We start from the raw sequence: 1,153,433 nt of genomic DNA, 5'->3' as shown, positions 1-1,153,433 counted from the left end.
AGTTAAAGCCTGAGTAGACCTTAGTTCTTCTTGAGAATCCTTGCTTCTTACCTCACTGTTCGCCATGACCATCAAATGAGAAGTGCTCTGAGAAGTGCTATGTAAATGCTGGTATCAGAATGGCTATTTCCCATCATCAGAGCTCCCATGAGGCAAAATTAAGAAGTATGTGAAGTTGTTTGGGGTTCCTTTTTTCCACTGTCTTTTTCTACACTTCTTGTAGCCTTCTGAACCTACCTTTGACCCACTGTTCTCAGTAGTCCATTGTACTGCTCTGCTTTGACCCACGAGGAAACATCACTCCATCTCTCTTAGCAGAATTCAAACTGCTCAGCCAGCAGATGAAAAGGTGTGCCCAGTGGCCTACTGATCATGTGCCAACCCTGTACGAGCAACCAAAAGATACATGAGATGAAATCCTTGCTTCTGAAAAGCTTGAGCACTGGTTGAACTATTAATACTCGCGGGCAGATTTTCATTTTAAAGGAAGATATGTAAAAGGATAATATTTTGATGTCGAGGTACAAATATCTAAGTGAGCTATATGACAGATGAATGTCATGTGATAGAGCATGGTCTGAGGGTAGGGAGGGAAGCTCTAAGGTGAAAGCCCTCGGAAAGATGACCTTTTTCAAAGCAGATTCTCCTAGCTCTGCCACCCCACTTCCTCACCTTAAGTACAAATACTTATGCTATCTACCTTACAAAGTTGTTGCATTAAAAGAGTTGATGCTTAAAACTGGCTTGTGCAGTATGTAGTAAGTGATAAATATGATCATAAAATTATGAAGCTGTAGAGATAAAGCAGTTCTAGAGAGCAGATGACCCTGCTCTGTGGAGAAACAGATAATGAAAAGCTAGAGGCATTGGGAAAAGAGAAGGGAAAAAATCCAGTATTCTACTGTCCATAGATCTCAAGTTTAAAACCTTCCTATTTTGTAACTTAATGAAGCCTGTGAAATAACTTCACTCATGTAAGATATGTATTTGTAAATATATTTACTGAAGGACAGGAAAATGAAGTTTTGTCTAACATTGGGGAAAGAACATTGGTTTTGTAGACTTTAATTAAATGTGTATTAGAAATCACTTGGGCACAAATATTCACAGAATTGACAACCTAGGACTGAGAAAGGGGCAGGAGAATACAGGGTTGCAATGGACTGCAACCACTCTATGACACCAACTTGAATCAACCTATTCAGGACTCGTACTATGGACATTTGGCTGTACTACTCCTAGATATTTTCCTATCTAGTCATACTCATGTGTCTCCAAATGGGTGAGCATGAGAGGAACAACTGAAAAGATCTGATCACTAGTTGTCTTATTTGTGGTTTTCCTTACTGATGGGAAGAGGAAGCTGGGTCTGGAACGACAAGAGCATAAAAATGGCATGGCCGAGAGCACCACAATGTTTTCCTGTGCCACTCTTGCTCTAAGTATTTGCCAGGAAATTTCAGCATCTGAGTCATAGTTCACCAATCCTTTGCTTGCAGCCCCCATCTCCCACAAAAATCCAGCCTTCTTCCAGGCTCAGCTACCTAGAGGGCTCCTTCACCAATAACACTGAGCTCCAAAATACATTCTCTCCAGAGCTGTAGGCTGAGGATAGTAATCTCAGTATTTATATAGTTATTGAAAATTTTAAAAAAGAAAATTTAACTCTGCTGGCCTAAATAAAACAATGATGATATTTTAAATTATAACAGCTAAATCTATTGAGCAGATATTGTTTTCTAGATACTGTCTGTTATATTCAGGAACCATATAAGCTACATTATTCCTCATTTTATAGATAGGAACACTGAGCCTTGGAATAGTTAAGTTCCTTGCCCAAGTTCTATACATAGAAAAAGGTAGAAGTGGAATTTTCTTTCAGACAGTTAAACTTTAGAATTCTTCTTAACCATCATTTTACTGGGTTTATTTGAATAATGTGTTTTAGTAGAATATATAATAGTATTCAGAAGCCGTAACTTTAAGTACTTCTTGTGATTTAAAAAAATTTTGTTTAGAAAAAATTTAAATTTATTATTTTTCAGTTGCAAAAGAAGTACAGAGATTTCTCTTACCTCCTCATCCAGCCTTCCTTAATGCTATATATTTCACAATTATATTATGTTCATCAAAACTAAAAATTAACATAAGTACATCATTAACTAAACCACATACTTTATGCAGATTTCTGTTTTTTCAGTGATAACTTTTTCCCATTCCTAGACCCAATCTATTTAATTGTTAATCTCCTCCAATCTGCAGTAGTTTCTCAGACTTTCTTTTGTGTGATTTTTGACAGTTTGGAAAAGCATTACTCAGGTATTTTGCACAACTTCTGCTTTTCATATTATGTACATGGAAATACTATATAGAATCTGTAGCTTTCAGAGTCTGGCTTCCTTTTGTCCATTTGAATTTATTGAGCATTTCTCATGATTATACTGGAGTTAGGAATTTGGGGGTGAGAATAGGACAGGGGCAAAATGTCCTTTTCATCACTTCCTAGCTATCAATACATGATAGCAACATGATTTATGACTGGTGATGTTAACTTTGTCTATTTGCTTAAGGTGATGTCTACCAGTTTTCCCCACTGTAAAATTAATATTTTCACCTGCCCATACTCTGAGTCTAATCTACACCCCAGGGTTGGGAATGACCTCTGCCTACTAGTGGAAAGTGTATCAGTGAATTTGGAGACATATGTTAAATCTACCACATCAATTAGTATTTGGGGGTTACTTTAAACCTGTGTGAATATTCTTTTTTCCTTAAAGTTTTGGATACTAACTTCAATATTCATAATGAACCTTACTGACAGCAGTTACTACTCTGGTATTCTGATGATGATTTTGTGTTTTCCTCATTGTTTCTACTTAAAAATCTCCTGTAGGGAAGATTTATCCCTTCTCCTTCATTTATCTGTTATTCATTTATATCAAGCCATATAAATTCAGCATATATAAAATAAGCACATAAAAGCTAGATAATTATACTCAGACATTAATTTACTTAAAACTTTTTATCTGGAAATAATTTTAAATTTACATAAAAGTTGCAGAGTTCCCATACATCCCTTCCCTAGTTTCAGTTTCTCTTAATGCCATTGTCTTACATCACCATGGTATTTTGCTAAAATGAAACAATTAACTTTAGTATATCACGATCAACTAAATTCTAGACTATTTGGATTTCACCTGTATTCCAATGAATGTCCTCTGCTATTCCAGGGGCCAATCCAGGACACCATACTGCATTTTGTTATCACGTCTCCTCAGACTTTCTGGTCTGAGACATCAACTTTATTCTCCATCCCCTTGAAGAAGGCTATGCCATACATCTATAGCACGTGTGACTTGTGTGACACACTGTATTCCTCAATAGCGCTTCCATTTTTGGACTGATTTTCTTATTTGCATATGGTGATATTTATTCTCTGTCATGCATGGTTTCAGCAAAAGCATAGGGTGATGTAGCGATCATCACAGAACCACAGAAGCCTGTTTCATCACCCCCAAAATTCCCTTGGTCAGAGCAGTTGTGGTCGATTCTCCCACTTTCATAAACTCCAGCAGAAATCTACTTCCTTTGCCCTTTTCAGAAGGTCATATCAATTAAATTATATAAAATGAAGCTTTTGGGTCCTGATATCTTTCACTTAGAAATATTCATGTAAGATTTGTCTAGGTTGCTGGATAGTTCGTTTCTTATCCTTGAATAATATTTTATTCTATGAATGTACCACAGAGTACCCATTCATTTGATTAAAAGACATCTTAGTTACTTCTAATTTTATGACTATTAATAAAGCACAAGATACAAAATTTTTGTGTAAGCTTGTGTGAACCCATTTTCTTCAATTCGCTTGGACAAATAAGATTAGAATTGGCAGTGCAAAGGTTTAACATTATAAAAACCAGGTAAACTTTCCCAAATAGGCTGTATCATTTTGTGTTCCTACCAGCAGTGAATGGGAGTTCCTATTGCTCTGCATCTTTACCATCATTTGGTATTTTAAGTTTTTAAAATACAGTTAAATAGGTATGTAGTAACATATCTATAATAACATTGTTATTGTTTTAATTTGCAATTCTCCAATAACTAATGATACTAAGCATTTTTCTGATGTTCAGTGGCTCTATATATCTTCTTTGGTGAAGTGTAGGTTCCAATCTCTTTACCATTTTATTAGGTTGTTCTCATATTGTTGAATTTTAAGAGTTCTTCATGTAGACCTGGTACAAGTTATTTATCAAATATTTAATTTGAAAATATTTTCTCTTAATCTATGGGTTTCCTCACTTGCTTACCAGTATTTTTTCACAAAGCAAAATGTTTAGTTTTGTTAAAGTTTAACTTATTAACTTTTTCTTTTATGGGTTATGTTTTGGTGGCATATATAAAAGTTACTGCCAAATCCAAGGTAATGTAGTTTTTCTATATGTTTTATTTAGAGTTTTAGAATTTTAACTCTTTGATTTAGATCTATGATGCATTTTAAGTTCCTTTTTGTGTACAGTGTGAAGCAAATACTGCACTTAATTTTTGCACAAAAATAACCAGCTGCTCCAAGACTATGTTGAGAAAGATTAGCCTTTCCTAATTTAATTACTTTGGTATCTTTGGTTAAAAATCAATTCACTATCTATATAAGCTGTGATAAAAATATACAATGAATGTGCAAAGAAAAATTTATTGCAGAAAAGATGCATTGCTATTGATCCCCCTCAAAATACCGCCCTCCCTTTGAACACATTTATTCCATCATTCTTGCCACTTTCTGAAGCAGTTCTGGAAGTTCTCCTTTGATCAAATATGTGGTGAATGCTGCTGCTGCTAAATGCCATCCAACAGAAAGGTGGGTTAGTAAAAACATTATGGTGTGTTCTCTCCCACCTTGTTCTCCAGATCTAACACAGTGTGACTTCTGGCTCTTCCCCAAATCAAAATGACCATAAAAGGCAAGCATTTTGAATTGATTCAGGACATCAAGGCAGCTGCAACAGTTCAACTAAAGACACTCACGAAAGAGAACCTCCAGAACTGCTTCAAAAAGTGATAAAAAGCAATAGGATAAGTGTGTTTGAAGCAAGGAGGAGTATTTTGAGAGAGATTAATGGCAATGTAGTATAATTACTATAGTATAGTTTTTTCAATTTAAATATTTACTGTATTTTTTAATCATACCTCATAGGTATGTTTCTAAGCTTTTTGTTTGTTCCATTGATGTGTGCATCTCTCTTTAGATAGTACTCTTCTGTCTTCATTACTGTAGTATTATAACTAAATAACTCTTAAGATCAGGTAGTAGGAGTTATCTAATTTTTTCTTCTTTTTAAAAATTGTCTCGACTAGCCTGTCTTTTGTATTTTCATGTAAATTTTAGAATTAGCTTATCAATCTCTCCCAAAATATCTCACTAAGATTTTAATTAAGATAGCATTGAATTGATAGATCAATCTTTGGATAAGTGATATCTTAAATGTATTGAGTCCTCTGATACATGAACATAATATATCTGTCTACTTATTTAAGTTTCTTTAATTCCTCTAAAAATGAAGTGTTTCTTGAAAATGAATTTCCTCTTAGGTGCCTCAGAGACTGGTCAGCAAATGAGGGTCAAAGAATGCAAGCCTGACTTTGCATCCTGTGCTTTTTTCTCTATTGCCATCACAGAATTGCCATTTTCTTCTCTTACTAATGAAGCCTCACTACATGTTTTGAGCAGATTAGCAATATGGTCAAAGATGTACTTTATAAAGATAAATTTATTGGTACAAAAGAATAGACAGGAAAATGGAGACACCAGTTATACCTGGAACAATTATGGAATGAAGTGGTGGGGTAGAGACATATCCTACAAAAAAAACTATAATAAATGCCACAGAACTTTTTATGATTGTGATTGTTTTAGAGCAACTGTTTAAAGAACATCCATCTGCTATGTTGGCTGTATTTATTCCCAACCAAGTAGCTACATGACAAAGCCATTTTAAGGTCTACAATTGATCTTAGGTATTCTTGTATTTGGAGGTCCCACCTCATATTATGGCAAAAATATTAAATTGATTTCCAACATTACTAATGATACAAAGATTTAATTGAGTTGTAGTTGACTATTGAAAACTGTGAGATTTTGCTTATGTTGAGATCAAATAGTGTTATATTTTTGCTTTTTTACTGGGAAAAATGAAGTGAGAAACATGCATAGGCCAAAATCCTCATGGAGGAAAAGTCTTTTAATGAAATATTACTTTTTTGCTACCAAAGAGTACAAAACTGTTTAAAACATGGCTTCCAGGATCTCAGATTATGTTTCACAATAATAACAGATTATTTATCTATGTTAGATGATGGTTTATATTCTTCATAGGCTTAGCTTTTTATTTTCTTCTGCCCATTCATATTTAGCTTTCACGGGAGCACTGTACTCATCAATGGATTGATCCATTGATAAGTTCATAGCTGAATGTACTGTTAGGAGGTGGGGCCTGGTTAGACGAGATGAGTCACTGGACACATGACCTTAAGGGTACATTCTTTTCCTGGTCTCCTCCCTTATCTCTGTTTCCTACCTGCCATGGGTTGAACACTTTCCTCTTCCATGTCCCTTCACCATGTCATTTCTGCCCTTCCACCAGCCAACTTGGACTGTACCTTCCAAAACCATGACCCAAAATAAATCTGTTTTTTGTTTTTTGAGACAGGATGTTGAGTGCAGGGTGCACTTAAGCTTGCTGTGTAGCCTAAGTTGGTCTTGAACTCATGATCTTCCTGCCTCAGTCTCTCAAGTGCTGGGATTACATGTTTGCACCACCATGGCCCATTCTTATCTTCCTTTAAGTTTCAGGTAACAGGTATTTTGTCCCAGCCATGGGAAATTGACTGATACAAGAATAAATTATATTGAAAACAAAATAAATTTTTGATTTATGGTATTCTTCTTTGGTTTTTATTTGTCTTTTTTCCTTTTCCTTTCTTATATATGGGTTGCTTAAGAATATTTTACTTTTGCATTTTGATTATCTATTAATCTTATATCATTTATAGTTTTTTAGTGACTTCTGTAATATATGTATTATATTATATGTACATGATTTATCACAGACTAATGGTTAGCAATTTTACCAATTGGAAGGGAATATAGAAATTTTTTCTCCTTTTATGCTCCCCTGTCCTCCCTTGTTCATAATGTGGTCACCTTAAGTATTTCTTCTACATATATTTATAACCAACTAGAAAATACTAATTTTTGCTTCAATGAAAAAACATAATTTACAAAACACAAGAGAAGAGTTAAATTTGAATGTATTTTTGTTTACTATATTTTGTCTTCAGGAGAAGGGGAGGGGGGAGGAGGGAAAATATTAACCTAATAAATAATTCAAGAAAATGCATCAGGACATAATAATACATATTTTCAATTTGAAGTTGCAAAGTTTTAAGTAAACTTTGCAGAAAAATAATCTAAATTAAGAAGGAGCTTCATAAAATCTCAAACTGAGCACATAAAAAATGTTCTAGAAGATCCAAAAACATGAGAAATAGTTAACCAGTAATTATATATTGAAACAGCATTGCATTCCTTGGTAGCAAACCATTTATAAACAGTAATTATATATTACAATAGCATTGCATTTTTCAATAGCAAAACTAGAGCTAGAAGACAATAGAGCAATAGTTATCAATTTTTGAGAGAAAATTATTTGTAAGCTGGAATTTTATATCTACAGTAATATAAATAAAATTTGTAAGTGTAATACAATCTATTGTAACAAACCCCAAATTCCATGCACTTAAAACAATGAAATTTTATTTTCTGCTTATGTAACAGCACAATTTACGTGGCCTTCTACTTGTTGATTATGAGATCTGGCCTACTAAGATGGTATGGTTTTGTCATTCTTTAAGAATTTAGAGTTCTCTGCCCTTAGAATATGATGGGAAAAAGAAAGAGTGGAGGAAGCACACAGACTAAGTTCGCTGGCCTGAAAGTGACCCACGTTGCTCTCCTTCAGATGCCACTGGTGCTATATCCTAGATGCAAGGAATCAGGGAACTATGCTTCCCATGTGGCCATTGACTTCTTACTAACAAAAGGAAAAGCACAATAAATAAATCCATGTAAATATTTAAGCAGGCTTGAGCTGGATTTTCTGACCTCAAAAATAAAATAACAACTAGTATGGCTAACATGAATGAGGCAGGGCCAATGCGAGTAAGTCATTTCCATCTGCTTTGCTTTCTCTAGCTGGCTACAGACTCCTTAACCTGGTTTACTATCATTCATTAAGCAATCATACATTAACATTTGGGCTTTAGAAAGAGAAGCAATTTTATTTAATTGTAGAAATTTCTAATTCCCCTCTTTAAATTATATTTCTAAGTAGAAAGAAGCTGGGAGCTAAAAAGAATAAATACTTTAAGATTATTTACAAATTGTCAGATTCCTCTTCAGAAAGATAGAAATCACAGCCATTTTTAAGAGGGCCTGTTTTAACGCAGATGAGTTTGTTGTGCTTGTAATTTAGCTGTCGCTTAAATATTGGAGAGATCGGAACCTATCTGTAGGCTTTGAAGATTTAGCCAATAAAGGAAAGGTTGGAAATAAAAAACAGGAAAAAAATGATTCATGAAGAAAATATTCCAGTCCTGGCAAAGATAGAAAGGGAATTTCAAGCATAGGCTGCAAAACTACCCTTAGGAAAATTCTTAGATTTTCCTCCCCTCTACTAAAGAGTACCAAGGATGGACTTGAAAATTAATACAGATATGAAATTTCATGGTTAAGAAAATTAAATACCAAGTTATAAACTTTCTACAACCAAGGCTATCTAGCTATAAGAGTAAAAGTAAAGGTTAAGAGGTTTAAATGGAAAAGTTATAAAATAATTTCTTAGAGCAATAGAAGAATGAAATGATCAAGTTCAAAGAAAAGGATTACCAGGTAACTTACAGCTAAGTTTGAAGAATGTGATTCTTTAGCTAAATGTAACATCCCAGCAGGTAGAGCAAAAAAGACCAGAGCCTTATATAGTTCAACGTCAAGAAACTTTAAGAAAGATGGTTAAAGAACAGAGCAATCCAGATGACGAGGTTATTGGTCTGAATGCTGAGATCTCTTGAAGAGAAAGGGACCTGTGGAAAGTCTGAGGGACATGAAGAGAAACAGTGAAATGGTGAAGAACAAAATGGAAAGAAAATTCTGGGGTCCACTGAAATCAAGGATCAGCCAGAGGCAGATGGTGGAGCTTGATGAAAGAGCAAGAATTCAGCCGAACCAGGAGAGATGGGGTAGAGGTACAGGTGGAAGTTTAGCCTTCTAAAAGATACAACATTTCCTGATAGGAGAGAAAGAACCTATAGATAAGTTGAGGAGGAGGGTAAGTTGTAGGAGTCTTGACATTTTACTTCAAATGTCCCAGAATGCTAACTCACACTGGGTGCTAAACAAATACCACATTTTTTCTAATATATATTTTCATAATCTTTGGAAAGGGCATCACAGAAAATATTGGAGTAGCATGTGGAAAAAAACACTGAATTTCTGAGTTTAGAATTTCTAAATACAGGGCTGAGTATTTATAGTGGTAAATTGTGTGCTTTTCATATACAAGACTGTGGATCTAATCCACAGCACCACAACTACAGCAAAGAGTAAAAATATCTTGTTAAAATAGTAACACATTAAGTTTATTTATATTATTTGAGAACTGGCATTAATCTCAGAAATTTCATGTTGGAATAAAACAAATTTGTCTATTCTTTTTCAATCATTACATATTTTTGGTGTCCCCTCTTATGCTTTATAAATACTAACACATTACATTGACTACCAAAATATATAAACTAAAATTTTGCGGATATATCTAATTCAATCATGGACAGAAATTACTATTAGTTTTCCAGTAATTTAAAAAAATATATTGGAATTCATACATTTTGGGTTTCAATGGATTGACAAAATAACTTACCAATCATAAATGCAAAAAAAACCATGCTTCTTTTAACTTATCATTGATATCCTGAAAGGACATCAAAATTAAGACTTTATGATAATCATATTTTTCATTAAAATATCTTAAGACCAGAATTAATTTTTCATACTTGTATTTGAGTGAAAAAATCATAATGGATGAGACAGAAAACTTTATAGCAACATCTTTTGACCCTCTAAAATGAAGTCAGGGAGCTATGACTATAAATAGGCAGGTCTTAATAATTTAGTTAATGGGCTATGGGCAAGGTAGGTGTCATGACTACTCAACTCAGCTCTTGTGTACGGAAACAGCCATAAACAATATTAAACAAATAAGTGTGGCTGTGTTCCAGTAAACCATTTTTTTACAAAACAGGGAGCATATCAGACAAAAACTCTTGAAATAAGAGCATTTTCCACAATCACCTCACTTTTTTTTCAATGATGACACAACTGTAGATTCAAATCACATGAAATTAAGGTTAAACATACTGAAGAACTAATCCATGATTTTATTGTAATCTAATATGCAATAATAGATTTCTATAGCAAAAGCTCTATGATAACAAAATCATCCTTTACAAAAAGTTTATCTATTGTAGTATTAGGAACTATATCTCTAACAACAGACTTGTTTCCTTAATTTAATATTTACATGGTGCCAGATTTTGTACTTTAAATATACTTATTAACTATTACACTGGATTTCAAGTTTTAACTGCATTCACATTTTTAAAAGTATATTTTAATGGTTATAAGTGGGTATAAGTACATTTTTATACTAAAATGTGTAATTAGTAATTTCAAAATTAAAACTGTCAAGCACTGTACCACAGAAGTAGCATTATTACTAATTATGGCTATCTGTCAAACTGTTGTGATTGCTAGACTCTTTTTTTTTTAGCTTCATTTTGGGTACAATAACTGCAAAAAGCATTATATGGTTCACAACAATTGACCTATGTAGCAGCCGGGAAAAGTAGTGCTTTTGAAAGCTGTACATACTAGTCATATTCAGGCTAATTTCCTTAAGAGGACTGCAGAATTATTTAGACAACCCTAAAACCATGCTTTATTAATCTGCTAGGTGTTTCTTAATCCATCTGCCTTGACATATTACAATTAACAGTCACACATGACAGTACCTTCTCAGTTTCACTTGTACTGGCTTTTCCTTATTTCCTAAACTCTAAATGATAGTTGAACCCCAGAACTCAGTCCTCAACCCTCTAATTATGTTCATTTCCTAGGCCAGGAGTTTTAAAAATGTGGACTGCAAGCTATAAGTGGAATGTGAAGTTTATTTAGAAGGACATGACCAGAATTTATCTTATTGAAATAAAATAAAATTTAAAATGACAGAGTACAATATGCATAGTGTCAGCTTTGTTTCTTGAAGATATTGAATCAGACTCTGTGTGTGCTTGCTATATTGCAAAGTGATATGAATGTCTTACTGTGTCTTGTATTCCAAAAAGTTCGAATAGTACTGCCATAGATGATATCCTAACCACTTCTGTGCTAATGATTCATGAATACAAATTTATATCATCATTAGAACTTGACTGCCAAACTCCAGACTCATAGATCCAGCTGCTTAGTTAGTAATATCTGAGTCTGGCTATCAGGAAGACAGGGGGAGGTGTCCCATGACCAACCTGGACACACAGTTCCTCACATGCATGCCTCATCTGTTCCTATTTCAAAAGTGTGTCCCATCGCAGAATATGGAAACTTTATGGTTCTTCAGGACAAAAACATTACAAGTATCCTTAACCTTCTTCTCATGTCCCATATTCAATGATCCATCAAGTCATTCCAGCTCAAATTTTTGCATGCATCATAAATCTCACCACTTCTCACTCCACAACCCTATTTGAGTCCAGTTGTGTCTTCGTAGTTTACATGGATTATTTCAATAGCCTCCTTCTTTCACTGTCTTTCTTCAGTCTACTTTCAGAAAAGAAGTCAAAGTGATGCTATACAAATATAAATCATAACATATCTATCTCTTCTTTGACTTAGAACCCCTTCATGGCATCCCATCTCATGCAAGTAAAAGTCAAAGTCCTTACAATGATTATAATAGCCTACATAAACTTCTATAGCTCATTACTTCTCTCACTCTTTAATGCATGAGAAAACCAGATGTACAGGGATTAAGTAATACATAAAAGTCAGGAAGAGAACATGGCGTTTGGACCTATGTAGTCTGACTTTAGAGTCCATATTCAGATTTGAAGTGAAATTGGTTTGAAATAAAAAGAAAATTCCACTAAATGGCTTGAATATTTTCCCTAAGAAGTAAATACTTAAATAACAGAAGAGACAAAGCCTATAACTGGATGACAAAGAGAAAATAAGACAGTAAAGAAAAAAGGAAGAAAGACAAGGGAGATTTGGGTGACTGGGGTGGGAGAAAACAGGGTAAGAAAAACAAAGCAATGGAAGGAGGAAAGTCAAAATGGAGAAAATAAGAAATGAAGCCCTAGAGCAGAGAATATCTAAACTACTGAACTCAAGGAGCCTCTTCATAAGAGCAGGAAATGCAGAATAGTTTTGGAAACAACTTGAACACTCTCAAAAACAAACCCACAGGGCCTTTCTGCAACTTCAGCACCACCAGCTACTAAGCAAGTTACAGTAATATCCAGAAGTAGGGCAGCAGATCAACTCTGTGTGGGAGTTCCAGGCCACGTCAGCTCCAGGCCAGGGGGATTGCCCCAGGGACAGGCAAGCCCCTGTCCAGGGATTGAAACTTTTATCAGAGGCACAGAACACAGTCCCCAGTGGGGCAGAGGACTAGAACACACAGTCTTCAAGTTAGGAGTCTGGAGGGATTTGAAGGGATTTGAAGGACTGGGTAAGATGGAATAAATGAAGCCAAAACAATCATACAGGCACCAACTTCATGATTCAACATCTTCAAATATTACTTGAGCCTTGCAGGGTGGGAAGGATGTAGATGAGTAGAGAGGGGAGAGGGTATTTTACAAGGGGAGACATCCAGAGCAAAGACTCTCGTGTTTGAATTATTGTGCAATGAGTGTGTGAAGGATAGGAATGCTATGGCTTGTGTTTAGATGTCCCCTAAAGCCTCATGCCGTCATAGGTGGGGGTTTTTCAGAGGTGGCTGGATCTAGGGTATGTGATGGTAGAATTGATTCACGGTGCAATACTAGGCTCAAGGGCACTAGGTTTAAGGGTGTGTGTGGTACCTGCCCTAAGTAGTTTGCATAAAATAAAAGAGGCAGAAAGATGCTGTTAAGATCCCTTGTTTCTTTTCTACCTTCTGCCTCACCATAAAGTGTTTCTCCTTTGTGATGCTCCTCTGCCTTGGAGCCAGCTAATTATGGACTGAAACCTCTGCAAACTGTGAGCTAAATAAACCTATCCTCCTTTAATTTGGGGAGTCTTAGCAACAAGAAAGGTAATTAAGACAGGGAAAATAAGGGGTGTCCACATTTGAAATGGGAAATAAAAGGAGTCAGAATTTCTGTCCCAAACCTGTGGATCAGACATAGTTCCAGTCCTCAAAAAGTTTACAAAAATCATCACATGCAGAAACACAGGGACACACACAGTAAACTATGATGGAAGGCAGGGTGTGAGATAAAATGAGGTGGTAGGAAAAATAAAATAAAATTTTTCAGATGTCTCAGAGAGAAGGAAAATAACTTCTGCTTGGAAATTTTGAAATCAGTTTTAAGAAAAATTGTCCTTATCTTCTCGTTTTTCTTTGTCCTGCAAAATCAATTTGTCAGCAAGTCTTACGGGTATCATCTTCAAAATCTAACAACGGAGAACATTTGCTAAGTGCTTACTATGTGCCATGGGTATTTAAAGTGTTTTCCAAATATTAACTCATCTAGACTTCATAATATTCCTATAGATAGATATCAGCCAGTTTTGCGATAGAGAAACAGACACAGTGAATTTCAGTAAGATGATGAAGATCCCACAGTGAATGTTAGAACTCAGATGGCCCCAGAGAGACTGATTCCAGAGCCCACACCTCGATCTATGCCCTCTGCTCTCTTTAGTCTCTTCCCTCTGCTGCTCTTCAAATCCACTCATTCCATTCGGAGGAAGCCACAGTGACCTTCTGCTTGGGCTTCTGCAATGACATCCCATGGCTTCATTTCTTGCTTCCCCATTTTTGAAGGGGGTATTAGCAAAGGGAAAAAATGGGGAAGCAAGAAATGAAGCCATGGGATGTCATTGCAGAAGCCCAAGCAGAAGGTCACTGTGGCTTCCTCCGAATGGAGTGAGTGGATTTGAAGAGCAGCAGAGGGAAGATACTAAAGAGAGCGGAGGGCATAGGTTGAGGTGTGGGCTCTGGAATCAGTCTCTCCGGGGCCACCTGAGTTCTAACATTCACCATGGGATCTTCTGAAAGTGTAAATAAGGGTTCAAATGATTAAAATGAATAATTGATAATCTGAAATAGGAAAAAAGGCCCAAAGAGGTAGGGATGAAGGGAGGGGAAGGGGAAGGAAAGAAGGGAAAGGAAAAATTATGAGAAAAGAAAAAAATGGAAATGATGTCTATGCAAATAGGAAAGGGTGGAGGGGGTGAAGGGTGCACAGGTAATGGGGAAAAAATAAGAATCAAGATACATCATGTACAGGTACAAACAATGATAAATGTAAATGTATTGTATACCTAAAATGTACCAATAAAAGAACTTAAGAATAAAAAAAATAAAATAAAAGTTAAGGCAGCTCATGTCACTCCCCGCTTAAAGCCCTGTATCTCCCACTGCACATAAAGTAAAACCCAAATTCCTACCAAGACAGAGGGAGAAAGACCCTAAATCTCTTGCCTTTACCCAGATCTGCCACCTCATCTCACGGTGAGCTCTGGGCAGTTTGATTTTCTTTCCTTTCCAGATCTGCCCTTGTCAGGGACTTTACTTTTGCTGTTCTTTGCCTGCATGGCTAGGTCTTCTCATGGCGAGTCCCTTTGTATCTCCTAGGCCCAGCTTCACCATCATATCTCAAACAGACCTTCCCCGAGCTCTCCATCTAAAACGCACCCCTCTGTTTTTCACCTTCCCAACGTCGTATTTATCTTCCTTGTAGCATTCCTCTCTGAAGTATTTTTTAGTTGTTCAATTATTAATATATGGTCCCCCCTAAAAATCTAAGCTCCCTGAAGACAAGTTGGCCTTTACTCACCCCTGTTTTCCCAGCATCTAAGAGTTTCTGGCTTAAAGTTGGTGTTCAATAAATTTTGTTGAATGAATTAATGAATAAAGAGCTGAATAAGTGAAGATCTCATGGTCAAAGTGCTTGGCAGATGCCTCAGGCTTAACATGACTGAAAAGAAAGCAAAAAGTCAGCAAATACAGCCAGGAAATAAGGTCTTCTAGACTGTGTTGCATAACAACACAGGGTCACAGAAGAAAGAGGTAAAATGAATACAAGAGACCTAAAGTTTCAGGATTCACTCCCTCACTGACTTATTTTAGAAGTTACAGAGAAGAATAAAGAGGAAGAAGAGGAGAAGGAGAAAAAGGAAGGAGAGGGAGATGCTGGCACTTATTAATCAGATCCTATTCTAAATGCTTTTTTGGTTATAAACTCATTCATGTATTATAACAACTCTGCAGAGTTAGTTAACTATCTCCGAACAGTGGCTTAAAACAAAAAGCATTTTGTTGTGTGTCACAGCTATGTAAGTTAGCAGTCTGGTCAGAGCTGGGCTGGACTGTCTGCTCTGCGTGGCACACACATGGTTGTTCTCAGCTGGTGGTTCAGCTGGTTGGAAGCTCCAAGGTGTCCTTTCTTCCCTACCAGGTGCTTTTTCCATGACTGTCAGAAGGCTGAGCTCTGCTGAGTCTTTCTTCCTCTCCCCCTCCATGAAGTAGCTCCAGATTGTAGCTGCACTTCTTACATGATACTCAGGGCACCAAGAGACCCAGGATGAAGCTGCCAGTCACCATAAAGCTAGGATACACCACCATTTCCATCTTACCCTATGAGTCAAAGCAGTCTCCTCAATCTAGATTCAAGGACAGGAGAAACAAACACCAGCTCTTGATGAGACACAGAGCAAAGAATTTATGGTCACCTTTAACCTGCAGCAATAACCCTATGAGATAAGGTACTATTATCTCCAGTTTTGAACTAATGCTGAGGACAGAGAGTTCATTGTCAGAATAGCCCCTGCCTTAATTTCTACCCTGGCCAGTTGAGGAGAGTTAATTCTTTTCCTCTTTATATGGAGTAAAATAGTAAATAAGTATTAAGTAACAATCATGTACAACACACTGTATTCCACATTGTAAGAAGAAAAGCAAGGTATAAAAAAATAGGTTTTTTTCATAGAAGAATTATTTGAAAATTAAAAGAATATATATAAGGAAGCATTTTCTGATCTATTCTAAATAAGCTCCTGTAAACAATATAAAATTTAGCTGCTGAAGTATCTTTATTTATGGTTGTTTCACCATGGAGAAATGAACCACTCGAAAAGGGCTGTGGGGCCATCTGTCCTGCTGCTCCTGGAGCAGAAGAAGGGGCTTCTAAGCCACTGTCCCACCGCTCTCAGCCTAGAGGAAGGAGCTTTTGGGCCGGCATCCATCCCACCAATCCCAGCCCAGAGGTAGGGGCTTCTGAGCCACCATCCCACTGCTTCTGGCCCAGAGGAAGTGGCTTCTGGGCCACAATCCAGCCTGCTGCTCCCAGCCGAGAAGAAGGGGCTTTTGGGCCACCATCTGGCCCGCCACTCCCAGCCCAGAGGAAGGGGCTTGTGAGTTGCTGTCCCAACACTCCTGGCCCAGAGGAAGGGGTTTTCAGGCCACTGTCTGTCCTGCTGCTCCAGGCCCCTGTCCCACGTCTCCCAGTTCAGAGGAGGTCAGCCACGTGGGAGCCAACAGCTGCCCCATCCCACCCCCTGGTCGAAATGAGAAGACACGTAAATAAGTCTCAAAACCAGACTTCCAGATCACCTACAGCAACCCCAAAGGGAAATGAGATGGAACACTCTGATACTCAACCACCTGGACCCACTGAACTGGCAACAAAAGCGGATCTGGAAAAATGAAATCAGAAATAATTTCTCAGATAAGAAGAGAAATTGTGCTCCTAGTGCAAGACATGATTAATAAATCTAGAGAGGAGCTGAGGAACATGATGGAATCCCAACATAGGAAACAAATGGAATCCATAAAATAGATGCAAATAGATTTCCAGGAGATGAAAAACTGCATTGAAAGTCTACACTGCAGAATGAGCCAATGTGAGGACAGAATTTCAGATATAGAAGACAAGATTGCAATTAATGACCGGAAAAAGAAAAATTGCTTCAAAATCATTCCAGCTGCTAGACTGCTAGATGATGCAAAGAAGAATAACATAAGACATATTGGAGTCAAAGAAGACACAGGAGAGAGTGCAGATGACACAAAAAAACTATTCACAGAAGTAATGGCAGAAAACTTCCCAAGCAGAGGAAAAGAACTTGACATACAGATAAGTGAGGCATATAGGATTCCAAATAGCCTTGATCAAAAACAATCTACACATAGGCATATAATTGTTAAGATTCCAGAAACTCAACAGAAGAGCAAACTTCTACAAGCAGTTAGAGAAAAGAAACAAATCACATACAAAGGAAAGCCCATCAGAATCACAGTAGACTTCTCAACACAAACCATCAAAGCAAGAAGAGCTTGGAGTGACAAATTCCAAGCCCTGAAGGAAAACAGCCTCCAACTCAGATTGATGTACCCTGCAAAACTATCTTTCAAAATGGATGGAGAAATAAGATACTTTCATGACAAAGAGCACCTTAGGAACTTCGTGAATACCAAACCAGCACTCCAAAGAATTTTACACAATATCCTAGGAACAGACATTGAGGATCACAGCCCCAGGAAGCAAAGCAGAATGAACCCATCTGGCATGACAAGAAATTAAATGTAAAGAGGGAGAACACAACCAAAAGAAAAAGTCATGGCAATGATAAGTCAATATGTTTCAGTTATAACCATCAACATTAATGGTCTCAATTCACCAATCAAAAGAAATAGACTGGAAGAATGAGTCAAGAAGCAAAATCCAACAATATGCTGCATACAAGAAACACACTTCATTCAAAATGAAGCTCATAGACTGAAAGTTAAAGGGTGGAAAACAATACTCCATGCAACAGGAACCCAAAAAAAAGCAGGAGTAGCTATCCTCTTGGCAGATCAAGTACATTTCAAACCAATGCTGATTAAGAAAGACAGAGAAGGACACTACATCCTTGTAAAGGAAACAATCCAAGAGGAAGAGATGACAATCATAAATATCTATGCACCAAACACTAGTGTGCCCAACTATGTAAAACAAATACTAACAGACATGAAAAGTCATATATGCACTAATACAATTGTAGTGGGGGACCTCAACACCCCACTGTCACAAATAGATAGATCAACTAGACTAAAAATAAGTAATGAAATACTAGAATTCAATCGAACTCTTGAACAAATGAACTGAACAGATGTTTACAGAGTCTTCCACCCCACAAAATCAGAATACACATTCTTCTCAGCTGCACATGGGTCATTCTCCAAAATAGACCATATACTCACACATAGAACATGTTTAAGGAAGTGCAAAGGAATTGAAGTTATCCCCTGTATATTACCAGACCATAGTGCGATGAAATTGGAGATCCATAGTAAAAGAAACTCAAAAAATTTCATAAACATGTGGAAATTGAACAACACACTTCTGAATAACCAATGGGTCACAGAGGAAATTAAAGAAGAAATCAGACAGTTCCTTCAATTAAATGACAATGACAACACAACATATTGGAATCTATGGGACACAATGAAAGCAGTCTTACGAGGGAAATTCATAGCAGTGAATATGCATATTAGGAAAACAGAACGAGCCCAATTAAACAACCTGATGCTGAACCTCAAGCTTCTAGAAAAAGAAGAGCAGGACAACCCCAAAGCTCATATGAGGGAGGAAATTATAAAAATCAGAGGAGGAATCAATGCAATGGAGACTAAGAGAATGATACAGAAAATCAATGAAGCCAAGAGTTGGTTCTTCGAAAGAATCAACAAAGTTGACAAACCCTTAGCCAACCTTATCAGAAAAAGGAAAGAAAAGGCCCAAATCCATGCAATTAGGAATGAAAATGGTGAAATGACAACAGACTCAGCAGAAATCCAGAGAATCATCAATACCTATTTCCAGAACCTATACACCAATAAGATGAACAACACAGAAGAAATGGACAGATTCCTAGATACATATGAATTACCAAGGTTGAATGAAAATTCTAAAAAAAAAATTCTAGGGCTCAGGATTTAGCTCAGTAGTTTCACTTCCTGCTGCGCAAGCGCAAGGACCCGAGTTCCATCCCCAGTACAAAAAAAAAAAAAAATTATAAACAACTCAATATCAATCAATGCAATTGAAAACGTAATAAAACACTTATCAACTAAGAAAAGCCCAGGCCCTGATGGCTTCACTGCTGAATTCTACAAGACATTTAGAGAGGAACTGCTGCCACTACTGTTTGAAATCTTCAATGAAATTGAAAGGGAAGCAATACTCCCAAATTCATTCCTGCAAGAAAGCATCACCTTGATCCTCAAAGGAGAGAAAGACCCAACTGAAAAGGAGAACTATAGGCCAATCTCACTAATGAACATAGATGCAAAAATCCTTAATAAGATACTGGTAAATAGAATGCAGAAGATCATCAAGAATTTCAAACACTCTGATCAGTGGGATTCATCCCAGGGATGCAGGGATGGTTCAATATATGGAAATCAATCAATGTAATACACTATATCACTAGAGCCAAGGACAAAAACCATATGATTATCTCCATAGATGCAGAAAAAGCACTTGACAAAATCCAACATGCATTTATCATAAAAACCCTACAAAAAATTGGAATAGATGGTCTCTACCTCAAACTGATAGAAGCCTTCTATGAAAAACCAACATCCAATATCATACTAAATAGTCAAAAACTGAAATTCTTCACCCTAAAATCAGGAACAAGACAAGGATGACCACTATCACCACTCTTGTTCAATATAGTATTGGAAACATTAGCCACAGCTATTAGACAAGAAAAAGAAATAAAAGAAATAAAGATAGGAAATGAAGAAGTCAAATTGTCATTATTTACAGATGACATAATACTCTATATAGAAGACCCCAAGAACTCCACCAAAAGTTTTCTAGACTTAATAACTAAATTCAGTCAAGTAGCTGACAATAGCTTTCCTCTACACGAATGACAGATTCACTGAGAGAGAAGTAGGGCAAATAATTCCTTTCACAATAGCATCCAAAAAACTGAAATACCTAGGAATCAACCTAACAAAAGAAATCAAAGACTTCTTCTCTGAAACCTATACCACTCTGAAAAAAGATTGAAGATGATATCAGAAAATAGACAGACGTCCCCTGCTCCTGGGTAGGAAGGAGAAATATAGTGAAAGTGGCCATACTTCCAAAACTGCTATATAGATTCAATGCAATTCCAATTGAGATCCCAGCAAAATACTTCATGGACCTTGAGAAAACAATCCAAAAATTCATTTGGAACAAGAAGAGACCCAGAATAGCAAAAGCAATTCTAGGTAACAGAGACATGGCAGGGGGTATCACAATCCCCAACTTGCAACTATATTGCAAAGCTACTATGATAAAAACAGCATGGTACTGACAAAGAAAGAGACCTGAGGACCAGTGGAACAGATTAGAAGATGCAGAAACAATGCCAGACACACTCAGCCATCTCATCTTTGATAAAGGAGGCACTGGATGAAAGATAGCCTCTTTAATAAATGGTGCTGGCAAAATTGGGCTTCAACTTGCCAAAGATTAAAACTAGACCTATATCTCTCTCCATGCACTAAACTAAAATCAAAATGGATTCAAGATCTAAATATTAAAATAGAAACTCTGAACCAGTTGAAACAGAGGTTACATAGAACCCTTGAAGACATCGGTGTAGGAAAAGATTTTATGGACAAAACCTCAGTTGCCCATGAACTAGCACAAACAATCAACAAGTGGGATTTCTTCTTATTAAAAAGCTTCTGCACAGCAAGAGAGACCGACCACCAACAGTGTGAAGAGACAACCCACAATATGGGAAAAAATCTTCACCTGCTTTTCCACACACAAAGGTCTACTATCTCGAATCTATAAAGAACTTAAAAAGATTAGACCTCCCAAATTTAAAGACCCAATCTGAAAATGGGCATCTGAAATGAACAGACATTTCTCAGACAAAGAAGTAGAAATAGCAAATAAATACACGAAAAAATGTTCAACATCACTGGTCATTCGAGAGATGCAAATGAAAACAACACTGTGATTCCACCTCACTCCAGAAAGAATGGCTGCTATCATGAAATCAACCAATAACAAATGCTGGCGGGGCTGTGGGGAAAGAGGAACCCTGCTCCACTGCTGGTGGGAGTGTAGACTGGTGCAACCACTGTGGAAATCAGTATGGAGATACCTCAAAGAACTAGGACTGGAAGTCCCATTTGAGCCTGCTATTCCACTGCTGGGGATCTTCCATCTTCCCCAAAGAATTAAAAGAATCATACCACAGTGATATATGTGCACCCATGTTCATAGCAGCACAGTTTGTGATAGCTAAAACTTGGAAACAGCCCAAATGCCCATCAACTGGAGACTGGATAAAGAGAATGTGGGTTTTTTTAATAAAATGGAGCACTACTCAGTCATAAAAAAATGAGAGATTAGAGACATTTATAGCTAAATGGATGCACATTGAGGCGATACTCTTAAGTGAAGTAAATAGAACACACATGTATAAATACCAAATAGTTTCTCTGGTGTGAGAAACTGAAAGTGTAAATAAGGACTAAAACGTATAATAGGTAGTATGAAATAGGAAGAGAAGGGGCAAATGGGAAGGAAGTGGGAGGGGTAGGGAAAAGGATAGAAGGGAATGGAATTAATATGAGAAAATGAAAAAATAGGAACAAAATCTTTGTAAATAGGGAGGGATGGAGGGTTTGAAGGGAGGGCTGGGCAAAGGTGAAAAATAAGAACCAAGAGAGATTCTGTAAAGGTGCAAATTTCCAGTGATGAATGTCATTATATTGTATACCTAAAATGTACCAATGATTAGAATGAATAATCGATAATGCAAAATAGGAAGAAAAGTTCCAAAGGGGTAGGGGTAGTGCGAGGGGCAAGGGAAAGGGAAAATGATGAGAACTGGAAAAAATGGAAATAAAGTCTTTGTGAATAGGGAAGGGTGGAGAGGATGGAGGGAGGGCTAGGATTGGGGAAAAAATAAGAACCAAGATGCATCATGTAAAGGTACAATTTGAGAAATGTAAATGTGTTGTATACCTAAAATGTACCAATAGAAGAATTTAAGTAAAAAAAAAAAAAACGAGAGAGAGAGAAATGAACCACTCTATCTTCCTGGGATTCTTTACCTATAAAACAAGGATTATACTAAGTGGCTTGTAGGTTTCCTCCCAAATTTAGGTATTTATGATTCAAAATTTTAAAACTCCTTTTGTGTTATTATTCAATTTCCTGAGGCATGTGGCCCCAACTGTTATGATTTGAATGTAGATGTCCCCCAAGGGCCTCATATACATATATGCAGAGGCAGGGCTTTCAGGAGGTAACTGGATCATGGGGATACCACAGATGATTTGCTGTTAGGAGGTGACTCCTGGTTGGAGGAAGGTCACTAGAGGCTTGATCTGGAAGGGTATATCAGTATACATCGGTGCATCTCCCTTCCTGGCTCCGACCTTCTCTCTGCTTCCTTGCCACCATGATGTAAGCAGGTTTGCTCCACCAGACCCCCCACTATGCCTTCCTGCCTTGGAGTCAGTTGACTATGGACTAATGTGAACCAAATAAACTCCTCCTCCTTTCAGTTGTGGGTGTGGGTATTGTGTCCTAGTGACAAGAAAATGACTAAGACATTGAAATTGTTACCTTACTCTGCTCACAGCAGAACAGTCTTGTCAGCTATTCTAGGTTAGAATACAGCCACCCTTGCAGGAGGAAAAGTCCTCCAATTTCCTCTTCATAGGCACTGCACGCAAAGACACGTCACAGTGACTACATCTAGCAGCACTAGAAGTCAACGTTCACAAGGACACATGGACTGTGTGGAAGTCGCATTATCTCAGGGAACATGTAACATGCAAACTGCCCTTCATTTCTGGTTCTTCCTCCTATCTTAGGAGTATATAGTGACATTGGAGAATAAAAATAATTATTTCGGAAAAACATCAGACTTTCATTTTCCAAGCTTGTCACCACAACACACACACATTCTTGCCTTGGGCTTTGAAGAGCTCCCTTCATTTCTTCTGTTACTGGCTATCAGTGGGTTTGGGTATGACACACCCTCTCTCTCAGCTGTAAAAGTAAAGGGTACAGTGAGAGTAAGACTCAAGCCATGACTCATTTCTGGGTGTTGATCAAATGCCGTCAGATGGCAAGAGATAAAAGAGTCTTGGGCTGTATGGAAACCAGTAATGTTATGGGTGATTGTTCAAGTTTCATTATTAATTTTCTTCTTCCGAAAAAATGTAGCACAATAGGCCAAAAGATGCAATCCTAACACTTTCTGGAAGCAGGGAGAAATTATTTACATTTTGAGCAGCACTTTTCAGCTACACGGTATTTACCCACTCATATAAACATGAGAGATGAGGTAATAATCGTTCACTGAAAATCCTCAGGGTTTCAAAAGTCACCATGACAAATGTATATTATTTAGATAAGAAATATAAAATGCATTTCTCTTTCAAGATGCATTCGTTTCCTTAAAAGGAGCATAAAGAAGAAAACGCTTTCTCAAGTGACCCATATCAATATACGATGCAATATAACTAGGAGCAGAGTGGGAAGATACATGAGAGAAGCTAACTTCTTTTCACAGATAAACTTAGTTTCAAAAATAAATGACTGGTCCACAACAACAGACCCAATGAATGGTCACGCCCAAGCCAGTCAGGGTCTCCTGAGCCTCTTCAAGAGCCCTTTAAGCACCCACAATGCCTCTGAAAGTGATAGTACCAGAATTTCTTAATGTTTACACTCTCAGGCCACGATAGTTTGGGGCAAAATTAAAGATGAAAATGCAGTGTTCCTTTATAAACATAGTATCTGGAATATAGCATGCACTTTAAATATTTGTGCAATGAATCTATCAAAAAATACATCAATTTGACCAAAAAAGAAAATCTGAACTAATGAAAGCCCAAAAAGATTCTGTGAGTGCCAGGCAGAGGGTCAGGAATGTTGTTACAAAGGCCACAGTTTTGTTCTGAAATCAAGACTTATACTATAAGAAGTATTTTTGTTCTACTTCTTGGGGTGGAAAGCTTTCTGGCAGATGGAGCGAGAGTTGCTGTTGTTCTGACGGCTCTATTGAGATACAATCCATATACCATCAATCCAGTTATTCAAAGTGTACGATTAAGTTGCTCACCAAGTTGTGCAATCATCAAACCCAATAAAATTTAGAACATTTTCATCACCTCAAAAAAAAAAAAACCACATTCCTTCACCATTGTCTCTACTGCTACCTCAACCCCATGCTCACCCTCTGAGTACTTCATAGATTTGCCTGTTCTGGACTTTTCACATAAGTGGAATCACACAATCAATATTCAGTCCCTTGAGTCTGGTTTCATTGTGATAACATCATTTACCAGAATGTTTTCAAGGATCATTCATGTTGTTACCAGTACCAGTGCCTTATTTTGGATGGCCAAATAATATTCTATTGTATGGATAAGCATATTTTCTTTATGCATTCATCGGTTACTGAACATTTCAGTCATTTTTATTTTATGTCTCAATGAGTAATGCTAATATGAACATTCACAAACATGTTTTCAAAAGGACTTAACTTTTTGTTTCTTTTGATTATATATCTAGAAGTGAAATTGTCAGATCATTAGTAAGTGGAGTTTAATGGGGAAATGTTTGGGTTAGTAGAACATTTGTTATGAACTATGAGGGAAATGGGACACACTAATTGAAACAAGATCTGTCTCATACACATTGTTGCGATCCTAAGGAGGAATTTATTAATCTTTATTGAAGTGGCTTTTAGTTCAGAGCCAGTCCTTGCCATTTCTCTATGGCATACAACCCCTATTATAGGAAGATGTCCCTATTGGAAACAGGTGCATTTGTTCCTGTTGTAGACAGGTGGAGATTTTCCTCATATACCTCTCTTTCTATCCTCTACTCAATAAATCCTTGAAATGATTCTGAAGTCAGACAAGTTCTCAAAGAGACTTGAACCATCCGAATAATTTTCACAAACTTTGCATTCTAGATTTTCACTAATCACTATAACTAGCACATTGTGTTTTATGTCAGGTTGTAAAACCAGTAGAGATACAATTTATATCCTATCCCCTTCAGAGTCAGTGTAACCTCTATTTTTATAGAATTAGGGATTACTATTTTCAAATTGTATTAGAATTTTTAGTTTATATATCCTTTTTTTTCAAAAATCAACCCGCCATATGTTCGACTTAATTTTAATTCATAGTAGGACACTTTCACTCAATATGGAGCATTGCTTATTTGGTAAACATGGTCTCCCTCTTGATGGCCTGCCTGCTTCACGACATAATTTCCAGGAACTCACTGTGGTGATAACTAGGGACTTTCTACACCGCTGGGTTGGATGTACATTCTCTAACCTCACCATCAGCAATCTTGAAAAGAATTCTCCAGATGTGTTATCAAGATAGCACTAGCAAGAATGTGACATGGTGGACCAGACCAGACCCTCCTCAATTTGTGTCACCAAAAGTACCTGCTATTGATAAGATTGTCTTCTTTATACCTCTCTTTTAAGAAAAAATTCAAAAGCCTTTATTAACTGTCATTGACCAAGCTGTTTTAGTCTCCCTTCCTGTTGATCTTTAAAATACGATCATACAACTGCCAAGTCAGGCACTTTCTTTTGTACTCAAGGATCTGAATGACCGTCTACACCTAGCCTGTGTCCAGCTGGTTCCAAAGTTCTTAGCTATCATTGACCTTCACAGTAATGATAAACCAGAATTCCTTCTCAATTCTAAACCTGCACAATATGATCCATTAGCCTATTTTATCCATCATGGTCAGGATTATTAAATTTAGAGGTGCTGTGATACAGAGAAAGACAAAGGTCTTGGAATACCTATATTCAGGCTCTGGTTCTGCTATTTGCAAGATGAATGATTTGGATAAGTTAAAGTTGATTGGAACCAGTTTAGTCTTTTATTAACTGGAGAAAATTATAGTACAGCAGAGATGATATATGCATTCATCAAATCCTATGTTCCCTCCCTTTTCTTGCACAACAGAAAGACTCCATTTCTCAGCCTTCCTTGCTGCAGGGTTGGGCTAAACACACAGGGAGGTTTGACCTTACGAAATCCTATAGGGATCTCAGCTGTCTCTCCTGCTAGTTTGACCCAGAGGTCATGTGTTGAGATGTGTATTTGTCTGTGGGACATCATTTAATCACAGGGGCTAAACTAATAGCCAAAGTTGTTTACATGTCCCCTGTAATTCAGCTGTCACAAGTGCATGTAAACCACACTACAAAGCAATCAGTATACTCTGAGTCCATAGCCCCAGCCACTTGCTTTATCTAACTCTCAGGTAACAAGCCAATATTCCCCCACCCCCACCCTGCTCTAAATCACCCAAGGCCAGGTACCAAACAACTAGGGACCTCTCCTACAGTCCAGAGTTCCCATCATGATTCAAGTGAGTCAATGTTAAGCTGTGTCTTCTGCCCTACTACGTACGCCTCCTCCTCAGACAAAACCACGTTGGGCCTATATTTTCCCTGTGCTTCTAATTCTCTAGACTGGCTCTGGTTCTTTGTTTTGTTGCCTTCCTGGTGAGTCAGGCCTCTCATTGCTAGGAGATCTGTGAATAATAATAAACTTTTCTTCTAATGGCAATGGCCTCTATCATTTGTCACTTTTATAAATTAAGGTCTGGGTAGGCCAGGGATTTAGCTCAGTGGCACCATGGCTGCCTCGCAAGCACAAGGTCCTGAGTTTGATCCCTGGCACCCCCCAAAAATTTAATTAATGAATTAATTAATTAAGGCCTGGGCACAAATCGAGATGGTGGCATCATAAGCTGAAGAATCCTTGCTTCCAGCATTAGACTCTATTGGGCTGGGTGATAAACATTTGTTTTGCTTAACCAGTAAAAATTTAAGGGGTACTTTATTACTGTAGCTTAGTTGAAAATGTTCTGACCAAAACAAAACCTTGATTTTTCAGATTTGTTTTAATGATGTTAGGAGAACACAAATGTCTATAAAGTATGAAACAGTTGGTGGTAAAAGTAGTAACTAAAAAATTACTAGTAAGCTTGAATAATAATTTATAAAATAATATATGAAAGTATAGCAAATATTATTTATTTAGTATCCCAAAAGACAAAAGTAGCAAAACAGATTTTTCAACAAGTATGAAAGATATGCTTAAGACAGTCTATGCTCAAGACTAATGCTATGATGTCCAAAAATCACCCTTTGGCAAAGAGATAGGGAGGTGCCCTCTTGAGACAAAGAAAGAAGACTTCTTAATTGGGAGTGGCACTCTGTGGGAGGCATTGTAGACAGAAAAGAACAGTGATTTAAAAAGAGAGCCCACATCAGAAGACAAGCTCAGATACTTCAAATTGTAGTCTCTGCTTTGGTATTCTGTTTCTCCTCCCTTGGACAATGGAAGTAGCCAGGAACCAGCAGGGCTTATTCATGAAGAGGCAGTTAATGATGCATAGCGGTCACTTGCCACAGTGCACACAGCACTCAGACATCCTATTAAGAGCTACAGAAAGTGATCAGGAAATCCATTGCTGTTAGCGCGTGCGCACGCGCGCACACACACACACACACACACACGTTCCCTGCATGCAATAGCAAATTATTCTCCTTTCTCATTTTTCTTTTCATTTCCACTTCCCATAGTCTACTCCAGAATTTAAAGATATTTTTTTTCTCCCAGAGTAAAACCAGGAAAAAAAAAATGTAGGCAATGGATGGCATTAGGAGCCATACAAGTAATCTACACACTTGTCACTCACAGTGTAGCCAATGTATTTGCTACTCACAGCTCAGCCAGTGGTCCAGCGGCAGTGCCATCACCTGGAATTTAGAAATGTGGAATCTCAGGCCATGCCCCAGACCTCCTAAACCAGAGTTTGTATTTCAGGAAGATATCCAAGTGCTTCCTATGCACATTAACATTTGAGCATCAAAGCTTTAAGCTTTTCTGTAACTGCATGACTGAGATTTGGGAACTTCCAAAGTGAATCGGGCAAATGGCATGTAGACTTGGGGAAACATGAGGAGATGATTATAATTAATAAATCTGAAAACTGAATCCCTTTGGCCGATTCTCTCTGAAAATAAAACTATTATTACAAAAGGAAGCAGACTTATTAAGCTAGAAAAGAGAAGCCCCTAAAGCAATGTTTTCTTTATGTTCTCTTAACTGTTTAATAAAGATGGTCCTTTGACCTATCAGTCTGTATATTTCTTCTCAGAGATGATTACATTTGATAACCAAAACAGGATATATAATCTCCTAATGAAATTCTATGTTTTACATTTAATTTTCTGATAGTAATTTGATTTCCTATCTCAAGCAGTTTTCTACATGGGAAAAACCAACTAATCAAAACAAACCTTCTCCATCTTAGGCCACCATACCTTCCATTAGAACTTAATATGTTGATTATTTTCAAACTCAGTTGATTGTAAGTATAGATAGAACAAACGAGTCTACTTGCACAAACTATGAATACACTAGAAATGTTTTTTCTTTTGGACACTGGCAACCACTTCTGTGCAAGGTCATCATCATGCAAGGTTCTGGTGGAATTACCACAGGGCATCTCTGGACAACAATAAGCATCTAGTATATCCCAAAAGTAGTTTGTTGCTGTTAAGTAATTCTTATGAGCCATGTATTATTATGGTCATGTCACAAATGAGAAAACAGAGGTACAGAGTTATGAAGTAATTAGACTAATGCATGATTGACAAAGAAAAGTTTCACACAGGCTGTTTTGCACCAGGGCCTGCTCCATCAGACACTATGCGACACAACCTCCATCTTGGCTCTCAATGATTATAACATATTGCTCTCTTCCCCTCTATGTTTCCCACCCATCTTTTCTGGATTAAGTTCAAAGCCTAGCAAATCTAATGTGCCAGGAACTAGAGTATTTTATATAACCAAGAGATTAAAGTCCTAAACCTCTGTAGGTGACTTTCCCCACCCCCATATGTGGCTGTGGATGCTCCCCTGGAGTTTGCAGATTAAACCACAAATGTGCAACATCTTAAAAAGACACTCTCTAGCTTTTACCTTTTCAGACATGCTTCCTCCATCTTCAGAATGGAATGTTATAGAAGCCAAGGCTGGGTGGGTCTAGAAAAGAGACAGGGAACAGACTTTCCTGGTTGGAGCTTAGGCAAAGAGAACTTTATGAACTCCACAAGTACTTCTTAAGGGCTTTGGACAGAACACTTTGCACTGTCTGGACCTCCGTGAGTAAACTTCACTTGGAATCTTCCCATGAAGTGGCTCTGGCCACAGAAAACTCAAGGGTTTTCAACTCTGGATTTCTGGACGAAGTACTAGAATTATATCTACATCAGAAACAACAAGAATAACATGGCATTTCACAGATAAGAAAATTGATTACCTCCATTCCTGTGAGAGAGAGGATAACCCTGGGGCCATGTTCTTCCAGATGCTTCCTGTAACCTCCCAGTCCTGTGTTAGAGGTAGCCCTACTGTCCAGGAAATTGTCTTGTGATATTAACTCAATGATTTTCAATCTCTTTGCTACCTCAGCATCCTTGTGAAATACAGGATTTTTAAGTTATAATGCCTAAAACAAGTTCAAACAAGATTTGTCCCTTCAAGTTCCAAATAATGAAGCTATGTTATTTGGGACTTTTAGGACATCTTTAGCAATGTGCTAAATACATAGCATTGCCTTAGGGCAAGAAAACCAGTTCAGTAAAAATGAGCAGCGGTGTGAGGCTTCATATAAACTTAAACTGAACCTAAACACTTAACCAGTTCAAACATGTCTTATGACAGGTATTTGTGCTTCTCTTACTTCCCTCTTGGGCTTTGGCAGTGTCCAAGCAAGCATGATCAAACAGGCAATGAGTAATGACAGCAGCGATTTACTTAATTCTAGGATTGTTAGGGGAGTAAAATAAGTGATGTTATTATGTACTTGTAATTTATTTAACCAATCCCCCATTGTTTCCAAATACTTGCCGACTATCCACCCATCTATCTGTCCTCTTCTATCTACTGATCCTTATCTAGAATACTCCCAGACCTCTTCCCAATGGTCAGAAGGGAGTGGCTTGCTGGTGTTGTCTAATTTATTTATAATTGCTGACTAGTAGTTGACAGATTCACTTACTACTTATAGAAATTGTATAAGCCTCTAAGTATGTATTTACTTAATATTTTTAAAAACTAGATTTAGAATTCCCTTAACTTGTAAAGTTAAACAGATCACCCATTTTTAACTTAATATGGAGTGTATGTGTGCCTGCAAAAAGAAGTGAATTTCTGACAGTCTATGTACTTCAAGTATTCCACCCATTTGTGAACCACTATCCATTGTTTTCAAAGGTTTGAACAATTAAAGAATTATGAAAGATGAGGACAGAGAAGATAGCAAAATGAGACTCAACCACAATGAAACTAGCTGGGGATTTTTTAATTTCTTTCTCTTCTTTTTTTTTCTTTTTTGTTTTTTTTGAGATAGGGTTTTATTATGTAGCTCAGGCTGGCTTTGAACTACTGGAGGCTGGGAATTTTGAAGGAGGAGAAGTATAATTGTTAATGATGTGGCCTAAATGCCCTATATTAATCAACAGAAATATCAGATGAAAATATTAAATGTGACTAGGCACAGTGATGCACACCTGTAATCCCAGCACTCAGGAGGCTGAGGCAGGAGGATCGCTTTCATACATTTTGGCTCTTTATAGTCTACATATGTTAAAATATTTTTCATGGTTGGAAATTTGCTTTCTAAGTAGTTTGATGAGCTCTGAACTATTATAAAAGCAAGCAGCTGAGTTATGTCTACTTAGTCTGAGAACACCAAATGGGGACCTCGTTGACCCTAAGCACTGATTATGGTTCTTCTGCTTATCTCAACATGAGAAGCCCCAAAGGCTCACACCTTGGTCCTCTTCCTTTCCCTCCCTGCATCTCTTCCTTCACAAGTTCCTGTGCATGCAGTTTTCCCAACCCTGAGCTGATAATTCCTAAATCTTCATCACTGTCCCTTATTCTACCTTATAAGCAAGTACTATGGTTATGTTTGCCTAACAAACCTTTCGCTAAAATTTCATTCATTCATTCATCCACCAACTCAAATGCACATAGTGCCTCTTCAGCATTCCTGGGAAAATTGAAATATTGTGAAGTTTCTCATCTCGAATTCAGAGATTTCAACCAAAGTCACTTGCTTCCCCATGAGCCATTTCTTTCTTGATAACTATTAGAAATTATACACCCAATTTTCTGTTTTATCTCAAAATATTGTGACTTCTCTTTCTTATTGTCATATGTAACCAGTATGTTAATTTTTCCTCCAGGGCCTCAGATAGAAAATAAAAACTTTCCTTTTTCACTCAGCTTGCCTTCTGTTCTCAGGCCTGGTCATCTGGCACCTGTTTGACTGCTATCACTTCCTACCAGCCTCAGATTCCAGTGTTCAGCTTCCATCCATCCTTCACCCTTTTCCGGATTGCTCTTCCTGCAGAACGGCTCTGATTAGGCCTTCCTTCTTCTAGTAATCTCTAGCACTTCCTTCCATCTAGTCTGTAGAAACAAGCCCCAAATCCAACCAGCCCCTCATAAGAGGTTCCTAATACGCTGGATTCTCCCTCAACATGCTTGCTTAGCCTTGTTACCACGCCGTCTTCCACAGAACTCCTCTCACCTTTGCTCATCGAATTCTTCCGATGGTGCCTCTCACTTCTTTCTCTTAGTCCAAACCCTGCCAACAAGTCTATTCTCTTCCAGCAGGCTTACCTCACCTGAAACCATCATTCAGTTTTCTTTGCAGAACACCTTCGAGGACTCTGAGCTTCAAAAATGTTAAATCTTTTCCAACAAAAATTTATTGTACACTCATTACACACTAAGCTCTGTGCTAGGACCTGGGGTCATGCAAAGTGAATAGATACAATCCCTCCCTTCAAGGTACTCTTGACCATTGCAAGAGACAGGTGCATAAACATATCATTTAATTAAAACATGGGAAGTTCCAAGTTGGAGATAAGCAAGTGGTATGTGAATGAGAGCAGAGGGCATTAATTCCAATGAAGAGTTAAAGGAAAGCTCCTAAGGAGAGATAGCACATGATCAGTCATTAAAAGATGAATTAGAGCTACCAAGAAAAAATAAAAGCTGGGAAAGGAATATGAGACAAAGGCACCAAAATAAATAAAGCCAAAGACATGAAAAGTGGGAAGGGGGACAGGGTTAGCAGCAACTGAGTATCATTAGACCCTAATGTTGGGAAACAAGAACCTGTGAAAATTAAGAAGGGAAGGGGCCTGAATGAGAATCCAGGCAGATAGGGTTTTGTAAACTAGATTAAGAATTTTTCCCTCTACTCTACAAATGATGAGGAACCAGTAAAAGTGTTTCAGTGAGAAAGTTTGCTGACTGGGTTTTACTCTTAGAGAAAGCATTTTCTCTACATCCTAGAGACTATATTTAAGGGAATCAGGCCAGGAGAAAGGGGGCAACATACTGCAATGCTCCAGGCCAGAAAGGATGAGTTCTTACAAGAGGATGCTGGTATCCAGGGTGGGTCTCCCAACTCTGATTCAAAAATGTAGTTAGGAGATTAAACCATTAGATTTTGCTTAAACGTAGGTAGTTTGGGGAAATGGGTTTCCTTTGTTGCTGTTTTTGGGCAACCGTCTGGTGATAATCAAGGCGAAACTTTATCCTTAACCTTGCCTTCATTACGATCTTTAGTTTCGATTCCCCAAGTAAAGTGTGCAGAGAGACGAAGGCAAAGTAGAGCCCTGGGGTACACCAGCAAGGCAGTGGACATATAGGAAAGAATGATCCCATACATATCAGAAAGGAGGCACCAAAGAAGCAGGAGGAATGTGGTGCAAAGTAGAATCAACATAGGAAACCAGAGTTTTCAGAGAGGGCATGAGACAAGGCCTGAGCAAGCAGCCTTGGATTTGGTCCTATAAAGCTCACCAGTGACCTCTGGAAGTGAGTTCAGGCTTCACACTGTGATGAGCTGAAGAGTAAACGAATCCCAGTCATGAAGTTCAATTTCACTGAGAAGGAAAGGAGAATGAGGAGATAATGGGCCCAGAGGAAGCTAAGGCTAAAGGAATAAAGATGGCGGAGACGCAAAGTAAACTAACAGTCTTTATTTAATTCACTGCTTTAAAGAAAGTGAAAGAAAGTAGGCTACAAATACACAGGTCAATATTCAAACTTCTCTTTCAAACAAAAGACCAGAAGAGAAATAGCCTCATGCATTGCTTTTGATAAAATTCGAGCCACATATTTTGGTACAGAAAAATTGGAAAGTTTCTCTTCTCCCTGGAACCAGAAGCGCATGGAACTGGCTTCCCTCTTCCCTCAGGTGTCTCCTGTCGTCCTTGAGGGACTAAAGGGTGAGGCCTGATCCTTACTTTCAGAAGGCTGAGCACGTCTGTGAGGTGTCACTGCGCCACCGTGTGGCCAGTCTCCAGGAACAGCTTTTGTCAACTTGCCCCTAAGGCTGACGATAGGTTGAACAGAAAGGATTTCTGCAGCAGAGAGAATTTAGAGACTTTATTCGGCCAGGGATTTAGCTCAGTGGTTTCACCGCCTGCTGTGCAAGCTCAAGGACCCGAGTTCGATCCCCGGTACCAAAAAAGAAACTCTGTTCTTACGTACAGATGAGAACAGAAGTGACTTGCATCATTTTTGAAAATGACTTTTATTTTAACTTGCTCCTGGGTATCTTATGTGTATTTAAGTGATGACATATATAAAAAGTGTACGACACAAGACATAAAATCCTCTCAATTTTCACTCAAAAGTTACATCCATGTCAGGCTGTGTCTTAAGTCCAACACTGATGAAATGCATACATATGGAGAAATCATTGCCCCCAAACTAATATTTAGCAACAGCCATCCCGTCATGGGATCAACATGTTTTATTTTAATTTGTATCATTTCATAGAAATGTTTATACGTATGCAAGTTCAAATGAAATGGTGAAATGAGAAACACATCTACTAAGAGTCAAACCTAAGGTGATAATTAGAATGTGATTAATGTCTTAAGATATGAAAAACAGTTTTATAATGTTTTATTGTCATTTTGCTTCTCTTTCTTTATTCTATTTTTTCGATAGTAATACAAGTAACATGCCATTAGAGAAAATGTGTAGATTTAATGGGGCAGGGAGGCAGAAAAATCACTCAAATTCTCATAAGTCAACAGTAATCTTTCTTACAATTTTAACACTTTTAATCCCTTTAAACTGCTTTAAGTTAAAGATATCAAACTAATCATTACTATAGTAAGTCCCTGACTTACGATGAAGATTCAGGTTGTGAACTTTCACAGATATGAACAGACCTCGCATTACGAACATTCCTAGATGTGAACAAATCGCAGAAGTAGCTCATATGTCTGCCGCACAGTCACAGTTGTGCCGCTCTGTGCTCACTGTACAGTGCGATAGTGCACAGTATCTAAGCGCTCAGTCAGAGGCCAGGATGTGCGGAAGCAAGGGGAAAAGCAGTGGTGATGCGGGGGGAATGCTAGGAAGCGCAAAGTGATATACATCGTATGTTTGTGTGACAGGTGTATAAGACCCACTTTGTTAGACTTAGCGAATCCAACTTACTAACGTTCTCCTGGAACAGAACTCACTGGTAAGTCCAGGACTTACTGTACTACTGAATTAACTAAAGTTTAAAACAGGATATCTCATATTTTCAAAAGTTACTTCACTTTTTATTTCAAGCCCACTTAACGAAAAATACTAGAAACAAATGTCAAAGAGTTAAAACAGATGAAAATTGACAAGGTTTGGAAAATCTTTGTGCAAGGTGCTATCTTTAGCCAGGCTAGTCACCTGTTCATTAATGCTGTCTTTAGTTACTATTAAAATTCCTTAGTACGCTGGCTTCTCCCTACTTCTAAAATCTGCTAATCCAAAGATATTTCCACTGAATTCTCTATAATTTGAAATGGGGGCCCCCTAAATCAGCAAAACCAGAACATCCTAAGGTATTTAAATGTTTCAAATCAAAGTAATGGATTCCTGAAGGCCACATTAATATTATCAATATTAATAATATTAATCATAACAATTTATGAAGGACTTAGGTGTTTTACCATATTCTCAATCATTTTAACAATCCTATTTTATAATAGTTAAGTAATGATCTTACTTCATACAGCTAATATTCAGACAGTTAACTCGCACCCAAGAATTGTGTCAGTTTTAGTAACCAGGACTCCATAGTCCAAAACATTTTCCAGATGCTTAGTGCTCAGCTTGCCCCAGGGTTCCTGATTCTTTACAAACTGCTTCCAAATAATTATATCACAAGTGCAGTAGATAACATTTTGAAAAATTATACACTTTTCTGTCTTTTGCCTTCTTTAATAGGTTAGCCTATGGATTGATTCTATCTCAGGGAAAACTAGGATATTTCACAAAAAGAATTCAAAAGGGAAAAGTGAGTTAAATTCAGCTTCTGAAAGACAAAATAGAAATACTGAGGAGATAATACTCTACTACCCTGAAAGATGATCATTCCAAATTCTGTTATTCTCCACATGAAGGAGCCCAGAGTTAACCTGCAGGGTGGAGACAGAGAGCCCTGCGCCCATGACGGCAAAGCCCAGGGAGGCTTTCTGCTAAAAGATAGATCTGGGACTATGGAAGTAAAAGGAAGGGCTATCCCTTCCCCCTTCCCTCATTTTTTAATAAGAGAGAAAGCTGGGAGATAGACAAACAAGACTGTAGACCAGGTGTCTCCCAATTGTCTGCATTCCAGGCCTTGGTCCACACAGGAAAGAACATCCATGTAACACTGAGGCAGGAGATTGCTCATTGCCTGCTACCTATGGAGGCATGTGGGGAACAACACCACCAATGTGGCACACGATTGCATCAACCAGAAGGCCCAATGTGGAGGGATATCTTAACTTGAGCTTCAAAAGCAACCTTTGGTTGCTATGGGTATTGAGAATGAGTAGAGAATGAGGAGAGACCAGCCTGCTGATTCCACAGTGGCAGTAGCCTTGCAGTAGAGGCTGAGGTGGACCTGTGGATCAGTGGAGTAGCTGGAGGGTAAGATGGAGAACCCCAGGGTTGCAGATTTAACCTGAGCCAGCCAAAGGAGTACTAGCAAGTTCTGAGCAAACCAACATAAGACACCAGCAACCAACTTCACATAAAATGCTAGCAAGGAAAAGACAAACATCACCTGGATTCCGGAGAGCACTGGCCCTTAGTCCTCTGCTCAGATCTCCTTGTCCAGATGTCTAGGTATAATTTCTGTGAGGGGAAAATCAAGCAGAATCTAGTTTTCTCCTCTAGAGAGACTGAGCATTATTAAATGAACTCATTAAATTATTACTTGAACTAATGTAAACTAGGAGAAACACTGGGATTATTTCCCCCTCTGGTACCCATTAAATGGGTCCTCTTAAAGAAGACCAAGCTGGCTCCAGACAAAGAAAGATGGTAGTTTTTCAGAGGTTCCACATTAAAGTAGTAGATTTCATATGTGCATCTCTTCACTTCATTTTTTTTTTGTTAAATTCTTTTATTGGTACATTTTAGGTATACAACACAATTACATTTCTCACTGGGAATTGTACCTTTACATAATGCATCTTGGTTCTTATTTTTTCCCCCATTCCTAGCCTTCCCTTCACCCCCTCCACCCTTCTCTATTTATAAAGACTTTATTTCCATTTTTTCCATTTCTCATCATTTTTCCTTTCCCTTCTTTCCTTTCCCTTGCCCCTCCCATTACCCCTATGACTTTGGACCTTTTCTTCCTATTTTACGTTATCGATTATTCATTCTAACCATTGGTACATTTTAGGTATACAATATAATGACATTCATCATTGGAAATTTGCACCTTTAAATAGTCTCTCTTGGTTCTTATTTTTCACCCTTGCCCAGGCCTCCCTTCAACCCCTCCATTCCTCCCTATTAACAAAGATTTTGTTCCTATTTTTTCATTTTCTCATATTAATCCCATTCTCTTCTACCCTTTCCCCAACCCTCCCACTTCCTTCCCCTTTGCCCCTTTTCTTCCTATTTCACATTACCTACTATATGTTTTAGTCCTTATTTACATTTTCAGTTTCTCACACCAGAGAAACTATTCAGTATTTATTCATGTGTGTCCTATTCATTTCACTTAAGAGTATCGCCTCAATGTGCATCCACTTAGCTATAAATGTCTCTAATTTCTCATTTTTTATGGCTGAGTAGTACTCCATCTTATTAAAAAAACCACATTTTCTTTATCCAGTCTCCAATTGATGGGCATTTGGGCTGTTTCCAAGTTTTAGCTATCACAAACTGTGCTGCTATGAACATGGGTGCACATATATCACTGTGGTATGATTCTTTTAATTCTTTGGGGAAGATCCCCAGCAGTAGAATAGCTGGGTCAAATGGGACTTCCAGTCCTAGTTCTTTGAGGTATCTCCATACTGATTTCCACAGTGCTTGCACCAGTCTACACTCCCACCAGCAGTGGAGCAGGGTTCCTCTTTCCCCACAGCCCCGCCAGCATTTGTTATTGGTTGATTTCATGATAGCAGCCATTCTTTCTGGAGTGAAATGGAATCGCAGTGTTGTTTTCATTTGCATCTCTCGAATGACCAGTGATATTGAGCATTTTTTCATGTATTTATTTGCTATTTCTACTTCTTTGCTGAGAAATGTTTATTCATTTCAGGTGCTCATTTTCAGATTAGGTCTTTAAATTTGGGAGGTGTGATCTTTTTAAGTTCTTTATAGATTCAAGATAGTAGACCTTTGTCTGAGGAAAAGCAGGTGAAGATTTTTTCCCACATTGTGGGTTTTCTCTTCACACTGCTGGTGGTTTCTCTTGCTGTGCAGAAGCTTTTTAATAAGAAGAGATCCCACTTGTTGGTTGTTTGTGCTAGTTCACGGGCAACTGAGGTTTTGTTCATAAAATCTTTTCCTACACCGATATCTTCAAGAGATCTACCTAACCTCTGTTCCAACTGGTTCAGAGTTTCTATTTTAATATTTAGATCTTTAATCCATTTTGATTTAAGTTTAGTGCATGGTGAGAGATGTAGGTCTAGTTTTAATCTTTGGCAAGTTGAAACCCAATTTTTCCAGCACCATTTATTAAAGAGGCTATCTTTCCTCCAGTGAGGGTGTTTGGCTCCTTTATCGAAGACAAGATGGCTGAGTGTGTCTGGCGTTGTTTCTGCATCTTCTACTCTGTTCCACTGGTCCTCAGGTCTGTTTCTTTGTCAGTACCATGCTGGGTTTTTTATCACAGTAGCTTTGTAGTATAGTTTCAGGTTGGGGATTGTGATACCCCCTGCCATGTCTCTGTTACCTAGAATTGCTTTTGCTATTCTGGGTCTCTTCTTGTTCCAAATGAATTTTTGGATTATTTTCTCAAGGCCCATGAAGTATGCTACTGCGATCTCAATTGGGATTGCATTGAATCTATATAGCAGTTTTGGAAGTATGGCCATTTTCACTATATTGCTCCTTCCTACCCAGGAGCAGGGGATGTCTGTCCATTTTCTGATATCATCTTCAATCTCTCTTTTCAGAGTGCTATAGTTTTCAGAGAAGTCTTTGATTTCCTTCCTTAGGTTAATTCCTAGGTATTTCAGTTTTTTGGATGCTATTGTGAAAGGAATTGTTTGCCCTATTTCTCTCTCAGTGAGTCTGTCATTGGTGCAGAGGAAAGCTATTGATTTTTGTGTGTTGACCTTGTAACCAGCTACTTGACTGAATTTGGTTATTAAGTCTAGATGACTTTTGGTGGAGTTCTTGGGGGTCTTCTATATAGAGTATCATATCATCTGCAAATAATGACAATTTGACTTCTTCATTTCCTATCTTTATTCCTTTTATTTCTTTTTCTTGTCTAATAGCTGTGGCTAATGTTTCCAAAACTATATTGAACAAGAGTGGTAATAGTGGACATCCTTGTCTTGTTCCTGATTTTAGTGTGAAGGATTTCAGTTTGTGACCATTTAGTATGATATTGGATGTTGGTTTTTCATAGAAGGCTTCTATCAGTTTGAGGTAGAGACCATCTATTCCAATTTTTTGTAGGGTTTTTATCCTAAATGCATGTTGGATTTTGTCAAATGCTTTTTTTCTTCATCTATGGAGATAATCATATGGTTTTTGTCCTTGGCTCTAGTGATACAGTGTATTACATTGATTGATTTCCATATGTTGAACCATCCCTGCATCCCTGGCATGAATCCCACTTGATCAGGGTGTATGATCTTCTTGATGATCTTCTGCATTCTATTTGCCAGTATCTTATTAAGGATTTTTGCATCTAAGTTCATTAGTGAGATTGGCCTATAGCTCTCCTTTTCAGTTGGGTCTTTCTCTGCTTTGGGGATCAAGGTGATGCTTGCTTCCAGGAATGAATTTGGGAGTATTGCTTCCCTTTCAATTTCATTGAAGAGTTCAAACAGTAGTGGTAGCAGTTCCTCTCTAAATGTCTTGTAGAATTCAGCAGTGAAGCCATCAGGGCCTGGGTTTTTCTTAGTTGATAAGTTTTTTATTACATTTTCAAATTCATTGGTCGATATTGGGTTGTTGAGAATTTTTAAGTCTTCTTCGTTCAACTTTGGTAATTCATATGTATCTAGGAATCTATCCTGTTGGGAGCAATGCTACATAATTCTAGGGATAAATCATTTGGTTAGCCTAGTTCTCTTGCCTACAGCCCAGCTACAGAATAACTCCAGTTTGGCCTCCGGTCACAACTGAGACTTCAGTGATCCAGTGATGCTGTGATTCTCCAGGACAAGAAACATCCTGGGAGAACAAACACCTGCTCAGTTCCTCATTGTTCTTGGACTGATTAACATCTTGTTTGCCGGAGATGTACTGAACTCTCTGCAAGCCTTCCGTTACACCTTGTTTATCCCAATGTGAACTATTGAACTCTCTGCAAGTCATCTGTTACATTTGTTTCTCCCGATGTACTGAATAAAAGGTGTGGTAAGCTGGGGGCTTTTGTCTTTGCTGCCCAGAGCAGCACTGATCAGACCCAAAGCTCAGCTTCTTCTCGGCCTCATTTTCTACCTTTCCTGTAATTCGCCGTGTGCTGCCGTGGCTCGCAGGAGACCAGGACTAACTGCAGAGGTTCTGGTAACGTCCCCTTCCCCTGTCCCCTACACTATCCATTTCTTCTGTGTTTTCCATCTTACTGGCATATAGGTTCTGGAAGTAGGTATTGATGATCCTCTGGATTTCTGCTGGGTCTATTGTAATTTCACCCTTTTCATTCCTAATTGCATGGATTTGGGCCTTTTCTTTCCTTTTTCTGATAAGGTTGGCTAAGGGTTTGTCAACTTTGTTGATTCTTTCGAAGAACCAACTCTTGGCTTCATTGATTTTTTGTATCATTCTCTTAGTCTCCATTGCATTGATTCCTCCTCTGATTTTTATAATTTCCTCCCTCGTATGAGCTTTGGGGTTGTCCTGCTCTTCTTTTTCTAGAAGCTTGAGGTTCAGCATCAGGTTGTTTAATTGGGCTCGTTCTGTTTTCCTAATATGCGTATTCACTGCTATGAATTTCCCTCCTAAGACTGCTTTCATTGTGTCCCATAGATTCCAATATGTTGTGTTGTCATTGTCATTTAATTGAAGGAACTGTCTGATTTCTTCTTTAATTTCCTCTGTGACCCATTGGTTATTCAGAAGTGTGTTGTTCAATTTCCATGTGTTTATGAAATTTTTTGAGTTTCTTTTACTATGGATCTCCAATTTCATCGCACTATGGTCTGGTAATATACAGGGGATAACTTCAATTCCTTTGCACTTCCTTAAACATGTTCTATGTGTGAGTATATGGTCTATTTTGGAGAATGACCCATGTGCAGCTGAGAAGAATGTGTATTCTGATTTTGTGGGGTGGAAGACTCTGTAAACATCTGTTCAGTTCATTTGTTCAAGAGTTCGATTGAATTCTAGTATTTCATTACTTATTTTTAGTCTAGTTGATCTATCTATTTGTGACAGTGGGGTGTTGAGGTCCCCCACTACAATTGTATTAGTGCATATATGATTTTTCATGTCCGTATTTGTTTTACATAGTTGGGTGCACTAGTGTTTGGTGCATAGATATTTATGATTGTCATCTCTTCCTCTTGGATTGTTTCCTTTACAAGGATGTAGTGTCCTTCTTCATCTCTCTTAATCAGCATTGGTTTGGAATCTACTTGATCTGCAAAGAGGATAGCTACTCATGCTTTTTTTCAGGTTCCCCTTGCATGGAGTATTGTTTTCCACCCTTTAACTTTCAGTCTATGAGTTTCCTTTTGAATTAAGTGTGTTTCTGGTATGCAGCATATTGTTGGATTTTGCTTCTTGACCCATTCTGCCAGTCTATTTCTTTTGATTGGTGAATTGAGACCATTAATGTTGATGGTTATAACTGAAACATATTGACTTATCATTGCCATGACTTTTTCTTTTGGTTGTGTTCTCCCTCTTTACATTTAATTTCTTGTCATGCCAGATGGGTTCATTCTGCTTTGCTTCCTGGGGCTGTGATCCTCAATGTCTGTTCCTAGGATATTGTGTAAAATTCTTTGGAGTGCTGGTTTGGTATTCACGAAGTTCCTAAGGTGCTCTTTGTCATGAAAGTTTCTTATTTCTCCATCCATTTTGAAAGATAGTTTTGCAGGGTATATCAATCTGGGTTGGAGGCTGTTTTCTTTTAGGGCTTGGAATATGTCACTCCAAGCTCTTCTTGCCTTGATAGTTTGTGTTGAGAAGACAGCTGTGATTCTGATGGGCTTTCCTTTGTATGTGATTTGTTTCTTTTCTCTGACAGCTTGGAGAACTTTGTTCTTCTGTCGAGTTTCTGGAATCTTAACAATTATATGCCTATGTGTAGATTTGTTTTGATCAAGGCTATTTGGAGTCCTATATGCCTCACTTATCTGTATGTCAAGTTCTTTTTCCCTGCTTGGGAAGTTTTCTGCCATTACTTCTGTGAAGAGTTTTTTTTATGTCATCTGCACTCTCTCCTGTTTCTTCATTGACTCCTACCAGTCTTATGTTATTCTTCTTTGCATTGTCTAGAAGTTGCTGGATTGATTTCTCGTGTTCCCTTATAATTTTGAAGCAATTTTTCTTTTCCTGGTCATTAATTGCAATCTTATCTTCTATATCTGAAATTCTGTCCTCACATTGGCTCATTCTGCTGTGTAGACTTTCAATGGAGTTTTTCATGTCCTGGAAATCTATTTGCATCTGTTTTATGGATTCCATTTGTTTCCTATGTTGGGATTCCATCATGTTCCTCAGCTCCTCTCTAGATTTATTGATCATGTCTTGAACCGGCAGCACAATTTCTCTTGTTATCTGAGAAATATTTCTGATTTCATTTTTTCTAGATCCCCTTTTGTTGCCAGTTCAGTGGGTCCAGGTAGTTGAGTATCAGAGTGTTCCATCTCATTTCCTTTGGGGTTGCTGTAGGTGATCTGGAAGTCTGGTTTTGAGACTTATTTATGTGTTTTCTCATTTCGACTGGGGGGTGGGAGTGTTCTGTTGTGGCCCACGTGGATCACCTCGTCTGAGCTGGGAGAGGTGGGACAGGGGCTTGGAGCAGTGGTAGGGATGGTGGCTCGGAAGCCTCTTCTTCTGGGCCGAGAGTGGTGGTACAGAATGTGGCCCAAAAGCCCTTTCCTCTGGTCTTGGAGCAGCAGGAGGGATGGTGACCTGGAAGCCCCTTCCTCTGGACCACGAGCAGTGGGACGGTGGCTCAGAAGCCCCCACCTCTGGGCTGGGAGCACCGGGAGGGATTCACTTAGTTCTTAACATGACCATGGTGACCCGTGCTTCTGCCCGGCTGGCCCAGCCACCTGTGTGTGAGCCAGCTGGGACTGGACCACAGTCTCGGGGTGAACTTCATCTCTTTACTTCTTATAGTTCAAACTACAGTAGAAGAAACTTCCAAAGACACAAATCCACAAGAATGATAGAACAGAAGAGACTGCAGGAATATAATCCTAGCAGAAAGCTAGAAACAGATGGGCAAGTCATAACCAAGTTAGCAGGTCTAACTAAGAAAGCTGAATCTCATTTTGACAGTGGACAGACCTGAGAAAAACCAACCCAATTAGTACCACAGAGTCATCAGAGGGCTCAGGAACTGGAAGCCCCAAGGTCTCTGGAACTGGGGAGGAAAAGGCAATCTGAAATAAGGTGGACCAGGAGAACACTGTTGCATGAGTAATTAGGATCCCTAGATTCCCTCATTTTTGCCACATTTCCCTTCTGCCCTCAGCAAAAGTCTGAAGATTTGACCTCTGATAAAGGTAACACAGATGGCTCTTGCTCTTCCAGGGGAAGAGCAGGTACAGACCCAGCAGGGCAGGGAGAGGCCCAGCACAACAAATGCTTCCTTACTCTGCATCCAGAACACTGGGTTGGTCCACAGTGGAGCTCTGCCAGATGTCCCAACTGTGCTGACTCCTATGCTTCTTGCTCACAATCTTGTCACTGCTCTTCTTGGCTCTCAGGAAAACTAAGGCCATACTACCACCCAAAGATTATTCATCTTATCCCCTGGGAGCAACCATATAGTGGGACAATACTACGTTCTTTATACAACAGGATCTGTGCTGATCACCTAGATTTCCAAAAGTGATACTGTATATTGTTTAGGGATTCTTACACAAGAGCCAAATGATAAGGTTCCGTTGTTAAAGTAAAGATAAACAAAGGAAAGATGTTACCATCATACTTGGTCTACAGGTTATTGCTCTAAGTACCACTAACGACTTAGGTGACATTCTAAGAAACACAATGGCACAGGAAACACTTCTCTGGGGCCCTTTGAAAAGAGTACAACAGGAAGAAGAGGACGGAGGGCTTCACCTTCATGTTGCATGAACCACCCAGCTCTGCCAACCTAGGACCCACAGGACACCAGTCATGTTATGGACAAGAGTGGGATTTTTTTTTGGTGAATAACATAGGAAACATCCCTTGAATCCCCAATGGAGGATTAGGTAACAAAAGTGGTAAAGATAAATCATCAAGAATTATGTTCTACAATCGAATTAAGTCAAGCCCAGACTCTAAGACCTACTAGCTACTACCTTACACAATTTTATAACATATCAGATTCATTTTCCTTAGCTATGAAATAAGAATTTTTAGGGTCCCACATATTTTTGTTGAATAAATGACATTCAGCCATTTGTCAAACAGATAATTAATGAGCATCTAGTCTGTGCCAGGTGCTCTACTAACATTAAGAATATATCAGTTGAAAAATAAAACTGAGTGCTTGGTTTTGAGGAACCTATACTATAAAGGGGGGAGTATAAACAAAAAATAAAATCACATGAATATAGTAAGTAAATATGCAGTGTGTTACAAGGTAAGTCATGTGGGGGAAGAGTGGTTAAGGGGATTGAGTGTGTAATGTACAATTTTAAATAAGGCAATTAAAGTAGACTTTATCGAGGAGAAAACAGTTGAGTGGCAAATTAATGGCCAGAGGGATTATGTGACATGATGCAAACAAATGCTCTTATTAAACCCCACTTGTGATAGTGTATGGTCCCAGTAAGGTACCATATGTTGAGGAGGAAGGAAGAAGATTTATAGGAGATTGTGGTCCTTTGCGACCAGGTAAGTGGAATGATGAGCTGTAAAATGTGGGTTATTCTGATGAATGTGACACTTTCATAATAGTAACTACCATTTATGGGCATTGCCCATGTGCCAAGTACACTGCCAAGTTTAAAAATATTTTTCTCCCTTGTGATCCTTGCAAATACAGTGGTACCTCAGTTCACAAACTTAATTCTTCCCACGATTCTGGTCAAAAATTGAATTGCACAAGAACCCAATCAAATTTCCCCATAAGGTCAACACTGAACCTAGCCATTGAATTTGATTCGATTCTTGTCCAATTCAGTTTGTAACCAGAATTGTGGAAAGAATTAAAGTTTGTGAACCAAGGCACCACTGTAGTACCATGAAGCCAGAGTGAGGCTGAGAGACAAGCAGTACACATGACAGACACCATGACATAAATTAGAGATAGCAAGAACACGCTGAGCAGGTGAGGGCCTGGTCAGCACATGGTACTGCCTCTCAGATTTGTTCTCAGACATCAGTGAGACCAACCTGGGTCACAAGGAGGAAACAGGCATGGGATGGCAGGGTCAGGACTATGTATTCTGTCTGTCTGCACTTCACTGTGGGCCTTGCCAAGCAGGCCTATCCTGGAAGTTATGGAAATGCATCATCATGAACTCTAGACAGTATGTGTCTGTGAATGGACTATGGAAAGCCACTATAGACTTTCCAGGGTTTTTTTTTTTTTTAAATAATAGGTTAGATCTTCTTCAACCTGGGTTCCCTTTCCCAAAGCGAGTCCTCAGCAGCCCAGGCCTGGTGGATGTCACACAATGAAAAGAACCTTGGTGTTTGTAGATCCTGAGGACCCTTCGGCCTGCTGTCCCCACCCAGCGCCTGCATGTGGGGAGATCAATAATGCCCACAGGTGATGACTCCCCAGCACACTGTGCAGCTGTTTAATCCAGTGTTTAATCCACAGTCAAAGTTGGCCATAGAAGCCTTTTGTCACCTGACCTCACCTGCAGTATGAAAAATGGGTCTATGAGGCCACCATACATCACTGCTCAAGAGGACAAAATGAAGAGTTTCTCCAAGGTCCTCTCAATCCAACAAAAACATTAAAACTTCATCTCAAATCAAAGTTCAGATAGAAACTGCTCACATGCATTAAAAGGTCAGGGAAAGAAATGAAGGCCTTGGAACATGAGCAAACAAAACTGAAAAATCTAACCCTCTGTGTAGGGTAATGGAGAGAAACTGAAACCAACAGATATTTCTGTTGACAAGTTCACTTTCTGGGATGCTAAAACCCAGCAAGATTCTCAAGTATTTAAAATAAGCAAGAGGTTTCCCACTGCAAATTTGGTGGGCGTAGTAAGTCTGTCAGACTCAAGGACAGAGCAGCCTGAAGGAGTCACATCAGCCCAGAAACGCTGAACTGAAAGGAAGAGGAGATGAGACAGCTCCTCCCCCTCTCTGAGGTTGCGAAGTCTGCTACTTGCCACATGATGCTAACAAGGACTCAGGCAGCTCCAATACACCAAAAATGGAGGAAGTGACACTAGCTGACATTCTCCATGAGAGAGATGAGTAATTGTGTCAGAAAATGCATGGTCTACTGCCCCTACAGACTTTAGCATAATACCTCCTTTACTGAAATGGTGAGCCAGCAACAAGGGCAAATGTCACTGAAAACAAATCTCTTATAGTTGGGTCCCTCCACAGCTGAGGCTTGGGAGGGAGGAGGCCAGCTGAGAACACAGAAGTCATGAAAAGTCACACCGTATGTGACCTTTTAGTACTGTACTTTATACACAGGCACCAAATTAAGCATCCCTATGAGCCAAGTTCTAAGCTAAGTTTCTTCTCAAAATGATTTATATCATTTAAGTGGGCAACAGAAGTAGCCATGATCAGTTTAGTTAATAATGTAAGCACTGGAAACCAAAAAAGGATGCAAGGGGAGTTGTGCATGACAAACACAGGAACACACACGAACACACACACAAACAGATTCACACGCACACATGTGCGCGCTGTGTGCTCCATCACATATCTATCATTTAATAAGCATAGAGGAACTTTAGAGCAGGAAGTCCATTCAAGCAAGCTTGTGTCGCCTGACTGCAAGTGGAAGAGGGCTGTTTATGGGATCAAATAGATGAGCAATTAGGGTTAAGGTTATTTCCATGTCCCTATGGTCTGAACCACTTCCATATTTCCCTTTTTGCTACTGCTGCAAGTCACTTCACAGCTCTGGTCATGTGCATTCTTAGAATGGGCACCTCAATCAGACATGGCCCCACAGGGACAGCAAGGCTGTAGCTGCTATTTAGAATTCTGCCGATCAGAGGTCTTTTAACTCCAGCTTTATTATAATATGGGGTTAACAGGACTATGACTAGGATAATCCTTCTATCTTCACCGGCATCAGTACCACCACCCCCCCCTTCCTCTCCCCAGAATGTTTGAGTGCATAGGTAAAGAAACACAAGTTAGAGGAAAAAGGCGAATTCCAGTCCTACATTAAGCACCTACAGTACACACATGACACATAGTAAATTAAATGACATTGAAAAGTGTTTGTTGCTGAATGAAGACACAATGATCTTCCTCTAGTGAATAAGATGGGTGACAAATCACCTTGTAGGTTAATAGGTGAGACAAAGATATGGGACCCATGAGTAAACTTCAAGAGGGTTGCATACTTTGTTGTCTTGCTACTTGCATATGTGTGTTTTAATTCTCCTCAGCTATTAAACCAGAAACCTATATGTGTATATGTTATTCTTCCAGGGCATTCTCTCCCACAAGTATCCTGCTGCACACAAGTGTTAGAATACTGTTCTATCACAGAACAAGGCAGGAAGAAAGGAAGCTCCTTGGGTCAGATGGAAATCTTGGAAGAACTATAACAGGAATAAATTCCAGGAGGCTTCAGTCCCCTTCCCTGGACAACACTGTGCCTCACTTTGTAACCTAACAAATCCATGCTCATAGCTGCCCTTTGCATGCTCTAGGAGTCAAAGCACAGTCTCTCCTCTTTCTGGTCACCATGACTCCGTGGCCCCTTTTCTCCTGACTGCACCCACTGTCACCGTTTGACCCTACATTACTTCTGAGACCACCCCTTCAAAATATGCTCCTCAAGCTCTGGAGGCCTTGGCTCTTTTGCATTTCTCTGAGGTCTCCATCTTCTGCCCCTACTCTGAGAGTTTTCCATCTCCTATTTGTTCATTCTATCTTTATTTCATGCACTTACTCTTACACACTCAATTTTACCTTTGTATTTCCCTGGGATTACCCATATTTTCTTACTTTCTTCTTTTCATCTTCTTCCTATCCCCTGCCCTTTTTCTAAACATTTTTCTCTTTTAGAATTCCACTTCCTTGCTCTTTTCTTTAGATTACTCTTGCCCTTATTCCCCACTTAAATTATATAACCTGACTCCTAAATTCTTACTTACGAAGAAAATATGTTTCTTAAATGCCCAGTACTCTTAGCCTTAGATTTTACTACAGGTTCATTTTAGTTTCTTCCATGATTCTTGTAGACTGATATTAACATGTACCAAGATCTCCTTATTCTAAGCCTCTTTCTTTCACCTACAAACTGTATTCACTATGAAAAAGGGATATCCGTTTTTTTGGTTTTCTGAGACAGGGTCTCACTACATAGTTTGGGCTGGTCTTGACCTCACTATATGTAGCCCAGGCTGGCCTCATACTTGGGGCAATTCTCCTGCCTCAGCCTCCTGGGTGCTAGGATTCCAGGCATGTGCCACCACGCCCAGCTCACATATTCTCAATTTAGCAGAATAGGGGAACAAAGCTGACAAAACCATAGAATACTCAACTTGTTCTTCCTCTTCTTATTTCTCCCTTTCATTTAGTTTCTCTCTGGCAAGTTATGCTCATATCTATCATACCACTTCCTGTTTTTTTCAGTTTGTTTGTTTTTGAGACAGAGTCTCTCTATGTAGCCCAGGCTGGCCTCAAACTCACGGCGATCTTCTTGCCTCAGCCCCCCAAGTGCTAGGATTGTAAGTGTGCACCCCCACACCCAGCTTTCATATGAATTTTTGTTCTGCTAAGTTAGTGACTATTACAAATGGTGATACTCCTTAGTGATGAACTATATGCTGATTTCACATACAGGCCTATATTCATTGGTCCCAATGCATTGGAAAAATCAAGGGGAGGAATAAAGAGATAGATAAAAAGGGGGAAGGGCCAGTACACTTCTATCTAATACTCAGTAAACAGTATTGAAAGTTAATATTGATACTATGATGTTCACTCGGGAGGAGGCTACAGAGTTAAGTGAGACTAACAGTAAACCGTTTTCTTGGAAATCTAGGGGAGATAGAAACAGAGGGCAGGCTGCCGAAGCATCCATCGTGTGGCTCCAGTGTGGCTCCCAAGGTTCACCCGGTTTTGCTGTGTTGGGAGGTGGTGGAACCTTTGGGAGTGGAGCCCCCGGAAGGTGACCATTGGGCACTTTCCTTGGGAAGGATTGTGCATTTCTTCAGAGACTCCAGTTAATTCTCAAGAAAGCAAGCTGTTCTCCAGCAAGGTCATTCCAAGCACCGCCCTCTTCTCAAGCAGCTATTTGCCTTTCCACTCCTTTGTTATATGGTAACGCTGCCGTGGAGTTCTCATCAGAGACCAGACTAGTAGAGGCACATGATCATGAACTCTCAGCCTCCAATCATGAACTAAATAGACCATTTTCCTTTACAAGCATCCGGATGTAAGTATTTTGTTATAGCAATAAAATAGCAGACTAATACAGTTCTAACCAGATAATTTCCACTTTTATTCCATATGGAAGGGAGCTGGATATTTCCTTCTTAAGTGGCTCATTCAATCAATCTAGAGTGGCTCACAGAGCTCAGGAAAAGAATGTACCAACAGAGCCTTCACCTCTTAGATGTTCATATTAAAGTATTTACTGGTTATATGATTTGATGGTGAAATCCAACAGCTAATATTAAATCATCCAGTACAGAGAGGGTGGATTAGTGGGGTTAAAAGTGAGAGAGATTATATGCCGATGAATACTGATACCACTCAGAAGCTGCCAGGTGCAAGAGATGCAACTAAGCACACAGAAAAGCCGAAGGATTTTAGAAGCTTTGTGCTAGGAAACAAGGACAAAGTTCAAGCATACTATTTCACAATATCCCAATGCCCACATGAAATAAAATTAGAAATAAATGGCAAAAGTAAATTTGATAACATGACTAATGTGAAATTAAACAGTGCTTTCCTAAATAATAAGCAAAAAGATCTGAAAGATAATTAAGATTACACTGAAGTAGAATAAAAATTAATACAATGTACAAAAAATTGTGCAATGCAGCTAAAGCAAGGCTCAGAAAAATTTAAAGCTATTAATGCCTATACTATATTAAAAAGGCAGACAGAGGCCAGGTGTAGTGGTGCATGCCGGTAATCCCAGCACTTGGGAGGCTGAGGCAGGAGGATGCCCACAAGTGTGAGGCTAGTCTTGGCTACATAGGGAGCTTTGGCTCCTGAACCTGGCCATATATGCAAGGCTTTGCCAGAAGCGCTCTATGGAGAGCAGAGGCACACAGCATCAGAAGCCCAGGAGAACTGTTTAAGATCCACATCTGAGTCATAGCGCTATTCACTCTTTTGTCATTACATCCTGTGGGCAGTCTCTTTATATGTCTCTTACCATTTGGGGTTTACTGACTAAATCTGTGTAAGCAAATTGAAATACTCTTCCCTTTAGGTAGCATCATAGTGTTCATTTTTTTCCTCAGGATTATTTCTGTACAGTTTCGTCCCTGTCAGATTAGAGGGGGCCAGAACTTCCCCTTCCTGTGGCAGGGGGCATGCAGGTAGAGAAAGGTAGAGCTGCCTCCCACAGAGCGCTTCTTGACAGGCACAGCAACCGGAAGTGAGGAGTGGAGGTGGCCTGCCCCGCTGACACTGCTCTGGAAGCTGTTACTCCAGAGCCTCCTGCTGGGCTTCTTTCCCTCTACAGGTGATCCTCCTGGGGCTTCATTTGCGGATATCCTGCCCTTCTTTCCCTCCCTGAGGCGGCTTGGCAGCATAATGTGACAACATAATCCTTGCTGAACCAGGTCCTCTGGCACCCTTTCAGTCAGTCAGGTCAGAGAATTGAGACCCGTGAGTTGCTGGAACTCTTTGGGTACGAAGTATTTTAATCTATGATGGGCCTTTTGCAAGTAGTGGCTGCTCTTCTTAAATTAAGTTTAAGTGAGCTACAGATGCACTTTCTTATAATCTTGTGGACAGAATAGGAGCCCAAGGAAGACCCTCAGTAGGCTGGTTAGTTGCTGCTTTACCTTATCACACCCAAAGAGATTAACTTTGCCACGCCTCAGAAAAGTAGCCCTATTTCACCCAGAAGGGACTCGTCTTCCTCATATCACTTAACCGTGTGCCAGGAGGAGCCCTGTGTGCTCTGCATCTGACCCATTGCCAGGAGCCTGGAAGGGTAAGGGAGTAGATTCAGTGTATCCAGGCTTGCTTCCCACGCATCCGCTGAGGGAGGCCTTCCTCCTGCTCCTCGCCTCTGTTGTCTTGGAAAACGATGTAAAGTCATCTCCAGCTAGGATGGCATCTGTTTCCCTTGTAATAGGATCAAGCAGCCTTTCTGAAGTCATGGGTGGTCAGGAGCCCTCTGGTATGCAGAACATCCGGTAGATTTACCTGCCAAGCTGGGTGGTTCTACTGCTGTCTAACTTTCTAAGAACTTTTCTTTTTCTTTCCTAAAGACTTCTGCAATTATTTGACCATATGTATCATGTTTCCTTGTGGTGTATGCTCTGGTCTGGTTTGTTTTTAAATCAAGCGCCTGTTTGGGAAGAGATGAACGTATTTAGTCTATTAAATTTGCACTGCTGGATTTTTTTAAAGTGTAACCTTGACTAGCTGTCTTATTGTTTGTCCTGTAAGATGAGTCTATCAATTAAAGTTTGATAATATTTTTTTAAAGACCTTGTCTCAAAAAATAAAAAAGACCCCATCAGTAACCAAGCCTTATAGCTTAAGAAACTAAGAAAAGGAGAACAAGCTAAATGCAAAGCTCACAAAAGAGAGAGGATACTGAAGATTAGAGTGAAAATAAATTATAGGAGAGAAAAACATTAGAAAAGCTCAACAAAACCAAAACTTAGTTCTATAAAAAGATCCACAAAAATGATAACATCTACCTAGACTGATCAAGATGAAAAAAAGTTAAATTTCTAAAATAACAAATGCAAGACAGAACTTCATTAAAAACTTTATGGCCATGAAGGATAATAAGGAATATAATTGTTCTTCAGCATCAGTGGATTTGGTTCCAAGACCCCCCCACGTATATCAAAATCCAAGAATGCTCAAATCTCTCATATAAAATGACATGGTATTTGCACATAACCTATGCACACCCTCCTGCATACTTAAACTCATCTCTAGATTATCTATAACTCCTAATACAACGTAAGTGCTACATAAATAACTGCTATACTGTATTGTTTAAGAAATAATGACAAGAAAAGAAATGTTTTTTCCAAATATTTTTCTTCTTTCTACCTTCCTTTCTTCTTCTTTGAGTGACCTCTCCCCATGTTGTCCAGGCTGGTCTCAAAGTCACGGGCTCAAGTGATCCTCCTGCCTCAGTCTCCCAAAATATTACTATAAAGCCTCTCCAAATATCCAGAGTTAGATGAAGTTATGGATGTAGAATCCATGAATATAGAGGGCCAACTGCCCTTGGAAAAACTGCTCACAAACTAGGCAACTTAAATGAAAGATAAATTCTTAGAAAGACACAAACTACAGAGACTGACTCAAAATGAAATTGAAAATCTGAATGGACTATATAAAAGTAAAGGGGTTAATCAGTAATTTACTTCTCTCACAAAAATAAACATAAAAGTCCAGCCCTAAATGGCTTCACTGGTGAAATCTTGAGAAGTTTAAGAAAGCATTGATGCTGGCTTAGTATTCCTTACCTGAAATACTGGGAATCAAAAGCGTTTCTGATTTCAATTTTTTTTTTAGATTTTGGAATATTCTGGGTTTCATAATTTTGGATAAAGGATGCTCAACCTGTACAGATCTTTTATAAATTCTTCCAAAAGTTAGGAAAGGAGAAAATACTTTCCAACTCACTCATAAAGCCAGTGTTTCCTTGAAACTAAAAACCAAAGATATCACAAGAAAACTATAAATATTCTTCAGTAACAGAATCAAAGACACTCCACAAAATACTAGCAAACTAAATCTAGAAACATAAAAATGATGACAAAGTGGGATTTATTCCAGAAATAAGAGATTGACTCAACATACAAAAACCATTCAATGTGATATAGTAACAAAATGAAAGATAAAAACCAGAAGAGCCTCTCAACTCCCTAGAGGAAACATTTAAAATATTCAACAAACTGAATAGAAGGAAACATCTGTAATCTGATAAAATCAAAGAAAAACCCACAGCTAACATCATAATGGTGAAAGGTTGAATGCTTCACCTCAAAGATAAAGGAAAAAAGCAAACGTATCTATTCTCACTACTTCTGTCCTGTAGCATCCTAGATAGGAGGGAGTAAAGTTATCTCTATTTGCAGGTGACATAATCTTTAATATAGAAAATCCTAGGGAATCTCTGAAAAGACTTAGCAGGAATGGCAAGCTCAACATTTTTTCAGACTACAATATATAAAAATAAACTGCATTTTTATATTTATATATAAATATAAAATATTCATATAAGCAAACTGAAAAAAAAATTTTAAAAACAAATTCCATTTACAATAGTATCGAAAACAATAAAATGTTAGGGATATATTTAACAAAAGAAGTGCATGATTGTACATTGAAATCATGAAATGTTGTTGAAGGACATTAAGATATATAAATGAAAAGACATTTTAAGCTCATCAGTCAGAAGACTTGATATTGTCAAAATGGGATACTCTCCAAATTAATTTACAGATTCAATATATGGCTAAACAAGAACAGCTTCTTTTTGCTTTTTTTGCAGAAATTAACAAATTGATTTAAAAATTTATGTAGAGATAAAAGGGAAGCAGAAAAGCCAAAATAATAATCAACAAGAACAACAAAGTCAGAGTGCTCAAGAGAAATGAAAACATATGTCACCCAAAAACTTGTGTAAGAATGTTTATAGCATCATTAATCATTAAGGCCAAAAAAAGGGAAAAAATCCAATTGTCCTGATGAATGGAAAACATATTTTTGCATACCTGTAGGGTATGATAAACAAGCACAGTGAATGTTTATTACAGTAAATGACACATTGCCATTAATCTCCCCTCAAAATACTCTCACTTCTAGAAGTCTTCTTTTGTGTCTTTAGTTGTGCAGTCATGGCTGCCTCGATGTCCTGATTTGATTCAAAGCATTAACCTTTCATGGTCATTTTGAGATTAAGGGAGAGTCAGAGGTCATACTGTGCCAGGTTCGGGAAATAAGATGGGTGAGGGTGAAGCACAATGTTTTCACAAGCCTGCCTGTCTGTTGGATGGCTTGGCAGCAGTGTTCACTGTATTTTTATTTTTTAAGCAAAATATCTCGTGGTACTTTTTAGACACACATAATGATAACACTCATCATCGTGTTCACTGTATTTTTAATCACATCTCGCAAAGCCACTCAGAAAGAGGTTTTCCAGAACTGCATCAGAAAATGGCAAGAAAGGAAGGATGGGACAAATATGTTCAAAGGGAGGAAGAATAGTTTGAGCAGGATTAGTGGCAATGTGCCTTTTACTGTAATAATTTTTTAAAAATTTTAAACATCCATTATATATTTATATCACACCTCACACATGGAATGTTATTCAGCAGCTAAAAATGAGTGAAGTACTAACACATGCTACAACATGGACGAACCTTGAAAACATAATGCTAAGTAAAAGAAGCCAGTCACAGAAGGAAGTGTCAGAATAGGCAAATCTGTAAAGATAGAAAGCAAATGTATGGTTTTCAGAACTGGTGAGAGAGGGGAATGGGGAGCGACTGCTGGGACAGAAGGTTTCCTTTGGGGATGATACAAATGTGATTAGCAGTGATAGAGGCACAATTCTGTAAATACACTAAAACCCACTGAATTACCCACATTATGGATTTCACAGTATATAAATATCTCCTTAAAGCTATTACTAAATAACAGTGTAGGAAAAGTATAGCAGGAAAAATGATCGAACTTAACCTCCCCTACCCTGCATTTCCTGAGCTGCTTCTTTCTATCCTGTCAGGCCAGGCGCCAGGCTCTGTACTTTCCTCCCTCACCCTGCGACCTTTCTCCTCCATGCCCTTCCTTCAGACTCTCTGGGAGTTTGCAGGCTGGCGAAGATCGGGAGTGAGAAGTCCCCTGCAGTACGGCCTTATTTACCTGTGAGGACTTTTAATCCATAGAGAGTAGAGGTAGCATAGCCAAGGCCGCTGAGCTAAGGAGTGACAGAAGCAGGGATCTGCAGTGAGCTGTTTCGCTGTGTGGCGCCTCAAAGCTTCTTACTCACCTACAAAGGGAAAGGCCTCCTACAGGGTCTCAGAAACCCCTGGGTTTGCCCTCTGTTCCTGAAACTTCCTAACCCATAGGCTAACGTCAAGAGCCTTCTGCCTAGGCTTCCTTCTTCCCAGGTTCTCTCTTCTTCTCTCCCAGCCTCTGCCCCCTACACTCTTCTTCCTCAGCCTCTCTTCTATTCCTTACCCTCACCACCTTTCTCCTTCCTTTGACTCTTAACAGCTTCTCTCTGACCCTCTTCCCTCTCCCACTGAGCCCTCTCCAAGTGTCTCTGCTAGGGCGTGGCCAGGGTCCATCCTCCGAGATCTGGCCGTCGGGAAAGAATATATAGGCAGTTCTGACCATGCAATAGGATCAAAGCCAGCACCAATTTTCCTTGGAGGGTATATGATAGATAAAAGGGGCATGTAACCCCTTAATAAGCCTGTTGGCTTCTGAAGCTTCTTTACTCCCTAAACGTTTGGCATCTTCCACCCAACATCCACAAGTAACAAGTACCTGGCAATCTTTGCTAAGCATAAGAAATTCACTGACACTTTGACCATGCAAGCAAACATTTTGCATTATAACACACACACATGCACACACACACACACACACACACACAGAGTCTCACATACATACTGGTACTCCAATGACAATTACTATATTTTTTCCAGTGAATGATCTTTCCTCCCACAATTACAAAGATTTCCAAAGAACTGATCAAACTGACTGGCTCAGAATAATCCTAACTAGGTTCCTCTCCAATTTGAGTGGGTATGGAACTATCTCCAACATCTCCTCTTCCTAGTCTTCAGGCTCCCAAGGGCAGAGTGCTGCTTACAGACCAGCAGTAAATGCACACAGCTAAACTACTCTCTGAGATGAAAAGGGCGGGCAAGTTGGCTTCACACCAACAAGAGAAACAGCTCCGATTTGTCATCCTCTTCAGCTGACCAAGGGCTGATAGCCAGATGAGCTTTATGCAGTCACAGAGGCCATGGGCCTGGAGTGACAGCACGCTTAACGCACCCCTGTCACTGTTAGACTAGGTGTCCTGCATTTTCATTTTGCCCTGAGCCCAGCAAGTTCTGGCTGAGTTTCCTGTGCAAGGAGAGAGCATGTGCTGAGTCAGCTTAGGTCCTCTTCTCCCTGCCCTCCTGGGTTCTGCAACAGATTTCCCTGGTCTCTGCTCCTGATATGGAGGACAGAGAGAGTGAGAGGGAGATACATCTTCAGAAGGATGTGTCTTCCCAAGTACATAAATAACAGGTGCAGGGTCATTATCCTGCTCTTCCTGAGGAAAAATGAGGGTGTTTCAGCTCCTCTTCTTAACAAAGGGTCAATACACAAGGTGCAAGAATAAAATGTGCGTGTGTGTGAGTGTACTTGTGTGTGTGTGAGAAGTAGCACATACCCTGTGTCTGACAGTGCACCAAGAACTATGTATTACTTCTCATTTATTCTTTAGAACAAAATATGAGGAAACTGCTACTCTCATCCCAACTTATAGATGGAGAATACCATTCTTAGAGAAATTAAATAATTTACCCCACCTCACAGGGAAAGCAAGAGACACAAGCATTTTGTCAAGCATTTTGTCTTTTTTGTTGTTGGTACTGGGGATCGAACTTGGGTCCTTGTGCTTGCTCAGCAGGTGGCGAAACCACTGAGCTAAATCCCTGGCCCATTTTGTCTTTTAATTCAATACTTGAAATACTCTTTGAGGTATTTTTATTATCTGTATTATATAGACAAAGAGACTGAGGTACACTTCCCAAGGCCACATGACTAACAACTGGCAGAACAGATTTTTAAATCACACTTATGGTTCAAGTTTTCAAATTTAACCATTACCTTACACCACCTCCATTCAGGAGAAATTACCTCATAGACTATAACCTAAGATCTCTTCTGAGCATAAAGAGGTATGGAAATAATCACCAGCTTCTTTTTCTAAAAATTGGCCCTTTTAAATTACTAAGAAATGCAGTATTTCATATGAGGATGCCCCAGTGCCATTCCCTAGGACCTACTTCTCACGGACTGACAATCAGGAAGTCCCCGCAGACAGTTACTATGTCCTGACCTCCCATGTGCCTTTTTGAAAATCCCCTCCCATATTATGTCGATATCCCATGAAGATCTTTCCTCCTCTCTCAGCCCTCAAGGGCTCTCAGCAGCGATCTTTGACCCTAATGAACATGGCATACTAAGAGGAGGTCGTGGTCAGCCTGTGGGGGCTCATCTAGAACAGTAACAACACACTCAAAACTAAAGCCATGCTTTGGGAGGGGCAGTGGCCAATGGGAGAATTTCCAGATGAATAAGATGACCTTCAGGTTTTCCTGTGCTTTCTCAGCCCACCATCTCTACCCAGTCTTTTTTTCCAGTGGACACCTTTTGTTTCGTGAGAAGACAGTCCTGCTTTCCTTCCCCAGAACGGCCACAGTATAGGAAACCACACACTGACCTATATGTAGAACTGACCTGGACATCTGTGGTCTGAAAACAGAGGTTAAATTGCTAATCTTAGAAGTATCACTGGATTATTTCAAAGCTTTTTTGTGTGCAAATTCTAGAGACAGAAGGGGGTTTTCCTTGTAGGTGTGGAAGAACATGAAAAATGAAGAAGGGGGATTATTTGTGACATTCATCTTCCAACTTTACCAGATGACTAGTAAAACAATTTCAAAGGACTAGTTCTAGTCCCCCGAATTGACTGAAGTACTATAATATAGCATTCAAAGATGAGGTTCAAATACAGTACTTTTTCTGCAAAATACCTAGATTGTGCAAACAGAATGTTCTCAATAGGTGTCTACTTTAGTACAGACTTGTATTTATTTGTTTCTGTTAATCTCATACATGCTCTTTTACTCCCCAAACTAGATTATGAGCTCTTTGAGGGAAGGAACTCCTTCAAAATTTTGTTATATAGTTCAATATACATTTTGTAATTCTGAGTACAGAATTACATTTGTATGAATCTATAATGAAGGATTGCCTAGAATAATCCAGGAGAAATGGATTCCACCAAGGCTGCATCTTCCTTAGAACACATGGAATAACTCAGATTTTTGTCACATTTCTAGTAGTACAAGCTATTGGCTTGAGATAGAACAATGCTTGTGTTTGGGGCTTACTATAAAAGGGGTACTCTAACATCAGATTACCTAACAAGATCTTTACACAAAATTATAAGGGAATGGGTGAACTAAGGCATGTCTACCTTTGAAAAGGAAATCTCACCCAGATAACTTTGGATAAATAGTACCTTTGGTGTGTACTGTACGTCCTTGAGACCCAAATGAAGTTCAGAATAGTAAACATTAACTATCAGGTCCCACTTCTTTGAATAATAAACTCTTATATTTGTACAGAATTGTTTTTTAAAGTCTTTTCACACCCATTATCAAATCTGAGTTCATACCAATCTGATGAGGTAGGCCAGGAAAACACACCCAAATAAACCAATTTACTTGTAAAATGCCAAAAAATTCAGGGAAGTGAGGATAACAACAAAAAAAATCTAGAGGGGTTCTAATGCAGTATCATTCCTCTATGATCACCCACTTCATTGGCAATAATACACAGAGTGAATTTCAATTTATACTTTTCAAAGCAACATAACATTATGTCATTGTATATGCTAAACTTTAATTGTGTTTGCACATTCTGGTTGTAGTAAATCTCTCCAGATTTCGACACATCTGCTTCAGTCTTATTGCTGACTATGGTTCATAATTACTACTAATTTATCATTTCCATCTTATTTATAATATGGTGAAATTTTTCTTTTTTCTAACTATGTTTAAGTCATTTCTTTGCTTTTCCTCAAGTTATTTCTACTTGTTCAGGTCAATATGAGTTGTGCATGTGTGAGTGATTTGAGACCTACTGAGCATCAAATTTGTTTGCTTTTGGTTGATTTTTGGCTTATTTATATGGGTTGTTTTTTGTTTTCAAGTAATACTGACACAATGATTGTTTTAAGGGGTTTTCTCTTAGTTTGCATTACCTGAAAGCAGACACTGAAACAAGTAGTTGAGTACAGGTAGTTTGAGAGGTGTTTTCAAAAACACAAGTGAGGAAATGGGAAAAACAAATAAAGAGAAAAATCAGTAAAGGATTCATTGACAAGTGGGTTATCAGTGGGCAGGGGTCAAACTCTCTAGAGAATTTCTGAGAAACTGCATGGAATATATTTCAGGAATCATATTGCCTTCCCATCACACACACACACACACACACACACACACACATGCACACACACCTACTTCTAGGTAGCACCTGCTGCTTTGAGGGCTAATCTCTTTGATGAGCAAGATGAAGGTCAGGAATCTAAATAATGCCCATGTTTGTCACAGAAGAGCATCTCGCATGAGCTAACTGGCACAAAGGAAACTTTGCCAGAAATGGAACACACTCCCTTCTCCCTTCAAAGCCTAAATATCCTCCACGGTGATGGAAATAGTCAATGTGGTTTCATGATTTACAAACAGAGATCTGCTCATTCTTAGACTTTGTCTTTATGTGGCAAGAAAAGCCAAGGTTAAAAATCACAGAATTATTAAGAACCACTTAAAGCCAACTAAAGGGCAAGAGTATCTAAAAATAAACTCCCAGCAGGGTAAGTGTAGCGATTAATTTAGTAAAAATCATCTTTAAAATGTTTGGCTTTAAGGAAAATAGCTAGACCTGTCCCAACTTCAGTAGTGTTTTCTAGACACGTATCAGTTTCATGCTGGAGCTTCTGTCTCAAAACGTGAACATGATCTGGGCTTCTGACCTTGGCTTTTGGCCTGACATCTGACATCCTAAAGGTTGATATGGGCTGATAAATATAGTCATTCCTAGTACATTTTAGGGAATAATTTATAACCTTGGGAAATAGTACCTCATCAGGTTTTTCAGTAAAGTTTTAACATACATTGCTTAGACCCTTATCTGAAGTTCCTTCTGCTATTAGCCCATTCTAATAACATACTTGAGAATGAAGCTGAGAATCTTGAAGCAGCTCTTTTTTTCTGGAACCTATGTTAATCTCTGTTTGAAGACTGACATTTACTTAGCTCCTGTGTAGCTCTAATCTTACAACAATATCTCATTGTTGGGCCTACCCTACAAGATAATTATCAACTCTTAAGGAGAAAGATATCTGACAAGAAACATCAAAATAAAAGAAAAATGCTGCCAGGAAGACAGAAAAGTTTTCCCTCCCAGAACTAACCAGAAAATGGTAACAAAGAAAATAACCAGATGCTAAGAAGTGATTACACCCACGGGTAGTATTACATATAAAAGAACCTTGCCATTTGAATTAATCCAAAGCATTTCAGGAAACTACCTGAGTTCTACCTACAGGACCCTAAACAAGTGACCACATATCTGTTTCTGTTTCCGTAGCTGATTAATTAAGAACAGATGAAATGAAGCTCAGAAAAGTAAAATGATTCACCTAAAGTCATATAACCAGTGAGAGGCCAGACGGGAACTCAGCTGCCAGGAAAGAAGTGAGCCGCCAGGTGTCACAGTGGCCATCACACAAGGCAAACATGAAGGCATATAAACAAGGAGCTAAGAGTAGGAAAACACTGACCCCCTGTTCCATTTTACTCCACAAAAGGGCATCTGGTGGACGGTCAGATGGAGTATCACCAGGACGGGGTCATTTCACTGCTGTGACAGCCCCACACAGAAAGGGACCAGGACAGGGAAAGGAGAAAGGACTAGGGGTAGAAATCTACTGGGGACTGGGCTGGAGTGGGAAAATTCTCTTCAAGATTCCCTCTTATTGCCCATATGGAGCTTTTAGCAGAGGGGTGTAAAAAAGATCTCTGTCCCAGGCAGAGGGGCCTGAAGCAGCCTGGGCCAGGACTGTAAGCATGTGAAAGATTATAACTGGCCAAGAGAGCCTGAGTCCTTAGCTGCAGCTTCCGAGACTGCATTGTGCCAGCTGTGCCCCAAGTCCGGTGTGGGAAGGCAGGTTTCTCTGTGAGGCCTGCTAGCTCAAGTCACCGTAATTGCCTATGACGGGGCCTGAAATCACACATGGGTTTTAACCAGGAGCCGGACTCCTCAGGGACTTCCTCTGGAGACTTGAGGTCCAAATTTAATTTCATTCTGAATGGACTATGACTGGGAAGTTCATTCCTACACAGGTGGCCTGAGCCCTTTGTGTCAAGTAAAGACTTAAGTAATGAATTATTGCTCAAGTTGTCACTAAATATTTTTAAATATAAGGAAAAGGAAGAAAAGGAAAGAAGAAAGAACAAAAAATAGAAGTGATTTTTTAAGTTTGAGAACGATACTGGTTACTATGTTGAAATAAAGATAAAGAATTGTTTTAAAAACTTTCTCCATGATAGTTCCAAATACTTCAGTTTCATTATCTTATGTATTCAAATGTCACATGTTTAATTCCTAATCCAGTATAGTAGTCATGAATTAAGTGGTGCCAATTTTTAAATTAAAAAAGCCTTCATTCAACATAAAATTCAGATCATGTAGAACTGTACTGAATTTATCTGGAATTAATTAATTCCTTCCATTCTGATGGGGACATGTGGCCTTCTTTGAAAGTCAGCAAGTGGCCAACCCTAAGAATCATTTTTTGTGTGTAAGTCCCTAAGTTTTTCCATTTTTTAAATTATTTCCATATGAACAAAAGCTGTTTTTCTGCATATTTTTAACAATCAAGAACAGCACCAACCAAAAAAAATAACAGTACTGAAAGTTTATTAGATATAGTGATGAATGGTTAGAAAATAATAAAACTGAAGGGCCAGGGATTTAGCTCAGTGGTTCCAGCGCCTGCCCGCAAGTGCAAGGTCCGGAGTTTGATCCCCAGTACCAAAAAAAAAAAAAAGAAAATAATAAAACTGGAGTGAGACTAATAGATTATAAAAAAAAATCCAACTGGAATTAAATTCCAAAATCCCTAAAGTATATTCTTTTCATTGGATTGTTCCATCTTCTAAAGGCTGTTAGGCTAACTTCCCATCTTTTGTGGCTTTTCTACACCTGCTGATCACATTCACTTCAAGACACTTCCAAAATAAATTTCCTCTAAAAACCATAAAAGAATCACAGACCTAAGAATGTTGAAATCAGAAGGGACTTTGGAGAAGATCATATGGCCTCCCTGAAGCCCGTAAAAGTAATAGAGAATGGGACTTTTTGCCATAGATTGAAAGCTGGCATTTGCTGATGTCCTTTACAAATGCCAAATTAGGGTCAGTTTGCATCATTTGATTACCCAAATTTAGCTCATTAGAAAGAGGTGAAGGAAGAGAAGCAAGAAAATCCTTAATCTCTTTACACGTAGTGACATGTAGTGAGTTATCATAAATTACTGTGTGTATGTTGTGTGTGAGTGCACACTAAGAGAAATACCTACTATGAGATAGCCATTGAAGAACCTCATGGCATCAAGTAATGTTTAAGTTTACTTATGGCTTTGCTTCCCCTTACTACTGGATATTGTTTTGGAGCCAATCAATGAAATAGGCAGCTTGTGACGTAAGTTAACCGTGTGATAATAAAGAAATGAGGAAGAAAGTGGTTTGCATAGTTCGTCAACTCTCATATTTCAAAAAGGAAATAAAGAGTGAATCTTTCAATAACACACAAAAATTTTCTCATCTGAGTTTCTCAAATAAAAATACACAGCCATCATATGAGCAATGCCCTCCTTTGAAGGACTATTAGATCTTTGATTAGGTGGCTCCTGCCAAGACATGTTTATGGAATACATCTGCTGGGTATACAATGTGCAAGTCACATAAATGAGGGTGTACATGACACTCACCATTCTGAAGGAGTGGGATGCCATAGGACTTGATATTTCCAGAGCCAGTTGCCCCTGCATGTCATCAGCTGCATATCAGTTGCCATCTTCTGCCCTTCTCAAGCAGAAAAGTCTCTGTTCCCTCTCTCCACCACTGTGACCTTCTCTCTTTTCCCATCTCTCCACCACTGCCATCTTGTTTCTTTGTCTTTATTCTTTGCTTTCTTTACTTCCCAAAGCAGCTTTTATACTTGTTTCTCTGGCAATGCAATGAAAGCATAAACATCAAGTGACATGTAACATTCCAATTCACTGTCTGTAATCCAGTTGACTCAATATTGATTGCCTGGTAACAAACAAACAAAGAATATAAACAAATATTGTCATGTTCCATCCTAGAGTAGTTAGTTCATTCATTAGTAATTTCCAGGGACATATGAGCTTCTCCTCTCCCACATGTTTGTAGTTATTTCAACTCAAAATATTAGGTAAAAAACAAATATATAGGACTGACTTTACCCAAATGCAGTGACCTCTTTGGTAGGATTTGGGGACCTAAAGGAGATTCCAGGATTTAGGGAAGGATAGTTGGTCTGAATAAAGGAAGAATAAAGATACAGAATCACAGAGTTATCAGAAACTTCAACCATCCCCGACCTAATGCTTTATTTTTCAGATGAAGATGAAGAGATAGTGCCATAGACTTTAAGAGATTGTTCAAAATCACTTTAATGTTTAGAGGCTGCCAAGAGTTATTGTTCAATGTAGCCATGCTTTGGCTACTTGTTTTGTCTCTCTCTCTCTCTCTCTCCCTCTCTCTCTTCCTCTCTCTCTCCTTCTCCCTCCTATATTATATAGCTTCTAAAAATTAGGCATACTGTTAATATCAACTATATACCATGCAATCAGATTCCCCTTTACTTTGACCTTGATAGCTAGACCTCCTTTTTCACTCACTCCATATTTGATCATTTTCTCTTATATCTGCAATACATTTGACCTGCTACTTCTCTCATTTTACCTCCTTCACGTAGCAATTTGGGAAGTACTGTCTAGCCTCACAGTAGCCCCTTTCTGGCTCTGACCTTGTCCCTAGTATTCATCCACTCTCTGCTTCTTCCTTCAGCTCAACAAATGATACCCCAAATAGCCCCTATTCTCCATTTTCAACTCTTGTCTCCACTTACTTCACAGGGCACCCAGAAATGAGCTGGATGGAGTCCTACTCTCACCCCATCCCTGACCTGACCTGAGTTTACAGAAAACTCCAGGGGGTAACACACTTGTAGGGATTCAGGGTTAATAGCTAATACCGATTCCTAGAAATTACACTGTTCACAATTTTTGTGGGAATGTAAGCTAGTAAAATCACTATGGAAATCAGTACGGAGATTCCTCAAAATCTAAAATTAGAAATTCCATTTGACCCAGCTATTCCCCTTCTAGGTATCTTCCTAAAAGAATTAAAGGCATCATGTTACAGTGATGCATGCATACCTAAGTTTATAGCAGCATAATTCATAATAGCTAAATCTTGGAAGCAGCCTACATGTCCATGAACAGATGAATAGGTAAAGAAAATGTGGTATTCACACCCAATGGAGTACTACTCTGCCACCAAGAAGGATGAACTTGAGTCATTTGTAGGGATATGGATGCACCTTGAGACCATAAAATTAAGCAAAATAAATCAGATATACAAGATTAAATATCACATGTTTTCGCTTATATGAGAAACCCAAATTATAGATAAAAAGCCAAACAAAAGGGGCTGGGGATTTAGCTCAGTGGTTCCACCACCTGCCTTGCAAGTGCAAGGTCCCAAGTTCGATCCCCGATACCAAAGAAATAAATAAATAAAGATAGATAAGAAGAAGTAGGGAGATAGATCTTTCTCAAAGGGGAAGGGGATCAAGAGATGGTGGGAGGAAGGGAGAAAAGGGGATTGAAAAAGAATTAAGATATGTTATGTAGATGCACTGACTCCATACAAAAAATGCAAGCCTTCTGTACTAAAAACATGTAAAGTAAAAACAATAAAAATTTTAAAGCCATCCTAGATTCTAGATCCCTCATAACAAAGACCTCTGCCTATCTGCCCTAGAACAAGGTTGAACACCAGCAACTTCAATCCTAGAACCAGTAGAAAAGAAAACAACAGAGACCAAGCTGCTCAATACTCAACAATTAATAGTCTCTAAAAAATGCAGCGTGTGAGCTGGAGATACCACTCAGCGGTCAAGTCCTTGCCTCACATATACAAGGCCCTACACTCAATCCTCAGGATTGCAGGGGGAAAAGTAAATTAATAAAGTGAACTATGCAGACTATGACCAAGTCTAGAAGAACTCATGTGCCTGGTGCCCACAGCCCTCTCTCCAGGGGAAAGCTGAGGCCAGTTGTTTGCTCAATGCTGCAGCTCACCATGCTTCACATTTCCAGTGCCCTCACTCACTCACCCCGACACATAAGCCCCTCAGTGACTCCGACTCCTACGCACCTTCATCCCTATGGCTTCTCTCTGCTCCCTCTTCTTTGCCCTTCCCTAACAGTCCTTTTCACAGGACTTCTCTTTCCCTTCAGTCACCTCAGCAGGCACATCACTGTGCCACCCAGTACAGCTCCAGGTGTACAAGATTAAATCCAGTCATATCCCACTCGGAACACAAACCTTTACTCTTCCATCTCCCTCACTCAGCTACTTTCCTCAAGGCCACACTTCATCTTAATCAGCCTCTGCCGATCAGCAAATCCTCCTGCTTCCCCCAGCCAGCCACTCTTCAGTCATATTCTTCCTTACCTGGCCCTCTGCCCTAAGTATTAAAAAAGATAGCATGCCTCTCCCAGGCAATTTCCTCCATTCCCACTGAGTAAGATGATAGCAAATATTTTGTCTCTCACCCAGATTCCCCTTTAACTCTTGGTCTTTGTATTAAAGTACTAACTGGCAATTTTCCACTAAAGATGACGTAAATACCAGTAACTCAGTATCTCCAAAATGGACTAGTTACTTTCTCAATAGACTTGTTTTCCTGAAAGAGTGAAGTTCTGGAATCTAGCATGAGTGAGCTGCTTTCTTCTATCCAAGTTGATGTCTGTTGCTAAAAACTTGAACAGAAGACTCACATAATAAAGTATGCTCATGGCTGTCTTCCACTAGTGAGGATACCCAACAAAACATAGACTCAAATCCCTAGGGGTTTCTCAGTAAAGACTCTTAAGTAGTTCTGCTTTCACATAATAGAGTGAAATTAACTGAAATGGTTTCAAATCTAAAAACCACCCCTATCATTTGTTTATGCATTGTCTAGTTAAGCACCTTTTGGGTCTTTCTATCATGAATCCTGATAGACTTGCACTATTTATTATATGACCTGATGAACTTCTATACTTCCTTAGTCTCACATTCTGGATACAGCACACTTGTAGTCTTGGCTTCTGGAATATTTTCTGCCCGAGCCACACATTTGCTGGTAAATTAGTGTTTTATTTTCTGGTGGCTCACTTTCTCTGATTAAATGGTTAACTAATAGAAATACAAAGACAACACATTTTGAGATGACCGGGTAGAGAAATCAGATGAAATCAACTAAGTTTACATGGATAATACAAAATTTATGCAAATAAACCTGAATCAGGAGAAGTATTTTTACACTATGATGTCTTGCTATTTTTCCCAGGCTGGTCTCCAACTGAAGGGCTCAAGCAATCCTCTTGCCTCAGTCTCCTAAGTAGTTTGGACTAAAAATATGCACCATTACTCCCAGCTAGGAGAAATTTTGATAGAAAACTTACCACCGAACGTGTACTGAACTGATTTGTATAAGTATACCCTAATACTAGACTTCTTCAAGCTTCAAAAATTTAATTCATGGAATTTTCTTAATAGTGGGAAGATTGTAATGCTGCCTCTGACTTACTAATCATTCCACTGTGTTTATAGCACCCCACTCCGTGAAAGGTAATGGGACACAGGAATGCATAGAGTCTCTGCCCCAGAGGCAGAGGCCTAAAGGAAACTGTGTGGTTAAAGGTACAGGGCAATGGTGTCTATGTAGGAGCCCCCCAAAAAGGAGATGCCTTAACCATATCAGTAATAATGTAATATGTGAAAAGAAATTTTTACACGAACAAAATCATACATGAGCTACTTTTTGGACAGGAAAGGGGAATACAGAGGGCACCTTCTTTTCAACACAAAATCAAACTCTAGGCATGTGTTCTTCTCTAAGAAAATGAGGCAGTCATGAGCTTCCTGAATATTTTACCTCTTCTCCTACATCTACAACTTCACCTTCTCCTTTCCCTTCCTCCAGTCTCTAGAAAAGGGGAGAGCCCTCCCAATCATGGTTTCTCCCATTTCCCTGGAGAACTTACTTTACCACTGGCCTTTGACCACAGTCACCCCTTGAATTCCATGGAGATCTGGTTCCAGGCACCCTGCAGATTCCCCAGGCCCTTAAATAAAAGGCTCAGTATTTGCATATGACCTATGTGCATTCTCCCACATACTAGATATGATTTCTAGATTACATCTAATACTTAATACAATGTAGATGCTGTGGAAATAGTTATTATACTATCTTCTTTAGGGAAGAATGACAAAAGTACTCTCCCTGTTCAATAGAGAAACAAGTTTTTTGCTGAATATTTTTGATTCATGCTTATGTGTATCTACAGATACAAAGCCCTCAGAAACAAAGGCAACAATATTCAGCTTCTTTTGCTGTTATTCCTCAATTTATTGCCTATAAATTCAGCTTTGTCTTTCCAATATAAAAATATTATTTACTTCACATAACTATCCACTCAAGACACTACCCTACCTTTTCCCTCCTCTCTAAGGTCAAGGTTATAAAGGAGAAGATTATTCCCTTTGCTTTAATTCTGTTCCAACTATTTTAACTTTCAGACTCTGCAACAACGAAAACCACTCAGATAAGGTCAATAAACTCCCAATTATCAAATGGAAAGGAATCTTTTCAATATTTATTTGACTATGCTATAGCATTGTTTCCCAAAGAGTGTTCACTGGAACTTAAAAATAAGAACCAAGATACATCATGTACAGGTACAATCACCCAATGATAAACGTAAATGTATTGTATACCTAAAATGTACCAATAAAAGAATTTAAGGGAAAAAAAATAGAACACCAGGCAAGGGAAAAAGAAACCTCCTTGAATCCTGGTCATAGAAAAATAAAACGTACAAAGTAATAGCAGTTACACAGGAAGAGAACTGAATTACTCATGCCCAATTAAGCTTTGGAAACTAATTTGAAAATTAACAGGAATGTATTTCTTTATAGCAAGACTTCTCAGAGGCATTAGTATACTAATGATTTTATTTGTAATTCTGCAAGAAAAGTATATAGACTAAGCATTTTTCACACTTGGTTGATGACAGAATCTTTTCCCATAAAGTATTTCATGGGAGGTTTATTCTTTAAAACAATCATTGAGAAGAACTTTTCTGTATACTTTGATACATGTAACTATTCCTCTCAAAATTCCCCCTTTTGATACTGTGATACACCTCACTTCTTTCTCTCATCCTACCACTTACCACTTTCCAAACTTTACTTTCTTCACTCAATCATTTTTCTTGCTTCTGTTTTGGGCCTCTTGCTATGCATGTTCTTTTTGAATGATGTCATTTGTTATCCAGATTTACTACTTCCTATAAACAGATGATCCCTAAATGTACATGTTTGATACTGCATTAGAGGCCATATATCTAAAGGGAATCTTAAATTTTCTACTTCATATATTCCAAGTTTCTCTCACTCAATATATTCAAAGCTTTTGCCCCAAACCCTCATCCTTTTGTGTTTGTTATCATATTGAGAGTAATCATCACCATCCATTTATCATCTGAGAAAGTAGAAATCATCCAAAAATTTTCTCTGTCTTATCTTCATGTTTACCAGCCACCAAATCTTAAAGATGTTGTTACTATCCAAGTATATCCATTTATCAAACAAATATTTATTATTAGCTAAATACCTGGTATCAATCTAAATGCTTTGAACAAGGTATCAAACAATATAGATAACTTAGTTAATTTCTCATTACTGGGACAAATACCCATTCATAAGTTAAAGGAGGAAGGCTTCTTAGTTCAGTTTGTACAGGTTTCAGTCCACAGTCAGCTAGATCCAAGACAGGGCAGCATGGGCAGAGGAGAAACAGTTCATGGTGTGGCAGGCAGGACCAGCAAGCAGTGACCCTCCCTTTCCCTCTGTATTCCATTCAAATGATAAGTTTATTGGTTGGTGCCACTCGCACCAAGGATGTATCTTCTATCTTCAGTAAATCCATTCAGCCACACCCAGAACTATGCTAATCCAATCAGTGAACTGATCCAGTCATCATGCACCCATAATTCGTATTCACACTTCCACTTCCAAAAAGCCCCATCCATGACCACATGAGTCAATTAGAGTAGGCTCTAATCCAGCATTACTGATGTATTTATAAGAAGAAATTTAGAGTTGGGCACAGAGGGAGGACACTGTGAAGACAGAGGCAGAAGAAAACACCTATAAGTTAAAGAGAGAAGTCTCAAAGAAACCAATCTTGCCCACACACTAATAACAGAATTCTAGCTCCAGAAGCGTGAGACAATAGATTTCTGTTCTACTAAAAATTCGGTGGTACTTTGTTATGTTGTCCCTAGCAAACTAAAACAACAACTAATAAAAAGAGAAAATTATTTATGGTAAAAGTACTACACAGAAAATAAAAGAGGGACCTGTGATTGTAAGGACAAATGCCCACTGATGGGCACCAAACTAACGTGTTCTAAGGAAGAAAAGGGCCTTTTGGGGGAAATAAAAGGGATAGAAGGGAAGGGTGACAAAAGATGAGATGGAGAGGTGAGCAGGGCCAGATCCTAAAAGGATTTACAGCCTAAGTCAAGGAGCTTGAATTTTATACCAGAGTTTCTCAGTCTTGGGACTGTTAACATTTTAGATCAGATAATTCTTTGGTGTGAAAGACTTTCCTAGGCACTGTAGGATACTTGGTAGCATCTCTGGACTCTACCCACTAGATATCAGGAACACGGCCCACTCCTGCCTACCACCCCATTGTGACACTCAAATATGTTTCCAGACATTCCCAAATGCCACTTGGGGGTAGAACAGCCTTTAGTTGGGGATCACCACTTTAGATGAAGCAAAGAGCCACAGAAGCTTTAAGAGAGCATAAAATTGTTGAATTATGTTTTCTGAACATTACTATGACAGGAATGGATTGGAGGGAATAGGGAGAAAGGCAGAGAAATCTATTAAGTAGTTTGGATCAGGAACTGGGCTAGCTGCAGAAAACAAAAAGAAGACACATTCAAGAAAGATAAATGTGAGGACTAAAAGAACTTGCTGGTAGGTTATGTGTAAGGGCATGGAAAAGGCAGGAATCACAAATAGACTTGTTTGTGTTTTAACTGAATCATAGTGCCATTTCTCAAAATGAGAGGAGAAGCAGGCTTAGGCTATTGACAAAGTAATGGTTCTATTTTAGGCGTGGAAAGTTTTTAAAAGGCTGTTTGTCATTGCAGCAGAGCAACAGAAGGAGAGATATATATTTGAATGTGATGCTCTAAGGAAAAGTCAGAACTGGAGGTAAAAACTGGAGAGTCACGAGCCTTCAGAGAGTATGTAAAACCAAAAGATTAGTTAATATCATCTAGGGATAGCACATAGACAGTGAAAGAGGGTCATTTTTCTTGTTTAGTGAGTTACCACAACACGTCCTTTACCCATTTCTGTTTAAGTTTTTTAGCATTTTCATCATTTAGAGGATGGTTTTAATAGTAAGAACATTAAACCTAACTGATGTAGTAATCAAGCCCAGCCAGCTTTTCCTCTATTTATTCTAAGTTTAGTGTCATGCTTTAAACAATGCCCTCTTTGAGGGCTGGAGGTGCAGCTCAGGAGTAGAGCACTTGCCTAGCATGTGTGAGGCCGTGCATTGCATACCCCACACCATGCAAAATAAGGAAGCTTTCTGTTACCCTAAGCCTATAGGAATAGCCATAATGCTAGAGCCTAGGACAGGCTTAACCACTGCCCCACCTCTTCTCTGGGTCATAACCATGGAGGAAATGCACAATAAGCCAAATGGGGACAACTCTATATTCACAAAGGCTCAATAACACCTGTAGTACTAAGGTCACTACCAAAACACTCAGCTTGGACCTGAGGCTTAAACAGGCCTTCCTTGGCCCAGAGCTTTGGAGCATGAGGCCTACAAATATTCTTCCTCACCAAGCTTCTCCACAGGTCTGTCCAGAATAGGACAGTGAGGCCAAGAAGCCTAGCACAAGAGGCCTCTCCAGGCCTGCATCCACCGAGCAAGCTCCAGCCACCGCCCAGTGCAACTCTTATACAAAAGGAAGAGAAACCGTACTCTCCTTGCTTATCCATGTCATGGCCAGTGGAGGGAAAAGAAGTGTGAGGTTTGTCCTTGCTTTTATTTACTTATTTTGCTAGTTCTAGGAATCAAACACAGGGCTCCTTGTATGTTAGACAAGTGCTCTACTACTGAGCTTCACTCTTCCCCTTTTCTTGCTTTTAAAGCAAACCCTAACATCTAGGAGCTGGACTTCATGTAGAGAATAACAAACTCTTAGCCATCAGGTTAATTTTATTAACTGCGCCTCCTCTTTTTGAGAGAAGCATGTAAAATCTAGGAAGAAACATAAAAATGCCCCTCAGCGTAAAATGAGGGGAGAAGTGTTCCTTCTTTTTTCTGCTTTAAATGTTTGATATAATTCATCAGGTAAAATGTATATGAGTCTGTTGTTATCATATAGGTAGGTTTTCAAGCTAAGAATATACTTTCTTTAATAGGTGCTATTCAAATTTTATATTTCCTCCAGAGTCAGTTTTATTAATTTGTCTTCCAAGGTACTTCTTAGAAGTTGTCAAATTTATTTCAAAAAGGATTTTTGTAATATGCTTTCTATATCCTTTTAAATTTTGTAAAATCTGTGGTAATGTTCTCTAAATTTTGATATAGGAAGAAAAGGTCTAAAGGACTAGGGGAAGTGGGAGGGGTAGGGGAAAGGAAAGAAGGGAAAAGAAAAAATATAAGAAAAGAAAAAAACTGGAAACAAAGTCTTTGCAAATAGGGAAGGGAGGAGGGGATGAAGCGAGGGCAGGGGAAGGGGAAAAATAAGAACCAAGATACTCATGTAATGGTACAAGATCTCAATGACGAATGTAACTGTATTTTATATCTAAAACGTATCAATAAAACTTAACGGAAAAAGAAATGCCCCTCACGTACTTCCCAGAAAGGATAGAAGGACAGATAGGATGTCCTTTTCTTATGGGCCACGGAGGAATCTAAGTAAGGGAGAAAAGAATTTCTAGAATCCACATAAATTTTCTATTACTGATTTCAGAAATCATCATACTTTCAGATTTTCTACTAATAAGTAACATGCAAACATCTTCACCCCATTTTTCATCAAGACTGGTGAAGCACGACAAACTGAGGGTGATGGACAAGAAAGGCTCCGAGCCATCTTGAGGTGGACATTTCTATGAACTAAGTGAAATTGGCTATTGAATAGGACACTTCCATGCATGGCACAGGCCCTCAGAATTTACTTGAAGCTCAGGTCTGACTTGATCTATTTTGTTCATCAGAAGCCGTAGAACAATAACAATAACAGCATCAAACATCCCCAGATTAACTCCTGGGCACAGGGCACTCTGTGAAGTCCTGGCAGGGAAAGGATATAAAGTTCTGCTCCATCTCTGAGAACTAGTCATAAAAATCACTATGATGTCTTTCAAAACAGAAACTAAGATGGGTATCTTTTGAACGCTGTGACAAATGGCATTACTATTCTTTCAAATATTCCAATTCCCCTTTCTGTGATTATATATCATTCTCCATGACATCATCTTTAACCATGTGACTTGCTTTTAGTTCACCACATGCTAGCAGAATGGATATTTGGCACTTACAAAGAGAAGTTTAAGAAACAGCATATGGTCACTGGGCTCTAGTTCCCTCACCCATGAGACCACCAATGTCTCAGTTAGCGATGTGGCTACATCTTCATTCTTGGGGCCACAATAAAGACATGCAGCAGAGCCTCACCTGACCCATGATAGACACATAACTTGAGAAAGATATAAATCTTTATTGGTGTTTAATCCACTTAGACTTGGACATCATAAGTTACCAAAACATATCTCAGCGAAGCTGACTGATAAAGGTGTCGCCCTAGAAATTCCAGCCTCTTGAATGATTAAGAGCTGACGAGCAAGCCCACCTGGAGCAAATATTTTTTTGGTCGAGTATATGTCAAAAGAACTTGAGTGGCATCATCCAGGGAGGGTAAATTGCCTTGAGCAAGAAGCATGTTAGTTAAGGGTGGATAGGGTCTTCAATAATAATGCATCCACAAACCTCAGAAACTCACAAAATATTTATTTCTCATGCACACACATCAAGGGCAAGTTGACTATGCTCCTGGGTAGCTTTCCTCTGAGCTAAGGGATCAGGCTGTCCCTAAGTGGTAGCACGACCACTTTGGAATCTTTTACTTTTAGCCACATAAAGAAAAGAGCACATGAAAGAGCTCACAAGAAAGCTGTTATGGCAAGACCAGGGAATGGTAAGACATGTGCGCCTGTGTTCTCATCACATACTTGTTCTCATCACATAATCAAGGTACAACAAGGGCTGGAAAATTAACTCTTCCTATGATTTGACTATAAACTCTTCCTGTGACTTGGAGGAAAGGAAGACGGTTGCCTGAACAGTTATACTTTTTCCGCCACAGTAAGGAAGTATTTTCATGGAGCAGTATAAATACATGTTAAGTTAGGAGAGGCTTTAAAAAGGCTGAGTTGCCACATAAGTGGCAATAGTGAACAGGGAAAGTCAGCTCTAGCCTTTCAGGTAGGTGAGTTATTGGAACACAACCGGATCTCAGTGTTGGTCAGCTTTACCCCAGGACATGTCTGCATATGAGAACCCAAAGAGCTTTCTGCTAGAGCCACAGGGACCAAATGTAGGCAGAGAAGCAATGCAGAAAACAGAGGAGACACGACCACCAAGGGAAGTAGCAGTAGACGAGCTATGGAGATGTGTGGGACTGCTCTTCAGCAGGAAATCCAAATGGTGGTGGAACTAACGAAACCCCAGGGCTCTGCATATGTAGCACTGGAAAAGGGCTGCATCCTTCTGTGCACCAAATAAACCCTGAAATTCCTGAGGAGTTTAAATGGGAGTACTTCAAAAGAAAATGGACAGAAGCTCAAGCAAAAATAAAAAGATATCTCATATTGATATGAGATGTTCAGCAACTCATTTGGTTAACTGAAGGAAAGTATACTACGGGACCAATGGACAGAAGAGAAGAAGGAGAGCTTCAGAATGGAAGAAATCTCACATGGAACACTCAGAAATTCACTTTGAATTTTTATTTTTAGTCACTAACCCCCAGCCTGCTGCAATGTGAGCCAAGTAGGTCAGCTGGCCACAGTAGGACCCACTGAGAGATGGATACTTTTGTGTGAGGCGAGTCCACTTTAGAAAGTCAGGGTCTAGAGCACAGAGCAGCATTTCTGTTCTGAGTATTAAGATGCAGGTGGGGGTGAAAGGATACCCTTCCAGTATGTAATTAAAGTACTTGTGTGACTGTGGGCGTCTCATGAGACTTCCTCCATAAACAGGATCTACATGTGAGAACGCTTTCAAAGGTTGAATGTGGAACTTCGCTAGAGACAGAGCAGCAGGTGGGCAGCAAGCCAACCAGCCCCATGGGAGTGAAACTGAAGCTCTGAAGCCCACTGGGCTCCTCACAGCCTCCCTCATTCACTCATCCCACTCACACACAAACCCAAGCGAGGTGCTTCTCACCTGCGGGTTGCCCCTACGCAAACCCCAAGTGCACATCTGATCTACTAGGAAAAGGCCTTTTACCCAGAGACAAACTGGCTCAAACACACCTCCTTCATGGGAAAAGGGCATCTCTGCCCAAAAACCATGATTTTCCCATGGGAACTACCAAATTATTTTCTCTCACTAAAAGAGAGAACCCATGGGCTTGTTGAGAAAGCTGACTGCTCTTTCATCTGCTTATTATATCAACTGTTTGCCTCAAGGGATCTATAATTGCAATTATCTAGCTGTATCCCAGGGCTGCTGGCCCGTTTGGAGTAGCAACTACAGTGTCTTTGGTCTTCTCAGCCCCTCAACTTTGTTGATGTGGGCTCCAAGTCTCCTGGATCGCACTTTTTGCCTAGTATTTCTATGCCTCCTGCTTCACTGAATGGATGCTAGGCCCATCTCACTGTGAACTAGAGTTTTGCTTGGCTCAACACAACTGTGGCCACTTAGCTGCAAGTTCTTGCTTTTACCAGAGCTAAGAGACATCCCGTCATAATTGCAAGCCATATCGTTATGATGGCTAGTTTTCCACCTCTGTCTGCCATTATAGATTTTCCTCCCCAGCTTGGAGTTAATTCCCGAAGGCGGCTTGATACTTTAATTCACAGTGTTTTGGTCTTTTTTTTTTTTTCACTATTAGGAATCAGACACACAGTCCCAAAGACTGGGCTATAAAGCATTAGAGTGACACCATATCAACTCCCCACCCATCCCCCAGGACATCTCTCTTCCTATGTCCTGCAAGTTGTGATTCCTTTTGTTTTAACTCCCGTTCATTCCTGAATAATTCTCTCCAGTTAGCCAAGGAGATCCCAATACAAACAGCAACCCTGGCTTGACCTAGTACAGCAGATTTTCCTAAGGTAAACGTCAAAATAAACTCCTGGGCACTAGAGCTAAATAGTCTTTCTTCAGACTGAACTGGACCTGGGGATGAACAGATGAATAAGACACTACCTCCAACTTTAAGTAACTATATATGGTAGGCAGACAAGCTGATGAACAGGCGACTTCTTGAGCAAACATGGTGTTAGGATGCTGTCTAGATTACAGAACAAAATAAGGACAGTTCTTGGTAAACCGTAATTGTTGGAAAGAACCAAGAAGTCCCCAGCTGGGATGGGGGCAGCACCTTCTGAAGCCTTATTGCTGATTCAGTGGGATAGAAACAAACTGAGCTTGAAGGAAAGGGTGAAACAGATTTTTCATTTGGTTACTTTGTTTTCCCTTCTGACAAGTTGCCAGAATCATTACTTTCATAAATAATTTGCTGTCCTAACGCAATTGTGCCATTTAGGTCCCTAGAGAGTAACAAATCTAACTACAAAGCAAGAATTTCCGTGAAAACCAAACAATGAGCTAAATTCATTGCATTGTGTCAGCATGCAAGTAAAGCACTTAGGAAAATAAGCTTTAATGTTTGAAAGCAAAAATAATAGATTAAGTTAACATTACACAAAAGCTTCAAAGTAGTTTAAGGTTCAAAATGCAAGTGGGTATTTTATTACAAAAAACACCTAGGTTCTTCAGAAATTTCCCTAGGTCAACTACAGAACCGAGAGGCCTATTTTTATTATTTATGAGGAATGATAAAGTGTAAGCTTGACCTTAAAACCTTTCACATATCTTTGTTTATTCCTCCCAACTTCTTAAAATGTAGGAAATCTTATGGACATAGGCATGTTTGGGAGGATGTGGCTGTGAATGGACTTGAGGACCCTCTCTGATTTATCTGCAGGTGGCTAAAGATGCCAGTATTTTCCGGAACTGGTGGAATGGTACATAAGATGAGTTATGGATATAGTTATGGAGGAGAAAGGGTAGTATTCATTGAGGCAGGCAAAACAAATCAGATTACTCAAGCTTATGAAACATTCCTGTAATACTGATCTTTGGTCATTCTATTACCCCACAAAGAGCTTACACATTGATGCTAAGTGATTCTCCATAGCCAATGTGGGGTCTCTTTTAGACTAAACCTCAGCTTCCCAATTACAATTTCTCTAATTCTTCACCAGTTTCTTCCATTTAATACAGAACGCCCTACCTTCTACTACAAAATAAAGGTCAGAGTCAAAACCAAAGAGTTTCACAAAAACAATAACTGCCTTGTTCCCCACAACCTCTTCCTACCCCATAACCTTCTCAAGAGGAAAAAAAATGCAAGAAACGATCTTGGTTTGAATAGAAATTGATTAAACTTTTTTTTTCAGTTTCAACACTACTTCTAAACTCTTGGTTTCTAGTGACCTTTCAAATACAGAGTAATTAAATGGTGAAGTTATAATAATTGAAAAAATCTAAATTCAAAACCCATCTAAAAGTTCTGCCAATTCTCACTTACGCGGCATCTGAGACTGAAATTCTGGAGATTCCACGCGCCAAAACAGCACTGTTGTATTTTACCAGTGCTAAAACACTGATGTATTTTAAATGATAAAAGAACTATGACTCATAGCCAAAAAGTTTCTCATAAGAATTTTATTCTACACCTAAAAACCTAGTGAGGAATGGTCAGGAAATGTGTTCAGTTATAGAAATAATTACCTACAGTTGAGACATACCTGAGATACATGAGAAGGTTCAAATGATTAAAATATGCATAATACATGAACACACACACAATTAAATTCTGCTGTCTGGATAACCCTAATTGCTCCAGCCTCCTGGAGTAAAGTTTTTTTAACTACTCAAATAAAATGATACAAGTACCCAAACCACAATTTCCAAACCAAAGGAATTCCTTACCCACAGGAGAGAACTGAAATTATGCCTGTTTCCCCTACATTAGTCCATTGTGCAGCCTGATTTTCCAGGGCTACCTGATTCTCAGCCCCTGGCCTGCTCTCTCCTTCCAACACTTCCCTTCCCACACTGTATATTAACCCTCTTTTTATTCCCCAAAGCTAAAAAGGGGACATGTGTAGCAGAATTTCAATGAAAGTTTAGGAAGGAATATGGTAAATCTGAGAAACTTCTGGAAATATTAGTCATTGCTATTCTAAAGTTCCATGACCACCTTCACTATGAATAATGCCCCACATGCTGAAGATTTCCTCAGGCCCCCTGGTGGATGCCCTTTTTGCATTTTCTGACTCTCTCCCCAAAGCTGTCCATATCTACTCAGTGCTATCACTTTATCACCAGGGCCATTTCTCTCTCTCTCTCTCTCTCTCTCTCTCTCTCTCTCTCATTTTTCGCTTTCTTCCCAGGCCAGTCATGAAAACATCAGTTAAGGTGATTTTTCTAAGCAAAGCACTGTTTATTTAAAATAGATTTATGCTATACCCATGAAAGGTAGAAATAACTGTAGAATAACTGTAGTAAGTTTTTCCTTTAAATAATATTCTTTTTCTTCTTCTCACTACAGAGAGAGAGAGAGAGAGAGAGAGAGAGAGAGAGAGAGAGAGAAATGTTCTAGAAGAATAATAGAAACACAACTATTAAAGAGATTATCCATTTATTCCTGACAAATGAATTTAAGAAAAGTTGGGGGGGGTTGTATGTGTTTTTTGGGGGGTGGAGGGGTCATAAGATTATTTTCTTTTTTGACAGGGTCTTACTAAGTCATTAAGTTGCCCAGGTGGGGTTCAAACTTGTTCCTGTCTCAGCCTCCTAGAGTGCTGAGATTACAGACATGTGCCACCATACCTGGCATAAGATTGTTTTCAATGATAAAGCCCTATTTTGTACTTTTTGTTTTTATAGTTTTTATTTGTTTTTAAAAAACAAAATATTTTTAATAGAGACAGAAATTTGGGGATAGTCCTGGACACCTTTCTTTCTTCACATCCTCTCTGTGTGAAAGTTCTACTTCAGAATATGTTCCCACGTTTTCACTCTTACAATTTCTTCTCCACATCGCAGAGCAATTTTAAAATCATGCCACAATATTTCCTTGCTTAAAATTCTTTGGAGGTTTCAATAATGCACAAGTCCCTCCCCTGGGCCTTGCAGTACCTGGCCCCACTTTGCTCTCTAACCTCCCCTTGTCACTATCTCCTGCTTACAGCACTCTCTGTTTACAAGTCTGGTGCACATTAAGCTCACCCTACCTCAGAAGCTTACTAATATGTGTTGGGGCTACTTTCTTTTTATTTTACTTGTCTTGGCCTCAAGGGCACCTCTTTAGAGGATCCTCTCTGAGGACACCATGTGAAACAGGCCTCACAGTTATTCTCCACTGATGTGCATGTAACAACCTATAAATTACACATGAATCTGTGCCCTTGATGGAACATAAGATCCACAAAACAGAGACCATATCTTTTTATTCTCACTTGAATCCCCTACAAATCAATACAATATCAGGTTGGGCTAAAACAGCATACAGGTGAATAAATGAATGAATGAAGCACTTTCTCTTTAGAAAATATTGTGCTGGTATCTTTATATCTAGGTGTAGAAATATGGCTGGGCACTCCAGAATCTTACCTTCAAAAGGAGGGACTAAGACATGAATAAATGACAAAATGTTACAAGAATTCAAAAGATGAAGGTGTACTAGTTAAGAAATCCAAAGGCTTTGTATAGGAGTGTGTATTTGAGATGGATACAGATGGATGGGTAAGATCTCAAAGGATGTAAATTGCATTATTCTGGCTAGAATGAAAAAAGACACAAACATATAAAGTACAAAACATACTTGGCAGGTAATGTATTGAGCAATTTTGCTAGAGGAGTTTATATAGTTTAACTTAAAAGTAGGGAATAGCGTATTGGGTCAGATTTTTGGAGATTATAAAAACAAGAAAAACTGAAACCTTTTGTTTTTTAAAAGAATATTGACATAATCAAAGTAAATGTATGCAAGGGGAATCTCATAGTGGCATACAAGACCAATTAAAGGTATATTAGTTTTCTAGGACTGTCATATCAAAATGCCACAGACTGGGTGACTTAGACAACAGAAATTTATTTTCTCATAGTTTTGAAAGCTGGAAGTCCAAGACCAAGAAGTCATCAGGGTTTCCTTCTTCTGAGGCCTCTATTCTTGGCTTGCAGGTGGCCATCTTGTCGCTGTGTGTTGACATGGCTGTCTCTCTGTGCATACTTTTGTTCAGTGTCTCAATTTCTTCTTTTAGAACACTAGTTGTACTAATTTAGGCCTCACTTAATAGCCTTGGTTTAACTTCGCCACCTCTTTAACAAACTTTTCTCTAAATACAATCTTATTCTGTGGTACTGGGGTGTAAGCTTTCAACTGAAGAATCTTGAGAGGAAATAATTTAGCCCATAGCAGAGGGTGAGGGAAACCTTTCTGAGGTTAAGTATCAAGGTAGCTCACCTTCCCTTAGCATCACAAGATTCCTCTGCTTGGTCCTATTAGCCGTGGAGAAATCTTGGAAGAGCCTTGGGTATTATCAAGTACAAAACAAAAACTTTGTAACATTGATCTACGGAAATTGAATATTATGGTTTCTGATTGGCACATGTGCTCCTTTCTCACAATGAAGTTCTTACGGGAGTCAATGTTAGATTTTTTAATTCTGTGTCTTTGTTCTATGAAGATACCAAGAAGAAACCTTTCAGTATCAGGAATGGTTACTTTTCTCCTACATCACAGGTTATTACTCGATAAATTACAGAAATGTTGGAAATAGTTGTGTTACTTTTTTGTCAGTGCCTAAACAGATTCATCTCCAACAAATTTAGTAAACTCTCTAGCACACACTTTATTTCCTAACTGCCCTTGGATCCACCTCACGTGCCTGCTCTTTTCTCATTCTCTCATTTCCCCATTCTTTTTGTCTCTGTACGCTTTCTTACATCCTCTTTGAACAAGGTATTTTTGAATGCTGAATTACCTGTTATTTAGTTTAAAGTCTTGCAAATCACAGTTCTTACTAGGTATATGTCTATGGACATAAAACTGGCAGAAAAGCAACAAGAAGAATGCATCAGAAAGGGAAAATTCTCTTGGCCAAGGTACCTGTGTCCCATGGTCAAGTTCTCCAGGCCCCACAGAGCAGTTCCTTTCAATAATCCTCCAAAAGTCATATCCTCCTCAACCCAGCTCCAGTCATACACTGAATCATTCTGTCTCTTCCTTTTCTCTCGCCATCAGCGCCCCTGCTCATTTCCCTGAACTCCTGCAGCTAACACGTGTCCCTCCGGGTGAGAGCCAGAGCCTAGGGTGTGTGGACATCGGTGATATTCCAGTGAATCCCGTGTAACCAGCAGCTTATGTTCTGACTGTACCTACCCTTTAGACACAGCCAGCCTGGTGCTGAAATCTGTGTTAAGTATATATCTTGTCTGCCTAAGAATACCATCAATTTGAAAGGAAGATTCCTATCTTTTACTCCTTTTGAATGCCTCAGGCATGCTCCAATGTTAGGGACATAATAATTCACCACAAAATACTTATTAATGTTACAAATTACTGCTTTCACTGTCCCTTAAAATGATAGAAAAGTTAGAAATAGCAAAAGTAGCAAAGGCTAAAGGATTAGTCTGCAAGTCCAAGACATAACCTCAACTGTGTCTGTAGAAGCTTCATTATGAGACCAAAAAGACCACATGGGCCTGACCCCAGCACAGTTGTCAGCGAGAGGGAGCCAGTGGGAAGAGGGAAGGGGATGTTGCTCCCAGTAGTGCCAGGAGGAACCTTCAGCCACAAACAAAGAAAGCTGATAGTCAAGCAAAAAAAAAGTCTATAGTTTATAAAGGTGAGGAGAACACAGAGAAAAAGAAAAGGAAATGAGAAGAGACATTTACTGAGCACCAGTGCCAGCCAATGTATTGAATCTTTGCATATATTCATTAATCTTCTCAACAAACCTGTGAGCCTGGTGCACAAACAGGCTGAAAAAAGTTAACAACTTCTGTAAAGGCACAAAGCTCACCAATTATGGAGCTGAGAGCTGATGTCCAAAAAATCTGGCAAGGAAGCCCAAGCTCATGATCCACTATTGTGCATTAGGCATCAAATGAAGGTGGTTAGGACAGTGATGTAAACAGTAGAAGATCATGGGCCAGAGATGTAGCACAGCAGCTCCACACCTGCCTGGCAAGTGCAAGGTCCTGAGTTGGATCCCCGGTACCGGGGTGGCGGGGAGTAGATCAACACATCATGAGAGAAGGATATTAAAGGAGTGAGGTGTAAGGAAGAATTTCTGATCAGAAGATCATGAGCACCAGGCCTATGCAAGGGCACAAAGGATGGAACTACTTCTTTTCTTTTTTTTTTTTTGGTACTGGGGATCGAACTCGGGTCCTTGTGCTTGTGAGGCAGATGCCGGAACCACTGAGCTAAATCCCCAGCCCTTGGAACTACTTCTTAAAGACATCAAACACTTCCTTTGTGTCCATTTTGTTCCACAAAGTTTGAGGAGACAATCTTCCTCCTAGTTCCTCAAAGAATTCACTTTGAGCTCTCATAAATCAATAAATCTTAACTGCCAAGTTTCCTCGTATTCTTCTATAACATAACATAAGTGGATATGCCTGAGAAAAAGAAAATTGCTTATTTGTATAACACATCTCATTTTAAAAAGATGCTCCCTCAAGAGAATGAAAAGACAAGAAAATATCTGCAAAAAAAAATCTGATAAAGAAATTGTATCTATAATGTACAAAAATAAACCCTTAAAACTGAATATGAAAGCAAATAACTTAATTTAAAAATGGCCAAAAACTCTGAACAGATAGTTTACCAAAGAAGATACATAGATGACAAAAAAATACGTGAAAAAAATTTTAATATCATATTTCATTAGGTAACTGTAAGTTAAAACAAGATACCACTACACACTAATTAGATGACAAAAATCTGAAATGCAGACAACACTAACTGCTGGTGAGGATGTGGTACAACAGCTCCCTTCATTCATAGCTCATGACAATGAATGCCAGATGGTACAGCCACATTGGAAGACAGCTAGGAAATTCCCTACAAAGCAAAACATCATCTTATTATATAATATAGCAATTACACTTTTTGGCATTTACTCAAACGAGTTGAAAATGTAATGTCTATGAAAAAATTTATGCATGAATATTTCACATGCATAAATTATTATGGAAACAATATGTCCTGCAGTAGGTGAATGGATAAACAAAATACAATATGTTCACAAAGTAGAATATTACTTAGCAACAAAAAGAAATGAGCTACCAAGCTATGAAAAGATTTGGAGGAAACAATGTGTATTTTGTTTAGCGAAAGAAGCCAGTATATTGCCAAGTGACAGAAGCCTGTTTGAAAAGGCTGCATATTATGATTCCAGCAATATGGCAAGCTCAGAAAGGCAACAATATAGAAAAGTTTAGTAGAAGGACCAGTGGTGGACAGGAATTCAGGTGGAACAGAGGATTTTCAGGGCTGTGCATCTATTTTGCACGAAAACGTGATGGTAGATATAGGACATTATGTATTTTCCAAAAGCCACAGATCTCCACAACACAAAAGATAAACCCTACTGTAAACTATGGCCATTAGCTAGTAATATATAAATATTGGCTCAAAATTTAACAAATACATTGCACCAATGCAAGATGTTAATAACAAGAGGAATACTGTATATGTGAGCAGGATATAGACAGTAATATGTATGTAGTTCTGCTCAATTTTTCAGTAAATCTAAATCCTCTTTTTAAAATGTCTATTAACAAGAAAAGGAACATATACTATAATATGTCTACTAAGCTAAATAGCTAACCATGTGAGAAATAAGAGTATGAACATGCATACTTGATGGACATTTTGCTAAGCTTTAGTAAAGGTTAATTTTCCTTTGTTCTTTGAGGCCATAATTTACAGTTGAAATAAATCTTAAAGCTGTTTGTCATTTGAAAATGTTGTTTGTGATCAATATATCCTTTCTCATACATAGTGAATCTACACCAATAACTTTTTGTTAATTCCAAGTGGAAATTTGAATTCAGTGCTTCAAGCTTTTTAAGAACAAGATCATACTGCTTCACAATCATAGAATAAGAGGAATTTTTTTCTGAAGAAGGTAAAAGAGAGAAATTCCTCATTTAAAAATCCTCATTTCCTTTCATCCATATGTATAAAATCTCTTATTAGGGCTCAGGAACTGATTACCTTTGTAATATTACTACCCAAAGAAAAATGAGAAAGTAACTAAAAATCTGAATCAAATTCCTCATCACTCTACCCCAAGAAACACAGAAAGACAATATCAGTAATGTCCATGCTGGAGTATTATCATTGCTTGTTATGACTTTATGTAGTTTCATAAAAGGAGAGGATAGTCATTGTGTCAGTTTTTTTAAAAACCAGGAAGACAGAAGAGGAAGCAATAGAACTCCTGGAAAGCTACCCATCAATCTCAGAGTGAACCCAACAGGGTGTGGGACACTGGGGAGTTTCCTCCAAGGTAGGAAAGCAAAAAACTGAGATGACATCAGATTTCAAATCCATGGTTTCTGGTACATTCAAGTTAACAGTTTAGGTTACAAGTAGAAAAGAATGCTGGTTCCAGAATTAAATGTTTGGGTTCAAAGGTTGCCTTTTGCATTGACTCACTGGTTTGGACAGATTTTCATTAATGAGAAGCATTTACTTCTTGTATTTGGGTTCAGAAGTCCTCTTTTTGATTGATTCACTCTTTGGGGCAGTTTTTCACTAATGAGAACAATTTACTTCCTGATTCATGGTGGTGCCTTCAGTTGTTTGTATAAAGTGGTAGGAAGAGAGAGATCACATACAATTCAATATTCCAGGGAAACTAAAGCTTTCTGAGTCTGTTAGAATTGAGTCTGCCAACCTTTTCTGCAGTTCTAGTCCATTCCAGGAAGGACCAAGGAGATTGTTATGGTTTGGGTCTGGATATCCCCCCAAAGCCTCATGCAGTCATATGTGGGTGAATCAAGAGTGTGTGATGCTAGGATTAATGGTGTGTGATTACTAAACCACTGCACATGAGTGATTGGTTTGGCACCCCCTAATCCTGGTGGTCTGAATAGGATAACGGGAGCAGAAAGACAGTGTTAGAATCTCTTGTTGCTTTGCTCCTTGTGTGTGCCACGTTGTTTCACCTCTGGGATGACTGTCTGCCATCCACCCTGCCTTGGAGCCAGCCGGTTATGGACTACAACCTCCACAAACTGTGAGCCAAATAAAACGCTTCCCCTCTAAGACTGGGTGTCAGGTACTTTGTCTTAGCAACTATAGAAAAGTAGCTAACACAGAGACTAATTTTTTGAACCAAGGCCTTAGTAGGCAAAATATCAGGAGCCCCACCCAAAAATCATAATTCTCTACTTAGCTCCTGAGAACTGGGATTGCCAGAAAATAAGTGGCCATTCTTAGCCTTTCATTAACACTGAACAGAGTCCCTGCATCCCCACAAGAAAGTCAGCCTATTTTCTTCCTTCCTGGTTTCTGAGTACCCAAGATTTCTTCGCTTTCTCCTCCTATTTCAGGCCTCTGTTCCCCTAGGGAACTCTCCATTACTGTAGCCAACTGACCAGAATACACTGGATGTCTAGGTGTTGTTAGGCATCTCCTTTGAATCCTTTGTGTTCATTTTAGAATAGATGGGTGTGAAGCAACATGCAAGGGAATAAAAGTTGTTCAATGAATATTAAGCAGCAAATTGGGATAAAATAAAATGAAGAATGCAAGAACTGAAAAGAATAGGTAGTTCTCAAATAGAAAAACATCAAAATCCCTGAAAATTATTTGTAAAAAAAATGTGCCCAGATAGCACCCCAGGTGCACTAAATAAAATCAACAGGGGGTGGAAAAATGAGTGTAATTTTTTTAAAGGTCCACAAGTGACAGATTCTAATTCTGCCTAAACTTGCAGGTTAAATTTACATAAAATCTGCAACTGACCAGAGCTTTTTTTTTTTTTGGTACCAGAGATTGAACTCCAGAACTTGTGCTTTTGAGGCAGGTGCTGGAACCACTGAGCTAAATCCCTGGCCCTAGAGCTATATTTGTGACTATTTCCTTTGTGTTTATTTTGTACCACTGTGTATACAATATTCATATATAAGCAAATAAAAGTCATTCAAAGAATATTAAGCAATGAATTAAAATATGATTCCTATTCATATTCATTGAATAAGTTTTCTTTTGGACATCTAACTGTGCCTCTGAAGCTTTGTTTTTAGTTAAATAAATAAAATATTTGAAAATACATGAAGTTTCACAATAAGAAATCAATTAAGTGAAACACATAGAGAAAAGAATTTTCAAGACAATTGTATGGTTAACTTATGATTACTTACTTTTTGTTTTAATTTTTATTGTTTGAATAAAGATGGCATTCAGAAATACAAAACAATAATCATTTTTTTCAGGTTGTCAGTTTGATTTTTCTTCATCACATATATGGAACATAGAACTAGAAATAGAAGGTTGGGGAAACTGAATTGAATCCTCATAAATTCCCTGGAAATTTCGTCATTTGGCTCTTTTTTTCTAGAAGTGAAATGTGTCCAAAAATCAGTAAACCAATAAGTCTCTGAGTACTGATAAAATATGCATTTACTGTACTGCAAGTGAACTTTAGAAGAAAGCTGCCACACATATACGTATATACACGGCACGATATCTATGGGGGCCTCCCCCTTTGATGTTTTAACATTGTTAAACATTCTGAAAATCCCAGAGGGCTTTGAGGCCCCGGGACAGCCTGATCCTAAGTCAGAGGTGAGTTTACTGGCATCATCCGCCAAAAGGGCAGATTCTGTGTGGGAGTGGAGGTAATTAACAAGTGTGACTAGAGACTTGGGGGTCTGAGGAGTCAGAACTGCGGTTTAACTATAATTTCAGTTTTGAGTTGGAGGCCCCTTGAGAACTAGAAAAGTGATATTTGGCGGAGAGCAAGCCTCAGCTCTAAAGACCTCCCACCAGAACCCTCAGAACATCTAGGAGGAGGAAGTGCTCTGGGGGAAGCCTTGGCACCTCAGTCTCTGGCCAGTTTCTTAAAGGCCACATTTTAGAATTGGAGCAATGTTCCTCTAGCATGTTTTAGTTGTTGGCCCAAATATTCTTTTCCTCTAGTCTAATTAAGGTAATCAGAAAAATAGATTCATCTATGTGACATCTATAATTTGTTTATTGGGGAACACAGAATTTTAAATCTGTAAGTGTAAATAAAGAATCCACCTGTCAAAATCTTATGTATTCTCCAAAATTTTGTTCCAATTCCACTCACAGTGGGCAGCCTCTCATACTTTATGCTCCACTGAATTTTATTACTATCTCATCACAGGAAAATATACTACACTGTAATTTATATCAAATCTATCTTCTTCAGGAAAAAGCCACATTTTATTCATATAATATCTCTTTTTCTTGATTAAGAAAAAGATAAAATAATGGAATAAAATAGAAAAAGGAGAAAGGAAATTTTCTCTTTTTAAAATGTTTAATTTTAATTTTTATTAGTACATGGTTGCAGTATGTAAAGATTACATTCATCATAGGCAGTTGGTATGTGTATACAGCATATCTTAGTTCCTGTTGTGTCCCTTCTTTCCTTTTCCCTTCCCCTCTCTCCATCTCTTGGTCCATTTCTCATTTCCAAATGATCTATTTATTCTATAGTGGAGCAATTATTTCTAAAGGACAATATCAGGTTCATCTTGTGCTCATAGAATCATTGGAATGAATCAAAACACACTTTCACATGATATGGGGAAACAAGGAGACCAACATTTGTTCCAGTGAGTCTGTCTCAGAAGTAGTTTATGTAATAAAAGGGCCTCAGATCACGATGTCTGGGAATCCTGAGTAGTTCTCTCCTCAGAAAAATAGACCAGGTTGTCTAGCCGTAAAGCCCTTGGGAAAGGCCAAAAATGTATATCCCAGACCTCTGAATGAACTAAAATATAAAGCACTACAAACACCACCTTACCAATAAACACTTGTCAAAGCTACGTAGGAATGCTTTAAATACAGAGACAATTAGGCTGAGGTGAATTATATTTGCACTGGAAGGAAACAAAAGTCTATTTCAAGTACTCCAGATGACCAAAAAGACCAAGTGAATGCTCAGTTAGAACTGACAGCTAGTGTTTAGGGGGGAAAAAAAAGAATTCATAGTGAATGAATAATTTTAGAAATACTGAAAAAAATTATTTTGAAAAGTGAACTATAGAGGAGTGATCTGTAAAAGTTACTTAACTATGAAAATGAACTTGTGGCTGGCCTTTGAAAAGACAATTGAATGGAAACTTCAAAAACTCAGAATTCTAGTTCTGTTTTTGATAATCAACTGATGACTTCAACCAAGTCATTTCAGTTTTCTATACTTCAGTTTCCTTATCTCTTTAAGAGGGATAGTAATCCCTGATATGTCTCGGATTGTAATTCTAGATAGGTAGAATTCTCAATAGCTCACACTCCTCAGAGTTCTCTACCATCAGTTCTTGGTACCTAGACAATCAAAGAAAAAAGTGTTTATAGAATAAATGGAGTGGAGCAGGACAGAAATTTTTGGCTTAACTTTCTGGCAAGCAAATTAGCCATACTTTCAGAAAAATATTTTGATCAATGAGATCAGAATTATTAAGCAATAACTCTCCAACGATCAGGTCAATGTGAAAGCTTTTTGTTCTGGTTGCTATTGTTTTTAGGGTCATATACTTTAAGTTTTCCCCTATGATATTAGATACTGTATTTCTCTACCTTTCATATTTTATAATGAGATAAGGATGGCAAGAAGGAGGCAAAAAAAAATGCACCATCTGATAAGTCACTTCCAGTTCTTAATTTTCCCCAGATTATGAGAAAAAGCCAGTAAATTATGGAACAGGGTATTAGAGTAAAGGGATCACAGCTGTAGAGATAAAGATCTAACTAAGTGCCAGCTATTGGGTTACTAAATCATTAAAAAATCCTTCAGTATCATAACAAATTTTTGAACACTTTCTAAATACAATTTGCTCAGCACAAATTTAATAAGATTATGAAACAAGAAATAATAGGCACCTAGAAAGCTCAATAGCTGAAGATGAACAGATAGAATACAAAGAAACCCTCTGAGAAAGCAAGAAAAGTTAGAGAAATGAGAAAGTAATTGTATCTGCCTCAAAACGAGTCAATTTCCTTTCCTCAGAAAGGGTTAGGTGGAGAATCACTGCTGCAAAATTTGCACTTTTCTAGAAGTTATTATCAGGAAAATGACTGTCCCTGCAGTCCAGGAGAGCAACCAGGTCCCAGATAGAACCTTGGGGTAATTATTTCACCAAGCTTTGACTAACGTGACTGAGAAAAAGGAGTACAGTGCAATGACTGCAGAAGGAGGCAAGTGGGTTTTACCATAAAAGGTAACTTAGAAATCATCAGTATGGGATGCTATAGTAGTTGGAATCCATTGCCTTATTTTTCAGACATTTCCATAAGAACTCAGAAAAAGCAATATGTTAGGACTCCATACAGAACTGACATGAATGGAGATCACATGAACTCAAAACTAAATAAGGTACAAATCTCAACCTCAAGAAGTTCACAGTCCGAAGCAGGGGTTCTTTACCCTGTAGTCTACAAATAGAGTTCAAGAGGAATCTATAAAATGAATTGAAAAAATATGCACCATTATTTTCACTAATTGCTAATTAAAATTTAGTATTTCCTTCATTTATGAACAGAGGTAACAAACTTCATAGTATTAACTGTAAATGTGACCTTGTGATCAATTGAATTTACAGATATTTTCATATTTTGATAGTCATTACAGATACTGTCAGCTACTGAGCTAGTAGAAATCTAAGATGCACTACTGAAATTACATTAGTAATTAAACCCACCAGTTAATATTAATGTTTAAATAAAGTACATCTATCACTATAGCATATATTTGAAATATTTTGAAAACTCAATTTCATAATAATTGATCCCTTTGTAATCTTACATACTTTGTCCTCTGTTAAAATATTGTTCTGAGAAAAAGTTCATAGGCTTCATCTTGTGGTCTGAGGGGCTCATGTCAAGAAGATTAAGAACCCCATTCTGAAGAGCATGCAGACAAATATGCAGCACCCAGCAAACTCTCCATAAGTGTGGTGGCTGCCTTTTATTGGAGGTCTATTTTTTTAGCTTTGTGGCTGTTTCTCAAAGGTGTTCTAGATCCTTCCAGTAAATTCACTTTCTCCATATATAATCTAGAGTTCATGGCTATTTATTGCAACCAAGACTCAGTTGGAACAATATTTAATTTTTACTGATACAATTTTAATACTTTATAGAAAAAGCATAAGAGCCAAATCCATTCTGCCCTAACAGATGCTACCACTTACATTATAGCAACCACCAAATGACAGGCCTATTACCTAAACATAGTTGAAAGGGGACTTGACCTCCCTTGAGAATTTGGCCCCATGAAATGTCAGAAATCTTAATATACTTAGAAAACACAAAATTTCTTGAATGTCTCAGTAACTATGTAACTTATCTTTCTCCACTGGGCTCTGCTTATCATTGTCTTCCTATAATCTAGCAAAGCAAAAGGTCACAATTGATGGATTGAGGATACAGAATTTGAGAATAATTCTATTTGCTCTTTCTCAGACCCAGAAAGACTTAATTCTTGAGGAAAGATCAGGAAATCTCCTCAATATGGTCCTCCCACGATCTGGATATTCAAGAGCAAAGATAAACAGACTCTGGAATAGAGGTATCACTCACCTCACACACCTTATATCATCTGATGGTAGTGATTGCCTAGAGCAGAGTGATAATAAATATCTTGGGACTGCATCTCAGCTCAGTACGGAAAAATACTACAATTAATTAACAGTGTTGTCAAGGGCACAGTAACGGTGACACGAGTCCATCTCGTCTCATGTTTTCATGAAAAATTGATAAAATGGAACCACAAATGAGAGTTAAACTATAAGAAACTCATTCTCTTATCTATTGGCTGATTTCTTTACAGGCTTAATTTGATTCTCCATAAGCCTCCTGAGATTTCTTAGGGCCACAAGCTCTTTAGTAATGGTGAGAATAAAAGACATAATGAAAGTGAACAATCCTCTTGGCATTTCCCCACCATATCCCATCTGACCAAATGAAAATTTACTTGTGCCCAGTTGTAGACCCTGAGCTGTTTAGCCATCATCATTCCAAATGACAAGGGAGAATAAAGAAATACTTCAAACGTTGACATTCAGATTCAAAACCAAATGCTTCTTCCTAGTTTACACTGTTTAAATAAATAACACATACTACTCCCAGAAACGAGTGACTGCCTACTCTGGTAAACATTCTGGTACCGTTGGCCACTGGTGTTTCTTCTTTCTAGTCATAATGTCCTTTGAACAAGGGTCACTCTTACTCCTAAGAGGAAAGTCAGTATGACTCACTTTCAGAAACTGAAAGTACACCATGTCCACATGAGCAGTGCTGCTTACTGTAAAACCACAAAACCACATCAGAACAAGTCAGGAAGGAGAAAAGGCAGTGGGCTGAACAAACTCATCCCTGTTCCAGATCGCTAGCCTTTGGGAGAACCCACTGGCTTCCTGCTGAGCAGAGACCTGGAGCAAAGAACACATATTGCCAGCTCTGGTTACTGAGAACACTGACCTAGGGCCTTCCCAAGGGCCCTCTGGAAAGCAGTGAGATTCTGACTTCATTGTTCTGTCCCTTTTCTTGGCATTTCCCTCCCATAGTTTTGATCCTGTATCTAAATACCCATTGCTGTCTTGGTAAAGTCTGTCTGAGGCAATTTGGGGATGGGGCTAAAGAAGTAGGGCTTTGCTCTGGATTAGAAACTGTCAGGACCCTGTGTCTAGCATCCCAATAGTTCTCACCCAGAATAATGTGTGAAGAACAAAAGAAGGCTAGCACACTTATTAGTAAAGCAGAAGCAATTACTCATAGCAAGATTAGGGACGTGTTTGGTGTTTTTTGTTGTCACTTTTCAGACAACGCCTTTGGTTTTCCCTGTGCTCAGTCATGATTTTGGAATGGACTTTTTTGTTGTCTTGCCTTACATAGTCTCAGAGTGGCCCTAGCAGATGTCAGCCTTCTATGAAATATTTTCTTTTTGATAGGGGACATCAAGGCCTGGTCCTGAGTATAATGCTGTCCCTGGCAACAAGCCAGGCCAGCCCCTGCCTGTCAGGAGCTGTTCTACTTTAAATCCTAACCCCCCAGCATAGACTCCTACCTTCCCCTGACCTCTGGTTTAAAACATTTCTGTTCTCTATTCCCTCCCTGGGACAATTCTTCTTCCAAGTGGCAAAAACAAATCAAAAGAATTAATCTCAGCTAGCAAGAGGTAATATTCTGTCTCTCAACAGGAGGACTGCCATGTACCTAGATAACAACAGTGATCTTTTAGATCCCAGATATACCATCATGGCAAAACTGGGATAAATTGTGAAAGAGAATACATTCAGGATTTCTGCCAATACGTCATAAGGCAATGCATAGAGCTGACCCTGCGTTTCATAATCATAGGTGAACTTGTAGGCAATCAACTAAATGAAGCTCATTCATGTTCCCCCACTCCTGATTTCTCCAGGCTGAGGAAGTGATTTGCTACCATCAGTTCTGGCACCTTCAGCAGGATCTCCTCTCATCTGGCTGACTGGTCCTTTTTTGTTTTGCCAGTTTTTATATGGAGAAGCTACTATTGAACTGACACGGGAGCTTGACTTGCCAACCTTAATAAATTTCTTTCCTAACGTGCTGAATAGTCTACCCCTTCTTTCTATTACTCTGGGGGCTTGTGACTTCTCTTTATGATACTCTGCTGCCACCTGGTGATAATTCACAATCAAGCAGGGCACGAGCATTGCCACTGAATTTTAACTTCTGCAACCCTCACATCAACACGGGGGAATCTTGAGGAGTGGACACTCACAGATGTCAGTCCATAAAAACCCCATAGCACTCAGTACTCTCAGAAGAGGACCAGCCGCACGGGTTTACAGAAGGAGGCCTTACCCTCTTCCTTCTTCTCCTTCTCCTAAACCCTAGTATTTACAATGAGAGGAAAACAGCTCATGGCGAAGAGCATTTTTTTCCTCTGAGATCCCCCACTGAGACTGGGATGGAAATTAGGGTCAGCCCTGCAGAGTAAGTGAAACTGGAATTCCTGGGACAGCTTGCTGTCATCATTATTTTACCTATGTTGGTCTTAAGAAATGAATGCTTTGTCAATATTCATATCAAAGAAACAAGAAAAGATATCCATTTGCCTTCTGCTTATATTAGGCCATACATTTTATTGAATCTTCAAAATAACTCTATGTTATTAAATACATGTATGCATATATAAATATTATTGTGCATATAATATGTGTTGATTTACATATACATTGTAGAAAGGTTTGATCGAGCTAATTAATAATATATCCATCTTCTCACCAACTTGTCTTTTCTATGGTAAAAACATTCAAATCTATTCTTCTAGCAGTTTTGAAATACGAAACACATTGTTCTTAACTGTTGTCACAGTGCAATTGACCACTAAAACTTATTCCATCAGCCTAACTGAAACTTTGTAGCCTTTAATCAACATCTTTCTTTCCTCAATCCTCCCTGAGATAATAATATATATACACACACACATATAAACATCCCACTTCAGGGGTGAGGAAATTAGTGCACAGAGAGGGTAAATAATATGCTCAAAAGCACCCTACTGATTAGGGAAAGAGCTGAGGTGGACCTGAGAGAATAGTTCTCTTCACTGCTGTGTTTTTCTGACACTTGCTATGCTACCAGGAGCCCTGCTTGCTGGAGAAGAAAGAAAGGAAGAGAAGCTGCCTGTCCATCTGGACCCTGTAATCTGGGTCTCCTCATGCCATATTTTCCAGCACTCCCAGCTTCTATGGCCTAAGGGAACACAATCTACCAATCACCCCTTGTCTTGAATCTGCGTCACTGTAATAAACAATCAGTGAGAGAAATGCAACATCTAAATTCTCTTTCAGTTCTAACCATTTAAAAATAAGTAATTATTAAAATCTGTATGTAGATATGTCAATAGAGAAAAATGTACTTTAAACATAACCAAAAGCTTAAAGAAGCTTTTAAATAAACTTCAAGAGGTAATTAATTTGTAAGACCAAAGTAACTTCTAAAAGAAACTTTCTGTGCACTAGTGAACCTTCAGGGTCATGGAAGACACACTGATGCCTAACAGATGTCAGAACAATACCAGCAACTGTGTGCTTGCAGCCCGGGCACCTTCCCTGCCTTAGCCAGCTGGTGGCTCCTTGCTACAGGAGAGGGCAGAGGTGAGAACTTCCTGGGCCAGAAGGGCCGGGAGTCACTCCCAAAGACACCCTAGACCAGAATGATGAACCTTTTAGAGCTTTCAGTGATAAACCAGCCCACAGTGGCATGCGTGCCATAGGTTTGCCCCACTGCTCCAGGGGAACTGTGTGCATATGTAAAGGAGAAGTAGGATTGGGAAAGGAGGGGCTCCCTCAAAGAACACTCAGACCTGAATCTCAGCCACGGGCAAGACCAGGGAAGAATTCACCAATGACTCTCAGAATAAAGGCCATGAAGTGATGACCCAGGAGCCCACTTCAGGTCACAGACATGTTTTCATTGGTTCACTTGCTGCTTTCTAAGCTATAAATCAGCACCAGTATTTAAAACTCAGGAGATTTCACATTTGTATTTCTGACTTTTCTTAGAAATTGAGATGTGGTAATGCTGGGCCCGCATCTCCACATGGAGACCAGCTCAATAATACCTTCAGAGGAGCCATACAGTCCCTCCGCGGGGGGCATGTCTGTCATGATGCCTACCGAGCCTACCAGGGTCATTTAGTTTCCCTCTGGAACCTAAAAGCATTCGAGTCTTTGGCTCCTTATCCAGCAGAAGCTTCCCAAGGCCCTGAGACAGGCGGCCTTACCAGGAAAGGACAGTATACCCACAGCTAAATCTACCTAGCCCCATGGCACTCAGTCCTAGACAGACATGTAGCCACAGGACTATGGCCCTTCACAGCCCTTAAAAACCCCCATAATTCCCCATTCCTTCCTTTATGTATTCTACATTACAGTCAATCTGTGAGTACTCACTGTTCAAATATGTTCCTGAGAGCTGTACCCTCCACTTGGAATGCTTCCTCTGTCTATGTCCAACCTATACCCATCTTTCATGGCCTAGTTCAAACTTTGCTTCTTCTAAAAAACAAAAAAAAACCTTCTTTAATTCCCATAGTCGGTATTAATCCCTCCTTCCTGTCTTATTGTAGAATTAGTTTATATACCTATAGGATTGCTATGATGAGATTTATATTATGGTTAGTCTTTCTATCCTGGTCAATTTGTGAACTGCTGAAAGTCAGAAACCTCTTACTTAAGCTTAGCTTTGCTCTTCTTCCTATTTTCCCCTCGCTCAGTTCATAATAAAGTACCTTTCCCACAGTAGATGATGAATAGTGTTGGACTACTGAGTGGGCACTAGCTTCTACAGTCATCTACTGACCATATGTAGCCTTTTCCCTAAAATTGTCATTTGAGTCTGCAGGGACCACAAACATTTCAAATCCACCCTCCCATTCATTTTTAAAAATTTCTTCCTTCCTTTATTTTCTTCCTTTAATTTTTTTATATTCTTTTCCTTTTGTTTATTAATTTATCCTTTCACTCAATCAATAATTTTTTTTATCATTTTATAGGTGACAGACACTGAAAGTAGTTAAGAATTACTATAAATGTGAAAAAGATATATAGAGCTCCCATTGCTGGCCAAGGTAAAGTAAGCCCACTACAGCCACTATTTACAATTAAAGATTATGGAAAAAAATCACAAAAACAACTCCTTGATAACTCCAAACAGTTAAGAATGTAAACAGATTAGACAGGGAACTTAAAAAAATAGGTAAGTTTCTTTATTTTTTCCTCTTCTTGTTTTCCTAGTGTGACTCATGGGTGGATTCACTGAAAAATGTAGCAGCAGGTACAGGTAGCAAAAGCACTACAAGTAATATTATCAAAGGACTGGGGGAGGTCTCCACAATAAATGGACTAAGAAAAATGGGAGGATAGGGAATTTCCACTGATGGTTTTCTAGTTCTTCTTCCAGGTCTGCATTAAGGGCAATCTGTCATGAACCTGCAATTTGGATGCCACGAGGGCTCCAACACCTAAAACTTGAGAGAAAACTCAAATTTCTGTCCAGAAGAACCACATCCTCTGCTGAGGATTTGTTGAGGACTGCTGCGTCTATGTTCATTAAAGAGAATGGTCTATAGTTCTCATTTTTTATTGGATTCTGGTCTGGTTTTGGATCATAAGAATGCTAGCTTCCAGGAATGACTTTGAGACTACTCTTTTCCTTTCAATTTCATTAAACAGTTCAAGGAATATTGGCATTAGAGCTTCCAGAAAGTTCTTACAGAATCTGGCAGTGAATCCATCAGGACCTGGGCCTCTCTTTGTTGGTATGTTTTTATTACTGCTTCAATTGCATTGCCTATTATTGGATTATTTGGGGTTTTAAAATGTTCTTGGTTCAGCTTTGGTAATTTGTATATCCTGAGGAATCTACCCATTTCTTCAGAGTTTCTCCAATTTATTGGCATACAAATTTGTGAAATAGTTGCTAATAATCTTCTAAATTTCAGCCATGTCTGTTGTGATTTTACTTTTTTTCATTTCTAATTGCATTGACTTGGGTCTTTGCCTTCCTTTTAAATAAGACTGGCTAAGGGTTTGTCTATTTTGTTTATTCTTTCAAAGAACCAGCTCTTAGATTCACTGATTCTTTCCATTTTATTAATTTCTGCTCTAACATTTTTATAATTTCCTTCCTTGTACTAGCTTTAGATTTTGACTTGCATTCATTTTCTAGGACCTTGAGATACATCATTAGGTTATTTATTTGGTCTCACTCTGCTTTTCTGATGTGGCCATTCACAGCTACAAATTTCCTTCTAAGGACTAATGTCATTGTGTCCTGTAAGTTGTAGTGTGTTGTACTGGCATTATCATTGAATTCTAGGAAGTGTCTTATTTCTTCCTTGATTTCTTCTGTGACTCACTCATATTCAAGAGTGTATTGTTTAATTTCCATGTATTTGGATAATTTCTGTGATATCTTTTTGCTATTGAGTTCTTCTTTCAGTGTACTATGATTTACTAATATGCATGGGATAAGTTTGATTCTTTTGCATTTACTTAACCATGATTGATTGGGTAATAATGGTCTATTTTGGAGAAAATTTCATTTGCTGCTGAGAAGAATGTGTATTCTGCTGCTATTGGGTGGAACACTCTGCAGATGTCTATTAAGAAGTTTTGGTTCTGGGGCTGGGGATTTAGCTCAGTGGTTCTGCCGCCTGCTGCACAAGCACAAGGACCCAAGTTCGATCCCAGTACCAAAAAAATAAAAAATAAAAAGAAGGTTTGGTTCAACCCTGATATTACTTTGTTGACTTTTTATCTGGTTGATCTATTTATAATACTGGGATATTGACGTTCTCCTTCTATAATTATAGTAATGTTATCTGATCTCTTATGTCCAGTAGTGTTTGTTTTATAGAGTTGAGAGCACTGTTTTCAGTACATCTATGTTTATAATTTTTATCACTTGCTGAACTGTTCCATAACCAATATGTAGTGACCTTCTTTTCTGATTAATTTTGGCTTAAAGTCCACTTTATCTGAAAATAGAATAGAGCTACTCCTTTTTTTCAGGTTCTTTTTGCATGAAATATTGTTTTCTATGCTTTGAGTTTTAGTCCATGAGTTCTTTTAGAGTCAAATATGTTTTTTTGTATACAGCATACTACTGGATTTTGCTGCTGTATCCATTCTGCCAATCTGTACCTTTTGATTGATGAATTGAGACCATTCACATTGAGAGTTATTACTGATAGCTATTGACTTATTCCTGTCATTGCTTTCTTTTCCTGTTGATCCCCTTTCTTTCCTTTCTATTTAATTTCTTACCCTTCCTGATGCATTCATTATATTGGACTTTTGATATTGTTAACTTCATTGTCTCTTACTAAGATATCCTTGAGGATCTTTTAAAGTGCTGGTCTGATAATCATGAATTTTTTTTGGTTCTCTTTCTCATGGAAATATACTATCTTCCCATCAATTTTGAAAGATAGTTTTGTAGGATATATCATTGTGAGTTGGAAGTTATTTAGTTTTAGGGCTTGAAAGACTTCAATCCAAGCTCTCCAGTCCTTTAAGCTTTGTGCTGAGAAGTCTGCTGTAATTCTAATGGGTTTTCCTTTATAAGAAATTTGTTACATTTCTCTAAGAGCTTTTAAGATTCTGTTCTTGTGTTAAATGTCTGGTATTTTGACTATGGTATGTTGTGGAGTTGTTCTTTTCTGATAATGACTATTTGGGGTTCTATAGGCATCATTTATATAAATATTAAATCTTTTACCTTATTTGGAAAGTTTTCAGCTACTATTTCAGTAAACAGGTTTTTTATGTCATTTGTGCTGTCTTCTGATTTTTCACTAATTCCAATTAATCTTAGTCTTCTTTCCATCATCTAAGAGCTGTTGGATCCACTTCTTATGTATTCTTGTTTTTAAGAGGTCTGTCATTAACTGCTCATTGACAACAGCCCTGTCTTCTAGTTCTAAGACTCTTGTCCTCATATTGGTCACATCTGCTACCCATACTTTCAATCGAATTTTTAATCTCCTGAATTTTCCTCAAGGATCTTTTAATGGACTCTAATCTTTTCTATGCTGGACATTCATGTTGTGCATTGCTTTGTTTAGCTCATGTAGCATTTTCTTAGTGTTTTCTGAAGGCTCACTGATCATTTTAAAATTTTGATCATTATCTCTTTAGTTATATCTTTTTAAATACACCAAGCATGTTTTACTCTGCTTTGTTATATCTTCTGTTATTCTTTCAAAATATTTAGCTGTGTGGCTTTTGATTTCCACCCTTTGCTGCCCCCTGGATCATCTTTGATAGAATTGGAGTTTTAGAAGCATGTTGTTGTCTTGTTTTCTCATATTTCTCCTTTATGTTTGTTTTGTGGGTTGACTATAGTGGAAGACTTTGTTGCTAGTAGGTAGACTTCTTTAGAGAGTCTGCTTTTCAGTGATACCTTCTAGGTGTCGCTAACTATAGGCCTTTGCCTCTGTCCTAGGATCCTCCACCTTTGTTTATTTGGGAATGGGGGCAGTACCCAGTTCTCTGGGAATGGCTTGTTATATTATCAACACCAAGGAAATACAAATATTGACATAGAGATAAAAACAATTGACAGCAACAACTATGTCACCTTGGCTATGGTAATAAAATCAGCAATTACAAAAGTGTGAAAGAAAAACTAGATATTGACACCCCAAGAAACAAAAATTTACCCTTAAGCATAGAAAAGAAATCTACAATTATAGTATAAACACTAAGACAAACTAAATATTGATCTACAGTAAGTATCTACTAAATGGAATGACTTTACCTCCACTAAAACAGAATACTATTCAACAATAATATCATATAGTTAATTATCTATAGATTCATAAAGCTTAATCATTATACTAAGGATAGAGGATGTGAGTAAAAGGAGCATGAAAATAGTAAAATTTTAAAAATTAAGCAATGGATCATGAGGAGGTGATAATTGAGTAAAATTAAATTAACAATATTAAAGTAGCAGAAAAGAAAAAAATAAAGCAAAATAAAAGGAAAAAGAATAAGATAAACATTAAAAGAGAAAATAAGAAAAAGAATAAATACTAAAACAAAAAAGAAATGAAAAATAAAAACTCCAAACACTATACACACACACGCACGCGTGCGCGCGCGCACACACACACACACACCCAATAAAGAAGAAAGAAATGAGTAAAAATAAATTCCTCCATATTTCCAAATGAGTGGTTTCCTTTCAGGACCTTCAGTCTTGGAATCCAGCAAGTTAGTCCTTTCCACTCAGCTTTACAGCCTTGGGTTTATGAGGTGCTCTAGAGATCCCTCCGACTGTAATCCCCAGGCTGTCACCAATGTCCAAGCCAAGGCATGTTCTGGCTCACATTGGTAAATGAGGAAGTAATCAGATCACTGATTTACACTGTATGTGGACAGCAGATTGGGGGCTCTAATAGACCACTAGAGTCGATGCCATCACCTTCAGATCCAGCTACCTTTGAAAGCCATACCACACTGGGCCTGGCCTCCCACCTTGCAGTGCAGGCCTGGTGTCCTTGCTGACCTGAGCTTGAACTTCTCAGGGGATCTATGTCTAGCCCTCACCCTCTCTGCAGCTGTCTCCCATGGCTCTCACCCAGTCACTGTGGTAGGGTAACACCAGAAATCCTGTAGCGAAAGCATAGTATAGTTGTTCTGTGGCTTAGTCCCACACAATCAACTCCTTCCCAAAATGGCACCTGATTAACCTCTCTGGCAATATGGTGGGCACTGCATGAATTTCTCCTCCTATTCTATCCTGCCATGAAAAAGTCTTGGGGCTTTTGCAGTTTACAATAGCTGTGGACTTTTCTTGGGGCTAGCACAACTAGCTCATCCATTATTTGTCCCTTAAGCTACCAACTCTTTGGGGCTTACTTTCTCTCCTGGGGTACAGGCCTCATCCACAATCAAGCCAGATAGTTGGTCATCATTTCTGTGGCCCTATAATGAGGGGAGCCAAAATGCAGAGCTGGCTAACATTTGACAGTCTTTATGGCCAAGGAATAGAATCCACAGCAAGCTGTTGGTCAGAGCTTGGTATCAATCAGAGGCTGCTCTAGAGTATGGCTAGTCTTCCCATCATGGTGCTCAAAGACTTTAAAAAAACAATATTATGGAGAAGAAATACCAATACATCATAACATATAATCAGATATATATATATATATATATATATATATATGGCAAACAATAAAGCTTCAAAATACATGAAACAAAACTGATTCAAGTAAAAGGAAAAATAAACAAATTTACCGTAAGATATTTGTTATTAAACACTTCTTGGTAATCAATAGAAGTAGAAAATCAGCAAAAATTGAGAAGACCTGAACAATGCTATCTTTCAACTTCATCTAATTGGTATTTATAAAATATTCTGCCCAAAAGGAGAATACATGCCCTTTTCAAGTGCACATGAAATATTCACCAACATAGATCAGAGGTCAGCAAACTATGACCTGCAGGCCAAATTCAGCCCACCATCTATTTTTATAAAACATCTTACTCAAATATGGCCATACTCACGTGTTTGCATTCTATCTGTGGCTATTTTTGTGCCACAAGGACATAGATGAGTAATTGCAAGAGAGACCAAATGTCTCTAAAAGCCAAAAATATTTACTATCTGGTCCTTTATAGAAAAAGTTACCAACACTTATTCTGGATCATAAACCACAGCCAATTTATAAATTGTTTTGAAAATACACAAAGTTAGTCCTCTGACCAAGATGGAATTAAATTACAATAACAAGAATATGAAAAACTCACAAATTTTTGGATATTAAATAACACCCTTTTGAATAATCCACTGATCAAAAAGGAAATCTTGAGAAAACTTGGAAAATATTTTAAACTACTAAATGTAGAAATCAAAAAACACCTATCTAAATATGAACATATCAAAAATTTGAGGGTATAATTAAAGAAATGCTTATAGGAACAGTTGTAGCACTTTTTATCAAAGAAGAAAATTTTCAAGTTTATAACCTAACCAGCTACCTTAAAAAAGGAGAAAAAGAGGAACAAATGAAATACAAAGCAAGAAGAAGGAAAGAAACAATAAAATTAAGAGTGTAGATAAATAAAATTATAACACAAAATAGAGAAAATTTATAAAATCATTTTTATATAAAAATCAATTTTTAAAAGATAAAAATAATCCCAGAACTCTGGAAGGCTCAGGCAGAAGAATCACAAATTTAAGGCTAGCCTGGACAACTTGGCAACTGGGTGAGACTGTATCTCAAAACAAAAATTACAGAAGATCTGGGGATGAAGATCAGTGCGAAGACCCTGAGTTCAATCCCCAATATAGCCAAAAATTCAAAATAATTCATAAGTTTCTAGCTAAACTGATAGATAACATGAATTACTGATATCAAGAATGAAGGAAAGGTTATCATTAAAGATAATATAGACATTAAAAGGATATGAGGAAATACTGCAAGCAACTTTATTCACATACCTTAAACAATTTAAATACAATGTCATATTATAAAAACTTACTCAAGAAGGAATGGGAAAAATAAATTTCAGTATTCTGAATTTGTAGTTAAACCCCCATACCTTCCAACAAAAAAAGAGTATGAACCCATAGGACTTCACTGTTAAAACCAATCAAACAAAGAAAAAAATATCAATTCTACATAATTTCTCACTCATTTTATGAGGTCAGCATTACCCTAACAATGCAAGAGAACAAACAAAGCCAATATTCTTCAGAAAAATGGACAAAACTCTCAACAAAATATTAACAAATGCAGAAATATATAAAGAGAAAAATATACTATAAACAAGAAAGATTTATCCCAGGAATGCTAAAATGCTTCAACATTTTAAAATCAATCAGTGTAATTTACCATTGCAAACTAAAAGAGAGTACTATATAATCATCTGGATAAATGCAGAAAAAAGTGTTTGAAAAAATTTAACATCAATCATGATAAAAGCTTTCAGCAAACTAAAAATTGAAGAACCTTCCTTTATCTGATTGAAACAAAAATGAGGGCTGACCCTTCCCTTTCCCTTTGGTAGCTGGGGGAGGAGCGATCTCACTGACAGCTGGCATGCCCCTCCCCCTCACTGCCCACATGGTGACCCAGGGAAGACTGGCTGTAGCACCTTCATGCCACCTCTGCAGTCACAGAGGCTGCTGCACCCTGGCCCACCACTCACCAGTAGCTCTTGCAGTCCTCACAAAAGGCAGAGCTCACTCAGGTACTGTTAGGGTCGGTCGAATTAGCCACAGAGGATAGCACATGACAGAGTGAAGATCAGGGCGGGATGAAGGCTTCTGAGTCATCCTCAAAATCCCCAAACCACAAGGAGCCCTGATCAACACTTTCCATCTTTCTGGAGACTCCTTGAAAACAATGGCAGTCACAACTTTAGCCTTGCCATTTCTCTGGAAATAATGGGAGCTATCAATCAAGCAGCTGCTTCTCCAGAGTTCAGCCAAGTTGTCACCACGACAGCTAAGTCTGTTCTACCTGCTCCAAGAGTAGCAACCCTCAGATGTGGACCTATCCTAGATGATTCTACCATACAACCACTCTGATGGTTCTGCCCCCTTGCCACTACTTCAAATGTCCCAAAATAGGGGCATAAAATCTCGGAGCCTGCATGTGCATTGGCTGGCTACTTATCTATATAAGCAATATTCCCTCACACTCTTGGGTCAGCCCAGGAGGGCTCCCTCTGGTATACTAACCCCCACGCCACCCCATGCTGCAGCACAGTTCTCAATAAAAGCCTCATTTGGGTGGTTCTATTGCCTATTGATGATTCTTATCTTGGACACAGAGTGAGCAGCTTATAGTAAGAAAGAGCTAGTAAGACTAAGAGCTATTATTCCTGAAGAGCTCCAGGGAGCAGTAAAGCACTGAAGAGCTAAGAGTAGGAGAGAGCTGTGGAGACCTGCAGGAAAATCCAAGAGAGGCAGAGCAAGCTGCAGGAAAATCTCCAGAAAGCTACCAATGGAGCTATGAGCCTTGGCTGCTGAGGAGCTGATAGAGGTGGCTGGGAGCCACCGGGAGCTATAATACTAACTGCTGTAATGCTAAGAGCTGTAACATTAAGAGCTAAGCAGCACTGGTACTCAAAAGTCAGAGTTGTAACTCTCAGGGCCAAGAGTTACTGGCATTCAAAAGGCCCTGAGCCACTAACATCAAGAGAGCTGCATTTTGCCAGTTCATGATTGGAGGCAATTGGTGACAAAAGCCAGCTACACTAAGTCCCCAATTTATGAAAGAGTTCCATTCCAGAAGAATTGTTCATAAGTTGGATTCATTCACAAGCTGACAAAGTGAGTCTTATGCAATACTGTGAAAGTTTGCAACTCGAATGTTCATACATCTCATAAGTTGGAGACTTACTGTATAAAAAATTTATAGCTAACATTAACTTATGGAGAAATAATGAATGCTTGGGACCAAGACAAGGCTAACTGCTCTCACCACTCCTATTGATATTGTACTTGAAGTCCTAGCTAATGTGGTAAGACAAGACAAGAAAACATTAGAAAGAAGGAAATAAAATTATTTTTATTCGAGTAGGTTTGTGTATGTAGAAAATCCCAATGAATTTACAAAAAAAAGCTCTGAGAACTAATAAATGAGTTTAGCAAGTTTTCAAGCTATAAAGTCAACATACAAAAGTAATTCTATTTCTTAATAGCAGCAATGGGCAATTAGAACTCAAAAATTTAGGTGCTATTTACATATAGCAGATGTATATTCTGAAAATACAACACTAATTTAAAAACTCAAACAAATATATTTGGTGTTCATGGTTTGCAAGAGTCAGTGTTTATAAGCAGTCAGTTTTTTCCAAGTTGATGTACAGATTCAATGGAATCCCGATCAGAATTCTAGAAGGATGTCTTTTAGACTTCAATAAGCTGGTCCTAAAATGTATATGAGAAAGCAAACTGTCTAGAGTAGTCCAAACCATTTTTAAAAGAATGAAATCTGATTTTCAAGACTTTATAAATCAGTGGTCCGAAACCAGAGAGAATTTTGCCTATACCCAGTATCATAAGATAAATTTAGTAATATCAGGGGAAATTTTGGATTGTTAGGACTCAGGGGCTATTACTAGCTTCACTAATAGAGGCTAGACATACTGCTAAAATTTTTATGCTGCATACAACAAAGAATTGTCTCATTCAAAATATCAATAGTACTGTTATAGTTTATATCTAGATGTCTCTCAATAGCTTCATGCACTCCTAAGGGCTTTTCTAAGGTGGATTATGGGACTTATCACTGATTTACCATTAGGAGGTAAGGGTCTGGTCAGAAGAGGCAGGTCACTGGGGGCTTGGTCTGGAAGGGTATATCTCCTTGCCAACTCTTCCCTTCACTCTCTCTACTTCCTATCCGCCATGCCATGGTGAGCAGCTCTCTTCTGCTATGCACCTCTGCTATGCTGTCCTGCCTTGGAGCCAGCCCACTGTGGACTGAAATATTAGCAAGATAAACCTCTCCTCCTCGAAGTTGTGGGTGTCAGATACTGTGTCTCAGTGACAAGGAAAGCGACTAAGAAAAGTGCTAAGGTTGAGACATCCTGCCACAAACCTACAGTAATAAAGATATTGGCAATTGGCAAAAAGATAGAAAACTAGATTGATGGAAGAAAATAAAGGGCAAAAATTGATTTTGACAAAAAATTCGAAATCAATTCATAAGAGAAAAATACTTTTACAATCAAATAGTCCTAGAAAAATTGCGTATACATACCCAGAAAAATAAGGCATGTCCCATACCTCATTTTTTTTAAAATTTAAGCTTAACTCAAAACGAGTCACAAGGAAAACTTCTAGAAAGAAAGAAAGAAGAAAATCAGGAGAAAAATCATTGTATACTTGGGTTAGGTAAAGAATTCTTAAATATGGAACCAAAAGCATCACCAAAAAATAAAAATATTATATACTTAGTCATCAAAATTAAGAATTTTTGCTTTTCAAAAGATACAATTAAGCAAAGACAACTTATTGAATGAAATAAAATACTTGATAATCATATATCTGACAAGAAAGAACTCTCTAAATTCAATAATAGGAACACAAATATGTAACCCAATTTGAAAATGGGTAAAAGATTTGAACAGCCATTTCACAACAGAAAATCCATGAATAGCAAATAAGCACATGAAAAGATCCTCCATATCATAAGTATTAGGGAAATGAGTTATCACTGTCACCTATTATAATACTAAAATTTTAAAAACCTGAAAATATGAAGTGCTAAAACTCCCATATATTGTTGGTATGAAAGCAAAATGGTATAGCCACTTTAGAAAACAATTTGGTGATTTCTTAAATGTAAATGTATCATATGATTTAGCAATCTCACAACTAAAACAAAATTAAAAATTGAAAATTTGTTCATATTAAAACTTGTTTACAAATGCTTACAGTAGCTGTATTTACAATCACTAAAAACTAGGGAACAACCAAATGTTCTTCAATCGATGAATGGATAAAAAAGTGATACATCTATATACAAAGGCATACCAAACAACAAAAAGGAACCAATTATTGATACAAAAAATGGATAAATCTCCAATATGTTATGCTACATGGAATGAAAAATCATATAATGTCTGATTCTATTTCTATGGCTTTCTGAAAAAGGCAGAACTTTAGGAACAAAAAGCTTATCAGTGATACTCAGGGCAGATGATGAGAGGAAGAGTCGACTATAGAGGAGTAGTATAAGGAATTGGGGGAGGGGAATGATGGGCCAATTCTGTACCTTGATTATGGAATTATGGTAATTACATAACTACGCATTTGAAAAAACTCATGGAACTATACATACTAAATAGTGTGACTTTTAATGTTTGCAAATTAAAGATAAGAAAAATAAAGAAGAAATGAATGGATATAATTATATCTTTTGACTTTTAAAGTGTTAGCAACTATTTTAGGGATTTGGATATTTTTTAAGAAAATGAGTTGATTTGAATATATGGGCTCTAAAGTTCATTTCAGCTCTGAAATGCAATTATTTTGTGAGTTTATGATGTACAGAGACTCTCATGTAGGAGGACATATCAGGGAGGATCCACAATTTTATCTTTACTGATAATGATGATAAAGAAGTCATAGACCCTGTTTGACTAAAATAAATGCAGCAACACTTCTTAATAGATCTCAGAGCTTAGAACCTATATAATTATAGCCCAAATAGCAAAATACTTATCCACATATTTTGTTATTTGTGCAGAATTTTTTCAATAGTTATTTAAGGATTTCCTTCTTTTATCTGAATGACTAAAATTTGGAGAGTATATCAGTTTCTCTTTCAGAAGAAGCATTTATATGAATTCAAGACTACTGCATAATATTTTTGAAATATTGATATTATATCAACACACATAGCTTTTACACAATTCTTGATAAGTTGTAACTTCATTAAGGATCCAGTAAAAACCTATTAAGGGCCCAGTGTAAGATGCAAGTAAGCATCTAATCTACTTAGTTACATCACTTTATTATATACTTAAGCAGATTTGACATTAGTGTTCTGAAAACATGCAGGAATAATTTTCACTGACTGGATAACTGATCTTTGAACTTCAGATAACTCTCAAGAGAGCTGAAACACTATGTTGATCATTGGGGTCAAGTGATTCAGGGGATAAATCCAAAATGTGAAGGCCTGAAAAAGAAAGTAACTGGTTTGTCATGCTTACAGGACTTACAAATTGGAGAAGCCAGAACTTTGGAAGTTAAGGCAGACTAAGAAGCAGTTCCAAATGTTAATGGCTCATACTGAAATCTCAGAATAGCTTCAATTAAATTGATCAAGCCTTTAAAATAATTATTAGTCTTAATTTTTGGTTTTAAAGTCCAATCACAAACAGTACTTACCAACTGTTCCTATTCCTTATCATAAATATGAATCAGACAAAACAACCCAGAACTTTGCAGGAAGCTGCAATATTTATTTATGCACAAAGCAAGCTATGAGCAGTGCAAGCTGTAAAGAGTTAAATCCCTCAATTGGCTTACTTTAAGAAGCAAGTCTGAAGCTACCTGACTCACAGAAGCATCTCATGAACACTGCGGTAGTGCATAAGTCAACATGACCTCCCAGCTAACAGGCACGGCTGAGAGCAGAGTAATGGCCTATGAGGCTGTGGGGCTAATATGAGATAACGTGTAGCTGAGGTTGGAGTAAATCGCACCCAAATTCCATTCCTATAATTAGCCTTAATCGCTAGGACAATGCTCTGATTACAACCCCATATTTTGTCTATCTTGCTTTTAACTTGAAAATGCTTTGTCTCTTCTCTTTAAAGCCTTGCCTGCATTAATTTCCATAGTAACTGCACATACTACACATCTATACACATACTGCACCTTTGCCCCAGCTGATGAAATAAAATTCAGTGAAGGTGACTGACCGAGGTCTTTTGCTGGGGATCCAGCATTGGCCATCCCAGTCCTCTCTCTTTTTCTCTTAGTTCTGGTTTACTGTATTTTTTTCTTCAACCTTGCATTGCATACTGAGCAGGAATGGACTAGAGGTTTTCTACAGGAGTCTCTCGCAGGACTTATGTAAACACTAGTAATCAAAAGTAAGATACTTCTTACTGCACAGATGCCTACTACAGCACAGGGAAGAGGAACTGTGTGATATGTGTGTGATACTTGATTGGGGGACACACACACACATCCACTTGTATACTTAGCAGCAGACACCTACAGGTTTAAACTCAAAATAAGGCCGGTACTGATACAAGTTTCCTTAAAATTATAAGGATTTCACACACATGTTCAGGGATGGGAAAAAGAATATTTTTTTAGGAAAGGGGATATTTTTAACAATTCTTCTAGACAGTCAAATATATCTAGCATGAAGGGAGAAGGGAGGATGGGAAGGGAAAGTAAAAACAATTAAGATGCAATATGTACACATACCAATTCCCCAAGACTATCGTCATTATGTATCATAAACATATAGCAATGATATATAAACCAAAAATTAAATTTGAATGAAATTTTTATGAAGTCCAGGAAAAAGTTTTATTGAACTCATTTGCAATATGGTTCAAAAGTCAGTAATAGAGGGGAATTGGTTGTGAATGCAAATAGCTTGAATGCCAGGTCCCCAGGTTTCTTCTTATAGCACTCCAGTTCTCATGCAGGCCCTGAGAACTCAGGCTCCTCCTAGAAGCCATCACATTTCCTTCCCACAAGCAGTTTTGAGGTAGCTTTAAGAAAAGGTAGGTATATCTGTCAGTGCTTACCAGAGAAGGAGATTTAATGCAAGATATACAAATATATAAGAATTGACAGGATTGGCTTACAATGGCTGCCCAGAGTCAGGCGTGGAAAAGTACAAAAGGGCAGGAACCAGTGGAAGGGCTGGAGCTCACTGTAGGCTCCCCTGAAAATCCATATCAGGAGGCCAAAAGATCTGTACTGGAGGCTGAAGAGTCGCACTAGAAGCCAGGAGATGATGTCAAAGGTGAAGGTGAAGACTGGAGTGCCTCTAAAGAAACAGAAGCAAGCCCTCCTTCTTCATTTCCCTTTTATTCCATGGAGGCATCAAGCCTATTGATTGGTGTCACTACACCCAGGGTGGGTCTTCTGCCTTCAGTAAATCCCTTCAGCCATGCCCAGAATTGTGCTGATCCAGTTTAGTTGGGCATTTCTTACTCAAGTTGACACAATCAGTTAACATTCACAGTAGGTCCTCTGATTACCACCTGTGCCTGTTTTGCTACTAATGGACTAAAACACCCCACTAATCTTAGTGCACAGGACAATTGTATATTAGAAATAAGACAGAAGGAGATGAGGGGATAGATCTTCTACAGATGGAAAAGGGTCTGAGAGAACGTGGGTGAGAGGAGATGCGATGAAGAAATAGAATAAAAATATGCTATGTGCAGAAACCTAAGAATCTCAATGATTATAAACATTATACTATATGTCATAAACATGAGATATGATTAATAATATCAATAAGAATGAAAATGGGGAAAGGGGATTTAGAGGAGGTGGATGGAGGCAGGAGGGATGGAGATTAAAAAACCCCAAGTAAGCTGTATTATGTATATGTACCCACTCCCCAAGATGATTGTAAATTGCAAATACTGCAGATATGTACTAATAAAAGAAAGAAAATGCACACTAGAGTATAAGGAGAAAAGCCTGTAAGGATTGTAAATTATCCTTAACTGGTTCATAAAATCAATACCATAATAATGCAAATATAATGTACAGGAAAAGAGAGGAGAATGGGCTAAGTGTTCAGGGTTGATGCCTCTGCTTGGGGTTCTTTGTACTATTCTTACCCGTTTCCACATGTATGAAATTATTTCAAAATTAAAAAGTGAGAAATAAAAAACAAACAAAAAGACATGAGACAGATGATGCTAGAAAAAAACATGGACTTAGGACCAGGTGGACCCGGCTTTAGTCCACTTTGCTTTCTTCGATCAGGTGACTAAGGCAAGCTCTTCAACTTCTCTGAGATTCCTCATCTACATGATAGGAATACTAATTCCTGTATCCTGAGGCCACAGCTTAATCGCCTAAATTGTATTCATCCTGAAAGTCAGTTCTGCCTGAATACATCTAGAGAATCCACCAAGGAACCTCAAACACAAGGGAAGGAAGTTATTCAAGAGCAGGAAGAGTTCACATGTCCAACCCTGGCCTACAGGCAGGTTTGGATAGCCAAGACAAATCACATCTCTATTAAGTGACAAGTCCCAGGTATCCTATCAGAGTCTTTGAGAGGAGTACTCTCAAAGAAGAGAGGGTTAAAAAGGAATTATTGAATCTCTGCCATTACATCAAGAGTACAAAAGATCCTGATTTGAAATCCATAGAACAAAGCAGAGGCGAAAGGGAGTTTTATAGCCTTTCTTAATTGAAAAAATACACAAAAAAGTTCATAAATACACAAAAACTACTCATAAGTTCACCACACGAAAATTATATAAGTAACTAAAAGATGTTTCCCTCCTATTCCCAGCACCTATATCTACCTACATCTACCCTATTCATCCCAAGCACAAACCCCTAGGAAACTTAACATTTCGTTATAGAACTTTAGAGACTTCTTTTTGTGTTTATACATTCACACACATTTATGGTTTTTAAACAGCCTGTATATTTTACATTGAAAGTGACACAAATGTGTCACAGTCATGTTTTCATGTTTGTTGGTTTAGAGTACTGCACATAGAGCCTAGGGCCTTATACTGCTACGTAAGCATTCTACCCCTGCACTACAAACCTGGGCGGTATTTATTTTCAACAGCCTGTAGTATTTCATAATTTATTTGGCCATTTGTCTATGAATAGACACACAGATCATTTTCAGTTTCCTAACTAAAGGGCCCTAATATGGTTCTAGCTTATGTGGAAGAGAGAGAAGCTCCCTTCTAAAAGAACTTATTTAAAAGCACATGTGAAACTCATGTGGATAGAATTGAGCCATGTTCCCCATTGAAGATTGTTCAGAATAAACCCTACCTACAATGTGGCAAATTACAGTTAAACTGTAACTAGGAAAAGAAAAAAAACCAAGAACTGACACCGGGAATTTACCTGCTTGACTGCAGTTCAGCATTTCCCTCTTGGGGTGGTTTTGACAGCCCTCAGCCTATGACTGGCTGAAGGCTCAACTGCTCTGATTAGCTGAGACTCAGTTGCTTGGTTACAAGGGCACATTCTTAAAGTTTGACTACAGTTTGTTTAGGCATCAAATTAGGTAACAAGTTTCTGGGTACAGAGGCAATCCTAGACCAAACTTCATCACCCGAATAAGAGACAAATTTAGACCAAACTTGACTCAATTAACATGAGTGAGTTTAAGGAAATTAAGAAAGACTGAAACTCTAACAAAATGAGCTAAATCTACCTCTTAGTTGTGAGAAAAAAATAACGTATATAAAGTTTGCCAAATTAGGCATTCAGTAACTGTCAGTTTCCTCTTTTTAGTCTCCAGGTGTTACAGCTCAGTAAGTGGAAGAATTTAAATTCCTGAGTTTGCTGGCTAAAGGGAATTGAAATACCCCTTTTAACATATTGAAAGCCACTTCTTACCAATAGATAACAGGTTTTCCAAGATAAAAGTTAGCTTTTAACAGTCTCAGGTGATTTTTCTTATCATTATAGAATTCCTCATCATCTTCAACAGATGTAGACGAAGATGGCCTTTGGCCCAATTCTCTTGTGGAAGATTACAATCTTAGAGCCTTAGGAACCAAAGTCTGTAAGCCAAGGGGCCTTCAGTCTCCATTCTAGTAAGACTCCTGGGAAACTTCCGTATTATTCCAGAATTCTGAAAACTACTATCACTGAGTATGTAAGAATGCTTTCTCTAAAGCTTTTATTAACCCTCTTTAGGAAGAGAAAACTATTCAAATTTTTCCACAGTGTGTTTCTTATATCTTTATCCGTCATCGCATTCTATCTTTCCGAATAGTTGCCAGTTAACCTGTTTCCTCCACTAGACTATAAAGTTCTTACTGAAAACCTCCTTTCTTTCTCAAAATCCCTGGACTACCAAGGGGCCTGAAAAGGGCCAACCAGGCCACAAATGTGAAAGAATATGAGACAGGGAATTGTTTGATTTTTCAGCTTTACTCTGTTAATAACTTGAATCTGATCTTAAAGAAGTCATCCCATCTCTGGATCTCAGTTCCTCATCTTTAAAACATCCATACAGGGCCAGGGATTTAGTTCAGTGGTGCTGTGTCTGCCTGGCAAGCGCAGGGTCCTCAGTTTGATCCCCAGTACCAAAAACAAAACAAAACAAAACAAAAAAACCCCTAAAATATCCATACAGTAAAGGATAGGATGGACTAGATGTCTTACATGGCCCTATCAGGTTCTAACATATAATACACATGACTGCTGTTTGCAATGTGTAATAGTAATAGCTAATGAGATAAATGTTTTCTACCCAAATATTCATTTTGTTTGCCACTAAAATTCATATTTTAATCAGTAAAAAACAGTCATATTCAACTTTTCTTATTTGTACTTGAATATTTCTTAAACTCTCATCAACAAAATAGAACTTACTCCATCAACTTACATTTATAGATGGCTTAGCAAAGTGCAGTTATCAGTTGATTTTCATTATTTTCTTTTTCAGCTTTTCCAGGCCACTTTTCTTGGTCCTGCACTCCAATTCCAGGGATTTCTTTACACTGGCCAGTTATTCCCAAACGACTTCTAAGTATTACTCTTATTACTAAGACTATTACTAATAGTACTTTTAATAAAGATAAAAATAAAAATATGATGCTTGAATGTTAATCTTGATCCTCCACATTTATCTCAGTCAATTCTTAGTATAACTGTTAGATATAGTATATAATAATAATTTCTTAATTATACAGCCTAAAAAAACTCTAGAGATATTAGGTAACTAACTCAAGGTTGCAAAGCTAATTATTAGTAACACATACACCAAATCCCAGCCTTTTTGTATAACATAAAAATGTTACCCATCACTGGTAAACAGAGTTGGATTACCAAAGAGGAATCATAGGACCCAAAATGGCAATGCTACATAAAGAATACAATACTGCATTATCGGTAGGACATACATCATAGACAAAGGCTGTCTCACAGGAAGGTGTCTGAAGAGATGGGTCCAGGCTCCCATTGTCCTCCCTCTGTAAGGGCTTTGACTAGATGCCCTTTCTCCGATGACAAATGCATGGAACAACTTTCAACAAAAAAAAAGCCCAACATGAAATGTCAGTGGAAGTCTTTTATACCTTGCTGACCATGTAGGCATATTCCTGCCACATGTCAGCTCAACAGCCTTGCCCTCCAGAGATCTCGCTAACATCATGAGAGAATCAGCAATCTCATTATCAAATAACTTCTGGTATAGCAATACAAACAGTCCTGAAGCTTCTGGGAACAACACGAGCAACCACTAGGTTTTCTGTCACCACCAAGAGCCTGGCAGGAACATTAGCAAACCAGCTTGTGCTAATTGCACACCTACAGAGTTAACCCTCAGGACACACCTTCCCCCACTGTAATTACCACCTAGGGAGCAGAAAGAAGACTGAAGACTAGAACCATCCTGTGTCCTAACCTCTCTGTTATTGAAAAGGTTGGACTTCACAAAGGACTTGTCCCTGTTCTTGAAACTGTTAGGAATGCCAAGACTTTGGAGGTTTGATATAGTATCAAAGTTTTACATTAGCAAAGAGCCCTGAGGTGTTTCTTTGTGCACATGGCTGCGTCTGAGGATCTCACCAATAGTGAAGCCTACATTAGGAGCTGAAGAAGTGTCACACATGTCAATCTCATCAACTGGCTCAATGAAATTTGGTGTCTACCTTATGCTCCCCTCAGTGTTTCACACTCATCTTAATCACCTCATCTTAGCTTGAAAAGGCAATTACTAAATGATTACCAAAAATCCAGCCATCAAATCTAGTTTTGTTCAGACAAGGATATCCACTGTCACCACTTCTGTTCAATATAATCCTAGAAACATTAGCAACAGCAATTAGACAAGAAAAGGAAATAAAAGCAATAAAGATAGGAAAGGAAGAAGTTAAATCATCATTATTTGCAGATGACATAATATAGAGGACCCCAAAAAGCTCTCTCTAGAAGACCCCAAAAGCTCCACCAAAAGACTCTTAGACTTAATAACTAGATTCAGTAGAGTAGCTGGATACAAGGTCAACACTCAAAAAGCTATAGCTTTCCTGTACACGAACAACAGACTCACTGGGAGAGAAATTGGGGAAATAATTCCTTTCACAATAACACCCCAAAAATGAAATATCTATGAATCAATATAACAAAAGAAGTAAAAGATCTCTATTTTGAAAATTACAGCCCTCTGAAAAAAGAGATCAAAGAGAATATCAGAAGATGGAAAGACATCCCTTGTTCCTGGGTAGGAAGAATCAATATAGTGAAAATGGCCGTACATCCAAAACTGCTATATAGATTCAACGCAATCCTGATTGAAATCCCAAAAGCATATTTCACAGAACTAAAAAATCAATCCAAAACTTGACTTGGAACATGAAGAGACCCAGAATAGCAAAAGTAATTTTAGGCAACAAAGACAAGGCAGGGGATATCACAATCCTCAAATTGAAACTATACTACAAACTTAATATGATAAAAATAGCATGGTTCTGCCAAAAGAACATACCTAAGGACCAGTGGAACAGATTAGAAGATGCAGAAACAACTCCAGACACACTCAGCCACCTCATTTTTTACAAAGGAGCCAAATACCCTCACTGGAGGAGAGATAGCCTCTTTAATAAATGGTGCTGGAAAAACTGGGTGTCAACTTGCCAAAGATTAAAACTAGACCTATATCTCTCACCATGCACTAAGCTAAAATTGAAATGGACCAAAGATCTAAATATTAAAACAGAAACATTAAATCTGCTGGAAGATAGGTTAGGTAGAACTCTTTGAAGACATTGGTTTAGGACGACTTTTTGAACAAAACTTCAGTTGCACATGAACAACTGAAGCACAAAGAATCAACAACTGGGATCTCATCTTATTAAAAAACTTGTGCACAGGGCCAGGGATTTAGCTCAGTGGTTTTGCCGCCTGCTGTATAAGCGCAAGGACCCGAGTTTGATTCCCGGTACCAAAAAAAAAAAAAAACTTCTGCACAGAAAGAGAAACTACCAACACAAGTGAAGACACAACCCACAATGTGGAAAAAAATTTTCACCAGCAGTTCCTCATACAAAGGACTGCTATCTAGAATATAGAAAGAACTTAAAAAAATCAGACTTCCCAAATTTAAATACCCAATTCAACAATGGGCTTCTGAAATGGGTAGACATTTTTCAGATGAAGAAGTAGAAGCAGCAAATAAAGACATGAAAAAATGTTCACTATCACTGGTCATTCGAGAGATGCAGATGAAAACAACTCTGAGATTCCTTCTCACTCCAGAAAGATTGGTTGGTATCAAGAAATCAACCAACAACAAATGCTGGTGGGGTTGTGGGGAAAAAGGAACACTTCTCCACTGTTGGTGGGAGTGTAGACTGGTGTAACCACTATTGAAATCAGTGTGGATATTCCTTAAAGAACTAGGATTAGAGGTCTCAGTTGACCTAGCTATTCCACTGTTGGATATCTTCCCAAAAGACTTAAAAGCATCAGTGATATATGTGCATTCATGTTTATAGTAACACAGTTTGTAATAGCTAAATCTTGGAAACATCCAAAATGCCCATCAACTGGATAAAGAAAATGTGGCTTTTTAAAAATAAAATGGAGTACTACTCAGCCATAAAGAATGATAAATTAGAGGCATTTATAGCTAAATGGATGTATATTGAGGCCATACTCTTAAGTGAAATAAAGAGGACACACATGTGTAAATACCAAATAGTTTCTCTAGTGTGAGAAACTGATAGAGATAAGTTTTAAAGTAAGTTTAGTAGATTAGCTATTAAAGTACTTGTGGAAGCAAAATAGGTAGTGTATCCCTTTAAAGCCTGCCTTAGCCCATTGCTTTTGTTGTTTAAAGTGAAGGTTATATAGCTCCGTTGATCTGTAGTTCACTGTAGATAACATCTTAGCTCTGAAGAATAACGTGGCAATCCCTGAATAAACTTGTGATATATGTGCCACAACTGTCATGTGTTCAGGACTGTAATCAGTGACAGAAACCACCTGTGTTTAACCATTAAGCAGAAATTGGAACTTTATTTACTTAACAAAGACCACTAGGGATGAGATAATGACTAACAAAAGTACAAAAGGTGATGGACAAAGAATACAGCATGCGGACTCTGACCAGACCAGTTTCTGGTGGTCCCGCCTGCTTGCAAGTAAACTTTTATTATGTTACCCAAATTCTGTGTCTCCGTGTATTTCTTTCCGCGACTTTCCAGAACAAAACTACAAGAGTAAATGAGGACCAAAATGTATGAAAGATAATGTAAAATAGGAAGAAAATGTTCAAAAGGGAAGGAAAACTAGGGAGGGGGCTGGGGGAAGGGAAAGAGAGGAAGGAAAAAATAAGAGAAGAGAAGGAAAAAATGGAAACAAAGTTTTTGTAAATAGGGAAGGGTGGAGGGGTAGAAGGGAAGGAAAGGGAATGGGGAAAAAACAAGAACCTAGATATATCATGTACAGATACAAATTTCCAATGATGAATGTGATCATAATGTATACCTAAAATGTACCAATAAACTGAATGGAGTTTTTTAAAAATCTAGTTTTTTTCATTAAGCAGCCAAGTGGTGGGAAACTCGAAGCTTTCACCAATATAGAGCTTCAATAGAAGCTTCTTTGCACTATCCCAATATTGAGCCTCACTCTTGATGCTCTGAATTTGGGGTAAGGCAGAATTCAACTTCTAAGACTGTTCCAGCATCAGGAATCAAACTCTCCCTTTCAAGACTGATTCCAACACTCTGGAGCCTAAGTAATACCTACAACTGCCACTAGGCAGTATCAGTGAGCCAAGGGTATGTTGAGGGGTTGGAATGGGGTGAGCTGGGGTGGACTGGGCAGAGGTAGGTGGGAAGGAGGGGAATAGAGAAGAAAAGGAGCAACAGATGTGACTCATATTGGCTGCATGTTGACTTGTTCTTCATTACAGCCCTATATGTGGTGAGTACTGGCCTAGGAGGGGGAGGAGAACATGATCCCTGAGACTGCACATTATGATGTATCCACACAAATCCTCCCAATTTAACTTGCAAATGTCTCTGCACCCTTGAGGTGGAAAAACATGCAGTCATCAGACAAATGATAAGACATTTAAAATGAAAGCAGATGAAATCATCAACATACATTAATAACTACAAGACACCGTTTTATTTGTTCTGCCACTATATACCTCAACTTGTATTTCAGTCTATCTCTACCATGCTTATTCAAGTCTGCCTTGTACCATAAAGAAGGCTGGGGCTCAGAGAGCTCAAGTTCACACAATGATAGCCTTAGTAGACTTGGGATTCAAATCCAGATCTGCCTAATTTCAATGCCTTTTACCATTGAATAATAATTTTTAAAAAGGCAGGCAGGGTCCTCAAAGTCTGATTGACTTTATTTGAAGCTTCCTGGAGAGCCAAGCAAAGGAAAAGTTCGTACTATTCATGAAAATGTGCTTCAACCTAATTTCCCTGACAGACAGGAAGTGAATAACTTTACCAAGACCTCCCAGCTACTCAAACACAGGGCCAAGGCCAGTTCTCCACACTTGGGCAAGAGGAGAGGCAGGCATTACAGATGAAAGATGATGAAAAGGTGAGGAAGCATGTCCAGGAAGAAACAGTGACTTCAAGATGACATAAAATCATGTTAATATTAATCTAATTCTTCCAAGGGTCAGACACTCTGCTAGGCCCTCCACAATGACTGTCTAGCACTATTGTTGGTGCCCTGATAGTAGCTTTTTCTCCATTTCCCTGGGAGCACTTTTTCTTTCTTGGAAAAACAGGGGATTGAACCAACCCAGGACCTTAGCACTGAGCTACATCCCCAACCTATTATTTTATTTCATACAGGCTTTGTTAAGTCACTAAGTTACCCAGGCTGGGCTTGAACTTGTGATCCACCTGCCTCAACTTCCCAGAGTGCTGGGATTATAGGTGTGTGCCACAGTACCTGGCACAGGAGAATAGACTTATCTGCCTGTGAGGAATTGCCTCTCCTTTGCAAGGTGGTTGATGTAGACGACTCCACCCTCATATCTAGGAGTGAGCCTTAACTCTAACATCCATCTCTTTGGCCCAGTGATTGTTCAGAATTGTCTTTATGAGTGAATGCAGGAATCGAGATGTAAACAGGTATTTGCTGAGGGCATCTTAGAAGTTGCTTCTCTTCTGGAAACTACCAGAACAGAAATCCCCCTCTTTAAAATGATGTGATATGAGAATGTAAATCTCGAATCACAATTGTTGTCTGGAGGTAAACAGCCAAAACAAGAAGGAAGGCATAGCGAACAGAACTTCAGAGAAGTAAAACCAGTGGCTTTGGAATATTGCAAGCATCTGGATCAAACCAGACCTGAAGCTAGTGCTTCAGGACTTCACAGATACATTTCCTCTAAGCTACCTTGAGTTAAATTTTCTGCTACTCAGAACCAAAAGCATCTTAACTACAACATATAAGCACTATCATTTTCTCTGTTTTATAGATAAGAAAATTAAGACTTAGAAAATTACCCAAAGCCATACCACTTGAAATGGTGAGATTTAATCCCGAGCTGTCTGGTCCCAAACTCCTAACACCAATTATTGTCTTGTCTTCATATTCAAACACTCCAAAAAGAAGGAAATGGCTTTCCCTCTGACTTTAGCTGGGAGCTACTTCTTAGCCACCTCCTGATCTTCATGCTTTCTATGGAATCTCCCTTAAATAACCTCACCTAATCACTGAGCCACAGGACTAACGTGTTACTAGATTAATGATTTGAGCTCATGGACCACATTACTCTATTTAATTTCAGATGTGAGACATTAGAATGATTCCCAGCCCAGGAATTGATCAGGTGTCCGTAGTATTTGTTCCCCATGCCTAGAAGCTCCGTTCCTAGAGCTCTGGTGACACTACAGAATGTTTGTCTAGTCTTTGACATCCTCAAGCAAAACAGTCAACACAAACACTGCAACAATGTGACCTTGTACACTCACTGTTTATACCACACCCACCAAGAAGGCGAGAAATTGATGAGCCACCATATCATCCAAAGAGTGCAGGTGAAGCCATTAGGGAATCACTTGGTCTCCACTCATGGATTCTGTCATGAAAGTATCCCCATGGCACCTACTTCTCCCCATGCCCAGATTGTTCACTGCCTACTTTCACTTAGCCAAAGCTGGAAAATCACTCTTCTGTAAGGTAGAACTACAAGATTTGAGTCATGCTTTTAAAAACTCCAGAGGGAGAAAATTTTCATCAAAATGTCTTCTGGTGAAATCTAGAAGAAAGACTTACCAAAAATAACTTCTCACAAAGTAAGATGACAATAAAAAGTTGCTTATGCTTCTTTGAAACTAAACCCCATAGTCTCTGTGATAGAGATAATGAATATTGCCTGGCATGGTGGTGCAAGCCTGTAATCTCAGAACTCTGGGAGGCTGAGGCAGGAGGATTGCCGTGAGTTCAAGGCCAGCCTGAACTGCATACTGAGACCCTGTATCAAAAAACTAAAACAAAATGAAACAAAAAACAAATTAAAAGTTGAAAATTAAAAAATAGAAATATTGACTATTGTCTCACTCCCTCAAACTACTTTTTTTAATTATCACCCTGACCTTTTCTGTCTTTCTTCCACTCCCAGCCCCTCCCTGTACATGGCCTCCGCAGTTAATGGAATTTGTAAAGTTACCCTAACAGCTGGCCTTTGATGTGGGTTTTGCTACATGGCTTTCTTACTGACTTTTCAAAATAATTTCAACTATGTTTTTTAATCACTATATTTGGTTTTCTGTTTATACTTTAGAGCAGGTTTCCCCAGAGGGGCAGCAAAACAAGATGAGTCTCCTTTGCATTTTTCCATCATGTGACAGAGTCTCAGAGAGGGAGAGCAGGGTGGGGTGGGTGGCTGAGGGTGGGAAACCCTGCTGAGGACAGAGTGGAGGAGGATGAAAGGTGATGCTCTAAATGGCACCACCTCAGCTTAGGCCACAAGGGAGAGAAATAATGCCCTTTTTGCAGGGGTAGTTATGACTGTGGGAATGAAGTCCAAAGGTTTACTAATCAAGAATTTAATCGAAGGTAGACTGGGTAGTCTCTGCGAAGATTGGTTATCACAGTACATTAAGAAATTCAACTCTTGTGTTATAGGCAAGTCAGCTGACCTGAATAAGAGCTTTTGTGATAAACTGTGGAATGGGCTGTATCTGCCAGATCATTTTCCTGATGGTCCTGACCCTACCTCCTTCCACAGACCTCCTGTGCTGAAGTAGCAACTGGTTTATGTTTTAGACCAGAGACTCAGTTGTGTCCCTGGAAGAAGAGAGGAGTCCATCAGGAGAGGTCCGTGCTTCTGAGCTTCTAAGCAGCAACATGAGCTTTGATGACCAAACAGTGTTAGTGCCATGTACAGCCTTTGAAGTCACTTAATTCAACCCTAAAAGATCATGACTAAGAGGGTAAAGTGACTTGTCTTAGGCCATAGCCCTAGTACACTGAAGACCAAAGAACAGAAACTACACCAACCCTTTCCCCACCATGTCTTCTTTTCTGTTATCAATTTGAGCAAATTATCGTAAATCAGATTAAAAGACTGAATTTTCTCCAGCAGAATCTTGAGGTTGCAGGAGGAACGTAAAAGTCAGCTAACTGAATCTCTCTTGCTGGAATCCCACCTATAACCTAACTCTGTATTGTTGCCCTATTTGTGCTTGAATAGTCTCAATGATGGGAAATTTATCACCTCTTAAAGCAAAATATTCTGTACACAGAGAATTCTAGTTGGTTAGGAAAACACACTTCCTTGTATTTAAGATAAATCTGACTCTCTGCAGCTTCCATTCAGGGGACCTCGTCTTGCACCTGGGATTACACAAGGGCAAAACTAAACTTTCTTCTTGCATCACAGTTCTGTATCACTTGAAGATGTCCATAATATATCTTCATTACTCTAATCTTGTATAGGCTACACAACTCATTCTTTAACCACACCATCTACCTAAGAGTTGCAAATACCCTCATGTGTCGTGATCCATCTCTACAGAATATGTTTCTGAAATGTCTGGGACATTCCTATATAGGGCTTATTAATCTAGTCCAGGAACTCCTAGTCTAACCAGTATGGAGAAGGGAAGGTGCCCATCCTGTCTTGTTCTGCCAACAGACCTTTGTACCTAATTTCGGTCAGCAATATACAACTGCTCTTTCCACCTTCTCTCCCCTCAAAAGGTAAAAACTGTACAGTGTATATTGTACTATACTGTATAGTGCACCGGAAAAATATCCAGTTGTCCTTGGCAGTAATCCCATCCTAGATCAACAAAATCCAGATGACCAGAGCAGTACTACAGAGATCCAGAAAAGCAGAAGCTGCCATAGTCAGTAATCAGTTAATCCTCAGCAATCCTGCATGGTTAAATGTTGCTCCTTTTCAGGAATTGATAAATGAAGTAGTTTCTCAAAGAAATTTTGAAAATAAAAAGAAAAAATTATGATGTTAACAAATTCTGAGGAGTTATCAAAATATGAACAGATATTCATTTTTGCAGTAACATTGGGAGGTAGCTATAGGAAGATGGATGTTCATTGACTTTTCAGAGTATTCCAGCCTGTTTAGAACCACTAATTCTATAAGGCATGTGTCAAGGAACTCTGTACTTTGAAGTGATGCTGTATCACGAAGCCTACAAATAACAGGTTTAGCAGAGTACTATAGATAGATTAATTCTTACTGGACACAGTCTGTCCTGAAAAAGCATTAAAATGGATCATTCACGTGATACATAGAAAGAAATCATCTTTCATTATTCTGAAACAGATTATTTCTCCAGGAATCTGATCTCCTTCCTTTAAATCCCAGTGGTCCCTAGAAAACCAAGGAAGTAGTTAGTGCCTGAGTTCATTGCTCTAAAGCCAGTTTTGAACTTACAAAAGTGAACTTGCTTTTCATGTGATGGATCCACAACATCGAGTCTGACACTGTGATAAGTGGGATATGGGAGGAAAAACCCATCTCTTTGTAGGTGAATGAAAGTCCAATGAAAAAAATCTACAGCTATCAATTATTTTGGTAAACATTTCAGAGACTAGTGTTATCTTTTAAAATTTTATTTCATTGGATACTAGGAGATTAATATTGTACTCTCTCAGAATTTTGCATATCCAAATAGTATCATTCCCATCTAATTTTGTTGTGCTTCTACATTTACATTTAAGAAAGATATGTTTCTGATCTTGGGGTGTGGAAGGTGGCTGGAGAGACGCCTGGATGGGGAGAGAGCTTTTAGTGTTGTTTTGTATCTCCTGGGTGTTAACAGAAATATCATGGGCTAAAAATAACATGGAAAAGTACTCAATTTCTACAGTGTGTGAAGCTATTTCAGACTGCTTAACTGAAGCTTCATGGAGTGGCCTCCTGAGAAGGAAAAATGGATTTTAAAGGAGGTTTAAGAAGACAAATCTTCCTGACAAAAAGGCAATACAATAGAGACCATACTTCCCAAAACCAGTATTATTTGGGAGTTGATTTTATAGCTCATTTTCTCTAGCGAATAAGTATCTTTCAATATATAAATTTATGCTTCTATGACTGGCAGAGTCTCCTGGGTAAAAATCTTCCCCCACAAGCTCACATATTCGGGATCAGCAGAAGCATTTGCTTCCATCCCTTTTTTTTTCTTACAAGTAGAGGGAAGAACATAAAGTTCTGTGAGTTAACTCAAGTGTGCCACCTACCATTTTTCCTAGCTAATGATTGGCTTAAAAAGAGAAACACTTAACCTGATGTTTGGCCAGATATCAAAATCCCTGAATTCCAGGGCTATGTTGGGATCTGTGGTGAAAGAGCTTAGTTTCTTTCTTGCCCAATGCCACAGGAGTTAGCAAGAGACAAGCAGCATTTTCCCACACACCGTTATTAGTGGCTCGCCACGAACCCTGCACCCAGTTGGAAAGGTAGTGAAAATATGAAGTCTGGGGTCCCACATGGTTTTTGATTCAGGAGATTGGAGCAGAGGTCCAGGAACTACATTTGAAACAAGCACCCCAGGTGGTGCTTAGGCCACACTTTCAGGATTCCCTTTCTAGAAATGCTACCACTCCCTATGCATACACAAAACAGCTCCATGTGCCCTGTGTGAATGGTGGAATGATAGTGAGTTTCGAGCACAAATAAGGATCCCTTTCCTTTTTCTTCTCTTCCCACTCAGCTCACTATTGCTTTTCTCTCTCTGCCCTATTCTTTTCCATCTTTCCCTTTTCCATTGTTTCCTTACCCTCTGCCTGCAGTGAATCATGGAAAAGGAAAATGATAACCAGAGAAAAGGCCTCACTTGTCTTGATTTTTGTGAGCACCAGGTGGTCATTTGTTGGTGTTTTTCTTACATTCAAGAATTTTCCATGAATCTGGTACAGATGATACAAGAACCCTATCATACACATCTATGCCTTTTTTTTTCATTGTTAAAAGTGTTGGAATCTCCATAATGTGCAAGAATTCTCCTGCCTCAGCCTCCTGAGTGCTGGGACTACAGGTGCGTGCCACCACACCCAGCTAAATTCATCACTATTTTAGATGGACTGATAGATATTGTTTTTGAATGTGTTAATATATATTAATATATCACAATTTTTCAAATAGATTGATAAATATTCAATATAATTGTTTTCCATATTATCCTATATACTTTGTTTCATGTTGCAAAATATTATTTCAAAAAGAGTCCATTGCATAAGAAAATTAAGAACTCTAGCAATAACCTCAGAAAACTCTAACACTGTGTCAAATTACATAATCTTTAGAAAAACAACTCTAGTAACTTAGCTCCCATCTGGATTCCTTCAGTGAGAACTTAATATTATGCCTTTGGATTCTAAATCATTATAAATGTAAGAGATATCTACCCAAATGACACCTCCTGAGACATTGTCTGTTCTTTGATTTTTATCTTTTACAAGGAAAACTGCTAAGTTAATTTTTCCAAGAAAATATGCCCTTTATCAAACCAAAGAAACTATTTTTTGCTAAGACTACAAGTAAGATCAGAGCTGAATGTAGTACCTGACTATCCTGACAATATCATCCCACTTTGGGTATAAACCTGTCTCTTTCCCTAGGATTTTGGTTACATCGTTTAGCTGCTTTGTATTATACTTTCTTGAAAATCATAGCTTTAACATAAAATATATTTTGAAATAAAAAAAGAATTATGAAAATGTTATTTTTAATGGCTTCACACTATATTACAAGCCCTTCTACCTAGGAGTTGCCCAAGTTCTATCTCATTCTAGGAAAAGAAAATCAAAGGGTCTCTACTCCCCCATCTGTTGTCTAGAAGCTTTCTGAGTCATCAGCGTTCACGAGCACCACAACCCTAACCAACAGCTAGAAATGAAGGGGCTTCTGACCAGGATATTACACGTTGTTATGTTCAGAGGCCCAGGCCAGCCATACCCACCACAAGATTCCATCAAGCTTAATAGAAATATCAGCCCCCATGTCATTCTCATGATTCACTTCTCCCAAGTATTAATTAGCAGTTATGCAAATATTCATGAACCACCGAGGGACTTTGCCTTTTAAGGAATTACTCACGAAGCCAGCATCTGATTTCTTAAATCAATAAAATTGCCACCCACTAGCCACCCTCTTTCTCCTTCTGCCATTCTCATTCCCATTTCCCTACATTCCAGGTTCACTCACCTGATGGGATCCCCAGAGGCTTCCTTAGCGCCCTGAAGATTTCCCAGGAAAATGAAAGAAATAAAGATCACGCAGGGGAACTGTGGACCTGTGTGGATCACTTCAAATCAGGAATGAGACTTGAATCTGCACCCTCAATGAAGTGCCCATTGTCTCCACCCACAAAGCCTTGATCTGGGCCTGACTCACTGGTACTGAGAGGAAGTAAAGAGTTTTCATTGCTCCTAATAAAGAATAAGGACAGCTGAGTGGTGTCACTTCAGCTCTGCCCTTGGCCTTCTAGAAGACTCAGGCATAATTTTCCTGTTTCCCAATGGGCAATAAGTAAATAGTACTCCACACCAGTAGTCCGACCTCTTGGGAAGAAATACTGTAACCACATCCACACAAGGCTCAACTTACAGAACCAAAGGGTAGGAAAGCTTTCTCCTTACAGAGTAGTAGTTACTAAGAAAAGAAGGAATGAAGAAAGAAAGGGCAAAGTAAAACAACAAAATACTGAGAGTGAGGGCTAAATTTAAAATTGACCTTTTTATTGCTTAAGTCTTTTTGACCTTCATAATGATTGACACATACCACTCAGAAGTCAGAACACTAGAAAGGCCATTAAATCTTTCAACAAAGAGAGAATGAATAACTGGATCAGGCCTTGAAATAGAGATTGAGTACAAGTTAGCAAATTTTAAAAAGACAGTATTCTTGTCATTTTTTAAGGTTAAATATACATCTACCATGTGGCTCAGGAAATTTATTTCTAGATTTTTGACCAAGAGAAATGAACACATATGTTCATAACATTATTTGTACAAAATGTTCATAATAATAGCGTTAGCCATAATAATCAACCTGAATGTCATCAACAGGAATGGAGAAATGATCCTTGGTACATTCATGCATGGAAGAAAAAGAAATGAACTTCTGATACAACAAACAGTATAAATGGCTCTCATAGGTATTATGTCAAAAGAAAGAAGGCAAGAATAGGTAAAATTGATGACTAATATTATAAGTCAAAAAACAGTTACCACAGGTAAAGAATTAACTAGAGAGGAACAGGAGGAAACTTTCACAGATAATGGAAAAACTCCACAGCTTACTATGAATGGTGGTTACTAAACATTCAAATTGTCTTTATTGTATATAAATCACACCATAACTTTAAAAATAATCTGTAAAGAAGTATTTCTTCTGGAACATCAGCCCATCTTAAAAACAAAACAAAATGAAAGAGAGCAGAGAAGAAAAATAATAAGGATAGTTGTGATGGGCCAATATAGAGTAACTGACAATACACAAGTAAATAAGCAAATTGATAATCAAACACTATTGATAGAAACATACAATAATAGAATAGGCTACAGTAGATGGTTTGTCTTAGTGTGGTTGTGGAAGACCTGTCTGAGAAGATGGTCTGAGAGCCAGAGTTAAAAGAAACAACTATTCCAAGAAGAAACAGCATATGCAAAGGCCCTGAGGGTAGAGGTTCCAGGAACTGAGCTGTACTATGGCTGGAGTACAGTGGCTACCATCAAGAGTTTGGATTTTATCTATAGAGTAATAGAAAGTGATTAAGAGCCCAATGAAGGGAATGTAGGATCGAATTTATATCTTTAAAGATCAGCCTGGCTGCTGGGATAAACAAGGACTAACAGAGCCCATGTATTTTATCAACTAGTTTCTCTTTCAGATTTCAGATTGAATTGAATTTTTCATTTGTATTTTAGCAGTTTTACTCTATCATTTTGATTTAAATGTTGGGTGGAAAGAACAAAAGGACAGTTCTCGGTGACATGGGTTGGACTTCTCTGATCATTTTATTTCATTCTTCAACCTCTGGGGGAAATTACTCAAACAGTCTTGTCACAGAACGGAGCTTGCTTATTAATAAAATGCAGCCTCTGCTGCTGAGATAGAAGCTTCTGGAGAGACCTCTAAGACCAAAGACAGGAAAGAAGTTATTCTGTCCAGCCCATCCCACCCAGGGTCAGTGCAGAATCAGCGAGGATGGGGAGAGGGTTGGGTACAGACCCCAACGCTGATTGCCTTCCTAGGCATTCTCCACATGCCTTGAAAATAAAATGCTGAGGTTAGCAGAAAAGATAAAAAGCCATTTTCTCATCTCTTTTTCCCCACACATCATCTCTCCAAGCCCATAAGAAGGAGCCAGCTCAGCCTGCAAAGCTAAAGAGGAAAATATCCATTAGCTCTGCAGCCGAGGTGTCCCCAGAGACACCTGATTATTTCGTGCCTCGGAGACACTGCAAACATCTTCTCTTGTCTGATTATGCACTACTTGGAACAATGAATAAGATTCCACCCCCAAGGGGTTGCCTGATTAAACAAAAAGTAAAAGTTGGCAAGCAGAGGGAAACGGTGACACACTCAGACAAACAGTATCTGCAGTGGAAATCAATGCTCAGCAAACCTGAGGTAGAGAAATACCACACGATGGGAGAGATCAAAAGAAAAAGCTCAGCTGTTCAGTGTTTCCAGTCTGTGGACTGCAGGTGTCCTCTCAGAAACAGGTAGGACAGGGACTACCCTGGGCAACCTCCACCCACCTCCAGAGGTTTTCCCTGAGAAGAAACAGACCCATTCCCCCATCTTTAGAGCACTAAAGTGTTTTAAATAAATTCAGGTAATAAAATAAAATAAAGGTAAAGTAACAAAGAACAACAGTGTGGTCTAATCAAGTTATAAGCAAGAGAATACAAAATGCCCTTGTCAGAGAGAATGAACTCTAATTCCAGGCTCATTTGAACCTGTTTCCCACATCCTTGGCTGGAAAAAATGCCTATCTCAGAAGCCATCTTCCTGGCTGTCCCTTTACTTGAATCTATCATTGTCCAAAGTTTCTTCACTCAACATGAATAAAGCTCCTCCAAACTGGAGGCAGGAGGAGACTGTCACTCTCGACAAGCTGACAGCCATCAGTGAATGCTGGGGCAGAGGGGAGGCTCCAGGGGAGGCTGCCAGTGTAGCCACCATTGAGTAAGCTGCACAAAGAGTCTGGGGCCAAACCAAAGTCAGCGAGAAGCCATGGAAAGTTTTAAGCAAAGGGGTGAATGGCACAATCAGGCCTGTGATTGTAATACTCTATCCGCAGGGTAAAGAATTGTGTTCCTGGAGGTCAAGGGTGGGAGCAGAGAGCAATAACGCACATGGAAGAGGACCTAGATGGGAACACATCCACGGGGATGGAAAGTGTGGAAGTGGACGTGACAGTGTGTTGGACACAAGGAGAAGTGCTAATTAAAATGACCCCTAGCTCCCTAGCCTAGTGATGAACAGGGAAGAAGGTAGGGATGGGGAGGAGGACCAGAGAGTCAGTTTAAGGAATATTCATTTTGAGATGCACAGCAGACAGCAAAGTTCTCTTTCTCAGTCAGTCTCTCCCTTTCTCTCCCTCTCTCTCTCTCCCTCCCTCCCTCCCTCTCTCTTTCTCTCAAGTTTGGAAGCTGTATTTACAACGCTGACAAAACTGACTTTGGGTATTTGCAGTAGTTACAATGCACCCAAGCCTGGTAGTTTTCCAGCGGGCATAGCAGAGCCCCTGAACTCCATGTGCGGAGGGTGCCATGGTGTATTGCTTTTAATCCTTCTTTCCCAAAGATCATGAAAATGACCATAGTACTTTGCACTGCTATTCTGATAGACACCTGAGCTTGGCAGAAATATCATAGGGCAGTCGGACAGGGCTAGGCCCTCCAGTGAGACAAGAAAAAGGTAAAAACACATTACAACTGTGGCTGGAGGTGCATCTGTCAGAGGCCTCAAGATAGAGATGAAATGACCAGGACTACCATAAGTGGTAACGCTTGGTCTAATGAAGCCTGGATGGACACCAGTCACCTCTGTGGGTGACCAAAATCCTCGGACTCATCCCTTCCTGAAAAGTTCTTTGTTCCTTCTGTGCACACTTGCTACTTGACCTGCTTGCCCACTGGATCAATGTTACCTAAGCAACTATACTTATAATATTATTGGTTGTTCATAGCTGTAACCCACATTGCACCCATGTGGTTGCGCTCTATAAGACTTCCCCTGAGAGGTGGGGTCCTTTGCAACCCTTTTTCTGTGTTTTGGGGAACACAAACTCAGTGTGTTGGACATCTAGCAAGTTGGGAGTTATATTTCCCCTATATATTTGGAGGTCCTATGTTATATTTATATCACTATGACCAGAGATCTTCATGCAGTCCAAAACTGAAATGGAACCTAAAGAAGGGCTCCATCTTACCACCTGAGCTTTTCCATGCTCATTACAGGTTTTCTCCTCCATGAAGGTCTTTGTCTCTCTTAATTAGTCTTGGTTTGGAATCCATTTTATCTGTAAATAGGACAGTTACTCCTGCTTTTTTTCCTGTTCCTGTTGCATAGAATATTGTTTTCCACCCTTTAACTTTCAATCTATGAGTTTCTTTTTGAATTAAATGTATTTCTTTTATGCAGCATATTGTTGGATCTTGCTTCTTGACCCATTCCGCCAGTCTATTTCTTTTGATTGGTGAATTGAGACCACTGACATTGATGGTTATAACTGATATGTATTGACATCCTTGTCACAATCTTTTCCTGGTGTTGGATTCTGCCCCCCCCCCCGCCCTTGCATTTAATTTCTTGTCTTGCCTGATGGATTAATTCTATTGCACTTATTGGGGTTGTGGCCCTCATTGTCTTTTCCTAGGATATGGTTTTAAATTTTTTGGAGTCCTGGTTTGGTATTCATGAAGTTCCTCAGGTGTTCTTTGTCATGAAAGTATCTATTTCTCCATTGATTTTGAAAGATAGCTTTTCAGGTTACATCCATCTGGGTTTGAGGTTGTTTTCTTTTAGGGCTTCAAATACCTCACTCCAGGCTCTTCTTGACTTGAGAGTTTGTGCTGAGAAGTTTGTTGCAATTCTGGTGGGGTTTCCTTTGTATGTGATTTGTTTCTTTTCTCTAACTGCTTGTAGAATTTTGTTCTTCTGTTGGGTTTCTGGAATCTTGACTATTATATGCCTAGGTGTGGATTTTTTTTTTGATCACAGCTATTTGAGTCCCATATGCCTCACTTATCTGTATATCCAATTCTTTTCTCCTGCTTGGGAAGTTTCTGCCATTATTTCTGTGAAATTTTTTTTTAATGTCATTTGCACTATCTCCTGTTTCTTCATTGACTTCAGTCAGTTTTATGTTATTCTTTTTTGCATCATCTAGCAGCTGCTGGATTGATTTCTCATGGCCCCTTGCTATTTTTAAGAAATCTTTTTTTTCCCCCTGGTCACTAATTGCAATCCTGTCTTCTATATCTGATAGTCTGTCCTCACTTTGGCTCATTCTGCTGTGTAAACTTTCAATGGAGTTTTTAACCTGGATATCAGTTTGAATCTGTTTTATGGATTCCATTTGTTTCCTATGCTGGGATTCCATCATGTTCCTCAGCTTCTCTATTTTTTATCTTTGTCTGCTCTAGAGTTATTAATCATGTCTTTCACTATGGACACAATCTCGTTTGTAACTTGAGAAATTATTTCTGATTTTATTTTTTCCAGCTCCTCTTTCGTTGCCAGTTCAGGGAGTCCAGGTGATTGAGTTTCAGATCATTCCTTCTTGTTGCCCCTTGGAGTTGCCTTTTGTGATCTGGAAGTCTGGTTTTGAGTCTTGTTTAGGTGTCTTCTCATTTTAACCAATGCAGTCTGCTGCACCTTTATTGGGGTGACTGTTTGCTCTCCCAGTGGGCTTCAATTCGCAACAAGTCTCAGAGAGGCCTTCTCTCTACTGCTTACCACTGTGCCAATTCCTGGGCTCAGAATGATGACCTTCTGGATACCCTTGCTGTGCTGTTTTCCAAGCAGGCTATTGTCCATGTGAGCCTTTGGCTGGGGCCTGTGCACCTGAGTTGCTGGTGTTTTGGCAGGCTTGTGGCTGGGGTCTGCATGTCTAGGACTTTTTGTTTCTTCTGCTAGAAACATAAAGAAAAGCCAACCAATATTTTTTAGACCCTGGCTACCCAAAGTGTGAGCCCCAACTAGAAGAATCAACTTGGGTGATTACTGGAAAGAAGAATCTCAGGCTCCATCCTGGAGCCTTCTCCATCAGAAACTGATTTTTTATGAGATCCAGGTGATTCTTATGAACTTTCTGTAATACACTATCTTGAAACTCTCCACCAAATCATTGCACTGGAGTGACTTAGTCTGTGAAAAGGAAAATTTGATGAATAGAAAGGACAGATTTATCTTTATGATTTCCTTTCGCTAAAGAACAAAGCATACCATTTGATATCATGGGTAACTATAGACAATGTGGTAAAAGAGTCTAGATCAATGTTCCTGATCACTTAAAAATTCCTAGAACACAGGCTGATCTGAAATGCATGATGATCACTTGCAAGCACTTTGTGCAGTCATAACATTCAAAAGATAGCACTTAAAATTAACTAAATATGTGTAAGAGGATAGATTTCAAGGTCAGACTTGGTTGTTTCTAGGCTTTTCACTATGTTGCTAGCTGTGTTTCCTGTGCCTAATTGCTTGATCTCTCTTAAGTTTCAGTTTCTTCTGTGCAATACAAATAATAATGAAAGTTATGAGGGTTAAATGAGGAAATGAACATAGCACCAACTATACAATAAACACTCAATAAATCCATTTCAATCAACATTTAATTTATCCAATGAATGTTGTAATAATAGGATACAATAATAGAGACCATTGGGACAGAGTATGAAGTCACCCTACAGCAGCAGGTCATTCAAGACCTTTGTGAGGACAGGACATGTACACAGAACCATGGAGATCAGCACTCACATGCTGAGAAACGGGGTCAAGTGGAGGAAAGGAAGAGCACTCTGGGTGAGTAAAGATCACACAGGGCTTCAGAATCCAGAAGGGGGGGTGATATTTGTTCATATTCACAATCAATCAAAACTACTGAGTTCTTTGAGACAAGGGAGAAATTTAACAGAAATGTTTGTAGGGCTCCACTGGAGAAAAGTCTGGGAAAAGTCCTCACAATCTATGAACATGAATCTAAAATGCTGTCAGTTTCCAAGGAATCATCATTGTAACAGTGCAACTTGAGGTTTACTGTCAAGCTGGAAGAATCTTCCCCCCTGTGCTCCTCCTGCTGCTATACCTCCACAGCAAGCTCGTATGCCAGCCTCTTGTGTGGGCTTCTGTCCCCTGAATTCCAGGCTCCTTTGACCTCTCAAGAAGATGGCAAATAGTCCTGGAATAGAGAGAACCTCTCCCTCATGCAATTGTCATTAAATGTATTCCTTTCTTTGTAGTTTTCCTTATCTGAGGATAAATCTGCCTTTTTCTGCTTTGTAATCTTAGCACCTGTTATAAAGTTGCCATGTGGTAGGTACTCAGTCAGTGTTATTTTGAATGAAAAAGCTAATATTGTTTACTGTTTTTTTCCTTAATGCAAATGATGTGTACTCAATTCAACATCTGCATGTCAGCAGGCAAACTAGGGACCCTAAAGCCCAGAGTTTTCCTCAGGACATTGTTTTTTTACAGTGATAATCCCCTGAAAGAGAAAAATCTCCATTTGGAATGCATTTTACTACAGAATAGAGTTTGCTCACTGTACATCTTTTTTGTTTGTTTGTTTGCTTTACTTTAGCCCCAGGATTATTACCATAGAAACCACAAAAGAATTTATATACTCCCAGTGTGTTGGGCCTATTTTGGTTAGTTTTTGGTCCCCATAGGGCTTCGAGGTGCTTCTCATCTTACCAAGGGGAAACTAAAGTACAGGAAGAGCAGGCCACACAATGAGTCAATGATCAGACAAGCTTCCTGTGAGTGAGGCACTCTGAGGTATCTGAGGCAGCCACACCCATCATCACTGACATCACTGTCACCTTCCCACACTCTCCTCTGCATACCCTCCCAGGTACAGCTTCAACTCTTCCCTCATCCTGTCAGCTGAGCCTGTGCCCTTGGCCAGTTTCAAAAAACCCTGGCACTTCTCACCGCAGACCACTCACCTAGACAAATCCTCCCAAGCTACCCCCTTCCTTAACTTCCCAGAAGTGAATAGCTACTCACCTCCTTGCTATCACCCTCTCTATCACTCCTACCCCATCACTCACAGATGCCCTTGAAATCCTGCTCTTTGAAACAAATACAGAGCCTCAAGTTGACAAAGGACCCAATCACACAATCTCACCCACTAAGGGACTTTCCAAAGTAATAGTAGCTAATTTGATCCACAACTTGGCACTAATGGGAGGTCAAGGAAGAGGAAGAAAGGCCTGAGCTAGGAGGAATCAAAAGGAGTCACCCATTCAACATTCAAAGTGGTTTCATTGTTGCATTTGGTTGATCACCACCAACATGGCAGCATGTTCACTGGAAGAGTTAGAACTCATCTCTACCAAAATTGTTCTTGGCCCAGAGAAGACAGGAGAAAAGAAATTCTCTTACAGATAAACATGTTCTATTTACATAGATCCTTACTGGGGAATGTATTCAGTTTTGGGTCTAAGTAATCTTAATTTGGGGACATTCTTTAGAAAAGAATACAAGATTACAAATGTAAAGCTAAATTTAAAAAGTAGGCATTTATTTAAAATGAGAAGAGGAATTATAACAAACTGTACAGATATCATAAAAGGCAAGACCTCCAAGATCCAGAGCAGTGAGGACGCCTAACATGTCTTTCTTCAATGTAGATAATCAGGCCCTAGAGCTTTTTTCTTCATTTCCTCGCTAGTTTTTGAAACACTGTCTGTTCTCACCCGCCTTGTTTCCCCACTGCAGAATCACTTCCTAATTGCAAACATGCAGGTCCTCTCCACAGCAGTCCCCTGAAACTATCTTCTCAAATATCCCCAGTGGCCCTGGCCACCACAAAGGATGGCTTTTACTCATTGGTCATGTTCCTAATCTCTTCTTAGCCACAGAAACTCATAACCATACCTTCCTTCTCAGAATTCAATTGGCCTTGGCGTGCAAGAGGCTATGTTGTCACAATCCCTCTGCCACAAGGGCTAATCTTTCTCATTACATTTTACTTCCTCTTCCATCTGCCAAATTGGGTATAATCTGAGGCTCAATCCCCAGCCTCAGGTTTTGCCATTGCACATGCTTCCACATCATTTCCCAAAGCTTCAAACATACAGGTAACTCCTAAATCTGTAACTGGCCCTGCCGTCTCTCCTGTGTGTCAGTCTTCCCAGTGGGACACCTTCACGTGAACAGCCCCCTGGACCTCAGACTCACTGTGCTCAAAACCAAACCAATTACATTAATTCCCAAACTGGTTGACCTCATTAGTTACTGAAACTCAGTATTTCTAAAATTAAATATATATTCTTCCCTCATAATTAGCTATCTACCAGGACTTCCTCATTTTTGTTAAAGGTTTGACCGAAGTCGCTGAGTATTAAGTCATAATCTCAGCATAGGAAATGACATTGCTTTTCTTCTATCTCTTTGGTGTAAAGCAATTCATTTTGGTTTGTTCCCCCTGAGAACAAGAAGTTGCTCTGAAGGGCTGATTGGGAGGAAGAGGATCTGCAACCCACTGGGTGAAGTTTGGTTTAAATTCAGTTCTGCATCAGTGTCCATCTAGACTTGAAGCAGAGATTCCAAGGAAGGGAGAGAGAGGGTTGGAAGGAGGGAGAGAAAAAGCCTTCAGTTGTCAACCTGGGACCCAGGGGAGAAAAAATGAAAAAGAGGGAAGAAGAAGGACTAAAAGGGAGGGTAAGGAGGAAAGGAGAACATTACTACAACATAAAATAGGAACATCCAGTCTTTGCAGAATAAAATTAGATTGCAGGAGCCTAGCTGTTGGGGGATAATTTAAACAATGAGGAGACTATTATTAGACAGAAGAAAGGAGTCAGGGGGAGGGGAGAGGTGTAAGGAAAGATAATGGGAGGGTGGATATGACAAAAATATGCATATCCATTGAAATCCAATGTTTTCTAAAATTAATAGGCACAAATAAAATGTAATTTTTTAAACAAGTTAATAAAAATCAAAAGGTATATCAGAATAAGAAATAATAATTCCTTCACCAGGATCTTCATCACCTCTTTTCTTTTTCCCTTTACACCCCTATTTATGCAGATCTCCACCACTCTGCTCTTCATTGCAGGATGGCAACAAAAGCTACACATTAGTTTTCTAACTGAACCCTCAGCCTCTCCTGCTTTGTGTCTTTTGGCGAATGTCTCTACCACCCATCCAATTTTCCTATCCTGGAATTTGGGCCTCAGCCCAGGCTGCATCCTAAACCTGTCTCTCTAAACTTCTCCACTTCCTGACTTCTTCCTCAGTCAGTCCTGTACCATCCCTCCCCAGGGCTGACACTGGAGAGAAATGTGAGGATGAAATGAACACCAATGTAGAAAATCTGATATTCTGTTGACTGGGACTAATATTCATTTTATGTCCCTCTAGCTTTGTGAACTTCAGCAAATAAATTAACCTAAGGTAAGCATCAGTTTCTTTGTCTGTAAAATGTAATAAATAGATACCTCATAAGGTTGATTTGATGCCAGAAGGAAACAAATGTGTAAACTGCCTGACAGAAGAAAGTGTTCACAAATGACTCCAGTTGGCCCCATCAGTGGTAGTAATGGTATAAAAGCCTTCTTTATTGCTCTCCTACCCTTTAATTTAAATGTCTAGCTTGTCTTGCTTAAATAATTGTTTCAACTTATATTTCTGATTATGACTCTGTGTCCTCTCCTTTTAAAAACTTTTCATTGATTCCTATGGCTAAAATTAAATTCTTTTATATGATTAATAAGTTTCTTTGTGGCCTGCCCTATCTGGTCTCTATACTCTCTCCACTCTGTGTCATCACTATGACACTTTCCATTTAGACAATAAACATTTATTTGTACCTCCATGAATAGCCAGTGTTCTGTCGTACTTCACTGTCTTCCCATCTTTTCTTATCTCTTACGTCTTAACTAAAATTCTTTCCTCTGAGAAGCCAGCGCTGAATTCCTTTAGTAAATATTCCTCACTCTAGCAAGATCCCATCATATTTTGACTGTATTCATGCCATTCATCCCTACTTTATAGAGTAATCCTGGAAGTCAAGGAGTCTCTCTAATTCACATTTGTGCATTCCCAACCTCTACCAGGTACACACAGAAAGCTAAACAAAAGAATGGAGCAATGTTGTCCACTATCTTACATAAAAATAAATCCATATTTTAATAACATAGTGATACAAATCCCAACCCATAAATTCAAAAGTGTATAAAATATAACTTTTTATGTTGCTCTCACTCATCTTTTCATTTTGTATCTCCATTCCTTTGCTGAAGGAAGAAATTCAGTCCTAAACTAATTCAAGGTTTTCTCAGGTAATTCAGAGTTTCTTTCCCCAGCCTTCCACCCATTGCACCTAAGCATCTCAGGGCTGTGATGCTTTGAAGCACTGGGAAGGAAACACCTAGCCTTCAGTGCTCACTGGGACCTGCACCATCAACAGGGACACCATCAGCCCTATGTGGTTTATGATTCCTGAGCCACACAGGATGCTCTTAAAGGTCACTCAAATTTCACTCATACCCCTCTCTTCTACTACTTCTACCCTATGCAGAGTAGAGAGAAACTTTACAAAATTGTCACTACACTATTTCCACTCAGATCATAAAGCATGGTTAGCCTCTGTTCTCTGACCCCCAAATACATGTAGGGTTTGTATTATATGTCCCTCCCATCCCCAGACTGAGACTGAAGGAGAGCATGGAGAAGGTCCCTTCTCAGGGACATGTACCTTGGCACATCACTGGTTGTCACTCTTCTCTAGAAGAAAACTGAGGTAGAAGGGTTTTCTGGACTGGGTTAAGAATGATCCTCTACCTGAACTCCAACTAATGCTGTACCTTTTCAAGTCTATCATATTTGTCTTTAACTTGATTACCCAAGGACTTTGAGACTTACACTACTGAAATTTCAAAAGGTGGGTTCTTATAACTCTAAATAAAATTTTGACACTCGCAAGAATATGATATTTTTTTCTTCATGAATTGACCAAATACTCATTGTGTGTTATTAGGTCCAACTGTTTCACGTTCTGGGTACACTGGGAGAGAAGTTCTTTCATCCAAGAGCTTAGAGAGTCAGATGGAATCATACCTGAGGGTTTCTCTAGTAGCCCTTCCCTAAGACCATAAGCACAGCAAATCCTTGCTGACTGAGCCACAGCAGGATAGTTCGTGGGCTAATAGAAATGGGGAGAGGAGCATATTAATTCATTTATAACTAAATATCCCGCCATGGCTTGCAAGAACCTTTATGAGGTTCCCCTCCCCCACAAATGTTCTATCTCCAGCTGTGCAAATGACAGACAATAGCTACAGTGGTTCACGCTCTCCTTCCCCTTCAGGTCTTTCTCCTTTCTTCCCCAAGGAAGTTCAGTTGCTTCAGTTTGATCTCCCTATTGGGACTTACCTGCTCACCAAGAACGAGTTATGGGCCCATTGTTGCTGCTACCTATCACTCCTTCCACAGCATTTGCCCTCTGGGATTGGGCTGAGCCTGATGTCACCACCTCACTGATAACCTGTGAGCTCCTTGAACACAAGCTTGTTTCTTTTACCTCTGTATCTCTATCCTTGATCCCAAGCCTAGCACACAGCAGATGGTCAAATAATACTTGTTATTAGTTATATGTAACTTTTAAGATGTACATATTTTTCAGGATAACAGTTATTTAATATAGGATAAAATCTTTTTTAAAAATTGGAATAGTTTTAGGAAGAAGTCAAATAAAATCACATAATGGAAGGTGTCTTTTAATGAAAATAAAATATAAAAAAAAAAAGATGGTCTCCTTTATTTCTAGTCTTTAGGACCCAACTATATGCAGACATAAAATATTCTTTGATTGTGTTATTTGTTAGTACCTTGAATGATTATTTGCTCAATTCAGTCTTTTGAAAAAAAGTGTTTCCTTTTTTAAAGAGAAATCTGTCGATTATGCTAAATATCCGATTACAGTATATTTGGAATTAAGTTTGTTCACAATAATGGGCAGCTTTTGAGCTGTATATTTCTGTATATTTAACACAGACTAGAGGCATGGGCTCTAGATAATTTGTTATAGATTTAGAAAAGTACAGATGTGCAGATGTTTCTAAAGAAAAATATGAAAACTACCTGATAAATAAGGAAACTTCTTGGTAACATGATCCCTGTGATCGGCTTTTATAACTGAATCTGTAAGACTAAAATTAAAAAGTGAGAAAGAGATTTAAATGAAAACAAAAAGTCCTAAAATATTTACAAAGAAATAAAAATTTACCAACATAACTGATCTATTGTTCCAGTAGCTACCCTTTCCACAGTGTGTTATCTGGTTGCTTGGCCTCTTCCTGAGAGAAATGTCAATCCTATTGTCACTAACATCATTGCATCCTATATGCTATCTTGTGAAAATTCCATCCTCCAGATCTACCCTGGAGAAATACCTTACTCTGTATGAAATAAAGAGAACTCCAACTGTGCTTTATGCTTTCTCTTCCTACTGTCTCTGGTTTCCACTACCCCTCTCCCTAAGATTCTACTTGGTAGAAAGTTGTTTTGCTGCTGTAAGCTGCTTATGGGAGATTCTAGTCTGATACTATATGCCTTGGTGGTAACCTGATATGGCACTTACCTATCTTAGGACGGATGTGTGCTCACTGAAAGTCAAGTAGTATGGATATAGAGATCTCAGTTCGAAGGTATGGCCCCTATCTAGGATCCCAAGCTTCCTGTTTGACCCAGTTGTGTTTATTAAACAGTATAGGAAACTCAGTCTCTTGTACTGTGAGTATTCCAGTGAAGTGAAAAGAAAATGATAAGATTAAGGGCACTAGGGAAAATTCTGGAGAGACTAGCATGAGTACAGTGGAGTGAAAGGAAAAGAAAAAGAAAATAAGGAAGGGAGGAAGAGAGACTAAAGTCTCTATTAGAATATAATGAGGGAAAGAAATTTGGCTATTGTCTTCTTTATTGAATCTGAAGTAGTGTATCACTGATTTACAGAGTAGCACACTAAATATTCATTTAATGAATGACTGAATAAATGGCTGTATAAATAAATAAAATGTCAAGATGTAAGAATTTTCAACATCAAAAGATTTTTTTTAATGTAAGATGTTCTAATCGCAAATGAGTGGAGAATGTTTTAAGTCAATGCTGACCTTTAGTAAATGCTTTACCACTGAATATCATAAAGGTGAAGAGAAGGGCTTTTAATCAGAGAGATTACTGACATTGCAGTTTAAACCATCTAAAAGCACTGTACCAAAGACTGTAGATTCTTCTTCCAGACGTATAAGGGAAGCTTCTAGATTATAAACCCCAGTGGATCTGGAAACTTTCTGTGCCAGCTTTGAAAGCACAAATAACACTAGTTCACATTACAAGGAAATTTAACTTGAATCACAACCCACTAGAGAGAAAGAAGTAACTTTGAGTTTGCAATTACACCTGCAACCTCCCTGCCACAGTTAAAGCATTATTTATTCAACAAGGTTTTGCTCTGTGCCCATCTGAGTACCAAGTGCTAAGAATACCAGAGTGAACAAGATGAACTTGACTCCTTGATGAACTGTGAGCATACCTGGGCCCTCTTCCTCCACTTCCTGCACTCTCCATATTTAGACCTTATAAGGTCTGCACTGTCTCTCAGAAGGAGGAAGGAGAGGGTCGAGGGGTCACTGTAAAGCTGATTACCCAGAGCCCATGCTTTTGCTCTGTGTTAAGTATACAGAAGTACATAGTTCAAAACCTCCCCATTATTGTGAGCAAACTTAATTCCAAATGTATCGTAATTGAATATCTAGCATAATTGATGTTTCTCTTTACAAAGGAAATAAACTTTTTTCAAAAGATTGGGTTTAACATGATGTTTCTTAACAAATGACTGCTCGGGTACTAACACATAACACCGTCTCAGACAGGCATGGCTGTGTCACAGAAGAAAAGCCAGCTGCTCTCCATGCTCTCTTCAGAACCCCTTGGTTTTACATAATTGTCTGTGCATAAACAGGGATAAACTCCAACACTGGAGACCCACGGTGGTAAAGAAGCCACCACACAGGGCCTCAAGTCTAAATGTTTCACCTCCTGACTAGTAAAATAGAAGCCTGCTCAAGCAAAATGACCTGGCTGCTTAGCAGTACATTGGGAACTAGGACTTCTGACTCCACTCATCTCCTTGCCTCTCCACTAGAAGACTCGTAAGCCAAAGTCTAGCTAGGCTAATCCACAGGAAGTTCAACTGGGAATTCTGTTCCATTCAACAATGCGGTAGTGTGCAGTACAACTAATCTCAAACTCAGATACAAGCAACAGAAGTCCCTGCTCCTGAAGTCACTGGAACAGGTCCAGTGTATGGCAGAACTTTATAGGACACAAGAGCATTTCAACTCCATGGAAGGCAGTAAATTACCTGGGGAAAGTCATAAATTAGCCTAACACTTTTTCCAGAGTTAATTTCTCACTCATTTAATTGCCTCTTACCATAAAGGGAGATACTGTAACTCAAGAAGGATAACTTTGAATGGAAATCTTAAAGTCTGAAAGAAGTGGTACTTCCTGGGCTACTGTGAGAGCAACTGAATTTGGGGATGCTGAAAATGGAGGGAGGAAATCCCTGAAAGCAGAAAGAGATCAAAGACATAAATCTTGCCTATTTGATTGTGTCGAATAAGTCTAAATATCCACCACCCACTTTGTCCCACCTTTAGTTTGAGTTGATAAAGAGGGAAATTGGATTTTTAAAAAACTGAATGAAATATTAGTGAATAATTTTTCTTAAAAACATTAAACTACCTATTACTAAAGTCAAGAGGTCAGGGCAGAGCAGAGGAGAGAAAGAGATTTGATCTGAGGGCAAATGGAGGAAGAAGTGAACTGCCATTAACTGACTTCCCTGTTGTCAGCCAACACTGTGTCTAATAGATACTATTTTATTATGTAATCATAGATAACAACCTGAAAGCAGGACCCTTTGAAGAAGTAGCATGGGATGACTTGAGGTCAAGTAAATGGAAGGCACTGGGCACAAGAGAAGGAAAATTTAAGCATTTACATACTAGATATTTATAGTAAGAGGTTTCTATAAAGTGAGTATATATAATTGTGAACTACATAAGAAAAATATATTTTTTAAGAGTAAGAAAATTTATTGAGGAATAGAAATGGAGAATAGGAATGTGGAATAAGAATAGCTCCTGAGCGACAAGAGGGATCCCATATAGGTTGCCCTAGGAAAAATATTAAGAATACAAAAAACCTATGTGAAGAAAACATGAATTTTCCAAAGGAATAGAACACAAGCTAAATAAATGTTGAGTCATATCATGTTTCCTTTGAAAGATAGACTTTGTAAAGCAGTCATATGAAATTATAATAAATTACATGAAATTATAATAAATTCCATATAACTCTAATCAAAAGTCTGATAGGATTTGGCAGAGATGTGAGGGGAATAAAAGGGCACCTAAAAAATCTACAGAAAGACTAAATTCACACAAATTGCCAATGCTACTTCGGAGAAAAATTGTGTGGTGATACTGCTACTAAAATAGAATAATTAGTCTAGTAATAAGAGATCAAAAGAACGAAAAAAGCCAAAGCAAGCATAAAGGGAAAGCTTGGTCTAAGTGCTGTCATTTCAAATGAATGAAAAATTAAGATGGTGCTGCTATATTATCAGTTGTCTATGTTGAAAAAATTAAGTTTGCTATCACCTTACACTTTATAAAAATATTTTAACAGACATTATATACCTAAACTACAATGAAGACTTTATATTAGAAGAAAATATTTATAAAACCATAAGATTAAGTCAGTGTAAAAGTGATGAGAAGCTATAAAGGAAACAATAGATTTGCTTTTAAAAATTAAACATTTCTACATGGAAAAAGTTAACAGATAGATGACACACTAGTAGGAAACATTTTAATGTATACTAATTAGTTATATTAATGCCATGTACAATTCTGTCATGAACTACTAGAGACAACAGTTTAATTTTGAAAAGAGAAAATTATATTAGGCAATTCACTGAAGAATTACAGATGGTGATAAAAATAAAATGGAATTTTCAACTTTTCCTATTTCTTAAAAATGCAAATTTTGAGACCATTTTTTGCCTGCTGCCAAAACATTTATAAATAATAATGTTAAATAATGCTTATAGTATAGAGAAAATACATCTTTCCATGGAATAGGTGGGAGTGTAAAATTGTATATTTCAGAGAAACTTTTGACAATATACACCAAAGGTTACTATATATAGCTTATGCATAGCCTCCTCCAATTCTACTAGCAGAAACATATAGACATACATGCACACATAATCATTGCAGCATTTTTTAAAGAGCAAAGATTTGAGAACCACCTAAATGTATCTTAGTAGAGAAATGACAGCAGATGTGATGCTCTGTGCCCACTGCCACCAAACAGAGTGGGGAAGCTGCATATGTACTGAGGAAAAGAAGGCGTCCATATAGTCCTGTGAAACAATTCACTCAGCATGTTTAATTTGAGCATCAAAATATGAGTAGACGTTTGTCAGGAGCAATGCTACATAATTTTAGGGGAAAATCATTTGGTTAGCCTAGTTCTCCCGCCTACAGCCCCGCTATGGAATTCCATTTTGGCCTCCAGTCACAGCTGAAACCTCAATGATCCAGTGATGCTGTGATTCTCCAGGACAAGAAACATCCTGGGAGCTGAAAACCTCCTGGGAGGAGCAAACATCTACTCAGTTCCTCCTTGTTCTTGGATTGTTACATCTTGTTTACGGGGATATACTGAACTCTCTGCAAGTCACTTGTTACATTTTTTCTCCCAATGTACTGAATAAAAGGTGCGGTAAGCTGGGGGTTTTGTCTTTGCCGCCCAGAGCAGCACTGATCAGACCCAAAGCTCAGCTTCTTCTCAGTCTCATTTTTCTACCTTTCCTGTAATTTGCCTTGTGCTGCCATGGCTTGCAGGAGACTAGAATTTACTGCAGAGGTTCTAGTAATGTCCCCTTTCCCTGTTCCCTACAGACATTACACATGGATCTATTTGGAGAAATAGTAGGAAATAATTACAGTAGGTGCTGTGAAGGAAACAGAAAAAGATAGTAGGCGTCATCCTTGATTCATCTCTTTCCCATGCACCCAGCACCCAATCAGCAGGGCTGAAAAGCTTAGTACCAAAATATACACAAAATGTTTCCATTTCCCTTCGATTCCCCTTCTATGGTGCTTTTCAGTAGTTTCCCTCAGTGCTAACAATAAAATCTAAACTAAACTCCTCAACTCTGGCTTATGAAGCCCTATCTGGGTCAGGGCCCTGATTCTTGTCTAGCACCATCTCTTTGAGGTTCCCTCATTCCAGCTACACAGTTCTCCATTCCATTCTTAGCACATACCAAATTCCCTTCCATTTTAGAACAACTGGTTTTCAGTAAGAGTGGAAGAGGAAGCACCACCAGAGAGGAGTGTGGAAATGAATGAGAGATATGTTTGACTGTCACAGGGAGTAAGGGACCTGCTGTCATTTAGGTCTTAGGAATCCTGAGCGTATCACCATGTGCTTTGCAGTCCCCCAGAGTCGTGCACTGTTTTACCCAAAATATGAAAACCAAAAAAGCTGCTTTCTCCACTGGGAGAGCTCTTTTGTCTAATGATGGCACTATTTATTTATTTATTTATTTATTTATTTATATTTTTCAGAGCTGGAGATGGAACCCGGGTCCCGTGCATACTAGGCAAGAATTCTACATCTCTAACCCTATAACACTGTCACTATAGTAACACCGTCACTATAAATGATGCCTGCTTGGCAAAGCCTCTTTCTAATACAGGCATCTGTTCTCTCTTTTTATTTTATATTCTATTTTAATTGTCCACATAGCACTTTTTATTATCTAGTAATTTCCTAATCTATGTACCTATTTGCTAGTTTATTTTTCCCACTCATCCCAATGTGGATGCAAATTTAAAGAAAATAATAAACATTTCCTGTTTTGTTCATCATTTCACCTTCTAAACAAAACTTAGCTCCTAATACATATTTAATAAATATTTGTTGAATAAATGAAGAATAATGGCATTTGTACTAGGGCAGCACAATCAGGTAATATTTGAGTAATATTCATCAGACCAGATAAGCCTGGTCTTGAAACCTACTTCTGCTACTCTGTGACCTTGGGAAAGTCACTTAATCTCTCTGAACCTCCATGAGTTTTCTCATTTACAAAACAGAATCAGTAACAGTTGACCTGGGAGTTCCTATGAGGATTAGTAAGCATAGAGGTAGGGTGTTTTGCATTACCCTTATGAAAAGGGAGTCAATAAATTACACTTATTAATGCTGTTCATATACTTCATAATTTGACTTGGGGCAAGAATAAGTCTTGTAATAAACGTCCCATTATTTTAAAAGAAAAGGTTCACATTTTTACCCATCTAGGGGGTTATGAATGTAAACTTGTCAGAAAAAGTATGTCCTGCTCACCTTCCTTTCCAAAGTAAATCTAGCTGCTTGGTCACCATCCCCCACTGACCAAACTCCCTCCTAGAACAGCGGCAATCTTTCCATGTTCTCTCAGAAAGGCAGGAAGAGCTGGCTGGTAGGCCCAGTCATTTCAGGGACCCCAGGGACAGAGCTGGAGGAAGTAGGAGCTCTTTCTGTGCCCGGCATCATTTCTTCTCTTCACCCCTCCCAGACCCCTGCCAAGGCCTCTAGGACTTCTTAGAAGCCAGAACACAACCCCCTCAAATGATGCGAAGAGGATGCTGAGGTTCAGCTGCGTCTTCCCCTGCAGCTCACACTTCAGAGTTCTGTTTAACACCTTCTGTCTCTTTCTCACCATCTGGTCAAGGCTGTTGTCTTTTCTCAATGAGGCTCGAGTGAGGGGAGGAAACATTTCATTTACTGGGATTCCCAGTGTCTTTATTCTATAGACTTCTGGAATCTCCAGTGTCTTCATTCTATAGATTTTATACCTATGAAGCTCTAGAATCTTACTTTGTTTACTTAAGGCCAGAGACAAGTCTTTTTTATCTTCTTGAATCATCCATTGACCCTTCAGGAAACAGCTAGAAATCTCCTTTCCAGAAAATGTGTGCCAAGTTCCCTTCCACACACTAGAAGTGGTGCACGTGTGGTGTTAGGATGGAGAGTGATCTCTAAAACAGATGAACCTAAGATCTTTGCCCAGAGAAACATTCCAGATGCCAACAGATGCTGATCCAACTTTGTAGTCTCCTTTGCAATGGCTCTTGTCTTGTCCACAATATCTGACATGTGTGGACACCTTAAAATGTTGACACCATCAGGGGTGTCTTTTACTTAAATTCACATTGTCTTTGAAGTGGTTCACCCACAGAAAGCTGGGGCTGCAGCAAGAGAACCAAGAAGTTCCATAGCCTCTGTGGCAAGCTCTGCTGGAGGAGGGGGATTCCCTCAGCTGTTCTCCTCTCCAGAGGTGGTCCTGGGTTCTGCGGAGGATTTAAGTATAACTGAGGATAACACTGAGTTTAAATGTCATGCTGTCCCAGTCAAATGTTTAAATAGCACCTATTAATTGTATCTCAGGAATAAAAAATAGACGTCAAAATGGTAATCATGCTAGACTATGAATATAATGAGCACAGAATTATTCAATATATTGAACAAATATTTATAGGGACTCTGGCAAACTAGCTTACTTTTATGTATGTTATTTCTGACCCTAAGCTTCATTTCTTTTTTTATTACAACCAGGATGCTACTGTTGACAGAGGGGTAATGGAGGCTTTTGGAGGGAGGGAGGGAGGAAAAGAAAAATAAAGGGAGAGAGAGATAAGAAACTAAAGAAGAGAATCTAAGAGCAACTTTCAACTCTGAAACACTATGATCTCTATCTATAGGGACACTTTCCTCCCCATTTTCTACTAGTATAACACAGTACCACAAATTGGGTAATTTAGAAGAAAGTTTATTTAGCTCATAGTTCTAGAGGCTGAGAAGTCTAAGACCCGTAACTTTGCTATGTTTCTCTTCTTTTCATGTATAAAATGTGCACAGCAACCTACACTGTAGGGTTGTGGTGAAATGTGAACAAGATAGGATTCATAAGATACATGAGAGAGATTTATAAACTATAAAATATGTGATGATATCAACCAGTGCTTTTACCAGTACAATATAGAAGGTTCCCATTAAACCTATGAAAGAACTTTGTAAAATGTAACATAGTTCAGGGCAGAAACGGGCCTCCTTACAGCTCTGTGAGACTCCTCTCCAGGAAGTTTCAAATGGAGGCCATGTGGCCACCTGGGGGGAACCTGGCAAAGCCGACTTCTGCCTTAGAAGGAAGGGTGGCTGATACTATTTCTGAGATTACTGCTGAACCCAAGGTCTCCGGTGAGTGATTTGGCAACAGGGACAGCTTTGGGTTGATATCTTAACACACAATGTTCTTTTTCTTGAGGCTGTTATAAATAAGTTATGTCCATAAACAACCTCAAGCAAAAACTAGGGTTTTCAGGCCTCTGTGCCCCTGATTAGCTATAGATGAACTAGCTGTGTTGAGACAAACTTATGTGTGTAGGAGGAAACTGAGATTTTGCCCTCCACTCCCAATTGTGCCTCCTGCCCGACAGCAGTGAAACCCTAACACAATGAATGGAGCCAACCAATTGCTCAGATCAAAAATCAGAATCATGATTTTGCTCACCATCAACCAATTTGGTTAACTCTAAAGTCTCAAAGACTTCTCAACTGCTGTGTTACCAACAACCTGGTTCAAGCCACCACCATCTCTCATCCGAGTTGTCTAAGTAACCATCTTATTGGTCTCCCAACTCTTGAGTTTTGATCCACCACAGTCTGGTCTCCATAAACAGCCAGAATGCCCTTCACATTATAAATTATGTGATCTCATTCTCTGCTCTCAGCCTGCCTATGACTTCCCATCACACACACAATAAAATCCACACTCCTCTCCATAGCTTTTAAAGCCTTGTATCATCTGGAACCTTTCTACCTCTCCAATTTTATTTCCTACCAGTTGCTCTCTAGCTCACTGGATCTAGCCACACCGCCTCAGACAAGGCAAACAACTTTTGGATTTAAGGGTTTGCACTTGTAATTTCTCTGCTTGCTGTGTACTGCCCTCTATGTCCATGTATCAATTCCTTTTTTTCCACCACCCTACTGCCTTGTTTAATTTTTCTCCACAGTACTTCATACCACATGACATTAAATATATTTATTTGCTTTTCTGTTATCTATTTATCATCTATCAATTAAAATGTAACTCTACAAGGAACTTTATCATTGTATCCACAGTAACCAGGACAGCTTTTGGTACATGTAGGTATTCAAAAAATACTTGTTGGACTGCCCCCAGCACCAAGGAGCAGAGCTGCCCCCAATGGAGAGGAGGTGAAACTTCCAGGCTGCCATACCACCACCGCAAGTACTGAGGAGCAGAACTGTCCCTAGCGCAGAGGAGGTGAAACTTCTGGGCCACCATACCACCGCCCCCAGAACAGAGGAGCAGAGTTGCCCCCAGCACAGAGGAGGTGAACCTGCTGGGCCACTGTACGAACCCCCCAGGACCGAGGAGCAGAGCTGCCCCCAGCACTGAGGACGAGAGCTGCACAGGTGCCAGCAACACACATCCCTGCCCCCACGCCCATTGAAATGAGAGACACATAAACAAGTCTCAAAACCAGACTTCCAGATCACCTAAAGCAACCCCAAAGGGAAATGAGATGGAACAATCTCATACTCAACCCCACCTGGACTCCCTGAACTGACATAAAAAGAGGATCTGGAAAAAATGAAATCAGAAATAATTTCTCAGATAACAGCAGAGATTGTGCTCATAGTGCAAGACATAATTAATAAATCTAGAGAAGACACAGATAAAAAAAAATAGAGGAGGTGAGGAACATGATGGAATCCCAACATAGAAAACAAATGGAATCCGTAAAACAGAGGCAAACAGATTTCCAGGAGATTAAAAACTCCATTGGAACTTTAGACAGCAAAATGAGCCAATGTGAGGACAGAATTTCAGATATAGAAGATAAGATTGCAATTAGTGACCAGGGAAAGAAAAATTTATTTAAAAAAGTAAGGTAACACAAGGAATCAATCCAGCAGCTGCTAGATGATGCAAAGAAGAATAACATAAGACTGACCAGGGTCAATGAAGAAACAGGAGATAGTACAGATGACATAAAAAAAACTGTTCACAGAAGTGATGCCAGAAAACTTCCCAAGCAGGGGAAAAGAACTTGACATACAGATAAGTGAGGCATATAGGACTCCAAATAGCCTTGATCAAAAAAAAAGAAAATGTATACATAGGCATATAATTGTTAAGATTCCAGAAACTCAACAGAAGAACAAAGTTCTACAAGCAGTGAGAGAAAAGAAACAAATCACATACAAAGGAAAGTCCATCAGAATCACAGCAGACTTCTCAACACAAACCATCAAGGCAAGAAGAGCTTGGAGTGACAAATTCCAAGCCCTAAAAGAAAACAGCCTCCAAACCAGATTCATGTACCCTGCAAAACTATCTTTCAAAATTGATGGAGAAATAAGACTTTCATGACCAAGAGCATCTTACGAACTTCATGAATACCAGACCAGCACTCCAAATCATTAGACAATATCCTAGGAAAAGACAATGATGATCACAAACCCAGGAAGCAGAGCATAATAAATCCAACCGGCACAACAAGAAATTAAAGTAAAGGGGGAGAATTCAACAAAAAGAAAAAGTCATGACAATGAAAAGTTAGTATGTATCAGTTATAACCATCAATATTAATGGTCTCAATTCACCAATTAAAAGAAATAGACTGGCAGAATGGGTCAAGAAACAAGAGCCAACAGTATGCTGCATACAAGGAACACACTTAATTCAAAAAGAAACTCATAGACTGAAGGGTAAAGGGTGGAAAACAATACTCCATGCAACAGGAACCTGAAAAAAAGCAGGAGTAGCTATCCTCTTTGCAGATCAAGTGGATTTCAAACGAACATTGGTTAAGAGAGACAAAGAAGGACACTACATCCTTGTAAAGGGAACAATCCAGGAGGAAGCGATGGCAATTATAAACATGTGCACCAAACCCTAGTGCACCCAACTGTATAAAACAAATACTAACAGACATGAAAATCAAGCAAGCACTAATACAATAGTAGTGGCGGACCTCAATACCCCACTGTCACAAATAGATAAATCAACTAGACAAATAAGCAATGAAATACTAGAACTCAATCAAATTCTTGAACAAATGAATGTAACAGATGTTTACGAGTGTTCCACCCCACAAAATCAGAATACGCATTCTTTTCAGTTGCACATGGGTTGTTCTCCAAAATAGACCACATACTTGCTCATAGAACATGTTTAAATAAGTGCAAAGGAATTGAAGTTATCCCCTGTATATTATCAAACCATAGTGCGATGAAATTGGAGATCCATAGCAAAAGAAACCACAAGATTTTCATAAATACATGGAAATTGAACAACATACTTCTGAATAACCAATGGTCACAGAGGAAATTAAAGAAGAAATCAGACAGTTCCTTCAATTAAATGACAATGACAATACAACATATTGGAATCTATGGGACACAATGAAAGCAGTCTTATGAGGAAATTCATAGCAGTGAATACTCATATTAGGAAAACAGAGTGTGCCCAATTAAACAACCTGATGCTGAACCTCAAGCTTCTAGAAAAAGAAGAGCAGGACAAACCCAAAGCTCATACAAGGGAGGAAATTATAAAAACCAGAGCGGACATCAAGTCAATGGAGAAAAAGAGAATGACACAAAAAATCAATGAAGCCAAGAATTGGTTCTTCGAAAGAATCAACAAAATTGACAAACCCTTAGCCAACCTTATCAGAAAAAGGAAAGAAAAGGCCCAAATCCATGCAATTAGGAATGAAAAGGGTGAAATTACAAGAGAACCAGCAGAAATCCAGGGAATCATCAACAGCTTTTTCCCAAACCTATACGCTAACAAGATGGAAAACACAGAAGAAATGGACAGATTCCTAGATACGTATGAGTTACCAAAGTTGAACGAAGAAGACCTAAAAATTCTAAATGACCCAATATCAGTCAATGAAATTAAAAATGTAATTAAAACCTTACCAAGTAAGAGAAGCCTGAGTCTTGATGGCTTCACTGCTGAATTCTACAAGACATTTAGAGAGGAACTACTGCCACTACTCTTTAAACTCTTCAATGAAATTGAAAGGGAAGCAATACTCCCAAATTCATTCCTGCAAGCAAGCATCACCTTGATCTCCAAAGCAGAGAGAGACTCAGCTGAAAAAGAGAACCATTGGCCAATCTCACTAATGAACATAGATGCAAAAATCCTTATTAAGATACTGGCAAATAGAATGCAGAAGATCATCAAGAAGATCATACACCCTGATCAAGTGGGATTCATCCCAGGGATGCAGGGATGGTTCAACATATGCAACTCAATCAATGTAATACCCTATATCAATAAAGCCAAGGACAAAAACCATATGATTATCTCCATAGATGCAGAAAAAGCATTTAACAAAATCCAACATGCATTTATGATAAAAACCCTACAAAAAATTGGAATAGACAGTCTCTACTTCAATCTGATAAAGGCTATCTATGAAAAACCAACAGCAAATATCATATTAAATGGTCAAAAACCGAAATGCTTCATGATAAAATCAGGAACAAGGCAAAGATATCCACTATAACCATTCCTGTTCAATATAGTCTTAGAAACATTAGCCACAGCAATTAGACAAGAGAAAGAAATAAAAGGAATAAAGATAGGAAATGAAGAAGTCAAATTGTCATTATTTGCAGATGACATCCCAGAAAGAATGGCTGCTATCATGAAATCAACCAATAACAAATGCTGGCGGGGCTGTGGGCAAAGAGGAACTCTGCTCCACTGCTGGTGGGAGTGTAGACTGGTGCAACCACTGTGGAAATCAGTATGGAGATACCTCAAAGCACTAGGACTAGAAGTCCCATTTGACCCAGCTATTTCTCTCCTGGATATCTTACCCAGAGAATTAAAAGAATCATACCACAGTGATATATGTGCACCCATGTTCATAGCAGCACAGTTTGTGATAGCTAAAACCTAAAAGCAGACCAATTCCCCATCAACTGGAGACTGGATTAAAAAAAAGTGGGTTTTTTAATAAAATGGAGTACTACTCAGCCATAAAAAATGAGAAATTAGAGACATTTATAGCTAAATGGATGCACATTGAGGCAATACTCTGAAGTGAAATAAATAGGACACACATGTGTAACTAATGAATATTTTCTCTAGTAAGAGAAACTGAAAGTGTAAATAAGGACTAAAAGGTATAATAGATAATGTGAAATAGGAAGAAAAGCAGCAAAGGGGAAGGAAGTGGGAGGGGTAGGGGAAAGGAAAGAAGGGAATGGAATTAATATGAGAAAATGAAAAACTGAAAACAAAGTCTTTGTAAATAGGGAGGGATGGAGGGGTTGAAGGGAGGGAAGGGAAAGGGGGAAAAATTAAGAACCAAGAAAGTATGTAAAAGTGCTTATCTCCAATGATGAATGTCATTATATTGTATACCTAAATTTTACCAATAAAATTAATTTAAAAATGCTTGTTGAATGGATGAATTAATTAATTAATTAAAATATTCATGCTTACTTCAAATATTAGATCTTTGGGTGGCATATTTAAGTAGATACTTGTAAATTTAGGGAATGGTGGTGATTTCCATTGCTGAATTTTACATGTAGCTTATACTAGATGTATTTTAAGGTAATCTCTCTTCATTACTCTAAACCCTAAGTAAACTTTGTCTGCAACTTGTAAGAGTGATGCCTTGAAGTTAATAAAGATGCTCCACAGTGGGAGAGACAGGAGCCCTGAGAGAAGATCCATTACTAGATGCTAAACAAGTGCCAAGAAACTTACTATCATGTGGACTCATTAAAAGAAAAAATTAGGGTCTCCCTTTGAAATTCCCAGAAAACTTGAAGGGAAAGCTAGACTTTCTGCAGAATGTGATTGAGACGCATATCATTCTGTTGAGAAGTAGAAGGAAGGATGTCCCCATAAGGCTGAAGAAGGCTCCAAGTCGGGGAGGAAGGACGTTTGCATTGCCTTTCTTCTGAAGACCTACCATGCAGAATGGTGGAGGCCTATCTCTGGTTGCAGGACACACTTGGGCACAAGTGGGCAAGTCCTCACTGAGGTGACATTGGCCTACCTTCGAGGTGAGCATCCACTTAGCTGCCTGCAGTGCCAACATTGATTGGTTTCCATACAAATCTTACAGGCCAGGCACTACCAACGGCTACATTATTTCTGAATAGGGCTTAGAAAAGGAATTCTGAATCCCCTTTTCTAGAATTTCTTCAATCTGCCTCTGGGTGATCCAAAGCTTAGGAAAGAAAGAAAGTAAAAATTTGTCTCTACTAACACACATTTTACCCAGGTTCTTTTAAAAAAATACATAAATTAACATGCGGTCCTCATACTTTCATAGAGAAGGATTAGGGAAATGTCTAGAGATTGATCCAGTAAAAAGAGCTTGTACTCTGGCTTTGAGAGGCCAGGATTCTCCCTTCAAGTTCCCTTCTCTGAAGTGCTATTGTCTTACATTAGTCACTCTCATAATGATGCCCACAATAGAGTTCTCTTCCTGTTAAGCTGTGGTAAGTCAAAGCCTACTTCAGAGAATACAAAGCCACCACTCTGGGGGGCTAAGAAAAGACATGGGTTTTGTGTGTTTCTAGTTGTTTGAAAAGAAAAAAGGAAAGAAAACCACAAACTACCAAAGTAGAAGCAATCTCTTGTGTGTGTTCTACTTTGGGTTTAGCTTTTCATGAAGGAACAATGGCAGGTCTCGTTTTCAGTGAATACTTCAAAAGCTTTGGGATTGTGACATTCCTTATGTTCTAAATTAAAGAAAAATACCTCAAGGTCTCTAAAGGAATTGTTAGTACCTCTTCCCTGGAACCAGTACTTGAAGCACAGTAAGCTATAATCCTACCCTCTGAAAACTTCAGAGGCATCCCAGTACAGTTCAGAGAGAGGAGTGCCCTGGTAAGATCATGACTAGCTGATGGCAACAAGTCATCCCAGGATGCCCCAGCCCCATTCCCACTTCTTCTTTGCTCTAATACTATTATAAGGAAGGGACTATTGCCAGAGGAAAAAAAAATGGCCCAGATCCAGCATGACCCTTGGAACTAGTACACTTGATGGTTGAATCCAAAATGGAAAGAAGGTGAGAAGGATTTCATCATGATGACTGGAAATACAGCCCAGAAACCAAAAGAAGGATAATACCTCTCTGACTTTCTCTATGATCAGGAACTAATCATCCAGAGCAGATAGATGAGTTTTAGGAAGAACAGACGACACACATTCCAATCTGGAACTTTGGTTTTGTACATTAATTTATCCAACAGATATTACTGACTATATTCTAGATGATAGTTTTAGCTCTGGAATTTCCCTTGACCTTCTTCTAAGTTGAGGTAATGCCAGGGACCAATTATATCTTTCTTGTTTCCAAAGCTATGAATTAGGATGCATCATGTTTGTTTCACCTGTGGCTTCAAATTCCCAATGGATAATCTACTCAAAACTAGATTGCACACACACATTCATGAGGCTGTGTTAACATAGATTCACTAGTTCTATAAAATACCCACATACCCAGAGCTGAGAGGTCATTCAACCAACAAATATTTACTGAATGCCTCATATGTGCCATGCACTGTGTTAACTTAAGTGATAAGGACAGAGGGGTGAACAAGCTGCTTTTGTAGCTTTTATTCCAGTGAAAACAACAAATATTGATAAGTGGTCAAAAAGTACTATAAACACAAGTTATAAAATCTACTAAGGAAGAAAGAAGTAGAAATGAAATAATAAGGAAACAGGGGGCTCTACTTGGGATGATCTGAGGAGGTGACACTTGACCACCACATGAGGAACCTGGAGAAGAGCATCCTGGGAAAGAAAATGGAGGTCACATAGGTAGAAACACCTGCGAGTTAGTCTGTACATGAGAAGGGACAAATAAAGCTAGAACTGGAGGTAGATGAAGAGGAAAGAAAGGTTTCAGGTGTTTTGTTTCGGTTGTTGATTCATGAGAAGCAACTTGCCCATCTGTACATACTGTTGAGATGACTTCATTGACAGGGATAGTTTGAGGATTTAGAAAAGAGAATCGCATAAGTGGAAAAATAAGGAGGGAGAAATGTGATTCTAGTGGATGAATGGATCATTCTCTGCCTCCACTGTAACCAGATCAAAAGAGGCTATTGTGTAGATGCAGATGGAATTATGGAAGGAAACTTACATGGTGGAAGGAGGGGATGTGCCTGCTTTGCCATAGAAATAAATATGATATAAATGACACAAAGAGTGAAATAAGTAAGTGCTTACTAGGAAACAGAAGAAAAAGTGTTGGGCAACATTGCACAACAATTTGAGATCTGTGATCATTAAGAGAAAGCAGTGGGGTTTTGGTTGTTGTTGTTTGCTTTTTTCAGTACTGAGGATTGAACGTAGGGCCTTCACCTTGAGCTACACCCCCACCCCGTTATTTTTTATTTTGACACAGATTCTTAGTAAGTCGCTAATTTTTCCAGGGTAGGCTTGAACTCACAATCTTTCTGCCTCTAAAGTCCTCGAATTACAAGCTTGTGCCACTATGTCCAGGCAGCAGTGGTTTTTAACTAGGGGTAATTTGTTCTCCCCTTACTCCCAGGGACATTTGGCAATGAATGAGATTTTTTTTATTGTCACATGTGGGGGTAGTACTGGGTAGAAGATTCTACTGGCATCTCATGAGTAGAGGGGAGGGATGCTGCTAAATGTAATACAATGCACAGAACAGTCCTCCTTACAAACAGTTATGTAGGTCAGAATACCAACAGAGCCAAGACTGAGAAACCTTGATGGAAAGGGATGTCATATTTATGTACAGAGCATCTCTACATGAGAAGAGATCCTCTATGAAAGCAGAAATGGGGCCACGGGACAAGTTGAGAAGAGGACATACCTTCATTCTATATCATTGTATACCTTTTAAATTTGTACCATGTACATATATTACTTATTCATATCAACCGAACATAGAAATAAATCAGTAAGAGATTGATAATTTAATGACTGCAAAATAGATACAAAATAAAAACAAAACAAATCAGCTTGTTTGGATAATTTTTCTCCAGCAATATCTGGGTGCTGAGCTACCAACTGAAAAACATTTAAGACTTTCTTTTCACTGTGTAAAAGGGGCACATAGGGGAGGCAGAGAGTATTTTGAAGTTAAGGATCTTTCCAAGGTATTGGTTTTTAATGACAGATCATGGGAATTTAAGATGGAGAGAAAGAGGAACAAAGATGAGGAAAGAGTTAATGTTAATATAAGAAAGTGATAGAGTTTACGTTAATATAAGAAAGTGATAGAGTCTCAATATTTTACAGATATTTTAGGAAAGAAAATGTTGTAATTGAACTGAAATAATAGGAGATAAGGTTGTGAAAATAAGATCGCTAACATCAGACTCTAAAGGAGGTATTGTAATTTCTAGTGATAATTACTTCTAGAGAGAGCTCATGATTGTGAGTAGTTGAAGAAAATAGGAAAAAGGTTGTTTGAATGATAAGCATGGGAATCCAAGAAACCAAGTATCTAGTGGATTTTACAGATCAGAGGCTTCCGGTAGAATGAAGCACTTCTGAAAGAGTGGCTTATTATAGGAATGATAGGTTCCATTTATATATATCAGCTCTTTTTTGCCCAAGAAACATTCAAGTGATCTGCTCAGAGATTGTAGAGATAGTAAGTGGAAGAGCAAAGATTCAAATCCAGATTTTTTTAGTCCAAAGACTGTGCCTTCTCCACTAAGCAATGACTCTACACCCAGGAAGACAAGCTATCACCAAATACATGGAAAGCTGGTTGAGTTTAACCCTGGCAATACCCTGGTAATGGAAACTCTGAATAACAGAAGATATAGAGGAAAGAAAGTAGAGAAAGAGAGACAAGGCAAAGATGAAAGGATTTGCTACATAGTTCTTCTCATCTTAATAAATTCCTCCTAAAGTGGTAGGGAGTCATTAGGAATGAAGACATCATAGGCAAAAGAAATAACAAACAAAAAAGTCTTAGTGATTTCTAAAAATTATATTCACATATTTTTCTGTATTCTAGTATTTAAAATTTTTTCAAAATTTTGTATTCTAAAATATGGATTTTATTACATATCTTCTGTTCATTGAAAATGCACAAATTTATATAAATACTGATCATATTAAAGGAAAACAGCATTAGTAGCTGAATATCAGCATGTGACAGTCTAATATTTTTGAGGACTATTAGAGTTAGTTGCCAAGAAGCATTCAAAATCTACCACTAAATGCAACACATATTTTCCAAGCACATATGTACTTCATAATTCCCACATTCTCTCTGCTTATGACTCTTTAAAATCTCTTTCTCTTCTCTCTTACACACACACACACACACACACACACACACACACACACACACAGGCCCTTACAATTGTACTGGAAATATACATGCTGTATAGGATCTTCTTGTTTCTCTGTTAGCATCACCTGGTGGCCCAGGATGTGCATATAAAAGTGAAAATGGTACCAGTGGGGCACAGACTTCCTTCAGTCTCTTTAGCTTATGCAAGGCTAGTCCTCCTTTTCCATCCCTCACACATTCATGCCACAGCCACGTATCTGAAAGATGGCCTCCCTTGAGGTAGCAAATATACCCTCCCTTGGAGGTGAATTAAAAGGTGTCCTTTTTCCGTGTGCCACATGAGTCGAGAATACCTGACAGCTGCTTCTCTATGCCTTCACATCCTCATTAGGCAGCCCAAGCTTTATGTACTTCGGTCCTGTTCCTCTTCTTGTCTGTCTCATAGACCCTAGGTGAAGTGAGGAACTACAGACTTGCTGGACCTTGTTTACTCAAAGTCTCTGTGGTTCGTGTCTTCTCACTCTCCAGCAGGCTTACGACTCTCATTAAAGACAATATTCCCAGTGCTTCTCACAAGGAATCATAATGGCAAAAATCCTAAATTGCCTTTCCTAGAGTTTATATAAGCCAAAAAATGTCTTTGATTCCTCAAAATTGACCAGAGAGAGCTCTGAGACGTTGACATATAAATGGTCAGCACTGGTGAGATTGAACACTGCTCCCAAGTAACTGCTATGGGCCCACATCTGGCCAGTAGTACAGTAGCTCATCATCTTCCCCTCCATCAGCACCAGATCCTGGTGATACCTAGAGTTCCTTGTGTAGACCTTGTGGCTCAGGGGCTGATTGTCGCAAGACTGACCCCGGAAATATACTTTGGAATATACAAAGTATAGCCCAGTGTCATTGATCACAAGGCTACCCTCCTTATACTTCACTCCCGAGATCAGGGCAATTCCATAGGTGTCTTCCCATTCCAGAGGGATGGACCGTGAGTAGAGCTTGCCTGAAATAAATCAGAGAGGTGCTTTCAGCCAGGAATGCTTATGTATCCAATAAGCTAAGCTTTCAAGGCAAAACTATGGGCCCTTCATTTAACAAATGTTTTACCCAGCACGGTAGCCCACGAAGAACTGGCCTAATGGCCAGAACTTGATCCATCATTGAATTCTTCAATGCCTTTATCAAATTGCCTGCCTCAGTCTTATCATACACACAGTTGGTAGAATGACATACACTTCTAATTAACTGCAGTGGAAAATACTGAGATAATTTTAATTCTCTGGGATAAACCTTTTATGATTTTTCAGAACAAGCACCAAAACCTACAAAGCTTTGAGGTTCTCTCTATGAAGGGAAAAGCCAAATCTAAGGAATTCTAAAGTTTGAAAAGATCTTGGGGACCATCTTGTCTATCTTCTCACAGTATCGGTTCCTCAGCCCCTCAACCTGAGCTAAAATTCCCACAGTATTATATATGCTTTAATCAAGAAACTCTGTCCTGTACTGAAATTATTACTATGTGCCTGTCTTGTCCTGTTAGATTTCAACCTCCTTGGTGGCAAGAACCATCTGCTATCCATTGCCATGCTCCTCAAATCCTGACACACAGATGGTGCTCAATAAATGTTGGTGAATCCAATTGAATCCTTCCCAATCTCTACCTTAGTAATTCCAGGAGCAGTAGCACATCACTTTTGTGACATTTATCTGGTTTTCAGATAATTATGGTTTACAGCGGGAGTTCCCACACTGTACTACTGTCAGAGCATTTCACTTCACATTAGGATCACATGATGAAACCACACACCTGCAGGACTAAGAGTCTCCTCTACTCCTTACTCCTGCTCTCACTTTTCAACAAAGCAAAAGGAAGATCTCCCAGAAAATCAGGGGAGCGCTGATTAAAATAATTTATCCTACACCTTCTCAGGTCTGTCCTTGGACCAGTGTCACAAATCCCCAAAGGGCCTTTAGAATGACTGGAAAGAGGTTGCTCCTTGTGAGCCAGGATCACGTCACACACAGCTCTATAGCTTCGGTTTAGGAAGGAGTGGAGGCATGAGAGTGACCTGAACACAAAGAAGTGAACATCCTTGGTTCCAAATACTGTCACCAAAAAAAAAAAAAAAAAAATACCTCCCTCAAAGCTCAGGAACACAAGCCAAGCACCATTTTGCTTTTTCCAGAGGCTTCCCAAGTCCCCACCTGCACCTCCTAGACACAGACCTGTTAGATGGGCGACTCTCCTCAGCTCCTTTTTTTCAGAGGGCGAACCAGAGTGTCCTGTACAGTAAGCAGATAAAAAACATAGGTAAAAATGAGAGGTCAACTATTATTTTTGTTGGAATCTAAATTCTTCAATTTAAATAGAAGACTTTAAAAGCATAAATGGTAACATTCTAGTACACATTCATCATGCAAAACCAAATTGTTGGACATAGCAGTCTATATTTCAGAAACAGAGGGGTTAAAAAAATTAAGCCAAATTAAGGTAGACTTATGCATAAATTATAGTTACAGTAAAATATGATTAATACAAACACTGATGTATAAAGAGCCATCACATTCACTGCTCTCTTTGGAACTTGCCATGACCTTCTGACGTAGGGATGATCTTCCATCTTGATAGTTGGCAAAATAAGCTTAGAAGCTGGATGGCTAGTGTCAGTGTCAGAGAGGGAACAGACACTGCAAACTCCCGGATCAAATCTAGGGCTCTGTCTTTCACCTCTCTTGCCGGTTCTGACTCTCCTTTTCTGTAGTAACTGTAAAAATTGTCTTACTCTCTTTCCCCGGGTCAATGGCAATTTCCTCACTATATTTTGATCTCATGAAAGTGTGTAGCCCAGTGTTTAACACGGGGCATGCCATCAGGAAATGCTTGCCAAATGAAACTGAAGGAATGCAAATTGACAGTATTTCTCAAAACAGATACTATTTCTCTGACTTCAAATATTTCACCCAAGGTTAAAAAAATCTACTGCTTAGGTAATTAAATCAGCTAGAGAAGACATACAAAAAAGATTCACAGAAAGTCAGATGTTCATCTCAGGCTTGCAATTAGCCTGTAAGACCCATACTAGGTAGAATGGCCCAAGACCTTGGAATTTTACCTGAGCAAGCATGACCTTTATAGCCATTCAGGACAACCTACTTTGAAGGAGATGTGAATGAACAGGAAAAGCAAAACTGAGTCTCCTCTACATTCCTACAGCACAAACCATCTGAGCAGCTGATCTAGCATTTAGCCATGTACTAACAGGAAGTAGAATGCAGAACCCCTTGCTCTATACCTTTTTTGGGGGCAGGGGGGTCCTGGGAATTGAACTCAGGATCTTGACCTTGCCAGGTAGGCACAGTGCCACTGAGCTAAATCCCCAGCCCTGCTCTATATCTTTATATCCCTCACAAATCCTAATATAATGTTCTCATAAAAGATACTCACTATAAATATCTGCTGGGTAAATACTAAAAATATATCCTAAACATAGTGAGGACTGTTTCCTGCATCAAGGCCTTTGCACATGCCATTCCCAGTATGGCATGGTCTCTCCCCTACCTGCACTTCACAACACATACACACAACTCTTCATTTAGCAGGCTTCTGGCCCCTCCATTGGCGGCATAGACAACCTTAGAGGGAACTTTTCTCACCACGGCACCTTGGGTCACCTTTAGCACAATTTGAAATCATCTCACTTGTTTGTTTGCTTTTATCTTCTCCACTAAGCTAAACGTTCCAGGTCAGACCTCTTTGTTACTCTCACTCTTGGTTACCACCCAATACCAGTCTGACACACAGAAGGCACTCAAAGAACATTTGCAGATGAATCAAATATTTAGTTAGCAAGGTGTTAAAAATTAAAAGATGAAAAGAGGAGTAAATAATGAAGTATAAATAATCTGTAACAGTAACTTCCAGAGAAAATCACTGTTAACGTGTTGGTATGTACACTCTTGCAGTTCTTTCTGAGAGTACAAAAATATGCACATATAGTCACATAGTGAGTGTTACCCTAAACATATCCTTTTGTAACATGTCTTTTATATGATTCACAGTGCACCTCCTCACACCATTACATCTCCTCCTCCTTTGTGGATTTTAGTTGCTGCATACTATGCTGTCATCTGAATACCCCATAATGCATTTATCTATTCTATTTGTAGGCATTTAGGTTCTACTGAATTGTTGATTATAACTAGCCTGGTGAGGAAATGATGAACATCCATACACAAATCCTTGGGAACATCTCAAATTAATTTTCTTAACATAAACTTTTAGTGATGGGATTACAAGGTAAACGAACAGTTGAAGCCTTTGATACATACTTCCAAGCTCTTTAGAAAAGTTACAGCAATTTACATGCATACTGGCTAAAACTATTTAAGCAGGTTATTTTCTTTCACATCTGTGGCCCATCTTTTTTTAAAATCTTTGCTAATTTGATTGGTGAAATAGGTGTCCCCTTTTAAAAATTTGTATCTCTTATTAGAAAAGTTGCAAATTTGATTTGCATGTAATAAATCACCAATTTCTGATCCAACTATGTTGCTATAAAGAAGCTAATTGTTTCCTGGGGTAGGTAGACCTGACTCATCTGTTCATTTGACTTTCAATCACTGAAATGACTCCACAGAGTGGTTGAAATATGAGTAATTATGTACCTGTTTCACCAGCCGTAGTCCACTGCTTTCAAGGTGATCTTACTTTAGAAATCCTACAGAGGTTTCCTTTCTCTAACAACTATTTCCAGCCTGCTGTGTACATCTGGATTTCTAACCCTTAAGAATTTGGACACAGAACTGGGGACCAGAACATTCCAATGATGGTTCCCACAAGAGCTGACTTCACAGATGGCCAGTGCTGCCAGTTGCCTTCTGTTTCTTTCCCATTTCTAAGGATAAGATTTTCCCACTGTCTTTCCAAGGGAGTCCTACTTTGCATCTACTTCTCCTTCCATGGCCATTGTATAGAGAGGGGAGTTTCTCCACTTCCTGAGGCACCAATTTATAGACCAGAAGACTCTCTATTCCACACCAGTGGTCTTGGGCACATTGTCTAATTTCTCTAGTATTTTGTTTCTCTTCTGAAAACATAAGGAGATGGCTGGACCACATAAGTTCTAAGCTACCTTCCAACTCAAACCAAATCTAAAAATTTTGAGTTTAAGACAAACGAAGCATAACTCAAAATCCTTCTGTCCCCAGCTTCCACAACTATGCCCTATAATTTCATGAGGTCAATGTTCAACATCTTCCTATCCTGGATCTCATACAAAGGATTTTTCCTTTATCACCAAAGGTAGCTCCTGAGTCTTCCATGGGTAAAGCTGAACAAATCCTTCTAATAATAGCTAAAATCTTTCCCCAAGCTTCCCAGCAATTTCAAAAGAACCATACTAATGTGGGTGATCCATTGCCCACTTTTTAAAAGCTTAGCTAGATCCTATAAAATATTTTAAAACAAAGCTTAACTCCTAAGTAATCATTTTGAGAGAATTTAAAAGAGGAGAGGAGATTGCCTAGACACATCTGTGTCTTCCCCCGCCTCTTCTTCTCTCCTAGGAGTTACAGCTATGGCCATGTGTGCTGAAGCCAGGATGTCTGAGGAGGGAGCCAGGCCTGGGGCAGCTGCCCGGAGCCAGCGGCAAAGATCCAGGGTTCATGAGTGCCACTTTCCAATGTCAAGGGAAAACTAGTTTGAATTATGTGCAGTGCTCGGCCACACTGATTTTGAGCAATTAAATTCGCTTAGTATCTTTAAGTAGTTCAAGGAACCATATTGACCAGATATTCTGAATTAGCCAGAATTCCTCTCACAGTATTGATAAGCCCAACAATGGGGCAGAACTCAAGTTATTCCACCAACTTTGTTCAGTGCAGGGGATTATCTCTAGAGAACTCAATGTACACAAATGAAAGGACTTACCTATCTGCTTCTCCAGAGATGATTCTGTATGACTTTGGCTGGTGACCTGGCAAAAGACAAAGAGAAAAGTTGTATAATAAGTTCAGTGACTTAAGCAAAAGAGGCAGAATTGTCAAATAAAGCAAGCCCTGGAGAGAATTCAAACATCTCAAATCCTTGCCTAACTTTGACTTTGCCCAAGCAATTGTGCCTCAGTGTCCCTCAGTTTTGAGATTTGGGGTAGTGCCAGTATTTTCAAGTCTTTTCAAGGTTTACTTTGGCTACTTGGGCAAGTCTTGCCTTCCAAGCAAGACTCGAAATTCTTTCTATTCCTTGAATCACTAGGTGTGAGGCAGTATCTCAATAGAGTAACTTTACCACTGAGAAAGGAAGAATTGTTTGCCTCTGATTTTTTTACAAGTCAGAAAATATTCCCTTTACTTATATGACCTTCTGTTTTTAAAACAGGAGGAAAATGTCTTAAAAACTGCCTTGTAAGCAAAGCAGTGGTCCCTGTGCCCCACAATAGGCTTCTCACCCCCTCCTGCTGTAAACAGCCCAAAGGCCAGACTTACCTCCCGGAGCTCTGCTAGCTCCTTCTGTAGGTGGAAGAGTTGATACATTCCCAGCCCCAGTCCAACCAGGGCCACGAGCACCATGGAAAACATCACAAAGAGATACAAGTCTCTGTGGCGGTCCCGCCTCTCCTTTGAAGGTGGCAGTGGTGGCGGTGGCGGTGGTGGTGGTGGTGGTGGTGGTGGTGGTGGTGGTGGCGGTGGCGGTGGCCTCCTTTGACCAGGCCTAGAGGACAGACAGGGGAAAACTGACTCTGGAGGGGCCCAGGCAGAGCTGGTACTGTCATTTATCCAGTAGATCTGGGGATATGGGTAATTTGGGTGCTGCTGCATGGCTGCCAGTGTCTTGGGCCAGTACGGCAAAGGATTTCACTTCTCTCAGTCCTGTGGAGGCTGAAGCGTCAGAGACAAGACTCCTGTTGCTGACTGCTGAAGAGAAAAGTTGGTTTGGTCTTTATAGAGTTTCCATAGCCAAGGGAAACACCTCTCTCTCTTGTCCTCTCTTTCTGCGTCTGAGAGAGACACCCACTCACTTAGCATCTAAAGCAGAGAAACCTCAGCAGCGCAGAGCAAACCCCTGGAAGTTTCCACCCACAGATTTCTGATGAAAGCAGTCTTAGCCCCAGTGGCTGTCGCTGTGCTATCTAAAAAGTCTGGCAGTCTCCACTCACCTCCCTCGGGGCTGCAGAGCAGGTCCACACCAGGTAGATCTGTGTGGGCATTAACTACTGCACGTCTACAGGAAGGGTGAGACCAGGGACTGACCACAGAAGTCCTGACCACATCCTACCCTTTGCATGAGGAGGTTATCTCCCTGCAGCTGACCCTTCTCATACCTAGGGTCCTACTTACCCTGACACCGCAGATCACTGTAGTTTAATTCATAGGTCAGAGAAGCAACGGTTCATTGTGCCCAGGAGCTTATTTTGTTGTTCTAGTCTTTTGTCCCACCATGGTGGTCGCTGATGATCTCACCTCTGCCCTCCTCTTCTCTAATTCACTCTGTGGTAGAACAATCAGAAGCTCAAACCTACCTCAACTCACTGACTATCCTCCAACCACAGAGAATCTGAAGAGAAATACAATGAGAGCCACCTTTAAACACTGGTGTAGAGTTTGTTAATGGCACCAAACATCACATGTTGGCAAAGTCATGGAAGAATGTCACCACAGGGACCCATCACGTCGAGGGATACCAAACTTTATTAATTGGAAGAAATAACCATTCAAATTGGATCTTAGCTTAGGATTGGAGGTCCTATTTGATCCAGCTATTCCCCTTCTGGGTATCTTCCCAAAAGAATTAAAGGCATCATACCATAATGATATATGCACACCCATGTTTATAGTCACAGTTTGTAATAACTAAATCATGGGAACAACCCAATGAATAGATTAAAAAAAGATGTGGTCTTTGGTCTTTTTTATACAGTAGAGTACAACTCAGCCATAAAGACACATCAGAGACATTATAGCTAAATGAATGCACCTTGAGACTATACTCTTAAGTGAAATAAATCGGTCACACATATCGCATTGTTTCTCTGGTGTGAAAAACTGAAAGGGTAAATAAGGACCAAAATGTATAACAGATGATGTGAAATAGGAAGAAATTGTTCAAAATGACAGGAAAACAGGGAAGGGGGAGGGGGAAAAGAAGGAAAGGAAAACAAAAATGAGAAAAGGAAAAAATGGAAACAAAACTTTTGTAAATAAGGAGGGGAGGGGGTTGAAGGGAAGGAAGGTAGAAATTCCCTTTGATGAACGTGATCATTATATATATTTAAATTGTACCAATAAAATTAATTTTTAAAAATAAATTAGATGTTAGCTCTGTGCTTGCTGACGAAAAAAATATTTGCCTTCAAGATATGCACTTAATAAAAAAAAAATCAGAGCCAAGAGACTGTCAGGCCCCACATCCCATAAACTCAAGCTGAGTTCCTCTCTTACTCTCTCTGTACCCCTCTTATTTGCAGTGGCATCTCGGATTCTGGAGCCAGGATTCCCTGAGGAAGGGTGGGGAAAACTCAGAGCCGATTATGTCTTTCAGGAAAATGGGTGTAGAGATTGTCGGGTTTACAGGGATGTGGGTGATGCTCCAAAGCAAATTTAAACACAGGATCAGATCAGAGGACCCCCTGTGCAAATTGTAACAGCTTTGTATCTTCTCATCAGCTGAAATTCAAATTATCTTTCATTGTGGGCCCTCAGGCATTGTAATTTCCTTCAGAAATTGCCCTCACACTGTAGAAAAATAACATAAGCATGCTTCCACAGCTCTGCGCATTAGTCACAGGGGCAGATAAGACAGTGTGGTGAAAATAAAAAGCTCTATTTCTTTCTATCTGTCCAGTGCCCTGCCAGGGAACCTGACTTGGTAGACAGCAGGCCACAGCTCAAAAGTGAAGGTGACTCAACAGTTGTAGAGGATGGCACATAATGAAAGCAGCTGCTGTGAACCTTCATAAACTTAGTGGAGAATTTCAAGGGTAGCAACCAAGTAAATAGGAAGACCAGATCACCTGATTATCTCATAAGTGAGTAAAGTCTTCAGTTCACACTGTTTATTCATAAACATGAACCCACAAATTTAATTTCACTAAGTACTTCAAGGATGCTTGTTTGAGTGGCTGAATCCTTTGACATGATCAGAAATTAAAGGGGACTGTTTTATCCTGTGTCTTCATCTCTACTTTGTACTATTCATCTTTTGGATTTTTGCAAAGCATCATGGCTATAAAGGCATATCTCAGTGTCTACTAATTTTCTTCTCTCTGATTTCGCATGAGTTTGAACACTTGAGCATGTAACTGTTAGGCATTCATATTTCTCTTTTTTGTGTGTATTTCCTGTTCTTGTGCCATGCCTACTTTTAAATTGGGTCTCTTATCTTCTTCATGCTGATTTGCAGGATCTCTTTGTACTTTAAATTTTAAATATAAATCTGTATGGTAGTTGCTTTTGACATTGTAGTTATCGTCTCCCATATCATTGCAGATATTGTATTTGGCTTTAATCTCTCTGGGGTTCACTTTTGTTTGCAAGATGAGCCAGGAGTCCTCATTTATTTATTTTTTCCATGCATGAACCACTTTCCCCAACATAATTTATCTCTTCTTCCACTAAATTATAGTGGCAAGTTTGCTGTATATCAAGTTTCCGCTTAGAGTTCAGACACAATCTCTTACTTTGAGATCATTGATCAATTTACCTATTCTGGTACCAAGAGCACACAGTTCCCATAATTATGGTTTGAAAGTTGATTTTGGCAAAATCCTCCCATCTTTGTTCTTTTTTTTTTAGAACAGCTTGACTTACTTTTTTTTTTTTTTTTGGTACCAGGGATTGAACTCGGGTCCTTGTGCTTGCGAGACAGGTGGCGAAACCACTGAGCTAAATCCCCAGCCCTCTTTGTTGTTTTTAAATTGACTTTTATCCAGGAGTAATATGTTCTCTTCCTAGTAAGTTTAGGGACTTGGTTAGGGAACATTCCTTAGTCTGAAGAGCCTCTACCATAGCATGCAATCTAGATTCAATTTTTCTTTGACACCCCCCCCTTGCTATGTGAAACTTCCTGAGATTCTGCCTCATAGTACTTTTTTCCAAGATGTTTCTTTCTCCTTTGGAGTCACCTGCTTATGCCTGCTGTTAGTTATTCTCTGTTTCAGCCCAATGCCAGCATCATTTTAATATTGATTCCACAGACACCTGCTGAAAGCAGGAAGCTCTGCTGTTGACCTGTGACAAATAGGCAAAGTGGGAAAGAAGGACTTGCAGACCTACCCTATGGCACCTGACACTATCCAGCCATGACTCAAGGAATAGAATCAGGTATTTGACTATGTGAGTGTGCCACTTTGTCAGTATCACTACATTCTTTGTCTCTGTCACCTTTAGCATTGTTACGGGGAATGATTAAATGAGTCCACCCATATGAGGTAGTTAGAAGAATGTCTGGCACATGGTAAATGCTCTACAACTGTTAGTTGTAGTTATTGAAAACGATCATTATTAATAATATGAATAATGATTCTATGAAAATGAGCTCGTTATCTTCATAGATGAGTGATTAGACTCAGAGAAGATAAGTGTCCTGGGGATGAGTGGAGCTAGGCCTCACTCGCCCCACCCCCAAGTGTGTCATCTCCAAAGGGTGTGCTCTTTCTATTACTCTTTTAGATATGGCGCTTCTGTCTTTCTACCTCCCAAAATCTGATTGGCTCAGGAAAATCTGCAAGACATTGAAGGTTGTTTATTGCACTTTAATAGGTAGTTGTTTACAACATGTTTTTTCTTCTGGTTTGATAAATGTCTCCAACAGCAAAGCAAATTGTATGTCTTTTTCTAGTTGAAAGGACAAGGTAGAGGATATCTATCAGGTTTAACTTTTTCTCATCATACCAGGTTGAAATGGGGAAATCAAGAGGCTGTGGATTACAGCAGCAATAGGATCAAAATTATACTTCAACCTTGACACCCCATGCAATAGTATTATTGTGATCTCAGAACTACTTCCTTCATTTCTGTAACACATGTTACAGAAACCATGAAGTATGTAGATAAGGAAAGGTCTGATAAGGAAATGAACATCCAGGCAAGCAAAGACCATGAAGGCTACTTCTAGGAAACTGAAATGCAGTGCTCAGCTACAAGCAATATTAATTCCAGTTACTAGCAGTGCTGATGTTGGTGATTCTGAGGAAGACAAGCAAAGGCTGCAGGAAAACACTGCAATGCCTCTGCTGTCTTCTGCAGTCCTTTCAGAAACTGCTGTGAAGAACAGCTCCACTTCTTCTACCCTCTAAATCTCATACAGTTGCCTTTTGCTGGTGGAAGCCAATCAGAGGCTTACTTGTTACAACTATCATTGTAATTTCTAGGTTTCACATGAGAATGAGGGGATGAGGAAAGAGCAGAAGAACACAAGTGGTGCTACTATGGACTAATTGTACGAGGTACACTGTATTCATCAGCACCAGAGAGAAACTCACAAATGTATGTTGACTGATCGATGAATCCAGGGGGGTACCAGGTCAGGGACAGAATATCTTGGTAAGAATTAAGATTCTCCTGCAGACTCACTGAGTAGTGCTATGTGCCCCATCTTCTGACGGCCTTGACAGTTGCTATTGGCCTGTGGGTGGCTTTGTCGTGGAAGAAGGATGACAACATTGTGTTTTCCCCGCCCTCCACCAAGGTGAGCCATGATGGTTTTTCAGTTGCCTCTGATGAAAATATGAATCTGTTCATGTCAATATTCCATTTAAAATAATATGTCAGTGGCTTCCCACTGACTCTAGAATAAAATCTGAACTCTTTACCAGGACTTTTAAGGCCCTGCAGTATCTGGGTTCTTCCTAATTCTCTACTTTATTTCATTTTACCTTCTTCCTCTCTCCTCACATTATGTCCACAATAGCTTTCAGTTTATCCAATGTGGAAAGTTGTTTCCTACCTGAGGACCTTTGTTTGAGATGCTCCCTGGAATGCCTTTTGCCCCATCTCTGCCCCATTTTTTTTCTATTTTTTTCTTTTTTGGTACCAGGCATCCAACTCAGGACCTTGCACTCGTGAGGCAGGTAGTATCTGCCCCAGTTTTATATGACCAGCTTACTGAATTGTTCAGTCTTCAACTAAACACCATGTCTTCAAACAAGCCTTCACTGATCACTCCACCTAAATGTGATAATCCCTGCTAGTATTTTCATTTATAATATGCTGATTTAAAAAATTTTTCTCTTTCTCAGAGTTCCTTCTTCCAGTGATCCCTCAGGCTGAGGTCTGAAGCAGTGATGAAGATCTTAGGCATGTTAGGAGGGCTCTTCATGCTTTTCTAGCTGACTCATGTTCATGCCAATTTGCTGATAAGCTGTATCCCAATGTGGCTCCTGGTTAGACCAGATCAATGGTCTCTGGTGGATGACCTGCTAATCCAGCCCTATGAAGTTACTCTGTATGATGGCTGCCCCATCTCTGTCGTGCTGCCCGAGTTCTTTGACTTCATGTATTCTCTAACTTCATATGGCATCAGGGTTTATGAACAACAATCAGGTATTTTCATTGAATCTTCAATCACATATAATTGGGGGTATTTATATTTTCTTCCTATCTCCCCCATAACATCCTTTGTCCCAAGAAGGGTGCCAATGAGCTTTAGAGTAAGAAAAAAAGATCCTAGTCATAAACACCAAGAGGGAGTGGGACAGATGTAATTGCTTTCAGGTAAAATTGGATACCCAGGAAGACTTCTAGGCATCATCTCAGGGCAGTTGTCCCTTGTTGGGCCATAGAAACTTTACTATTTCCCATTACATGGAGGAATGTAAACTATAAATTCAGGACCATGAAGTGGTCTTACCAACCCTGGCTGCTTGAAGATTTCACTGGTTCTTAGATGTTGGACAAATGCCTATTAGGATATCTTTGATCATTTCAATATGACCTTTCAAAATGAAAAACTTGCTATTCTATCCATATTTATGAAGCCTTTGGTGGGGGAAGGCCTCTCCAGATTTTAAATTTGTGATAAAGGCAATTTTAAAGAAATAATCATTTGCAATTCTTAAAAACTAAATAAATAAATAATTTTTTTCTCTTTATCTATTAGTGCTTATCACAATTTCTCCTTTTATACACACACATTTTTATAATGTCTACCTTCTCCAAACTACCATAAACTCTGCAAGTACAGGGAACATATATCCCCACCTAGCACAGTGTCTGACAAGTAATTATGGACTCAATAAAAAACGATTGGATGAACTCTTACCACACTTTCTTTTTCTTTTTCTTTTAAATTCTTTTATTGGTACATTTTAGGTATACAACACAATTACATTTCTTATTGGGAACTTGTACCTTTACATAATGCATCTTGGTTCTTATATTTTCTGCATTCCTAGCCCTCCCTTCACCCCCTCCACCCTTCCTTATTTATAAAGACTTTATTTCCATTTTTTCTATTTCTCAGCATTTTTCCATTCCCTTCTTTCCTTTCCCCTGCCCCTCCCACTACCACTACCCCTTTGGACCTTTTCTTCCTATTTGGCGTTATCAATTATTCATCCTAATCATTAGTACATTTTAGGTATACAATATAATGACATTCATCATTGGAAATTTGCACCTTTACATAGTTTCTCTTGGTTCTTATTTTTCACCCTTGCCCAGCGCTCCCTTCAAACCCTCCATCCCTCCCTATTTACAAAGATTTTGTTCCTATTTTTCCATTTTCTCATATTAACTCTGTACCCTTCTTCCCTTTCCCCTACCCCTCCCACTTCCTTCCCTTTTGCCCCTTTTCTTCCTATTTCACATTACCTATTATACATTTAGTCCTTATTTACACTTTCAGTTTCTCACACCAGAGAAACTATTCGGTATTTATACATGTGTGTCCCATTTATTTCACTTAAAAGTGTCACCTCAATGTGCATCCACTTAGCTATAAATGTCTCTAATTTCTTATTTTTTATGGCTGAGTAGTACTCCATTTTATTAAAAAACCACATTTTCTTTCTCCAGTCTCCAGTTGATGGGCATTTGGGCTGTTTCCAAGTTTTAGTTATCACAAACTGTGCCGCTATGATGGGTGCACATATATCACTGTGGTACGATTCTTTTAATTCTTTGGGGAAGATCCCCAGCAGGGGAATAGCAGGCTCAAATGGGACTTCCAGTCCTAGTTCTTTGAGGTATCTCCATACAGATTTCCACAGTGGTTGCACCAGTCTACACTCCCACCAGCAGTGGAGCAGGGTTCCTCTTTCCCCACAGCCCCGCCAGCATTTGTTATTGGTTGATTTCATGATAGCAGCCATTCTTTCTGGAGTGAGCTGGAATCTCAGCATTGTTTTAATTTGCATCTCTCGAATGACCAGTGATGTTGAACATTTTTTCATGTATTTATTTGCTATTTCGACTTCTTTGTCTGAGAAATGTCTGTTCATTTCACACACCCATTTTCAGATTGGGTCTTTAAATTTGGGAGGTCTGATCTTTTTAAGTTCTTTATAGATTCGAGATAGTAGACCTTTGTCTGAGGAAAAGCAGGTGAAGATCTTTTCCCACATTGTGGGTTGTCTCTTCACACTGTTGGTGGTCTCTCTTGCTGTGCAGAAGCCTTTTAATAAGAAGAGATCCCACTTGTTGATTGTTTGTGCTAGTTCATGGGCAAATGAGGTTTTGTTCATAAAATCTTTTCCTACACCGATGTCTTCAAGAGTTCTACCTAACCTCTGTTCCAACTGGTTCAGAGTTTCTATTTTAATATTTAGATCTTTAATCCATTTAGATTTTAGTTTAGTGCATGGTGAGATATATAGGTCTAGTTTGAATCTTTGGCAAGTTGAAACCCAATTTTTCCAGCACCATTTATTAAAGAGGCTATCTTTCTTCCAGTGAGGGTGCTTGGCTCCTTAATTGAAGATGAGATGACTGAGTGTGTCTAGCGTTGTTACTGCATCTTCTAATCTGTTCCACTGGTCCTCAGGTCTCTTTCTTTTCCAGTGCCATGCTGTTTTTATCACAGTAGCTTTGTAGTATAGTTGCAGGTTAGGGATAGTGATACCCCCTGCCATGTCTCTGTTACCTAGAACTGCTTTTGCTATTCTGGGTCTCTTCTTGTTCCAAATGAATTTTTGGATTGTTTTCTCAAGATCCATGAAGTATGCTGCTGGGATCTCAATTGGAATTGCATTAAATCTATATAGCAGTTTTGGAAGTATGGCCATTTTCACTATATTACTCCTTCCTACCCAGGAGCAGGGGATGTCTGTCCATTTTCTGATATCATCTTCAATCTCTCTTTTCAGAGTGCCATAGTTTTCAGAGAAGAGGTCTTTGATTTCTTTCATTAGGTTGATTCCTAGGTATTTCAGCTTTTTGGATGCTATTGTGAAAGGAGTTATTTGCCCTATTTCTCTCTTGGTGAGACTGTCATTCGTGTAGAGGAAAGCTATTGTTTTTTGTGTGTTGACCTTGTAACCAGCTACTTGACTGAATTTGGTTATTAAGTCTAGAAGACTTTTGGTGGAGTTCTTGGGGCCTTCTATATAGAATATCGTGTCATCTGCAAATAATGACAATTTGACTTCTTCTTTACCTATCTTTATTCCTTTTATTTTTCTCTTGTCTAATTGCCATGGCTAATGTTTCCAAAACTATATTGAACCAGAGTGGTTATAGTGGACATCCTTGTCTTGTTCCTGATTTTAGTGTGAAGGATTTCAGTTTTTGACCATTTAGTATGATATTGGCTATTGGTTTTTCATAGACGGCTTCTATCAGTTTGAGGTAGAGACCATCTCTTCCAATTTTTTGTAGGGTTTTTATCCTAAATGCATGTTGGATTTTGTCAAATGCTTTTTCTGCATCTATGGAGATAATCATATGGTTTTTGTCCTTGGCTCTAGTGATATAGTGTATTACATTGATTGATTTGCATATGTTGAACCATCTCTGCATCCCTGGGATGAATCCCACTTGATCAGGGTGTATGATCTTCTTGATGATCTTCTGCACTCTATTTGCCAGTATCTTATTAAGAATTTTTGCATCTATGTTCATTAGTGAGATTGGCCTATAGTTCTCCTTTTCAGTTGGGGCTTTCTCTGCTTTGGGGATCAAGGTGATGCTTGCTTCCAGGAATGAATTTGGGAGTATTGCTTCCCTTTCAATTTCATTGAAGAGTTTAAACAGTAGTGGCAGCACTTCCTCTCTAAATGTCTTGTGGAATTCAGCACTGAAGCCATCAGGGCCTGGGCTTTTCTTAGTTGTTAAATTTTTAATTACGTTTTCAATTTCATTGGTTGATATTGGGTTGTTTAGAATTTTTAGGTCTTCTTCGTTCAACTTTGGTAATTCATGTATATCTAGGAATCTGTCCATCTCTTCTGTGTTTTCCATCTTATTGGCATATAAGTTCAGGAAAAAGCTGTTGATGATCCCCTGGATCTATTGTAATTTCACCCTTTTCATTCCTAATTGCATGGATTTGGGCCTTTTCTTTTCTTTTTCTGATAAGGTTGGCTAAGGGTTTGTCAATTTTGTTGATTCTTTCGAAGAACCAACTCTTGGCTTCATTGATTTTTTGTATCATTCTCTTAGTCTCCATTGCATTGATTTCTCCTCTGATCTTTATAATTTCCTCCCTTGTATGAGCTTTGAAGTTGTCCTGCTCTTCTTTTTCTAGAGGTTCCACATCAGGTTGTTTAATTGGGCTCGTTCTGCTTTCCTAATATGCATATTCACTGCTATGAATTTCCCTCGTTAAAACTGCTTTCATTGTGTCCCATAGATTCTAATATGTTGTACTGTCATTGTCATTTAATTTAAGGAACTGTCTGATTTCTTCTTTAATTTCCTCTGTGACTCATTGGTTATTCAGAAGTGTGTTGTTCAATTTCCATGTGTTTATGAAATTGTTTCTTTTGCTATGAATCTCAAATTTCATCGCACTATGGTCTGATAATTTACAGGGGATAACTTCAGTTCCTTTGCACTTACTCATACATAGTCTATGTGTGAGTATGTGGTCTATTTTTGAGAATAACCCATGTGCAGTTGAGAAGAATGTGTATTCTGATCTTGTGGGGTGGAAGACTCTGTAAACATCTGTTCAGTTCATTTGTTCAGGATTTGATTGAGTTCTAGTATTTCATTACTTATTTTTTGTCTAGTTGATCTATCTATTTGTGACAGTGGGGTGTTGAGGTCCCCCACTACAATTGTATTAGTGCATATGTGACTTTTCATGTCTGTTAGTATTTGTTTTATATAGTTGGGTGCACTAGTGTTTGGTGCATAGATATTTATGATTGTCATCTCTTCCTCTTGGATTCTTCCCTTTACAAGGATGTAGTGTCCTTCCTCATCTCTCTTAATCAGTGTTGGTTTGAAATCTGCTTGGTCTGCAAAGAGGATAGCTACTCCTGCTTTTTTTTGGTTCCAGTCGCATGGAGTATTGTTTTCCACCCTTTAACTTTCAGTCTATGAATTTCATTTTGAATGAAGTGTGTTTCTGGTATGCAGCATATTATTGGATTTTGCTTCTTGACACATTCTGCCAGTCTATTTCTTTTGATTGGTGAATTGAGACCATTAACATTGATGGTTATTACTGAAATGTATTGACTTATCATTGTCATGACCTTTTCTTTTTGTTGGGTTCTCCCCCTTTACATTTAATTTCTTGTCATGCCACATGGGTTCATTCTGCTTTGCTTCCTGGGGTTGTGATCCTCAATGTCTGTTCCTAGGATATTGTGTAAAATTCTTTGGAGTGCTGGTTTGGTATTCACAAAGTTCCTAAGGTGCTCTTTGTCATGGAAGTATCTTATTTCTCCATCCATTTTGAAAGATAGTTTTGCAGAGTACATGAATCTGGGTTGGAGGCTGTTTTCTTTTAGGGCTTGGAATATGTCACTCCAAGGTCTTCTTGCCTTGATGGTTTGTGTTGAGAAGTCTGCTGTGATTCTGATGGGCTTTCCTTTGTGTGTGATTTGTTTCTTTTCTCTAACTGCTTGTAGAACTTCATTCTTCTGTTGAGTTTCTGGAATCTTAACAATTATATGCCTATGTGTAGATTTTTTTTGATCAAGGCTATTTGGAGTTGTATATGCCTCACTTCTCTGTATGTCAAGCTCTTTTCTCCTCCTTGGGAAGTTTTCTGCCATTACTTCTGCGAAGAGTATTTTTATGTCATCTGCACTCTCTCCTGTTTCTTCATTGAGCCCAATCAGTCTTATGTTATTCTTCTTTGCATCATCTAGCAGCTGCTGGATTGATTTCTCATGTTCCCTTATAATTTTGAAATAATTTTTCTTTTCCTGGTCACTAATTGCAATCTTATCTTCTATATCTGAAATTCTGTCCTCACATTGGCTCATTCTGCTGTGTAGACATTCAATGGAGTTTTTCATCTCCTGGAAATCTATTTGCATCTGTTTTATGGATTCCATTTGTTTCTTATGTTGGGATTCCATCATGTTCCTGAGCTCCTCTCTGGATTTATTAATCATATCTTGCGCTAGCGGCACAATTTCTCCTGTTATCTGAGAAATTATTTCTGATTTCATTTTTTCCAGATCCCCTTTTGTTGCCAGTTCAGTGGGTCCAGGTGGTTGAGTATCAGAGTGTTCCATCTCATTTCCCTTTGGGGTTGCTGTAGGTGATCTGGAAGTCTGGTTTTGAGACTTATTTACGTGTTTTCTCATTTTGACTGGGGCGGGGGGCTGTTAGTGCCTGCACAGATTACCTCCTCTGAGCAGGGAGAGGTGGGACAGGGGCCAGGAGCAGCGGTAGGGATGGTGACCCAAAAGTCCTTTCCTGTGGGCTGGGAGCAGTGGGAGGGATGGTGGCTGGGGAGCCCCTTCCTCTGGACCAGGAGCAGTGGGACAGAAGGTGGCCCAAAAGTCCTTTCCTCTGGGCTGGGAGCAGCAGGAGAGATGGTGACTGGGAAGCCCCTTCCTCTGGACCAGGAGCAGTGGGCCGGTGGCTCAGAAGCCCCTCCCTCTGGACCAGGAGCAGTGGGATGGCAGCTCAGAAGCCCTACCTCTGGGCAGGAATTCTTTAAATGTTGAGAATTTTATTAGCTCCAGTACAGTGGTCTGGTAGTTTGGTGTCCTCTGCATCTTTGTAGTGTGGAACTAGGTGGCTGTACAGAGAAGAGGCCAAAGGAGCCGGTCGGGGGGGTCCAGTGGATTGCTGCCGTGGTGCAGGCTGATTCGGTGTTTTCCGCACGACTGGTGACCTTGGGACTGCATCCACATACCTGCCTGTCTGTAGTGGGCTGATTCAGTGTTTTCAGCGAGACTCTTACCACACTTTCTAAGTGGTGGTTTTGCAACACCTTCATGTTACAACTAATTCACTTTCTCAGTTTATCAAGTTTTGGCTCTTAACCCCTGAGACAAAAGAGAAGCTACACATGCTTACTCCAAAGATACTCATTCTGATTAATAAATCAGCTGGATCCCAGGACAATCTTTGGTGTCTCCTACCTCCAGATGACCTTGCCATCCAAAGCACATACCAAGAAGTGACAGCACAGCCCTGTTCTCCCTCTGGACTGAAAGGTTTTAACATCATTCAGTACATTCACTATTTCTCCTAGGAAGGTCATCAAGTTCTTTTGTACCAAGAACTTTGGTGGCCAACCCTGATATGATAAAGTCCAGGCAGTGGCTCTGTAGATTGGTCCTTTTACATGCTCAGTTTTTATATGAAAGCACCACACATGGTGCACAACTGGTGACAGTGTGGAAAGCCATTGGTTACTAATCCTATCCACAACTAAACTATCAGAATGTCTTAAAAAAATAATGGCAAAACATGATTTCTAAACGTAAAATTTTGCCTGCTGTTAGAGGTATCCAATGAGTAATTGTTGATTAGATGAATACAGATGAGAAAACAGACACTCAATCGAGTAAATCAATTGACTTGTCTGAGGTGAACAGTCTATTAGCATTTGAACAAAAATTCTAACCCAAAGAGGACATGATGTGAGAGTGATTACAAAACAAGAATGCTCATAGTTCAATCCCCAGAACCAAAAATAAAGAGTGCTCAAGGCCAGCCATAAGAAGTGCTCTCAGTGCATAGGGCTGAACAGTCCGCTGAGAACAGGGTGTGGGGAAGTAGAATGGTGGTGAGGTGTACCTCAAACAACATCTATTAAGACTAACCTGGGTCTTGTGGGCTTTTTTATGAGGCCCCTTTTGATGTTTGAAATGCTTCATTGCAAAAACACATGTCATGGTAGGTTTGTGGAAAAGAAGATACACCAAAGTCAGTACTTAAATGTCAAAGTTATTGTTTTTGTCACCGTCTTACCTTTGAGTACCTAGCAGATTTGGTCAGGGGCATGCAGCTGGATGCCTCAACAGCCTCCCATCCTTGGGGTCTCATGAGAAGTCACTTTTAAGTATACACTTTCTGAATTGGGTTGTGGTTTGGTGTCTGTCACAGACCTTGGGAACAACAAGAAAAGTACAGCTTTAGCCCAGTGAATGAAAAAATCACAGCTCTTGTACTAGTTTGTTGTTTTACAAATAAGATCTCTCCCCAGAGCCTTATTTGCAAATCAGTTGCAATGTTGCTGTCTCATTCTGCTCATACTGCCATAACATAGATTGGTGGCTTAAACAACAACAGAAATTTACTTTCCCACAGTTCTGGAGGCTGGAAGTCCAAGATCAGGGTGTCAGCATAGTCTGGTAGAACTCTCACTCTTGCTATTGCTCTTCTTATGAGGCCACCAGCATATCAGATTCAGACCCACACTTATGACCTCATTTAGCCTTTATCATCTCCTAAAAGCCCATTCTCCAAATATAGTCATGCAGACTGTCAGGGCTTCAACACATGAATTTGGGAGAAGGACAAAATTCAATCCATAACCACTGTTTTACCAACCCAAGGCCTTAAATAGCTTTAGCATCTTGGCACTAGAGTAACAGTTTGTGTGGAGTTCGCAACATGAAGGGCATCCTGTCCTGTCCTTTATTTCACAGATACAACCCTGAGCTTCAAGAGAGGTGAGAGGGTTCTTTTAAGATCACCGAGCCAGTGGGTGGAAGAGTTAGAAGAAAATCTGGCCTGTGACCTAGTGCTTCCCTACTATATCCTAAATGTCTCAAAGTGGAAACCCATAAGCATTTGTCTCTGTTCATGTCCATCCATACATGAATTTGGCACCTACTATGCACAAGGCACCAAGGAGGACATGGGGACAAAGCAGGAGCCATAGCACAGTCCCTTAAGGAGCTCACAGTGGGCTGTGTTCCTGATTTGGGCTCCACATTCCCTCCAATTCACTTGGACTTATCTCTCCTTCAAAAACAAGCACTAACTTGATATTCTTTTGGAAATATTGTAGAGGAGAAAAGGAGAAAGAAAAATGCATTTACTTAGTACTCTATGCTAGGCACTGAGCTACTGACCATCAAACAGTCTTCTAAGATTAGTGTTATTATTCCCATTTTACAAATTATCCAGAGAAATTAAGGAATCCATGCATTAGTTGGATTTGGATATGAATTCAAGTCTTTCTTTCCGACCACATTACTGCTCCTTAGCTTTTTGTTCTTCTCATAGCTGCTTCTCCCTGATGATTCAAACATGACCTTGGGATGCCTTTGAGAAATAAGATCCCCCTACATGAAACACATCAAAATTTTAAAGTTGAAGAGAACTCAAATTTCACATTAAAGTTTCTCACATTTGATCTCCTCTATACTCAAACACCCACCACTCTTCCATGTCTCCTGTTTTCATTTTTAAAAGAACTTCTAAGGACACTTTCTCAAGCACTAGCTACTCATCTCCCCTAAATTTGCTATAGTCTAGACACACTGAGCCTTCTCAGACTCAGCCCACCCCTCCCCAGCCTCCCTTTCTCAACACCAAGACAGGCAGCCCAAGTACATACAGTCAATTCTGATGTTCCCAGTAGAGGAAACTGACCCTGCAAGTCTGTATCCTGCAACAGGAATCCCAGGATAAAGCCACACTTCTACTCCTGGGTTCTTTCTCCCAGACCCCCACGTATTGATGTTTGGTTTCCATGTCACACTCGTTCCATTTTCTGGGGACCCTGCTATCATTCAAGCCCATTTCTGGCTTGTTCAATTTCATTCTATCTTCCTAGTTTGAGCCCATATCTCCAAGTTATGTCTGAAAATGTCCTGCGAGCAAAAATCCTTTCCTCTTCCTCGTGAGCTCTTACTTTCAAAAATACCTCCCCTGGTTACACGGAACACGCCGAATCAGCCTGCTGCAGACAGGCAGGTCTGTGGACGCCGCAGAGGACTCCGGACCACCAGACCACTGTACTGGGTAAGTTGGAGTCATCTTCACCTCCCATCAGGACTGGTTCTGTATCTTCAGGGGAAGAGCAGCTGGAACCTGCAATACAACTCTGCAGAGTTCAACCCTATGGGAAGACAGGGAGCTCAACTTGGGACTTGCAGCCAGAAATCTGCCTGAATCTCATGGGTCTGCAACTAGCTTGCTGAGACTCATTGACTTATATCTGCACACTGCTACCCACATTGTCTACTGTGATAGCAGAGACATACCCTGAAAGAAGCCCTACATCTTCATTGTTTTTTTTTATTCCCCAAATTAATATTATTAGTTTGGGTTTTTTTTCTCTTTTCTTTTCTTTTGCTCCTCTTATCTTTAATTTTTTTTCCTACTCTTTGCAAATATTTGTTTTTCTCGCTTTTTGCTTTTTCTTTTCTTCTTTCTTTTCTCTTTCCTTTCTCTCTCTTACACTCACTCTCTTGCTCTCCCACATTGTTCATCTTCTCTTTTTGTCCCTGTTTTGGTCCTCATTCAGAGTTCTTCTTTATTTTCCTATTATTCTCTTTTTCTTTCTCACCTGTGTCCTCTGACCACACTGCTAACCTTCCCCTATCCTTCTTCCCATCTGTCCCTCCCTCCCCAACCCCTTCTAACTCCCCATCCCAAAGGGTAAAGTTGTTATATTGAAGAGTTTATTCAGTATATGTTGGGTTGGTCCTCTATCTTGATTTAATTCACACAGCTAAAGGTGATAGATTAATAACTACCACAAAATGTCATTTTCGAAGATGTACTTGATGCAGTGGTGTTGATGATTTGTATCACTTGGGCTAAGGTGTTGTTATTGATCTAGTCAATGAACCTTCCTAGTGTAAGGAAAATGAGATAGCCTTAGAGTCATTAGAGACTCAAAACTTAAAGACCAGCTATATCTGGAAGACACCTCTGAGAAGCAATCATTCCATAAGGGTTCTAATTACAAGCAACAAAGACACCTACAATAAGCAATTTCAAACTGTCAACCCAGGAGTTAAACCAAGGACAGTACCAAAAACAAAAATGAGAAGACATTTAAGCAAGGCACAAACTCAGACTTCCACCCCACCAAGGGTAAATCCTGGGGGAAAGGAGATGGAAAAGTCCCATAACCAACCACCTGGATACCCTGAACTGATAGCACAGGAAGTAACAAAACAGATGAATGAGGCTCTAGAAAAAGTCAAAGCAGAAATAGTCTCCCAGATATCTACAGAGATGGTGAGCAGAGTGAAAGACATGATTAGAGGATCTAGAATAGAAACAGATAAAAAAATAGATGAGCTCAGAAACATGCTGGAAGCCATGAATACCCAGCATAAGAAAGAAATGGAGTTTTTTTTTTCTCCTTTTAAATCATCCTTTCAGTTGGAGAGGGCTCAGGGGAGAGCAAGCAGAATCTTGAAGAAGCAGAACCTTGCCAGACTAAATCATAAGTGCTATTGGTCGCGTGGAAGACACCGAATCACCCCGCTGCAGACAGGCAGGTCTGCCCACGCCCTACTGAGGTCCTGAGTGGCATGGAACATGCTGAATCACTCTGCTGCAGACAGGCAGCCACTTGGTTCCACACTACAAAGACTCAGAGGACACCAGACAACCAGACCAAGGTACTGAGTCCCGCTGCTCCCGGCCCAGAGGTAGGGGCTTCTGAGCCACCGGCCCACTGCTCCTGGTCCAGAGGAAGGGGCTTCCCAGTCACCATCTCTCCTGCTGCTCCCAGCCCAGAGGAAAGGACTTTTGGGCCACCTTCTGTCCCACTGCTCCTGGTCCAGAGGAAGGGGCTCCCCAGCCACCATCCCTCCCACTGCTCCCAGCCCACAGGAAAGGACTTTTGGGTCACCATCCCTACCGCTGCTCCTGGCCCCTGTCCCACCTCTCCCTGCTCAGAGGAGGTAATCCGTGCAGGCACTAACAGCCCCCTGCCCCAGTCAAAATGAGAAAACACATAAATAAGTCTCAAAACCAGACTTCCAGATCACCTACAGCAACCCCAAAGGGAAATGAGATGGAACACTCTGATACTCAACTACCTGGACCCACTGAACTGGCAACAAAAGGGGATCTGGAAAAAATGAAATCAGAAATAATTTCTCAGATAACAGGAGAAATTGTGCCGCTAGCGCAAGATATGATTAATAAATCCAGAGAGGAGCTCAGGAACATGATGGAATCCCAACATAAGAAACAAATGGAATCCATAAAACAGATGCAAATAGATTTCCAGGAGATGAAAAACTCCATTGAATGTCTACACAGCAGAATGAGCCAATGTGAGGACAGAATTTCAGATATAGAAGATAAGATTGCAATTAGTGACCAGGAAAAGAAAAATTATTTCAAAATTATAAGGGAACATGAGAAATCAATCCAGCAGCTGCTAGATGATGCAAAGAAGAATAACATAAGACTGATTGGGCTCAATGAAGAAACAGGAGAGAGTGCAGATGACATAAAAAATCTCTTCACATAAATAATGGCAGAAAACTTCCCAAGCAGGAGAAAAGAGCTTGACATACAGAGAAGTGAGGCATATAGAACTCCAAATAGCTTTGATCAAAAAAATCTACACATAGGCATATAATTGTTAAGATTCCAGAAACACAACAGAAGAACAAAGTTCTACAAGCAGACAGAGAAAAGAAACAAATCACATACAAAGGAAAGCCCATCAGAATCACAGCAGACTTCTCAACACAAACCATCAAGGCAAGAAGACCTTGGAGTGACATATTCCAAGCCCTAAAAGAAAACAGCCTCCAACCCAGATTCATGTACCTTGCAAAACTGTCTTTCAAAATTGATGGAGAAATAAGATACTGTCGTGACAAAGAGCACCTTAGGAACTTCGTGAATACCAAACCAGCACTCCAAAGAATTTTACACAATATCCTAGGAACAGACATTGAGGATCACAACCCCAGGAAGCAAAGCAGAATAAACCCATCTGGCATGACAAGAAATTAAATGTAAAGGGGAAGAACCCCACAAAAAGAAAAAGTCATGGCAATGACAACTCAATACGTTTCAGTTATAACCATCAATGTTAATGGTCTCAATTCACCAATCAAAAGAAATAGACTGGCAGAATGGGTCAAGAAGCAAAATCCAACAATATGCTGCATACCAGAAACACACTTCATTCAAAAGGAAACTCATAGACTGAAAGGTAAAGGGTGGAAAACAATACTCCATGCGACTGGAACCAAAAAAAAGCAGGAGTAGCTATCCTCTTTGCAGACCAAGCAGATTTCAAACCAACACTGATTAAGAGAGATGAGGAAGGACACTACATCCTTGTAAAGGGAAGAATCAAAGAGGAAGAGATGACAATCATAAATATCTATACACCAAACACTAGTGCACCCAACTATATAAAACAAATACTAACGGACATGAAAAGTCATATATGCACTAATACAATTGTAGTGGGGGACCTCAATACCCCACTGTCACAAATAGATAGATCAGCTAGACTAAAAATAAGTAATAAAATACTAGAAATCAATCGAAATCCTGAACAAATGAACTTAACAGATGTTTACAGAGTCTTCCACCCCACAAAATCAGAATACACATTCTTCTCAGCTGCACATGGGTCATTCTCAAAAATAGACCATATACTCACACATAGACTATGTATGAGTAAGTGCAAAGGAACTGAAGTTAGCCCCTGTATATTATCAGACCATAGTGGGATGAAATTGGAGATCCATAGCAAAAGAAACTAAAAAAATTTCATAAACACATGGAAATTGAACAACTCACTTCTGAATAACCAATGGGTCACAGAGGAAATTAAAGAAGAAAGCAGACAGTTCCTTCAATTAAATGACAATGACAATACAACATATCGGAATCTATGGGACACAATGAAAGCAGTTTTAGGAGGGAAATTCATAGCAGTGAATATGCATATTAGGAAAACAGAATGAGCCCAATTAAACAATCTGATGCTGAACCTCAAGCTTCTAGAAAAAGTAGAGCAGGAAATACCCGAAGCTCATACAAGGGAGGAAATTATAAAGATCAGAGGAGAAATCAATGCAATGGAGACTAAGAGACAAATACAAGAAGTCAATAAAGCCAAGAGTTTGTTCTTTGAAAGAATCAACAAAATTGACAAACCTTTAGCCAACCTTGTCAGAAAAAGAAAAGGCCCAAATCCATGCAATTAGGAATGAAAAGGGTGAAATTACAACAGACCCAGCAGAAATCCAGAGGATCATTAATACCTACTTCCAGAACTTATATGCCAATAAGATGGTCAACACAGAAGAAATGGACAGATTCCTAGATACATATGGATTACCAAAGTTGAACGAAGAAGACCTAAAAATTCTAAACAACCCAATATCAACCAATGAAATTGAAAATGTAATTAAAAACTTATCAACTAAGAAAAGCCCGGGCCTGATGGCTTCACTGCTGAATTCTACAAGACATTTAGAGAGGAACTGCTGCCACTACTGTTTGAACTCTTCAATGATATTGAAAGGGAAGCAATACTCCCAAATTCATTCCTCGAAGCAAGCATCACCTTGATCCCCAAAGCAGAGAAAGACCAAACTGAAAAGGAGAACTATAGGCCAATCTCACTAATGAACATAGATGCAAAACTCCTTAATAAGATAATGGCAAACAGAATGCAGAAGATCATCAAGAAGATCATACACCCTGATCAAGTGGGATTCATCCCAGGGATGCAGGGATGGTTCAATATAAGAAAATCAATTAATGTAATACACTATATCACTAGAGCCAAGGACAAAAACCATATGATTATCTCCATAGATGCAGAAAAAGCATTTGACAAAATCCAACATGCATTTAGGATAAAAACCCTACAAAAATTGGAATAGATGGTCTCTACCTCAAACTGATAGAAGCCATCTATGAAAAACCAACATCCAATATCATACTAAATGGTCAAAAACTGAAATCCTTCACACTAAAATCAGGAACAAGACAAGGATGTCCACTATCACCACTCTTGTTCAATATAGTTCTGGAAAAATTGGCCATGGCAATTAGATGAGAGAAAGAACTAAAAGGAATAAAGATAGGTAAAGAAGAAGTCAAATTGTCATTATTTGCAGATGGCATGATACTATATATAGAAGACCCCAAGAACTCTACCAAAAGTCTTCTAGACTTAATAACCAAATTCAGTCAAGTAGCTGGTTACAAGGTCAACACACAAAAATCAATAGCTTTCCCCTACACAAATGACAGACTCACTGAGAGAGAAATAGGGCAAATAATTCCTTTCACAATAGCATCCAAAAAACTGAAATACCTAGGCATCAACCTAATGAAAAAAATCAAAGACCTCTTCTCTGAAAACTATGGCACTCTGAAAAGAGAGATTGAAGATGATATCAGAAAATGGACAGACATCCCCTGCTCCTGGGTAGGAAGGATTAATATAATGAAAGTGGCCATACTTCCAAAACTGCTATATAGATTCAATGCAATCCCAATTGAGATCCCAGCAGCATACTTCATGGACCTTGAGAAAACAATCCAAAAATTCATTTGGAACAAGAAGAGCCCCAGAATAGCAAAAGCAATTCTAGGTAACAGAGACATGGCAGGGGGTATCACAATCCCCAACTTGCAACTATATTGCAAAGCTACTATGATAAAAACAGCATGGTACTGACAAAGAAAGAGACCTGAGGACCAGTGGAACAGATTAGAAGATGCAGAAACAATGCCAGACACACTCAGCCATCTCATCTTTGATAAAGGAGGCATTGGATGAAAGATAGCCTCTTTAATAAATGGTGCTGGAAAAATTGGGTTTCAACTTGCCAAAGATTCAAACTAGACCTATATCTCTCACCATGCACTAAACTGAAATCAAAATGGATTAAAGATCTAAGTATTAAAATAGAAACTCTGAACCAGTTGGAACAGTGGTTAGGTAGAAAGAACCCTTGAAGACATCGGTGTAGGAAAAGATTTTATGAACAAAACCTCAGTTGCCCATGAACTAGCATAAACAATCAACAAGTGGGAACTCTTCTTATTAAAAGGCTTCTGCACAGCAAGAGAAACCACCAGCAGTGGGAAGAGACAACCTCCAATGTGGGAAAAAATCTTCACCTGCTCTTCTTCAGACAAAGGTCTACTATCTCGAATCTATAAAGAACTTAAAAAGATCAGACCTCCCAAATTTAAAGACCCAACCCAAAAATGGGCGTGTGAAATGAACAGACATTTCTCAGACAAAGAAGTAGAAATAGCAAATAAATACATGAAAAAATATTCAACATCACTGGTCAATCGAGAGATGCAAATGAAAACAATGCCAAGATTCCACTTCACTCCAGAAAGAATGGCTGCTATCATGAAATCAATCAATAACAAATGCTGGTGGGGCTGTGGGGAAAGAGGAACCCTGCTCCACTGCTGGTGGGAGTGTAGGCTGGTGCAACCACTGTGGAAATCTGTATGGAGATACCTCAATGAACTAGGACTGGAAGTCCCATTTGAGCCCACTATTCCACTGCCGGGGATCTTCCCCAAAGAATTAAAACAATCATACCACAGTGATATATGTGCACCCATGTTCACAGCAGCACAGTTTGTGATAGCTAAAACTTGGAAACAGCCCAAATGCCCATCAATTGGAGACTGGATAAAGAAAATGTGGAGTTTTTTAATAAAATGGAGTACTACTCATCCATAAAAAATGAGAAATTAGAGACATTTATAGCTAAGTGGATGCACATTGAGGAGATACTCTTAAGTGAAATAAATAGGACACACATGAATAAATACCGAATAGTTTCTCTAGTGTGAGAAACAATGTGTAAATAAGGAGTAAATGTATAATAGGTAATGTGAAATAGGAAGAAAAGGGGCAAAGGGGAAGGAAGTGGGAAGGCTAGGGGAAAGGATAGAAGGGAGTGGGATTAATATGAGAAAATGGAAAAATAGGAACAAAATCTTTGTAAAGAGGGCGGAATGGAGGGGTTGAAGGGAGGGCTGGGCAAGGGTGAAAAACAAGAACCAAGAGAGACTATGTAAAGGTGCAAATTTCCAATGATGAATGTCATTATATTGTATACCTAAAATGTACCAATGATTACAATGAATCATCGATAATGTAAAATAGGAAGAAAAGGTCCAAAGGGGTAGGGGTAATGGGAGGGGCAGGGGAAAGGAAAAAAGGGAAAGGAAAAATGATGAGAAATGGAAAAAATGGAAATAAAGTCTTTGTAAATAGGGAAGGGTGGTGGGCGTGAAGGGAGGGCTAGGAATGGGGAAAAAATAAGAACCAAGATGCATTATGTAAAGGTACAATTCTCAATAAGAAATGTAATTGTGTTGTATATCTACAATGTACCAATAAAAGAATTTAATAAAAAAAAAAGAAAGAAATGGAAACTATGATTGGCCAACATAAGAAAGAAATGGAATCCATGAAACAGATTCAAACAGATATTCAGGAGATCAAAAACTCCATTGAAAGTATCCACAGCAGATTAAGGGAATCTGAAGATAGAATATCAGATATAGAAGGCAGAATCGTGGTTAAAGACCATGAAAATAGAGATTTCTTAAAAATAGTAAGGGCCCATGAGAAATTAATCCAACAACTGCTAGACGATGCAAAGAAGAATAACATAAGACTGATAGGAGTCCATGAAAAAATAGGAGAAAGCACAATTGACATAAAAAAACTGTTCACAGAAGTAATAGTGGAAAATTTCCCAGACAGAGGTAGAGAATTGGACATACAGATAAGTGAGGCATATAGAACTCCAACTAGCCATGATCAAAAAAAATCTACATCTAGACATATAATAGTCAACATCCCAGAAACCTAACAGAAAAACCAAATGCTACAAGCAGTTAGAGAAAAGAAACAAATCAGCTACAAAGGAAAGCCCATCAGAATCACAGGAGACTTCTCAACACAAATCTTCAAATCAAGGAGAGCCTGGAGTGAAGTATTTCAAACTCTAAAAGAAAATAACTTCTTGGGGGCCGGGGATTTAGCTCAGTGGTTCCACCACCTGCCTTGCAAGTGCAAAGACCAGAGTTCAATCCCCGGTACCAAAAAAAAAAAAAAAAAAGAAAATAACTTCCAACCTAGACTGTTGTATCCTGCAAAATTATCTTTCAAAATTGATGGGAAAATTAGGTGCTTCCACAACAAAGAACACCTGAGAAATTTCATGAACACCGAACCAGCACTACAAGCAATTCTAAACAGTATCCTAGAGAAAAGCAATGAAGGCCACAACTCCATGAGGCCCAACAGAGAGAAGTCGCCAGGCAAGGTAAGACACTAAAGGGAAAGGGGGAAAAATAAAAAATAAAAGAGCCAACAAAAGTAAAACATCACAACAAGGATAAATCAATATCTATCAATTATAACCCTCAATGTTAATGGCCTCAATTCAACAATCAAAAGAAATAGACTGGCAGAATGGATTAAAAAGGAAAATGCAACAATATGCTGTATACAAGAAACACACCTAACTCAAAAAGAAACTCATAGGCTGAAAGTAAAAGGATGGAAAACAGTTCTCCATGCCACTGGAACCCAGAAGAAAGCAGGGGTAGCAATCTTATTTGCAGACAAAGTAGATTTCAAACCAAAACTAATTAAGAGAGACAAAGATGGTCACTACATCCTTGTGAAGGGAACAATCCAAGAGGAAGAGATGACAGTCCTAAATATATATGCACCAAATACGAATGCCCCCAACTATACAAAACAAATATTAATAGACATGAAAAACCAAATAAACACTAACACAATTGTAGTGGGGGACCTCAATACCCCACTATCACAAGTAGACAGATAATCTAGACAAAAAGTTAACAAGGAAATTCTAGAACTGAAGCAAGCTATTGAAAAAATGGACTTTAATAGATGTTTATAGAGTGTTCCACCCCACAAAATTGGAATACACATTCTTTTTGGCTGCACATCGGTCATTCTCCAGAATAGACCACATGCTACCTCATAGGACATGTCTAAGTAAATGTAAAAGAATAGTAGTTATCCCCTGTATGTTATCAGACCATAGTGCAATAAAATTGGAGATTAATAACATAAGAAACTGCAAAACCCCAACAAACACATGGAAACTGAATAACACCCTCTTGAACAACCAATGGGTCACAGAAGTAATTAAAGAAGAAATTAAACAGTTTATACAAGTAAATGAAAATGCCAGTACAACATACAAGAATCTATGGGACACAATGAAAGCAGTTCTATGTGGGAAATTCATAGCAGTGAATGCCCATATTAGGAAAACAGAGAAAGCTCAGATAAATAGCCTAATATAGAACCTCAAGCTCCTAGAAAAAGAAGAGCATAATGAATCCAAAGCTCATACAAGAGAGGAAATTATAAAGATCAGGGCAGAAATCAATGCAATGGAGACTAAGAGAACAATACAAAAAATCAATGAATCAAAGAGTTGGTTTTTTGAAAGAATAAATAAAATCGATTAACCTTTAGCCAACCTTATCAAAAAAAAAGGAAAGAAAAGGCACAAATAAGTGCAATTAAGAAGGGAAAATGTGAAGTCACAACAGATCCAACAGAAATCCAGAGGATCATCAATACCTACTTCAAGAACCTCTACTCCAATAAAATGGAAAACACAGAAGAAATGGGCAGATTCCTAGATACATACAAATTGCCAAAGTTAAATGAAGAAGATATAGAAATTCTAAACACCCCAATTACAATGAGTAAAATTGAAAATAATAAAATATTTACTAACAAAGAAAAGCCCAGGTCCGGATGGATTCACTGCTGAATTTTACAAGACATTTAAAGAAGAACTAATGCCATTACTCTTTAAACTCATCAAGGAAATTGAAAGGGAAGCAATACTTCCAAATTCATTCCTGGAAGCAAGTGTTACTTTGATCCCCAAACCAGGGAAAGACCTAACCCAAAAAGAGAACTACAGGCCAATCTCCCTAATGAACATAGATGAAAAAATCCTCCACAAGATGCTGGCAAACAGAATACAGAGGGTCATCAAGAAGATCATACACCCTGACCAAGTCGGATTTATCCCAGGGATGCAAGGATGGTTCAACATTCGTAAATCAATAAATGTAATGCACCATATTAACAGAGTCAAGGACAAAAACCATATGATCATCTCAAGAGATGCAGAAAAAGCATTCGACAAAATCTAGCACCCACTCATGATAAAAACCCTACAGAAAATTAGAATAGAATGTCTTTATCTTAACCTAATTAAGGCTATCTATGAAAAACCAACAGCCAACATCATACTAAATGGTCAAAAACTGAAAACATTCATGCTAAAATCAGGAACAAGACAAGGATGCCCACTATCACCACTCCTGTTCAATATCGTTCTGGAAACATTAGCCACAGCAATTAGAAAAGAGAAAGAAATAAAAGGAATAAAGATAGGAAAAGAAGAAGTTAAACTGTCATTATTTGCTGACGATATGATACTTTACATAGAAGACCCAAACAACTCCACCAGAAGACTTCTAGACTTAATTGACAGGTTCAGTAGAGTAGCTGGATACAAGGTCAACACTCAAAAAACAATAGCCTTCTTGTACACAAATAAGAGACTCACTGAGAGAGAAATTAGGGAAACAATTCCTTTTACAATAGCATCCAAAAAAATGAAATATCTAGGAATCAGTCTAACAAAGGAAGCAAAAGACCTCTACACCGAAAACTACAGCACTCTGAAAAAAGAGATCGAAGAGGATATACGAAAATGGAAAGACATCCCTTGTTACTGGGTAGGAAGAACCAATATAGTGAAAATGGCCATACTTCCAAAACTACTATATAGATTCAGTGCAATGCCAATTGAAATTCCAACAATATACTTCACAGAACTAGAGAAAACAATCCAAAAATTCATTTGGAACCATAAGAGTCCTAGAATAGCTAAAGCAATCCTAAGCAACAGAGACATGGCTGGGGGTATCACAATCCCCAACTTGAAACTATACTACAAAGCTACTGTGATAAAATCAGCATGGTACTGGCAAAGGAACAGATCTGAGGATCAGTGCAATAGATTAGAAGATCCAGAAACAGCTCCAGACATGCTCAGCCACCTCATCTTTGACAAAGGAGCCAACCACCATCATTGGAGGAAAGATAGCCTATTTAATAAATGGTGTTGGAAAAACTGGATTTCAACCTGCCAAAGATTAAAACTAGACCCCTACCTATCACCACGCACTAAACTAAGATCGAAGTGGATTAAAGATATAAATATTAAGACAGAAACACTAAACTTGCTGGAAAATAAGTTAGGTAGAACTCTTGAAGACATTGGCATAGGAAAAGACTTCATGAACAAAACCTCAGCAGCATGGGAACTAGCAGAAAGAATCAGAAACTGGGATCTCATCTTATTAAAAAGCTTCTGCACTGCAAAATAAACCACCAACAGAGCTAACTGACAACCTGCAACATGGGAAAAAAATTTTAGCAGCTGTACCTCAGACAAAGGACTACTATCTAGAATACACAAAGAATTGAAAAAAATCAGACCCCCCAAATTCAAAGACCCAATTCAAAAATGTGCATATGAAATGAACAGACATTTCTCAGATGAAGAAGTAAAAGCAGCAAATAGATATATGAAAAAATGTTCAACATCACTCGTCATTCGAGAGATGCAGATGAAAACAACCCTGAGATTGCACCTTACCCCAGAAAGAATGGCTGCTATCAAGAAATCAACCAATAACAAATGCTGGCGGGGTTGTGGGGAGAAAGGAACCCTTCTCCATTGTTGGTGGGAGTGCAGACTGCTGCAACCACTGTGGAAGTCAGTATGGACATACCTCAAAGAACTAGGACTAGAGGTCCCATTTGACCCAGCTATTCCCCTGCTGGGTATCTTCCCAAAAGAATTAAAAGAATCATACCACAGTGATATATGTGCACCCATGTTCATAGCGGCACAGTTTGTAATAGCTAAAGCTTGGAAGCAGCCCAAGTGCCCATCAACTGGAAACTGGATAAAGAAAATGTGGGTTTTTTAATAAAATGGAGTACTACTCAGCCATAAAGAATGAAAAACTAGAGACATTTATAGCTAAATGGATGCATATCGAGGCCATACGCTTAAGTGAAATAAATAGGACACACGTGTAAATATCGAATCGTTTCACCAGTGTGAGAAACTGATAGTGTAAACAAGAGTTAAAAATGCTTAAAATGAATAATTGATAGTTTGAAATAGAAAAAAGTCCAAAGACGAAGGAGCGAAGGGAGGGGAAGGGGAAAGGAAAAGAGGGAAAGGAAAAACTATGAGAAGAGAAAAAAAATGGAAATGAAATCTATGTAAATAGGGAAAGGTGGAGGGGGTGAAGAATTCACAGGTAATGGGGAAAAAAATAAGAACCAAGATATATCACGTTCAGGTACAAACACCCAATGATAAATGTAAACGAATTGTATACCTAAAATGTAACAATAAAATTAAAAACAAAAAAACAAAAAACAAAACAAAACTAAAATACCTCCCCTGTGAAGCCTTCCCAGGCCCAGCCAATCTCTCCTGCCTCTAAGTAACTGTGGCCTGTTCATCATAACACTTAACACACCAAATCACTGAAAATCTCTATTTCCTAAAGTCAAGCATCTTAGTGATGACAACTTCTTGTTAATTTTTGGAGTCTGTAATATCTAGCCCAGAGGCTGGCACACAGGAAGTACTCAGTAAGAATTTACTGAGTATTCTTTACATATATAGACCTTATGGGTAGAACTAGAATCAAACAGTTCAGTTTTTCTGGATTCTGAGTTCCTTCATTATAGGACAAACAATATCTTCATCAGTGGGTCCCCACTGTATTAATCATCAAGATGCTGCAAATAAAGACTGAGTCACCCTGAGCAATGGCCAGGTCCCGTCTGGGGTCTAAGAGCAAGAGAAATGATGCTTTGGTAAGGTTTGGGACAGAGGTCTGCACTAGATGAGCAGGGAACTCCAAAGACCATGGTTCCAAGCCAAGGGAGAAGTTGGTTAAAGGACTGAAAGATAGAAAGGAAGAATGGAGGACAGAGAAAGGTGGAATTGAAAGTGGCCCAAGAGGGAAAAGGAGATCGGCAGGACAGGGAGGTTGAAAACTAGAGAAAAGAGGGATTCACATGAAGGAGAAGAAAGGGAGAGAGTGTGCTTCCTTACCTCATTATCCCTGGTAGCCACCTGCACACTGAGCATGGTCAGATTCACAAGATCCTCCTATTCTCTGATGAAACTGCAGAAATGGAGCTGGAATGTGGCAAGATGCTGCTGTTGGAAGCCAGTCAGAAACAGACTTACTGCCCATCCCACCCAAATAGGAAGCAAAATCCAAACCAAATCAACAGCAATGGAAAGAATCCAAGCCCCATGGGAATACCATGAAAGCCCTGACTCCCCGTCCCATCTGGGCCCTCTCCAATGTGCCGAAGCCTGATCAGCCCTAAGCCAACACACCCACACTGGAGGAATCAGTCCTCAAGCAACAAAATCTCGACTGGGACAAGACACCCACAGGCTGCCAACCCACCTTACAGGTACTTTTCCCAAGCGATAGGTAGTGCCTCTGTGGGCCTGGTGGACCCCATGCTCTGGGACCAGTCTAATCCCTAGGCAGGGGAAAAAATCACCTTTGCTGCAGATCCTGGTCTTACTTCATACCCAGGTTCTTATCAACAAGTAGCCATGTGATGTCTCCAGGAATGCTTATGAGTACCTGAGTACTTTTTTGGTGTTTGCAATATTCCTACTATGCCTAGATATGGAGTCATAACTTTTACACAGATTATCACATTAATTCTTCAGAATGACCCAGTGAGGCAGGCACTATAAATATCCCCATTGGCCCAAAAGGGAATAAGCTCAGAAAAGTGAAGTCAGTTGTCCAAAGTTACATAAACAACTATTAAGTGGCACAAACTGGATTCAAATCCAGACCATCCAGCTCCAGGGCCCTTAACATGCTGCCATCCAGGAGGGAACTATGGCTACCTATCAGGAGTCACAGCCACCTGTCGCTCATCTGAGACCAGAGCTCTGTCTCCACCTTCAGTCTTCTTGATCCCAACCCCTACCTTTCTGCCCCAGTCTGTCCTTTCTGTGCAACTTCCTTGCTGCCAGCTCCCTGGGTGCCCTGAAGAAGCCCCTGACAAAGACCCTGTCAGCCTCCCCAGGTGCCTCCCTGGCTGTCTCTGTCATCTTGCCTGGCCACTGTGAAGGCCAGACTTCCTCCTCTTATTGCCAGCATTAGAAACCCACCCCCACTGCCACCGCAGAAGTGAACATTTGCATCTCACAATCCAATCTGGTCCATTCTCTTGTCTCTCTCATCTCTCACGTGACTGTAAAAAGGAGGAGTTTAGAAGTGGGGTGAATTTCAGCAGAGGGAGAAAAAGTGCTGAGGTTTCCTGTATGTCTGAATTAATCCTCCCTTACAGCTCTGCACCTTCCTTTGTCCAGGAGAGCAAACACTTGCCTCATAGCCATGCCCTGGCACAAGAAGTGTGTGTGTGCTATTGCTGCAAAGACTTCTGCTCATTCTCCCTGTGCCTGGGTCAACCAGCATGATGTGCAGGGCAGAGAGGGGCTGGAGAAGATCAGGAGGCAGAGAACAAAGACACAGATAAGGATCCAGTTTCATTTTTCAGGCACTCTTTTGGTCTTTTTGTTTGTTTGTTTAAGCCTCAGCTCCCCAGACTGAAGCAGTAAAAAAGGGTGGTGGTGGTGGGGGGACACTGAGGAAGTGGTCAGAGGGGTGGCAAGAGGCACAACCTTTTGCAGAAGGCTTTAGGGGCAGAACCTCAGTGTAATGACCTCTTTGCTTCAAAAATATCTCTTCAGCACCACACTGTCTAGTTAACCCATTTTCTGTGTTCTTTATGTGTTTCTCACCTTCTTATACCTATATGCTGTTTTTCCTCCTGTGTTCAGTCATGGGAATCAGAACTGGAAGTAATCTTAGCCCTTGGTCATAGGTTCATTCACTCATTCATTCATTCATGTATTCATTGTGCTGGACATGGACCTTGCTCTTGGGACTCAACACAATGTGATCCTTTCTTATTGCCCAGGTGGAAATCTGAGATGGAAGGACCTTCCCAAACTATACCGAGAACCATGGCTGGCAGGCAGCCTATCATTTCCAATATTGGAATGTCTCAGAGCAAATAGGAAAAGATTAATTTGAATGTGTTAGATTTTGAGGTTGTTATGGACAGATGTCTCTCCTGCCTCAATTCATGTCCTCCATGCTTGAGGAATTCTGAGGGTATTGGATCATGGCTGGTGGGCAGCTGCATGTCACAAAATCATATGACACATGATAGCTAACAGTGTCCCCAAAACTGAGTGGTCTGCACTGGATCTGAAGATAACCACAAGGTCCCATTATGGATTTTGAGTGCTGACTAAAAATCAAACTGTTTAGAAAAGAAATAAACTACAATGGACAGAAAGTATCCAGTCCAAAACTTAGTACTAAAGATGAAGAAACTGAGACCAAGGGAAAAAGTGGATTACTCAGACTCATCACATTGTGAGAGGCAAAGCAGAGTCAAAACATCTAATCTCCCCACATCAATCAAGGTCAGGTGCTCTTCACAGTAGCCCTAAGCATCCTGAATCTCTTGGATACAGAGCTCAAGCAACATGACATTTTGCTTTCATCAGATAAATCTATGGTGCTATTGTGTCCCCAAGCAATTGGCTTTAGAAACTTTATATTTGTCCTTAGCTGAGGAGGAGAGATTGGGCTCCTTGATTGTGTGGACTGAGAATATTAAATGGAATTTGTCCTCTTGATGATTGCTCTTCACAATAAAGTATCCAACTTTTGTTTAAAAACTTGCTACTGGGCCAGGGCTTTAGCTCGGTGGTTCCACCTCCTGCCTCGAAAGCACAAGGTCCCGAGTTCAATCCCCGGTACAAAAATAAATAAATAAATAAAAACTTGCTACTATATGGTATGGGAAAGAAAAGACCCAATTTCATAGCCTAGCCTTAAAGCTTAGATGGAGTGAAATATGTGTTTCTATAGAAACACTCTTATACTCTTAGACAAAAGAATCCTTATACAGCTTTTGTTCATTGTAACGTAAATTTGCCCTGCAAACATCACCCTATTTTTGGTATGAAGAGTCCAGTTTTCCTTGAAGAACCACCTGTTCTTTCCCCAACCATGAGGTTTACTTTAACTACACTACATGGACCCATCCTACTCCAGACACAAGCACAGAACTCAGCGTGGTCCATTACCACCATGGATCTTATTAGCCTCAGCTATTGGACTATAGATGGCCAAGCTGAGCAGCTCTGAGGTTGCTGTAGGAGATACTGAAAAAGAAGTGCTGTTGTTGTGCTGGGCTTGTTCAGAGCATACAGGAGAGCCTAGAACTGCTTGTCTAGTCACCTGCAAGGGCGTGTCCAAAGGTAACAGAGCTAACAGATAGGCAAAAACAGACTTTCATGGATCTCATCTGAGTATCTGATTCCAATCTAGGAAATCTACTGAATTTTATAAATTGTGGAAGTCATAGTTTTCCCTTTTTTCAGCATAGGCCTATTTGGCTCGGTGCCTGTTGCTTGCAGGCCAAAACAGACCCAATGCATACCCACAACTTGGACACTGAGTGGATGTTTAAAGAGAATGAGAGGGCCAAGGATTTAGCTCAGTGGTTCCGGTGCCAGCTTTGCAAGCCCAAGGTCCCGAGTTAGATCCCTGGTACCAAGAAGAAGAAAAAAAAAGAAATGAGAATGAGAGTTTCAGTGGAAGGGTAGTGATAATATTTTGGGTAGCGGAGTCCTGCTGGCTCCTGAGAAAAAGAAAGGTCAACCCCACCCAGATGGGGTCCTGGCCCTCAGCAGTGCTTCCAGGAGAGAACTTATCCCTAGCTGACATCAGTCACCCACCCACTGAACATTCCACTGAGTTTTAATGTGAAAACATGAAACTGCTTTTGATGAAGTTTCACCTCTCTGCCTCCCACAATGCTTTCCAGGTCCCCAGAATACAATTTTTAACTTAGAGGCATCTCAAAATGCTTGCAATTGGAGTTCATCATTAGCTACATTTTTTCTACTGAATCATGACTTTTCTCCACTAATAATGGACATCTCAGTCTCAATCTCCTTTTCCTTGCCTCCCTCCCCATGTTCACCCAGCACATCATTAGACCTTCATGTGTTACTGTAAATCTTTTTGCCTTTCCTGTAGGATTTTCTGCTAATCATAAGTCCCTCCTCACCCACCAGAGTTGGGGATGGCTCAAGTCGTATACTGATAAGCTCCTGCAAAGCCAGGCAGACTAATCAATCATGTTACTAACCATTCTGAGCACTATGGCCAGGTTCTATGGTAGAAATATAATGGAATGTAAGATGTTCCCTGTCTTCAAGGAATTTACACAGCAAACCATCAAACGAAACTTCACCTAGACCTCTCAGATTATAAAATAGCTATAAGGAAATGGACAGTCAAGGCCAACACATTTCTGAAACTTGTGCTACACTGCAGGCTGTTGAAACCTGATCGGTTTGTAATAAGATTAAGAGATTTGCCTGGAAAGAACCTTTCCAGAATATGTCCAATGCCAGACATCAGTTGCCAGGGGCAGGCAAGGCGATGGTGGGAGTGTGAGAGTTCCAGCACTAATCTCTGAACTCCTCTGAGATAAGCTCTATACTCAACTATGTAAGATAAGCAAAGAGAAGCAAAGCCAGTCTGGTAGAGAAGGCTGAAAAATTGTATCAAGGCTGAGAAGTCCTCATATAACAATGAAAAACACTCCAAGGAGCCTCCAAATTGGTATTGGGTTAAAGAGATGAGAAAGCATATTTGGACTAAAGATGGAGGAATGGACTGAACTGAGAGGTGCGAAAATAATGATGGAGGTGACTGAATTTGAGATGGGTTTAAAGAATCATTATCTCCACTTACTTCAGCCTTTTTTTTGTACCAGAGATTGAACTCAGGACCTGGTGCTTGCCAGGCGGGTGTTGCACCGCTGAGGTACATCCCAGCCTGACTTACCTTAACTTTATGTCTAAACAAACCAATCAACCTAGGGCCCAGCCCATCAAAAAGATTATATGAAGCCAATAACCAACTCAAGAGAAACTGTAAACCTGACAAGTGACCTGAATCCTCATTACAGCCCTTGACATTCCTTCCAGCCTGGTTTGGGTCTCACTTGGCTGTCCTTTTCCACGCCCAGCCCCCATCTTGCCTGAGTGGGCACCTCTCCTCCCAGGATTCATCACTGGTCCTTTCTCTTGGGGAAGCTCTGACACAGCTTGAAAGTCAGGGTTTCCAGAGATGAGACAGATCAGAGGCTGATCTGCCCACAGCACTCTGCGGTTAGGCTCACAAGCTCAAGCGTTCCAGCATGCAGTGGAACATGTGTATGCTCCACAGAGCAACAGAAATTCAGTCTCATCTTGTTCCATGGGACAGCAATGTGCAGAGCCATGAACCCCAGCTTGGGTTCTTCTAGAAAACCCAGTGGGTCTCCAGGTATACTCAGTGGGGTTCTCACAATGTTAGATGAGGAGGCTTTAACCACTAGGAACTCAGGCAGCAGGAATCAGACAGAACCACAGGACTCCGAAAGCTAGATACTGAGTGGAGACAGAGCTGTGCCAGAGGCAGCTTTCATGTTTGATGTCTGTCAATTATAAATATGCATCCTGTTTACACAAGTTGCTGACTGTAAGTGCACAGTGAGGGCCCCACCTATAGATTGAGGGAACATATGTCTCACATTTTTATGTGCATGATGTGTGTATGAATATTCATCTAGAATGAGTATATCAGGGTCTCACACCAGGTGTAGGTAGCCTGGGCTTCTTTGACTCACTGAAAATAAAAGACACTATTTCACACTCATTAAGAGCTTGTCCTCAAACTGAAGGACGTACACAATGTCCCTTAAATTTGGCTCTTCAAAAAACAACATGCACAGTTCTGTGTTTTGCCAGCAGGGGAAAGAAAAAAATAGAGCACAGGATTTCCCTCCCAACAAATAACTCCCTCCCTGAAGATCTTCCCAAAAAGCATGTCCCTTTGATCAACAAAGATTTATACAAAATATAAGCCAATGCAGAAGCCCTAAAATTACTATCTAGTGAGGGATACCAAAGGTAAACATAAACTTAAAAAATAGTTACAATCACATGGGAAGAGTAGGCACAAGCACCTTTAGAGCAAGAAGCAGGCTCACCACACACACTGGCAGGTTGGGCAGGGGATAACAGAAAATATCTCACAGGTTGTGACACTCTAAGTCCTAAGACAGGTATAGGAGGCAGCTGAGCTTAAAGAGAAGGGTCATTTGAGGCCAACAGAAGAGTATGACAAGAGAGAGGATTGGTCTGCCACCTGCCATGCTGGGGCTCAGCTTACCGTATTTTCCGCTATGGTACTTAGTGCCCTCTGACATTTCAGACATGTATTTGTTTACTGACTGTCTCTTCCAACTGAACTATAAAGAGGTTAAAGACTTTGTTGGGTTCTCTGCTACATCTCCAGCGCCTACAGCATGCTGGCACATAGGAGGAATTGATAAATACTTGCCAAATGTATGCAAGGCGCAGAAGACTGAGAAATTAGGTTGGGTGGTCAGGCAACATGCCCCCCCCCCCACCGACTCCACGGGCCAGGTTATGAGGGCCTGAGTGCTGTGCTAATGAGCACACACATTACTTTGGAGATCTGGAACAATGTTCACAAACTGGCAGCCCAGGGACCAAGCACAGGAGTGTTTTGCTTCCCATAATACCATGTTTTTCAGATTAGGACATTTTATATAAAACCCAGATCACTGGATTTCCTTTGGAAATTCGGCCGATGCAGTAATATGGGTCCTGTGTCCTTAAAGGCAAAGTCAGCTCGTGCTGAAGGGAAAGGGCCCTTTAACAAGGTCTGTGCTCTCCAGAGTTCCAGTCTGTCCCAATCTCCATTGTCTTGAATCGGACCTTGCCTGGTCCATGTGGATAAATCAGTTTGCAAGCCAGTCTGGGTTTACAATGTGTGGTTTGAAAAATCTTTCCGTGATAATGAGTCACCAGAACAAACTCCAAATGAGCCACGCTTTCCAATATATATTTATGTCCTCCCATGTGAATCTGAGCTGTTCCTATGTAACAGACTGCAAGGGATGTGGCAAGGCTAGCTCATAAGAAGCCAGTCATCACTTAAGATGTCTGATTACTCCAAGGCCTACATACTAGAGGTAATTTAAAGTATACGGGAGGATATGCATAGGTCCTATGCAAACACTGCCATTTTATAGTAAGGGGCTTGAACATCTGTGGATTTTCCAGGTCCTGGAATAAATCCTCTGAAGATACTGTAGGAAGGATGACTGTGCTTTTATTTATCAATTTATGTGTTACACTATTATAAAGGACAAAGGTGAAGAGGCAGATGAAGTGGCTCATAAAATCTCCAGTGCAGATGCCTCTCTCCCCTTGGAGTTGGAGTGTGTCACCCTCTAGGCACATGGACATTTTCACCAACCCAGGAGATCTCTGAACCCAGTCACTTAATGACTTTTAAAATGCTTCATTGCTTAGACATGATTAACTGCATAACTGGCAATTGGTGCTTAACTCACTTGCAGCTCCATTCCCCCTCCCCAGAAGTCAGGGAGCAGTGCTAAAAGTTTCAAACCTCTAGTCTGCCTTAGTCTTTCAGGCACTCAGTCTCTACCCTGAAGATATCTAGGGACATCCCAGCCAGTAGTCATTTCACTGCCATACAAAAAACACTCTTACCACTTTGGATATTCCATGGGTTTTAGGAGCTATGGGAAAGGAATCAGGAAAAGGTCAGTTTGGTTTGTTTATTTTTTTTCCCCCATTAACTTTATTGGTACATTTAAGGTATAAAATACAGTTACATTCATCATTGGGATCTTGTACCATTACATGAGTCTCTTGTTTCTTATTCTTTTTCCCCTTCCCTTGCCCTCCCTTCACCCCCTCCACCCTTCCCTGTTTGCCAAGACCTTGTTTCTATTTTTTTCCTTTTCTCATATTTTTTCCTTTCCCTTTTTTCCCTTCCCCTACCCCTCCCAATTCTCCTGCTCTTTTAGACCTTTTCTTCCTGTTACACAATATCAGTTACACATTTTTAAAATTACAATATTAAGATCCAGGAGACATTACCACAGATTTTACAGAATTTAAAAGGATATAGAAAGCATATTACAAAAATCTTTTTTGAAATAAATTTGACAGCTTCTAAGAAGTAACTTAGAAGACAAATTAATGAAACTAACTCTGGAGGAAATATAAAATTTGAATAGCACCTATTAAAGAAAGTATATTCCTAGCTTGAAAACCTACCTATATGACAACAGCAGGCTCATAAATATTTTAACTGATAAATTATATCAAACATTTAAAGCAGAAAAAAGAAGGAACACTTCTCCCCTCATTTTAGGAAATCAACATTGTGCTAATCCTAAAACTGGATAAAGATAATAGAAGAAAAAAGTATGAACATAGATAGAAATTTGTTTAACAAAACAAACTTTAGAAGTCAGATCTGGCAGTATATAGAAAGTGGTTTTATTATAGGAATGGCAGTGTTGGTTCAGCATTGGAAGATCCACCCCCAAAAGTCATCATTTTAACAGAGGAAAGGAGAAAGCCATATGATCCTGTCAGTAGATGGAGAAAGAGTATTGGACTAAATTCTACAGCTGTTCATGGTAAAAGGTATCAGGAGACTAGAAGTAGAACAGAACCTTCTCAACAGATTAAAGACATGTACTCCATACTTCCAGCAAAAACCTCTTATATGAATGGAGAAGATACAATGCTTTCTCCCTAAAGTGGGGAACAAGGGCATATATGCCTACTCTTCATCTGTCCATTAGACTTTGAAACATAGGTCTAAACCAAAATAGTCTGGCAATAAAATGACACAACTAGGATAGGATTGGCATGGCAGAAGCAAAATCTTTATATGTAGATGAAATGATCATCTACAGAGAAAATACTAAGAAATCTCTAGGAGCCCCTAGAACTTGAACTTGAATTTAGCAGGATTAGAAAACACAAGGTATATATAAAAATTCAGGTCTGTGTATACTTGCTATAAATGAAGAACTGGATATTGAAATTTAAAAGTTATGTAGGAGTACAAAGGACCCAGAAAAGCCAAAAACAGTGTTGGAAGACGTTTAGCATCCTGTTTTAAGACTTCTTCTAAAGCTACAGTAATCAAGGCAGTGTTGGTGTAAGGAAAGACATATAGATCATTTGAATAAAATAGAGAATCTAGAAATAGAACCACACATATATGGCCCACTCAATTTTGAAAGATTATTTAACATTAGCATTTTATAGAATATAAACTCGATTCAAGAGCTGAGGAAGAGATAGTGTCTTCAGCAAATTGCACTAGAACACCTGGTATCCGTATATAAAAAATTAACCTCAATCCTTTTTTTCCATACATGAAAATAACTTGAAGGGATCTATGAACCTAAATAACAAAGCCTAAAAGTATAAAACTTTAAGAAGAAATTATAAGGGAAAATATTTATGAATTCAGGGTAGGCAAGAATTACCTAGGATACAAAAAACATGATGTATAAAAGAAAAAAACTGATAAATGAGATTCCATCAAAATTTAGAACTTTAAATGACATCATTAAAATGAAAAGTAGTCCTTAAACAGACCATATTTACAATGCATATAACCTATGACCAGAATATATAAAGAATTCATAGAGCTCATTAATAGACAACCCAATTAAAATGTAGACATAAGAAGATGATAAATAGCCAGTACAGCACAAGGAATGGTGTGCAATTCTAGAATCAGAAAAATACTAATCAGTACAATAATAAGATTGAATTATACACTCATTAGGGAGATGAAGTCAAAAGTTTTAAAAGCCTTGTCATGACTTTTTCTTTTTGTTGGATTCTCCCCCTTTGTGTTTAATTTGTCACGCCCAATGGATTCATTCTGCTGGGTTTCCTGGGGTTGTGATCCTCATTGTCTTTTCCTAGGGTATTGTCTAAAATTTTTTGGAGTGCTGGTTTGGTATTCATGAAGTTCCTGAGGTGCTCTTTATCATGAAAGTATCTTATTTCTCCATCAATTTTGAAAGATAGTTTTGCAGGGTACATCAATCTGGGTTGGAGGCTGTTTTCCTTTAGGGCTTGAAATACATCACTCCAAGCTCTTCTTGCCTTGAGGATTTGCGTTGAGAAGTCTGTTGTGATTCTGATGGGCTTTCCTTTGTATGTGATTTCTTTTCTCTCACTGCTTGTAGAATTTTATTCTTCTGTTGGATTTCTGGAATCCTAACTATTATATGCCTATGTGTAGATTTTTTTTGATCAAGGCTAGCTGGAGTCCTATATGCCTCACTTATCTGTATGCCAAATTCTTTTCCCCTCCTTGGGAAGTTTTCTGCCACCACTTCTGTGAAGTTTTTTTTATGTCATCTGTACTCTCTCTGGTTATTTCATTGACTCTCATCAGTCTTGTTATTCTTCTTTGCATCATCTAGCAGCTGCTGGATTGATTTCTTGTGTTTCCTTACAATTTTAAAGAAATTTTTCTCTTCTTTGTCACTAATTGCAATCTTATCTTCTATATCTGAAATTGTGTCCTCACATTGGCTCATTCTGCTGTGTAGACTTTCAGTGGAGCTTTTAATCCCCTGGAAATCTGTTTGCATCTGTTTTATGGATTCCATTTGTTTCCTATGTTGGGATTCCATTGTGTTCCTCAGCTCCTCTATTTTTTTATCTGTGTCCTTTCTAGATTTATTAATCATGTCTTGCACTATGGGCACAATCTCTGCTATTATGTGAGAAATTATTCCTGATTTCATTTTTTCCAGATCCTCTTTTGTTGCCAGTTCAGGGAGTCCAGGTAGTTGACCATCAAGAGTGTTCCATCTCGTTTCCCTTTGGGGTTGTTGTAGGTGATCTGGAAGTCTGGTTTTGAGACTTGTTTATGTGTGTTCTCATTATGATGGGGAGTGGGGGCTGCTGCTGGCACCTGCACGGCTCACCTCCTCTGTGCTGGGAGCAGTGCTGTATGATATTCGCACTCTTATAAAAATAAGAGCAATCAAGAAAAAACAAAACAGGACAAAAACAGGAACAAAAAAGGAGAGAAGAAGGAGAAGGTCAAGTCCCTTTCAAGGGATGTCTCTGCTGTTACCAGTATACAATGTGGGCAGCATACAGGTGTAAGTTGACTAATTTCAGTGAACCAGCCATAGTCCACTGAAATCCAAGACTGGTTTCTGGCTGAGAGGCTGGAATTGAGCTCCCTGACCTCCTGCAGGTTTAAACTCTGCAGGGTTCTACTGGCAAGTTTGAGCCGCCCTTCCTCCACACCTACTGCTGCAATCCCATGCATCTTTATTGCAGTGACTCTCTTCACTCTCCCAGTGGGCTTCAATTCTCAACAAGTCTCAGAGAGGTGTCCTCTCTGCTATTCACCATGCACTATCTTCCTGAGCTCAGAACAGTGGCCTTTCTGAGCTCTGCTATGCAGGGGTCTGGATCACTGCATGCTGCACTGCTCTCCTGGTGGGTGTCTCACTGAGCTTGGGCATCTTGCTGGGCTTGCACTGTGCTACTCTTGGTGGGCTACTTGAGGGGCTTGGGCATCTTGTGGGCTCTCTGGGAGGACATCTCACAGACTTGCCTCTTTTACTTTTATTTAAGGCTGATTTATTTGCTAGAATGTTTTGGAGAAAGTTTCATGTGATGCTGAAAAGAATGCATTCTGTTGTTGGGTGGAACACTATGTAGATATCTACTAAGTCTATTTGTTTTAAGTTTTTGTTCAACTCTGATAATTCTTTTTTTTTTAATCTTTTAAGTGTTTATTGCAGTGCAACAATCCAGGATTAATTTTAGGTCTTGTTAAAAGCAGCCACATCCATGTACTGCACATAATCCTCAAAAGCAGTGATGTGCTATTTGTTCCAACTTTATCATATTCAACTACACACTATATTTGAAGTTTTAAAATTTCATATCCCACTGGAACTACTTAGAGGAACCCTGGACCAGGCCATTTGCTTGAATGCTTCAGACACACTCCTCCAATTTTGCCATATCTGCTTCATCGTCCCAAGGTTTCACATCTAGTAAGATGTGCTAACAAGTGCAGGTTTTATGGATTTCTAGGGTTCATATTGTGTCATTCCTCTCTTAGCTTCTTTGCTTTTGTCCTCTTCTTCAATCCAAAGATATAATCATAATCTTTACTATCTGTAGCTCCACTTCCTGTGGTGTCCTCCACATTGGCAGGACCATCCTTGCCTAAAGCTTTCTTCACTCCTGGCAGACTGGCTTTTTCCTTTTCATAAGACATGATGTGATTATATCAACGTAGGACATGACACAAGTCAGCAGATGGTGGGTAGAAGACTGCTTCAAATACTGCTTGTGAATTCTTGTCAACAAGGTAATTGTTGAGCACACATAGGCAGGCCAGTGGGGCTTGCAGGTCTCTGGAACTCGTGGCCTTGGCTGTCTCTGGGAACTGGGTAGTGGCAGAGCAAAAGAGCACAAAAGGTTGGCGACCAGCATTCCATGGTTCATGAAAACTTCAGGCACCACTCTTTGAAGCATCAGAGATGAGTGAAGGCCAACTCTAGTATTTCTTTTTTTGTCTAGTTGATCTATTTGTGATAGTGGAGTATTGAGGTCCCCCACTATGAGCACACTGATGTTTATCTAATCTTTTATGTCCAGTAGTACATTGAGAGTTATTACCTATAGGTATTGAGCTACTCCTGTCATTGCCTTATTTTCCTGTTGTTGATTCCCTATTTTTCACGGCTACTTAACTGCTCACTCTACCTGGTTTGTTCTATTAGACTTTTTGTCATTGTTAGTTTCATTGTCTTTTTCTAAGGTATCTTTGAGAATTCTGTGGAGTGCTGGTTTGGTGATCATGAATTCCTTTAGGTACTTTTTATCATGGAAGTATCTTATTTCTCTATCAATTTTGAAAGGTAGTTTTACAGACAATGTCAGCCTGGGTTGGAAATTGTTTTAGGGCTTGAAACACTTCACACCAAGCTCTCTTGGCTTTAAGTATTATGTTGAGGAGTCTGCTGTAACTCTAATAGGTTTTCATTTATAAGTGATTCATTCCTTTTCTCTGCTTTTAAGATGCTATTCTTCTGTTGGACTTCTGGGATTTTGACTATGATGTGTCATGGAGAAGTTCTTTTTTCTTTCTGGTAGCAGGGATTAAACTCAGGAGGTTGTGCTTACCAGGCAGGTGCAGTGCTACTGAGCTAAATCCTTGGCCCTGGAACTTATTCGGGGATCTATATGTCTCACTTATATGTTAAATATTTTTACTTTATTTGAAAAGTTTTCAGCTATTATTTTGGTAAACAGGGTTTTTAGGCTGTTTGTGCCATCCTGTGATTTTTGACTAATTCCAATTAATCTTAGTCTTCTTTGTATCATCTAGGAGTTGTTGAGTCATGTTCTCTTACTTTAAGATGTCTCTCATTAATTGGCCCCTGAGAACAGCTCTGTCTTCTAGTTTTGAGACTGTCCACTTCTGATGCCCATACATTCAATAGAATTTTTAATCTCTCCAATTTCTATTTGAAGCCTGTTTATGGACTCTAATCTTTTTCAATATTGGTCATGTATGTTTTGCACCATTTTGTTTAGCTCTTCTATCAATGATTTTAATTGTCCCAATATGTTGTTACTTATATGTAGTGATCTTGTCAATTGCCTTGTTGAACTGTTTTGTTATCATCCCTGATACCATTTTGGATAATCTAGGTATGAGACTTTTGGTTTTCTCTCCTTCAATGCCCCATAGATCAGCTTTAGGGGATTTAGCAGGTTTTGGAGGGACTTTGTTAGCTTGTCTTCTTGTGTTTCTATTTTTGTTTGTTTCTTTTGTGATGAGTCTTGTGGGTTCATTGTAGTGGAAAGTTTTGTTTCAAGTATGGAGACCTCTTCAGTGTCTACTTTTCAGTATTACTCTCTGGGCATGGCTAACTATTGACCTTTGCCTCTGTCCCAGGATCCAACCACCTCTGTTTACTTGAGATGGGAGGTTTCTGTGTGTTTGTCACAATACCCAGTTTTCCTGGAATGGGCCACATTATTATTAATGAACTCTAAGCAATCTAGATATTGGCACCTCAAAAAAACCTTTTAAGGGCCGGGGATTTAGCTCAGTGGTTTTGCTGCCTGCTGTGCAAGTGCAAGGACCCGAGTTCAATCCCTGGTACCAAAAAAACCCCGAAAAAACAAAAAAATGTCCAATAAAAGAATTTAACAAAATGGAAAAAAAAAAAAGAAAACCTTTTAATAGCAACAGCTATGACAGCTTTGCTATAGTAATAAAATTAACATCAGTAATCAGCCCGCTGCAGACAGGCAGGTCTGTGCACGCCCTACTGAGCTCCTGAGTTGCCCGGAAGATGCCGAATCAGCCCACTGCAGACAGGCAGGTCTGTGCATGCCCTACCAAGGTCCCAAGTCATGCGGAAGATGCCGAACAGGCAGGCACCTGGTTCCGCACTACAAAGACGCAGAGGACACCAGACCACCAGACCAAGGTACTGAGTCCCGCTGCTCCCGGCCCAGAGGAAAGGGCTTTTGGGCCACCTTCTGTCCCGTTGCTCCTGGCCCAGAAGAAGGGGCTATGCGGCCACCACCCCTCCCACCGCTCCCAGCCCAGAGGTAGGGGCTTCTGAGCTGCCATCCCACTGCTCCTGGTCCAGAGGAAGGGGCTTCCCGGTCACCATACCTCCCGCTACTCCCAGCCCAGAGGAAAGGGCTTTTGGGCCACCTTCTGTCCCGCTGCTCCTGGCCCAGAAGAAGGGGCTATGGGGCCACCACCCCTCCCACCGCTCCCAGCCCAGAGGTAGGGGCTTCTGAGCTGCCATCCCACTGCTCCTGGTCCAGAGGAAGGGGCTTCCTGGTCAGCACCCCTCCCACTACTCCCAGCCCAGAGGAAAGGGCTTTTGGGCCACCTTCTGTCCCACTGCTCCTGGCCCAGAGGAAGGGGCTTCCAGGCCAGCATCCCTCGCACCACTCCCAGCCCAGAGGTAGGGGCTTCTGAGCCGCCATCCCACTGCTCCTGGTCCAGAGGAAGGGTCTTCCCAGCCACCATCCCTCCTGCTGCTCCCAGCCCACAGGAAAGGGCTTTTGGGTCACCATCCCTACCGCTGCTCCTGGCCCCTGTCCCACCTCTCCCCGCTCAGAGGAGGTAATCTGTGCAGGCGCTAACAGCCCCCCGCCCCAGTCAAAATGAGAAAACACGTAAATAAGTCTCAAAACCAGACTTCCAGATCACCTACAGCAACCCCAAAGGGAAATGAGATGGAACATTCTGATACTAAACCACCTGGACCCACTGAACTGGCAACAAAAGGGGATCTGGAAAAAATGAAATCAGAAATAATTTCTCAGATAACAGGAGAGATTGTGCCCCTAGTGCAAGACATGATTAATAAATCTAGAGAGGAGCTCAGGAACATGATGGAATCCCAACATAAGAAATAAATGGAATCCATAAAACAGATGCAAATAGATTTCCAGGACATGAAAAACTCCACTGAAAGTCTACACAGCAGAATGAGCTAATGTGAGGACAGAATTTCAGATACAGAAGATAAGATTGCAATTAATGACCAGGAAAAGAAAAATTGCTTCAAAATTATAAGGGAACATGAGAAATCAATCCAGCAGCTGCTAGATGATGAAAGAAGAATAACATAAGACTGATTGGGCTCAATGAAGAAACAGGAGAGAGTGCAGATGACATAAAAATATCTCTTCACAGAAATAATGGCAGAAAACTTCCCAAGCAGGAGAAAAGAGCTTGACATACAGATAAGTGAAGCATATAGAACTCCAAATAGCTTTGATCAAAAAAAATCTACACATAGGCATATAATTGTTAAGATTCCAGAAACTCAACAGAAGAACAAAGTTCTACAAGCAGTCAGAGAAAAGAAACAAATCACATACAAAGACAGCCCATCAGAATCACAGCAGACTTCTCAACACAAACCATCAAGGCAAGAAGAGCTTGGAGTGACTTATTCCAAGCCTTAAAAGGAAACAGCCTCCAACCCAGATTGATGGACCCTGCAAAACTATCTTTCAAAATTGATGGAGAAATAAGATACTTTCATGACAAAAAGCACCTTAGGAACTTTGTGAATACCAAACCAGCACTCCAAAGAATTTTACACAATATCCTAGGAACAGACATTGAGGATCACAACCCCAGGAAGCAAAGCAGAATGAACCCATCTGGCATGACAAGAAATTAAATGTAAAGGGGAAGAACCCAACAAGAAGAAAAAGTCATGGCAATGACAAGTCAATATGTTTCAGTTATAACCATCAATGTTAATGGTCTCAATTCACCAATCAAAAGAAATAGACTGCCAGAATGGGTCAAGAAGCAAAATCCAACAATATGCTGCATACCAGAAACACACTTCATTCAAAAGGAACCTCATAGACTGAAAGTTAAAGGGTGGAAAACAATACTCCATGTGACAGGAACCCCCAAAAAAGCAGGAGTAGCTATCCTCTTTGCAGATCAAGTAGATTTCAAATCAACACTGATTAAGAGAGATGAAGAAAGACACTACATCCTTGTAAAGAGAAGAATCCAAGAGGAAGAGATGACAATCATAAATATCTATGCACCAAACACTAGTGCAGCCAACTATATAAAACAAATACTAACAGACATGAAAAGTCATACATGCACTAATACAATTGTAGTGGGGGACCTCAAAACCCCACTGTCACAAATAGATAGATCAACTAGACTAAAAATAAGTAATGAAATACTAGAACTCAAACAAACTCTTGAACAAATGAACTGAACAGATGTTTACAGAGTCTTCCACCCCATAAAATCAGAATACACATTCTTCTCAGCTGCACATGGGTCATTCTCAAAAATAGACCACATACTCACACACAGAACATGTTTACGTAAATGCAAAGGAACTGAAGTTATCCCCTGTATATTATCAGACCATAGTGCGATGAAATTGGAGATCCATAGCAAAAAAAACTCAAAAAATTTCATAAACACGTGGAAATTGAACAACACACTTCTGAATAACCAATGGGTCACAGAGGAAATTAAAGAAGGAAGCACACAGTTCCTTCAAATAAATAACAATGACAATACAACATATCAGAATCTATGGAACACAATGAAAGCAGCCTTAGGAGGGAAATTCATAGCAGTGAATATGCATATTAGGAAAACAGAATGAGTCCAATTAACCAACCTGATGCTGAACCTCAAGCTTCTAGAAGAAGAGCAGGACAACCCCAAAGCTCATACAGGGGAGGAAATTATAAAGATCAGAGGAGAAATCAATGCAATGGAGACTAAGAGAATGATACAAAAAATCAATGAAGCCAAGAGTTGGTTCTTTGAAAGAATCAACAAAATTGACAAACCTTTAGCCAACCTTGGCAGAAAAAGGAAAGAAAAGGCCCAAATCCATGCAGTTAGGAATGAAAAGGGTGAAATTACAACAGACCCAGCAGAAATCCAGAGGATCATCAATACCTACATCCAGAACCTATATGCCAATAAGATGGAAAACACAGAAGAAATTGACAGATTCCTAGATACATATGAATTATCAAAGCTGAATGAAGAACACCTAAAAATTCTAAACAACCCAATATCAATCAATGAAATTGAAAATGTAATTAAAAACATACCAACTAACAAAAGCCCAGGTCCTCATGGCTTCACTGCTGAATTCTACAAGACCTTTAGAGAGGAACTCCTACCACTACTGTTTAAACTCTTCAATGAAATTGAAAGGGAAGCAATACTCCCAAATTCATTCCTGGAAGCAAGCATCACCTTGATTCCCACAGCAGAGAAAGACCCAACTGAAAAGGAGAACTATAGGCCAATCTCACTAATGATCATAGATGCAAAAATCCTTAATAAAATATTGGCAAATAGAATGCAGAAGATCATCAAGAAGATCATACACCCTGATCAAGTGGGATTCATCCCAGGGATGCAGGAATGGTTCAACATACGCAAATCAATCAATGTAATACACTATATCAACAGACCCAAGGACAAAAACCATATGATCATCTCAATAGATGCAGAAAAAGCATTTGACAAAATCCAACATGCATTTATGATAAAAACCCTACAAAAAATTGGAATAGACAGTCTCTACCTCAATCTGATAAAAGCCATTTATGAAAAACTAATAGCCAATATCATACTAAATGGTCAAAAACTGAAATCCTTCAACTAAAATCACGAACAAGACAAGAATGTCAACTATCACCACTCCTGTTCAATATAGTTTTGGAAACATTAGCCACAGCAAATAGACAAGAGAAAGGAATAAAGATAGGAAATGAAGAAGTCAAACTGTCATTATTTGCAGATGACATGATACTCTATATAGAAGACCCCAAGAACTCCACCAAAAGTCTTCTAGACTTAATAACCAAATTCAGTAAAGTAGCTGGATACAAGGTCAACACACAAAAATCAATAACTTTCCTCAACATGAACAACAGACTCACTGAGACAGAAATAGGGCAAACATTTCCTTTCACAATAGCATCCAAAACACTAAAATACCTAGGAACCAATCTAACTAAAGAAATCAGAGACCTCTTCTGTGAAAACTATAGCACTCTGAAAAGAGAGATTGAAGATGATATCAGAAAATGGAAAGACATCCCTTACTGCTGGGTAGGAAGGCTCAACATAGTGAAAATGGCCATACTTCCAAACTGCTATATAGATTCAATGCAATCCCAATTGAAATCCCAGCACCATACTTCATGGACCTTGAGAAAACAATCCAAAAATTCATTTGGAAGAAGAGACCCAGAATAGCAAAAGCAATTCTAGGTAACAGAGACATGGCAGGGGGTATCACAATCCCCAACTTGAAAGTATACTACAAACCTACTGTGATAAAAACAATAGGGTACTGGCAAAGAAACACACCTGAGGACGAATGGAACAGATTAGAAGATGCAGAAACAACTCCAGACACACTCAGCCACCTCATCTTTGACAAAGGAGCCAAACATCCTCACTGGAGGAAAGATAGCCTCTTTAATAAATGGTGCTAGAAAAACTGTGTTTCAACTTGTCAAAGACTGAAACTAGACCTATATCTCTCACCATGCACTAAACTAAAATCAAAATGGATTAAAGATCTAAATATTAAAACAGAAACACTAACCTGGCTGGAAGAGTTTAGGAAGAACTCTTGAAGACAATGGTAAAGGAAAAGATTTTATGAACAAAACCTCAGTTGCCCATGAACTAGCACGATCAACAAGTGGTATCGTTTCTTACAAAAAAGCTTCTGCACTGAAAGAGAAACCACCAACAGTGTGAAGAGACAACTCATAATGTGGGAAAAAATTTTCACCAGCTGTCCCTCAAAGGTCTACTATCTCGAATCTATAAAGAACTTGAAAAATCAGATCTCTCAAATTTAAAGACCCAATCCAAAAATGGACATCTGAAATGAACAGACATTTCTCAGACAAAGAAATAGAAATAGCAAATAAACACTTGAAAAAATGTTCAACATCACTCGTCATTCAAGAGATGCAGATGAAAACAATGCTGAGATTCCACCTCACCCCAGAAAGAATGGCTGCTGTCAAGAAATCAGCCAATAACAAATGTTGGTGGGGGTGTGGGGAAAGAGGAACCCTGCTCCACTGCTGGTGGGAGTGTAGACTGGTGCAACCACTGTGGAAATCAGTATGGAGATACCTCAAAGAACTAGGACCGGAAGTGCCATTTGACCCAGCTATTCCCCTGCTGGGGATCTTCCCCAAAGAATTAAAAGAATCATACCACAGTGATATATGTGCACCCATGTTCATAGCAGCACAATTTGTAATAGCTAAAGCTTGGAAGCAGCCCAATTCCCCATCAACTGGAGACTGGATAAAGAAAATGTGGGTTTGCATAAAGTGGAGTACTACTCAGCCATAAAAATGAGAAATTACAGATATGTATAGCTAAATGGATGCACATTGAGACAATACTCTTAAGTGAAATAAATAGGACACACGTGTAAATACCAAATAGTTTCTCTAGTGTGAGAAACTGAAAGTGTAAATAAGGACTAAAAGGTATAATAGATAATGTAAAGGAGGAAGAAAAGGGGCAAAGCAGAAGGGGAAATGGGAGGGGTAGAGTAAAAGGAAGGTAGGGAATGGAATTAATTATGAGAAAATGAAAACATGGAAACAAAGTCTTTGTAAATAGGGAGGAATGGAGGGGTTGAAGGGGGGCGGCAGGGGAAGGGAGAAAAACATAAGAACCAAGAGAGATTATGTAAAGGTGCAAATTTCCAGTGATGAATGTCATTATATTGTATACCTAAAATGTACCAATAAAATAAAATTTTTAAAAAAGCAAAGAGATCTATAATTATAAACACTGACAAACCAAATATTGACCTGTTATTGACCTATAGTAGATATCTACTAAATGGAACAACTTTACCTCTACTAACAACAGTACACCATAAAACAGCAATACCATAAAGTTAACTATCTATGGATTCATAAAGTTTAACAGCTATAGTAGTAAAGGTGGAGGGTTTGGCTAATTGGAGAATGAAACAAAAAAAAAATTTTAAACGTTAATCAATGGGATATGAGAAAGAAGAGAGAAAAATAAGATGGGGTCCTATTGAGTAAAAGGAAATTAATAGTGATAGGGAACAGTTGCTGGAAAGAATGAAAAAGAAGAAGAAAAGAAACAGCAAAAACAGGAGATTAGAAGAGAAAAAACAAAAGTGAAAACAACGAAAGTGAATAAAAGGAATTAAAGAGAAAAAATGAAGTGGGAGAAAAACCCCAAGCCTACAAAAAAAAAAAAAAAAAAAGAAGAAAAGATAAAAACAACACAAAATGGGCGGGGGGGGGGGGGGGAGATTAAGTCAATGAAAAAAATCCTGTTATTGAATGAGTGGTTTCTTTCCATGATCTGCGGTCTTGAGATCCAACCAGTAATGATTTTTTATGCCTACTTTTAAGGTCTATGGGTCTTTGAGGTGCCTTCCTTGCACTAGAGGCCCCTCTGTTCATTCCCCCCAGACTTGTGGTTATGGTTAAAGCCAAGCATGTCCTTGTTTCTACCAGGAATGGGGAATGAGATCAGCCCTCTGTTCTCTGCTGGATGTAGGCTGTAAGGCAGAGGTTCAAGTGGGCTGTTGGACTTAATGTCAACAGTCATGGGGTCTGGTTGCTCCCTTCTCTCCCCAGGTGTTGTCTTCATCCAGGAGTCCAGGATTGGGTCGGTTGGTTAGTCATTGCCTCCACTGCCCTGTGCTGTGCTCCCCTGGGTGCGAGGCAGCACTCCTCCATCACAGGTCTGCTCTCTCACATTGGGGAGAGGGGTGCCACTCTAGGTCTGCTTTCTCACATGGGGTGGAGCTGAAAACGTTTTAAATACATTTGGCTCTGCAGGCTTAAATCAGAAATTGTGGCCTAGATTAGTTTTCCTGCTTATAAAATTGTCCAGGTAACTTGCTGAGCCAGCTTGAGAGCCATTATTCTACCCCTTATTCTGCTTACCTTCCCAGGATGAGATGGGATAGTCATTCTTCTTGATCTCTGTCATCAGTGAATTGTCACTCTTCCCAAAGGTCCTTACCTCTCATTTGTTTAACTTCCTCCAGTGAAAAAGAGGCCCTTGTCATTAGACATCACATTTTGTGGCAAGCTTGCCTCATGGTTTTATTTCTTTTGTCCTTTCTCTTGACGGTCCCACTTGTCTGTGCCACTCTTGTATATCTGGTCATAAAACCTCCTGCCCCTATGCAGGTTCTATTTGTATCTGAGCTAGAGTAGAAATATGGGCCTCTTTTAATTAACCCAGAACAGCATCAATAAGGATCCAGGACCATAGGTAAAAGCTACTTCCTGAATATTAGATAGCTGTCATCTCAAACGTGGCCCTATTACAAAGGGTCTACGAGGCCGGGGATTTAGCTCAGTGGTTCTGTTGCTTACTTTGCAAGTGCAAGGCACCAAGTTCGATCCCCGGTACCAAAAAAAAAAAAAAAGGAAAAAGAAATACAAAGGGTCTAGACAATACCTTGGAGATCCCACACCTACCAATCTTTGTGAGCAGAACAACTCATGATGATGATTCCATAATCTTCTAACAATGAAGAAAGAAAAAAAATCTAACTTCCTCCAACCTGGAAAATAAATTTGAAATCCATGAGGTCAATGACCAGTTGTCACTCTGAAGTTCATTTCACTTTGCCCCTTTGGGCTTCTTTGGGCTCTTTTTGGATGAAATGCCTTCCTCATGCCCATTCCCAATTCATATCCATCCCTGATAATGTCCATCACTATTGTTTCCATTTCCCGGTAAATTTCTGAGTCTTTAAGATACAGATTGAAAGACAATTTCACTGAAGAAAGAACCCTGGATTTGTAAAACATATGGTGAAAGTCACTAAATTACAAATTCGGGAGTAAGTAACTCAACTTTATTACCAGTGGAGGTTTGTGCACCTGTAATTTCTCTTAAAGGAGGTATGAAATGGATAAACAATTTATTACTATCCCTCAGCAAAAATACTGGAGATAATAAATCATTCCTTAAATTTCATTCAACAGACTCTTAGTTACATTACTCCTCTTCCATAAATACTGCACAATGGAAATACAAACCCCCAACCACTTTTCAAACATGGAATAACTGATAATTTCTTTGTGAGAAATAATAGCCTATGAATCAGTTTGCAGAGTATCCATATGATCGATGAAAAGTAAGCTAGCACGAGGTTCTCTCCCAGTAACATACAAAAAGATAAAACTATCACAATGAAATAGACTGCAGCAAGCTCTAAAGTAATCAATGTCATTGTAAAGAAAATAAAGTATAAAATGCCCAGTTTTATTTATTTGATATAACCATCATTAGGCAGACAGCATTGTACTAGATCCAGCCTGATATAGGAAATACGGTTTGTGGTAAAAATTTCAGTTATTTTTGAGCCACTTGACAAGTGGCATTGCTCTCAGACACAGAGGTATGCAGAGCAGATATAGTGCAGCAGGGGTGGGGCTCATGCAAACAAATTTTTTGGAGGTTTAGGAGGAGACCAGAGACTCTTGGGGAAAAAAATAGACACAATTTCCGTTCTCTGTTGTGATATTGTTATTTTAAAGAAGAGCCTCTTTGATCTGTCTGATGTAATTAGCATTTCAGCCTCCCTCAAATCAATATTCTTTTTCATGTGGGGATTTTGAGTCATTTTTGTACTTAGTCTTTTAAAGTTCCACAAACCCCAATAAATAAGAATTCTGATTGTCTGCTCCTAGGGAAAGAAGCCTTGTTTTTACTGCTGATATTAATACTGTTCATTTCTCCTGATCACTACCTGGTTCTTAGAATTTGACACTGTAGACTTTCTGACCCCTTAAGGTAAAGAGATGTAGCAGACTTTGACTAATCAATTGTGTTTATAAAATTATTTGTTGCTTCACTGAACAAAACACCTCTTTGAAAGGACTCATTTTCTTATCTGATGACTACATACTATACATATTGTGAGCACCTTTTTCTAAATTGAATATTTTCTCTTAAAGGACTCTCTTCCAATTTCCAGTTCTCTGTACTAAGGCCCATTTACCCACCCACAGAAAAAAAACCTCAGTACTGAGTAATGAAGTCAAGGCCTTCACACTGAGCTAGATCTCTGGCCCCTCTCATTTTTTCTGAGACAGTGCTTGCTAAGACACAAAGTTGTTCAGGCTGGACTTGAACCTGAGATCCTTCTGCCTCAGCCTAGTTCCCAGAGTGCTGGAAGTTTTCCATTAAGAAATTTATTTCCTATAATCTGTTCCAAGAGCATTATCTTTCTTTCTCCTAAAGCCTATTAGGATTATATAATTTTGTAACTTTTTGATACTATTTTAAAAGATAATAGAGGACAGGTATTAAGTGCAACATTCTGTCCCAAGTAGGTAAAGAGAATATGAATTTAGTGTATATCCAAGTCCTAGGACTTACCAGGCTGTGACTACAAAATACAGACTTCATGGGACAAATTCCACTGGCCTAATCCCTGAAATCAATTCTTCTGCAAATGGCCCCCTAGCCCTGTAAAGAATTAAGAAATACTGAATCAAAAAAGTCTACTACCCAGAAAATGTAAACATTGAGACAGAGGCTTTCTGGCTACTTTGATAGTGTGAGCAAAAAATAAGAACCAAGAGAGATTATGTACAGGTGCAAATTTCCAATAATGAATGTCATTATACTGTATACCTAAAATGTACCAATAAAATTAATAAAGAAAAAAAAGTTTGATAACCTGTTTGGATTGGGCAGCATTCCAAGTTTTACTGGAGACAAAGTATGGACCCCATGTTATAGCCTTCTGGCAGGAGCTGGATTCAGTGCTCTCCAGGAAGGCTGCCTGAAAGGAGCAGCCAGGACTCAGCAGAGATTCTACAGCTGTTGATGGGTCCTAGGAGACAGAAAGGAATAAATGATGGGAGGAGGAGCTTGTGAGAAGGTCTTGGTAACTTTTATCTTTTCTCCATAAGAAAGAAAGGTCATAAGCTGATATAAGGACAGGGAAATGTCTTTTGGGGAGAAAGCCTGAAATAGTGCAGGACAACTGATAAATGGACTGAGAAAATGTAGTATGACTGTCAGCAGTTTTAAGGGCATATTTGAGATCAATAGTCATAAATTGACATGAGAACAGTCACCATGATTCTCCCTGGCCTGCCTTAGCTTTATGGACACAGGTGTGCAGCAGCAGAAAACTGGATTTCACCGGGGAATTGCTTTTCTGGGCAAGTGTGTGAAGGCTGGAGACAGACAAGGAAGTTAAATAAGAAAGGGAAGAATTTTAAAGACAGACTGTGGAATTCAATCTTGCTGAGAAGAGTGAGGACTTCAAGAGAATAAGGAGTAGTGCAGACCAGATTGTAGACCTGGGCAAGATAAAGGAATTAGTTAGGGTATGAGGTGAAGACACATGAGCTGGAAAACATGGGAGATGGTGGTCAGAGTTGGATGCTTGAAATTGGTATTAAGAAAGGATTATGCATACTGATAATAATTTATTCATTGGACTAGGTAGCTAATATAGTCTGGAAAACAAGACCATTGGAGAAAAAAGGTAAAAGATAGAGGAAAAAAACACATAAGATAGGGCCAGGGATTTGGCTCAGTGGTACTGTGCCTGCCTTGCAAGCACAAGGTCCTGAGTTCAATCCTTGGTACCAAAAGAAAAACAAACAAAAAATAAAAAAGCAAGATAGACATTGAAATCATCAATGCTGAAATAGTACTGAAATGAGTGACCTAAAGAATGTGTGTGAGAGGCTGAGAGCAGGGTGTGGTGGCACACGGCTGTAATCCCAGCACCCTGGGAGGCTGAGTCAGGAGGACTGAAAGTTTGAGCCTATCCTGGCCTAGACAATTTATTGAAATCTTGTCAAAAAAAAAAAAAAAAAAAGCCCTGGATTCAATTCCCAGTAGAGGAGGAAGTTCACAGAAAATTGGCTCAAAACTCCTGCTGACCTTTCACACGATGGTGTACATTGAGGCTGGAGATGATGCATCCTTACACCAAGCATGAAGATCTTCTTTCTTGACCCCTGCTCACAGATACATGGAAATCAGGGATGAGAACGCTGAGAAAATGAGACATTAGTAATTTACACTGCGTGTACTACATGCTAGGAATACAATCCCTCTTAGTATACTTTATACTTGGAACAATCCTTTGAGATGAGAAACCTGATGCTCAGTGAACTTGTGATTTGTCCATTGTCAAATTCATTTTAAAAGGCAAAGGGCAAATAGGAGAATCTGCTATTAAACTGGCCTACCACCTCCTGGGCATCTGGCTATTTTGAACCATTCCAGGGCTAAAACTTTTTATCTTGCTAACTTAAAAAAATAAAAAAGTTTGCTCATAAAGACTTTAAAAGTGTTAGAAGGCATTCGTTTGGGATTTAAGATTTGACCTACTTTTAAAAACTTAAAACAGCTTTGGTTCAGAGTATTTGACTTCACAACTCCAAGTGAAGCCTTTACAACAACTGCACATTGTTGTAAATAAATATTCTAAAGATTAATTTTAAAAATAATAAATTAAGGAGCCAGGGATTTAGCTCAGTGGTTCCGCCTCCTGTCCTGCAAGCCAAGGACCTGAGTTCGATCCCTGGTACCAAAAACAAACAAAAATAAAGGGGAGAATAATGCAGAAGCCATAAATATGTATCCTAGCAGGATAGTTTAAAATATCTTAATGTTATATAAATGAATACTTGCAGGTTGGGTAAAAACATCAATACCTCTCTCAAAAAAGCTCTTACCATTCACTTTGGTAGCTCATACAGAAAAAATAAATGATTCAGATAAAATACATATGGCCCTTGCACAGGGGAGATAGATGTGCAGTCATAAAGCAGTGCAGTTTTTTAAAGATACTAACTACACATTTCAATCAAATGACACTTGGCTGGACCTCAGGAAAAAAAAAAAAGAGAAATAAAAGGAAAAAAGAAAATGTATGGATGTAGGAGATAACTGAAGAAATCTGACCATATATTAAATGGTCAATTTGACCAGAAACTTGACCATATACTATATATCAGATATTATAAAATTATTAATTTTCTTAGGTGTGATATTGGTATCAGTTATGTAGCTCATACAAATGTCCTTAATTCTAGGAGAACACATGCTGAAGTATTCAAGCTGAAGGGCCGTATCTCAAATTGCTTTCAAGTAGTTCATTTCCCAAATGTATGTCATATATACATATGTCCATATACACACACACATAAAAACACATGCCAATATGAACAAAAAGTTAAAAGTGTTAACTGATGATTCTGGGACAATGCGTTCAACTCTTCTATGAATTTGAAATGTTTCAAATAATGAAGCTGGAGAAAAGTAGGTGAATGTTTATTCTATGAAGTATAGAGTTAAAAAGTAGTATTTCTAAGTTATATTACTTAACATACTATAATTTTTAATAGATTTATTCAACTAGGTTAACAAACACAAGTTTAACGTATTTCATGTCTGTTCCAATGAGTTCATATATTCAAAGTGGGCATGTATCTAAAACTGGAAAATCAATAAACATCATAGGATAAGCATAGTCAAGGGAGGCATAGAGTTGAAAATGGTTGCTAAGGAGCAAGAATTCCTTGGTGGGGAAAGGTAAGTGATGTTGGGTGATACGAGTAACAGTGTGGAACAAAGACCTGCTGTTTTATCAAACAAGCCTCCTAAAATCATTTATTCTTCAAATTTTGTACACCCTCTACACGTATTTGTTTAAAATCCAATTAAAATAACTTTAATTTTGCGTCCTTGCCCTTACTATTTCTTCAGTCTGGTAAATTTATTTCACACCATTTTAATGAATGAAGAAATTGACATTAGAAGAAGAAATAAAATGAGACTGGTCATCAAGAAACACCAAAACTTCATTTAGGTATACATACTAGTTGAGTATCCCTTATCAAATTGCTTGGGACCAGGTGTGTCTCAGATTCTGGAATATCTGCCTATCTGCTGGATAGGCATCCCATGTGAAAACCAAAATGCTCCAAATCCTCCAAAAGGATCCAAAAATTGAGCAATACTAAAAGTTTTTGGATTTTGGAGCATTCTGGGTATCCATTTAGGGATGTTTGACTTATGTGGTTTCCTTCTTAACCAGACATGGATCTATTGGCAAGAATTTTCCTTACATGTTATTTTTTCCCCTTTTATGTAGTTACAATCTGACAGAAGAAAAATAAAACTCAAATTGCAAAATGTTATTAAGCTACTTGATATGGAAAAGTTAAAAATTACTTATTTTAAAGATGGCACTTAATAGAAAAGCACATGCATGTCTTCTGCTAAATAAAGACTCAAAACTGTCATTTTGGTGCTTTAAAAATGATACTATGATAGTATAGAGAAAAACATGCTTATGTGAAGATACATTAGTTTGTAATTGACTGGAATGTGATTAATATTTAAAGAGATGCTGTTGTATTTAACTTTAGAAGTGGCAAAAAAAAGTCTATGCTTAGAAATTAGTAAAAATGTGTGCATTTTCTTTCAAAGGATGGAAGAGCCAGTAATTAATAAAGACAAGAGTTCAGATTTATTTGGAAATTCACAGTTTCTAATGGCACTACAGCTCTGTAGTTACATACTGAAAGTCTTCTCTTCACAACACATAGATGGTGCGACTCCCACTCTACTTTGTTCTCATCTGGACCTTTTTTCAAGGGGCTTCTGTACAATCAGGCCCTCTTGCTCTGAATGGCTAACTGTGCAGACCAGAAAAAAACTTTACTCTCCTAAAACATACTGTTAAGCTAAAGCAGCAACTTAAACAAACAAAAAGAGCTTTAAATAAGTCACATTACATATAAACACCCTAAGGAAGGTATTAGAAAAAAAGTTATTACTAAAAGTGCTCAATAAGTTATAACTTAAATCTCACCACACAGAACGGTCAATTCTCTCCCTTTTGAAAAGAAACATGTTGCACTTTCACTCATTACTGTACAATCACACACTAAGAAATCATTGTGTCCAGATACAGTCATTGCCAATATTTTTTAAAGGAAAAATAAGACAAAGACAAACACATTGACACCACACATACGTATCTCTGCACACTGTAGCCAATACAAAGCAAACACCAAGGAATGACAATCCCTTTAGACTTGACCGATCAGACAAGGCTTGACAAACTCACTAGCTGGCTCTGTGCAATTGTATATAGGCAGTGATTACACCATGAGACCTGGCTCAGTTGCCAAGCCTTCAAACTTTTATATTGGTACTAGAAAACAGTGATGTGAAAGTTTGGAGGATTAGTGTTTACTCTATAATGTTTACAACGTAACAAAGCTAAAGAAACCTTCACAACTGGTTGTGTTTAAAGGTGAATTTATAAAAAATTTGTTTACAAACACCAGTCATGTGCAAGAAAAAAATCTTAAGTTTTTTTCTAACGCAGTTAGTAACTAAAAAGTAATCCTGTCCAAATAAATTAAATGAAAATAACATTCAGAGCATCACCTTTTACCTAAAAGAACACGCTGAAATGGTCCAGCAAGTGCTTACTTCCAGTGAGTTTGCTAAACAGAGACCTGGTCTGCAAGTCTTTAGGGTCTTTACATTGTCTGACTCACACTGCTGAGCCTCTGGCAGAGACTGCCTTAAAACCTTGTAGTGTTTGCAGCTTCAAAAACCTAACAAAGTTATAAAAGAAATGAAATGACAGAAAAAGTTCTCCCTCCTCTTCCAGTGGCATTATAAATAGACAAAAGGCACATAAATATGGGGAAGGTGCAAGAAATAGGATCAAAGCTAAAGGAAGAGGGTTAGGCTTTCATTCCTATCCCACCCAAAGAACTGGGCTTCCAAATTACTTTTGTCCCAGTAATTAATCTGTGAAAAAAAATCTTTATAAAAGGTCTACCATCATAGGAAGTGATCAGCCTTGTAAAAGTGTAGCGCATTAACCAAGATTGACACAATCCCATCTACTTTTTAAAAAGGCATAAACCATTATTTCTGAGTACTTCTTCCTATATTTTTTCCCTCCCCCAATCCTTTCAAATACCACAGACTGTTCTTCAAAGAACACCAAAAAAAAGTCCCCAGTATGAAAAGTTCAATTAATATTAGATGTGTCCCGAGACTGCTGTAACACCAAATGTTCCCACGGTGATCTCTTTGTTTCCTTTGATTATGTCATGCAGACTCGGCAATGATCCCGACTTAGTTTGTATTAGAGTTTTTAACAATTTTCCTTGGTCTTGGACTTTAGACCGCCTTCGTTTTAAAGCCCTCTTCTCAGTCTTTGTCTTTTGGGACTGTCCATTGCACAGACTTGTGCAAGCTGAAATGCCACAAAAATAGGACTCTTCTGACTGTGATGAAGTTTCTGAGCTTCCCTCAGATGGAGGGCCCTTATAAGAAGAGTGATAAACTTCTCCCATGTTAGAAAAATCTCTCTGGTTTGTGAAAGGCTTTCTTCCTTTTATGTCTCCATTGGCTATAGGGTGCAATGGATCTGCAGGCTTTATGGTCTCAATTTTTTCAGTTTTGTATTTGCAGCGTTTCTTCTGTAACACAAATAAAAGGACAGGAATTAGACCTCCAGAAGCTACCTTATTAAATACCCAAGAGAACTGAGTGAATGCAGGAGGAAAGTGCCACCACCTGGTGAAAAGTAAAACATTATAAACACACACACACACACACACACACGTACTATAAATGGTATATCATCACCTCCCGTTGTGTAAATACTACTGAATCAAAAGTTTTAATTGCTTACCTGCCAACTGTGGATAACTCAAATCTTTATATCTACCTACTATGTGTCAGATATTATATTGGCTACTTTCATATACACCCTATTAACCCTGAAAGGTTGATCCTTGATTATCAAATGAGAAAACTAAGGTTCAGAAGACCAGTTCCTTGCCCAAGTTACAAAGTAGTAAATGGACAAGCTGGCACTGAATCTTAAGCTATTTGGCTCTAAAGCCCTAGTTTTTTTTTAAACCTAGACAACTGCCACTAATCCAAATGAGTATAATTTGAGAGGCAAAATGGAAAAGCAGATTTTGCAGCAAAAGATTCTAAGAGCATTCTGAATTTTGCCACCTATTTAGTGGGTCATTTCAAGCACTTTTCTAATTTAAAAGGTGGGTATATTACCATCTCGAGGCTGTGAGGATTACAGGATCAGTGCATGCACAGTCGATGACACACACCAGATTCTCAGTAAACAATGACTATTACTTAAAGATCTGTAAGCATTTTCTTTAAAGGGCTGGATAATAACATTTTATGCTTTGCAGGTCTCTTACTATCTTTCTTGCATATTCTTTGTTCTATTTTTTAATCCTTTGAAAATGAGGAAATGCTTCTTAGCTCCCTCCTCATACAAAATAGGCCACAGTGGTCTACAGGTCATACTCTGTTGACCCTTGTAAACATTTATTTACACTATCACTGTATCACTATCACCACTGAAAATAAATGGTAAGTAAAGGTCATATTATACCTTTCAATCTATGTCATCATATATTATCATTTAACATACCAACAAAGAAGATACTACCTTTTTTTCTGGAGAAAACTTGAGAGGTTCTACGATGTACAAATCATTTGGGTCTACTACAAGAAAAAAAAGAAGATGTGAAATGAAAATTGGATTACACTATAATTAAATACATATCATCTCTCAGTGATCATTTTATTAATAAAAGCAATAAAGTTATCTTTATACTAGGCTATGAATTTATGTATTTCATATTAGTAAACCAAAAGAGGCAAGGAAGGAGACAGTACCATTCTTAATTTGGAGCTAATCAGTCATGTGAAGGTTGGTCACCTTCAATTTATTATATTTCTTTGTTACATTTTAAATTAACAGTTGGTTACCAACTAGCACAAGAAGGATCCTTCTGAGACCACCCCCACCTACAGACCATTTGAGTATTTTCCTAAAAGACTACATTATCCATTGTGTCACAAAGGTAGATTAAAAATGCACAGCAAACAGTTGTGACCATGTAGAAAAGCCAGTTAGAGGAATAGGCACACACACAAAAAATATTCAAGAATTTCTAATTGCTTATTTTTAAGATTAAAACCTCCAAAATCTAAAAACAGTTTGAACATGCAGTATGTGACTGAGCAATAATGAATAAACACTCTGGCATGTTAAGTAAATTAGACCTGTAAGTTTTAGCTTAAAGTCCCTAAACACACACACACACACACACACACACACACACACACACACACACACACACATGTTCGTATGAGGCAATGAGACTTAAGTCTTCTTCAATAAAAGAAAACAATTTAAAGTTTGACAGATACAGAACTAAGTTTATAAATAATAAATTCACTAGAAACTTTCACAAATCAGAAATTTATTAATGACATGATTAAACCTATTATAATTCTCACATATGTCCAGAGATTCTGTTCAAAGCCATTGATGAAAACACTGAAGTATTCTTCTAAATAGTTATTTCTACTGATCACCAGCAGATCGCTAATCCCAAGCCTTTTTTAAAAAATCATGTCTACTTCTAGGCATGCTTACTGTTATTTAGATAAACCTCTTCACTGAAAGCAACTAAACATGTTGGAAAAAACTAGAAAACATTAAAACCATAATAAACCCAGACAGCTAGATGGAACACAAGTCATTTTTGTCCTGAGTACACTTGTCAATGCAAGAACATATGAACTTTGGCTTGGACGGTATCAGAGAAGCCTGAAATAGAAAGCAGATCCTTGGACCTGCTCAAAGTAGTAGTCCTAAAATGTATTCTCTCTCTGCACATAAACTAGGAATCCAAAGGACTATATCCTGAGGTAAAGAATGAATTTGCAGTTCCAATACCCAACAACTGGTGGTCCAACAAACTTCAAGGCATGACCACAGAGTGTTGTATGTATGCAAAGCAAACACAAATTCCCTTTGAAAGAGGGATCTACACTCTAGCCCTTAAATTTATCCCTCCAAGTACTTTTCAAAGCAGAACAGTACACAGGCATAAAAAAGGATGCAACACACCTTGAGTAAGAACTTACAAAGACGTGAACAGACTCATAAAGATTTAAGATGTCAGAATTATCTTAAATATTAAAAAATACAAACTGTTAAAACAATTATGCTTACTACATTTAAATAAAAAAGGTGCTTGAAAATATCGTCAGAAACCATAAAAGAAAAAAAGATCCATTTTTTTATTATGCAATACAAAAAGAACTCCTAGAAAGGGAATATGTAATAACTGAAATTAAAAAATCCAATGGATTAACTTAATAACAGACTATACAGAGCTGAAAACGGTGTGACCTGGAAGAGATCAGAAAATAAAATCATCCACATTATAGCATAAAAAGGCAAAAAGATGGAAAGCTTCCAAGGCCAGAGTATACAGAGTATACACATTTATAATTAAAGTTGAGAATCTAAAAACGGATTGGCTAGAGATAATATTTGAGGGAAAAAAATAATAGGTTAGAATTTTCAAGTACTGATTTAAAAAAATAAAATCCAGTGAATCACCCAGCCTAAATCTCAAATAGTATTAAAGAAAAGAAGGGAGACTATTCCAGACATTTAGCAAAAGTTATAACAAATGAAAGGTCTTAGAAAAAAGGATTTAACCATAAATAACTAGTAAAATGTGTACAAATTAAATGAACATTAAGTATAAAATGTAGCAATAATACTTGAGTTAAAATTAAGCAAAAGAAGAATTAAAATACAAAAAAGAATGACATAAATCAAGTTGAGGATAAACAGTTTAAAGACCTTTGTTGAGAAGCAGCTACAGGTATTGATAATTTGATAGGGTAACCAAAAAAGAAAACTGTACAACTTCCAACTTGATGGTAGTAAAGGGAAATATGTACACTTCCTCAATAGTCATTTTTAAATTTTTTTGTATTTTTATAAAAATAAACAACTTTTCATAACCAAATACTAAGAATAATAATAGTTATTACACTGTGTATCATTATGTTCAAAGTAGTTACTCAGTACAAGACATAAACCAATTCTTTTCATGGTTCTAGTCGCAAACCAAACTGGACAAGAACCAAATCAAATTCAATGGTTAGGTTCAATGTTGACCTCATGGGGAAATTTGATTTGGTTCTCGTCTAAGTCAGTTTGGGGCCAGAATTGTGGAAAGAGTTAAATTAGTGCACGGAGGTACCACACACACACACACACACACACACACACACACACACACATACACACACACAAATAAATAAAGAGCAAAACAGAAGAGAAGATAAACAGGAAGTAGGGAGTTCAAATAGTTCCCCATATTACATATTCCGTAGTTTAAAACAACATTTCAATATATACGCTAATTTGTTTCATTTATACTAACAGTGTATCTTAGTTTGTTGAAACAAAAAGTCTAATGAGCCAGGCATGGTGGTACACTTCTCCTGTAATCCTGGGGAGGTGGGGGAGGGGGCAGAGACAGGAGTATTGCCATGAGTTTGAGGCCAGCCTGGGCTACGTAGTCAGTTCAAGGCCACCTGAACTACATAGTGAGATCCTGTCTCAAAAATAAACCCCCCAAAACATCTAATGAAAGCAAGGAAGGAGAGCAAAAACAACAGTTAACAGGCAAAAGATAATATAGGAATATCTTTGTGTTAATACATTTTAACATTCAGAATAAATGTAGATTCCTGGAGTTTTTAATTCAAAGTGACCACAAAACTCTTTTCCTATAACCTGTACTCCAAACTGCTAGACATGTCTGGAATAATTTTACTGATTCAAAAGGTGATCTTAAACTCCTTTGGGGGGGGGGCAGCATAACCTATCTAACTTTTTAAGCCTTACATACCAAACCCTACCATGAGAAATAAAAAAATTACATTAATCATTTTATTACTCATGAATAAATGCAAAATTAACAATATATACAAAAAGTCAACAATACATATTATGACCAACTGATATTTAACAATGCAAGTCAAATACAGACTGAGATAAAGACCTCAAACTTTAGGAAATAATGTGATCAATGTAATGTCATTTTCAGATCGTAAAAAATGATCATTTTTTAAGGTTGCTAAAAAATGTTATTTGGCAAAATGAAATGATTCACGGGGAAGAGGAACTACTAGCCAACTGGGAAGAGAGAGGAATGTCCTCAGATAAAAGGTATCTACAAAACATCCATGACAAATATAACAGTAAGTAGTAAGTGCTTTCCTTTTTGGAAAAAGCAAAGGTATTTATTAATCATTTCCACTTAACACTGATGAAAATGATCCCATCATAGTTAAGAAAGCCAATACCCCCAGAAAATGAAAAACCTATGAGGATTTTTAGGAGAAAACAAAATTGTCTTTATTTTCAGAAGATAAGCCTATACCATTCACAGAAAATCTAAACTGACCTACAAATGAACTATTCCAATAAAACAATATTGCTATATATAAAAATCACATAAAAATTTAGGGTGTGCCTAGAATCCCAACATTCTGGGAGGATGAGGCAGGAGTTTGAACACTGACTGGGGAACTTAGAAAGATCCTGTCTCAAAGGGGCTCAATTCTCAGTAACAGGAAAAAAAAATTGGGACTTCTAGTTTCTAGTTTACCACTTAAGAAATCTGAATGTTGCCACTCTGTCCTAATAAATAAAAGGCTGAGCAATCTGAAAAGCTAATACCTCTTCTTAGATCTATCAGAGAGGAAGTCACAAGGCTGACAGTTAACCATTAACCAAAAACTGGAGACCCACAGGTAGGTATAAACATAATTAACCAGAGTGGAAACCTCTGAGAGAACCATTTTAGGTATACAGAGACCTAAACTATAATGGATGAATTGTTGAAGGTTCAGTGTGGACAAAAATATAAACAAACTATCAACTGCATGGTGAATCTCACAGAAGTTAAGTCAAAATAATGGTCTCCGCATCAGGACATGGTAGTGATTGAAAGAGCACAAAGAAGTTTTTGAGGCGCTGATAATATTCTGCTTCTTAATCTGAATAGACATGCTGTGTCTGAAAATTCATTAAGCTTTACATATGATCACTACACTTTCTTGTACTGTATATAATACTTCAACTAAAAATTTCACTTAAATACTACGTGAAGAGTCATGTCTGGAAAGCTTTATGATAACAAAACACTAGAGAAATGATTACTTGAATGATTTAATTAACTGAAACATGCTGCTCAGTTACTAAGATCCAAAAGAAAAGAACAGCCAATGATTATTAAAAGAGCATTCCGAATTGAAATGTATAATTAATTGGTTATTTTAATAGCAATATGAAAATAGACTTCTAAGTTTCTTAATAAGCACTATTTACAAAAATACTGAAATAGGAAAACTGCCACTCGACACACACCCATTCATTTAAATGTGAATACATTTCAATGTTAGACAACGGAACTCAATTATACACTGGGACTATAAAAAAGAGAAAGATCAGATTTTCATCTAGAAAGTACCTCATGGTCCTAAACTTGACACAAAAGGGATCCTACCTGTACAGGAAGAGGAGGCAGATAAGCACAGGATGCTATGGGAGCACATTCAGGTTTTCCATATCTGTTGAACTTTCTCAAACATCCCTTTCTAAAAAGAAATACTTCTAAACAGGAGCATGTGCAAATAAAACTACCATCTGCTAATTAAATAAACTAAGCCCCCCTCCCTACCCTTTGGGCTTTTAAAGGAACAAAGAGAAATAAATGTGAAAACAATGAAGAGGCTGTGACACAGCACAAACACATCAGTTCTTGTATTCATTTTTTTGTTGCAGATGATCATGAACACAACAGTGACATTACATTTATGCCAGAAGTAATGTTTATATATACATATTGCATAAGCACAAAAAGTTACCTTCTTTGTCAGTTAACTGTAGAGACTTAGATCTGATGAGTGGGAATGAAGTTCTTCTTTTCAAGTTCATATCATCGTAGGAAGAGAAACACCTAACACATTAAGAAAAATTAATACTGTGCACAGTGAGTACACAAGTACTCTGTAGCTAAGGTTTCACGGAGAATACTGAGAACTGTACGTAGCACAAGAGACTAAGTCCAAATTAACTATCCCTCCCCAGAATGTAAGGCCTGTGAGGCGAGGGGCTATTCACTGTTCTGTGCCTCAGCCTCGGACGGCACAGCTTACACCTTACAGACACTGGTTGCTCAATTAATACTTGTTAAATGAATGAAAATTTATTTTATTAAGCAATTTTATAACTATTACTGTTAATACATCCAAAAAATTCTCATCTAAAAGGTATTATATTAAAATACCTTTTCTCTTCCTCTGAATTCTACATTTGAGTGCCTTTCTCAACTAATTTCAAGGTTTTTAAGTACTTACTATCAGTGGTGTTCTCTATTGTAAGGCTATAGAGCCATCTAGGTATAGGAACATTTCACTTTCCTAATGATGTTTTTTACCAAAAAGTTTCAAGATAATCATGGGGGGCAAGGAATTACTTCACTGTCTTTTTATTTTTTATTTGCTCAACATTTCTCAAAAATATTAAAAAGCATGGTGAAAAAAAGAAACTGAAATAGAATGCTAGTACCTTTTAGGGCTTAGATATTGATTACTTTTGCGAAGTTTTGAAATATAATCTCCATCAAATTGAGAAGTGTTGCGACAACGTTGCATACAAAGCATCAGTCCCAAGACAACACAGAGAACTAAAGCTATGACAAGATAGCTTTGTCGATCTGAAACCTGAGATAAGAAGAGGGTTAGATAATTATTATAATAATAAATCATCTTAGGAAAAATACAGTGAATCTAAACTTCAAAGAACAAAATCATTTCAAACATTTTTAATGTGCTTGAAAACCACAAAATGCAGGGCATGTTCTTTGAAAATTAACCCTTAATACAATGTGGGGCTTTTTGTGCTTTCTCCTTACCCTCTTTAAAAAAAAAATTTCAAAACTGTGGAAGCGTTTTCAGAACAGTACAATGGACATATTTATGCTTTTCATCTATGTTCACCAATCTTTTGTTTTTGTCACAGTTGGTTTGTCTTTTCATTTGCACTTCTTTTCACTTCGGGAGAAAAAAGTGCTCTCATGTAGTCTTTCCTGTCACACAAAACTGAACCACTAATCATCTAGTTATTTGAGCCAAAGACCTGGAAACCATCCTTAATTCTTACCTACATATCTAATATTTCAGCACAGCTTGTTTTGCTACCTCTTTAACACACCCTAAACTCAAGAAACATGCACTAGTCTCTACTTCTAACGCTCTAGTCCTACCCAACATCACCCACCTCACCCAAGTTACTGCAATTACCTCCTAATTGCTTTCCTCCCTGCTTCTACTCTTGCTTGTCCCCAGCAGGCAATTCTCCACAGGGCAACAAGTGGGCTTTCCCAACAGGTTAAGCATTAGTGAGGTAATTCACATCATCTCCTTACTTAATACCTCCCAGCAACACATAATGATTAGAATAAAATTCAAACTAAACTGGCCACAAAACTGTACATGACCAGGCAGGCCCCTGCCAATATCCTGAAGGCATTTTTCAGCCTCACTTTTCTCACTCACTCTGCTCTAGCCACCCCAGCTTGCTTTCTGCCCTCAAAAGTATCACATTATTTCGACCTTGGGCCCCTTGCCCTATATCTGCTAGTAACAGGTTTGTTCCACTACCAAGCAATGTACAGCTCCTATATTTCTTGAATGCTACAGGGTATAAGACCCTCCCTAGATAAAGCAGTATCCCTCAGTACTAATTCTACACTACACATCAACAATGCTTTCCCTTCATACTAATCATGAGGAAACATTATCGTCTAAACACATATTTGCTATACGTATGCTACCCCTCACTAGAATGAAAATCCTGCAAAGTCAGTGTTGTGTGTTCCAACCTAAGACCATATAGTTCATGCCTTACACAGACTGGTTATTCAATAAATACTTGTTAAATCAATGAACGTTTTGCTTTATTGAAGAACTTTACAAGCTCTTTGGAACTGAAAATAAAGCCTGTTTGCTACTACTAATTTGTGTAAAAGGCCTACAGAACAGTCTTATGCCTGTACTATAAGTAAGATCTAAATTATAAAAGCCATGTTATACAAAAGGTTATAATATTATTTCCAAAACTTTAAAACACCAATTTTTTCCAAAAAAGTTCTCTAAAGATGAGTTTTGTTTGGTTAAAATTTTAGGTCATCATGTTCATGTCTATAAGCCTGCCTTTATGACAACACTCCCACATGCACTGTCTTACAAGAGCAGCAGTAATGATTACCTCCTGTTTTAATTCTGCTACTGTTGTTGATAAGTTTGAAACAAGCTGTGTCATGTTGGTCAGTTGTGCCTGTAGCAACTGGATGGCTTCAGTTTGCCTCTGGTCCTGTAATAAAATATTAGGTATTGCTTTTCTCTGTATTTCATCTGTACATTAACTACATTACAAATTCAAGTAGAATAAATAATCTGGAACAGTCACTAAATTATTTCAAAACAATGTATTCATAAGAAGATCTTTTTGAATAATATTGTAAGCTTTGGTTAGAAATTAAAAAAACACTAAAAACTTTAAGAATCTGGAACTGTATTCAACCTTTCCCCTCAAAACTTTTTGTTTCAGCACTCACTGCTACAATGCAGAACACTGTGTTTACATAGAGGTTAATATATACATTAGTTTTTAAACTAATAGGGGTTCCATATCTATATTTTTTATTTTTATTTTTTTGGGTTCCAGGGATTGAACTCGGGTCCTTGCGCTTGCAAGGCAGGCAGCAGAACCACCGAGCTAAATCCCCAGCCTTAGGGGTTCCATATCTATAATCCAGCAGATAACCAGCTGCATGTAAATGCTGTGTCACTCTGTTGAACACCTTCTTAAAGAAAAGAAACTGACAGAAAGACATGTTGAAACTTTGTTGAAAAATGTTTCTGGACAAAAAGTAGACTCAATACTCAGAAGGTTTAAAAATTTCTCTTTCATAGAAAATTACAACTTAGAATGTCACAGTCAAATGCCCATAGCAGGTCACTTAATAATGAAATGCCATCAATGAAAGGAATAAAAGCTGCCTATCATTCCATCTTTTAGGCACCTCTGAATTTTAGAAACTAAAAATCAACAAATATTTCTTTAAAATATCATTTGCCTGTCTATTTTAGAAAATTATACACCACATTTATAGTTATAAAACTAGTTTAGGTAGATTGTACTGAAAATGTGAACCTACTAATGAAGCTGGAGAGGAAGATAAGAGGGCAGGAAGACGGCAAAGCATCTAAAACTCTAATTTTATACCCGATATAAAACATCTACATACTCATTTATTGTTCTACAGTAAGTTTTACAAAGTCAGATTCAAAAAGGTGTCATAGCTGCGTGTGGTGGGGAGGGACACATAAAACTGTAACAAAAAGTTTCACTTTTTCTTTCCTGTGATCCCCGGTGGTACTTTCTATCCTATTTTGTCTTTTAAAATATTATAGTGATTCACCAAATTGTATCTTTTGAATTCTGACTCACATTTGAGTTCATAAATTCTAGACAGTTATAAACATTTATTTATTTTTTAGTTTTTTGGTACCAGGGATCGAACTCAGGTCCTTGCGCTTGCACAGCAGGTGGTAAAACCACTGAGCTAAATCCCAGGCAGTTATAAACATTTAAAGGACAAACTATTAAATTTAATAAGCTGGTTGGCATTTCTAATTAAATGTTTAAAATTCCAAGAGTGTTAACAGTACACAACATCACTGAAAAGTACCTACACAAATCTTTGAGACACAAGACAATACAAGTTACATTTTAAGCATAAAGAAAATATAGAGGAGAAATCACTGTATTAAAACTTACAAAGACTTAAGTATTGTGCTCATAGGTCAAAAAATTTACTGTTAAGATATCAATTTTCCAAACTGATTTATAAACTCAATACAATTCCAGTCAAAATTCAGACAGGGTTTTTTGTTTGTTTGTTTTGGTTTAATTTTTTTTACATACTGACAAGTTAATTGTAAAATACATATAGAAATGCAAAAATCCTAATATAGCCAAAACAATCTTGAAAGAGAACAGAGTTTCAGGACTTAACACTGAGTGATGTCAAGAGTTACTACAATGCTATAGCAATCACACTAAGCATAAGGACAGACAACAGACCAGTAGAACAGGCAGGAAACCTAGAGATGCACATATATACGGTAAATTGTTTTTTATCAAAAATGCAAAGAAAATTCAGTGAATTTTCAACAAATGATGCTTAAAAACACCAGATATTCGTGGGCCTTCCCCTTTACATTTCCCCTTCCTCAAAAGAACTTTGGTTCTTGTAGCACATAAAAATTAACCCAAACTGGAGCATAAAACTGATGTAAAACAAAATGTTATGTACATGTACTAACTCCACACAAGGAATTATGTCATGCAAATATTTTATTAAAAACTTCTCAAAGAAAAGAATCTCTGTGACTCTGCCTTAGGCAAATATTTCATACAGCAAAACAAAAACTGGTAAATTAGGCTTCATCAAATCAAAAACTTTCACTGTTAAAACTACACTATAAAGAGAATGAGAAAACCAGTAAGGGATTGGGATGAAATAGTTGCAAAGCACATCTCTGATAAAGAATGTGTATTCAAAAGATGTAAAGGACTCGCAAATCTCAGAATGGAAAAACAAACCAGTAAGGGAAGGCTCACAATTAATAAATACACCAGGCACAGACCCTAAGAGGCAACTAACTACTCAGCAGTCTAAGGGCTCCTCACCTTACCATCTCTTAATTCCAACTGACCTCTGAGAAAGGCACACCGTTTCTTTACTGTGGCAACACATATATTATACTTTAAGTTGTAACACTGAAATTGTTCCCTTAGAATCAACAAGATAGGGAAGGGGCCACTATCATTAGATATAGCTCTAACCAAGCCTTATGAAGACAAAAAGTGGTTCTTGTCTCTATAGTCAGTAAGATTATCTACAGAGAAAACCACAAAATGTTTTAAGAGTCTAAAAAGTTGCAGAAAAGTTCACTGCACATTCAAAATGTAAATATATGCAATACTCAAGAAAACTGTCTCTGGAATTAAGGCTAATAGCTAGACAACTTTCTAAACATGACATCATATTCAAGCTTAATCATCAGCTGTCAGGGCAAAGGTGAGCCATCATTACTTATCCCTTACACCAATTAGGTCCTAGAAAATACAATGGATGTGTACATTAAGTATAAACAGGATGAGGAAAAGACCTACCTGCTCCTCTGCTATTCTTGAAGTGTTCTGAAGTTTCACTATTGTTTTATTAAAAGCCTTTTGCATTTCTTCCATTTGTTTTCGGTACCTACAGAGTAACAGTTGAAATTAATTTTTTATTCATTTAGTACTAAAAACACACTTCTGATTTTGAGATATGAGAGGTTTATCTTCAAATAAATCTTATTCAGGCTTGTGCAATACAGGAAAGCTCACCAGGGCATAAGAGGTCTTTGAAGCATTAGCTACCTAAACTCAAGTCTATGTATCTCACTGCTATGTAAAATTTAATAATTTCTTTGTTTCCTTTGGGGTGTACGCCAGGTGGGGAAAGGCAAGAGTAGGTATGAGGTAGCTAAGAGGGCATGTACACATACACATAATTTGTCAATAAATTGTATGTATTAGGAAGAAATCTTCTTTAGTATTTCAGTAGTAGTATTTCAAAGTCAGATGAGTGAGAAAATGTGGTGTCTCAAGAATTCTAGACACTTGATGCTTAGGTGATTTCAAAGTTTGGGGAAGAGTCCCTAAGGACAGATATTGGATAGAGTACTTAAAGAATAAAGAGTGGATAAGTTTTAAAATTGGAAAACTGTGCCTAGAGTCTTATTCACTGCGTAAGTATACTGGCATTGCCTCTAGCACTTACAAGCATAAGGGCATAAATTATCACAATTACAACTGGGATTCTATGTTTCAAAACCTAAGCATCCAGTTCAGTCCACTTTCATCCTTACTTATCTAAGCTCTTAAATGACATCTGCTCAATTCCTCCTAACAGGTTAAGATATATAAATATATGTCCATACATCCTCTGAGAATCAAATAGTAAAAGTGACTAAAGTTAAACAACAAAAGGAGGCTGGGGTAAGTGGTCCATGTTTATAGTCCAGGCTATTTGGGAGGCTGAGGTGGGAGTTTCCCTTGAGCCCAGGAGTTTGAGAACTGTCTGGACAACCTAAGACCCCAACATAGGTACACATACACAAAGAAGAAAGAAAGGAAAGAAGGGGGAAGGAAAAAAGAAGGGAAGAAGGAAGGGGAATGTTAGTACAGATAATACAGACTTGCTACCAGCCTAATAATAAAGGTATTGTGTCCTTCAGTAGTACTTCTAACACTTAGCAAAACAAAGTTCTGTAAGTTATTCATCAGCATCCAAGTAGCTTTCTCTCTCCAGCTACAATTACACTATTAGGACACTGAGATAATTAGATCTTCTTCTATAGTTACAGATCATATCCTGCTACTAAACTTACCATATGAAATGAACTAATTTACAGTGAAGCTTACCTTTGGCTAAGCTCTTCCAGATAGCGACCACTGAGAGACATATTAACTTCTAAGGCTTTAATACGATTATTAAGTCTCATAAATACGGACTCCTTTTGGTTTGATCCATGTATAAGATTTCCATTAGCATATCCTAGATCTGTAGAATTTTGCAATTCAGCATAGAAATCTGTAGCTGTCCTCTGCAACCCTCTCAAAAGAGCATCTTCTGGAGACTGTTCGTCTTCTTTTACTTCAGGTAATGAAGAGTCCACAGCAGGAGTCACAATGTGCTTTGGTGTGTGAGCTATGTTCATTTTGGCTTCCCCACTGTCACTGTCTGACACAATGGCCGTGTTTATAGGTGGAACTACTGTTTCAGATAACTTTGTGATAATCTCTATGGAGGTCACATCTTCTTTTACGGTATTATCTGTTACCTCATTAACTTGGTTTGTTTCATAGATCATAGACAGCTTCTCTGTAGAACTAAAACTCTCAAATTTTTTTTCTGTTTCATTATCAAACTCAACAGAACTCTCTTGTGTAATTACTTGTGAAGGTGTATGTCCAGTCTCATGTTTAACAGACTCAGATCCTTCTATTTTAGATAATGAATTGATTTCTGGAGTAATATCTAAGAGAAGAGATTGAGAAAGAGTTTGAAAGAGACTTGGTTCAAGTTCAATTACCTCTACTGTATGATTTATCAAATCACCGTGGTGTGCATTACTTAAGTCATCAAGAATAACAGTTTCAGATTCCCTTTCCATATTTTTACTGTCCAATTCTCCACTTGGAGGCTGCAATACTGAGACATCAACTGATTGTGCAGGAAGAAGTATCGAAGGCTGAGCCGACACACGACAATCTTTTCCTTTACTCACAGCAGCTCTGCTACGCTGCCGGTAAAAAGCAATTCTAACTGAACACCACTGATATATGTATTCTGAAAAACTAGAAATACAACAGATTGTAGTCAGTTCACTGCAAAATATTTGTGTCTCTAACTCAAACCAAGGTGATGATTCATCCTCCTGTTCACCGCTGCCCAGAAGGGTCACTGTGGATGGACTTGCCTCTTCTTCCTCCTCTTGAACTAGCTGTACAATGGGACTATCTTTTGGAGTATCTGGTGTTGATGGCTCTGTGGCACGTACTTCAGTGGTTACATCCCTAGAAATATATATCATAGTTACAAATCATGTTAATTACAAATCTAAAGTTAACAGACATAAAAGCCTGATGAAAATAGAGAAGAAACTCAAATGTTGGATGAATTTTTCCCTTCAATACAGTTTCACTATAAAAATGTTACTTAGAAGTGGCAACAAAAAATCCATTTATCAAGTGACCAGTCAGGTGACTTAATCCATTATATATACCTTATCAAACTTTCCTTCTTCTGATCTCTGATCCAGAATGACTTTTATGTGAATAATTCAATTTTCTGAATGTATAATGCACCTTTCTGCCCATAAACATTCACCAAATTTGTACAAACTTCACCACTCTTGACAGATTAGAAATGAAGCTACCCAAGAACCAGAACTAGAATCCAGGATTCTTAATATTTATGAATATACTTTGTGCTTGCATATTCTATCTACAAAAGGTAGCCAGATTTTTCTGTAGATAATGTGAGGAATTCACACAATTCACACACACACACACACACACACACACACACTATATAATCTGGTTCAAGAATGCTATCTAGTCTAATTTTCTATTATTAAATAGCAAATACTTAACGACTTTAATAGAAATCCTGACCTATCTATCATAAACCAATAGTGCTTCTAACTCGATGGTAACAGTGGGCTCTGGAGAATGTCTTTGGGGTAGGGTGGAGGTGGTGGGAACAAGGTTATAAATTACAATGCCTGTTGTTCCTTCCAATATAAAGATAATTTCTGTATGTAGTCTTATAGCACAAATGGTACAATCTGAAAAAATAAAGTAATATTAATACTAAAACAATTATTTTCAACACAATTTTCCTATTTTTAAAAATTACTACTAGGAAATGTTTCCAAATAAAGACTAATGTAATAGTAGCAAAAGTAGAATAGACAATATCTAAAAGGTACATTTTTATTTCTCTAAGAGTGAAATAGTAAATGGGTCAAAATAGAACATAACTAGACTGTACTAGAAATTTATAGCCATAGACAGGTAGAGAGATAGAGGCACTAACACAATTCTTACATATGCATATGGTATATTTATTATACAAAATAAACTCACATTTAAAAGGAAGAATATCTGAAGAATAGGAAGAAGAAAACTAAACTGGTAAATATTAAGTTATAAACCACAATACATACTCTAATCAGAGCTATACGTTAAAAAAAAACAAACCAAGAAAATTAGTCAGATTTTCATGGTAACTTTAACAGTACATCCTATCATAAATTTTATTTTCACTTATTTTCTTCAAAGAATTGCAATATATTCATTAAAAGCAATGTACGATAAACACATGAAGAAATATTAAATTATGCACAGGAATCTGTTTTATCTATTAAAAAATATCTAATAAATTCTGGTTTCTCTTCAAATTGCATAAATCTTTTGCCTTTTACTAAAAAATATCGAACACAAAGAAGTAAAAGCTGCCACATTTGCCCAATATTAGATATATTATATACATATATTTTACCAAATATTCACATGTGTGTATATATAAAGTAAAATTAGTTTTGAAAAATAAGACATACCATGAGTTGTTAACTAAGGAAGCCTAGTTATAAAATCAAGAATAATAATCACAACTCTACATAATTAGACACACCAAGAAGGTCTCTGTTCCCAATAAATTTCTTAGGTCCTTCTAGAAATACAGAATATATATGGTATATTTTCTAATTACCCCAAAAGTATCTCCAGTCACTTTCAGGATTAACAAAGAAGAATGTAAATCTCTCTATGTTCTTTAAAGCACAAAAATCATTTTTGAATTATTAGGCACTTAGGAATTAATACTTCAAAGTATACCCCCTGCAGCTCTCATTACCTACTACCTTGAAGTATTTCAAATTTAAATATCTTATCCTCTTAGAGTTCCTCAGAGGAAAAGGACTTTTATAAGGAGTATATTTAAAGAAATATATATAAATTAAATCTACCATAGTAATTCCAGTAATCCAAAGCATTATGAGCTTATTTTCTATTATAGATAATTAAGTAGCAGCATCAAAAAGTGTAATAAAGTATCGATAAATGAAGATATTTTAACTGTGTTATCTATATATATCCCTGCCTCACACTGCAACCTGGAGAAAGAACTAACTATATGACTCAATCTGAGAAAGGGAATACTTAAATTTGCTATGGGACAAACACATAATTCAAGTACAGTACCACTGGTCTAGGTATCACAGCTTTCTAAGGACACCATATACACACACATTCTCAATGCTTTTAAACTTGAACTTAATAAAAACAAGTCTTTAAAAATTGTTCTTAATTAAAAATTTCCTTATTGCTAATAACTATATCTGCAAAACTATTTGCAATAAAGAATATTCAATAAGGAAAAAGACTTGGTAAATAATGAAAATAGTGTATAATATCAAAACAACAAATGTTTGGTGTGGAATGCAATGTACTACTAGTACACAAACACACTAATGAACAGTAACTCACGGGCTCTAGGCAGCCACAGAATGTCCTATGATTCAAAGCTCTCCACAGATATTTATTTTACATACAAATCACCACTTCTGTTCTAAGAACTCTATTTAATATTACTGTACAACTTACTCAGGTGATGGAACAGGAGTTGAAACAGGAGTTGATTCAGGCATTGTAGGTGCAGTTGTGGCAGTGGCATTTTCAGATAAACTTTTATTTCCTATTTTAAGATAGATTCCCATGTTGAGTTCAATTTGTAAAAGTCATACCATGAATATTATAAAAAAGAATTTTAGTTTTGCAGGGGAAAAGAAAAAATGTCAAGTATGTTTGCTACCATGGACTTTTTTAAAAAACAAAGTTCTTTTAGAAAGGATCATAAAAGACTACAACTATAAGTAATGCATATTATTTAACTTTTCAGATAAATCATGGATGACTATGAACATTGTATAATCTTACATGATTGATATACCTTCTAGATACCTAAAAAGCTATTAAAGAAAATAAGAGGAAATAAATGGGTCATTTTTAAAAGTTTGCATTTGATACTAAGGTTTTTTGGGGGGAGGGGGTACTGGATTTAATCTAGGGCCTTCACACTTAGCCATATCCATAAGCCCTTTTTTGTTTTTCATTTTGAGACAAAGATTCACTAAGTAACTAATTTGCCCAGGCTGAGCTCAAATTTGTGATCTTCCTGCCTAAACTTCCTAGAGTACTGGGATTACAGGTATGTGCCCAGCTTGGAACTGAGCAGTTTTTAAAAACAAAAAAGGCATGACTGTTTCTCCTTGCTAAATAATAGTATCTTCCATTCAGTTTTCCAGTAAGGAAAAACTGTCTATGTAGCAATTTGATACATAAAAGGAAAGCAAAATTGAAGTATAACTACAGCATAAAAATCTCAATAAATAGATAAGGAACAATGAATTATTATTATTGTGGGAAAGTCAGAGACCCACATAATTTCCGTGTTGAAAAAAACCTTTTGTAAAGAAAAGAACTTGTGGAATTTAATCAAGTAATGAGCAACAGAAGATTGTTAAGTTCCTTTGGATCATCTCTGTATTTCTAAATGGAAACTCAAAATTTTTTTTAGTTTATTTACTTGATTTTCCTAACTAGAAGGACCCAAGGAATTCTACCTATTTAAAAGACTCATAAAACAATTAGGTACCTTCTGTTAAGTCTTCAGTTTTTGCTCCCAGAATATTAGCAGCAATATTCACCATATTTAGAATGGCATCTAAAACAAAATTCAAAATACCAATATATCCAAATATTCTCACATACATTAATATTAGTCAAAAAAATATAGTGACTTTTTTTTTTGCCTTCTCCACCTATTACATTTTTATTTACCTTACTACAAAAGCTGAATATAGGACACAGAAGTATAAAGCATAAATCTGAATTCTTATGTTCAAGAGGAATTTTAGCTTTAAATATACTTTTTGTTATCAAGCTTCCCCAAACCTTTTTCCAAAACACTGACACATTACAAAATTCTAGTACAATTCAACATATAGCCTGTACTGTGACAGGAAAGAAATGTGACGATCAAAACTCGTATTTTAAAATTCAAAAGTTTTCTATAAAAATATTCTATACAGTTTTAAATAAAAATTAAAAAAGCTTAAAGAAATAAATATTTTTCCATAATGTGTGATTAACATGGGTAAATATAAAATGGGGAGATTATCATCCAAAGCAGAAAAACTTGTACTATTTTCACTTAGCAAGTAGTATCTATTGGTAACCTATCTAAATTTCAACTTGACAGTGTAACTTCTAAAACTTGACAAGTAACTTCTAAAAATTAACCAAAATAATATTTTATGGATTATAAAGCATACCAATTCTTTTGTTTTTAGTGGAGATGAGGATAGGGATGGGGCAGATTAATTAAAAGTCAAAGTCATAAAACTCTGAATGTTGTAGGTAAAGTAATTTGCATATTTGGTAATTCTGCCTCTTTCCAGGGAGAACAGTTAGATGACGAATAAAGGCAGCACAAACCTCCATATATATAAACAGGCATATTTATACATGAAGACCACAAATGGCAAAACTGCATAAAAGCTGGTGCTGGGAATAGGAAGAATTCCCTCCAGTAACATGATGTAATTTCAAGGGACATTAGTATCTACCCCAATAAAATCTTTCAAATTCTAAAATTTCTTCAGGATCAGGTACTCCCCTCCTATTAAATACTAACATGTGGCGGGGGCTACATTTTAAGCCTCATAAGTTATTTCCATCCTAGTCTCCTTTCCTAAAATATACATACGGTTTTTATCACACTTTAGATGAAATCCAAAGATGTGAAAAGTAGAAAAGGATCTAAGGAATCTAGCATATCTAAAAGTCTTGGATCCAGCTTTGCACTGTCACATGGACCTGATGTAAATATATGCTGTAGGGTGGGAGAAAAGCAGTAGGAGATCTTAGGGTGTAAAGGTGATAACTGACAGTTATAATTTTGACCTTCACATAATTGTGATTCTATGATCTGAAAAACAACAAAGTAGTGGTGGTACTATGTTTCTGATTGTTAGTATAACACAAAAGGTTGATATATCCCATTTAAAAATGTTTAGAGAAAATTTAAATGTCTTGCCCTTCAACCCGTCAAGTAGGTTAACAGAACAGTAACCCTGGTTCTTTCTTTGGCTAAAGAGATGCCTCAGCATGAGATAATGACAAGAATGGGAACTCCGTATCTGTTCACAAACCAAGATAAAGTCAGGAATGGAAACTTATTTTCTTATAAATCCACTTTTAATGCCAAACGATACCGAACTACTTAGATATGATCTTACTTACACTGCTGCCTAAAGTCAGTCAAATTTTGGAATCAACAGTCTATACTCCTGATGGTGAACCTTTTAGAGCTTTCAATGATAAACAGCTTGCCACAGGTTCACCACCACTTCTCTATAACCTCTTGGGCTTCAAAGTAATACCTTACCTCAGATTTCAAATTTTGGGGCATTTATTATTAAATATTTCAATAAAAGAACACATGTTAATATGCATAAAGAAAATAGCTTTTGAATATTATTTTTGAACTTAAATTTTAATGATAGCCCTATTGTAAGAAAGATTTATACTATCCACCCTTTAAAACTATTACTTATTGGCCAGGGATGTAGCTCAGTGGTTCCGCCACCTGCCTTGCAAGCACAAGGACCTGAATTCGATCCTCAGTACCGCCCCCCCCCCCCAAATACATATATTACTTATTATCATCACTTTAGGGCCCCACTTACTTTTTCCACCTATCTAATCTAAAGAAATAATTTCCCTATGTCCACAAAACATTGCCTAACATAGTTTATTTTTAGTTTTTTGAGAAAAAGCAGCACTGTGTATATGACATTCTGACCTTTCTCAACTTGAAGCCAAATACATGATAGCCTGTTACCATGAAAATCTGGTTACTAATAAGCTTTTATAATAGGATAAAGTAGAAACTTCAAATATAGTATCAGACTGGATAATTGCCCCTAACTTCTCTTGGAATAGAAAACTCCTTTGAGGTGGGCAACTTATTCATCCTGTGATACAGTCACAGAGTTCTATTTTGTACATAGCATGTGCATTTTAAAAACAAGAAAAAAATAAGGTTCAAAATTGACATTTCTCTCTTATCTTAAAATGGGCAAAAGTTGGACATCTAGTGCCAAAGACCAGCTAACTGCTTAAAGTTATACCATCTTGGAGGGTATAGGTAAGTCAGGCTCAAAAACAGCCCCAAATTCTTCTGAGGACAAGGACAATAGTAGAGGAGGTAACAGTATTAGATTAGCTTTGAAAGCTTCATGACAGCAAAGCCCTAACACTCTAGCTAACACTGCCTCTCGAGGCATTTCAAGAGGCACAGATCATTTTAAGCCCCATGCTTAGGCTCCTCTAACGTCTTGCCACCTATCTTGCCCCACTACAGTACACCAATTCTTCTGATACCTAAACACTGGGAGGTAAATGGACTACCCTTCCAGAGATCCACAAAAACAACACAAAACAAAACAAAAAAACTAAATGAGATGTTGCCAACAAACACACTTTTAACGAGTCAGATCCAAAAACTCAAGATCTAAATAAGATTCTAGGTCTAATTAAGATAATAAATATATTGGCTGGAGAAGTGATTACAAATAGGGAACTGTCCTTCAGAGTTACATTTTAATGACATCCCAGGAGTTGATCCCATATAAAGAAAGAAAAATAAAACTTGAGAGTATCAATGTATTCTTGGGATGGGACTAAGTCTAACCAAGAGAGGTAATTAATGCCTTATCACCATCCTCCCTAAGATGGCTTCCTAGAGATCTTTTAGTCTGGGGCTATTTTCTGACCCCCTTAAAAATGGTGATTCCTTACAGCTAGTTCAGCATTATTTAAGCTACACCAGAGACGAATAATGACTATTATAATTTTAAAGAATACAAAAACAGTATGAATATCCAGGCAGATAATATAGCATTTCTTTCACTCCTAAAAAACTATATCTCATAGTAGTGAAAGAGGTACTTAAAATCAAGAACAGCTAGGGGTTAGTAGTTACTACTAACTTAGTAGTTACTAAATTCTAAAAAGTCAGAAGGCTAGCAATAGAGTAAAACAAAGTATATTAAGCTGATATAAAACAAAGTTAAAGGTTGCATAAAAGTATTCTCTTCCTGCAAGTATTTTTAACACTATTCTGCCCGTCCCTAAAAACACTTACTGAAGTTCTAACATACGGAGACGAAGAGGGATAGATGGAAAGAAAAGGAAGGAGGTAAAGATGAAAAAAAAATGAAATGATTTTAATTCCATACACATGGCTATACAAAATATCTTTGCAAGTATATGCACTACTGGTTGAATATCTAAAAAACTACAAAATCATTGTTCATGCTGAGATTGGTATTCAAACTATTTAGTTCACTAACATAAAAGGAACAAGGACCGAGTCTACTTTACTAGGATTTATTTTTATTAAATTCTCTTATTAATCTCCAAATAGGAAGAAAACTGTCTACTTAGTTTTATATTCAAGAGCAACCCAAAATAACATGAAAAAATACCTAGGCACATTCTAACAGAAAAATAATGTGCCAATTAGGTCGAGGTCTTTCTAGTAATCTCCTTTGCTAGCCTACTACTAGGTTCATATACTACTTTGGTACGACAGCATACTAAACCACTAGTTATCTTAGACATTTCCTTTACAAAAGTTTACAAAGAATGTATTAATTTGCTATTAATATTATTGGTATTTATTGTGATTATAGATAAACAGAAAACTATCCATGTCCATAAATTAACAAATTCCTGTTCACTAGGATTTCACTGATATACTAATAATTTTTTCCCCAAATAAATTCATAGTCCTTTCTTCATCACAAAGAAACTGTACCAAAACTGGTTAGTTAGACTAGAAGAAACACTTTTATCATGTTTGCATTTTTATCTCTTTTTTCTTTTCATCCATTCTTCCTGCTTCATTTCCACAGAAATGTTTAGCCAGTATCTTTGAGTTTAACACAAAGTTAAACGTTGGCAGTAGAACCAACCCAAACTATACCTATGTCAAAATGAAAAAGAATGAGAAATACTTGAATAGTGTGCATAGGAAACTGCAAGAAACTCCCAAAATACTCACTTGTAGCAGAGCCAAGAAGATTTTTTGAAGATTTATCCTCTACGGTATTATAATCCAGTGGATAATCTAGAGTGAAAAAGAAAGTAATTATACTGAGAATTAGTTCAACAATAAATTTATAAGCTCATATTATGACCTCTCATAGTCAACTGTTTATAACATTTCATAATAAATATTAATTATGCATCTAAAACATGTTCACAAAAAGAAAATGAGATTCATAAGCCATTTAACAAACTAGGTAAACTGAGGAAAATGACTGCACTGGTTACCAAACTTTTAATCACATTTCTCAGACTTTTATTCAAGCTTTCCATTTCTTTAGTCAACGTCTTCATTTCTTTTATGTGAACACTTCAAAAAAAGTAAGATTATTCAAGCTACGATTTAAGGCATCTTAAAATAAGGATTTGATAAAGTAGAAATGAATAGGTCCAGAAAACATTCCTCTATCCCTTAAGCTCATAAACATTTCTCAAAGCCTCATACTTATATTGGTTGTTCTTAGGCTAAGGGCAAATCAAAGGAATTAATGTTCATTTCTACTGTTTCAGTTTGTTACAAGTTGGACAGGTTCTTGGACCTGGCATAGGGTTACAATCATGATTTACAGCACCGATGTTATCAAAGGGAGCTCCAGTTACAAGTAACTGATCAATAAGCTTCAAACACAATACAATGTATAAAGCAAACACATTAGGTGATACTTTCAAGAAAAAAATGGGGAACTGGCTCAGTGGTTTCGCCACCTGCTGCGCAAGCGCAAGGACCCGAGTTCGATCCCTGGTACAAAAAAAGAAAAAAATAGCTATCAGGGCTAAAACAAAAGAAACTAAAGTGACAACAATAACTGATTTAAATAATAATCACCCATTACAATTAAATTATTAAAAGCAAAAAAGTTTCTAATAGTCACCTCCTTAAAATCACTCACCATAGTCCTCATCAAATAGTTCTTGACGTTCTGACTGATACTGCGAATCAGCAATTTCTTCATATTCTTCCACCATGCTAGTGCCAAATACCCTAATAATATCAATTTAATTACTTTTATTAAAAGAAAACAAAGTTATTCAGACTCATCTCTTCAAAGTACATGACAAACATCAGTTCTGATTATGTTATGAAGAATACTAGGCTTTTATACTCCAAAATAATGACTGTATCTTACATAAGTTAACTGCTTCCATTAAAATGTAAAACTAATCTATTTTATTAGGTGTATAGAAATGATCAAGTTTTTTTTTAATCAGTCTAAAATGTTTCCATATATTATCATGGCAAAATAGTACACCAATCACAAAACTGGGGTTTTTTAATTTGTTTTTTTACAGTATACTGGCAATTGAACCCAGGGCCTTTGCACTGAGCTGTCTTCATGGCTCTTTTTTTGAGACAGTCTCATCTCACTAAGTTGCCAGGCTGGGCTCAAACTGCCAATCCTCCTACCTCAGCCTCACAGAATGCTTGGATTACAGATGTGTATCACCATGCCTGGCTTAGTTTATTTTTTTAACAAAGAATAGTTTGACATTTTTCTAAAACACATCCGAGAGAAAGAAACATTTAACAGTTTATATTTCTACCTTAACCTCATGTAAGAGAAAATTATTTCTTCACTTTAAATGTATTGTATTGTGTAACACTTAAGAAAAATTGAAGTAAATGTATTTTGTTCTGTTTTACCTTATAAGGCTTAATGGACAAAAGTGCTCTGATCCAAAATGTGATACCAACTCCACCTAAAAAATAAAAGCATATGAAACAGGAAGCCAACAGAGTGCCCACCAGGTTATCATTACTATCTTTTTAGAAGCAAAGTCTTCATTTCCCCCAAAATTAATATTTGTAAAGTTTTTCTTTTTTAAATATTGCATTAATATGCCATGCTCTGTTATTCAATATTGCAAAAGTAGAAGGTTGCTAACCTTTATGTACTTGATGAACATCTGAAGCAAGAGAAAGGAAAAGAAAAAGAAATCAGTTCCAAGGTCTGGATAACATGCCATAAGCAACTTCATGAATTTGTAAATCATACTGTGTAATAAAGTATAGAAAGCAGCATACTGTGATGGATAACATTGTAGTACTCTTAATTCTTTGAAGAAATCAAAGCAATAGTTTAAATTTTTACCATCACAACTAGAAAGTATAATTTAAACAATCGTAATAAAATAAACTTTAAGCCTTCAAAGAGTTAAATAACCTAAAATCCACTACTGCTCTTTTATCTTAGATACAAAAGCATTCCAAAATCAATTAATACTCTTAAAAAATCTGTGCCTTCTATGACTGTATATAGCTATATATCATGTATGTAAGGTGAATTTGTATAGTGATATATATGGGGCTGTACATATCTATATATTATATATACATATTGATAAAAAGATAACTAGTATACAATGAAGTGTTTGTTATGTACACTTGTATAAGAGTATATATGGAAAACATGAAATTCTGGTATTCCATTTTTCTTATTATTTCAAGGATAACTTAGAAAAGCTACATTAAAAAGTTCATGTGTATCAATTCATTTTGAAATATAAGCTATTAAAAAATAATTGGTAGCTATGGGCTTAATTCTTTTAGTATAAAGAAAACCCATAGCACTTGATACTTTAAAATGAAACTCAGAAGTAAATACTTTGTGCTTTTTAATTTATTTCTACCAAAGGGTTTTGTTAGAAATGGATCCTTGAAATGCTCTGTAGTCTCCTACCACAGAAAGAACATGGTATTTTTTATAACACCAATAAAATATTCTTCCATTATTAACAAAGTAGGTAGTATAAAAATGATCCTCAGAACTAGCTAATGACATTTTTACTTCCAAAATTAAATACATTACCTGGCATATGATTTTCAACATTTTTTCCTTCTTACAGTGCAGAATGATATATATGTATGTATATATATAATGTACATATATATTCATTCAATAATTATTTCAGTACTCATTTAGAAGAAATTAAGATTTCCTTAATTTTTTCTGAACTCTTAAAATCACTAACTGAAAAGTATCAACTGTACTTCCAAAAAATAATTTAGCATTTTTATACTAAAAGTAGGAATACTACAAGTTTACCCATTTATAGAAATCAATTCAATACATGCTTTAAAAAGAGATAGTAATGTCCCAGAAGGCAAAATTAAGTAGCTATTAAGTTCTTACATTTAAAAAAGGAAATTAGAATTGCTGCCATTCTAAGAGGTTATAGTATTAATATGATGGTACTTTAAGGTATAGTAATTATTTTAAAGTAAAAGGGACAGGAAGGAGAGAAGTAGAAACTTCTTCTATTTTGTCTAAATCCTATTCAAGACTGACAATTCTACTTGATTAGATGGTGGAAGAGGCACTAGGAATAGTGTGTTTAAAAGTTTTCTTTATTTAAAACTAGTAGTTGGACATATAATTGGACTTAAATATACAAAAGAAAAGGCAAGAGCCATAATAATGTCAAATAACTATATTAAAACTGAAATAACCTAAGAATCAGATTTAAATAAGTTAAGAAATTGCCTGCATTAAAGACTTCAGTAATAGTAATGAATTGAGTTTCAGAGTAGGGAGAACTAATAGTACTATGATGCTGACATATTATATAAAAACTAAAAAAATTTTGAGTCACAGTTGGGAATTTCATCAGAGCCACAAATAAAAAAGCAGGCCTAGGTTTTAAGTAAAGTAGAAGGAATGTGTTAACATTTTTTTTTCATAAACTATTCAAGTAAGAACTATCTTAATAAATGACAAATTACAGCAAATTTCCTCTTTTTTTAAAAAAATTCTTTTATTGGTACATTTTAGATATACATTTACATTTACCATTGGGTTCTTGTACCTGTACATGATGTATCTTATTTTTTCCCCATTCTCTGTGCTTCCTTCACCCCCTCCACCCTTCCCTATTTACAAGGACTTTGTTTCCATTTTTTCCTTTTCTCATAATTTTTCCTTTCCCTTCTTTTCTTTCCCCTTCCCCTCCCACTTCCCCTACCCCTTTGGACCTTTTCTTCCTATTTCAAATTATCAATTATTCATTTTAACCATTATTTACACTTTCAGTTTCTCACACTAGAGAAACTTTTCAGTATTTGCACATCTGTGTCCTATTTATCTTAGCCATAAAGAATGAGAAACTAGAGACATTTATAGCTAAAAGTAAATTTTCTCTTAATTTTTCTGATTTTAAATGGATTGAGTGAATACAGTGTAAATAAATATATTTTCATGTTAGAACACAGTCCTATATGTGCAAACATTACCTTCACATATTTTGCATACATTTGCTCATCTAAAGGGAAACTCTGGACATTCCGTTCATCTCTACCATGGAAAGTACCCAGTTTAATCCATTTATTTGTGGGATATCTAGAAAATATAAAAATAAATATACTCTGTAAATTTTTTCCTCTGTAGGTAAACACACTGACTTCACATATCTTAACAATCCCTTTGGTAAAATACATTTTATTTTCCAATTAAAATGACAATTTCCTCTATGCTGGGAAAAAAATAACTTGAAAAATCACACTGTTAAGAAATTAGAAGATAAGAAAAAGACAAAAGTGGGACAACGGCCCTGCTGGAGTCTGGGAAGCCTTCCTAGAAACCTTACAACAATGCAGCTAAGAGGTCATCTTGGAACAATGCCTCTTCACATACTAACAAGTACATGATGATGTGAAGTATAAATACAAGTACTGGTATGAAGTGAATTAAAAAAAATTCTACCATCATAGTTGAATTGGACAATATATATATTATATAGCAGCTTATATAGCAGCTGATGGATTTAAAAGTTAACCTAATGTAAAAGTCTATACTATTATTGTTTAAAGCATTTAAAGAATGCCTCAAAAGAGCTCTCTCACATTAAAAAAAATACTCTATCATTACTGGCTATGTCTTTATGACAGATGAGAAAATTCCAGCTTCAAGACAAGGAAGTTCAATGAGAAAGGTTAGCAGCAGAATAATAGATGGAATTCTCAAAAGGCTTTGAGAATTGATTTCAAAAACTGTACACACATACTGCTGAGTGTGAGGTGATGGGCGAAACATCATGGAAAAACCTTAATGGTTTAAAGATAGTAAAATAAATAATAATTTTCTGTATGGTATATTCTGGCATGAAAATGTATTCATGGAATGAATAAACAGCTCCATCAAGGGGAAAATGTTAAGTGCTCATTAAAAATAGTATGTTTGTAAAACAAAAGATATTCTCAGGATTTAAGAAGTAAAAAGTAAATATATTTTACTAGAGTAAATAAATAAATGCACAGGAAAGGCTGAAAGGAATATATTAAAATGCTAACAGTGATTATCTTTGACAGGAATCTAGTTCTTTTCCAAAGTCCTTACAATGTTTATTTCTTTTATAATTATAGAAGTACCCAAAAAAGTTTGAAAATGTTCTTTGCCAAAAATATATCGCATGATATAAAATGGAATACTTGTATGTTTTTAATAACTTTCAAATAAATGTTTGGAAGGAATAAAGAATAAGAATTAAAGAAAAGACTCTGAAGTGACAAAGTTCTAGATTTGAGTTTTGGTCCTTTAACAGAATATGTGACTTGGGTGAGCTACTTAATCCTACCTTGTCTGTTTCTTTACCTTATAAAGGAATAATATCAACATGTACTAGTAAAAAAAATGACAAAACTTCCAATATCTGAGACAACACAACATTTTTATAAGTCTCCATGTGAGCTGCCTACTGTATATTATACGTGCATTATTATATATATGCATTCATGATATTCGTTTGTGCATGGCATATTTTATATGGTTAGTCTTCATTTTGAAATGTCAAAAATAAACAAAAAGTATTAATCACTTTCAGGTGAAAATTATCTTATACTCTGCAAAACCAACCTCATTCAGTACAAGTAGATGCAAGCATCTGATTAGTCTATTAGGTTATCTAACATGGACCTCCTGTGCATCTACATTACTGTAATACATATTATTTTCTAAAAAATTACTTTCCTTTTTTCTTCTTTAAAAAATAAAGGAACAGTATAATGCGGTTATGTTTTAAGCTTTATGTAAGTAAATAAAAGGAAAGTGCCTATATCTGTTATTAGAAACTATTATTAAAAAATAAAATGTTGAAGTCAAAAGTGACCCATTTTAAGTTTTATTCTAAAGGTCCAACATAGGCCTACTGAAACCAGCTGTACAATTTACCTGTCACTGATAGAAACCAGAAAGTCTTTAGGAGTAGAAGAAAATAATTCATAATTTGCAATATCAAGCTGTTTTACTTGAATTGGTTCACAAAGTTCAATAACAAACCTTCAAAAAGAACACAAGACAATCATTTAGATAAACCATTCAAAGTAACAGTTCATATTAAACATGACATAACAATTCGCATAAACTAGACTTCTATTAAAAATTACTAAAATGTAATGAAGGAGGAGGACTTGTAACTTGAGTAATCCATAAGGGAATGCTTTTAAATATTTATCAAGCATGTCATTAGTGGGGAAGAAAAGTAAACAAGATACTGATTTTGCCCCATCATAGTTTTTCTTTTCATTTTTAATAACAAACCATATTCTTGGAGAAGAAATTACTAAGAACAACCAGTGATGATGGAAACTGCCTAGTCTAGAGGACAGTTTGGCACATACTTGCATATTATGTTAAAGGTATCAAAGCCTATGATTTAGCAATGAACTCTTAAGGACACATGGCTCCAGATGCCCACCTTTGTGTTTACAGTTTGCTACACTGAAGCATAGTTTATAAAAGCAGAAGAAAAGGGATTAAATATTTAGCAGAGAATTAATTAACCAATTACTACAGCCTAACTGGACACTGAAATAATCAGTACCCATTAAAACTGATACTAGAAAATATACACTTTATTTATATAAAGTATAAAATGTCAACTAATTTATAGTAATAGAAGCCTAATTTGTAATGGTGGGGAAAGCTGCTTTGAGAGGGAGAAATTATAAAGAGTGTGAAGAAACTTTCAGAAGTGACAGATACCCTCATTATCTTTACTGTGGCAATGTATAAATGTCAAAATTTATCAAATTATATACTTTCACATGTTGCAGTTTATTTTATGTCAACCATACCTCAATAAAGCTGTTTTTAAAAATGGTGGTGGAAGGCTAGGGTTATAGCTTAGCTGCAGAGCATACACTTATGGACCTGTGTTCAATCTCCAGCATCAAAATAAAAAATGATGTCAGAAACCTATATTTGATGTACAAAGATACCACAAAAACTGCTGTTCAAGAAACAAAAGCATTCCATGTTCATAAAATAAAAGTGCATGTATCAAGACATTTGGAGAAAATATTCTACCATCTAGTATTCCTTTAATAAAATATCAAATCAGATTTTATATATTGACAAATGCTGAGCAAATCAAAAGCATTAAAAATAACAGTGCTTAAGGGACCAGGGATTTAGCTCAGTGGTGCCGCCTGCCTCCCAAGCCCAAGATCCTGAGTTCAATCCCTGGTACCAGAAAAAAACAAAACAAAAAACAGTGTTTAATCTTGGGAGAGCAAGAGAACTTAGTTCCAGAAGGTGAAAAATAAAAAAGTTCAATAGATTAAACCTAATTTCATACAATGCTGTTTATCTTATTTAAACCAGTCTTTTGGTCTTTGTTAAAGTAGCAGAATCAAAAGCTCTAACTAATAGACATTTAGCCAATAAGTAATAAAGTGCAAGTCAGAATATATATCTGTCTCCCTCCAAAGCCTGAACATTTTCCATATTACAACATCCTAGTGTCAGGGTAAGACCTAAGAAGTCAGACTCAGACTTTAATTTGAAAAAGTTAAATCCAATTCCAATTTCAATATACTATGCAAATACTTTTAGATCAAGGGTTTTTTGTTGTTGTTTTTGAGACAGGGTCTCGCTTTGTACTTTAGGCAGGCCTTGAACCCTATGTAGCCCAGGCTGGCTTAAATCTCCTGGTGATCCTTCTGCCTCAGCCTCCTGAGTGCTGGAATTACAGGCATGTGGCACTACCTTTAGCTTGGTTTAAGAATTTTTAAATATCAATGGCCAGGTGTGGTGGCACACACCTGTAATCCCAGAACTATGGGAAGCTAAGCCAGGAGTATCAAAGCTCAAGCCCAACCTGAGCAACTTAGTCATTTAGAGATCCTATCTCAAAATAAGAAGGAAAAAGGTGGTGTATACAAGCTCAGTGTGAAGGCTTTGGGCTAAATCCCCAATACCTCAAAAAAATTCATCAATGAATCAATAAAGTAATACATCTGAATATAACAGGAGTTTGATAAAGCATGAATCAAAATATAAAAGATATAATTAAGAAGGAAATTTATAACCTTAAATGTGGGTAATAATTTTTTTTTAAAAAATTAAAGTTCAACAGACTATGCCTAAAGAATATAGAAAACTAAAATTTTAAGCAGAAATTCATGAAAAAGAAAACAAAGATATAGTAAGGAAACCAGTAAAGCCAAAACAGAAACTCCTCCATGGAGATTGGAGGAAGCATAAATAAAAATAATAAGAATTTTTTTAAAAAGATAATCTCCTAAGCTGAAAAGAATTTAAACAATGAGAACAATGTATAAACAACTTTTATTATTAGACTTTGAAAGACAATTCCTAGAATTTATCAAAACTAACTGAAGAAATAGAAAACCTAAATAGTATCACAACTATTTCTTCCTAATTATTTACCCAAGTACAAGATAGTGCAGGCACATGCTTCCTAGTGGAAATACTGCTTGCCATGACAAAAGGTTATAAATCCAAATATCCACCAAGTGCAGAGTAGTTAAATCTTACTATACCCATATGAAGGAATTTTATGTAATGATCAAAGACTGAGGAAGGTCTCTACAAATGGAATACTGAGATGGCCAAGATATTTCTAAGTTATAAATTCATTTAACATGAAGAGTATGCTGACATGCTAACTTCTGTGAAAAGTGGAATATAAATAAGAAAGTATATTTTTATGTGTATAAATATACTACGCATACTGTTTACTTTGAATTAATTTATAATTTAAGACTACAGTGTTTTGTCATTGTAGGAATAACAAACTGACTGATGAGACAAAAAAGAGAGTAGAGAAACAAACCAGTACTTATGTGTAAGGGAACTTTATCAGAAAGGTAGCATTATAAATCAGAGGGAAAAGTGTGAATTATTAAATAATTATCTAAAAGAAGAATCAGGAGAGGAATGAATACGTCCTGTTCACAATACGAAAAAAAAAAAAAAAATTCCAGAAGGATTAAAAACCTAAATGTGAAGTACAAAATGTTTAAGTTTTACAAAAAGTACAAGACACTATCTTTATCATTCAAAGGCATGGAGAGATCTGATTAAAAAAAAAAAAAATTCTAACATTATCATACAGATTCAACTATATTAAATTTTAAAAGCTTCTATTCATTCAAAGACACTATAAAGAAAATGAAAGGACAATTCATGAAACAGTGAATCTATGTACAATATATATACTTAAAACATTTTATCCAGAGTGCTACAATAGACTTCACTGCATCTATTTTATAACATAAACTGCTAAGTCATATCTAGACTTTTACTAGACAGTAAGAAAAAAAAGGAAAAACTAATGTTTTTCTAGTATTAGAAACATCACATAACAAGTATTCAATAAACATCAAATCAATAAATAAAAGGATAGTAAGATTCAACATCCTAAAATATGTCAACTATCTGAAAATTCATTTAGAGTTGATACAATTCCAATGAAAGTGTCAGCATGAGCTTTTATGGAACTTACGATTCTGAAATTTGAAAGAAAAGAAATGAAGGCAAATCAATAATGAAGACACTTCTGAAGAGGATGATATAAACTTACTCCGTCAGATACTAAGACTTAGAGAGTGTCCTTTTACTATAACTTGGGTGGTCAAACTACTTAAATCAGGCAAAATCAGTTAAAAATGTTCTGAGGCTCTTCAATAATGCAAAGATGCGCAACTAAATGCATAGAAAGTAAAATCTATAATAAACACACATTACACAAGTGCATGCTCTCTAGCAGAAACATTTCTATGAGTACTTATGATCTCTTATTCTGTAAACCCGTAATAATGCAAAATGACTGCTTCATATAACTTCATCCCAGCATGTTTTTGCTTGAAATACACAGAAACTCCCCAAAACAGTCTATGCTCTCAGATAAACATTTCCTCAAATTCCACTTACAGAACAAATGGTCTAAGGAAAAAGTAAGGTTTAAAGTGTAGTGTTACTGCAGACAATGATAAACTGATCAGTGATCATCCCTTAATATCCACAACGGTTTGGTTCATTTTCTAGCTGAACCTCAAGGTACACGTTTCCAAAAAGAAATGAATCCAAGGGCTGGGGATTTAGCTCAGTGGTTCTGCTGCCTGCCTCACAACCTCAAGGTCCCGAGTTCGATCCCAGGTACCAAAAAAAAAAAAAGAAATGAATCCAAGAGTGGCAGAAATGAATAAATGTTATCTTCAAGGTTTGAAGAGTGCCTTAAATGTTATGTATTTATTTATTCTAGTAAATTAGCATAATGGAGAGGATTTTTCCCAATTATTAATCAGGAGTATTTGCATGATGAAATAATGTAATAAAACTTGGTATATCACAAATTAATTTACCCCATAAATGTGTTCCTTTTCTTATATTCTTAGTGGAAAAATTACAGATACAAGCAATGAAGCCAAAATTCTAAGAGATTTCTCCTAAATGCTTCTGCCTTCTTCATATCCAATTACTAGGAATTATCAATTTTATCTGCTATTAATATCTTTCAGATATATTTTTCTCCTCTGTATACAAATTGTCAATGCCTTATTTAAAGCCTGGACTATGACAATAGGTTTCTAAAGTGGTTTCTCTGCTTCTAACTGCATTCTATTGTGAACTACCCTTTGAAGACAAACCCTTTAAATTGAGCCTGTGAGATACTGTCACTTCTTTAAAGAGATGCTATATTCCATGCTCTTTAAGATAAAGCTCAAAAATTGTTAAACTAGGTGTACACAGTGTTGAGTAGCCTGGTTACACCTAAATAACACTCTAGCCTCATCTTGTCTCAACTCTAAATGTACATTTCTTCTTGTCATGCTAATAGGACCTCTCTGGGTTGCTTCTATTTACAGTCACCCAGAAGAAATATGCTCCTTTTAAAGCATTATGCCTCCCTCCTCATCTGCCATTTCTTATGACTCCTACATGACTGAGCTCTGGAATTACCTCTTCCAAGAAGTCCTCGTAGAGTTACACATCTCTCTTTCTACAATACTCTTTTAGTAGTACCTTTTATAACACTTCATTACTGTTTAATCAGGTCTGTCACTGTTTGATTTCTTGTCATTTCCTGGGGGAAAGGTATTTTGTCCTCAATTTTGCATAGTACTAGCACTAATCAATTACAAACATTTATTAAATGATTATATGAATAAATCAATCCAACCCTAATAAAAAAGCTTAACATAGTATGTACATATATAGAATGCACTTTTTAAAATTTTGTATTACTTACCAAATTTTAGTGCTGCATGGATTCAACATATAAAGGTCCATATTTTCTATAAGAATAGCAGATGTGCTCTATTTCAAAGTGGGAAAATGAATATATCACTTACAGAAAAATAATAAGAAATTATTTCAACTAAATATCCTAGGATTTCTCTTTTAAATTTTAAAATATACCTAACCCTGAAACACTCATTTGGAGGAAAACGAGCATAAAAGTGACTAAAATTTATCACTTAAGATTAAAGCATTAAATTATTCTTATCACAACCCACTTAAAATTCAGTATCTGTTACTGTAAAGGAAAAATAATGTTCTATTAGCTACTTCCTTTTCAAACTTTCATATAGGTTTTTAACAGTTAAATAACAGGTATATGTTGTCAACTAATGTAACTAAAAATTAATACAATAAAATGTCTTGAAAGGCATGATTCTGCACTTATTAGTGACTTAGCCAAAGAGCCCACATTTAAATACAGCTCCCAGCACACCAAGTCACTAGTTTGTGAAATTTATATAAAAATAATTTATACTGAAGTACCTTGGCTTCTGGATTAGCTGCCAAAATTTTGGCACCACATTCTACTGAGGCATAATTATTTCGATTTTTCTGGACCTTTTTGGCAGCATGTGGACCTCCATTAGAAGATGGATGCAATGACTGACCTAAAGACAAACCTTATTATTATACACACATATGATGATTATGATTGAAAACATCCTCAGCAATAAAATGATCTTAAAAGAAACAAGCTATCTTCCAGAAAATTAAGAGAATGATTAACAGAATATATTAAAAAGCCATGACAAAGCTGGGCTTGGTGGCACATGCCTGTAATCCCAGCACTCAGGAGGGTGAGGCAGGAGGATCACCATGAGTTCATGGCCAGCCTGGGCTACATAGTGAGTCAAGACCAGCCTGAACTACAAAGCGAGACCCTGTCTCAAAAAAAAAATGAAAGCCATGAGAATTTAAAAATGCTTCATCCTAATAACTTAAAACATCCCGAAAACAAATTAACCACAGAAATCAGCACTGCCTGATTTATGTCTAAGTACTATAACAGAAAATGAACTTTGCCTACTGAAATAATTTTTGGCATATATAGTCTATCCTATTAAGGATGAATGCTGTCTTTCTGTGACCCCAATATTAAGAATTCTTAATTCTGACACTTATTCTACAAAAGGAAAAAACAAAACAAAAAAACATTTACTTTGCATATACAGTTTAAAGCTTTCTGACTCAGAATTTCCCATGCCTCAGCTTTCCTCTTATAAATTGAAATGAAAATCACTGCTGTTTTATCTTATTTTATCCTCAGTAATTTACATGGCTAGATTTTAATTAAGATTAAAACTGTACATAGTTATATACAGGTAAATGATATATGGGTAAACAGGAGCAACTTTGTAAATTTCTCCTTTAAAATATTTTAGAAAGCAAGTTTTTTTTTTTTTGTACTGAGGATTGAACTCGGGACCTTGCGATTGTGAGGCAGGCAGTAGATCCACTGAGCTAAATCCCCAGTCCTATAAAGCAAGTTTTTATCTTACCAATTAAAAAGAAAAAGCTCATTTGAATCTCCTTAGATTTAAAAAAAAGAAACAAATTTTTCTGAAGAATCTAGCACTTCCTTACTTTTTTCTTTTTCTACTTCCATAACTTTCTTTTTCCATTCATCAAATGTTGGTATATCCTCTGGATCTTTGGGATTTGCTGGAGGTGTAGGGTCAGTTTCTCCTGGTTTTATAAAATCAGAGCTCTGAAAGAAATGCCAAAAAATAAACAGCCCTCAATCTCCAAAGAATATAGACTAGTAAGTCTAAATTTTATAGTAAATGATATTTTGAAAAATTTTGATTTAAAAGTTAGATTTCTTTTGAAAGAACTGCAACTATTTCTAAGCATGTAGATGTATTTCTTTTTTTGTTTGTTTGTTCTGAGGTTCAAACTCGGGTCCTTGGGCTTGCAAGGCACGTGGCAGAACCACTAAGCTAAATCCCCAGCCCAGATGTATTTCTTTACGTTAGTGAGATAACCATTAAGTCATTCAAAAATGAAACAAAACTGCATTATATTCTAGCAACCAATTACTCATATACGAACTATACAAATTTATATAATACTTAGGTTTTTAAGTCTACCTTAAAATTTTTGTACACCGTGGTATTTCTTAAGGATTTTGTAGAAATAATACATATCTAAAAACAGATTCCTTTAATAAGTGCATTATTGGGCCAGGGATTTAGCTCAGTGGCATCACCGCCTGCCTCGCAAGTGCAAGGTCCTGAGTTCAATCCCTGGTACCACAAAAAATTAAAAATAAAAAAGTGCATTATTTTAACTTAGATTTTAAGGTAGATGCAGAACAAGAACTGTATACCATTTGTTACTAAGAAGGAAATCTTTACGACTCAGGTTAATAAAAGGATTTAACAGATGCAGAATTTGTAAAATCTGATAGATTTGGCAACATTAAAATGAAAAAAATTTTAAACCAAAAAACCAACATTAAAATAAAAAATTTTAAAAATCAAACTACCAGAAACTATATGAAATAAGCAACAAACTGGGAGAACTATCTGCAACACATTGCAACCCAAAGAAGAATGCCCACAAATCAGTAAGAAGGAAGAGAATAAAAATATATAATAAATCCAGCAAAAAAGAAAATACAATCTCAGTAATAATCATGGAATAAAAATGAAAACAAGATATAAGTTATGCCAATGTTGTGGAGGATAAAGTTTGACAGTCTGGCAAAGTGCAGTGTATCTGTTCAATCATAGAAAATATAATTAGTCTGCTAAAAGGGATTTCAAAATTTAGTAATAGTAAGTAAAGAAGCATACACCCACCAATTCTATACTATAAATATCAATGAAAATGCACGCATATGCCTAAGCAGGTAAGCATAAGAATGCTCACTGCAGCACTCTTTTTAATATCAAAAAACTAGAAACAACCTAAATACTGATTATTGAAGATTGGATAAATTATAGTAGAGTAGCTATAACAAAATAGTGAACAATGAATGGCAGAATCTCAAAAACAATGCTGAGTAAAATGCTACTTAAAACTAAAATGTCAGTTTATATTGTACTCTGCACATAAGTAACAAAAGGTAAAATGTCCCTTAAAAATAACTCTAGTTGAAGAGTAAGTTAACTTTGTTATTAAATTAACACATTGTTGAAAAGCCTTCAGAGTAATAGTTATAAGTTCTATATTGTTCTCTAAGACACAGTTTAAAAGAGAGTATGTATGTGGTGTCAAACAGTTGGTACTAGCTAAAAACCATTTAATTATCAATAACCAAAGAGCATTCATACAGGGAACAACTTTATGCATAAATACTGAAAAAAGTACCATGAACTACCTGTTCTTAACAATCACAGTCTTATCAGTTCCACACATTATTAACTATTCAAACTTCCTAATTTTATGGTTAACAAATTACAAAATTAGCTAATAACAAAAAAGCATTGTATAATAAAGTAGGAGATTGTGTAAATTATATACCAACCTCATTTTTTAAATTATCTGAAGCATTCAATGCAGATTTCGGACTGTCATCACCCTGTTCATTTGCTGAAACTTTTGATTCAAATTCTGATTTTGTTATCTTCCCTTTGCCATGTGAAGATGACACATTTTCTATATGCTGGCCAACAAGACTATTTGAAACCAAAGATAAACAAATTTTAGCAGGCTAACAAGTTTTATATAATCTAAATTTTTATAATTATCATGAACAAAGTAAATCAAAAACACAGAGACCAGATTTCTTTTTCTTTCTTTTTGGTACCAGGGATCGAACTCAGGACCTTGCGCTTGTGAGGCCGGTGGTGGCACCACTGAGCTAAATCCCCAGCCCAGAGATCAGCTTTCTTTCAATCACAGCATAGAATTAAGTACACCCCAAAGTCCATTCAAACACCGCACTGCTGTCATTACAAAGTCATATTAAGGACAAAGCCCTAATTGCTCATACCCACCTTTCAGGCGGACTGACAAAGGAAGGTTGTTGAACTGAAGCATCACCAACATCACAATCAGTTTCCGACTGTTCGGTTTCACTTGATTTGGCTATAGGGATAGTACTAGATTTTTCTATTTCACTAAAAGAAGAAACAAAATGAAATCTGGTAATTTAATGGACCTTATATAAATCAATTTAAAAATGTTGTGTGATTTCCAAAACATAATCTAAGCCAAAGAAAGAATTCTTTACAGTTCTACATAATGTTTTCAAGAATTCATTCATTTAAATCATATAATAATTACTGACTGACCTGTTACAGTCCTCAGCTTCTGAAACAGTAATTACCAAATTTTGAAACCATGACTTGTAAGTTAGCCTTATAAAAGTTAGCCATGACTTGTAAGTTAGTCTTATAAAAAGTAAGATTTAAAAAACTATTATAAATGCATATAAAGTTAAATTTGTTAGCATATTAATTCTACCAACATGAGAGCTGTTGCATCAAAAATTATCTATTATCTCAATACATTTCACTTCTAAGTTCTAAGGTACTTTTAGAATTTCACTTTAAAAAATATACTGCTATGTTTCCTTACCTCATCTCCCTTTTCCTAATCAGTGCTATTTAATATAACAAGAGAACGGGATACATTGTTCACATACTCAATAGGCTTAAACTGTTTCTGAAGTGTTATTTCTTAACAAATTCAAGAATTTAATAAATTTTAAAATTATTATTTCTCAACATGTATTTTATTCTCTCTTCCCCTTTGTGGCTAAAGTGTCTAAATGGAAATTCTAACATCCTTGAGTATAAGGCCTTTAGCTTAAACCAGTGATGGTGAACGTTTTAGAGCTTTCAATGATAACATTAACAGCTGGCTGTTGCACACATGCCATAGGTTCACCTAGCTAGACCCTCACATTCTTGAGGAAGACAGGCATTGAAAACAGCTTGTAAAAAAAAAGCCATATGATTATAATAATATAAATTGACACAATTAGTCTATGTATCAGATATTATTCTATGTATTTTATATCTACTCCTTTGATAGAGGAAAATCTTAATGTAGTAATAAGAGAAAGTAGTTTGTTTTGCTCTTTGAAGTACTGCTTGGAGAAGCTCAGAGGAGTAAACAACTGATTTTCTAAAGCAGAGATGACTTAAATATTGTAAATATTTATTATTAAGTTTGAAAAAAGCACCTATTCACACAAAGACATAATGATGCATGGAACTCCTGTGATCCTTAATGGAAATGAATCATCTGACATTTAAGTTCTGGATAAATATGAGAAAGTTGATTCACTCAAGTAGAATCTCACTTTGCCTACACTATGTAGAGATTTCCTGACTGGGATCTAATCAATTTCATTGAGTTAGGCAGTTAAAAGATAAAAATAAAAGACCTGACAAGTCCATTCAAAACACGGAACACACATAGTATAAATTAAGTCTGCTGTAGTCTAGATTTCAAAATTGAGTGTCAAGATGCTCTATCCTATAAAGGAATTTTTCATCATTAACTAGGAATTTTTTTTTCCTTTGTAATGACTTACTCAAGCTTTGCGACTGGAGTGATTTCTGAGGTAGATAAGCTGGAAGTATTTTCTACATTTTCATTGCTCATAACTACACTGGAAGAGTCTTCATGTAAATCAACTGTAGGGAGTGTCTCAATCACAGACTGTCTTAACTCTTCTGACTCTGCATTCTGTTAAAATAAAGTTACATTAAATACTGAGAATAACAAATCATCTCTTTTGCTGAACAAGAATTTATAGACAACTGAAAAATGACCATAAAAAAGAATGTTCACTAAAATATACTTTAATAAATATCTTTTCTTCCAACTACTACTAAGGGCATATATTTCACATTAAAAAACAGCATCTATAGATTTTTCATGATATTTAAACTAGCACAAACAGCTTGCCTTTCTTCTTTCTTCTTACTGTGCATCAGAACCTACAAATATTTCCCTCTAACCGTATGTGGAAGAGGCTTAATAGCAACTAATAAATCTTATATAAATATACAAGACAGTACAACACCTAGTCATTGTCCCTAAGCAGTTTAGGGAAACAGTGTATATCAAAAAACAACACTTAAAAAACAAAACAAAACAAAACACTATAAGATACATACAAGTAACATTACAAAGCAATGATTCTCGGTATTCCCTCAGTTTTTAATGCCTTGGGACATGCATCCTTCCAAACACAATTTGAAATCTCTTCATATTTAAAAACCTCTACAAGGCACCTCTTCCCTCACAGCCAATGCTAAATAGAATTTTTTAATGTTTTGGTTTTTCTGAAACAGGGTCTCACTATATATACATCAAGCTGGCCTTGAACTCACTGTGTAGCTCAGGGTGACCTTGAACTTACAGTGATCCTCCAGCTCCAGACTCTTAAGTGCTGGGATTATAGACTTGCGCCACCCAACTCAGCTTGCCAAACCTAAATAGAATTAGCTACGTCCTTTTCTCTGTCCCTCCATTATGGCTGGTACAAACTACCAAAGCATCTGTAACAATTCAATAGCCATTATTTATGTCACCCTGTCTTCTTTAACTATACTATAAATGCTTTGAATAAGGACAATTTTCTCTTAATTTTTACATTCCCAGTGTCAAGCACAGTACCTAGCACACAGTATGATTTAAATGCTCAATAAAGTAATGAAAATGAGAGGAAAACACGCTCAGTTCAAGGAAAAGAAAAAGCATGGAATTATATGGACTAGAAGTAGACCTTAAAGAAACAGAGGGCTAGGAAAGGACCAAAAAAACCCCACAGATCATAGAGAAGAATAAAAAACATGATCATGTGAATAATTACATCCACTGAAAATTTCATAAATATAAAGTTTGCATATTTATAGTGGAGGCTTTCAGAAAGGCCTATTATATCACCAGATATTATATTATCACTTCAACATTATGTTCAAAATAACTGTAATGAGATATTTTACATTCTTTTTTCTACCCGTCTTCAAAAATTATACTTAATAGTAACTGTCAATATGGACTACCCATATTTCAAGTGCTCAATAGCCACATGTAGCTAATAGTTACTGTAATAAATGACACAGTATATAAGTTACAGCAAATACTTCATTGAGCAAGCGTATATCATTATAGAATTCCAGAAAATGTATAGCGGAACTGTTCAGGATAGTCATACAATTGGAAGAATTACAGGTAATACTTTTCTCTTATTCCTAGGCACAAATCTTCAACAAATGTATTCCAAAATTCAATAAAATGAAACTCACTTTACATCCTTAGATAACCCAGTAAGTTATAAAAGAGCTCTAACTGTATTGACAAAAAAGAAACGTAATTTTCTCTCATTCTGAGTTTAACATTTTTTTGCTAAAATGAGAGTTTTTCCTTAGTGTTTCTGCCTCTGTATCAAATATCTGCAGTTCCTACAGCCATTACTAATACTAAATGGTGTCCAGATGTTTCAACATTCTGTAAGTTTATAGTGTATGTATTCTAGTTTTTAATATCTTTCATAAAGATTGGTTCAAAAAAGGGGAAAACATTCTACCTATTATCTATTAATTCGTATTTCACATACATGAAAACATTGGTATAAAAATACAGTTCTCTACAAAAACTATTTCCTTTTGTTGTAAAGGAAACAGGTTAGAAAAAATCTGCTATCTGCAAATACTAAGAGACAAGACACATTATGAGCCAAAATGAAACCAAGGAAAAACTGAGAAATTACAGAGAGAATAGTCATACTTATTGTAAATATATAACTCTAAAAAAGCAGTACTATAAGCAGGTAAATAATATTAAGTCCCACTGCACAGTAATTCAAAATGAAAAAATAACAACATACAATACGGTAGCCAAATAGGTATGTTCTCTTGTGAAAGAGTTTGAAAGAGTATATTATTAAAAATCAAAGCAAAAAACAAAAACAAAAAACAAAGCAACATAGCTTACTCGTACATCCACAATGTGGTCATCTTTTAATTTATTTTCTTCTGGAGGATTAGGTAAATCTGAACTTGGTTTTCCCGGTAATTCAGCATTTATAGGTCCCTTTCTTTCATCCTAGATGGCAATAAGGAAAAAAGATTAACTGATAAAGTTATTTCAAAAGAGTTCTAAAACAATAAAGATCATCTCTTTCCATACTTTAAAACCAAGAAAAGTCTTGCATACATTTAATTGTAACTACTTTGGCTTATATGCTTATTGTCTATCTTGCATCCTCCTCCAATACACTTTAAATGTATAATACGTGAGCTTGAAAAACTCACTAGACTGTTTAATAAACATTTAATCCTACCAATATTTATCATAGTAAATATTTTACGTCTAACACTTCAATATTTGACAAATGAATGTACCTACAGAATTGTTTCATCTCTCTTTTAATACTTACTCACATTCAAGTTAGGATTTCTAATGCCTTTATATCTTTCAATGTGTCTTCTTAGAATATAAATTTCATAAAAACAAAGTCCATGTTCACCTTTGTTTATCTGAGTCTATCTAGCACATCCCAGATATCTAAATGTTTGCTAAAAGAATGTTTCGCCCTAGTGCTTTACTTAAATGCCTTTTTTTTTAAACATTTTGTCTCCAAATATCTCATCAAAGAAGAGATTAGATTTAAACCTTATAGACTGTGCATGAAAACATAAAACTATAGTTTTCTGGAAGAAAAATATTTAGCAAATCTTGAAAATTTTAAATGTTCTATCCCAGAAATATACTCTACATTACTCAAAAACAGTTGAATCTCTTCCAAATGTCATGCTAAAAACAAAAAGACCCAAGCATGTAAATGTGTACACTGATACATGCATTGTGCCCATGTGTACACAAACATAGACAGAGCTGGGAAACAATGCACAAGTCCATCAAGAAGGAAATAATTAACAAATTATGATTTATCTATATGTGTGAAAATGTAGCTGTTCAGAAGAGCATTATCAACACGGAAAGATGATATATGAAACATGACTGGAGAAGGTGGAAGTAAATTTGTAGAACATTTACATGACATTTTAACAAATAATATTAGTTTGTATATCTATAGCCCTATAAAAAGGTTGGAACATTTTCACAAGAAATGGTAAACTGTAGTTTTTTTAGGGTGGGAAATGGTGTATCAATATGAATATTTTGCAGTTAGTACAAATTACTTCTATAATGTAAAATAAATACATTGAAATTGGAGGCAAAAGCCAAATTTCGTCAATATTCATTTTTAACATTTAAAATGATAAAATAATAAATGATTTAGAGACCATGAGGTTTTTTTGGATTCTCTCTATTCACTGTACTTAATTATATATAAAAATACAAACCTACCAACTATAAATTCTCCCTGTAATACTCAATTTCTAAGTTTCTTATTTATAAGATTGGGGTTTCTTTAGAAAGTCTTTAAGTATTTACAGCACTAAAGAGAGCACTACCTGGGAATGGTGGTGCACACCCATAATCCCAGCACTACTGGAGGCTGAGGGAGGAGGATCACAAGTTCAAGCCCAACCTGGGCAACTCAGTGAGATCCTTTCTCAAAATAAAAAATAAAAGGGAGGTAGGGGGTGTAATCAGTGTGAAAGCCCTGAGTTCAATCCCCAGTCCTGCAAAAAAAAAAAAAAGAAAGAAAGAAAGAAAAGAGAGAGAGAGAGCAAGAGAGAATGTGCTTCCAGTTCTCTGAACAAGCATTATTTTTTCTCCTTACTGTAGAACTGAGACTAAGGATGTTAATGAAATTCCAAATACAAGCAACAATAATAAACACACACATACAGTATCTCCTAGTTACCTTAATTTCAGAATTACTTGATTAACTCCTTACTCCTATACTTCTTGAGTATAGCAAAGAAAATATAAATCTCCACCAAAAATTGTGAGGTAATATTTTTAAAGAAAGCTGACACATAAAATAATGTCAATTTTATTTAAGGTACCTTTTTCTGGAGTTGCACACCTTCATTTTCTAGTGCACAATTGTCACCTTGAGAGTAATATGATGTTGCTGAAGCTGAAGAACTCTCTTTGCAACATACATGCCAACTGGGAAGCCTGTAAAATACCCATCACCAGAAACAACAAAAAAAAAAAAAGAAGAAAAAAATTGTTAAATCTCCATAGTTTCGATATGGGCTAGAATTTGAGGCAATAAAGTCAAGTTCCCGTCCTAACAGCCTTAGGAACTAAATAACTTAAAAGTGTTTAGCCCTAGGAAAACCACAGTATTATCTGCATTCCAAGTAAGACATTATGAATTCTATAAAGGTACAACAAAAACTTAACAGAAATCTGATAACTACATTCAAGAGAGGAACACAGAATGCTGTCAAGGAGCTAACCTACACAGAAATACCAGATGCCAATGATACTCTAAGTGCTACCAAATATTTAAGAACAGGTAACTCTAAAAGTTAACAAAACTACTTCAAAGTATAGAAGCTTCCAAATTATTTTTACCTAAAGAAGAGTGACATAAAAAATTAACAGAAATAGCACATACAAATGAATACTACAGGTCATTAGTACTTACAAAATAAGATGCAAAACTTTTTGAAAAACAATAAAAACCTCTAAGAATATACCAAAGGAAGAATATATCACTGTTACAATCAAGTGGTTTACTTCTGATATCCAAAACTGGTTTGATATAATACAATGTATTTATTTGCTTTGCCATTTACATCAAGTGAAAATATGATTATATCCTCTGAAAGACATCTTATAAACTTACACACCTACCAAAACTCTTAATAATAAAGTAAGTATATATTTAACATGGAAAACACATGGATAATAGATAATCCTAAAAGCTAGTATACTTAGTGAAGAAACCTAAAAATGCACCTATATAGGTCTGAAACAAAACAAGAATGCCCATCATTACTAGTATTACATAGTATAGGATAAAAAAGATTAAAACAAGAAAAAGTACTATAAAATTATAATTTACAAATGAATTTACCCATATTAGTGGCAAAGAGTAAGTTTATATAAGTAGAAAATTTAAAAGAATCAACATTTTAAAAGCGAGATGTAAAAATATTCCTACATATAAATTTATGAATCATAGTAAGAAATGTATTATAAAGAACTGCTCTAAATTATCCATTTTACTAATGAATGTCAATTTCACACAATTCAAAATAATAGTATATAGGAAAGATTTGAAACCCACATAATTAATATATAAAAAGGGAAACTTTTTATGTAAAAAGTAAGCCAGAAATAGTAAAGAAGATTCTGATATGAGGAGACTAGATCTATATGAAACTACAATAATCATAGCATTCTGGCACTGAGAAGGGAAAGCACAAAGGTGTCTAAAAGGGAAGCACAGGGTGTCTAAAAGAGAAATCCCAGGTTGACAGCTGTAAAACAAGGAACACAGGGGGACCAGTACAGATGGGAAAGCATCAGAACTCCAGAAGAGTCAAAGGATGAAACTGATAGCACAACTGATGGGTCTTTGAAAGTCTGGAGTACAATACAATGGACAGGATAGTTATAATTAAATAGAAAAGTAAGCAAACTTAATAAAACAAGTCAAATATCCCAGGAAAATGAAAAAAATAGTACAGCAAGGAAAAGTGATTAGATTCTACCTATATGGCTTACCTGTGACAGCATTTACAGAGTAACAACAATGTAACACTAGATACTGATCTGATCTCAACCAAATTACAAAGAACTACATTAGCAGCATGTAGCTAGAAGAATCTGATCATCCTTAGTAAATAATAGTAAAACAAATATTAAAGCAACTATTTTACAGACAAAAAGGTAAAACCAAATTAATCAGTTAAGAGATGAAAGAAGTTTCCTTCAAAAAAGAAAATGCGGAAAAGAAGGGAGAAATGGCTTCCTGGGGAGAGGAGGTACACCAGAACTTTTAGGCTATTCGACGTTTTAAACTATGAATAATTATAACTAAAACATAAAAATAAAAAAGGAAAAGAATAAGCTACATAATAATATAGTGTTGTGCTAATATGTACATCAATTTCTCTGAAATAATCTTTAAAAAAAAATCTCCTTGCTTGCTTCCAGGAGGAAAATTGGGTAGCTGTGTGATAAGACCAACAGAAAGATATTTTTCACTGAATTATCTATATCTTTTGAATTCTGAACCACAAGGTTATATTGGCTACTCAAAACTTTATAGGAAATCTAAAAAATAAAAATAAATGTTTAATTTTATTTGAAGTTTTTATGCTACAATACTAATAAGATTATATATATATATTTTTTTTCTTAGCATCCTTAGTTGTCCTCCCTTATCATGGTTTTATTTTCAGTAGTTTCTGCTATCTGCAGTTAATTGCAGTCCTAAAATATCAAATGGAAGATTCCTGAAATAATTTGTACATTTTAAGTTGCACATTTCCAGGAGGTTGACAAAAACTTGCATTGTCCTATCCAGGATGTGAATCATCCCTTTGTCTATGTATCCAGACTTTATACTCTATCCACCACTAGTCATTTATTAGCCCTGTAGGTTGTGACAAGATCTCAATGCCTGTGTTCACCTAACCCTTATTTTATTTAATAATGGCCCCAAAATGCAAGAATAATGATGCTAGAAATTTGGATGTGACAAAAAGGAGCTGTAAAGTGCTTCCTTTAAGTGAAAAGGTGAAAATACAATTATTCTGAGACCATATTATGTAATTTTTATTATTGCACAGTTTGAACTGTTCTATTTTACTAGTAGTTATTGTTAATCTCCTACTGTGCCTAATTTATAAATTAAAATGTATCACAGGTATGTATGTATACATGTATGTATGTGAAAATCATAGTATTCAAAGGATTCAAAACCATCTGTAGAAGTAGGCATCCACTGGAGTCTTGCAATGTATCTCCTGTAGGTAAATGGGGATTACTGTATATATACTTGAACAGCAAGAAGTTTGAATATGTAAAACTATAGGTATTATTTTTGTGATTATGCCAGCTCCTTCTCTTTATCTCTTTCTATACTTTGTAAATTTCTACTATGCATGTGTATTGGTTTTACAATCAACAACTCTGTATATATGTGTGTGCCCTATCAACAACTTAGTATGAAAATATAGCCAATGGACATTAAATCTCATGATTCTTGTTTTCAACTGTCATATAATGAAATTCTATAACCCTAAACTCTAAATTTTAGAAATTAATGTTTACTTATTTGCCATTACTCAAAGTATTCAAGAAGTCTTACCTACCTTAAAGGATTAATGAAATGTTTTTCCCCATGTCGGGATATAAATCAATCATCCCTGCCCAGTTCCCACTTAAGCATAAATGTTGATTCAAGTAGGCATCTGTGTGAGGGAGGCTGTTTTGGTTTTCATAGGCAGGGGATAGAGGGTGGGGGGCACACACAAGATTCAAAGCTATATGAGACTTTTTGTGCCCTCAAGGTCTTACTGAGTCCAACTGCTGAAGATTCATGGAGATCTGTTACCAGGAAATCAATCTGTGCTAAGCGTCAGGCTTTTGAAATATCACGGGACGGGTTTGCAAAAGAACCTTAACATTCCACATAAGAAAAAAAGCTAAAAAGCTAAAAAGAACTGCCACCAAAATTGTCAGTAAAGAAATTTTAAACCATCAAAGTAAACAGAAGTATGTCTCAACTCTCCTAAACAAGAAAGACTCTCTTAATGAGATCCTTACTTTCAACAAGTCACCCAGATATGTCCCTTCCCGTTAAGAACCAGTGGGTCACACTGCAATGACTGGATGGCACTTTGTTATGTGAATAAATGAGCCAGACTGTATGCTATTTGAGCAACTTCCTAAAATTGCTGATGAAAATCCCAAGCCTAATGGAATTAGTTTCTTTTTAAACCTGTAAAAATCTCAGCACCAGAAATTACATCAAGATAAATGCTACCTGTGAATCCCTTCACCCTTCCTCAGTTCAAAAAAGCCAACAATTCCTTTGTTACTTAGTATTGTCACTTACATGTATATATCCTCTTTTGTACTTAAAATTTTTGAGAATGAATTCCATATTCCTAATCTCTGTAATATGACCCTAAAAATCAAAATTTTCAAATACAAGGTGCTTGATAAATATTTGCTGAATGTAAGAGTTCTCTGTGAAGAACTATTATGCAGCACACAGCAGAAAGAAAATTCAGCCACATTTTGTCCTATCATCACCACCACCTTTAGTACTACCACTCTGCTTGTGCAACATACTGTACTCACAAATTCAAAAATGGAGGGAGGAAAAAGAGGGGGGAGAGAATATATGAATATGACTCTGGAAGTTATCAGAATATGTATCTTTTTTACTAAATGCTCCCCCACCAATGTGGCATGAATTCACCATTCATACGGAAAGATATTTAGGGAGTATCTAACTAAATGTCTTGTTTAAAATTACATTTGAGTGTCATTTAGGACACTGAACTTTTAGAGCTTTCGATGATAATAAGCAGCCCGCTGTGGCATGCATGCCACAGGTTCACTACTGATTTAGGATATCAAACTTTTACACAGTTTAATTGAAACAAGTGTCTTCCCATTCAATCAGGGTCACAATAACAGAGGTAAAGGATTTACAGAAGTGCATGATGTTACAAGAAAATACACTCAACCATGACAATTTACTAGTTGGCTTAGCTTGACAATTAAAAGGATAAGGACTAGAGTCATACAGTCTGCACAATCTTGGGCAAATTCATTAAACAAATATTTATTTCTATATGTCTATTTCTTCATAGGAAACAAGTATTACATACTTCATATTACTGATTTGATAAGAATTTGATGAGAATTCGATAAAATACATGTAGCTTAAAGTTGTTTAACGATTTGAAGCACATAAACAATAATAGACTTTAAATGCTCATAAAGAAAAAATTTCAGATTCTGAGAAAGAATAAAAAATAGGTGATACTGTTTTCCTGAGAACATAAGAGAATAATAAACTAATGTAGACGATTTTGAGTTAAAATAGACTATTTTCTGGAGCAGTTCTAGGTTCATAGCAAAACAGAACAGAAGGTAAAGATTTGCCACATGCCTCCTGCCTCTATATATGCACAGCCTTCCCCATTACCAGTATTTCCCACCAGAGTATCACAGTTGTTACAAGTGTTGAACCTACACTGATACATCATTATCACTCAGAATCCACAGTTTATACTAGGGTTTGCTTTTAAATTCTATGAGTTTTGGCAAGTGTATAATGGCATATGTCTTAGTTACCTTTCTCACTGTTGAAACAAATACTCGACAACCCAAAGTTAAAAGATGAAAGGTTTATTTGGCTCATAGTTTATAGAGGCTTCAGTCCACAGTGGGCTGGCTCAAAGGCAGGATGGTGTAGGATGTCATGGCAGAAGGGCACCATAGAGGATAAACTGTCCATGGCAAAGCAGGGCAGGCAGAAGGCAGCAAGCAGCAAGCAGGTGACAAGAGAGCAGCAGCAGCAATCTTTCAGTCCCTTATATCTTACCCAGGCTATCCACCCTTCGGGTGAGCAGCACTCACATTCATAATGGGGCAGCCTTAATCCTAGCATCAACCATGAATCAATTCTAGCATCACGTCCTTGATCCCAGCAGCAGACACCTTAGATCCAGCCACCTCCAAAAAGCCCCACCCATCACTGCATGAGGCATGGGAGGGGACATCTAGATACAAACCATTAACAGCATGTATACCACATCATAACATCATACATAGTGGTTCCACTGCCCTAAAAATCCTGTTCAACCTATACATCTGTTTCTCCCTCCTAATCACTGGCAACCACTGATCTTTTTACTGTTGCCATGGTTTTACCCCTTCCACAATGCCATAAGGTTGGAATCACACAGTACACGGCTTTCTGAGATGGGTTTCTTTAATTTTATATGCATTTAATTTCCTCCACATATTCACAACTTAATAGCTCAATCTATTTAGCACTGAAAAATATTTCATTATCTGGATGCGTTTCATGTTAAATTTTACTTCTGAACTATTCCTGAAGCGTTTATTCATCTTCTTACCTGCATAAAAATATGTGATGCTCAGGTTTTATCTCTCCAAAACTTTTACAATACTGAACAAATGGTTAGTTTAAAATCCCATTTTGGAAATTTCTATTTATCTGTACATGGTTTCTAGGTCAATTTTCCAGATCATGTTAAGTGTTGGGTTCTGCCCTTAACATGAACAGAGTTATACTGAGGAATTTAAATCAGTTGGGTAGTTAGAATGGATCCTTGTATACAAAACTGCCTTCATGCCTGCCAGAGGTTTCATTCCATATGAGGCCTCCTTTGTGAATGGCTGTTTGGCATAGAAAGTGCCATGTAGCTCTCTTGCAAAAAAAGGGCTTGAATAGTTCTGTTTCCCTAATTAAAACTTTATCTTAGAAACCTGGCTTTTCAGAATGGTTCGGCTATTTGAACTGGTTTGCACTCTAAGATCTTCCTTAGTATACAGTGTCCCACAGAAGTGAATGAAATTGGCACAAGTTTATAATTCCAGCACTCTAAGGAAGTTGAGGCAGAAGGACTGCCAGTTCAAGGCCAGCCTGGGCACCTTAGGGAGACTCTGCCTTAAAAAAAAAAAAAAAAAAAAGAGTTAGGGATGTAGTTTAGTGTGATGGCCCACAGTTCATTCCCTTGGGGTGGGGAGGCATACATTAGAGATCTGATTTTTTTCCAAAGATTTCGTTAAGAAGGCAGAGGCAAAAAGCATTGTTTAATGTGAAAATGATTGAGGAAACATCTTTTAAAAATGATATCCAATGGCTTAAAATGATACCTTTTTATGTGTGCCTAGCATTGAGAAACTTAACTAGCTATCTTTAATAAGTGATTTTTACAATCTTAACGAATAAACCTAGCATAAGGCAATAATGAATTTGAGAAAGACACATTAATATGTAATAAAAAATACAGTACTATACAAAGGAGTCAAATGTAATAATTGCAGAGCACAGGACAAAAAATTAGAGTATCAAATTTTCAAATGAGTTAATATTTTCCTCTGAGTTATAATGAAGAAACTTTATAAGCTCTAATGCTAAGCAGAGTACCAGATGCTATGTTAGATATACAGAGCCCTGTCGAGAAATGTTAATCATAATTTTTAGCTCATTAAAAATTTTAGTACATATTGAGAAAATGACAAAAGCAGAATACCAATTTTAATTAAGAGAAAAATCAAATTTGAGATGAAAAACACTGTTACTAAAATATTTATTATTAGCAAAAAAGACACGGTTACAAACAATTGCATCTTAGAGTACATATAGGATACATATTCCAAACACTAACAAAGCTACAGGTAGAAATGGAATAACCAGACACTATGTTTTCCTATTTTAAATTACTTCTCACAAAGTAACATTAAAGAGACAAAATATACTTGGAAACATGAGATTTATATTATAGAAAAGAATTAAGCTTGTTCAAGTAGAGAGAATTTTATATCAAATAGAAATTAAACATTGTTCTCAAGTACACATGGAAGGGCTCCCTAATACTGACCAGAAATGAAAGCCACAAATGAACCAGACTCAACTAGACTATATATTCTTCAACTACAATGCAACAAAATTTGAAATGACAAAAAAACAGCTAAGCACATCCTACACCTAGAAGAAAAAAATATGTAGTAAAATAATCCTGCTAAAGAGGAAACAATAAGCAACAGTATGAATGAAATACCATAGCAAAAGTCTACAGGTCAAAACTGGGATGCCAATGAGACAACAGTAGGGAAACTACACTTTGAAACATGTTAGGGACAAATACTAAAAACAAAAAAGGTGATCTTTCAACCCAAAAATGAAAAGCCACAGTGCAAACCCAAGGAAAGATATATATAAGATAGACATCAATAAAATAAAGGAAAAAAAAAAGGCAAAGAAAATGAAGAAGGGAAAAAATTGGTTCTTTGAAGAAAATATTAAAATGACAGCCAGCCAAGGTGGTGTAGGCTTGCAATCCCAGTACTCGGGAGGCTGAATCAGGAAGATTACAAGTTCCAGGCCAGCCTGGGCTACCTAGTGAGTTCAAAGCCAGCCTGTACTTCAAAGTGAGACCCTGTCTCAAAAAAAAAAAGAAATAAAATGACAAACATCTGGCAAAACTGCCAATTAACAAAATAATGGAATAAAAAGATGCAATAATCAAAGACAAAGTAGACTGATCAAATTATGAAATATTACAAACTATACATATAAATATATTTGAAAACATTATGAAAATGGATAAAGCAGAAAAATAGCAAAACTACAAGGGGTAGGAAATTTCAATAAACTAATAGCAAAGAAATTTGAAACACTGATCAACATTTCACACATACAAAGGGGAAACTCCAGCCTAGTTTTTTTATTTTTAATTTTTGAAATAATTTCCAACTTTTAAAAGAGTTAATGGGCTGGTAACAAAACTATCCACAAACTTTTTATACACCTACCAACCTGTTACCATTTTGCCCCATTTATTCCATCATCTGCCATTTGCTCATGGCATGCTCAAATCACCTTCCCCTCTCCTCAGTTCTCTCCCTGTAATTTACTTTTGTATTCATTTCCACAGGATCGGGGTATTTCCTTGTGTAGCCGTGGTACAGTTTACCACTTCAGTAAATGTTACATTGACATAATATTGCACTTTAATTTACCATCCATACTGGACTTCTGTCAAGGATAGTATCGTTTATAAAAATCCTTCTTCCCCCACTACAGAATTCAAATGTATGATCACTATCCTGCATTTGCTATGTCTATTCAATCTCTTTTAACTTAGAATAATTTTAGGCTTTTATTTCATGTGATCCTGACATTTTTTAAAGTTATGATATCTCTTTTCTTTTAAGTAGTATGGTCCTAGGGGCTAGGGATTTAGCTCAGTGGCACTGCGCCTGCCTCACAAGCGCAAGGTCCTGAGTTTGATCCCCGGTACCAAAAAAAAAAAAAGAGTAGTATGGTCCTAATATGAGGATTGTCTGATGCTTCAGCATAGCCAGATTTAAGTTAAGTATGCCTAGCCAGAATCCTTCATAACTGATGTTTTTCTCAGGATATTTGATCCACAGCATATGATTCTCATTTCAACAGTTATAGTTCTATTTTTAGGTAGTTTCCAAGAGCAATGAAAACTGCCCACATTATGTCCACAAAAAGCCTGTAGAAGAATATTCCCAGTGGATTTTATGCCTAATAGCCAAACTGAGAAGGAGCCCAGATGAACATCAACAAGAGAATGAACTGCAGTACAGTCACAGAATGTACCATTACTGGGCAACAGACCATGAAAAGGAGCTCAATGACAAAAGAACTGATGACCAGAGAACATAGGTAAACCTCAGAAACATTACACTGAGGGCAAAGTCAGATACTTAAATAAATACTATATACCATACTTTTATTAATGAGATGAAGTTACAGAACTAGCAAAACTAGTGCATGGTGATAGAAATCATATCACTGGCTGCCTTCAGGAGATTTGCTAGCAATGTGATATGAGAGAGTATTCTTGGGTAATGAAAATGTTCCATATCTGAATAGGATGTAGGTAACACACATGTACACACTTTCAAAATGGATTCAACTATACAGTAAAGACCTGTGCATTTCACTGTACATAAATTGCCTTAATTTAAAATATGGAAAACATTCTCTTCCCCAGCAACTTTCAAATAGAAAATAAGATGCTATTAGTAACAATAAAAACTATAAATTTAGAAGTTACTCTAAGAAAAATAATACATAACCACTTACAGAGAAAGGTTAACTGATAAAAATCATAAAAGGAGATAAAATATAGACTATATGCGCAGGTAGAATGATGGTGACAAAATTATAAAATTATCAATTCACCCCAAAGTACTGCAATTAATCACTTCAAATATAACTCCTGTCAAAATAACTGCAGGACTCTATTGATCTAAATATTGTATGGAAGAAAAGTGCACCAAGAATAACTAAGCTAATAACGACAAAAACAAAGGCCTGCATTCGCCACACTAGATAATTAAGATTACAAATCACTCTAGACTATCACACTAGGGCAGTGGTGGCGAACCTATGGCACTCGTGCTGCAAGAGGCTGTTTGTTATCATTGAAAGCTTTAAGAGATTTGCCATCAATGTACAAGAGTAACAAAAGGCAGACAACTGGAACAGTTGCACAATGGCACGAGACTCTCCACTGCAACCAGCATGAAGTGCTTTAAAGACAGCCTACATACAAAATGCTAGGTAATTCCCTCTGGAATGAATGAATAAGTGTCAAGCCCTTCTCAAGGCATCTGACACCTCATTAACTGCTTAGAACTCACTTTGATAAGTATATGACTATTTACCAACTAAAGTAAAATGATATTGATAGCTTGTACCAGTTCACCCTCATGCACAGTTTTGTTCAGCAACCAAGGTCAACCATGGATTGAAAATACTAAATGGACAATTCCAGAAATAAACAATTCATAAATTTTAAATTGCACATCATTCTCAGTAGTATGATGAAATAAAATGCTGTCTCTTCTCTGTCCTGGATAGACATGAACATTCCTTTGTGCAGCATATCCATGCTAGATATTCTACCTGTTAGTCCTCTGCGTTATCATATCCACAATAGCAGGATCTGAGTGTCAATATTCAAATAACCCTTACTTTACTTAATGATGGCCCCAAAGTGCAAGAGCAGTAGTAATGCTGACAATTCAGATATGCCAAAGAGAAGTTATTTTAAAGTGAAAAAAGCTGTCAATGAGAACAGAAAAAAAACTGTATGATGAGATTGCTAAGATCTATAATATTAGCAAATCTAACCATGAAATTGTGAAGAAAAAAGAAATTTCATGCTAGTTTTGCTGTTGCACTTCAAACTGTAAAACTACAGCCATAATACAAGGCATAATAGGATTCGGCACCATGTGAAGTTTCAGGTATCTTAGAACTTACCCTTAAAGATAAGGAAGGACTACTGTAAATGTCTGTAAAATTTAAAACATAAACAATACTATTTTGAAAGAAAATATGTATCTAAATAAATACATGAAAGGCTAACTGAAAAACATGCCCCAACTATACACTAAGCTGAATGCCTGAGTTGAAGAGTGAGATTGTGATAGGGAAAAGTTTTAGATAACTTAGTAGTTTGAATATTAAGGTAGTTGTAAAAACAAAATAAGTAATGTGCTCCTTTAAGATTTGCTTTTCCAGTAACTCTGGTTGTTTAACGTGACTTTAAGGTGACAGTTATCTGACTCTTTAACCAGTAACTTCACTAACCTAACAAAGTTGCAATGCCTGGGTGAATTTACAATGTGTATGTGCTTAACTTGTGTCTGTGACTTGGAAATAGGAACCAGAATTGTATTTACACATCAAAGACCACTAGGGATGAGATAATGGTTAAAAAGGATATAAAAAAGAAACGCTGAACAAAGGGGTGCTCGGATACTGACCAGACCGGTTTCTGGCGGTCCTGCCTACTTGCAAGTAGAACTTTTATTATTTTACCCAAATTCTGTGTCTCCGTGTATTTCTTTCTGAGATTTCTGGAACATTTGGTTCCCTGACCAGGAATCGGGAAACAGCCCTTTTGGGCATCGGCCTGAACCCCACTGGAGGGAGCGGCTCTCTGTCTCAAGAAGAAAGGCGCACCCCTGGGACTAACTTCCTAGGCTCCCCAACAGGACACAGAGACCCGCTAGCCAGGTGCAGATCACCTGAATCTGAGACAGAGGATGACAGAAGGAGGGCTGCAGCTGTTGGTGTCTTGTCTGTCTCTTTCCTTTGCTGGATGAGAAACCCCGGGAAACCCCCTAGTCATTAACTTTTGATTTCACTTTGTGAATTTGTACTTTGTGAACTTTGGGCAAAAATAGTGCAGGGGCCTCATCACCCCTTGTGCTCTGCCATTTAGGAATATAGCTCCTCCCATTTGTTTTGGTTCACTTTGTGAACTTTGGGCAAAAATAGTGCAGGGGCCCGATCACCCCTGTTGCTTTGCCATTTGGGGAGGTAGCTTCTTTCATTTGTTTTGGTTACAGTTAGGGGGTCACTGGGAGGGAATGTGATGATGTCTGAATAAATGTGTGAGTGAAAGAGTTCTGGATAGGAGTGTGTGTGTGGAACAAGCTGTGGAACAAGAAAGAGGGAGGAGGCACTTGCACTTAAAGAGTCCTCCCCAAGTTGCATAACTTGTGTCTGGTCTGTCCTTCGGTTCTGTGGTCGCATTTAACAAAGACACAACGGTGAGCTTACGCAACAGCTCATCTTAGCCAGAACAGACCTTAAAGTGGTTGAGAGGCCTGCAGCCAGGCAGGCGAGTGAGTGATCCTCCACCTTTGTTTGTCTTGCGTCTCTGTACAAGGGTACCCATACACACACCAACACTCTGATTGGCCGATTGTGGGGACAGAAACATCTCGTCCTACTGTTTTGGGACACATGCGTAAGAATTTTAAGAAAAGTTTTACTGGAAATTATGGTATTAAGATGAAACCCCAAAACATAGAGCCTCTGTGAGTTAGAATGGCCCAAGCTTTGCCTAGCTTGGCCAACTGAGATGCCTAGATGAGGGTCTCGTCTGGTCTGTCTTGCTAACAGTCACTGCTCCTGAACAGGAACATCCAGATCAATTTCCCTATATTGATTTATGGCTCAAATTGTGCCACAGAATGCCTCCTTGGCTTCATATGTGCGCCCTGAAAGCAAAAAGCAATATCCTGGTCCTCCATCAGAAAGGGGATGATGCTGAAAAGAAACCAGTCCTTTCAGATCCAGACTGAGAGAATTTAGACTTTCCCCCTCCTTTTGAATTGCTAAATTCACAGGTGCAGAGGATGTGGGGACAAAAGCATTAGAACTGCTTGGCTTTAGAGCACCAGAGGGTGCATGCTGTGGTCAGACTCAAGAGGATCGAATAGGGCTTACACTCAAATTGGAAAAAAATTGAAAAGAGAAAATAAGTTATGGATTGAAAACAGCTAAGAAAGCTCTGAAGGGCATACAACAAAGCCAAAGAAAGTAAATTTTACGGGAGAAATCAAGTTACAAATTTTAGCTAATTGATAAATGCATCTGTGTTTCAGTCTGAGTTGATGTTTAATTGGTGTGCTTAAAATGTTTCTTGTACATTGAAAATTCTTCAATTGTAATTATAGAGTTAACTTGCTCTTTTCTGTACTTTGATAAAAAAAAAATCCTCAAGATTACTACTGTTCTATTGGCAGCCAACCAAATTTAAAGTGTAACAATCTGAGAACAAAAAAGGGACACTTTAAAATTTTAACATCTAAAGACAAGTTTGTGATAAAAGGTCTATAGTGAGATAAAAAATGTTAAAAAGCTATAAGTAAAAGAGATACGATTTTGATATAAAAAATTTTGTATGTTTGCCTTGTTAGAAAGATAAAAAGATATATACAAGAACAGAAGGCCTAGGTATGTCAAAAGATGTGTGAAAGTGATTTATCAAGAAAATATGTTTGTTTGTTGGTTTCAAGTTTGTTACAAAAAGTTTAACTATGTTTACACTGGTTGTCATCAAAGGGTTAAATTCTAAATATGGTACTATAATATGTGTACACTGGTCATCTTCAAAGGGTTTAAGAGCCAACAGGTTACAATACAACCTGCTCCTTTACAGTGAGTTAGAAAAAGACTGTTGGGAAAAGGCACAAATATGTCAGACCAAGGTGCAGTATTTGAGATTTGACTTAAAGGAGGCTAGGTCCAGAAAAAAAGAAAGTCATTTATACTCTGCCAAGACCCCTCCAAAATGCTTCAATTATTTGATTCCATCTTTGCTATCCATTGTCCTAATTGGGATGACTGTAAAGAATTTTGTAGAACTTTGTTAACCTCTAAAGAAATGCAGAGTTTTAGGAGAAATTAAAAGGATTAATGCCCCTAGAATGCCGGGAGACATGCAAAATCCAGATGCTTGGCATGAACAGCAGTTTCCAGTAAATATGCAGCCCGATCGGAATCCCAATACCCGAGTAGGGCAGGAAAGGTTAAGAAATTATCAGACGGCCCTTCTGGCAGGGATACCAGCTGAGAGTAAAAGACCTACAAACATGATTAAAGTGTCAGAGAGACAACAGGAGCCCAATGAGAGCCCTGAGAAATTTTATGAACGGCTCTGTGAGGTCTAAAGAATGTACACACCACTTGACCCTGCTGTTCCTGATAACCATCAGTTAATCAATACGACCTTTATAACTCAGTCAGCTCCAGGCATTAGAAGAAAGATTCAGAAGCAAGAAACTTGGGAAGGCATGAATATAACACAACTGTTGCAATTAGCTAGGAAAGTGTATGTGAACAGTCAGTGAGAGAGAGAATGAGCAAGGAAGGAAGGTGAGTGAGATAAGAGAAAAGCCAGATACATAGCAGTGGCTATGGGAGCCAAGGAAGAGAGGGAGAAAGACAGGGAAGGAAGTCAGAGGGAAAGCAGAAGAAAGGTTTTAAACGTGAGGACTTAGATTGTGACCAGTGTGCATACTGCAGAGAGAAATGACATTATAAGATCAAGTGCCCACAGCTCAAAGAAAAAGAAAAAGCAGGAATTAAAGGGAGAAAAAGAAAATCATTTATTTTGGACTATAGAACAAAAAAAAAGCTTTTAAGAAACTAAAATTGACTTTGGCAGCTGCCCCCGCCCTAGGCATACCAGATGTGAAGCAGCCTTCTATTCTATATGTGACTGAGAAAAGACATGTGGCCCTTGGAGTGTTGACCCAAGAAGTAGGCCCGTGGAATCAACTAGTGGCATACCTGTCTAAGAATTTAGATCCAGTCGCAAAAGGGTGGCCTCCTTGCCTTCAGGCCTTGGAGGCCCCTCAGTTTTATTAATCCACGAAGCAGACAAGCTAACTCTAGGTCAGGAACTGACTGTGCAGGTTCCACACACGGTCTTAAAACTGTTGAACACAAGAAGGCATTGATGGCTTTCAAATAATCAGGTTACTGAGGACCAAGCCCTTCTCTGTGAGAACCCCCACTTATGGTTTATTCCTGTAAAAGCTTTAAATCCTGCTACCTTCTTGTCCACAGAGACAGGCCCTCCTGATCATGACTGCTTGAGTGTCACTGATGAGCTCTTTTCCAGCTTCCCTGACCTACAAATGACACCCTTGTCCAATGGTGACCTCATTCTGTTCATGGATGGAAGCAGCTTCGTGGAAGATGGGGTTCATCATGCTTGATATTCAGTACACAAAGGATGAGGTGATCCTAGCTGGGGCCCCTTCCTAGTGGCTAGTCGGCACAGTGTGCTAAGCTCTGGGCACTCATACAGGCACTCTGATGGGCAAAGGCTAAAAAGGTAAATATATATACAGACTTTCGCTATGCATTTGCTACATTACACATTCATGGCATGATTTACCAAGACAGAGGTCTTCTCACGGCAGAAGGGAAGCAAATTAAAAATAAACAGGAAATTATACAGTTGCTAGAGGCAGTGTGGGAACCTAGCAAAATCACAGTAATACATTGTTCAGGACATCAGAAAGGCAAAGACTTTGTTGCACAAGGTAACAATAAAGCTGATGCTGAAAGCTGAGAAAGACAACATACTCAAAGCCCTGCTCTTACCACTCTGGAGGCTGGTGAGTCTATGCACAGCTTTAGAATGGGAGCACTGACAAGGACGACATGGATTACTGTGTTGTGCCAGATCACCACTGCTTTAAGTTTCTTTATTTTCGAACTGCAGGTGTTTAGGCCTAGTAATGAAAAGTTTGATGAACAATATGTGACTTTTAAAATGGTAAAATGGGAACCGGAAGGCTATCTGTTTACAATGTTCTTTGATGCCTGCCCAAAAGAACATTATGGGGGACCTGGGGTAGCTTCTGACTGTGGGGGCTAATGAGAAATTACACTGCAAAGAGAAAGCAAAAGTTTGGGTCAATGGCTCCCTTGCTGGATGAGCCACTGGTAATTGTTACAATTGTAAACAAGGTCAATATAATCCTGTATCTATGTATATGCCAGCCCCATGGGATCCTATACGGCTACAAGGAGTAATATATTTCATCAGGACAAGAAATTAGAAAAGATCTTGAGGAAATTTGAGACGCACTTCAGGCTTTAAAAATCCAACTAGATTCACTGGCCAATGTTGAATTATAGAACAGGCATGCTCAGAATAGGTGTGCTCTCAATTTGCTAACAGCCCTGAAAGGAGGGACTTGCTTATTTCTTGGTGAAGAGTGTTGTTATTATGCTAACAAATCTGGTGTAGTACAAGAATCACTAGACAAACTGAAAGATCAGATCAAGGCTCTTGATGAAGAATTTGGCATAGGAGAGCCATCCTATGGGATTAATTTTACTTGGGCAGGATGAAAAACTTGGATAGGACCTCTACTGAGTCCCTTTCTTGTTATAATATTAATATTAATGTTTGGTCTTTGTGTCATTCAATGGATTTCAAAATTTATACAGCAGTGCACTGCTACAGCTCAACACTACCAAATGCTAGTGTTAAAGAAATGCAGATAAACTGGACAGAACTTAAAATGGATAGAATTATCCCAAAGTAAACAGAGGGAGAAATGATAGGGAAAAGTTTTAGATAACTTAGTAAATTGAATATTAAGGTGGTTATAGAAGCAAAATAAGTAATGTGCTCCTTTAAGATTTGCTTTTCTTGTAACCCTTATTGTTTAAGGTGACTTTAAGGTGACAGTTATCTGACTCTTTAACCAGTAACTTTCACTAACCTAACAAAGTTGCAATGCCTGGGTAAATTTACAATGATATGTGCTTATCTTCTGTCTGTGACTTCTAAATAGGAACTGGAATTGTATTTACACATCAAAGATCACGAGGGATGAGATAATGGCTACAAAGGATATAAAAAGGAAATGCTGAACAAAGGGGTGTTCGGATACTGACCAGACTGGTTTCTGGCAGTCCCGCCTGCTTGCAAGTAGAACTTTTATTATTTTACCAGAATTCTGTGTCTCTGTGTATTTCTTTCCAAGATTTCCGGAACAAATGAAGATAAAAAGCAAAAGAGTAATAATGCAAACAGACTAAAAATGGAAACCCCGGCAGAATGCAGGATAATTTACTTTTACAAACAACCTCGAAGTTAAAGAACTTGCCCAAAATCATTTAATTTGTGACTTAGATCTCCCTCTAAAGTCTATGTCTTTCTATATTGCTACATTTCATTTTTAATAATTTCTGGTCAAAGATGAATGAAAAGACAGCTGAGAAAACACTAAGCCACTCACAAATTGGTGATATTAGCTAGTCAAGGGCAGTTACACTATAAAACAAAAATATAAGAACTATCACAAAGTAGTACTTTATTATAATAGTGAAAGTGATAATAGGAAGGTAGTTCAGTGGGTCAGGGCATAGACTTCAAAGACTCAATTTTCATCTCAGGCCCCTCATTTATTAGGTATATGATCTTGAAATAGCAATATGATCTTGGACAAGTTATAAAACCAACACGCTTCAATATACAATATAAAATGGAGTTACTATGATGAAATAAAATAAATCCACATTATGCTCATGTAGAATCCTACCCTTTCTATGTACTTTCACTTACCAAATTTCACAGTTTATGTATATACTTGTAATTTTAACTTATATTTAGTGCTCAACCTACTGAAATCTAGTTGCTGTCCTCATTATAACACAAACTGGTCTGGTATGGCAAAACTTACCTTTTTGGGTTTTCCTACTACTTTGACTTGTCAAATTATACACTTCTGTTGCTTACCTCTCTGACTTCTCTTCTGAGTCTCTTTTGATATGCTTCTTATGGTCACTATTTAAATTCTGATGGCCCCAGGGTGCAGTTCTGAGTCTTGCCTTTATAATCTATAGTAGAAACCATCTACTCTCATGGTTTTTAGGTGATGATTATCAAACACTTTATCTTTTGCCCTTATTCTCTTCTCCTGACTGTTCTATTCCTTCAAAGCCTTCAATGAATTATGAATTAATATTGAGAATGCATAAAAAAATTTAAACATCTCAGCATGTGGTACTGCTAAACCCTCATTTCTTACCCACAGCAACAGATCCCCCTGGTTCCTACCTTGCTACATCTGCAAATCAATCCTTCACACCACTGACGAGAGCCTAACACTAAATTATCTCTTCTCTGCTTAATAACTTCTATAGGTTCCATCATCTACATGACTAAACTCAAGCTTTTCTCTACATATTTAAAAATCTCTAAAATTTTGCTATTGTTTAAGCCTTCAGGCTGATATTTCCTGCCACTTCCTACTTCTTACTTCAGGCTTCAGTGATGCAAAACTACCTGTAGTTGTTCCTGAACGCAGACCTTACTTTCTCACACTTCCATGACTGTCTTATCTGTTCCCTCTTCCAATAATGTTCTGCCTCTACTCTCACTTCCTACCATCTAAAAGCTGACCAAATCTTTACCATTTTTCTTTTCTCTGTGGGGAAAAACTGGCTAGGGACTAGGAGACTTTCTGACTTAAACATGCTGGTGATTTGGTGGCCTCTTCTAAATCCTCACAGTCTTCTAGCTATCTCTATCTTCACACTCACTACACATTCTAAACTGAAATTAACTGTTCTGTGTTTTTCACACAAGACTGAGCAACTCCAGCACAGAGATTAATTGCTTTGACTATGGATTGGAACGGCTTTTGATGAGCGCTTGGAACAGTGAGAGTCCAGTAATCAAAGACCTCATGGTAAAAGAACTGAATTGGGCTTCTCAAACAAAATTGCTTCTCAAATATAAGTTCAGAGTAAGTGCCCAGCATTCAAATAGGGAAGTGTGGTTAAAGTACTAGTGAAAATTAAAATTTTTGAACATTACTGGCTGCAAACTTGAAAACAAATTACAATTCTTCTATGAAGTATTGAGGGATGTTAAGAAACAAGTGAAAAGTATGAAAGCTCTTTTGGTCAAACACTGGTAATAAAACAAGTCCAAACGATGAGTAGGCCTCCAGTTGCTTTGCTTAATAAGCACCCTATTTTCTCGCAGTCATCTTATTAAAAGAAAATGTTCTTAATCTAGTATTTGTGTGGGGCTCTTTTAAAGTTGCTTATCTTCTGCTTGACCTGTCTGCTAGCAGGTAAGAGAACACACTGCACCTCTTTTTCCTTTCAGTTTTTATTATTAGGCAACCCCAACAGTCCAGAGTTATTCCACATGGAACTATTTTATTAGAAAACCAAACTATAAATTGGCCTAAATTTCAATGACTCAACATAGAGAAGCACTTATTGAACAATGTGGCATGCTCTTTTTTATATCTTAACCTACCATTAAAAATTTGGTCCATACAATTTTTCCTTAAAGCTGCAAGAAATAATCGCACATTAAACTTACTTGAAATGATATATTTTAAGAAATTTTGTAAAATTCAAGTCACCATAATTTTGCCTCATTAATTTTCAATTCAAAACTACAAAGATATTTTCCAAATAAATTAGTAACAAGCTAACAGATCAGCCATGCTAACTTGTATAAGGAAGAGTGTAAAATAAAGCTGCAAAAGTAGATTTGGGCTGAATTTCAGGCCTTCAATATCAGGTTTAAATTTTTTTTTTTTTGGTACCAGGGATCAAACTCGGGTCCTTGCGCTTGTGCAGCAGGCGGCGAAACCACTGAGCTAAATCCCCGGACCCAGGTTTAAATTTTTATCCCTCAGGCAAAAGGGAACCTTTGAAAAGGTTTATCAAGGGACTGACATAATCAAAGTTGAGTGTTAGTGAGACAAATCTTATGGTACTGTATAGAACAGGCTGAATTGTTTGTCATGGTTGTAATACCAGCTACTCAGGAGGCTGAGGCAAAAGAACTACCAGTATGAGGCCAACCTGGGCAACTCAGTGAGACACTGTCTCAAAATAAAAACCAAAGGGGTTGGGGTGCAGATCAGTGGTTTAGCGCATTATTGAGGAACAGAGTGGGAAATGGGTTCAAGCATACAAATATGAGACTACTCTAGCCACTGGCTCTTTTTAAATATTCTTTTCTCTCTCCTGACTGCCAAACAAATATGTGAGAATTCCACATACCGGCTCTCCAAATGTCTTCTATCACCCCTTTGAAAAGTTTATCAATTACTTCCCTCTTTTGAAAACAAGGTCCTTTTTCTCACTTTTCAAGGTCTTCCAGTCTTATCTAAGACATTTTATATTCCTGACCATTCAAATAAGCTCCTTAAAGCTCTTTCCATCTTTGTTTCCAGTTTTCTCTTTCCTTTTAAGGCTTTACTTTACTTGGCAACTTCCTTTATTCTAATTATCTGTAGACGCTCAATGCTCTGTTTCAAAAACCAAACATTCTTTTTCAAAAATGATGCTCTTTATGAAGACAATTGCAGGCCAAATTTTATCTGCACTGCAGTATGCATTTTAAAATACACACACACACACACACACACACACACACACACACACACAATGCCTCCTCTTAGTCTACTCACCTCCGACTAATAGCTCCTTCCCTTTTCACATTCTTGGCCTGCTCTTCTACTTCTTTTTGAACACTACCAAGTCTTACAGTTGTGCAAGCTAGAAACACACATGTACACATTTCTTCTCACTTTGAGTTTATTTCACAAATTCATAATTTTAGGATCTAGAATTCATCCTCTCAACTACAGTATGCTCCAAGAAAGCAGCTTTGTCTTTTGTCCACCAGAATCCTGCATGGGATTCAGTACATAGAAGCCTCAAAAAATACCTTCTGACAATGAGATGGATGACAGAAAGAAGGTACTGAACAAGAGCTGGTTATAGGCAAAGTAAAACTCAGTTCTTCTCAATTCTTGTTGCTGAGACCCAAACCCAATGTCCACAACTTAAAGGAGGAAAGGTTTATTTTGACTCATAGTTTGTAGAGGTTTTAGTCCTGTCAGCTAGCTCCAAAGTATGATGGCATTTCACAAGGGTATGGCTCATGGCATGGAGGTGGAGGAGCAGAGTGAAAGGAGAAATAGAGGAAATAAATCCTTCCAGACCACGCCTCCAAGTGATAGGGTTCCCCCAACCAGGCTCCACCTCCCAACATCACTTTTACCTATAAACTCATCAGTGGATTAATCTAAGGAATATCATGGCCCCAAGATCCAATTACGTATCAAGCCCCACCTATAAGCAACTGAGGTTTTGGAAGGACACCTAGGTATAAACCATTAACACTAGCCCAGTGCTGTATTTATTGCACTATATTGCCAACTTGTCAATCAATCACCAAACCAGACCATTTATTTCCTAAACATCTGCTCCATGAACCAACCCTCTTCTTCATTCCTACTGACAGGGCCTTGTTAAAACAAATCTCAACCCTTCCAACTGCTTTTTAGTATTCATCCCTGTAAAGTATATATAACATAATGATGTTAAAATAATATTCTCCAAACACTACTTCCTTTACAAAATCTTTATCACTTACCTCTTTGGCTTAGCTTGCAAAATCCATCACAGTCTCCAAAATATATCTCTTACTTTCTCCTCAGGCCAGTCTGCTTACCACCACTCCCATCCATATCAAGAGCACTCTCTAACTTCCAAGTTTCTTTCCCCTTGACTACTAAGAGGCATCTACTCACAACAGGCAGACATACAAGCATATACAGAGAGAAACAGCCATTATTCATACAAGCAGTAGCTGCCCATCTCATTTCAGCGCATAAACACCTGCTCCCACAGAAATGCAGTTTATGAACCATACCTATAATTTCCCATATACCCAAGTCAAACTTTCCTAAGAAAATACAGCCCTAATTTCTCCTTTCTTTAAGCATGTACTATGCAATTCAGCTTTTTGTATTGTTTACTAGCATCCTAATTAGATCTCTTAGAATGTTATATGAAAAAGTTTGAGTTCATCAAATCCAGTAATACTAACAACTGCACCAAAAAAAAAAAAAAAACCTTAGAAACCAAAAACCAAAAAGCAAAACTCATGAACTAAGACAGAATCTTCAGGGTAAAAATCCTAGGAAAATGCTTTTGGTTTGGTGTGGTCTGGTGTGTTTTGTTTTGTGGTACTGAGAATTGAACCTAGGGCCTTCATGCTAAGCTACATCCTCAGCCCTTTTGAGTTGTATTCCCAGCCCCTTTTTAATTTTGCCACAAGGTCTCTCTACATTGCCAAGCTGCCCAAACTGGGCTTGAATTTGGGATTCTTCTGTCTTAGGCTCCCAGAGTGGTGGGATTAACAGGCCTGGGTGACCACAACTAGCAGGATTATGTATTTCTTCTGATCTAATTAGAAAACCAGCATGAGAATTCCTAATTTATTAAGACTTTAACTCAAAATAAAAGGTACAAAAGGGCCAGGAGTTTATTACTCAGGACTAAGGCCCTGATTTAATCCCCAATACCACAGGAAAAAAAGAAAAGAAAAAACACTTCTATCAGGAAATATATATCTGCATTTATGAAGCAAGTATATCCTAGGAGTTTAAGATCCTTATACTGCAACTATGCAAAAGCAATTTCCTCTTCCCTTGTGATATGTGTAATTTTACTTCTTGAAATTACTTTAAAATATGATCTTGAAAAATGTAACAGTTAACATACAACTGGCACTAAAGAACAATATAAAACATAAATAATTAACTTTCCAGTAGTATTTTCTTTCTAGTTACATATGAACTACTGAAAAGCATACAACATATATAGAAATGATTCTACTTGAATTGTTTGAGAATAAAATACATTTCTATAAATTTCTCTTTTCATCATAAGCATAAGAATATTAGATACAAATACCAACTTTTTTCTCCAATCAGACTGAAAAAAGTGAAACAATGAGTCATGAACAATTGAAACATGAAATAAACAATATCAAAGGTAAGTTAAGTGCTAATATCTTTTCTTCTTTGTTGTCTGCCAACCCTATAACCTGCTCCCATTCCATCATACAGAATCTTCAAATGTTTAATAACCTAAAGGGGGCAATATAGAACACATCCAGCTCTTTTAAAAATAATTTGAAACCTCTAGTGTGATGTGTCTGACCTGGCAGGTGTCCCTCTCCTCCCCTGGAGGCACAGAGATATATTATATATAAAGTCTTGAAATCTGGTGTGTCCTGAGGGAGGGCACTACCACCTGGCCCTGAAGTCCTTTTTTATTTTCAGAAAATCACTCTCAGGACTGCTGCCCTCACTGCTGGGAGCATATGCTCCAGCCCCTGAACCACTCCTGCCTGCAGCTTCCTGGGCAGGGGGAGGGGAGCCACAATGCCTGTAATTATTAAACATGAATTCAATTTATAAAAAAGGATATTACAAAGAATTATTTACCACGTTTTCTAGACACAAGTGCTCAAGTTTTACATAAAAATGTCACATTTCTTTCACAGACCTTTTTCCACAACCTGACTTCATCTAACTTGTCTGAGGAGATCTGACACTATTTGTAACAATCCAACACCTCTTATAAATACAAGATGTTTTCCTTGGACTGTATACCTCTGAACAAAGATAAAAGTTTTTTCTAAGGTCTTTCACATTAAGTACCACCAAAGAAAAAGCCACTTTTAAAAATATCAAGAGATAAATTGGAAAGAGTAATTTCATTATTTTGAATATCATGTTATTCAGAAAATAGGTTCAATCTTTAAAAAATGAGACAGCAGAAAACCAGGAAAAAATTTTTCCAGGTGACAGACAAAACAGGAGTTTCACATTTTTTCTATTCATCACTTCAAAAAAAAAAAGATTACATTTACTTCTAGTTTTTAAGCTCACACACTTTTACAAAAGGACAAGAAACAATCAAATACAGAACAGCAAGCTAAAGGGTACAAAAATATAATCACAAACCAAGAAACAAACCTCTTCAGTTACTGAAATTTGGGATGTCATACTTTTAAGGTCAACACCTTTATTGAGACTTGTTAAATCTTTCCTAGCGTTACCACCACCCCGTCTCCAAAATGTGTCCCTTCGGATCTGTATCTTCCATAGTGATCTAATTAAAGAATTGATGTGACCTCACTCTCTTGCTCTCCTATTTGAACTACCTGTACTTCAGTTGTACATCCTCTGACAGATTAGAATCAGAGTTCATCTGCATAATCCAATCCCTTAAACCTAGCTGTAGCCTCCCTTTCCATCTCTCCACATCTAATGTACACTTTAGTAACCTGATAAGAGGAATGTTCCCTCTGTCCAAAACAAAATTTTCCCACTTTAAATTATCAATTTGGAAAACTACTTATGGATGAGAGACAAGGCTCACACAAATAATCGGTCCAAGGCCATACCAATTAGTGATAGAACCACAGCCAGAATACAAATTCCTGCTTTAGTGTTCCTAAAGTGCTCTGTCAACATCTATTAGACTTGTTCAACATGTGAGATTTGTTTAAATGTGAGGCTCTTCCCATTAGTCTAAATATGAGCTTCTCAAAGATGATCCTTTGGGCTACAAGAAGAAAAGATTTGTTTAACCTAAAAACAAACTAAGCATTATTGAGAGAGATATAAAGAACATATTTGGGATTTCCTAATTATGGGACACACTCAGAATATCAGCGGATTAAGGCATGGATCAAGTCTTTTTCCTATTTAGCGCCAAGATCAACCTTCTCAGTTTGCCCAGGACTGAATGACCACGTAGGCTGAACAACGGTCCCTCAAAAGACACTGCATTCCTGGTTCCACTTAACACGGCAAAAGAAACTCTGCCAATGTTATTAAATAAAGGATTTGGAGGAGGAAAATTATCCTGGATTGTCTAGGTGGACCCAATATAACCACAAGAATCCTTTCAAGAGGAAGGGAAAGGTAGAAAGATCAATCATTAGATGTAAAAACTGAACCAAGAGATTAAAGTAATATGCAAAAAGTGACACAGAAAGCAGGCAGCCTCCTGAAGCTGAAAAAGTCAAAGTAATGGATTCTCCCCTCAGAGCCTCCAGAATGAACTACGGTACCTTGTTGACACCTTAACTTTACCTTGGTGAGACTGATCCTGGAAATCTGACATCCAAAACTGTAAGATAAAAAAATGTGTTGTTTCAAGCCACTAAATTTGTGATATTTTGTTACAGTAGTAATACCTAACACAGAGGATTCCTGGGATATGGGACTTTCAGCATTAAAAGGTGAATTGTTCAACCTATCTAGGTTTTCAATGCTCGAACATCTGGTACACAGTGAGCATAAGAAAAATCTTTGAATGATTTTACAATTAAATATATAAATAAGATGTGCTTATTGTTTTACAAATACCTGTCATACATATTATCTCATTTTCTTCTCCTAACTACCCTTTAGTAGGAATGGATTAGTTTTACCATTCGGAGAATATAAGAACTAAAGTTCAAAGGAGTTACATAACATGTCCAAGCACACGTATCTAGTAAGTACCATATGTATAATATAGGCCTTCTGATCTCACAGCCAAAAGACCATGATAGACAGGAGCCTGTATTATGAGTCGGGCTGTTTAAGTTCAAATCCAAACTCTAAAGCTTAATAGATGCTTAACCTTAGCCAAATTACTGAACCTCTCTACTTACTCATTTGTGAAATGCAAAATGAAGTTAACAATACCCACCTTAAAGCATTAAGGTAAAAGATGCTACAATATGTAAAGTACACACCACGTGCCTGACATAAAGATGACAAATATTACTTTAAAAATACTCTATACTACTTAACTAAAAATCACAAAATATGCAAACAAAAAATAGTAACCAGAATTAATAATGAGATAGATAAGATGGTATTCTGTGAAGATAACCTAAGATTTGCCGGAAAGACAAAAGCAAAGGGAAGACATAAACAAGGTATGTAAAATTCCAACAGTATAATAAAGTGATAACAAAATTCAGTAATATTGGTAGGATAAGAGGGGAAACTTGAATATTTTAGCATGAATATGCAGCACTCAATCTACAAGAAAAAAATGGATCACAAAATATGGGACAATTTCTGAATGACAAAGACAAAAATGACTAGTAAGAGGAGCTCCTACCTCTTTTGTAAACCTTTTGTCTAAACCTAGACCAGACAAGACTATAGCAAGAGTTAGACCTCAGGTTATAGCAGTGCTATATTATAATTTCAACTTTCCAAGGAAGAGTCTGAAAAGATCAAAACAAATCTTTGCCAATCATCACCATGTGGTGGTTTCCTTTTCCCCAATTCCAATCATCACCCTTGCCTAAGTACCCTGTTATAACAAACACCTTTTTAACACCCTTAAGAATAAAATGCCTTTAAGTTTGGCATTGCAAACAAGTCTGAAAATATACCACCCAATTGTTTCTTCAGCTAAGGTTTTTTCACTCTTCTTAAATCCTCAATAAGTGTTTTTCACTTTGGGAGCCAAAAAACTTTAAAGAACTTTATGAATATTTTCAGTACTAGGATGATATTTTTCCCTAACAGGTAGGTCATTATCGCCTCATTACTGTTAATGAATAAAACTGAGAAAAGATACTGAAGTTAGTTTTAGACAGATTCTCCAAAAATAATAAATGCACGATCAATTTAAATTTACAAATAATTTCAAGAACCACATTTAATGCTTGATTTCATTTCCACTGTCTAATTTTTTAAAAATCAGATTCTGATGCATTTTTAGATTTGAATGAAAATTGTAACTTCTGCCTTATCAGCCATTCCAGAAAGTGCTAATAAGGAATAACACGGTCTAAAAGATGGGTGAGCCCAAAGAGAGATGATAAAGAAAATACATGAAGCACAACCAGAAAGGTGGAAATGAATACAAGGTTTCAGTATGTGACTTACAAATTTAAAGTTTGGGGCCGGGGATTTAGCTCAGTGGTTTTGTCGCCTGTTGCACAAGCGCAAGGACCCAAGTTCGATCCCCGGTACCAAAAAAAAAAAAAAAAAAAATTTAAAGTTAAAAGTGATGGGAGTGGACTTCTCTCTTACAGGCACTTTTTGGTATCCAACATAATACTGAGAAAAGAAAAACAGGACAATGACATTGGTTTCATTTAAGGGATTCAAAATGAAAGACAAGAGGCCCCTTTTTGTTCTCTCAAACTTTTATCATCTTTCCAATCAAAATTCCTCAGGCAGACAGAAGTGCTTTCCCCTTTTAATATATTACTGTATGTGAGCAACAACTTCACAACTTCGGTAACTCTGAACCCCATTAGGCACGCACCCATAAAAATGAAAATATTCTTGGTGCACTGCAGAAATAAGCTGAAGAGGAAGCTAGCCTGGATTTTAATATAAGAAACAGCAAATATCTTTTACTGAAAAAGGATCTTTCCGGACAGCAAATGGCACACATCTGAAGAAATTCCCCGGGAGAATTTATTTAGGAAAGAAAGCATGGCTTTTCCTAGTACACAGCAATTCTTTGACTTACGAGCTCTCTCTGCTCCTCAAAAAAAGTCCCAAATATGTTTCAGGTTAACAGAAACTTCAGATAGCTTCAGAAAGAAAGCACTCTTCCCGCTTGCAAAAGACGATTATTTACGTTCCTTTTATCCAGAGACACTGATAAAAACTACTGTGTCCACTACAAATAAGACACCCTCTCCGCCAAGCCAAGTGAAAAAGTGTCCCAAAAGTTTCCAACAACAACAGCCCCAAGTGTACTCGGGGCCAAAGATTGTGCAAGCAACGTCCAGGGAAAAAACCGCTTATACATTAATCTTACCCTCATGACGACTCACGTTTTCAAAATCGCAGGTCCGGGGCACAGGACACCTGACGGGCTTCACGCCCTCCCACGCTAAGAAAGCGAACCTCCGCACTCGGCTACCGTCACCTGAACACCCCGGGCTGCAGCAACCCCAAGGCTGGGGAAACTGCGTACAAAGGCACTCGGTGGTCCCCGCTACAGCCTTCTCCCGCTTAGACTCTGCCCATGCCGAAGGACAACCTGGGAACCTCCGTAGAGAGGGGAAGCCCGTCGGCCCCTCCCGGGGGCCGCGAAAACCCGCACCTGAGAACCCGGAGGACTCGGGGGTGTGACCCGAGCTGCTCCTTCCCCTCCACCCCCGGGAAACTCCCGGGCGGTCGCGGCCACTCACCACACCAGAGAGCACAGAGAGAGGCAGGAGACCAGGGCCAAGGCCCGCCGGTACTTCTTCATCTTCTCCTCCTTCCTCCCCCTGCCAGAAGGCGGCACATCCTCCCGGCAGCCGACCCGCCGAGGCCAAGATGGAGGAGCCGCAGCAGGAGCGCGAGGATGAGACCGAGCGTCCGAAGGGCTGCGGCGCTCGGGGAGCAGCTCCGGCGCGGCTCGATCGCGGCCGCGCTCTCCGAAGGGCCCGCGGGCGCTTCACACGGAGACTCCGGGGATCGCCGCGGCGACCGCCCGCTCGCCCGCTCCCGCCTCCTCCAGCTGCCGCCGCCGCCACTGCCGCCCCATATCCCCTCAGCTCTCCCCGGCCTTCGCTCAGAGCCGCCGGCGACCAACGGCAGCCGTGTACTCTCCTCGCAGCAGCCAATCGCTGGCGAGGCCGCGACACCTCACACTCCGCTGAGCTGGAAGGAGACGCGTCACCCAAGTCCCGCGGCGCGCGCGCACCCCCACCAGCCTCCGCGCGGACCACGCCCCCTCCGACGTCTCGGGGCCGTTCGCCGGAGCCAGGAGGGCACAAAGCTTTAGAGCCTGCAGGCCGGCTCCGCCCACCCAAGTCCCGCCCACTGGCGGGCGCCGGTTCAATACTTTCCGCCCTCCTAAGGCCCCTCCCCCCTCGCACTGCGCGCGCCTGGTCCGCGCAAGGACTCTTGGGAGTTGTAGTTTGCCTTCCAGAACCCTGTTTTCCCTGTCTCTCCTGGAATCCACGGTTTGATATAGAATTCTGTACTTTCGCTTCTCACTTTGAGACTGACCAGCTCTGGAACTGTTAACTCAGTTTTCTCTTTGAACACAGTTCGTGAAATTTGACTTCGAATGACGGCGGGTAGAGAGAAGAAGAGAAGAAAGCAGTCCTAATGAAATTTAAAAGCTATTTCCCGGAGTCAGTGGGTTGGGCCCTGAGAGCTGGATGCTGATTGGTAGGTTAAGAGGGGGGCGTGTCAGGATAGCCTCTCACATGATTGGTTGGGGCCGAGAGTTGGGATTTTTGTTGTTGTTGTTGGTTTTTTTTTTTTTTTTTTCGCTCTTTCTCTAGCTCTGGGAGAATTTCGCAGCCGCCAAATTCCCCAGATAAAGTCCACTTGGTTGGTTTTCGTTCTGTTGATTTCGAGCTTCGAGCTTTGGGTTCCCTGCAGTGGAGCCAGAGGGCAGCTGCGGTTCCTTCTGGAGGAGCGAAGGAACGACGCTCCAAGTTCTAAGGTCACCGAAAGCGGGACCGGTGATCGCGTACATCTACCTACTGCTGTGCTCTGGACAAAAAACGCGAGGGCTGCTCAATACCTAGTAACGTGCAGCGTGGCCACTTCTAAGTGGCCAAGTCCCCTAAAAAATCCTCAGAAGCTCGCAGAGGGACTTTCTGCCTGAAACTCCGAGCTGTTTGACCGCTTCTCTTCCCGAGAGCCTCTGATCTTGCTACTGTGGAAGAGGCGCTACCTTCTATTCAAGAGAGAAAACATTTGGCCCTTCATTCATCTCTTATAATATTTGTTACAGACACCGACGCTAAGGGAGAAGCTAGTAGTTTCAGAGGGATATTTTAGACAAGAAAAGTGTAACACAAGGACATCCCTCTTTGTTTTCCCTATCAAGAGACTAGTAACTACCTGACCCGTGATATTTCCAGAGAAATTAAGGGGAAGAGGATAAACTGGCTGGGAATGAGGAGCCGTTGGAAGGAAACGGCCAGAGACTGCAGTTATCGGGCCTTGGAATATAGCATAATGTTTAGTATGAAAAATGTTTAAAGGAGGTGGTACTTATTGTTCGTATGGGGATAGAAAGTGAGTAAAATGCCCAACTAATGGAGTTGTTTTTTTTGTTTGTTTGTTTTTACTAATGCCTAATTTTGAGCCATGGGATTTCCTTGTGAACTTCTAAATCGGATTAGTTGTTACTTATATTCTCAGGGAACTGAATGATTTGGCCCATTTTATAATTCGTGGAAATAAGTCAACTGGATGTTAGGGAAATTCTACAAAAGACTAATTTAGGTTTGAGAGGGAGTTCACTAGGGTTAGTGGCAGTTCCCATTTTCTGTTGCTACCTCTCTTAGCATAGGGCAGTAAAATCCTTTCATCTCTATTCCCCACTGCAAGAGGCAAATTTTTACCTTAGGAGTAGAAGGATGACGATTGACATTCTCTATAATATTGGGCACATGTCTCTTACTCCAAGAACCATACTATTAAGGATAGGGAATGGGTGTGCCTCACTCAGATAATCATCAGAAGATCACAGCCAAAGAAGATGTGTTAGAATTCACATGTATTTCAAGTCTGGAAAGTTAACAAGTGTCCTCTCCAGTCTCTCATCCCTCTCACTCCAAACCCGCATGCCTATCCACTTCGTTTTAATATATATATATTTTTTATTTTTTAATTGACACAGTAATTGTACATATATATAGGGTATGTGCATATTATAGGGTATGACAATTATATAATATGACATTTCAGTACACCTATACAATGTGTAAAGATCAGATTAGGTAATTGGCAGATCCATCACCTCAGACATATCCTATTTGTGTTAGGAACATTCAAAATCCTCTTTCCTAGCTGTTTGGAAATAATCCAATTGTTTTCAACCAGTTATCCTACTGTGCTATATAGAGCATTAGAAGTTTTTGCTGCTATCCACCTACATCCCTGTACCCATTAACCACATCCTCCCAGCATCCTTCCCTGGGAGTTGGTAACCATTATTCTAACCTCTACTTATTTGAGATCATCCTTTTAACTTTCACATACAAGTGAGAACAGGTAGTGTCTATTTTTCTGTGCCTGACTTATGTCACTTCCAATTCCATTCATGTTACTGAAAATGACAGAGTTTCATTCCTTTGTCCTTTGGCCAAATTACACTCTATTTTATTTATGTACATTTACTTTATTCATCATCCTTCAATGAGCATGTAGGTTGATTCCATATGGTGGCTATTGTGAATAGTGGTAGGATAAACATACAAATGCATGTGTCTCTTTGACATACTTATTTAAATTCCATTGGATATATACTCAGTAGTGAGTTTTCTGGATCATATCACAATTCTAGTTTTAGTCTTTTGAGGAAGTTCCACACTGTTTTTCATAGTAACTGCACTAATTTACATTTCCACCAATAGTGTATGAATTCCCCTTTCTCTGCATCCTCACCAGCCTTTGTTATTTTTTCTTTTTGACTCTCTAACTGAAGTGAATTATATATCATGTGGTTTTGACCTGTATTTCCTTAATGATTAGTAATATTGAGCAATTCTTTTTTTCTGAATTCTTTTATTGGTACATTTTAGGTATACAATACAATGACATTCATCATTGGGAATTTGTACCTTTACATGATATATCTCAGTTCTTATTTTTTTCCCCATTCCCCTGCCCTCCCTTCAACCCCTCCACCCTTCCCTTATTTATAAAGTCTTTGTTTCCCTTTTTTCCTTTTCTCATATTTATTCCTTCCCCTTCTTTCTTTTCCCCTATGCCTTCCACTTCCCCTTCCCCTTTGGACTTTTTCTTCCTGTTTCACATTATCTATTATATATTTTGGCCCTTATTTACACTTTCAGTTTCTCACTCTTGATTGTTTCCTTTATTATACAGAAGCTCTTTAGTTTGATGTGCTCCCATTGGTGTATTTTTGCTTTTGTTGCCTCTTTTTAGCATCAAAACTGTCTTAGACACTTTCTCATCATTGAGACATAATATCTGACACCAGCAACTTAAAGAAGGAGAAGTTTACTTTGGCTCACTAGTCTATAGTTGACTGGCTCCAAGCCATAACAGACAGTGGGACCCGGTGGAAGAACAGCTGCTCACATCGTGGCAGCCAGGAAGCACAGAGAGAATGAAGAGCCCGGAAGGGAGCTTCACCTTTGCAGGTCACGCTCCCAGTTACCCACATCTTCTGACCAGACCCCACCTCCTAACAGCACAGCAGCTACAATGCCCCCGTGATCCGTTTACTTTCCAAACATCTGAAGCGCTAGAGGCCATTTTGTATCCAAAGGATCTTTGCCCGGACCAATGTCCTGAAGTGGTTCTCCTACATTTTCTTCTAGTAATTTCAAATCTTTGATCCATTTTGAATGGCCCACACCCTTCTTTTCCACCAAGTGCCTGCAATGATCTCTTGGAATATACAACTAATAGAAAGGTTTTGTTTTTCTTCCTTTCATTTTTTTTTTTCTGTTTCAGTTTTATTAACATCCCTATGCTAGAGTTGCCGTTTACTTACATATTATTCAATTAAATACTTTCATTATTTCAGTCAATAAATATCCTTGTTTCTTTTTGCTAGCTTCATGTCCTAGGTTCCATGTTAACATACAATTCTTCAGTGTTTTGAGCTTTTTAAGAGGACTCCAGCACTTTATAATTTCAATTCTTTTCCAGAAGAGAATTGCACTCCCACCCCTCTTCAAGTTATTGATGAATATTCCACTTAGTTTGTCACTTTGAACTGTGCTTGCATAAGATAAAACTCATCTTCTTCATAAACTAACTCCTTCATCTTACTTTCTATTTATGTTCTTTTTTGTTCTAAGACTTAATATAGGGAAAATAATAAAAGTTCCGTTAGAGATGACTTTTGAAAAACTGATAATAATTGCCATCTACCACCTTTTAGCTATTAAACGGCTTACAACCTGGGACAATTTTTTCTTCTCTGCTCTAATTGGTAGTATCTGGATACATTTTAGGTTGTCACGCCGGGGAAGTGCCTCTGGCATCTAGTGGTCCAAGGCCAGTGATGCTGTTCTACATCCTATGGTGTATCAGCCAGTTGTCCCCAACAACAACAACAAAAATCATTTAACTCAAACAGCCAAAACTGCCAAGGTTAAGGGACTCTGACTTAACAGAATCCCCCAATTCAATAAAATCTATAACCACTGACTACACATATAACTTATGTTCCCTGCAGATCCTTAGATTATTCTGGAAGTCACAAAGGACTAAACTGCACAATAAACCTGAGTTCTCCCATTCCTAAAAGGTTAAATAAACAGAAACTTTGAACAACTCAAATCCTACCTATAAAGATCAGAAACTACTTTTGCTGATGGAGAAAAAAACAAGCAATCTCAACACCTTCTGGCCATCTCCTTTGTCCTTTTTTGCATATAAAAATCATACTTAAGCTCAAGAGAAGAATCATTTGTCTATTTAAGATGGTGGTATTTGATAAGCAAGGCTTGTTATATTTTGATTTTGTTGAAAAAAATATCTGCTTATCTCAGTATTACAAAGTGCTGAGATAGTAAATGTCAAGAAAGATCTTAGAGAAGAACCACTATTGCCAAATGACATTAAATGCTTCCAAAGTAACAGTCAATTAGGACAGAAATTCCCTGGAAATCTGTGAAAGAAATGCCAGGAAATTGAGAAGAGATTAATAGACCCCCCAAAAAGGTGAATGTGGCAATCAGTACTTAAAAATTTTAATATTAAAACAAAACTTTTCTTACTATTTGTCCCCACCTCATTTTCTTCTTTTTAACATATATATATATATGTAGATATGTGTATAGAATCTCATGTATCTCTTTTATTTAGACACATCTTTTCTGAAAAGTGTCTAAATTACATTACCAGCCTACCTTAAGAGCGCACTGAGAATTTGACCACCTTGAGAGGTAAGGTGGAAGGTAGAGAAAGCTAAGACAGTAAACTGCTTTTCTAAAGCAGCTTGAGGACACAGTCTCTAAGGGACGGAAGAATCACAAAGTCCTGGGCTGGCTTTGTATGGTTCTGTTTACATTGCAAATAACAAAATGTTAAGATCTGCACTAATTTTATTTTGTGATCCCAGGTTTCATCTTCCTTCATAGGGTTGGCACATGAGTATTTTGATGATATCTGAATTTAGTAAGCTTGCAGTGGAAGCCACCAGAGAGAAGGAATGATTACATGCAGATGATGAAGATGGAGAAATCAAAATAGTCCAGTTTCCAGGAGATACATATCATTACATGAAGAGGAAAGTCAGGAGTCTCAAATGTCTTAGTTCATTTTGTGTTGCTTCTAAAGAATATCTAAGACTGGACATTTTTATAAATTAAACAGATTTTAGTTCTACAGTTTTGAGAAGTCCAAGATCAAGGGGCTTCATGGAGCGAGGTCTCTTCTTGCTCTGTTAATCACAAGGTGGAAGGCCTAAGAGGGAAGGAGGCGAGAGAGGGAGAGAGAGAGAGGAGAGGGAGGGAGAGAGAAAGAGAGAGCAACAGAGACCGACCACTTTTCTAATAATGATGGTAATCTATTCATTCAGGAAGAGCCCCCAAAGTGCCAAAGTGATTTTGAAGATCCCGCACTTCAGTCTGTTACATTGTAGATTAAGTCTCTAACACATGAACTTTGGGTGGCATTTCAAACCATTAGTACCATGTTTTCAGCGAAGAAGATTAGTTTGGTTTTGAAATCACAGTAATGAGTTTAAGTTTCTGGTGAAAGTATCTAGCAAGAATTCACAAGTACAAGATTCCAATTAGGGAGAGGAAAAATAGCAATTAATGACAACATATTGGAAGTTCTAGCTATTTTGTCCCTCACTATCCCTCTATAATATTCTGTTTCCTAAAGTATTACTTTTATCATGTTCTTGCTTTGATGCAAAAATCTTCTATAGGTCTTAAATATTTGTCAGATAAAATCCTACTTCCCTGGTCTGGCACTTAAAGCCTCCCATTATCCAACCCAGTTGATGGTTAAGGTCTTATCCACCATGTTTTCCTTCCATGAATCAACCTTCTCAGCACAACACACTGTTTGCCATGTCCTGAAATACCTAGGTTCCTGTGATACAGTTTTTACTTAATATTCATTTGTTTATATTCTTTCTTCCCAAGTAGTATATGAATTCCTTATGTGTTTTATCTATATAACAATTTTTTTATCATTGCAGGGGTCCAAAATATGTGTTTTTACTTATTTATTTGATTTGTCTGATCATACTGACTTATAATCTACTCTATAATTTAAATTCCTAAAAATAGCAAGCCCTTGGAATTGGACAGTTTTACTCACTTGACGAGTCAGGAGCCTCTAGCCAGCAGCTTCCTCCTCTACACATTGCCAAATTAACTTTTAAGCATAACGTTGTTTGATTTGTGTCTGACTAGATGGTGGGGGGGTTCCAATTACCCTGGTATAACCTGGAGAAATAAAGTGTCCAACAAATATTTATTGAACCTTTTTTGTATGAAAGGTGCTGAGACAAATATGTCCATCTGTGAATATTGCGGCATCCTAGCCAGGAGTCTTAACCTTCTCCTGGACTGTACCCTGTTGTTAGTGTAGGGAAGCCCAAGGACTCCTTCTCAGAATGTTTACAAAGTTATAAAATAAAATAAGTAGGGGCCGGGGATTTAGCTCAGTGATGCCACCGCCTGCCTCGCAAGCACAAGGTCCCGAGTTCAATTCCCGTTACCAAAAAAATAAAAAAAAATAAGTAGATTACAAAGGAAGCCAAGTATATCAAAATACAATTATCAAAATAGTACAAGTTGCCAGGTGTGGTGACCTTCACCTGTAATCCTAACACTCAGGAGGCTGAGGCATGAAGGATCGCTGTGAGTTCAACCCCAGCCTAGGCTATATAATAATTCAAGGCCAGCCTGAACTATATAGTGCGACCCTGTCTCAAAAAAACAGTGAAACATATTACAAAGTACATCTGTAATATAGTCATTGTGCCTTTTAAAAAATAAATAACAGGATCTGGCAGCAAATCTGGTAACTTCAGTTATTGCAAAGTAGTGATGAGTATAAAATATATTTCAGAGTATCTACAATATGCTTAATAGGATGTTTCCATTGGTGACACAATCATAGATATGGTACAGCTAATACTAGCAATTTGTTGCCAACATTCATAATAAAATAAAATTCTAAGCATCAGTAAGACATTAGTGAAAATAATTATTTTACATTCAAGTCACAGGCCAGTAAATTATATACATAGATCCCAGATTAAGAAGTTCTGCACAAGAGCAGTATTTTTCAAACTGTGGATCACAATTTACTAAAGGGACAAGAGATTAGTTTTTAAATTTATTTATTAGTACATGTTTATAGTACATAATGTTTACATTCCTTGTGGGGAGTTGGTACATGGATACAGTACATCTTAATTCTTTTGTTCATCCCCTTTCCTTTCCCTCCCTAACCCCTCTACCCATCTCTTGATCTGAGGTAGAGCAGAAGCAATTTTTTAAAAGTAAAATATAATAAATCTATGAGTTACAGTAAAGAGATGTACTTTTCTGACACACTTATTTTAGCAATTTGTGTGTATGTGTGTTCTGTTATATATGTCCTTACAACTGGGTTGCAATGTAAAATACGTGTCTAAATGTAGGTTGCACTCAAAATAATTTGAAAGCCACACACTAGGAGAAATGAGATATTTATGACATGTGCAATAAATGAAAAATGATACAATTAGTGGATATCATAGAATTTTAGAGTTCCTCTAAAAATTTTCTAGAATAGAAATAGGAAAAAAATTTTAGGAAATAGGAAAACATTTTCTAGAATATTATCAAGGAAGATTTAAAAGTGAAGGTATATTTGAGGTGGGCCTTGAAAGAATAGGTTTTTCAATGAGATTTGAGACAAAGGTATCTCAGGCATATAGAATAGTTTACTCTACAATCTAATTCAAAACTACTTTTACAGTCTGTATCATATGCCTTCTGATTTTGGTCTGGCTGACAATTATTTGATATTCTATGTTTAAAATAAACAAAGATGGTGAGCTTTATTCAAAAAAACAGATATTTATTGAACATTTACATAAAAGACTTCACTTTAGGTCAAGGAAAGTCCTAGAGATGCCATCAGAAGTGAAGCAAGGCACTCAATATTAAAATAACAAAATGTCCAAGTACAAAGTGATCAGCGTGAAAGATAATTAAATTGAGATAAAGATGATATAGTCATTGAACACATGCCTCTCCATATAAATAAACAATAAAACAATGGGAAAGGGTTTTGTTTTTTGCTTCTTAATACAGAATAGTTCAAGGATGAAAGATCAGGTGAGGGGGCCATAAGAACAAAGCTGTCAAGCTGAAATCAGGTAAGAAATGACTTCCTAAAGTGACCATGTGTTAGTCTGGCAAGCCTGGCTTGCCCCTAGTAATAATCCTGTCATAATAATAGTGTTAACTTTTACTCTCAAATGTGTTCTGTTTGCACAGTAAGTGGTATAGTCATCAGTACAGCAGAAATGAGCAAACTGACCCTAATTTAGCAAGAGGAAAGGGCAAATATGACCCTATACGTGTCACAGAATCCCCCAAAAAGCTCATTCAGCAGCTAGCAGCAGCAAATACAGCCGGCAGTAAGTTTAAATGTACGTATGGTGCTAGTAGGAGAGGATTGCAGATTAAGGAATAGATATCCTCCCCCAGTCTACATGATTGAGTGATTGCCTTTCTCCACCCTAGCAAAAGTTTATGGATTTTTTTGTCAAGGAAGAATAAAGGTAAAGCTTGAACTAAGGGACACTAAGTATATAGTTTAAGGCAGGCGTACCATCCAAAATACAGCAACATTTTTATGACAATTGGGGAAATTTAAATAAGAATATTAAATGATAAAATTATTGTTATTTTTCTTAGATATGACATATGGTTATGTAGGAAATGTCCTTAATTTGATGAGATGTATGCTGAAATATGTGGTATCATCTTACTTTCAAAGTTTCAGAGGGAAAAAGGAAAAGGACAAATATGGCAAATTAAATTATTGTTAATCTAGATGAAGGGTATACAGGTAGCCACTGGACTATTCTTTCTGATTTTCTGTGTTTGACAATTTTAATAGCAAGTTAGAGGGAGGAAATAAATGAACACATATTTGATGCATACGGCCCTGCTATCTTCCTGAATTGGCATCCAGTCTCTTGTCTAGGTAGGAGAACAGAAGAGTCTTCTCTGGGAAATCTGGCCATTCTAAGAGAAAAGAAATAAAATATGTCTCTAACAGTTTACCATATGGCAAAGATTATAATCAAGTCTCACCCATGTACTCAGCATTTAGGTGCCCATTCTTAAAAAGGAGCAGGAACTAGTGATTATCATAAGAAAATATTCTAACATGAAAGAGACAAAATCAAGGAGGAAATAAGACAACAACAACAAAACCAACTGGGGGTGAAAGAAAAAGATTACACAATAAAAAGAAAACTTAACCCCCCCCCCAAAACTTAACATTGCCAGATCCCACCATAAATTTGAAGCAGGATACTATAAAAAAGGAACCTGTAAAAAAAACAACTACAATGACAAAGAATTTTAAAAGCTCTTTTTGTAATGCTATAAAAGCAGAAATAAGAAACTCAATGAAAGATTTAGAATATAAAGTAGAAGAAATTATTCACAAAGTAGACAAAAATACAAAAGAGGTCCAGTATATCTACACTACAAAGAAAAGAGAGAAAACAGAGTGAGAAGATAAATATGTTTCAAGACTTACCGGAGTTGAAGAACATGTATTTTCAAACTGAATGTGACCTAGTCTAAATGCCCATCACAATGAGTAAAAAATGGCTGACAATAATATAATTCATTATGAAACTTGTGAACACTGAAAGCAAAGAGAAGATCGCAGAAGTTTTAAAGTTAGGAGAAAAAAATTGACCATACCCAGAGGTCAGGAATCAGAATGGTTTCCAGCTTGTCAGTATTAACACAGGAAGTTGAAAATGGAGTAGTGTCTTCCAAACACTGAAGGATTGTTTCCAACCAAGAACTTGATTATTGACCAAACTACTAGCCAAGTATCAGGGTATAAAAACATTTTCATGAGAGACTTCAGAAAATTTAGCTACTGTATGCCAGTTCTCATGAAAGAAAGTTTTGTTCTTATGAAACAGGAAGGAAAATAAAAAGAGGAAGACACATGAGGCAGGAAAAATATAAAGTCCAACACAGAGAAAAGAGGTGAAAAGAATCCACAGGGCAATGGTGAAGGAAGAATCTAGCCTGGCAACCGAGTGCCAGTCATAGCAGGCAGCCACTGCAGATGGGAGGAGTCAGAAGGCACCAGGAGAGACTTCTTCAGGAAGATGGCATTTGTATTGGTCAGTTTTCCCGATGCTGGACCCAATACCTGGCACTTATAAGGAGAAAATGTTTAATTTGACTCACAGTTCAGCAAATTCAGTCCATGGTTGGCTAGCTCCAAGGCAGAAATGGCACTGTGGAAGGGCATGGTAGAAGAAAGTTTATCATCCCATGACAGACAAGAAGCAGAGAGAGAAGGGAGAAGAATACACCCTTCAGGTGGTGCCCCTCCGTGACCCACCTCCAACTAGGCTCCACCTCCAAACAGTGCCTTCAGCCACGAATATATCAATGGATGAATCCACTAATGAGTAGAGCGCCCCATGATCCAATCACCTTCCAGAAGCTCCACCTCTGAATACAGGAGATTTCTGGGGACATTTTAGATTAAACCATAACAGCAGTGATACTGCAACTGAATATTTTTTAGGAGTAATTTAGACAATTACGGAATTAGTGAAAAGTACTGTTTTAGTTTGGGCTTTTGTAACAAAATACCATAAACGATGTAGTTTATAAGCAGCAGAAATTTATTTCTCCAGTCCTAGAGTCTGGAAAATTCAAATCAAGGCACACAGGTAGATTCAGTGTCTGGCAAGTTCCCACTTCCTGGTTCATAGATATCATCTTTTTGCTATGTCTTACATGGTCTCTTTTGGGCCTCTTTATAAGGCCCTAATAAGAGTCCTAATCCCAGTTATGACCGTTCAGCCCCATGACCTACCTAATCACCTTCCAATGCCCCAACTCCAGGTACTGTCATCTTCACAAGTATGATTTCAATACATCAAATTGAGGGATGAGGGGGACACATTCAGACCCCAGCAGCAACCACTTGAAAGGCAAAGGAACTACAAAAACAATTTGGAAAATAGCTATACAGGAAATATTCACATACAAATAGCATTTGTATAATCTTAATAATATAAACCCTGAAAATTAGTCAAAATCATGATATAAGCAAATAGGAGAACAGGAAGGATTATAGGTCTCTCATGGGGGTAATTTGTCAGGGGAAAGGAAAAAGAACAAAAGGCTCAGCTTCTATTACGGGAAGGAATAATGTCTAAAATAAAAACAAGGAGCATTAAGGCATGGAGGTGAATATCAAAATAATTGGCTATAAGAGATGAAAGCAGTCCATTTTTTTTCACAGAGAGAACTAGAAAAAAGGTGGTAGGGAATATTGTTTTCCATAACCTTGTTAGAACTATTTAATTCTCATATGTTCACATAACTTTGAATTTTAAAAATTAGAATATTAATTATCAAGTTATTTGTGGTTTGTGGCAAAGAAAGTTCATATTTTTAATGTTTTTACCCCATTTCATTCTGTACATTTATACTGAATACATGAAGCAAAGGAAATTATCTGCTATGATGTATCGATTTTGCAAGTCTTCTATTCAATCACTAGACTTCAAAATCTGAAGAGAATGTAAAAAACATACTGCTTTTTGAAAAAGTAGAGATGTGAAGCAAATAAAGAACATTTTCCTAAGGATTATTTTCTATTTTAAAATACAAAAGATTCACTACAACTCTCCCTGAGATACCCACTTTCATAACCATCTATTTAATGTTTAAGATGTACTTTTCCACCTTGACTTAAATTTCTTCCTTCCCTCAGTCATTTACATCTATTTTAGAACCATCTAGTGGTTCTATAAAGGTAAGCATGTAGCTGAATGATTGAGAAAAACTTAACTTCGTCTCCATGGTTTAGTCATTATCCTGGCTTGAGGCCTGAGTTGTAAAGATGATTATATGGATCAAGTAATTTCTTCTCTTCTTATTGCTGACGGAGATAATGCCATATTAAAGTTTGTCAATCTATAAATCTTTAAAGATCTGCGTTTAAATCATATTCAGGGACCACTGGTATTGAGCACCTTTGTAGTTTCCTCCCACTAAGCAACTTTCACTTAGTTCCACTTAAATGACTCAGGCAATTTAATGGAACTCATTGGGAAATCCAAAGGAAAGCATTAAACACTAATCATCTCACATCACCAAATGATTAATGAAGAATAATAGCGATGCTCCTGAGGGGGTTGCAGCTATTGAGAATCAAGCATTCTTATACAAAGTTCTCATAGACCAGCTCAAAAGCCACTTTCTCCATAAAGTCTGCCTGGCAGAGCCCTACTTAACAATCCCTCCACGTTGTGAACTTCCATAATATGAGTTATTACGTTCTAACACTATTGTTACTGTGTCCTTCACCAGAAGAATGGGAAATGCATGTTATTTCATCTCCATATCCTCCACAATACTTAGCATTATCCTGTGCACAAAGGGAGCATTTCAATCAAGACGAAGAGAATGATGCTGCTAATGGTGACAATGATTTATGAAATAGCATATTGACATTTTGGGGGCATTTATATAGGGTCTAACTATCTAGCCCAGGCTGGCCCTCCAACTCATGGTAATCTTCCTGTCTCAGCCTCCTGAGTGCTGAGAGTACAGGTGTGCAGCACAATTCCCAGAACTGAGCACCTTTTATATACAAGGGTAGAACTTTTATATTCATTCCTTCATTTAAGACTAAAAAAAATCTTAAAAGTAAGCAACTTGGGGCTGGGGATTTAGCTCAGTGGTGCCGCCACCTGTTGCACAAGCACAAGGTCCTGAGTTCGATCCCCGGTACCAAAAAAAAAAAGTAAGCAACTGGGCTCTCATTATATTTGTGACATGAAACATTAAAATCTGGCTTTTAAGAAACATTTGGCCCTTACTGAAGAATAAAGATGGGAAAAAGGAAACTTTTCATTTTTACATTTTATTTTTTTATTTTATTTTGGTACCGAGTATTGAACTTGGGACCTAGCGCTTGCGGGGCAGGCAGCAGCACCACTGCGCCAATTCCCTGGCAAGAAGGAAACTTTTGATAACTCCAAGTAGAATTCAAATTTTGAATCCTAGATTACCATTAAAATAATTCTGGTTAATTTTAAGTACTAAATGTTTTTAATTTTCTCTTTTTACAGGGTCCACTTATAGGCTGAAAAATTTCGTATGGTGCATACATGTGCATAATTGTTATTAACTATATCTTCTTTTCAGTCAGAGTCTCACATTTGCTGAAAATATATTCATAATGAGCAAAACATTTTGAATTGTTTTTATTGTACTTATTTGCAATGTTACCAATGTAGATTCAATTTGTGCACCTGTGTTTTTTTCTTTTATTGCATAAATAGATCTTTGTACTTTCACTCCTTCTTGATCAACTACAATTTCTTCTGAATCGTGCTTTCCCAAATTTACTAACAATAGAACCCCCCATAAAAATGTAGTTTGCTAAGCCTGTCTCAGAATCAACATCTCCTGGAAAAGGCTCTGAATGCTGAACTTATTTGTGGCTTTTATTGCTAGATAAGCTTGGAAACTGTTCTGATATATTCTTTTCTAGGTCCTTGAGCCATTATTTTTACAAGAGAAAACAAAACATTTCCATTATGTGGCTGCAGAGAAACTTGGTAAACATTTTTTAAAATTCTAATTTCATTTAATGTTTAAGTTCTAACACCATTTTAATTGATGGTTCTCATACCCATTTTAGAGTGATAAAGTAAAATATATCATGTATATCATTTTGGGAATTAAAACATCTGATATATAACAATGATAAGATCTATTTATTTTATATATATCTCATGAATGGTATATCAGATGTTACCATTGTATTCACTGTAACAATGTTAATATCTAATTATTCTGCTATGACTCCCTCCCCACATCAAATAAACTCTCTGAGCCCCAAATCTCACCTTTTATTTCAGCTATGCTTCTCACAAACCTAAACCAGGTGCATAATATGTGTAATATCCACATTTATTGGGTTGAAATAAATCAAATGGTGAATTACTGATAAAGTAGAAAGCTAATGATAATTACATCAGCACAGTCTTTTCATTATGTTATTGCTTGGAGATCATCGTGTTTTTATCCTACCAAGATGCAATTACTTCTCTCAAGATTTATCACTTGGCAAAATAAATGAAAGATATTAGAAAAGCTCTTTCTACCAAAGCATCATATGAAGAGCTCTTTCTATCTCCTCTCTCTTATGTACTCTGCTTTAGTTTGAAGTTCTTCCTCTTGTCCTTCCATACTCAAATGAGGGCTTCATATCTGTATTTAAAAATATGTAACCTAGTCTACAGCCATACCACCCTGAACGCGCCTGATCCTGTCTAAAAATATGTAACCTAAAATGTAAACTTCGGTGAGCACGGGTTCTCTCAGTGGAGCTTTTCAGTCTTTGTCAGAATATTAATAAAATAAACATCCGATGCCAAACTACAAGCTAAACCATTTCAATAATTATGGAACATTTCTTTCTCTAGTGAGCAAGGAACTTGCAATAAATTATTGGTATCACTGAATCAAGAAACTATTTTTTTGCCATCTAAAATAGCTTGAGCCCCAAAAGGCTACAGGTCATCAGCCTCAATAGTATCCAATGCATATGTAGCAGATAGCAAATATTTGTTAAACGAAAGGAAACTTGGGAAGGAAAAAAGGAAGAGAGGGAGGAAAAGGAAGGTTTAACTTATAATAATTTAAATGTTTATTTCGAAGCTCTCTCATCTCAAAACTACAAGTTATCACTTATAAGCTTGATATATGTATTTCTATAAATATATATTAATAGCTTTAGAATTTTACTTGGAAAAGATTTTGCAAAGCCTACAATTTTTCTATGATGGCAAACATGCCTTTATTATTGAAGAAAATTGGGTACTCAATTTTCCAATTAAATGGGATTTTCTTACATTTTATTTAAATATTTTATTTAGTATATATTATTACTTTACTATAAGCACATTTATGTACATAATGAGAAAATTAAAGGATTAAAAATACACCAATGTACTTTCCTTTTGCCATACTGGAGATTGAACCCAGGGCCTTTACACTGAGCTACACATCCAACCCTTTTTATTTTTTATTTGGAGACAAGGCCTCACTAAATTGTTATTGCCTAGGCAACACCTGAACTTGCAATCCTCCTGCCTCGGTCACCTCCAGTGCTATGATTAAATGCATATACCAGAAGGGATGGATTGTACTTGGGATTTTGTTGGATATTTGAAGGCTTTAGTATAATGTAGACCATAGGATAAGATGGGGACTCAATCATTGAGATGAGGATTAGAAAATGTCCCGGAAAAGGCTGGAGAGGGAAAAGAGAAGAATATAAGCTATTCATTTTTCTGTTTTGGTCAGAGGATACAAATGGAGCTAAAATTAACAGCATTTTTGAAGTTAAATGCTAGTAGTCTATGGTTTAAATCTTTAGTGTCTCCTTAGTCCCAGGTCCTCTACTTAGTAATATTGGAAGGTGATGGAAAACTTAAGAGGCAAGGCTTAGAGCAAGGTCTTGGGTCATTAGGGGAATACCCTTGAAGGGGATATTAGGAACTTAGGCCCTCTGTTTCCTTCATCTTTACTTCTGAGCTGCCATGAGGTGAGCAGTAGACTCTATTGTGCACTACCCACCGTGGTGTTCTTTCTTGCCACAAACCCAAAGACAACAGAGCCCACAAACATGGACTGAATCCTCTGAAAACGTGAGCCAAAATAAACTTTCCTCTCTTTAAATGTATTGCCTCAAGTACTTTGTGACTCAATGGAAAGCTGACTATCAGTGGATACTTTGGCATTTAGGGGTGTGAACTCTATGTGTGTATAGGTGTGTGTATAGATGTGTGTGTCTAAATTGAAAAATATTTTTAAATACTGAATTGGAGTTTGAGAAATCCTGGTGAACGTCTAGCACCAAAAAAACTAACAACTGCAGGGTGAAAGCTGAATAGATTGAGGGTTAATCAGCATGTGAGAGAACCAATGAAAATAGGCTTTTCTAAAATAGATGATCAATATTGGATCTAAAAGAATTTAATTAAAAAAATTGGAAAGTTAAATTTTATTTTTATCAGCCTTCTCTAATTGTTCTCTCTGTATTTTTCATCTTTTCCCCAGATCCACTGAGCCATGCCTACCATCTACTTTCAGCTTCTTTACTAAGACACACATGCACATGATATTTTTTTTTCAAAGCCTACTAAGAGCATCATACTAGCATGTTTTTACTATGGAGATTAACTATTGCCTAACACAGGGTAAATGCTACAAGTGTTCAGAATACAAAGAGATCAATGAAGCAAAATGAACTGCTTAAGGAAGGTAAAGGAAGGGATGGGCCAAGGACTTGACTTTAATAGACAATTACACTTTCCCTGGCAGAAGAAGTTGTGTGTGTGTGTGTGTGTGTGCACGTGTGTGTGCGTGTGTGTGTCTGTGTTGGGTTTAAGGCAGTGGGAAAGACATACAAAGCAAGATAAGGACGCAAAGCCCCATTTGCTATGGGAAAAGGAAGAAAAACAATTTACCTTGAGAAAAGGTTGCACATATATGAAAGGTTTGTAGGAGACAAGTCTGAAAAAATAGTTTGGGCTAGGTTTACAGAAGGCTTTAAAAGCCCTGTGAAACTCTCTGCATACTCTCACCCACTGCTCTTCTCCTTACTCTGCAACAATACCCCTGTGCTCCAGCAAGTAGCCAATCTCATTTTAATCTTGAAAAAAATACCTCGTGAACCTCTCACCTCCTGAAGCCTGACAGATGATTACTGTGCTAGAGAAGAGCTAATTTGCTTGGCAGGTGAAAAATTTACTCTTGGAGAAGAGATTAGTCATCAGAGAACCAGAAAACCCAAAGGAACTGCCTTTCCTCTGAGATCATTGGAACACTTAGACATTATTGCTTTAATCTCAGTGTTTTCACAGCATTAGTAACCTACCCAGATAAAAGGATATAGGGAGAGAGAGAAGGAGGGTGAATATGAACAAAGGATGAAGAGAAACAAAAACTGGAGTCATGATGGGAGCTGGGGAAAGGAGAAGGAATGAATAAGGAATCTAGCAAGTCCTCTAGCTTTATGTTTATCATGGAGCTCTCATGAACCATTTCTGTCTTCTTGCATGCTCTAAGAAAAACAATCTTTGAACTGTTGACCTCTGGTTGATGCATATTGTATATATATTACATCTATTTTTATTACGTTTACAGACAGCAGTGGATGTACACCTTTTGGAGTGAACTTTTGTTCTTTTTTTAAAATAAAAGAGGGATTTATTTCAAATGCAAAAGCTAGAAGTTGAACTGTGACAGGAGGAATGCACTGATAAAAATAACTCATCATAGAAAATAAGGCTTAATCCCATTCCTTCCTGTTACAGTTGCTTAAGAAACTGAAAATTCACATTCAGGAAGATACTGTCAGTTATTCTTTTTGCACCAGAAATGACTGAGGAAAGCCAAGGCTAGACAGAAATGTTCTTCCTTAGCACACTTGCTTTGTTCTCAGTATGTCTGAACATGCAAACATCATCAGAGAAACCATAAAAGGACAAACACCATGCCATCATGTTGCTGAAGGCCACAGTCAAAATAAAGTGGAAGATCAGGCACTCCAACTTTTACAAACTTTATTTTATCAGAAGAGATGTAAATGATACACTCTAAAGACAGTGATGTCCCCAAAAAGGGTATACACAAAAGTGAAATTAGTTTTATTATTAGGTCAATATATTTCGGGATAATTTATTTTTGTTCTTTAATAATTCACTTGATATTTCTATTTTAACCTTAGGTTAAAAATACCAGCAGGTTTCCACCCTATGGTTCCCCAAAATAACCTCTGTATTTGTCAAAAGGGTATTTCATGTGAGGTTAGCAAATAGTGTATTGATTAGAATAGGCTGTGCAGAAGGAACACTTATCTTTAGCTCCCACAGGGTTATGTGACCCTCTGATATCACTGGTGTGACAGTGCTTCCTTCAAAACATAGCTGCCTTCAAACACATGCTACATAGAGATTTTGATGAGTAAATTAAATTCCAGGGCAGGAAGCAGACCATACTTATACACTCTGCAATTCCAACTTGCTATGTTCCACCTTTCATACTTTCTGCAACGCAACAAGCTTGTTTATACTACAAAAATCAAACACACATGTGCAAACAGATTGACATGGGAAAGAACAGACAGTTTTATATCATGCCTCACAAATTGTGGGTTGTTGTATTCTCTGTTACTCCTGTGCAAAGTTGTCAGGAGCAATGCTACATAATTTTGGGGAAAAATCATTGGATTAGGCCTAGTTCTCCTGCCTACAGGCCAGCTATGGCATTTTGAGACGTAACTTCATTTTGGCCTCTGGTCACAACTGAGACCTCAGTGATCGGGTGATGCTATGATGCTCCAGGACAAGGTTACAGCAGCTGAAGACATCCTGGGAGGAACACAATCTTCATCTACATAGTTCCTCATTGATCTAGGAATTCCGCTGCTCTCCAGTCATCTGTTATATTTGTTTCTCTTGATGTACTGAACTCTCCGTCCTGAGTCATTTGTTACATTTCTTTCTCCCGAGGTACTGAATAAAAGGTGAGGCAAGCTCTGGGTCTTTCGTCTTTGCTGCCATAGCAGCACTGATTGGGCCCAAAGCTCAGCTTCTTCTCCAAGTCTCATTTTTTCTACCTTTCCTGCACAATAAGTTATTTCACCTTGCGCTGCCGTGGCTGCCAGGAGACTAAAACTCACTTCAGAGGTTCTAGTAACGTCTCCTTTCCTTGTTCCCTACACGAAGTATTTAATATTTTGTTCACAAAATTAACATTGACAAAGAAAGAATATTTTTTCCTACCCCCAACTCTATTGCCATTTACTATCTAAATGTCCATGCTGCTCATTGACTCTGATGAAATGGAGACAGTAGAGTCACTGGAAGAAATATGGACTACGGTGTCAAAAAAACCTGGACTAGAACACCAGAACTCCAGCTCCCTACTCGCATGGCATGGAACCTTAGGTAAGGCTCTTGAGATGTCTAAGGCTGTAAAATGAGAATGGTGAGAAATGCTAGAGTTGAAGTGAGTTACTTGAGGGAATAGCAGCATCTAGCAGAGAGCCCAGCACAAAGCAGTGAATGAGTTGAATCTGAATCTGAAACAATGGGGAGGAAGAGAACACAAAATACTTGAAAAATATCCAATAGGAACCAGTTATGGAGGCACACACTTGTAATCCTAGAACTCTAAGAGGCTGTGCCAGGAGGATCCTAAATTGGAGTTCAACCTGGGCAACTTAACAGCTTAGCAAGACCCTGTCTCAAAATAAAAAATGGGCTGGGGATGTAGCTCATTGCAAAGGAACTCTGTTCTATTCCCAGTATTGTAAATAAATAAAAAAATACATTCATACATACCTAAGTAAATAAATCCATCTATCCATGCATGTGTCCATTCCTCCACTAGGACTATTTAAAAATGGTTCTGCTAGTTGAGGAATGTTTGGTGTGTTGCACCTATTTGTCTAGAGATTAATGATAAATTCCCTTTTATGAATCTTCCTCAACAACAAATCTTTTCTATATCTCAGGATAAGATCTGCATGTAATAAATTAGACATGAACATTATTCTTTAAATCCAGATTTCCTTCCTCCATGTATAAATATTTCCAAGATTCCTGTCTATAAGAACAATATTTATATCCTGCTTTCCTTCTATGCATTCAGTAATTACTTTTTCAGATTCCATTAATGTGGAGAAAATTGTGTTTAAGTTGTATGAACTATGCCAATACCTTTTAAAAAATCAATGATGAGAGATTAAGAGGAACATATGATGTCTATATTTCAAAATATCTAAAATATCTAAATATCTTTATTCTTCCTCAGAGTTAGAGAGAAAGCAAGTCCTCGGTTTGAATCAACCATGAAGCATGAAATGGTAGTGCTAAGAATTGTGTCAGCCAACCAGGTAGAACTGAAGTTTCCTGTCCCTTTACTCACTCATTATAACTCTGTAGGCGGGGTTCTCGCTGAGATCACCAGGAATAATCCAGATGAAGACAGGCCTGTAGCAAGCAGAGTCTTGCTGGCCCAAGATAAATTTGTTATGAGCATTTCCCTACTACATTATGTGCACAAGAAGGAAGCTGGATCTTGAAGCTATACCCAGAAATACCCTGAGTTCTCTTGAGGCTATGCTTAGAAACACAAACTCCTAATCATATTCTATTTGCTTACAAAGAATGAAACAACAATAATTATAACTAAAACCAAATTAAATTTTAATACAATAACTAGAACAACTTAGCATTGAAGTTGGTAAAAGTATCCATGTCTATTCAGTTCTGATTCACAGATGTGTGAGTCAATTTTCAAATGCCTCTATGCTTCTACTTTCTGAATCTGCAAAAGAAGTGACTTCACTACATAAAATAGATTTGTATTAATTTTCTTTCGGGCTATCATCAGTTTTCCCAAGACTGCTTTCTCCTTATTCTTCCTGGGGAATGGCTGAGAAAACAGTCTTCTTTTACCTAAGTTTGTTGAAATTGACTTTCTGACGCTGAAATCAGGAGTTGCAATTTACACGACCAAACTATTCCGAGATGACAAATTTCCTCATATGAAATGAGTAAATATTTTACATAATAGAAGATAATACATTGATTTTCATTATTTAATCTGTTTCTTTGAGGAAGAAATTAGGAATGACAAGCAATGGTGTCTAATTAACAAGGCGCAAAACTTATGAGAGTAGTAACTGAATATTTGTTAACAACTGACTTCCTCTATGAAATCTGTTTTAAAGATACATCAAGCAAAACTTATTTCTTTTGTTCTTTTTTTTGGTACCGGGATCAAACTCGGGTCCTTGCGCTTGCGCAGCAGGCCGCGAAACCACTGAGCTAAATCCCCGGCCTCAAAACTTATTTCTTAATCATCAAGTTCGGTGAACATTTTCTTCTTTCTCTTATATTTCAGGTTAACTTACCCCGCTGTGCTTGTAAACAGAACCTTTTCTGTTCCCTGGAAAATTTTATCCTACCAATCAGGAGTTCTCGTCAATTAGAACTCATTATTTTCAACCTCTGTCTCCGCTACTGTCTTCCCATGTGCTCACGTATATCCTTTTAACTTTAGGGAAAAAAAATAGAAAGGTCCCACTAATTTCATTATGCCCTTGAAATAAAGATAAAACTATTTCTTTCCTCTCATTCAAATAAACCTCTCAAAAGAGTGAAAAGCACAATAAACCAGAGGTCAAGAGTTGAACCGACTGAGTTTGAACCTGAGCTTTATCAGTTCCTGCAGTGTAATGTAGTAAATAAGCATGTCCATTACTGTCCAATATGTATTACAATTTGTTCACCTGTAAAATGATGATAATAATATACACAACTAACCTCCTCAGTAAACATTAGCTATCATCATTTTTATTGTAACCCCATCTTCATTTCTTGTCTGGCTGCTTTTTTTCCTTAACTTCCTGAACTCCATTTTTTCTCATCTTGTTCTCCCCAGTTTATCGATTCTAATCACTAAGTCCAACTCTTTTCAGTTATCTAAGACTTCTCTTCAGTGTTTGCCCTAATAGGTCATCATCTTCTGTTTGAATTTCACTCTTCCTTTGGCTCCCTAGCTGTCTACATTCTTCTCTGTCCCTTGACTAAGCTCTCTTTTCTTCTTTAGTGGGGTGGGTGAAGAGTTCAGTGCAGTTGATTCATTGGTTTTCTTCCTCAGTGGAGAGCAAGCCATAAAAATTGAATCCAGAACCCATGCATGGATGGTGTGAATTGGGCAGCGAGGAGTTCAGACCACAGAGATCTCACTAAGGGAATCAGCTTTTGTTTGCTGCTCAAGGATGCCAGAGAATAAAGGGATAAATGTTGTAAGAAAGAAAGACAAGGATAAATCTTCATCCATTTAATACTCAACATTGTCAGACTTCGTCTCAGGCCAAATTAGACACCATAAAAGAAGATTCAAATACTGCATTGGTCAAAATTTTAGATGCATCTAAATGTTAGCTTTTTACAATATTTTATTTAGGTTATTTGTACACTACAGTAATTAGTAACATAATTGCTGCAAAGTGAATACACAAATTATTTCCTGAGTCTATGCCATGCTCTGCTATTTCTCTTCCATTATATTTCTCTTCCCCTACATTTGCCCATCCATTTTTGCTTTTTTTCCAGAGTTCTCACTATAATTTTAATTTTTTTCTATATCCTATTGAAACCTTATCCACTCTCTAAAGTGCTTTGAAATCAGAACATGAAGGACCTTACATCTGCGAAAGTTTAGGGATGAATTCTAAAATGTCTCCAAAGGAGGCAAGGATCTTGATTATTCTGGGTGGTCTCTTGTTTTGCTCTGTAGGAAATGATCCTCGATGTGTCTTTTCGGTGATTAGAATAATTACCCAGCCTTTGTTTAAACATGTCTTCTAATGTTTTCGATTAATCTTGTCATACAGTGAACTAATATGATCCCCTCCCCCACAGTCTATCTTGTGAAACATCTAGTAAGGGGTCGGTCCTCTCCCTTCTGCGATCTTCTTTGAGAGCAGGAACCATGTCCTTTTCATCTTTGAAGCCCAGTGTCTTTCATGAGGTAGACACTTAGTCAATGTTTGATGTTCTAGACAGAACCAGGAAAACATGCTATAGAGATTTAGGGAAAAAAATTGTTTTAAAAACCTGCTTTTATTGTTACAAAGGCTAGTGATCCTTTGAGCTCAGGCTTACACGGATTGTGAGCCAATAAAACCTCGTAAGCTATTTTCTCTTCCTCTTTCTTCACAGCAGCTTACCAGAGCAAAGCAGCCCCCTTCCTTCCTGTCACTGCTTGCGCTCCCACTCTCCCCCCACCCCCGCCCCCACTGAGATTCAGGAAATAGACTTACAGTGTTGGAGTAAGAGAAAAAGACAGTGTCTCCATTTTCAATTCTGTTATCTCATTTGATCCTTTATACTCTCCAGTGAATCAGATTGAATATACCCCCATTTAGTAAACAAACACACCTAAAGCTTATAAAGGTCAAGAGAATCCCATAGCATTATTCTGACGGTGGATGAAAAATGATTGGCAATCAGATGTCTGGGGTTATATCTAATCATTTTAAATTACCACTGTCATTACTCTACATTAAGTCTATGGGTAACTATAACAGCAGTTACATTTTAATTTTACAAATGTAAAGGTAATTTTGTGTATGTTATCTCTTTAAATATAGGAATAATAACTAGGATTCTAAGCCACCAACTCTATTCCTTGGAAAGTAATTTTTCTAGTAAATAGAAGCGCTTACCTGATATATTCATTCTATATCTCAGTAATTAACCTTTAATTTTCCAAAAATTTTAGGTGAGTTTATTTAATTAAAATAAAAAGATTTGTATCCAAACCCCATAGCAGCAATTTGATCCTTCATGTAGGCAACCTTGGTGATTGGGTATTTTCCAACTTTGAGTTCCCACTTTACAACCATCCAGTAGACTACTCCAATAAACTATAACCCTGCAAACTTGGGGGTAGAGAAATGTCTCCTATATCTCTTTCCTTAGCTGCACAATGCTCTCCACAGCACATACTATCTGTTTAATAAATATTGAATGAATGAATATACAATTTTAGTCATCTACAGAGATCTACTCTCCACAGTTCCACTAGTCAAATACCTAAGCAACTTCAACCTTGGATTTTAACATTGCCTGTAATCCTGGAGCCCAAATGTAACATAATTATAATTTAATACAGAAAGACCAAAAGAGATTTAATAGAAATCTCGGGAGCATTAGATTAGAACACCAAAAGGTTCAATTTTTAATAAATATCATGGCACAAATATATTTAGGCCCGGCTCTGAGTACAAAACATGTAATTTATCTGAAGCCACAGACAGTCATGAGAAGTAGCCTATTGATAGGGAAGAATGAAAGTGAAGACAAGTACTTCAGCAATTGGTATACTCTAAGATTATGACACATTTTCTGCTCAAGAAGAACTAGAAGATTTAGGTAGTTTTAATTAATATATCACCCCCTACTTTGCAAGGGGAACTAATGATATTTTCATGAATTGTATTAGGGCTTATTGTGGCTTATAAAAGTCAGTAGTAAAAGGGATGTGGGATGATTTCTATCTAGATGTCCACCTAAAGCTTCGTAAGATCATAGGCAGAGCCTTGGGAAGGCAGCTGTATTAGAAGGGCACTAGAGCTGACTTGCTATTAGGAGAGGAGGTCTGGTTGAAAGAAGTAGGTCATTGTGGACCTGACCTAGAAGTTTATCTTTCTTCCTGGCTCCTCCCTCCTGGCTGCCACAGTGTAAGCAGCTTTTCCTCCATTATGCCTCTCTGTCATACCATCCTGTCTTGGACCCAGCCAGTTATGGACTAAAACACGAGCCAAAATATAAAAGATAGATAATGAAAACAGGCAGATAGATCTTGTGCAAGAAGGAAAAGAACCAAGAGATTAAGGGAGAGGAAGGGAAGGGGATGAAAAAAGAATTAACATATGTTATGTACATGTAACAAATCTCCATGATGAACGTAATCATTATATTCTGCAAACATGTACTCATAAAAATAAAAATTAAAAAATAAACCTTTCTTCTCTTAAGTTGCAGGTGTCAAGTATTTTTTCTCAGGGACAAGAAAGTGACTAAGACATGAGGCTTGGGCCTTAGCCAAGATGGGAAATTCAAATTCCATGAAAATCAACACAGGCATATTTCTTTTTAATAGGAAGAATTTCCCCAAGGAACAATAAGAAATAATGTCTCAACAGGAAGCTTAGAGAAGATTATGGTTCCTGGGAGTCTCTCCTCTACAGATGAGAGCCACTGCTTGAGGGACAAGGAGAATTAAGTTGGCAGAGTCTTGTCCACATTCTATGAGCTTATGGTGTTCCCCAGGTTTATCATTTCCATCAAAAGCCACCTTATCTTCCCTCTTACTTCAACAGAGAAACTGCTTCCCATTTGTCCTGTGTCCAGACCTGCTTTCCAAGCCATCTCTGCCAGGCAGGGAAGCTTAGTTCACAAGGACCACTTGTTTATTGTGCAAACAAGGCCAAGCTATTTGTCCAAACAAGCCTAGCTGGACTATTAAAGTCTGTTAAACCCTCCATGGGAGTTCCTGAAAGTTTATTCAATTTGTCTACATCCATTTTTTTCCTATGGATCCTTGAACATCTTTTTATAAGCAATCTTGCCCAGTAATGTAGCCCAGTCTGAGAATGCATAATACATCCACTGCCAAGTTATGGAATATCTTCTTGTAGTTGCCTTTGAATTGTCTGTTTACTTAGGCTTAATTAATCCTCCCAAATGTATATTCAGGGTGGGACAAGAAATACATATTGAGATTACCAGGACTGAGTTAAATCAACTCATTGTTATTCATTTATTGATTCATCAAACACATTGTTGAGTACTAACTAACAGCTACTATATTCTAGGCTCTGTGCTAGATACTGGGGACTGGAGATGGAAAGTGGAGTCCCTGCCATTGAACGATGTACAGCCTAGTGGGAAGCTCTATGATATAGTGGTGAGAATCAAAGACTTAGAGTTGGACCTGTGTTCTAATCTTGACCCTACCTCTTTTTAATTTTCTAAACAGGTACAATTCCCTTCTAAGCTTCATTTCCCACATCTATAAAACAATAATAATAATCCTACTTCACAAGGGTGGTATGAGAATTAATGTTCCAGGCATACTACCTAGAACATGGTAAGCACCATATTGATGACATCTGTTAACACTGTTATCATGCTCCTGAGGACACCTAAGTAAATTAACATTGCAGTATTACATGTAACATATGAGGGTGGGGGAAGAAATATAGTCTGGAATTCTATAGAGGAAGAAGACATAAGAGGAATGGAATTGATATCAAGCCATACCTGGAAAGATAAGTAGGAGGAAGTCAGGAAAGGAAAGGGCATTCTAGAAAGACAGAATCATTGCATGTACAAAAATCCAGGCATAGAAAACAGCAAGCATTTTCAGGAAATTACAAGTAGTTCAGTATGTCTGGATCTTGGAATATATATAGGGAAGTGGTGGAAAACTAGCAAGGAGGGAGGGGCAGTGGTATCATCCTTGAAGTGGATGTGATCTCAGGGCTATGTGCCTCCATGGAAATATTTCCTTTCAGCTTTCTCTCTATACCACTGCCCACCCTATTTAAGTAACGAGATGGTTCCATGGCCCTTAGGGATCATTTCTATCAGCCTTAGGTTTTAGATATATTGTGTTTTTCTTTTAGTTTTCCATTTCTTCTCATACCACCCATTGTAGGTGTCCTCAGAAAGGAGCAGGGCTCTGATATGTACTGTAATCTTCCGGAATTGCACTGAGAAACATGACCTGACCTCCACTCCAAGAGTACTCTGTCAGGTAGAAGGAGGTCCTTATGTCTTGGAAGAGCTAGAAGGAAAGGAAGAAGTCATTAGTGTTCAACTACTGCAGAATCTATTCTTATAATGAGTGTCTCTTTTTCTCAATAATGGCTTTGACCTAGTGACAGTGTGGAAGGAGAAGTTTTAAACTTGTGGCTGTGTCCTACAGGCAGCTTCAGTTAAACCAAGTTTGGTACATTCACTAATGGAACATGTACTTTCTATTGTCAGCTGGAAAACCCAAAATCTAGAGTACATGGTCTTTCTGATGCATCATGATGTCCTTTGGATGTTAAGCATGACCAGTTTGGCTCAGAGACAGATAGGAAGAAAAGGGCAAGCCATGGCCAATCATGACATCACACAGTTTATTGACTTACCATGAATGAGTAAGATCAGATAGAGGTCTTCATCAAATCAGTGGGAGGAATATTGATTTGGCCTTGCAGAGCATGGAGATTCTTGGTAAGCTCCATTGACTCTGATGGGGTCAAAGTTTGGGCTGCTGTTCAGCTCAGCTCTGGGTATACCAGCAGAAACCATGACCAGTGGTAGTGTAAGGACAGTGGTCTCTAAGCAGAGCTTGGGAAGGAGGATCAGTCTGCCTCAGTAGTCTATGAAGAACCAAAATCAAGAGATAAAGTCGAAGAAGGGCCATTTAATTTTGGCTTTACTAGATCTGGGTTTATGTCATATTAGTACTGAGGAGGGATGGAAAAAATATAGAAATTAGTGGTATTTAAAGTCATAGATTATTAGAATGAACTTATATTAAACTAAGTATCCACTTTAAGATCTATGTATTATTTAGCTCTGTTTACCTTTATATTTCATTTGAAATATTTCATTTGAAATATTAAAGATAGAAATCTGTCATATATATTATATTTGTAATATATATTATATATTTATTATATATTATATTTATTATATATTATATTTATAATATATATATTCCATCTTACCAAGGGATGAAATGGTGAAGTGGCCTTAAATCCAGTCACTGTTAGTTTCTTGGAAGAGCTAAACATCCTTGAAAATACAGAATGAGAGTTGAGATGCTCACTACACATTCACAAGGAGAATTTGCCCCAGCAGAGGAAGCCTACATAGAGCAATTGCGCTTCAGACCAAATGCCCCACTGGCTTGTTACGGGGATGTAGGATTAGACACATCTCCTGTGTAAAGGAGACAAAGCTGCTTCCCTGTGCCTGTCTGACAACATGTTTGAGATTAAAAATGTAGCATTTTAACATGGTTTGAGTTCTTTGAAAGATGCCCGTGTAAGTGCAGGGAACGATTTTATCGCTATCATTATTAACATCATTATTAAACATTATACTTGGAGATTAGTATTGTCATTTTGATATTAATTTCTGGCCTCTGGCCTCCCTGATTTCTTTCTGTGTAGATAGATGTTAAGCCAACTTAGCCATCTAGTCTCCCTAGTGCACCTTGAGTATCCTGGCCTTTAATTTTGCATGTGTAATTTTGGTCCCTGAATACTCTTCTTCCTTTTCCTCTCCATTTCTCTAAGTCCAGCCCTGGTCTCTTAAGGGGTAACCCCAGCGTCCCTTACTTTGTGAATGACTTGTCTTTTGCATAGTCAACACATACTGTCAACAAACATCTATTGAGACTCTCCATGTGGTTAGACACTGCTCTAGGCACTGGGGATACAGCCTTGGAAATGAACACTGTCACTGTTTGTAAGCATATGGTCTATCTACTTCAGTAGATTTCAAATTTTCTTGATGGTGATATAGTAAGAGGTATATTTGACACCCCAACTCATTACACACGTATATTTGCATGTGTTTAAAATAATGCATACATAGAAGTTTCATAATACTTATTAGAGGTACTGCCTCCTGGCATCTTCCATTCCATTTTTAAATGATGTTGGTGTGAACCACTACTATGACTTCACAACTGCCTAATGAGTATGGATTTATAGTTTAAAAACACTAATCTTGCTTAGACACAAAGAAACAGTCATGTAAATAAGTAATTACCCTATTGTGTTAGAAGCATATACTGTACATCTTTTTGTTGTCAGCCATTGTATCTGTGGGACTCATGTTACCTAGTCAATGAAAGGTGGCTCCCTGGTGGTAGGAACCATGACCCGTGTCTCTTTCCACTCTTTCTCTATGTCTCAGCCCTGACATATTACGCTCCACAGAGAATGTGATAAATACATTACTGCTGATGACAACATATTGTTGATGATTGCACTAGTTCAGGTCCTCTGATAAGCAGATCTGAGAGAGGATTAGATGTGTAAGAGAGATAGAGGGCAAAGCCTGTGAAGAATAAAACGAAGTGGAGAATGTTTTCAGGCCATGATGCAGACCTGACAACTATAAAGGAACAGAAAAAGGAAAGAGAGAGATGTTAGGAAGAGTCCTGCACTGCAACACAGTTCTAAGAAAATTTCAACCAAATGGATAGGACGTACTCAAGTCAGAGCCATCTATTGGAAGAGTCCAGTGTCTCACAGGAATGTGCCTGCCTTAATATTCTCTCTGTGCGGGCCAGGGATTTAGCTCAGTGGTGCTGCCACCTGCCTCTCAAGCACAAGGTCCCGAGTTCAATCCCCGGTAACCCCCCCCAAAAAAATTCTCTCTGTGGTTCATCAATGCTGGGAGCAGCCTGTAGGAAGTGTGACCTCAGCATGAACATGGTGTGGGACACAGCAGGGCAGCAACTGGCTGTCAGGCAAATATGTTCCCTTCAGAGATGAGAGTGGTGTCACGTTCAAGGCCACCACAAACAATATTATTGCTACTGTACACTAGGTTTTCCTTTACAACTAGATGCAAGTGGTAAATATAAACATATTCTAGACGTGACTATCATTTTCCTGGTTCATGCTACTGTAGGTTCTTCTCCAGTTAGCCTTTTCAGGTTTTCTCTGGAAGCTGTCACTCTGCCATGGGAGAAGCTTTAGGAGTTCTTTGGATACCATATCCCAGGTAGTATTCCTTAGGGATGAATCAGATAGGGAAGGTGAGAGTGCTCAAGAGAGTAGGTAAAGGGAAAGGGCAGCCCTTGAGAAAAGCTGTTGACACTGGTGAGTCCTACACAAAGAGGACTACAGTTTGGATCTTGAATGTCCCCTACAGGCTCATGTGTTAAAGGCAAGGTTCCCAGAGCAGAGGCAGTGGGAGGTGATATAAAGAGGTGGGGCCTAATGAGAGGCTTTTAGGTCATCAGGGGCTCAGGCCACCTCTCCCCTCCACCTTTCCTTCCTGGCAACAAAGCAAGCAGTTTTGCTTTGACACGCATTGCACCATGATGTGCTGCCTCCCAACAGGGCCAAAGGGGCCAACTCATCATGGACTGGAATCTCCGAACATGTGAGCCAAAATGACAGTTTTATTTTTACAAGTTCATTATCTCAGGTATTTATTCCAGTAATGGAAAGCTGACTAATGCAAGGAGGTTAGATCTCTACAGTCCCACACCCAGACACTTCCTCTCTTTCTTTTCTACCTTTGCAACCACTGAAACCCACAGGGAAGTTTTTGAGCTGAGGATAAACTGCTTCTCACTTTTTAATTCAAATTCTGCCAGTAGTGGAAAAAAACCTTTCTTTTATTTTGAGGAGACTGCAGAGTTACTGGAGGACCTGGAATAAGCCCTATTCCTTTTGTGCTTTTTGTCCAGTGTCTTAGGACAGAGCTGCCCAGTTGGGGCACTGCCTGAACACCATCTGATGACCACTCAGAGAGAGAAGGTATTTTCCCCATCAGCCCAGCTGTAACAAGAACTCTTTCTTGAACTTAAATGTGGTATAGCTTATTCTTAATTGTCAGAGCAGACTGGCAAGATCTACATCAGCAACCACTTTTTTCAGGCAAAAAAAGCACCTTTGCCTGTTGTGACTGAAGAGTGGCACACAGCTCTTCCTGCCTCAGGCCTAGCTCTCATGACATTATTGCTCACCAATAACTGTTCTGAGGGCTGACAGATTAAATAAACATTACACTCAGTGGTTGTTCAACATTCTACCTAGCAGGAATTCAAAGCCCGGTACAAGCGCAACATCACAAACTCTCACAACAATCCTTTAAAATATTTGGCAAATATGTCTGCTTTGCTAGTCTGGAGAAAGACAACTACTGCAAATTAATACTGACTCATCACTGAGTCAATCAGTGATAATACATCCCTAGTGACAGGTAGAACTTGGGAAACTGGAAAGGTAAGAATAATGTCTCTGAGTGCATCCAATTCAGACTCAATCAGGTTGGCAACTGCTAGACTTTGCCTCAGGTCATTTCAAAGATTCTCAAACTGAAATATAACCCAGACACTCTTCAGCTTGATTTTGACAGAGAATTACTTCCTTTGTCTTGCAGTCTTGACTTTTCAAGTGCCAGAATTGAAACTGCACATACCACGTGTGTCATTGTAATCATAATTGGATGGCTTTGGAGACATTGAACTTCAAAAGAATGGCTGATCTTTTGGATACCAGTAATAGCTGCTGCAGATTGGAGAGGTTGTCTAAAAATATCTTCATCTTCCTGGAGTTAGATAATACCCTGTTTCACAGTAATGCAAGAAATCTACAAGGACCTGTTTAATTCCAATCCAGCTAAATCTCAAGTAGGATTTATGGAAATAAAATGATTTAACATTAGTGGGATAAAACTCTACTCTATTTGTTCTCTTTCCACAGTGACTTTTCTAGTTACTAAGCTTTGACTTTCCCCAAAATAACCCCCAATTTCTATGAGACCTTTTCTGTACTAGCCAGGCTACAGCATGCAAGGTGCTTCCCAAGCAGCCTGCTCCTAGGACCTGAGCCTGTACTCTTGGCCATCATATCATCTTTTGGTGGATTTGTTTAGGTGCTGGTTCCATGATGTAGGGACACACTGGCCTTGTCCAAGTTGTCAGTACAGCTTCTGCAGTTCAGCATACTCCTGTATACCCCCTTGTTCCTTAGCCTCTGTTGCCTATGTGGCAGGTAGTATGGTTTGAGCTTTTGTAGGCAGGTTGTGTCAGACTTTTTCTTTTTTTTAATCCTCAGGAAAAAGGTGATCTTTTGGATTTGTGTCAAAAAGTTCTTCTGAAAGGTTCCTCACACCTCTCTATTACATTTGGAGAAAACGTCTAGCTTCTGCCTACAAGTACAAAGAAAGGTGATTCAAGTCCACTTTGTATTGAGGAAAAATACAAGTGGTCTTGGACGAGGGAGAAACAAGGTGTCAGCGGGGCCCTTTGGGGTCCTATTTTACTGATATTCACACCAGTGATTTAGGAAATAGTCCTTTGAAAAAAGCAGACATCTGGAGATGTGGACTAATTTTGGGCCTTATGGCCACATTACATAGAGGCTTCAGTTTTCTGAATCACTGTGTCACAGAGAACATAGATTGAGTACCTGGGTTTTGGGGCAGGGGGTGGATTTGCACACACACTCCCATCCATTGAAAGTACAGATTAAGGCCCAGAGAGGATAATAAGAAAGTGGCCAGATGGACGTCCTTTGGGAATTTGTCTGTGGGGTGGGGGATAGTTAAGGCTACTGTTAGTTTATAAACTGAGGTAAGATGGCTACAATGTCAGAAAACAATTCTGTAGTTTTATAACGACAATTTAAAAGTAATATGATTCCCTTAAGATGAGAGAAGGGGAAGGGCTGGCTCATGGGTGAGTGTGGGAACTGGCTAACTTTTCTGTAGCAACTTAATATTTCGTGATGCTTTTACCTGGCTTGGTCTACAGCAGCAACTTTCCAGAGGACTGTAAGGAACATTGCTGTTGTTACTAAATACTGCCATGTATCCAGCATTATTCATTTGCATGGTTAGTTCTTTCAATTCTCATAGATCTTGGGGCAAGTATTATTTTCCTCTTATTCCAGATGGATTTAAGGAAATTGAGGCATAGAGAAGTTAAGTAATTTGCCAAAGAATGAAAAGTCACCAAGTGTTAGTTGGTAATTGGAATCTGCTCATTGTTTTCACAGAGCAACCCATGCTATATAATTCTGTCTCTTCCATAGAATGTACATCCAGGAAAAAGAAAGAAAGAAGGCTCGAGAGAAAATGATCAGAAACCCAGGGCTTCAGTTGACCCAAGGGCCAGATACACACACACACACACACACACACACACACACACACACACTCAGGGTCACAACCAAACTGCCACACCAGTCTTCTGGATTGGAGTTTGGCACCTACTGCTTGCTCACCTATCAGGTGACAGTGACACAGCTAGTCCTTCACCAGGGAACATCCTGAGACAAGTATCAAAGTTCAGCCCTCCAGCACTGTGTTACACCATTGTCAGGGGAGACCAGAGCTCTAGAAGGCACTCAACGTTTGTAGAGCTGCCCTGGCCACGAGGAGTTAGGCTCAGGCTCTGGCTGATTCTCTTTCCAAGTTTCACTGGGTACCGAGCATGACATCTCGGCTTGAGGGAAGGACATTTTGTTTCCTGATTGCCATTTCAGCTGAGGAAGCTGGGATGGCAGGAGTAACCAGATTTTCCTCCAATTTGTCCCACCCTTTCCTAGCAAGCAGTCAGAGGGTTCCCACCAACTCATTCTTTCTGAGCATTTCACAAAGGGAAACCCTTCTGGTTTTCTCTGAGAGAAGAAAATTAAAAGCCAGCATCCTTCTTCCTGGGTGACTGCGAGCATGTTCCAAGGTTCCCAGGAAACTCCCAGGTCATCTCTCCTGACAAGTGGCCACAGACCTTCAAAGCAGGAGTGCCCCGATGAAGAGCAAATCTCTTCTTTTTAAAGAACACAGAGTGTCCATAGGTGAGATAAAATCTCTTTCTTTCTGTAGATGGGGAGCTATGAAGAACAAGTGAAAACCTTCACACTCATTTTACAAAAGAGGAAAATCGGATCACCTCTTCACAAAGGGGGTGACCCCTTTCTATGGCTCTGCTAATACCTGAGGGAACTGGTAACTTGTGGTGCACATAGGACACATAATTGCTATGGGTGCTTTCTGAGCAATGTGACATCAACCCTGAGTCAGCTCAATCGCTCAGCAATGTTCTCGGTCTTTCAACAGTGTGTGCTTTGTTTCCTAGTTATAAGCCAATTGTAAACCTAAATACCTGTGAATTAAGAATTATGTTTATCCCTGTTAAGCAGTCTTTAAAAAACTGGTAAGGACACTAGGGTCCCTTGACACCTGGACCAAGGTCTGAGGAAAGGCTCCATAACCAGGAGAGGACTCTCAAATAAATATCTCTTTACCAGGGCCAGTACAACCTTACTGAAGGATCAGGGAATGAACTAACAAAAACTGAGAGCTCTAGGAGCCAACAGGGCCTCCCAAAACAAGTCTGAGGACAGCTAACCCCTTTTTAAACCTTTGTCATCAAAGTGTGCAGGTGACATGTTGAAGAGCATCATAATGTAAAGGAAGCAACTTGGGAGCCCTGTGTAACTGTAGAGCCGACGTAAATTGTAGGTATGATGTAATGGAGAGTTGAAAGTCTACACCAGGATTTCTGGTGATTAATGTACTTCTGAATCACCTAGAGGGCTTATTAAAACTGTAGTGTGCTGGATCTCATTCCAGAGTTGGCAATTCAGTAAATTTGGGATAGCACCTGAGAATGTGCATTCCCTCCTAACCTTCTCTTACTTTTTCTTCTTCCTTTTCTTACTTTCTTTTTTATTTGTGGCATGTGGGAGTGAACTGAGGGCCTCCTGCATGCTAAGCAAGTTGTCCACCATTGAGCTATACCACCATTCATTCCTTTTTTATTTTATTTTATTTTGAGATAGTGTCTTGCTAAGTTACCCAGGCTGTCCTTGAACTTGTGATCCTCCTGACTTAGTTAGGACAGAGCCTGATGGGGAATGTGTGTTTCTAATAAGTTCCTAGAAAATGCTGAGGATGTTGCTAAGGAGCTCCTTTTGAGAACCACTGGTAGACATAAACCACAGGGATTCCTTAGCTTCTCTCTAACATCCCAGAGTCACAAGTTCTTTGTTCTTTTTTAATTCTTTTGAAGAGAAGATCAGCTGCTACTATTAGGAGGCCAGGCTTTGAATCAGGACTGTGTCAGACTGCATGGGATTGAATCTTGGCCTCATCTTACCAGCTATGATAATTTTGACAAATTATTTAACTTCTCTATTTCCCAGATTTTTCACTGTAACAAATACATATTTACTAGGCACAGTTTCAATGTGTTTACTATTATGGGAAACACTTCTTACAATTATTGTGTTGATTAAATGAGATAATCTATGCTAAATGTTAATTTTACTATAGAGACCTGAGTTAGGCAGAATACTATAGGCAGTCAGATAGGGCTAGGTCCTTGAGAGACTCAGGACAAAGGTGAAACACACCACAGCTGTGGCTGGAGACACATCTATTAGAGGCCAAGACTCAAGATAAAGACAAGATGACCAGATCTACATACTTCCTCAAAGAACAAACACTGGGCCTAACGGAGTCTGGATAGACATCAGCCACCCTGGTGGGTGACCAGAGATCCCTGGACCCACCACTTCATAGGAGAAGTCTTTCTTCTTTCCATCCACGCTTGTTACATGACTTGTTTCCCAACTGGACCATTATGACCTAAGTGACTATAGTTGTAATCTTATTGGATGATCATGGCTGTAACCCATGTTGCACCCACATGGGTTTTTCTCTATAAAACTCCTTTGTAAAGTGGGGTCCCCAGGTTACCCACTTGGGTCCCCTCTTGCCTCTCAGGAGCTATTCTATCAATAAATATCTTCCTACTCTTAGCCTCTGTTGTTCCTAGAATTCATTCTTTGAGCTTGCCATATCAGAGAGCTAACAAGTTGGGAGATATAATATTTCATGTTCCATTTCCAGTATTATTTCCTGTTCATTTTGCGCTATGTGATCTGAAGGTCTTTTCCTGCCTATTGAGACTTTTTTGTTTTATAATACTGGGAATTGAACCCAGGGCCTTTGCGCTGAGCTATATCTGCAGCCCATTTTTTATTTTAAGCCAGGGTCTTGCTAAGTTGCCTGTCCTGTCCTCCTCCCTCAGCCTCCCAGAGTGCTGGGATCACAGGCTTGCATTATGATGCCTGATTCAGGATTTGTCCAAGATAATAAACCATCCCCTTTCTTCTGAATCCTATAGAAAAGTCTTTCAATCATATCCTGGGTCCTGTCCCTCATTTAGGCCTCCTACCGGACATGGGCTCTGCAGAGTTTGCAACTCCAGAGAGCTGCTGCAGATCTGAGGACAGCAGGGAATGCATGGACATAGAGGTGAAAACAGGGGTGGTATGGGGAGGATGAGGGCAGGAATGCAGTGGTGTGCATGCACTTGTTTGAGCAAAGAGTTCCATATGAGACCTGATGGGCAGCTCAAGAGAATGCAGGCAATTTGCAAGCTCACCAGACCAAAAGAGGAAAGAGAGGAAGCTGAGAGGATGCCCCCAAGCCCCAGAGCTGTGCCAGCACATTCCAGAATGATTGACACTTGCTGCTGGCCTTCGTTTTTCTACCAGAGCTGGAAAGACAGGGATAGGGGCTAGGCTTCTGCTTTTTATGACCTTGACACTTTTAAACATTCTTTTCATAGATAAGGACAGAGGGCTGTGGGCAAACTTAGGCTGAATATCAGCAGTAATTGATAATGTTGGTGATTAAACCTTCAGCGCTTTGTAGCTATAAGTAAATATTTAGAGATACAGGAATCATCATTCACTTCTAACACTTGCATTTTTCTTCCCTCCCAGCACTTAATGCTGGCTGCTCAACCCCCTGCCCTGGCTTTGGATCAGCTAATAGTGCTCAACCCCTGGAATATTACTTCCCCCAGATGATTCCTCCATTCTCTCCGCAACCCCACCCCTCACCAAGGCTGGATTAGATCCTCTGAAAAGGGTCTCATAGCCCTGAAACTTATGCTGTTACAAGATGACTTGTTTAGCTATATGCCTCCTCCCCTCTAGAAGAAGTTATTAGCTTCCTGTTCATCTTTGATACCCCAGTGTCAAGCATACTGCCAGGCTGATAAAAGGCAAACCCTTTACTGATTGGTATTCTGTGCATGCCCACCCTGTGTTGAATGCCATGGGCCTCTACATGCGGAAGACTTGACTCCTACACCCAAAGAGAACCATGAAAGACAGGAAATGCTCACCTAGTCCTTCAGCTTAGTGGTGAGCACTGGGGTGAAAATATATTTGAGAGGCTTCTGTTTACAGTAAGTTGACTGAGTGAGCAAAGAGAGGTACCTGCCCAGTGAGTAAACGAGTCCAGAGTGGATGGGTAAAGGAGAGGTATGCCTGAGCAGAGACCAAAACATATGAGTGTACCTAGAAGGATTTGGTGCCCAATTTGACCCTTTTCTAGGGTTGCAGGGTACAATACCTTTCCTCACCCATCTCAAAGGTCACAGTCAACACTCCTTTAATGATGACGGGTTAACAAGAGAAAACCTTAACTTCTATGTTTAAGCAAAGTTTTACACAAAACAGGAGCCTGCAGACAGAAAGACCCAAGGACTCAGAGTGAACTGTCCATTTTATGCCTAGATTTAATAAAGAATGGACAGTTGTGTAGACATGTGTTTAGATAATGAGAGTATGACCTAATAGTAATAGATGACAGGGGAAACCAGCAAGGCCTGTCTATTCAGGTTCTTCTCAACCTGTTTGGGTAGCATTTCTTCCTCCCAGGCATATTCTACCCTTGTGGAATGAAGATCATACACTCTATTATCAAACAAGGTAAGTGAGAGAATTTTTTTGTTGTTGTTTTCTGCTCTTACATAGAAATGTAGGAGAAAGTGAGTAAATACTTCTAAGTGTTATGGATGGCTTTGGTGGAGGAGCTCTAGTTTCTATGACCTGCTTTGTGGAAAAGGAAATACTAGTTTCTAAGGCTTTGGGAAGTAAAGGGGAACAGGAGAAAGAAGGGCAGGAAAAGGTCAGAGGAAGAGACTTTTCTTCTGAGGCTTTTACAGAGCCTTCCAGGGCGCGGTTAGCATCAGTTTCTTACCTTGCCACATATTAAACCCTTTGTTTAGGGGCCTCAGCCATGGGGATCTCTGCAGGTAGAGCTGGACTGAGACTGTAATTGTGGGTATCACCCAAGGTACTTGATACAAGATGGGGCCATGGAAATTCTACTGACACCAGTAACAGTATCAAGGCCAAAAAATGAAGAGCTGGTATGAAAGTGCCTATCACAGAGACTTTTTCTAGGTAGTTGGCACACATACTCTTATTTTCATCTCAACACCTGGAAGATAAGGACTCATAGCAGCCTTCTTTGCAGATGCGGAAACTACAGCTTTTAAAGGCACAGCTACATTCTTAAAGTCATAGAACCCACAAGCAAAGGGGTCAAAACTCAAAATTGGCCAGGTTGGAATCATTAACACAAAGAAATTGGCAAATGCGTCTTTCTTTCTTTCTCTTTCTTTCTTTCTTTCTTTCTTTCTTTCTTTCTTTTCTTTCTTTCTTTCCTTTCTTTCTTTCTTTTTCTTTCTCTCTCTCTCCTTCCTTCCTCTTTCCTTCCTTCCTTCCTTCCTATTAGAACTAAAAATAAGAGACCATGATTCCTCCACTGATTATGCCATGCATTCACATTTTTAAATAAGAAACCTTGTTGAGTATCTACTAAGCAGACCATGCAGTAGGTATAAGAACTATAGAAGTAGGCAATATATGATTTGGGGGTGAGAAGAGACCCTACCAAGTTTGAGAAGCTCCCTGATCATTTTTCTGCCTAATACTGAGACAATGAATAACTTTGAGGTCATTTCACTTGAGAATGAAGTATTTTGAAGTCACTCCTAAGAAGTCACTAAATCTTTTCTAAGTGTTTCAGAAGCTTGTAGCTAGTTCATCTCAGAACAAAATCTTTACTAAATAGCAGGAAAAAATCAAGTCTCTAAAGCCTGAAAATATTTTTCTTTGTCCTTCTGTCACAAGCTTTATTATTCTTTCTCGGTGGCTTTTCGTTCCAAAGAAAGAAGCATAGGGTAATTCCCTTGGGTAGTTTGGGGCATTTACTTTTGCTTGTGCCTTACAAATTGTCCAGGAACAGGTTCAGGGAAATTTCATAAATGTTATTTGTCATTTGTTCATGTCCAAATATATGATTTTCTGTTTACCTTACCTCTTGATCTACTTTTTATTCTGTAGCTTTGTGTCCAGAATGAAAAATGCCAAAGGGAAAAAGAGACTGACATATGTTATACGACTCTAGTACCCTATTGGCTGGAGCTGGAGTCTGACCTTCTGGTACTGCCATGATCTGTGGAATGACCTTGAGCTATCATTTTCCTAATCAATGTGTAATAGGATGGTGTTTCCACCCACAAGGGCACTTAAAGGATTAACCTGAGCCTGCTAGGATACTTTAAAAAGGTAAAGAGAATTCGTTATTATTAATCCAGTGCTGAGCTAGTCCACCAGACAGGCTCTGCATTGTTTAGAGTATGGAAAGCCTTGGATCTCTTACCTCTGAGAATCATGATCAACTCAAAAAGATCTAAAACCATGACTGCTCAAATTTCTTGTTCAGGATCAGTCAGTGCTGCGGTTGCTCACAAGAAACAAAGCAGGATCAAGTTACATCCGCAAAGACCTGGGTCATGACAAATGTGACTCTGATGTTCTCAGTCAGGCAACTTAGAAATAGAAAACAATAAGAGAGTGAACCCAAGACCTCAGACATGACTGTGCAGGAGTCAGTAAAGAGACGAGGGAATTGCAGATGTTTCTGTATCTATTTCTTTTTAGGCTTTAGTTCTTTACCTTTGCTGATTCTTCTAGGTTGCTTCATTTTTAAGCTTCCTCATTCTTAAGCCTCCTCATTTTTAAGCCTTCAATTTTAAGTCACTTTAAAGATTCCAAGCATTTTTTTGGAACTCTTGCACTGTGATACATCCTGGGGATACACTGGAGACAAAAATGTAATTTCTTTTCCCAAAGGACCACATATTCCATGGGAGAGGAAGAGAAGGAGAGAAAGAATATCAGCAGAGTACAATAAGAAAGTTGATACAGCTGGACACAGGTAAGCAAGAGCCTGGGGGAGGGATCTCTAAGCCAAGCTGATTGGGTCAGGGGGAGCATCCTGGGAAAGGTAATATCTGAGCTAGTTTAAGGACAAACAGATATTAGTCAGATGCATGAGTGGGGAAGGGATATTTCCAGCAGAAGGAAGAGACCATGTACAGAGATGTAAGAGAAGAAGGTACTTTAGAGAGCTCCCAGTAAAAAGCTGGAGCTCAGGAATTGATCAGACAGGAGCCATGGGATGGGTAAACAGAGGCCAGCCCTCCGTGGGCCATGCTGGGGGAAGAAAGGAGTCCATTAAAAAGTTTAAGTAGGAGATGGTCTTATTAGAATTGTGATTTAGAAAATATTTTAAAATAATTACAATAGGAAAATTAGTTAATACCTATTGAACACTTATATGTCAGGCAGTAAGTATAGTACTTTTCTTGATATAATAGTTTAGTCTCACAATAGTCTCACCCAAAGACATAAGTTTAGTAGTAAGGTGTTGGGCCAGGGTACAAACCCCATCAACTACTATGCTATAAACGTATCTTGTGCTGTTATTTCTCAGTAATCACTACTAATCATCACTGCTAATTTTTTTCTTATTGTTTTTCAGTTTTGAGCCATATACTATTGCAATTTTCATGCACAAACAAGAGATCTGACTTTGTGGGGAGAAAAAAAAAAACGATTTGAATTATATAAGATCTAGGGTTTATAGACAGAATACTCCATATGGACTGGATTGCTGTTTTTGCCCTCTGGGACAGTTATTGTGTGGTCCCCTCAATGAAAATAACTGAGAGGTATTTTCCTTTGTTTCAATCCTAACTTCTGCTTGGAATGAATCTACAGTAGTACCTAGTGTAGGCTTAATTTCTGGATTCCAAAATAAGCTATCCTTCCCTTAGAAGGTTATGGGAGAGGAAACTAATTTTTAAATGTCACTTGGAGCCATTGTTTTGAATCAGATTCCTAGTTAACAGGGACCATAATTCAGAAAAATCAAATCAGAGTTAAGTGAGTAATTATTTTTTTAAAAAAGAAATATTTTTTCATTCCTAGAGGGCAGATCTTAGTCTTTTAGAAAATCCCCCAATTGTACAGAGTTCATGAGATATACCCACAAATATCAAATACTACTTTTATTCAGTCCACCAACTATTCCTGAACACCTTTATGTGCCAAGTGTCATGCTAGTTAGTGTCTGTTTCTCTCTCTAGGTCTAATGGAGGAGCTCAAGGTCACTGATACTCTTTCAAGGACTCTGATACTCTTTCAAAGTATTTAACATTTTCATCTCTCTGAACACTTCCATCCTCCTACTGTTCATCGACTTGAAGCTAATTCTAAAACACTTTTTTCCAGTTCTTTTTTAACCAGGAATTGAACTCAGGACCTTGCGTTTGCCAGGCAGGCATGGTGCCACTGAGCTAAATCCCAGACCTTTTTTTCCAGTTCTTGATCACCACTCTTATTTGGATAAAGAAGATAATGGCTCCTAACTTGGGCCACTTGACTGAGTCAATTTGTTACCTATCCATCCCTGCTCTTATTTTTTCCATTTGACTAACAAATGACTAGGCATTCTCTGGTCTGTGCTGTTATTATTGGCCTTTGGAAGAGTCATTGAACTTCAACCATTTTCTAAAGGGAAAACTGAAGATTTTTTATTTCCACCATTTGGAAAGAATCACTGTTATTTTAAGCATTGAAAACAGAAATATCCTAAAAGAAATGTCAATTTGTTTTTGAGAGAATCTCTGATAAGCCCATGTACTTGACCACAATCCAACCCATTCCTTCTCCAAATGTACTAACTTTTCCTTGGGAGGATGAAAGTTGTAAGAGCCCAAGTGCGATGCTTGAGGATGAGTTGTCATGGAAACACAGCAAGCATATGTGTGCTTCTCATACTCGCTTTTCAACAGAGGAAGAGGTGAGTAGGCACTGCCTCAGAATGAGAGGGACAAACTGATGAGACAGTCCCAAATCAGAGTTTTGTCCTTTTGGTGTTTTTCAGGACAGCTCATCTTTCTCATTTCTGAATGGAAGAAGACATAGAGAACTGAGAGGAAGGAAGGCTTGGAGTCAATTTTAGGTTAGCTATATTCTCCTCCTTTTTTCTCTTTTCTCTCATTTTTTCTATCTCCTCCTCTTGTTTCTTACCTCAACATGACCATACCTAGTAGTGATATACTGATCTCTTTTTCACATTCCTGAGAGTTGACAAGCTAGTTCCTCAACTGCCACCTTCACTCCCACGGTCATCACTAACCCCAAGAGACAGGTCAACCTCGTGAACTGGAAAGACAGGCTGTGCCTTTTACAAAGAAAAGGAGGGCAGGCTCTGAAAGAGAGATGCCAATTTCAGCAGCTCCTACTTGTAACATCTCAATCAACTTTTCTGAGGATATCATTTCTAGCATTCGTGTGTAGTGCAGCAGATGATGTCACCTTGATTTTACTGGAAAACCATTTCATCATCTTTGTCTCACCAAGGCCCAACAGAATGCCAGGCCACAATGAGTATTTATGGCATTGCCTGCTCAGCCCTGCCCAATTACTTTGGAAACTGTCTGTCCTGCCCAGCACTGTTTGATGATGATAAGACACATTTTAAGTTGTGCCATGTGTCTTCTCTTTCATTGTTTGGGTTTGGGATCACAAGCTGGCAAAAGCTAGAGGACATAAAGCTTAGAAGATGCCCATAGTCAGGTTTTCCACATGTGGAAATAAGAGAAAGAAGAATACAACATACAGAAGGAGATAGAATCTTCACCACATCAGGTCCCTGGATACAGTAGTTTCTGGGATGTGCTACATCTTTGCCCAGGATCCTTCAGGTTCATGTCCAAGTTTTTCATAAGGCATGAATTGTGTTTCTTCCATTTACAACCAGAAGGATTTTGACTATTCCCAGGCCCTTAGCCGGTATGTGGTAAACACTTGCTGAATGACAGTTGAGTGGTTTCCTAGTGTCCAAATGGGGAGTGTCATAAGACTAGAGGATGTTGGAATGGCTTCATCTGCCGCCGGCCTCCTTCCTCTGGGCTCGTCTCCTGCTCCTGTCTCCCTGAGGCTCGCTGTCCTCTAGAGACCAAGCACCATGCCTTCAATTAAGTGGCAGAGTTCTGACAGAGAGATATTTGAAATTGATGTTGAAATTGCCAAACAGTCTATGACAATCAAGACCATGTTGGAAGATTTGGGAATGGATGATGAAGGAGATGATGACCCAGTTCCTCTACCAAACGTTAATGCAGCAGTATTAAAAAAAAGGTCATTCAGTGGTGCACCCACCACAAGGATGACCTCCTCCTCCTGAGGATGATGAGAACAAAGAAAAGCGAACAGATGATATCTCTGTTTGGGACCAAGAGTTCTTGAAAGTTGACCAAAGAACCCTTTTTGAACTTATTCTGGCAGGAAACTACCTAGACATCAAAGGGTTGCTAGATGTTACATGCAAGACTTGCCAATATGATCAAGGGGAAAACTCCTGAGGAGATTTGCAAGCCCTTTAATACAAAAAATGACTTTACTAGGGCTGGGGATTTAGCTCAGTGGTTTCGCCACCTGCTGCGCAAGTGCAAGGACCTGAGTTCGATCCCTAGTACCAAAAAAAAAAAGACTTTACTGAAGTGGAGGAAGCCCAGGTACGCAAGGAGAACCAGTGGTGTGAAAAGAAGTGAAATGTGCCTGACACTGTAACACTATAAGGATTGTTCCAAACACTAGTTGCACTGCTGTTTATAATTATGGATATTAGACAAACAGTAGACAAATACAGTAGCAAATCAATTGTACTAGCATAATATTGTTCTCATTGCATGTGTAGTTTCAGTACAGATTCCAAACCAATGGCTGAATTTCTTTTAGTCTGAGAAAATATTCTGAATAAAATGGAACTGTTGGCTCTCTATAGAGAGTTGACATTTTGAGCTTTCCCTCTTTTTGTAAAGTGATTTCTGCCTGGTTTATTGTCTAGCTGACTTTAGTGAGCTTTTAAAAGTTGGCATTGTAAAAAAACAACTTGCAAAAAGTTTTATGAAATAGAATTAACAAAATATTATCTTTATTCAGAAGTTGGAATCTGGAAAAAGGCTACTTGAAATAACTGTTCCAAATTGAGTTATATAGGATATCTTCCAGCCTCCAGAGTCAAGCAGTATCACTGGTATTGATAGGCCTAAACGTAGCAGGGTTCCCTTAGTTGGACCTGAGGTCTTATTTTGTTTTAAAATTTTTAATCTTCTCAGCTTTGAGTATGTTGCCTAGAGACTCAGTAACTGCCAAGTTTGTGGTTTGGGGAGAAATGTAACTAGACAGTTTGTTAGCTTTTCAATTAAAGACGACACTTAATTCATGTGGTATGTCATCTTTCTCTAATCACTGTTTTCATGTGAGGAAAACTATTCACATTACTTGCATGTAAAAAGTAATTTAACCTTCAATATTAAAATATGTGTCAAAACCCAGAAAACATCCATCATGACTGTAAGATACTTTTAATAAAAGGTATGTTACATAGTAGGTAGTAAACAATTTGCTTTTGTGGATTTAAATATCTTTTAAATTAGTTAAATTTGATAACAATTATTTAGTTTAAAAAGATTCTTGGGCAGTTCATGTCCTAGCTCACCAGAGACAGCTGACATAATCAGAATGCAGTGATAGGCTCTCTCTCTCCTAATTGTCATTTATGTGGTTAATGGGCCATAGTGCTTCAGTTCTGAACACAAAATTGCACTGCCATTGTTTGTAACTTCCCCTCTACCATAGAATGAGTTTTGATGGCTTGAAATGGCTCTGATATTTTGACTTTTTTCTCCCCTACTTGAGCTCCTTGTTTTCTTCTTTCTTTCATAGTTATCATCATCTGTATTCACATGTAATTCTATTGTATTCTCTTTACATTTATAGTGAGCCATTCTGGCTAAGCTCATCACTTGATAGTAGAGTGCTTTTACTTCATTTCTCACTTGTCCCGAATTCTCCTTAACCTAGTAAAGTCCAGAGTCTCAACATAAATTCTCATTTGTTTTCTGTACCAGAGGTAGCAAACTGCAACAGTTGTGGGTCATATCTAGCTATTTTGGCAGTCTGAGCTAAAATGGTTTTTACATTGAGAAGCGCTGTTTAAAATAAATATCATATTAAATAAATTTTTTAAAAGGCTGGAGGATGTTGAAAAGGACACTTGACTTATCCCTCATTCCTGAGAGGCACCCCTGCCAGGGAGATAGTGCTCCTGTCTTTAAAGTCCTCTGAAAGATAATCTCCCTTGAGTGTTTAACAAAGGAATGGAGAAGAACATGGAAAACCATGACATCTCAACTCTCTCCTTCTTCCCTAAATGTCCTTTTAAGTTTTGTTCTTATTGATGATTTTCCAGCTTTTATTTTTAAAAATGTCATTTTAAATCTTTAGCTCTCATCCCTCTCTATATTTCACCTAATCTAAAATCTATTTTTATTCCCACTGTTCACCTTAAGATCACATCCGTCATTGTTCTCAGAGATATGCCATATTACCTCCCAGAGAGCCAGGGAAGCTCATCATAAAGGGTTATGCGAGGCACATTCTTCCAACCAGCAATAATTTACTGCAGGCCTTGTACATGGCAGGCACTACACTAAGAGCTAAAGCATTAAAGGCAGGCACTAAAGCATTACAGCTAACTACTCAGAGAAAATGTAATCTAAACACAGTATAATGACATTTTTCTCGTCTGAAATTGAAATAATTAAGGCTATTGTCCTTATTTTCTTCATTAATTCATGGTCTGTTGACTTATTCAACAAGTATTTTTGAGTTTCTGTCTTGGGTCAGGTATTGTTATGGATCTGGGTGTATAGAGCTAAACAAGTTCCTTGTTTTCTAATGGGAAAGACAGAAAGAAGCAAGTTAACAATTAACTAATAGTTTCAGGCAGTTTCAGACAGTGGTAACAGCTCTGACTAAAAGAAGCAGAATAAGGATTAAGCGTCTTGATCTGGGTAGGCTATTATAAATGACATAAGCAAGACTACTTCTTTGAGAAGACATTTAAGTAGATACCTGAGTTCCCCACAAGGATGAACCACACTGAGATCTAGTGGGATAGAAGTCCTGCCAGATTGCCTGAGAAATTTGACTAGTTGGTTTCTGAGGCTCTTTCTAGATAATTTCTCTATAATTTTAATGGTCCCACCTACTTCTTGTTTTATAATAGTTTTATGTTTCCTTTCAAAACTGTTACCAGCATTTACCAGTAATTTTAGTAGTGGAGACTGTGTCAATACTTGAAAGGCTGATGGCTGTAGCAGCTTATACCCCTATCTATGGATGCCTTCATGGTACTTAATGAAAGCTACCATCTAAGAAGAATAAACCTAAGATGCTAGACAGAGAATTTCTGATCTTTCAGGAAAAAAGAAATAGCTTTTGGGTGCACTAAATGAGCACACTTGTGTTGTCATTAATTTGTTATAGTAAAAGCCTCAATTTCTTCATCAAAAGCTTTGGAGTGGTCACAACTGACAAGGTATTATCCCTATAATTTAAACACATGGAAAAGTAATTCTAGTCCAAATTGCTCCACAACCAAGTCTACCATGTGGCTGGTGTCTTTTGGCTGTATTAGTTTTTCCTTCTGCAAGTCACCCTGAGACTACTTCTCATATTAAATTCTCAGATTGAAGATATCTGGGCTACACTAAAGCATGAACTTACACCATTCATATGAGTGCCAACTTGTTTGTTTTCTTTATTCAGTGATGGTGCATATTCTAGTGAAGTGCTCTACCACCAAGCTACATCCCCAGCTCGTAAATGTCAGCTTGTAGTTTAAATTCTAAGGCGAGATGCTCCTCCCATCTCTCTCCTTTAGGGTCAACACAGAGACATGCCAAGATGAATTTTTCCCATCCCTCTCTGCATAGTGAGTTTATTTCTTTGGTGCTTTAACTTTATATAAGGATGTCCTATTAAATTCCTCATCTTGGCATTGTTTTCTTTATCAGTACATGAAATAATGGTCCATATTTTAATTGATGGCATGTTACATTGGGCAATACATAGTAATTAATTGGAAAGCATAGCGCTTTGGAGATAGAATGCAAAGTGACTATGTGAAATGCGAGTGTTACAGCAGAAAAGAAAAGCTACTGAAAAAGGATATGGAAGAAAACAAAAAGGCTAATTCATAATCTATAGTCAACCAGAAAACAATAAGAATCTGATCTTGACTGATAGGCATGCCAACTATTGCTGGTTATAGGGAAATTTAGAATCTCAATGGAGAAGTTATATGACACTAGTGACATCATGTACTTTGTGGTAGCACATTAAAGACCAAGACACTGCTAGGAGACTGGCTGTAAGAGTTTGTGGAACACAACAAAGGTTCAGTGTGTGTGGTTCCTTGTTCTTTCCCTGGAAGGGAGAGCAATTTGTGTGGGGGAGTTTATCCACCATTTGTTTTTTGTTTGTCTCCCACACTACATATAAATCCCACTTAAGGCAGGGATTTTGGTCTCCTTCACAAAGTCTTCTAGTGCCTATAGGGAGACCTGACTCAGAAGGAGCTTGACATATGAGTATGGACTGAGGTGGCAGGTCTTGAGGGAAAAGCCCAGGCTATGAATGTGATTGGCTGGCGCTTGAGACCTGAGTTTGCAATGCTAAGGAGGTCCTGTTAGCAAGTCCAAACTGAACAGCGGGAAGTTCCAGAAATCTTCAAAGTGGGAGCCAAGTTGGAAGTGAAGCCAAATGGAGCAGGAAGTAGGGGAGCTGATGTGTGAGGAGGACTGGAATAGGCAGAGGGAAGGAACTTGGAGGAGCACCCTAAGCTAGAGATCAGGCCTCACTTCATTCCTCCCCAGTCCCTGCAGCCTCTGCTGTGGGTGTGCTGAAGTCTGGGAAAAGAGCCAGCATGTAGTGAGCAGAGAGGTTTCAGGGAACAGGAATAGATGCATTTCATAGACAGAAACAAAGTAACTCACAGAAACAAAGCTAGTCTCTATGGCTTTTGGCCTGAATATATCCTTTCAATCAATGTTTTGAGTCCTTACACAAACAATTTTCTCTTCCGGAATTCTTCCATTGCACTGATGCTAGCTTGGGAAAGTTTTGTTCAAGGCCTCACTAGAAGGTTACTTCCATCATGAAACCTTGCCAGTTGTGTGGTCCATTGTTAGTCATTACTTGGGAGTGTTCCCCAAAGCATTTTGCACATACCTCTGCTGTCACACTTATCATATGGTGTAATCCACTATCTGTCTCTCCCATTAGACTGTGCATTCCTACAGAAAAGTATTATGTATAAATCCTCCTTGTAAGCCTACTATAAAGCATAGTATCTGAATATCTGAGAAACCCAAACAATGAATAAATGAGCAAAGGAAGAGGACAAACATTCAGTCTGGCTGAAATATCTTGTTAACCATGACCTTCTTTTAAAAACCAATACTGCCACATTTTTAAATTCTTGTCAATTCTTTTTTTTGGTACCAGGGATTAAACTCGGGTCCTTGCGCTTGTGCAGCAGGTGGTGAAACCACTGAGCTAAATCCCTGGCCCTCTTGTCAATTCTTAATAAGTTACCCTGTTGATTCTTGTCTAATAATCTACAAATGATAAGATTAAAAATCTTACATCAGCATGGGACAGGGATTTCTAAGCATAGAAAGCAATCTAACAGCCTCCCCCATACAATTTCAGATGTCAGGTCGTACTGCATTTAAAATTAATTGATAATTTAAATTTATTGAGAGTTGTGTACTAAAGTGTTACTGTAAGTGGGATCTTAAGTGTCTTATAAAAGCCCATGTGTTAAAGGCTTTGGTTCCCAGCCCGTGGTGATACTGGGAGGTGGCAAAACCTTTAGGTAATGAGCCTACTTGGAGGAAGTTAGGTCATTGCGGCATACTCGGAGGGAATCCTTGGGCCCTGGCCCTGTCCTTTCCTTTCTCTTTGCATTCTGGCCACAAGGTGAGGAGCTTTCCTCCAACACAATGTTGTATGTCTCCACAAGCCCAAAGCAAGAGAGCCAACCAAAAATGGAGTGAATCCTCTGAAATCATGAGCCAAAACAAACCTCTCCTCTCCTTGATTATCGCAGGTATTTGCCACAGCAATGGAAAACTAACCACAGATTCTTTTCATAATTATATTATTTAATCCTCACAGCAACATATGAAGCAGGCACTATATTGCTGTCCTGATGTTATAGACAAAGGAACTAAGGTCTAGAGAGGCCCATTATTTGCCCATGTTTACATCATCTGAACTGGAAATCAGCCAGCATGACTGCAGAGCTTCGGCTTGTACCCAGTATGGCTTGTCAGCTAAATAGGCTGACCTTTTAAATCAGATTCAATGCAAGTATTCTTTATAATTCATTTCTGGCGTCCTAGGAAACCTTCTGTCTTCTCCTCCACCCTGGGCCTGAGCTAGTTAACTGTCTTAATGTTCTGTGCCCACATCTAACACAGCTCTTCTAACATTTTATGGAGATTATTTATTAACCTACGTCTAGTGTCCAATTACAGCACAGATTTCTCAAGGACAGAGAATGGTTACATTCCTTGTTGTATCCACAGCACCCAATACAATGTGTGTTGCTTAACAGATTTTCAGTGAATGTTTTTTGAATTAAACCACATGGAGAGAAACTCTAGGTTAACTCATTGTCCTTTGGGACAGCTATGTTTGCCCCAGGAATTCGTATTTCTCTTCTTATATCCAAGAGTTTCTCAATATTGAAACTGAATGCCCCACTTGTTTAACATAGAAATTTCATAATTCTCTTGAAAATCATTAATAGGCAAAAGGCAATCAATAGTTTTTAGTTAGAGTTCATTTTCTATACATTCCTCCCTAGCTGAAAAGACTATTCAGATTTCCTTCCAGCATTTTATATTACAAAGTACAATGTTTAAAATCTATGTGTATATACGTATGTATAGCTAAAAAGTTTGCTTAGATTTACTTTAATCATTTTATATTATGAGCACAACAAAAATATTTCAAAATATATGTATATGTAAACTATTTCAGTATTTAATGTCATTTCTAAGTGTACACTCCTTGCCCATAGATCATGATATGGCCCCCTGGTAATCTTAGGCTTCCCAGTTTTTCTGCTAGCAGATTCCCTTCTGCAGACAGAATTTTTTCTGGTGACTGGGCTCTGCCATAGGTAACTGGGTGTCTAATATGATGAATCCCTGCTCTTGATACTTCCAAGTGCTGTGCTGCCTGCCACACACACATTACTCCATGCTGTTGGGCTCTAGGTACTGACCAGAATTCCAGGACTGACTGCTACAGGACCTGCTCACTGATTTTGTTATGCTTTTGGGTCCAAACTGCCTTCCTACTCTCTACTCTGCATCTCCATGCCATATCTATCGTGATGACAAAAATAATGCCAGGACCTGGCTACCTCTGGCCTTTACTTGCCCTCCCATTCTAGAGACATGATCCATTGCAATAAACTGAATATCTAACAGGAAGGGAGATAGATAAGAGGCTTTTGCCTACAGCAAATATGGAATATTTTCCACCCTGGGAAAACCCAAAAGATAACACTTGGCTTTGTTTGGTCTGTAGCCAGTTCTACACCTCAGAAGGTAGAAAATTCCAAAGAGGGAATTGTTCTTTTGAATTTAACTCCTAACAAGGATGAAGTAATTAATTAAAATGATATCTTAAATACTGTACACAATGGGTATTCACCATCAGAAGCAGAGTAGGGAGTGGTTAGAGCTCCAGCTATGTATTAAAAAACACCTAAGTTTATGTCTTAAATTAGTGTGCACTTAGGCAAAGTATTTAACCTTTTGATATCCATCTTCCTCATTCATATTAAAGGAATAATGTCACCTACTTTACAAGTTTTGTAAGGATAAAATATGAATTCACTAGCAGTGTGGAACATATTATAAGAAATGCAGTAAATGTCCATCGAATCATCTTTTCTTACAGTACACAATATGGGTTTGATAAACATTAGCTTAAAAAGTCATATTTCAAAATGTTATCATTCCTTATACTGTTTTTTAAAGGTGGAAAGATTTTATTTTCTACAGTAGTTTCAATGAAAAAGAGAAACAATTTTATTTAGTCTGACTCTTTGAACAAATGAGAAAATTAAACCTATCAAGAAGTCCATTCTTAAACATTCTACTTACTCTTCCTAATCTAGGACCCTGTGCCCAAGCAGATATAGCCACTTAGAGTCCTGCCCCTTTGGCTTACCTGTGATTCATAAAATTCTTAAGGGACAGTTTCGGGCCATCTGGGATTGTCATAGTTCTTGGTTTTACCTAAGGAAGAAAGTCTCATTTAGAACATTGGCCATAACAATATTCTGATTTAAATAATAATATACCACCTTAGCAAACTTGAGTTGTGTTTGACAATAAAGTCATCTATACATCCTTATGTGATATTAAAAAAACCCAAAGGGTACCGCTCTGCCATCATGTCATAGCATCTTTTTTCTTCTCTGGTGATTATATTTTGATTATATATATATATATATTTTTATTATGTCTTGAGATTAGTAGGCCTTCAAAACCTGTTTAGATCATCCCCACATAATCTTTAGGTCTCGAGGTACCCATTACTTTCTCATGGCGATGACTGGGTCTTGGAATACTGTTTGGTATTCAGTGCTCTGCCTTCTGTCCTCAGGCCTCCTCTGTTGGAGACTCATAAACATTTTATTGTATTTACTTGCTTAATGTCTAGCCTTCCTGACGAACTTTCAGCTTCATAATGACAGAGGTTACATCTCTCTTTTTGTATTTGCAGCTCCCAAACTTCTTACTTAGGATATTTAAAAATAAATTTGTGAATAAATGAGCCACTTTAAAGCACACTTGAAAATTTCAAGGGTGCCCTTCATATAAGCTAGAATCAGTGTGAATCAGCATTTTTCAAATTTGTTTCTAGCACTAGATTGTTGATTTTTTTATTTTTGTCGTGGGCATTGTTAGTGTACAGAAATAATGTTTGTATATTGACCTTGAGTCCTGAAGTTCTACTATGTTCACTTATTAGCTCTGACTTTTGTTGGGCTTTTGTTATTGGTGTGTGTGTGTGTGTGTTTCTGTGTGTTTGTGTGTGTATTCCCCAGGATGTTCTATATATAAGATCATGTCACTGACAGAGAGAGAGAGAGAGACAGAGATATTTACTTCTCCTTTTTTAATATTTATGTATTTTATTTCTTTGCTTGTTTTAAAGTTTTAAATACCCCAGCTGGAATATACAGTGCGATGTTGAATAAAAATGGTGATTACAAACATCTTTGTCTTGTTCTTTATCTTAGAAGAAACTATCAAGTCTTTCACCATGAAGTATGATGTTAGCTATAGAATTTTCATAGATACCTTTAATTACATTGAAGAAGTTCCTTTATATTCTCAGGACTCTTTTAAATCCTCCCACTCAATTCACTGCTGAAAAATGAGAGGTGTCATAGTGACTGTAGCAGCTCCCCAGTAGGGCATCAAAGATGTCAAGTGCTTCTGTATATGGTGAGAGTATTTCCTGCTTGTTTTCTAACTGACTGTAGTTTCACACCAGCTTCTGACAGTAGTAGGGAAGATTCCTGGCTACTTTTGTGTTTGAAGACTTTCTTTTTAGAAGCGACAGAGAAGGTAAAGCCTCAGTGTATGGGTTCCCTCCTGTCAGGTCTGGTGCAAGGGCAAAGGTCAGAGAAGTAGTCCTGAAAAAAAAGGGACAGCTGCTCAAGTGCCAGGTGTGCCAACTGGACTAGCCATCTCAGCACTGGAGTCAGCACATTCTACAGAGATTCCAGGAATTAAACCAGAAGGAACCCCAGGCTAAACTCCAGTCAGTGCTAAGATCAAACCCTGTGGTCCTAATGAAGTGAACATAGATTACAACATTCAGGTGAATCTTTCCTTGTAGCTTCAGTTAAAATTCTAATTCCCACACAAGAATTTCACAAAACTGCTGCTCTCTTCCCTATGCTACTAGCCTAAAGCACTTTTCCCATGAACTCAGGAAAGGAATCTCTCCATACTTCTTGTTTATTTCTACCTCTTTCCCATTCTCTCATCACATATTTATCCCTGCTTCCTCCTCAGGTCAAAGGAGAATCACAATGTACCAGAGTTGAAGAAATCCTTCCCCATCCCCTACTCTAAACTTAACTGTGTACCTAAATCATTCTTAACCCCAGCTTTGTCTTTACCCTAACCTGAACAACTAGCCTAATACTAACTCTAATCCTTGCCTTAAATAAAGTGTTACTTTGACCTGGTACAACATCCCTCCTGAAGCAGGCCTCTTTCTTCAGGAACTCTGAGAGTGGCGGAGCCTTGTGTTTGTTCCCTGCGCACCCCCTGGATGTCTTTCTTTCTCTTCTTAATACCCCTTCCTCACCACCATCCCCAGATAGCCATGCCTGCCAAGACCCTCCCTAGATAGGAACTGCTATCAAATAAATCTCTTCCCACCTTTTCTTCTGAGGTGCTGACCGAATTAGTGAGGAAGCTAAAGATTAAGCAGAGCGCTCCCCCACTGTAATGGTAGAAGAGGACTCGTAACCTCTGGAACCTCTTTACAAGGGTGTAGTTACTTAGAAGCCCAAAACAAAGTGGTTGGTCTCATCTCTTTCCCTGTGACCTGTCACCTTGGCTCACCGGTGGCTTGTGAAAATGGGGCAGGTTTATCATATGGTGTCAGAGTTGATGATGCTCGCAGGACCTACCGTCCCTCATTGGCAGCTTGCCGCAGGGCCTTCCTTGCAGGGGACCCCATCACTGTTTCTCGCCACAGGACTCCACTGAGGAAGGGGAGTGCTGTGCCCTGGGGTATGCAGCCCATTTCTCTCACACTTCACCTACCATTTTTACTTCTCGACGTGTGGGGCACAGCCACTTGTTTCTGAGCAACTCAGGGTCCATCTGGTTCCTGCCAGGCTGAGAGGAAAGAGAAACAGAGACAGGTGAGGAAATGCTGAGGTGCCTGGGGCAGCAAAGGAGTGGATAAGGGGGGTACCCACAAGAGAGATAATGGTTTTCCTTCCAAGAAACAAAGATGGGCACTGTGTGGGTGGATGTTGAGTCTCAGGATTTGCTGCAGTTGGTAGATTCAAGGGCTTAGGGGAGGCAGTGACCGTAGATGAGCTGATGTTTCTAAGGCTGCTGTGGTAAAGGCATAAGAACAGCTGGCACAGGGGGACAGGGCTATGCAATGGGGTCTCTGCTTTCCAGCTCAGGTTGGGAAGCACCCATGGCTGAGGAACTACATTCTCCCATAGGTGGCACATCTTTCCCATTTTGCATAAAACCTCCGCTGAATAGGCTGGCTGAAGACCACCAATGGTCTAAAATGAATAAAAGCTCTTCTGCAAACTTCTTTTCCCCTTAACTTTGGCTCAACATCATCTCTCAAGCACCAATGGTCCAGCAACACTTGGCCCTTCTGCTCTTCCTGAGAGCCATGCATTAGGCCACAGCAGAACTGGAGCTGATGCATGTGTCTGCAGTCCACACACTCCCCACGGAAGAGAGGCTGTCCCAGGGTGGCTAGGGAATGACTAGTGGAAAGGCGTGGGGACATTCTGTCTCTTCACTGAAACCACTGGTTTCTTTTTCACTTTATCTCTGAAAAAGGGTGAGAAAGACTTCAGGGCATTTGTTCCTGCAACACAAAGCTCTTACTTGGCAAAAACTTTGATTATGGAGCAAATGGAAACTTCAGGTTAAAATTGTATTCGGAGATTCTCTCTTACCATTCTTCATGCCTGCTGACATGAGAGTCATGAAAAATGTTCACAGAAAGTATAGAAAATAGGGATGAGGAGGGGCACAGTGAGGAGCAAATGACAACTACTAAAGCAAGTCTTCTTCCAATTGCTTGTCGTGTCAGTCTGGCAGTAGATGTGTGCCCTGAACCTTTCCTGCTGCCCTGGAAGGTGTGGGAAACAGGAAGAAGAGGAATATATCTCTGCAGCATGAGTGCTTGGGGAATTTTCCAAAGGTGACATTTGCTGTATTGGTTTGCAAGTACTTTTGTCTTGTGAGAGACATATGGGACTTGGGATTTGGGGACTGAAAATTATTGACAAAGTTGGATTCTTTGGACAAATAATTAAAATATGCTTCATTGTTGCAGGGCATTTAAAAAGAATCAACCCAGAATTCAGTGTTGTGGGTTGGTATGTTAAAGTATGAGTATGAATGACTAGATTCATACATTTAACAACAAACATGTATTGTGAGGCCACCGTGTGGAGGGTGCAGTGATAGTGTCACGCAGAAGAATAAGACAAAGTTTCTGGGCCTAAGGAAGACAAGAGAAGAATTTGCCTTTTTTAGGTGTACTGAGATAAGTAAGACATAGCCACGGACTTCAAGCTGCTCACCATTCAGCAGTCTGTATACCAAGAAGTATGATGGTGTTAAAGGTACTGTGAAATAAATGTTTTCAGATCACAGGGAAACTGATGAGTGCTGTGGAGCTCACTCAGGGGTTCTGGCAGAAAGGAAAGCATCTGAGAAACACTAAAAGAACAGGCAACAGTTAGGTATGTGTGTGGGGAATGAACAAGGAGAGTGGAAGGCATTCTGGGCTCAGGTGACACTGTGCAACAGCATGAAATAACAGCCAAGCTAATCAGCTTCTGGTAACTAAGGCTCCGTTGGAAAGGCCAAGTTGTGTGGTAGGACGGGAAGTGGGGTGACAAGGGGACTAGAGAGGAAGCGTCGCTGCATGGACTTCTCTGCTCTGGGCCAATTCGACTTTCTTCTCTGCCTTTCCCAATAGCCTGAGGGTGGTGCCCAATGCACCCCGGGCTTTCCTGTCCATCCCTCACAGTTTTTTGAGGTCTGAGACTAAGATACCGCACTAAACTTGCCATCCAAAATTGTTTGCATTAGGTATCATAGAAACAGCAATATCTCTGGGCTCTTAGAAAGGAGAGAGAGTACTTTTGATTGGAAAAATCAGAAGAGTTGCTAAAAATGGCATTTTTCACTGGTCTGAAAGAATGAGGAAGACCTGGACAGGGAGAGGTTAGGTGTGAGAAAACCTTTGGGTAACTTTATTTTTGGCAGTGCTGTAAATATGTTACATATTATCTTCCCTGAAATTAAATCTTTCACCATATCCAGACTTCTATTTCCTGCCTAAGACTACTGCTAGACTCCAAGGACTGGAATTACAGAGTTCACTGCAAGCCAAACAACAAATATATTTGCAAGATCTCCAAGGTATACAGCAAGACCTTGCTAAGTAATGACAATTGTAGATGTGACTACAGAGTCCCACAACTGTGATGACTTCCATCCTTTGGAACATGAAGGATAAGATGTTTTCTATATTGCACTGTCTGTGCTTGTTAACCCCTTACCTTTTAAGCAATCGTGTAGTGTTACTTTCTGAAAAAAACTACCGTTTATTGGGTGCCTCCTCTGACTCCATCAGCTTTACATTTTCTTCTCTTTCTCTCTCTATTCTATTCTTCTATTCTATTCTTCTCTTTCTCTCTTTTCTCATTTTCTTCTCTTTCTCTATCTATCGAGATAGATAGATAGATAGATAGATAGATAGATAGATATAATTTCTTTCCTCTATCAAGCTGAGATGAATTTAGGAGCAAGAAGCATGTCTTGTATAGCAAAATATTTTCGTCTTTACACTACCTTATTAAACTGGAACAAGCACTGACCAACCAATGTTCAGATGTTTAAATTCATTCATTCAACAAATATTGGTTGGATAAATGAATCACTGTAGGTAATTTAAATTAATGGGTATAATCCAGAATATGTATATATATATTTATCTAAATATATATATGTACCTAAACCACAAAATGCCTATGTTTGCAAGGGTCTCTGTTACAACATTGCTTTCAGGTAAACATTCCAGGACATTAGTGTTGTGGTGCAACAAATCCTCATAAGGTGCTGGGGAAGAGCCCTGGCTGAGAACCAAAGGGCTCTGTTGCAGACCTGGCTCTACAAGCAACCTGAGTGACTTTGGTCAATAATATAAACTGCCTGGGCCTGCTCTTCCCTACTGATCATCTCTGTGGCCAAAGAGACAGAGGCAGACATTCTAATCCTGCCCACTCTTTAGATGTGGAGTAAAAGCCATTCCTCAGTGTGTGGCTATACTCCAGTTCTGACTATCAGCTAAGGTCTTGGGTCAAGGGGAGAGCTACTCCATTTCTCTTTATTTGGAGGAGAGCCGTGGAAGGCAGCTGTGACAGGCGAGTCCACAGTTGATGCAAATGATTTGAGATTCCATTTTCTGTAGGTCTCATTTCCTCCTTTCTGTCTAGCTTTCTTTCCTAACCCTGAAAGCAAGGTCTTTTCCTTTTGCACTATTCCCTTCTCCTTCTAAATTTCCATAATCCAGCTTAATAGCAGTAGCAGGAATGGACAGTGAATCAGCCAGTTTCACGGCCAAGGCCCTGCTGATCTTATCTCTGCAGTCAGAGGTGTTGAAATGTCAATGGGGCTCTCATTTCCTGAACAGCTGTCCTCAGCACAGCAGATAGCAGCTGGGACAGGAGAGGGACTGCAACCTGTTTATAGCACAGTCGAGGTGTGATGCAGATTCCAGCCTCTCCACAGAAGTCAAAGTCTGCTCTTCACAGTTCGTAACTGGAAACATCTTAGGACCGTATCTTCCGAGGTTCATAAGGGCTGGTTCATGGCCCAAGTCCTTGGTCTTCTTAAATCCTTGATGAAGAAATTTCTTCTTCTCCTCTTCCCTCCCTCCCCTCCCTTCTCCTCCCCTCCCCTCCCTTCTCCTCCCCTCCCCTTTCCTCCCCTCCCCCCCTTCACATAACAAAAACTGAAAATGTAAGCGCCAGATAGTGATTTTAAAAATAGACATCAGCAGCATGATTTTCAGAGCACTAATAAATTTCCCTCTTTCCTTCTTGCCCTTTAACATGCCTATTTTGCTCCCTCTACTCTAACTTAACTGAGAGGGATCTCATGTACTGCTTGGTTCAGCTCTTTCAATTAACCCAGTGAGGAAACTGTGGCCCAGAAAGGTTAAGAGGTCTTTCCAATAACACCTCATTTAATTTCAGTTGGCTGGAAACTGTTTTGGATAAAAGGCTCAAAGACAGACTTCAGGGAAAATGGGACTCTTAGAATCCATATGAAGTTATCCCTGCATGCCTTAGAGTGCAAGTAGTGTTCTGAGAACTATTTTCAATATTCAAAAAAAAAATACGATGATTACACCTTTTTCTTCTACCTGAAAATACCAGCTATTTCTATGAAAGAATGGAGCCAAATATAGTTTTTAACTGCTCTTACTATTCACTAGAAAAAAAGTTTTAAACATACTCAAAATAGGAGACATCCATATACTTCTTGACTTACTAAACTTAGTTTTTATTACCATCACTATTTCAGGCCAATGGTGTTCATTATTCTCTTTTAAAATTGTACTTGCTGTTATACGTGTTTGGGCAACATAAAAAGGAAAAGGATTTAGGAGTCTATCGAACTCGGGTCCTTGCGCTTGCAAGGCAGGCGGTGGAACCATTGAGCTAAATCCCCAGCCCAGATTTAGGAGTCTATGACGCAGTTTCCTTGGTAATCGTGAGCTTTCAAAATTTTGGGTCAATGAGAGAAAAATGAGAAAATAGGAAGTCACCGTCCCATACGTTTTCCCAGCTGCACCACTGCCACTGCGCGATTTTTCAGCAACACCTTTTATCCTAGGTCTGCTAAAAGCAAAATATTCTCATCTTTACTGGGCCTTATTAAATCGGAACAACAAACACTGGTGAAAGACAATAAAAAGAGAAAGGGGCAAGACTTGAGAGGGTGGAGTAGCATTTTGAGTCGGTCGCTTTGACTAGTTTACACCCGACCCCAGTATGGAGGCAGAGGGGATTGGGGTCTCCAGGGGCAGTTGCTCAGGTCAGCCACACATTTCCACCCTTGCCTCGCCGAGGATGGTTGTCACCTTTTGACACAATTCTGTGATGATTACGACACACTGCCCCACTTTACGGCATCTTGAGAAGTCACAGGTCAACACGTGGAAATGCCTTGTGGACGTGCTGAGTCCGGAAAAAGCCTCTGTGGGGCCGGGGATGTAGCTCTGTGGTTCCCCTGCCTGCCTCACAAGCGCAAGGTCCTGAGTTGGACCCCCGGTACTAAAACAAACAAAAAAAGCCTGTGTCCGGTAAATGAGGAAAATTTTAGGCTTTGTTGTGTTTTGTTTGTTTCATTCAAAACTTTTCTTCTTTGTTATCTGTGCTTAGTCTGTTTCTCTTTGGGGCCCACCCGCCATGTGTCCCACCCACTTGCCCTCTGTTTTCTGTCTGTCCTTCAGGGAGCACGGCCCCAGGCGCGTGTGCTCTTGTGCCAGGGAAGAAAGCCACCTGGACTGTGAGTGTTCCAAGTTCTGCCCTTTGCCCTGTGACAGGAAGGGGAAGGAGGCAGGTGGCAGGACCTTTGTGCCTGTACACGGGGCCCAAGGCCTCTCTGGGCGGCTGCAGGATGGCCAGCAGCCTCTTGGCAGGCCCCGGGTTAGAGCATGAAGGGAGAGAGACAGAGTGTCCACAGTGCGTTCAGCTCCCGTGAGGCACAGCAGTTTCTTTTTGGAAAGGAGCAGCTGCTGGCTGAGCCTGTGTTTTCTTCACAGCACATGCGTGTAGGGCTTTGTGCTCACAGCAGATTCTGGGGGCCAGATTCAGATTTGAGGGGGGTCTGTGTGACAGATCTGACCTGAAGTACTGCCTGCTCCCCCAACAGAACAAAGATCCTAGGTTTCTTACCTGCCTTTCCAATGTGCAAGGGCAACTCTTTCTCGTACACAAACCAGTGGAGGGTCAGTCTCCAGTAGGATGAGGGTGAGGACGAGGGTGGGGATACCCCGTTCTCTCCCAGCAGGAGCAATGCGGTTATAACAGGTAGTTTATTGGCCAAGCAGCTGTTGCTCTTGACTGCTACCCAGTGGCCATCCATGAATATTGCAGCCATAAAAATGCAAAGTTCGGCTAGCAGCGGTGGCGAACCTATGGTACCTATGTTATTTGTTTTTCTTTTAAGACAAAAGATGTTAATGTACGAGTTGTTTTTTCTAAACTAAACCCTCAGTATTCAGGTTTAATCGCAGTCTTGGCACTTTCCATGACATAAATGGGTCTCGGGTTGCAGTTTGGGCACTCATCTCTAAAAGGGTCTCACCATCACTGGCTAGAGGGAGGCCTCTCTTTTCCCCTGGTCATTATTAGTGGTTTCTTCCTCACTCTCTGCCCCAGCCATCTTGGTGTCTGGTGTCTCAGTGCCTTGGTTTCTGCATGCAGACTTGGAGCAAACATAGGACAAGCAGGTAGTTGGGAGCCTGTCTAAATAGGAAGTCTAGAGACCAACTGGGAAGCTTGCTGGTGGTTCTGCCGCTTCTTGTGTTTGGTTTCTGTGAGCTGGAGAGGAGAGAATTTCTAATGTATAATTCCAAGGTGTAGGGATATGTACGTGGGAGACATAAATAATTGATGGGAGGGAAGTGGTTAGAAACTTCAGAAACTAAAATAAATCTACTTGCAGACTGAGAAGCAGTCTCTAAGGGTCTTGGGTCCAATTCCTCCATATTTAATGCTTGGCTTTTATTTTTGATGATTCTAATCTTATTCCTTTATTCTTTATTCTTTGCTCTGTGGACTGAATCCCTAAGGCATTTGAGACAGTGAGGAGCTGATGCCGATTCATTTCATTCAACAAATACTTATTGAGCGCTGACCATATGCCAGGCCCAGGGCTGTGCTAAGAGAGAAAATGCTTTCATGTTCAATGTCATCTTAGAACTGCTGTTGGTTTCATGTCAATTAAAAAAGATTGAGTACCTTAGATGAGACATCTGGAACTTAAAACAAAATAGGTGAATTCATATACCTCTTCGATGAAGTGAGAAAAGCAGCAGAGGAATGAAATCTAAGTAATCAAAGAAAGAGAAAGTTAGAACCACAGCCCGCAGTTGCAGAGCCAGGCCCTGTCTTTCAGAGAGAACTTTGGGGACACCTCTGCAGCATCATCCCGCTCTGGTTCTGGAAAGCTCAAGCCTTTAATGGGTGCCTAAAAGACAGCTTTGCCCTCCTTTATCGCTTTTGCTCCTCACTTCCTTTAGTTTTGGGCAACCGATGACAAGTCTAGATTGTCAACAGAGCACAAATAAGGGAGGAAGATTATTCATAAATGCACAAGTTCATGGTGAAACGCACCCCAGGTGTCTTTGAAAGAACCTGCACTGACTGCCATTCTTGGTATTTAACTTGTGCCTGCCCTTTCATGCCTGGCACTCGTGTCCCTGCACACGGAAGCAATCTATCTGTTTCCTAGCCCTGGACTTCTTTCTAACCACTGTTGCTCTGGAGCATAGGTGACCCAGGGATTGTCCCAGATAGTCCTAACCCTCTTTGCAGGGTGGCCTGCCTGTGGCCTGCCACAGTTGTCATTGAGGTTCACTTTATTACAGGCTAAGCAAGGACCTGGTGATCACTCGCTGCCTATGTGTGCATCACTGTGCATGCCCCTAGCAACCAAGAAATGGAAACTTGGAATGCTGGTGGCTTTGGCAAGAACACCTTTCCTTCCTACTGAAAAGAGATTTCATTGTTCATTGTTCATGTGAAGTGAAGGCATGTGAAAGGAGCTTGCCATTCATAAGGCGTTGATTGCTTCATTTCTCCTCCACTTCCCTTGGCCCATGGGCTTCAAAAGGAGAGGTGAGTCTTCCTCCAGCTCCTTCAACAGACTTTGTCTTTGACATGGGAACGGGCTGCCTTGGATGTGGAACCCACATACTGACCAGGATACACCAATAAGCCAGTTACAACTGCTTCAGTGCGTGCTCATCTCACATAAACAGGACTCACATAAATAGGACCTACAGGGCTTTGGAAGCTGATGATGAGCATGGCCTCAATACAGTCAGGCCAACCTGGGAGAGTCCTGCTGGAAAGGAAATGCAAGTGTCTCCAAAGCTCCCATCTGGGGTTACTCTGAACATACATCACTTAATGTTCTTTTATCTTTTCCATGAAGTTCTGTTAAAGCCGGCCCAAGGCTATGTAGTACTTGGAGCACTCTGAGAACTATCCTCCAAGGTCTCAGAAAAGGGTTTTGCCAAAAAGAAACAGCTTGAGATGCACAGATTTGGGCAGAGCAGTAGTCTCAAAGCCTTAAGAACTGTTGATACTTCAACCATCCTGTCCTTTCCTTTCCAATGACCCTCCTGTCCTGTCCCCAGAGAGCTCAGGGCACCACACAGGTGCTGTCTGGCCATCTTGGAATTCCCATAAGTCAGCTCTATTTCTCTAAACTGGGGTTGATACTGAAGCATAGGAAGGAGCAGACCTTTACTGCCTACCGTAGGTAATTTCTCCTCACCCAACATTAGCTTAATTTTCCGACTAGAAGAAAACCTGTCCCTTCTTTTCCGAGCTGTTGGCCATAGACTGCCCTCTCTGACACTCCAGGTTCTGGGGATGCCCAGTTGTGTCCTGCACCTGCCTTTCTCAAACCCTGTCCTGTTCTTTGCTCTCCACCTTCTACCAGGGTAATTAGAGAGCATAAATAATTAGAGAATATATATAATTAGAGAACAAGAGGGCTAGAGGCAAAAGAACTGTGTACAAGAATGTTTTTCTCCTGGCTGCAGGCAAAGGTCTGATGAGGGTATTGTGGGATGGTGGGAAGTTAGCCTATTAGATGTCAAACACCAGGAGTTTCACATTTAATAATTCAAGATTTCTGGATGGCAACCCAGAAGATTTGGCCATTGGACTCACATACCCACAGGCAACACTGATTGGGGCGGAAGGTAGGCTATGAATCACCTTTGGTCAGGGGATGATCGCTCAGTCATTGGAGTCTTCCTTTGGCCAGCTGTCCTCATTATGCCACCCACTTCACTGTCATCAGCATGTGAGTTTGTGCCCTATGCCCAATTAAAAGATGCTAAACTGATACGCTGACTTCTGAAGTATTAACAACTCTTAATAAGAACTATATTAGTGTTTTCGTTTCCTAAGCAAGGCTCTGGGTTTATTAAACCTCTAATTGTCTGTTTTAGATATATTCAAAGATAAGTAAGAAAAAAAGCAATAAACAATATGAATTTGTACATTTACTCTGAAAATACACAAAACTGTTCACTGAGATTGTGGTATTTTAAAGTGCAGCAAACAAAACAAAGGTTTTGTGTCGCTGAAGTAGGAATGTCCTGGAGAGAGTGATGGGATGTCCTTTATGGGGTGCCATGTATCCATTGGCAGGAGGGCACATGGCATTTACCAACAGGAATGAAGACTCTTTTGGAGATCTTTCTAGCAACCTGCCCACATGCCAGGTAGCTGACCTTTCTAGCCTACCATGTGCCTATGAAATTGTCACTAGACCTGCCTTTCCCCGACCTTCTCCCGGTTTCTCTCTTTCCACCCTTTATTTTATTTTCCCAGAGCAGGGTGTATCACCATACCAAGGGACAATTTCATTAGAAGAAAATGGGGGAAAATGAGGAAGCCCAGTTATTTCAAGTGGAAGCTAAAATGTCCCAGGACCAGGGGTTTGGCTCAGTGGTTCCGCCGCCTGCCTTGCAAGCTCAGGGTCCTGAGTTTGATCCCCAGTACCTAAATAAATAAATAATAAAATAATAAAAATGTCCCTACACATAAATTTATCCAATTTGGAAAAGCAGAAATATGTGTTCTATATTGTCTTGATTAGAAGAGGCAAGATAGATGATATTGGAGGAGATTGTCTCAAAGTTAAACACAGGGAGCTTCATACCATGAAGATGGGAAGTTATAGGTCTAGACTTCTGATGGTTAAAATGTGAAAATTTCAAATAAAGCAGAGGAGAAAAAGATGGGGCGATGAAGAAGGTGGAAGGATGTTTTGAGAGGAAGAGTCTAGGGGCAAATTTCTCTTGTGTTGTTGAGTAGTGGTGGTACAGAGGAAGGTTATTTGGGGTCTCATCTCCAGCCAAGCCTATAGTCAAAGTTCACCTTTGTCTGAGAATCTGGGACATTTCTAGTTTTTGACTACTTGATTTGGCTTCTCACCTAATCAGATACACCCCTCTGAAAGTTGCTCCTCCTCCCTTAAGAAAATATCTGATGTGAAACCTTTCATGAAAACTTTGTCTACAGTGGTTGAGTCATTACCTTTTGGGGAGACTGAGCACTAATGGCTTGTTTGTGAGGCTGGCTTCACTAAGCCAAGGAACTTTGTTAAATTTTGGAACAGCAACCTAGGGAGAAATGGAAAGAGATCATATTTTAGATTTTATCAGACTTGACCACTGCTATTATCATGATGACCAAAATAAGCTAACAGCAGCCATTAACAGTCCACACTTTGCAAAACATTTTTATATTTCATTCTTCTACCCATCCCATAAAGTAGCCAAAAGCAAATGTGTTCCCTCCATTTTGAAGATGAAGAAATTAAAGCTCAATAATGTGGATTACCCTGAGTAAATAGGTTCGCATTTTCTGGCTCTTGTGTCCACTCTATCCTGTGTTCCACTATCTCCCTTTGCTTCTTTATTACTTCCATCTATTGCATCGTGTAGTGCTTCGATGAATTTAGCAAGCTGTGTTTTCAGAAACAGGGCCCTCCAACCTATTAAGGAGGGAAGTTTAGGAAAGAAGAAAGCTTTGAACCCTTAGACAACTGGGCACTATTGATCTCAGGTCATCCACTTCTCAGACAAATTACCACCTTCTGATAATGTCTTCACGGTAAAAGTCACTGCACAATAAAGCAAGCTCCATGAGAGCTGAGAGTTTTATCTGCGTTGTCCAGTGCTGTATCCTGAGCACAAAAGCAGGGCTTAACACTTGTAGGTTCTGGGTGAGAGTCTGTTCAGCGAAGTGTAGGGGAAGTCTGTAGCCGAGGGCCTGACATAATAGTGGGAGTTCAACCAAAATGGCTGTTACTATCTCTCTTCTGCCAGCCCAGCCTCGTGCCTGTCCTCTGGCGCTTTACCCAGCCCATTGGCTGCCCCATTGGTGCCCTTCTTTTCTGAGGGGAATTGCTTTTCCCAAGCCCGAAGTGGAGTGTGGGGAACCGAGCAGCCAGCAGGGGGCAACAGCGCGCTCGCCCGGTCCCGGTCGCTGAAGGGCGCTCTGGCCGCTAGTGAGCCGGACCCGGAAGTTCTCGGCCGCGGTCGCCATCTGGGTGCCCCGGGCAGGGAAGGAGGTGGGGCGGCCGCCCTGGCGCACGGGGGCACCCCCGGGGACTGGCGGGCAGGTGGGTTCCGAGTGGGCGTCAGGGATTCCGGTGCTCCCCTCCTCTGGCGTCTCCGGCCGACCTACCTTTGGGAGCCCGGAGAGTGAGCAGGGCGCCCCGGGGACGTCCAGCCCTGTCGGCCCGACCCCGAGGCCCAGCGCGGTGGCCTTTTCCGTCCCAGCGGCCGCCCGGAGACCCCGAGCCGGGTCCCCACCGCAGGACGGCACCCGGAGTGTCTGGCTTGCGAAGCAGAGCCTGTCACGGGCTGCACTTAATAAATAAGGCCGGGCAGAAGAACTTCTTTTGGTCAGATTTCCTGGGTGACACTGGTGTTTCTGACGGTAGTTTTCCCTTTGTCAAAAAGAGACGATTGTCTTCATCGAGCCTCATAATATTTCCGCTGTTTTAAGTAGGATGATCGCTCTTTAGAAGCACAGTTAATGGATGAAGAATAGTTTCTTCGAGTCTGACTTTGGCTAAACCCTAGAGCTCCTACCTTTACCCATTAATTCAGTTTCCTGTTGTCCTTAAACCAGAGATTTAAAAATCAGGCTGTCTTTGAGAACTTTATAAAAGCCACGGATTCTGTCCTTATAAGTTTGCATAAGTTGCAGTAGCTCAGACACCTGAATACCTGCACCCTGTCGGGAATAATGATGTGAGGTCCAGGCTTTGTGATTAGACTTTGGTTTGAATCCTGGCCCCACCATTTACTACTCTTGTTACCTAGGCCAAGAATACCTAAACAATTTGAATTAATTGTGTACTAGTTAAAACAGGTCTAATTAATACCAACTTGCAAAGCTGTGAAAATTAAACTTAAAAAATACATAAGGCACTTACTTGACCGTAGTAGGCACCCATAGTAGTGACAGCTAACAGATACCTTTTCTTCAAAGGATTATAATTTTAAAATTTTATGAAATACATAGGGGAACCGGGGTGGGGGGTGGGGAGAAAGGGGATTAAACAAAAAAAAGAAACAAGCATAATGTGTATATGTAATGACTCCCTAAGATGATTGTAAACTGCATGGTTGGAAACATGTACTAATAAAAAAATTTTTTAATTATTTTAAAAGTCATTAAGCTTATGGAAGTCTGAATTTGCAAACAAGAATATGAAATGCAATTTAGTGCTCCAGACTCTAAGAAGATCACTAAATGCGTTTTATTTAGACTTTTAGCAAACTGAGTTGGTTTGATTTTTAACCGAATCCTACTGTTGACCTTTTACAACTTGCAGGTACCATATTCACAAGTTTCTCTTTTTCTAGGGACTTGGCCATGTTGTCCAGCCGCAGAGAACAGACCCGTCTATTGTAAGCCTTCCCTAAGTTGCTGCCCTTGAAAAGGAAGAATCCCGGCATGGAATCTCCAGAGAAGTCTTATTTCAAAACTTCATAAAGAACAAGAGGCACATGGACGTTTTTGAGGGAGATTTCCTGGCCTGAGATTGAGGGATAGGATAAGATAATGTGTGACCAGCCTGAAACTCATACCACAGAGGTCAAATGGCAGAAGGTGCTGTATAAGCGTCAGCCCTTCCCTGATAACTATGTGGACCGTCGGTTCCTGGAAGAGCTCCGGAAAAACATTTATGCCCGGAAATACCAGTATTGGGCTGTAGTGTTTGAGTCCAGTGTGGTGATACAACAGCTGTGCAGTGTCTGTGTTTTTGTGGTTATCTGGTGGTACATGGACGAGGGTCTTTTGGCCCCTCATTGGCTGTTAGGGACTGGCCTGGCATCTTCATTGATTGGATATGTTCTGTTCGATCTCATTGATGGAGGTGAAGGGCGGCAGAAGAGTGGGCGGACCCGCTGGGCTGACCTGAAGAGTGCCCTTGTCTTCATTACTTTCACTTACGGGTTTTCACCAGTGCTGAAGACCCTGACCGAGTCTGTCAGCACAGACACCATCTATGCCATGTCAGTCTTCATGCTGTTAGGCCACCTCATCTTCTTTGACTATGGTGCCAATGCTGCCATTGTATCCAGCACGCTGTCCTTGAACATGGCCATTTTTGCTTCTGTCTGCCTGGCTTCACGTCTTCCCCGGTCCCTGCATGCCTTCATCATGGTGACGTTTGCCATCCAGATTTTTGCCTTGTGGCCCATGTTACAGAAGAAACTGAAGGCACGCACTCCCCGAAGCTATGTGGGGGTTACACTGCTTTTTGCGATTTCAGCCTTTGGAGGCCTGCTGTCCATCAGCGCTGTGGGAGCCATACTCTTTGCCCTTCTGCTGGTTTCCATCTCGTGTCTCTGCCCTTTCTACCTCATTCGCCTGCAGCTCTTTAAGGAAAACATTCATGGGCCTTGGGATGAAGCTGAAATCAAAGAAGACTTGTCCAGGTTCCTCAGCTAATTTAGGACTTCCATGATATTAAGCCAGGCTGATAGATTAACACCCTGCCAGTATAAAGTGTGAAGGTAGAGTTCCAGTCTGGAAGCAGCAGGTTGATGTGGGTGAGAGTGGAGATCAGAAGAGAAACAAATTAACCAAAGGCTTGTGTGGTGAAGGTGCTTGTCCTTTCTGCTGTTCTGTAGATGGAAAAGCTCTCTGGTTCCCTTTTAAATTATTGCCTCTCATTTATTATTTGCAGCAACAAATGAAGTGACATGGTTTCTACTTATTAAAAAAGTAACACCACATCCATCAAGTTGTCTGATGATTTTTCTGAAAGCAGAAGGCAGAAAACAAGAGCATGCAGAGTAAAGAGAGGATGAAGAGGGTGTGTGTGTGTGAGAGAGCGAGAGAGATCACTTCTCTTAGCTTTTGCAGTATACTAATTGGTTGCTCCATGACTAGATTATCAAGGAATTAGGAAAGGTCACAGAAGCTAGAATAACCCAAAAGATACAAATCAGAGAGAAGGGAGGTTGCCCTATGAAAATGGATCAGAGAACAGAATACAGCCTGGATGCCTCAAAGGAGAAGTAACATTGCCTGTGAAGAACTAAAGGTGTGCGTGGTGTCGCTCACCAGTACAGCACCTGCCCAGCATGTGTGAGGCATTGAATTTGATTCCCTGCACAGGAAAAATAAATTGTAAAGGGTGAAAGCAAATAGTGGTTGGTTCACCGAATAATGACATGTAGGAGAAGATACTAGAAATTTGAGCAGGGTAAGTGTAAGACAAAATATAACTTAATATATTTTCTGCATTGAAGTTGTACAGGCCAGGAATATAAATGGACTCTAAAAAGATTTAGGAAAAATGGCTAATAAACCATAAATGTTTTTTGGTACCGGGGATCGAACTCAGGACCTTATGCTTGCGAGGCAGGTGCCAGAAACATTGAGCTAAATCCCCAGCCAACCGTAAATGTTTTGTTAAGAGGCCCTGAGCCCTTAGGTTTTGCTGAGGGTGATGCAGCTCATCTGTGGTAGGTGTCACTGGGTCCCTGCTGGTGCAGGAATTCAGGCCTAGAAAATGTTTGGTATTCCCTAATGTGACAGTTGCCAGGGATTACTCATCACTTAAATTCAGTGAGCTAGTCAGTCTTAGTTTACATCACACTGAAAGGTGTAAGTAGAATATCAATTTAGATTTGTGAAGAATATGTTGTGGCGGGAAGGTAAGACGGAGAGGTTACAGTAGCATGGTAATTAAATCTCAGCCTGTTGAATGCTGCATATATGCAGTGTGACTGAAACGTGGTTAATGCTTAAAAATTAAATTTTACAATAGACACATTTCCATGAACCCCTCTCAAAATATTCCCCCTTGCTTTGAACACACCCCATTATTCTTGCCACTCTGAAGCAATTCTAGAAGTTCTCTTGTGAATGTCTCTTCATGGCCACTTTGATGTCCTGAATTGGTTCAAAGTGTTTATGTCCGTTTCTGTCAAATACAAACTACAGTGCCTCCGCATCCACCACAGTCACTGGACCTAGCACCGTGTGACTTCTGGCTCTTCTCCAAAGTGAAAACAACCACAGAGTGTAAATGTTTTGAATCCATTCAGGACATCTAGGCAGCTATTACAGCCCAACTAAAGACATTTGTAAGAGAAAACTTCCAGAACTGCTTCAGAAAGTGGCAAGAACCATGGGGTAAGTGTATTTGAAGCAAGGGGGAATGTTTTGAGGGGAATAAATGGCAATGTGTCCTTACTGGTGATACATTGTAAAAATGTATTCAGTGTATCTTTTGCTCGCACCTCATATAAGCTGCCTGCCCTTCTCCCTCTCCACCCCCATCCTCATCCCTGCCCTGCTTCTTGCAGTTAAGTGCTACGTTAGGCTCCAGGGTGCTGTTGCAAGGGAAAGCAGGAAGGGGGTGGGGAGGCAGCTGTGCCCATCCCTGCAAGACGTGGCGGTTACAGTTTGGATCTTGACTGCTTCCCACGGGCCCATGTGTTAAAGGCTTGGTCACCAGCCTGTGACGTTACCCGGAGGGCCAGGGACCTTCACGAGGTCCCCTTGCAGGGACACTGGGACCTTCCTGTCTCTGCCTCCCATCTGCCACAAGGTGAGAAACTGCTGTGCAAAGCACTCCCACCGTGATGTTCTGCCTCACCATGGGCCCAAAGCAAGGTGGCCTGGTGACCATGGACTGAAAGTAAATCTTTCCTTTTCTAAGTTGATTACCTCAGGTATTTTTGTCTGCAGTGGAAAGCTGACTGATACAGGTACCAGGGATTGAAGTTGGGCTACCTGGGGTCAGGGAGAGGTGAAGCTACAGGGCTCCAGATTGCTTTATTTTGTCCAGTAATGTGGCTGCTTTGTGATTCACATGTTGCTAGAAGCCCTGTGCATGTGAGTGTAGAAACCCGCATGGTTGTGGGGAGATCGTGTTGGTGTCATGTTATGTCTGTGCTGATGTCAATGTGTAAGTTTTTGAGAAAGGATTTAGGTAGCTGTGGGTTAAAGCTTCATGCTGAGCAAACACGAAGATGCACTTGGAACCATCGTTCACCTCTTCTAAGCAAAAGTACAAGGGCAAGGAAAAGGTAAGTCAGCAGAGGGCATCCGTTGCACAATTATACAGTATTTCAAAACCACTGAAGTAAAGGAAATCGGTCTGGGACACAGTGCCATCTAGTGGACATTACTGATATTTTCTTTTACGTGACATTCAAGGAGTTTCTTGAAATTCTTGCTGAATTGTGTTAAAGAGAATAACTACACCACCTTGAGTTCTCCATGAATTCGGGAAGCAAATAGAACATGGGTGTTTGAGAAATAATAGCACCTATATCTTAGAACACCCAATGTGTCCCAGGCACTGTGCTGTGCACTTGACATTTCCATGATCTTACTTCTCGTGTCAGTCCTGCAGGAGGTGTTATTTCTCTTTTTGTTTGTTTGAGACACAGTCTCACTATGCAGTTCAGACTGGCCTTGAACTCATGGTGATCCTCCTGCCTCAGCTTCCTGAATGCTGGGATTACAGGTGTGTGCCACCGCAACAGGCAACGGGTATTATTTCTGTTTCACAGTTAAACTGAGCCTCTGTGTGTCAGGAACTTGTTTAACTTGACAGGCTGGGCTGATGACCCCATTTTCTGGCAACTGAATTGCATCAAGAGCTAAAGGCCAACTTATAGACAATTGCCTTTAATGCTATGCCAAATCTCACATTATCCCCTTTATCCCATATTCTCTTCCCTGACATCCAACAAAATATTTAGTTCCTACCTAGACTTTTCTCTACTCATTTTCTGCAATTTGTGTTTTATGTTGTTTGGTGAATTTACTCAGTGAATAACTATTTGCTGAGTATTTTCTATATGACAAGTAGTGTTCCATATAGTTGTGACATATCTATGCATAAAGAAGTTAAAGGCCTTACATTCTAACAGGAGAAGACAGATAATAAACAAATGGAACTTAATGTTATGAAAGAAAGAAAAAGATGGTATAGTATTAAATAAGAGTGTCAAGGTAGGTGTCATGGGAAAGGCCATGTTTAACTAAAGACTTGAAGAAAGCAAGGGAGCAGTTCAGATTCACTGGGGGAAGAGCATTCCAGGCAGAAAAGGAGCTACTGCAAAGGCCCCAGAAAGAAGATTGCTTGACACGCCCAGTGAATAACAAGGAGGACAGCAGATGAGGCCAGCAAAGTCACATGGGAGGCTAAATTACATGTGACACTGTAAGCAATGGAAGGACTTTGGCTTTGACTGAGATGGGAGCCACTGGAGGGTTGTGAAGAAAAGGAAGAATGAGATCTGGCATACATTTTGAGGCTCATTCTGGTTGGTGAGGGGCAAGAGTAGATGCAGGGAGAACACTAGGAGGCTCTTGGAGTAATTCCAGCAGGAGATGATGGTAGCTCAGAAAAGTGATAGTAGAGGAAATGGTGAAAGGAGTCATATGGTGGATATAATTTGAACACAAGGCCAGTGGGGCTTCCTGATGAATTAGATGTAGGATGTGAAAGAGAAGAGTTGTAAATTAGGATTTTGAGCCCTAGTGAATTTAAAGATGAATATGCAGTCAATTGAAAGGGAGCAGAGAGAATTCAAGTGGAGATTTGGGGGAGGAAAATCAAGAGTTTAGTTTGGGGCCTATAGGGTATGAAATGTCTTACAGACAACCAGACTGGAATGTGAGTAGGGATTGGAGAGATGAGATTGGAATTTGAGGAGTATGAAATGGAGATATAAATTTCAGATTTGTTGGCAATATAAGTGATACTTAACTGCTATGAGACTGGATAAGGAAGTGCATATAGACAGAGATAAAGACAATCAAGTATGCCAAAGTACAAAGGTTGGAAGAATAACAAGAATAAAGATTCTGACAGCAAACTATGGAAGCAAAAGGACAATAAGGAGTTTTGTGTCCTGGAAATGAAGTGACTCAAGAGGGGCAGGGTGATCAGCTGTGATCAAATCAAAATGTAAGTCAAGCGAGACAAAGACTGAGAACTGACGATTGTATTTAATAAGGAGGCGTCATGAAAGAGCAGGTTTCCATGCAGTGGTAGGAAAAACAACCTGTTTGGAGTGGGTCTAAGAGAGAATAGAAGAGGAACTGGAGCAGTAAGTACAGACAGCTTTTTGGAACTTTTGCTTCATAGGGGAGTCAGGAAATAGGATAGAAAATAAAGGGAAAATGAAGGTAAAAATGATAGCATGTTTGCATGCTGATCAGAATGGAACTGTAGAGAAGCAGTTGATGATGTGTGAGAGAAGAGTTGCTAGGTAACATCCTTGATTAAGGGAGAGGAAAAGGGATCTAGTGCACAGTGGAAGCGCTGGCCTTAGCCAAATGTAGCGATAGTTGATTTATGGTAACAAGTGGGAAAGCAGAGTAGGATGGATCAGATGTTAAAAGTGGGTAGATGAGGTGCAGAGAGTCTTTGGAAGTCCTTTTCTGATTGCTTCAATTTTCTCAGCAAAGCTGGAGGCAAGGAATCAGGTGAGATCCCTCTGTAGGGGGAATGAGTAGGGGAGTGAGGAGATAGTGTGAAATAGCTCAAGATATTTTGAGAATGAATGGACTAGTGATGCTTGGTGTCATTAATTTCCTGGCAGTATTAAAGCTCACTTGAGTATGGTGGTGATGAATTTAAAGTGAAACCCATTCACTTGGCTTTGTGTGTGAACTTATGTGTGTGTGTTCAAGGCAATGTACAGTTACATGGTGCAAATCAGAGTAGGTAGAGAGTTGCATTTACTCAGAGTGGCAATTTTATCAAACTAAGGGAAGGTCCAAGGCCAAAGGTATATAGGTATGCTTACAATGACTGATCATAGAATTTAAGTTGGGTATGAAGGACAGGGGACTGAGGGACAGAAAAAAGGTCTGTTGATTGGATGTCCAAGAGGTTAGAACTATAGAAAAAGTGAGTGACAAAAATACGAAGTGGAGATCAGAGAGTGGATAAAGACAAAATTAAAATTTGGGGAATGAGTAGCTGAGATAGGGTGGAGGGCAAGATCATTGGAAGAATGAAGCCCAGGAAAATGAGAGGATGGGGTAGTTTACATCAGGGACACAAAAGATGAACCAAATATATGGTGAATGTCTAAATTTTAAAAAGCTATTGTAGTAAAAGATACATTGCTAGTAAACCCCTTCAACATACCCTCCCCCCAACCCACACACACTTTGAACACACTTCTCATCATTCATGCCACTTTCTGAGGCAGATTTGGAAGTTCTCTTTTGTGTCTTTACAAGGTGGGATGAAAAATAAAATGAATGTTGGTGCAGGGTCATAATAACATTATGGTGTGTCCACATCTGCTTGTTCACTGGATCTGGCATTGTGCAAATTCTAACTCTTCCCCAAAGTCAAAATGACCATGAATGGTAAACATTCTGATTCAGTTTAGAACATCGAGGCAGCCATGACAGCAAAACTAAAGTCGCTCAATAAAAAGGACTTGCAGAATTGCTTCAGAAAGTGGCAAAAGTGATGGGATAATTGTGTTTGAAGTAAGGGGGAGTGTTTTGGATGGCAATGAATCTTTTACTGTAACTAATTTGTAAAATGTAAACACTCAACATATTTTCAATTATACTACATATGAAAATCTCTAAGAAGTAGGACAGGAGTTAGCACTGGAAGGAGCAAGTAAAACAGAAACTAAATATCATCAAGAAATAAGGGAGAAGGGATTGGGGTTGGTGGCTGAAAGCAACGTCAGTTAGGGGCGCTAGGATCTGATGTGGAGATTTAAAGCTGGGGTCTTTAGGCATGAGGAAAGAATAGTCTGAATGTAAAAAAGTCAAATAAGGATACCATGTCCATTCCAGGCTGCCAGGCTGTGGGAGAATCTTTTGAGAAGATTGCAGAGAAATTAGTGCTTTCAGAGAAAAATCTGGTTAGAGCAAGGCTGTCAAGAGTGCGTCCCAGGGACTAGGTTGAAAATGCAGAGAAATTTGGAGTGGTGAGTTAGAGACGGTGCACTGGAAGGTGTCCAAAGTTTGGGAGAAGCAGGCGAGCAGAACAGGGATGTACAGAACTGTATGTGGATTAGCATAGGTGATGACCTACAAGTCTGGGGGTTCTGGGATGGCTCACGCAGACTGGCATAAAAGGCTACTGACACCAGCAAGTTGAGGTTAGAAAGTGTGGCTAGAGTATGTGTGGGGAGTGGTGGATTTCTGGGGGCTTCTCACCGTGAAGGAAGTGACTCACATTGTGAGTTTCCTCATAGCATCAGAAGCATGTCATTGTAACAAGATCAGTGTGCAAATTCTCTGGGTGGTGTGCATTTTGACCAGCACTCTTTGGGGATAATGACACACATTTCCTGAGAACTGTGCCAAACTTTAATAGCAGGCAGTGTTGTGATGCTCTAGAAAGTTTGATTCTGGGCAAAGTGATCAGAGATCATGGTGAGGGCCAGCCTTGCCCAAGACGCCGTGGAAGGTTGGGCTTGAGGAAGCAGGGCTTGATTCTTTGTTAGCAGCTGTGTTGAGAGGCAGAACTCACTTCACTAGAGTCTTGCTTAGTGTCTGGAGGATCCTTAATTTTCTTTTGGCCTTCTGGTGCTGGCTGAGACTGTCTTTACTCCGTGCCTGCTCTTGACTCACGATCATGAGTGTCACTGAAGATCTGAACTAGGACTGAAAATCAAACTTGATATAAAGCATCATGAAATTTGATGACAAACAGAGTAGGGAAGTAGCAATTTGTAACCTTGACTCATCCAGCAGCTTGCTACCAAATCTGATCTTAATATGCTGAAAATATTGTATAGGAACTTGCAGCATTAAAACCAGCAATTAAAAACAACAGATGTACACTATGATATTGAGGCAGCTGGTATGTCTTTAACTGGGGAACATAAAGTGATGTGATATTGATAAGCTCAATGTGATTTACTCAAAAACCCTAGAAATCATAGTTTTTTTTCATTTTTTGCAGTCTTTCTGTGAGCAACATTCATAAAAAATGGACTCATAGATGAACATTAGGAAGCTTTACTTCAGAATCACAGGAAACTGGAACTAAAGAATCTAATATCAATTTTATGAGAATTTTTTACCGCATACTTAATGTTAAGTTATGAATCAAACATTGGCAAGTACCTTTTTTAACCTACAGTACAGTGATGGCAAACCTTTTAGAACTTTCAATGATAACAAACAGCTGGCTGGGGCACGTGTGCCATAGGTTCGCCACCACTGTTATACGATAAAGAGCATTGAAGTCTATCATGTTCCAAGCCCATTGAAATATCCTTGCCTGTAAATAAGCATCAGTTATTTCCTACTTCCCTCAGGCTTGGCACTTCTAGGATGTCTACTGGTACACCTCTTGATGTATATGAGGCCTCTAAGGCTTACAGACATTTGTTCACAGTGAACCCCCACAAGGAAAGGATTGGACTTTTGTTTTTTCTTCTTACCTTTAGTTCTCTTTTTTCCATATCTTCTATGGTTTGGGGTTTTCCAGCTGTAGCCTGGGGAACTCCAGCTCCTCTCCCTGCTGCCCGGGGGAAGACTGTGGCAGAGTTACCTTCTAAATCCGCAGACTGTCAGTCAGGAGCCAAAGCAAGTCAGCAGGCCATGGTTTCAAAACTCAACCAACCAATACAGTGAATTAGAGTCTTGCATTCTATATGCTGTTAGGAATGAAATGTTTGGTTTTTTGATTGGTCAAAATGAATTCCATTATTCCTTTCTTTGTCAGAAGTCACAATCACCACGTTCTAGAACATTAGCCTGTACTGGGGCAAGTGAATAGCATGATGTACAACTGAAATCGCTGTCAGCACAGTTTTTCCCTGGAAAGATGACTGACCCAACCTTTCTGTCTCATAGCACTGTATCTGTTTATTTAGCTACTGTATAAGCAGGTTTCCTGTTACTTCTGCGGCCCTCCCAGTGACTAGGAGATTATTATGACTTCAAGAAATGTTTGATGCATAAAGCCATGGTGATATTTAAGGAATATGTCTACTAAAGGTGCTACAGTTTGACTTCTGACCTTCCTGAATTATGATCAACTCTGAATAATAAAAACCTTTCTAATTCTCTTATCAAATATGGAGGGCAGAGGTGGAGATGGAGACAGAGAGTTAATGGAGAGTTGGAGTGAGATGTAGAAATATTACTAATAGAAATACATATTAACAACACCTAACAGACTAAATCTATGCTGTTGTTTTCCTTCCCTGACTTTCCCTGTTTCTTTTCTTGCCTCTAGAACATGAGCAGGGGAACACGCGTCTGTGTTGAGGAGACTAATGTTATTATTTCATTCTGCCACGACTGGAGTATTCTTCTCTCCTTGTTCATTAGGTCAACCTAAAGTTTAAACATGTAAACTGTGTAACATTGTTTAGAAATAAGCTCTTCTTGAAATCTCAGACAAAATGAAAAAGCACAAACACTTACAACAAGTGAATTGGAGAAAACCTTCCCATTGATGAGCTCTGTTTCGGCTTGGGGAAATAATCTGGGAATATTGTGTCTATTGGAGGGAGTATGCTCTCTCATAAGAATGTCATGCAGTAACAATACTGATGAAAAAGCCAAATGCTGGGCTGGGGATTCAGCTCAGTGGTTCCACCGCCTGCCTCGCAAGCTCAAGGACCCGAGTTCGATCCCCAGTACCAAAAAACAAAAAGCCAAGTGCCCAGAGTGAGGTGAAGGGAAGAGCAGAACTATGTGCTTACACTCATTATTTTGTACCAATTCAATCACCTGCAGGTCTACATGGGCTTCCGGTAAACCCCTTGCTTTGGAGCCTTTGAACTTTGTGACCAGTGACTATGACTGGTCACCACCGACCTGGGATACACTGAAAATGGGTGAAACATGTGACATAAAACTTTCAACCCGACAAGTTGGTTTTGCATTGAGTGGAGACTTCAGATGATAAAAATATTTTTATTGTCCAAAGAAAAAGCATTATTAATGAGGGATCTCTCCTTTTAAATTGGGAGAGCCTGCCCACATCTTCCTCACTCCTTTCATTACGAGGGCTTACCTAGGTCACAGGTAAGTACAATGCCACTGAGATGAGTGGAATGCAAGTGCTGATGGATGATATTTTCACTCTCTTGCCTTACAGTATTCTTACTTTACATAGCTGATGTGGGTCACATTGAGAGATCTTGTCTGAGAAGGGCTACTTTGAAATTACAATAACACCCTGTAAATTGTCACAACATTTTGAATTAAATTAAAAACGTTTGGGGAGGCTGTCACCTCTGTGGCAGAGTGTACTGTATTACCTTAATAAACATTTTATTTGGGGAAGTCTGAGATATTTTAACACAATGAGCTAAAATTTCAATGTTGGAATTATCATTTGAGGATGAAGGTGTAAAAAAGTTATGTTTTTCCTTAAACTTATAAAGATTTGGTTTTTCTTGTACTATACTGACATTATGATGGAGCTTCTCAAGGTGGCCACGTTTCCTTGCCTAATTTTATTACATTTTGAATGGGCTCCTTCCTTCCTCCCGCCCCTTTCCTTTCCCTTTCTCTTTCCTATTCCCCTCTTCCCCCCCCCCCCCCCCCCGCCACATGAGGGTCCTGCTAAGTTGCTCAGGTTAGCCTTGAACTTAAGATCCTCCTACCTCAGTCTCTTGAATAACGGGAATTACAGGTATATGCCACTGGGCCCAGTTTATGATATTTTTTTAAACTCCTGGATCAGCCAAATAAAATATGTGAGGTTATGTGTTTCAGACCTACCTTTTTGCATGATCTTACATATTTTACCTCCTAAGAGTATTTAGAAAAATAATAAAATTAGGAAGACTATTTTGGTGCAATAATTATTAACAGGATTCCTGGAGGCAGATTGAAATTACATAGTTTTCTGTGTCTTTTCTAGACTCTCAGAATTTTTCTTCATCTTTTTACTTTTCTTTTGGGTAGAAATTTCAGTTGAAAATAGACTATTATTCTCTACCAAAGAGTATCTTAAATCACAATGCTTTAAGAACTTAGATCTTAGAGGCTGGGGGTTTAGCTCAATGGTTCCGACCCCTGCCTTGCAAGCACAAGGTCATGAGTTCGATCCCAGGTCCAAAAAAAAAAAAAAAAGAACTTAGATCTTTTTAATTAATTTTAAAATACCAAGTTATGTATTGTTCACCTTACCTGGTTTTAGTGAAACAAATTCTTATTTTAATTTGTGTCTTTAGGAAAAGAAACAAACACTTTTCAGTTTTTATATAGAATAAACTTTATTTTTATTATAGACAAAGATCAAAAATAAAAGTTTTTATGTACATATGACATGTAGTGCAAATGAAAGACTTTTAAATACCACAGACAGACATGTTGTTGGAAACAAAAAGAGATGAATGACGGGGGTTAAGATGGTCGTCCTGGAACTGCAGGAGGGGGTCGCCTAGTAAAAACAAAACAAAACAAAACAAAATAACAGGAAGAAAAACACAGATGCAGAGGAAGAAAACAATGTGTAAAATATAAAATAAATCCAAATAATAGCATGCAAAAATATTTCACAAAAGTCAAATTCAAATCAGACAGAAAACAGAACAAAACAAAAACCAGGCACACACGCAGGGGACATGGAAGGACCGTAAGGCAACGTTAGCAAATGCCAGGACATTTCCTGGCTACGAGCGGGGCGCTAGGTCTGAGCTTATTTAATAATCTTATTATTTTGCACCATGAAATTATAAGTTCATGCAATCATTTTTAGGAAAACTGAGATAGCACCCGAGCCAAATATCTTTATAACTTGCATATTTGATTCCCAGCCCTGACTCTGTGACACTAGATTATTTCCAAAGACTTGAATGAATATTCTGCAATCTCTGTAGAGGGAAAAGGCATTGATACAGAAGTATTTAAAGTGAAATTATCATTTTAAAGTGAGGGAAATGAGAAGGTGTCAAGAGATCAAGGGAGCATAGTAATCACAGTGCAGAAAATGGTCAGGGGTTAATCTCACGGGAAGCATTTCTAAATAAGAATTTGCTCCAGGTGAATAGTTTAGACTTGTGACAGCCTGGAATCGGGCCTAGGGACAGTAGGAGGTCAGGGCTGATTCACGGTGACCCCAAGATTTTGTAAGATTTCACTCTGTCCGGGAGGTAGGGACAGCTGATTTATTCTGAAGTGTGTTCAGAGTAAATGAAATTTAATCCACTGGACTTTTCTCCGTATCCCTAGCCCGGCTTGTCACACTCCAGAGCTGTGCTTCCTTCAACATCAGCCTCTCTGCTATTTGCCAGGAAGATGATTTGCAGACAGATGGAGAAGGCATGGCAACTATACATTGCCATGAACAGCTCTAGTAGACAAATAGCAGGACAAAGAGAGCTTTCCCACTGCTTTCCAGCAAAAGCGTACACCGCAATTTCCGCTTTCAAACTAAATCTGGAATGAACTCAACATTGCAGCAGGCCAGAGACTTGTGAGGTTATCTCATGCCCTACTCTCTTTGGGGCTTTGCTTTGGCTACTCAACCAGGTGTTCAGCAATGCACTTCCACACTTGTTAATCTTGTAACTCCTCAGTGAGTGGAGCTATGATGTCTATAAAAAGCAAAAACAGAAAAAACTTTTTAATTCTCTCTTTTGTGTGATGTTAACAGAGACCAACTGGTAGCTATTTCTGAGCTGTTCTTCCCCAAAGCCAAGACCAGTTTGTTTTCAGTCCAATTTAAGCTGGCTACCTTAAAGAGGCCATCCATCCATTTAAACGACGAAGAACTTGTTATTAGTACCTAACCTTTCAACTGCAGGGGATCTGCAAGCCTTTAGCTTGAGAGAACCAGGTAATGGGTATCCCTGGTGTTTTCATGAAGAAAGTATAATTGAATTTCTGTCAGGCTCAATGAGATTTATCACCTGGCCAGCAAACAGAAACTATTTTTGAATTCTGAAGGGGCTTTAGAACACTTTAATTACCTCAGCAGGGTGGGGAGGTGAGCCATTAAACTGAACAGCAAGTCCACAGTGCTGAAGGGGCTTTGTGTGGGCATGCGCCAAATCACTTTCCTATTGGAGCTCCTTGGCTGTCCTAATCCAGGAATAAGATCAGAAACTTTGTCTTGAAATATATTTCACCCACAGCTAGAATGTTTGCTTCAAACACCAGGGATATATCCCCTCAGACAGCTCTTTTCATCTTACTTATCTTTTTTTGTTGTTGTTGTTGTTACCAGGGATCAAACTCGGGACCTTGAGCCCTTGTGAGGCAGGAGGCGGAACCACTGAGCTAAATCCCAGGCCCATCTTACTTATCTTGCATCTAACTTTCCTCTCATCGCCAAAAAACCAAACCAAAACAAAGAAACCCACTGTTGCTGATGCCAACATTTAGTGAGTAGGCCAGAGTCAGTTCTGTCAGGAATCTTGGCAGTTTGGGTTTTTGCTAATTCATTTCCAGAATTCTCTGTATTACTTAGAGCACTTGAAACCAAGGACTGAACATACCGGGTTTTTTTTACCTGTAGAGCTACAAAGGTATCTCATGCTGTTGTTGCCCCATCATGAAAGCTGGAGTCCTAAATCTGGACAGTGAATTGTTAACAAATTTCAAAGCTCATTATACTGGTATTTACTACATAAGCAAATCAACCTGATAAAGATTTTAACTTGAAGTTTTATTTTCTTAAACATTCTAAAAAACAATAAAGTTGTTTGACCAAAACACTAACATAAAGAGATGGGAAAATCTGCATATGGGACATAGGAATAATTATATATGAAAGACTCCATTATTATTAAGATCCAAGATTCCTTTAGATCTATCTCAATGCTGCAGTTTACTGTGATGGTTCCTCTGGCAAGATCCCTAGAAAAGTTTTTTTTTTTATAATTTTTTTTCTTTTCTATGAAAATCTCACAAAACGTTCTCCACTTGCTTTGTCTGCCCATCGTTCAGGTAACTTACCATCTCAGCACAGTGGGTGAGCCTGATGGCTTGGGAAAGTGAAGAAAGGCAACAGAAATAGGTATTCTAAATTTTTCTGATGATCTTTAATTTTAAACTAACCTAGATCCCTTTCACAATAGTCTCACAAGGGTAAGGTAACTAATTTAACGTAACTCTTTTTGTGGAGAGTAGAACAAAGTAACATAGAAAATCACCCAGGCTCACGAAGCCTCACTGTATGTGTGTCTCTGACCTGCTTTAAGTCTCCCGATCCCTGGGACCCTCTTCCCGGGCCTCAGATGCTACTGCGATACAAAGCTCTCAGATACAATACTCTGGGAGCACTGTCCTAAATTGGAAGGTATCATTGCCCTTTTACATGGTTCTATCACCCACCATTTTGTTGGTGACAATCTGTACTAGCATAAGCACACTTAATTCACTTATCCCAGCCTAAAGCCACTGAAGTAAGTAATAGAGGCTAACTGTTGGGAGAGGAGCTCAATTTTTTTTTTTTTTCTGTACTGTGGATTGAACTCAGGACCTTGGGCTTGCAAGGTGCACTGCCACTGACCTAAATCCCCAGCACAGGAGTTCAATTATTTACTGAAAGATCTGCCTTCTGTTGACCTAACATTTGGGCAGAACATCATTCCTCTTTCTACTTCCCAGATTTTTTGACACATACTTAATTTTTCAATGGTAAACATCTCATACCCTCTAGCTATCTAAGGTTTGTATCCTTCAGTCTATTCCAACAATTATTTCAAATAGGGGAAAAATCATGCCCATTGTCCTGTCTTTGATTTATCCAATTTGCTGCCTTAAAAATCTTTTTTCTCCTTCCCCTAATTAATGACAGAAAAGCAAAATGTTACCATTTTCCATTTCGATAGGCCAAGTCAAACATAAGAGCTATAAATTTTTTATAGCCCCAGGTATTACTAAAATGCATAGACATAACTCATATACAAGAATGAGGAAAGGGAGGGTCCTTCAAATGTTATAATTTATTTCAGGTTCAGAAATACAGCTTCACATTTTCACAATAGGTACATGTGACCTTCAAGAATGATACAGGCTCTAGGAATTTGCTTCAAAAATTCCATTCACAGAATCCATAAATCAGCAGTCAGTAAGAAATCCTGAAAAGTGCCAAGAAGACAGTGGGAAGTATGCTGGCTCACATTAATTAAGGAATCAACAGAGAACACAAGGTTTCACTTTTGTGAACTACTTCATAGAAAAAGTGAAAGAAGAATTTGACTCGGAAAAGGCAGAAAACAGGAATACAGACAAGAAGCAAAACAAAGGCTGTCCATATGAAATAAAACAAATCAAATTAATAGTGGTAAGATCTCTGGTCAGGAGAAATCTGTAAAACAGATCGACAGAGGTCAATGCAAGAAGGCAGAGTCATTTTTGCCATAATTTAAAAATTACATCACAAGCAAAGTTTAAAGAATCGAAGGGTAGAGATTAAAAAGAAATTAATGCTGAGCCGCCTGTGAAACCCTCCACCAAAGAGGTGAAGAGCCTCACCAGTATACCAGCATGGACAGTCTTAAACAGGAGACTCTTCCTTGAGTTTCCTCTCTTTCTCTCTCTCATACACATTCTTACATATATGCATTTACACACATGCACACACATACACACACAAAGGGTAATGCATATACTACATGTATTTCAAAAATATTATTAAAGTTTCACATACAGAGCACCACACACTTTTAAACATACCAACTAGACAGAATTACTAAGAGTATCTAGAAGACACACTAGAGATCTTTAGAAAGGATTCAGTGATGTGGTGAGCTATCCACTATTTCTCCAAAATCATGTGCCTTCGTTCACATTGAGCTCTGAGCACACAGATCGTTGTCCTCTCGGTGAAATGGGACAAAACTCAGGGCCTGAGTCTCATCCGTGGTCATTTTTACACTGAGTTCAACTGTTCAGAGACCTACTGTTTCACCTTTATTCTTAATTCTAAGGGGATTGCTGTCAATTTCAAATAATTATACCATTTGCCAAATGAAAAGTGTTTACTTGAAAAAGTTGATAACCTACCTCCAAGGAATTAAGTAACTTCTCTACTGCATTTAAAAAGCAATTTTACTCAGAAAAATCCATTACTTTTTCTGTGGGTGAATACTTCTATTTTTTTTTTTTTTACATTTCATATAAAGAAAAAATGATTATATAGATCAGCTTAGCTTTTCAACATTCAGTTAGCATCTAAAAATAACTTGTAATTCTACCTGGAGATCTTAAAGGAAGGTTTCCAGATCTTATTAAACTATACTGTCAAAGGTAATTCCATCTTAGATAGAAGTGCTGTGGATTTAGATACTAATGTCTGTGGATGTTACCTTGTCATGGTTATTATAAGCTTTGTGCCTCTCAGAATGAATATGATCAGGTTTAGTAAATTTTGTATGTTTCATGTATGTTATGAGACATGAACCACTGTTATTATGTGTTATGACAGATCTTCCAAAGATATCTTTTGGATTAACAGTTTAAAAATTATTCATACTCACACATACTAAGCACGTGTTTACATAGATATTTACACCCGTACTTATACATACATATATATATATATATATATATACACACATACACACACAATGCACATACAATCAAACTCATGCTTGTGGCATTTTAACAAGTGCTTCTAAACTTACTTAAAGAGAAACAAAATACATGTACTTACAGGAACAAATTTACTATGTATATACTGTATACACAGAGACACATGCATAGAAAATGTGTTTGTACACAGAAAGCATCAACATTTATCACACACTGGTATTAAGTCCCATTTAATATTGGAGAATTATGGCTACAGTGTATATTAAAAAATCTCAAAATTAATCTATGTGGCTAACTTTTATCCTAAATTCAGAAGGTTTATAGTTATATAGCAGAAACCAGTTTCATTATGTTTTGGGACGAATTTGTGTCTGAACTATAGCAAATTTGCTAATAAACAGACCCTACTGCTCTTCTATGTTATAAAACACAGCTAAAAGCAATACTCAGAAGGATATTCTTGGTAGATGAATTCTGGAAATGCAATATGCCTGTTCTAAATCAACTATTTCAATAATCTGTCCACAGTTGAGTAAATGGTTATTCCAATTAGTCCATATGCATGCAAGATTTAGCATGTGACAATAAAGTTAGATTTACTTATAAAATAAACATATACATTTAGTTTTTCCAATCCTAAAAACATTTTTTTTCAGTATGCTAGACAAGATGGAGCTATAGCTATTGCGTTGACAACATCAGAACAATTAGAAATGGAATGGGAAACAGAAAGCTCTAAGCTACAGTCCCATCCTAAGACCTGATGTGCATGCTGAACCTCACACTGTACACATACATTCCAGCGCTTCAGACTTCATTCACATTGGCATCTCCCTTTAGCAGAATGCAAACCCCTAGAACACAGTACTAAAGCAAATTGAAAATATTCTCAAATATGACTGGTGAAATTTCAGGGAGAGTCAGTTCTATTAGACAAAACTTAAAAAAATGGAATAAAAATGTACCATCAAGGGGAGACAATTGGAACAGTGCATCTGTGGAACTATAATCTAAAATTAAAAGCCAACGATGACAAATGCCATTGTTTATGACTGCCTAAGAACGGTGGAAAGAAACTTGGAAAAAAAGTCTCCAACTTTTTTTTACATGCTTTATGCTGATCTGAGAACACACCAGTGGTTGTCCACAATATTTTCTTCCAACAGAAGGAAATTTTTGAAATACAGCAAAATGCAAAACCACATTTAGCACAAAGCCAAACCCTGGAATATAGAATGTTAGCTGCCTGTTTTAGAGAATTCAAAGGAAGAAGCAAAGGGAATCCTAAAAAGAGGGAGTTTTATGAAAAGACTCACTGCAGATTGTTTTACTGTTTGTAGACGTAGGACTTTCTGTTTATTTATTGTTGAAATGTACTTTATATTTTGTCCACGATTCCATTTGCAAAGAGTGTTTTTTCAAAGAGAAAAAATAAGATATAAGAGGACATCAGAGTAGAAATGTTCTTTCTATAATCACTTATAAATTGGAAACTTGGCATGTCCTTTTCGTAAATCTTGTATTCTCTATTTTCTTCCAATTATAAGTGGGGTAGCTGTAACCCTTTAGAACATGGCAAATTCTCCTTTTAATAATGGTTAAAAGTTTTTACTTCGTACTTTATGAGTATCTGTCTTGGGTATAAACTGCACAGGAAATTAAAGTTAAATTAACATACAAATCACGTTTGTTGCTTTCAAAGGGAGACATTGCAGTTAGTAAAACTTGATTTACTTCTGTAGAATATGAAGTAATGTCATGAGACACCATGATTCAGTGAATACTTGCTCTGCTGTCTGGGAACAGTTAGCAGACCGAATTCCAATTGGCTTCTGACTGTTTCCTACATGTTAATCATTTGGTCCTCGGTAGTTCAAAACCCAGGCTCAAGGCTGAACCATTAAGTTCCAAGCTAAGCTGCTTTTGTAAGTCTTACAAATTGCAAGTTTGCTTCAGATCTCAATGTTTCAGTACCATTTTCTGGAATGAGCTAGGTAGGGACTCTGCAGTAGTATATCTGTAAAAGTGAGAGGGCTGCCTTAGATCATGGTATCTCTGACTGACTTTTCTTTCTAGCCCAGGTATTGTTCTTTCTATGTGATTATATCGTAGTAAGCCTCAAGCTTTCTTAAGAAAGCTTAAATGTTGACTTGGGGGTATTGCTCCGTGGTAGATCACTTGTGTGGGATGTGCAAGGCCCTGGATTCATTCCCCAGTATTGAGGTTGGGCAGAACTTAGAATGGATACTCACACTACCTCTTTTTAAAGGGTTCTTATATAATTACTTACATGCAACTATATAAGGGAATTGCAAATTAGAATGGAAAGAATTATCTTTGCTCCAACCAAAATAATAATCAATAATAATAAATTGGAGTTAGTACTAAAGTATAGTTAGTCATACCAAAAATTAGATCAGCTGGAAAAATTAAACATTTTCCAGGTTGGTCTTCAATGTCACTTACAAGGAGGTGACTTTGCAAGTAAATAAAGACATTACATTTCTCCAGACATTTTTAGAGATGGAATGTTTTGCTTCTTCCTAGAAACCTGAAACTAATTCAATCTTGACATATCACCTCAAACAAGTTTTGATTTCATTGTAGCCTATGCTTGTAGCATGAAGCAAAACATACTGGCATGAGGAGCAGCTTGCTAGAGAAAACAGTGCAGATTTTTTCTTTGCAAACTACCTTGGACTTCTGGAAAAGCCTTATTCTCAAGGAATTCCAATTTTTAAAAATCATTTTCTAGCAGTCTTGTGAAATAAAGAAGAAGGAAAGAGTAGTTAAATATGTAATTATAGAATAGGTGATAGCAGTAATAATAGACAAGAGAATTTCTGCCATCCTAAACAGAATGGGAAAGGAAATATGTATGGCTTAGTTCTAAGCTCACTAGTACCTCATATCTGTTAAGAATTATATTTAATGAGCTCCCTGGTAGGCAACTTGGAAAAAGTTATCCAAAGCAATTTCAAATATATGCCAGGCTAGGCAAATGGTACCCAAAGGATAGGGCAGCTCTGCAAACCTACCTTGGTAAGAAGCTTTCAAGAGCCGAACTCCCAAAATAGACATACCATGAGCAACGAAGATGAGTGACGAATGCATTAGTAAAACTGGTTACTTGCCTACTGATGTCCACACATGCGACTACTCATGATTTACTGCAACAGTTATCAACTATGTTGCTTTCGCATAATTCGTTAGTGATTAATTGCCAGGCCAGACACTTCACTTAGTCTAACAGAGAGGATTCTAGTGGACGGATTATAGTGGGACGAGTTGGTGATGGGGGTGGTCTCCGGCTAGAAAGAGAGAAAGAGACAGGTAAAGAAACAGAATAGCAGAGAACTGTTCCCAAGGACACCAAGAAAGCCATCATGCACACGCACATGCAGGTCGGGCCAGCAGGAGTGGTTGCAGTCTGTATTGATGGAGTATCGTTGTCATCTTTGCTTCATCTGGCAGTTTTCAATGAAAAATTAGGTATTTTTCCTATGCATCTCTTTCTCAAAATGAGTCAGCCTTTTCAATATTAAAAATAAGAAATCATTTGAAAGCTATCTAAAAAACACAACACATATTTCAGCCAATAGAGTATAATGATTATGTACAATGGGCTGGGTTGTGTTTTAGCTACCTCAGGAACTAAAAAGGTATATTAAGTCTCAGATAATTGCAATTTTGGGATATTTATCTGTCTTTATATAATTTTCTTTCTCTTTTTCTATCAGGATGTTAGTTCCCACCTCTTAGTACTTTTACCCATAGCTTTCTCCAATTTGCTCTATGTTTTGCTTCTAATTTGCAGGCCACTAGAGATTCAAACAACGAAGTCTTTGAGAGTTCTCTGCAACAAGGAGAGTTCTCTCCCTCTGAGTAACTGAGGAAACAGCATGCGCTCTATTTCCAGTTTGAGGTCCTAAAGGTTTTCTTATTAGCAGTCATGCTGATCACTTTCTGGCTGACAGTGGTGGTTCTGATAGCTGAATGTGCTGAGCAAACATACTCCACATTATTAAATTTTATTGTTATTGAGAATTTCATTATTTTCAGGCAATATTATTTATTCCCTAAGCTCCCACATTTATCTTCTAAATGTATTAATGAATTTGTGTGTGTGTGTGTGTGTGTGTGTGTCTGTGTGTGTGTACTTCATATGATGTACCTTGGGGATAACTTTAATACTCCCCAAATTTCAACTAATTATACAAACTGAGATATTTCTCTTTGACAAAAACTCTCCACTGATTTTTTTTCCCCACAAGACTCCTTCTGCAATTATAATCACTTCCTGGGATTATCTTCTGTTTTGGAAACAATACATTGGTCAAACTGAACGTCTACTTTCAGGTATGAAGAAGTGAAGTTAGGATAGTTGAAGAGAACAATTCTGAAAGGCTTAAAAAGCACATCTCTGTTGCCTGGTTGTTAGGGCTGGCACCGTCACTGCCAGGGCCCTGGGCTTGCTTCCCCATCAAGTAACAGCAACACAAACGACAAAAAAGTTCATGGAAAATCAAAGCAAAAGCAAAAGAATATTATTGCTTAATTTTGAAAATATTGACCACTTACACATAAACTCATAAATATTGAGTTCCTTTTTACCCTATACTAAAAACATGTTTAAATGCCTTTAAAGTAAAGCCATTTTCCTGTGAAGGTGTATTCTAATATCTTATATTAGCTTTTTTTTTATTATTAAGCAGTCACTCAATTTTTAGAGGTATACACAGAGATACATTGTAGGCACAGTAAGAAAACTAAACTTACATTAGTGGTATAATTTAGCAAACAAGTAAGTCTTATTCTTGCAGAAAGGCCACAGTGACCACCTGAAATGCTCTGTCAATTCTCCACCAGGAAAAAGCCTCTCATAAGTTTCTTCTTACCTGTGACCTCTTCTCATGGTATATTGTTCATCTTTGTTTAAAATGGCCACATTTCTTATATCTTGAATCTTGAACCTGCATTGTTTTCCCCTTTGATGTGAAGTTTCTAGAAGCCAGAAGTCATGCCCACTTCACTAGTTTCACATGGTATTTAGCACTGCATGACACACAGTTACATTCTCATTGTCCTTTTGCTCATCTTTTAGCTTTCAATACCCGTCAAAGCCTTCTCTGTCCTGCTTTGCTCTGTTCAGATACAGTTGCTTTTGTGGCATCTCAACAAATCTCAGTTAGTAGTCATCACGATGAATGTTGAATTCCAATTAGGTTTATGTGTTTGTTTTCACTGATTAGATATGTCCTGGGCCTTAGTCTTCTTCATGTTTCTACAATGGCTAGCTTTTTGCTTATCGTTTAGTCAGTGAATGTTTGACAACTGAATAAAGGAAAGTTATTATTCTGGCAGTAAAACAACTTATGAATATTTGTGATATTCATTGGTTTTATCATGGCACAGGAGTATTTGTTAGTAAGTCATGACCATGGTGCAAAAAATAAAACAGTGACATGTAGGGCTGAGACTCCTGGAAATTCTACATAGAAAAATGCTGGACTACTCAATTCTTTAGCAGGTGCTTGGAATAAGTACTAAATAATAGGCTCCTTATCCTAGGTAGTTTGATAAATAATAATATAACCTATGGAGATGTATTCTTAACAATTAAGCAGTTATGGGGATGGGTGTAGGCAGCTGCTGAGAATTTGAACTTGGAGGGAAACTCTACCAATAATAATAGACTTACATAGGAGCTTTTATTTGAAAAAGTATATCTTAAGCTACACATTCAGTGAGAAGCAGGATATAGTGTAGATTAGAAATTGTTTTATCCAAATTGATAGCTTGGACCAAGGTTTGTAACCAAGAGAGAAAGGAATGCAAATGGATTCTCTTCAGATCCCTTTGTTCCTGGCTTAAATGCCATCCCTCAGTTCTTTTAGACCATCCCAGTTCCCCATCTCTGCCTCTCATCCTATCACTTAACTCTGTGATTATGTATTTATTTACTAAACTTGCCCGTGCTCCCTATAAACAAAAAGTTCCCTGAGAACAGAGACTGCATATGTTGCATTTTTATATATATTCAGCTTTCAGTACACCACAATTAAACAATAATAAATTGATATTTGTTGGGTAATGGAAAAATGAATGACTGGATTTCTGAAATGTATTTGCCTAAGCAAGACGTTGATTCAGGGCATAGTCAAAGCTGGGGCAAATTGAGCAAGTCCAGCGAAGCCAGGTATGCAATGTTTTGAGGCATTTGTCAGAGGCTTATATTTGAGGCAGTATGTTTACATAGAAAAGGTCCTGTACCAAAAGTCAAATGATATGGACTCTAGCTCCAGTTATTGAATTGTGCAATCATTAATACACCAACTCCTCTAGGCCTCAGTTTTCTCAACTGTGACACAGAATCAACTAGATGATATGTACCAGGGCTTCTAGTTATATAGTGCATGATTATTAATTGAGCATTGACTTTGTGGACTGCATCATGCTGGATGATTTTTAAGGAGCTCAGAATATTCAGAGTGGCAGACTAGTAGACTAAGACAAAATGTGCAAGTGGTTTGACTGCAGCACTACATTTTTACTGGAATAATGGGGCAAAATTCTGTAATTCTCACTGTAGGAGTATACTCTGAGAAGCTGGAGAATAAAACAATGTGGTTAAAGCAAGGGTAAACATGATTTTAAATGCTGCATGTATATCTTGGAAATTGTGAAGGAGTGTAGGTCTATTATGAGTGAAAGAAACTAGAAATTAGATGATGAGAATTGAGGAATTCATTGGTAAAGATGAAGAACAGAAAAATTCAAATTCTCTGATGGCACAGTAAATTCTCATTAATCTGCTAACTTTAATCCTCGGACCATGCTAAACGGGTCGCGAGAAGGACAAACTAGAGGGCAGCTGAGGAAGACGACAAGAGAGTACACCAGGAGAATATGTGTTTGCTATGCAACTGGTCTGACCTGTTGTGCATCTCACTTATTCCATATCCCAGAATTTAGCTTGGGCTTTGGATCCTAAGTATTTATTTTCCCAAATAAGTCAGGGGAATCTATTCACCCATGAGCTTGTTAAGGCCCTTGCATTGAAAAAACCTCCATGTAACTGTGTGGTGATTGAAACAATCAAAGACAAAATTTCTATAATGATTTCTCAGCATGACTAGGACATCTTTGGAATATGCCCACTTTCCAGTTAAATGAACCCCCATATATACTTAATAATTAAAAATCCTAAAGATTCTACCATTCTTCTGGAAGAAATAAGCATCATTTTATTTCTAAAACAATAAAAAAAAATCTGTGTGTAAAATTCTACTAGAAAGCAATTAAAGAGAAGCATTAAGTTGTTCAGGGTGAATTTTTATTAATAAGCAATGTTAAGATGGTTGCCAACTCAGACACCAGAAAAACATTTAAGTTTTACTGTTCAAGTTCATTTCATTGGTCTAGTTCCTAACCATTCAAAGAGTTTCCAAAGACATTCAGCTCATTTTGTGCAAAGCAAAGTTTTTTGTTTTGTACCATATTTTCCTCAGTTGCTTTGTTTCATGACAGGCTTCATTAAGTAACCCATTCTGATGAAATGGAGCAGCTTGCATCAGTTAATATTTATTGAAATACTTCATTGTGTGTGGGCAGTTTATGGTTATGACAGATGAGCCAAATCTGTTTCCAAATCAAAGGGAAAGATGTAATACTTGAAGTTGTATTTGTAGCTGCAGGGATGGACCATTTACAGCATTGTGGACAGTGACAAATTTTGTAAGAAAGCCAAATGCTTGTGCAGGGTGGGTGGCATTTGGGGGCAAAAACTGGCTTCACTGATAAGAGAGAAAAATGCATCAATTGCTTTTTCTCTTATTTTATGGTCTTTTAAGAATAAAGGAACTAACATTTCATTTGCTCTTCTTTAGTTTAACTGGCTTTGAGTGCTCATGATATGAGGCCAATCTCAACAGGGTTTGGGGGAAAGGTCAACAGGATTAACCACTTTGGTGCCTCAGCTCCCCAGTGGGTGTGGAAACTATTCCTCTACTGTCTTTTTTCTAGGGGGATAATGTAGATTTCTGAAGGGCTTGGTCTTTATGCAGCTGCAGATGGGAAGCTCAGACCATCTGACTGGTGGCTGTGAGGCAGCCTGTACCTGCATAACTCAGTCTCCTTCCTTTCCTACCAAGATCCCAGTCTACAATTTGTTCTATTGGGAAGTTCTGTTGGTATGGTCTAGTGCAGGCAAAGGATCTCAAATTATACCTTGCACCAGAATTCTCTGGATGACTTGCTAAAGCACAGGTTATGAGGAGCTACCCAGAGTTGCTTCTGGGATGGGACATTTCTAACAAGGTGATTCAGATGCTGCTGAACCTGGCACCATGCTTAGAGAATCACTGCTCTGAGGCATGATAAATGATTTTGACCTTAAGTGTCAGTGTATTTCTAGAAAACGTCAAAACAAAAAGAGAAAGTACTAGAAGAAACTTAAGAGATGGCCACAGAAACAGTTTGATAGTTAAGGGAATTAGACTTAATAAGCTAGGGCCAGAGATGTTTAAGCTTCATGTCATAAAGACCAAAATACAGTAGCTTTCTTGTTAGTTCTCACTAGCATGACTTGCTTAGGGAAGCTTATATTTGCTCATGAGAATGGTATTGAAAGTAAATATCTCCAAATGTGCATTTTGAGTTCTCATCTTTAGGAAAAAAATATTTGAAATCCAACCTGATTAGTTAGATGGTCCCAAATTAAAGCGAAATCTTCAGAAAAGATACACAAAAGTTGTTACTTCTAGAGGTATTTGCTTGAGTGTGTAGTTATTTGCATTAAAGAGGTAATGCAATACTACAAGTTCTACTTATTAAATATAAGTGAAGCTCAAAAATATAACTGTGTCAACAGTTTAATTTACTTTACATTACATCTAGGATCAAGGGAGAATTATACATTTCAGGTTTTTCAGAACACTTAAGTCTGATATCAAATTGCTCGACTTTTTAATGTAGTTGACAGTGAAGGATTTTGTCTCCTTAATGACTAGATGTAAGGTGCCTCCTTTCTTTTTGGCCACATCTGATAAATTTCTCAGAAAACAAACAAAAAATGTTTCCTGAATGAAATTCTGGATGGAATTTGGAAATTCCAAAATGGAAATGGAAATGAAATTCTCCATGATCCTTTTGAAATATTTAATCCTCACATCATTTTTCAAAGTTTGAGGTATGCATATCTTAGCTGAACAATATTCTAACCCTCTTGTATGCTCTGATTTCTCCCTATACTTTGTGCAGTCTTCCGTGAGTCTTGCGGAGTCACCGTGACCTAACTGGAAGATCAGTGACTGAACTAGTGAATGGGCTCAGGGTAACTTGGCCAAGAAGAGCACCCCTAGATGCAATGGAAAGGGAGAATGTGATCCAGGGCTTCTACTTCCTCTTGCAAATGTCTGCTCTATGAGAACAGCTATGGGACACAGTATGTTAGATTTTGAGATTGTGTTTGCTTATTTTGAGGATTTATTTGATAAATCGGTTTTACATATCTAGAAGGCATGAGGCTAAGTTCAGAAAAATGCTATAACAGTCATGATTTTGTCCACATGGAAGATAATACCTTGTAATTTATTATCAAAAATGCTATAGGATATTATCCAGCACACTTTTGTCCTTTTGGGGGGGCTTAAGTAATAAAGTCTCAGTCAATGCTGTCCAAGAATAATTTAAAGTAGATTCTAAAAAGAATACAAGACTTGGAGTCCATTTAAGCATTTTACAGAATGCTCTAATATGATTCATGCTACATGTCAGAGTAGACATTTCTTTATGAAAATGAACTCATGATTTTAAAATGTATGTCATTAGTAAAATATGAATCAATTCATAGAATTTGAAATTAGAACATAAGAAAATTGTCTACAATTTTTATTTGATGATACAGACATATCACATAGCCTGTATAAATTAGTCTCTGAGATAATGGTAATGTAATGTGCCTCGTCACTTTCTTTACATTGTCCTAAATGCCTGACTTGGATTTCCCCCCAAAGATATGATACCAACATACCCAGTTCCGTGGTTGTGGCAGAAAGGCAGCTTAAAGGATAATTTGTCCATATTAACTCTGCTCAGTTTATGATTCAGAAAAAGTTTTATAACAACATTCACTCAGGAAATGTTTAATAGAACAAGAAAGTATGCTTACACTGGTTCATAAAATATGCTGTTTGGGGTGAATTCCAAAATGAATTTTGATTGAGCATTGCAAGTTAGCTCATCGTGTATTCTCTCCTTCCCCCGATAAGCCCCAGGTGTACCCAAAGCGCTGTATTAGGGTCAGAGAAACAGAAATAAAGATAGTCACTTTCTGGAAGGAGGGTCTTGTTGAGATGGGGAAAGACAAGTTAACCTGACAAGGTTAGAGCAGGTGCTCAGACAGGAGTGTGCTTCAGCAGTGGCAGGGACACCTAGAGTCCTGTCCTGGAGTTGGAAGGGGACGTGGGGGTTAAAAAGGCTTCCAGAAAGTAGGGAAAGTTGAGAAGACTGGCATTCCAGGAATAGGAAAGGGTGTGAACCAAGGAAAGAAAGCTAGAAAAAGTATTGCTGGTTTGGAAAATGAAGTGTTGTCTTATTCTTTATTACAAGTACCAACTAACTAGTCTCACGTCCTAATAAAACCCTAAAACAGATGACTTAGAGGCTTTTTAGTCGTTTGAAAATGTGATATCTAAAGGCAGTATTTTGGAGATTAACTTTTTAATATTTTGGCCTCTGGACTATATCATTGACAACAGATAAGCTGAGGAAAAGACTGAAGAGATGCAAAGAAGCAGAAGGTAAGAGAAACACAGCATGATAACACTGTAGACAGGGATGATTTGGTTTGTTTTAAGAGATTCATATAAGCATGGCTAGTGAATTAAATTAGGTAGTCCTCTTCCAATGAATTTTCTTGCCTTCCCTTTCCTTCCCTCCTTCCTTCCTTTCTTCCTTCCTTCCTTCCTTCCTTCCTTCCTTCCTTCCTTCCCTCCTTCCTTCTTTCCTTCCTTCCCCAGAGGCCTCCACGGATTTATGTGCCAGGGAAGTCTACTCCCATTGATTATGGAAGAGGCAAAACTTCTGCCCCTTCTCATCTTCTGTCCTGTGCTCTCTCCTGCTTTAGGCACCAGGGAAGGGAAGCGGTTGCTGCCATAGGAGGGAAAGAAGAGAGGCTGGGAAGGAGATGCTGAGAACTAGCTGTTGGAAGAGGGAAGCTTCCACTTCTGGATGTCTATTCCTTTGTCATCTAAAGTTAGGGTGAAGAAAAAGCTAATATTAGGGAAGAAAAAGGCAGCACTCTGAGTACATACAACTGTAAAATTCCTTACTGCTTTAAGGAGACAGAACCAATGTTTTTTGCTTTTCTGAGAGAGCACAGGTTGCCTTATAGGCACAGGGATGTAAATTAGGGCCTTTCCTCAGAGAGGGGTATTGTGTAACTGGAAATATTGATGGAGAAATTAACTTTCACATTCTTTAAAATTTTTAAAAACATAACCAAAAAATGCGCAAAGAAGTTGAAGATTTAGAGAGTATGTTGCATCAACATTTCATTTCCACCTGATCTTGATATGTGATGAATTAAAAGACCAGTTTTAAATGCACCAAATGATATTTTTCTCTTTTTTAAATTTTTATTTATTTATTTATTTTTCCAAATGATATTTTTATCATTGATATCAATCCAAGTAGCAAAAATGAAGACAAAGAATTGTCCCTTACTGATCATAGTCCCAGTAATCAAAACAGAAAAAGAACAAATCCAGCAGGAGGAGCTCTAACATGTCTAAGAGCTCAAGTTAAAAAAAACAAAAAAAAGTTTTAAGGCAGAGAAAAACAGAGAAGCATTATGCCTTGCAAGTTGCCGTGTCAGTGAACAAATATGTGGCTAAGTCCAATTAGATACTTAGTGAGAAGGCAAGAGATGATACTGTGGGGACAGATCGGGCTGCATTTTCTCCCTTCTGCAAATCTCCTCTATCTGATGTTGTTAATCTCAGGCTGGGTCTACTGTATTAACTCACAAAAGAGGAAGCAAAAGGCTAATTTCTGGACATGCCTAGAAGTAAATCTCTTCCTCTGAATGGACTGTATTGTTTCTAACTGAATCTTTGACACTGGCTCAGAACCCACATTTTAAAATGGAATTTTCATTGTTAGTTGAAAGCACTACGAAACTCCTAGCAGTTAAGTTTCTTTTGCTCAGTGGCGTATTGGATTTTTTTTTTTAAATGAGAGAAATGCTGTGCTTGTAAAAGTTGGTGCTAAAAGGGCAAGAAATCATATGTCCCCTGGACCACGTAAAGAGTCTGCAGAAAGAATTAAAGCTTTCTAGCACACACACACACACACAGATTGGAAAACAAAGAATTTACTTAGGAAAAGAGCAAAGAGTGTATGTTATCTGATTTTTGGGGTAAGCCTCTCCCGTTTGGACAGGGCTATGGGAGTGGAATGGATGAGTGAGCATTCAGAGATGATCACGATTACTTAACCCGAAGGAAATTTTCAACCAATTCTTTTAATGTTTTGCCAATAAAAAGTCAAACTTTTTGTTTTACACCTTAATGGTATTGCCCACATTTAAAATTTTTATACAAGCTCCTGCAGAAACTTTTAACTAGATCGATTCAGACCAAAAGTCACTAAATAAAGCTAGTCTAGACAGAAAATTTATGGAAACCATATGTCATTTAGGCATCTGTCTTACAAAGGCTGCTGTCGTTCTGGAGAAATCGTTCACAAAATATGCTTTTAGGAAAACACTGCTGTAAGGACTATGGAGAAGTGCTTAAGAAGAAGGCTGGACTTAAAGGAAAGCTAAAATGTTTCCAAATGAAAGGTTCTCATTTCCACATACACCTCACAGTGTGCAAACAATTCTGAAAGGACAGGCCAAAGCAGATACCATTTATATTTCCAACATTCTAGAAGGGATCAAAAAGTTTACAGTTATATTCCTCTAGAGTCCTACAGAACATTAGAACAAGGGATCTCAAACCGACTCTGTTCTCACCCACGGAGAACTGTTTTGAAAAATGTTGTACGTCGATGGAGCCAAAGAACTAGGACATTTTCTGCTGATCATTACCTCATCTTGCTGGCCTGCCAAACACAGCTAGAAGGCAGGTGTCCGACACAAGTAACTAGAGGAAGACTGTTCTATATAATTGGATCAGGGCCCAGCTGAAAGACAAAGGAAATCAGAAGGACAGGGGTACAAAGAGGGGTGCAATGAGATTGCAGGAAAGAGGGATATTTTTAAACCTTACTTCTCCAATTCAGTATTGTTTTCTGAACTAGACACAACAGTCAGGGGTACCTTCCTTAACCAACTACATATTTTTACATCTTAAAATGTACCTTGATTTTAATAAGAATTATGAAATGCACAGGGAAAAAACTTTATACAAACTTTATACAAACTTAATACAAACTTTAATGACAAAAATAGCATTTTACCTGAAAGCTACAGATAGTCTATTAAAGTATTTATAAATTTCAAAGATTCTTTGTGATCTTTTGGAATATTATACTGAAATTCTTGCTCCTCAGGCAAGGGGGCTTTGGGACAGTAGAGTGGCAATGGTTATTGGCATAAGTGCCTCCCTGTGTTGCTCAATCACCTAGAAAACTATGAATGAACAATATATAGCAAATAACTTCATGTGGAGAAAAGGTCCTGGGCAGATATAAGAAAAAATGAAACCTATTAGATGTAATGAATAGATTATAATATACTTGACTTGTGAACTCAATTCGTTCCTGAGGGCTGGTTGTAACTCCAGTTGGTCAATTGCCTTCAAAGTCTCTGTCCTGTATAATCTTAGGCCATACTTTCTTCCAGGCAGATCTCAGTGTTCTTGGAGAGACACTGGCCCAGGATTTCTCAATTAACCCCACACAGGAAAGGATGTAGTAATGTTCCTTCCAGAACTCTTTACGGGTTAAATTTGTAACTGAGACCATCTGGAAGCACAAGTGGCTGGCATTCAGACTTTGGTCATAAATTAAAACTAAAATTCTGGTTGTAACCCAAGTTGTTCCTGGACAGTCATAACTCGAGGGTCCACTATACACCAAAATTTTAAGCAAAATGAGAAACACAGTATCAATGGATTTTTTTCAAAGATATTGTGCTTTATAAATGAGCTTTGAATATGCTTATTGGCTTTCAAGTATTAAATATTAAGATGGCAATGGAATGATTTAGAGTGTTAGAAATATTAAAACAACTCAAGCAATTATATCAACATCTCTCAATACAGATTCCTGAAGTGAATGATAGAGCATTTAAGTAACTTAATGAAAGTCTCCTGATGAGTCACAGGGATTTTTCTCACTGCTGTTATTGTTAGAGCTAAACTATAAGTTTGTTTTTATGCAAATAATTTGTGGAGCATGGATTTTATTTTGACTTCAGACCTAGATGTGTGGAGAGAAATTACTGTAATGGTTTCTCTAGTTAACACATTCACTAATGTTTCCTTCATATTTCCACTCTAAGAGGCAATAATTAAGATATTATAGAACTTGCCTCACATGAAATTTTATTATTTTATCTATTAAAATATTTTTCAACACTACTGAGAAGCAGAAAAATGTTTTTAAAATATCAGTATTGTATAGACATTTATTCCATTTTTACAGGTTTTTCTCAATGAATGGTGTTCTAATGCAAGGGCAGAGGGCAGATTTTCTGGTGTAGATCCTTGGACACAATGATTAAAGGGAGATTTACTTGAGGGGAAGATTCCATTCACTCTTAAAATTGGCTTTGAGAAAAATCTAATATAAACTTAAATACACATGGTCCAGAACTTAAATAAATAGGCATTCCCAAGTGAAATAATTGCATCATAGACCTGTGAACAGCAAAATGCCTTTAGAAGTCTTTGTCATATCCTACTCCATAAAGGGTCTCATTGTAGATGAGATACACAACAATCTTTGGATAAAGGAAATATTTCAAATGAATATTATATGTAAGGATGCAGATGAAATATAAATCTAGATGACAGTGCCTCAAAGTATGAAACCGAAGGGAGGTAATATTTACATGATGGAGGCAAATGACATATTTGATTATAAAATAAGACCATTTCTTAAATCATATTTGAAGACACTTGAGGCCTTCTCACACTCTTTCTTAGTTTTCAAAATTACCATCGCAGCTTGGAATGCTCCTGTTGGCAGTGTATCTAGTTTGCAGTTATCCAGTCTTTGCTTTATTCTCACCTTCAGTTGCTGTATTAGCCCCTCCACCAAAAACAAAATAAAAATCAAAACCCAGGGAGGGAATGGCACCTCCTTATAAATCTCATATTAACCTGCACATTTACTGGATTCCTATAAGAGCAGTAGGAAGAGTATTTACACCTGGTCCTATTTTCTGGTGTTTAATTCCCAATGGGAAAAGTTGGCTTTGTGAAGAGATGAGGTTTTTCTGTGTCTCTGAGCAGCTGAAGTCAGGAGGCCCTGCCCTGACATTGATCATGAGCAACTGAGAGTTTTGCTACTTGTTGTTTTGATTAAATGTTTGTTTTTTTTTCTGGTCTTTGAATGGAATGTGTTCCTCTACAATTTATGTGAACTGATAATTTTGACTGGAAAACAGGAGTGGACATTTCATAGTGCTTATGGGAATAGTTAAAAATAAGAAATTGGAGCCCTTGGTATTTGTGGTTTTGCCTATCATGTGGCTCTGATGCCTGAGCAGCAGCCAGAGGGAAAGAAAGTACCAGGTCACGATGAAGCTGCTGCAATATCTTGTGGTTGTAGACTTTGCCCTGTGTAGGAATTCTGTTTTTGGCCAGAGTTACCATGTGATCTAAACTTCATCTAAATACTTAAGTACTGTGGCATCAATAAACACTCAGATTCTCCCAAACACAGGGGGTCTCCAGCACTGTCCTCCCTTCCCCCACTTGAAAATCCTGGCTAGACGAGAAGTGTAATAGTCTATTGGCAACAGCATGTGGTAAGCCAGATGGATTTCATCTGGCAACTAAAGGGTGTAAATATGTGTTTAGATTCAGAGGTTCCCCCAGACAATGCTTACAATATGTTGGCATGAGTAAGCTAAAGGATTTTAATGTCGGGCATTTTAAAATTCTGTTTTTAAGCAGCAATAAAGTAATGACAAGCAGGGAAAAGCCATCAAACTCTCAGCTAAATCCTCAACTCCTTTCTCACATTGCTGGAGGTAGACATTTAAGGCACAGTCTTTGGGAAAGATGCAGCATTTACATTTTCATTTTAAATTTCCTGGCTTTTATAGGCTAAATGAAGTCTGGTAAGTGTCATTTAAATTTCGCTTTTAATGTTTCATAGTAGCTTATAAGTCAAAGGAAAGGGAAAAGCTTCTAAGAGCCCATTCTTAAAGTTTTCTGCTTGGATGAAATTCAGAGACGAAAGTGCCATGAATTGTGTGCCATAAACCTCTGAAGCCACTGGAAAACATACCATCTAATCAAAACTGTCTGACTGAGAAGGTTTCCCTGTAAAATCACTCCTTTCTCACAGCAAAGGAAATAAAGGAACTTAGTGACAAAACACAAGTACTAGACTCTGTGTGTCTACAAGTCTGTGTGTCTGCCTACACTGGGCAGAATTTTTCTTTTCTTTGAGCTGATATCAACTGGCACATAGGAACATTCAGCAGCTTCCAAATCATGACGGTTTGCTGCTGATTGGCCACAGGAAAAATAATAATCACTAACTGCACATTTCTCACTCGCGAGTGGCTCCTTTGCCAAATGTTTGTTTTCATCTATCCATCAGGTGAAGCCCAGGGCAGGGCTGGGCACCCTGAAACTCAGAAAGGCTTTCCTTGTAGTGGATGAAGCTTGGCAATTTAGAACCCCAGAGAGAACAATGACAGAGCTATTTGCTATTATTTGTCATGGGACAGGGAAGTTGTTGTGTTTGGTTAACTTAATGCCAGTTACCACCAGGCTAACATCAGCATATTGTTAGATTTACTGCCTTCTGGCTGCATTTATGTTACTCGTGCTTTGCCTTATATAGATCCTTTCTTATTTTCCTTTGTCTATTATCCTACTGCAACATCAAATACTTGGAAAAATATGATAAAGGGCACACTGAAAACAAAAGAGAAAGGCAAACTGAAGTCCACCTAGACACTTATGCAGAGCTCCCCAGTTCTGACCTTCACAACCTTCGCATTCTGCGTCCTAGCCTTGCCCAAACAGGCTACCGAGCAGCTCAGCTGCGGCAGGATGGAGCTGTTTGTGTAAAGTAGTCTCAAGTTTGCTAGACTCAAGAAGGAAACCACGGAACTAATTTTACTTTCACTTACAGCAGATTGAAACCAAGACCTGAAGAACAAAAGACTTTGACATTAACCAGTGATTCATTTCACTCAAATGCTGTATTACACCAGAATCATTAAGGAATTGGAATAAGGCTTTTGATGAGATTTTTAATTGAGGGGCTTAAACTAAATTGGCCATTTTTTTTCATGAACAGCATGTGGCCAAAATTCTATTTTCACCAAAGTATATTAAGCATCATGACAACTCATGGTAAGCCTGCAACAAATTATTAATTACATTTGGGGTTTTCAATAACAAGTTTTGTAACATGGTTGCCTCACAAGATGCCTTAAATATTAAAAGAAAACTTCAAGTTGTTTCTATTCTTGGCAATTACACTTTTGAAAAATTTTTTTTCCCTTGGCTTTCCAGTTGCTAAACTATGGTTCCCTAAAATATCAGAATATTGAATTACAACTTTTAAAAATATTCTTTTTAAAGGGGAGAGAAGGTTGAGGAAAAGGGAAAGCTTGTGGCTGATATCACAGATCACAAGGTGGGTCCACGTTTTGTCTGAATGGCACTCGGCTGCTTAGAGTCAAAGTTTTAGGGCACTGTTGAGCAGAGAGTAAGTCAGGACTTATCCGGGACACGCCTGCAGGGACTCAGGCCCCGGCCAGTCACAGAGGCGCCTTAATTTCCAGGCACACTTAGCCCCCAGCTTCAAGGCTCGGCAGCTTCCTCTTTCCCGGCACCAAACCTTGATGTGAGGGATGCAAAGACACATTCATGAGAATCATGGGTTTGTTCTCACTCAAAATCTGGGGAACTGGCTGAAAAAAATAGATCAAGATCTTATACCTAAGCAAAAGGGATTTGGTATTAACCATGAATTACATCAACATGTAAAATAAAGTGATGTAGCACTGCAGGGCATGCAATTTAAAATGAAAACTAAATTATAAGGGTAACCAAATAGTTTTTATATCGGTAAAGAAAAGAATATGAGTGCATTGATTGTCTATGTAGAGGCATTTATAAATCTGTCGGTACTGGTTAGACATAAACACTGAAAACATGGGATCGCATGAGTCTCCTTATGTGGACCATGCAGAGTCACGGAGGTTGTGCAGGTGAGGGCGTGGATCTAAGTGAGAACTGCTGGGGTGGTCTTGATGCTACACAGGGGGTGTGCTTATCAGCTTCGTCAGAGACTGTTCCCATCACACGGATGAGCTGCAGCAAACCCCAAATCCTTTGAATGGTTTAATTTTGTCGTTTTTTTAAAGACACCATCAGGCTTGGTGAACAAGAAGGGTTAGAAGAAAGCACTTCTATTTTTCAACTTTTTTGTTTTTGAGTGATGAGGTAAATGAAGTTAGTTCTTCCTTGGACAGAGACCCTTCCTTCCACCCTTTATCCTCTTTTGACCATTGCAAAATAACTCTGTCCAAGGAAAGGGGAGAAGACAAATGAGTGAAATAATGCCAGAGTCAGCCATTGCCAGAAAAACACACCCTGATAGAGTTACTTTCTTCTATGCTTTCCAATGAACTAATTTTAAGAAGCTGTAACTGAAAATAGCCTCATCAGCTTTAAAGTTAATGTCTGATGAATGTTAGGATCTTCAGCGAAGGGAATGGGGACCCTAAAGAGGTGGTGATGTCTGCTTAAGATCACCCTGTTAAACAAATACATGGCTGCTGTGCATTTTCAAACAGGGTCCAGCCCCTCTGAGAAGCTGAATGGGGGTATGAGAGGAGAGAACAATCCAGATATTCTGGAAGTAGAAAACATTTCACAAATCCCAGATTTGTGTCCACTCAATTTGCAGATGACAAAACATTCATACCATTAGGTCTTGGTGGGACAGAGATGCTCTCCTAGCTCCGGTGGAATTAATTAGAACAGCATGCAGTTTGCACTGTTGCCGGCTCCCTCACCAAAGGCTCCATGCACATTAACCAGAATGGTCCAAGCAGCTGAGAAGCTGAGACAAAAATGACTCCATCACCTCTCGGTTTTCTCACCCTTTATCTTGGGATGGAAAGATTACTAGGAATCTTTACTAGTAATAACAATACTCTAAAAAAAGGCCGGACACTCATGGTTTCCATCCTGCTGCAAGGGCTTCAATTACCTTTAAGTAGGGTAAAAGTATATCTGCTCTTAAAAGTCAAGATCCTAACTTGCTAACAAAGTTGTGATGTATCCAGAGGAAAACCATGTACAGATACAAATTGAATGGCAAAATCTCTTCCCTATAAAAGTTCAGGTACTGCCTTTGCAATATTAAAATCCAAAGGGAGGTGGTGTGACACTTCTGCTCTGTCTTGTCACATTATGAGTTTCTGATTTCAGATAAAAGAGGAGAAAGGTCCCTTAAGAAAGCAAAGAACTTGAAAAAAATCATCAAACTTCCTTCTGGAAAAGCTAAGGTTTTCCTGGAGATGATGGATAATGGCATTTTAGCTTTTTTAGTTTTTAATAGACAAAATGGAGGCAAATCACAGAAGAAAAGAGAATATATAAATAAGTAGAACAAGGTGACATTTCAATAAGAGCTTTCTTCATTTTTTTCCTCTCTCTTGCTCTCTCTTTTTGAAATCTTAAACCCTATTTCTGGCTTGCATTTGGTAGGATTCCTGCTCTGGCTTTTATTGAAAACAGACTTTATGTGGTCAGAATTCTCCATCTAAAGCTGAACTTTAATAAGCATAAGGATCCTGATGGAGTCTTTCTTGCTGTCTCTCAGGTGACACCCTTGCCAAAGGGATTTCCCTCCCCGTGTGCTGAATTGGCACCGAAACTTGAAGGCTCAGCATAAAGCAACCAGCTTTCCTTTTGCACTCTGTACTTTCATTTCTGTTTCAAATTTGGGACTCTTTGCAAGGCTGATTGAAGTAGGTCTTGTTCTAACTTGAGACTTTTCTAGAAATTCTGAACTGTACAACTGTCGACCTACAAATCCAAACATTTTCCTTCAACCTGCCATCCAGCATGGGCTGCTGCTTCCTGCCAGACTACCTACTGCTGCATGTGAGCTGGAAAACACTAAGGGCAACTCCACCCTGCTTAAATAATCAATTTAGTATTCAAAAGCTGATTTTTCTTGAAAAGTATTGACAAGCTAGTTTATCTGAAATCAAAAGGTAAAGCAGTCAAGCGAGCAGGCAGGACATGCATGTTCACCCCCAGACATTACCACCGGGTTTCTCTGGTTCCTTCTCATAGCTAAACAGACAAAACAACGGATTTCCAGGTTCCTTTTGAGACTTCTGCCTTCCCACTCTCAAAACCTCTTCTCCCAGTGGCCTCCATGCCTTCCTGGCACAACAGGCACAACAGCAGACACTTTGCTAGGGAATGTGAGGTTTTCTAAAACAACAAACTTGATCTTTCTGAAAGCTTTTTTTTTCTTTCTTTTTTGTTTTTAACCATGGAAGGGAAGTTCTTTTGAATAATGTAGCTTACTGGTTCTAAAGTGGAGAGAGATTTTACTCTCCTGAGGGACAGTGGCAAGTCTAAAGTGATTTTCAGTGGTCATAACTGGGAGAGTGTGACCGACATCTAATGGGCAGAGGCCAGGGATGCTGCTAAACATCTCACAATGCACAGCGCAGTCATCCACAGGAAAACTCAGCAGCAATGAGGCTGAGCACACGTCTCATGGGTGAGAGGCTGGGCTCTGTAGGCAGACTGTTTGGGATTAAAGCTCAGTTCCACTAGGGCCTGCTTGACTGGCCTTGGGAAAGTGGTTTGACCTCGGTGCCTGTCTGTTAAAAGTGAGTAATACCATATCTTATTGGGTTGTTTTGAAATTTTAAGCAAAATGTACATTCAAAGCTTTGAAGAGAATGCCTAACACATACTGAGAGCACAATGAATGTTTAACTATTCCTCCTATGGTTTTATTACTAGAAATTTAGCTCAGGCCCATATAAATTTTGCTCAGGTCCAAATAAATTATAAGCCAAGTTAATTGAATTTAGAGGCAGAAGAAAAAAAATATATAGATAGATAGATATTCTCAGTCCTCTTGGATCAGGACCAAAATGGTGGTAACAACCACGGTCCTTACAGTTTACCAAACTCTTTCAAATACTTCCTTCACAGGTTCTGAGCAAAACCCCTGTTGTTGTTGTTGCTGCTGTTGTTGTTGTTTCCTGTGTCACAGAGGAAGAATTCTGGTCTCAGAGTTAAATGAGTTGCTCAGGCTCGAGGGCAACCCAGATCTCTTTTTCGTTTGTTTTGTTTTGTTTTGTTCTGTTTTGTGGCACTGGGATGGGGATTGAACTCAGGACCTTGTGCTTTCCAGGCAGGCGTGGCACCACTGAGCTAAATCCCTGGCCCCTCAACCCAGATCTTTCTATGGCAAAGCCCCTGCTACTTCTCGAACACCTTCTGTCTTCTAGTCTATGATCTCCTTCCTTTCGTCATTACCCCCAGCATCCAAAAATGTAAGCGCCACAATCAGAAGGTGAGATGACTTCACCTTCACGGGTGGGGCCAAGCCACTTTTGTCTTTTTGCACACATGTCATCCAGTTTTCTTTCATGGAGCATGTGAATATTCTAATTCTCTGAATTAAAAAAACGTTAGGTAGGGGCTAATATTCTTTCCTTTTGAAATTTCTAATTTTGGGGAAGAAGAACCTGGAATACCTTACCCTTTAAAAATCTAAGATTATACTTATTATACCTATTTTGATTGCAAATTGTCTGGAGATGAGGACACAGCTCCAGCTTTTTTATGTTTGAAGTTCCTTTATTCATCAGCTGAACTGGTTAGTCCTGAAAATTTGCTTATTATTGTTAAAACATATGAAACAGAATGTAGAATATTCAGTTTTGTATACGGCTAGTGACTAAGCCATCATGTCTATGTTAAAATTACTACGTGTAGTTTAAAAAATTATAGATTACTCAGGTAGATTCTACTAAGTTTACATTCGAGTTAATGATATTTGTGTGTAAGACTCATAATGCAGAGGGCAGAGAGATGAAATTCCTCAGGTCAGGGGTTTTCTACAATGCCTTTGGCAATGGAGAGGACAGGGTCTCGGCCCATGAAGCGCTCAGGATCTATGGAGCACACAGCTTATCCCAGTCCAGCCGCAAAGCCCTCAGTCAGGTGCAACCAGTAGCTGCCAAAATGTCATTCACTGAGACCCAGTTTTCTTTGGTCCCATTTAGTTTGTGCCAGCTGATAAACAACAGGGTTTGATGACCAAAAAGTAGATCTTAAATGATACAATAAACTCAGCAATTTTTCTGTGCAACCCACCCAGCAGGGTGAAAACTGCTAATGTGCATGGTAAGATGTTTGTGATTTCCTTTTTCCAATACATTTTGTCTGTCCTACCATGAGAAGAAAGCCAAGGAGCCTCTTTACCCACGCTTGCTCACACCTTACCTTGGGACACTGGGTGGGGCCCGTGTGGGCCGAGATGGGACCTGCGGAGGGGCTCCGAAGGAGTCACTGCTGTTGGGAAAAGGAGGTAATGGTCCTGGACGAAATGGGACTGGGGGAGCCCCTGAGTGGGGGCCTGGAGATGGAATGGCGGGAGCTGGTCCTCGGCCCGACGTGGGTCTTGTGAGGGGAGCACTTAGTGTCGGCCTCCTCTGGGTTGTGGGGCTCGGAGGCGGTGACCTGAAGAAAAAGACAATTAGTCATTTACTCACCCTAGTTTCTCTCCAAATTAACCTTCTAAAAAAGTCTCATAATTTTCTGACTGTTTTTCAAAAATATTTTTGACTGTGTAATTCAGAGACATTTTATGAAAATCAGAAGTTATAAAAAAATAAACGGTAAAAAGTAAGTTTCCCTCCCCTTCTTCTTCTATTGTATGCAGACCACAAGCAGTAGTTTCTGGTGTGTTCTTTTTAATTACACTGTACATCTGGACAAGTGTATACCTTCAGTCTACATGTAAATTGCTGTTTTGCACATCATAGAATACAATACAATGTTCTACAACTTCCTTTTTATAAAACTTCATTATTAACTTGATGAACCTTTCATTTGGGGACTTAATAAACTGTCATGTCCTTTTTAATGGCCGTGTACAATTCTATTGGAAGTATGCACTGTGCTTGTTTTTTCTTTGTTTGGTTTTTTAAAAATTTTGGTACCGGGGATCGAACTTGGGACCTTGTGCTTACGGGGCAGGCGGTGGCACCACTGAGCTAAATCCCTGGCCCGACTGTGCTTAGTTTTGATGGGAGTTGGTATAATCCACCCCACTCGTCCCCCCAGCTCAACTTGAATAGATTTCTCCCTTTTTTTTCTTTAGGTTCATAATGGGTTTGGGAAAGTGTGCTCAGAAAAGGATACCAGCAAGCACAGGACACTCGGGATGCTGTGAGGCCATGTCACTACCTGCGAGAGTGCTGGATCCAGGAGTCATCCACTGGAGGTGGTGCTGGGGTGGACACAGTAGCTGTGTTGATGTCACCAATGATCACTAGGGCTTCTTTCAGGGCTTGGTACATTCGAAGCATCTCGTCTCGGCGCTGAGCCTGCTCAGCAGATTCCTCCATCAGAGTATTCTGGTCCTCTGAAGAATACAGCTGTGCTAGGAGCTCTGAATTTATGAAGTCTTTAACCTGTCACATCACCACAGAAAAATACAAAAGGGGATAGGTGAGTGGCTGAAGGGTGGGAACATGGCTGTGGCATCTAGAGTCTGTGAACAAAGTCTATGCTGTCCACTCCGGGGGAAAGGAATCGCCATGCAGCTGCTTACTCTTAGTTCAGTCATTATCCTCACTATCTTTAGTGCTGGTGCAAGTAGTGGTTTTCCCTCTGTTTTCTGTCTGTCAACACAGAAGGACAACAAAAATGAGTGAAAGCGAGGCGAGACCATGTACCACCAAAACAGGGCCTGTCGGCAGTGCAAATGTCCCCATAGTGTGGCCTGGGGCTGCCTGGAGTACGGGAAAGGGAAGGAACCATGAGGTGAGAGCGATATTTTCAGTTTCTTTATGGTGACATAAAGAAACTTGTGCAGTAACACATGTTTTGCATCCCTGGGGATTCTTGGTTCTTTAGATAGAGTTTACCAAAATCACTGGAAAACTGTAAGACTCCTAGTTTTAATGTTGTCTTAAAAGTAGAAGTAGCAGCCATAAATAGACATTTATTAAATATAGAATCTCTCTCTCTCTCTCTATATATATATGTGGACATTGATTTATAAAAAAGTTGATTTATCAAAAAAGTGAAAGATGTAACAGACTGTTACCTGAGAGAGCGAAACATTATCTAGAGTCAGTTAATATTTCCAAGAAAGGCCAAAACCCAGTGTTTTGTTTTAAATCCAGATAGACAACAGAAGATTTGTGTTGTAGTTAAATTTGTAACTCAGAGATGATAAGAGTCTAAAGCACATAGTTTTATTATTTTTTAAAAGTATCAAAACATGTAAATAATTCTAATTAAAATTTTGTCTAACTTCATAGCATCATGGTGGCAAAATAAAAAGTGTTCCTGCATGGTTTTTGTATTTGGTAAGCCAAGAGAGATTCAAATGTGGAAGCGATCTAATACACACTGTGTCTCCATGGAACTCTCTGGTGGGGTAGAAGGTTTCTGATAGTTATGATAGTTGTGGAAGGTCAATTTGGCAGAATGTAGAGGCCTTGAATGCTAAGGAAGTTTTGAACTTTATACACTTGACAATGGGGAGCAGTGAAAAAGTTTTTAAGCAAGTAAATGAAATAATTAAAGAGCATTTTTAGGAAAATTAGTCTGGATGACACTGAAAAAAATTAGCAAGGGTAGGAGAAAAGTTCATTAGGAGGCTATTACACGTAATTCATGAGATTTAGGAGTAATTCAGTGGAATAGAAAAGGTGTGTACATGTAAATGACATTATAAAGGAAGAATTAACTGGACTGGGTGCTATTTGTACATGAAGGGAAAAGAAGAAAGGAACAAAGTTAACACAAGTATTGACATTTGGCTGAATGGAAGAATAGAAATCAAATGTCACAAAAGAAAGACACATTTAAAGGAAAGGCAGAATAAAATAAAAATATTTTATTACCCTGATTGAAGATTTATTCACTTCTAAATACACTTGCTGGTGCCCAAGAGCCACGGACATTCACACTAACCTTACACCCTTGGGTGTGTGCATGCATTTGGAAACACAGTGCAACTTAAGACTCAAAACCAGGCAATTTTCCTGGCATTGATCAACAGTTGAGTTAGCTCTTTTGAAGCTTTACATCTTGCTGGAGTATAGCTTAGGATCTATTAAATACAATTTAAAAGAAGATTCTTCCAGGAATAGATTTAAAGCGATCTGAATTGAGAATCAATTGTCAAACCACGAAATAAAAAGGTAAAGGGCTATTTCAGCATTCTGATCAAAGACCTGCCTTGAATCTTCCACATCTAAATGTTATACATTAAAACTAGCCTACTGCCCCATATCTCTGGCAATGTTCTGAAATAATATGGTGGTAACAGCATGAAAGAAAATGCCAATACCTCACATGGGTAAAGAACATAGTTTTTGGAATGAGACAGACCTGAGTTTGCATCCTAGCTCTGATACTTATCTTTGAGGCTCAGGTTCTTTATCTGTAAAAGAGGGATAATGCTAGTAGCTTCCTTAAGCATTGTGAGGGTTAAGAATGAATATGAGGTGCCTAGCATACAGTTAGGGCTCAATAAACAAAAGCTGTTTTTTCTTTAATAGACTAAGTCAATATAGGTATATAGAAGCAGAACAACAGAGCTACTGCAATCATGCAGCTATCAAGTGATGTAGTTAAATATAGAGTTAAGATTTTATTTTGCATTCAAACAAAATTTTAGAAAGGCTCTCTCCTGCTAGCCTCTGATGATATGGCTGGAGCTGGAAATAAAGATAGGGTGGGGGCCCTTGGGGGGTTTCCAGACGCTTCAGTGACGATCTGAGCAGTTTGTGTGTCACTGTTACAAGTCCTTAAGTCAAGGATTCTGCAAGACAGAGGTCACCTTGTAGGTGATAGCATTTAGAAAATATCTCACAGAACATAATAAACTAATTGTACTTGGATGTGAGATTTGAAACAATATCTGTGCTTTTAATTATAACACTTTATAACTGCTACATCTTTGTATGGTTTGCAAAAATTCTCACATAGGAAACCTTGTTCCAGCTCAAACTCTCCAGGCAAGATAAACAGGCATTACTGCACCATGTCACACTGCTCAGTGTAAAGGAATGTGAGGTCATTAAAAACGCTCCACATGTTTTCCTTTTTCTTGCTTTAACCCTTCTCTAGCAACCTATAATATGTTTGGATCTTAAACCTTCTTTGTTATGACTGAGATCATTTTAATGGCTTTACCAACAGAAGAGACATTTTGAGGATTTTTGTGTAGTTCAGTTGCCAGGGAGACCATTTTCTTAAAAATCTCTTTGTTTCTAGATGAGAGTTGCTTATGGAACACAGTGATCTCTCTATTCACATGACACATAGACACATTCCGCTCAGAAGTTTAATGTTAGTTTTAGGGGTAGGGTCCTGGTGGGAATTTTAGATCTAACAATTTTCCTGTATCTCCTTAAGGCTTCTGTTTTTTCCTTCGGGATTTAGTTCTGCTAATGACTGAGGAAAGTTTTCCCTCTTCAAAAAGTAACCTCCATCTACTTACAAACATAATGTTGGGCAAAAAAAGTTAGACATGAAAAAAACATACTCTATGATTCCAAAGTTCACAAACAGGTAAAACCAACCCCTGGGCTAAGAAATCAATCAGAGTACTGTTGTGTTTGGGGGAGTTTTGCAGGACGGGGAGTGAGGACCTGGGGGTCTTGGTCGTAATCTTTTTCTTAAGCAGAGAGCTGAATTCTTGGGCTGTGGAAACAGATCAATAGTCCAAATACTAGAATAAAGTTCTGGTATTTAAGATGCATTTTCCACTCGAATAATGAGCATTTAAAAGAACACTTTACTTCATACACATTAAAGCTACAGTAAGTTTTGAAGCTAGGGCACCTGTTACCAATTTTCCACCCAAGTGCCGATGCCCCTGGAGAGAGAATGTGGACCTCCAGGGGTCGGGGGCACTGGGGCACGGGCTGCTGCTTGCCCGCATTCTGAGTGTGAAATGCCTCCAGGTTTCATATCTGCTCTTTAAAAAGAATCCATAAAAGCCTTTACATTTGATTCTGTATCCTCTGGGTTTGAATAGGAGACACAATGCTTTCAATTTAAAACACTGTTTCTCCTATTCAAACAAACCCTAATAAGATCTTCAAGTAGAATTAATCCTCTGGGAAGATAACACTGTAGCTATATCCTATGTGGGTGGGAGAACACCCTTATAGTCTGTAAGGCTGAACTTAGTGTCCCCAACCCTGCCATATGCATTAGCAAGTGCTGACAGGGAGAGGGCATCAGAATGAGAGTGAGCAGACCTGGACCTCAGTATGGACTCTGCCACACCCAGCTGTGTAGTCTTCGGCAAGTCACTTAACCTCTCAGAGCCCCAGAGTCTTCATTTATAAGCTGGGGAAAATAACAGGTATCCAATGGGGTAGGTGTCAGAGGGATTCAAACATAATGACTTGCCACTTTGCCACCTCCTCTGGTGGGGCAAGCTGCAGAGGCAGGGCCCTCAAAATAGGCTTGGGCAGGGTGCTTTGTGTGTGCTAGCCTGAAGGTCCTGACAAAACTCTGCTGCTTTAACTGTAGCTTGTCCATAACCATGGCCTCTCATAAACATGGGGTTTCTTTGTGCTGCTGTTACCTGGTATGTTTAAGTAATGAAACAGCTGGTGCATTTCAGTAGACAAAGGCTTACAGTATGTCTGAGGCGAGGCATTTATTGCTGGGCTTTCAACTTCCTAAACAATTCCATATGGGGACCTGAGTGGCAGAGCCCTTAATGTAAACTTTGAAAGGAAACTGCCCACCAAATTCTGAGCTTTATGAAAGTTGGCTGAAGCATATTCCTTTGCAGAAGGCAGGGCAGCCATTCCCATTTCAAAGAGGAAAGGCCACAGCCTGTTTCTGGTTGACCAGGAAGAAATAGAGAACCCCATTTTAGGTATTTATTGGTTTTGGAGGAATACCAAAAGCCATTTATAGAAGCAGGTAGGTTTGGTGAATGGAATTCAGAGTTAGGAGTCAAACTATCAGTTTTCTACTTGACAATATCTTTACCTTAAGTCAAATAAAAACACCAGCACATCTGCATGGCACAATGCTGGGTGTCTGGTATTTGCTTCCTTGTTTTCACATGTGGAATGAACAAAAAGTTGGCATTCTGTCCCACAAAATTTATGGGCTGTGAGAATATGAGAACATTTTTTAAAAGAGACATATTTTCACAGATATAGAAATTAAACATATAATTTTAAATATATAATGTATGCCATATACAAAAATTATACATGTATAGTCAAAAATAGATATAATACTCAAGAAAAGTAGTTATTCTAGATAAGTAAAACAAATGTCTGGTAGAAACAAAAATTTACATTTCAGAGGTAACTATAATTTCATAAGAATTCAACAGCACACGACACTATTGACACTGCTACCTCCTCCACATTCTTATCAATCTCTGCTTCAAAGTTTGACTTTGGAGGCCAGATCTTAATTTAAGTCTCCTTTCTCATGACTCTTCTGTGAGGTCTCTCTCAAGACGACTAGCAGAGCTTTACTGTCAAGGACAATATTCTGGAGGTGGGGTGTTAGCTATTTCGTTAAAGAAAACAACAACAGTGTGGAGGAAAATTACTCCTACATTTCTTCGTATGTGTGGGTATGTGGTGTGTGTTTTTCTTGAGAAGGCAAAAGTAGGATAGATTTGCAGTAGGATTTTTTTCCCTTTTAACTAATTTGTGTCAGGCTGCTCCAAACAGCTATAGACAGGAAGTGCTATTTCCTGTGCTGATGATTTAATATAGCGAAGGGCAAAGCAGTGTGTTTGAACTGATGGCAGTACTAATGACTCTTGGTAAAACAGTGAAAAGATAAATGAGCCTTAATCAGGCAAATGTTTAAATAAGCAAGTGCCTGCATATACCACAGCAAAACAACCTGAATTCATTTAAGCAAAGTTAAGAGGGTAATTTTAAAAATACACAGACTATTTGTTTAGTGCTTTAGATTTTTCTAAATGGCTTTCAGCCACATTTATTATATTATCTGACAGTTCCCTGAGGTACCTCGGTGTTCTGACTAAAATTGTAGAGGTGACTCACTTCAGCTCAGAGGGGTTAAAAGATTTGCTTCACACACAGCAGGCCACTGGTCAAGAATAACAATATAATTCCTAGTTCCCACATTTCCAATTTATTCCTTACCTGTACTCAGACTTCATAGAATCCTGTTAACCTTGCTCGAATACATGAAATGTATATGAAAATGATTTCTTACTGGCAATGCTCATAATATATCAGTGGCTTAAATAAAACAATGTCCTTAGACAATAACTGGGAAAATTTGGTGATATTTCACTTGTGAAGATTCAGAAAGCCTGTCATAAAACACCTCATTATAGCCTTCTTATCTAAAAGATAATTTCTCTAATAACTTGTAGTATTATTTGAACTTTGAAAAGCTAACTACCAAAACAACCAAACCAGACCACTTAATTTAAGTACCACATCCTGAGGGCTTCAGATAACCAAAAAAGGTGAAATTCTGGATAATATAAATCTATCCATTGCTAGTATAGCAGGATCCATTGCTTGTATAGCAGTACGAGTTAAGCTGATATGGAATTTGTCCCTCCCCAGGTAAAAACCGTTCTCCCTTTGTATTACTGTTCAGTTCTCAAAGAACCAGGATGTCTTGAGATTTGTGGTTATATCATCTTAAAAACAAGCCTGACTTTGTATTCAAGGGAAGAAGGTAAGATGCCCTTTTTCAAATTAAAATAGCATTTCAAAATTTATACATGATGAAAATCATATTAATAGATAGTGTATATATGTGTGTATGTGTAGGATAAAGTATATCTTTTGCCTTTAATGTCAAGGTCTAGGAGCCAGGACATCTGATTTAGTTAGTTTTGCAATTAACTTATACCATGGCCATGAATATAGTATTTTTGCTCTGCTTTATTGTCAGCAAATTCATACCCTTCTAGAAATTCAATGAGGAACACCTCAATACTTTAGAAAGTCTCGCTTTCTCTCCTAAATTCTTTTTCATTGATCAGTCACTTAACACTTGTAAAGGAAAAATTATAAACCCAAGTATTTCAGTTATTCAGTTATCACAATGACAGTCAAGCAAATGTGCTCAATTTCCATACTCAGATGGGTTAGAAGTTAAAGGAGAGAGTTTGTAATCACTTACATTATTGATCATAAGGTGCATTATTGTTTTTGGAATTAAATCTCGGATGCATTTGTTGATAATTGACATGTAGGAGTCCACGAGGTTGCGAATGGTCTCCACTTGCCTCTCCAATTGTGGGTCCATGGAAAAATTTTCTGTTTGGCCATTCTCATCATTTTCAGTCTAACAGGAAGGAAACAAAATAAAACATGGATTATCTCATATTTGCTCAGAAGAAAAAAATACCAGACATCAATCAACCTTTGCTTATCATACTTTGAGTTAATACCATTATATGGTAACATCTTCATCTTATCATTCATCAATTAATTCTGAAAAGAGATCAGGATACTGCAGTTACTGTTCTACTTTTAGCCTGCCATGTTCTAGAAAAGGGAAGTATTCTATGTTTGAATGAGTGTTGAAACGAGCAACCAAACAACAATGTACCTAACAATGTACCTCTAGAGAACAATCACCTTAAGCTATTTGCAAGCTGGCCAAAGAACTGAATCCAAACACATGAGGCAGATGTAAACCTCTGGGAGGAGTCTCCAGGGATTCCATAGATTAGAAATAACCTTGATGTTATTCTGGCACTTCTAGGACTGCTCTGGATTGGATCAGCCCAGATTCAAAACTAAATCTCTGAGGACTGGCCTGGAGCCAAAATAAGAGATACAGAAGATAATTCATTCTTCCATGCATTTGCTGGAATTTGTTATGTAAATTCATGCTTCTGTCATCACTACTAAAGGCTGGCTTCATTGTGAAAAACTTACCATTTCAGCTTCCAACTTGTTATTCTTTGAATAAAACAGAGCACATCTATACACAAAGAATTTACTTGTGCAATATCAGGGACGCATCTGTTTTCTATATCATAGGACTTGCATTAATTAATTTTGGCTTATACATAAGAGGCTGGGCTGGAATGGCATCTTCATCATTAAGGGCTGACCTATTGGCTTGGCACTGAAACCAATTTAGAACAAATGGTCTCCATTTAAAGTCAAGTTGAAGCATCTAAGCCCCAAAACATGATACAGATATTTAGTGGTTTGGCTACCTTCTAGTATTTGGAAAGGTTTAATTATGAATGTAAAAAGAAATAATTTATTGTTTCCAATGTGGACATGAAGTACCTTTCTTTGGAAACATACATACTTTGATCTGCCAGGTTTTCAATCATCCAATCAGTTCTAGGCAAAGCACTGTGCTAAACAGCTTTGCTGTCTATAAATGACAAGTCTTTCCTTTGAATTAATATGCATATGTGAAAGGCACATTTATAGGTCACAAAACCAAAACTAACACAAATAGAAATTCACAATATTTCCATAGGTTTCTTTCAGAAATATCTAATGCTCAACAATATATGTTCACTGTAAAAATTAACTGTCATATTCCAGTCCTGACAGCATGACACGAAGCTGCAAGGTTAATAGTATTAGGACATATCTGAGACATCTCACTGTTACAACAGCAAAGTAGAAAGAAAATTGGAAAATTTAAAATAGTAGTTGGTCTTTGATGGCTAAAGTAATTCTTATGTAACTTTTTAGATTTGTTATTAATTTGTGATATAGATGCAATAGGACCTGGTATAAATAAGCAAAAATTAAGACAAAAAATGGTAAAATAATAGTTTACCCATGAAAAAAATCCAACCATGTTCCCAAACTATTTTTTTTTTGGTACCAGGGATTGAACTCGGGTCCTTCTGCTTGCGAGGCAGGCCGCAGAACCACTGAATAGTTGGCCCCCAACTATTTTGATAATAAAGCAGACAGGGGGCCAGGGAGTTAGCTCAGTGGTTCTGCCGCCTGCCTCGCAAGCACAAGGACCCCAGTTCAATCCCCGGTACCAAAAAAAAAAAAAAGCAGACAGGAGAGGGTGTCACAGAATTCAGAATGCAAATTTGATTTCTGATTTTAGAAAGAAGCAATAATGTCAAATATGAATAAGATAAATGTGAAAATTTATATAGATGAAAATTTTCTTTTAACTGAGTAACAGGAGAGTCCAAAAGCTCACTTTTCTCTAAGCCCAGCTCTAACCAAATTCTCTGTCATGCTCTTTTCTGAATGTATGCTGTGCATAACTATATTTTTTCTTTGTTTAAATTATAGGATTGCAATAAGATTCTTTGCAAAGCACTGAAGTGACAGCTGTTTATCATTATCCTCATCAAGGGAATGTAAAATAAAAATAGTAATTTGTCTCTGATCTTTGAGGCAAAAAAAGAATGGCCTGCAAACATTTAACCTTTTATGTGCAGGTTCATTGAAGCTGTTTACAAAATGTGAATAATATTGTAAAACTGAGCTTTCTTCTGAAAAATACAATAGGCAGGCCTTGCTGAAAAGCTTCTCTAAGTAGCTTTTGAGAAATCTAATTCAATTTAAGCAATTACAAAACAATGGTGTAGATGTGGAACACTAAAATTTGTTTATAAGAATTATAACTCTTAAGTTATTTAAGAAATAGACCATTTTAGAAATTTTTAAGAGTTTTTCTCTTAAAGGTCTACAGTAATAGGTAAGGGAATGAAAAGTGTTGCATGAGAAATACTTTTCACTAAATCTTGAAGCATTCATCATAGAAGATCTGGGCCTGACCTGACTGAAATACCTCTTGTCTCTTCCCTTAATAAGAAATATTTCTTAATTATATAATAGGCTTATTTGAGGACCCCTGGAACCATTTAAATAAAGCTGCTGACTCCAACTCTTTAACTCTGGAATAATGGAAACAAAGCATCTTTCCAATATGAGCGTAACAATACTACAGAGCCAATGGGGGATTTTCTGGGTCTCCTCTCTCTAATGGAGAGCACTAGACAATCATTTACACAGCTACACGAGGATTTTTCTTGGTAATCAATTCCTATCCCCTTTTATATATTATTATTACATAATTGTCTGCCTTAAAGAATAAAAACATCATTTGATTTCTTCTTAGTGAATCTAGTCATCATTATGAAAACACTGTTACCATGGTAGTGCACTTTCAAATTTTCCAGGCCCGAATTACTGAGAATGTTTTCACTGAAAACCACTCCCCACTCCCAATCATTTGCTTATGGTTTGTTGAGGCTAGAAGGTAAGCAACTAAATGTGCAAACAATTACATGATAGGGATGCCTCAGAAAGCCTTTGAGGGTATTCTAGGTTGTCATCTGGCACTTTGTGACAGGTATTTTATTGATGGATTCAAATAGTGTCCAATGTAGACCGTGAAAGATGCAAAAGAACTCTAAAAAATAAAGGCCTTGCTTGTGAGCTCATTAAACAGGAAGGACACAAAGGGAGTGGAGTTAGTGAGTCCAAAGATGCACTAAACAAGCTCAGTGCCTTGTAGACCACCGGGAGACTTTATAGATGGAAGCACTTGAACAGCCTCATAGAAGCTGAGTGGATTTCAAAAATAAAGATGGATACTGAGGAAACATGCTCTTTATTTTTCTTTTTATTACTTACCATAGAAGCTTAAGAAGTATTGTGGGATAAATAAAACCTCAATACATGCCACTTCTGAAGGCCTGGGTTTTTGTTACTAAAGGGAGCAAAGAGATGGTGGTCCAGATGTGAGGTGATGTTACAGGGAAATGTGGCACTTGCTGGGGTTTCTAGAACTAAGTTCTCCATGTGGAGCCTCTTTTTTTGCCTGGGTAGGATAAGTACCTGCATTCAGTATTGCATTTGGATTGATAAAAAGATCTTGATGGGGCCAGGGATTTAGCTCAGTGGCACTGCGCCTGCCTCTCAAGTGCAAGGTCCTGAGTTCGATCCTCAGTACAAAAAAAAAAAAAAAGATCTTGATGACTATGAGGTGCGAAAGGTTTGTACTGTGATTACAGTCAAATGCTGGGCAGTAAATGGGAGATGTCTTTGCAAGAAACATCCATAAAATAGAAGAAATCACTGCACCTAATCTGAGCCAGGTTATCCCATGGATTAACAATGGATTAAATGAAAAGGCTGGGTGAAACTTCTTTGTTTCTGTTTTTGTTTTTGGTACTGGAGATTGAACTGCAGCACTTGTGAGGCAGGCTGCAGCACCACTGAGCTAAATTCCTGCACCCACCCCCCCGCCCTTTTTTTGTGGAGTTTGAATAAGTAAACTGCCCTCCAGAATGTGGATGGGCCTCACTCAATCAGTTGAAGGCAAGAACAGAACAAAAAGACCAGCTTTCCCTGAGCAAGATAATTCTCCAGTAGTGGATTGTCCTCTGTCTTCCTTTGAAGGACCAACTTTTCCTAGTCTACAACATCCTGCTTTTGGACTTTAACTGGAAAACGGGCTTTCCTGAGTCTCCAATCTGATGGCCCACCTTTCAGATTCTGGAGTTGCTAACCTCTGTAATTATAAGTCAATCCCTTATATTAAATCTTGTTTGACATATACACTCATGTGTTGGTCTGTTTCTCTGGAGAATACTCACTAATACACAGTTCCACTCTAGATAGTAAAACAGTAGGTAATTTAAGCTTCTTTTGCTTTCTTTATTCCTTTTCTGCCACTATAACAGAATACAACAGACTGGGAAATATATAAGGAAAAGATATTTATTTCTCCCAGTTCTGGATGTGGGGAAGTTCAAGATTACAGGGCTGCATGTATCTTGCGAGGGCCTTCTTGCTGCTTCACACCATGATAAGGAACTCCGCTCTCCTAGTCTGAATTTATTTTCTTCCAACTCCCCCATTTGTCTTTCATGGTTTACTATGAATGTAACACACATTTGAATGCTACACCTAAGATTCAGCAGCTTCAACATGCTCTTTAGATTTTGATTCTTTGTTTTGTATCACAGGTATGTAAATATTTACTTCCTCCCTGAAACTGAAAAGTTGTTTTGTTTTGGGCAAAGATCATAATGGTTGGTGGTAAAAAAAAAAAAAAAGTCGCTTAATCAATAAGTGGTTCTGTACCAGGTATTCTGGTTCTAGAATGTACACTTTTACCTCCCCTCCATTCTTCATTAGATCACAATAAGAAATGACCTACAAAAGCTGTGAAATGAAGCAAGTGTTTCCAAATGCTATCAAGTGGTTTCATTTGTATGGAGATAAACTTGGAGACCAGAGAGAAAAGTGACCAAGCTCACATGTGTAATCCATGCTTTAGGAATTCTACTCTCCTTATCTAAAAATGCATAGCTGTAGGGAAGTTTTGCATTATTATACCAGTTATGCTATTTTGCAGATATCCCCCTTTTTCCCCCAGTACTAGGAATTGAAACCAGGGTCTTTCCACTGAGCTACAACCCCAGTCCTTTCTTAATTATCATTTTTTGATGCAGAGTCTCCCTGAGTTGGCTAGGCTGGGGTCAAATTTGCAATCCTTCTGCCTTAGCATCGCAGAGTGCAGACATTAGAGGCATGGGCTACCATGCCTAGCTTTCCAGACATTCTTAAAGCTCATTCATTTTAGAATCAGGGATTATAAGGTCTATGGAACAACAAAGTAGTCTTGTCACAAAGATTGTATGACATGTAAAGGTATAGAAGAAAAAATACAGATGTTATGAAACAAAACTCTGACAATATGTGAGTATGGGTGTATTATAGTAAAGTTAATTCTTAGATCAAGGACAATAAAATTAAAACATTATGAAAGCAGTATGAGAGATCATAATAGATAATAATCTGTTTATAATAAAATCACACCACAGGTGTCCAGCTGGCCTTATGTATTTTCCTATATTATGAGACAAATAATCCTTCAAACTTCAATGTAAATACAGTTACATTCCTCTATCTGAAGAAACTTCTTAGTAGAAGCAAAAAGAATACAATACACTGAAAACATAACAATAAAACTTTGGATAGAATACAAGATGGCTTTTAAAAAGCAGCTATAATCAAGGTTTTAAATTTCCCTGACGTCCACTGAACACCATAGTTGATAAAGCTGTCACCTGCATTCAAATGGAGAATTCCCCAAAGGCCTCAAGGTAACTTTTTCAGCCATCCTTACACATGAATTAGTGAGAGCTCAGACATTCCAGGGCCTAATGGCTTTACCAGATGATTTAGATTTTTTTAAAGAACCTAAAAGCCATCTTAGAAAATTTAGGTTAATATCTATTAATGTCTATTAAAGAACCTAAAAGCCATTTTAGAAAATTTAGGTTAATCTCTATTAATAGGAGGCATGAAAGTCCACTCAAGAAATTTGTCAAGTTGGATGTTTCAAATTTCATTTCCAATATTCAAAGATAGAACATGTATGGAGACAGCACTCAACCCCATCTGAGTTTGTCATCCAACAGACTTAGAGAGCTACTACCGAAGAGGCCAAAGGCAGAAATTGTTTTGTCTCTGGAAGTACTCAGCCCCAGTTAAGAAATCAACTAAAATTAAAAGATGCTTGTCCCAATTGGGCAAACTTTGAGTTTAAACACACACACACAAAATTGTGAAGATGATAAAATACACTGAGGATGCTGAAATTACTGAGATTGAAAATAAGATTGATTGGAAAAAGATCTATTAGTCTAAGAGTAATAACAATTGTGTCTAGAGTTTATTTTCATCATCTTAATTCTATGGTTGGCATGTGTCTCCCAAAGTTTGTGTGTTGGAAACTTCATTCTCAATGCAACAATGGTGGGAAGTAAGGGCTAAATAGGAGGTGAAAAGGTTTTACAGATTAATGTACTTTTTGTTTTATAGTAGTGAGGATTGAACCCAGGACCTTCACACTGAGCTACATCCATAGCCCTTTCTAAGTTTTAAAAAATTTTGAGAAAGAGTTTCACTAAATCACATTGTGCAGACTGAGATGGCACGTGTGATTCTCAGCCTCCCAGAATGCAGGGATTACAGCCATGTGCCACCATTTCCACCTAGATTAATGTCTTTATTACAAGAGTGGCTTGGTTATTGAGAGAGCAGGTTGTTATAGAAGCAAGTTTGGCCCCTCCTGCTCTCTAATCTTTCCACCTTTCAAAATGACATGATCTATCATGAGCCCTCACCAGATGCCACTGCCATGCTTTTGGATTTCTGAGTCTCCAGAATCATGAGCCAAATAAATTTATGTTCATCAAAATTACCCAGTCTTAGGTAGTTTGCTGTAGCAGTAGAAAACAGATTAAGACCCTCTGTCCCTCTTCAGAAATTCTGCGTGTGTGTGTGTGTGTGTGTGTGTTACGTACTTTAAAATATGGGAAATGTAAAGTACTGTACAGAAAACAAAATTGTCTACTTTAATGGTGATGCTTGTTTTGGCTTTCAGATTTTTTCTACTTCTGTTAAAGTGGCAAAAACTAAGGAGCAAGATTGCTTAAACATTACGAACTTATAGCAACATTAATAATAAAAATTAAAATTATTTTACGGTAAATTTTATATAAAAGCAATTGTTTAAAAAAATTCTGTAGTACTTAAAAATTGTTATGGCTCTCCCCAACCCCTCCAAAGCCTCATATGTTCATAGGTGGGGCTTTGGGGAGTGACTGGGTCATGGATGTGTGGCACTGGATTAATCCACTTATGGGTTTAAAATAGTTCCGGGTATGAACCCGCCCTGGATTTGGGTGGCACCAACCAACAAGCTTGTAGTTTTGATGGAATGAAAAAAGGAAAGAAGAAATGAAAAGGCTGCCTCCTGCTTGCCATATCATGAACTATTTCTCCTCTGCCATGCCCCTCTGCCATGCCACCATGCTTTGGAACCAGCCAACTATGGAATAAAATCTCTGCAAACTGTGAGATAACATAAACCTTTCCTCCTTTAACTTATGAGAGTCAAGTATTTGTCCCAGCAATGAGAAAGCAACTCAGACAAAAATGTATAGTTCACAAGATTGTTCTGAGGGTTATATTATTAGATTTACAAGTATGACTTATGACATAAGAGATAAAGTTGATGTGGGTTCTCAAAAGCTTTCTTCCCCTAAATGGTTTTTAAAGTAGTTTAGGAGCAGAAATCAAATTATAACTAGTAAGAAACATTTATGAATTTATAACTCAAAGTAGGCATTTTTTTTGTGACTAGCAAAGCAACTTTTTTTGGTGAACTTTTGCAAAGTAACAAGGTAAGTTTAAAGATGCAAGTGATGTTAAGAAAACATATTACTGTATGTATTTACAATTTCTTCCAAGTTTATTTTTCATAGCCATCACTTCAAAATGCCTAGATATGTTATTAGTGAGTACTATGATTTTCCCTTCTGCTATTTTTTGTGTCTAATGGATGCACATATTTCCAGATAAAATCATTTCTGAATTGAAGAGATTTTGGTTAAGGTGAAACATTTGAAGGAATCACTTTTCTTAGAAATTCTCATCACAAAACCTGAGCAGCCAAATGAATGACAAAGAGATATGAGAACATAATCCATTTAGTCAATACAATTTGTAGCATTATTCTTCAGTCATATACATCAGGGAATAGTCATAAAATGGAAAACATCTAAATCAAATGCACTTTTGCAGAATTCCTCAAATAAATGTTTTTAAAACCCTCCTATCTTAGGGGGAGTACCTGAAATGCCCAACTCGCTCCAACTTGAGTGACTTTCAGAACAGAGGTTAAAAACATGAAATGGAATCAGGTGACCTATATTTGTACCTTGGGTCTGTCATTAATTAGCTTTATCTACAGTCACCTATGTCAAAACCCTCAGCATCACCTGTGTTCATCCCATAGGACCTAGGGAAGGTACTATGGAACCTTGACTTCTACTACCAAAGGGCTCAGGCATCTACTGCATTCATCCTGAAGGTGCTGGGGAAGGTCTTCTTCACATCCTATGGCTTGGAGACTGTGGCTCCTGGTGTAACAATCATTGCTTTCCCTTGTCTTTGCTTTGGGTACCTGGGGACAGCCCTCTCCACATTACACACCATTATTGTGGCAGCTGCTATCATAAGCCTCAGTGCCATAAGTGCTGTGAGGCCTGTGGACACACACCTTGTAAAGTCCAGGTTTCCTGCAAAGTCATGCAACTACTTTCATGAACAACTACAGTATACACTACTGAGGCACTGATAGACACTGCTGGCATCAGTAAACACTAAATCAATTACCAAACACTACACCTTTGAATTTAACTATAACTAAAAACAAAGTACCTATCAAACTGACTCCTTATATCCCATCTACATGAAAACATATTTTCCTACAAAAGTTACTCCATATAATTAGAAGTGACTATCATAGCAGGCACACATACCTCAATGTAGTGACACAAGAAAGATAAACAAAAGCATGATTATTCCAAAGGAAAAAATAATTCTCCAGAAATAAATCCCAATTTGGATGAAAACTATGAAATTGATGAAAAGAATGAAATCAATGATCCTATGGAAACTCAGTGAGATGCAAGAGAATACAAAAAACACAAAGAGTTGAGAAAAGCAATTCAGAATATGCGTTAGGATATGAATGAGAAATTCACAAAAGAGAGAAATCATGAAAGAGAACCAACTTGAAATCTTGGAGTAAAAACTTCAATCAATGAAATAAAAAATACAATAGCTTCCACAACAGATTAGAACAAGCAGAAGGAAAAATTTATGAACTAGAGGACAGGTCTTTTGAATTAAACCAGTAAGAAAAAAATGGATAAACAAACTAAAAAGAACAAAAAAGAATGAAGATAGCCCAAGAGTCCTATGGGACATTGTTAAGAGAATATCCAGGTCATGGGAATTCCAGAGTGTAAAGAAAGGAAAAAGACATTGATATAATAGTTCAGTGCTTCTCAAATCTTTAGAGTTGTGGCCATTCAGATGCAAGAAGTTCAAAGGATCCTGAGTATATTTAATTTAAAAATGTCGTTACCAAGGCATATTATACTCAAAATGTGAAAACTACAAAACAAGGAAGAAATTCTAAAAACAGAAAAAGTATCAAGTGACATATTCAGGAAAGTTCATTAGACTTGCCCCAATTTCTCAGGAAATATCTTACAGTCCAGAAGAGAACAGAATAGTATATTCAAAGTTCTGGAAGAAAAAAGAAAAAAACAACAGCAACAGCAGCAACAGCAACAATAAAAGTCAATCAAAAATACACCCAGCAAAACTACCCCTGAGAAATAAAGTCTTTCCCAATAAACAGCAACTAAGGAAATTCATTATCACCATAGCAGCTCTAGAGAAAAATTTAAGGGAGTACTACGCTAAGAAAAAGAAAAACAGGATGAAATTCACCATCATGAAACACATGAATGTACAAAACTCACTAGAAGAACAGATACATGAAAAGGATAGAGAAAATAATTAAACCTCAGCATGACGTAAGACTACCAAATCATAAAAATAAGAAAGGAACAAAATATATAAAAAACTAGAAAAAAATTAACAAAAGTAAGCAGGAATAGCTATACTCAGATAATGCAGACTTTAAATCAAAAACTATAAAAAGAGACAAGGTCATTACATAATGTTATGGCTTGTATCTAGATGTCCTTCCAAAGCCTCATGTGGTCATAGGTGGGGAGTTTTGAAGGTGGCTGGATTAGAGTGTGTGAATGTGGATTAAGGGTGTGATACTGGGACTAAGGGAGTGAATAATGGAGTAATGGGTGGCACCAATCAATAGACTTGTCACCTGGATGGAATAAAAAGGGAAAGAAAGAAGGCAGGCTTGTGGCTGCTGCTTGCTAGTTCCTGCCTCCCACTCCACGGACTATTTCTTCTCTGCAATGCCCCTCTGCCATGCCACCCTTCCTCGGAGCCAGCTGACTATGGACTGAAACCTCTACAAACTATGGGGCAAAATAAACGATCCCTCCTTTAACTTGTGGTTGTTGGGTATTTTGTCTCAGCAGTGAGAAAAGTAGCTAAGACAATACTGATAAAAGAATTGGCCCAGCAAGAAGATAATAATTGTATGTATAATATACACCCAGCACAGGACAACTCAAATATATTAAGCAGATATTGTTAGATTTATACAGAGATAGGCTCCAATAAAATAACCGAAACTGCAACTCAACAGCCACTTTACTCAACAGCCATTGAAACAGAAAAATCAGCAAACAACTGAGTTGAGCAAATGGACCTAAGAAACATTTACAAGATACTGCATCCAACAGCAGCGTAATATACATTATTCTTGTTAGCACACGGAACATTCTCCAGGATAGATCATATGTTAGACAACAAATGAAGTCTCCATAAAATTTAAAAACTGAAATAATACCATACATTTTGTTAGACCACAACAGAATAAAACTCTGTGTCAACATTAAGAAGAAATACATCAAAATTGAGTCCATTGGGCAGGGAATTTAGCTCAGCGGTTCCGGTGCCTGCCTTCCATGTGAAAGGTCTTGAGTTCGATCCCTGGTACCAAAAAAAAAAAAAAAAAACCCCAGCAAAAATTGAGTCCATTCTCCTAAATCACCACTGGGTAATTGAAGTAATTAAAATGAAAAATTTTAAAAATATGTAGAAACAAATGAAAAGAATAACAAAGCATATTTAAATTTGTGGAGTAAGGCAAAAGCAGTACCAAGAGGGAAATTTACAGCAGTAAATGCATACATCAGAAAAAGAAAGATCTCAAATAAACAAACAAAAAAATGCTCCTCAAACACCTAGAAAAGTGAGAATAAACAATCCAAATTAGGAGGAAAGAAATAATGAAGATAAAGGCATAAATAAATAAATAAAATTAAAGTAAAAAATTTAAAGAGCATTGAAATAGAGTTGGTTTTGTGAAAGAATGAAGAAAATTATTTTAAAAATACCTTTTAGCTAGATTACCCAAGAAAAAAGACCCAAATAAATAAAATCAGAGATTTAAAAAGGGGGACATTACAATGGACTCTACAGAAATAGATGATCATAAGAAACTATTATGGACAATTAATTGTATGCAAAAAACTTCAAAAACCTAGAAGAAATAGATAAATTCCTGATCAAGTAAAAACTTATCAAACTTGAATAAAGAAGAAATAGGAAATCAAAATAGACTAGTAATGAGTAAAGAAATTGCAATACTATGTCTTCCATTTAAGAAAAGTCCAGGAACTGATGGCTTTACTACTGAAATCTATAAGACATTTTAAGAACTAATTCTAATTCTTCTCAAACTATTTCAAAACATCTGAAATGGCTGTCAGTCTTTTCTTTTTGGTGCTGAGGATCGAACACGGGACCTTAGGCTTGCAAGGCAGGCATGGTGCCATTGAGATAAATCCCTGGCTCTGAAATGGAGGAATGAGGCCAGCATTACCCTGATAACAAAGCTAGACAAAGATACAAAAACAAAACGACGGGGGACTCATATCCTCCATGAATATACATGCAAAAATTGTCAATGAAATAGTAGCAAGCCATATTTAACAGTACATCCAAAAGATCATATACTATGACTGAGATTCATCCAAGGATGCAAGAAGTGTTTAACATTTGTGAATCAATAAACATGGTACAGCACAAAAACAAAATGGACAAAAGGACAGAAACCATATGATAATGCCAATAAATGGGGAAAGAGCATTTGATAAGAGTCACCATCACTTCATGATAAAAATTCTCAACAAATTAGGTCTGGAGGAAACATACCTCAAAATACTAAAGACTACACATGAAGAATCCAGAGCCAGTATACACATGAGGTGTGATCAAAAGATACAGAGAAAATGTATTGTAGCAAAAGGTATATTGACATTAATCCCCATCGAGCACTCCTCCTCTCTTCAAACATACTTATCTCATCATTCTTGCCACTTTCTGAAGCAATTCTGGAAGTTGCTTTTGCATCTTTTAGTGGCTACCTGATGTCCTTAATCAATTCAAAACATTTATGGCAATTTCTATCAAATGAAACCTTTACAGTGTGTCCTCTTTCAACCTCATACACCATGTCCAGTACCATGAAACTTCTGGTTCTTCCCCAAAGTCAAAATGACCACGAAAGGTAAACAATTTGAATTGCTTTAGGACATCAAGGCAGCCAAGACAGAACAATTAAAGATACTAACAACAGACTTCCAGAACTGCTTCAAAAAGTGACAAAAATAATAGAATAAATGTGCTTGAAGCAAGGGAAAGTATTTTGAGGGTGATTAATGGCAATGTGTCATATATTATAACTTTTAATGTAACCATTCTCTATACTATTTGATCATATCTTGTACCAAATGAGGAAAAGCTGAAAACATTTCTTCTAGGATTGGGAACATCAGTTTAATACCATACTGGAAGTCTTAGCAAGAACTATTAAGAAAGAAAGAGAAGTAAAGGGTATTCAAATTGGAAGGGAAGTAGATAAATTACCCATGTGTGCAGGTGATATAGTTTTATATAGGAAACAAACATTCCATCACAAAACTATTAGAACTGATAAACAAATGCAGTAGAGTTGAAGGATACAAAATCACCATGCAAAAAATAGTAGCATTTTATATATACATCAATAATGAGCTTGTTGAAAGAGAAATTTTAAAAGATAAAAACAATAAAGATATTCTATTATTATCTTCCATTATTAATTATATTTTATTCTATATTAATAAATATTAATATATTAACTAATATATTAATTATATTCTATTATTAAATGTTTTCTACTATTAAGATACCTTTATTAACAATAAAGATGTCTACTCACAATAGATACAGAAGTAAAGTACTTAGGAATACATTTAACCAAGGATGTAAAATATTTCTACAATGACAAATATAAAACACCAGTGACATAAAAAAAGAATTATATCCTGTTTTTATGGATCAGAAGAATTCATATTGTTAGAATGATCATATTAGGTAAGGTGATCAATAGGTTCAGTGCATTTTTATCAAAATATCAATAACATCTCCATAGAAATAGAAAACTCCTAAAATCCATTTGGAACTACACAAGACTCAGAATACCCAAAGTGATCCTGATCAAAAAAAAAAAAAATCAAGCTGGAAGAATCATAATGCGTACTACACAGCTTTACATGAAGCGATGTGTCATAAATAAAAGAACACTTTATAAAAATAGACATAAAATAGACACATAGACCAATGGAACTGAACAGAGAACCCAGAAATTAATTCATGCCAATTAATACAGCCAATTTATTTCTAATACAAATGCCAATACCATACAGTGGAGAAGAGACAATCTGTTCAATAAGTGGTACTGGCAAAACTGGACATACATTTGTGGAAGAATAAAATTAGATCTCTTCCTCTCACCTTATATAAAAGCAAATCAAAATGGATCAAAGACTTAAATGTAAAATGTGTTTCTATGATAAAACATAGGGAAACACTTCAAATTGTTGTAAAGAATGATATTTTAGATAAACTGGAGGCAAAGGCAACAAAAGTAAAATAGACAAGTGGAATTATATCAAACCAAGGAGCTTTTATACAGCAAAGAAAATAATCAACAGAGTTAGGAGACAGCCCACTGCATGAGGAAAATATTTGCAACTATTCATTCAACAAGATATTAATATCCAGAACATATAAGGAACTCAAAAAGTTGAACACCAAAAAAGCTGAACACCATTATGAAAAACAATCTGGAAAGGTCTTTAAAGACTACAACTCAAACTAACATATGATCCAGCAATCCCACTACTGGGTACAGATATATAAGGAAGATAAATTGTTATACCAAAAGATACTTGCACTCCTATAATTTTTTCAGAAATACTCATAATAGGTAAATACAAAAACAGCCGAGATGTCTATCATTGGATGAATGGATAGAAAAAATGTTTTATAAATGTTGAATGCTGTAATGAAATGTTGTCATTCATAGCATTATGGGTGGAACTGGAGGTCATTATGTTAAATGAAATAAACCAGATACAGAAAGACAAATACCACATGTTCCCATTTATCTGTGGAAACTTAAAAGTCAATCTCATAGAAGAGAATGGAGTAGTAGTTGTCACTAAAGTCTGTGAAGGGCAGGTGGGTGGAGGATGGAAAGAAGTTCAATAAGGGGCACCAAAACACAGACAGAAGGAATTAGTTCTGGTTTTTCTATAACACAGTCAGGTAACTACAGGTCAAAACAGTCTATGATAAATCTCAAAATAACTAGAAGAGGAGTATGAAATTCCAACACAAAAAAAATGATTAATGTTTGAGAAGAGATGGAAATACTTATTATCCTGATTTGATTATTGCACATTGTATACATGTACCAAATAACCAAAATATACTCATAAATGTACAAATATTATATCGCAATAAAAAGAAGTAAAACAAAAAAGGTCCCTTACAGCAAGCCCCTCTTTGAGTGTTTTCCAAATCAGACAAAGAGCAGGACTACAATCTTACTGATAAACATTTGTGGGCTTTTAAACTCTATGATACTTTACTACCTGAGTATGACAATACCAACTTAATCTTTGGAGGTCTTTTCAGCTTTGATAATCTGTGACTGTAATTAAAAAATCATGTATTTAAGCTTACTATAAGTAGCCAGAAGTATTCAGAATGGCATGTGTTGAAGGAGCACTCATTCACTACAAGAATTCAAGCAAAGTCTTCTCTTAAGTCAGAAAATTACTAACATAAGAATAAAAGCATGCGATAGAGTTGATGGCCTCTGTCATTTGTGATCTCAAGCAGCTGGTCCTCTTCTAGCGTGGACAAAGTCCATTTACCAGACTTATTCATAAATGGGTTATGGATCCATTCCTTCCCAATTATGGGGTCTTTTGTGCTCAATTGTTTTTTCCAAGATGAGATCAGTGATCATGCATCATCTGGGAGAAAGAAGGCCATTGCTCACACTCTTTCAAAATCTCTGTCAATATTTGAATCTTGCCAAAAGTCCCAATGTTTGTTTGTTGCTCACATAACTTCAAATCAGCTTTGAATGCATCCACTTTATCTGCTGACTTGACCACAGTTATTGTTCTCCCCTGAACTGACAGGCTCAATATGTCACATGAGTAAGTTTTGTGATCTTTGCTTTGTCACTGAAATGTGCTGCCAGTGATGATAGTTTTTCTATGAGAAATCTCTTGAGCAGATCTCATAACTCAAAAATTCTGGCTAGTGATCTACTCTTATAAAGTCATCTCACTTCTGTATGTAAGAGAAGATGTGTGTGTCTGCATCTGTCTTTTCACAAGGTTGTGTGAATACACATGAATTAAGGTCATTTACTTCATGTGGTTGATAATTTTAATTACATCCTGCAAAACACTGTTAAGTTTGGATGACATCTCTTGGCTAGCCAGCATTTCTCTATAGATGACACAGTGCATAGACTCATATTCAGAAGTGGCCTCTTTTTTTCATTTTTAAATTACTGTATATTTGTGATATAATGAGCATATTCATCATGGGCTATTGGTACATATACATATCGCAGAAGCAATCTCTTTAAGCCAAGATGAAACCAGAAAGCTGTCCAGTCATGGAAGTCTGCACATACTGACACAAAATGACCAATTCAGTTTTCCTGATATGTAATCAATCATTCAAAGACATGAATAGTTCTGCAGCTGTGGTGGTGGTTGTAACAAAAGCACACAACATATCCTCCTGAAAAGTATATTGCACAGAAACAAGCATTGTTGCCTTATTGTCAACATCAATAGATTCATTAACCTTAATTGTGCACCATGGTGACTCGAACAATTATATTTCAATATCCTCTGCTATTTCATTAGTTCATCAAGTTATGGTGCTAGCCAAAAGAGGAACATGTGCCACATTTTGAACTGCAGCCTCTACTAAAAGTTTACAACAAATGTCCTTAGCAGCAGGCAGGATTAACTTTTTACCAGTAGTGAAGGATTTCTTAGTGTTAGCAATGTGCCTAGCCACTAAGAATTATGCTCCCAGTGCAAACAAATTTGATGAGGTCCTGGCTTTGAATAGTTAAGTCTATTCTATGAATTCACATTTTTTTCTTTTGAAAAACTCCAAAGTCTTATATTTTAATGCAGGGTGCTTGGTTTCCACGTAGTGAAGCAGTTTTGAATGCTTCATGGCTTTGTTGCATAGCTGGTTGCCACATATTATACAAGTGGGCTTAAAGAATGTGAATCACCTGTTGGAATGAAACTGTAATTTAAATAGGATTCTTGGCATTTTCTTTTAAATGCAGCTTTCTTTTTGTTGGCATCTTAGAATCCTCTGCCATTTCATCATTGGGTCTTTCCCCCATCAATGAAGCTCTCTAGCGATGTTTATTTTCTACTCATTTTGACTAGGATTAGCCTGTGGGCCTATAAAACTGTGACAGAGTCAAATGTATAGTGTGGGAAAAAGGTACTGAGAGAAGTGGCAAATAAAATAATGGGCTGGTCACATGCTGATGAAAGTAAGTGTTGGATTCTAACTTAAAGCATGGCACCAAATGTAACTGTGCAATTTAAGTACATCAACTCACTTGGCACTATAAAGCCTACCAGCAGATACAGCTTAATTGACACTTGCCATTCAGTTATAGGATTTTGATTTTGCAAGCAATTGATTTATTATGGTCTCTGTGCAGTCAAAGTTCTCTGCTAACATTAATTTGTATTTTCAGCTGCTTCCCAGTGCTAACATCACTGCCTCAGCTTCACTTGAGATCATCAGGCATTGGATTCTCTAAGGAGCAAGCAACATTGATCCCTCACATGCACAATTCAAGGCAGGGTTTGTGCTCCTACCTGACAGGTGGTGGAGCTCAGGCCATGATTGGAGTGATGGGGAACAGCTGCAAACACAGATGAAGCTTTGTTGGCTCACTCACTGCTCACGTCAGTGCCACCTGGTTCTTAACAGGCTTTGGACTGATTCTGGTCCATGGCACAGGGTTTCAAGACCTCTGGTTGCAGCATGTGGACATTTGGACCAGATGCATTTCTAATGCAAAGTATGCATTTGCAGCTAGGAGCTACGACACTGGACAATGTAGGTACACACCACAGTATGATTTTTAACTTCTAAAGAAATAATACATGTTCATTTAAAAATTATAACATATAGATAAGAAAAAAGTCATTCTGGAACAGAATGAATTTTAAGTGATTACTTATTAATAATTTAAAATTCTAATTCTACTACTAATATTTTTAAATAATTCTGATAAAAATACTTACATTTGGTAAATATTCTTAAAATGGCTACTAGATAAATCTTCTGTGTTTTAGTTAAGTGGGCAAAATTTTGTTTTCTTTTTGGTTGCAATGTCAACAGAGACTTTGAGAAAGTTGGGCCGGGGATTTAGCTCAGTGGTTTTGCTGCCTGCTGTGCAAGTGCAAGGACCCGAGTTCAATCCCCGGTACCAAAAAAAAAAAAAAATGAGAAAGTATAAAATGTTACCATAAAGTTAATCAGTTGTGAAGTTAATATTAATGTCTATTGAAATACTGTCAGTAAAATGATGAAGTCCAATGAGTATTTATGGCTTTTAGAGGACAGAACTATACGCTTTACAGAAACCCACTTCAAACGAAGAAGGTGTTGGTATCACACTCAAAATCTCAGTCATCCACAAATAAGTTTTTAACTTGTGAATTTTCTACACTTTTACTTGGGTTCTCATATCAGCTCACTTGCCATTGTGTTGCTCATCAATATCTTAAACACAGAGACAAGGCCCACCTCTACCAAATGAGATAAATTTTGCAGATAATGAATATTTCATTGAAAAGTTTTGTCAGAGTGCTGAGACTAAACTAATTAAACTGATATCAGAGAAAATATGTCAGGTTTTCTTTGTGTTCATTTCTTTGACTTTAGTTTTATTTTAAATGTAGGCCTATTTTAGGGTGCAGTAATGTGTATCTCCTGAAGGCTAATGTTAACTGCAGTGTAAGTAAAATGATTTTTGAAGGCACTATTCTTGTAATAAGCCTTGTATCTTTAGGGAGTATGACTACACACAGCTAATGATGTTCATTTTCACTCTTCTCTGTGTATCTGACTATAGAATGCACAACTCAGTTGTACATGTATGGATGACCTTTATATAAAAACAGCTAAAACACAGGGTAGGCTTTACATAACCTTATAAAGTATTGATTTTCAACTTGGGGGTTGTAGATATATAAGGAAAATTTTGAATGATGATATTGTCACATGTAAAAATATTAATGGTGGGCTGGGGATTTAGTTCAGTGGTTTCACCGCCTGCTGCGCAAGCGCAAGGACCCGAGTTCGATCCCCGGTACCAAAAAAAAAATTATTAATGTTAATTTTAACAATGTCATACATTGAGTGTTCACATTACATTTCTCCAATTATCTTTGATAAAATGTTTTTAAGTTTATTTGTTTGAATTTAATCTAAGTAAGTCCACAGATTGATTAGTAGACATGTCTCAAGTTCATTTTAACCTACAAACTTCTCCATTTCGTTTTTTCTCTTGTGATTTGTATTAAAAAGGGGAATTTGTCCTGTAGATTGCATTCTATATTCCCATCTACCTCCCCATCTGGAAGTCATTTAATGTGTTCTTCCATCCCCTGTATTTCCTATAATTGGATGCTTAGGTCTTGAAGCTCAATGATTACTCTTCAAATTCTTCTTTTTGAATTAGGAAAAGGCATCTACATCAAAATTGACATGCAGACTAGATATAAATGTTGTAGGTTAGAAAATAATTCCTTTATAGAGAGTATAAACATAATTTTCTGTTGTACTTATACAGTTTACCTTGGTCTACACAGGTACATTGAACAATAGATAATGATTACAGTTAATTCATGCTATATATTAAACATTTAATAGTTGATGAGAAATGTCTTAGGTCCCCTGGGAGATTAAAGGGAAGAACACAGTACAATTTCTGCTCCAAGAACTTTACCATCTATTTTGGAAGGAGCTGATTAATAGGCAGGAACCAATGTGTTGAAGTGATAGCATGTAATGAGTGCTAAGTGGTATAGGAAGGCCTTTAAGTGTAATTGTCCTGGTGAGAGAGGAGAGATTTCTAGAGGTTTCAGGAGCCAGACAAGGCTACATGGAGAAGGTGAGTACGACCTGACCTGATTGTACTGGGGCATGCAGTTATCAAGAACACATCTAGGCAAAGGGAACAAATGGTGGTAGAAATTAGCTTGACACATGTGGGGAAATAGTGGAAAGGCATGATGACAAGCATGTGAAATAGGAGACAGGGCTAAGTTGTGAAGTGAGTGGTTAGATTGTGGGGAACATGGGCTAGGCTAAAGAGGCAAGGTGGGATATGGTGGGACTGCAAGGTCACCAAAAAGAATGTGCTCAAGTGACCTTTTAGGGAAATTTGTACGGTAGCTGATTCTAGGCTGAATTTATTTAAGGTGGATCAGACTAGAATCATGGATACAAATTATTGTCTATGGCATTAAGCTACACGTGAGGTTATAAAAGTGTGGACCAAGTGGGTAGCTATAAAACTGGAGAGGTCAGTGTGGACCTTAAATAAATTCTAAGAATGAATAAGAAGAAAATATAGACCAGATAGTACACAAAATTGACTTTGAGATAAGAGTAAAATAACATGCTTGGATATACAGGCTAGAAGATTGATATGGTGACTTGATTAATTCAGATAAATAAATTAAGGCAAGGAAATTAGCTTTCATGGAAAAAGTTTACTTTTTAACAAATTGTGCTGGAGAACATGCAAAGCACATAGCTGGGGGTAACTAGAACCACAGAGAACACAATTGAAAATGTAGATTTAGAAATCGTTTAAATAGAGGTGGAAGTTCAAGCTTTAAGAGTAGAAAGTGTACCTAAAATCAGTAAGTATATAGAAGACCAAATTGGTCTTTGTGTTCAGCACAGTGCCTTGCTTTGTGCATGAGCTCAATAAATGTTTTCAGGGTGAAAGAATGAATAATTAAATGAAATAAGTAAGGCTGGGAGGAAAGTGTTTTAGGATTATCCACAGGTAAGGAGTAGAAGAAATGAGAAGACTAGACCAGGAAGTGGAAAAGAGGTGGGAGGAGTTCAACAATTATGCAACATCCCCAGACTACCATAGAAAAAAACTTCCAAGGTTTTCAAACTTTTCTGTTTGCCAAGAGGCCAAACAGAATGAGAATTGGCCACTGCTCTATTCCGAATGATTTTGAAATTCTTAATAGAGCCTTTCTGTGGGGATAGTGATGGGGGATTTTGTGGGGGGAGTTCAGAAGCTGCATTAGGAGGGTCAGCTGGAGACTGTCGAAAGGGGTGTAAAAGAAAGTATAAGCCATACTCTGAGACTTTGGCAGAGAAATAAGAGAAATGGCATGGTATTTATCAAGATATGAGGGTCAAAAATGTTTCTTTTAAGGCAGGAAGGACATGCATATGCGAAGTTAAAAAAGGAGCCAGAAGACAAAAACTTGAAGATGCCAGAGATGTTGTGAAAATCAGTATACTGATGGGTGTAGAAAGATCCACCTTCTGTGCTGTATTCCAGCTACACTAGGCCATTCACCACTCCTGGATCAAACCATGTGCATCAGAGTCTGTGGCCTTTAGCCATGCTGCTCCTTTGAATTTGAACGCACTTTAGCCTAATAACTGCTAAAAGTATTTCCATTATTCAAGGCTTGGCCCAAATGTCACCAATTTGTGACAATCTTAGGTAGTCAAATAAATCTGAATTGATCTCTCCTTCCTATATACACATGCCACATTAAATGTTTTTATCATTAGGAATTTATCTTCTCTCCATGTTAACTGCTTTTCAATAAATCTTTTCCACAGTATTTCAATGCATTGCAAACAGATGGTACTTGACGTAGTCATTTTCTATTGTTATAACTCAACACCACATACTGAGTAATTTGTAAAGAGGAGAAGTTTAATTAATTCAAGGATCTGGAGGCTGGGAAGTTTAAGGGCCCGGTGTTGGCATCTGTCGGGGCCTTTCTTGCTGTTTCATAGCATGGCAGAGGTCGTTACATGGTGGGGCAGAGTAAGTATGCTATCCCCGGTCTTTCTTCCTCTTCATATAAAACCACTATGCCATCGTGAGAGCTCCATGCTCACGGCCTCATTGAATCTTCATTATCTCCCCACTGCCCCGCCCCCAAATACTATTAACATATCAATTTGAGGGATTAAGTTTCCAACATATGAACTTTTTAGGGACATGTGCAAACTACACCAGTACTCAACAGTGTTTAATAATTGAATTTCTTCATAAAGATCCAAAGGAAGGATAAAAAGAGAATGGCTAAGAATGCTCAGTGGAAATGAAGATATGATGTGGGCAGTTTTTTCTGGCTGGCTTCAATATTCTTCCCAAACAGATGACATGGCTGTCTAGTGGGAAATTAAGGGACTGGTGTGATGGAAGGTCCCATCTGGCACAGGTGCTGGGCTAGCCTAAAAGCTGACAGTACAAACTTGTGCGGGTCTTATAAGTATTGGGTATCATGAATTTGCAATGGGCCAGTTTTCCCAGTAAGTTTTTTTTTTTAAACTAGGTGTTCATAATTGGAGAGACAGAGAAAGCAGGCAGCATGAAGACCCAGCATAGACGACCTAGGCAGAGAGATTCTCCACAATCACTAACAGACATACAGTTTGGGGTGGAGGAATGTGGGCACTGCAGAATGACTCATGGGCCACAATGAGATGCCAACAGCAGACTCAGGTTAAGCAAAGAGCCTGCATAGTCAGGCCAGGATCTCAACTTCACTGCTGGGAGAATCACTTGGGATGATTTTAAAGAGTAAGACACCAGGATATCAGGGCCCCACCCACAAAAGTTGTGATTTACTTGATCTGGGGTGAAGTCTGGAACATCAGCATTCTTTTTTTTTTTTTTTTTTTGAGACAAGGTCTCAATACATAGCCCAGGCTGGATTAGAACTTGTGCTTCTCCTGCCTTAGCTTCCCATGTTCTGGGATTATAGGTGTACACTACCACCCCTGGCACATCTGGATTTTTAAGTGCTCCAGTTGAGAACCCCTGCCTTAAGGACATAGTCTTGGGAAAGAAAAGGGGTTAAATAATTGAAGGTTCTACTAAGGATAGAATAGAGGATGAAATAAAAATGCTATTTATAGTCTCAGGTCTGAAAATTCCCAGAAAGAATAAGGGTCTGACTTAACTTAAAAGAGAGTATCTATGTTTTAAGATCCAAATGTGATCTCAACTAATTTCCACTGGACAGACGTCATCCTTCCCTGACAGTCATAATTGGCACTGCGGTAGGCAAGTGGTCAAATGGGAAAGGAAAAATTGGAAAGCTTTTTTCTAGTCTTTATTTTTAAAAAGAATGTTACCTATCCTAGAAGAGGTTGGAGGGTCTTCCTGAGACCCAGTGAGACCAAGAACAAACAGAAGTGACACAGGATGCTCAGGAAATTTCACTGGGGCCAGACCCAAGGCCAGCCACCTCCACAGATCTCAGAGATGACCTGTGTGAAGGCTTAGAGCAGTTCTCTAACTGTAGCTGTAAAAGTTAGATATATCTCTGGTTTTCTTAGTAGCCATTTATGGCTCTCATTCATAAATTAGGCTAAAAGGTTTTGAACTCATTTACATTTCCTGCCAGTACCACCTTTGGGACTAATGAGTTCCACAAGTTTATAACCTGGTATGTAAAGCAGATTTCCTTTCATTTGTCCTAAACTTACTTCATACTAGTTTGAAGAGTGCTTTCCTTGTCCTAAGTAGAAAAAAATCAACAGGATTATGAGATGAGGACAGATCGTCTGGAATTAGCAGGGCAGAAAAGAGCTAGGTGTCCTGAGGAACCCCAGACTAGCCTTAAATTCATAGTGCAGATTTAAAAGGCAAACATGCTGGAATGCATGACCAAGAGGGGGCTGCCTGTTCCACATAACAATAACTTCCTTGTTCTCCTGTTCTCTGTACCCTTCCAGGGGCTCTATCCTGTTTAGGGCTCCACAGTTCAAATGAAAGGGAGGGCTACAATGTTTAGCAGATACTCAGAAAATTGATGAAACCCTAAAAGTGGAAGGAACCTAGAAAAACCTGGATTTTTTTCTCTGATTAGAGGAAAGAAATTTATTCCACAAAAACTCTCTAGGAATAGATTGTATGAAATAGTTTGTATAAAATGGAAAACAGTTGTTTTACATTTGAATTAAAACACAAAGAGGACTCAAAATGGATCAGATGGTGATTTAGCTTTCACATAAGACATAACTTTCTGACATTGACAAATATGAGATTGAGTGGAGGCAGACAACTATATGTTTTATTTATTTCGAAAGTTTGTATTTATAAAATGACTTGGGATTCATCTTGTCTTTGTATGTGCCTCAGTAGACTATAAATACAACTCAATGTGTTCTTTACTCAGAGGGATATGGCAATTTTGGATTAAGTGACAGTATGGAACTGATGATCTATGCATCCTACAAAAGGAAAGGATTTGTGACCAGAAAGCTAATATGCATGATTTAAAAACTATAAGGAAATAACAAATATTTGTAAAACATATCACTTATAGCGGGCTGAGTAGTGGACCAAAGTATCTGCTGTATTTTTTCCTCCACAGTCATAGTATAAAGTTGATTATAGGAAAGTCTTGTGTTTTAATGGGAAATAGGGCAAAGGTTATGTGCAACAGGAATCCAGTCATGTGGAGCTTGCAGAACGCAGGTTAGGCTCATAAAACTGCTCATTAAAATGCTCTGTTCTGAAGCAAAAGCAAATAAATGAGCTCAGGGAAAAGAGCCACAGAAATTGTCTAGAAATATTTCCATGAAAGACTGTGAAAATAGTCCTCCCAGTCATAAGAAATGTGCAGTTATTGCTTAAACAAATAGCCCACACTTAAAAGACTTTTAAATACCTTCCTGCAATCCTGGTTTTGACCCTCTGCCAAGAGCTACTTAATGTTTCTTATTCTCCCTGAATTGACTGTATGATGAACAAAAAACAAAAAGGCACATAGAGCAGAAACTTCTTAAACAGCGTGCGAAGAACAGTTTGGTTATTAACCCCCACCTTAAATTCTGATTTGAACTTAACAAATTTACAAATCCTACACTGATTTCAAATGCCAATCATGTTATAGAAAGGAAGAACACCCCTAAAAAATCTCAGAGATTTATAGGGCACCAATTCTCTACACTTCAGTATCTTATTATACAGAAAACATAGATTAAGGCATTTAAAACTAATCATAGTAATGGCTTGCTGGTAACATAATGAGCAGCAAGAGGACTTCTAAGAAGGCAGTTAGCCCCAGAGCAATTCAGACAGACTGCTTACACAACGACTGGCTGGTCTGTAAGGCCTGTGGCCAAAAACAACATCAGCAGCTAGCAGCGCTGGGCACTTATAGGGGGAGCTGCACAACTGGACGCTGATGGAGTACGTGTGTGTGAGGGGTGTGCAGACACCTTCCACATTTTTAATGGAAATCCAAGGATGCCCTAGGCCCTGTCTGAGCCACCAGAGGGGTGACCTGGAGGAATCTCCCTGTGCCAAGTGATTAACCAGAGAGAGGCCGGTGGTGCATCATAGCAAACAGCTGAGGACAGCAGAAGCCCAGCAGTGAATCTTGTGGTCTGAATTCACACCCGCCTGCTCTATCTGTGGCTTTTCCTTTCACCATTTCCACAGTGCATTGGAACGGAGTCGAGGAGGTACCCAGAAAGCAAAAGAGCATGGAAATTTTTATTTTTGTTTTTGTAAGTAGGAGGAGTCACAGATGCAATATTCCCTTTTGGTTTCTACAACTTCTTTAATTGTAAGGAAAGCCGTCTGGAGCTTGCTTGTGAGAAGCAGTGAATCAAAGCTAGAGAGAGACTCTTGGTAAAAGCAAGCCCGGACCGAGACGGGCTTCCTGCCAACATTTACTCTGCTGTCTCAGGCAGGTTTTCGGTCCTGGTTGTTGCCATTTATTTCATTCTGGTGGGGGTGAGAACTGAGAGTCTTGCAGAGATCTGGCTAAAATAAAACTAGAGAGCTATTTCACAAAGCTAAATCAAATTTCACATCCTGTTTGATAAACACATTTTGGCAACAATGGCTCATCTTTTTAGAGTTAGCTATAGAAAGGGTATTTCCTAATTCACTTAACTCTAAACAAAACAAATCAAAATGAAAAGCCCTGCTCTTCTTTTTCCCACTGGCCTCTAACATACTTTATTTAGGAATAATGATTTCTTTTTCTTTAGCAGATTTTAAAAACTAGCATTGTTCTTTCTACAGCGGCAGTTTACATTTTTATCCCCACCACCGTGCAGCCGTGCATGTGCGTGCACACACACACACACATTCTTGCACAAATTAGTAAGATTTAAAGCCTCTCATTTTTTATTCTTGAAGCCCCAAAAGGGAAACTGTTATTCATGTGCCAAGGAACACAGCCATTCATTATTATTTTTTCTTTCTTTCTCCATGTGTACCCTCCCAATAGGATTAAAAGCAGTCTGGGATGTGGGGTAGGAAGGCAGAGGGAGGAGAAGACTGGGAGGGAGGAAAAGATGGCCTTTTAATAGCCTCTACCGGACTGATTCGACACAGTAGGAACCTTGTGTTTCAGACTCAAACTGTTTCCTTCCTCGTAAGCCTTGACTTGGCCCAACTTCTACCAAAGCCATGCTCTCAGGTCTCTGGATAGAACGGGGAGAGGAGGGAACTAGTTAGTAACTGGCCTTTCTGAGAGGTGGGGCAGACACAGTGGCCTAAAGAAACTCCCATAACCCTATTTTGTTGTCAAAAGAAATTCATCTTGAAATAACTTCAGTCCTAGAAAAAGTTTGCAAAGTTAATACAAAGAATTCCTCTATAGCCTTCATCCAGATCACTCAAATGTTAAAATCTTAACAAAACTATACAATCAAGATGAAGACCAGGAAATAGAGTCTATTAACTACAGACCTCTAGGATCCAGTCCCGATTCATACGGGGCATTTAGCTGCCACATCTCTTTAGGCCCTTTTCATCTGCAACAATACCTCAGTGTTTCTCCACCGTTCATCACTCTGACACTTCTGGCGTTTTGACTAGGTATTTTGTACAATGTCCTTCAATTTGAGGTTAGTTGATTTAGTTGTTTTCTTATTACTAATTTCAAGTTGTGCAATTCTGTTTTTTTTTTTAATACAAGAAAACCATATAAATAATGTATCCTTTTCAACGCACTTTACCTGGAGGGCTGCTAACTTTGGCCATTTGGTTAAGATGGTGTCTTCCAGGTTTCTCTACTAAAAGTTTCTATTTTTCCCCTTTTTGGAATTACTAAGAATCTTGTGGGTAATAATTTGAGGGAGTGAGAATACCCTGTTTCTCACCATACTTTCACCTACTCATTTTTAACATCCACTGATGATTCTTAAGAGAAACCATTATTACTGCGATGTCTTGCAAATGGTGATTTCTTCTACATGTATTAATTGAAATTATGTTGTGAGGAAGAGTGTTCCCCCTCTTTCACTTAATTATTCACTTATTTACTTATGTAAGTATGGATTCTTATTTTATTCTATGGGTTATCACGATTATTATTTTGTTGCTGAAATTGTCCCAGATTTAGTTGTTGGGAGCCTCTTAGACACTTTTCACATGCTCCCCATCATTTTTTGTATACTCCCTTACTGCCTGGAACCATCAGACAACCCAGGCTCATCTTAGAGATCATCCAGTTTCAGGAGAAGTGATACAGTCCCTACATCTTTTTTTTTTTTTTGGTACTGGGGATCGAACTTGGGTCCTTGCACTTGTGCAGCAGGCAGTGAAACCACTGAGCTAAATCCCTGGCCCCTCATATGGCTTTTAATCACCAGACATTATCACTGTTTGTTTTTTTTTAAGTTGGCTTTGATTCACTTACATGTTTATCCATTTCTTTATCCATATTTCTTCTGGATCATTTTCCCTATTCCTGAAGTACATCATTCCATTTCTTTTCTTTAACCTTTGGTAATAAGATCTGTTTTTCTTGTCTAAAAATGTCTTCACTTTAAAATTACACATTAATTAGATATATAGGTAAAGTTAGAAATTATCTCTCTCCACCTTTAAGATCATTCCATTACTTCTGGCTCCCACTGTTGCTCATAAGAAAGTTTAACTTTTGTTCCTTAGCAGTTGGTATCTTTTCCTCTGGATGCTTTCAAGGTAGTCTCTTTGGTTGTGGTGTTCTACAATTTCATTATAATACAAATCTGCATGCTTGATGTGGTGGTCCTAAACCTTAGAATTTATGACTTTCATCAATTCTGGGAAAAGTTTTGTCCTTCTTCTGTTCTCTTTTAGGATGATGATCAAATATACAGTAGAGCTTCACATCCTAGCCTTCTTGTCTCATATGTATTTCCTATCTCTCTGTCTCTCTGTGTTGCATTTCAGGTAGTTTATGCAGTTAGATACCCAATCATGTGCAGGACTTGGCTTATACCACCTCATAAGAGTCAGTACAAAACACGGCTCTTTTCGTTCCCCCTAGAAAACTAGTTTTTAAGCATCTATCTGTATACATCCCATTTTACTTAGTCTCTCTTCAACTCTTTATTTTATTCATAAAGTTTTAATTTGAGTAATTACAGTTTTCATTTCTAAAACTTTTGATTTATTTATAAAATACACTATATTCCTTTCTCACATTTGTGATTTGTTCTTCTCTTTCTCTAAACATTTTAACATGCCCAAAATCTTTCCTACTGTTTGTTATTCTCTTAACTTATGATGGTTTCTTTGAGTCCTTGTAAATGTTGCATTGTATATTTATGTTCACAACTTGTGTGAATCCTATTAGGTCTGATTTGAGGATGTATTCCTCCAGGGAGTATTTATGTTTACAGGCTTCTAGGCTGTGTCCAACCTGTGTCCATTTTAAATTATTTTTTCATCTTTTATTCTGCTTGACCATGCATGTGGTACAAATCTGAAACCCAAAGTATATGATTAGGAGACCTATAAAATGGATTCTCAATGACTTTTTTCTTTCTTCTCAGAACCCAGACTGAAACAAAAAACTTTCCTATTTTCTTCCTTTACTAGCAAGGAGATTTTCTTGATTTTCTATTTTCAATGAATATGTAGTGCTGTGAGGGTCCTGTTTTACTCCAAGGGTCTTGTTTTCAATTTCCCAACTTGTTCTGGCTGATACATTTTCTCTTATCCCCCTCTGATCACACAAACCCAAAGCTCTAGGGTAGAGTGATAGTGAATGCCCCAAGATGACCTGTGGTTTCTCCATAGGCTTGACCCTCTGCTGTCTAGCTCCTCTTCAATTTCCTCATCAACTTGAGCATTCAGTCAGTTTAAAAGAGTATTTGCCACATTGTTCTCAATATTTCTAGATATTTTAAAGTCAAGAGAGCTATTTTAAAGAAAAAAAATAGCCAGAAATCAAAGTTAATAGTGTCTTTGGGAACTTACTACAACTTATAGTAATAATGACTTGAGAGCTCTGATGGGTGCTTAGCCTTTTCTTTTTCTTCAGATAAAGCAAATATTTCTTATAACACACACGCATATGTACTGAGTACTACTATATGTTAGCACTATTATAAGCTAATTCAGAATAGTTATTGACCTTTAGAAAACACATTGTAAACCACGAAAAAGTGGAATTGGAGGCTGGAAGTGAAAGCAATTTATATGCTAACCAGCATTTTGGGAGCTAAATTTTATTTGGGTTCCATTTACCATATACTTCTAATTTTCTCCCTTGCCAATAATAATACTGTGCACTGCTCATATAAATATAAATATATACTTTGTTAAGTGTGTAAGGATACAGCTTTCATATTATTTTACTAATATAATTTGCTTTGAAATTTATACTAACTTGGTGATTTAGGTAGACTTTTACTTTCTTTTTTAAAAACTAAGAGTCAAAAAAGTTGCATAACTTTTTAAGGCCATACATTATGAGTTGAGCCAGAACTGAAATTCATGTTTTCAAACGCTAAGATCAATGATCAAGAACACGATCCTGTCTCTACAGGTGTAGAAATCTTGTTATGTTAGAAGAATCTGTGATTACACTGGGGAAATATATAGATAGACGTCAGCTAGGCACTCTTCTGTATATATTTTGACTTACTCAACATTAGACACAAAAATTATTAAGCTCTGAGGAAAAATCCTTGGCTTCCTAAATGGTTATAATACTTATCCTATCATTTTTCAGTATATAATCCTTCATTTCATTATTAGTGAGCGTGGGATAACCTCTCTTGTATAAACCTCAGGACTGTTGTGAAAAATGAAGACCAATTTTTATCATAAACTGCTAATAGTCAAATCTATACATTCCAAAGAATACACAATGGAAATATATATATATGTGCCACTGATCTGAGTTTTGATGAAGGTGCAAGAAGGTGTTCATCGGGTTCAGAATGAATGGGAGGGTCTTCTGGACAGCAGGGACTGCACGTGCAAAGGTCCAGAAACGGCGCAGAGCATGGGGCCCCTGTGACATGGGAGACTGCTGCTTGGTGAAAAGGTCATCAGGGATGTGTGCAGACGGAGGACGGGCAAGAAGACATGAATTGCGATGGGGGTTCAAAAGAAGACTCATCACAGAGGCCTCCATCGCTATTCTGAGTGGTAACACACAGAATAGTTTTAGGAATATGGGACCACTGGATCCCTGTTGAGTTTGCTTATAACTGTTGGAGAAGGTTTTCAAGACTATTTGATCTGTACTTGATTTTTTCTTATTTAAGTCCAACAAAGGGCATGAGACACTCAAGATTCAGAGGGCAGATGGTGCACATAAGCTTTTGAGAATGCTGCAGGACCAGCTATGCTAGAAGCCAGAGGCTCCGGCTATTGCTTGTCTCTGGCTGTATCTCTCAAGGCTACACCAGAATCACTTAAAGCAAGGAGGCAATAATTTTTTCCTACCACTGTGGTTACTGAAGTCGAGTCACTCGGATTTCTTGGCATTTCTACCCCAGGCAGCCTCAAAAGACGCACACTGAAGTATTATTTTAGCTCAAGGTAAGAAAGTATGCTAAGTCCAATAGCAGCTCAATTTTAGTACAGCTTTAATTGTGTGTATGTTTTTAAATGTCTTCTTTTCAGGATTATGCTGTAGTGATTTGGGAAATCTTTAGTTCAGAGACATTCTAAGTAGACAACTGCTACAGAGGGCTGGATGTTGAATCCTGAACATCCCTTGCATATCTGCATTTCTATTTCCAATTAACATTGATATAAAAAGAAAAAAGTTCACATTACGAATACAGCTGCTTTCAGCTTGGAGTGGGGTTGTATCCCAATAAATCCATGGTAAGTTCAAATTAAGTAAAAAAAGCATTTAATATGCCTAACCTAATGGACATCAGGGCTTAGCAACACAGGGCGTTGTTGAGTATTGGTTGATTCCTCTTGTGATGTGTGGCTTACTGGGAGCTCTGGCTTGCTGCTACTGCCCAGCATCAGAGAGTATCACACTGGATATTTATACCCTGAGGAAGATCAAAATTCAAAGCCCCATTTCGACTGAATGCATTATCACTTTTTTTTTTTTTTTGGGTACTGGGGATCGAACTCAGGTCCTTGTGCTTGTGAGGCACGTGGCAGAACCACTGAGCTAAATCCCCGGCCCTGAATGCATTATCACTTTTGCACCATGGTAAAGGTGAAAACTTGTAAGTCAGACCATGGTAAGTTGGGGAGCCACTGTAGTCAACTAAAAAATATCAGGACTTCCTTCACTGAAATTATTTTTCCATTTAGAATGTACTGGCCATTTTAAGATAATCTCTCTATAGGCAAATCCTTGCAAACCAATAAATTAGAGATCTTCATGAATTCTTACATTCACAGTGAGATTTGTAGTGACAGCTTTAGGTTCAAAAGTGCATCCCTGTTTTAAGCAGACTACATGGAATCACCCAGTGGAATGAGGTCCAGCATCACACACAGCTGCACTGTGAGAAGTAATTTTAGACATCAGGATAATGTATGTTGAAGCTGTGCAAAACCACAATCCACCAGTGGATTGTGATGCCTTTTGGCACACTGGTGTCTATTGTATTAGTCTCCCCTGGCTGTGCGATGATCTGGGAAGCTGAAGGATTGGAATTTGTCACTTAAACCCTCGGTCCTCAGCTGCCAAGAGGTGGACACATTCTGACCTCTGGCATTAAAGTTAGGCAGAGTTCCATATAGCATCCTACTAAGAATGTGGTCATATAACCCCAACAGAGACATCCCGTCTCAGCAGTACATTATAAAGGAAACTTCACAACCACCAAATTGTTTCATATTTCCTGTTCATTTTAGTTGAGTGAGAGTCTGTTTTCCTTTTACCTATGTTTAAAGTAAAAGGTTGTCTTGAAATGGTATGTTATATTTTTCCCCCTGTGGCACTGACTTGAAAACATCTAAACCTATTTTCCTGAAAACACACAAAAACTCCTAAGCTGAGACCTGACATATCAAGTTTCAGCCTGAAGAATTTTTTGAGCTGATGGTTTGTGCTGAAAACGCTGACAGATGTTGGACAGCCTTAGCAAAAGCAATCTGCAAAGGAGTCCTGGACAACAGATCATGGGGCTGCTTTGAAAGTGCTAAGGTCTTATTGCCAAAGAGTCTTACTTAAAAAAATCCTAGCATTCATTATATTAAGATTTTAACAGATATTTAGAGAAAGCCATCAATTACTCTGTAGCTGAAGTTTTGGAACTCAGTAATTTCCACTTTACATTTTCTCTGGGAGAGAAGAAATTCTATTAGATTTATCATTTTTAAAGGTCAGATAACAGTCAGGCTTCTGGAATTATGACCGTTAAAGCATAAGGTAGATATCTAAATTTTAAAAATTGCTATAGGAAGTTCGTGAAATCAAGTGAATCTAGATGGGAAATATTTGATATATTTTTGGCAGATATTTTCTCTGCTGAGATACTAAAATATGAGTCAGGGGAACCACAAACAGCATAGGTCTGATCAGAAACAACTGAATGTTTGTACGTGTTCTACAGGGGTTGAAGACTTTCCCAGGAGGGTAATAATTTAAAGGATGTCAGTGGATGCAAATGAATTTCAGCCATAAGAAAGAAGAAGAAAGAAGAGGTGAATAGTACTTTTGTCTCTGGGAGACTTGGAATTTCAGACAGGCTCCATTTTGGATAATTCTATTTAGGCTGCCTATGTTTTCTAATGTTGTTTCAGTTGGGAATGATAGAATGATATTCCTTATCCCTGAATCCCAGGCTGTTCAGCAGTGTTATGGTATTCTGTTAACAGCTGTCAGTCTCCACATATATGCAGATAGACGGTTCTCCTGCCAATATAAAAAGATTTTATGAATTGTGTCTTGTCTGAAAGAGAGCAAAATTTTTTTACCAAGTAGGTATAACATGAGTAAGAACTAAAGACTTTTTCTTCTCTTCTTGGCCCTCTAGCATACTGTGGTCTCTGATATTCTGAAAGATTGTCTAGGTATTTTACTACATTGCTGGGCCTTGGAGAACTGTTTTATGTTATTTTTTTTTCTCCAAAGCTAACTACTTCCTCTCCTCCTCTCTAGTGATAACATAATAGTTAAGCAATCTTCTAAAAGCCTGGATGTTACATAAATAATCATATGGCACAGATCGTTAGTTTGCAAAGAAAATATAATACAGCTTTCTGGGTTCTTCAGTGTATTAAATCATTAGCAGGAAGAGTATTCTACCTACGAAAAATACATACACACATGAGATAAAATGGAAGAATATAAAAAATGTGAGCAACTTCACAATGTTATAACTGTGCAGGACCTGACATTTAGCACAGTGGTTCTGCCACTTGCCTTGCAAGCACAAGGACCCGAGTTCGATCCCCGGTACCAAAAAAAATAAATAAAATAAAACTGTGCCAAAAAGTCCTGGAGGACTGAGATTCCAAATCAATTGCCATTAAGCACCCAGAAGAAGTAGGACTTCCTATATAACTTGCATTTATTATCTCCCTTGTTTAAAAAAATGATAGAGTGATTAATTGAGAGGTAAAATACAGTTTGTTATAAAAATTCCTGCCCACTAGGTTTATCAAGTACATGTAGTTTAAAATTTCATTTTCAGAAATCTGTACCAACTTAGGCTTTCATATGTATTACATGGGCACACATCACACAATGTTCATGTGTACTGACTGGGGATTATGTTTCTTCTGCTTCTCCTCCCTTTTCTTTTGTCCTTAGGATGAGCTGTCCATATACATGAAGATTTGGTTCTTTTGTGTTTCTAACCCCAGCATTACAGTAATCCTCTTCACATAGCATTGTATCATTAAAATGATTTTTTACATAACCACTAATTCAAAATAATACATCCTTAAGGCAAAAATATTCTTTGGTCAAAATGATTCAATTAGCATTGGATTCTTCAGAAGCTTAGTAAACACTGTCTTTATTCCATTCTAGCAAATTCAACGTGGGGGATGAAAGTATGAGAATTTTTTTTTTTAAATCTCACTTTATAAAACAGGTATTTAGTAATAAACTGTTACATCGTATTATCTGGATATGAAAGAACAGAATATTTTATAATTATTTTCCTATTAAAAGAGCTAAAGTTAAGGATAACTAGTTCAAAAATATAAGGGACCACTGCCAGCAGACTAAATAAAGATGAGCAACTTGTTCTTAGGCAAACTAGGAGGAGCAAATGATTTGCTCTGATTGTGAAAGCCGTATCTGCAAATGGTCCAGTAATAATAGTAGCAAAGGGAAAGGGGAAGTGGGAGTGGAGGGGAAAGGAAAGAAGGGAATGGAATTAATATGAGAAGATGAAAAAATGGAAACAAAGTCTTTGTAAATAGGGAGGGATGGAGGGGTTGAAGGGAGGGCAGGGGAAGGGGAAAAAATAAAAACCAAGAGAGATTATGTAAAGGTGCAAATTTCCAATCTTGAATGTCATTATATTGTATACCTAAAATGTACCAATAAAATTAAATTTAAAAAATAGCAGTAGCAATCACTAAGTTGTTAGCAAGAACTGAACTAAAAACTTTACTGATTGTACTTTCTCACATACTCATTTCAAGGATCATTGAAGGATGTATATATCCCAGTTTGTATGTGAGGAAATTGAGATTTGAATGGATTTAATAATCTGTCAGTTAAGTATATGAGCCAGGATTTGAAACCCTTGTGCTATTAGAAAGTAGTACAGCTTAAACAGATAATCAAATTATAGTATAGCAATGGGAGAATAGATTATCCAAGTGGGAAAGAAGTCTATAGCAGTACGAAAGGAGAACTAATAATCCCAAGTATGCCACTGGAAACCCATATTCACTGGGAGTAGTGATACTGGGAGGCTATCCAGAAAGTGTTCTGTTTGTAGACAATTTACATTTACATTTTTAGATAAATTATATTATCCATTTATTAACTATGCTATTGAGAAGATGGTGGATCAGGTAGGACTGGCATAGTTTCCAGAATTTAAATTTATCATTTACCACTTCTATAAAACTGGGTAATATTATTTAATGTATACAAGAACTCCAATCTATACATGTTCGTTGTGAGAACTGAGTGCAATTTTTTAAAGTACCAGTGCTGTGCCTCGTACACGCTTAGGCATTAACCAAATGTCAGTCCCCTTGTTTCCTCTGTAGAAAGATAAATTTTACTGAATTTTTCTATGTTAAACACATTAATGCTAACTTTTCTTCTAGCTCTTCAAATTATTAGGCTTCTTGATTGTGTTATTTTTCTGCTTTGTATTCATGTCAGTGCACAAAATAATCTGTACACGGATGTGTGATACACTTTGGTAGAATATTTAGAAGGAACATGGACGTAGGACTCAGAAGACATGGACCTCAGTCTTGGCTCTACCACTTATCCATTAAATGATCACATAGGATTTAACTGGTTAATGGCTTAATTCCACTCCTCTGTAGATGGTATATATTTTTGTCTTCATTTAAGATCTCTTTTTCTTTGGTGTTCTGTGGTTTCACTATGATGTGCCTATGTATATTTTTACTATTATTATCATCATTTATTATTTTAATCATATTTAGGCTTTGTTGCTTCTTAATTCTGAGAAGTGGTTAAGTTCAACAATTTCAGAAAGTTTATTCTGTCTCTCTCTCTCTCTCTCTCTCTCTCTCTCCCCCCTTCTCTCTATCTCTCTTCCTCTCTACCTCTTCAACATATTTCCAGTATACAGAGTTATAGTAGTAATCATAAGCTTGGGCCGGGGATTTAGTTCAGTGGTTCCACTGCCTGCCTCTCAAGTGCAAGGCCCTGAGTTCTATCCCCAGTACCAAAAAAAAAAAGTAATCATAAGCTAAGGTACACTTTCATCATTGGTCAATGTGTAAACCAATTTTATTTATATTTAATTAGTTATTTTATAATGTAATAAGCACCTGTGGATTCATTACCAAAAAGAGAAGCTAAGATTTTTAACACATTCCCCTACCTCTCCCACCCAAGTAACCACGAGTGAGAAGGATTATGATACTTCTTTTCCCATTACTGCTTTTATGCATTTATACATGGTGTTTTCTTCATCTATATTGCTACTTCATGCATCTTGTTGGATGTACCTGAGTTCCCTTATTTGGGATGCTGAATAAAATGCCAATGTGCAAATATACTATAATTTATTTGTCCTTCCATTGATGACAATTTAGGTTGTTGCCATTTTCACTATTATGAATGGTACTTTGTTGAATATCCTCTTGGTTCTTTTTTGAATACTGTCTTTTTTTTTTTTTTTTTTTTTGGTACCAGGGATAGAAATCAGGACCTTGTGCTTGCGAGGCAGGCAGTGGAGCCACTGAGCTAAATCCCTGGTCCTTATCTTTTCATACTCTTTCCCTTATCTTGTCCTAGAATTCTGATTAAAAATATGGTATCCCTGGCCGGGGATTTAGCTCAGTGGTTTCCCCACCTGCTGCGCAAGTACAAGGACCAGAGTTCGATCCCCGGTACCAAAAAAAAAAATAGACCGAGGTCCCGAGTCGCATGGAAGACACCGAATCAGCCTGTGCCCCGGCAACAATCCACTGGACCCCCCACCCCCCACTCCTCTGTATAGCCACCTGGTTCCACACTACAAAGACGCAGAGGACACCAGACCACCAGACCACGGTACTGAGTCCCGCTGCTCCCGGCCCAGAGGTAGGGGCTTCTGAGCCACCGGCCCACTGCTCCTGGTCCAGAGGAAGGGGCTTTCCCGTCACCATCCCTCCCGCTGCTCCCAGCCCAGAGGATAGGGCTTTTGGTCCACCTCCTGTCCCACCGCTCCTGGCCCAGAGGAAGGGCCTTCTGAGCCACCATCCCTCCTGCTGCTCCCAGCCCACAGCAAAGGGCTTTTGGGTCACCATCCCTACCTCTACTCCCGGCCCCTGTCCCACCTCTCCCAGCTCAGAGGACGTAATCCGTGCAGGTGCCAACAGCCCCCCGCCCCAGTCGAAATGAGAAAACACGTAAATAAGTCTCAAAACCAGACTCCCAGATCACCTACAGCAACCCCAAAGGGAAATGAGATGGAACACTCTGATACTCAACCACCTGGACCCACTGAACTGGCAACAACAACAACAACAACAAAAAATGCTATCCCTCATCTTAGTCTATAATCTCAATGTATTTCTGGGCTTTATTCTACAACAGGCTTTCTTCTGCTCAGTGTATTTTTATAACTACAGGTTTTCTAGTACACTAATTCTTTATTTAACTATGTCTAATCTGCTTTATTAAATGCTTTGATGGGATTTTTTATTTCAATGATAACATTTCATTTCTAGAAGTTCCCACCCCCTTGAGTCTATCTGACCTTTCCTGCTCATTCTTATAAACTACCTTTTTTCTACACATATTAAACATTTTAGTTTTATTTCTGTACCTAGTATACCCAATATCTTATCTTTGGAGTTCTTATTTCTCTTCTTTTCTATTGTCTCTTCTATTCTCAGTAGTACTGTAGCTTGTTTCCAGATCTCCCTTCTCACTCTGCCCGCTGTCTCCCTCCTTCCTCCCTCCCTCCCTTCTTTCCATCTTTCCTTCCTGCATAAAACTCCAATGTGCAAATATACTATAATTTATTCATTTATCCTTCTATTGATGACAATTTAGGTCATTGCCATTTTCACTATAATGAATATTACTTTGTTGAACATTCTCTTAGTTCTAGATTTCTTGGAGAGTTAAAGCCTGGGTCCAACTTGCATTTTTCCACAGGGGATTTATGTTTGTTTCTGCCTGTTCTTCTGTGAGTAGTACTAACCCAGGAGAATTAAATTCTGCACCTGAAGTTCTTAATAACACACATGCAGCATTAATTCAGGCCTTATACAAAAATGAGGGCAGACATGTGGCTATATAGTTTAAAGTTAAAATGCAGATCACCACATCACTTCTTTACCATGTTGTGCGAGATCAATACAAGACGATTTTTTTCTTTTTGCTGCATCCTTGTGGACATTGTGTTCATTTTTTACATATGCTTAGATTCAGTTATATATTTTCTAGAATGAACCTTGTATCAAAACCGCCTGCTAGTCTCCTTAGAACTGAGTCTATTCTGAGCTTTACACTTGTTTCCTGGGCTTCTTCAGCCACCATGATGGAGGCTTAATTCTAGAGTTTGGGAGGAATTTTCAGGAGAAAAACCAACCCTGGAAATCGCTTACATACCAGGTTTCTTGCTTTCACCTAATTTTCTATTCTCTGTGGATTCTTTCCACCAAATCACTTTGGTAACACATTAAAAACAAAAACTGCTACATTTTATTCAGCATTTTAACTATAATTGTGTGTGAATAGCCATTAGGATATTTGGTCTATCATTGTGTTGAAAATAGGAATCTATCTGTCCTCATTTTGAAATCATTCCTTATTCTAACAACTATTTAGTCTTTATTCTTCCATCGTAATATATTTGCTCATTCCTAAATAACATTCTTTCTAAAAAGTAAAGATAATTCCATGTTTAAATTTCTTCAACCACTCCAAAGTTCACTTAGGCAAAAGTCCCTTTACCCATAGTATCCAAGTCCCAGCAAGATTTGTTCTTTATCTGCCTTCCCTAACCCTCTGCACAGCTTCATAATACCTCATTGCAGCCACAGCCTTGTCCTCAGTTTCCTGAACACACTCTGACTTCTCTGAATTTTCATTTAAACCATTACTCTGCCTAGGATCCATTCCCTTTCCCTAGGCTTCTTCCACCTTCTTGCTTATACTCCTCAAACATAACCTCAAAAATTACTTTCTCTCCAAAGCACTTTTCTGATCCACATCTTTGCTTGTAAGGCAAACACACTTGGATAGCTCTTATCTCTATTTCCTGACATAACTATTATTCCAATTATCATACAAGGTGATACTAAACGATTTTCTTTTCAGTTTTCCCTAGCAGCCTGTAGTCTTTAGAGAACAGGGACTAGCTCATGTTTTATTCCCAGAATCAAACACAGCACTGGGTACACAGAAAGTGTTAACTAAATAAATGTCTACACAATTAATAAGTGAATGAATCAAGTAGCACAACTACCCATAAAAGTTTGGTAAATATGATGAAGAAGATTTATTCTAATGGTTATCTCAGTATGTTGTGCATATCTCTTTTAGATTATCTATTCCTTAAAATTGTGTACAATTTTCTGACTTCCCAACAACAGCGACAGCCCAGAGATAACTTTCTATTTGCACTGTTCTATAGACTTGGACTTATTACCTATCATACCACCTCCGATAGCTTTGGAGCCAAATTAATCAGGAGAAAAGAGATTTGTCCAGTTAAGAAGCCCTGAACACATACTTCTCTAAGAATTACTTACCTTCTAACATTATTTTCTCTAGTATAATAAATTTCCCTTTCTGAAGGACTCTCAAATAAGAAAGCAAGATACAGCTGGGAAATTGTTTTGAGAAATAAATATTTTTATTGTTATGAAATGAAAGCTTTCTGTTTAATGCTTTTCTACAAAACAGAGGGATAGCTAATTGTCAGGGTCTCAGGCTAATGTCTCTGAATCTTCTAGAAATGCAATTCATACTTCTTCTATAAATATAGTTATGTTTTCTTTTTCAAGTTAAATTTTAATTAAATGTCAGTTTAGCAAAAATTCTGGGCACATCTGATTTGGACATGAGACCCTACATATTACTTATCAATAGACGACAGAAGAAAATATTTATAAAGCTGTAAAGTGTCAATATTTTGAAAGCTTTTGGTATGGGTATACTTGGCAGATATAATTAAAACAATGCTAGCATCTTTATAAAAGTACTGTGTGTGTGTGTAGTACTGAGGATTGAACATAGGACCTTTGCACTGAGCTACATTCCCTGCCCCCTTTGAAAAAAATTTTATTTTGAAATAAGTTCTTGCTAAGTTATTAAAAGTTCCAAGATGGGCTTGAGCTTACAATCCTCCTGCCTTGGCCTCCAAGAGTGCTGGAATTACAGGTAGGTGCCATCACACTCAGTTTAGAAAAACATATTTTGTAATATGTTCATGCGCACACTTTTGTGAGTTCAAGTACATATATACACATCTGTGGGCATCAAGTACAGAATTGTGATGGCTACTTTCTCAATATTTAAATCTTCAGCCATTAATGATTTGAAATGATCCCTAGTCTATTTCAAGTTTGAGCTGAGTCTCATCATGAAAACACAGAGAGGAAAGAAACAAACTGCATAGATTCCATTTGGCAAATCAGGGGCCTGAAGATCTGACTGTGGTTCAGCCTCTGGCGCCATCAGTTGGGCTCCAAATCAAAAGCCGTGGAAGGAGGTAATTAGCAGGGACTCTAGACTACTCAGTTGGCAACAGCAGGTTTCTTATAGCCACTGGGAAAGTGGGTAGGAAGGGATTCAGAAAAGTTCTCTAAAACAACATTTCTACTTCAGGAAGGAGGATTGCAATTACAGGGCCATTTTTATGGGGTGGGGGGGAGGCGACCTCTATCATACATATTGACACATTTGTTAAGGGGTCAGTGTCTACCTAGAAAGTTCAGTCACTCCCAGTGACAGTCACAAGAACTTCTGGTTCAGTAAGAAGATGAGAACAGAAGGCAACACCTTCTAACTCACCCACAATGGTTAGAGCATAGCTTGACCTGAGCATTGAGACCACCAACAATTCTTGGCAAAAAAGGGTGCAATTTCCCATCCCGTTAATTCTAGTAGAAATTATACCAAGGAGATACGTTTTGCCAAAGTAATAAAAATATAATTATGTAGCTTACATTCAGAGGGTAGTCTCCTGAATCTTGTCTAGCCAGGCTGTTGATTTCTTAAACATAAACATTAAATAGAAAGAAATCGGTTACATTCAAGCTGCTCAGTTTAGCTATTGACGTGATCATTTACAGATGAAGGTAAAAACAGCTTTGAAACAAACAGAAGATGAGAAGATTTTGTTCCAAACTGACCAGCTGAAAGAAAGTTTATATTTAAAAAAAAAATCACTTGGTCAGTGACTCATTGGGAAAAAATTCTTAAGCTTTCTTCAGGGAAACCCCAGTAAATAACATGTATAATAAAATGGAGATGGTGTTGTCTGTTTTGTTGGGCTGTTCAGTCCACATAATAAACCTTTTGGCAAAAAAGGAGCATTCTGAATAGGATTATTCTCTCTGGGAAATCCCCAAACAGCAAGAACTACTGTGGCTTCCTTACACTTTTACAGAATATTTTCAATCTCAGACTTGCATGTGAAATTAAAAACTTGGAAGAAATATGGAAGAAAGTCTGCTTTTTGTTATAGGGTTGAGGATTTTCAGTCAGTTACTTCCATGATTCACACTGCACTTGATTCCCTTGAAACTCAAAGCCACATATCATAAAAAGCAGCACTGGCTGGAGTTAATTCTTCCTGCTTGGTCCCTGGGAGAACCAACAGCATTCAGTGTGCCCCACATAACACACAGGAGAAATGAATGAAAAGTGTTTGGCCTGCATCAATTTACTGGAATATGGTGTAAATCACACACTTTAAAAGAGATCTGGAGTTCTGCATTTTTAAAAAAAAAATGTGGGCCTGAACTGACATAATCTATAACAGTTTCAGTTCCTCTCTTTTTAACTAGCAAAAGCTTTTGGAATTTTATTGTTTTTGGTCTTTAAGAACATTATGGAAGGAAAAAGAAGCAGGTTGAGCATAATGAAATGTATTCTAAATGATTAAAGAAAGTCCTGTTTGTTGGGGAGTGGAACAGAAAAAGATTCCCTATTCCCCAGCCCCCTACCCCGAATGCTTTGTTCAAGGTACATGGTCTAATCAGCATGTCTTTGGATTATTTTATGTTAATTAAAATTATAGTTAGTCTCAGAGGTTAATACACATATGCGCATGTGGCTTCAAAGGCTTCCCAAATTACTAGCTGAGCTCCTGCCCAAGACCTAATCTGTGATAATACTGGCCACATTAAACCAAGTTTATTGGTATGGAGTTTTTTTAAAAAACACGTTGGGGAAAATATACTTGCAGGATTCTTTAAAAAAAATTCCCATTTCTCAGGATCCTCCCAAAAATGGAGAGGGAAAAAAAAAGAAATTTTTAAAAAAAGGAACAAAAACATAGCTTTACAGATTACTAAGAGGCAATGGATAAGGTGCATAACACTGTGATACATCACAACTTCTATAACAGGCCTTTTTTTCTAAACTATAGAAATGTCTCAATGCGTGGATTTAGTGAGAGAAAAATCTTACCTCCCCAAAATCAATGAAAAATGCCTAATACAATCTATTCTAATTTACTTCGTGTTATCAGATTGTAAAGCTATTAGTGAATATTTGCTACGGTTTGGGGCCCACAGGTCTATATAAAAGGTCCAGAGTGGTAGTACCGGGAGGTGCCTTTAAGGGGTGAGGCACAGTGGGGGACCTTAGGTCACTGGGCTGTGCCCTCAAAGGAGACTGGGACGCTGGCCCGTTCTCTCTCTCTGCTTCCTAATGCAGATGTGAACACTTGCTCTGACACATGCTCCTGCCATTTCTATCTGCTGCCCAAACCAAATAGACCACCTGATCTCGAATTTGAACCTCCAAATTGTGAGCTAACCAAACATTTTCTCTTTATAGGTTAATTGCCTCAGATATTTCATTGTAGTAACATGAAGCTAATACAATTCTCCATGTTTTTCAGGGGCAGTAATGAGCAAGCTTCTAAGAGTGGTCAGCATGAACCTCCCTGGCCAGCAGAACCTGGACAGGGTCTGGCAGTTAGGAGCACACAGCAGTGGGGATGGAGTGGTTCTCCTCCTGTGGAGGAAAGGCTCTCAACCACAATTTATAATACAGTAGCCCCCCATGTCTATGTTCCAAGACTTTCTATGGATGCCCAAGACCATGGATAATACCATATGCTAGCTATAATATGTTCTTTTGATATGTACATGCCTATAATATTATTTAATTTATGAATTAGGCATAGTAAGATATTAATGAAAATTTGTAATAAAATCAAACAATTATAACAATATACTCTAAAGGAAGTTATTTTTCAACTTATGAATTATTTATCTCTTGAATATTCCATTTGACGCGTTCAACCACAGTTCAGTTGACTGTTCATAGCTAAAATCACAGATAAGAGAGAAATATTGTACAAATACGCCAGTCTACATCAGGTTCGTATCATGCACAAAATTCTCAGAAAGAATCTAACCCTACCAAATTGCAGGAGCACATTTCTCCTTGGTCCAGCTCTTACCCCTCTCTACTACAAGAGTCTCCTATTAAATTCATTCTTCCCATAGCTGATAGATCTGACAATCTAAATACCACTCAGACACCTCAGAGCTTCTCAGTGGGGTGGCACACAATAAAATACAGCATCTTCAATGACTTGACTTCCTGCCTATGGTCCAGGAAAATGTCCCACCACACCTGTGTCCAGCAGGTTGGGTGCCATCCACTAGAATGGCTTTCCCCCATCCCCAAAGCTGCCTAGTACTCCTCCATTGTGAGCTATTGGACCATGAACATATTTTTACCAACTTTTGTTGCAAGTTTCTGTTTGACAGTAAGTTCCAAAAACAAGAAAAATAGTAATAAGTTCCTTAACAAGAATCATGACTTAGTAATCTTTGTATTCTTAGCACACAGTAGGTGCTCAATAAAAACTTGCTTAATTGCTGTGAGACAAGTGATAAATGACATCAGACTCAACAGGCAGGCAGGCAGAAATGATGATAGCAGGCTAACTTCTGGGATGCTTTCACCCATCCAGAGACTACAAGGTTACCTAGGAAAACCTAGCAAGTGCATTGGCTCCTCAAATTGGGGGGAAGATTCAGAAATCTGTGTACCTAAAATATGGCTGAACACCAAGTGTTTGTTGCACTTCTTGGTACTTTGTTCCATAAGCACAACAAAATTTAAATCAAGCTTGACTATTTGACGGAGTAGTGGCCATTGTACCATTAGTCCTTGAGCAGGTCACTGTTTAATGCTGATAATAAGGTGAGGGTGATTGACCAAAATGAGATTGTCTAGTTCATATGAGCTAATATAAATGTCCTAGAAACAAACTGGTCGAAACAGACAGAAATAGATAATGAAGTTTGTGAAAATGTATTTAAGAACAGCATTCTCAGCTTGCCCCCTTCCCCCAAGGGGACCAAACCCAAATTTTTAACAGTGTCAGAAGTCAGGGAAGAAATTTAGTTAGATGTAGGCTCTAAAATAATCCCAATGATTTTAGAAAAGTCTTTTACATGTTGAAAAGGAATGACTTGACATACCAAAATATGACTAAATATTTTACAACCAGAGCTTTTCCTCAACTCCCCTTCAAGAGGAATTCAACAGTATTTTCTATTTAGAAAAACAAATGTCAGTGAGTAACATGGTCAAACTTGGCCGGGTAAAAAGTGTGGAAATCACCAATGTGAGAAAATGTGACTGCCTCTTTTTAAAGAGCTAATATTATCTAGCAGAATAATTCTAAAAGGAAAGAAAGTTGAAAGAAAATTATATATTTACACAGATTAATTTTCTACTTATTCAAAAATATCAAGTTCAGATACATTTTCTTTCTTGATTTGAAGCCATAATGGTTTTACCCTTAGGTTCTGAAAGTTTGAGAGCCTTAGCACAAAAGTACAAAGGGATATGGTAATGACTCCCCCAAAAGGAACAAATAGGAAGAGAGGAGTGAGTCGGTATGAGCCCTCCAGGCACACCCGAGGGCCTGTGGCTGGTCTGATCCTGCGCCATGGGAAAATCTGTTAGGACTCTAGACTGTCCAGCCTGTGGACCACTGACAGTCACGGAATGAGTCCCCACCATCAGTATCAGAGCTGGGAACAGACCCACTCACAGGCTCCGAAGTCACCGGCAAAATGATTTGCTATTCCTCAGACCAACAGGAACTTGGGAGGAATGCAATTCAAGAGCAGAATGTCTGATAAACCCTGACTTACAGCATGATTCTTACCCTTATATCAATCTACCCCTCAGTAAATTCACTTTAAATAAATCAGTGTAAAGAAACTCTTCCTCCATGGTGGTAGAAGAAGAATCTTAATACATTTTGTACCTTACACCTTGGCTGCTATTGGTGCCTGGAGTAGCAATTTCAAACTTCAGAGGTTATCAAAATTACTCCTAGCAGATTGTTTAAAAAGAATTTTCTCAGGCACTATGCCCAGATATTCAAATTCAGAAGACTTGGGAGTGCCCAAGAGTCTGCATTTTTAAGCAGCAACTTGGGAATGTCTAATGCAGGGCAGATGGACAATCAGAATCCTTCATCTAGGTTACACAAGGTCTATTCTGCAAGAGTGCTCCTCACTGAACACTGACGCTACAGGACAGAGGTGGTGTTGTTTAAAAACAAAGGTGTGTAAGGGTGTCATTTGATAAAAAAGTTCAGGAACTACAGTGTTAAATTTTTCTTTATCCCATCATTTCTCACCATCTTTAAACTGCTAATATACTGTGTTTTACCAGAAGGCAGATGCAGAACATAATGTAACACAGAAAGTTTTTGATCATCAAATCTTATTCTGTAAATAGGCTGAGCATATTTTGAAAAATGCTGCTATATAGAATACTTATCTAAGAAAATATAAAAGTAGAAAACTTCGGAAGAAGGTAACCTGTAGTAGCTAGATAGAGAGATATCTGAGATATCTAGATAGAGGGTATCGGACGGAGAACACAGTGCTTTAGGGAAGACTGGAGCCATGAGATGTAAAAGTAAGTAGTAATTTAGCAGCAGGGAGCCCAGCTGATGCCTGACAGGGCCACACCAAATAGTGAAGTTCTAGGTAAACACTAAATTTGAAAAACACGTGATATTTGGAGAATGAGGATGATCCCGGGAGTTAGAATCATGCACAGCACTTTATGGGGCTTAAAAGACCATGCTAGTACTAAAAAAAAAAAATGATATTGAAGACAGCCAATACTTTTTGAGAATTTACTTTGTTTCTGGCACTGTTTTACATGTTTCACAAATATTAACTCACTACTCTTTATCAGGTAGGCAATGTCATCAAGATTCATTTAATCACTGAGAGAAGAGATGCTCAGAGCAATTTGCCCATGGTTGCCCAGCTATATGGTAGCAGATCTGGGATTTGGGCTCAGAATGACTGTTTAAAGCTCTGCATTATATTCTCCTAGGGTAAATTTTATCAGCATGATCAGTAAATTCACAGTTAAAGGAAACTTCCTATAGCATGGATTTTTTTTTTTAAATAAGAAAGTGAAAGAAAACCATAGACATTGTAGGTTACAGTTAGGTATAGTAAGACATTAAGACGATAAATAGGCTCAAGCTTTAAGGAAAGTAATTTGATGACATGAATAAAAACACTTATAATTGATATTATTGATAATTATAAAAGTTATAATTATAATTATATGTATATGATTTATAACAACCCTATAATTATTCATTACCTTTTATTCTTTCTGCTTCTATAAATATATCTTAAGGAAATAATCAGATATGTAGACAAGGAATTATGCACAAAGATGTTCATTCTAAATTTATATATAACAAAAAATTAGACTGAAATTGAATATATGTGTATACACGTATGTGCAGAAAGTCCATGAACTCAAACCTGGGTTTAAATGAAATACTGACTCATGAAATATGTCACTTGTTTAATATGTGACCTCTGGCCAGATTGCTAACTTTACTAACTCTTGTGTTCTTCATTTACATTAACTTCCTGTGCTCAATTTACAGCAGAGATTCTCACCAGCAGTACAACTGACACTTTATACAGGATAATTCTTTGTTGTGTGAGGCTGTCCTGTGCTTTCAAGGATGTGTAGCAGCATCCTTGGCCTCCACGCATTAGCACTCTCAAACCACTTGTGATAATCTACTGTCTCTAAAATCTAAAGCCTAAAGGAGAACTGCTGCTTTACTGCATTGCATTATTATTATTATTATTAGTGGTAGTAGTAGTAGTAGTAGTAATAGTAGCAGTAGTAGTAGTACTGGGCATTGAATCCAGAGCAAGTGTTCTACCACTGAACTAAATCCTCAGCCCTAAATGAGCTAATTTAAAAAATTTGGTGGTGAAGAAAAAGAAAAATTTTTGAATGGGAAAGCTAGGTAGAGAAAAGGAAAGGGTGTTCGTGTGTGTGTGTGTGTGTGTGTGTGTGCGTGTGTTTCTCCTCTGTCAATGAATATATCTACATAGAAAAAGCCCATAGAGGGAGGGACAATGAAAAAAAAAAAAGGGGACAATGAAATAATCATATGAAAAGGAAAACCTCCAGAATCATTTTGTTTCTTCACCCTTTCCCTCTGTACTCCCAGGTCAAGTACAGTCCTCTCCTTTGCTAGGCCACCTCTTCAATATCTTAGGGTTTTGCTTTATCAGTTATTTCTTTTCCGTTTTTTTGTTTTTTTTGGAAACTTGTGTTTTATTTTCCATTAACCTCATTTCCATAATTGTCCCCATTTTTTAAAACAAAATTAAGGTATAAGGAGGTTTTGATTTTCAATGATATAAAATGTATTGATTGAGATGGAAATGAAGCTCAATTAGATTTAAATTACACATCCTGAAAAAACCTAGTAATTTACATTTTATTGTGCCTAGCCATGAAGAATGAAGTATGCTAATAGTCTGGCAATATAAAGACTTAAATGTTCAGCAGAGAATTGGCGGAAGTAATTCAATCATGCCGACAAGGTTAATGGCTAAAACATGCGGAAGCTACTTCTCCTGTCTCAATGTCACTACTCTTTCCCTTCTCCTTTCTGACCCTTCTGTCAATTTCTCTCCTTTGCACCGCCACCCACTTCTGCCCTCAAAACTATGCCTGCACTCACAGTCCCAACTCATTTCTTCCATTATTTACATTCACCTATTGAACTATTCCACAAATTTCCCTACCGTATCCCAAGTCAACAACAAAATCTTGTCTTCATAGAATGTGAAGAACAATTAAGAAGACACATAATAAGTGAATAGTAAATCAATAAATATAACACAGAGTAGAATATTACACAAATTGCCAACATAAAATATCTAAAATATCTTGTTTTCTGTGAAATCTAATAATTAATATTACTTGTCTGGTACTAAAAATGTAAATACTACTTTTTGTTTCACAATTTGGGAGATCTTCCTATTTGTTAAGCAGTTATAATATTCTGCCTTTGTTAAAAAGCTATGCTTGGACTACAATTATCATGTCATTTTATAGAACCCATGCTGAAATTTAGTCTATAAGCTTACAATGCCATATATTTTGTACTTTTTTACTTTTGTAACTCATCTTAATTACAACCCTTTCAGCACTTCAGATGAATTGGAAATATAAAATTAATAGCCATCATAAGACTTGGCTTCGATAACTGACTTCTGTAATTTTGTCATAGTTGAAGGAAAATCAAAATATCAAAGTGTATGCTTCTATGCTTAAAAAGTCTACTTCTAAGTAGGTTAAGTAAATTGATACAGGTGGCTCTATCTTTGAATCTAGTTTCAACTATCCTGGCTTTACTAAAGTGACTTTTTATCAAGTAATGGAGGGAGGGAGAGAAGGGGGCATAAAAAGAATTAAGATGTGTTATGTACATGTACCAACTCCCCATAATGAATGTCATCATTATGTACTGCAAACAGGTACTAATAAAAATAAAAATAAAGTAACTTTAAAAATTTTTGATTGGCAGACAATACATTTCATACTTAAGCTGTTGGGCCACATGGAAAGTGGAGAATGATGATAAGGTTGGAAAATTAGAAAAATTTTTCTACATAAAGACTCAAATTTTAATCTATCCCCATTCAATCTATTTTTGTTTCTTGTCTCAAAAAAAGAAACATTTCAAAGTTTTTTGTTTTCATGGAATATCAATTTTGAAACAGGCTTTTAGTAGCTATACATAAAAGTTACCCACGCTTAAAAATCAGATTTTTCTCATTTAATGATGATGTTAAGATTGAAAAATTAGAAAGACTTTTCTAGGTAAAGACTCAGATTTTGTTCTATTTCTATTGAGTCTATTTGTATATCTTGTTCCAATAGTCAAATAAAAAATATTTTAACGTTTTTCGTTTTAATGGAATACCAATTTTGAAACAGGCTTTTAGTGGAAGCAGATAAAAGTTATCCATTTTTTTTTTAAATTAGGCTTTTCTCATTTAACGAAAGACATATGTTCATAAAAAGTGTTGGTAAAGACAATTCCTTGCTACATTCACAGTCCTTGACCTCGAGTCCCTTTTCTGAGTATGTTAGCACAAGGCTAAAAATCTTTATGGTTATTATCATACTTCCTAAGACAAACCAGCAAATCAAAGGGCAGGGAGTGTCTTTCCTGTGAGGTAGATACTGCTGAAGCATGATGGGAAATACGGGCTTTATACTGTCAGAGTTTGTGGTCTAAATAGACTTCAGTTCTTTAGCCAATCTTAAGTGAATTGGGCTTGGTTAATGAAAGTCACAGGTCAAATGTTCATAGCCTAAGTTTTGGTATAGGGGGATCTTGCATATTTATTTCAGGACAAGCCAAGGTTTATGAGTCTCAATACAACTGACACATTTGACCAGATAATTCTTTGTTGTGAAAGTTATCTTCTAAATCATAGGATGTTAATCAGCCTCTCTGATTTCCACCCGCTAGATGCCAGTAGTAACTCCCCACTGTGAGTCTGGCAGTTGAAATGTCTCCAGACATTACCAAATGTCCTTTGGGACCAAATCTGCCCCTTGTTGAGAATCACTGATTCTCACTGAGACTCACTAACTGTTGGGGGTGGGGAAGATATGTATGTGTGTGTTTATGAGAATATACATAAATAATCACACATGTACTCTCTCTATAAATATATATTATATTCATTTTCTTACTTGAGGAATTAATGGCACTGATAGAATGATTTTTAACAAGCTGATCCTTTCTTTAAAGGTATATTTTACCTTCCACACCAAATTTATCTTTATATAAAACTTTTTATAAAGTGTCACTAATTCTTCTTTTTGAGGCCACTGTGATGTAAAATGAGAAAATTTGTGACACTAAGGGCTAGTTACTTCAAAAAGAAAAATAAAACTGTCTCAATCGGAACTTTTCTTCAATTAATCCTTGGTCAATAATATTTTATGCTGAAGAATATTTATTATCATTATGTAAATTGGTCTTTAATATTCTATTTTGTTTTATAATTATATATTCCCAAATGCATTAGCCTGTTCTATTTTAGTGCTGATTCAATTAACTGGCATGTAACTGAATATATTTGCTAAAACTTTATTTCAATAGTATTCTGGGGTTTTTATCTACAAATTTATTTGCTAGACTCTACTTATCCCAATAATTAAGAGAAATCTCCTAACTCTGGACTAAGATTATATTCATCAAGTTGAGACAAACAAAAATGAAAATGCTATAGAAAAAAGAATACACTCTTAAGTTAAAGTGTGCTAATCTTCTTTGTGTATAGTTTCTTTAAAAAAACAGAGTCCCAAATAATTGACTTATTTTAAAATTCATTCTGGGATACTTGTCTGCCTGCTGTATTCATTCAGATTGCTAACTTTTGATATGCAGGTTTATGGCTTCTCTGTGTAATTATTATTAACCAACAACTGAGTTGAGGTACATGCTAACAAGGTCTTCCTGATATTTACTAATTCCATCCACTGCAATGTTACTACTCTCCCAGTATTACTGGATTTCTGAATTTCTAGAAATAATACATGAGTTGAGTATAAAATAACATATGGGTGTCTAAAGACATTGAAAATAGACCTAATTCATCTCCATACCCATTTCTATACCCTTTTATATGGTCACATAAAATTTGTGCATGTGTACACACACACAATTCTTTCATTCAGTCTCTTTTGCTGGTTTCTCCTCTTCTACTGTATTGTTATCAGCTTTTTTCTTTGGGTTTCTACACCTTCTTCCTAGGTGTCAAGATTTTAAATATCCAACAATTTCCAATTCTTTTTCAGCAGACCTGTCCCCTAACTTACATATTTAATTGCCTAGAAGTATCTCCATTTGAATGCTAACATCATTCAAGTATTTGCTTCTCCTCCAAAGCAAAATATCTCCTGTCCAGTTGAACTTACCTGTAGCCCTATATAACTTGCCTTTTACAGTGTGGAAATGACATGTCACATTCAGACAGAAGTATTAATAGTCAGTGTGTGATTCTCCATTCACTGCCATAAGTGATTAGCAATAATTGTGTGGAGCTGGGCCCCGAGATGAGAATAACAAGAACTCTAGCCAACCTGGGATGGGTCAAAACTCAAGCAAGAAATAAACGTTGGAGTTTGGGGCTGCTAAGATTTTGAGAGTCTGTTTGTATAACTTAATGTATCTTAACTAAAACCTAATGCAAACCAGGTCCCCCCAAATTTAGCATGGTTAAAACTAAATTCTCCATTCCATTTTCTCTCTTTCTCATCTTATTTATCTTATTAAATGGCACTAACAAGCATCCATCATCCAAGATCCAAGAATTGTTTCTGATTTCACTCTCTCCCCTTTAATACACAACCCATCAGTAAATCAAAGGAGTGGCTCTACTGCCAAAATATATCCTAGATCCAACTGTTTCTATTTCTACTTCTGGTGCCTCTAAATCCAAGCCACCACCATCTTTTCCTGAACTGACACAGCAGCCCTCTGACTTTTCATTTAAATGTCACTCTCCCTTTTTGATCTTTTCTTATTGATTTGTAAGAATTCTCTAAACTTTGGCAAAAATAAGATATTAACTCTGCCTGTCATATGCATAGAGTGTCGTGTCCTATTTTAACTTGGTTTTTTCCCCCTAAACATTATTCATTACGTACAGTAAGATTAAGCCACTGGCTCTTACTGTCATTAGCCCTAATCTGTTTGTGTTTAAATACAGCACAAAGGGACCAGATATTTTGTACCTGAAGCCTTTCTGCTCTGGTTCCAACTGGAGGTGTCTGGTGGTGTGCCTACCAAACATGGTAAGTGTTGTTTGTGGCTAACTTTTCGAAATCAAAAAGATTTTTTTTTTTCTCTGAAGAGAGCTTTTTTTCAATGGGAGCTCTAATTCTGATTCTGGAACTTTATTGTCATTCTGCATTTCAACTTTCAGATTTTGTTTTATGTAAATGAATGGGTTTAAGAAAAATGAATCAGCTTTAGAATTTAACTTTTATGGAATTCTTTTTTTAATCTAATATCATATATTATCATCTTTAGATCTCCAATGAGATTTTTTAAATAGTAGAATATCAAGGGCCAAAAATTAGGTCATGAAACGGCTTCCTGATAATCCTCAAATAATATGAACTATTTGCATGTTACACACCACATAGTCATAGTGGGCCACAGTGCTGACAGATACAAAGCTGGAATTTAAAAAAGAGTGACTGGTCTAGAGAGGATGGGGAAGCTGCTAGCCATGGGAACAAAGACAGAGGGATGGAGGGAACGTGAACATTCAGACCCATAACATGGTCCTTCATCAATGTGTAATTCAGAGAGGAAAATAACATATTTGAATGGACATTACAAAATAATCATGATAAACAGGATTATATAATAAAGTTTGCAGAGTCTCAGAAGCATAATTTCTACTTTTATCTTAGTTTCTAGTTCATTTCCACAATTACCTTTGTCTTTCTAAAAGTCAGTCTATTTGGTTGTAACTGTTACTCTATTTCTTTTATGTTACATATTTTTCCTCATGAATATTGTTTTCATCTTTCTATATCTCTGTTTCTCATATCCTCCATTTAAATATCTTCTTCTTTTACATTTTTTGGTACCTTTTTAAATCTTTACTTTTTTAAAGTTGTACAAAAGGAAAAATGTACAAAAATTAATATTGCCCATGCTATTAACATCTTAGTGTGTATGATCCTAAAATTTCTATATGAAAAAATATATATATCACACATAAATTTTTTAAGCAAAATGAGATAAATGAGATAATGCTATCCTAGTGGGTAGGATTTTATTTTGTTTTGTTGTAAGGATTAAACCCAGGCCCTTTACACGGAACTACATTTTGAACCCATATTTATTTATTTACATATTTATTTGGTACCAGGGGTTGAACTTGGGACCTTGTGCTTGCGAGGCAGGCAGCGGAACCACTGAGCTAAATCTCCGGCCCCCGTTTTTATTTTTTATTTGATACAAGGTCTCATTAAGTTGATACGGAAAAGTTTTAGATAACTTAATAGATTGAATATTAAGGTAGTTGTAGAAGCAAAATAAGTAATGTGTTCTTTTAAGATTTGCTTTTCCCGTAACTCCTTGTTTAAGGTGAGGATTATCTGACTCTAACCCGTAACTTCATTAACCTAACAAAGTTACCATGCCAGGGTGAATTTACAATGTATATGGCCTATCTTGTGTCTGTGACTTGTAAATAGGAACTGGAATTGTATTTACATATCAAAGACCACTAGGGATGAGATAATGGCTAAAAAAGATATAAAAAGAGAAATGCTGAACAAAAGGGGGCGGATACTGACCAGATTGGTTTCTGGCATTCCTGCTTGCTTGCAAGAAGAAATTTTATTATTTTATCCAAATTCTGTGTCTCTGTGTATTTCTTTCCGAGATTTCTGCAACAAAGTCACTAAGCCACCCAGAGTGCTGAGATTATAGGTCTGCACCACCACACCCAGCTTCCTGAAGTATTCATTGCTCTTTTTCCAAATTTCTAAATTTTTTTAATCCTTAAGAAATAATAATTACATTTAAAATTATAGGTTTTCTCTTAATATTGTAGTGGTTATATATTGTGACGTTTCCTATATAGTATTTTCATTGCTATTATATTCTAAAATAGTCTAATATTAAGTACTAATTTCTTGTTAGACCCATTTCGGAGTGGCTTTCTCTATAAGTAGATAGGGTTTTGCATAAAATTTGCTAAACAGTCATTCATCATTTTATTGTGCTTTATTGCACTTTGTAGATACAGTTTTATTTTAATTGAAGGTTTAAATCTTATTGTACTTTTACTTTTCCACTTAAAGAATGAGCTTTATGAGTTTTCTTCAGTATATCTCAATTGCCAACATTACTATTCTTGTACTTAGGGGCCATTATTAAGGAAAATAATGGTTACTTGAACATGAGCACTGTGATACCATGATAGTTGATCTGATCACTGAGATGGCTATGGAGTACCTAACAGGAAAGTTCTGTATACAGTGTGGATACTTAGTAGAAAGGGACCATTCATGTACTGGGTAAGACAGAGAATGATAGTAGCTCATATCATCATGCTACACAGAAAGGCATGCAATTCAAAACTTATAAATTGTTTATTTCTAGAATTTTCCATTTAATACTTTTGGATGGCAGTTGCTTACAGGTAACTATTCCTAGGACTAAAGGATGAGGCTATTTCATGTATCTTTTGAATCAACCTTATTACTTATACCAATCTCATCTTTTTCTGTTTTTCTTTTTCTTGTTTTAGCACTGAGGATTGAATTCAAGGTCTTTGCACTGGGCTACATAACCAGCTCTTTTTATCTTGAGTTAGTCTTGATGAGTCACTAAATTGCATGAACTAGGCTCAAAATTGTGATGATCCTGCCTCAGCTCCCAGAGTGATGGGATTATAGATGTATAACACCACATCTGGCTACTCATATCCTTTCATCTTGCTTTTTTCCCAATTCATGGGTAAAGATAGTAAGGTTTTTAAACTCTCATTCTATACCCATACTGTATGATTTCCACTGTACAGCATTATAACCACATGCAGACAAATTAACTAAAGAAATAAATTCCTACTTTTGATAAAAATGCTTTGTAAGGGCCTAAATTTCAAAAGAAGCTCCTCTCAATGTTAACTTCTAAAATTATACCTGATGATAATAACATGTTTTCAAAATAGGTATAAAGATTGCTTTTATTCTGGGGGCAGTGTTAAACTAATTCCATTAAAAAATTTAATGAAGCACACACACATACACACACAAAAGGAAATGTCTACAATACTGTGAGGGAAGATATGCCAAAATAGCTGTGATGTCTAAAGTATTAGTTCCCACTAACTAGAGAGAAGTCGCTTCATTTTAGATACAACAGAAAAAAATAAAATATAAACAATCCACAGCTACCCTTATCACCCACTATGAGCTTTGGAGAAGCCATCCCAATCTTGGTTCTCTAGAGAGCTTATCTGGGAAGGTCAATATATTTGAGAACACAATAAGGATTCCAACTCTCTTCTCAAAGTTTTCTACTCCCAGGTGAACTGTCCTTTTCTCCAACTGTGTATGATTAAAGTTGTGCGTTCAAAATTTAGCCAATAACAATGCTTTTTTTTGGTACTGGGGATCGAACTCGGGACCTTGAGTTTGCAAAGCAGGCGGCGGAACCACTGAGCTAAATCCCTGGCCCGACGATGCCTTTTTAATGTTGGTTTGCCAAAACAGAACCAAAGCTTTTCTGGTGTTGTAATGATTGAAAGACAATTCATTTTTATATGTACAGGGAACTAAAATAACACACCGAGGCCAGTGAGTTTTCATCCTTTTTTTTAACTTTAATGATGTCTTTCTTGGCTTATGCATAAAGTTAGTCAATCAGAGGGGGACTCTCCTTAAATTCAGGGAAAATACACTTACAAAGCTTTTCTAAGAAAATCAGAAAAGAGTATATACCTTACTCAACAAAGGAAAAGAAACCCTAATGGAGCTGACTGTACCTAAACTGCTAGAAATGTTCTTTCAGTCATGCATTTAAATATTAGATGAAATACACATTATGACACTGGTCTATGCCTTTCTGTGACCAAGATCATAGCACACACCTTTGGTAAGACATTGCCAAGTTGTGGAGATGGGTTTGCCAGGGCTGTCTAGATTCCCTCACATATGAACAAAGACAATAATGATGGAGGAGGTGAAGGTCTGACATATAAAGACATAACAAATCAACATGGCTTTAAGATCTATGCTCTTCAATATACACTTTTGATTTGTGCCATTTGATTTGGCAAACTATCTTTGCAGATGGCTGCTAGACTCTAGCACGTGAGCAAAATAACCATGCTAGATAATAATTACTTTTCCCACTAATGGAGGGTGCACATGTCCACTGGTCTTGCTGAATGTGCTGAGAAATCACGAAAGTATTTATAAATGGTAGAAAAACAAGTGTTTAAATCTGACCTTTTCCTTCCTTAAATATTAAGGCCCTGTAATATATGTAAAATTATGCCATGTAACCTGACTTGGGATGGGTAAAATCATCAAAAATTTTATAATTCTATTTTGGCACTTTTTTGTTCTAGTTGTTCTTTTCAAATGATCCTTTTCTCCAAGAAATATAGTCAACTTTACACTTCTGCTGAAGGAAATATAAGAATTATTAAATTCAAAAAGATTGAAATTAAGTGAGTACAAATCTTTCTTTCAAAATAATAAAAGATTCATAAAGGAAGAGATTATAGGTAGCTTTTTTCTGTAATTTAAAACTTGTAAGGTGTTTGTTTGTGTTTTTGTTGTTTTGTTGTTGTTGTTGTTGTTGTTGTTGAGACAGGCTATGCAGTTCAGGCTGGACTTGAACTCACTATGTAGCTGGGGCTGGTCTCCAACTCACAGCAATTCTCCTGCTTCAGCCTCCTGAGTTCTGGGTTTAAAGGCATGTGCTGCCACACCTGGCTTTTAAATGTTAATTTTTGAATCCAGGAGATTCATTTTCAGTTTTCATTTGTGTTTCTGTATGAACATCATTTAGAATTTGAAATATTTTGTTAGAGTATTTTATTCTTTATATTTTTTAAAGATTTTTCTCTATCGTGAGTTTGTCTAATTTAACATCAAAGATATTTAACCAAAACTCTTTAATAAAGAAATAGCTAAAAATCTAGATATGCCTCCTAAGAAAAGCCATTATATTAATGAAGAAAATAATGGCAACTCTCTAGGACAAAACATGGAGTTTGAGTTTTAGCTGAAGCCATTGGGTCTGAAAATGACATTCTGATTTAGTTTTATACTCAATAAAAAAATCACAAAAACCAAACAACCTCTCTGTTACTGAATATGTTTTTTCATATCCTGAAAACTGACTCAGGATGGCCCGGATTCTGGTCTTTCTAACGAAGACATTGACTTCTGCGGTACAGGGAAACTCATCTAAGGAGGAGATAGACTCTCCCCTAAGAAATTCAGAGTATCACTATGCCAACAGAAAAACATTTTCAAAAGGAAAAATAAGTAATAGGCCTGGAAGGAAAATTTTCCCTGAGCAACTGTGATCTCCTCACAAGAAAATTTGCTTTTTTAAGGAGAAATAACAAAATACATATAATTATTCCAGGAGGACTGTGAACCTTGGTGCTTTGTTTCATTGTAAGATCACAATAAAAATCTAAATATGTATTACCATAGAGATTCATTTTCTTGGAGTGTAGAGGATTAGCTCCCAAAGTCTAGGCATAATTTAAAGACAGATGAAGTAGATCAATTTAGTTATCACTGAGAAAACCAATCACAGGGTTGTTCCATTCACTTTATCTGGGTGCCTGTGTGTGTGTGTGTATCACACTTAATGTATCTGGGAAGATGAATCCACCCTGCTCATCTAAAGAAACAAGAATTGAAGAGGCTTCATTGTCTTTCATCTGGTTAAAATCATAAATAATAAAATGCCATGCACTAAAGAAGCAATTAGCATTTGTGAGTCTGAAATGTGTCACACTGTACAGCTGGCTCACGTATATGGCAGGCAACAAGTCAGGTACGTTGCCTTGGGAACAACTCAGAACAAGCATTCCCGCATGAGAAGGGAAAAAAGAATCTCATAAGCTACTTTTGAAGAATCCAGATCTGTACTCTGGAGACAGCACAGCTTGTATTCCAGCATTTTTCATTTATACTGAAATTCTAAGCTACAGGAAAATGGCATGCAGATGTGCTGTTTGTGGTTTGAGGAGACTTTTTCATGCCAGAGTCTATAGCTAGCATTAACAGTCATATTTTTAAAGTATTAGCATTCTATTTTCCACAAACTGTCACTCATGTATAACATAAACAATTAAAAATAAGGCACTAGATACCAACACCTCCAAAGTATCCACTCTGCAATTAACCCTTTAAACAGTAAGCACCTGCATCTTTGATGCCACTCAGCCAACACTGTATCTCTATCTTGCACCCCAAGGTCCCCCACAGTGTACATATCTGGCCTTCTTGATGCAGACGGTGGCTGCGGGGCCACTGAGACTCTTCAGGGCATCCCACATCATCCTGGAAGTGGCTCAATAGGCACCAGTTCAGAACTTTTGAGTTTTATTGTTCATTGTATTTAGTCAGTAAGCTGTATTTTATTGTTTTGGTTTTTTTTTTTTCTTTGGTACCGGGGATCGAACTCGGGTCCTTGCGCTTGTGCAGCAGGCAGCGAAACCACTGAGCTAAATCCCCAGCCCTAGTAAGCTGTATTTTATTACCCAGAAGAACTTGATGAAGAAAGACACCACAAATGGATGACTTCTGCCATAGAAATGTGTTTTTTAAAGAAATTTTATAAATGCTTTTAAGCCATCAGTGAATCACTAAAGAGAGACAAAAATCATAATGGCTTTTTGAGTACTGTAAGAATTAGCATCTCCCCCAAATGTTAGTAGCTAGTTTCCCGATCTTCAGCACTACTCCAGGCTTCCTACTAGTGCAGTCACAGTTTGTATACTTTTTTTAGTGTTTGTGTTTGTTTGCAAACACAACAAGAAGCACATGAAATTCTAGACACTCAGGGTGATACAAATGAGCAGGATTAGATGTACTTACTATTTAAAAGCTAAAATACACTCTATGGTGTAAGAATTAAAATACGAGTTTTAAAAAAATATTTTGTCCAAATGCTTTATTCCAAGAGTGGTGGTATTAGTTAAGAAATATCATCTTTTACTTTGCAGAAATCTTCAATTTCATAAGTTACCTGCTTTAAAAAAAATTACTATAAATGATTTGAGCTCACCTTTTCTCTCCAAATGCCTATTTGGCACTTTTCTGGTAATATTTTTAACTTTCTTAAATACCATTACTTGGGTCATAGCAGTTATATCAAGGTACAAATTTATAAAGTAACATATTTTTCAATATCAACCACTGATGTCAATTTATTCCATAATAGCACATTCCATAAAATTAAACTGCAAAAGATTTCCCACATTTGTTTTACATTCTCTATGTATGGCTTTTGAATAGCAATCTTGATGAATTCCAGCTGGTTTAAATATGCAGACCAACTCTTATATAACAGATTCCTTTCTATTCTTATTGTATTCACTGAAGCCCAGTTTAAGTGGGCCACCTGGTAGGACAAAGCTCCACAAGAAAAAAAAAGAAAACTAATCACTCTGCCAAACTTAAGACCATCTTCCCTACTATATTACTATTATACTTCTAATACGAGTGAAAAATAACTCTAGTTTTGGGAAAAGTTGAATTAAAATTTAAACATCCTTAGCAACCCTCTGGACTATTAAATGGCTCGTTTATCTATTGTAACAACATTAAAATAATTTCCACCGTTCATGTGCATTGCCCGTTTCCATAAATCGATCACACACATTTTGCTCCCCACTCCACTCCCCACACCCCCTGCCCTCCACCCAGCTGGAATACATCAAGAGCACAGAAGCCAAGGCAAATGCTGACCCCACCCTCCTCCTTCCATTTTAAGGCACCTTCAAAGCCAGAGCACTGATCTAGCTCAGTTTCGCCAAGGAAACCAGCCATACTGCTATTTAAGACTCCGGTTTGGGTTTTTTATAACTGCACATTAACATGAGAGCTTGATTTTGGATCAAAAACTTCAGCTGCACTGAATTTCATCAAATTGGGGATTCTTCTGCAGAATAATCCTCATTATTAAACTTTCATAATCTTTGCTCTCAGCGTTCGTCTCATTCCAATAACAACTTCTCTGAACTGTCCAATCAGCCCTGAAGAATGTAAATCTTCCTTCCAAAAGATCAAAACAGAAAAGCCCATTATGGTCACCCAAACACGGATTTTCCCATCCACTTGTACACCTCATATTATCCTGCACAGTAGCAGCCTGCGGTCATTCCAACATGCACACAAACACTCTGGGAGAGACACATGTGGGAGCAGTTGGTGTGGGGAGACAGGAGAGCCACAACAGGACAAAGAACTTACTTTGTTAGTCCCCTGTGCATGTAGCGGTAAGGAAAAAAGAAAATATATGTTAAACATAAATTTATTTTAAAATTATGAGGTTTTTCTTGCTAGAACAGAATCTAAACAAATCATTTGAATATTCACTGACATCGCATAATGTACATCTAGCATCCAGAGCTCATGAACAAGTCCCAGGATCCACGGAGGTTAAGTGAAATCATAACGTTTATAACATCAGAAATTATGACAGAGATTTCCCTCCCTTCCTTCTACTCGGAATACTTGGGGTATGGGAACCTGGCCAGAGAGAATTGGTTTGAATTGATAGTAAGCGAGCTGCTAGCACGAAAAGCAGAGCAGTTAGCATGTTGGCCTGCCCTGTCCTGACAGCCCCTCCTCCAACATGCCAAGCAGTGGAAAATTCCATCAGCCAGTGCATTTTTAAACAAACACTGCATCCTTGGTTTCAAAGAAAGTGGAATTTTAAAAAGAGAGAGAGAGAGAAGAGAAAAAGACAGCAGAGGAAAGGAGTGGGTGGTTCTGAGGAGACAGCATAAGCGGATCAAGTTACGACCTCCATCTGTACCATTCCTTTATTTTGTAAATTATGAATTTTGTCTTGGCTTGGCATGGGAATTGAAGACTGTATAGTGGGGCTGCCGCCAAAATAAACACTGGTTCACATTCAAGAAAATGGACTGGAAAGGTTAATTACAAAAATGTAGTCATCTCTAAAAGTGACACTCTGGATAGAGACAGAGCAGCCAGCGGCCGGCGGCGGGCAAATGGCTCTCCTATTTCAAACTGGAGCTGCGAGAGCATGATTTATATCAAACAATTTAACTCACATATGGCCTAAAAAAATAAAATGGTGATTCATTACTCCCAGAGCAGCCCGAGTCCTTGCAAGGTCAGATCCTGTGGGGGAGACGGGATGGGATGTGGCCCAGGAATAGTTCTGAAGACTCCTTGCAGGGGCCCAGGAGGCATTTCTAGCTGAGATGTGGAGTAGAAGAGAGAAGTGAAGAAAGTGCATGCATCGGTGGAAGAGCCTGGGAGAGCGTGGAGTAACAGGTCAGCCTGGAGATGTGGCGTTTAGCTTTCAGCTGAAGACATGAAGGAGTAAATCTATACAGAAATGTTTCCGGAGAATGCTAAGGCAGCAGTCCCAGGACAGGGTGTTTTCTGGAAGACAATGACAACTGTGATCGGGGAAATGCCTCATCCAGGGGCACCAGGGGCCACGAGGGCATCATATTTCATAAAGAAAACCCTGACAGAAAAGTGTGGAGAAGCTTCTTGGCACTGAGTTGCCATAAGATGATCGTTAACACACCAGCTTATCTGAGACATTAATAATGCTGTAAAAATGGATAAAGGGGGAAAAGAAATCCTTTCTAAAGATGATGCCAACTGTTCAATAAGGCAATAAAGAGACCAATGGGAGTTTTATCACATGTAAAATACTATTTTAGAGAATAATGGGACCCTGGTTCTTCCAAGAATTGCAATATTGCTGAAAATACCTCAAACAGATGGAGTTTATTGCATTCCACACCCTGCAGCTTTTGATCTACCAAATAAGTTTCAGGAGTTCAACCCAGTATTTTTGCACAATAGGGGATGACTGGCTTCCCTACTCTGTGGCAGATGGTTCTGTTTGTAGTGGCAACAATGATGTCACAGAGTAGGAGGCCTTAATCCTTAAACACAAGAAACACACAAGCAGAGGACGCGGTGTGGCTTGGCCTTTTCTCGGTTCATGAAATCACTTCTCAATCTCCTATTCTGAAAGGGGAGAGCAGTCATGAATGGTGAATTGTAAATGCTTTATAAGTTGCCCCAAGACTCTGGGTCACAACAATTTTAGTTTAGGACCCTGAAAGTAGTCGCACTGAAGAATTTAGCTGCTCTGTGTGTAGCCCTGCAGAAAAAGCTAAAAATAAAGTCAAGGATAGTGGGGCTAAGTGTTGGTCATTTTAAATCTTGTGTTAATACATTGCTAAATGCATGTACATGAGTGGTCATCACTACATTAATAAATATTTGTGCAGGCCCACAGCCCTTCCTCTTCTCCCCCTGAAATAATACAGAGATTCTTTTCCCTATTTGACACAAAGGAAAATTCAGCTAAGAGTCTATCCAAAAGGAATTTCTGAAGTACCAACAGGACTACATTGCAAGCTGGTTTTAACCCACAAAGCAGTCCTAAAAGTATCAATTATGGCTGAGAGAGTCCGGAGTTCAGAGGCAAAGGGAAGTTCCAAAGTGTTTCACTTTCTCCTGTGATTTTTTTTTTCAGTGCTGGGGAATGAGACCCAGGCCTCACACATGCTAGGCTAGCACTCCACCACTATGCTACACCCCCAGCTCTACTGTCACATTTCTTAAGAAATAACACTCAACAGGGGAGGACCATTCCGATATATATAGCTCATATAAACCTCTTTAAAAGGACTGGAGTGTTTGACATAACAAATATGCATAACTGAATTTGCACCCAATTGTTTCCAGGGCATATGTGGACCTCAGGTTGCTTCTTTCAGATGGCCAGCAGGCCAGCCTGTGAGCACAGTCTGGGGAATTCTCGCTTCCCTTGACAGCCTCTGGGCTCAATCTGGCCTGACCCATGTAGCCTCCTGGGCTGGCCTGTCCCCTCAGGCAGCATCACTCCCTTTAAACAACTCAGCCTCCTCAGCCAACAGATGAGGAAATTTTCCTCCTTGCATACCCAAATCCCATCAGCAGTTTCCAAAGAAATGAGTACTAAATTGGGAATTATTGCTCCATGTACACAAGGATGATAGTGAAAAATAACAGAGAAGGCCATGAGGCATTGAATACTTTCACTCAATTGAGGACACTGAGCTCATTGTGATGCACAAAACCTGTACTTAACCCTATAAAATCACTCTGAGGAAGGAGTGGTTATTTTTGCTTCAGAAAAGAATAACTATCTCATGGGTTAAGTAAGGTGCCTGGGCTGCATGACTAATAATGGCAGGGTCAGTATTCAAATGTCAGTGGATCTGACTTAAATCTGTTGCATCCACTGCACACAGTATGTTTCAAAGAATTTGAACTTGGAATTCCTTAATGCTTACATACTAGTCATATTATAAGCCAACAAAACTGTGCCAGAAAAGTCAGTTTTTTGTCTTATCATGGTCTTTAGATACTCAACCAAATTCACATTTATTTGTAATCACATTTATAGAAAAAATATAGGTTATGTGTCAGTAAAATAATCAGTTAAGAGGTCATTCAGAGTAGCCTCTACTGGTACCATGCATACACACACACACACACACACACACTGATTGTATCTTGTATCAGGCTCATCAGTGAAAATAACTATAAAAAAATCTTTACTCTGAAACATTGTAAAGTCCTATATACCTATTTAACAATATGAAAATTGTAGTTATATTTTCAATTTAATAGCCATGGGAATAACAGTAAAAGACAATTGCACTAAATGCAAATTCAGATATAAATATATTGTTAAAATGTTGAGGCTGTTTAGAAGTGTCAGGTGGTTGATAAAATGCTCGGTTTGTGGCTTAGAGAGGTTATCTGTAAGTCACAGAATAAGTAGGAAAGTGAGTCTTGTACTCCTCATTTCCATTTTAGGGCCACATACTCTACTTTGCTCAGATAAGAATTCTACATTTTGCTTTGAATCCAGAAGGATTGAGAGTGAAAGTAATTAGAAAATGCACATGAAAAAACAGAAGGTGATTGGAATATGCACATGAGAAAAGAGTTGGGCTGCTGCATTTGCACAGATATTCACTGCAGTTTGTATCATACAAAAACTATTTGCTTGTGTCACTTTTTCCACTTGTGGAATTTGTATAAAATAGGTATTGCATCGTTTCCATCTCTGAATCTCTGGAGCCCACTACAATAGTAATCCCTGAAGGGAAGGGAAGGAAAGGGGTAGACTGGAAAGAGAAACAAATTTTTTAGAAAACATCAAGACAAATGACTTAAAAGACAAAGAAAACAGTGGAGCAGAACATTTTGATAGGCATGACTTAAGATTTTGTCACATGGAGATGATAGAAAAACATATATCGATGATGTTGTTAAAATGCATACATAAGACCATAGAAAAAATAACCTGCCCCAAACATCAATTTATTCAAATTTGGGTGATTGCTACTTATCTAATTGATGTCAGACCTATACAATTTTTAAAAATGATGCATGTAGACATTTCTTTCCAGTAAAAACAGAAATATCTGTGCAGAAAGCAGAATTTTGTGAATTTAAACTCATGTCGATACATGATACATAAATGTTTCATTATTAGGGTAGTGATTGTCAGATTTAATGACTGAATGGTTTATCAAGAAAGAAGCAAAATGATACAATTCTAAAGCCCTAAAAACCTAGAGGTGTCAATTATGAGGTTGATTTGATTTTGTCAAATGTTTCTAAATGAGGAATATTTACCTCAAACTGATTCTTCCCACAAATCTAAGAGTGTTAACAAAATGAACTTTGTAGAAAAGCATTCTATTTGATTGATTTCAACAGTTAGCTTTCATTAAACACGTGAAAGTCAAGCCATTGTTTAACACGATCTGCAGGACTACGTTGTGTGTAAAAAATGTGAATTCAGTTTATGATGAAAACTGAGAAAAGCACGACTCATGGCACACTGCCCAGTGTGATTTCCTGTCTTGTCTCTGGTGTGTAGTAAGAACTTCTTTGTCTTGATATTCCAAGCAATTGTACCAAATATGTGTTTATAAACAAATGAAAATATTGTGCAAAGAAAACAGATTGTGTGGGACATATCTAGATTTGCTTATCATTGAGTATTCTGATAAAAATCAGAAAATAATATTTAGGTTGTCTTCTTGGTTAGAGCTATGGATACAGGAAAATCTAGGTTTATAAAAAGAGTCCATTGGGGGATGAATAATTTTGCTTTTCCATGACAGTTTTTCACTTACAGAAAATATATTAAATAATCTTCTTAAATAGTCCAATTAAAATAGCTTTAATTTACAAAATCATGACTTAAACTATTTTCACAAACCCTATAGTTGTATGTAAGGAAGACACATGCATAAACATACATACATAGTCATCACCAAGCATATATGGAAAAGAAAATAGCAGAAAGTATTTATAATCTCCTTGGGCTATATTACAGTAGCCACAGAGTTTTAACCTTCCCTTAACTGTTAAAGAAAGTCATTTGCAATGAAAATGATACTTCTACTACCAGGAGTAATTATTAGTAGTATATTTATACATGAAAGCAGAGTGCTTGCTTGTGCCTATCCAATTCAATGCTTCCCATGCTTTATCTCATTGGATCCTATCAACCACCCTATGAGAGACTGTTATCCTCATTTCCAAAATGAGAATCTTGAAATGTGAAATGACTATGTGAGCTGCCTAAGATGTCACAGCTTGTAAGTGAACATCTGGAATTTGAAGAAAGGTGGTTAGACACCCATGCTCTGCTACTTCTCATAATATGCAGTCATCACAGGCTTTAAAAAATGTATATCCTTTCATGGTACTCACTGGTTAGACATCCTCTAATGGCATCTCATTTCATTCACAGTAGAATCTAAAATGCCATTCATTTCCTTCACTCGGCCCCTGACCACCCTCTTGAAGACCAGCTGTCACATCTGTCTCCCTCATTGTGCTCTGGACACACAGACTTTCTTGTTGTTTCTCTAAGACACACATGACTTTGGCTATACACTTGCTCTACCCTTGCCAAGAATCTCCTTCATCTTTTCACAGCACTGACCCCCTACTTTCCTTGAAAAACCTACTCTAATGCTGACTCTTCAAAGGGGCCTTCCCTGGTTATCTTTCCTAAAATATAGCTCACCTGGTCCTTACTCTCACTGTCTGTCCCTTAAATTTATTTAAGTTTTTAAAAATAGAAATGACTATGTCCTTAAATAAGGCTATATAATTAGAGTTACTCATTCATGTGTGCAGTGTCTGTTCCATTGGAAAAAGACATTCATTTTTACCTGTCTCACTGGTGCCCATGATGATAAAAAAGGATATGTTCAATAGGATTTTGTGGAATGAATGAATAAAAAAAATCAAATACATAGGCATTTTTAATATATGATATTTGTGAAATTAAACACTAACCACCAATGGATATGGAAGGGTAATAATAATTAGAATTGAAAACAAAAGTAAAAGTGGTAGTTCAAAATGATTTCTCCTATGTAGTCTGTACAATAGTATATTTCTATGCAAATCTATACACCCACAATAGAAGGAAAACTGGACAACAATTATGAAAATAGTGTACAGATACCTCTGTAACTCAGTATCACTATGAAAGAATCATATTTAACTTTCATTTAGAGAGTACATGGCATATTGTAGAAGGGTATTGTCTTGGATGCTAACCAGACAGATATAGGATGGAATGAGGCTAGGCTGTGTGTGCAAACTAAAATAACAGCAAAGAGAACATTTTGGTAGAAATCCTTAATCCTTTATGCACCCGAAACTCTAAAGTTCCAATGTAACCCTAGGGATGTGGTCAGGCCTGAAGTCCTTCCCCAGAAATCTTCCATTGTCCCACATTGAACCCAGGTCTCAGATTTTGTCTTAAAAATGTTTTATCTCTTTATCCCTATTTTGAGCCTAGAGAGAACCAACTTTGTGCACAAGCAGTCTATAAATTTACTAAGCACCACAAAGGTCAGGGGGACTAAGTCCTCAGGACTCAATCTTGGTACTTTAGTTCTAGGAAGAAACCTGGACCGTATGAAGACTCAGAGGAGCAGTGAGTAGAGATCTGCTCATCTGCAGAGTGTATTTAATGGTGCCTTGTGCGCATGACGGGTGGAACTCCTAAAGTACATGCTCAGACCAGTCTGTGTAATATTACCTCTTCCACAGAACACAGAGACGAGTTCTGTTTATTCACATGAATGAGAGAAGTGCCTCCAAGACACTTGAAGTATATTAATAAAGATAAGTGGGAAGAGCAATTTTTTTGTTCTTTCCCACTCAAGATGACACTAGCCAGAGTAATGCATATATAATGAAAGCAGGAGTTTCATAAAACTAAATACATTATAAAAATATGAAATATTGGCATTATGATCAATGATATACTCCTTGTATTAATATGAAAACAGCTGTGAAATAACAAAAGGAAAGGTAATTTTAAAATAAAACAAAATTTTCTCTTGGTCTGAGATTGCATGGATTATGTTTCAGGGCAGAGTAGGGCATTTTCTTTAAAAATATACTGGTTAACTTTTAAAAACAGAAATACAATACAGAAAAAGCATTGTGAAAAGTGATGTAAAAAGAATAAACCAAGTATCCATTAAAAGTTTGCTAAATTAAATCAAAAGAAAACAATTTTCCCTAGCATATAGTATGTAGTAAGATAGACACAACTTACTAAAGATTTATCAGGGTAGACCCCAGCTCTTAGAAGAGATGCTTTCCAGCTGTCCACATCCTCCTGGGAATCACATGCCAGCTCCAGGAAACGATAGTCTTTGTATACATTCCTGGAGTTTAAAATAAATCACACTTTTAGTTTTAAACCAAATTAAGAATGATTTTTATATCACTACAGACAATATAAATGACAGTCCAAAAGACAGTTCTCTAATAATCACTAAAGGAAAACTACCACCACAACAAAAATATCTTGTATTTTAAAATAATTAGTGAGTTTCTATATGTATTTATTACATATTTTTTTTAAAACTCACAACAAAGAGCTCACAGTTATTTGTACTATGGGGCAATTAAATTAACAAAGGAAAGGCAAACATACTCAACATTGTCCACTGTGGGCCATCTGACTGGAAACTGTGCTGTGGGGAAGGAATAGTTATTGCCTAGTAATTAGATCAATTTTCTGAGGCTATTTCACAAGTCTAATTGAATAAATAGCTCATAAAACCTTTAAATGCATCGCAATAATCTTATAGCTTAGAAGTCTATGCTAGATTCAAAATAGAAATGCTCATCAAATTGTGAAAAGGGAAGGCTGATATCTAGTGTTTAATGGGATGAGATGCCTCTACATATCATTTATAACTACATTTTTTTCCTAATAAAATAATACATAAGACACAATACATGCATATGTTGACAATTTGCAAGCTGGATAAAAGAATAAAAATGGTAACAATCAAAACAGATACTTTATTTTTTTTGTTCTACATATTTTCATGCAGTCTTTCCTCTCTTTCTGTTTTTCCCTCCCTCCTTCCCTCTCTAGCTCTGTATTAATTTTATGTGCTGATTTTTTTGTTTACTCCTATATCATACCCATTTATTTATACCATTTAAATCTTTATAAACGTCAAATTATACAGTACCACATTCATTCATATAAATATATGACATCTGCTTAACCTGTTCCTAATAGATAATTAAATCATTTCCTTTTTGTTTTTCCTATCATAAATAGTGCTTAGATGAATAGTATTCATGAGCATTTGACGCATTTATTACTATTATTTTCTGAGGAAAGAGTTCTACAAATAGGGTTATAAGGTCAAAACAAGATCATTTTAAAGACACTTTCCCATCACTTTTGAAGAAAAATAGTCCAGTTTAGATAGGAACTATCCGTATATAAGATTATCGGTCTTTCTTCTCTCCTTACTCTTTCCCAGTATCTCATCCCTGCTAGCAGCCTCCATTTCCCCTCAGTATCGGAGGGCTAGCACATTTGTATCTCCTGTCTAAACCTGTCCCAGAGCCCCAGGGTCATCTTGTCTGTTGACTTCTCCACTTGAGCATCTCAAAGGAACCTTGACATAGACAACTCAATTGGTGATTTTTAATTTGGTCTTCTTCCAGTATTCCCATTTCATGCAGCAGTTGTGCAATCCTGATCCATTTTTCTTTTTATACCTTCCACACTTCTCTTCCACTTTATCACCTAAAGAAGTATCCTTTTTAAAAAGTTGGTGGCCACCTTCTTCCTCATCATCTTTCTCTTGGACTAACGATAGCCTCGTTTGTCTCTTAGCTTCCCATTCTTCTTACATTTGTTCTTGGCATTGAAACCTCCTGACCCTCTAAACATGCTAATCAGCTATTTTATCCCTGGAGTATGACTCCAATGTCCACTTGCTTTTAAGAAGGAGACCGCAATCCCATGATGGCCTACAAAGTCCCTGCAGTCCAGCCACCATTACTTTCCTCTCCAGCATCTTTTCACAATTTGCTCTTTCTGCTCCAGCCACATTGGCTGTCTTTTAGGTCCTTAAATGTGCCATGCTTACTCCTAATACCTTTGAATATGCTACTTTCTTTGCATCTGTCTTCACAGCTAACTCCTACTCTTTCTTGGAATCTCAACTCAGTCATACCTTCCTCAGAAATCTCTTCTCCAATAGACAGCCCTACCAGGTCAGCTCTTCTCTTTCATATGTTTTTCACATTTCTATTTACCTTTTGTTCATAGCTCTTATCACGAATGGGATTACAGAATTAAGTGTGACTTCAGAATCACTGTTGTGATTATTTCAGAATTATACTTTTTCTCCCTCTGTTTTTTTCTTTCCTTTCTCCTTCCTTTCCTTTTCTTCTTCTCATTGTTTTTCCTTCTTCTCTCCCTGCTCATTCCCTCCTCTCTCTCTCTCTCTCCTCCCCCCCTCCTTCCCTCCCCTCTCATACAGTGGAGGAGAGTGAGCATATCATTTTTATCTTACCCGTTTTATCCCCAGGGGACAGGCAAGTTGCCTATCACATATCCATGATGACTGCAATACCAGTGCCTTTTCACAAATGTAAGACAAGTCCACTTAAAGGGCTTAGCAATTACACCTATGCTATAATGAATAAATGAAAATAAAAGGAAAGAGATCTAACAGCGAGAGAGAGAGAGAGAGAGAGAGAGAGAGAGAGAGAGAGAATAAAGAAAGCAGTCAGGGGAACTTTGGGGAAAAGTAAAAGACAGAAAAATAACAAATGCTTGAAAAGCTATACAGTATGCACAGACTTCCTGAAACTAAGATGCCAGCCTGTTGATTAAAACATTGAATAGATAAACTGTAGGAAAGAATAATCACTGTTGAGATTAGAATTAGCAGCAATCAAAATCCAAGAGAAAAAGTGGAAAAATACAAAGAGGGAGAGATGATAAACATGTAGAGGAAATACCAAGAGTACCTAAACCTGTAAATATCAAGAGTCCTAGAAAAAGAAAAGAAAGGTAGAGGAGAAAAGTAATTATAAAAGAAAAACTATTTTTAAAAAAACCTTCCCGGGGCTAGGGATTTAGCTCAGTGGTGCTGCCGCCTGCCTCGCAAGTGCAAGGTCCTGAGTTTGATCCCCAGTACCCCCCCCCTCCAAAAAAGACACACACACACAGACACAAAACTTTCTCTGAGTTTTATAGAAAGACTGGATGTGTACACCAAAAGTGCAACTTCAAGAAAAATACCAACTAAGATACCACTTAGGTATAGATTAATACAATTCCTGAATTCTGAGATAAAGAAAACAATTTAAAGAATTGGAATCCTGCACTCATCAAGATATCCACATACTCCATCTGAGAAAAATCCTAAAGCAGGTTTAGGGCTAATACAATATCAAATGAACACACAGAGTGCTCAAGGTGAGGGAAGATTAAGAGGGGAGGAAACAACGGTAAGAAATAAAACTTGTAAATAAAAAGAAATAATAAAAAAAAATTAGAAATGCACAATATAAAGGCTAAATTAAACTATTGAAGTACAAGAGACATATTTCAACAGAAACTTGAATAGTCTAACAGTTGGGAGTGGGTAAGAAGCATAAAAATGTACCCAAGGTCCCCTCTGGCACATGCAGAAGTGGAGAGTAGAGAAGCAAAAGGATCTCATTGTTAGGAGGAGGTTGGCAGAGAAGGAGAAGAAATATCTCTCTCATGGGAGAAATAATTGATACTGTGGTTCAGGTAATAACAGAGGGACTATGTATTGATGATCAATTTAATATTAGTAAAATAAAAAGTACAGAACTCTCAAATTAAAAAAGAAAAACAATTATTTTTCACTAAATTAACAACAAAAGAAAAAGAAAAGAACAGAAAAAGAATCAACATGACAAAATAAAATAACATGGCAGAACTAAAATAAAATATATAAATTATTAAATTAATATAAATGAAGTGAGCTCTCTATATTCAGCCACATATTTTAGTTTAAGAAAGAAACCAAGGATGTGGTTCAGTGGTGCCATGCCTGCCTGGCAAGTGCAAGGTCCTGAGTTTGATCTGCAGCATTGCAAAAAAAAAAAAAATTGTAAATTAAAAGTTGTAGACAAAGTGGAATTTAAAAGTATGGAACAGAATAAACAATATGAAAATACTGAATACAAATACAATATAAAATATAATTTATAAAGATTAGAAAAAGCTCATAAAGCTATTTGTACTAAATAATATAGTATATAAGTACATCAAGCAAGTGCTACTAGGAATACACATGAATTCAGTATAATATATGTATATAATTAATTGAAGTATAAATATAGACAATTTGAGTATAACTTTTGAATTAGATGGTTACAATGGGCAAAATTCAGTATATACAAGAAGTAAGTAGTACAATTAAAAAAGTCCCCTTAAATATATTTTTGTTAGTATATACTAATTTTATAAAATATTGGGTTTAAATGTGGTATTTTCATACACATATATAACACATTTTGAAAATCCCTCATTATTCTCCATTCTACCCATTTCCCCCAATTCCTTTCCTCTTGTTTAATAACAATTTCCCACAAAGAAATCCTTTTAATAGAATCCTTTATCCCTTGACTAGAAGACACAGATTTTTCATCATGCACAAAATATTTATAAGAATCAGTCATATACAACACATATACACAATACCTTCCTTAACAAACTTTAAAAAGGAGACACTCTCCAAATCATATTCTGTGATCAGGCCCCCTAAATTTTTAGGTAAAAAAGATAAGAAAGAAAAACCTAGGAACATATGCCTAGACAACCATTGTAAGACACACAAACACATATATGTGTGGCCACACACCCGCATATATACACACATCCAAAAATGAGTATACAATTTCTATGAAGGTAATAAAAATATAAAGATTTTATAGCCAAACAATGGAGCCTAAAAACAAGGATTCAGGAAAATGTGAATACATTCACTATTTAGGGGGAGTAGAGAGAGAGAGAGAGACAAAGTTCACCTAGAGAAATTATAAAGTGATTTAAAAACAGAGGTTAATTAATGAGATTAAAACTATAATTAATGAAACAGGAAGTGTGAAAACATAAAAGATAACCACATCCACAAGTGTTTCCCCCTTATCAATAGATAAAACATTTACAATCCTAATTAAAAAAGAAAATGGAAGAAAAGAGTATAAAGATCTCAAATGAGAAAGGATAGGTTACATAACCACAAATACAGAAGAGACTGAAAAAATTAAAATCAAATATGATACACAACCTTATGGTAAGACTAAAACTGTAGAAGAAATGAATACTCAAAAATTATATAAATTAGCAAAATTAACTCAGAAGGAACTGGAAAATCTAAGTTCTTGACAAAACACCAAAAGAATAAGTTATTTGATTTAAAAGGCTAACATTCTTTTCCGCTAAAATCAAAAACAAGACAAGGTTGTACACTATCACCACTCCTATTCAATACACTACTCAAAACTTTAGCCAAAGAAATCAGGCAATAGAAAGAAATAAAAGGGATACATTTAGGAAAGGAAGAAGTCAACTTATCCTAATTTGCAGAGGATACAGTCCTTTATATAAAAGACCCCAAACACTGTACCAAATGACTCTTAGAAGTAATAAACAATTTCAGTAAAGTAGCAAGGTACAAAATCAACACACAAAAATCATCAGTATTCCAGTGGACCCATAATGAACTCCCCATGAAAGAAATTAAGAAAATAATACTATGCACAATAACTTCAAGAAAAATTAAGTACTTATGAATTAACCTAACAAAGGAAGTGAAAGACCTCAACAATGAAAACTACAGCCCTCTGAAAAAGCGATCAAAGAGGACATCAGGAAATGGAAAGATATCCCCTGTTCTTGGACAGGCAGAACCAATATAGTCAAAATGGCCATACTTCCAAAATCAACATACAGATTTAATACAATCTCAATCAAAATACCAAGACCATTCCTTACAGAACTAGAGAAAACAATCCTAAAACCAATCCTGGGCAACAACAGTAAAGCAGGAAGCATCACAATCCCAGATTTCAAGTATATTACAAAGCTAAAATGATAAAAACAGCATGGAACTGACACAAAAAACAGATATGTGGGTCAGTGAAAAAGAACAGAGCACGCAGAAACAATTCCAAGTACATTTAGTAATCTGATCTTTGACAATGAGGCCAAAAACACAAGCTAGAGAAAAGATAGCTTCTTTAATAAATGGTGTTAGGAAAATTGGCTATCCATATGTAGAAGATTGAAGCTAGATCTATACCTCTCACCATGTAATGAAAAAAGTTGGATCAAAGATTTAAATATTAAAATAGGAACACAATCTGCTGGAAGATAAAATATATAAACTTCTTGAAGACATAAGCATAGGAAAGGAAATTCCGAACGGGACCCAAGGGCACAAAAAATAATGTGAAGAATCAACAAATGTGATTGTATTACCTCAAGGTAATAGATCTTAATAGATCTTCAATAAATATTTATTGAATAATGAGTCTTATACCCATAACTGTTGAACACCATCTTTAAAGTGTCTTTGCTAATTTTATAACTTAAGAAAATGGTTCACCAATGTTTTAATATTTTTGCTCATTGAAGAGGTTGTCCATTTTTATATTTATAGAAATTATGTTCTTTGTCATGATTTCATTAAATAATATATGAAATACAAATCAATATTTTTGTGTAGTATTTCAAAGCCTCTGCACTTTTTATTTGGATTTCCTTGACATATCTTTTCTCTTACCTTCTCCTGTTTGTTTTATGCTTTAAAACAAATCTGTTTCTTTTTTTTTTTGGTACCGGGGATCGAACGTGGGACCTTGCACTTGCAAGGCATGCGCCAAAACCACTGACCTAAATCCCCGGTCCTAAAATGACCTATTTTTAAATAAATGTTAACTTTTTATTCCAATCTGAAAAACTATCACCTATGATTAGGAAAGTTTTAAGAATGTTTACTTCTTGCCTTACCTATATATTTGGTCTTAGTTTTGTTGTTTTGAGATATGCTTTGCTTTTTTTTTTCTTTTAAATGCTTTTTATTGCTTCCTTTGTTTATGTTGATAAATGAACTATCTTTTTGGCTGCTACATTTTCACCAGTTCTAAAATAAATTATCTTCAAGTTTTTTCAAAGCCTTATTGAATTCATTTTTGTACATATAAAAGTCAGAAATAAAATGATAGCTCCTCACTTCAAGAATGTAGATCAGTTTACTTTCTGTCCCTTTATTGCTTGACATTTGCTAATCTATCTAGAAATACTGTGCTAGATTATTTCTGAATTATTGATCACATATCTTTTAAAAATTTTCCTCTTTTTAAAAAAACTTTTGTATACAATTTTGTAACATATGAGCAATTATATGGAAGAGCTCTTTATATTTATTTTGAGTAAGTACTGATCATAAAGTGTTTCCTACCTGCCTTTCCCCATTTGTAAATTCTTATTTGGATTCATTTTTTGAGTTGCCCTTATGATAGAAAATTGGCTATCTGGATTTCTGGTCGGCACAGTAACTAGTTTTCTTAAGGCAATGTAGTAGAGAAATAGAGAAGCTTCTTTTGGTTGTCTTCCTTTTTTTCTTTAAATCATGGTAAAGTATGCACTGGTCACCAATCAGTTTTCAACCCAGTTCACTCTATGAGTCTTAAAAATAGGTAACAGATAGCTTTACTTTCCAGCATTTTTGAGATCTTCCATCTCTGTTGTGTATGAATTTTGAGATACAGCAATTATGGAGATGATTGAAAGAGAAAATTCTAATTTTTCACTTTTTTAAAAAAATCAATCACATTTAATCTTCATGGCAACTCTACAAAATTGATAGTAGGTTGTTTCACAGATGAGGAAACCGAGATTCAGGAGTTTAGGGGACTTTCCCAGGATCATACAATCAACAAATAGCACCATCTGGGCCTACCCTAGTCCTTGGCATATGGCCTCCATAAACCAAATATTTGCTCAGTGAATGGAAGAACAAATGTGTGAACAAAAGCACAATGGAATGAACTTGAACAGTGATTATTTTTAAAGCCATTTTTTTCATTTTTGACCAGATCCTTAACTTTCAGCAGAAAATCTAAGATACAGGAGCATAAGGGACACACTATACCAAGAAGAATGCGTAATTTTAGACAAATTAAAACATATTTAAAGGAAGCATATTTTCTAAGTATGAAAGTTTATTGTTCAAAATTTGGAAATGTTATACCTTTGCTGCAGAGCAGAAAGACTAATGGATTATCTTGAGAGAATAAAAATTCATTCATTTTTTAATCATCTAATTACTTTTCTACCATAGCTTTTAGCTACCAGTTAGGTTTCAATCAGAGGTCTTTCCACTGCATGCTACCAGCTCCTTTAAAGTGGAAAGGTATGGGGAAGACAAAGCTGGACCAATGTCCAGGAGCTCCGGGCCAACTGGAAAGCCTGAGCAGTAGAGTAGGTGCAGACTTTCCACATTCTCTGAGCAGATCTGAAGAATTCAGCTTTGGCCCATTCTCTCTGACCTTTCTCCAGAGTATTTTCTTTCAGGGGCTCTTCATATGGAAAAATCTTAATTTTTTCCCCTTAAAGGATAGCCAAATTCTTGAGAGGGAAAATAATTATCTGGTTGAAACATTAGAAGAGGGTCAAAGGCTTCTGGTGGCTTTGGCTGCTTCAGTTTTACCCATTTTTGAAGCCTCATCTTAGGCTATGTCTAGACATCCAAGGAGAGTTGGATATAGGTCTAAAACACTGAACTGAGCTGATTTACTGGAAGTCTCATAAATTCTGTCGATGAAGCTTCCAGGTTCTCACCACATGCTGTAGCTGTATAGATAACCCACAGCAATTTGTACTGACTGCATTTTTTTGTTTAGTCTATTTTAGCAGCAATCATGCAGATATGAGCTTCTGAATGGTTCCACTATGAAATCAAGCTATGTGTTTTACAGTTTGAAGAAATGAAAGTCACTGCAATACTAAGAAGTATGAGAAATTTTTATTCCTAAAAGAAATTTTTTATCTTGAAGTGCTACACTGAAGAAAATAAGACCAATGATGAGCCAATGTTTTGATAACATGTGTAAATTTTGCACGTGTCAAAAAATTTCTTTGGTTGCTAAAAATATGAAGTGTAATTCCTTTACCTATGATAGCTCTTCAAACATCTGAAAGCAGGTATTAAACAATTATGAACAATGTTTCAAAATGATCTTTAAACAAATTCCTTTACATAATTATCAAATAATTTAATAAACATAGATTTGAGAAGTGGAATTGTTGGGCCTGGAGATCTACAGGTCACAGAGCATTTGACACATGGACCACCCTGGCCCCAGGGAAGCTACACATGCCTCTTGCACACCAGGGTAGCTTCCTCTTCAGCACCATCCCTTCTCACTTCTCTTAGTCTAAAAGTTCCACAATAATGATTGTCTGGCAGCCAAAATAGACAATTCTTGGTTTCTACTGATACTGAACTATTTGTGATATTTATGAATCCTTTTGCTCCTAAGTGAATGTTCATAAGGCATGTATTACCCAATTTCTTTAAATTACAAATTTGTCTAATGAATTTAAAGTAGGTTTAGTTTATAATAAGAAATCATGACTTGATAAACATTTTCACAAATGTTATAGTTGCATGCAAAGGAAGGTGTGTGTGTGTGCATGTGTGCATGTGTGTATGTGTGTGTGTAAGTTCAAAGCCCTCTAGTCTCCAAGTCAACCCTTCAAGCTAATATATTCAAGTATTTCCTATATGAAGAAGTTTCTAGACAGTGCAGCATCCTTCTTGGCCTTGATCCTTCTTGGTACTTGTTCTATCCAAAAAGGATTTCCTGGAGATAAAATGCCAGTAATTGATCACAATATCCAGATGCAGTGTTATCCAGGTGCAAGAAAAGAGTATGGTAAAATGTTTGGCTTCTTTCTGAACAGTAAACTTTTCCTAATGTAAGGTAAGGAAAATGTTGTAGTATATAGTAGATCATATTGATCTACTGTGAGCATGATCATCTGTTGAAAAATCCACTCTCCACCTTTATCTTACAGTATGAGTAATGTAACAGCTCTAAGTCTCACTTTATACATCTGTAATATGGAGATAGTAGCAACATCTACCTCAGGCTAACTGTAATGAAAAATAAGATTATATGTGTGAAGAGCTTGCTCAACACAATATCCAACATAAAGTAAATATATAAGCAAAATACAATTTGAAAAATTTAATTTTGCATTATTACCATGGCCTTTAGGTTATTTACACACAACCTCCTACAAGACCAGCTCTCTTCTGTACCAGATGCATTCGGTATTTTTTAAACATAAAATTCACACTTTGTGTTTCCATCTCGGGTCAATTTGGACCTTCAATTCGCATTTGCTCAGATGTCAGAATCCTGATTCTGGCAAATAATATATTCACAATTCATAAAGTCATCAATAAAAATTTCCAGTTTTTCCTTCCTTCTGAAACTCAGGACAACTCATGGCAGAGTTTTACTGTTCACTATCTTACCAGATTTCCCATCATGCCTTTCCCCTTACCTCATCATTCCTGAGCATATCCACCCTATTAGTATAACTACAACCTGTAGACTACATATCCCTTTTCCATCTTTCCCTTCACCATTTCATTTGCCTCAACTGAATACTCCAACTGAATAATTTTCTTACTCAGCTGCGGCATCCAAGTCACCAAATCATGCAAGAGAAAAAAAATCCATACAATTGTGCTGATCATACTCACTCCAAATTTATAAATATCAGTTAAGCATCCAACTTTTCCAGACATTCCTACTCTAATTCTATATGCTTTTTCACTGTGACAGAGGATTATGAATTCACACTTCTTTTCCCCCTCAAATCTGCAACATACTCTTCACCACTTAAACTTAGTGGATATCTTGCTGCCCGCTTCATAAGGAAAATACATGCAATCAGATGAGGATGATCTGTCTTCTCCAACAAATCCCCCTGGCCACCTGCATTTACAACCACAGACTGCCTTTCCCTTGGATGATGAAATGTCAAACCTTCCACTTATACACAGGGTCCTGTCTCTTACAAAATTTTCACAAACTTCCTTCCTATAAGTATCCCTACCTCTCTTACTTAAAAATTTCTTCCCTTCTTTTCCTTGGATTGTTCATATGACACTAAGCTGCCTTAAAAGCAACCATCTTAACACACACGTCTTGTCTTCTCCAAGAGCTGCTCTATTTCCTTTTGCTTTTTACAGCAAATCTCCTTAAGTAATCTTGAATTGTTTTCTCCACTCTCTCTCTCTCATCTTTCCCCAGTGCACCCTGCCCCCCCAAGGATTGTGACCCTGGTATGGCACAACAAAGCTCTTATCAAGTCATGTGATCTACATTTTGCCAAAATAGTTTGTCAGTTCCCTGTTTTTGTGTCATGTGGCTTTACTGCCATTGTTTGTTTTGCAGCATTTGCAGTTGTTGACCACTCCCTCTGTCTTCAAGTGATTTCTCCTTAGGCCCTCAGTGATTCATACTCTCCTGACTCCCATTCTTTTCCCTCACTTACTACAGCTTTTAAATCTCTTTTGTTTTGTCTTCCTTTGTTAGATCTTTAATTTCTGGGGTACCCAGGGCTGGGTCAAGGCCCTGCTTCCTCTACATCCCCTTTTCCAAGCCGATCCTCCCTATAAGGTGGCCATAAATATCCTTCAGATGTGGATAACTCCACATCTTTCCCCCTGAACTATAGATTCCCATATCCAGCTACTATCTTCTCTCCTCCAGACATTTATTACAACTTCCTAACCTCTCCTGGATACTTTTCTTGCTCCACTCTCCACACAGCTCTCCACGCAGAAGCTGCAGTGATCATCTGTGATTTTGGTCCCTTGTTCAGGGCCCTCCGGTGACTTCCCACTGATATAGGAGAAACAGATGTAAATCCCAAACCTACTAGATATCCAAAATGGGAGTCTGTGTTCTCTAAAATTGAAGAATGAATTCTAGGAACAACGGAGGTTAAGAGTATGAAAAATTTATTGGGAGAAAGAAAGCTTCTGCCTAACAGAGACAGAAGGGGGACAGGAAAGTGGGTTGCCCGCCCACTCCACTTTTCAAAGATGTTTTATACAGCAAAGCCATGTGGTGAGGTGGGTACCAAGTGGGACAAAACTATAAGACCCTGGAAATTTACAAGGTGGGCATGAGGTGGGACAAAACCACGGCCAACCAATAAGATTACAAGTACAGTCACCCAGGTAATATTGATTAAATGGGGATCCAATGGAGAAATAAGTCACTTAGCAAGCATAGAAGGAACTGAGCAAGGGGTGGGGCAGGGATCTTTTTTGGAAAATCTCTGTCCCCCACCCAGGTGATTGATACCTATTTAGAATATCAATCACTGCTCTTCATCTCTCCTTTTACAATGCTGGCCTTCAGTGACTGTGTCTTCACAGTCCTCCATGTTGGCTCCTCGTGGGCTGGCCCTGTCTAACTGCCTACAAAATATCTACTTAACTTACCTATCTGCAATACCACTGCAAAGAGACAAAAACCCAGACTTCTTGCTATAAATGATCTGCCTTTCTAACCTCATTTATTCCATTCCTCCATGATGATTCTGCCTCAGCCACTCTAGCTTGTTTTTTTTCTTTTTTCTTTTCATAATTCAGTCTCTTGAAAGCACTACACTTGTTTTTCTTTAGGATTTAGCAGGTTCTGATTCTCTTGCTGGAAACTATATTCTGCCTCATTGTTCACATTTATCATTACAACCAACTCTCAGAGAAGCCTCCCCTGACTCCTACACCAAAAATCCTGCCTGCCGTCCCCTACCTATTCTCATTCCTTTCATTTTCCTACTTTCTTTATAGCACTTAGCTGTAGCTAAAATTATGCATGTTAACTACAGTATTTGTTATCTCCTGAACTGCAGTGTAAATTCACTGATAGAACTTTGAGTGTTCATCCATATATTCCCTGCACTACAATTTATGGTAGATACTTGTTAGTATTTGTTGGCTGACTGACTGCTGCTATTCATCTTTTCTTGGCATCCAAACTTTTTAAAAGACTATTGACAGTTAACGATACAAAGAACTTACATTGCTATCAAATAATAATTAAATCTCTGATTTCAGTAATACAGATTTAATAAGCTAGGACCAAGTATTATTTTTGTCTTATAGAGAATATTCATGATCCCATATATCTTTGGTAAGAAAACAGCAGTGTAATACAACTTGAAATTATGGTTACAAAGTGAAACAGGAGAGAACAACCAAACCACTTCAAAGTGAAACTCCAAGAAAACCTGTATCAAATAACAACTCAAAATTGTACTCACACACTATTTACTAAACAAATAAAACAACATCACACACAGGATAGAAGCTCCAGCCACACAGCCAAAACTCTATTCAGAGAAAAAAAATCAGTCATGTGTGCCTTATTATTAACAAGAAGAAATATATTGTCAGTATTGAAAAGTTACAAAACTAAAGTTACAAAACTAACCAAATAATAATTTCTAAAGTCAGAAATTTCTAAATTTCTAAAGTCAGAAATTATGGAAAACTAAATATGTCACAGTTAAATTTAAGAACCTGTTTTTTGATGAGTCAGACAATGAAACAACACTCTGCAATACAGAAGATGAGAAAACAAAATTAGAAATGAGACATATGATTTGACAGACAAAATAAAATTATCTTAAGAGATGCTAAGTATGCTTTTACGATGGTAAATTTATAAGTATCAGTTTCATGTACAATTTCCAGGAAATGTGTATAAAATCAAAATCATGAAATCTCAACAGACCAAAATGTACAAGATAAATTGTGAAAAAGTTTACATTTTCATGCTCTGGTCTCAGAGATTTTTATAGTTCTTTTTTCTCACATTTTAGGGGAATGCTTTTTTCCTCCAGGACCTCTCAGAGATACTAATAATACATATTGCAAATCTCCAAGCAATGAACATGCCATGTGAAACTTCTCAAGGTTATTCCATCCTAGAATCTTTTATTTTTGCCACTGAACTTCTGATAGGGCTCATATTAAAGACAGATTTTTTTGGAGATAGAGAAGGGCATCAGGGGAGGAGGGAAGTTGGAGAGTAAATGGACTAAAAATGATCAAGATATGTTGTATGCATGTACTAATTCCCCAGAATGAATACAACTATTATGAATTGCAAACGCACACCAATAAAATAGAAAAGGACCGAATTTCTTGATATGTCACTATAAGTCACTCTTATGAAAGAAGACAAACTCTTTAGCATATATTAGAAAACTGAATTCAATAAAAATTTAAAAGATCCAGCCATTGCTAGCAAATAGGGTTTTCCTAGAAGAGTTTCCTTTGGGAGTACTCTCAAAAGACTACTTGCATGCAGTACCAGGTAAAGACGACCATTCACAAATGCCAGTCTTCTGTAAGCTGCAACTTGCCTCTTTGATAGCTCTACTTTCAGAATCTGGATTTGCTCTCAAATCTCCTCTTCCCCCAAAGTTTTCCTCATGTTAGTAAAAGGCCCCTTCTTATACCTAGAAGGCTGTGCCAGATGCGTAGGTATCATTCTTGACATCTTTTTCTCCCCTACCTCATCTCCAATCATTCTGGCAATGCATTTCCCTAGCAGCTCCTCTGTCTACCTTTCTAGTCCAAGATGTCATCACTTCACCACCTGAATCACAACAAAAACCTCCACCTCTACTCTTCATTTTACAGCCAAATGTAACCACAATGTTCCTTTTCAACGGCTCTCCACTGCAGTAGAACAAAGACCAACAAAATAACCTTAATATAGCTTGTGGGGTCCTAAGTGACCTGGCTCCTGACTCTTGCCCAAGAAGCTCCAGCTGTCAGTTACATGAGGAAAACAAGTTTCTTCCCACCTCTGAGACTTTGCATATGCTGTGGCTAGAACAATCTTCCCTTACCCCATTCCCCTAGTCTATTTGGACAGATCCCAGTATTAATTTTAACTACCCCAAGTCACTGTATCCTACATTCTCATAAAAATTATACTTTGATGACTACTGTTTGCTGTCAGCCTCCATTACTCTACCATACATTCCATGAGAGTAGGAAGCAGTTTCTCTTGTTCAAAGAACCAAATCACTACACTGGTGCCCAGTAAATAATTTTCAATGAATAAACGAAAGACCGAAGCTCAGTCTTTCATTTCTTAAAACATTTCTCCTTGTCTTCCATCATTATCCTCAAATATCAATGCAACCATTTCATATCAGAGGCTGTCTGTTGCCTTTGACTCAAAGTATCATGACTTATTGCCAAAGGGACAAATTTCTTTCACCTGAGCCAATCTGATTTTTGACCTATGTTATTTCCTTTTCTTGACAGGGTGAAGAATAAAAAGAAAAAAGAATAAATAAATACACAATAATTGGAAATAAAATAAAAATTAAGTCTGTAGAAGAAATATTTTTAAACAGGAGAGCCTTGCAAAACACATTTACTGTAAGTGCAGCTGCAGGCAGCTGAGTCACCACTCGCCATGACCTTCTCTGCCTGCCAAGACCATGGTGCCAGGTCTGTGTCAGCATTAATCAGTCACCACAAAAGGGCTGGAAGTCTAACTTATAACTGTGGAGGATCGTGATTAGGATGAAAAAGGTCAAAAAGAAGGTAGATCACAATTTAACTAGTGGAGAGTCTTGCAGTATAGAATGTTTAAGATCTAAACAATCGTCCTTGCCAAACGCTAAAATAATGTGATGACACATAAGTAAGAAGGTACGGGAATCCAGGTGGAAAAGCTGGGAGCAGTTAGCAGTGGGAAATGGATCGCCTGGTCTCTTGAAGAGACTTAGCCTTCTGGCCCCTTATTCTCAGGCTTCTTTGTTTTTTCCCCTAAGGAGGAAGGAGACTGGCTGCTTGGATTGGGAAGCCGTAAAGGAGACATTGAGCAAGCAGTGCCTGCAGGACACAGACAGGCTCTCCCATTTCCAGATGTCCTGAGGAGCTCCGCCCTCTAGGAGGGCCTGTGCTTGCTCAGCTGTGGTTGTGATTCCTGAGATCTGAAGTATGAACATTTGGCCTTGGGTCTCCATCCCTTTGTCTCATGCCTTACCTGTTTGCCTCCTGTGTACTGCTTCTAAAAATGGCAACAGCAACAATTTTCACTAGAAAGGGGAAAAAGGATGTAATGAAGTGCCCTTCTTAAATTCCACCAGGGGGATGGCTTTGAAGAAAGGGCAATGGTCTTGGTTTCTGAAGGGGTTAAAGAAGAAGCCACAGAAGGTCTCCTGAGTGAAAATGCCCAGTAGGCAGTTGGTGATGTGGGGCTGCTGTCTCTGGATAATAAATAGTAACTATACTGTATGTGGCTGTGATGCTGGGTGCCATGTGAATTTGTTTATTTTATTTTAATACAGTTTGTTAGCTTTGTTAAGTTGTTTTCCCATAGGAGGACAAGCCAAACAGCCACAGGTCATGCACCTACTTGGGCATAACCAATAGCAGGCAAATTAGCCAATATTATAATATCATTAGAAAAAAGTTGCTGTTGCAATCCAAATTTCATTTAGCCCAAAACAATAAGCGACTTTAGAAGGGAATAAGAGGCAACTGGTGAAGAAAGCAGAGAGAGAACCACAATTATTCTCAGTCTGTCTTGTTTATTAGATCATAAGAGGTTGTGGTACGGGCTGCTTACTTCAGCATTTCTAGCATCTGAGGAATAAGTACACAGTGGCCATGGGCTCATGCTTGCCATTCTTCATTACACGGGAGGGAAAAGTGTGACAGAGTTCATACTTACCTGACCTCTCCTCTTCTCCGAACATTCACATTTGAAAATCACTCTACTCTACTCTACTTTAGGATCTTTCATTTTAATGAATGACTTAATAACAAAATAATAACTGTTATGATTATATAAATATGAGAAAATGACTAATTTTTAAAATTCCAAAGACAAAGATTTATAAAGAGCTATCAACACAGGGGAAGTGGCAACTATCCTAGAAGGCAAAGTGTTGATCAAGAAGCCAAGAAAACAAAAAGCAGAAGCAACCATGAAGTAACATGAGCAGTTTGGGGTTTTATATTAACCCCCAAGCACCTGGACAGAGTTAGATGAGGATTCTTAGAGCCTGGGACTGGGGAGAGGATATGTAAAGTTTATCGAGATTAAGAGAACACAGCAGAGGAATGAAAGGGATTGTCCGGGTCATGGTATTTGTAGTTTTGTACAATGGCTCCCCTCAAAACTAGTCTTTCAAATTATTACCGCTTGACATTATTGTTATTTAAAATCATGTCCAGTGCTGTGAAAGTCAGGTGCTGAATTCATTTTGGAAAGTTTCTGTAAGAGTCTTGATTACATGGAAAGTAGGCCTTCGTGCTGGTCTTTTCTGAGGCTACAAAAAGATGTTTAGGGAACATCAGAGAAGTTTGAGCCTTTGTGACAGATCCAGCATGCGGTATCCCTGGGTTCACCTGCCAATCGCCTCCATTTTGGGTCCTCAGGACCTCAGTGCTAACCTTCAGGGAAGCTGGGGTGTGGTGAACTGTGGACGTCAGATGCACAAAACTGTTTATGATCCAAAGTCTGTTCACACACATCAGTATCCTTGCTGCCAGAAGTTGGTAAAAATCAGTTTTGTAGAAGCCTGGCTATTTAGTGGTTCCTTTGGAGAAGTCATTTAAAGTGCACATCCAGTTTTCAACACAATGGATACAATTGATTCTTCAAAGAAAATTAATCATATTCTCAATTTTAGAGTCAATATTTCAATGAGTTTTGCGTGAAAGAATGATATTTAAGCAGATAGATGATGACGATGGTAGCTATGGTCCTGTGGCCAGGAATACCATGGCAAGCCTTTAATCCTTTTGGGCCTTTGTATGCCCTGTTCTCTCTGTCCTCCTGCCTCTACCACCTGCAAGACTTTGGCTCTTCCTCATAGACTCCACTTAAATCTTTCTTCCCTCGAGACTTTCCAAGTTAGCAGCAACTGAATGAATTCTTCTCTGTGGTCTCTTAATGCCTTACTTATCTACCCACTGAGCTGAACTATAACTATCTTCTATTTATAGAAATTATTACAACAAAGTTGGTAAAAATATAAACACTGTTAGAGTTTTATTTACAAAAAGTTATGGATGAATGACTCACAGTGGACTAATAAAAACAGTAGTGAGTTTGAGGTATATCTTAACTGTCAAAGTTTCTATTAAGAGAAACTTCCATGTTAAGTGTCTCTGTAAAAGATGACAGAAGAATAGATGTATTATAAATCTAATTACATGACATGTCATCCTGTATAATGGTTCTTATGGTAATCATCTCTTGATATATTTGTTTAGTAAACATTTGTGGAGAAGCTACATACAAGGTATTATACTAGGACATGAGGATATCTGGTGATTAAGAAAGAGAAAATCCGTATTCTCATGAAGTTTATATTATGGTATTATGTAGAAAAATGATGATGAACAGAATGCTAAGACACTAGTCATTTATTTAGACCTCACTAGTCATTTATTTATTTAGTCAAGGTACCAAGTAAATCTCAATATTCCAATTATATTTCCCTTGTCCTCCTAAAAACAAAACAAAAACAGACATCTGTTTATTCCAGTAAGTTTCATCATTTTAACAATTACTCAAATGACGACTGAAAATAATTCAGAACACAGATAAAGGAAATCTTTACAAAGCTCTTAGTGGTTTTTAAAAATTGTTGCCTAAAAATGTACACTACAAAGGAGTTTTTGACTAGACAGCTGTTTCAAAAAACAATGATTTCATGTTTTAAAACTAACTTTAAAATTAAGATGTCTTTGGCTTCCAGGAAAATTTAGCAGCTGTGAGATTATTTCATTTCTCTTTTTTTCACATTATACTGGATTTCATTTTAAGTAAAAAAATATATATATAAAAGAAAATTGTATACAACACAGAACAAAACCTATTGCAAAACAAGCAATTGCATATTTTTAACCACGAAGAAAACACAAAGACAATCTCTTATAAAAACTTACCTAAGGAAGGAGACAACATAGCACTTTCCTAGCAGTGAAATTCACCTCTCCCTTTCCAAATTTAGAGAAAGTGGCTTCTAAATCTCAACAAAGTCAACATTGACTCGGTTTTGTACAAGAATGAACACGCTTTACAAATCTTGTGTTAACTGAAAATTTTTAAAGTAAATTTTTTAGATTGGTAATATTTAAGCCAGCAAATACTTAAAGCTGTATTAAACTTTTTAATCAGAGAAGTAAAGCTTTTATTTGCCATTTGGATGCCTTCCTTCACAGTGATGAAAAGAGTGTTTTGCTGATAGTGCTGTAGCAGCAGTTGTAAAGTAGCCAAAAGCCATGTTTTTTACTTACTGGTCTGTGGCCTTTTACTGTGCTTTGTATCAGAGTTCTTAACAAGATTAACAAACCACCTCAGTCCTAATTAAAAGAAAAAAAGAACGAACACGCTTGAGGAGTGGATGAAAAGGCTTCAAGGAGCAGCAATGGAGAATCAGTCACCAATAAAGAAGATAAGGTCATTGCTACTCTGTACTCTGCATTGATCAAGTCCTGCCAACCACCATGCCCAGTTCTGAGATCCAAATAAAGACATGGGGCCCATGTATGAAGGAGCTGGGAGCATGCCTCCAGGGTGGAAAGGGAGAAACAGATGATTTTAAAAAGCCAATTCAAAAATTGGCATCTGAAATGAACAGATATTTCTCAGACAAAGAAGTAAAAGCAACAAACAAATATATGAAAAAATGTTCAACATCACTGGTCATTCGAGAGATGCAGATGAAAACAACACTGAGATTCCACTTCATCCCAGAAGGAATGGCTGCTATGAAGAAATCAACCAACAACAAATGCTGGCAGGGGTGTGGGGAGAAAGGAACCCTTCTCCACTGCTGGTGGGAGTGTAGACTGGTGCAACCACTGTGGAAATCAGTATGGAGATACCTCAAAGAACTAGGACTAGAGGTCCCATTTGACCCAGCTGTTCCCCTGTGGGTATCTTCCCAAAAGAAGTTAAAAGAATCATACCACAGTGATATATGTGCACCCATGTTCATAGCAGCACAGTTTGTAATAGCTAAAGCTTGGAAATAGCCCAAGTGCCCATCAACTGGAAACTGGATAAAGAAGATGTGGTATTTTAATACAATGGAGTACTATTCAGCCATAAAGAATGAAAAACTAGAGTCATTTATAGCTAAATGGATGCATATCGAAGCCACACTCTTAAGTGAAATAAATAGGACACACATGTGTAAATACCAAATAGTTTCCTAGTGTGAGAAACTGATAGGGTAAACAAGGGTTAAAATGATTAAAATGAATAACTGATAATCTGAAATATGAAAAAAGGCCCAAAGACGAAGGGGCGAAGGGAGGGGAAGGGGAAAAGAAAGAAGGGAAAGGAAAAACTATGAGAAAAGAAAAAAGAATGGAAATTATGTCTATGTAAATGGGAAGGGTGGAGGGGGTAATGAGTGCACAAGTAATGGGGGAAAAAATAAGAACCAAGACACATCATGTACAGGTACAAGCACCCAATGATAAATGTAAACAAAATGTATACCTAAAATGTACCAATAAAAGAATTTTAAAAAAAAAGCCAAGGGCAAGGTTCTGGATGTTGAAAGCAGCAGGCGAAGTAAGCATATAGCAAAATAAAATTCTTCACATTTTAGCCATTGCCACTAAGGAGGAAAATAGGAGGGACTGTCAGTGTGACACAGAGATATAAAAATAATATTCTGGTAACACGAGTGAGCTTCTGATGAAACTGTGTTAATCAGTGGTTAGCAGGGATCCATGGTGGCTGGAAAGTGGAAAGGAAGAGATTCTAAAGTAAAGCAGGCACAGGCTGATGCTATGCTGCTTGCTAACGCTGCATGACCATAAAAACACATCACCCTGAAGGTGAGCCTGAAGCACAACACAGTCCCACAGACTGTTCGGGGCCAGAGTTGGAAGATTCTTCTTCTTCCCCCCCCTTATCCAGGACATGTGTGAGTTTCCACTGGGATTAGTAACCAGATAACAGTGCTGAACTGAACTGACAAACAAGGAATCTGATACTATCTAGGAGAATTAAACCCCCATCGCTGTGATCTAACCAAGCTTGATTACTGACAGAGATAAAATCAAGTTTTCAGTATGTGAGGTAGGTGGACAGTTATAGCTCACTGGGAATATCCTTACCCATTGTCAAAGTTTTCACCAACTCTTTAAATACTTAACTGGTTATTTCTGCTGGTTTCATTCTTTTAAGTCTTTAGAGCTTTAGGTTTTAACAAGAATCAGCGTGGTGTGATGGAAGGAACATGGACTTTGGAATCAGACAGAGAAATTCAAAACCTGGTACTTGTTTCTTTCTTTCTTTTTTTTTTTTTGGTACCAGGGATCGAACTCGGGACCTTGCACTTGCAAGGCAGGAGCTGGAACCACTGAGCTAAATCCCCAGCCCTGGTACTTGTTAATTATGTCTTAGTAAATCTGACTTTGGACCAAGTTACTCAAATTCTCAGAAACTATTTGTTGTTAAACAGAGAGAGTGCTACCTACGATAATATTTTAAGGATTTGAAATAATATATGCAAAGCACTTGGTGTAGTGTCTGGTGGTGATTATTAATAATGCAAATATTCCAATAGAAAATGATTGCCTCACAAGGCTTGATTTCCAAATGATTTAACTAACTGAGAAAGAAAGACTAAAGAAGGTGGGCAGAATGAACATTGAGGAGGAACAATAAGACACAGTCTGACTTATAGGTAGAACATATCTCAGTTCCTTTCAATTTCCACATTACATAATTCTGAAATTTCAGAGCAAAGAAATGAGATTACCAAAAAGTATATGTTACCTGTTTCAAAGATCCAGCATAAAAGAAACATATATAATACTGTCCAACAAAGCAGCTGTCACTGAAAAGCAGAACTGTAAGTAATGGAGTTGGTCTGCAAATCAGGGTAAGTCTTAAAGAAAATCCTAAAATGAAGTTTGCTGTCATAGTTTGAAAAACTAAAAAATACCTATATTAAGTATGATAGCTACTTACAGCTAATTTATGGTGTTAAAGATCTGTACAAAACTTGGGGCTCTCAAATGTTTTGTAGGGGCAAAGAACTGCCCGAAGGAGTGTGCAGCCTTGTAGCTCCACATGCTTCAAGCGTGTTTGCAGTTTACCTCATCTCCTCTGGGGCAGGGATTTCCTGGTGACTCCTCTGTGTATTGCCATTGTGATGATTAATGTGCGGGCCATGGAGAAAAGAAACTTTTCAAGTAAATGGCTCATCTGGAACCCTCTCATTTTTCCATCTCTTGGAGACCTTCAACAGCCTCCTGGGCTTCTCTCTGTGTGCTCCACTTCACCTTCTTTCAATTCTCACTGTATTCCATTAAAGATATGTTTCTCTCCATACACCTCAGCTCCCTTCTAAAAATCTAGATGAGTTCTCTTCCCTAATGGAAGTTCCCTCAATTTAATGTTGTGACCTCACCCTCCTCTTTGTCTGTCTGTCTCTCTCACAGATAATATTATTACATTCAGTTTTCACAGTTTTCAGTCATAAATAGTTTCCTTCCATCAAAACAAAACTTGTCCCCTGAACTCAATTCTCTGTCTTTGATGGCGACTTTCCACACCCTAGTCTCTGGAAGTGGAATGTCACTTCAGTCGTCTTGTCACCTGCTTCACAACATTTCAAGATAACTTCATTAAAGATGTTTGGTTTGAACTCCTCCTGTTCTCGTCCTCATTCTCTCTCTCTCTCTCTGTCTCTCTCTCTCTCTCTCTTTTTCTCTCTCTGTAAAACTTGGCTACTACTGATTTTCATAATTGTGAACTGCAGTGACTCTCCTTGTAAGATTTTCATGAATATTTTTCTTCTTCCTCCCTAATGTAAACCAGAGAACTCTTTGGATGGCTTTTAAATATTTAACAAAAATAAAATAGCATATGTAAACCCAAAATGTAAAGAACAAAGTAGTAGGTGATTACTTCATCATTTTTTACATCCTCACAGAACATGCACTTACCATTAAACAAATGTTGGCTGAAGCTTAAGACTGAGAGAAAAAATTCAGGAATAAACAAGTTCTAGGATATTTACAAGCAAAAACAAAATGTATTTTCTCACTTACTTACTCATTTATTCCTGAATAACTACTATATGTCAGGCAGTACACCAGGCACTGAAGACATAATAGTGGAGAATAAATTCTTGATTTTGACAAACTTATACTCAAGTGGGAAAAACAGAAAATGAACAAACAAATGAATAAAAATATCAATGTTTTATAAACAAAATAGAGCAGGAAAAAAGGACAGGATGATGGAGGTATCTCTTTAGACAAGTTGATCAGAAATGGGGTGGCATTTGAAAAGAGAAATGAATTGACGGGGAAGGAGTACGACTCACGAGCATTTCTGGAGAAGAACATCTTGACAAATGCAAAGGCCTCAGACAGGAGCAGGCTCAGTAAATTCAAGAAGCACTGTTCAGCACTGGGCACAGTGGCACACAATGTAGTCTCAGCACTCTATGAAGCTAAGACAGGAAGACCCTAAGTTTGAGCCCAGCCTAGGAAATTTAACAAGGCCCTGTCTCAAAATTATGAAGCATGCTGGGGATGTAGCTCAGTGTAAGGCTCCTGGGATCAATCCCCAGTACTGCAAAAAAAAAAAAAAAAAGAAAAAGAAAAAGAAAAAAAGAAAAACAGAAACAATGAGCAGCAGAGTACCCCTGGGAAAGGGTGAATGAACAATAGAGAGCAGTCAGAAATAAACTGAGACAAGCAGCCAGAAGCCAGATAAGGAAGGACCCTGTCAGCTATGACAATAAATTTGGCCTTTTCCTTGAATTGGTGGAAAGACATAAAAAGAATCTAAGCAGAGTTGTGTGATATATTCTGATGCACTTTGGAAATATCTCTCTGGTTGCTGCATAAAGAACATAGTAACTGCAGAGTCACAAGAGCAGAAAGGAGACCAAAGAGGAGTCGAGAGACGTGTAGGCGCCAGGGAACAGAGGTGATCAGAAAGAAGAGATCAAATTCTAAATGTGTACTCTGTATGTCTGAGAAACCTGTTGTGGAAAGTTAAGATACGGATGGAATCAAGAAACCTAAGGTTCTGACATAAGCAACTAGGAGACTGGAGAAAGGGCATGTCTCAGTGGGGAAATCAAGTTCAGGTTTAAACTGAGCTTTGTAGGAAGGAGACTGGATTCAGATTTGAAGCTCGGGAAAATGATGAGTTGGTTGTGTACATTTCAGATCATCAGCACACAGGTGGAGCATAGGCAATCTCTCAGTGTTTTCACAATAATTCTGGTGACCAAAGGATTCAGGATATCACCAAAAATCAAGATTGGCACTAGCAATGTAAATGGCCCAAGCACACATGCTAGATAATTAATTCATACAAATACCCATACACCAGCACACTCTGCCTATGCACACACACAGAAGAGCCTGCTTAGGTAGACTAGACACCTATCCAAATCTACTCAATTAAGTCTTTTTAAATTCATGAATTTCAAGTGAATAAGCTTTACTATACACATCTATGTATTAAAATAATTTTCAAAAAATATTCTCAATCATTTTTCAACCCAATATGAAATTATTCTTCTCAAGCTTTCTCAAGAATGAATTATGCTCTGCAAAGGTGATGAAGCATCAATTCTTTTCCCAACATGCACACTCACTCTTTCATTTCATACACTGCAAGGAGGAAAATGACATAGAGTCTGGCTGGGTTATGTTTATAAAACTGGATTGCTACTGAAAATAAGCAAAGCAGATTTCAGCACCAGAAAATAGTTGACCTAACTCCCTGGGTTAAACATAGGGAGACTGATCTCCTATCACAGGTCAAATCAAAGTGATAATACAAACTACCAAGGAACGAATATTTTAACTTCCAATTAAGCCAGTCACTGTAGTCTGCTTGATTCTTTGCTAGTCAGCATGTGTTGGGTGTATTGTGGAAACATCACACAACTCTAAAGTATTTGAAGTCAGTGGTGCAATGGGACACAAGCTGAGTTTCTACACTTATGCAACAAGTCACATGTTCACGTGCTGATGCTCCTGACTTTTAACCCAAGGCATGTTCATGAGGAAAAGAACGAAGCTCTTACCTGACTCATCAAAGAATGAGTTGTAAACATTTCCCTAAAGGCAACTCTAAATATTTCCTCCTGTGAAATATAAGAGTTGTATTGCAGGGGCTGTGAGCCCTGAGTTTTGGTCCATATTTGGCATTAGTAAATTAAAAAAAAAAAACACTAGGAATACTGACTTTAGGCAAAGAGCTATTTACATATCTAAGAAAATAGATATTAATTCTCTAATAATTTGAACAGACTACAAAAAAGTATAATTCTGGGTCCAGTCTAGAGATCACCTCAACTGTGCTCCATATGTGTGGGAGATTATAGAGACCATCAGGAAAGGCAAGGAGATTTTCCTTGCAATCAGTCTCTGAACTCAGAGATGCCTTCTTAGGAATAGTAATAGTTTCATGTATTATGCGGTCATAATTTTACATAAATTGCTTGGGAAGTATCTGTACCACTTCTCAGAGCTAATGTAATCTAAGTCTATAATTATAAGAATTGCAGTGCAATCTACATTTTTATCCAAGGCTTTTTCTGGTAACTGACAATTTTACATGGGAAAACCATAGTCACAGAATCTAATAACATTAAAATATTGAAAACATCTCTCATCTTTTCAGAATGGGACACCCCAAACTTTTTGCTGTGGTCACAAAAGGTAATTCTCTTACCTCATCAATTATTCTGATGTTCATGTATATTACCTTTTTGGGGCTATGTTATAACTTTTCTTGTAATTGATTGAGAAGTTTTAAATATACAATGTTCTAGGATATAAAGCACGATAATTTTCCATTCTTGACAATGTTTAGTTGACTACATCAATACATTGTATAGATTTGGGATTAGCCATATAGAAGAAAAGTGTCCCTTTGAGAAAAGTTGACAGACGACAGCTGGGCTACCTGGTTTTGGGGACAGGAAAGCTGAAATACCAGCAACTACATGATTTCCAAGTTGCTTTTTTCTCATTAATAATTCAGGTATAGAAAGAAGTCATTATTAAAGGGTAGATATGTATCATGACAAGAAAATTCAAATATTATCCAGATGGAAGAAGAAAATTAGATTAAGCTAAAAATAGCTAATAATAAAATAATTTTAGTAACAAATTATAAGTCTGCATATTCTTGTTAAACACTGTTTCTGTAAATATAGAGAGATAGTTAAGTGTGATTTGATCTACTGAATAACAATATCATTTCCTATTTTATATGAAAAGCCAAGGAATCTGGACTGTACACATTAACCCAGGCAATGTAAATGATGTATACTTTGGATAATTCTACCTATTGAGCCCACACAACTGTAACTAGTCCATTTGTCCACCTAGCAACAACTGCACATACAGCAGATGATAGTTGTGTAGGAACAATTAACATTGACTGGGCAGTCCATCTAGCAAAGTCAACCTTACATTTGTGGTTGTCAATATAAGAGAAATATTAGGTAGAATTACGGGTTCCAGAATTGCTTATTTACGGGCTGGGGATTTAGCTCAGTGGTTCCGTCGCCCACCCCACAAGCGCAAGGACCTGAGTTTGATCCCTGATACCAAAAACAAACAAACAAACAAACAAAATTGCTTATTTACCAGTCTGCAAAGACATAGGTAAAGAAACTGAGAATAAATAGCTAGAAGCTCATATTGCAATCTGACACTGCTATCACCATCCAAGCCATAATCAATGGATGGTCTTGTTAAGCAGAGTTTAGACAGCTGAGTGTTGTTGAATTCACAAGGTGAATCATATGTATGCAACTTGTATACTGCTCATGTGTGCAATAGGACTATGTATTGGACTGCAAATGGTTGGAAATTAAAAACAAAACTTCACCACAGAAAGTTTGAAAAGCTGTGCTTTAAGAAAATTCTCCATTTTAAATTTCTGGTGGTTTTGTTTCACAATGAAGGATATAATCAGAAAATCCTTTGCATATACAGCATTTAATATAAACCCTTCTAACAGAAGTTCAATATTTCCTGTCCTTCATTGCTTCTCAGACCCATCCTGGTGAAAAGAAAGGGAAGAAAAGAAGGCAGGGAGGCAGGAAGGGAGGAAGGCAGGAAGGCAGGAAGGCAGAAAGGAAGGAAGGAAGGAAGGAAGGAAGGAAGGAAGGAAGGAAGGAAGGAAAGATATATGACATGTTTACTCTAGACTACCAGAGTGGTTCTCTCACTTGAGATTGAGACCCTATTTCTTTCCCCTTTGGACAGAATTAGAGAACACGGAACATGTCTGTATTCTTTATTTTTTTTGGTACCGGGGATCAAACTTAGGACCTTTCGCTTTTGAGGCAGGCGGCAGAACCACTGAGCTAAATCCCCAGCCCCCCATGTCTGTATTCTTGATGATAAAGTGTTATACTTTGGATTCCCAAAAAGAATCCCCATAAAAGACACATGTGTTCAGAAATTTGAAGTCACTTTTTGGAAGGTTATGGATCATGGGGATGACATACTCATCAGTGAGTTAATCCACTGATAAGTCTATAGCTGAATGTGCTTTTAGGAGGTGGGCCTGATTGGAACAGGCAAGTCATTGGGGGCATGACCTGGAAGGGTATATCTCTCTTCCTGGCTCCTCCCTTCATGCTGTTTTCTGGCTCCCATGATGTAAGCAGCTTTCTTCCAGCAGACTCTTTCACTGTGCCATTTCTGCCTCTGGAGCCAGCTGACTGTGGATTGAAAATGAGCCAAAATAAAGCTTTCCTCCTTTAAGTCACTGGTGTCAGATATTATGTACCAGGGATGAGAAGGTGATTAAGACAGATTTTGGTATCAGAAAAACGGGGTCATTGTTATGACTCTACTTGATTATGTAGTTCAGAAGCCTTTGGAACTGGCTCATGGAAGGGGTTTAGAAAGGTTTGAAGATGCTGGCTAGAGAAGCTGTAGAATGCCATAAGTAGAGTAACCAAAGACTGATGCAAGATTCTAGAGCTCAGAAGACTACAGTGCTGACAGAAATGTGCACAGTAAAGACAAGCTCTGGAGCTTGCAGTTGTTAACAATGACTCTATTAGCAAATGAATCAGAGTCCATGAGTGTTATGCTCCAGAAGAAAGTTTTTTTACATTTTGAGGGAGTTTGAGATCAAGGACAGCGAACTAATTAATCTAGCAGAGGAAATTTCAGGGCCACCCAAGGTTCAGGCTGTAGCAGGAGTACTGCCAGTAGCTGCGAACCAGATCTATACTGACAAACAGGAGCAAAAAGTCCACTTAGAAAGTTTTCATTTTTTTCCAGAAAGGAAGTGCCTGCAAGTTGGGGCAAAGAAGAGCATGGCTGTTGAAAATATTAGCATTAGGACAATAAAAAAGATGCCTTGAGGGCATCTCAGGAAAAAGTGAGACCTGCACCTTTTTCAGGCTCAAAGGTGCAAAACTACAAAGCTTTCATTTAAGAAGAAAGCCCCATGGCTTCCTGTTCCAAAAAGAGCCAATTGGGCCAGGGATTTAGCTCAGTGGTTCTGCTGCCTGTCTTGCAAGTGCAAGGACCTGAGTTCAATCCCAGTACCAAAAAAGAAGTAAGCCAAAAAGAGCCAATTAGAGAATGTGATCCCTAGAATATGGTTCATAGTACTTAGCCATCCAGACACACAGAGGGCTCTGAAGCCATGATCCAAGGGGACCTGAGTACCGTTCAAGATGGTGGCAGACCTTAGTATAATCCATATGGTGCTGTTTGTTCAAGCATACAGAATGCAAGAATTATGGGGTCATGGAGGCTTCCACTCAGATTTCACTAAAAAAAAAACAACAGGGAGGCCAGGCAGTGTGCCCCTGAAAGGACGGTATATGAAGCTGTTGGTAGAGCTGAAAGTGCAGTGAAGACCCCAGGAAGTTGGAGAAGCCAGAAACATGGAACATCTGCTGAGGAAACCACAGGCAGTGAGCAAAGCTAAGAAGAGAGGTCATACAGGATAAACCCAGCAGTGCTGTAGGAATGGAGTGGCTCAAGCTGTTCAGAACTCACATCTTGCCACAACTTGCTCTGGAAGCTAGACAGAGAGCCACAGGATGTAACATTTGCTTTGTGAAATTTTGGTACTGCTTTGGTCCCATTCCTTTCTATTCTATTTTCCCTTTTAGAATAGCAATTTTTACTTTGTACCATTTTAAATTAAAAGTGTTTAACTTTCTTTTTTATTTTTACAGGCACTCACAGATAAGAGTTTGCCTTGAGTCTCACAGGAGACACTGGACTTGGTCTTTTCAGCAATATTGAAACTGTTAAGACTTTTGTGACTAAAAGCATTTTGCATACAGCGATGGGCCAAATGCAATTTGCATGCAGAGATGTGCAAAAGTCTTTTGGAGGTCAGTGGTAGAATGTTATGATTTGGTTCTGGAATGTCATCTAAAAGACTCATGTGTCCAGAAGTTGAGCTTTTGGAAGGTGACTGGATCATAGGGATGTTATACTGACAACTAGATTAATCCACTGATGAATCCATAGCTGAATGTGCTATTAGAAGATAAGCCTAGTCAGAAGAGGAAGGTCAGTGTGTGTGTGTGTGTGTGTGTGTGTGTGTGTGTGCACATGCGTGCTCAGTGGGGGGTGTGATCTGAAGGAATATATCTCCCTCCACAGCTCCTTCCTTCACTCCTGCTTTCTGGCTGCCATGATGTGAGCAGCTTTCCCTTGCCGGATCCTTCTTCCATCCTCTTCTTGCCTTGTAGCCATGTGACCCTGGGCTGAAAATGTGAGCCAAAATAAACTTCTCTCCTCCTTTAAGTTGTGGGTGTGAGTGTCAGGTATTGTGTTCCAGTGACAAGAAAGTGACTAAGACATAGGGCAACCTTCTTTAGTCATATCTTCATGTCCACATGTACTCTTCTTCACCTCCTGTGAAACACAAAGCTATTTGATGATTTCTCTCCCTGGAACTTATCTTCATCCAAACCAGCACTCAAAGAAATTTAAAGGAGTAAACAAATGCTCTGTAAATCCCATCACTGTTTTTGGTTTTTACTTGGGAGGATGAGTGAGAGAAGACTAACATAGTTTTTGGTTGCCAAGAAAAATCCTTCTATCAAGTTAGCCTAAAATGAGTTTGATTTTCTAGATTTGCTTTGACTTCATCATCAGCTTTAAGATGATGTATAAGGGACATGTAAACATCCAATTTGGTAATCAATGGATTCTTAATTCTTCAAAATTAAGGGAATGGATAACAGACCAATTTATGCTATAAGTATCTCCATAATAAAATAAGACACCATTAAATGATTCTTTTGTGTATTCTTTAACTGCCATTTCATAACAATGTAGAACAGTCCTCAGAGTGCTGCCTTAGGACCTCTGTGGTTCTCAGGACTCTTTCAGGAGTCTCCAAAACCCTTTCATGGGTTCTCATGATCAAAACTACTTTCATTACACTGGTTTGCCTTCTCCACTTTCATTCTGTTATGAATGTACAGGAGTATTTTCCAAAAGCCACATGATATGTGAAGACATCATTTCATGAGGGAATTAATGGAAGGTAAACTTATGTATGCTGTTTTCTAGAATTTTCAAAGATAGGTATGTGCATTTTCAGAGATTAACTCATTTTCTCTTCCCAATTCTGTGCTCTTCATAGGTATTTTCATTTATGCTATGCTTTGTAACCTCATTATTATCCAATAAATCATTATTTGACATCCTAAAGTTACCTTTGTGCCTATGTGGGAACTCAACAAGAAGTAAGTGTATGTCTTTGTATTAGAAAAAATAAGTTTTTCTGAATTTAAGAATTTTATCTGAAATGTATTTTTTAAGAATTTAATAATTCTAAAATAAAGCAGAGCTTATTTACAATATATATCTCTTATGTCTCGGGATGGCTTATTGGCTTAAAAAGGGAAGATTTGAAGATTAACTTTCTCTATCTGGGGCTACCACAGCTACATCAAAAGATGCTGAAGAAGAGATGCCATGTCTAGGAGCGCTCTGACTCCTCAAGGAAGGGGTCAAATGCAAAGAAACAGGACTAAACTCTAAATAAGAAACACAAATAGGACGCCCACCAGCAGGCAGCTAGGCACATGGGCTGGGAGGCCCCTGGCCATATGGAGCCCCACTCTGTCTGGCTTGCCACACCCACCTGCAACCAGTGAGACGGTAAGGACCCCTTGGAATGCCCACTGGCAGGCAGCTTACCCGTGCAGGCACCTGCAACACCCACCCCCCTGCTGCCTCTGCCCTGGCTGTGCCGCTCCCTGGTTCCACACTACAGAGGCAGAGGGGGCTACTGTCCTGAGCTGCAGAAGTGAACAACAGAGACAGGGCCTCTCTCAGGCTACTTGAGGAAAACTGAAGCCCACTGGAAAAGTGAGGAGAATCTCTGCAATAAAGGCACACCAGACCACAGTACTTGATAAGTTGGAGGGATCATCACCTCCCATTGGAACCTGGACTGTCTTCAGGGGAAGAGCAGCTGGAACCTGCAGTAGAGCCTTGGAGAGTTCAACCCTGCAGGAAGACAGGGAGTTCAACTTGGGACTTACAGACAGAAATCTGCCTGAATTTCACTGGTCTGCAACTGGCTTGCTAAGACTCATTGACTTATATTTGCACACTGCTGCCCAAGTTATCTATTGTGACAGCAGAGACATACCCTGAAGGAGGCCCTTCATTTTTATCTTTTATTTGTTATTTTCAAAATTACTATAAGTATTTTTTTGCTCTTAATTTTAATTTTAATTTTTTTCTACTTTTTTCAAATTTTTATTTTTCTCTTTTTTTCTTTCTTTTCTCTTTTCTTTATCTCTCACTCACTCCCTTACTGTCTGTCCCACACTGTTCTTCATCTCCCTTTGTGTTCCTGTTCTGGCCCTAATTCACATTTCTTTATTTTTCTTTCTCTCACCTGTGTCCTCTGGCCTCACTACTAACCTTCCCCTATCCTTCTACCTATGTATCTCCCCTACCCAACTCCTTATAACTCCCCATCCTGAAGGGTAAAGTTGCTATATTGAAGAGTTTATTGACTATAAACATATGTTGGGTTGGTCTTCGATTCTGATTTAATTCACACTTAAAGGTGATAGATTAATAATTATCACAAACTGTCATTTTCTAAGACATACTTGATGTTATGGTGTTGCTGACTGTATCATTTGGGCTAAAGTGTTGTGATTGATCTAATCAGTTGTCCTTCCTGGTATAATGAAAATGAGATAGCCTCAGAGCCATTAGAGACTCAAAACCTAAAGACTAGCTATAGCTGGAAGACACCTCTGAGAAGCAATCATTCCTTAAGTGTTCTAAAAACAAGCAACAAAGATACTTACAACAAGCAACTTCAAAGTATCAACCCAGGAATTAAACCAAGGACAGGACCAAAAATGAAAATGAGAAGATGATTAAACAACTCACAAACTCAGACTTCCACCCCACAAAAGGGAAATTCTTGGGGGGAAATGAGGTGGAAAAGTCTGATAATCAACCACCTGAACACTCTGAACTGATAGCACAGGAAGTAACAAAACAGATGAATGAGGCTCTAGAAAAATTCAAAGCAGAAATAATCTCCCAGATAACTCCAGAGATGGTGAGCAGAGTGAAAGACATGATTAGAGGCTCTAGAAAAGAAACAGATAAAAAAAATAGATGAGCTCAGAAATATGCTGGAAGCCATGAATGCCCAGCATAAGAAAGAAATGGAATCCATGAAACATTCAAACAGATATCCAGGAGATTAAAAACTCCATTGAAAGTATGCACAGCAGACTAAGGGAATGTGAAGATAGAATATCAGATATAGAAGACAGGATTGCGGTTAATGACCATGAAAACATTGATTTCTTAAAAATAGTAAGGGTCCCCGAGAAATCAATCCAGCAGCTGCTGGATGATGCAAAGAAGAATAGCGTAAGACTGATAGGAGTCCACGAAAAAACAGGAGAAAGTACAATTGACATAAAAAAAAACTGTTCACAGAAATGATAGTAGAAAATTTCCCAGACAGAGGTAGAGAATTGGACACACAGATAAGTGAGGCATATAGAACTCCAACTAGCCAAAATTAAAAAAAAAAATCTACACCTAGACATATAATACTCAAGATCCCAGAAACCCAACAGAAGAACAAAATCCTACAAGCAGTTAGAGAAAAGAAACAAACCACCTACAAAGGAAAGTCCATTAGAATCACAGCAGACTTCTCAACACAAACCCTCAAGTCAAGGACAGCCTGGAATGAAGTATTTCAAGCCCTAAAAGAAAATAACATCCAACCTAGACTGTTGTATCCTGCAAAGTTATCTTTCAAAATCAATGGGAAAATTAGATACTTCCACAACAAAGAACACCTGAGAAATTTCATGAACACCAAACCAGCACTCGAAACAATTCTAAACAATATTCTAGAAAAAGACAATGAAGGTCACAACTCCATGAGGCCCAACAGAGAGAAGCCACCAGGCAAGGTAAGAAAATAAAGAGAAAGGGGGAAAAATAAGAAATAAAAGAGCCAACAACAGTAAAACATCATGACAAGGATGTGTCAATATCTATGAATTATAACTATCAATGTTAATGGCCTCAATTCACCAATCAAAAGAAATAGACTAGCAGATTGGATTAAGAAGCAAAATCCAACAATATGAGGTATACAAGAAACACACCTAACTCAAAATGAAATTCAAAGACTGAAAGTAAAAGGATGGAAAACAGTTCTCCAAGCGGCAGGAACCCAGAAAAAAGCAGAGGTAGCAATCTTGTTTGCAAATAAAGTACATTTCAAACTAATTAAGAGAGACAAAGATGGGCACTACATCCTTGTGAAGGGAACAATCCAAGAGAATGACATGACAATCACAAATATATATGCACCAAATACAAATGCCCCCAACTATACAAAAAAAATTAATGGACATGAAAAATAAGTACTAATAAAATTGTAGTGGAGGACCTCAGTACCCCACTATCACAAATACACAGATCATCTAGACAAAAAATTAACAACAAAATTCTAGAACTGAGCCAAGCTATTGAACAAATGGACTTAATACATGTTTACAGAGTGTTCCAACTCACAAAATCAGAATACACATTCTTTTTGGCTGCACATGGGTCATTCTCCAAAATAGACTACATGCTAGCTCATAGTACATGTTTAAGTAAATGTAAAAGAATTGGAGTTACTCCCTGTATATTATCAGACCATAGTGCAATAAAATTGGAGATCAAGAACATAAGAAACTGCAAAACCCCCACAAACACATGGAAACTGAATAATACCCTCCTGAACAACCAATGGGTCACAGAGGAAATTAAAGAAGAAATTAGACAGTTTCTACAAGTAATGGATAATGCCAGTACAACATACAGGAATCTATGGGACACAATGAAAGCAGCTCTACACAGGAAATTCATAGCAGTGAATGCCCATATTAGGAAATCAGAGAGAACTCAAATAAACAACCTAATGCGGAATCTCAAGTTCCTAGAAAAAGAAGAGCACAACAAACCCAAAGCTCATACAAGAGAGGAAATTATAAAGATCAGAGCAGAAATCAATGCAATGGAGACTAAGAGAATGATACAAAACAAAATCAATGAATCAAAGAGTTGGTTTTTCAAAAGAATAAATAAAATCAATAAACCTTTAGCCAACTTATCAAAAAAAGGAAGGAAAAGGCTCAAATCCATGCAATTAAGAATGAAAAAGGGGAAGTCACAACAGAACCAGCAGAAATCCAGAGGATCATCAATACCTACTTCGAGAACCCGTACTCTAATAAAATGGAAAATACAGAAGAAATGAACAGATTCTTAGATACATATGAATTGCCAGAGTTAAATGAAGAAGATATAGAAATTCTAAACATGCCAATTACAATGAGTGAAATTGACAATATAATAAAAAATTTACCAACAAAGAAAAGCCCAGGTCCCTGTGGCTTCACTGCTGAATTCTACAAGACATTTAAAGAAAAATTACCACCATTACTCTTCAAACTCATCAAGGAAATTAAAAGGGAAGTGATACTTCCAAATTCATTCCTGGAAGCAACTGTTACTTTGATTCCCAAACCAGGGAAAGACCCAACCGAAAAAGAGAACTACAGGTCAATCTCCCTAATGAACATAGATGCAAAAATCCTCAACAAGATACTGGCAAGCAGAATACAGAGGGTCATCAAGGAGATCATACACCCTCACCAAGTCAGATTTATCCCGGGGATGCAAGAATGGTTCAACATGCATAAATCAATAAATGTGATACACTATATTAACAGAGCCAAGGACAAAAACCATATGATCATCTCAATAGAGGCAGAAAAAGCATTCAGCAAAATCCAACACCCATTCATGAATAAAACCCTACAGAAAATTGGAATAGAAGGTGTTTATCTCAACCTGATTAAGGCTATCTATGAAAAACCCACAGCCAACATCATACTAAATGGTCAAAAACTGAAAACTTTCACACTAAAATCAGGAACAAGACAAGGATGCCCACTATCACCACTCCTGTTCAATATAGTTCTGGAAACATTAGTCACAGCAATTAGAAAAGAGAAAGAAATAAAAGGAATAAAGATAGGAAAGGAAGAAGTTGAACTGTCATTATTTGCTGATGATATGATACTTTACATAGAAGACCCAAAAAGCTCTGTCAAAAGAATTCTAGTCTTAATAGATATATTCAGTAGAGTAGCTGGATACAAGGTCAACACTCAAAAACCAATAGCCTTCTTATACATAAATAACAGACTCACTGAGAGAGAAATTAGGGAAACAATTCCTTTTACAATAGCATAAAAAAAAATGAAATATCTAGGAATCAGTCTGACAAAGGAAGCAAAAGACCTCTACACTGAAAACGACAGCACTCTGTGAAAAGAGATCGAAGAGGATATAAGAAAATGGAAAGACATCCCTTGTTACTGGGTAGGAAGAACCAATATAGTGAAAATGGCCATATTTTCAAAACTACTATATAGATTTAATGCAATGCCAATTAAAATTCCAACAATATCCTTCACAGAACTAGAGAAAATAATCCAAAAATTCATTTGGAACCAGAAGAGACCTAGAATAGCAAAAGCAATTCTGAGCAACAGAGACATGGCAGGGGGCATCACAATCCCCAACTTGAAACTAGTACAAAGCTACTGTGATAAAAACAGCATGGTACTGTCAAAGGTGCACACCCAAGGATCACTGGAATAGATTAGAAGATGCAGAAGAACTCCAGACACACTCAGTCACCTCATCTTTGACAAAGGAGACAACCACTCTCACAGGAGGAAAGATAGCCTATTTAATAAATGGTGTTGGAAAAACTGGATTTCAACCTGCCAAAGATTAAAACCTGACCCATGTCTATCACCATGCACTAAACTAAGATCGAAGTGGATTTAAGATCTAAATATTAAAACAGAAACACTAAACTTGCTGGAAGATAAGTTAGGTAGAACTCTCAAAGTCATTGGCATAGGAAAAGACTTTATGAACTAAACCTCAGTAGCACGGGAACTAGCAGAAAGAATCAACAACTGGGATCTCATCTCATTAAAAAGCTTCTGCACTGCAAAATAAACCACCAACAGAGCTAACTGACAACCTACAATGTGGGAAAAAAATTTTAGCAGCTGTACCTCAGACAAGGGACTACTATCTAGAATATATAAAGAACTGAAAAAAATCAGACCCTCCAAATTCAAAGACCCAATTCAAAAAATGGGCATCTGAAATGAACAGACATTTCTCAGACAAAGAAGTAAAAGCAACAAATGAACATATGAAAAAATGTTCGACATCACTGGTCATTCAAGAGATGCAGATGAAAACAACACTGAGATTCCACCTCACCCCAGAAAGAATGGCTGCTATCAAGAAATCAACCAATGACAAATGCTGGTGGGGGTGTGGGGAGAAAGGAACCCTTCTCCATTGTTGGTGGGAGTGCAGACTGGTGCAACCACTGTGGAAATCAGTATGGAGATACCTCAAAGAACTAGGGCTAGGGGTCCCATTTGACCCAGCTATTTCCCTGTTGGTTATCTTCTCCAAAGAATTAAAAGAATCATACCACAGTGATATATGTGCACCCATGTTCATAGTGGCACAGTTTGTAATAGCTAAAGCTTGGAAACAGCCTAAGTGCCCATCAACTGGAAACAGGATAAAGAAGATGTGGATTTTTTTTTTGTAAAATGGAGTACTACTCAGCCATAAAGAATGAGAAACTAGAGACATTTATAGCTAAATGGATGCATATTGAGGCCATACTCTTTAGATAAATAAATAGGAGACACATTTGTAAATACCAAATAGTTTCTCTAGTGTGAGAAAGTGAAAGTGTAAAAAAGGATTAAAATGATTAAAGTGAACAATTGATAATTTGAAATAGGAAGAAAAGGTCCAAAAGGAGTAAGGGAAGTGGGAGGGGAAGGAGAAAGGAAAGAAGGGAAAGGAAAAATTATGAGAAAAGAAAAAAATGGAAACAAAGTCTATGTAAATAGGGAAGGGTGGAGGGGGTGAAGGGTGCACAGGTAATGTGGAAAAAATAAGAACCAAGATACATCATGTACAGGTACAAGCACCCAATGATAAATGTAAACGTATTGTATACCTAAAATGTACCAATAAAAGAATTTAAGCAAAAAAAAAAGAAAGAAAAATAGGATGCAAGTTGGTATAATTTCCTTGAATTTATAGATGCTTTTAAATTTACCTTCTTGTCTTATACAACTAAGCACTTTTGCGTAGCATTATAGTGCCAGTGAACTTACAGTTTCATATTTTGAGGCCAATTACTGGAATTTCTTTTAAAAAGCAATAAAAATCAAACATGGATATGTTTTTGAAAGCTAAATGTTGCTTGTTAGAGTTTTGAAAATAGAAATGAAAAAGTCCTGGAAGCAGCTTACAGAGTAAGTCTCTGAGGTGCCTTGGCTGAGGAAACACAAACCACAGCTGAAAGGCCAATAAAGCTTTGTTTAGCTCACATTGCTGAGAGCCTGCTAAATAAAAAAGTCAGTAAAAAAGAAACTGCTATCACTTTCCAATAACAGAGTAACTTGTCTACTCTGTAATTAAGGATTTACAGAGATCTATTCTACTCTTGTAATTAACGATTTAGTTGCTACCATAAAACCTGAGTTAAAAACCTCACCCGCAGAATTGTAGTTTCATCTTAAAATGAACAAATCTAAAGAATGACTAGACTTAATTATATTTGTCTGGTGTTGGTACAAATTCTTGAAGATCTTTATTTTTATGATTGCTTATCAACAATCGCAAGTGTTACTAATGTATCCAGGGTGTAGAATATGGAATGGAATGGTTTTTTTGGAATGTCATGGTTTATTGTGCAACGAAAGTGTTAACATTTGCACTGATGGTACAAAAGCAATAGCGAGTATCCTAGCATAAATCAAGGCAATGTCACAGAGCTGCATTGATGGTCATTGCCACTCACAGCTCGAAAAGAGGAAAGCCAACTCTACTCGAGTATATCGTGATGAAATTTAGATAAAACTGAATTTATTGATTAAATTTTAACAAAGATTAACATAGTCTGGATAATCCAACACTAACTATAATATGAATTAATACATTCTTGATTGATATATTAGTATGTTGTCTGGGTTAATTTAATATTGTATGTCACATAAAATGGGAAATACACATAAGTCCTTCTGCTGTATCCAAGACGGGGTGTCTGTAGCAAGGTACAGGTGCTATTGAAGTGTAAGCAGCATTGGCTGCTTGTTTCCAGGGATTCCATTTTTGCTTGCAAGACTGACTTGGAGTCAATCTATAGTTACCAAAACTTGAGTTTCGAGTAGATCTTTTCTGATAAATAAACAAAATGAGCCTATCATTTTAAGTAAAACAGCAGGCATTATTTGTGACCAATAATAAAGTTTAGTAGTAGAATTTTGGAAAACAAATCTACCACCATGGGTTTCAGAGTCCACTTTTCTGATGAGATTGGTAGTGATATTACGGAAGCCAATTTTTTTTTTTTTTTTTGGTACCAGGGATCGAACTCAGGTCCTTGCGCTTGCACAGCAGGCAGCAAAACCACTGAGCTAAATCCCCGGCCCAGTGAAGCCAATTTTAACTACAGTATGAAGGAATGTATGAAAGATATGTACAAATCAGTGAACCAGTATTTCCCATGTGACAAATGTACAATGTTACAAGATCATTCAAAGTAAAACATCCATTTAGAGGGTACAACAGACTAATGGATTAATGTAACATAATATGAAAAGTGCATTGGCATGACTTCAGATTCTACATGGTACCTGATCTTTAAGAAACTATCACTTGCCAAGTTTTGGTGAAGTATCAAGGAGAGAAACCTACCTTTTCAGATTATTAAAATACTCTTTCGTTTTCCAACTACATTATCTGCTGAGGCCAGATTTTATTCATACATTTCAACCAAAACAACATATTGCAACAGATTGAATGCAGAAGCAGATATGAAAATCCAGCTGTCTTCTATTAAACCACACATTAAAGAGATTCACAAAATTGTAAAAGCAATGCCACTCTTCCCACTGATTTTTACAGCATTTTCCATTAAAAACAAATTGAAAATGAAAAAATTTAAAACTATTCTTTCATTAATTCATTTAAAACACAATAATAACCCCATTTCATATTAACATAAATGGATAGGATTGGTGGTTGGTAACAATTGCTTAACAACTATATTTCTGGGAGAGAAAAAGCTATGATTTAGAGCATTTGCCAATTTTTGTAGTATAACATTCTCACTCTGGTTGATTTTAAGCAACAATGTGAGGTCAACGGGCTCACAAATTTCCTGATATAATCCACACAATCCTCATATACAAAAGCTCTTTAAAGTTTTCAATATTTTTTGAGAGTGGAATGGGGGTCTTCAAAACAAAAACAAAAACAAACAAATACTGAGTCTTTGGTATAAATCTCATGTAGCCAATTTATTTTTATCTGCACAAGGTGATGACCAAAATGCAGAAATTTTTAGCTATCTTAGTGCACTGACAACATAACCAATTTGTAAGCTTTTATCTATTTTCTAAAGCAAAATCATGTTATACTGTTAGCAGAAGTTCAGGATATTATCTAATAATATGACATATCACTCATTCTTTTGCCTATGAAAGATTTGAGTGAAATGTGGATTTAACACAAATAGTTTGAATAGGCAAAACTTTCTACAATTGCATTTTTAGGAAACTGTTCCTTTATATTCACAGTACTTTTCCCAGATTCTAAGAAATAAATATAAGCAGTTTCAAAATTAGAAAAAGAAAAGGAAGGAGGGAAATTCAGCTCAATACAGTTAGAATTTGCAAATATTTTCTTTATGAAACCATGCATCTGCTCAGAGTTAGTTGCAGAGTGTGACTAACATTTTCTACCAAGGTTGTGCTATATCATTTCCCTTTGCTAAGGCTGTGTGTGTTAATTAAAATTAATTACACATGCTAGTAAACAGATTTCTTCTGAATGCAGGAAACTGAAGTAGAATAATATAATTTATATACAAGATACATAGTTCAAATTTTCATAATATTTTCTTTCAACAGGAATAGTCACTAACGATATTCTTTATGGACAAGTTGGTTCTACTCTAAGTCAACTAAAGAAAAATAAAAAATATATTACACACAAAATGTTGTCATAAAAAATCCTGATTGGTAATTGATATCTTTAAAAGTTAGGTTTCAAATTAATGTTCTTGAGAATAGGATTTGGGTTAGCTCAATGATCTTCATATAGCATTATAAATCTCAGTGTTACTTAAAGGCTTTTTTCCTTTTTCAAACTCAAGAAATTCTAGGCAGTATTACTGCTTTAATAATGTCAGAACAGTGTAAGGTAACACTGGGAATAATGGAAAACATTGTCTGCCAGAGTGCCACGGGTAGCAACTGGATTTAAATAGCAACAGATTTGAAGAATAACCCTCTTTGAACTTTTTCTATTTATTTTACCATTTGATGTCATTCTTTTTTTCAACCTGCAGACTGTTTTACACTATCCTATAGTCATCTCTAAAAACCTGATTATTCTAGTAGTCAATAAAATATGTATTTAGTTTTCTTTATTTTTGTTCTTGGGAGGCCTCTTAGACTGCCAAAGAAATTTGGGTGTCTAGAAATTTTTTTTAGGCTAGACACCGCTAGGGAAATTTTTCACAACCTTGGTTATTAATTTCTTAAGAGCTCTTCTCCCCAGCTTGGTGACTGAAATACCTGAGCCCTTGGCTGTTTCTCTGCTGGCTTGGGCCTGAGCGGGGTGGGTGTGGAGGGCTATCAAAAAACCAGCACCACGCTGCCTAAAAGGAAGGAGTAGCAGAGACTCACTTTCATTCTATCCTTATCATAAATAACCTGAAATAAATTCATTCTTTAAACTAAAAGCCTGAGACAACTAGTTAATATCTTGGATCAGTTTTTTAGTATAACAAATTAGTGTTCAAAGAGAAAAGCCAAATTTTTAACAAAAACTAGCAATATACTTTTATTTATAAACAACCATGTTTAAAAATACTGGATCAAAACACTTTTAAAGTTGAACAATGACTTTCAGACTTTTGCAACTTAACCACTACAGTGTCTCATTTAAAGACTGTATTTTAGAACTGCCCATATATTTTTCTGTAGTTTGTTTGCAACTGGTGATTGCTCCCCTATCATTAATGAACAGCAGCTGGGCCGTTTTATGGTTCCCAAATGGAAGCACACTTCAGTCCCAAGCCACAGTGTTTATCTGAAGAGGGTAGTGGGGTAGGGGATTGCCCATCAGCACATAGTTGTTCCGGGAAATAGGTGGGGAGAGGGCAATGTGTTCTGAAATCCTAGAAGAAAAGTAAACTTACTGTGAAGGACATAATTTCTTTTTGTTCTTGAACTTTACACAGCCGGGTTGGACTCATTCATCAACACGGTCTTTGGACGAAAACCTCCTGAACATTAATGCCTCAAACACTTTGACCAAAATCCCTGCTGGCATTACTAATGGCTTCAGATACAACTCCAGTTTAAATCCTTAGGAAGAAAGAAACTGAATCTAAGTTGCTGATTCTATTCTACAAATCCCTTTATTTGAAATACAGAAAGGCTTGCGAAGAGAACAATGCTTAATTCCCCTAGAAAAATGGATATGGACTATGCACAGGTGTTTTAAGCATGAAGAATTGTTCCAAAGACTTTTATGTCATTTGAAAAAGTTGAAAAGCACAAACTTGGTATTTTTTCCCCTCGGAAAAGGCAGAAACAGTCATCCAAGTAGAACATCATACTCTTATTTCATTTCAGAGTTTAATTTGAAAACCAATAAGAGAAGAATTTAAATTGATTGCTTCAAGCCACAGGCATTTCATACTCAAGCAATTATGTTGCCTTTCATGAGAATTTATCTTAGCTATGAAATCAATTGTCACAGACTCAGTTCACGAAAATTTTACCAAATCATATTTGATTTCTGTCTTGGTATAGTTGGTGAGTGGAATAAATCACATGGGCAGATCATTTTGGTTCTCCAGTCCAACTCCAGGCTCCCCATTGAAAACATTGTACCCCTTCTCTCTGGTGTACCTAGAATTTCCTAATGATGCTATTTCACAACCAGAGAGATATCCATAAAGGGGAAAGATGCAGTAGCAAAAAATGGGAAGCTATTGTACTACACAGGATCAGAACCATGACAACAAATATGTTTGCAGCAAGAGACTGGAACAAAGGAAGAGAGCAGACACAAAAACAGAAAAAGTCTAATTCAAAGATTTGGGTTTAACAGCTTTTAAGATACCAAATGTTCTTTCATTGAGATGCTAAATAAATACTCTTATCCAACTCCTCAGTAAGGAGAAACACAGGATTTCTCTTTCAAGATTTATAGACAGAAATAAACATCTCTGTCCTATTGTAAACTCACAATCAATAACTGCAAAAATCCTTAAATCTCTGTCTGACCCATGAAAACTTAATAGTTCTAACAGAAAATAGAAGAATGAAAACTTAGGAACAGAGAAATAAAAATTCTATCTTTTGGCTCTCCGTTTCCTTAACTTTTAAAAATTCTACGAACAATAGAAAACCTGAAATTGGTCAATATTTTACTAGAGCCAAACAAATGAAGATTTAGAATGGTTTGTAGAGATATGTACACAGCATTTTTGAATAATAAAAAAATATGAGAACAAGTTGAGATAATTTATAATAAAATTATACTTTTTTTCTTTAATAGACAATGTCTTAGAATTCTGTTCCATTTTTCTTTAATAGACAATGTCTTGGAATTCTGTTCCACTTAATTCAAACAATATCCATTTATGTAGTTTGTATGTAATTGGAAATTCTCAACTTTATTTTAAATGAAAGTTTTCCTTTTGTCTTCAAACTATTTTCTCCAAGTTTTAATCTCTATTTCCACTTCCAGCCTACTTGGATCTAAGGCACTAGGCTTCTAGAAATTATCTGAAAAATAATTTTTTATTCACAATTGGCATTATTTTTATCTTCCCCCAAAACAGGGGAAAATAGCCTCCATCCATTCATTCTCTCATAACATTGAGTTTTCCAATCACCAAGAACTAGGTTAGGCCCTCAGGATAAAGTAATGAACAAGACAAGCAGCCTGTCCTTCCTGGAAAGTAGCCTAGCAGTAGAGACAAATACCAAATTCAAAATTACATCTTAATTAATTTAACCTACTGTTTTAAAACCAGAAGGAAGTACACAGTGTTAAAATGTCTACTGAGCCGGGGATTTAGCTCAGTGGTTTTGCCGCCTGCTGCGCAAGCACAAGGACCCGAGTTCGATCCCCAGTACAAAAAAAAAAAAAAAGTCTACCTACACAACCCACCCTGTTTCTTAAAATTGTTTAAGTGTTTCTCACAGGGACATTATTGACACCTGGTTACTATCAGTTACTTGTGTTCTCCTTTGAACATCAGATATCAGATAGCCTCATACACAGTAGATTGAGAGAGAGAGAGAGAAAAATGGAAGAAAGCCTGGAGAAAACCAAAACTTTATGTCATACACTAAGGTATATGAAGCGTACAAAGTACTAAGTACTGTACAGGTCAAATGGGAGGGACAAAGAGTTTCTACTCTCAAACTGATTTACTTTTTTCCTCCACTAGGAAGTTGAGGACACCATCCCTTCCTGGATAATTGACTTACCTATGTGCCATGGGAAAAAGTAGAGTAATATACATAATTTCATTGCTCAGTGCAGGCTGGGAAACTGTTTACTGCCTAAAACTTCATATGACACAGTAAAGTCTTGAATCAGAGTTTTCAGAAGATAAACAATTCCAATGTTCTGTGAAGCTAGAAGTAATGTCTTAAACATCGTTTTAACAACATGGGATAAAAATAAAATATTTTTTCCAGGTTTCTTGCTTACGTTCTATAGAAAGGCTTAATTGCACTGAGTTTCTTACACAATATTTGACCTCCTAGTCCGGAATACAGCATGCTTTTACTACTGAAATTCCTATAAATAGGAGCTTCTACCTTCCCTATTTATGGAAAAGTAATTGCTTCCTTTTTAATACAGATTTGACACTCAGCCACATTAACGTGAGACATGACCTTTTACACAGGCATTGTATATCACCTTTTGCCCAGCATATTTGTTTAATTGAACACTTCCAAATAACTTAAACTCTGAGAATGTCTTAATATAGAAACAAAGCCATAGAGGAATATATAAGGAAAACCTGACTCCAATTCGTCTCTAGCTAACAAGTGGAAAAAGTATGCCGCTCAACGATGAGAATAAAGAGCCATTCTTTCCAGAACACCTAGAGAGCATGTACTAATTATCTCATGACATTATTTGACATTTACTGAGTGTCAGCAATGTGCTGGGGACTAAGTGGAGTAGTGAAACATCCTAAAATCATTTTCTATAGGAAAAAGGGGGAGGAGGTGAACTGGAACTCTTGGTCATGTTGATAAACCATATCCTGAATTGAAGCTACACAGCAGCGTCAAAGAATGACTTATTTTAAAAGAAAACAAAGCTTGACAACCCCAAGGAGTGCTTAGAAAATATCATGTGGCTGCCCTAGAAACCCCCTGGATAGAAACAGATCTCCTCTGGCTGCCAGGGCTGACATACCTGGGACCAAATGGGCCTTAGCCTGACCTTAAAACTGAAGGCCTGCCTGGGGAGAGCAAAGACCAGCACAGTGAAGCCATTATCTAGACATTCTACCAGGGCAAACATGGCATTTCTAACAAAATCAAATGGAACAAAAACCTGGGGGAACATTCCAATCCTTGGTTTAGACCATGCCACAAAGAAATTTAGGAATCTTTTAACTTAGATTTAACCTCTGTAACTTACAGTGATACAATGACTATGAGAACAAAGTACTGTAATAGATGGGGTCAGTCTCCCTAGGCATCTGAGATGCCATGTCTGAAAGGTCCAGAGAGGGACTCCGGAATGTATATTCTTACCTGGGGTTTATGTAGGCTAAATCAGGCAGGGTGTGAAATTCACTCTCCTCAAGCACTGAAGTCACTGCAGCTAGTAACAAATCCTTCCATTTATAAAAATCTTACCATTGAAACACTTTTAGGATGGCTCAAAAAATCTGGTCACCAGACTCATAAAGATCATGTTAATTCACCAGGACACTGAAGGCTTTTTAAGAAAGGATGTTAAACGTATAAATTCCCACACACCTGATAATGGAGAGCCACGAGTAACTGTTTTAAACTTTATAGTGGAAAGCTGAAATATGAACTGGATGAGCTCTCAAGAACAATGCTGTGATACAAGCAGCAATGCCTCAAGCAGTTTTTGAGGAACTGCAACAGGAGTACTGATCAGTTCCATGCAGGGCTTTAAAAACGAACCTAAAAGCATTCCACAGAAATTTGTAAGACCCGACAGCAAATTTAAATGCCTGCTCAAGAAGTTTAAAACCTCTTCACTGCTGCTCTCTTAGGAGCAATTCCAATTAAAGCCGTAAGTGGAATTCCTGTCCATTTCCCATAGTTAATATTTAAATGTTGGTATCAGAAGCAGCCCTGGATCTGAAGACATTAGACTTGGGTTTCAGTTCTGACTTTGATATGGGGAAGGCATTTAACTTTACAAATGTTAGTTCCTTAATGTGTTGGGAAAGGAGGACAAACAAGATGATCTCTATGGTTTCAGAAAACCCACAAAAGCCATATTTTACACCTACTTTGGTGCCAACTCTGATGTTTACACCAGACCTCTTAACCCAAGTTACTTCATTGCACATGGGTCTGTTGAGTGAATAAATTGAACCAAAGCATTGTCATGGAAGACAGGGATGAAAACTACAAAGCAATACAGACATTTAGAAAATCTTCTGAACTAATCAAGGATAAGCACATCTAAAGGCAAGGAAGGAAAATACTTTCTTGCTCATAAGATCTTGTCTCAGAAGAAAGAACAATTAAGAAAATAACCTCAAAACCAATTTAGTGAAAAGAATATGATTTAAGAACAGGTCATAGAATTATGCTAAGCATAAGAGCTTTAGATACATGCATGGTTTACCCTCTTGCAGATTATTAAAATAAGTAAACTTACATGGATAAGTTCAGTTCAATAAATTCCATGGAAATAAAATTTAAAGAAAACAATGTTTTCATTCTAGGGCTCATTGTGCCATTGAAATTAGCTTCTTATTCAGAAGAAGCTAGCAATAGATTAAGAAACATTTCCCACTATTTGCTTTGATCAAAACTACTCCCTCTTGGGGATCTTCCTTTCTGTTTCCTCTGCATCAGCCCATTCCATGACTCAGTGAGAGTCACCTGCTGTGATGCTAATTTTATGCCTGTGGCTGAATCTTAGGCTCCCTGCCATTGCAGCACCTAAGTACTAGAATGGACCACACTGTCAAGCAATGTGGTTAAATGCTACCTTACCTAGTGTAACCCAATTATTGCATGTATCATAATCCCCTAAACCGATTCTCTTCTTCTTTCATCTCTTCACTAATTTCTTGTATTTTCTGTTACGACCAGTGGAAAATGGACTTATAAAATGCTCCCTGGTGATTGAAAATGTCATCAAATTAAGATCAAATCTTTTCTTTAATTTACCAATACTGACCTGCAAGACTGATGATGAAGAACTGCTTAGAGATACTTTGCAATTGATAACAGAATAATTATTTGTTGAGAGAATAAACGGGAGAATGGGAGGAAGATCATTCTTTATAAATGGGTTGTAAAACTTCCATGTCTGTACACTTCCTGAACCCTAGGTTGGTCTTTCAGCTCATATTATCACAGTCCTTACCCCCAGCAGAAATCAGAAGCCTAGTTTTATATTTCTATGATCTAGTGATAATGAAAGGTCACCTCCTTTCAATTAAGAGTGCAAAGTGAAAAATTGAAAAATTCCTTCCTAGAAGATATCTAGAGTTTTTTAAAAACATTATTTTAAACATCTAATCTTTTTCCAGAGTGAACAAAATACTTAATACCTCCCTCCCCCCACCCCCAAAACATTAAGAGAAAAGACATCTTTTGTCATTTTTGCTATGCTATGGCATCAGTCACAGTAACGAAAAGGCTTGGATTTTAACATCCATAAAAGATCAAGAAACAAAACCTTGGAATTTACATGGAAGCCAGGCCCCTCCAAAAGTCATATCTTTAGGGCCAAAAAAAGGACTGAAAAAGAATACATCCACTAGCAAAGAAAAATGATTGCCAAGTTCATCCTGCCCAGGTCAAAGTACAAAGAATGTATTACGGAACTGGAAAATGGTACAAAAAATATAATAAAACCACAGTGAAGCACAAAGGGATACTATATATACTATAAAGGGAATATATATATCACATGGAGGATGGGATAAAATGTCTAGTATATGTCTATTAGGAATTTTAGAAGAGAAACAAGAAAGAATAGAAAGGAAACAAAAGTCAAAATTTTTTATAATTTATGAAAATCATGAATCCTCACGATTAAGAAACACAATGAATCCCAAGCAGGACACATAAAGCAACACACACACACACACACACACACACACACACACACAAACAGCTATACTGAAACGTCAGAATACCAAAGAAAAAGAATACCTTAAAATAAATCTGAGAAAATATAGATCATCTATAAAAGTAACAACAATTAGGCCAATGGCTGACTTCTAAAGAGCCAGAATGTAGAGAAATAATGCTATCAACATGATGAGATAAAATAATGATCAGGCTATACTTTAATATCCAGTTAAAGAACTACTCAAAAATGAGAGGCAACATAAAAACATTTTCAGAAAAACAAACACCAATTAGAATTATAACCACATAGTAACCATGGAGGACATTTCTAAAGATATACTTTAGTACAAAGAAAATGAACTGAAATGAAATATGAGAGTGCATAAAGAAAGATTCAGTAATCATGCCAGTAAATCTATATAACTGTTGCTCATATAAACTAATTATAATATTTACTAAAATGGTGAAAAATTAGTATGGAATTCAAACATTGACAATAATATGAAAATCAGGAGGTGTTTATCAAAGTGTCTTGGGTCATTCTGGAAAGAGCAGAAAGACTAACATCCGACTTTAAGTCAAATATGAATATCAAAATACTAAAAAGTTAACTGAAAGAATAAAAACAAAGTTTATAAGTGCAAAACCACCAAAAAATAAACCAAATTAAAGGAAAAGAAGGTGGGACAGAAACAATAATAGAAAAGACCAGGTAAAGAATAAAGTATGATGCTCAAAGTAAATTCAAATAAACAAGCAATAATAAAACATTTAAATGGACTAAGCTCACTAATTAAAAGAATAAGATCTTACATCAGTTGAAAAATAAACACATCCAGGAGAGAAAGCAGACCTGAACTGGAGGACCGATCCACCTGTGTGTGAGAGAACAGATCCATGCCAGAGGAGCGGTGCCCCAGCCCCACCCCGAGCTCTACGGCAGAGAGCTGACCCCAGCACCTCCCTGCCCCGTGTGAGGGAGCCGACCTGAGAGAGAGAAGTGGAGCAGGGCAGCAGAGGCAAAGACTAATCAATTCATACCTAGAATACATAAAGAACTCAAAAAAATTAGATCTCCTCCAAAAATGAAAGGCCCAATCAAAAAATGGGGCAGAGATATGGATAGATACTTCACAGAAGTACAAATGGTCAATCATACACGAAAAACGCTCAACATCACTGGCCATTAGAGAAGTGCAAATTAACACTTAGATTCCATCTTACCCCCAAGAGAATGGCCATCAAGAAATCCGATAATAACAAGTGCTGGAGAGACTGTAGGGAAACAGGAACACTTCTACACTTTTGGTGGGAATGTAAACTACTACGCCCATTATGGAAATCAATATGCAAATTCGTAAAACCACTGCAACAACAAATTCCATTTGACCCAGTTTTGCCCCTTCTAGGTATCTTCCTAAAAGAATCACAGATTTTATATTACAGTGATAAATGCATACCCATGTTTATAGCAGTACAATTCATAATAGGCAAATATTGCAAGGGGCCAATAGTCCATCAACAGATAAATGGATAAAGAAAATGTGGTATTTACACACAATGGAGTATTACTCTGCCATAAAGAAAGACAAACTTGAATCATTTGTAGAAAAATAAATGCCCTTTGACACCATAATGTTAAGTGAAATAAATCAGACTCACAAGCTTAAATATCTTTAATATGAAAAACCCAGAGTAAAAATAAAGAGCAAAATAAAAGATAGATAATAGGATGCAGGGAGGCAGATCTTTTTTAAAGGGGAAGGGAATTGAGAGACAGAGGGAAAAAAGAGATAAGGGATGGAAAAAAAGGAATTGGTATGTATTATGCACATGGACACAAGGAATGTAAATATTATCCACTGCAAACAGGTACAAAAAAAGGGAAGAGGATCAAGAGGTGGGTGGGGAGTGAGGAAGGACAGGGAACGGGGATGAATAAAAGGAACCAATGTGTTACGTACCCATCCCAACTTCCTAGAAGGAATATAAACATTATGAACTATACACACGTATTAATAAAATAAATAATATTTTAAAATCTAAAAACTAAATCCAACCATATGCTACTATCAGAGAAACAATTAGAAAGGTTGATGACAAAAGGCATAGAATAGATATACTGAGAAAATATTAAGCAGAAGGCAGGTAGAATAGTTGTATTAACATCAAATGAAATGAATTCAGTAAGAATAGAGTTGTCAAAAAATTATTTTTATAAAGTCACCAAAAATTCTAAATTTGTATGAATATAAAATCATAGATGTGCCTCAAAATACATAGGGCAAAAATGGATAGAATTAGAATATTCAAGCTCACAATCATGAAAAAGTGAACTTTGCAACACTCCTCTAATAAAGATTCTTTATGATTTTTTTGTTTCCCTGCCCATGCGCCTCCCTAGAATGCAACAATACTTACTCATTTGTCTATATTATTCACAGATAAACAGTTTATCTGAGTGTCACTCAACCAGTGTGTTTGTTTATGTACTGAACTGACTATCCCAAGAGTTTCTTGGGCAGGTGTCATTTCAATCAGTCAATTTTTGTTTGCACGAGATAACACTAGTACCTCTATTTGTTGTATATATTGACTATTATTATATTGACTATATTTATTACTTTTTATTTAGACCATTGCATTAGCCTTTGATGATTGTTTCTAGTGAAATCTAATAATAAGTTCTGGTTCTTTTACTAATTTGTGTTTATTTTATTTGTGAAAAATAACCTATAATTTTGCACTACAATCTATAAAAATGCTTATCATGAGTGCATTGGATACAATTTTTATACTTCTCCAGAACTCAATGATATTCTTTTATAATACAAAATGGATATCTTTGGGACACTGAGACTGAACAGGAAGGAAGTGCTGAAAGATCTGTAAAAGAAAAAGTTGAAAAAGGGAGAAATGTTAGCATATCAGAGAGAAAAAGTCTGTGTTATGAAATGGGAAGACAAAAAAAGACATCTCCTTATTGTCAACTATTCATAATACAGACATGATAGAACTTGAAAGAAGAAATAGAACTAAAAAAAATTCTAATAATGGTCAATGATTATAATAATTCTATGGGCAGTGTTGACAGAGTTGATTAACATCTAACAAGCTATCCTGTAATCAAAAAATGAGGAAAAAATATGATTACAAAACATTTACACACCTTCTGGGCCAAACAAAATGGAACTTGTTTGTTATTTATTCAAAAGAAGGGGGTTCAAAAAGCCACTTACAATTTAGATTAGGTCTAATAGACCAAATAATTGAAAAATACGGGATAACAAAACACCAACAGGATGTCCATCATGGATGGACGTCTTCACCATTAGGCTTAGTGGGCAGACATTTTATTGAAATTTCACCACTCACCGAAAAAAAGGAAAGGCCAACACAACAGTGTAAAGTGTATTGTTTAAAGAAAGACAATAATGCAAAAAGAATTAGGAAAGAGACTAGATATTACTGTCCAGATTGTAATGTTGCATTGTGTGTTGAATATTTTAACATATACCATACCCAGAAACATTATTGAATAAATTTGATGAAATTGTCATTTTTATATTTCCTGTTATCTTATACAAATTAATGAAAAAATATGCAATTTTTTGTCATCTTGTATTTAAATATTTGGTCTGGGACATAGTTAAGTGCTTATTTGTTAAATGTTTGAAATAATCAAGATAAAAAAGTAACAACAGAGATTGGATAATACAATTAAAAAGTACAATGTAACCAAATGAACTCTCATGAAACATGAACTCTCAAATTAGTAAATGTACATTCTTCTCAAATGTACTTGGGATATTTATGAAAACTCAGCATGTACTCGATCATAATCTCTGAGCACAATACAATTAAGTTAGAAATAAACAACAACAAGATAATAATATTTTATGCACTATTAAATGTGAAACATACTTCTAAGTAACTTAAAGAAAAAATGAAGATTAGGAGACAGAATGGAATGGCAATGAAAATATTAATATTTCAAAAATTCTGGTAAGCAGTTAAAGACTCCCTAAAAGCAAAACTATAGGTTTACATGCATATATAAGCAAACGAATAAAAATTGATGGCCTAAATTAAAGAATTAGAAATAAAAGACCAAAAAATAAATGCAAAGAAAGAAATAATGAAGAGAACAGGTATTATTATTATTATTATTTTTTTTTTTTTTTTGGTACCGGGGATTGAACTCGGGTCCTTGCGCTTGCGCAGCAGGTGGCGAAACCACTGAGCTAAATCCCCAGCTCTAGAACAGGCATTATTAAAATAGAAACCAGGATCAAAATGTCAAAGTCATTTCTGGCAATAGTGATTACAGAAATAAAAGATAAGGGTTAAATTAGAAATAAAAAATGATGCAGCAGAAAATTTTAAAAACAAAAGAAATACTTGATACTAGTATATTTTAAAACAAATAAAATGAACAATATTTTAGTAAAAACAGAACTTATTCAAATTGACTCATGGAAAAAATAGAAAATCTGAACAAATCTTTAATCTCCAAACATTAAATCACTTTTAAAGACTAGTTTTCAAAAAACCTTCCAGCCCAGATTATCTTGCTGGTGATTTCCACCAAACATTCAATTGACAGTTAATCCTTATTTTATACCCAATATTCAGTCAAAAACGATTTATTATCACCTCAATTTATGAAGCTAACAGATGCTGGTATTATAACCAGACAGAGAAACTACCCCCAAAAAGAAGCATTTATGGGCCAATTTCTATTATGAACATTGACAAAAAAAACCCCTACGCTTAAGCCAGGAATGCATAATAAGTAACATTACATTATGACCTAACTAGCTTAAATCCCAGTGTATCAAGGATGGCTTAATGTTAGAAAGTCTATCAATGTACTCACCACATAAGCAGATTAAAGAATAAAGACAGTCTCTGAGGTGGAGGTATTGATCAAACTCAACACCCATCCATGATTTGAAAATGAAAACAGAAACCTTAGTAACCAGGATCCCAAAGAATCTTCTTCACCTGGTATCCGTTATTTATTTAAAAGTATTCAACCATAAAATTTAAAAAATAATTCTCCTTAAAGTTAGAAACAAACAATGATACCCATGGGTATTCAATATTGCACTGGGGGGCCTAGACAACACAAAAATAATGTAAACGAATCAAGATTTCAAAGGAAAAGACAATCTCAAATGTGCTGTAAGGACATCTCCATGAGCTCACCGAGAAGTGGCTGAAGAGTGGAGTGCCTTTTTAGAACCCTAAGATTCCAGAATATCTAGTGTTCTTATTTTACTCTTTTTTCAATCTACAGTTGTATTTCATTCCCTCAAAATGCTCCACCACTACTTTGCCTTTACATTATACCACAGCGTTGTAGAACCTGAACCTCAAGTTGATTGAGGTTTCAATCTGGTTTGAGTTCCTGTTTGGCAGTCTCCTGTTCTAGAAGGCTGATTACACCGCTGTTGAGAACTTCAGAATCTCTTGATTCCCCCCTACTCTGATGAAACCATGTAAACAGTACCAAGTTTGGCTGTAGATGGCAGAATCATTACTACTCGAAGAAGCTTTTCTTATTCTTTACCATTTTCAGTGCGTTTTTGTTTTTTTTCTTACAAGCTACTTTCAAACAATACTGAGTTTTCTAAAAATCCTACTTCAGCATTTGGTAGGAGAGAAGTATTTCATTTCCTTTCTCCTTGATTCTTTAAGTGGCTTGCTTTTATGGTTTTTATAAGTATTTTTGTATTATGAGTCATTCTGAGCAACTGACTGGGAATGTAGAAAGAAGTCATCTTCCTTTGCTGTTTTGATTAACCGTGTGATTGACCTTGGGGCCATCATTGAACCTAATCAAGTAATTTCATTCACTGCTAAATAAAGATAAAACACAGCCTGGAAACATGGGTTAAAATTAGACCCTGCCACCTAATGACTCACTCTCTTAATAACTTAACAAAAATAGATTTTTCCCGTAACACATTCACTTGGGAAAAAGAATTGCCTTTATTACTTTTGTAGTCCTAGTTGTAGTCCACTGACATCTCTATCCTATATCTTATCACTTCTCCACCTGCTTATTTAACTTTGTTGATAGTTTTAATGGGCTACCATGATATTCCATGATGATCAGCCAAAGATAAACTTTTGATATTGTACAGGACCAAAAGAAAAGAGGATCTATCTCAAGAAATCTGAGTAGAAGAAGTCCTGACTTGAGTTCCAGCTCCCTCATGTACTAGTACAGTGATCTTAAGAAAGTCAGTGAACTTCTCTGAGGCTACACTTTCTAATGTACTAAATGGCCACCACACCACTATGCCTTTTTATTTATTTTAATTTGCGTATGTCTGTAGTACACAATGTTTACATTCCTTGTGTGGAGCTGGCACATGCACACAACACATCTTCAGTTCTCTCTTCCTTTCATCTCTTGATTTCCTCTCCCTTTGAGAAAGATCTTTCTCCCTACTTCCTATTAGCTGTCTTTTATTTTGCTCTGTGTTTTTACTCTGAGTTTCTCATAAGAGAAAGTATGTGATAGTTAAACCTGTGTGTCTGGTTTATTTCACTTACCTTTATGGTGTCAAGAGGCAACCATTTTCTTACAAATAATTCAAGTTTATCTTTCTTTATGGCAGAGTAGTACTCCATTGTGCACAAATACACATTTTCTTTATCCATTCCTATGATGGACATATTGGCCCCTTCCAAGATTGAGCTATTATCATTCTGCCTTTTTAACCTCATGGGAAGTTGTTATGAAAATAAAAAAAACAATGAATGTGGATGATACTTTGAGAAACTGTAAAGTTTTGGGTATTTTTATTCACCTTAACTGAATAATTCTATTCATTGAATTTAGTCATAACCTAAAAAGACATCCATCCATGTTAGACAGATGCTGTTATAATTATAAAAATCATTGTGTAATTTATAAATGTGTACACATGGATGGGGACACCTTTAAGGCAATAAAATGTAGCTTTAAGAATAGGTGCGGCATGATTTCGGTGCCTGCAGGGCAACCAGGAAATTAATTAGATCTTTCCTATTCTGCTTTAATCTTTTGAAGCCATAACCCATGGTGGAGGTTAAAAATACAAAATAAATGAAAGTAAAACCAAAGAGCTGGCAAAATTCAAGGTGCAAACAAGGAACTATTTGCAAATCTTATCTCTAGGTCATGTAGAAATTCAAGGAAAAAATATGCATACAGAGTTGCTTCAATTTCTTACCTTTGCTCTGTGTTAAAGAGTGCAAATATGTGCTTGCTAGACATAAAGCTCTTTTCCACATCCCGAACTTTGAGGTTGTCCAAGGGAAGCATGTATTTCTTTTCTTTTTCCTATTATAAAACAGAGAGAGAGGACTTTAAGATCTTGAAACATGCCAACGGCAGGCAACACATCACCAGAGTTGGCTAACACTTGATTATACTATCTTGATACCAACAAACACTATTTTGATACCAGCTACCAAGGAATAAAAGTTACCTAATATAGGAAACTCCAGTGATTCTCAACACATGAGTTGGAAAAATGGGGGTGGGAGAGGGAACTATAAAAGAAGGGCTCAGAGATGGAAAAAACACATGGTCCTCTATCCTTTCTCCCCTCGTGTAGGTCCCCTTAGATATTTTTAAATGTTAGTTTGATATTAAGAATTTAGCCATCTGTTAATATTTAACAAAAATGTCCTGGTTCTAATTCAGTGAGAAATGCCAGATGGATTGCATTTCGTGTTTTATTTGCAGCCTAAGCAGTTTTGATAGCCAGTGTTGGCAGAGGAGTGGAGGCACAAGGACCCCAAAATAAAACACCCCCATAGACTGTGATAAAGTCAGACAACACTCCCTTGTTGGGGTTGAGAGTGTAAGTCTAGAAAAATTGTCATTCCATAAATTTCATAGCATTATTCAGCTCCTTAGGGGAAAAAGAGCCCACCAGAAGTACACCAGTATTAACTAGTAGAAGCTCTCTTTCAAAATTAGCAATTCTTCAGGATGAACATGGATACGGGGAAGGTAACGTCTGCAACTGGGACCAAAATGGCATTAGTAAAACATGTTGAATGCTACAGAATCACTGGAAACTTTTCCTTTTAGGAAAAGGCCCAGGAGCAATATCATCATATGTACAAATGCCTAACAACCAGTACAATAGGAGCAAGCCAAATACTCTGCTTAACAAACCTGGTAAATAACTACTAACAGGCGCATGTTAGCAAGGCACTTATGAAATAGTAGTCCTCTGTATGAGAAAGCAGGATCAGAGGAGATCATGAAGATAGCTGTAACATTTATTACACAACTATTAATGCCTACGGGAAGCATGTGCACCATGCAAATATGTCTAGCATGGGCTTTGTTGATCCTACAGCATATAGAACACCTCCTTGAGAATTTGTGGCTGAGGCTCAATAGCATGGAACAGAACTCTCCCATGCTCCCAAGCCAGCCATGTGGGTACTATGTTGTACTGCAGGGGATATCACTGGCCTTGTGATTTCTTATTCCTAAATTAGTCAGGGAAAAGTCAGGCAGAGCACATTAGCTTAGCAAAAAGGTGTCACTCTATGAAAATAAGGCAGAGTAAAACAGATGGTTTCCTTCCAGTTGGAGAAAGCTGGTGGGAGAACAAAATGGCTGTGCTGGCAGACAGTCTTAAGGAAGGAAATAGAAGAAGCATAGGGAAAAGACGAGAAAGCAAAACACAGTAAGAAGATTCCAATGTTTCCTGTCCAATGTTAATAATTTATTCATAAATGCATCCTAACTAGCAAAATATGCAATGTAAGTAAATGAAGTATCGGAGTTGAGTCCAACTTACTTAAAAACACTTACTTAATCTATGTTAGGATAGAATTCTAAGAGGCAAGATTCTAGATTGAATGAAAACCTATCCAATACATAATCAAATGAAATTGCTTGAGACCCAGGGAACATTTTTTATTGGAAGCTTTTCAATGCCCTAACTTTAAGCAGCTGGGTTTTTTTAATGCACCATCCTATTCAACCTTTTGAAATGATGGATTTGCCTTTTAATGGGAAATCTGCATTTCATTGTAAAGATGGAACACAATGTTCTCGGCTTATTTTCTGTAGAAGTAGCCTTCCTTTTGTACTACATTCTTCAGCATATACTGAAGACTGAAAATCCAGCATGTTTACGTCAGATATTAAACATTGGAGGAAACCATACATGTGCAGACAGGGGAACATGAAAAATGCAGTGTTCATTTCCCCAGTACTCAATGCCATTTTTCCAAGGTCGTTGAGGACACATTGCTAAATTACTTCATAATCCCAAGATTTTATGACTGACCAAGAAAGAAGAAAAAATATAATTACAGAAGTCAGAGAATTAAAATGAAGCAGCAGCAACTCCAAGCAATGAAACAATATATCATGGGTATTTTTAAAAATCGTGGTGGTTTTGAACAAGAATAATATGCTAAAAAAACCAACACGAATCTGAAATAGCTAAAATTTAAAAAGGATCAGAGAGGAGGAAGTACATAAAGAATTATAATTTCCAGAATCCAATGAGTCTTAGAATTTGCTTGATTAAAACATTTACTAAATAATCTTTATCAGTCTATTAAATAGTGTAAGAATGTGCTGTCCAGTATGGTAGCTACCAGCCACACACAGCTACTGGGCACCTAAAACGTAGCTACAAAGGGATCATTGTAAATATAAAATATGTACCAGATTTCAAAGATATAGTATGAAAAATGGAATGTAAGCCATCTCTGGAATACCTTTTATATTGATTATATATTGAAATTATAGTATTTTGAATGTATTAGGGTAAAGTATTGTTAAACGTAATTTTTAAATTTATTTATATTCTTTTGAAGGTGGCTGCTATTCAATGTCAAATGATGTGTGTGGTTTATATTAAATTTCTCTTGACAGCACTGAACCACATGCACTTACAATCATTTCTCTTCCCATCTATCCAAACAATTTTCCCTTCTGCTTTTCCTGTTTCTGTTGTTGGAGTATCCTTTATTCTTCCAGTCACTCAGCTGGAAACCTCACCATTTCTGATGTATTGTCTTTCTTCACCTTCTTTATTATGTCAGGATTATGTTGTGCTGTGTTTGACGCTTTTTCGTAGCTCTCCTTGTTTAACACACTCCCATCACATTATTCCTGGTCCTTGGCACCTCACAAGCATTTCACCATAAGTGGACTGCTATTTAGTCTCTTTCCTTCTGATTTCTCTAAGTTCACCAGAGAAGGCAGTTTTAAAACACAATTCTGTCAAATCCATTATAGTCCTTCAAAACTTTCAGTAGCTTCCCATTTTTCATGGAAGAAAATTTACTAAAATAGTTAATGTGACATTTAAAAACACAAATTAGTCCAATCGTCATTTGCCAATATCTTCCTTTCTCTTTCATAAGAAGTCTCTATTTCTAACAAATTTATCTTTGCCAACATTCTTTGCCCAACTTGAGTTACCCTCTTGACTCCCCCATCACAACAATGTTTTCTGGAGTCCAGATAAAGTTCTACTTCCTGTGCAAAAAGTTTTCCCATGCTTATAACTGTCTGTCTGTCTCTCTGTCACCACCACATCTCTCTTTCAATTTACACAAAAGGCATTAGTTATTTTATCCATTTTGAACTAGTTTAATCTTATTTGATATTGCCTCATTTTATAAATGCATTTGCACTCAAAACTTTGCATGAAAGTTATTCCTTTAGTACTCAGAATACTCAGTCAATTCTATTGTTCAAGACAGTTATCTACACAAAGAAAAAAACATGGACAACATTTTTCAATAAACAATACAAAAATGATATATTTAAACATCTTGACTAGACATTTTGGAGGAAGCATATGTAAAATTTTATAGAAATACTTTTAAAGTGGAGATTAAAAAAGAGCTTCTTCATATTTTCAGAGCCTTGGAGACTAATGTCATTGATTTGATGCCACCCTTTCCTTCATAATTAAATAGCACCTTTCCTGTTCTCAATTCAGGGGGATTGCCAGATTATTTGTAGGGGAGACATTGAGGACCACAGAGATTTTGGTCAAAGAGAAAGGGAACATAAGAGACCTAGTATTTTTTCTCTGCAGTAATTTGGCAAGAAGAAGAAATAGTAGAAATAAAGTAGGCAAAAAATTCTCTATGTGTGAGAGTGGCCTGAGGTCGGTGAGATCAAAATTGTGGTGATAGTTTACATTTTAAAAAATATTCATTACAGTAGAAGAAGCTTTGCAATTAATGTCCCTGAAAAATACTCCCCCTTGTTTTGAAGCCACTTACGCTATCATTCTTGTCACGATCAGGAAGTCCTCTTTTGTGAATGTCTTTAGTTACACTGTCATGGATATCTCCATGCCCCGAATCCATTGAAAACATTTACTTTTCAAGGTGGTTTTGAATTTGGGAAAGAGCCAGAAGTTTCATGGTGCCAGATTCGCTAAATAAAGTGGATGAGGACTACTGTAATATTTTTACAAGCCTGCCTTTCCATTAGCATCCAGCAGCAGCATTCACTGTAGTTTTTTAATCGCACCTCATAAAGACACTCACAAGAAGACTTCCAGAACTGCTTCAGAAAGTGACCAGAACAATGGGATAAGTATGTTTGAAGTGAGGGGGAAGTATCTTGAGGAATTCATGGCAATTGTCTTCTAGCTTAAAATACTTTCTAAAAAAAATGTAAGCACATAATGTTTTTATCAGTCTTCATGAGTGAATGATGAATAGGATCAGAACAAGAATCAAGGTGAGGGGAGGTGGGGATCATGAGGTGGCCACAGTATGTGCTTGCTGACATTGAAAGGAAGCAAGAGTCAATGAGAGATAGCTGCAAGGTTGGCAATGCCCAGTGATGGCTTCTCCTGGCAGAGCACCATCAGTCTAATCGGGTAGTAGGAAGGAGCTACAGGGGGTCTGAGCATAGGATGGGGTGTGTGGAGGAATAACTCCTCTATAGGGAAAGAATTGGGGAAATAGTTCAGTGACCTTGCTTTGATGATATATTTAATAATTTTATTTGTTCATACCATTCTGACTAAAAAGACAACAAAAATTTCAAGGATAAGACCAGTTCTTCATTCTATATATTATAGTGCTAGCGTAGTGTTCAGCATAAAAATTTATACAGCATATTTTACAAATAATGTCAAATGGATTTGAGAATGTCGGCTAATCAAAGCCAGACACTGATTATAATATTTGATAGTCATATATATTTCAGAATCAAATATTTAAAAAATTTGTGTAACATGCTTAACTAATTGGTATTGCTTTTGATCACCAAATCTTTACAAAGTTTAGATTGATAGGCTATGTTTATTTCTGTCTTTGTGTTGCTTTTATTTTCTAGGAATGTCTTTTTCCCTGCAAGAAGGTAAGTGCCCGTGGCCTTGAAATTTAAGTCCAGTGCCTCCTCCTTTCTGATGATTATGCTGATTAAAGAATGTCATGGACCTCTTCCTTTTTTAGCTTTCAAATTTTCCACAATTTTTATCATAGGAATTCTACGATATTGATTTTTATGTATGTTCAGCTTCCCCCTTCAAGTAGATGGAAAGTTTTTTGAGGTCAAGGATCATGTCATGATTCTTTTATGTTTACATCTACCAATCATCACACTTTTGTACACTCCATTGTTGATGACACATCATAAACAAAATTCCAACATGGTGGGTCTACCTGTATCATCATGTTAAAAATTACCTAGCCAGATGTGATGTAAACTTATTTTTAATGGTTTAAGGACTAATTTTTAAAATGAATTTATAGTATTTTTCTTAGTAGCATATAATTTGTTAGATGAAGTTTTATTAGTCTACATTTAATTTATAGCAATCTCACAACTTAAACATGTAAATTGTATATATACAATTGAAGATAATTCAAAACAATGAAAAAAACTACAGAGATTCTGTTCTTATGGGGTATAAACTGATGAAAAGCTTTGAAAAATGGTAGAGTATAATGGATATTAGGTTCAAATAATAATAAAGCAAGTATATGAAAAAGCCAGAAGGGGGACCTCATTGCTCTGAGCAGCCACACTCCCTCTTGAGTGTGTCCTATGTCTTCCTCTAATAAATCTTTCTCATATCTCTTTTGCAGACAGACACATCCTGAAATTTCTTTCTCTGTGACAATCAGAGAATCTGCAAACTTATTTTTTAAGGGTGGATTAAGTTCCTATTTCAGCCTCAGGGACCCTTCAAATCCAGCCCAGTGACATTTATCTTTGCAACCACAAAAGTAACTAAAAAGAGGCATGGAAATTGTGGAGATCTTACTTTGGTTCGAATATAGAAAGATGATGGTTCTTCAAAAGATGCAACCCAATATTCAGTGCCCCTTCTCAGCCTGAAGCAGTTACTAAAGAGGAACCATAGGCCTTCTGCAGCCCCTTAAGAATAAGGGCCTTGGGCCAGGGATTTAGCTCAGTGGTTCCGGCGTCCTGCCTCGCAAGCGCAAGGTCCCAAGTTCAATTCCCGGTACCAAAAAAACCCCACCCAAGAATAAGGGCCTGAAGTTTCAGAGGGAAGAAATGAGATAGAATAGAAAAAGTGAAAACTAGGTAGAAAGAAGACAAAAAAATCAAGATTTTAAAAATTGTACTTTGAAGAAAAACTGCAGCTTCAGAACATTAGCCTAGTTTATTTACTTTTTTTCTTCTCTCCTTCCAAACCAGAGTAAACTCCCTTTCACCTACAAATGGGTTTGACCATTCCCTTTTTACTTCCAAGTGGTTCTCTTTCAGCCATGAATGGGCCACCTTTTCGGGGATTTCCCATATGAATAAGCCATTATTTCACTACATCATTTTGCACCCAATAGACAAGACTAAGACTATAAATTATTGAATTCCACAGATTCTCACCACCCAAAACACAGAAAAGATTCCCAGTTCCCAACTGTATCATGTCTCATTTCCTTGAATGCCCACACTCCATTTTTTTTTTTTTTTTTTTTTTTTTTGGTACCGGGGATCAAACTCGGGTCCTTGAGCTTGGAAGGCAGGTGGCGGAACCACTGAGCTAAATCCCCAGCCCCACACTCCATTTTTGAGTGCATCCTATATCCACCTCTAAAAAAATCCTCCTGTTTCTTTAAAACAACAAAAAAAAGCCAGTAGTATATTTTTAAATATTCACTAAGATACCAAATTTATTTTTAAATATGTGATTTTTTAAAGTTTCTTCACTGGCTTGCTCAAACATTGTAAAGCATTATGACAGTATTCCTCAGGGTAATAAATAATAAGATTAGAAACAGATTCCAAGACAGAAGAATGGGGAGTACTCCATGCTGCTGAGAGTAGCTGTGGTTTGTTAAAACAAAGATTCCAACTTCTGACCATTCCTCTTCTCAGACTCATAATAATATTCTATGTATACGTATCTCCATTACTGCCTTTGCCATGTTGCATAGTCTTGATTTATTAAATGTCTTTCCCCTATTGAGAAATGTGTATGTATTTGTCCACTCCCAGGACTACATCACTCTTCTGGCAATGAGCAATACATTCTAATAACAAGGCCATACTAACAATGTGTGATAGCATCGTGCCAGCCAAAAGAGGATGGACTGGATGATTGTCCTACCAAGCACTTGGTTCAAAGACAGAGCAGTAGCCCATAGATTTGTCCAAGTTGAAAAGACTCCTCACCCAGGGACTGTAAATGTTTTTGCAGGATTCTGAAAACTCATGAGATACCATGGAACATTCAATTATTATAATTTGCTTGTTGCTCAAGAGATGATAAAGTTGATCAATATTTTTCTAACAAAGTTTTCTTTTTCTCCTTGTGGCCAGACTTTCTGGAGAGAAACTAGAGATACTGTCATGGGTTTCTGGGTAGGGACCGGGCCAAGAAAAAAGTGATGAGATGGTGCCATGGATGAATCTAAATCTTCCATGCTTTGAATAACTGGCTCACAAGTTACAGTGAGTTTACATATTCATCATGCTTCCCAGCCCGTCATTTCTAAGAGATATGGTATTGCCTGTCAGAATCAATTTACACTCTTCAACATGCCCACTGCATCAGCCATGGAACAGTGCTTCCCAGGAAGTCACCCAAAACATACTCAATTGTGTCTTCTTGTCTCTGCCTACACTATTTCCTTCACCAGAAGTATCTTTCCCTATTTGCCATTTAGTTGCTCTCTGCCTTAAAATTCCCACAAAAGATTATCCTAGTCACTTTATTTACATTCTTTCTAAAAACACTGTAGGTCTCATTTTTCCGTTATCTTTTCTTCCCCCACACTGCATATTGACTTCTTTTTCTCTACTGAGGATTGATTATACAACACATGCTGGCCATTGAATTGCATTTTTAAAGAAAAAGATTCTGAGATAATACTCCAATATATGCAACTGATTTAAAAGTGGAGCCCTCTGATGAAAGCAGGGATGGGGCTTTGAGAAAACCTTAATTAAGATTCATTCTCTCATTCTGCTATCACCTCTAAGAAATTCTCAAGAAATGTAGAGGGAACAAATAGGTATGGCCAATATTCAGGCCTAGATTTTCAATGGCTCTTATTCTCCAGTTCCCCAGGTCTTCCTGCAGGTCCAGCACTGCCAGGAATGAGCTTGCCTCTTCCTATTAGGTCTCCCACACTAGGTAGCTCCATCTAGTACCCTATGACCTCTAACTGAGAAAACACAGTCCCCAGAACCATACGCACAATTCATTCAACTTTCAGTTCAAACTTGGCCTGCAGTGTCCTGCTTACCTGAGTGGATGCTGATGCTTTCACCAGAAGTTCACAAAAGCATGCAGCGCTCTTGAGACATCAGAAGCCCCACTGCTGCCAAGCAGTGGACTCAGGCCCTTCTCTACTGTTTCTGAGGTTCCCTGCACTCCACTCTGATCCCTCGATAGCGCTAGTGTACCTGATTTGTGCTATATTATTCTGTACTTTGTCCTATCTTATAAGCATCCAAACTTTTTCCCTGTATGGATGCTCTGTTTTTACAACTCTTAAACAAAAGGAATAACTCCATGACTAACATTATTTTTATTATTGTTAATAATTTTTTTTTTGGTACCGGGGATCGAACTTGGGACCTTGCGCTTGCGAGGCAGGCAGCGGAACCACTGAGCTAAATCCCCGGCCCTTATTGTTAATAATTCTCTGCACCTTGCTCTCCTGTTACTCTGACTTTGCTACCAAACCCTAAGCTCTTTGAGGGTGGAAACCATTTACTTATTAGTGTTGGCTGCATGGTAGGAATTCAGCAAACATTTGATGAATGAACATGGATAGTCCCTTCATGGGCTGGCACAGCACTCTGCCTAGACTAAAGCCTTCAGAGATGGTAACTGACATAAATAATCAAAGTATCAAAGAAAAAAAAGAGGCTAGAAAAATATGGGAAATACCAGAACATGGGTTCCACATACTGTTGAAAACTAGAATCTGGTGTTTATTCCTATTGAGAAGTTACAACTACATAGATGTACAAGTATGAAACTCGTAATACACACTACCCATCTTTTTTATTTGGATTTTAATTCCCTGCTTTAATCAGAACTACATTTTGCATGGTAAACAGCATCTGTGAACCAGTGAGTTGTTAGTAAACAGTAGTTTAGATTCTCAGACACTGAAGAAGCTGTCTGACAGTTTCTTCTGTGGACCCAAGAAAACTCAATGGTGTCTAGGCCACTGGCTCCATAGCCACCACCTCTATACTTACTCAAGTCCTGGAGTGGAGCTACTCAGGCCATAGCTCCACTGGGTAGAGAATAGAGAATTAGTCACACTTGCCATTATTCCAACTGGAAATTATACTCTCTCCTGGCTTCTGCATTCTCTTCATCCTCCAAGAAGTCTTTCTGGCCATAAGAGGGAGTCCTCCTTCATTTTCATGGCCTTCTTGACAATACCACATCTTTTTAAAACTTAGTGTATGTTGTATTTACAAGTCATCTAATATCATCAAAATGTAACCTGCCCTCTGCTCCTACTGAAAAAAAATTCTTTGTAATTTGAAAATGACAGCATAAAGAATTTTGTCCTCGAATCTTCATAATCTCTGTATTAATCCTTATATTTAAGGAAATATTCACACAGGAGCATTTGTATGTACAAGATCGATAATATACAAGACTGGTAATAATAAGTATATCAAAGATGGCAGGTTGGTCACATGCCCTAAACCCACTGTGACAACAGTAAAAGAATTTTAAAAGATATTAGCCCGCAGAAATGAAGGAGTCAGGGGAGGGGAAGCAGTGGACAAGTGATGTTCAAAATGCTTTAGAAAGGAGGAGGCAAGCAGAAGAGCATAAAGGGGCTATCCTCAAATACCTGCAGGGGAAGAAATGAGAAGCAGCTAGCCCCTTCTGTCCTTGAAAGCACCTAATACCCACACACTTGTGAGTACAGTTTGGTGCTGAAGCAGCAGGATCAGGTAGAAGTCTGTATAAAGAAATATCTGGAATAATGGGGGACACATAGTCACCTCTTCTACCCATAGCATTCCATTCCTGTGCTCAGTAGGAGATGGGAAGATCTCCCTGGAGAAATTATACCACAGAAGTTTCGGACTCAGAGATACCTGGGACAGGGGGCAACATAGGTGGGGTAAAAACAAGAGAGTCGAGTGAAAGTCTGCACTCTCAGATGTTGTCCTCAAACCCCCTTCCTGTTCTACCCCAGAATGATAGCAGCCAGATGATTTCCCTGCCCCTACCAGGCAGGATAGTGGATTGTTTTTCTCTAGGGAATTCATAGGTGCAGAGAAAATTCCCATATACTAATATTTCAGTGAAAAAGTCAGTTTGATGCCTGATCACATTATTGTCAGGCCCTGTATGCCTCAAGCTCCTCCAACATGGAGAATTTCCAAGTAGCTAATAACACAGAATCTTAATAGGTTGGACATGTCAAGACTATTAACTGGAGCGGATTTCAAGAATGGGCTATCTCAACACTTACTCTTACTTCCTTGTAATGAATGAATTCATTTCAAAGCTCTCTTTCCCTTTCCCAATCTTGCTCTTGTAGCTAGGGCTCCTGATTAGATATAATTTTAGCCAATCAGATGTATTCATGACAGACTCTAAGTCAAAAACAAGTCACACAGGAGACAGGCAGAATGTGTGGAACTGGTTTTGTTGGCCCGGATCATGGCAGAGATGATGTAGCTCCAAATCCTGGTGCTATAAAAGGATGGTGGCTCCCTGATGTACAGCCTTAAGATGGGGGGCAGAAGCAGCTCCCTGCAGCCTAATTCTGGAATTCAATTTTGGGAATCATTCCTAGAAACTCGACCTCCTTCTGCAGTTTTGCCTTTTCAGTGGTTCTTGGAACAGTTTATCCTCCTTGATAAATTCTTTTCTACTTAAAGTAGCTACAGAAGATTCTGTTGTTGGAATTTAAGAACTGAAAATATAGTAAAAACATTTAGTCAGTTTATATTCTTATACTTTAGCAAAAAGAAATAGTAAAGCAGGACAATACCATTAACCAAGCAGCTTACATGAGGGAATTATTAGCATGTATGTGTTACACATTCATGCGGCTTTGAATTTCCTGAACCAAAGAAAAAGGAAAGTGGAAAAAATTATGTGCAAAATAAATATCATGTATTTGAAATTTTAAATTGGAATTCTGAGGTGTGAGTAAGAAGGATAGCATTTGAGTAGTTTTGCAAGAAACAAAAGAAGTGAACATATGAAAATAAGACAAACATTTCTGGTGGCATGCCTGTAATTACAAACTACTTCTATAATAGCAACTATTTTATGGGTTACATTTTCTTTGCTATTAAGTACTAAAATTTAGTTTTTATTTTCTACTTGTTTAAGTTGCCAGAAAGGAAAAATTTACTCAGCATGGCTTAACATGCTGCAGGAACTTTAAATTACCATATTTCTAATGCTTAATGGTCACATGTTTTCATTTCATTCTATGTTCCAAGGCAATGCAATTTATGTTTTTTAAAAGAAGAAACTTTCAAATTAGGAATAGCGGTTGTTTTACTTGAAAAGGTGCATGATATAATATGAATTTCTGTTATTAAAATGCAAAGACAAATATCCTTCATCTTGACTCATGAGGCTGCACATTAAGGTACAAAGTAATTTTAAAAGACCCTACAAACTCTAAAATTATGCTTACTTTGTAACAGCCTTAAAGTGCATATTAATCATACCACATTCTACATGCATAGACCCTTTGGAGTACTTATATTAAATAAAAGTGTTATTTTCACTAAGTATACCATACATTTGTAAAAGTTCCATAAAAGCACCATGTTTACAAATCCAGCATAATTTTTACTTCTCTGAGAAAATAGGGGTCAGGAAGGCATTGTGCAAATAAAATCCTCTGACAATTCCCAGAACTTAGTAGAGGGATGGTTTAAAATTTTTCCCCATCATTTGTCACCAAGCTGCAAACAAAAATCAAAGCTGACCCCCCTTTATCATTTCAACATGGAAACATTAAAAAGAGAGAGAGAGAGAGAGAGAGGCAGCACTAAGCAAAAAAGCAATGTGCCCGAGTACTCAAGCAAATTGGTGAGGTTTTCTATTTTTTGCTGATATGAACCTAAGTTTATGAGGTGCCTTCCAGGAGGGAAAAGCAGAGCTGAGCACCATGTTCTGGTTACATTGGTTAAGAGCCTTTCTCCCTGGATTCCAGGCAGTCCAGGGTGGGAGAGAAGAAGAGGGCCCCTCCATGCACCTTCTGAGACTCGGTCCTGGACTTAGGAGGACATCTGGCTCCACTGCTCCAAGCACAGCAGCTGGTCTGTGCACCATTACTGGCTCCAAATGTCCTCCCAAAGAAATTGCTAAGGACAGAATAGTTCTCCTCCATCAGTCTTGGTCATGACTCCTGGTCAGCCCCCTACTTTCTGGGAGAAAAGGTGAAACATAGAACGAGGCTAAGACAGGATGGAGAAAGGGAGGAGGTGTAAGGGGGAGAGGGAGCAGGCAGTTATGGGAGAAGATCCACCATTGGGTGAAAGGAGCCCAGAGCCAGAGGTACTTTCTGCTTTCTGGGCATGCACAGGTGGCCCCCTGTGTCCTCAGCTTCAGAGAGAAAAAGTCAGTGGAAGGGGACTGTCGCGAGGGGCAGTATGAAGAGGAAAGGACACGTGGTTTGGAGTTAACACACAAGAGATTCAGGCAGGGGCTCTGACACTAGCTGCGTGACCCCCCGCAAGTTCCTTACTTCTGCTGTCTCAGTATGCAGTTGATAATTCACGTCTCACGGAGGCTCTGAGGAGTGAACGAGATGGTGCTGGAAGGGCTCCTGATAAATATTAATTTCCTCGTCCTTGGGGAAAACCTTTTTACCCGTCATCTCTTCACCCATAAACACAGCAGATCGAACTCTATCATATTTACAACAGTAAACTATTGAGCATGAGGGGAAAAGAAGTTCACTACATGCCCAGCAGATAAACACACATTGAACACGAACAATATGGAGGGAGGGGGTGAAAAGCAGCCAATAATTGCAACAACTTATTTAAACTCTACTTTCTTATTCAAGGGAGGCATATAAAAAAATCCAGGACCGTGCGACTGTGTCCCTAGCCACACAAAAAGAGTAGGAAATAGAAAAGCTTGGGAAAGACATATAAAATAAAAATTCCAAAATTAAAGAATCACTTATCTTTTATGATGGAGGTGCTGTTACACTTTAAAAAAAAAAAAAAAGCAAAGCAAAAGTCTCAAGACTGATTAGGAAACTATAAAGAGGGAAAGATTTGCTTTTCTTATCCAAACCTCTTCTGTTCAGGCAACTTTGTTTTCTGCTGGCCCCAAAGTACCTAGTTTTTCTGCTGGGTTGGCTATTACTGCAGATGCCTTTTCTATGTTTCTGCCTCTGCTACATCCACCATTACCCCAGAGGTTCCCACCCCGTTGTATCTGTGTAGAACTAGATTTTAAGTACCATGCAGAGGGCTTCATGTTTGCCTCTGTGGATCCCTGACACTACTTAATACATGCTTTTTAGGATATCAGTACTCACCTAGGCAGTGTTTCATCTCTCCTGGCTTTGTGTGATGCATAATTAAAATGATAATAAATTAACATCTGCTCGAGAATAGTTAATGCTTCCTCTTCCCAGACAATATATGTGCATTTAATTTGAATCCTTCATTCCTTTCATCTAAGGGATTGAGTCGGTCAAGGGTTTTAACAACGTGGGAGGGGTGAGTTCCTTGGCTTGGGGCCCTTAATCACTCCATAAGTAGCTGCCTAGTTCAAGGTTGGATTTGAAGACTCCGGCTGCTTCTCCAAAACAAGACATTTAGGGTAAGATTTCTCCAACTGGAGTCCCCTGATTCCCAGAGTCTATGAGTTCTTTTGAGAAGTAAAAAAAAATTTTGTATTGGCATTTAATAAATTTAATGTAAGGGATTTTCTGCATTGTCTGGAATACCACTTAATAATTGGGGACTGACATTCAATCCAAGTGCCTGTGTTGGTGCCAAGTAGAAGTGATTTATTTATGTATACTAATGAAAAAAGAGAAAAGACAGACACCAGTACATCGTTATGTATTTTCCTCTGGTGGCATTACCGCACCCTGATGATGGTTTCCTTCCAAAAGGATAGAAATGATGAGAGAATGGTGGTCATCCAGTCCAGAGTGCCCCAAGCACACCAAGCTAGAAAGAACCTATGCCTAGTAGCCAGAACACATTCCTGTTGATGAGCTAATTATGTTCCCTAAAAGAACATCATCGCCACATTTATGTTGTGGACCAGCTAAAGTTTTTAGAAATACAGTTTTACATGAATTCGATCTGTAATTTTAGTTTGGTTTTTGATGCAAAATAACAACCATAAAGTATTTATATGATTGTAGATATGTGAAATGAATCAATTTTCTCTTTGTATGTTCCTAAGTAGCATTATGAATAAAAATACTTTATCCCTGCTCAAAATCTATAAGGATCCTTCATTTAAAGCATGTGTGTACATTACTCGAGTTTGAGAAATACTGGTTTAGGAAAAGTGTATTTGAAATTCTAACAGACTTGATGAATTCAAAATAGTTACAGACAAATGGCCCTAACTTAGAAGTAATTCAAAGCAGACCATAGCAATTGCCTCAGTCTCTAACTGACCTCAGCAAGACCAGGAGAAAGGTGAAAATCTGGCCCACTGAACCTGGGAGGCCAGATACTGGGTGTCCTGGGGTGGGGGAGATTGTTTTCCTGAATTGTGCTTTGGTTTCATCATAAGGAAAGAGGATAATAATACCTAACTTCAATCTTTAAATGAAAAAAAGAAAACAAATAAACTTTTCTGTGTGGGAACAAAGAAGCAATAGAGGTGAAAGCATTTTCATGTTTTCAGGGGATAAGGTATTATTTGAAAGAGGAACTCTTGAAACTGTCTCAACAATACGTGGCTAATTCACACTGACATGTGTAATTGAACCTGTTTCATTTTTTGCTGTAAATTATTTGCTTCCTTTAAGAAGTTGGGTTAGAAAAACACAAAATTGTGTGCCTCAAAAATAGAGTTGTGGAAGAATGAGGGATCCTGGGGTTTAAGACATAAGAAGTTTGGGTCTTTAAAAAAAGAAAAGGCAATGAGTGAAACAGAGAAAGAGGAAGAGGGAATTCTGCAGGAAAAGGTGGTGTCAAGTATAGGAAAGGATGTGTCACACCCAGAAATCTTCCAGAAGCCAGTGTGACGGGAACACTGGGAAGGTGGAGGGTAATGGCCATCTTCCTTCTTTCTGTCTTTCTCTCTCTCTTTCTTTCTTTCTCTCTTTCTTTCTTTCTTTTTTTCGTGGAACCAGGGATCAAACTCAGAACCTTGCGCTTGCCAGGTAGCCGCACTCCACTGGGCTATATCCCCAGCCCAGGGCCATTTTCATACTGGACTTCACAGCACAGAACAACTGAGCAGACAGGACCAGACCAATAAGGATCCAGGGCAAGCCAAAGAAAGATAAACAATGTAAATATAAATACTGAGTTTTATCTCCTTTTAGATAACAGAATGTATGCTGTCCTCTTCACCTTCTCTATCCTCTCCCCTCACTTCTTTTACCTAACTCTTCTTCCTCCTCCTCCTCCTCCTCTTCGTTTTCTCATTTATGCTAAGCTTAAGTATTTACTGGGTTATATAAAACTACATTTAATCACTTTCATTTATTATTCAGAATAATTATATCTCAAAATGAAAGTCCTAATGAAGCTGGACGCGGTGGTGCACACCGATAATCCCAGTTACTGGGGAGGAGAACAGGAAGCTCACAAACACTCTAGGTAACTTAGTGAGACTGTGTCGCAAAACCATATAGAAATATCTGCATACTCATGTTTATGGCAACACAATTCACAGTAACCAAGACATGGAATCGGCCTACTTGCCCATTAACAGAAGAATAGATAAAGAAAATGTGGTATAAAATTACTCTGCCATAAAGAAGAATGAAATCATGTCTTTGGAGGAAAAGGGATGAAAGTGGAGATCATGTTAAGTAAAACAAGCCAGAGTCAGAAACGAGGATGGCACATGTTTTCCCTAATATGTGGAATCTAGGAGAAAAAAAGAGGATGTGAAAGTAGAAGGGAGACTATTAGAAAGAAAGAAAGGGATGGGAGAGAGGGGAGTAAGGGAGGATAATGGGGGGATATGATCAAAGTATGTCATATACATATGTGAACCAGTATTTTATAAAATTAATTTATATTATTTAAAGATATATATATATATGTATAAGATTATTTGCATTAAACAGACACCTGATTGAAGATTTTTTAAATATGTAAAAATTTAAATAAAAAATAAAAAGGAAGCCAGGTGTGGTGATGCATGCCTGTAATCCCAGCACTCAGGAGCAAGAAGACAGAGTTCAAGGCTGCCCTGGACTATACAGCAAGACCACAGCTCAGTAGTAGAGTATTTGCCTAGCATAAGTGAGCTCCTACACTCAATTCCTAGTGTTGGAAAACAAAAACAAAATATAAAGTAAAATCTTTAGTAACTATACGAAATGACAGACCTCATATTCTCAAGGTGAACTGCCCATGTTAATAAGTATTAAACTGGCATGGTCAAAATTATCCTGCTTTTCTTGAAAGTACTACCCCTTTCTTGCCTCTCCCCTTCAAAACAACTTCTCAGTTCTTTAAGTAGAACAGAAATATTGCAAATTGTATTAGTTCACCTCGGAAGGCTTCCTTGACATGAAACATGACCTGTCTCATTTAAAAGATTGCTCGGCTATTTTGCGGAGCCATGCACTGGAGGTAAGAGACAGAGCAGGAGCAGGAGGTCAAATAGGAGATTAATACAGTAATGCAGGAAAGAGATAGTAGTCCTTCCAGCTAGGATGGTAGTTTAGGTGGGCAGTGACTATGTTATGGGGAAGAGTTTTAGAGTGGAGCACTGGTTGGAAAACGATGGTCCAGAGGGGTATGCTTGGCCCCAGTAGTTAAGAAATGCTTTAGCTTTCTAGAGGATGACAAAATAAGGTAGAAGAAAATCAGAAGAAAGAGGAATAGAAGAAAGAGGAGCAAGAGGAAGAATAGGAAGAGGAGGAAGAGGTTTAGATGGAGGAGGAAAAAGAGAAGGAAGAAAAGGAGACAAAAATGGTTAGGGCTGAAAAATCTAAAATATTTACTGTTGGTCTCTTACAAAAAGTCTGAGAATCCTTGGTGCAGAATTTTCTGGAAATGGAACTGGATAGGGGAAGGAGTAAGAGAAATAGAGGAATGAAAGAAAATTTCCATGCTTGCTTGAATAATCTGGGTCTTCCTCCTGTTCCCGTCAATCCTACCTTCTCGGCCACTTCTTCTTCACCTTTGCCATTGTATTTAATTCGCTGTCATATTTATTGACTTATCTTTTCATCTTTTCTCCTTGACAGTAAGTTGGCTTTTTTTTTGATAATCATATAAGACATACGCTCGATGTCTTTGTATAAGACATATGCTCAGTGACTACTGAATATGAAACAAGTTACTAATGAATAAAATTTACCCTGTTTTTAGTGTTGAGTTTATAAATCATTTTTCCAGCCATCTGTTCCTCCCTACAATTCTATATGTTTGTATTAGAGAAGGTTTCAAATATAAATTCTCATTAGAGTGAGCATGGTGGCTCATGCCTATGATTCCAGCATTCGGGGAGGTTGAGCCCCGAGGATTGCATGGTGGAGCTCAGCCTGGGTAACTTAGTGAGACCTTGCATTGAAATAAAAATAGATACTCAAAAGGGGCTTGGAATATAGCTCAGTGCAAAGGCTTAGAGTTTAATCCCCAGCATTACAAAAAGAACCCCCTCAATATAAGAAATTATATTTTGTGCTGATATTCTCATATGTAGAACTCTAAGTGTCTTTATTTTATTGTATTTTAAGTGAACTGAAAGCCATCTTTTAGGCAGGATGGTTAAAAAAAGAGACTTGGCAGCAGAATGTTATGAAGAGTAAAGATAATGAGAAAAAGAAAACTTGGGTCTTAGGATGGTACTTGGGGCTGTTGAATTAGTGGTGTGAGAGAAATAAAGGAATTCAAAGTGGATTTCTCTTTTTTCAGCTTAAGGCTAGAGTCTGTTACTAAGATGAAGAGGGCTGTGAGACACGTAGGCTGAGTTCTATTTTGGAAAGTTAAGTTTAAACTGTCCAGTAGAAATATATCAATTAGTTGGATATCTAAATTTGGAATTCAGAGTTGAAGATGTAGCATAGTATAAATATGGCTTGTAGGTGTTATTTAACACCAAAAGAGTAAATAATCTCAGGGAGCAAATGGTGAGACAGAGAAGTGAAATAGGCTGCTCCAACAAAGAGGTTTAAGAAAATAGGAAGAAACTAAACAAAAGAGACGAAGGAAGTAGACCAAGAAAGACCAGGAAAATGTAATATGGAAGCCAAGGAGAGAATGAGTTCTAAGATAGAGGTTGAAGTCATTCATATTTATTACATTTAGGAAATACAATACTATTATAGTGTGAAATATAGTACAATATAAAAGTAACCATTATTGCACCAAGGTAGAGAAAATTGATCACCATTAGAAAAGCACTGTTTTGGTGGGACTGTGAGAGCAGAGACTTGTCAGAAATGAGTTGAAATGGGTTAAAGAGAGGAGAGAGCACAGGAAGTACTATGGATGCCATAAATAAAGACAGATACACTCCAATGAGATGATTAACCCTGAAGTTGCAATAAAAAAGAAACAGCATGTGAGAAAATAACATCCACTTAAAGGAGCCGTCTAATTTTATTAAATGACTGCTAATGCATTTATGTTTCCTACTTTTTAATTAGCACACATCCTCTATGGTAAAGAGCCAGCAGAATGGTTAAACAAAAGGCTTTTCTCTCAAGTCTGCAGAGAACCAGGAGTTCCATTCAAGGCTAACGGTACCCTGAAACACTATGCATGCACAGAGTGCTCAGAATACAGACCACACACACACAGACACACACACACACACACACACACACACCCCCCACAACATGCAGAGTCATCACTAGCATGACTGGTTAAGCAGGAAGTCACAGTTTTAACTCTCCTTGTGAAAGAAATAAAAAAGCAAAACATAGCTCTGCAGTAACACTAGGGAGGGAGTTTTGAACAAGTACAAAGGCAAAGCATAAGAATGCTTTGTACAGAGACAGTTCGCTAACTTAAATTTAAAAAAGGACTATTACAGCAAATACCAGCAAAGGAGGGGAATGGTGTGGCACATGCAGAGAAGATTAGTACAACCTGGACAATGACAGAAAAAGCATATTCTTATCAGTTACTTCATGTGGAGAAGCTGCAAGTTCTAGAACCCCAAAATGCATGTGTGTATGCACATTTTATTATGGTGTATTTTATTGCAAAATACGTATGTAACTAATAAAAAGGGTATAGTTTTTATTTCCTATCATGGACTCAATCATTCTCCCCAAATATTTTCATTAATCACTTGAGCTTTTTAAATCCAGTTTTTAAATGCCATAGAATCCATCAATAGGGTGGATTTAACCTGATTTTTACAGACATTTTCTCAGGTAGAGCTGGAAAAATCATTTACAATCACACTCTATGAAACTTGCTTTAGCTGGGATTGTTTTTGTCTGAGTGTATATGTTTCCTATAAAACAATGGCATGGAATTAGTACAAATAATTGCTCTTGAAACAGAATACACACACACACACACACACATACACTCATCAGATATTAAATTGCCATTTGGTTGTGGGTTCTTGCTGACTTTGCCAGATTTAATTGTTTCATAATGTTTCAGTTATTTGTTTCATATCTGTCTCTCCTACTAGACAATGAGTTACTTGAGAGTAGGGATACATTTCTAGTTTTAGAATTCTGAACATAATAAGTGGCAATAATTGTTTGCTACTTGAATGAGAATTAAGCATAATAGTTGTTTGACTAAATTTAGAGTTTTTATTAACCCCAGTAAGCTTGAATACCCGCTGATTTCCCAGTTGGGTTTCTTCATTACATAAGACTGGGAAAATAATGAAACCCCAACTCATTGAATGATTTATGGAAAAATCTTGGCCAAAGTAGCTCTTCATGGAAAATGCACATAGGTGAGCGATTACTCAGGAATGAGCTATTATCATAGGATTCTGAGGTACAACTTGAGCTACGTTGCTTGGAAAAAGTGTGTTCCGTAGTGGAAAGTGGCAGGAGAAGGCATCTCTGGGGACAACTGTTGACAGAAAAAATTTTAAAAATTATATTCACAGTGTAGACTCAACTTGTGGGACTGTACTCCAAATCAACCATTAAATGAATGTAGGTTACTCACTAAAAATACCTGAGAATGAACCTAACAGGAAATGCATAGTGGCTATATGAGTAAGTTCATAAAAGTTATGCTGAGAGCTGTTGCAAAACTGAAACTGAGAAACAGATACTGAATAGAAATCCTAATATTTAAAGTTTAAAATTATGATCCAAATGTAGTAGAATCTCAGAAAAAAAGTTAATATAGTTTTTGTGAGAGGTAATTTGAAAAGAAATGATTCTGAACTTCATTTGGAAGAACAGGTGAGAGCGGGATTATGCCCTTCAAATACTTAAGCTTAGATTTAATATAAAAATTACACAAAGTTAGACCCTACAACTCAGTTATAAAACTGCACTGGAAGATTAGCTAAACTCAAAAAAATCGGGAAGTATTATGAGTCAGACTTTTTTTTTTTGGTACCAGAGATCAAACTCGGGACCTTGAGCTTGCGAGGCAGGCGGCAGAAACACTGAGCTAAATCCCCAGCCCACAAGTCAGTCTTTTGAAAAACTGATTTTAGGAGTGAACATCTTATCTTCCTCCCCATCACCCAAAAGAAAGTTCAGATAGATAAAAACTCAGTCCTTCAAAATATAATATGAGTGACAATTTTGGTAATAATTTTCATATATGAAACAAAATCTGAAAGATTCAGGGATGGAAAAATAATGGGCAAAATGGAAACCTAGATGACAATTTTAAGAAAAGTATGGCAACATATATGGCTAAATCTTAATAACCATAATATTGAGAAGATCTTTAAATTCTGCTTTAAAAGAGCAAATGAACACTTGTGGTAGAAAAATGGCCAAGGATAGTTTTGGCAGTTCATAGAAGGTGAAAGACAATAAGTTACTGAAAGTTACTCATGATCAAAGAAAAGCTTACAAAAACTAAAGAGTGTGTGTTTACACATGAGACTGATAATATCTAATATTAACCAAATTTACCAAATATTAACCATGTAGCTATTTTTACTCACTTCTTGTTGGACTATTACTTGACACAGCCTCTCAGAGGAGGGTGGCATATAAAATACCAAAATTTGAAATATGTCTATTCTTTGACTCAGTAGTTCCATTTTCTATTTTTAAAAACAGAGCCTAAAATAATACTTTCACATATTTCTATATTCAAAGTGTTATATACTTTATTTATTATTGAAAACTGATAACAAATGTCCACCAACTGAAGACTAGCTGAAAAATTATGATACATATCAATAGTAGCTAACATTTATTGAGTGCTTATTATTCTAAGCATTTTCCCATATTTTTTGTCATCTAGTCTTTCTAACAACAGTATAAAGTAGGTAGTGTTATCATCATGGTTTTAAAATGACCGAGCTATTCCCTTTCTGGGTTTCTTCCTAAAAGAATTAAAAGCATCCTACCACAGTGATATGTGTGCACTCATGTTTATAGCGGCACAGTTTGTAATAGCTAAAGCTTGGAAACAGCCCAAATGCTCATAAAATGACAAATGGATTAAAAAGATGTGGTTTTTAATATAATGGAGTACTATTCAGCCATAAAGAAGGATAAACTTGAGACATTCCTAGGTACATGGATGCATCTTGAGGCCATACTCTCAAGTGAAATAAATTGAACACAAATGTGTAAATATCACATTATCTCTGGTGTGAAAAACTGAAAGTGAAAATAAGAACCAAAAAGAATAATAAATATTGTGAAATAGCAAGAAATTGTTCAAAATTATACAGATTGTGAGATACTCTGTCAATACTTAAAATGTTTTATGCAAAAAAAAAGGTATAGTATTATTAGGAAGTGAGCTGAGAGATAGATTAGCAAGTGAAAATACATTCTTTAAAGATTATTATACATATGGGCCGGGGATTTAGCTCAGTGGTTTCACCACCTGCTGCGCAAGGGCAATGGACCAGAGTTCGATCCCCAGCACTTAAAAAAGAAAAAAAGATTAATATACATAGTGTATTTACCATGGTTATTCTCTAACAATTTTTGTTATGAAAACGAATTTTTCATAAAACAGTTTTTATATTTTCTTTATTAATACCTACTTGTAATATGTTAAAATAATAAAATAAAATGAAAAGTAAGGCCAGCAAGACCAATTGACAGGCAAGGTCAGACACCAGCTTCAGGACCTATGCTCACAGCCGGAGTAGCTTCCTCCCTTCCCCGCTGCATGAGACTCTGCAGTCAGGAAAAAGGCATGAGCCACAGCAATATGTCTAACATGGAGATTTGTTCAGAATTCACTATTTCATTAAAAAAAACTTATATTGAAGGATGTATTCTCATAGTGTAAAAAAAACAAATTAGAAACAATCTAAGTAATCCTCTCTACAGAGTAGTTAAATAAATCATGATAAATTTATATGAAAGAACACTGTGATGTGGAGTAGAGTGACATGCCTGTATTTAATGAGAAGACCACAAAGATTTTTCTCAACAGAAGAACCAAGTTGTAGAGTGATATGAATGGTGTAGTTCTACTTATATTACATGATATAAACACACGCACTTATATTCAAAGAGAAATGTGTAGAGGAGGGGTTAATAGCAATTTTTTTCTGAATGGTGAGATGTTAGAATATTTTAAAGTATTTTTCCATTAAATCTGTTACTAAAATAAAATGTCTATCATTTGGGGAAATGTGGAATTGATGTTTTCTATGTTATAACAAATGAACAATTTGGTTCCCATATTTAAAAAGTGGCAAGAGAAGACATCTCTGGGGACAACAGTTGATGGAAAAAATTTTTTAAATTGCTTACTTCTCATTTTAATTCTGTCCATCTGGCCTCAAAATAGCATGCTTAGTCTTTACCTCCTATTTACCTTTATTATCCTATGTTCCTCTCAAGGCTAGGATGAAACAAAGTTCTTAGAATTGCCTGTTAACATGCCTCCAGTCCATCAGTGCATTTCCATATGAAAATATGGTCGTGTTTTAGGAGATGAGTAGGGAGTTATGGCAGAAAATAAGGTCAGAGAACTCCGGCCCAGATGGCAGGAGCACTGGGCCTTGGTCCTGGCTCTGCCACCTGCACATGCTGTGATTCTGAGTAGGACACACACCTTCTCTGAACCTGCTGTTTCTTCCTGCACAAGACAAGAGGAAATCCAGATCCTTGATTTTCAATCCCAGGTCACCTCATCCTAGAGTTTCTCCAGATGTGCCTCGGGGGCCACCAGAGAAGCTGCAGACCTGGAGGCACAAGGGCTGGACCTGGGTCCCTACCCTGCTTTAACCAAAACAACCCTGGTTTTATTTATTTCACATAACAGGATTTCATGAGAGATTCTGATTGAAGAAAGGTTTCTAATGCTATGAACAAAAAAAGAGGAGAGGAAAGTTTGCAAACCGCGAACTAAGCTGATGTCTGAGTTTCCTTATAGCTTTAAGTTCTTTTTTTGAAATTAATCTATGCCTCAAAATGTATGTGAGTAAGCAGTGAAAATGCAGTTTGCCCTGAAGAGAATTTCCGAGTCACTGAACATCAATCATGAAAGAGTCTCTGTTGCTAACATGTGGCACGTTGATTTTTTTTTTTTTGCTTCCCTCTGGTTAATTTACCATCTGCCTCATCTTCATCAAAACATTAATTTTAGCTTAATCCCCTTTCTTCCTCCCTGGTGGTAAAAGGACCTGGCTCTTTTTGAAATAAAACAAATACAGTACAGTTATGCAGCGTGGTTTCCATTTGATTATGGAATCTAAAATGCTAAAATGAACTCAGTGATTTAGTCTTTTTCTGAGACTCAAAGTCTAAAATGCCATTCAAGTGAAATGTACTACAATTCATTAAATGTATCAAGGATTTACTGTATGTAAGAGATAGTACAGGGTATGTCTGGTGAGTGAAATACGGGAAGACTTTGCTCAGAAGGATGTCTGTATTCTCGATTATGAGGGGAAGCTAAATCTATAAGTTTGAAGGCTAGAAAGGCATTACAGGGATAAGGGGAGGTCAGGAAAAGTTTTGAGAATCTTGCAGGCTAGGTTTGGTGGACATAGATGTGGGGACAGGATATTTCTGGGGAAGAGAGTAGTAAACTAAGACGTTGGGATTTAATTCCATAAGCAGCAAAGCAGTTAAGGACCATATATGCTTTCTGAATAGTAAACTTCGATTAGAATAATATATAAATAGAAGATGACACAGACTAAAAGGTAAAAAAGCAGCTAGAGCATTCACTGCTCCAAAGACACAGATAAAAAGTGATGAAATCAGCTGATGGCAATGGGGACATCCAAGAAGTGACTGGTTGGAGCCACACCTGCAGCACACTTCCAAGAACTTAGAGCATGGCCAGAAATAGATGGAAGAGCAGCTAGAAATTATTACAATAGTCCATGAAGAAGATAGTAGTAGCTTGGACTAAGTTCGCTGGAAGTACAAGGGGAAAGTCTGAGCATTTGAAAACTATGTATGTAGAAGATTAAACTAACAGGAATTGAGTGGCAGAAAAAAAAAAATCTTGGAAGTGACCTTCACTGAGCTAGGGAACATGAGAGGAGGACAATTCATGCATTTAGTGGGAGCCATTTTGAGGCTGACACATTCAAGAAGAGAGGGTAATGGGGGAAACAGCACTACTTGAAATAGTTTTGAGGCTATGATACTATCAGAGGAAAGTTGGATTTCAGTAAATGAAATGAACTAGAAGGACCAATGGGTAAAAAGCTGTAGGCTATATGGGAATTTTTCACAACAGAATGGGTATACAATGGCTCCTGCACTTATGGCTGGAGAAGTAGTACAATTTAAATGAGACAATTTGATTAGGTTTTCCTGATAGTTAAACAGAAAAAGAAATTAATGCTTGATTTAAAAGAACCAGGAATATAAACACATCTCTTCCTAGATTGTTTGCATTTGAATTTTCAATGAATGAGTTATGTCTCTTCTAAAATTTTTGACCAGTGGAATTTTTTCTCCATCACATGTTTGAATGTTTAGAACTCTGTTAATGTTCTATTTAGTTCAAGTGGTTGTATGTTGGTTCTTTGGCGCCATTGTCAATAATAAAATTCAACCAAACAAACCCCTAAATATGGTTTTGTTTTTCTCTTTTTAAACATATCTGATTCTCAGCCCAAACCAAGATCCAATTGTTTCTTCTTATGTGGGAGATAAGTGTAAGTGATTGACCACCATTAAAATTACTTCACTCAGCAGACCCTCTGTCCTTTTGCTAACCTGTCTATTCAGCCTCCCAAATCCTTGTTCCTCTCTATTATTATAGGCACCTTCCTTGATACACATCTCTAGCCCTTGACCAACTTCTTGCTATAGTCTTCTTCCTTTCTAGGGGCAGATCCAAGAAATCTGTACTTTTAACTGCTGTCCCATGTGATTTTTTGAGATTAGGCAAATTTGAGAAAATTTGGGCAGGGCCTCTTCTGGAATCCCCTGTGCAAGCACAAGGAAAGCAAGATGGGCCATGTCCCTTTCACCCACTTCCCTCAAACTAGGTCTGCACTTGTTTCTTCTCATATGTGGCTTTTACGTATGTTTTCATTGAAACAAAGATCCCTTACACTCAAGATGTTTGAAACATCGCTGTTGTGAATCCATGACTAATCCTGACTATCTCGGTTTCTCTATTCATTCACACTTTGATAACATAGTGACAATCAGACTACCCTTCCTTAGTTGCTTGATGAACAAGAATTGAACATTACTTAGGGCTTACTACGTGAGAAAGTCTGTTCCACACATTGAACAAAATCCTTGCATTCAACTTACTTTGTAATGGGGAATGGTATAAATAAGAAGTAAGTGAAATTTTTAGAATATCCAAAATGATGATTTTTATTGACAAAACTAAAGAATGAAATGGGGTACTGAGAGTTCCAGAGAAGCTGTATGTTTGGGTACACATATGTATTTGAGTAGGTATGTTGGGGGGAGGTTGTAAAAAAAACAATTTTAAATAAGAAAGAAGGAAGTTCTCATGAGATGACTGATGATTGAGTGAAGACCTAAAAGAGGCAAGGGGATAAGCTAGGTGGCTATCTGAAAGAGAATCCTGTCCAGACATAGGAAATCATAAAAGATGTTCCACTAGTGTTAGTAGGATGAATGGGTAAAAATGTAGGAATTCCTTTACCAAGGTAATTTTCTGCTCTTAGAATTATCATTTCCCTTCTCATTGTTTCTGTGATTTCCATGTGCAATCACTAGAATCACTACTTGACTGAGGTATTCAAATCATTAAGATTGTTCATCATTCATATGATTAAAGGTTCTCTTTACAGCTGAAGAAACTGAGAGCCAAAGAGGGCATATGATTTCCCTGAAGTTATGATGCTAACTTCAGGTAAGCTATCACTAGAGCTCAGGTCATCTAAATCTCAGCCTCAAGTCCTCTGTTTAAGAACATCATTAATACATCGTTAATACATAGACATCTAACTGAATAATTTTCTTATATAAATGCTTCCTTAGGGAATACACATTTATATAAAAATGTCAAAAATTCCCATATTTAAAAGTTCTGTTTTAAAATACTACCAGTGGGTTCCTAACTCCATCTGTCCCTCTGAGGAGGAAAGATGAAGAGATAAGGGGAGAGGAAGTGATTAAGGAGAAAAAGGAATGAAAAGTCACATGATGCAACCCAATCAACTCTTATATAATCCAAAATCTCCCTACACCTTAGCCCTTTCCAAAATACTGCAATATTTTCAAGCTCCCATCAATTTTTTTAAAATTTTATTTTATTGGTACAATTTATATTAAAACAGAAACAATATAATGATGTTCATCATTGGAAATTTGCACCTTTACATAGTTTCTCTTGGTCCTTATTTTTCCCCCTTCCCCTCCCCTCCCTTCAACCCCTCCATCCCTCCCTATTTACAGACTTTGTTTCTATTTTTCCATTTTCTCATATTAATCCCTTTCCCTTCTATCCTTTCCCCTAGCCCTCCCTCTTCCTTCCCCTTTGCCCCTTTTCTTCCTATTTCACATTACCTATTATACATCTTAGTCCTTATTTACACTTTCAGTTTCTCACACCAGAGAAACTATTCGGTATTTATATATGTGTGTCCCAGATATTTCTTTCACTTAAGAGTATCGCCTCAGTGTGCATCCACTTAGTCATAAATGTCTCTAATTTCTCATTTTTTATGGCTGAGTAGTACTCCATTTTATTAAAAAAACCCCATATTTTCTTTATCCAGTCTCCAGTTGATGGGCATTTGGGCTGCATCCAAGTTTTAGTTATTAAAAATTGTGCTGCTATGAACATGGGTGCACATATATCACTGTGGTATGATTCTTTTAATTCTTTGGGGAAGATACCCAGCAGGGGAATAGCGGGGTCAAATGGGACCTCTAGTCCTAGTTCTTTGAGGTATCTCCATACAGATTTCCACAGTGGTTGCATCAGTCTACACTCCCACCAGCAGTGGAGCAGGGTTCCTCTTTCCCCACAGCCCCACCAGCATTTGTTATTGGTTGATTTCATGATAGCAGCCATTCTTTCTGTAGTGAAGTGGAATCTCAGCATTGTTTTCATTTGCATCTCTCAAATGACCAGTGATGGTGAACACTTTTTCATATATTTATTTGCTATTTCTACTTCTTTGTCTGAGAAATGTCTGTTCATTTCAGATGCTCATTTTCAGATTAGGTCTTTAAATTTGGGAGGTCTGATCTTTTTAAGTTCTTTATAGATTTGAAATAGTAGACTTTTGTCTGAGGAATAGCAGATGAGGATTATTTCCCACATTGTGGGTTGTCTCTTCACACTGCTGGTGGTTTCACTTGCTGTGCAGAAGCTTTTTAATAAGAAGAGATCCCACTTGTTGATTGTTTGTGCTAGTTCACGGGCAACTGAGGTTTTGTTCATAAAATCTTTTCCTACATCAATGTCTTCAAGAGTTCTACCTAACCTCTGTTCTAGCTGGTTCAGAGTTTCTGTTTTAATATTTAGATCTTGAATCCATTTTGATTTTAGTTTAGTGCATGATGAGAGTTATAGGTCTAGTTTTAATCTTGGGCAAGTTGAAAGCCAATTTTTCCAGCACCATTTGTTAAAGAGGCTATCTTTCCTCCAGTGAGGGTGTTTGGGTCCTTTATCGAAGAAGAGATGACTGAGTGTATCTGGAGTTGTTCAGACATCTTCTAATGTGTTCCACTGGTCGTCAGGTCTGTTTCTTTGTCAATGCCATGCTGTTTTTATCACAGTAGCTTTGCAGTATAGTTTCAAGTTGGGGATTGTGATGCCCCTTGCCATGTCTCTGTTACTTAGAATTTCTTTTGCTATTCTGGGTCTCTTTTTGTTCCAAATGAACTTTTGGATTTTTTTCTCAAGGTTGGTGAAGTATGCTCCTAGGATGTCAACTGGGATTGCATTGAATCTATATAGCAGTTTTGGAAGTATGACCATTTTCACTATATTGATCCTTCCTACCCAGGAGCAGGGGATGTCTGTCCATTTTCTGAAATCATCTTCAATCTCTCTTTTCAGAGTGCTATAATTTTCAGAGAAGAGGTCTTTGATTTCTTTCATTAGGTTGCTTTATTAGGTATTTCAGTTTTTTGGATGCTATTGTGAAAGGAATTATTTGCCCTATTTCTCTCTCAGTGACTCTATTGTTTGTGTAGAGGAAAGCTATTGATTTTAGTGTGTTGACCTTGTATCCAGCTACTCTACTGAATTTGGTTATTAAGACTAGAAGACTTTTGGTGGAGTTCTTGGAGTCTTCTATATAAAGTATCATGTCATCAGCAAATAATGATAATTTGACTTCTTCATTTGCTATCTTTATTCCTTTTATTTCTTTCTCTTGTCTAATTTCAGTGGCTAATGTTTCCAAAACTATATTGAACAAGAGTGGTGATAGTGGACATCCTTTTCTTGTTCCTGATTATAGTTGAAGGATTTCAGTTTTGACCATTTAGTATGATATTGGCTGTTGGTTTTTCATAGACGGCTTTTATCAGTTTGAGGTAGTGACCATCTATTCCAATTTTTTGTAGGGTTTTTATCATAAATGCATGTTGGATTTTGTCAAATGCTTTTTCTGCATCTATGGAGATAATCATATGGTTTTTGTCCTTGGCTCTATTGATATAATGTATTACACTGATTGATTTGAGTATGTTAAAATATCCCTGCATCCCTGGGATGAATTCCACTTGATCAGGGTGTATGATCTTCTTGATGATCTTCTGCATTCTGTTTGCCAGTATCTCAGTAAGGATTTTTGCATCTATGTTCATTAGTGACATTGGCCTATAGTTCTCTTTTTCAGTTGGGTCTTTCTCTGCTTTGGCAATTAAGGTGATGCTTGGTTCCTGGAATGAATTTGGGAGTATTGCTTCCCTTTCAATTTCACTGAAGAGTTTAATCAGTAGTGGTAGTAGTTCCTCTCTAAAAGTCTTGTAGAATTCAGCAGTGACGCCATCAGGACCTGGGCTTTGCTTAGTTGGTAAGTTTTTAATTAGATTTTCAATTTCATTGGTTGACATTGGGTTGTTTAGAATTTTTAGGTCTTCTTTGTTCAATTTTGGTAATTCATATGTATCTAGCAATCTGTCCATTTCTTCTGTGGTTTCCATCTTATTGGCGTATAGTTTCTGGAAGCAGTGTTGATGATACTGTGGATTTCTGCTGGGTCTGTTGTAATTTCACCCTTTTCATTCCTAATTGCATAGATTTGGGTCTTTCTTTTTTCTGATAAGGTTGGCTAAGGGTTTGTCAATTTTATTTATTCTTTTGAAGAAGCAAATCTTGGCATCATTAATTTTTTGTATCGTTCTCTTAGTCTGCATTGAATTGATTTCTCCTCTGATCTTTATAATTTCATCTCTTGTATGAGCTTTGGGTTTGTCCTCCTCTTCTTTTTCTAGAAGCTTGAGGTTCAGCATCAGGTTGTTCAATTGGGCTCACTCTGTTTTCCTAATATGTGCATTCACTGCTATGAGTTTCCTTTGTAAGATTGCTTTCATTGTGTCCCATAGATTCCGGTATGTTGTATTGTTATTGTCATTTAATTGTAGGAACTGTCTGATTTCTTCTTTAATTTCCTCTGTGACCCATTGGTTATTCAGAAGTGTGTTGTTCAGTTTCCATGTATTTACATAATTTCTGCAGTTTCTTTTGCTATTGATCTCCAATTTCATCGCACTACAGTCTGATAATACACAAGGCATAACTTCAATTCCTTTGCATTTACTTAAACACTTTCTATGAGTGAGTATGTGATCTACTTTGGAGAAGGGCCCACATGCAGCTGAAAACAATGTGTATTCTGATTTGGTGGGGTGGAACACTCTGTAAACATCTGTTAAGTTTGTTTGTTCAAGAATTCAATTGAGTTTTAGTATTTCATTACTTATTTTTTGTCTAGTTGATCTATCTATTTGTGACAGCAGGGCATTGAGGTCCCCCACTACTATTGTATTAGTGCATATATGACTTTTCATGTCCGTTAGTATTTGTTTTATATAGTTGGGTGCACTAATGTTTGGTGCATAGATATTTACGACTGTCATCGATTCCTCTTGGATTGTTCCCTTTACAAGGATGTAATGTCCTTCTTTGTCTCTCTTAATCAGTGTGGGTTTGAAATCCATTTGATCTGCAACAAGGATAGCTAGTCCTGCTTTTTCTCGGGTTCCTGTCACATGCAGTATTGTTTTCTATCCTTTAACTTTCAGTCTATGAGTTTCCTTTTGAATTAAGTGTGTTTCTTGTATGCAGCATATTGCTGGATTTTGCTTCTTGACCCATTCTGCCAGTCTATTTCTTTTGATTGGTGAATTGAGACCATTAATGTTGATGGTTATAATTGAAATGTATTGACTTGTCATTGCCATGACTTTTTCTTTTTGTTGGGTTCTCCCCCTTTACATTTAATTTCTTGTCATGCCAGATGGGTTCATTCTGCTTTGCTTCCTGGGGTTGTGAACCTCAATATCTGTTCCTAGGATATTGTGTAAAATTTTTTGGAGTGCTGGTTTGGTATTCATGAAGTTCCTAAGGTGCTCTTTGTCATGAAAGTATCTTATTTCTCCATCCATTTTGAAAGATACTTTTGCAGGGTCCATCAATCTGGGTTGGAGGCTGTTTTCTTTTAGGGCTTGGAATATGTCACTCCAAGCTCTTCTTGCTTTGATGGTTTGTGTTGAGAAGTCTGCTGTGATTCTGATGGGCTTTCCTTTGTATGTGATTTGTTTCTTTTCTCTGACTGCTTGTAGAATTTTGTTCTTCTGTTGAGTTTCTGGAATCTTAACAATTATATGCCTATGTGTAGACTCTTTTTGATCAAGGCTATTTGGAATCCTGAATGCCTCACTTATCTGTATGTCAAGTTCTTTTCTCCTGCTTAGGATGTTTTCTGCCATTACTTCTGTGAACAATTTTTTTATGTCATCTGCACTCTCTCCTGTTTCTTCATTGACTCCAATTAGTCTTCTGCTATTCTTCTTTGCATCATCTAGCAGCTGCTGGGTTGACTTCTCATGGTCCCTTACAATTTTGAGGCAATTTTTCTTTTCCTGGTCACTAATTGCAATCTTATCTTCTATATCTGAAATTCTGTCCTCACATTGATTCATTCTGCTGTGTACACTTTCAGTGGAGTTTTTAATGCCCTGGAAATCTATTTGTATCTGTTTTATGGATTCCATTTGTTTCCTATGTTGGGATTCCATTATGATTCTCAGCTCCTCTATTTTTTTTATGTATGTCCTCTCTAGATTTATTAATCATGTCTTGCACTATGGGCACAATCTCTGCTGTTATCTGAGAAATTATTTCTGATTTCATTTTTTCCAGATCGGCTTTTGTTGCCAGTTCAAGGAGTCCAGGTGGTTGAGTATCAGAGTGTTCCATCTTGTTTCCCTTTTGGGTTGCTGTAGGTGATCTGGAAGTCTAGGTTTGAGACTTGTTTACATGTCTTCTCATTTCAATGGGGGGGGGCATGCTGTTGGCACCTGCATGGCTCACCTCTTCTGGGCTGGGACTGGTGGAATGGTGGCCCAGAAGCCCCTACCTCTAACCTCCCATCAATTTTGAAATGGAAAAATACATATATCTAAAAATGAAAAGTTTAATTTTCTTATCCTCAATGGCACTAAATTATTAACAAATAAAAGAGGCACTCATCATTTTCATCAGCTAATGGACTGCTAAACTGCCACGTTGTGATAGCCTAATATTTATTGCTTTTGTACAGTATCTCCTCAAGCTTGAGATCTAAACCCCACCTGGGCATTCTGTCCAGTCACACTTAGACATACTGCTTTCCTTTCCCTTCTTATTTAGTAATGTGATCCTCACTTCCTCTACCATTTAATCTTCCCTGAGAAGCACTGTTATTTCTGACATCTGTTCCTTTCTCATCTGCCTCTGAGACCTGAGATAAAGCCAAAGTTTTCAAGAAACACAAAGCTCATCTGTCAACTCACTTCCCCTGCCACCTGTCAGAAGCCTCTCCCATGTGCACTCTTAACTCTACACCAGCTTGAAGCACTGATTGTTGCACTCTCTTTGGAGAGTTTTCCCTGCTCTCCATGTTTTTTTTTCTATTAACTCTTCATATATTATACTTACAATATACATGATCACTCTCCACTGTAATCATTTTGCATACAGCTCCTCTGCTACCATACCTGCTGTATCCAAAGCCTGATTTTTCAAGAAATGTCTATCTAGTTCTAAAATTGAAAGGGCTCAACTTTAGGGCTTAACCTATGATCTGGGTGTTTGAAGTGATGTTATAGCTGCTTCAGCTGGTGATATGGATATGGAATCAAACAATGACCTCATCATATTTGTTCATGCCCTTAAAATATTTAGCCTGGATTAGAGCAATGAATTTGGGGTTTAGGGCTCTCCTTGAAGACCACCTGTGAGATTTAGTTGGCTTGCCTACTTTCAGATTCCGGTCAGATGAGTCATGTTTGGCTTATTCCATATATTTTTCTGCAATCTAGAAAAAGTTAACTTTATACTGAATTTCTTCAAAATATTGCCTGCTTGTGTATATTTTCATTTTTTTATATAGGTGGGTGTTTGTATAATACTTTTAATCATTTTTAATCCATTTATCTCTCCCTCTCCCTTTTCCCTTCTCCTTGTTTTCTACCATCTCTCCTTTATTTTAGTCATTTATAGTTTGGGTTTCTCATGTAAGAGAAACCACACATTTAACTTTCTGTGACTGACTTATTTCATGGAGCATTATGTTCTCATGATCCATCCATTTTCCTGAAAATGACATGATTTACTTGCATGTATATTTTCTAGTGGTCTTCCATGTTGAGAGTAAAATTAAGACATAAGTTCCCTATGTAAAATATATTCTTTTTTCTTCCCTCCACCCTCACCCCATGGGGGAGAAAACCAATTATCTGAACAGCTCTTGTTTGCCAGGAGCTAAGGCTGATTTTCCCTAGCTTCAGGGAGGCATGGGAAAGTGCTAACATTCTCTATCTTTGCTTCCATTTTCCTCTTCCTCTTCCCTTTCTTGGAATGAGGCCTTTGGGTTCTAACAAGGTCCGGCCCCTCTGTGAAGACTCCCCTGCATGGGCTCCTCCCATCTACGTCAGTGCCATTGTGTTCACACACATAGATGTATTTTTTTTCTCTTAGCTGGAAAATATTTTTAACTCTCTTCTCTGCTCATAATCATAGGTCAACACTCATTGTTTTGTGTATATTTTGTATTATTGTCCGTAAGACTATTTTCCATATTAGAGTTCTTGAAGGTTTTAATTTTTACATTTCTACAAGTCTAGTGTATGACACATTACATAAACTCAAGGCAATTTTGTTAAAAAGTACATTTCTAAAAATGGTACACATGTTCATGCTTATGATCACTGTCCAAAGAATTTTGAAGTGGCTCTTTTGGCAGTGGCTCTTCCAATTAACAGGTAGTCTTAGCTCACTCACAATTTCTATTGCAGATTTCTTTCCTGTTCATGCAATCTGGCATTCTTTATCTGAAGTGATGAGAATTACATATGCTACCAAATTTAGAGCTTTTCAGAATTTGCAAAGGTCATATAATGTATCATATGCTGCAAAAATCTCACATAGGGCTATCTCCAATAAAATATGTGAAAAGTCACATTAGTCAGATATATAAAGATTATAAATAACTGCACATTAGTAAAAATCAGATTTTATCAACCAAAAACCTTGTCAAAAGTTGTTTTCCTCAGTTTATTGCAAGGAACTCACAAGTGACATCAATTGTTTAATCTTCTTTTCCTTACTCTGATTAATTTTAATGTTACCATCATAGTAACACACACAATTCCTTCATTTTTAAAAAAATCCTTCATCTATGTAATCCAAACCCAAAGCATCCAATTCTTTAGTTTCTACTAGTCTCACTATTTAATGTGAATGTACTACACAGCTATTTTCTATTAATTGCTTTTCTAAAGTAAGAGTCTGGCTCAATACGCTGTTATCTCTTTCTTTTCCTCTTATTTGCCCACTCGTGATGGGCCCTCCCTGCAATAGTTTCCCACTGCAATTATGCCTATAAAACAGAAAGAAATTTTATAACTTAAAGGACATTTCTGAAGCCCTTAAACATGCAGGGAACATTTGAATTGAACATTTGAATCTGACAACCAGATATTAGAGTCCATAATCTATTTAAGCAGGCATAAAATACTCTAGAAAGTTTTGCTGTCATTATCTAAAATACACTGAACAAATATAAAAAACTGGTGTGTAATAATTCAGGAAAGGCATAGTATTGATCATTCTAGTTTAAAATATGATAAAAATATAAAGACAGGTAGCTGTTGTATTTTTACCAATACATTCTTCGTAATCCAATTTCTCCATCACCATTTCACACATCTATTTAAAAGGTTTTGCTATCTGTCTCAGTCATTTTTCCAAGGGAAGTCAATTGTAGAATAAAGTTTGGTTTGGAGGCTCCAGGTAAAAAGGCAAGGAGAAAGTAGACCACTACCTGTCATATACTTTATTATAAAATAAGAGCAGAACTTTTAGGAATAAAATTAGGAGAGAAAGAAAAAATGAGAATGAGAAAAACAAGTGATATAATAAGCCACGGTGAGGAGCAGAATGGTAAAGCGTGAACCCAGAAATCTCGCTGATGCACCTCTAATGGAAGAGAGTCCTTCTAGCTAAAGGAGTCACCAGGAACTTGTTCCGGAGGCCATGGTGATGTCAGAGTGAGGTGTGAGGTGACTGGAGACGACCAGAGCCCCTGGTGCCTGTCTTATCATATGGATAAGACAGCTTGTAGGACTGTAATTCTAATTAGAACACTATTTTTTCTAAGAAATATTGTACTCCCACTGTCATAAACCAGAGATGTGTCATCTCAGCTACTAGAGGAAGGTGCTTGTGGAGCTTGAAAATGACCTCGTAAAGAAAATCAGAAAGTATGGTTTACTAAAAGAGAAACAAAGGTTTCAAGTCATCTCCAAAAGATGGAGGGAGGACCATTAAAAGAATTAAGATATGTTATGTATCTGTACCAACTCCCTGTGATGAATGCAATCATTATGTCATTAAAGTCATCTCCAGAAATCATTGCCGTAGTATCTAATTATGTATCCAATTATAGAGGAAAAATACCTACGTGGAAAATTTAGCTAATTTTGGCCTTGAAATTGGAGCATAAACAAAGGTCATAGGTATATTCAACAAGTTTTTGTGTAGATGGAGTATGGGAGTAAAAAGAAGATATGTGTACATATATGTGAATATATGAAAATGCACATGAAATACAGGTGTAGTCTAATCTTGTTCTCTATTTCTTTTCCACACTAAAGAAGCTTTGATAATCATAGTGGTAAAAAGCGTGTTATATTTGCTCAATTATTTAAATTTCATTTATAAGAAAAAATATTTATTCAAAGGAATTAATCATTTTTCTCTAATTTTGTCTTGAGTGTTTCTGGGTAACTTTAACCTTTAGAATATAGAAACCAACAAGTAGTTTTTTATTTCAGGTGTAGTCCTGATTAACTGAAGTCTTTTGCCCAGATGTGACTTTAGCATTCACAACAAATGAAGAACCCAGATTTCTGGGTTTGCTTCCTTTAAATGGGGAGGAGAATTTTTCAAGCATAAGTGGATCAGAGCCCACACTGGCTAATAAACCATGCAATCACTACTGTGGCAGATTATGTCTGAGATAAAGTCACCAATAAAGAAGTCAAAGTACTTCAAATTTTACAGTTTTCTCTACATACTTTTAGAGATAAACTATATCAGACATAAATAAATCTTCCAAGGGAATTATACCTTCCAATGAAGAAAGCATTCTGGACTATAATTTCCCAATAGATTAGGAGTCTATATTTGGCTAAGGTCATGAATTCTGCCTATAATTTTATAACTGGATGGCTAAATTTCTTGATTTTATTCACAGTCTTGTATACAAGAATTTGACTTCTGGATTTCATTGACAGAGGATTAGAAAGGTGTATGTACACAGGTTTCTGCTCCACCGACCTTGTCCCTTTTTAAAAAAAAAAATTAAGTATAAATTATTAATTGAATTATAATGTTTTAGAGAAAACAGCTGAAGATTTTATCGCAAAAATAAATTCTGTTAAAAATTAAACTAAGCATGTAGGGCAAAAAAAAAAAATGCATGTAGTGGCTCTCCAATGGGGCTTCTCATGAAGCAGTGTCCAAGAAATGGTAGTGACGAACTCCTACTCCCAGTAAAAGATGACGAATCCAACTGGTACACATGTACAACTTGAAGGGTGAAATATACAGCTTTACCCTTGTTTAACTGTTACTTTTTTTTTTTTACAATTACTCCATTCCATTTGGTTTTATTTAATTCATTCTTTAATCTTCCAAATTTTGCTGTGGTAAAATTAAGTGTCCCTGAGGTTCAACTTCTGGATTGCTTCTTAAACTAAAACATACATACTTAATAAAGACTGGTGCTTGACAACTTCCCTGAGTTTATGTCGTCCTCCATGGGCTCATGTGCACTCAGAAATCATTCTATTTCCCGGCCTTACCTGTTAGGTGCCTTATCTGATGCTCATAGAGATCTGCACATGTAGAAAATGCACATACTACTTGTAATGCTCCAAAGAGAACTTACTACATGGAGCATTTCCAGAGAGCATTGTTATTTTATATGTTCTAAAAGCCAACAGGATTCAAGCCATCATTCAACACTGCAATAGACATAATCCCTGCCCAATCTGCTTGGAAACAATTACTACCAAGAGAGTCTATGAATATCAGCCAGGATTTTGCAGCCGGAACAAAGATTGAAATATATCAACATTCACCTTCAGCTTTAAAGTATTAATATTTGTTAAGTACCTACATTTACAATTTCCATGTACTTGTATACTGTTATGAAAATGGTATCTGTTTCCTAACAGTGTTAACTTATCTCAGCATAAGTGAGTTTCTATTTTTCAAGGATCAATCATTCTGGCATGTTATGCTGTAGATCTCATTTCTTCATTTTTGTCTAATTGGTCCTTTCTCTAGTCAAAATACCCTTCACTGGCACCTGGGGAAAGAAAGCAAGAAAAGACTAATTTCAACTGCACTGATTTCAGGAATTCTCTCATTGTTACTACTGAAAAGAATAGCTGATTTTAATAATTAATAAATACTAATTTATTCAGCAATCTATACCTATGCAGTTATGCTTTTACTTTTGAATTTATATCCCAGCTTGAACCCAACCATTTTCTTTATATTTGCAGGATATTAACTACAGTATATGATCTTTAAAAACTGTTAAGATCATGAAATGCTCCAGACTTATCACAACCATATTTAATTATGTCTAGTATAGCTTTGGTGGTATATATATTTACTCTCCTATGTGGGTACAAAGAAGTATGAATGTATGTGTATATATTACATATGTATATAAACTTTCTTTGTTGATAGCAGTAGTTAATTAGCTAGAACAATGTATTTCCCAAAAGACCAAATTGTAAGCTTTATATTTTCTCTACAGGCACACCTTGGTACTCGATGGCTTTGAAACTCCTTGATTTGGTATTTGATGCATTTTAATGAGAAAATTTTGTACCAGTATTTATTGTCTGGTAATTCACTTGGAATCTAGAACTTGTGAGCCAAGTGTCTCATGACTTGCTACCCTTTCCAGCCAAAACAATTTGTTTTAAATTCATTGCTTTTGGTACTACTTGTGCCTCCCAGAACCGATTAACTAGAAGTATCTGCAGTATATGAATTATAACAGATTACCATGAAATTTGGGAATAGATTTCTTAAGTATTTAGATATAAGTTCAAATGAAGATCAGAAAAAAATTCTTTGAGTTAGTGTAAATTTAGAATAATTCCTACTGTGTGAAGATATAAAAAGCATCTAATAGCTTTTGCTTTCAAATGATTTCTTCAGCAATTATATAGAAGAAAGGAAGGATCTAGCATCCAAAAAACTTCCTACCTGAAGGAGTAGATCAAATTTGCTTTGCAACAAAAACTCTGTTCATGCCAAACAAGGATGGCTGTTTTTACTTAAAATTTTCTGTTTTAAATTTTAAAAATATGATTGCAAAATAACTTCTAGAGGGATTTAGTTTCTTTGATGCCAACATGCTTTACTTAACAATGACAATGACTTTTTTTTCCAGCACTGGGCATTGAACCCAGTGCCTTTGCAGTGAGCTACATCCAAGTCTTTTTAGATTTTTGTTTGTTTGTCATTTTAATTTTTCAGATGGGCTCTCACTAAGCTACTTAATTGTCTAGTGTGGGCTTGAACTTGAGATGCTCCTGTCTCAGCCTCCCAGAGTGCTAGGATTTGTTCTATAATTTTTTTTAGATTTTATTGAAATATCTAGAAACAGCTCACAGAATTTCCATAAACTGAATGTTCCCATGTTATCAGCTCCCAGATCAAGAAACCGAGCAAGACTTGCACCCCAAATGCCAAACCCTTTGCACTTCTTCCCTACTGTGCCTTTTAGCAAACTGTGTCAGCGTGGTCTCTACAGAAAGGCTGTTTCTGAGGCCAGTACAGAGTGAAGACGGGCCTGACCAGTTCTGCAGCATCTCTGGTGGTGTGCTGGGCCCTTTCTAAAGTAGAATGTGTCCCTTCCCTGGGCATGGGAGGGGTGCTGCTTTCTTGTCACTGGGAGGAGGGTGCATTAACGGGAAGGGACAGTGTGTGGGATGACAAGAAAGAACCCTGGACTTTATTGGCTGAAACTCATTTTTTTGAGATTCAGATTTTCCTCATCTGGGCAGCTTTGACCTTTGACAATTTAGTTAACCTTTCTACTCCAGTTCCTTTTCTTACAAAAAAAAAAGATTGACTATATGATCTGAGGTTTGTTCCAATGCTAAATGTATGATTTCATAAGAAAAGATGTGTGGGTGCAGAGGTGAGGGGAGGGCATGTCACAAGGTCAGGACCCCCACCCCCATACAAATGCAGAGCTTCCACCCTTTGCTGCTCCTGGTTCTGTTTCAGAATCATGTGTTTGGCATTAAAAATAATTATCTGATCATCCTGGCTAAGAGACTAAAATCAGTTTGTGGTGTTTAATAAAGAATCTCCGAGGTCATAAATTAAAGGCTCTTTTTGTGGGGGAGAGTGTAGTACTAGGGATTGAACCTAAGGCCTTCACACTGAGCTACATTTCTAGCCCTTGCACACTGTCTTTTTCCTTTTGAGACAGGGTCTCACTAAGTCACTAAATTGTCCAGGCCTACCTCAAACTTGCAGTCTTCCGGCCTTAGCCTCCCAGAGTGCTGGGATTATAGGTGTGGGCTTTTTAGTCCCTTGTTACAATGTAAAGTAAAAGGCTCAGGCTCCTAGACTGGGTCCCACTCCTCCTCCTCCTGTGGCACCCCTTGTACCAGTGAGAATTTCATCACCCACACACACGAAGCATGAAATGCTCAGGGAATGTTATGCTCACAAATGAGAAGAGAAAGATAAGGAATAGGTTAATATTGCCACAAAACTATTTTCTGTGATATGAAATAATGTTCTGGGACAGTACAATAGCTGAAGCCATACATCAGCTTCTATTTCTGACTTCAGAACTTCTGACAGTTGGCTCATCTGACTCCATGTCAGAAATCTTCCAGCAGCAATGACTGGCCACAACTCACTGTCTATGATGTGTGATTAACACCAGACACTGAGCAACTTTCCACTCCTAGCAAGTATATGGAAACTGTTATGGAAGTAGAATGAGAAATATCCCAGTTGATGTCCCTTCTGTACTTTTCTTCACTCTGATTGTAATATCTTCCCTCTACTTTCCCTTCTCTGCTTTAAGAGACTTTTTCTATGTGACATTAGATGAAGTCTGGGAATAGTTCTACTGCGATTATTTGCATTTGGTGAATAAAACCAAATTATGGCCGGTCAGCTACAAGTCCAGTCCTTTGCGACAGCTCAGTGAGTAGGAAGCATTAAAGAACTTGAACAATTTTATCTGGAATACAAAAAAAATAAGAAGTCCTCTGACCCCTCTTCTATCCTCACAATTACACCTTTCTAAGGCAGACAGATTAAGGGTGCTCCTGCTTCTCTTTTCTTTTTAACTTTCACCTGTCCACGAAAAAACATTTCGTCACACGTATTCTCTGCACTTTCACCAGTTTCTATAGCAAGAAAACTGAAACTCAAGTTTTAGTAATTAACATACAATACCACATGCGTAATCTTCATAGATACAGAGCTTTTCCTCTCCACTCACCCAACCCATCAATTTTTTAAAAAGCGTTTGCATCCAGGGCAGGGATTTGGCTCAGTGGTTCCGCCACCTGCCTCACAAGAGCAAGGTCTCTAGTGCAATCCTCAGTGCCAAAAAAAAAAAAAAAAATTGTTTGCATCCAGACATTGTGCATCAAACTCAAAGTGGTTACCTTCCCCAGTCACGTTCAGTTCACAGGAGATAGCAAAGGATGTAATAAAACATAAGAAAGGCATTTTCTAGCTGCTTGCTGTTTTGAAAAGGAAAATATCCTTTCAGACAGTAATCAGTTTCATTGTGGTGGAGATTTCTGAAAAATACATTAAGAAGTTCACACCAGTGGCAATGGTCACTGCACATATTTTGGAATACCTCCTAGACTAGAAGACTTTTTCCAGACATCCAGGAGGGACCTCAGTGTGACAGGATCCTGCTCTGGGCCTTAAAAAATGTGTAGAAGGAAAACTTTTTAAGGTTCACTTTCAGCTGGATTTTGTTTCTTAGCTGAGTTACCTAGGGTACAGGAAATGCTAGTAATTATGGAGTGACAATAATAAGAAAAGTTTCCCCTTCGTCTTTTTTTTTTCTTGGAGATTTAATTAATTCATGGAAGTATTGGTTAAGCAATAACGTTCTTTTGCTTCCTAAGTATCTTTATGTGTGGGTAATTCTATCCTACCTCTAATACTGAAATCACTGAAAGGAATTAAGATCATATATTTTAATTTTTGGAAACAAAACATGTCTCTGTTTACTCAATTCCGTTTTGTTGCAAAAGCAATTTTGAATTTGTTCACAAATTACGCCTTGGGGGAAGTGGGTAGCTGAAATCACTGGATTTTAAAAGTGCTCTTTGACCATGTCTTTCTCTATCCTTTTTAGCTCTGAATTTATGTGTGGCTTTTGCTGTGGTTAGGAATGAAATCTGAATGCAGAAACTGACATAGTTTATATCTTAGAGGACATGCTGATGTATGTTGGGGCCTTGGAGTATTCACAGACATATGTTATCTGCTTTCTTCTCTCTCAAAGGCATAACTTTCTTTTTGGACATATTTTGCCTTCTATAAATCTAAGTTATCCTACAAATGAAAAAATAAGTGAAAATGAGGCGTTTCCTAGGCCTTTTGTTTCACATTACAGCTTGCATATTAGTTCAGATGTAACTTCATACGTTATTATTCTTTTATTGGCTCAATGTTCCAGTTTTGCTTTTCAGGCATTTTAAGCAGCAGTTCAGCTTCCTCCTGTCCCCCACTCCACACAGCTCCTGGAGTGAGGAACGTTGTCCTCCTTGGACTCCCTTCTTGACTCCCAGTCCTTCTGCAAGGGCTGAAAGTTATGCTCCTTTAGGGAGGGAAGTATTATTTTCTGTCATTTTTCTGTTTGGAACCTAAAGAGGGAAAGGTATGCTCTCTCATTCCTAATTTCATATATATAAAGATATATGTAAAAATATGTACATATAGATATTTGATGTCATTTACAAGAGAAGTAGTTTGGAAAAAACACTAGTTTAAAAATGTAAAGAACTGGATTATGTTTCAACATTTGCCATTTACCAAGAGGGTAACTAAGAAAAATATTGGGCTTTTCTAAGCCTCAGTTTTCTCCTCTGGAAAATGGGAATAATTCCTGCCTTACCCAACTCACATTTTTGTACCAAGAATCTAATAAGGTAGTTCTGTATCAAAATAATTCTAAGTTAACATCAATAGAGGCTACAATGAATGGTGCTCGGCACAGTGAACACTCCAGTAGTCCTGCCTCAACCACAGTTTTACTCTCCATGCTCATATTTACCTGTAGTCGACAACAGCCCAAAAATATTCAATGGAAAATTCCAGAAATAAGTAATTCATAAATCTTCGATTTCATGCCATTTTAAATAACATGATGAGATCCTGCAGTGTATCACTCCACCCTGCTTGCCTGAGACATGAATCTTCCTTCTGTCCAGCGTATCCATGCTGTATACTCTATCTGCCCATTACTTACTTTTGGTCTTTGCTATCAGATCGACTGTCACACTATTGTCACACCTGTGCTCAAGAAACCCTTATGTAGTCACCTAACATTACATCGTCACCATGCCTGTCATTCATGTCATTTCACATCTCATTGCATAAGCATTATATCATCTCACATCGTCACAAGAAGAAGAAAGGTAAGCACACTACTACACTAAGACATTTTGAAACAGAAGAAAACCACATCCACACAACTTTTATTACAACATATTGCTATAATTGTTTTATTCATTATCATTGATGAATCTCTCACTGTGCCTAATTTATAAATTAGATTTCATCTCAGGTACATACATAAAGGAGGAAAATATAGTATTAAAAGTGTGATCAAAATATACAGTGCATGTTTAAATTTTTAAAATTATTACAGTAAAAGACACATTGCCAATAAACCCCCTCACTTCTATTGCACTTATTCCATTGTTCTTGCCACTTTCTGAAGCAGTTTTGAAAGTCCTCTTTAGGGAGTGTCTTTATGAAGTGTGATAAAATATATGGTGAATGTTGTTGTGGACTCTCATCCCATGGAAAGCAAGGCTCATAAAAATGCTACAGTATGTCCTCAGCCACTTTGTTCACCAAATTTGGCACGGTGAGACCTCTGGATCTTTCCCAAAGTTAAAATAACCATGAAAGGTAAACATTTTGAATCAGTTCAGGAAGTGAAGGCAGCCAGGACAGCACAACTAAAGGCACTCATAAAGGAGGATTTCCAGAATTGCTTCAGAAAGTGACAAGAACCAGAAAATGACAAGAACAATGGGATAAGTGTGTTTGAAGTGGTTTTCCTTTGGAAGAGGACTAATGGCAATATGTCTTTTACCATAATAATTTTTAAAAATTTAAACATTCATCACAGTTTTCTATCACACTTTGTATATAGGATATTTGCAGTTTCAGGTGTATATTGGGTGTCTTGCAACATATCCCCTACAGATAAGGAGGAATACTGTGTATAGATGTTAATTAAAATATTATCATTAGAATGACAAACACCAAACAAATAAGGAATCATGGGCTGGTGCATTTTGTATGATTATGTCATGCCACCTCATACTTCAAAACATTTAAAAATTAATTTTACAAATGTATTTACCCATTTCAATCCAGATATCTCGCAAGCACAAGGTCCCAAGTTCGATCCCCGGTACAAAAAAAAAATGATCCCATAAACGCAGATATCAGTAACTGAATTCTTTAAGTGATAATAACAAAAAGCAGCCTGGATATATTTGGCTGGAAAATACCTGACCTGTTTGAAATGTCCTATAATGTCTGGCTTGCTGGTTGTATGAACTGTGCTATACCTTGAACATGGTTCCTCTCCTCTGAAATGTTGAAATTTGATTGCCAATGCAATGTGTTTATGAGATGACTTGGGATTAATGCATTTCTTTCAGGGCCAAATTAGCCACTTTGAGAGATGGCTGTTATAAAATATGCCCCGTGTATTTGCTCTTTCTTGCAGGGACCTGCTTTCTTTTCTGCTTTTTGCCACAAGTTGAAGCAGCATAAGGACTTTACCAGAAGCTGAACAGTTGCTGGCTCCATGCTCTTGGATTTCCCAACCCCAAGAACCAAGAGCCCAAACAATCTCTATTCTTTACAAATACCAGTATCAGCTGTTCTGTTATAGCAATGGAAAGCAGACTAAGACAAGATGACAAGAGTTTTCTGGAGCTGCTACTATGGATCACCACACACTGAGGCAGAAATACCCACAGAAATACCCAAGGAAGTACACTGCTGGAGGGCTCCTGGTGAGGCAGGAAATTCCCCTTCCTGTGTTAGCAAAAAAGCAATCATTGCCCTGGCCTCCTTTAAGCCAGTCAGAGGACAGCCAGTCTCTGCTATCCCAAGCAGTTCTTCAGGTCCATTGACTTGGCCTGTGGGTGAGCAGAAACATCCAATACACCCAAATTGTGACCAGCCCTAAGAAAAGTTGAGAAATAACCAATGTTTGCTGTTGAGAACTATTTTATTCTATGTGGCTGTCATAACAAAGCACTTCAACAACAGAAATGTATTTTCTCACAACTTTGGAGAATAAAAGACTAAAAGCAAAGGGTTGCCAGGTTTGATTTCTTTTGAGTCCTCTTTACTTGGTTATAGAAGCTGCCTTCTTGATGTGTTCCCACATGATCTTTCCCTGGTAAATGAAGCCCCTGTGTCTCTTTGTATGTCCAAATTTCCCCTTCTTATAAGGACACCGGTCAACCTGGATTAGGCCCACCCTAGTGGCCTTATTTTCACTTAATTGACTCTTTATAACCTCTGTCTAAATGTAGTTACATTCTGCCATAATGAGAGTTAGGACTTCACATAAATATCTAAGGGGAGACCTTGATTTAGCTGCTCCCAGAATCTTCTTCCCTTATTCTATTTTGTTACTTCTTTTACTAGTCACTTCTTTTCTGTCTGGGTCCATGTAGTTCACCACATTTGCTTCTCTTCCTGAATGCATAGTTCATATAACTTATGAATACTTCTACAGAAATGGCTGATTAAGCACAAATGTGCAAGTGTTTTGAAATCTGTGCTGTGACCTTAAAATGTTACATTACTACAACTTCATGAGCCTAGGACCAATGTCAAGGAGTAGAGGAGATGCATCTTGTCCCTTAGGACCATAAACATGTGCAAGCCAGTTGTATTGGTCAGAATTCTCCAAAGACAACACCAATAGGATCTGCACACAAGGAGAATTGTATTTTAAGGAATTGCCTTATGTGAGTACAGAGACTTGCAAGTCCAAAATCTGAATGATAGGCCAGAAACCTAGAGACCCCAGAAGAACTAATGCTGCAGCTTCTGTTTGGAAGCAGTCTAGAAACAGAGCTCTTTCTTCTCAGGGAAACTCAACCTGACCCTCCAACTGACCAGACAAGTTCTACCCTCACTGTGGAAAATAATTTGCTTTAAGGCTACTGATTGAAATGTTGATTTCACCTAAAATATCTTTCCAGTGACATTTAAACTGATATTTGACCAAATATCTGAGTACAGTGGCTTGACCAAACTTGACAGATAAAATTAACCATCCCATGAGCAACATAAGATGTAGATAACAACACAGGAAACTGACTTTGGAAAGAGCAAGGCTACCTTGTAGCCTTCAATATATTTGGCCTCCTCCCCTCTCAGCCTTGGAAAAGAACTGCAAGTGCATATAGCTGAGCCACTTTCAAATAAAATTCTCAATTGGGATTTTCTGAACACTTCTGCACTTGGTCTACCTCTTCAGTAAATGAATGGTAAGCTCTCTGGACAGTGTGGATTGTTTTTTCAATTTCTGCATAAAACTATACTTAGAAATGTTACTATATAACTTGAAATGGAAATACACATAGAGTCCATATTGTTTTAAAGATATATTATACTTTAAAAAGTACATGCTTTGTGTTATGGTTTGTATCTAGATGTCCCTCCAAAGCCTCATGTGGTCATAGGTGGGGCTTTTTGGAGATGGCTGGATCTAGGGTGGGTAAATGCAGGCTAAAGGTCTGATACTGGGATTAAGGGTGTGTGATACTATATTAGTCCACTAATTGGTTTATCAGAGTTCTGAGTGTGGGTAATGGGAAGCCCCACCATGGGTGTGGGTGGTACCACCCAAAAGGGTTGTAGTTTGGATGGGATGAAAAGGAAAAGGAGGCTTGCTTCTGCTGCTGCTTGCATTTCACTTTTTCCTGCCTGCCCTGCCATGGACATTTTCTCCTCTGTGATTCCCCTCTACAATGCCACCCTGTCTTGGAGCCAACAGACTGTGGACTGAAACCTCTACAAACAGTAAGCTGAAATAAACCTTTCTTTTTTTAACTTGTGCTTGTTGGGTATTTTGTCTCAACAACAAGGAGGGTAACTAAGACATTTTGCATCCTCTAAAAAGCCTGAATCCATAGGACCGGGGATTTAGCTCAGTGGTTCTGCCACCTGCCTCACAAGCACAAGGTCCCAAGTTCAATCCCTGGTACCAAAAAAGAAAAAAGCCTGAATCCAAAAAAAAAAAAAAAAAATTAAGTAAAACGCTAAACTTCTTTTGTATCCTGAGAACCTGGTGCACATTAAGTGCTAAATAAATATATCCCCAAACACTGAAGAAATAAAAGCATAAAAATATCCAAATAAGGTCCTATCAAAATTATTTAATATGAAACTTGTCAGTCCAATGGGATCTTCAGTTTGGGTATATATCTCTAAAATGGTCCCTTAACCCATATCAAGATTTGGACCAAAAAATGACAAAGGAATTATCCACTTGGTATTTTCTGCATCAGTGTAATAAAACCAATATCAAAACAAAGTACAAGAACCCTAAACCATCATATCAGTATTCCTGATGCTTGCATAATTAGCTTTAAAAAAATGTTAGCAAAATGTCATTGCTTACTCTGAAAAGTAGAGGCAGTAATTGTTCTCCTTGACCTCATTGCACACTTGTGGGGGAAAAAAAGAAAACCAAGGATATGGAACTAAAATGAACAGGGTTCTGCTTCTTAACAAACCCTGATGCATTTGGGGGAAGTAGAGAAATAAGATTCAGCCTCTACTAGGAGCATCCAACAGACAAGGAGAAACATGAGGAGGGCTATAATAAACAGGAACTCGGGGAGGAGTGACAAATTAACCTGAGGAGGCACCACAGAATACACTACATAGCATTTGAGCCTAATCGTAAGGTCTGAATACAAGTTTCTCTAAGCAGAATATGTGTTTAGGGAAAGTAGTTCAGGTCAGCAGTTCTCAAAGTGTGGGCCACATTCCCCTAGATCTGTTCAGGGCACCTACATGTGAGGGCCATACAGACCATCTCATAATAATACTAGCGCATTATTTGCCTCTTTACTGAGTAAACACTTATACCAATGGGGCAGAAGTTATGGTGGACAAAACTGCTGGCCCAATAGCATGAAACAAGATGGGAATGGTGTCGAGTGCTGCTTGCAGTTATTGCCTTCAACACCAGGTGCTTGCAGTAAACGAGAAAAAGGGAATTTGACTTAAGCACTAAGTCTCTGATAAAGCAGTAGAACTTCATTAATTTTTAATAGTCTTGACCTTTCAGTATGTGACTTTTTAATACTTGGTGCAATGAAAAATGGAAGGACACATAGAAAACTTCTGCTCCATTCTGAAGTTCAGTGGATGCTTCATGGAAAAGTGCTTAAGTGCTTGAGTTGTGCTCTTTTCCAGGAGTGTCATTTTTATCACTGACAAACTACTCATTTCAATGTGTCACATGCCATTCTGTGAACCCTCAGTTCAGTTCTATGACACATCAAGGCAAAAAGCAATGGTACTAGTTACCAACACAAAATTATAGCTTTTAAGCGAAAATTAGAATTTCCCAAAGTTTGCCACTCATCTTTAAGAAACTCCCACTTGTTGAGTTTTGGTATAATATTAAAAAAAGAATACCTACACAATTATCTGAAAAGGCTATCAAAATTTTCAATTGCTTTCCAATTACATATTTGGTAAATGTTTAATTTTCTTCATATCTTTCAGCTAAAACAAACCATTGCTATGGACTGAATGTAAAGGCAGAAATGAAAATCTGTCTTGTAGGGCTGGGGATTTACCTCAGTGGCACCGAGCCTGCCTTACAAGAACAAGGTCCTGAGTTTGATACCCAGTAACAAAAAAAAAAAACAAAGAAAAGAAAATCTGTCTTCTATTTTAAAAATTGGCAAAAATACAAAGAAATTTCACTCTTCTAATTTTTTTTAAAAATAGTTATTTTTCAGAAAAATTTTACTTAAAAAATATAATGGGCTTTTAAAAGTAAGAAATTAAATATTTTGTTTTGTTACTTAAGATTGAGCCCAGGGCCACAGGCTTGCAAGGCAAGTGGACCACCACCAAGCTACATCTCTGGCCCAATAAATTAAGTATTTTTAAAAAATTTCCCCTGCTGCACACAGGCAGGTCTGTGCACACCCTACCGAGGTCCTGAGTCGCACAGAACATGCCAAATCAGCCTGCTGCAGACAGGCAGGTCTGCCCATGCCCTACCAAGGTCCCGAGTCACGGGGAATGCGCCGAGCTGGCCCCCTGCCCACAGGAAGGTCTGTGCACACCCTACCGAGGTCCTGAGTCGCACGGAAGACACCAAGTCACCCTGTGGCAGACAGGCAACCACCTGGTTCCACACTACAAAGACACAGAGGACACCAGACCACCAGACCAAGGTACTGAGTCCCACTGTTCCTGGCCCAGAGGTAAGGGCTTCTGAGCCATCCTCCCACTGTTCCTGGTCCAGAGGAAGGGACTTCCTGGTCACCATCCCTCCCGCTGCTCCCAGCCCAGAGGAAAGGGCTTTTGGGCCACCTTCTGTCACGCTGCTCCTGGCCCAGAGGAAGGGGCTTCCAGGCCACCATCCCTCCCACCACTCCCGGCCCAGAGGGAGGGGCTTCTGAGCCGACAACCCACTGCTCCTGGTCCAGAGGAAGGGGCTTCCCGGCCACCATCCCTCCCCCTGCTCTCAGGCCACAGGAAAGGGCTTTTGGGTCACCATCCCTACTGCTGCTCCCAGCCCCTGTCCCACCTCACCCAGCTCAGAGGAGGTAATCCATGCAGGTGTTAACAGGCCCCTGCACCAGTCGAAATGAGAAAACACGTAAATAAGTCTCAAAACCAGACTTCCAGATCACCTACAGCAACCCCAAAGGGAAATGAGATGGAACACTCTGATACTCAACCACCTGGACTCAATGAACTGGCAACAAAAGGGGATCTGGAAAAAATGAAATCAGAAATAATTTCTCAGATAACAGGAGAAATTGTGCCCCTAGTGCAAGACATGATTAATAAATCTAGAGAGAAGCTCAGGAACATGATGGAATCCCAACATAAGAAACAAATGGAATCCATAAAATAGATCCAAATAGATTTCCAGAACATGAAAAACTCCACTGAAAGTCTACACAGCAGAATGAGCCAATGTGAGGACAGAATTTCACATATAGAAGATAAGATTGCAATTAGTGACCAGGAAAAGAAAAAATGCTTCAAAATTATAAGGGACCATGAGAAATCAATCCAGCAGCTGCTAGATGATGCAAAGAAGAATAACACAAGACTGATTGGGCTCAATGAAGAAACAGGAGAGAGTGCAGATGACATAAAAAAATCTCTTCACAGAAATAATGGCAGAAGACTTCCCAAGCAGGGGAAAAGAGCTTGACATACAGATAAGGGAGGCATATAGGACTCTAAATAGCCTTGATCAAAAAGAGTCTACACATAGGCATATAATTGTTAAGATTCCAGAAACTCAACAGAAGAACAAAGTTCTACAAGCAGTCAGAGAAAAGAAACAAATCACATACAAAGGAAAGCCCATCAGAATCACAGCAGACTTCTCAACACAAACCATCAAAGCAAGAAGAGCTTGGAGTGACATATTCCAAGCCCTAAAAGAAAACAGCCTCCAACCCAGATTGATGGACCCTGCAAAACTATCTTTTAAAATTGATGGTGAAATAAGATATTTTCCTGAGAAAGAGCACCTGAGGAACTTCATGAATACCAAACCAGCACTCCAAAAATTTTTACACAATATCCTAGGAACAGATACTGAGGATCACAACCCCAGGAAGCAGGGCAGAATGAACCCATCTGGCATGACAAGAAATTAAATGAAAAGGGGAAGAACCCAACAAAAAGAAAAAGTCATGACAATGACAAGTCAATACGTTTCAGTTATAACCATCAGTTAATGGTCTCAATTCACCAATCAAAAGAAATAGACTGCCAGAATGGGTCAAGAAGCAAAATCCAACAATATGCTGCATACAAGAAACACACTTAATTCAAAAGGAAACTCACAGACTGAAAGTTAAAGGGTGGAAAACAATACTCCATGTGACAGGAACCTGAAAAAAAGCAGGAGTAGCTATCCTCTTTGCAGATCAAGTAGATTTCAAACCAACACTGATTAAGAGAGAAGAAGAAGGACACTACATTCTTGTAAAGGGAACAATCCAAGAGGAAGAGATGACAATGATAAATATCTATGCACCAAACACTAGTGCACCCAACTATATAAAACAAATACTAACGGACATGAAAAGTCATATATGCAATAATACAATTGTAGTGGGGGACCTCAACACCCCACTGTCACAAATAGATAGATCAACTAGACTAAAAATAAGTAATGAAATACTAGAACTCAATCGAACTCTTGAACAAATGAACTTAACAGATGTTTACAGAGAGTTCCACCCCACAAAATCAGAATACACAGTCTTCTCAGCTGCACATGGGTCATTCTCCAAAATAGACCACATACTCACACATAGAACATGTTTAAGTAAGTGCAAAGGAATTGAAGTTATACCATGTATATTATCAGACCATAGTGCAATGAAATTGGAGAGCCATAGCAAAAGAAACTCAAAAAATTTCATAAACACGTGGAAATTGAACAACACACTTCTGAATAACCAATGGGTCACAGAGGAAATTAAAGAAGAAATCAGACAGTTCCTTCAATTAAATGACAATGACAATACAACATATCGGAATCTATGGAACACAATGAAAGCAGTCTCAAGAGGGAAATTCATAGCAGTAAATATGCATATTAGGAAAACAGAATGAGTCCAATTAACCAACCTGATGCTGAACCTCAAGCTTCTAGAAAAAGAAGAGCAGGACAACCCCAAAGCACATACAAGGGAGGAAATTATAAAGATCAGAGGAGAAATCAATGCAATGGAGACAAAGAGAATGATACAAAAAATCAATGAAGCCACGAATTGGTTCTTCGAAAGAATCAACAAAATTGACAAACCTTTAGCCAACCTTGTCAGAAAAAGGAAAGAAAAGGCCCAAATCCATGCAATTAGGAATCAAAAGGGTGAAATTACAACAGACCCAGCAGAAATCCAGAGGATCATCAATACCTACTTCCAGAACCTATACGCCAATAAGATGGACAACACAGAAGAAATGGAAAGATTCCTAGATACATATGAATTACCAAAGTTGAACGAAGAAGACCTAAAAATTCTGAACAACCCAATATCAACCAATGAAATTGAAAATGTAATTAAAAACTTATCAACTAAGAAAAGCCCGGGCCCTGATGGCTTCACTGCTGAATTCTACAAGACATTTAGAGAGGAACTGTTGCCACTACTGTTTAAACTCCTCAATGAAATTGAAAGGGAAGCAATACTCCCAAATTCATTCCTGGAAGCAAGCATCACCTTGATCCCCAAAGCAGAGAAACACCCAACCGAAAAAGAGAACTATAGGCCAATCTCACTAATGAACATAGATGCAAAAATCCTTAATAAGATACTGGCAAACAGAATGCAGAAGATCATCAAGAAGATCATACACCCTGATCAAGTGGGATTCATCCCAGGGATACAGGGATGGTTCAATATATGAAAATCAATCAATGTAATACATTATATCAATAGAACCAAGGACAAAAACCATATGATTATCTCCATAGACACAGAAAAAGCATTTGACAAAATCCAGCATGCATTTATGATAAAAACCCTACCAAAAACTGGAATAGATGGTCTCTACCTCAAACTGATAGAAGCCATCTATAAAAAACCAACAGCCAATATCATACTAAATGGTCAAAAACTGAAATCCTTCACACTAAAATCAGGAACAAGACAAGGATGTCCACTATCACCACTTTTGTTCAATATAGTTCTGGAAACATTAGCCACAGCAATTAGACAAGAGAAAGAACTAAAAGGAATAAAGATAGGTAATGAAGAAGTCAAATTGTCATTATTTGCAGATGACATGATACTCTATATAGAAGACCCCAAGAACTCCACCAAAAGTCTTCTAGACTTAATAACCAAATTCAGTCAAGTAGCTGGTTACAAGGTCAACACACAAAAATCAATAGCTTTCCTCTACACCAATGACAGACTCACTGAGAGAGAAATAAGGCTAATAATTCCTTTCACAATAGCATCCAAAAAACTGAAATACCTAGGAATCATCCTAATGAAACAAATCAAAGACCTTTTCTCTGAAAAAGATGGCACTCTGAAAAGAGAGATTGAAGATGATATCAGAAAATGAACAGACATCCCCTGCTCCTGGGTAGGAAGGATTAATATAGTGAAAATGGCCATACTTCCAAAACTGCTATATAGATTTAATGCAATTCCAATTGAGATCCCAGCAGCATACTTCAAGGCCCTTGAGAAAACAATCCAAAAATTCATTTGGAACAAGAAGAGACCCAGAATAGCAAAACCAATTCTAGGTAACAGAGACATGGCAGAGGGTATCACAATCCCCAACTTGAAACTCTACTACAAAGCTACTGTGATAAAAACAGCATGGTACTGGCAAAGAAACAGACCTGAGGATCAATGGAACAGATTAGAAGATGCAGAAACAACTCCAGACACACTCAGCCATCTCATCTTCGATAAAGGAGACAAACACCCTCACTGGAGGAAAGATAGCCTCTTTAATAAATGGTGCTGGAAAAATTGGGCTTCAACTTGACAAAGATTAAAACTAGACCTGTATCTCTCACCATGCACTAAACTAAAATCAAAATGGATTAAAGATCTAAATATTAAAAGAGAAACTCTGAACCAGTTGGAACAGAGGTTAGGTAGAACCCTTGAAGACATTGGTGTAGGAAAAGATTTTATGAACAAAACCTCAGTTGCCTGTGAACTAGCACAAACAATCAACAAATGGGATCTCTTCTTATTAAAAGGCTTCTGCACAGCAAGAGCATCCACCAGCAGTGGGAAGAGACAATCCACAATGTGGGAAAAAATCTTCACCTGCTCTTCCTCAGACAAAGGTCTACTATCTTGAATCTACAAAGAACTTAAAAAGATCAGACCTCCCAAATTTAAAGGCCCAATCCAAAAATGGGCAGCTGAAATGAACAGACATTTCTCAGATAAAGAAGTAGAAATAGCAAATAAATACATGAAAAAATGTTCAACATCACTGGTCATTCCAGAGATGCAAATGAAAACAATGCTGAGATTCCACTTCACTACAGAAAGAATGGCTGCTATTATGAAATCAACCAATAACAAATGCTCATGGGGCTGTGGGGAAAGAGGAACCCTGCTTCACTGCTGGGGGGGGGGTGCAACCACTGTGGAAATCAGTATGGAGATACCTCAAAGAACTAAGACTGGAAGTCCCATTTGACCCCGCTATTCCACTGCTGGGGATCTTCCCCAAAGAATTAAAAGAATCATACCATAGTGATATATGTGCGCCCATGTTCATAGCAGCACAGTTTGTAATAGCTAAAACTTGGAAACAGTCCAAATGCCCATCAACTGGAGACTGGATAAAGAAAATGTGTTTTTGTAATAAAATGGAGTACTACTCAGCCATAAAAAATGAGAAATTAGAGACATTTATAGCTAAGTGGATGCACATTGAGGCAATACTCTTAAGTGAAATAAATAGGACACACATGGGTAAATACCGAATAGTTTCTCTGGTGTGAGAAACTGAAAGTGTAAATAAGGACTAAGTGTTTAATCTGTAATGTGAAATAGGAAGAAAAGGGGCAAAGGGGAAGGAAGTGGGAGGGCTAGGGGAAAAGATAGAAGGGAATGGGATTAATATGAGAAAATGGAAAAATAGGAACAAAATCTTTGTAAATAGGGAGGACTGGAGGGGTTGAAGGGAGGGCTGGGCAAGGGTGAAAAATAAGAACCAAGAGAGACTATGTAAAGGTGCAAATTTCCAATGATGAATGTCATTATATTGTATACCTAAAATGTACCAATGATTAGAATGAATCATCGATAATGTAAAATAGGAAGAAAAGGTCCAAAGGGGTAGGGGAAGTGGGAGGGGCAGGGGAAAGGAAAGAAGGGAAAGGAAAAATGCTGAGAAATGGAAAAACTGGAAATAAAGTCTTTGTAAATAGGGAAGGGTGGAGGGGGTGAAGGGAGGGCTAGGAATGGGGAAAAAATAAGAACTACGATGCATTATGTAAAGGTACAATTCCCAATGAGAAATGTAATTGTGTTGTATACCTACAATGTACCAATAAAAGAATTTAATAAAAAAAATTTCCCTTTTAACATCTAGCATGTTACATATGGATGAACATTGTCTACAGTCACATAAGCAAAGGCTCTTTAGAATCATTCAATACCTTTTAAGAATTTAAAGAGATTCTGAAGCCAAAAAGTTTGAGAACTACTCATTTCATTGAGAAACTAGCATGTATGAAGGAGAAGTTCACACAAGGGAAATGCAGTGAGTTCTTCAAGTGGAAACAGAGAAAGGCTTCTCCAAGAAAGTAGCTAGAGATGCTGGTGGAAAAGTAAACTGGGCAGATGATAACAGAGACTACATATCCTGATAGATAGTTTCAATTTTATCTTCTTTCCTGATGACTGTCAAGCTTTTATGACTATAACCCATGGTCACAAATACACTTTATGTCATGAAACAACACAGAAATACATAGACATTTGTACAGACAAATGGAAGTAGGACAGTTTCACAGGGTAATACTTTTATAAAATGTGCTATTTTCTTCCTGCTATCTTTAAAAAGTTGAACGCAATTCACAAATTTGAACTCACTACTCATGAAAAGTTTACAACCTGCAATTTGTAAACAAATCTGCTCTATGTAATGCAGAATGTTTGACTCACAGAGGACACATGATCACGTTTGTGTGTTTAGAATCAGGATGTGGGGTGAAGGGCGGAAAGTTTAGGAGATTTTTGTAATTCTGCAGAGAAATTATTGTAAGAATGTGACTGGAGACAGAGAAGTGAGAGGAGTGGCTGTATATGAGAAAGTAAGAACCATCAAGATTTGAAGATGAGTTGAATAAAGGGCGGTTAGAAGGAAAATGATACATTGGCAGCAACTCTGAGGCGGTGTAATGTAGGTGAATTGTGTCATTAATGACGTAAGACATGCAGGAGAGCAACAGGATTACTGGGCATAGAGGAGAGGTGAAAATAAACCCACTGATTTGCAGTGAGTTTGAGAAGATCTGAATTTCAGAGGCCTGCAAGTTACTCCAGTTAGTCAGAGGGGAAGAAGAAATTTGACTCTACCGTACTGCACAGAATTTAAGTCTGAAAATGCAGGAAATAGTTAACCTGAGGTCATTGCCATTTTAGGAATGCGTCCTTTCAGTCTTGTATTAACACTGCTAGGTGTATTCTTGTTAAGCACAAGTAATATACTGTTTATATCAGTTGTGTATATTTTATGCAACATAGCTAAGTTTCTAGAAGAAACAGCATCACTAAAAACAATAAAATAATAACAACAATAAACACAAATTTCTATTTTAAATTTCAAAATAGATTCATTAGGGCTATTATATTATCTTTTCTCAACATGACTCAACCATATGAAATAAAGGCAGCACACATGGTCCTTGTCAAAATGTACCATAGAACTGGGAGATGTTGCGCACTGCTAAGAAAATCCTTTTCATGACAATAAAATCTCAGCATGCAGAAGGATAAAAATACTTTATGAGCCAATTATATGAGAGGGTTACAGTCTGTTTTTGAGATATACAGAGGAAGAACACAATTGTACTTATGATAGAAGGGAGAAAAGTTTAAGTCATAAGCATTTAAAATTTGGGGTATAAAATATAATTCAATTAGTTTCTTTCAAGTTGCCTCATGTCAAAGATACTTATTATTACTAAATTATGTGTTTAGTGGTAATGAAACCTTAGGCACAAGGCATCCTACTTGAAAGATATCATAGATCTTTATGTGCACTAAAAATGTGGCATATAGTTTTATCCAAATTATACTGATGAAATTCAAGAGTCAAATCAGTTATACAGCCTTGCAAATATTACACACAACATAAATAACCAATTTAGCAATCAGGTGTACACCAGAGGTTGTTCATTATGCCATACAGATTTGCAAACAAGGAATTATATGTATTTTATTCTGGTACCAACCCATACAACACAATACTATTTAATTAAATGTTGAGACTAAACATTTTAAGATGCATGGTAATTTCCTTGAATTATATATTTTTAAAACACCCTGTTAATAAAAGCAAACTTACAGGCTATAGAGGAGAAGTTCAGATAAATAATGTTACAAATTCTATGAGAAATAACATTAAGAGTGAACATCACAAAGAAATTTGATTATTTACTGTAATCATCACAAATCTCAAAAATAGATTCCTATAGTGCTAAACACATGCAAAATGTCTGGGATCAGATATCATATAAACAACTTGCTGCTGCTGCAAAATGTTATTCCCTAATAACCTGCTTGGTCAGTTCACTGACCAAAAACTGCTCCACAACTCAGACTTGTCAGCACAATGTTTATGCTTCAGCTTCCACGTCCAAAGGAATCTGAACACATCAATGAAATGCAACACCGAGTCTCAGCGGATGTAGCACTTGAGGGCTCACAAGTATTCTAAACACAGGGTATGGAGAAAGCAACTTGTGGCTCATCCTTTGGGGAACACAAGGTACCTCAATTACACAATAGCAGTTAGCAGATCAGAGCAGAGATTAAAGAGACCTTCCAGTGCATTCTTTGACCTGAATATAATATTTAATCATAGCCAAGAGTGAAGTAGAAATTTAAATTATAAGTCTAACTTCCTGTTTTGTAATTTTTAAAGATCAGTTCACCCTGGTGGAGCTCAGGTTATACAGTTATTGGGTGTATTCAGGTGTGTTCTGTTTTATCCAACAGATAATTTTTAGAAATTGAGAAAGGGATGAATCACATTTTTTTTTTTTTTTGTACCAGGGATCGAACTCGGGCCCTTGTGCTTGTGCAGCAGGAGGCGAAACTACTGAGCTAAATTCCCGGCCCATGAATCACATTTTCATAATGCTATCAATACTTACTCTAATGATAGGCATCATCATTTTGGATTACACTCCTCTGTAACTTCAGATTTCCCTTACTTACCATCACTAGCCTTCTCTCATCAAAATCTGTCGGTAGTTCAAAATTAAAATGGGCCATAGAACCAAACCACTTGGAAGGATTTAGTAGATTAGTCCCTTAAAAAAGTGAAAAAGTTTATATTATTCTCTTATTCTTCTTACAGTTGTGATGCTGTCAGATGTACATCTTATATTCAGCTCATTTCATTCAACATTCAAATCACTTTGCTAAGTCTTAGGAATATAAAGTTGAAAATGCTGCAGTTTACAAAAAAGTGTACATACTATGCGATAAAGTGTGAAATACACCATATAAAAAAGTAGGGTCGGGGATTTAGTGCAGTGGTGCTGCTGCCTGCCTCTCAAGCACAAGGACCCGAGTTCAAGCCCCGGTACCAAAATAAAAAGAAAGTTATTCAGCCCGGGATTTAACTCAGCAGTGCCGCTGCCTGCTTCGGAAGAGCAAGGTACCAAGTTCGATTCTCGGTACCACAAAAAAAAAAAGTAAATAACTGGTTTAGATGTACAATGGAACCTATTCCTTGAAAGATACAAGTTATCAAAATTTGCACAAAGGGAAATAAATAGAATAGAGCTATATATATTAAATAAATTGAATCAATAATTAATAACCTTCAAAAACAAAGCACAAGGCCTATATGGTTTTATTGATGGGTTCTAATAGATATTAAAGGAAGCAATTATACCAGCTCACTACAACCTCTTCCAGAAGACAGAAGCAAAAGGAATACCTCTTAACTGGTTCTGCGAGGTCAGCATTACTTTAAAATCAAAACCAAACGAAAGGCATTGTAAAAATAAGACATAAAGACTATCACTCATGAACACAGATGCAAAAAATCCTCAACAAAATATTAGCAAAGCATCATCCAATAACATATAAAAAGAATTATACACCTGACCAAGCAGGATTTATTCCAGGTATGCAAGGCTGCCTCAGCATTTGAAAACCACTTAATGTCATCCTTCACCTCAAAAAGTTAAACAGGAGACATCATATGACCCATCCATAGATGCAGAAAAAGCACCTAACAAAATCAAATATCTATTCACGATAAAAACTCAAAAACTAGGAATAGAGAAACTTCTTCAACTCAATAATGAATATCTACCAAAAAAATCTACGCCTAACATTGGACTTAATGGTGAAAAGCTAAATGTTTTCCCCTTAGGTGATAAATAAGGCCAGAATATTGCCTTTTATGACTATTCAATAATATCATACTGGAAATCCTAGCTAACGCAAGACAGAAAAGGAAATAAAAGGTATATGTACTGAAAAGAAATAAATAAAACTGTCTTTGCAGAAGACATTATTGTCTATTTAGAAAATCTTTAAAAGTTGACCAAAATATAAATCTCCAGAAATTAAGAGATCATTAAAGCAAGGATATAAGATAGAAGGTTAATACATAAAAGTTAATTGCCTTCTTGTGTACTAATAATGAATACACTGAATTCAAAATTTAAATTATGACATCATTTATATTAGCACCAAAAAAGAAAAAATAAATATTTAGGTATACATCTAACAAATTATGTGCACATCTATATGAGACAAATCAAACTGATGAAATAAATCAAAGACCTAAATAGATGGAGGGTCTATGTTCATAGTTAGGAAGATTTGAGTATATTAAGATGTCAGTTCTCCCCAGCTGGATTTATAGATTCTGTGTGCCAAATCAAAATCACAGCAAGTTATTTTGTGGATATTGACATGCTGCTTCTAAAATATGGAAAAGTAAAAGATTCAGAATAGCCACCACAGTACCGAAGAATTGTCAAAGGATCGACACTCTTCAACTTGAAGTCTTACTATGAAGCTATAGTAAATATGAAAGTGCAGATCTGATTAAAGAATAGACAAAAACAGATGAATGGAACAAAATACAAAGCCCAGAAATGGACCACACAAATATAGTTACAGATCTTTGACAAAGAAGCAAAGGAAATTCAGTGGAGAAAGGATAGTCTTTTCAACAAATGTGCTGAAAGAAACATATATCCATAAGACAAAAAAGAGAGAGAGAGAGAGAGAGAAAAAGAGAAAACTGGATTTATACATTGACCTTTACACTTTTCACAAAAATTAACAAATGTGCTGAAAGGGATACACACTCATATGCCAAAAAAGTAAGTTGCATTTGTACACTGACCTTACACTTTTCTCAGAAATTAACTCAAAGTGGATCATAGACTTAGACATAATACACAAAACTATAAGTAAATTTTTTTAAAATAACCAAGGAGAAAATTGAAACTTAGGATTAATGATCAGTTTTCAGATACAACACACAAAAAAAATCACAATCCATGAAAGAATTAAATGACCCAAATATAAAATGGGGTAAAGATCTGAAAATATACCTCACAAAGAAGACAACAGAAGTGGCAAATAAGTATGTGAATAGAAATCAATATTATATGCTATTAGAGAATTACAAATTAAAACAAAACTGGGATACCACTACATGCCTGTTTGAATGGTTAAAATCTAAAGAATCTGTCACCATCAAAGACAAGGATATGGAGCAAGAGGAGATCAATTTCATTGCTGGTGGGATTGAAAAATGGTATAGTCATCTCTGAAGACAGTCAGGCAGTTTCTCACAAAACTAAACATAGTCTTACCACACGATCTAGCAACTGCACTCCTTTCATGCAAAAAAACCCCTGAGACTTAACCTTAAAAAAAACAGTGACATCCACTTGTGAGGTCTCTCTCCGTTCCTCCCCACCTCTGCCTGACAGGTGAGAGAAGAGGCAGAGATGGGGAGGAATAAGAGAGAATAAATTATCCTGCACAGGTATTTCCTCTTCATCACAGAGATGGGGGGCAGGGGCGCACCTTCTCGCTTAAAAGACAGAACCTGGATGGCAAAGTTTCAGGCCTTTAGGACATAAACCTTATGGAGCCAAGGTTTATAATCATGATCCCCGAACCATCCTCGGGCCCAGAGAGCCTTCAGAAAGCATTTGGTGAGTGTGCATGATTCCCGGAAGAAAAGCCCATAACTTTGTGAGGCTCTTTAAGGGGTTATATGACTCTAAAAAGCTTAAAGACAACAGGTTAAATGGAGCATAGTTTAGGGTAGGCAAAGGATGCCCTCAAAACTCAACAGCTGATTCCAATTCCTTCAGCTGGACTGGCCATCACTGTAGGGCAAGAAGTCCCTTGGAAAAGCCAGAGATCACAACCTGCAGATCAAAAGAGGCAAATGCCTGCCTCCCAGACCTCTTGGCAATGACTAACTCCCACATATCATCTTCAAAAAGGGAGAGGAAGCATTGTCATATATTATTTTCCAGGAAAAAAATGGAAGAAAATATATTCCATTTGCAGTTAGTATTAACTTTCAGGTGCTCAAGCAAATAAAAACTGTATTTCATCACAACAAAGTTGAATGAATGAACAAATGAATGAATGAACGGACCCCAAGTCAACAACAGAGTCCACATTCCCAAATCCTTGCTCAGCCCTCTGGGTCATGTTATCTTTCTGGTTTCCATCGCCACATTTCTTGGAATCTGTAACCGACATTTAAATTAACTCTTAAGCACTCTGCACTTTGAGGTAACGTTGGTTGTGAACAAAAACATCTTCAAAAGTTCACAATCCTCACTCCCTTTTGGACCCTAAGCACCCAAAAGACATTCTGTCATCCCCTAAACTCTGGAAGTTCTTCCCAGAAAGTAAATTGAAATGACAGTTCTGCTTACTTCTATTTTTATTGTAATTCCTGATCACCAGCCTTTAGTTTCTTGTTCCTCCTGTGTGTGTGAGTGTGTGTGTGTTTTGCCTTTTTGCTTTGCATAAGAAATTTTTTCAACAGCAAAGCCAACTACACAGCAATATAAAATTTAACAACTGTTTATAATAAGACCGTTTGGAATTAAAGAACAATTTTTGTTTAAGGATAGGCCAAATTCCTTACACACACAAAACATCAAATATGGTTCCTAAAACATTTCTACAAGCTTATCATCAGAGTGGAACTAATCAATAAACCCTTCCACATTATTTTATTTCCAGTTTCAAAACCAGTCTTAAAATCAACCTAGTTAACTTGATTACATTATTTAGTAGTCTTTCTTACCTATGAAACAACATTTGCCACACTTTTACAATAGAACTTCACTAAATGACTAAACAATTACAGAATTGTAGAAGAATGATTCTTAAGTGCATAAGCACATTAAAAACTCTTTGTTTAGGCCAGGTTGCTATATAATTCTGAATTCAATGTGACCTTGCTTCCCTTAGAGACCCTTTGGAATTTGGCTCTTATTTCAGCCTTTCCTCTGCCAAGCATATAGAATGAATTAGGTGAAGCTCTGTTACAAACACGCCCCACCCACAATGCTTTCCAAACTGTGCTTTAAGCTCACAGTTCAACTTAAATGTAAAAATGGATCTGCTTAAAAACTGAGTCTCACGTTCCTTTGTCTTGTGCTCACCTCTTTTTTTTCCTCTTTTTTTCAATTTTATTTCCCAATGAGAAAATAAAATGGGAAGAAATACAAACGGGAACGTTAAAGTGCACCGTCTAAATGTATTTGTAGTCACCAGTGTCAGGTATTCACGCAGTAAGGAGGCCCCTTTCTGTCCCATCACTGCTGCAGATCAAGAAGGAGGGGAAAAAAAAAAAGAAAGAGGCACTGGGAGATTTCTGTAATTCCATTCTGCTACTCAGAGTCCATCAAAGGCCCTACAGGTAGGAAGTAAAACCTGCTGTTCTACAGAGCCCAGGCCACTGCAGAGTCACTGCCTTCTTGTGTGGATTGACAAAGTTTCTCCCCTCTCAGTTCCCTCCCTTGTCTCTCTTTCATCATCTCTATTTCTACTCCAGATGCTTAGGGTTCTTCTGCTGTTCTGATGCTTGCCTGTTAAGAGGAACTCATCCCATGAATTTTCTGTAAGCTCTGGCATACAGAAGGGAAAGAATGTGGATTTTGCAGGCAAACCCCCTGAGGAATCACATCTCAGCTCTACAGTTCATTCACTTAAAAGGGAGATTCCAGAAAGATACTGAGCTCATCTGAGATTTGGATTCTGCTTTTGTAAAATAGGGAGAAGGAGTCAGCAAGGAGGATGCACATAGGATTAAGTCCACAGCCTGTATCCAGGACATATTCAGCAACTTCTAGGATGATTTCTTCTCCATTTTCACTTCTGAACAACATACAACTTCCAGAATTTCTTTTTTAAAGAAAAAAAATGCTGTTGGTTACTGGCTTGAGGGCAGCTGTAGGATTTCGAAGGGAGAATGAAAATTTCTCTTCTTTTAAATGAAATTCATTCTAACTTCCTATTTTTCAACCACCAGCTTCCCAACTACAGAAAAACTCCTGTACCTCTGCCACATGGGTTTTATGTTACGAAATGAGTGTCTTGTCTTGGGAAAGCTATACAATGCAAATGGCTGGAAATGTAATCATATTTACCACATTTGTTTTGTGTCAAGTTTCTTGTTTAATAATTCAGAATTATGATGCTAAATTTGGACTACATATCTATATCCTACATTAGTATGCTTGTGATTGCTTGAATTCTTAGTGGTTCTTAACATCTTGGAAGGTGAGAATTTAAAATTATTTCATTGAGTTACACATGCTGCCTGCTCACTATTCACCTTCTTTATACTGATCCATAGCTCACCTTCCTTATACTGATCCATAGCTCTGTCTGTATCCACATCAGATGATGTGATCTCTCCTTGTGCTCAGCAAAGGAGTTTCAACCTCTGCAAGGGCATTCTGGGCTGAGAACATGTTTTCTCTCACACAAAACCATCTAGGTCAAAATTTTATATACACATGGATACACAAAAATAAATGCACACATACACTAAAAAAGAAAGAGACAAAGAAAGAAAAGAAAAAAAGAAAGAAAGTAGCAATAAAGCCCTAATACAAAAAAGCAGGTTTTCCAATTTAATGGTTGTTTCCACTCTAAATACATAATGAAGCTCCTGACTACTCCAGTAGTAATAATGTCCTGAAGTGTTAATGTCTCTTCCAGCTGGGAAATTCTTAAGTCACAATATTGCTTTCCTATAACTTCTTGAAGCATACATTATTTTTCTTGATCTTATGAGTCATTTCTTAAAATCCTTCTGAGCTACAGAATTACTCCAGGTAATGCTTGTTCATGTTTCTCTCTCATTCAGTGACTGTACACTCACTGAGACCAAGGGCTGAGGTGAAATTAGCTTTGCATTTTCAGCACTTGGCACAGTGCCATTCAAGAACCTTTTCTGTGTGCCAGGCAATATGTTGGTCTCTGTGGAGTCAGCAGTGAACAACAGGAATAAAGCTCCTGGGCTCCTGGGTCTTACACTCGGCACGAGATATCCAAATAAATAGGTCATCATATCCTGGGATAAGTGCCCTAAGGGAAAATAAGAAGATGCCATGACAGAGTGCAACAGGAGAAGTCTGATTTCTGACTAGAAGAAGTCAGGAAAACTTCTTCGACTTGCATTTATGTTGAATCCGACAGCAGAAAGGATATAGGCCTTGACGTGAGAAGGAGCTTTCCTCAAAGGAATAATGGGGAAGGAGCCCAGTGTCAGGGGTCAAATTAAAGACTTTCTATTATATCATAAATGCATCCATGGTTTCCAGCAGATTTGAAGCAAGAGAGTAACAAGATGGAATTATTCTTTCAGAACACCCCTGGGAGCTGCCCATGAGACAGCCCAAAGGAAGGAGCTGAATTCAGAGGGTGGACAGGGAAAGGGCACTGCTCCCACGAAGACAGCTCACACCAGGCTCATGGCTGTGGGACAAAGAGAAGGCGGTAGGGTTCAGGTATAGTTTAGGATGGAATCAGTAGGCCCTGGGCTGGCTTGCAAAGTATGAAATGGGAAAAGGATCAAGGATGGCACCCAGGTTTCTAGCTTCTATAAAAGCATAGAGAAAGGTCAGTTTTTTCAGATGCAGAAGATGAGAGCAGGAGAAGAGTGGTGGGGATGTGTATGGTACATTGTGAATAAAGGATATAGGGGTGTAAAATAAACATAGTGTCCTTCACAACCTGCCAAGTGAAGCAGGGTGAGGTGAAGCAACTAATGTAAAAGTCAGAGTATTAGTAAATGGTACAAGTGACACATGATCCCAGATTGTGCTACTATTCATATGGTGTTTATTGTGTTGAGTACTAGTGACTCTTGCTACATTGCTGATTTTTACCAAGTAACTGGCAAAAATTTTAAGCAACTGATGTGTTTATCAACTGCCATACCAAGCATATCCTTCCTTTAAAAGTCCATAATGTTTCACTGTATTTCAAGTTTGAAACTCAGAATCACTATACTGTCCTTAAACTGCCACACAAATAGTTCTTAGTATTTCTTTGCCAAGACTTCACTTATGATGTCAAAATTTTAACTTATGTGAACTGTATTTAAAAAAAGAATCTTGGATAATGGAGAATATTTTCAATATCAGGAAATTGTATATTCATGAGATGTATAAAACAAATATACTTAACTTTTTCAGAAATTATCAGTATTTGAAACCCAAACTAACTAACTGAAATATATCACTGTCAGATATGGAGATGATATAGAAGGGAATATAGGAATAGTACAGGGATGGTGCTCTGTGTGTGTGTGTGCGCGCGCGCGCGCACGCGCACGCACACACTATTTAAAGAAATGATCTCCTCATCCCCTTTACTTTCTGGGTCCATCCCTCCCCAGATCCTTGGCACTAGCATAGGGCAATATTTTCCCCCATCCAATTCCCTTTTGGTAAAAAAAAAAAAAAAAAAAATTCTTTTTATCAGTCCTTGATACAGGAACTGAGAAAGTGGGCTAATTCCTATTATTGATGGAAATTACACTGTTATTATAATAACATTAAGCTTTAAATTAAATAAGAACCTACACTATTTGAATGACACTAAATAACCAATGCTTATCCTCAAAATACAGTGCTGACAGTGTTCCAACAACAAAGTTCTTTGATAGAAATCTGCCTCCAATTGCAGAAATATCAAAGACTGGGGCCCTTAAACCTTCCTTAAATACGATAAAAGATCGATGCTCAATTTTTCTACTTTTCTGTCCTCTCTCTGAACAAAAACAAAAATCCCGTTTGAGGACTCTGCTAATGAATCTCAGAACCCTAACTCCCAAGGGAAGTCTGTGCAGGCGGAGTGGAGGGAGGAGCACACAGAGAAGGAGGCCTTCATATGCTCCTCTTATTGTAGGGAAATTTAAGCAGGATCATTGCAATTTAATTTCACCTTCGTTTCATTCTTATATAAAGAGAAAAGCAAATCTATGGGGAAAACACTTGATTCAAATTAGCTGGATTTATTGTTGGATTTGGTTGTCTTGTTTTTGAGGAAACATTTCTTGACATGTAAGGGAGAAAATGTGTCTTTTCTTCCCTTCTGGCACCATTTAAGGTACATGTGAGGGTTGAACACCGGCCTACAAAAGTTTTTGTTCAGAGTATTCCATCTTCCAGTTTCTCACAGCTATTGATGTCAGATCTGAAATTAATTTCATATATGCAAGGTCAACATTATTACCTCCATTTTTGTGCTTTATCTAATGAAGGAAGCTTAAGATCTCTCTCTCTCTCTTTCTCTCTCTCTCTCTCTCTGTCTCCTCCTTGACTGGTCTGTGACTACTTTTTAAAAAATCCATAAAATGTTCTCACATTCCTTTTTTCCCCTCCACTAGACTTCACTCCTCATCTTAACAACTTTCTCCACGCTGACAAGTTAATGTTGCCCATTTCTAGTAGTCAAAAGTTATAGTTCATGACAACCAAAACTCAAGGAAATCAACACTCTTCAAACTCATACATACTGTCTTTAAATGGAGTGCCCAATGCTGTGGCAAAGCCACTGCGAGCAGCCAGAAGGCAGAGTGATTCATCAGTACCCAATGAGTTAATAAAGAAACAAAGACACCAAAAGCATACAAAATTATAATCAGCCTGGATTTGCTTGTTTGGTGTTAGTCAGAGACCACAACTTCTTTCAAATAACCCCAGTTTATTTTTGAAAAAAAAATTCTGTTTTCAGACAGGATATGGGGGAGGAGTTAAGTAGTGATGCTTTACACATGCACATCTGGATACAGTCCAATTGTTTCCCTTAAACATTCCCCCAGTTGTTTTCATTTTGCTCCATGCTTTGGCATTCAGAAATTTGTGAGATTCATTGTGTGTCAGCAGTCTGCAGGTCTGGAGCTGGGCACCACTTTAACAGCAAGACAGCTACAAAACAACTCTTCAGAGAAATACATTCACATTTTTTAAAAAGGAAAGTACAGTTGCACAGTTCATTTCTGTTTAATATTGTGGCACTGACACTGTACATAAAGAAAGTAGTATAATCTTTACAAACGCTCTACTGGCAAAACGTGTGTGTCTTTTGTCTGAGTGTGTTTTAATGCAAAGAAAAGGATTTACCAACAGATAGAAGGGGGAATCCAGGGCTGGACATTTATATTCCTTGTTTTCGTCAGATCATTTTGAGACATGTCAACAGTTTGCATTCTTTCTCCTAGAAACATGCCAACATTTAAAATCATCTTTGCCAAGAAACAATCTTAGAAGTGGTGGAAAAGTAGCGTTGTTTTAAACTATATTTTGAGACATCTACTATGCTTTTGAAACTACATTGACAATGAAACTCGATGCTACTTGCCCTGATGTGTAGACCTTGCAGTCTAGTTTATCCACCCAGTGAGGGAAGAGCCATGTTCCCCAGAATCCAGCAAAGTGGATGCACTTGGTAAGAGCTCAGTGAATGCTGCCTGATAATGGAAGAAACATTTTTTTTCAGTGTTAGTAACCAGACAGCTTATTCTTATTTGATGTTATTTTGCATTATCTCGTGACTGAGACACAAACCTGTAAGATGCTGAGACATTTTCACAAGCAAATACCACATACCAAAGTAAGGTAGCCGGGAAGGGGAAATTTCTGTGCATAGCTGAGTAGATTGTTCTTTAGTTCTGTGACTGGTAACATCACTATGAGATGCAAACTGCAGCGTCTACTGTAACCCTTTACATTGACAAAAGAAAAAAAAAAAACAACAAAAACACCACACACAGCTATTGGAAACATGTTGACCACCCCACTGGGAAGTAATTAGAGTTTGAATAACAGTATGCTCACCCTGCACAACAAAGAAGTAGAAGAAGTCTTATAATCTCCTGTTTTTTTTCAAATATGTTCTATGATGGGAATTTTACTTAAATCAAACTACAGTGTATCAGCAAGCTCCTAGTCATACAAGAAGTGAGATAATATAGTGATGGCACTGGATCCACTTGTCCTTAGATTATCTATTAGAATCTTTTCCGTGCAGATACATTTGAAGGCTGATGAGAAAATCATACACTGTCCTTTAGTTTCAGTTTCTTCTTCTGTAAAATGAGGTAAATATTAGCCATATGTACTCCACAGGGTGATTGTGGGGACCAAATGATTAAGATAAAGAACATCAAAACAAATAGTAAGCCGTAAAACCCAAGCAAATGCTGGATTTGAAATATTAGTAACCATCTTTTAATCTGCCCATGGTTCTATATTGAAAAGCCAAAATTTAAAAAGAATAGTTTATTCTTTACATAAAGTAATTTACTGATTTTGAGACTATTTGGAGTTGTGGAAAGAAATCCACACAGACTAGACTGATTTCTACCTGGCAAATTTTAATGTGTTCATACTAAAGTCAAACACAAGGGGTTCAGTAGCAAAAGGCAATTCTGATTCAAAAACAACACCAGTTTGACTCTTAGGAAAAATATTTGAAACATATTTACAGATACAATTATGTTTTATCTAAGCAAATCAATTTTCATTGACTAAGCTCATTACCAGCTAATGGGTGGGGCTCTACTCATACATTCAAATCCCTGCTACATATCCCTTGGATAAAAAGGTAACTAACCTCTCAGCCTTAGTTTCCTTGTTTAAAAACGTGGTAAGACCTACTTTGACAAAATTATTTTGATGATTAAGAGATAAGACATAAATAAGTGCTTCTTTCATTGTGGTCACTCAACACTTACTGGCTATACCCAAAAAATTATTAAATCCATAGTCCCAAAACTAAGCTGGGAAAACAGATCTAGAATTAAATAAGGCTAGAAATAACCCATACAAAATGATCAAACAGCCCAATTGCAATATGTACATCTCTATAACTCTTCCTGTACACATATTTTTCTTAAAAACTTTAAGTTACATAGAAGTGGGAATCAGGGGCTGGGAAATTTAGCTCAATGGCACTATGCCTGCCTTGCAAGCACAAGGTCCTGAGTTTGACCCCTGGTACAAAAAAAAAGAAGTAGAAATTCACCGTGGTAAAAGGATTTTATGCTTCCTTACTGACATTTTGAATTCAGCACCTATAATATTATTTTAATATGGTAATAATGCTATTTAGATGATCCTTCAACTTTCATGTTCATCTCAATTATTTTCTTTTGATTTTGAAATGGCATTGTGAAAGGGCCAATATCCAATTAATTCAATTCATCTTGAATTCAATGTCTGATTAAAATTACTGAAAGTAAAAAGTTGTGTCAAAACTGAGATGCAGCAAGTGTAGTCAAAAACTCTGTAGCATGACCAATGACCAAACTCCTCTTGATCACACATGAGCTAAAGGTCACAGGTGACAATCACACACCAGACATTGGGATGCTTTCTATTAATGCAAGACTAGGAGTGACCAGGTGAAAGTGGATTTCAGCAATCTCTCCTCGGATCCACATTGACAGCTGCCATTTCTGTCCTGACTTTACCTATTACCTTTCTCAGGGGCTCAGACCATTGCCTATATTTTAGGCTAAAAGCAGATCACTATTTTTGCTCTTTTATGGGCTGAGGTATAAAATGTTGTAGCCATTCCCCTGGAGCTGGACTAAGGATCTAGATTCTACTGATTCCATCTCATCTTCATAAGGTTATTCCTTAACTCTCTGTACTCTAGCATGTGACCTTTCTGACAAAAAGACAATGAAATCTTGAAATGAATGAGGATGAACTAATAATCAAACCCAATGACTTAGTCATATCTCTTCCCATTGATATCTCTGTAATGATTTCAAGCTCTAATAAGCAGGACTTGTTCTCATTCTGTCCCCATCTCTTCCCACTTTCTCTTTCTTTTCCCTCCCTCTTCACTGTCATGGAATATACTGTTTTGCTGTGACGTTTTCCTAACTGCTTCATCTCTGTTCATTTCCATCCTTTCCTCACTTTTGAGTTCTACTTGACTTACTGATCGAACTCCTAGTCTTCTCTCTTCTGTCTTCTTCACTTGAGTGGGATGTTTGCATAAATATACATGTACATATATTTACTGTTTACGACCTCAAAATTTCACACAGACCTTAATATATAGAAAAATAGTAAATATTTTAAATAAATGCATAATTTTAAAAATAAATGCATAAATGAATGAATGGAAATATCAATCTTTCAACACTTTTTCAAGATTTAGGTTAATTTTTTAACAAATATTTTGGATCTGGTATTGGATTGCTTTTATTTCCATCTATTATATCCACTGAGTGCATTGAGAAACATGAGAGAAAAGCCTCTCTGAAACTAATTAGGGTGTTTACCAAAGGGCAATCCTGAGAATGTGTTTATCCTTAGGAAGATCCAGCAGAGACATTTCCCTCAGGCTGTTTTTGTCTAATGGGTGCCCAAACCATGTACGCATCTGTCAGCTTTTCTTCCAGGTTGGATATAAGCGCTCACAGAGCCAAAGCATGCAGGACTTTATAACATGCAATTACGAATCTTTCACATTATATTCCCTACTCATATTGTCTCACCCCTCAATTCTGTCGCTTACTTAGGCCCCCGCAGGACAGGCAATGAAGCCTTTTATGCTAAACTTCTTTCTGAGCTTTTTCACTTACCAACTCAGTTTCAGAAGGTATAACTTTAAAAACTGGTTCTTATTGTAAATGTCCCATTTTCAAAATTATGAACTCAGAACTCACTATCTTCAACTTCTCAGCTTCCTTTGTTGAGCTGAGACCACTCAGTCACTGTGTCCTCTTGAGTTGCATTTGGAATTTTACTGATGTCCTTTCCATCTTCTTCCTACATTAACAGCCCTACAGTGGGGCTTTCATAGATATAGCTAATATTACTACCCTTTATATTACTGTATTTTTCTTCCCTCCAACCACTCCTTTCTCTACTATATCCAATCAGGTGGATTTTTATTATTATTATTTTGAGTTGGTTTCTTACCCAGCCAAAAACTCTCAGGCGGGCCGGGGATTTAGCTCAGTGGTTTCACCACCTGCTGTGCAAGCGCAAGGACCAGAGTTCAATCCCCGGTACCAAAAAAAAAACAACTCTCAGGTATTCTTCACTGAGAAATTGATTGATCAATCTAACATTCAAAACCTTCCAGTCTTTCTTCAACCTATTTTTTGTCTGTAGTCATTATCCTTTGCTGTGTAACAAATTGGCTCCAAAGTAAGAAGCTCAAAACCCTAAGTATCTATCATCTCACAAGTTTGTGTGGGTCAAGGATCCATGACTGGCATGGCTCAGGAGCTCCCACGGATGGCAGCCGAGTGGCCAGCTGGAGCTGCAGTCATCCGAAGGCTCAATCACAGGAGAGTCTGCCTCCCAGGTTATTAACCTGTACACTGACAAGCTCCAGTCCCTGCCACATTCCACTGGTTACTATTAGTTTCCTCTTGCTGCTGTGGCTCAAAACAAAGCAAATTTATTACCCTCTGAATTCTAGAGATCACACAGCTAAAATGGGGCAGCAGAGCTGCATTCCTTTTGGAGGTTCTAAGGGAGAATGTATTTCCTGCCTTTTCCAGCTTGTAGGTGCCACACACCTTCACTGGTTCATGGTCTCTTTTTGTATCTTCAAAACTAGCTAAGAAGCATCTCCTCTCTGACTTTTGTCTCCACCATTATAACTTCGCTAAGCCTACTGCCTCCTGTAAAGACTTTGTAGTTACATTGGGCCCACCTAGATAATTCAACATAATTTCCCCATTTCAAAATCTTTAGTCACACATGCAAAGTCACTTCTTCCTTATGAAATTTTATATATTCCACGGATTAGAGTATCGACATCTTTGGGAGCATAACAGTATATTTCTCAGCCAACCACATATAGACCAGCCCTGGTAAAATGTGGAAGGAGATTATAGAAGGATGTGAAGCTGCCTACTGTAAAACTTATCTTTTACTTTTTCCCTGCTTTGGGCATGCTTTGATTCTATTAGCTGGACATGTCCCAGACTTGCTTATTATTAAAATCTATTTGCCTGGGTATCTTCCCCAAAGAATTAAAAGAATCATACCACAGCGATATTTGTGCACCCATGTTCATAGCAGCACAATTTGTAATAGCTAAAGCTTGGAAACAGCCCAAGTGCCCATCAACTGGAGACTGGATAAAGAAGATGTGGGGTTTTTTTTGTAAAATGGAGTACTACTCAGCCATAAAGAATAAGAAACTAGAGTCATTTATAGCTAAATGAATGCATATTGAGGCCATACTCTCAAGTGAAATAAATAGGACACACGTGTAAATATCGAATAGTTTCTCTAGTGTGAGAAACTGAAAGTGTAAATAAGGATTAAAATGATTAAAATTAATAATTGATAATTTGAAATAGGAAGAAAAGGTCCAAAGGGGTAGGGGAAGTGGGAGGGGATGGGGAAAGGAAAGAAGGGAAAGGAAAAATTATGAGAAAAGAAAACAAATGGAAATGAAATCTATGTAAATAGGGAAGGGTGGAGGGGGTGAAGGGTGCACAGGTAAAGAGGAAAAAATAAGAACCAAGATATATCATGTACAGGTACAAGCACCCAATGATAAACGTAAATGTATTGTATACCTAAAATGTACCTCTAAAAGAATTTAAGAGAAAAAAACTATTTGCATGTGATAAAGCAAGTATAGGAAAATGTTGATAAGTGTGGTAGGGAGTATATAGCATATTGGTATGTACTGCAAAATTATTTCAACATTTGAATGTTTAAAAATCTTCATAAAATGTTAGGAGAAAACTGTACCTCACTTGCTATCTCCTTCAGAAAATCTCCCTGTTATCAGTTCCCAGAGAATCCCCTTCTTTTACTCTTTTATTTGTACATGTTATCTATACCACTCACTTTATTTCAAATAATTCATATTTTCTAATGTCTCCAAAGTTAATTGTATTATGGGATACCTCCATATGACTCTGTCAGGAATTTAGGAATTTAGGAAATGAAAACTATACCTTAAATTTTTTCTTTTCCAGTGGCACAACTTATCATTTTAGTAAGTGCTCAATTGATGATTTATTATTGATATGTTTTGAGGCACTGAAATATGTTTTCTCTGCTGTATTATTTTATTTGTAATCAACTTTAAAACTTAAAAGGAAAAGTCATGGTATACATATGAGTAAGAGAGGACTGTTGGTTTCAAAGTCATCAGTAACTGACAGTCAATACATATATACCTTTTGTTATTTTTCTAAAACTGGGAATACATTTCTGCTAACCCAGTCACACTCTTCTTCTTGTCCCTTGCATGGACAAAGATTGGAATTTGGAGGACACCTGACCAAAGTCAGGAGGTGGTGTGTCAATGAAACAGACTATTTTTGTTATAAATAAATTCTCTGGATCTTGTCTTATTAGAATGCTATATCCTTTCATGAACTAAATTTATTCCATATGGAATAAGATAAAAAATGTTGGTGACCAAGACAGGCTTGCGACCAAGACAGGGTGAGGAGGACTCCCCCCGGGCACGCCCACCAGCCCCCAGCTTAGCTGCACCGGTGCCTCCAACAACAGCCCCCCCCCACTCCCCACCCCCCCGGCCTTTTGGCTGTGCAGCTACTTGGTTCCACACTACAGAGGCACAAGGAGACATAAAAGCCATTGTCCTGAGCTGCAGAAGTGAACAACAGAGACAGGGCCTCTCTCAGGCTCCCTGATAAAACTGAAGCCCACTGGAAAAGTGAAGAGAATCTCTGCAATAAAGGCACACCAGACCACCGTGCTTGGTAAGTTGGAGGGATCATCATCTCCAATCGGAACCTGGACTTCCTTCAGGGGAAAGGCAGCTGAAACCTGCAATAGAAACTTGCAGAGGGCAACCCTGCAGGAGGACAGGGAGCTCAACTTGGGACTTGCAGCCAGAAATCTGCCTGAATCTCATGGGTCTGGGACTAGCTTACTGAGACCCATTCACTTATATCTGCACACTGCTGCCCAGTTGTCTATTGTGACAGCAGAGACATACCCTGAAGGAGGCCCTTCATTTGTATATTTTATTTGTTATTTTCAAAATTACCACATTTTTTTGCTCTTATTTTTAATATACTTTTTTCTTCTTTTCTACTCTTTTAAAATTTTTATTTTTCTCTTTTTTCTTTCTCTTGTGTTTTCTTTCTCTCTCTCTCTGCCTTGCTCCCTTGGTTTCCCACATTGTTCTTCATCTTCCCTTTGTGTTCCTGTTCTGGCCCTAATTTGTATTTCTTCTTTATTTGTCTTTTCTTCTCTTTCCTTCTCTTGCCTGTGCTCTCTAGCCTCACTGCTAACCTTCCCCTATCCTTCTACCTACCTATTCCTCCCTCCCCAACTCCTTCTAACTCCCCATCCCAAAGGATAAAGTTCCTATATTGAAGAGTTTATCCAATATAAGCATATGTTGGGTTGGTCCTTGATTTTGATTTAATTCACACTTAAAGGTGATAGATTAATAACTACCACAAATTATCATTTTCTAAGATGTACTTGATGCTATTGTGTTGCTGATTATATCACTTGGGCTAAGGTGCTGTGATTGATCGAATCAGTTGTCCTTCCTGGTATAATGAAAATGAGATAGCCTCAGAGCAATTAGAGACTCAAAACCTAGAGACCAGCTAGATCTGGAAGACAGCTCTGAGAAGCAATCATTCCATAAGGGTTCTAAATACATTAACAAAGATACTTACAATAAGCAATTTCAAAATATCAACCCAGGAACTAAACCAAGGACAGTATCAAAAGCAAAAATGAGAAGGCATTTAAGCAAGTCACAAACTCGGACATCCACCCCACAAAAGGCAAATTCTGGGGGAAATGAGGTGCAGAAGTCTGATAATCAACCACCCGGACACCCTGAACTAATAGCACAGGAAGTAACAAAACAGATGAATGAGGCCCTAGAAAAATTCAAAACAGAAATAATCTCCCAGATAACTCCAGAGATGGTGAGCAGAGTGAAAGACATGATTAGAGTCTCTAGAACAGAAACAGATAAAAAGATAGATGAGTTCAGAAACATGCTGGAAGCCATGAATGTCCAGCATAAGAAAGAAATGGAAACCATGATTGCCCAACATAAGAAAGAAATGGGGGCCGGGAAGGATTTAGCTCAGTGGTTTCGCCACCTGGTGCGCAAGCACAAGGACCCGAGTTTGATCCCCGGTACCAAAAAAAAGAAAGAAAGAAAGAAAGAAAAGGAATCCATGAAACAGATTCAAACAGATATTCAGGAGATTAAAAACTCCATTGAAAGCATGCAGAGCAGATTAAGAGAATCTGAAGATAGAATACCAGATACAGAAGACAGGATTGCGGTGAAGGACCATGAAAACAGAGATTTCTTAAAAATAGTAAAGGACACGAGAAATCAATCCAGCAGCTGCTAGATGATGCAAAGTAGAATAACATAAGACAGATAGAAGTCCACGAAAAAACAGGAGAAAGTACAATTGACATTAAAAAAAACTGTTCACAGAAGTAATAGTAGAAAACTTCCCAGACAGAGGTGGAGAATTGGACATACAGATAAGTGAGGCATATAGAACTCCACCTGGCCATGATCAAAAAAAATCTACACTTAGACATATATAATAGTCAAGATCCCAGAAACCCAAAAGAAGAACAAACTCCTACAGGCAGTTAGAGAAAAGAAACAAATCACCTATACAGGAAGGCCCATCAGAATCACGGCAGGCTTCTCAGCACAAACCCTCAAGTCAAGGAGAGCCTGGAGTGAAGTATTTCAAGCCCTAAAAAAAAAATAACTTCCAACCTAGACTGTTGTATCCTACAAAATTATCTTTCAAAACTGATGGGGAAATTAGATACTTCCATGACAAAGAACACCTGAAAAATTTCATGAACACCAAACCACCACTCCAAACAATTCTAAGCAATATCCTAGAAAAAGATAACGAAGGTCACAACTCCATGAGGACCAACAGAGGGAAGCCACCAGGCAAGGTAAGAAACTAAAGGGAGGGCTGGGGATTTAGCTCAGTGGTTCCAGTGCCTGCCTTGCAAGCACAAGGTCCTGAGTTCGATCCCCAGTACCAAAAAAAAAAGAAACTACAGGGAAAGGGGGAAAAAGAAATAAGAAATAAAAGAGCCAACAACAGTAAAACATCATGACAAGGATGAGTCAATATGTATCAATCATAACTATCAAGTTAATGGCCTCAATTCATCAATCAAAAGAAATAGACTGACAGAATGGATTAAGAAGCAAAATCCAGCAATATTCTGTATAAAAGAAACACACCTAACTCAAAAAGAAACTCATAAACTGAAAGTAAAAGGATGGAAAACAGTTCTCCATGTGACAAGAACCCAGAAAAAAGCAGGGATGCCAATCTTATTTGTAGACAAAGTAGATTTCAAACCAAAACTAATTAAGAGAGACAAATGTGGACACTACATCCTTGTGAAGGGAACAATCCAAGAGGAAGAGATGACAATCCTAAATATATATGCACCAAATACAAACAGTCCCAACTATACAAAACAAATATTAATGGACATGAAAAACCAAATAAGCACTAATACAATTGTAGTGGGGGAACTCAATACCCCACTATCACAAATACACAGATGATCTAGACAAAAAATTAACAGCAAAATTCTAGAACTTAACCAAGCTATTGAACAAATGGACTTAATAGATATTTACAGAGTGTTCCAACCCACAAAATCAGAATACACATTCTTTGCAGCTGCACACAGGTCATTCTCCAAAATAGACCACATGCTAGCTCATATGACATGTCTAAGTAAATGTAAAAGAACTGAAGTTACCCCCTGTATTTTATCAGACCATAGTGCAATAAAATTGGAGATCAAGAACATGAGAAACTGCAAAACTCCCACAAACACATGGAAACTAAAAAACACCCTCCTGAACAACCAATGGGTCTCAGAGGAAATTAAAGAAGAAAGTAGACAGTTCCTACAAGTAAATGATAATGTCAGTACATCATACAGGAATCTATGGGACACAATGAAAGCAGTTCTACACAGGAAATTCATAGCAGTGAATGCCTATATTAGGAAAACAGAGAAAACTCAGATAAATAACCTAACGCAGAACTCAAGTTCCTAGAAAAACAAGAGAATAACAAACCCAAAGCTTGTACAAGAGAAGAAATTATAAAGATCAGAGCAGAAATCAATGCAGTGGAGACTAAGAGAATGATACAAAAAATTAATGAATCAAAGAGTTGGTTTTTCAAAAGAATAAATAAGACTGATAAACCTTTAGCCAACCTTATCAAAAAAAGGAAAGAAAAGGTCCAAATCCATGCAATTAAGAATGAAAAAGGGGAAGTCACAACAGACCCAGCAGAAATTCATAGGATCATCAATACCTACTTTGAGAACCTGTACTCTAATAAAATGGAAAACACAGAAGAAATGGACAGATCCCTAGATACGTATGAATTGCCAAATTTAAATGAAGAAGATATAGAAATGCTAAACACCCCAATTACAGTGAGTGAAATTGAAAATGTAATAAAAAATTTACCAACAAAGAAAAGCCCAGGTCCCAGTGGTTTCACTGCTGAATTCTGCAAGACATTTAAAGAAGAACTATCACCATTACTCTTTAAACTCATCAAGGAAATTGAAAGGGAAGCAAGCCTTCCAAATTCATTCCTGGAAGCAAGTGTTATTTTGATTCCAAAACCAGAGAAAGACCCAAACCAAAAAGAGAACTACAGGCCAATCTCCCTAATGAACATAGATGCAAAAATCCTCAACAAGATACCAGCAAACAGAATACAGAGAGTCATCAAGAAGATTGTACACCCTGACCAAGTTGGATTTATCCCAGTGATGCAAGGATGGTTCATTATTCATAAATCAATAAATGTAAAACACTGTATTAACAGAGTCAAGGACAAAAACCATATGATCATCTCAATAGATGCAGAAAAGGCATTTTACAAAATCCAACACCCATTCATGATAAAAACCCTACAGAAAATTAGAATAGAAGTTCTTTATCTCAACCTGATTAAGGCTATTTATGAAAAACCAACAGCCAACATCATACTAAATGTTCAAAAACTAAAAACTTTCACACTAAAATCAGGAACAAGACAAGGATGCCCACTATCACCACTCCTGTTCAATATAGTTCTGGAAACATTAGCCAAAGCAATTAGAAAAGAGAAAGAAATAAAAGGAATAAAGATAGGAGAGGAGGAAGCTAAACTGTTATTATTTGCTGATGATATGATATTTTACATAGAAGACCCAAAAAACTCATCCAAAAGATTTCTAAACTTAATTGACAGATTCAGTAGAGTAGCTGGATATAAGGTCAGCACTAAAAAAACAATAGCCTTCTTATACACAAATAGCAGACTCACTGAGAGAGAAATTCGGGAAACAATTCCTTTTACAATAGCATCCAAAAAATGAAATATCTAGGAATCACTCTAACAAAGGAAGCAAAATACCTCTACACTGAAAAGTGCAGCACTTTGAAAAAGGAGATCAAGGAGGATATAAGAAAATGGAAAGTCATCCCTTGTTCCTGGGTAGGAAGAACCAATATAGTGAAAATGGCCATACTTCCAGAACTTCTATATAGATTTAATGCAATGCCGATTGAAATCCCAACAATATACTTCACAGAAGTAGAAGAAAACAATGCAAAAATTCATTTGGAACCAGAAGAGACCTAGAAAAGCAAAAGCAATTCTAGGCAACAGAGACATGGCTGGGTGTCTCACAATCCCCAACTTGAAGCTATACTACAAAGCTACTGTGATAAAAACAGCATGGTACTGGCAAAGAAACAGACCCGAGGATCAGTGGAATAGATTAGAAGATGCAGAAACAACTTCAGACATACTCAGCCACCTCATCTTTGACAAAGGAGCCAACCATCTTCACTGGAGGAAGATAGCTATTTAATAAATGATGTTGGAAAAACTGGATTTCAACCCACCAGAGATTAAAACTAGACCCATACCTATCACCATGCACTGAACTAAGATTGAAGTGGATTAAAGATCAAAATATTAGGACAGAAATACTAATCTTGCTGGAAGATAAATTAGGTAGAACTCTTGAATATATTGGCATAGGAAAAAACTTTGAACAAAACCTCAATAGCATGGGAACTAGCAGAAAGAATCAACAACTGGGATCTCATCTTTTTAAAAAAGCTTCTGCACTGCAAGAAAAACCACCAACAGAGCTAGCAGACAACCTACAATGTGGGAAAAAAATTTTAGCAGCTATACCTCATACAAAGGACTACTATCTAGAATATAAAAAACTGAAAAAAATCCCACCCCACAAATTCAAAGACCCAATTCAAAAAATGGGCATCTGAAATGAACAGACATTTCTCAGACAAAGAAGTAAAAGCAGCAAATAAATATATGAAAAAATGTTAAACATCACTGGTCATTCGAGAGATGCAGACGAAAACAACACTAAGATTCCACCTCACCCCAGAAAGAGTGGCTGCTATCAAGAAAACAACCAATAGCAAATGCTAGTAGGGGTATGGGGAGAAAGGAACCCTTCTCCATTGTTCATGGGAATGCAGACTGGTGCAACCACTATGGAAATCAGTGTGGAGATACCTCAAAGAACTAGGACTACAGGTCCCATTTGACCCAGCTATCCCTCTGCTGGGTATCTTCCCCAAAGAATTAAAAGAATCATACCACAGTGATATATGTGCATCCATGTTTATAAAAGCACAGTTTGTAATAGCTAAAGCTTGGAAACAGCCCAAGTGCCCATCACTTGGAAACTGGATAAAGAAGATGTGGTTTTTTAATAAAATGTAGTACTACTCAGCCATAAAGAAAGAGAAACTAGTCATTTTTAGCTAAATGGATGCATGTTGAGGCCATACTCTTAAGTGGAATAAATAGGAAACACGTGTGTAAATACCGAATAGTTTCTCTAGTGTGAGAAACTGAAAGTGTAATAAGGTTTAAAATGATTAAAATGAATAATTACTTTGAAATAGGAAAAGGTCCAAAGGGGTAGGGGTGGTGGGAGGGGATGGGGAAAGGAAAGAAGGTAAAGGAAAAATATGAGAAAAGAAAAAAAATGGAAACGAAGTCTATGTAAATAGGGAAGGGTGGAGGGGGTGAGGGACGCACAGGTAATGGGGGAAAAAATAAGAACCAAGAATCATCATGTACAGGTACAAACACCCAATGATAAATGTAAACATATTATATTATATACCTAAAATGTACCAATAAAAGAATTTAAGATAAAAAATGTTTAAAAATCAGTGTATCTACAACTTAATGGTAATTCCACTATTCAGATGTTTGTTCTTGAAAGATATAAAGCCACTGAGATAAATTATGGAAACTTTCTGAACCACTCTGCAATCTTTCATACCAAACATGTTTGCTAATACTCACAATGAATTCTTATTATGTTATTTTAACATTAAAGAATAAAGTAGAAACAAAGTAATACCTTTTATTTGTTTATGAAAACACAAAATAAAAACAAAAATCAATTCATTTATGGCTTGTGTATAATGTATAGATACTCATAGTTCTTCCTTGCTAGACATCACTCTTCCTGAATACTTCAGCACTTTTTCTCTAATATGAGATATATTCATAAACAATATTAACTGGTAAGAAAAAGAAACATTATATATAACACCAACTCTAGATAGAACAAAAAGGTGTTTGGCTCACATATGTCAGCCAAGGAAGATTAATCACCAAGGTGTACCCTGTCAGTCTTTTCTAAGCCAAACAGCAAAAATCAAAAGCTGGTATCCAAGTCTCAGATGCTGACAAGGAAAAAAGTGGTTTTTGGTCTGAAATCTTCTGCAATCACTTATGGATACATTTATTTCAAAACAGACTATATTCACAATGGATACATAGTTAAGCAGGAAAGGAGCCAAAATCTTACATTTAAAACTTAAAAATACACTCCTTTAATTTATATTTCCTTCTGGAAGCGATGAACTCAAGCTTAGGAAACAAAGAGGAAAAAAAGATCATTCTTACACTTAAACATCAAATTACAGTTCAACTACAATACTTTTAAGAAATATTTGAAATAAGAAATATTTCCTAATATTCAAAAGCATAATAGTCTCTATTTTCCAGAGAGCTTATTTTATAAACAGTTGCATCATTGAAAATATTTCTAGTCAATGAGATCTACAGAGCCACTTTTTCTCAGAACACACTGTTACGGTATCAAGATTGCCTTATTACGATGATTTCAAGTTCAGCGTTTAAGACCTTGATTTTCTCTTAGGTGTGTGGCCTCTGAATACTGTTGTATTAGATTGGTCTTGACCATATGATCCAGGAAACTTGAAAATTAGGTATCTCCAGTTAAGAATATAAAACAAGCTTTATATTCATCTCCTAAACAAAAAACTGTAGACCTAGCAAAATTAATATTATATCTTTGAAAGACAATCATGAATACTAAGAAAAATCTAAACTGTTAATGCTAAAAACTTTTAATTAATTAAATCACATGTAAATTTAACTATGGTTTTACTCTGTTTTTAATTCACCTTAAGACCATTCCTTGTGATCAGAATTCTCTCTGGTTGGCTTCAGAATTTAAAGCTCTTCTGGGGACTAAATCCTATGTTTTCAATTGGACATATTTGTCTGAATGGCTCACGTATGTGAAACTCAAGATACCACAAACTAAAATAATTGTAACCTCTTACACCCTCACCTCCTGTGTCTTCTAGTGTATTCCTGATTTGGTCATTGACACTGCCCACTTCCTTAAACAAAAACTATGCAGTCATCCTTCACTCTTCTCTCTCCCAGCTCCCTCAGCAACTGCTTGTGAAAAATTTGTTGATTCTATCACTTCAATAGCTCCCTTTCATCCTGTCCATCTTTACCATCAGTGCTTTAGTTCCAGCATCCACCATCTTCCACATAAATAATAGTTGTGACTATGATGATATCAGGCTCACCATCCTTTTATTTATATATACATAGCATAAGTGATAAATAGAATTACTAGAAGAAATTAAAATCAGTCAATATGCTAAATTTGGAAAAGCTTAAAAAAGTCTCTATACCATTCCATCCTAGTTCTTCAGGGTCATAACATTCCCTATTTGGACAGGAATGTTTGCTCACCTAAATACACTGTCTTGCCTACTCAGAAGAGCAATCCTCAATGGGTTCTGAATTCTATAGACCTTTGATGGGTGGCATGGTGTAACATCACATCTTTCATCTTGTTTCTAATTTGTAGAGACCAGCACCTTTCTCTATGAGTCACATAATCCAGCAACTCAGCCTAAGGCTGACAGACATCAGTACAATAGAGTATGTGTAGCTGTAACAAAAATTAAAAAGTGAAGGCTTAGAGGTATAGCCATGCTAGGGCTTGGGCTTTCTCACCAGGTAGCAGCACCCATTATAAATCACTTAGCAGAAAATTCAGTTTCAGCTCTTTACCAGGCCCTCCAGTGTGCCCCTCTTTGCACTTGACACATTTCCTGCCATTCTTCTCATGGTACCCTTTTTATTCCTTCAATAAATATTCATCCAATATACTGATAGTGTCTTTTACTCAGTAGGGACTAGGTACACGTACCAACCTCTGAGTACAGCACATCTTTCTCACTCCCAGGCCTCGATAATGCAGATTTCTGTGTCTAGAATAGAATTTCTCATCCCATCTTCTCAGCCTCCCTCTAAAATGAAGAGAATACAGACCCAAGAATTGCTAAAAGGGCAGAGAATGTAGCTCAGTGGTAGAGTACTTGTCCAGAATGCACAAGGTCCTGTGTTCCATCCTCAGCAGCACAAAAAGAAAACTACTCCAACAAAAAGCTTTACAAGTTTTTGTTCATTCTCCTATTTATTTACACCTATTAACTGAGCACAAAAAAACAGAACTACTCAAAATGACTACACAAACACTGTAAAATATTGTCATCAGCCCAAGTCTTCTGGTTAAGGTTGAAATCAGCACATGTTTCAAAACACATTTACATCTGCCCACTCTCCACCAAGGATAAATTGGCCCCCACAACTTAGTGAGCTACTCAACTAAACATTTTAAATGGAGAATGACAAGTAAGCAAGAATTTTAGGTAAAGCATACATCCAATCTGCTTCTCTAAGTGAGCAAATACAGTCATAACTCCCAAAAGACAGATTTTTACTCTGGTAACTACATTCTTATAGTCTACTCATGTACCTCAATCATATGACATTCAATTCTACTTTTTAACAAAATGTTTAAATCATTCAATAACATGATCATAATGGCCAAAAGGAAACCATTCTCTTGTTACATGTCCCCACAAAGTCAAAATAGCTAACTTGAATAAAGAAAAATGTAGACTTATATAAACATAGGAAGGGCTTCCATATAGTTAACTCATACAAGCTATAAACCCTCTTCTGTTTGAAATTATATGCTGTGCCTCACAGCTTCCTTCGGATACATTAGAGTTATGTCTTCTGAACCACAGAACTAATCAATCTCTATTTTTCAGAAGTAATGTTGAAAAGGAACAAAAAATATCAAACCAGAGCACAGAAAAAGATGATGAATTCAAGAATGAGCAGAAGTTTAAAACCCCAGGCTCCAACAGTGTAGAAATGTCACCAGCTAGATGTCTTTTCTAGTTTTAGATTAGTATAAAATGAAGACAGCCTTGGCCTGATCTTACACTCAGAAACCCAGAAATGCAACCTTTCTCCTTTATTATTTGGTCCCATACAGGTACAGTGCCCTAGCCACAGTGGATGGGAAAGCCAGAGGTCAAATATAAAGAATGTTCACTCAAACGTCCCCTAGCTCTTTCAGCCAGAGAAAATGAACAAACGACAACACTGTAATATACATTCACAAATTCTAAACAAATAGTCCCCAAATGACTGCCTTTAGGAAACAATTACAATGTTGATGGCACAATTTAGTAGTGAAGTCTTTACTGTATTCCAAATGTCATGCAGTGAGCTTTACATACGTGAACTCACAGAATCCTATTTCATTCACAGTTTCATAGCTATGAAAGTGAGGAGGCGCAGAGATTAAACCCTGGGCATCACAGCTATTAAGCAATGACCTGGCTCCAGAGTCAGAGCCATTCACTCTTACCCTCCTGCTTAGCTGGTCAAAGCCTAAGTCTTCACATATCCAGGTCCAAATAACAACTTTGCTCATCTTTACCTATGAGAGATGAGCATCTTACAGCTCACACCTGTTTCCTTATCCATCGAATGTGAATATTAATGGTACCTCCACTTGTTACTGAGAGGACTTAAAATAATACACTTAGTGTATATTAAATGCTCAATGTATATGAATTTAAATGTAAATAAAACAAAAAAATCCTAGTTTTTCTCCATGTACTGTTCTTTTATTTAATCCTTCTCTGAAAACATTTATATAGATCTTAGTATGCTTTGTCATGCTTAGGTTTTGAATTCCTCTCAAATCTGCTTCCTAAACTTACTTAGAAAAAAAATGCAGCAAGGTTTTTCGGCAGGGCTGCAAAGGATTTTTTCATGCTGCAAAATCCAATGCTTTGCTTTCAGCTTTGCCTTCAGTTCTTTGATGATGTTAAAACTGAAAGTCAAAATTATTCAAGAGGAAAAGAAACTAAATTATGTATAAATCATTGAAGTTCTATAGCAAACCATCTCACAGTTATAGACACTTAAATTCATTTTAAGTAACAATTCATCTAATATTACTCAGCCAGTAACAGAAATAATATCAGCCTATCTCCATAGCTGCAGATACAGTCTTCCTATTAAGTCAATTTTATTTGTGAAGTTTTCTCTAAAATTGCCCTAGATCTTCCTAAGGTTTCTTCCTACTCCCCATCCCCAAGTTCAAGAACTCAATTAATGAGAATGCTTTTAAGGAGAATTTGACCCAGGCTCAGTGGCATTAGCAGTCACATTTAGAGACATCAGAAGCTAAAAAAATCAGGAAATAACCACTTAAAAAGTAAAGACCTATAGGTGATATACTTATAGTAAATTTACCTAAAAGTAAATACTTATAGGTGAAAGGTTATCTTCCCTGAGGCCTAGAGCCCAGATGAGAAGAAGAAAAGATCCTGATTTCATGAAAGTAATACAATGAATATTTTTCTTCTGAGAAACAGCAGTCACAGAGATGTAGCTGGAAAGATAGGACATAAAGCAATCAGGAGCCCAAGCGGCAGATAAAGAAGTGTTTGACCCATCCAAGGTCTGGGTGTGTCTGAGCTCATTTACAGTGATGGAGAATTGTAAGACTCCTCTTTTTTAAAGTACCTGGAGGTTGAGAGTGTCACCAAATGGTACAGAGTATGCTAAGCATAGGCAATACCCTAGGTTCAACTCCCATGCCACAAAAATTAAATAAATAAGTATCTAGAGTGAAAGAAATACCACTCAATGTAAAATTTTGTCCTAGATAAATTGTAGAAACAAGGAAGGATGCTGTCTTATAACAGCAGTTGTGTTGTTGAGGACAACTAAACAAGACATCGTATGGTGAAACTTTGTCATTTAGAACAGAACTGCATAAATATAGTTTAAAAGAAAAAAGCTAATGTATATATCCAAAGCCTACTACTACTATTTCCACCATCCTCAACTTTTCAAGAGTCACTTATAAATACATGTACCTTTGAGAATGCAAAAGTTAAAGACTATTTTCATCCCAAGATGTATGCAGAGTTTCACCGCTTGGAACAATAGCATAAATTCCTTCTTTGAGGATTCATCACCTCTGGATTTTGCAGTTTGGCACGTAGAACCTGGAAATTCATACCTAATTTTTTAATGTCTATAAGTATCCATCAGTGCAGGTTTCTATAAGCAATAACACTGTATGAGGGGTCTCTCTCATATGGAGTTGGCCAGGAAGACCTCACAAACACAAGGTCTGACTTGAGGCTTTCTGTATAGAGACTTGCTGTATATTTAATACCTTCACCCTGAGGCAAAGAAGGCAAGAACAGGAAGAAAATACTTTCAACTAAGTCGTGTCTCTCAGGGATCCTATATGCTTCAATTGCTTGATGGACACAAGCCAGGGCATTTGGTTGCTCATGAACAATTCTAATCACTCCAGCACCCTGTGGTAATCCAGACACATACTTGGAGGTTTTCCAAAGAGCTGTTCTCAATCAAGCAATTGTCTTGATAATAGAACAATTGCATACTCAGCCCTATTTTAAGCGTCCACCCTGCCATGACCACTAAACCTTTTGTTACAATATACAATGCTCCCTTTTATCTTTCATGTTAACATATACAGGAAGAAATGATGGACCATAATGAAGAAAGGGAAAGTGTGCTTCCCTATTTTTTCTTAGCAGTGTATTTAATATTTAAGAAAAGACTGAAAAAACAACAGGGAGACTGTATTGAATAAGCAATAATCAAAAGACATTCATTCATTAAAAAAGTATTTAACATCATTGCAAAGCAACTACAGGGAGGATTATAACACAGGTACTTAAAGCCATCAGGGAATGTGTGTTTTATTCTGAAATGGAGCAAAACTTTGCTGATGTTCAGGGAAACACCATACGGGTAACCCATGAAATGTAGAGTATAATTACTGCCGGAGATGGTATGCCCATGTTTTCCCTTGTAGCCTTTTATCTGAAGAACTCAAACCCTCAAAGCATCAGGAATTAATCTCCACTTTTCAGGAAACTGCACTTAAAAAAAATTTTGCTGTGGTACTATGAGTTATCAAGGCAGTTTTAAAACTTAGAGTCTCTTTGTTTTCAGTTCCTAATGTGATACTTTGGAACAATGCGAGCTAAATAATTGTACTTGGGTTTAAATTTTCAGTGCACTGGGTTTGATAAATTAATTGAGTCAAATTATATGTACCTCTTTGCTCCAAATAAGTAAGGATCTCAACAATGGGAAAAAACACGAGTTTATTAGGTAGAATGAGAAATTTTTAGTTTAAGATTCAGTAGAATCACAAACCTTTGCCATTTATATATTCCTGAAAATTAATTGTTGTATGACCCAAAGCTTTGCTGCTCCTTCACAGTAGTATCACTTTCATCATTTCAGGATTTTAGAGCACAGAAGCGAGGAGAGTTGAAAGAAATTCAAATCAGAAAGTTCTAACTTATTAGTAGTTCTGTCAAGGCCATAAGAGACTCATAATATCAATTCCATAAACATTGGTCAAATGCATACTATGTTCTAGGTGCCTTTCTTGCTTGAACTAGAAAGTTGGAATTCAGAAACGTATTAAAACTCATATTGGATAACTTGCCTACAATAGATTCATTTCTAATGCTAACTTGATACGTGTTTCTAAAGGAAACAGAGTTGGTAGCACACATTTTTTCCTGGAATTAAAAAATACATAGATGGTTCCACCACTTCCAGCCCAAAGGAAGGGGCTTCAGGGCTGCCATCCCATCACTACCAGCACAGAGGTAGGGGCTTCCAGGCCATGGTTCCACTGCTCTCAGCCCAGAGGATGTGAGCTACACTGGCGCCAATGGCACCCTACCCCATCGAAATGAGAAGACACGTAGGCAAGTCTCAAAATGAGACTTCCAGATCACCTACAGCAACCCCAAAGAGAAATGAGATGGAACAATCTCATACTCAACCACCTGGACTCCCTGAACTGGCAACAAAAGAGGATCTGGAAAAAATGAAATCAGAAATACTTTCTCAGATAACAGCAGAGATTGTACCCATAGTGCAAGACATGATTAATAAATCTAGAGAGGACATACATAAAAAAAATAGAGGAGCTGAGGAACATGATGGAATCCCAACATAGGGAACAAATGGAATCAATAAAACAGATACAAACAGATTTCCTGAACATTAAAAACTCCGTTGAAAGTCTACACAGCAGAATGAGCCAATGTGAGGACAGAATTTCAGATATAGAAGATAGGATTGCAACTAGTGACCAGGAAAAGAAAAATTGCTTCAAAATTGTAAGGGACCATGAGAAATCAATCCAGCAGCTGCTACATGATGCAAAGAAGAATAACAGAAGACTGATTGGAGTCAATGAAGAAACAGGAGAGAGTGCAGATGACATAAAAAAACTGTTCAGAGAAATAATGGCAGAAAACTTCCCAAGCAGGGGAAAAGAACTTGACATACAGATAAATGAGGCATACAGGACTCCAAATAGCCTTGATCAAAAACAATATACACACAGGTATATAATTGTTAAGATTCCAGAAACTCAATAGAAGAACAAAGTTCTCCAAGCAGTCAGAGAAAAGAAACAAATCACATACAAAGGAAAGCCCATCAGAATCACAGCAGATTTCTCAACACAAAACCTCAAGGCAAGAAGAGCTTGGAGTGATGTATTCCAAGCCCTAAAGGAAAACGGCGTCCAACCTAAATTGATGTACCCTGCAAAACTATCTTTCAAAATTGATGGAGAAATAAGATACTTTCATGACAAAAAGGACCTTAGGAACTTCATGAATACCAAACCAACACTCTAAAACATTTTAGATAATATCCTAGGATCAGACAATGAGGATCACAACCCCAGGAAGCAAAGCAGAATGAATCCATCAGGCGAGACAAGAAATTAAATGTAAAGAGGCAAAGTCCAACAAAAAGAAAAAGTCATGACAATGGTAAGTCAATACATATCAGTTATAACCATCAATGTTAATGGTCGCAACTCACCAATCAAAAGAAATAGACTGGCAGAATGGGTCAAGAAACAAGATACAACAATATGCTGCTTACAAGAAACACACTTAATTCAAAAAGAAACTTATAGATTGAAAGTTAAAGGGTGGAAAACAATACTCGATGCAACAGGAACCTGAAAAAAAGCAGGAGTAGCTATCCTCTTTGCAGATCAAGTGGATTTCAAACCGATACTGATTAAGAGAGACAAAGAAGGACATTACATCTGTGTAAAGGGAACAATCCAACAAAAAAAGATGACAATCATAAATATCTATGCACCAGACACTAGTGCACCCAACTATATAAAACAAATACTAACAGACATGAAAAATCATATATGCACTAATACAATAGTAGTGGGGGACAGTGGTGGACCCCACTGTCACAAATAGGCAGATCAACTAGACAAAAAATAAGCAATGAAATACTAGAACTCAATCGAACTCTTGAACAAATGAACTGAACAGATGTTTACAGAGTCTTCCACCCCACAAAATCAGAATACACATTCTTCTCAGCTGCACATGGGTCATTCTCCAAAATAGACCACATACTCACACATAGAACATGTTTAAGTAAGTGCAAAGTAAGTGCAAAGGAATTGAAGTTATCCCCTGTATATTATCAGACCATAGTGCGATGAAATTGGAGATCAATAGCAAAAGGAACCTCAAAAATTACATAAACACATGGAAAATGAACAACAAACTTCTGAATAACCAGTGGGTCACACAGGAAATTAAAGAAGAAATCAGACAGTTCCTTCAATTAAATAACAATGACAATATAACATATCAGAATCTATGGGACACAATGAAAGCAGTCTTACGAGGGAAACTCATAGCGGTGAATACGCATATTAGGAAAACAGAGTGAGCCCAATTAAACAACCTGATCCAGAACCTCAAGCTTCTATAAAAAGAAGAGCAGGACAAATCCAAAGCTCATACAAGGGAGGAAATTATAAAGATCAGAGCAGAAATCAATGCAATGGAGACTAAGAGAACAATACAAAAAATCAATGAAGCCAAGAGTCGGTTCTTCGAAAGAATCAACAAAATTGGCAAACCCTTAGCCAAGCTTATCAGAAAAAGGAAAGAAGGGCTGGGGATTTAGCTCAGTGGTTTTGCCGCCTGCTATGCAGGCACAAAGACCTGAGTTCGATCCCCGGTACCAAAAACAAAAGAAAAGGCCTAAATCCATGCAATTAGGAATGAAAAGGGTGAAATTACAACAGACTCAGCAGAAATCCAGAGGATCATCAATACCTACTTTCAGAACCTATACATCAATAAGATGGAAAACACAGAAGAAATAGACAGATTCCTAGATACGTATGAATTACCAAAGTTGAACAAAGAAGACCTAAAAATTCTAAACAACCCAATATCAACCAATGAAATTGAAAATGTAATTAAAACCTTAACAACTAAGAAAAGCCCAGGTCCTGATGGCTTCACTGCTGAATTCTACAAGACATTTAGAGAGGAACTACTGCCACTGCTGTTTAAACTCTTCAACGAAATTGAAAGGGAAGCAATACTCCCAAATTCATTTCTGGAAGCAAGCATCACCTTGATCCCCAAAGCAGAGAAAGACCCAACTGAAAAAGAGCACTATAGGCCAATCTCACTAATGAACATAGATGCAAAAATCCTTACTAAGATACTGGCAAATAGAATGCAGAAGATCATCAAGAAGACCATACACCCTGAGCAAGTGGGATTCATTCCAGAGATGCAGGAATGGTTTAACATACGCAATCAATTAATGAAATACACTATAACAATAAAGCCAAGGACAAAAACCATATGATTATCTCCATAGATGAAGAAAAAGCATTTGACAAAATCCAACATGGACTTATGATAAAAACCCTACAAAAAATTGGAATAAAGGGTCTCTACCTCAATCTGATAAAAGCCATCTATGAAAAACCAATAGCCAATATCATACCAAATGGTCAAAAACTGAAATCCTTCACACTAAAATCAGGAACAAGACAAGGATGTCCACTATCAACATTCTTGTTCAATATAGTTTTGGAAACATTAGCCACGGCAGTTAGACAGAGAAAGAAATAAAAGGAATAAAGATAGGAAATAAAGAAGTCAAATTGTCATTATTTGCAGATGACATGATACTCTATAGAGAAGACCCCAAGAACTCCACCAAAAGTCTTCTAGACTTAATAACCAAATTCAGTCAAGTAGCTGGTTACAAGGTCAACACACAAAAATCAATAGCTTTCCTCTACACGAACAACACACTCACTGAGAGAGAAATAGAGCAAACAATTCCTTTCACAATAGCATCCAAAAAACTGAAATACCTAGGAATCAATCTAAAGAAAGAAATCAAAGACCTCTTCTCTGAAAACTATAGCACTCTGAAAAGAGAGATTGAAGATGATATCAGAAAATTGACAGACATCCCCTGCTCCTGGGTAGGAAGGATCAATGTAGTGAAAAATGGCCAAACTTCCAAAACTATTATATAGATTCAATGCAATCCCAATTCAAATCCCAGCAGTGTACTTCACTGACCTTGAGAAAATAATCCAAAATTTCATTTGGAACAAGAAGAGACCCAGAATAGGTAAAGCAATTCTAGGTAACAGATACATGGCAGGGGGTATCACAATCCCTAACTTGAAACTATACTACATAGCTACTATGATAAAAACAGCATGGTGCTGGCAAAGAAACAGACCTGAGGACCAGTGAAACAAATTAGAAGATGCCGAAATGACTCCAGACACACTCAGTCATCTCATCTTCAATAAAGGAGCCAAACACCCTCACTGGAGGAAAGATAGCCTCTTTAATAAATGGTGCTGGAAAAATTGGGTTTCAACTTGCCCGAGATTATCTCTCACCATGCACTAAACTAAAATCAAAATGGATTAAGGATCTGAATATTAAAATAGAAACACTGAATCGCCTGTAACAGAGGTTAGGTAGAACTCTTGAAGACATTGGTGTAGCAAAAGATTTTATGAACAAAACCTCAGTTGCCCGTGAACTAGCACAAACAATCAACAAGTGGGATCTCTTCTTATTAAAAACCTTCTGCACAGCAAGAGAAACCACCAACAGTGTGAAGAGACAACCCACAATGTGGGAAAAAATCTTCACCTGCTCTTCCTCAGACAAAGGTCTACTATCTCAAATCTATAAAGAACTTTAAAAAAAAGACCTCCCAAATTTAAAGACCCAATCCAAAAATGGGCATCTGAAATGAATAGATATTTCTCAGACAAAGAAGTAGAAATAGCAAATAAACATATGAAAAAGTGTTCAATATCACTGGTCATTTGAGAGATGCAGATGAAAACAACACTGAGATTCCACCTCATCCCAGAAAGAATGGCTGCTATCAAGAAATCAACCAATAACAAATGTTGGCAGGGTTGTGGGGAAAAAGGAACCCTTCTCCATTGTTGGTGGGAGTGCAGACTGGTGCAACCACTGTGGAAATCAGTATGGTGATACCTCAAAGAACTAAGGCTGGAGGTCCCATTTGACCCAGCTATTCCCCTGCTGGGTATCTTCCCCAAAGAATTAAGAGAATCATACCATAGCGATATATGTGTACCCATGTTTATAGCGGCAGAATTTGTAATAGCTAAGGCTTGGAAACAGCCCAAGTGTCCATCAACTGGAAATTAGATAAAGAAGATGTGGCTTTTTTTATAAATGGAGTACTACTCAGCCATAAAGAATGAGAAACTAGAGACATTTATAGCTAAATGGATGCACATTGAAGCGATACTCTTAAGTGAAATAAACAGGACACACGTATAAATACTGAATAGTTTATCTAGTGTGCAAAACTGAAAGTGTAAATAAGGACTAAAAGGTATAATAGATAATGTGAAATAGGAAGAAAAGGGGAAAAGGGGAAGGGGAATTTGGAGGGGTAGGGAAAATTAAAGAAGGGAATGGAATTAACATGAGAAAATGAAAAAATGGAAACAAAGTCTTTGTAAATAGGGAGGGATGGAAGGGTTGAAGGGAGGGCAGGGGAATGGGAAAAAATAAGAACCAAGAGAGATGATATAAAGGTGCAAATTTCCAATGATGAATGTCATTATATTACATACATAAAATGTGCCAATAAAATAAAATTTTAAAAAATACATAGATATATAGCATAGGGCAGTATTTATATGGAGAGTGACCACTCTTTGGCAGATGGATTCATATTATAGCATATGTAACAATGTGGTATTACTCTAAAAACTACAGTGGTAAGGCAAGGTTGCAATGGGAGCCCAGAGGAGCCCCTCTAAGCTGGCCAGGGGGAAATGAGAGAAGTTCCCTTAAGCAAACCTTGCATTGTGCTTCATATTCTAAGAACCCAGCACAGTGCTTGGTGCATAAAAGTTTTTGTAATTAATATTTTAAGCAAAATGAAAAATCCAAATAGTGTATGAGGTCTTACTTGGAGTAGTTTAAACTTTCCTAGTGGACAGAAGAGACATAAACACATAAAGTGAATAGTAAACTAAAGAGTTAAAAAAAAATCAGGCCGGGGATTTAGCTCAGTGGTGCCACAGCCTGCCTCACAAGCGCAAGGTCCCAAGTTTGATCCCTGGTACCACAAAGAAAAAAAGAAAAAGAAACACTGAAAGTTTGTATGCAATATTTGCTTTAAGAGAGCAGAAGAATAAGGTATTGCGTTGGGCTTGAGGTGGTTAGGGAGGCTTCATGAAGCAAGACTTCAATGCTCCTTGTGGCATCACTGTAGGTTCCCTGTAGTAGAAGGATGGGGCCTTCCTACAGGGAAATCTCTGCTGGAGGGAGTGAGGGGACTATTTTGGCTAAACAGCTGGAGTAGGACAATGGTAACCCATAGCACTGGAAAGGTAGACGAGGGCTCTATTTGAGATTTTAAATCCCAACGTTAATAAACTTGAGCTAAAGTTTTCGGGCAGTATGATAGTATAAATACATACATTGGTGTGCTCATGCATCAAACACTTAGAAACATTCTTCTCAAAGATATCCTTTTGCACTTTTTTCACTAAGAGATTATCACCTTGGTCTTTTATTTTCCACTGTTTAAAAAGCTTTATATTTGGTTATAATTTTAAGACTTACCAAAGAGTTAGAAAAGCATGATGGAGAGTTTCTGTTCATGTTTCACCCAACCAAGCTGCATTTTTGAAGTATTAATCAGAACAAAGATACATTAAATCTTCACCGTATCCGTGCATATAAACTTGATACACTTGTGTTGTTTCTTTAGCTAGACTGAAAGTGGACAATTTCCAAAACTGGATCTCCAGAAAACCTTGTGATCATGGCCAAAATGTCAAGGCTGCATTTCTTCCAAGCACTCTGCCTCAGGACAAGGAGCTGCCTGTGGCGTCAGCTTAACGATGAGGAACATGGGCTTTGAAAGCCGGCCTCACCAAAGGGCAATGGAGCTCCTCCACCCGCTGCCACCCTCTAGCCCGTCACCCACAGGGAAAGTGCCTTTCATCGCACGACCCGTCCGCCCGCCCGCCGCCTTCCTTCCTTCCTTCCTTCCTTCCTTCCTTCCTTCCTTCCTTCCTTCCTTCCTTCCTTCCTTCCTTCCTCACAGGCTGCTTTACCCCTGGAGGATGAGCTGCTATGGTTTGCTAGTTCGGCCCCCTAGCGAAGAGGATTGAGAAGAAGAGAACAGCACTGGGCTGGGTGGCTTACATCCTGCACGCGGCATCTTGAGGGCCAAGGCCTATGTCCCCGAGGCCCAAACACGTCACTCTCGAGTCCTTCTTATGTGTGGCTGGAGTGTGGCACGATGCAAAGCTCAGGAATGAAGGTGGACAAAGCCTCCTTCGGTGTGAAGCTCTGTGGCCCCACCACTCAGCAGAGGCAGCTGTTCCAGACAGGTGGTCGGGCCCAGCCTGCCAGGGTTCTCTGCACTGGGGTTTGGGGCCAAATCACCAGAAAATAATGAGGTGTTATTTTGCTTTTCTCTGCCATTATTCCTTCCTCCGAAATCACAAGGGGAGCAGTTGCTGTGGTCTTGAAGGGACTTAGGTATTTCTGGTCCTCTAGCTACAAAACCAAGCAACAGCATGTGATTTGAATACAGCTTCAAGCTGCATCCTGTTATCTTGGTTCACAGTCAAGTCTAAAAACAACACCAGCGCCCTTCTCTTTCCTTTTATTACTATAAAAAAATAGGGTGCTACCGGCTTACAGGTTAATGCTACTGTCTCAGAGTGGGGTAGTCACCCCGGCAGTGGGTCCCTAATACAAGGAAGGATTCAGCTCCCCCTTCCCCATTATCTTCTTTTCTCTGCACTTAGACTCTCTCTTCTCAGGATATCCTCAGCCACATTACAATGCAGCAAGGCAGCTCTCTCTATATGTGGCCCCTAGATCTTGGGCTTCCCAATCTTCACAACCTTGATCTAAATAAACTTTTTTATAAGTTACCCAGCCTGTAGCATTCTGTTATAGCAGGGCAAAATGCACTAAACACCAAGTGTATTTTCTTTTCTCATATGAAAAACTCAGTAAGTTGTGTTATAATCTCAACCCTCTGCTCATTGCAGCACTACTCACAGTAGCCACGCTATGGAAAAACCTCACTGTCTACTGAGATGAATGGATAAAGAATATGTGATAGCCCGCTCCGTCCCCCGCGCTCTGCACAGCGAGACCAACCAGGACAAGGTGAGGATCCAGGCAGCGTGAAGCCCCAGCCCTGTTCTGGGCTCCGCCCAAAGCAGGGTCAGGACATAGCGTGGCTTGGAGCCCCCCCCCCGCCCCTCCCCCCCGGGCTCTGCTTAGCCACGCTGGCGCCTGCAGGGCCTGGACGCCCCCGCCCCACCCCGTCATCCTTGTCCCTCCGCCTCTGCCACCTAGCTCTTCTGCTACCTGGTTCCACACTACAGAGGCACAGGGGATCACAAAGGCCCTTGTCCTGAGCTCCACAAGATAGAGCAGAAGTGAGCAAGAGAAAGAGAGCCTTTCTCAGGCTCCTGGATGAAAACTGAAGCTCAGTGGAAAAGTAAAGAGAATCTCTGCAATACAGACACACCAGACCACCGTACTTGGTAAGTTGGGGGGATCATCACCTCCCATCGGAACCTAGACTATCTTCAGGGGAAGGGCATCTGGAACCTGCAGTAGAACCTTGCAGAGATCAACCCTGCAGGAGGACAGGGAGCTCAGCTTGGGACATGCAGCCAGAAATCTGCCTGAATCTCCCGGATCTGCTACTGGCTGGCTGAGACTCATTGACTTATATCTGCACACGGCTGCCGACATTGCCTACTGTAACAGCAGAGACATACCCTGAAGGAGGCACTTCATTTTTATTTTTTGTTATTTGCAAAAAAGAAAAAAAATTTTTCCCTTATTTTTAATTCTGAATTATTTTCTACTCTTTTCCAATTTTTATTTTTCTCTTCTTTTTTTTCTTTCTTTTCTCTTTTCTTTCTCTTCCTCTCTCTCTCTCACACTTGTTCTCTCACTGACCCACATTGCTCTGCATCTCCCTTTTTGTTCCTTTCTGGACCAAATTCGGATTTCTCCTTTATTTTTCTTTTCTTTTCTTTTTTCTTCTCTCCATTATCATTAGTTTTAAAGGAAAGTAAATGCAGTATCTAGCCTCCCTATTGCTCTTAGGTGGTTCTGTTCACATCTTTGTTCTTACATTCTGCCTTTTCCTCTTGCCTTCAACAGTTTCTTAGAGTTTCCGTGACCTTCCTGTGTCTTCCAGCCTCACCGCTAATCTTTCCTGATCCTTCTACCTATCCATCCCTCCCTTCCCAACTCCTCCTAACTCCCCATGCCAAAGGGTAAAGTTACTATATTGAAGAGTTTATTCACTATAAACATATGTTGGGTTGGTCCTCAATTTTGATTTAATTCACACAGTTAAATGTGATAGATCAATAACTACAACAAATTATCATTTTCTAAGCTGTGCTTGATGCTATGGTGTTGCTGATTGTATCATTTGGGCTAAGATGTTGTGATTGCCTTCCGGGTATAATGAAAATGAGATAGCCTCAGAGTTATTAGAGTCTCAAAACCTAAAGACCAGCTATATCTGGAAGACACTTCTGAAAAGCAATCATTCCACAAAGGTACTAAACACAAGCAACAAAGATACCTACAATAAGCAATTTTGAAATATCAACCCAGGAATTAAACCAAGGACAGTACCAAAAACAAAAATGAGAAGACATTTAAGTAAGGCACAAACTCAGACTTCCACCCCACACAAAGCAAATCCTGGGAGAAACGAGGTGGAAAAATCTCGTAATCAACCACCTGCACACCCTGATCTGATAGCATAGGAAGTAACAAAACAGATGAATGAGACTCTAGAAAAATTCAAAGCAGAAATAATCTCCCAGATAACTAGAGAGATGGTGAGCAGAGTGAAAGACATGATTAGAGGCTCTAGAACAGAAACAGATTTAAAAAAATAGATGAGATCAGAAAGATGCTGGAAGCCATGAGAGCCCAGCATAAGAAAGAAATTGAAACCATGATCACCCAACATAAGAAAGAAATGGAATCCATGAAACAGCTTCAAACAGATATTCAGGAGATTAAAAACTCCATTGAAAGCATGCAGAGCAGATTAAGAGAATCCGAAGATAGAATACCAGATATAGAAGACAGGCTTGCAGTGAAGGACCATGAAAACAGAGATTTCTTAAAAATAGTAAGGGACCATGAGAAATCAATACAGAAGCTGCTAGATGATGCAAAGAAGAATAACATAAGACTAACAGGAGTCCATGAAAAAACAGGAGAAAGTACAATTGACATAAAAAACTATTCACAGAAGTAATAGTAGAAAATTTCCCACACAGAGGTGGAGAATTAGAAATACAGATAAGTGAGGCATATAAAACTCCAACTAGCCATGATCAAAAAAAATCTACACCTAGACATATAATAGTCAAAATCCCAGAGACCCAACAGAAGAACAAAATCCTACAGGTAGTTAGAGAAAAGAAACAAATCACCTACAAAGGAAAGCCAATCAGAATCATGGCAGATTTCTCAACACAAAACCTCAAATCAAGGAGAGCCTGGAGTAAAGTATTTCAAGCCCTAAAATAAAATAATTTCCAACCTCAACTGTTGTATCCTGCAAAATTATCTTTCAAAATTGATGGGGAAATTAGATACTTTCATGACAAAGAACACCTGAGAAATTTCATAAACACCAAATCAGCACTCCAAACAATTCTAAGCAATATCCTAGGAGAAGGCAGTAAAGGTCACAACTCCATGAGGCCCAAAAGACGGAAGCCACCAACCAAGGTAAGAAACTAAAGGGAAGGGGGGGGAAGAAAAGAGCCAACCACAGTAAAACATCATGACAAGGATGAGACAATATCTATCAATTATAACTATCAATGTTAATGGCCTCAATTCACCAATCAAAAGAAATTGACAGAATGGATTAAGAAGCAAAATCCAGCAATATGCGCTATACAAGAAACTAACTCAAAAAGAAATTCATAAACTGAAACTAAAAGGATGGAAAATAGTTCTCCACATGACAAGAACCCAGAAAAAAGCAGGGGTAGCAATCCTATTTGCAGACCAAGTAGATTTCAAACCAAAATTAATTAAAAGAGACAAAGGTGGGCACTACATCCTTGTGAAGGGAACAATCCAAGAGGAAGAGATGACAATCCTAAATATATATGCACCAAATACAAATGTCCCAAACTATACAAAAAAAATATTAATGGACATGAAAAACCAAATAAGCACTAATATAATTGTAGTGGGGGAACTCAATACCCCACTATCACAAAAACACAAATCATCTAGACAAAAAATAAACAATGAAATTCTACAACTGAACCAAGCTATTGAACAAATGGACTCAATAGAAGTTTACAGAGTGTTACAACCCACAAAATCAGAATACACTGCTTTTCGGTTGCACATGGGTCATTCTCCAAAATAAACCACATGCTAGCTCATACGACATGTCTAAGTAAATGTAAAAGAATTGAAATTACCCCCGTATATTATCAGACCATAATGCAATAAAATTGGAGATCAATAACAAAAGAAACCGCAAAGCTCCCACAAACACATGGAAATTGAATAACACCCTCCTGAACAACCAATGGGTCACAGAGGAAATTAAAGAAGAAATTAGACAATTTCTGCCAGTAAATGATAATGCCAGTACAACATACAGGAATCTGTGGGACACAATGAAAGCAGTTCTACACAGGAAATTCATAGCAGTGAATACCCACATTAGAAAAACAGAGAGAACTCAGATAAATAACCTAATGCAGAACCTCAAGCTCCTAGAAAAACAAGAGAATAACAAACCCAAAGCTTGTACAAGAGAGAAAATTATAAAGATCAGAGCAGAAATCAATGCAGTGGAGACTAAGAGAATGATACAAAAAATTAATGAATCAAAGAGTTGGTTTTTCAAAAGAATAAATAAGACTGATAAACGTTTAGCCAACCTTATCAAAAAAAGGAAAGAAAAGGTTCAAATCCATGCAATTAAGAATGAAAAAGGGGAAGTCACAACAGACCCAGCAGAAATTCATAGGATCATCAATACCTACTTTGAGAACCTGTACTCTAATAAAATGGAAAACACAGAAGAAATGGACAGATTCCTAGATACGTATGAATTGCCAAAGTTAAATGAAGAAGATATAGAAATGCTAAACACCCCAATTACAGTGAGTGAAATTGAAAATGTAATAAAAAATTTACCAACAAAGAAAAGCCCAGGTCCCGGTGGTTTCACTACTGAATTCTCAAGACATTTAAAGAAGAACTATCACCATTACTCTTTAAACTCATCAAGGAAATTGAAAGGGAAGCAAGCCTTCCAAATTCATTCCTGGAAGCAAGTGCTACTTTGATTCCAAAACCAGAGAAAGACCCAGCCCCAAAAGAGAATTAGAGACCAATCTCCTTAATGAACATAGATGCCAAATTCCTCAACAAGATACTGGCAAACAGAATACAGAGGGTCATCAAGAAGATCATACACCCTGACCAAGTTGGATTTATCCCAGGGATGCAAGGATGGTTCATTATTCATAAATCAATAAATGTAATACACTGTATTAACAGAATCAAGGACAAAAACTATATGATCATCTCAATAGATGTAGAAAAGGCATTTTACAAAATCCAACACCCATTCATGATAAAAACCCTACAGAAAATTGGAATAGAAGGTCTTTATCTCAACCTGATTAAGGCTATTTATGAAAAACCAACAGCCAACATCATACTAAATGTTCAAAAACTAAAAACTTTCACACTAAAATCAGGAACAAGACAAGGATGCCCACTATCACCACTCCTGTTCAATATAGTTCTGGAAACATTGGCCACAGCAATTAGAAAAGAGAAAGAAATAAAAAGAATAAAGATAGGAGAGGAGGAAGCTAAACTGTTATTATTTGCTGATGATATGATACTTTACATAGAAGATCCAAAAAAACTCATTCAAAAGTCTTCTAGACCTAATTGACAGATTCAGTAGAGTAGCTGGATATAAGGTCAACACTCAAAAAATAATAGTCTTTTTATACACAAATAGCAGACTCACTGAGAGAGAAATTCGGGAAACAATTCCTTTTACAATAGCATCCAAATAAATGAAATATCTAGGAATCAACCTCACAATGGAAGTAAAAGACCTCTACAATGAAAACTACAGCACTTTGAAAAAGGAGATCAAGGAGGATATAAGAAAATGGAAAGACATCCCTTGTTCCTGGGTAGGAAGAACCAATATGAAAACCAATAGTGAAAATGGTCATGCTTCCAAAACTACTATATACATTTAATCCAATGCCAATTGAAATTCCAACAATATACTTCAAAGAACTAGAGAAAACAATCCAAAAATTCATTTGGAATCAGAACAGACTAGCAAAAGCAATTCTAGGCAACAGAGACATGGCTGGATGTATCACAATCCCCAACATGAAACTATACTACAAAGCTACTGTGATAAAACAGCATGGTATTGGCAAAAAAACAGCCCCGAGGATCAGTGGAATTAGAAGATGCAGAAACAACTCCAGACATACTCAGCCACCTCATCTTTGACAAAGGAGCCAACCATCCTCACTGGAGGAAAGATAGCCTATTTAATAAATGGTGTTGGAAAAACTGAATTTCAACCTGCCAGAGATTAAAACTAGACCCATATCTATCACCATGCACTAAATTAAGATCGAAGTGGATTAAAGATCTAAATATTAAGACAGAAATACTAATCTTTCTGGAAGATAAGTTAGGTAGAACTCTTGAAGACATTGGCATAGGAAAAGACTTTATGAACTAAAGCTCAATAGCATGGGAACTAGCAGAAAGAATCAACAACTGGGATCTCATCTTTTTAAAAAAGCTTCTGCACTGCAAGAGAAACCACCAACAGAGCTAACAGACAACCTACAATGTGGGAAAAAAAATTTTAGCAGCTGTACCTCATACAAAGGTCTACTATCTAGAATATATAAAGAATTGAAAAAAAATCAACCCCCCCAAATTCAAAGACCCAATTCAAAAATGGGCATCTGAAATGAACAGACATTTCTTAGACAAAGAAGCAAAAGCTGCAAATAAACATGAAAAAATATTCAACATCACTGGTCATTTGAGAGATGCAGATGAAAACAACATTGAGATTCCACTTCACCCCAGAAAGAATGGCTGCTATCATGAAATCAACCAATAACAAATGCTGGTGGGAGTGTGGAGAGAAAGGAACCCTTTTCCATTGTTGGTGCGAGTGCAGACTGGTGCAAACACTGTGGAAATCAATATGGAGATACCTCAAAGAACAGGGCTAGTGGTCCCATTTGACTCACTTATTCCCCTGCTGGTTATCTTCCCAAAGAATTAAAAGAATCATACCACAGTGATATATGTGTATCCATGTTTATAGCGGCACAATTTGTAATGGCTAAAGCTTGGAAACAGCCCAAGTGCCCATCAATTGAAAGATGTGGTTTTTAAAGATGTGGTTTTTTTTAATAAAATGGAGTTCTACTCAGCCATAAAGAATGAGAAACTAGAGACATTTATAGCTAAATGGATGCATATTGAGGCCATACTCTTAAGTGAAATAAATAGGACACACGTGTAAATACTGAATAGTTTCTCTAGTGTGAGAAACTGAAAGTGTAAATAAGGATTAAAATGATTACAATGAATAACTGATAATTTGAAATAGGAAGAAAAGGTCCAAAGGTGTAGGGGTGGTGGGAGGGGAAGGCAAAAGAAGGGAAAGGAAAAATTATGAGAAAAGAAAAAAAATGGAAACAAAATCTACGTAAATAGGGAAGGGTGGAGGAGGTGAAGGGTGCACAGGAAATGAGGAAAAAATAAGAACCAAGATACATCATGTACAGCTACAAACACCCAATGATAAATGTAAACGTATTGTATACCTAAAATGTACCAATAAAAGAATTTAAAAAAGAAAAGAATATGTGATAGATATCCCATAATGGAATATGAATCAACCTTCAAAAACTGCATCTTGTCATTTGTTATCACATGGGAGAACCCAGAAGACATTATGCTAAGTAAGATAAATTGGATGTATAAGAAAAATTCTGCATAATATCACTTATATACGGAATTTAAAAGTTAAACTTACTGAAAATGAGAACAGAAATAGTTGTTACCAGGGTCTGGAGGAGTGCATGGGGCAAATGAGAGATGTTGGTCAAAGGGTACAAACTTTGTAAGATTAAAAAAAAAAATTCTAGAGACCTAATATACAACATGGTGACTGTGGTTAATACTACTGTACTACACTGCGTACTTTAAATTTCCTAAAAGAATAGTCCTTAGGCATTCTCATCACACTCACAGAAAAAGGCAACTGTGTGAGATGACGGATATGTTAACCAGCTTCACTGTGGTAATCATTTCACAATGTATACATACACCAAAGAGTATTATATGTCTAATGTAAGTACCATAAATACTGACAAATTGCTTTGGCAAATATACCCCAATAAAGCTGGGAAAAATAAGTTTCCAGAACCCCTTCTTTCATGAATAGGCAAAATTCTACTAAACATTTACATATGCCAGTGCTTTGAAAAGGATATAGGCTTTGTATTAACAAAATATTTCAATATGAGAAAATGAAAAAATCAAAACAAAATCTTTGTAAATAGGGAGGGATGGAAGAGTTGAAGGGAGGGCTGGGCAAGGGTGAAAAATAAGAACCAAGAGAGACTATGTAAAGGTGCAAATTTCCAATGATGAATGTCATCATATTGTATACCTAAAATGTACCAATGATTAGAATGAATAATCGATAATGCAAAATAGGAAGAAAAGGTCCAAAGGGGTAGGGGAAGTGGGAGGGGCAGGGGAAAGGAAAGAAGGGAAAGGAAAAACGATGAGAAATGGAAAAAATGGAAAGGAAGTCTTTGGAAATAGGGAAGGGTGGAGGGCATGAAGGGAGGGCTAGGAATGGGGAAAAAATAAGAACCAAGATGCATTATGTAAAGGTACAATTCCCAATGAGAAATGTAATTGTGTTGTATACCTACAATGTACCAATAAAAGAATTTAATAAAAAAAAAATAGGGAAGGGTGGAGGTGTTGAAGGGACAGCAGGGGAATGGGGAAAAAATAAGAACCAAGATATGTCAAGTAAAGGTACAAGATCCCAATGATGAATGTATACCTAAAATGTACCGATAAACTTAATGGAAAAGAAAACAATGTTAATGGTCTCAATTCACCAATCAAAAGAAATAGACTGGCAGAATGAGTCAAGAAGCAAGATCCAACAATATGCTGCATACAAGAAACATACTTAATTCAAAAAGGAACTCATAGACTGAAAGTTAAAGGGTGGAAAACAATACTCCTTGTGACAGGAACCAAAAACAAGCCAGGAGTAGCTATTCTCTTTGCAGATCAAATGGATTTCAAACCAACACTGATTAAGAGAGACAAAGAAGGACACTGCATCCTTGTAAAGGGAACAATCCAAGAGGAAGAGATGACAATCATAAATATATATGCACCAAACACTAGTGCCCCAAATATATAAAACAAATACTAAGGGACATAAAAAATCAAATAAGCACTGATGCAATAGTAGTGGCAGACCTCAATACCCCACTGTCACAAATAGATCAACTAGACAAAAAATAAACAATGACATAACTAGAACTCAATCAAATTCTTGAACAAATGAATTTAACAGATGTTTACAGAGTGTTCCACCCCACAAAATCAGAATACACATTATTCTCAGCTGTACATGAGTCATTCTCCAAAATAGACCACATACTCACTCATAGAACATGTTTAAGTGCAAAGGAATTGAAGTTATCCCCTGTATATTATTACACCATAGTGTGATGAAACTGGAGATCAATAGCAAAAGAAACCTCAAGAATTTCACAAACACATGGAAATTGAACAACATACTTGTGAATAACCAATGGATCACAGAGGAAATTAAAGATAAAATCACACCATTTCTACAATTAAATGACAATGCCAGTACAACAAATCGCAATCTATGGGACAAAATGAAAGCAGTTTTATAAGGGAAATTCATAGCAGTAAATACTCATACTAGGAAAACAGAGTGAGCTCAATTAAACAACCTGATGCTGAACATCAAGCTTCTAAAAAAAGAAGAGGGCTGGGGATTTAGCTCAGTGGTTCTGCCGCCTGCCTCGCAAGCACAAGGAACCGAGTTCAATCCCCGATACCAAAAAAAAAAAAAAAATTAGGGCTGGGGATTTAGCTCAGTGATGCCACCGCCTGCCTCAAAAGCACAAGGTCCTGAGTTTGATCCCCAGTACCAAAAAAAATAAAATAAAATAAAATAAAAAATAAAAAATAAAAAAAAAGAAGAGCAGGGCAAACCCAAAGCTCATACAAGGGAGGAAATTATAAAGATCAGAATAGCAATCAATGCAATGGAGCCTAAAAGAATGATACAAAAAAATCAATGAATCTCCTGAGACCATGTTGGAGATGGGTTTTTCTCTTGGCATTATGTCCAGGCCACGTGTTAGTGCCCACGCCACCATTTTATCTTCGAGCACTATGTTAGCAATAAAATCTTGAGTTCTCAAAAAAAAAAAAAAAAGGAAACAAAGAGTTGATTCTTCAAAAGAATAAACAAAATTGACAAGCCCTTCACCAACCTTATCAAAAAAAAGTAAAGAAAAGGCCCAAATCCATGCAATTAGGAATGAAAAGGGTGAAATTACAATGAACCCAGCAGAAATACAGAGGATCATCAATATCTACTTTGAGAAGCTATACACCAGTAAGATGGAAAACAAAGAAGAAATGGACAGATTCCTAGATAAGTATGAATTACCAAAGGTGAATGAAGAAGACCTAAAAATTCTAAACAATCCAATATCCATCAATGAAATTGAAAGCATAATTAAAAACTTATCAACTAAGAAAAGCCTGGGTCCTAGAGCTTCACTGCTGAATTCTAAAAGACATTTAGAGAGGAATTATTCCCACTACTGTTTAAACTCTTCAATGAAATTGAAAGATAAGCAATACTTCTGAATTCATTCCTGGAAGCAAGCATCACCTTGATCCCCAAAGCAGAGAAAGACCCAACCGAAAAAGAGAACTATAGGCCAATCTCACTAATGAACACAGGTGCAAAAATCCTTAATAAGATACTGGCAAATAGAATGCAGAAGACCATGAAGAAGATCATATACCCTGACCAAGTGAGATTTATGCCAGGGATGCAGGGATGGTTCAACATATGCAAATCAGTCAGTGTAATACACTATATCAATAGAGCCAAGAGCAAAAACCATATGATCATCTCAATAGATGCAGAAAAAGCATTTGGCAAAATCCAACATGGATTCATGATAAAAACCCTACAAAAAAATTGGAATAGATGGTCTCTACCTCAATCTGATAAAAGCCACCTATGAAAAACCAACAGCCAATAACATACTAAATGATCAAAACCTGAAATCCTTCACACTAAAATCAGGAACAAGACAAGGATGTCCACTATCAACACTCCAGCTGGAATAAAAACAACCACAGCAATTAGGCAAGAGAAAGAAAAGGAATAAGCTTAGGAAATGAAGAAGTCAATTTGTCATTATTTGCAGATGACATGATACTCTATTTAGAAGACCCCAAGAATGCCACCAAAAGTCTTCTAGACTTAATATCCAAGTTCAGTAAAGTAGCTGGATATGAGGTCAACACACAAAAATCAACAGCTTTCCTCTACAGAAACAACAGACTCACTGAGAGAGAAATGGGGCAAATAATTCCTATCACAGTAGCATCCAAGAAATTGAAATACTTGGGAATCAACCTAATGAAAGAAAGCAAAGACCTCTACTCTGAAAACTACAGCACTCTTTAAAAAGAGATCAAAGATGATATCAGAAAATGGAAAGACATCACTTGCTCCTGGGTAGGAAGAACCAACATAGTGAAAATGGCCATACTTCCAAAACTGCTATATAGATTCAATGCAATTCCAATTGAAATTCCAGCAGCATACTTCACGGACCTTGAGAAAACAATCCAAAAATTCATTTGGAACAAGAAGAGACCTAGAATAGCAAAACCAATTCTAGTCAATAAAGACAAGGTGGGGGGTTTCACAATCCAACTTGAAACTTTAGTACAAAGCTACTGTGAAAAAACAACACCACAGTACTGGCAAAGAAACAGACCTGAGGACCAGTGGAACAGATTAGAAGATGCAAAAACAACTCCAGACACACTCACCCACCTCATCTTCAACAAAGGACCCAATACCTTCACTGGAGGAAAGATAGCCTCTTTAATAAATAGTGCTGGAAAAACTGGGTTACAACTTGCCAAAGATTAAACTGGACCTATATCTCTCACCATGCACTAAACTAAAATTGAAATGGATTAAAGATCTAAATATTAAAAGAGAAACACTAAACCAGCTAGAAGAGAGGTTAGGTAGAACTCTTGAAGACATTGGCATAGGAAAAGATTTTATGAACAAAACCTCAGTTGGACGTGAACTAGTACAAACAACAAGTAGCATCTGTTCTTACTAAAAAGCTTCTGCATAGCAAGAGAAACCCACAGTGTGAAGAGACAGCCCACAATGTGGGAAAAAATCTTCACCTGCTCTTCCTCAGACAAAGGCCTACTATCTAGAATAGAGAACTTTAAAAAATCAGACCTACCTAATTTAAAGACCCAATTCAAAAATGGGCATCTGAAATGAACAGACATTTCTCAGGCAAAAAAGTAGAAGTAGCAAATAAATATATGAAAAAATGTTCAACTTCATTGATCATTTGAAAGATGCAAATGAAAACAACACTGAGATTCCACCTTACCCCAGAAAGAATGGCTGCTATCATGAAATTAATCAATAAAAAATGCTGGTGGGGCTGTGGGGAGAAAGGAACCCTGCTCCACTGCTGGTGGGAGTGTAGGCTGGTGCAACCACTGTGGAAATCAGTATGGAGATACCTCAAAGAACTAGGATTGGAAGTCCCGTTTGACCCAGCTATTCCCCTGCTGGGTTTCTTCACAAAAGAATTAAAAGGATCAGCACAGAGATATATGTGCACCCATGTTCATAGCCGCACAGTTTGTAATAGCTAAAGCTTGGAAACAGCCCAAATGCCCATCAACTGGAGACTGGATAAAGAAGATGTGTGTGTGTGTGTGTTTTTAATGGAGTACTACTCGGCCATAAAGAATGAGAAATTAGAGACATTTATAGCTAAATGGATGCACATTGAGGCCATACTCTTAAGTGAAATAAACAGGACACACATGTATAAATACCGAATAGTTTCTCTGGTGTGAGAAAGTGAAAGTGCAAATAAGGACTAAAAGGTATAACAGATAATGTGAAATAGGAAGAAAAGGCGCAAAGGAGAAGGGGAAGTTGGAGGGATAGGGGAAAGGAAAGAAAGAAATGGAATTAATATGAAAAAATGGACATAGTCTTTGTAAATAGGGATGGATGGAGGAGTTAAAGGTAGGTCACAGGAAAGGGGAAAAAATAAGAACCAAGAGAGATCATGTAAAGGCACAAATTTCCAATGATGAATGTCATTATATTGTATACCTAAAATGTACCAATAAAATTAAACTTAAAAAAAATTAAAATTAAAACAATATATTTCAAACATTTGACGGATATTCATCCCAACATGCCCCCGCATCTACTACTGACGCACTTTAGGCGAAGCCCTGAGACAGTGGGAATCACACCACACCCAGTTAATGATCCGAGTACAGGTGAAAACAAAGTGAATTATTCTGAGAAGTCTGATTTTTGTCTTGGTTCTAAAGAAGAACTTGTAGGACATTTTGTTTACAAAACAATACAAGTAATTTACAACATTTAAATATGATGTTGGAAATTTTAAAATTGGCAATACATTCACATAGCTCAAAACTCAAAAAATATAAAAAGATAGACAAGGGAAAATTACCTTTCTAACCCTTGATTAATATTTTTAGAGCAGGAAAAATGCATTCAAGAAGCCATCTCTCTCCGTTTAAAAAAAAAAATCTGTTCACATGTTTGTGTCTTGAGTAATTGTTGCCATGGCAACATCTGACAGTAAACTACCTAACATCAATCAGGAGGTCAGAATTTCTTGCCAAATGTTTGGAAAGCAGCCTTATGTGTATTATTTGACCCAAATGATGGTTTTTTACCTCATAAATCATGAATTCTCTGAAGAAAATCTCAAAGTTGATGATCAAGCAAAACAACTGCTATCTCAATATATCACACTAAGTTTGGAGTATTTTCATTATATTGAACTCCACATAAGTAATCAAAAGCAGAGCAGGCAAATTTTGAAATTATGCATTTTAATGACAATAATAGCACATATTTTTATGCTTCCTTACCATTATAAAAACATTTACAAACATTAATCTATGTCCAAAATATGTGTTGAATGAATGCTTTAAAGTACACTAGCACTGTAAAATTTAACAAAATGACAGAACGAATATTTCAATTCCTCTGCAAATGCATTTCAGCCAAAATATTGCCTCAGAGAATCATGATTTTAGAAAATAAGATAACCAATCATCCAATTCCTTGGATAAATTCCATTTTTTAAAAGTAATCACTGAAAAAAAAATCTAGAACCTATCAAGATGCTACCTCCTGGAGTTTAACAGCAATCAATATCTTCTGCTCAATCTACATCTCTGGTAACAATTTACACTGATTTATTTTGTTTACTTTCGTTTGGAAGATGAACTGCAGCTGAACATCCTACTTACACTGAAATCTAATTTACTTAAAGGCTATTAAGTCAATATTAAGATTCTTCCCCAGTCAAAACAACACCTTCTTTCTTAAACTATCCCTGCACTTCTCCCTTGCCACATGCACTGCCAGATTCCAGATTTTGCATCATCTTGGTTGCTCGTCTGTGATATCTCCTTCTAATATTTCATGCTTCTCTTTAAATATGGGCATTAAAATGGGGTCACATCTCATTAAATAAACGAGACCAATGCTGAACAAAGGCACATCCTTTCTTCCCCACTTCCCAGCACACTGTATCGATTGCCTCATACCCCAGTTATTTCATTGTATGTTGTGATATGCTTTTTAAAAACTTCTTAATGAAAGTCCCATAACGCTGAAATTAACCTGAGCAAGGGACTGTAATAACATTCATGCCTTGCTTTGTTCTCTTCAGCCTTGTGCCCTCCATTTGCTCTTCTGAACTGCATTTTATTGTTTATTCATTGCTTGACTGAATGGTAAGCATACAGGGGGTAACACCACTGGCTAATCTAGTGTCATTTGGAGACCAGGAAATTTATTCTGAAGTCTGTCATCAAAATTACTTGAAGAAAAGAGTAAAACCTCTAATCCTCATATCAAAATTAATTCATATTGTTTCAGCCTATTAATATGGTAGTAGGATTTTTAAAATATCTCACATTTTATAGCAGAAACCAGATTAGTAACTTTGTATAGTTCTTGAATGAAAACCTATTTTAAGCACTATCTGATATTTTGTACCTACTTTACAGAGATACTCAAGAAACTCAGCAACAGAGCGAACATGTGCATGGGCAAATCCCTGCTGCAAAATACAGCAAAGCCAGGAATAGAATCAGAAATTTCCTAACATTCTATCCTGTATCACATTTGATGGTCACATCATCCATTATTTAAAATAGATTTCATAAAATTCAACTTAGCACTGAATCTCCTTCACTTTAGAAAGTAAAGAAATTTATACATACTCTGCATTTCTAAGTAGGAGCAATCCATGTGAAACGTTAAGTTCAGTTCTATGTGGGCAGGCTGTATGCACCATGCAGTCTTGAACAATAAGTCTGTGTGAGATAAATTTACTACAGCAGAAACACAGTTACAAAAGTCATTTTGAGGTACAAATTTATTTCCAGGTGAAAGCTCTTCTTCTGAAGAGATCATATTACAGAAGTATGAGCCACTCAGGACATTTGATAGTCTGATGAATCTAGCCAAATTCAAAGGCCATAATGGTTCTTCTCCATGGATGCCCCTTTTTCCCTCCATCCATCGCTCATTGCTTTCCACTGAATAGAAAATTACAGGCATAAATTAATAAACACTGTTGATGGGTCTCTCAAGTTGCAAGGTAATTTTCCAAAGTAATTGTGTGACCACTTAAAAAGGACTTTTACTCATTTGCCTCCCTCATTTTGTACCATAGTTTTGAGTATGCATGTATGTCACCAAGCCAAACAATCCTATGCTTAAACCATAGAGAATCCATTAGGATTAGACTCCTACCTTGTGTTTATCAACACAAAAATTATTTATACAAGAGACTGTGATTTTTTATATTTAAAGTAACATTTATTCAACACTTGGAAAGCTTGAGGCAGGAGGACTGAAAGTGTAAGCCCTGACTGGGCAAACTTAGCAAGAGTCTGTCTCAGAATTAAAATTTTTAAAGAGGGCAAGGGATGTAGCTCAGTGCAAAGGCCTTGGGTTCAATCCCTAGTACCACAAAAGAAGCAACATCTACTTTATTAAGCCTTGATGCTCAAAACTATAGCTCACTATGTAGAAAAATTTTTAAATAGTAAATGCTTTTCTTAAAGTATCAATTTTTTATTATTATACATCACAACCATCAATAAATTTTTAACTTTATGTGTCTCTAAAAATATCTCACAAGATCCTATGGGCATAGTTTGTATATAGATTTCAAATTTGGGCTTTAAGATTTTATCATTGGCTTACTTCTGTTGATTAGAAATATCATTTTTGAGTCAGCAGAAACCAGGCCAAAGTCCCCTACCTGGCTTTCGAAGGCCACCACCATCCATTCTCTCTGATCGTTCAACCTTTTCCCTCCCTTCCCACCCACATACTCTGTGTTCTGCATGAGCTGTTCTGGACGCCCTCCAGGTCAATCTATTGCCCTTTGCTAGTGTTTGTCTCATTAACAAGAGTGTTCTCCTTGTTCTATAGGCTTCTTCATAAACCACTCATTTTTAAAGTCTACCTTCTCCTGTAAATAAGCTTTGCTGGCATCCCTTTTGCCCCTTTCCATGCCCCTAGTTGTGTCACTCAGATCATATCAGTTCTTTGATACTGACCTCATCACCTTCTACGCTTTCCCCTTATTTCAGCCTCTTTGGCCTCTGGGCACACTCTTGCCTCAGGGCCTTTGCACATACTGTTCCTCCAGCATTTGAAATGTTCACAACAATCTGCATGTTCCCTCCCTCATTGATTGCAAATATTTGCAAATATCACTTTCCTCACTGCCCTATTTAATATTATAACTCCAATCACAGATTTTTTTATTTCCTCTCCTTGCCATATTTTCTTTCTGTTGTACTGGATGGCCACAGACAGTTTTTGTCTGTTTCATTCATTGTTGTAATCCCAATCCTAGAATATTATGTGACACATAAAGACTCTAATTATGTGCTTTAAAAGTTATATAAATTTATTGAAAGTTAACTACAACCTAAGTGCTTGATAAGTATGAAAATTAAATGATTTAATTAAAATGTATATTCTACATGCTTAATGCTCATAATACCATATAAAAAAGTTTATCATTTTTACTATTATCATTACCACTACATTATCATTATCATCACAGTTTTGTAGATGGAGAAACATTATGCAGAGTGATGTAACCATATATAAGTGATTGGCAAGTCATAGTGCTGGGAACTACATCTGTTCACTACAAAAGGACAATATCTTTTGAACCACATGTCTTTTAACTCCCCCTAAATGTTCTTATATTTATTCTATCCTTACCACAAATTATTGGCCAACTATGACAAGGAGTAAATTTATTTATAGCATATAATCTCTTTTTAAAAAGAATTTGAGATGATTAGCTTTAGACATTACTTTCTTTTTACTAGAAGAAAAGAGAAAGAGGAAGATAAAGAGATGAAAAGGAGGGGGAGAGGAGAAGGAGGAAAGGGAAAAGGAGGAGAAGGACAAGGAGGACCAGGCAAGGAGGAGATGAAAAAAAAAGCCTACATTATAGCAATTTACCAATCAACATAAGAGGAAAGAAACAGAAAACCCAAGTCTGGGTTCTAGTGTCTTTCTAGAAATTATCAGCCCAGAAAAACATCCTGAATTGTCTTAAACCTGAAAATAAGTCTGTACTAATTCTATGTACTTCAAACTAAGAATTCAAACAATCAGATTGAAAGCATCTGGGAGCAGCTGGGAGCTGGAGCCTGGTCAGGGGTCCAAGCTCAAGATGGCCCCGAAGGAGGCATAAAGCTGGGTCAGAAGTTTTCAGTGGAAACAATACCAGTGAATGCTACACGAGCGACATCCATGCCATCCACACTGGTGCAGTGCAGTCTTACCCGATTTTTAGAGCCAACATCCATCTTTATAGGTTGGTTCCCCTGTTGTCCTGCTTGTTAAATATCTTGAAAATCCCCCCTGAAATTGGCATTTATTAAAATGCTTAATAAATACCAGACACTATGCTGAAAGCTATCATAGATTAATCCATATGATCCTTACAAAAACTCAATGAAGTAAAAGCTCTTATCATCTTCTTTCTACAGATGAATCAGTCACAGGTCACAAGCAAGGCTTCCAAGGTCACAGAAATTATGCAGCAAAGCTCAACACACTCCTGGGTCAGCTAGTGCAAGACAGTCTCTACTTTCAGCCTCTACACTGGGTTGTCTAACAACAGCAAAACTGAAAATGGATTATTTTACACAAATCTGAACATTTGTGCAAATGCATGAAAATCCTTATCTTCGTTCTTAGCAATTGTTTTCACCCCTTAAGTCACCCTGGGTAACTGGTTGAGGCCATGATGTGTACTATTCATCCTTGTATCTACAGCCCAGAGTCCACCAAGGTAGGACTCAGATAAATGGTTATGGTGCAAATGAAAGAAAAAAAGAATGGAGTGACGGGAGGTTTATTTTTATATCTCATCTGGAAAATAGTGCTTTCCAAGAACATAAGTCCCCTGGACTGTAAATCTAGGCTTAGACAAATTATGTATTCATTGTTAAATTTAAGCATCTAAAAGTTTCCAGATTAGAAGTGAAAATTTCAAAAATGTTAAATAAGAGTACATAAAATAAATTGTAATTAACTCAGCCTCCTTTTCCTGCCATAAAGTGAGAAAGAAATGAATCTATAGAAAGAAAGCTTTTAATCTACTTAAGTACGTAAACTTAATTTTATAATTTTCTTAATCTCACAGACTTTTTCAAAGCAGAAGAGCCTCCTGAATTCAGAAACGCTTGCCAATTACTCCTCACCAGGGCTATGTGTGACATGGCCACATCTGTAAATAAAAATCACACTCTGAATGGCTGGTCTCTGAGCTTCAAATGCTCAGACTTTATTAGTCTCAACACGTTTTATCTTCATTAGGCTTATTCTTTGTCAACCTCATAACAAATTTAAACTGGAAAAGAGTTATTCCACAGAAAACTAAAAAAGAACCTTAAGAATATTTTTCTGAAAATAAAAAAATTCACCCCTTCTCCTTCCATCTACTCCACCCATATACTTTTTCATATACAAGGTTTTAAACAGCTATATTAAAATCTTAGGTTAAAGTTCTCCTATAAGAAAGAAAGAAAGAAAGAAAGAAAGAAAGAAAGAAAGAAAGAAAGAAAGAAAGAGAGAAAGAAAGGATTTTCTTGCTTCTTTTCCTCTCCTTGTTCCCAAAATAACGTCTAACAAAGACCAGAATGAAATTTTTGTTTTAATTTCAACTGAAGCAAATGTTATAATTGTATTACTACACATCAACAGGAAGCACGATTACTCATCCATTCCACTGAGATAGCTTAGACGAGAAGACTCAACACATTTTCTCCCTTCTTAAAGGACCCTATGTGATGAGATTAAATTTCACAAATTCCAAAATACATTTACTAGACAGGATTTTAAAATTTAATCCCTTGGCCATTCACTTTAGTTTTAAACAGTTTGTTTATCTTCTTCCTGCTAGCAGAAAATGCAGGGCAGAAATGGAAACCAGATTTCTTTACATAGTGAATTTCGTGTGGTTTCCATATTTCTCCTGGCAGCAGTTTCCCAGCAGGCATTCATCTAAAAACTTCTTCCTTGAGTGCTTTTTAAGTAAGACGGCATCTTCTGTGGCACATTCTCAGCACACTTTCACATGCACTTCAGGCTACGTCTTCGAGCACTCGCCACTATGGTTTTAAAGTTTTGGTAAAGATAAACAAAGATGATATCATGTAATCTAAAAAGGTGACTTTTAGTGGTCTTGATTTTTACTTAATAAGGAGTCCCCACCTTTCTTTGACTCCATCCATTCAGAAAAAAAATCTCAGCTTGATCTATTTGTGTTTATTCACTAGACTCCATTTGAGAAGCCACTGTGAGGTATAGGCAGAAGCCACAGGCACGCCCCTGGCCTGAAGGAGCTGGTAATCAAGGCTAAGACAAGTCAAAACCAGTTTAAGAAAAAGGAGCAGACTATAAGCAACAAATAGATGAATGAACAGAACAAACAGAAGAACTATATGAACCATCTGGAAATATTTGATATGCATTTACCTTTGGAGTCATGACAAAGCTGATTTAAAATAAAATGGTATGGTCAATATATGCTTCCACCATTCTCTCTCCTCCTTTCTGAAGACATTTAATACTTTGTTTAGGGGAGAAAACAATACAAAGCAGTTTAATTTTTTTTTTTTTTGGTACTTGTGATTGAACCCAGGGTCTTCACACTGAGCTATACCCCTAGCTCTTTTATTATTTTTGAGGCTAGATCTCATTAAGTCACTAAGTTGTCCAGGCTGGGCTTGAACTTGAGGTCTTTCTGTCTCAGCTGCCCAGAGGTGTTGGGATTACAGGCGCGTGCCACCCACACCCAACTAGCTGTTTTTAAGCGATGTATATGCAGCATTAAATTTGTCAGACTTAAAATTTAAGAAGAAACAAAATCTTCTTGGAGAGTCAAACACACATTTTTACTAGCAATTCAATTCCATTTTCTGAAGAAGAAACAGGAAGTACAAGAGCTGGGAAGAAAAAGGATAAGCTATCAGGAAAGTATCACACTAAGACGAAGAAACATGGAGAGGGGAGATGGAATAATGAAAAAATGAGCAGAAAAAGAGAAAAAATTAATAAACCTATGTTACTGAATGCCTTTGATCACTTGATTGAAGCACAATATGAAACATCAACAAATATTGCTGCCTTTTGATGAAATAAGTTGTTTAATTAATACTTGTTTCTTCTCTTTGTGTCGAAGGGCACTACAAAAGTCACTGAGGGTAGAAATGTTATGTGCCACAACACTGTACCTGCCTGCCCCAAAGCACTGCCATGGCAGTTCTCCAAACTGTTGCAGAGTATTTTCAAAAGCTTCCCGATTCTCTTTATCCATGCTATCTAATCAGGCCTGCCCACCTCTTCTGAGTCAGGTGTCTTCACATCACCTGACAAACGAGAAAATGGCAGAGCTAAACACGAGCCAGTCTGCTCTAGTACTTCTTCTCTTGTATCTCAGTTGAATCTAAGAATGCAAAAGTTTCACTTCTCTTCAAATAAGTGAAATTTATTCAAGAATGAAGAAAGTTTAAAATTAAATGTAAGTAAATAAATCTACACGAATACTAAGTCACCGAACATCATCTGTTCTAGGCACTGAAAGACAGCTTTCGTGTTTTCCCTGTGAATGTTCATCTAAAACTTTTACTTCGCAATCATACTCCACAATGGTAAACAATGAGAAGCGTATTATGAAAATTATCTCATATAGTTAAAATAGTTTCAACATAGACTTTCTGAATAGTTTCTGTCAGCATGCATAAACACAAAAAGTTTACTGAAACTTTCCTGTATTGAATGAGAACGAGACATGTACCATGGAAATTGCAGTTTTAAGTGGAGGAGAATTTTATTTACTCAGAAAATCTTGCATATACAAATATAGGACAAATGCATTCAAAATGATACAGGAATGCAGCAGAAGAACATTCCTCTAAATTACTGTGAGTCTACAGCATACAATCTAAACAAAATCCAATTAAACAGAAATAAAATAGAGTCGACATTTAACATGTATTGGGTCTGATCTAACACTAATACTGAGTGACTGATACCAACTATTTTTATGATGTGAAGGCTAAGATGGAACCAAAATTAAGGTTAATTTATGCAACAGATAAGGCAAAATGTACTGGAAAATCAAATCCCATTAGCTTTCTTATTCTTTGTTAAAAGTTTAAAAAAAATTCAGGACTCAGTTTTCCAAAATTTAACCAATAAAAGGTGGGGCTAAAAATATCACAGTCCGGAATCATGAGAAAGGGGAGGGAAGGCTGCTTCCTCAGAGTGGCTTCACTACTGGAGAAGCAGTTACTTCTGGAAAAGTCAAAGGAGTCCTCCTAGACCACTTATTCTCGGTCTTGTATTTTCTTTTCAGAAAACTTGAAGAAAACAAACTGACCCACAACAATTAGTGAGCTCCTCAGTGACAATTTCAAGGGACCCTGAAAAATGCCAGTGCAGGCACATTGACCCACGCACCTGCCCTTTGGGTTGACATACTCATTGGCAAGGTAGCACCTGAGGCTGCCCAAACATTCTCCATGCTGTACAGATCCTTCAAGGAAAAAAAATTACTTAAAAATCTACTTATTCTCCAGCAAACAAAAATAGGTGTCATTTCAAAAGAAATCATAATCCATTCTGGCCAATGGAATCAAAGCTAGTTCATTATTTAAAACTTAAGGTGAAAAGGAAATGAAGCAAATTATACCAAAAGAAAACATTTTGTCATGCCACAGAAAACTGGAAGTAAAGTGAGTGCTCCCCGAACAAAACCGAAGCCCTGGTACACGAAGTGTGTGTGTGCGTAGCTTTTAAATATGGTCAGTAAAATCTGCCCAAGTAGAAACTAATCCCCTTAAAATGTTGCATGTAAAACAACAAAGGTTTTTCTTACCTAAGATTCTTTCGTTAACCTTCTATTGTTGTGGTAAAGCTCCGTGATAGACATAATGAAAAAAAAAATTACATGCACTGAAACTAAGATCTGATTTTTTAAAAAAAATAAAAAACCTCACTACATACACTCTAGCCTTAAAAAAAAAACAAAGCAAAAAGAATTCATTTTGATATTGATAATTCTTATATAGGCATGATCTGGTTTACTATAACCGTATGTATATATATACACATATATTTATATACCCATATATACAAATGCACATATGCACACAAACATACAATGCGCATACATCTTATAAAGATATGTGATTAATACTCATTTGCAACATGTAACCATATTACATATATGTATATAATATACATTTTACATATGTATAAAAAGCAAACTCAAGAAGAGAAAGGTTATTAGCTTTTTAGAAAGATTCTCCAAGTGTTACCCAAAGCTCCCACACAGCGCTTTGAAAACAATTCTGTTGTCTTCCTTTCAAATCAAGCATTTTCTTCTAGTATGGCTTGTTTCGATGCTACTGATGGACTGATTTACCCTATGAGATTATAGAAACCTGAGGAAAACAGTACACTTTCTTCCTGAGCAGTACTTGTTATTGCTGTGGCTAGAGTTTGGTCATGAGTGTCAGTGTCAGTGATGGGATAAAGGTGGGCAGCTGGACATTCTCACAGGAGCGTCCTGCCTGCACGAGGCCTACGCTGGGCCTGACCCATGCTGAGCTCTTCTCACACATTAACTCTCTTGATGCTCAGAAGAAAACCCATACTGCAGATGAGGACACCGGAGCTCAGAACAGGTGAATGGTTTGCCAAGGAAGCCTACCCCGCTGTGAAGCCCTGGTTCCGGCCTTGCTGTCTGGCTCTGGACCCCCCTGCTCTGACTTGCTGAGCTTGGGCTGCTTCCTCTGTAACCCGGGAGAGACTTCACCTTTCAGGGAGGTTGGATTAAATTACGTCACATGTGGAAAATGCTCCTATGGGGTCCAGCATAAAACAAGCTCATAGAAGAAAATATTAAAGAAATAAAACAAACCTCTAAACATGGAAAATAGTAACTTTCCTCCTCTGCTGCATTTATATTGTAGTCTTGAGTGACAAGGAAGCAAGACCAGTTGACCCTGTATAGTAAATTGAAGGCTTTTTTTTTGGTGGATTAATACTCAAATAATTTGTTCTTACAAAGATGCATGATTAACACTAATTTGCAGCATGTAAATAACCTTTCAACATGAACCAATTGTATAGCAAGTGCTTTCCTTTGGTATGTAAAGTAAAGCGAATTTCCACGGTGACACAAATAAAAGTATTTCAATATAGTCTCACCCGTCCCTGGGAGCCTCAGTAAATTCTCCAGAGACTGAATAAAATTGAGAATCCAGTTAATGCGTCTACAATGTATACAACTAAATCAACTTACGTTGGTTCAAATCCTTTTAGAAATTCATGTAGTAGTTGTGTTTTCCCTTGTGCATATTCCAGAGGATTATGAATCCTAAAATAAAGACAACGTGCCATGCATCATGCAAGTGTGCCTAGTATTACTTAAAGACTTCTAAAATGACCCACTGCATAATTGCAGGTACTGTATTGTGAGTAAAGCAGAAAGCTTCCCTGCACATATGTATTTTCTTGCAGAATATGCTTAACTTGCACCCCTCTCCACATAAAAGGCAAAAAAGTAGTTTCTGACTCTGTGTGTGTGTGTGGTATTGAGAGCTGAACCCAAGACCTTCACACTGAGGTACATCCCAGCCCTTTTTTATTTTTTTATTTTGAGACAGAGTCTTACTAAGTTGCCCAAATAGGACTTGAACTTGTGATCTTCCTGACTCAGTCTTTATGTAGAGCACATGCCATATTTTTTTTAACCTTTTAGATATCATACATGCTCATTTCTGAGGTGCAGTAAAGAAATGAAATATTGGTGATACCAAAAGATATCAGGAGTCAATATTTTAAATTGTCAGTGATCCAAGGACACTACGTTTCTCTTGTCCAAGTGAACCAGTGCTGATTTTAAAGTCTGATTGTAATGCTGAAGTCAACGGGAGGTCATAGCACATAGAATTAACATGATACCCATCAGTTTGTGTGGGCAGAGGCAGGCAGCGGACTGCAATCCTAGTATGCTCTCACTTAAAAGCCACCTAAGAAGGCTAGCAATAGTCTTCCAGCCCCTTAATTTGCCTTCTCCTAAAGATTTCAAGACAGCAATTCCAGATCATGCAAGTCATAAATCATGTGTTTACCTTCATTAACTGGTATTCCATAGAGCCAGAATTTTTAAGGTTTGCCTGCTGGATGGATATATTATATTACTAAAATACAGAAATGGCTGCTCTGCACACCAGTGGTTAGTGAAACTCCAAGACGTAACCTTATCTCCTCAATTGATTTGAGGAAAGAATGTTCATAAAACATATATTGCTTTTTGTTAGGGGCTGATTTCTAAATAAACAGACTCAGTTACGGAAATTCTAGAAACAGGCAAAACAAAACACACATTCATAAATGTATGTTTTAAAATCAACCTCACAACGTTTGCCTTTTGTAAGCTTTTCAAAGATTGTAAAATCAGTTACACTAGGTTTATGATTTATATCTGTTGTAATTTAACTTCTCTTTAAGTCACCTCCCGAAAATCTTAACTCCTCTGGAATATTTCTGCTCTATTTTGCAGACTGGCATGCTTCTCTCCCCAGCAAAGGCCCTTCCTCACCAAGATTAGAAGGTAGCCATTTGTTTTGCAAGTCAGACAAAGAAAGAAAAGTGGAAGGCTTTGCTACAGCAAATCTTCTATTCCTCTGGGCTCTAACAAACTAGAAAATGGTGGGGATTAGAGGACTGCACTGCCTGCAACAACACAAAACAGTGCTAATCCACACACACAATGCTAATCTAAGTGGGGCTGTCTTCTCTAATTTGCAGTGAATTGAGGTCAACTAGATTTTTATCTGAGCTACATGGAAACATGGAAATGTGGAAACAGAAAACAGCAAGAAAGGAAACATCACAACTTGATTGGATCCGGCTTTTAACACAAGATTGTACAACCCACTGCTACACAGGATGCTTCCAGATTAGAAGGCCAAAAATAAGCAAGGAAATGTGGCTGGCCCCAATGTTCACATTTATTTCCAAAAGAATAACATAATCTGATTCATAGGTATAGTACATCTACATATGTTAACATTGTATTATTTTTTCTATTTAAATTCCTAAGTTATTATGATGAAGTTTGATCAGAAACCATTTCCATACTATTTAGCTTTTGCTCACTCTTTTACCAGTTAGCTAAATGGCCTACTAAGAGCCAATCAAACAAAATATTATAAAAAACTGTCCCTATCTTCAATTAGCTTATATTTTATCTGGGGAAAGATCCAAATATGTGAAATAACAAATAATGCAGATAATATTTTAGTACAAAACTACAACAGAGCCAGGAGTGGTGTAGCCCTCTCCCGTAGTCCCAGCGCTCAGGAGGCTAAGGCAGGAGGATCACAGCAAGTTCGAGGCCCATCTGGGCTACAGAGTGAGTTCAAGGCCAGCCTGGGCTACACAGTGAGACTTTCTCAAAACAAACAAACAAACAAAAAACCTATGCCAGAGCAGCAAATAATCCACATTTTAATAACAGGTTGTATAAGCATTATAAGAATTCAGTAGGGAAAGATGCCTTGGTAAACTGACAATGTGCTTTTTTATGAAGTGGAAAAAATCTGAGTTTTATTCACTATAATCACAAAGCAATATGCTTCACCTCTCTGAGACTTGATTCAATAATCGATAAAATGATGTCTTGATTATACGGTTACTGTGAGAAACTAATACATTATATATGAAAGAATTTTTGTAATCTACAAAGAAGCTATAAAATGACCACTGAGAAAGTAGTAAAAGGAATTACATCATTAATTTTGGAAGATAGAAAGGGTTCGAAGGTTGGAAGGGACTATGATTGACAGTGATTAACTTGTGTTTCCATGCTTTTCTAGTGTGGGAAATTTTATAATACCTGTACACTAACCTTGTTACAAAATAATATTAAAGCTATATAAATATTAGCCAAAAGTATGCAGTTTACAAACGAGATATAAACACTAGTAACCCTACTGCTGCATAGATACAAAAAAACAAGTCTCGGTCTTGGTTTCAATTTAAGAATTTCTAAAACCACAAAAATTTGCCAAACTTGGGAATAATAGTCAAATGAGCCAGGGTTTTTTGCATAAATTTTTTAAATGAAACAAATTTCACAGTCACCAAAAATAATCCATTGATTCAGTAATCAATTTGATCAATGGCTTTTGAAATAAGTAAGGAAAGCAATTTTAGTTCATTAAAGTCCAGTCTTTGAAACACACAACTTTGCTTTCTAGGGTCCAATACATTCCAGGCATTCAACTGATAACTTTGCAGACATAGAAAAAGCCTTCAAGCCAACTCCAGATCAATGCCAAGGACTTTCCATGATAGCATGGTGGACCTTTTAGACTGAACTTGATCACAAGTTGCTAACATTCAAGTGAGGGCAGGACTCAGATCTTCTTACTCTATATCCTTAGTCCTTGGTACTATGACCAACCTATGAGTAGGAAAGAATAAATACTTCCTGAACTACTCTGGAGGAAAAATGATTCTAAAAATATTAGTCAACCGGCAGCCCAAGGAGACAGGCATACATGCTAAGGCAACACAATCTTTATAACTGTTTCTGGAGAAAATCACTTAAGATGATTCAAAAGCCTCAAAGACAAGTATAAACATAAATGCCTTGACTGCAACATCTTGAAATCTTTATGTACCACTGGTAGAACCATTTGAGAGGATAGAGTGTATGAACTGAGATGAAATCATGGAGTAGTCTGATCAGAACCACCTTTCACTTGCTTTAACAAAAATTTCCAATGTTTGTCCCTGTCATATAAATAGAAATGAGAAGGGAAAAAAGTTTCATCTTTGTGTGTGTGTGTGTGTGTGTGTGTGTGTGTGTGCGCGCGCGCGCGCCCATGGTACTAAGGATTGAATCCAGGACTTTACAATGAACTACACTGCCAGTCATTAATTAATTAATTTATTTATTTATTAAGAGACAAGGTCTTGCAGAATTGTCCAGATGAGACTCAAAAACATAAAGTGATCCTCCTATGTCAGCTTCTCAAAGTCCTGGGATTGTGGGTGTGTACCACTATGCCCAGCTCTGTTTGGCCCGCCCCTGCAATGCTGTATTTCTGGTGGACCGCTGGCTCGTAGCTTCTCCATGATGATTTAATGAATAAATGTGTAGATACTTAAGAAGAATGGAATTAGTATCCACATGTAAGAAGACTATTAGATCATTTTCAGCCACACTTACACTGATTCCAGTACTCTATGGGGAAAAGGAAGTTGAATTATACTGGCTTCCTCAAGCATTATCAGCTAGGCCCTGAAGATACAAGCAAAGAAAAAGACTACAGTGATATGAAGTAATTTCTCTGATTTCCACTGGTGATTTTAAATCTCTCTATGAATGATATACCTCCTGCTAATTTCTTTGTTCCATCCTTGGCTTCTAGATAATTCATTTTTATAATATTTAATCTTCCTCACAAGGTAACCAGGCCTTGTAATCATTTTTGAACTCTTAGTGGTATGTTAATTTAGAATAAGCCATTTTATGAAAACCAAATGCTTTAAACCAGTTCTGGCTTGAAGTATTTTAAAACATTCCATCCAATGTATATAAAAGAGGTATGCTTTTCTACTGCTAAAAAGACTTGCATAAGGCCAGTAGAAATGAACTGCTTTGGTTGCATTTCTTGAAACAATGCTACATTTCTTAGTTTGGTAAGAAATTAAATTTGGAAGCTACCTAAAACTTTTCTCAGATCATGATCTCTGTCTTGAGGGCCAATTAATCAAGCTCTTGTTTGAAGCAACTCTAACATTAATCAGAGATCTGTGGAGGGAAAGTCAGAGAACTTCACTTTCACAATATTCAGCAATATTATAATTGAAAATAGTAACAACAGGGGGAGAAGAAGAGTGGATGCCAGGGGTCTGATATCTTGTAACCTTTTGTCAAGCAGGTATTGGCAAATTTCAACAGATTTACTTAACCAGAGATAAAACTAAGCAGTAGAATATCACGCAAACAAAACAAAAGTTCTAAAACAGAGTCAGGAATTACCAGTAAAAAAAAGTGTTGCACCTAACAGCCTGCATCTGCCAGAGGCAATTTGTTAGGAGACCAGAGCTATCATTGCATTGTGGGTGCCTGAAATCAAAACTTTAAAGTTTCTTTAGGTAAAACTATTGCACAGCATTCCAAGAGCCAGCCAAAATAGCTGAGGGAAACTAGGAAGGCCACATGTGGAACTAATTACTCATGTAGAGGCCATGACAAAGAACATTTCTCCAGACTTTTCATGGGGGCTTCACTTTCAGGAAGTTGCTATAATTACTGCTCAAGTCTAGAGCAGCCTGAGAGCTGCTGACAGATCCAAGAGACAAGAGGGGGGGGGGGGGGATAACAAAACTTATCTGCCCTTTCTGAAGAGTGAAACACCAGAAAATTAAGTACCACGGGAAAGCTCCAAAAATGAGCTCTGCCTTCCAGTGTTCAACTTTCTGTTTACTATTTTATCTCTTCTCTATCTTCAAGTGATTTCTCTAGCCTGGATCAGACGGCAAATTTGTACTGCTACTCTAAACTCACTTTCAGTTGGCCACAGCAGAACTGTACATCTTGACTCTTTTTTTACAGCTTTTCCATACTGGGGCCCATTTCCTGCCCAGTTGAGGAAAAAAATCTGGCCTGAAGATGAAATGACTGCTTAACATTACACGAGAACATCTGGTACCATTTTATGCACAGACCCATGTCTGAGAGCAGGCGATTCTAGCGGTCTCTCCAGCGGCACAGCACATACCCAAACCTCCCCAGGGTGACATCATCCCATATATGGACTCTCCAGCCCAGCCCTCCCCCTTTTCCTGGTCCTAAATTCATTGCCAGTTCCCTAGTCTGCAGCAAATGTGCCACGTCAAGACTGGAAATCACAGCCCTTGAGTGCGTCTCAGTCAGTGCGGCCGAATTCAGGGGGGAAAGCTGAATCCACCCCTGGTGCAGGAAGGGAGGCTCTTCCCCAGGACCAGGAGAGGATTTTAAGTCCACAGCTGGGAGCTTCTGGAGATCCTGCTCCGTCGCCCCAGTGTTCAGACTACCTGTTCAGGACAATGCCGTTGTACAGTAGTCTGCACATTGGTTAGACTGGGCAAGGGACAGCAACGCCATGGACTGCTGGGGACAAAATTTGCTGTTTCCAAGGAGAAGACATTGGTTTGCTCCTTTGTTGAATCTCACACCCAGTGTTTCTCTTCACAGGTTTTGCACGCTAGGGACCAAGAAGCGCTCAGGAACACTGCTGAGAAAGGACCACTCGAGGGAAAACCTGCGGGTAAGGCCTCCGTGACTGCTCACCTGGTCTGTGACCATGGGAACCAAGGTAGGGCTCCCATGTGTGATAGAGGGCCATGTGTTTAATTTTTAAAAAGCGACGATGTATAATATGTAGTGACTTACTTTATGTTTTATTATTTCTAAAGATTGGTAATTCAAGTGTCTTCTTAAGTTTAAAGGTTTTTCCACTTCAAAATGAAATGTGAAAAAACTCACTCTGAACCCTTAGGAACTCAACAAGGCTAGTTTTGAATTGTTGAAATTAATAATTCAGAGACTAACACTATGAATGAGGGTTAAATGCATAACTTTGGACGCTCCAGGATTAAATGAATTTTACCCAAAACTAAAGAATACTTGCTATTTTCAAAATTCCATATTAGTAAAATTTTTTCTAAATATTTGCTTATGTAATATAAATATCAGGAATAACAGTTCCTAACAATAAAAGATGAGCCTGCCAAGTTTTTGCCCACCAGACAATGCAGATGAGACTTCCCCCAGAAAGTAGTGCCAACCCACAACTTACTGAGTCAGCAACTGAATAAATCAGAGACTGGAAACCTCTGTCTGTAGATATCACAATATATAACTCTGCATTGCTTTTTTTTTTTTAATCCAAGAATGCTTGATGAATTGCTGGCCAGCTGAAACCTCTTGCCTATATTTTACAAGGCTTCTATGTCTCCCAGCATTTAAAATGATAAGGTACTTTGTCTAGAAACCTACTGATAAAAAAGGAATTTGTAAATGAAGACAGAAGTTTTCTTTGGTCAGTTTCCAGCAGTCTCGGAGGTGAAAGAGGGTGGGAGAGGGGGAGGAAGGTGGGAGGGAAGAAAACCCTCAAGCTGAATGAAATCCTAAAGAGAAAAATAGAAAAGTCTGGGCTACAAAGTGACCTGTGTGACCTGTACTGAACTTTAGAGCTGGATCCCTTAAAGAAAGTTCTGGAACACTGGTACTGCCTTCCCTCTAACGCCCTCAACCCCCTTTTATTTTTGCCTTAAAATAATTCCGTGCAATGAAAATGTTCTTTTATAGGCTTTTGTGGAAAGTGAATGTAACGTCTTTGTCCTGAGCAAATAATTTTCTATTTTACATTTTGCAACAGTTAAAAATTGACACAGATTCTGTTCTGCAGAATATTTAATTACAGAAGTTTCCCCAAGTTTCTTCTTTGTCAAAACAATTTAAAATTTATCCTTCTGATCATTCTGCAACTGGCTGGTGTAAGGAACACCTAAGTTTTCTTATCTACTTATGGTTTTTATTTAGCATGTAAATAGCAAGGAGAAATTTAGCTATTTTTCACTTAGATGATATAGTAAAGCCAACTTTCATCTTCTCTTGTGACTTACAGATTTCCATATTATTTTAATAGACCATTTGAGACTTTAAAAATCTACACAGTTTTTTTTACATAGAAAAACAAAACAAAACAAAAAAACTATTAGGTAATGGATGGGAGCCTTTGTTTCTAAGAAATGTAATTTTGCTAATTTACCCAACCCTAAAGGAGGAAGATAGCTACATGGTACTTCGTTAATATAGAAGATTTCTCAAATTTAGTGGGTTTTATTTTTTACTCTAGAAATAATTGAATTTCATAATTTGGTTTCATTTAATGTGTGTTTAAATTAAATTTCTTTCTTCATATTAAATAGCCTTTTAGTTTTTCAGAGAAACTAATCTCTAGGAGCCCCTCACCTATTTTATCCTGGAGGTGACTTTTAATCTGGAGCTAGAAGGGATACAAGTATGTCTTTGGCTGAAGTCCAAAAGTAAAAATATAAAAAATTACTTTGTAAAGAGGTAACCAAGGAGACCCTGTCTGTGCTCAGTGGAGTCTTAAAGACCCATTTGTAAGGCAAACTTTTAACAAATGAAAAGGAATAATAAATTTTAAATTGTATGAGTTAAATTCAGGATCAATCCAAAGCAAAAGGTCATTTTATAAACTACTGCACAATGAAGGCAGAAAGGTATTCTACATGCTGGTACATATACCAACATTTATATACACATAATCATAAAAAGTGGCTGTATCTGTTTCGAGGGTAATTAGAATAATGCTTAATATTATTTTACTATTACTTTATAAGGAGATATACAAATATTTTAGGGATCATGGAATCTATTCCAGAGGAAACTAACCAACAGTGAGCATCTTCAACTAAAACTGTCTTGGATGAAATGGTAAGTGAGCTAAAATTAAACATTATGGTCATAAAGAGAAAACCATTGGCGAGGTCTATCCAAATTGCATTCCATAGAAATTTCATAGTTTTCATTTTAATGTGTGGATGATGGATAAATTAAGTACTGCGTTAAAAGAATTTTTTCAGCTATCTAAGGAAAAGGAAATTCAGAGGCTCAGCTTCAACAACATCATTCAGTAATTGAAAGAGGATCAACATAGAACAGTCCACTGAAATTTTAAAATATTTCTATAACGTTATAGATCTCAAAATAAAAGAAAGTTTGTTTACAATGGGACAGAGTTGCACACTGATCACTTTCCTGCAGTTAGTCAATAGGCTTAATCTCCTTCCTGCTTGGCATTCAATTTGCAGCCCAGAGAATATGTTTATATTTTTGAAAGACCAAAATATACTATCTCCCCCCACCTTTGCCTACGGACCACCCAAGCATTTCACTCTGTGGGAAAGATTTTAGATATAAAAGTCCTAATGAAAGAATTTTTGGCCTTTTCCCTTTTGTTTTTGGGGAAAAGAAAGTACAACTTGGTTAAGTACAAAAAAAAAAAACCCCAAAAAACCCCTAAAAAACGCATCCACAAATGTCCATGTCCAGTAAAGAGAAGCCAAAGCTTTCAATTACTCTATAAGGAATCTGCTCTTTTAAAACAACTCATCTCACTCTAAGGAGACTGGCCTACCCATCACAATAATGTCTAAATAATAAGAGACCATCACTCACAAATCCCAGCTTAAAATAACTGGAAGGTCAGGCTTTAACCTGAGACAGGAAGTGCCCGAGTTAAGATTGAAACTTTCTTCAAATCCCTTTATCCTTTGGTGTCCTGCAAATTACATAGACATAAATGTTTAGAACTTTTCCAAAGGTCGCCTATTAAGAATTTTTTATATCAGTTTAATAAGTAGGGTTAATGAAGTAAATTAACAAAAATAATTAAATCTTCAATTTGAATTTTCTGGCATATTGTGGTACTCAATTTCCTCGAGTTGCCTTGCTTTACTTTTACTGTGGAAGATTTAGAAGATAATTCTTTTCTTGCATTTTTTCTTAAAAAATAAAAGACAAAAAGGAAATAAGGTATAGTAAAGATTTTTAAAATTCCATACAATGATAATAATGTAATGGGTATTTCACATTTCGACTAGGAATTTAAGAGATAAAGTAATATTCACCCTAACATTTGGGAGATTGAAAAATGTCAGGAATTTTTTCAGTCTTTGATATTTTTTAACCAGCTTAGGACAGGTTCAACATAACTATGAAATACGCATATACCACATACATATGATAGCTGTGTTTTAAAAACCAGTCAGGAACATAAATTGTACAAAAGCCTTAGGAGTAGATAATTTTTTCTTGTTTTTCAGTCAGATTTTTTTCACCCTGAAAAACTGCTACGATTGATTTTTCAGGCTTAAAAGTTTTTGAATATCTTGGTGTAATAAAACTGTTTCATATTAAAGGATAACATATGAACTCACAAATATTTCTTTCTATTTTTTCAGGTTGCATGCATCATTCCTTTAATTGAGCACAATAAACTGGATCAAATTATTTTGGGAGAGTGAGGGAAAGCTGTGCAGAATATAGTAACTTTTAATTTCTACCAGTATATTCTTTGTAAGTGAATCATTCTATAATTATTTTCTGTTGCACTGAATGCAGCAATAATAGCCTAATAGTATTTTCAGGTATTTGCTTTTTGCATAATCTAACCTTGCAATTATTTAAATAGCAGCCAAGTTTACTGATGTTTTTAATTCTGTGAAGAAAAAAAAAGTTCAACTCTAAAGTGATGAACAGAGACAGAATTATTTTTTAAATTAAACAAACACATAGAAATTGCACTTATCAATTCTTTGTCAAAACTTTAGCATACCTAGTCACTGTCTAAAAGTTCATATTTGTAGAACTGTCATTTTTCAGTCCCTGAAAACTATTTTTGCTCTCCATAAGGCTACTTTACTTTCTCAAAGATTTATTAATATAATTAGAAGTAAATAATAAACTATTAATTTTTTTAAACAAAAAAAATTTTTAAATCCCAAGTATACACTCCTTGGATAGTAACATGTGTGTTTGTGTTTTTTTAAAGAAGTCCAACTCATTGGAATTTTGTCTATATGGATATTTTGTTTTTAAAAAGGACACAAGTAGTAAAGCAAAGGTATTTAACCTTTACATGTATGAATTGGTAATTTATATTAAAAGAGCCAAAATCATTCTGACTCTCCAGAATTGCATTTTGTATCTATATATGTATTATTATTGATTCTTTATTATAAGAAAAATTTCAAAAGTCTGGATTTAATTTTTGGATATGAAATTAGTTTTCCTTTTCAGTGTCTAAGGTTCTATTTTGTAACCATACACACACTAATAATGTCCAAAACACATTCTAAGCATCACTGTCTCGAACAGCTTTCCAGTTCATCCTTTGGTTCATTTCATGACCCTGCAAGTTAATTAAGGGGTGGAAAACTTAAACTCACAACTGCCTTTTATTTGATTTTCACTCCATACTTAGGAACTGTGCATTAAAAGGGAAAATGAAAGTTTTAAATAAATTCTTTTTGAGATATAAAATCCCACTATCAAAGCATCAGAAACCAAAGTCCATTGGTCGAGTTGCCAAATACATTAGGCTCATTAATTATTTTGAAAATGGCTGCTATTACCAAGTAAATGACAATTTTCTTCTTTGTGGGCAAGGTTATAGTTCTTATCTACTACAAGAAACATGTATAAACATAGTCTTTATCTTTAACTTCAGAATTAAAATATGCAGAGTTTTTGCAAAGAGGAAAAACATCTGGTTCAATTACTCTGAACTCTGACTGCACGTGGGCCAGTCATAATAGAAACTGGACTTGAGAATAATCATTGTGTTTAATCTTTTTTCTTCCTTAAAATTTTAATGTGAGTTTTCTGTTATTCCAAATATCCATGTTAGCACATTGGAACAAATGTGTAAGTGTACTTTCTGAATAAAGTCAAACGTCTAACTTGTTTTTAGTTCCATAATGTTTTAATGTTTAATTCTGCTGTGTGTTTTTCTCCCTTTCCCCTCACCCTCCCAAATCACCTGATCTGGAAAACAGGCTGATTGTATCTGTCCATGAGCAAAGGAAACCTGAAGGAACCAAGGGCCTGGCTGGACAGAGTTGTCATGTGTCTGCCTGTCTACACTTGCTGTGCAGAACATCCGCTCACCTGTACAGCAGGCACAGACAGGCAGTCACATGACAACCCAGCCTGAGTGACAACCAGCCATTGAAAGAAAGCAGTCCTCACACCGTAGCATCCAAGAGCTACAACCTGAGTGAGGGGCTTGGGGTCTGGGCTTTTAACCTGTTGGCTTAATGCTTAACTCGTATGTATTATTCTTATTATTTTATTTTGATTCAAATATTAAAACCCACCAAAAGTAAAGTGGTGCCTATGAAATACAATAAAACCCATTTCTGAAAATGTTCCTGTGCTTTCTATAATTCTCTTTTCCTAACTGTTGTTAGCAAATCATTACCCTTGACATTTATTGTATACATCTTTGAAGCATCCCATAATTGATACTTTTTTTAAAAAATCAATATATCAAAACAGAACTTCAGTTTGATGTTTGGCAAGAAATAAATTATTCTAATAGTTCTAATCCATAAACTAAGTATTGTTTTCTACATTGTGACTTTTTTCTTCAATGGGGAGGTGGTGAGGCATAGAGAGAGAAGATAAAGGAGAAAAGAATAATATTCTAAAGGATCAAGACTCTTAAGAAACTGACAGACTTGTCTATGTAAGGTATAGTGGAAAAAGTATTTCCAACATATTTTTAAATTTATTAAAATAATTGTTTCTTCTATTTTGATAAATGGGAAGTTGAAATTGAAACATCAGTATTTGCAAGTGTCATGATATACATAGAATTATTACTTTCTCATTGTTTAATTAAGAAGGGGCCTCTGCTACGGTTCTAGGAGAAGAATTTACAGGGCCAATACATTCACTTGGAACACATGCTCCCATTCACCACATTCATGCTCTTCAGATGTTCAAGCAATTCAGTACTTTCAGAAGCTTGAGTAAAGTGCTTAATGATATGCATTGTATATCTTTTGAGGAAAGCAAAACTTTGATTTGTGCATTGTTAATTGGAATGAAATGATCAGGGCTGGATTTTGTATATGAATATTTCAAACATTTAAGAGTAAAAACTGGAAGGGGAGTAAAATTAGAAATTTGTGAAGTTTGATTTAGTTCGTTACAATGTTAACTATTTCACTATTTAAAATTAATTTTTACTTTTCTTAAAAAGATTCTGGTCAAGCTTAAAAATATAACCCTAGAGTACCCCAAACTATTTTTTAATATTTAATAAATAATTATTGCAAGTATATATTTTGAACCAAAGTAAGCTATTTTACATTCAGATATTTAATTTTTAAATGAAATATTTAGTTTTAATTCTAAGAGTCCCATATGTTCCAAATGTTCTGATTTTGTGGTATTTGAACCAAACTTGACAGTATAATTTCTTTAAGAAAAAAAATTGAGCAATGGGCAAAACTATGAAGTGAAAATATAAGTAAAACAAAATGTCTTTCATTTCAACAATGTGAAGTTAAAACAACACATCATCTACTAAAACCCACTCCTGCTTCTCTAAGACTCATTGTGCAATGCAGGTTTCCATCTTAAATAAAGTTCTATAACTAGCAAATAAATTCTCACACAATACTTCATGAAATGCAAAATGTAAACAGGAAGATAATATAAAAATGGAATATCTATATAATTTCACCCAATTTTAAGTGCTTTCTACAACCCCTAGCAAACACTGCCCACAGAGTTCACATGCAGAATCATTCCATTGTACCCTGGAAGGCAGTCCTGGCTCCATGTGTGACAACACTCAGGATGTACACTGAGGAAACCATTCCAGTCCACCATGACCCAAGGGAAAGCTGGGGCAGAGGAGGGGGCGCGCAGCAGAGCTATCCCAAAACAAGGCGTTCCAGGTTAACATTTCAAGGATTTTTTCTATAAAACCTGGAGCTAACCACCTTTTTTAAAACACTTTTTTTTTTTACTTAGATCTCAAAAAATCTTGAAGGAATGTTTTATATACATTTATGTTCATAACATGAGATACAGTAGTTTTGCTTTTCTGAGAAAGGGTAATATAAAATGTGATATGATGTTTCCAGTGTAAATTTTTTGAATCAAACAATGCATACGCAAAGTGAGTTTGGATCTAAATATATTTTTAATAAATTTGAAATAGCATTTGATCTTATGATTTATTAAGTATAACTTTTTTCAAAATTGTAAATCTTTGGATAATACTAAAATGTAGAAATTAATTTCCATGAAATAATATTATATTTAAAAGTATAAAAGTAGTATGTGAGAAAACATAACTGTAAAGATGCACAATTTAAAGTAATATAAATAGGTTAAAGTTAAATATTTGTTTGGACCTTTTTTTGTAAAATATCTAAGTTTTGGCTAAGTACATCTCAACAAGGAGTGTGAACAGTATTTGCAGGGTTGATGCCAACTTCCTTGGTCATAGGGAATATGAGATCCAGCAGGAAAAAAAAGCATAATTTTGAAAGCATAAGTGAAATTAAAAAGAAACCTGGAGATTCCCGTAACTTCTTGATCTTGTAACACTGAGCATCCAGGGATACAGTTGTCATTTTGTCTCCTGTTACCAGAGTTACACGTGTCATCTGTTACCACTCCCCAATAAAAACAAAATGAAATAAATATCCCTATAAGGGAATTATATAATCTCCTTATCAAGCCATCCAAACAATCCAACCCACAAAAATGAGGCCTGTAATTTCTTAAGAGTCCAAGGAATGTCCTTATTTCAATGAAGATTTTGGATTTTCTTCAGTGGTATAAAGTTGGTTCATTTCAGTTCCACTGGAAACATGTCTATTGCATGACTCTACGATTCTAGGAGTATTCCATATGATTTTAAGCATTGCACTGGGCTACAGAAATAGCATATTGGCTAAGTACCTTTATTATGCATACATTAGCAGACCCTTTTCTTCAGATATTTTAACTATTACAATTTCCACATACAGTATACTTTTCACTGATATTAGGAAAAATACAGTTCATTTCTCCTTGAATCAGAACATACTAATCATCTTATACATATTTTAAAGAAAAGTCAGTTTTTTCAAATTTTGATGTTAAGATACTAATGTAAAATTATCTAGACTTAAAATCCTTTTGAAATGACAGTTTCTATTTTATTTCTATAACTTATCTTTTTCTAAATTTTCCCCAAGAATTATGTAACATATATTCATGTGTGAAAATAACATTGAGAAATTTATTCTGACCTTAAAGGATCTTCAGTCCAGGAAGTCACATTTATATAGTCAGAAGAGGAAAAAAACAGAATACCCCACAATGATGAAAATTAACAATTCCAAGACAATCTACCTCTAAGGGTAACTTTACCCTGTAATCACTAATTTAATATAGGCCTTTGCTATACCACATGATAAATTATTATACTGTATTTATCCACATACTTATTCAATGATACCTTCATTAATACTTGATGAGTGCCTCCTCCCAGTTCTGGTGTGAAAAAACCAATAGCTCCCAAGGCTTACAGTTCACACCTATGATTCAGTTTTCCTAATGATTTTCACCTTTTGAAAAAATCTCTCAAATCCATTCATTGCTAACCATTTCCATCAACTCATCACAGCCCAAGCTACCATGATTCCTCATGCAGACCACGACAACAGCTGTCCAACAACTCCCCAATTCAGTCTTGCCCTCTTCCGATCCAACCAATGGAGTCCATAAAATATTCAAGTCTGATGGTGTGGTCTCCAGTTTAAAAACTTCAACATCTTCTCATCGCTCTCAGGATGGACTGCAGTCCTTCATCTTTGGAGTCCCTCTCTTTCTTTGCTCCAGCCACTTTAGGCTTACTCCCATTAGTTAAATTCATCAGGCTCAACCCTGCCACAGGACATTAACACAAACTTTTCTATCCACTCAATTTAAAGTACCCCCATCTGTCACCCTATTCCCCACCTGAGACATTCATTATGTCATACACATCACTGGCTTTTATTTTCTTCATAGTCTATAATCAGCATCAACAGGTTTGCTGTCTGTGTGTTTTATTTATTGGAAAATATTCCTCCTAAAGGCAGGGACCATGAATTCCTTGCTGGCCATTTTCTCCTTAGTGAGCAGGATAACTGCTGGTACATAAAAAGGACTCAGAAAATATTTGCTGAGAAATGTTCAGATGACTAAGAGCACAGCACTGGCACTTAGCAGGGGTCAAATCACTCATTCTCTTTGAATCACTAAAATAGAGAATGTAAATAAAGTACTGACTTAGCTCAATGCCTCTCAAACTATAAATGCTCAGTAAGTGTTAACCACGAAGATCTTCATCATTAAGATCGTTAGACTGAAAGCTGTCTTAGGCAGGTCCAATAAAAATAGGAAATGATATGTACATAGAGCCTCTTATTAACTGAAGACCATTTGGTTTGGTTGAATATTCTGTCCACTTTGGATATACAAAGGTGAGTCTGCAATGAAGTCTGGACTAAATGCTGATTATATATTATTAATTTAGAATGAGAAGTACCTTGAATTTGAGACAATCCAATTTTACAGCATTGAGAAGGGAGAGAGAAGAACGAAAAGAAAGAAGCCGAAATATTATTCTTGGGCCAGACAAAAAAGAACAAAGCCAACAGTGACAAACTCATGAGGGGTGTCCACTGGCTAAAAACTACTATGCAGGCAGCCATATAATATTCCTTTTGAGATTATTTTGACCATTATATTTTGCCCCCAAATCCTTAGGTATGTACTGCAAATAACCTTGTTATTATTTTGATAGAAATCAGAAGAGCTAAGTATCATGAATCTCAGATCACAAGAAGTTATATAGGTACAAACAGGCTTTGGGATGTGCACATGAGCAGAGTGACCTGGAAAAGATAAACCAGAAGGAAGTCTATCCAGCCCCTGGAAATGTGCTCAGGACCTGTTGTATCAGGAATTCTAGGTTTGGGGTTCTGCCATATGGGCTGGAAGTACAACAAGGCTTGGGCAAATCCCTTGTAAGTACTTACAAGCTGTCTAACTCCGTGAAAAGTGGCTGATTTATTTCTATGTTATAGAAAGTTCTAATCCTAGAGTAATGTAAAGAATAAGATAGTTAAGTTGATAAATTAATTGTGTCTCCTATAACCACACTGTATTATAAAGACTCCATGAAGATAACATATGGAAACTTAAACATTGCCTGGGACACAGAAGGAAGCTTTTCTATTGAGATCATGTGTCAGCATCAGTACAAGTGACATTCTTATACTGTGCTGTAGAGTACTTTTTCAAAAAGTACATTCCGGGCCAGGGATTTAGCTCAGTGGTTCCGCCGCCTGCCTCGCAAGTGCAAGATCCCGAGTTCAATCTCTGGTATCAAAAAAAAAAGAGTTCAGTCTACAGAGGCTTGCCTCCATTCAAAATTCAATAATAGGGTGGAAAGATCCATTTCTTATAGTGAGAAATTAGAATAATAATGATGGTCTCACTATTCCAGTCATGCCAAGTTCAGTTAAAATTATTACATAGGGTTATCGTGCCATCTTGGATAGAAACCAAACCCTTTGAAAGTATCATCCATAATTCTTGGTTAAGATGTAGGAGGGAAGACAATATAGAGTCTCACTGAAGAAATGGGATCTGAACTCCTTGTTTTCTGAACCTTACCATCTTCTGCTAAGAAAATCAGATCCCATATATCCTATCTCTCAAAAATTGATACAGCATTGGCAATTAGTCATAGTAAAACCATGTCCACAAGCACCTCAGCCTTTCCACGGCACCATGCATATGATTTATAGGGTCTTGTGTTCAGTTAACGCCCCCCTGTAAAGCAGTTTGAGCTATTGTTTGTTAATCACAAATATATTTCATACATTGTTTACATTTATAACAAACCTATCATAAGTTAAATAAGGACCAAAATGGATTACAGATATTGGGATGTAGGAAGAAAATGTTCAGTGGGAAAGGGAATAAGGTGGAGGAAAAGAAGGGAAGGAAGAGAAAAGGAAAAAGAAAGAGAATAGAAGGAAAAAATGACAACAAAGTTTTTGTAAATAAGGAGGAGAAGAATGGTTGAAAGGAGGGGATGGGAATGGAGAAAAAAGAGATCAAGATATATTATGTATAAGTACAAATTCCTTATGATGAATGTGATCATTATGTATATCAAAAGTGTACCGATAAAATTAATTTTAAAAATAAAATTTAAAACATCCAAAAAATAAGTTAAATAAAACCACATATACATATTCATATGACATAAATGCTATTTATTAAGCAGTCATTTACATTATAATGAAAATATACCATTATTAATTATTTAAAATAGCAGGAGGATGTTAGACCACATAAAAATGCTCTATGAAAATGTAAGTATAAATTTATTATTGAATAAATGAATGGATGTACAGTTAGCTTAGTAATATTTTACATGTCAACTTTTCTTGACTAAGAAAGATAAATTGTCCTGTGCTGGATTTCCAAAGTATGTAATGCTGATATATGTATAGGAACAAAATACAAACTCTCAATTTACCAACATCTTGGCTCCAAAAATTAAGTTAGAGCTCTAGTTTATTTTCACAAAGGCATACTCTAAACTTTGGGTTTTAAGACTGTCCACAGAACCATGTTTAATCCACAGGTAGTTGAACTATGGCAGCAAGGCATTTATGAAATCTAAACATCATTTAAAATCCTGCTGCTCACAAGTGAGTGCTGTGCAAATCCAATAGGCCAACAATGCATGTTCCTCGAGACCTACCTTCCTGAGATTTTCTGCTTGATATTTTTCCATACCCACCTTCCAACCTTGGCTAGCAGCACAGCTAATAACTACTTGTTAAATACTACAAAAACCAAGGACAGTGTTGTCTGCTCTTTCACCCTGACGGTAGGCTTGGAAGCAGTCTGCAGAAACAGGCAACTCTGCCAACAGCAGCAAATGAAGCATGACAGAGAACGACACTGGCAGTAGCCAATGGCAAAGTGGGAATGAATAATGGCAGCTTCAGCAGAAATGGGTCTGTCCAACTGCCACAGACAACTTCAAAATCATAGTCATTTTGAGTGAGGGATTCATATTTTGCAAACTTTCTATTTGTTTCATGAGTAGAACTCTGAATGAGCGACCATAGCTAATGGCTGCAGTATAACTACATGCAACACACAGACCTGTCACCCTCAACTTGAATGCCCCTCACTCCCAGCTTCTATGCAGAACAAGCCACCAGCATCTTTTTCCTGGAGCACTGGGACCTTGCCCCAGCTGGTCTCGTTTCTTCTATTCTTGCCAACCCCACTTTTTCCACACACATATCCCACCCCCATATCATGCACAACCAGGCAGCCTGAGTAAGCTTTCTAAGCCACAAATCCAATCATGTCACACCCTGCTGGGCCACCCCAATGGCTTTCAGTTATCCCTGTAATAAAATTGAAATCATCAAGTGGAAACTTACAACTCCCTCATACGCACACCTTGTGCCCCTGACTTTATTTCCTATTTCTTTATCTATTTAGGCCACAAGCTTTTTATAAGTTCTTATTTCTTGGGTTTTTACACTTATTGTTCCCTCAACTGGAATGTCCTTCAACAAAAATTGTCCTCTTAGCTCATCATCTCAATTTCTGCTCAAATGTTACTTTCCAATCATCCAATTTAAAAGGCTCTCTGGACCGGGGATTTAGCTCAATGGTTTTGCCACCTGCTGCGCAAGTGCAAGGACCCGAGTTCAATTCCCAGTACCAAAAAAAAAAGGCTCTTCCCCACCACTTTCTCGCTCATTACCCTGCTTTATTTTCTTCCGAGCATTTAACAGTTGATATAATATTATTAGTCTATTTGGTTGTTCATTCCACATAGAAAAAATCTTGTCTGTCATTTCCTATTTTTGACATGATATAAAATAAACTACTCTTTCCTAGAGTTTCTTCATGTGAATCATTTCACTTTATTTCTAGGGTAATTCTTATTCTCCCCTGTCCCCAGTCATCCTCCACACCTATAGCTGTAATAAAATGTTCACTGGCACTCAGGTGACACTACAACTGCACCCAGTTATTTTCTATTTGTTGGAATCATGAGGGAACTTAAGTAGCGGGGATTTTGGAAGAAGTCATCCTGAGTCTTTAGCAGAAAGGAGGAGATGACCAGCAACATGAACTCACCAAGCTCTCAAGCCTTCTTCCTTCCCTTCAGGAGGCATGAGGAACTTACAAGCTTCTAAAGTGCTTATTTCAGGACCCACACCAGCCAGGCAAGAGAGCCCTAAAGCTATACTACAACAGCAGTAGCTACTCTGGAGTCCCCAGCGCCCGTGATGGTAACATCCAGGAACAGGTCAATGCTGAGACACCTGGAAATCATCCTCCTAAACCCCCTGTGGGGTGAGGATGAGTTGTATAACCCCAGGCATCACTAGGATCATTGCCCACATTTGCGGTGGACAGCACATTTTTCTCCTTTGCCACCACTGGCTATGTGACCTTGGGAAATTAGTTATCCTCACCAATGCGGAACATTCCACAATAGGAGGAACTGAGTCTTACAGAAATTACTTTTCAAAAGGTTGAGTGTTTTGTTTTTGGTTGGTCTGTATTTATTTTTCTACTCTGAAAAATAACAGTAGTAATAGTAACTATCCTAGGGTTGTGATATGGGTTAAATGAGTTAATTAATAAACACAAAACACTAGCTGTTACCATTATGATTTCTCAGTAAAAATCTTTTGTTTCCCTTCATGTAACTAAAAACTTTTCCAAGATTGACAATGGGTTTAAATGTACATATGACCATCGAAATCCTTGGAGGAGGTATATCCAGAATGGATATTAGAGCAACTGAACAGCAAAGAAAAGAAGATCATCTATTTACTGATTTTCATACGGATGAGATATCACTATGTAGATAGAGAGAGGTATCTCAGAGCTCCTCAAGCTGTGATGACCTTTAAAATGAGAGCTTCCCACAGAATGATGGGATGTCTAAGCAGCCAGTACAGGAAAGGAACCATTGTTAATCCTCATACTCAAATAACAGCCAATCCCACTTTTCAATGAGGTCAGTGACACAAAAATTTAAAAATAAGCTTTTTTTTTTTTTTTTTTGGTATGGGGATCAAACTCGGGTCCTTGCGCTTGCGCAGCAGGCGGCGAAACCACTGAGCTAAATCCCCAGCCCTAAAAATAAGCTTTTGAACAGCAATTTTGTTTTGACATTTCCACAGGATTTGAGCTCCCCTATTACAGAAAACTTACTGGCAATCAACCAATTATCCAATATTTTTTAACACACTATTGCACACAAAGCACTTGGGAAAAGGAAAGAACCGTAAGGCATGAAGCTTTTCCTCCAGGAACTAATAAAAGTACCTTATAAGGCTTTCAATATTAATCTAAGATAGGAAGGGCTTTTACTGTAGAAATATATGCCCTTAATAGCCAAATAAAATGGAGATGATCTCACCTGTGTGTTGTTTTGCTGTCACAGAGCATTCCTATGTATTGGTTGCAATGTTGCATTATAAATACTAAAAACTTATTAGGTCAGGCCACAGGTATTAAAATTTCCAAAGCATAGTTTAATTTCCATCCATGCCCTCCCAAATCTAGCCATATCAGTTTATACTACAGTAAAGATTCTATAAGACTAATACGAATTTTTCTACACTTATATAGCTATCACATTTTAATAAACAGTAAGTCACAGGACCAAAATTACTAACATCTACCAAGAGACAGAACACCATAACTATCATAATTCATGCTTTTACAAAGATATCAAATTCTCAACGAATAAAATTTGTATAAACAATGATCTGGGATTCACCTGAAAACCACTGACGTGAACTTTCTCAAAAAGCCTTTCATTTGAGATATATGTAGAACCATTCCAAAATGCTTTATTAACTCTGCCTCGATGTCATTAATTTCACTCTCAAGATGTTCTATTACCTTAGGACTTTTCAATGTATTTTACAATGAAAATTGCTTTCACTTCACCAGTATCATAAGGAAGTTACTCCTGACAATTAACATCATTCTTCAGATAAGCAAAATATGATTACACTAAAGAAATGAACAGGAAAAGAAATTCAAGGAAAATAGTGTAAAATTAAAAATCTGTGAGAGGGGGAAAAAAGTCCTTTAAATAAACATTCCAAGCTAAATCTCCTTGAAACAGAACCAGTGGTGTCTGGAAACTGTGTATCACAAAAGTTTCAATTCATTTAAAAGTAGACACACTTTGGTAAGAAAACTCTGTCATTCTCGGTGGCTTACCTCATCATCTTTATACCAGGACAAGCTTTCTGCAGTGAGGACGAACCAGTACCCCTTCGAGCCTCCTTTCATGATGCCAATGTTACTGATGGTCAGCCACCCCTTACGAATGACCTGCAAGAGAGCAGACACCAGCGCAAGTGCTTAGTTTAACATAAGCCTGGGGGAAATACAAGGTCTTAGACTAAGTCAAGTTAAAAACAAGATCTCAATGAGAATAGCACTGTTCCCCTCAAAGCTCAACTTCCACTGAGCTACTCCAGAGATTTTATCTTCCAAAAGTGAATAAAATAAAAATTTCTTGGACTCATATAGACGGCAGAAGCAAAGTGACTGAAACAGACAGGAATGAAATGAGGCAGCCGAACAGACTTGTGCCAGGCCTATTTATGGCATTGCTGCTACAATTAAAACATATTTAGTTGATTGGATGAACAATAGACTCTCCACGCATGCTGCCTCTCCTCTCCTTCCAGCCTACTTGTTCATTTGTCTGCCTGGCTTGCAGCACATTAGGATTTCCATCAGGGACTGGACAGCAAATAGTGAAAAAGCAGAAACTCCAGCCAACCAATTAGCTCCTTGTTAACAGCCATGAATAGGGTTGATTGAGGAAGAAAGCTGAAATAATAAACTAAAATGAAAAGTTTGGGCTTTTTAATGGCTTTGATTTATTCATCTATTTCTGGTTATTATTTGCTACACATGAAACATGTAGCATCTTCATATGAAAATCTTTAGTTTTCATACTTTGGACCATTAACAACCTGCACCATAGATTTGGACCATAGATTTATTTATAAGAGGTATTTAAGGATAAACGCATTTTCCCTGCACAGTTGTTGCAAAGTTATATTGTTTTCCACATGGCATAGTTTATTATATCCTAGAAGCTACATAATTTTGATGTCATAGAATCAGAAATGCAATTCTATATGGAATTATATGATATTTTCCTAAATGTCATCAGACACACAAGCTAAAATACTGCATAGTCTCTCTTATATGAGAAACCCAAAGTATAAATAAGTTAAAGAGCTAAATGTCAATAATTGTCCTATACCAAAGTCATTAAACATCTTAGAGATCCTGAAATACTAAAAATTATTCATTTAATGATTATCGGTTTCTACAGGAAGATGAAAATACTCTAATAATCAGATTTTATTTTTACATTGCTATTTTCTAGTTAAGGAGGAAAGCCAGTCCTAGGGAAAATTATGAAATAAGACAAGGTTCTCCTTGCTAATCTTCCAAACCTCTCACCACATCCCTAGGCCTAGCCACCCTTAATTCCTTGTTTCAGCCCCTCCTGGGAGTCTATTCTCCCTTCTAGCTCTCTGTTGCATTTATAAACCTACTTAGAGCAGCTCTCTCAGGTCCAGACTGAAGCAGACTTCTCCCCTGACCAAAATTACCCCTTTTTCTTACTCTCTACTCCAGAAAGAAGAAAATAATATATTGGAGTATGGTTTCTATTAGCTATATTGTAATCATTGGAATGCTTTCTAAAAATGTAAATTCCTGAGCCAGCTACCACTCTGAATGAATTAGAATATGAAAAGTAGGAAGTTACATTTTAATATATTCCCAAGGATTCTTATTCATATGGAAGATTACAACCCCCTTTAAATACACATCCAATACATAAAATCAAAACTTCATTTTTCTTAGAACAAATGATCACATCTAGTCTTCAGTAAGAAGAAACCGGTAAAATTATTTCACACCAAGGTTATTACCGTCCTACCAGGTCTCAAAATAGCTTACTACTGGAAGTATACTAATTCATGAATTTCATTTTATTAATTATTTTCAGACATAGAAAAAATATTCTAGATATTCCACAAATTACAAGAAAATTGCCACTTTACATTCTAGTAAAACAGGCTGGCTCTATTCAGAGGAGCCATGAATTTAGCTCATTTCTTTAGAAACTATATTTCAAAATAAAAAAGCATTTTGATGTCACAATCCATGTCCTCAAGAATCTTACAATTTAAGGGGAAGGCAAACCTATAGACATAATTTCACTGTGATCATACAGTAAGAGATGTATGCCAACACAGATACAGCCAATAAAACCGAGGAAGTTGTAACAGAGATGTTACAACTCCTGAGATGAGACCTCAGAAGATCCTTAGGGGGAACAGAATTAGTCGGGCCAAGTAGTGTTTCCACAGAGAAGGACAAATAAGAACCAAGTAGGAAAGAGCCACGAAATGCAGAAAATGAGAGTTGGGGATAAAGGCATTGAGGATGAAGGAGGAGGTGGGATGACATTGGAGTGGATCTAGTTCAGTGAAACCTTGAATTTCACTCATCTCAATCCCCAAGAAGTACCAAAACTAAATTAATAAATTTCAGATTCACATCGCTAATACATATATATTTATTTTAAAAGTCTATATATGACTATTATATTCATAAATTGTACATATTATACTAAAATACATGGAGAAAAATTTGAAAACATAGTATGACAGTGAAATAAATAAATAATGTTTTTAACATGTAAAATCTTTGTGGGGGATAGGAGTTATGCTACATATATCATTTTATTATTAACCTCTTGGTGATAACAGCACCAGGGCACTGGTATCAATATATATATTAATAAATCTGGGCTGTTCTCTTAATTTCTATCTTACTACATCCTCTTGCATTTCAATGGGTCTTCCGTGCTCCTTGGGCCAGAGAAACTAGGTCCTGTAAGTTACTACTATAACCCAAGTGAGAAATGCCCAATGTGTGAATTAAAGCCACAATATATAAGGTTTTAAAAGATGAATATACTGGAGAACTACCTAGGGAAAAAAGTCAACAGAACTTACCATGTGAAGAGAGGGGATCGGTAAAAGGAAAGACTCTAGAACTAGCAGAGGAGCTATTAGCTAAGAGCCATTCCTGATTTCTGGGCCCCAATGACTAGTTTCAATTGATATGTATAATAGGTATACAATGAATTTGAAAATTTAATACAAAGTAAATAAACCCAACACCTGTTCATGATAAAAACCCTACAGAAAATTGGCACAGATAGTCTTTATCTCAACCTGATAAAAGCCATCTATGAAAAACCAACAGCCAACATCATACTAAACAGTCAAAAACTGAAATTCTTCATACTAAAATCAGGAACAAGACAGGGATGTCCACTATCACCACTCCTGTGCAACACAGTTCTGGAAACATTAGCCACAGCAATTTAAAAAGAAAGAAAGAAAGAAAAGGAATAAAGCTAGGAAATGAAGAAGTCAAATTGTCACTATTTGCAGATGACATGAAACTAAAAGTGTAAATAAGATCAAAATGTATAATAGATAATATGAAATAGGAAGATAAGGCCCAAAGGGGAAGGGGAAGTTCAAGAGGTAGAGAAAAGGAAAGAAGGGAAAGGAAAAAATATGAGAAAAGGGAAAAACAGAAACAAAGTCTTTGTAAATAGAGAGGAATAGAGAGGTGGAAAAAAGGGCAGGAGAATGGGGAAAAAAATAAGAACAAAGATATATCATGTAAAGGTACAAATTCCCAATGATGAATGTGATCATATTATATACCTAAAATATACCAATAAACTTAATGAATAAAAGAAATCTAAACATAAAAAGGGACATAAAAAACAAAATAAATAAAATATTTAATTATTTTTTAAAATTTATTACATATAAAAATGATACCATTTTTCATTGACTTAAAATCAAATTTAAAAAATAAATTTGTTTGGTTTATTTTTTTAATGTGGCTACCAAAAAATTTTAATTACATATATGAACTCATTTTTATTAGACAGTGTGATGTTTTAAAATAGCTGAAAATCTTGGGTCTACCATCACTTAGAATCAACCATTCTAAAATTCTAAAAGAATAGAGGAGGAAGACCAAATTTTAGAAAGTGGGTGTTCTGATGATGAATTCGGTCAAATCATGTTGGATTGGAGGTACTCACAGTAGTGCATGAGGAGGTAACCTGACCCCTGAAGGAAGAAGGGGAAGTTAGGACTAGAGGTATAGATTTGCAAGTCCTCAGTATACAACAGACCCAAAATAGCAGTGGCTCAAACTGGAATCCTCCAGAAATACCAGCATTTAGGTCCAAAGGGGAAGGGGAAGTGGGAGGGGTAGGGGAAAGGAAAGAAAGGAAAGGAATAGATATGAGAAAAGGAAAACATGGAAACAAAGTCTGTGTAAATAGGGAAGGGTGGAGGGGGTGGAAGGGAGGGCAGGGGAATGGGGAAAAAAATAAGAACCAAGATATGTCATGTAAAGGTACAAGATCCCAATGGTGAATGTTATCATATTGTATGCCTAAAATGTACCAATAAACTTAATTTTAAAAAATTTTAAAAAGTAGTCATAAAGGACTAAAGAGAAATGTCAGAGAAATAATAGCAATATAGTCATGGACGCCGAGGGCAAGGTGAATTTTAAACAGTGTGTGTTTGGGATTGCCAAGTTCAGCACTGAAAAGGACAGTAAGGACAGTCCTTCCTTGGGAAAGGAGCTGAGTCTCAGTAGGTTGTATTTGATCTTCCCATTTTTCTTGATAAGAAAAGAAACTTCATTATCTGCAGGAGAGTGAGGGTGAGAAATTGGGGGAAATATTTAAGGACAGTGGTGAAGAATTCAGACAAACTAAATGAATTAGAAGGTCAACACAACTACAGTTAGTTTTTTTCAAAGTGAAAGGTAAGCCACATATGCGGTTGTACACCTCCAATCCCAGTACTCTGGGAAGCTAAGGCAAGAGGATCACAATTTCAAGTCAAGTCTAGGCAACTTAGTGACATAGCAAGATCCTGTCTCAAAATAAAAAATAAAAAGTGGGGTCTGGGTATGTAGTAGCTCAGTGCAAAGTCCTGGATCAATCATCAAATACCAAAACAAACAAACAAACAAATATAAATTAATTAATGAAATAAATAGAAAGGGGGAAAGCTGAGAATGAAGACCAAAAACTTGTAGGGTTACAATCAGCATTGCTATGTTATCTTTTCTAAGAGCACACTGCATACCTGATGGGAAAAAGAGACACTTAATGGGAATTGATTCAGGGTTCTTAATTTCTGGACCCAAATGAACCAGATACATACATGTAAAGAGGTAGAAGATTTGGGGCAAGAGGGTAATTCAAGTGATCGACATTCAGTCTAGGCAGGAAGAAAAGTAAGGCCATGACTGGGGTCTGTGGGAATGGCACTAATAGGTAGAAAAAGAGAAGATAAAGGTACTAGAGAGACCAATGAGGAAAGAAAAGAAAAGCAAGCAAAGGGAGAAAGGAACTTTCAGAGTTTAAGACAATATGAAGCAACAAAGTTCCTGATCTTACTGGCACCCTTAGATTCACATCTCAAAGATGCACCGCTGTTTCTAAATCCATTTAATGTTAGTTAATAATGTTATAGAAATGGTATTTACTACACATCATTTAGTCCAGTGGATGTAATCAACTGAGCTATCTGAATGGTAACAGTTAAAATGAGGGATAGGAGCTCAGCAGTAGAGCACTTGCTTGGAACACACAAGGCACCAGGTTCCATCTCCACAGCGCGCGTGCGCGCACACACACACACACACACACACACGTGTGCACACCCAATGAAGAGAAGAAGAAAAATTTGTAAAAGATCAAATAATTAGAATGGATTTAAGAGTATCCCTATGACATGATAGTTATTTGCATTTCTAATTTGGAGAGAAGAGATTGTAGCGACCGTGTTGTGAGCACATGTGTCCCACAGACCTTCACTGACCTCCATGGAAGCGTGTTCAGGGCTGAACACTGTCAGCAATTAAGACGCTGTCGTAAAGATTTGAAGAAGTTCTCATCCATCTTTCCTTTTACACTAGAGAAACCACACTTCTCACAAATGGACTGTTCTTCTTAATCAGCTCAAAAGAGGAATTAACACAAGCATCCCTAATGTATTTTTTCATTGAGGGAGAGCAAAATCATGAAATCAAAGTAAGAGCAGAATGAGATAGGAAAAAGATAAACACTCAGTAAAAATGGTCAGAACAAAGAGCCAAGAAAGCTAAGAGGAAATTAATAAAAAGAAAGCGAAGGAAGGGAAGTAAGGGGAAAGAGAAGAAAAAAAAGAACTCCAGGCCAAATGACATTGGTCGTAGCATCCCTTCAAAGAGAAAGTCAATATAAAATATCAATTTTGTATTCACATTCAAGATTACCAAAGTAAGGACTAAAAGGTATATTAGATAATGTGAAATAGGAAGAAAAGGGGCAAAGGAGAAGGGAAAGTGGAAGGGTAGGGGAAAGGAAAGCAGAGAACGGAATTAATATGAGAAAATGAAAAAATGGAAACAAAGTCTTTGTAAATAGAGAGGGGTGGAGGGGTTGAAGGGAGGGCAGGGGAATGGGGAAAAAAATAAGAACCAAGATAGATTATGTAAAGGTGCAAATTTTCAGTGATGAATGTCATTACATTGTATACCTAAAATGTACCAATAAAATAAATAATATTTTTAAAAAGATTACCAAAATAAATCTATCAACATTCACTACAATAGCCACTTATAGCTTCTTCGGGCTTGAATATCAAATTCTGTTTTGGGTACTGAAGTAAACGCAAACAAGGCCATAATTATATGACTAGAAGAGACTTCAGGAGCTGACCTTTCACGTTCTTATTTGTTCAGCTAGAGACAACCATTTTTTGAATTTACTGCCATAAATATTACCCAAATTTCTTTTGCCATGCACAGAAACTTTGAAAGCAACTGGAAGACCAGCCATGGAGAAAGTGAAACAGCCTGAACTCTTCTTTAGGTGGCAAGTCTACCCTACTCAAGAGAGGATGTGTTCCAGTTAGTTTCTTCCATGCTACAAGAAAGTAGGGCTTCCATGCTACAAGAAAGTCAGGGCTATAGGGCTTCTCAGGGCTGGCAAAACCTGTACATTAGGGGTAAGTTCAGGCCCTAGCATCTGGCTAGCACAATGGATCATAAAATTAATACACAGGCAAGGGAGATTATGGGGAGAAATAAGTACATGTGGACCAGTTCCATTGTGATCAAGACCTTTAACTTCAGTTGTAATCAAGGGTTTTTGACCTTGGCCTTGCTTATGGTAGACTATGCAAGCTTTTTTCAACTCTGCAGCTGGTTTTTAACTTTTGCAGCCTGGGAAAATGTGGTAAACCATAGGCCATTTGATACGTTGACCTTGGTAAATCATAAAAGCATATACATAGATTTTCTACTAGACCAGTAACTGCTTTTAAAAGGCAGTTCAGGCACCACAAGGCCTATCTGGTCAAACGCTGGGGAGCTGCATGAATGTATCAAAGGCAGAGGCCAGGCCAGTCACAAAGTTGGTTAGAAGGGATCTACTGTTGCAAACACCGGCATCCTCAGGATATAGGATGCTTAACCTTGAATTTGGGGAGCAGAGATTGAGCTAAGCAGACATGCCTGAGGCAAGAACTCAATTATAGGGAGAAGAGACTCCTCAAACGCAGGCTTCAGGAAACGAAACTGAAACTAGCTTTTCTATTGCCATCCTGTAAGACAGCTGAGATTCATAGGCACTGGTCAGGTTCTAGCCTTAACCTATTAAGGCCAGGCTGAGGTAGGAAGGGTTACATTCACTGCCTTCAAAGCTATTCCATATTCTGGGTCAGGGAAAGCAGGAAACTGTAGAGAGCCAACCTTACCTCAGAGTAACTTCAGTGTCCTCCACCCATTCCCATGCACACCTCCTGGAACTGGTTCTAGATAAATTACACAGAGCGAATGACACCTTAGGAAGCCTATGCTTCTTAGACTGGAAATTATATATCAGAGGCCACAAGAAAAATACAAAAACAAAAGGAAAGTCAAAATTATGAGGTTTTGAATATGCTTGATTGGGAAAGCAAAGTAACTCAAACAAGTCCTAGGGACTGGGGCTTCATTGCTGCAAATTCCTAAACTTTGCAAAACACAGTAATGTTTAAAATGTTCTCTAAAACTGTCTGTATAAATGACATTCCCATTTGATGGTAAATGCATAGTGGTAAAGCTAAACTTTTAGGAGAGATTTCGCCCAATAAACTTGCAGATTCATAACTAAAGAAAAGCTGATTGGCAGCCTGACAGGGCTAAAACCAAGAAGGCTTTCTTCACATACACTCTCCCATTCTTCACCCTTGAACATGGGCTATGGTCAGTGACAACACCTGGCAAAAGAGTTCAGGAATATAAATGAGGCCTGGGACCATTCTTTTAAAACTAGAGGGTCAATGACTTTTATTGGATTTCATTGATGTGGAGCTAGTGCTGGGATTATCTCTTTGCTTTACTCACAAAGTAGGTGCTATGCTTTGATAAATGCCCCCCAAATATCTATGAATTAAAGGATTGGGCCCAAATTGGCAATACTGGGAGGAAGTGAAACCTTTAGAAGTGACCTAGAAGATCCATAGATCATTGAAGGCATGTGCTTACAAAGGATTGTGAGACCCTGGCCTCTTCCCTTTCTCCCTGTTTCCTGGCTCATAAAGGGAGTGGTTTGGTTCACCAAGGATTTCCTCCATCATGTTTTGCCCTCGTCAGAAACCCAACATTATGGGGCTACTTGACCTTGAATTAAAGCCTCTAGAATATGAAACAAATCTCATCTCTTTGTAAGTTAACTGCATCTGGAATTTCATTCTAGTGATGGAAAACTGACTAAAGCAGTAAGGAACACAAGAGACTATCTCCACTTCAAAAGACCAGAAGGAACAACACATTCTAATGGGGGCAGGGGACACCTGCTCAGGGGACAGCTGCTAAAGGAACCCAATGCCACCTGGGCAACAGAACCTCTTTGGTCAAGGCTACAAGAGAACAGGAATTGAAGAATGACTTAAATTTGATGCTCCACAACTACTTAGACTTTGCAAACTCCTTTGTGAATAGAATTTTCGAGTTTTAATTTCTGAGAACTTCATAGGAGGAGGGCTATCATCACACGTTGAAGATATGTCTATTTTGTTGATATTTTACTATGATGTGCACTATCTTATGTATTGATGGTATCATTTAATCATGGTGGAATCTCTGGTAGGCAATGGAAATGATCTCATGGATGATAATTTGAAACAAGAAGCAAAATAAGAAACAAACATTTAACCTTAAATACAAACTTCGTGAGCTAGGAAACAAAAAGAGAAGAGGGAGAGCTCAGGGTCCCTTTAAGAAAGTGCACTCGATGACCTAAAGACTTCCTACTAAGGCCCCATCTTCTAAAGGTTTGCCACCTCCATTAGTGCCACCCTGGGGACTAAGTCTTTAACTCATGAGCTTTTTGGGAACAATTATCCAAATGATAGCATTTACTTTACAAGTAAAGCAAAGATAATTCCAGCACTCACTCCGTGTCTATCAGGATGGATTTTACCAATGTACTTTTCTGATCCATTTCAGAGTCTTTTGTCCTCTAGTGATCCGAGGAGGAAGCTCATGGGAGCCATGGTTAGCTTTGAAAGAGTGGCTTCAAGAAGATAGAAACAAGACTTATGGACCCACCAATCACTTTTCCCAAATAAGATTGGCCACTCCCCTGGTTACTCAGCAGCTTAATGATCAAACCCAGAGGAATAGAAAGTAGGAGTAGGCTGAGAGGGTTGGGAGCAATCTCACTGATTCCTCACTCATTCCATCCCAGAAGGAGAAAAGTTGATTACTTGGATTGGAAAAGCCAGAAAGATAAAGAAAATACAGCCCAAGGCCTTTCTCACCCCAACCTCACCCCCTTCGTTGTGAGAACTGACCTGTCCATGAGGATACATGCTTGAACAGAGGAAGGAAAGGGGTCACACTTGCAGTTTTGAGCGATACCTTCAATTCAGGAAAGTGTTCAGTGGTCTTTATCACCTAAGACACTTGATCAATTAGCCAATCCATATTTCCTAAATGCCTCTGATGGACCAGGCACTGTGCCAGACACCCTGACCCAATGATCACAAGCAAGGGTCACTATCTCCAGGAGGGTCTTATCAGTAACTTGATAATATTGTGAAAGACAGATTTTCACATCTGACAAATAGTCTGTGACTGGGGTACAGGAGCAGTGAGACAAGAAAATAAGGTGAATGATATATAAAGGAGCTTAAAGGTCAAATTAACATGCAAAATAATCAAATATTTGATGAAATATTGTTTATTTTTTCAATACTCTATAAAAGCTGTACTATAATAAATGAAATGGCTAAGTAACAGTTATATGTTTAGATGAACCTTCATTGGCTTTAGCTTTCTAGGAAATCACAGTTTTGAAAGTATCAAGAGGCAAGGTTAAAGAGTATAATTTGACTCCATTTCTAGGAACACAAGAATAACAATGGCTGACATTTACTCTACACCAGGCATTGGGCTAAGAGTGCTCCACAGATTATTTCTTTTAATCCACATAATAATCCTATGAGGGAGGTAATATTTTCCATATGTGACAGATGAGGAAATAGAGATCAGGTTCCTATTTAGCTTCCAAGCTCAGGCTAGTAATCAACTGGCCTTCCTTGCAGGAGCTCACACACCAGCCCATGTTGCTCTACTCTCTGGTGGTTTGATCTCAGAGCTCCAATCCTTAACCCACAGCACATACAAGGATGTTGGCTGCAGTATGGTTTCTAATAGCAAGCAGTTGGAAACAACCAACAGGGAACTGGTTAATGGATGATGTTTAACATCTTCTGATGTTAAACAAAGCTGAGCAGAAACATTAATCTCTAAGGTGAGAGAAACATCTTTGTCAGGGCTATACCGATAGAGGGTACTGATAGCAGTCAGACTGAGATTGGGTCCTAGCTCCAATACTTGCTATCTCTGTGCCACTGGGGGTTATTTAACTTCTTGTTGCCTCAATTTCCTCATATGTAACCTGGGATAATAGTAATATCTGCAACATAGAGTTGTGAGAATTTTATAAATTAATACATGTAGAGGGCTTATATCACTACCAATTATTACAATGTATGGTATTTCCGGGGATTTAGCTCAGTGGTTCCGCCACCTGCCTCGCAGGCACAAGGACCTGAGTTCAATCCCCAGTACCAAAAAAACAAAAAACAAAAACAAACAAACAAACATACAATGTGTGGTATTATTTCGGTGTACATGTTAATGTGATGATAAGAAAAAGACTAATATACATCAAAATATTTACTATGATTTAAAATTTATACTAGATACTGTGAAATAGGAAGAAAATGGTCAAATGGGAAGGGACACAAGGTAGGGGGGAGCAGGAAAGGAAGGAAGGGAAAAAATGAGAAAAGAAAGAAAAAAATGAAAACAAAACTCTTGTTAACAGAGTAGGGGTAGAAGTAGGAGTGGGGAGAAGGGAGGGGAATGGGAAAAAATAAGAATCAAGATACATCATGTGCAGATACAAATTCCGTATGATGAATGTAATCAATATGTATATCCAAATTGTACCAATAAACAACAAAAGATATAAAATAAATAAAACTTTAATTAGAAAAATTGATACCAAGATATAAAGTTATATTCCTTAGCCCTTCCAATTTCCTTTTATTGCCCTCTATTTTCCAACAGTCTTAATTTTATTAAAAATCCAGTTGGTATCACATTATTGCTTAAGACAAGCAGTTTCTTGAAATCTCTTTTAATGGGTAATGAACACAGCATGTTGGAAAACTGAGGCAGATTACTAACAAACTGACAGTGAAATAACTCAACAACTCAATGTAAGAAATAATTCTGAAGTAGAATATATAGCAAATCACATAATGAAAGAAGTTTGACTATTTTAAATCAGCAACTAATGTAATTGAGAACACATTAATGGTGTACAATAAAAGATTGAAAATAAAGAAGCGATGTTTAATATTCATATCAAATCTTTTCATTTTAAGATACAGATGCCAAAAAGATAACTTTCTGGTCACTGTAAAATCCAACTTCTACCTAAAACACTGGCCTAAGTTTAAATAATAACCTCCTCAACCAGATTTTGTAAATTATACAGAACTCCAAATTTTTATTTCACAGAAGAACCTCACCATGTAACCAAAGGAGCCCCTTCCCCCTTCTTTCTGGGCTGCCTGATGCTCCAAGCCCTGCTCCTACCACAGCTTCCATCACTCCACCCCACAAGAGCTCCCGCAAGCTCGTCCTGCTGAGCCTCCTCCAGAACATTGGCCTTGCTCACATTGAAAGGGCATTTTCCATACTCACTAGCCTTTTGTACTACCTCAATTTGCAAAATTAGTGCTAAAGAATTTTTTCCCTTTTTCACCGTATCCCAGAAATTGCTCAATTGCCTGTTTATTCATTATTTCTGAAGAGTTCACTAAGTGAGCTGTTTATTCTCAACATTTACTCACCTAAACCTCTACAAGATCCAGGCCATTAACCATGATGAAAATCAGGGGTCTACTTTTTTCACTTTTTTCCCTCTGTATCTTTTCCATGTGCCAAGTTTCCTTTGAAGTTAATGGGCCCTCCATGTGGAAGAGATTCCAAATGATACAAAACAGAATGAGAACTAAGCCTGCCTTCCACTTCTCACATCCAAGGACAAAAAACACACATACACAGAGGAAAAGACATTTCATAATTAGCAGGGCCTGAATAACATTTGGATATTTTAGTAAAAATAATCTAAAGAGCTTCTTTGAGAGATTTAAAAAGCACTTTTGTAAATATTAACTCATTTAATAGGAAATTAGTGAGCACCTTATTTCCACACACTGGAAATATAAGCATAAACCAAAACCAAAACAGGCATCATCCCTGACCTTCCTGGAGCTTACAGATAAATGGGGAAACAGACATTAAACAAAGACTCAGATAAAATTACAACTGTCATCGGTGCTGCCAAGAAGTGGCTCAGAACATTAAGAGAGCTGTGACCCGCATGGGGTAGAAGAAAAGGTGAACGTGAAGCTTTTACCGCTGAGTTAACATCTGAAGGATGTGGGGAGAGGGCAGGGACGGGGTGGGATACTACACGGCCACAGCACAAAAAGCAAGAATGAGCATGAGCCTGTGCAACAGAGCCTGGAGGGGAGGCAAACCATGCTTGCCCAGGAGATTTATGTGAAGAAATTTGGTATTTATCCTGAGAAGAACAGAAAGCCTTTGAAGTGCCTTAAAATAGGGCAGCAACATAAGATTTGCATCATGCAAAGCTCCCTTCTTGCTCTGGTTTGGTGAGGAGTTTAGAAAGAGGAGGAAAGATACAGGGAGATCAGATAGTCGACTCTTGCAGAAGCCTAAGTTACAGATGGTAATAACTTTGACAAGGGTGGTGGAAATGGACATTTGGAGAAGGGGATGGATCTGAAGAATATTTAGGCAGAAGAATTAGCATGGCGGTGATAAAGTGGATATGGTGGATGTGAGCTAATATTGTGTCGAGGATGATTCCCGATGTCTGGGCTTATGAGACTGAACAGACTATGGCAGCACGTCCACTGAGAGGGAGTGAGCACTGCCTAGGGAGGGATGAGTCATAAGTTCAGTCTGGACATGTCAAAATGGGAACATGTGAAATAGACCACTGGCTATACCGCAGTCTAGATCAGATACACAAATGTGTGAGTTGTTGATTGTGGGGTGTGACTGATGCCATGGGTGTGGGGTAGAAAAAGTGACTTAACATGAGAAACTGAGTAAGAGGAGATGAGGACCAGGGCTGAGCCTTCAGGAGAGGCAGCATGTAATGGTAAGTAGAGGGGACAATCACATGAGGGAGACAGGTGGGTAGGAGGATGAGAGGAAATACAGAATACTGTATGCATAGTATTCCAAGGAAGAGAGGGCTATAACGAGGCAAAAGGATTGAAAGGTCAAATGCCAGTGGGAGGGAAAGTAAGATTAAAAATAAACAATATTTCACTGGTTTGAGTAATGTGGAAGTTACTGAAGAGATAATATTCAAAATATTTAACTAGTATGACATCAGCCTGGCCAGTCCACAAGGGTGCTAGGGTCACAGTGTTAGGCACGCAGGCTCCTCTGTTCCAGGCCTTTCCTTTAATTTCTGGACAGAGAAGGCAGGAGGGATTCTATGAGGAAGGCTCTGATGATAGTGGGCGCTTGCAGAGACAGCCAGTTATAACTGCTAGGAAAGCACTAAGTATTAGAATCACACTGTCTTCTACTGGCTGCACACTGTCATGTCATTTCTGTTCCCTGATGTAGAGGGAAGGAGATAGAAAGAAGTGGGCAGGTAACACAGTTGAAGTTTTCCCATGCAACTCTGATTTCATATAATGAATCAATTTCTTCCTAACATCTCTCTGTTAGATGACAGAAAAAAAAACTGCCAAAATTGCAAAGAAAAAAAACAACAATTGAATAATTGGTCAATCAATCAATAACTGGTCAATGGAGAAAACAAATATAAAACATAGAATATGTTTTAAAGAAGTTCCTGGAAATTTTGGTCCCAACAGATTACCAACAAGTTATGCTGTCAATCATTCAGGTTAAAGCCATAGACCAATGTAGCAATGTTAATAATGAGAACTCCCAACAAGTCCCAAAGTTTGGGGTTCCTAGGACAATCTTAAAAAATTTACTCTTTCTATAACACCTCTGGGAAGAGTACCAATAGTATCAATGAGATACTCAAAGTACTCAGGGATTAAATAAATGTTAACCCATCCTTCCTTTGGAATCCACCATAAAAACTAATATTGTAGGGAGAAACATATTCAAGGACCCAATTGAATTCCAGTTACTAATCTCTTCTGATATAAGGGAATCAAGGACCTTCCTTCCTCACATTTTGGGTGACTGATTGTTTCATAGGTTTTGCAAGTGCAGGCTATGAGAATATCAATGCCAACGAGCCAGCAGCTGTGGGTTACTGAGGCTCTCTCTTGTGCAATCCCAGACATATTTTACTATCAGCTTGGTTATCTCATCTACATTAGCCCCAGGTCCTAGAGAGTGGATTAGCACCTCTCCTCTTCAGAGCCACAATCTTTTATATCTGACCCTGTTGTCTTTCCTCTTCTGCCCTGCCGGAGGAAAACAACACACACCTCATAACTTCCCCCTTTGCTTTATGCCCCAGGACCTTTGTCAGTGTTTCTAAGAAATTTCTGGCCAGTAATTATAAGAGGACAAAAATAACAGCCCACTCCTATGGACAAGCGCTTCTTCCTCCCTCCAATCCAAATACATTTTGGCTCTCAAAGAAAAATCAAAATGGCGCTGGTGAAACCCTGAGCCACAGAGACTAAATCTAAGAACCCTATATGCCTCAAGGAAAACATAGCTATTCTGATGCTCTAAAACAGAAAAAGCTTTAGGCCTCAGTGAGTATGTGGAAGTGACATATGAGGTCAGGGCAGGGTTTCCCAAAGTATGTTCTAAGAAACACTATGTATTCCTAGAAATTGTGTTCTAAGACTATCTGACAGATATTCCATGAAACAAGTTTTTATGACTAAGTAAGTCTTGCAATTTCTGAAATGTTTTATTTTCTTCCAGTACACAATGTACACTCTGACATTAAAAATGCTGCAATGTATTCTTATATTACAAATGCTAAGGTGAATGTCCCACTTCTGGTAAAAACTGTTTAACTTGTCACAAAGGACAATAAATTTGAATTTTAAAAAACTATCCAAAGACAGTTTTAATTAAAAATTAAATTTATTTCATTAATACTGCATACATACCAAGTACTAACCTTTAAGAAACAAAGAAAAGCTGAGTCTAGACATTACGTAGAGATAGAAGATTCATCCATCTATCCATTGCATAGATGGTGATTGAATACTTCTTATGTTAACAGAGTCCCTGTTATGTGTTTCTGGGCACTAGAGCTTGTATTTTCATGTTGGGGTAGGTTTTGGGGGATTAAAAGTCAGAAAGAGATAATAGGCAGGTAACTCAGTATATGGAAAGAGTACTATGGAAAAAAAGAAAGCAATCTCAGTGGGATAATAAGTGTCACAGTTTGTGTGGGGAGAAGGAGGACACTTTTTCACTTCGAAAGCTCCTCTGATAAAATCATGCTGCATCAGGGACCTGGAGAAATTTCAAGAGCAAGTAATGTGAATAATACTTGGAGTTGTTGAGGAATGAATTCCAGTGAGAGGAAACACCAAGTACCCAAATCCTGAGGCAGGAACAACGAGAAAGCCCATTGCCTGAGTCACAATGAGTGAGAGGGGGAGCAGTAGGAAACAGGATCTGACAGGCAGGAGATGGCCAGGTCACAGAGCCCCTAGAAGTCTTAGGTAAGTCTTTAGATTTGATTCCCAGCAGGCTGGAAATCGTGGGAGGGCAGTGAACAGGAAAATGATATGAAATGACGGTTTACGGGAGCTCTGGCTGCTGTCTGAAGAGATGCTCAGGAGACCAAGGGGAGGCACAAAGAAGTCAATAACCCAGGTGAGAGATAATAGATGCTTCCAACAAGGTGGTAGCTATGGGCTGAGTGAGAAGTGCTCAAATTCCAGGCATCACAGGCAGTGCAACTGGCACTGAAGGTGTGTTGTGAAAGGGGTTAAATAATGACAGCTCTCCTGTAGGTCTGGACCCTATACCCTTTGAGGACAGGAACATTAATATGTCTTTTTTATCCCAGCACCAAATATACATCCTACACCTGTTTTATTACTGCCATTCTAGACAAGACCTACACGATGGAAAGATTTGTGCTTCATATGGACATAATTATGAGGTCAGCACTTGAAGTCTCAATGTGTTTTTCTTGTTTGTAGATTCTCTGTTGTGAGGATGAAAATCATTTTGATGAGAATATTTTGTTGCCATTTCTTATCCAAATATTTCTAGCCCATCAATTACATTTACAACATACATACTGTCTAGGTACTCGTCACTAGATTGCATAAACTTTATAAAATGTAAAGCACCATTTTTAACTGACTTCAAGATGTCATGGCCTCCAATGTGGCATGATATTTCTGCATAAGCAACATTGTTTCATGGAGAAACCAGGTCCCAGGGCCTCCAGACATGGCTCCATTCTTTTGGGTAAGATCTTCAATGTCCTAAAGCCACCATAAATGAGGGCAGTAGTACTTACTGTGGGAGGACAAATGAGAATGCACAGAGCACTAACCAGTACTTCTCTGTGTGTGCAGGAGTGAAGGATCCCATTCATTGGTAGACTTGGTATCTTTTTTCATTTGTACTCTTGTCAAATATCTGTGTAAGGCAGATGCCTAAATAAATTGAGTCTTAAAGATTCTGGAAGTGGAAGGATCTTTACAGACAGCATGAAAAGGATGAAAGCAATCACCTAACTCTCAAGTGTCCTCACTAAAAAGAAGTTTCTGAATAACCAGCCTAACCTTCCACTCCTCTTTATTGCTATGCCTCATCTCACTGGCCACCTTTCAGTCTGTACACCACCCCAGGTGATTTATGGCCTTGGCTGCACCTTCTGGCAGGTCTGTGTTTCTTGACTTTCATGGGGCTGGCTACATCTTGTCATTCTGAACTCCTCTTACACCATCTCTCTTCAAACAGGCTTTCCTACCACCTCTTTCCAAAGTGGTCCTTCATCTTTACTTTTTCTCATTTTAACCTCTTTTAATTCTCTGCAATGGAAACGTAGGCATTTTTTTCCTGCTTGTGCTTTTGTTGTTCCTTTTCTATCTTATCAACTAGTAAAATTTAAGTGTTCCGAGAGTAAAAAAATATGTCTTATTTGGCACTAAACCCAGAAGAATGCCTGGTGTTGATTCAATGAATAGGAAATAGAATCAGCAAATAACATCAAAATCTTTTCAGTAGGCTATATTATTTGCCTCTTTGCATCAGATTAACTAAGAAAGGACATCCAGAAGACATTTATGATTAATATAGAACTGTCAGAGAATTAAAATGTGATTGACAATGCAAGGAGCATAAGTCACAGTGACTCCACATGATGCAAGATGCACTATGCAACTGGTTGTAAATCAATGTCAATTTTTGATACCAGAAATTTAAACTTTATGTAAAGAAAACATGAACTTTCTGAGTTTCTCTGACTATATCTGTTTCCTCAATTGTTTACCAAAAAAAGCAGGAAATAGAAGGAGGCAGTAACACTATGTATCCTTGTATTGTAAAAATTAAGTGAGGCAATCCATAAAAAAGTGCCTGGCATAAAACATGCAGTTAAAAACACATAAGCTGCTCTACCATTTGGACAAGATAAGTTTTTAAATAAATTGTTCTTGCAGCATATCTTCTGACTATTTCTTTAACCTCTTTCCAAATATCAATAAGATAACTCCTTTGCTAAGGAACCCTTTCTACCTTTTATCATCAAACTGCACATTCAGTAAGTACCCCACATTCAATAAATAAATAAGGCATTGATTCAGACTCAGAGGACTACTTCAAATTGCTAACATTATTAAATTACAAGAGCAAAGGAGGCTATTGGTTGAGTTGAAGTTTTCTGGTAAAAGTCCTAAAAATTCAAAAGGATGTTTATATTAATAATGATAATCAAAAATGATTTATAACCCTTAATGAATATTTACTGTGAACAGTGCACTTTATATGGATTACCTCACTAATCTTCCTAAGACCCTACAAGGTATGTGCAGCTGTTCTTCCTATTTTATCTCTGAATACTATGAAGCACAGAGGGCTTAAGTTTTATGACATGAATGATTTAGCTAGCAAGTGGGAAGTGGGAACCCAAGTTCTTCTTGGGCTCCAAGTCTATGCTATTAGGCACTGTTAAGGGACAAAAAAAGACAACACCACAGATTTTTTTCTCATTAGATAAAATAGATTTTTAGCATGTAGGAGCTGGTTATACTTTCACAAACTACACTTGTTAGAAAATGTAAAAACTGCAGAAGTCCAAGGTCAGTGTCACTGTGCTGAGAGTTACTGAGATGTAACAAAGAGTGCAAAGTGCATAGAACCAGGATGTCACAGACGATTCCTAGCTCCACTGTATGATTAGCAGAAACTACACAGTCTTTTAAACCTGCTTCTAGGAAGCAAGCACCTTAGCAGCCTGGCCCCAGTAAAGGTCTTCATTGGATCAACTCTAGTCTTACCCCACATGAGATGTATCACCTTGAACAAGTTATTTGACCTCTCCAGGACTTAACCTTAGTCATGGAGCTATTGCTACCTAAACCTTATAAGGCTGTTGTGAGGATTAAAGAAATAACAAATGTAAAGTACTTGAAGCAACGTTTTATGTAAGAAATCCTTCACACATATTACCTGTTTTTATCATCCATAACAATGGAGGCAATGGTGTCTACTCTGCAAGGCTGCTTTGAAAAGCAAAACACCAACACATTGCTTAATACAAAACAGGCATTTAGTAAATTATTTTTATAATGCTAATAAATTTCTATTATGATTATTTAAAGATAAAATGTGCCAGAGACTGACAGCTAGAAATGTAAATATGGATAGTAGTTTCTAGATATTATAACAACCTAATAAAAATGAAGGGGTCCATTATGTGACTGTCTTAATGAATAATAAAGAAGCTCCAGTAGCACATATGGCTCTTTTCCTTGTCTGAACATTTCTTGGGCTCACTGAATTTTGTACTTACATAACCTAGTTTTGACTTACTTGCACTTTTGTTTGTTGTGCTCCCACTTTGCCAATAAGATTAAATATACTGGTTGAGGGCTAGGGATTTAGCTCAGTGGTTCTGCCATTTGTCTCACAAGTGTAAGGTACCGAGTTCGAGCCCTGGTACCAAAAAAAAAAAAAAATACTGGTTGAAAGTATAAACTTTCTGCATATGTAGATCAATTCTGTGATTCGCTGGTTGTGTGAATTTGGAAAAGTTACTATTATATCCCATCTTCATTTCATTTTCATCTGAGAATTAGAACTAATAGTTCTATCTTCAAATAGTTGTTGTATTAAGTGTGATGAATGTACATAAACTAGTCAGTAGAATGTCTGACAACTAGTAAATGTTCAATAAATTGGGGATATTATTATCAAGTAAAAACCAACTTGCTTTATGCTCTTTTGGAATACTTACACCTTCCTCAGATTGCAGGTTAATCAATAAAAGTTACTGGTACAAAGTTTCTAAAACAGGGGCAATACCAATACTAAGGGCTATCTGTAAATGTGTAGCAGGCATATTGTTTTGTCATGAAGCCTGGGAAACATCTACTGAATAGAGGTCAAGGAGATAAATGAAAAACTCATCCTTCTAAAATGATACTATATCCGGTAGAGTTCAAACATAATTAATTCTAATTGTTAATAAGCTTAAATCAGTTTATTATAAGATTGCAATTTACTATTTCCGAGCTTCCCATAATAATTTTGGTGGTGATATATTGAGGTGAGAAAGTTAAACAGTCACCACAGGCAACCCTAAAAGGACAAAGTCGGCTTATCATTATATTGAAGAGCCAACTTTTTTCCTCTGGATAACAAAATATAATGTTTAAATTATAAGCACCTTTAGTATTTTTACATTACCAAACAAAAGAAAACCAGTAAAATTTCAGTGAACACAGGAGACTTTCCTTCTGGATGTCAGTACTGCAGTCGTTATAGCACTATAGTCATTGTAGATCGTTCACATATCTTGCCACTTCATTATGGATTTTAAAATCTTTACTTCTTTTATTCATCCACCAGTTATTTCTTGGGCATCTATCTTAACAAATTCCACGTGAGACACAAAGAAGACAGCAATGAAAAGGGTGACTAGTGACCATGATCTAACAGAGCCTCAGGCAAGCATGGGAAACAGACATTAAACCAGTAAATACACAAAACAAGAGTGACATAGGTACATACTTCTATGAGACATAGACTAGAGGGCTGAAAATGGTGTTGGAGTTAGGAAAATACATCTAAAATGTACTATTTAAATAGAAGAACATGAGCAGATGACACTCGGGCAAAAATGGAAAGGAAGACATTCCAGACACAGGGATTAGCACACAAAAAGTCCGAGCAGGGAAAGAGCTGTTATTATTGAAGAAGCTGCCTGAAGATCAGGATTGCTGGAGTACAGAATCAGGGAGCACCAGGGGCAGAGTAAGGAACAGGAACTAGACTGGGAGTGGGTAATGGTGCTAGAATTTGCAGTTTACACTAAATGGAAGAAGTGTTTTTGAATGACTGTAAATTGAGGAGTGATAGGTTCAGATTTTTGTTTGTTTGCACCAAAACAAAACAAAAGAAAAAATTACCAAATGTTCCCCTTCTTTATAGTTCTAGCAAAAAAAGGTTTCAGGGGAGAGTACTGTAACTTCTGGCTAAAGTTAATCTTTTAATTACCTATGGATTTTAATTACCCACATTCTTCCTGACCTTCTTAATCATGGCTAATTGAAAACTAGCTGTAACTCAAGAGACTCCATGAGGAAACTTAATAAAGTAAAGTATATAACAGATAGAGTCTAGATTTCTATTGAAAACTGAAGAACACATAACTAATAGGCATTTTGATTTCTGTGGGAAATGGAAGAAGCCCTGGTAAATATCAGTCATCCAGAGCAGCTATTTTGTTATCCCCTAAACTAGTTGCAGATGTTGGCTCAAACAGCTAGGCTTTGCATCTGTAATTTAAAAATTGTCTCATATTTCTAAAACCTGACTCCACATGAACCGGAAATCAGTGACATGAATTATGAACTTCAGGAAAAAGAAAAGCACAAGAAATGCCAGAAGTGATAGGAGATAATATTCAGAGAGTGGTCAGGCTATGTGCACAGGGTGAGTGAAGGATGACAGGGTTCCTTCCTCCAGGACATAGATCCTGCAACCAGGCATTTGAAAATGAAACCATGCAAATGGATGTACCAAGTAAGAGGAAGTCATTTATAGATAGTTGAGTTCTCAAAAACAAATCCTCCTTTTTCCTTTCCCTTCCTCCATGTTATAGCAGGTCAACAGGAAGAGCAGAATGCTAGAAAAGGAAAAGATTTTTGAAGAGAAAAAAAAAAATGAGAAAACAAATATACAACTAAAGAGTCCTTACCTTAATTAAGAAAAATCCTTTTTAGTAGAGTAGAACAGGAAACAATAAAATGGCTTGCTTTTAAACTAATGTTTTAGTTGTGATTGTGCCTTCTTATAAAAGATATAAATCATCAGAGGCTCAAATTAAAACTTATAAAAGTGGGGGCCGGGGATTTAGCTCAGTGGTGCCATGCCTGCCTTGCAAGCCCAAGGTCCTGAGTTCAATCCTCAGTACCGCAAAAAAAAAAAAAAAATATTTGTTGCAAAAAGAATAATCATAGCCATTAAAATTATTTAAGTTATAATAGTGATGGTATTTAGTATTAATACAGTACTTCTCAAGCTTGTTTTTATTTATGTGTGCTCTTTCCAAAGTAGCGCTTCAGCCATCCAGGCAATATAAACGGCAGGCAGCACAGCTACTAATCTGCCCACAGGGACCATCCATCACAGGCTAAGTGTGTAAATAACCTCACCAGGAACCAGGACAAAACCGTCAGCCAATTATTTGGTAAGGAGGGAGCACAGGACAAAGCTTCCAGGAGCTGAGATTTGATTGTGAAACCAGGACACTCATTTCCTGGAAGGAGAACCATTCGTCCTGCAGAATTCAGTCTAATGGAATTCCTGGGGTTGGGGAATGGGTTGGCTGCTGAGTCAAAGAAATTTCATAGTAAGATATTTCTATTCCTTAGTTTAGCTAAAGTTCTATTTATATTTTGTTCCAAAGATTATCCTTAAGTTTTATTTATTTTGTGCACTTACATAATTAGGAAATACATACTGCTAGGCAAATAAGCCACTTTGGTCTTTCTAGAATTTTTCACATAAATCTGAGCACAGCACTAATGACTATTCCAATCAAATCACAATTTTGCTGTACTACTACTCCCAAGAGAAAGTAAAAGTGATTCCACAGAAACTATGAGTGACCTGTTTATTGCAAGTATCTGGGAGAAGAAAAAAGAGAGACTTCACAAGGCAATGGGAGACTCGCTGCAAACAGAATTTTAAACTGACATTTAGAGCTACTATCTGGAAGACCAGAGACCCTAAAAGATATGTAATTATCTGAGAAAAAATAAGATTGTTGTCAAAAGAGATTATCCCATTTGAAAATAAAACTTAAAAATTTTAATAAAGTGTCCTATTGGGGCCGGGGATTTAGCTCAGTGGTTTCGCCGCCTGCTTCACAAGTGCAAGGACCCTAGTTCAATCCCTGGTACCAAAAACAAAACAAAACAAAACAAAACAAAAAAAACAAACTGTCCTAATAATGTACACTAATACCAGCATGAATGCACTGACATTGAGGTATCTTGGCACTGAGGCTCAACACAGAGGGTGAGACGCCAGGAATGCTGGGGCTGGAGCCCACAAAACTAGCTAGCTGCCCACCACACCCTTCCCTAGCTGACCGATAGGGTTAGCACAAGCTTTCTTTTCTAGAACTCCATATTATAGGACTCTTGCTGAAATGCATCAAGGATATATGAAGATGTTTCTGTATTTTGAGGATCCTGACTTAAATCTTCTGGCTCAAGAAAAGTTTCCATAATGTTATTGCACTGGGTATAAAAAGATCCGTGCTCTAGGGACAGAAAGTGCAATTTGCCTTGGTCATGGTGACTTTGGGGCATATTTATGATCAATGGATTTTATTTCAGTACGGAAACAATGACAAAAAACAACAAAAGAGCTCTATTAGGAATATGTGTAAGAATCTCTAAGCTTCTATTGACTTTTATTTTCCCTGTGATAATGAACTAGTGGCATCTTTCCAAAAGCACCTTCTAGGACAGAATACAGACACCGTCACCAAAAAGATCCCCTGACACCTTCATAGGCAATGTGGTTTTATAATTTGTCCTTTGCTCGTCCCTTAAATTCATAAATTGAAAGGACTGGCATTCTCTAAGGATAATAATTACAGAACCTAGCATCCCTATGATGGAGTTTCAGCCCCTGAACTAGGTTGAGTCTCCCACCTGAGCAAGAGCTGAAAGCTCCTCTGCTTCCTCTGAAACTATCCTGAGTTTCACCGTCTTCTTACAGCTCCCACATAACTCCCACTCCTCTCACTATCAACAAAAGAACCAGCCCCTGTTTCATCTAACAAACTGGGAGGACCAAGAATAAAGTACATCCTGATTAAAACGAATAATTGATAATTTGAAAGTGGAAAAGGTCCAAAGATACAGAGGTGGTGGGAGGGGAAAGGGAAAGGAAAGAAGGGAAAGAAAGAATTTTGAGAAAAGAAAAAAACGGAAATGAAATCTATGTAAATCGGGAAGGGTGGAGGGGGTGAAGGGCGCACAGGTAATGGGGAAAAAAATAAGAACCAAGATACATCATGTACAAGTACAAGCACCCAATGATAAATGTAAACATACTGTATACCTAAAATGTAGCAATAAAAGAATTTTTTTTAAAAAGAGAAAAGTATCATACAAATAACCATGAAATTAAAAAAAAAAGAATAAAGTACACAATATTTTTTCTCTTAGTTTCTGTGGCATTTGTTACAGTTCAATGGGAATTTTAAAATATTTAAAATATTGTTTTAATTTTTAAATTTTTAAATATTTTAAAATATTTTAAATATTCTTTTTTTTTTTTTACAAAAAGTAACTTAGCTTCAAAGGTAAAATAAACTCATCTGAATGAATAATGAGGAAATTAATTCAATGGCAAAATAATTATCTCCAATAGCAAATTGAGCTTTTACCAGAAAAACAATACAATAAATTATATAGTTTGCTCAAAATGTATGACCAAGTGCCCTTCAATGAAATTTAATGCTCATTTTTGAGAAAGAATCTCACATGCAGAGGAATATATCTATCATACAAAATATATTTTAAACCAAAATCTAATATCAAAGCTAGTGATAATAAATGAAGAGCCTTTCATTTTTTAAAAAAAGCTAATAAAATCCACTACCCTTTTGTATTATTCTGATTAGAATTATATATGAGAGTATAAATAGAAAATTCAACTACAGAGTTAAGAAAAAATTACAATTTAATGAAAAACTACTACAGAATTTAGTAAATTCCACTGATACAAATTAAATGCTTTAAAAACAATAGCTTTCACATGGCAATAAAAAATTAGAAATATAATTGAAACTGTTACATTTATAACTACAAAATAAGGGCATTTATAGTTATTTCACATTTTAAGAAGAAGAATTTACTTATGTTAAGGCTAAAAACAGGAAATAGAATAAACAGCTATCTGATTGAATGGGAAAACAGGATAGGAAAAAATGAGACCATATTCATTAATAAGCTTTACAAACATCTAATCAAAACTCAGTTAAAGCTCTGGCTGGAGCACAAGATTTTTTTCAATGCCAAGAAAACTCTATAATGGAAATATCAAGAAAATCCAAACTTATTTTCTGAAAAACTAATAAAGTTAACAACCAATGCTGAAGAAAAATGAAGGAAGCAAATCTCTTCGTGTCATGTTAGAAGCACAAGATTTTAACCTTCAACTAAAAGAATGAGTAATCTATAAAAGCAGAGAGCATTTTTGCAAAAGTATGAAAGAAAACAGCCTAACATATTAAAATATGTTAGACAGCTGCAAAAATTAAAAAGCGTGTCACTGTACAAAAATCAACTGACGGAGGAACAGGATAAAAAACCAAAACACAGACTCTAGGTTAAGAGCTTATACTTGACTGGCACTGAGGCCAGAAATCTGCCACTTATCCCTTGTCTGACCTAAGGTGAACTATTGAGCTTTTCTAAGCTTCGGTTACATCAGTTATAAAACTGGAGAAATTATGGAGCCTGCTTCATTGGGTTGTTGTAGAACTGTATGAATTGATGTAAGAAACACACTTCGGGCAATTGCTAGCCATAGGGTAAGCTTTTAAGAAATGTAAGCTGCTATGATTATTGCACTGTTACAGTTTAAATTATTACATATCAAGGACGTATTTCAAATCAATGGTGATAGTACAGATCATTTCTATATTTGTACATATTCTCCTTTAGAATAAAATAATAATAAATAACCAATAGTAACTGAGTTACTAAAGTGTGCAAACCACTGCTCTATGTTTTGCATAAACAAATGTGTTCAGTCCTCACAGTAATCCTAAAACATGTTAAGTAACTTGCCCGTGGCTGGAGAGTGACAGAGCCAGATGCTGGAGCCTGGCAGTCAGGCTGCAGAATCCATGCTCATAACCTCCACATTCTGCTCCCCAATTAGTGCCTCAAATGTACCAGGTGCCATGATGAGTCCTCGATGCACTACAGAGACAAATGTTAATAATGGCTTCAAAACACTCCATAATCACATAGATGTGTGTTAATCCCTGTTGAGATGGACACCACCTTTCAGGATATAAATGTAGTGGAAAAAATGAGAGAAAAAGAGCAATATTAAAGTTGATCTCAAAGAAGGGAAGAATACAATAGTGGTTACCAGAGCCCGGGAAGGGTGTGAGGAAGGGAAAGACAGAAAAATGGTGGTTAATAGATACAGAGGCATGCCTCACTAGTAAATTTCAGGCATTACTAACTACAGTTTAGGAGGAAAGATGTATGAGATTAGCAGGAAAATTATTCTGTATGCATACAGCTAAATGTAAAATTCCACAAAACTACTGAAAGAAAATATAAATGCCAAGTTACCTAAATTAAAATTAGAATCTTTTGTTTTATAATACACAATTTAAAATGTGACAGGCAGAAAATATTTGCTCCATATATAATGCACACAAAATTGATATACAGACAACTCAAAAAGAAAATAACGCAATAATCCTCCTAAAATGGGCATTGGGCATATCTGACATTTCACTAATGCCTATTAAATATGTGAAAGGCTGCTCCATAACTTGCAATAAGTGAAATATAAGTCAAAACAGAAAGGTATCAAAAATTATGTAAAATATAATTATTTAGTACTGGAACTGGGGTACTTACATATATGGTTAGTGTGTTCATACACTAGTTCAGCTGTTTGAAAAGAAAGGAAACAATGCTAATGCCTACCTGTACAGAAATATATAATTAAGTATGGCACATCTGTACTGTGAGACACATTAACACCGTGCCACAGGAAACAAAAATTTGTCATCTTCTGTCTGCATATTTACATAGAAAGATCTCTAAGACATTAAATAAATAAGCTGAGTTCAACTTCAAATATATTTACTAACCACCTAGTGTACACCAGGCTCTAGATGTGGTTAGGGATACATTAATAAACAAAAGACACAAAAATCCTCGCCCTTGTGGAAATACATTATTTCTAGTATGACACATGTAGAGTGTACGTCCATTTTTATTTTTAAAAAAATTACAAAATATGTCTTTGTGTGTCTGTATGTATACATGTATTTGTGTGTGTGTGCAAGTGTGTGTGTGTGTGTGTGTGTGTGTAGATGAGTAAAGCTACTCAAAAATAATCACAGTCGTCATACCCATGGAAGTGAGCGAGACTGGGTGGAGGTCAAGGGTATGTTTACACATATTGATTACCTTTTCACTATGATCAGGTATTTCTCATGAAATTTAAATAAAAATTATTGGCTCAAAATTTTATCTGTGCTAACACAAGCTAGATATTGCAACAGAAGGGAAGCCTTAAAGCAAAAAGTAAAGAAAACTTGAGACATGGCTTCTGCCTTTTTAAGGGTAACAAATAGCTCTAGCCTGACCAACTTAGTAACAAGTCTCTGTGGCCAAAGGGAGGAAAGAGTGAGCCAGCTGGTGAGGGGTGGAAATGAGAGGAATCCCTCACAATGAAGCGGTCATGAACATGGGGGAGACAGCAGGAGCTGACCCCTCACCTTCCCCAATGTATGGAAGCAGAAGCAGGAAGAGGTGGTGTAAGGTGCAGGGAAGTATTGGGTTGGGTCTGTAATGGATCCAACCCAGTACCAAGATAACCAGCAACTGTTGGTGTTGGCTGAAGCATCAACCAACAAGGAGTCCTTCCACCACTGGGGTGGCATCATAGGAATAAAGCTACTCCTCCAGGATCAAGGAGCAGATAAAATTATAGTGTCCACCAACAGGAAGACACCACGATGTTATCCATCTATTAATTCAGGGAACTTTTTGCTCTGAAATTACAGTGATTAATAATATAGCTTCTCTGGTGAAAGGTGTTAAAATTTTTAAATGTTATACAAATTCCAGGGAATTTTCAAACCATATAGGCATTTGGCTTACTTGGAATCAAACGTATCACTCTTATTGAAATAAAAGAGTCAAAAAGAATGAAAGAGACAGAGGGAGGAAAGGGAGAAGCAGAAGAGGAGGGCAGCTACAGACACACGATGGACCGTTTGACAAGTTGCTCTTTCTGCAGGTGAAATACGGCCAGGACCCTTCGCCCCCACAGAAAACCCACAGCTGAGCTAGGGGCCTAAGTGTGTCCCTACTGGAGGACTGGAGGGATTTTTCAAGGTAATTTTGAGTACAAAAGGTTTTCTTCTCACTGATTTTTAAGCTCTACACCCTCAATTAAGAAAAAGTTGGCCTTAAAAATACAGTAAGTACTCTTGAGTATTTTCTGGAAAAAGACATAAATGGCAGACATTAAGTGTTATACCATGTAAAACTCTGGATTTTCAAAAGATGCAGAACAAATTAACAGGCTATACTTTTCATTAAGTGTGACTTCCGTGGCTTCCTTGTCCATCTTTATTAAAATTATGTTCATTGTGTTTTATAAACTATTGATGGGTCCTTTTGGAGATATTTTCATAGAATTAAGGGCTAAAAAGGAAATGAATTCAAATAGGTATTATTGTGTTGTGTTGTTAATTCAGGTTACTTTATATAAACTTGTTTATTCTTTTTAGGATCTCAGGAACTTAGAATAAGAAAACGGTTAAGTAAAAAATAAAAATAACAGCAAATAAGATCAAATAATATGACTTTCCATAATTGAGACCAGAAGGTGAGATTCTTGATGCAATTTCCAAACTATTAGAAGCAGTGGTTACGCATGGTGATTAAGAAACGCTCCAGCTAAGTGTGGAGGTGCATGCCTGTGATCCCAGTCCTCGAGTTTGAGGCCCCCTAGGCTACATAGTGAGTTCAAGGCCAGCCTGAACTACATAGTGAGACCCTATCTCAAAAAGGAAAAAAAAGTCTACAATGAAATTAGCTGACTCAGATCCTAGTGCTATCATTTATACCCTGTGTCACTGGGCACATTACTTGGTCTTCGGATACCTCCATTTCCTCATCTCTAACACTGAAATAAGGATACCTACTGCAGAGCTGTTATGAGGAGCCACTGAATTAATGGATATACAGCACTAGGTTTATAATCCTAACTAGTATTATCTCATTTAATAGGTGCAAAATCCTTATGAAGCAGTAACTAGTCTTATCATCTTATTGCAGATTAGTACCTGAGGAACAGTAGCATTCAATAACTTGCTGATTGTCACACAGTGACTCTCAGTCCCATGTCTGAAGAACCATTAGAATTTGCTTCTCAACCTAGTACCATTGTCAACAGAATTGTTTTTAAAAAGAAAGGGGAAGGAGGGGGAAAGTCAGAGTATGAATTTGGCAGAGTCATTAAATTTAACCAATAAATTAACCAGAAGGTTTTAATAATGAGGAATTAACTATCTTATATTCCTTTAAGATAGCAACATGCGTAAGAATCCTGTTATTCAAATTAAATTGCCCATTCTTCAAATTAAACTGATCTGAAGACCACACAAGTCCCAACCAATCTTTGGTGCACCTTCTCCAACATCCCTCTTCTTTTCTTTCAACAAGAGCATTACATTGTTAGTGGAAATGTGAACTGGCACAACTACTATGGAAATCAGAATGGAGATTCCTCAAAAAAATAAAACTAGAAATTCTATTGGACCCAGTTATTCCTCTTCTACGTATCTTCCCAAAGGAGGTAAAGGCATCATGTTACAGTGATACATACATACCCATGTTTATAGTAGCACAACTCATAATAGCTAAATCTTGGAAACAGCCTATATGTCCAACAAAAGACAAATGGATAAAGAAAATGTGGTATTTATACACAATGGAGTTTGCCATAAAGAAAGATAAACTTGAGTCATTTGTAGGAAAATGGATCTACCTTTAGACCACAAGGTTAAATAAATCAGACAGACACACAAGCTTAAATATCTCATGGTTTTTCTTATATGAGAAATCCAAAATACAAATAAAGAGCAAAATAAAAGATAGGTAATAGGAAGAAGGGAAAAAGATCTTTCTCAAATAGGAGGAGGATCCAGAGATGGGGGGAGGGAGGAGGAGAAGGTAAGGGGATGAAAAAAGAATTAAGATGTACCAACTCCCCACAAGGAATGTAATCATTATCCACTGAAAACATGTTCTAATAATTTTTTTTAAAAAAAAGAGCATCAACTTTCAGGTGGAGAGAAAGCCTATCTCCATGCCCTGTGACCTGATAAGGGGCCAGCACCGTCCCATATGATCTGCCTACACCAATCAATATACACTATCTCATGCTCTGGCCACTGATTGGTTCCAGAACGAGCACATGATCCAATCCAGCCCAATCAGAGTCAAATGCAGGAGTTTTTCTGAAAATGGTGGAAGAAAGGTTCTCTGATTTCTGCTGGATTCACACTGGGAAGCAAATCCCCCTGGGGACTGATGGCATTGGGGCCCAAGAATGGAGCCAAACAGCAAAGAAGTAGAGCCCAGAATAAAGAAGTTACTTTTTAATTGTATCAAAACTATGAATTAAACAATGCTTAATTCTATCACTGAAGTATTTAATTATGTAAATTAATAAATTCTTTTTTTTTAACAGTCTTTTGGGTTTTCTGAAATTTACATCTGAAAAAATCCTAAATAGGGCCAGGGATTTAGCTCAGTGGTTCCACCACTTGCCTTGCAAGCACAAGGACCCAAGTTCAATCCCCAGTACCAAAAAAAAAAAATTCTAAATAATGTAGATAGCCATACCAGGAGGTCAGGTGAGGTTCCAAGTGACGGACCCCCAAAAGGTACACCGAGGTGAGAGGAAAAAAGGAAAGAGAAGGGCTGGGAGGAACCCTCTGAGGCTAGGAAGTTGCCAATTTTTGTGACCAGTTGTAAAATAACCAATTAAATGCTCACCAGTTTTAACATTGCACTCCAGCAATGTGTTTCCACAGGTGGAAGAGCTAAGGGATCTAGCAGGAAATTTTCAGGATGTTGGTATGCGTTGACAATTTTTGAGACATGTGGGAGGTTCTAATATACTAGTTTCCTAAAATGAGTTTTCAGAAATTGAGGAGGCAAAAAACTGTTTTTATAGAAAAAAATCTTTTTTCCTGGAGTCTACAATACAAAAAAGTTGGTCATCCAGTTACCTGGAGATTTGTAGGTTTACGAAAGTCAAGTTCCATACTCCAATCTAAAGTGAGAGCAGTAGTGACTATGGTAGCAAACAAAACAGATAATAAGCCTGGGAGCAAGGGGTACCAAACACAGGTGTGTGCACGCATCTGCTTTCCTTCCTGCCAAAAGGAATTCCTGCCCTCAGTTATACCGTCTTAGCTCAGTGCAGTCTGGAGCCAAGGAGCATGTCAGCAGCGTCTTCTTGTTCTATACACTGGAGGCTAAAGGAATGAGTTATTTGCTTTGTCAATGACACATCAATCCTCCTCATCACTAACATATTAAAGCCTAGGAGATTTCATCCCTATTTCTCTTTAGCTCTCCATATGTTCTGAAGAAACAATGCTCCTTAAATATGGGTGGCTATCCCCTGTGCTCCTCCTCCAGTGTCTGCACTCTCAGATTCCAGTAACACCTCTGGCCTTCAAGTAGCAACACTCTTGCCCCTTGAACCCTGGAAGACAACCTCTCACTCACTAACTTCAAACCTCCACCTCATCACTCCTTTCTCTAAATCCTGGTATATACTTTTTCTGATTTCAGAAAAATCCCCATGGCCTTAGTTTATCCATTTCAACTTTTAGTCACCATCACCTTTTGTCTTTTCTTTTTCCTGAACATCAGCTCTGATTACATTTTCCTGTTTGCCTTGCCTTTAGGTGAAGCCAAGTGACTGAGGTGTGGGATGTAAGGGGAAGAGATGTGTGTCACTTTGGGGTTAGTCCTCAAAAACCTCTGTCACTGAAGCTTCTATCTCTGTCCCATCTTCTGGAAGAAAGCCAAGGATTCCCAAAGTTCTGTCCACTAATAACCATGTGGAACAGGTTGACCCTTCCTTGCTGACTTTCTTTGGGCTGTTATAGCAGGGTGAGTTAAATTTCTATTATGCTAAGCCACCGAAATTCTGTGTTGGTTATAACCTACCCTGATTTATACAACAACAAAAACTATTCGTTCTCAGGTTTATGCCACCTTCTAGCTGTAGAAGAGAAGAACAATCCTCAAAGTTAAGAGGGCTGTTAATTTCACTAGACTCTTAGATGGTCCCCAACACTACAATACACCAGTCCAACCACCTGACAACTTTCCCCAAGTTTCTTGAGTGCCCAGAAATATCTGATCCTATTGATTATGCCCTGGAAATACTCTTTCCTGTTAAGAGTTTTCCTACCTACCTCCAGGTTGTCCTATCTCATTCATTACTTATTGGTCTCCTTTACAGTTCCTCACTCTGTTCCAGTTCTTTTGTCATCATCCTTTAACTATCATGTCTTTTTTATATCTCCAATCTGCATGAGTCCTGAATCTCGGAATCTAGTGAGGTCTCCAGTAAGCACAAACAAATCAGCACCTTCCCTTCCCACCTTCCCTAAGACTACTCGCCATTCACCTGCACTTCCCTCTGTCAGTGGGTCCCCTTAGCCATAACCCTGGGAGGATGGCTTAACCTTCCAACAACTACTCACAGCCCTTCTGATTCTATCTGCTAAATAGCTTCTGAATTTGTCCTTTCTCCTACATACGCCCAGCAACAAACATTTGTATTTTTCTCACCTAAATTACTTCCAAAAATTCCTATCAAATTCTGTATCTGTAGTTTTATTCCTCCAAATTATTTTATGTGGCTGACACCTAGATCTTGCTAACATAAAAGTCAGATGATATTCCTTCTTTATTGGAAATCCATTAATGGGTCTGTAAAATCTTTGAAGAAATAATTCTCTCCCTGCCGGACAGTTTATTCTAATCTCCCAGTGGGACTCAACAATACTATTCTTCCTGACTTTGGATATAAATTTGACCTTCTCAATATGTTCCTTTCTGCATGAAGAGCACCACTATCTTATCTGTTCCTAAAAGAGAAAGCTAGGCTGAACTGCAATCTCCAACCCTCTGCCAAGCTTCCAGTTCATAAAGATTCTTTGAATCCCTCCTACTTAATAGCTCTTGAGTTTATCAGCATCTCCTCAAACCCATACAAATACCCCTTCCCAGATCAACCATCATCTCTTATCCACCGTAACCTCTTTCCTCCCTGGTCTTCTTCTGTCTCTGCTCTTCTTCAAAGCCATTCTCCATTCCACAGGCAGAATATCTGTCTAAATTGTGGACAGGATTATACTCAAAAACTTAACAATGATACCTCACTGCTTTCAGCAGCACAAAAAGTGGTTTTAATAGAGCTTGGATTCTTATAAAGAAAGACAAAAAAAACAATGTTTCAAATAATGAAATGTGATAGTGCAAGACACTGGAGAGAGAGAGGGTAATTGGATTCTAGGGTTAGGGCCAACTTCTTGCAGTCTCCATGCTTCCATGAGACTGAGAGCTCAAAGGAGCTAGCCTTGGTGCCGGAAGACTTCAGTGAGCTACCGACAGCTCCTGGGCTGTGAGCTTCCAAGGCCAGAGCCAAGAATGGCTTTAAACACCCACCACTGTTTTCTGGCACACTGAGGTTCTGAATGCATATTTCCTGAGTAGAGGGATGAATGAAGCCTTAATTTAAACTTTGAATACTCCAATTTTGGGTGAATTTTGTGCACATTTGTGTGTGTGTGTGTGTGTGCGTGTGTGCACCCATGTGCATTTGCTGACAATTTGTGAAACTATTAATTTCTATGTAGACAAAAATGAATGAGAGCTATACGTTAAAGAGGAACTTTTCTTTCCTTAAGTCCTTTTAAAACATTTCAGAATAGATGCTATTCAATAATCTCTTACAACCAGGAGTCCTAACAGGATAAGAAGATGGATCACTTGCTAGAGTACTGCAAGGTCTTCCATCTTTACCAACACTAAAAGCCAGCATCAGTTGAAAGCCTGGACTCCAAGGTTGCTGGCTGTGGCCATCCTGACAGGCAAAACTGTTTTCATACAAACCCAAGTCAACATTAGATACTGTGATTCATTAAAAAGAAATAATTTCAATTCATTATGGTTCATTTCTACTAAGCAGAAAAACTAAAAAAGACCTCATAAAATATAGCATATTGGGTCTAAATTATTATATTTGATTCTGGAAAATAAGATATGCAGAATTATAATGTTTTGGTCTCAAAGTCAAAGCTTGTTTTTTTAACAAATTTGGCAGCAAAACCTGAACTGATGTAAGAGGACTTGTATCTTTTATTTAGTTCATTTGATGTGACTGTTTCCCTATAGAAATAGAAAATGTTTAATTACAGGGTGATTCCTCTGACCCTACAGGAATGTTGAGTAATAGATAACATAATAAATGTAGTTTTTTCCAAAGTCCAAATAATTCTGACCTTAAAGGCATGTCTGACCCTAAAAGTTTTGCATATGGGCTCTATATTCTAGTATAACTTTCACCCAATTCTACTGTCTTGGGTTATAAAACTTCTACAATGTGTGGGCTTTGAAGAACTTAGCAAAAGTAAAGTCAAAGAAACATGATTAATATGATCTTAGTATTTGGAAGTTATATAATGGAAATCTTCTCCAAGTTTCCTTTCAGATATCATTTAAAGTATACATTTACACCATTACATTATTGCTATTTGCATACATACCTACTTCTATGGACTAGAGATGCTTCTGACTATGAGGAAACTTTTATACATAAATTCTTTGCAGCACACTCAGCAACAATCCAGGAATTGGGGACATCAGAATAATTTATCATAACTTCTAATTTTTCCAAGTATTTTATTGTTCTCATTTTATAACTTTTAATAATTTTCTTATACTTAACTTTTTTTCTCCTAAGGTTTCAAGAAAAAGTACCTACTTGCTGGGAGCAAAGTTTCTACTCTTTATAGAAGATTTCTCTGGTACTGGCTGAAAAATTCATTTTGCATATGATATTTGATTGTCATAACTATTCTGCAGGGATATTTCCTCTTCTTCCCGTCACATAACTGAGCAAACTCAGGCTCAATTTGCCCAAAACCACACAATTCCTAAGTGGCAGAATGAAAGTTGAAACCAGGAGTGTCTAGGCCCAAAGCTTTTTCTTCCAAAACATCACAGAGCCAATTACTGGCCCATGTTCCAATCTTATTCTCAATTCATGCACTGTTGGAAGGAAGATCTTGCTTGACCCACAGTAAAAATCAGAACATAATTATTTTCTAAATTCTTATGTTAAACATTTGATAGCATCTTTATAACTTTATAAAATTAAGATATATTATCTGTTTTAAAATATTTAACTCTATAGTCATATAAACTGTCAATCAATGTAATTTGGCTTTTTGTTTTATTATTTTATAAAGTAAATACAAATAATTGAAATTGTGAAGGCTTATCAGCAAATACAGCTAAATAAGACATTCAATATTTACCCACCTTTTAGAAGCATCGTCTACATTTATTGAAAATATTATCAATGAAAGAAAGAGAAAGGCTTACACCTCAGAACAAGAAAGAATAAAAGGACAGAGATGAAGATCATTAATGATTTTAATTATTTTAAGGCCCATTAAAATTAGAGAAATGTTGAAGCACCCACAGTGTTAAGGGTTTATCATTACAGCATTTTAGAGTTTACTAGTTCATACCTTTCAATCACAGCAAGTTATTAGCAGTGAAGGGATGAACCCTCTGAAGAGGATTTTTATTTCAGTGATAGGGTGTTATGAACAAGACAACCTGAGTTTTTTAAAAAAAATTAGTAGCAAGCGCTAGTTGAGTTAATCAGTTAAAGACAAACTGTGCCCTCGGGAAGCTAAATGAAAAAGCAACAGTAAAGCTTACAGAACTTAGCTCGTACAATTTGCCTTGAAGGCGGAAGATTGGTTCCCTGAAATAGCAAAGAATTATATGCTTTAGTTCAGAAAAAAAGTTTTTAAAATAAAGTCTGTTATTACCTCTTCTCCTTTCAAAACAATGGAAAAAAAAAATCTAGAGCAGAGGTTTCAATTTGTTCAATAATTGTACCTCTGGATTTAAAAAAAAAAAAACAACTAAAAAAAGCATCATTGTTTTGACTTGAAAAGAAATAACAATGCAAATATTTATTATCACATAAAACATAAAAGAAACAGCAAATTGCCAGGGTTAATATAATCTCTGCAGAGCGCTATTAGTCAGAGACAGCTGGCCAGCCCCAAAACAGAAAAACTCCAAAGATCAAATGATCTTCATAAGAATGAACATCTTCATTTACCACCAGGAATTTAGTGTGGCAGAGGTTAAATCCACCAATGCCTCCTTCATGAGCTGTCCCTTCACTGTTACCAAGCTGTGCAAACGTGTGAACTAGTCAGCGGCACCAGAAAGCTCATGCAACTACTCACCATATTTTAACCTTGAACTGACTCTCAGAGTCAGCGTTAAGTTTAAGGGTCGTGGAAGCAAGCAAGTGAGGACAAGAGGGGTCATATTTGAAATGCAGAGCAAGTAGCAGAAAAGTTACTTAAAATAAATCAATATGTTTAACTGCATAAAATAGCCAAAAAGCAATGCAGTTCAGTCTAAAAACTCTAAAAGCAAAAATAAAAAAATGAAAAGCTGCATTTTAAGCAAAATTTGCACATGATTAATTTGCACTTAAAAAATAGTCAATCGAGCGATTTAGTTGCTATTCTTCAGGGCATGCATGCAGTGATTCTCTTTTACAATCCCTACCTGATTTCCGATTGTGGTTTTCTTGTGAACCTGACTGCTCCTCTGCTGAGCACTGAGAAAAGCAAAGGAAAGCAGGACTGAAGAAACTCAAAAGAACATTTTCTGAACAAGTAACAGATACTAAAATATCTACAGGCCCTTAAAAAGTCAACAACTGAGGCACAGCTAATATAAAAAAAAATAAGGTCAGTTTAATTCTGGAAGCAAAACCAACTCATGCCATTTCTAGTAGTAATTAACAGACCAAAATGTTAACAACTCCACCTGGAAAAAGCTGCATTGCTGCATTAATAACAATAACAAGTTGTTGTAATTGGGTGTACGGAATAGTTGTAATGAAAATTAAGTTAAGGTTTATTGGGTATTTACCATATTCTAAGTGCTTTATAGATATCAGTGATTTTACTTCTTACCACAATTCTGTGGGGTGGTTACTATTACTCTCTTGTTAGAGAAGGGAATGCTGGAGTAGAGAGGGTTAAAGGCCAAGTATGACTCTAATAATTTAACCTCAGAGCCTACACATTTAAGCTCTATGTTATGCTATCCTTCAACAGGATGAAGATTTTCTTGCAGTGGATCCATGGATTCCTCTAAGGATGTAAAAAAATAAAACTCATCTTGGTTATTCTGGGAAGACTAGCAATACTTAATCCTCTGTCCACTTGCTTACTAGTTTATAGTCACTGTTTTGGAAAACAATGGAATAGTCTAAAATAGAGAAGACGTAAGTTAAAGTATCATTCAACTGTTTAAAGGGATGGAAAGTTATGGTTCCCTGGTAAGACAGAAATCAATACCACACATTTCTTCAGAACAGCAGTCTTTTACAAACTCTCCTGATATATTTAAGCTGCTCACCTGCACTCAAATTCATGAAGAGCCACACACTACATACAAGTGAGGGTGGGCAGGGCCCGGTGGGGAAAAGTCACACCATATTTGATGACTAGGAACATTTTGTGAGCATATTTGCTCTCGCAATTTCTAGTTTACTAATTTCAGCTTCTTCCTTCTCTTTAGTTGCTAGTTTTCTAGTTTTTAGTTAACTGTCTAATTCCTTTCATCAAAATGAAACTCATCTATCTTCCACCATCCCTCTGAGTAATCTAAATCTTGGTTTCAGGCACAGGTAAGGATGTGAAAGAGGCGGCGCTCTGTCGTCTGCGGTCAGGATCTGAGGCGCCCACACCACCTTCTGGCTGCCCGTGAAGCATCCCAGGGCTGAAAATCTCTCCTACACTTTCTTTCCCCACTGTCACCTTCCAGAGTCCCCCAGCTTTCCTCTCAGGGACACTTAAGACACTTCATAAATGTAATCCTGCCTTCCTCATGGCTTATGGTTATCTCTTCCTAGCACTTTATTTATGCTTCTGGATTTTCTTTAAGGGAAGATGTTTTGAGTAGAACTCTGATTAGGTGTGATAACTTCAAAACTGTTACAGGCCCATAGGTGTTTATTTAGGACAAATTACCGAGACTCTAAAGTTATGTGTAGGTCCCCTTAAAATCACATAAGAAAACAAGCTGAATATAAAGCCAAAGACAGAGTGTGTTGATGATTCTTTGTGCTGCCTTAGGCAGAGTTTGACCTAAATGGACAGCAGTTTCTCAGCTGCACAGTGTGATATGCAGAAAAGGGGTAGGGAACTGGATTGTTTCTTAGGTTGGGGGGGGGGTCCAGTTCTGGGGATCAAACCTAGGACCTTGAATGTGCTGGGCAAATGCTCTATCACTGAGTACACCTGTAGGCCTCTTAAGTTTCTTTTATATCCAAGATGCCTTGAGATGCAAAGTTCCTCTCAGAAGCTTGTTAGTAACACCAGATAAAGAGAACTTCCTCTAACAGGCTTCCATCTATAAAATAATGCATTTTAGGATCTACCACCTATAAGACAATGCATAAAGAGAAACAGTTTCATGGCAACTTGAGAATGAGCCAATCTCAAATATTACAGTTAAAATAAACACTAAAATACTATTACTTTGTACCCAAAGAATAATCTTCTTATGGCAATTGGCCCCATAAAACTCAAACATACTGTTGTTTTTGATATATTTAGGTACTTAAAGTTACTTCACATATAACATAATAAAAAATCTAGGGCTGGGGATTTAGCTCGGTGGTTCCACTGCTTGCCTCGCAAGTACAAGGACCTGAGTTGGATCCCCAGTACCAAAAATAAAATAAAATAAAATAAAATAAAATAAAATATCTAGTTAGAAAACAGCCTTTATTATAATTCTTCTGTTATGGTAACAAACTAAAAATATTTCAAAGTACTTATTTAAGAAAATGTTCATGAGAAAAACATCTAAAGACTTGCAAGTTAATTTAAACCCTTGGATATATTCTTGGATACAGACACTTAACTGGTTATCTCAGCAATATTATAAAATATACCCATATATAATGTTTTAATTTGAGTCAAAAATCTTAGCATGGTATCTTGGAAGAAAATATAAATATGAATAATGTATCAGAAACCTACAATTTGCTAGTATAGGTGAAGAGATACATATACAAAATACAACAAGTAAAGGATAAGACCTATTTAATATGAGCATACGAGAATATAACAGAATGAAATAAAACTGCTTCCATTTCAAATACAAGATATAATCACCCCGTAATTTTTTATTGTGTGTATTTGTTAATTGTATAATTTCGTACTATACACAAGTGACCATGGAAGACTCTGCTACAAGACTAAAACACAAAACCAAATTAGATTTATTAGATTTATGCTTGAGACATAATGAGTGTATAATAAAAAATTTTTAATAAAAATAAGTACATTGGAAGACAGAGAAATCACAACCATGCTACCTCTGCTCAAAAATTTGTGTGCATATTCCCTTCTAGCTTTGTCCATGAGCAAACACAACAAAAAGACATAACAGAAGGGTATATCAAGGAGGCAGTGATTATTTATCAAATAAGCCCTATATATAGTAATTGCTTTGAATTTTCAGAAAGAAGAAATATCATTTCAGTTTGAGGTGATGTGAGATTTCATAGAAAACTTGAAAGATAAATGTTAATACAAGAAGAAAACCAACTGCATTCCAAGAATAAAATGATACTGGCAAAGTCAGAAGCAGAAAGATAAGGTATGTAGGAAAATTGTGGACAGTAAAACTATTATGGCAGAATTATATAATCAGAGATTCAGGTTTATAAATGACCTTAAAGTCATCTACTAGAACAACTGGATGCCGAGGCTAATTATAAAGACTGGCTAGTACACTGTAGGTAGCAGACAGTAGTCAATGTGTCTAAGCCAGCAAATGCCATGATCAAAGTATTCTTTTATAAAAATTACCTCCCCAAAATAAGAAGTATTGACTATAAAGCAGGGAGGACAGGAAGGCAACCTCTCGCAGGCAGCTGGGGTCCTGTTCAGTGTTCAAAGTCCAATCAACTGCCATTTCTGGATTACACCTTCTTAGAAACCTCCAGTATCTCTCCTGCCCATGAGCTCCCATAGCCTTTCCTGTGCCTGCATCACATAAACAGGCTCCTCTGATAGTTAGGCCTCTATCTCCCCTCCAACAACATCTACAGCTGATGGAATATTGCATCAAACTTGGTATTTCTACTTCTCTCACTACTGACATCACCAAGCACAAGGTGCATGGTCGTATTTTAAGAAATATTTATGGAATTGTATTTTGATGTGAGGGTTATTTATAACCAAACTATCAGTGTTTATCAAGAAGCACATCATAGATATGTACAGTACATTAAAAAATCCCAAAGTGTCCAAACTAGCTATAGCACGTCAGAGAGTGGAGTAGAAAGGAAAAATGGCAATAGAATAGGTAGAAGAGGCAAGCAGGAGACAGATTATACAGGGCCTTGGAAATCATGCTAATATGGTTAGACTTTATTCCAAAAATAATAGGGAATCCCAGAAGGAGTGAGAAAGAACATGACGGGAGGCAGAGATTTGGGTGCAGCAACCCAAAGTAAGAGAGGACCCACTTTAGTATGTCAGTGATGGTATAAAGCAATAAACAAACCCAAAACCTACTATGGCAAGAGTCAAAGGAATCTGGTAAAGATGAAGGGAGGCACTGATAGGAGAACAAGAAGTGCAGAATGACATCCAGTTGTTTGGTTTAAGCATCTGCAGAGAGGGGGAAGAGGTGGAAATTATAAAAGCAGACGATGAGTGCAGTTGGGGACTATCAGGTTGAGGCTTTTAGGGTACACAAGCAGAGATGTTCAGTAGGTAGCTGAATATGGTGCCCACCTCAGGAAAAGGTTTTGGGATAGAGAGCGAGATTTCAGAGTCATCAGATAAAGTTAGTAACTGAAGTATTGGAGCAAGTGAGATCAGCCAGGCACAACACAGGGAGTGAGAAAAGAAGACATCTAGAGAAGAGCACTGATTACAAACCCAGTTACTAAGCCATGGACAGAGGAAAAAGAGCTCCCAAAGAAGACTGAGAGTTGTGCTGTCCAATCCAGTGGATGGTAGACAGATGTAGCAATTAATACTTTAATTAATTTAAATTAAAATTTAAAACTTTAAATTAAAATTTCATTTCCTCCATTTCTCTGGCCACACCTCAACTGCTAAACAGTCACATACAATAAGTTGCTACTATACTGAACCACACAGGTTAAAAAAATATTTTCTTTATTTCAAAAAGTTCTACTGAGTAACACTGCTGTGGAGAAATGTAGCTTTTTTAGTATTACTCCAAGATTATGCACACTTCCTAGAGTCCCAAGAGTACCATGTATAAGTCTGACTCATCCAATCACATTGAGGCAAAGGGAAAAGAAATGATGTCACTTCTGTCAATAGAAATTTCAGGCTAAATATTATTCAAGAAAATCTTACAGAACTAGGGGGATGGCTATGAAAGAGGGATCACTCATCTCCCAAGATTCACCTTCAAAATGAAAATGAAGTTCAAAATAATAGATTTGAGCATGGAAGTCTACTTATTTTTAAAACGGTTCTTTGAATATTAAAATTCTTAAACATATTTGAATAGGTGATGCTATTGATGCCCTTTCAAGTCGCCCAGGCTTGTATTTCTACCTGATAATAATCCCAGTGAGAAACCAGGTATTTAATAGCTAAACTTGCATGTGAGTCAAAAGAAGAATCTTGTTATGCTCTAATACCCACGTTTGGATTCTATCAGACAGAGAACACTCTTCTGTAAGAACGGGAACTAGAAATACCGTTATAATAGATTTTGATGCTGTGTTAGGGAAGCATGAAAGAAGAATGGAAAGGGAAAGATCATGCTTGCTCTGGAACTGGTGGCAAGATTCAAATACACTTTTTGTAAAACGGCAACAGAGGCACCTCAGAAGATCGGGAAGTAGATACAACGAACTCTACAACCCACACAATTTTCATGGTGCTCATATAACAAGAACTGAACTATGCAAGCGGGATTATTTCCACTGTGAGAAAACAGGTGCTGAGACCTACTCAGCAGATCGAAAAACAAACAGACCTTGGCGTGCCGCTTAGGGTATAGAGACGTTACTTTAACAGCCTCTATCTGGACGCCCTCTTTCTCTCAAACCACTAGACTGCATAAATCTTATAACTCAGGAGGCAAATTGTGTCATGGAACAAATGAAGATAAGCACAAGAATTTGCAGTTTTATTTCCCAAGGCATTCAGCTAACAAGCTTGCACTGCTCTTCAAATAGCTGGATTGCTGAGAATGAGGGGACGTGAAAAAATAAACAATAAACCACTGGACTCATTCTTATTTTCTTATATAGTGAAAACTGGATATGTTAGAAAATATAACACTGGGGTTTTTTTCCAAAAGTGAAAAATGACAAATTAAAATCCTTAAGTCACAGGAAAAGTTGCCATTTACTTCTGAAATACTGAATTTTTAGGTTCAGAAACTATATATTATAGTTATACAACCAAGCTTTTGAATGTCAGGAAATTCCAAAGCCTACAGCAGAGTACACTTGGACATATGACACATGGTACATATTTTACGGTCCATGTGTAACAAACAACTGAGAGACGGCAAATGAAGTTCCACATATCCAGCACGGCAGAATAAATTCTACAGTAGAAAAGAATTTTGAGATGTCCTGAACGCTACTCTGACACTAAACATTCTACTGATCTAATTTTAGAAATTTGATTTCCCTTAAAAAAAGTTTTAGAACAAAAGAAATCATCCCAGTTTAAAACAAATGACATATGTAAAATACTATGTCCATCACCACCCTATAAATCTGAGAGGTGTCCCCTTCTCTTCTGGCAGTTCTCTAAAAAAAAATCTCAGGAAACAAATGCTCATTTTCTTCAACCCTAGATTTTAATTTTCTATCTTTGGGACTAAAAATACTTACATAATTGTCTTCAAATATGGCTTGACTTTTCTTCCTTGATGGGAACCGCATTCCTGCCAACTTTAAAATTTACAGCTACAACCATATTTTTTTAATTTTTAAAAGCATAGCAAATACCACAACCCATCAAAGTGATTCTGAAATGAGCATTTCCTCATTTTCATAATTATCACATGTCACAGTTAAATGTACTTCAACTCAGCACACAAATGGATAGGAGATTGAGTCTTGGTGCAAAACATCATTTTTGATGATGAATACTAGGGGTTGGGAAGGCAGGATAAAGGGAGGTTGGAATTGATCAGCACTTTGAGTCGATACATGCACGTAATGAAATGTCACACTGAATCCCATTAATTAGTATATGGTAATCAAAAATAAAAACATTGTCTTTGGAGATGATATTAGCAACTAAAAAAATCCAGTAGCAATTACCCTACTGTATTTTAGTCATTATATGTTTTATTACAACATAAAATGGTGCATCTAGAAACCAAATGTGTGTGTGAGTGTGTGTGAGTGTGTGTGTGTGTGTGTGTGTGTGTGTGTAGAGACAGAGACGGGCTCTTATTCTTACAGACTACATCACAGTTTTCTAAAGTATGTCCTCATAACTTCAGGAATTTGATCTCCCGACAACACTGAAAGGTATATAATACAGGAATTATTTAGTATTCCATTTGATAAATCAATATATTAAGATATGGGAAAGCTAAATGCCTTGCCAGAATCCTAGAAAAAATGCCCAGACTTGTGACTCCCAGATCAGTCCTTCAGAGGGTTTAGATGAGACAAGAAATATGCAAGGAAAAAAAAAAAAAAGAAATATACAAAGTTGTTGGATTTCTACAATTTTAACAATGAATTTTTTTCCTCTCCCCAACATCACAAAGGGTCATAATCTATCTCACTTTTTACTAAATGGGAACAGTTACCTGGATTACAAGGAAACTGTAACAAAATTCTGTTTGAAAGTGTTACATTTGAAAACACACATGCCTTTGAGAACATAGAAATCAATATACTATTACAATTCCACAGCTCCTGGGTAGAAAATACTGAATTACTAGGAAAGAATTAAACTCTATCCCACCTATCTTAAAAAGAGAGAGAGGGCTGGGGATTTAGCTCAGTGGTTCCAGCACCTGCCTCACAAGCGCAAGGTCTGAGTTTGATCCCCAGTACCAAAAAAAAAAGAGAGAGAGAGAGAGAGAAAGGGGAGGAAAGAAGAGAAGGAAGAGAATGAAAGAGAGAGGGCCAAACAAACAAACAAAACACAAAAGGAAAAAAAAAAAGGTAATCCAGGGGGGAAAAAGTTTCAAAAAGAATATAGGCAACTCTTTGTTTAAATTTAAATTGTGGCACTGATTACATAAATACATTAAAAACTTGACTTTTCCCAAAGGAATCTGTTCTTTTCTCTCTTTCCTCCAGAACTGAAATACTATGACAAGGCAGCGATACAATGTGTTTTTCACTTTTAAGCAGTTGTGTCAAGTTTAAATCTACATCTGCTACGCTTTTATAACTGGCACTTGTGATCCATAAAAATAAACATGAAAGGGACTATTCCCGTTATTTTTCAAGGATTTGTCTTTTAAATTCCTCAAAGAGGCTAGCGAAGCAGGTAGCCAATGTTCCAGTTTAAATGGTTACCTATGTTCCCCTATACTTTTTAATTATTAAGCAAGCTCCCAAAAGGCAACAACATCTTTTTTCTTTATTTCCTCTCATGGAAACCGAAGTAGAATTTAGCATAGGCCTCTTGGTGCTCACTGATCGTGAGGAGGTCTGGAAGGAATTCTGGGATCACCCTTCCAGACCCGGGGACAAGAGGACATATGAGTCGGTGCCATTTTGCAGAAGGAAATGAACAGTGCAAATGGTGAGAGTTATGGGTGCTCAGGGGGAGGGGACAGATCTGTGTGAAGTCCTGGGGGCCAATCCCTACCTAGAAGATGGAGTAGGTAGCCAGGGAAACATACTTATCACTGTCTTCTAACAAGTACATCCATACTACACAGACAGAAAGTGATCAAGGAAAACTAATTTACTACTCAACACTAATAACTACTAGGTACAAAATATATTTACATTACTAGCTAGGCATCAAAATAGCCTAGATTAGACTGAGATAATTTATGTTGGGTAATTGGGAATTTTCCCCCTAAAACATTCCTATAATTTCCCAGACCACTGTTCAATCACTTGGTCCGTTTATCTATTTCTCCTAAATCAAGGTATAATAGTAAATTAGTCTGACATTTGTTATGTTTTATTTTTTATTTGTCTCTGTTCTATAGAAGTATAGTTACAGTAGAAGTACATGGGTTCTTATATTTTATATTTTTTATAAAATAGACTATTTTATAGACTTGAAATTGGAACCACTTGCAAGACCTAAATATCACTAGAGTTAGAATATGATACTTTAAATTAAACAAAAATTGATTCCAAGAAAACATAGTGAATTCAGGGTGCTGAAAACATCGCATGATAAATAATATACTAATAACTAACCATAATATCCATATGACAATACCTGTGAAGAATAGCAATATATATGAATAATATATAAGCTATATACATGTGATTTTTAAAAAGAGAATGTCCAACCCAACTGATTAGATCTAAGTTCACAAAGGATCATTTTTAGAGGCCTCTACATTCTGATTTAGAGAAATCCTAACAATTTGTATCCTATGACTTGTACTTGATACTTCAAATTCATGTGAGACATTGTTTCAAATGAATTTTAAATGTACAGCTGTTACTGTTATCTATGAGAGTTCAAGTACAAACTGCAGATTGTATTCCAGAAATAATGAGTATCTAGAACATAAGTCTTCAAATGCTTTATAACAGAGCTAACTATAGTACTTGATTGAGAGATTAGTAATTTGCCCCTTGGCCTTGGAGTCCAGACCTAAATAAGTAGAGACAGTACTTTCAACAGGTGGTGGAATTATAGTAGAGCTTTAGTGTGTGTGTTCTATACAAACCAGCAGGAATTGACAATGACAATCAATTATTTCACGTACTTTGCAAAGCCAATAAAGTCTTCATGGTTGGTGTTGATGTAGGAAACTTGAATGTCAATCAACAGCAGTACCTGTAAGGCAAAGAGAATCACATCACTGACATCCATTTTAAAAATTCTCAAACATTAAATTCAATAATTGTCTTTAAATTATTTATCTGTATTTAATGTTTTGGAGCCAGGTTCTCTCTATTCAGACTGGTCTGAAATTCACTATGTAGCCTAAACTGTCCTGGAAAATGGGGGATCCTCCTTTCTCAGCCTCCTGAGTGTTGGGATTACAGCAGGCCTGGCCTCTGCATTTAATTTTTGTGATTTTTCATGAAAAGTTACACTGATTTTTCTTCATTAGACCCACACCTTTGCACTCCAAATTCAGAAGTTAAAAAAACTAAATGAAAAGTAAGTCGATAATTAAATCAGACACTATTTGCTAACTAAAATTTTTCTGTTCCTCCAAAACATAGCACAGCATTCAAGAGGCAAGTACATGTAAGCAATATTACTTCTTGTTTTTTCTCTCCTTTTCTGAGTTCTTTCTCTGCAATCAGAAGTATATTATCAAGCAACTGAGAAAGGCAATACACAACTAAAAATAAAACCTCCCTTGAGGTCAGTAGGCTTCATTATCAAATCAAAACATCAGCCAGGTCTCCGAAAAAGTGTCGCTCACCAGAGGGATCTTCCTTGACCTATCTAATTAGCACTCTCTCTATTTTAGCATCGTACCCTACCTTGTTTTCCTTTGGAGCACTACTATTACCTGACAGAGCAAGTTTCTGCAGATTTGGTATACAGGCTGCTAGAGCCCCCAGGCAGTGCCTGGGACCTCAAATGCATGCAAGAAAGATTTATGAAGGAATGGATTGAACATATGTCCGGGCACCAGAAAATGTTCTAGTCCTAAGGTACTTGTAAACTAAGTCAGAGATTTGGAAGGCCTTCCAGCGGAAAAGTATTCTTTAAAGGGGAAATGAGGAGGCTGAGAAAGAACAAGAGGGGAATGGAGTAACCAGGAACTATAAGAGAGAGGGTCTTATTCCAAAGACCTCCAACAGTGGGTTCTGCTTTCTACATGCCCTCAACTGCAAAGTACCTCTTTCCAGCATGGTGAGGCTTGTTGGGAGCGAAAAATACATAAGAGCCACTGCCTCAATACCTCCAGAGCTCCACGCTTTGCCCTGTGGGATGTGCATTTGATGACCATAATGAGCATTTATACATTGCCTGCCTTCACAGAAGGTAACACATGAGTGCATCAGAGTCCTTCTGGCTAACAGTTCGCAGGCACATTGGACATTATGCTCCCCAGTGGGTACTTCCTTAGGAAAATCTTCTCTAATTTTCACTCCTTATCCTTCTGCAGGACCAGGTTGGACCATGCTATGACTCTCAGATAGTCTGGATCCCATATTCAGATTTTACATACATGTATCACAAGATGTTATTGAAATATGCAGTGAATGTTTAAATTTATTACAGTAAAAGACACATTGCCATTAATCCCACTCAAAATATTCCTCCTGACTTTGAACACACTTGTTCTATCATTCTTGCCACTTTCTGACGCAATTCTAGAAGTCCTGTTTGCTGAGTGTCTTTGTGTGTTGTAACTAAAAAAAAAAAAAAAAATACACTGCTGTTGTGGAGCCCCGTCCATTGGAAAAGCAGCCTCCTGAAAACATTATAGTGCATCCTCATCACCTTATTCACTGGGTCTGGGACCATGCAACTTCTGACTCCTCCTCAGAGCAAAAATGACCATGAAAGGTAAACCTTTTGAATTGATTCAGAACATCGAGGCAGACATGACAGCACAACTAAAGACACTCACAAAAGAGGACTTTGAGAACTGCTTCAGAAAGTGACAAGAATGATAGGATATTTGCCTCTCTCGAATGACCAGTGATGTTGAACATTTTTCATATGTTCATTTGCTATTTCTACTTCTTTGTCTGAGAAATGTCTGTTCTTTTTAGACGCCTATTTTTGGATTGGGTCTCTAAATTTGGGAGATCTTATTTTTAAGTTCTTTATAGATTCTAGATAGTAGACCTTCGTCTGAGGAACAGCAGGTGAAAATTTTTCCCACAATGTGGGTTGTCTCTTCACACTGCTGGTGGTTTCTCTTGCTGTGCAGAAGCTTTTTAATAAGAAGAGATCCCACTTGTTGATTGTTTGTGCTAGTTCACGGGCAACTGAAGTTTTGTTCATAAAATATTTTCCCACACCAATGTCTTCAAGAGTTCTACCTAACCTCTGTTCAAGCTGATTCAGCATTTCTATTTTAATATTTAGATCTTTAATCCATTTTGATTTTAGTTTAGTGCATGGCAAGAGATATAAGTCTAGTTTTAACCTTTGGCAAGTTGAAACCCAATTTTTCCAGCACCATTTATTAAAGAGGCTATCTTTCCTCCAGTGAGGGTGTTTGGCTCCTTTGTTGAAGATGAGATGGCTGAGTGTGTCTGGAGTCATTTCTGCATCTTCTAATCTGTTCCACTGTTCCTCAGGTCTGTCTCTTTGCCAGTTCCATGCTGTTTTTATCACAGTAGCTTTGTAGTATAGTTTCAAGTTGCAGGTTGTGATGCCCCCTGCCATGTCTCTGTTGTCTAGAATTGCTTTAGCTATTCTGGGGCTCTTCTTGTTCCAAATGAATTTTTGGATTGTTTTCTCAAGGTCCATGAAGTATGCTGCTGGAATTTCAATTGGTATTCCACTGAATCTATATAGCAGTTTTGGAAATATGGCCATTTTCACTATGGTGATTCTTCCTACCCAGGAGCAAGAGACGTCTTTCCATTTGCTGATATCGTCTTCAATCTCTCTTTTCAGAGTGCTATAGTTTTCAGAGAAGAAGTCTTTGATTTCTTTTGTTAGGGTGATTCCTAAGTATTTCAGTTTTTTGGATGCTATTGTGAAAGGAATTGTTTGCCCTATTTCTCTCTCAGTGAGTCTGTTGTTTGTGTAGACGAAAGCTATTGATTTTTGTGTGTTGACCTTGTATCCAGCTACCTACTGAATTTGGTTATTAAGTCTAGAAGACTTTTGGTGGAGTTCTTGGAGTCTTCTATGTAGAGTATCATGTCATCTGCAAATAATGACAATTTGACTTCATTTCCTATCTTTGTTCCTTTTATTTCTTTCTCTTGTCTAATTACTGTGGCTAATGTTTCCCAGACCATACTGAACAGGAGTGGTGATAGTGGACATCATTATCTTGTTCCTGATTTTAGTGTGAAGGATTTCAGTTTTTGACCGTTTAGTATGATATTGGCTATTGGTTTTTCATAGATGGCTTTTATCAGATTGAGGTGAATGGCTGCTATCATGAAATCAACCAATAACAAATGCTGGTGGGGCTGTGGGGAAAGAGGAACCCTGCTCCACTGCTGGTGGGAGTGTAGATTGGTGCAACCACTGTGGACATCAATATGGAGATACCTCAAAGAACTAGGACTGGAAGTCCCATTTGACCTAGCTATTCCCCTGCTGGGGATCTTCCCCAAAGAATTAAAAGAATCATACCACAGTGATATATGTCCATCCATGTTCATAGCAGCACAATTTGTAATAGCTAAAACTTGGAAACAGCCCAATTGCCCACCAACTGGAGACTGTATAAAGAAAATGTGGGGTTTTTTAAATGGAGTACTACTCACCCATAATAAATGAGAAATTAGAGAAATTTATTGCTAAATGGATGGTACTCTTAAGTGAAATAAATAGGACACACATGTGTAAATACTGAATAGTTTCTCTAGTGTGAGAAACTGAAAGTGTAAATAAGGACTAAAAGGTATAATAGATAACGTGAAATAGGAAGAAAAGGGGAAAAGGGGAAGTTGGAGGGGTAGGGGAAAGGAAAGAAGGGAATGGAATTAGTATGAGAAAATGGAAAAATGGAAACAAAGCCTTTACAAATAGGGGGGGATGGAGGGGTTGAAGGGAGGGCAGAGGAATGGGGAAAAAATAAGAACCAAGAGAGATTATGTAAAGGTGCAGATTTCCAATGATGAATGTCATTATATTGTATACCTAAAATGTACCAATAAAATTAACTTTAAAAAAAAGAATGATAGGATAAATGCGCTCAAATTGAGGGGGAATATTTTAAAGGTGTTTAATAGCAATTTGACTTTTACTGTAATAATTTTATTAAAATTTAAGCATTTACCATATGTTTTGATCATATCTCACACACCCTGTGCTTTTTAATTTTGCTGTGTACTACAAATGTATTTAATTATTGCCATAATTTTTGTTTCCTGTTTCTCTTTCCCAAGACAATAACCTCTATAGAAGCAGGGACTATGCTTGTCTTGTTCACTAGTTTATCGCCAGAACCTAGAATGATACATGTAGTGGGTGCTCAATAAATATTTGTAGTTTTAATTTTGTAACTAGAAGAACAATTTGTCTCAAAGGGAGCCATGTATTCATGTGTCTAATTATTGTTTCTTAGTCAGTACGTAGTGTTATGGACTCCGAGGCTTTGCTTTTGTGGCAAATCTCAACCAGTCATCTGACCAAATATTGCTAAGAGTCACAAGGGGACTTGTCAAAAAAAGATTTAAAAGTTCACTCTGAATCCAAGCTCAATACCAAAAATACATTCAAAGCACAGGGGCTATTGAATCAACAATATCATATTTACATGAAAGGCTTTATATCATTGGATGCAGTTCTATCTCTGAAAGAATACTGAAGATTTAGGAGGAGTGACTTTTTATTAGATTAATTCTAGAATTGCTTCTATTCGTCCAACAATTAAGCCAGATTCTGTTAAATATTATATTCCTAAACCCATTTGGCCAGGACTTCTTGCTAATAAACCTGTCATATTTAAGTATAAATAAATTGTTGCCACCACAAAGAGTAAAATATCTACAAAGTCCTCAACATAACCAAAGGTTGTCGCATCTTGGACACTCACACAAATTAACTTGGACTGCAGCATAGGGGGAACAAAGTAGAAAAAAAAAGTTATGGCTGTTCTTATTCATGCTCTTGGAAATGGGGAAGCTATGCTCACACTAGCAAAAGGGCCAGGTCACATATAGGGGATGAAAAGGAAAACATCACATTTTTTGTCATTTTTTTCACTTTCTCATAGTTTCCCATTATACTTTCACCCACCATTATTGAATATTTAGTTGGAGAAAAGTAAAGTTACTCCTGGAAGCAGTAGCCATCCACAGAATCAGTCACTTTGACATGCAATTAAATGTATGGAAACCCCTAGAAGAATAGCTGGTGTGCATAGATGCTCCAAAATCTTTGTTTAAGAAAAAAGCTCACGGACAGATTTATAGTTTCCCATACGTTCATTTTGAGGATGTTTCCCTCATCAAGCTTCCTGAGCAGAGGTAGTTAATTATTCTCTTATTTAAAGAAATAAAACTGTAAGAATGCCTCAAAACAGTTCAGGTGCAGGGGCCTGGGGAAACGATTCACCCTCATCAGATACTGTACTTCAGAAGTACCATATGGCCCAAGGCAACACGTAGTTCAGAAATTAAATGGAAGATCATATTACCAAAACACATGTTTCTACCACAGCACACAGCTCGGTATTAGAAGTGACCACTGCCAGCCCCAAGAGGCGGTTGGTAACTGTCAGAGCAGGCCATCTGAGGTTACCGTTCAAGAGGAAGACACCTGCCACTTCCCTTATCACACCTGAAGAATGGGTTCATCCCTTTAATTAATCCAATTTGTAGAAGAAAGATGAGTGTCCTTGAAATCAGAAAAGGTAATTGTTATGTTTATCATACATCATAGCTCTTTGAGAATAACAACTAAAATTAGAAACTAAGAACTGTATTTGGATTATTTCATTTCATCCTCACAAAAATGCCTCTGAGTTAACTCATTATCCCACTTTTAGATGAGGAAACTGAACTGTACAGATAGCAAGTTACAGGTTAAATATCAAGTAAAGGGTAGAGTTTGGATGCGAAGTCGGGTAGTCCGAACCCAGAGTCAACAATCTGAACAAAGCTGGAGGGACTCATCTTGACGTGATGGTAGCCATCTTGAGTCACAATTTCCATGACTGCCCCTGAGTAACCCTGGTGGATTCCTGTCTACCGATACATAGTTTCTGAGCATGCTATAAATAGACACACCCACTAATGTGGTCTATGGAGCTTTAGGATCCGACACTGGTGCCAGGAATGTGCCTGGCTCTTGAGATAAACTAGATGCATTCTGGCTTGGATGAAGTCCCTTTTCCTGACCATTTCATAAGCTCCTATCTCTGACTCAAATTCCAGGTATTCACCTGGTTTTGTGGCCACCCAGGACCACATTGCTGTCAATAAAACCCCAAGAAACTGCACCCTCCACATTGGATATGTCTGCCTCTTCCTTCAGTCTCATGGCACACTGGAGCCGGTTCTCATACACTGGACCTGGTTCTTCCAGAACAAATGCTAAATTTGAATATGACATTTTAGTGAAACAAAAATTATGAAACATGAAACAAGTCAACAACTGACATTGCTATAATCACAAAGATGTTTAACAATTGTACTGTTTTTCCTTCAATGTTATTTTATGGAGTATCCCTAACAGGTAAACAGGATTATTATAGTTTGAATCTTAATTTAATGATACTAAATTAAAACAGCTTATTTAGTTCAGTTTGGGTGTGCAGCTGATTTCGAAGAAGCTAAGTTTTCTTGGTCCGAGACATCAGCTGGGGAAGGAGGGCACCTCTAGCTTGGAGCCACATAGCTAGCCCCAGGCTACGTCTCAGGGACTCAGGCATCACTACTGACTTGTTTACTGCCACTAAGTCACAACGCCTATCATTTCTACTTCTGGCTTCATAGCTATCCAAGATTGTGAAAGCTGGAAAACAAGTGAAAACTATAAATAGTGGTTAATTAACTCTCAAAGCACAATGATAAAAAGTAGAAACAGTGAGTCCCACGGCCCAAGCAGAGAAACAGTTGCTTCTGGAGTCACTCAGCGAAGTCCCGGCTGCCGGCCCCCAGCCCTCCGCCTCTCCACTTTCTCCTCCTCCCTCCTGCTCTCCACCGCCACCACACACGCTGCGCTGTACACATCTCTTCCACTGTGGTTTCTCTCTCGACTCCTTTGCATCTTTTGCCTTTCTCTTTTTCTCCATTCTTCCCCTCCTCCCCTCCTTCTTCCAACTCACCTGAGAATCACACAGTCTTGAAACCCTAATTTATAGAGGTTTTCAGAGATCACATCAACATTTTTATCAACATCCCAATGCTGTGCATGGGAAAACAACAGTCCAAAGAAGTGATTTACACATGAACATGTGGTTATTTAGTGGAGAATGCATGTCCTAAGTCAAATGTTCTCTCCACCATGTCACACATCCAGCCTTATTGTAAAAGTTAAGACTATCTGAAAACCTTTGTATTTCCTAATATTTTATAAGTAACTGAGAAAATCCATTTAAATATGAGAAAATTTTATTTCCATGTAGTCCTTCTTTTTAAAAATGAATCCTCCTCACCTAACAAATAATCTTTCCAAATAACAGAGCTAGGTTTAGAAGACAATTTCAAGCTCACTCCATGCAAAATAGTAAGAAATGTTTAGAAAACCAGTTCTTAAATTCATTTTCACTCGTAAGTTCCATGGATAAGGTGATTAAAAGCTATGACTATTCTCCTCAGTAAAAAAATAAAATCGCTCAACATTTTCCATAGCATTTTAGGAATTTATGAACATCCTGGAGCCCATATGTGAGTCCCTTAAAAGTTAAGAATTCCTCTTAAATTAAAAAATGTGGTGTGTTTCTGAATTAGTAGTTTTCAAAGTGGGATGTATATATGCTAGGAGGTGTACATGATGATTATGGAATGTTGAAGGAAAAAAATAATGAAACTCTTTTTTCTGATTATAAACTTCATTCTTCTAAAGTCTTTTTATTTCTTATGTATCTGACATGCATAACAGAGTAGTATAGTAACAGATATATTTAATTCATTCAAAAGTAGAAATGAATACAACGTAGTTATATGTTCCACTATCTTTTCCATGGCTAGGAAAGGCGAGGCTAACTGCTGGAGACAGCAGACAACTTCTTAGACTTTCGCTTCCCACAAGGGCCCTGCCCACCAGGCACAGTCTCTCCTCACCTGGTCCTTTGTCTTCCCTTCTCGCTCACGAATGTGGTTAGCAACGATCCTTTCTGTTTCCTCACAAAGTCTGGGGAAATTTGCCAGCTGTAAAAAAAACAAAAACAAAAACAAAAACAAAACTAAAAAATCAGGTCTGAGTGTTTATAATACAGTACTCAAAAGATTGTGCTATGAAAAAGAAAAGCAGAGACAGATTATGCTATTTTATAGAAGATACTAGTTACAATTCTAGAAGCAAAAGTGCAATGTCAAGAACTCCTGCAGAAGAATGTCCAAGTGATAAAAACGCCTCCACAAACTATAATCAGTAGCTTGTCATCTAAAAGGAGATACTTCAAAACCCGCACAGCCATCCCTAGGAATAAAGCCAGAACCTAGGTCCTATCTACCTGGGGACTTAAAATCTCAAGATGAAGAAGATGGAAAAGAGGATGAGGAAAGCAATAATGGCTAACATTTATGTAGTACTTACCATGGCACTTCATGAATCATCTCACTGAATATTCACAACAATCATAAGAAACAGACCTGATTATTAAGCTCATTTTACAGAGGAGGAAACTGAAGCACAGGGAGGTTAAGCAACTTATCCAAAACCATATAGCTCAGAACTGGCAGACCCAGGGTTTCAACTCAAGTTTTAGGATTCTAGAGCCCAAGGTCTTGCTCATTATCTGGTGAACATGACTTATTCCATGAGTCACAGAGATTACTATGATGTTTTGAAAATTCTCCCCAATAGGTGTATATACATACACATTTTTATAAAACTGTAGAAATAATGCATGTTGGTCATTTACCCCATCATGCAGATAATTGTCCTAAAGACACTCTGTAAAAGTTAAACATTAATTACAGTTTTCTTCAATACAAGGAAGAAAATAGGATGCTATGGTAATGGTGAAGGAGCCCTAATCTAGAAGAGGAATTTAATCAGACACAGCTGTTGGGGAGTGGGGGTGGGGAATGTAGAGCTTGTCAAGCACAGGAACCACATAAGTATCTGATAAAGTCAAACAGATTAATGTAGATCCACATAAAGAATATAATGTGGTCATTTCAACTCACATTTTTAATAATATCTATTGATATGGTATTTGTACTATGATGCTAAGGGAAGAAAATTAGCCCATTGAATAACTGATCTGATTATATACAACTGTAAACACATACACACAGTTACACATCACCCTATTCCCTTGATAATCTTCAAGGATACAGCCCAAGAGCTTTACAAATCCCAAAGTGCTTGAGTAATACTTGAGCACATAATATTTGCCTAAACTCCTTTAGATGTGGCTGCTCTGTGGTTGCCCAGGGTCACTGTGCCTGCCATGTTTACAGCTTGTGTGATGCATAATGGTGTCTCTCTAAGGTAACAAGCCCCTGTGCTTCAAAGAACTATCACAACCACCAGCTCACCTGCTCTCCTCATGCTACACATCTACTGGCTAGATAAGGGAAGAGATCTGCATAAACACTTCTGAATGTTAATCCATACTGAGAACTCTGAATTTTGCACAGTTTTACTCCTCTGTGTTTCCAAAGTTAACTGCAGTGGATATAGAATACTTTTATACCAATATCATAAAAATATAGAAACCTAGCTGCCTTCATCACCTCAAAAGTCATAATCCAGTGTGTCTTCAGGAGGCCACCAATGCCTCATTTTTAGAGTGATAAGAATTTGCTCCTATCTGAGTCCTGTGACATATACTTACAGGAGCTTCTTTCACAAATTACAGTTACTGCAGGATCCAAATGAAGCTTCCATCTCCCATTTTAGAAACATCCACGAGGGACCCCTTTTGACACTGTATATTATCATCCCCAGAACCTCTTTTGACACTGTACATTATCTTCTGTGAGGTTTATATAAGGTTTCAGAGATGGGAGGGACAGATACTCAATACTGGTCCTTCTTGACTAATACAAACCTGGGTGGTACATCTCACACTAACCACCTACCTGCTTGGGGACCCCAGAACAATGGCTTCTCCCCTGCACCCAGACAGCATTCCCAGCCACCCAGGCACCTTGCTCTTCAGTTACAGCTACACTGTTAGAGAATCACACGCCACAGAGTAGTGACTATGGGAGGAGCAGTGGTCTACCAAGGAGGGGTGGGATGCCTTTAACAACATTGAGGATTTCAGCAGAAGGTTATTTTTAAAACCACCAAATAGTAGCGATATAAATATTTATTCAGAAACTAAATATTTGACAACTGAAGGACCCCAGGCCAGTACATGGCCATCATTAAGTCAGGGAAAGGGCAAAATGACAAGAGTATCCCATGAAGTAGAGTCATCTAAGAATTCCTCCAATTTACTGGCCTTGGCAGAAGAACTGGCGTGTGTGTGTGTGTGTGTGTGTGTGTGTGTGTGTGTGTGTGAGAGAGAGAGAGAGACAGAGAGAGAGAGACAGAGAGAGAGAGACAGAGAGAGAGAGAGGGAGAGAGAAACAGAGACACTGACTCAGACAGAGACAGAGAGAGATCTTTTCAACTTTACTACCCTAGGGCTCAATTTTACCAAGAACCTGACTGAGTCCTTAATTTTGCACCTACAATTACAACAACTGAAATCAATAAGCCTAAATTCTAATCACAGCAAAAGAAAAAGAGAAAGACCAGAAGAACTGTCTTCATGGAGAGAAAGGAGAGAGAACACTCAGCAGAATAACACATAGGCATCAGAAAGTGATCAGACTAGCATAGTCGCTGGCTGGATGGTCCAGAAAAGATGGGAAAGCAGGGCGGTACAATTCTGCTGGTTTTACATGTTGGCTTTCAAACAGAAAGCTCAATTGTTTGGAAGAAGGAGAAAAAGTTCTGCTGATGTCCAAAATGATTTCTGATGAGGCTTCTCACCACTCAGGGCACTAGCTCACCCAACAGGAGTCCCTCCTCGCTCTGTGTGGCCCTTTCCCTAACTTTAAGACACACTCAGCTCTGGCTGCTCAGGGCAATCTCTGGCCTCTCCTCTAAGGCTTCTAACTGTATTTAGTTTCCTCAGTTATTTAAATCAGTATAACTTTTAATGTCTTTTGCTCTGAGTGTTGAAATAAAATGGTTTTGGGTGTTTTTGTCAAGGTCATCAAAATTCTAAACATGTATGTTTAAATGATATTGACCTAGAAGACATCATCCTTCGACCTTTATTCACTGTTGATTCTATAAATATTCTGTAAACTGATTTATGTATGATCAAAGAACTAAGGATTTGCTATTAGTTAGAATAATTTTATTATCCTAAATTTATATTGTATCAGTCATTTATTGGGCAACTGCTATTGGCCAGTTTGTATCAGAACACCTGATATTAAAACTTTACTATCTTGGGCCAGGGATTTAGCTCAGTGGTTCCATCACCTGCCTCACAAGCGCAAGGACCTGAGTTCAATCCCCAGTACCAAAAAAAAAAAACAAAAACAAAACTTTACTATCTTAAGTGGCAGGTCAACTGTACAGATAAACAGTCAAAATAATTGGGGGGGCAGGGAGTGATTGGCTAACTATGCTATTAACACTTCCAGTCCAAACAGTTCATCTATTAAATGGCAAATTCTAAATAGCTTATGGTTCAAATTACTTGAACATTCTTAATGGAGCAGCCATATATATGAACTTTCAAAATTTACTTCAAAGAAAATTTTAATGATATATGTTTGAGAAAAAGCAGTATTATAATTTTTAAAAGACAAATACATATTTTAATTACATCCAATGTTTTCAGTGTAAACATAGTATATAATTATTTCAATGAAACCTCAACATAAAATTTTAAGCATAGAACACATTTTTCTCTACAGGAAAAAATCACTTGAAAGACATTTCCATCCAACAAAACAAAAATTACACACTTGTAAAATTTACTGATCATTAATTAATTGGGTCATAAAAGCCAGGTTATTAAGTTTCTTCTGGAATCCCCAGACAAGATTTCTATAGTTTCAAGAATAATTGGCCTGAGGTCCTGAGTCGCACAGAACACGCCGAATCAGCCCACTGCAGACAGGCAGGTCTGTGCACTACCTACCGAGGTCGTGAGTCATGCAGAAGACGCCAAATCACCCCGCTGCAGACAGGCAGCCACCTGGTTCCACACTACAAAGACGCAGAGGACACCAGACCAAGGTACTGAGTCCTGCTGTTCCTGGCCCAGAGGTAGCAGCTTCTGAGCCAGCGTCCCACTGCTCCTGGTCCAGAGGATGGGGCTTCCTGGTCACCATCCCTCCCGCTGCTCCCAGCCCACAGGAAAGGACTTTGGGGCCACCTTCTGTCCCACTGCTCCTGGTCCAGAGGAAGGGGCTTCCCGGCCACCATCCCTCCCACTGCTCCCAGCCCACAGGAAAGGGCTTTTGGGTCACCATCCCTACCGCTGCTCACGGCCCCTGTCCCACCTCACCCAGCTCAGAGGAGGTAATCCGTGCAGGTGCTAACAGCCCCCTGCACCAGTCGAAATGAGAAAATATGTAAATAAGTCTCAAAACCAGACATCAAGATCACCTACAGCGACCCCAAAGGGAAATGAGATGGAACACTCTGATACTCAACCACCTGGACCCACTGAACTGGCAACAAAAGGGGATCTGGAAAAAATGAAATCAGAAATAATTTCTCAGATAACAGGAGAAATTATGCCCCTAGTGCAAGACATGATTAATAAATCTAGAGAGGAGCTCAGGAACATGATGGAATCCCAACATAAGAAACAAATGGAATCCATAAAACAGATGCAAATAGATTTCCAGAAGATGAAAAACTCCACTGAAAGTCTACACAGCAGAATGAGCCAATGTGAGGACAGAATTTCAGATATAGAAGATAAGATTGCAATTAGTGACCAGGAAAAGAAAACTTGCTTCAAAATTATAAGGGAACATGAGAAATCAATCCAGCAGCTGCTAGATGATGCAAAGAAGAATAACATAAGACTGATTGGGCTCAATGAAGAAACAGGACAGAGTGGAGATGACATAAAAAATCTCTTCACAGAAATAATGGCAGAAAACTTCCCAAGCAGGGGAAAAGAGCTTGACATACAGATAAGTGAGGCATATAGGACTCCATATAGCCTTGATCAAAAAAAAAATCTACACATAGGCATATAATTGTTAAGATTCCAGAAACACAACAGAAGAACAAAGTTCTCCAAGCAGTCAGAGAAAAGAAACAAATCACATACAAAGGAAAGCCCATCAGAATCACAGCAGACTTCTCAACACAAACCATCAAGGCAAGAAGAGCTTGGAGTGACATATTCCAAGCCCTAAAAGAAAACAGCCTCCAACCCAGATTGATGTACCCCGCAAAACTATCTTTCAAAATGGATGGAGAAATAAGATACTTTCACGACAAAGAGCACCTTAGGAACTTCGTGAATACCAAACCAGCACTCCAGAGAATTTTACACAATATCCTAGGAATAGACATTGAGGATCACAACCCCAGGAAGCAAAGCAGAATGAACCCATCTGGCATGACAAGAAATTAAATGTAAAGGGGGAGAACGCAACCAAAAGAAAAAGTCATGGCAATGACAAGTCAATACGTTTCAGTTGTAACCATCAACGTTAATGGTCTCAATTCACCAATCAAAAGAAATAGACTGCCAGAATGGGTCAAGAAGCAAAAACCAACAATATGCTGCATACAAGAAACACACTTAATTCAAAAGGAAACTCATAGACTGAAACTTAAAGGGTGGAAAACAATACTCCATGTGACAGGAACCCGAAAAAAAGCAGGAGTAGCTATCCTCTTGGCAGATCAAGTAGATTTCAAACCAACACTGCTTAAGAGAGACAAAGAAGGACACTACTTCCTTGTAAAGGGAAGAATCCAAGAGGAAGAGATGACAATCATAAATATCTATGCACCAAACACTAGTGCACCCAACTATAAAAAACAAATACTAACGGACATGAAAAGTCATACATGCACTAATACAGTTGTAGTGGGGGACCTCAACACCCCACTGTCACAAATAGATCAACTAGACTAAAGAAAAGTAATGAAATACTAGAACTCAATCGAACTCTTGAACAAACGAACTTAACAGATGTTTACAGAGTGTTCCACCCCACAAAATCAGAATACACATTCTTCTCAGCTGCACATGGGTCATTCTCAAAAATAGACCACATACTCACACACAGAACATGTTTAAGTAAGTCCAAAGGAATTGAAGTTATCCCCTGTACATTATCAGACCATAGTGCGATGAAATTGGAGATCCATAGCAAAAGAAACTGGAAAAATTTCATAAACACGTGGAAATTGAACAACACACTTCTGAATAACCAATGGGTCACAGAGGAAATTAAAGAAGAAATCAGACAGTTCCTTCAATTAAATGACAATGACAATACAACATATCAGAATCTATGAGACACAATGAAAGCAGTCTTACGAGGGAAATTCATAGCAGTGAATACGCATATTAGGAAAACAGAATGAGCCCAATTAAAGAACCTGATGCTGAACCTCAAGCTTCTAGAAAAAGAAGAGCAGGACAACCCCAAAGCTCATACAAGGGAGGAAATTATAAAGATCAGAGGAGAAATCAATGCAATGGAGACTAAGAGAACGATACAAAAAAAATCAATGAAGCCAAGAGTTGGTTCTTCGAAAGAATCAACAAAATTGACAAACCTTTAGCCAACCTTGTCAGAAAAAGGAAAGAAAAGGCCCAAATCCATGCAATTAGGAATGAAAAGGGTGAAATTACAACAGACTCAGCAGAAATCCAGAGGATCATCAATACCTACTTCCAGAACCTATATGCCAATAAGATGGACAACATAGAAGAAATGGACAGATTCCTAGATACATATGAATTACCAAAGTTGAACGAAGAAGACCTAAAAATTCTAAACAACCCAATATCAACCAATGAAATTGAAAATGTAATTAAAAACTTATCAACTAAGAAAAGCCCGGGCCCTGATGGTTTCACTGCTGAATTCTACAAGACATTTAGAGAGGAACTGCTGCCACTACTGTTTAAACTCTTCAATGAAATTGAAAGGGAAGGAATACTCCCAAATTCATTCCTGGAAGCAAGCATCACCTTGATCCCCAAAGCAGAGAAAGACCCAACCGAAAAAGAGAACTATAGGCCAATCTCACTAATGAACATAGAAGCAAAAATCCTCAATAAGATAATGGCAAACAGAATGCAGAAGATCATCAAGAAGATCATACCCCCTGATCAAGTGGGATTCATCCCAGGGATGCAGGGATGGTTCCATAAATGCAAATCAATCAATATAATACACTACATCAATACAGCCAAGGACAAAAACCATATGATTATCTCCACAGATGCAGAAAAAGCATTTGACAAAATCCAACATGCATTTATGATAAAAATCCTACAAAACATTGGAATAGATGGTCTCTACCTCAAACTGATAGAAGCCATCTATGAAAAACCAACAGCCAATATCATACTAAATGGTCAAAAACTGAAATCCTTCACACTAAAATCAGGAACAAGACAAGGATGTCCACTATCACCACTCTTGTTCAATATAGTTTTGGAAACATTAGCCACAGCAATTAGACAAGAGAAAGAACTAAAAGGAATAAAGATACGTAATGAAGAAGTCAAACTGTCATTATTTGCAGATGACATGATACTCTATATAGAAGACCCCAAGAACTCCACCAAAAGTCTTCTAGACTTAATAACCAAATTCAGTCAAGTAGCTGGTTACAAGGTCAACACACAAAAATCAATAGCTTTCCTCTACACCAATCACAGACTCACTGAGAGAGAAATAGGGCAAATAATTCCTTTCACAATAGCATCCAAAACACTGAAATACCTAGGAATCATCCTAATGAAACAAATCAAAGATCTCTTCTCTGAAAACTATGGCACTCTGAAAAGAGAGATTGAAGATGATATCAGAAAATGGACAGACATCCCCTGCTCCTGGGTAGGAAGGATTAATATAGTGAAAATGGCCATACTTCCAAAACTGCTATATAGATTTAATGCAATTCCAATTGAGATCCCAGCAGCATGCTTCATAGACCTCGAGAAAACAATCCAAAAATTCATTTGGAACAAGAAGAGACCCAGAATAGCAAAAGCAGTTCTAGGTAACAGAGACATGGCAGGGGGTATCACAATCCCCAACCTGCAACTCTACTACAAAGCTACTGTGATAAAAACAGCATGGTACTGCCAAAGAAACAGACCTGAGGACCAGTGGAACAGATTAGAAGGTGCAGAAACAACGCCAGACACACTCAGCCATCTCATCTTCAACAAAGGAGCCCAACACCTTCACTGGAGGAAAGATAGCCTCTTTAACAAATGGTGCTGGAAAAATTGGGCTTCAATTTGCCAAAGATTAAAACTAGACCTGTATCTCTCACCATGCACTAAACTAAAATCTAAATGGATTCAAGATCTAAATATTAAAAGAGAAACTCTGAACCAGTTGGAACAGAGGTCAGGTAGAACCCTTGAAGACATTGGTGTAGGAAAAGATTTTATGAACAAAACCTCAGTTGCCCGTGAACTAGCACAAACAATCAACAAGTGGGATCTCTTCTTATTAAAAGGCTTCTGCACAGCAAGAGAAACCACCAGCAGTGTGAAGAGACAACCCACAATGTGGGAAAAAATCTTCACCTGCTCTTCCTCAGACAAAGGTCTACTATCTCGAATCTATAAAGAACTTAAAAAGATCAGACCTCCCAAATTTAAAGACCCAATCAGAAAATGGGGATCTGAAATGAACAGACATTTCTCACACAAAGAAGTAGAAATAGCAAATAAATACATGAAAAAATGTTCAACATCACTGGTCATTTGAGAGATGCAAAGGAAAACAACGCTGAGATTCCACTTCACTCCAGAAAGAATGGCTACTATCATGAAATCAACCAATAACAAATGCTGGCAGGGCTGTGGGAAAGAGGAACCCTGCTCCACTGCTGGTGGGAGTGTAGACTGGTGCAAACACTGTGGAAATCAGGATGGAGATACCTCAAAGAACTAGGACTGGAAGTCCCATTTGACCCAGCTATTCCACTGCTGGGGATCTTCCCCAAAGAATTAAAAGAATCATACCACAGTGATATATGTGCACCCATGTTCATAGCAGCGCAGTTTGTAATAGCTAAAACTTGGAAACAGCCCAAATGCCCATCAACTGGAGACTCGATAAAGAAAATGTGTTTTTTTTAATAAAATGGAGTACTACTCAGCCATAAAAAATGAGAAATTAGAGACATTTATAGCTAAGTGGATGCACATTGAGGCGATACTCTTAAGTGACATAAATAGGACACAGATGTGTAAATACCGAATAGTTTCTCTGGTGTGAGAAACTGAAAGTGTAAATAAGGACTAAATGTATAATAGGTAATGTGAAATAGGAAGAAAAGGGGCAAAGGGGAAGGAAGTGGGAGGGCTAGGGGAAAGGATAGAAGGGAATGGGATTAATATGAGAAAATGGACAAATAGGAACAAAATCTTTGTAAATAGGGAGGAATGGAGGGGTTGAAGGGAGGGCTGGGCAAGGGTGAAAAATAAGAACGAAGAGAGAATATGTAAAGGTGAAAATTTCCAATGATGAATGTCATTATATTGTATACCTAAAATGTACCAATGATTAGAATGAATAATCGATAATGTTAAATAGGAAGAAAAGGTCCAAAGGGATAGGGGTAGTGGGAGGGGCAGGGGAAAGGAAAGAAGGGAAAGGAAAAATGATGAGAAATGGAAAAAATGGAAAGGAAGTCTTTGTAAATAGGGAAGGGTGGAGGGGGTGAAGGGAGGGCTAGGAATGGGGAAAAAATAAGAACCAAGATGCATTATGTAAAGATACAATTCCTAATGAGAAATGTAATTGTGTTGTATACCTACAATGTACCAATAAAAGAATTTAATACAAGAAAAAAAAAAAGAGTAACTGGCCTGATGCCTCAAGCAATGACTCAGTTATTAGATAATTACGTGTTCACCAATCCACAATATCTCTGAGAAAACAAACATTTCTTGCATTTACAAGACCTGACTTGATTGTTTGACAGACCTAAAAATATAGCCTTGTTTTTATCAAAAAGCTATGCACTTTTAAAAATATTGGCCACTTGCTATAAACTAATAGTAATGATTGTACTGCTCAAAAAAGCTTATAATAATTTTGTTGTTTTCTGTTACTGAACACCCACTCAAATCCCTATTGACCCTTTGTCTATTCCATAATGTCGGATTTACTTGGGAGATGAGAAAATAGTCATCTGGTATAGCCCATGTATAGTGATAAGAAGAAAAACAGATGCAGCCACATTCACAGAGACGACCAAAGACAAGAAGCAATTCTAGTATAAATGAGAAAATGCTGCTTTTCCTCTAAATAACACACCAATGCTGTCCATTTCAGGATTGGCCATGGGAAATCTAGAAAGACTTTAGTGAGGTTGGCATAAAAGCGAAAGGAACCAGATCCCAGCTAGGTAGACTTGGGTAAAGCAGACAGAGAGAAGGGAATGGTGTTAGCCTTCCTTCTCCCAGTGAGCAAACCCTGATCTCTGAACCTCAAATATCTTTTACAGTTGATGAGAGAAGTGCTGGAGGATGTGATGGGAAAACTTTTAAACAGGGAAATGAAGAAAGCTTTAGTGTTATGCAGCAAATGCCAAGCAATAAGAACAAGAAGGCCAACCATGAACCAAATAAAATTGAAAGGTACTCAGAAGAGGAGCACTTCTTGGACTTAAGTAATTCAGAAAACATTCAAATGAGTCGGGGCTGGGCTGACAGTGTATCAAAGCAACACCTGAAGGTCTTAGTCAGGTTTACCTCTCTGTTTTCCCAAGGTTATGTCTGGTAGATACATTAATGAGCAGTTAAAATGGAAAAAGAAAAATCAAAACAAATGGTAAGTGGAAAAGCAAAGGTCATGGTAAATTATAAATTAAGAATTAATTATAAAGATCACAAATCCTTTAATGAATTGTGAGATTCATAACCCTTTAAAGTTAAGTCCCAGGTCTAAAAGAGTAAAATAAAAGGTTCAAACATGAACAACCAGCCTGACTCATAACCTGAATACCAAAGCTTTTTGCCTTTTAGGTGAGGCATCTACTATATACAAAGCACAATGTACAAAGTTTGCTTGACTGAATAGTCAGCCATTAAACCAGGTGAAATGCAAGTTTGTTAGTACAGCGTACATCAACTCAGACATTTAAGTTCCTATCTGAACATGACGGTTGTGATGGCTGATTGATTGTGTCAACTTGAGTAAGAGAACCTCAATTAAACTGACTCAGCAATTCTACACCCTAGGGTGTGGAAGACCCACCCTAGGGCAGTTTGTTGCCTGGGTGGAATAAAGGGGAAATGAAGAAGGATGGATTTGCTTCTATTTCTTTGGAGAAGCCCCAGTCTTTGCCTTCACTTTGGATTCATCTTCTGGTTTTCAGTGTAGACTCTTCAGACTTCCATTGCAGACCCATTGGCCTCCTGATACAGACTCATATGGGACACTGCAGTAAGCTCCAGACTTTTGATTGGATCCTTTCATCTCCAGTGTGCAGACAGACCATGGGTGGCCATTGTAAGCCAATGTTGTAAATTCTTATACACTTGTATATCTTATATTCTATCTGTTTTTCTAGTAAACGCACTGACTGATACAATGGTTTTAACCATTCTCCTTCCTACTTCAGCCAAACTGAACATTACCTACCATGTCAATGAGACATCATTCATTTAATTTTTCAATTATTCATTCAATAATTACTATGGAGCCAGGGATTTAGCTCAGTGGTTTTGCCACCTGCTGCACAAACGCAAGGACCCGAGTTCGATCCCCGGTACCAAAAAAAAAAAAATTACTATGGAAAACCTGGCTGTTTTAGGAGTTGCAAAGAAAGTGATGAGCTTAGAAAATCTTGTCCCTACTCTCATAGAGTTTACATCCTCAAGATTCCTTTATTGTCCAACAAAAGGCCTGTGTAGTAAAATTCATACAGTCATAAATGTTGAAAAAAAATAACATTTGGTAAGCAGACAAAGAGTGATGTGTGTGTATGTGTGTGTTTGTGTATTTGGGAGAAGTGTTGTGCAATTGTAGATGGGAAAGTTATAAAGAGTCTGTGATCAGGTGGTATCTGAGCTGAGATCTGAGGGAAACAAAGGTGTGATCCACGCAGGTATCTTGGGGCAGAGCACTTCCAACACTGAGAAGTGTAAACGTTTTACTGCCAGGTCTCCTGGGCCTGTTGAAAACACAGGACACCAGTGTAGATGGTGTGAACTGAAGGGAAGAATTCAGAGATGATAGGGGGCCAAGGTCATGTAGGGCCTTGAATGTCATGGTAACAAGGATTCACTTATTTATATATATTCAGGCCCATATGTTTACTTGCCTAACATGCCATAAAACATATCATTTCTTCTAATAGCACTTTTAATAGAAAGTCTTTTCCTGTATTTCTAACAATCAACTAAGGTCTCTTACTTTTTCCTTGCAAAACTTCTTTTTGCTAAGCAGGAAAAAGAATCAATTATTTGGTATCAAGTCTGTCCAAGAATGTGGTTTCCCAAGAGGCTAATAAATGGCACAGTTGCTAAATTGTGGTTAAAAAACAAGATGTTCCTCTCTGTGCTTCCTGAAAAGAACTTCAGGACCCTGTGATGATATACTAGGGAAGAGGAGGTAAAGAAAAGCAGCTGAAAACTGATGCCCAGCAGAAAAATTCCGAAGTTGAGATGTCCCTGGAACGAGGCCAAAGAGCTCATAAAGCTCTAATGTTCCTGTGTTGTCCTCTGGTACCCCAGAGACAACAGTGAGGAAACATCTGAGAAGAAATGCATTCTCCTGGGTTAGAAGGCTAGCTTTGTGCTCTGTTATTTGAACACACATAAGTCCTTATGTTTTTCACTGATGTTTATTTATGTGGCTTAAGAAAAAAACATTTAGAAATTTTACACATAAGACATTCAACATGTGGAGCTGTAAATGAAAAAAAATGTTTCATGTGTGTGTAAGTGTGTGTGTGCAAAATTACTTATAAGAATAACTATACATTTTCATATTTCCCAGGGTAGTCTTGGTTTACTCTTATTATTCCAGTGAAAGTATTAATAGCACTGCCTTTAAATCTCAAAAATATCCTGCATTGGCCAGTAAGTTACATAGTCAGCTACTGTAGTTCATGTTCAAAAGGGGTAAAACTCTTCGCATACTCAACACTAATTAGGATTATTTCACTTTGCAAAATATTTAATTACAGCAGTTGTTAAATAAGAGGTTGAAGGTAGACCTAATAAGGCCAAAAATCAAGAACATCAAAATGAGGTATAAGGAAAATGACAGATGACAGAAAGAAAACCTGTTCAAATATTATCATCTATTTTCAAATACCTAAAATACTCTTTTAAAACCAAATTCGTATTTCTTTGGCAGCAGGATAACTTTAGAACATTAAAATTGTTATTAAATATTATACAAGATGGAGCCCTTTGTAAAAGGATAGCCAGAGGAAGCACTCCTACAACCAAATCCAAACAAACCTTGATGCTGCATCACAAATGCGATGATAGGCATAGATGGTGGGTACTCGCTGAGGCATGGAGAAGGGAATGAGGGCAAAGACCAGGAGAGGACTCACAAGGCCCCTGGGAAAAGATGATGACTGCACTGGACTGTAACAAGTCAGGAGGAGAAGGGAAACATCCTAGACAGAGGGAGTTCCATGTGCAAATGCCCAAGGCACAAAAAACCTTTGAGGGCAGTGAGATCATTGAGATTGAGGGCAGTGAAAAATGTAACACAGACATAGCTGTGGAAGTCTCCAGATATCAGAGAGTAAAGCTAAGTACAACTCTAAATGATTTGAACTCTACTCTCTGTCCATCCTACTGTCTCCAACATGGCTTAATGCCAGAAGAAGTAACAGGAGGCTGCCACTTTAGTATTGAGTGCCAGTCACGTTAGCAGCAAAGTAGACACTAAATTTCAAACTTCCTCTGGGCATTTCTATTAATTTCCCAATTGGCTTAAAATGTAAAGAAGGTATGGGGAGTTGATCAGTATTTTATAAATCCTCAATTTAGAGTTCATAATTTCTTGGTAAAACGTTTGTTAATGTTGACAAGGGCCAGAAGAGGTCATGGAAGTATAATGTCAGCATAGACTGAATGGAAAGACACAGGCATCAAAGATCTCAAAGAAGAAAATCTCAAAGATCAACTACTAGGTGTTGAGCTGATCGCTCATGGAACTGAAGTCTTCCACACTGAAATTCCCCTCTGTAGAGAGGAAAGATCTGTACCAGGTTGTAAAGATCCTAATGAATGCATGGCAGTGACCAGAAATTGATGGTGACAGTGAATATAAGGGAAAAGGGCAGAGTTACTGATACCATATGGGCCTTATTGGAAGACTTTTTCAGGCAGGTGATGAAATCTTTGTTGGAATCCACAAAAGGAAGCAAATGTAATGTTTGCTTCCAGTCCTTAAATTTTTTAGGTTTGGCCCAATAAATATCTTGTAATGAAGAAAGCTACAGGGTAAACAATAACTCAGAGAGAAAGCTAAGTTTTACTTTATTTAAGGCAGAGTAGAGAATGTTTTCAGAAAACAGTAAAAATATATGGGAGACTGTTCCAGAGAGGGTAATGGAAAGAGAGGTTCTGGGGGAAAGCAAGGATAGGAGCCACAAGAATCTGCGAGCAGGCTGTCTCATCCCATGCCGACTCCTGGCCTTCCAGTAAGCTGGATGAAATGGGAAATGATTAAAAAAATGATTTATACATACCATAAACACTTTATATAACTTAAAACATAAATGTACACACATGTGTTGATCTTTTGATGTAAGGCCAGGGCCTGTTCTCTGCATATGGATCCGCTGATTAGAGTTATGCATCTTCTGTCTTACAAAAACCACATCCTTCATCTACTATTTTCAGCACTGCTTTGTTTAAAGTGGAAGGAGAACCTGAATACCCCATGAAATAATGTGAATGCAGAACCTATCTAGATTTTTATAAGCCACACCCTGTCTGCTACTTTTTTCTTCCCCGTGTGGTTTCTTTTCCCTGTCCCTCAGTCCTTTATCTCCTAGCTTTTCTTGTTTGGGGGAAGAGAGGCTAGAAGTTAGAGAACAAGGTGAAAGAGTATCAAGAGCTCTAGAAAATGGGTCTGAAGCTCGTGTTATTTCTGGGTTCCAATCTGTGTCCATTCCTGTTATTTTAGCATTCACATCTAGGAATTGAGCCTGCTTGCTATTTTCACTATGTACTCTTTTCCTTCACCTGAGCTTCTCTTCCAGTTAAGTAGGGACCAGTATTAATATTCATACTCCCACTAATCATATATAAAGGGATGGGTAACAAAACTAAAACACAGAAGTGTTTTACTTTCAACAAATAGTACCAATGTCAGTAGGATTAGGCCTACCCTATCCTAAACACGTCACTAATTCTCTTCCTTCATTTTACAGTACAAGGCATTCCTTTCATGCTCCTAGGAATTTGGCACAAGTTTTCTGTATTTCTTAGTAAAGAGTCCCCCATTTGGGAAGTCTCTCCCTGACTACTCTGCAACACAGATTAAACAGAGAGTCAGAGTAGAGGGTATTGGTTGTTGCTAAAATGCTGATTTATGGCTAGCCAGCATCTGCTGAGCACTTACTGAGGTTAACCAATCTGTCCAGTGCCTGTACGTTTTGGGCATCATCTTGTCTAGTGATCACTAAGGTGATATTATCATCATAAACTCATTTTAAAGATAAATTAGCAAGACCAGTAGGAGTCAGTATGATGGCTGAGGTCACACATAAGTACTGGACCACAACTTGAATCTAGGTAAGTGGGTTCAGAAGTTGTGCTCTTACCCTCTGTACCACACTGTCTCTTCTCAGAATGCCCAGGCTCAAGTGAAATCATTTATAATTTAGAAGACTTTTCTCATTGATATACACAATAGTAATGATTCCCTTTACCTACCAATTACCCTCATCCACACAATATAGGGAAAAAATTAGCTTAAGACATTCATCTAATTGTTCTAACGTGATGTTTATCTGTTTAAGACAACAAAAAAACTAGTTGACTAAAATGTGCTCTTTCTGGTCTAACCAACCTTATTTGGAATAGGATGATGGAGGGCAATACAGCTGCTCATCACAAAAGCAATTCCTACTCAGTACATGTCATAATCCTTTCCCCTGGACAAACATATAACATCTAGAACACAGTGGGAGGCTAGAGATTAAGACTTATAAAAGAGGATAGGAAAAGTGGGGAAACCAAGTAGTCACTTGCTAAGAAATGAAATCATTTACTTACTTTTTTGGTACACTTCTTGACAGTGTTGATTAATTCTTGCATTACCAAATCTACACTCTTCAATGAAGGCCCTTTCAGCTTTACAATTTGTTTCTTGACTATTGCTTCAAATGCCATGTCTGGTGTAAACAATCCTGTCCTGAACATGAGAGAGAAAGGAGCTTATTAAATTTAGATAATTAAGTAGTATCCAATAATCTTTGGAAAATGTTTAAATTGGCATGCCATTTAAATTAAGCATATAACACCAATTTCTACACAAAAGCTACGTAGCAATTTGATCTATCCACAGTACAACTATAGCATACTTTGTTTGTTTGTTTTGTGGTACTAGGGGTTGAAACCAGGGCCTTCACACTGAGCTGCATCCCAGTCCTTTAATTTCTTTTTTCAATTTTAGGACAGTGTCTTATGAAGTTGCCCAGGCTGGCCTCAAACTCATGATCCTCTGGCCTCAGCTCCTTGAGTAGTTGGAACTACAAACATGTACCACCAACAGCCTAGCATAGTGATATGTCTAATCGTGCTAAAACATGATAAGTTCTGATCTGTAGGGAGAGGAACATAACCTAAAAATAATGCCCAAGAGCTGGAGTGTAGCTCAGTGACAGAACACTGACACAGCATATGGGAAGCCCTGGGTTCAATCCTCAGCACCACAAAAAAAAAAAAAAAAAAAAAAAAACCAGTCATAAAAACAAAACAAAACAATGTCCAACACATTTTCATAACTTATAATGTGAGTTTTAGCCAATACTTCACTGTAATTGGTCTGATCTCATAGCTTCAAAGCAATAAAAAGGAATGCAGCCAGCTCTCCATGTCAGCAGTTTTCCTGTCTGTAGATTCAACAAACCACTGATTGGAAATATTCAAGGAAAAAATGCATCTGTATTGAACATGTACAAACTTTTTCTTGTCATTATTGTCTAAACAATATAGTATAACCAGTATTTACATAGCACTTACATGAAATAATTTTAATACTATAAGATGACTATAAATTATGAATTCATAAAAATAATAAATGAGAGTCAAAATAACAAACATCTTCCTTTCAACTGGAATTAATGCATCTTGGGGTCACAACAATGATTTTTCCATGCTGAGCAAGAATTCTGAGAAGCAGATATAATACATGTGGGACATGTGTTTCATAAAAAGTAAAAAATTCTTACTCAAAGGTAAACAAAAGATCAAAAAAGAAAATCTACAGAAGAGGACCTCTACTTCATGCACTGCATTTACTCATTCTTCCCGGTGCTGGGCAGGTCCAAGGACTTTTAGGTTCGAGGATTTGCCACTTGATCCTTCCTGATCCTAAACCCTCTCCCCTCCCCTTTGCACTCCTCCTTAATTCTCTTCCCTTAGTTACTCAATTCATGGGACCTCTTTTGGGAAATTTCTTTAACACTTCCTTTCCACCAGTTTTACTCAATGTCCCTTCTTGTCACTGAGCATCCTGTATTTCTCTGTTTTTTGTCTAAAGCAATCATACTATAATTGTAATTTCTCCACTTTGGGTACAGAACAAAATTCAAATTGTCTCCCATCTTACCTTCACAGCTAAATGGCTAAATGAGTACGCCATTAGTATGTCCCACATTCAGGGCATTGTATGTTTCTTATCATCTCACACGTAAATTAACCCCAGAAGAATAACAACAACCGGACTCTTACGTTGGTATGCATACAAATCAGAAATTCACAATTCTTAATTACTAAGCTGTTATCTTCAACAACAAAAAAATTATCTGGTAAGGAGGTTTACAAGCAAAGTAAAATAATTATGTTTTGGTTGAGCTACAATATCTTGTGATTCCTGCCCCCCGCCCCGGAAAAACGTGACTTGGTTCCCTGCATTTGTCAGATAAAGTTATACAAATACTAGGTCTGCCCCAAAAAGGAACAAGATAGCATTTATACCAAGTGTACTTCAGACTCGATGGAAATAGAGTAAGAAACTTAAAAATCCTGTTGATGGTAAGACAAAATTATTGGATTTGATTACAGGTGTTCTCCCCCCCTTTCAGTTTGTAAACTCATATTTATGCACTCTGTTTGAGACTTTGGAGAAAATTGTCTAAGTTTTTAAATGATTGATAATTCTATCATAATTGCTTTGGAAAATCACCTGTCACATGCACACTCAGTGTCAAGCTTTACCCTCTCAGTCTGTTCCCAACATGGTCTCAATTTCTGCCTGTTGAGTGGCAGTGGCAGAAACTGAGCTACAACTAATCACAGACAGGCCACACATCTTTCCTAAGAGGAAGTTTATCAACTAATTTGCCCTTCCTTGAATTCAGGACACTTCTATTTAGCATATGCTCCCTGAACTATGTTTGGCCGTCTGTATAAGAACTCAAGAAATGTGTTTTAAAATAATGTTTATGATAGTTCTTTAAAGAAAGTACATTGGAATGAATTATGTATTATCCTAAAAATTCAGATGCTGAAATCCTACCCAAAAGCTGGGACCTCTGGCAGAAAATTAGGTCATAAGGGTGGAGCCCTCATGAATGGATGTATACCTTTCTAAGAAGAGGTAGAGAACTAACTAGCTCTCTGTCTGCCGAGTGTGGATACAATGGAAAGCGAGCAGTCCGCAAACTGGACAGGTTCTCCCCAGAACCCAACCATGCTGACACCCTAATTCTGTCCTCCTAGCTTCCTGAACTGGGAGCGATAAACTGTTGCTGTTTATAAATCACCCACACTACGGTAATTTGACTAAGCTAGAAATAACTTAGAATGCTCTCACACAAAGCAACAGGAAATTCAGGCACAAGTTGGCCCCAACCCACCTCCCAGCTCACGTCCCTCCTTCTCTCCTACCCACATTCCTCAGACCAAACAAAGTGCAGGACTCACGAATACCTGCTGCCTCAACCCGCCTCTGTGCCTCAACTCACTGCTCTTGCATCCTCCAGCCTCAACAACCCCCATTTTATGCCCCATCTTCTTACAACTCATGGTGTCTTCACCTGTTCCGTACACATGTGCACACACCTACACACAACACTTGTGGGCTTGTTGAAATCATCTGCTAAACGGGCAAGGTGCAATTCAAAAGTAACCTTCATCACTCTTTCCCAGTCTTGCTCCACAACTCCAGTCAAAATGAATGTGTTCCTTCTCTGTGTAAATAATGACTATTTAGGAACATGTCAGGCCTCTCTCATTAATGTATATATAAAGCTGTGGAGAACAGGGTCGTGCTTGTCTTTGAATCTCTTATTGTGCAGAGTATGTGTTGTAAGTGCAGAGAGCATTCAGGGTTTTGTTTTGTTTTTTTCACTGAAAAAAAAAACAAACTAGGACAATATAGGAAATTACCATTAAGCCCAGACTAAAATTTCCTATATCTGACTTCTGCCTCTTCCTCTACTCTGTTCAGAAGATGAAAAGGTGACTTTACTAGCCATTTATAAACATTCATTTTCCTTTGGTAGCTTGGACTGAAGACAAGAAAATGTGAATCACTTGCCTGATACCATGTATGTTTTTGATTGCATAGCTTATTTCTCTTCTCAGTTCTTTCTCATTGAACTCCATCTGCAGATGCAAAATGAGCCATGGTTATGACACTTAATTCCTTTGAATAGTAATATTGTTGAATATTACAGAATGAGAGTAACTTGACTCGGTTATTAATAATTGGATACTTGTGTCTCTCCTAGCTAAACCCAGATGGTCAAAACATCTGTTTATATGAAGTTCAACACAACGTAGAACACTAGGAATTTCTGGGAGTTTTAGGGCAACAGATTTTAACTCTACTATGTGTAAGAAGTGCTGTGCATAAAGAATTCCTTCTGGACATAAATATAGCCATCATTTGAGATATAGAATTCTTCATTTCTTTGCTGAATATAGTAAATTTGAGGATACAGGTGAGTGCATAAATGTTGGTGTCACCTGATGTGAAACAGCAGTACAGCTGTCCTGAGAGTAACAGTGGCTGTCTTTTCTCCCTGGCCATTTTAACCACCTGAATTCAAGGCCTCTTTATAAAAGGAAATTAATAATATTCAATCAAGCCAACACAGGATAATTACTGTATAAATATTTCCTAGAAGTCCTAGGTACCATAAATCTATTTGGAAGTAGGACCAGAGTATCACAGAGCATAGTCCTGGAAGGGATAGCCAGAGAACACTGGGCTCTTGGCTCTGACTGAGATCCAGCCTCTCCTGCCTTCTGCCTCTCTATTTCCTTCCTAAAGCTTGATGCCCTAGGACAGTAACCAGTCCGAGGTCTCTCTGTACCCACGCCTTGTGGCTCCATGGCTCAGAGCCTTAGCCATTCCTCCCTTTCTGTCAGAACCGCCCGTCCCTCCCCCACCTCTTAGTGCCTCACCAGCCACCATCTTTCCAAACTCAGCTCAGAGCCTGGCTCCTGTGAGTACTTGGCCTGAGACTCACTTTTGTGGGCTGTGTTTCCATAGCACTCTGTGCTGCAGTTTATCACTTTACTTAGCACATTTTAAGAACACTATCTATTTACCCGCTTTGTTTCCCACACCATAAGCATCCACCTCTTTGTGAGCCAAACAGCATAGTCTCTAAAACTGCTTAACAGCCTTACTGGGCATTTCATACTTAGCAAGTCCAAAACAGAATTCTCAATGCACACATCCACACCAACCCAGCTTTTCCTCAGTTTCCTTCTGATGGGTACCACCACACAGTTGTGAAAATCAAAACCTAGGGAATCATCTAGAATCTTCTGTTTTCCAGGCCCCATTTCCACCCAAGTCCTATCAACCTTACCTCTAAAATCCCCTCTCATTTATCTGCCTCTATCCTCTCACATCAGGTCATTTTTGCTTACTGGGATGCTAAAGAAATTTAAGTTGCAGAGTTTCTCCCATGCAAAAGACCTCTTCCAAGACCCTGTGCCTAACTGTGTTTATAATTTTATATTCTTTATCTTCAAGGGAGCTTCCAAGATTGTAGAAGCTTTAGGCCTTACATAGAGTGATTCCACTTCTGGTCTGACCTCACTATTTTCCTTGCCTTTCCTGTCTCTTGCCCCTTTGCAACTTAGCAGGTATAGTGTTTAAGATCAAATTAGGTCAAATCCCTGATTAAATCTCTCTTAATCTACAAATGCCCACTGTTAAATGTAAACACCTCATTCTAACCTAGAAATCCCTTCACGAACTGGGCACCTCCTTCCTCTCTCTGAATCCACTCTCCTCCTCTTCATCGCTGCAACAGCCACATCCACGCTTCAACTTCCATCTTCATTGCCGGGTTAGGGCTTCACCCAAGGGCGCTCCTCTGTCTTTGAATGACTCGCTTCCCCTGCATCTTTACATAGCTGACCTCTTCGTGCTATTCTGTCATGATTCCAGTGTCGCCTGCTCAGCCAGCACTTGCCTGAGCACCTCATTAAAAGTGGCTCTCACCTCGTATTATAATAGTAATACTTTTCTTATGTTGTCTGTTTGTTAATTTTCCATCTTTCCCCATTAGACAAAAGACCTATATTTTGATCACTGGCACTAAAAAACTTCATAAAAGAATTAGACAACACATAAACATTATAGAAAACTCAATATTACTTTAAATGACCTGAAATGTTATTAAATCTCTTTAAATAAAATCAGAAATGAAAATATTTCTCTCCTGAATTTCATTACCCAAGTTTAAAGGTTTTTGTTCAAAGAACTATCTAATCCCACACCACTCACATAATATTATATCAAGAGCTTTGTAAGACAGAATATGAAAACGAAGTAGAATGAAAGAGGAAAAAATGATATTCAGTACAGACCTTCACTATTTCAAAAGGAAAGCGTTCGTGGAAAATGCGATTGATTTTAGCACCACCTGAGAGCTCCAGAGTATCTACTTGATCCCCTGACCCTTCGATTCTCTTCTCAAAGTCCACAGCAAATTGCTGAACCATCCTATGGGGTGAAAGAGAAATAAATTCAAGTTAAAGTTACATGGCTTTGCATTCCTCATTTTATTTTTCTATGGTGATTCCTTGAAATCCTTTTAGAGTGTTCTTAGTGGCACCTACTGGTAGAGCTAACACTATACCTTGTTCAGCTCCCTAAATTTCATTACGTGAAATACCCACAGTTAAGATTTTAGCCACTTAACTAGTGTAAATACTTTAAATATCTCTGTCTTTAAATGAATATTGAGCCAGGTATGGTGGCACAAGCCTGTAGTCTGAGCACTCAGGAGGCTGAGGCAGGTGGACTGTCATGAGTTTGAGGCTAGCCAGGGCTACATAGTCAGTTCAAGGCCAGCCTGAACTACACAGAGAAACCCTGACTCAAGAACAACAAAGAAATCTGACCATTTGGTTGCAGCTATGAAATAATGAAACTTGAATTAAAAATTAAAGTTATGTAATAAAATTTTAGTAGATTAGTCACATGCACTTCTGCTCCTGTGATGTCACACTTTCCCAGTGTCCAAGCTGCTGCAGTTGAATTCCTCCTGCTTCAGAAGCTACTCTTTCTGTCTCAGTACTCCAGTCTCTGTTTCTCTTCTTTGTCTCATGTTTGTCTTTATGATCTGAAGGGGGCAGCCACAGCTTCAAGGGTTATCAGGAAACTATCTTCTCCAGACCTTTATTTCTAGCTCTTAATTTTGGGAATGATTGGTTCACATGCTCAACTGTCTAATGGCATTTTGTTTTCTCTTAGCTGCCTTGAACTCAGCTGAAACTTGAACCACTTGACTTCTCTCACTGCCAAATCAGCTAATTCTTCTGCATTCCTGACTTTCTCCTCATGATGGATGGCATCATTCACCCAAGCAGGGACTCAGGGGCACCCTCACACCTTGTTTTCCCTCACCCTGAATTTCACTCTACCTCCTTTCCATCCCTTAGACAAAAAACACTTCCACACCACCCCTGACTCTGCCTTGCTTCAGCCCTCTGCACCTCTTCTAGTTAATGTAATTTTTAAATCACCAGAATGGTATATGAATCAATATTCACTGAAACAATGGAAAATCTAGAGAACTTCTCTCCAGCTACTCTCTCCTATATGCTGCGTGTCACCTGGCTCACCCAATGACCCAAGAACCAGCTGTACCAAGGTTTACACTGGTTTCTTAGCCTCCTCCTTCCACCTGACAAACTCCTCATACTTCAGATCTCAAGTGCTATTTTCTTGGTCAACTCACATCATTCTTCACACATGACTGTTTCCTTGTCTGGGCTCCTTACACTTTATATTTATCAGAAACAGTATTCACCAATTGCTGAAACAACTACTTGCTCATATGTCCACATTCCCCAACTCTACTCTGACTTCTTGAAGGCAAAAATATTATATACTGTTGAATCTTTGGAAGATATCCTAGGATCAGACTATGGGTAGGGTACATGAAGAGACTGGAGGAAGGAGGAAGGAAAGAAGGCAGAGGGAGGGCAGGAGGGCAGAAACAGATCAGAAAAGATAGGGTCCTAGAAAGTAGCTGAATCAGCCCTTTACAAGGCAACCATCTAGCTGTGAAAAATTCTGTAATCTGAATCCCATGAAATCACAGAGGCAGCTCTGTCTTTGCATTCCAATTGCAGTGGATGTTAAGATAACAAGATAATGACCTAGGACCTGAAGAGAAATAGCTTTCCTTTCTCTGTAACTTGCAGAGTTTTTATAAGAGCTTAACCCTTAAAATCAAGGGAACTAGGGAAGAGTTACATGTAAGAGAAATTTTTACCTTAGTATGATCTTATCATTTTTAAATGAAGAAATATAAGATGATTCATTTAAGATATTATATAGAAGGATTGTGGTGCCATAAGAGGTATCAAATATTGTCTTTGGAGAGACACCTCAGGCAGGAGTCCTTCAGTTCGGAGGGACCTAAAGGGAGGTGCAGCACAGGGATAAAGGGACAGATGAACCCAAAAGGGACCAAGGGAGAGAGCAAAGGGATAAAACACAAGGTGCTGGTAACTCTCTAACAACTCTACCCTAGGGAGAAACCTACTAACCCGATGATAAGACAAGAGATGCAGGAGTAAAAGGTGGCACAGAGGGCTGGAGATTTAGCTCAGTGGTTTCACCGCCTGCTGTCCAAGGACCTGAGTTCAATCCCCAGTACCAAAAAAAAAAAAAAAATGGCACAGAGGTTTTCACATCTGCACTTTTAAAGACATTGAGATCATTACCAAAAAGGAAAAAGAAACATGAATGTGGCCTTATTGTCTGTCTGCCACTGGAAAAATGCATAGCTAACTCACATGAAATAATTGAAATAAAAAGATAATGGTTTCTCTGGTGTGAGAAACTGAAAGCGTAAATAAGGATCAAAATGTATAATTGATAATTTGAAATAGGAAGAAAAGGTCCAAAGGGGAAGGGAATGTGGGAGGGGTTAGGAAAAGGAAAGAAGGGAATGGAATTAATATGAGAAAAGGAAAAAATGGAAACAAAGTCTTTGTAAATAGGGAGGGATGGAGGCATTGAACAGAGGGCAGGGGAATGGGGAAAAAAATAAGAACTAAGGTATATCATGTAAAGGTACAAGTTCCCAATGATGAATGTCATCATATTCTATACCTAAAATGTACCAATAAACTGAATGAATAAAAAAAGATAATAAGGACAAGAAACATCTATAAAAACACTGATAAAATTCACATGAGGTTTTCATCTGTATTTACTCACTTCCAAAACTAAAGACAAAAATAACCTTGCTGATCACTGAGTTTTACTCACTGACTAAATCCAATTTAACACATTTAAATAGGGCATGGGACAAGGTAATAGGTTAAATTTATAATAACAAAATAAGAGCAAAAAATCATTCTATAGACAACCTAAAAATTCAAGGATTACTGTACAACACAGAGAAATTTTCATATCCTTGCTGTTTGCTTCAGGCCTAAAAAACAACCTGACAAACAGGCTAAGGCAAAAGCAAACCAGAGAAATCAGTTCAAAGTGAACAGGAAAAGAGAAAGGTAACCTACTGCAGCAGGGCTTTGGTCTTCCTGGTGGGGTCTTCTGGTTTGAAGTTTTTATAGGCTTCTACTTCATGTTCTATGGACAGCAATTGCCCCTGCAGCTTGTTCCTGAAGTTTGGCAGGGTATCTCGAATGTGGTTGGTGAGTTGCTAAATAAAACGAAACAAAATGATACAACAGATTGAAGATTAACTCATGAGACGAAAATCAGCCTTCACTGTTTTCCTAATCATTTACAATCTTAACTGTATATATACAATATATATATTATATTATATATGCAGTTTGTGTATGCGTGTGTGTGTACGTGCATGCACTGTACATTAAGGTTAGGTAAGCAGTGAGAGGAAACACTGTCTTTTTTCACTGCCCCTTGGAGCTGCTCAAAATTCCTTCAATTGGATCCCTCACTTGGGTCATCTCTTTATGTCCTAGAAGACACAGTTCAAATACAGCTATCACCACAATGAAGCTGCCCCAAAACACCATAGCATGGATTGGTTTATCAGATCGCATACCTTGCAGAGAGGAGCCTTAAATTAAAATGTGGTAAGAATGAAGGAAGCCAATAGTTATAGGTGCTGTCTGATGTTTTTGAGGGCAAATGGATGAGCACACATCTGGAGCTCAGGTGGCCAAAAATGCCACAGGCACCCACCCACTGCTAACTCTCTCTGCCCCCTGCAACTCAGCCAGGGGCTCTCTCTTTGCTCCATCTCTAGGCCTTAGTCAAACTCTGGCTGATCACTGGCTCCTGCCTTCAAGGAGCGAACCTAAAACTTCCATGACCAAGGATGGGAAGCTTTCTCTGCTATTGACATTTCTACCTGGCCGTGTGCTTGGTATTTCCTCTGAGATCAGCAGCATCCTGAGCTCAGTACAATGAAAACTTCTCTAAGAGACTTCAGTACCTGATTCATTAAGAATAAAATGGAGTATAACCCCAGATTGCTCAGCTGTCTGCCATATGTTCTCTCTACAGTACAGATGAAGAAAAATCTGAATTAAAAGAAAAAAAAGATAGTTTTCTTAAACTGAGTAATAAGATGAAAATGGAGATATAAATTTCATAGAAATACAAGGAGAAGAAAAATAATTTGAAAGTAAGAATAAATATACCCAGACTGAAGAAATTATTTTAAATTATCTTTGTGTGTATCTGCAGTTACCTCAATAAATCTATTCAATAAATTTATAGCTATTTAATCGTCAATAGTTCTTGATTATATTCCACTGCCTGTAGGTGTGAATTGTTGTTCGTTCCAGGCATGTGTTGCTCCTGTGGCTACTGAGCAGAAAACAGTGGAATGGAGCAGACTACATTCCTAGTAGCAGTGTCACAAGAGGCAAGGACCCAAATCTACGAATAACAGCAAACCTGAAAACCCAGCAACCTCCAGATTCACCATGTGAGCTGGCATAAAGGCACTAGGTTTCCATTTTTGCTTCTCGTATATCTCAATAGTGAAGCAACATTGTGGCCCCTTCTTGGCTTTCTAAAACACTTCTTTCCTTGATTTCTATTAACTCCAGCTCCTCTAATTTTTCTCCTAGCCATTCTGGACATAACCTTCTCTATCTCCTTGATAGTTCATTATCCTCACCATACTGGTAATATTGAGATTTCTCAAACATGGGTCTTAGGCCTCTTAGTTTACTCCCTGTTCTCTCTTGACGTAATCTCATCTCATCCAAGGCTTCAGTAAACACCCACACACCATGATCACTGAAACACTATCTCCAAAAAGGACTTCTAATCTCTTCTGTGTGCTTATATATTTGACGACTTTCTTGACTCCTCTTTTTAGATGTGTCCACAACATCTCAGCCTCAACACATCTCAAGTCAAGTAAATAACTGCTATAGTTTGGATCCAGAGCACCCCCTCAAAGGCCCATACTTTGAAGGCTTGGTTCCCAGCCTGTGGTGCTTTGGGAAAGTGGTAGAACACCGAGAGGTGGGGCCTAATTGAAGAAAATAAGATCACCTAGGGCATAATTTTAACAGGAATACTCGGGCCCTGACCCTTTTTCTCTCTCTTTACTTCCTGGCCACCATGAGGTGAGCAGCCTTCTCAACCACCAGCTCCCACCATGATGTGCTACGCTGCCACAGGCTCAAAACAACAGGGCCAAGTAAACAGGTTTGAAATCTCTGAAGCCATGAGCCAAAAACAATTCTTTCTTCCTTATTAGTTATTTATTTCTAGAATTATACCTTAGCAACAGAAAGGTGACTAACAGTAAATTTGTAACATGAAGTGGGGTCACTGTTGTGACTGTAAGTGACAATGTGATTCTGAAGACTTGGGAACTGCTTTGTGAGAGGACTTTGGAAAAGCTTGCAGAAGTGCCCTAGAAAGCCTAGAACATTATAAGCAGAGCTGCATGGGTGAACTGGGTGGGGCTGCAGAAGACCAGAATGGTAACAGGAACACAAACAGTAAAGGTTACACTCCGGGATTTCAGATGGAAATAAGGACTACATTGGGAATTGTATTAAAGGCCACCTTCTTTACCCTGTGGCACAGAACCTGCACGGATTATTTTTTAATCCCCTGAGACTTTGTGGAAGACTAAGTTCAAAAGCGACCCACTAACTAATCCAGAGAAAATTTCAATACAGCACAATATTCAGGCAGTAGCATGCACATTACTAGTTTCTTTTAACCAAATGTATAGTGAGAAGCAGGAGCAAAAAGCAGGGTAAAGAGATTGCAAAAACTTCTAGTTGGGCCAGAAAAGGAGAGTGTTTAAAGTTCCAGACCTAGAGGGTGAAGTTGCTGGCGATTCTTCATAATACTAAAAACAAGTCAAGGATTGTACACCGGAAGAGTAAGAAAGGCACTTTAAGGGCTTCTTTGAAATTAGCAAGACCTCCACTCATCACAGGCCCAAGAACACAAAGGTGTAAACTCCTTTCAAAGATCTTGGCCTGAGAAGACAGCCCCAAGTTTCCCTGCTCACACAGAACTACCTAGGAAATTGTTCTCCTGGGATTTCATTTCTCCACCATGGGGACTCCCAGGAAGTTACAGGTGCCAGTAACATGGAACGCTTGCTGAGGGGCATTCCAGGTAGTGAACAGAGCCAGCTCAAAACAGTGACCGTGTTGGGTATGGACAACAAGGTCTCAGGAATGGGGCTTCCCAAGCTGGATGGAGTTCACTTCACTGCACTCTGTGCTCTGGGTGCTGGACATGGAGCTACAGGATTTAATGTTTTCCTACTGGGTGTCATTCTTGGCTTGATCTCATCTTTCTATCCCCCTATTCCTTTTGGAATGAAAATGTTTACCCTGTGATGTTGTATTTCAGAAGTATGTCACTTAGTTTATTTTTTTACAAAGTCTCATAATTAAGAGTTTTCCTTGCATGTCAGAGGAGACAAAAATATAAATATAAATTTATTAGTACATATTATACTGAATAGTGAGTTACACTATGACATTTTATACATGCATATAACACAATTTGACCCTATCCATCCCCCTTGAATTATTTTGGGGGGAAGCAGGGTCTTGTTCTGCAGTCCAGGCTCGCCTTGAATTCACTATGTAGCACAGAATGGCCTCAAAATAACAAGTCTCCTGCCTCAGCCTCACAAGTGCTGGGATTATAAGCTTGCACCACCATACTGGCTCCCCTTGGACTTTTACGGAATGTCAGAATGCTTTAAGACTTTGGGAATCCTTGGAGAAGGACTAAATGCATTTTGCTGAAATAGACATGAGCCTTTGGGGGTGAGGGGCAGAATGCTATACTTTGGATCTGGAGTGTTCCCAAAAGCCCATGTGTTAAAGGCTTAGTTCTCAGCCTGTGGTGTTGGGAGGTGGTGGAACATTTAGCAGTTGGGGCCTAGTAGAAGGAAGTCAAGTCATGGGGGTGTGTGACCTGGAAGGGGGTAGTAGAATCCTGGTTGCTTCTCTCTTTCTTGGTTTTCTCCTCTATTATGAGCTCCCACTGTGACAGCTTGTGCCACCACTGGCCCAGAGCAACAGGGCCAAGTAACCATACACTGAAACCATGAGCCAAAATAAATCTCTCTTCCTTATAACTTGTTCATTTCAGGTATTTTGTCACAGAGTTGCAATATTTCAAGTATACTGCCACAGTGACATTGCTCTTCCTCTCAGGGTTCTCCATCATATTACAGTAATACATCATACCCTTAATTTTAAAAGTGCAAACTTTATAGTAGCCTCTATTGTGCCACTCAAAATAGAAATATACCACTGATTTTTATTTTCTGAAACTTCTCCAACTGTTTTGCCTAAATGGTTCCAATGCAATATCATTTACTGTGACAGCCTCTGCTGATACCTTCAAAGTGCTACATCAGAATGTTCAGTAACTGTCTCATCGACTGACTGCCTTAAAAGATAGGAGTTAAAGCACAATTAATAATTTGTGAGGAGACCTGCACACCATATAAAGTCAACTGTAATGAAAACTCAAGAAAGGGGCTCTGCACTCAATGACAATGACACCTGTCATGACACTTAACTCCAACAGGGGAAGGAAAATGTGTCACCAAGTAAGTGTGGTGAGGTTCTGTGAAAAAATTGTATGTGGTACCAGGAGGGGGATAAGCAGAAGGCCAATTGTAATTCTATTTATTTTAGGGAAGTGAATTACTTTATTTTTTCCCATTAAGTTTATTGGTACATTTTTGGTATAAAATACAGTTACATTCATCATTGGGATCTTGTACCATTACATGGGTCTCTTGGTTCTTATTTGTTTTTCCCCTTCCCTTGCCCTCCCTTCACCCCCTTCACCCTTCCCTATTTGCAAAGACCTTGTTTCCATTCTTTTTCCTCTTCTCATATTTTTTCCTTTCCTTTTTTTCCCTTCCCCTACCTCTCCCAATTCCCCTGCTCTTTTAGACCTTTTCTTCCTGTTACACAATATCAGTTATACATTTTTTAAATTACAATATTAAGATCTAGGAGACATTGCCACAGATTTTACAGAATTTAAAAGGATATAGAAAGCATATTACAAAAATCTTTTTTGAAATACATTTCACAACTTCTAAGAAGTACCTTGGAAGACAAATTAATGAAACTAACTCTGGAGGAAATACAAAATTTGAATAGCACCTATTAAAGAAAGTATATTCCTAGCTTGAAAACCTACCTATATGACAACAGCAGGCTCATAAACATTTTAACTGATAAGTTATATCAAACAATTAAAGCAGAAAAAAGAAGGAACACTTCTCCCCTCATTTCAGGAGCTCAACATTGTGCTAATCCTAAAACTGGATAAAGATAATAGAAGAAAAAAGTATGAACATAGATAGAAATTTGTTTAACAAAACAAACTATTGGAACTCAGATCTGGCAGTATGTAGAAAGTGGTTTTATTATAGGGATGGCAGTGTTGGTTCAGCATTGGAAGATCTACCCCCAAAAGTCATCATTTAAACAAAGGAAAAGAAAAAGCCATATGATCCTGTCACTAGTTGGAGAAAAAGTATTGGACTAAATTCTACAGCTGTTCATGGTAAAAGCTATCAGGAGACTAGAAGTAGAACAGAAACTTCTCAACAAATTAAAGACATGTACTCCATACTTCCAGCGAGAACGCCTTAGATAAATGGAGAAGATACAATGCTTTCTCCTTAAGGTGGGGAACAAGGGCAGATATGGTTACTCTTTATCTGTCCATTAAACTTTGAAACCTAGGCCTCACCAAAATAGTCTGGCAATAAAATGACACAACTAGGATAGGATTGGCACAGCAGAAGCAAAATCTTTATATGTAGATGAAATGATCATCTCCAGAGAAAATACTAAGAAATCTCTAGGAGCCCCTAGAACTTGTATTTGAATTTAGCAGGATTAGAAAACACAAGGTATATATAAAAATTCAGGTCTGTGTATACTTGCTATAAATGAAGAATTGAATATTGAAATTTAAAAGTTATGTAGGAGTACAAAGGACCTAAAAAAGTTAAAAACAAAAACAAAACAAAAACAGTGTTGGAAGACATTTAGTACCTAATTTTAAGACTTCTTCTAAAGCTACAGTAATCAAGGCAGTGTTGGTATAAGGAAAGACATATAGATCATTTGAATAAAACAGAGAATCTAGAAATAGAACCACACATATATGGTCCACTGAGTTTTGAAAGATCATTTAACATTAGCATTTTATAGATTATAAACTCAATTCAAGAGCCGAGGAAGAGACAGTGTTTTCAGCAAACGGCACTACAGTGGTATTCGTATATAAAAAATTAACCTCAACCCTTTATTTCCATACATGAAAATAACTTGAAGGGATCTATGAACCTAAATAAGAAAGCCTAAAAATATGAAACTTTAAGAAGAAATTATAAGGGAAAATGTTTATGAATTCAGGGTAGGCAAGAACTACCTAGGATACAAAAAACATGATGTATAAAAGAAAAAAACTGATAAATGAGATTCCATCAAAATTTAGAACTTTAAATGACATCATTAAAATGAAAAGTACTCCTTAAACAGACCATATTTACAATGCATACAACCTATGACCAGAATATATAAAGAATTCTTAGAGCTCATTAATAGACAACCCAATGAAGACGATAAATAGCAAGTATAGCACAAGGAATGGTGTGAAACTCTAGAATCAGAAAAATACTAATCGGTACAATAATAAGATTGAATTATACACTCATTAGGGAGATGAAGTACAAAGTTTTAAAAGCCTTGTCATGACTTTTTCTTTTTGTTGGATTCTCGCCCTTTGCGTTTAATTTGTCACGCTCAGTGGATTCATTCTGCTGGGTTTCCTGGGGTTGTGATTCTCATTGTCTTTTCCTAGGGTATTGTCTAAAATTTTTTGGAGTGCCGGTTTGGTATTCATAAAGTTCCTGAGGTGCTCTTTATCATGAAAGTATCGTATTTCTCCATCAATTTTGAAAGATAGTTTTGCAGGGTACATCGGTCTGGGTTGGAGGCTGTTTTCCTTTAGGGCTTGAAATACATCACTCCAAGCTCTTCTTGCCTTGAGGGTTTGTGTTGAGAAGTCTGCTGTGATTCTGATGGGATTTCCTTTGTATGTGACTTATTTCTTTTCTCTCACTGCTTGTAGAATTTTGTTCTTCTGTTGGATTTCTAGAATCCTATTATATGCCTATGTGTAGATTTTTTTTGATTCAGGCTAGCTGGAGTCCTATATGCCTCCCTTATCTGCATGTCAAGTTCTTTTCCCCTCCTTGGGAAGTTTTCTGCCATCACTTCTGTGAGCAGCTTTTTTATGTCATCTGCACTCCAATCAGTCTTATGTTATTCTTCTTTGCATCGTCTAGCAGCTGCTGTATTGATTTCTCATGTTCCTTTACAATTTTAAAGCAATTTTTCTTTTCCTCCTCACTAAATGCAATCTTATCTTCTATATGTGAAATTCTATCCTCACATTGGTTCATTCTGCTGTGCAGACTTTCGATGGAGTTTTTAATCTCTTGGAAATCTGTTTGTATCTGTTTTATGGATTCCATTTCTTTCCTATGTTGGGATTCCATCATGTTCCTCAGATCCTCTATTTTTTTATCTGTGTCCTCTCTAGATTTATTAATCATGTCTTGCATCATGAGCAAAATCTTTGCTGTTATCTGAGTAATTATTTCTGATTTCATTTTTCCCAGATCCTCTTTTGTTGCCAGTTCAGAGAGTCCAGGTGGTTGAGTATCAGATTGTTCCATCTCGTTTCCCTTTGGGGTTGCTGTAGGTGATCTGGTATTCTGTTTTTGAGGCTTGTTTATGTGTTTATTCATTTCCACTGTGGGGGGGGGGCGTGCTTCGGGCGCCCATGCAGCTCACCTTCTCTGCCCTAGGAGCTTGGGATGGCGGTGGGGGAGCTTCCTTCCAGGTGCTGGGACTGGCTCACCTTCTCTGACCTAGGAGCCTGGGATGGAGGCGGGGAGCTTCCTTCTGGGTGCTGGGACCAGCTGAGCTTCTCCCAGGCAATGAATTATTTTAGATCAGTGGAAATCCATGGTTACTTTATCAGGATTTGTTGTTTTGAACAGTTTAGATTAAGAAACAAATCAGTCTTAAAACCATAAAATATTTGTAACAGAAAGCTTAACCTAACCATTACAGTTTGATATTTGAAAAACAGATGCCAAGAGGTCCAATTTTCAGAGTTACACACATGTAACTTCTTAAGATACTACATGTTGTGAGTGAGTGTGTATTCAAATGTATAATCCTGTTCACTGGTCCCATAGAAGTATATGTCTCTGCTTTAAGCACTCTCCTAAAAAATACTGAGGTGAAGTCATCCACTAAGAAGAGTAATCACAGTGTGGATCTAAGTATTTGTATTTATTTTTTTAAATTTCTATCATTTCCACTGCAGATATATTTAAATTTATGTAAATTTTGGAAATATAAATTTAAAAATAAGAAATATGAATTCCGGTAGTCAATAGGTTTCATAACTGTTCTTGTTGCCTGAAACATTTTTACCTGATTGAGGACCTTCTGAAGGTGTGGGGTGCCCATACGGTCAGCAATATGTCTGTAAGCAGGGTGGGAAAGGAAAAACTTCCTTTCTGCCAGCATGGCCGCCTTAATGTCCTTCTTTCCATCTATATCCTTCTGGCTTCTGTTCACTACCCCCACGTAACCTGAAACAAAACACAAGGGCTTCACATGCCTTTGGTCACTTTTTCTAGGGAGACTTCGAGTTCTTGAAGAGACCAAGTGAAAAACCCAAGATTAATTTTAAAGTATGAAGAAAGAGTAGATCATTTTATAAAATGTAATCTGAGACATCAGTATTTTTAAAAGGCTGCTGACTTGGCTAATGATAACTTTTTGGCATTAGAAGATAATATTGCTCACCTTGAAAAGCTTTAGGCATTTTATGAAAGTATGTCTCTGACCAGTTGTGCCATATCGCAGGCAAGTAATTACTACATTTAAAACAGAATGGTATGTACTTATGTAGCTTGTGATGAATATTTATAACCTCCCTTTAAATCCCTTCCTTTTCGTTTTTTTTTTTTTAATTCTTGTTATTTTAAGAATAGTTCTCCTTTTAGATCATTTTTAACACACCATTTGGGAATATTGTGCCATTCCATTAAAAGCACCACTAATAAATGTATTCCTAATAAATGAGGATGCATTAAAACCAAGCTTCCCAGTGGTTTCCCAGGTGTTTCTCTGCCATATTATCAAAGAAAATTCTGCATAGAGCACAGTATGTTACCCCTGCGAAGAGGCAGCAGCTTATTCTCTAGAACATCCCTGGCGTCTGTCCCTTCATCCATAAGATCCAATTTGGTGATCACTCCAATGGTTCTCAGACCTGCATCACAAACAAACACAGCGTTACAACTTCTGCAGAAAACTAACAAATTTTAGGGATTTTACATTTCAATGCTGAATGTAAAAGTCATATTCCCAGTCCTTTTCCTCTTCCCCTCTATCTTACTTTGCTTCTAATCCACTGTCACCCAAGTCTACATGATAAAAAGAGGTGCAAAATCACCTATCCACAAGATAACTTTCTATCCAAGAAAGAAAAACAAATAACTGTACTGCAAAAATACATCTAAATACACTCACACTTTCTTCACCACAACATGTTTTGAGAAGTGCATCATTAGGAGATTTCATCATAATGCAAACATCAGAGAGTGCATTTGCAAAAAGTGAAATGGTGTCGATCAATTTCTCAACGTGGCCTCTTGATGGAAGAGACACAGCAAACACAGGACTTATGAGGCTGCTGCCAATGCAAAAGAGTACACTGCTTTACAGTCAATTTTTTTTTTATAAAAGAAAGAAGTATAGAAGAAGTATACTCAAAAACAGTGCTGCATAGTATAGGCTGGGCACAATGACATACACTTGTAATCCCACTACTTCAAAGGCTGAGGCAGGAGGATTCCAGGTTGGAAAACAGCTTGGGCAATTTGGTGAGACTCTGTCTCAAAATTTTTAAAGATCAAAAGGGCTGGGAATATAGCTCAGTGGTAGTGCCCATCAGTACAATCCCCAACACTGCAAAAATAATTCAGTAATTAAGAAACAAACCACTAACAGTCATTTATTATCATTAGTAAGTGTTATATATTGTACATAATTATAGCTGCTGCACTTTTATACCCCTGACAGTACAGGTTTGTTTACATCGGGACCCCAAAAACACATAAGCCACGTATTGCACTACAGTGTTACGATGACTGTGGCGTCACAGGTAATAGGAATGTTCTGGCTCCCTCACGCTCTTGCAGGACTGCTGTCAGATGTAGGCATTCTGTCACGAACCAGAGTCATTAAGCAACATACAACTATGAGTTCATTTTTGAACCCTACATGAATGGAAACTAACTTTCATTTTAACTTTCCTCCCAAGTACTCCACCTAATATAGACACTTTATTTTTATATACTATATTATTAAAAGCAAATAAACAAGTAGGTTGCACATGAACCAAAGATTAAAGTGTGTCATAAACCAAGGATTATTACTGACCCAGTTCTGAGTACTTAAAATGAACAAACAAATAAATAAATCAGTTATAGGACAGCGCCATCATCAAAAATAAACTCACGGAGCTTGAAGCTACGCGGCGGTCCCGGGGCCCCACCCACGCCACGGTGAGGTCCGCTTGGCCGCGCAGGCGCTTTTCAAGGCCCAACACCCACTCCCCCATCCCCCAACTCTCCACCCCCACCCCACCCCCGTGCGCCTCTGGCCTTCTGGTCCCACACTACAGAGGCACAGGAGATTATAAAGACCCTTGTCCTGAGCGCCACAAGATAGAGCAGAAGTTAGTAACAGAAAGAGGGCTTCTCAGGCTCCTCGATGAAAACTGAAGCTCAGCGGAAAAGTAAAGAGAACCTCTACAATGACGGCACATCAGTCCACTGTACTTAGCCTGCTGCTGGCTTGCTGAGACTCACTGACTCGTACATCCACAGGGATTCCTACGTGGCCTACTGTGACAGCAGAGACATACCCTGAAGGAGGCCCATAATTTCTAGTGCTATTTGCAAAAAAGAAAAAAAAATTTTTTTTCTCCTATTTTCAATTCTTAATTTTTACTTTCTACTCTTCAAAGTTTTACTTTTCTTTCTTTTATCTTTTTTTTTCCCTCTCTCTCACTCATTCTCTTGCTGTCCCACATTGCTCCTCATCTCCGCATTTGTTCCTTTCTGCACTGAATTCAGATTTCTCACTTATTGTTTTTTTCTTCTCTTTTTCCTTCTCTTGATTATCATTAGGTTTAAAGGAAAGTAAATTTGGTATGTAGCCTCCCTTTTGCTGTTAGGTGATTCTATTCACATCTTTGTTCTTTCATTCTGCCATTTTTTCTTGCCTTTAACAACTTCTTAGCGTTTGTGTGATCTTTCTGTGTCTTCGGGGCTCACCACTAATCTTACCTGTTCTTTCTACCTGTCTCTCCCTCCCCAACTCCTTTTAACTCCCCACCCGAAGGGGAAAGATGTTATATTGAAGAGCTTATTCATTATAAACTTATGTTAGGTTGGTCCTCGGTTTTAATTTAACTCACATAGTTAAAATTGATAGATTAATAACTACCACAAATTGTCATTTTCTAAGCTATGCTTGATGCTATGGTATTGCTGACTATGTCTTTTGGGCTGACATGTTGTGATTGATCTAATTAGTTTTCCTTCCTGGTATAAGGAAAATAAAATAGCCTCAGAGTCATTTTCCTACCTGGTATAAGGAAAATAAAATAGCCAAACACAAGCTATATCTAGAAGACACCCCTGAAAAGCAATCATTCCACAAGGGTTATAAACACAAGTAATAAAGATATCTACATTAAGCAATTTTGAAATATCAACCCAGGAATTAAACCAAGGACAGTACCAAAAACAAAAATGAGAAGACATTTAAGCAAGGCACAAACACAGGCTTCCACACCACAAAAAGGAAATTCTGGGGCAAATGAGGTGGAAAAGTCTGACAAGCAAACACTTGGACACCCTGAACTGATAGCACAGGAAGTAACAAAACAGATGCATGAGGCTCTAGAAAAATTCAAAGTAGAAATAATCTCCCAGGTAAATACAGACATGGTGAGCAGAATGAGAGACATGATTAGAAGCTCTAGAGCAGAAACAGATAAGAAAATAGATGAGATCAGAAACATGCTGGAAGCCATGAATGCCCAGCATAAGAAAGAAATGGAAAACATGATCACCCAACATAAGAAAGAAATGGAATCCATGAAACAGATCCAAACAGATACTCAAGAGATTAAAAACTCCATTGAAGGCATGTAGAGCAGACTAAGAGAATCTGAAGACAGAATATCAGATATAGAAGACAGTATTGCAGTTAAGGACCATGAAAACAGACTTCTTAAAGATAGTAAGGGACCCTGAGAAATCAGTCCAACAGCTGCTAGATGATGCAAAGAAGAATAACATAAGACTCATAGGAGTCCCATGAAAAAACAGGAGAAAGTACAATTGACATAAAAAAACTGTTCACAGAGGTAATAGTAGAAAACTTCCCAGACAGAGGTAGAGAATTGGGTGTACAGATAAGTGAGGCATATAGAACTCCAACCAGCCATGACCAAAAACAAAATCTACATCTAGACATATAATAGTCAAGATCCCAGAAACCCAACAGAAGAACAAAATTCTACAGGCAGTTAGAGAAAAGAAACAAATCACCTACAAAGGAAAGCCAATCAGAATCATGGCAGATTTCTCAACACAAACCCTCAAAGCAAGGAGAGCCTGGAGTGAAGTATTTCAAGCCCTAGAAGAAAATAACTTCCAATCTGGACTGTTGTATCTGGCAAAATTATCTTTCAAAATCGATGAGGAAATTAGATACTTTCACGACAAAGAACACCTGAGAAACTTCATGAACACCAAACCAGCACTCCAAACAATTTTAAGCAATATCTTAGAAAAAGACAATGAAGGTCACAACTCCATGAGGCCCAGCAGAGAGAAGGCACCACACAAGGTAAGACACTAAAGCGAAAGGGGGGAAAATAAGAAATAAAAGAGCCAACAACAGTAAAACATCATGACAAGGATGAGTCAAGATCTCTCAATTATAACTATCAATGTTAATGGCCTCAATTCACCAATCAAAAGAAATAGACTGACAGAATGGATTAAGAAGCAAAACCCAGCAATATGCTGTATACAAGAAACCTAACTCAAAAGGAAATTCATAACTGAAAGTAAAAGGATAGAAAACAGTTCTCCACGCCACAGGAACCCAGAAAAAAGCAGGGATAGCAATCTTATTTGCAGACAAAGTAGATTTCAAACCAAAACTAACTAAGAGAGACAAAGATGGTCACTACATCCTTGTGAAAGGAACAATTCAAGAGGAAGAGATGACAATCCTAAATATATATGCACCAAATACGAATGCCCCCAACTATACAAAGCAAATATTAATGGATATGAAAAAACAAATAACCACTAATACAATTGTAGTGGGGGACCTCAACACTCCTCTATCACAAATAGACAGAGCAACTAGAAAAAAAATTAACAATGAAATTCTAGAACTGAACCAAGCTATTGAACAAATGGACTTAATAGATGTTTACAGAGTGTTCCATCCCCCAAAATCAGAATACATTCTTTTTAACTGCACATGGGTCATTCTCCAAAATAGATCACATGTTAGCTCATAGGACATATCTAAGTAAATGTAAAAGAATCGAAGTTATTCCCTGTATATTATCAGACCATAGTGCAATACAATTGGAGATCAATAACATAAGAAACTGCAAAACTCCCACAAATACATGGAAATTGAACAACACCCTCCTGAACAACCAATGGGTGACAGAGGAAATTAAAGAAGAAATTAGACAGTTTCTACAAGTAAATGATAATGCCAGTACAACATATAGGAATCTGTGGGACACAATGAAAGCAGTTCTATGCGGGAAATTCATAGCAGTGAATGCCCATATTAGGACAACAGAGAGAATTCAGTTAAATAACCTAATGCAGAACCTCAAGCTCCTAGAAGAAGAAGAGCATAACAAACCCAAAGCTCATACAAGAAAGGAAATTATAAAGATCTGAGCAGAAATCAATGCAATGGAGACTAAGAGAATGATACAAAAAATCAATGAATCAGAGTTGGTTTTTTGAAAGAATAAATAAAATCAATAAACCTTTAGCCAACCTTATCAAAAAAGGAAAGAAAAGGCTCAAATCCATGCAATTAAGAATGAAAAAGGTGAAGCCACAACAAATCCAGCAGAAATTCAGAGAATCATCAATACCTACTTTGAGAACCTGTACTCTAATAAAATGGAAAACACAGAAGGAAATGGACAGATTCCTAGATACATACAAATTGCCAAAATTAAATGAAGAAGATATAGAAATTCTAAACACCCCAATAACAATGAGTGAAATTGAAAATGTAATAAAAAACTTACCAACAAAGAAAAGCCCAGGTCCTGATGGCGTCACTGTTGAATTCTATAAGACACTTAAAGAAGAACTATCGCATTACTCTTTAAACTCATCAAGGAAATTGAAAGGGAAACAAGTCTTCCAAATTCATTCCTGGAAGCAAGTGTTACTTTGATCCCAAAACCAGGGAAAGACCCAACCCAAAAAGAGAACTACAGACCAATCTCCCTAATGAACATAGATGCAAAAATCTTCAACAAGATACTGGCAAACAGAATACAGAGGGTCATCAAGAAGATTATACACCCTGACCAAGTCAGATTTCTCCCAGGGATGCAAGAATGGTTCAACATTTGTAAATCAATAAATGTAATACACTGTATTAACAGAATCAAGGACAAAAACCACATGATCATCTCAATAGATGCAGAAAAAGCATTTGACAAAATCCAACACTCATTCATGATAAAAACGCTACAGAAAATTGGAATAGAAGGGCTTTATCTCAACCTGATTAAGGCTATCTATGAAAAACCCACAGCCAACATCATACTAAATGGTCAAAAACTGAAAACTTTCGTGCTAAAATCAGGAACAAGGCAAGGATGCCCACTATCACCACTCCTGTTCAATATTACTTTGGAAACATTAGCCAAAGCAATTAGAAAAGAGAAAGAAATAAAAGGAATAAAGATAAGAAAGGAAGAAGTGAAACTGTCATTATTTGCTGATGATATGATACTTTACATAGAAGATACAAAAAACTCAGTCAAAAGTCAGCTAGACCTAATTGACAGATTCAGTAGAGTAGCTGGATACAAGGTCAACACTCAAAAAACGATAGCCTTCTTATATGCAAATAGCAGACTCATTGAGAGAGAAATTCGGGAAATAATTTCCTTTTACAATAGCATCTAAAAAAATGAAATATCTAGGAATCAACCTAACAAAGGAAGCAAAAGACCTCTACACTGAAAACTACAGCTCTCTGAAAAGGAGATCGAAGAGGATATAAGAAAATGGAAAGATGTCCCTTGTTCCTGGGTGGGAAGAACCAATATAGTGAAAATGGCTATACTTCCAAAACTACTATATAGATTCAATGCAATGTCAATTGAAATTCCAACAATATACTTCACAGAACTAGAGAAAACAATCCAAAAATTCATTCGGAAGCAGAAGAAACCTAGAATAGCAAAAGTAATTCTAGGCAACAAAGACATGGCTGGGAGTATCACAATCCCCAACTTGAAACTATACTACAAAGCTACTGTGATAAAAACAGCATGGTACTGGCAAAGAAACAGACCCAAAGATCAGTGGAACATATTAGAAGATGCAGAAACAACTCCAGACATACTCAGCCACCTCATCCTTGACAAATGAGCCAACCACCCTCATTGGAGGAAAGATAGCCTATTTAATAAATGGTGTTGGAAAAACTGGATTTCAACCTGCCAAAGATTAAAACTAGACCCATACCTATCACCACACACTAAACTAAGATCAAAATGGATTAAAGATCTAAATATTAAGCCAGAAACACTAAACTTCCTGGAAGATAAGTTAGGTAGAACTCTTGAAGACATTGGCATAGGAAAAGACTTCATGAACAAATATTCAGTAGCACGGGAGCTAGCACAAAGAATCAACAACTGGGATCTCATCTTATTAAAAAGCTTCTGAACTGCAAGAGAAACTACCAACAGAGCTAAGAGATGACCTACAATGTGGGAATAAATATTTAGCAGCAGTACCTCAGACAAAAGTCTACTATCGAGAACATACAAAGAACTGAAAAAAATCCGACCCCCCAAATTCAAAGACCCAATTCAAAAATGGGCATCTGAAATGAACAGGCATTTCTCAGACAAAGAAGTAAAAACAGCAATTAAATATATGAAAAAATGTTCAACATCATGGGTCACTCAAGAGATGCAGATGAAAACAACACTGAGATTCCACCTCACCCCACAAAGAATGGCTGCTATCATGAAATCAACAAATAACAAATGCTGGCAGGGGTGTGGAGAGAAAGGAACCCTTCTCCATTGTTGGTGGGAATGTAGATTGGTGCAGCCACTATGGAAATCAGTAGGGAGATACCTCAAAGAACTAGGACTACAGGTCCCATTTGACCCAGCTATTCCCCTACTGGGAATCTTCCTCAAAGAATTAAAAGAATGATACCACAGTGATATATGTGCACCTATGTTTATAGCAGCACAGTTTGTAATAGCTAAAGCTTGGAAACAGCCTAAGTGCCCATCGACTGGAAACTGGATAAAGAAAATGTGGTTTTTCTATAAAATGGAGTACTACTCAGCAATAAAGAATGAGAAACTAGAGACATTTATAGCTAAATGGATGCATATTGAGGCCATACTCTTAAGGGAAATAAATAGGACACGTGTAAATACCGAATAGTTTCTCTAATGTGAGAAATTGAAAGTGTAAATAAGGGTGAAAATGATTAAAATGAATAATTGATGATTTGAAATAAGAAAAGGTCCAAGGGTTAGAGGATGGTGGGAGAGGAAGGGGAAAGGGAAGAAGGGAAAGGAAAAATTATCAGAAAGAAAAAAAATGGAATCAAACTCTGTGTAAATAGGGAAGGGTGGAGCGGGTAAAGGGTGCACAGGTAATGGGAGAAAAAATAAAAACTGAGATACATCATGTTCTGGTACAAACATCCAATGATAAATGTAAATATTTTATACCTAAAATGTACCAATAAATATACATATAAATTTTAAAAATAATAATAAAAATAAACTCACGGGTCTCACAGTATTTTCTGTTTCTTAGAAAATGAAATATTATTTGTGAAAAGAAGACTGAATTAGGAATTGTGAAGCTTGGACTATCCCCTGAAGGTAAGCCACTCAACACTCTGGGTCTCAGTTTTCCTCATCTGCAAAACAAAACCCTAGAGATTGTGAACTCTAAGGTTCCTCCCAGTAAGCACATGACATTAGAACCAAGACATTTTAGGTAGCACATTAAATAAACCATATTTGTCCTTTGTTTTGTTCATGAAATTGACTGTATTTGCTCAGCAATTCATATTGTTAAGTAGTTCTTTGGATGTCCAGTAAACATGGCTACTTGAACATAGATTATCATTTGCCTGAAACTATTCAAAATAATAATGACTAATACTTATTAAGCTAGCTATGGCTTTAAATGGTTTGTACAACTTAAATCTTCCAATCCTAAAAAATACTCCAGCTACAAAATTTTTGAAGATGAGGAAACAAAGGCACTAATTTTGCCTAAATTATACAGTCAGACATAGGTGACAAGCCCACTCAATCCAGAGCTCAAGATGCTTCTCACAGTGAAACAAACAGACAAACAAACCAAAAAGCTTAAATCAAGTACATCGATGTCGGGAGCAATGCTACATAATTTTAGGGGAAAATCCTAGTTTTCCTGCCTACAGGTCAGCTATGGCATGTTGAGACATAATTCCATTTTGGCCCCCAGTCACAACTGAGACCTCAGTGATCCAGTGATGCTGTGATGCTCCACGACAAGATTACACCAGGTGAAGACATCTGAGAGGAACAAAATCTTCATCTACTCAGTTCCTCATTGTTCTTGGATTGTTACACCTTGTTTATCCTGATGTACTGAACTCTGTGTCCTGAGTCATTTGTTACACCTCTTTCTCCTGACGTACTGAATAAAAGGTGCAGTAAGCTGGGGGCTTTCATCTTTGCTGCCCAGAGCAGCACTGATCAGACCCAAAGCTCAGCTTCTCCAAGTCTCATTTTTCTACCTTTCCTGTATAATAAGTTAATTCGACTTGTGCTGCTGTGGTTCTCAGGAGACTAGGACTTACTGCAGAGGTTCTAGTAATGTCCCCTTTCCCTGTTCCCTACACATCAAAACTGAGAGAAAACTGCAGGAAAAAAATTGAAAATGGAAACCCGGAAGGACAAAGGCTGACTAACAGACCAAAAAAGTACAAAACTGAATTCAAGAAAATCAGTAATATAAGAAATCCAGGGATGACCTAATTTATATTAAAGCATCTCAGAGAGATTCTGATCCTGAATCTCTGAATATAGTGGAGAGGGATGGTGACAGCGGAAGCTGAAAACAGAAGCACTGGATGGAAGAAATCAGATTTTCATTGCTAACACGGCTGGACACTACACTTGGTCCATCCCGGCAGGCTTTGTAGGTTCATGTTTTTGGAAAGACTGAGCTAGAGAAACCTCTGAATTCAAGGGCATGTTGCCTTTGGGGGATCAAGTACAGAAAGAGGCTGATTAACTGAATTTCAACATACCGGACAGTACGATTCTTTTCCCTCTCAGTCAGGTTCCCTGCCCTGGCTTTAAGAAAGACCTTGCTGGCAGACAATTAGCTCCTCATTCTCCCTCTACATCTTCCAAGCAAGACACTGTAAGAACCTTGTCTATAGGGGCTCAGAATTTAGTTCAGTGGCACCACACCTGCCTCACAAGTTCCTGAGTCAGATCCCCAGTATAAAAAAATAAAAAAATTCACACCACAACCAGCTTAGAGGAAGTGGCTTCCAGGCCACTGTCCTGTCCTGCTGATCCCAGCCCAGAGGTAGGAGTTTACAGGTCGCCATCTGTCCTACCGCTCCCAGACCAGAGGGAGGGGTTTCCGGGCCATCATCCAACCTGCCCTTCCCGGCCCAGAGGAAGGGTCTTCTGAGCTACTGTCCCACCTCTCCCAGCTCAGAGGAGGTGAGCTGCATGGGTGCCAACAGCATCACCACCACCCCCGGTCGAAATGAGAAGACACGTAAGTAAGTCTCAAAACCAGACTTCCGGATCACCTACAGCAACCACAAAGGGAAAGGAGATGGAACACTGATACTCAACCACCTGGACCTACTGAACTGGCAACAAAAGAGGATCTGCAAAAAAAGAAATCAGAAATAATTTCTCAGATAACAGCAGAGATTGTGCTCATAGTGCAAGACATGATTAATACATCTAGAAAAGAGCTGAGGAACATGAGGGAATCCCAAGATAGGAAACAAATGGAATCCATAAAACAGATGCAATTAGACTTCCAGGATATGAAAAACTGCCTTGAAAGTCTACACAGTAGAATGAGCCAATGTGAGGACAGAATTTCAGATATAGAAGATAAGATTGCAATTAGTGACCAGGAAAAGAAAGCTTGCTTCAAAATTGTAAGGGAACACAAGAAATCAATCCAACAGCTGCTAGGTGATGCAAAGAAGAAAACATAAGACTGATTGGAGTCAAAGAAGAAACAGGAGAGTGGAGATGACACACACACAAAAAAAACTCTTCACAGAAGTAATGGCAGAAAACTTTCCAAGCAGGGTAAAAGAACTTGACATACAGATAAGTGAGGCATATAGGACTCCAAATAGCACTGATCAAAAAAAATCTACACATAGGCATATAATTGTTAAGATTCCAGAAACTCAACAGAAGAACAAAGTTCTACAAGAAGTTAGAGAAAAGAAACAAATCACATACAAAGGAAAGCCCATCAGAATCACAGCAGACTTCTCAACACAAACCATCAAGGCAAGAAGAGCTTGGAGTGACATATTCCAAGCCCTAAAAGAAAACAGCCTCCAACCCAGATTGATGTACCCTGCAAAACTATCTTTCAAAATGGATGGAGAAATAAGATACTTTCACGACAAAGAGCACCTTAGGAACTTCGTGAATACCAAACCAGCACTCCAAAGAATTTTACACAATATCCTAGGAATAGACATTGAGGATCACAACCCCAGGAAGCAAAGCAGAATGAACCCATCTGGCATGACAAGAAATTAAATGTAAAGGGGGAGAACGCAACCAAAAAAAAAAGTCATGGCAATGACAAGTCAATACGTTTCAGTTATGACCATCAATGTTAATGGTCTCAATTCACCAATCAAAAGAAATAGACTGGCAGAATGGGTCAAGATGCAAAATCCAACAATATGCTGCATACAAGAAACACACTTAAATCAAAAGGAAACTCATAGACTGAAACTTAAAGGGTGGAAAGCAATACTCCATGCAACAGGAACCCAAAAAAAAGCAGGAGTAGCTATCCTCTTGGCAGATCAAGTAGATTTCAAACCAACACTGATTAAGAGAGACGAAGAAGGACACTACATCCTTGAAGAGGGAAAAATCCAAGAGGAAGAGATGACAAGCATAAATATTTATGCACCAAACACTAGTGTGCCCAACTATATAAAACAAATACTAATGGACATGAAAAGTCATACATGCACTAATACAATTGTAGTGGAGGACCTCAATATCCCATTGTCACAAACAGATAGATCAATTAGACAAAAAAAAAGCAATGAAATACTAGAACTCAATTGAACTCTTGAACAAATGAACTTAACAGATGTTTACAGAGAGTTCCACCCCACAAAATCAGAATACACATTCTTCTCAGCTGCACATGGATCATTCTCCAAAATAGACTACATACTCTCTCAGAGAACATGTTTAAGTAAGTGCAAAGGAATTGAAGTTATCTCCTGTACATTATCAGACCATAGTATGATGAAATTGGAGATCCATAGCAAAAGAAACTGGAAAAATTTCATAAACATGTGGAAATTGAACAACATACTTCTGAATAGACAATGGGTCACAGAGGAAATTAAAGAAGAAATCAGATAGTTTCTTCAATTAAATGACAATGACAATACAACATATCAGAATCTATGGGACACAATGAAAGCAGTCTTACGAGAGAAATTCATAGCAGTGAATACTCATATTAGGACAACAGAGTGCGCCCAATTAAACAACCTGATGCTGAACCTCAAGCTTCTAGAAAAAGAAGAGCAGGACAACCCCAGAGCTCATACAAGGGAGGAAATTATACAGATCAGAGGAGAAATCAATGCAATGGAGACTAAGAGAACGATACAAAAAAATCAACGAAACCAAGAGTTGGTTCTTCGAAAGAATCAACAAAATTGACAAATCCTTAGCCAACCATATCAGAAAAAGGAAAGAAAAGGCCCAAATCCATGCAATTAGGAATGAAAAGGGTGAAATGACAACAGACCCAGCAGAAATCCAGAGGATCATCAATACCTACTTCCAGAACCTATATGCCAATAAGATGGACAACACAGAAGAAATGGACAGATTCCTAGACATGTATGAATTACCAAAGTTGAACAAAGAAGACGTAAAAATTCTAAACAACCCAATATCAACCAATGAAATTGAAAATGTAATTAAAAACTTATCAACTAAGAAAAGGCCAGGACCTGATGGCTTCACTGCTGAATTCTACAAGACATTTAGAGAGGAACTACTGCCACTACTGTTTAAACTCTTCAATGAAATTGAAAGGGAAGCAACACTCCCAAATTCATTCCAGGAAGCAAGCATCACCTTGATCCCCAAAGCAGAGAAAGACTCAACCGAAAAGGAGAACTACAGGCCAATCTCACTAATGAACATAGATGTAAAAATCCTTACTAAGATACTGGCAAATAGAATGCAGAGGATCATCAAGAAGATCATATACCCTGATCATCCCAGGGATCCAAGGATGGTTCAACATATGCAAATCAATAAATGTAATACTATATCAATAGAGCCAAGGACAAAAACCATATGATTATCTCCATAAATGCAAAAAAAAGCATTTGACAAAATCCAACATGCATTTATAATAAAAACCCTACAAAAAGTTGGAATAGATGGTCTCTACCTCAAACTGATAAAAACCATCTATGGAAAACAAACAGCCAGTATCATACTAAATGGTCAAAAACTGAAATCTTTCACACTAAAATCAGGAACAAGACAAGGATGTCCACTATCACCACCCTTGCTCAATATAGTTTTGGAAACATTAGCCACAGCAATTAGACAAGAGAAAGAACTAAAAGGAATAAAGATAGGAAAGGAAGAAATCAAATTGCCATTATTTGCAGATGACATGATACTCTATATAGAAGACCCCAAGAACTCCACCAAAAGTCTTCTAGACTTTATAACCAAATTCAGTCAAGTAGCTGGTTACAAGGTCAACACACAAAAATCAGTAGCTTTCCTCTACATGAATAACAGACTCACTGAGAGAGAAATAGGGCAAATAATTCCTTTCATAATAGCATCCAAAAAACTGAAATACCTAGATCAACCTAACAAAAGAAATCAAAGACCTCTTCGCTGAAAACTATAGAACTCTGAAAAGAGATTGAAGATAATATCAGAAAATGGACAGACATCCTCTGCTCCTGGGTAGGAAGGATTAATATAGTGAAAATGGCCATACTTCCAAAACTGCTATATAGATTTAATGCAATTCCAATTGAGATCCCAGCAGCATACTTCATAGACCTCGAGAAAACAATCCAAAAATTCATTTGGAACAAGAAGAGACCCAGAATAGCAAAACCAATTCTAGGTAACAGAGACATGGCAGAGGGTATCACAATCCCCAACTTGAAACTATACTGCAAAGCTACTGTGATAAGAACAGCATGGAACTGGCAAAGAAACAGACCTGAGGACCAGTGGAACAGATTAGAAGATGCAGAAACAACTCCAGACACACTCAGCCATCTCATCTTCAACAAAGGAGCCAAACACCCTCACTGGAGGAAAGATAGCCTCTTTAATAAATGGCGCTGGAAAAATTGGGTTTCAATTTGCCAAAGGTTAAAACTAGACTTATATCTCTCGCCATGCACTAAACTAAAATCAAAATGGATTAAAGATCTAAATATTAAAATAGAAATGCTGAACCGGCTGGAGCAGAGGTTAGGTAGAACTCTTGAAGACATTGGTGTAGCAAAAGATTTTATGAACAAAACCTCAGTTGCCCGTGAACTAGCACAAACAATCAACAAGTGGGATCTCTTCTTATTAAAAGGCTTCTGCACAGCAAGAGAAACCACCAACAGTGTGAAGAGACAACCCACAATGTGGGAAAAATTCTTCACCTGCTCTTCCTCAGACAAAGGTCTACTATCTCGAATCTATAAAGAACTTAAAAAGATCAGACCTCCCAAATTTAAAGACCCAATCAGAAAATGGGCATCTGAAATGAACAGACATTTCTCAGATAAAGAAGTAGAAATAGCAAATAAATACACGAAAAAATGTTCAACATCACTGGTCATTCGAGAGATGCAAATGAAAACAACACTGAGATTCCACTTCACTCCAGAAAGAATGGCTGCTATCATGAAATCAACCAATAACAAATGCTGGCAGGGCTGTGGGGAAAGAGGAACCCTGCTCCACTGCTGGTGGGAGTGTAGACTGATGCAATCACTGTGGAAATCAGTATGGAGATGCCTCAAAGAACTAGGACTGGAAGTCCCATTTGACCCCACTATTCCACTGCTGGGGATCTTACCCATAGAATTAAAAGAATCATACCATAGTGATATATGTGCACCCATGTTCATAGCAGCACAATTTGTAATAGCTAACACTTGGAAACACCCCAAATGGCCATCAACTGGAGACTGGATAAAGAAAATGTGGGGTTTTTTGGTAAATGGAATACTACTCAGCCATAAAAAATGATAAATTAGAGACATTTATAGCTAAATGGATGCACATTGAAGCGATACTCTTAAGTGAAATAAATAGGACACATGTATAAATACTGAATAGTTTCTCTAGTGTGAGAAACTGAAAGTGTAAATAAGGACTAAAAGGTATAATAGGTAATGTGAAATATGAAGAAAAGGGGCAAAGGGGAAGGGGATGTGGGAGGGGTACGGGAAAGGAAAGAAGAGACTAGAATCAATATGAGAAAATGGAAAAATGGAAACAAAGTCTTTATAAATAGGGAGGGGTGGAGGGGTTGAAGGGAGGGCAGAGGAATGGGGAAAAAATAAGAACAAAGAGAGATTATGTCAAGGTGAAAATTTCCAATGATGAATGTCATTATATTGTATACCTAAAATGTACCAATGATTAGAATGAATAATCGATAATGCAAAATAGGAAGAAAAGTCCAAAGGCATAGGGCTAGTGGGAGGGGCAGTGGAAAGGAAAGAAGGGAAAGGAAAAATGATGAGAAATGGAAAAAATGGAAACAAAGTCTTTGTAAATAGGGAAGGGTGGAGGGGGTGAAGGGAGGGCTAGGAATGGGGAAAAAATAAGAACCAAGATGCATCATGTAAAGGTACAAGTTCCCAATGAGAAATGTAAATGTGTTGTATATCTAAAATGTACCAATAAAAGAATTTAAGTAATAAAAACAACAACAAAAATTAAAGAAAGGTAATATAAGAACCTTGTCTAGAGAGATTCACCATTCCAAAAGAAAAAGAGAGATGCTGACATTCAGAGGAACACAGATTTTAAAAATCCAATAAATTGCCCAGTTTTATGGTCTGCCACTCAGTGAGTCCAGCACACTCACATAATGGTTTTGACCATCCAACCACCTGTTAGTATTTTATCTATAACTACAAGTGACAATCACACATTTCATCTGAGGCCAAAATAAACACTGAAAAAATAGGAGAAAGTAAAAATACTGCAAAATACAAAAGAAAATCTTATTATTTTATTAATATCCTTGAGGAAAAAGGAAAAGTCATTGCACTTATGGAACAGGAACAGAATACCATAAAAGATACATTCAGACACCCCCAAATCCCAATAATTAAAATACAAGAAGTGAAAATATTAGTAGACTAGTTGGAAAATGAGGTTAAGGAACCCTTTCGGAAGACAAAAAAGAAAGCAGTAAATAATAGGAAAGGAAAAACATTTTTAAAAACTAAGAAACGACCATGAAGAGCCAATATTTGAATAATTGACATTACAGGAAAAAAAGATCAAATAGAAACAAATAAGAGGTAGAGTTCTATTTAAAGAAATGTCTTATAAGTTAAAGGTAAGACTTTATAAATTGAATGAACTCGGCAAGTACCCAACACAAAATGAAACACACACACATACTTTATTGTTGCAGTTTCAAAACACTAGGAACAGACAAAAGATCCATAAAAAATATTGGAAGTCACTGTAGTATCAGAATTTCCAGCAGTAAACTGGGAAACCAGTAACAATAGAGCAATGTTTTCAAAATTCCAAAAGAGAATAATTTCTAAGCTAGAACTCTACACTGTCAATAAATGTAATGGTGGAAAAAGATGCTTTCAAACTTGCAAAGTCCCAAAATATTTTGCTCCCTCCTCATTTTCTTAGGCAGCTATTAAAGGATTTGTTCCACAGAACAAAGGAGAAAACTAACAAAGTCCAAGAAGGAGGGATAAAACTAAGAAAAAAGGAGCATTTTCAGGATGGTATAGACCCCAGAATGGAGCCAAGGTAGCAATAAATATGTACTGGAATGAGACGAGGCAGATCTCAAGAGATGTTTACTCGTTTACAAACACACACACATCCACACAAATCATGGTGATAGGATCCTAATGCCTAATATTTTTAAAGATCTTGAGAGAAACAGGCTTCTGCAGAAGTGTTGAGAAAGCATTAATGTCAGATAGATAGATAGATAGAGTAAACAAACGAAAGTGAGACAATAGTCAAACTCAAAGAAGACAGTATAATGCAAGAAAGGGAAATTTAATCAGAATTTTTTGGGGGATTACCGGGGATCAAACTCACAACCTTGCGCTTGTGAGGCAGGCACGGTGTCACTGAGCTAATTCCCCAGCCCTTTAATCATAACTTACCACATTATTCAGCAGTGAATAACATTTTCAGAATTATAAAAATTCACTCAACAAAATATGATTATGTCATCACATTGGAATGGAAGAAGAGAGGTGTGTATGTGTTAAGTATATATAGGTATGGGGGAGGAATACAACAGCTAAAATTTCCTTCCCTACATTAGAAAGTCAAAGGAGACTATATAAAACTAAAAACAAAATAAAACTTAAAACTTTGAGAAATAGTGTATTACACAGAACTATGGAAGTAAATATCAAAAGAAACATTAAAAGGGTTGAAAATAGCTGCCTCTAGAAATCAGTGATCAGGGGTTAAGAAGGATGAGCAAGGGACTGAGTTTTTATTAAAAGCCTTTAAGATATATACATATATATAGTACATATATTAACCATATATATAGTGTATGACATATAGCCTATATTTAGCATACATACATATAGCTTCAAGAAAAATAAAAGTTGATTATAAACATATTTTCATTACTACTTATTTCTGAAAAGATACCCAAGTCTACACTTAGTGGTACATCAGAAATGGCCAGGGGAACTATTTTCTTTTTCACAAATATGTAGCTTAAGATAATCAATGGGCAGACTCAATACTTGCATAGATGTATCTCAAAAAGCCATGTCAGAAGAGATTTCAAAGGCTTTAAAAGCAATCCCCAGGAGTCCTAAAGACCTGGATAAAATAGAGTGCATTGTTCAACCATGATTGTGTGCCAGATTCATTAAGGACACAAAATAAAATCCATATGAGATAAGTACTATTATTTTCTCAATTACACAGACTGAGAGAAGTGGAAGTTGGAGAAGAAAACTATATTTGCCTAAAGGGTCACACCCCTATATGGCATAAAACTGGCATTCAAATCCAGCAACCTAATTTTATTGTCAATGACTGTATTTTTCTGCCCGCCCCCCAGCTAGTTTTCATCAGTAATTAGCTGTGCAGTTACTGGAAAATTTAGTCAGATCATCTTGGCCTGTTAATCTACAGAGCTAAAAGTTTGACAAGATGTCTCTTTCAAGTCCAGAATTCTGGGAAGAGGAATAACTTCCAGATTGAAAAGGGATTATGTACAGTAATAAATACAGAACAATTTAATGCAATTCTTCCCTACTTAAAGGAAAATAAGCATAATAAATTAAGAGATAATAAAAATTGGGGTAATTGTGTTTTAATTATGCTTCTCTTCAGTAAAGAATAGCCACAATTATATGTTATATACAAAAATCTACTCTAAATATAAGAATACATACAGATTGGGCAGGGAATTTAGCTCAGTGGCACAATGCCTGCCTCACAAACACAAGGTCCTGAGTTCAATCCCCATTACCAAAAAAAAGAAAAAGAATACATACAGATTAAAAGTAAATGGTTAAGGAAAGATGTAACATGCTAGTGCTAAAGAAAAAGTGGGACTAGCTATATTAATTTCAGACACATACCAAAAGTTCTGCTCAGCAAAAACAGTATCAAAAGAGTGAAAAGACAAGTCACAGATAGGAAGAAAATATTTGCAGCACACACAGACATCTGATAAAGAACTTGTTATCCAAAATATACAAAGAACTCATACAATAAGAAAATAAACAATTCAATTTTAAAATTAGAAAAGCACCTGAACAAATACCTCACCAAAAACAATAAGCAGAAAGCAAGTAAGCACATGGAAAGATGTTCAACCTTGCATGTCATTAGGAAAGAGCAACTAAAATAACCATGAGGCATCAGTGTACACCTGTAAGGGTGGCCTAATGTATAAAAATGACAATGCCAAATGTTGGTGAGGAAGGGGAGGGCGAGAACTTTCATCTATTGCTGATAGGAATGGAAAATAGTACAGCCACTCTGGAAGATGGTTTAGAGATTTCTAACAAGACACTCTTACCATATGATCCAGGAATTGGGCTTCTCTATATTTACCTTAGTGAGTTAAAACTTTTGTCCACATCAAAACCTTTACATGGATATTTATAGCAGCTTTGTTTGTAACTGCCAAAATTTGGAAACAATCAAGATGTCCAATGCAGGTAAATGGATAAATAAACTATGTTAGTTTCAGACAATGGAATGTTACACAGTGCTAAAAAGAAATGAGCCATCAAGCCATGGAAAGACATGGAGAAAACTGAAATGCATATTACCAAGTGAATGAAGCCATTCTGAAAAAGCTACATACTCTATGACTGCAACTGTCTGACAGTCTGGAAAAGGCAAAATTAGAACAAGAGTAAGATTAGTGCTTGCTAGGGGTTGACAGGAAGGGAGGAATGAAAAGACAGAACACAAACGATTTTTAAGGCAGTAAAACTATTCTATATGATATGTAATGGTAGACATACATCATTCTTAAAGTTATAACACCAAGAGTGAACCCTAGTGTAAACTATGGACTTCGGGTGACAATGATTTCCCAATATATGTTCGCCAATTATGTGTGAAATGCACACTCTTGTGCGGAATACTGACAGTGGGGGAGGCTGTACAGTGAGAGTATGTGGAAACTCTCTATACTTTTTGATATATTTTTGCTATGTACCTGAAACTTCTCTAAAAATAACTGTACTAATCAAAAAATTAAATGCAGTAACATAACACATGTAAAGTATATGGAACATAAAACCACTCAATAAATGAATGTTACAATCCTACCAGCTCCATTTCTCACCAGCACCTATAACAGATACTAATTCTAATCTGCAGTCAAACCTAGTGACTTTCAGTTCTCCATGTGACCATTATTCTCACCTCCTCACCTTCACAATGCCATCATTTTCAGTTCTATGTATCTTTACCTTCTTTTCTTGATCAAATCCTACCCATCCTTCAAAATTCCTTTCCAGCCCTAACTAGGCTCCCAAAAACATAAGTCAAGGGGCCGGGGATTTAGCTCAATGGTTCCTCCACCTGCCTTGAAAGTGCAAGGTCCTGAGTTCGATCCCCGGTACCAAAGAAAAAAACATAAATCAAGGTTTTCTCTCTTCACCCTTAAAGCTCTATACACACCAGCTTATATGTTTATCTTACTCATTAGGCCATGAACTCTTCACACAGAAACTACACGTAATCTATATGAGTCACACATACAAATGCCAAACACAGAGTGAAAGTTCACTACATGTCTCTTTATTAAATGAATAAATTAACAAGAAGTATAATCTTATTTGTCTTGGAATCAGACAAGAATTGATATACAAATTCCAGAAAAAAGATATAGGATATCATCCTACCGAGTTACCTAGGCTTGCTGTTAGCACATGGTGATTTTCTTAAAAGAATGCTGCCAATTTTTCATTTTACATGTGCAACTAAATTATAAGTAATAAGTTGTTTCATTTAATTAAGAGGTGGGACAAAACCAAGCCCCAAACCACATTATGAGTTGCCAGAAAACTAATCTGGAACACTGCGTACACTGAAACAACAGGAATGAAAAAAAACAATGCTGAGTTAATGTAAAAATATATACAACAAAATTATAAACAGACTTAGGAAATTAGATGTCCTTCAGTTAATTCATTTTTTGTTTTGCGTTTTGGTGGAACTTGGGGGAGGATTTGAAATAAATGTTGTTCTTTCTGTTTGGCAAAGATTATGGAATAATTTATTTCTGAAAGCAATCAGTAATGAATAGAAAGTTTCATTTTTTCCTATAAGTTTTCCATGAATATTATTTTTTTATTACTTCCAACTATTCTGAATAGCAGTTTTCATTTTCAAAATTATCAGGTAATATTATTTCCTATAAATCTAGGTAAAATATTAAGTAAATAATAGAAAACATAGAACTTGTGGTCACTATGGCAACAGAGACTGTTTCTTGATCACCAATACAGTCCAGTTTAGCAAAGTACTTGGAAGATGTAATATTTCTGCAAGGAAGGAAGGGGAGAAAAGAGAGAGAGAAAGAAGAAAGAAGGAAAGAAGGAAGAAGAGAAAGAATTACTTCAAAAATAAGAAAAATCTATGTATAAAATTGTACATTCACTGAGAAATCCTACTTCAAAATAGACCAACTCATGAAGAAACAAAAGAGACTCCACATGCACTTAATTCCTCAGCTATTTGTCTGAATCCATTTTCTTCTTTCCTCATTGGCACACAACTAACTTACATCTCCAAATCTCACAGACAATTGAGTTACAATCTCCCTAATATTATGCCTGTAATTGAATTCTAGCCAGTGGAATGTGAGCAGAAGTGATATGAGCCACTTCTAGAGTTGGTCTATCTAATTCCCCACTTCTGCTCCTGCATGCTTTCTTGCCTCTACTTGCTGGCTGTATCCACAGTAGGTCCTTAGTCCCTAAGCATGACAGTCTGGGAAGATTCTGGATCTCTGAATGATATCACAGAGAACAAATCCCATAGCACCCTGGACATACACTTAGGACTACTGTTTGTGTCATCACATGTTGGAGTCCACTTCCTACCATATATTAGTAAAAATAGTAGTTTTATTAAGAAAAGAGCTACCATGAGAAAAACCCGGCATGGTAAGGTTAAGTGGCAAGGAAACAAGTATTACAAGTTAGATAGTTTCTTAGTTTCCAAATATGATGCACATGATAACTTGTAAAGTAGCCTAGGTACCTGCTAAAAGGAGAAACTGTTGCAAAGAGCCCAAATATTAATTTGTCTTGTTGTTACTTGCTGTTTAAGCAAGGTATTTCAGGAAGATATTAGTTCATACAAGAACTTTATCATTTTGTAAGTAGAAACACAAGATTTTAGAGAAAATCTAGAAAATTGAATCCATTCATTTTTTAAAAACATTTGTTCTAGTGACTCAATAAAAGAAGAGAGCAAAAATTCCCTAAGCAGTAAAAGTACACTAAAATTTTTCAGGTAGGAAAAGCATTTAGCAATTTCTTCTTTGTGTTTTAAGAGAATAACAGAAATCAGACAGCTCTTTCTTCTGTCAACTACTAGAAGACAGTATAACTGGACATACTAATTTACATCATATATATATATCCCTCATAATGTATACATTGCTCATAAATATATATCCTTCATGTATATGAAAATATATATATGTCAGACATTAAACATAGGTTTCACAGAACTGTGATACATGAGAGAAGAGAAACAAAATAAACTGTGTAATTACCCACTTTCTGCTTGAAGGCTATTATGGGACCTTGCACTTGTAAGGCAGGTGGCGGAACCACTGAGCTAAATCCCCAGCACTGTTCAACACTTTTTAAAAAAAAATACAGTGAAATTCACCATTCAATAAAGTAAAATTCAAAATACAAAACATTTAAATAAATACCACTACGTATATGAAGTTGAAAGAAAATCTGTCCCACAACAGGTATTTAAAAGAAAAATCTGTCAATAGATTTTCATCTAGAATCAATAAATTTCACAAATGACATTAAAACAATTGTAACAGTTATGCATTGAATGCTGAAGAATACAAAAGGAAACATCATCATAATGAGAAAATTAAAAAATAATAATTGAAAAAATATACTTGATGAAAATGATACATTCACAAATCCAAAAGTGTAAATAATATCACCAACTCTGAGGTACATTATAATTAAACTGATTTCAGTGACAAAAGAAAGCTATAAAAGCAGACTGGCAATAACAAATGAGAGATAAAATATAAGAATAACTGTAGACTTTTCATCAGAAAATATGGAAGTAATAGTACATTAAAAGACACTGTTAAAGTACTAAGAAAAAATTATCACCTGAAATTCTATATCCATAATATATCTTTCTCATTTTAATATCTTTGAAAGATAATCAGTATTGAAAGAAAAATGCAGTAACTGTGCCCTCTGGGTATCATTTATAACATGTAGAAGACAAATAACAAGACAACAGACTTAAATACAATGATATTGATAAGTATACTGAAAGCAAATTGTCTAACTACTACAATTAAAAGGCAGCTATTGAAGTTTGAGTTAAAAAAGGAAAAGCACCTAAACAAAAGTTGATAGAACTGAACGGAGAAATCAAACCATCTACAAATCTCTTTAGAGAGATAACATTTCTATCTCAGTTACTAAAAGAATAACAGAAAAAAAATCAAGAGAAATAAAAGATTTAAATTATGCTACCAACACTTTTGACCTAAAGTCCATCTAGAGAAGACATCACCCAATAATAGTAGACTATACTTTCCCTCCAAATATATATGTTGGTCATTCTTCAAGATGGATCATATGTGCCACCACCAAACAAATCTCAATAAATTTAAAACAAATAAAATCATACAAAAATTAATATCAGAGTTGTATATGTAAAATCTTCAAAATTTTAAAGAATGTATGAAGAAGTTAACGGTTAAATTTTGAAATATAGATAGTTTTAAACTTACTATGATTTAACTTATGATGTTTTTACTTTATGATGGTGCAAAACAATACATATTCAATAGAAATACTTTGACTTTTGATGTTTTCCTGAACTTGTTGTCCCCAGATTTTGAGGTCCCCAAAGACCACCAAGGAGCCGATTCCAATGTAAACACACGAGGGTCGTTTATTCAAGCTCCAGCAGGGAACCCAGCGGGTCAAGATTGAGAGCCCCGACTCCAAATCAGCAGGGGTTTTTATAGTGGTTACCGCAAGGTTCTAGATTGGCAATTAAACCTGATTGACTGTGCCTTGCGCACCCAAGCTGCAAACGGTTGCTAACTACTGATTAGCTGTTGCTAGGGGACGGCTGAACACTATCACATGCAGGTGGTCAAAATACATCTTGTGGTTTTTCTTAGAACTGAAATTTATGCCACCAAATTTTAGAATGGAGTCACTTAGGTCTCACAAACTAACAATACTGTATGTGTTACAATAAACTTTTGCAATGCTGAGCAAAGGCAGCAAGACATACCTTCCTATCAGCCAGGTTATCCCAATGGTAAACAAACAATACAATGTGTTGTGCTGCTAAATTATGATGATTTGTAAGTTAGGTATTTTAAATGCATTTTTAATTTATGATATTTTCAAATTACAATGGATTTATCAAGACATAAATCATGTATACCAAAAAGCACCTATATTATAAACTGAATAAAAGATCACTATATCAAAATTTATAGTATGCTATTAAATTAAAGGCTTAGAAGGAAGTATATAGCATTAAGATGCTATTATTACCACATAAAAAATGTTTCAAACTAATGATCTAAGCTTTTAAGAGACTAAACAGAAGAGCAAATTAAATCCAACATCAGAAGTATAACTAATAAAGAGTGGAAGAGAATGAAATACAAAACAAATAAGTAATAGATACAATTATTCTTTGAAAAAAAATAATGTCTTGGTCACTTTCCTTGTCACTGAGACAAAACACCCAACACCCACAATTTAGAGAAGGAGAGGTTTACTTTGGCGCACAGTTCAGTCGTGGTTAGCTGGCTACAAGGCGGAAATGGCATGGGGGAAGGGCTGGGCGAAGGGAAGCACCTCACATAATGGCGGCCTAAGCAGAGAGCGAAGGAAAGTGCCTGGGAGGGAGACATACTCTTCCAGATCATGCCCCCAGTGACCTGCCTCTTCCAACCAGAGCCCTGTCTCCTAGAAGCAGGTCAGCCATACGACCCCGTGGTCAAATCACCTGCCAAATGCCTCGCCTCTGAATACCTGAGGCCCCTGGGGGTTAGCTAGATCTAAACCATAACAACCAATAAAATCATCTACATTTATTCTTTGATGCAACTTAATACAATCCTAGCTAAAACAAGAATAAATCAGGGGCCGGGAATTTAGCTCAGTGGTGCTGCCGCCTGCCCCGCAAGCACAAGGACCAGAGTTCAATCCCAGGTACCAAAAATCAATCAATAAATAAAATACATAAGAGTGTAAAGAAAAAAGTAAAACTTTTTAAATACAAATATCATGAATTTATATATATATATATATATATATATATGTAGAATATTTCAGAGAACCTACAACAGCTAGCAGAATTGTTAAGTGAGTTTATTAAGGTAGCATAATATGAAGTCAATATACAAAAATAAGTGTTACCTCTATATATTGGCAGCAAACAATTTGAAATTAAAATTATTCTTAGGTAATATTTACAATGCATCCAAAGCATAAAATACTAGGGATACGTTTAAACCATATATATATATATATATATATATATATATATATATATGAATGACATGCAAACTGAAAACTATAATACACTGTAAACAAGACCTAAATAAGTGTAAAGAAATGCTATTTTCACTGATTTGTTAAATCATTTCTTTCCAAACTGGTCCACAATAGTCCTTTCCAACGAAATTTACTACAGTTATAGGGACGTACCACACATGCCAGCTTTCCAATATAGAACCTCTTCCATATGAAACTTAGCACAGTGTGGTGTGATGGAAGAACTCCTCACTGAATTTTCTTTCATTTTAATTAATTAACATTTTAGTAGCTACATGTGGCTAGAAGCTAGCATACTGGACAATGCCAGCTGTAAATTTAATGTCATTCCAAACAACTCAATGAGACTTTTGTAGAAACTCAGCTGAGATTTAGCTCAGTGGTGCCACCACCTGCCTCGTAAGCACAAGGTCCCAAGTTCAATCCCCAGCACCAAAAAAAAAAAAAATTTTTGTAGAAACTGACAACAGAAAAAATTGAAAAGAATATATAAAATATCTATGATAACCAAAGCAATAATGGAAAAAGCCCACACATACTATCTATGTCAAGAACCACATATATTAGAAGAAAGCAACAGTAATTAAGAAGATGTGGTATTAGCATAAGAATAGTCACCCTAACCACTATAACAAAATTTTGAGTTCAGAATTATAGATTTAGTTAATATATATATTAAACATATGTATATATACATGTACATAGATATATAATTGGCTTTGAACAAAGATATCCATGCAGTTTAATGGAGAAAGGACAATGTACTCAAAACAAATAGTACAGCAACCATTAGATCTCCATATGGAAAACAATGAACTCTGACCCTTATCACCATATTTTAAAAAATCACATGGGCCCAGGATTTAGCTCAGCGGTTCTGCCGCCTGCCTCACAAGCTCAAGATTCCAAGTACAATCCCTGGTACCAAAAAACAAAACAAAACAAACAAAAACAAACAAACAAAAAAATCATAGGCCTAAATTTAAACCCAAACCTATAAAACCTCTAGATCAACCTGTAGAAAAAAAAAATTTGCAAAATGGGGTTAGGCAAAGATTTCTTAGGATAAAAGAATGAACTATGTCAGAAAAATTTACAAAGTGGACAACAAAATCAAAACTTTTTCTTCAGAAGATAGGGCTAATGAATCTGGGCAGATAAGCTGTGGGCTAAGAGGAAATATTAGCAATATTTAATAAAGATACGCATCAGAACATATTTTTTAAAACTTAGTACTAAAAAAGCAACTTGGCTTAAGCAAGAGGGGTTGGGGTATAGCTCAGTGGTACAGCACATGCATAGTGTATATGAGACCCTGGGCTGGATTTCCAGAACCAAAATTGGATTTCCAGAAATAAATAAATAAGCAAAAGATTTGAATAAACATTTTGCAAAAGAAAATACATGAATGGCCATGTACAATTACCCAACAATTTCACTCTTATTTCCCACATGGAATGAAAACAAACATAGAAAATGTTTACACTAATATTTATGGCAGCTTTATCTGTAATAACCCAAAACTAGAAATATTCTAAAGATCCATCAACAGTTAAATGGAATGACAAAATGTGACATAGTCACACAATGAAATACGAGTCACCAGTTTAAAAGAATGCACTCTTGACACATGCTGTGGTATAAATGAACCTCAAAAATGTTATACTGAGCAAAAGAAGCCAGATACAAAGAGTGCTTATGTATGACTGCATTTCTATGAAACTTTAGAAAATACAAGTTTAATTTATAGTGACAGAAAACAGCTCAGTGTTTGCCTGGATCCAGGGGTGAGGTACAAGGGTAAAGAAAGACAGAAGTAACACAAGGGAACCTTTATGGATGATGGAAACTCTTTTAACTAGTTCAGGCTGGTTAACTTATAACTAGCTAATATCACCAGATCTCTCTTATGAAACACTATCCTTTACATCCAACCAAATCCAAGCTCCTCCAGCCACCTGTCCTCCCTAAACAGGAACTTCTCTAACAGCATAAGTTTCTATTAAGTTAGTCACCACTGGGACCTAATTAATAGGGAATGATTGTCACTATTATCAGAAACCATGACATTTAAAAATGAAACACACACAATTGCATAGGTATGTCATTTTGGAAGGGTTAGCTCTGGCTTTGCACATCATAATGGCTTATATAGGTGATGATCCATCAATATGCAAAGAGCTTCGGTCAAGTAATAGTGCTGGCAGCCCTAGGAAATGATACAACAGAAGTTTAAAGCAAAGGTTAACATTGCTGAGTGAGAATGAAACTTAGTCAGTATACACTTTCTGAAACAGCCTGATATTTTTCCTGATGGAAAAATAACTTAACAGGTATAAGACCCAGGAGTCACTAACCCACATTTTAACCAGTGAATAATGTATCTTTTGTAACACTCTCATATAGCTTATTACTCACCAGCCACTTTTCTAAGTACTTTGTAGACATCAATTCATTTAGCATCATAATAATCTAATAAGGAAGGTATTATTATCCCTATTTTATCAATAAGGAACCTGAGGCACAGAAAGATTAAGAAATTTATCCATGATTACACGATCAATATGTATAGAGCTAAAATTTGGTAGAGCCAAATCATAAACTCTGGCAGTTTGACTCCAGAGTTTGTGCTATTAACAACTAAGCTGTATTGTTTTGAAATGTAATGTTTATGTTTTATGGTTTTACTAATGGAAATTCATATTAAGGCAAAATTGCCTTGGGCTGGTTCTCTGTTATTTTAGCAGAACAGCTTGTACTTTCATTCCAACATGCTGCCTGCTTCCTCCACTCACCTGTCTGCCAAGCCTTCTTACCGTGCCATCTGGGGCTGTCTTTACTGTCACCAAATTACTCCAACAGATCCATGCTCTTGTCGTAGCACCCTCTATTCCTGCTCATTGCTGTCATCTATCAAATGCCCACATAGCCACCATAAACATATCTACAATTTCTTGAATGTCTTAGCATCCTGGTATTCCTTACCATTCTTAGTTCCACCAGTACCCAGGTAGCATCAGTGTACAGGACGGTGCCACATGCAGTTCTCCGACTGTTTAGGTCCCTGACCCCTTCCACTTAATGATTCTCACCTACATGTCCTTGTAGCAGTTTCCTCCTATGACCACATCCTGGATATTTATAACCTAGACTCATCTGTTCTAGCTGTAAATCATAAACTCTCCTATTCTACTGTCCAACCACATGTTCCTATTCTCCAATTCCTTTGTTCTCTATATAAATATATTACTCTTCCTCAATCTTATCTAGAACTCCATCCCTAAAACATCTCATTTCCCTAAAACTTTTAAGTCCTTTTTAGCTTCACTTTCTTCCCTTCTTCACAGTCTACCTTTCCAACTATTTTTCCAATGCCCACTTTCTTTCTCACCCAACCAAGAGTGAAAATTCCTGTCCCAAGAGCAATCAACTCTTTACCTCTCCCAATGCAAGTGCTGAATATTGGGGGGGGGGGGGTGTCAAACAATTGTGACACTTCGTGCAAGTGGGCTCTGGCCTCACAGTCCTTCAGCTGTGCCCTTTCTCCTTCCACTTCTGTCTATGTCTCTGTTCCTCTCCCTCTCCCTGTCCCTCTCTCTCTCCTTCTCTCCTGGTTGTCATGAGCATGAAGGAAGGGAGAGAGAAAGGAAGAAAAGGAGAAAGGAAACAATCCTGAAAGTCAGCCAGGAAAAATTAAGAAACTACAGACATTTTGAAAATAATTTTTGTTTTTGTTTTTTCAAAGGGTCATATTTCACTCATACTGTCCACAAAATAATTATAAGGCTCCAGTTAAGTTATATATTCTGGGGATGGCTTGTACAATATTTTTATACTATGTTAATGGAAATGTTAGAAACTCACAGTTATATCAGAATCCAAGAGTAAGATTTAATTGCATAAGCAACTAGTGACTGTATTTCAAATTTGAATTTTGAAATAACATAGACATGGGAACATAATTATTCTATAATACTACAGTCAATTTAACTAAACACCTTGAATAGTGAAGCAACATATCCACATATTATATAAAGATAATTCTTGCAAAAATAAACACTCATATTACTAATTTCCAATTAAATTCATAGGAAGAGAGAACATTTTTATTGCTTTCTACTTTTTTTAGTTTTCCCCATAAATAGCATTCCTTTTCTACATTAAATTTCAATATTTAAACTCCACAAGGAGCAGCTCCAGGAAGGTATAAATTTGTTCAAGCAATGTCTTTACAGTGACCCCCAGTGGCAAAAGAAGTGAATGTGTTAGTTTTAGAAATTCCCGTCATGGTCTCCACCACTGCCAGTCACAGGTTCCATTTAACAGCACATCTACTGTGTCAAAGATCTGCACAACGTGTTCTTTCCTTTCTGTTTAGAAAATAACCCAAGTTTATCCCTGTGTGATCTATCTCTTTCTCTCTTGCACACACACACACACACACACACACACATACAGATTCACACTAAGTTCTAAACATATTCTCTTTCTCCTCTTTCACATAAATTTCAAAATAAGGGCCACTTCATTGCCCCAATTGAAACAGCATAGCAGAAGTATGTACTTTATTGAAAGCTTTTTAAGATGAATTATTTAATGTAATATCTTCAGCTCTAAATAAGACTCAAACTTACTCTTTTAAATCTTGCAACAGAAGAATATGAATATATATATACATTAATTATATACTCTTGAACAAGCCCATTTCTCCACATACAGGTACGTCTTTGAAAATGGGCTGCTTTATAACATAAGATTTGAGAAACTTGAGTTGTATATGCAAATAACTCTGATCTGAGACTGGGAGGGTGAAAAGGAAAAGGGGAAGTAAAAATGATTAAGATTCTTTCTAGATGTGACAACAAAGCCTCATGAGGTCATAGACAGGGCTTTTCAGAGGTGGCTGGATCTAGGGTGTGTAATGCTGTGATTAAGTGTGTGGTGCTGGGATTAAGGGTGTGTGATTACTAAATTAGCCCACTGATTTTTTTGGCATAGTTCTGGGTCTGGATAATGGGAAGGCCCACCATGTGTGTGGATGGCACCACCCAAAGGGCAGGTAGCCTGGATGAATATAAAAGGACAGAAAGAAGGCAGGCCTGCTGCTGCTGCTTCACTACTTTGTTGCTTTGCTGCCTTCTGCCTGCCATGAAATGTTTCTCCTCTACAATGTCCCTCTGCCATGCCACCCTGCCTTGGAGCCAACAAACTATGAACTGAAACCTCTACAAACTCTGAGCTACAGTAAACCTTTCTTCCTTTAATTTTGAGTATCAGGTATTTTGTCTCAGCAATAGGAAAAATAACTAAAACAAATGCAATATGTGTATGTACCAATTCCCCAAGATGAATATAATTATTTATTGCAAACACATACTAATGAAGCATAATAAAAAATGCAAGTGTATACAATGCAAAATAACAACATGCATTTGAAGTGTTCATGATTCTCAGACTTTGGAGTAGAATATTAAGATGATAGACTCCATATACTGCCTATAAAAGTTCTGATCACACAGGATTATAAGAGCATATATATTTGTGGCCCTTGCTTTCTTTAGAGCAGGCATCTAACTTTTTCCTTGTTTTAGCCTCGTACATAGTAAATGCTCAGTTTAAAAGAGTGATGCACTGAAAACAGCAATATAAAAGATAGATGAGAAGAAATAGGGTACTAGACCTTTTGCAAGTGGTAAGGGAATCTAGAGATGGAAGAGGAGGAGAGAGAGGGAAGGAGAAGGGGAAAAATGATTAAGAATTTAAAAAGGATCAAGATACACTATGCACATGTATCAACTCCCCAAGACAAGTAGCAAACATATATTAATAAAAAATTTTCAAAGAAAAAAGTGATGAATTGAACCACACCAATCAGAAACAATTTTTTCAAAGACCACAGATATGTTGGTTTTAGCCCTCATTCTCAGAACTTTCTCTATTTGAAAAAGACAAAAAAAAATATTGTATAGGTTTCACTCATGCTAAAAAAAAAAAAAAAAAAAATGACACCTAAGAAGTAAAGCCAGGCATGGTGGCCCATGCCCAAAATCCCAGCATTCTGAGAAGCTGAGGCAGGAGAACTCCAAGTTTCAACCTAGCCTGGGCAATTTAGAGATGTAGTGAGATTCCACCCCACAATAAAAAAGTTAAATTTTAAAAAGCTGAGGTTGTAGTTCAGATTGAAAGCCCTGAATTCTATCCCTAGTAAAACAACCAAAAAAATAAGAAGTCAAAACATGACTTCTATGAGATACACATTATTTCCCCTTAAAGAATAAGATATCTTTATACATGTTAACTGATTCAATTAAAATCAATAAAATTAATTGATATAGCTTGTCAATACATTTATTTAACATCCATCAATTTTCTTAACTGGCTCAAATACTTATGCTAGAAACTTCAAAGTAAAAATAGGAATCAAATTAGGGGCAAAGAATAGATTACAGAAGCTAAAATACAGGTCTTCTCTGTTATTGCTTCTGATGTTTGCAGTTTATAAAAATATTCATTCCATTCTGAGTGCTGACTAAAGGCATGAATGTTGGAAGTTTCTCCTCAGCTTAGCAGCACTCCCAGCCTCTCCATGGCAAGATGAAACAGTGGATGACTGCTAAGCATCGCCAAAGGTCAATGACTATCAGTTTACATCACGCAGAGACTTCAACTTCATTCAGATTAAAGAGGAAGACATCAAAAAGCAAAAGCTTGAGAAAATAGGCAGGGACACATCTGCATAAAACAACTGAAGTCAGCTGCCAGCTTCATGGTCAATTCTACCCCAATTCACAAATGTCACCTAAAGAGAAAACGATGCCCTCTTTCCAGCAAGAGGTCTAACATTTCTCTTGGCATGATTTCATACTCCAGGAAGGCCTCTGGTCATGTTAGATTTTAAAATGAAATTCATTTGCTGTAAGATAAATCACCATGAAAGGAATTTCCAGACACACTTGCCTCCCTAGTGAGCCCTTTGAACAGTCCTCTATTACAGATGACAAGCTTGATGGGTAATACTAAAATACTGCTGTGACCCAAAGATAAAAGACACAGTGACAGTCTTCCTCGGTAATGAACTCATTGCTCAAGTAATAAATCAGGACCACCACTGACTGCCCTGCTTTCCACACAGAAACTGTGTTTCCTTACGATGAACTCAGCTAAGGTATAGTATCTGTAAAACACAGAGATGCTAGCCGTATTGAACAGAAGTGAAAACATAGTATCTTTATTACATGACCATTGAAACCTGTCAGGATAGGTGGATATTAAGCCACCATAAATAAACTCAGCATGATAAAAAGCTGTTTCCCTACTAATCAATCTACAGCTAACCTCATCTATATCCAAATGAGACAGTGAGGAGAGTCTGGCCTTGCCATCTGCTGTCCTGTTGCTCTTCAGGACTGATTTGGCTGGCTATGCAAGTGGCCTGTTCAGTGTCACCAGGTCATGTTCATTTTCCCTGACATGCTGGCCTTGTCTAAAGTGGATGACTAATTTAAATCACAGTGGATCATTCTTTATTCAAGTGTGTCTGAATTAGAATCTTATCCACGAGTGTATATATTTATACAGGTTTTTGAGAGGTAGTGCATTTTAGGTAGTAGCTACTAGTTTGTCCTAAATTAAGCCTTTTTGACATAGGCAGGCCATTTTCACCTAAGCAGGATTTGAGTATATTTGAATATACAAGGGCTGATAAAAAATGTTTAATTTTTTTAAATGTATTACAGTAAAAGACAAGATTACCATCAACTCCCATCAAAATATTCCCCTGCACTTTGAACATATTTATCCCATAATTCTTGCCACTTTTGGAAGCAGTACTAGAGGTCCTCCTTCATAAGTGTCTTTACGAGGTGTGACCAGAAATACGGTGAATGCTGCTGCCAAGTGCCATGCAATGGAAAAGAAGGCTCATAAAAACAATACAGTGTATCCTCATACACCTTATTCCATAGGTCTGGCACCATGAAACTTTTGGCTCCTAAAGTCATATTATAACCGAAGACAACTGTTTCAACATGGAGGCAGCCCAGACAGTGCAAGCAGACACTCATGAAAGAGGACTTCCAGAGCTGCTTCAGAAAGTGACAAGAATACTTGGGACAAGTATGTTCAAAGTGAGGAGGTGTTTTTGAGAGGATTAATGAGAATGTATCTTTTGCTGTAATAATATTTCAATTTACACATTCACGTATTTTTTATCACATCTCATATTCTTGGGGAAAAATGTATGTTTATAAGCAAATTATGAATTTTGCACATAATTATATTCAAAATAAAAGCCTCTGTAAAATAACTAATGCTATAATACTGGGATATATTAATAGATTATATTAAATAAGTATCATGATGAAATAATTCTCTTAGTGTACGTAGAATGTTACAGACTTGTGGCTAGACAAAATTCAAGCTTTTTTTGCATCATCTGTGAGAGCTGTTTTTGCCAAGTAAATGAGGATGCTAAGCAAAGCTTTAAGGGGAATGGCTATACTATCTGACAGTCATCAGAATTATGTAGTGTTTTATTTTTTTTCTGTATGCTGGTCTTTTCAAAGTGCTCTTACATACTTAGGCTTTAGGAGGTTGGTTAGGGTGAGAAAGTTTTTCCTGGTGATATACACAGTGGTCAGGTAACAATCCTGCAAGCACACAGTGTGTTTATGAAGCGCATCATCACCTACTGCTCTTTCTACTTTATCAGACTACCCTGCAGCAACAGCCTTATTAGACAATGTAGATAAAAGAACACAGGATTGGGAGGCAGATCTTTCATAACCTGGTTGTACATCAATGTTTATAAGCTTTAATATCTAATCTCTAAAATTAAATAAAATTATAATAAACCTTATCTCAAAAGGTTACTATGATAATTAAATAAGATTAATTATTATAAAAATAATAGTAAAGATAACTCTAAGTCTAAATGGCTAACCAAATGCTGGCAATTATTTTCCTCTCAAAAAGATCCAAAGGCAACCCTATCAGGTTGTGTTTTATTTATTATATAGAACTCATATTTTAGTAAACATGTGTTTAAAATAATCAGTAACATTGCATAATCCAAACTCCCACCCACATCAATATGGATAGTGCTTTTTGTTTGTTTAGTTGGTTAGTTTTGGTTTGATTTGATGTGCTTTGGTTTGGTTTTTTGAGATAGGGTCTCACTATGCAGTTCAGGCTGGTCTTGAATTCACTGTGTAGCCCAGGCTGGCCTTGAACTCATGGCGATCCTCCTGCCTCAGCCTCTCCAGTGCTGGGATTACAGGCATGAGCCACCATGCCCTGGCCTAAGCCTTCATAACACTTAAAAGCTAAAATTGTAATAGACTCATTTCAACTATTTTAATAATGTGAAAATAAAGAAGGTTCACCTGTAAATTGCTAAATTAACTGTAAGTGAAAAGCCCTTCAGAGGGTTGGGTCCGGGGTCAGAGGAAAGATTGTCCTTGGCTTGGTGTGATGTGTTTCAGGCCTCAGGTCAGGTGCTGGTTAGAGACTTAGAATGAGGAGGCCCAGCAGAGCCTCACCACAGAGACAACACTGAATGATTTCTCAAAGGAGCAATTCCTCCATCATACCTTACATGCATGAAGAAGCATTCTACTTTAAAGAAGCAAACAAACCTCAGAAAGCCTCTGCTTTGAGAGTATATTCAGGTGACTCATAACAACTAGACTAATTCGACTGACTTCTGCGGGACTAGAACTTTCTTTTATTGACTTTGTACAATAATTAGGCCATGAGGCTTAGAAATTTCTATTTTCTTAGATCTTTTGCATTTCTTAATCTTACATTTATTTATACAGATTTTAACTATATCCCCTAATTATTTTTCTTTCAGTGTCTTAAATACAGAATGTTTACCAACAATTACATTGAATTTTGTTAATAATGAAATCAAGACGTGAGCATTTGTGTTACCTTTACATATACTAAAGCCTTAGACATTTCACAATAATTCCCTGTCATCTTAAAGGCCACACACTTACACACTCACCTTGAGGGTCGACTTCTTTAGCTAGCTTCAGTGCATCTGAGTTTGCGAGATCAGTGTTGGCTGGGGTAACAGCTAAAATCAGACAGTTCTCCCTTGTGATGAATTGCATGATCATTTCTCTGATCTGATACTCAATATCTGGTGGCTGATCTCCCACGGGCACTTTAGTTATTCCAGGTAGGTCAATAAGGGTTAGATTTAGCACTGTGTGGAAAGGAGTAAAAGAGTCTTACATACATCTTCAATGCTGAAGGACATGCACATTCACCTGTCACTTAGCTTAGCTTTATGTACTGTGCATCTAAATGACTCCAACCCAAGTGTGTAGAATAAAAACCACAGGATACAGAATGGTTTTGCTGGTGTTCTCTATTCTTATATGATTGTGCTATGCCAAGTGATCATTTTAACATAATTTGAAAGGCACTGATTTGCATGCCTAACCGTTTCCTCAGAGAGCTGTCATATCCTAGCTGTCATAACTAGTGGGTTATAATTAAAACACCAAACAATAAATGCATGTGCTGTCTGCCAGTTTTGTACATTACCTTCAAATAGTATAAAAACTCACAAGGTAAGATTTGGCCTTCCTTTGAAAACACTATGTTCTTTATAGCAGGTTAACCACTTAGCCTACAGGAAAGCTATTAGCCATCTGTGTGGCCCTGAAGGTGGTGGTGAGCAGGCTGTACAGGCGAAGGCAGTGACAGCCTGGCTGTCATCCGCTCACTGATGGCACCAATGGGGCCTCATCACTGAGCTTATGTCACTCATGCTCTGTTCTTAAAGCAAAGAGCTGGGCCAAGAACTAGAAATGAAGAGCTGACCCACTAAAAGTTTAGTGAGAATAAGTTCTTTCTTATCATATATCATGAACTGGTGATCTAATTTATAGGTTTCTGTGCATAGTGTAGGGATAAAAATTACAATTTTTTCAGGCATGATGGTACATGCCTGTAATCCCAGCACTGGGGAGGCTGAGGTAGGACTGCCACATGTTTGATGACACCCCGGGCTACATAATGAGTTCAAGGTCAGCCTGAATTACATTTTGAGACCCAGTCTCAAAAACAAAACAAATGCTGGAGGGGGTGTGGGGGAGAAAGGAACCCTTTTCCACTGTTGGTGGGAGTGTAGACTGGTGCAACCACTGTGGAAATCAGTATGGAGATACCTCAAAGATCTAGGCTTAGAGGTCTCATTCGACCCAGCTATGCCCCTGCTGGGGATCTTCCCCAAAGAATTAAAAGAATCATACTACAGTGATATATGTGCACCCATGTTTATAGCTGCCCAGTTTGTAATAGCTAAAGCTTAGGAACAACCCAAGTGCCCATCACCTGGCGACTGGATAAAGAAGATGTGGTTTTTTTATAAAATGGGGTACTACTCAGCCATTAAGAAAGAGAAACTAGACACATTTATAGCTAAATGGATGCACATTGAGGCCATCCTCTTAAGTGAAATAAATAGGACACACATGTGTAAATACTGAATAGTTTCTCTAATGTGAGAAACTGAAAGTGTAAATAAGGATACACACGGATGAAATGGCCTAATAACATAGTTCTCGGATTGTGTTTCCATCGCATGTCATATGACTGTATCAAAATTTAAATTAGGGAGAAGTCTGGCCTATGTGGAGTCTGCTAGCTAACTGGAGTTTTTTTCCAGACCACTATTTGTTCAATGTTGATTTTGGGGATCTTTCTGAAACAAATCACATCCTCTGGTATCTTGTTGGTGGTTAAGATTTTTTTTAAATTATATGGAAAAATGTTTAAGTGCTTTTCAGTTTTGTTTTGGTTGAGTTCTACTGTATTTGAATATTATTAAAGTTTTTTTCCCTTGCATTGTTCTTCTTTGAATGGTTTTAATTTCTGTATGTGTGTGTGTTTGAGAATAAAGTTATTTTTAAATTTTTAAAAAAATCACAGTTGATTCCTCAGGAAGAAAATAAGTAGAAATATATAGGGCTGCCAGGAAATCAACAAGAGAAGATTCAATCATAAAACACATATTCTAAGATTTCTGCAGACTGAAGGTAATAAAAATGGAAGTTTTCATGTATATCCCTTTCAAATTCTGAAAGTTCACTAAAAAAAAAAAGTTTTTAAATGCCTAACTGGATTCTGATTTTTTAAAAAGTCAACTCCTCTTGTCTCTCCTTAAATACTCTAAGAGCCCTCTCAAAAATGCCATTTATGGCAGTAGCCAAACATTATCCTGGAAAGTCAGCACTATTTGTAACTTCTATATATGAGTGATGTATGCTAACTAACCTAGTAAAAATGTTTGAAGAGAAGACTTTGGAGTTTTAATATTTTACTTACCATGGGGGGAATAAACTCGTAAATTAATGGGTATAGAAGAAATGCCTTTATTCATTCCAGTCACTCGGTCTGTTTCTGCTTCAATCTCATGACGAACTTCATCAAAATCTGTAAATTTTTTTCCTTTGCAATGTAGAAATTCGGCATACTCTGAAAAACACAAATTAACACAATCTAGGGGCTGGGAATTTACCTCAGTGGCATGGCGCCCGCCTCGAAAATACAAGGTCCTGAGTTCGATCTCCGGTAACACACACAAAAAATATATTAACATAATTTAAATGTGTGAATTTGTGCCATAATTATAGGGACATAATATTTCTTTAACCACAAGTCAAAGTATCCAGTGTTGTCCCTCAACTATCATATGAGAGAACACATCAGTTACTGAGAATCACTACTAATCACTCTAGAAATATTAAATGGTGCAAGTGCTAGCGATGATAAATTTGCTAATTTTTAGGTAGTACTATAAGAAGTTCTTAAACCTTCCAGCCTATTAAATAATTTAAAAAGAACTGTGGCTGATTAAATAATAAAACAAACAACAGTACCTGATTTTTAAAAAAATTACATTTGGGGTACATGCAAACCCTACCCACAAATCATTTGCATCTCTCTTTTCAAAATCACCTTTTCATTAGGATAGAATACAGTCACATAAATACACCTTCAGCAGGTGAGACAATTTAGAAATAAAATCTCCTTAATTCTTTAAGAAGAAATACTATTTTGACTTAAGAACATGTTATTCAAAATACATCAGCTTGTGTAATTAGACACTTTCTCAAGAAAAAAACACCATGGAAAATATTTGCAATCTAAAAAACATTAGTACCTTGGCAGAAAGTAAAACCCTAAAACAACTACATAAATAACAGAAAACTAGGGTTCTTTTTTTCATTCCAGTAAAAATCCCACCGTTATACATGATACCGACTCCAGAGATATTGGAGAAATGAAAAAATAACACAATTCAAAAGGAAAACTAGTATAGTTAGACACAAATGTTGATTATAGTTCCAACAAGGGAACAAATCAAAACAAATATTTCATTTTCTCTGCTACCTAGCTGAAGAACTGCTCCACCAAACTTAGACTAAGGCTGAACAAATTGGGCCAAGATCCCAGGGGAGACCACAACTGGTAGCCTCTACATTCCCCTCCATAAACTTGAACCTTCACCCTTGAAGGTGTCAGGGCAAGGCCAGGGGGAGGGAGTTATAAGACGCAGCTTCCTCTGTTCAAGTAGCTGAGCACTAACTTGAGCTCAAGATTATATGGGGGCAGGGGGAGGGCAGGCAGACAGTATGAAATAAGTGCTGATCTGCGCTTAAAATTATAGGAAAGGGAGAGATGGGAGAGGTGGCTTCAAGCTGCACTGCCTAAAATAGGAAGTGGGACATGCACTGAACAATGAAGTATGGGGACGATTTGAACCTATATAGGGAGAAATTAGAATCTTCAGAAAAGCAAAGAATCTCAATAATTTCAACAAATCCCTGTCAGGCCGTCACGCAGCTTCTGCTTGACCCATCCACTGATGGGGAATCGAGGCTTTCATTTCCACTTGGAGAAAAAAAATCTCACTGGAAAATGTTTCTTTATGTTAATATGAAATCTGTTTTGTCCAACTGTTATCCCTGGTGCCACTCAGACCACCTCCTTCCATGACAAAAGGCCAGGCACTAACTGGAGTATCAACAACCAGAGTTCACCTCCTTCCGGGACCCTTACCACTTTCCTTCCCTTGTGGGATCAAAGCTCAGGCTTCCCTGGAGGTGAAGACTTTCCAGCTCCACCTCAGCTTCCGGGAATGCAAAACAGCACGCTAAGTCTCTTCAAAGTTCATTCTTCCAATGGAACAATAAAGATTCAACAGGCATAAGAAGCACGGCCAGAGGAGATCACTCTGTCATTCAGCAGGGGGGTTTTCCGAAATTTACCCTCCCAGGTGCCATTTTTATTACAATATAAATCCCCAGAAGTTAGAACCTTCATTTTATTTCCCATGTAAAAGTTTAAAGGAAAGTAGAGTGCAAAACAGTAAGAAAAATAAAAAAGCAGAAAAAGAAGTCAAATTCCAGAAAACAAAAGGTTGTAAGTGAATATGAGTCAGAAATAATTTAGAAAAAAAAAATGATTTTCCGATTCAGTGTATTCTGTGGAAAGCACATACTTGAAGACTTATGGATTATCCTAATTATTACTGTCATAAGCTCCTGGATCAAGAACGAATTTTAATTCTTAATACTCAAGTAACACAAACGTGGGCTTCTTTAGTTACCACTAGATGGCGCCTGCTTGCCTTCTCGGTAGGAAAGTAACTCCCGTTCTGGAAGGTTGTAAAATGGATACAATTTTCAAATTAAATTTAAATTAGTTCTTAGACTCCTGAAAATGATTTTATCTTGGAATTGAAAGATTTTTATTGTCCAGGACCATCTCAGACCTTTGTGTCTTTTTAAGGATAGGGTCCACAGACAGATTCAGGGATGTCTGTATTCATGCGTTTGATTAATATTTATTAAGAGCTTTCTATTTGTCAAGCATTGTTGTAGAAACGGATATGAGAGAGAAAGACAGAAGTCTTCAGTCTCACAGAGGTTAAATTCTAATGAGATAAAAGGGTAAACAATGTGCTTGTGCGGGCTAGATGATAAGTGCCGTGGACAGAATTCAACAGTCGAGGGATAGTAAATGCTTTGGGGGAAGGGTACATTGCTTTTCTAGTCTGGTTGAGGAAGGGTTCTCTAACATGATACAGCGTTAGGTGGAAAACCAGACTTGAGAAATAGAGGGAGCAAGCCACACTGTATGTAAGAGCATCCAGGCAGAGTGCTGGAAGCAGATGTGCGCTGGGAAGACGGAGAAAGAACAAGAAGACTGACCATGGCTGGAAATGTGGGAGAGACTTGGATTCTGGGGCTTGTGGGATGTTTTAAGGACACTGAGTTTTACTCTGAGTAAGACGGTAGACTATTTGAAGGATTTGGGGGAGAAGGAAAACACGATGTGACCTACATTTGACACAAATAACCCTGGCTGCTACACTGCAGGAAGAAAGTAGAGAGGAGGAGAGGAAGCTTGGTTCTGGAATCATCCAGGTGAGAGATGCTGGGGCTTGTACCAGGGTGGCCACAGTGTGGGGCTGGGAAGTCGTCAAGTTCTAATATATTTTGAAGGAAAGATAAACAGGATTTGCTGATAGATTCAAGCTGGTGGGGAGAGGTGTCAAAGATAACTTCAAGGAGTTTGACTCCAGCTACAGAAGAATTCTGAAATAGAAAACACAGAGGAAAGAATTTGGGACAGAATGAGATGGGGATTGAGAATCAGGAGCTGGGCTTGGTACCTACTGAACATGCCCAGAATGTTTGAAGAAAGGACTGAGTGTATATGTCACATCCTATGCCTTTTTTAATCTTTTCTTCCTAGATGGCTTCAAAATATGAAAACAGGGTTTTCTTCCCAAGTGGAGGAACATTCTGCTGCTAATGACAATTGTGCAGTTGTGAGATACCATTCACCTTCGGCATTCACATTCAGTGTCATCTAAAAGGTATCTGTTTGCTCTGAAAACTCTCCAGAAGATGGCAGTCAAGTGCTTGCAGAAATGGATAGCTTTTTCCAATTAGCACAAGACATGCCTTTGAGGCTAGATCCAAGAGTCATTCATCCAGGAGAGAAGTCTAAGCTACAGATATATATTTAGGGTTCATTAAAGTCAGACAAGCAAATGAGACCACTAAGTGAGAGTTAGACAGGGAAGGCTTACAGCACCGGGCTCTGGGTTTAGGCGTCAGAAAAAGGAGACTGAAATGGAGAGAATTCAAAAGAGTGCAGAGCTAAAACAGAGCATTTCATGAAGGAAGACCTTCCACACTGTCACATACTCCCAATATGTCAGACAAGGTAAGGACTAAAAATGGATAACAGAATTAACTACGTTAGGTCCTTCGGGAGGTTGAGAGTGGGGTAGGGGAAAGCCGGATTGGAATAGGCTTAAAATACAATGACAAGAGAGGAAGTAGGGACTGATGATAGGCAAATATTTCAAGGGGTCGTGTTGTGAAGGAGAGTGAGAGGGCAATTAGAGAAGGATAGAAGGAAGACTTTATAAATATAAGCAAAAAATTGCATATTCGCAGGGTGATGGTACCAACCCAAGAGTGAGGGAAGGTGATGATACAGAAGTGGGAAAGTACTGCATCAGGGAAGAGGGAAAAGGAAGCCAAAGGAAAGGACAGAAACATCCCAGTGCATCCAAAGGAACAGGAAGGAAGCCAAAGAACAGGTGTGGATGAGATCAATAGGTAGAAGTAAAGGTGCTGGGAGAAGCAGAAATTCATCAGGTGAGAGAGAAAGTAGGGATGAGAGGTATGACTAGGGATTTACCGTATTTGTCTAGAGTCAACTCATATTTTTTAAAAATACTTCTATATAAATGTTCAGTGGTTAAACCATTTCTACCACCTCTCTCTCTCTCTCTCTCTCACACACACACACACACACACACACACACATACACACACACACACACACACAGCCACAGAATGATCCTAAATGAGTAATTTAGGAATAACCACAGCAGAGGTGTTAGCTCGGGTTTACTCTATGTCCATCACTGGCACACAGACATGCACAGCATATCAGGAAAACTAATGGGGCAGGAACCACAATGTACTTTTTTTTTTTTTTACAATGTACTTTTTCCTATAGACCCAAAGAAGCACTTGGGAAAGAACTGATGCTATAGCGTGGAATATTGAGGTAAAATTCAAACTGACTGAAGTTGTCAGAAAGGGGCTATCTATAATCCATTCTCTACCCAACCCCAGAAATGCAAAAGTCTGTGTCCCCTTGTCTCTAAATATAATGATAATCGCCAGAGCACACATCTCACTTGTTAGAAAACATGGTTCCCATAACTACAGTTCATAGCTACAGGATTATACTGCTAATGAGGTGAATTCCACTAGCAACAAAGTAAGCCAGTCCATCCTGTTGTGGGATGAGTGTACCCTAGTGAGCAGGCTGGAAACAGGTGGACAGCAGAGGTGGTTTGAAATATTTTGTGCAATCGACCACAGTGGCTATTAAGGAGGATCTTCAGTTAGTTTATATCATCACAAAATTCCTAAATAAATCTTTGTTGGCAATGCAAAGTTAAAAAGATCAGGCCGGGGATTTAGCTCAGTGGTGCTGCCCCCTGCCTTGCAAGCACAAGGTCCCAAGTTCGATCCCTGGTACCAAAAAATAAAAAATTGAAAAATCACAGCTTTACCCCTCTGCTGTTTAAAATATAAATATAGATGAAAATCTTGGAAAGAACTAACACAAAATTAGTCATCAGTTAACTATACTCACAAGGAAATTATAACATCTAAGCCAAACTCTATAGAAGAGGCTGTATGTTCCGCTTAATAGCTTATTAAGACCTGGCAAATGTGTTTATTCTGAGACTTTTCTACCATGGCAAACTAATAAGTCTGAAGGCCTACACAATCTCATCTCCAGTTTTGAGATATATTCTTTCTCACAGAAATATACAAATGGCAGGGACATCTTGACAAGTCTTTGGTGTTCCCTTAATTCGAAATGTTAAACGAAAAGCTCTCTTTCACAAACAATTCAAGGCTTCAGCCCAGGATCAATCTGAACAGTGTATTCAATTTCTTAGCCACAAATTCATAGAAAAGATGAAGGTGATGTGTACATAAGCATGATAATACATCCATGAAATCTATTTTGTGGCAATATAACCTTTCTTACTGAAATTCATAGTACATTTTCAATTTCACAAAAAAAAACCCTCCTAGCTTTAAATATATTTCCTGTTTCCTCTATGTTAAAAATAGCCTACATTTGAAGCAAAGTTTAGGGTACATTTTTATATCAAAGAATGACTAGAGGAAAAAGGGGAGTATAAGAAAACAGAGTATAATTCTATTTTATTTTTATTTCCTGGTAACACACTTTAGCACTGTCATTTCTACTGGTCATGAAAAACAAATTATGCTAGGTTAAACAACTGACAAATTGTTTAGGGGAAGGATGAGATGGCTTATGCCTGGGCAATGTTCCAATCATCTGTGAAAAGCACAGCATGACCATAAGAATTTAAATATTTCCAATATGCCTCTTCCATGGGGAAAAACATGCATATGCTTCAATTAATCAAGGTTAAATAGAAAGTAATAATATGGAGTTCTAGCATATAACCTCTTATCAATCTTTATTCTAAGATCTGTGGTCCTCAATATTTTAGACAGTCTTAGCTCTGAAATGTTTTAATAGCAATGTTTGTGAGCATAGTGCTCTGATGAAATTAGGGTACCTGGATCACAAAAGCAAGGAACAGTTTTCATTGCAACTAGCTAAATCTGCTAGCTGTAAAGAGCATCTTTGTATAATTATATTTGAAAACATATTTCCTCAAAGGCAGAGGCTACATTTTGCACTTCTGTGTTTCCCTAAAGGCTATAGTATTTAGAGTAAAGAACATCTGTAGTTTTGTTCCTTCTTTAAAGCAATCCACTTTGCATATACCATTGAGTAAGGCCAGCTTCAAAAAGCAATGCTTCCATCCAGGCTTGATATAATTCCAAATTGAAGGTAAGATCTAGAATTGTGGCTTAGATATGAATCATATTAGGATCCAGATATGAAGCAGAACACAACTTCATAGTTAAGATAAAAAGGGACAGTCTAGCAATCAGGAACATAAACAAAGCAAAACAAAAGATGAAATCCAAAGAAGCAAACAACCCTATCTCAAATCATTTCAGGCAAAGCTCATTTTTCACTCCTCCGTGGGTGAAAGGCAAGATCTCAGGAGGAGGGTTACAAACAATGGAGTGGGGTGGGAGTAAAGAAGACCAAGTTTCATAGCAGAAACAAGTTTAGGGACAAGTAGGTGTCAAGGACCAGACCCAGAGACTGTGATTTAGGATCAGAGGCAGAATAACACAACAAGATAGATCTCCAGACCTAGAAGGTACCAAGCAGAAAACTAAAATGGAAATTCAGTCATGAAATGGAAGTTAGAACTTCGTTCACAAGATACAAAGCCAAAGCCAGTACAAAACAGTAGTCAGGACCTAGAGATATTAGTATCTCCTAAATTCCTGTCTCCAGCACTCATCTCTCCCCTGAAATCCGGACTTATCTGTAAGTGACTCTAATGGCTGACATTTCTACTTAGATGTCTAAGAGATCTCTCCAAATTGGCCTGTACAAAAGTAATCTCTTCATTCCCCACTCCCTGCCCCTCCATCATTCATACCTACAACCCTACCCCAGTTTTCCACATCTGAATTGTTGGTACTATCATTGAATCAGGCTCATAAACCAGAAAGCAGAGCCATCTTGTCATCCCTTCTTTTCCTCAGCTCTCTCCCAAGTCCTTTCTGTCTCCCAAACACCTTCTCATCTCTCATGCCTCCTGCACAGCCATACCACTTATAAGCCAGCTCTGTCTCCTTCCTGGACTACCATGCAAGTAGCCTGTGTTCCTGATTCAACTCCCACTACAGTAAATCCATTCTCTATCCAGAAGCTGGATAGATCTTTTTAAAAACATAAGTCAGATTACACTTCTCCTCTGCTTAAAACCTTTTCTTTTTCAATGCAATTAGAAAAAATCCAGATTCCTCCCCTGACCTACACTGACCTACACATCCTGACCCCTGTCTCTCTCTCTGATACCTTCTCTGTCACTAGCTCCATCTCAACCGCTGCAGCTTATTTTTCCTTCCTCAAGCACACCAAGTCCATTCCTCCCTCAGGGCCTCTCTACATGCTACTCTTCTTCTGAAAGGTTCTCCTCCCAGACTTCTGAATGTATGTGTAGCTCTTCCTGTCATTTATTTCTGATTCGAAATATCTCTTCAGAGAGGCTTCCCTGGCCAGGCTAAGTAAGCTCTAGTCACGCTTTATCATACCCTCCAATTTATTTTCTTCAGTACATATAGTCACTATCAGAAGGTTTTCTTCTTTATATTTATTGCCTGTTTTCATCTACTAGAACATAAGCTCCAGAACTAGAACATTATCTGTCTTGTCCCTGCTGTGCTTCCAGTACCTAAAACAGTGATTTACACTGGTTGAGCATTCAGTACATACTTGTTGACTTAATAAATAAATAAATGAGTAAATGACTGAATGAATCAACAAATAAACATGGCCAGAGGCTCGAGGTTTGTGGGTAAGAGAAGAAAATGATCATAAATATGGCTTTTGACATACTGAGGTTGAGATAGCTTTGAAATATCCAAGTGGAGCTTCAAGTAGTCAGTTAGAAAGACGGGCCTGGAGTTTATCCCAGGAGCCATAAGTGAGAGCTGTGGTGTATACATGGTTACTGGACCCACTGTGTGGAAGAGAGAATGTGACATGACACCAGAAAGGTGCCTTGGGCAAGTGCAACCTTAAAGGCCATGGAGAAGATAATACATTCACGAAGGAGACAGAGAGGCCAAAACATAGAAGGAAAACCAGCAGTATCTGGCATCATGGGACCCAAAGTCATAGAGTATCTTTCAAGAAGAGAATAATCAACAGCATCAAAAGCTGTTTCAGGGGGCAAGATAAGCATAAATTATTATAGGCATTGAGAGAAACTGAGTGTTCATTCATTTCCTGTATTTTTAAACAATGTTCTATACATAATTTAAAATTTCTTATTTCAATAATTTTTGCAATAGATCATTTTGTTGCCTTAAAAATTGTTTGTGTGAATGGAAACAAGGTCTTTGCAAATAGGGAAGGGTGGAGGGGGCGAAGGGAGGGCAAGGGAAGGGGAAAAAAGTAAGAACCAAGAGACTCATGTAATGGTACAAGATACCAATGATGAATGTAACTGTGTTGTATACCTAAAATGTACCAATAAAGTCAATGGGGAAAAAAATACAAAAAAAATTGTTTGTGTGTTTTTTCATGCTTTTTTCACCTGTATCTCTTCCCTTGCTATAAGGTTATAGCTGTCACTTCTTGCTATTGATGATGCTTCCATTTTAAAGTCCTAGTCCCTATAACTTTCTATTTTTCACAGAGGAAACCAATAACCCATTATTTATAATTTGAGTCTAAAATAAGACCTGAAAAGCCCTGAGTGCGGCGAAGATGCTGAAATTCATGGGCTTTAGATCTGTGAATTTTGGCTCCCCCATAGCTCTTTTTTCCTCTTCCTGATAATCAGCTAAGTTTAGAAACTGAAAATATCAAAACAAGTTTTCTGAAAAAGTGAGTTAATACAATTTTATTTAAGAATAATTGAATATACATATTCAAAATCAGCAAAAAATTGAGTATCATTACTTGTTTAAATAAAAAATTAAGAGATCTGCCAAGTAAAAAGCTATAGTTAAAAAGTGAAATAAGACCTTGTCATGAAAATTCAAGTAATTAGATTTAAACACAGAAAATGTAAAGTCTAAGATCTGCAAAATAAAAATAATATTTCTCCACAAAATCATAGACACAATAAATGAAACTAATAATCATATCAGAACAAGTTTATAAATATAACCAAAATATTTCAAAGAAAATATCAGGATTGCAAGATACATTGTTAGATTTACTATAGTATTTCAAATCTCTGACAAAAAGAGAAAACAACTCTCTGACTATGGACTTTCATGCACAAGTTAGCACCAGCATTTCACGGAAGTATTTGAAGATCTTCAGCATAGTATACTTGATAAGCTCCTCAAATGTCTATGTGGTAAGTGTCTGGCATTGTTATCAGCTGGAAACAGAGCCATGTCATTTCTGTATATGGTGGAAGGTATGGAATGAAGTTCATTTTTTGCATGTAAATATCTAACTTTTTCCAGCACCATTTGTTGAAAGACTACCCTCTCCACTGAAACACCTTTTCACTCTTGTCAGGTATCAGTTGTCTATACATGTATAGGTTAATTTTTGAACTCTATTCTATTCTATTTGTGTTTAGGTCAATGTCACATTATAGACTATTGTAGCTTTATTATTCTCGAAATCATGTAGTGTTAATTCTTCAACTTTGTCATTATTTTTCAAAGTTGTTTTTGCTATTCTGTGTCCTTTGCATATCCACATAAATTTTAGAATCTTGTCAATTTAAAAGCTTGTTGATTTCTACTAAATAACTTAATTTTTGAATCTTTATCTATAGCTTTCTCTGTAATTTCTTTCAGAAAATGTTTCCTCCTCTGGCCTAAGCTTACCCAGACATACAGCATGTTTAACTAAAGCAAAGTATTCTCCTACAAACGTCTGCTGCAATAAATGTACTAAACTTTAACAAAATTACAGATCTTATAATTTTTCTAAACTCTGTCCCAATACAGCAATCACTTTAGCACTACTAGGGCCTTAAAAAGTATTTATAAATTTAATAAATAAAAAGTATGTATTATCAGTTATGCCCCACAAACATAACTAATCAGTATAGTATGGCTTGGTGATGACAGTATATAGTTTTGTAAGAAAAAGTCTAAATGAATAAAAAAATAAAGATTTTTATCTCATAAATACCATGTAAATTCTTGAGCATGATATTCACAATTGATTATATAAAACTTGCTCTGATAAATGTCTCTGCTTCATAAATGCCAAAAAAATGTTATATGACTGAGACAACAGAGTTGCCTCAACCATTTTTTAAAATCTTTTATAAAAGATAAGAAACCTAAATATTTTTCCAGGATGGTGAAAACTCAATTAATGGAAAGAGGGTCAATTACTGTATGAAATATTTAAATGGAGATAAGTAAACTTAAAATATTTTAGCTTCTCCCTTAATTTTTTTTTAATTCCAAAGGATTCTTGTAAGAATATCCAGCACTTAACAAAACCTAGTACATTTTGTGCTCAGTTTACACGATGCTAACAGAAATGTATCTACAAAGGAAAGCAAAGTTCTGATCTGAAACTCAGTGTTAAGGTTTTTCAACTCAATTTGCTTGTAAATTAGTCCTTAGCTAAAATTGTCACTGGTATTCTTTGTGGAAACTTAATAGAAAAGTTTTCTTATCTTCTTAAAAGGGCTCTTAAACATGTAAAATAATCAATGACTTTTACAAAATAAATAAAATTATATGTGTTAGAAAAGGGACAATCAGTGGAGAATATAAGACAGAAAAAGGTATTGTGCACGAAGAGCAAGTGCATTCATCATAGAGAGTCCTTTACAACCACCTCTCATATTGATTGTAATGGGAAAAAAGCCATTTTGATAACAACATAGTGACTACCCAATCATCTAAATGTGTCACAGCCAGGGATGTAGCTCAGTGGCGCCGCACCTGCCTGGCAAGCGAAAGGTCCTGAGTTCGATCCCCAGTTCTGAAAAACAAAAAGTGTCACCATACCAAAACCTGGTTTGAAGATATACTGTATTATTTGATAACCCCTCTCAGTAGTTTCACAGGCTGGAAGGGCTCTTCCAAAATATCTGTACTATAGACCCATATATAAATCATCCCTAAAAGGAGGTGTTTCCCTTTTTAACCTTCTTGCTGATAGCCACTGTTGGATCACATTCTGTAGTCAAGAGCACTGGTGATTAAGTCAGTGGAGTTGGGCCTGTGTTTGTGGTTCTGCCCTTTATTTCCTCATCACATGAGGTGTGAAGTCACTTAACTTCCCCCAGCCTCAGTTTCCTCCTCTGCTAAATGGTGTCTCTTTCATAGGTGGCTGTGAGGTTAGAGAACAGCCATTCACCAAAGTCATCCCAGGGACTGGTTAAGCAGGCTCAACAAATGAGTATTACATTAAACAATGAGCGAATGTAGGCATTTAACAGTCAGTCCTTAACTTAAAAAAATTAAATAAATATGTAATAATGTTGCTAGCAAAAGCCTTAGTTTCAGAGAGGTCTCGTCAATTGTCTGAAGGTCACACAGTAAACAGGACAGTCCAAAATTTAAACCCAGACATTCTGACTCCTGAGAACAATCTGTTAGCTACCCCACACTGACTGCTTTTCACCCCTTCAAGGTCTCCTGTCCTAGGGGCTTCAGATTCTCAGCCTTTAACTTCTTTGTTCTCTCCTGTTCTTTCTTTCCACCTGCCACTCTTCCTCCAAACAAAGATTTCCCAAAGTGCAGGAATCATGCCTTCTATTCATATCTTTACCCTGGTTTGTGTTTCTAGAGTCATGGACCACTGGAGTACGACCATGAGGTTTTCCCCCATGAAAATGTACAAACTTACATACACAGAGAATTTTCCAAGTAATTTCAGGGTACTGACAGATAACCATGCTCCGTGGACTTCCCTGCAGGAATATATCATTATCATGATTATAATCTGTGTCGTTCAAAACATAACCTAACAAGGACCCACTCAAATATCATTTCCACTAAAAACTTCCTTTGATCACTCCACTGTGAGAAATGCTTTTCTGCTCTAAATTTTTTAGGTTTTCATGAATGCACTCCTTATGTGATTTTAAAGGCAGAAACAGCCTTAAAGATTCTCTATCAAATCCAAAGCTCTTATTTTGTAGATAAGAAAACTAAATCCCAGGAGACTAAGTAATATTTTCAAGAATATTAATATAACATGTTTTACACATTCCACAGTATAGCAGTTATTTGGTATATGTGTCTTATCTTCAATGCTATAAGCAAAGTGTTTAGAGAGTAAGAATTGTTATCATCTATATCTTCAATTTAGCATTCCTTATGGATATTGAAATAATTAAAAGAATAAATAAGTCAATGGATAAATATTCCAAGTTAAAACTGAACTAATATTTGCCATTTTCTAAGACTCTGAGATCTTGAATGCTCTTCCAGGATTTTATAACTTTCTATGTTTTATTTTTCTTCATTCTGTATGAAGCAATATTTGGGAAAAAAAATTTTCTGAGGCCTTTTTAGGAGCAGATGTTTTTAGGATCTTTTCATGAGCCATCTCCTCTCCTTCTGGTCTAATCAGTTGTAGAGACCAGCTCTAGAATAGACTCTTGTAAGAATGATCCCATGGGGGCCAGGGATTTAGCTCAGTGGTTCCGCCACTTGTCTCGCAAGTGCAAGGTCCTGAGTTTGATCCCTCGTACCAAAAAAAAAAAAAAAAAAAAGATCCCATGTTAGCAAGAAACTTATTACGACAAAAATATTTTATTTTTCAGTCTTAGGAAACCTGTTCTAGATTTTGTAATAAGGTTTTATATTTCCATGATGAGCAGGCCCTCAATTACACTCTTGCTTCTTAGGTTACAGAATTCAAACTATTCTCGATTTTATAATATATCTTTTCCACGTAGAGTGGAGTTATCTGGACACGTGAAAATCTATTACTAAGGAACTATTACAATACAGCTATAGTGTGTTATGCTATATTCCACAGTCTTAAAGAACTTACCCAAGTAAAAAATGTGAAAATTTACCATAAGATTTAAATAAAATGTCAAGATAGAAATCACCTTTATGAAGGGCTGGGCTTTTGGCTCAGTGGTTCTGCTGCCTGCCTCGCAAGCACAAGGTCCTGAGTTCAATCCCCGGTACCAAAAAAAAAAAAAAAGAAAAGAAATCACCTTTATGAGTAATTGTCAGATGAACCTTGGTGCTGTGTGAATCTCACAAGGGGAGTAGTGCTCTTTTAGGCTGAGGTGGTCTTTAAAGGATTTATAAAAAGAAAAGATTATGAGCTAGATTTAGGATATACAGAATTGGGGAAAAGTCAAGAGAAAAGAACTTTTAAAATTATAATTAACAAAAGTACTTACTAAATTTAGGATATACAGAATTGGGGAAAAGTCAAGAGCAAAGAACTTTTAAAATTATAATTAACAAAAGTACTAAGAGGAAAAAGTAAAAGGAATTGGAGACAAACATACAAGGGAAATGATAGTCAATTTTAAAAAATATTTGTGGAATAAATGAATGAAAACAAAGCTCTCATATGGAGAAGTGTATTCCTCCTTATGGGTAAAATCTACATGTATGAAATGGTGCACAAAAGCCATTAGCATGTTTCTCATTCTATACTAAGAATGTAAAAAAATGTAGGCTGTTACTTATAAATGATCTCTTGATCATAAAAGTAATGGCTGAAATTTGACACACACTTCATTTGCTTTTATGACCTGTCATAAAAAATGTTTCCAAATTAAACTAAACCAAATTCTGATAACAGATACCTGATTCTCCTCTACTAGTGTCCTGAAAGAAGAAATTAAACAGCTAATTGAGGGCCACTGATAAACAATAACCAGCAAAAAGTTAGAAGGAATGATAGCTGCATACATAACACCATAGATGCAATATGCCCCTTTGGGTTCCCGTCGAGAATCTGACTCTACCTCTGATTTTTAAATGTAGTACCTGCACAAGATAGAACTGCATTGCATATAAAAATTCATACTTATCCCAAAGATAATTTGAAGGGTAATTACACAGTTTACCAAAAACCTTTTCATCACATTTCAGGTTGAATTTGAATCCAAAAATCTCATTTTTTACATACATTCTTAAGACACACTTGTTGCATATAAATAAATATATACTAACTCTTGTAAATACTGACAAAACACTGGAAAATTTTATATTATATGTAAATATATGTATTTACTGTGTATAAAAATACATATTATCCTGGTTAACCTATTAGCTTCTCTGTGCCCCAGCTTTTTCCTATGTAAAGGGGAATAATAATAACATTAACAAGGTTAAGGTTCACCTAAAACATTACCTTTAAATGTTTGAACATATATGGTCTTACCTTTATTATTAATAGTTCTGAGTTAAATACTGCATAGTTTTTAATTTACTTCAAAATATTATTTTGGTGCTAAGTTTCCTACTGGATTATTTTAAAAATTATTTCAAGGGGGCCAGGGATTTAGCTCAGTGGCTCCATGCCTGCCTCACAAGCGCAAGATCTTGAGTTCAAATGCTGGTACCGAAAAAAAAATTATTTCAAGGTATGGTTTCTTTCGTGCTTCACAGTAGTTCACCTATAAAGCAAAAACAGGAGTAGGATGCAGAAGAAACTATGCTGAATAAGTGCTTTAGCTTTATCTGTTTCCGTGCAAACCTGTGGTTTTCCTGAAGAGCAAGCCACTCCCAAAGTCATATTGACTTCTAGGGTTCCTAACTCTTGACATGTGGAGTAAATTTAAAATGATGGAGACTCTGTTGTACACCAAGCTTTTGTTCAGACACACATCATCTCGTGTTAACATCCCCTAGCCTGAGGGGTAGGTGTTATTATTCTAGGTAAACTGTAACTTCTCCATGCCTGTTTTCTTGCTGTATTTAGATAATAACAATAATGATACTATCAGCTACCTCACTGGACTGTTGTGAGGATTCAGGTAAATCAACATGCACAAGGACTGAGGTAAATCAACATGCACAAGGCCTGGTAGACAGGTGCCTGGTAAGCACATACACGCTAAGTGCTTCATAGGGTGACTCTTAAAATAATGACGAAACTTATTACAGCCTTTCTTGAAATGAAGTGAAATGACTTCGATGAAGGCACACTCTGGGACATTCCTACGAGTGTCAGCTGGCACCACCATCGTTTATACCTGAACAACACAACAACAGCATAATTTTGCCTGTGGTCTTTGAAATTTACCCTGAAAAAGCGATCATTTATTTGTTTCCATGAAAAAAATTAAAGGCAATAACCTTACTTCCACTTTTTCTTCATATAGCTCAGGAAACAAATGTGACATAAAAATGGACTTCCTTCCACTCCAACTGGAATAATCCCTTGAGATCAACATTTTTAGTATCAGAAGGAAAAAGAAAGAGTAAGCTCTGCGTTTCCGTGATCACAGAATCGAGCCCATTAGACATGTCGGCAGCAGAGGAAGGACTTTGAACTAACAACAGAGCACTTCTAACCTGTTTGGCACATGTGTGACGTTCACAGTTCCCTTCTTTTGTACTATTTCGTTTGATCTTCCAAACCATTCTATGGAAAGTGATAATCAAAGAGACTAAGTGATTTCTTTATAAATTCACAAAACTGAAGAGTTATGAAAAATGAGAAGGCAGGTCACTTCACCACACCCAGCACATCCTTGGGGGAAATATTTACCATGAGGCTGTCACTGGGTGTAGAAATGCTTCAGAGGCCTTCCTTTAAAACTTCCTGGACCCCTTAACACTTCAGAGGATATGACAACGTAAAGCTGAGAAAAAGGAGGATCTGTGGCCCCTGCTCCAAGCCCACAGATGGGCAGGTGCCTCAGCCTGTGACAGGTCTTTCTGAGAGCTTGAAATCCCACAGCTGAGAGATTCAGAGGCCTCAGTGCCCAACACAGGACAGAGAAAACTCAGGCCTGTGTGCAGCCTGAACAACCACAGCTTCGGGGCAGAGGATAGAATACTGGAGTGTTTCACATGGGCTATGTTTGAAAAGAAGCTATCAAAAGGACAGTGCTGTTCAGGAGGCCACTGGGAGAGCCAAGGGGACTCTACAGGGAATGTCTGTGTGGATCAGATGGTCAGTGTGATATAATAAGAAATACATACTCGGTCCCTGTTCACATTTCCTGACACAGAGCTTCCAAAATCTTTAGCATTTCCTAGTGTCGCTATTCATAACAATCCCTTTTAACCAATCCAAGTTTATGCTAATGAGGGAACTCTTAATGGGCCCCTAGTAGCTCCAAAATGAAGCTAAAGATTAATCACCAATGGGCCAGGACTCAATCAATAGAGCCCATGGAAGGGAACTTCCGTAGAAACCCTAACCGAAGGGGTTCAGGAAGAGTCCAGGTTGGTGGACACATCCATGTGGGAGGAGGGTGATACACCCAGCTCCATGGAGACAGAGACTCCTGTGCTTGGGACCCTTCTGGACCTTGCCCTGTGTACCTCCACTTCTGACTGTTAATCTCAATCTTTTATAACACCCTTTATAATAACCAGTAAACAAAAGTAAGATGTTTCTCTGAGTTTTATAGACTGTTATAGCCAATTATTAAACCTGAGGAGATTGTGTAAACCCCCATTTTGTAGCCAAAGCACACAGAAGTGTGGTCACCACGGACTCATTACTTGATATTGCACCTGAACTGAGGATCTTATGGAATGAAGTCCTTCATCTATGGCGTCAGGACTAACTCCAACTAGTTAGTACCAGAATCAAATTCAATCAAAGGACACGCACAACAATTGAAGAATGGTTCAGTATGGAAAGCCCACAAATTTGATGCTGGAAAGTGTTGTGAGAAGAGAAAGTTTTCCATCAACCAGAACAACACGAGGCTTCCCACATTCAGAGGGCCACTTGGAGGTTCCCAGGTGACAAAAATCATGGCGCGGACAAGCAGATGGGGCCTTTCTGCCCTACAGAGTCTGGCTTATCAAACTTACTGGTTATGCTTAAAATAAAACTCACACAAAAATGCAAAGTATAGTTCTTCGTTAGTATAATGTCATGAAACAAAGTATTCTGGATAAACAAGTTTGAAAAAAATCTCTTGTATTTAAGAAGGTTTCATTACCAAGATAAAATTATATGTTTTGTATATACATAGATGTAGAACATTTATCATTTTAATCACTTTTGGGGTTCCCAGAAAAGCTTGAGTGGAAAGTACACAGATTTCTCATATAATTCCTGTCATATAATGCACAAGCTCCCCACTATCAAAATTCATCATCAGAGTGCTACACTGGTTACAACTGATGAAATTACTGTGACACATTATCATTCAAACTCTGTAGTTCGCATTATAGTTCACTCTTGGGGTGTGTTCTATGGGTTTGGATAAATACTTACTGATGTGTATGTACCCTGATCATATCATACAGAAACGGCTCACTACCCTAGACGTCCTCTGTGTTCTGCCTATTCATCTCTCCCACTCCTTGAGGCCCTCATGACCACTGATCTTTTCACTGTCCCCATATTTCTGCCTTTTTGAGAATGTCATAGATTGGAATCACACTACCTACCTTCTTCAGACTGGCTTCTTTCACTAAGTAATTTGCATTTAAGTCTCCTCTGTGTCTTCTTTTTGTGGCCTGATAATTCATTTATTTTTAGTGCTGAATCACATTCTACTATCTGGATGTGCCACAGTTTATCCATTCACCTACTGAAGGACATCTTGGTTGTTTCCAAGTTTTGGCAAGTATGAATAAAACTGTTATAAACATCCATGTGCAGGATTTTGTGTAGATATAATTTTTCAATTCATTTGGATAAATACCAAAAAGCACAATTGCTGAATCATATAGTACAAGTATTTAATTTTGTAAATAACCATTCAACTGTCTCCTAAATGGCTACAGTGTTTTACATTTCCACCAGCAATGAGTGAGTGTTCACTGCTCCACGTTCTTGTCAGCATTTGGTACTGTCAGGGTTTTGGATTGTTGTCATTCTGATAAATGTGACTTAAATCATTTTTAAGTGTGCAGTCAGTAGTATTGAATACATTCACAGCTCGGTGTAAATGCTGTGGACTAAATCTTTTGTCTCCCTTTCCCTTGAAAAATTCCTCAGTGAAGCCCTAATCCTCAAAGCAATATTAGGAAATGAGGCAACAGGAAGTCAGGTTTTGATGAGGACATGATGGGGAAGTCTTCATGATGGGATAAATGACCTTGTGAGAGCAAAGAACTCTTCTCCTCTCTCCCTGCACCATGTGAAGACACTAACAGCAAGAAGATAGTGGTCAGCAGACAGGAAGAGGGCCCTCCCCAGAAAATGAATCAGTGGGTACCTTCATCTCCAGAACTGTGACAAATAAATGTCTATCATTTAGAGCCATCTAGTAGGTGGCATTTTATTCTAGCACACTGTTTTAGAATACTGTGTGCTGCTATACTGGAATACCACACATAGGTAATTTATAAAGAAAAGAAATGTATTTCCTGCAGTTCTAGAGGCAGGGAAGCCCAAGACTGCGGGCTGTGTCCAGTGAAGGCCTTCTTGCTGCACCAACCCATGATGGCAGGCATTGCACAATGACATGAAAGGAGTGAGTCAAACTCACTTTCATAACAAATCTGCTCTTGAGAGAAGAAACCCAATTTATCATGATAATCACATTAATCTACTCACGAGGGCAGCACCCCCTGACCTAATCACTTTGAAGATCGCACCTTTCAACATTGTCACACTAGGATTATGTTTCTAACACATCAACTTTGAGGGACAGAGTCAAACCACAGCACAGGCCATGCTAAGATAATGAGCACCACACCATTTCATCATTCCAAACAGAAACTATCCATTAAACAGTATCTCCTATTTCTCCTTTCCCTCAAGCCCTGGCAATCTCCTCTACTTTCTGTCCATGAATGAGCCTATTACCAGTATTTCATGTGCATGGAATCATATAATACTTGTCCTTTTGTGTATGGCTATTTCATTTAACATAATGTTTTAAGGTTCATCCGTGTTATACCGGGTATCAACATTTCACTCCTTTTTATGGCTCAATAATATTCTATTGTACATATACAACACATTTTGTTAATCCACTCTTCTGTTGGTGAATGTTTGGGTTGTTTCAACCACTTGACTATTATAAATAAGTCTCCCATGAATATGGGTATACAAATATCTGTTTGCATCCCTGCTTCCAAATCTTTTGAGTATATACCCAGAAGTAGAATTCTGTCATATGTTATTCTGTGTTTAACTTTTTGAGGTTTGGCCAGATTGTTTCCTGCAGCAGCTGCACCATTTTACATTCCTGCCAGATTTAAGGCACAAGGGTTTCGATTTCTTCATACCCTTCCCAACTCCTGTCATTTTACATCAAATTTTAACTTTGAGCATAATGTTCACAGATGGCAATGACCATACCTTGTCAGGAACACGAAGATCAAAAGCACATACAAGTATCTTCAGCTGTTATCATGACTGCTTGAGTTATTGCATTCTTTCTTTAAAGTCACCCCCTTTTCCTCTATAGTTCTTCCTTTCTAGCTACTCTGGGGTTCGCTGCAGGGACTGGGCATTGCCCTCTCACCAGCATTCCTCTCTCCTCCCTTGCACCATTATGCCTCCATTTCACCCACCTCACAAAACTCTTAACTCTTGAAGCCACTTTTCTTGAGATTACACTCACGAGTCTGAGTACTATCTAGAGACATCTAACAATAATGGAACCCAATTTTAGCACAAATTAATAGTTTCCAAATTTGGCTGGTCCTGGCTAGCAACTGTCAATTGTAGTTGGTCTCTGGTTAGCTTCCTGACCATCAATAACTATTCCAAACCTGTACTACTCATTCTAACACAATTTTTCCTCTGCTCTCATTCTCAATAGAATTTACCTTTGAATAAAATTTAAATCATCTAGAATGCTTTTGTTAACTTCCTGTTCTCTTTCCTACAAACTTTATTGCTATCTCACTCAACCATGCCTTATTTCTTCCAGAAATAAGATGGTACAGTTATACTTCAAAGGCAAACAATTCTGACTGGACCCTGGATTTCCTGTCCTCTTGGGTCTTCCAGGATGTGCCTTATCAAACTTTCTCTATTTCTCCTCCTTTTAATCTTTTCCCGCTCTTCTGACTCCTTTCCTGCCTTGAAAACATACTAAGTCTCATCCCTTGTATAAAACTGGAACTCCCTTTACCTAATCACATACTACCTATGACTTATTTTGATTCCTGGTATTGCCACAACAAAGTATCATGACCCAGATGGCGAAAAACAACAGAAATTTTACCCTTCCACCAATTCCACATACTAGAAATCCAAAATTAAGGTATGGGCAGGATCATAATTTCTTTGAAGGCTCTAGGAAAGAATATGTTCTATGCCATCCTTTTAGCTTTAGGAGGCTGCCAATAATCTCTGGGATTCCTTGGCTTGTGGATGCATCACTTGCATCTCTCACTTGTCACATGGTCTTTTCCCTGTGTCTGCATCCAAATTTCCGTTCTGCTTTAAGGAAACCAGTCATTGTTTATGGACCCCACCAATCTGCTCTTAACTGGATTCATCTGCAAGACTTTATTTCCAAATAAGGTCATACACAGAGGCCTCAGGGAGACAGAAATGTGAGGAAGAGGCTATTCCACCCATCGTGCTTACATTTCACCCAACACTCCTTTCCACCAAAGTCGCCCCCCACCCTTTGTTCCCGTTGCTCAGGAACAGAGTTCACTAAGGTCTGCATAAACCTCCTGACTCCAAGCCTCACCCTCCTGAAGACCTGGCTGCATCTGACCCTGACAGCCAGCTCTCCTTGGTGAAACTCTATGCCCTGGGCTTCCTCCGCCATGCTCTCTTGTGGCTTTCCTCCTATCTTTCCATCTATTCCCTCTCTGAATGGGTTTCTCCTTTCTCTTTCTCTTCACGCTTCAGTGTGAGTGATCACCAAGATCCCCTTCGTCACTTTTGTCTTCTTCATTTCTCCTGAGTGACCTTGGCCCACTTTTTGAGTGGAAACACAACTGTATACTATGATTTGTGAAGTTGCACATCTAGCCTACATTCCCCAGGCACCCCACATACTTCCCGCTCCCCACTGCAGACCTGCATAACCATCTGTGTGTATCCCATTCTACGCTCCGACTCATTGCTGTCCCTGAAGAAGTCTTCAGTTTTCCCTATTTGATATCAACATCACTGATCGAGTAACCTTAGCTGGAAAGCTGGGATGGGGGGGCTAACTTTCCCCTTATTTTTATTTACATTTATTTTTCTTTTATTATCTTTTAAATGTATTTAGTAATATCAAATAATAGAGTGAATAATAATGGTAATAGTGGTAGTAAAATCAGCATCCAGAAACCCACCACCAACACAAGAACTAGGAAGGTCCAGCGCCTTCCATCACTCATGTACTTACCCCCTCTCCATGAGATTTAACAATTATCTTTGATTTTGTTTTTATTTCCTTTTCCAGGTTGGTATACTATTTACATGTGTATCTATAAACAGCACATTGTTTACTTTTGCTTGGTTTTGAGCTTTATAATAAAAAATTATGTCATTCACCTGGGATTTGCCCTATTCATTCAACATTATGCTTCTAAGATTTATTCATGTTGACACTGATGGCTGTAGGCCACTAGTTTTACTGCCATATATCATATTCCACCATGAAAATAACTAGAAAAAATAATTTCCTTACATATTTTTCAACATTAGGAGAAACTAGGTAGTGCCTAGAAACAAACCTAACAAAGATATATATAATACAGGTGTATCTCTATGATGTACTCCTTAAGGTTTCCTTGTCTCCAAGTCCCTCACACCAATGCCAAGCAATGGAAGCTATCATGGCCTTTCATCTGTGCAGCTTATATCATAGCTGTGTCATACATCTCGCTCTGCTTAGTCTGCCCTCTCCCTGTCCTCACAGCAATTCTCCACCTGGCCAGCTGACTACACCACCCCGGTTCCAACACTTTCCACAGCTCCCCGTGGTTTGTGGGCTCCTCATGTGCACCTTCCCAGCTCACACCCAGATGCGCTGGATCCTCCAGAAGACTCATAAGCTTTCTCAACTCCATATTTTCACTCCAACTCACTTCCAGGAATATCCCACTCCATTTCCTGTTCTCCTAACACACAGATACCTCTGAACACACACACATATACACACACATACTCATACACACATACACACACATACACATACAAATACAGTAGACAATACCTAGGCTAAGATATTCATGAAGATTCTGCATCAACACCTCTCCAATAGAAAATTTCCCATAATGCTACCCCTGGCAATCGCCCATCAATCCTGTATTTCGTACTTACAGTTATGATTATAATTATGGAAATGGGAATATGTACAGATAAGTGTATAGACACAGATAATATGCTTTATCATTTTATTGGCCACACTGTACTAAGACTGTGGGTCTTTATAGGACCAAGACTACCATTTTCATCTCTGACTCCCCTAAATCTGCATAGAGCTTAAAACACAAAAAACACTCAATATATATTGAAAAGAATTATTTCATAATTGTTCAGTGCAACCACAGAATCTTATATTCTTCTTGAAATTACCAGATTTATTGTGTTTTAAAAATTGGTATTCATCATATTTAGCAAAGTACAGCTGTGCATAGCTTTCATGCCATAGAGCCATTTATTAGCCAATGAATTCAAGCAGGTGATGCATTTATGATGACTACTCTCTGGCTAAGAGATAACATCCAGTAACTCACTTACTTATAGAAGAATAAGAGGTAAGATCCCACACATCTGGAACCACAAAGCAGAATGTTTCTATCACAGAGTAGTAACTCCCATGTAAGTACTTCACATTTTTAGTTTCTGGGTCAGGTGTTTTTTAAAAGGGAGTATCAATTTAAATTGTTCCAACAGAACTTCTCTACCTTTAAATTGTGGTGACATTTTATTAGTAAGTTAAATATCCCTAATTAAAACAGTACTGCTTGGCATCAAATCACTAAAATTCATTAATTCTCTGCTGAGCACATATTTTTAGCTTTCTCAGGAAAACTTACATAACAAAGTGCTGCCCTAGTTTCCTCAATTCTAGTTATCCTAACTTGTGCCACAAATGAAAATTTTTTAGTTAAAAATTATTCATCTTCTGGCAGTGATTTTATTGGTGTGGGTTAGACTCAACATGAAGGACTAAACACCTTGTAGGAATGTGCAGGCATGCTAACTGAAATGGAATGTAATCAAACACAAGCTGTCACTGACCCAAGGGAATTTCCTAGCAAATGTGAGAGCACTAAGCATCAAAGTTATTTAAGAGCTTTAGGGTTAACAGCCATCTTGCTATCTTAAGAGCAGTTGGTTTTCATTTTGACATCAAGAAACAACATACTATGTACCCAAAAATCAAAGAAGGATAAGAATGTGAGAGAATGGAGAAGGTCCACCTGTTATTCCAGAAACTCTTTGACTCTGCTCTGAGAAGCAGTTTCTCCCACCCCAATCCCACCCCAAATAATTTGGACAAGGTTAGATGGTGGAATACCAACCACAGAGGAGGAACTGTAACTACACTGGAAAAGAGAATTGGGACCTAAAATTAATCTCAACAGGCAGAATCATCAGTCATATTTAAATTAAATCATTTTCTGTGATCATAAATGTAAAGTCCTGCTCTGAAATCAGTAACACCAGCAAAAGATCCAGGCAAAGTACAAAAGTGAAAAAAAAAATGGCAGCCACGGATGACAAGTTTACCGTAAATCAATAAGGAAACATGACTATCTGATCTAAAATTAATCTGATCTGAGACCTCATTTGCTGCAGGTTAATGTTCAGAACAAGGCGAGGAGCAGCAGTCCCTCTGAGCTGTGGGTGGAGCCCACAGGGTCTGTGTGCAGTTTTCAGTTTTGGTTGTCATGCTTCAGCCACTTTGCTCCCAAACTGGACCACAACAGTGAGGAACCTTGCTCTACATCTCATACTTTCCTAAGGCAAATTAAAACAATAGCATAAGAGGAATTCTGTGCTACACTTTTTATTCTGAAGACATTTCTTTTAGCATCATTCCTGGCTATTAGCAAAGCTCTAATTAATTATTTTTCTTTTCTATGGTACTGAGGATTGAACTCAGGGTTTTCTCACTGAGCTTCCTCTTCGGGCTTTTAAAATTTTTTTGTGAGACAAGTTCTCACTAAATCATTAAGTTGCCCTGCCTGGGCTTGAACTTGTCATCATCTGCCTCAGCCACCCAGAGTGCTGGGATGACAGGCTTGTGCCAAAACACTTTGTTCTAGTTAAAAATTGTTCTAGTGCACACCTGTAATCCCTGCACTGGGGAGGCTGAGGCAAGAGGATCACGTGAGTCTGAGGCCAGCCTACGCCACATAGTGAGTTCAAGCCCAGCCTGAACTGCATAGTGAGACCCTGTCTTAAAAAGCTAAATAAAATTTTAATGAAATAAGAAAGAGGAGGATGCAGTAATGGAAAGATTTGAGCACTGAGAATACTGGATGCTTCCCTAAGATCTTGTCTATTCAAAGTTCAAATACCTAGTATCACTGAAAGTACAAGATAATTTTGCCTAACTTTTAAACCAATAAATAATTGTCACAATTGAATGTAAGCATCCGGCATTTCATTACAAAGAGAAACATAAGTTTGTGATCTATAGATGATAGCAAATAACACATTCAGCTAGCACATGACATTTGAAAGAAATAAATATGCAGGTGCTAGATATAAACATGAAGACAAATATTTTATTTCTCTAGATATTCTCATTTAATGCAGACTAAATAAGAACTTCATATTTTATCTGAAATTTTTCTATTAACATTTTAATTGATATAATAATTGTACATATTTATAAGACATAATGTGATAATTTGATACATGTGTACAATATGTAATGATCAAAGCAGAATAATTAGCATTTTTATCTCCATAAACACTTATATTTCCTTTGTATTGAGAATCTTCCAATTTCTATCTTCTAGTTTTTAAAAAATATATGTTATTGTAAATTACAGTCATCTTAATATGCTCTAAAGCCTTAGAACTTACTCTTCCTATAACTGTTTTTAGTACCTATTATCAATTTCTTTCTAGCCACCCTCCCCCATATGAAAATTTTCACTTGATTAGAATTTCAGTATTTACAGCTTTGAAGTCCTTCTCCCCCCAAAAAGACTACTAAGAATCATTACCCATGTGAAATAGGAAGAAAAGGCGCAAAGGGGAAGGAAGTGGGTGGGCTAGGGGAAAGGATAGAAGGGAATGGGATTAATATGAGAAAATGGAAAAATAGGAACAAAATCTTTGTAAATAGGGAGGACTGGAGGGGTTGAAGGGAGGGCTGGGCAAGGGTGAAAAATAAGAACCAAGAGAGACTATGTAAAGGTGCAAATTTCCAATGATGAATGTCATTATATTGTATACCTAAAATGTACCAATGATTAGAATGAATAATTGATAATGTAAAATAGGAAGAAAAGGTCCAAAGGGGTAGGGGTAGTGGGAGGGGCAGGGGAAAGGAAAGAAGGGAAAGGAAAAATGCTGAGAAATGGAAAAAATGGAAATAAAGTCTTTGTAAATAGGGAAGGGTGGAGGGGGTGAAGGGAGGGCTAGGAATGGGGAAAAAATAAGAACCAAGATGCATTATGTAAAGGTACAATTCCCAATGAGAAATGTAATTGTGTTGTATACCTACAATGTACCAATAAAAGAATTTAATTAAAAAAAAAAGAATCATTACCCATCTCTTGCCAAAAGTCATGATATAATAACTACCTCTCTGAATAGACTAAAACAATGTAAAAAGCAGTGTTTTGTTCATATGTTGGCAGTAAAATCAGTGCTATTAATGATGAGAAATACAAATTACCAGCTTCCTATGAGAAAAAGCATTATTTGAAAACTTAACCATATTACTTGTCCCAGTCCTCGAAAGTCCTTTGCTTTCTACAGTAGGAAAGAAGCAACCAGATGGTATCTGATGATTCACCTTATTGCAAAATAACAGTCTTGAAATAGCCAATAAATTTAATAGTCCGTCCCTTACATTTTCATGTAAAATTTTTATGCAATTAAATTTTCATGGACTATAAATTTCCACTATATTTGCACTCATAAAGCTTAAGCTGGGCAGGATCTCAGAAGATTTGAAATTCAACATCCAGTGGGGATGAAGAAGGAACCATTTATTCATTCAAGAAACTTTTATACAAATGCCTCTTGGTTTCCAGGAGCTGCAAGTTCTTGAAATATAAATAAGACATGCCCTTTACCCTCAAGAAGCCCACTGACTTACAGACGCAGTGATGCGATAAACACCTAAACACAAGTTGTGCACAGTGTAATTGGCATTATTAGAGAAGCCTGCACAAAGTGTGAAGGAGCACAAAGGCGATGCAAGGGAAGACTAAAGGAGGTGGCATCTGACTTGTAGCTCCCTTCACAAGCACAGAGAATGCATCGGAAGAGTATAATGAAGGCAATTCCAGACAGACAGAAAGCCGAGCCTGAGAAATGCTGCCTTTGCTGTTGCTACAAGAAAAGGCTAACTGAATACACAATGCCTGCTACAAGCTGCCGAAGAATGAGTTAGAGGATCCTTTGGGCAACTACTGCCTGGGAATTCAGAACATCTAATTACGGTGCTTTGCTTGGTGTGCCATTAGCTATATCTCAAAGAAAAGAAAACCAAACACCAAATATTGCTACATATTGGCCAATGCCACATAATGAAACAACAATACCATTTCCTTGTACTCAGTTTTGCTGCCTGAACAGAAAATCTGCCTTCTCAGAAATACAATTATTCAGAAATATATTTCTTTGTGAATAAATTGAATCTGTAGAGAATGAGAATGCTTTTGCCAAATATAAACACAGCTAGGAATAGAAAGGCAAGTACTTTACAAATAAACTTTTACAATGCAAACCACCGCTTGTAAATATTTCAAAGTTTGGCTTCTGTTTCAGTTTTTTTTTGTTTTGGGGGGGTTTGGGGTTTTTTTACCACTTGATAACTGAGTAGGCTTCAAGTCCTCTACATTCATCAAAAAAGCTAGGGATATGAGATTTGCAATATTTCCCTGCCTTGAGAGAAAAATGTGAGCTCTGTCATAGTTTTAAGATAGAAGAATAGGAGAGAATATCAATCACAAAATCATTAAAAGAGATAATTAAGTCACCAATTTCATATTTGAACTAAGGACTCAACAAATATGAAGCTTGTAGAGTTTACATTTTAAAGAGAACTTAATCTTAGGAAATGTTTATGTCGTTGGTCACTGTGTGTTTATTACCTGATGACTTTGGCAATCCAGAATACAGAAATCAAAACATGATACCAGTAGAATGACCCAGCACATACTCTGTCCCTCCAAGCAGCAGTTTCTGCATACAGGTAAGCCACAAATGCACAGAAATTAGGCAGATAGACTCACAACGTTTAACAGCTTTACTGAGATATAATCGATATATAACAGATCGTACATGTTTAAATTGCACAATTTAATATGTATAGACACGTTTCCCCTGTGACACCATCACTATAATTAAGACAAAGAACACACTCATCACACCCCAGACTTTCCCCATGTCCCTTTGTAATCCTTCCTCCCTAGAACCACTCTCTATCCTCCCCTCAAACCACTCTGTCCATACAGACATTTTCATAATCTAGTATTTTACGTAAAAATAAATATATAACATGCACTCATTTGGGACTGTCTTCCTTCACTCTGCACAAGTACTCTGAGATTATTCCAAGTTGTTAAGTGTACCCTTCCTTTTTATTACTGAGTGGTATTCCTTCATAGGGATGTTCCACAATTTGTTTATTTGTTGCTGATCATTCTGGTTGTTTTCAGTTTAGGGCTATTTGTGTACAAGTCTTGTTAGGACAAATGCATCCATTTCTCTTGAGTAAATACCTGGGATTGGACTGGCCAGGTCACATGGTAGATATATGTTTAGCTTTTTAAGAAAGTTCCAAGATATTTTCCGAAGCGGTTGTGTCATTTACATTTGACACCAGAAATTATAATGTATGAGCGTTCCATCTGTTCTGTGTCCTAGGCAACACTTCGTAGGGTGAGTCTTTTTTGTGTTAGACATTCCAGTAGTGGACAGTGATATATCATGGTGGTTTAAACTTGAATTTTGCTAATCCCAGTGAGGCTGAGCATTTTGTTATGTGCCAATTCCTACTGCTCCGCACGCCTGTGCTCAAAGGTCCGCTCCCCTCATCACTACCTTTGATCTCCTCTTGAACCTTTCCTATAGGGAATGGGGAAGGGGACATTACCAGGACCTCTGCTGTGGGTCATGGCCTGTGACCCACCACAGCAAAAGGCGAATTCAAGAACAGACAGGAAATGAGACTTAGAGTAGAGAAGCTGAGTCTTGGGTCCTTACCAGTGCTGCTGACGGCAGCAAAGACAAAGGCCCCCAAGTGCATACAGTATTTATTGAATACAATCGTGGGAAGGAATAGGGAACCAGGTATGCTTTGAAGGCATCTAATGAAATACTGCCAAACACTGGCATGATGGCGCCAGGCAGAGCTGTTAGGGAGTAAGCACTGCTTATTTTGCTTGGATAGCACCCAGTACTGGGACTGGGTGTAATTAGCAAGCAACCCATCAGGTCAGTGAGAAGCCATAATTCAGGGGAAAGGGTTTTAATTGGGGTCACGCTGACCTCAGCTACACGTAACTCAGCAGAGCCCTGCACTTCACAGACCAGGGCCTAGGTATCTGTGGCAGCCACTGGGTGAGGGGCTTTACTCACCTAGTCTGCCTTCTGACACGCCCATTTGAGTCATGTAGAGCTTCTGATGTAAAACAATATAACCGAATTATGGAAAGCAAGAAGCAGGCAACTCTTAGCCTGCTGGTACTAGCCAGGAATGTCTGCTACTTTGTCCCTGGCTGGAGAACCCAGGCCTAAAATTCCTGTGCACACACTTAACTAAAACTAGAATTAGGTATTGGTAAGGTAACATGCCTCCAGTTCTGGCACATGAATTAGTAATATTTTACTTACATTATTTAAAATGTATCCCACAATTTTCCATGCTAACAGAACTTTACAAATGGGGAAATTGTTTATTTTATGAACAGTACATTCCTAAGGTCTCCTTATAATTAAAAAAACACACCAGGGATTTAGCTCAGTGGCACCGCACCTACCTTGCAGGTGCAAGGTCCTGAGTTCGGTCCCAAGTACCAGAAAAAACAATCGAAAAGAAAAAAAAACATAATGTTTTTGTAGTAACAGTGATGCTTTCCTTTTTTGAAAAGTCATAGTAGACGGGAATATTCTTTTAATTATAAAAACTAGATAAAATAGCTCCAGCCATATTTTCACTTTTTAGGCAATATACCTAAACAAATTGCACAATTGAGGAAATCACATAACTGTACTTTTTTTCAGAACTCTTGAATGTCTGAATACTAGGAAATAGAGTCATTTTCATAATTTAGTTGTAGCTTACAAATCTTGACCTTAGTACTTCCTCTATCTGGATTCCATTTTAACCACGAAAGTCATTTAGTGTTTCGGTCAGGTTACCATTTAGGAATTTGGCTTCTTCAGGAAACTCCTGTATTAGGAAGTATGCTAGAAGGGGTCCCAGGAGAACCAGTAACACGCAGTACTTGGCAGCACTTCTTTCAATTACTGTCTTATCAGAGAAGACCTGCTTTCCTTTCTGTCTCTAAAGTGATCAGATCCGTGAGAAACTCACTTATCTGCAAGAAGATCTATATAAAGTGGACATTTTCACCTTAGCATTGGCTACTACACTGTCTACCATATCCCCCTTCTGTTCTCAAGCACATGGAACTTGAAAAAACAAAAGTGACAGTTTAACTTTAGTACTCAAAGAAACATCAGCATTTTAACCCAGTTGATTCTTACATTTCAGTATTAACTTCCCCTACTTTCCTTATTCATTATAAATTAGTACCTTGATTAAAAATTTAGTGAAACTGCTTAAATTGTCAGATTTTGAGTGCTTTACCAAAAGCCTCTTTTATTTATATAATGCATTAAATCTTTTCAAAATGTTTTCAAATATATTATTTTGCTTCTCTAAAATGTTGTATCTGTCTCATCTGCTGTCACACAGATTGAATTGCTGTCTGTTCACTACAAGCAGAGTGCTTTAAAGATAATAAATAATTTATAAAGCACTCTGAATTTATGGAAGATGGAATTACCTTGAGGTGCTAACCTTGGGCAGAAGCAGAGATATAGCCACATTGGTGGTGTGATTTTAAGAGTATGTAAAAGCTGCTACAAATGAACAACAATCATAAAAAAGAACAAAGTCCCTCCTCTTCCCAACAGAAAACCCCACTGGGGTTCCACCGCTCCCAGCCCAGAGATAGGATCTTCAGGGCCATGGTTCCACCACTCCCAAACCAGAGGTAGGGGCTTCCAGGCCGCCATTCCTCCACTCCCAGCTGAGAGGAGGTGAGCCTTGCGGGCGCCAACAGCACAACTCTCCCCCTCCCCATGGTGAAATGAGAAGACACGTAAACAAGTCTCAAAACCAGACTTCCAGATCACCTGCAGCAAACCCAAAGGGAAACAAGATGGAAAACTCTGATACTCAACCACCTGGACTCTCTGAACTGGCAACAAAAGGAGATCTGGAAAAATGATATCAGAAATAATTTCTCACATAAAAGGACAGATTGTGCCCATAGTGTAAGACATGATCAATAAATTTGGAGAGGACATAGATAAAAAAAATGGAGAAGCTGAGGAACATGATGGAATCTCAACATAGGAAACAAACGGAATCCATAAAACAGATACAAACAGATTTCTAGGAGATTAAAAACTCTACTGAAAGTCTACACAGCAGAATGAGCCAATGTGAGGACAGAATTTCAGATATAGAAGATAAGATTGCAATTAGTGACCATAAAAAGAAAAATTGCTTTAAAATAGTAAGGGGCCACAAGAAATCAATCCAGCAGCTGCTAGATGATGCAAAGAAGAATAATATAAGACTAATTGGAGTCAATGAAGAAACACAAGAGAGTGCAGATGACATAAAAAAACTGTTCACAGAAGCAATGGTAGAAAACTTCCTGAGCAGGGGAAAAGAACTTGACATACAGATAAGTGAGGCATATAGGACTCCAAATAGCACTGATCAAAAAAAATCTACACATAGGCATATAATAGTTAGGATTCCAGAAACCCAACAGAAGAACAAAATTCTACAAGAAGTGAGAGAAAAGAAACAAATCACATACAAAGGAAAGCCCATCAGAATCACAGCAGACTTCTCAACACAAACCATCAAGGCAAGAAGAGCTTAGAGTGACATATTCCAAGCCCTAAAGGAAAACAGCCTGCAACCCAGATTGATGTACCCTGCAAAATTATCTTTCAAAATTGATGGAGAAATGAGATACTTTCATGACAAAGAGCACCTTAGGAACTTCATGAATACCAAACCAGCACTCCAAAAAATTTTAGATGATATCCTAGGAACAGACAATGAGGATCACAACCACAGGAAGCACAGCACAATGAATCCATCAGGCACGACAAGAAATTAAATGTAAAGGGGGAGATTCCAAACAAAGACAAAGTCATGACAATGAAAGGTCAATACATATCAGTCATAACAATCAATGTTAATGGCCTCAACCCACGAAACAAAAGAAATAGACTGGCAGAATGGGTCACAAAGCAAGATCCAACAATATGCTGCATACAACAAACACTTTTAATTCAAAACAAAACTCATAGACTGAAAGTTAAAAGGTGGAAAACAATACTCCATGTGACGGGAAACTGAAAAAAAGCAGGAGTAGCTATGCTTTTTGCAGATCAAGTGGATTTCAAACCAACACTGATTAAGAGAGACAAAGAAGGACACTACATCTTTGTAAAGGGAACAATCCAACAAGAAGAGATGACAATCATATCTATGCACCAAACACTAGTGCACTCAACTATATAAAACAAATACTAATGGACATGAAAAGTCATATATGCACTAATACAATTGTAGTGGGGGACCTCAATACCCCACTGTCACAAATAGATAGATCAACTAAACAAAAAATAAGTAATGAAACACTAGAACTCAATCGAACTGTTGAACAAATGAACTTAACAGATGTTTACATAGTGTTCCACCCCACAAAATCAGAATACACATTCTTCTCAGCTGCACATGGGTCATTCTCCAAAATAGACCACATACTCACACACAGAACATGTTTAAGTAAGTGCAAACGATTTCAAGTTATTCCATGTATATTATCAGACCATAGTGGGATGAAATTGGAGATCAATAGCAAAACAAACTGCAAAAATTTCATAACCACATGGAAATTGAACAACACACTTCTGAATAGACAATGGGTCACAGAGGAAATTAAAGAACAAAGCAGACAGTTCCTTCAATTAAATGACAATGAATATACAACATATCAGAATCTATGGGACACAATGAAAGCAGTCTTACGAGGGAAATTCATAGCAGTGAATACATATATTAGGAAAACAGAACAAGCCCAATTAAACAACCTGATGCTGAACCTCAAGCTTCTACAAAAAGAAGAGCAGGACAACCCCAGAGCTCATGCAAGAAAGGAAATCATAAAGATCAGAGCAGAAATCAATTCAATGGAGGCTAAGAAAATGATACAAAAAGTCAATGAAGCCAAGAGTTGGTTCTTTGAAAGAATCAACAAAATTGACAAACCCTTAGCCAACCTTATCAGAAAAAGGAAAGAAAAGGCCCAAATCCATGCAATTAGGAATGAAAAGGGTGAAATTACAACAGACCCAGCAGAAATCCAGAGGATCATCAATACCTACTTCCAGAACCTATATGCCAATAAGATAGACAACACAGAAGAAATAGACAGATTCCTAGATACATATGAATTACCAAAGTTGAATGAAGAAGACCTAAAAATTCTAAATGACCCAACATCAACCAATGCAATTGAAAACATAATTAAAAACTTACCAACTAAGAAAAGCCCAGGTCCTGATGGCTTCACTGCTGAATTCTACAAGACATTTAGAGAGGAACTACTGCCACTACTGTTTAAACTCTTCAATGAAATGGAAAGGAAAGCAATACTCCCAAATTCATTCCTGGAAGCAAGCATCACCTTGATCCCCCAAGCAAAGAAAGACCCAACCAAAAAGGAGAACTATATGCCAATCTCACTAATGAACACAGATGCAAAAATCCTTACTAAGATACTGGCAAATAGAATGCAGAAGATCATCAAGAAGATCATACCCCCTGATCAAGTGGGATTCATCCCAGGGATGCAGGGATGGTTCAACATACGCAAACCAATCAATGTCATACATTATATCAATAGAGCCAAGGACAAAAACCATATCATTATCTACATAGATGCAGAAAAAGCATTTGACAACACGCATTTATGATAAAAACCCTACCAAAAATTGGAATAGATGATCTCTACCTCAATCTGATAAAAGCCATCTATGAAAAACCAATAGCCCATATCATACTAAATGGTCAAAAACTGAAATCCTTCACACTAAAATCAGAAACAAGATGAGCATGTCCACTGTCACCACTCTTGTTCAATATAGTTTTAGAAATATAAGCCACAGCAATTAGACAAGAGAAAGAAATAAAAGGAATAAAGATAGGAAAGGAAGAAATCAAATTGTCATTATTTGCAGATGACATGATACTCTATATAGAAGACCACAAGATCTCCACCAAAAGTCTTCTAGACTTAATAACCAAATTCAGTAGAGTAGCTGGATACAAGGTCAACACACAAAAATCAATAGCTTTCCTCTACACCAATCACAGACTCACTGAGAGAGAAATAGGGCAAACAATTGCTTTCACAATAGCATCCAAAAACTGGAAATACCTAAGAATCAACCTAACAAAAGAAATCAAAGACCTCTTCTCTGAAAAGAGAGATTGAAGATGATATCAGAAAATGGAAAGACATCCACTGCTCCTGGGTAGGAAGGATCAACACAGTGAAAATGGCCATACTTTCAAAACTGCGATATAGATTCAATGCAATCCCAACTGAAATCCCAGCAGCATACTTCATGGACCTTAAGAAAACAATCCAAAAATTCATTTGGAACAAGAAGAGACCCAGAATAGCAAAAGCAATTCTAGGTAACAGAGACATGGCAGGGGGTATCACAATCCCCAACCTGCAACTCTACTACAAAGCTACTGTGATAAAAACAGCATGGTACTGGCAAAGAAACAGACCTGAGGACCAGTGGAATAGATTAGAAGATGCCTAAACAACTCCAGACACACTCAGTCATCTCGTCTTTGACAAAGGAGCCAAACACCCTCACTGGAGGAAAGATAGGCCCTTTAATAAATGGTGCTGGAAAAATTGGGTTTCAACTTGCCAAAGATTAAAACTAGACCTATATCTCTCACCATGCACTAAACTAAAATCGAAATGGATTAAGGATCTAAATATTAAAAGAGAAACGCTGGATCGGCTGGAACAGAGGTTAGGTAGAACTCTCACAGACAGTGATGTAGGAAAAGATTTTATGAACAAAACCTCAGTTGCCCATGAACTAGCATAAACAATTAACAAGTGGGATCTCTTCTTATTAAAAAGCCTCTGCACTGCAAGAGAAACCAGCAACAGTGTGAAGAGACAACCCACAATGTGGGAAAAAATCTTCACCTGCTCTTCCTCAGACAAAAGTCTACTATCTCGAATCTATAAGGAACTTAAAAAAAATCACACCTCCCAAATTTATAGACCCAATCAGAATATGGGCATCTGAAATGAACAGACATTTCTCAGACAAAGAAGTAGAAACAGCAAATAAGCATATGAAAAAATGTTCAATATCACAGATCATTCAAAAGATGGAAATGAAAATAATGCTGAGATTCCACCTCACTCCAGAAAGATTGGCTGCTATCATGAAATCAACCAATAACAAATGCTGGCAGGGCTGTGGGGAAAGAGGAACCCTGCTCCACTGCTGGTGGGAGTGTAGACTGATGCAACCACTGTGGAAGTCAGTATGGAGATACCTCAAAGAACTAGGACTGGAAGTCCCATTTGACCCCGCTATTCCACTGCTTGGGATCTTCCCCGAAGAATTCAAAGAATCATACCACAGTGCTAGAGTTGTACTCATGTTCATAGCAGCAGTTTGTGATAGCTAAAACTTGGAAACAGCCCAAATGCCCATCAACTGGTGACTAGATAAAGAAAATGTGGGGTTTTTTTAATAAAATGGAGTACTACTCAGCCATAAAAAATGAGAAATTAGAGATATTTATAGCTAAATGGATGCACATTGAAGCGATACTCTTAAGTGAAATAAATAGGACACACATGTGTAAATACCAAATAGTTTCTCTGGTGTGAGAAACTGAAAGTGTAAATAAGAACTAAAAGGTATAATATATAATGTGAAACAGGAAGAAAAAGGGCAAAGGGGAAGGGGATGTGGGAGGGGTAGATGAGAGGAAAGAAGGGAATGGAATTAATGTGAGAAAATGAAAAAATTGAAACAAAGTCTTTGTAAATAGGGAGGGCTGGAGGGTTTGAAAGGAGGGCAGGGGAAAGTGGAAAAATAAGAACCAAGAGAGATTACGTAAAGGTGCAAATTTCCAATGATGAATGTCATTATATTGTATACCTAAAATGTACCGATAAAATTTAAAATGTAGCAATAAAATTAAAAAAAATTTTAAACTCCACTGGTAGAGATTAATATGTATAACAGGTAAGGATTCTTATTTTTTCTGCTAAAATGCAAAGACCTGGGAGATAGAGACACTTTAAACTGTATCAGTTAGTAGTTGTACCTGAGGGTAAATGAACTTAACAGTTGCTCTAGGAAAGGCTGACCATGTGCCTGGGAGATATGAAAGCCTAGGTACCTGGGAGAGATGAGAGGCAAAAGGCACAAAGACGGATAATGGAAACAACAGGGTGAGGTCAAAGGAAACAAATTTACTTTGCTTAACTACTTTATTATTTTACCTTAGAGCTACTCTGAAATTCTACATAAATATTAAAGGAAGCTACTGTTACTAATATACCTAGTTATTATTGATCAACTTTTGAGAGTCAAATAGAATAAAAGAGCCTCCATATTTGCTACCAAATGCTGACTTTTATTTTATCTTGTCATGATGAAATTTTAAAAACTTAAACAATGAGTAATACTTTTTAAAAATATCTGAGCCCCATTGGATTTGAAACCTTGATGAATAATATACATCCCCTTCCTGGGCACACATATACACAAAACCTGCTGTAGGAAATTAACCACACGACAGCACACATGTGTGCATGTACACACACACACACACGCACACACACACACACAATCTTACTGATTAAAACTCTTTTAAAAAAAACTGGAAATAAACATAGAGTCCTAACAGGAAGAAATAAAGCCTCAATCTGCATGCCACCCCCTCCCTGCCTCACAGAAACCACAAACTCCACCTGCCTATCATGCTACCTGACTGTGTCCTGCTCTTGTCTCCCTGCTGGCAGCTGTCCCTGCACAGTAATCTCACCAGTGCCACCAACTGAAATGAACATGTGATGATAGTCCAAACCATACAGCACAGCACTCAGCATAGTCTCACACATACATATACACACACACGCACACACGCACACACACACACACACACATCACAAATTCACAATTACTTTTTCATCAACAAGTCAGCAGGGAAAGGAGGCTCATCAATCAGCTCTCCAGTCTTCCTCAATCTTGTGGATACGGAGGTGGGAACCTTAGGTATTAGCAACATACATGAGATGGCTCTTATAGTCTAAAGGGCCATCTGCGCACATCCTCAGCTAACAAATAACCCTGCCCATGGTTACCTGAAGGTTATTTTACTTTTAGATTGAAAAATATAGATCTAAACTATATCAGTAATATGTTTATAACTTTAAGCAACTCTTCGTGTAAAGTTCTCAGTCTTAGCATCATCAGACATTTAACTTCCACTCCAGTAAGAAACAGCGAGAGTAAGACACTTATTTCACTCATACTCTTACAGTAAGAAGATGGACTCTTGAATTAATTTAGCTTTCCTTGTTTTCTCTCCCATTATTCCTTAGAAGAGCAATGTTGGGACTGTCTTTTCAACAGCCAAAAACTTACAAAGTACACAAAAGCAAGCAACAATGACTGATCTTGATGACATTCTTCTCAAGACTGATCTCCTGCCTGGCACACAAGGCCATAAGTAGTAATCACTCCCATGGACTACAAAGGTAGATTTTAAGGTGAGGCTATGGCTGCACAACTGCAGACTTTAGTACTTTCTCAATTCAAAGCCCCTGCTGACTTATCTACCCGCATCCGTCTGTCACCTTAAAAGGTCTGGGCTTCACATCTCTATGATAGCCCAGAAACACCAAGATTTTGGAAAATCTGATGTTTTTTACTTGGAGAAAATGGCTCACACATTTTGTATTCTGTGGCTCATTGGTAGCATCTATAAATGGGAAGTGCATTGCAAAAAATAGTGGGGGGGCGGGGAACAACTCAAAGTGAATTCTTTACTCAACAGGAATAATTACGATTTTTCAACACCTCAGTCACAAACCAATGCCCAAAAATGAACCTGGCAATATTTTAAACAATATAACCCTCAATGTTGATCATTAACAGGGTCAAAGGTTAACTGAGTGCCACCTCCCCTTCCAGCCATGATGCAGTATCAGAAATAAGATTTACCTTCTCATCTAAACAATTAAAAGATAAGACCAGATATATGAAAAAACAACGTTCTGTCAATAGGGAAGGTAGTCAAATAATGTGGCAATATCAACTGATCCAGCTCACTACCTGGGGCAAAGGTCAGTGTCACGGAGGGAAAACAGCTGAACAGATCTCAATGATCTTACAAAGACAAAGATTCAGAATTCAGAGTTCAGTGAGGCAAAGACTGCTAGGATTGTGTGCAACAAAATGCTGACAAGAGACCTGGACAGAGAGAAAGCTCCAAAAACAAGCAGAAAGGGTCCCTGAATACAGATCAGTGTACACATGTGAGAAGATGACTGAGGGTTGAGGAAGGAGTGATAGAAAGGAGTAGCAGGAACAATTCCAGGAGCTCACAACAGGTTTGGGATGATTGGTGGTCCAATGAGCCAGTATGGAAGTATCCACTAATACTGGTACTTCAAGCAGAGCAAATGAGTCAAACTGGCCCTAAATGAATGACTGCTCTAATGAATCTTAAAAGTAAGTGTCAAGAGATCAAACTAATGACTCTTAGTTGCATTTTACAACTCCAAAATGGTTAAAACAAATACAGTGTGATTTAAAATTTGCATTGTTCGGTATCCAGTCAAAATTACCAGGCATACAATGGAGAAAAGTATGACCTACTGTCAAGATCAAACTCAATCAGTAGGAATACAGAAATTACAGAAAAAAATAATTAGAAGAACAGAATACATTTTTAAAAGCTAATACATTTATACACACACACACAGCAGTGCAGCGCAAAAGGGCATTTTGGTTCATGATGGACTGCACATACGATGGTGGTTCCATGAGATTCTATTGCCTAATGATGTTGTAGCAACCTCAGTTTTTGTAAGTGCACTCTATGATGTTCACACAACTATGAGTACACCTCAGGACATATTTCTCAGTACATACCCTTGTCATTAAGTGACACTGACTCTATATGAAAATGTATAAAGTGTGCTTGAAAATATCCATGTTCATACTTTTAAAATGTATTATAATAAAAGGCACATTGTCATTAATTCCCCTCAAAATACCCCCTCACTTCAAAAACACCCACCTATCCTATCATTCTTGCCATTTTCTGAAGTAGTTCTGGAAGTGCTCTTTCTTAAGTGTCTCTCGCTGCCCTGTATGACTGCCTCAATGTCCTGAATCAATTCGAGACATTTTACCTTTCACAGTCAGTTTGACTTTGGGGAAGAGCAAAAATCTCATAGTGCTTGATCCAGTGGATAATGTGGAGAAGAATACATCACGTTTTTATCAACCTGCCTTTCCATTAGATGCTACTCAGCAGCTGCATTCACCATATTTCTGATCACATCCCATAAAGACATGAAAGAGAACTTCCAAACTGCTTCAGAAATGGGTGAAAACAATGGGATATGTGTGTCTGAAGAAAGGGGGAGTACTGGGGGGGGGGGCTGGGATTGATGGCAATATGTCTTTTACTGTAATGATTTTTATGTATACCCTGCATTATGTGATTAGCACTTGTACGTACCTCCATATGTTCAAGAAGATAGAGAAAACCATGAAGTTGACAAGAAAAAGTAGACACTATTAAGAAAACACAAACTGAACTTCTAGAGATGAAAATACAGTATCTCAAATGAAAAATATATTGGATATGATTGTCAACAGATTAACTCTTACAATAAAAAAAGATTAATGAATTGAAGACATAGTAATAAAAACCATTCCAAATAAAAGAAAATGAAAAGAATCAGGAAAAACAAGTGAAAAGAGCATCAACGACCTGTGAGAAAATGCCAAGTGGTTAAACAAGAGATATGCATGATCAGTTTTGAAAGAGTGAGTGGGTCAGGAAAACATTTGAAGGAATAATGACTGAATTTTGTCTCAATTTGTTAACATCTATATATCAGCAAGCAAGCCTTTCTGCTTCCAACACCGTGAAGTGGTTCAGAATACATACACCACAGTGGCATCAATATTATTTTAAACGGAGGCGTTTGCGTTCCTAAAAATCTCATATCTGTCTAAAAGCAAAGCTTCCCAGAAGAACTCAAGAGAATTCAACTGTCATTAATCTCTTTCCTGAGAATAACGTGGGAAGATGATTCTTATCACCATGGATGAGAAGTCTCCGTGCCACACATAAAAATAAACACTGCCGCAGAGCTGGAGGTCTAGGGCAGAAGCAGTATGTGCTTAGCTGGTGGAGACCTTGAGTTCAGTCCCCAACACCAAAATAACAACAACTACATGGCCGCAAAAAAAAACACTTCTCTTCCATGGGCCCATTTATCTTTCAAAAAAATCTTTGATTTCCCATACGTGCCTTTCTCCCCTCCCCTTTTCCTATTAAGATGGTATGCAAGTCTGAGATTCTAACCACACTTCTGAGTCACATTTTTCTGTGAATTCCTGTAATACATAAATTTTTTTAAATGTCTTTTTCTCTTGTTAATTTGCCTTATCAGTTTAATTTGCAGGCCCTCGTTAATGAACCTCAGGGGCCAAGTTCTTCCCTAACAGTTGTTTCCTCATAATGTAGTCTTTGCAAAGCAGAGAGATCTGCTCAACATGTGTATCAGAACACATTTGTCCTTCTCTTAAAATTCTTGAGACTTTACATTGCAATTAGAATAAAATCCAAACTGCGAATCTTAAGAGATTTTCACTTGCATTTCTCTCTAGCCTCATAAGAAACACACTCCTTCATTGTCGGTATGATCCAGCCATTTTGGTCATCTTTAGGTTCCTACAGCAGGCTAAACTCTCTCTGACCGTGGGACCCATACACTTGCCTGTTTAGAACATTCTTTACCATCTTCTGGAGTATAACTCTTTCTCCTCCTTAGATCTGACATTAAATGCCTCCTCTTCAGAAAAGACTTTGTTACTAAAATATGACTGTGCATATTTACAAGGTACAATGTGATAAACTGATATATTTATTCAACGTATAATGATCAAATGAGGGCAAATAGTATTTCCATCTACTTTAACATTTATCATTACTTTGTGATGGAACCTTCAAATTCTTTTGAAAGGGCTTTTGATTACCCTACATGAAGAAGGTTATATGACATCCCACTACCAATCCCCATTATTCCCAATCTCACCCTCTTGATTCTGAGAAAGATAGAAATGTGCTTTTCAGAAGCTTTCTAACCATTAAAAGATACAATCAAGACACTAGTCCACCAACTCATTCTACCAGCGTATTCTCCTTGCTTCCATTGTCAACTTCCTCTAATTCCTCATTCCTGAAAGATGATTTATGATAGATTTTTAAATTTTGACATATTCTCTCATAATTAGTCACCAAGGTTTTTAAGAAATGGCTACTCTAATATAGTCGAAAAAACCCATTTTATGAAATTCACACTTATTAAACAGTTGAATTTTTCATCTTACCAGATTCTCCAATATTTAATTCTTCTTCTGAGTTCTTTATCTAGGCTATGTATATTTTCTATAATGAGCTTTTGCTTAAATGAAATCTTTAAAAATGCAAATAGTTTCATATGTTTCCAATTTTGCATCATCCATTTTGAAAAAAGATATACAATGATGTAGCATACTCTTAAAGGTGATTATGGCTTTAATATAAACTTAATAAAAACAATATATTTCTAATATTGAAAATAATAAGTTATTCTGGTTTAATATCAACTATCATAGTAAAACAGTGTACTGTTTGTGTATTAACAAAATCTTTTTGCTTCTGGATATAGGATTCCCTTAAATGTCTTTTGTAATATAAGTCTGGTGGTAAAGAATTTTCTCAGCTTTTGTTTAGTTTTAGAAGCCTATTTCCCTTTCATTTCTGAGAGGTAAAATAGCTGAATATTGTACTGTTGGTTAACAGTTATTTTCTTTCAGAATCTGAAATATGTCATTCTATTCTTTTTTGGCCTATGGGGTTTCTGCTGAGAAATCTGCTATTAGTGTAATGGAGGTTACCTTAAATGTGACTTGGTGCTTTATCCTGGCAATTTGTGGAGTTCTCTTTTTGCCTTGTAATTTTGACAGTGTGATTATAATGTGTTGAGGTAAGGAACTTTTCTGGTTGTGCCTATTTGGGGTCCAATGGGCCTACTGCCTGTGGATATCTGTATTTTTCCTAAGGGATAGCTAAGGATACCCTAAGGAGTAGCAGTTTGGATGGAGTATCAACTTGACTAGCTTTGAAATCCATCCAGGGGTTTGGTGGAGCAAACTTCTAGGTGTGCCTGGGTAGGTCATGGAGGTGTGGCCTTCAGGTCTGTGTTTGGTACCTTGCTCCTTCCTCTCTGACTGTTTCCCTTCTCGGCTTCCCTGCTTCTGTGAACTAAACATCTTGGCTCTGCCATGTCCTTCCACCACAATGTTCTTGCCAAGGAGCCAGCCAACTACAGACTGAATCCCTGGAAACCATAAGCCAAACTAACTGTGTCTCATCTATGAGAAAGATGACTAATACATATGTTTAGGAAAGTTTTCAGTTGTTATTTCATTGCATAGGTCTTCTGTGCCTTCCCTTTTCCACTTCTTTGGGTGCCACAAAAAATGTATTTGTTTATCTAATGGTGTCCCAAAAGTTTCAGAGGGTATCTTCATTTCTTTTGCCTTTTTTGGTCTGACTGAGCTATTTTGAAAGATCTTGCTTCAATTCAGATATTTCTTTTCCTGCCTGATGTAGTTTGTTCTTGAGACTCTCAATTGTAATTTTTACTTGTAATAAAATAGATTTTTATTGTAATTTTTAATTGACTTAATTTAAGATTTCTATGATTAATTTTCAAAAATCTGTCTCCTCAATGAATTTCTCATTCCTGTCATGCATTATTTTCCTAATGTTACATTTGTCTATATTCTGTTGAATCTCACTGATATTTATAATCATTATTTCAAATTCTTAATCAAGCATTTCATCAATATCACTTTATTTGGGATCTGTTGCTAGAGAGTCATTCTGTCCTTTGGGAGGAGTCTTTTTAATTATTATTTCTTGTACTCCTATGTTGAGATTTGTGCATCTCGTGGGTCAGTTATTTCTGCCACTTATGCACAGATAAACAAGTATTATAAAATATGACTCATATGTGGAATATAAAAAAGTTCATCACATGAAAGTTAAAAATGCAATGGTGTTTACCAGAAGAGAGGAGAATGTAAGGGAGAAGGGGATGGGGTCACAGTGATTAAAAGGTATCACATTACAGTTAGTTGAGTAAAAACCTCTGGTGTGGTTTGTAGAATAAGTGACCATAGATAAGAATTATGCACTGTTTATCTCAAACAGCCAGAAGAAAGTCTATTGAATGATCTCACCACAAAAAAAGGGATAGACAATTGGGAGAATAGATATGTTGAATCTGATTTAAACATTACACAATGTGTATGAATAATAAAATATCACATGATCTTCTATTAATATATACAATTTTGTTTACATGTATCAGTTTAAAACTTCAATCAAGTTAATAGTATTTGGAAAGAATATTTCTAAGCATATGACTACTGTATGAAATTCAAATTTCAGAGTCCATTAAGTGTATGGGAACTGAGCCACACTCTTCTGTTGATGTTTTACCTATAGCTATCTTCACGGCATGACAAAGCTGAATAGTTATAACAGAGATGGTAAGTACTATAAGACTAAAGGATCTGGATCCTTACAGAAAAGCTTGTCAATCTCTGTTTTAAACAATTTTTTCTTAAAATACACTGTGTTGAATTTCTGTCATTTTTATTGGTACATGTTTGCAGCACATACACAGTGCTTACATTCCTTGTGCAGTTGGCACATGCACATAACACAGCCTAATTCCTTCTCCCTCTTCTTTTCCCCCTCCCCATCTCTTACTTGCCTTTCCATTTGAGAAAGATCTAGCTTCCCACCTCCTATTATCTGTTATTTTGTTCTTTATTTATATGTAATTTGGGTCTCTCATCTTACAGAAACCATGTGATATTTAAGCTGCTATGTCTAATTTATTTCATCTTTTTTGATAAATCAACAATACAGTTATGGAACAAATTATTACTCCTTGTTAGCCAAAACAGTAAGCAACCAAAACACAATACTTGCCATTACATATGAAACCAAGAATCCCCTGCGATCGAGGCCAAATTACTCATTCTGCTTGAGCCAGGCATATGCCTGCTGGCTCTTGCTTTTTCTTCAGATGTCACTCAGTTCCTCCAAGATTCTGCAGCATTCAAAACTGTACAAAAACGCAACCCAGTACTCCCTTCCCAGTCCCCTTACTCAGACCTTTTCTTTCCCACAGCATTTAATATTAGCTAACATATCATGTAGAATACTTAAGTCTTATTCACTTCTCTCTCACCCTTAAGGTCAGGATTGCCCATTTTGATCATTATGTGTTATGTATAGATGCTCCCAATAAATATCTGTGGCCCGAATGAAGTTTTCAGTTAATATCTAATATTTACCTAATATTTTCTCTCACACTAGTGCCATGTTATTTTATTTCTTTGAAGATCAAACGGTGAGTGAAATGTTCAAATAAGTATATTAGTTTTAAATTTTATTTCTTTACCTAAAGGTTTGCTGTATACATCTACTATTTTCACTTGAGCAACTAGTATCTAGGACTTAGGATGTGCTTTCTTGCCAGCTCCTCAGCAAGCAGTAAGTTGGATTCCATATCTGAGGTCCCCAAAAAGAAAAATACTATCAGATGATTCATGCTATTTAAAACAAAACAAAATCAAGCAAGCAAGTAGCAGTATAAAACATTCTGGACCAAAGGCATTAAATATCTTTCCCTACCAGCTTACTCAGTAAATACCGAACTCATCTTTGCTATGACCATTCCATGTTTGTCTTATAAATCCTTCATCAATCCCCACTCCATTCAACCATACAAAAAATATAACTATACTTTATATCAAAAACCCAAAGAAATCAATAATACAAAGAATCTTTGATCTCTAATTAGAAATCTCTACTATAAAGAAAAGCAAAATACAAATGTTACTAAATTATCCCTAATCACATTCCTAATCATCTCCTTGGTAAACATGTGTGGGCACGGAGTCATATCTACAGGCTTTTTTTTTAACCACAGAAACTGTTTTACTATATACATATTACAAGTCAGTGCTGTTGGGGATAATTTTAAAAAGACAACACTGACATAAAAATAAGAAATATGGGTGGGTTGGAAAGGGGAGATTCAAAGAAAACATTTTCCTTCCTAGTTAGTATGGGGTTAAGACGACGCATCAAGTGTGGCAACCCTGGAGAGAAGGTGAGCCGGTCCCAGCACCCGGAAGGAAGCTCCCCCACCACCATCCCAAGCTCCTAGGGCAGAGAAGCTGAGCAGGTCCCAGCACCCAGAAGGAAGCTCCCCAGCTGCCATCCCAAGCTCCTAGGGCAGAGAAGGTGAGCCGCGCAGGTGTCAGAAGTACCTACCCCCCACCCCTGTGGAAATGAGAAGAAATGTAAACAAGCCTCAAAAACAGACCTCCAGATCACCTACAGCAACCCCAAAGGGAAACAAGATAGAACAATCTGTTACTCAATCACATGGACTCTCTGAACTGGCAACAAAAGAGGATCTGGGAAAAATGAAATCACAAATAATTACTCAGATAACAGCAAAGACTGTGCTCATGGTGCAAGACATGATTAATAAATCTAGAGAGGACACAGATAAAAAAATAGAGGATCTGAGGAACATGATGGAATCCCAACATAGGAACAAATGGAATCCATAAAACAGATGCAAACAGATTTCCAGGAGATTAAAAACTCCATCGAAAGTCTGTGCAGCAGAATGAACCAATGTGAGGATACAATTTCAGATACAGAAGAAAAGATTGCAATTAGTGACCAAGAAAAGAAAAATTGCTTTAAAATTGTAAAGGAACATGAGAAATCAATACAGCAGCTGCTAGAGGATGCAAAGAAGAATAACATAAGACTGATTGGAGTCAATGAAGAAAGAGGAGAGAGTACAGATGACATAAAAAAAACTGTTCACAGAAGTGATGGCAGAAAACTTCCCAAGGAGGGGAAAAGAAACAGACAAGTGAGGCATATAGGACTCCAAATAGCCTTGATCAAAAAAAATCTACACATAGGCATATAATTGTTAGGATTCCAGAAACCCAACAGAAGAACAAAGTTCTACAAGCAGTGAGAGAAAAGAAACAAATCACATACAAAGGAAAGCCCATCAGAATCACAGCAGACTTCTCAATGCAAACCCTCAAGGCAAGAAGAGCTTGGAGTGATGTATTTCAAGCCCTTAAGGAAAACAGCCTCCAAACCAGATTGATGGACCCTATCTTTCAAAATTGATGGAGAAATAAGATACTTTCATGATAAAAAGCACCTCAGGGACTTCATGAATATCAAACCAGCACTCCAAAAAATTTTAGACAATACCCTAGGCAAAAACAATGAGGATCACAACCCCAGGAAACCCAGCAGAATGAATCCATTGGGTGTGACAAATTAAACACAAAGGGGGAGAATCCAACAAAAAGAAAAAGTCATGACAAGGCTTTTAAAACTTTGTACTTCATCTCCCTAATGAGTGTATAATTCAATCTTGTTATTGTACTGATTAGTATTTTTCTGATTCTAGAGTTGCACACCTTTCCTTGTGCTGTACTGGCTATTGATCATCTTATGTCTACTTTTTAATTGGGTTGTCTATTAATGAGCTCTAAGAATTCTTTATATATTCTGGTCATAGGTTATATGCATTGTAAATATGGTCTGTTTAAGGACTACTTTTCATTTTAATGATGTCATTTAAAGTTCTAAATTTTGATAGAATCTCATTTACCAATTTTTTTCTTTTACACACCATTTTTTTGTATCCTAGGTAGTTCTTGCCTACCCTGAATTCATAAACATTTTCCCTTATAATTTCTTCTTAAAGTTTTATACTTTTAGGCTTTCTTATTTAGGTTCATAGATCCCTTCAAGTTATTTTCATGTATTGAAATAAAAGCTTGAGGTTAATTTTTTATATACCGATACCAGGTGTTCTAGTGCCATTTGCTGAAAACACTGTCTCTTCCTTGGCTCTTAAATTGAGTTTATATTCTATAAAATGCTAATGTTAAATGATCTTTCAAAACTCAGTGGACCATATATGTGTGGTTCTATTTCTAGAGTCTCTGTTTTATTCCAATGATCTATATGTCTTTCCTTACACCAACACTGCCTTGATTACTGTAGCTTTAGAAGTCTTAAAATTAGGTACTAAACGTCTTCCAACACTGTTTTTTTTTAAACTTTTCTAGGTTCTTTGTACTCCTACATAACTTTTAAATTTCAATATTCAATTCTTCATTTATAGCAAGTATACACAGACCTGAATTTTTATATATACCTTGTGTTTTCTAATCCTGCTAAATTCAAACACAAGTTCTAAGGGCTCCTAGAGATTTCTTAGTATTTTCTCTGGAGATGATCATTTCATCTGCATATACAGATTTTGCTTCTACCTTGCCAATCCTATCCTAATTGTGTCATTTTATTGCCAGACTATTTTGGTTGGGCCTAGGTTTCAAAGTTTATTGGACAGATAAAGAGTAAGCATATCTGCCCTTGTTCCCCACCTTAAGGAGAAAGCATTGTATCTTCTCCATTCATATAAGGTGTTCTCGCTGGAAGTATGGAGTACATGTCTTTAATCTGTTGAGAAGCTTCTGTTCTACTTCTAGTCTCCTTATAGCTTTTACCGTGAACAGCTGTAGAATTTAGTCCAATACTTTTTCTGCAACTAGTGACAGGATCATATGGCTTTTTCTTTTCCTTTGTTTAAATGATGACTTTTGGGGGTAGATCTTCCAATGCTGAACCAACACTGCCATCCCTATAATAAAACCACTTTCTACATACTGCCAGATCTGACTTCTAATAGTTTGTTTTGTTAAACAAATTTCTATCTATGTTCATACTTTTTTCTTCTATTATTTTTATCCAGTTTTAGGATTAGCACAATGTTGAGCTCCTAAAATGAGGGGAGAAGTGTTCTTTCTTTCTTCTGCTTTAATTGTTTGATATAACTTATCAGTTAAAATGCATATGAGCCTGCTGTTGTCATATAGGTAGTTTTTCAAGCTAGGAATATACTTTCTTTAATAGGTGCTATTCAAATTTTATATTTCCTCCAGAGTTAGTTTCATTAATTTGTCTTCCAAGGTACTTCTTAGAAATTGTCAAATGTATTTCAAAAAAGATTTTTGTAATATGCTTTCTGTATCCTTTTAAATTCTGTAAAATCTGTGGTAATGTCTCCTAGATCTTGATATTGTAATTTTAAAAATGTATAATTGATATTGTGTAACAGGAAGAAAAGATTTAAAGGAGCAGGGGAAGTGGGAGGGGTAGGGGAAAGGAAAAAAGGGAAAAGAAAAAATATGAGAAAAGGAAAAAAATGGAAACAAAATCTTTGAAATAGGGAAGGGTGGAGGGGGTGAAGGGAGGGCAAGGGAAGGGGAAAAAAAATAAGAACCAAGATACTCATCTAAAGGTACAGGATCCCAATGATGAATGTAAGTGTATTTTATACCTAAAATGTACCAAAAACTTAATGGAAAAAAAAAAAGTGTGGCAACTCTGAATAAGGATATCAAGTGTCACACATCTGATCTCTGCCCTTGAGGAGCGGACACCATCAGAGGACGGACACAGATTTGCCAGTTAATGACACCCCGGGATGAACTCACTGATAGACATCCTGGCGTGGGCTGGGCAGCACCCAGAGGAGAAGACCGGCCGCCAAACGGCCCCACTGTGATTCTTGCTCACTGTGCTGTTCTGTCACGCAGGAAGCTCATTCAGATCATTTCTTCATGTCACTTCTGTGGCTGCGACCCCTGCTATTTCATCATCAGGTGAGTATTTAAAGGTGTGGCCCACCACTAGAAGGGCTACCCATTCTGTCCGGTGGATGAGAATAAATACTCAAACCACCTTTGCTAAATTCACTCTGTATTTGTCTCGTAAATCCTTCAGCTACCCATTCTCAATTCAAACACACTCTCTTCAGGTTAAAATATAGCATAACCCCACTACTGTAGGGACTGATTCTCTTGTATATCTCTGTCCGCCTCTCAAAAATCTAAAGAAATAGCTTTCACATGAGCAAAGGAGATCAATAAATATTTGTTATGCATTTACCTTAATCTACCTTCAACAATGTCAGTGGTATAGATACAAATCATTAAAAAATTTATTTAAAAAGCAAATGACAATTTAGACAATAATAAGCAATCTAGACACTTCAAGATTACACTTCCCTTGTAAATCAAAATAGACCTGTATTCTATTTAAATATATTTATGCTTATTCTGAACTCTGCACTAGTATCTGATCAATAAAAAAGCCTATATATAATCTAGTATGGCTATTGGTAGACATGCACAGAGCTAAAGGATTATATGAAAATAGTAAAATGATGAAGAGTTAAATATATTACACACATATTAAGAAAAAGGAAATGGCAGGGAATAAAAAGAACAAGAGGAAATGGATAAAATAAAAATTGCAGGTAGCATGTTACAGACCCTTCCCCAGGGACAGACTCAATTGGCTTTTGACATGCCTTACAGAGAAAACATTCTTCCTAACTCATATTTTTTGTATGCTTGTGAAGTATTGCATAACCCCAAATTCTGATATAACGAACAATAAAAACTGAAGTTAAGTGACAGAGACAATTCTATCCAGTATATTATTTATGCAGAAGTTACACAAATGTAAGGCTTCTCTAAATATTACCCACAATAGAAAACAATTGAAACACAGTGTGCAGGACACGAATTGGAGACTTTTCTTCTGTGTGGCAATTGTGGGCTTTCAAAATCTGTTTAATGAACAGTTGAATGAATAAATGCAAAAGCATGAAGATAAAAATTTATAAAACAAATACACTTTGGGAAAATAAAAAAATTCCACTAGGCTTGTGGGAGGCTATTAATATTAAACTAACACAATTACTTGAAAAGTCACATTACATGTGAATTTAGTTCCCATTGAAAAATACAAATTCATCTTGGACAAAATCATCTTGTAAGCTAAAAGAAGAACTCTATGACAGTCTGTTCTTGTGCTCTTCAGACCACCTAATACCCACCCTGTTAAACTTGCCGACCACATTACTCCACAGTTGCTGAAATAACCCACCCTGCCCTATTGGTCAGTGACTACTGGTCACTGTTTCATGAGGTGGCAGACCCAGGCTGTAACAGCAGGAAGGACAAGGTGAGTCACCCCAAACTGCTCCAAACACCCAACACATGCAAAGTCGGGGCACAGAGGTGATCTGTGGTTGCTGTGGTGTGAGACCCAAGGAAAAAGAAGGAGAGTGGAAAGGGAAGGGAAGTAACAATTATTAGTTGACTGTAGACACTGGCACAATGTACAACAACTGTATTCATTTTCTTTCTGTACAAAAACCATTCATACCCTTTCTCTTTCAGATTTAAACAGATATTAACAACTTTAAGTTCTCTTCAATATCAATTATTTCAAAACAATCTTTTTTTTTTTTTGTATTGGGCATCAAACTCAGGTCCTGTGCTTGCACATCTGGCAGCGAAACCACTGAGCTAAATCCCTGGCCCCCAAAACAATCCATTTTTAATGGAAGCAGAGAGGAGGGTAGAAAGAAAGTCTTAAAATTAAGGAACTTGTTCTTTCACTACTGTCACCCTTTGTTAACCCAGTATAATTCTGGAGTAGACACTACATTGACCAAAGGGGTACAAGATCAGAAAACTGTAATCGCTGGCTAGGAAACTCAAGGCAGTTACAGACCTCAATACCATCTCTTAAAATAGAATAGGAAGAAACAGACTCAGAAAACAATACATTGTCACCAACTCAAAAGTCACCTTAACCTCACAATCATGAGTGGCAGTTATACTGAAATATATAATTCTTTCATGTTCGTTGAGGAGAAATATCAAACGTTTAGGTTAGTCATTTCCCTCCTAACTAGAAATCTATATAGTAGTAAAAGGCAGTCATATAACTGACGTACAATTGGGGTTAGTTTGCTTATAATAACTCCTTGACTGTTCTGAAAATCTTGACAGTTGAGTGAATATTGTTCTTTACACTAGAAAGTGCATAATTGAAATATTAGAAAATCTAAGACTACTAGTAAATGTTAGCCAATGCTTTGGCCAAGAAATCAGATATCAAAAGAAAATAAAAGGCTGGTGTAGTGGTACATGTTTGCAATCCCACACTTGAGAAGCTGAGGCAGGAGGATCAGGAGTTCAAGGCCGGCCATGGACTAAATGCAAAATCTTACTTAAAAAGAGAGTGAGACGCAAGGTCCTAAATTCAATCCCCAGTACCAGGAAAAGGGGGGCAGAGAAGGAGAGGAAGGAGGAGGAGGAGAGGGAGGGGAGGGACAGGAAATAAGGGGGAGGGGGAAAAGAAAAAGAATGAAAATTACAGTTTCAGAGTGTTGCAAGAAGAAGGAAGAAAGGGAAAGACAAGGAAAGAGAATATAACCAGTAATTCACAAGTTTCCAAGCATAAAATAAAGTCAAATTGAATTTCTTGAGTTAGGCTAATATTAAAAGGCCAGTGACCTAGAAAACACAATCAAGCCAGCTTTAAAGTAGGTCTGGATGAAAGTCCCAGATAAAACTGACTACCTTTTATCCCTTGAAAACAAGTTTGTAAGATTCCTGAAAGAGAACTATTTGACCTGTCAAATGTGAGAATATTTGGACAAAGTTCTTTCTTAATACATGAATATAGCACCTGCAGCTCCATCCATTTAATAAGCATGTTTTCTTTCTAAGACCTTTGGGACTTCATTTCTTTATTACATTGTATCTGATTTTTTTTAAAAAAGCCCGAAGCATCCCCTTACAAGGTAAATACCTTTGATCCTTTCTATCCTGGTAATCCTTCAACCTTTTGAGAAAGGCAATATTCCCAGTGTTTAACTCCCTGACCACATATTTTCTAACTTAATTTTGCTAGTTACCTTTCCCAAGATTAAAATCATGAGCTTGGTAACTGCATGGCTTTCTATTGGGCCACTGGAAATTCCCAGAGTTATCTGAAACCAAAGAGAAGGCGCCAGGCTGTAAGGGTGAGCAGATATGCACTGCCACAGAGATTTCTACAAATGGCTTCCTGTTCTGCACTTATACCTGGAAGGTGAGTTGGTTGCCTAATGGCAGAACATGCTGTTTTCAGACTACTTCCAGTGCTCTATGAAGACCCTCAGGTCCCTGAAGCACTAGGGCCAGGTGCTGCATTGAGCTCAATATCAGGGAGCAGAAAAGCATAGCTTCAGCCAGGGATGAGTGCTTGGTATATATAAAGCACTATGCATAGACCTCCTTCTATAGACTCCATGACCAAACATTCGACAATCTGAAAGAAAATGATAGGTCCTATCCCAATAAAAAAGATCCTACTTGAAGGAAGAGTGAAAGACATCTACAAAAAGATAAAACAACAGAAAAAATTAGACAAAACTGTTAGAAGTGTTACTTTCGTTGTTGTTGTTATTGTTTTTATAATCATTAAGTTTTATTGGTGCATTTTAAGTATACGATATAAAATAATCTTAGAAATAATGTGTCCTGTATTTAATGTATTATCTTACTAAAACCCTGACTACAACACCATCTAAGAAAAACCAACAGTGAACATCATACTAAATGGTCAAAAACTGAAATATTTCATGCTAAAACCAGGAACAAGACAAGGATGTCCATTATCATCCCTCCTGTTCAATACAGTCTTGGAAACATTAGCCACAGCAATTAGACAAGAGAAAGAACTAAAAGGAATAAAGATAGGAAAGGAAGAAGTCAAATTGTCATTATTTGCAGATGACATGATACTCTATATAGAAGACCCCAAGAACTCCACCAAAAGTCTTCTAGACTTAATAGCCAAATTCAGTAAAGTAGCTGGATACAAGGTCAACAGACAAAAATCAATAGCTTCCTGTACACAAACAACAGACTCACTAAGAGAGGAAATGGAGAAACAACAACTTTCACAATAGCATCCCCCAAAATAAAATATCTAGGAATCAATGTAATAAAGGAAGTAAAAGACCTCTTCTCTGAAAACTACCCTACTCAGAACAAAGACATCAAAGACGATATCAGAAAATAGAAAGACATCACTTTTTCTTGGGTAGAAGAACCAATATAGTGAAAATGGCCATATTTCCAAAATTGCTGTATAGATTCCATGCCAATCCCAATTGAAATGCCAACAGCATATTTCACATAACTAGAGAAAACAATCCAAAAATTCATTAAGAACCAGAAAAGACCTAGAATATAGCAAAAGCAGATCTAAGCAATAAGGAAAAGTCAGGGGGTATCACAACCCCCAACTTGAAACTATACTACAAATCTACTGTGATAAAAACAGCATGGTACTGGCAAAGAAACAGACCCAAGGATGAATGGAACAGATTAGAAGATGCAGAAACAACTCCAGACATACTCAGTCACCTCATCTTTGACAAAGGAGCCGAACACCCTCACTGAAGGAAAGATAGCCTCTTTAATAAATGGTGCTGGAAAAACTGGGTTTCAACTTGCCAAAGATTAATACTAAAACCATATGTTTCACCATGTACTAAACTAAAATCAAAATGCATCAAAGATCTAAATAATAAAACAGAATTACTAAACCTGATGGAAGATAGGTTAGGTAGAACTCTTGAAGACATTGTCATAGGAAAAGACTTTATGAACAAAACCCCAGTCATACCTGAACTAGCACCAAGAATCAACAACTGGGATCTTATCTTATTAAAAAGCTTCTGCATAGCAAGAGAAACCACCAATACCATGAAGAGACAACCAACAATATGGGGGGAAAAATTACCAGCTATTCCTCAGACAAAAGTCTACTATCTAAAATATATAAAGAACTTAAAAAAAATCAGACCCCTCCCCAAATTTAAATACTCAATCCAAAATGGGCATCTGAAATGAACAGACATTTCTCAGACAAAGAAGCAGAAATATCAAATAAACATAGGAAAAAATTTTCAACATCAGTGGTCATTTGAGAGATGCAAATGAAAACAATGCTGAGATTTTGCCTCACCCCAGAAAGAATGGCTGCTATCATAAAATCAACCAATAACAAATGTTGACAAGGCTGTGGGGGAAAAGGAACCTTTCTGCACTGTTGCTGGGAGTGTAGACTGGTGCAACCACTGTGGAAATCAGTATGGAGATACCTCAAAGAACTAGGACTAGAGGTCCCATTTGACCCAGCTATTCCCCTGCTGGATATCTTCCCAAAAGAATTAAAAGAATCATACCACAGCAGTATACATGCACCCATGCTCATAGCGGCACAGTTTGTAATAGCTAAAACTTGGAAACAGCCCAGTTGCTCATCAACTGGAGACCGGATAATGAAAATGTTGGGGGGGGGTTATAAAACGGAGTACTACTGAGCCATAAAGAATGAGAAATTAGAGACATTCACAGCTAAATGGATGCACACTGAGGCAATACTCTTAAGTGAAATAAATACGGCATGTGTACATACCAAGTAGTTTCTCTTGTGTAAGAAACTGGAAGTGTAAATAAGGATCAAAATGTATAATAAATAAGGTGAAATAGGAAGGAATGGTCCAAAGGGGAAGGGGAAGTGTGAGGGGTAGGAAAAAGGAAAGAAGGGAATGGAATTAACATAAGAAAATGAAAAACTTGAAACAAAGTCTTTGTAAATAGGAATGGAGGGGTTGAAGGGAGGGCAGGGGAAGGGGGAAAAAATAAAAAATCAAGATATATTATGTAAAGGTACAAATCTGCAATAACGAATGTCATTATATTGTATACCTAAAATGTACCAATAAAATTAATTTTTAAAAAATAACAAGTGCTAGAGAGACTGCAGGGAAAATGGAACACTTCTATACTGTCAGTAGGAATGTAAACTAGTACAATCCCTATGGAAATCGGTAGAGAGATTCCTCAAAAAACTAAAACTAGAAATTCCATCGAACCCAGCTATTTCCCATTTGGGTATCTTCCCCAAAGAGTTGAGGACATGATATTATAGAGATACATGCATACCCATGTTTATAGCAGCACAATTCATAACAGCTAAGTCTTGCAAGCACCCTATATGTCCATCAACAAATGAAAGGATAAAGAAAATGTGGCATTTATACACAATAAAGTGCTACTTTGCCTTAAAGAAGGAGAAACTTGAGTCATTTGTAGGAAAGTGGATACACCTTGAAACCATAATGTTAAGTGAAATAAATTAGATACACAAGCTTAAACATTGCCTAGTTTCTCTTAAGAAACCCCAAATATAAATAAAGTGAAAAATATAAGATAGATAACAGAAAACAGGGAGACAGATATTTTGCAAATGAAAGAGGGACCAAAAGGTGGAGGGGGAGGGGAAAGGATAAAAAACTAAGATATTATATATAAATATATACATCAATTCCCCTCAAAGAATATAATCATTATGTGCTCCCAACATGTACTAATAAAAAATAAAAATTGAGAAAAGTATAGCTGGACCTTATACTGTATAAAAACATTAACTCAAAAGGATGTAAGAGCAAAACTGTAAGACTCTAGAAAGAAAGCATATAGTCAACCTCTGTGACTGTGATTTTGGCAAAAGACTCTTAAACATAACACTAAAAGCATGAGCAGTGAAAGAAAAATAAATTGGAATTTATCACAATTAAAACTTGTGTTTCAAAGGACACACTGAGTGGAAAATGAGTCCACAGAATAGGAGTAATTTTTGCAAATTGTATATCTCATAAGGGACTTGTATCTAGAATATATAAAGAATTCTTGATCCCGCTGCAGACAGGCAGGTCTGCCCGTGCCCTGCCGAGGTCCTGAGTTGCACAGAACACGTTGAATCACCCCGCTGCAGACAGGCAGGTCTGCCCATGCCCTACTGAGGTCCTGAGTTTCACAGAACACGTCAAAACACCCCACTGCAGACAGGCAGGTCTGTGCACGCCCTACCGAGGTTCTGGTCGCACAGAACAGGCCAAATCAGCCTGCTGCAGACAGGCAGGTCTGCCCACGAACTACCGAGGTCCCCAGTCCTGTGGAATATGCCGAATCAGCCCCCTGCACACAGGAAGGTCAGTGCACACCCTGCTGAGGTCCCGAGTCAGGCAGAAGACACCAAATCACCGCACTGCAGACAGGCAGCCACCTGGTTCCACACTACAAAGACACAGAGGACACCAGACCACCAGACCAATGTACTGAGTCCTGCTGTTCCTGGCCCAGAGGTAGGGGCTTCTAAGCCGTCATCCCACTGCTCCTGGTCCAGAGGAAGGGACTTCCCGGTCACCATCCGTCCTGCTGCTCCCAGCCCAGAGGAAAGGGATTTTGGGCCACCTTCTGTCTCCCTGCTCCTGGCCCAGAGGAAGGGGCTTCCAGGCAACCATCATTCCCACCACTCCTGGCCCAGAGGGAGGGGCTTCTGAGCCACCATCCCACTGATCCTGGGCCAGAGGAAGAGGCTTCCCAGTCACCATCCCTCCCACTGCTCCCAGCCCACAGGAAAAGGCTTTTGGGTCACCATCCCTACAGCTGCTCCTGGACCCTGTCCCACCTCTTCCAGCTCAGAGGAGGTAATCTGTGCAGGTGCTAACAGCTCCCCGCCCCAGTTGAAATGAGAAAACAAGTAAATAATTCTCAAAACCAGACTCTAGATCACCTGCAGCAACCCCAAAGGGAAATGAGATGGAACACTCTGATACTCAACCACCTGGACCCACTCAACTGGCAACAAAAGGGGATCTGGAAAAAATGAAATCAGAAATAATTTCTCAGATAACAGGAGAAGTTGTGCCCCTAGTGCAAGACATGATTAATAAATCTAGAGAGGAGCTCAGGAACATGATGGAATCCCAACATAGGAAACAAATGGAATCCATAAAGCAGGTGCAAATAGATTTCCAGGACATGAAAAACTCCACTGAAAGTCTACACAGCAGAATGAGTCAATGTGAGGACAAAATTTCAGATATAGAAGATAAGATTGCAATTAGTGACCAGGAAAAGAAAAATTATTTCAAAATTATAAGGGAACATGAGAAATCAATCCAACAGCTGCTAGATGATGCAAAGAAGAATAACATAAGACTGATTGGGCTCAATGAAGAAACAGGAGAGAGTTGAGATGACATAAAAAAATCTCTTCACAGAAATAATGGCAGAAAACTTCCCAAGCAAGGGAAAACAGCTTGACATACAGATAAGTGAGGCATATAGGACTCCAAATAGCCTTAATCAAAAAAAATCTACACATAGGCATATAATTGTTAAGATTCCAGAAACACAACAGAAGAACAAAGTTCTCCAAGCAGTCAGAGAAAAGAAACAAATCACATGCAAAGGAAAGCCCATCAGAATCACAGCAGACTTCTCAACACAAACCATCAAGGCAGGAAGAGCTTGGAGTGACATATTCCAACCCTAAAAGAAAACAGCCTCCAACCCAGATTGATGTACCCTGCAAAACTATCTTTCAAAATGGATGGAGAAATAAGATACTGTCATGACAAAGAGCACCTTAGGAACTTTGTGAATACCAAACCAGCACTCCAAAGAATTTTACACAATATCTTAGGAACAGACATTGAGGATCACAACCCCTGGAAGGAAAGCAGAATGAACCCATCTGGCACGACAAAAAATTAAATGTAAAGGGGGAGAACCCAACAAAAAGAAAAAGTCATGGCAATGATAAGTCAATACATTTCAGTTATAACCATCAACATTAATGGTCTCAATTCACCAATCAAAAGAAATAGACTGGCAGAATGGGTCAAGAAGCAAAATCCAACAATATGCTGCATACAAGAAACACACTTAATTCAAAAGGAAACTCATAGACGGAAACTTAAAGGGTGGAAAATAATACTCCATGCGACAGGAACCCAAAAAAAAGCAGGAATAGCTATCCTTTTTGCAGATCAAGTAGATTTCAAACCAACACTGATTAAGAGAGATGAAGAAGGACACTACATCCTTGTAAAGGGAAGAATCCAAGAGAAAGAGATGACAATCATAAATATCTATGCACCAAACACTAGTGCACCCAACTATATAAAACAAATACTAACGGACATTAAAAGTCATATACGCACTAATACAATTGTAGTGGGGGACCTCAACACCCCACTGTCACAAATAGATAGATCAACTAGACAAAATATAAGTAATGAAATACTAGAACTCAATCGAATTCTTGAACAAATGAACTTAACAGATATTTACAGAGTCTTCTACTCCACAAAATCAGAAAACACATTCTTCTCAGCTGCACATGGGTCATTCTCCAAAAGAGACCACATACTCACACACAGAACATGTTTAAATAAGTGCAAAGGAATTGAAGTTATACCCTGTATATTATCAGACCATAGTGTGATAAAATTGGAGATCCATAGCAAAAGAAACTCAAAAAATTTCATAAACACGTGGAAATTGAACAACACACTTCTGAATAACCAATGGGTCACAGAGGAAATTAAAGAAGAAATCAGACAGTTCCTTCAATTAAATGACAATGACAATACAACATATCGGAATCTATGGAACACAATGAAAGCAGTCTCAAGAGGGAAATTCATAGCAGTAAATATGCATATTAGGAAAACAGAATGAGTCCAATTAACCAACCTGATGCTGAACCTCAAGCTTCTAGAAAAAGAAGAGAAGGACAACCCCAAAGCACATACAAGGGAGGAAATTATAAAGATCAGAGGAGAAATCAATGCAATGGAGACTAAGAGAATGATACAAAAAAATCAATGTAGCCACGAGTTGGTTCTTCGAAAGAATCAACAAACTTGACAAACCTTTAGCCAACCTTGTCAGAAAAAGGAAAGAAATGGCCCAAATCCATGCAATTAGGAATGAAAAGGGTGAAATTACAACAGACCCAACAGAAATCGAGAGGATCATCAATACCTACTTCCAGAATCTATATGCCAATAAGATGGACAACACAGAAGAAATGGACAGATTCCTAGATACATATGAATTACCAAAGTTGAACGAAGAAGGCCTAAAAACTCTGAAAAACCCAATATCAACCAATGAAATTGAAAATGTAATTAAAAACTTATCAACTAAGAAAAGCCCGGGCCCTGATGGCTTCACTGCTGAATTCTACAAGACATTTAGAGAAGAACTGTTGCCACGACTGTTTAAACTCTTCAATGAAACTGAAAGGGAAGCAATACTCCCAAATTCATTCCTGGAAGCAAGCATCATCTTGATCCCCAAAGCAGAGAAACACCCAACCAAAAAAGAGAACAATAGGCCAATCTCACTAATGAACATAGATGTAAAAATCCTTAATAAGATAATGGCAAACAGAATGCAGAAGATCATCAAGAAGATCATACACCCTGATCAAGTGGGATTCATCCCAGGGATGCAGGGATGGTTCAATATACAAAAATCAATCAATGTAATACACTACATCAATAGACCAAGGACAAAAACCATATGATTATCTCATATTATCAGATGCAGAAAAAGCATTTGACAAAACCCAACATGCATTTATGATAAAAACCCCACAAAAAAGTGGAATAGATGGTCGCTACCTCAAACTGATAGAAACCATCTATGAAAAACCAACAGCCAATATCATACTAAATGGTGAAAAACTGAAATCCTTCACATTAAAATCAGGAACAAGACAAGGATGTCCACTATCACCACTCTTGTTCAATATAGTTCTGGAAACATTAGCCACGGCAATTAGACAAGAGAAAGAAATAAAAGGAATAAAGATAGAAAATGAAGAAGTCAAATTGTCATTATTTGCAGATGACATGATACTCTATATAGAAGACCCCAAGAACTCCACCAAAAGTCTTCTAGACTTAATAACCAAATTCAGTCAAGTAGCTGGTTACAAGCTCAACACACAAAAATCAATAGCTTTCCTCTACACCAATCACAGACTCACTGAGAGAGAAATAGGGCAAATAATTCCTTTCACAGTAGCATCCAAAAAACTGAAATACCTAGGAATCAACCTAACGAAAGAAATCAAAGACCTCTTCTCTGAGAACGATGGCACTCTGAAAAGAGAGATTGAAGATGATTATCAGAAAATGGACAGACATCCCCTGCTCCTGGGTAGGAAGGATTAATATAGTGAAAATGGCCATACTTCCAAAACTGCTATATAGATTTAATGCAATTCCAATTGAGATCCCAGCAGCATACTTCATAGACCTCGAGAAAACAATCCAAAAATTCATTTGGAACAAGAAGAGACCCAGAATAGCAAAACCAATTCTAGGTAACAGAGACATGGCAGGGGGTATCACAATCCCCAACCTGCAACTCTACTACAAAGCTACTGTGATAAAAACAGCATGGTACTGCCAAAGAAACAGACCTGAGGACCAGTGGAACAGATTAGAAGATGCAGAAACAACACCAGACACACTCAGCCATCTCATCTTTGACAAAGGAGCCAAACACCCTCACTGGAGGAGAGATAGCCTCTTTAATAAATGGTGCTGGAAAAATTGGGCTTCAACTTGACAAAGATTAAAACTAGACCTGTATCTCCCACCATGCACTAAACTAAAATCAAAATGGATTAAAGATCTAAATATTAAAATAGAAACTCTGAACCAGTTGGAACAGAGGTTAGGTAGAACCCTTGAAGACATTGGTGTAGGAAAAGGTTTTATGAACAAAACCTCAGTTGCCCATGAACTAGCACAAACAATCAACAAGTGGGATCTCTTCTTATTAAAAGGCTTCTGCACAGCAAGAGAAACCACCAGCAGTATGAAGAGACAACCCACAATGTGGGAAAAAATCTTCACCTGCTCTTCCTCAGACAAAGGTCTACTATCTCGGATCTATAAAGAATTTAAAAAGATCAGACCTCCCAAATTTAAAGACCCAATCAGAAAATGGGCATCTGAAATGAACAGACATTTCTCAGATAAAGAAGTAGAAATAGCAAATAAATACATGAAAAAATGTTCAACATCACTGGTCATTCGAGAGATGCAAATGAAAACAACTCTGAGATTCCACTTCACTACAGAAAGAATGGCTGCTATCATGAAATTAACCAATAACAAATGCTGGCAGGGCTGTGGGGAAAGAGGAACCCTGCTCCACTGCTGATGGGAGTGTAGACTGGTGCAACCACTGTGGAAATCAGTATGGAGATACCTCAAAGAACTAGGACTGGAAGTCCCATTTGAGCCTGCTATTCCACTGCTGGGGATCTTCCCCAAAGAATTAAAAGAATCATACCACAGTGATATATGTGTGCCCATGCTCATAGCAGCGCATTTTGTAATAGCTAAAACTTGGAAACAGCCCAAATGCCCATCAACTGGAGACTGGATAAAGAAAATGTGTTTTTTTTATAAAACGGAGTACTACTCAGCCATAAAAAATGAGAAATTAGAGACATTTATAGCTAAGTGGATGCACATTGAGGCGATACTCTTAAGTGAAATAAATTGGACACACATGTGTAAATACCGAATAGTTTCTCTGGTGTGAGAAACTGAAAGTGTAAATAAGGACTAAATGTATAATAGGTAATGTGAAATAGGAAGAAAAGGGGCAAAGGGGAAGGAAGTGGGTGGGCTAGGGGAAAGGATAGAAGGGAATGGGATTAATATGAGGAAATGGAAAAATAGGAACAAAATCTTTGTAAATAGGACTGGAGGGGTTGAAGGGAGGGCTCGGCAAGGGTGAAAAATGAGAACCAAGAGAGAATATGTAAAGGTGAAAATTTCCTATGATGAATGTCATTATATTGTATACCTAAAATGTACCAATGATTAGAATGAATAATCGATAATGTTAAATACGAAGAAAAGGTCCAAAGGCGTAGGGGTAGTGGGAGGGGCAGGGGAAAGGAAAGAAGGGAAAGGAAAAATGATGAGAAATGGAAAAAATGGAAATAAAGTCTTTGTAAGTAGGGAAGGGTGGAGGGCGTGAAGGGAGGGCTAGGAATGGGGAAAAAATAAGAACCAAGATCCATTATGTGAAGGTACAATTCCCAATGAGAAATGTAATTGTGTTGTATACCTACAATGTACCAAGAAAAGAATTAAACACACCAAAAAAGAATTCTTGCAACTCAATATTAAAATGACAATCCAATTTTTAAATGAGCAAAAAGATGAATAGATATTTCCCCAATCAAGATTCATGAATGACCAGCCAGGGATTTAGCTCAGTGGTTCCGGTGCCTGCCTTGCAAGCACAAGGTTCTGAGTTTGATCTCCGGTACCAAAAAAAAAGATACAAGATATATGAATGACCAAGAAGTACATGAAAAGGTACTCAACATCAATGATGAGGGAATGCAAGTCAAAATCACAATGACACAAACCACTTTACACCTGGAGGTAATGGCAGGGATGTGGGGAATTGGAACCACCATACGTTACAGGTGGTACGTGTGGGAATATAATATGGTGCAAGTACTTTGGAAAATTGTCAGTTCTGTAAGCAATTAAACTTACCATATAACTCAGCCACTTTTAGGTATGGTTGTTGAAATTTGTAACTCAAAAAATAAATAAATAAATAAATTATATATATATATATATATATATATATCCAAAAGGAAGTATGTACTGTATGTAAAATTATATAGATAGATTATAATGAGCAAATATTATTTTATTATTATATTATTTTCAAGGTATAAAAGGGAGTGTTAAAAAACTATAGGCAAATGAGAATTTCTCCTTCACATAATCCAAGAATTAAAAGAGCAACCAAGAAGGAAGCATTGTGGGGAGAAATGTAGGCAGCTGCCTACAGCAGAGTGATCACAAAAGCATTTGTATGAGCACAACCCTGCACCCTGGAATGGAATGATAGGTGCCATCGATGTGCCCATCCATGCAGCAAGCATCTGCATCCATTACCTGCTTTAGAAGTAACAAGCTGCAGCACAAGAGGTCGTCTTGTCACGATGCCTGACCCTCGAGGAAGAAAGTCCCTGAAAAGATAAGAAATAATAGATTAAGCCATGCAGAAATTCTGATCACCTATAAATTTAGAAACTGAGGTCTACAGTAATTCTTCTAATTCTCAATCTTTCAATGTATCACCTAAAGAATGCTAGATCTATCTATAAAAGAAGCATTCACAAAGTTTACAAAGAGGGCAGAGGGCCGTATATTGAATATCAACACATTATTATCATACTGACCTCACTGGAATACATCATTCATTCACCTACACCTGTTTTATTTTGCTGGAGTTAATAAAAACTTTCATTAAGATTTTGTTATTTTATCATTTTCATTTTCAAAGGTTCAGCACTAGTAAAAGTATTTGATGTTGAAATTAAGCCTTTAACTTGATTTTAAATCATCAGTACCCTCTCTGGCTTCAGGATCAATATTAGCACCATCAAATATTGACCATTACTAAGAGAGTGCATTAGACTGTGTTTTGGAAATATCCTGATATTTTTCTCCAATAAAAAGACACACAAAATGTGGGATCAAGTGGTGACAAATATTGTGTCTACAGAAACTGACGTGAGAAAAAATACTGCAGCTTGAATTTTGTTTCTTGTCATTCCTAATAAATGGGAGTTTCAGGGCATGCTAATATACTCTGGACCAATAAACCTGCAGAAAAGAAAGTATTATATAAAATTTCATTGGCAATGCCAAATAAGTCATTACTAATTCTAAAATGCCAAAGAATTTGTACATAGACCAGTAATACAGCTTTTAAACACATTTAGAATACCTCACAAACTTGGAGAGAACTATCATAGAATTTCATTCAAAATCAACTTTTGACTCCAAGGCAGTGTTCCTCAAAAGTGGTTCCAGGACCACCAGAAAGTATTACAACCCCAGATGCTGAGGACCTACTCTGAACCTGCAGATCTGAACGCCTAACAAACTCCCAGGGAGTCTAATGTTCACCAGGATTTGAGAACTACTGGCCTAAACGCAAAATGTATCATTCAACAACTCAGCAGATGATAATGGGTTACACTTTACTATGCATATTATTGAAAAAATTTTCAATACAGACGAGATTTTTTTTTTTTTTTTTGGTACCGGGGATGGAACTGAGAACCTTCCGCTTGTGAGGAAGGGGCGGAACTACTGAGCTAAATCCCCAGCCCTACACAGACAAGATTTTAATGAACAGCAACATGTGAAATAAGCAAAGGCCAGTGGGAACGCTCCAAAATTCAAGCTTTTGGTGGTACTGATTCTTTGGAATACAGCGTTACAGAAACAGAATCAAGCATAATTTCACCTACACCTGTTTTATTTTGCAAGTGCCAAGGTATATTGTGATAAAGGAAATAGTACTGAACTGCCTCTCAACTAAGCTAATGACTTGCTTCTTAATTCTGAGGGCTCAAGTTCAATTAGAATGTTACTGTATGCAACTGAAATCAAACAGTGAAATTCAGATTTGTGTTTGTTCTACAAAATGCAAACTGAAATAAGTAGTTACTTATTCTTCAAAAAAAATTCACTGAGGAACTAAGAAATGCTAGGGAGATGCTGTGGAAATGGCCCCATGCTAGGTAGTCACTGTGTGCACCAGAGTTTGAAGTCTAATGGGAAGATACTGACATGAACATAGAAAAGATGAGGACAGATGAATGACCTGGGAGTTTGGAAAAAAGAGAGACCAACATTCTCCTTATGATGATGTTTTGAATATAGCTAAATATGTGTATAACTACATATTCTTTCAACATTTTCCAGGCACCATATTAGAATAATTGCTAGTGGAGATGGTTTCAGTAATCACTTAAAATTTAATGAAAATGAACAGGGCCAGGGATTTAGCTCAGTGGTGCCACCGCCTCCTTTGCAAGTGCAAGGTCCCGAGTTCGATCCCTGGTACCAAAAAAAAATTAAAACGAACAAAGCCTCTATTCCGTGCCCATAGCCAAAAAGGAAAAGGTTGATTTGAAAATCAAAACAAATGCAGTAAAAACAGCGAAAACCCCAGAGTAAAGAGCTGGAGAGAATTTGAGCTGTCACGGGAGAGGTTTCAGGATGTTTAAATACCCAAGAGAAGTAAAAGGTCAAAATGCCTGAATAATGCCATGCAGCAAATCAATACAATATTAATATATATATACATATAATGTTTTTAAACAAAAAAGAAGAAGGAAGGAGTTTAGTCACTTTACACCCTCATGCTGGGACCTACTTCAACTCATCCTTGTGGCTACACATTTTGATATAGATTTAGTAGCAATTCCTTTGAACATTATTAAAGTAAAACAGGATGTACCCAATGTTTTAAACAGCAAATAATTTTCATAAATTGGACTAAAACATAAGCCCAAGCGGCGTGGGATGTGGCTCAGTGGTACAGCCTTCACCAAGCATGTGCAAGGCCCTGGGTTTGATTCTAGCACTAGGAAAAAGAAAAGTAAATGAAAACTAAGCTCACAAATACATTGAATGTTTTTCTGGGCTTTTTTTTTATTTAGCAAGCAGGACTTTGCATTAAGAGTAATAAACAGGTCCAAGTATGCAGCCTCAGCGTCATTCTTATTCACATTTACTGGCTCCCTCTGTGGCTCTCACCCATCTACACACATTTTGGCCAACACTGAAAATATCAGGTAACCAAACTTTACTATTTGGATATCTTTCCTGCTTCACAGGAGCCTCCGATACACAGCAAAGCACTACACAGTTTCTCTCCAATGAAAAGTGAGCAGCTAATTGGCATCCTGGAAATCCATTTCATTCTGATGATCCAGCAAAATAAAAACCACTCCTGCTGTGAGCGGCAAGGGGATGAGTCCTCAGGTAACAATCAGAGGTCTTCCTTTGAATAGCAAAGGAAGACAGGCACAATCTCTCTAAACCTCAGTTTCTTTTATTAACAACCTCAGGGACCTAACTATAACCCCAGTTGTATGGGTCAAATGAAATACAACATCCAAGCACCACAAAAAAATGTTACTCTTATTATTCTTAGGATATGGCCAGAGTGTGATTTTCTGGTACTGATGCATTCTCCTACCAAAAGACCAAACAAAACAAGCCAACAAAAAACTAAAGCACTATAAATAATATTTGGACAATCCATGAGTGGAATCTGGAGATGAGCAGCCACAGATCCCACTGAACTATCCTCTTGGTGTTGACCAGTTATAATGGTTTGGAAAGCTCAGTTCATCACCCCTGCCTCCACTGACACCAAGCCCAGGTGCAAACAAGCAAGCTTGAATAATTCATTAGCCATTGGGTGCAAACATCTACTTGAATGTTATTATTTTCTCTGCAAAAGGTGATTAGTTTTGGGCCGGGGATTTAGCTCAGTGGTTCCGGCGCCTGCCTCGCAAGCTCAAGGTCCCAAGTTCAATCCCCAGTACCGAAAAAAAAAAAAGGTGATTAGTTTTCTCCCATCAATATATCTCATGAGAAAATTACTACCTTCAAGCAGGAAAAATAATGACTTATACCTTCAGTATTACTTTAGTTAGAGACTACAAATGTCCTTTAAATTCATGATCTAATACATACACATGTATGGAAATGAGGAGTCACAGACCCCATTTAAACCATAAACCACCCCCTACATCCACACCCATATGCCAGTTTCCTCCCAAATGAGCCTTTAAGTAGGAGTGAGAAGAGTAATCTGAAGACTAGGCATTATTAAATAGATTCCAGTCTATTGCCTGACTGCCTTATTTGAGATTGGACTGTATAGACCTCAGGGCAGAAGGAGAGCTTTCTTCTCTATGCCACACAGAGCTACAACTCAAATGCCTTTCTTCTCTCAGGCTCCTCAATAGAGCATCAATCTACAGCCTTAACAGTGGTTCTTCAGGCAATAAGTCAACATTATTTTATAGCATCCTTACTCATAGACAACAAGTAGAGAACAATTTCCACAGCATGGTCTAAGAACTGGCTTGACAACCTTTCTTATTGGCTCTTCCAGAAACTTAGTTTTTCAGAAATATTATTATTGCTCCACTAGAAAATGGCTGAATTTGGAAGAATGGGAAGGAAGAGCACACTTGCTATAGCAACAAAGCTAAAATAATGTCCCCCTTGGTAGCAAATGAAATAACTATAGAGATGCTATCTTCAATATAGGTGTAAGTGATCATTAACCAGATGATCTGCTCAATAAATAAATGTTTAACAACTGCCTGTGACTGACGATGGGACATGTAACTTATACTCTCCGAGAAGTTAATTCATGTGTCTGATTCACTCAGAGATAATTAAGCTCAGCCTCAGAGGAGAATGACATGCAAATGATTATAATAAATGTGACAGGTGCTATGGATAAGATCCACATGAAATATAGTATCAGCTGAGAGGAAGGAATATGTCTTACATTTGGATGACCTACCAGAAACAACTTCAGAGAAGAATCAGGAGACAGGAGACATTGCACAGAGAATCTGAATGTTCAAAGACATAGAAACCCAAAGTAGCACAGTGTGTTCGGGAAGTGTAAATATTGAAGAAAGGTTGGAACTAGACAGAGAAAGAAGCAGGTACAGACCTTAGAGCCTTCACTTGTAGTCGTATTTGTTTTCTAGAACAGGAAAGCACTGATGAGTTTTAAGAGATCAGATCTGCATTGCAGAAAAATCACTGCTGAATGTCAAAATGAGGGAAAGACTTAAGATAGGAAGATTGGTCAATTTAGGTCATTTGGGGTAAGGATAAGAAAGGTTAAGTCCAAGGTACTAATGGTGATGGCAAGAAGATTAGTGATAGGACTCAGTGACTTTTGATGTGGAATATAGGGACGTTGGAGAGTTAAGATAAATCTCACATTTCCGGTTAGGGTAAGTGGTTAAACAATGGTCCACTAACCACAACGGGAAATACAGGAAGATCTGGCCATAGCTAGTACTTATATAGTGCCTACCATAATCTCTTACACACACACACACACACACACACACACACACACGGTCCCATAACGACCTTATAATGTAGTGAACTATTGTTATTCTCATATAACAGATAAAGAAATAGGCCCAGAAAAGTCCCACAATTTGCTCCCTCCAACTCAATTTGGACAGTGATGAAAAGACCCTGACATCACTTCAAGACTTTAAATTATTAAATGACTTCCTACTGTCTGTAGCATGAAATCCAAGTCTTACTATCATATACAATATTTTATTTTACAACATTTCCCCCCAGAGAAACCCTGCATCAGAGATATAAGGCCCTTCAAAATTCATTTGACCTTCTATTTCAACAAACATGCATTAACTGCCTGCTATATGCTAAAAACATTTTTATGTACTGGAGATATAACAGTAAACAATGCAGAAAAAAATCCCTGCCCTCTAGTGGAAGTCTCTGTGTGAAGCTGCACTCTAAGGCTTTGTGCATTAGAATACCCACACCCCCTTGGGATACCCTCCCCTCACACCTCCTCCTAGCCACCTTTTACTTAATCTTCAACACTCAGCTCCACATCAGCTTTTCCAGGAGTATTCACTGAGATCCCCTGATACATACCTTGACCTAAGCTCTCAATACATACTTATCACACTGGTCTGTTCATAGGTTTTCTCTGTGCTCCTTGTGTGTTCACCCAATGTTCGTTTCAGTGTCCAGGTATCAAATATGTTAACCACTTTCTACTTACCCTTTCAGAAAGAGTCCTCAGTGCTCCATATATTCATCACACAGCAGGAAACATTCCCATATCTAATTAAACTAGCAAAGAGCTAAGTGACATTATATAGGCAGAAGGAATAAACAAGATCACTTTCAATTTACCAACAATTTTCTGAGGTCATTTAAATAAATATTTTTATTAGGAACATTTAAAATCCAAAAGTAATCACCAAAGTGCAAAATACAGAATACCATGTGGGACAATATTGTTGACTCTAAAGACATGGAATAGAATTTCAAGGAAGTCATTTTTTAATACAAGCATACAATGTATACTTTTAAAATTTTGTCCTTAAGAAAAGAAAAGGTCCTACCGAGGTCCTGAGTCACGCGAAAGACGCGGAATCACCCGACTGCAGACAGGCAGGTCTGGGCACGCCCTACCGAGGTCCTGAGTCACGCACAAGATGCCGAATCACCCCGCTGCGGACAAGCAGGTCTGTGCAAGCCCTACTGAGGTCCCGAGTCACGAAGAAGACACCAAATCATCCCGCTAAAGACAGGCAGCCACCTGGTTCCACACTACAAAGACGCAGAGGACACCAGAACAAGGTAATGAGTCCCGCTGCTCCCGGCCCAGAGGTAGGGGCTTCTGAGCCGCCGTCCCACTGCTCCTGGTCCAGAGGAAGGGACTTCCCGGTTACCATCCCTCCCGCTGCTCCCAGCCCACAGGAAAGGGCTTTTGGGTTACCACCCCTACTGCTCCTCCCGGCCCCTGTCCCACCTCTCCCAGCTCAGGGGAGGTAATCCGTGCAGGCGCTAACAGCCCCCCAGCCACAGTCAAAATGAGAAAACACATAAATAAGACTCAAAACCAAACTTCCAGATCACCTACAGCAACCCCAAAGGGAAATGAGATGGAATACTCTGATACTCAACCACCTGGACCCACTGAACTGGCAACAAAAGGGGATCTGGAAAAAATGAAATCAGAAATAATTTCTCAGATAACAGGAGAAATTGTGCCCCTAGTGCAAGACATGATTAATAAATCTAGAGAGGAGCTCAGGAATATGATGGAATCTCAACATAAGAAACAAATGGAATCTAAAAATAAGTAATGAAATACTAGAACTCAAACGAACTCTTGAAGAAATGAACTTAACACATGTTTACAGAGTCTTCCACTCCACAAAATCAGAATACACATTCTTCTCAGCTGCACATGGGTCATTCTCCAAAATAGACCACATACTCACGCACAGAACATGTTTAAGTAAGTGCAAAGGAATTGAAGTTATACCCTGTACATTATCAGACCATAGTGCGATGAAACTGGAGATCCAGAGCAAAACAAACTCAAAAAATTTTCATAAACACGAGGAAATTGAACAACACACTTCTGAATAACCAATGGGTCACAGAGGAAATTAAAGAAGAAATCAGACAGTTCCTTCAATTAAATGACAATGATAATACAACATATCAGAATCTATGGAACACAATGAAAGCAGTCTTACGAGGGAAATTCAGAGCAGTGAATATGCATATTAGGTAAACAGAACGAGCCCAATTAAACAACCTGATGCTGAACCTCAAGCTTCTAGAAAAAGAAGAGCAGGACAACCCCAAAGCTCATACAAGGGAGGAAATTATAAAGATCAGAGGAGAAATCAATGCAATGGAGAATAAGAGAATGATACAAAAAGTCAATGAAGCCAAGAGCTGGTTCTTCGAAAGAATCAACAAAATTGACAAACTTTTACCCAACCTTGTCAGAAAAAGGAAAGAAAAGGCCCAAATCCATGCAATTAGGAATGAAAAGGGTGAAATTACAACAGACCCAGCAGAAATCCAGAGGATCATCAATACCTACTTCCAGAACCTATATGCCAATAAGATGGACAACACAGAAGAAATGGACAGATTCCTAAATACATATGAATTGCCAAAGTTGAACGAAGAAGGCCTAAAAACTCTGAAAAACCCAATATCAACCAATGAAATTGAAAATGTAATTAAACACTTATCAACTAAGAAAAGCCCGGGCCCTGATGGCTTCACTGCTGAATTCTACAAGACATTTAGAGAGGAACTGTTGCCACGACTGTTTAAACTCTTCAATGAAATTGAAAGGGAAGCAATACTCCCAAATTCATTCCTGGAAGCAAGCATCACCTTGATCCCCAAAGCAGAGAAACACCCAACCAAAAAAGAGAACTATAGGCCAATCTCACTAATGAACATAGATGTAAAAATCCTTAACAAGATAGTGGCAAACAGAATGCAGAAGATCATCAAGAAGATCATACACCCTGATCAAGTGGGATTCATCCCACAGATGCAGGGATGGTTCAATATACGAAAATCAATCAATGTAATACACTACATCAATAGAGGCAAGGACAAAAACCATATGATTATCTCCATAGATGCAGAAAAAGCATTTGACAAAATCCAACATGCATTTATCATATAAACCCTACAAAAAAGTGGAATAGATGGTCTCTACCTCAAACTGATAAAAGCCATCTATGAAAAACCAACAATCAATATCATACTAAATGGTGAAAAACTGAAATCCTTCATACTAAAATCAGGAACAAGACAAGGATGTCCACTATCACCACTCTTGTTCAATATAGTTCTGGAAACATTAGCCACGGCAATTAGACAAGAGAAAGAAATAAAAGGAATAAAGATAGAAAATGAAGAAGTCAAATTGTCATTATTTGCAGATGACATGATACTGTATGTAGAAGACCCCAAGAACTCCACCAAAAGTCTTCTAGACTTAATAACCAAATTCAGTCAAGTAGCTGGTTACAAGCTCAACACACAAAAATCAATAGCTTTCCTCTACACCAATCACAGACTCACTGAGAGAGAAATAGGGCAAATAATTCCTTTCACAGTAGCATCCAAAAAACTGAAATACCTAGGAATCAACCTAACGAAAGAAATCAAAGACCTCTTCTCTGAGAACGATGGCACTCTGAAAAGAGAGATTGAAGATGATATCAGAAAATGGACAGACATCCCCTGCTCCTGGGTAGGAAGGATTAATATAGTGAAAATGGCCATACTTCCAAAACTGCTATATAGATTTAATGCAATTCCAATTGAGATCCCAGCAGCATACTTCATAGACCTCGAGAAAACAATCCAAAAATTCATTTGGAACAAGAAGAGACCCAGAATAGCAAAACCAATTCTAGGTAACAGAGACATGGCAGGGGGTATCACAATCCCCAACCTGCAACTCTACTACAAAGCTACTGTGATAAAAACAGCATGGTACTGCCAAAGAAACAGACCTGAGGACCAGTGGAACAGATTAGAAGATGCAGAAACAACTCCAGACATACTCATCTACCTCATCTTCAACAAAGGAGCCAACCATCCTCACTGGAGGAAAGATAGCCTGTTTAATAAATGGTGTTGGAAAAGCTGGATTTCAACCTGCCAAAGATTAAAACTAGACCCATATCTGTCACCATGCACTAAACTAAGATCGAAGTGGATTAAAGATCTAAATATTAAAACAGAAACACTAAACTTGCTGGAAGATGTTAGGTAGAACTCTTGAAGACATTGGCATAGGAAAAGACTTTATGAACAAAACCTCAGTAGCACGGGAACTAGCACAAAGAATCAATAACTGGGATCTCAACTTATTAAAAAGCTTCTGCAGGGCCAGGGATTTAGCTCAGCGGTTTTGCCTCCTGCTGCACAAGCGCAAGGACCCGAGTTTGATCCCCAGTACCAAAAAATAAAAAGCTTCTGCACTGCAAGAGAAACCACCAACAGAGCTAAGAGCCAACCTACAATGTGGAAAACAGTTTTTAGCAGCTGTACCACAGACAAAGGACTACTATCTAGAATATATTCAGAACTTAAAAAAATCAGACCCCCCCAAATTTAAAGCCCCAGTTCAAAAATGGGCATCTGAAATGAACAGACATTTATCAAAGAAGTAAAAGGAACAAATAAACATATGAAGACCTGTGCAACATCACTGGTCATTGGAGAGATGCACATGAAAACTACACTGAGATTCCAACTCACCCCAGAAAGAATGGCTGCTATCAAGAAATCAACCAGGGCTGGGGATTTAGCTCAGTGGTTTTGCTGCCTGCTGCACAAGTGCAAGGACCCGAGTTCAATCCCCAGTATCAAAAAAAAAAACTAGAATACTTATTTGGGCCAGAGATTTAGTTCTGTGGTTCCGCTGCCTGCCTCACAAGCACAAGGACCTGAGTTCAATCCCCAGTACCAAAAAAAAAGAAAAAGAAATAAACCAATAACAAATGTTGGCAGGGTTATGGCGAAAAAAGACCCCCTTCTCCTTTGGTTGGTGGGAGTGCAGACTGGTGCAACCACTGTGGAAATCAGTATGGAGATACCTCAAAGAACTAGGACTAGAGGTCCCATTTGACCCAGCTATTCCCCTGCTGGGTATCTTCCAAAAAAATTAAAATAATCATATCACAGTGATATACATGCACCCATATTCATAGCAGCACAATTTCTAATAGCTAAAGCTTGGAAACAGCCCAAATGCCCATCAACTGGAAATTGGATAAAGAAGATGTAGATTTTTTTTAAATGGAATATTACTCAGCCATAAAGAATGAGAAACTAGGGACATTTATAGCTAAATGGATGCACATTGAGGCCTTACTCTTAAGTGAAATAAATATGACACACGTGTAAATACCAAATAGTTTCTCTGGTGTGAGAAACTGAAAGTGTAAATAAGGATTAAAATGATTAAAATGAATAATTGATAATGTGAAATAGGAAGAAAAGGTCCAAAGGGGTAAGGGAAGTGGGAGGGGTAGGGGAAAGGAAAGAAGGGAAAAGAAAAATTATGAGAAAAGGAAAAAATGGAAACAAAGTCTTTGTAAATAGGGAAGGGTGGAGGGGGTGAAGGGAAGGCAGGGAATGGGGAAAAAATAAGAACCAAGATGCATCATGTACAGGTACAAGCTCCAAATGATAAATGTAAATGTATTGTATATCTAAAATGTACCAATAAAAGAATTAAAGGAAAAAAACACTTGAAAACACTAATACAATGGGGGGTGGGGGAGACTGGGAAAGAGAGGGAAAAAAAGGGAAACAAAGAGACAGATACAAAATCAAAGACAGACTGATAGATGGATCACTACCAAATATGCCTACCCGCTTCCCTAAAAAGCACTGAGATCATGGACTTGATTCCACCCCCAAAACAATGGCACTGTCAAAGTGCCTCTGTGCTTGTGTGACCTGATCCCGGAGTCTTGCCAACCATTACAATGCCACTCTAATTACCGAAGGAAGTGATTATGCCAAGATCCACAGATTCACTTGGAATATTTCCACTTCAGTTTCCTTTTACCTCCTATATTATTGGAATACTTCAAGAACATTAGCATGTACAGATTTATAAAACATTACATTTTATTCGTGCCAGTTACTCTATAATTTAAGTATTCTGTACCAACATAATTTTGTTTGAAAAACAGTTACAAAATCAAATGAGAAGGAAACCAAGTAAGGAGTATCAGAGGGGAAAGTGAAGTAGTAAGAAATGTTATACACAGGTACCAGGTCTTCATGGTGAATGGAATCATTATGTACTGCAAACATATACCAATAAAAAATAAACAATCCAATTTCAGGGAACTCGGTGCTTTTGGTTTACTAACATGTAATAAATTTAATATTTACCCACAAAACTCAATATTTCTAAGCAATATATTTTCATTAAGCTTAATTAATCAGTAACTGATGGTTTCCATAGAAACATTTAGAATACAAATGTTTCTGAGTCAGAGAGCTAGAAACTGAATGAAGAAAATAATTCTCAAATGTATAAATACTGGGTAATCTCTCCACCAAAAATATTTACTCAAAAAATCGATTTGTTCAAGAATTAATAGCATCAGACTAATGAGTCCTGGAACAAAATAGAGTAATTTATCATTCACTTTACTCCAAATTACAAATTCTACCCTATCCTGCTTAGCTGCCGTGAAGATGAATGGCAAAAGAGACTACTAAGAAGAGTGCTAGTGAACATGCCGAATCGGCCCACTGCACATAGGAAGGTCTGTGCATGCCCTACCGAGGTCCTGGGTCGCGCGAAGGATGCCAAGTCACCCCGATGCAGACAGGAAGCCACTTGGTTCCACACTACAAAGACGCAGAGGACACCAGACCACCAGACCAAGGTCCTGAGTCCTGCTGTTCCCGGCCCAGAGATAGGGGCTTCTGAGCCATTGTCCCACTGCTCCTGGTCCAGAGGACAGGGCTTCCCAGTGAACATCCCTCCCGCTGCTCCCAGCCCAGAGAAAAGGGCTTTTGGGCCACCTTCTGTCCCGGTGCTCCTGGCCCAGAGGAAGGGGCTTCCAGGCCACCATCCCTCCCACTGCTACCAGCCCAGAGGGAAGGGCTTCTGAGCCACCGTCCCACTCCTCCTGGTCCAGAGCAAGGGGCTTCCCAGCCACCATCCCTCCCGCTGCTCCCTGCCCACAGGAAAGGGCTTTTGGGTCACCATCCCTACAGCTGCTCCCGGCCCGTGTCCCACCTCACTCAGCTCAGAGGAGGTAATCTGTGCAGGTGCTAACAGCCCCCTGGCCCAGTCGAAATGAGAAAACACATAAATAAGTCTCAAAACCAGACTTCCAGATCACCTACAGCAACCCCAAAGGGAAATGAGATGGAACACTCTGATACTCAACCACCTGGACCCACTGAACTGGCAACAAAAGGGGATCTGGAAAAAATGAAATCAGAAATAATTTCTCAGATAACAGGAGAAATTGTGCCCCTAGTGCAAGACATGATTAATAAATCTAGAGAGGAGCTCAGGAACATGATGGAATCCCAACATAAGAAATAAATGGAATCCATAAAACAGATGCGAATAGATTTCCAGGACATGAAAAACTCCATTGAAAGTCTACACAGCAGAATGAGTCAAAGTGAGGACAGAATTTCAGATATAGAAGATAAGATTGCAATTAGTGATCAGGAAAAGAAAAATTGCTTCAAAATTATAAGGGAACATGAGAAATCAATCCAGCAGCTGCTAGATGATGCAAAGAAGAACAACATAAGACTGATTGGGCTCAATGAAGAAGCAGGAGAGAGTGCAGATGACATAAAAATCTCTTCACAGAAATAATGGCAGAAAACTTCCCAAGCAAGGGAAAACAGCTTGACATACAGATAAGTGAGGCATATAGGACTCCAAATAGCCTTAATCAAAAAAAATCTACACATAGGCATATAATTGTTAAGATTCCAGAAACACAACAGAAGAACAAAATTCTTCAAGCAGTCAGAGAAAAGAAATAAATCACATACAAAGGAAAGCCCATCAGAATCACAGCAGACTTCTCAACACAAACCATCAAGGCAGGAAGAGCTTGGAGTGACATATTCCAACCCTAAAAGAAAACAGCCTCCAACCCAGATTGATGTACCCTGCAAAACTATCTTTCAAAATGGATGGAGAAATAAGATACTTTCATGACAAAGAGCACCTTAGGAACTTCGTGAATATCATACCAGCACTCCAAAGAATTTTACACAATATCCTAGGAACAGACATTGAGGATCACAACCCCAGGAAGGAAAGCAGAATGAACCCATCTGGCATGACAAGAAATTAAATGTAAAGGGGGAGAACCCAACAAAAAGAAAAAGTCATGGCAATGACAAGTCAATACGTTTCAGTTATAACCATCAACGTTAATGGTCTCAGTTCACCAATCAAAAGAAATAGACTGGCAGAATGGGTCAAGAAGCAAAATCTAACAATATGCTGCATACAAGAAACACACTTAATTCAAAAGGAAACTCATAGACGGAAACTTAAAGGGTGGAAAACAATACTCCATGCGACAGGAACCCCAAAAAAAGCAGGACTAGCTATCCTCTTGGCAGATCAAGTAGATTTCAAACCAACACTGATTAAGAGAGACGAAGAAGGACACTACATCCTTGTAAAGGGAAGAATCCAAGAGAAAGAGATAACAATCATAAATATCTATGCACCAAATATCTAGTGCACCCAACTATATAAAACAAATACTAATGGACATGAAAAGCCAAATATGCACTAATACAATTGTAGTGAGGGACCTCAACACCCCACTGTCACAAATAGATAGATCAACTAGACAAAAAATAAGTAATGAAATACTAGAACTCAAACGAACTCTTGAAGAAATGAACTTAATATATGTGTACAGAGTCTTCCACCCCACAAAATCAGAAAACACATTCTTCTCAGCTGCACATGGGTCATTCTCCAAAATAGACCACATACTCACTCATAGAACATGTTTAAGTAAGTGCAAAGGAATTGAAGTTATACCCTGTACATTATCAGACCATAGTGCGATGAAATTGGAGATCAAGAGCAAAACAAAATCAAAAAATTTCATAAACACGAGGAAATTGAACAACACACTTCTGAATAACCAGTGGGTCACAGAGGAAATTAAAGAAGAAATCAGACAGTTCCTTCAATTAAATGACAATGACAACACAACATATCGGAATCTATGGGACACGATGAAAGCAGTCTTACGAGGGAAATTCAGAGCAGTGAATATGCATATTAGGTAAACAGAACGAGCCCAATTAAACAACCTGATGCTGAACCTCAAGCTTCTAGAAAAAGAAGAGCAAGACAACCCCAAAGCTCATACAAAGGAGGAAATTATACAGATCAGAGGAGAAATCAATGCAATGGAGACTAAGAGAATGATACAAAAAATCAATGAAGCCAAGAGCTGGTTCTTCGAAAGAATCAACAAAATTGACAAACCTTTACCCAACCTTGTCAGAAAAAGGAAAGAAAAGGCCCAAATCCATGCAATTAGGAATGAAAAGGGTGAAATTACAACAGACCCAGCAGAAATCCAGAGGATCATCAATACCTACTTCCAGAACCTATACGCCAATAAGATGGACAACACAGAAGAAATGGACAGATTCCTAGATACATATGAATTACCAAAGTTGAACGAAGAAGGCCTAAAAACTCTGAAAAACCCAATATCAACCAATGAAATTGAAAATGTAATTAAAAACTTATCAACTAAGAAAAGCCCGGGCCCTGATGGCTTCACTGCTGAATTCTACAAGACATTTAGAGAGGAACTGCTGCCACGACTGTTTAAACTCTTCAATGAAATTGAAAGGGAAGCAATACTCACAAATTCATTCCTGGAAGCAAGCATCACCTTGATCCCCAAAGCAGAGAAAGACCCAACTGAAAAAGAGAACTATAGGCCAATCTCACTAATGAACATAGATGTAAAAATCCTTAATAAGATAATGGCAAATAGAATGCAGAAGATCATCAAGAAGATCATACACCCTGATCAAGTGGGATTCATCCCACAGATGCAGGGATGGTTCAATATATGAAAATCAATCAATGTAATACACTACATCAATAGAGGCAAGGACAAAAACCATATGATTATCTCCATAGATGCAGAAAAAGCATTTGACAAAATCCAACATGCATTTATGATAAAAACCCTACAAAATGTGGAATAGATGGTCTCTACCTCAAACTGATAAAAGCCATCTATGAAAAACCAACAGCCGATATCATACTAAATGGTCAAAAACTGAAATCCTTCACACTAAAATCAGGAACAAGACAAGGATGTCCACTATCACCACTCTTGTTCAATATAGTTTTGGAAACATTAGCCACAGCAATTAGACAAGAGAAAGAACTAAAAGGAATAAAGATAGAAAATGAAGAAGTCAAACTGTCATTATTTGCAGATGACATGATACTCTATATAGAAGACCCCAAGAACTCCACCAAAAGTCTTCTAGACTTAATAACCAAATTCAGTCAAGTAGCTGGTTACAAGCTCAACACACAAAAATCAATAGCTTTCCTCTACACCAATCACAGACTCACTGAGAGAGAAATAGGGCAAATAATTCCTTTCATAGTAGCATCCAAAAAACTGAAATACCTAGGAATCAACCTAACGAAAGAAATCAAAGACCTCTTCTCTGAAAACGATGGCACTCTGAAAAGAGAGATTGAAGATGATATCAGAAAATGGACAGACATCCCCTGCTCCTGGGTAGGAAGGATTAATATAGTGAAAATGGCCATACTTCCAAAACTGCTATATAGATTTAATGCAATTCCAACTGAGATCCCAGCAGCATACTTCATAGACCTCGAGAAAACAATCCAAAAATTCATTTGGAACAAGAAGAGACCCAGAATAGCAAAACCAATTCTAGGTAACAGAGACATGGCAGGGGGTATCACAATCCCCAACCTGCAACTCTACTACAAAGCTACTGTGATAAAAACAGCATGGTACTGCCAAAGAAACAGACCTGAGGACCAGTGGAACAGATTAGAAGATGCAGAAACAACGCCAGACACACTCAGCCATCTCATCTTTGACAAAGGAGCCAAACACCCTCACTGGAGGAGAGATAGCCTCTTTAATAAATGGTGCTGGAAAAATTGGGCTTCAACTTGACAAAGATTAAAATTAGACCTGTATCTCTCACCATGCACTAAACTAAAATCAAAATGGATTCAAGATCTAAATATTAAAATAGAAACTCTGAACCAGTTGGAACAGAGGTTAGGTAGAACCCTTGAAGACATCGGTGTAGGAAAAGATTTTATGAACAAAACCTCAGTTGCCCGTGAACTAGCACAAACAATCAACAAGTGGGATCTCTTTTTATTGAAAGGCTTCTGCACAGCAAGAGAAACCACCAGCAGCGTGAAGAGACAACCCACAATGTGGGAAAAATTCTTCACCTGCTCTTCCTCAGACAAAGGTCTACTATCTCAAATCTATAAAGAACTTAAAAAGATCAGACCTCCCAAATTTAAAGACCCAATCAGAAAATGGGCATCTGAAATGAACAGACATTTCTCAGATAAAGAAGTAGAAATAGCAAATAAATACATGAAAAAATGTTCAACATCACTGGTCATTCGAGAGATGCAAATGAAAACAACACTGAGATTCCACTTCACTACAGAAAGAATGGCTGCTATCATGAAATTAACCAATAACAAATGCTGGCAGGGCTGTGGGGAAAGAGGAACCCTGCTCCACTGCTGGTGGGAGTGTAGACTGGTGCAACCACTGTGGAAATCAGTATGGAGATACCTCAAAGAACTAGGACTGGAAGTCCCATTTGAGCCTGCTATTCCACTGCTGGGGATCTTCCCCAAAGAATTAAAAGAATCATACCACAGTGATATATGTGCACCCATGTTCATAGCAGCGCAGTTTGTAATAGCTAAAACTTGGAAACAGCCCAAATGCCCATCAACTGGAGACTGGATAAAGAAAATGTGTTTTTTTTATAAAATGGAGTACTACTCAGCCATAAAAAATGAGAAATTAGAGACATTTATAGCTAAGTGGATGCACATTGAGGCGATACTCTTAAGTGAAATTAATTGGACACACATGTAAATACCAAATAGTTTCTCTGGTGTGAGAAACTGAAAGTGTAAATAAGGACTAAATGTATAATAGGTAATGTGAAATAGGAAGAAAAGGGGCAAAGGGGAAGGAAGTGGGTGGGCTAGGGGAAAGGATAGAAGGGAATGGGATTAATATGAGAAAATGGAAAAATAGGAACAAAATCTTTGTAAATAGGGAGGAATGGAGGGGTTGATGGGAGGGTTAGGCAAGGGTGAAAAATAAGAACCAAGAGACACTATGTAAAGGTGCAAATTTCCAATGATGAATGTCATTATATTGTATACCTAAAATGTACCAATGATTAGAATGAATAATCGATAACGCAAAATAGGAAGAAAAGGTCCAAATGGGTAGGGTAGTGGGAGGGGCAGGGGAAAGGAAAGAAGGGAAAGGAAAAATGATGAGAAATGGAAAAAATGGAAACAAAGTCTTTGTAAATAGGGAAGGGTGGAGGGGCTGAAGGGAGGGCTAGCAATGGGGAAAATATAAGAACCAAGATGCATTATGTAAACGTACAATTCCCAATGAGAAATGTAATTGTGTTGTATACCTACAATGTACCAATAAAAGAATTTAATACAAAAAAAAAAGAAGAGTGCTAGTTGCCTATAAAATATGCATTTTTCCTTTCCTTCTTATTAATCAAATCACAACTTCACTAGGCATGGCAATGTGCCCAATTTTATTAAGTAAGTCAATCTGCAATGTGTAGCCTCCTTTCCAAGTGGGGTGTCAGATGACTATGTTCCACAGTAAGATGTCAGTAGAGATTGAGGGACATCAGGATAGGTCTTTTAAAAGGCTCTGACTTCACTGATGTGCACTGTTTGTCCTTCATTACCTTTCTTCTTCCTGCCAGTTAAACATGATAGAAACACAGCAGCATCACAAGGCAATCTTGCCAGTTGAAGCTATGTACCAAAGATGGCCAAACAAACAACAAAAGAGCCTAGGATAGCAATGACATTAAGAGTCACTGAAACCAATCTTTTACTGCCTAGGAGAGAAGGAGAGGGAGAAACAGTCTGCACTAGACTAGTGTTTTTCAACTTTCTTTTCATTATTGCCCCCTTATTAAACAGCCTTATTTGATATTTTACCATTAAATTTTCTCCTATAAAATGTAATATCATAGGTATAATTGTATCAGTATGTGTGTTGTGTGTATATTTGTGCTTTAAACATAAAAAAAGATTTTATTGTTCCCCAAGAACCAATTTTTGCCCTCTTGATGCCAATATCACCCCCACTGAAAATGTGTGCTATAGATCAAAAGAGTAAGAGAGCAGAATCTTCAACATTCGGTCCTGTCAGCCACATATTCCTGCCGTTTCCCAAAAAAAATGCATGTGGAAAGGACAAAGAGTCAGGTGACTTTTGTCTCAAACCTCAGGGAATGCCCTTTCCAAGGCAGGAAGCATAGGCAGGACAAAATGGGACACTCAAGTGGCCTAAGGAAAAGTAGCCCTGGTACTAAAGCCTCCCTTGTCATGTTCCCATGAAGCCCACAAAGCCCCTGGACCTTTGCACTCTGAAACTGTGTCGGCTGAGAAAGGCCCTTCTGGGGGAAGACCAGGGCAGCCAGTGAGAAGCAACAGGAACACGAGAACACAGGGCCATGACTAGGGCAGCCTTTATCTGGAGAGCCCACCTCAGCCCTTCCCTTCCTGAGGCTATAGGCGAAGAAATGTGGCCTGATGATGGACCTAGGTCGTAAATGTCTATCACTAGGTCCTTGGCAGGGGAATGGAAGAGAAGAGCATGGATAAAAGTAGAAGTGAGCTTCCCTAGACAAGACTTCACTCTTTTGTTTTTACCTTTTCTAGAACTGGGAGAGAAGGGAGGTATTTAATGAGGAGCCAAAAAAGCACAGGTTGATTTCTCCCCAAACCATCATGACATATCCTGTTTATTCAAAAAGAGTGGGAAACTGTGCAGCCTACCTGACAGGATTTAAATAGATCCTTGGATCTCCTCCCTAACTCTCTAGAAGACACATTCATTGTCCCCTCATGCAAACCTTTTATTGCTAGAACATGAGAGTTCGTGACTGATGGTTTCACATTAATTTCAGACCTCTGTGTTGAGTCCCCTACTACAGGAACCCCTCTCCAAGGCTCCTTTCTTCACCCCACTTACTGTAAGATAGATGCTGGTACAGCTGCTATGGAAAAATCCTCCGGGTATGCCATATAAATTGCAAAAACAATGTTTGGTTCTTAGAACATTTTGTACTTTAAAACTGTAGAAAATATTGAATTAATAATGGTGATACCTAGCAAAGAGTAAGCAGCAAGAAAAATGTTAGCTACTATTTTTTTTTTTTGTACCAGGGATCAAACCTGGGTCCTTGCGCTTGCACAGCAGGTGGCGAAACTACTGAGCTAAATCTCCAGCCCAATGCTAAGATCTCTGTGGATTACAGATGCTTTTTGTTTTGTTTTGTTTTGGTACCAGGGATCGAACTCGAGACCTTGCGCTTGCGAGGCAGGAGGCGGAACCACTGAGCTAAATCCCCAGCCCTGTTAGCTACTATTATCATCATCATTATCATTTTTAGGAATAATGGTAAGTTATCCTGGAATTCATTCAGTACTTACGTACTCAAACTTGTTTCTGAAACTAATATATCTCTTTATCAACAAGTAATGATTATGTTTTGCTAGCCATAGGCATTTGGGTTTAGGGTAAACTACATATAGTTTGCCACACTGTATATACATTTTGAGGTAGTGTGAAAAAGAAAATATATCAAAATAAACACATACAACTTCAACCTTTTTATCTTCTTTGAAAGTAGCTAGCTACCTACATAATTTAGTCTCTGGGAGCTTTCAGTATTATATTCTACTTCCTTCCACAAGAAAAGGTTAATGCTAAACATGGAATGAACTATTAAACCAACAAAAGAATCAACACACATTCTAACCACAGTGCACTCAATTCAAATACAGAATGAAATGAACCCCCTGGTATCCAGAGTATTCCACATGCGTGTGGCAAGTGTTATTTCTAGCCACTTAAAATCACCAGTGAAAAGAGCTCAAATACTTAGAAAAGAAAAGATCTCCATTCCCATGAGGAGAGGCATTTATTAGCCCTTAATGGCCCTCTTTCATTGCCTTTCCACTGACGCATCTCTAATTGTTCCAATTATAATTTTCAAGTAACAAAATCGGTAATGGTAAAAGCCTATAGTTCAGTGTGAAAAGAGGTCTTTAACAGCACAAACTACATATAAAATTGTGTGACAACATGAGATCTGTGCAGACAGTATCACAATAGAGGGCAGAGGTGGTGTGGAAAATGCACTGGTCAAGAAATCAGCTTAGGCTCCAGCTGTGAGCTCACCATGTCCTTTATCTGTAAGAGACTCGGTTTCTACATCTTTAAAATGTGGGGACTGAATGAATGCCTTCCAATGCCTGTTAATGCCAACCTTTCATTAGTCTTTGATGCCAGGCATCAATAGAGATGCACAGAATCTGATCCCACCTCTGGCTTTCTAAGCAGTCTTAAAGCTACCTGTTTTCATTTCCATAACTGGGGATGTTATTATCAATCTAGGTTCAGTGAATACAGGGATAATGTTATTTATTTTCTCTTTCCTACCATGTGTGGCAAGAAGCAGGTGCTCAACAATATCTCTCAGAGGAAAGGAAAAAGAAGGGAGGGAGGAAGTGAAGCAGGGAGGCAGGAAGGTGGAAGGAAGAAAGGCTGTAGGAAGGAGCTGAGGGAGAGACACACTGAGTAATTTAATATGGCTGCAGTGCTGCATGCAACAGGACAGGGGTAAACAATGTATTACTTTTAAGAAAGAATGTATTGGGCTGGGGATTCAGCTCAGTGCACGGCTCCTGCCTCACAAGCACAAGGTCATGAGTTCAATCCCCAGTACCCCTCCAAAAACAGAAAGAATGTATTACTTTTAAGAAAGATTATATTAGGAAATTTCCAATTATGAGAACATATTAGAGAGTATTCTAGAGCTATTGATTCAATATGTCCTGTGCTCAGAAATTAAAATACTAAAACTTTAAATGTACAATAGGTAGTGGAATATATAAGGTAGTATATAAGGTAGTGGAATAATTAACACTGACACTGTAAAACAATAAAGCATACTTTTCCCATTATTGAATATTTTCTTTCATTGTTAGTATCTAATATCAGTGTAGGTAGGAAAATAAACACCAATCAATTGAAATAGAAATACTGAAATTTGGAAGGAAAGAAAAGATGGAAAGAAATCTCCTGATCCATTAGATGGAAAGAGGTATTTCTAATACAATAGTGCGAACATTAACAAATAATGTCAGTTAAAATATAAGCAACTTGGGCTGGGGATTTAGCTCAGTGGTTTTGCCACCTGCTGTGCAAGCTCAAGGACCAGAGTTCGATCCCCAGCACCAAAAAAAAAAAAAAACCACAAAAATATGAGCAATTTAAATTATTTAATTACATATTTTGCGATCTACTCTTTAGTATCTTTTAAGTATTAATGTAAATATGCAAGTTTCATCAAAAGACACATCAATACTTCAAAAGTATAAACAAATTCTCAGTCGTCGTTTACTATGGTTCATTTTGAAGAAGTTAACATGTGAGATTCACATCGTATCTCCTGAGTTAATGGTAATTTAAAGATCATCTTTCAATATTTTTAAGTTCTACACTGAAACCAATAAATGAATCATGAAATCAATATGGTAGATGATGACCAACATTTTTTATAATGGAAAGGATAAAAATTCAAAAGAAAATACCTGAATATGCTAAGTATTTTGTAAAACTTTTTTTTGTTAAATTCTTTTATTGGTACATTGTAGGTATACAACACAATTACATTTCTCATTGGGAATTGTACCTTTACATAATGCATCTTGGTTCTTATATTTTCCCCATTGCTAGCCCTCCCTTCAGCCCCTCCACCCTTCCCTATTTACAAAGACTTTGTTTCCATTTTTTCCATTTTTCATCATTTTTCCTTTCCCTTCTTTCCTTTCCCCTGCCCCTCCCACTACCCCTACCCCTTTGGACCTTTTCTTCCTATTTTGCATTATCGATTATTCATTCTAATCATTGGTACATTTTAGGCATACAATATAATGACATTCATCATTGGAAATTTGCACCTTTACATAGTCTCTCTTGGTTCTTATTATTCACCCTTGCCCAGCCCTCCCTTCAACCCCTCCATTCCTATTTACAAAGATTTTGTTCAAATTTTTCTGTTTTCTCATATTAACCCCATTCCCTTCTATCCTATCCCCTATCCTTCCCACTTCCTTCCCCTTTGCCCCTTTTCTTCCTATTTCACATTACCTATTATACATTTTAGTCCTTATGTACACTTTCAGTTTCTCACACCAGAGAAACTATTCGGTATTTATATATGTATGTGCTATTTATTTCACTTAAGAGTATTGCCTCAATGTGCATCCACTTTGTTATAAATATGTCTAATTTCTCATTTTTTATTCCTGAGTAGTACACCATTTTATTTAAAAAACCACATTTTCTTTATCCAGTCTCCAGTTGATGGGCATTTGGGCTGTTTCCAAGTTTTAGCTATTACAAATTGTGCTGCTATGAACATGGGCGCACATATATCACTGTGGTATGATTCTTTTAATTCTTTGGGGAAGATCCCCAGCAGTGGAATAGTGGAGTCAAATGGGACTTCTAGTCCTAGTTCTTTGAGGTATCTCCATACTGATTTCCAGTGTTTGCACCAGTCTACACTCCCACCAGCAGTGGAGCAGGGTTCCTCTTTCCCCACAGCCCTGCCAGCATTTGTTATTCGCTGATTTCATGATAGCAGCCATTCTTTCTGTAGTGAAGTGGAATCTCAGCATTGTTTTCATTTCATCTCTCAAATCACCAGTGATGTTGAACATTTTTTCATGTATTTATTTGCTATTTCTACTTCTTTATCTGAGAAATGTCTGTTCATTTCAGATCCCCATTTTCTGATTGGGTCTTTAAATTTGGGAGGTCTGATCTTTTTAAGTTCTTTATAGATTCGAGATAGGAAGAGCAGGTGAAGAATTTTTCCCACATTGTGGGTTGTCTCTTCATGCTGCTGGTGGTTTCTCTTGCTGTGCAGAAGCCTTTTAATAAGAAGAGATCCCACTTGTTGATTGTTTGTGCTAGTTCACGGGCAACTGAGGTTTTGTTCATAAAATCTTTTCCTACACCGATGTCTTCAAGGGTTCTACCTAACCTCTGTTCCAACTGGTTCAGAGTTTCTATTTTAATATTTAGATCTTTAATCCATTTTGATTTTAGTTTAGTGCCTAGCGAGAGATATAGGTCTAGTTTTAATCTTTGGCAAGTTGAAACCCAATTTTTCCAGCACCATTTATTAAAGAGGCTATCTTTCCTCCAGTGAGGGTGTTTGGCTCCTTTGTCAAAGATGAGATGGCTGAGTGTGTCTGGCGTTGTTTCTGCATCTTCTAATCTGTTCCACTGGTCCTCAGGTCTGTTTCTTTGGCAGTACCATGCTGTTTTTATCACAGTAGCTTTGTAGTAGAGTTGCAGGTTGGGGATTGTGATACCCCCTGCCATGTCTCTGTTACCTAGAATTGGTTTTGCTATTCTGGGTCTCTTCTTGTTCCAAATGAATTTTTGGATTGTTTTCTCGAGGTCTATGAAGTATGCTGCTGGGATCTCAATTGGAATTGCATTAAATCTATATAGCAGTTTTGGAAGTATGGCCATTTTCACTATATTAATCCTTCCTACCCAGGAGCAGGGGATGTCTGTCCATTTTCTGATATCATCTTCAATCTCTCTTTTCAGAGTGCCATCGTTTTCAGAGAAGAGGTCTTTGATTTCTTTCGTTAGGTTGATTCCTAGGTATTTCAGTTTTTTGGATGGTATTATGAAAGGAATTATTTGCCCTATTTCTCTCTCAGTGAGTCTGTGATTGGTGTAGAGGAAAGCTATTGATTTTTGTGTGTTGAGCTTGTAACCAGCTACTTGACTGAATTTGGTTATTAAGTCTAGAAGACTTTTGGTGGAGTTCTTGGGGTCTTCTATATAGAGTATCATGTCATCTGCAAATAATGACAGTTTGACTTCTTCATTTTCTATCTTTATTCTTTTTAGTTCTTTCTCTTGTCTAATTGCTGTGGCTAATGTTTCCAAAACTATATTGAACAAGAGTGGTGATAGTGGACATCTTTGTCTTGTTCCTGATTTTAGTATGAAGGATTTCAGTTTTTGACCATTTAGTACGATAACAGCTGTTGGTTTTTCATAGATGGCTTTTATCAGTTTGAGGTAGAGACCATCTATTCCACTTTTTTGTAGGGTTTTTATGATAAATGCATGTTGGATTTTGTCAAATGCTTTTTCTGCATCTGTGGAGACAATCATATGGTTTTTGTACTTGGCTCTATTGATATAATGTATTACATTGATTGATTTGTGTATGTTGAACCATCCCTGCATCTGTGGGATGAATCCCACTTGATCAGGGTGTATGATCTTCTTGATGATCTTCTGCATTCTATTTGTCAGTATCTTAGTAAGGATTTTTGCATCTATGTTCATTAGTGAGATTGGCCTATAGTTCTCCTTTTCAGTTGGGTCTTTCTCTGCTTTGGGGATCAAGGTGATGCTTGCTTCCAGGAATGAATTTGTGAGTATTGCTTCCCTTTCAATTTCATTGAAGAGTGTAAACAGTAAACAGTCGTGGCAGCAGTTCCTCTCTAAATGTCTTGTAGAATTCAGCAGTGAAGCCATCAGGGCCCGGGCTTTTCTTAGTTGATAAGTTTTTAATTACATTTTCAATTTCATTGGTTGATATTGGGTTTTTCAGAGTTTTTAGGCCTTCTTCGTTCAACTTTGGTAATTCATATGTATCTAGGAATCTGTCCATTTCTTCTGTGTTGTCCATCTTATTGGTGTATAGGTTCTGGAAGTAGGTATTGATGATCCTCTCGATTTCTGTTGGGTCTGTTGTAATTTCACCCTTTTCATTCCTAATTGCATGGATTTGGGCCTTTTCTTTCCTTTTTCTGATAAGGTTGGCTAAGGGTTTGTCAATTTTGTTGATTCTTTCGAAGAACGAACTCGTGGCTTCATTGATTTTTTTGTATCATTCTCTTATTCTCCATTGCATTGATTTCTCCTCTGATCTGTATAATTTCCTCCCTTGTACGAGCTCTGGGGTTGTCCTGCTCTTCTTTTTCTAGAAGCTTGAGGTTCAGCATCAGGTTGTTTAATTGGGCTCATTCTGTTTTCCTAATATGCATATTCACTGCTATGAATTTCCCTCCTAAGACTGCTTGCATTGTGTTCCATAGATTCCGATATGTTGTATTGTCATTGTCATTTAATTGAAGGAACTGTCTGATTTTGTCTTTAATTTCCTCTGTGACCCATTGGTTATTCAGAAGTGTGTTGTTCAATTTCCACGTGTTTATGAAATTTTTCCAGTATCTTTTCCTATGGATCTCCAATTTTATCACACTATGGTCTGATAAGATACACAGGATAACTTCAATTCCTTTGCACTTATTTAAACATGTTCTATGAGTGAGTATGTGGTCTATTTTGGAGAATGACCCATGTGCAGCTGAGAAGAATGTGTATTCTGATTTTGTGGAGTGGAACACTCTGTAAACATCTGTTAAGTTCATGTGGTCAAGAGTTCGATTGAGATCTCATATTTCATTACTTATTTTTTGTTTAGTTGATCTATCTATTTGTGACAGTGGGGCATTGAGGTCCCCCACTACAGTTGTATTAGTGCATATGTGACTTTTCATGTCCATTAAAATTTGTTTTATATAGTTAGGTGCACTAGTGTTTGGTGCATAGGTATTTATGATTGCATCTCTTCTGTTGGATTCTTCCCTTTACAAGGATGTAGTGTCCTTCTTTGTCTCTCTTTATCAGTGTGGGTTTGAAATCTGCTTGATCTTCAAAGAGGATAGCTACTCCTGCTTTTTTGGGGGTTCCTGTCGCATGGAGTATTATTTTCCACCCTTTAACTTTCAGTCTATGAGTTTCTTTTTGAATTGTCTTGTTTCTTGTATGCAGCATATTGTTAGATTTTGCTTGTTGACCCATTCTGCCAGTCTATTTCTTTTAATTGGTGAATTGAGACCATTAACGTTGACAGTTATAATTGATATGTATTGAGTTATCATTGCCATGACTTTTTCTTTTTGTTCGGTTCTCCCCCTTTACATTTAATTTCTTGTCATGCCAGATGGGTCCATTCTGCTTTCCTTCCTGGGGTTGTGATCCTCAATGTCTGTTCCTAGGATATTGTGTAAAATTCTTTGGAGTGCTGGTTTGGTATTCATGAAGTTCCTAAGGTGCTCTTTGTCATGAAAGTATCTTATTTCTCCATCAATTTTAAAAGATAGTTTTGCAGGGTCCATCAATCTGGGTTGGAGGCTATTTTCTTTTAGGGCTTGGAATATGTCACTCCAAGCTCTTCTTGCCTTGATGGTTTGTGTTGAGAAGTCTGCTGTGATTCTGATGGGCTTTCCTTTGTATGTGATTTATTTCTTTTCTCTAACTGCTTGTAGAACTTTGTTTTTCTGTTGAGTTTATGGAATCTTAACAATTATATGCCTATGTATAGATTTTTTTTTGATCAAGGCTATTTGGAGTCCTATATGCCTCACTTATCTGTATGTCAAGTTCTTTTCCCCTGCTTGGGAAGTTTTCTGCCATCACTTCTGTGAAGAGTTTTTTTTATGTCATCTGCACTGTCTCCTGTTTCTTCATTGACTCCAATCAGTCTTATGTTGTTCTTCTTTGCATCATCTAGCAGCTGCTGGATTGATTTCTCATATTCCCTTATAATTTTGAAGCAATTTTTCTTTTCCTGGTCATTAATTGCAATCTTATCTTCTATATCTGAAACTCTGTCCACACATTGGTTCATTCTGCTGTGTAGACTTTCACTGGAGTTTTTCATGTCCTGGAAATCTATTTGCATCTGTTTTATGGATTCCATTTGTTTCCTATGTTGGGATTCCATCATGTTCCTCAGCTCCTCTCTAGATTTATTAGCCATGTCTTGCACTAGGAGCACAATTTCTCCTGTTATCTGAGAAATTATTTCTGATTTCATTTTTTCCAGATCCTCTTTTGTTGCCAGTTCAGTGGGTCCGGGTGGTTGAGTATCAGAGTGTTCCATCTCATTTCCCTTTGGGGTTGCTGTAGGTGATCTGGAAGTCTGGTTTTGAGACTTATTTATGTGTTTTCTCATTTTGACCGGGCTGGGGGAGCTGTTAGTGCCTTCACGGATTACCTCCTCTGAGCTGGAAGAGGTGGGACAGGGGCCGGGTGCAGCGGTAGGGATGGTGACTCAAAAGCCCTTTCCTGTGGGCTGGGAGCAGTGGGAGGGATGGTGACCAGGAAGCCCCTTGCTCTGGACCAGGAGCAGTGGAATGGCGGCTCAGAAGCCCCTACCTCTGGGCCGGGAGCGGCAGAACCCAGTACCATGGTCTGGTGGTCCCGTGTCCTCTGTGCCTTTGTAGTGTAGAACCAGGTGGCTGTACAGAGGAGCGGGGGCTGGGGGGTGTCCAGTGGATGGCTGCCAGGGCGCGGGCTGATTCAGCATGTTCCGTGTGACTCGCAACCTTGGTAGGTTGTCCCAAGTATTTTGTAAAACTTTGATTTCCATTTTATATACATACATTGTATCACAATGTAGAATGCTTTTCATATAATAAGATGCAGTCAATGATTGGAAAACATTATTTGAGTCTTTATTCCATTTATGGATATATATTTTTGTGGTATTTTACATATATTCCAATTTTGTATTGCAACATAAAACAACTATCATTGAATATAGAATCAGAGAAGTCTAGGGATTAAAGCACTTTATCAAAAGATTGAAATCCTAAATTACTGCATCTTAAGTCTCATTAGAGTTGCAATTTTAAATACTGTATCAAAGTCATTGAGAAAATGAAATTTGAGCAATGATTTGAAGCAGTGGGGGTATTAGCTATGCAGATCCTGAAATGAGGTGTGTCCAGCATGCTAGAAAAGAATGAGCAAGGGGAATCAATTGGAGCTTGGGTCAGAGAAGAGGAAAGGGGACCTTTCTTGGAGGCCCCTGTAGGGATTCTGACTTCTCTCTGTGTGAACTGGGGAACTACTGAAAGAGTACACAAAGAAGTGATATGACTTGAATTACACTTTAAAGGGATTACATCAGCTACTAAGAATGACCCCAATGGCCCCGTATGGTGGCTCACACCTGGAGTCCCAGCACTTGAGGGGAGGCTAAAGTAGGAAGACTTCCTCAAGTTCAAGGCCGGCCTGGAATACATAGTGAGTTCAAGGCCAGCCTGAAATATGTTGGGACACCCTGTTTCAAAAACAAAGAATAAACTGTTGGGGTCAAAGAAAGAAGTAAGTGAAACAAGTATGAGATGTGAGAGGCAAATGTCAAAGAGCCTTTGAGCAGGGTGAAAGCAGTGGAGGTGGGAGATTCTGGGTATATTTAAAACAGCGCCCACCTGGAATTATTTTTACCTGATAGAATAATGTGGTGGACAAAGACAAATGTTTCCAGAAAGACTTGAATCCAACCTCTCATAGAGCCTGTATTACCTTGGTTATATTTTATAACACTTCTTTAAATTTTTTGGTCTAGGACTGTGAATAAAACTCTCAGTGAAGGAGACCCTGAGCACCTTTGTAGTGAGTCCAAGTTATTTAAAAAGAAACTGCCATAAAGAAGAAATTAGAAGAGTTTTTAACAAAGTGGAACTCAACAAAAACTAAAATATCTTACTAATGCTTGACCAACTACTTCATTTTTTTAGCATATCTTTGAAAGCTACAGTGCAAAGGAATTGAGAAGAGACTGGACAATGCAGTGACAGTCTCTTGCAGATTCCATACAATATGCATCCACCCTTCATATATGAAAGTCCCACACCATTTATGTCAGTAGAGGGCCAATCACCACTTAGAATTAAAAATCCTACTTCCAAAACAGCCCATTACATGCTGAACACTGCCATCCCTATAACAAAACCACTTTCTACATACTGCCAGATCTAACTTCTAATAGTTTGTTTTGTTAAACAAATTTCTATCTATGTTCATACTTTTTTCTTCTATTATCTTTATCCAGTTTTAGGATTAGCACAATGTTGAGTTCCTAAAATGAGGGGAGAAGTGTTCTTTCTTTCTTCTGCTTTAATTGTTTGATATAACTTATCAGTTAAAATGCATATGAGCCTGCTGTTGTCATATAGGTAGGTTTTCAAGCTAGGAGTATACTTTCTTTAATAGGTGCTATTCAAATTTTATATTTCCTCCAGAGTTAGTTTCATTAATTTGTCTTCCAAGGTACTTCTTTGAAGTTGTCAAATTTATTTCAAAACAGATTTTTGAAATATGCTTTCTATATCCTTTTAAATTCTGTAAAATCTGTGGTAATATCTCCTAGATCTTGATATTGTATTTCTAAAAATGTATAATTGATATTGTGTAACAGGAAGAAAAGGTCTAAAGGTGCAGGGGAAGTGGGAGGGGTAGGGGAAAGGAAAAAAGGGAAAAGAAAAAATATGAGAAAAGGAAAAAAATGGAAACAAGGTCTTTGCAAATAGGGAAGGGTGGAGGGGGGGAAGGGAGGGCAGGGGAAGGGGAAAGAAAAGAACCAAGAAACTCATGTGTTGGTTTTTTTTGTTTTTTTGTTTTGGTACCGGGGATTGAACTCGGTTCCTTGTGCTTGCAGGGCAGGTGACAGAACCACTGAGCTAAATCCCCGGCCCCAAGAAACTCATGTAATGGTACAAGATCCCAATGATGAATGTAACTGTATTTTATACCGAAAATGTACCAATAAATTAATGGAAAAAAAAAGTCCATTACATTTTCACTCTTGAGATTGCGCTTTTCACACTTACAATCTACTTATCTAAGTTCATATTCCTGTCTGGCCTCTTTGCCCTTCAATAATAGTAATTTTGTGTACCATTCCCAAGTTAAATCTACTCAAAATATCTCCCTTGTCCATGAAGAAACTATTCCTGGTAATCACTTCAAAAGTCCTCTTCCTGGTTTTCAAGATCCTCCCCTAAATCCAATCTCACACCAGAAAAATATATTTTGGGGCTGTTCTCCTCACATATATTTTTTTTAAATCTCAGCTCCCCACAGACTGTCTCCCTGAGCCCTCTTTTTATATATACCAAGTTCCTATACTTTATGATTTTGCTACTGAAGCTCTCCTAACATTAAATACTTTCTGACTCTTTAATATAAGTCATTTTATTTGATCCTCATAACCAGCCTGTGATTTAAGCAAGGCAGGCACTTCTCTATATTGCAAATTAGGAAGGCAAGAATTATTTTTAGACTCCCTAATCTTTGCTCATTCAAAAAGGAGAAATCGTATTTGACATGAATTGTGAATGAGAAGCATTTTCCAGGTTGTCAAGTGAAGATGAGGACATTTTTGAATGTATGAGTGAAGGCCAGGGTGGTATGAAAGAGACATGTTTATACACTGATGTATACATTTGTATATTTATGATTGTACACACACAAAGCTATGAATTGCTCCACTACACTTAAGATAGAAGCAATGACATACCTTTTTGTTTTCAAATTCAATCCAGTTTAGACTTCAAAGCCAAGACTGAGCCACATGACAAAGAAGTCTACCATCAGACATGAATAAAAGCTCTTCCCTCACCCTTGGGTTGTACCAGGACCCCAAAGGTGATGTAATGAAGAAAAACACAGGCAAGGCCTGTAATCACTGGGCCATGGCAACTCCCACTAGAGATGCTCATGTGACACTGAGGTGACTTGACTTGGCTCCACTGGTAGCATCCATCACTTATCCCTAATACCATCTTCCACAGCCTCTGAGAGAAATTAGCCAAAGGGATCCTGGCCAAGGATGTCAGCCATTGTCTTGGTCCTCAGTCCTCCATAGCACCCACGTAACACGACCCACTTCAGATGCTCCATCGCACTGCCTCAACAGAGTACCACCTTCAACTACCAACAAGACACATACCATCCTTGAATGAGGGGACATTATACTAGGTAAAATAAACTAGGCACAGAAAGACAAGTACTGCATGTTCTCACTCATATGTGGATGCTAAAAGATATAGCTGATTTCACAGAAGTAAAGAGAATACTGTCACTAGTGGGCTGGAAGAGGAGTGGGGAGAAGAATAGAGGAAGATCAGGTAATGGTCCCTAAATAGATAGGAGGAATAGGTACTAGTGTTCTGTAGCATAGTAGGGTGGTGGTGATGGTTTAAAACAATGTACTAAATATTTTATTAAAAGCTAGGAAAAAAAGAGTTTAAAGGTTCCCAATACCAAGAAATTACAAATGTTTAAGGGAATGGAAATGCTAATTATTCTGATTTGATCATTACACATTATACACATGCATCAAATTATCACACTGTACTCAGTAATTTTTTTCAAGTGGTCAATTTTGAATGAAAAAAAATTAGACCATCCTCAATTTCTTCTCAATTTTTTCTTCTCTGGGACTGACTGGCCAATCTTCTAAAGACAACCAGCATTTCTGTTCTAATCTCTTGACAGTAATGGATTTAGTTGCTTGCAAAGGCTTTATGTTCACAGTGATCTTAAAAGCCTGGGCCATGAATTCCAGGACCATCCAAGAGCCTGTTTACATTCCTTGGGAATAAGGAAAATTCATTCTTAAGGAATACAGAAGTTGCCCATACCTAGGAATGGATTCTCTTTTTTCTCTTAATGCTTCAGAGCAAACAATAAAGTTGTATTTCTTTCAATTAGAAATTTTCCTTATGCTCTCACTACATTTTCATCCCCATTCAACTTTCTATAAACCTTAACACAGCTGATGTAGAAAATTTCCCTAGGAGTATAGCATACAAGTTTGTCATTGTTGTTGTTGCCATTGTAGTTTTGCATGTGTAGTACTGGAAACTGAACATAGGGCCTTTACACTAAGCTGTATCTCCAGCCCTTTTTTAAAACTCTTTTGAGACAGTGTATCCCTAACTCACCAAATTGCCCAGGGTGGCCACAAACTTGTGATTCTCCTGCCTCACCATCTCTGCTGGAATACAAATATTCTTAACTAGTAGCAGTACTTGTATGTGGCAAACTGGAGTTTCCAAGCCCTGACAACCTGTGGCCACCCCAGAAAAGTCAATCAGCAAAATATGTTGCTTTTGACATAATAACTTTTTCTCAAATTTATTCAGTGTTCCACAAGTAAAGTACAATGTGAAAGACAATAGCAAGTATTCTGTCTTAGTTACTTTTCTCATTGTTGAGACAAAATACCAGACACCAAAAGTTAAAGGAGGAAATGTTTATTTCAGCTCACAGTTTGTAGAGGTTTCAAATCTGTAAAGGTTCCAAAGCAGGGCAGCATAGCACAGGAGCACTGCAGAGGAGAAACAGTCCATGGCATGGCAGGAAGGCAATAAGCAGCCAAAGCAGTGAGCAGCAGCAGCAAGCCTGCCTTCTTTCTGTCCCTTTATATTCCATTCAGGCTATAAGCCTACTGATTGATGCCATCCATACCCTGGGTGGGGGTTCCATTACCCACACCCATAATCCCAATATCACACTCTTCATCCACATTTACACACCCTAATCCAGCCATGGTTGAAACTCCCCACCTGTGACCACAAGAGGCTTTGGCGGACATCTAGATACAGCCACAGCACATTCACTGAGCCAAATTTAAATAAAATAATAATATGAGATATAAATATTTTTTAACAAAGATCATCACTCTGGAAAATATTTCTAAAACATCAACAACACTCCAGGTCACTACTTTGATTTTTAAGTCATTGTTTAGATTTCAGACTTTCGCTTAAACAAAAACACTTCTCATGTCAGGAATTTGGGATCTTAGAAGGTTTCAAGCCTTATCCTTCCTGAATGTTAACAGGGCTACAACAATTCAGTCATGAGCAATTTTACTTTCATTTTACAGAAGTCTGATTTTGTGAATTGGCAGTTCTCAAAGAATAATTAAAATACCTCCTTTAACTGGTAAAACAGTTATAATAGACACTACATATTTGATTTCTAATAATTTCTACTGCTTATTAGAGATACTGAAAGGAAATAATACTCTCTTTTTATTCACTGTTCAAGGAATTTTTATTAAAGCAAGAATTTTATAATCCAAATTGTTCCTCAGTTATCAATTCTGCTATTTAAAATAGAACTGACATCCTAAGATATTCCACACTAAAGAATTACAAAATTAGAGAGGTAGGGGCTTCTGGGCCACTGTTCCACCACTCCCAACCCAGAGGAAGGTGCTTCTGGGCTGCCATTCCACCACTCCCAACCCAGAGGAAGGTGCTTCTGGGCTGCCATTCCACCACTCCCAGCCCAGAGGAAGGTGCTTCCAGGCTGCCATTCCACTGCTGCCAGCCCAGAGAAAGGTGCTTCCGGGATGCCCTTCCATTGCTCCCAAACCAGAGGAAGGGGCTTGTTGGCTGCCAATCCACCACTCCCAGCCCAGAGGAAGGTGCTTCTGGGCCACCATTCCATTGCTCCCAGGCCAGAGGAAGGTGCTTCCAGGCTGCCATTCCACCACTCCCAGCCCAGAGGGGAGCCACACGGGCGCCAATAGCACCACCACTGCCACCGGCCCTCAAAATGAGAACACACATGAACAAGTTTCAAAAACAGACTTCCAGATCACCTACAGCAACCCCAAAGGGAAAGGAGATGGAACACTCTGAAACTCAACCACCTGGACTCCCTGAACTGGCAACAAAAGCTGATCTGGAAAAAATGAACTCAGAAATAATTTCTCAGATAACAGCAAAGATTGTGCTTGTAGTGCAAGACATGATTAATAAATCTAAAGAGGACCTGAGGAACATGATGGAAACCCCAAGATACGAAAAAACTGGAATCCATAAAACAGATGCAAACAGATTTCCAGGAGATCAAAAACTTCATTGAAAGTCTACACAGCAGAATGAGCCAATGTGAGGACAGAATTTCAGGTATAGAAGATAAGATTGCAATTAGTGACTAGGAAAAGAAAAATTGCTTCAAAATTGTACAGGACCATGAGAAATCAATCCAGTAGCTGCTAGACAATGCAAATAAGAATAACATAAGACTGATTGGAGTCAACGAAGAAAGAGGAAAGTGTGCAGACAACATAAAAAACTGTTCATAGAAGTAATGGCAGAAAATTTCCCAAGCAGCAGAAAAGAACTTGACATACAGATAAGTGAGGCATATAGGACTCCAACTAGCCATGAATAAAAAAAAAAAATCTACATATAGGCATATAATAGTTAGGATTCCAGAAACCCAACAGAAGAACAAAATTCTACAAGAAATGAGAGAAAAGAAACAAATCACATACAAAGGAAAGCCCATCAGAATCACAGTAGACTTGTCAACACAAACCATCAAGGCAAGAAGAGCTTGCAGTGATGTATTTCAAGACCTAAAGGAAAACAGCCACCAACTCAGATTGATGTACCCTGAAAAACTATCTTTCAAAATTGATGGAGAAATAAGATACTGTCATGACAAAGAGCATGTTAGGAACTTCATGAATACCAAACCAGCACTCCAAAAAATTTCACACAATATCCTAGGAACAGACAGTGACGATCACAATCCCAGGTAGCAAAGCAGAATGAACCCATCTGGCACGACAAGAAATTAAATGTAAAGGGGGAGAACCCAACAAAAAGAAAAAGTCATGACAATGATAACTCAATACATATCAATTATAACTGTCAATGTTAATGGTCTCAATTCACCAATCAAAAGAAATAGACTGGCAAAATGGGTCAAGAAGCAAGATCCAATAATATGCCGCATACAAGAAACATACTTAATTCAAAATGAAACTCATAGACTGAAAATTAAAGGGTGGAAAACAATACTCCATGTGACAGGAACCCGAAAAAAAGCAGGAGTAGCTATCCTCTTTGCAGATCAAGTAGATTTCAAACCAACACTGATTAAGAGAGACGAAGAAGAACACTACATCCTTGAAGCGGGAAAAATCCAAGAGGAAGAGATGACAATCATAAATATTTATGCACCAAACACTAGTGCACCCAACTATATAAAACAAATACTACTGAACATGGAAAGTCATATATGCAAAACTACAATTGTAGTGTAAGACCTCAATATCCCACTGTCAGAAATAGATAGATCAACTAGACAAAAAATAAGTAATGAAATACTAGAACTCAATCGAGCTCTTGAACAAATGAATTTAACAGATGTTTATAGAGTGCTCTAGCCCACAAAATCAGAATACACATTCTTTTCAGCTGCACACAGGTGGTTCTCCAAAATAGACCACATACTCACTCATAGAACATGCTTAAGTAAATGCAAAGGAATTGAAGTTATCCCATGTATATTATCAGCCCACAGTGTGATGAAATTGGAGATCAATAGCAAAAGAAACTGGAAAAATTTCATAAACACGTGGAAATTGAACAACACACTTCTGAAGAGCCAATGGGTCACAGAGGAAATTAAAGAAGAAATCAGATAGTTCCTTCAATTAAATGACAATGACAATACAACATATCGGAATCTATGGGACACAATGAAAGCAGTCTTACAAGGGAAATTCATAGCAGTGAATGCACATAGTAGGAAAACAGAGCAAGCCCAATTAAACAACCTGATGCTGAACCTCAAGCTTCTAGAAAAAGAAGAGCAGGATAATCCCAAATCTCATACAAGAAAAGAAATTATAGAGTTCAGAGGAGAACTCAATGCAATGCAGACTAAGAGAATGATACAAAAAATTAATGAAGCCAAGAGCTGGTTCTTCAAAAGAATCAACAAAATTGACAAACCCTTAGCCAGCCTTATCAGAAAAAGGAAAGAAAAGGCCCAAATCCATGCAATTAGGAATGAAAAGGGTGCAATTACAACAGACCCAGCAGAAATCCAGAGGGCCATCAATACCTACTTCCAGAACCTATAGGCCAATAAGATGGAAAACACAGAAGAAATGAACAGATTGCTAGATACATGTGAATTACCAAAGTTGAACGAAAAAGACCTAAAAATTCTAAACAACCCAATATCAACCAATGAAATTGAAAACAAAATTAAAAACTTACCAATGAAGAAAAGCCCAGGTCCTGATGGCTTCACTGCTGAATTCTACAAGATATTTAGAGAGGAACTACTGCCACTACTGTTTAAACTCTTCAATGAAATTGAAAGGGAAGCAATACTCCCAGATTCATTCCTGGAAGCAAGCATCACCTTGATCCCCAAAGCAGAGAAAGACCCAACCTAAAAAGACAACTATAGGCCAATCTCACTAATGAGCATAGATGCAAAAATCCTTAATAAGATACTGGCAAATAGAATGCAGAAGATCATCAAGACGATCATACACCCTGGTCAAGTAGGATTCATCCCACAGATGCAGGGATGGTTCAACATATGTGAATCAATCAATGTAATACACTATATCAATAGAGCCAAGGACAAAAACCATATGATTATCTCCACAGATGCAGAAAAAGCATTTGACAAAAGCCAACATGCACTTATGATAAAAACGCCACAAAAAAGTGGAATAGATGGTCTCTACCTCAAACTGATAAAAGCCATCTATGAAAAACCAACAGCCAATATCATACTAAATGGTCAAAAACTGAAATCCTTCACACTAAAATCAGGAACAAGACAAGGATGTCCACTATCACCACTCTTGTTCAGTATAGTTTTGGAAATATTAGCCACAGCAATTAGACAAGAGAAAGAACTAAAAGGAATAAAGACAGGAAATGAAGAAGTCAAATTGTCATTATTTGCAGATGACATGATACTCTGTATAGAAGACCCCAAGAACTCCACCAAAAGTCTTCTAGACTTAATAACCAAATTCAGTCAAGTAGCTGGATACAAGGTCAACACACAAAAATCAATAGCTTTCCTCTACACGAACAACACACTCACTGAGAGAGAAATAGAACAAATAATTCTTTTCACAATAGCATCCAAAAAACTGAAATACCTAGGAATCAACCCAACAAAAGAAATCAAAGGCCTCTTCTCTGAAAACTATAGCACTCTGAAAAGAGATTGAAGATGATATCAGAAAATGGAAAGACATCCCCTGCTCCTGGGTAGGAAGGATCAACATAGTGAAAATGGCCATACTTCCAAAACTGCTGTATAGATTCAATGCAATCCCAATTGAAATCCCAGCAGCATAATTCACAGACCTTGAGAAAACAATCCAAAAATTCATTTGGAACAAGAAGAGACCCAGAATAGCAAAACCAATTCTAGGTAACAGAGACATGGCAGGGGGTATCACAATCCCCAACTTGAAACTCTACTACAAAGCTACTGTGATAAAAACAGCATGGTACTGGCAAAGAAACAGACTTGAGGACCAGTGGAACAGATTAGGAGATGCAGAAACAACTGCAGACACACTCAGTCATCTCATCTTCGATAAAGGAGCCAAACACCCTCACTGGAGGAAAGATAGGCTCTTTAATAAATGGTGCTGGAAAAATTGGGTTTCAACTTGCCAAAGATTAAAACTAGACCTATATCTCTCACCATGCACTAAACTAAAATTGAAATGAATTAAAGATCTAAATATTAAAATAGAAATGCTGAACCTGTTGGAATGGAGGTTATGTAGAACTCTTGAAGACACTGGTGTAGGAAAAGATTTTATGAACAAAACCTCAGTTGCCTGTGAACTAGCAGATAAAATCAACTAGTGGGATTTCTTCTTATTAAAAAGATTCTGCACTGCAAGAGAAACCACCAGCAGTGGGAAGAGACAACCCACAATGTGGGGAAAAAATCTTCACCTGCTCTTCCTCAGACAAAGGCCTACTATCTCGAATCTATAAAGAACTTAAAAGAATCAGACCTCCCAAACTTAAAGACCCAATCCAAAAATGGGCATCTGAAATGAACAGCCATTTCTCAGACAAAGAGGTAGAAATAGCAAATAAATACATGAAAAAATTTTCAGCATCACTGGTCATTTGAGAGATGCAAATGAAAACAACACTGAGATTCCACCTCACTCCAGAAAAAAATGGCTGCTATCATGAAATCAACCAATAACAAATGCTGGCAGGGCTGTGGGGAAAGAGGAACCCTGCTCCACTGCTGGTGGGAGTGTAGACTGATGCAAGCACTGTGGAAATCAGTATGGAGATACCTCAAAGAACTAGGACTGGAAGTCCCATTTGACCCAGCTATTCCCCTACTGGGTATCTTCCCCAAAGAATTAAAAGAATCATACCACAGGGATATATGTGCACCCATGTTCATAGCAGCACAATTTGTAATAGCTAAAACTTGGAAACAGCCCAAATGCCCATCAACTGGAAACTGGATAAAGAAAATGTGGTTTTTTTAATAAAATGGAGTACTACTCAGCCATAAAAAATGAGAAATTAGAGACATTTATAGCTAAATGGATGCACATTGAGGCTATATTCTTAAGTGAAATAAATAGGACACACATGTGTAAATACCAAATAGTTTCTCTAGTGTGAGAACCCGAAAGTGTAAATAAGGACTAAAAGGTATAATAGATAATGTGAAATAGGAAGAAAAGGGGCAAAGGGGAAGGGGAAGTGGGAGGGGTAGGGGAAAGGAAAGAAGCAAATGGAATTAATGTTAGAAAATGGAAAAATCGAAACAAAGTCTTTGTAAATAGGGAGGGATGGAGGGGTTGAAGGAAGGACAGGAGAAGGGGGAAAAATAAGAACCAAGAGAGTTTATTTAAAGGTACAAATTTCCAATGATGGCATGTCATTATATTGTATACCTAAAATGTACCAATGATTAAAATGAATAATTGATAATGCGAAACAGGAAAAGGTCCAAAGGGGTAGGGGAAGTGGGAGGGGTAGGGGAAAGGAAAGAAGGGAAAGGAAAAATGATGAGAAATGGAAAAAATGGAAAGAAAGTCTTTGTAAATAGGGAAGGGTGGAGAGGAGAAGGGAGTGCAGGGAATGGGGAAAAAATAAGAACCAAGATGCATCATGTAAAGGTACAAGTTCCCAATGAGACATATAAATGTATTGTATACCTAAAATGTACCAATAAAAGAATTTAAAAAAAATAATTACAAAATTAAAGAAAGGAATGCTTTAAATTTTTGTACTTTGTTGAAAAGTGCCTCCCTGTGGTCTATATGATATTAATTTCTTTTTATATCTTACTATTTTGTAGAGATTTTTTGTTGTCTTTAAATCAACTAATCTAGGACTGGCATTTTTTGCTAGACCTGGCATTAGCCCGGTACACAAGATTCAAAGTTTCCTTTCTTTTTTACTTGTTTTATATTTTTCAATTTTTTTCATACTATTGAAAGCTTTGTGAAGTTTAGACAGCTTTCTTCAGTGAAGCAGGAGTCTCTTTTCGTGGTCCCCGATCAATTTTAAACAGCTGGAACACCACAGCGCTGTCAACTGCTTTCTGAGCAGCCTCTTTAGCTCTGTGCGCTTGCAGTACATCTACGGCTTCAAGAGCCTTAGAACAGAGAGACTCTGGGGACCCAAAAATGTGAAGAAGTTCTGAATTATCAATATCCAACAATATGCCAGTGATTTTACTAGCAAGAGTAGGGTGCATGGTTCGAATAAGTGAAACAGCCATTTACCCAACATTTGCTTTTGCATTTGTTGGGGGGGGGTGAGTGCTAACATAAAAGCAGTCAAAGGTTCCTGACCTTGTACATGAACAGCAGGCTGTGGCATGGTAACCTGTGGCTGTACATTAAGATGCTGCTGAGGGTTGCAGACCCCCACAACACATTTATACAGTAATGGGGAATTGTGTGGACAGCAGGAGTAGCTATAATGGCACCAGCTACAGGATGTGGATCCACTGGCTGTGTCGACTCATGGAACCTGTGAAGGAAGTGGTCTCATAGCACTCAATGGTGTTCTAGGAGCAGCTGAGTGGATAGCACTGGCCATATTCTGGAATGGATGATTTCTGGCACCCTGAGCAATCCAGCAAGGACTTGATCTTGGTTGAACACTTTGGCTAGGAGGACAGTATGCAGCAGTTCTGAGACTGTGATAGCTGAAGGAGGTGGTGGCTGGTAGGGGATGATTACAGGGTTTGGTACAGCTCATACACTTGCCATTCTCTGCATACACTGGTTGGTGAGGTCCCTGGTGACTTTCTTTGCGCTAAACTACAGCTACATAGAGTGTCTTGGTGGCCACAATTCTACCATTTATCTCTGCAACTGCTGTAGTGGCTTCTTATTGTATGAAGAGAAACAAACAAAACCAAACCCTTTGCTGCGATCACCCTCCTTGTAACTTTTGCACTAGTGATTGTACCAAAAGGAGACAATTCTTTCTGGAGACATTCATCAGCAATACCACCATCAAGATTTTCCACACAATGGTTTACACCCAGATATCTGATGATCCTATCTTGTTTCATTTGCTCAAATTTGAGCTTAAGTTCTGTCTATGGTTCCACCTTTTTTTGGAACTTGGCCAACGTAAATTTGTTTTCCATTGAGTTCCTTGCCATTTATCTCATCCACATCTTTCTGTGCATCTGCATGCCTTTCAAAGTTTCCAAATCCAAATCCTTTGGATATTCCACTTTCATCAGTCATTACTTTCACACCTAAGGCAGGTCCAAACTTTCCAGAGATCCTTAAGGTGCTCATCATCCCTGTCTTCTCCAAAAGTCTTGATGTAAACATTGGCGAACTCTTTTGCCCTAGCTTGCAGTTCTGCTTCTCCTTCTTTATGAGACTTAAATCCAACAAAAAACTTTCCAATCATTTAGAACCATTCCATTCATTTTTTCAATAGGTCTTTTAGCTGCTTCTTGTGTCTCAAAATATGCAAATCCTTAGCCCTAGGAACTACTTTCATCACAAACCACCTTACATGAAGGATGTTAACAAAATCAGAAAATGCATCATACTGTGCTTTATTATTAATGGATTTGTCCAAATTTCTAATGACTTTATTACCTGTTCTACTTTTCCAAAGCGATGGATATGCTGAGACCACATGATGTGTACTGGCTTGCCCTTTATAACATCAAAACTTATGGTCTCAAAACCAGGCTCTACTTCCTCCAGCTGCCAGAAGTTGAGGTACCAGTGGCCTAATGAAAGGTGGGTGATCAACTCCCTATAGACATGGAGAAGATGGGCCCCACCAGGCTACACTTCTCCTAGAGCATTGCCTAGGTCATGTCTCTGGGTAGGTCCCCTTCCTAAAGCGAGACCATGGGTAGATGCAGGCAGGAGGGTTCATCTAGGCATGGCAACACACAGGGCCCACTAGGCCAAGACCTTTCAGAGAAGAGGAGGGCAGATGTGCAGGGGCCTGAGGCAGAGCTAGGGAGGAGGTGAGGGCAAGTGCAGAGGGACAAAACTCAACTGAAAACTACTCAAGGGCAGGATGGGGCGGGGCTTGCTGAGTGGAGGTAGGAAGGCCTCAGCCTAGGTCTCTGGGTTCCTTCTTGGAGCTGCTGCAAGGGTGGGTGGGTCGGTCTCTGTGGCTTCACCATGTTACTTCATGAAAGAGGAAGAAAAAAGTCTCCAGTGTGAGAGATGTGGATTTTTTTGTAAATTTTTTAAAGATTTCTTTTAGATTTTTTAATAATACAATGTGTGTTCTGAGCCCAGAGCACACACTTTAGAACAAAAAAGATTAATATTTGCTGCTCCAAAAGCTAATAAACTTGTGTTTTTCAGGATCAGAATATAGTCTGAGATGGAGTTATTTTATTATTTTTAATCTGACTATTTATTAACTTTTATGGTCTCATGGGGCTTAAAATGACTGTCCAAAAAAATATGCTACAGAAATGTAAGATTGAATGGGTATATAAAGCTTCCTTGGCAATCTCTTCATGTATAACAAGGTTTTCTATACCTTCTACTCAGAGTGAGAGCCTTTGGGAATGGCCAGAGCTAACACTTTGCCAAAATTTATTATAATGAAAAATTATATAATGAAGTTGGTTTCTTACTGTCATTCTTAAAGCACAGTATACTGTTTAAATATTTCTTGATAGAATTTTTACTTGAAACTTCAATTATTGCTGTATGCTAAAATAGTGATGCCTTCAGTGGATATTCAAGAGGGGCCTGATAACCATGCACAAATTAGACTATTTATTATTATTATTATTATTATTATTATTATTATTATTCTCTCTGGAGGCATTTTACAATGAGTCAGTCTCCTCCTTTGCTGTCATCATATCCGGTGCCACTTTTCTCTGGCATCCGTGTGTGCCTATCCTTACCCACACCTCTCCTCCTCACTCCTGTTTGCAGCTCCTCTTTGGTGACTGGTGTGGGTATCAGATAACCTGGCCTGTGAAGGTAGATACCCCTGAATTGTTCACTGGGGTTAACCTACAAGAGCTCTGCCATATCATCTCAGCTGCTCAGCACCCATTTCACTGACCCTCCTCTCCTAGTGCTGTCTTCTCAGGTTATACAGAAAAATCAAGGTTGTGAAAAGGCTTCCTATGACATAATGCCCAGTGTCCTCTCTTTCAGAATTATAGGGGAGCAGGGTCAGGGATTTAGCTCAGCGGTTTCGCTGCCTGCTGTGCAAGCTCAGGGACCCGAGTTCAATCCCCGGTACCAAAAAACAGGACATGAGCAGAATTATAGGGGAGCAGTAATTTTTGCCCTTCTCAGTTCTGGCCAGGCGAAGTGTGGCTGCAATAACGTCATCTTTCTCATGCACCAAATTCTACATTTCACAGCACAGATAGCATGCATATATTATTGACATTAGTTTTCTGGATAGTAAAGGGGATAAGTATAACGACTCTATCCTCCTCTCAAAGATGGAGAAAGACAACGAATGCCATAGTTCCTTAGTGACAGATTTGGGACCAGAGCCTGATAGCCTGATTTGGAGTACCTTGTTGTTTCTAGAGAAAGAACTGCCTCCCAGAGAATCTTCCCCACACCTGCAGTCCTCTCTTAAGGCATCTCCACTGCAGTATAGCACAGCAGTAACAGCTTAAAGGGACTATGTCAAGAGATTGTAGCCTCTGTATTACACAGAGGTTAATCCTTTTACATTAAGGGGGAAAAGTGTTTACATCATTGTTTAAAATAAAGTAAGGAAGAAAGTTGGAGTGGGAAGGAAAACTAAAAGGCTCAGACCTCACACTTTTATTTGGGAACTACAACAAGTGAAGGTTTAGAAACAAGCTTTTGCCTAACATCACCCAGAGCACAGAGATAGAGTTGAAGCTTCATAGGGATTAAAGTCTCAGTTCTAGTATGTGTGTGGGCAATATCACTCAGAGGTCTCTGCAAGAAAGCTCTCAGTGTGATTGGGCGTCTGTGCTTAGCATCCCCTTCCCTCACGCCTCCTCTGAGACCTTCCTCCAGCCATTTGCATCCTCTGACTCATTCTACATTTTCGACCTCTTCTCTTTAAGTAGTCCTTATTAAAATTTTCTAGCTATTCAACATTGGAATATAAAACAAGCCAATGATAGATAATACCAACACGTCTCTCCATCCTTGTTTCACACGTTCCCCGGCCAGCTATCGTTCCCTACTCCACAGCTTCTGAAAAGTGGGATTTCTCTACACCTTCCCAACCACTAAAATCCAGATCGGTCCTTTACGTCACCCTGGAAGGTGCCATCGCCAAAATCACTGATGGCCTTATTTCCAAAACATGATGTGATTCCCAGAATTTGACTGTCATCTTCTTTAAACAAAACTTGACATTGCTGACTTCTCTCTCCTCCCCTGTCCTCTCCTTTTCTCTCCTCTCCGTTCCCAATGCTTTTCCTCCAACCTCTTTCCTTCTCAGTATCTTGTCTACTGTTTGTTTGTAGCCATCTTCTACGTGTTCTCCCCTCATCCACCCTCTGCTAATGGTTCACATTCATGAGCCCAAAATCTCTCTTTTGAGCTCCAAACTTCTGTATATCAATATATCACAGGCATCCAAACTTATTGTGTACTAAACAGAACACACTATTGTCCTCTCTGAATCTGCTCCTCCTGTTTGCTATCAAGAGAATGGCACCACCATTCCCTCAGTCAATCAAGTAAAAGTCTGGGTCATCCTTCATTTCCTCTCCATTCCTTACTGTTCTAACTCAAGCCCTCATAAATTATGTATTCATGGTCCTCCCACACTTTACAGTCTCTCTTCTTCCTAGGCACTGAGCTTTCTGTAGTGCTACACATTGCATCTACATTCTTCCACCCTTGGTTTTGTGTAAGCACCTTCCTCTATCTCGCTCTCCTTCCTGTTTGCCCTTCAAGACTCAGCTGTAGAGTCCATCCCCACAAAAAGACTTTTCCTATCTTTCCTGGGCTGGCCGATGAAACTCCTACTCTGAGCTCCCATATTATTTGTAGAAACTTTTACTATACAGCCCAGTATGCGTGTTTGTCTCTCTTCCATCTCCCAGTCAGACTCAACTACCAGAAAAAAGTTAATTTTGGCTATCCAAAGTCTAGTATACCCGGTGTTATCAAAATGCAGTATATGGTGAATCTTTTTTTAAAAAATTATGACAGTAAACAAAACTCCTTGCCATTAATCTCCTTCAAAATACTCCCCCTACCAAAGTCTTTGTAAATAGGGAGAGACAGAGGGGTTGAAAGGAGGGTAGGGGAATGGGGAAAAAATAAGAGAGATTATGTAAAGGTGCAAATTTCCAATGATGAATGTCATTATATTGTATACCTAAAATGTACCAATAAATTAATTTTAAAAAATACTCCCCCTTACTTTGAGCACACTAATCCCACCATTCTTGCTACCTTCTGAAGCAATTCTAGAAGTCCTCTTTCAAGTGTTATCACAAGATGTGATTTAAAAAATACAGTGAATATTGCTGCTGATTACCATCCAATGGAAAGACAGGCTTGCGAAAACATTACTTTGTGTCTTGATCCACTTTATCCACTGGATCTAGCACCAAGTGACTTTTAGTTCTCCCACAAAGAAAAAATGACCATGAAAGGTAAATGTTTTTAATCTATTCAGGACATTGAGGCAGCCACAGCAGTACAGCTAACAACACTAAGAGGAGGGACCTCCAGAACTGCTTCAGAATGATAGAGTAAGTGTGTTCAAAGGAAAGGAGACTATTTTGAGATGGGTTAGTGGCAATGTGTCTGTTATTGTAATAATTTTTTTTTGGTACCGGGGATCGAACTCGGATCGAACCACTGAGCTAAATGCCCAGCCCCTTGTAATAATTATTTTTTTATTTGAATATTTCCCATGTTTCAATCACACCTTGTAATTCCTGATACATCATAGGCCTTCAATTAATGTTTTTGAATGAATGAACAAACCAACCCTCATGAGGTAACATCCACTGTCCACATGCCTGTGCTTTCTGCCCTCTGTTATCATTATTTATTGCTTTGTTCAAATATCATTTCATTTAGAAAACCTTCTCTGATTCCCACCCTGACTCTCATTTCTCATCTCTCGCATGATCACCTGTAATGCTAAATAAACAAGGAAATCTGAGGCTGTGAGACCAAAGTGACTCCATTTTGCTTATGTGAGACCAGAATGACTCCATTTTGCCCAAAATGGAGTAGTCTCCTTTGTCCTCTCACATTAATGATTAAAATGTGCTTGATCTAGGACAAAAGACACAATCTGTAACACAAGATTCCTAAGTTTATTACTCAGCCATCTGTTTACCCAGGAAATGAACATCCTGGGCCCACTATCTGTAGGAACAATCTGTCAATGAGCTGACTGTCAGTACTGGGTGGTTGTGACCATTAGTCACCGTGTCTGCTGACCATCAATACGTGACAGTCGCCCACTAACCTTTGTCCTTCTTTTCTTTTGTAAAACCTATACGTAATGACCCCTTACCCCCGGTGAGTTTAGCCAATCAGAAATATACACTTCATGCTTGCTAGTTGTTAACCAATCATGTAATTGCTAAGTAAAAAAATCTCCAAACCTTGCTGTAACCTCTATAAAAACCCCGCTAATTTGGAACTCGAGGCTCTCAATCTCGATCCGCTGTGTCGGTGACAATTGAGAGTCCCTGCTTAAGCTTGAATAAACGACCCTTGTGTGCTTACATCGAAAACGGCTTCCTGGTGGTCTTTGGGACTTCGTAATCTGGCCACAACAAGGCCATACTCTCCTATCCTACTACTGTTCTACAGTAGGACACATGAAAGAAAAGATCATTCCATTCATATTTTAGTTGCCTCCAAACTAGTGCTTTCCTTACTTAGGATTCTTTAGATGAAGGTGCATTCACATTTGAAAGAAACCAAAAGCAACACACTAGCACAAACCTCCCCTCTGCTAAATCGCAGCAACATGGCACAATAGAGCTTTCAAAAGGAGTCACAGACCCTGTGTGTGGTGCTGCTGCCCAGCCGTCACATGGCAGTGGTGGGGCAAACATCCCAGCACAGAGCCAGAGAGAGCAGAGATGAAGCCCGCTCTGTTCCAGCTGACGCTACCCAGGCCACAGCTCTCCCAGCTGGAGGACAACAAGCAGGCCTGGCCGGCTGCAGCCAGCCAGGAAAGGGTCTGCAGGGGTTAAAGAGGAAGCAGGGTCCCCAACTCCCAGAGGCACAGTTCCCTACTATCTCACCTTGGCCTCAAACATCATTTATCCTCTCTTTCCCCTAAAGAGGCAGAAGCATAGCCTCCTGTCAGGTTAACAACACTAAAGATGAAACTGTTCTTGGATAAAGTAAACATAAAAAGAGGGCATGTATCACCTAATAGAATATTGAGGAACATTAAGAATGAAGTAACAGAATGGTTAACATGAAAAAAACACTGCTGTTAAGTGAAAAAGCAAATTAAGACTAAATGTACAATATGATCTTCTCCCCCCTCCCACATATATACATAATAAACAAATTTAAATGATATAACATGGTTGAACATATCATGCCAAAAGACTGAAAGTATTTAATTCTCAGGTATGTGGATTATAGGTGATTTTCCTTTTTTTGGTACCGGGGATCAAACTCAGAACCTTGCGCTTTCGAGTCAGGTGATGGAACCACTGAGCTAAATGCCCGGCCCAGTGATTTTCATTTTCTTATAGTTCCATCCATGTTTTCTAAATATTTTTAATAAAAATGCATTTGTTTAAGAAACAATACGTTTTTAAAAATGAAATGGTCACAAAACCTGGATAAATCTAAGTCTCTATAAATACATTCAGGGCTGGGGATTTTAGCTCAGTGCTTCCACTGCCTGCCTCGCAAGCACAAGGTCCCAAGTTCAATCCCCAGTACCAAAAATAAATAAACACATTCAATTTGTATTTATATCCTGATGATTTCATATAATTTTTATACAAGTCTTAATGATTCTTAGAGGAAATGGTAGAAGATTTGTGCAGTCACTAGGACAGCAAAGTAACATCTTTGGATGCTCAGTAAAACACTTGTAAAAGGAGGTTCAACATACAGGTGGTAATAAGAAAGGTACTAATTTTAAACAAATTTCTTACTGAGAAAAGCCTAAAACAAAGTCAGGGAAATCAAGGTTAAATTTTACCACTGGCCAATCAGGGTAAAGGTCACATTTTTATTATTTTTATCTATAGAATAAAGAAAATGCCAGGTTGTTAACATTAAATGAAGTTCTTATCAGAAGCAATCTAATTCTAAGATACAACCCCTATGCCATAGTCTCATTATCTGACCTACACATACACTGATAGGATATCCCTTTCCTACTTAAATCTCTCCTACTTAAACCTTCTCCTACTGAAAACAGGATGGTTACTGACAATAATAATAACCTCAGAAAAGAAGGTTTCACACAAACGCAAGTAATAGTCAAAAAATGACTTTTTTTTTTTGGTTTTTTGAGGCAGAGTCTCTCTTTGTAGTTCAGGCTGGCCCTGAACTCACTATGTAGCCCAGTCTGGCCTCGAACTTGCAGTGATCCTCCTGCCTCAGCCTCCCAAGTGCTGGGCTTACAAGAAAATGACTTTTATACACATGGGAATGCATGTATCACTGTAGTGTGATGTCTTTAATTCTTTTGGGAAGATAATTATAAAGGGAATGTCTGGGTCAAATGGAAAAGAAAATGGGTGTACCTTGAGACCATAATGTCAAGTGAAATAAATCAGACACGTAAGATATTTTACTGTTTAAAAAAATGAACCTCAAACCCAAAAGCTTGATAGCATTTGGCCAAAAGCTATTGACCAAACAAAATCAGTTTGGTTAAAAGTTGTTTAAACACTTAACTACATTTTTCCAATTAGTCTGATTTCACAAGCCGATATGAACATAGACAGTATTAAAAATCCAGCCATATGGGCCGGGGACTTAGCTCAGTGGTTCTGCCACCTGCCTCGCAAGGGCAAGGACCCTAGTTCAATCCCCAGTACCAAAAAAATAAAAAATAAATCCAGCCATAGAGATAAACCAGGAAAAAAAGAACAAAATGCAGAACTTGTGACAAAATTATTTCAGAAAGTTCAATGTTAACAACATGATAGATTCTACATCTTCTCATTAGCGAATGATATTATTTGGTAAGATTCATTTTTTTAAATCTAGCAGGTATTTATTCAGCGTTCACTATGGCCTAGCATATAGGTTTTCAACAAAAGAAGCAATTCTCCACAGCATTTCCCTCACTCAAAATCAAAAGATTGCCAAGAGACAGGCGCGATTATTCACTACAGTCAAACCACCGACGTCTGCTCCACCAGATAAAGGTCTGTCTTTGACATTGTGGAGTAGGGTAGCAGCTAAAGTTGTTTAAGTAAAAAGCTTTAAATGAAAATGGATGAGGAAAAAGTATGCAAACTATTCTAATTAGAGAAACATACACAGTATAAAATTTAAATTAGACATTAGAGAGGTAAAACATATCCTACCTGAAAGAAACTTTGATAATGTCCAGACATGACAAAATAAAAGGTCATAATTCCATATACATTGTCATTTTTTAAACTGGCCCATAAAATTCATCATTGTAGAAGCCACACATCCCAAGACCATTAAAGGCACACAAAAAGGTGGCTGATCTTGGCATCAAGGTCTAAGGCGATAAATTCTGTGGTAACACAATGTCACACATATAGATGTTTAAAATATACTTATTGAGTGAAGAAATATAACCCTGTTTCATACAGAAGATGTGACTGGGTTGGATACCACTTTGAAATAGTCTAAGAGACCTGAAGCATTAAGAGGTTTCAAAAAATTATAGAAGAGGAAAACCAATACAGCAAGGTGTAATTAAGGGAGAAAAATTTCTCCATATATATATGTGCATGTACACGTGTGTGTGTGTGTGTGTGTGTGTGTGTAATTTAGAGAGTTGTAAGTACCCAACCATTAAATATAAACATAACTGTTTAAGTATGTAGCCATTTAACACAACTTTCTTACCATAAAATTTGACAGTTTATTAAGTATGTAACATATAACTATAGAATTAAGATGAGGAGATATATTTAACTTAAAAGTTTTAGCTCTTTAATGTACCTACATGTAAATAACACATTGGCTTACCTATCAAGTTAGATTAAATCACCAAAGTTGCTGGATTTTTTTGGTCAGAAATAGACATTACATAATTTAAATTAATCTGAACTATATGTTCCTGTAATAATGAGAAGTCAATATGTATTGTCAAAACCCACAGAGCTTTACAGCAGGAAGAGTGAAATTTATCTATGCAATTAAAAATAATCCTTCAGGTGGATGAAGGTTCTCAGAATAGAAGGCAAAGTATGAAAAAACAAAACAGTCGAATTTTATTACAAATGCATGGAACAGTCGTACTGAAGGGCAGTGGGCAGGTGACCTAAGTAGCTTTGGAAATTAGTGGAGTCTCCATGCCTCAAGGCAAGAGGAACTTCTCACAACCACAGTACTGTAGCTGAGGAAGCTGTTAGCCTTGGAGGTACAAGGCAACAATTCTGATACTGTTGTTCACATATATGGGAATGAACAACTGAGTAAATAAATGGTAGGTAGTAGGACCCACCTTTGTCACCACTGGGATAGGACGTTACAAACAGAGGTGGCTAGAATAATCCACCTGTTAACAGATTAGAGTTAGAGACATCTGTATGAACTCAAGTTCATCTTAACAAAAATACAGATGATTACACACAGAAATATTTAGATATGGGTATATACACAGGTGAGTATATACATACGTATTTCCTTGCTGTGTCAGCTGATAGGGCCTAGAAGCAACTCCATCCCAGTAGCAATGGGTACATCTACCACCCAGATTCTGTTTCTAATGCCAAATCCAAAAGCAGGAACCAGGGCTCCATGGTCACACAGCTGACTAAGATGCTCCTGTACCATCTTGCAGTGACAGAAAGTTAGGAAGTGCTCAAAACACATAATGCCAAGAATATGTCAAAGGGACATAGGAGCCAACTAAAAGAGCCAAGGGAACACTCTAATTAATGTTAAAAAAAAAAAAAGAGCCAAGGGAACAGCTGGAACAACAAAATAAATACAGAGGCACTGAATTATAACCCTGAATATAAAACAAATACCCTGAGTCTATATTGATACAAATAAATTACCTGTACTGAGTAAATAAAGAAGAGAAGATAAATCTCCCCTGCAGATCAAATCCAGGCAATTTATGTAGTAAATACACCCTCGGGGAAATGGAGCACAATTCCCCCATCCTTAAGTGCGAGCTAAATATAATGACACCCTCTCAAAGAGTCCAGTGTGAAAAGGGAAAAGCCTGACACTCCCTTCCTACCCCAGCCTGGTGAAAGCATGTTGACTGGAGGTGTCCTTGGGATGATGTGATGAAGTGGTAATTTCCCTCTCTAGGCCTTCTCCCCAAAATATATTACCCATGCAAAAAACCTCAGATGAATCTCAATGTAAAATTAAGACATTCTACAAAACACCTAGTTAGGAATCCTCAAAACTTCCAAAAGATCTTTTAAAACAGAAACTGAGAAACTGTCAAATCTAAGAGGAGCCTGAAGAGAAGTAGAGATGAAATGTAATGTGGTATTGCAGATATGACCCTGGAATAGAAAAGGGCCACAGGCCAAAAACTACAAAAATCTAAATAAAACATGCACTTTTAATTAATGAAAATTTCAACAAATGTAACATGCCAACATAAGATCCTAACAATAAGTGAAACCAGGAGTGAGGCATATGAGGATTCTATGCACTCTCTTTGCATTTTTTAAATCAAAAACTCTTCTAAAAGAAAGCATTCATTCAAAAAATAATTGGGAAAGAGCTTAGATGTTTACTGTGTACGATGGCTGCCAAATTTATGCCTCCAGCACCGTCTAGAATGCCACGATTGGTACCAACCTCCTCCTCCATCCTCCCCACATGGGAGACTCAGATCTAATGTGCTGGTTCATGGCGGTCTTTCCACTCTCCTGGGTAGGCTTCAGTTCATCACAGAACAATTTAATTGTGAAACTATATGGAAAGATTTTCAGGGACCAACTATTTTTAAAACAAGGCTTTTCAATAACCTTGTGGACACTTAGAAACTCTATCCTATGTTCTCTCACCTTCAATTGAGGATGTATGACTATTAACTTTTTCTGTTATGATTGGTCTCTAATAACCACAACCAAAAAAAAAAGGATACCCTCCTAAATAATATACATTCCTTGGTACCCTTTCTCACCAAACATGGAGAGTTAATTGTTACCATTACTGTACTAGCATGAACTATGTAGCCTTAATAATTCACAAACATATTTCCAGGAGCAATATAAAAAAGAGCAACTCAAAGATATCTTTCCCCAATGCTATTTGCTTGTAATTCAACTGACATCTAAAACTTCATATAAATTCTTTTGATTCAGGGAGTCAGAGAGTAGTTAATAGCCCTAACTTTGAGGAATGTTCTGTTAAATTTATATTTTAAAGTCACCTTTACACAGGAAGTCAGAAACTCAGTTTTAAATAAATTTGATTGTGTTTTTATCTCTAGGAAAGCATCTGGTAGTTTTCTAGGAAAATGAACCAACTAGTAATGTTTTTCTACTTGGCCAGAAATGCTACTTCTATATAAATTCACAGAATGAGCACTTCCATACAAGGATAGAGAAAGCTTCAAAAAGCCAAATCTTAAAATAAAACCAGAAGACAGACTCACTATGAATAATATTCTTCTTAGCACCCTTCTTATAGTACAATTAACAAACTAAGGTTTAACTGTGTCCTCACAAAAAGAGATGTTGCCCAGGCCTGATTCTTCTTTTCTGACAAGAGCACCGAAGAATCTGAACATAAAACATAAATGAGAATTCAGAGCCAAATACACAGCACCGTATCTGCTGTGAAAGAGGTATGATAAGGAGCTCCCAGGTGTGCTCTAAGGTGTTACATTACCTGCCTCTCCCACTGGCCCTCTAAGTGCTACACCCTGTTCCTTTTGAGAACCGACATCTGAAGAACTACATCCAAAAATCATTGTTTGATTCATTGGCCCTATTATAAATAACTAGAGATGGTCTGGAAAGCAGAGGCTGATATACCTGCAGTTTTTCTCATCTATTGTTCCTTACACTCTAATTCTCAGCACTCAAATCACTACAAATATGCAAAATCTGGCTGCCGTGTCTTGATCAGAGCAACACAAAATGAGGCTTAAACCCATATGAGGATGGCTACAAGACATCTAGACATCCATGCAAGCCCAGAAGCAACATTAAATATATTAATACTAGAGAGAAAGACACTTAAAACCCAATCTTTCACTTTCTGTAATTATCCCTGATAAATATTCAGTCAGTCTCTGCTAATGTATTTCCACAATAATTTTAATAGCTAGGTGTGGTGGTGCATAACTGTAATCCAGCTACTCAGGAGGCTGAGGCAAGAAGATCACAAATTTGAGGCTAGCCTGGGGAATTTAGGGAGACCCTGTCTCAAAATTTAGAAAAATAAAGTGCTACGGATCCAGATCAGTGCTTGTCTTGCATGCAGGAAGCCCTGGGTTCAACACATAGTACTGAAACAAGAAGGAGGAGAAAGAAGAAGGGGAGGAGGAAGAGAAGGAGGAGGAGGAGGGAGGAGGAAGGAGGAGGAGGAGGAGGAGGAGGAGGAGGAATTTTAAGGAGGATTTTCCTCCCTAACCAGTGGTCTTATGTCCTTCTGTCTTCTAAGAGGAACTTTGATATTCTTATATAAATTAAAAGTTCTTTTTCCTCTTCCACATTTATAGCCTTGTTCTTAATTGTTTGTTCACTTTAACCTTTGCATAAATTTAACCAATTCTCAGTTTCAGCCTCTCTTTCCTGATATTCTGTATGTTTTTCATGTATTTTGTGCTCAGGGAACCACCTAAATAAATACAACAGTTTTGTTAGCTATCACCTTGTTCATATGCCTCGCTCTTCTCTTTGGCCCATCCATAAGTAAATAATCAGAATTTCATTCTTTTATTATCTACCATCCTCATAAGTCACAGTCTACTTAAAAAAAAAAAAAAACCTGCTTTTTCTCTACTCTCCTTAAAATCTACTCTTAAAAACTGATACTTGGGACTGCTTTGCCTTGGTAATATAGACTCTAATACAGTCACCTTTTCCCAGAATTCCTTTTAAGACCATATCACCAAGGTGTCTTTGCTAGTCATTATAAGATACAGAATCGCAATTCTCTCCTTTGTTTCTTGCCCCTTTGAACCATGTCACTACACGTGCCCTAAAACAAGATTACATCAGATACTCCAACTCTGTGTTAACTCATATCCATGTGGCACTGCTGTATTATCACATTTAAGCCTCACAGTAACCCTAGAAGTTGGGAATCCAGTAGCATTATCCCAAGGCTGAAAGCAGTTACATGATTTTCTGAAGGTCAGCAAGTCAAGCAAATGGACTTATTTCACCATCTTTTCCAACATACTGTCTTCCTCTTCTCACAGCAGATTTAGATTTCCATCTAACATCAGTATCCAAGATGTTTCCATCACTATTATTTCTTATATCTATGCCAGTTTGATAATCTATTTAGGAAGTCTTTTAAATGCTTCTAATAGCTGAAGAGTTTGTTCTCTGGGAAAATGATGTTATTTTCCTTTTTTCTAAGTGAGAATGAATTTCATTTGACCTTGGTTTTATTTTCGGTTCCACTATCTTTTCATTATATGACCCTGGTGTCTGACTTCAAAATTCTACTATAAATATAATATTATCTTTCTCTTTTCACACTTCATAAGCAAATGACTTTTCTAACAATAAAAACAAAGTTTTCCTAGATTATTAATATATAATGTCAAAGTAATTTCCAGTCATCAGTAACAGAGTAAGATAAAAAAAATAGAGAAAGAAGATAAAAAATAAAGACAAAGGAAAAAAGAAGAAATATAGGGGCCAGGGATTTAGCTCAGTGGTCCCACTGCCTGCCTCGCAAGCACAAGGACCCTAGTTCAATCCCCGGTACCCAAAAAAAAAACAAAAGAAGAAGAAAGATTTAAGTAGGAAAAAACAAGAACCATCAGGATATTAAAATGCAAAACAGGTTGCAGAGTGAGTAATGGAATCAAAATCCTTTCTGATTATCAAAATCAGGTATTCAACTATGAAGACTGTTTTACATATGTACTGAAGGTCCTATCCATCCCTATTAAGAAAAATTCCAATGGAGGAAAATTATATATCAGATAACTTAACAATGTAATAAGAGCAAATTAATGAATTAAATGATCCCAAATATTTTCCAATATTCACAGGTATGCACGCACATGTAAACATTTATACAAATACATCTTGGGCTGGGGATTTAGCTCAGTGGTTTCGCCACCTGCCTTGCAAGTGGAAGGATCCAAGTTCGATCCCCAGTACCAAAAAATAAAACAAAACAAATACATCCATACATTTATAAATTTTGTTTACAGGAACGCCAAAGTGAGTATTTAACATGGCCTATGCTGCAGCACGGGGGAAGGAGTAAACACATGAGAGCCCTCCCAGACTAACACCAAGAAGTAGCTGGGGAATGCTGCCTACAGAGTAGCTTGCGGGCCTGTATTAGTTAGAGGCAAGGCTGAAAGCTTACTATGAATGTTGGGTATGCAAGTAAGGGGCCCAGATCCCTCCCACATGAAAGATTGTCAGTTTAATAGAGTAAATAAAACAAAATCAAAGTGAAAGCTTTATTTTATTTTAAGGTTCCTTCAAATCATCAAGGAAAAAAAACATGAAGAATGGGATGGTTTTTCTATTCTGAGATACTCTAGCAATAACAAAGGGAAACCAAAGAACCTTCAAACAGCCAAGAATTGACTTTACAGTTCATGTATCCATCAAAACTGCGGAAAACTCTTTTCAATATTATACACAAAGGAGAAAAAAACTCCGCCCTCAGAATGCATACTCCACGAACAAAGAACAGACACCATCTGTATTCTGAAGTCATGTTCATTGGTTCAGGACTAAGGTCTTAGGTTTTGGTGCCAACCATTGACCGCAGTGTGACCTTTCAGGTAAGAACTTTCACCTTAATATCTTTCCTTTTTTTTTTTGGTACCAGGGATCGAACTCAGGTCCTTACGCAGCCGGACTCAAAACCACTGAGCTAAATCCCTGACCCAATATCTTTCCTTTTTAAATGAGGGTATTGGATTAGATGATTTCTATAATTTTTCTGTCTATAAGCTTGTGATTCTATGAATAAAACCAGAAGACTTCTACTGAATCTCCAACAGGAACTAGGAAGCTCTTTGTCCAAAGCCCACAGTTGCCTGGGTTTCCTCTTGCAGCAATAACAACTCCAATAATTCAACTGCGTGGTAAATCTACCTTCTTCTGCCCTTGCTCTTAATGATAATATGTTATTATCCAATCATATCACATTACCAAATGAAATAATATTGAGAAGAGAAGTATAATGGCTCTTACAAACATTAAAGTAGAAAAGATGAAAACAATTCTGTGTGCCAACTCATCCAAAAAAAATGGCTTGAAGAGTGCTGTGCAGATCTGAAGTAGTGTTTATAGCGCAGTCATTAATCAAATGCCTTGTAAGTGAAATTTCTAGACACATGTTCATGATTAATGACTTCTTGACCTCATCCTTGGGTTATAAAGACTAAAACTTGTATTTTTGTTCTTTTTTATTTCAAACTCAAGCCATAGCCAGCAAACAAAAACCTTTAATCTTAACTCTTCTGTGAAGGACTCCCACAGCATTCTAAAATTCCTCAAAGCATAGTGTAAATAACAAAGGCAAAGGTAATTTTCCAGCCAAACAGTGACTGGCCATGGAGATTATTTAGAGCGAGGAGAGGGATTTCCTAACACCTTGACAAGTTTCTTAAAAGAGAGATTACAAGTTCACTTTGGGCCAATCATTAACAAAGAACAATATCTTGGTTTATAATCTCACACAAAAGTCCCAAATCCATTTGCTGCCTTACGATGTAGTAAGATAAATGCATATCCGGTAATTTTTAGATCATTATATCCCAGAAGTCATTCTTATTTTAGCAAAATTCTTAGAATTCAAGTTAAGACAATCCCAGCCATTGTTCTTCTGGAGGATTTCACTATTGTCAATAGACTTTCAAGATCTCTGTTGGAGCTACCATCAACCTTTTCCTTTCAGGGTGATGCAGGCCTAATTCATGGTCCATCAGCATCTCATCCCATCCCAGCTCCATTCCCACACTCTCAGGGGCCTCCAGAGCAAGGTTATAGACACCAACCCCAAGTCCAAGATCTATCCATTCCCTAACCGCCACTGCACACCAGCTGCCCTTTGGTCACCCCTAGGCCTAGGAAGGATGCACATTGGCAGAATCTGCCTTTAGAAGAAAAGCAAAGAGGTCTGCACATAACCTGATAAGAGCTTAAGGCCATTTAGGTAGAAAATTGTGGGGTCCCAGGTACCATAACATGGCTTAGAGGGAAGGAGGGTTTGAATTCTAGAAAGGCACATCTATGACCTCCACTGTAGCACAAGCTCGACCCTTCAGTACCTAATCACATGAGGAGGGTCAAGCTAGAGGAAAGAGAGTGAGGCCCTCTAAAATTTGAGACCTAAGATAGAGCCCACATTTCATAGGTCTAATGCTGGTATTGTTCCTGGTCTTGGAATTTTCAGAGAATTCTTCAGAGGCCTTGACTCTGAGGATATGGATATGGAGTCCAGGCCAAGCATGGCTGTGTGCTCTCTCTCTATTTCTTCACAGAATAAAACTAGATTAAAATGAATATTAGGGGCATCATTCTGAAAAAGAAATGAAGGTACAATATACCAGTACAAGTATGTATGTTTTTGCCTAGGAGATTTTTTTTGAAAGATTATTAGGATTCAATGAAATCATCTCCTGATTTTCTTTCAACTGTCATATCCACTTTCTCTCTACAGACTTCCCTCATGGATAGCTATTAGCAAAGCTTCTTACAGCTCAACACTCCAAGAGCATTTCCTTAATGCTCTCACTGTGGCCTAAAGATTATGCAGGTTTGGGGACACTAAAGAGGTCAAATGGCTACACAGGATGAGTCAACATTTCCCAAGCACCTAGCCTATGCCAAACACCAAGAGAAGCTAGGACAGAAAGATGGGTAAGATGTAGCCCAGTTGTCAATTTACTCATACTAATGGGCTGCTATAATGGCCCCTCCTGTTCACACAGCCCTGCATCCACACTCTTTGGTAGTGCCCTTCCACACTGACTCTAGCCCTGACCATCTGATTTACTTTGGACAGTGTGACAGAAGCAAAAGTAATAGAAGCAGAAATTTGAAAAGCTTCTGAACATTAGAGGATTTGCCCCCTTGATGCTTTTGGGAACCCCGCTGACACCATATCAGCAAGTCTGAGCTAGCCTGTTGAAGGACAGGGGAACCACAGGAGCATAACTGGGGTGCCCCAGTCATTGACCAGCTGCTCCTTGCTGGCTAAGCAACTATGGCTGTGAGTCCCAGCAGAAATCAGCTGAGACCTGCTGTGCCCAGCCAAAACTGCAGAGTCCACAGAATCAGGAGCCAAATTAATGACTGCTGTTTAGAACTAAGTTTTGGGGTGGTTTGTTGCAGGGCAAACAGTTCTAACAGATACAAAACTCAAAGCCTTATAGGAAAGCTAGACTTGCATCATTATAAGGAAAGGGGGAATAGGTAATTCAGGAAACAGGGTGATTAACCCTGTTAGTTCCAGCATGGACAGATGGACAGGAGGGTCAGAAAAAACATAAAGGAGATGGTGTATATTCTTTATTCTGGGGAAAAGAATCACTTCAGAAGACAACAGACTTAAGCAACTTCTAATGCTTCCATCTGTTGCTACAAATCTCCAAACGGAACAACAGAGCCAAATCAGAATCCATAGGCTGCTATTCCCACTGGGAAACTATGAGATATTCCTTCAGCCCCAGATCTCTCTTTCTCACAGGTCAGGCAAGACCTTGAGGATGCAGCCAGGTTACTCATGTACTTAACTCGACTACACTCAGCTCCCTGTGATGCCCAGCAAAGGAGCTGAAAAAAATGACAATGCACTGTCACTGCAGATGGTGCGGCCACACACTGAGCAAACAGCTACACTGAGGGAAAGAAAATCCTCATCTAAGGAGAGGCCCTAAAAGTCAGACTGAAATGTCCTCTCCTTCTGCACACACAAAGACTTTAATTGCAGCTTTAGCATCGTCTTTAATTTGTTTAATATAAATATGCTTAAGTGATTTTTAAGGAAAAAAAAAGGAATCAAAGTACAATTTATAGATTAAAGGTATGCATTCTTATAGTATAATGTTATTTTAACAGAAAATAGATGTCCAACAATTAGAGTACTTATATATCACTAACATAACTGTGACTAGGAATATTAGGAAATTAAAAATCATACTTTCAAAAAGCATTCAATAAAATGGAAAAATTCTTATAAAAATTGGATTTTAAGGGCCTGGGATTTAGCTCAGTGGTTCCACCGCCTGCCTCACAAGCGCAAGGACCTGAGTTCGAGTCCTGGTACAAAAAAATTGGATTTTAAAATGGCATACAAAGAATTGATCCCAATTCTGTAGAAAAACACAGTCAAAGGAAAAAATGAAAATATGTCTAAATGTCAACATTATTCTTGGGCAAAGGATCAAGAGAGAATGTTTTCTTCCTTACATTTTTCTATTTTTTTCAAATTAAAACATAAAGTTCTTTATTAAAGGACTGAATCAGACCAACCAAAATTAAGGACTAGTCTATAAAAGAAGTGGCCTATATTTTGAAAAAAGTCAACACCATGAAAGAAAATAAACAGCTAGGAAACTGTTTCAGATTAAAGATGATTAAAAATTATGACAACTAAATAGAAGGTGTGATCTTGACTTCCTCAGCCAATGGAGAAACACTCTCTGAAGAACATTGGGACAACAGGTAAATTGTGAATGCAGACTACCTATCTATGTGATTACATAAGGGCTGTCTGTGATCCTAGGAAATGCAGAAATACAAGCAGAGATGGTTAAGAGTTAATGTCAACCACTAACTCTCAAAGGTGCACTTGTGCAGGCGTGTGTGTGTGTGTGTAGAGACAGAAAGAGGAAGGTAGAGAGGGACAGAGGGAAGGAGGGTGGGGATAGATGAAAGGAGAGAGAGAGATGAGGTATGGAGTGATAAAGCCAATGTAGCAACACATTAACAATTTCTATTGGGGGGGGTAATTATATTCTGCAACTCCTCTGTAAGTTTGAAATTATTTCAAGATAAAATAAATAATTCTAGATCTGAAAAAAATGCATTTTAATAAGAAAAGTCTTCAATACTTATCACGTATTAAATATGCTAAAGGCAATTTTAAGATTTGTTTCTGAAAATGTTATGCAGCTCTTTCATACCAATTACCAAAATCTTCTGGAGGAAACTGAGGTAAGAAAGGGAAAACCATATGTTGGTAGGGGCTAAACTCTTTCTCCCTCAGCACCCACTGGAGCCCAAAGGTGACTGCAACACAGGAGGGACAGTAGATGGGCGCTGGCCCACTCACACCTGTCCTGCGTGGAGAAGTCCACCACTTCAGTGCGTGGCAGAGCATTTACCCGCGACCTTCATCCCGCCTCTCCAGCTGGCTGACCCTGGCTCTATGGTGCTGCTGTGGCTTGGCCTGGCTCCTGCCTGGAGTCTTCTGTTACCTCATGGGAGAATTTCCCAGTCCTATAAGTTGTCCTAAGTATAACTGACAACCACACCTCTGTGCAGATGTAACAAAAAGGACAAAACTGGACCAGAAAACTTTCCTATCAAATTATATTATCCATTTTCTTAAATTTCAAGTTACTGAAAGAAGAAGCAATATCTTAAGTATATTTTATATTATATTTAATTCAATATCATTATCACATTAAAGAATTTTAACTATATTTATTTTGAAAAAGCCAAACCATTAAGAAGTATTTTTATCTTGTCTATGAATAGACAGTTTATGATTGATTCAATATTTCAGTGGATTAAATAATTGTTTTGTATGGAATTAATTGAAAGGATAAATAGATTGATACAATGTGAATGTACCTAGTTAAAAGAAGTCATCAGACATGATGGCACATACCCTGTAATGCCAGCACTCAGGAGGCTGAGGCAGGAGGATCACTGTGAGTTTGAGGCCAGCGTGGGCTATACAGTAAGGTCAAAGCCAGCTTGAACTACATAGTGAGATCCTGCTTCAAAAAACAAAAAAGCCACAGGATGGTATCACAAACTGACCTTGCTAAAATAACTATTCTTATGCTCTGGGATTTGTGTAGTACCAACATAATAAATTTATTTATGACCAAAAAATACTTCTCAATTACAAAATAGCCCAAGCCTGTCAGACATCTATTCAAGTTCAGCAGAGAAAATACACTGGTTTTTGTTGTTTTGTTTTACTTTACTATTCATTCTGCCTATGTATTTTGGATAAATCTGGCTGATGAAACTTATAGATGAAATAAATGGTTGGTAAAGGTTTTCTTATAATACAAATGTTCTCTGCTCATTAGATTAAATTTTTTTAAATAGAAACCAAAGAAAAAGTCAACTTTAAATCCATGAATAAACAAAACTCAGTGTTAATGTTTTATCATAGATCTTTCAGATATTTTATGCAAACATGTTGCATAAAAATATTGCCATACTCTACATAGTGTTTTGGAACTTGCCCTACCCACTCGGCAGTGTGATGTTACTCCTTGGCAACAAATACACCTCTTCACCATCAGGTCAGGCTGTGTGTTAGTCTACTTCGAGATGTACCAAATATCCAACGTCTAACTTGTTTCCATTTGCTTCTAACATATGCAACTTATTAATAAACCAATGTGCTGAGATCACAGATTCTTTTCCAGGACAGCTTTCTGAGGAAGAACAACCTTTCCTGTAGTCACAGAGCCTCCTGCAGCCAGAGCTTCTGCTCTAACTGCCCACTGATGGCATCTCTTGGAGGCCACTGGGCAGTGAACATCAAACCCTGCACTGCAGCTGGGCCATGAACAGTGCAAACCTCATTTTTCAGATAAAAATATGGACCACATGCCCTACTGAAGCATTTTCTCTTACGTGTGATTTTTATATATATAAAGTCTTACAAAAGTACAAGAAAAACTCTATTTAATACATTATATTTATAGAGAAAATAAAACATTCTCATTGACATGTGGTTGTCATACATTAAGAACATATTGTTAATATCAATTCTCCTGAATAAGGAAAAAAAATTTCTTTTTTGGTACCAGGAATTAAATTCAGGGCCTCACTCTTGTCAGGCAGGTGCTGTATCATTGAGCTACATCCCCGGCCCTAATAAGGAAAATTTTTGTCTTTCATTCATTTCACATATGACTGGAACAATGAAATGCTTTTCTTGATCAATACAACAGACCACAGAAGATCCTTTGGGGAGATTAAAAACACACACAACTCACCTATCCAAAGAGTTCTAATCCAAAAGAAGCCTTAGAGATCATATGGCTCCCCTGCTTCATCTTGAAATAAGGAAGCTAAAGATCAAGAGGCCGAGATGGACAAAGTCATGGTAAATTCATTATTTAACAAATATTTACTGAGAAATCTACTCAGTGCATGTCCAAGATTTGGCAGCACAAGTAAGATCCCCAACATCACGGAGCATCCAGGAGTCATGCTGAAGGCAGCTGATCTCCTGCTGAATTATAAGGCTGGGTCTTCTGACTGCCACACCAATGTGATTTCACCAGCACTTCTTCATTCATTTATCCAAATATTAAGCACTCACTATGCACCAAGCTCTGCTCGAGGCTCTGGAGACAGTGAATATGACAAAGGCCCTGTCTAGAACTTACACTCTAATGAAAACACAGGAAAACACATGAACAAATAAATAAGTATGATTGTGATAAGTGCTGTGAGAATATTTAAGTATAGTCAACCAAACAGAGAAGAGGGGATGCACCTTTACCAAAGAATGTCTGGGTTGGCCTCCCACTGCAGACATCAAAATAGCAATGGAATAAACCAATTTTAGGACATTTAACAATAAGGAATGTGCATTTCACAAGTTTCACTTTCTCCTGGGTTATCCTGCCTTTCTGACCTTGGATTGCTCTATTTGCCCTGACAATATGCACCATGGAAAAGAAAATTCACTTCCTAGAACATTGCAGAGCATACTAGCTCACCTTGACAGTCTTTAAATTAATTATTTACTCAATTGATGTTGCTTATGCCATTTGCCCTATTTAATGCTCACTGTGCCAAAAAATAATTTCAGTTAAATGCACTAGCATAATCACTAGTGAGAAAAGTTTAATTTCAAAAGATAGCCAAGTTTTAAACAGAAGGCATATGGGATTCAAACTATAAATACACATACATACCTGAACTATTCCAGCTGGTCCATCCGACTATGTAATTACTGGAACATCTGGAGACTTAGATAACATAAACAACAACAACAAAACCATTTTAAAAGTCTACTTGGAGATCTAAATGTAACATAAGTTCTATATCTGAAAATCACTTCCTTCACTTAGCCAAATTCTAAGTTTACTTTCTAAACATCACAGAGATTAACACAGGAGCAAACTGGTTAGCTCAATGCTCAAACCTTCATTTCCCAGACTTCTGTGTAACTAGCACTCTTACTACAACTTAGGTTTCACCATGAGATGCACTTCCATGAGATATGAACTGCAATTTAGGTTCCACCATCCAAGGTGCTTCCACAAGAACTGAGAAAAGCAGTACTCAGGACATCATTTTGGCGATTCAGATCTGTTAGGCAGCAGACTGCATTAAAGCTAAAAGTGTTTCTAGCAGTCTGATCCCTGAATCACAGCTGAAGTAGAAATTTCCAGAAGACAAGAGCTGTTTCATGACTTCTGGTTGTGGGTTAGGTGTTATGATCTAGAAAGGAGCGGCTGGCACGCGTACATCCTGAGTCCCGTCTTCCCCAGAGGCAACAAAGAAGCAGCTCCTGTGGCACTAAGCTCCATGCCATTGTTCTGGAAGCATTTTTAGAGGCCAAGACAAGAGTCTGATCCTCTGCCCTTTCCAATGACTAGATTAGTAAGCACCTAATTCCTTACAGTAAATGCTTTTATTTTTATTATTCTTTTTCTTAATTAGCTAGAACAGTCTCCATTATCTATGACCTCTGAGTGATACAACATTAAGACAATTACTTAGAAACATCCAACTATCAGAACACTTTCCAGCTTTCAAATATTAAATCAAAGTGGTCTAGATTTCTGTAGACAGAACTAAATAAAGTACATTATATAATCCTCAGTTCTTTTCTCTAAGTAACAGAAAGAACCTTATGTTAAAAAATAGAGCTACTCGATACATTAAGCCATTTTTCACTCAAACTCATGATGATTTGATATTTGAAAACTACAGCAAAAGAAGAATATTCAAACTACTTCCAGCACTTTAAACAACTAAAATAATGGCTTCCTATGGCAGACCTTGAATATATGTTAGCTGGACTGAATATGGACAAAAATATAAATGATTCAAACTAGGAGATAAGCCAAAGTATACTAGTTTTGAATCAGGAACAGCAGATCAAAGTAGGGAGACTGGCCCATAAAATTAAATGTGACAACATATAAATCCATTTACTTTATTTTATAATTACACATATGCTGTCAGAAAAAATAGGGGACTCCATGATGGAATTTTAGAAAATTTCTATAAAAGCTGGAATAATATAATAACTTCCTACAAGAGAGGAACTGATCAGCTGGATAATTTCCTCGGCATCATTTCTTTTTTCCATATATTTATATTTTTATTAAAAATAGAAAAAGAAAACTTGATCTTAAAAGTGAAAAATAGAGGGGTTGAAGGGAGGGCAGGGGAAGGGGGAAAAAATAAGAACCAAAAGAGACTATGTAAAGGTGCAAATTTCCAGTGATGAATGTCATTATACTGTATACCTAAAATGTACCAATAAAATTACATTTTTTTAAAAAGTGAAAAATTTATTTATTGATGTAATGGAATTCCCGATAGTACCCAAGTATCTCTGGGGACCAATGCAATTTTCTTATTCCCTAGAAAGACTAATGACATACCTTCTCAGACATGTAAAAAACATGACACAAAAGAAAAGAAAATCATTGCCACTTTGTTCTCCCTTTGATGATGAATGGAGAGCCCTTGGTTCACACCTAAGTAGAAAAGCAATGCAGTGGATTAGTGCTTGTTTACAGCTCTGTCTCTTAACACAAATCTGCTCTGTAATTCCTGGGAGAAACAAGAGTAGTGTAGCAGACCCTCCAACCAGAAATATCTTTGTTTATGTGGGAAAAGTCAGCTCCAATTACAAGAGTTTTTTCATTAATAAATTCCCATATTATTCACATCATTCTATTCACAATGTAGAAGGTCAGTTTCCCAAGAGATTTTTCCCCAACTTCCAAAAAAATTACTATTACACTAATATTTCTTGCATTCTCAATTTGTACATAGCACATTATTAATTGTCATGGAGAAATACAACAAAATAGAAAAAAAAGTTCTTTTCTCTAAGGAATTAGGGTTTAGAGGGAGAAGAGATATCATCTTTGTTTTCAATCTATGTTAAAAAGAATTTCATTAGAGCATCTGCAAACTGTTAATGATTCTCAATTTGGGAAACTGTTGGAAATCTTATCTTTACTACCCACTCCTTCATTCTTCTTAATAAGTCTATTACATTTCAAATAATTCTACATTTTTTAAATGAAAAATTTATTTTCAAATTAGTCAGCAGAAATTAGCAAGATGTATCAGAGAGGGTGGTCCAAGAATCATTGTCCTAAGGACCACGAAAACTCTGAGTAAATGAAACAATAGAGCTCAGCAATAGCAGATACACAACAAAGCAACACCCACTTTCCCTTGCAGCCTGTTCATAATCAGACACCCTGCCTGAAACTTAGCCATGATTTGAACCTTGCAGATATGAATGAGGCAATTCACATCTTGTGAATTTGAATTCTTCCATGCAATAGCAAAAGGTCAAGGAACTGGGTTAATAAGAACATGCCACTGGAGTGGCAATGTAGCAGGGAGTGGAGGAAATCAAAGCAGACACTTCTACTCTCCACTACAAGTGAGAAAGTCATGGCAATAATGCTTTCAGACAATATAGCGCTATTATTAATTTTTTAGGAAATTGGTTATTTAGTTTATAGATTACCTATATCTTTGGTAATACCATCTTTTGTTTCTAGCATCATCTTTTAGCTATTTTTCTGGTAATCAGCACCTCCATACAAGATGGAAATGGAAAGGAGGTTGAAGCAAAACTTAAGGTAGCCCAATTTCATCTCTTGGCAATAAGTTCAGGAAAAAAAATGTTGTGGAGAAAGACTACAATGAATGTAGTTCTCACCTTGGGTAGGTTCAACTCATAAATTTTTTTTTATAAACAAAAGAGTTAAATGAGAGGTTAACTAGAATTCTTCACTTTAACATAGTCTGCTTTAAAAAATCATTCCATTTGGAAATATGTTTAATAGACATACAATTCTTGCCTTTAAAATATTCTTCAGCTTACCAAAATGTGTTTTACATATGATGTTTTAAGAATATATTTAATAAAAGCTTATCTATGTTATGGAAGAGTACAGCAGCTGCAATTATACTTATTTTCATTTATTATTGTGGTTTTAGGACTTATCCGAAAGCAAAGTGAAGTTCTGTAATTTAGGTTTTCAACATTAACTTTTTCCCATTTCATACTAGCCTATTCTTTGCATCATTAAAGTCTGTAAGTGGAAAAAATAATGTGGATCCACAAATGAAAAAATCTTACTTTCTACAACCATAAAATAAAAAACAAGTATTATACATGTTCAAATTCTCAACATGCCAGGATTAGATGGATATTTCTATAACTTAGCTAATGACCTGGAACAACATTAACTTTTAAATGAAATCCTTGAGAAGATAAGATGAAATGCCGCAAAGAGCAAAAATCATTTCAATGTAAAGCCACAAGTATTCCTATTTAGTACAACCACTACAAAAACTAAATAACAATCTTTCATCCCAAAACACTGTACTATAGTAATAATTATGGCATGAAGAAAGTTTTTTTCCTTTTTCCAAATTATAGTCAACAAATCCCATTTGATCAATGGGGACCTACTGTGTACCAGGTGTTTTCTCTGGGAACTATAAAGATAATCCTAGTATACACGAGGCTTAAGCCTAAAAGAAGAAAAAGCCATACATGGGAACAACTACAAAACCACTCCGTGTGCACATGCACTCAAGGTGAGCTCAGAGGCTGTGTGAGTCAGAAGAGAGGATGTGGCTTGGGTTATTAGGAGGGCTTCAGAGAAGGTGGCATTGAACTGTACCAAAAAAGACAGAAATGAAATGCCTGATCTTGATAATGGAAGATAAAAAGAAGAAAAGAAAAGAAAATTTTAAAAAACTGTGTGTTTTATTGTACTTTCGGCTTTTTATTGGGAAATTTTCAAGCTTACATAAAAGGAAAGAGAATAGTGTAGTAAGAGCATATGCAGCCATGTTTAACTTCAATCATTATCAGTCCATAGGCCATCTTGATTTGTTTCATCCACTCTCATATCCCACTCCTCTACCAGACTGTTCTCAAATAAATCCTAGCTATCTCATCATTTCATCAATAAAAAATTAAGTATATATTTTTAAAAGGTAAGGACTCTTTTTTTGGAATTGCTGTGGTATTTTATATAGATTTCATAAACACTACTCTATGTGTTTTACAAATAATTCATTTAATTCTCAAAAACAATCTTATGGGCTGGGGATTTAGCTCAGTGGTTCCGCCGCCTGCCTCAGAAGCACAAGGTCCCAAGTTCAATCCCCAGTACCAAAAAAAAAAAAAAAAATCTTATAAGGCAGGTGCTATTATTCCTACCATTTAACAGATGAGGAAACTAATACCTAGAAGGTTAAGTTATGTGTCCAAGATTGCCCAGATAATAAGTGGCAAGTTAGAAAGAAAAGGTCTAAAGGAGTAGGGGAAGTGGGGGTGGTAGGGGAAAGGAAAGAAAGGAAAAGAATAAATATAAGAAAAGAAAAAAATGGAAACAAAGTCTTTGTAAATAGGGAAGGGTGGAGGGGGTGAGGGGAGGGCTGGGGAATGGGGAAAAAATAAGAACCAAGATACATCATGTAACGTGCAAGATCCCAATGATGAATGTAACTGTATTGTATACCTAAAATGTACCAATAAACTTAATGGGGAAAAAAAAGTACGTGTCAAGTTGGGATGTGAACCCCAATATTCAGGCTCAGATCAGTGCTTTGAAAGTCTACTGTATACTATTCTGCAAGCAAATACAGTACTGTATTTGGTCCTTCAGAGACAAAATGTGACAAGTTTCAGTCTCACATCATATATTCCAACCTGTGTTTGAAAGAGGTATAGATAGTTCTTCCACCCAGAAGGAAAGGTACAACTGCCTACATTTTCCAATGAAATCATACTTGCTTTTAAAGTAGTTTTAGCAGACACTGATCAGACAACGCAATAATGTACTCTAGAAGTGATTGAACAAGTGCAAGAATAGCAAGTCATCAAGGCTTATTAATCATATATGTGCATTTGCCAAGTAGTAAACTACCTATATATTATACTTTAATAATAAAAGTACATAGTCACAATATATTTTTAACAATCCAATTTCATCAACTTTCCCACTGTATATCTTCTCACCGCAACATTTCAACATAAAAACTATCACAGATATCACTAAAGCACAGAATTATTTTGACTTGCACAAATACCATAAATTACTTTAATTTTAGGAACTCAAATATAGGGACTACTGCCTTCCTGAATTTTTTCAAATAATTAAGAGCTGAATCAAGTTAACTTAAATGCTAAAATATGCATAAATACACATCTATAGGTACATAAATAAATGCACATATATGTCATCCAATCTTAATATCTGAAAGCCTGGATACCTGAGTTTGTATTTTTGTATATGGATGTCACATCCAATTACAAAATATAGAAAAACTATCATCTCTGATTAAAAATTGTAAAAACTAAGTTCATATTACACACATTTTCTGAGTCTCAGGAAAAGAACTATCTACCACCTACTACATAGCATACTTTAATAGACACTTTTGCTGGGACAAGAGGATCTGTGACATTCCTTTTCTATGGTCAGTAATACTCAGGAAAAAAAAATAGAAACATTCCCATACTTTGAAACCACTCACAGTAATAATGCCATATAATGAAAGACTCAACATATGTTTTTCTGGTTTGGATTAGAGCTAAAACCACTAGGATGTAAAGAAAATAACTCCCAAGATTTGATAACATCATTAGGAATGCTTATTTTACTGTCATGGAGGAGAAAAATAAAAGAAAATTATTTTTTTACTTTCTGGAGAAAAGAAACAAAAAGCATATAATTTTTCCCATGTTTCAAGCCTAACAGCTAAAAACATCAGGAATCTTCACAGCTTTTGGAGCTTAGCAGCTGTTCTTTAGAACAAGAAAGCTAAACACTTCCCTTAAGAGATGTCTGCTTCAGGCTGGGGATTTAGCTCAGTGGTTCCGCTGCCTGCCTTGCAAGCGCAAGGACCCAAGTTCAATCCCTGAAACCAAAAAAAACAGAGAGAGAGAGATATCTGCTTCTCATACCAGATACTAAATATCCTTAGTCTGAGACCAGTTTCTCCCAAACTAAGTGATTTATCTCACATATTTGCAAGGGTAACTCTTGACCAAAGAAGTGAAACACAATTAATATCCTCATCTCCCTGAGGTCTTTGCCTAAGCCTCATTTCCTCCTCCCTGGACATGCCTGATCCCCTAGTCCCTCGTCCCGTTGATCCACAGCCCTAATCATCCTGCAACCTACCACAGAACTGACTTGAGTATTACATTTGCTATTATCTGTCTTCCCCGTTAGAATGTTAATTCCTCAGGGGTAGGGATCTTTGCTTTATGGGCTTTGCAATCTAAGTCTTAGAATAGTGCTTGACCTAGTAAGTTTTCAATGAAAGTCTATTGAATTTAGGGTTTTAAATAACCTTTTAAATAACAGTAATACTTTCTAGCTAATGTTTATGGAGACAGAGCATCTACCACAGGCCAGCCACATGCTACGCCCTTCAGACTCACTAAAGAAACTCATAACTACCTGAGAAACACAGATTTTTTTACTGATGAGGAATGTGTCACAGAGATTCAGTAACTTCACAGCAAGTAAAGCTCAGTCAAGATCTTTTTCATCTTGTATGTCCAACTTGACTTCTTAAAGGACTGACACCATTATATCTTCCAAATACTCAAACCCTCAACCAATAACTCCAACAATAAAATGTATGTTAACAAAGCTCGTCAAGGTCTTCACAAATTACGCCAAGCACAGGAGTCAGATGGTAAAAGTAACAATGGGATGATGCTTGCCCCTCCTTGCTATGATTATACTTCTCCTTCCATCTTAGTAACAAATGAATATTTTTGTAACGCTGTACAGTTCATAACCATGCTTTTATGAATATTAAAAAACTAAACTATTAAGATGTGCATCTAAATCTTGCTCTTCATCTGACTCCGAAAAGAGAAAGAACCTCTTGTTGAAATTGGACCTGAATAAGAAACAGATATTCAGATAGGCCTCCTGGGTGGAAATTTCTGTAACTTCCAACGCAGATAACTTTCAACATTTTTCTCACCTAAAGTAACAGACTAGAAGAAAAGTAACATGATTCTATGTTCTGAGACAGAGCACACTGGGGCCTGGCCAGTATGGCAAGAGACTAGCAGAGGCCATCCCTTGGATGTATTCATTACTAATGTTCTGACTTCACTCTTCCTAGGAAATGCTAATAGAAAAAGAAGGAAACAGAAACAATTTGAAACTGAGAATTCATTACTACAATATTATTTTGAGAATGTCTAAGCACCATGGAAAATCTAATGAAGTACAAGGCATAATTCTATCCTCAAAAGCTAGTTGAAAAGCCAGATATAAATACTTAAAGATAATCAATTTAAAATTAACTGGAAAAAAGAAAAATAGTTTCAGAGTATGGGATAGCCAAGAAATGTTATCATCTCAAGAAATACTAGACATTAGGTAATTCATTAGAGTCTTTATGATTTATATAATTTGAAAGTCATTTCAAATTAGACTTTTGTTATAAAGTAGCATCCTCCCCAAATCCTGTTAAAATTATTAAGGTCAAACTTAAATGTGATGATCTCTGCCATTTTTCCTGACCTTCTCCCAACTTCCTACAATGGTTTCACCTCTCAAACTCTCCCTACACACCTACATACCTTTCCTGACAAGCTATGAGCCAGCCACACAACCCAGAGGCCACAGCCTGTACTCCCTGGGGCCTGGTAGTCAGTAGGGGCTGAACAATTTTTGGCTAAACTGAGTGAAATAAAGAATTTACTAACTTTTACCCACAGAATCTATCTTCTTGAAGAAAACACTTATGACACATACCTTGTACTTTTTACTTGGCACACAAAAACAAAATAACCAGAAGTTTTAATTGAAAAAAGATATTAGGTATGCATCCTGTACAGTTACTGATACAGCAATAGGACAGCATCTATAGTGGGAAGGAGGCAACTTAGAAACTTGTGGAGATGGTTCACAGTGATTGTGGGACCAGGAATGTGAAGTATCCTGCAAATCTTGGGAGAGTCTTATGCACTGAACAGTTATCCCACATTCCGCATGTTTTTCCAATCCTTTGTTGAACAATGATACAGGGAAAATTATCTGCAATGTAGCCTAATTCTATTTTATATATAAACACCAAAAATTTAGGCAATATATTGAATTTCTGGAAATACAATAATTGTGCAAATTGAGAGAAAATCATACTTTGTTTTATTTGGAACTTTTTGTTTTCAGTAGTGGGGACTGAACTCAGGGCCTTCACACTGAACTTTGAGACAAGGCCTCACTAAATTGCTAAATTGCCGAGGCTGGGCTCAAAGTTGGGGTCCTCCTTCCTTAACCTCCTACCATGCTGGGATTACAGGTGTGCAGCACCAAGGCCTGCAAATCTTGTTTGGATCTTTATGAAGAATTTTTCAGCATTTTGGAAAAACAGATCTGTGACAGAAATACCCCTTTTGGAATTTGAGTTGTCAAAATAACACACTTGTATCCATCTATTCTTGTGGCTCTAGGCATTGAGTACAGAGTGGTGTGTGGCACATATCAAATTATGCATCCTGTCTCCATTTTTCCACGTGTTCTGATTCCTTCCTAGTCTCCCTTTCTGCCCCAATACATCTGATGATATCTATTGCAAACTTCTGACTTTGAACATTTTAGGTCATTTACACTCTTGTCTCCTTAGCATATACTCAATCATCGGGAACTAATTGTTCCCTGAAAACACTAGACTTTTTCAGGCTTCAGGTGCTTATTTATGACATTGCTTTTCCACCTTTCCATCTTCCTAAGTCCCATCAGCGTCCAGAGCCCATCTCAAGTGATGTTTCCTGCATCAACCCTTCCTAGATATCCCCTTCCTCTGTGGACTTCCCTTTCAATTTCCTGTGACAAATTCAAGCAGTTTTGGTTCTGATTGTGTTCAATTTACTACTTTATTTTTTAGTCTTTTCTAGACTGTTTTCTCATCATTTCATATCTTATCTTTCACCAAAAGATATAATTTTGAGTGCAAGGAACATTCTATACCTCTTTTTGATACATGACGTATTTTTGCAATGTAATGGGCATATAATAAGTGTTCAATAAAAAACTCTTTGACTGAACATCAACTCTTTGCTTTTTATTTGGGGGAACTAGGGTCACCATTTTCCAGAGCATCAGATAGATGCTTGAGAGACTTCAGAAAAAAACTAATAAGTAGAAATATATTAGTTGTAATTAGTCTCATCTAAAATTTATGGTTAGTAATGCTTTCTTAATGAGGATATTGTGAAAGTCTATCAAAATAATATGGGCAACCAATTTTATTTTAAATCAGTAAGGAGTATAAATTCATGTCAAACAAATATTGGTACTTAATATTTTCAGAACAGAAAACATACTAGCAAATGTAGTAGTATTTAAGGAGGTTCCAAGCCATCGGGCCTAGTTAAGTCTAGTTCTTTAATAGTTAGGTCTTCGGTGGGCATTCCTGTCATTTTAAGAACTATATCTGCACTTCTAGTAGCTCCTAACAATGGTGCCTAACTACGGCTTTATAACTCAGATGATAAGTGAGTAAAACTGAGTGTCAAATATAAGCCACTACAATTAAAATTGCAGGAATTGTTAGTGCTTCCCATATTTAAAAATTAACTTGAGTCCATGTGAAATTTAACAGTCTCCATCTTTAACTAGATGAAGATTAAATTAGACTGAAAGTAATCACTTAAAAGTTCATTTCTGTCTTGGGGTATCATGAAATGTTTATTGCCTATAAGCATTACTTTTAATCTTCAAACAATAATAAGAAGTACTTGCAGGAAAGATCAGTCATGACATTAATATATCTGTAATTAAGTACATGGAGAATGAGAAAATGAACAGCCAGAAAATTTCAGGTCAAGATTTTAAGTTTCTCTGCGGATATATGTACAGAACACAGTATGGTTAGCAAACTAGAGAAGAGGAATCCTAGGATTAGCCCAGCACAATTTGACAGTTAACTGTAACTGACCAATAAAACTAACTGCCTCCCTTATGAGGAAATGCCTCCGAACAGACAAATTTAAGGAAGAGTAAAACTCACACACAGAAAATCTTGGCTCATTTTAACTCTGCTAAGATCCTATGTAGCCAAGCTGTGAGCAAGCATATGACAGTTCCGCGGGCAGGAGGAGGATAGAACCAGATGGGAAGGGCAAAGGAAATAGCACTTCTTAGGCTATGTGCCAGGTGTTTTCACATACCTCAGTTCCAAGGGGAAAGCAAAAGTTTGCACCCCAAATCATTCACAAAGTGCTTTTTCCCAAAAGACCAAATATGTGATGTTCATATGCACATCCTCAAAAAAGCACATGCAAAAACCATTAGCCCTGGAATTGTAGTTTAAGAAATTGTATGGACACCAAAAAGCAGCTCTTTTATTTCTCACAATGTAATTGCTGAATTAATGTAAAAGAAAAAATCCAAAATTAAAAATTTCAATACAGAGCAGCTACTCCTTGCTTAATAAAGCAAAACCAAGTTGCCAAGTACTGCTTTAGGAAAGAACTAATTCTCCTTTCTTTCTGCCTGAAAAATTGCCTAAGTTGTGACATCTCTAACTCAATTATGCATGGCTGTGAAGATGCCATTAAATAGGTGGATTTGAGCATTTCAAATAGATCTGGCATGAAGCTATTTCTCACTTAAAAATTTCCACTCCTTCACGCAATGTGCACATTGCTGTGTTGAGGCTAAAAACAGGAAAAATCTCTTGGCTTGATGCCAGGAGCTTTCAGAGCCATTCAGCTTCTGCCCCTTGCCCTGAGAAGGTTACAGAGAAGGTGCATGCCTGGTGTGCCAGCAGCCACACTCAGAACAGTACTGCATTCGTACCTTGGATGGTGGGACCCAGGGCATGACAAAGAATCCCAAAAGTGGTCGCCCCTAAGAAATCCCGTCTCTCAGCATCTTTTTAAGAAGTAATTCACCATCAACATGCTTATTAGCACAGGGAATGATACTGGTGGAAACACACAGATGTCAACTGTGAGTTGAAGGGTAATTCGTAAGAGCTGTGAAAAACTTTCAATGTGAAAACTTTGGGGAACAAGCCACTAATTTATTTTATTTATATCTTGTAGTTTATTATGCAAAAGAATGGCAAAATGATAAAAGTCTACTTCTAAGGTCTGAGAGTTTTTACAATAAATACAAAGAAAAATTCTAAGTGAGAAGGACACATTGCATTAGTTTGACAGTATTTCATTTTTAGCTGTATAGAAAAAATGCTGTACCTTAAAATTGTGGCATCTTTGATAGATAACAGGTGACGGTATATACAAATATATGAACACAAATATGCAACATATAACTAAAGGTATCACATAGATAAAATACACAAGCAGCAATCCTAGGATGATATGAATGCCCTTTGACACCCAAGCATATAAATATTATTAATCATTTCCAAAGTAGGTAATGAATAGGATATATTTGCTATTTCTAAAAGAGATTGGGTTTAAATAAAAGTAGATCTAAAAGATGTACAAAATTTGAGTGATGATCAGACGTATATGAAAAATAGTTTGAGTACATCCAATTTTATTATACAATTAACATGTATAGATAAAGAAATGAAAGGAAACCGAGGCCCCCTGCTTCTCCCCATGGCATGTTACTGGGCCATCTACCAGTGGAAAATCGTGGACTGGATGAACGAAGGATGTGACCACTCACATTCTAAGTATTTGAGATTTGAAGAATACACAGCCATGTCAAAACACAAATTCCTAGTAGAGCAATCATGGTAGGGACACGGAGTGGAGGGTCCCTAACAGTTTAACCAGTAGCATTTCCAAAATGAACTAGCCAGAAATATATCAAGTTTTAAAATCAAGTAACTCTCCCACTGACACAACTTTGGCCCAAATCTGTTCAAAGTCTGCCCTTCACTTCAGCTCCTTTACCCTGCAGGGAGGCCTGCCCTAAAGGTCTGATGCCTAATCCTGTCCAAACCAGTCCCAGCTCTTCGCCACATGCCGTCTGCAGCACCTGCTGACTTCAAAGGCTGCGCTCCATGTGCAGTTACACATGTTGCTCAAAAGGTGGAAAACATTTGCCTTTATTACAACTTTACATGCACTTACTTATTTTAAAATAAGACCTAAAAACACACTCACAAGACCTCAAAAGAACAAGTGAGGGTGAGTGTTTTCACAGTGCCATCTACTCCTCATGATCTATGAGTCCTTTCAGCCAATGACCAGATACACAACAAAACATACCGCAAATGTTATAAATGTGGCATGCATGAGGACCTAAAGATGCACTAATGGGATGCATAGAAGCTTATAACACAATGAGGCATATGAAATAGTAATGAGTATTTCGGATATCCGTAAGTCCTACTTGAAAATTACAACTGAGGGTTTTTGAAGTCATGAATGGAAGTAAAATTAATTTAAGCTGGGAAATTGGAAGAGAAAGCAATATGTAAACTTCAACCTACAACTAAATATATTTTGAGATCTTTGAAAGGGTAATCACTCTCATCCTTGGATCACCGAGAACTAGTGCCATTCACATAGCAAGAACTCAGTAGAGATGATGGATTGAATTAAAATGGAAGAGAACAGAAGAGCAAAGACATTCGAGATGGAAGGGAAATGATATAAGCAATGACACAAAGAAGAGAAAGTACAAAGAATTTTTCAGGGAATGGTACCTATGATGTATGGAAAATTATATAAAACGTAGTTGGTGGCACAATCATGGAAACCCTTAAATGTCATGCCAAAAAGTTAGGACTTTATTGTATCGGGAAAGGAACTGATTAGAGTTGTGCTTTCAGAGAACTCTGGCAAGAATATTTAGGATGATTTAGACAGCAGTTGACACTAGAAGGACTGAAGCTATCAAATAAGCTGTTCAATAAATCAGGCAAAAAGAAAGTCAGCTCTGAACTGAAACAAAACCAACGTAAGTGGAAAGGCACCAATCAAGTAGAACTCACAATGCTTAGGAGACATAGGGAGAGGGGAGATGAAACAAGTATGACTGTTTTGAGCTTGTTGATTGGGAGAACAGCAAAGCCCAGAAATATACATAGAAAATAAAAAACCATCTATTTGTGGAAAATGATGAATCTGTCAGTATGAGCATTTAAGCTGCAATCTCAACACACATCTGAAAATGTGGGAAATGGATCTCTGGTCAAGATCACAAAGTCACCTACCCAGCTGAACTCTGATAAAGGGTGGGATCACAGAAGAAGGCAGCTACTATGCTTTTTGTTATAAAATATGAGAAACTCTTTTTTAGTCTCCTATAAAGGAAGCTATATGAATATGAAAGCTTCTCACTCCTTTCTGGTAACAAAACTAGTGATCATATTTCCCTTTTCCCCCTGACAACCAGGGTGGTTACATGTGTTCAACCCTACTATTATTTTTATGATTGGAAATTTTCTAATCTCATTTTCTTGGCCTTATTTTAGTTACTTCTTTTTCATAGTCCTACCTCTTCACTTCTATTTTCCATTATTGTTTAATTTTATGCACCCAATATCTCTATAAGTCATTGTTGAAAAAAAATGAATGAATGCAGTTTGTAGGAAATCACCTCAAATCCTTTGCAGAAAAGCAAGAACATAAATAAATTTCAAATTAAAAATTAAATTCCTTTTAGGGATGATAGTAACTCCTTATGAATTATAGGAATGCTCCTCTCCAAATAAGAAAACCTAATAAATTTTAAATAGGCCTGTGTTTTAAAAGGCAAATTAAACAATGATTAATTTCATCATGAAACAATTTATCCTCACAAAAAGATTCTCACTCTAAATTAGGAAGTTATACAAGTTATATGATTAAGAAAGAAATTTAAGTGATAATTAGAAATTTTGGGCAAGCAAAATTGAACACTAAAGCATTATCTAATATAATAATGCAAATCAATAGGAAAGCACTGTTTACAAATATTCAATTTATCTGCAATTTTAAGGCGAGAAGCTATGAATAAAGCAAGCTACACAATGACAACTCAATAATAAGTCCCGTATCTCATTCCCAACAGAGGTATCTGTTGAATGTATATAAACTAAGATCTCTTTGTGCTTCTCTTGGTTCCAGCCTAATAGCAAAGCCCTTTTCTAAGCACAGGGGCCTTCACTTACCACACTATGCCTTCACAAGTCCTGTCTGTTCTGTAGACAACTGGGAGTTTGTCCTCTAGCCTGGCAAGCCTTACCGTAAGCTCTGTTAGGGCCTTTTAACCAGTGACCAGGTCTCATCCTCACTGGCATAGCTTCTTAATGTTCACACAGCTGGAGATCTAAATGGAAAACGTGCCACGTACACATCCAACTATATGTATTTTCCTTCTACACCAAATGGGTCCAAACACACCTATGGGTCCAAACCAGGAAATCTAAGAGTCATGCTAAAGAAAGATTACCTTTTAGAAAAACAGCCTTCGAACCTGGATTCTAGCCTTTTGACACAGTACACTTAAGTTTTAACAGAATCAGAAGTCCAGATTATACACAGGAACAAAATGGATGTTATCACTAAAAAAAAAGAAAAGCAAAACAACCTTCGGTTACAGGTTTTCATAATTTGTCTTAAATGTTATACCAAGAAAACGCAGCATTTTAAATAGGGCAAGTGTCTCTGGCCCCTGCAGTGGGAGCAATCTCTTTGACATGTTTGGCCAAATGCAAATCTTTGTTTAAGTGCTATTCTTAAACTATCGTGTATTGAGGACTGTGTGTACTAGACACTCACTTTTTAGGGAATAAACTCAGAAAGCCATATAAATTCAAAAGCCCTTGGCTTTTTGCACACACAACACTGCTGTTCTGGATAATTCTGTGCTGAAGCAACTCATCAGTTCAATATGGCTGTAAGTATTTGCAGTCTTTCAACCTGCATTCAATGAATACCTGTACCTGTGGGCTTAGAGAAGGCTTTCAAGAAGAGTTGATAGCTATTTTGTGAAAGACAAGTACAGTTACCCAAGTCAAAGGGAAATGCAGAGCCTTGCAGGTAGAGGGGAGCCTGTGTGGCACCATGAGGACATGAAAGGACTGGGTGTCTTCTCGAAACCATAGTAGTTCAGCAGGAATGAGCAGTGTAGTGAATGGGAGAAGTAGGAGCAGAGAACAGAGAGGCAGGTGGCAGATCATGAAGGAAACAGTATGTCATGCTAAAAAGCTTGGTGAGGATGATTTACCAAGAGAACACCTTGATAGAGCCTGAATTTTGAAAAGTCCATTTCACTGTTGTTGAGTCATGAAAAGGGGCAATTTTGTATATATTTTTAATATTTTTCTCTACAGAGTTCACATTCTCATGTCCACAGATATTCTTGGCATACCTTTTGCCCTTTGTTCTTTCTATCCCTCTCTCTCCTTCCTACCCTACCACCTGCTGCTGCCATCATCTGATAAAACTGGGAGCCACCCACTGTCACCAAGCAAACCTTCCATAGCAGCTCCTGTGCCTTTCAGGCGGGCAGCAGGACGCACCCAGCTTCCCCCTCCTGGGAGAGGCTCCTGGATCCCGACCCACTGCCCTTCATCCAGTGCCTGCTGCCTCTTCCTCCTGCCCTTCCCTCCTGCACCATCTACACCTCTCTCCCTCTGGATCATCCCTGCCAGCAAGCAAAAGTGCTCTAATATTATCCCCAAAAGGACCCACTCTTTGCCCTGGACTCGCTTCCAGCTTCTTACAGAAGAGGTGTCTGCATCTCTGTCTGTTAACTCCCTAACCAATTCCTTAACTGGCTCTAAGGAGGCTTCTCATCTCCTACCATTCCAATAAGTCTGCTCTGTTCTCTCCACTGTAAATCATCCCTTGATTTACCTTCTATTTTTCTGGCATCTTTCCCATAGCCTCCCTTGTAGGGTGTTTTTCCTGCTTCTCTTCTTTTATATAAACTCTGCCTTAACCCAGTTTTATTCAACTGAAACATCGTTTAAATATCATAAAATTTACCCTTTAGAAGTACATAAGTCAGTTTTAACTATATTCGTGATACTTTTAAGATATGCATATGTGCTTTTCTACATTTTCACCCCCACTTTCCAGGTAACTGCAAGAGGATTGCTAAACCATTTCTCTCCTGATACTTTGTCCATTAACCTCACAGCTTTTAGTGCAATTCTGGTGTAATGGGAGTATGGGCCACATAGATAATTTTAAATGTTCTAGAAGTCACCTTACAAAATGCAAAAGAGAAACAAGAAATACTAAATTTAACAATATATTATATTTAATCCAATTTCTCAAAAATACAATTATTTCAGTATGTAAGCAATATAAAAATCATTACTAAAACAGTTTGTTCTGTTTTCATAGCAAATATATAAAATTTGGTACACATTTTATACCTATAACACATCTCAATTTGGATCTTTGACTTTCATCAGAAATGTGATCAATATGTAAAGTTTATAAAATTAATAACTGAAAATGTAGCTTCATCTAGCAATTCAGACTTAAGTTTTCCAAAAACAAAATCCATTATGTTTTTAAATGTAGGTTTAAAGTTCTTAAAATTACATAAAATTGAAAATTCAGTTTATCAGAAACATTAGCTACAAAAGCTCCATGAGGTAGTGACTTACTGTCTTAACTAGTATTGACCTACAGTGATCTTTCTACAATGTAAATCAGATTGTGTCACTACCCTAATTATCCTTGCTGGATAAACTCTAAATCTATTTTTGGCACCAACAAAACCTACCTAACTCCCCTCTGCTACTTTCCTTTGTGATACATCTGCCTCCCCACCATGCCCCAGTGACAGTGATTTTACCTTACATTTTGCCAACACACAGTTCTGGGACACCTCAGAGCCTTGCCACATACTATTCCTTCTGAAAGGCATGACTTTTCCTATTCTTATCATGGCTGATTCTGCTACATTGTCACCTGATGAGATAGGCCTTCCAGAATAATCGATAAATATGTTTCTCTCTTAACATGCTCTATCACTATATCCTGATCCTTTCTATCATGGCATGTAGACTGATTTACAAATGTGCATTTCTTATTTGTTAATTGTAGGTCTCCAAGCTCCGTGATGACAAGGAGTGCGCTTTTTCACATATCAATACAGTATCATTCTAGTCCTTAAGACAGTCCCTGGCACTCAGTGGATGTTCAATGAACATCATTATGTTACAGATAAATCAGAGATGACAAAGACTGAAACCTCTCCATTATACTTGTTGATTAATTAATTCAATATTTATTCAGAAATTGCTATGTGGCAGAAGTCAAGATAAATAAGAGACTCTGCCCTTCAGAAATTCATGATTTACTTGTAGAGGCCGATAATTTAATACAATATAGTAAGTATAACAACAGAGAAATTCTCAGAGAATTATGGGTATCCAGACAAGGGACAAATAACCTAGGAGAAACAAGCATGTGAGAAGCAGTTGAAGCTTCCTAGAGGAGATGCAAGTTAAACGTAATGAGGCTGATAAAGAGCCATAACGTTATTTCTATAGAGGAGTCCACATGCACAAAGGCAATGAAACTATGATGAGTGTGTGCAAGCATAGTATACAACCAGAATAAAAAAACAGACAACCTTGAGAGGGTGGGGTATACAAGGCCTTGTATGTAACACTAAGAAGCTTAGGTTTTATGCTGTTGGCATTAGAAATGGAAAAGTTTTCACCATGACACTGACAACATTTAATTTGAATTTCAAATTTCATAATTTGAATTTCATATTGAATTTCCATCTTTGTGACAAAATAGTTAAGATAAGTCAGCTTAAAGGAGGAAAGGTTTATTTGGGCTCATGATCTCAAAAGTATAATCCATGGTCACTTGGCTACTGCTTTTGGACCTGTGGTAAGGCAATACGTCATGGCAGAAGCCCATAGTGGAGGAAACTTGTTCTGGTGGACATAAGGCAAAGGGAGGAAGGGATCAGGATCCCAGTGTGCCCTCTAAGTGCACACCTCCAATAACCTAACTTCCTTCTACTATTTTATTAGTCAGCTTTCCCGCTGCTGGGACACAACACTTGACATTCACAGCTTAAAGGAGGAGAGGTTTGATTTGGCTCATAGTTTCAAAGGATTCAGTTTGTGGATGGCTGGCTGCAAGACAGGAATTTCATGGTGAAAGGGTGTGGCAGATCAAAGCTGCTTAGTTCACGGTGATTGGAAAGCACAGCAGGCAAGTAAAGGAAGGGGCAAGGGAACAGACATGCTACTATTTGGCCTCTTGTCCCTTCTTCTCTGGTGCTGTTCCCCTGCTACCATTAACTAAGCAGCTACAAACCCTATATGATCCCCACCAACACAAGCAGAAGTGTACTCTGCCAATCCTCTGCGTGGCTTTCAAGTCAATCAAGTTGACACAATCAAGCTTAATCATCACACTCCACTCCTTGTCAGTCTGACATTCAAATACATCTCCTTAAACCATACCTAAACTCCAAATTAACATAAGGTTATAATTCCACCTAGTATGATACAACTATATTGTGTACAGCCAAAAATATAATAATCCCTTCCCCCAAAGTCTCAAAAATTTCAGCATTTTTCAAAAATCACAATCAAAATCTCTCCTGAGACTCAAGGCAAACCCTTAGCTGTGAACCTCTATAAAAATAAAAAACAAGTTACATAATCCCAAAGTATAGTGGCACAGGGTAAATATTCCTATTCCCAAAGGGAAGAATAGGGTGCTAGGACAGAATCAGACCAAAGGAGGACCAAAGTTCAGAAGGGCAAAAATTAAATTCTATAGCTGCATATCCAGCATCTGGGTTACATGGTCACAAAATGTGAGTTCCGGAGAACGTGGTGGCCCCATTCCTATGGCATTGCTAGTTACACTAGCCCACACTGCCTCTCTCTGGCTGGCTCCACTTATAGCCTGTTGCTTTCCTCAGAAGACCTTCCACATTACTGGCATCTTCAACTTCCTGGGATCTCCACAGCAGCTTCCATTTCATTGTCACAGCTTCCTATTGCCCTCTCAAGGGTTCCTTTGCCTGGCCTCCCGGGCTTTTCTTTGGCATCTGGATGAAAGCCTTGCTGATCTCACAAATCATGCATTCTGCATGCCAGTAAAACCAGCATCACTTAGACAATGTCAAGAACTGCTACCAGAGCCGGGGATTTAGCTCAATGGTTCTGCCACCTGCCTCGCAAGCGCAAGGTCCCGAGTTCAATCCCTGTTACCAAAAAAAAAGAACTGCTACCAGCTGGAGTAGTAGCCAGTTTCCCTTGGAACAGGACTCCGGTGCTCTTTGAGTACCTGGACAGCTGAGCATGAGAATCACAGGAAACCAATTCCTTAGGAGATTCTTCTAGAGTACAGCTCCCAGAGACTCTTCTCATATGAAAGGCTTACAATTTTGCACCTTTGCACATGTGATAGGTGAAGTCTTGCTGATTTCTGAAATGCCTTCAAAGCATCTTTCTTCTTGTCCATGTTCAAAGTACTTGGCTTCTTTTTAATGACATTAATCTCTTCAGTAACCATACTTCCTTTGGCCCCAACTTTACACGTTTTCTTTAGGACCAAAATTTAAGTTCTCCAAATTTTTCTGCTCTGCATTTTGTTCCCAATTCTCACTATTCATCTGGCTAAAAACAGCCAGCATAACCTGAATGCTGAGCTGCCTTGAAATTTCCTCTACCAGATTAATTCATCCAGGCATCTGAATCTCAGTCTTCTGCAAAGTCTCAGTACATCAGAAAAATGTGAATAATTTTTCTTCCAGAGTATAAGACATATAGCCTGTATTCAATTACCAGTGGATCCCTTGTTTCCAATTGAAACCTCCTAAGCTTGGCCTTTATTGTCCAAATTCCTGTCATTACTATGGTCTTCTGTGCTCCTACCAGAATCACCCATGAGCCTTTTGCTTGTGGTATTCTAAAGCTTCCCTAGCCCACATATTCAAATCTTTTCAAAGTCCTCCTCCAAATCAGTTCTAAAGACTTGTAAACTTCATAGTCAGGTATAGTCACAGGATTGCTCCCACTCCTCAGGTATCAATTTCCTATTGTAGTCAGATTTCCCATTGCTAAGACACAATACCCAACACCCACAATTTAAAGGAGGAGAGGTTTAATTTAGCTTATGGTTTCAGGAGATTCAGTCTATAGTTGGCAGGCTCCACAGCAGGAACATCATAGCAGAGGGTTGGTGGAACAAATCTGCATAGTTCATGGTGGCCAGGGAACAGACTAGGGGAGCAGCAGCAGACAGAGAAAGATGAGGAACCAAAAATAATACTCAAGGTGATGCCTCCATGACCCACCCACTTACACGCAGAAGTACACTCCATTAATCCCCTGGGCAGCTCTTAAGCCAATCAAAGTTAATTAAGGTTAACCATCACCACTCGGTCCCATCTCTTCAAGGTTCTACCACCTTCCACTGACACCATAGACTGCCAACCAAGCCTTTAAAACATGAATCTTTGTGGGACACTCCAGATGTAAACTAAAGCATATATTGATCATATTACTGCTGTATGGAAGTTAGATCGGAGGGTTAGAGATGGAGAAAGCATTATGAGTCTATTGCCATAGTCCAGAAGATGAATGTCGATAATGTGAGCTCAGTCAGTTGTTGTAGGAATTAGGAATTAGGCATAGATAACCAATTTAAGACATATTTGGAAAGTAAATCAAGCTGATTGGCATAACTTTGGCAAGGGAAGTTTCAGTGCACTGATGGGGAAGGAAGACACATCACCTTCCACATCCACAGATGCAGAAATTGTGACCATGATTAGTAGCTCCCATAAATGCCTGCTTATCAGGAGCAAGAGGAGAGTCTTGGAAAAACACAGAATTCTCTAGTTCAATGCCATACCAACTGAGTCAGCCTTCATGAGTGAAGCCCAGCAATCTTTATTTGACAAATTGCTGGAGACATTCACATACTTCCTTTGGGAGATATAGGGATGGACCAGTCTTTTAAGTATCATTATCCCTTGTAATTCCAAGCTATTTGGTTCCTGAGTTCAGACAGTGAGAGTTCTGTGATGGTTGTGGAGGGAAGGAAAACTAAACCAACAGCTGAAACAGGCAGAGGCTAAGATGGGAGAATTATAAGTAGATATGTGTCATTAACAGAATGGAGAGAGAAGTACAGGTGAGAGAAGGGATAACTCAAAAACTAAGGGGCATGGGCTAAAAACATTAGTTTATCAAAGCATTTAATTTTTTTCTCATAAGTAAAAATAAATCTCTTACTTCAAGATCCTCACTCTCAACCAATTTAAGTCAGATCGACAATTTAGTTAGTGAAAACAATAAAAACTAAGTACCTGACTTAGTCTGCTCAAGCTTCCATAACCAAATATCACAAACTAAGTAGCTTAAATTATTCAAATTTATTTCCTATAATTCTGGAGGCTAGAAGTCCAAGATCAAGGTCCAGTCAATTTGGTTTCTGGTGGGAGCACTCTTCCTGATTTGTAGATGGCTGCCTTCCCTCTGGGTGCACATGGCCTCTTCTTTATATGCTCAGAGAAAGAAAGCGAGCTCTCTGGCATGTCTTCCTACAAGGACACTAACCATATTGGGTCAAAGCCCCACCCACATGGCCCCTTTAATTACCTCCTTATGGGCCCTATCTCCAAATAGTCACACTGGGGTTTAGGGCTTCAACATATGAAATCTAGGGAGATATAAACATTCAGTGTATAATGGCACCTAAATAATACTGTTCAAGATGACAATTAAACAGTCTGCTGTCTACCACAGAGGCCAAAAGCTAATGTTAATGAAACAGTGGGAAACATTCAAGTGCTAAACAGTGTGGAACTAAGTCAGAAGGACATTAGATAAGATCACATTAGATAAAACAGGTGGTCAGATGAAGTGCTTCATCAATGACTTTGAGCTTGGTGGTAGAGTGAAAGATTTGGCTTGTTGGAAGTAAGGGATGATGGATTCCCTCCATCTCCAAATTTACTTGTTCCTATGAAGTTTGTTACCATTCCTTTAAGAATCCACTGAAAATCTGGGATAGTTTTGGATTCCTTTCTCTCTCTTCCTTTCATCCACAATTGGTAATCACAGATTTCTCGGAAATGCCCTATTTCCATTTCCATTCATAAACATGCTGGCTCAAGCTCCCAATATCATCAGGTCATTTATTTCCCAACAGTGTCCTGGCCATTGCCCTTATCTGTATATGTTACAGTAAGTGTGTGACTGACTTAATCTTTCTAAAACCTGATTCCAGGCATGCCATAACATACCTTACAAACCTTCAAAGCCCCTCACTGCTTCCTGAATTAAGTACCAATTCTAAATTTTAGTGAAAAGAGAATAGGGAAAAGAGAATTTTCCATCTGGCTTGGGTGCCTAGAGGGGAATGGTGGGAAAGATAGCTGATAGAGTGAACTGGGTCCCTCTAGACCCATCCTTAGTTATCAAATTCTCACTCTTTAAAGTCCATTTTAAATCCTCTTTTCATAAAATCTTTCTTAGCTTCTCCAAAAAGGTGTGGTCTTTTTCTATGATCATTCAGAACACTGCACTTCTAAAAGCACCCAAATTTGGTATAAACTCCCATCCTCAATAATAATAATCATGGGGGCCGGGGATATAGCTCAGTGGCACCTGCCTGGCAAGCGCAAGGTCCTGAGTTTGATTCCCAGTACCGGAAAAATAATAATAATAATAATAATAATAATAAAACATATCACTGTTATTATATGACAGACACTGTCCTAAGTCCTTTATATTTATATACTTAATTCTCACAACCACTGTATGAGGTGGGTACTGCTGTTATCCCATTTTACAGATGAGGAAGCTGAGGCACAGAAAAGTTAGGTGACTTCCCCAGAACATGGAGCTCAGACGTGGCAGAACTGGGCTGGGAATGGAGGTATGTGGCTTTTCAGAGTGCCATTCACTTGACATTCTTCTCAACATTCTACAAGTTCTACAATACAGTCTCTGCAAATCACCAGCCAACTCTGTCGAGAGAAAAGTTTTTTAACTGTGTTTGCATCCCATAATAGTATTTCTCACCACGTAGGCACTTGCATACAGGGTGACTGTGAATTCCCTTGGATCACAAAACACCACACTTTGCTCGGGCTGTGCTTGTTCACATGTGACAGGAAATGACCACTGCATACACAGAGCATGAGGAAAGTGGGGAGAAAACACACAGGGGAAGAGTGGGGCACAAATGCCTGTAGGAAACATACACTTTTTTTAAGTCAAGTTCCTCTCTGACAGTCACTAAGACAAATCAGCCTGTAAGTTAGAAAAAGACTTTTCAGAGTGCTTTGGCTCAACCTCTTCTCAGCTACACCTCGCTAGTGGCAAGCTAGTTGCCGATCTCGTCTCTGCCCTTTCAGTAACGACTTACTGCCTTACAGGCAGCCCATTCTATTTTTAATTATACTGTTGAAGAGTCACTCTTATATGAAGTGTAAATCTGTCTACCTGCAATATTTACCCATTTGCTCTAATTCTGTCTTCTGGAAACACATACAGATCGACCTAAGCCCTCTACAACTAACAGCTCCTCAAATATTTGGAGATAGTAGTGTGACCCAACCAACGGGTTTCTAACAAATGCCTCTTATCAGAATTGGTTACACGAATGATAATGACACCATGCATATCAAATTCTACTGGGTCACCAGATTCTTTGAAGGAGTGGCTGAACAGAAAGAGCCTTGAACAACTTCCAGCATATAGTGGGTTATCAAAATATGATTCTTTGTAAAAGATTCAGTGAACAAACAAATTCATCTGCTAATAGAATTTGCAAACAATCTTTTTCAATTGGCTTTATCACCTACTTACAAACAAGTTTATTAAAATTTCTCTGTCTTCAAAAATAAAATACATTTCGGGCTGGGGATTTACCTCAGTGGTTCCGGCAACTGCCGTGCAAGTGCAAGGTCCTGAGTTTGATCCCCGGTATCAAAAAAAAATAAAATAAAATAAATTTCATATAATGAAAATATAAACGCACAAGTTATCTACTGGGCAGGCAGGTAAATGAAACATCTTAAGAAACCTCACTGGGAAAAAAACAATTTTTATTACACACCTCTTTGGAATGTCTGAATTTTTATGATGTATATATATATTACTTTTCCAGTTAAAATAGTTAACATGAAAAAATTAATAAAATTATCTCCATTTTAACTCACCTATTAGAACAGTATGGTATAATGTGCATCGTGTCTGCTTAATAACAAGATATGTCCCAACACTTGCATGTAAAATCATCAAATAAAGGCATAGAACTATATTAGATTTAATCTAGTCCAAGTCATTCAACAGTTTTAAGCACAATCCATACTAGGAAATACATTTTATACTGCATCCTAGTATGCATATACAGCAATTCTCTGAACGAGTTCCATTCTGGGAGAACGTTCATAACTCAGATTTGTTCATGAACAAAGTGGCTTCACTGGCACAGTGAACTTCACATGTCCCATGATCTTGTCCTTGTTCTTTAGAATTGTGCCAGTGGTTGAACGGTTCATGTTATAAGAAGGAGCAATGTCGAGGCAGGTCTGCCCATGCCCTACCGAGGTCCTGAGTCGCACGGAACACACCGAATCAGCCTGCTGCAGACAGGCAGGTCTGTGCACACCCTACCGAGGTCCCGAGTCGTGCAGAAGACGCCGAATCACCCCGCTGCAGACAGGCAGCCACCTGGTTCCACACTACAAAGACGCAGAAGACACCAGACCACCAGACCAAGGTACTGAGTCCCGCTGCTCCCCGCACAGAGGTAGGGGCTTCTGAGCTGCCATCCCACTGCTCTTGTTCCAGAGGAAGGGGCTTCCCAGTCACCATCCCTCCCGCTGCTCCCAGCCCAGAGGAAAGGGCTTTGGGGCCACCTTCTGTCCCGCTGCTCCTGGCCCAGAGGAGGGGGCTTCCGGGCGACCATCCCTCGCACCGCTCCTGGCCCAGAGGTAGGGACTTCTGAGCTGCCGTCCCACTGCTCCTGGTCCAGAGGAAGGGGCTTCCCGGCCACCAGCCCTCCCGCTGCTCCCAGCCCACAGGAAAGGGCTTTTGGGTCACCATCCCTACAGCTGCTCCCGGCCCCTGTCCCACCTCAACCAGCTCAGAGGAGGTAATCTGTGCAGGCGGTAACAGCCCCCTGCCCCAGTCGAAATGAGAAAACACATAAATAAGTCTCAAAACCAGACTTCCAGATCACCTACAGCGACCCCAAAGGGAAATGAGATGGAACACTCTGATACTCAACCACCTGGACCCACTGAACTGGCAACAAAAGAGGATCTGGAAAAAATGAAATCAGAAATAATTTCTCAGATAACAGGAGAAATTGTGCCCCTAGTGCAGGACATGATTAATAAATCTAGAGAGGAGCTCAGGAACATGATGGAATCCCAACATAGGAAACAAATGGAATCCATAAAACAGATGCAAATAGATTTCCAGGACATGAAAAACTCCATTGAAAGTCTACACAGCAGAATGAGCCAATGTGAGGACAGAATTTCAGATATAGAAGATAAGCTTGCAATTAGTGACCAGGAAAAGAAAAATTGCTTCAAGAAGGAGCAATGTCTACCATCTTTTTGCCTTGTTCTAATCTGTCAGTTATTTTCACTTTTGTTTCCATGGTTATCACTGTGCTTCCTAGCAGTCCCCCCTGCAACACCATTGCTTTTCCTCTTGCTTCCGGACATCTTGGGCTCTGGCTGAGCACTGTGCTCCTGCAAACTATCGCACTGTACAGTGAGCACAGAGCGGCACAGCCATGACAGTGTGCGGCAGACAAGTGAGCTACTTCTGCGATTTGTTCACATCTAGGAATCTTTGTAATGCAAGGTCTGTTTGTATCTGTGAAAGTTTCCGACTCAAGTGCTCATAAGTGAGGGACTTGCTGTATAAATATATAAATAAAATAAAAGTTTCACAAAACAATACTTGTCATCCCTACCTAGGATGTAGTCTGACACTTTTTTAAAGCTCAAAACCCAGTAAGTCAATATCATGGCCCACTAACGGGTAAAAAAAAACACACTGAAAAATTCAATGCTTTCTCCACCATTCTCTACTAATCTATTGATGAAGAAGGCAGGTTTCACCTGGAGTAAATGACTGGTACAGAATCACATAGCTACTTCATTTAGCTCCTGCTCTGTGCTAGCATTGCTTGACAGAAAATGACAAAGGAGACCCAGCTCCTGACTTCACAGAGGCTGCCAATAGTTGGGCAGAAAGACACAGCAACCAATTGTAGAGTAAAATGCCTGTGCAATGAAACATATATAAGGACAACTGAGGAGAGACTTTGTAGTCAAAGAACTGAGGAAAACCAGCTCTTCTCTCCACCATCCCACGTCAGCTTACTTGAGCCATTCCATCAACAAATATACAGGGAGGACCTGCCACAGGTGTAAACCAAATCCACCCCAGGCTGACACAACACCCCTAACTCTTGCAGCAAGAAGACTCCATCTTCTTTCCTCCTACCTCCCTTCAACATAGGAGACACTCAAGCAAACAGAGCTTTCACCTTCTTTCTTCCCATTCTTGCTCTTCAAGCAAGAGACTCAGGATCCCTCTGCCACTTCCCCTCCTCACTGACTCAGGAAAAAAAAATCCCTGAGGAAAATATAATAATCAAAGTACACAATTCAAATCAGGTGCTCTCTTCTCAATTTCACACAGTATTTCTTTTCAAAATTAAGTAAACAAACTAAGCAAATTTCTTGAAGTGAATCCACATGGACTGCAGTAGTTAATATATCAGTATTTCTAGATGAAAATGCAAAAGTCTCACCACACAACGGTTGTTCCCCAGGTAGCCATGAATGCTAGGATGTGTGCATACAGATGGCTTTTCCCTTCTTTTCAATATATAGAAAGAACAGGTCACAGTTTTTTAAATCAGAAAACATAAACAGATATACACACAAAGTTGTACACCTCCACTACATTAGACACTCAAAGCTATTCTAAGGATGTCTAGTAATACAAAGATAACAGAATTCCTGATGAAATTAACCCCCCCGCCCCCCCCACCCCCGGCTAAAACCAATGGGTAAAAAGTTGAGGGAAAGCCAATCAAGGCAGAATATAAATCTTTCCACTGAAAATAGTCATTGCGTATTATTTCAATGTCTACTACAAATTTTTTTTCAAGTGCTAACATTTTACCTCCCAGTCATTGGCTGTCAATCTTTTCTGCCCCTTGGGCTTAGCCCATAATCTTGCTAAGCAGTCCTGCTTCTCCAGCTGGACTTCCTCAGTTGCTTTTCCCTCTTCTCTCTCCTCTTTGCCTGCAATTTCACCCACATTTCCAAAAGAAAAAGATATGTTAAGGATAGTTTACTTCATATCACAGAATCGAATACCTTAAAATCTATTCTCTAAGAGAATGTTGAAAACAATGTCAGCAAAATTCATTCTATGTTATTAGCTGTATTACATTCATTATCTCTTGTATCCACCCAGTGGCTCCTAGAGTGTCATTTAATGTTTTTGCAACTTAATATTCTTCATTTAGAAAAATCAACAACATACACTTTCACTATCCTCTCAGGGAAATTTAAAAGATTAATGAAATAATAAATGAAAAGTTCATCTGGCGCTCTTGGAAGGGAAGAGAATACAAATAGGGTTTATGTTGCATCTATCTATTCAAAGAAAAAATACACTGTGATAATATTAAATGTGGGGAAAGTTTTCTTTAAAAAAGACCCAAATACACTCTCTAAGTTAGCCTGGTCTAAAAGTTAGTATTTGGGTGCAACTTTAATTTTCCAATTTTCACAAAAAGAAGACTCTGCAAATACACGTTACTGTCTATTGTCCCTAAATTTACTTTTCTTCTTTTTCTAATATTCAGAAAATACCCTGTCTAAATAAAAGGTTTAAACTAATATTTATTACTCATTGAATGTATATTTCGGGTCAGACACCTGATATCATCTTACTTAGAATTCACACACACATGAAAAACTGAAGCCTGTTGTGCCCATTTTGAAGGTGTGAACGTAGGCCCAGGGAGGCTCCCCCCTTACTGATGATACGCCATGCAACTAGCAAGAGTCACAGGTGAGGCTGGGGATTTAGCTCAGTGGTTTTGCCGCCTGCTGCGCAAGCGCAAGGACCCAAGTTTGATCCCTGGTACCAAAAAAAAAAAAAAGAGTCACAGGTGAGGCTCAAACACCAGTCAGCCAAGCCTGCGCTCTATCACCATCATGTGATGACTCCTTTTCAAATAAGTGCTTCTGAGGAAATCTAAGAAAACAAACATCATAAACAAGATTCATAAATAGATTCATTTTTTTTCAATTCCAGGCCACTAAAACAATAAGCACCGGAGTTCTTCAGAGGCCATATCTATTTCCAACATGTATGCATGTTATTCAGGACTATAGAATAACCCAGAAGCAGGGGGAAATGAAAATGACATAGAACACAGAAAGAAAAAATCACAAAGAACCACAGAAGCATATTTTTTTTTTCTGGTGTCACGGATCAAACTCAAGACCTTGCTCTTGCCAGGTAGGCACAGCGCCACTGAGCTACATCCCCAGCCCCTGAAGCACACTTTAAGCCCCTGAAAACAGATATTTTTCACCAGGGCTATTGGGACAAAACAAGATCTAAAGTAATCCTGTCTCACTCACGAATTCAGGGATTAAATATACTATATCATCTTTTCCCTCAACAGCTCCTCTGTCTTTATTACCAATTAACAATGAACCATGTTAAGCAATATTAATGTTTGTTGAAATTAAGTGTTAAAATAATTTCTATGGCATTGATGGGTGCCGCTCAACTTACTCTAAGAATTCACACACAAACAAGTAGGAATATTAAAGAGGAAAAGTGAAGAATGTAGATTTGTTATATAAATACATCTTCTATTTTACCTAAAACCTAATCCATTTCTTTAGTGACCTTTTCATTTTATTTATTTATATGCAACTTTTGTAGAAACTTGCCTTAAACAAGGCCTATCAGTGACCATTTCAGGTACAACTTTGAAACTAATGCCCAACTGGTAAATAAATATTAATAATGTGTGAAAACACCCAACATCTCATTTGGCCTTTTCCTGGGCCCATCTGTTGCCTAAAACTCACACTCTTTCAAGAGTACACTATTAGTAAATTATTTGATCTATGTCTAAGAAAAATACTGCTCCTCAGATGCATCCACTATTCTGTGTGGAAAAGAACAGTGTTATATGACTGATAGCCTGCTACCGAGAACAGTGACACAGGGGAATATCAGGAAGGAAAAAGACTGGTCCAAAATTGCAAAAGAATGGGGAAAAGAGGAGGCAGGGTGGGTAGGGGTGAGGGAGGCACGAGAAAACAATAGGAGGGGGAAGAGATGATGATGATGAACTGATGCAGAGCTCCTAGTTCTGAATACCAAGTTCCAAACCCAGATCTGATTTTTTCTGACCTTGGACATATCTCTTGGTTTCTCTGTATCCTAAAGTAGCTCCAGGAAGTTAGCAAAAATTAAGCCTGAGGAGTTTCTTACAGCAAGCTAATGAAATGCCATTCCTTGCTTCTGAAAGAAAAAGCTAAATTACCTACGACCACAGACACACACACACACACAAAAAACATCATTAATGTGATATTCATAACCCTTCTGGTTGTTAATTAATGAAATACACATCGTTGAGAGTCACAACTTCTTCTTTACACTCCCCCTCCCCATTCTAAACAACACATTCCACACTCAGGTTTGCCTTTAGGGTGTTTCCCCAGACATTTTTTGCCTTAAATTTATTTCACTACTTTAACTAAATGCCTCATCCCTAAAAAAGAAAATAGAATTTCATCTCCATTAAGTATTAGTGCCTGGGCTGTCCTTATAAAGCAATTGGTCTGACCCATCCCATCCCGCTCCCAATTAACCTTCATTGAATCCAGTTTCGTATGTATCTACATTTTCAAAATATAATTATATATTAAATATAAATCAAATTAAACACAAACTATATAAGATAAATTATATATTAAAATATTCTGTAGTGCCTCAAATTGAACCGAGGGCCTTAAGCATGCTAGGCATACAAAGCTATATCCTCCTGCCCCTCGGTTATATTTTCAATCTCTACAACGTCTTTCCTTTCTATTCTTCTCTCATCCCCCTCCAATCTACAGAACCTCTTCATGATAAAGTGACAGTCTAAATTCAATGGCTTGTTGTCAAGTCAGACACTGAGACACAGATCAGCACCTCCCTACTTTGACATTGATACTTCAGTACATGCAGCCTTGGGCTAAAATGACACTGGCTGCCAAGTGACACTGAAGAGTCATATGTCTACTTTCCATTTTATCACAGTTCAGTTTCAAAACTGTACTTTTTCAAGTTTTCATTTTATTAAAAAATTAATATTCTATAAATTTTTATCCCAATTAATTTGCAATGGAGCCAACTGCTTCCATTGTACATACTCACTTCAAAGTTGTAACCTCATACTTCATCCTGACAGTTGTCCTTTTATACACACATCAGCTTCTGTATGTTCATACTTCCTTGTATGTTCTTACCCAGCATACTTAGAACTGAACAAATACCATAGGTGTTCACTGACATTGTGTGCCCATGTTTATCAAGAATTCCAATGGAAGTCATATCCAAGGGCGGTTCCCAGCTTGGTGATTTACTGCCATGTGATCCTAGGCAAATGACCTGTCTCTCATCTCCTCCCCTATTGGCATAGGGATGAGACAATAGGTAAGAAACAGGAGATGTGTGGGAAATGCATAACAGAGCCCATGGCTGCTACCCATTAAGGGCTAAATAAATGTTGGCCCCTTCTTCCTTCCACCATGTAAAAATGTGTTGAGTATAACATAATTCTTTGGATTTTTAAATCAATGCTGAAAGCTTGAGGAATCGCAAAACAGACTTATATTGGGGAAATAGGAAAATTTCAGCTATATAGAAAGTTAAGTTGGATTATTCTACACACTATATTTACTTGGGGTTCTCTTGATTCTGGTAGGAGGAAAAAATCACTTCTTTCTAGCAGCTTGTAGTTCTCTTAAAATTAAGTTAGATCACAATAATAATTAAAAAATCATAATTTAACTCCACTTATTACCCCTAGAAAAAGGTACTGAGATAAATGTCTGATATATTGCTATGATGGAATGTGGTTTATCCAACAAGGGTTAGACATGTGGCAACATTAAGATCTGATGGGACCATTAAGAGTAGGGTCTAGTGGAAGGTAATTAAGGTCTCTGGAGGCTCTGCCTTTAGAAAGAATTGATGCAGTTTTCATGGGACCTTGGTTAGTTGAAAGAGGGTTGTTATTAAAAGGAGCAAGATGGGCCCTTCCTCTCTTTCACTCTGGCTTCCTGTCTTAACATGCGATCTGCCATGATGCCGTCTGCCATGAATGATACCTCACCACCATGTTATGCTCTTTAAACCTTCAATCTTTAAACTGCAAGCTAAGTAAACATCTTTTCTTAATAAAATTCCAAGCCTCTGGCATTCTGTTACAGTAATGGTAAATGGTACACTCAAGGTAGATCCCATTGAAAGGGAACCCAGTAGTCTACCTCTAACACTACTCATAGTCTACCCCAATAAATACTGTTTCATGTTTCCAGTGTTCTAAATGACTGCTTGCTCAATTTCACTCTTAAGTCAAGTGCATTTTCTGCATTAAGTCAAGTGCATAAGTAAATTCCAAAACAGAGATATTCTAACCAGTCCAGTCTAACTAGTTGTATTGCTTTTCACACATTATTAATACAAACAGAAATTAAGTTGCTTGTGGTAATTAAACCCTTACCAACTGTGCACTTGTGATAACATAGAAATATATGATACAGTATTAATTCAACAAAAAAATAGCTGTATGATTTCAAGTTCTACCAATTCGTTGTTGGATGAAAAATACCCCATACTTTTGATTCTTTTATTTGTTCAACATTAACCACAAAACCATTTCTATCTTTGCAGAATTGGAAATCTATTTAGCACTCAAGCTAGAATAAGATAATGTGTAGTCTTCCACCTATATAATTAGCATTGAAGAACTAATGTTTCTAACTAGCGTATCATTAAAAAACATTTTAACATTAGCAACTAGTACAGTTTTCACTTAGCACTCTATAAACAACCTATATGCACTCTAAACACATATTTAAATAAACAACCCAGTTATATTTTAGAGTCCTCTTCAAGAATGCCTAATAGAGTAAAGAAAAATACTTTTCTTTTAATTAATATTGCTTCAGCCTAGAGGATTACTCAAATCCTTGGCAAAGTGAGGCCAGTTAGATATACGTACATAAATATAAATAAAATTATTAATATAATCACCTCTTATTTACTTAAACGGTGTTTATATAGCAGCAAGGAAGAAGCTGAAAGTACTTAACATAGGAATTGGTAAACCTCAATATGGTGAGGCAAATGGATTATGGAGCATGGATTATTGAGCTCGAATATCTTGGGTTGAATCCTCAATCCACTGTTATTTTATGTTAAATTAGCCAATGAATGAGTCACTTAAATTTCCTAAGTTTTAATTTCCTCTTCACTAACATGGAACTCATGAACAGTACCTATCTCTCTGGGGTTTTATGATGATTAAAGAGATCATCTATGTAAAAGAATACAGAATATTAGCTAACATGTAGCAAACACTCAGTAAATGTTAGCCATTATTATTATCATCACTGCCCTAAAATACATATATACCATATATACATACATGTACACATATATATGTATATATGCATATATACACAAGCAATTGGATAAATTCAATTCTTCTGTATACAAACTAGACCAACGGGCCAAATCAAGCCAGCTAGTGAAACCCTATATTCAAACCACAGAACTCAGCTTCTATTCATAAGACCTTAAGCCACTTCTCGCTGCCAGCATATATCTCATCCTGAGCAACCAAAAGAACAATCTGGTTACTCATACTATATCACATTAATATGTACATTCATCACTTCAGCAAGAAAATCACAAACAAGGAGTTCATTCATGACTCATTTTATTCATAACAATCTCAAACTTGTCACCAAAAATTGGTTTTTACAGCTACAGTCAAATGAAGTAAACATAGTCACATCCAAATTCATTCAATGGTGTCAAAAAAATCAATTTAAGAAACTATCTGAGAAAAAAAGATATAGTTAGTCCACTAAATGCAGTTTGTTAAATATTAAGGAGAAAATGCACCATTATTTTGAAGAGAATAAGCTTAAATCATGAGCAAACAATTTACACAAGCAATGACTCCTTGTTTTAGAACTACATTCAAGAACTGCACATTTGACCATGGTCTTAAAATGAAAACAGCTACATATAAAAAGCTGTATCTTAAAAAAAAAAAAGGATCTTACATTGATTGCAAAATTCCTGGATAATAAATCAAAAGTTAAACAGTTACAGTAGAATGTGAATACTGATTTTTCTGCCTCAGCTGAATCTTTTATCAAAATAGAGAACTTCATTTTCCCTAAGGTTGGGTTATAATTAGAAATTAGACTCCTCAATAATTCAATGACTTAAATCTTTATTAAAGTCAAATGACCTTTCTAATTAAGTTTTCTCCTTAATATATAATCTCTGCTAGGCAAGTGCCACCTCTAAAGATAATGAACTCTTTACATATTTGTTAATTGAGTTTTCTTTCTTTTTTCTTCCTTCTCTTTATCATTCTAACAGTAATTAATTCTTGGTAGAATTTGTAATGTACAACAAATTACTAATGCAGTCTGTTAAGTCCTCTGGTTTTTATATTTATACTGTTCCTATTTTTCATCCCATCATGAAAAATGTTCAAAATTGAGCATTATACTCTTCTGTGTCTTTCTTTTTGTATTCACATTAGAAAAGAATGCAGGTATTAAGGGGGAATGTGCACAATAACATTAAGAAGACTTAGAATTTATGAATCTGGAGAATAGAATTGAGATATGTGCATAAAATTTACATTAAGTCCAAAAGCTCTGGCCACAAATAATGCATTTATAATATAGATTCATCTAAGTAAACATATGAATATGGTAATTGTATTTAAAATACTTACAATTTCAATCTTTAAGTACTTGTTTAAAAAATAAATGTAATCAATCAAATCCATCCCTCCACCAGAAGTCTAAAATGACGTAGGCAAAATGCTTCACCATCACTTTTCCCATTAATCATCAATAGATTAGAAGACCGAGGCAAAGTGATTAATTACTCAAGAACAGCAGATAATTGTCAGCATTTTTACTTTTTATTAGGTTTCTTATCTGTGTAGTTCCTTTGAGAGAGAAAAAAACGAGTTCATCTGACAGATGAAGTATCATCTGAGAGAAAAGAATGTGCAGCTTATGAATACTAGCACCCACCCCCAAAGAGATGTGGGAATATCCAGCTCTACATTTTACACATCATGAAGCACTAACAAAAAGAAAAAAAAACACAAACAGGAACCTTTTGCACTGCAAGTCACTCATGAGCCAAATATAAAGAATAAAGTATAGTCTCTGGACTGTCCCTCTCCAGCCCACTCTCTCAGCTGCTGTACACTTCTACCTGGTTTACTACTAGGAAACAGATTTCAGCTTTCGTGATGCTTCTAAATGGGTTTCTTCATAAATGTCTGCACTCCTCCAGCAAGGCCATTAAGGTAACTTAATCCCACGTGAATTGCTCAGTAGAATAAATGTTGATTCCCAATTTTTAAAATTCATTTTTTAGCTTTTTCTCTACTAAGAGCCAAGAGGAAAGCATAAGACCAATTTGGATTCAGAATGTCATCTCGAAGACTTGCAGGGCAAATAAGAGCTCAAGGAACGGAAGAGGATGCTGGGGGCGGGGGCACGGAGAGAGTGCTAGAAAGATGCTGGTCAGTTCTGAGATGATGCGGGAATGACATGGCACCCGGACCTCACAAGTCCACGGCCACCCCCTGGCGTCTGTGCCTCTGGTCCAGGACATACGCCCATAGCTGTGAATAGGTGCACCTACAAACACACCAATGTTATTCTTCGACTTTCCAGGGAGGAGAATGGTGGGGAAGAATCTCTAGATGAAGCTTTAGCACGACAAACGTTTTCCTTCTCCTCGCACCCCGCCTTCCCAGCTAGGGACCGGCGACGCTGGTCTGGAACAGTACACAGCCGAAGGGATCCGAGAACCAGGGTGAGAAGAAAGCCTCACTGGAGGGGGGCGGGGGGAGGGCGAGGGGTGGAACCCCACAGCCTGGCAGAGCGCCCCGGGTAGGGTGACAGGAAAAGGAGGAGGATGTTGAGCCGGGAAACAGAGAAGGGGTCTGGAAAGCACCCGGCGCGTACGCAGCCAGGCTGCCCAGGGTTGGCGCGCACCAGGCGGGGCGCGGGGGGAGGGACCCCTCCTCTGACTCCCCAACCGGAGGGCCGGGAGGAAATGGCTTTGTATCGCAGGATGAAGGGAGACGGGGGCCACCACGCAGGGGGCGGGACGAGGCTGCCCCGAGCAGGAGGACCCCGCCAGTCCCACTGCCAGCGCCTCTGCCCCGCATTCGGCCGCAGCCCCGGGTCCACGCTCCGCTCTCGCCGCCTGTCCAGGATCCAACGGCCTGGAGCAGGGTCAACCCTGGGCTGCGCCCCCACCCCGCGCCCTGCGCGCTCACCTGCCCACGAAGTTCTCCAGCACCGAGCTCTTGCCCGCGCTCTGGCCGCCCACCACGGCGATCTGTGGTAGCTCCAGCAGGCAGGTCTGTCCCAGCGCCGAGAAGGCGTCCTGCAGACGGTTCACCAGAGGGATCAGCTCCTCCATCTCCCTGTTCCCCATCTTGCCTGCGCGGCCAGCTGCCCACGGGTCCCTGCTCGCCTCTGCGCCCTGCCCAGGAGCCGGGGCCGCGCTGCCCTCACGGATGTCGCTGAGCTGGGATCCGAGCGCGGGGTCCACGAGCAGGCGTCGGATCCAGCCGCTCGCCCGCAGCCCGGCGCCTGACAGCTCACGGCTCCACAGTGCGCGTGCGCGGGCGAGGGGCGTGGCCTGGCTCCCGGACGGCCCGCCCCGCCCCGAGTCCCAGCCCTACAGCTCCCGCTGGGCGCGCCCGCACTGCCTCCCAGCTGTGGCCAGATGCCACCGCCTCTGCCTTCTCTTGCAGAGGCTAAGAAGCAAAGTTACAACCCTCGGTCAGGGACTGGCCTGCAATCACCATCGGCTGGCAACACCACTTCTTTCCAAATAGCTACGACGACAAAGCCCGGTGGCGAGCACTTATCATAGCTGACCATTACCACACCGTCCGTCGCCAGCGCCACTGCCGCCGGAGTACACGTCCCACAAGGAAATCTCATGCGTCACGCCTCCTCCAGAATCCTCGATGGCCTTGCTTGGGAGGTAGCTGGCCTGATGGACTCTAAACTCTTCAATCTGACATCCATTTGAAGCCCTGAATAAACTGTCCTTACCTATTCACCTTTCCTGACTTGTTCTCCCCTGCCTCGCTCGGGTAAGAAAAGGTGTAGCTCATCTGGATCCCCCCCCCCCTTTCAATCTACCATGCTCATTCTGGCCTTTCAGATTCCTCAGGCCATTTGTCTTCCCAATGTATCTGCCGGATAGAATGAGGAGATAGATTATGGAGGTCTATCAATAACCATGTACGCGGCACTCTACTCTCCTGTTAAATTTAGCACACTGAGCAGTGACTGTCTGTCAGATCCTGTGCCTTATGATGGAGACACAAAGATAAATGGCCACGCTTTTCAGCCTCTTTATAGGATTCCTCTTTCCCCTGCTCCTCAAATATCAATTCTCCTCAGGAGTTCATATATGGGCACTTTCTTGTCTCACACTTTGGGCTCCACCTGAACACTTTCCCATGGCTTTAACTCAGCATAAAGACTAGAGACTACAGAAATAGAAATAGCCAGACCATGTCTGTATCCTATACTCCAGTAGGATCCCAGATCTCACTATTTGAATGTCCCAAGAATACTTGTGACTCATCTTACTCAAAACTGAGCTCATCTTTTCTAATCTCAGCATTTAATGCTGGAAATTTCCCTCTAACCCTAAATAAGCTTATGTAAAAGTGTTAATAACAATCAAAAACCTGAAACAAGTGAAAAGTCCATCAAGTAAATGAATAAACAAATGTGATATATGCATATAGTGTTCTCAGCAACAGAAAAGCAGCAACATGATTGAATCCCATATACATTTCGTGGAATGAAAAAGGTCAAAAAGTACCTATTGTTTAATTGCATATATATCAAGTTCCACAACAGGTAAAACTATTCTATGGTTGTATAATTCAGAACTGCAGGTGCATTTGAAGGGTGTAGATTGACTGTAGGGGGCATAAGGAATCTTTCTGGAGTAATGAAACATTTCTATACCTTCACAGAAGGTGAATATATATTTGTTAAAACATCAAATTAAACACTTAAGTTCTATGCTTGTTGTTGTAAATTATGTACACCATATCTCAATTTTTTAAAAAACCAAGAGAGAAAGACAAATTTAACTGAATGCATCATCCTGTCCACTGATGTGGATTTCTACTGGAACACCTCTTGCCCAGCACTCTAAGAATCACTCCTCCATCCACCACATGGTTGCAGCTGGGGCTGTCATGAGAACAGAATGGCATGAACTGGCCCCTGGCCACAGCTCTGTGCACTGCAAAGAGCAAGTGACTCAAGCTGAACCCATCAAAGCCCTTTCCTAGGAACGTAGAATTGAGAGATAGATTGGCCATCATCTGAGTGACTGAACTACAGATGAGGAGTAAAACCAGCAACTGTGGTTAGTAGTATTTTCAGCAATAGAAGGGGGATGCTGGTCTTCAGAGAAACAGACATAAAGACAGAAGCAAGAGGAAAACAGAAAGGAGCCCTGATTGCACTATTTCCTTTGCAAGTTGATTTCTGCTGCCCAGCTACAATCCTGTCCTGAGTTCTAAGAGCCACACTTCCTCTCTAAAGTCATAATGAATTCCCTTCTTTACCTAATTCAACTCAGATTTCTTTTACTTACAACCAAAGAACCCTAAAAATACATCCTCTAGTGTACTTCCTCAGCAGAAGGCCTAAGTTTCAATTCAGATTCTGGAGTCGTTCTAATTACCTCTCTCCTCCTCACCCTCTACACTAAGACAGTCCCCAAACCATGCCCATTCTACCTTCCTGGAACCCACCTCCCCCTCTCCACCCTTGCTGTTGGTGCCTCAATTATAACTGACATTTGTCAAACTACCACTTTCCTCTATGCTATATATAATTTTTTCCATTATTGCACTTGAACATTGTATTAAGTGACCAACTTACCTGCCCATCTGCCACTAGTAGGTAGAACAGTGAACACCCAAAGATATCCATATTCTAAGCACAGAACCTCCAAAAGGTACCTGGAATAATGGAATTGTAGGCATGATTAGGAACCATGAGATAGAGAGATTATTCTAGATCATCCTATGAGCCTAGTATAATCACACGGATCCTTAAGAGCAGAGAACTTTTTTCAGCTGTGGCTGAGGAAGATATGACTATGGAAAAATAGTCACAGACATGCAACTTCGCTGGCCTTGGAGATGGAGAAAAGGAGTCAAAAGCCAAAGAATGCAGGCATCCTGTGGAAACCGGAAAAGGCAAGGAAACACACTCTCCTAGAGCTTCAGGGGAACACAATCCTGCAGACACTTTGATTTTCCTTCAATTTTCCCTATGCCTAACTTCTAACCAAGAATACTATAGGATAATAAATTTGCTTTGTTTTAAAACACTAAGTTAACAGTAACTTGTTACAGCAATAATAGAAAACTAATACAAGCTCTTTGAGGATAGGATGCATCTTTGTGATCTTCAATACCTACCACAGTGCTCAGTGGCTCAGGTGAATCAGTTTGGATTTGAAATGTCCCCCACAACTCCTGTGCTAAAGGCTTGGCTGCCACTGGGGGTTCTTCGGGAAGTGATTATATTATGAAGACTAACTTCATTGAGTGGATTAATCCATTGATGGGATGATTTGATGGAATTACTGGGATGTGATGGGAAAAGAGAAGGAGGCTAGTTGAAGGCAGTGGATCATGGGGCTCTGACCTTGGTTATTATATCTCGTCCCCTGCCACTTCCACTGAGTTCCTCCTGTGCTCTCTCTGCTTCCTGATTGCCATGAGATCAGCAGTTTTCTCTGTCACACCTTCTGCCACGATGCTCTGCCTCACTTCAGACCCAAAGTAATGGAGCCAGCCAAACACGGGCTGAAACCTTGGAGAGCAAGCGCCAACATAAACCTTTCTTCCTATAAGGTTTCTTAGTATTTTGTCACAGTGACAGAACGCTGACAAATACGACAAGCTCCATCTGTAAGAATGTACGTAAAAACTGAAGAGTGAAGCCTATCAGCCAGCCAGCTTCTTGCTCATATCATACAATCCCCTCGGCCCTGTTTCAGTCCCAAGTAAACAATACCAGTTACCGCTCTCTGGCTCTCACATTTGCTGACACACTGCCTCCAAGAAGGACAGAAGTTTGGGGGCAGAGATTTAGCTCAGTGGCGCAGCACCTGCCCTGCAAGTGCCAAAGTCCTGACTTCAATCCCTAGTACAAAAAAAAAAAGGACATAAGTTTCCTAAAGGTTCACAGCCTTTTCAGGTCTGGCTCCCTACGTAAAAAGTTAGAACTTTTTATATACACATCAGAACTATATGTAAACGAGTACAGCACTTCCTTTTGGAAAGATATAGGCTTATTGTAATAGTATCGTTTCACACAATGCAAGAGGAACTCCTTCAGTATCATAGAGCCTTACCCAAAAACCTCACACTCAGTAATAGTCACACCTCATTTTAAATAAACAGAATATTATCTATCTTGCCCTCTTAACTCATTCATAGGACTTAGCACCAAATAACTTAGTTTCAAAAGTAAAATCTAGGGCCAGGGATTTAGCTCAGTGGTGCTGCTGCCTGCCTCACAAGCGCAAGGTCCTGAGTTTGATCCCCAGTACCAAATAAATAAATAAAATCTATATTATATATACATGTGTGTATTTTATACATATATTTTTAAATATTCTATAGGCTGGACACAGGCTTCAAGTGGGGAATTAGAAAATTTTTGAGTAGCACCTGCCTTGCAAGCGCAAGGTCCTGAGTTTGATCCCTGGTACTGGAAAAAAAAAAAAGAAAATTTTTGAGTAAGAAAAACATCCCTGGAAACATATATAAACTCTCAAAGAAGACCAAGCTTTGAATATATAAATTTATAAATTCATGTTTATTAAAAATCAGTCACATTACTGCAGAGCCCTCATATATTTCCCACAGTTCTTATTTCACTGTTCCAAAATGTTTATGAAGCAGAACTGAACCAAAATCTTAATAATTCATCATGCTATTTATTCATTCTGAGCGACACTGGGAAGACAATATTACTCTGAGTACAATTTAGGGCTATTTAGGTCCTTCGCTTCTTTCTCCAAAGGTTTTTCTCTTGGATGGGCTTCAGATCTTACTGCAAAAAAAGATGTCTGCCGGCATCTTTTGAGTTCCATTAAGCTCAATGACCATCCAATACAGACATGCAGACTTCCAAAACGATAGCCACTCCGGGTAGCACTTTCACTTCTCAGGGTTGTCTCCTTCAGTCGAGAGGGATGGTGAGAACATAAGAATTCCCAAACTTCTGGCTCAAATTCTTCATCCACTGCCAGCAGGAAGCAGAGTAACCCAGCAGAACCCCTCCAGTCTCCTATTCCAGTCAGTTCTGCCCACTGGAGATCTACCAGATGGAAACACAACAGCAGTCTCATCAAAGCATGGCCAAACTGATACACAGGCAGGGCAGAAGACAGTGTTAGGCAACTTAAGGTGTTGAGAAAGATGGGTTCAGGAAAGCTCTCTGTATCTTTAAAAGCCAATTTGTGCTTCCTTCTATTAGGTAGGTGGACCTGTGCTCTGCTGTAAGTGCAATCCTGTAGGAAAATGGGAATCACACAAGATTCCTTTTAAAAAGAAGATATTCTTGGGCTGAGGATTTAGCTCAGTGGTTCTGGTGCCTGCCTTGCAAGTGCAAGGTCCTTAGTTCTATCCCCAGTACCAAAAAAAAAAGAAATTTTAAAAAAAGAAGATATTCTTGTGCTTAATAAATCTCACTTGTTAAACTTTTAAACTATCTATTCACATACAGTATATAATACCTACATGTAAGGTAAGTTATAAATGCCCATTTAAAATTGTTTATGAAACCTGACACAGAGAAATGCCATAAAATACTAAATGAAAAAGAACAAAATGTTATATACAATATTTATGCTATACTTTGTACTATATATTACACTATAGTACTGTAAGTACAGTACTATCTACTATACATACTATATATACTCTTATGTATAGTATAATATCTATGTAAAAAGCTATTTAGAGAAAACTAGAAACTTACAAAAAAAATTATTTTCTATGAGCTAACAGAAAAACTGTATTGTCCTTTTCCTTTGACTCCTCAAATTTTTTACAATAAGCATGTATTATTTCATAATTTGAAAGTTGAATGTCATTTGATTGCAGTATAATTGGTTTTCATGTGAGCTTATCAACAACAAAAGTGTTGCCTAACCTAAGCTTAAAATAACTTTGCAAATAGAAATCTCCCCTTCCCCTAAACCTTTTCCACTCACTAGCAGCTTATAACTGCAACAAATAATCAAGATTTTCAAATGGGAAACATTTCTTTCTGAGTCAAAGAACAAAAATGCCACAAGCCCAGTCCACCATGGTCACATGGACTATTGTTAGTCAAAATTTACTCAGTACACTGAAATGCAGACTGTCTACAAGTGTTGTTCATACTGAGAGTAATCATGTGAGCTGAATTGTACTTGCTTAACATATATGCCATAATCTATGGTACCAACAAATCGGACATAAAAGATTTCAAGTTGGATGAATCTATTTATATAACATTTTAGAGAAGCCAGTCTATGGCAGTGATGGTGAACCTTTTAGAGCTTTCAATAATACAAACATCCTGCTGTGACCTGTGTGCCAGATGTTTGCCACCATTGGTCTATGCTGACAGCAAGCAGTGTGGGCCCAAAGGTAAGGACAGGAAACTGACTACAAGGGGACATATGGAAACTGCACTTTGACTGTGGTGGGAACATACTGGCATATGTTTGTCAAAACTCATTGAAATATACATTCTAAACAGCAAGTTTTGTGTAGATTTTACTTTAATAAAAACAACATATGGCATTTATGATGCAGTCCTAAATAGTATGCATGTAATGGTAATTCAGAGTATGACAGTCTCAGTCTGGGGACAATCTTGGTAATAGGCAGCCATAGTCATGCTGTGATTTAGGAGTCTTAAATAAAAATACACTTACCCCTCCAAACAGATAGCAATGACTCCAAAATTCTACCAGTACAAAATCATCCTTATGGGATTTGAGTATTACACTAGTAGAAAAACATCATTTGGAGGCAGGAAGAGCAAGAACTCAGGCCATTATCAACTGTCTCTCGGAAGAATGACTTTCCGGCAGGGCCAGCTGTGGAAGGAGAGCACAGGAGTGGGCAGGGGATGCCACAGGGGAAGAGTGTCCTAAGCCAAAGGTGGCCTGTCCCCCACGGCCTTCTCCATTGCATTTCACAGGAGAAATGTGAACATAGCGGAGCTCGTCTCTGAGCACATGTGTGAGGTCCAACTGAACCAAGTTCCCCCCTCTCCTAGACCGTACGCCGGGATATTGGGGATGAATATTGACAGATTTAGATACTTCTCTATATCCACAGACCATTTTCACATCACTCACTTCATTAGATCAACTCCAGCTACTTTTGAAGTAAACTAACCGGAAGATAGCACTTATATGTCTCAGTTAGGAAAACAGAGAAATCAGAACGACTAGGGGACAGTTTTGTGCAGCTAAGAACCACCAGAGACGCTCCCTGGTACGCTTCAGTGGGCTTCACTTGGAAGCCTCTCCACAGGAAACCGGGTAACATATAGTCCTCACTTTTGCCAACCTAATATGGGATTTGGAAAATACATGGTAAATAACAGTCCTGAAAATATTTACAGACAAGAACAATTTTTATCTTTACACACATTTTTGCAGTTTCTGTGATTTACAGTCAGTCGGTTGGCATTCAGGTTCCTACTGACCAAATGTGTCACTCTCCCATGCCTTTCACCTGTAAAATGGGTACAGAAAGGTCTGCTCGTCTTACTTCACAAAAGCATTGTGAAATCAAACAAATATGAATATTAAAATATTCTGTTTACTACATGGTATCAAGTGATTTTTTTTTTGGTACTGGGGATCGAACTCAGGACCTTGCGCTTGTGCAGCAGGTGGCAAAACCACTGAGCTAAATCTCCGCCATTTTAAAACTGTATGGTACAGTGGCATTGAGTACATTCCATTGTTGTGCAACCATCACTGTTGTTCACCTCCAGGATTTTTCATTGTCCCAAACTCCGAGCCCATTAAACAGGAACTCTCCCTTCTGTTCTACTCAAAAGTAGTTTGAGCTTGAGTAGAAGCCACTATTCTACTTCATCTGTGTGAATTTAACTATTCTAGGACTTGATCTAGTAGAAAAATATAAAACTTGTCCTTGTGTATGTGGCTTCTTTCACTGAGGTCTCAATTCTAATGCAGGGTTCCTTGTTTTAGTAGGTGGCAGAATCTCTTTCCCCCCGCCTTTTTTTTTTTTTTTTTTTTTGGTGTTGTAATAGGAATTGAACCCAGGGCCTTTGCACTGAGCTACATCCCTAGACCTTTTTATTTATTTTTTATTTTTAAACAGGATCTCACTAAATTGGTGAGTTGCCCAGGCTGGGCTCAAATTTGTGGTCTTCCTGCCTCAGCCTCCAGAGCTCTAGGATTACAGGCATGCAGCACCATGCCTGGCTTTCTTTCCTTTTTAAGGATGAATAATGTCACATTGTGTGTCTAGCCCACCTTTTGCCTACTCGTCCTTCTGAGGTAAGATACCAGGGCTCAGGAAAACTGGTAAACCACTGGGCAATATCTGTCTAAGTCATAAAGACCCAGGGCACATGTGCAGAACAGAAGATCCAGGGTGACTCTGCAGTCCTGAGCACTGTACACTGAACCAATCAGAAAAGTGCTATTTTCAACTCTTCATTTGCATCTGGTATGAAACCAAGCAAGTCTTCTGTAGGACAGTTCAAATCTGGCAACAGGCCAAGTGAGTCTCTGATGGACAGTCGTCCCAATGCCTTATTTACACAAGAGGGATGCCAATCTAGGAATTTCAGATACGGAGGACTCCTTTCCCTCACAGCCACTGTCTGTTCACTCAGCAGAGCGTACTACTTTTCCACCCTCAATAAATGTACATTTCCCACTACATTTTTCTCTGGGTCCTGTCCAATTCTTTGTTCAGGACACCAAGAATATGGAAAGAATTCCCCAGGGACTCACCATCTGGGAAACATGTATAACAAAGGACACTTGGGTTACTTCCCCATCTTGAGTATTGCAAATAATGCCATTATGTTTGGTGTTTGTTTTGTTTTGTTCTGTTTTTTGTACCAGGGATCGAACTCAGGACCTTGCACTTTCGAGGCAGGCAGCAGAACCACTGAGCTAAATCCCTGGCCCAAATAATGCCATTATGAACATAGGTGTTCAGATATCTTAGAGACCCTACTTTCCACTCCTTTAGATATTTACCCAGAAGTAGAACTGTCATACGATAATTCCATTTTAATTGCCTGCAGAGCCACCATACTGTCTTCCACAGATGCTGTAGCATTTTAAAATTAATTTTATTGGTATACTTTTGGTATACATAAGATCATATTCATCATAGGGAATTTGTACCTGTACATAATATATCTTGATTTTTCTTTTTTTTCCCATTCCCCTTCCCTCCTTTCAACTCTTCCCATTTACAAAAGCTTTGTTTCCTTTTATTTTTTCTTTTCTCTCTTTTTTGTAGGGGGAGAGGGAAAGGAAAAAAGGCTGTAGCATTCTACATTCCCACCAACATTTCACAAGTGTTCCAATTTCTCTACATATTCACCAACGCTTTGTATTTTCTGCTGTTTTGGTGTTGGGTAGGAGTCACCCAAAGGGGTGTTAGGTTATATCTCACTGTGATTTTGATTTGCAATTCTCTAATGATTAGTGATCTTGAGTGTCTTCTCATGTGCTTGTATATCTTTTCAGAGAAATGTCTCCATGAGCCCTTTGCCTATATTCTAGTGGAGTTAGTTTTGTTATTGTTGTTGACTGGTTGGAGTTCTTTTAACTTTCTGGATATCAATCCCTCATCAGATACACGATTGGCAAATATTTTCTCTCATCAGTGGGCGGCCTTTTCACACTGTTGGTTGTGTCCTTTGATGCACAGTTTTGTTTTATTTATGTATTTATTTTTGTAAAAAGGATTCAAAGGTAGCTCCAAGAAGATGGAGGGGCCTACTTTCCTCAAATCACCATCTCCTTGTGTCAGGTATGTTAGGGTGTTTTATAGTAAGAAACAGTGAGGGTAAGGAATACAATGAAACAAAAGACATGTGCAGGCCTGCTTCATTCCTTTCTGGACCCAGACCTGTCCTCCTTTCCCTGTGGAAATAAAACTGGTCTTTGACCTCCCGGTGCCAGTATCTGCATATTCTGTCATTTGGGCCGAGGAGAGGTTGGCAGTTTATCCCCTAAGCCTTAGGAAATTCGGAGAAGCTACTTGTCTCTAAAGGAAAAAAAAAAATTAACATTTAAAATTCTGGTTTTTTCATGACAGTTACAACTGCCTCTTTGCTTTAGTGCAGACTCCAATATTGAAGTATCACATCATCTGGATCACTGTCTCATGTTAGATTGGTGCATAGATTCCCTCAAAAGTTATCAGGAACGTAAGAAAGGGAGGCTGGATGCTTGAGTCTAAACAGTATTACTATAAATTGTGAAGTCAAATATAAAAACTAAGGTCAGAAGATATCTAACAGCTGAACATGCTAGGAGGGAAGAATATTTCAATTTTAGGAAGAGCCCAGAAATACCAAAATAGAGCTTGTCTTGTCTTGTTTTGTTCAGACAGTGTCTCACTGTGTAGTTCAGGCTGTCCTTGAACTCACTATGTAACCTAGGCTGGCCTCAAATTCATGACAATCCTCCTCCCTCAGCCTCCCAAGTGCTGGGATCACAAGGGTGCACAACTCGCCTGGCTGAGAGTGTCATTTAAAGTAACAATTTACCCGGAACCAAGAGTTGTTATGTCCAGGAAGCAGTGAGTTAAGAGGTGGCAAAAATTGAGCTAAGATCGACTTTGATGGGGAAACTAAATTAAACTGAATTTCTTTACAATGTCAGTTGTTCTTCAGGTACAGCTGAAAAAGAAGCTTCTAACAGGATCCTAATAGCCAGTGACAAGCATAGTTTCCAGATTCTTGGACAAAGGAATCCAGCATCTTGAGACCCAAAGATCTCCAAAACTTCCCTTCAGAGTCCTCTTTAGGCTTTCCTTAATGTCTGTTCCAGTAGAGTTCCTACCCTACTGTGTTTCCTTCACCCTGCTGATCCTCCTTAGGACTACGTTCCTTTTTTGCCTTGGAAAAGGATCTGCAGATCTAAGAAGTAGTCTCTCATCAAGTTTGCCAAAGAGCAACTCAGTATAAGAAGTCAATATCCCAAGGCCTCATAGCTGAACCTGAAAAATAGTCAAAACTATAGCCTCTCAATTTTACCACGACATGACTACACCATGCATCAGTCATTCTGTTTAATAAATCTTTGTTTCCCTTTATGACTTTCAAAAATTTCCTTTTTAGCACAGCTTGAAGAAATTATTCTTTTTTGTCTCTCCCCACATAACCATATTTGGGGAGAATAAATGTTGGCAAATATGTACTGAGACACTAGAAAGAGAAAATTCACCTTAAAGATAATAGGCAAGTTTGACTCCATCTTCCTTTTACACAATTTATTTTTTATTGGTGGAAATTATCCAAAAAATTCCTTTTACCAAAGAAATATGTTTTGAAAAGCAAAAACTGAACTGGAAAGATGGAGCTTCAACTCCAGGGGCAGGATGCCTCTGATTCCATTAGGGTATGCTCTACTCACATCCTGCTAAGAATGGGGAAAAAAAAAAAAAAAAAAAAAAAAAAATATATATATATATATATATATATATATATATAAAATAAACTAGTCATCTTTTCATTACTATAATGAAAAACCCAACACAGGCTACTTGTGAAGAAAAAGACATTTATTTAGCTCCCAGTTCTAGAGATTCAAAGTCCAAAATTGGTTGGTGTCTTAGTTACTTTCTCATTGCTGGGACAAAATACCCAACACCTACAAGTTAAAGGAGAAAGGTTTATTATTTTAGCTCACAGTCTGTAGAGGTTTCAGTCCACAGTGAGCAAGACACCATGGCAGTGGAGAAACAGTCAATGGCATGGCAGGCAAGAAGCAGTGAGGCTGGGAACACAGCCTTATTCAAACCATAGTACATACCACATCCACACATACGTACATGCATGCTGATTGGTAGTCCCCTTCAAGTAATGACAACTGCAAAATGACAGCTGCCCCACGCAGTCCTTGAAAGTAGCAAGGAAATAATTATGTTTTCTGTGAGTACATGCCTTTAGTGTCCTGTTTACCTTTCCAAATAAAAATTCATTTTATTTCTTTAAAACCAGTTTCCAGGGCAGGGCATTTAGCTCAGTGGTTCCGTTGCCTGCCTCGCAAGTGCAAGGACCTGAGTTCCATCCCCAGTACCAAAACAACAACAACAAAAAAAAAACAGTTTCCAGGGGTGGCTAGAATTTAGCTGGAGTATTGGTGTTGGCCCTCCATCCACTGACATCTGCAGTTTGATGGCAAACTTCCCCACACCAAGTCTTTCGTCCAACTGAGATGTGCTCTTCAAAGATTTCTCTTCCCTAGTCCCAAAATACCAGATGTCTTCATCTATACAAAAGGAAAAAAATCAGAGAATTCTCTTTCAGGGCAATCAGCTAGAGTTGACTGATCACTAAGTTTATTTGGGCAGCATTAACTGAAGTGTCCTTTATTATTTGCTTCTCCTGTTTGTTCTAGGAAGAACTGTCTGTTTTAGAAAGGAGTGAATTAGAACACACTACTTGCCACAGGCAGACATCTAGTTCATGAGAAGTGGTCTCCAGATGAAAATAAGAGAAAGAATTTTCTCACATTATCATTAATAATCTTTAGCTTACATAGAAGTTTTTTATTATGTTCATAAGGCTCTGCTGAGGTTCAGGCACAAAGGTCTTTCTCTTCTCTCTCCATTCCCTCACTCCCTATGCCCTTTGCACCTCAACTTGTCTCCAGAGTCAGTTAGCAGATGCCTGGTTCTGCCCACAGGACCCTGTTTCAGCAGAAGTCATCTCAGGTGCTATCTCTCATCTCCATTGCGCCTCCTAAACTAGCAGCTCTATGAGTGGGGTAGGTGTACATCATGCTCCTCACTGCTGCTTCCAAGCCACTCTCTCTTTTCTAGCTTCGAATCTGCATTATCAGTCCATCATCATCCCTGCTTGTCTTTGTGGTAGACATCTACCAACACCTTCCTCATTCCCCTTCATGTTTCAGATATTTTACCTGATAACTTGTTGCCACTCCATAAATATGCTTATTATAATTCTTGGTGATTTTATTCCATTCTAATGATACTTTCACAACATTGCCCTTGTTGTTCTTCAGTTTCCTCTCCTCTATGTCAGCCGATCTACCCCAGGCCAATCCCTAATCCTTGTCATTACAAAAGTCTATGGCCACCCATCATCTCAGAATCAGGTGTCTCACACCCAGCTCTCCATCTACTCTCTTTCCAGTTAACTCCCTATAGTGCCCATCTGGAATAGTCCTTCAGCCCCACTGGGACTTACAATCCATTAACTCTGCCTGCTGTCCTCCACTACCTTCAAGTTCTCACTTCCCTGATCCTGTTTAAACTGGTATGATCTGTCATTATGAGTAATGTCTTGCCTGCACCCTTAACCTCTTATTTCTTTCTCAATTTATCACACTTGCATAGAAAACCTCAGCCCAAATGCACTACCATGCATACTGACAAGAACCACTTTAAATGAATAGCTCTGAACCTCAAGTGGGCCTGAGACTACCACATTCCCATAGTTCTTTCCCTCTTGCTCTCCTAGAAGATAATTTCACACTTTTTCCTCTTTTCTTGGTTTTCCAGTGTCTCCTTCATCCTTGTTCTCAAACGAAAAAAAAAAAGAAAGAAAGAAACAGAAGAGAAATTCTGTTATCCTTTCATCTTAAATATTAACCTGCCAGCTTCTGGACAATATTCGCTTATTTTCCTAGTGTTTCTATAAATGGAACACTCAAACTTCTATCCAAAACTAATGTCTCCATATGTGCACTAGGTCATACCCTCTCTTTTTCATCCAATTACAGCAATGTTCTCTTCTTGACTGCATCTTAATTTTTCCTCCATATTGGATGATTCCACCATCATACAAGCATGCTATTTTCCTCTTTACCATTTTATCTATCATTGTTCTTATCACTCTCAATTGACGTAAATCATTCTTCCAGTTGTTCAAACCAAAATACATGGTCCTTCTTGATTTCTTTCTCTCACATCACATATTCAGCCCATCAAGAAATCCTGCTGGCTCTATCTTTAAAATCTGGTTACTTCTCACTTTCTGCTATTACACCCTGGTGTAGGCAAACAATACCTAGTATCTAGATTATCACAATGGGTTCCTGTCTGTCTTCCATATTTCTGTGTTCATCCTCCTACTAACTATTCCCAATGCTTCATCCAAAGTGATCTCTCTACTCAGAGTCCTCCAATGGTTGTTCATTTCACTCAGTCTGAAAGTCAAAGTCCTTAAAAAGACCTAGAAAGCCCTTTACTACTGGTCCTCCCACCCCATCCTGTTCCCATTCTGACCTCTGTCTCTAGTTCTACTATTTACCCACTTTGCTACAGCCACACTGATTTCTTTCTTGTTCTTTGAATATACTTCAAATATCCCTCACATAATCTTCATGAGGGTTTCTTTTTTACTTGCCCTTCCCATTCATTGAAAACTTATTCCTTCAGATGGCCATGAGTTTCATCCTCTCATTTCCTGTTTAAGTTTCTTTGTCAAAAGTTATTTTCTCAGGAATGTTTTACTTAATCACTCTACTGAAAACTGCACTGTTGCACACACTTTCTGTTCTTCCCTGTTTTACTTTTCTTTATAGCATTTATCTTCTAATACATTGACCACTTCTTTATACCAGTTCTTGATACACATACCTGAAAATAAGTTCTATGGGGGGGTGCTTTTTCTGTTTGGTTCACACCTAGGTAACCAGTGCCCAATTGGTGCTTAAATATTTGTTGAATGAATTATTTTAACACCCTAACTATATTATTCTATAATTATAGTCTATATTATATTATATATTATAATATATTATACATAGTCTATATTATTCTATATATTCTATTATTATTTTGAACATATCCATGTATACAAGTCTAGTAGTAGTAGTAAAAATAGTATCTAGAAAGGTTTTTGATGGTCAGAATCATGTCACTTACTTTCCTGACTTCCCTCCATGATACAATAAAGATGAGCTTTTATATTAAATGACTTTTGAATTTAATTATGTTATAAATATTATCCTGATCAGTGGAGCCCTCCCCAAATTCCTGACCCACCAAACCTAGAAAAGATAGTAAAATGACTGTTGTTGTTTTAAGAAAGTAGATTTTAGTGCTCTCTTTGGCGGCACATATACTAAAAAAGAAAGTAGATTTTAGTCATTTACTATATAGTGCAAGCCTATTGGGACACTCTTAAAGCATTGCTTTTGGAAGTTATAAATAATTCCCATTTATTACATTAGCTTCCTATGTGGCTTCCTCTGTATTTAGTAATTTAGTTACTAATTAAATGGTTTAACCAACTACATATTTTATTGCAGGCTACTTACATAATAACTGTATAGATAACAAAATGCACACCACTTCAAAAGCAATATAAATGTTTTTTCTTGCTCACATCACAGGACAGAGAAAGTGTGCAGATTAGTGGGGTGGTCTTCCTCCATGCAGTCAAAGCTACCAGATGCACTGCTGTCCTCAACATGTAGCTTCCAAAGTCACCCCAAAAGCTTTCCCTATTTTAACTCACCAAATAGGGCAAAGAACATGCAGAAACACTCTCATGGGAGAGTCCTAGAAATGACCCACAACTTTCACAGAGATTCCACTGACATACATGGCCACACCTTCCTGCAAGGAACACAGGTGGTGTCTCCATCTAAGAGTCCGAGAAGTAGGGTTGCCAGAGTTAGGGAAAATACAAAACAAAGCAGGACACCTTGTATTTATCCAACAAGCCAACCAGAAAGAAGGAGATAACATTTCTGTTAACAGAAGATATCCAAACAAGAAGGCCCACTGAGATCTCACTACATATTCTTAATATATCCCAGTCCTTTCATAGTAGCTGGTATGGCCTTTGGTGATCTCCCAGAGTTCATGTGTTGGAAATTTAACCTCTAATTCAACAGTGACGAGAGATGAAACTTTTAGGGATGATTAGGTCACAAGAACAGAGCCATCATGAATGGATTAATGTCCCTATCATTGAAGTGGGTTCGTTATTGTGAGAGTATATTTGTTATATAACTGAATTCAGCCCTCTCTCACCATCTCATCTTCCACCATAGAATCATCCAGCAAGAAGGCACCTGGCAGATGCCAGCACCTTGTTATTGGACTTCCCAGTCTCCAGAACTGTGACAAATTTCTTTTCTTTATCAGCTATGCAGGCTGTTGTATTCTTCTCTAGGGCACAAAACAGATTAAGAGCCCCTCCCATATTTCAGAAGGCTCAAGACCAATTTGCAACAACCTAAAATCAGCACTGTTGCATGTTTGTACTTATGAATTCACAAAGTAATGGTTAGATACATATGAAAACATAAAGGCAGGAAACGACAGTGGAGAAAAGGAAATGATGAACTCTCCATCCAGTTGAAAATAATGACCAGCTGAATATGATCTGGAAAGACCCCACAGCTCATCCATAGAAATCACGTAAGCAACTAAAGCAGGTTCATCCAATGACTACTTACTGAGCTCATTTATTTCTCTGGAAAAATGTTTGACCTTATATGCTGCTAACAATGGATAGAAGATGATAGAAAGGAAATCACTTCCACCTGGAAAACCATCAATCCTCAGTTGCTGTTTTCTCCCCCTACCAAGATAACCATTTTAACATAAATTTACTGCCAGGAAAGCAATTACTCTGAAAATTTCTGTTCCACACCTCCCAGCCTACCAGAGGCCTCCAGCTAGGGCCCTAGTAACTAAGTGATTAACTCAAGAAAAGCTGAGTATGATTGGCAGAGAAAAGTATCATTTTTGAGAGTGGGATTGAAATGTTTTATTGTGTAAAGATTTAGTTTCAGCTCTCAACTAGAAACATTTCAGAATGTTCCCAATTTTCAGAGAAATGGTTAAGGGAAGGGACGGTGAGTTTTAGCAATTAGGAAAGAATGACTAGACATATAAATCTAATCGGGACCTGACGGCAGACCTCATCCCAAGAGCTGTGCCAGTACCAGGTCAATTAAGCACCTTCATGTGACGTATATTATTGTTTCTTAATTCTTCTAAACTTAACAAGTCTAGAGAGCTAACCTACTTGTTAAAAAGCTAGCACACAATATGGTTTCTATTTCCATACCATTCTCCACATTTCTCTGTTTTAATGTAAATCTATTTTTGTAGCTTAAAACTGAACTGTGATGGAAGAGTTTCTTGGGGATTGCTCAAGTTTCTCTTTCTCTAATGAGACACACATTACCCTGTCCATTTTCCCTGAGAAGTTGGCATCAGAAAAAGGAAATGATCATAATGAAGGAGAAATCCAGCCCAAAGCCAGGGCTGTCAGAATGTGTGGCTCGTGTGAGAAGATCCTCACAATCTCCTGGTAATCATTCCATTTGTAGGTTTCTTCTTGGTGGAGCTCATCATCATCCTGAGGCCTGAGCTGATGGAAAAGCAGCACAAAGGGCTGTCTCCATAGGCAAGCCACGCCCAGGGGCTTATCAAAGGTCAGAGGTCACTCAGCAACAAAGAATAAAAACTCAAGGTTTTGGTTAAACCACTTTAAGAAATACTGAAACCCATGATCTGGAGGATTTGCTATTTGTCTCATTTGTTTTCCTAGGACAGATTTTAAAATAAAATTTCAGAGCAAAACAATTCCATTAATAGCATAGTTTTAATAAAATTGCCCCTGAAAAAATCCTTCATCTATTTCCATGTTCACATCATCTCTTAGGAGTGTTTATTATGCTCTGTTTGCAAATAGTGGCCTCCTCCCTGTGACTCAAAGAGAAAGAATAAAATCTACATGTGAGAGTATACCATCTAAATCCTGCTATGAATCTACTTAAAACCAAAATGCTATCAACTATGAATATTTCTGTTGAATTAATATGTAACAAGGAATGGAAAGATGCCTAACATGTTTATTCTCCCAGGAAATGCCACTCAAAACTACAATAGATACCACCTCACACATCCCAGGATGGTTAAAATAAAAATTTTTTTAAAGGAAAATAAGTATTAGTAAAGAAGTGGAGAAACTGAAACACTCATACATTCTTGCTAGAAAGGTAAAATAATTCTATCACTGTGGAAAACAGTTTGACAGTTCCTCAACGAGATAAAATAGAATTTCTATATGACCAAGGAATTTCAGTCTTAGTATATACCAAAAAGAACTGAATAGGTACTCAATAAAAAACCCACCTTGTACACAAAAATCTGTAGAAGCACTATTTACAATAGGCAAAAGTACAACCTAAATATCCATCAATGATAAGTGGGTTTAAAAAAATGTAGCATGTTCATACAATGGCATATTATTCAGCCACAAAAAGGAATGAAATACTAACACATGGAGGAATATTTTCTTAATAGTGAAAAAATGCACATATAGAACTGGCCAGCTGGACTCAGTTTAGATGGCCATAACTTTGTTGGCAACATGCAAAGCATCATTAACAGAAGCCAGGAAAACCATGGCTTCTTCTCTCCGACAGGCCTCACCAGGGTATTGACCTTGGCGGCAGCAAGGTCATGGATTTTCTTCACATCCTGTTTGGCCTGGTGCTTGTAGGCTCTGCCTGACTCCATCTCAGGGGAGCTTGATGCAGGCAGTGATTAAGCTTCTCCTTCCTTCGGACGTTCTTCTGCAAGTATCTGGGCTCCCTCTGAGCTGCAGAGTCTTGGGCCGCTGGAAGGAGTGCCAGGCAGATCTTCCTTTTGTGGCTCTGTACACCTTTCAGTACTACCTTTTGGCCCTCAGACCTTTGCTTTGGCTTTTGCTCTGGAAGAGGCAGGAACCTCTTTCTTTGCTTGTGGCACCATGTCAGTGAAAGTGGAGGAATCTTCAATGCCAAGTAAAAAATTCCAGACCCAAAAGATCTCATACTGTGTGACTCATTTATGTGAAATATCCAGAGCAGATAAATCCATACAGACAAAACTCAGACTGAGCAGAAGCAGAAACAGGGAGCAACTACTCTGTGTGGGCATTTCATTTGTGCTGATGAAAACATCTTGAAACTGGATAGCAATGATAGTTGCACAACACTGCGGATGCACTAAATGCCACTGAAATGTGCACTTTAGTGTGGCCCATTCTGTTGTGTGAAATTTACCTCAATAAGAAAAATACATATCTGGGGAAAAATTCAACCGGGAGGGCCCATTGAGTCACATCCACAGTACAGGATCTGCAGCCCTTGACTGGCGCCTGGCAGTCCTCTGCTTTAGGTTGGGATGTGGCACAGTTGTTCTTCGGTCATCAGAAGGCTGATTCCAGCCTTGCACGCCTGCAGCTCTGAGGAGAAAAATGGTTGGGAAAAAAATTTTTCTGAAATATTCTTCTGAGTAGGTCATATTCTCTTCTTTTTCTTCTGCAGGGAGCTGATAATAGACCAGGTTGTGCTTTTCTTCTTCTGCCTTCAATCAATTCCAAGAGCTTCAACCAGCTACAGACTTATCTCAAAGACCAAGAAGCCTTGGCATTGCTCCAGGGCTCTGTTCTCTAGGCTGTGCCTCATGGGCTTAAGGCCAGAGCTTTCAGCCTCCTTAGCAGCACTTCTGAACATTCCTACATCAGTATCGTTTCCAGTGACATCTGCCCAAAAAGGTTTGGATGGTGTTACTCTAATTTTCCCTTTTGTTGTCATACTCTGAGTCCTAGACTATTAACATCCACACAAGTACTTGGGTGCCTAATGCTGTTTCTAAACTTTGCAATAACCTTTATTTGCCTTTTCTTTCTACTTGTCTTCCTTTCTAGACATGAAGGACAGGAGAAGCATGCCTGGAATAAACTGAACATCTTCCAGAGAGCAGTCATTTTCTGACTTAAAATTTCTGAGATTGCAAACTATGCACACACTAATCTTATGTAAATCATTTATCAAAAGCATAAGCTAAGCTCACTCACTGTGGCACCTCTTTTGCATCAGTGGAATTTCAAACACTGTCAGAAGAATTTTCATAGAGACTACTGCCACAGGCAAGTACTGTTGCACATATTCTCTTGTCCCACTTCATAAGGTAGCATGAATATCATATTATTTTGCTGATTCACTTAACAAACATTTATCTAGGTTCTTCAGAATACCACACCCAGCACTGGGCAGAAAAAGAATAAGAAACAAAAATATAAAACCAAAGAACTCAAATATCCCTTTTTTGAAAAAGTCTTCTAAACCCAGGTAGAGAATAACAACCCCGGCAGGTCAGTAGGTTAGGATGCCAAAACTCGGTTTCCAATGCAATAGGCCATTGTTCGGAACATCCTTCAATCACTGCTATATGTACAGTAAGTCCCCAGCTTACAAGCAAGTTCCATTCTGGGAGAATGTTGTCAGTCGGATTTGTTCATAAGTTCAACAAAGTGAGTCTTAATACAGTGTATTAATACATGTATTAATTTACATGTATATACAATGCAAAGCATAGAAAAACCAAACACACACAGTGTGTTTAAATGCACACTTAAAATGCAGTAAGTCCTCCACTGTAATATACTACTGTACACTATCATACTGTACAGTAAGCACACAGCCACACAACTGTGACAGTGTCCAGCAGACACATGAGCTACTTCCGCAGTTTTGCTCACATCTAGGAATATTCATATCTGTGAAAGTTCAAAACTCAAATGTTTGTAAGTTGAGCACTTATTGTATTGTTTCATTTTGCATATGTGATGCATTACTTTTTGTAGGTAGATATTTTACATCATATGCATTTCATATGTTGATATAGGAATATATATCTTTCTTCACAACTATATGACTAGCTTTTAAAGTAGTGGCTATGCCTTTTGCCTCTCATCATATTTTATACTCCACCCATCCTTATTCCCCATGTTTACCCCCAGCACCAGGAATGGCAAAGATAGACAGACGGACAGACAGACAGACAAATATGAGTTTCAAGAAGGGCTGGTGGATCTTAGAAGGACCTTCTCTCCTAGAAGAAACAATTTTCTCTGATGACAGTGTACTTCTCACCTCCTCAAAAAGTAGCAGCTACACTGGGTAACCACATCGCATTCAACACTGCAAAGCCCTTCAGAGCTTTTCAAATCTTAACCTATGTGATGTCATTCCATTTTCACCAAAGTAAGTAGGTAGAGTGATTTTTCCCATTTTACTGATGAACACAACTAAGAATCACAAGTGGTAAATGACTTGTTTCTCTAGTAACTTGCACTAAGTATTTATAACTATAGCTTTATTTTTTCTGGGACCAAATACCCAATACATACAACGTAAAGGAAGAGAAGTTTATTTTAGCTCTCCATTTCAGAGGGTTCAGTCCATGGTCACTGGCTTCAAGGCAGAAACATCATGGTGGGAAGGCAAGGTGGAGGAAACTGCTCAGCCCTTGGCAGCCAGGAAGCAGAGAGAGAAGAGAGGAGCCAGAAAGAGAGATACACCTTCCAAAGGCATGCACCTGTTGTCCACAGCCTCCAACTAAGCCCCACCTCCTAAGGGCACATTCACCAATAAGCTCTGAATGGACTAACCCACTGATGAGTACAGTGCCCCGTGATCCAGTCACCTTCCAAAGCCCTTCTTCTGGACATGTGAAACATTTCAGCAGACATTATGAATCTAAGACATTATATCCTTAAAGTCACTCTCCTCCTTCTATACCCTGCTCTCTTCCCAAGCAGGCCCGATCTATATCAACAACTCCTTTGCCATCTGGCTTCTAGTTAGGTTTGGCAAGCAGAAGGCTCTCTCCTTTGCTACCTCAGCCAGGTCATGACTCCCTATACTTGCTTTTCCTGATACCTGCACCAGCCTATGATTTCTCAGGATCTGGCCCACATTTCTGTGAAGTTTTTCTACTAACTACTATTCAAATCTCTGTGATGAATATGCCATCTGCCCTGCTGGGATCCTAAGTTGTATATGCTTGTCCTGTTTCCTCCTCCTAACACTTAATTCTTTCGACTCCAAGTCTAAACACTTGCTATTCTTGATGCCATATCACAGGAAAGACCCTCCTCACCAGGCAGCTTCCACTGCCCATTACACAAGGACCTCCCATGAGTGCAAAAGCCCCTAAATCAAGCTTGCTTTGCTCTGCTGATGAGGACACAGGAATATGTACCTGCAGCTGTAGCTTTCTCTCAGTAAACAAGTCAGCCCCAGCCAGCCACTGGAACATTAGTGGAAGCAAGGCAATGACTCATCAGAGAAGTGGCAGTCACTTGACCCCTATGACTCAGACAGACTGCTGTCAGCAGGACAGTGAGCTGCATAAAAACTCAGGAAACAGATGTTTTGCCTCACCTAGGCACCTGGCAACCAAAGAGTTAAAAAGCACTGGGAATATTAATCTATTTGGTCCTCTGCTCAAATATCTCTTTTATATCCTCATAGGTTCCTTTGTTATCCTTCCTCTTTTCACCTCACCCACAAAAAACAGCATATTCCAGAAAATGAATCAGGTAGAGGTCCACAGGGCTGCACTTCTGAGATAACAAGCGCACGGCCACCAGCCAGCAAAGCGCTTTGCTTTCATCACTCTTTGGTGCCTGCTATCCACTGCTCCAAAGTCCTCCTCCTGTCTTTTAATTTGAGCTTTAACAAGAAACTCAATTGAGAGGCAGGGACCCTTAGCTGACTGGCTTTTAGCTGACTGGCATTCTCTTTCTTAGTTCTGTTCTTGCTCGAAGCTCCTTTAGCTTTTATCAGTTTGTTATAATAGCCACACAAAATGCTGAGCCTTCAATGAGGTAACACTGAACATGAGTCCAGCATGTGCTAAGGCCTTTACTTTGGTTATTCCATTCGATTGTCTTAATAACCATGGTAGACTGGGGGTGTGTATGTGTGTGTGTGTGTGTGTGTGTTTTAAAAATGAGGGGCCAGAGATTTAGCTCAGTGGCACCATGCCAGCCTCATATGTGCAAGGTCCTGAGTTCAATCCCCAGTACCAAAAAAAAAAAAAAAGTGAAGACAGGCTCAGGTAAGTTAAATAACTATAGCTACACAGTTAATAATGAAAAAGGAATTTGAATTTTGAATTCAGGTCTACAGGTCTGTCAATTACATACTCTTGGATAACCCATTATCCTATTTCTGGTGTATTTAATCACTTGATTTTCAAAATTCAGTCTTAAAAAAAATTCAGAGTCTTTTAGCTCCAGACAAAAGTCCTCAAAAGAAAGAAAAACATGTCCTGTCATTTTTGCAGTTAAGTTTAGCACTTATTTATTGAGTATATGGCATGTACGAGATATTGTACAAGGTATCAGGGACATAAAGGTAGGAAAGATAGTCTCTGCTTTCAAAGAATTCCCAATCTAATTGGAGGAGCAGCTTCTGAATTTTTTTAAGATCTCTGGTTTTCCTTGGCCCTAGAAGTATGCAAAAATGAATTTTGTGGGCTGGAGATGTAGCTTCGAGGTAGAAAATTTGCACAGTGTGTGCACAGACAGGCCCTGGGTTCAATCTCCAACACTACCAAAACAAAAAAGAGTTTTTGTCTTTTATGTCAACATCAAGGCTGAAGGATTTCTGCCTCTTACTCAAAAACTACAATTAAGAGCAAAATCGGTACAGTTACATTTATATTTTAGGGGAAAAAATGGAAAAGGAACGAAAAGAGAAGAAAATGAGAAGGAAAAGGGAAAGGAAGGGAAAAATCAGTACAATGGCCTGACTGGTACTTAAGGGGACAAAAGCAAATATTTGAAATAGAAGTTGTTTCTAAAAGTCCACAACAGTAAGTCACTATATCTACATACCAGGGTTTATTGAACAGTTTTTAAACATTTATGAGCTAGAGATTCTGCCAAGGGCTCATAGTCTAATGGATACAAAGATGAGTAAATCCACAATTACAGCTCAATAGGAGAAAAATATAGGTGCAGCTCTTATAACATCACATGACAAAAACAAAATAGGAGAGCCTGATGAACAGGAAGTATTGGGGAAAGTGGAGGGTAACAGGAAGGAAGTATATTTGAGGCAAGCCTGAAGTGAAGTAGGAGTTAGCCAAAGGGAAAAATTGGAAGAAAAATTCCAGAAAATACATAGATATGCAAAGAAATGGAGGTAAAAGAATTGTGGCTGCAAGTTCACACAATTAATGTCAGAAATTTATTTTTATATTTAATGTTCTTAAATAGGCAGTACATTTATGATGCAAAAATTAAACCATATAAGAGGGAATCCATGAAAATGTCTTCTTCCTATGCCTACTTCCATCTTCCCCATCCTCTCCACCCCAGGCTCCTTGGGTAACTACTAATGACCGTAGCTTGTATAGCCTTCCACTAAATTTTTATGCAAATACAAGATAATATGACTATATATACAAAATTCAAGCCTTTCTGAAGGTACATGCAGTTTTTACTATGCATTGCACTACTTAGGAAAGGTAAAATATGCATTTTAACATTTAAAAGAATGGTTTTCTTTGATTATTATTGTTAGTCTTCATGAATAGATGCCTCCTCTGATATAGACCATCCAACAGTCACAACTTCGTTTTATAAATTAAGAGAAATGAGAGTTGGAAAAGTCAAGTAACTTGTCAAGCTCAAAACCAGGAGGATGCCTCTTCCTCTAGAATCCTGTTTCAGAGAAATGGCCCTACCATCCACCTGATTGCCAGAGCTAGACATCTAAGTGCTCTGTACCATTCGCATCCAGTAAACCACAAAGACTCAGTGATTTAAAATTACAACTATTTTCCAGATCCATCCCCTCTTTCCTATCACTGGTTCCTTCTGAAGTTCTCGGTCAGCATTGGCTTTCTAGGTCTTTGTCTCTCTAGGCTGCTGTCACCTCCAGTCTATTGTGCATCCTGCTGCTACAGTGACCTTGCTAAATCACAAATCTGTGGTGTCTCTGCTTCAAAATCTTTCTATGTGTTTCACTGGCTAAGAGTACAAAGCTAACTGCCCTGTGTGGTTGGGCACTAGACACATTTCCTAATATTCTCATCAAAAGCTTAATGCTACAAAAAGCCAAACCACTCCAGTGCTTTCCCACTCTGGGTCTTTGCCAAGCCAGCTCCTAGCATAGAACACCTCTCTTGGCCAATTCCTCATCCTGTGGCTCTGCAATACCTTGTCTGGAAGCCATTTTTCTCTCCCCTAAATAGACCCAAACCTTTTCACCTGTGTTTTTTGCTCATCTCTGCTACGGTGTAGATGTTTGTCCACCAAAACTGATGTTTTGGAAACTTAATCCTCAAAGTCACACATTAATGGTTTTTGGAGGTGAGACACTGGGGAAGTGATGGAATCAGGATGGAATGAATTAATCTATTCATGGCTTAGCAGATTAGTGAGTTATCAAGGGAGTAGCTTTGTTATAAAAGCAAGCTGTCCCAGACACACTTGTTCTGTATAGATGTGTGATGCCCTGTACCACCACCTCAGGACTCTGGATAGTCCCCACAAGCAAGGAGAAGACCAGATGTGACCCTTGACCCTGGATCTCCTAGACTCTAGAAATGTAAGAAATCGATTTCTCATCTTGATAAATTACCCAGTATCAGGTATTGTTACAGCAACTGAAAAGGGTCTAAGAAAATACTCATACTACAGCAGTCACCTCATACTAATTAATGGTTTGTTTGTGCTTCTTTACACTAATTATTCCTAAATTCTTTCAAAGTAAAATCTACTTTCCTTCTAATTTCAGATCCACAGTCCCTAGCCTGGCATCTACCACAAGGAAAGACTTCAACATATATTTTTGAGTGTTTATTATATGAGTGACTCCAAATCCTAAACTCTTTTCATTCATTATTCCACTTTGTCTCCCTAGATAGCCCAGTATTACCACAGGTATGAGTTCACAAGGAATACAAATTTGAAAAGAATCACTTGGATCATGGCCATATGATACAATTTCAGTAGGAGTGAGGAAGGTCTGTTGAGATCTTAAATTATCATAAAGGCACAGTGAGACTGCAGGAAGAGTATCTGGTGAAATGAAGGAAATGAAAGAAATGAAGGAAACAAGGTCACAAAGGCAAATTTTACCCTCTTCATAATTTTGCCTTCAGCAAGGCTTACGATAACCCTTATGGGTAATCATGAGTTGACCAGCTTAATGCTATTGTTTGCGGTTAAGAAAGAAACACAATATTAAGGGCCCAGAATTCTAGGAGAAATTCACACCATAAGTCTTAGAAATGTAAAGAAAAATTCCTATAACCAATAAGAACCAAGATACATCATGTAAAGGTACAAGATCCGAATGATGGACTCCGATTCCGATTCCGCTTCCGGCGGGCGCTGTCTCAGCAGACTTCGTCTGCAGAAGCTTCCAGACTGCAGGCCGCGCCTCGCCCACCCGGGAGCGCCTCGCCCACGGCGGCCTGCATGACAGAGGCCCCTTCCCGCCCGCCCAGCAGCCCCAGCCGCCCCAGCCCGGCCTGGCCTCCGGGGTGCAGGCCCCTCCTCCGAATTCGTTTCCCAGCCATATAGACGCAGCGCGCGGGAAATCGTGATCTCGAATCAGCTCCAGCGGGCTGTATTCACACTGGGAAGTAATTTACCTGGAATTCCACTCTAACCAGGAGGCCTGCATTTGTATTCGCTACACCTGAGGAGCCAGAGGCGCGCAGGCCAGAAAGACGCCCCTGGGCGGGGTCACCCTGCCTGCTCACAGGGACACCCTGCTGCTGCCCACGGACGGGGTCGGCGGCGGCGCGGCGGCGAGGGGCGACTGGGAGCCGGGTGCAGAGCACGCGTGCGCAGAGGCGCTGCCTCAGGGGCGTCAGACCCGGCAGACTCAGGCCAGGTGAGGAGCCAGGCCCGGCCCACGCCCAGGCCCAACGCTCTGGGCAGCTTAGTGACCTAGTGCGACCCTGTGTCGAAAAATAATAAAAAGGGCTGCAGATGTGGCTCGGTGCTGCGAAAAAGAGGACAAGGATAATGCAGTCAGGTGGTCCTGCCGGCTCGATTGGCTGGAAACTAGCTGGGCGCCCCGTCCTCCTCGCACTCCGGGAAGCTCCAGCCCCGCAGCAAGGCCCCAAAAGCTCGGAGGGCCGGGACTGGGCTGCCAGCGGGCCGAGGTCGGCAGCCAAGGTAAGAGCGGGCTCTGCCCAGGGGGGACCCCTGCCCGGCCTTCCAGCTGCGGTCTGTGCGGGGCGTTTGGAAACAAAGCGGCGGTCAGGAGCGGCTGGATCCAGCCGGTGGCAAACTCTGAAAGACCTGGGGCAGGTATCCTGGGCTCTGGGGCCGCAGTCTGTTGCTGCCGCCAAGCTCTGAGGTTGTGGTTGCAACGACCCCAGACAACACAAAAACAAATCAGCACAGCCCTGGTCCAGTAATAGCTTATTTACTGACGCTGAAATTCAAATTTCAAGTTAAAAAAAAAAGAAAAAAAGATCCCAATGATGAATGTAACCTGTATTGTATACCTAAAATGTACCAATAAGCTAAGTGGAAAAAAAAATTCCTATAAGCATTGATTCCAAAACTTAGATGAATGTAAGAATTACCACACTAGTTTAAGTTTTCTTAAACTTTTTTTTTGGTACCGGGAATCAAACTCAGGACCTTGTGCTTACAAGGCAGGTGCTGCACCACTGAGCTCAATCCTTGGCCTCTTAAACTTTTTTAAAGAGAGCTGCTGGTCCCAGAAATTTCTTTTTCTCATTGCAAATGGAGAGATAATGATGTATATGATACCTGAGCTTCAAACCTTATATATACCCCATATGTTTAATTTTTATTTATGAATTATATTATGTGTTTCTGTATCTAAATATGAAAGGTGCTCAAAATTTTAAAATTTAAAGATGAAAATAAATCAATAGAGTTTTTCCTTTTTGGCAGCACTGGGAATTGAAACCAGGACCTTTGCATTGAGCTATATCCCCAGTCCTTTTTATTTTTCTTATTTTTTTATTCATTAAGTTTATTGGTACATTTTAGGTATACAATATGATGACATTCATCATTGGGAATTTGTAACTGTACATGATATATCTTGGTTCTTATTTTTCTCCCCTCCCCTGCCCTCCACCCCTCCTTTATTATTCTTATTTTGAGACAGTGTCTTGCTAAATTGCCCAGGATAAACTTGAACTTATGATCCTACTACTTCAGTCTCTCAGAATGCTGGGATTATACGCATACACCACCATGTATGGCTCTAAATAGAATTTCTGGTATTCTTTTTCTACATATCAATGGCCCATCCCAAGTATGCATCAAGGCTCATCCTAGGTATGGAGGCTGCTTCTCAATAAAATGAGTGTCATAGTCTTTTTTTTTTTATCATCCCCCCTCCCCCCGACCCCGGTACTGATGATCGAACTCGGGTACTTGCCCTTGCGCTGCAGGTGGCAAAACCACTGAGCTAAATCCCTGGCCGAGTGTCATAGTCTTAAGGGCCTCTTTTAAGTTTCACATTTTTGAAGGAGCTACTTGGCTATTTTAAATGATAAACAGTAAGATGTGAGAAGAAGAAATTAAAGACAGAATTTAAGAGGGAAATAGTACAAAGGGATGTGGAAAATTTGTAGTCTGGCCAAGTAGAGACTGAAAGGCTTGTTTAGGAGAACAAAAAGGGACTCAGTGGCTGGAAGGGAGACAGGTGCTAGTCATCAAGACAATATGGATGGGCCCGGGATTTAGCTCAGCGGTTTCACCGCCTGCTGCACAAGCTCAAGGACCCGAGTTCGATCCCCGGTACCAAAAAAAAAAAAGGACAATGTGGAGGACCCTGTAGGCCTTTCAGAGATTGTGGTAGTGAAGGGGGCTGCCCCTGCCATCACGGGCCCAGGGCACACTACCTTGAGGACAGTTTCAAAGAGGCATTCTCCTGGTATCAGCAATTGTCTCCCAGAGCTGCTTTAAGTGCCTATCCCCCATCCCTTGACAGAATGCTATTTAGATGCCCTAGAAGTGTCTCTGGCTGGCCCAGATATTACTCAGGCCACTCCTCCATCGGGTGCACACTGTTAGCCTTGGCAGTGTCCACATGGCAGGCTCCACTGAGATTTCAGAGGGTTTGGAAGTCTGGAGGCCAAGCGGAGACTTAACCAGGGTCAGAGCAGGGACTTGACCAGGGGCAGAGCGATTGCCGAGTCCTTACCTGGACACTGCCTGGTAGAGTAGTGGGAGAGGGGCTGCCTCTGAGACTCCAAAACTGTAGCCCCTTCAATGCAACATCAGCCTGGGAAAGCTCTAGTCATGAACCCACACTGAAGTAACTGAAGTGTGGGCTGAGCAAAAAAAAAAAAAAAAGTGTTATTGATATCAATTACAGATACGGACACTGAAATTCAGCGAAATCTGTATAACCTGACTAATGTGTCATAGATAATAAGTGATGAAAAGGGAACTTGAATCCGGTCTTTTTTGTTTTCCACTATATTGTGCACATCGTTAAGAGTATATCTGACTGTAAGCTGGGCATGGTGGTGCATGCCTGTAATCTAGCACTTGGGAGGTTGAAGCAGGAGGATTGCTGTGAGTCTGAGGTCAGTCTGAACTACATAGCAATACCCTGGCTCAAAAAGAGAGTGCAGTTCACTGCAGCCAGGCATGGTGGTACACACCTAGATTCTGAGGGGGCTGAGGCAGGAAAACCACAAGTGTGAAGCCAACCTGAGGAATTAGGGAAAGCCTGTCTCAAAAATGAATACATAAATAAAAATAAGTGGGTATGATGGTGATCTCCACCCTCTGGCAATGCTGAAGCAGAAGAATCACAAGTCTGAGACCATCCTGGCTGATTCAGCAAGACCCTGTCTCAGAGTAAAAAATACAAAAGGGTTGGGGATGCATCTCAGTGCAAAGGCCTTGGGTTCAGTCACCAGAACTACAAAGAGATAGAAGACAGACAGACAAGACAAAGTTTTATTTGAAAATTCCCCAGGATGGTAAAGCTCTATGATGCCACCAGAGACACGGGTTCCTTCTCTTTATGTCCTGTCCCAAAATGACTACCTCCAGGCATTAAGAGTCATGTTCCTAGCAGAAAATAAAAATGGGAAAAAGTATGAAATGCAAAAGATAAACTGTAAAAAGGCCCTTCCTGCATGACCCAGCCCCACTGAACAAGCTTTCCCAGAAGCCCTACTATCAACTTGATTTTGCATCTCATTGGCTAGAACTGCACCACAAGGTCACCTGTGGTAGCAAGCTATATATTTTAAACTGAGAAAAATTGGGACACAATTTGATTTCTTTTAGGAAAGAGAATGAATGTGTGAGGCAATAAAGCACATGTGCTACTTTACTTCTGCTTTAACCCCAAAACCACCCACATTGTAACTGCTGTATCAGCTAATCAGTCTGTAATCCCAGCACTCAGAAGGCTGAGGCAGGCAGAAGGACCACTGCAAGTTCAAAATCAGCCTGGGCTACATAGTTAGTTTAAAGTCACCCTAAACTACTGGTCTCAAAAAAAAGAATTCAGTCTACTATAATGTAACTAGATGCTAGTTAAAGCTTCAAGGAAGGGAAAACTCACTTTACTTTGAAATCTCTTCTACTTGAAAGAGACTTTAATTGTTGAAATTTCTATTCTAGGAATACTATATCACAGCCACATTTTTATATTCACTCCTCAGAACTAGAGTCTGTTATTTATTCATCTCTGTACCTGGCACAGCTGTCATAAAGAGGTGACTCAAGAAAAGATTCAAGGAATAAATGGAGAAATTACTTTCTCATGTTGAGATTAACTAATTCTTCTAACCGTTTACAAGAAATATTTTTTCTTACCCAGACCCATCCACTCAACTGTGCTCTCATGTTCAGTTAATAAGCAGAATGAAAAGTGAAATATTAAGGTCACCTTCCAGGAGATGGTCAGGATGCATGGGAGGTTCTATGGAGCTCTGAAAATAAGCGCTGATCAGGAAGATGCAGATAAGCTTCAGAGAGCAGCCTGTGAGCTTGAGCTGTACCACTGAGAAGAAACAGGCTCCTGCGGGGCAGTCCCCAGCCCAAAACTCACCACTTTCCCTCTGCTGTGGGCTACTCCCTGTTGCTGTCACTGCATCTGGTAAATTTTTCCTGCCATGACACAGGTAATGAAAGAAGATGATGTGTGTGTGTGTGTGTGTGTGTGTGTTTGTGTGTGTGTGTGTGTGTGTTCACATGACTGGCTTTCTGGCATTGTGGCCTTTTCTCACTTTTTCGTCTCTCCTGACCTGGACACTATCACTACAGCCACTGGATTGCTCACATACACAAGTAGTTTTTCTCCAGCAAATGTAAGGGAACAAACTACTCTCAAGAGTAGCACTTAGATATTGTGAGCAAAGAACCCTAATCAGGCAGGACAGCATCTGATTCCATGATGACTTAACTTCCTGAAGCTTCTAGTTGCTCGTTGGTAAAACAAGGATAGCAGCATTACCTCCTCAGAGACCCCACCATCATGACCTTTTCTAATTCTAATTACCTCCCAAAGGCCCTATCTCCAAATACCATTAATATATGAACTGGGTGACTAAGTTTCCAATACATGAACTTTGGAGGACATACTCAAACCATAACACCATGGAACTCCACCAAGTATGGATTCTCTACCTAGAGCATGCTCGATACCATAAAATATCCTGAGATCTTAGACCTAGTCTAATGTTCCCTGCTCCCAAAGCTTCCAATCTAGTCAGGGTCTGAGAATAAGAATAAACAACAACATATAATTCATTGTTAAATTGTACAGTACAAGCTATAAGTGCTGAAGTCATTTATAGAAAAAGACTCAAGGAGTATGAAATAAGGGAAGTTTTTATGGAGAAGAAGCTTCAACTAGAATGAGGATACAGTATGAAAATAATGAGAAGTACATAACTAAATAACAGATACTCCTAATGTATTTAGTGTGCCAGACACTCATAGACATCATCGCTCAGAATCTTAAAGTAACAGCCCTGAAAAGCAGACACTTTTATTTTCACTCCATAAAGAAACCAAGGATCAGAAAGGTAAACAAAACTGAGAAACTGAAAGTGTAAATAAGGACTAAAATGTATAATAGGTAATGTGAAATAGGAAGAAAAGGGGCAAAGGGGAAGAAAGTGGGAGGGCTAGGGGAAAGGATAGAAGGGAATGGGATTAATAGGAGAAAATGGAAAGATAGGAACAAAATCTTTGTAAGTAGGGAGGAATGGAGGGGTTGAAGGGAGGGCTGGGCAAGGGTGAAAAATAAGAACCAAGAGAGACTATGTAAAGGTGCAAATTTCCAATGATGAATGTCATTATATTGTATACCTAAAATGTACCAATGATTAGAATGAATAATCGATAATGTTAAATACGAAGAAAAGGTCCAAAGGGGTAGGGGTAGTGGGAGGGTCAGGAGAAAGGAAAGAAGGGAAAGGAAAAATGATGAGAAATGGAAAAAATGGAAATAAAGTCTTTGTAAATAGGGAAGGGTGGAGGGGGTGAAGGGAGGGCTAGGAATGGGGAAAAAATAAGAACCAAGATGCATCATGTAAAGGTACAATTCCCAATGAGAAATGTAATTGTGTTGTATACCTAAAATGTACCAATAAAAGAATTTAACAACAAAAAAAAAAGAGTCAAAATAAATGTTATTAGCCTAGAAAGAGCCTGTTGAGAGAAAGAGGTACAGTGAGAAGAACACTGGAATTAGAATCAGTAGACCAAAATTAATTAGTTTCTAATGTATTTGGTAATTTCCCTAACCCTTTTCAGTTTCCTAATCTGAGCAAAATGGAGAGATACTAGCATCTTTTATAAATATGAAATGAATAAATATGTGCATATGATAATTAACATGTTAAAATCCACTTTAAGCATGAATTTTCATAAGAAATTAAGATACAAATTAAAGCATTTATACTGTATATTTCACCTGTTGCACCTGAATGCAATTCTAACCACTACTGCATCTTTAACACTTGAGCTGGGAGTGCAGGAATAATAGAAGGGCACTCTTGAAATGATGAGGGGCCTTTAAACTATCAAGCTACCAATCTCACTCCAAAGCTCCCATCCCTCAAGTTCTATCACTGAATGTTTTTTTCTCAGACAGAGGAGTTAAGGGCTGAGATTTCCACCAAACAGGGAGCCAAGGACACTTGTCTAAGGTTCCCAGGCCGGGGATGCAGCACATGCTCCATAAACAGTAGTTAAGTCAAACTGAACTCCCAAGACCTGAAAGGGCAGCCTCTGGAACTTTACATTCTGTGGAGTCAAGCAATGAAGGAGGGTATGATAGTGCCTGAAGGATGCATAGGTGTGGGGTTGGGGAAGAACTTTCTGTTCTACCCCGTCTTTTGCTCCATAGCTCAGTGGGCTTCCAAGGACCTCCTGGGAAAGAAAGTGTTTGTATCTCCTTGTAACGGCAGTGTGTACCAGGAAAAGGCTTTTAATCATCTCATCATCTGGGCAGCAGGAGCTGTTCATGCTAGAGGTATCTAAGGGGGAAAAGTGTCCTTTTATTAATCTCATGACTTTTTTTGGCTAACAGGTAACATTTATAGTCCAAAAGTGGTACAATCGGAATTTCAGGCTTAGGTTTCTGTCAGGAACAAAGAAATTACCACCTTCTATGTGTATAACTATAGTTATAACTTTTTCCCCAACAGTTCAATGTACATGGTAGTTATTCCCTCCTGAATTTCTATAAAATCAGAAATACTCTTAAGGGAGTAGGACAAGGAGTCGCAAGAAAGCCAGAGGTCCTGCTTGAGCTAGTGGGGCCAGATTCTGGATCTCTGATGCTAACGGGATGTCACTGGCATCCAGGGACTGCAGCAGCCTGGACTCTCCTGCTGTGGGTGTTGGGGGAGGCAAGAAAGGGACTGCACCCTACTCTACAATCAACTGTACATGTCCTCATTTGTTTATTCGTTTCATAATCATTTACTGAGGGCTTTCTGCATGCCAGGCACTACACCAAGCAACTGGGAGTGTAGGGAGTTTTTAAAAGAAAACAAATTAATAGGATAGGATTATCTCTTTAAAGAAATAGGAAACCAGGATGAAATTATGAGGCCTGTAGATACAGGAAAAGAAGCCAGTCATGGCCTAAAGAGTGACCGTGGAGCAGAACAACTGAAAGATTCTTTTGGGTTCCTTGGCAAGGAAAGCTTAACATGACTTGAAGAAGATCATAAAGTTATTTTATAACTATAAAAGCCTATTCATCAGAAGGACATCACAGTCCTACGCCTAATAACAGAGCCTCAAAATACATGAAAAACCTGATGTAACTGCAAGAACTTGATTATCATGGCAAAATCCTCAATCATGGCTGCAAATTTCAACATCCTTTTCTCAATTGGTAGATTAAATAGAAAATCAGTCAGGATATAGAAGGCTTGAATAGTACTATCAACCAACTTAACTGCAGTGACATTTACAGAATACTCCACCAAACCTAGAAGAATATTCCCTTGGGAGGGGGTGTACACATGGAATTTTACCATGTAGTTAGTCTAGTAAGGCAAAAAAATACATCAAATTTGGAAAAAAGAAGTAATAGTCTACTCACAGATGACATAATTACCTATGTAGAGAATCCTATGGAATGTACAACAAAGGCCACTAAAATAAGTGAGTTTTACAAGGTTTCAGGATACCAGATCAATGTACAAATATCAGTGTGTTTCTATATGCTAGCTAGGAACAATCAAAAATTAAAATTCTAAAATACCATTTACAATTACATTAAATATGAAATATGTAGAAATAAATCTAACAAAACATAGGTAAGACCTATGCATGAAAAATTATAAGCTAGGCATAGTGGTACATACCTGTAATCCCAGCACTCTGGAAGGCACAGGTAGGAGGGTCCCAAGTTCAAGCCCAGCCCGAGTAACTTACTGACTTAGCAACATCCTGTCTAAAAATGTTTTTAAAAATTTAAAGGGCTAGAGATGTATCTCATTATGAAGGCCCTGGTTTCATTTCCTCTTACAGCAAAAAAAAAAAAAAATATATATATATATATATATTATATATATATATATAAAATGTGTCTAAGAAGCTAATTAGAAACTAATTAAACTATTTTGTTTCCTACATTATATATATTACAAAACATTTCTGAGAGAAATTAAAGAATACTAAATAAGTGGAAATCTACTATGCTCATGTATCAGAAGATTCAATATGCTAATGATATAAATTCTTCTCAAATTGATACATAGATCCAATCTCAAACCCAAATTCCCAGCAGCATTTGTGTGTGTACAAATACTGACAATCTAATTCTAAAATTCATACAAAATGTAAAAAACCTAGACAACTCAAAACACTTTGAAAATTAACAACAGACTGGAGGACTTACACTACCTGACTTCAAGACTTTTTATAAAGGTAAAGTTATCAAGACTGAGTGGTATTGGCATAAAGACAGAGAAACACATTAAAGAAACAGAAGGAGAGCCTGAGAAATATAGCCACACATACTAGAACAACTGATTTTTACATAAATGCAAGCACAATTAATGAAGAAAGGATAGTGTCTTCAGCAAATGGTGCTAGCTCAATTAGACATCCATACTAAAAAAACAAAAAACAAAAACCCTGACCTACATCTCATATTATATACAAAATTAATTCAAAGTAGGTCATAAACAAAAAGATAGAACTTAAAACTATAAAACTGCTAGAGAAAAACAATCTTTGTGACCTTGAATTAGCCAAACATTTCTTAGATATGGATCAAAATCATGACCCACAAAAGAAAAAATTAATAAATTAGACTTAACCAAAATAACATCTGATCTTCAAAAGGCACTGTTAATAAAATTAAGAGGCAAGACACAGTAAGAGAAAATATTTGCAAATATCTAATGTGACAGAAAACATAAGTCTGGGATACATAAAATACTCTCAAAATTTGATAAGAAAACAACTCAAATTTCTTAAATGGGCAAAAAATTTGAAAAGATATTTCACTAAAGAAGAAAAGCCTATGGCAAACACACAAAAATATGCCCGATATCATTAGTTACTGGGCCAAGGATTTAGCTCAGCGGTGCCTCCACCTGCCTCGCAAATGCAAGGTCCTGAGTTCAATCCCAGGTACCAGAAAAGGAAAAATATAATTATATATATATATATATATATATATATATATATATATATATATATATATAATTAGTTATTACCTGTGCACACCTGCTACAATTTCTAAAATTAAAAAGACTGAACAAGAGAAATGAAATTTATGCACATTCAAAAATTTGACCATGAATGTTCACAGCAACTTTATTTGTAATAGCTAAAATCTGTAAATGACTTAAACAGTCACCAAGGTGTGAATGAATAAACTAATGATATATCCAAAGGATGGGACACTCCTAGCAATAAAAATGAATGAACTATTGATGCACACACAACATAATGGATCTCAAAATAATCATGCGAAGTGGAAGTAGCAGAACAAAAAAGGACACATACTGTATTATCCCATTAATTTAGAAATTCTAGAATATGTAAACTAACCTAAAATGACAGAAAGCAGTCCATTGGTTGTCTAAGGACAAGAGATGGGGTGGGAAAAACAAAACAAAGGGATTACCCTGAGATAACATCTGGGGGAGATGGATATGTTCATTATCTTGAGTATGATGATGGTTTTCATCTATACAAGTATCAAAGCTTATCAAATTGTGTGACTAAATATAGGCTATTTCTTGTGTCAATTATAATGCAGAAAAGCTGCTTTTAAAAACTGCATATTTCTATAGTACCTCTCACACTGAAAGTTCTCAATAATGTTAGTTCTCTTCCTTTTAACAGCTATGTTTTACAACTATAAACTAATAGGACCTTAATTCCTGGATGAGAGAACACCTTCTTGCCAGAAAATTGTAGAAGACATATTTTGAAATGTGCTTAGTCCCCTTTGGTATTTGGGTTTCCTCAGCTTGGCCGCTTTCTATACCAGCAAAGTCTCCAAAGGGCAAAGTGAGGGAGACCAGCCTGGCCTCATTCCTCTCCACCCTCACCCCTGGAGCCAGCATCTTTGGCAACCTAACCCAACTTCGTGGCTCACCAGAATGCACGGTTCTTGGTATTTATGTTCACACAGTGTTTGGCAGCTGACTGGTTCTTAATAAAACTGAAAAAAAAGAGGGGATAAAAGAAAGAAGTAAAGTTTCTGACCTTGTTTCTATGTGCCTGCAAGGAGATCTCCAGCTCCCCCATCTAGTGAAGATCTCAGCTTGGTCTCAATAAAGGAGATTCAGAGAGACCCAAGGGTACCTATAAAGACACAGGGCTCACGGCTAGAAGACTATTTGCTTGTTGGGGAGGGTAGAGGGTAGAAGGCAAAGTTGGTGCAGGTTTACTGGAGAGCACTCCAAGCAGAAATTGAAGAGACTGAAACTTCTGTCCTGGCCCTGTCTCCAAGCCCTCCCTTAGATGCTGATGAACAGGAGGAAGACAGGCATATTCCACCTGCTCTACAGGATCCACAGAGGCCCTGCTACAAAGGGGACAGGAGCTCACACGTTGGTAATTTGGCATCTTGAGTGTTCTGTAGCTTTGTAAGTGCCAAGAGACAGAGCCAGCGTTCTCAGAGAGGACGCAGGAGCAGTGACATAGCCAATCCTTAGCTGAACAAGCTGAGAGAGAACAGAGCAGAGGTGAGGAGCCAGGCTAAACATCAACAGTGAAGGTGTGGTCCAGGGTACTTACTCTGCAAGTGGGAGCAAATCATACGAATATATATTTTTGCAAAAACAAATGTAATTATTATGTTTCAAACCCAAAGAAGACATTTTGTTTGACATTAACACTGGGATACTGAGGGTTTTTTCCTATGTGTATATTTTATAATCTCTTAGCTTCAACTTTTCTGCATTCTTGAGTTTTCGATATAACTTTTATGAACATAATATAGCTTAAAATTGTTATTTTAAAAAGGTTTAGGAAATTTCAGTCATTACCCTTAGTGTGCCCTCATTTGTACCCACTCATTTGAACTAGTGGGAATGAGAAATCTGAAATCCATCAACAAAGATCTCATCATGAGGAGTCAGCTTAAACAATTATCTCTAAGTGTTCTTATCTCTGAAATAAGAATCTAAAACCGTACATTGAAGAAAATACAAAAGTGGTCTCTTAAGCTAAGAGCTCCTCAGAAGCTTTAAACATTGGCTCTTCAGAATGTGGGTTTTTTAGTCATCACTTTCAGATATGTCGAAAATAAGACTGTCAATGAATTCTTAGTATATCCCTAAATACTCATTGTCAAAATACCTCTCAAAAGACTAGAGGGTTTGTAGCCACAGTCAGACAAGTCCATTTCAGTTATCTGACCAACCAAGCTCTTTAGGAAAGCCCTAAAGAGATGACTTTATTTAAAAAGCAAAGCTTTGGATATTGTTCACACCTCGGCTCTGGATGGGCTAGACTCTGTTCACACCGGCAGCAGGAGGTCAGTCTACAACAGTGGCTGCATTTACCGTGTTTCCCCCAAAATAAGACAAGCTTATTTGCAGGAGATGTCTTATTTTTCATGTATAACAATCTACATTTATTCATTTATTCATGTACAACAATCTACATTTATTCAAATAGCCATGTCTTCCTTCTGTAGAACATCACTGTAACTCTCCAAACCATGAATTCTAGCCTGAATTCCTTGCAACTCCATTTCCTGTGGAACCACTGGTCCCAATCTCCCATGTCCAGCAAGAGAGCTCTCCTCCTTGTCCACGTGGCCTGCTCAGAGTGCTCAGAGTGCATTGCCAATACAGCTGTCAGTGATTTCATCCCATGCATTCTCCACTCAAGTCATGACCTCTTCCAGGCCAGGCTTTGTAAAGTTTCTATTAAATCAAGTACTACTTGAAGCCTTTTAAGACAGGAGTAGCAACCAAAATGGCAGGATGATGGTCCACACAAAAGTGATGAAAACTTGCAGATACCAAAATTTAGAAAACAATTCTTTATTTCACACAAGTGCATTAAGTATGTCTGTTACAACACACAACATATTGAATTATGAAGATTCATATTAGACACAACCACATCCATTCAATATCAAGTGTGCACATTATTCATGTGCTGTGTCTGTGCTCCAATTGGTCATTCAGCAAGAAGTGTGAAGTTCATCTGTTTACATAAGGGTTTACCTCTCATCCAAGGGCGCTCACTTAGGGATTTACAAATACTTAATTATAATTTATATTATCATTTATTTTAAGTATTAATGTCAATAACATTGTGTATTTATATTTAATTATATAGTAACATTATTTTATAACTCAATACATCTGTCCTGTGTTGAAACGGACATGGCAAATGCATCTGTCTGGCTGATAATCTTAACTAGGACTTATCTTCAGGCCAAGGCTTACATTAGGAGCATCCTGAAAAATCATGCTACAGCTTATTTTCTGGTTAGGTCTTATTTTGGGGGAAATTGGCGGTAGGCACTCAAATGTCTATCAAATAAGGTACTTGCAAACTAAAGTCGCTGATGTCCAAAACTTGCACACAACGCCTTGCTACACCTGCCTCACTTCTTGAGCTTACTGAGTACTCTTCAAGGGTACCATAACCACCTGGGTCCTCAAAAATCTTAATTTGACAGCGAAACAGAGATTATATTTTGAGATCTTTATGTTGTGAGGGATGCCAATTCCTGTGTCCAAACAGAGAAGATGGTTAGCATGTCAGGTGGAAAGAACTGGCCTGAAAGCCTGGAGACATGGGCTGTCGTCCTGGCTCTGCCTTTCTTCAGGAGTGAATTACCTGGAATCAGTGCGGTCTACGCTTATAACTTACTGGACAATACAGAGGGGAGGTCAAGTTGAAGAGCCACATCACCAGCCTCGGGTTCAGGTTAAAACCTAGATTGGCCAGGTGATAACCAGAAGATGGGTCGGGTGGCCTAGCACAGCCACAGGTCCCTGAAGAAAATTTTCCTGTTATCCAGTTTCCAAACAGCCTGGGCCTAGGAAAACATCTTTTCTTATAGAGAGATTGCTAAGTATGCAAACACTCAGTTGGTGGTGTCCGTGAAACTCACCTTGAAAATTGTACCTCATGGCTTCTGTGATCTAAGAACATTCGGTGGGAGGGCTGGGGATTTAGCTCAGTGGCACCACGCCTGCCTCACAAGTGCAAGGACCTGAGTTCGATCCCAAGTACCAAAAAGCAAAAAGAACAGTCAGTGAGAGATTTCCCTTGGATTTCTGAAGGACATGTTAGTACAGGCTATTGAAAATTAATGTAGCTTATTTAACAGGCATCTTTTGTATGAAGAACACCTGCCACACATTAATGAAGTTTTCCTTACATTTTTCATCAGCAAATATAAGGCCAAGGAGATCAAGGCTTATATTTTTACTTTTGTTTATTGCAACCTTTCTAGTATGATAGAACAGTCCCTGCCACGTAATACTCAAATGTTTGTCAAACAAAAGAATAATGTAATAGGTCCTTCTGAAGTAAATTTGTATGCAATGTTTGTTGAATCATCAAATGTACAGTGGACTCTTGACTTACAAACTCAGTTCATTCCTGAAGGCTGATTGTAACTCAAGTTGGTCAGGCTCCTCTACACAGCCTTCAGAGTCTCTCTCCTGTATAATTTTAGGCCACACTTTCCTCCAGGCAGATCTCAGTGTCCTTAGAGAGACACTGGCCCAGGATTTCTCAACCCCACACAGGAAAGGATGTTGTAATGCTCCTTCCAGAACTTGTATGGGTTAAATCTGTATCTGAGACCATCTGGAAGCACAAGCGGCCGGCATTTGGGTCATAACTCAAGACTCTGTTCATAAGTTAAAACTAAAATTCCAGTCATAACCCAAGTTGTTCAAATGTTGGGCGAGTCATAACTCAAGGGTCCACTGTTATCATAAACTTTCTTGACCAAAATTATGGTAACTTTATAAAAATGCCCTCACATTTCCTTCTTCCTTTCTTCTGTAGTCTTCTAGCAACCCCAGGAGACTAATAAAGATCCAAACCTTGTTTTGAAGAAAAAGAAGCTAGAAATTGTTATTTCAGAGTTACATATTAAATCTTAACCTAATTAATACCGTGCCTATAAGATGGAACTCTGTAGGCTCCTTCCAAGGTCACCAAGTTTTATAGACTACCTTCTCAGCTTATTCCCATCCACTACCAAGAAAGGGTGAAGTAACATTTTTACCTAGATAAACAAAATATATCACTATATTAATTAGGTATCAATTTTCCTGCATTTACTAAAAGACCTGTCTTGTTTTGCTGCTTTGGCTTGTAGATAGAAACCAAGTTTCTTGGTTGCACAAATAGAATCTGACTAATTCAAAACATCAGCTCCATAAAATATTGCAAATCACTCAGATTTTCAAGAGAAAAAATTGTTTAAAAGAAACATGCTTCAAAACCCTCCAGTGGGACAAGAAACTCAACCTGCCTTTCTCTTTCTACTGGTGTTGCATGCCTGTAACCCCCACTTCCTGGGGGGCTGAGGCAGGAGGATCACAAATTCAAGGCCAGTCTGGCCATCTATCTATGTGAGGCCCTATCTCAAAATAAAAAGTTTTTTAAAGGTCTGGGGATATAATTTGGTGATTGAGCACTTGCCTAGCATTCACGAAGCCCTGAGTTCAGTCCTCAGTGCCACACAAATAGAAAAAGAGAAAAATACTACAAAACTACAGTAACCAAAACATGGTGTTGCCACTAAAAAAAAACTGACATAATGACCAAAAGAGAGTCTAGAAAATAATCCACATATACTCATAACTAATTTTTGTTTTGTTTTTGTGGTGCTGGGAGTCAAAACTAGGGCTTTGTACATGTTAGGCAAGTACTCTACCACCAAGATATACCTTTCAACAAACCCACTAAGGACACAGAGCAGGGAGGACAGTGGTGCTGGATTCCTTCGCCTCACTGTATACACAAGTCAGCTCAAAATGGACCAAAGACCTACATATAAGACCAGACTATCAAAGTACTGCAGGAAAGAATAGGAGAAACCCTTCAAGACATTGGTGTAAGCAATGTTTTTTTACGCACAGGCAACAAAAGTAAAAGTAGACAAATACCAAATTAAAAGGCTCTGGCACACCAAAGGAAACAAATCAAGGGAACTAAAAGACAACCTACACAATGGGAGAAAATATTTGCAAACCATTCATGCAACAAGGGATTAATATCCAGAGTACATAAGGAACTCAAAAAGCTGAACTAAAAAAATAGGTAAAGATCTACAAAGACATTTCTCAAAAGACACAAAAATGTTCAACAAATACATGAAAAAATGCTTAATCTCACTGATCACCAGGGAAATCCAAATGAAAATCACAATGAGCTATCATCTCACTCATTAGGATTATCATTATACTGTTGATTAGGATGCAGATTAGCATAGCCATTATGGAAAGCAGTACAGAGAGTCCTTAAAAAACTAAAAATATAACTAGCACATGACCCAGCAATTCCACTACTAGGTATATACACCAAAGCGATACTTACTTGTGCTTCATATTTACTGCACCATTATTCACAATAGTAAATCTCCCACCCAGCAATGAATGAAGTGTGTTAAGTTTTCGCTCATTTGTAGAAACTAAAATGCCAATCTCGTAGAAGAATGGAGCTGAGCTGTGGCCACTAGAGATGGGGTACGAAAGTAGGGAGAGAGGGACGGAAAGAAGTTAAATAAAGGGCAACAAAACACAGAGAGGTGGAATTACTTTTGATTTTCTATCGCACAGTAAGGTAATTATTGGCGAGTTCTTAAAGGGCCAGCCGTGCGAACTAGCTGCGTCCTGCACCTCCTCTCGCTGCCTAAGGCTTGGGGAGGAGACGGACCGCACGTGTGGGCCTCGCCAGGCAGACGCCGTGGGGCGGACAACAAAGAGACGGCCCGGAAGAGCCGGGCTGCCCCCGGACCGGGGGTGGGGTGGGGAGGGGAGCACATTGTTCCGCAGGGCGGGGACTCTTAAAGGGTCCAGGCAGCACCCCCCCCCCCGCCCAGTTTAGTCGTCCTAGATCGCGTGTGGCCGGGCGGCCGAAGGGTTGTGAGTCTCAGCCCAGCCCCTCCACCTCCCTGGCCCCCTGATGCAACCATGGGCTCTGGCAGTGACTAGGTGGCCACCCTCTGCCGCTGTGGGTCAACGGCAGTTCTCTGCAGGACGTAGAAGTGCTCCGGGCCAGCTCTGGAGAAGCCGCTGCCCCGACCACCACACCTCCCTGTAGAGGAGCATCGAGCCTTGGCTCCTGCCGGCAGGAGCCCCCGAACGCTGCACCCAGCCACCCAGCAGAGCCCGTTCATGGTTGACCTCCACGAGCAGGTACACCAGGGAGCTGTCCCTCTGTCCTACACAGTCACTGCGGTGACCACCCAAGGCTTCCCCTTGCCTACAGGCCAACACATCCCTGGCTGCAGTGCCCAGCAGCTCCCAGCATGCTCCGTGATGTTCAGCGGGCAGCACTACCCCTTGTGCTGCCTCCCACCCCCGCTGATCCAGGCGTGCACCATGCAGCAGCTCCCTGTGCCCTACCAGACCTACCCTCACCTCATCCCCAGTGACCACTACATCTTGCACCCTCCACCGCCGGCCCCACCACCCCAACCCACCCACATGGCACCTCTTGGGCAGTTTGTATCGCTGCAGACCCAGCACCCACGTATGCCCCTTCAGCGGCTCGATAATGATGTGGACCTGCGGGGGGACCAGCACCCACTGGGTGGCTTCAGTTACTCCACCTCTGCCCCTGGCCCAGCTTTGTCCCCTTCGGTGCCCCTGCACTACCTGCCCCATGATCCACTGCACCAGGAGCTGTCCTTTGGTGTGCCGTATTCCCACATGATGCCACGGAGGCTGAGCACCCAGAGATACCGCCTGCAACAGCCGCTGCCGCCACCACCACCACCACCACCTCCACCACCTTATTACCCCAGCTTCCTGCCTTACTTCCTCTCTATGCTGCCAATGTCACCAACAGCGATGGGGCCCATCATCAGCCTGGATCTGGATGTGGATGACGTCGAGATGGAGAACTATGAGGCCCTCCTGAACCTGGCCGAGCGGCTGGGAGATGCCAAGCCCCGAGGGCTCACCAAAGCAGACATAGAGCAGCTCCGTCTTACCGCTTTAACTCGGACAGCCATCAGTCGGAGCAGACGCTGTGTGTGGTCTGCATCAGTGACTTCGAAGCACGGCAGCTGCTCTGAGTCCTCCCCTGTAACCATGAGTTTCACACCAAGTGTGTCGACAAGTGGTTGAAGGCCAACCGGACGTGTCCTATTTGCCGGGCTGACGCCTCCGAGGTACCCAGAGAGGCTGAGTGAGGCCCCACAGCTGCCCACCAGAACCCTGCCCAAAGATCTGGAAACTTGGGGGGGACCCAGGGAGGGGAATGGCCCAGGCCTGTCCCATCGTTCCCACCTGCATCTCCAGAGCTGGAGCCAGGGTCAGCCCTGTGAGAAGCCCCTGCAATAAGCCCCTGCATTTGCCAAGCTCCAAAGAGTCCTTTCCTCATCTGCCTGCCTGTCTGCCACCACAGAGCTGCCTGGGGGTCCCCAACTCAGTCTCCCTCCTGTTTGCCCTTGGGTCCTTTTTTTTTTTTCCTGCTTGGCACTGGGAGCCAGGGCTCTTCCCCATTGTGGCTGGTAGAGATCCTTGGCCCCAGCATGGGCAAAGGGTTCACCATCCTGGGTCACCTTGGGCTCTTGCACTGAAATGGTATGCCCTCCCTCTGCCCAGGTGGCACTTCCAGGCGTGTGGACAGATGGTGGCATGACGCCATTTTCTAAGCCCCAGGGCTGAGTCCTGCTTGACCCCAGAAGAGTCAGGCCACCAGCCCTGGCCTCAGACTGGAGTGCATCCCGGTGGGGCCTCCTGAGCAAATGGAGACTGACCCCAGGCGGCGCAGTGTATGCTGACGGGGTCTAGGCCTCGCTGGGCAGAGTGAGTCCCTGTGTTCACCAGGGACAGGGGCAGAGCCCTGTCCAATCTTCTCCCCTCTGTCACTTTGCATGAATGTGAAGAGCAGCAGTTTTTGTTTATTCATTTGGCCCAAAATTTTGTGTAGGATTTTGGGGTGTGGATATTTATGACAATTTTTTTCCTTTGATTTAGTGGGGGGTACAGGGATCAACCAGGACCGAATGCCCAGGGGGCACAGAAGGGTCAGGGGGTGCCACCTGGCCTGCATGCGTTTGGCTGGGGTGGGCTGGGCAGCCGGCGGTCAGAGGGCAGGGTTGGAGGATTCTGTGCTCAGCTGATAACTGCCATGCACTGTACTGCACACGTCCCTAGAGCCTACTGGGACCATCCGCTTTTCAGGGCATTTCTCCCTCTCCAGCCAGGGTCCGCCTCCCACCTGCCTGGGTGAGTCTCCAAGGAATCCCAGGAGGGCAGGGACCAGGGAGGGTGGGGACCTTCAGTCCTGGAGGTCCCACCCAGCCTGATTCTTGCCCTTCAAGGTCTGGAGGGGGACCCTTTAGGGTCTGGCTGAGCTCCCCACCCTCCTTCCCTGGTCCCATTCCTTCTTTGCCCCCAGCTGGGGTTGCTGTCCTGAATGAACAAACCAAACAAACCACGTGTGGGGCCGGCACATCCTAGCAGGCAACCCCTTGGCGCCTGCTGCCTCAGGGATGCTCCAACCACCCTCGCTCTCCCCGCAGCGACCTTGGCCCCCTGCCTCCCACCCAGCCTGCCATGGGACCCCTCAGCCTGGTTCCCCACCGTGAAGAACCCAAAGTCTTAACTGCATATGACTCCAGGTGACGTTTCTATATTTATAGCAGTGTTGAAAACCCATGTATTTACACAGAACCACTCCAACCCCCCTCCCTTCCCCACCCCAACAAAAGGTTTTCAAAACCCTTACAGTTCCTGGGGCAGGCGGAAACAGGTTCATGGATTGTGTGTCGTCTGCAGCAATGATTCCAGCAAGCAGCTACTTGGGGGGGGGGGGGTACACAATATTAAAAAAAACCATCATAAAAAAAATTTATGAAACAATTATTTAGGGTTGTTTGTGATTTGCTAACCTTGCTATAGATGCCATGTTACCAATGATTTCCTGTGGTGGGGGCTTGTCATTGTTTACTCTTATTTACCAACTTCTGGCCTAGGCATGACAGTGGGCACCTTCCCCCAGCCCTGGCTGGGCCCAGCGTCTGTGTTCTGTGTTAGAAAGTTTTTAAATATATATAATTACATATATATGTAATTTTGGGGGCCCTGTTCCTTGCACATTTTACAGTTACCTCATTTTTCCCATGTATGTATTTGAGAAAATGCTAATATAGAGAGAAAAAAATGGTTCTTAAAGCTTAAATGTGTGTTTTCCATTCCATTGGATTCACATTGGTTTGTAGCATTTAACGTAACTAGTATGTTGTATTATATACATGTGTATACTGATCGAAATTTTTAACAGATTTGTACTTTTTTAAAAATGAAGGTTGCTAGTTCTGCTTGACCAAGTAGTGCAATCATTATTTTTTTTTAATATTGTTGTTGATTTCAGAGGGATATTCACTAATAAATGTATGATGTATACCAAAAAAAAAAAAAAAGGTAATTATTGGCTAGACAATCTATGACACGTTCCAAAATGACTAGAATATGAAATTCCCAACAAATAAAAATGTTTGAATGGATATTATTACCCCACTTTGTATACACATTATATATGCATACTGCATTCCTGCCATGTATTTTATAAAGATGTACAAGTATTATGTCTCAAAAACTTACAAAGAAATGACTTACGGGCCGGGGATTTAGCTCAGTGGTTTCACCACCTGCTGCGCAAGCGCAAATGCAAGGACCCAAGCTCGATCCCCGGTACCAAAAATAAAAAAAAAATTTTTTTTAAATAAATGACTTACATCTTGGCAGAAAACTTTGTCTTTCAATTTTTTTGTCAGCACTAGGATTGAACCCGGGTTCCCAACACAAGCTAGACAAGTGCTCTACCACTGACCTGTAGGGCACTGGCAGGAAACTTTTAACATATTAGTTCAGGCCTAGATGCATACTGTTACATTTTTATTTCTTACATATTTTGAGCTTTAAATGACTTCATGTCTTAACAGCCCATTGCTGTTTTCTAAAATCAGGAACGTGGGGCAAAGGGGTCTTCACCTCCACACGGGGCTCCATCGTAGAGACCAATGGAGAAAGCGGCGTTCCCTCCACAGGCACAGGGAAGGGAAAGGGCGAAGGGGAAAGAGCTGAGTGGGTAGAGTACTAGGCAAGTGAGAGAAGAATGGGCGAAGTAGGAGTCTTTCTTCGTACGTGGGAGAATCAGGAAATTCTGTTCGAATGAAATTACCACTCTCCCACAAGGAGTTTTAGATACCAGGGTTTAAATGTGATTTCTTGCGCCATCTACTGGGAAGCACAGGAACCAGCTCAAACCTGAACTAGAAACTTAGAGCCTAGCCCTGGGTCACATAAGGGGGCTGTTTTCACTGCGGCCTGACCCTTTCCTGCCTGTTCTAACGAGGACCTCAGACTCCTTGAAACACGTCTGACCACATTCTATGCTGCCCTCACGTTTTATCCACAAGTGGTTCCGGAACTCATGCACAAGTTGGAATGTGTCAGCCCTACTGTCTCCTCAGCTAGTGGGTAGCAGCTGTTTTTCCTTTTTGTATCCTCAACATAACCACAGCATCTGTCACAAAATAGCCTCTCCATAAAATGCCCACTGAATAAGAAAAAGGAGACCTGCCCCTTTTAACCACCCCTATCCCCCCTACTGGGGCTTGAACCCAGGACCTCCTGAGCTACATCCCAGTCCTTGTTTTTTTTTTTTTTTTTTTTCCTCATTTTGAAGCAAGGTCTAAGTCTCTAAGTTGCCCGGGCTGGGCTCAAACTTGTGATCTTCCTGTCTCAGTCTCCCAGAGTGCTGAGATTACAGGTATGACCATCATACCTGGCTAGCTTTAACAAATCTACAGAACCAAAGGACAAGACAACCCACAAAGGGAAACTGGATTACCCATGGTTTACTAGTCTTTGAGCTCCACTGAGGAGACCTCAGGATGCACACTCAGGACCTAGTTATAATGGGGAGTGTAACTGCTAGGCACCATAACAGAAACTAACCTACATGACAAGCTGATCTCCTAACATTACTCAAGGGAAATCCACTCAAAGGACAAGGAGCTAAGAGGTGGGCTGGCACGCAGGTGGGAGGAGAGCACATTCCCAATATCAAGTGACAGCTGCCGCTTGTAGCCCAGAGCTAGGCCCAGACAATGATGGCAATCACAACTCCTTCCTCATTCCCTTAACATATACCCACTCACAGAACCCCTGTGGTCCTCCACTCTGGCTGCACAGCAGCATCACCTGGAAAGCTTGAGATCCTGATGCACAGGCTGCACCCCAGACCAATTCAATCATCCCTGGGGGTGTGGCCCAGCTTCAGTGTCCTTAAAAGTTTCCAGAAAGGGATCTGGCAATATGGGAAGAGACAAGAGGGAGAAAAAGGGGAAGTGGATGGGATGGAGATGCAACATGCTCACTTCACACATTTCCACCTTTCTTGCTTGGCCAGTGGAAATTTAAATTTGCAACCCTTCTCCTGTGTCCACATGCCTAAGGGTAGGCAATATTCTCATAAAGGCCCACTTGCCTGTCATCAATACAGAAGTGAATGCTCTCTGAAGATGGGGTACCACAGGCTAAGGACTCTATGCCCACAAAACCTCGTCCTCACTCCTGGAGAGTGCCTGAGGTGTCTGAGTCAACAGCCTGCAGCTGGTGAACATACTGGTCTCTACTGGCACAAACTTACTTTCTGTAGGAAATTAAACGGAAACTGCCTATTAGTCAGCTTTCTGTTACTCTAACAAATACCTGAGATAAAGCAAATTATAAGGAGGAGAGGTGCATCATGGAGGCTTCAGTCCATGGTTGGGCAGACCCATTGTTTCTGGGTCAGTGCTGGGGCTGCACATCATGGCGGAGAACTCATGTTGGAGCAAGCTGCTCATCTCATGCAGCCGGCAAGCAAAATCTGAGGAAAGGGTCGGGGTCCCAATACCCTCAAGGGCACACCCCCAATGATCTCACTTCCTGCCACTAGGCCCCACCTCCTAAAGGTTCCACCACCTCCCATTAGTGTCACAGGCTAGGGGCCCACCCTTCATCACCCTTAGGGGACATTAGCAATCCATACTATAGCACTGCCCAACTGTAACTTCCCCCCACTGGACTTTCTTCAGCCTTCAGAGGGTCAGATCACTTTTCCCTTAGTCTCTCAAAAATGTTTAGGACAATTGTTATCCCTAAGTGCTTCTTTCCACCTTGGAAGAAGTGCACAAATACATATACCAGTAAACCCATAATTCCTGAACCTCCTCCTGAGATATGTTTGGTAGCTTTTCCTCATTCTGCTAATTCTCCAACCCGGCTGTGGCACCGAAGTGTGTTGCTCTGAACTCCACACAGCACCAGGGGCTGATGTGACCACGGAAAGGCAGACAAGGTCCTCTAACTCACACCATGAACCTCTGGAGCCTATCCTAACACTGCATAACCATATAGCCGGGGCCGGCGATTTAGCTCAGTGGTTTCGCCACCTGCTGTGCAAGCGCAAGGACCCGAGTTCGATCTCCGGTACCAAAAAAAAAAAAAAAGCCAAGCTGAGCCTTTTGGGGTTCAGACAAGAAGGACCGTCTCCTTACATGGTTCCAGAGGAAGACCCTTCCCCAAAGAGCAAGTACCACCTATTTCTGATGGGTTTTTTTTTTAAGGTTTTTTTTTTCTGGCACCAGGAATCAAACTCAGAACCTTGCGCCTGCTAGACAGGTGTGGTGGTACTGAGCTACACCCCCAGCCCACCACCACCTGTTTCTAACAGATAAGATCTAAACACACTACTCTGTACTCACACACCTCTTTAATTGAGCCAATTTTGTGAGGATGACAACCTACCATTGAAATACGCTTTACTTCAAGAGACTAGAGTCTATTTTAAAGGACCAGGGTGGCAGCTGGTGACAGTGTCTATTTTCCTTGGTACTGCTCACTAAGTCAAGCCTAAAATAATTAAGAGATGAAATCCAAGCCAATATTGGAACAACTGGTTTAATGGTCTCGATGAACACATATGACGGATGCTTCTGGATCAAGTGAGGTTTGGGGTTAATGGAGTTTTGGTTTAACTATCCTTTATTTCAGATTAAATGAGATGATATATGTACACCACTGAGAATAGTGTCTGGAACATGTTAACTTTTATTATTAATACGGTGTTTGGGGTTTTGTTTTCGTTTTTTGCTATTTTTAAGCTTCTTTACTTCCACTACAGGTCTTTACACAGTCTGGCATGTAACTGTCACTTAGTAAACGTGAATGAAGAAATGACAGAGACTTCCATCCGCCTGGTCCCTGACATACAGTGATGGAGAAGCTATCCAAATCCCCATCACTGAGAACAGGACAAATGGCTCAGGCTGTAATGTCTAGGTAATTAAGGTAAGCTGTTGAGTAGGATAGCAAATTCCTAAAACTGGGACAATTTTAGTGACAGTTCCATCTGCAGGGAGACAAAGAGTAGATGTTCTTGCAAATCTGTCTGCTTCTACAGAGACCGCTTAGTCTTTTGGCATACAAGGCTCTATCTCACTTGAGATGATTCCTACAGAAACAGAAAGGCATAAAGCAAACACAAAGCAATAAATGAGATGCAATCAAATCTGATTGTAATCAGTCCTAAGAAGTTTGGCACCTGTTTCTTAGGACATGCAGTGTCTGCTAAGAGTTGCAGCAAGGAAGCCTCCATCCGCAAGGACGTGGGGTGGGAAACAAAGATGACCGACCCAAATGACACGGAAGAGGACAGAATGGGAAGGACTTTAGTTTCCCAGACCTTCGGGTAATCTCACCCAGCTTGAGGCTGCGGGTAGTAGAGTATGAACCAAGGAAAACCACAACTTTTTAAAGTACTGTGCATTGTAGGACTTGCTTCTGGCAGGCCAGGAGTCCAGTCTGGGCGCTTAGAGGACTCTACGGCCTCACGATTACACAATCTTCACAGTCTTGAGCATATCTGACAGGACATATGTGTCGTCCCAGCCCCTCCCTGGCTTCCTCAGGGTCTGCTCCAAGGCCCGGGCCATTTCTAGGAGCTCTGGCGTGGCAAGCTTCTGCTCAGGATGCAGCTGACAGAACAGGATCTCGTTCACTTCTCCTTCAATTCGCCTGACATACAGGAGAGGAAACACCGCCTTGAGTCCAGCCAGCACTGAGTCCTTTAGCCCTAAGTCTCGGCACACAAGGTTCAGGATAAAGACACCTATAGGGTGGGGAAGAAAGAGTGGACTGACCACGGTTCAGGAGACATATTGGAGACAAAGATCAGCTCCCAGGAGAAGGCCAATTTCTGTCCCAGAGAGGCCGGTGGACTAAGAAAACACACCTAAAGCAGCAGTGAGCTTATGGAGACCAAGCAGCATAAAGGCACAAAGAGAAAAGTATGAGGAACATGGAAACCACAAGAAAACTTCAGGTTTACTTCTGTGCAGCTAACACATTACCATTCTGTATGCCTTCATTTCTCAAAGAATGGTTTTGAGAAAGAAGTAATATCCCCAAGAAAGAAAACTCTACTTATGCCACAAGGATGTTACATTCTTGACATACACGTCATGGAATATCTTTTAACCAATGAGAAGACCAAAATTACCTTGTTATCTTGCAAATAAGTTTCTAAATCAACTTGGCCCATTACAGAACCTTACATCAAAGCAAAGCACTCAACGGTCTGTGAACACAGAGATCAAGAGCTCCAGCTTTCAAGTGACGAAGACCTGGGCTGGAGTTGCAACTCTTAACAAGTGTCACCCTGGCAAGTCACTTGACCGCAGTTTCCTCATCTGAAAGCGGGCTGCTGTGAAGTTTAAAGAACACACGGCCCAGTCCAGGACACACAGGGCGCATGCAAGTGGTAGCCAGTGTTACCATGCTGGGGGGAAGCGAATTGCCACAACCACTTTGGAAAACTATGTGGCAGGATCTACAGAAGCTGAACATTCATGTGACCTATGACCTAGCAGTTACAGCCCTGTGTATATGCCTGAAACCTGCAAACGTATCTCACCCCACGTCCTGTGTTAGAATGGTAATGGCAGCACTACTTCCAATACCCGCAAGACGAAACAAGTCCAAAATCAGTAGTGATGGTGGGTATGTTAACAGTGGTATACTCACACAATGTGAACAGCAATAAAAATGAACAATGTAAACGCAGCACTGTGGCTGACTCACGGCATGCTGCGCAAAAGGAAACAAACACTTGAAGAGTCTATGACATATGATTCTATCTATGTGAAGGACAAAAACAACCAACCAAGCAGTGGTGACAGAGTAGTGATTCACTTTGGGAGGAGGATGAGCTATGGAAAGGGGTTAGAGGTAAACTTCTGGAATGCTACAAACGTCCTATGGTTGGTCCTGCTAAATAGACATGTTCCATTTGGGAAAACTCACCAAGTTACACACACTCATCTGTGTATTTTATTAAAGATGAACATTCTTTACAGGCCACCACCCCCCAACCTTCGGGGCTCCATACCTTCTTGGGTCAGGATGCTTTTGACCTTCTGCAGGAAAGGCCGATCCACAAAACCTGGAGGGGGGCAGCTCATTCCCAGTGCTGGGTCCTTACTGTCTGCGTCGAACATTATGACGTCGTAGTGAGTCCGTGCTAGGGAAGAGAAGCAGGAGCCTTCGTCTTTGCCAGATAAAACAACTCCTCACACCCCTACCTCGCCAGGCCTGCTCTGAGACCTGTAGCAGACAAGGGTGGCGGAGTCAGAAGAATGACGAGGCAGGTGTGGTTTGTCTGTTAGGGCCACAGTCCAGGGAAGTCCCTGTCATCAGTTTAAACTGTCCCACAGGAAAGATGAGGCCTTCCCCCACATTTAAAAGTAACTTCCAGGGCCGGGGATTGAGCTCAGGGGTTCCGCTGCCTGCCTCGCAAGCGCAAGGTCCCGATTTCCATCCCTGGTACCAAAAAAAAGGTACCTTCCAAAGGCACACAGATTAATGGAGAACAGCACATGCTCCACGTGTGCTTGTTAACCCCACAGAGCATCAGAGTCACCTTGGAACGTTTCTAAGCACTTAAGAGTGTGGGCGCTACTCCTGACCAACTACATCAAAAACCCTGGGATAGATAACAGGGTTCAGACAGGAGGGAGATAGGAGCCTCTGATATTTTTCTTCAGCTCTCCAGGTAATTCAAGGCGTGAGCCAGGTGCACACCTGTGATCCCAGCAGTCAGGAGGCTGAGGCAGGAGGTTCACTCAAGTTCAATGCCAGTCTCAGCTACATAGTGAGTTCAAGGCCAACCTAAGCTACATAACAAGATCCTGTCTCAAAAAAACAAAAACAAAAAACAAAACAAAGGACAGAGTTGCGAATCACTGATCCAGACAAAGTAGCTGACTGGGCCTTTAAGGGCTGACCCAGCAAACAGTAACTTTAACTCTGGAAATAGCACATGTTCCCTCATAGGAGAAAATGTCCTGAAACCTGAGTTTGTGTCATCTCTTCTACATGAAAAAGAGCTGGCTCAAGAAAGAAGATATTGCCACATGAGTGAGATGTTGACCTGCATCTGCTCCTTCCTATAATGTTACGTAGTTTTTACAAGGGAGAAGCCTGGAATGCCACTGGCTGTTTCTAACAAATTCTAAGGCTGTGCTAATGGTGATTCAGTAATAAGTACTTCCCCCAGACTACTGCATGCCTATTACTGTTCACAGCACAGATATATTTGTGGGGATTTTTGTGCATGTGTGTACGTGCATGTGTATGTGTGTTTCAGTGTGTATTTGTTTGGTGTTCTGGAGATGCTAGGCAAATGCTCTCTACCACTGAGCTATGCCACTATCCCTGATTTTGGTCACTAATAAAGATAACGTGCTGGCTCACCGAAGTCCAAGGGAAAAGATGGCCCACACTTTTATCCCTGAGACTTCTAGTAATCTGAAAGTTGTGGTAGTTAAAGATGGCGAGGACCATCCAAAACTAACCTATAGATAATAACAACAGCAGCACCATCATGGGCTAAATACCCACCACATGCCTGGCACCGTGGTAGATGCCTCACATCTCCTGGGCCTAAACCCATCAGCTGCTCTTAGGGAAGAAATCTGAAAAACTGATACAGTTAAGCTCAGTCTGCAATTAAAATGAAGGCTGCTATTTGTCCATCCCAGTCCCTAAACACACCCTCCAGCTTCCTGGTGTGCTACACCACTCCTGGAAGACATTCTAATTCAGGAAAAACAGAGAATCTGTTACTGAGTGCGCAGACCAGAGAAGGGCACCCTGGGCTCCAGAGCAGAATGGAGCCAACCTGACTTTTCCCTGAGGCCCCAAAGTCCCTGGAAGCCTCTGCATCTGTATTCAAAGTTGCAAAAGGAGCAGAGGAGCTCATAGAAAATTAATATGCCTTTTGTTCTAAGTCTAGGGTACAAATTATTATAGCAAAATGTTACTACAATTCTAGTAGCAGGAAGGCTATCAAAAGTCCCACAAAGTAACATCTGCATCAGGGTTTCTCAACCTCAGTACTGCTGACACGGAGCCAGATAATTCCTTGTCATCAGTGGCTGTCCTGTGCACGGGAGGATGTTTAGTAGCATCTTTGGCCTCTATTCAGTGGATGCCCCTGGCGTGTCCCCCACACAATTTTGTGACAACCAAAAATATGTTTGCAGACAAATGTTCCCTGAGGTTAAGAACCTCTGATCTACATGCATGTTGTTTTTACTATATTTCTGACTTCACATCCAGCCAAACTGTTTATAAGAAACATCTCCTAATGCACACAAACATCTTGTCTTCCTTCTTCTACACCTAGCTGTAGACTTCAGCTTCCTTGGAATGGTGAAGAGGCAAGTCTATTTTATGTGTTGCTGAACCCTTAGCAGAGTGCTAAGGACAGGGCTGACACTCTACATTTACTGAATAAACATAAATGAACAAATGAACAGACCCTGGAATGATACTGATGCCTCCTCAAAGAAATGAATTCTAGAGGCCCCTGAGACAACCTTGGGACAGTCTCCCCAACACCCCCCAGATGCAACTGCAGCAGTACCTTCTCCTCCTGCCAGGCTGCTAATATAGTCCAGGCCATCTGCAATGTGGACTTTCATCCGGTCACTCTGGGAGAAGCCAAACCACTGAGTGGCCACTTCCAACATGGAGGGATCGATCTCCACAGCATCAACGTAGGACTTAGGGAAATGATCGTGGACGAAGAGAGGGAGGCTGCCCCCGCCCAAGCCCACTACCAACAATGCCAGTGGGGTCTCTGTAATAAAGAAGAAAGTATCACTTTGCCACCTGCTCACTGTGAAGTTTTATACCATCCTCTGGGAGGACGAAAGAGGAAGTTAGACTGTTGGCTCTGCTCAAGGATACAAGACTTAAAGACCTAGTTTCCCTGTCCCATTCCAAGACTATAGGAGTTAACTGAAATTTGAAAATTTCAGTTATTTGAAAATTGGGCTTCATGCTGACTTGATCCAGAGGATAAACCAAGGTTTTGTTATTAGGGTCCTATAAAGATCTCAAAGCACACAGGTGACAAGGTATCAAGAGTCCCATAAGAGTTACTAGAAAAACATCCCACCCCAAGAAATGGAGAAGCAATGGCTGAGCAATTTTATTCCTGATCACAAGGCAGTACAGATGCTCCTTGCTTGGCTCTGGACTCAAAAGGCCATAACTGCCTTCTAAGACAGACCTACCAAGCAAGGAGGACCCATCTAAGTGCCATAAACTATAGGAAAACAAGGCCCCAGCCCTAAGTAGAGAAACCACAGCAACCACAGGGAGACTGAAGGAAGACAGGAAACAAAATGACTACAGGGAGACAGACACAGTAAATCCAAGAACTGCGACCCTGGGGATGTTGTTAACACCAAGAAAGACCAAAACCACAAGGTGCCCCAATGAGGCATACTTGGGGATGTCGGGCAAAGACAGTTGTAGGTACATAAAGAAATCTGAACATATTTGTTAATGTGGTCAGATCCAAACCTGTTATTATTGAGAGGCCAATCAGTGCACTAAATAAAGATTCTTTACATAGAAATTCAAGAATTGTGTCTCATGCTCAAATAAAACACTATTGAAAAGCCACACATTTACCCAAAGGCAAAGAAATATGAGATTTAAGTGCACCATCTAGTTAACATGCATGTTAACATGTGTATGTGTATAATACATACATATGTATGTAATCATTCATCAAGCTGAGCAAGTTAAAACCTATGTCCTTTACTTATCTCATGAATAATATTGTATCTTAATTTCAAAAAGAAATGAACATAAGAAAACAAAATTTAGATACCAACACTTGTAACCATTCAAGATTACACATTGAGGCAAAAGCTACATGAATGAACTGGGAATGGTGGTGGCCAAAGCAGGGGAATCTCAAGTTCGAGCCAAGCCTGGGCGACTGAGTGACTCAGCGAGACCGTGTCACAAAACAAAAATAAAAAAGGCCTGGGGATGTACCTCAGTGCAAAGGCCCTGGGTTCAATCCCTGGTGCCTCAAAAAAAAAAATTACGTTGATACTCATTTAACTTAGAAGGTAGCTAGGATGAAGAAAGTATGTATGTGCCTTTGTGAGTTGATAGTCACTGTTCTCAAGCTACAAAGCAACTCCTCTACTTCCGTAATCTTACGTGCTCTCTACTGTGAAGGCAGTGGTGTCTCTCACCTAGAAGCAGCTCCGGGTTTCTCAGCAGGGCAAGGCCGGCAATCATGGCTTTATGGTGTTCACAGCATAGGTAACTCTTATCAATGGACTGCTCTGGGGCTGGAGGGAGGTCCTCAGAAGTCTCAACAGGCCACTGCTTCTTCTTGTCCTTTTTCCGTTTCTTCTGGGCTAAATGAGAGATCCAGACTAATGAAGTCCTATGCTTCTCATAGTTCTTGGAAAGCAAAGGATACCAGCAGCCATGACTTGACCAGACTTGAGAACCAGATGTTAATATATAATAATATTATAAACTGGTTGACATCAATCATATTGACAGCCCGGAATTGGCCATGGAGGGACTATTTTTATCACAGAAGTTAGCAAACTACAAATCAGAGCTTCCCCTCTCCCTAAGAAGGTTATTTTAGCATTCAGCATACACCACTGGATTCCAAGGAGTTGGGAAAGGAAAGTGGCAAAAGCACACTCAAAAATCAAGGAAAGCTCAGCCAGGTACAGTGGTACACACCTATAATCCCAGCTACTTGGGAGGCTGAAGCAGAAGGGTCACAAATTTGAGGCTGGCCCGGGCAATTCAGCAAGACTCTGTCTCAAAATTAAAAACTCAAAAGTGCTGGGAGTGTAGCTCAATGGGAGAACACTGCTGGATTCAATCCTCAGTACCATAAAAAAAAAAAACAGTAACACCTTGGAAAACTCAACTGGCAAGAGCAAAGTTTACTCATAAATTCTTTTACAGAAGACGTAGTTACTAAGTGCCTTCTCTATGCCAATTATTGAACCAGGACTTTTGATCTCTTTGCCCTTGTAACAACTCTTTCTTCTAACAATCTTTCCCATTCTTGGCACATGGCAACACTGAACAGTTAAGTCAATAGACCCAGGATCAGTAAGTGGCACAGGCAGCTATGGGACTGCCTGTCACCAACACTGTCATCTTCCCACCATGCCACACAGACAATACATAGCATCTGGAAAAGGAAACCGAGGAAGGGCAGAAACCCCATAAAGAGCCCCCTCTACTTTCCCTCAACTGCTCCATCACTATCATATTGAACAGATGGTTCTGTTCTCCTAAGAATCCCCTGCTTTTCACAGCAGCATCCGGTACTGATCTGTAGCTATAGCACGCTTTCCAGCTCTCCTGCTGCTCACCCACACTGTCACAATGGAGACCCCAAACCCAGAGCCCACACCATGACCATCCAGGTCCCACCATGCCTGTGACACTTCACCTCTGTGAGGCACATCCTTCAGCAACCTGGCTTCCGACTGCACCACATTTCTGTTGCTGAGAAAGATCAGCCGCCGAAAGTATCGCCTGTCGTCCCCTTGCACATCCTCGATGACATAGTCGCCACTCAAGGGGCTGCAGTCTTGGTGCTGAACAGTCCGGACTCCAATGTCCCCACCCACAGACAGAAAGGGCACCTGAAGGTACAGCCAGGGGCAGAGTCAAAACACCTGCTGAATTATAAGATACAAGAAGTTATAATCCTTCCCTCTGTGTGCCTATGAGGAATCCCCATATCAAGGATCTGCAGAACAATTTCAAAGATTTGCCATTTTGTTAAAGTACTTCTGGAGGCCTCTGAATGGACCTCAAAAATTTTACTTCACTTTTTGAAAATTAACTGAACACATACGTATCTCCCAAACCACTAGAGATGGTTCTTCCCAAGAATCTGTCATCAGAACCCCCCAGAAATCTCGCAACAGTGCAGAATAAAATCTAGAAGGAATCCTCAGGAAGGGATCTAACACTGAGAAAGAAGCAAAGATAGCAAAATCCAAGACAGAAACCACTCCTCTAAATGTGGAGAAATCTCTTTCTTCCTCAAGTTCTTGTCATCTTTTTTTCCCACATTTTCCGAAATCTTGGGAGAAAGAATACATTTCCCCCCTACACCTCTCCTACCATCTTTACATTTATGTATCTTCTTTGTCGGGGCACTGTATTTGATAATCACCAGTAATCTGTGACCTTGCAGACAGGAGCACTGGTGAGAGAAAGTCAAGGTGAAACTATAAAGTCTCTCTGATGGGTACCAAGCTCAAGGTCTTCCAGGAAGAATCAAACATACGGTTGTCTGTCAACACAAGTTGGCCTAGTGGACAGGACCACAGGCTGGGAACCCAGGGCCCGGGATTAACATGTTGGCTTTTCCACTTATCAAGAAGGATAGGACTGGGGATTTAGCTCAGTGCCTCGCAAGCGCAAGGTCCCGAGTTCGATCCCCAGTACAAAAAAAGAAAAAAAAAGAAGGATAAAGTTCTTACAATAAAGCCACTTGTCAACTACTGCTGGTGCCCAGGATGGCACAAGGCAGGTGTTGACCGATAATTTCAATATCATATCACCATTTTGGCAAAACCCTCAGTTTCCTTCCCAGCAAAATACCAGGCCAGTGATGCTAAGATCCTGAAAACTGTGCTCAGCTGGGTTGGCCCTATCTCTCTTAGGCCCTCAGATAACGAGAGTTGAGAGAAGCAAATGGCCAAGGAAATCCTTTTCCAAGGTAGGAAAGGAAAACCAGTCTGGTCTGGGCAATCCACAACACGAACAGCTGGAGGCTGGGAGGGTGTCCAACCGGCGGCCCACGAGATGGACATCCCTGTTAGAATAAAAATATCTTTTAAAAAGTAAGTTTTGTTACCTATACACATTAACTGTGTTGTACGTTTTATATGTGGCCCAAGATGATTCCTCTTCACTCTGTGTGATCCAGGCAAGCTAGGTCATAGCCATGCCTGGATTCACATTTCCTTCATGCAATTTCTAGAGAATGAGAGCCCTCTCACACCCCAAGACAGATGCCACTGTGGTTCCTATAATGAGCAACTGCTCACCTTCCTCTCTCTGCCTGGGGTAAGGGAAAATCGTCTTAAGTCCATTTAACCTCAACTGCTAACACCTCTCTCAGGATCAGCAGAGAGTCACAGATTCTGGCTGTTTCCAAGGCTCCCTCTGCCTTCCTCACTGCTAATGCACTCCAGAGACCAGTGAAAGCTGCTGCCAAAGCTTTGGTACCTGCTGCTGGGCAGGCATCCCAGCCGGGGCCAGCTCCATGACTCTGGCCGACAGCTCTGCCTGAATACTGTCCATGCTGTCGTACTGCTGACCTCGATGAAGGGCCACTGTGATCAGCCTCCTGAAGCCCGCACTGGCTGCCAGTTGCTTCCGGCCTTCCTCCATGCCAAAGAGCCACTCAGTCTCCCGGCCCTGGGGAACTGGGAAAGAGAGAGCGGGTTACAGGGAGTCCTAGGAAGAATGTCCGTGCCCCCACAACCACTATGCCCCACATGGCAGGAAGCCAGCCCTACCCGTGACCAGCATCCTCCTGGCCTGAGACCCACTGTGGGGCTATCAATCCCTAGTTCACTACACCCAGCAAAGCAGCACATCAGACCTGGAGGACCAAGGTTAGACTGGAATGTGGGCATGTCTATGAAGCAAGGGGAGCAGGCACTTAACGCAAGACAAACAGCAATAATAACAAGGTATATTACATGCCAGGCATGAGTCCAAGCAGTTTACAAATATAAACTAATGGAATCCTCACAGTAATCCAAGATGCAGTAGCATTACTGTTGTTTTACAAATGAGGAAATCAGGCACAGAAGTTACATTATTCACCCCAGTTCACAAAGCTAATACATGGGAAAGCTGAACTCAAACCCAAGCAGTTCAGTCCCAGATTCCATGCTCACATCCAGTGCGCTATTATTCCCACAGGCAGACAGGTGGGATTGTAAAATACTTGGAAAAATGGCTCAGTTGTCAGGAAACGAATTACCAGCATGACCGTGATCTTTTGCATATGTCTGCAACTTTCTACATTTGAAAGCATTTCCTCACATTATCTCTTGATCTTTATTAAGGTAAATCTAGTATTCTTTACTCTCTTCAATAATGATAACATTTATAAACCATTTATCACATGCCAGGAACCATTTCTAAGAGATTTTACACTTCTCACAACTATAGAAGAGGAGTTACAATCTCATGTCACAGATGAGGAAACTGAGGCACAGAAAGAAAGGTAACTTGTTCTGTATCACATCACTAGAAGTGGCTGCTCCATGACTGGAACCCAAACAGTCAGGTTCCCTTTTTCAGCTACTTTGTACGGCCTCCCTAAATTCTACACAAAAGCACACCAACTCTCCCAGACCCCTCAGCACACAAGCTGGAGCTGTGACTAGAACTCACTCACGGGCCAGCTAATTCAGCACTGCTTCCATCATTCAATGCCAATTAACTAACACCTCTATGTGATGTGTGACCTGCCTGAATTTATCTCCACTCTTCCCTCCCATCACAGCTGTCATACCTTCTCAAGCCTTTTCAATGGAAGATGAGAAGGAGTAAGACTGAAATCTAAGAAAACCATTCCTCCTGCTCCACCACACCTAGCCTCATCTAGCTCTCTGGAACCACCACCCTCTGAAGACAAAAACAGCCAAGACACACCCATCCACCAAAGCCCAAGCCCAGCCCCAGCCCTTCCAAGGAAAGAGATGGAGCAATTCCAACTCACTGATGAAAATGGCAAAACGATTGTCCCGCGATGGTTTCACAGCGGGGCTGTCCACCACGTGGAGGGTGTAGCGTGGCTCCCCCGTGTCCCCACTGCACAAGTCCAGAGACACACTCCCCAGCCCGGCCTTGCACCGAAGCTGGCCGCACAGCCATGCATACTGCTGCCGCTCCTGCACAGCTTCTGCCAGCCGCTCGGCACTTTCCAGCCGCACAGGCTTGCCCTGCTCCTGAGCACACAGCTCAAAGATCTGAAGGGCAGAGCCAGGGACCGGCCTGAACTTGGTCATGACGAAGGCAAAGACAGGCAGGGAGAACCGAGGCTCTGACTCCAATGCCTGGTCCTGGCTGCTGGCCACTTGGTGCACCCTCACCATCCACCCCTCCCGAGAGAAATGACCCACTGCTTTCTTCAGGACGTGAGCCTGAGCCAGGGAGATGCAGAGGTAGCGACCGCCCACCTGCAGGACGCGGCCAATCTCAGCCAGCATCCTGTCCACCAGCTGAAGGGTCTTTTCCTCCTCATCTGTCAGGACAGCATCCAGGGTGCCCTTGTCCAACACCACCTGGAAGGAGGCATCCGGAAACTCCATCCGTGTCATGTCCATCTTCAAGAAGCTCATCTGGGGCCGGCGGCGGGCATTGCGCTCCCTCATCTGCTTGATGACCACCTCGCTGATGTCGATGTTTACCATGTCCTGATAGCCCACATCATATAGCTGCCCGCTAAGCTCGGAGCTGCCACACCCAATCACCAGCACCTGGGGAAGAAAAATCACAGGCAAGATGGACGTAATCAAGGCGCGGAAATGCACTTCCGACACTATGAAAGTAAGGCTCCCCCTAGCGGCTGCCTGTTTTCCAAAGGTAGAGATGCTACTGTCCAGAAGTACTAACATCACAGTTAACATTAGACTCCAGCTTGAAACACTATGGATTAAAGAAGTATTAGTGAAAAACACAGTTGGTTACAATACAGGTTATATGCTTTGAGGTGCAGAAACAAATGAGTCAAAGCCGTCCTCTCAAACAAGCATGCATTAATGACACATTAATGTCACAGAATCCAAAGACAGTAGCTACAGTTAGAAGCTCCTGCTTTCCTGTTAGACACTTAGGCCTGGCATGAAGCCTACTTCATCTATTCACTCATTCCTTTGCTTCACCAGACAATGAACTACATTTGTAAGGTTTCAACTTTTACTCCCACCATGGATTCCACTTCAAGACATTTAAGCTATCCTGAAGTCGAAGTTACAACAGTTATTGCCTCCCTCTCTGTGAAGCAATCTCCCATTCATCCTGCAGAATTCTGCTCCGATGTCACTATCTCTGCAAAGGCATAGTTCATGGAGAAATGCATAAGCTATGGAGCCAGACAGGCCTGAGTTTAAATCTCCACCTGACTTCCTGTATGTCTGAGCGCCAACACCCTTGTAAATAAGTGCATGACTATTCACCTGAGTTCAAGGAAAGAAGGAAATGACTGCACATATAAGAAAACAACAAGGCCAGGGATTTAGCTCAGTGGTTTCGCCAACTGCTGCACAAGCTCAAGGACCTGAGTTCCATCCCCGGTACCAAAAAAAAAGAAGAAACGAAAACAACGCCACACAGGAAGCTTAGCATAAGCTTCCTTTACAAATGCTATTCTTGGCAGAGTGTGGTGGCACACACTTGTAATCCCAGCACTCCAGAGGCTCAGACAGGAGGATCACTGAGACTTCAAGGCCAGCCTAGGCTACACAGTGAGTTTGAGGCCAACCTGGACTACACAGCAAGACCTTGGTCCAAAAATTTAAAAAAAAAAAAAAAAAAATGGGTCTTTTTCCCTACTTCCCGGACAATAGCACTTCTACTTAATCTATTACTGCACGGTTCTGGAATGTGTGCGGAGCTTACATCTTAACTCTCTTGTAGCTTAAGGGCTGAATACAGTAAAGTACCTGGAACTCAGTGAGCGCTCAACAACTACTGAATAAACACAACAATGAAAGGTTGCGCGGGATCAGAAGAGCACACTTTAAGTGTTGTACTAAAGAAGTCACTATTCCAAGAATTGTTATTAATTCAAGGACGCCCTGGGGCGGGAGTCTTTTAACTGAAAATCCTTTAGAGACTATTTTAATGCTGTCTTTTGGCAGGAACAAGGCATGGAATCCCGCAAGTGCAGGTCCCACAGGGGCACCCAGCCCGTGTGCCCACCGAGGGCAGGAGCACCATTAGCAGTTCCCGCCTTCCAGAGCACGCGAACGGGGCCCTGGGCCGCGACCCTTACCTTCTCCCTGGGCTTGATGTACTTGTGCAGCACCCCGCACAGTTCCAGGTAGGTCCCATACCACTCGAAAGCCTGCTTTCCCCGCTGCTGGAAGAATTTCTCCCAGTAGTCAACAGAGCCAAACTCCTTGGAGCTTTTGGGTAGAAGATTCATGTTACCCTTGCCCGAAGCGCGTGTTCAAGATCTACACCCTGTGAAAAACCACGAGGGGCTCCAGGGCGCTGCAGGGGCAATGCTATCTACCCACGAACGCGACGATCTGGGCCCCCACTCAGCACCCAAGGAACGACCGTGACACGGCCAACGCACGCGAGTCGCGGGACTTAGTGTACACACGCCTACGCCCTCCGCGGTGTCCCAGTCCGTCCCCTCGTGCAGAACCCCTCACACTCTGGCCGAGCTGGTTCTCAGACCCAGAAAGCACATCCGGGTGTGAGGCCGCGTGACTGGCCAGCCACCCCGATTTTATTGGTTCCCCGCTCTTTGTTCCTGGCACCTCATTGGCTGAGAGGTGCTCACCTCCCTCTGAAGGCAGCGCGGAGGGCTCTATTGGCGTGCTGCGCAGCGGTAGAACAGCGGGCCACACTCTGGGCGGAAAGGCCGGAGTCTCCATCCTGCTCGCTAGCAGCGCCGCGAGGGGGCGGCCTTTTCCGAGTCTGCACTGCGCAGGCGCAACGGAAAGCGTGGAGCGCGGCCTGCTTTGCCAATAGCTACTGGGTGCTGAGTGTGGCGCTGCATGGCGGGCGCTGCTTGCGGAAGGACGGGGCGGGGGGAAAGCTTTGCTCCTCCGAAGGAAGTCTGTGTCACTCTCTCCATCTGCTCTGGAGAGTTGAGGAGTGCTCTGGACAGGGTGAGGAGTTTCCTGGATTCCTTTTATAAAGGCATTAATCTCATTCGAGAGGAATCTATCCTAATTAGCTCCCCAAGACCCCATTGCCTAACACTGTCACCTTGGGTTGGGAGGGGATGAAGACATTCAGATCAAAACATTTACCAATTGCCTACTAGGAGGCTGTCCCTGGGGGTACACAGCGGGGAGGGCCACAGTCCCTGCTGGCTAGGACCGTACACCCCACAGCCTGCCCTGTTTGGATGACAGTGGAAGACCTGAGGCCCTGTCTGGCTGAGGACCTGGGTACTGGGGCAGAGGTGGCTGGTGCAGGGCATGGGTGCCCAGCATGAAGGCCACAGCCAGGGTGACTAAAGCCACCTGTGCCACCCTAGGCTGGAATCTAAGCTCATGGTTTTGTAGCTTTGTCCCGGAGCTGTGGAGAGCCCTGTGCCTCACTGATCTTGCCAGCCTTTGTTACGTGTTCATCCATTCATTCACTCACTCCACTGTCACTCGCCGGGACCCCAAGCTGTGCCGACTTCTGGGAATACAGGCCTGGGATGAAGAAGACAGCCCTGAAGGGAAAGGGGCCAAAAGTGGGTGTGGCCCACACATCCCGCGGCACACTGTCCTCACCAGGCCCAGCATGGGGTGGAAGTGAGCAGTTGGACTCGCCTGTGAGTCCCCAACTCACTGCTCTTCTCGGGGGACGTGGGACAGGCTGCTGAGGATGTGCCAAGGTGGCTGGGTGGAGGGACCTCCTGAGCAGGGTGGGGTGAAGGTGGAGGAGGCACAGCCTGGGCACCCCTGAGGGAGTTTGCCTGCAAGATAGTCAGTGGGGCCCAGGCACGCCAAAAGCTGGGCCCCATGGAAGTGTTTGCTTGAGTTTCTTTTCCTTTAAGAGGAGAAGGAAGAGTGAAGAAGTGCAGGGTTGCAGAGGGAGAGCCCAAGCCTCCAGACCCCAACACCAACAACCTGTGTTCCTCAACTGGCAGTAGCTCCAAGCTCCCCTTCTCATGTGGTGGTTTCTCAAGCAGGAAATGGGCCAAGGCACAGTCTGTGAGGAGAATCTTTCCAGCAGATTCCTCTCAGGTCTCTTTGGCCAGAGTTGGGTCATGGGCTAATTCCAGTGGTACCTCTGTACTCGCTGTTAATTGGTTCCAGGAGGTGTGACCATGAGTATCAAACAAATTGTTGTGGCTAGAGAGCGTAGCAAGTCAGAAGCAATTGAAGCCAAGTTCTATCTAGCCTGCACATTGATTACCCAACAAAGGGTGAGTACAGAGACAAAATTTTCTTGTCAAAATGTCCCAAGTACCAAATTCAGTGAGTTCCAAAGCAGTTGTGTACCTAGGTAAGGAGATAGGATCGATCAGTCAAATCCATCTGTTTGTGCCAGCTAGACCTACGGACAAATGGAAACTTGGGATTCTGTTAGTGAGAAAGGGAAGGGGAGGTGCTGCTGGGCAGGCTACCAACCATCTCAATTAGAGGAACACTTTTAGGAGCAAGAAACCAAGACTGCCTGGTTGTTTTAACCAGGAAGGAATTCATTGAAAAGAAGGTCTGGATGAGTCTGGAGGAAACTGGCAGGAGAGAAGCAGGAAGAACAATAAATGCCTGTGGCCAGAACCCTGATTTGGATTCCTTATCACAGACAGGAATCCTAGTAGTGCTTCTGGGCTTCCTGTCATTTGTACAACATCAAGACTTGGCAGAAGTGTAGTATTGGATCACAGCACAATGCAGACCTGTGTCCTGGATACCTGGATGTAGAGAAAAGGTGGGCTTGGCATTTTTAGTCCCAAATAGCCACCAATGGGATAATCTCTTGCAATAGGAAATAGCAGCTGGACACTGCCCAGCCCAAACAAAGCTTGGTAGCCTAGCTAATACCCAGGACCACAAAAAGCCTTGCCTAAGCCGGTGGCTTGAGCAGAGCAGTTCCTGGGAAAGCAGCAACTGACCTCATCTTCGTCCACCACAATTAATTACCAGGAAGCAAATGCAAAGTGATGACTTTGCCCCTTGCATCATTTTGCAACTCTTATTAACCGCTGCAAAAGTTTAATTTGAACACAGCACTCATATCCGTTTTGACAGCCAAGTTTGCAGCATGATGTAGCTGTTTATAACTTGCAGAATTTTAAGAACAGAGTTTAAAAGTTCACATTAGAAAGGACCCTGCCTCTGAGCAAGCTGAGGAGTGCGACCTGCGGCTGCCTCTCCGCGGGTCTTCCACGTGGGTGGCGCCCAGAAAAGAAGACACCAATGGGAGCACAGCCCCCACCCCCACTCCCCCCCACCCCCGGCGGGCAAGGACTGCATCCCAGTGATTTGGACATGGGTTGAGTTGGTCAGGCAGCTGGGCTTGGATTTCGTAAGTTCTGCTGTACTGGGGCAAAACGATTTGTCTGCACCACCTCCAATTAAAATGAGTCCAACACAGGTCCATACAATAGCAGTTTCACCACTCCTAGGGATCAGGGTGGCAAGTCCCCTAAGGATAAGGCATTAGTGTGCACCCAAGCGCATGCGCACACAGCCCAAACACATGTGCATGCGCAATGACACCTTCCTGGGCAGCAGTTAGCTCTGGAAACGCAGGGAGGGCAGGCCCAGGCCTGATGGCGAGTGAGTGGGCCTTGTAAGCCCCAAGCTGGTTGCTCCTGGCTCTAGAGAGGGAAAAGCCACAGAGTCTGTTGAGGTGACTGCCTGGTCTTTGATGGAGGCTCCCTGGGTACAGCTTCTTGGAGAAGCCATGGGTTAGGATGTGTCAAAGTCCTCACCTACAAGCCCCGTAGTTCAGTCCCTTCACTCGGGTCGCCCAGCTCACCATGAGTGCTTCGTTCCAGCTCGACTCTGGTCTCTAAGCCAAGCCCAGTGGTCAGATGCCAGTCCCTTATCAGTCCAGACAAAGCCAGGGACTGCCATGGACACCGTATCCCAAAGCAGCAGGACAGGGTTTTGTTCTCCGGGAGCCCCAGGCTGGCTCATGGGGGAGGCACAGGCTTGGAGGCCAGTATAGATTTATTGGCTCAGTCAGTGGATGCTTCTGGTTCCCCACCCACATACAGCCCCCAGCCATGGGCTGATTTATGCCACCTTGGTTGGGATGGACTCAAGTCCCTCTTCTGCAGGAGCTCCACAGGCATCTCCCAAATTCAGGAAGTTGGTAAAACAGTGCTTCACATGAACATAGAGATGAACAGAGTTGCCCTTGGGTCTTGGATCAGAGAAGAGGCAGGCAGAGAGGGTGGCCACATGATGGTCTGGAGGTCCCTCCACATTTAGGGGAAAGGGACATTCTTACCAGAATCTGTTTCCTGTTCTAAACGATTATAGTCAGCCTCAATAATTATTAATATCCAAAGTCCAAATCCATACCTAAAATAGGTTAAGATTTTGCTTTACCAATAGTGCCAGGACCATCGTATTTTCACAGTTGGCTTTCGTTATTCATTCTCAAATATGCACGGGTGCGTGCCTGTGTGCAGAGTTCTGTGTAAAAGCCTAGGGCTTTGGTGTCCTGGGTCCCTTGAGCGTGAAGGCTGCTCCGCTTTCCAGACTCGGCTGGCAGTGAAAGACAGTGAATTTGAAATGCATGTCATTTTGTGGTAGCATTGAATGTGAGCCTTTGGGGTTTTATAGGTAGCCCCTGAAGATGAAAGGAAAAAGGCGATGGGAACGAAATAAGATTGCAGCCTCTAAGTGCCGAAACAAGAAGAAGGAGAAGACAGAGTGCCTGCAGAAAGTGAGTGCTCCTCGTCTCCCCCACTCCTGCCCCTGCCACCCTGTGTGGCTGTCAGAAGGGGAGTTACAAAGCCTGGTAGTTGGTAGCAGAAATGCCAGGTGCAGAATGAGGAGGTAGCCAAGCTGTTAGCACAGCGGATGGGACACTGGGTGCAGGAAAAGCAGGTATGAATTAAAATCCTCCCACGCACTCCCAGCAGCCTTGGCCATTCCTCACAGATGCAGCACCCTCCTGGCCAGTGCAGCTGAAGAGGCTTCACCCGCTTGTTTTCCCACAAGGAAATTGCCAGCTCTCATTTGGCTCCATATGAGAAGCCTTTCATTAATCTCCTCAAACAAGTTCTTTCCTGGATCCAAAAGCTGTGGTTACTTTTCTTTGGGTTCCTGTCTTCTGCCTCACACAGGCTTTTGAGCCCTGGCTCCTTGGGATCACTGTGGGACAGTCCATGTGGGCCTCAGAGCCCTGTGTCTTCCCAGTAGCTACGTCGCTCCCCCAGTGTGGACAGGACAGAGCAGAGTACCAACCCAGGTGCCACAGGGCCCTGAAGCCCCTGCTGTTGCTTCAGTGGTTCCATAGAAATGAAGAAATTTGTGTGTTGCCGAGTACATTTTTTCGGGGAAGGTGAGCTTTTCAGTGAGGTCAGTGACTCCCAGACTCAACACCGTGAGACTGAATTTCTCCCTAGCCCTTTGGGTCTCGGTGCCCGGCATGTGGGCTGTTGGAGCCATGCGGAGATCTCTGAACTATTGATCCTATTGCAGCTTTGGCCCTGGTAGCATCAAAGCCTCCTTGGTGGCATCTCCAGAGCTTCTCTGAAGAGGCCCCCAGGTTTAAAGGCTTCTCCAGGTCTGCACACTCCCCTCCCTAGTCTTCATGGGGACAAGGTTCCCTCTGCAGGTGTCCCCCAAGGTGGCTTCCTTCCTCATGCCTCTGCCGCTTGTCCCTCAGGAGTCAGAGAAGCTGGAGAGTGTGAATGCTTAGCTGAAGGCGCAGATCAAGGAGCTGAAGAATGAGAAGCAGCATTTGATATACATGCTCAACCTGCACCAGCCCACATGCATTGTCCGGGCTCAGAATGGGCGGACTCCAGAAGACGAGAGAAACCTATTCATCCAACAGATAAAAGAAGGAACACTGCAGAGCTAAGCGGCCATGGTGTTGGGCAACTGGGGAGTCCTCATTGAATGCTCCTTTTCCACCCAAAACCCTGAAATCATTGGAAAGCTGACTTCCGGTGTACCTCTAGCATCCCAGCATTGAGGCAAGAGGGCCCATGGCAACTCCACTGGGCCTCCCCACTTTGGACCAGGGTGAGCGCATCCTTTGCCTCAACTCCAGGATTTAGGTCTTAACATACTGGCCATTCTTTGCCATCCAAATGGCCCCTGGTTAGGGTCCTGCCCGTCCGTCAGGATTCACACAGAAGTGTCTGTACCTTGGGTGGGCAGGGTGGAGCCATCTCCTCCTCAGCGGCTGCCCAGTGTCACTCAGGGCATATGGAGCGAGAGCGGCAGGCATCCAAGTGTGAAGGCCAGGGCTGTGCTTTCTAGCAGATACGCTGCTGTGTTCCAGAATTACTGTGCGCAAGGCATTCCTTTCCAAACTAGGCATCGTGCTCTTTTGATGTCTCTTTCCGTGATTATCCTCAGGCTGGCATCTGAGAGTCTGGGGTCTGTTGCCGTGGACGGTGTCTCAAGAGTGTTCAGGAGGCCCGAAGAGCTTGGAAGCCCCAGAGAGCAGAGCCGTCCTGCAGGCCAGTAGGGTGAGGCCTCCTTTCCCATGGCGCCTAGGCATTAGGAGCAGTCAGGGACAGGGCTGCAAGTCCTGTTCAAACTCAGTTCTGGTGTCATGGGAAGAAAACAAAGAAAGTCCAACTTGCAAGAGCCGAGGACTCTCCACTCAGTGACATAGGTCAGGAGTTATTTCTAGGCCAGAAGAGCTGAAGACTATTGCGTTCTCCTTTTCTGGTGGTCAGAAGCCAGTCGGTGGAGGCATATGGTGGGAGCCAGTGATGGCCGGACCTTCGTGTTACTGGACGCTCACGCGTTGTTCTTGTCAAGTAGCTGTGTGAAGAAACCCAGTCTGGAGCATTTGAAGCTGTGAGTGGTCACTCACTCACACTGGCTGCAGGACTCTGGTTACTGTCTGTTAAAATTCTGATGTTTCTGTGAAATCCTCCTCAGTACTATCATTACAATTTTCTCTAAGAGAAAATATTATTTATCCCAGTATTCCTCTCGGTGTAATAAATGTTGGAACCAAGACATGGTAAATGTAAATGTCGTGCTGGCTTCTATTTTTCTAAATCTGTGGGTTGTTGAAACCTAGTCTCTCCCCACCTGTCCCCTCTTCGTGACGCGGATGATTCCCTTTGAACATCTTGGGGTGTGAGCCTTTGTTTCTTGGGGCACCACCAGGTGGGATGGTTGATTTTCAATTCTGTTCCTCAGTCTATGGCATTGACATCCTGAAACATGTCACCAAGCATATCCTTTAGATCAGCTGTTCGGTCCTACGATATAAAGTCTGAATCGCTCAATACGTCAACTGTCAGTTTCTCTGAAGGTACAAGTGTCTGCAACACCTGTTGTCCGACTCTAGCCTCCAACACCATCCTTTGCGGCACTGCACTCCTCTGAAGGAATTATCTGCTTGGATTACAAGTGCTGTGACATCCAAATGTGTGTCTCTGTATTATAAATGTATTGCATATATCACTAAAAAGAATGGGAAGGGGATGGGGGAGAGAGAACAGCGTGGGGCAGGATGGATGTGGTAGTTCCCAGAAAGGTATTCCACTTAATTTTCTGGACTTCCCAGGGCAGATGACCCCTCAGGTCTGGAATAGAAGCAGGCTCCCTTGCTCTCTGCCTGAGCACATACATACCACTCCCAGGCCAGAGATGAAACTGACCGCTCTGCTCCTCTGTGATGTTCTGCACACTGACTTCATTCTTCGGCCTGAACGGTGTGCCTGCTTCTCTGAACTCATGGATAGTTCCTTTCAATGACCACGTATGATGCAGGCTTACTAATTTTGCTGTTTGAATTGCCCATGGGGGCTGTTCCTCTGTAGAGAGTCACCTGATGCTAGCACCATTCCCTGTTCTTTCATGTGTAATCTGTGTGTCTTATCTGGGTGGAAGGGAAAGTCCCCTTCTGGTTAAGCTTGACTATGTCAGTTTGATTGGCTTGGGAGCCACCCAGGGGATTAGGAAAGCACACTTCTCAGTGGGTCACGAAGGTGTGAAATTAGGAACTCTACCTGATCCCAGGCCCTGCCTCTGCACTGTTCCCCTGCTCTGCTGCCCCACTGCCATCTGCTGAACATCTTTGTCCTGCCATGCCCTTCCACTATGATGTTTCTCCTTTAGAGCTAGCCAACCATGGACTGAATCCCTTAAAACCAGGTACCAAAGTAAACTCCTTTAAGTCGTGGGTGTTGGGTATTGTGTCTTCGTGTCAGGAAGGCTAATACACCCTGCATCGACCCTCTGGCCACGGGTAGAGTTGCCTGTGCCAGCTGCTGTGAGACTCAACACCACTGTAAACTGCCACGGACAACAGGGGATTAGGGGAAGGGAGAATTGGCGATGGCGAGAACACCTGACCTGAGAATTGCACTGTGTGGTTAGTGTTGTAAGACTGAACAACAGTTACTCCATCTTTGTAATAGGGCCCCAACTTTCTGCTTCTGTTATGGATCACCAGGTAGACATCAAGTTCCAGGGATGCACTTGTTGTTGTGCCAGGACGGTCTGTTGTGTGCGTAGCGTTCTGTCATGCTTGCCCAACTCCATATCTGAATATGTTATCTTAAGGACAATCTGTAAAAGGTCTGTTTTATCTCTCTCCTCCGCTTTTGTATTTCTGCTTGCCAACTTCCCGAGACCCCCTATAAAAACAGCTTCGGACTCTGAGCCAGTTGCCTCTCTACACTACGTTGCTTTGGGAGTGCCGTCTGGCCAGACTAATAAAGGTCTGTTTTACTTTCCAACTTGTCCGGTGTGTTCCTTCCCGGGTGTTCTTCACTGCACTCAGCTCCTCGGAGCATTTGGTAAGGCCCTCGGTCTTACAGTGTGACCATGAGTTCTTTTAACAAATGCATTTAAGTTAGTTGTTTTATGTATCCAGGTTTATGTTTTGATACTTTAATAAAAAGACAAATGTGTATCTACCATAAGTCACTTGGTTCATCTTACTTCACATCTGAAGGAGAAGGGAAGCTGAGGAGGGTAGGCGGGGGTCCGGGGGTGTAAATGCAGATGCAGGAGCCACCAGGATAATTAAACACCGGCCTTCAGCTGCCTCCTGTGCTGACAGCACACTGGCAGGGCCTCGAAGGCCACCCTCCCTCTCTCACTTGTTGCCCTGACATCTATCCTGTCATCTGTTTCAGAATAAAGAGTCTGACAAGGTCTGGCTTGCGGTGGGGACTTTGGAATTGAGTCCTTCCCATCAAGAAGTAAAGTGCTGGGCCAGGGATTTAGCTCAGTGGTTCCACCACCTGCCTCACAACCACAAGGACCTGAGTTCAATCCCCGGTACCAATAAAAACAAACAAAAACAAAAACAAACGAACAAAGAAGTAAAGTGGTAACTGTTTCCCAACTGGATCCTCATCTCTTCCCACGAGCTTTGAATAAACCTTCGCCCCTCAAACCCACATTAAGCTCTCTCCTCTTCCCCACCCCATGGTCCTGAAAGGAGGCCTGGGCAGTGTGCCGAGTATCCCATGTCTTATGGTGACTCTGATTCTGGAAGCTCTTCCAGGTCTCTTATGAAAAACTGCACTCGGGAAGAAATTCCTGAAAAGCACTGTTAAGGACTAATAGTAGCTCACGTTTATCAAATAGGCAAAGTGCTAGCACTTTATATACATCGCCCCATGTGTTAGTTAGCTGTCACTGTAACAAAATACCTGAGAGAATCAGTGTATAAAGAGGGAAGGTTTATTCTGGCTCACAGTTTTGGCAGTTCCAGTCAATGGTCAATTGACCTCATTGCTTTGGCTGCAGGTGGCAGCACATTATGGTGGGCATGGGGCCCTAGCAAAACCATTTACATCCTAGCCAGGAAGCAGGAAAGTAGATGAGGAAGGGGCCAGAGTCCCACAGTCTCCCTCCAGGGCCCCCCCAGTAACCTAAGCACTTTGCTCAGAGTGTCACCTCCCAAGGGTTCCCCCCACCTCCCAACAGCCCCATGCTGGGACTAAGCCTGTGACACAGACCTTCAAGAGACACTCCAGATCCAAACTGGCAACCCATTCAGTGCTCACCACAGCCGTTAGCCCCATCCTGCAGGAGAGTAAGTGGAGAGAAAGAGATCAGCAGCCTGCTCAGGGTCACACAGTTGAACTTTCTATAACAGAAGCCTATTTTTTAACCATAAAACAGCCCCTGGGCAGTCACCCCTGTCTCCTCCTCCAGCCCCTGGCTGCCACTTGGCTGTCCTGAGCACCCCATAGACACAGAACCATACAATCTGCAGCCTTTTGTGTTTGGTGTCTTTCCCTTAGCATGCGGTGAAGGTGCATCCAAGTGGAAGCTCACACCAGCACTCTGTTCCTGCTTCCAGCTGAATAACGCTGCTGCAGCAAATGCATACTCTACATCCTGTGTGTCCATCCATCCAGGGAAGAGAGAGAGCCTTTGTCCTCAAGCAGTGACTGAGGAGGGGCTTCAGGCATAACAGTCCTGAGAAGTGAGTCAGGAGCAGGACCTTCTCCCAGCTTTCATTATTCTGTGGCTCGCTGAGTGCCATGGCATCAAAGCAGCAGCCATAATGGCACATGCTCCCCGCCAGTGTACATGGCTCCAAACCACTGGGGCATGGCAGGGAAGTTATGACCAGAGGGTGTTTGACAGGATCCTGGAATTTAAACTGACACCTCCAGTCCTGCTCCCACAGCCCAGTATTTCACTGAGTAGAACATGGGAAAACAGGGAGCAAAAAATGGGAGCCTTAAGAGAATAACTGGGCTCCTACACACTGGGTATACATGGAGGGGAGGAACTGAGGGCGCCCACTGGGTAATTGAATCCCCAACTCAAAGTCAGAAGTGGTCCTGGGTTCTCCATTACACACACACACACACACACACACACACATACACACACAATTTGTTATGCAACTTCTCATAATGCACCAAACTGCTCTCTTCCGGCAATCAAATCAATCCTCTTTGAACACATTTAACGGGCCCAAGCTCCTTGCAAGACAGAGTACTGCAGCAGTCTAGAACAGAGGTTTTGGATCAGCTGGACCTGGATTTGCAAACTAGCATTAATTTGTGAATGCGGGTAAATGATACAACCTCAGTTTGTTTACCTGTAAAATGAGAACGGTAACAACAATATCAAACTCAGTGGGTTCTCACAATAGCATGCAAACCACACAGTACAGTGCCTGGGAAAAGCAACCCTTAATTATGAATTTAAATATTAATTATTGAAGGTCAGAATTATTGTTAAAGCTCACAATCATCTAGATTTACTGAGATCCATGGTAGGCTAAGGAGCGAGACCACCAATTCCAGGTTATCTCATAAAATTAAACCATGATGGTTAAAATCCACCCCATCGTCTTACATTTTTATACTTTGTGTAGTTGTTGAATCTTTTTTTTTGTTCTAAGGATTGAACCCCAGACTTTACACTGAGCTACATATTGGCCTCTGTTTAAAACGTGATTTTTTGAGACAAGGTCTTGCTAAGTCACTAAGTTGTCCAGTCCGGGCTCAAACTTGTGATCCTCCTGCCTCAGCCTCCCAGAGTACCGGGATTACAGAAATGTGCTAATGTCCCTGGCCAGTTGGTGAATCTTTTGAATTTGGAGTGGACAGGGAAGCATTCATACAAAAATTTCTCTCTTTTTTTTTTTTTTTTTAAAAAAAGTATTTTGGTGCCTACCTGAGTCCCTAACAGGGTGGGTCCTGACCTTGTGGGGGTCACAAGGCGTGGAAACAAATGGATGTGTGACAGGGACAGGTCACAAAAGCAGGAGAGGATAAATACAGCTGTGCAGCCCTGCAGACCAAGGTGTTTGCAGCCATCTCTGAAGAGAGTCCGTCTGAGGTCCAGACACCCTCCCCGGGCCCTGGTCAGTGCTCCCTGCTGTCACACACACACACACACACACACACACACACCCCGCCCCCGCCGCCTGCCCTCCCAGGGCTCTGAGGCCGGGAGGGGCCTGTGGGCTGGGCTGGGGAGGAGAGGCCTGCTGTAGTCACCTTCGGGATGCAGGATCACCAGGGACCCTTTATCTGCCCAGGACACCGAGGCAGAGAACGCAGGGCCCCCTGGCCGGCGCCCCTGTCATGACAGGAGATGGTCACGAACAGTGAGTCTCCATTACCCTGCTACACAGCCAAGAGCGGCTCTGCGGCCAGCATTTCTGGCACCAGCATGGGGAAGCTGAAGCGGCAGCTGCAGTGGCAGCTGCGCAAGGGCGAGTACTACATGTTCAGGTCGGCCCCGATCTTCGAGAGCGACTTCATCCAGATCACCAAGCGCGGGAAGCTCACAGATGTGCACAACCACGGGCACTCTGTGACCGTGGGCGGGACCTGCACCAGCCCCATCCTCCCGATCCCCCACATCATGCTCCTGGCCTGGCAGGCCACCAGCTGTGAACAGTGCCGCAGCCAGGCCCCCAAGAGGAAAAACCCACCAAGGCAGAGAAGCCCCTGGAGCTCACCAGGCTCCTCCCCTTGAAGTTTGTTCGGATCTCCGTTCACGACCGTGAGAAACAGCAGCTTCGCCTGAAGTTCGCCACGGGCCGCTCTTTCTACCTGCAGCTGTGTCCCCCCAGGATGCGTGCGAAGACCTCTTCACCTGCTAGGAGCGCCTCATTTACCTCCCGCGGCTGCCCTTTGAAAGTAACAGCGGCACCTACGCCACCCCGGCCGAGGACATTCTCTGCCTGCCTGCGCTGGCCGACTCTGACAGCTCCAGCCTGGCCACCTCGGACGCCCACGGCAGAGACGACTGGGACCAGGTCAGCATCCGGGCTATCTACGAGGCCCCCGAGCTGACCGGGGCCACCTCGGATGCCCACTGCAGAGACTCGGAGCAGGTCAGCATCCGGGCTATCTACGAGGTCCCCGAGCTGACCGGGGCCACCTCTGCTACTCATGCCAGTGGGGAGGGAGACCAGCCCAGCTCTCATACATCCACCGCCACTCCCAAAGTATGCACCCCAAAAACAAGATCCGCGGGGTCTGCCGAAGCGTCAGCACCAGGGACAAGAAGAGAGGCGGCGGTAGCTGGGGTGGCATCAGGCATGCCAAGTGTGGAAGCTAGCCAGATGAACACAGCCCTGGCTGAGGCCGCCTTTATAGGGGAAGGAGGAAGCAAAAGCACCGTGGCAGGCCCCGGGGGTGCAGAGGCCAGACAGCAGGGCACCCCCCAGGCCAGCAAGGCCTCCCTCAAAGAGCACAGGGAAAGGAAGGAGAGGAGGGACAGACCCCTCAGTAGGAGTTCCTATCACCGCAGGACACGGGAAGGTCGCCACAGGACAGAGAGGGACAAGATGGCCCAGAAGTCATCCAGCCAGTCCTTATCGGGCCACAGGACACACAGAGTCAATAAAAATGAAGAAGGCGGCCACCTCAGAGCCAAGAGCAGCAAGCACGGCCACAGCCCCAAAGGCATCAGCCACAGCCCCCTTGAGAAGGAGTCCAGGAGCTGGAACAAATCCGGGAGGAGCTTATCTGCCATGAGCTCGGAGTCCACGCCCAAGAGACTCAGCTGGTTAAGCTCTTTCCTGAGGAACATCAGGGCCAACCTTGGCATGAAGGGGGCGGCCTCACTGCATGGTGGCAACGTGGACACGGTGCCCAAGAGGGTGGAAGAGACCGACCTGGAAGCCATGGTGGAGATGGCAGAGTGTGGCCAGGGAATAGAAGTCGGTTCTGTGACATCTGAGGTCTTGAAGACGATGACCTTAAGAAGCCCATGAAACAACACCCAGAGCCAGAAGCCGCAAAGGGCCCCAGGAGCACCCCAACAGAGCCCACTCTAGCTTTCTTAATTCGGGTGAAATAAAGAGCTATTCAACCTGAGAACGGTTTGCCAGGGTCTGTCTGAGAGTGAGTCCATCAGCTCAGTGGCGACCTCACAGAGGACTCTGTGACGTCAACTGCACTGCAGGCTGAGGCCTCCAGATCCAGTCAAGGGGACCCCTCACCCCTGCTCAGCAGAGCTGAGGTGACTGCTCCTCTTGCCTGGAACCTTCCTGGCTTTGGTGACCCTGGGCTCTGGCTGGGAGGCACGGTTCTACCTCCATGGTTTCCCACCCTTTTGATAAACTTTTCTGGAGAACAGGGCCACTCAGAGGTCAGGATAGTTTGTTAATAATCACACAATAATCTCTACTGCTTCTAAACCTCTGAATTTTGAGTGCCTGCTCTCTGAATTTGGCAGACATGGAGACACTGGGCACTTACTGAATTATACATAGGAGGTAACAGTGACAGACACTGACTGAAAGATACTGAGGCTTCCCTTCAAAATATTATAATTTAAAACAGTAGCAATATGAAAGAGTATATTGGTGAAGCCCAACCGACCTCCAAGGCTGCTTGACAAAGTTCCAGCTTGGGGAAAAGAAGGGTGGAGCACATCGTACCCCCATGTTTTATTTTTTCTTGCCATAATGTTTAAAATTGTTACTCTGGTCACAGGAATCATTGTGTTTGTGACTAACAACAAACTCTCCATAAGGCAAATTGGCAATGATGTATTGAAATCCGATCTGGCTCAAAAGTCCCAAATTCCAGTTTCTCTTAGTTCTATTGCCACATCCACTTCTAAAGAAACCTCTCCTGAAACTCCCTCTGTTTTCCCACTACTATAACTCCCCCCTCTTATTGCTGACCTTCTTATTACTAAAGGGGTCTTATGAAGAGGTTGATAGGACAGACTTTAGATGTAGGAAATAGTGGGAAATAAGAAATAGAGAAAGTTGGGACAGGTAAATGCATTAAGGAGGCAAGTTATTCAATATTTCTCACAGTGCTAAAAATATCTCCTGCTCATGAACTATGAACCCAAATGACACTTAGGTAAGATAAATAGAGGTATCGGAAAGTAGAGAGCTGATAGCAAACTATATTAACTGTTGTGCAGTTTCTCAAGGCCTAGCTGGTGACCACAAGTTTGACATTTAATTAATTAAATCTTGCTTGTACCCCCGCTGCTATAGAGATTCTAATTAAGTTACCCTCTGGAGATTTTGATTAAGTTACATTTTGTTCTACCTAGGTATGGGAAAATAAGGGGACAATTGTGATTTTTAAGAAATGTATTCATGATGTTCAATGAAATGAATCAGCTTAGAAAAATATATTGTTTAGTAAAAATAACCTTTACCTCACTAGATGTTGCTAAGGCAACCTAAAATGTAAACATGTTCCGCCCAATGCTCCTTAGCTAGTGCTTAAAGATATAAAAATAAATCAGACCCTGAGACTTCTCAGAGGGAACCTGCACATTGCTTGCGAAGGTTCTTTTCTCACTCGCCGGCCCGGGACCTCTCCCCTTCCTACCCTGCATCGACTGCAGCTGGTCTGCAGCAGTATATGAAATTTAAACTATGATTCCTTGTGATTATAAATAATGAAATGAGATACTACAGCAAAGAGTACATAAATATATGGTTATATCACTACTTGTACTTTAATAAAACCCCATTATAACATGCCAATTAAAAGAAAAATGAATATTTATTGATCACCTACTATATATCAGTCACTGCTATGCACTTTCACATACATTATTTCATGTAATCTTTAAAGCACTTTATTATTTAACCTATGTTTTATTAAAGAAAGAAGAGTCTCAGAGAGATTTAGTTTGGTTAAAATCAACAGCGGATAAGAAACAGAGTCTAAGTCTTTCTGATTTCAGACACTGTACTTTTTTTTGTTTTTTTGAGACAAGGTCTCACCATGTAGCCCAGGCTGGCGTTGAACTTGTGATGATCCTCCTGCGTCAGCCTCCCAAGTGCTGGGAAGACACTACTTTTTACTACACTCTCATTACTACATAAATCAAGACGTGCTCCTTATTAAATATCAAATAATATTCTCAGCAGCAAAATAGCTATGTTTAAGAGAAAATACTCAACATGAACTCTCAACCTCGCATTGTGATTCCACTGTATTTACACTGTACTGCACTGGCAAACACAGATAACTGAAAACAGCTTAAATGAAAGATACAGTCTAAGTAACATAGAAATTAGAAAGTCGTGTACCTGTTTTTCTGGCCCTAGTGCAGGTGAATCTGTTTCTAAGCAGATAGATGTCAAAGGCAACTGTTTGACAAGTTTCTGCTTCTTAAAGAAAAGAGAAAGCTAGTTAGGTTTAAAAGCTGAGAACATGAGAACGTACATGCTAATGCATTTTATTCTGCAAGAATCTAAAATTCATGTTTCATATTCAATTGATTAATGCTATCCAGGTGCCTAACAGTTATGTTAAAATATAAATACTCATTGCCAAAAATTATCCAAAGCTTCCAGGGAGTCAAAAAAATAACCATAGCAAAAATGAAGTACACCCAACAAGAAAGCCAAACACCTGACACCAAATGCCCACTGGAGGATCCAAAGAAGAGCTCTGTCATTTCCCTACCATTGGTTCACTCAGTTTCTTTCTACCATTCGCTTTAAGTCACTCAACGGTTTATGTATATAAATCCAAAGTTGTTTTGGACATCTCAGTTTTAGATCGGGTAGTGGATGCTTTTATTTCTTGTTCTATAATTCTTGAAGTATGGAGTTTAAGGACTGCAGTGAGCTCAATCAGTTTTATGCTAAGAACGCAACTGTTTTGCTGACACTGCACTTGAAAAAATGGGAAGGGGACATGATGCTCAGTGGGACATTGTTAAAATTTCTTAAGATTATATTTCAAAAGCACACAAATGAGTACTCTCATGTGCTGTTGATAACGGTGGAGCTGCTACAAATTTCCCTGAAGGAAATATGACCATTTAGATCAGAATTTTAGAAATATATTCTCAGTGCTGGGCGTGGTGGCACATGCCTGTAATCCCACACTCCAGGGGCTGAGGCAGGAGGATCTCCGCCAGTCCGAGTTCAAGGCCTGCCTGAACTACATAGTGAGACGGTCTCAAAAACAAACACACAGACACACACATATACACTCAGCTATTTCATTTATAGGAGACAACTGGTCAATTGTGCCTATGTGTTTGTGTGTGTTATAAACCTTGTTTATACCAGAAAAAAAGTGGAAAAACTCCAATCTTTTTTAAAGGTAATATTTAAATTATAGTACATCCACACTTTGATTGAGTAATCCCACTGCAGTTAATAACACGAGAGAAATGCAAATACATGTCCAAAGACTTCCATGGATATGTTTATGGCTGCTCTTTTCCTGATAGTCCCAAACCGGAAACAACCCAAATGTCCATCAGCTGGTGCATGGGTAAATGATGGTATACCCATGTGTCTATTACCCAGCAATCAAAATTAAAAGGACTACTTATTCATGCAACAGCACACATAGGTCCAAAACCATTAAGTGAAAGAAACCAGATCACAAAGCACACAAAAAAGCTTTCATTTATACAATGTCCAAAAATGCAACACTAGGGGAACAGGAATCAGAATGGTTGCCAGAGACAGGGAGGAAGGAGTGTATGGACTAGAAAGATGCATGGGCGGCTACAGGGATGACAGAAATACTCTGCATCTGGGATGTGGTGGTGTTCAGGCAGTACACATTTGTCAGAACTCACAGAACTACACACCTATAAGGGGTGAGTCACCATGGATATGGTCTTCAACATATCTGCTTTTAAAAATTACAATTTAAAAACAACAACAAAAAAGATAAATGGTTGCTAACAAAGATGTTTTTAAAATCTTGACTGTTTCAATTCTGCACTCTCAACCTACACTGGTTTTTCTATACTGACAGACCACTTACTGCACCTCATAGAACCCTAAGTCACCATTGATTGTAACATCCACCACAATTTCACAGATAAAACAGGAAAAAGTGATTGTCTTAAAATTGATGAAGTACAGTAATTACCTCAGTTTTTCTGGGCTATAATTCACATGCCATATTTACTCATTAAAATGTACAATTCAGTGTTTTCACTACACTCACAAGGCTGCACAGACTTGGTCATCACCCCCAACAGAAACTCTCTACCCATCGGCAGTCATTCTCCCTTCTCCCCTCCAAGTCCTGGAAACCACTAATTTACTTAATCTCTGGATTTGCCTAGCCTGGGTATTTTGTATAAATGGAATCACACCACACCCGGTCTTTTCTGTCTGGCTGTCTTCTCCTACCACAGTGTTTTCAAGGTATATCCCATGTTGTAGCATGAGTGGGCAGTTCATCTCTTTTATGACAGAATAGTATTCCACTGTATGGGTATATCATCTTTTGTTTACCTATTCATCAGATGAAGGACATTGTTTTGGCTATTATGAATAATGCTGCTATAAATATTCATGTATGAGTTTTTAGGTGGACATGTTTTCCTTTCTTTTGGGTGTTCTCCTAAGTGTGGAAATGCTGAGTCCCATGATAATTCTGTATTTAATTTTTTGAGGAACTGCCAAATTGGGTGGATATGAAGTGGTGTCTGAACATGCCTGTTTATGTTTTTTTTTAGTACTGGGGATTGAACTCACGACCTTGCACTTGCAAGGAAGGCACAGCCACTGAACTAAATCTCCAGCCCTATTTGTTCTTTTGAGACATGGTCTTGCTATGTAGTTCAGGTCGGCCTCAAACTCACAATAGTCCTCCTGCCTCAGCCTCCTGAGTGCTGACACTACAGGCATGCGCTACCACTCCTGGCTTCAATATGCCTTTGATCTGTATTTCCATAACAGAAAATGAGGTTACATATCTTTTTATGTGTTTATTGCCTATTTGTATGTTTTCTTTTCTTTTCTTCTTTTGGTATTTTGAGACAGGACCTCGCTATGTAGCCCAGGCTGGCAATCCTCTTGCCTCAGCCTCCCAAGTGCAGGAATTATGGGCATGTGCCACCATGTCCAGCCTATTTTCTTAAGAGAAGTATCTACTTAAATCCTTTGCCCATTTTTAATCAAGTTATGTATTTGTTTTCTTATTGTTGAACTGTAATGGTGCCTTATAATATTCTGGATATTTGACCCTTATTGAGTACATGATTTCTAAATATTTTTTCTCTTTCTGTGGATTGTCTTTTTGCTTTGATAGTGTGTACTAAAGTATAAAAGTCTTTTTCTCTCTCTCTCTCTCTCTCTTTTTTTTGGTACTGGGGATCGAACTCGGGTCCTTGCACTTGTGCAGCAGGTGGTGAAACCACTGAGCTAAATCCCCGGCCCCTCAAAGTCTTTTTTTTTTTAATTGTGAAAGTTTTAAATTTAGATGATACCCAGCTTACCCATGGTTTTCTTTGGCTGCTTGGGCTTTGGTGTCATATTTAAGAAACTATTACCTAATCTCAGGTCAAAAAATGTAGACCTGTTTTCTTCTGAGAGTTTTTGAATTTTAGCATTTATATTTAGGTCCTTGATACCTTTTTAAGTTAGTATGTGTGGGATAGTGACCTAAGATTAATTGTTTAATGAAACTAGAGTAGTATCACAAGTACCCTGTCAAAGCTTATACTTTAAATTATATTTCTCAAACAGTTAGCTACATTTTAATGAAAGAACCTACCTGTCCACTCCTTATGATAGATGGTGGAATCGAGAAGAAGTACCCAGCTCTGACGCTCTCCATGGCTACAGACGGTCGACCATCAAATGCATGCAGCAGTACCCTGTCAGCATCTCCCAAAATTCAAGAGAAATCAGAGTCCATTTTATGTCCTTAACAACAGGCTTTCCCATTACTTAAACTGAACACAGATCTGACATTTTAAATAAATGTTGGACACTATGATAAAGATGAGATTCTATGATAAATATCATAGAGGTGGATAAAGATATAGTGTTCAAATAGTAGGATAAAAATAAATTCTTAATCTTCAGAATAAAATTATTAAATAAAATTCAAATACAAAATTTAAAACAATTGCTTAAACTTCTTATACCATTAGATCTTTTCTAGAAGTCTGTGAGCTGTCAAATGATTATTCCTAATAAGAGATTTTTAAGTAAATTGATTTTCCCCCAAAAAAAAATCCTAGTGGAAAATGAAATGGAAAATTAAATGACTCATAAATTAAGAACCCAGAGTTGGCTTCACAAAACCAACTCCAGTTCTGAAAGCATAATTGATCACCCTGCATAAAAATTACACTTTCAGGGCTTTAAGAAGGGTTCAGTATTCATCACTGAGAAATACAGTGCTTTCTAGTTGCAGGTAATTAGTATTTTTTTTTAATTATTTTTTTTTTTTACAGTATCTTTTCAAATGGTAAGTGTGACAATTACTAGGTTATGATACTATGAGTCATGAAACCAACTTAGTAGGTCATAACCAACCAACGTGTGCTTTTATCTACACAAATACCTACACTTAAACATGCCTATACACATATACACAATTATACACTTGTAAAACTTCGGTCAGTTTTATTTCCATGTGTGTGTCTCAAAATGTATTTCTTACTGTGGGTGGCATTTTTAAAAGTGTGATAAATTATACTGCAGGATATATCTTTACTTTAGGAACAACTGGTGAAGATAACGGTGTGTTTTATATATGATGGCAACAATGTGTACAATGCCACTTTCTGAAGGAACAACCAGGAAACACGCAAAACAGCAGCCCAATGCGATTGCCTTTCTCTCCCTTGTTTTCCTTTTCTTTAATCAAGGTGATTAAGGAATCAGAGCTGTGAATTTTTAAGATAAGCAATATAAACTGTTTCATTTCAGTTGGTCTGGCCTCGCTTGATAACGATCACAACTGTGTTGAGGACTTCGTGAAAATAGCCAGATTTGCAAAATCACCTCAGTTATTTCCACTTCCACTCTTGCCCCATTCCTTTCCCTTTAAGAAATCAAATTAAAACATGGCTTGCACCATGAGAACATGAACTGGCATAGTCAAACTTAAACACTGGCACATTTCTTTCAGGAGCTAAATACCTTGCTCACGTAGGAGGCTGATGGTAGGTCTCCCAGCGGAGCGTGAGTGAACATTTCTGTTTAACAACAAAATTCCTTTTAATACTTTTAAAGCTTTAAGTCTTACTTCTATTCTATACAATAATTCAGAGAAAAAAATGATGTAGAGCTCCATTTCAGGAGGACTCGGATCATTATTTAACTTGGTCTATCGCTATTATAGTAAAAGAGTATTAATTCACCTACAAAGGCAAATTTAGTCTTTTGGCTAATTGGATCTGTCTGATTAGGACTTGTCTTTGCTCTTCCTTCTGTTCATCAGTGCCAGCAAATCTGGGAGAGAAATCTAGTCCAACCTACAGCAGAAAAACAAAACAGTCACATATTTAAAGTTTAGTGAGCCCCAAAAGAGATACTACGAATCAGTGCTGTAGCCACACAAAAAATATTAATAGAAATAAGTGAAATTAACTCTAATAATATACTTTAACCCAACGGATTAAAAACATTACTTTAACATATGATCAATGTAAAAAAGTGAGATATTTATGTATGTGTATTCACAACGCATATATTTTTCTTGTACTAAAACTCTTTTTTTTGGTTGGTTTTTTGAGACAGGGTTTCAGTATACAGTTCAGGTTGCCCTCGAACTCACTATGGAGCCCAGGCTGGCCTTGAACTGTGGCGATCCTCTTGCCTCAGGCTCCCGAGTGCTGGGATCACAGGCGTGCGCCACCATGCCCGGCCTGTACTACAACTTTGAAACTTGCCATGTGTTTTACACTTGCAGCACACCTCAGTTCCAAGCAGGCACGTTTGAAGTGTGCCACAGTCACATGTGGTCACCGTGCTGGACAGCCCAGATTAATGAGCGCCTCCTTTGATGCTATTTCGGCCTGTACTCTGTAACCTATATTCTGAATTTAAGTGTCATCCTTATCTTTTTTTTTTTTTTTGGTATCGGGGATTGAACTCGGTCCTTGCGCTTGCGAAGCAGGCGGCGGAACCACTGAGCTAAATCCCCGGCCCTCATCCTTATCTTTTATGTTTAATAAGAAATGAAATTTATTACTGAGTGATACATTACCATTACAAATTATTTAAATGAAAAAGTTCTTTGCTATAAATTCTAAAGTATGAAATTTAAAGTATGCTTTTAAATTACTTAGGAAGTATTACACATACCACTTTAACTCACCAGAGCACTAACATTTAAGCAAAAAATAAAGTGTTATTTAGAAATACGATTAGTGTAGCTTTTTTCCCATGAAGATAAACCTATGGAAGGCTTTCTATTGATCTCCAGACATTCTTGCTTAATGAGGAAGTATCAACAAATTATTACTCAGCTGCACAGGGCGAATATAATTATCCAAGACAGTTATAATCACCAATACTGAACTGAGGATTATTTTCATATATCATATACAGGTCTGGTTGTTTGATCAGCTAACGCATCTTTACCACTCCAATTGCCAACAACTGATCCTTGTAAGTTTCAATAATAGGCAAAGCTGCATCCAGATCCTAGAGAAAAAAGTAAATTTGTTAAACTGGAAGAAAATTAAAATTTCACAAGCACCTATTATGTGCCAGGCATTATACTCAAGTTACAAGAAAGTGACTTTTTATGAAGATTTCCACTTACACATTGCCTTCTGTTTGGGAGGCATTTCCTGGCATTTAGGAGGTCTGACCTGGATTTCCTGGAAAAGCTGAGGGTTTCTGGACTAGTAGAGAAAAGTGAGCCACCAGGTGGTCATCTTTGCACGCCAGCATTTGGGATTATCCTATCTTATGTTCTCTCCTTAGGGTACTCCTGATTTATAAGCGTCTAGTGTTTCTATACAGCAGTTCCACTGCTCTCTTCTCACTGATTTGTCTTTATAGTCTTGCTGGTCCTCTCTGTCCTAAAAGTTCAACAATATTAGCTTGTCTGTTAACTGCCAAAGTGGCTGTGTAACATGGGTTTCAATGATACTACCTTTTCCATTTAAGAGAATTTCCTCTGGGAGGGTTCCCTTCTAAGGTAGGGAAAACTGTTTCTAGGTAACTTTTAAACTACTTTGTGGATTTTAGTTTAGGACATGTAAATTGCAAAGTACTTCTGATGATAATCAGAATAAGAGAGAATTAAAAGGGAGATAAAGCAGATAATAGAGGGACAGGAGGAGAGTTGGGGGAGAGAGAGACCCTGAGAGAGCGAGAGACCTTAGAATATATTCTAGTGGACCTGATGAAGAATTAACACTGTCATGAGAAGCAATGGGTGTATATCCCTAGGTATCAGAGAAGTTGTCTGACAACAAGGTGGGTTAGCGAAATCATGTCAGACAAGCTTTTTCCAAAGCAAATATCCAAATTAGTCCATATCTCTTAGATTTGGAGAAGTGGGTATAGTCTTTATCATTTATTTTAGTAAATGTAAAAATATTTATAAGGATACTTATATCTATTGTTTGTTTTTGAGACAAGAGTCTTGCTATTTAGTCTTGAACTCACTATGCAGCCTAGGCCGGGCTTGAACTCAGTGATCTTCCTGCCTCAGCCTCCTAGGGCTGGGATTATAGGCATGCGCTACCACATGCAAGCACAAGGGTCTATGTCTGACCTCATTTCTATTCCCATTTCCCTATTCCCATAAGGTCTCAAGTTCCTTAACTACAGGAGATCAGATAATGAGGAGTGAGGCTTAGGTGACATTCGCTGCAAGCACAAAAGAGAAAAACAACAAGAAGCGCCTCCTTGGGCGATGTGCAGGCTGGCTAGCACGTGGCAAGTCCCAAAGAAGAGTCAGCACAGGTGAGATCTGGGTGTTTACCTGGGCACAAGAGGCAGATGAATCGTCTCTTAACCCAACTGCTTGCTCCCATGTCTAAGTGAATAAAAGCGATGCGAGGGCCAGAGATGTAGCTCAGTGGTGCCTACCGCTGCCTGCCTCACAAGCACAAGGATCCAAGTTGGATCCCTGGTACCAAAAAAATAAAGCGATGTGAACCAAATGCTCAGGGTTCTTTGTCCACTAGTAGCAGAGGCCCCTGGTCCCCTCATTGTAAATTATCTTTGTATCTTTTGTCTTTCATTCCCCACCCCGCATCAGGGATAAACTCATAGGCTGGTTCTTACACTTAACAGCTAATGATTCTATTATGGGTTTTTAAAAAATTCTTCTTTTCTCCATACGTATGCTTGAGGGGTAATAAAACTACATAATTACTGAAGATTTATAATTTTGGAAGTTGAGACTTGGCAAAGTAAGTGCCACAAATCACAGAAGCCAGGAAACCAGGCCTCTCTGACTTCAAAGCTCATGCTGCTGAAGGGAGGAGGAAGGTAGAAAAAAGGGCAGTCAAGAAAGAAGAGGGAAAATAAAGAAGGAAATAAGGAAGGATGCGAAGAAGGAAGGACAAAAGGGAAGGAGGGAGGAGATTTATTCTGAATGGTTTTTAAATAATTACACATCTTTTCAGACCTTTGGTACAGGGGTCAGGTGTTTAACAGGACCGAGTGAAGTGTGGTGCAGCATGGCTGGTAATGCGTATCTAATTCTGCACCACATAGTGTGGATGGGTTTAAAGATGCAACCAGGTATAATTATTTCTATTTAAAAGACTTTATAATCTAGTAAGTGTGACAGAATGAAACTTTGGTATGGACTGTGAGTGCAACTAGAACACAAAGCTAACTCTCCTTAGTTCTGGTCTATTCCAGAGAGCTATTCTGAAATCCGATCAGCATGTATCTGCTTTGGGAATGAAGAATTACCTACATATTGTTGGTATATTAATTACTTTTGGAAGTTAACAGTCCTATCAGTCCTACATTCATGCCAAATCTACCCACTTCTCTTTCCTTGCACTCCTCTGGTCGGATGTATCATCATCTCTCACAGGGACTATTGCCACAGCTCGATTCTCTCTTCTGAATTCATTCTTCGAGCCATAGCCAAGGGGATCTTTTGAAACAGAAATCTCATCTTGCCACTCCTCACTTTAAATCTGCATTCCCTGAAAGCTCAAATCCATCAGGGTCCTAATGAGCTCTCCACCCAGTCCCTCTGACCCACCCACCATCACATCCTCCAGCCACACTGGCTTTCTTCCCACTTCTTGGTCTAATCAGGCTTGAGGATCTTTGTGCTTTGAGGCTTCCTTTATCTGCAACCCTCTTAGCCTTTCTCTGCACTGTCATATCCTTTGTGGCATTTGGGTTGTAGCTCACAAGCCTTCCCTGATGACACCATTATTTACATGCGTTTGGGTTTGGTTTTCGAGACAAGGTCTCTCACTCTGTAGTTCAGGCTGGCCTTGCTTGCACTCACTGTATAGCCCAGGCTGGCCTTGAACTTGGGGCAATCCTCCTGTCTCAGCCTCCTGAGTGCTGGGATTACAGGCATGTGCAACAACGTCATGCTATTTTTTTGGTTTTTTGAGTCAGAGTCTTGCTGTATAGTCCAGGCTGGCCTTGCACTTGTAGCAATCCTTCTGCTTCAAGTTCTGGGATAACAGGTGTGCAAAATCATTAAAAATCAACAACCCCTACACATAATCTTGTTTTTTGTTTTTTTTTTCTTCAAAGCACTTAGTGCTATTAAGCAGAAAGTTAGTCATTAGCAGGCCTGGAGACAGGCGACTGGGCTAACTGAAAAGCGAAGACCTGCCTTGGCTTTCGAATTATTAGCTGTAGATAAAATCCATGGAAGTTTGTGGTTTCAAACTTTCTCTTAGAGTCTGTGTCAGCCTCCAAGTGTGCTGATCAAGTCCAGACCACGGGTAAAGGGTTAGAAAAACCTAAAGGCTTCAAAACCAACTAAATGGAGACATTCACCTAAGGAGTAAACAGGCACCCACTTCTCTATGAAGTAGGTCAACAGGGCCCATTTTATCTGCACAGGAACAATGACCTCTGAGGACATAAAGGACAGTCCTTGGAGGACTCAGTCAATCACATAAATGTAATCTCAAGGTTCATTCAGTGCCACTGCCATTTTGGCATCTGCCCACCTTCATGCTTGAAGGTGTATCCTTTCTTGCTCTCTGAAAATCTATCGTTTTGCAATAAACCCTACCTATACTCTATATGATAGTCTACGTGTCTTATTTAAAATCTTTCATCAAAGACACACAGAATCAAGGTGTGTGGCCAGTTCTTTGCAATGTCAGGACCCCACCGTGTTAGGACCCGGCTTCCGAGTAACACAGTCTCGTTTTCCTTTTTGTGTGAGTGCTGTCTGCCCCATCTAGAATCTTGCTTCCAAGAGAAGGCTCTCTCCATGCTGAGAGCAGCGGCTGGCACATAGGAGATGCTCACCAAACACTGGCTGACCAAATAATGGATGCCTATGAGCATAAATGTCTACATAAACAGTAGAGGGACTGCCAAGTACATAGTGTTCTCCTGCCATGATTCTCAACATTTTGCGAATTGTAACTCTGTGGCAATAAAGCTAATTGTATCACACTCAACAACTCAGGAGGACAATAGCATAAGTGTTTTTCCCTGAAGTGAATTACAACTAATTTTGTTTTGAAATAAGCAGAACTAGCCAGACATAATGATGCATGCCTATAATCCCAGCACTCTGGGAGGCTGATGTAGGATTGTAAATTCAAGGCAAGCCTGGACAACTTAGCAACTAGTGAGACTGTATCTCAAAATAAAAAATAAAAATGGGCTAGGGATGTAGCTCAGTGAGAAGGCCCTGGAATCAACTCCTAGTACACAAACAAACAAACACAGAGCTTTCCTGGCTATCTTCACAGAAGGACAGAAATATATTATATAAAAAAGTGGCATGTACTTTAATTTATTCATAGGTAACAAACAGTAATTACATTTCTCGAATGGGACTATCAAATCCATTACATAATAAAGCACCCAAGAAATTAAGCATCTTTGTGATGCTAAGTCAGGACATGAGCATGAAACATAAGCCATATTGATAGCTGTCTTGGTTACTTTTCTCTTGTTGCTGAGACAAAATACCTGACACCTAAAGTTAAAGGGGAGAAGGTTTATTTGGCTTGTAGTTCATAGAGGTTTCAGTCCATAATTGGCTGTCTTCAAGGCAGGGATGGCAAACAGGTATCACAGAGAAGAAACAACATGGCACATACAAGGTAGCAAAGGTAACAGGGACCTTAACAGCGCCTTCCTGCCCCTTTTGTCTTATTCAGGCTTCTTAGGGCGGGTAGCACTGACGCCCTTAATCCTAGTGCCCTAGGGCCTTGCCCCTCCATGAGTCAATCACACAGTCTAGATCCAGCCACTTCGGAGAAAGCATGAGGCTTTGGGGGACATCTAGACACAGCCCTAACAGTGGCTGAGAGTCAGTGACACCCGTGGGAGGTTCTGCAGAGTACAAACCCAGCGCATTTTGGCAGACCAAGCGCACTCCTGCAGTGATGCCTCTACCTGCAGAGAAGACACCCCTGACTTGAACTCACCTGTCCCCTTAACGTACAGCACCTATGAATCCGTATCTTCCTTTTCCCAGATCACTTTTTGTTTTGTTTGCAAAAGAAATATGACCCCAGGACCAAAAAATGTGAAAAAAGTAACCTATAATTACCATCACTTTTGTGTTTTCTCTCCAGTCTCTTCCTTCATAAACTATGTTTTCATATGTGTGTTACTAATATTCTAGAAACTATTTGGTATCCTGCTTTTCTCCCCATTATGACAAGCATTTTCCATTAATGAATTATTTAACACTATGAGTTACATAACGATTCCTTTATTTCTGAAGCCCTAGGCGGTTTCCATTTTTCTCTATTACATTTATCTCTACAGATAATGTTGCAATGAACATATTTGCAAAAGAAGGTAGTGCTTCTTTTGGGTTATTTTCTTAGACTATAAATTAGAGGAGGATTATTAGGCCAAAAGTTATCTTTTTTTTGGTACCGGGGATTGAACTCGAGACCTTGGGCTTGTGAGGCAGGCAGCAGAATCACGGAGCTAAATTCCCAGCCCCAAGAGTTATCATTTTTAATGGGTTTTGGTTTATATGACTGTTACCTTTAATATGACACTTCTTTGGTCTTCTGGTGAAAGCCCCTGCACTGGATGAACACCTAAGCATGGCAGGATGAACCCACTATACCTAAACATGGAGAAAAAAGTAAGAGGAATAATAGACAAGGAGACTATGATGTCATTCTGAAGAAACAGCAGAAAACAATCTCTTTTCAGGGCTATGTTAATAGGTTTTTTCCTCTTCACCCTCTAAAATAGGTGTCTGATATTATACATCTAATATCATAACCGTGTCCTTATTGGCAACCCTTTAAAAACTTAATTAAAGTAGCACCTTTCTGAAAGTTGAATAATCTTTTCAAATTCTCTTGAATGTTCAGCAACTGCTACAAGGGCCACAATGTTAGCGTGAAAAAAATACAGATAGTTAAGAGTCCCAAATAACACACACAGTTAATATAAATCAAGTGAAATATAAATATTACTATTTAATCTACATAAACCTATGAATTAGATTTAGAATGTAATCAAACAACTTGCCCAAGATCATGAGGCTTATGTGATCCCAAAGTCCATACATCTAATTAACCTGAAAGTTGCTGTATGTAAAAGTGTATTAATACACAACCATTTCTGGCTCTATATATCAATTTCTGAGAAGACTACAAAATGCTAGTTGCAATAAATTTCATAAACACTTCCAAAAATAATTTTTCCTAACAAATCGAAATGTTTCAGAAAACTTTAATAATATAGCCAGAATTTTCTCCAGAATTTTAAGGACAGAAGGACCAATTTGTTCTGTACTAGTGATAACCAGGTTGGCTTCAGGAACACATTCTGAATTCAGATTAATCTGTCTCTGTCACTTCACTAGCATGTATCTTCGGACCCATTACTGATTTTTAGGCCTTAGCTTCCTCACTTAGTAAATGGGGGAACAGCTGGCTATAAAATAGTAACTTCTTCAGAAGACTGAAACTCTATATGAAATAAAGTTTAGAAAGGGCTTAGATCAGTGCTGGCACACGGTAAACACTTAGTAAATGCAACCTAATATTAACTACAGATGCAACATCACCACAGTATATATAAAAATAGCACAGCTAAACAACATAGAATGCCAAGCTAAGACAACTTGATGGATGTTAGCAGGAAAAACAAACAAAATGGGGGCCATTAAAGATACTGACTTACCTTCTTGGCTTTCTCCAACACATCATCCAGATCCTAAAGTAAGCATAGGTCATCACCATTATTTAGATGAGTAAATAACTGCTCTCTGCATACATATATCAATGCAATTGACGTACCAAGATGATAACGTTAACAAAGAATGGGGTGGTGGAAATTCCCACTGTGTTAAAACAGAAACTTCTCCGTCAAATATAAAAGACATTGGGCTGGGGATTTAGCTCAGCGGTTGCGCCGCCTGCCGCCTGCTGTGCACGACCCCCGGTACCAAAATAAATAAATAAATAAATAAATAAATAAATAAATAAATAAATAAATAAATAAATGACATTTCTCTGTCCTCCTCTTATTCTGCCCCTCAGCAACATTTGGAACCCCTCATTTGCCTACACTTTTTAAAATACTTTCCATTCTTGGCTTCTACAACACCACTCTCACTGCTGGCTATGTTTTAGTCTCCTCCACTGGCTCTCCCACCCCTTTCAGACCTAAGGACCCTCTCCTCTTCTCTCTGCAGTAGCTTTAAGTAATCTCTTCTGTTTTTTTGGTACCGGGGATTGAACTCGGGTACTTGCGCTTGCGCAGCAGGCAGCGAAACCACTGAGCTAAATCCCCGGCCCAACCTAGCTTTAAGTAATCTCATCTGTTCTCATGGTTTTAAATATCACTTTGTTGAACCCCTAATTTTTATCTCCAGCTTATAACTCTCCTGAACCCATGACTTACATTTTAAAATGATCATTTGACCTCTCTACTTGGATGGAATCAGGCTTTCCAATCTGTTCCAAACACAAGTCTGTTCTCCCCACAACCTATTCCTTCTGCCCATTTCCCCCCTCCTCAAACCTTGTTCTTCACTTATCTCAGTAAACAGGACTACCATCTTTTCACAGCACAAGCTAAAAATGAGCTATCCTCAATTCTTCCCTTTTTCTTGTTCGCCACATCTAATTCCTTAACATGTTCTGTGGATGCCATCTCTAAACTGTCATCTCTAGCATCCCATGGACTCCATCTCTCCAATGTATCATGACTACCTCTACTTCTCTCAGACTCTGTTCTGCCATCATGGTACAACTCACCCCCCTCTTTAACTATATACTGCAACAGCCTCTAACTCCACTCCCTTCCATTTGCTGTAGCGCAGCAGAACAGTTTTCATACGGCTCTCTGATCCTGTCTTTCTCTTAAAACCCTCACCTTTAATCGATCAAAACTGTGTGTCTTATTCAATCCAAATTCCTTACTGGCCTATCTCACTGATATTCCCCATCCGGCTCTCCTGCAAACTTCTCCAGTCTTGTTTCATTCCTGCTCCTAAGCTCATCAGGCTCCTCCAGTCTTTTGATAACAGGAACGGCCCAAATTCCATTCCTTCTGGGAGCTGCAGCCTGCCTGCTTTCCTCACCACCCTAACTCACCCCTTGCTCAGCTGCCTGTTTTCCTAGCCTCTTAAGAAAGTTTTCCCCTGAAACTATGACACCTACTCTTCCTTCTCTGTTATTAGTGTTTAGCTTCCAATCAAGCGTGCCAAAACACTTTGGAACTGACTGTGTGTGTTCCTGTGCGTTTTGTCTCTCTCCCCATCAGAACTGGGGCGCGCCAAAGCAGTGGGTGACCAATTCCTGGGGATAAACAGCTCAACCCCCAGAGGGTAAGAGAAAGGACTCCAGGAACCAGGAACGGCCAATACAAGCTTTGTGGAGATAGACACTTTACTGGATCAGAAAGAAAACTCAGTGTGGTTGAGGTTAAATACGAAATCAGGGAGGTCACAGAGGGCCATAGACAAGAGCCTGAGGGGAATGTGGGGCAATGTGGTAAAAGAACAGTGAAAAGAAAATCTGCAGGGAAAAGACGGGGACCTCCCCACTCCCCTAAGTCCCGCCTCGCCCTCACATACGCTGTCGAAGTCCAGGTCGGAGAGGTGGCAGTGACAACCCACCAGCCCCACGCTCGCCGCCCCCATGGCCGCTGCAGCAGCTGCCGTCCTACCCCCACCCCCAAGTCTACGGAGCAGAACCCGGAACTCTTCTGTGGCAATGCCCGCCGTTTCCGACCGGAAGCGTGCTGTTGCACCAGCGAGAACACTCCCTTCCGCTCCCAGAGTCCCCGCCCCCAGTTCAAATGGGAAAAAATGGCGGGGTCTTCTGAGCCAGTCGTCATCGCCCCTCTGCTGGACGAAGCGTTAGCAACAGCGACAGCCAGCCAGGCCTCTGTGCCCACCACTCCCCGAGAGGACTTCCGAGTGCGCTGTACCTCGAAGCGGGCCGTGACGGAAATTCTAGAACTGTGCGGCCGCTTCGTGCAAAACCTCGGAGACGCGTTGCCAGAAGAGATTCGGGAGGCCGCGCTGCGAGATTTGCAGTGGGTATGGACCGAGACGCACCTTTATTTATCACCTCCCTTACCCCACAGCCCGAGACTCAGGGCTCAGTTAGACTATGCCAGGCCTTGGCAGAGTTAACGGTGTTCCCGGCTGTTGGAGAAGCAGCTGAGAATCGCGAGTGGAAGGACGAAGCAGGTGTTCACGCTCGCTGTGTGCTCCCAGTGACTTAGACCAGTGCTGCGCGTGTAATGTTAAAAGCTAGAGAGGCGAAATTAGCATTTTTTGAAATAAAATAGTTTAACCCTGTATATCCAGTATATCATTTTAACATGTAGAATAATACATAAACGAATGAGCTATTTTTACATTCCTTTTTCATACTAAGGTTTTCAAACCTGATGTCACAGTTATGGCACATCTCCTTTCGGGTGAGGCCATAGTTTAAACCTTCATTACCTAGGGAGTGGCTAGTGGCTGCTGTGTTGGACAGCGTGGGCATGTAGACTTTATGACAAATTCTCGTGGAAAGAGTAAAATCCTGGAAGTCAAGTCACTCATCAGCTTTTGGTCTTTCCCTTGGTCTGTTTTAGACTATCTTACAAGTAGAGTGAAAATATTTTCCTTACAAATCTAAAATAAGTGAAAAAGCTGTCTTGTTATAAACTTCACTCCCTAAGATCACATGTTGACCTTTATAAAACATTTCCTCTTCTTTTCTCAAATATTTTGAAGGTGATAGTTTTGAGGGGAAAGACACAGGAAACTGAGGGATTCATAAGGAAGCACACAATATGTAGGGGGGAATGTTTAAAAGCTTATAATGCAGCTTGGTTGTGAATGTGAATGATCAGTGCAAAGAGTAAAAAAATAGAGGCTAAGTGGAAGAAGAATGAAAAAACACTCTTTGGTTTGTAATTCTGTACTCTAATTTTGAATACAGTGACTCCTATGTCGTTCCCTCCTTGCAAGCAAAGCAAGAGTAGAGATGTGCCTCTGGACATTTTTAGTAGCTTTTTTGGGAGAAGGCTGCAATATTAGGGTTTGTTGGATTCTAGGTACCGTTAAAGTACTTAAGACATATAATTACAGAAAAAGAATGTGGCTCAACCATTGTATCCTATTTAATGAGACCCTAAAGTGAATCAGAAGATAAAGATCTGAAGACTTAGACTAAATATCAAGGAAATTCACTTGTGTTCTGTTTTAGACTTTAATTATGTTGATGTATCTTTATCAAAAACTGTATAATGAGGGCCGGGGATTTAGCTCAGTCGTTTCGCTGCCTGCTGCGCAAGCTCAATGACCCGAGTTCGATTCCCGGTACCAAAAACAAAAAACAAAAAAAACCTGTATAATGTTGTAGCATATATTTTAAGAAAGAGTACTGGTAGGACTGTGTAATGAATATTACCAATTTGTATTGTAAGATAATCCTTGGAAGTGCATGCATACATACAGTACATAGTTTACTTTATTTTAAATCGTTTAAGTATAGAATATATAGGATAAAGAATAAGTGTACTTTAAGTCATAATGTCACTCATTTGATTTATGCTTATTTTTAATAATACAAATGGAGGGCCAGGGATTTAGCTCAGTGGTTTCGCCGCCTGCTGCGCAAGCGCAAGGACCGGAGTTCGATCCCCGGTACCAAAAAAAAAAAAAAATACAAGTGGAACAAAATACATACTCATCTTAAAAATTTAAATGATAATATAAAACAGAAGTTGCCTTTGAATTTCCCTTCCTCATCCTTCTTCCAAGCTTCCTAAAGATAAGTTACTAGTTTGGAGACTTGTTGCCCACCAAGCAAACTTTCTATCCCTTCTTACCACTCTCTATCTTTGCCTATTTATTTTCGTTAATAGTGTCATGCTGATTGGTATGACTTGCATTTTTTATTTATTTATTTTTTGCTACCAGGGATCGAACTCGGGTCCTTGTGCTTGCGCAGCAGGCGGCGAAACCACTGAGCTAAATCCCCGGCCCGACTTGCATTTTTAAAAAAACCAAATAAATGTCTTTGACCATGACTTGTCAGTGTTTTGTATAGTTATTCATTCTTTTTAAATACCACATGATATGGATTTTTTTTAGTTTGGATTTTATTTTTTCCTCAATTTCTCATTATGTGAAACTGCTTAAATGTGCTTCCTTCCATAGAGTCCATCCTCTGCATGTTTTTATGAGAATAAAATAGGATACATTCCTACAACTGAAATTGTTGGATAGTAAGGAATCCATATTTGAAAATTTCATGATATTACCAAATTCCTTTAGTTCTTTATTTTGTAATATATTATGAACATTTTTGATTTTGCAAAAATAGATTAGTACAGAGGATATCCATATGTCCATAACCAAATCGACTAATTGTCAAAATTTGTTGCCCTTGCTATTTTAAAGCACATTTCAGGTCATTGCATCTGTACATATTTCAATGTACATCTCTAAAAAAAATATAGTCCTTTATAAAATAGAAATAAATTTTTCTTTATTTTAAGCATGTATCTTTCCACTTGTTAAAGCTGACAGTCCTTCAGTAGTATATAAACCATTTGTGCTCCTGAGATTCAACTGAACCCAAATTTGTTAGGTTTTATTTTTCTTTCATTTATCAAATTCATTTTTTACAAGAATATTTTTAATTTGTACATCAAACTTCCTCATGGGTAAGTGTAATGGCTATCAACTAAAATGTAGCTAGAATCAGTGATTGAAATGAAATTTTAGGGCCAGGAATTTAGCTCAGTGGTTTCACCATCTGCCTTGCAAGCAGAAGGTCCCAAGTTCGATCCCCAGTACCAAGAAACAAAACAAACAAACAAAAAAACAAATGAAATAAAATCTTCATTGAAAGGAATAAATTTACTACTAGGCTAGTCGGCTATGCTTCTTTATATCTCTCACAAGTTTGAAATTGTTATCTTGTCAAAACACTTGAATTCACTATTTCAAATTGTTTGTAGTGACTTGACTACTGTGACTCATTGCAGACTTTTGAATCAGCTGTGCAGGAGAACGTCAGCATTAATGGGCAAGCTTGGCAGGAAGCTTCAGACAACTATGTTATGGGTATGTGACTTAACCTTTTCCTTCATCATCAGTTTCTGAGTTACTTTTTGTAGGTAATTTTATTTTGAATGCTGCTTTTAATCCCCATTTTTAGTACCGCTTGTTTAAAAAATTCTTTATTGGAGGAATAAAAAGAAGTTAACATACAGAGCACTATTAAAGTCACAATCTGAGAGAAACACAGTAGGTGCCTTGATATATATGCAATCTGGCATTTTAAGCAGGACTTAGATTTGTTTAATTCTGAAAGTTACCTTTGTCAGTAATTCAGCAGGAAATACTGTAGAACTGTGTATCTTTAGATGAAGAAACAGTTCCAGAAAATTCCAGTCATTCTTTCTCAAGCAAGTTATAGTTTTGCAAGTTATCCGTAGAGTGAATAGTGAGGTACTTTTAGAAGTGTGAAGTTAAAGCATACAAGTACCATGCAAAGGATCAGATGAAATATCTGTCAGTCTTCTTAAAAAGACAGAATATTTTCTTGGGCCAAAGAAGATTGATTGTACACTAACTAATGGCATTGACATAGCTAAAGAAATCAAAGCTTTAGTAAAAAGAGAATGACCAGTGTAGAAACGAAAAAATTTAGAAGAAAGAGAGTGATGGATTGGTGTGGAAAGAGGCAGAATTCCCCAGTGGTCATGCAGCAGTGTCTAGAGAAGGGCTACCTTGATAAGAAAGCCATGGATGGTGATATTCCTCATATCTGACCAGCATTGCCAGATATAAGTGCTTTATGTTCAGATTATATGCCCTTGAGCTGATTCCAACACCACCGAGCAACCCTACTTGGCCCAGAAGATGTTACTGTCCAATCTTTGGAATTGTTATATTTGTCCCTTTGAAGTCACCAAAATTCACTGTATGGTTTACATATCAAAACTAATTAGTTTTGCCAAATATTAACAGAATAGTTTCTAATTAGTAGGAGAGAGTATAACAAAATTAGCTAGGAATACTTTCAGGCTATACAACTTTTCGTTGTGTCTTTATCTGACTCCTGTTTTATGAACTTGCTTTGAAATTGCCTTATTGCTCAGTTCCAGACTTCTTATAGTAACATAATTCATTGATTTATAGATTAAGAGATGAGGTTTTCAATAGGTTAATAGCCTAGAGAAAGAGGCTGCTGATTTATTGGAAACACTAATAGGTTAGTTGCTGTACTTTTTCCCTTTCCCCTATGACAATGAAGAGAAATAATTGAGAGTACTGCAGTGTACTTCTGCTTTTTTCCATGGTTACTGTTAGATGAAAGGTCCTATGCCAGATGCCGGGAAATAGGTGAAAACATGTGGCCCTTCCTATTTAGCAACTTATTCATGGGAGGAAGTGATCAAGGAATCTCTCTACTCTTTGGAAAGTGGGAAAAGACCTAAAGATAGGTTAAGTTAAGTGCATTTAATAAATGGAAGTGTGCTAGAAAAAAAAAGATTTAGGAAGGATGTTTGAAAGGAAGAAAACGGCAGTGCAAAGACACAAAGAAGTGATGAGTTTCAAAAATGTCAGAAGTGAATTGGGAAAACTGATGGTAGGTGTGGCCAGAGAGAGAAATTGAGGCCAGATCGTGAAGTGGCTAAGGGATTTGTACTTCATCCTGTTGACAGGACATCTTGGGTATCTGGGAAGGGTTTTGAAGCAGAATTACATGAAAATGTTTATGTTTGAGGAAGCTGACTGCTGGCTGTGCGAAGGATGGGCTGGAGAAGGGAAAAATTCAAGGCGGCCAGACGTTAGGGAGTTTATTGTAGTATTGCAGCAAATACAGTGAAGACTTGCGCTGAGACAGTGGAACAGAAAGAGATCCAAGAGATATTTGAAAATAGAATTTGTTGCTGATTTAGTACACAGGCAGTAAACTTCACAAGGCAGAAGTTTTCTGTCCTGTTTACTGAGATTCCCTGGGACATGAAGTCATTGTCTAAATGAGTGAAGGAAGGAAGGGACAAGAATGAACAAATGAATTAATATATGAATGAAACCAGCCTCTTCTTTGGCCTGTAACTACCCTGAAACGATCTGATTATAGGAGGCTTGTCAGGCAAATTTAAGATTTAAAATGTGAGTCCTTTGAAAGCAAGGAATATATCTGTTTTTCTCATCACTGTTCTCAGCTCAGCTTGGCATATAATAGGCACCCTTTTTTTTTTTGGTACCAGGGATTGAACTCAGGACCTTGCACTTGTGAGGCAGGTGCAGTGCCACTGATCTAAATCCCTGGCCCAGCCTCCATTAAATATTCGCTAAATTAATGAATAATTTTTTGCTCAATGTTTGTTTATACATTTCAGTTTTGCAGAATTATCCTTAGGTGTTGCTAAGAAACTATTTTCTTATATAGAAGATTCAGAAGGGAGATTTTAAAAAATCATTGTAAAATAATACATTATTCTTTTCAGGCTAGTGATCTAATTTTTTAATGGATATATTAAAATTTAGAGTTGCTTATTTAAATGAGTATTAAAAGTAAGAAATGATTGTCTCATAATACCTGCAAAAGAAGTAATTTAATTGGGCTCAAAGAATATTTGTTATATGATTGAAAGACTATACCTGACATACTTCATTAATCTTTCTTGCTATATATGTGTATGCTGGTCATATCAGCAGTTTCTCAAAATATTTCAAAAAGTGTTTCAGATTTCAGACTTCTTTTTTTTTTGGTACCAGGGATAGAACTCGGGACCTTGTGCTTGCGAGGCAAGCACCGGAACCACTGAGCTAAATCCCCACCCCTACCCGGCCTGTCTTTAAAAAGATTTTTAAAATAAGATTGAGTGAATCACCTGCATTCATTTCATTTGGCCTATTTCATTTCTGTGCCCCACCCTAGACCTGCTAAATCAAATTTATGTACTCCACATACTTCCTAGGTGATTATTTGTTTGCTAAAGTTTGAGAATCATAATTTTAATCAGGCGGCTTGCACCACTGATGATACAAATGACTCTAATCATTTTTATCAGTCTTTTTACTAATAAAATTAATAAAAAGCCACCCGGCGGACAGTCATGCATGTACCACCAGTGGTTTAAGCCTCCTGGCAGTGAGACATGAATTACGGCCCCAACATGACTGTGTTAAAACATAGCAAAACATCTGATTTTAACTAAATGAAAGAAACTCTATAAAGTCACCACATCTTTCATCTTTTCCTACCATCTATTCAGTTGAGTTCTGTTTCAGATCTAGCCACTTCACTCACTGCTACTGCTCTAGCTTTGATTTGGCACATAATAAAACTAAAACTTGTTAGTGTCTCTGATACAAAATGCCTTTTACGGTCTAGTTCTTATGTAAATATTTTTATCCCTTTTTCCTTTAGGTTGTCCTGCAGCCATTTAAAACTTTCCTGTTTCCTAAATATTCTGTGATCGTACAAATAATATTTACTCTGCCTAAAAGACTTCTCCCTATAATTTTTTTCTGACCATTTTCCCCCAGTGGAATTACATTTATGTTTGAAGCTCAAACTTTACTTCTTTTTTAAAGTCTTAAATTCCCTAGGATTATGTAGTCCCATTGTTTGTCTCCTGATAACATTTTGTTCTGACCTCTAGTGCATTTATTGAGTTGCAGTTACCTGTTTTTTGGGATCATCTTTGTATTTCTCTGTTTCAGACTTGACTTCCCATAGGTGCTCAATAATTGATTTTTCAGTGAGTAAATGAATTAATCATCAAAGTAAGGACATCTATTAATTTGCCATATTTGTTTTCTTTATTTCATGTTTTCTAAATTTAGTTTATGGATATCCTATTTCCATACAAATACAATGAGTTATACCTTTTTTTTGAAATAGATTCTGACATCAAAGTACTTGAAGATCAATTTGATGAAGTCATAGTAGATATAGCGACAAAACGTAAGCTATATCCCAGAAAGATCCTTGAATGTGTTATCAAAACCCTAAAAGCACAACATGAAATTCTGGTAAGATGACTTAACTTTAAGTTTTTGTGTATATTTTACCACAGTAAAGATGTTAAAATTTAAGAGCCATATGGAGATAGATGACATTTTGTTGTCGTTATCTTTTCTGTTTAATTAGTACTGTATTTTGTAAGACCTTTTCCTGTTCTAAGTCATGCAAAGACTTGAACACAGCTGATATTAAAATTGGAGATGGGAGACTGACAGTGACTTATAAGATTCTGAGATCAGGAAGGGAAAGGAAATTCATCTTTCTTTTTTGCTGCTGAGGATTGAACCTATGGCCTACGTCCCCAGCCCCAGAAAATTTATCTTTTAACCATTTTCTGTTTCATTATTTTGGCACATTATTTTTATATGTTTGTGTATTTCGGAAGACTTTAAGTAGATGGAGAAAATTGTTTGAATGCTTGTTCATAACACTGAAATTTGCTCTAGAAATTGTGTGTAATTTGTTTTGCTTTAAAAATCAGAACCTTGGGCTGGGGACTTAGCTCAGTGGTTCCGGTGTCTGCCTCGCAAGTGCAAGGTCCCAAGTTTGATCTCTGGTACCAAAATAAATAAATAAATAAATAAATAAATAAATAAATAAATAAAAAAAAATAAAAATCAGAACCATCTGGGTCAGAAGACCAGGAAGTCAGCTCCTTCAGCCTGAGCATTTTGGAGGTGCAGAGCCATAGGCTTGCTTCTTAAAACTACTGTAGAGATCAGTGACCAAGCATGTCACACCCCAGTCTTTCAGGGTGATTATGGCTGTAGTAGATCTAAAAAAGCCCACAGCAAATCAGGTCAAAATCTTTCCTTGCAGAGTGTGGAGGGCGTTTGTTTGTTGATAATGATAGTGCCCCCTGTAAGGGGTACGTGCTGCTTCTAGATTATTCCATAGTATTCACTGTTAGTTTTTGAAACTAGAATACTTACATATATAAATTTTCCAGTTGCTTCTCTTTCAGGGATTATTTTAGGGAATTAAGGCTTTATACTTACAGCTAAAATATTTAGTTACTCTATGTAAAAATTCATAATGCAGAATGCTTTATTTTTTTCCTTCCCAAGTAGTTAGTCCTCAGAGAAATACCCCACTCCCTACTGTTCTACAGTTTCTTCAGGAAAAGCATTGAAAGTATATTTACTCTCCACTGCCTCCCTCTTTACACCCTCCCCAAAGCCCCTCAAAGCAGTGACTACTGTTGCATGCAGTAAAGAAGGTGGCAGACCTAGGTGAGTTACCCCTGTACTAGTTAAAAAGTGAACAAAAACATGGGCTTAGGACACTTACAGAGTCTTTTATTTCTGTGAACTCTTTGGCTCCTGTTGGTTTTAGGCAAGAATAAGGAGGAATATTTTCCCCTTTCTTTTCTCCCGAGTGTGGGGTCTGTCCCGGTGGCTCTCCTGGGTTTCCAGGGCACCGCAGGGCATATGGGCTCCAGTGTGCTGCCGTGGAGCTTGGCCACTGGTCTAGGACAGAGTCTCTGTGGAAATAGGAATATTGAGTTTTGACCACTTGTCCTAAATGAACTCTTGAGCATAGTTCATAATTTGGAGACCACCTTGTACTTTAAACACAATTCAATCTCTGTGCCTGTAATTCGTGCTATTTTGTTGTTGTTGCTGTTCCATAGTGTTTGCAGTAGGTGGCAGTACGATAAAAGAATAATTCAATAGCTTGTCCTAACCTTTTTCTCTCCCTTCCCTTCCCTTCATATTTCAGAATCTTAAAAAAACACTTTTTCCCTTGAAAGAATTGTACTATGGCATTGACTACATATTATATTTGCTTACATTAGATGAAAGAAATTGAGGCATAAAGTGATTATTAACTCGGTTTTGATCTGTATTGTGTTTAGAAGCAGTACTGCCCTGTTGTACATCCATTGGACTTAAAGTGTGACCCTGATCCAGGTGAGTCAGTGTTTATTCATGGGAACAATGAAGCATCACTTTGATTCTCAGGAGTTCTTGTCCTTCTGAAGGTGTCAGCATCGTCCTTCTGTTTGCTGCTTTAACTCATTCCCAGTCATCCATATTAGTTCTTCATTTAGAATTATGAGAACTTGCTCTAAACCTACTGCCTCAGAATCTCCAGCCATGAGACCTGGACTCCGAACTCTCTCCTGACCTAGACTATTATAACATTCTCCTTCTCTGGCTGCTCTTAGACTGTTCATTCTTTGCATTACAGCCAAAGTTATCTACTAAAACATTCTCTCATAGTGTCATGCCCTTGAATAACCTTCATTGGTTTTGCCTTGTTTGTAGTCTAATAAAAACCATAATGTTGAATTTAGGAGATAAGTATATTCAATATACCCTTGAAAACAGTTCTGTTTACATTTAGATGCATCCATTAGGGCCAGGGATGTAGCTCAGTGGCGCCGCTTCTGCCTGGCAAGTGCAAAGTCCTGAGTCCAATTCCTGGTACTGGAAAAAAGGGAAGGGAAGAAAAAAATTAATACCAGCTTACATAAATCTGTCAACACACCTGGTGTTGCTAAAAAAAGATCATATTTATTTTAAAATGGCTCTGTTGTCACATTTAAACATTTTAACAATTTTCATAAGAGACCTTTTGGAATTTGTCTTTGGCACTAAAAATGCCATTTCTAAAATAAAGATACAGTTAATCTTATAAAAATCGTATTTGTACACCATATTTATACTTGTAGCTTTGAAAACCTTATTGTTGATGGATTCTGAACTATTTCTTTTAATGGTACTGAGTATTGAATACAGGGCCTGGTACATGCTACGCAGGTGCTCTACCACCAAGCTATGTCTCCCTGCCTTTTTAAAAATTTTGTTTGAGGGCCAGGGATTTAGCTCAGTCGTGCCGCTGCCTGCCTCACAAGGGCAAGGTCACGAGTTCAATGCCCTGTACCAAAAAAAAATAAAAAACAAAATAAAAATTTTGTTTGAGACAGGATCTCTCTTTCTAGTCCAGGCTGGTCTCAAACTTACAATCCTTCTGCCTCAGCCTATGAAGTAGGTGTGATCACAAGCATATGGCACCACTCCCAGATTCTGAATTGTTTTTTAACACAACCTCCATGACCTAAGCCAGAGGGATAAACTTGAGAGGGGTAAGTGCAAGCATCAAAGCACAGGTTGGTTAAATCACAGCAGTCTGAGAGTCTTGCTATGCAGTTCAGGGTGGCCTTGAACTCACTATGTAGCTCAAGCTGGCCTGGAACTTGTGGCAATCCTCCTGCCTCAGCCTCTTGAGTGCTTGGATTACAGGTGTGTGCCACCACGCCTGGCCTAAACAGCCTAATTTTGGAAGGACTGGCCGGCACAGTAAAAAGAGAGAAATTAACTAGATAACAGTTCCTGTGGAGAGTATATGTTGGGTGTTAAATAAAGCTTGGAGGTAATATCTATCCTTTCCCACTTTATCTTTCAACATAATTTAAAAGTATATTGATACATAGGTTACTTTGTTTCACTTACATACTTTTTTGAAAACAAACAGAATTTATGGATTTTTAAATTTATCTGATGGTCAAGATCAACTATAATGATTGTTAGATGGTCAATTAATTGGATCTCTTTTCTTGAAATCCTATTTCAGAAAGTGTAGCCTAGGAGATTTTGTATGAAATAAGCATTCTATTGGTAAACTTAGTGCATGCGAATGTTTGAGAACTGGTGGTGTAAGCTATAATATTAAATAAAATAAATCAGTTTCTTTCAAAAAAAAAAAAAAAAAATCACAGCAGCCTGACGGAAGACTAACCAGTGGCCTTCCTGCTGAGTGAGTTTTCACGGTTCACTGAAAATGGATGGATTCCAGATGCAGTGCTTGATATATATTTGTTTAAAAATAGTAATTGAGGGGCTGGGGATTTAGCTCAGTGGTTTCACCACCTGCTGCTCAAGCACAAAGACCCGAGTTCGATCCCTGGTACCAAAAAAAAAAAAAAAAAAAAAAAAAAACGCAAAAAAATAGTAATTGAGACTTATGCCATCATAACGTACTCAGGTATAACTTTTTAGGCACAGTTAATTTTCTCTAAACAAACTTGGTAACTTTATCTTAGGGCAAACAGATTTACTTGAATGATTCTTTGAAGGTATGTATGATTTTACTCTCACTGTTCTGGTTATGTAGCATTGGTAGAAAAATCTGGATCATGGTTCTGATTTCAAAAATAAGCAAATGAATAATTACTATATATCTTTTGGATACATTTGAGATATTGTCATTTTCATAATCTTTACAAACTTGGAATAACATCGGTTTGTTAAGGACCACAAAATTAACTTACAGTTATTAACTTCATATCCTTGACCAAACTACTGTACTTTGTTAAGCTTCAATTTCTTTACTAATAAAATGGTAAATTAACTTATTTAAAACCTGATGCTTTAGGTATGAATTGCAGTTCTGTTACTAAATTACAGAATTTCTGCTTACTTGTTGAAGGCGTTTTCTAAATCAAATAAGGAGTTTTACAAACAATAGCTAAAATGATACATAAGTACAGTTTATAGGCTATACTATATAATAACCTAATTATAAATTTCTTCCTGGGGCGGAGATTTAGCTCAGTGGTTTCGCCACCTGCTGCACAAGCACAAGGACCCAAGTTCAATCCCCGGCACCAAAAAAAATAAAAAAATAAAAATAAATAAATTTCTTCCCATTTACAATAGTATATCTTACAGTATTGCAAATCTTATAATATACCTAACTAGTAAAATTATATGAAACTAATTAAAATGAGTTAGGATATTGTATAAATTTCTGTGTATGTAAAAATCTGAAAAAGCTACATGGGAAATTGTGGGAACTTAACGAAAAATTTTTTTCTTTTTGTTATTAGAATATTAAGTAATATCACATTTTTTGAAAACTCACTTTTAAAGGAGGTTGTCTGGTTTTTTTAAATGCACTGCTTGAGCACTGTGTATAACACTGATTCACATAGTTATCTTAGGAACTTTGAGAGATACAGAGATAAAGCAGACAAGAATACCCCTAAGAACTGAGGTGTAGGAAGCAGAAATAAGAGATAAACAAAACAGAATTCTCTCATCTCCCTAGCTGCTTCTTTCCTAGTTTTATCCCCATCTGAGTAAATGGCACCTTCACCTATGTATTACGTTAGCTGAAGTCAGTTTTTTTTTTTTAGTAGTATGTGTTTGTAGTACATTGTGTTTACATCCTTGGGTGGCGCTGGCACACGTAGATAACACATCTTCATTACTTTTTCATCCCTTCCCTCACTCCCTTCCCCCTCCCTCCGTCTCTTCCCATCTGAGAAAGGTCTGTCTCCCTTGATTGTTTGCTCTGCCACACTCATGTCCAGCCCACTGATATCTTATAAATTATCCCTTGGAATGTAATGCCACACTTATCCACTTCTTTTCGTCTTGCTGTTGTCACCTGTATTCTAGGTCACCATCTCTCTAGCCAGGATTTCTACAGACAGGAAGACTTCTTTTTTTTTGGTACTGAGGATCGAACTCGGATCCTTCCAATTGCAAGGCAGGCGGCTGAACCACTGAGCTAAATCCCCGGTCAGGAAGACTTCTTTCTGTCTCATTCCATATGCATTTTCCGTTTCATTCCATATACATCAGGAAGAGTGATTGCTTTTTGATTATTAAGAGTGATTATTTCAGGCATTTGGAAAAGATGGACTATAACATAATAAATGTCTTTGTACCTACCACTCTTATTTAGGAGTTGTCTATGTTTTGTCATATTTGCTTGAGATCTTTTTAGGAATTAAAATGTATGGATGGATGCAGTTGAAACTTTATGCCACCACCATCCCATTGTACTCCCTCTTTTCTCAGAAGTCAAACCACCATCCTCAAGTTGTTTGACTCCTTTCTCTAGAGACATGTACCTGCAATGTATGATATTTATTTTTAAATGTTTATATAAATTGTATCATACTGATCAAACCATTTTGCAACTTTTCCCCCCTTCTACAATATAGACTGAATAGTATTCCAGTGTAGGAATACACCACTATTTATCCTTTCCTCTAATGAGGAGCACTTAACCCCCCTTTATATCTTTCTCTGGATTTCTTTTCTTTATAGTTTTTTTTTTTAAGTTAGCTTTTAGTTTTGCTGAGTTTCTCCATTGTCTTTTTAAATTTTTTGATTACTTGATTTCATATCTTTAATATGGCCTCCTGCTTTAATGGGTTTTCTGTTATTTTTAGTTTCTTGGAGTTGAACGCTTTAATTCATTTATTTAAGTCCATTTTGGAGGGTTGGTACAGGGATCAAACTTGGGACCTTGCAATTACGAGACAGGTGTCAGAACCACTGAGCTAAATCCCCGGCTAAGTCTTATTTTTTAATATGTGTATTTAAGGCTAAAATTTTGTCTCTTAAGTTCTGATTTAGGCACATATCACAAGTATTGACATATAGAACTTCCATAGTTCAGCTATAACTATTTTTTAGTTTCCAAGATAGGAGTTTTCTTTTACCATTTCATACTTTATAGCCTTCCATTGTATTGGTAAGATTTTCTTTATTCTCTCCTTTCCCAGTTAGAAGCTGTATATTGTGTTTCTATTCCTTTAGTGTTTCATATAAAATTTGAACTACTCTACTAAAGTTACATAACAAAGTATAGTGTTATTTAGCATTTTAAGCCCTTCTGAGCAAGACAGGGACCTTCATACACTTTACCCACTGTATATGCACCTTTTCCCCCATTTTCCTTCTTGTTTTTCTCAAGAATTTTAACTCTCTTGTTAGAAAAGTTTTACAATTACTACTTCTTTTTTTTTTTTGCACTGGGGATCGAACTCGGGTCCTTGTGCTTGCGCAGCAGGCAGAGAAACCACTGAGCTAAATCCCCGGTCCAAGTTACTACTTCTTTGTACTCAGTGATCAAACATATGAGATTTTCCCAATTCTGAAATTACTGTTGTTTCTTGAATTTCATGCCTTTCTGTAGGTTTACTTTTGTTTTTTGCCAAAGTTCTTTAATCACTTTAAGTAAAAAGCTGTAAGTAGCAAACTTTTTTTATTTCATCTTTGGATTTTTTTTTTTTTTTTGTACCGGGGATTGAACTCATGACCTTGCGCTTGTGAGGCAGGCACAGAGTTTCTAAGGCCAACTTGACTAATAACATTCAAGGCTGCTTTTAAAAAAATATCAGTTTTTACTCCTTGCTTAAAATCCTAAGGTCCTCCAGTTTAAACACATGTATGTATAATAAACTTGAAACTTCTCAGCATTCCCTCCCATGAACTGTGTTTCAAGCAGTTTCCTTTTTGCTGTAGCCCCATCTTTCAGTTCTTGCAAAGTGCTCACTTATGTGGGCCCTCTTCTAAGACTGCTGTCTCCTTAAGTTTTCTTCCTCATTACCACCACCTCAGTTTTTTACTAACCACCCCAATTAAAATAGACTGCCCCTGGCTCTTTATCATAACATGTATTTATTTCCTTAATAGTGTGTTACAATTTAGTTATGTGTTTGTTTCCTTGTTCATGGTCTGTCTCTCATACACAAAACTCAAAGTTCCGTGAGGTTTTTTCCCCAACATATTTACATTATATGTAGCCAGGATTATTCCACCATGCTCAGTAGTACTTAGTGAGTGATTATTATTCATCTGCCCATTTATTCCATCCCACGTGCTTGCCAGACCGTTCCCCCCATGGAGGTTGTAATGGTGAGCAAACTCCTTGCCTTGTGGAGTTTACATTCTAGTGGAAAAGAAAAATAATCAACAAATGTAAAAATGAATAGGTGATATTGGTGCTAGGACAATATGTTTAGGTGATGAGAAATACTTTTTGAGGTAGTACAGCATCTGGTGATGATAAAGTCGAAGAGCCCTCCAAGCAGAGATGAGATGTGGAGCAAAGTTCCTAAGTCAGGAGTGAGCTTGGGTAGTCTTGGTATACAAGACCCTGGAGCAGGAGTGGGTGAATAGAGGGAGAGGGCATCAGGAGAGCAGACTCAGGACTGAGGTCCCTGAACTAGGGTCAGGGAGTTGAGTGCCTCAGGGAGGGACCCGCTACACTGCAGGGGCGCTGTGCCTCAGTGGGAGTGGCTGCAGAGGATGAAGTCTGCCACGTGGTGGGCCCAAGGGCTGTCCAGTAAAATCATAAATCACTGCTTAGTTTTTTGCTTTTTTGTTTTTCATTTGCACCAGGATGCTGTTTTCTCACTCATAGTTCTAATTCATGGCTTTATTTACCTCTTTAGAAACCAGTACAAGAGCAGCTGTACCTTCTGTGCATGGTCACTTGCTCATACTCATAAAATGCACGGGGAATGGGAAGTACTCAGTTAGTACATTTTTGCTGAATTTCTGAATTTGTGCAGGGCTTCAAAAGTTCATGTTTCCTAGTTTAGTCAGTGCAGAGACCCAAAAGCCAAACTGGGCTGATTACTCAATCTTTCATTTCCACTTTTTCATTTCCCCATGTTTAGAAGGCAAGTGACGAGGGAAGGCAGTATTCTCAAGGGTGCCTAACTTCCACATTTTTAGGAGCAGATTTTTGTTTTTTAAATATCCTTGCAGCAGTCTACTGGTGAGCTGTGTACCAATAAGACCCAATAAGATGCGGTTCTCGTTTGTCAATAGTAACCTTTTATAATCCTATTAATATAATAATTACTTCATATTGTCTTCTCTTTTGTAAAGTCGTTGAAATTAATTGAAGAGATTCTCATTTTTGTTTTCTTGTCCTTCACTAATGATGTAGTGATGGCAAAGAGCTATTTTAAGTTTTTCTGCAGTAGACTTACTGATACTTCCAGTTCCTTGCTGATCCTATTAGCAGAGGATTTAAGGCAGTTCCTCTTCTTTACTGATAATGTGTCCTGCTTGACCCACTGCTGTAGTATTTGTAGTAGCACCCAATTATAAGCAGTTATGTTTCAAAGCTTATATGTATGTCTGAGCTTTGGAATTTGAAATGCATTTCTTCATGAAAAAAACCATAAATGGTATAGCTGGGCAAGTTTCCAGGCTGCCCTTTAAAGGCCTACTTAACCTACATGAGTAAAGGAGAAAAAGGTTTACATATTTTGAAATTTCCCAAGTAGATATTAATGTTGGAAAATGACGTTTATGATGCGTTTACAAAATCATATTCTCATATTTAGTGATCATTTTATTTATTTATTTATTTATTTATTTTGGTACCGGGGATCGAACTCGGGTCCTTCTGCTTGCGAGGCAGGTGGTGGAACCACTGAGCTAAATCCCCGTCCCTTTTAGTGATCATTTTAAATTGCATGCCTCATCTCTATTTTTAAAAGTATTTTTCTTTTCCTAAAATTATTGATACTTAGATTTAAATGCAAAGGATTTAATTTATTTAAATAAGAAGTTATTACAAAATTAATAGTTAAAATAGCTATCCCTAGACTTGTTCTACTGTTAATTCTCCAGGCTTAATTACTTTTATTTCAAGAGATTTTTCATTATGTTGAAGCTAATTTTCTACCATTACCTTATATTCTTAGGAAGATAGTATAATTCCTGGCAAAATAACACTTTGGAAAGTTATATATATAGAATGTAGAAGAATGCATGCTTTGGATTCTAGGAGATGTGAGTACTAATTCTGTTTAATTACAGATTCATTTCTCGCATCTCTTCATCTATAAAATGAGGTTGATGAAACCTGCTCGCCTCACAGTGCTGCTAAATTCCCACCCAGGTGAATTTGCTGGGAATGCATGGTGACCATGCTGCTAAAGGGTCGGTGAACAAGTGGAAGAGCTTTCATGGCTTTGTATTTCTCTCCTCAACTCCTTCCTTTCACAGCCAAGTTTCTCAAAAGAATCATCTATACTTGCCAGCTTTACTTTTAGTCTTTCAGTCATTCTTACTGAAAAACCGGGAATATTCAGTATTTACATCACATAGTTAGGACTATGTAAATCCTTTTCTATTTGAGTCAGGTGATTATTACTGTATTTTCTTGAACAGCTTCCCACCACCTTCTGGAATGATAATTGCTTATTTTTCTGTTTGCCTTTGTTCCTGTTGTGCCTACCACTGCTTCTTTCCCAAACACTTCAACGGAACTGTAAAATCCCTCCCTGTGGAGTAAGCATTTCAGGTTAGCCATCAATGCATCTTTGAACCCTTTTTCTTTTTCTTGGAGATACTTCCTGTTCCAGTCTGGACTGGCTGCAGGCGAGGCCTGCTGCAGAGCTTTCTTGTCTGCTCCTTTCATCATCTGGGAATTTCCTTTATTTCTCTCCTGTTTTGGGTCATGTTTCCTGGTTCCTGTTTTCTCCTGCTTCTTGATTTATTCCCTTGTTTTGTTAAAGCACATCCTCTACCATCCAACTCCTACCCTTACTTTTCCCCCCGCCCAACAAACTCTTAGAATGCTTGTGGTTTTCCTCCACCTTTGATTCCCCTCGGGATTAATCTCACCATCCTTTTTGCGTCCACACCACCCTCCCTATGCCAGGCACTGTGCTCAACATTAGAGATCCTTAGATGAGCGAGCGAGTGAGATTCCAGTGCCCAAGGAAGTTCTGGAAGATGCCCAAGAATTCCCGAGTTCTCTCTGGAGTCCACACTGCCCCCTAGTGGCCCTTTCTAGAAAATGGGATATATATCTGATGAATATATATTTATCTAGGAAAAGAATCTGTGGCTTATATGGTAAGCATATGTTTAGGGTTTTTTTTTGTTTTTTGGGGTTTTTTTGAGACAAGGTCTCGCTATATAGCCCAAGCTGGCCTTGAACTCGCACCAGTCCTCCTGCATTCTGGGATTATAGGCATGTGCCACAATGCCCAGCTAAATAGGTTTAGCTTTTACTGCTATTACTAAAAAGTTTTTCAAAGTGGTTATATCTGTTTACTTCTTTTAGCAGGCGTGATAGATAGTTCCAGTTGCTCCATATCCTTACTGAACTTGATATTGTTAATGTATTGTATGTTTATTCGGTCAATGACTAAAAACTTAACAAATGTTATTATATATTTAGATGTATATGAAATATTAACTGAGGTCTGTCATAAACTGCAAGAAATTTGTATAAATCACATTAAAGGGATTTATAGCATTTATAAATAAATCTTACTATGTTAACTTTCTGTTACTGTAAGAAATACCTGAGATAATCAACTTATAAGAAGGAAAGCCTTATTTTGGCTCACAGTTTCAGAAATTTCAGTCTGACCAGTTTGCTTCATTGCATTGGCCTGGGGTGGCACAGCATGGCCGGCACACACGATGGAGCAAGACTGCTCACCTCCTAGCTGGGAAGCAGGAGAGAGAAGGAGAGGGAGAGGCTGCGGTCCCTCTGCCTCCTGAAAGGGTGCCCCGCTCCCCCATGACCCGAAGACGACCTCCCCAGCCAGCACTGTGCTGGGGACCGAGCCTTTACCACGTGGGTTTTGGGGAGATATTCCAGATCCACACTGCAGCATTCACAGGATTTTAATTTCCGCCTAAGGAAGCTAATCTCTACCTAAGATACATTGATTTACAAATATGTTGCTTTCATGTTATATTAGTTATATGTTGCTGCCTCAAAAATTATCTCGAAGTTTAGCAGCTTAATAAATATTGCTGACTCTTATGATTTCTGAGAGTCACTGATGTGGTAGTAGCTCAGCTGAGTACTTCCACCATAAGCCTCTCACCAGATCATAGGCAGGCAGTCGGGACTGGGGAATCTGCTCCAGGCCCACTCACAAGGCTGCTTCCAGGCCTTCCTTCAGGCCTTGCTGGCCTGACTAATGTTAGAGACTTTGCTTCCTGCAACATGGCTCTCCACAAACTTAGAGCAGGCAGTTTGCTTCTCCCAGAGTTAAGTGGGCGGGGTGGGATGGGCTGCAGGACAGAGGTTGTCGTCTTTGTCTTGGAAGTGATAGGCTATTACTTGCACTATAACTTACCAGTCATGCTGGCCGGCCACCCGGAGCCCAGTGGGGAAGGACTGCACAGGGTGTGAAAACTGAGAAGAGGTGGGGTCGCTGGGGTCCATCATCTCGGAGGGCAGCTAATACACATATGGGCATTCTTTTTTTGGAGCTAATGGCAAAATACACATAAGATGTTTCATTTTACCCATTTTAAAGTGTGTAATTCACCGACCATCCATACAGAATGTTGTGCAGCTCACCTGCTTCCAGAACATTTTCATTACCTCAAAAGGAAGCTCCATACTCATTAAAGTTATCCCCTGTTCCTTCCTCTCTCAGTCCCGGCAGCAACTAGTTTTTCTGTCTCTGTAGATTTGATTCTGAGCATTTCCTATAAATGGAGACTAACGTTGCTCCCTTCAGGTTTGTCAGCTTTTATGTCATTTGGAGCTCAGTCAGGTGTGTATGTTTATAACTGTCAGCTCTTCTGGATGGATTGGCCTTTTACCGATATACTCTCTTTCATAACAATTTTGGACTTAACGTCCATTTTGTTCAGTATTAGTACAACCACTCTGGCTGTTTTGGTTCCTGTTTGCATGGAACATCTTAGTTCATCCTTTCATTTTCACCCTGTGACTCTAAAGTGAGTCTCACGTAGATAAAATATAATTGGATCCTATCTTTCTTTATTTGCCAACTTCTGCTTTTAGAGTTTTTAATCCATGTATATATATATATATATATATATATATATATATTTTTTTTTTTTTTTTTTTTTTTTTTTTTTTTTTTTTTTTTTTGGTACCGGGCATTGAACTCAGGACCTTGTGCTTGCGAGGCAGGTGCCGGAACCCCTGAGCTAAATCCCCGGCCCAAATCCATATATATTTAAAGTAATTACTGATACAAAAGGACTTCTGCCATTTTGATATTTATTTTCTATATTTCTTTACCTTTTTGTTCCTCAGCTTTTTTCATTACTACCTTTTTTATTTGATTGATCTTTTTGTAGTGTACCATTTTTCTTTTCTGCAGAACTTTTAGTAGCTTCCCTGGGGATTACAATTCATGTCTTAAATTTATAACAATATAATTGGAAACCAACTTAGTTTCAATACTACATAGTTTCAGTATTACTTAATTTCCCTTCTTATCCAAGCTGTCCCTCTCCCTTTATGTTGTCATTGTCACAAATTATATTTGTATACATTGTTTGTTCATTACTATAAACTTTTAACTACTGTTTTATCCATTTGTTTTTTAAGTAATATAGACAAAGAGTTATGAACCAAAAATGCAATAATGCTGGCTTTTTATATTTTCCTATGTAGTTACCATCACTGGTATTCTTTATTTCTTTATATGGCTTCAAAGTACTGTTGTGTTTTTTTTTTTAATTTCGACTTGAAAAATACTTTCAATATCTTTGTAGTACAGTTATACTAATGATAGTCTCCTTCAACTTTATCTGGGAATGTCTTCATTTTTCCTTCACTGTTGAAGGATATTTTGTCCAGACATCAACTTCTTGGTTAGCAAAGTTTGTCTCTTGGCACTTTAACTGTTCGTGCACCTTGCTGCCTTCTGTTCCGCCTGGTTTCTGATGAGACAGTGGCTGTTGGTCTTCTGGGGGCCCCTTATATATGATAAGTTGCTTCTCTCATGCTGCTCTCAAGATTCTCTTTCAACCTTTTGATTAAGTCTTGATATAGCTTTCTGAGCTTATTCCACTTGAAATTTGTTGAGCTTTTTGGATATGTAGATTCATGTTTTTCATCAAATTTGAGAAGTTAACAGCCATCATATCTTTAAATACTGGTTTTGCTTCTTTTCTCTAAGGTTTTAATTATGCATATATTGCTGTGCTCCATAGTGTCCACAGGGCTTATAGGTTCTATTTATTATTTTTATTTACTTTTTTCTTTCTTCCTCTCAGACTAGATAATTCATTTGGCCTATCTTCACATTCACTATTTTTTTTTCTTTTGCCTTTTCAAATCTGCTACCAAAATCTCTTTAGTGAATTTTTCATTTCAATTATTTTACCTTTCAGCTCTAGAATTTCTATTTGTTTCCTTTTTATAATTTCAGTCTCTTCTTGATATTCTCTATTTGATGAGTTACATCATTCTGGTTTTTCCAGGCAGTTCTGTCCAACCTGTTACATGCCAGTGTTATACTAAAAACAAAGGAATTTTTGTTACCTATACACGTTAACTATTTTATGTACTTTATATGCAGCCCAAGAGAATGCACTCGATGCAGCCCAGGCAGGTCAGGCATATAGTGTAGTTCTTTGTCCCTAGGAATTTCATCTAGGTGTGGCCTCAGAATAGTGTGATGCATATGCTAAGCTGAAATAATATTTTGAATTCATAAAATTCAGAGTAACACAAAAATTAAATATTTGCATATATTTATATAAACTTGTGATGATAGTTTTCAAAGATACTAAACAGTGGTAGATAATATATAGGAGGAACATTGGACTGTCTTTTAGACACACGCTTTCAAGACTGTGCTGATGGGCTCTGTCTGCTATCTCATGTGGATAACTTTTACTCTGCTGTTTTAGTGTTCTTATTGTTTCATTTAACTGAATGTAATAGGGTATTTGTTTTAATAGATTACAAAGTATTCTCTTAATAGATTACACAGTACTCTCAGAAAAATGAAGCTAAAGTAAATAGTCCTAGTAGAATTCTGTCCAGATAGCACCCGTGTGCCTTTTATGATTTGCTGTTCGATTTTTTTTTTTCTTTTGTACTGGGGATCGAACTCAGGTCCTTCTGCTCGTGAGGCAGACGGCAGAACCACTGAGCTAAATCCCTGGCCCATTGCTGTTAGATTTTTTAAAAACTGACATACTGTTTGGATGTTTCTTTATAGTTTCTTGTGTGGAAAATTTGAAATGCAGAGGAGAAACCATAGCTAAGGAGATCAGTGAAGCCATGAAGGTAAAAGCTGTGTGCAAAAAAGTTGTAAAATCCGTATGTGTTTTGGTTTACTGTGATATAAATTCTTAGTCTTTTCTGTAGATCTTTTTAATACATTAAGTAAGCAACAGTAACATTCACGATTCTATATGTCAGGCACCTACTATGTGCCAGGTATTATACCTGGCTTTAGAGATTGGTTCTAGTTTTGGGGCTCTGAGTGTTAGCAGTCCATCAAATAATTTTGGATGATAAAACTAGCCTACATGTATTTATTGAGCACTTGGTGTAAATCAGGCAGCAACTAACTGCTTTACATTTATTACCTCTTTTAATCTCTAGTCTAAGCCTGCAAGATAGGTACTATTATTTCCCCATTTTAGAGATGAGGAAACTGAGGCACCAAGAGGTTAAGTAAATTACCAGATAAGTAACTAAGTGCTGGGATTTAGAATCTATATCCCCACCCCTTTGTCCCAGGGGTGGAACCCAGGGCCTCACAAATGCTAAACACATGCTTTGCCACTGAGCTACACCCCAGGCCTAGAATCTGTACTTTTAACCACCATGTTACACTGCTTCTCCAATTGGAGAGTAAATATTGCTTTAATAAAAATGTTTACATTTGGTATTTATTTTACCTAAACAGAAAAACATTTGGATTTCTGGTATGTGAAAATTCTTCTTTTTTTTTTCCATTTAGTTTATTGATACATTTTAGGTATACAATACAGTTACATTCATCATTGGGATCTTGTACCTTTACATGATGTATCTTGGTTCTTATTTTCTCCCCATTCCCCTGCCCTCCCTTCAACCCTTCCACCCCGAAAATTATTCTTAAACTCCTTCAGCATCTCCCTTCTGATGGTAATTTCTGAAAACACTCAGTGGTCTGGATCGATTCTGTAATTTTCTGGCAGTCATCTGTCTCTCAGAGCAGTACATGATCAAGTGTGGCATACTGTTGTGGGCCAGGCTGAAATCTAGCCCACTCTTTTTGTAAATACACTTGATTGGAACTCAGCCACACCCATTCCTTCACCTATCATCTGTGGTTTATGACACAGACACAAGACCTCTAGAGCCCAAAGTAATTATGATCTGGTCCTTTATAGGAAGAATGTGCTAATCCCTGCTGTTGAGATTTCTAAAGTACTCCTTATCCTAAGTAAACAATTCCAGACATTAAGTCCTTAGTGCTGAGATTCTATTAGGCCTGGAAAATTTAATTTCATTACCAGTATTGTGGGAATAGAATGTATCTTTTTAGTCTTAGCTTTTTAGGTAGAATTCCTCAGCTTAAAGTGCTGTTTTGAAGATTTAAGTCAAACACCCCTGATCTCAAAAACTAGGTCTCAGAAAAATGCTTGACCTGAAGAATTTAAAATGTCGTGTTGTGTCCATCTCTGTGTTTTAACCTGAGCTTGTTTTCTTTTCAGACTTTGCCTGTGTTGATTGAACAAGCTGATGGATTTTCCCAAGTTTTAAAGATGCAGCCTGTCATCCACCTCCAGAGGATCCACCAAGAAGTCTTTTCTGGTTGTGATGGGAAACTAGATGCTCAGCCTGAGAGTAGCTCTGTGACACAGATGGAAGCCACACCTACAGAGACTGCTGCCCGGCCGGCCTCTTACCTGGTGCTGAGAAGAAGGCGGATTACAGACTGTGCCTTGAGAAAGAGGTACCCACTGCGGCCCAAGAGGATTAACCTGGACACATAGGCCTCTTCACTCATTCTGGAAGTTGAAAATAGGGTCTGTCAGCATTTAGATTCCAGCCAAATGCCTAGACAGGGCTTCATCTAAATAACTCTGATAAAAATACAGTACTCTATGCGAGGATAGCTTGTAATATATTTTCTTCATCATTTGATCTGTAGTAGATGAGTAGTATTTTTTTAATTAAAAAAATTTTTTTTTGGTACTGAGGATTGAACTCAGGACCTTTCCCTTGGAAGGAAGGCACTGGAACCACTGAGCTAAATCCCCGGCCCCAAATTTTTTTTTTTTAATATCAGCACAGAGCCCATCAGTGGACATTGAATAAAAATTTTCACTGTCCTTAAATGCCATCAGCTCTTGGCTGCCTTGCAGCTTTTGTGAAATTCCATGAGAATCATACTCTGCTGGGCTTCCCGGGTAGACGTCTTTCTTTAAAAAGGGGAGGGCTGCATAATAGTTATTTATGTGCTGGAAACTGATCATCACTTCTACACAACATCAGGCACATTGTTTTTAGATGCACCTACTTTGTTTGTGGTGCTGTTTTGAACCCATGGCCTTGGGCACGCCAAGCATAACCTCTATCACTGACCTACACAGGCCACAGGCCCCAGCCCTGGGTGCAGTTTATCACATTAATGTCCAGGTGCTGAGGCTGGCTTTGACATCGTTATTCTAAATTCAGCCAATTTGCATATGTGTGATTAATTTTAATGGAGTTGTGTGGGGTTTTTTTGTATTTTTTTTTTTTGGTAAGGCAGCTATTGTTTGTACAAGACTTTCTTTTAAGAATTACTCTTAATCGTAGATGTGTAGCCAGTGTTTCTTGCCCACACTTTTTTTTCATGGACCTTTTACCACAAGTTAACATGGAGCTAGCAATTTCTTTTTAGGATTCTTCATTTCTTTCTAGATAGATCCTTCCAATTGAAAGTATTTATCAGAGTAATACATAGCAGATTGTCATTTTGCAACAAATGCAATCGTACTGAACTTTCACATTTAAGGATGTCTGTATGTCAAATGTCTAATCATTGATAGAGGCCTGAAAAATCTGTATTACCCACACTTCAGACCTTTAGCTGCAGTCTCTGATAGGTCTTACTGTGTCTCTTACACTGAACAATGTAGGCGAGACTCCTGGTTTACCAGCTGTGTCGTCTTTGATGCCTGTAATACCTGCATCCATTTTCAGAGGAATTTGCTAATCATGGCTTAGAAAACGTGTTCTCCTCTGGCTCATTATGTGTCAGAGTCGTATGCATCTGTATTTGTCTACTCAGTCTCACTGAAGAAAACTTACCAAGCTACTTAATTACATTCTTGCATTTTATGTTTAAATGTTACATTTCAGATCTGTATATTTGTATATAGCACTGTCCTTTTTTTGTATTAAACTAATGTACAGAGATTAAGATCTTTAAGTGTTGTCTTGGGCATTCTTGAGCTCAGCTTTCGATGGCCAGTAGGCCAGTCCCTTCCGTCTCGGAACATATTGAACTTCATCTCAGAGCTGTTCTTTGAGTCTGCAGGATACCTTCAGTGCTGTCTTGTTCATAGTATTAAAACTCTATATGGTTGTTTTACTTCAGAGTTCCCAAACAAAGCAAATCATAGTTAATTTTATTACATTATATAAGAGACTTGCTTTTTTATTATATAACTCCCCTAAAGGAATGCATATTGAAACACGTAGAATCAGTTAAAAAAAAAAAGGAGCCAGGCATGGTGGCACATGCCTATATTCCCAGCACCCTGAGGCTGAGGCAGGAGGATGGCAAGCTTGAGCCTAGCCTGGGGGACTTTATGACTTGGTGAGACCCTGTCTCAAAATAGAAACGAAAAAGGGCTGGGACCACTTATTACAGAGGCTTTTTCTTCCAGTGAGGGTGTTTGGCCCCTTTATCAAAGATGAGATGGCTGAGTGTGTCTGGGGTTGTTTCTGCATCTTCTAATCTGTTCCACTGGTCCTCAGGTCTTTTTTTTTTAACCAGTACCATGCTGTTTTAATCACAGTAGCTCTGTAGTATAGTTTCAAGTCATGGATTGTGATGCCTCCTGCCTTACCTTTCTTGCACCCCAATTTTTTTATTATTCTAGGTCTCTTCTGGTTCCAAATGAATTTTAGGAATATTTTCTCTAGTTTTGTGAGGTATACTACTGGTATTTTGATTGGGATTGCATAAAGTGGTTTTCCACATGCTGAAGAGTAAAATTAGACCCATGTCTCTCACCATGCACTAACTAAACTAAAATCAATATGGATCAAAGATCTAAATATGAAAACAAATACTAAATCTGCTGGAAGAGAGAATCGGTAGAACATAGGTGTAGGCAAAGACTTCATGAAGAAAACCCTGATCACATGGGAAATACTACAAAGAATCAACAACTGGGACCTCATCTTATTAAAAAGGTTTTGCACAGCAAAAGAAATCACCAACAGAGTGAAAAGACAGCCCACAGAGTGGGAAAAAATTTTAGCCAGTTGTTTCTCAGATAAAGGATTAATACCGAGAACATGTAAAGAAAAAAAACAGGACCCCCCCCCCCAAATTTAAAGACCCAATCCGAAATGGGCATCTGAGATGACACTTGTCAAATGAAGAAGTACAAAGGACAAATAAATATATGAAAAAAAATCACTAGTCATTTGAGAGATGCAAATTAAAACAACGCTGAGATTACATCTCTAGAAAGAATGGCTGCTATCAAGAAATCAGCCAAGCTCGCTTACACAGTCTGGCCAGCGACATTAGCTAGTGCTCACTCTACTCTCTCTAACGGGAAAGCAACAGACTACAAGAGACTGAACTGTATCTGCCTCTATTTCCAGACAGACTCAAGTTCAACTTTCACTCAAACAAAAAAGCCGGGAAAATTTTATTAATCCTTTTTTTAAAAAAAGTTAATATAAAATTATAGCAAAAAAAGGGACCTGAACTTTATAGCAACACAGCTGGAACAATCTGCAGCGGTGGCAGCAGCGGCGGGAGAAGAGATTTAATTTAGTTGATTTTCTGTGGTTGTTGGTTGTTCGCTAGTCTCACGGTGATGGAAGCTGCACATTTTTTCAAAGGGACCGAGAAGCTGCTGGAGGTTTGGTTCTCCCGTCAGCAACCCGACATCAGCCAGGGATCTGGGGATCTTCCCACTATCCCAGGATCTGAGTGGGATGTACTTTTGAAGGATGTGCAATGTTCAATCATAAGTGTGACAAAAACTGACAAGCAGGAAGCTTATGCACTCAGTGAGAGTAGCATGTTTGTCTCCTAGAGATGTTTCATTTTGAAGACGTGTTACCAACCTCTTACTGAAAGCATTGGTTCCCCTGTTGAAGCTTGCTAGGGATTTCAGTGGGTTTGACTCGATTCAAAGCTTCTTTTATTCTCATAAGAATTTCATGAAGCCTTCTCCCCAAGGGTACTCACACCGGAATTTCCAGGAAGAAATAGAGTTTCTTAATGCAATTTTCCCAAAGTTCTAAATGTCATACAGTGCTTTCTTCACCCCAGAAGATTGAAGGTTTTAAACGTCTTGATTGCCAGAGTGCTATGTTCAGTGATTACAATTTTGTTTTTACCAGTTTTGCTAAGAAGCAGCAGCAACAGCAGTTGATTAAGAAAAATGAAAAAAACGCAAAAAGAGAACACACATAGAAGGTGATGGCTACTTTCTAGATGTTGATACCAGGGGCTGTGCTTTCCATAACCACCACCTTGTAGCTGCAGAAAGCCCTAGAGGTAATGACAGTGTAATCATTTTGAAGTGTATGCATTATTATATCAAGGAGTTAGATATCTTGCATGAATGCTCTCTTCTGTGTTTAGGTATTCTATGCTACTCTTGCTGTGAAATTGAAGTGCATGTAGAAAAATTTTACTGTATGAAACTTTACAACACTTGCGAAAATAATTCAATTTGGTTCATGCACAGTGTAATATTGCTGCAGGTATCGTCCAAGATCCCCCCAGACAAGGCTTTCATACTCATTGGGTGTTGGCCTCAGCCTAACAATCTGGGACTCTTCTATTACATTGCTGCCCAAATTTTACATCCAGTTAACTCCACTTTCTAGAACATATTCTCTAGTAATATTATTGAAACCAATTTCTACTTCATAAAAATGTTTTTACATTGATTAACAGTGATTAAAGTTTTTCTTCCATGAGTCAAGTCCTCCTAAGAAAATGATTCCAGTTACTCATTTTGTGTATTACTGTTTTAATAATTGTTCCTGCATTTGTAGTCCTTGATTTCTTCCCTCACCATGGTGTCTTTCCCCCACCTCCAGGCCCCCAAATAAAAGCAATATACTGTTTAAAAAAAAAAAAAGAAAGAAAGAAATCAGCCAATAACAAATGCTGGCAGGGTTGTGGGGGAAAAGGAACCCTTCTCCACTGCTGGTGGGAGTGCAGACTGGTGCAACCACTGTGGAAATCAGTGTGGAGATACCTCAAAGAACTAGGGCTAGAGATCCCATTTGATCCAGCTATTCCCCTGCTGGGTATCTTCCCAAAAGAATTAAAAGCATGTGATTAAAAGCACAGTGATATATCCACACTCATGTTTATAGCAGCACAGTTTGTAATAGCTAAATCTTGGAAACAACCCAAATGCCCATCAACTGATGAATAAATAAAAGATGTGTTTTTGTATACAGTGTGTTTATATATGTGTTTTTTATACTCTGCCATAAGGAAGGATTAATGAGACATTTCTACGTAAACGGATGCACCTTGAGACCATACTCTTAAGTGAAATAAATCGGACACACATGTAAATATCGCATTGTCTCTCTGGTGTGAGAAACTGAAAGTATAAATAAGGACCAAAATGTATATCAGACATAGTGAAATAGGAAGAAATTATTCAAAAGGAAAGGGGAACTAGAGAGGGGGGAGGGGGAAAGGAAAAAAGGGAAAAGAAAAAATGAGAAAAGAAGGATAAAATGAAAACAAAGCTTTGTAAATGAGGGGAGGAGGGCTTGAAGGGAGAGGAGGGGAATGGGGAAAGAAAAGGCATCGAGATCTATCATATACAGGTACAAATTCCCTATGGTAATGTGATCATTATGTATATCTAAATGTGCCAATAAATTTACTTTAAAAAAACCAAAAAGGGCTGAAGCTGTAGCTCAGTGTGAAGGCCCTGGGTTCAATCCCCAGGGCCACAGGGGAAAAAAACAAATCAAGATTAAGCAAATGTGGCAAAAAAAATCTTAATAATACTAAATCTTTGTGATGGATATATTCTTTCTACTAATGTGCCTGGAAATTTTTGTAATTTTTAAAAGTATGTTGTATATAGCCAGACAACTCAGGCTTGAAATCGAGAGCCCAAAGTTTCATGCCACAGTTAAGCTGAGTTTAAAATAAAAATATCATTGGAAAAGACAACATTTAAGTATTATTAATCGAGAAAGACATGACTGGGTCAATAATATTGAAAAAGGATACAATGTAAGAGGAGAAATTGCATTTCTGCATAGACCAAGGACTAGCGAGATGGGATTAAAAGTAGTTAGTAGTTTCAGCGAATGTTGGAAAGGTAGAAGGAAAAGACTGAACAGGAAATCTTGATCTCCCTATTGTAAAAAGAAGGCTGGATTGGATAGGGTCTTTAAATCTCTTTCTAGGGTGAAGATGTATCCTTGTGGTAGCATGCACGAGGCCCTGGAGTCAGTCCCAGTACCACACACACCAAAATCTCAGCAAAAAATAAACAATACTTGAAGGACCAATCTGCTCTCAAGGAAGAGAGAATGGTGTCAGAGTGGGTGACAGAAATGCTGTCAAGTTGATAGTGGTAATGCTCATTTGCAGTGAACAGTGCACTTGAAAAGAGTGAGCGGGCCGATAACGTGAAGTGTATCTCCAAAAAGATGACAAAGTAGAAATGACACAAAAACATTCCCGGAGCTGAAGGGGACAAGGTGCCATGGTTAGGATGTGGGTTTCCCCGGTAACGGTGCTCAGAAGGTAGTGGGGCTATGACGGCCAAGTAGGTTGGGCTCAGCTTCACGAAGGGGTTGACAGCTCCTTCAAGCCTGGATTGTTCCAAGGAGTCTGCCCTCCCAGCTCGCTCCTGCTGCCCACCCTGCCATGGACCTCTACACAAACCCAACTGCTCTTCCGCTCCCCATCAGGCATGAAGCAGCACACACCCTCACCCAAAGCCGAGCCGGTGCCACGCGCTTGGCCTCTGGAACCATGAGCTAAAACAACTGTTTTTCCTTTATAAGTCACTCAGCCAAAGATGATTTTGTTGTAGGAATAGAGCACGGACTAAGACATGAAGTCTCCATACGGAAACAGCCCTCCGAGCACTCAGCAAATGGAAAAAAACCAAAACGTAGAAATACAAATCGACCCGCCAAGGCACATCATTGAGAAATGACAGAACACAGGGCATAAAGAAAGGTTCCTAAAGTTTCCAGTGGAAGAAAAAGATGATAAAATAAGACATGAACTGGTATCGAATTACAAAACAGTCCTACAACTGGAAGACCCAGGAGCAATATGATCTGGAAACTGGGCATAAGTGATTGGCAAACTAGTGTTCTATCCTCAGCCAAGCTGATGCCAAATGTGATTCTCAAGGGCTCCAAAAGACATTCTCAGATATGATTTGTTGTTGTTATAAGTCTTGAAGATTTCATTTTTCAAATTCCGTGCAAATAACATTTGGGTATAGTTAAACTCTATCACAGATACAAGTGAACGTGAATTATCTGCTCCAGAATAACTTGTCTGTTTTTAAGGATATGATGCATTATCTTCTACTCCTCCTATCCTTAAAAAGAGACAAGTTATTCTAGAGGTCTTGGGATTTCAGTTGCGTTATCCCAGTATATTTCAGATGGGATTCGTATTCTCTGTTTTTGGTTGAGAGACTTAGTTTTGGTTTCTGTGGGGGGTTTTTCCTCCTTCCTGACCTTTTGTTTTGCAAACAGGTTCTGTTATCAAACCTCTGTATAGAGAAATGAAGAAAAACCTATAGAACCACCGAAACATTCTTGGGGATTTCACGTGGAAGAATTGGGGAAATTAACATCGCCTGAGCCTCAGGAGTGAAGAGTCCTCAGTAATTAGTCCAGTGCTGCCTGTGCTGCTGTGCCTCATGGGTCCTATACTAATGTTAGTGGAGTGAACGAGTTCATATTGCCAGTTTCTCCCAGACACCAATGCCTTGTGCACCCACGTTGGTTATTAACTGAGCGGAGAAGGCGGGCTTATAGCACAAGGGAGAGGGGCAAGACTAGGGTCAAAGGACAGAGGGCAGAATCACTGGGAAACTCGCCTGAATCAGGACTCCCTTGGCTCCTACAGCCGAAGTATAGACCCCACAACCTGTGGGGCACAGGAGCAGGGGTGGCAGTCACATCCTCTGGCGGACCTCAGGCCCCAGTGGCTCTTTGGCCGCATTCCCTTGGCTTCTGGGTGGCCTGGAGCTGCCAGATAAGAAAACCCACTCCCTGCTCGCTGGGTCCTGGCGCCTATGGAAGGTCAGGCATTGGTATCTCTCCTCATTCTGAGAGTGGTTCCAGTGCCTTTGGCGCCAGCCTAGGGTCCACACCCGTTGAGGGTGTAGACAACGCGGAGGACATTGGCAGGTAGCTAAACTTCAGCCAACTTGTAGGACACCTTTCTCCGGGGTCCTACATATCCCAGCTCCAGGGTCTCACAACCTTTTCCAACCACATTCCAAACCACATTTGAAAAGCATGCTCCCAGTCCCACCACTTTTTATTCGGTAAATACTCGATGATTCCAAACAGCGTGCAAAGAGGTGTGCGGGTCCACTGCAGGAGAGTAAACCAAGGCACAGACCCGGCCACAAGCAGGGAGGGGAGGGGACCCCGAGGGGACACAGCAAGAGCTGAGGGAGATGCAGGAGCCCAGGAAACCTGCACTCTCGCTCCCAGAGGGACCCTAAGACTGAAACTCGGGTCTGTAGAGCTCGGTGGAATTCCTTGGTTGCAAGATGGTTTTGTGTTTTCGGAAACCAAGGGAGCGCCACGAAATTTCTGTCATTGACAGGCAAACGCTAATATTTCCTGCAATTTCTTTTTGTTATAAACCCAACCCAACAATTCTTTAAAAACGGTCTTCCTCCAGATTTGACAAATGATTGTTTCTTTAGAAATAGCCTTTACCCAAACCACACTTTGTTTCTTTTTCACACTCAGAAGGAATAGAAGTTCAAACAGAAACAAACCTTGGCTCTCTGCTAGGCTCTGTGGCCCATGCCAGCCCCAGCCCAGGCTGCCCTCCCGAGACCCTGGGCAGCACCAGGGCTCTGTCCTGGGCTCCGAGAGTCAGCAGACAGAGGAGAGACCCCCTGAGATGTGGCAACGGGGACCAGGGTGAGGTCCAGCCCCCAAGCTGGCAGCGATGGGGTCCCACCCTCTAGGGTGTTGACGACCTGCCTCTGCGGCCTTTGAAGAAGCCTGTGGTTTCCTCTGCCCTCCAGTACGTCTGATCAGAGCCTCCAGATTCTCAGAAACCATTTTCTCCCGAATAAGACGCCCTTTCTCTTTCATATCTCTCTACAAATCTGATTTGAAGAAATTATTTAAACAAACCCACGATGTCAGATTTGTTGTAGCTACATGAGGTCACCATTCATTTCACTCTTAGTAGTTCAAGATAAAAGTTACCCAAAGAAAAGGAAGAGATAAAAAAACCCACAGCTATAAGGGCAGCAAAAGTGGGTGAAAGGTGGTGATTAAGTAGTGTGAATTACAGAACTGTTTAAAGCAACACGTATATGTATTATAATATATATGAACACATCTGTATTATATCATACATTATATATATATATATATATTTTTTTTTTTTTTAATTTACATGCAATCTCACTATATTACCTAGGCTGGTCATGAACTCCTGGATTCAAGCGATCCTCCTGTCTCAGACTCCCCAGTAGCTGGGACTACAGGCAGAATCTACCATGCTCAGCTAAGTAGCACATTTTTAAAACAGCACATAGAAGATCCTCTATGTGGCTACAATTGTGCAAAAATACTTTTTATAACTGTTTAATATAATATTTGCCAGTTCACTCACTGGAGGTGATAGCAATAAAGCCCCAGTCCTTCCTATGTGTGGAGTGCTTCCTACATGCTTAGCCTCCCAAGCAGCTTCTCATTTAGCCTTCAAAGTCACCGGGAGGATGTCGAAGGCTGTCATCAGCTCTGTGGCCGGGGGTGAAGAGCTGGAGTGGAGGGAGGGAGGGCACCTCCTGCCTTCCGGTTTGCAGCCTCCACACCAGCGTCTCCATGGTTCCCAGCCAAGCCCTTCACCATTACACTGCAGTGACACCATTCGTGGTTTTTTTCCCCTCAGTGACATTTGCCAACTATGCTCACACACATTTCTAAATCTCTGAGAGTTCACGAGTAGCTAAAGCAGAAAGTACCCAAAGCTATTTAAAGCAATGATCTTAATGAAGTCAAATATGCACCTTGCTGTGCATTGCTTGGGAAATATCATCCTAGGCCTTGATTCCTTGCTGTGGGTCAGCTGGGCTCTCTATAAACATTTGTTGAATGAACAATACTGAAGCATCTGAATATAAGGAGCCCCTCTAGTAATGTAGATATTAGGGTTGTGTGTGTATGTTGTGTGTGCATGTTCCTGGGGATTGAACATAGGGCCTTTGCACTGAGCTACATTCCTAGCCCTTTTTTTAAAAAAAAGTTTTAATTTTTAAGACGAGGTCTCTAAATTTTTAAGTTTCCCAGGGGACAGGCCAGGGTGCCAGCCATGTGTCCCCAGGGCCATCCCTGCGCAGCAGGACTGGGAATCCCAGGATGGAGCTGGGCTTTTTCTGGCATTCAGTTACTCGAGTGTGTGTCATGCTGGTTTATCTGCATCACCCCTAAAGGCACACACCAGTCCCTTGTCTGCCTTCTCTGCCATGGTGCCCTCAAGGCTGCCTTCCAGCAGCACGATGGGGGCACCGGGAGGAGGCTAGGGTGCGGGGGGAGCTGGTGGCTGGCTGCTCCCTTGCTGTCCCCTCCCTGAAGGGATCCCAGTCAGCAATGGCTGCTTCCTCCAGAGCAAAGCCCCTCCCGGGTCCTGCTCTGGCCCGGGATACCATCTTCTCCCTCTCCCTTCAGGCCGAGGTGGGGTGACAGCTCCCCACTCTTGCTAGGCTCCAGACACTTCGGCATCCTTTGTTCGTTCCCTGACCTGGCATCCCTGGAAACCATCCCTTATTAAATTCTCTCTCCAGTAGTGCCCTTTTTCCTTGAGTACCACCTATGTTACCTTCGTCACACTGTATTTGGAAGACCTCCCCGGAAAGGAAGGAAGGGAGGGAGGAAGGAAAAGGGAAACGAAAAAGAAAAAGTGGTTTATTTTGCTTAAGACCTGGAAGTTCCAGCCATGTGCAAATGATAGTTGTTTTTTTATATCAACCTTCTGTTCTTTGATCCTGTTAAAGTATAATTGTTGTTTTTTTTTTGAAGACCCAGTAGGATTTTCTATATAGACAGTTGTGTTTCCTGGAAATAAAGGAAGTTACTTTTTCCTTCCCCACCTTTATGTCTTTTATTTCTTTGCCACACCTTGTACATGGCCAGGGCTCCAGGCTAGTGTTTAGCGGATGTGCTGGCAAACTAGGGCTTGCTGCTAGTTCTCCCTGTTCTGTGGGGAAGGCCCTCTGTCTTTTTCTAGTAAGGACAGTGCTAGCTCCTGTTTTTTCCTGTTTATCAGTCAAAGTTTTCTTCTATTCTTAGTTTGCTGAGAGTTTTTATCATAGGAATTCTTACTTTTGTTGAATGCTTTTTTGTACCTATTGAGGAGGTTATTTGATTTTTATCCTGTATTCTATTAATAGGAAGAATTACACTGGTTTTTGTTGTTTGTTTTCTTGAGACAGGGTCTTGCCATGTAGCCCAGGATGGCCTTGAACTCACTATATAGCCGAAACTGGCCTTGACTCTTGATGATCCTCCTGCTTCAGCCTCACGAGTGCTAGGATTACAGGTGTGTGCCACCATGCCCAACAGAACTACATTGATTTTTGAATGCTGAATCAACCTTTCATGGTTGTGATAAGCTCCATGTGGTCATGAATTATTCTTTTTGTATATTGCTTGATTCAATTTATAATTTTTTGGCTAAGAATTTTTGCATCTATGATCTTGAAGAATATTGATCTGAGATGTGTTTCTTGAACCGTTTCTGTCAAATGTTGGCATAGGCCAAGTGTGGTGGTGCATGCCTGTAATCCCAGCACTTGAGAGGCTGAGGCAGGAGGACTGCCATGAATTCAAGGCCAGCCTGGGCTGCATAGTACATTCAAGGCCAGGCTGAACTATGTAGCAAGACCCTGTCCCAGAAAACCAAAACAGAAAAAAAATTGGCATAAAGGTCTATTTTAAAAATTAAATTGTAATTGTTAATCAAACATACATAATTAAAAGACACAAAAGTGCTAGAAGGCTTTTGGAGCAATTAGAATTATTTTCAGCTACAGATAACAGAAAACTCCCAAATACTTGCCTTAAAGCGAGATATGTAAAATGTAAAAGCAACCTGAGAGGAAAGGAGTCAAACTGGTAGGGCAGCTCTACTACATCATTAGAAATCCTGGCTCATTTTCTTTTTTTGTTCATCCTTAAGGTCGGTTCATATTCCAAGATGGCTGCCAGAGATCCATCCATCAGATCCACATTCCAAGTCAATAGCAAGAGAAAGGAGAAAAGAAAAAGGATATGTGTGCCTTTTACAGAACCTTTTCCAGAAGGCCCACACTAACTTATATTTCATTGGGCATCATCTTATCATATGGCCACATCTGGCTGCAGAGAAGGCTGGGAATATCATTTTTTAGCTGGCTGTAGTGTCTCGAAGTCAGTTACAAAGAAAGAAGGGGAGGATAGATATAAACAAAATTATACTGAGCAAAACAAGCCAGGACACAAGAAGAGTGTATACTGTATGGTTCCATTTATATGAAACTCTAGGAAAGGCAAATCTAATTTATAGCAGCAGCAAGCATTGCTGATCGTGGGTCAGAATTTACAGGGTATGCAGCAAGGAAGGTTTTAGAGATAATGGAAATGTTCTGTGTCCTGATTATGATGATGCTTATACAGGAGTACAGCTTGGTCTTCCAATGTGTACAAGTGTTGTCTTCCAAACATACACTTCCAAGGGATGCCATTTCATTTGAACTATATATTATACCTCAGTAAAGTTGAGTTTTATAATTATGAAAAACCTCAACACTATAACAAAATTACTCTTAAAGTTTTTCACTTTCCTTCTCTTTTATTTGCATATCTTGACACAGCTGAGAGTACAATGCTTATACTCACTTGGATTCCTGCATTCTTCACTTTACATCATAAGATTTTTCCATGTTGCTTCGTTGATCTTCATAATCATAACTTGAAATGACTGTATGATCCTTTGGGAGTCTGAAATGTAACATGTACACATACAGTTAAAACAATTCACAAGCACCAAAGAACACACAATAGAATGGAGTCTCCCCCTGCAACTCTGTAAGACCCTTACTTAGAAGCAGTGGATTCCAGTTTCTAGCACATAGAACCAGAAACATCCTGTGCACATAAAGACACAAGTGTGAAGACCTCCTCTCCTGTGAGATGTCTTGGAGGCAATCCTGAGTACTCACTTGCTCACATGATACATCTTGGACACCTGCTCATGTTCTTTATACGGTCTGAATGTTCTCTCATTTACTGAACCAATATTGTTAAACACATAGTGTTTCCCCAGTTTCTTTTTTCCTATTAATCATGCCGTAGATGTCATGTTACTGGTTTGACTCAGCTACCAAGTTTAAAATAAATGCTACGTTCCAAAGGAGCTGCTAGGCTATCTACAGCATTTACCAGGCAAGATGCTTAAAGCCAGCTGTGCTGGTGCACACCTGCAGTCCCAGGTGCTTGGAGGACTGACATGGAAGCGGCTCAAATTCAAGGGCAGCCTGGGCAATTTGGTGAGATCCTGTCTCAAATTAAAAGGTCTGGAGCGTAGCTCAGGTGTAGAGGGCTTGCCCAGCATGTCCTAGTCGCTGGGTTTAATCTTTGGTACTGGAAAAAAAAGGGGTGGGGGAGAAAAAGAAGAAGCTTAAAGCTTGTTACGGGACTGTGGGAACTCAGTGACGCTAATGAGGGTATAAAGGCTGGGCGCAGAGGAGACCGAGGGAGTAGTGAGGGCTTTCGCTTTCCCCCAGCCTCAAGAAAGAGGAATTCAGGGTCACTCCGGACGCGCCCTCCTTGCTCCTCCCAATCCCAGGCCAGCGGCCCAGGTCCCGGGGCCTCACCAGCCCACGCCCGTCCTCGCAGCCCCAGGTTGTTCCCTCCCTGCCGCTGCCCTCAGGGCACTGCCCCAGGTTCAGAGAGTGCCCGGCCCTGGCAGCTTCACCAGGACCAGAGCCCAGCTGGGAAAATCCCTACCCACCCAGGAGGGCGACGTCCAGCGCGGGCTTCTCTGCCCGCTGCAGATCCTGGCCGGGGGTGGGGGTGGGGTGCAGGCGCTGTGTTTCCATGGCCACCAGGGGACGCCAAGCTCTTTGGCTGAGTACATTCCTTCAGGTCGTCTCGTTAGTTTAGAATAACTGAAGCGGGGAGGGCAATCTCAGTTTTTGAAAAAAGTAAATTAAACATAAAGCGCTGGGGTTGTGGTTTCTTTCAAGGCTGTGCCTCATTCTGGCTCCAGGAGAGCAGCGTTCATGCAGCCACAGTGTGGAAACCGGAGCGTCTACCCACGGCCCGTCTGTTACCAGGTAGGGGGTCCCGCGGGATTCCCTCCGGATCCTCGGTGTCCTGAACACAGAAGTGAACGAGACAAGACACACGGAAAAGGCGGCGCAAGCGTACATTTAGTGAAGGCCGAAAAGATCACGCTCTGCGGAGTAAGCCGGCGCGTGAGAAGGCGCACAGCGCCCAGGCAAGCGGACAGGGGTTCTTTTGTATCCACAGTTCCGGAGTTGGCTTCTGCCAGTGCAAAGAAGGCACCAGGACAGTTGTCAAAAACCCACTTGGCCCGGAACCAGGTGTAGACTGCGCTAGGCAAAAACTCACGAGACTTCCTGCCAGACAGCAACAGGACTGAAAAACAGCACTTTTCTGATTGGTCCTACGAACCGCACCTAGTTCCCAGGAAGGACTGAAAATACCGCCTTCTGATTGGGTCTATGGATAGCGCTCGGGAGCCCTGGGGTCCTCCTGGGCCCTGTGTCCTGTGCATGTCGCTGGATTTTATGACCCTCGACTCCTCCTCCTCCCGTAGTGGCCGCTTCGCCCAGCCCTGATCTTCCGTTGCGCACCTCACAGAGAACTCCGTTCGGCGCGCTTGCCATTGGAGCAGGACATGAGGAGAGCATGAAGCAGAAGCAGAGGAAGAGCCTAGGGAGCCCCAGGAAGGGATTTCCTTGCGAATGGGGTTCAGGGCACGAGGGCGAGGGGTGGGGGTTGAGTGGCTAGAGAGGCGCTTCGTCCTGGGGACAGCAGAAGGAACCGCAGAGCCTGTCCCTCCTCGTACACCGAGCCCAGCGATCCCTACGGGGCTCAGCGAGATCATGAAGGTGGAACGAATTAGAAAAGCGCCCTGCTCTAAGGAATTCTCACTGATCAGGGGATGAAAGGGAGATGCCCTTCCACCACGGCGAAAGCCTGCCCGAGCTCCCCATCCTCCAGCCTCGGCTTCTCCTTGGATCCTGCATGGCCTGAATGGCAGAACAGAGCCCAAGGTACCCCTGCGGCCCCCAAACCGAGTCCGGTGTAGCCGAGTGGCACACGGGCGAGCAGACCTGGGACACCAGCGGTCGTGTGCAGGCAGAAGGGCGAGTCTAACAGCTCCTCCCAGAGACCCTGGGTAGATCTCCAGAGGCTCCCACGGGCGCTCAGAGACCTGCCGGTGCCACCTCCTTCTGCCGAGGCAGGGTGGCTGCGCTATGCGGCTGCTCCCCAGCCCCATCTCCTGCCCCAGGGCCTCGCTCTTCCCCTGGGGATGTCTGGCCTTTCCCATCCTTATTTTTCATTCTCTGCATTTTCTGCGTTACTCCTTAAAAAGAAAATCTTGCTGCATCATAAGTTTTTTTTTTAGTAACCCACACAGGTCATAAATAAATAAACGAGTCCTGTTTCATTTCTCAAAGTTTTCATGGCAAAAACTATCAATTCACTTCTTTTCTGAGGATCCTTCTTTCTCCTTTGTCTCTTGAGCCATCTTTTTCAAGCCCCAGTTCCCAGGAATTCTATTTGTAAACCATCCACCTGCTCCATGGAAACTGAAATGCCGTTTATATGGTTTTGATGCAAAAATAAGGAAGTGAGAGCTTTTGGACAATTTGTTTGTTATTGGTGGACCTTAAGTGCCAGAGAATGGATATTAGTTAATCGCTAACAGGAAAGACCAATAAACAAAAGTCCTGTTTTCCTTTCTACTATGTAAGATAATTATTTGTGCTTTTAAGTAACAATTGGGCCTTAATCAGTGCTGATGGAATGAAAACAGAAGCAATAATTAAATGTGGGTCTTTGATATGAAATGTCAAAGAATAAAATTCAAAAGTAGTTTTGGAACAGATGTTTAACAATCTTTCTTGCCCCATACAGCGAATTCCCCATACCTTAAATTCTTCCCACTTTCTCACTTCTCCTCTTTTTTCCTGTCCCTCTGGTACTGATGATCAACCTCAGGGCCTTTGCACTGAGCTACATCCCCAGCCCTTGTTTGTTTATTTTGAGACAGGGTCTTGCAAATTGACCAGGCTGGCTCAAATTTAGGATCCTACTGCCTCAGCCTCCTAGAGTGCTGGGATTAGAGGTGTGTGCTATGATGCCTGGCATCTTCCTTTCTTTTTGTGTTAAACTTCTCTCTTCCAATCCCAGCGCCCTCATGAAGCTTCATGTGACCCACCAGGCCTGAGCCCTTTATTAAGCCCTGCTGGGGAGGGGCTGGTGGGTCTGGGCTGTGTTGGGCTCCTGACAGCCTCCACTGGGGTGCTGGGCACCCACACCCCCAGTTGTTGCTCACTTTCTCCTTTCAGCGCCTGGTTCTAAAATATTGAAATTTATATCACTGTGCTGGTAGAAAGACAAATATATTAGCATATTTCATTTTTTCCTTCTGATCTAAAAAGAAATTAAAATATTTTCATAAGCTCCTCCTATAGATATTCTGCACCCTTGGCCCTCTGTATGTATGCAAGGCTATCTATGTGGACTTGAGTGATTTTCTTAATTTTTCTGGGTTTAGTTTTCTAATTTGTAAAATGAGGGTAATTAAAGGGTCCAATTCATAGGATTTAGCATCAGCTATTCTGTTTTTGCATTGCATGGCTAAAATTCCAAAACCAGCAGAGGGTAATGGCTTCTTAATTTCTTATGCTAGGATCCCAGCATCACTCTAGTTTATTTGGGGGAAAAAAATCATTTGAAAGGAAAAGTACTACAAAAAACAGGAAAGTAAACTGAGACTTCTTCCAAGACCGCCGAGGACTCTTGCAAACAACTCCCGGAGAGGGAATCAGGACCGTAGGTTTAGATTCGGAGAGGACTTCCTGCGCCTGCCCCCCCCCCCCCCGCCGGGTTAGGTGCCCATGGGGAAGACTGCAGCCCCCGAGCTTCCCGGGTCGGCCCACAGCTCCGGGCCGCGTCCTCCCCAGACAGCAGGACCCCGCCCAGAAGCCAGGCGGGAACCAGGCGCCCGCCTCACACCTGGTCCCCCCTTCCCATTCTGCCAGCTGAAGGGAGCGAGGGAGTCCGAGGGGGGCTCAGGGTTGGACGCGGTGGATTTACTCTCGGGAGATGTTTTCCAGGAACTCTGCTTGTTTCCTGAGAAATGCCACCGCTGGAATGTTCCCAGGGGCCGGCAGGGGAACTCTGGAGTGACTCAGGCAGGCGAGGAATCGAACCAGGAAAGGTGGGTTATGGCCCAAAGCCACACCCTCCTCCCACTTGGTCAGACTGCATCCTTTCGGGGGCAGAGCCACCCTCCCCGGTGAACCGGAAGCACTTTCTTCGGAGCCTGGCCTCGTCGCTCATTTGCATATGTGGTTAGCTTTTCAGTGGCATGGAGTGCGCCAGCTTTAACAGGGGCCTCTGAAGGAAGCCGGTGTGTTCCACCGCAGCTTCCTCAAAGACCCGATTGAGGTTCAAGCCGATAAAGGCCCCAGAGTCAGTGTGTCGGGTAGTCAGTCAACATACACGGCCTGACTGCACTGCAGGCAAAGCTGCCTGCCCAGGGCTGAGCCCTTGAGGAAAACCCTACTCCTAGAGATAGAAAAGGCCGGAGAGTGGGGAAGGAAATCCCAAAGAACGTCAGGCACAGGAGACAAAACACAGGGAGCCCCTCAGCACCTGCCCTAGCAGGTCCACAAGGTGTGACCAAACGGAAGAGGAAGGTTTAAATTTTTTTAAAGTATTACCCAGAAGACACCGTGCCATAACCAACCCTCGGAATATTCCATCTTGCTCAAACACGCCTCTCCCTTCATTCTTGCCTTTTAGAAGCAGCTCCGGAGTCCTCTTTCCTGAGCGTCTTTTGTTGCTATGTCGTGGCTGCCTCAATATCCTGAATCAGTTCAAAACATTTGCCTTCATGGTCACTTTGACTCTGGGGAAGAAACAGAAGTCGCACGGTGCCGGATCCTGAGAATAAGGTGGATGAGGACACCGTGTAAGGTTTTTCCGAGCCTGTCTTTCCGTGGAATGGCACTGGGAAGCAGCCTGCAGCATATTTTTGCTCACACCTTGTGAAGACGAAAAAGAGGACTTCCAGATCCACTTCAGAAAGTGCTAAGAATGAAGTGATAAGTGTGTTCGAGGCAAGGAGGAGCATTTTGAGGGGGATTCACGACGGTGTGTACTTTATGTAATAAATTGTATAAAATTTAAACATTCACCGTATTTTAATCACCCATTATATGCAAGAAGCCACTGGGGGGAGTAAGACCAGACGAAGGCAGAATTGTTGCCCCGGGTTTGTGGCCAGTCACTGCGACCCTCTCCACCTACCAGGCGGCAGGCCAGGCCTGTGCTGGGAATGTGAGAGCAGAGATTATGCAAGACACAGATTTCCATGGTGGGGCCTTCTGTGTGAGGAATCTGCCGCAAACACTCAGCTGCCGGTATTGAAAGGCAAATGACTGATACACACAGTGCCAGAGGAAAGGAAATCAATAACAGTGGAAACAGTTATTAAGCACTATGTGTCAAGGCAATATTCTAAATGGTTTATACACGAGGGGATCAAAATAAATGGTGAATGTTTAAATTTTTAAAAATTGTTATTATGGTAAAAGGCACGTTGCCATGAATTCCCCTCAAAATATGCTTTCCACTCCTACCCCCCCCCCCGCCCCGATACGCCCACACTTCTCCCATCATTCTTGCCACCTTCTGAAGTAGTTCTGGAAGTCCTCTTTCATGAGTGTCTTTACCAGGTGTGACCAAAAAAAAAAAAAAAAAAAAAAAAAAAGAATACAGTGACTGCTGCTGCCCAGTCCCAGCTAGGGGAAAGCAGGCTCCTAAAAACATTACAGTGTGTCCTCATCCACCTTATTCACCAACTCTGGCACTGTAGGGTTTCTGACTCTTCCTCAAAGAAAATGACCACAAAAGATAAACATTTTGAATTCATTCAGGACACGGAGGCAGCCACAACAGTGCAACGAAAGACACCCATGGTAGAGGACTCCAGAGCTGCTTCAGAAAATAGGAAGAACGATGGGATAAGTGTGTTTGAGCGAGATGGAGTATTTTGAGGGTTGGTCAATGCCAATGTATCTTCTAGTGTAATTAATATTTTTTAAAAGTTTAAGTACTGTAGTTTTCAATCACACCGCGCAGGTGCTTAATTTTCCCGTCTGGCCAGGAGGTGGGCGTTACTACCATTCCCATCTTATGGAGGAGAAAAGTGAGGCTTTGAACGTGAATTCCACCTCGTCACGGGCACATGAGCACACTCGAGTTCACACCCCTATGCACGGTTTTCTTCAGTGACGGGAAAAGACTGGGAAAGCGGTAACTGCAGGCACAGGGCTCTTCCTCCTATTTATAACTTATTTTGGGTACAAAGCAGGAACTCTGATGGCCGAGTTTTCAAGGAGGAACATGCCTCATGGCAAAGAGGTCATTTTTTAAGGACCCGAGTTCGAAGGGGAAAAAAAGGTCATTTTTTTTTTTTTAAGTAGGAAGATATTTATTGATAGGAAAGCTCCTGAGGGGAAGGAGGGGTCTGAGCGCGTAGCCCCGAAGAGGTCATTTTTGCTGTTTAGTTGCGTAACGTTTGAAGCCAGCGAATTACGAGTGCGCTTCGAAGCGCGCTGGCCCAGCCGGAGGCGCGGGGACTGGGAGCAGGCCAGGGGGTGCGCGGTCCCCGCCGCCCGCAGTCCCGGTCACCTCCGGGTCCTGCGCCCCAAGCCGCAGCTACAGCCGCGAGTGCAGCGCAGGGAAGAGGGGCGCCCTCGGCAGCCGCGGGCCAAGGCCTCGGCGTCGGGCTTTGGGGTCCTGTGGGACCAGGGCCCGGGTCCTCCGTCCTCCGAGGGTCCCGCAGGTCGCCGAGTCGCCTGGCTCACAGCGCCACCGCGCGGCCGCCGGCGCGCCTGCCCGAGCTCGGCCCGCCCCGGGACCGCCCCGCGGCAGGTGGGTCCCGGGGGCTTCTCCTGGGCAGGGAGCCACCAGGGGAAATGGGCACGGGCGCGGGAGTTGCCTGAGGTTGAGGCTTCCTGGGAAAGAGCGCACCCTTAGCGTCCGGCCAGGCCCGGCTCCCCGCTTTGAACTTTCGCCCAAAGATTCTCTGGGCCTCAATGTCCTCCTCCGCGAAGGGGCCCAGGAAGACCGGGAGTGCAGGGCTCGTGCACGCGCGAGACCCTGGGTTCTGACTCTAGCACCACCCCGTCCTCTTCCCCCAAAGGCGCGGTAATCATGGACTGCATCGCCATTCTCAGTCACCGCACCACGGCTCTGTGCTCTGAAACTCGCGCTTGGCGGGTGGCAGGAACCTCAGGAATATTTGCAAACTGGTCATGATGCCTTCTTAGCTCCCACTCAGCAGCGAGGCAGTCCCGGTGCTAAACCCGTTCCTATTTACATAAATGATATAAGTCCAGCTGGTCTTGCGAACCAAGTAAAAATAGTTAAGTTTCCATCCATGAGCCCAGAATGCTCCTACTTCTGCAGGGACCCCTGCTTCCCACGCGATGCCTGTCGCTCTTGGAGCAAAACTGTTCCACTTCCAGGAGGTCCACAGTAGTGAGGGGAGAGGGCAGCAGTGGTGGGGGTGGGTACACAGACCTGGGGTTCTCTTGCCGGGGGCAGCCACTGGCTTCTGCAACCCCACTTACAATATCTCATCTGTAAATCAGAGATATTCATTCCCACTTCCTTGGGCCTTTATGGAATTAAGTGAGATTTGTCATGTAAAACATTTAGCACAGTGTTTTGAGAGTGCGCCAGCCTTATCTGGGCACTGATTATCATACTAGTTGCAGGTCCCTACCTTGTATTTCTGAGTCAGCATGTCTGGGGTGGTGCTGAAGTATTAGCATTTCTAATTTGCATCTCAGGAGATATGGACACAATCTATTCAGGTACCAAATGTTGAGAAAGACTTCAGCATTCAATTTACTATCATTGTCATTCTCCAGCAACCACCCAAATACAAGTCAAAAAGATAAATCAGGAGATATGAATGGAATATTAATCCAAATCCAGCCAAGAACAAGGTGCAGACTCGGTGGTCGGTGCACATGACGCCTGCAGATTCCTTCCTGCAGACCAAGGCCGCCAGGCCCATCAGGGAGGCCCTCTGAGTCTTTAGCAGTTCAGAGTCTTTAGCAGTCAAAGATGACTGCTTTGACTGGGAGAATATGTTGGTATTATAAAAGATTATTACCATTCTAGGTGATTACACACTGGTTTCTCAAATATATGTGTGTGTGTATAAATAATTGAGGCAAAACCCCAATTGACTGAAAATAAAAAGTTTGAGCCATAACTGCCTCTGGGTGATATATTTGATTCCAAGAATTTTCTTTGTTCGGTAATTTATTCTGTCACTAAAGATATCTAAGGTTTTCTCATATGCATGGACTGCAAGGCATTTATATCTCTATTGATTGGGAGGGGGAATAAAGGACTATCATACATGGCAAATTATCTGCCTTTGGGGAGACTGAGCAGTAACATTTTGAAAACTGGAAAGGCAGGGGGGTTGAGGGAATGATGCCAAGGTGAATGGCCTGTTCCTGATGCACTGGAGCCCTGCATGAAGGCCAAGTATTCAAAAGGCCTTCTGAATCCCATTTGCACCCTGAATACTGGGAAAGATGACAATGGTAAACTATTACAATGTATTCACCATAATTTTATTCTGAACTTCGGTTCCTTTGCAAAAAAAGAGGGAAAAAAAGCCCTTGAAAAACAACTTGCTAAACTCTAGCACTCAGCATTCTCAACCATGATCATCTCATATATCTTTTTTTTTTTTTTTGGAGGATCTCTGTCTTCAACCCATAACAAAATATTTTCCACCGCCAAGGAAATGGATTTTAAAACAGAATTTAATAAATCCATTTAAGTGCTCCACCCAATGTATTTATTTTAACATTCAGACCCAAAGTCCTCAAAGAAACAAGAAGACAAAATTCCCTTTTGTCCAACAAAGAAGTTAATGTAATTCATCTCTAAAACCTAGAACTAAAACTCTTTCTTTGCTATGAGGGTACAGTTCCTTTCCTAAGATAATCTCAAATCATGGCACCAAAACTTTACTCTTCTTAATGCATCTCATCTTTGAACTGTGTATTGTTCTCATACATGGTAGAGAAAGTTTTTCTCAGTCTATAGAAATTTCATTCAAGCAGGAGCACCGCTGTTTGAACACTCAACAAAGAAATGTCTTCAAGGAATATATTGTGGATATTTATGGAGATAGCTGGCGGGAGAAGAGACCCTTGGCTAAAAGCTATAGCAGAGATTAAAAACATAGGATTGGAGTCAGAAAGATCTACTACTTTCTCTGTGTGAATTTTGTGTCAAAGTTCCTGACTTCAGGTCCTTTGCATTTTTTGCTTTCTCCCTTGCTCACCACGATCCATTTACTACCCAATATCCAAAGTTCTTTTTAAAAAACAGTGGCGAAGCCCGACCGACCTCCAATGCTGCTTGACACAGTTCCAGCTGGGGGAAAAGGAGGGTGGAACACATTGTACCCTCATGTTTTATTTTTTCTTGCCATAATGTTTACAATTGTTACTCTGGTCACAGGAATCATTGTGTTTGTGACTAACAATATATTCTCCATGAGGCAAATTGGCAATGATGTATTGAAATCTGATCTGGCTCAAAGTCCCAAATTCCTGTTTCTCTTAGTTCTATTGCCACACCCACTTCTAAAGAAACCTCTCCTAAAAACTCCCTCTGTTTTTACTCTACTATAACTCCTTTCTTCTATTGATGACTTTCTTTTTACTAAAGGGGTCTTATAAAGAGAATGAAAGGACAGATTTTAGATGTAAGAAACAGTGGGAAATGGGAAATAGAAAGAAAGTTAAGACAGATAAATATACTAAGGAGGCAAGTTACTCAGTTTTTCTCAAAGTACTGTAAACATCTCCTGCTCATGGACCATGAACCCAAATAACACTTAAGTAAGATGAATAGAGGTATGGAAAAATAGCGAGCTAATAGCAAACTATATTAACCATTGTGCAGTTTCTCAAGGGCCAGCTGACGACCACAAGTTTGACATTTAATTAATTAAATCTTCCTTGTACCCCCGCTGATATAGAGATTTTGATTAAGTTACCTTCTGTTCTGCTTAGGTGTGGGTAAATAAGGGGACAATTGTAATTTTTAAAATGTATTCATGATGTTCAATGAAATGAATCAGCTTAGGAAAAATATACCCTGTTTAGCAAAAAATAACCTTTACTTCTATAGAAATTGCTAAGGCAACCTAAAATGTAAACATGTTCCGCCCAATGGCTCCTAGCTATTGCTTAAAGATATAAAAATAAAATAGACCCTGAGACTTATCAGAGGGAACCTGAACATTGCTTGTGAAGGTTCTTTTCTCACTCGCCGGCCCGGGACCTCTCCCCTTCCTACCCTGCATCGACTGTAGCTGGTCTGAGGCAAAACAGCATTGTTAAATTTGAGATATACTAACATAAAATCCATCAGTTAAAATTGTACACTTTAGGCCCGGGGATTTAGCTCAGTGGTTCTGATGCCTGCCCTGCAAGTGCAAGGACCTGAGTTCAATCCCCAGTACCAAAAAAAAAAATTGTACACTTCAGTGGTCTTTTAAAATGTTTTTAATACAGTACTTGGTAACAAAAACACCAATTTCACAACATTTTTATAACCTCAAAAAGAAGCTCCCTACCAGTTGGCAGTTACTCAAATTTTCCCCTTCCCTCCTCCGCTCTATCTGCTTTCTGTCACTTACCTACTTTCTGTCTATAGATTTGCCTATTCTGGATGTTTCACATAAATAGAATCATGGTCTTTTGGGATTGGCTTCTTTTACTTAGCATACTTTCAAGGTTCTTCCATGATGTATCATATAACAGTGCTTCATTTTATGGCTGAATACTCTGTCATTCTATGGATAAATACAGTTGGTATATCCTTTAATCAAGAGATGGACCTCAGGTTGTTTCCACTTTTTGGCTATTACAAATAATGTTGCTGTGAACATTCATATACAAATGGTTGTATGAACATGTCTTCTCAGTTTTCTATGATATATACCTAGGAGTGAGATTAATGGATCATATGATAATTCAGTGTAACTCTGTGTATTGGTTAGGGTTCTGTAGAAGAACAGAATCAGATATACATATATATATATATATGTAAAATGAAATTATGCAAGGGGATTTATTTATTTATTTATTGTTCTTTTGTTTTTTGGGGACAGAGTTTCACTATGTAGCTCATAGCGATTCTCCTGCCTCAGCCTCCTGAGTGCTGGCATGACAGGCGTGTACCACCATGCCCGGCTTGCAAGGGGATTTATTAGGCTTACAGGATCAGAGGTAGTATATAGTCCATAATGGCCATCTGCACAGTGGAGAGCCAGAGGATCCAGTAGGTGCTCAGTCCAAGGGGAAGATGGAAGCCACAGAAGAGAGATAAATAAAGTGGAAATTGCACTGAAATAATGAAACAGGGACCTTAAGTTCAAGAAAACCCTTCAAGAGGGGCTGGGGATGTAGCTCAGCAGCGCAGCACCTGCCTGGGAAGCACAAGGCCCTAAGTTTGATTCCCAGTACCAAGAAAGGGAAGGGAAGGGAAAAGGAAAGGGGAGGGGGAGGGGGAAGGGAGGGGAGGGGAGGGGAGGGAGAAGAGAAAAGAAAAGAAAAAAGGCAAGACTTCAAGAGACTTAAAAAACTAATAATGGGCTGAGAATTTAGCTCAGTGGTTCTGCTGCTTGCCTCACAAGGGCAAGGTCCGTGTTTGATCCCTGGCACACACACACAAAAAAACTAATAGCTTTTTTTCTTGGAAAAAGTGTTGAAGATATAGCTACAAGATTTCAACTTCTTCTTTTTTTTTTTTTTTGCTAGAGAGTAGCTACTCAGTGTCTGATGCCTAAGACATCAGATTCCAACTAACTGGCCAGTTATTTTGAAAGAAGAAAACTTTTCCTCAGCTCTGAACCTGATACAGCTTGTTGCCCTCCAGTTAGTGCCTTTGACTGAAAATAAAGTCTAGACCTTTTGAACTGTATTATTTCTGACATCATAAAAAAAATAACATTTTGTGAAATCAGGGATTTACTTATGAAAACCATGAATTTTAGCTTGAAAGTTTTGCTTTTCTACATTAACAAAATGTTAAGTTTTTAAAATCATTTTCATTTGGTTCTACTGAAATTAATCAAAATTTCTTAGTTTAAAAAAGTCTCAGTTAAAAGTGAAGTAAATGCTATTTATAATCTGTTATGCCTTTTATCTAGCTGTTCCTCTAAAGGCTCATGCACTCATAGGTGGGGCTTTATGGAGCTGGCTGGATCTAGGGTGTGTGGTACTGGGATTAAGGGTGTGCAGTACTAAATTAGTCCACTGATTGGTTTAGCATAGGGTATGGATAATGGGAAGACCCAGTCTGGGTGTGGGTGCGGCATGAATGAGGTAAAAGGGAAAGGAAGGCTGCTTGCTGCCGGGCATGCCACGAGTTGTTTCTTCTCTGTAATGCCCTGTACCACGCCACCCCGCCTTACAGCCAGCCAACTATGGGCTGAAACTTCTACAAACTGTGAGTCAAAATAAACCTTTCTTCTTTTAACTTGTGGGTGTTGGGTATTTTGTCTCAGCAATGAGAAAAGTAACTAAGACACGATCCAAGTTTCTATATTACATCCATTGATCTAGACATCCGTCTTTTTTTTTTTTTTTTTTTTTTTTTGGTACCAGGGATCAAACTTGTGACCTTGCTCTTGTGAGGCAGGCAGTGGCACCACTGAGCTAAATCCCAGCCCTATACATCCCTTCTTTTCACTTTAAAAAAGTGATACTACAATGATACATTCAGCATACTTCATAGATGCAAAGTAATAATGTATCTCATTTTACTGGTGGAACTTTTTATTATAACATTGTATGATAATCTGAAATGCTTACTTGTACCTTTGCTTTAAACAATTAAAGTTTTCTACTTTATAAAAAAAATGTAAACGTGAACATCTCCAAGAGTATACTCTTAATATTGTGTTGCAGTAAACAGATACCAAAACATAAAGATGAGTTCTCTATCTAGATTTTTTAGGGCTGGGGATTTAGCTCAGTGCTTCTGGCTCCTGCTGTGCAAGCACAAGGTCCCGAGTTTGATCCCCGGTACCAAAATTCTTCAAAATAACCAGGCATAGTGGCACATGCCACTAACCCAGTGAGTTCACGGCCAGCCTGAACTATACAGTGAGACTCTGTCTCAAGAAAAAAAATTCTTCAAAATAATTCAAACCAAGATAAACTTCAAAATTTACTATCCTAACATTTTAGAAACTTGTTTTCTAGTTAACACTTAAAAAAATAATAATAAAATATTTTGCTTAGTTATACTTTATGAGTAAAACCTAAGTACAAAGTACCTCCAGGAAACAGATTAGGAAATCAACTTCTTTTTTTGTTTGTTTGTTTTTGGTACCAGGGATGAACTCAGGACTTTGTGCTTTCAAGGCAGGCAGCAGAATCACTGAGCTAAATCCCTGGCCCAGGAAATCAACTTCTGAACTTTAAAATAATCAAACTACTTCTGTTTCCTTTTATTCCTTTATTTTTGTAAGGCATAAATTTTTGCTCATATTCCTGTGTTCACTGTTCTATTGTCTTGAAATGCTAAAAGAAAATCAACACCAATAGGCCAAACTCTTCCTAACCAATCTATAAAATAATAAATCTATAAAATAAAACCAATAATAATAACTAGTAATAAATAATAACAAATAATAAAACCAATAATAATAACCAATCTATTAAATAATAAAACAGGGCAGACAAGTCAATCTATAAAAACTAGGGAAACTTTATATTGTCTTGTCTATATAAGAGCTTATGATACTCTTAGATGACAATAAAGAGGCGGAAATTTATTTTTTTTTCCTTTTGGTGCCTGGGAAATGAAAACATTAGTGAAAAAGTGATTGTTGTCAAGGTCTTGAAGCAAGCAAAATGCTTAGGCTTCCTGAGCCATGGGAATGCTAAAATACCCTTTTTGCTTTCATTCCTTGGATTATTTTTTCTCTTGTCTTTTCCTCTCAAAAATAAACTTTATATTATTAGAATCAATTCAATAAATATGTATCAAGTGCTTGATTTATGCAAGTTACTATGGAGGATAAAAGCAGTCTGAGTCCTTGATTTAAAGAAACAGGTAAAAATCACCAATGCTGTCTATCTTGTATCTTCACAGCTGCTGGACCATTCTTTTGTTCACCAGGCTGCTAAGCATGTTTGCTAAGGCATCTGTTTCAAACTTTCCTTTTCTTCTTTTTTTTTAAGAGTAGCAAAAATTTATTGAGAGAAAGAGAGCTTCTAAGAGGGACAGAAGGGGGACTGGAAAATGGGTTGCCCTGTTTCAAACTTTCTTAAAGCCCTCAATTCCATCACTGCTTCCTTGACACTTGGCAAAAGACTTTGCTGTTTTCACTGAGCATTTTGAAGCCATCTTAGGAGTTTATTTTCTCTTTTGCATTTCAAAATCTCTATAGCATCAGTAGCTTCCTTCCTTCGTTTCCAAGAGCATATTGTCTCTCCATCTTGCCCAGAATTCCCATCTTGCATTCTCAAACTGTCCTCCTCTCATCTTTGCACTGACATCACTCTGCCATTGTTTCTTTTTTTCTTTTTTAACCAAACCCAAAATTTTATTGGTACATTTTAGGTATACAGTATGCTGACATTCATTATTGGGAATTAGTACTTTTACATACTATATCTTGGTTCTTATTTTTTCCCCATTCCCCTGCCCGCCCTTCAACCTCTCCACCCCTTCCTATTTACAAAGACTTTGTTTCCATTTTTTCCTTTTCTCATATTCATTCCTTTCTCAGCATGGTTTTCATTTGCATCTCTCGAATGACCAGTGATGTTGAACATTTTTTTAAATGTTTATTTACTATTTCTACTTCTTTGTCTGAAAAATGTTGATTTCAGATGCCCATTTTTGGATTGGGTCTTTAAATCTGGAAGGTCTTAGTTTTGTAAGTTCTTTATATATTCAAGATAGTAGACCTTTGTCTGAGGAACAGCCAGTAAAAATTTTTTCCCACATTGTGGGTTGTCTCTTTACGCTGTTGGTGGTTTCTCTTGCTGTGCAGAAGCTTTTTAATAAGAAGAGATCCCACTTGTTGATTCTTTGTGCTAGTTCACGTGCGACTGAGGTTTTGTTCATGAAATCTTTTCCTACACCAGTGCACTGAATAAACTGGGTTTCAACTTGCCAGACGTTAAAAACTAGACCATGCACTAAACTAAAATCAAAATGGATTGAAGATCTAAATATTAAAACAGAAACACTAAACTGGCTGGAAGAGAGGATAGGTGAAACTCTTGAAGACATTGGTGTAGAAAAAGATTTCATGTTTCTTCTCAATTTGCATTTTCAATCTCACTTTCAAATTGGCCCCCTTCTCCTCATTAGTAAATATAACTTGCAGGAATAAGGCTATGTCTAGGAACAGTAATGACTTCCTCCTATTGCTATTCTTAAGATATAGAAGTATTCCTATTTGATTCAATTTGTGGTTTTAATTTAAACTCCCACAAGTATATTCATTCTATTATGCACTTGACTCTAAAATTGATTTCATTCAAATTCAATAATTGCTTAGTGCTATAGTTTGGATCTTAAATGCCCCCCTAAGGCCCATGTGTTGGAGGTGTTGCCCTCAAAAGGGATTGTGGGACCTCAGTCTCTTCCACTTTCTTTGCTTCCTGGCCATCATGAGGTAAGTAGCTTGCTCTACCACATGCTCCCTGCTGTGAAGTGTTGCCTCGAAACAGGGCCAAAAGCAATGGGACCAAGCAACCACTGACTGAAACCTTTGAAACCATAAACCAAAATAAAGCTTTCTTAAGATTATTTCAGGCATTTTATAAGAGTTATGGAAAGCTGACCAACACACTTAGACTTGTGTTTCTGTGAAAGAGTGTGCGTTCTCAGAGGACAGCAAACATCATTGACCATTTTTGCGTCTCTAGAATTTAGTAGAATACCTGTCACACATGTCTGACGGATGAGATGTTTCATTCTGATATAACACCCAAGATTAGTATTACTACCTTCAGCAAAAAATTAAAGGTGTATCTGACCTTCACCAGACTAAGCCTCCTAAATCAAGTGAGATCATCACAAAAAAGTAAGCTTGATAGATTCTACCTATAAGATGCTTTAAGAATAAACTGCCTAATTTCTATTTGAGGGAAAAGCACATGGCCTACTTAGATAAAATATTTATTTTACCTTATTTAAGCTTATAGCTTTTCAATATTTACTGATGTGTCTATTCTCTAACCTTGATCAAAATACACAATATCATCTCAGAACCTTGGTTTTCTGATCAATAAAATGAAGGAAATTATACTTAATGGGAGCACATTGTTGTGCAGAAATAACACACACTGATCACTGAGATAGTGCTTAAAAATAGGCATTTTCTAAATGGTGGTCATTTTTAATTTTCAGAGTAGTAATGATACAAAATCATATTATCATACTACAAATGCTTCCCTGCTGTGACCGTCTCTGTGGGAGGCAATTTCTCCAAGATAAAATTCTTGCAATATATCATGATATCAATAAATAAGAAGAGTTAGAGGAGAAACAAAGCACTTCTAAATGACTTACAATGTTACATCTAAAGTTTCATGGGGAAGGTTTCTGGGTATTCCTACTTCATTATACATATTTTTAAGAAAAAAAAGCTACAATCAAACCTGTCCTTAAAAATAAGATTCCATTTGATCCCCGGTACCAAAAAAAAAAAAAAAAAAGATTCCACTTAACCCACTTGCCCTGTTACTCATTATTCTCTAGTCTCTGTAAACTCTCTCAGTGATACCACAGAGGGTATAACGGAGATCACTGGGAAATTTTGAATATGAATGCTTTATTAGAAAACATTATTATATCAATGTTAAATTTTCTGAATTTGACAACTGAATTGTAGATAATGACCTTGTTCTTATGAAATACCTACTGAAGTATTTAGGGATAAAGAGGCATGATAGCTATAACTAGCTCTCAAATAATTGGGGTAGAGGTACATATTATAGAGGAAGAACAAAGAATAAAGTGAAATGTTACCAAGTCACAAAAGCTCTCTGACCTCATTTCTTCATCTGTTTGGAGAAAAAGGAATGCTGTTTTACTAACATGGTGAGTCATGAAATCCATTTATGAGTTGAGGCTTAGGAAAAAAATGATGATAACAAGTGAATCAGGATAAAAGTTTTACGACAGTTCTTTGTTTTTCTTTGGAAGGTTGACATTGTTTCAAAATCAAAACTAAAATTAACACTGTATTTACATAATACCAAGGCCCTCTGAGCACAAGAGGCCTGTGGTATATGAACTAAATGCACTTCCTCTCCAAGCTAGCTGAGCTAAGCTACATGTTTTCAAGAGTCAGTTTTTTGGGGCCAGGGATTTAGCTCAGTGTTTCTGCCGCTTTCCTCGCAAGTGGAAGGTCCCGAGTTCAATCCCCGGAAAAGAAAAGTCAGTTTTTTGGGGTTTTTTTGTTGTTTTGCTTTTTTAGAGAGGAAGGGGTTTATTTGGCTTACAGTTTGTAGAGATTTCAGTCCATAATCAGTCGACTCGAAGGCAGGGATAACAGGCATGGCAGAGCAGAAACAACATGGCGCACACAATGCAGCAAAGGTAACAGAGCTTCAGTTTATGGCAGCAAAAGACAGCAAAAGCACCAAGAGAGGTCAAGAGTCAGTTTATATTTGCACACTAAAGTTATATTTTCCTATTACATCTAAATATTTAAACTTATGAAATTCAAATATAAAGTCATTGCTTCTTTCAAAACTAAAATGATAAAAGTGAACAACAAACAAAAATTACTGCAGAACTACATATGGGTCAGGCAAATATATAAAACTTTTGAGAAAAATTGTGTAGACTGGGCTGGGGATTTAGCTCAGTGGTGCCGCCGCCTGCCTCGCAAGCGCAAGGTCCCAAGTTCAGTCCCTGGTACCAAAAAAAACCTTGCAAAATATTTTATAGAGGGCTGAGGATTTAGCTCAGTGGTTTTGCCACTTGTTGCACAAGCGCAAGGACCTGAGTTCGATCCCTGGTACCAAAAAATATATATATATTTTATAGAACACTTTCATACAACGTGTATATCTATGGGACAAATTTTACAAGCAGAATTGTTAGATCAAATGAACCTCATATAACATTTGGACATATTTTGTTACCCTGAATTTTAAAATGTTTGTATGGGGGGGGGTGGTTTTAGCTCAGTGGTTCCACCGCCTGTCCTGCAAGTGCGAGGACCCGAGTTCGATCCCTGGTACAAAAAACAAACAAAATAATAAAATGTTTGCATCAATTTACATTCCTCCTGACAAAATATTTGAGAATGTTTGTTCCTCCTACCCTATTCCCAAACCCCCAATACACACACTCCCAACACTTATCACATTTTTGACCTTTGCCATTTAACACAAAGGATCAAACTGTCAAAATCAGATTCAAATCAGATATCTTTCTCAGTATCAAGCATTTCTAATAAGTCCCAAGAATACTAGTAATCAAAAGCTTCTAACTGATTTATACTATTTCTTTTTCATATGACACAATAGCAACAAAATACAGAAAGCTGGAAAGTAAATTACCCCAAATGGCAATACCCCAGCAGACTTGAGAAAGAGGAACCCTAAGCAGGTCATGAAGCAACCTGATATACACAACTGAACCCTGAATAAGGCTCAGGAGTGGGAAGCATGAGGTGATGTTGGAAATGACAAAGAGTCTGCTTAAGAATCAGCTGCTCTGATTCCATTTCCCAAACCAGCAGAAGCTCAGAGATTTGGTCATGGAGGAGGGCACAAAACAGATTCTTTAGCTAAGACAGCAGGTCCACTTAAGGGTGAATGAAAGTCTTGTGTTGAAAAGATAAAATTTTAAAAAATGAGGACTGCTATTGGAATAACTGGATTTCATGAGGAAATAAGTTGACTAGAGTTCTGACTCCTAGCTCAATGCTGTTTATGATCTGTCAGGCTTACTAGTGTATTTGATTCATGTTAACTGAAAAATGACAAAATTTGGGGGATAGTCAAAGGGACACTGTTCAGGTGATTAAAGGGTAGGGCTTGAATATCCCTACCCTAAGAAATCATACCAAAATAATCAGTAGAACTAAAGAATTATGGATAAAATTAAAGTCAGAATATTAATAAAAGCTGTACAGTGAGTGACAATGTCTGTATGGCTCAATAATCACACTGCCTTAAGCTGTCAGCATAGAGCTGAGGCTGTAATTGGCTAAGGCAACAAAGCAGAGGAACCCCTCATAATAAGCAAATACACAGATATAAAATCAACTTTAGGAGAAAAAAAAATAACTTTTGGATCATCTTTGCAGTCAGAGGTAGCATCACCGTCATGCTCAGGCAGAGATACAAACTAAGAAGCTTCCCTCTTGGGTGGGCCATTTCAGTCCAAGTCAGCCACGTTCTACAAGTAATAGGTTCACAGCCACTGAGTGAGTCTCATACTAGGTTTTCAGAAGCTTTAATTTACAATCCCATTGCTCACTGTTTCTGAATATGCCAGACCAATTAAGTCAGAATCGGAGTAGTCCTTGGACATTAAAAGCTTTCCATGTAATATAACTCCAAGCTTTTCCACGTGATTCACCTAGAGTTGAGCAACACTGCTTTAGCCAAGGCATCTTTCAATTACCATATTTTTAAATCACAACCACTACCAACCCAAATGGGGGGGGGGGCGACAGACAGGACTATTCTCTCCCTTTCCAGTCTCCCAGAGATTCCCTCCTCTTGTTCTCGTCTTTCAAATTTTATTTTATTGATACATTTTAGGTATACAATATAATGACATTCATCATTGGAAATTTGCACCTTTACATAATCTCTCTTGGTTCTTATTTTTTCCCCATTCCCCTGCCCTCCCTTCAACCTCTCCACCCCTTCCTATTTACAAAGACTTTGTTTCCATTTTTTCCTTTTCTCATATTAATTCCATTCCCTTCTTTCCTTTCCCCCACCCCTCCCACTTCCCCTTTGCTTCCTATTTCACATTATCTATTATACCTTTTATTATTATTATTATTATTTTTTTTTGGTACCGGGGATCGAACTCAGGACCTTGCTCTCGCAAGGCAGGCGCCCGAACCACTGAGCTAAATCCCCAGCCCTATTATACCTTTTAGTCTTTATTTACACTTTCAGTTTCTCACATTAGAGAAACTATTCGGTATTTACACATGTGTGTCCTATTTATTCTTGTCTTATTCTTAAACACCGTTTCTTAATTCTATACCTTTATAAAGTAACTGGAACAGTATTTCAGACAGTTAAAACGCTGTATGAACAAAGGACTGAAATATTAAATTAAAAACACGTGTAGTAAATAAATTATTTTTAATGAGTTAAATAATCCAGCCAGGGTTCAAGAGAAAGGGATTTTTAAAAAAAGGAATTATTTGGATTTCTATGCCCAGCTGCTTCAGGCTTGGAAGTTTAAATCGATATTATACCAAATAGACGGGGGGGGGGCAGCGGAATGGTTGCGCAGGGTGATTTCCCACGAGAAACCTGAAGGCTGCGGGGTCTAGATCTGGTTACGTTACGACCAAGGAATAAAGGGGGAAGACCGCTGAATCCCGGCCCCAATCCTGGCCACACAGGCAATGTAAATTGAAGATGTCATCTCTGGACCAGAAGTTACTGCTGTCTAAATGAGCAGACAGGACTAGCAACCCTTAACAGGTCTCTTCCAGTCGGACCGATTCTGTAAACAAGGACCCGAAGGAGATCTTTCCACCGCTCCACTGCACTTTCTCAGCCCGGGGACAGGCCTGACCCCAAGCACCACCTTTTAACCACCTGTCAACCCGTCACCAACCTCAGCGCCCCGCCCTGGAGCTCCCTCTACCACCCTTGAGCGCATTCCGCGCTGGCGATCCGGGTCTGGACCTGGAGAGCCAGCTGTTCTTCCCCACAACAGTACAACCCCGAGGATCCGGATCTCCCGTCCGAGTCCTCTTCAAGGTAAAGAAAGGAGGACGAATCGATTCCTTCGACTATCCCCGTGGCCCGGCCCCGCCCCCTCGCCTGTGCCAGGCCGCAGAGCACCGATCGGCTGGATGAGCGGGGGCGCAGCTCCGGCGCAGCGGCCGTCGCCGGGTGCGCGCCCACTGTGCCCCTCCTGTCCGTTCGCCGGTCTTCCGCGGCTCCCCGCTCCTTTCCCCGGCCGCCTGCCCGCCGCAGGCTGCCCGAGAGAGCTGCCGGGAGCTCCCGGGAGCCTCAGGTACTGGCGCCGGCCTGCTCCCCGCGGGAGGGGCAGGTGTGAAGAGGAAGGTGACGGGAACGACGCCCCTGCCCGCCAGTCGGGCTGGCTCTGGCCTCGGAGCCGGGAGGGAGCCCCGAGCGGGGAGGCCCGGGGCGGGGGCGCTGTGAGGAAGGAAGACGTGCACCGGGGCGCAGGTGGCGGCGGTGGAGAGGAATGAGATTGGAATTGAGGGGCGCCCTGGGGAGGTGGGAAGAGAAGAGTGCCCGGGCTGGGAGGCAGCCTGGCACGGGATGGGTATCTTGGGACGGGAAAGGCCAGAGTTAGGAGCAGATGTTGGGGTACGTGGCCTGGTGTGATAGATTGGGGGCAGAGAGATGTGAACGGAGCTGCCAGTTAGAGTAGACGGAACTGATTCTTTATTCAAGGGCTCAGGAGAAAGAGCGCCAACCTTGCTGTGTTCCTGATGCCCGGCAGGTGGGGATGAATCATTACACTTGACAGGTTTTGCGAGTCTGTGTCTGTCATCTCCAGTCTGTGTCCCTCTGAGTAACTATTTCTGTGAAACTGGCCCCAGCCAAGACGCTGATGAGAAATGAAGAAGTGGAGTAGGAAAGGGATGGTGGCTGGAAAAGGAAAGCCTATGCCCAGATGCAAGCTTTTTGTGAAATGAAATACAGAGGGGGGTGTTGTTATTGTTGTTTTGTAAAGCAAAAAAGCCAGCATTTATTAAAGAATAGGTTACAAGTTTAAATGTGTAATTGAATAAAGAAGGCACTACAGAAATGCATATGTGAAATTTTAAGCATATGATGATGGTTTGAGGGGCATAGGGGGTTAGAGCTTAAGTAAATTGTGTGGTGGTGTTTACCTTCAATATGGAAATATATCTGCAGTGCTCTCATATTTACACACACACACACACACACACACACACACACACACACACACATATATTTCAGTTACCTGAACTGACAAGTGTTTTTTGTAGAAGAAATCTTAGGCAGAATATGTACAATTCTAATTTCTGAGCACCGTTTATTTCTACTAGTTGTTTGGTACAAATATCATCAGTTGCCCACTTGATCAACTACATCAGGTGTAGCCAATTAATTTGCCTGCTGCTTTCCTGATGACTTTTCTATTTGTCAGACCTGAGTATCTTGCCCTTCTGAAATTGATCCAATGGGACCTGAATATGAGATTTGCTCTTCATTAAAGTTTTAGCTTTACTATATGTCTCATAAAGGCATTATATAAATCTATCAGTTGTTTGCTGAGGGTTGGGGAGCCCCTTTGTAGGGTTTTAAATATAAATAAAATACAGATATAATGAAAAGAAAAGCTCAAGTTCTTCAATTATTTGCTTTGTCATCTGTTTTTCCATGCATGCTGTAACATTCTGCATGAATGAATTAATCTGAAATCAAAGCATGAGGAATAAAGTGGTCCAGATGTACGTGACAGAAATATTGGGGAATGAAGAACTCTAGAGCTCTTACTTAGAGGAAGGAAGAATTTGGTTTGTGTTTCAAGTGGTTCAGTTTCTGGCTTGCAAGCATTTTATCAAAGAAAAGTATTTGTGTTTGTTTTGACTGGAAACTGAATTAAAATACTACTTATTTGATTTATAGAACTATAACCTGATCTTGTTTATTGTTTCTTTCTTTAGTGTATAATATTAACCAACAAACTAATGGCTAGCTATACCTGATTCAGACATCTTAGAGGTATTTCTTCTTGTGGAAGAAGATAGAGGTCTACTGGGTTGTTACAAGGAACTATGTCTTTCTAGAAGAGAATTGTGTAACCCAATAGTAACTAATTGAATAAATGCTAAAACTGAGGATGCATAGCCCTTGATTTAAGGGTTATGTCTCTCTGTTTCAATGAATGAAGGAACTATCACTATTACATATCTTTACTAAGCCTTAGTTTTCTGTGATTTCTTAGTGCCTACTTCAGGGTGTCCTAAAGAATAAAAGAGAAAATGCATGTGTAACTCTGAGGACAGAAATGTTTCCATATTACTGAAAAAATGCATATATATTTGTGTCCAGCACGAAGGACACATTCACTACATCTTAACTCTTCTGAATTCCTAGATATTCAGCCATCATCTGGTCCAAAATACTGAAAATTCACATTAGCACAGGACAGCTTTTTTTTCAAGAAAATTTTGATTATGTTGCATACTCAAGCACTTTCCTAGAAAAATCACCGTGCTTATTAGCATATAAAAGGCTGTGAGGCTGGCTTTGTTTAACCCAGTTGTTTTAATATACAAAAAACAAATTGTATCTCCTCTTTCACAATACAGAACACTTCTGTGACCCCAAAATATGTGGAAATCTTTTCCCCGCCCCAAAGTAAGCAGTGTTGCAGCAGATTCTCCAGATTATATCAGCTGGATATGTTTTAATTTAATTCACTCCTGATGCTGTCTACCTGGAGATAGCATCAGATCCCACTGTTTGAGGGCTCAGTGCCACGAGGCTGCCCCCCCCCCTGCACTACTGATGCCTATTACAGACCCCAGGTTGTGAAACTTGTGCTACTGATTAACCAGCTATTAACTGGGTGCTCACAGTTCCTTTTTTGGGTTCAGTTAATTTGCTAAAGTAGCTCATACAGCTCAAGGAAACAGTACTTACATTGACTGGTTTATTATGAAGGATATTACAAAGGATACAGATAGTCAGATGGAATAGGTGCATAAGGCAAGGTATGGGAGAAGGAGCTTAGAGCTTCCATGACCCCGTGAGGCATACCACCCACCGGAACCCTGTCCTCTTTCATAAGAATGAAAGCTTCATTAGTAGCCATAATGGATTATAACATTGGCCATTAGCAACCAGATAGCCCGTCTGTCTTCCCTAGAGGTTGGGAGTGGAGTAGGGCTGAAACATCCAACTCTTTAATCATGCTTTGGTCTTTCCTGTGAGTAGTCCCCATTCTGAAGCTACTTAGGAACTGTCAGCCGCTGGTCATCTCATTAGCAAAAACAAAACAAAAAACTCACATATCACTCTGGGGAGAGTCTGAGAGTTTTACGAACTATATGTGAAGAAACAAAAGGAAGACCTAAGATAGGTAGGCAGGAGGGTTAGATAAATAGGTGGATCTCAATATTAAATACTTTAATATACATACATAATCACTATATTATATATCACAGTATCACACCAGTACTTGCCAAACATAGCCCTTTTCATGGAGCACCTGTGGGACGATAGTTTACAGATGACTTTGCATGTGCTATTTGATACGACTGTCCCAACTCCATCTAGAAGCATAGGAATCACTATTCTAGAGATGAGGAAACTGAGTCATTGCTTGCACAACTAACTGAAAGTGAGAGACCTAGAAGTTCACTGCTATCTTCTGACTCCAAGTTAAAATCATAAAGCATTTCAACATTTACACAGAACCTCCTCCTATTTACCCACTTTTCACATGATCTACTTTTTCATTTTATAAAATCCTCAGTTTACTCATTTTCCCATTCATCTTCTTAGGGAAGTTGCATGCGTCAAACCTAGTAAGGAGGCCTGGGTCATTGGAGTGGAGCAGTCAGAAAAGTGAGGGGAGAGCCCACCAGACAGGAGGTTGAACACTTAAATTCTTCATCCTGTCGCTAAAGTTTCAAACCTACTGAAATTTATTTTATCCTTCAGGTGGTGGTTACTTTACTGGGAACTAGAGAAGTACTGCAGGAGTAAAAAGTATGCCTCCCAAATTCAAGCGCCACCTAAATGATGATGACGTCACTGGTTCTGTGAGAAGTGAAAGGGTAAGTGCAAAATCTGAAGCTTTGGAAAAAGAAAGATTCAAAATATGTTTTCATTCCTTTTTTTGTTTTAGTTTTTGTTTTTTTTTGGTTTTTCTTGGTTTTTTGAGACAGAGTCTCACTTTGTAGTTCAGGCAGGCCCTGAACTCACTCTGTAGCCCAGGTTAGTCTTGAACTCCTGGTGCTCCTCCTGCCTCTGCCTCCTGTGTGCTGGGATTACAGGCGTGCTCCCTTTTTAAATAATAGAAAAAAATCTACAGCTTATGGCTATTGTGTCCTAAAGGGTCATGGCACATACCCCAAGACAAAAGACAGGTTAACAAGAGAAAAGTGTGAAGATTTATTTGATCATAGTTCTACATGACACTGGAGCCTTGAGATTGAAGACCTCAAAACCCAGCATGAACTGTCCATTTTTATGCTTAGCAAGGATAGCTGTTTACAAATGTGATTGGACAAAAGGGATATTATCTAATAGTGATAGCCTGGGGGGAGGGAGGGAAACCCAGCAAGGCCTGTCCATTCAGATTCTTCTTGGCCTCTCTGTATCGTTCCTTCCTTCTGAGTACTGGGTAGGACTCTTTCTGCAATGGAGGTCTTATGACCTACAATTAAACAGGGTCACAATCCAAAAATAGGCATCTGAAATGAACAGACATTTCTCAGACAAAGAAAGTAGAAATAGCAAATAAACATATGAAAAAATGTTCAGCATCACTGGTCATTGGAGAGATGCCAATGAAAACAACGCTGAGATTCCACCTCACCCCAGAAAGAATGGCTGCTATCATGAAATCAACCAATAACAAATGCTGGCAGGGCTGTGGGGAAAGAGGAACCCTGCTCCACTGCTGGTAGGAGTGTAGACTGGTGCAACCACTGTGGAAATCAGTATGGAAATACCTCAAAGAACTAGGACTGGAAGTCCCATTTGACCCAGCTATTCCCCTGCTGGTGTCTTCTCCAAAGAAATAAAAGAATCATACCACAATGATATATGTGCACCCATGTTCATAGCAGCACAGTTTGTAACAGCTAAAACTTGGAAGCAGCCCAAGTGCCCATCAACTGGAGACTGGATAAAGAAAATGTGTTCTTTTTTATAAAATGGAGTACTACTCAGCCATAAAAAATGAGAAATTAGAGACATTTATAGCTAAATAGATGCACATTGAGGCGATACTCTTAAGTGAAATAAATAGGACACATGTATAAATACCAACTAGTTTCTCTAGTGTGAGAAACTGAGAGTGTAAATAAGGACTAAAATGTATAATAGATAATGTGAAATAGGAAGAAAAGGGGCAAAGGGGAAGGGGAAGTGGGAGGGGTAGATGAGAGGAAAGAAGGGAATGGAATCAATATGAGAAAATGGAAACAAAGTCTTTGTAAATAGGGAGGGATGGAGGAGTTGAAGGGAGGGCAGGGGAAGGGGGAAAAATAACCAAGAGAGATTATGTAAAGGTGCAGATTTCCAATGATGAATGTCATTATATTGTATACCTAAAATATACCAATAAAATTAATTTTTACAAAAAGCAGAGTCAGAGGATGCTTTTATGGCCAACTCTTACATGGAAAGGTAGAAGATTGGGGTAGTATTTTTGAGTTTTATGACTAGCTTTGAGGAGCAGGGGTTCTGGTTTCTATGACACACTTTGGGAAAGAGAAATCTGAGTTTCTATGACTTGCCTTGGGGAAAATGAGGGTGAGAGACAGGAAAAGATCAGAGACAAACTTTCCTACTGAGGCAGCTTCTGAGTCCTTCACTTTGGTGTACCATTTTCTGAGCCACAACACTATAATCTTATTTTCTTCATAGGAAACATATTAAAAAGATTGATGGCTCAACTGAATTCTATTTCCATTTTTGATCAAAACATTATGTTCAGTTTCTTTCAAATCCTTCAAGGAAAAATAATTGGGGGCGGGGGTACCAGGGATCAAACTTGGGACCTTGCACTTGTGAGGCAGGTAGCTGCACCACTGAGCTAAATCTCTGGCCTGAAAATTTTATACAAATAGACAGCTTACACAGAACTCTGAACCTAAATGTATTTATTTGGTTTCAGAATTTTTCAGCTTGAAGAAAATTAAGTGCAAATTACACAACAGCTTAGGCCAGCACCTCCAAATATACTAATATTTCTTAATGAAATGTATGATTATCTAACTAAATATGTAAATAAATTAGCTATCATCAGTGCAGGTCAAGTTTTCCTCCAAATGAGTTTTGATGCCAAACTTAGCAATATCTGTGGCTTACAGAAGTTTTTAGATTTTGGAATTGTAGATAATGAATTCTAGACCTGTAATTGTTTTCATAGTCCAGAATATCTTTTATATAATACTTCAAATCTAGTTCATTCCAAATATTCTACATAAATATGTATAACTCTAGAAATTAGGGGCTGGGTATAAGTCAGTGGTAGAGTGCTTTGTCTAGCATGCAGCAGGGCCTTGGTTCATTTCCTAGCACCTTAAAGAAAAAGAAGCAGAAAGAAAGGAAGGGAAAGGGAAAAGGGGAAAGGGAAGAAAGAGGAAGGGAGAAAGAGAACTCTGGAAATTACTGTATGCAGTACTTTGGAAGACAACATTTGATATTATGATTATTATAGAGAGATTACTTTTAGAATAAGTGCTAAACATATATTTAAATCAGTATTATTTTTCTTTTTTATCTAACAATCTGAAACCCTCCCTCATTTTCTTTCTTATCATTATTTCATTCACTGATTCATTGAATAAATATTTATTGACCACCTACATACAATGTGCCAGGTGTTGTGTTAAAACCCAGAGGACATGGGTGTGCTCACTGCCCTTAGAGAGCTTTTAGTCCACCTGACTTTCTTTTATATGCTCTTTTTTTTTTTTTTTAATTTCCAACTTTGGAACCTAAAAACCTCATATTATCCACTCTGCCCAACATTTTATCAGTTAGAATTATCTTTTAATGCAACCCCAAAAAGTTTTGTCTTTCTATTCCAACTCTTCCATATTTTTGTTGTTGTTGTTGTTGTTGTAGTAATGGGAAGTAGAACCCACCAAAAGATTAATTGCTAGTTTTTTTGTTTTTGTTTTTGTTTTTAATTTGCAATACTGGGCTACATCCTCCACTGATTTTGTTTGTTCGGTGTTTCGGGGGGTTTTTTTAGTCTTGCATAGTGTTAAGTAGTCTAGGCTGGCTGACCCAAGTAGCTGGAATACAAGTATAGGCCACCATGCCCGGTACTAGATTTTATTTGTTTGTTTGTTTTGTTACTGGGGATCGAACTTGGGACCTTGTGCTTTCGAGGCAGGCAGTGAAACCACTGAGCTAAATCCCCAGCCAGTACTAGATTTTTTTTTCCTGATACAAATATAGAGCCCAGGCTTTTAAAAATAAGCTTTTTATATATTTAAAAATGTAAAATGCACCAGGTACCACACACCTGTAATCTCAGCAGTCTTCAAGGCTGAGGCAGGAGAATCAAAAATTTGAGCTCAGACTGGGCAACTTAGTGACCTAGGTGAGAATCTGCCTCAAAATAAAAGAACATAGTCTCAATCAGTTCTCCTAATGAGACTGTAACTGTTGTTTTCTCTCTACATTGTGATTTGATTACTGCCACAATTTGTTGTATAAATGGGATGTTGGATGCCACCAGAACTTGATAAAATTGACAGTGTAAATAGAGGCTTCCTATTGGATATTTATCAGATTATGAGGTTTGGTAACTGGTATAATTATCTGTAATTACTTTTTAAAATTTTGTTCTTTTCTCTTACAATTTTTATAGCTTTATTGAGAAATAATCCATATAACTTACAATTCACCTATTTTAGGACATTTTCGTTATTCCTAAAAGAAACTCTGTACCCTTTAGCAGTCATCAGTCGCCCCATTCTCTTCATCCCCTCAGCCCTAGACAGCCAAAAGCCTACTGATTTACTTATTTGGGACATTTTCTATAAATTAAATAATATAATTTGTAGCTTTTTGTGGCTGTCTTCTTTAACTTAGTTTAATGTTGTCAGTGTTGTTCGATCAATACTTTATTCCTTTTTAGTGCTGAATAAAATCCCATTGTGCAAGTGTACCCCATTTAGTTATCTATTCAATAGTTGGTGGACATTTGAGTTGTGGTTATTACGAATACTCCTGCTAAGACTATTAGCGACCAAATATTTGTTTGAACATATGTTTTCCTTTCTCTTAGGTACATACCCGTAAGTGGAATGACGGGGTATCTCAATAACCTAATGCTCAACCCTTTAAGGAACTGCTGAACTGTTTTCAAAGTGGTTGCACAGTTTTTCCATTCCCACCAGCAATGTGTGAGGGCTCCAGCTTCTCCACATCCATATCAACACCTGTTGTTACTGCCCGTATTGAGTGTGAAGCAGGGTCTCACTTATCCCCTTATACTTTTGTGACATTGAATCCCTAACACTCATGTTCATTCAATGAGTGTGTGGAAAGCACAGGTTTTCATGTATTTTTCTCAGTGTACAACCCTAATAAACATACTTTATATTTAGTATCATCTTTTAAAAAACAAATTGAATCATAAACCATTTTGTTCTTGTAACTTTAGTAGCCTTTGGTTTACATATTTTGAAGCTATATTGTTAAGGTATATAAACATTCATTGCTGTTAAATCTGCTTGGTGGATTGTGCATTTTGTCATTGGAAAGTCTTATTAGATTGTTTAACAATCTGTCCTAACAATTTTTTTCTCTTTTTTTGTGGTACCAGGGATTGAACTCAGGACCTTGCGCTTGTGAGGCAGGCACAGTGCCACTGAGCTAAATCCCTGACCCTAAAATTTCTTTTTAAATCACTAACTTTTAACAATGTCTTTGTCAGAATTTGTTGATATATCTTTTCTATTCCCTTTGTCTACCTCCCCCTTCATTATTCAACATTTGTTTTAGGTGAATTTCTTGTGAACAGATATTAGTGGTATTTTTAAAAATTCCAGTCATAATGTGGTTTTTGTTTTGAAAGAGACACACTCAGACCATTCCCATTTGTGGTGAGAACTCATACATTCTGACTTGTTCTGTACCAGCTGGCCCCTCTGCCAGCAGTGAATGTTCTCCACCCTGATCTGTAGCTGGCTCTTTGTTATCCTTTGGGTCTCAGCTTAAGTTTTACCTTTTCAGAATGATTTTCCACGGCAGCCTAATCTCTTGCAGTCCCCCTGTCACTTTTTGTCCCATCACTGCTTAAATTCTCAGCATAACATGGAGCACAGTCACATTTTTTCTGTGATGGCTAAGACCTGTCTTGTTCAAAGCTGGTACTTGGCTACTTAAAACAGTTTCTAGCACATAGAAAATGCTCAGAAATACTTAGGGCATATTGACTGCGTCCTTCTTTCATTTTTTATTCATTATATTATTTTACATAGATTATATCTATGTAAAAATGATACTCTTTGTATTCTTATAGTTTCCCTCTTTTTCTTTATGCCATTTGCTGGGCTGTTTTTCCTCATTTCTCATTTCCCTCTAGAGCCACTAAGCAGTTTAGCAATTTTACTCCCTTTCTCCATTCCTCTATCTCTTTTGTTAATAACTTTATATTTTAGCAGTAATGTTTAAACTATGTTTTCTGTCACCACACCAAAAGCTGTGCACTTCCCACTGCCTTACTCTTTCCAGCGCTGTCCCCTTCCTTCCTTCCACTTCTCACCAAAATGAACATAGGAGTGTGCTTTTGCCTCCTCACTTCACCCTCCCACTCCCAGCTTCTGAGCTTTGTTAGGAAAAGTTTTGGCTTTTTAAAACTTTCCTTTTATTGTACCTTTTCTTTTTCAATAGCTTTATTTTACGTGTAGTACAATCACATTATCATCAACCATTTAAGTTTGGCCACACATTTTATTAGATTCTTTGATTGTATTCATTTCTATCTTAAGATCTTCATTTTATTTTGGCTGGTATAATTCCTACAGTAATTTCCTTAAAAAGGCACATGGGTGAAGTATTCATTTCCTATTCTGTAAAAAAAAATTATTACAGCATGGGCCCTGAAGTGCTCATGGGTCCACGGTAGGACTCTGCGGGACAGAGGCAGGAGCCATGGGCGGGACCGCCAGTAGGCGCCGGGTCGCCTTTGAGGCAGGCGAGAATGAGAACATCACCGTGGTGAAGGGCATCCAGCTTTCAGAAAATGTAATTGATCGAATGAAGGAATCCTCCCCATCTGGTGTGAAGTCTCAGCGGTATTCTGGTATTTATGGTGCCTCAGTTTGTGATGAAGAATTGAAGAGTGTCTGAAGAACTGGCATTGGAGCAAGCCAAGAAGGAATCTGAGAATCAGAAACAACTAAAGAAAAGCAAAGACCTAGACCGAGAGAGGGCTGCAGCCAATGAGCAGTTAACCAGAGCTATCCTTCGAGAGAGGATATCAAATGAAGAACGCTCGAAGGCAAAGCACTTGGCTAAGCAGCTGGAAGAGAAAGACCGAATGATAAAGAAGCAGGATGTGTTCTACAAAGAGCAGCTGGCTAGACTGGAGGAGAGGAGTTCAGAGTTCTACAAAGTTACCACTGAGCAATATCAGAAAGCTGCTGAAGAAGTAGAAGCAAAGTTCAAGCGGTATGATTATCATCCAGTCTGTGCTGATCTGCAGGCCAAAATCCTCCAGTGTTACCGTGAGAAAACCCACCAGACCCTCAGCTGCTCTGCTCTGGCTAACCAGTACATGCACTGTGTTAATCATGCCAAACAGAGCATGCTGGAGAAGGGAGGATAAAATCAACTTTAGAACATGCAAAACTTTAATTCCAGAAGTGGAACATTTTTTTTCTGAGTAAGCAAATAATGCACTTAAAAAGAGAAGACCACTAAAGAGAAGCACCAGAAAATGAATTCAACAGAATCGTATCATGTTTTGATCCACAACAGTTTGAGAAGCCAAGGTCTAGATCAGGAATCAGTCATCAAAGGACACTGTTCTGTTCCAGTAAACCCAATTTATGAAAAAATAAAAGAGAAGGGCAGTGCTCTCCACCTTTTTGTACTTTCTATTCCACTTCTACTGACCATATGATGTGTCTTTTCACACCAGCCTCCACCTTTTGGTGACTTCACCTCTAACAAAGCTGGGAGCAGGTGGGGAGGCTGAGCTAATTGGAGTAGGGAGAGGAAGGAGCAGGAAAACACAGAGCCCCAGGAAAAAGTGCTGTATGGAATTGCCTAGGCTGTGTCTTACTCGTTTCCTCTTTCTTCCTTTTCTTTGACTAAGAGCTATTTCATTTTAACTTATTATGGTGGTCATGCAAGTAAGAGAAAAGAAGAGACAATGTTCCTCTTTTACTGGAATGATGTTTATGATTACAAATGAAATAAGACATTTTTATAAATATAAAAGGAACCTTGGTTTATGTAGCCTCTAACATGAATATTGACAAAAAAAAATTATTACAAACTTAAAACACCAGGGAGTTGTTATCTTGTACTTCTGGTGATCAGAAGTCCAGAATGGGACTTATGGGGCTAAAAACAAGGTGCCAGAAGGACTATTTTCCTTCTAGAAGCACTATGAGAAAAATTGCTTTCTTGCCTTTCCAAGCTTCTGAAGGCTGCCTGCCTTTTTTGGCTCATGCCCTTCCTCTGTCTGTCTCCTGCTCTTCCTCTTTCCACTCCCTACCCCTTCCCCTCCATGTTTCCCTACTTTCCCCTCTTGTTAGCTTGAGCCTACATGAATAATCCACAATGGACTTCCCTTACAAACATGCAAGTTAACCCACTCACAGGTTTTGGTGATTAGGACATGGACAGCCATTATTCTGTCTACAACAAGTGAAAACTGTTTAAGTTCTTATATGTCTAAAAAGGTCTTCGATCCCCAGTACTAAAATAAATAAATAAATAAATAAATTTTTAAAAATAAAAAGGTCTGGATTTGCTCTTCTTTAGTCTGCTTTGGGAATTCTTGTCTTCTCCTCTTGGCAACATGATAAGGCCAGCTTCATTTTAAGGAAGATTGTTCTATTTTATAAGGTAAGAATATAAAGTTGTTTTTCAAATTTGTGTAGAGGGCTGTTTATAGACTGAGTAGGTGAATTATGTTAGTTATTAAGCTCCAAAGTTTACCTCTCTGTTCTGCTTAGTTTGAGCTCCAAAAGCTATGGTTTTTCTTTGCCACCTGGATCCCTAGTAAATCCTGCTAGTAAAGAGAGAGACTGGAAGATAGGAAGAAGGGAGTTGGTCTTTCCTGCAGTGTCAGCTATAGAATTCTGGAATTGTAAGCATTCATTTGGAAGGTAGGCAAATTTGTTTCACACCTTTTAGTTTCCAATGAAGTGTATGTAATTATTCTCTCTGCCTGGAAGCTTGCAGTTAAGAAATTTTACTAGTACAGAAAACTTGTTTCAAAATCCTCTTTGACTTTTTTAAAGACTTCTGCATCTAAAACTCAAAATTGTTTTTTTATTGTTGTTTGACAGAGAAATCTTTTGGAAGATGATTCAGATGAAGAAGAGGACTTTTTTCTGTAAGTTTTTTTCTTTTTCATAGCTTTATCAGGGAATACTCAACATATGAGATGCCTTGGTTTGCAAACTTGATTCTTTCCATGATTCTGGTTGCAAACTGAGTTGAATGAGAACCAAACCAAATTCAGTGATTAGGTTCGATATTGACCTTATGAGGAAATTCGATTCAGTTCTCATCCAGTTCAGTTTGCAACCAGAATCATGGAAAGAATTGAGTTCATGAACTGAGGTACCACTGTATACTTAAAGTGTACGATGAGTTTTAACATATGTACTATAAGCCTATGAAATAATCTTAAAAATAAAATCATAACATAGTCATCATGGTGACCTGTTGCTCTCCCAGTCAGAGAAACCATTGATCTGTTTTCAGTCATAATTTGTATTTTCTAGAATTTTTATAGTGAAATCACACAGCTGCCCCTCTCCATTTTTTACTGGCATCATTTGCTGAGCCTCATTATTTAGAAGTTTAATCATGTATCAGTAGTGTTGTTTCCTGAGTAGTATTCCTCCATGTGAATATACTACAATGTATATCTATTCACTAGTGTGTGGATATTTGGGTTGTTTCTAGTTTTGGGCTAGTACAAATAAAGCTTCAATAAATGTTTGCATATAGCAGTGGTGGCAGACTTATGGCATACAGGTTGTTTTTCTTTTAATACAAAAGATGTTAATGTACGAGTTGCTTTTTCTAAACTAAAACCTCAGTATTCAGGTTTAATTGCAGTGTTGGCATTTTGCAGTAAATGAGTTTTGGATTGCAGTTTGGGCATTTGTCTCTAAAAGGTTCACCATCACTGGCATACAGGCTTTTGTGTGGACATACGCTTTTATTTCTCTGGGTAAATTTCTCCAGGTAGATCCTACAAGTGTATATTAATCAGTTTCTTGTCCCTGGGACCAAATACCTGACGTACACAATTTAAGTGAGGAGACGTTTCATTGGCTCAGGGTTCCCTCCATGATTAGCTTGCAGAAATAGCATGGCAGTAGGGTGGGGCAATGCTGCTTCGTTCATAGCAGCCAGAAAGCAGAGCAGGAGGAACGGTACCTGAGAGGAAGGGGCCAAGGACCAGATAAGAAGGTCATGCCTCCGGGACCCACCCAGAAGTTTGGTTTACTAATCCCATGGGCAAATTTAAGCCAATCAAATTGACAGTCCAGTTTAACTGTCACAAAGTGAAATGGCTAGTGTGCAACTGCTTTCCAAAGTAGTAGTATCATTGTACATTCTCATCAGTATTGTTTGAAAGTTTTAGTTGCTCCACATTCTTACCAACACTACATGTGGTCAGTCTTTTTTCATTTTAGCCATTCTAGGGGGTAGGGAGTGGTATCTCATTGTGATATTAATTTGCATGTCCCTAATGAGAAATGATGTTGATCATCTTTTAGTGTACTTATTTTCTATCCTCATACCTTCTTTGGCAAGGTATCTGTTCAAATCTTTTGCTTTCTCTGTTTCATTTTGTTTTGTCTTTTCCGTGCTGGGGATTGAACTCAGGGCCTTGAACGTGCTAGGCAAGTGCTCTACCACTGAGCTACACCTCTAGCTCTTGCCTCTTTTTAAATTTGTCTTCTTATTAAGCTTTAGGAGTTTTTTTTTATGTATTCAAGGTATAAGCGCTTTGTCAGCTTGCAAATATTCATTCCACATTTGTAACTCTACTTATTCAGTTTATAAGTATATCATTTGAAGTTTAAAGCTTTGATTTTGATTAAATCAATGTATACAATTTTTATAAATTTTGTATTAGCACATGTTCACAGTACATAATGATTACATTTGTTGTTAGGAGTTTGTGTATGGATAGCACCACCACCCCTTCCAATTCTTGGTCCCCTTCCCATTTGCAAAAGCTCTGTTTCCTTTTTTTTCCTTTCCTTTCTTTCTTTCTTTTTTTGCCATCCCCTTTGCCCCCGCCTTCCCTCTACCTCTTATTCCTCTTCCCATTTGAAAAAGATCTTCCTACTTCCCATTTTGGGTTTCTCACACAAGAGAAACTGATATTTAAGCTTGTGTGTCTGATTGTGTTCACTTAATATTATGGTTTTATCTCACCATATGTTAAACTAAAAATGGATCAGAGATCTAAATGTTAAAACAGAAACACTTCATCTACTGGAAGATAAAGTAGGTAAAACTCTTGAAAACATAGGCATAGGCAAGGACCTTTTTGAGCAGAATCCCAGTGGCACAAGGAATAGTAGCAAGAATCAACAAAAGCTTCTGCACTGTAAAGGAAACAACCAACAAAGTGAAGAGACAACCTGCTGAATGGGAAAAAAAACTTTGCCAGCTATTCCTCAGTCAGAGAACTAACATGTAGAATATCCTAAGAACTCAAAGAAATTAGACCCTGCAAAAATAAAAGACCCAATCAAAAATTGTGCACCCAAAATGAATAGACACGTCTCAGTATGAATGGCCAATAAATACATTAAAAAATGTCCAACATCACTCACTGGCCATTGGAGAAATGCAAACTAACACAACACAGATTCCATCCTACTCAAGAAAGAATGGCTCGGGCCAGAGATTTAGCTCAGTGGTTCCATCGCTTGCCTTGAAACCACAAGGTCCCATGTTCGATCCCTGGTACCAAAAAAAAAAAAAAAAAAAAAAAGAAAGAATGGCTGTCATAAGAAATCAAATGGGCTGGGGATTTAGCTCAGTGGTTCCACCACCAGCCTGGCAAATGCAAGGACCGGAGTTTGATTCCTGGTACCAAAAAAAAAGAGAAAGAAATCAAGTAATGACAAACCCTGGCAAGGCTTCAGGGAAAAAGGAGACCTTCTGCATTGTTGGTGATAACGTAAACTAGTACAACCACTATGGAAATCAATATGGAGAGTCTTCAAAAAACTAAAAATAGAAACTCCATTTGACCCAGCTATTCCCCTTCTAGGTATTTTCCCAAAAGGGTTAAAGTCATCATCTTACACTGGTACGTGAATACTTACGTTTATAGCAGCACATATTATTATAGCTAAATGTTGGAAATGGCCTATATGCCCCATAACAGAGGAATGGATAAAGAAAATGTGATACTTATATAGTGTAGAGTACTTCTCTGCCTTAAAGATGGGTAAATTAGGACCAGGGATTTAGCTCAATGGTGATGCTGCCTGCCTCACAAGCGCAAGGTCCTGAGTTTGATCCCTATACCCAAAAAAAGATGGGTAAACTTTTGTGACAGTGGGGTGTTGAGGTCCCCCACTACAATTGTATTAGTGCATATATGACTTTTCATGTCCGTTAGTATTTGTTTTATATAGTTGGGTGCACTAGTGTTTGGTGCATAGATATTTATGATTGTCATCTCTTCCTCTTGGATTCTTCCCTTTACAAGGATGTAGTGTCCTTCTTCGTCTCTCTTAATTAGTGTTGGTTTGAAATCTACTTGATCTGCAAAGAGGATAGCTACTCCTGCTTTTTTTCTGGTTCCTGTTGCATGGAGTATTGTTTTCCACCCTTTAACTTTCAGTCTATGAGTTTCCTTTTGAATTAAGTGTGTTTCTTGTATGCAGCATATTGTTGGATTTTGCTTCTTGATCCATTCTGCCAGTCTCTTTCTTTTGATTGGTGAATTGAGACCATTAACATTGATGGTTATAACTGAAACGTGCTGACTTGTCATTGCCATGACTTTTTCTGTTTGTTGGGTTCTTCCCCTTTTCATTTAATTTCTTGTCATGCCAGATGGGTTCATTCTGCTTTGCTTCCTGGGGTTGTGATCCTTAATGTCTGTTCCTAGGATATTGTGTAAAATTCTTTGGAGTGTTGATTTGGTGTTCATGAAGTTCCTGAGGTGCTCTTGGTCATGAAAGTATCTTATTTCTCCATCCATTTTGAAAGATAGTTTTGCAGGGTACATCAATCTGGGTTGGAGGCTGTTTTCTTTTAGGGCTTGGAATATGTCAGTCCAAGCTCTTCTTGCCTTGATGGTTTGTGTTGAGAAGTCTGCTGTGATTCTGATGGGCTTTCCTTTGTATGTGATTTGTTTCTTTTCTCTGACTGCTTGGAGAACTTTGTTCTTCTGTTGAGTTTCTGGAATCTTAACAATTATATGCCTATGTGTAGATTTTTTTTGATCAAGGCTATTTGGAGTCCTATATGCCTCACTTATCTGTATGTCAAGCTGTTTTCCCCTGCTTGGGAAGTTTTCTGCCATTATTTCTGTGAAGAGATTTTTTTATGGCATCCGCACTCTCTCTTGTTTCTTCATTGAGCCCAATCAGTCTTATGTTATTCTTCTTTGCATCATCTAGCAGCTGCTGGATTGATTTCTCATGTTCCCTTATAATTTTGAAGCAAGTTTTCTTTTCCTGGTCACTAATTGCAATCTTATCTTCTATATCTGAAATTCTGTCCTCACATTGGCTCATTCTGCTGTGTAGACTTTCAATGGAGTTTTTCATGTCCTGGAAATCTATTTGCATCTGTTTTATGGATTCTATTTGTTTCTTATGTTGGGATTCCATCATGTTCCTGAGCACCTCTCTAGATTTATTAATCATGTCTTGCACTAGGGGCACAATTTCTCCTGTTATCTGAGAAATTATTTCTGATTTCATTTTTTCCACATCTCCTTTTGTTGCCAGTTCAGTGGGTCCAGGTGGTTGAGTATCAGAGTGTTCCATCTCATTTCCCTTTGGGGTTGCTGTAGGTGATCTGGAAGTCTGCTTTTGAGACTTATTTACATGTTTTCTCATTTCGACTGGGTCGGGGGGCTGTTAGCACCTGCACGGATTACCTCCTCTGAGCTGGGAGAGGTGGGACAGGGGCTGGGAGCAGCGGTAGGGATGGTGACCAGGAAGCCCCTTCCTCTGGACCAGAAGCAGTGGGACGGCGGCTCAGAAGCCCCTACCTCTGTGCCGGGAGCAGTGGGACTCAGTACCTTGGTCTGGTGGTCTGGTGACCTCTGCGTCTTTGTAGTGTGGAACCAGGTGGCTGCCTGTCTGTAGCGGGGTGATTCGGCGTGTTCGCGAGACTCAGGACCTCGGTAGGGCATGCACAGACCTGCCTGTCTGCAGCGGGCTGATTCGGTGTATTCGCAGCAAGTGGGGACCTCGGCAGGGCGTGGGCAGACCTGCCTGTCTGCAGCAGGGTGATTGGGCGTGTTCTGTGGGACTCAGGACCTCGGTAGGGCGTGCACAGACCTGCCTGTCTGCAGCGGGCTGATTCGGCGACTTCCGCGCGACCTGGGTAAACTTTTTAATTCCATATTGAAGCAATGTTTTCCAAACCCATTGTCACTAAGGTTTTCACCTGTTTGTTTTCTAGGAGTTTTAAAGTTTTGGCTTTCAAATTTAGGCCTGTAACTCATCTTAAGTTAATTGTTATACATGGCTGAGATAAGGATGAAGAACTTTTATGGCCTTCTGCTTGTTCCGTAATCATTTGATGAAAAGATTATCCTTTACCCCATCGAATTACTTTGATATCTTGCCAAAAATTTAGTGACCTGACCATGTTGACAGTTACATTTAGAAAGTGCCCATCCACAGGTCTGGATTTGTATCTGTAACATCAGGAAATACAATGATGTTGCTATAGTTTTCTCTGGGGTTAATAAAGAGGGATATCCCTAAGGAAACATGTATATCTTACTTTATTCAACTATATTTTATTAGAGGGTGGATTTTTTTCTTTTTTTCTTTTTTTTTTTTGGTACCGGGGGTCGAACTCAGGACCTTGCACTTGTGAGGCAGGCACCCAAACCACTGAGCTAAATCCCTAGCCTTGGATTTTTTTCTTAAATGAAAATTTTTTTTTTGGTAGCAGGGATTGAAATCGGGACCTTGCGCTTGTGAGGCAGGTGCCAGAAATGAAAATATTTTATAAAAATATATTTTATAACCCACAAAGCAATGCATGATAAAAGCTTATAGAACAGAAAAGTCCAATACAGAAAATACTGTCACTTTTTTCCATAGAATTCATTTATTCTTTATTAATATATCTTTCGATGCATAATTACCACATTTATTTGAGGGAATTGATATACATATCACAGCTTGATCACTAATTTTTTTATTTTAATGTAATGCAAGTAGATATTAATAAAATATAAAAGCCATTCTATGAAAAAATAATTTTTCATAATAAAACTTATTAAAGAATGAGTGGTAAATATACTGCATATCATGATCTTAAAAGAATGTATAAATGCTATCATTTTTGACAGGAATGTCAAGATGATATGGGAGATAATGTTTTACAGGTGACAAGATTTCCATAAAATTCAAAAGCTAATTGCCTACATTGCCATGTACAGTGAGAAGAAGCCCTAGAGTAGGGCAGTATCCACCTATCAAAAAGGAAATCAGCATTGAGAGAAAGGCCAGATGGCTTGGGTAAATAAGTGATGACCTGAATTTGAGTTTGATACCCTGTTGAGCGAATTACTCTTTCTGGCCAACAGTGGTTCACTCCAAAGTAATGTCATGTCTTCCAAAGGGCCTAACAACCAAATTGGCACAGTGTTTAAAATACACCTTCCACACTGTGTTCTGTGTATTGAAAAGGAGACAAACCAAATAAAGTTAATAAAATTTTTAAAAACCACTTGACATTCAGTAGCAGTATTCACAGTATTCAAAAGGTAAAACAACCCATGTCCATCAATGTGGAGTGTACATAAAAGGGATATTGTTCAGCTTTTAAAAAGAAACACATTCTAATAAATACAACAATATGAATGAACTCTGAAGACATTAGGTTGAGTGATAGAAGTCAGTCACAAAGGGAAAAGTATTACATGATTACACTTAGGAGAGGTACTGAAGTAGCCAGATTCATAGAAACACAAAGTAGAATGGTGGTTGCCAAGGCTTTGAGAAAGGTAGAGTGGAGAGTTTGATGTTTAATTAATTTGAAAAGATGAAAATTTTCTAGAGATGGATGCTGGTGATGGTTGCAGACCATGTGGATGTGCTTAATGCCATAGAACTTTATACCTAAATGATTAAAATAGCTAATTTTGTTTTATGTTTACCACAACAAAAATTAATTGACCATATGTGTGGCTCTATTTCTAGACTTTGCTCATTTACGCTGACCTATATATTGATAAATCAGTAACACAATTTGACTATTATGTCTTCAATAATTTGCGAGGTAGAGTACTATATGTCCTTTATAAGTTTATATTATAGTTTATATTTAAGTTTATATTTCAAGGTTCTTTTGGCTTATTAGGGGTTGTAAGAATTTTAATACAAATTTTAGTATCATCTTGTCTGTTTTCTACAAAAAAATCCTGCTGGGATTTTGGTTGAGGTTGCATTAAATCTATAGACCAATTTGTGGAGAATTAATATCTTAATAATTTTGGCTTCTCTAATGCATGAAAATCATATCTGTATTTATTACAGCCCTTAATTTCTCTTAGCAATATCTTGTAGTTTTTAATGTCCAGATCTTGTATACTTTTTTAACCAAATTTATCCTAAGTATCTCATACTTTCTAATGCTATGACATTTAAAAACTTTATTTCTTATTATTCATTGCTTGTATCTTACAGCTTTGCTAAGTGCACTTATTAATTTTAGTAGTATTTTTATAAATCCCATTGGATTTTTTACATACACAATTATGTTGTCTGCAAATAAAAGACACTTTTACTTCTTATTTATATGTATGCCTTTTATTTATCTTACCTTTTTGCTCTGGCTAGAAGGTTTGGAACAGTTCTGAATAGAAATGGTGAGCAAGAATGTCCGTGTTTTGTGTTTGATCTCCTGTAGGGTAAAGCATTCCTTCTTTCACCACAAAGTTTGCTCTTACTGCAGGGGCTGGGGGTGGTGCCACACGGTGGTTAGATGCCTTTTATTAGATTGAGGAAGTCCTCTTCTAGCCCTACCTTGTTAAGAGTTTTATCATTAATTGATGTTGAATTTTGTCAGAATTTCATCTACATCTGTTGATATGATCACATGGCTTAGCTTTTTTTTTCATAATGTCATGAATTCTTTTGACTGATTCTGAAATTTTAAACCAGTTTTGCATTCCTGGGATTAACTCTGCTTGGTCCTCATGTATTAACCTTTTAAACCATTGTTGGAATCAATCTGTTAAAATTTTATGAAGAACTTTTGCATCTGTGTTCATGAGCAGGATTAGTTGGTTGATAGTTACTGTCTTTTCTTGCTGTGTCTTTGGTTTTCATAGATTACTGTTGGCTTGATATAATGACTTGTTCTGTCTTCAGGTTTCCAGAAGAGTCTGCATAGAATTGATACTGTTTCTTCATTAAATGTTTGGTTACTTACTGAAACCATCTAGTCCTAGAATTTTCTTTGTGGGAGTTTTTACTTTTGATTTTAAAATAATTATAGACTTATGGAAGAGTTACACAGATAGTAGAGAGAGTTGCCGTTTACCTTCACCTGGCTTCCCTTCGTAAATCTTACAGCACCATGGTACATTTCTAGAGTAGCATCCCCACCTTGTTCCTAGATATAATTTGTGTCTCTTTTTTTCCCCTGAACAGTCTGGATTGAAGTTCTTTGATTTTTAACTTTCAGAAAACCAACTTTTTTCTTGTAACTACTTTAAAGTCTTGTGTTACTTAATAGATGAAACAAATGTAGCTCCTTAAAAAAAAAAGCTACCATGAGAATAATTTAAACCTAATAATTTTCAGATATCTGTACCACTTTGTAGTTTCCTCACTTAATAACTGGTTTTTAATGTTTTTCATTTTACCCATTTGTAGTTCCTCTGGCTCAGAATATTAGTTCTGTCTATGAAGTCAGTGTTTAACCTATCATTGTGGAGTGGAATACTCGTCCAGTATTCCTAGGCTTAGATGAAGCTATAAAGACTTTAAGGAAAAAGCAGAAGTTAAAGCAAGATGACATTTTCATATTTATAAAGTATGTTAAGTACATTGTAATAAGCAGTTTGATTTTATTCTCCAAAAATGTTTTCTTCTTACCAATAACTGTTTTTTTAATCTCCTTTAGAAATCGCCATAGAAACTCAAGAATCTAGTTTCTCTTGAATTTTGTAGTTCATGCCTTGTTTTCTGTCTTCAGAAAGAGGATAATTACTTAAAATATCCAAGTTTCCATTTTGACAATGTTGAAGTATATTAAGGGGATATACAGTTGACTATAATAAATAATAATTTTAGAAATGTTAATATTTTCTTAAACTCGTGCATGTCCCCCTTGCTATGCTTATAGGTTTATGATAAGTAATCAAAAACATACTTACAAATTTTTAGCCTTTTAATAATTTTTTTCTCTGTCCACCTCTCAGTCAGCATTTCATCATAACCTAAATTCAAGAAGAATTGCACTTTTAGTTCTAGAATTGATCATAAAAATATTCATATTTATCAGTAGTTTTGTTTGGTATTTCAGGGTTTAATGATTAGAAAAAAATATTAAATGACTAAGGAAACTCAGAAACTCAGAAAGTTTTAACATTCAGAAAACTTAGGTTACTTGTGGCTTACAGTAAGTGCCAGTGAAGGAAAGACATGATACTGTGTCATATGTCACTCATTTCCACCAGAACCAGTGACATGTGCTCCTTACGGTAAATGCCTGCCTAATGTTTAGAATTCAGGTTGATTGTGTATATGGCTGTGTGGTGTTTGTTTTTGTCTGATGCTATCATTACTAATATAAAATGGACATTTTATTTTCAGAAGGGGACCATCTGGACCAAGATTTGGACCTAGAAATGATAAAATTAAGCAGTAAGTTCCTGAGACATTTGTCTGCTTAAATGATTGTCTTGTTTCTATGTGAACCAAAGCTTGGGAAACTGCAGCCTGTGACCCAAATCTGGCGATCTGTTTTTAAATGGTTGTACTGGAGAATAGCCATACCCACTTGTTGTCATATTCTCTGGAGCAGCTTTTGAGGAACGATGGCATAGTTAAGTAGTTGTGACAGAGTTGTGACAGAGCTCTTAGGGCACAACGTCTGAAATAGCTGCTGTCTGGTCCTTTGCAGAAAAGATTGCTAACTCCTAATATAAACTAAATATAACTTTTGAGTTATAAAAGCCTAATTATTTTTACTTTCATAAAGCTAAATTTTATAGCTCAGGAAATGCAGGGCTGTTTGTTTTTCTTGATTACTTTATTTCAAATCCATTTATTTAGCATAACCTGAAGATATGTTTTGGTTTCTAATCTATAGCTTGATTCTCATTTTCAGAATCATAAAATAGAATACATTTATTTGTTTATAGCATCTTTTATCTACTTCCTTATCTTTTAGCCTAATCCTTTTTTGGGGGAGGGTTGAGGCAGGGTCTCCCTTTGTAGTCAGGCTGGCCCTGAACTCACTATGTAGCCCAGGCTGGTCTCAGACTTGCAGTGATCCTCCTGCCTCAGGCTCCTGAGTGCTGGGGATTACAGGTGTGCATCACCAAGCCCAGCTTCCTAACCCATATGTTGATGATCTTAGTTTTATGACCAATTGAATTTCAGTTTAAATCTTTTGTTGTATGTATTACTTGATGATAAATGAATATGCTATAGTGAATGTGTCTAATGTTGAAAAAGTATGGGTCCTGACAGGAAGAGAGAAGGAATGGACAGAACAGTGAATCATCTGAGGGAAGGCCCTAAAACTGACCAGCCTATAAAGTATGACAGACTATGGAAGATAAACTAAATGACTCAGACTCAGGATCTAAGGAAAGATTGCAGTCACTGCCCTAATCCTTGGTATAGATGGAAGGTGCTGTATAGAGTCCTTAATTATTCCTCAGATCTTTCAGCTTTCGTTTTAATGAGGTAATGTTGGTGTGAAGAAATGTATCCATTTTACCCTAACCCTAACCTAAAGGATTTCAAGATAGGGAAGTAGGGTGCAAGTTGAATATTCCTTATCTGAAATGTATGGGGTCAGAAGTGTTTTGGATGTTAGGTTCTTTTGGATTTTGGAATATTTACATAGTGAGAAATCTCAGGGAGAGGACCCAAATCTAAACATGAAATTAATGTATGCTTCTCATATACATATCCTGAGGTAATGTTATACAGTATTTTTAGTGTAACTACATTTTAACCACATCCTGTCATAGGAGGTCAGGTGTGGAATTTTCCACTTGTGGTGCTATGTCAGCGCTCAGAAAGTTTCAGATTTTGAAGCATTTCAGATTTCCAGATTAGGAATGCTTAACCTGTACCAACAAATTGACGAGAATACTATTCTAGGCGCTACTATTTCTGTTGCTGTATGACAAGTTATAAACTTGACATCTAAAAGCACTGCACATTTATCATCTCAGTTTCCATGGGTCAGAAGTTCAAGCACTGCTTATGTGAGCCCTCTACTTAGGGTTCAACAAGCCTGCAATCAAGATGTCTCAAAGTGTACAGTCTCACTTGAGGCTTATGACTACGTTCAGGTGATTATGGACAGAATGTCCACTGCTTTAAGTCTTTGATGTCACCAATAAAGATACAATCTGCTTTTAGAGTCACATAGTTTATTACTTATATAGTAAAAGGGTAGCCAAAAGTGCCAGCTCCCAGGGTCCGTTGTCCCATGCACCAAGAATGATGATTCCAAAACAGAAGAGACCAGTGGCTACAGGACCAGTTGTAGGATGCCCTATGGTAAAGGAGCTATTTCTAGACTGTAGTTAAGTGATTTTCACAATCTGCGGAAATAGCCTATGGGAAGTTCATACCTTATCAGTACCTGAGAGGTGATAAACAGTCTTGTGATAGTTTCCTAGGTTGACATGGTAGTCAGTAGGAGGTGGCCTCAACAGGCCCACTCTTTATCAGCGTTCTAGAGCATTCACAAGATACATGACATATGTGGATGTCTGCAAGGGCGCTAATGTGTAATAGCTGAGCCGTTGCCCTACACTGAGCCACTGGCTTCTGTATCCACCTACATGGTCTTATTCTCTTATGCCCAGGCTGTCACTGAAGAGGGGGAATCCACTGATGACACATCTGGTTTTTGGCCTGCCAGTATGCTTTGTTTCCTGTCTGATACCCTTCTGCAGAGTGAGCCTGTTGTTGAGTATGACCTATTAGGTCTTTCGAGTATGATTTTTCTAGCTGAACCCTAAAACCATTGCCAGTTGGACTAAGTAGTCATTACAGAGTATGTGTCTATGTATCACAACACATACAGATATGTAAACTTCCACAATAACTTTGGTAATTACAGAACTTAAACAAATAATTATTGAATAAATATAATGGTTCTTAACTCTAGAGCTGAGAGCTGGCCAGATTTAGTTGGAAATTAGTGATCAGGGGCCAGGGATTTAGCTTAGTGGCGCCATGCCTGCCTCACAAGCACAAGGTCCTGAGTTCGATCCCCAGTACCGAAAAAAAAACCTTAGTGATCAAATGCACAGATTAAACCTTGATGGTTCAACCTCATGAATGCCATTCTAACCAGGACACGACTCATCAGTGTGCCCAAGATGACAGAGGATAGCGTGCCACACCACTTGCCCAAGGAAAGCTCGTCATTAATCAGAAACCCACATTGGTCAATGTCATAAGATACGTTACCATCACTTAATTTGTAACATTTCAATACAGTGTATTTAACTATATATAGATCAACAACATTCCTTTACTTGAATTTAAACACTATTAATGTTGATGACAGATTAATATCACAAAAATACCCATCATCGCTTTTGCGGGAATATTTTGGGGAATGATTTTAAACATTCATATGCCCATATAGAATTTATAATTCTCGGGCCGGAGATTTAGCTCAGTGGTACTACACCTGCCTTGCAAGTGCAAGGTCTTGAGTTCATTCCCCAGTACCGGGAAAAAGAAAAAAAAAAATTATAATTCTCTTTGGAATATTTCTTTGTTTTTAAATTAAATAATAGTACTTTAAATCTCACTCTTATGAACTGTAGATATTCGGTCACAGGTAGGAAATCTCCTAAGTATAGCTTTGGTCAAATCAGCTTCACTTTTATAAACCCCTAGAGAATGTTCCATGGTATAACAGCAATATGTATGAGTTGCAAAAATATAATATAACTATAAAAAGTCTTTTGTCAACAGTCCCTTAAAAGGCCACAAGATGGAGATGTTAACTATGAAAATAAATATTTTCTTTATAAAATAAGGTATGAGTGGGCCAGGGATTTAGCTCAGTGGTTCTGCCTCCTGCCTCACAAGCAAAAGGTTCTGAGTTTCATCCCCAGTACCAAAAAAAGGGCAGGGGGTGATGAGTATGTGTATGCTGCAGAACATGAAGCTCTTTTTTTTTAAAGAGCACTGACATTTATCAAGTGTGTGGAAAGCATTAGATGTTGTACTAAATGTTTGAAAAACATGATCATATTTAATTCTCACAAGTGAAACAGAGATTATCATTTGTGTTTTAAAGCTGAGAAAATACAAATGACTTCCATAACCACAAACAAAGTGAGAAACTGGATTGCAGACCCAGTTCTGTCTGAACATAGAACCCAAGATCTCTGTACTCCACCATACAGCTTCCCTGTTGATGACCAGAATGGTGACAGTTTAGGAGCACAGGTGTCAGACTATAAGAGTATTCCTCTCTGTGGGTCTTTACCTTTTCCTAGTTATGTCCTATCTGTATCATCTTCTACTGACCCAAAGGCCATTATATAAATTTCTACTCTTCCTTCCAAAACTCGCTCTTCCTTTGAGTTGTTAATTTTCTGTTTTAGTTAATTGTCATTATCTGTGTGCTACCACTCAACTGCTCAGATCATAAATTTGAGTCTTATATCCATTTCTGTCCCCAGTTCCTTACCAACATTCAGTTAATCACTTAGTTCTTGAAATCCGCCCCCCCATATATATATATCCCTTAGTTTAGAACAGGGATGGAGAACCTTTTAGAGACCAAGTCCCAGATTGCAACTCAAAGCCCACTTATTACAGAATGCCAACACTACAGTTAAACCTGAATACTGTGGTTTTACTTTAGAAAAAACAAATCTACATTAATATCTTTTGTCTTAAAAGAAAAATTCAGTAACATACATGCCATAGATTAACCACCAGTGGTCTAGAACTTTCCCACTATCCACTACCTCCTTTACCCTGCCCAGTTCCCTCTTTACCCCTCAAGACTCAACACCAAAATCTTGATTCCATCTCTGATCCAAGCTGAAGTCATCTAGGCTACATGACTGGCACCATGAGCTTCTTCCCATTATAGCAATTGACACATGCTAGTATGCTCATTTCCCCACTGGATTGTAATCTTTATAAATATCAGGCTCATAGCCTTCATATTGGTATCCTTGATGAAAGCATAACTTCTTAAATGTTTTGAATGGATTAAATATCTAATTTAGATTAGAAAATATTTGTTGAATACTTATTTTGTATCAGGCATATTTCACTGGGAAACAAAAAAATAGACTGGACAGTGTCTGCTTTCACAGCATTTACAATGTAATAATGGAAATAAGACCAATGTAAAATACAACTAGAAATTAGAGGATTGTAACTACTATGAAAATGTGAAAGATCATGGGAAAAAAAATCTCTTCTTTCATAAAAATCCTTCAAATTAAAGTAAATAAGATCTTTTATTTTCTTGTACAAACATTCTGGGTACAGAAACGTCTTGAAATACAAAAACACAATGATGAGGTTTTTTTGTTATTGAATAAGGTTACACAGTAGTTGGATTGAGTGTAATGCGAATGGATAGTAACTTGTGAAAAAGAAAATAAAGATTACTTGATCACTTAGTAAATAAAATATGGGAGGGTTCCCATTAGCAATAGGGACTTATTACATGTGTAGCCTGTTGTTGCAGTAATACCTGTAGGTTCCTGATAATCTAGAAAGAATTAATCTAGGATTGTATGGGTTCTGTTCCAATTAATTGGCCTGGGTCCTTAGAGTCTTTTTTTCTTACAGAGATTCTGGGACCATACCTATTTCTTCAGCTTTTTGGTTTTATTTTAAAACTGTGTGTAGTATAGATATAGTAATACCCATAATAACTATAATTTGATCATGTGTAGGCTTTAGTACATTTTGTCCATTCCTATCCTGCCATACTGCCTTACTTTAGGCTATGAATTATCATCACTTGTATAAGATGAAAAGTAACTGGGAATTTCAAGATTCATCTTTGATAAACAGTAGTTTTGTTTCTATTTGTATAGTTAAATAGAGTCTGTAATCACTGCTTTATCTCTCTTAAGTAGCTGGTTTTGTTTTGTAGGATTTACACTGAACTTGTTCACTTATTCAGTAAGTATTTATTGAATATCTACTCTGCCTTAAGCACCATTGTAAGCAGTGGATATAAAAGTGGACAAAATAGCCAAGGTCCCTGTATTCACTGAGTTTAACTTCTAGTGTGGAGATGCAGAAAATAAGCATTTATTTAAGTACTTTACCTTGGTGTTAAATGCTGAAAATAAAACACTATAATGTGGTCAAACAGGCTCTTTCAAAGCTCTAAAGTTAACGCAAAGCCTTCATTGTATATTTGAATAAAAGTTCCATAAGATACGGAATTATTGCTTGTTTTGTTGTTTGTTTTCTCAGTACCTAAAACAGTACATGGTAGGTACTCATTAATTATTTGCTGAATAAATTGATTAGTTGCATAAATATTTATGTATGTAGAATAAACACTTCTAGCTCTCTGCTTAGAGAATTAGGATATGCAACAAAATATCTTAAGAGATTCCCAAGTTCATAAGATTTGTTCGAGCAGAAGAGAATTTTGCATGTCCCTGCTTGGTCTTACATTTTTTTCAGTAGAATGATCTAAGAGCGTCAGTCTTACATTTTTCAGTGGAATGATGTATGGAAAGCACAGGACACTGGAAGCTGTGATTAATCCTGAAGGTTCTGTGTGGATAATCAATGGGTACACATAATGCCTTGAACCCCAGAGGGAAGTGATTATCACCATGCATAGCAGTTGCTACTTGAATGTGACGGCACTTCTGAATCCACCAATGTCTAAATGTATCTCGTTCTGGTTTTAAAACAAACTTTGAAGAAATAGCTCAGTGATAGGAAAAGAATAGAACTCTTTTTTAAAATTACATGTGACTGTTCCTGAACCTTAACTCTCTGGGTTAGTTTGGGGGATAATATGAGGTAGAAGAGAAGAAATGTGTGAATATTTTAAGTTCCCCTAATGATAACGGATATACTTCCTTCCCCAAAGAAAATACAATTGTATATCCTTATTTATTTAAATATACGTGCATATTTAATGTTTATTCAGATGCTAACAGAACTTTAAATATTTTTGAGCCAGAAGAACCATGAGTTCATTCTATTTCTCCTTTTAAATCTTTCATTGCTATGACTTATTTCATAAAGTAATCTTTTTTTCTTCTGATTATAGCATCAGACACTAGACACTTAAAATAATTAAGCATATCTCTGGAGATAACTTGTGAATGACAGTAGATAGTTGACCAATTAATTAATTTTTAACTTTGGTTAAGTTTTTATTGAACAATCTGAATTTTGATTCAGAATAGGCCCCTACCACCTAATATAAAGGAGGAAAACATATTTTCATTTTAAAGGATCACAAAATATTTTTCATTTTTGCTTTCTGGTGAGCGCTTCAAAACATTCCTGAGTGATCCCAGTTGTCTTAAACTGTTCATGGTTAGGAAAAAACTGATGAACAGTGAAGAGTTCTATCTATTGAGCATAGGTGTCTCTGAGGGTGTGCCTTACATTTCCATTTTGGAAAGTAGATATTTTCCGTAAGCCTCTAACCTACCCAGGCAAACACTTTTGTTAGCCCTGGTGTGTGAAATATGTAGCATAGGTAGGTTATGGCTGTGCATGCTGCTTCAGCAGCCTGTTGACAAGAAAATGAAACATTTAGACTGAAGCTGTTTGACTAAATTCTGCAGTTACTAAGCATTCTGACAGTACATTTAAATTGCTTATTTGTTACATTATTAGAAGACTAAAACTATATCTCAGTTAAATGTTAAATTATATAATAGTGTATTTATTTATTGTAATACTGGTGATTGAACCCAGGGCCTCAGACATGCTAGGCAAGTGCTCTACCACTGAGCAACACCCCCATTGAGATAGAGTTTTGTTAAATTGCCCAGACTGGCCTCTAATTTTGAATCCTTCCTACCTCAGCCTCCCAAGTAGCTGGGATTACAAGCATGCACTACCACACCTGACTCATGTTGTCTTTAATTACCTGAGCACTCAAGCCCACAACTGGAAGAACATTCCTTATTTACATTTTATAGTTTAAAAATAAACTGTAATTCTCTGAGTATTTGATGTTCTCAATCGTGTCTAATAAAAGTTTCAAAAATTCTAAGTATTTTAAGAGAAGAATTTTTATCTTTTTTTTAAACTAGTGTTCAGAATCAGGTGGATGAAGTTATTGATGTCATGCAAGAAAATATTACAAAGGTAATTGAAAGAGGGGAGAGACTAGATGAACTACAGGACAAATCAGGTACAGCTACTTCACTATTTCTTGATATTAATCTGTGTTTTGCTAATTTATGTCTTCCCCTAGTTCTCTAATTTATGTCTTCTCCCAGTTCTCTAGCTAATGTTTAGAAATCTTGGCTTAGGAAATTAGCATTTGATTCTTTTTTTTTTTTGGTACCAGGGATCGAACTTGGGTCCTTGCGCTTGCGTAGCAGGTGGCGAAACCACTGAGCTAAATCCCTGGCCCAGCATTTGATTCTTAAGATTATGCTTTTTATGGTTTAATTTTAGCTCCCTTTGCTTTGAATCATCTTATTCATGTATTCTTTATTGCTCAGTTGAGAATGGAGAATTGTTAATTCATTAGGAAGATGTTTTTTCCTTTTGCCCTCTTGGATTGATATGCTTTGTGTTTCTGACCATCTTAAGGCATAAAGGTCTAACCATTTTTTTTTTCAAAACTTGTTTCAAACTTAGCTGATCTTTTTAATGTATGCATTCTGTAGTAATTTGGTAACATTTCTTTAGTGACCGATGTTAGTCCACTACCCGTGACAGTTCTTGGCACAGATTAGGCAGTCTCATGTGGTGTGAATCATGCGTGGCTGGCTGACTGGTGATATACGCCTTCCCTGGTAATTCAGTAACTTTTCTTTACTCACGGATATTAGTCTTTGTGCCCATAAACTTCCTGCCACATATTATTCACTTGTATTGTTTGTGAATGATTGAATACCTGGTTAATTCTTGACAGACTTGCTTGACCAAAAAACTTACTTAGAAGCTTTTAAAATTCATACTATTTTTCTTCAAAAATCAGTTGTTTGGGGTTTCTAAAAATCTAATCTTCTCCAGTGTAATTTTTTTCTAGAGATATGCCAAGTTTGTTTGTTTGTTTGTTTGTTTGTTTTTTCTGGTGTTGGGGATTGAACCCAGGGCCTTACACATGCAAAACATGTACTCTTCCGCTGAGCTATACTCCCAGTCCCTACTGTTTGTATTTTTTGTCTTTTTAAAGTTTTTATTGGTACACGTTTACAGTATATAATGATTGCATGCATCATTGGGAGTTGGTACATGTACATAACACATCTTAATTCTTTTTAGGTCCCCTTCCCCTCTTCTTCCTCTACCTCTTGGTCCCCTTCCCATTTGCAAAAGGTCTATCTCCCTGTTTCCTGTTTAGTGTTTGTATTTTTAAGACTGTTTTCTTGCCAGAATTCATTTAAGCATTAAGGCCATGGGAGGTCTTCTCTTAATCTTATAGTAAAAGTAGATTGAGCAAGCTGACCTGCAGCTGTGTTTTGCTTTTTGTTTTGGTTTTTCTTTTTTACAATGTAGAATGGCAGAATTTGTGGGTGGAGGAGGAGGAGGATGTTGTGTTCTTGCTTAAAAGGGATCAAATTTGCAGAAGTAGAAATTAATATTTTCTTGTCTTTGTATGACTAGATAAAAGAATCCTGTTATGTCGTTTAATCCTTCTCTCCATCCTCTATGTGATATAGAAAGCTTATCGGATAATGCAACTGCTTTTAGCAACAGATCCAAACACCTTCGAAGGCAAATGTGGTGGCGTGGATGCAAAGTAAGTATATCAAAAGATATTGGGCAGATCAGTTAGCATCTCAAGTTGCATTCAACTTGGGCCTGTAGAATATAAGTTTCATGAGGCCAGGGACTATAACTGTCTTACTTATTATGTCTTCTGAACTTGGAACATGGTAAAAAAACTCAGTGGGTATTTGTTGAATTAATTAATTACTTTTGAGGCAGGAGTAACTTAGAGGAATCAAGCAGTGCCTAAAAGCATGTTTGCATAGATTTCTTTATGAAAGTAACCCACATTTTATTAATAACTTAGCTACCTCTGGACTTATTATAATAAATGTACATGTTTATAATCTATTTTAGCACTTTTGGAGCATACTGTCTCATTATAGACTTTTTTTTGCAGTATCAGAGATCGAACTCAGGACCTTGCACTTATGAGGCAAGTGCAGTGCCACTGAGCTAAATCCCCAGCCCACTGGATGTATTCTTAAGATGAAATAGCTAGAGGAAATATGTTTTTATGTTGAGAGGGAAAAATAAAGCATTTTATAGGTCAGATTCTCTTATACCAAGTGGGATCATGGAGAAAAAACCCCCATTATCCCTCATTATAATAGAGCAATAAGAAAAAGAAATTGTTAACAAGGAAAAGAATAAATCACTGCACACTAATATATTTCTTTCTTTCCTTCTTTCCTTCCTTCCTTCTTTCTTTCCTTCCTTCCTTCCATCCTTCCTTCCTTTCTTTGTACCAGGGATCGAACTCGGGACCTTGAGCTTGCAAGGCAGGCGCCGGAACCACTGAGCTAAATCCCAGCCCTGACACTAATATATTTCTGCAGAACATTTTATGAAATGAATTTACTTCTTAAATAAAGTGCAGCTAGCCAGGCATGGTGGCACATACCTGTAATCTCAACACTCTGGGAGACTGAAGCAGGAGGATTGTAAGTTTGAGCCCAGCTCAGGCAATTTAGAGACTTAGTGAGACCCTGACTCAAAATAAAATGTAAAAAGTGGCTAGGGATGTAGCTCATTGCAAAGGCCCTGGGTTCAATCCTCAGAACTTCCAAAAAGAAAAAATTATACATATATCAAATGTGACTACTAATCATTAAACAGGAAACGTTTATGTCATGTGAACAAATTTTTTTTCTTGATTCTAGGTAAAACTTTTATCTTTGATAAAAATATAGACATGAGCTCATTGGTTTTAGTCTCTCATTTTCAAGTTCAGCAATAATTTTCTAAACCTGACTTTGCCATATGCTAAGGATTTCTTCCAAGAGTTGCTTTGGATTTACTTAGTTTTATCTACTTGCTAAATGCTCTTACTGCCAAAAATAGAATTGAGGAAAGAAAGAATCATGGTTCATTGTTCCCCCTGTCTAGAGTTTAAATTTTCTATCATAAATTCTTTAGTCTGTAAAGAATAAATTTTCTGTTTTCTTTAAATTTTTTTATTTCTAGCACAATTTTCTATTCTCAAGTATGGAAAAATAAAAAGTTCACAAGCCACTCACCTCCTCTCCCATCAACACACATGCCCCATTCAGAGAGCCACAAAAGGATAGTCAGAATACCCATTTTGCTTAGATTTTTTAATCATATCTAAAGATTTTTGTTTTGTAATTTATGATGGTTCAAATGAAAGGAAAGGGTGGGGGATTTCGCTCAGTGTTTCCACCACTTGCTTCACAAGCATAAGCTCCTGAGTTCGATCCCCGGTATCCCCCCAAATAAAATCAAAGGAATAGCTTTTCTTTTAAGAGTTTAAAAATTGAATTATGTTTTCAGACAGTCTCTATATGGCCTTTAGTAATCACTAACAGCATCAGCCATGTAATGAGCATTATTCTGTAACTTAACAAAGCCCATTGAGAGTAGCTGGGTTTTCCATTGCTTATTTTCTGGTGTGTGTCTCTCTTCTGTCTCACTGTACCCCACACTCTCTGTGCTGCTGTTTATCTGCTGCTCCCACTTTCTAGGTTAACTTTATAGTGGTGATTTGGAAGAGTTTTATGAGAAAAGATATAAGAACAGAGCACAGATCAGGAGTCTCCAGTGGCTAAAAAGGGGAGTTGGGGGTGGAAATAGATTAGAGCAGAACATGGGGGAACTTTGGGGGTCAGTGGTAGAAATAGCCACTGTATCTGGCTGTGATGGTGGTGAACAAATGTGTGTGTTTGTCAAAACCCATCAAAATGTGCCTCTAAAAGGATGAATTTTATTCTATGCAAAGAATATCTCAGTAAACCTGGCTTTAAAAACAAGTAAGTGAGTAAGTTTTTCCAGGGACTAGGGAAGGAGAATTGCTGACACCCCTTATGTATCTGGGAGGCTGGGAGGCTTTTTCATGTTTAATGGTAGAAAAAGTTTGTCGGAGAGCCGGGGATTTAGCTCAGTGGTTCCACCGCAAGCAATCCCCGGTACCAAAAAGAAAAGAAAAGAAAAGAAAAAGTTTGTCCGAGTCATTTGAAAGAAGAGTGTTTTGCACACGCATGAGTAAAACACTGCCATTTGGGGTTATAAACATTTCCTGCCCGGTGTAAGAAACCCAAAGAAGAAAATTACTCATTGAGATGTTTTAAAGTTGATAGATATTTCCATTTAAATGGAAATTAATGTATGTTTTAAGGGCAAATTAATTATTATTAATTTTAATATTAATTAAGGGCAAATTAATGAATGTTTTGGGCAGAGTGGAAAAACTACTATAAAATTCCAGATGTTTTAAGAAATGTTTTCATATTAAATTAAGGTAGTTGGGGCTGGGGATTTAGCTCAGTGGTTACGCCTCCTACCTTGCAAGCACAAGGACCCAAGTTTGAGCCCTGGTACCAAAAAAAAAAAAAAGAAAAAAAAAGTGAATAATCAAAATAAATTAAGGTAGTTTATAGCATAATATGGGCCCAGATTCCTACTGAAAATATATCTATTTCTCTACATTTTGAGTTTTTCTACATTTTTTTGGTTATCCTAATAATTTTAATAGGTGCTGATGTCCATATTGCAAAGTTTTCATGTATTCTCTGGATCACTCTTTTACTGTCATGAATGTAATCCCACGAAAGTGTCACCAGTCATTCTATTTTTAGAAATATTTCATTAACTACCTCTGTCTATTTGTGGTACTCATTAGAATGTTTCATCTATTTATAACTGGTACCTTTTTTTTCTGAGTGAACCATTTTTAATCAATTATCCAAAAATTACGAAAAGATGGATTTTAATTAAAGAAATGAAATAAATTTATAATTTATACATTTTAGGATTAAGTGGTTGATGTAACAGTTTTACACAGGAAGATAACATGAACTTAAAATGTCCAGCAACTGACTGAAATTGATCATAAGGTTTCTCATCTTATCTATGAGACTGACACATAGAATAGTCTTAGGCAAGGTATTTATTAAATTAGGTTATTTGTGAAGAATCTAAAATGTATTCATTAGAATGGAGATTTAAACACTATGGAGAAAAGGGAGAGAAAAACTAAGTTATTCTCATGTGCTCTGAGAATACGTGCTCTAAAATATGCTGCCCTACATGCAGCAGCCCCTGTGCCCACCCCCCATAGTTTTGCTTTCCACAGTTCCAGTCACCCATGACCACCCATGGCCCAAAATAGTAATATCTGTCTTGACTTTTTCAAGAGAGAGACTAAATGCACTCACCTTTTATTACAGTTTATTGTTATAGTTGTTAATCTATTACTGTGCCTAACTTATAAATTAAATTTTATCATCAGTACACATGCATAGGAAAAACACGGTATATGTAGGATTTGGCATTGTCTAGGGCTTCAGGCATCCACTGAGGACACCTTCTCAAGGAACCTGTCACCCTCAGATAAGGGAAGACCCCTGTGTATTAAACCATTTGGATTGGCTGCCTCTGTTAATTGCCACACCCTGACACTTGAACAGAATTGGTGAAGTTTCGTATTCTGTACTTTTCCTGGCCTCACCTAGAAATAGGCATGTGGAATAGCAGACAAAAAGGCTTGGCTCGGTAAAGGCCTCATCCTACCTTTTTGCAGTACAGCCTTGGACAATAAACCAGCAAAGCAAAGACTCAATTTCAGGGGAACCTCTACTTACTAAAGGTGCAAAACACCCAGAAACTTCATATGAGAAACACATTGCAGACTTTTCAATGAATGTGCTGCTGTTAGTGATGAGTTAACATGAGGCAAACAGTATAGGGCAAATAGACCTGGCTTTATTAACAAGTCAAACAATATCCTTCATATGCCTTTTTCTTTGTTGTAGATAAAAGCTATCATGGCTTTGGTTGCTGTTTTCCTCTTGCTAGTGATCATAAGTAAGTACTTACTGGATTATTATTTCTGGAGGTTATTTTTTGTTTTGGTGTTGACTTTAATTCCTTTTTGATTTATTTTCAGTTGACCTAGTATGTCTAATGGCATGATTCAGTAATGACCTCTGACCTGAGTCAGGAGCCTTAACCTAGAATTTTTGGATCTCTGAAAATGAAATTTTACATAAATATGCTTATGTACATTTCTGGGGCGACTAAGTCTATTTCTTTTGTTAGCCTCTCAAGAGGAACCTGTCTCCTGCACATCAGCTACACCCTCCAATACAGGGCTGATTTGTTCAAGGCCAAATCTGATTTTCATTACACTTAGGAAGATATTCTTTTTTTTACTGCTCACTTTCAGGTATAGTAATTTGTGTAATAATAACTGTGGGGGAAGGACAAATGCAGTTAAATTCTCCAGGTGATGTTTTCTGTTTGGTTTTTGTTTTGTTTTGTTTTGAGTTTGACCTTGATTTTAAAGTATAATTCTTTCCTCTTCTTTTTCTATAATATTCTTTTAGGGCCAAATCATTGTTAATAGCTACCTTTCCATAAGGCTTCTTTACCTGTGTTTACAGAGATTTTATAAACATCTGGAAAGTGTCTCAAAATAATCATTTGAAAACATCATGAGTCTGTTCTGTTGAAACAAAAAGTTTTGTTACAAAGAAGTACAGTCAAGTCTCATTATTTGTGGACTCTGTGTTTATACAGACTCTGTGTTTATGCTTACTAGCTGAAACTTATTTTTAAGCCCCAAATCAGTACTCAGGTTGCTTTTCTAGTCATTTCCAGACGTGTTCAGAGCAGCAAGAATTTTCAGTCTCCTGGCCAGCAGGTTTTCAGCTGAGGTTCAAATAATGCAGTCTGCTCTCCTGTTTCTGGTCTAATTACATGAAAAAGTATGGGGTTGAAAAAAAATATGGGCTTGGTTTTTTTTGTAGTCTATGTAGTGCCACATTTTCTACATTTTTGTGCTGTCCGTTGTGATTGCATGGTTTAAAATGGCCCCCAACCTTAGTCCTGAAGTATTATCAAATGGGAGAAGGCTATAGTGTCCCTGAATAAAAAAATATGTGTTAGGTAAACTTTGTTCAGGCATGGATTATAGTGTTTTTGGCCTTGAGTTCAATATTATTGAATCCGTAATGCATATTAAATAAGATATACATTACACCAAAACACATATAAAACAAGATTATATGTTGCTCAGTTGACGAAAATGTAACCAGAGGCTCACAAAAACGTAACCCTTTATTTTCCCTAGGAGCAGTGGTTCAGCATGTAGTGTTTGTGGTTAACTATAGAACATAACTATCTCAAATAACAGGAGTCAACCATGTATGGTGGACAACATGGAAAATGTGGAATAGCATAAAGAAGAAAATAAAATTCAACTGTAATCTTAACACACAGAAATAGGTGCTGTTATTATAACTATTGGATATTATTCTAGTCTTTTCCTATTGATTAATAAACATTTTTTTAAAAAATAAGATAATCTTTTCTAATCATTGTGAATATCTCCCATGTCATTATTTTTATATTTTAGCAGCCATGTGCCATTCATTATTCCATGACTTATTTGATCAAGATGCCAGTGTTAGACCTTTGCATTGTTTTATGATATTTTTCTATTTCCTTATTCATTATCTATTATCAGATAAAAGCTCAGCCTTCATAACCCCTTTCATTGTTTTTGGGGGGTTTTTTGTGGACTTTTGACAAAGCTATGTGCAGCTATGTAGTTTAGGCTGGCCTTGAACTCACTAGCCCAGGCTGTCCTCAAACTCACAGCAGTCTTCCTGCCTCAGCCTCCTGAATTCTGGGATTATAGACATGCACCACCATGCCCAGCAATAACCCCATTCTAACAGTGAACACAGTTACAGTTAAGAATATTGCTTCTGGGCCAGGGATTTAGCTCAGTGGCACCGCATCTGCCTCACAAGCACAAGGTCCTGAGTTCAATCTCTAGTACTGCCAAAAAAAACAAAAAAAAGAATATTGCTTCTAACAGCATATGAATATATTTTGACATTCTTTTTTAATTTTGATATATTTTTTCTATTTTCTTTCTCTTACAGTTCTTATAGTTGTGAAATATCATACTTGATCTGATGACAGAGCTCCTCATTAAACAAGATCTGGGAAAATAATAATAAAAGATTGCTGTGTAATTTAAATGAAACCTATGTATATAACTTTCAAAACTTCTTTTTCAAGAAACTAAGAAGCAAGTATCACTTCAAATTGGAGCATTGAGAATGTCCAATTATCTTCTTCCCTTCCAACAAAATGTACTAATTGTATAAAGCAAAGATAACTATTTTGCTGTATTCCAAGGATCTAATTTGAAACTAGATACTTGCCACTTCATTATTTGTGTATGTAGTCAAACACTGAATGACAGTATTTCATACTAATATTTTAGTGGCATAAGGTCTTGCATCATTGCATCAAGATGGGGGTCAGGCTCGGGGTCCGAAAGCCTATGTGAAGAACCAAATCATTCATTATGTTAAAGGAGATCCATAACCATTTCACCAGTGTTTGCAAGGATGTCATTCTTTTTATAATATGTTTGCTCTGTAAGTAGTTTCCACATGTTTATGGGTGTAACAAAAACTAAATGTTTCTGCCTTCGATTATAACTAAAAACATTCCAATAAACCTATTTTTGACTGTACAAGGGAAAGTGGACTAATTTTCTGGTATTTGAACTATAGAAATGGGAATGTTAAACAGTGTGAGAAACATAGTATGGTACCATAAAACTGAAGATAATAAAACTGCTGGAGAATGTCATTGGAGTATTTAAAAATAACCAAAACAGAGCTGTCAGTAATGGTCGAGTCTGTTATCAGTGAAACTCCAATAAGGAGGGACCAGTCCTAATGTAAGTGAAATCCACTTGTAACTTTTTCCTTTATTTTTATCAGCAGTTTTTCTCTTTAATTTTGACTCTTTTACCAGAAGCAGTAAAGCTAGCAAAATCATCTGTTTTCAGTTTTCTGTCTTCATCATCCTTGGGGAGATGCATGTTACACAATCAAGTCTCCAAACCAACCATGATAATGTACAAAGTCAGGAGCATTGATAACCTGAATGTAGACCAATCAGTCAGCCAGTAGCCAGAGGCTGAGTGGTCACCATTAATCCTTACCTGCTTTTATAATGATAAAATGTGTTAGTTTTAAAACTTGGCAGCCTCCTAAGAAACAACACTGTTTAGAAATTTGAAGGAAGAAAGCAGATTGAGAGACATTCAGACTCTTGCAAGTTATAAAGTTATAAATGCTAAATTTTATAGTTTACTTAGAGGATTTGAAAAGAGATAAAGGTCTTACATATTACAGTTTTGTTTTCTCTCACCACTAGTGTCAGGTAAGTGAACAACATATGAACTGTTAATAAATCTTTGACCAAAGAGGATACCGAGTTTCAGTACGTAATAGTGCAGGAATGGAACTGTTCTAATGGAATGGGCAGAATGACTCCTAACATACATATGTGTATCCTTTATTTGTATTGGAACTAGACCTGTAATGATTCATTTTCTTTTCTTTTTTTTTTTTTTTGGTACTGGGGATCGAACTCGGGTCCTTGTGCTTGCGCAGCAGGCAGCGAAACCACTGAGCTAAATCCCCAGCCCTGTAATGATTCATTTTCTATTAATTGGTATAGAAATCTGGCTCCCCTACTATACTTATTAGTGAAAATGAAGATTATTTCTTTAAAAGACTCCACATTTCCAGTGTTTCTTTTAATAAAGTGTGCCACTTTTGAAGAAACAACTATTAAAACTTATGAAATTATTTTAAAATTTGTAACCATGAAAATAAAGGAAATATTTATATGATAATACTGTATATATGTAATTGTGTTTGTATTTAAATATGTTTCTGCTGAGAATACCAGTGGTGAATGTAAGACTGTTAGAACTTTGTAACAGTGGTGGCTTAGTTCATTTTATCATTTTGTCTTTCTCGGTCTTAATCCTGTAACTCTTAAAATGGCTGTCCTATTTATGACATTATTGTGATATTGAATGCATGAATCTTATGATCAAAACAGAAGGGAAACAGTTGTTCACACTGAGCCAGCCTACCTTAATTTCTTCCCTTAATCATTCTTTTTCTAACTCAGCTTAGATCATCCTGCATATGAAAAAATGAAGTTTGCCACCATCAAAACTATCATTATTTCACAACAATGAAGATCAACAGAAAAATTCAAGTAGCTTTGCAGATATTAGTTGATTCCAGTGAAATCAGGCCACTATCTTTTTAAAATTTTTTTTGCAGTATCAGGGATTGAACTCAGGACCTTGGGCTTACAAGGCAGGTGTGGTGCCACTGAGCTAAATCCCCGGCTCCAGGTCACTATCTTTATGCATGAAACATAGTCTTGTAATTTATATTAAATTACAGAAGCCAGTTGGCTTACCGCAATTCTCTGATTATACTGCTGAGTATCTGGTTCCTTTTGATGATAACTCAGTAGTATCTGTGGTCTTTGGCTTCTCTGTCTTGATAAAATTCACTGGAAATTGCCCTACAATTTTATAAACTCAGAGATTTTGATTAAAAGAAAGTTCAGTATTGAAGATGGAACATTAAACTGGAGAGAGGATAATATACATCAGACACAGAAATACCTTGTGTTAGCTCATGGATAGATTGCCTACTATTATAGTCATCCTGTGCATTTCTGTACTCTGCATTAGCAAATTATAATGTTGGCCTTTTTATAGCAAAAATTGGCATCTTTCAGTTCTGTGTAGCATGTGAAAGTACCCTGCAAATATTGATATAAAACTGAAGGGGAAAGAATAAAAAGAAATTGAAATCTCTCATTGCCAACACACTCTTAAACATGTTTAATGTCCTGTCAGCATTGTGGCCCACAGTGACACTGTATCTACATCTGTATATACACTATGATTAGAAATTATGCAAGAAATTGCTTATCCACATTGAGAATAAATGCCATTAGATGTCCTTAATTATGTTGAGTCCTAATATTACTAGGGCGAGGACTGTTCTAGTAATCTCATTTTGTGTTTTCACCTGGAAATGTGATTGGAGTCCGTTTTATTTTTCTGTGAGCGGGGAGTAAGATTATGAATCAATCTAAATATGCTTGAGAATGCAATGTGCAGGAAATTGCCACAAACCAGTGTAGAGACCATGGCTCCTGAGGAGCTCAAAGGTGCTGTGTGTCTTGGCCTTTCCATTGTTGCTTTTTCCATGCTGTAGACAAATGGCACCACCTTTAGACTGATGTAGGGCTTGGGTGTTTGTGTGTGTGTGTGTGTGTGTGTGTGTGTGCGCATGCATGTGTACACGCACATTTTTGGTGTCCAAACTGGTCTTGAACTTCTTGGCTAAAGTGAAACCCTGCCTCAGCCTCCCACATAGCTGAGATAAAAGC

General features: G+C 38.4%; 9 protein-coding genes, 4 long non-coding RNA genes and 6 pseudogenes across 54 annotated transcripts; 10 read left to right on the top strand and 9 right to left on the bottom strand.

Annotated features, from left to right (window-relative positions):
• Positions 1–156,351: 156,351 nt before the first annotated feature.
• On the bottom strand, positions 156,352–219,925 carry Faslg (Fas ligand). Its single transcript, XM_087194327.1, has 7 exons — positions 216,314–219,925; positions 214,098–216,099; positions 176,899–177,035; positions 163,060–164,061; positions 162,506–162,551; positions 158,803–158,859; positions 156,352–157,579 (listed from the first exon to the last, which is right to left on the bottom strand). Exons 4-7 carry the CDS (start codon positions 163,390–163,392, stop codon positions 157,185–157,187), a joined length of 831 nt encoding a protein of 276 aa, XP_087050453.1. The 5' UTR covers positions 163,393–164,061; positions 176,899–177,035; positions 214,098–216,099; positions 216,314–219,925; the 3' UTR covers positions 156,352–157,184.
• On the bottom strand, positions 185,224–204,881 carry LOC101700307 (elongation factor 1-beta pseudogene; annotated as a pseudogene). The gene is made up of 2 exons (XR_015444440.1): positions 204,781–204,881; positions 185,224–204,529 (listed from the first exon to the last, which is right to left on the bottom strand). The product of XR_015444440.1 is annotated as an elongation factor 1-beta pseudogene (transcript).
• A 187-nt stretch (positions 219,926–220,112) lies between the features above and the next one.
• On the bottom strand, positions 220,113–294,369 carry Suco (SUN domain containing ossification factor). 4 transcript variants are annotated; one of them, XM_013075389.3, is made up of 24 exons: positions 293,892–294,369; positions 265,851–265,965; positions 263,863–263,973; positions 261,452–261,606; positions 259,905–260,027; positions 259,433–259,583; positions 257,545–257,668; positions 256,444–256,568; positions 255,908–255,975; positions 250,582–250,689; positions 248,649–248,754; positions 246,305–246,325; positions 246,063–246,118; positions 245,311–245,402; positions 244,377–244,442; positions 239,901–239,969; positions 238,850–238,940; positions 235,103–236,257; positions 233,807–233,894; positions 230,831–230,935; positions 229,130–229,284; positions 228,427–228,518; positions 223,124–223,179; positions 220,113–222,116 (listed from the first exon to the last, which is right to left on the bottom strand). In XM_013075389.3, exons 1-24 carry the CDS (start codon positions 293,951–293,953, stop codon positions 221,673–221,675), a joined length of 3,738 nt encoding a protein of 1,245 aa, XP_012930843.1. In that variant the 5' UTR covers positions 293,954–294,369; the 3' UTR covers positions 220,113–221,672. The 4 variants fall into 4 exon arrangements, 3 of the variants coding, with proteins under 3 accessions (XP_012930843.1, XP_021121070.1, XP_012930844.1); XM_021265411.2 differs by having other exon boundaries at positions 263,869–263,973; XR_001184029.3 differs by lacking the exon at positions 220,113–222,116 and adding an exon at positions 228,066–228,156.
• A 39,361-nt stretch (positions 294,370–333,730) lies between these two features.
• LOC101699366 (S-phase kinase-associated protein 1-like) lies at positions 333,731–346,758 on the top strand (annotated as a pseudogene). The gene is made up of 3 exons (XR_015444516.1): positions 333,731–334,321; positions 335,535–337,848; positions 337,944–346,758. The product of XR_015444516.1 is annotated as an S-phase kinase-associated protein 1-like (transcript).
• Positions 346,759–359,421: 12,663 nt separating this feature from the next.
• Positions 359,422–362,215, top strand: Pigc (phosphatidylinositol glycan anchor biosynthesis class C). Of its 2 annotated transcripts, none has more exons than XM_004853426.3 (2): positions 359,422–359,576; positions 360,832–362,215. In XM_004853426.3, the coding sequence occupies exon 2, from the start codon at positions 361,031–361,033 to the stop codon at positions 361,922–361,924; it is 894 nt and encodes a 297-aa protein (XP_004853483.1). In that variant the 5' UTR covers positions 359,422–359,576; positions 360,832–361,030; the 3' UTR covers positions 361,925–362,215. The 2 variants fall into 2 exon arrangements, with proteins under 2 accessions (XP_004853483.1, XP_004853484.1); XM_004853427.4 differs by having other exon boundaries at positions 359,425–359,525.
• Positions 362,216–368,783: 6,568 nt separating this feature from the next.
• Positions 368,784–371,976, bottom strand: LOC110350909 (uncharacterized). The gene is made up of 2 exons (XR_002397849.2): positions 369,880–371,976; positions 368,784–369,094 (listed from the first exon to the last, which is right to left on the bottom strand). It is a non-coding gene; the product is annotated as an uncharacterized LOC110350909 (long non-coding RNA).
• A 705-nt stretch (positions 371,977–372,681) lies between these two features.
• Positions 372,682–960,672, bottom strand: Dnm3 (dynamin 3). Of its 10 annotated transcripts, XM_021265419.2 has the most exons (23): positions 926,143–926,212; positions 924,439–924,492; positions 861,432–861,505; positions 798,370–798,519; positions 796,037–796,240; positions 761,027–761,125; positions 760,279–760,439; positions 751,819–751,961; positions 748,645–748,780; positions 746,351–746,418; positions 742,861–742,999; positions 726,524–726,610; positions 718,396–718,466; positions 708,997–709,048; positions 708,140–708,169; positions 672,119–672,232; positions 531,437–531,546; positions 476,337–476,448; positions 468,932–468,943; positions 408,544–408,708; positions 401,608–401,834; positions 400,642–400,878; positions 376,336–381,255 (listed from the first exon to the last, which is right to left on the bottom strand). In XM_021265419.2, the coding sequence occupies exons 4-23, from the start codon at positions 798,422–798,424 to the stop codon at positions 381,186–381,188; spliced, it is 2,292 nt and encodes a 763-aa protein (XP_021121078.1). In that variant the 5' UTR covers positions 798,425–798,519; positions 861,432–861,505; positions 924,439–924,492; positions 926,143–926,212; the 3' UTR covers positions 376,336–381,185. The 10 variants fall into 10 exon arrangements, with proteins under 10 accessions (XP_021121076.1, XP_021121078.1, XP_021121074.1 ...); XM_021265417.2 differs by lacking the exons at positions 376,336–381,255; positions 924,439–924,492; positions 926,143–926,212 and adding exons at positions 372,682–372,842; positions 960,333–960,672; XM_021265415.2 differs by lacking the exons at positions 924,439–924,492; positions 926,143–926,212 and adding an exon at positions 960,333–960,671.
• Positions 655,568–662,384, top strand: LOC147823089 (uncharacterized). 2 transcript variants are annotated; one of them, XR_015444322.1, is made up of 3 exons: positions 655,789–656,546; positions 658,623–658,696; positions 660,226–662,384. It is a non-coding gene; the product is annotated as an uncharacterized LOC147823089 (long non-coding RNA). The 2 variants fall into 2 exon arrangements; XR_015444321.1 differs by having other exon boundaries at positions 655,568–658,696.
• Positions 891,061–902,851, bottom strand: LOC147823088 (polyadenylate-binding protein 1 pseudogene; annotated as a pseudogene).
• A 4,247-nt stretch (positions 960,673–964,919) lies between the features above and the next one.
• Positions 964,920–1,024,388, bottom strand: Mettl13 (methyltransferase 13, eEF1A N-terminus and K55). 5 transcript variants are annotated; one of them, XM_087194099.1, is made up of 8 exons: positions 1,024,273–1,024,388; positions 1,021,477–1,022,236; positions 1,019,967–1,020,166; positions 1,018,171–1,018,366; positions 1,016,933–1,017,100; positions 1,015,297–1,015,512; positions 1,012,759–1,012,890; positions 964,920–965,442 (listed from the first exon to the last, which is right to left on the bottom strand). In XM_087194099.1, exons 2-8 carry the CDS (start codon positions 1,022,168–1,022,170, stop codon positions 965,093–965,095), a joined length of 1,956 nt encoding a protein of 651 aa, XP_087050225.1. In that variant the 5' UTR covers positions 1,022,171–1,022,236; positions 1,024,273–1,024,388; the 3' UTR covers positions 964,920–965,092. The 5 variants fall into 5 exon arrangements, with proteins under 5 accessions (XP_087050225.1, XP_012930804.1, XP_021121085.1 ...); XM_013075350.3 differs by lacking the exon at positions 1,024,273–1,024,388 and adding an exon at positions 1,023,754–1,024,188; XM_021265426.2 differs by lacking the exons at positions 964,920–965,442; positions 1,024,273–1,024,388 and adding exons at positions 971,938–972,625; positions 1,023,754–1,024,188.
• On the top strand, positions 996,413–1,005,954 carry LOC147823087 (RING finger protein 44 pseudogene; annotated as a pseudogene).
• Positions 1,024,389–1,024,461: 73 nt separating the features above from the next.
• LOC101702777 (uncharacterized) lies at positions 1,024,462–1,032,510 on the top strand. Of its 2 annotated transcripts, XR_015444324.1 has the most exons (3): positions 1,024,462–1,024,603; positions 1,028,237–1,028,339; positions 1,029,288–1,032,510. It is a non-coding gene; the product is annotated as an uncharacterized LOC101702777 (long non-coding RNA). The 2 variants fall into 2 exon arrangements; XR_015444323.1 differs by having other exon boundaries at positions 1,028,237–1,032,510.
• On the bottom strand, positions 1,024,612–1,054,615 carry LOC101700678 (putative deoxyribonuclease TATDN3). Of its 4 annotated transcripts, none has more exons than XM_087194118.1 (11): positions 1,054,489–1,054,615; positions 1,052,589–1,052,621; positions 1,051,726–1,051,799; positions 1,051,434–1,051,518; positions 1,045,878–1,045,940; positions 1,044,657–1,044,766; positions 1,044,432–1,044,487; positions 1,043,053–1,043,165; positions 1,039,605–1,039,685; positions 1,033,570–1,033,636; positions 1,024,612–1,025,935 (listed from the first exon to the last, which is right to left on the bottom strand). In XM_087194118.1, the coding sequence occupies exons 1-10, from the start codon at positions 1,054,552–1,054,554 to the stop codon at positions 1,033,607–1,033,609; spliced, it is 711 nt and encodes a 236-aa protein (XP_087050244.1). In that variant the 5' UTR covers positions 1,054,555–1,054,615; the 3' UTR covers positions 1,024,612–1,025,935; positions 1,033,570–1,033,606. The 4 variants fall into 4 exon arrangements, with proteins under 4 accessions (XP_087050244.1, XP_087050245.1, XP_087050246.1 ...); XM_087194119.1 differs by having other exon boundaries at positions 1,039,605–1,039,682; XM_087194120.1 differs by lacking the exon at positions 1,045,878–1,045,940.
• LOC101702432 (Golgi-associated RAB2 interactor protein 4-like) lies at positions 1,035,393–1,038,994 on the top strand (annotated as a pseudogene).
• A 66-nt stretch (positions 1,054,616–1,054,681) lies between the features above and the next one.
• LOC101701027 (NSL1 component of MIS12 kinetochore complex) lies at positions 1,054,682–1,080,967 on the top strand. 2 transcript variants are annotated; one of them, XM_087194101.1, is made up of 6 exons: positions 1,054,685–1,054,956; positions 1,057,911–1,057,989; positions 1,061,792–1,061,922; positions 1,063,773–1,063,827; positions 1,076,646–1,076,713; positions 1,078,135–1,080,967. In XM_087194101.1, exons 1-6 carry the CDS (start codon positions 1,054,723–1,054,725, stop codon positions 1,078,414–1,078,416), a joined length of 849 nt encoding a protein of 282 aa, XP_087050227.1. In that variant the 5' UTR covers positions 1,054,685–1,054,722; the 3' UTR covers positions 1,078,417–1,080,967. The 2 variants fall into 2 exon arrangements, with proteins under 2 accessions (XP_087050228.1, XP_087050227.1); XM_087194102.1 differs by lacking the exon at positions 1,061,792–1,061,922 and having other exon boundaries at positions 1,054,682–1,054,952; positions 1,078,135–1,079,840.
• On the bottom strand, positions 1,063,192–1,094,454 carry LOC101703152 (uncharacterized). 14 transcript variants are annotated; one of them, XM_087194106.1, is made up of 5 exons: positions 1,091,864–1,094,454; positions 1,091,297–1,091,497; positions 1,090,754–1,090,855; positions 1,078,330–1,078,431; positions 1,063,192–1,064,346 (listed from the first exon to the last, which is right to left on the bottom strand). In XM_087194106.1, the coding sequence occupies exon 1, from the start codon at positions 1,093,434–1,093,436 to the stop codon at positions 1,092,546–1,092,548; it is 891 nt and encodes a 296-aa protein (XP_087050232.1). In that variant the 5' UTR covers positions 1,093,437–1,094,454; the 3' UTR covers positions 1,063,192–1,064,346; positions 1,078,330–1,078,431; positions 1,090,754–1,090,855; positions 1,091,297–1,091,497; positions 1,091,864–1,092,545. The 14 variants fall into 14 exon arrangements, with proteins under 14 accessions (XP_087050232.1, XP_087050236.1, XP_087050231.1 ...); XM_087194110.1 differs by having other exon boundaries at positions 1,078,330–1,090,077; positions 1,091,868–1,094,454; XM_087194105.1 differs by having other exon boundaries at positions 1,091,868–1,094,454.
• LOC110350910 (uncharacterized) lies at positions 1,093,003–1,097,864 on the top strand. Its single transcript, XR_002397851.2, has 3 exons — positions 1,093,003–1,093,158; positions 1,095,232–1,095,335; positions 1,095,923–1,097,864. It is a non-coding gene; the product is annotated as an uncharacterized LOC110350910 (long non-coding RNA).
• Positions 1,097,865–1,103,563: 5,699 nt separating this feature from the next.
• Positions 1,103,564–1,150,695, top strand: Vamp4 (vesicle associated membrane protein 4). 4 transcript variants are annotated; one of them, XM_087194123.1, is made up of 8 exons: positions 1,103,564–1,103,683; positions 1,116,094–1,116,209; positions 1,124,652–1,124,698; positions 1,134,372–1,134,422; positions 1,142,042–1,142,142; positions 1,143,626–1,143,705; positions 1,147,946–1,147,997; positions 1,150,085–1,150,695. In XM_087194123.1, exons 2-8 carry the CDS (start codon positions 1,116,144–1,116,146, stop codon positions 1,150,111–1,150,113), a joined length of 426 nt encoding a protein of 141 aa, XP_087050249.1. In that variant the 5' UTR covers positions 1,103,564–1,103,683; positions 1,116,094–1,116,143; the 3' UTR covers positions 1,150,114–1,150,695. The 4 variants fall into 4 exon arrangements, with proteins under 4 accessions (XP_087050249.1, XP_087050248.1, XP_087050250.1 ...); XM_087194122.1 differs by lacking the exon at positions 1,103,564–1,103,683 and adding an exon at positions 1,111,990–1,112,178; XM_004853438.3 differs by lacking the exon at positions 1,103,564–1,103,683 and adding an exon at positions 1,112,252–1,112,437.
• Positions 1,122,187–1,123,205, top strand: LOC101704472 (MICOS complex subunit MIC19 pseudogene; annotated as a pseudogene).
• Positions 1,150,696–1,153,433: the final 2,738 nt, after the last annotated feature.

This window comes from Heterocephalus glaber, unplaced genomic scaffold (genome assembly GCF_053883595.1).
Source record: "Heterocephalus glaber isolate CG9 unplaced genomic scaffold, H.glaber_assembly_v1.0 deba00001600, whole genome shotgun sequence".
Classification (NCBI taxonomy): domain Eukaryota; kingdom Metazoa; phylum Chordata; class Mammalia; order Rodentia; family Bathyergidae; genus Heterocephalus; species Heterocephalus glaber.
Note: the sequence above shows the minus strand (reverse complement) of the source record. Positions and strands in the feature narration are given on the sequence as shown.

Excerpts from the sequence above, each read along its gene's own strand:
- Faslg (XM_087194327.1), bottom strand. The coding sequence starts at position 163,392 with ATGCAGCAGCACCCAAATTACCCATATCCCCAGATCTACTGGATAAAT. Across the intron at positions 158,860-162,505 it reads ATCTCTGGAGAAGCAGATAG|GACACTCTGGTTCGCCCTCT; the intron begins GTAAGTCCTTTC and ends CTTACTGTACAG. Across the intron at positions 157,580-158,802 it reads GAGAGTCGCCCATCTAACAG|GCAAGCTCTACTCACGGTCC; the intron begins GTCTGTGTCTAG and ends GATTTATTTCAG.
- Suco (XM_013075389.3), bottom strand. The coding sequence starts at position 293,953 with ATGAAGAAGTACCGGCGGGCCTTGGCCCTGGTCTCCTGCCTCTCTCTG. Across the intron at positions 265,966-293,891 it reads TCTCTGTGCTCTCTGGTGTG|GCTTCCCAGTTGGCATGTAT; the intron begins GTGAGTGGCCGC and ends GGTATTTTACAG. Across the intron at positions 248,755-250,581 it reads CTGGTTTCTATCAGTGACAG|ATATCCCACAAATAAATGGA; the intron begins GTAAATTGTACA and ends TATATTTTCTAG.
- Pigc (XM_004853426.3), top strand. The coding sequence starts at position 361,031 with ATGTGTGACCAGCCTGAAACTCATACCACAGAGGTCAAATGGCAGAAG.
- Dnm3 (XM_021265415.2), bottom strand. The coding sequence starts at position 960,493 with ATGGGGAACAGGGAGATGGAGGAGCTGATCCCTCTGGTGAACCGTCTG. Across the intron at positions 798,520-861,431 it reads GCTTGTTACTTCTAAAGCAG|AGTATGCCGAATTTCTACAT; the intron begins GTAATGGATGCA and ends TGTGTTTTTCAG. Across the intron at positions 381,256-400,641 it reads GCCCCACCCAGTGTCCCAAG|CCGGAGACCACCCCCATCAC; the intron begins GTAAGGTGTGAG and ends CTCTCTTTCTAG.
- Mettl13 (XM_013075350.3), bottom strand. The coding sequence starts at position 1,023,906 with ATGAATCTTCTACCCAAAAGCTCCAAGGAGTTTGGCTCTGTTGACTAC. Across the intron at positions 1,017,101-1,018,170 it reads GAAGGATGTGCCTCACAGAG|CCCAGAAGAAACGGAAAAAG; the intron begins GTGAAGTGTCAC and ends TCTCTCATTTAG. Across the intron at positions 1,012,891-1,015,296 it reads CAGCCTGGCAGGAGGAGAAG|CACGGACTCACTACGACGTC; the intron begins GTACTGCTGCAG and ends TCTCTTCCCTAG.
- LOC101700678 (XM_087194118.1), bottom strand. The coding sequence starts at position 1,054,554 with ATGGGGGCGGCGAGCGTGGGGCTGGTGGGTTGTCACTGCCACCTCTCC. Across the intron at positions 1,044,767-1,045,877 it reads AGTTGTTGGCAATTGGAGTG|GTTGGACTAGATTTCTCTCC; the intron begins GTAAAGATGCGT and ends TTTCTGCTGTAG. Across the intron at positions 1,033,637-1,039,604 it reads CACTAGGGCCAGAAAAACAG|GATGGGGCTAACGGCTGTGG; the intron begins GTACACGACTTT and ends ACTCTCCTGCAG.
- LOC101701027 (XM_087194101.1), top strand. The coding sequence starts at position 1,054,723 with ATGGCGGGGTCTTCTGAGCCAGTCGTCATCGCCCCTCTGCTGGACGAA. Across the intron at positions 1,054,957-1,057,910 it reads CGCTGCGAGATTTGCAGTGG|ACTTTTGAATCAGCTGTGCA; the intron begins GTATGGACCGAG and ends GACTCATTGCAG. Across the intron at positions 1,076,714-1,078,134 it reads AGATCAGTGAAGCCATGAAG|ACTTTGCCTGTGTTGATTGA; the intron begins GTAAAAGCTGTG and ends TTTTCTTTTCAG.
- LOC101703152 (XM_087194106.1), bottom strand. The coding sequence starts at position 1,093,436 with ATGGGAAAGGCCAGACATCCCCAGGGGAAGAGCGAGGCCCTGGGGCAG.
- Vamp4 (XM_087194123.1), top strand. The coding sequence starts at position 1,116,144 with ATGCCTCCCAAATTCAAGCGCCACCTAAATGATGATGACGTCACTGGT. Across the intron at positions 1,116,210-1,124,651 it reads GTTCTGTGAGAAGTGAAAGG|AGAAATCTTTTGGAAGATGA; the intron begins GTAAGTGCAAAA and ends GTTGTTTGACAG. Across the intron at positions 1,147,998-1,150,084 it reads CCTCTTGCTAGTGATCATAA|TTCTTATAGTTGTGAAATAT; the intron begins GTAAGTACTTAC and ends TTTCTCTTACAG.